This window comes from Pipra filicauda, unplaced genomic scaffold, assembly GCF_003945595.2.
Source record: "Pipra filicauda isolate LSUMZ 115617 unplaced genomic scaffold, ASM394559v2 scaffold70_size2993248_pilon, whole genome shotgun sequence".
NCBI lineage: Eukaryota > Metazoa > Chordata > Aves > Passeriformes > Pipridae > Pipra > Pipra filicauda.
This window is the reverse complement of record NW_024104876.1, coordinates 631178-1767353: the sequence shown is the minus strand read 5'-3', so window position 1 is coordinate 1767353 and position 1136176 is coordinate 631178. Positions and strand designations below refer to the sequence as shown.

At 46.7% G+C, this 1136176-nt stretch overlaps 29 protein-coding genes, 6 long non-coding RNA genes and 7 other non-coding genes across 97 annotated transcripts; 18 read left to right on the top strand and 24 right to left on the bottom strand.

The window, feature by feature from the left end:
* Nucleotides 1-6988: 6988 nt before the first annotated feature.
* Nucleotides 6989-19863, top strand: ANKDD1A (ankyrin repeat and death domain containing 1A). 6 transcript variants are annotated; one of them, XM_027714832.2, is made up of 15 exons: nt 6989-7092; nt 9506-9609; nt 10263-10382; nt 10923-11021; nt 11475-11579; nt 12405-12503; nt 12920-13018; nt 13948-14046; nt 14366-14464; nt 14683-14781; nt 15703-15801; nt 16597-16692; nt 17742-17943; nt 18648-18779; nt 19011-19863. In XM_027714832.2, exons 1-15 carry the CDS (start codon nt 7059-7061, stop codon nt 19070-19072), a joined length of 1548 nt encoding a protein of 515 aa, XP_027570633.1. In that variant the 5' UTR covers nt 6989-7058; the 3' UTR covers nt 19073-19863. The 6 variants fall into 6 exon arrangements, with proteins under 6 accessions (XP_027570633.1, XP_039245103.1, XP_027570634.1 ...); XM_027714833.2 differs by having other exon boundaries at nt 7011-7092; nt 10263-10361; XM_039389169.1 differs by lacking the exon at nt 14683-14781.
* A 173-nt stretch (nt 19864-20036) lies between these two features.
* On the bottom strand, nt 20037-30928 carry SPG21 (SPG21 abhydrolase domain containing, maspardin). 2 transcript variants are annotated; one of them, XM_039389172.1, is made up of 10 exons: nt 30803-30928; nt 29275-29401; nt 27790-27883; nt 24353-24514; nt 23457-23537; nt 22698-22843; nt 22077-22185; nt 21515-21622; nt 20995-21135; nt 20078-20693 (listed from the first exon to the last, which is right to left on the bottom strand). In XM_039389172.1, the coding sequence occupies exons 3-10, from the start codon at nt 27850-27852 to the stop codon at nt 20571-20573; spliced, it is 933 nt and encodes a 310-aa protein (XP_039245106.1). In that variant the 5' UTR covers nt 27853-27883; nt 29275-29401; nt 30803-30928; the 3' UTR covers nt 20078-20570. The 2 variants fall into 2 exon arrangements, with proteins under 2 accessions (XP_027570638.1, XP_039245106.1); XM_027714837.2 differs by lacking the exon at nt 29275-29401 and having other exon boundaries at nt 20037-20693.
* A 949-nt stretch (nt 30929-31877) lies between these two features.
* On the top strand, nt 31878-51575 carry CLPX (caseinolytic mitochondrial matrix peptidase chaperone subunit X). 2 transcript variants are annotated; one of them, XM_027714757.2, is made up of 14 exons: nt 31878-31997; nt 35526-35686; nt 37139-37256; nt 41774-41928; nt 42767-42926; nt 44141-44182; nt 44662-44838; nt 46015-46179; nt 46477-46565; nt 47103-47267; nt 47859-48158; nt 48292-48384; nt 48616-48722; nt 49707-51575. In XM_027714757.2, exons 1-14 carry the CDS (start codon nt 31931-31933, stop codon nt 49795-49797), a joined length of 1890 nt encoding a protein of 629 aa, XP_027570558.1. In that variant the 5' UTR covers nt 31878-31930; the 3' UTR covers nt 49798-51575. The 2 variants fall into 2 exon arrangements, with proteins under 2 accessions (XP_027570558.1, XP_027570559.1); XM_027714758.2 differs by lacking the exon at nt 44141-44182.
* A 175-nt stretch (nt 51576-51750) lies between these two features.
* PDCD7 (programmed cell death 7) lies at nt 51751-55497 on the top strand. The gene is made up of 5 exons (XM_027714688.2): nt 51751-52468; nt 53576-53714; nt 54053-54289; nt 54914-55001; nt 55354-55497. Exons 1-5 carry the CDS (start codon nt 51773-51775, stop codon nt 55469-55471), a joined length of 1278 nt encoding a protein of 425 aa, XP_027570489.2. The 5' UTR covers nt 51751-51772; the 3' UTR covers nt 55472-55497.
* Nucleotides 55491-68108, top strand: UBAP1L (ubiquitin associated protein 1 like). 4 transcript variants are annotated; one of them, XM_027714687.2, is made up of 7 exons: nt 55491-55578; nt 56323-57259; nt 59692-59843; nt 61142-61894; nt 62799-63008; nt 66027-66128; nt 67021-68108. In XM_027714687.2, the coding sequence occupies exons 2-7, from the start codon at nt 57244-57246 to the stop codon at nt 67153-67155; spliced, it is 1368 nt and encodes a 455-aa protein (XP_027570488.1). In that variant the 5' UTR covers nt 55491-55578; nt 56323-57243; the 3' UTR covers nt 67156-68108. The 4 variants fall into 4 exon arrangements, with proteins under 4 accessions (XP_027570488.1, XP_027570487.1, XP_039245060.1 ...); XM_027714686.2 differs by having other exon boundaries at nt 59689-59843; XM_027714685.2 differs by having other exon boundaries at nt 55569-55578; nt 56323-56403; nt 59689-59843.
* A 750-nt stretch (nt 68109-68858) lies between these two features.
* Nucleotides 68859-83242, top strand: RASL12 (RAS like family 12). Of its 5 annotated transcripts, XM_027714695.2 has the most exons (8): nt 73565-73845; nt 74715-74831; nt 74942-74998; nt 76089-76162; nt 76264-76454; nt 79199-79343; nt 80267-80367; nt 81036-83242. In XM_027714695.2, exons 2-8 carry the CDS (start codon nt 74723-74725, stop codon nt 81037-81039), a joined length of 681 nt encoding a protein of 226 aa, XP_027570496.1. In that variant the 5' UTR covers nt 73565-73845; nt 74715-74722; the 3' UTR covers nt 81040-83242. The 5 variants fall into 5 exon arrangements, with proteins under 5 accessions (XP_039245063.1, XP_027570496.1, XP_027570495.2 ...); XM_039389129.1 differs by lacking the exons at nt 73565-73845; nt 79199-79343; nt 80267-80367; nt 81036-83242 and adding exons at nt 68859-68874; nt 77189-78613; XM_027714694.2 differs by lacking the exon at nt 81036-83242 and having other exon boundaries at nt 79199-80345.
* KBTBD13 (kelch repeat and BTB domain containing 13) lies at nt 70438-72202 on the bottom strand. Its single transcript, XM_027714684.2, has one exon. It carries the CDS (start codon nt 72200-72202, stop codon nt 70820-70822), a length of 1383 nt encoding a protein of 460 aa, XP_027570485.1. The 3' UTR covers nt 70438-70819.
* Nucleotides 78036-84877, bottom strand: SLC51B (solute carrier family 51 subunit beta). 2 transcript variants are annotated; one of them, XM_027714690.2, is made up of 6 exons: nt 84478-84877; nt 81565-81666; nt 80936-81310; nt 80495-80638; nt 79954-80044; nt 78036-79192 (listed from the first exon to the last, which is right to left on the bottom strand). In XM_027714690.2, the coding sequence occupies exons 2-6, from the start codon at nt 81602-81604 to the stop codon at nt 78973-78975; spliced, it is 870 nt and encodes a 289-aa protein (XP_027570491.1). In that variant the 5' UTR covers nt 81605-81666; nt 84478-84877; the 3' UTR covers nt 78036-78972. The 2 variants fall into 2 exon arrangements, with proteins under 2 accessions (XP_027570491.1, XP_039245062.1); XM_039389128.1 differs by lacking the exon at nt 84478-84877 and having other exon boundaries at nt 81565-81736.
* A 5248-nt stretch (nt 84878-90125) lies between these two features.
* On the top strand, nt 90126-95324 carry MTFMT (mitochondrial methionyl-tRNA formyltransferase). The gene is given in 10 exon segments (XM_027714689.2): nt 90126-90255; nt 90774-90986; nt 91352-91474; nt 92278-92380; nt 92837-92912; nt 93459-93550; nt 94091-94172; nt 94487-94569; nt 94878-95027; nt 95029-95324. Coding segments are annotated over 10 exon segments (1083 nt in total). The 5' UTR covers nt 90126-90145; the 3' UTR covers nt 95080-95324.
* A 4909-nt stretch (nt 95325-100233) lies between these two features.
* On the bottom strand, nt 100234-111413 carry LOC113984599 (cartilage intermediate layer protein). Of its 2 annotated transcripts, XM_027714735.2 has the most exons (9): nt 111092-111413; nt 109435-109561; nt 108547-108630; nt 107723-107776; nt 106108-106293; nt 104682-104996; nt 104467-104575; nt 103853-104010; nt 100234-103297 (listed from the first exon to the last, which is right to left on the bottom strand). In XM_027714735.2, the coding sequence occupies exons 2-9, from the start codon at nt 109493-109495 to the stop codon at nt 100959-100961; spliced, it is 3306 nt and encodes a 1101-aa protein (XP_027570536.1). In that variant the 5' UTR covers nt 109496-109561; nt 111092-111413; the 3' UTR covers nt 100234-100958. The 2 variants fall into 2 exon arrangements, with proteins under 2 accessions (XP_027570536.1, XP_039245108.1); XM_039389174.1 differs by lacking the exon at nt 106108-106293.
* Nucleotides 105979-111473, top strand: LOC120324805. The gene is made up of 3 exons (XR_005566411.1): nt 105979-106085; nt 106753-106853; nt 111144-111473. It is a non-coding gene; the product is annotated as an uncharacterized LOC120324805 (long non-coding RNA).
* Nucleotides 111474-120712: 9239 nt separating this feature from the next.
* On the top strand, nt 120713-129745 carry GNRHR (gonadotropin releasing hormone receptor). The gene is made up of 4 exons (XM_027714737.2): nt 120713-121306; nt 122533-123042; nt 123545-123746; nt 124025-129745. The coding sequence occupies exons 2-4, from the start codon at nt 122536-122538 to the stop codon at nt 124429-124431; spliced, it is 1116 nt and encodes a 371-aa protein (XP_027570538.1). The 5' UTR covers nt 120713-121306; nt 122533-122535; the 3' UTR covers nt 124432-129745.
* Nucleotides 129746-129775: 30 nt separating this feature from the next.
* On the bottom strand, nt 129776-135428 carry PARP16 (poly(ADP-ribose) polymerase family member 16). The gene is made up of 6 exons (XM_027714738.2): nt 134922-135428; nt 133938-134075; nt 132984-133190; nt 131646-131817; nt 131121-131262; nt 129776-130493 (listed from the first exon to the last, which is right to left on the bottom strand). Exons 1-6 carry the CDS (start codon nt 135411-135413, stop codon nt 130349-130351), a joined length of 1296 nt encoding a protein of 431 aa, XP_027570539.2. The 5' UTR covers nt 135414-135428; the 3' UTR covers nt 129776-130348.
* Nucleotides 134996-166422, top strand: LOC113984621. 2 transcript variants are annotated; one of them, XR_005566388.1, is made up of 5 exons: nt 134996-135377; nt 137000-137078; nt 138144-138237; nt 164649-165832; nt 165953-166422. It is a non-coding gene; the product is annotated as an uncharacterized LOC113984621 (long non-coding RNA). The 2 variants fall into 2 exon arrangements; XR_005566389.1 differs by lacking the exon at nt 134996-135377 and adding an exon at nt 135400-135814.
* On the top strand, nt 138253-140265 carry LOC120324795. The gene is made up of 2 exons (XR_005566390.1): nt 138253-139168; nt 139462-140265. It is a non-coding gene; the product is annotated as an uncharacterized LOC120324795 (long non-coding RNA).
* IGDCC3 (immunoglobulin superfamily DCC subclass member 3) lies at nt 162251-263160 on the bottom strand. Its single transcript, XM_027714795.2, has 14 exons — nt 263039-263160; nt 252996-253301; nt 206527-206671; nt 203706-203836; nt 198323-198460; nt 191018-191176; nt 183492-183657; nt 174348-174595; nt 173692-173856; nt 168718-168906; nt 168373-168477; nt 167184-167322; nt 166770-166977; nt 162251-166682 (listed from the first exon to the last, which is right to left on the bottom strand). Exons 1-14 carry the CDS (start codon nt 263103-263105, stop codon nt 166518-166520), a joined length of 2331 nt encoding a protein of 776 aa, XP_027570596.2. The 5' UTR covers nt 263106-263160; the 3' UTR covers nt 162251-166517.
* Nucleotides 263161-266544: 3384 nt separating this feature from the next.
* On the bottom strand, nt 266545-355793 carry IGDCC4 (immunoglobulin superfamily DCC subclass member 4). Its single transcript, XM_027714733.2, has 20 exons — nt 355602-355793; nt 325298-325618; nt 318256-318397; nt 312749-312882; nt 296814-296948; nt 294126-294281; nt 293176-293586; nt 292325-292489; nt 291230-291367; nt 289622-289792; nt 288829-289062; nt 284305-284412; nt 283775-283958; nt 282945-283072; nt 282600-282770; nt 281943-282080; nt 281330-281435; nt 280160-280394; nt 273110-273274; nt 266545-271517 (listed from the first exon to the last, which is right to left on the bottom strand). Exons 1-20 carry the CDS (start codon nt 355708-355710, stop codon nt 270996-270998), a joined length of 3873 nt encoding a protein of 1290 aa, XP_027570534.1. The 5' UTR covers nt 355711-355793; the 3' UTR covers nt 266545-270995.
* Nucleotides 355794-376701: 20908 nt separating this feature from the next.
* Nucleotides 376702-398264, bottom strand: DPP8 (dipeptidyl peptidase 8). 2 transcript variants are annotated; one of them, XM_027714769.2, is made up of 20 exons: nt 398187-398264; nt 395985-396254; nt 394357-394469; nt 393285-393458; nt 392242-392410; nt 390930-391040; nt 390444-390572; nt 388576-388637; nt 387522-387622; nt 386026-386203; nt 384666-384825; nt 383619-383698; nt 382701-382853; nt 381989-382124; nt 381102-381247; nt 380477-380623; nt 379926-380078; nt 378389-378531; nt 377576-377687; nt 376702-377013 (listed from the first exon to the last, which is right to left on the bottom strand). In XM_027714769.2, exons 2-20 carry the CDS (start codon nt 396241-396243, stop codon nt 376891-376893), a joined length of 2649 nt encoding a protein of 882 aa, XP_027570570.1. In that variant the 5' UTR covers nt 396244-396254; nt 398187-398264; the 3' UTR covers nt 376702-376890. The 2 variants fall into 2 exon arrangements, with proteins under 2 accessions (XP_027570570.1, XP_039245088.1); XM_039389154.1 differs by lacking the exon at nt 398187-398264 and having other exon boundaries at nt 376931-377013; nt 379942-380078.
* A 2265-nt stretch (nt 398265-400529) lies between these two features.
* Nucleotides 400530-411792, top strand: HACD3 (3-hydroxyacyl-CoA dehydratase 3). The gene is made up of 11 exons (XM_027714790.2): nt 400530-400652; nt 401447-401489; nt 402635-402708; nt 404620-404784; nt 405628-405679; nt 406026-406136; nt 406764-406891; nt 407397-407509; nt 408074-408180; nt 408772-408903; nt 409816-411792. Exons 1-11 carry the CDS (start codon nt 400566-400568, stop codon nt 409890-409892), a joined length of 1089 nt encoding a protein of 362 aa, XP_027570591.1. The 5' UTR covers nt 400530-400565; the 3' UTR covers nt 409893-411792.
* Nucleotides 411028-424865, bottom strand: INTS14 (integrator complex subunit 14). 3 transcript variants are annotated; one of them, XM_039389130.1, is made up of 12 exons: nt 424557-424865; nt 421361-421630; nt 419964-420071; nt 418044-418199; nt 416914-417032; nt 416345-416487; nt 415349-415441; nt 414700-414844; nt 414313-414446; nt 414085-414203; nt 413656-413721; nt 411028-412770 (listed from the first exon to the last, which is right to left on the bottom strand). In XM_039389130.1, the coding sequence occupies exons 2-12, from the start codon at nt 421580-421582 to the stop codon at nt 412519-412521; spliced, it is 1557 nt and encodes a 518-aa protein (XP_039245064.1). In that variant the 5' UTR covers nt 421583-421630; nt 424557-424865; the 3' UTR covers nt 411028-412518. The 3 variants fall into 3 exon arrangements, with proteins under 3 accessions (XP_039245064.1, XP_039245065.1, XP_027570588.1); XM_039389131.1 differs by lacking the exon at nt 424557-424865 and adding an exon at nt 421773-422023; XM_027714787.2 differs by lacking the exon at nt 424557-424865 and adding an exon at nt 421795-422023.
* Nucleotides 423463-438278, top strand: SLC24A1 (solute carrier family 24 member 1). Its single transcript, XM_027714786.2, has 10 exons — nt 423463-423621; nt 425115-426180; nt 427681-427743; nt 428226-428334; nt 433146-433232; nt 434844-434944; nt 435571-435774; nt 436151-436240; nt 437105-437271; nt 437922-438278. Exons 2-10 carry the CDS (start codon nt 425260-425262, stop codon nt 438169-438171), a joined length of 1992 nt encoding a protein of 663 aa, XP_027570587.1. The 5' UTR covers nt 423463-423621; nt 425115-425259; the 3' UTR covers nt 438172-438278.
* LOC120324798 lies at nt 432731-436161 on the bottom strand. The gene is made up of 3 exons (XR_005566393.1): nt 435715-436161; nt 434197-434433; nt 432731-432758 (listed from the first exon to the last, which is right to left on the bottom strand). It is a non-coding gene; the product is annotated as an uncharacterized LOC120324798 (long non-coding RNA).
* Nucleotides 438279-439104: 826 nt separating the features above from the next.
* On the bottom strand, nt 439105-490290 carry DENND4A (DENN domain containing 4A). Of its 7 annotated transcripts, none has more exons than XM_039389121.1 (33): nt 490198-490290; nt 481524-481609; nt 476043-476400; nt 475190-475439; nt 474144-474213; nt 472479-472648; nt 471546-471787; nt 469572-469638; nt 466228-466286; nt 465450-465594; nt 464697-464872; nt 462762-462862; nt 461143-461361; nt 460755-460900; nt 457605-457738; nt 456613-456748; nt 455935-456141; nt 455721-455849; nt 455329-455470; nt 453195-453314; nt 451668-451808; nt 449926-451025; nt 448918-449128; nt 447765-447862; nt 446818-446993; nt 446548-446694; nt 445900-446110; nt 445395-445649; nt 444809-444926; nt 444626-444652; nt 443982-444144; nt 442985-443049; nt 439105-442787 (listed from the first exon to the last, which is right to left on the bottom strand). In XM_039389121.1, the coding sequence occupies exons 3-33, from the start codon at nt 476348-476350 to the stop codon at nt 442651-442653; spliced, it is 5670 nt and encodes a 1889-aa protein (XP_039245055.1). In that variant the 5' UTR covers nt 476351-476400; nt 481524-481609; nt 490198-490290; the 3' UTR covers nt 439105-442650. The 7 variants fall into 7 exon arrangements, with proteins under 7 accessions (XP_039245055.1, XP_027570580.1, XP_027570583.1 ...); XM_027714779.2 differs by lacking the exon at nt 490198-490290 and adding an exon at nt 489637-489859; XM_027714782.2 differs by lacking the exon at nt 490198-490290 and adding an exon at nt 489637-489859 and having other exon boundaries at nt 447765-447859.
* Nucleotides 489509-503503, top strand: LOC113984618. Of its 3 annotated transcripts, none has more exons than XR_005566387.1 (6): nt 489509-490795; nt 491322-491450; nt 493651-493783; nt 495628-495760; nt 499860-500113; nt 501787-503503. It is a non-coding gene; the product is annotated as an uncharacterized LOC113984618 (long non-coding RNA). The 3 variants fall into 3 exon arrangements; XR_005566386.1 differs by having other exon boundaries at nt 489509-491450; nt 501787-501880; nt 501977-503503; XR_003539561.2 differs by having other exon boundaries at nt 489510-491450.
* A 4531-nt stretch (nt 503504-508034) lies between these two features.
* On the bottom strand, nt 508035-508106 carry TRNAQ-CUG. Its single transcript has one exon. It is a non-coding gene; the product is annotated as a tRNA-Gln (tRNA).
* A 250-nt stretch (nt 508107-508356) lies between these two features.
* On the top strand, nt 508357-526347 carry RAB11A (RAB11A, member RAS oncogene family). Its single transcript, XM_027714843.2, has 5 exons — nt 508357-508490; nt 515911-516106; nt 516983-517176; nt 518131-518211; nt 524686-526347. The coding sequence occupies exons 1-5, from the start codon at nt 508451-508453 to the stop codon at nt 524823-524825; spliced, it is 651 nt and encodes a 216-aa protein (XP_027570644.1). The 5' UTR covers nt 508357-508450; the 3' UTR covers nt 524826-526347.
* Nucleotides 526348-528470: 2123 nt separating this feature from the next.
* Nucleotides 528471-801132, bottom strand: MEGF11 (multiple EGF like domains 11). 17 transcript variants are annotated; one of them, XR_005566394.1, is made up of 33 exons: nt 800308-801132; nt 797918-798007; nt 795763-795903; nt 793256-793528; nt 786404-786548; nt 728061-728171; nt 725908-726029; nt 723920-724043; nt 721472-721573; nt 719866-719966; nt 700068-700160; nt 652488-652562; nt 624383-624629; nt 622365-622485; nt 616984-617120; nt 611688-611900; nt 604219-604393; nt 585248-585368; nt 583548-583711; nt 583013-583115; nt 569165-569311; nt 566434-566568; nt 562978-563106; nt 559854-559982; nt 559050-559178; nt 556454-556582; nt 556072-556305; nt 549672-549790; nt 542766-542832; nt 537994-538050; nt 532598-532780; nt 531562-531768; nt 528471-530954 (listed from the first exon to the last, which is right to left on the bottom strand). XR_005566394.1 is itself a non-coding variant. In XM_039389134.1 (33 exons), the coding sequence occupies exons 9-33, from the start codon at nt 724033-724035 to the stop codon at nt 530794-530796; spliced, it is 3411 nt and encodes a 1136-aa protein (XP_039245068.1). In that variant the 5' UTR covers nt 724036-724043; nt 725908-726029; nt 728061-728171; nt 786404-786548; nt 793256-793528; nt 795763-795903; nt 797918-798007; nt 799578-799615; nt 800308-801132; the 3' UTR covers nt 528471-530793. The 17 variants fall into 17 exon arrangements, 14 of the variants coding, with proteins under 14 accessions (XP_039245068.1, XP_039245067.1, XP_039245070.1 ...); XM_039389134.1 differs by lacking the exon at nt 532598-532780 and adding an exon at nt 799578-799615; XM_039389133.1 differs by lacking the exon at nt 532598-532780 and adding an exon at nt 787517-787625.
* A 100-nt stretch (nt 801133-801232) lies between these two features.
* Nucleotides 801233-816968, top strand: DIS3L (DIS3 like exosome 3'-5' exoribonuclease). The gene is made up of 17 exons (XM_027714759.2): nt 801233-801469; nt 804028-804181; nt 804995-805123; nt 805679-805814; nt 806480-806656; nt 807487-807565; nt 808417-808596; nt 809151-809320; nt 810244-810405; nt 811070-811317; nt 812126-812218; nt 813319-813852; nt 814634-814788; nt 814886-815064; nt 815410-815555; nt 816214-816388; nt 816460-816968. Exons 1-17 carry the CDS (start codon nt 801334-801336, stop codon nt 816775-816777), a joined length of 3171 nt encoding a protein of 1056 aa, XP_027570560.2. The 5' UTR covers nt 801233-801333; the 3' UTR covers nt 816778-816968.
* Nucleotides 816969-817468: 500 nt separating this feature from the next.
* TIPIN (TIMELESS interacting protein) lies at nt 817469-823419 on the bottom strand. The gene is made up of 8 exons (XM_027714761.2): nt 823171-823419; nt 822671-822830; nt 822104-822191; nt 821145-821220; nt 820621-820743; nt 820045-820108; nt 818397-818609; nt 817469-818092 (listed from the first exon to the last, which is right to left on the bottom strand). The coding sequence occupies exons 2-8, from the start codon at nt 822801-822803 to the stop codon at nt 817947-817949; spliced, it is 843 nt and encodes a 280-aa protein (XP_027570562.1). The 5' UTR covers nt 822804-822830; nt 823171-823419; the 3' UTR covers nt 817469-817946.
* LOC113984648 lies at nt 819493-819625 on the bottom strand. The gene has a single exon (XR_003539578.1).
* A 2731-nt stretch (nt 823420-826150) lies between the features above and the next one.
* LOC120324796 lies at nt 826151-829528 on the bottom strand. The gene is made up of 3 exons (XR_005566391.1): nt 829389-829528; nt 828226-828266; nt 826151-828004 (listed from the first exon to the last, which is right to left on the bottom strand). It is a non-coding gene; the product is annotated as an uncharacterized LOC120324796 (long non-coding RNA).
* A 96-nt stretch (nt 829529-829624) lies between these two features.
* On the top strand, nt 829625-862106 carry MAP2K1 (mitogen-activated protein kinase kinase 1). The gene is made up of 11 exons (XM_027714755.2): nt 829625-829938; nt 844006-844216; nt 845998-846144; nt 849568-849645; nt 850180-850231; nt 855155-855279; nt 857194-857401; nt 857846-857910; nt 859117-859178; nt 860107-860152; nt 861187-862106. The coding sequence occupies exons 1-11, from the start codon at nt 829859-829861 to the stop codon at nt 861298-861300; spliced, it is 1188 nt and encodes a 395-aa protein (XP_027570556.1). The 5' UTR covers nt 829625-829858; the 3' UTR covers nt 861301-862106.
* Nucleotides 862107-862572: 466 nt separating this feature from the next.
* SNAPC5 (small nuclear RNA activating complex polypeptide 5) lies at nt 862573-865586 on the bottom strand. Of its 2 annotated transcripts, none has more exons than XM_027714756.2 (3): nt 865463-865586; nt 864435-864524; nt 862573-864105 (listed from the first exon to the last, which is right to left on the bottom strand). In XM_027714756.2, the coding sequence occupies exons 1-3, from the start codon at nt 865550-865552 to the stop codon at nt 863983-863985; spliced, it is 303 nt and encodes a 100-aa protein (XP_027570557.1). In that variant the 5' UTR covers nt 865553-865586; the 3' UTR covers nt 862573-863982. The 2 variants fall into 2 exon arrangements, with proteins under 2 accessions (XP_027570557.1, XP_039245059.1); XM_039389125.1 differs by lacking the exon at nt 865463-865586 and adding an exon at nt 865200-865364.
* Nucleotides 865587-865848: 262 nt separating this feature from the next.
* Nucleotides 865849-872904, bottom strand: RPL4 (ribosomal protein L4). The gene is made up of 10 exons (XM_027714701.2): nt 872809-872904; nt 870844-871015; nt 868821-868927; nt 868394-868532; nt 867626-867750; nt 867273-867402; nt 866737-866893; nt 866507-866590; nt 866162-866282; nt 865849-866084 (listed from the first exon to the last, which is right to left on the bottom strand). Exons 1-10 carry the CDS (start codon nt 872809-872811, stop codon nt 865929-865931), a joined length of 1194 nt encoding a protein of 397 aa, XP_027570502.1. The 5' UTR covers nt 872812-872904; the 3' UTR covers nt 865849-865928.
* Nucleotides 867164-867234, bottom strand: LOC113984650. Its single transcript, XR_003539580.1, has one exon. It is a non-coding gene; the product is annotated as a small nucleolar RNA SNORD18 (small nucleolar RNA).
* LOC113984647 lies at nt 867958-868028 on the bottom strand. Its single transcript, XR_003539577.1, has one exon. It is a non-coding gene; the product is annotated as a small nucleolar RNA SNORD18 (small nucleolar RNA).
* LOC113984651 lies at nt 868595-868694 on the bottom strand. The gene has a single exon (XR_003539581.1). It is a non-coding gene; the product is annotated as a small nucleolar RNA SNORD16 (small nucleolar RNA).
* LOC113984649 lies at nt 869003-869072 on the bottom strand. The gene has a single exon (XR_003539579.1). It is a non-coding gene; the product is annotated as a small nucleolar RNA SNORD18 (small nucleolar RNA).
* LOC113984652 lies at nt 871086-871185 on the bottom strand. Its single transcript, XR_003539582.1, has one exon. It is a non-coding gene; the product is annotated as a small nucleolar RNA SNORD16 (small nucleolar RNA).
* Nucleotides 872905-873135: 231 nt separating the features above from the next.
* ZWILCH (zwilch kinetochore protein) lies at nt 873136-940660 on the top strand. Of its 11 annotated transcripts, none has more exons than XR_005566399.1 (26): nt 873136-873227; nt 873668-873719; nt 874400-874495; nt 874611-874729; nt 875401-875594; nt 876056-876135; nt 876424-876579; nt 876774-876845; nt 877167-877260; nt 877647-877702; nt 878377-878479; nt 879080-879159; nt 879360-879516; nt 880084-880112; nt 880515-880651; nt 880911-881006; nt 881083-881201; nt 881810-881907; nt 889322-889447; nt 894884-894966; nt 896266-896329; nt 896774-896992; nt 897607-897734; nt 899291-899376; nt 939324-939475; nt 940536-940660. XR_005566399.1 is itself a non-coding variant. In XM_039389146.1 (19 exons), exons 1-18 carry the CDS (start codon nt 873175-873177, stop codon nt 881899-881901), a joined length of 1785 nt encoding a protein of 594 aa, XP_039245080.1. In that variant the 5' UTR covers nt 873136-873174; the 3' UTR covers nt 881902-881907; nt 887810-887919. The 11 variants fall into 11 exon arrangements, 6 of the variants coding, with proteins under 6 accessions (XP_039245080.1, XP_039245079.1, XP_027570499.1 ...); XR_003539552.2 differs by having other exon boundaries at nt 897512-897734; XR_005566398.1 differs by lacking the exon at nt 889322-889447 and adding an exon at nt 886151-886394 and having other exon boundaries at nt 897512-897734.
* On the bottom strand, nt 883283-991315 carry LCTL (lactase like). Its single transcript, XM_039389124.1, has 15 exons — nt 991252-991315; nt 892007-892198; nt 891742-891748; nt 890855-891071; nt 889310-889397; nt 888957-889066; nt 888603-888731; nt 888040-888135; nt 887287-887341; nt 887033-887194; nt 886166-886440; nt 885765-885891; nt 885124-885323; nt 884573-884636; nt 883283-883398 (listed from the first exon to the last, which is right to left on the bottom strand). The coding sequence occupies exons 1-15, from the start codon at nt 991313-991315 to the stop codon at nt 883283-883285; spliced, it is 1902 nt and encodes a 633-aa protein (XP_039245058.1).
* A 74520-nt stretch (nt 991316-1065835) lies between these two features.
* Nucleotides 1065836-1106826, top strand: SMAD6 (SMAD family member 6). Its single transcript, XM_027714699.2, has 4 exons — nt 1065836-1067034; nt 1069701-1069757; nt 1071474-1071551; nt 1105881-1106826. The coding sequence occupies exons 1-4, from the start codon at nt 1066287-1066289 to the stop codon at nt 1106420-1106422; spliced, it is 1425 nt and encodes a 474-aa protein (XP_027570500.1). The 5' UTR covers nt 1065836-1066286; the 3' UTR covers nt 1106423-1106826.
* The last annotated feature ends 29350 nt before the right edge of the window (nt 1106827-1136176 follow it).

Sequence of the window (1136176 nt, the reverse complement as noted above, 5' to 3'; positions counted from 1 at the left end):
TACCCCTGCGAAGTGTCCGCTTGAAAGAGTCCCATTTGAGGACCTCCACAAGCAGCCATGGAGATTTAGTACACCCCCTCTTAGCTTTAGGGGTAGAAAACTTTATTTTCTAATCAGTCTTTCTCTGTAGAGAGAAGTATTAAAAGTTTCAGCTGGATAAGTGTGTTAGTGCTGACAAACTCATCCAAAGATTAACAGCAGAAAGCTGGAGAATTACAGGTGGCTACAGGCACAGACTGGTTGCCATTTGGCTTTCCTTTTCTATGAGTAACAGCAAGAAAATGAGTCAGACTCTATAGCTGAGTCACAGTGAGTGAATATAAACTTGCTCTTCAGACCAGGAGAACCTGGGCAGGTGGAGGAAGAGCTCTGTATATTCTTCTGCCCCTGACAAACACAGCATGGTGTGTCCACGGAGCTGTGCCAAGTCCTGCTTCAGGGCCTGGGATCTGCAAGCCTGTCCCAAAGGAAGACCCCGTGGTGGAAACATATGATAAACATATGACAGCATCTGCCTTCTGTTTCCTGTGCTGTGTAGAGATTATCTCTCCCCACAGATAACTGTCCTTCTCAAAGGGAAAGCTGGGGTTGTGCTTTTAAAACGCTGGAGACCAGTGACAACTGGAATCAGCTCATTCTATACCTGTTCTCAGACCACGTGCCTCCCCACATTTCAACACCATCTGCTCGACACTCAAGTGGTGTGATTACACATCTGCCTGGGGTTGTTTGTTCTCTCATCCCTCCTGAGCACGGAAGGCAGAGGCGGGACAGGCAAAGTGCTTTCTGCATTCACGTGTGCTCCCTCTGCACACAGAGCAGAGCTGACGCCCAGCTGAGCTCCCCCACCTCCTCTCCACTGATGTCATTATTTTCCCTGTTGCTTGTTGTGCCCAGCAGTGAGGAAGCCCCTGGAATGCAGCAGCCTGTGTTGGAGCTGTTCCTGCACTGATCACCAGCAACTCTAGCAGCGGACTTTAAAGGGAAGCCTGGTGGGCTGCAATAAAACAAAAGTCATCAGGCTGTGATTCGACATCAGCAGAACTCCTTACAGAGCACATGACTCCGTCTGCTGTCCCAGCCCCCTCTCCTCTCAAATTCCAAGACCATAAAATTACTCATTAGGCTTGGAACAAAATGCTCTTGGTGCACTTGCATGTGGCTGGAGGCAGAGACAGATGTTTTGGGCTCTGGAAGAAAATTGCTGAGAGAGAGAAATGAAACACTTCCAAAGCTGCACTGCTGCCTCCTAACAGTGTGCTTGCCTGCTCCTGTTGCACTCCATGGTTTTCCATGGGGTCAGAGAAGAAAGGAGTGATGGCATCACAGCTGAGCAACCCTTTGCTTCCACTTTGCTTTTATTAAATCCTCAAACACAATTTTCTGTTTTGCTTCAAGTTTTGCATCGAGTCCTGTGGTGTGGCATAAGAGCAGCCCAGGGCTGGGCCTCTGGCAGTAGGTTTCAGCACTTCGGGTTTATGGTTATAAGATCCTACATTTCAGCTGCACTTTTGTCCTGTAAAGAGCAGGGAAGAGACTGTCTTTAGGAGCCAGACGGTCCTCAGAGGCCCAGGAAGCAGAGGATCCTCCCTCTTTTTACACATGCAGGGAAGTGAGAATAAAAACATTGCCTGCAGGCATGTCAGCGAGGAGATTAGGATTCAGTGTCTGATTATTGCTTGGTTTATACAAGGCAGCCATTCCCACCTCCCATAACCAAACACTTGCTCAGTTATCCATCAGATCTGAACCAGGGAGGGCCAGGACCCCAGCTCCATCGCACCACTTCTCTTCTTAAATTCAAGAAAGAATATTTTGCCCTTTAGATCTTTCCTTGATATGTTTACTTTTGGTCACATAGTAGTTTTTTAAGAGCATACTGGGGGTGTATTCCCAGCTTTGAAAGACCAGCCTCCATGATTCCAATAGAGGAAGTAGTTCAAAACACTGAATGACCACTGTGAACTGATCATCACCATGAGACAGAGGTTGTCACACCAGAAATCTCCCAACCATTGGTCAAACCTGGGACTCAGGCATTAAGAAGGTTTGAACACAATGGGCTAATATTGACCTCCTTCAGCAAAGCATCACAGAAATAACAAATTTCCCCACACACACAGCGTTTTCTAAGATATCATTCAGGCACAAATGGTACTGGGAAGGTATTTTTTTGCTTCTCATGTATTCCTGCAGGATAGATGTGAGCCCAGCTCTTCGCAGCTGGAAGGATACACCAAGTTGGAAGATATAGTGTCAGTAAGCTCTGTGTGGAGGTCAGGGATCAACAGGAGTGACCTGATCGCCAGGAACAACCCCGGCCACAGTGCTAATTATGTGTAAGCCTCACTTTCAAAGCTACATAGAAGCTTAAGCCCATTTATCTTTTCAAGGGATTTAAAGGCCTATCGGCTTTGGGAAGCGAGAGTGACTGGAGAGGGAAGTGCAAAATCACCAGCTGAAACCTCCAGTTACATGCACTGAATTATCTGTGTCAACACCATGCAGCAGAGTCTCCCAGGGCAAGGCTCACTCACCAACCCTCTCTGACAACTCTGACTTCCTTCAGACTTTTTCTTGCAAACAAACAAACAAACCCTTCAATTTCTCCAATGTGATTTCCTCCCAATCCCATAATACTGGATTACTCCTAAGCCTAAAGCAGAGAACATCACTTTGTGATTCAGGCTGCTTTCTGAGCTAGGAGCAACAGCTCTGCTGAAATACCTCATTCTGTGATGTCTGAAACACGACACAGGATGAGCAGAGTCTGGGAAGACAGGAAAAATGGAATTATAGGCTCGTGAAATGGACACTGACAAAAACCTGAAGTGTTGAGCTCACTCAGATGCAGTCTGTGTTTAATCCAGTCATCAGACAGTCTCTGTTTAGCTAAATATTTGACTTCAAAATTGTGCCTGAATTATTACTGGCAAAGCTTCCAAGCTCCACAGGTCCCTCTAACAAGCTGTTCCTCTGTGGAAGCCTTGCAAGGAAATGAATGCAGCCTTTGAGGAAAGTGCTGGATGGCTTCTCAAGCTTCCAGAGTGGGTTTGTGGAGTCCCATTAGGTATCCAGGCCTTCTGAAAGCTCCATATGTTGACAGTTAGAAGCTACAGGGCTGATGTTTGTGTGCATTGCTGGTATGTTCCCAGAGGAGTTCTGGCTCCACAGCATGTCACAGGAACAGAGTTATCAAAGACAGCACCAAAAATAACCTAGTCTACAGAACAACTAAAAGCCTAGCACAGACAAAAATAAATAAACTGGAGCCACACATGAAGCCATGTAGCCAGAGCTGTAACGTGTATTCCATTCTAATGGGACATATCTGAAAGCACAGTTTGCAAGCCAGAACACAGAACTGGCATGGTTAGTCCCTTTCATAGCCACAGCAGGGACATTAAGCAGCACAAACATACAATTCCTCACGGCATCAATGGCAGCTGTGTACCACAGAGCCCAAAGATCTGGTTTAGGTGCTGCCAGGCAGAGCCCAAGGTTGCTACCTCAGCACTCTGGGCTGTTTGACACCCTGTCATGTAAAAACAGACCATCAGCAGTGAAAGAGGAACGTGGTCATCCCCTCTCCCATGCAATATTCAATGCCCTGGCTGTGGCAGCATATGTCAGAAAAGACAATCCTCCAGGGATGGAGGCTGTTCCCCAGCCAGGCTCCCCTGCTGTGGGCAGCTCCAGGAAAGCAGAGGCTTGGCTTCCCAAACTACAGGCAGCTGCAGGCAGGAGGAGTCACCTTCCAGTTTTGCTTCCAAAGGAAGATTATAAATTAAAGTCCAATTTGCTAAACCTTTAGGTAAGCAACTGTTTCTGCATAAACACATACTGGTTTGTGGGCTGCATTACATGGCTAACTGCAAATCTGACCGACTTTAAAATCACGGTGTATACACCTAAACCAGAGAGCTAACAGAGGCACATTTTAAAATGACATGGATTTAAGCAGCCTGGCTGGTGATTTTTGAATGTGATTGAAAATAATGATTATCCTAAACCAGTACATAAAAATTGTGCATGCAAGGTTAGAGCACAGAATGCTCTGTTGGAGAGCTTCACTTCTAAGTGACAAAGAGCACGTAGCTGGCTCACCTAAAATTATTCTTCAAGTGAAAGAAAGTCAAAGACTTTAACACCATTCTGAAGATGGGGTCAATGTCTGGAATATATTGTAAAATGAGATCAAATTACCACCTCCCCCTATCATTCGTTATGCTACAACCTCAGTGGAAAAATCCAGAAGCTCTTTTAGGTCTGTTAGCTAATAAATGGATCGCCAGGCAAGTGTTCAGTGTCGTTAATAAATTGTCACAGCATTCTGTACTTGGTATCAGCAGAAAGGCTCGGTCCCTTCCACCCCTGAACACATACCTCTTCAGGAAGGACAGAAGGAACTGCCTACATAGCTTTTTTCTGCCTGCTGGAAACACCCAAGCTCACAAACAGATGCGAACTTTCCGTACATCTGCACTACTTCTCTCCCAAGGTCAGCATTAAGCAGCAGAAGAGCTGTGGATGATCAGTCCTGGCTGATTCAGGCTCTGGAAGACAATGACAATGACATTAACGTACGCAGGTTAAATCCAGACAGCTTTCCATCCAAGGATGCCTCACAGCATAACAAAAGACTAGCAAGAGCCGGAGGTCCCACCTAAGGCTGGGATGCCTGGTACTTCCATAGTCCGTACAAGCAGGGATTATTCTTATTCCCTGCCCTATTCAGGGCTGTTTCCCCAGCCCCCAGGCACTAGGATACCCAGTGGGAAGGGCTCAGCCCTTCTCAGCCATTCCTGCTGGCACCGTTCCAGTTTGTCTGAAGACACTTAAATATTCATCGAGAAAGAGCAAGGCTTCGTCTCGCCGGGTGCACAGACTGCTCTCCAGGGAGACAGGACACCTGCCTTCTCCACTCCCTGATCCATCAAATCATTAATTATTTAAAATAGCAGGAAAGAGCAAGGAAAACTCTCCGCACCAGACATGCTCACAGCCTGCTGTTTACGGTGCTCTCTGGGGTCTCGTGTGGCCCGGGGTTTGTATCTCCCCTCTGGCAGAAGCAAGGATCAAGCCCAGCTTTCCCCCTTCCTTGGGGAGGATGCCCTACCCGCTGAGCTATTGTACAAAAGAAGGGCTTCCCCTTTATCTAGACAGACCTTATGTTCGCTTTTCCTACCAGAGAGAGGGTCTTTTTTTTTTTTTTTAATTCAGTTTGAATAAAAGGCAAACAAAACACAAATCCAAAGCTCTGAGAGCTACCCATAAACCCCCACACATTCTGTGTTTGCTCAAGAGCTTAGGTTCCACCTCTCCATTTCACAATCAGGCAGGCTCGTGGTCCCACTGCATCACTGAAGCGCTTTGGCTACCAAGACCCTCAGTGCTGGGCTTTAGTGAGTCGGAAAACACCATCTCCCTACCCTGCAGACAGCTCTGGTGTAACTGTGGCCACAGAGAGACGTGCCTGGAGCAGCAGAGGATCTCTGCATCTCTGCATCCCTCCAGAACATTGCCTGCCTCCCCACATCTCCCACTGCACCAAATGCCCCGTGCTCTCTCGCAGGAGCATCACAGACCCTCATAAAGGTCCCCGGGACAGAGGTGATCCCCAAAACTGGCCTTAGCCCAGGGAACAGCCCCATCTGCACCCTGGAGTTCACTGCTTGAGCAGCAAATCGTGGCAGGTGAACAGCACTGGCACCCTCATGTGGTGACCGGGATCAGCATGTGCTCCCAGCCAAAACCAGCGCTACAGAGAGGAGAGAGGGCTGGAAGAGACCCCTCCAAGGAGTTCTGACAAGGACCAGGTCTGTGGGCCAGCATGGTACAGGGAGGGAATACAAACCTGATGTCACCTCTCCTATCCTGAGACCACCAACAAAGAACCATAGACTGGTTTGGGTTGGAAAGGACCTTAAAGCTCATCTTGTTCTACCTCACTGCCATGGGCAGGGACACCTTCCACTAGAGGAGATTGCTCCAAAACCCGACCTGGCCTTGGACAATTCCAGGGATCCAGGGGCAGCCACAGCTTCTCTGGGCAACCTGTGCCAGGTCCTCCCCACCCTCACAGGGAAGAATCCTTCCCAAAATCTCATCTAACGCTGCTCTCTGTCAGTTTGAAGCCATTCCCTCTTGTCCCGTCACTCCAGGCCTGTGTCAAGTGTCTCTCCAGCTCTCTTGGAGCCTCTTTAGGTAGTGGAAGGTCTACAATAATGTCTCCCTGGAGCCTTCTCCTGTCCAGACTGAACAATGCCAACTCTCTCAGCCTGTCTCCACAGCAGAGGTGCTCCAGACCTTGGAACATCTCTGTGGCCTCCTCTGACTTCACTCCATCAGTCCCACATCCTTCTTATGTTGGGGAGCTCCAGAGCCACACGCAGTATTCCAGGGGGGATTAGTCTGGGGGACCCACAGAAACAGGTCTGATTTCAGCCTCAGCTCAGCCTGGTTCCTTCCTCATCATACTACCAAAATGGAGAAGAAAATAAAATACAAAACCACCCACAGATGCTGAAAATGGAGAATTCACTAAAACTCTGAGGGAAAAGCCCTTCTGCCCCCTCCTGCACTCGCTGTGGGACCTGTGGTAATGAGAGCACCTCATTCCCTGAGAACACCAAATCCTGACTCTGCTTTCGGGGGGGAAAAAAGCAACAACTCACCCTGTATTTCTCACAGAACAGAAATCACTCTCCTCCTAAATTGCTTCGGAGTTAGATTAATTTTAAATTAAACCATCCACCACCTCCAAGCAGCAGCGCTCAGCAGAGCCGCGCTGAGGTGAGGGGCGGCACCCGGCCGGAATGGCGGCAGCTCCACGTACCCCCTCAAATCACGCCAAAACGGCCCGAGAAAACCGCGTTTGTCGGGAGGAGAGCTTATTTTATGATATTTTGCTTTAAAGAGAAGCTACAGAGGCGCTCTGCGGCGGCGGGGCGGCCCGTGAGGAGGCGGGGACGCGCCTGTCAGCCCGCCCTGAGGCGGCGGGGACGCGCCTGTCAGCCCGCCCTGAGGCGGCCGCGGCGGGGCCGCTGTGTCGCGACATGGGCGACGACTTGGCGTCGGAGGGCGACACCCGTGAGTGGGGCCGAGGCGGGGGGCGCCGGGCCGTGGCGGGGGATTCGTGTAGCGGGGCCGGGCGGGCGCCGGGGGGGTCAGGGACAGAGCGGCGATGCTCCAAGGAATAACCAGATGCATGAAAATGCGTTCAGAAACAAAGCAGGTGTATAAACCTACGCGTGAATTAAGAGTTGTTTTGCCTCAAAGCATCCTGTACCCCTGAGATGCTGCATATAACTCCAGTACCCCCCACTTGGGGGTTTTGGCCCCCTTTATCCCCTGGTCCCCATCCTGGGTTGTCTTTGTGTCCTGCAGCTCCAGCTAGAGCCCTGTGGATGGTTTTATCACATTTCTCTGCATGTCTTTCATCTCCTTTGCTGCTTTTTTACATCTCTTGCATAATAAATTGCCCACGAGTTGGTGCATTGGACTGAGGGTAAATAATTTAAAATGTGTTCCGCGCTGTTTGGGATAACTGAATTCATATTCAGTAACACAAATTACAAAACACTCTGGAATCTGAGCTTGAAAGAGAAGTAAAACTGCTAAATATCCACCGAAATGCTGCTCTTGGATGGGTTTATGCCATGATGAGGAGTGCATTTACATTTACAGAGCTAGCAGAGTTGTGTGGATCCTAAAAAGGAAACTCAGACCACCAAATGGTTTTCCATGTGTTGCTGAAACTAGATAAATTGTGGCTTCTACAGCCTTGGTGATGCCGGGTTTGTTACTGCATCTTTACAGGTAGAGGAGAGAATAAATAAGGCAAGGAGTGCTTTGGCATCTCTTGGCAATGATGCTTTGTGTGACCATAAAATGTAACAACACATTTCTGTCACTTGGAGAGCAGAGGCAGCAGCATTTTCTTAGCTGAAACGTAGAATTTACTCCACTGAAAGAGTAGCATTTACAAGAAGGTGCGTGTGTGTGTCGCCCTTGGTGTTGATAATTAACAAAAACTCCACGTGTTTTTCATAAGTTCTCCTGATATTTCCTCTCAAATCAAGGGTCCATGTAGTGTGGAAATGCAATCCTGTTAACATCCTTGACGAGATGATAACAGAGTCTTAATATACAGTACAGGAAATCCTGTTTCTGCAGAAATCAGTGTCCAAATCCTGGACAGCAGGTTCAGTTGTAGCAGCAGGTTCAACACTGTGGAATGCACACTCTCAGATGATCGTGTCTGGTGTTAAGTGGATGAACACACTATTGAATGATCCTGTTGTATTATTTGTGGTTTTCTTGAGCTAAAGTTTTTTGTTTGAAGGTAAGGGGAATCGAAATTGGAGGATGAGATTATACCTCTGTTGCTCTAAGAGTCCACAGTAGGGTTGCCTTTCTTCTGTGTCCTCTGAACAGAAAAATGGGGTAGTGCTATTTAGGCAGCAAATCTCCTGTTTATCTCCTCAGTGTGGTGGAATGGGAACAATAATATGTTTTGACACCTCTTGTTTGGCATGTGGTTAGTGTCTAGTTGATAAGTTGAAACCAACTGAAGTTGCATTAGCCCCTGAAGTAGCATTGAGATGCTCAAACTGCAGCCTGAGCTCTGCAGCAGCATAGGAGAAAGCAAAGCCTCTGGGCCAGCTCTCCAGTGGAATATTATAGGCTGAGGATCTGAGTCAAGCACTTCTTGAAAGAATTTCCCAAAAGCAGTAGGGCAGAGACCGAGTCCAAAAAAGACTGACACCAGCCGTGCCAAAAACCTTCAGAGCCTCCCTGTGGGGCTGTGGCAGCCCCAGAGTCACAGCTTTACTCTCGTTTCTTGGCAGGAAGGTTTGTTCGATCAAGGAGAAGATTGCTGGGGCAAGGCCCAGCATGGAGAGTAAACACTCTTAAATTGTGCCTAACTGTGCAGGACAAATACTGCCAGGCGTGGTAAATTATATGCAGAACTGCCACGGTTTATTAAGAGATGCAACACTAATCACAGGCCAGGCTGGCAGTTCTGTGCTGCTTGGATGGCTCAGGTTGCCTGGAGGAGGACGGCAGGACCATGTGCAAAGGCCTCCTTGTTGAGTGGTGGGATGTAGGTGGAAGGATGGAGGAAAGGGTGATGTGTCAGAGCCTTAGAGGTGCCCAGAGGACATGGCCCAGAGGACATGGACCTCATAGACCAAAAGATTTTGTAGCTGGAGCAAATCCATGAAGAGAAAGAGACTGAATTAGAAGAGAAGTGAGTAGGATTGGAAGAGCACTGATGTGGCACAGGGATACTCAGGGAAGGAGAGACGGTGGGAGAGGACAAATCCAGCAAACATGCCAACATCTGCAGGACTGGGATTCTTGCTGGAAGAATCTTTCCACAGTCACCCTTCCCTGAAGCCACAGGGGCCAGTGAGATGAAGAGGAGGTTTGTTGGGGCATGCTGCCCTGTGCTCCTTGCCAGCACTGTTTTAATGCTCACTCTTCTGCTCTGCTGCAGTGCTTCAGTCAGAGAAGGAGTTCCATGACGCAGCCAAGCGGAATGACACGGCCAGGATGGAGGAGCTCATCAGGAGAGGGGTTGACATCAAAGCCAAAAACAATGTAAGTCCTGGGTTTTTCCACCTCTAAGCTGCAGGAAGTGCTGAGGGCATGTTTCAGAACTGCAGCTCCTTAACGCTGCTCTTCTCATTAGCTGCTTAATTGGTCAAAGCTGTAAAATACACCACCCTGTGCTAAATAGAGCCTGTGGCAACCAAGCAGTTCCTCAACACACTGAGACCCCCACTATCATCCTGACCACACTGGAAAGCTGCAGGTGCTGAGGGAGGGTGATCATTTATGGTTCCTCTTGTAACCTCTGTGCCAGATACAGACAGTATGAAAGGCTTTGATTTTGCTATCTCTGCATGCCAAGGCTGTGGGACAAACTCAGTCCCCGGTGCAGGTCTCTCCTTGTTGACCAATATCTTCATGGAAATATGGGATTACACACATCCCTACTGTTTCAGTCTGTCCCTTGATGGGCAGCAATGTTCTTCACTCCCGTGCTGTTGTTATAGCCCAGACCTGCAGTTCCTCAGCAGAAGGTGACTAACACCTGCCTGACAGGAGAGGAGAGGGACAGAGGGTCGTGTCCAAAGAAGACCCTGCACAGGCCATGATTGGCCAAGGAGATTTTGGGCTTCAGGAAGGCTGGTGGATACACACACACACTCTGCATACATGAGCCTTCCTTCTCTCTCCTTCCCTTCCAGACAGACCGGAGTGCCCTGCACTGGGCTGCGGGAGCAGGGAATGTGGATGCTGTGCGGCTGCTCCTGGGTCACGATGTCCCCGTGGATGACGAAGACAGTGTACAGAGGCGACTCTCCCTTGCATGTCCTGCAAATGTGTTCAGTGTTGGGGGAGTGCCAGGGACTGGGTGCTGGGCCAGCAGTGACAGACTTCACCTTAGCCCTGGGTGGGTGGCACAGGGTGGCACATGGCACCTGCTGAGCAAGGGGCTGGAGCAAGACTTGTTTTCAGAGGTGTCTTTTGGCCTTTTCCTTGCATGCACAGTGACTGGGAGTAGGCTGGTGGAATCTGTGAGGTTTTCTGTAGAGCATGGGGATGCTTGGCTTCTTCTGGTCATATTGCTGGGGCTTGTGGGACGACAGCAAATTCTCTCTCCCCCATAACAACCAGGCAAATACACACCATTAACTAGGAAGCAGCAGTCTGGAGGCAGGTCTCTGATCAGCTGCTGTGAATATCTGCGGCAGGAATAGTAATAACTGGACAAAGTGAGGCTAGAAAAAACAACAGTGAGAAACAAATAGATCTGGGAAACTGCATGAAGCTAAGGGGACAGCTTTCCTCCACGGTGGGGATGGTGGTGGCTGCAGTTTAACTGTGAGTATCTCTCTTCTGCCCAGTTTGGAATGAATGCTCTTCTCCTATCTGCCTGGTTTGGCCACCTCCGTGTCCTGCAGATCCTCATCAACGCTGGGGCCAAGACTAACCGTGTCAACAGGGTGAGAGTCTCCCTGTGTGGGTCCATCACATGGCTCTAGATGGTACTGAGGGACGGAGAGAGACTTACCTGTGGTTAGGTAGTCCTGTGTGACAGCACCTACTCTGGGGACTGCCATCTGCACTCTGCCTTATTCCTAAAACAGCTGTAATCCAATAATTGTAGCTACAGAGATGCACACAGCATTCTCAGCTCATGTTTGTGCAATGCTGATGTGGAAGGTGTTACAGAAGTGGGAAATGGGTTTAGTGGGTCAGCAGTCTGGGTATTCTAAGACAGACCTTGGTTGGGAAAAGCAGCATTAATACTCCAGTCATAACTTGCTGAAGGAAGTGTAGCCCTAGAGGTGCAGGGAGGCGTGGAATGGGTCTTTGCTAAAAGGAGCAGGTTGTCAAAAGAGACTGTCCCACAGAGCTGGACTTGTTAAATGAGCAGTCCTTTATCTCCTCTCCAGAATGGCAGGAACTTACTCCACTGTGCTGCTCAGAGGGGACACGTCCAGATCATAGAGTTCATCATGGAGGTCCTGGAGGATGTGTGTGTGGATGAGACAGACAAGGTAGGACAGCTCATCACTGCTTTGTTTCTTGAGGTCTGATATTGCTCTGCTGAGTTTAGCAGGGATGTTGCTGTTGGTCTTGGGAAGAGACTTGGAGTCAGATGCTATTCCCAGAAGTCTTCCTGCAGAGCGGGCTTAGGGATCATGGGGATTCTGGCTCTGGTCAAACTTCTAGCAGCCAGGACTTTTGCAGAATAAATTCAGGAATTTCAGTGCTGTACTCTCTTGCTGATGATGCTCCTGTGTGTGTTGTAGGTAAGTAATAACCAAGGGTGAACCTCATTCAGCATGTTCTAGCACTGGCTGATCTGTTCCTGGAGATGGCATAAGAACATACAGGAGCTAGTGCACATTCTTTTCTGCTCCATGGCCTTCTTTTTTGCAAGAGTGATCCCCACTCTGATGCTTGGGAGTTAAATGAAGCAACAAGAGATTTGCCTTTCCCCAAAAGGGGTCCTCGCTCACCCTATAACTGGGGGCTTACATATGAAGTCAATTTTTTAATCCTTAGTTGTTTTTAATAAATTATTTATTATGCTCCACTTATAGGAAATAACCACTGAAAAGACCTCTAGACCTCTTCCAGTGTTTGGTGAGACCAACATGCTTGTTTGCCCCAGTGGGTAGTTCTGTTCACCTTGTTTTATTAGGGTCATCCCAAATATAACGCAGAATAAAAGCAGCAGAATAAAAGATAACTGCAGCACTTCTGCCCTTTGTGGAATGGGTTATTACCCGAGGCATCATTGTATTTCTTGCAGCAGATGATCTGATCTTTTGCTTCCTGAGCCTCTTTGGACTGTGTTTCCTTGTTTCCTTTCCCAGATGGACAGGACAGCATTTCACCTGGCTGCAGAGTATGGGAGACTAGAGGTGGTGGAGTTCCTCATTCGACTGGGTTGTTCTTGCAGTGCCAAAGACAAGGTATGGGCATAAAATGACACACAAGGGAAGTGAGGTCCAATGATATGGATATAAAAATCAGGGAGCAGGATACCAAAAGGCTCATGAAGGCGAGTTTCCACAGTTTTAACTATGGTTGTGGTATGTCAGAGCTTTTCTCCCCTATCCACTTGCAAGCCATTTGCACCTCAGTCCATGTTGGATTTCTCTCCAGGGCTTTTCAAACAGGACATGCAGCAAGCCTGGTGTACCATGCTCCAGTTTAAGGTAGCTGGGCTTCTTCCCTCCCTGCTGCAACTATTAGAAGATTCCTTCAGTCTTGTGCTACTGGTTACAACCTCCTTCTCAGACACACTGCATATACTCTCTGCAAGGTTGTGGTGTATGAACACACAGTCCTGTGATACGTATATTTACGAAGTAATGTTTACTTTCAGGAAGCAAATACAGCATTGCATTTAGCTGCTAAAAATGGACACCTCTCTGTGCTGCAGAAGATTATAGGTGTTGGAGTGGACCTTGATGAAAAAAACTCAGTAAGTACATTTAAATGAAATAGTAACCACATCAGTTTCGCCCTTTTCCTCCCTAGAAATACATTCTTGCCACAGTCACCAGGCTGAGTAGTCAGTATTGACAGGAGAGGTCAAGAAAATAGCTGATTTTATCTGAAGCCTGCGTGGGTAAATCCAGGTGCCACTTGAAGAGTATCAGTGAAAGGCAACATCCGTCTTGGACTGATTTCCAGCTCTAAAGTGTTGCCTTCTCTTCCTGCTGTATCTGCTGACCTACCTTATCACTCCATTTAATCTCCCTTTTTCTCCATGACCCTTGGACATTCAAGTGCCTAAATGGTTTTTGAATGTGTTTTAAACTAAACTGCACCATGCTTTATAGTATTGACTTAGTCACTGAACATATGGACCTTCTGTTTGAGATCTCCCTTTTGACAGATCTGCTCTGGAAAATTACGTGGCTGGAACACAGCTAATGATTTAGATGGCAAATATTGGCTTAGTATCACTGTTATTTATTCCAGGGCACACTCTCAATTAAGTTTATCAGCATTTTTTTTTTTTAGTCTTGTTTCATTACTGTCTTTGAAAAGTGTATTTGATTGTGATTAAGATCTGAAACAAAGGGGAAGCCACCTTCTGTGGTAACCAGTAGCATTTGTCTCCCCCCAGATGAGCTGCCCTTTGTTCAAAGAGCAGTAATAAAACCAGATTAAATCACTTAAGAAATCTGCTTGTTTGTGTTTTCTTGTAAAGAAATGAGCTACAACCCTCAGAAGGGAGAATCTGGTTGAGGGTCATGGGTTTCCAGTTCCAGATCCCGGACCCTCAGAATTGGTACCTTAACATGTCATGGATTCAGAAGATGGGATAGAGTCTTGCTCATTCTGCTGCTCTGTCTTGGCCTTGCCTACAGAAATGCTACCTATGTCCTTTTCTGCCTTGTCCAGGAAGGCCTTACAGCTCTGCACTTGGCTGCTGAGGGGGGTCACAGGGACTCTGTGAAGCTGCTCATGGAAGCAGGAGCTGATGTCAATGCCCAGACCCAGGTTAGCTCCATGGAGGTCATTCCATTTCCAAGCACTACTTTGTGGATTTATGCCTGGCTTCCCAGGTTGGGCCTTGTGAAGCCCAGCATTAAGGAACAGCGCAGGGAGACCGGAGGAAGGTAGACATGGTTTTGTACAAATGGGCAGGTGAAGCTCCCTGGGACTGGTTTGGCTGTGGAGACAATCCATGAATTTGTCAGTGTGGGGCCATGGGCTCTTGCAGGAGGGAAGCAGAGAGCTTTCCTGGGTAGTCTGTACCAATTGCAGCCTCTGAGAAGAAGCCCTGACTAACACCCCTCTCTTCTGAGGTGCCTCTCAGAAGAAGATGAACTGCCTTCATTACGCAGCACTGCATGGCTATGAGGAGATAGCCAGGATCCTCATGGATGCAGGAATCCACACTGATGCTGTTAATCATGTAAGTCCTTCTCAATGCTCTCACCACTTAAAATAGGCGAAGTCTGTGGAGCTGCTCGAGAGCACCAAGCAACTCTGCAAGGACCAGTGCTGCAATATCCCCAGTCAGCCCCCAGTGCTGAGTGGCAGCTGTGATAGAATAAGACATGCTGGGCACAGCATGGTCCTTTCAGTGCCATGAGCTGAGCTCTTCCTAAGCACAGGGTCTTCTTTCGACAGCAAAATGCATCAGCAGCACACATCGCGGTCCTGCAGAACTTCCCAGCCATGGTGAAGCTCTTCATCGAGGCAGGGTGTGACCTTGACATTCCAGATAATGTAAGACTGCAGCTCCTGTTCTTTGTCTTTGAAATGTCAACCAGTTTCAGGGGGGATTTGATTACCTTGGGGACAGGGTTAAAGAGAAGTGCTTTAAAATGTGGAAAACCCAGAAGCGCAACTTAGGAAACGTGAAACCCGTGAAATGATTCTGAGTGTTGCAGTGAGATAATTGCTTGATGGCATTCAACACATGGGCTGTGCCACATCCCTGGGACCTGTGCACAGCAGCACTGCAGTCAGCTCTCTCCTCCTTGTTGGAAGCAAGTGGGAGAAACTGGAAGATATTCTGCAAAACATTTGGAGGGCTGAGAATGGGAGGCAAGCCTGCAGATAGTTGGTTGTCTCACCAAGTTGTAATTTTCTGAATGAAGGGCTTTGTGTAGCTTGTTTCAGTTAATGTTCATTCTTGTAGCAATGTTCCCTCCTGACGACACCATAAAATTGCCACATTTTGTGTTTGATTTTACTTGTTTCCATTAAACAATCCCAAGGGGGGACATTAACCCAGCCCTGTGTCCCAGGAACAAAGAACTGGCACAGGTCCTTCCCTGCCATGGCCAAACTACCTGCCCACAGAAATTGTTTAAATAATAGGAAATAATATAATCCTATAAGTGACCCTAGAGAGCCTTATGGAGCTGAAGATGTTCCTTATCTAGACTGAAGTCTAGAGGATTAGATCAGGGAGGCTTCTTAATGCTGGTCCTGGGACAGGGACAGACCAGTTCTGCTCAGCCAGAGGAAACTAACTCTAGTTGGAGGTAGGAGGGTGTTTAACCTGCAGCTTGAAAAGGGGTAGAGGGGAAAGGAGGGCAGAGCTGACAGCATTCTTACAGCATTTCCTCCTGGTAATGTTCTGCCTTGTCCTTCCACACTTGTCCTTCTCTGAAATGTAGCCCTTTCTCCCTCCCTGTGCAGAGGCAGCAGACCTCACTCCACATCGCTGCAGAGCACGGCAGGCAGGACATCGCCGAGATGATTCTCATTGCAGGAGTTAACCTGAAGCTGACAGACAAGGTAAAGTCTCCATGGGTTGAATAGGTCCTGTGGGAGTATGGAGGAAAAATACAGATAGTCTTTGCCACTGTCTTTCATAATTTCCAAGGAAGGCTAGTAATATTAAAATCTGGATATTTCCAGGGATAAGGCCTTAAAACACTGCTGAATAGGTTATTTTGTTGTGTTTTCCAGGAGAGAAAGGCAGGTAGACAACAGTTCACACAATGAGCAACCTTTTCTTTCTCAAAGTTGATCTAGTTTCTTCTGCTTGTACTTGTGCTATTGCACACATTAATATCAAAGATCTCAAATAATGATAAGCAATAATACCCTAAGAATCACAGCACACATATTTTAATAGGATAAAGTATCTGACCTGGATCTGGCATTGTTTCCAGGGCTTTTGCCCTCTAAATATCAACAGAATTCTAGAAGCATCAGGTAAATTGCATGTGGCCTGAAAGTGTAGTGTGGCTTGAAAGTGTGGTATGTGCCCAGAAAATGCTGAAGAGGCTTGGGCAGAGAGCAAAGCAGTGTTTGCCATCCTCAGTGGGTTAGAGCACATGCAGACCTGAAGCCACCTGGCTGAACTTGCCACCCACTAGCACTCTGTGGAACTACAGTGACACTCAGTCAGGGAACACATTCACACTTCTCTGTGTGAAATTTGGTTTCTGCTCACATCTGCTGCTTATAGGTGGAGAATAGGTCCTGGCTGGGTGCATTACTCAATAGTTCTGCTGCTGTAACAGAGAGCTTGTACCTCCTAAGGTGAAAGGTCTTTTCCAGCTCATTTTCCCCTTCTAATTTCAGCAGGGGAAAACGTCTCTGGATGTCGCTGCCCGAGGCAATCACATCAGCCTGGTGGACATGATTATCAAAGCCGATAGGTTTTACAAATGGGAAAAGGTGAGCAGGTGGAGCTTCATCTACTCCATTGAGACTCCACATACCAGCTGTCAAAGGAAAAGAAATACAGGGCATCCTGTGGCAGCCTGACCTCGACTTTCATCCCCTTACTTAAGAAAAACAGAAGTCTTCATGGTGCCAACAGCATCTACTTAAGGCTTTCCTTATTTAAAAAGGCCCCTGTTGTTAGAAATCCCAGGCTGTGCTGCCAGGAATAGAGGTTTTCAAAGGTTCTTTGACAGCTGTTCCCAAAGCCCTGTAGAAGGGGGTTGGATAGCATTTGTTCCTTTTTCGAGGAAAAATTGAAGGACTGAGCAGGAAAATGCTTGGCCTAATGTCACCAAATGGGACGTGGTGAGTTTTTCAGCAGTGGAAGAGAACTCCTCCTGAGAGCAGTGATCAGTTCTTGTTGGAGTCATACAACCAGCTTTCCTCTCAAACTGCAGCTGCTCAGCCCCAGTCTGCCACCTGAAACCCTGCTTTCCCCAGGCCTGTGCCCAAACCAAGCTGAGCAGAGCATGTGGAAAGTACAGCCAAATGCCACATCCCTCGTGTCTTAAGATTTTGGGCATTTTCCCATACCAGGACTCTAGAGGGAAAAGAAAAGGAAGGAAAGGAGGGCACACACCTGTGGCTCAGGCACAGCTTCAGGAGTAATGCTGTGTAGATCAGGCCCTTCATGGGCTTCCCATGCAGCCCTAGAGAATGTTATCCAGCCTCTTTGCAGCAGGGCATGTAAAGGCTGTGAGCACAAGCCTGTGTTGCAGGGAAGCAGGAGATTTAATTAAATGATCCTGCACCAAGCCCAGATAAAAAGCAGTATAGAAATGGAAATCACAATCCATGGGTTTTTCCAGCAAAGCAGCTTTTAACGTTTTTTGTTAAAGTGCCTGGTTGGTACAGAGCAAAACAGGAATAAAGAGAGTAAAAAAAAAAGTGCTGTGCCAGAATGAACTTGCAGCGACCTGCAGAGCTGAGGGTGTGGGAGGCTGCAGAACGACAGGCACCCTTGCAGCACCCCGACTGAAACCCCTGTTCTGGCTTTGCAGGACAACCTCAACAGCGACTCCGACTCATGGGTGGCAAAGCACTTGACCTTTAAGCAAGATCACAGGCTGGAAACACAGCACATTCGCTCAGTCATGTGGAGATTAGCCACTAAGTACCTCAAACCTGGGGAATGGAAGAAGCTGGCACATTATTGGAAGTTCACAGATGCTCACATTAGGGCCATTGAGCAACAATGGACAGGTATAAAAATTTCCCAGGTATTTTCCTTCCTTCACTTGATCTGTGCTTCTGGGAGATTCAGCTGCAGTAAGAGCAAAGCATGAAGGAAACCTGTTGGTTTATTTGAAAGAACCTAAAGATTAGGTTAAAAATTCTGCTTTTAATGAATGCGGACTTACCTACACACTGGAATTTGTCTAGGAGTAAAGCACACAAGCAGGGGGATTAGTGGTTCATAGCTCATTCCTTATGAGGCACTTACCAGGCTGGTGGGTTCATGCTACAATTCTTGTTCTACAGGACAGGAGAAACTTGCTAGCTTTATTTTTTTCTTTGAAGGATATGAACCAAGAAGGCAGTGAAGTTCCATTTAGAGTTTAAGAGATACATTAACAGAAGCAGGGTCTGAGGGTCTGGTTTGGCTCCCGTCAGGACTCTGTAGTTTGGATAACGTGAGCAAGGGGCCAAGCTGTGCTCTGAAGGCAGAAATTCTGTATTGCCATGAAAGGTTGGCCAACAAGTCCAAGCTCATACAGGGCCACTCCATTAAGTTTCACATGAATCCAGCAATCAGACCACAACCAGGAAATTAGCTAAACCATACTTTGGGGCCTCCTAGTAAAATCCAAAGGAAGGGGTGTCCAGACCCACCAGTTCAGAAATCTGCTCTAGTCAGGGCCATGCACTCCGAGGGTGGGATTCCATTTGTGGTCTGATCTTGCCAGGCACTAAAAGCTACAGGGAACACGGCCACAGGATGTTGCTGATCTGGCTCCATGGCGTGAATACTGCAGGAGAAAATCCAATCAAGGGGCTGTACGAAGGCCTTGTGGGGATTGGAAGAAGAGATTTAGCAGGTAATACTTTTGTCTTCCTTCACTCAGCATTATTTAAATCAATTTATCTGAACTTTGTGGTTACACAACACACAGAGGAAAACTTCAGTGAAGCCAATTCACACAAGCTGAAAGCACCTGCCCTTCCCCCTTGCTTCCATTACATGTCATTTCTTTCCTCTTCGTTTTGATAAGTGAGCACATCCTGCCATGGCTCCATACTTCCGTGCAGCAGAACATTCTCTCTTTCAGAAAGTATCCGGAAAAAAGCCAACGCAGACTCCACCTCTCCACGGAAGTGCACAGCGATGTAACACCGCGAGCAGCCTCTGCTGGTCTCAGAGCTACAGGAGAAACACTTCTCTGCTGCTGCTCAAAGGCAGCTGCAACTTAAGGGCTTCTTGTCAGAAACAGCTGGCACTGCTGCACCCTTCTGGCTCTGGAATGACAAGGGTAAAACAAATGCCTGTGGTCAAAAATGCCTCTTTACACAGAAGGGAGATTTTTATCAGCAATTTCCTATGGTCTGGGTACTGTAAAGGGAGTTCAGTGAGCAAGCCTCACTTGTCACACTGTATCAGGAAATATTACACTGTTTTACTGTAACTTGTTTACAGCACGTTTGTACATAAATTTTTGTCAGTTTTTTAAGTTAATGAGGGTAAAACCCCTTTGTTTTAAGGAGTGTTCTTTACTTACTGTATTGGGGGGTGTCTGTCACTTCCCTCTTGTGGTGGGAATTTAAGAAGGAAAATCAAAGATACCATTTGGTCCTTTTGGAACCTTAGGGGTTGTGATCTTTAATGCTTTGACTCTTCACAAAAAGTTTCTGAGAACAACATTAACATATATAGTGTTTATAAGTTTACATTAACATAGGTGTACTGTTTATAAATCAAATAGGTGACTAATGACCCCTCTTACCTTTTCAAACTGTATCTTTTCAAGAGATCAATTATCTACACAACCTCTGGCAAGGACATATAGTTTCCTTACATACCAATTCATCATCTAATACTTCATGTTTCTTTTTTACAGCATTGCAAGGGGAAAATAATGTCTGTATTTCAATAAATCTAGATCGTACCCTCAAATTTGCAAGCTATATCTTGTCATCTTTATTTAAAAAACACTACAACATTCTTACTTAGTTCAGCCTTGGGGAATTCAAGCAGAAGGTGCTGGTTTTCTTCATTTCCAGAGGTGTCTGTAGAGGCAAACCAGGACTGTATTGAACTCCACTGCTGTTCTCTTGGAGTCAAAACAAGAGACACTTGCTGAAAGTGAAGTTTTATTGAAAACCATTTTTAAGCAGCAAGAAAGTTAAAAATTCAAATGCTTTATTTCAAATAGAAACAAACTAACTTACAACACAAAATATGAAGCAAATAAGTGATGGCAACATGGTCAATTAAACATCTTTTAAATCAAACATTCAACAAAAATATATGTCAGCTTATAAGGACACAATCTGCATGTGGTAATATATACAGCCAAGTGAAAAATATAAAAAGAAATATACTGTTCTGCTTAAGAACATGACAGTGAAGACTTTGGTAGAAAAAATGTCTTTATTGTTTAAAAGTGTAGTCTTCAAAGATGCTTCCTTGAATCCAAAGACTAAAAATTAAAGAGATCTATCCTATTACACTGCTGGAGGTTTCTGTCCGTGGGTAGTTCACTGATTGCTGATCCTGTAGGAATCACACAGTGATAATCGGCTAACACAAGGGAAAAGGCAGAGTGGGAACAGTTGATTGTACACAGGAAGACCACCAAAGTGATGCCTCTGCTTCACTGGCACTCCCAAGCCTACTGCTCTTCTTGCTCGTTGCTGGTGTGAAGACTGATCTTCTGGACTTCCAGCTCCTCTGCGCTGACCATGGAGGGATCGATGGCTGCGTACCGGGTACCGTGGAACTGCAGCAAGTGGATCTGTGGGACACGGGAAATAACACGGGAACAGCTGTAGAAGGACACTGTTCTGATAAAGGAGAAACATTCCTTCCAAGTAATTTTTGTGAGGATGAAACCATGGCTCTGGAGTACAACAGAAAACCCCCAAAAGCTGCTCCTCCATGAATGTGGCTGCTCCAACCCTGCCCTTTGGTATCAGAGATCTCCGAGCACACAGAGCTCAGGGAAGTCAAGAAACAAAACAAGCAGAGAGCAGGAGTTTCCTGCTGCTCTTGTGGCTAAACACATTTTCAGGTTGAGTTTGAATTCAGAGACTCACCTGAATATACAGGTTGACCTCAGCACTCCTGCAGAGATAGGGGAAGTTGCCTCCTGTTTTTAGGTGAGCTCTCCTGGCATTGGGGTAAAGTTTATACATTTCTTCTTTCGCTTCCGTCGAAAGCGCGCTTTGGTCGAACACCTACAGAACAAGTCCCAGCAGTCAGCTCTGAATCTCAGATGTTGTTGTTACATCAGACTGGCTCTGTGTTGCTCCTAGAAGTGCCTCTCAGCTTCTTTGTGGAACAGTGTAATGAAATGAAAACAAGCAAACTTGTTGGGCACTGACAGCTATAGAAAGCCAAGGCTGGAGTACTGGAACATATGGCAGAGTTACTGCACCCAATATCCAACTCAGTGTAGCAGAGAAGAGTCACAGTGTTGCCCAGTCAGCACAAGGCTTCCCTAAACACAAAGTTACATGCTGCAAATGCTTACTAACTTGCTAACGGAATATCAAGCCCATCTGCCAAGGGGAGGAAACAGTGCTTAAGAAAAAAATTTAGTTGACATGAACTTACATCCATAATGGTTACAGGGATGTCTCGGATTTTGTGAGGTTCTACATAGGAGTTCTGGCAGTTGAGGGTGAGTCTTGAGGCAAGCTCGCTCTGTCCCAGGCTCTCCAGCTTGCAGGAGAGAGAAAGACTGATTTAATAACATATTTCCCTGCAGAAAGTTAATGTAATGTGAACAATAAAGTCAAAGAGAAGATAGTTTTAAATGGATGAAGGTTATCATTCCAACTCAGTATTAGTCTGCATGAGACAAACACTTAGAGCATGTTCCATTAGTTGCTCCTGCCCCCAGGGAATGGCCTACAGATGTATCTCAGTACTTTCTCCTCTTTCATCTTAGTTCCTTAACTTCCTCTCTTTTGATCTACATAAATAAACACAACTAAGGTAAAGTCATCACACCAGTTAAACTGCTGGGGCTGTGACAGTCAGCACCTGCTAAAGATCCATTCCTCACTCCTCCCTCCTGGGCCAAGGAATGAAGAAAGCACAGAAATCCCTACACCCTCCTGCTCAGTAAATCTACAGAGTGACACCACAGCCACTGGAGCACACGGATACCTACCCTGTCCACCATGAAATCAATCCCATCTGCCATCTCAGGATCTAGAGGACCAGATGCAAAGTTGCCAAGGACAATTTTTTTCAGCATAAAAGCAGGCATCAGCCAAAAGCTAGAACAGAAACAAGATGTAACAATCTTCAGTCACCAAGGACTCCAGCATTGAGATGTTTTGTTGTAAACGCTCCCTTTCCTTGCACAGACTTTGTGCCTTAACTTCAAATGAAATCCTGAAAAAGCTTTAAGAGCAGAGAGATGGAAAACATGGCAGCTTGGTGCTTGAAATGTCCTGGGAGGCTTTTAATCTTACATAGCAAAAGGGTATTTTAAACACACTGAAGAACACTTTTCTTGCCCTAAACTTTTGTTAGAAAACAGGCAGAGTTTTTAAATCTGACCACACATCCACAGAGAATCACAGAACAACTTGTCTAATTCCACACTCTCAGTTGTGAAAATTTCCACTCCCCTTGTGGTATAGCTTTAAAAGTCATAAGCATTCCATCCCACACCTCCCTTACCCAGGTTGAATGAGATTAGACACATGTCCAACCCAATCAGTGGGACATTTCATTGCAAAAAATTAATGCCATAAGTCTGCTTGCTTGTCCCAGTCTTCCTTACCTGTTTGCTGTCCATGTCTGATTGAAGATAGAAGTGTCACTAAAGGCATTACACAAGATCAGAGACTGAACTCTGGGAGATTTGTGTGTGTATTCAGCAAATTTTTGAGCCAGAAAGCCTCCCAAAGAAGCTCCAAAAAGGTGAACCTAATACAAGGAAAAAACCCAAAAAACAGATGACGTTACACTTGTGAAATGTAACCTCTGAGCCACAATGCTTGATGACAAAAATAGGTCATTCAAGTTTACCCTGTCCCCATAACCCATTTTTTGAAACAATCACTATTCCATTCATCTTCTGGTTTTATGAGTGACATAAATGTGATAAATACTGACAGAAGGAAATGTTCCACACAGAATCCCAGTGCTAACTTCTTTGTGTTCATCAAGCTTAAGAAAAACCCCGAACATTTCACTTTGTTCTCCATAACTATTCCAACCCAAGGTACTTGACTGTGGTGTTCTGTACTATGTGAGTTAGGAATGATAACTTCCATGGGATCTCATGAAAAACTGAAGTCAACCCATACATTTTAATAAGCATAGAGTAGCAGTTGAATTTAGGCCAAGTGTTACAATTTCCAAGGGTATTCACCTTCAAAAATAAACTAGTTTCAAATGTGAAATTGCAACACAGCCTCTTTATTTATAGCCTGCATTTTTGTGTCCTATTTTATACACTGGCTCTCAAACAAGACTCTTTCAACCATCAGGTTTTTACTGCAAGGACACATGCACTTCCCCATCTCCAGGCACTCACTTTATCCAGCTGAAGGTGGTCTAACAGTTTCCTGAATCCATCACAGAACTCGAGGTGATCCCAGTACACTGGATACTGCAACTAAAATTATACAAAGTTAGGAAAAGCTGGTCTCAGATCAATCTGCTTCAAAGTCATACCGGTTCTCACATTAAAGGTTTCGGGACATCAACCTGCCTCTCCTGCAGGGTGAGGCTCCTCAGCAAGGTCCCCACAGTCCAAGGGTGCAAACAACTCCCCCTCACTTACACACAAACACACAAAGCACTGCAGAGCAAGTTTGCTGGGGAAAGTGCAGCATTGCCTCATCCTGTAGTCAGTGGGAAGGGAGGCTGTAACTGTTCTTCAATAGTTTTGTAGCACGTAACAGCTACAGAAATCATTAACTGCTGCAAGAGACACAGCAGGACTCCTAAAACCAGGCTGTTTAATATTGTACAAATCAACCATTTCAGTTCAGCTCAGGAGCTGGGAAGCCACAGAAGAGCAGGCTGGGTTTGAAGGAGTGACATAGCATTTGCAGGTATTATATGGGCTAAGAACCACTTTATCCACCATCCAAAAGGAAAACATGGAAGCCCTGAACTAACTCCTGTGTTTGCCTCAGCACTAACAAAGATCCAGCTGGAGGCAAAAATGACTTGTGTCCAGGACACACAAGGGGAAAAATAGGCCGAGAAATTAATTGTGTGCATGTGCAAGGTTTTGGGTAAATGCTGCTGTGAACACACAGCAGATTCCAGCCTGGATCTACACGCTACCTACTCCAGAGTGCAACTTAGCAGCAAGTTTTTGGTGGATTCCCTTAGTCAAAACTAAGAAGTTCATTATCCAACTTCTGATTAGAGCAACAAGCACGAGCACACCAACTCTGACACAGGACTGAGGATACTCACAGCAATAACTCTGTAGCCCCATCCAGTCAGTGCCAAAATTTGCTGGAAAAACACATCTGCAGTTCCACTTACAGGAGGGAGAAATATGAGTGGGCAGCGAATGCTCCTCGGTCCTGCATCATACAGTGACCAGACTTTACTGTCATCATCATCTACTATTATCTGGAAAGAGAGGCACAGGAGCAACAAGAAACACAAGACAAGTGAGGTTCTTCAGCCAGCTTCCAGGATTACTTCTAGAAATTTCCATCATCTAGTAAATGTTATCATACTCACAACCATCTTTTATTCTTCCTCACAATAACTTTCTTCTCTAAGGTTGTTTTCTAACTGGAATGACAATCATTGTGTGGACGTAGCTGGAGCAGAATTGCGGCCATGCACCATCAGACCAAATGCTCTGTGCACCCTGAGATAAGCTGGACAAGGAACTGCACCTCAGGGAAGGAACTTCCACGCTCAGGAGAGACCCAGGAGGTCAGTTCAGGGTACCAAGAGCAGCAGCTGGAGGCTGGAAGAGCCAGCACTGCCCCAGGGACAGCCTTTTAAACAATCATCAACATTTGCATTCATGGACAGAAGATGTTAACAGGTCTGGATCCATGCAGGTCTGCTGAATTAAGCAGCTAACACAAGTTATTGATCTGAAATGCTTAGAGCTGCCTGCCAGAAACAGAGACACACACAGCTCCCAGGACAGCACTGCAAAGCTGAGCTGTGAGGAAAAACACTTCCATCATCTGGTATCATCTCAGGAGCATCTGGAGTGCCCAGGACACATGGCTGGCTGAGGCAGATTATTCTTACATGAGGTGCTACCATTAATAAGCAGCTCCTCATATTCATCAATATCTTCAAAAGTATAAGAATTGGGTCTTTTTTTCTAGCAGTGCTAAAGCCTGACTTGTTTTGACAGGGCCTGTTCTACCAGCAAACGGTTTTGTTTATTAACATTTCCTTTCAACTTCACAACCCAGCAGAAGCATGTGGTTTGTACCAGATAACAAGCACAAACCTCTGGGGAAAGCCCATGTCACACAGTGGGAATTCACCTCCTCTGCATCAAGATTTTACAGCTTTTAGAACAGTTATATACAAGCACAATTTACATTTCCAACCCAGCAGTTAAGCTTCTCAGCAATCAGAGAACAGTGTAACACAAATCAGATTTGCTTGACTAACAAATCTGCTCCTAATAAAGCCAGTATTTCAGGCTCTGGGGGCATATGAGGAATCACATGATACTGTTGTTTTCTAAAGTCTTTATAAAAAAAGGAAGACTGCATACCAGAGCTTCCAGATCATTGAAACCATTCAAACATAAACTTTCTATAAAAGTTCTTCCAACTCCCCCCAAAACTACCCTTTGAACACAACTCCTGGGCTGCAGGCCTTGCCATTCTCAGCTGTCCTCCCATCAGTAACGTTGGATCTGTTCAGGGTGGCTCCCTTGAGTTTTGCAAGGCCAGGGTGTCCCTTGCTGAAGACTTTTAAGAATGACTTATCTAAGACAGGGAGCAGTGTATGTAAATGGAGATTCACAACCAAAGCCAGAGATTCAGTCAAGAAATGTTATTTTCTGTGCTGTACTTCCTATATCTGGCCAGGGCAGGAAGGGTGATGGAGCTGTGCATTTCCTGAGCCTGTCAGGAGAAACATCTCAGCCCGTTCTCCAACAAACTGCTGTGGCTCTGCTTCCTTAGGTCGATCTGACAGCAGTAACCAAGGCTGGTCATTCCTTCCTGCACTTCCGGGGGGGATAATGCATGCAAATGTATTCCCAAAGAGCTTCAGATATTAATTACATCTTCAAATTGGGCTTTTTTTTTTTTTCTTCTCTCTCCAGTAACCAGGACTGGTTTGTTTATTTCTATCTTCTTCACACCCCACATTCACCACTGTGGCATCTCTCGATTTTGAGCAGACGGAATCACTCATGAGGGTGAGGCACTCCCTGGTCTGAAGGTCACCAGGGCACCATCAGCTTCAGTTTACACATGTCCCCAGTTATGAAACCCTGAGCACTCGCAGCAGCTGGAGGCAGTGGCTGCTGGCAGTGAGCTGCAGTGTCACAACATCCCCACGGCAGCAGCACCGTTGTAACCACAACCTCCAGCTCACTATATTGCATCCCATAAAACAGAGCCTCAGAGCACTCACACCTCTTTCCACTGAAACACTTTCTCCTGGCTTTGCTGACCTGGTGAGGTACTGCCTGAAGGCAACAGCGTGACACAAACAGACCCAGCAGGTCTGGTACTGCCCAGAAACAGCTGGACAGCCAGGGACAAACAGAGCACGTGTAGTCAACAGCAACAGATCTTTCTTAATTGCAGAACACACAAACTGGCAAAGTGAATGAAAATCCTACAGCCTTAAAGGTGTTCCTGCAGCCAACACTGCCATCCAGATTAGGGAACCAAACCGACTGGAAGTCGGCTTAGCCCAAAACCAAACTATAACACACCCCAAGCTAAGCAGACCACTGACTCTGTACAGGGGAAAGGCAGCACTGTCCTTCAGTCTGGCAGGAGCCTGGGCTGCTGCTGCAGGTCAGGCTGTAACCACAGCCTCAGCAAGCCTGACCTGAAAAAGGCACATGTGAGAGCCTGACCCGGTCAGGAGCCATGTCTTAGTGCTGCACCCTGTGCCTTCTCTGTCCTCAGCATGCACAGAGCGGGAGCTGGAGCACTGCACACCTCCAACACTGCCCTGGGGACTGCACACCTCCAACACTGCCCTGGGGACTGCACACCTCCAACACTGCCCTGGGGACTGCACACCTCCAACACTGCCCTGGGGACTGCACACCTCCAACACTGCCCTGGGGCTCGGTGAAAGGAAGTGGAGAAATCCAAGAGAGAGGAGAAAGTCGTTGGACAGTGTGATTAAGCAAAAGACATCTAAAGGACACACAGCAGAAGAAACTATTTGGGGTTTTCCACCATGGTTAAGGATCTTCCCCTTCTCAGTAACCCTGTGTGAAGTCCAACTGCTGAGAAGTTGCCTTTAGATGCTGCTTTGGCCTGAGGATGATGTGTAGGGACGGTGGAGGTGGTTCTGGCAGCACAGGGTCAGTGCCCTGCCTCGGTGCAGTGCACACAGGCAGCTCTGAGAGGCCACATGTGATCCCCAGCACACACTGTTTCCTTGGAGTCTCCTCCTCAGGCATGGTTGGGGTCAGGACAGTAGGTACTGCTGCTGTGGGTCACAGCTGGGAGTCTCTGCTCCCTAACACTTGCAGAAGTGACCTTTAAGAAATACATGAAAATGAAGGGTGTGCTTTCATGCACTCACATGACACGTGGGGCAACAGTTCAGGAGATAAAGCAGGTCAGTAGCATAGCCACAGCTGCCCTGCATTAACCACACAGTTTGGCTTCCCCCGCTACAAAACAAGGAGACTTCACCCACAAGACAATTCCAGCTGTACATACCTTTTTAAGAGGAACTGTACTTCTGAACCAGTTATAGTCAGGAGAGACTTTAATCTCTCCCATGATGTTTAGAAAAACCTCAGTCTGGGTCAGCCTGCAAAAGAGAAAGTGAGAAATCAATACAGCAGCTTTCCCGTGGGCAGCACTTGAAAGCTGTGCTGTGGATATAAAGCATTGCAGGGGGATTTGCTCTTATCAGTGGATGGCACTACCTCTGACTCACACCAAGTTTACTTTTGCACAGTTTTCATCACAAACCATGTAATTATTCCCCCAAGAGGCAGTCACCTGACTGCCTTACTGCACCACCCTAACTGTGAAATGATGACACTTTTGTAACAGCATTCCCCTGGGACAGCTGCAGAGAAACTCAATTGTGTTGCAGGCTGTAAGTGGCTTAAAGCAGGTTTTTGCTTTGTTTTAAACTGATAAAGCACTCCAGATTTATAGCTATGAATTGTATTTATAGCTATTATTGTATGAATAAATATTCATACAATTCACTCAGCAGCTCACACCACAGACATTATTTCATGTCTCAGTATTCAGATCATGTCCTTCCATCCGAGTATAACTGACCCAGAGGAGTCCCAGAGCACATCAGGAACATCATCTGATCCGAGGCTTAATTTACAGAAGGTTCCTGAAATTTCAATTCTATCCACACAGAAGCAGACTCTTGTCAGGAGTTACCAATGAAGAGACCTTTGAAACACAACAATTAATACATTTGGAACAAACTGATTCAGAGTTGGGGCCACACAGGAATGCTACTAATTCACTCCCCAGTCAGAATGTCCAAGCACACATAATGAGCATCTTATAATACTCCATTAATTAGTAATAAACACTGAGGTAACTCCAAGATTTAACTCTTTTTTTTAAAGCAGCTTAAAAGAGACCATTAGCTTCCATTTATACAACAAATGGCATCAAACATTTTGAAGCTTGGAGACTCAATAGCTTCACCCTGAAAGCCAACTGCCTCAGGAGATTATTTTCATGCATTCACACACAGCACTGAGCATAACAAAACAAAGAAACTTTTGCTCTTGTTACTTAACAGTTGCCAAGCCTAAATCAATAGGTTTTGTTTCTTAATTCTTCATAAAATAAGACCTCGTTGTGTTCTGTGAGTCACTGCAATTCATTTCTCCCTGCAGGAGAGCTGCCGGTGGGCAGCTTAACCAGCTTACAGGGTTACAGCTGGATTAACAGTTAGTTACAATTTCCTCATCTTTCAGTCTTCATTTGCCACGTTCCAGGTGCAGAAAATATGAATTTTAAAAGGGGAAGTACCTTCTGAATTGCAAGACAACACACACCTTCCACAGAGCACGAGCTACACCTCTCACGTCCAAGGGTTTCAGGTGGGGAGTTCACCTGTGTGGCGAATTTGTAGTTTCATTTTGGTGCTTGCTCCAATTATTTTTCTCTCTATCACAGTCTGGCAGCAGGTAAAAATACAGCAAAAGTGAAAAATACCTATTTCCAAAGTGGAGCAGGTGCAAGGATGCGTTACTGGACTGGGGGACAGCGGATCACTGGAGAAAGGAAGCAGCGGTTCAGACTAATTCCTCTCCATAACCACACACCAGTGGCTTTCTAAAAGCTGTTTAGCAAACAACAGCATGACAAAGTTGTGGTAGACATAAATGACAGGAAATGCCTTAAAACACACATTATCTTGGGAGTGTTATATTGACAGGGCCAAGAAGCAAAAGTCACGGCCAGGGACTGCCCGGACACGGAGGCGCCGGAGAGGGAGACTTTCTACTGATAATTCTGCCTGCCAGAAAGGGTTGGCAAATCTCTCCCCGTTGTGATCACCTCCCTGCTTCTGCCCCCTCAGTCCTTCAGCACCATTAAGGCGATTCTTGTGGGCTGGAAGCACAAAGCTGTGTCATTACTGGGTAAGGAAAGGCTCCAATGCAGGTGAACTTTGTCCTGCACCTGCACCTCGTCTCACACCATAGTGAGTTTAGAGTCCACCCGAAATCTAAATTTTGAGCTTCCCAGCTCACCTGTTATCACTTGTAGAAGTGAACCATTGGCCTATAACACCTGGGCTGATTTTCCCCAGCTTCCTTATAAAGGTGCATCTGTGCCCACCACTCCTGAGGGCTGCCCCTCTTTTTGGGAAAGAGGAAATAGTTTGTCTTTGATTAAAGAAGTTTTTGTTGATGTCCTGTTACTGAAATGTTGTTTGGTTTGGTTTTTTTTTTCCTTTGGCACAGAAATGCAGCGTTAAATTTGCACACACAAACACTCATGTCAACAGCAACACATGCTTTCCAGCTGCAGAAAAGCTGAACCACGACTCGGCCACTAAAGGTAACTCAGACCACAAAGAACCGACCAGGCTCTGAAGACCCAATTTTCATTTTTAGGAAAACCAAACAACCCGAAGAAATCTTATCTCCTAAAAACAACTCCTCTACAAGAAGAATCACCTACGGATGACAAGCAGTTGGGAATGCTCTCCTTGTGAGTTACCTCACCACACCAATGACATGCTCCTTTCATTGCTGATTTAGAAAGGCAATGAGAAAAGATTTACGGGTAACTGGGGCACGGCCGCAGCACCTTCTCCTCTCCCTCAGCAACACTCCCATCCCCTGCTCCATCCCCATCTCAGCCACACTTGGCCCCCCCAGCTTTGCAGGGGGAAGGAGACAACCGCCCACTCAGCACCCTCAGCGCGGGCTTCCCCCCCTGCAGAACCGGCTGAGGCGGCCCCTTCCCTGAGAGACCCCCGGAAAATGAACCCCAGGGCGGGGTTGACGGGCCGAGTCCCAATACTCTCCCTCAGAGGTCCCTCCAGAGCTTAAAACACACCCCCTGCCCCTGCAGAGCCCCGCGACCCCCCTGGCACAGCCCCTCAGGGAGTAACACCGTCCCAAACAATGAGAGAGGTGCCCGCGGCACCTCAGGGCCCGCCCGGCTCCTCAGAGCCCCCCTGAGAATCAGGGGCAGCAGGCCCGTCTCCACAGCGGCAGCGGCAGACCCCCACCTTGCCCGGTCGGTGCTGGGCGCTCACGGGCTGGCAGGGCCTGGTGAAGGATGCCGGACGCGGAGCAGGACAGGGATGAGGATGAAGATGAAGAGCAGGATGAGGACCGAGATTTCCCCCCCCCGCCCCGCGCGCCCGGCCGGGGGCACGCGCCGGCCGCCGCTTCCGGGTGCTGCGCCCGCGCCCCCCACGTGACTCCCAGGGGGCGGGGCGGGGGCGGGGCCTGGGGCTCTCGCGTCGCCATCGCCGCCGGGGTGGGAGTCACGTGCCCGCCCTGTAATTACCAGTGGGGGTGGGGGGGAGGGACTGTAAAACTTAATCATTCCGCCCCCAGGGGCGCCTGACACTATCCCAGGTTGCTCCGACCTGGCCTTGGACGCTCTCAGGGACGGGGCAGCCACGGCTTCTCCGGGCAACCTGTTCTCTGACAGGTGATACTGAGTCATTCTTCTTAATGACCGGGCGGGGGTCAATTAGCTCCGTTTAATTGGTATGTGATAAACAGGTGAGCTGAAACAGACCTATAGTGACCTGCCGGTTAAAGGTGCGCTCTCCGTGAGACGTGCCCAAAGGATGCACCTCATTAGACAATATATATTTATATGTATTTATATACCCTGCTTGAAGATCACCCCACGACACGGTGCATAATTTTCTATCCACTCTTAAAATCGCTTCGTTTTGCCTGAAGTTTTCCACTCTCCGTCTCAGCTTGATATGTCCACGAAAGGCTTTTTAAAAAATTACTTCTGCGGTCCAAGGGAAATACTCATCTCATGTAGTGTATAGGAAGAAGAATAAAAGCCAGGAATCACCTGAAATAATGGGTGTTTTGGAACGATAGAGGGAGCCGCGGGCAGACCGAGGCAGTCGCTCGCAGACTACATCTCCCATGACGCCCCGCGGCGCGCCCGCGCCCACTCACCGCCTGGACTACATCTCCCATGATGCTTCGCGCGGCAGGCCGGCTGCCTGCGGGCCACCGCGGCGCGCGATGGCCGCTGGGAGCTGCAGTCCCGCGGTGACGCGCTAGGCCGTGTCACGGAGGCGGGAGGGGGGGGAGTTACCGGGGCGGGCGGCGCCGCCAGCGAGGCCTTGTCGGCGGCGGGGGGAGCGCGGCCGCTCGCCATGTCCTGCCACAGCTGCGCCGCCGCCGCCCGCCTGCTCGGCTCCACGCTGCCCTCCGCCCGCAGAGGTAACGGCCACCCGCCGCCCCGACCCGCCCGCGCCGCGCCCGTCCAGCCCGGGCCCGCCGGCCCCGCGGCCCTGAGGGGCAGCCCCGGCCCCGCCGCTGCCCTTATCGCGCCCTGGCGGCTCCGCGGGGCGACTCGTAGTCCCTCCTGTTAATCGTTTGCTGATGCAAATGTCTGCGTTGTGCGATGCGAGGCTCCTGGGGGGTTGCCCTCGCTGTGGGAAAATGCGTTCTAGAATAGAGTTTGTATCGACAGAAGTGATGCTCGGCAGCTGTCGGGTGGAGTGTGTTACCCCGTGGTGCGAGTAAAGGAATTTAATGAGCTTAAAATCGCTTAATTAGCTTAATTGGTTAAAAGCCTACCTTTTCTGCAGCCTGAACTTGAAACGTTTCTCATAAAAACTTGGTTTCGATGGGCAGAAAGTAATTGTTTAGTTCCAACTTTGTAGAAGAGAGACTGTGCAGACCACTCGCTGGAAGCTGAAGTGGTGGGAGGATGTTACTTTTTTATTGGTTTTGTCCTTCTTCTGTTGAAGTGGTGGGAGGCTGTTGCTTTTTTACTGTTTTTTGTCCTATTCCTGGCGTTCTTGTGGGTACTGAGAGTTGACAAACCATGAGGTGCTTTGGGTGAAAGGCAGACACCCCCCCCCAAAACTGTGGCCACATTTGTGTCAATATTTTGAATTATTGGACCCTTGGCAATGTCCTGGGTGAGTCAGAGATGATTTGTTGCCTTTGAGAGGTGGGTTAAGTCGTTGTAGTTGACTTTACATCTCAAGACATCACCTGTGCTGGAAGGTTTAAAACAGTACTTTCAACCCCAGCTTGTCCTTATGTAAACCCACCGAAAAGTAAACTTTAAAGCAAGTAATGTTCTGGTTTCGCTTCAGAATTATATTTTTTTAAATTTGCTTTTTTTTTTTTTTTGTCAGAACTAAGATTTAAGAGGGTTGTGCAAAAAAACAGATGAGACTAAAACACAGGTACAGAGTAATACAATTATTTATGTATCAGCTTTCCTTGGAAGTTGTTTAAAAATAAGTAAGTTTTATTTTGGTGCATTTCTTGTAACGAATTGTGTCTTCTGCCAGGTGCTTTATTGTGTCAGAAAGATTTTAGGCGTCGGCACTTTATTTGCTGTTGCTGGTTGGTACAAACTTGAGAGTGTTCAGAATGTGTGGGACAGATGAGCCTTCACTTCTGTCACAGTCTCCCCCTTGCTTTCTTGAGCTATAGATTCTTCCAAGATATCTGAAAGTTGGCCTGAAAGTCAGTATTTATTTCATCAAATATCAATTAAAGGTCAATAAGGTGTCAAGGAGCTTCCCGTCATTTCTTAAGGCACTAATCCGAACACCCTGGATTGATTCCAACTTTAGAGACACATCCTTTAAATTTACTGCTCCAAAAAACCACCTGAGCCACTGCCAGGTGTGTGAGTGAATGTTGGCAGCTGTTACACATTGGAATATTTACCAGTATCTGGATCATTCAGTGGAAGCTGCCAGGCTGGAATGTTGATTTCTCCTGAAAATCTGCCTCTGGGCTTATTTATGCAAGAAAGTAGTAGTGATAATTTTCTTTCTACTTCATTCTGTAATTACACAATGATATTTTGTCAAAAAAACACCACTCAGACCTCACAACAAGCACAGGGACATGGCTTTTCAGCCACAAGCTGATGTAGCAGTAATATGATTTTTTTTTTCCCCCTGGTTTAGCCTTCCCAGCTCAGCACTCGACACTGGACATGGCTTCATAGTTCATACAGTTCTCAGTGCATTTTCTGTCTCACAGGAGCTCTATGAATTAAAATCAGGTCTCTTTAAGCTGTTTGAGCTTCTGTGTTAGTGCTTCATCCTTTCTCCGCAGGCCAAATCTCCCTGTGTTGCAGGAAAGTTGGGTGACTTCAGGTTTTGTTCAGGAGAGGTGAGGTGGTGGTGGTTGTTTTATTTTAAGGGGTCTTTTCTCAATTTCTAAACCAACTCTCACTAAAGGAACCATCTATGAGGAATAAGCATCCAAGACAAGAACAGCTCTTGCATTGTAAACACTCCAAAGCTTATTCTTTCCTGACAAGTGCACTTGGCACAGGGAGCCTTTGGAGTTCTCTGCAGATTCAGTTGAAAGACACAACTGCTTGGGGAAGAGAGCCAATATTTTTAAGTTTCTGTGATGTTTTCATAGTTTATCCTGTGTAATCTGGAATGTGTTGCAGTGGCACTCAGCAAGGGGAATTAAGGATGGGAAAGCACACTGATTGTTGTTCCTCCCTCACGTTTACAGAAATGCTATTAGACATCTTTAAAAGATTCATTTTTAGTCAGGTTAAAAATAGCTGCAAGTCCTCCTCAGGTTCAGGAATCTTAAGCAGCATCTAAGTTAATAAACTAGCTTCAAATCTCATTTGGTGCTGCTGTTTTGGTTGTGACTTTTCAGAGGCCTGCAAGAGTTTTTCTGGTAACTTTAGGTTGTCTTCTTTATTTTCCTCTTACAGTAGGTGAATTTTTTTAAGTATCCTCTTCCAGCTAAGTTTCCACCTCTTTGTCATTGTTACTTCTTTCAGAGCAAATTAACTGTACTCTTCTTGCCATTCTTTTTATTATTTTTTTAGAAGAGTTTTGGAGTTTTCAATAGGATTCTCTCATCTCTGTAGCAGTAAAACCACGTATGATCAGCAGGTCTGTAATTATCATTGCTGCTGTACAGCTCTGCTGTCAGTAAGGCACAGAGTCCTTATCAAAACCAGAGAGCAAGTGAAAATTTGCCTCTTTAAATGAGAGAGGTGAGATATGGATTCCAGGCTGTTGTTGGTGTTGAAATCACAAGCACAACATATGTTGGTTCACGTCACAGCCATGAAATGCAATCCTGCCCGTGTTGCAAGAGGAGGAAAAGGCTGTTTAGTTTCTCAATGAGGTTTTTGTTTTTTCATGTTGACTGTAAGGTATCTCAGCAAAGTTAAGGCTATGCCAGATTTACCTGTGCCAAGTAGGACACGGCCTCTCAGTTTTCCTCGGGACCAGTTTGTTGTCAAGTGGTGCCTCAGATTCCTGGAAACGAGTTTTTAGGAGAGTTCCCAAGCAAAAGCCAAATCCAGACATGCGTTCACCGAGTCCGAGACACCCTTCTGGCAATTTTTGCATAATAAAGAGACACTTCAAAGGTCTCTGTCTGACTTCAGGGGTTGAATTATTTCACAATAAATGCTGTGAGTTGATTGTGTTTATCATTCTGAGGATCAGTTTCATAACTGGGATGTTCCCTCTTTCATGCCACAACGGGACTCTCCATTGTCTGACGTTAGAGGACCTAAAATTACTTTTGGGTCATTTTTGGACAATCCAGGCAGCTTTAATTGAGATGAACATTAAGGTGGTGAAGAGGATTTATTTTGGATAATTGAAATGTGAGTGTTGTGTTGCCAAAACCTTTGAGCTGCATTTAATGTAAATAACGTTCTGGGATTGGGTGGCATCGGGATTAGAACTGGAGGGTTTTTAATGTTTAACTTCTACGTTTCTTTTTCAGGTATTACGTGTGGTCGTACACGCATCCCTGTTTTAGGAAAACTTGGGACTTTTGAAACTTGTTCCCTAAAACGAATTCCTCTTAGGAACTTTTCAGAAACACCAGCATATTTTGCTTCAAAGGATGGTGCGAGCAAAGATGGTTCTGGAGATGGAAACAAGGTAACCTTCACAAATTGAGTTTTTCAATAGTTTATGTAAAATGTTCCTTAAATTTTTTTAATTGATTTTTTTGCTTAGAATTATCGTGACATTTTTGCCAGCTCTTGACATTTCCAATCCTTCAAAATGCTACAGCTGGCAGTGAAGAAAAGATAAATTGTGCTGTGAATTTTTTAGCAGAAAAACCTTATAAACATCCCACAATGCTTTTCCCAGTTTATAAATCTTTTTACCCAGTGTAAAGAGACACTTGAAAACTTTATAGGATGTTATAAATCCACAACGGGTTTCAGTATCTCAGGAAAGAGTAACCATCAGAATTATTCTCCTTCAAAAACCTGCTACTCCCAAGTAGGCTTTTTAAAGTAAGTACACTTTAAAATGTTTGTGTTTTTTTAGCTCCGATTTGGGAGTTGTGTTAAGCAAGACAAGTCTGTGAGGACATGAGCTCTATTCTTGTTAGTCAATTATAGTCTGTTTTCATCCTAGTTGTTCTCTATAATTATAGTTAATAAACAGCTTCTTTAGATAAATGATTACCTGAGAATAAAACTGCGCTTTAGTCAGCAAATAACATTTTGAGAGTTCACAGACAATAACTTTGCCTTAGTATGGTGTGTTGTGATACCTGAGGAATTGTCCAGATGGCACAGGTGTGTTCTGAAGGTTTAGATTCAAAAAAAAACAAATAAAGAAGATAAAAAAATTTTAATTATATTTTTTTCTTGCAAAGGGTTGTGAGGAAAAATGAGTATGCAAGCAAGGTTTAAACAATGGGGAACTGCCTTAGAAAAGGGAAGAGAGATCTTTGCTGTTTCCTAAAATATAATAACTTTCAAGAATCAAAGTATGAAGGCATAGAACAGATATAGATTTTAAGAAATTATAACCTTGAGCACCACTAAACAGGGTAACATGCAGAAAGACAAGTAGGATTCTGCCTTAGAAGTAAAAAATACAGTATTTCCAAGCAATTTGAGATGCTCGTTTTAGCACAGATGTAGCATGGCTACACCTGTCGAGGGTGTGAGAAGAGCTGTGGCTTCAGAAACCCTTAGAATCAACACAGTTGAGATAATAAAATTACTCTCTAAATAAGATTTGTTTTCTTCTCTGGCATTAAAACATTGAAATACACTATTAAAACATTCTTGTCACAGTTTACCTTGTTATTGTTCTAGTGCCAGTCAAGCAGTTCTGATGTAGGTATGGGATACCTTTTCCGTGGGCATCCAAAACTGGCAGACCTGGGAAATTCAGATGTGTTCACACTTCAAGGTGTTTATGTCTTGTTCCTCTGAGTTTTCAAAGCCTTTAAACCATCCTGACAACAGTTATTTCATCATTCAGCAATTGCAATATTCAGGTTATTTGATTCCATAAGCACCATGTGAAATGCCTGCTGTACCAGCTCCATTGTTTTGGGGATAATTGTCTGGAAATCTCTTTTAGAAATCTGTTGGAGAGGGTGGGAGTAAAAAGTCAAGCTCTGGAAACTCTGGGAAAGGAGGGAACCAGCTGCGCTGCCCGAAATGTGGTGACTTGTGCACACACGTGGAGACCTTTGTGTGTAAGTCTAAGTTTTATCCTACCTAATTATATGATGTCAGAAATCTTGTTATGCTTAGTTTGGCTCTGTTGGTGTAATCATTTATTGTCTCTGTGGGTACATTTGTGTTATTCCTATGATGTGTGGGAATATTATGGTGGAATTCAGATTGTAACTGTGAATGTGCAGTTCTAAAATAGTTTGCTGCTGCATAAACAATACCATTTGAACTACTGATACTTGTCTCTGTCTATTCTATAAATATATACTTGTATATATGTACATTTGTAATGTCTGTCCTTTCTTTCCTAAATAATAAAACTTTAATCCTGCATGTACTATAACCAAAGTGCTTATCCAGCAGAGGAATTAGTATCTGACAGATGGCTTACTAGAACAGTCTTCTATGGCAAAGTCAGATCCATAGTACATTCCAAACAGAAGGCCAACTAGAAAATCCAAAATGCCTGTTCTCCAGCAGCAATAGCTACTCTTTTTTTGGAAGTATAATCCAAATTAATGCCAGTTATGCTTTAGGTTCTATCAGGCTTGAAGACATTTCGCCTTATTTCAGCACTGCTGAGACCAGCTTAGAAAACAGTTGTCAGAAAGCAAACACCCATTGTTAGTTGGTGGGGCTCAAGGAGGAAGTACCAAGTCATAATCAGACTTGTGCACTAAGAAGCTTAAGACAAGGTCAGCATAAACGTGTTCAGCAGTTGTTCGTATCACAGCTGGTGAGAACAATGAGGGGATGTGCTGTTATTTGCTGCTACTCATTTTAAATGATCGAAAATCATGAATCACAAGGCAATTCTGTAATAACAACAATGTATTTATTTATCTTAAAGGATCAGGCCTCAGTTTCTTTTTTTTTTTTTCCCCCAGAAACAAAGCTGTTTTCCTAGTTTGTTTGAAACTATAGGCAACAATGTGCTCTGCAAAGTCTGGGCTAGTCCATGGAACTAGAAATACGATCCTGTCTGCTGTTCAATATGCTGGTCTCTCCCTGGACTAGGTGTGGTTGGAAACAGTGGAAGGATTTTTAAGCTCATTTACCTTCTATGATTCATGAACAGGCAGAGTCATTTTGAAACTCTCTCACTTCCCTGGTGTGTTGCCCTTGGTGCTGGAGTTCGTGCTTTTATCTGGAAATACCATTCAGGCATTGCCCTGGAACGATCACCGTGTGTCCCTGGAAAGCAGAGATGTGGTTTATTATATTGTCAGTGTTGCTGGGAATATTTAAGCATGCTTAAAACTTTCTTAGGAAGAGGATTTATTCATACTAACATTATGGGAGAAAAGGTCTGGTATATACAATCTAAAATCCATTTGAACTGCAGCATCAGAATGGCACAGGTTCTGTAAAGAGCTTGGGACTGAAAACCCACTTTTCTCCAAAATTCCTGTGGCTCATGGTGAAGTTTTCTCAGGACCTGTGTCTTTCTGGTTTAGTCTGTTAATTTGAGCACACTGCTTTCCAGGCAAACTGCATAAAGCAGCTGGAAAACAGAAGAGCTAAATTCTAATTATCTTAAGAACTATTTGAAAAAAAAATAAACCAGAAACGAATAAGGAAAAAAAAATCTGTCCTGTTCTGCCCAAAATGACTGGGTTGCAGATTGTATTAAACCTACTGTAACTTGATTTTTTTGGATAAGCTTTTGATGTTGCTTAGTCAGGAAAAAATGATGAATTTGCTCAGTTCTGGTTTGAATTACCAACCTACTGAGGCTTAAGTAAATATCTAAAGCCAAAGGAAAACATGCAATTAGCATTTGTTTCAGTATAAGTATTAGATTTTTGAGAGAAGTAGGGAGACAAAATATTGAGTAAAAGCCACATTCATTAGCAAATTAATTGCCATTGAGTGGCAGTGTGACAGGCTGGTCATCCAGTGGAGTTTGGTTTTGATGGGGCTTCACTTTGTATCTGCAAATCTTGCCCAGGGAATTGCTTGGCAATGGTTTTCCAGTGATTAACAATGATGGGAAAATCTGATGCAAACAACAAAATCATTTTTCTTTGACCTCTTTTCTTAGCAGTTCCTGTATTGTTTTGGGTTGTGAAAGTCTGTAAGGAGTTTGTGATCAGTGAAATAAGACGTGAGCTCAGATGTAGAGTGAAATCCAATAGCAGAAAAGCTGATTGGCATAAGAAGCTTTATTTAGATGCTGCTTTTACTGTCTCCACCTGATGCCATCAGGACTCCATCCTCCAAAGCAAGACTTCCCTGCCACTGTACATCAGTAGGGAATTAGTTCCCCTCCTTTCATTTTCCTGATGATTTTTTACCTTATAGCAGTTTGATAGTGGCCCATTATCTCAACCCTACGAGTATGTTTAAGATTAATCCTCCAATTGTTTTGGTTTCCTGTGCTGTAAAAACCCAGCCTTTCTCTTCAGCAAGGTCAGCTCACACAGACTTTAGAAATCCCTCTGCAAATGCAGCCTCTGGGGTAATGTTGCCTGATTTGAAAACAATACTTGATTTGCATTTTGGCACACTATAAATATTTGCAGACCTCTTTATGACAAGGAGGTAATTTTATGTGAAGGTTCTTTGCTGTGCTTTGAAGTGTTTGCTAGAAGAAAATATAAAAATGTGGCAGTATTTAAGATTAGCAGTTGCCTGCAATTTTGGATGCCCAGATTTAGGAAGATAACAGTGCTTAAACTTGGTGTCCTTACATTTCAGAGCCAATTTCTCAAATTTTTTTTGTTCTGTTAAAGCACATATTGATGCTTTTCCCCCAGACTGCTGTGTAGGTGATAGAAACTGCCCAGTCTCATGTGTTTGATAACAGAGTCTCCTCCCCAAGGTACCCCATACATCAGTTTCTCTACAGACCCTATTGGTCTTGCTGAAAATTAGCAAGTTTATAATAACCTTCCTTTGTGCTGCTTGAAATAATTGATAAGTGTACTCAGTTTTTTTAGTGGACGATGTTTTAAAGATGCACAGCAGTGCTGTTACGGCCTGCTCTTTATTTTCTATTTTTTTAACCATTCCTGTGGGTCTGTAAAGGGAGCAACTGTTCCTCTGGCTATTCCACCCTAAATAAAGCATTATATAAAGAAGCACAACAGCCTCGTGGCTCTGTAGCCATCAAGAATATCAGAGGTGTTTGGGGTGAGCAGGGGGAGAAAGGCTGGGTTGTTTGGGTTTTTTTCCTACAATATTGTAGCTAAATAATAGTTATGTAAGAGGAGTGGCTGCATGCAAGTGGTTCTCCATCCAGGCAGATAAATCATTTGGAAGGTTGCCAGGAGAACTTTCAGGCTGTTACACAAATTTTCTTTGGACTAGAGTTGATAAAGCTGTGATGGTCACAATATTAGGTGCTTCATTCTTAAAATAATCCATTGTCCCTGCTTATCCAGGTATAAGGTGGGATTAATAGTAAGAAAAGCCCCACCCACTCCTCTTTTGCTGATGCCAGCTCCATGAAGGCAACAACAAGTTATAAATAAGCAGCTTGTTTATTGCTAGAGGGTGTTATTGTAATCAGCTGGTGCTACAGTGTTCAGGCCATTTTCTAAAAACCTTTTATGATTTCGGAACTTTGGACATTGAAATGTTTCATGTGGTTGTTTTGCTACATTTACTTTGCTTTTGATTGAATGCATTTACAAATATATTTACTTTAAACCAGTGCCATTGCATGTGATTTGTATTTAATAGCACAGTAATACGGTTTGAAAGGACCTAATCTGAATTGCAAATATATTTTATTATTCTTCTCTGCTGACTATTTTTATTATTTCAACTTTGCTTTTTCAAAGTAAAAGAGAAGCAGTGCAGGTTCTAGTTTTCAGGCTTTTGAAACCACTCTTTGCAGGTAACACGATTTCTTGAGACATAGTTCACAAAGTCAGCGGTAGGAGGGTTTAACTTTTGGAATTTGAAAGAAATTTGTTCCACTGTTGTCAATAAAAATAAATAAGCAGAAGATCTTACGAAACATCCAAGTCCTGAGGGTCTGTTGCATACCACAGCTGCCTCTGTGGAGCCCTTTGTGTGACCCCACTGCGCTCTCTGTCCTGGGCTCGGGTGACTCGAGCCTGACCCACAGTGTTCCAAAGCCAGTGGGATGCAGGACCAGGAGCTGCCAAAGCAGTCTTTGATATTCTAAATTAGCTTCACCTCACCTTAGTCTGTCCCTAACCACAATGTTTCTTTTGCTGTTAGTTTGAGAGTTAGAAACAATTTCTGCAAAAAGCCCTCGTTAATTTTGCCTCTCTGAGGTGCAAAGTTTCCTATCAAGTGTAGTGCTACTGGAGAAATATCAAACAGATTTTTGCTTTTTAATCCCTTGTTTGGTTGCTGTCTATGTTGTGACTTTTTGGGGCAAACTGTATTCCCTCTGTGTCAAATTTCACAGGCCAGTAATTGCTTTTAAATCTTCTAAGGTGAAGGAAGGGGAAGTGGCTGTGCTGTCTTACAGGTGTTTGTCCTGTGTGACGAACTCGGGCAGTTCAGTGAATGCTGTCAAAGCAATTCCTCTCACCATTTTGTTTCACTTTTTCTGCAGCTTCCACCCGTTTTGTGAAGTGTGAGAAGTGTCACCACTTTTTTGTTGTACTGTCAGAGGCAGACACAAAAAAGAGCATCATCAAAGAGCCTGAGTCAGCAGCAGAAGCTGTGAAATTGGCATTCCAGCAGAAGCCACCACCCCCACCGAAAAAGGTACCACCTTAATTCCTTCTTAATTCTTGTCCCCTTGTATTCCAGCAGGGTGAAATGCTTCACTTAACCCTCATCAGGTGTGTAAAGGGCTGCTGTGACAGAGCAACAAACAATAAAGATGATTAGCTCAAGGTTAAACCTGTGAGAGCTGTGTGACCCAGCAGAGCACTGATAAAGGGAACAAGTAGATCCAATAAAAGTATTTGGGCTTGTTTCCCTCTACCTTTGTCTTGTGACTGAAGTCCAGTACCTTGATTTTCTCCTGGGACCCTGAGAGTAACCTCATCCCTCACCAACCAGAGAATCTTTGATTTCCTGCTACGGCCTCACGTTCTGCATCCTTATTTTATCAGCTTCCTCCTGTAGTTGCAGAGCCTTTTATTTGGCCTGGTTTTGGGTGAGAGCTGTGGCTGCTTAGCTTGTGGCCTTGACCCATCTGAAGCCATTTGGTTTCCCTCTCCTGATTAGTGAGGCAGCTTTTGCTGTTTCTCAGTTCCTGGTGGACTGTCAAGGTCTCTGAAGCTCCTTGATAGGCCTCTTTTAAGAAATTAAGTATTCTTGAAATTTCTGTTCCTCTTACAAATTCGGGGGAAAATGACTATGTCTATGTATTATTAGGGCAGAACTGACAGACACAATGTGATTGTGTAAGAGCCATGTTTTATAAGTAAACTTATCAACAGGGAATATATTTTGGTTTTTTAGATATTAAGTTTCTATTTCTCAGGTCTGTAATGGTTGGTTTAGATCAAAGTCCCTCTTTGGCACAATATACTATTTTTTTTTGTTTCTCTGCAAGGTGATTTAGAAGTGTTGCTAAGATTGAGTTATTTTTCAGATTTACAACTACCTCGACAAATACGTTGTTGGTCAGTGTTTTGCCAAGAAGGTGCTTTCAGTTGCTGTGTATAATCATTACAAGAGGATCTACAATAATATCCCAGCTAACCTGAGGCAGCAAGCAGAAGTTGAAAAGCAGACTTCTTTAACTCCAAGAGGTTTGTATGATGTTTGGTATTTTTCGGGTCAAATAAAACTTATCATTTAAGGACCCTAACTTAATAAATCTGAGAAAGGTTTCACCTAGACACTAGATGTTCTGTAAGTGAGATGATCTAAAACAATTTCTGTTAAATTTAATTTTCGCTGTGAACTCCTGTGATGTATTTAAATGGTAATCCAGAAGGTTTATGGTGCCTGGGGTATTGCCTACTATTTTAAATGTTTAGCCCTTTTCTTTGATACATATTATTAGGTATTCTCCTTTAACTTTCTAAGGCGAGCCTCCTAAATTCTTCTTTCTAATCTCATTTACTGCTTAACAGTAAATCTGCTGCTTAAGCTGCAAGCAACAATGCAGGTCAGGAAGGTGATATTTTGCATAGGTAAATTGATGAGTACTTAGATTTCTAACCTCAGCTGCTGCTGCTGGCAGCATCCAGTGGTCACCATAGTATTGTTCCATATCTAGCAGGTATAGATGGAGTTACTCTTGGCTGTACTTTTCCTACTGAGTAAGTGTGTAGCTATGTTGATCTAATTTATTTTTAGAAGTAGGATTAAGTTACCATCTCTGACTCAAAGTGTGCCTTGGTGAGTTTTTTTAAGATGTTTTGTTCTGTGTTGCAAAAAAACCCCATGTTAGGCAAACAGAAATCTTTAATTTTTTTAAATTTACATATATAAGACTTTAAACTGAGGAGGGAATATTAGTAGCACTGTTCAGGTGATTTTAGGAGGGCAGCTGTGTACCTGGCACCAGGAAGTTCCTGACCCTCCACAGGGAGATAACATGGTGCATTCCCAGAGAGACTGATAATGAATGTTTATAACAAATAGTACTTTGAAATATGTAAAGCCTTACATTGTAACGCTCAGATATAAATGGGAGAGTTTAAGGAAACCTTTTCAAACAAAATTATATTATTGCATTTTTTTCCCTTCTATAGGTGATTTTAAAGTGAAAATCTAATCAGAGGTAACAGATCATTACTGTTTTAAGAAGTAGAAAGCTTGCTGTCATTTTAAAAACATGCAAATTGGGTTTTGGGTTAATTTTGACAACAATAAAAACTAGTTCATGTGGGGATTTCTTGCTAGAAATACACTCATAGACAGTGATGAGATGTATTCAGAAGAGGGCAAGAGGTGGAGAATTTATAAGCCTTTATAAACTTATTTTTTTTATTACTGTTTTCATCCTCTCTCTTAGAATTAGAAATCAGAAGACGGGAGGATGAGTACAGATTTACAAGTAAGTGAACTCTCTCCTCGTGTCCTCCTCTGCAATACCTCCTCTTGATGTTACTGTAGAATAGTCTCTAGTGACTAGTTTGAAATGCTGGGTAAAATCCAATTCTTGTACTTTTTTCATCATGGAGATCAACAATTTGGGTTTATTTCTTCTCATGTGTTAAAAAAAATAAAAAAAATTACAGTTAAAATGAGTTAATTTGTAAGGACTGAAAATTTTGTCTTGTCTTTAAATATAGAGGAGTATTTTTAGGTAATCCACTGTACCATTAGAAATTCTTTTCATATATGCCTGTGCAAAAACATGATTGGAACTCATGTTTTTGTAATAACTGTGCCATATTTCTGTTGCAGTCCTATCTGTAAACTTCTGTACATAGAGAATTAGAGATTTGCAGAACAGACCAAGCTGTTATTGTGTATTTAAGGTAATGACAGACCTTGTTGGTGCTCAAACAGTGCTGTGATTGTTCTCTTCAGAACTGCTGCAGATTGCTGGAATCAGTCCACATGGGAATGCTTTGGGAGCATCAATGCAGCAACAAATGAACCAGCAGATACCTCAGGAAAAACGGGGAGGAGAAGTACTAGATTCACCCAACGACGACATAAAACTTGAAAAAAGTAATATTTTGCTACTTGGACCAACTGGATCAGGTACCCAGCTGCATGTTTTTATAGATGTCACATTTTTCATGGAATTTGCTCTTAATTGAGCAAAATCTCCTGTGATTATTCCAATTTGGTGTTTAAAAAAACTAAACTGTGAATTTCAAGCTGAGATTTCACTGCTTTCGTGCCATGTTAACACACTGAGCTAAGTGGCCTTAAAAAGGAAGGAGCTGTAGTCGTGTGGTTTCCTTTTTTTTTCTATTTTTAATGCCTATATTTACTGACCAAATAAAAGATGCCACTTTGACGAAGCTGGAATAAAATGCATTTATAGTTTTTCTGCTTTTGCTGGCAAGCTGAGATGCTGCAGTTAGAAAGAGTTGTTTCACCTCTGGGACAGATCAGCTGCAGGGGGTTGTAAAGAGAAATTATATTGTGTGTTCATAAGAAGTAGGAGTGTTTGTGCTGAAGTGATGGCATTTTGCAGACTGTTTGGGAGAACATTCACTAAATAATATTTTAATTCTGTTTCTTCCCAACTTCAAAGCAGGAGCAATTGGACTTTGCACTGCACCCTGAGTGTCTGCAAAGGACTACTGATTTATTTAATCTTTAAACTCTGCAAGTACATGTGTTCTGGTTTTTATATTGTGTGGCGTTTTATTTGTGACACTGTATGCATTTCAAGCTGCCTTAAATGTGCACTGTTCAACTAAAATCAGAAATACAGCTTGCCAATGTAAAAAACACTGATTATGAAAACTATCTCCCTTGTAAAATATTCTTATGTGAATATATGAACATGCTGGCATTGTTCAGAATGTCTGATAATTGCAATGATGATCCTATGGTAAATCCTAGAGTGGTTTGGGTTGGAAGGGACCTTAAAGCCTATCTCATTCCATGAGCATGCCATGCTCATGGGCAGGGGCACCTTTCACTAGCCCAGGGTGCTCCAAGCCCTCTCCAGCCTGGCCTTGAGCACTTCCAAGAATGGGGCAGCCACAGCTTCTCTGGGCAACCTGTGCCAGGGCCTCCCCATGCTCACAGGGAAGAGTTTCTTCCTAATATCTCATCTAAACCCACCCTCTTTCTATTTAAAGCCATTCCCCCTTGTCCTATCACTACATGCCCCTGTTAAAAGTCTCTCTGCAAATATTTGGGTTTGTGTGCTCTTGAGAAATAAATGGCAGTTGTAACATGCAGTTTTTATTTTACCAGGTAAAACCTTGCTGGCTCAGACTCTGGCTAAATGCCTGGATGTACCCTTTGCTATCTGTGATTGTACTACCTTGACCCAGGCTGGCTATGTTGGGGAAGACATTGAATCTGTCATTGCAAAACTCCTGCAAGATGCCAACTACAACGTAGAAAAAGCCCAGCAGGGTAAACTTTTACTGTGTGTTAATTTTGCCTAAGTGCTCAAAACTTTTAAGACCACCAGTATTTCAGTAATTTATATTCCTCTTGCATGTACCTAAATTTTAACACTTTAAATCAGACAGACTTAGAGCTCTTCTCGGGTTTATTCCATCTTGTACTTTTGTCCATAGTTGGACAAAATGCCCATGTTTTTACAGTCTGCAGTAGGGAAGTAGAACAGTCTGCTGCTGTTATTCCCTGTAAATTCTTGCTTCTGTTAAAAAGTGGGGTCTTCCTTAAATCCATTCTCTGTAACTGCAGGAATTGTCTTTCTGGATGAAGTAGATAAGATTGGCAGCGTCCCTGGTATTCATCAGTTACGAGATGTTGGAGGAGAAGGTGTTCAACAGGTAAATACTTCCCTGGAGTGATTTTTACTTCATAAGTGAACAGCCTATAGAGTGGACATATCCTGTCATATGTCAAACAGCATGGGTATTTATAGTCATAATTCCTCAGTTCCTTAGTTATCACCGTTGAATCCCTCATCTTTCCTCTTGACTTCATTCAAGAAAATAAAAGCAATCTGAGAGTGGCTTCATTGAAATGCTTTAATTGAAAAACATCTTGGCAGCATTCAGACAGCAAGTTGCATAATGTAGGCAAGATCAGATAACATTTCTCATTTGAACAAAACTCTTAGAGCAACTCATCACTACGTGCAGCTCATAATGTCACAATAGGAGTCACGTTAAAGGAAGATTTTTGTCCTTGACTGGGATTCTCATATGGAAAACTCGTTTCTTTAGACACTTACTGTTACTATAAAGGCATAAGGGAGCAAAAAATGTAAATACATCCGTGAAAGTAAGCACAGCATTGTGTGCCCTCTTACATGATGCTACACAGAGGAATTTTTCATTGCTTATGTCTTCTCTCCTTCTTAGGGCTTGTTAAAATTACTCGAAGGCACAATAGTAAATGTTCCAGAAAAGAATTCTCGTAAACTCCGCGGAGAAACGGTGCAGGTCGACACAACGAACATCCTCTTTGTAGCTTCTGGTGCTTTTAATGGTCTTGACAGAATTATCAGCAGGAGGAAAAATGAAAAAGTGAGTGCATCAGGCTGTACCTGAGCTGAAAGATCATCATCTTAATTACCGTTCACAGTACTGACTTCTAAAGGTCTTGCTATATTTGTAGACACACTGAATTTGTTTGTTTGAGCAAATGGTGCTAAAAACTGTCATTATCTTAAAATACCTGGTCATGCAGTTTACTCTTTCATATATTGGTGTCTGGGGACAGAGTTCTGGCTGCAGCTTTCTGGAAGAATGTGGACCCTGTTTCTAATTTGACTGAAATATTGTTCACATTAATGTAGGTTTTCACATAAACATATTTGCCTGCATTTGCTTCACTTATGAAGTGTCACTGGTAACTGACCAGGACACATCACTAACCTTCTTTATTTTAAGAAAAGCTTGCTCTTAGGCTCATGTATTGATCCTTCACTGAGGGTCAATGTTATAAGAAACTGTGTGCAGGGGGTCTAATTTTACTGTAAGTGATTTCTTGAGCTTGAATTAATATGTAATGGCATCAGTCAGTGCAGATTTTTTAGTACACATGGAAAGTGATTTATTTACATCAAGAAAACTCAGTTATTGCAGTTCTGTAGCAGAACCATGTTTGTTTTGCAGTATCTAGGATTTGGGACACCATCTAACATGGGGAAAGGCAGAAGGGCTGCAGCAGCGGCTGATCTTGCCAACATAAGTGGGGAGTCGGATCCGCAGGAAGATATTGAGGAGAAGGATCGCCTGCTGCGCCATGTGGAAGCCAGAGATCTCATAGAGTTTGGCATGATTCCTGAATTTGTGGGACGTTTGCCTGTGGTGGTTCCTCTGCACAGCCTGGATGAGAAAACCCTCGTACGGATTCTCACGGAGCCCCGGAACGCCGTGGTCCCTCAGTACCAGGCTCTGTTCAGCATGGATAAGGTTGGAATCTTTATTTGATGACTCTTCAGTATTCGTGTTTATAAATACAGTGGTGTTTCCAGTAATGCTTGCGCTCAACACACTGAGTTATAAATGAAATTATTAACTGAACTTACCGTTTTTCTCTTTGTAGTGTGAATTAAATGTAACTGAGGATGCACTGAAGGCTATAGCCAGACTGGCCCTGGACAGAAAAACTGGTGCCAGAGGTCTTCGATCTATAATGGTGAGTAAATTAAGTCTTACATAGAGTAAATTAAACTCCCTGGATTTGTGTGCCAGTTTTCAGTCAAAACTTCAATTAGCTCTAACTCTTACATGGATACAATAAGTCTTTCTAAAACTGGATTTTCGGAGTTCTTCCAAGAAGAATCTTTACCTCTGAAAATCATTTGCTGACCGTATTGTTACAGAGAAGAAGGTGTACAGAAATATTTTCCCTCTGTTTTCTTTGTAGGAAAAGCTGCTGCTGGAGCCCATGTTTGAAGTGCCCAATTCTGACATCGTTTGTGTGGAAGTTGACAAAGATGTTGTAGAAGGCAAAAAAGAGCCAGGATACATTAGGTAAAACCATGACAGAAGTAGCAGAACAGACCAGTAATACAACTAGACAGGTATTCTGATGGGATAACACAAATCCATGCACACAACCTAAAAAAGATCCAATGCTCTGTATATTGTACACAGGTGAATTAGTGCCCATTCTGTCCTAGAGACCTTGGGTTTGTCATGCTTTAGTTTTTTAACAGAAATTTAAAAATAACATATATGAAGTTACTTTAAGGCTTTTATGTGTGTATACCTGTAGAAATAGCAGTAAATTATAATTGTGACTGTACTGACATTTCTTAAATCGAACTGTTTCCTTCCCCCTAGTTTTTACCACCAAAGTGGTTTTTTGATACAAGCTCCAGGTTGCTGCAGTTTTCTGCATTACTCTTGCAGCAGTGGAGAGCCACAAAGGCACATCTGTTGATTTGCTGAACTCTTGTTAAAACAATCAATTTTATGTTGTAAAGATCATGTTATGGTAATGATGTGGAATGCTGAAAGCACTGGACAAATCTGGATTAAAAGGAAACAATTTTCGTGAAGAGCGGATGGAGCCGAGAGAAAACGGGTCAGATTAAAAACAGGTTAAAAAATTAGTTCCTAAATTTCAGTTCTCAAATCTAGTAATTCTGTCTTGCTTTCTACCCTGGCAATGTTTTTTGAGTGACTTTCTCCTCTGAGGTACATGTACTCATCTGTCTGTGCTGAAGCTTGGCTCAGCACACCTGGTGTCTCAGAGCATGGTGGGAGTGGAAAGTATTACACTGATGCTTTAAGTGATTTTGTAGAGGACCAGAAGTATTAAATTTATTGATTAAATCAAACAGCTTACTGAAAATCAGAAGGTTAATTGAATTCAGTGAGACTGTGTACTGGTGGTACTGTAAATGTGCACAGCACCATTTCCAGATCAGAAGGTCAGAACTTTTTCCAGAACTTCTGGAAACTGTTTTCCCCTCAATTTCTAATGTATCTGATCATTTGTTTTAATTCCAGGGCTCCCACTAAAGAGTCATCCGAGGAGGAATATGACTCTGGCGTGGAGGAGGAAGGCTGGCCCCGACAGGCAGATGCTGCAAACCATTAAACACTGTCAGAGTGCTCACCTGCATAAAGCTCACTGGGTTCTTTCCTTATGATTGCCTCTGGATTCAGGCTGATCCTAAAGGACTGGATCTGTCTCAGATACGATACGTGATGAGGAACTTTATCAGCTAAATCAGATCGTGTATCTTATTGCAGCATCACCTTGATTTGATGGACAGTGTGGACTGGGATGGCATAATGCTCAAATATGAATTGTATATTACACTTGTTCAATTAAAATGTATAGCAAATACAGCAGCACCTGCACTGCTCTTGGCAGAAACTAAACCAGCAGCACAGGTGCTGCCAATACTTAGATTTTACAATAATGTTACTCTACAAATGGGAAATCAAAATTAATAATTAGTAGAGGGTGAGTAAACTATCTTAGCTCCTCGTACGGCTCACAGGGGTTTGTTTGGGTCAGTGTTAGATTCCTGCTGGTGTTTGAAACCCAACGGGTGCTGGAGTGACTTGTTACATTGGTGGGGGAGGAAGCCCTTTTGGAAAAACTGGGACACACTTTATGACACTGCTGGGAGATTCTGCTAAAATGTGACACTGGTTTGTTACAGTAATTTAAATATCCAATAATACCGTTCACGTCTCCATTGGGAGTTAAGCTTTAGTCACCTTGGATACTGTGAGAGAAGGTGAAGTCAGTAATTTGCTAATTCTCCAGAGGGGTCAACGAGGTTCCTCGGAACAAGCAGTAAAACCATCTGAATTTGGACGAGAAGTCGCCATAAATTTTTAAATATTAATGTTCTAATATAGTACATTTTGTTTAACGTATTGGAACTATCATGCATCAATTTTTTGGTGCCAGCTATTTGCCCAACCTATCTTATAATGTTAAGAGATGAAAAAAGTAAATGTATAATATTTTTGCTGTAATCAGTAGTGATTGTTCACAGGATACAGTGCTTTTTAAGTTATATTCTCAAATGCTAGTATTGCATCTTGTGGGTTTGTCTTTGATTTTTAGTCTCACAGCAAAGAGATTCTCCCTCTTCTGTTCTCCACCAAAATGAATTCAATCCTTTAGGAAAGTCTTTGTAAAAACACTAAAGGACCTGTATGTTTTTGATTTGTTTCAGGAATTAAAATTGTCGCTTACAACTTTGTTTTGTCCTTTGGTGATAACGTGGACTTGAGTTTCCCTAAAATTTTAACTCACACTATTTAAATAAAACTTTCATCCTTCTTTTCAGTCTAGTGAATGGTTTAGGACAGGAAAGGATACCGAAAATCTATTGACCCTATTTTTGTTGTTAATTTTTGTCATGTAAATTTTATGTACTGCTCGTTCTTCCCTAGCAGCAGTGTGACATGCAGCTGTAGCCAGGTGCAACAGATACTTCCCTTAGGATTTCAGGGTTTTTTAGGTTAAATGACCCACTAATGGTTCAGAAAAAGCTGCATTTGGATTTGAGGATATTTCTAGAAGCTTAGTTCCCCCAAAATGGGAATCTGTGGTGAACTATCTGTAACTGCATCCTCACTTTCCTTTTTGTAGAGTGAAAAAATATAACAGCTTTTAATTCTGAATCCTTTAACTCAAATCCTTTTTTAAACAGATTGAAAAAAAACAAAACAAAACAAACAAAAAAAAAACCAACCCACGACATTTTAGGTGAAACTGTTCAACAACTTAGTTTTGAAAGTTGTTTGGAATTCTGTAACCCAAGAACTGTTTTTAAGGAAAACAAAAATGCCGTGTAACTACAGTTTGTACTTCACCTCTGGCGTTTGAATAAAAGCGAATATTCAAGCAGCGAGAGAGTTGTCATCCCTTACGCCATCCCCAGATATTTGAAGTTTTAGGGGTAGTTTTTGAAGGTTAATTTTTTTAATTAGGCGGAGCTAGAGGCGGGCGGCGGCGGGTCCTCCGGGCCGCCAGGCGGCGCTGCGGCGCCGGGCTGAGGGGGCGCTGAGGCGGCGTTATGGCGGCGCGCTGAGCGCTGAGGGGGATCATGGCGCAGCCCCCGCCGTTCCCCGCCCGCCTCCCGCCGCCTTTCCGCGCCTTCCCGCCGCCCTTCCCCGGCCCCCCTGCCCGCCCCGCGCCCTTCCCGGTGGGGCCGGCGGCGCCCCCGCCCTTCCTCCTGCCGCCGCCCGCCGGCCCTGCACTTGAGGCCGGGCCGCGCTTCCCGCCGGGCGGCCCCTACTTGGCGGCGGCCCCGCCGCGGGTCGGGGCCGAGGAGGAGGCGGCGGCGCAGCGGCAGCAGGACGAGCTGTGGCTGTCGCAGTTCCTGGGCCGCCGGCGCGCCGCTCCCCCTCCGCCGCCGCCGCCCACCGCCGCCAACCCCAGCGGCGCCCGGGCCGTGGCGGTAGCGGCGCTGGGGCGGGTGGCCCGGGTGGCCGCGCTGTGCCGGGCCCTGCGGCGGAGCGAGGCCGAGGGCGACGGGCCGGGCTGGGCCCGGGTGCGGGAGGAGGCGGAGGCGGCGCTGCGGGAGCTGCGGGAGGTCGTGCGGCCCCTGCGGGAGCCCGGATACCGCGAGGAGCTGCGCAGGAAGGCAGAGAGGGCGAGGAAGAGGAGGCTGCGCCTGCAGCGAAGGAAGCTCGAGGCCAGGGCGGCCAAGGAGGAGGCGGCGGCCCGGGCCGCCGAGCGGGAGGCCAAGATCGACCAATGGCGGGCCAAGTGCATCCAGGAGGTGGAGGAGAAGAACCGGGTACGGCCCCGAGCGCCTGGTCCTGCCTGCCCCGGGGGCTCCTGAGTGTCGCTCCGTTTGCAGGGCAGGATGACCAGCCAGTAATGGGGTCACAGTGGTCTGTGCCTGTCCCACACCCGGCTTAGGGCCCCGCGGGTCAGTGGGTGCCACCGGGGTGCTGCATGACTTCAGCTTGCTTGGAGACATGCCCTTTCCAAGGTCTGCAGCCCTGCTTCTTCCTTGAGAGCCTTGGTGGGCATCTCAGCTTTGCCATGCTCATGTCCTAGCCCTTGACAGTTGAGATTTAAGTTGTTTCTGAACTGCTGGAGGTTTTCCTTTCTGGTCCCAAGTGTCAGCCTGCCCACGCTGCTCACAGCTGCCCTGTGGTGCTCAGCACCATTTCAGTATCCATCAGCCTTGCCTACTGCTCTCGTCCTTCTAAAGCTTGTTGTTTGCAAGCTTCTGGGTCTCATCTGGAAGTAAAATGTCTCCAAAGCAATAAAACCACCTTAAATTAGCCTTCCTGGGAAGTGCTGTAGGCACTTCGGTTGTTTTTGTGTTGGTTTTTGGCCAAAGAGCTCCCATTCTGCTGGTCTGCTGCTGGGATGGTCCAGAGCAGCTGCTGAGGAAGGGTTTGTGGTCAGATTGTGGCAGGTTAATGGTCTTTAATTGCAGAGCTGTGGAATTGAGGTGGTTTCTGTTCATTGTTAATGTTTTCCCTAAACTTATGTGGTTAAAGGCTATCAGGCTTTATGAGTTCATTAGCCATCCTGGAAGTGTTCAAAAACATGGATGTGGCACTTGAGGACATGGTTTAGTGGTGAGCATGGTGGTGGTGCTGATTTGACAGTTGGACTCGCTGATCTTAAAGGTCTTTCCCAACCTTAAAGATTCCATGATCCCATGATTTGGTCCAAATTTATGAGTCCCACAGCACTCTTTTTTGTTTTCTGAAGTCTGTGGTGTTTTAGCCTGTTTTTCTTAAAAAGGCAAGGCTGGATGGTTGACTTGTAGCTGTTGCTGTGAAGTAACTGATCTCCAGTGCTTCAATCATCTCTTGGAAAATACCACTTGATTCTTGTCCTCGAGTGATGTTTCACACATCATGTCTGTTTTTGTCTCTCACAGGAACGAGAGCTTAAGGCTGCTGCTGACAGTGTCTTGTCTGAAGTACGGAAGAAACAAGCAGACACCAAGAGGATGGTGGATGTCCTGCGTGGGCTGGAAAAGCTTCGGAAACTGAGAAAAGAGGCTGCTGCCAGAAAAGGTGAATTACAAGATTTTCACCCAACTTTTTTTATTGCACACCCAGGAAATAAGATGATGAGGGTGCCCTGTGCTGACTAGCAAGGTGCAGCTTCAAAAAGCTGTGTCTTTGTAGTGGATTTTAGTTACAAGAATAGCTGTAAAATGCTGAATTCACAAGTGGTTGTGTTCCTGTTTTTCCAAGCTTGCTCTCGATAGAACAATTATTCCGATAAGAATTCCAGCTGTTAACAAGGTTAAGCTCGTGTTTCTCTGAGATTTTGCCAGCTCTGCTCTCAAGTCTGATAATAAATCCCCTTCTGAATCTGAAAACTTAAAATCACTTCTCTTTCTCTTCAGGTGTTTGTCCACCCCCCTCAGCAGATGAAGCATTTGAAACTCAGGTGGAGAGTCTGAAAACGTTGCTCAAAACTCGCACAGAGCTGTATGAGGCTGAGGAGAGAGCATTAAGGGTTATGCTAGAAGGAGAACAGGAGGAGGAAAGAAAGAGGGAAATGGAAAAGAAACAGAAGAAGGAAAGGGAAAAACTACTACAGCAGAAACTGGAAATGGATTCCAAGCTGTTTGGGGATCCAGGTAAATTCTACATGCCATACTTAGCAGTGTTTTTCCACACCACACCCGCATCTCACAGACACTGAGGTTTGAAATGTAGGCACAGAACTAGTTGAGAAAGAAATCATCTGCTGAAGTAATTTATGGTCTGAGAAAAAGGTGGAATAAACATAGTGTGCTCTTAACACCTGTGGTGTAAGAGGAACTGCTCAGCTGATCAGTGTAGACTGCAGCACATCTCAGCTGATTTCATACTGTTTTGCAAGATTAAGCTACTGATTTGTAGATTAAGCTGTAGTGAGGCTAAATAGAATAGATTGAAGACTTTCAGCACCCAACAGATGCTTTAGTCTGGTGATTGGTGTGACTCGGGTCATCTGTATAGATTCAGTGTCCATTTGTTCCCTTTCTTTAGAAGATAGAGGCAGGAAAAATTTTGGTAGTCTTGGCTTTCCTCTGACAGCTCTGGTACAGACCAAGAGACAAGTAACATGTAACTAGTCCCTAATATATTACATAGGGACCTGATTTCAAGTTACAGCTGGGCACTAGCAAATGAGTTGGCAAATTTGGGGCTTCTAAGACTCACTAGAATCAAAGGTTTTTCTGGATTATTGAACAATTTCTGTTTCTGTGTTTTCACAGCTGAATTCCCACTCGCCCATCTATTGCAGCCCTTCAGAGACTACTACTTACAAGCTGAGCATTCTGTAGCAGCTCTTATCCAGATCAGGTAAAATCTTTATTTTTTTGTCAAAGATGACAAATACTGTTTGTTGAGATTGTAAAATCAGCATCCCTTTTGGTTTGTCAACTTCCAAATTTGGTTATGCAACAGTTTGTACTGTTTTTTTCAAGCTTTTTGCTTGAGGCATATCCAACACATGCCCATGTGAGGCAGAGTGCACTTCATGCACAACTATTGCATTTAACAGCAGTACAGTTGATTTTTACGTTTGTCTTTTGACAGACAAGTTTCAGAGTACAATTTACAGTGGTTTGTGTATCGATCAGTGTGGAAAAACACTTCTGTGGGTATATTATAAATCTTACCAGCTGTCCTCTCAACACTCTCTCTGTTAAAGGCATGAATGGGATCAGTACTTGGTGCCAGCTGACCACCCCGAAGGAAGCTGCATCCCTCCAGGATGGGTTCTCCCCAGTCTCCCCACCAATGACACTTGGGCCACTGCCGTCAGATGATTTAGTAATAAATTATGTTAACGTTGGAGGATTGTTTCATTAAAATTACATGTGTTAAATATGAGAGGGCCCGAAGAGGAAGTCTCATCCTCTCTTTCGGCAGCCAGGTACTGGAAAGTCTTTACTGGAATGTCTTGAAGAAAAGTTTTAAGAACTGTTTTTGCTGTCTGACTGTGCAGGGAGATATCTGAGCAAGCCCAGAGCTGCCAGGCCTCTCGTGGTGTGGAATTACAGTCTCACTGTGAGTTTTTGTTAAATCTGAGTCTTAATAAAGGAACATTGCTGACAGTGGTATTTGTGCCAGTATTAACATTCTATTTTTAGTGGCTTTTATCTTTATAGAAGATGATGAAATCTCCAGAAATAAAGAAATACTAAAATATATATATATATATACACACCCCATTAGTAAACATATTATTCTTCTTAAATGAAGCATGTCAAGTATCACTGTCAAAATAGTTCCTGTATTTTTGGGTGTAGAAACAACTCTATTACAAGTTTGAAGTACAAACAAGACAAGGTTTTTCAAGGTTGATTAAAGCAGCTGTTGACATTTTACTTTTGTGGACTAAAACTGGTACCACAACATGGAAAAAATTCCCAGCTGTGGTGAAATAGGTCAGACAGCCGTGTGAATAGACACAAATTTGATGAATAAGCCTGCTGGAAAAAAACCCAATAAAATCTGAAGTCTGTCCTACTGAAATTGTTTTGCCTATATAACTATTTTTGTATAAGGACACATCATGTCTGTAATATTTGATTACAAAACACAGCTCTATTTTGTAAGTTGTTTTTTTTGTACAGAATAAATAGAGAAAAATGGATTTTTTTTTTTCCATTTGAAGCACTTTTACAACGAAGGAGAGATTTGTTTGAATACTTGGCATCAAATACGACTCCAACATGGAGAGAATTGCTGGGAAAAGGTTTGTGTGAAGGAACTTCTTCCTCCTGCAAGGCGACAGAGGCATCCGATGTCAAAGCCGTCCGTGTTCTGGACAGTTTGCTTGTGACAGTGATGGGCCATATGGATTTGGGGCTTTGCTGGGCTATGCAGATGGTCGTGGCACGTTTCCAGAGCTGCAGACCTGATTCTTGCTTAGCCCCAGTGTGTGGGAATCGAGTTAATCTCTCCAGTGCTTTTCCCCTTGGCGTCACAACGGCGCGTCATCCATGGAGGAGGCGACGTCATGGCCTAAATTCCACACCTGGGCCTTATGTGATATCTTAATAGTTTATTGGCTGAAGCTTTGCAATGGTTTCTGTTAGTAAGAGCACACAAACTAGTAGTTTTTAACAGAATTACTGTGAGTGCAGAAGTTTGCAGTTCTTGCTCACCTGCAGCACCCCAAAATACAGATTACCAGGAAGTCCTTTGGATGTGGAGTTCTGATTTCCTCCTCCATACATCCCCCTGTCACTTCCAGCATTTCGGTACTCCAGACCCAAGGCTGAGTCAGATCCTGGGGAGTCTTCCCTGATGAAAATGCACAAGTTCAAAAATAAAAACAATTGCATGAAAACAATACAACTCCAACACTTCCAGTTCAGGAAGCTTAGTGACCGGAGAATGCTCTGCTTAAACAATTAGGCTCCTTATCCCGTCAGTGCGTCTGAGGGACAAGCCAACCACTTAAGCTACGATTATCTTAAAACTGTCCAAGTCAGCTGCTTGTCTGACACTGCAGGAATTTAAAGAGCTGAGCAGTAGATAAGCAGGCAGTGGAGCAGCAGCCCTGTTCTCCCTGCCCTGCGAGGAGAGCTCCATGAGTTCGTCTGACGGTAAGGATAACTTCATCTTATTAATAAACACAGGGGTTGAAAATGCCAGGGGATGATCTACCTTTAGGTATATTTCCATCCCTCAAACTTTCTGTGGTTTGCTTTGTGTATTTGTTCTTGTCTAGCAATGTATGCATTAAAATATTTTATATCTTTAGTGGGGAAGATAGAGAGGAATGTTTAAATCAACTCATAAAATACGTGGAGACAGAGTATTCTTAAAAATTGTTGTCTTCATGTTGAGGAGTCAGATTTGTCTGAGTATAGTATTTCCTACTGTCTTTAAGTTTTAAAAAATTACTATAGTCCAGAAGAAGACAGGGGTTGGCTGTGTGTTTCCAAGACTCCTTTGCATCCTATTCCTCCGCTGGTCCTGCTGCAGTTCAGGTTTCTCATGTTAAGGCACATCCTCTTCCTGATGTGAGTGAGCTGGTTCGTGCACTGGCCAGTGTCTGTGATGTGAAAGTGGGCAGGGCTGGTGTGGGGTACAAGCTCAGAGACCTTCTAGGAGTTGCCTTCTGGTGTGAGTTGGTGTTTAGGACTGACCATCTTTTATTCTTGTCTAGTAGCGGTTTTCTTGTCATCACACCCCCCCCAAAGGACTTCTTGTTTTCTGAACTGGGAATTAACACTTGTGGGTGCCTTTCTTAGAGAACAGTATTTATGCAGTGAAATACAGGAGGTACCATCTTCATATTTTCTTCATCCTCATACCTGAAAGTGGCATTTGAACCCAAGTGAAGCCATTCTGGGTGACAGATGTTGAGACACAACTTTCCTTTGCACCTTGTACACAGGGATTTTGGGAAGAGCCAGTTTACAGCATAAGCTATAGAGAGGGTCTGTCACCCTTGCACACAGGGGCCGTGCTTGGAGCTGCAGAAAGCTGGGGAAGGTGGTTTTGCCTGCAGGTCTTTTCATGTGTTGTCTTTGTCCGTGCTGACGTGGATTGTCCCTTAGGCTGAACGCTCTTAGGCTGGAGCAGATGGTCTGGCTCCGTGAGGGCTCCCCACACGTTGCCTGTGTCCTGTGTTAGTGGCAGGACACGTGCAGGAGCACAAAGCTCGTTAGGGGCTCTGCTTGGGCAGAGGTATTAAAGGCTCCTGGCGTAAGCAGGCAAGAGACAACCCTGTTGTCATTCTGATAATGACCAGCTGAGTTGCACTGAGTGATTGTGTGTGTCACTCATGTCTGTTTGTGGTCTGGAAACAATTTGTTAGTCCTCTGCCAACATAAGAAACTACTTGGAATCCCATTTCCCCTTATAGACTCTTATTTTTGCATTAAACATGTGGTTTTTTCATCCTTGTATACATTCATCTAAGTATTTCCTTTTTGTGGAGTGTTTATCCTCATTGTCAAAAAAGCTGTTTTAAAAGGAAAAAATGACTGTGAGAAGCACTTAGGGATGTCACACACATATTTACAGTGTGTCCTGAGGATGGGATGTCACACAAGTATTTACTGTGTGTCCTGAGGATGACTGCTGAGGACTTTGGGATGAGCAGGCACAGGCTGTCGGTGCCAGGACTCGTGGGGAGATGAGCCACCAACTCTTAGCAGTTGATAATCTGTAAAAGAAATAATTTTGCATGCTGTCATCACTGGGAAGCTCGAGGCTTCATGCAGTAAGTAGAGGCTTTTTACTAAATTGAGACATCTGTAGAGAGCTGATGGTTACACTATTGCAGTAATATTTTCCGTGCCACCATTCCCAATTCATCAGAAATTTTTGTCTCCCCTGCATTCCTGCTCTAAAACCATCACCACACTTAAAATGAGTAGATGGTTCCTAAAAGCTAATCTGACCTTAAAATGGCTTGTTTGACATCCCCCTAACTGTTAAGTTTGCCTCATGCACCAGCCTCCTGGCCTGGCTCCTGATAAGCTGCTGTGGTGCCAGAGGGGATGTCCTCACTGCAGCTCCCTCCTCCCTCGGGATGCTCCGTGTGATGGCTTAGCAGCACATGGCTGTGTGCATGAGCTCTGTCACCACAGGTTACACAGGGAGAGGAGACCTGCAAGGTGTTCTCCTTGGCTGTGGTTTCTCCCTCTGTAACTGGAAAAAGTGCTCAGTGTGTCCCCAGCTCGGAGAAGGGATCATGCAAAGGGCAGCAGAGGGAGGGAGAGGCAGGAGGGATGGGAAACAGCAGGGCATGCATGGAGGTGGAAGTGAAGAAAAATGCTCAGGATCTCTGCCAAAGAAAGCTGTAAGCTTGGTCAGGTCCTGCTGGCTCAAGCTGAGAATAGCAAAGGTTAGTTCAGACAAATCTTCCCGGTGTCAATAAATAAGATTTTGCCCATCTGGGCAATGCACACAGTGGTTTTTACTTGGCTGGCTCTTGAAAAAGCTCATCTTCCTCTCCTTCCACCCAAGTTAAGAGGTGCGAGTCCCGCCTTTTACAGTTCTGTTTCCTCCCTTCCTCCAGCAGCAAGAAATCAGGCAGGAGTGATGAGCTACCTGGATGAAGTTCCCTTCAGGATGGCCCTGAGCCTCGACGGGGACTCAGGGGGAGAAATCCCCTTAATCACCGCCCCGGACATCGAGGTGCCCGACTGCACCGACATCCTCATGAGCACCATGGTGAGTCCACACCCAGATCACTGCTGGGGGATGCTCAGAGGGATGTTAGTGGTGCTTTCCTTTTCTTAGGAGAGAAGGGGCACATCCTAATTGATCTCCTCTTACTTGACTGGTTTGCAGCAGTATTGGGAGGAGAGGATGATTTGTGATATGTGGAACTGAGGAAGGAGTTGTTTTGGGGTTGTCTTTTAAAAATCCTGTCCAACAGGAGGCTTGGGTCTTTCTGGGATAGGAGGACAAACTTCTGCTCTGGGGTTGTTTTCTACTTTGGAATTATCACTGTCTCATTTATTAATAATATTTATTAAATATCAATAATTTTAACAGATATAAGCAGGCAACATTACCTGTACTGACAGCACATGCATAATTTATATATGTATGTAAGTTTTTATATATATATATACATATATTTATATATGTATATAAAGTATCCCGTGTTTCTCCCTAGTTGGGATGCATTGATGCTCTCCGCCAAGGCCAAGCAAGATTGTGCTGCTGCTTCAGGCTGATCCTTCTGGAGGGACGTGGGGGTGTTTTCCTTAGGGAGGCTGTTTTGGGTCCACAGATGACCCAAGTGGCAGGAGCAGTAAAAACAGCATTCCTGGGCTGTGAATGTGCTTGCCTGCCTGTCCGGAGGAGACCTTGTTTGGAGAGCTCTGGGACGGGCAAGGCTTGTTTGTTCCAGGAAAATCCTCAGATTTCAGTCACAAACAAGCTTATATTTTAAGACAGACTATGTGGAAATGACAACTCTGTTTGGGGACCAGCCGAGCCCCTGGCGCCACAAGAGACTCCCATGGCTGGTCCTGCCGCTGCCTGAGGTGGCATCACCCTCCCTGGTGGCTCCAGAACCCCTGTGCCTGAAGTGCCACTAATGAGAGCCACAAACAAACTCTGCCACCACCCTGGGGGTAGCCTGTGGCTGGATGCAGTGCCTCTCTGCAGCTGCCTAAAATTGGGATGCCCACATCCCCTATCTGCACCCTCCCACCTTCCACAGCAGCCAAAGTGACACAGAACCACCTCTAAGTATAAAACACTTCTCAAAAAAATTGTAGGTACAACTCACAATAGTAATAACTTTATACAGGGACTTTTTTCAAGTGTAAATTTGGGGATTCCCTATAGGGATGAGGCTGGCACAGCCCAATCCTACAGCCAGCCCTGATCAGGGAAGTAGGATCTGATATGGGAAGGCTGCAGCCCTTAAGCTGCCTTGCAAAGTGAGTGGTTTGCTCGGTGCCAGGTGGTCTGGTTTCAGGTGTCCTCACCACCTGCCTCTCGCTCTTCCACAGCACGACTTCTCCCTAGAAAGGAAAGTGCTTTACTGGGTCGAGGTGGCCTCTCAGCAGCAAACCTGCCGGCACCGGGTCACCTCCGAGGTCGTCCCCACGGCCCCGCCGTGCTGGCTGCTGCTGGTGGACCCCGCCGACAGCTACGGGGGCCGGGCGCGGGACGCGGCGGTGCGGCGCTCCATCAGCATGAGCGCCGCCGACACCTCCTACGGGCACGCCAGGGGCAGGGCGGGCCTGTCCGACACCGAGAGCGAGACCTGGCACTCGGAGGAGGGTGACTACTCGGACGATGAGTACTCCTCGACCTCCCTGGAGGAGAATGACAAGGATGAAAAGCTCCTCTCCAGGAGGAGAAGCTCTGGGAGAAGCGTGGCTTCACGTCTCAGCTTTTACCAGACCCGACCAAAGACATCGCCTGGCTTGCTGGAGCCCTCACCAGAGAACAATGTCCACAGCCCAGCCAGCCCGGACCCCAGCAAGCAGAGAAGATCCATGGTGATATTTAACAACATGAAGAATGAGCTGGAGGCAGCCAGGAGGAAGCTGGCTGCTCTGGTGCATCCTTTGAACAGAGCTGCCACGGGGGGCAGGGGGATCCCGGTGCCACGGCTGCTCCCACAGTGTCCCGGCACCAACCGTGGTGTCAAGTACGGGCCAGCCCAGGACGTGTCTCAGCTGGGGACCTTGGTGCCAACTCCTCCAGCCACACCTGCACCAATCCCACCCATCAAGCGGCACAAACCCACAGTACCGGTGAGCTGCTGCCTTTGCTTGGTGCTGAGAGAGGAGGGAGGTGGAGGGCGTTGAATTGGTCTCATTTGCCAGAGACTGAGCAGCAAAATGGATTCAAAATGAGACTTCAGGAACACTGGACCCATGAGAAATTACTGATGAGTTTTCATAAGAAGTGAAGGCAGGGTTTCTTTTTTCCTCTGAGGTTGTGCATGTTTACTTGCTCTGTCCTAGTCAAAACACCCCTGTTTTTCCCAAGAAGCAGGATCTAATTTGATTATCAATTGAAACACTAAAAAAAAAAAAAGAGTGAAATAACAGGGGTTTTCCCCTCTTTTCTCTCTGTTACCCCCCTCTTACAGATATAGGCGGGGTTTATAGAGAAATGCTCCTTTACAGCCATCATATCTTTTCTAGGAAACTTTGGACTTCATAGTCCTACTAAAAATACAAATCATTGGTGAAAGAGGGATGTGACAGGATGGAGTAAATATCACTCTGTCACCTTGAATCTGAATTGCACCATGTTTTTTTAAGAAATCACATCTCATCCAGCTACTTGAGAGATTTTAGGAGATGAATTACTGAAAACCTACAATTAAAACCATTGGACACATGAATGACCAGGTTATTTATAGGCAGTTGTACTAGACATGGGGTAATTAAGGAAAGATTAAATGCCTGTGTGTATTTGTACATCACCCAGCCTGAGCACTCTTTGATCTGATCTGTATCTATAGCTGAGCCTGGATTTAATTAAATCCAGTCTCCTTTGATGCCCATTGGATGTTTCATGTATAGGAATTTTCCTCTTCTGGAGACAGCAAGGTAACTGCCGGTGTTCAAAAGCGTTGCTTCAGCCTGGGTGTTTGACATCATCCCATGAGCTGGAGCAATAAGACTCTCTTCTGTTTTTTCCTTGCAGTCCCTCAGCCCCTACACCTGCCTCCCCCCTGCCTGCACACCTGGGAGGCCCCTCAGCTCCCTCAGATCCCAGCCGGATTCCTCGGCTGACCTGCTCTCCGCTCTGAGCCAAGAGGAGCGAGACCTCATCGAGCCTGTCATAGCCCTGGGCTACCCCACGCACAAAGCCATCCTCACCCTCCAGAAGACGGGAAGGCAAAGCTTAAGTCAGGTTGGTGGAGCTGGTGCGGCACAGCGGGAAACCTTGGGTAAAGGAAAACTTGATTTTCCTGGAGAAAGGAATGGCTGTCTTGTTTGGGGTGGATTTCTGATTGCCTTGGCTCTCCCACTTTGGTGTCAGACCACAGCTGACAGGCTTTTCCATGAGATCACACTTTTGCTGTAATAAAATAGCAATGAGTCGCCCTCAGCTTTTCAGCATGTAATCACGGCTGGTTTCGTTATCTGTTCAATCTGTTGTGTGGAGCTCCATGTCCTTCTGAGGTACAAATTTTGCCCCCATACATGGAAAATTTTGCACATCATTTTTTCCCGGCTGTTGGATTTGTGTGATGATTACCATGGTTTATCCTGTCAGAGCAGGACTGTACGAATACCACAAAGATTTGGCTGGGCTCTCTCCAAAACACAACTTCCCTGCCTTGCAGCAAGCAGGGAATCCATGCAAGCATTGCAACGGGGTCCCAGAACTTTTTTCCTGAGGAACCCTCTATAATAACCTGGAATTTATTGAAAACAATTAACATACAGACTCTTCCTACCTGTGGTGTCTGAGTACATTCTTGCCTGCAGTGCTGCATCTCCATTCCTGAGGTCTCTGCTTGTGCAGATGAATTCCACAATGGTCCAAGGGGGCCTTGGAGCATCTATGACATGAGGGATGATGCTGGCTCTGACTCCCTTGGCAAGCTTGGAGCTGGACCTGCCCATCCCAGCAGAGGATTTTAGGGCTAAATTACCCAAGTAACTCTTGCAGAGAGAGAAGGGGCTTAATTGAAACTCAGCAAGAGGGATGTCCATGAAGCTGTCATGCCAGGGAGCAGGAGCAAATCCTGGCAGAGGCACGAGCAGGCACAGTGCCAAGCAGCCTGTGCTGGGTGCCAGTCTCCTTCCCATTCCCCTGGGAACTGCCTGTGCTGTGTGGGCCAGCTCCCACCCGCCTGGTCGGCACACAAAGCTGCTCTGTGGCTGAGTCATCCTGCAGCTCCCCTCTCCCTCCTGAGTCACCCCGGCTGGACCAGCCCTCCAGACCTCGCTGGTGTTTCAGGAGAGCTGAAGTGGGAAGGGAAGATTGTGTCCTCAATTCATGGAGGTTTCATCCAGGCAGAGGGAGATGGACAGAGCCCAGCCCACATTCTTTGCACAGAGCCGTGAGAGGATGTCTTGTGGCTTCAAAATGAAGAAACAGTGCATCTTTTTAAGGATGGAAGTGGGTACAGCCTGCTCCCTTCTGTATAAACACTGGGACTCCCATTCCCTTGGAGAAAAGATTCCTGCACCAAAATACAAGGTCTGCCTTATATCCTGTGCCTGCTTCACCAGCAGATTCCATCTTTCCCATTTATGCCCAATGCAGCCAAGATAAAACGTAAAGCCTGACCTTTTGTGCATCTCTTACAAGTACAAAACTACCAAATTAGGCTAAACCTTCCTGCAAAATATGTTCCAACTGAAGTTAAAAAGAGCTGTAGGTGCTCTTCATTGCTTGCTGTGTCACGCAGGATTTCAGTGTGTGATGACAACAGCTTCAACTCTGAGGACTGATTGTAGTACCAGATGGTAGACAAAAATTGCTCAACTTCTTTGCAGTGTCAACTCAAAACTAGCAAAGCCCACCTTGGTAGAGAAGGCAAGTTTGTGGCCTTAAAGAGGCGATCCCTTCTCAGTTTTGGTGGAAGAACTTTTCTGAAAGGCTCAAGCAGGGTTAGTTGCCCCAACGTGCCAGAGGTTCATCATGTTATGGCCAAGGGCTAAACCAAAAATGCAGCATTGCATTTTGCTCAATGATCATTGATCAATTCAAAATGCATCCTTGATCCATGGAGCCCTCGATGTGCCTGTGAGCTGAGACATGACAGCGGCTGCAGCTGCTCAGCACCCATCTCCCCAGGCAGCTGTAGGCACACGGCAACAGTGTTAAAAAACTTCTTGAGGAGAAAAATATAAAAAACACTGAGTTGACAATGGCATCAATTTCATGCTGGGCTTGACCAGGCTGCCAGAACTGTCTGTGTTGTGCCATGAGTGAGCAGCTATTCCTGCCACAACAGAGCAAGAAAATACAGCAATGAGTTGGGGTTGTCACTGGTCAGGTAACGAGGGAAATAAAATCAGGTTAGGGATGCCAATGACCAGTGACTGTCTCCTCCCTGAGCTGCTCCTTAAGGCTGACATTTCTAAAAATCCTTACTCTGCTGTTCAGCCAAACTAGATCAGCTCAACATTTGAGGGACTTTTTTGCCTTTTTCATGTGTTTTGTGGTCTTTTACTGAGTCCTTCCCCTTGGCTAGGGCAGTGCTGGGGAGGGTGGAGGTCTATACACTGGTGGATCTGGGGAAGATATGAATCAGTTTGTCCTTGGATGAAGATGGCACAGCTCTGGGGAGACCCGTGGGATGTTTTTATTCCCCCTGCTATTGTATAGCTCATTTATTATTGTCTGTCCCATATGTTTTTGGACAGTGAGTGATTCTCGCGGTATTTAAAAGATGCTGCTGGGAATTGTGCTGTCAGCACTCCAAGAACAACGAGGAAAGCCAAAAATAACTGTTTACTTTCAGTAATGGCAGCACACGGGTCTCCCCTGGGGTAGGTTTTGCGCTTGGACCCTGGAGCAAACCCAGGGGTGCCTGAACCCCGGAGCATCAAAGGGATGTGGGGTTGGCTGAGGGTGGACATCCCACGGGGACAGGCTCTGCCTCACCCACAGCCCGGAGGCCATTGCTCTGTATCTCAGAGGTTCAGATGTTTGGTTTGCTCCTCATCCTCCCTCTGCCTTGTTCCCATTCCCACCCTGGGAGGGTGAGGAGGACCAAGATGTTGTCATCTCCCGCTGGGAATCATGTGGACAGACAGACCACCCTGGCTGAGCATCAGATGGGAACCAGCAATGGTGGGTTGCTCATGTCCTCCCCATGGTGTGTGCCTGGTTGGTGTCAAGGTGGGCTCCTGTTTGCCCTCACTCCCTGTGCCAGCAAGGCTGGATTAACCTGGTTGTCTTCCTCTGCAGTTCCTGAGCTACCTGGGTGCCTGTGACCGGCTGCTGAAGCAGGGCTACGAGGAAGGGCAGGTGGAGGAGGCCATGGAAATGTTCCAGTACTCAGAGAAAAAGGTCAGAGTGGGATGGCAGAACCCAGCCCTTTGTGCTGTGTCCTCCGGGCTCGCTTTTCCAGCGGGCTGTACCCTTCCCTCCACTTCCACTGCCCCTCATGGGGGTCAGACCCACTGCCCTGCCACCAGCAGGACCCCCATAAGGACCCTCTGGGAAAGGACACCTGCTCCATCCCCTTTTCCATCCATCCTCTCACCCCGTTGTGCAGCACGATGCTTGTTCACCTGCTGTGCAGGGAATCCTCTCCCAAGCCCACCAACACCTGCTCTTGCTCCCTCTCTCCCAGCTCTCCTCCAGGGAGAAAAACTGTGGTGACACACTGGGAATTGGTCTCCATCATCAGTCTCTTCCTGGGTAATGAAGAGCCTGGGGAGGTGAAACTGCTTGAAGTCTGGGCTGGCAGTGTTTGCTGGGGTGCCGACAGCCCGTAGGATTGTCATGTCACTGCTCATTAGGGCAGTGACAGTGGGGGCTGCCCAGGTCTCAGTGTCAGGGAAGGTTTATTTATTGAGGACACGGCTCTGGGTGATGTCATGGCACTGGGGCCCAGCCTGAGCAAGGAGGGAAGCAGGACAAATGAATTCCAGCTTGTGCTCACTGCCTCTCCCTGCCCTCTTTATAATGCAGACAAACACTGCATGGAATTGATACAAACTTTATAAGGAATAAGTGAAGCTGGAGGCTGACTTTATTAAATATTTCTTATTTAAGAAGTTGAAATGCTACCAGGGGTATGTGTGTCCTCGGGCTGCTGTTGTGGTGCCCTTTGGCGGTGACACAACTCAGCCAGGGCGTCTGGCTGCAGCCTTGTCCCACAGCACTGCTTCTGCTGCAACCCCACGATGGATCCATCCATGATAATATCATTCCCCTCTCTTCCTTCTTCCTCCAGGCAGCTGAATTCTTGCATCTGTTGGCTCAGTTCAACGATATGGGTTTCCAGCAAAATGAAATCAAAGAAGTTCTTTTGCTTTGTGGGAATCAGAGGGAGAGGGCGCTGGAAGAGCTCGTGATGAAAACCCACTGAGCAGCACCCTGGACCCATCACAGCTTCCCCTCTCCAGACTGCACCAGAAGCACTCAGGTGGTTCTGCTGCTCCATCCCCACCCCTGGAAACAACCAGTCACGGACCTTCACAGCTCTTCCTTGTCCATTTTATGGACATCCATCATAAGAGTGTTTATCATTCAGGCACCGACTTCATAGGAGGAATATTTATCTCCTCACCCACACGTCCCCACCCTGATCATCTCAGCTGTTCAGATTAGATGAAATAAGATCCAAACCGCCTTCAGCTTAGATTTTTGCAAAACCCAAACCACAGTGTTCTCCCTCCACCTGGGGTGATGGGTGTCATGTTTTCAGCTACAATCAAATGTGGATTCTTAAGAGATTATATAAATCATCAGAAGAAATTGTTTTCCTAAAATCTGAAGGAACATGTGTTGGTCCTGGCTTGGTAAGAGTCTCAGCTGACTTAGTCATGATTGAATATTGTAATTGAAATCCAATTTGATCACATTAGCTTCTCCTTTTAAACCAGAAATGTGATAAAAATACACAATTCCATGAAGGTAAGGAAAGAAAACAGGCTTGCCTTGCTCTGAAATACATGAGGTTGAATGCAAAATGGTGGAGGTAAGAGTTTGTCCTCAGGGAACTTTCTGAAATCAGAACAGAGAGACGGGGAACTGCTCACTGCCCTCATGCTCTGCCCAAATCAGGAAAATTCAGGGGATGTTTCCCTAAACTGTGAAGACAGTGGCTCCAAATGAAGTTAAGCATGAAAGTCAGCATCGGGAACATCTGGATGCTCGGGGGAATTTCTGTATGCAACTGAAGGACAGAGAATGGGATGTGTGTCTTGGTTTGGCACTGGAACAGTGGACAGTGTTTTCACATAAAGTATGTTATTTTCCTGTGAATTAGATACAGATGTAATTTCTTTGAGTAAAGATGCTTGGGGGGTTCTTCTGCAATGTGTTTGTGTCTTTTCCTGTCAGGATGCCAACTGGCACAACCCAGCAGAGAAAATCCTTCGTTAGTTGCATTAGTACCATTTTTCCATTGTATCCTTCCAAATAATCTCTCAGTCTAACATACTGCCATTGAGGTAAAACACTGAGTCCCTTCTCCCTGGATCTCCAGGTGGATGCCAGACACCAGCAGGAAGGTACATCTCTCCACGGCTGCCTTCATTCTTGCCTGGATGGACAAGGAAACTTGGCATCCAAGTTTTGGGGGGCTTGACCCATCCATTCCCAAGGAAGCTTTTTTCCTGCCCTTCTTTAATGGCATTGAAACAGAAAATGTGGTACCTTGTGTGACCAAGGGAGATATCCCCGAGGAGCTCACAGGCTCCTCCTGAATCTCCCAGCCCTGTTTTTGCTCCAGCTTTCCCTTGGTTATACAAGCTTTTATTTTTGATGTGGCCCTTATAAGGCAAGTCCGTTCTACAGACAGCTTTTCCTTACGTCCTCTCTTGCCAAGATGATGTCACCTTAAAAAAGAAACTTGAAAAAGGTTAAACTGTGATTAGGACGATCGTGTCGCCTGGAACTGTGATCTTTGGCGGAACGAACCCCTGAGGATGGAGAGGGGGAGATAAAGGTGCTGAGCTGGTGCCAGCAGCGTGAAACATCGAGGGCTGAATTCTGGTGGCAGCGTCGTGCCCACAAAGGCTGAGCAGCCTCTCACCCTCCTTAGAGGAGCCTCCTTGACCCTGGCTCATCGTTTCTTGCTGAGGTAAGAGCTGTATCTTTTGTGCTCCCTTTGCACCTAAAATTATCTTGTGTTACTCTCTGTATCACGGTCTGGATTGATGGATGCAACAAATGACTCCTCTCTTGGGTTATCCATGCCATACTCAACAGCCTGCCAAGACCTGCACTTTCCCCTAAGTGCTGCACTTAAAATCTTCTGCATTTTGTCTACAAATATCTTTGTAAACCCCTGAACTGTCAAAAAACCAGCGTGTGGAGGTGGGGAGGAGGTTGTATCACTTGGTGTTGGAGTTGGAGGGAAGGGGAGAGCCTGCCAAGTTCAACAGTCCAGGGTTGGCCACAGGAGCCCAACATAAATATTTTACTAACAGAATTATTTTAACTTTATTTTAATGGAGGTTTAAGCTGTTTGTTCAACCTGAAATGGTTTTAAAGCAGCATGTTTCCATATGCTGCTCTCAGTTAGGAGAAGACAACCTGAAATGTTAATTGGCTTTATCTGGGAGGGGAGTGAGGATTTGACACCAACACAATTCCTCTTATGCTGCCCATGGTGCAGAGGTGGGGGAGGTCCCTCGGTGACCTCTGCCTCCCCTGTGCCACTGCCAGACCTGCACCTCCAAGGGCTGTGATCCCATCACAGGTGACAGCAGAGTGGTAGCCTGGCCCAGTGGCAGGGAACAAATGAGGACAAGGCACATCCATCTGGCCATGGTTGCAAGTTGGGGTTTTCTGGTTTGTTTTGGTTTGTGGTTGCATTGAGTGGGTTTATTCTCAAATGAGGGAACTGTTTTGAAAATGCTGAGAACTTGGCGAGGGTCAGCATGGAGGTATTTGAGGCATCCTGGCTGGTATTCCCTTCAGCTCCATCCCAGCCGGGACAGCACAGCAGCCCAAAGCCTGACCCATGGATGGAAGACCAGCTGACCACAGTCTGGGTTTGCTGCTGCCCTGGTCCCCCAGCACTGCAGTCACAGAGGGGAGCTCTGTGCTCTCCAGCCACCCCCAGAGCTGGTGCTGAGGGTCAGCAACCTTCCACTCCAGGCAGTGGGATCTCATGGGAACAGCTCCTCTGGCTTTGGAGCTCTGCAAGCCTGGCATCACCATGCAATGGTGGTGCTCCCTCCCTTTTTGTACCCTCTGTACTTCCAAGTTTTGCCATGTCCTCAAAAGACCCTGACTTGGTTCAAACAAGCCTCTGACGAGAGCCAGCACTTGCCACCCCTTTGAGTCTTGCTGAGGCTTGGGGGGATGATGGATGGTTCCCAGGTCCCAGAAAACCCTCAGTGCATTAAGCACCAATGCCCAGGAGCTGCTTTCCTTTACCGCCCATCTCCCCTCCTCCTCCCAGGACCCTGCTGTGGCCATGGAGATATCCCAGGGGAGCACAGGGCTGTGTGGGAACCACACTCCCACATACGGCTCTGAAATGGAGCTGCAGCTGAAAAAGCATTCAGGGGCAGGAGTGAGTCCTGACATGGATCTCTGTTAGGAGGTATTATCCTTCAGAAGGAGGGGGGGGGGAACCAAACCCAAGAGTAATGAAAATTCTGTAATGAGAAGCTTTTCTATAGGTTTCCTTTTAATTCTGAGATATAATGAATGATTCCCCATCAGGGAAGAGAGGAGGTGGAGTCCTGCACACCCTCAGAGTGTAGTCAGAATAAATAACCCCCCTGTTTGCACCTCTCTGGTACCTGTTCTCTGCAGAAGCCATGAAGCTGTGCACACAGTTGGCTCATGAGCCCACGTCTGGCAGGACTTTGCACTCGTGCAGGGCAGGCAGGCACAGCAGCAACTGCCTGCAGTCCCTTCCCCTCTGGCAGGGTCTAGTGTCACCTCCAGGGTCCAACATGAGGCATCCCTGGACCTGAGCACAACTTCACGGAGGAGGAGAGGAGCCCAGGGGAGCAGCAAGTGCAGAGCCATGTGCAAGGAGAGCATTCTGACATGGGATGGGGGACCACCTACGTCGCGATGTCATGGTCACGTCTCGGCAGCCGCAGGAGGAAGGTCTGCAGGGAGCCACTGCGCGGGAAACCTGCTCGCTCCTTCTTCTGCTTCCAGGTCTCCTCTTCCACGGAGTAGAGGAGTGTCAGCATCTTGTTGACAGTGTAGATGGTGTCCCCCCTGACAACAGCAGTGAACAGGGCTCCCTTGCTGTTCAGGAACTGCCCAGGCAGGGCCGTCCACTGCCGCGACGTCAGGTTGAAGCAGTCGATGACACAGCGCAAGAAGTCGTCATAGGGGCCGTTGCGCATGACATAGAGGTTGTCACGGTGGGCCACCATGCAGTGCCCGTAGCTCTGGTGCCGCTTGAGCTCGGTGACGGGAAGCCACTCGTCCCGCTGGGTCTCGTACTCGTAGATGACGGTGGTGTCCAGTGGCTGCCACAGGCAAACAAAGATCTGCCCGAGGGCTTGGGCACAGGGCGCCGCCGTGCTGGGCTGCGGCAGGTCGGAGACAAACGTCCAAGTGCTGGAGGCCACGTCGTACCTCTCCACGGACTTGAGTGAGATCTTCTCGTACTCCCCCCCAATGGCGTAGAGGAAGCCCTCGTGGCCCACCAGCCTGACGTCGTAGCGCAGCTGGTGAGGGCTGGGGAACTCACTCCAGACGTTGGCGTCAGCGTCATAGCAGAAGCTGCTCTCCACCACCTGCTTGTTGGCCCCGTAGACGCCTCCCACGATGTAGATCTTATTATCCATGGTTGCCATGCCGGCTAGGAATGTGCTGGCACTCAGCGGAAGGCAGGAGAGGGTCCTCCACGTGTTGGTCTCCTCGTCCAGGTAACAGATGGTCCTGGACAGGTCCTCCAAGAACTCGAAGGTGGGTGTGTGGGCTCCCACTGCCACAAAGGTGCTGGGCAAGAGGGCTTCCACATAGGCCAGCAGGTCATCAGAGAGGCAGTCCAGGTACTCCTCCAGCTCGGCGTAGCTGTCCCTGATATAGAGAGCGGCGCAGTGGAAGAGATCCAGGAGGCCGAACATGGCAGCAGCTTGGTACAGCAGGATGCAGTTGTCGGAGTTGATGGAGTGGATCAGGTACTTGGCCAAGGGCTTTACCTGCAGGAAGGCAGCACACTCCACTGCCTGGAGGGTCTCCTCACTGCCAAGGATGGGCCTCTCACCCTCCAGCACCCGCAGCATGGCGAGGAACCCGGCCGCGCTCAGCTCCCCCAGCCCGATCTCCTCCTGCATGCTCTCCCTCATGCCCGAGCGGAAAAGGGCACGGAAGTACTCACTGCTCTCCACCAGCAGGGTCTTCTCCACACAGAACGACTGCTCCTCCACCCGGATACGCACCCGCTCCGGGGGCCCTGCCCGGGAGCCTTCCTCCTCCGGGGTCATCCTTGCCCAGGGGTCAGTGGCTCTCGGGGGTGGGGGAGCAGCCAATGCCCCTCTGTGCCGTGCCCCAGCACAGCCCCCTCCTGCCTCCTCCACCCTTTGATGCCTTTGCTGCACTGCCCGATGGCCTTGTAACATAAATACCTTGGTCTAAAGATAGCTGAGCTCGTGACCGGGGCCCTTCAAAGGCATCCGCCAGGCTCAGCTGCCCACCCAAACTCAGGCAGGGCTCCAGCATCACCGGCCAGGGCTGGGCACAGCAGAGGTGCCCAGATTATCCCATGGAGTGTGCCCAGCCACTCCTGGGAAACTGGGTTTTGCTCTCCTCACTTTCGGGTGTCCTCGTTGCAATGCCCTAAGGAGACGGTTCCCCATCCCAGGGAGGGCAACATATCTGCACAGCTGGGAAGAGCACATTATCACAGTATCCTATTTTATTTTCCCTTAAAAAGTGGAGTTTACAGCCACAGGGAGGTAAACAACATCAGCAAACCTTGTTGCCATCCAGCCTGGCTGTGGGAAAGGGCCTTGCCTGCCACAGGCAAGGAGAGACCTTCCTTTGTGACCCTCCCCAGGCAGGAGGCATCAGCAACCCAGGCAACATCCAGCCCAGGCACAAGGAGCCATAAGCCAGGCTGTGCTTCACGTGGGGATCTCATGGTGAGGAAAATGAAGTGCAGTGACCCTTTTTCAGCAAAAAACTCCCCTCTGGCCTCAGGGCTCACCTACTCCCTGTGATGCTTGGCTGTGGGCAGAGATAAACCCCTGTGACTGACATAGAGGTTGGCAGTGAAGAAAAGTGTCATTTGTGGCACATTGCTGATTTGTGTGCTATTCACAGCTTTTCATGGCTAGAAATCCCATTTCACCTCTGCCATGGGGTGCCGAGGAGAGGGCCAACAACAGGGCTCACCTGAGGGGCTGCTTCGCAGGTCTCCCCATCACCAGCTGCACCTGGTCTTTAGTTTTGGTGAATAATTTAACCTGAGAAGCCCAACACTGTTGAAGGTCTATTTTTTCCTCCCTCCTTAGCCCCTTGTCCAAGCCCCCAGGAACTCTCAGGGCAGCACAGGATGGCAAAGTCAGTGCCCCAGGGTCAAGGCACCAGCAGGTTCCCCAAAAATCTCAGTTTAGGGGAGAAGGGAAGAGCTTTGCACTTGTGCTGCTGTCATTGATCCTCATGGATACCCAGCTTAAAATACCACATTCAGCTCTGATTGCTTTTAAGTCTCTTTGACCTGTGTCCAAAGGGGGTCTGGGAGCTGGGGGTCTCCAGAGGGGCTCTGCTTCCTGCAGGGGAGTGATCCCCATAATCCCCATCCTCCCCATCCCTGGATCTTGCAGGGACTTCTACACTCCCAGACTATTTAGGGAGGGTTTAAAAATATCCTGCCTGCATTAATGGGCAATATTCCCAATGGCGCAGCAGCCCTGCGTGGACACGGAGCAGCCCTCGCCCCCCAGCCTCGGATATGGCCCCCCCCAGAAGCCCCTCAGGGCCGGCCCAGGGGCTGTATCCTGCAGTCCCGGGCACTGAGCCCCATCCCAAATGGTTCTGATCGCCATGACAACGCTGACTTCAGCCCCTGCCACCTACTCAGGCTCAGAGACACTGGGTGCTGGCTGATGGATTGGTGCGGGCACTGGTGAGTATTCCCTGGGCTCCCTTTTCCCCTTGGGATCGAGTCTTTTGGGTGGGAAAAGGGTATTTTTTTCCCCCTGCAAAGCCTCTGCTGGCAGCAGAAGGTGTCTGTGCTTAACTGCATCCGAAGGAGCCGGGCAGGTGGTGAGCAGGGTGGCTGGACAGGCAGCATAGCTCCGAGGTGCTGCTTCTGCCTGCCGGAGGTGTGATGAGTACACTGGCCTCGGCCAGGGCAGCGGGACCAGGCTTGGGCTTGCTGGGGACATATCGAGGAGCTGGGGACACAGCGAAGTGTTAGGGGCTCAGGAAGATGCCGGGACACGTCAAGGTGCCGCGACACGGTGTGGTGGCCCAGGGGTCCCTGCCCGAAGCCCCGGCAGCTCGGGGGGTCGGAGTGCCCTGCCGGGGGGACCGTCCTCGGGGTGGCCGGGGCAGCGTGTCCAGCCCCGCGGCGGGGCCGCTTTCCTTACAAGGAGTTTGGCCGGAGCCCGAGCGGGGGAGCCGCGCTCGCCTCCTCCCGCCTCATTCATCGCAGCCCCGGCCGTGCAGGGGCCGCTGCTCCCCCGGCCCCGCCATCGCCCCCGGCCAGCCCCGCGTCCCCTCCGGCCCTGGCTTTTGAGGTGGGAGGCTGCGTTTCTCTTCTCTCTCTGGGGTGTGAAGGGTGGGCGGAGGGCTGGGGGGTGGTCCCTGTATTTCGGTGGGGTGCTGGACACCCTGGCTCCAGGATGCGGATGGAGAAGGGGGGATTTTCCTCCCTCGTGCTGCTGAGCCCCCTTTTGCCCAGGCTAGGGCACCCCACGAGCCAGGCAGTGAGAAGGTACCCACCTGGCACGGCAGCGGGTGCCCCATGTCCCCCCTCGCTCTCTCCCGCAGGACCGAGGATGTCCTCGATGTTCGGCAAACCCCGAGCCAGCGCCGAGCGGCCGCCCCAGACCCCCCTCCCCGAGTGCAATGTGGCCATCCTGGGGTGCCGAGGGGCCGGCAAGTCAGGTGAGACAGGCACCCACCACCACGGGGAGGGCCGGGCACAGGGGGGGCTGCAGGGGTGGCAGTGCCATGGGGGGACACCTTCCTCACCTGCCTCTTTCACCTCCTTGCAGCCCTGACTGTCAAGTTTCTAACCAAGAGGTTCATCAGCGAATATGATCCCAACTTGGGTAAGACTCTTTGTCGCCCCATGGAGTACCCTTCCCATCTCCCGTGTTTCCCACAAATATGGCATTTAGGGGGGAAAAACCCCAACCTACTCAAAATTATATGAAAAAACAAAAGAAGGGCTGGATTTGATCCAAACCCACTTGTAAAAACAGAGGTGAAAGCAGCGCCCTCTCTCTCTGTGGGCACGTCCCACAGGGGAACATTGGCTCCTCTCATTGCCCTGAAGAAACCAAAAGCTGAATTCTTGGGGCTCCTTGGGGAGCTTCTGGTGCCTCCTGCTCACCCCAGGGATGTCAGGCAAGGGAAGGGCTGGGGGAATGAGAGGGGTGCAGAGTGAGCGACCCTGGGGGCTGAGTTTTGCAGCAAGCAGTTCTGGGCATTTTTTTTTCCACTCATTTGAGTAATTAATAACTATTTTTCTGGGCCTGACTCCAGGTCACAGAGAAGAACCATAAATGATTTATCGGGGACATTAGAGAGATATGGACCTTGTCCAGGAACCAACTCTGGCCCCTAATAATTCAGTGACTCTTAGGAAAGAAGGATAAATCCTTTCCTACTCGGATATTTTTGGGAATGTGTTTTCATCTTCCCACGTCAAAACCTTTCCGAAACACATCCATTAGGAGCTGGCCCAGAGAAAGCATCTTTCTCCCGGGGGAATGGCTCAACGGCTCTCCCTGCCTGTCCTGCTTCCAAAAGAAAGGGCTGTTCCTCTCGCCTGATTTATTGGGAAACAACCCCATGTCAAGCCCCCATCTTGCTTTATCTCTTCAGGCTGAGGCTTTTAGATAAGGGCTGAGCGCTGGGCGCCTGTTGTGCTGGGCTCCTTCTTCTCTCTCCTTCTCCTGCTGGAGCCCACGCTTATAGCACACAGGGGGAAATGAGCACTCCTAGCTGGGCTTGCCCAGCAGCATCACCACCAGTCTCCCAAAATCACATTGTCTCAGGAAGGAGCAAAGTGGGAGGCATTAGTGGAGTATGCTCCTCATCAGGGCTGAGATTGTTCCACAGCATCCCAAGCATCCAGGGCTTTGCTTGGCTTTGGGGCATCCCAGCTCATCCTCACAACCACCCTTCTCCTTGCAGAGGACACGTACACCTCGGAGGAGCTGGTGGACCAGCAGCCTGTGCTGCTGAAGGTGATGGACACGGCTGACCAGGTGAGGCACTGGGGCACTGCTGGCGTGATCCATCTGGATTATGGCTGGATCACGTCTGGATCATGGCTGGACCACGGCTCAGCCGCAACTCTCACCCCCAGGATGGTCCCGGGAACTGCGAGCGATACCTGTGCTGGGCCAGTGCCTTCCTGGTCGTCTACAGCATCGAGGACAGGAGGAGTTTTGAGGGCTGCCAGCGCTACCTCGAGGTGCTCGCCCTGCACGCCCGGGGCTGCCAGCGCCACTGCCCCGTGCTCCTGCTGGGAAACAAGCTGGACATGGACCAGTACAGGTATGGGGCTGCTCCCGATGGGACAGAGCTCACAGATCCTCCCATCCTCCGGCTGGGATGCAAAACCCAAATCTGATTTTTTTTAAGGGTATTTCCACCCCTGTTAGTATTTGCCATGTCCTCCCACATCTCCGAGGTTCCTGCTCTCCTGCCCAGGGAATGATGTGTTTATTTTGAGCCTGTTGGTATTTTTCAGCGGGATATTTTTCAGCTGCGTGGTGAGGCAGCGTCAGCACCCCTGGCAGGGCTTGAGCCAGAGGAGCCCCTCTGGGCATGCCCTTCCTTTCTCTGCAGCCCTCTAGTCCTGGACTGGATGTGCCCGATGTGTTTTTCTGGCCTTTTGTGCCACTCTGTGGTCCCTCGGGTCCCTGAGTCAGATGCGTTGCTGAACCCCCTGTGTTCCCAGCACAGAGGTGTCTCCCCATAGAGGGGTCTCCTCCCCACTTCCCAGTGCACTGCCATCACACCCACCCCCATGTCCCTGGCACACATCCCCAGCACAGGAATCTGTGTGATTCCCCAGGGACCCACACAGCTCATTACTATGGGATTTCAGGAAAGGCTGAACTCTTTTGGACTCACATACCCTGCTTGTCTCAGAGGGTCACAAGTGAGTGCTACCCTTGTGCCCACCGGGAAGCAGGCATGGGATGCAGGGTCCACTGCCTGCACCCTTTTCAGGAGGCTGCAGTGCCCCAAGGGATCCTGCAGCCATTCCCCTCCGCTCTCGCCAGGCAGGTGCCCTCAGCCGAAGGGATGTCCCTGGCCAGCAGGTTCGGGTGCCTCTTCCACGAGGTGTCAGCGTGCCAGGACTTCACGGGGGTGCAGCACGTCTTCCACGAGGCCGTGCGGGCGGTGCGGCGCCAGGCGGAGTGGAACCCGCCCGCCCGGCCGCTCCTCATCACCGAGGACCGGCCCTGCCCGCCGGTGGCCACGGCCCTGGCCCTGCCCACCCACCACGGCTTGGCCACCTGCACCTTCAACACCCTCTCCACCGTCAACTACAAGGAGATCCCCTCAGTGGCCCAGGCCAAGCTGGTCACCGTCAAGTCCTCGCGGGCTCAGAGCAAGAGGAAGGCTCCCACGCTCACTTTGTTGAAAGGCTTCAAGATATTTTAGGACACATTCCTGTGGGCTGTGGAGAGGGAGGTGAGAGACCCTCACCCATCCCCCTGGCTCTGCAAGGGCTGAGACCTTCTGTGATGGACTCGCAGGCATCTCAGCAGCTGCTGGCAGGTGGTGGCCCTGATCTCTGTGCCAGTGCAGAGCCAGCAGTGGCAACTTGGCAAGCAGGAGGGTGCCAACATGTTGCATTGCTCTGCCTGCCCCTACCCAGCACTGCTGTGGTGTTTGTACCCTGTCCTGCCACTGGCACCGGGGCCAGCTCGGTTTTCCATGAAGATCCAGCAACTCCTGGAGGAGCCGGAGCCATGGGCACCACTGGGAGGGCAAGGGCCGTCCCCAGGGCCCCCAGCCAGCTTGGGCACCTGGCACACAGCGACAGGAGCCCAGGAGGGGACAATTAATCATTAATCCAGCATGGAGGAACCCATCTCGTTCATCCCACGGGTCCCTGACTGAGCAATAAGTAGGAGGAATTTTTATTTTATTTTAAATCCAAATAAAAAAGGTGCAGATACTGTTTCAGCTGACTGAAGGCCTCAGGTGGCCCAAAACTGATTCCCACACAGCGACCTATGTCACACCAAAACTGCTGCTTTTTTAATCAACTTTTTACACTGTAGTGTCCCTTTCCAAAGGCTTTGCAAGGAGATGCTTCACTGACGAGGACATGGTCTGAAAAGCCTTTGTTTAAAAGACTGATGTATCTCCAAAAATGTCCTAAATTATTTCATGGCTTCTACGTGTGCCCAGTGAAGGGCATGAAAGTAATCCTGGAGCACACCAGGGTCTGCCTGTGCCTGAACCAGGGCCAAAGGCTGGGTGTTTGGTTTCAGGTGCTCTATCAGGTTAAATGTTTTGCTTCTCCCTGGAGTTTCAGTTACTCTGCAGAGTAAAATATCCATGTGTATATTTGTACATATATCCATATATATATATATATATATGACCTTACTGATAGAGAGAGATTCAATATGGGATTTTGATCCACCACTTTGGAAAGTATTTTAATAAAGATGATTTCTGAAAAGAATACAGTGTGGCTGTTTTCTTGATGGGAAGTGGCTGACTGCAGGACAAGCCTCCCACCTCCTACCTCCTGCCCTGGCTTAGCTCCCAGCTGTTTGCAGCACCTGAGGGAAGGGGTGAAGCTGGTGCCAGAGGGAAGGCTGGAGGCAGCCAAAACCTGCAGGGGAACATCAGCCAGGCAAGAGCTGAGCTGGAGAGGCAGGGGTTGCCTTGAGGCCAGGGCCTCTCCTCTGGGTGCAATTCTGCTGCTTTCTTCTTTTTGTCTTTTCTTTCCCCAGGCTAAACTGCATTTTTAAACTTCCATCTCTACAAAATGAGATATTCCAATACCTTCCTCAGGACCTACATGGTCTGACTTCAGCTGCTGCTATATGGCTTCCTCAGGCAGTCCCGTGTACAGGGACGTGAGGGTCCCGTCCTTCCACTGGACCACCACTTCCCCTGGTCTCTGGTTCTGGGGCACTGGCTCCTGTTTTTGTGGTTGAGCTGGACTGTATTCCTGCACAGGTATCAGGGCTTTCTTGGCATCCAGCTCAGCCTGCAGCGGGGTTTGCTCTGTGTTTCTGCTCATGAAGATCTTCCTTTTCCTGCAGGGAAGGCACAACAGGGCCATGTGGAGTGAAGCAGCAAGCCCAGCCCACTTCTGGGGGCAAGTACCCTGGTGATGGTCACAGCCTTCAATTTGCACCGTGTCCCTGGAACACACCAGGGCAAACCCCACCAGCTGCACTGTGTCAGGTAAGTGCTCTGAAGTGCTGGAGCACACACAGCTGGGGGATTCCCACTTGGAGAGCACAGTGGTCCCGATGCCAGGAGCAGCACCCAGCCAGCACTAGAGGGAGAGCTTGGCAGGCTCAGAGCATTAGTTCTTCTCTCCTCTGAAGGTGACAGCTCTGACCCAGAGGTAAGTTTTCATGCTGTAACAAACACTGAGTTGCTCCTCAGCTGCAGGGTTGTGCAGCAACAGGGGAACAGCGTGGAATGCTGACGGGGAAAGGCTGGGAGTCCTGCTCCAGAGCCTCTGCACTTACGGGAGGGCATCTCACACCACACAGTTATGGTCACTTCCCTCCCAGCAGCCCTGTTAGGCTGGGCAGAGCTGTGCAGACCCTTCACTGCTGAGGATCCAGGGTCGGGAGAAGGGAAGTGGCTTGTTCCAAGTGACACATCGGGAGAGCAGGGATCAGGCACGATTTTATAAGAAAATACCGTTCAAAGGGAGTTTGTCTTTGCTTTTCTCCCTATCAATCAGGGCTTGTCCTGTCCTGCCAAACCCCTGTGTCTGTCTGCCTGGGGGGGTTCAGCACACCATCACACACCAAAAGGTCCCCAGATTTTCCCATCTCACCTGTTTCGCACAATGTTAATGGTCAGGAGAACAAGACCCAAAATGAAGGCTGCGAGGGACAGCGCAAGGACAGAGTAATTCCATGTTGAGGCTGGGGAAAGCAGAGAGGCAGCATTAGCAGGCACAGCAAAAAGTGACACACAAAGCACAGCCAGGAATTTCCTGAGGACACCCAGGATGATCCACCCTTGACTTCACCCTTGATTTTTGTGCCTTTGACGTTGATCCTCGTGGCACTGACCTCCTCATATCAATCTGCTCCCTCCACCCTGCCAAAATCACTGGTCATCCCAGACTTTTGCTCTCTTGGCAGGCTCTGCCTGGAGAGAGGCTGAATCCCCCTCTGGGAGGAGACATTATCTCGGCAAAGCTTCCTGCCTGTCTTCACCCATGGCCTGCTTCTTCTCACCAGAGGTGAGACTGAGGCTTTGTGTGTCGGGGTAAATCCCCTCCTCCAGTAATTCCCTCAGGCATCTGTGTTAGGCAGGACAGTTAACAGCCAAGGGCTGTGTCTCAGCCCAGAAACACCAATGGCACTTACGGTCTTCTCTGCGGAAGAACCAGAGCAGCTCCTCCAGCTGTTCCTGGTCCATGCCCAGCAGAAGGGCGGCATTGCCTGCTGTGTGCTCATGCACCTGTGGGCTGGTCAGGGCAGCTGGGAAGTACCTGTTGTGCCCCGCCTTGGCTGGGGAGGAGAGAGCAGAAAGATGCAACAGTCACTCACTGCAGCCCTTCAGACAGGAGATGACCTTCCCCTTCGCTCCCAGGGTTGCCCAGCCCGTCTCTCCAATCAGGCAGAATGCAGCCCTGAGGGCACAGCCTGACCTCATCACGCACTGAGAATTGGAGAGCATTTTTGGCACAGACCCCATTATGGTGGAGCACCAGGGTTGGAAAGACCCCAGGATGCTGACAAGGCCTGTTCACATTCCCCAACAGTGCAGGTGTCTCTACCACTGGTCCCTGGGTGAGCAGCACTCACCGGTTTTCTCCTCGCACACGCTCCTGTCCGCAGCATCCTGCCACTGGGCCTTGAGGCCTCTCACGTCACCGAGAGCGACTCCTTTCCTGTTTGCCACCAGGTAGCTCTGGCTGGTGCCCAGAGGCGAGAGCAGAGAGTTGGAGCAGTCCCAGCTCGTGTAGCCCGTGCTGGCACAGAGACTTGTCTGCACTCTGTCAGCCCCCGACACAGAGAGGCAGCTCTGCGTGCCATGATTCACCAAAGAGTCGCCTTGCCAAAACCAGTCCTGGAAATCTGACTCTGGATTACAGTTCTCCAGTAATAAATTCCTATTTGTTGGACTGGCTTGTAAACACAGGTTGAATTTAGCATTTTTTATCAGAAAAGCTTCAGTGTCTACAAAGAAAACAACATATGAGTGCAGCCAACCCCAAAGCACAGGACACACACACACACACAGAGTGCAAATGGGAATGACACCCAGTTCGAGAACTGGGGGCAACTTTTCTCATGGCTGAGCCAGGCTGCTGCTGGTGTATACCAAGGAAAATGGGTCCAGAGAGAGAAGAAACCATATTTCCAGAAAGTTAAGGTCTTTGCACATGTGACCTACTTCACCCACACCATTATCCTCTAAGCCAGGACTCTACCTTGCAGCAGGAAAAATGGTATTAACCAGAAGATCTTCATATTTGTATATGCAGCTGGAATGGATCACACCTTCACCAGTGTCTCTTCAGTGGTGCAGATGCCTGGGAAAGAGACAAAGAAACTGAGCTGAGGGATAACCTGATTCCCCTCTCTGCTCCAGCTTGGTATCCAGAGAGGGGACCTCATGCACCCCTGCAGCTGTGGTGTGTTTTCTTCTGTGAACATGAGTCTGAGCTGCCAGGACAGGGTGCAGAAATCTGGGAACCACTGAGGTGACAGGGAGTGGGTGTGGCACAGGGTCTGCTGCCTGGGTTGGATCACCCTTGCCGAAGTGATCCCACGAGCTGTGAGCTCAGCTGCTGTGAGCCAGCCCCTCAACAAACCCTCTAAGCTTCCCTCCTTGCTCCCCTGACACGATCCAGAGAGAGCACATACTTTGGACAGTGCCTACCTGCTGCCAATCCATGGATGGCAGAATAAGGGTGTGGAGACGAGGAAGTGGAGGGCTGAGCTCCAAGACAAGGCAAGGCCAGCTTGCCATTGAGGTTAGGGTGTCTCCCATCCCTCAGGGAAGCAGAAGGCTCCTCCTTGACCTTTAGTCCCTCATTTGCCAATGGCATCAATCCAGCTTTTATGGCTGCTGGTCCAAATTATTTCTTAAGCCTCCTTTGGAGGGACCTGCCCTGAGCAGGGGTTCCTGGCTGTCCACTGTGAGTTGGTGAGATGTTTAAGTGGCTCTCCCCAGCCCACGGCTCACTGGCCTCACCTAAACCATCACCCACTGGCAGGTCAATGACACCACAACACACGTGTGTCCCTCAGGCACTCTGGCCCCACAGGCCATTAATTATTATATGAATTATTATATACTTTTATGACAGTCTGATACTCTCAACTTTCACCTGCCTTTGTCGTGTGGCCTGGAGCTGTCTGAAACTGTTCCCTGGGAAACTGCTCATGGCCACATTCCACTGCGCCAGGCGTGTCAACAATGCTGCTGCTGACTCCTCGGGGAAGCATTTGTCCCCTCGGTTATAGACCTAATGATTGCTACTATTTAGCCCCCATTCTCAATGTCTTCACAATTCAAAGTTCAGATTTTATAGCCAACCAGGCATGCAGGCTTGCTCCCTGCTGCCAGAAAACCACCTGCTAGCAATTCTTTGAGGAGGGGACTCTCAAGTACATGCGTGGTCCACTTTGTATTTCGGAAAATGTGGGTAAACCTGCTCCCTGCAGTGAGGTGTGCCAATTACCTTCCCATCCAGGTAACCTTTAGCTTGTTCACATGGATCACCCCTCACAAAGGAGGAAATAAAGTCTTGATGCCAATGAAAATAAGTTACAACTCAGCTACACCCTAATGAGAAGTGGCACTTGAATGTGTTAAATCTTGCTGTGCAAGGCTTCTGACTAATCATTTGCTCGAACAGAAATATTTGACAAGCATGGTGCTGATTTTCTCCTAAGGTGTTTCATAACTTGTGGGCCACCTCCCGGTGTCCATGCACAGCAGGGATGCTGGAAAGCTGCTGGAAGTACTTCACTGCTTCATAAAGTAGTGACCAACTGCCAAGTCTCCCCAGAGGTGGGAGGCCAGAACTTCTCAGGTACAACACAGCAGCAGAACGGATATTTATTGTGCGTTAACAGGAAATTTAGGTAAAATACTTTAAAGGAAACTCCTGTTATTTTATTGATCTTTTACCTGTACATCACACTAACCAAACTAGTTTCATTCATCAAAGCTCCAAAACAGTGTTCTCAGGCCAGCTCACCCCAGAGGAGAGCTTGAGCACAATCCAGAACTCTGCCTGCAACACCAGTTTCCCCAGCAAGGAAACAGTGAGTCTCACAATTCTGATGAGTTTGGATCTTCCAGTCTGAAAGAGAGATTTTTAAAGCCATCTCCTCCAGCCTCCCCCACACAGCTGCTCCATCCTGCTGCCCACACCCCAGTGTGGGTGAGCACTACTTCACCAGACATGCTGGGAGATCGTGGGGGATGTTCTCCATCGCTGCCCTGCCTGCACATCTCAGCAGTGACTCTGGCTGCTGATGGATGGGGATGAGCCCTTGGATCCAGGTCTTTGCAACTCCAAGCTGCAGACTTCGGTCTTCTATCCCTCTGGAGACATCCAAGACCCTTCTGAGGTTGCTTCCCAGCTCAGGTACAACATGGGAAGCTCAAATGAGAGAGAGCTGGTGCATTTTATGCTATATTGATATAAGTAAAGATGGGGAATAATCTTCTAGAAAGACCATCAAGCACAGCTTCTGTTAAGACGATAATGTCCCTCTGGACTCCCTGCTCAATACTCACTACACAATATGGGACGATGCATTTAGAACATATCAGTCTTTCCAAAAACAGTCTCCTCTTGTCATCCAGACTCTCTCTGGTGATTATCTTATCTTAACTGATGGCATTAAAATGCGTCAGTTATTCCAAATGCAGTATAAAAGTGGGATGCTCTGTCTTTGGGATTCATGGAGGATATACAATGGCACATCTCAGAGATGCAAATGGATGGGTTGGTTTATAGAAGTACATTAAGCACTGAGTTCCATTACAGAACACAAAAAAAAAATGTTTAATATTTAAAATATTAAAGCAAGAAGGCAGTTTGTCCTCTTTGTTAACCATTGTGAAGCCAAAAGTTAAAGAGCAAATCTGAGTTATATTATAAATTTTCCTTTGACTGCTTCCCAGGCTTTTATATGCAGGAGTTATCCCAGCCTGCTTCTCACTTGCTATCCAGTCTCTCCTTAAACAGCCTTCACTTAAAATTTCCAAGGATTTGAGCTTTCTAGCTGGAATAAATAAATAAAGAAACCTTTCTTTACAGATAGCTATAAATTAACCCAGCAGCTGGTGCAGCAGGAATGCCCGTTAATCTCCATTAACTCACCAGAAACAGGCAGTTCCCAGCAGGGAGGAAGCTACATTTCTTCTTTCAGCCCTGTCATCCCAAGACGTCTCCTCCGAGCTCCCATCAGTGGTAATGTCACTGTGGCAATGCAGTGACAAGGTTCCCTGTCCTCCTGCTCTGGATGTGCTACAAGCTGTGATTCATTCTGCTCCTGAGTCATGTGTGAAGGCCAGTCCAACAGGTGAGGTACACTCCAACCCCTGAAGAAAACACACCTCTTTACTGGGGCCATTTACAGTGTGAGGTGAATGACCTTTTCCCAAAGAATGAACTGTAGGAACTTCCAGTCTATTTGCTGAAGCTATTGGCACAATCAGTATTAAAAGAGCACACTGAGCAGAATGACACTCAGTAATAAGTTACCCTGGAGTTAAAGATAATGTTCACTCCGCCTGCCTCTGTCCTCATTGCATACAGGAAGCATGTCCTGATAAAGCAGATATTATCCCTTTTTTTTTTTTTTTTTTAGTGAATGGTTATTCTAAGGCTCTCAGAGTATCTTACCAGAGCAATCAACTTTGCAGGCAAAGCATGATGCACCTACCAGAGATTCTGCCATCCCTGTTTCACAGGTACTGGCAACACCTGGCTAAGTCAATAGTCTGCTAAGAGGCTCTGCAGGCTGATGTGCTGCTTTTTGTGGCAGCCACGCTGGGAAAGGAGGATTCCTCCTCCCTGAACTACCTGGTTCATGGATGGAGCTGCACACTGCGAACCACACGAGATGCCTCTCAGTGATGTGCTTGGGGCACACAGCTAGCACTGGTTAGCTCCAGCTTAACTGGAGATGGGCACAGTGTCCTTATATTTGTCCTGTTCTCAGCATTTTCCTTGAAATAAAGTGTTCAAGGCCAGGTCAGATGGGGCTTGGAGCAACCTCGTCTAGGGGAAGGTGTCCCTGCCCCTGGCAAGGGTTTGGAATGAGATTATCTTTAAGGTCCCTTCCAACCCAAACCATTTTATGATTCTGTGATCTTTGGCATTGAAGTTTTGCTCCGGTGCAATTAATCCTTTGAATCCTATCTCACATCTGCATCAGAGCTTCCCTGGCTGCCCCTGTGAAATCTCATCCAGCAGACATGTGTAGTCCCAAACAGATGTCTCACTGCTCAGCCTCAGCCTGGCAGCAATCAGATGGGAGCTCAGAAATGCATCCTCCAGGAAACAAGAGCTGCTCTTGCTGGGGGAGGCAGTTCCAGCTGGGACATTCCACCACACTGCAAATTGTGCTGTCTTTCCTCTTCATTTCAAGCAGGATCATTTAGAAAGTGCCATCAGAGTAGGGAAGGCTTTTCCAGTGCCCTTGTGATCTTTGCAGTGCCAGGGAAGGGGTAGAGGAACAGGCCAGCAAGAGGTCTCACAAGCTGCACAACCAAATCCTCTGGCTTTGGGAAAGGTACAGAAAAGACACCTGGTCCCAGAGTAATCTCAGAGTAGAAGGATAGAGATGCTGCCCATGGTGAAGAGGTGACTGTAATGGGTGGATGGTGACCTCAAAGCCCCAGAAGGTTCCTTTTCATCCCAATTTTCTACATGGCTTGATTTATGTATCTATGTTTTAATTACAAAAAAATCATTTCCCCAAGTGCTGTGTGGAAGCTGGGCATGATGGTATAATCCACATTTTCCTAACCAAAACCAGGTGGAAAAGCCTGATCAGAGGACACAGAGTACCTGTGGCTCCTGGGACATCACAGGCACCTCTGCAGCTCCACAGTGACCACCTGGTTCCAGTCCTGCCTTGGGCTGTTTGTAGGAAATGTGTCCAACAGCTCCTCCCATATGGGAGACCCCACATCCCTCCTGCAGCCCTTGCAAGCCCAGTGTCCCCCAGGCAGTAGTGAAGCCATGGGTGGCCTCCACTCCATCCCTGGGGTGGAGTGGTGTGGCTCAGGGACAAGCCTCAGTGCACCAGCACTGCAGCTCCTGTTCCACCCATGATAACCCCCCAAAAACAGTGTCAGGATGCAGGTAAGTGGCTGAGCTGGACTCAGCGTGATGTACATGGAAATAAAAACAGTTTCCCACTGGTTAGAGTTGGCTCTTGTGCCCAGTAATTCTCTCCTTTTCCAGAGAACCGTGAATGGCTTCAGGAGAAACCTCTTCAGCAAGGCTGTGAGTGTTTGATTTTTTGTCTCCCCTGACAACACTGGCACTGGTTAATGGGCAATATCTTTTTACTTCTTGGAGACACTTTCATTGTCTTGGCCAGGAAGCAAAGTGCAGATAAGATGTTGATTTGTGTTCTGCTTCTTCCTCGGATCTGTCTTCACTAATCTTGGGAAGAGCTTGTCTGACCTCGGTGTTTTAATTTTGCTTATCTTTTTTGATCCCTTCAGTGTCTTTGACCTGAAATGCCTGGTTACAGAATAACTAAACATGCAGGGTTGGTTTTTTTTTTTCCCTTCCATGTACAAAAGCAGAGTTCAAATGCAGCAGAAAAGCTAGATTTTTTTTTTGTGTGTGTGAAACAATCAGATAATTGCTTTCATTTTGAAAAAAATTTATATCAAGATAAATCTTCAGTTAAAATACACGTACACTGTGTCCAAGGCATAATACTGAATAACAGGCATAATCTGTTTGAACTGTGCAGTAGGATCAGAGCCGAGGATGAATCACTTGGGAGAAAGTGTACTTGGGGGAATTTAAGTCCACCTCATAAACTCACTACAAATGTAACATTAATTACTTCATGTGTAAGTCTGGCAAAAGTTCAGCATGGAGTTACAATATTTCCAGGAGCCTTAACTACTGCCAGAAGTGAGAATTCATCTCCAGGGTTTAAGTCCTAGAGGAGCAGCAGGTGAAGCTTCACACATGGTGCTGAGGACACATTCAGTGCCTGGATCTGATACCTGGAAATGAACACCGAGCAGCACCTGGATTCTGGGTTCAGACTCCCAGCTTTCGGGTGGCATTTGGGCCATCCAGACACACAGGTACATCCCTGGCCTTTCTGAAGTGCTGGTAATAAATCCAGGGCTTTGCCCAAGACCTCAGAGAACTGGTATTCGCTGTCACCACACAGGACGTCTCCTTCCAGCCTTCCAGCCAGCGACTGTGCAGCACCCCTGGAAGCCATGAGTATTTTCCAGCATCTGAGGTATTATGTGGTCAAATTTTTCAGCATCTGATATAAGGGCTGAAATTACACGCTGTGCAGAACACTGCTTCCTCTCTTTAAGGGCCTGATACCCATAAGTGTCTGTAATCACTTGGTTATTGTGCAACAACTAATTGTCCCCTGTTTATGATAAGTCAGACCATTTACCTGCCCTTCTTCCCCATCTTCTTTCCAAGATGAACCATGCTGGGAGCTTTACTCTCTTCTCAAGCAGAAGCCATTCCTTCATCCTTGCTACCCTCTTGTTTATATTTTTAACTATATCCTTTCATTTATGCACTGAGATGAGGTAGCTGGAATTGTGGAATTGAAGACTGTCCTGTACACAACCGAGCTGAGGATTTTTATGGGATTTCCAAAGTAATAGGAAATTATAAATTCTTTTGAGCAATTGATTTTTACATATTGATTAGGAAATTACCTCTGTATTTGGTAGCATATTCTCCTTATCTCAGTGTGCAGGAACGGAAGAACCTCCGTTAGGATAGCCTGGCTCATTTTTTTCCTAACATGTAACAGCCCTTTCTCATTAGTTTTCCTGTGTTTCTACCACTGAAAATGGTGGTGTCTTCAATGTTTGAGAGAAGAAAACCATAATGATGGGCATACAGACATGAAGAATGAATATGCACAGCATTGCTTAGTGTGGCACAAAATTTCACTTTCCTTTTTGATCCTTCTCTCGTGTATCCAACATAAAATTCTACTATTCCTTTTCCAAGTAATTTACATGTTTTCACTGGCATATAGGAAATGTTTCCAGATTCTCACACTCCCTGCTGCAGAAATTCCTAGTGGCAAAGACTGTAGGATAAACTGTGATTTAGATGAGCAAGGGAATCTCTGTATGTGATTTACATTAATAGCTACACAAATAAACCATCTTCCCATGCGGGGAAAGAATGTTCTTAGCAGAATGATAAAATATTTTCATACTTATGTTATGGGAGAAGACAGTTCTTTAAGTGGTGATTCTGACCCCATAGTTTACAAGAAAACATTCTTTGAGTTATTGTCACTGTTAAAATGAAGCTGTCCATGGAGGCAGACAATGAAATCAGCTTTTCAAATGCTGTCAGAGCAGTGGCTGCGGGGTCAACACCCCTTTCTGCCCACAATGTTTTTCCATGTTATCTTTGCACTGAGGCAGCACAGACAATTCATGCTCAGGGTTACAGGGCTGTGGCCACAGTGACACTGCTTGGGAGCACCGACACTAGGGGGCTGGAGCTGTCAGAGCTGCACAGACCCCAAGAGCTGCCCTGACAGCCCCACCACCCCACACCACGATCACAGAACCACAGAGATGTCAGGGTTGGAACCACAGAGATGTCCAGTCCAACCTCCCTGCCAAGGCAGGGTCACCCAGAGCAGGTGACACAGGAACGTGTCCAGGTGGGTTTGGGATGTCTGCAGAGAGGGAGACTCCGTGCCCTTCCTGGGCAGCCCGTTACAGTGCTCTGCCACCCTCAACATAAAGAAGTTCTTCCTCATGTTGAGGTGGAACTTGTTGTGTTTTTGTTTATGGCCATTGCTCCTTGTCTTGTCACTGGGCACTATTGAAAGGAGTCTGAGACCAGTTGGTACCCACCTCTGAGATATTTATATGCATTAATGAGATCCATTCCAACCCCATAACATTCTATGATTCTACAATTCTACAGTATGAGGTTTGACAAGGGCAAGTGCCCGATTCTGCACCTGAGACAGGGCAATCCTGGCTGTGTGTATAGACTGGGGAATGAGAGGCTGGAGAGCAGTTGTGGGAAGAGACCTGGGGGTCCTGGTTGGTGGCCAGTTGGCCATGAGTCAGCAGTGCCCTGGCAGCCAGGAGGGCCAACCACGTCCTGGGGGGCATGAGGAACAGCATCGCTGGTGGAGTGAGGTGATTTGTCTCGCTCTGCTCTGCGCTGGTACAGCCTCACCTCGAGTCCTAGGGGCAGCTTCAGGCACCAGAAAATCAAAAAGACATATAAGCTATTGGAGAGTATCCAAAGGAGAGCCACAAGGATGGTAAAGGGTCTGGAGGGGAAGCCACGTGAGGAGTGGCTGAGGCCATTTGGCTTGTTCAGCCTGGAGGAGACTGAGGGGCCACCTCATGGGGATCTCCAGCACCCTCACGAGGGGCAGCGCAGGGGCAGGTACCGATCTGTTCACCCTCGTGAACAGTAACAGGACCCGAGGGAACGGCATGAAGCTGAGTCAGGGGGTGTTTAGGCTGCATATCAAGAGGAGGGTTTTCACCCAAAGGGTGGCCGGGCACTGGAACAGGCTCCCCAGGGCAGTGCTCACAGCACCGAGCTCGAGTTCAAGAAGCGTTTGGACAACACGGTGAGATTGCTGCAGTGTCCTGCGCAGGGCCAGGAGTGGGACCCGATGACCGTGTCGTGTCCCTCGCAGCTCGGGACACTCTATAAGTGCACGGGGTACCGCCGCTGCCCGCGGCCCCGCAGCGCTGAGGGGCGGCCCCGCCCCGGGGCGGGTCCCGGCGCGTCATCGCGGCGCGCGGGGAGCCCCGCGATGCGGGCCCGGCTGCTGCGCGCCTGGCGCGAGGGGCCGCCATGGCGGGTCCTGTTCTTCGGCACAGACCGCTTCGCCGTCACCGCCCTGCGAGCGCTGCGGGCCGCCGGGTACCGCCGCCAGAGGGGGGACGGGCCTGGGGGAGGACGGGCCTGAGGGGACACGGGGCAGTGAGAGGGGCCTCAGGGGGAGTCGGGCTCTGAGGGGCGCGGAGCCTGAGGGGCTGTGGAGGGTGAGGGAGGGCTGAGCACTGAGGGATGGGAGATGAAGCCGGTGATGGGGCTCGGGGGTCACTGGGGCACGAGGAGGGGTCGGGACCGTGGGTTGGGCAGAGGGTGGTAGGGAAGAGGAGGGGAAGGAGCCTGAGGGTGGGACAGGGACCGCGGAGGTATTAGTCGGTCCATGCACCAGGATCACAGAGACTGGGGGGGTTGTGAGGAGGTCTGGGGTTCAAGGGTGGTGAGGGGGCTGAGGGCAGGGTCAGGGAAGGGGGATCAGGGAGGGGGTAGGGGATGGAGGGGCAAGTGCTGTGGAAGGGCACAGGGGCACAGCGAGGGGTGGAGGTGACCCAGCCCTCGCCTCTCCCTTGCTCTACCATTACAAGGCCTTCAACTCCTTGTCCCTCCAGAGAGCCCAGCGAGGACCCGCTCGTGTCGCGGCTGGAGGTGGTGACCCTGCCGTCCCGCCTGCCCGGGGACCTGCCCGTGAGGAGCTGTGCCCGGGAGCTCCAGCTGCCTGTGCACGAGTGGCCGCACACGGGGCCCGCGGGGCAGTTCGATGTGGGGGTGGTGGCATCGTTCGGACGCCTCCTGAGCGAGGACCTGATTCTGCAGTTCCCATAGTAAGTGAGTGGACAGGACATCTGTCACTGTACTCTGGTTTTGAGTCAGCACCTGTGACTTGTAGGAAGTGAGGTCAGCATACCTGGGATGTGAAGTTCATTGTCTTTGAACACATTGATGCAAATTTATGCAAATGTTCAGGAGAATGTGTTTACCTTTATTCCTCTCATCTCTCTTTCTGTATTTGCTGAGAAACTGAAGTTTATAGAGTGTGAATTTTCCTTTAGGTGTATATTTAAGCCAGTAAGACTTCAGATGGTCTGAGCAGATAATTCTGAAAGTAGTTTTACTGTCATGTGTGTTGCACACCCATTTATGTGTGCTCCAAGTACTGTTCCTGTTCTAACTTTGAATTTCATTTTAGTGGTGTTCTGAACATCCATCCCAGCTGTCTCCCACGATGGCGTGGTCCTGCACCCGTAGTCCACACTGTGCTTCATGGTGATAGAGTGACTGGGGTAACAATTATGGAAATAAGACCAAAAAGGTAGGTTTGATGTGCCTTTCAAGCAACTCACTGCTGTTGTTGCCTCTCAGGACTTTAAATCATCACCACTGAAATAATAATTTAAATCAGTCTATATAATGACTATTATTTAATATGTGTGTTTAATATTAAAATTAGAAACACTTAAAAATGTTCATCTGACCATATGAGATTTGTCACAAATACAGTATTTTAGTGAGTGTGTAATTTGCACTCCAAGCCTGTTCTCTAATCATTGGCATTATTACAGGGAGCAGACAGAACAGTCACACAGCTCTATCAATAGACTTGATATGACAGGACATAAAAGATCTGGTTTTCAGACTTCAGAGTCACCTGTAAGTGAACAGAGGACAAGCAGTTACCTGTCTAGGCATGAGACAGTTTATATAGTTTAGTTTCAGCCCAAAATCTGGCTTAAAAGGCTTGTGGAAACACGTTATCCTAGTTACCTTTTCTTACATGCTTGTCTGGTAATAGATCTTAGGAAAGTGCAAAAAAAATTTCCTCTGAGTACTTCAGGTTGTTTCTTCTGAGATCTCATGTTCTGAACTGTGAATTGTGTGTTATATCAGCCCAAGCTTGCTGAGGTGAATCTTGTTGCTGAGATAGATCTGATACTCTCTTCCCTGTGTAGTCTTGCGAACCAAACATTTGATAATGTGAAAATGACATGTGGAAAGTACTTTCAGAGGGGGAAAAAGGGGTAATTAGTAACTGAGTTAATGTACTGAATGTAGGGTTTTGAACTGCTAATTGAGTTTCAGCTCCTCCAGTAAACTCATGTGTTTTCTTCCTCGCAGGTTTGATGTAGGTCCAATTATTAAGCAAGAAGAGGTTGCTGTTCCTCCCCACTGTACAGCACAGGAGCTGGAAGGGATATTAGCAAAGATGGGTGCAAACATGGTAAAGTCCTGCCAACTCTGTCACTTCTAATTAGTACCTCGCTTTGAACACGTGCAAACAGAATTCTTATCAATCTTGTTCTGAGTTAACTGCAGCTTAAAAGGAGAATGATCTGAAACTTGGTGCTGTGTTTGGAAACGGTGCAGGTTCTTCTTTCATTGAAGTGAATATCTACTTTTTCATCTTAATAATCAGCTTCTGTCCTCTTCTGGAATAAATATCTGAGAGGATATAATCCGTTAAAAAATACTTGTGGTTTTTTTAATTGTAATTCAGTGGGAAGAATGCCTTTAGTGTATCTGTGTGTATGATACAAGTCTTATATACTTCTTATATACTTACCCAGTTTTCTAAAAGCTCACAAGAAAGTTTCACTATTGAAAAATTGAGTTTTACTTTGTTTATTATTGCTTGAACTTAGCTTGGCTAATACCCTGTTCAAAATTTATTTTGCAGCTGTTGGCAGTTTTGAAAAACTTGCCTGAAAGCTTAAAAAACAAAAAAGAGCAGCCAAAAGAAGGAGTAACATTTGGTAGGTATACATACTGTTTAATGTGACTTGGTAATTTTTTTTTTTTATCAGCTGGAAAACTAAGTTTCCTGCTGTGCTGGGTTGTATTTTTGTTTAGATTCCTTTCTCAGTATGGTCTCTTCACTGCCTTCTCTGTCTTAAAAATGCTTCAGAAATCTCCAGACTTACTACATTGCGTTTATTTTTTCAGAGTGGCTTTGTCAATATCAAAATCAGTGGTGATGTCACAAAATCTGAGTTTGTTACTCTTCATGGTTGTAATGCAGACAAAAGGGTTACAGCTGTGTTTGTAAACATGTTGTCAGTTTGCAGTGCAATGGGTAAATAGGAGAACAACTGAGAATTAAATATAAATAATCCAAACTGAGGTTTTTACAAAACCTTTTCTCCAGTTGTTGTCTGAGGTACCTGTGGCTGGATGGTAAACCTGCCATTGGTCAGGATAAACTGAGGTTTAAAATAGGATAAAGTAGCACAGCTGTTTGTTTTTGCAAAAAGATGCAAAACAAGCTATTAAATCTTCTGATTTCTTTTTCCCCTCCTTAGCTCCTAAAATTTCTATAGCAAAGAGTTGTATAAAATGGGAGGAGCAAACAGCTAAACAAATAATTCAACTGCATCGTGCAATAGGAAGTATGGTAAGACAGTGGATTTATTTGAACCCTTTTCTGACCTCTAGCATGGCTGACATTGGTGTAGGTATTTTAACTGATGACTGAACCTCAAATTTAGTTATTTTAGCCTCTGTAATTTTAGCATGTGTTTTAAAATCCTGATAGTTTAGCACTGGAGGTGGAATTAATGTGAAGGAGAATTCTTGTGAACTTGATGCCAAGTGTGAAATCAGCTCAGTAATTTTATATTGTTCCCTTAGCTCTGAGATTTCCCCTGATTGTTTGAGAGGGTTTAAAACACTACAGTGACATTTCTGCATGAGAGTAAACACTGCAAACAGCTACAGTGAAAGGGCTGTTGTAGCTAATTGCTTAACTCAGTCCCAGATATGATAATGGTTAGAGATGAGGAAGAACAAGGAAAGTCTCCTATCTAGACATATATATATAAATTTTCCCCTAATGATATCATCATAGGTATTTTGCATAAGAAAAAAAACCCACTAGACAGTTGCCTGGAAATTGTGAATATATTCTCACCGTGTCATCTGCTTCTGTTTCCAGTTTCCTTTGCAGACGCTCTGGAAGGGCACTACTGTTAAACTTCTGGATTTTGTGGAAGTGGATAATATCCCTGGTTTTGCTGGTATTTACTTTTAAATTAATCCGTTAAGTTAAATTTTATAACCATTTTCTGCAGGAATCCGAACGCTATGTTGGCTGAGGGATGTGCCAGAGCAAACAGTTAGTGAGTGTTCATGGATCAGATGCAGTGCCAGAGGGTGACTGTTCTGATTCTTCCTGCTCATTTGGTTATAATAAAACACAGAATACAATAAAATACTTTTGAGCAAAATATTGACACAAGATTGTTATCATGCTTCAAAGAGACAGAATTGTTTCAAACTTTCTCTGCGCTCGTTGGCATAAAAATGCAAGATGATCTTGCTTTGGTTTTAGATCAAATACTAAATGACTGTGAAGCTGTTCCTGGTTCACTGCTGTTCCATAAAGTGTCCCAGACACTGATAGTTCGATGCAAGGTAGGCTTTTCCAATTTGTTTTATATTCACTGTCAAGATGAGGTTTTTAGTATTCGTGTATTGCGTAACTTTTGTTTTAATTGTCCATTTTTATTCTCTGTACTACTTTACATTAGCACAAGACTTTTTGTTTGTTACCTTAAACTTTTAATTTCCACTAACAGGCTTTGCACGTGCAAGCAAGAATTTTGACTTGTAAACCTGATGACATTAAACAAAATGTATTCTGTAAGCCAGCCAACGAGAGCTAAAGATAATTTTAAAATGTGGAAGAAACTTATGCCATTTTTTTTTGTTTTTATTTCTAGGAAGGCTGGGTTGGAATCAAAACAGTCATATTAAAGAAGAAGCTTACAGCAGTTGACTTCTACAACGGATATATGCACTTTTGGTTCCAACAGAGTCCACGGACAGTTCATCAGGAATGCAGATTTCAAACACTCAAACTTAGCACAGCAAAAAAAGACTCTGAAAGAGAGGGGACTATTGGCACAGGATATAAAACAATAGATGTATTTTAAAATGTCTGTAAGTTAATAGAAATATAAAATATTTCAAAGCCCACCTATAACATTCAGCTTAATTAAGGGTTTCCTCCGAAAGTGTTTGATCCTACTGTCATCTGCATATTTTCATCGTGGGTTCCTGATTCCTCCTCTTTCCCCATGAAGGAGGAGAGTCTCTGAATGCTGAAGGTGGTAAATAAAATCCCCATTTCCACTGTTGAGAAATAAATTTATTTTTATACAACGTTTTCAATTTCTCTTCGAGGACTTTTGGTATAATCTTCCTCAGGGATAAATTTTGCACAGTTACTTTGATATGAAAATATTAAAGTCCAGTGCTTCTCTAATTCAGAGTTTAGTGCTCACTGAGACTTAGACTATCTAGTTTGATTTTCTTGTGGACCTTAAAACGCCCTTTGTATCCCCACAGTGAGATTAATAACTTAGCTGTGAAGGTCTAGAGAATCTTTTCTTGCCCATGGTAATTTTCTTCCTTCTCCTTTCTGTTTTCATATCTTTGGATACATCCCATTTAATATTAGTGTGCCATCCATCCAGAAAGTTTACATTCTACTATGGTACTTTCTCCATGATGAGGAGTTAATCTAATCCAAGCTTTTCCTCAGCCTTTGGTTAATGACATATATGAGTATTTCATGTGAAGAACCCCAAAATTGGTGACCCTTTTAAACTTTCTTTTTTTAGAAGTAAGGTAGCACTGTGAGGATAACGGCAAAATGAAGACTGGCCACATCTTAGGAGCTGCTCTGATGTTATTTGCTCAACATTTTCCTGTTTTTTTCTGAGTTCTACTGAAGTAAAAGCAAAAAATCTAGAAGAATGTGTTACATGACAAGGATTAAAATGTTTCTGAAGAAGCATCTGTTAAAGCAGATGCTGCTGTATTTTTCTTTAATTGCCATTGGTCCGACATTAATCTGCCTCTGACAGGTTTTCCAAAACACACGGTCCTCCAAGAAATCCAAGCCTATGAATCAGAGTCAGAAACTGGAAACAGCAGCAAGGTGGAAGTCAGGCTGCTGTGGAGAATTCCTGTTGCCTCTGGCTGCAGACTCAGTGCAGTTTGTGCTGCAGAAGATCTAAATCTGGCAAGTTAATTTCCGAGCAAATGATGTATTTTTGTGTTTTGCTCCTACCCACTCCTTGGAAGTGAAGGTTGTGGAGTCATTTTGCTTTTAGTCTGTTTAGATCAGTCTGTGACAGGTTAGTTATTGCCTTATGCCAGTAGAAAGGTGGGTGGGTGAGTGATTTTTTTTTTGTGGTTTTCGGGAAAGTGGTGGTTTTGGGAGTTTTCTGCGTTTTACTACATCAGTGGTCATAACTGCATGGCTGCTTGCCTTGTGTTTTCCCTGCTGGAGCTTCTGGGAATTTTTCATCAGTTATTTTTAAAGAATGTTTATATTCATCATTGGAATTCAAATATTCAATGTTTGCTGAGGATAAGAACATTTTTTCTCTTTCCCCACAGACAGGTTTTTGACACTAATCAGCTGCATGATGGGGCTCTGGCCTCAGGCATGGATTGTATCAGAATTTGAATTAGCAGAGAAATTAGTCTACCAAAATAAAATCCCACCCAAAACTCCACCACCACAATTTAGAGATAATTTTAAGCACTAATGATAAAGAATTTTGGATTTATGAGAAGTATTTTAGTTAACTGGGACTCAACAATTTTAGTGTTTCAGGACCCAACTTTTCTGGTGTCCCAGGTCCCTGGGCACTGGAAGATGAATCGTGATTCATTTATGACCTGAACAAAATGAACAGTGAGGTGTGACTCCTACAGAAAGAATGCAGTGTCAAAAGTTCAGACACAAAAGTCGAGATTAAAAGTTCTTAGATAACCAAACTCTTAAATGAACCACTTTGTTCCTACGAATGACTTGAAGAAAATTCTTTAATTTATTTGTGTATGGTTTTTTGTCAGTTTTAGATGGAGCCTCGTGTGAGACCTATTGCTGTCAGTTATTGCTGGCTGGCAGCAATTCCAGTTCTCACTAAAGCATAGAGCAACAGGGAGGAGTTTCCCTGCGTTTTTGGGAAGTTCGAGGTGGCATGTGCCCAGGATCCCTGTAGATGGAGCTCGCTGCATCTCTTTTGGGCAAAACCCCAGGTCAGCTGGACAGAAGATGGTGAAAATCTGGTACAGAATGTCTTCAGTGAGTTGTTTAATAGCAAGTAATGTCTAAACCATATTGCAGCCAGGGTACCTGTACTTGTAACTTAATCTTTTCATCTCTGCAGTTTGCTTTAAGGCTTCACTTGCTTTCTACACAAGAAGTTATAAAAGATTGGACAGTTCTGTGTCGCTTAACAGTTTATATCTTAGCTCTGAATATGCACAACTTTACCCCAGTTGTGCAAAAGAAGGTAAGGTTAATTTATTTTTTTTATGGAGGAAATCTTTGGCATGCTATTTTTGGCATATGGGGAAGCTTTAAAGGGAATTGGTGTTCCCCAGGCAGCTGTTAGCCAAAATGTCTCTTTGGAAACTTTGCTTTCACCTGGCTCTGTTGGGATTTGACTCAGTAGGTAATGAAAATCTGATTATTTTTGCAGAACAGACAAAACAAAAATGGGGCTTTCACTGATGAAGTGTGGAATAGCATGTCAGGGTTGACTCTGGAACACAAGTCACAGTGATTCAATCCCCAGCGCTGCTGCTAAAGTTGAGTACAGCCACTCTGGCCATTGGAAGGGGATCCTAGCAAAATAAAACAGCTGTTCTCCTCTCAGGGGACGGAGGGAAAGTAGCAGAGGTATTCATAGACCCAGCCTCCACCATAGCTCAGTTTAACATCACTGAGGCCAAATTACTGGCAGAACTGCAGAATGTTTGGGCACCAGAAGGGCTCTGGTGTTGGATTAGGGATGATTTCATTATGGAATTCAAACAAGTGTTAGAGGGAGTGATATTTCCCAGGATGCTGGTGACTCGCAGTTAGATGCATGTTTCGTGTTCCATGAGCTTCCCACTTCCCCTGCTTCCTAGGAAACCTTTTTATTCCTGTTCTCTGAATAATTACAAAAAATGTAAGTGACTAATCAGAGGAATACTTGAGTCTTTTTATAAAGTTACATGCAAAACCCCCAAATAATTTTGAAAGTTGAGGCTAGACAAGAACATCTCGCCTTTTGTTTATCCCAACTGCTGACATCCTGGTAGCTTCTGGGAAGCAATAGTTTCCTTTTTTTAGAAACAGGATGGAGGGATAGGTCACTGGATTTATCTGAGGGTTGGAAACTAAGTGACCTTAATGGAAGATGCTTTGCCATCAGCCACAAACCTGCTGCTGTTTAGGAGCCAGGTCTCCTGCTTCAGCCTGTTCCTCAAGGTTGGTGGTCTGAAGGCTAAGGCTGAGGGAGGAGCTGAGTCCCAGCCTCCCTGCATTCCTCCAGCTGATCCTCTCCTTTGATATGTGGGAGTGTGGGTTAGGTTTCAGGCTGCAGAAAGGACATTGCCATAGGCTGACCATAAACACAAGCTGGAGAAGTCAGAACTGACATTGAACTGTAGCATAAAACCTGTGTGAGTGGGCGACGCCAGGACCTGGTGCAGCTTTTCTTCTATATAAACTTGCTTAATGTATTTGGAATGATGGTGAAGTGTTAGCACTGAGTGGTGCTTGTGGGACCAAGGTTGTTTTCTGGTGGTAGTGCTTGAGCACCCGTGTTTGAAACCTCTGTCTTGCTCTGTGTCCAACACACTCTGCCAGCAGCCTCAGAGAGCTCAGGGACTCAGTGAGTGCACAGATTAGTTTGTTCCTCCAAGTTAGTGCTAAGCTGCAGAGGGGGACAGTCTGGGGAAACTTGGAGAGCTCCTGGCTGTTCCAGGCTGTAGGGCTGTGACCGTTTCAGTGCTGTTAAACAGACATCTCTCCCCAGGAGGAAGAGCCCTGTACTCTGCTGTGTTTGATTGACGAGCCCACATGCGGCACAGGGATCGTCTCCTGAGCCTGCTTTCATCCATTTATCTCCTGGGTTGGTCTGTAAAAGTCATTTGTGTTACTTCACCCTTAAAGTGATGAAACTAAGTTTGGGATTTGGCTATCTGTCTGCAGAGGAGGAGGGGAGCAGAGGGAAGAGATGTTTCTCTGTGCAAGCCAAGAGCTCTGTGGGAAGGTCCAAGCTAATGCTCCCCACTGGCTGCCTTGGCTCCGGCTCGAGCCAAGCCCTTGCAGCAGACTAGACACAAAAGAAAATACACAGAGTCTAAATTGACTGGTATGAAGAGGATGTGCCAGAGTATTCCACAGCTCTTCCTTTTCTGCTTGTCTTTGATAACTGTTGATTTGCCTAAAAACCTGGATTATTAGGGGTTTTCTTTACCTTTTTAAGCATATTTCAGGCTGCCCTGTGTCAGACCTGTGAACCTGTTCTGAAGCTTGCTAAATGCTATTGAAAGATTCCCCGTGCCCTTGATGGGCTGTAGGTGTGACAGCATAGACCTAGAACTGGCTTCATATCCACCGCAGGGGACTGGGAGGAGAGGGAAATGTTTGAATTCCAGTTTGCACCCAGTAGCACTGCCCACCTATTTGTGATCTCTCTCAGTGGGAATTTCGGTGTTGGAGGCTTGCTGGCTTGTCTGCACCCTAAAAATTTATTGCCAGTGTTTGGGAGTAAACAAACACAGGATGTCTTCTGTGCTGGTGAGGTCCTTGTTGTTCTAGAAGTAGTGAGGGAAATGGAATAGGTCACTTGAGGGATCACTGCCTGACCCCTGCTGTGGCCAGCTGTGTCTTCAGCTAAGAGCAGCTTCTTGCCCAGCAGTGTCCCGCTGCTGAGTGTGAGGGAAGCCTGTCTTCTCCCTGTCCCTTCACCCAGCCCTGCTCTATATTGCCTGGTTTCCTATAATCCTTAAAGCACAGGTTCTTCCCTCCATTTTGTTTTATTCTTTAATTCATCTCTGCCCAGACCTGCTGCTCTGCTTCTCCCAGCACTGTTGCTGACTCTCCACATCTCAAGCTGGGCATAGATTCCCTGACTGCAGCATGCCATGGCCAAACCCTGGACCTGGGGGAGCACCAGGCACCCACCAAACCCCTCACTCATACCCGGGATCAGTCTCACACTGATAAAGCTGTGACCTGTTTCCGAACAGAAAGGTGAAATCCTGCAGGTTATTCCTTGCTCTGCTCTACATGTGGTTTATTTACTTGGGCATTTCAAACACAGAAGTGACACAGCGTTGTCAGAGTTACAAAATTACTTTTTTTATTAACCTACCCTACCGTAGAGCATGGATTTTCTTGTCAAATAATGCAAGAAGCAAGAGAAAACTCTAGCTTTATCCACGTGGAGCCTACAAATCCATATGGCTTCTCTGTGCTATTGAGCATATGAGTTCTTAGAAATGCAGCTGCCAGTAGTTTAGCTTGAATACAGTCATTCTAAAACAAGCTAGAAATAAATAAAATACTTACATTTCAAGTACGAAACCTTGCAGTTGAATTCAGTATGAGGAAATCAGTTTATTCCTTTTCATGTTACCAACTACTGTACAGGTACTTGGGCTGGCAAAGTCTGCAGCTGCAGAACAGAAGAATGTTTTATGTACATGACTTAATTGAATCATGTGTTTAGTCTTCCCTTTAGGCTATCATGTGAAGCTGTTTAATGTCAGGCAGAAAGAAGATTTTTATGGATGCATTTAATAAGACATGAACTCACTACTGCTGCTGGCCCCCAATTTTTGCCGGATGTCTTTCTGGTGGGGAAAAAAAAAAGTGGCACCTTAATTATGTCTCACAAATAATGACACCTACCAGCTTTCAATTAGGTTATTAGCAGGTTGATGTTACTTTCAAATTGTATTTAATTGAGCATGAGTGACTTTACCAATGCTTCTCTACAGCTCTAGGAGACAGGACGTTGACCTCTCATGGGGATCCTGACTTGGTTGTTTCGGCGGCTTGCCGGCGGCCTCTGGTACGCGGGGCTCTGCCCTGGCTGAACCAGCATGGACTGCTGGCCCGAGTTCCTCTGAGACTGGAAGATGCTTTGCTCCGTTGCACTCCTCTCCGAACAGGTGAAAGTCAACCCAACGCCCACATCGCTCTTCATGGTTCTGGAGGTGCCATCAGACGAGCCGTCGAAACACCTGCCCAGGGCGATTTCCTTGGCGATCCTCGGGTCTTGGTCAGTGACAGTGTAGATGCCGTAGTTGTGTCCCAGTGGGTCAAGAGGCGCCAGCATGGTGTACTCACTGGTGTCGTTGTTGGTGGCCATGGGCAGGTGGTTCACCAGGTACTCGTGGAGCATGCTGTTGACGCTCACTCGGCGGCAGCTGCCCTGTGGCACCACCTTGACGAGCGTGCGGTCCACGCGGTCTTGGTCAAAGAGCATTCCACTGCACTTGAACTCCACGCAGGCTGCCGACACGTCCCGCTGCTGGGGGTCGCGGGTGCTGCGGACGTCCCTGATCCCGTAGAGCCTGCCAATGGTGCGCGGGTGCGTCCCACCCATGTTACGAGATCTTACGTTCACCTCTTGGGGTCCGTTTATTTTCACTTTAATGTAGCAGGCCCTGAATTCCATGGGCTTGGGCCACCACGCCAGGTAGTCATCGGTCCAGCTCATGAGGTCATCTTCACTGAAGGGAACGGTGTTGAAGTCGTACCGGTCTCCCTCTATCCTGTAAAACCTGAAGTGCGCAGCGCTGTGAGGAGCTTCCTCACATTCACTAAGGTTTTCATAGGCATAAATAGGGCCATTGTTCTCTTCTGGGGAATTGGGGCTTGGCTTGGCCATGTTAATGCTGAATGCTGTTTTCTTAGTGTTGGAGTCCTCGTGGTCTGTCCTCCTGTAGTTGAGCTTGTTGAGGTATGGCTGTGGGACCCCAATAGCAGCAGGGTTGAGTTTGGGAGCAGAGGGCACAGCTTCAAGCTCTTCGCCCCCCATGCTTGCCAAGATATAAGCTCCATAGGCCTCGGGGTTTTGCTCGTCGCAGAAGGCGGGCACACAAGCACCATTGGGACCAGTGACTACACTGTCAAAACGGCCCCATGCTCTGGGGTTGGAGGAGAACCCTGGTTCTGGCTCCATATTTATAATAGAAATCACAACCCCTTGGATCTGCTCACTTTGCAGGAATCTCTCACTTCTGTAGGCTCGGACTTTGACGTAGCACCGTCTGCTCTCCGGAACATCCAGGTTAAAAAGCCGCCTTTCTTTGATCTCCATGTTCCCAACCAAAAAAGTTCTCTCCTCCCTTTTGCGCCGTCTGCTTTTCTCAATGTTGAAGTCCCCTTCTTCCTCCCACAACCCTGTCTCTGGGTTCAGGGACCAAAGCTTCATCTCTTGCAGGTGCTCTGACATCTTGACCTGAGCAGCATCCAAATGAACCTTCACATCTTCTGCATTAAGGGACTCAGTGCCCCGTTCATCAGTGAAGTCCACGGAAAACATGCCATACGTGCGGAGCGGAAATACATCTCCTTCCTCATCTACAAAGTTCAGGTCACTTTGTGTCACAGGGGCCGTGGAGATGTTTCTTGGGTCCAGAAACGTCACGCTGGCTTTCACTTTGCCTCTGTAGGCCTCTCCATTTTTCCTATAAAATGCGTTGGGAGGAATTTCTAATTCAGCAATTGGGTCATCTTCTTCCATTTCTCCCAAAGAGATCACATTGGTTTCAGCGGATTCCAGCGTAACGGGGGGTTTCTTTCTTAGTAGCTTGATGTCATGAAACACAGCACCTCCGTTTTCCTTGAAGGGCAGAACTTTTGTTGTGTTCACAAACTTCTGCAGCCGATCCACGAAAGTTAAAACCAGTCTCTCCATGTCTGCTGGGACATGGACGGAGAAGGTTCCCTTGTAGCCAGTCATACTCACTCTCTTGTTCCCCATGTAGATGTGGCCAAACCTCAGTGGCTCTCCATTATCCGCTGCTGTGGCTCTGCCTCGAACCATTATTTTGGTCTCAGTGCATTTTTTGCAGCCACATTCCACGATGACTTTAGTGGGGAGCGTGTACCCATTGCAGGATATGTCCCTGGTTTCCATTTTGGATACCCCACAGCAGTAGGAGACATTGTCCTTACACCGGAGTCCCTTATCCAGCTTCCCCACACAGGTCTTTGCCGGGCACTTGCCCACATCATAGTAGAAGGAGTCTGTTGCTTTTTGGAAGCAGTCGTGAGGAAGTCGGATGAGGTGGCTTTGGGGCTGGGGGTCACAGGGTGCCTCTTCTCTTCCTGTTGAATAGGATTTCTTAATGAGCAGCATGATATAGTTGTACAGACATTGTTATATGGTCTGAAACCCTTTCAGCTAAACATTTCTCCTAATAAGAGTGAGGTTTTTGCAGGATTCTGGTTAACTGAATTCATCTGGCCTGGTTTCAGTGAAGCAGCTTTAGCTTTAGGTCCCTGATTAAGAGCTGTTTGCAGGGGGCATCCCAGCTGCTGCTGCCCGGCTTTTTGACTATGGCCAGAATAAAATGTGTCCTAAAGTTTTAAAAGACCCCTAAACAAACAGAAATATTCCTATGTTAGGCAGCAAGTACAGTGGGAAACCAACTGAAAACAGCAGATTGAGCTTGGCAGGTCATCTGCAGTCCAGAGCTCCGGTTTGTAGAGGGCATCTGGTTCATGACCAGCTCACACAAGCTTGTCTGCAAATTGATGCATGAAACAAACTCAAGTATTTTTCCTGTAACTTTTCTTTCCCACATGTATCACAGTTTCTGGTTCCTGCAACACCAACGCCTCCCCAGCCTCTTGGAGAGCATCAGGCACATTTTCTCTTACCTATGACATCCAGCTTGGCAACTTGGGACTTGGCCGACCCCCCGGCGCTGCTGGCCTTGCAGAAATACTCTCCTGACTGTTCTCTGTTCAGGTTCTTCAGAATCAGGTTGTTTTTATATTTGTACAAGGAGGGATCCAGCAGTGAGCCATTGTGGTACCTGCCAGGAACAGTTAAGGGGACAGAGTCTGACTGCCTGGCTAGAGCAGAGCGATGGCCTAATCCTGCATCGTGCCACGTGGATTTTGCCAGACCTTCTGCCTCAGTTTCCCTGTTTTTAGGTTGGTTATGTGGCATCACCTAAAAATTATTCTCCTTGCCCTAGCAGTACTGAGATGTGGCTGCTGGGCAGCTGGTAGGCAGGCAGAGCTGCCAGTCTTTCTGCTGAGGTTTTTAAACTCTTTTCATTTGGTGTGTTTTTCCAGTGAATCCCTCAGCAGATGACATTGCTGTGCCAGGTCTGCACGTCCTGAGGAAGCCATCACTTGCAGCAATCAGTTCTCAGCGTATTCAGCTGGTTTATACCTAAAACCCCGCCCTTATGGAGAGAGTAAGGAGGCAAAACTGGAATCCATGGGACAGCTAAGACTTGGCAGATCGAACTCGAGTTCCTTACCAGAGGTAGCGGTCAGGGGCTGGGCTCCCGCGGGCATCGCAGCAGAATGACACACTCTGTCCCACTCTCCTGGCTTTGTCCTCAGGGCTCCTGAAAATGTAGGGTTTTCCTGCAGGGCAAGGAAAAGGTCATCTCGTTACTCTTCCCCTCCTAAAATCACAATTTATTTCTGATTACTGCATAAAGCCTCCTGCATCCCCCCTCTTTGGGGCTACCTGATCGATGCAGCTGCACTTGGATCGCCAGGTTTCTCCGGGTGCTCTCGGGCACGGTGACAGTCGCTGTTGCATATTTGGCTTTCTTTATTTTAAGGGTGTTTTTGCCATCAGGACAAATCCCTGGGATCCTAAACATGCCTCTGTTATCGGCCATTGTCAGCAGCTTGAGTTTCTTGGCTTGCAGGTAGACCCGGGCATCGTCAGCGGGCGACCCATCCTCGAGAGACACCTTCCCGTGCAGAGTGGCATCCTCACACATGCAGGAGTCACAGTCAGCATTGACACGGCCCATGGGGCAGGTGATGTTGCAGCCTGGAGGAGAGGCAGGCAGGTCAAAAAACAGCCCCACGATGCTCACAGCGTGATCTCGTGTCTGCTTTTAATTTAGATGCAATAAGGCAGATACTGCATAAGGAATAAATTGTATCCAAAACATATTTTTCCTGATTATCCACAGCTGTGCATTAGAAACACAGGGACGATGTCATTCTGAACCTGACAATTAGTAGAAAGCAGCCACGTGGATATAATTACAGCTAGGAACTGTTATTTACCTTCCCCAAAGGGCTGAATTCCGGGGAAATTTGAATCCAGCTCAGCACTGTGAGCTCTTAGCTCAACCCTGGCAAAATTACAAATCCAAATGCCTTAAACTTTCTAGGTTTCTCTTACCAATTCATGCCCAAAAGTTGTGACTGTAGCCTATACCAAAAGCTGTCTCCCCTTATTCAATGGTATCCTGGCTTGGGCAGGATGTGGGGTAATTGCCAAGTGAGCATTACCCAATGGGTTTAACAATTGGTCTCCCAGTGATTCTGAAACATATTCATTACCTATAGTGATTAGTCCTGAATAATAATCTTTCTAAAGCTCAGGTCATTCCTTTTATAATCACAGGCCATCCCTGTACAGCAACTACCTGATAATTTTTTTCAAAGCTGGAAATAAATGTAAGAAATCAGAGAAAACCTGAAACAACTTTCCTGCAGAAAACATCGACTGTTTTCAGAATTATTTGTTAAAAGCGGATTATAAGAATAACATAATTGATTACAAGCCCCTTCAGCAGGAGCTGTGGCAATTTGATATTCCCAACACTTCTCCTTCTTGGAGATTGCATGGAGGCATCTGCCTGCAACTAACTCTTCCCTGAGAGCTGCTGTTATAATGAGATTAATGGGATGTTTTTCTATATTGACAAGATCTTTGTGAGTCCCTGATGATTCCCCATGTCTGGATCCCCCTGTTATCTTGCTATTTGGCTATAAACTCCCTGTGCTCTGTTCTCCAGACTTGCTTGGGAATCACAGAATTCTGGCAAAGGAGAGAAAGATGGTAAAATGACAGCGAAGGGAGCACAATGCCTTCGTGGTGGTGAGACCAGGACATCCTCCCCTGCCCGTAAGTGAAGTTATAGGAGCACCTGAGCAAACATGTCCAATGCAGAGCCGCCCTTCCTCAGTTGCTTCATTACAGTGCACGCCCCAGAGGCGCTCAGCTAGGCAGGATCTGGTACGCTTCTGCACCCCGGTTTGGCCACACTTTGCTGAGCACTCGCTCCATTTCGACCATGGAGACAAAAACCTTTTTGAATCTTGCACCAGTGGACCTTGAATAACATCAGCGGTTTGTTACTGAGACGCACATTACACGCACAGCTGCCCCAAAACTGGGCAGTTGTTTTCTTAGCAGCTTCTATGTAGCTCAGACTATACATTTGGATATTATGCACCACATGGATTAAACAGACTCAAAGCATTTCAGGGAGCTGAGAAATAAAGCACAAGAAGGCGTCTGAAGACTTCTGACTTAATTCCCCGCAGGCTACTGAATTCAGGATGATTAAGATAAACTCGAAGGGAGCAAAGTGCAGGCAGCTCATGCTTAGTGTTGAATAACTTTGGCTTAAAGGAAATCAAACACATATTGTCATTTCAATGCTGTCTGAAGGGCAACACTCGCCTGTGTTTCAAATGTGGTTAAATAGGGGAAAAAAAAAAAAGGGTAAAATTTTTGGTATGACCATGTTGAATGGCTTTAACCAAACTTCAACATATGTTTTCCATAGGGGCAGCGTGTGTCCTGTTGTGAGCACCACTTTTACTGTGTGCAAACCAGAAGCCTGAGATGCTACTGAGCAGCCTGAGCACATCAGGGACCAGCTGACTGGTAAAACACGGAGAGAGTTTGCAAAAGACATTTGAGACTTTAATATGGGGTTAGGTTTTTAAAGGGATTTCTTTAACGGGGCTACTAGATGTTATTAATTTAAGCTACTTTGAATGGATGAGATCCACTCCAAGTCTGTGGTTTGGGCTTGTTTTTAAATGACAATGTTCTAGGAATGTTTGCAAGGATGAGCTTGTGACTAAAGTTTCTACAAATGGGGTTTCTTGGAGATGTGTGCTGTGTCATCTCCTGTACCTACTCTTCCACCTAATTTGTAATAAAGCAGGTTGGGTTATTTCCTAGAAAGGCAGACAGGCACAGGGCTGGACTGTTCCTATAGTGATGGCCAAAAACAAAGCATGTGGGTATAAAAGACCCTTTAAATGAGAGCAGCCATGGGAGCAGCATGTCTGGTTTAGAGTGAATGCTTGGCTTAGATGGGCAAGTTTTTAATGTGCTGGCACATCAGCACCTCCATTTCAGCGCCCCGAGTAGCACATCCACGACCTTACTTAGTAATTTGAGGGATGCAGGAGGAGGTGGGCTTGGAAACATGGTCCCATCCCGTGGATAAATGGCCATTTGTGCTCTCCCCTAGCAAAGATTTAATGTGCAGCAGATTAAAGTTGGGTCTCAGCAAGATCCTAAGCTCATTTGGGATCAGCTGCTTTAATCTGCAGGGCTGTTGATAATAGGATATGAAGAAGGGAGTGCAGTGGAGGAAAAGCATTATATGGCTCTGCGTAGCGCCTCAACAGCAGAGAAAGCAGAAAGTGGAAGAAGAGGGAGAAGCTGAGGCGTAGAGCTCTGGCAGGGATGTGGGGAGGTAGGGACAGGGATACCCCATGGCACCGCCGGCAGGAACCTACTGCGTCTGACGTAGGTGAAGGTCGGGTCTCCCCGGCGAGAGCTGCTCCTTGTACCTGCGGGCAGAGGACACTGGGGGTGATTTGAGCAGGGTTTTCCAGCCATGGAGCCAGCCTCAGCACCACTGCCCTGTGTCATCCACTTCGAGGGGAAAACAATTCTCCTGGTAGTTTTCCTAAAAATAACTCTTAGCAAGTGAAGGGGACCTCTGGGAGTCCAGGGTTTTGGTGCTTTGATTCTTCCCTATGGCTAAGATTGCTACTGGGAGCCAGACAAAAGTCTAGGACATGAGTCCTTGGGATATGGCATCAGCATGTCCAGCCCTTTCAGTGCCTGCTGGAATTTAAATTGCAAGTGCTGGGCAGTAAAGATTGAGTGGTTGAGGCATCTCCTAGGAATTAATGAGCAGAGTGGGCTCTGCAGGTCTTTAATGCCTCACAGGCTTTACTTCTAAAGGAATGGTGTCACAAACTACCCTGAGCATGGGGACAGGCTGGGCAGGGGAAAGGCAGGTCAGAGCATGTGCTGGCCCATCCCTGGGCTCTTCTCACCCTCCCAGCCCCGCATGCCTCCCACAGGAGTCGGGGCTATGGTCACATGTTGACCTTCCCTTTTCCAGGAGAGGAGCCAACAGCGTGTCAGCGATAGCCAAAACCCTACAGGAGGTCATGGATTATTAACATTTATTCCATTGCTTAAATCACAGAATCATAGAATGATTCTAACCCTAAATGTCCTCATCTACTCAAATAAGATTGGCTGGTTGTAAATTGTTCGGAAAATTGTCCCAGCAAGGGAAATCCACCCAAGGTGGGAATTAACTTACTCTCCAAGCTGAGCATTACCAGCGGGCTGAAGGTTTTCTGTCCTATCTGGACCCTGGTGAGGGCTGGTTTCAGAATCCTTTGTCCTAAGGGTTGATAAATGAAAGAATAAATCAGATGAATACAAAGGATAAAACTTATTAATTAGATTCAAAGGACCGGGCATCCTTATGCTCAGTATTACTGCTTTCCCTTTGGGTTGTGGCTGGTTAGAGGTCCTGTAGGATGCAGTGCAGGAGATGCCGAGTGAAGCATCACTGCAGCTCAGGCATGATAAAAACTTTCTATTTCCCTTATCACCGAAGGAAATTTTTTTGTACTTTCTGTGTTGGAACAGCTCAGATCAATTCATCTTTCTATAGCTGTAGTGATAAAATATATCTTGCCTCTCCCTGCACAGGGAGAAACAAACCTGAGGTGGATGAGGTTGGATGTTGTGATGGGACATGGACTGGTTTCTGCGCTTGCTGGCCACCTGCATGCCTGAAAGGAGCTGGTGGTTGTGGCTGGTTCCTGTGGTGCTTGCTGGGACCAGTCCTATTTAAACTGGGGAGCAAAGCCCCAGCACCAGCTCTCCCCTGTGCCCAGCTCCCATGGGTGAGGACTGGACTATGTGGGGTCTTGGGGATGGCAGGCAGGGATGATCCCGGCATTACCAGTGGGCTGGTGAGCTCATCCCTGGTCAACCAGAGGCTGGCTGACTCACAGACATGCTCTGGGGGCTGGATGGGAGCCAGTCCTCATCTGGAAGTTGTTTGGCCGGGCAAATGCCACTCTGACCCAGACCAGGACCCCGCATGGATGTCAGGCTGTGTCTGCTGGCTCAGCAGTGCCACAGACGCGCCTGCGCTGGCAGTGCGGGGACTGCAACAGGAACGTATAACCTTCACCTAGAATGGATGTGGCTCCCAGGAGGAGAAGGAGGAGGATCCAGCCTTTCACAGTGACCATTGTGGTCTCCAGAGATGACCAGGGGCTTCTTGGAGTTTCCGCAGCCGTCCCACGCCTTCCCCAGTCCTGCAGAGACAAGTCCAGCCAGGTTGAGGCTCAGCCAGGTCCTGCTGCTTTTGGGAAGCTTCTCCCAAGCTGAACCAGTTCAAAGCATGCCATGAGGCAGCTTATAAACCATGCCCACCCACCCAACCCCAGCAGCTCCTCATTTTCCCCCCCCCCCGGGGAGGAGCAGCAGGGGCTCCACATCTGTGCTCGCATCCCCTCTGCTTCTCACTGTCACATCTTGAGCCCAAATCTATTCTGCAGAGCACTGCTTTGTAATGACATCTCCTTAATGTGCCTTGGAACAGCTTAAATACTTCTACAGGGATCTCTCACAGCCCACACGGCACCACAGGCCTCCTGATGCCCCACTCTGCTCCCTGCAGGAGCAGGGACATCTCCATGTCTCCATCCCTCTGCCTGCAAACTGAGTGTAGTGCGAGGATAGCATCTTATCCCAGTACATCCCAGAACGTGGGGAAGGGGACGGCTCCTAAGCACCTCTGAAAGTGGAAAACCCCGTGCACAAGCCAAGTCTTTGCTGCAAGTGTGAGCAAGTAGCTCAATATTTTCCTTTTCCTGCAGGCAGAGATGTGGGACTGAGGCTTTGTGTCACTCTTTCCCAGCTCAGCCACTTTAGACCTTGTTTTCAGTGACTCCCTTCGCCCTGTGGCATCAAGAATTTGAGTATTTAATTTCTGAAGGTACCCATGGAGCTGGTGTTATCCCAAGTGAGACCAGCTGGTGCTTTATTTTATGCATCCAAAATTAGTGAACCAGGGGAGAGGAAATGTTGCCTCAGCCTTTCAGTGCCTCAGTTTCCCCATAAAATGTGCCTGACAAAGGGCAGCCAGCAGTAAGAACACTCTGTTATTCGTAAGTGGTACTAACCATCCCCTCTGAGACTGGGGAATGTGGGACTAAGAAATACTTTGATTATGGCTCAGCAAATCCCAATCAAGCAAAAATAACAAGCAACACATGAGAGGTGTTTTGTGGGCTTACGGTGGGGCCGTGAACTCGCAGCCAGACAATTACCAGGAAAAATTAACCCTGTTTCCCACTCGGCGCCTATTTTTGGAGCTGACTGTGACTTGTTCAGCGCTGGGTTTGGGATGGGATACGTCCCTCTGTCCCCGGGACACACGATGCTGGGAAAGGGGGGGTTCAAGCGGCTGGATCTTGGCGGCAGGGAAGGTTTGGAATTGCCTGCGTCTCCCCACGGCAGGGAGCTGAGGGAGCCGGTGCGGGACAGAGCCGCGGGAGATCAAAAGCCCTGTGTGAGTAAAGCACTGTCCCAGTCCGAATCCCCGCTCCCGCTGTCCCCGTAACGCATTAGCTGGGATGGGGAAGGGAGAAGCGGAAAGCAGGAGACCTCATCAATGTTTTTCAGCCTCCATGCTTTCATCTACCCATTAATTAATTTCCACCTCGCCTTCAATCACAGCCACTGTTAATTACGCCGCTTTAATAACATAGCAGAATTATATAACCGCTGTCTGCCACGGAGGGGAAAAAATTAGCAGGGTTGGGTTGCGTTTTTTCTCTTACCTAAAAAACCATAAAAACCCCAATTAAGGAGAGTCCCGTCCTCTCGCCACAGAGCCGCCAGTCGAGCCGAGATCCGGGGGCGAGGCGAAGGCTTGTCAGCTGCGGGTTTAGGGATTTGCAGGCGGTTGGGAAGAAGAGAAAGTTGCAGCTTACCGAAACTCTCCTGCGCCGTGCCGAGCCGTGTGCGAGCCTCCCTGCCGCCCAGGCGGCGGGGTCGCTTATATAGCCCGGCGTGTAGCTTAGAGGATGGCAGCGAGCCACGGACCGCGAGCACAAACAGATCGGACGCGCGAGGAAACCGCAGCCTGAATAATCCCTTAATAAGGTGATGGTAAACAAAAACTTGCGGCGAAGCAGCAGCCACCGGGGCTGGCAGCGATGCCACGGCGTGGCGGGGCAGGGCACGGAGTGGGTATCACGTCCCAGTGTGGACACCGCATCCTGGTACAGCACCGTCACTGTCAGGGGTTCACCTGGGGTCTGGATCTAAAATAGATGCTGCCGACAGTTCAAGGTGGAGATACAGCAAACAGGCAATGAGTTTTGGGGATGCTTTTTTGGGTTTACATGGTCTGGGACAAACGCGGTGCCCACCCAGCGTTGCCCTTGTTGTTCCCCCCTTTCATAGGCATTGGGGTACGGCTCAGCTGGGCACCATTCCCTGTGCTGCCTGCTCACCTCTGCCCCTGCACTGGCTCTAGCAGGGGTCAAATGAGGTTGCTGTGGGGATGTGAGGATGTGGGACAAAGCCAGAGGGATTGGTTTGGACACCAGCAGTAGCACAGAGCTGCAGAGGCAGGACCATCCTTGCAAATAAATGTTACTGCATCTCCCTCGAGCCATGGGGAGATCCAGCAATGACCCCTAACCAGAGCTGCCTGCTTGTCCCAGGCTGGCTTCAACCCCTCAGGTCTTTCCTCTTTCTGCAGCTATGTTTTTTCCCATGTAACTTGTGGCAGCTGGTCTGTGGATTTGGGGCTTCTGAGTGTTGACAAGGCATGTGGCCTGGTGTAAGTGACTGCCACCCATGCACGCAGCCCTGGCACTGTGGGACTGTGCTGCCAGTTGCTGCAGGAGTGTGGTGTGAAAGCTTTATGTGTCAGGAGCCATCCCCCAAGAATGGGGATGGGTGTTGGGGCAGCCAGTGGCATGTGGGATGTGCCAGTGGTGTCCTGAGCTGCCTCCTAGTAATCCTTGCCGGCCCCGCTGCCAGAGGGAGTGGTGCAGGAGGAACATGGATCAAGATGTCACGTAAAATAATCGGTGGTGACCTACACCCGCTCCTGTTTATGTTTACGAGGGAAAAGGAAAAAACACCTGAGATGTGCCAAAAAATGGCAGAATGTTTATGCGGTGGGCAAGGAGCACACAGTGAACTGGGAGCTTCAGACCTCTGAGATAAACACGGAGCTCTGCTGTGTTTCCCCGCTGTGATGAGGACAAGATGTGGGAAAAGTGCTGAGGTGGAGAGCAAGGAATTCATCTTTCCTGGATGGCACCTACCTCCCACCATGGCTGACCCACCCCTAACACAACATCAGTGCCTTGGGAAGGCATCTCTGGTCCCACCAGCTGCTTGCCCACATCCTGGCATGAATTTCCATTAATTTCCATTAATTTCCATCACTGCTGGGTGAGGAAATGTTCTGTTCTGCAAAAGGAATGAAATATTATTCGTTATGTTATGGAAACAGGTGCAGGCATTTCTGCAGGGCATTTTGCAGCTCCCTCAGCCTGGGTGTCTCCTCTCCAGCGCGTCTCCTTCAAGACAAGCTCTGGAGACACGTGTGTGTCTTCAGGAGCAGATCTGGGACACGTGAATTCATGCAAAACCCAAGTCTCTAGAAAAGTCTGTTTGCACAATCTCTCTTGGCTTGGCCATCCCTCTCTGCAGCTCTAACATGTGGTTGACATTGGATGGAGCAGCACGAGAAGATCCACATGTGTTCCCAGTGCTGAGCACCACTGGCAGCACTGTGGCTCCAGGAGGTGCTCGGCTGCTCTCCATGCCTGGAGGTGAATAATTCCCTGATCCATGGGGTGGAGGGGACAGGCAGGTGCTGCCCCATGCCCACAGTGGTCACTCTACAGGGCTGTAGCACCCATGGCTGGTGGGAAGGATGTATCCCAGACGAAACTGCTCCTATCTTTCTGCCCATCATCAGTAAGTTCAGCTGCCTAAGGCTGGTGCTTCCCATCAGAAAGCAGCAGAGCCACAGCCTCTTGGACTCATTCCCCTCCTGGATTGACCCTGAGGAGCCTCCTCAGATCTCCTGGGTTTTTCCATGGTTTCATCACTGATGTGTAATTACAAATCTATAATGTATTTATGTGAACACTGCTACGCTTAATGCTACCCCCCTGACCAGTGCTGAGGCTGAGGCAGTGTCAGAGGAGCATGACAGCAGATGGTGCAGCAGCATCTCCCTCCCCACGCTCCTTTGTGGCTGTATCCATAACTTTTATTGTGTTCATCTAATAATCTAGGGGAAAACTGGCTAGTGATGCTCATCCTGGCTCTTCGTGCCTCTCACCCTTTCCAATAGAGCATCGCCTGAGCGACCATCATCAAAAGCCAGCTGTGCCAGGAGGGTGGTAGGGATGGTGGGGCTGCTCTCAGGGCTGCACATTGAATTTACAGGCTGTGGGGTCTGTAAAATGCTCTGTAGGGCCCACAAAATGTGCTTTGGGACCCAAGGCTATGCTCAGTTCCCGGCCAGCTGCCCTCATCCTCCCTCCCTGTGCCCTCTCTGCTCCACCGAAGGGAGCTGACAGTTATTTTCCCCTGCTGCATGTTTCTGGGCTTGCTTCTGTTTACGGAGCTGGGAGTTAAAATAACTGATTGATGACTTTGTTCCATCCCAAACATTTTGGGGAAGTTTGCGCGGTTTAGGAGGGAGAGCTGGGAGCTGGGATTTCATTAAGCACTTGGCTCCCGGCACTTCTCCAGCCATGCTCCAGGGGTGGCTAATGTTGTTTTTGAAATCCTGTTTTGCTGTCCCAGGAGCCGGACTGGCGATTTCCATGGTTTGTAGGAGAACTTGGAGATGTGGCGAGTCCCTGGGGCTCGCTCTGAGCTCCGAACCAGGAGCAAACCGTGCAGCCACCACAATATTGTTTCACTTAAGCCCTCCTCCACTGCTTCATCAGCACAAAATCAGTTGCCTAAAAGCTTTGGAAAAGAGCCAAAAAAATGAACTACTGGAGTTTATTTTCACTGTGCGGATGAGGATTTACAGGATGAGGATTTACAGGCTGTGACTGGGAGAAAAGGAGTGAGAGGACCTTTACCCCCTCTGGAAGGCCTTGCTTAGGAGCTAAAGCTTCAACCATGGCTCAGCAGTGCTCATCTCACGTACTCATTTATGGAACAGATACAAAAGGCAGTGCAGAGTGGCGACATCAGGAGAGCCAGGAGCAAGGGAAAGACTGATTTTAGCTGTGGAGGTCAGGAAGGCTTTTTCTGGAGTGATGAAAGAGCCAGGAGTGAGGGGAGAGTGAGTGTGGCTGTGCTGGTCGTGAGGTCTGGCCACAGGGTGAGCCCCCAGATGTCTGCTGGCACAAGCACAACACAACTGACTCCCTGATGTATAAAAGGGGGTGTCCTCTCCTCCATGATTCCATCTGTCAAGGAAAAGGACTTTTTCTAGTGCTTTTGCAGGGCATGTCTGCTATCTGAGTGCCCAGGGACTGTCACCTGCATCGCCGCCTCATACATACAGCACCACTCCCAGACCCACATTCACTAGGGAGAGCTTTGCTGGTCACTGGGATATTCTGGACTGCAGAGTCCCACTTGGATTTCCCTCCTGGATGCCATACCCATATTTGCAGTCTTTCTTTCCCCGTCACAGCTTGGAAGAGCAGAGACGGGTGATACTGTGAAAGCACTGGAAGTGTCTCAATAGTAAATCCCTTTTTAATTACATTGCTGAGCTGGGGAAATTAAGGTAAGAATCCTGGCTCATTTAAAAACTCTCTGCAAGATGGAGAAGGCCATTATTTTCAAGCCCTCAATGAGTTATGCACATCCCAACCTTTCCCTGGAGCATTAACTGCTCGGGGACACTTGCAGGGCCATGTGCTGAAATGATGCCAGTATTTGCTGGGAACATTTTGCTGTCAAATGTGAGCTTGTGGCAGGGCCTGAGCTGTTGCACAACCTCAGATCAATGATGGAAAAGCGGTCGCGGGATGGGAACGGGTGTGATGGGAATGTGGTCAGGTCCAAGCCAGGGCAGCACCTCAATGGGGACATTTACACCATGAAGGAAGGGCAGGAGCAGAGCTCCAACTCACAGCCTGCTGGCTGTTTGCTTTAGCTCTGGACAGGGTTTGGTGGACAAAGACCATCCTGTGTCGAAGCCCATGTTGATTTGGATAATTAGTTGCTCCTGAAGAAATCCTTGATTTATTACTCTTATTTACGGGCATTGGCTTTGGATTGGGATGCATTCCAGGCTGGGCACCCATGCTGCCATGGAGCACAGCCTCCCACCCGTGGGATGGCGATCCCTTGTCTCATCTGTGCCTTTTCCTCCTTGGTTTTCTTGCTATAAACCAGGTCGAGGTGGGCAGATTCACAGTGATTTACAGCAGCAAAACATCAGCCAGTGTTTCCTAAAAACCAGCAAAATCCTGTGTGATCCATGAGTGTGCAGGGGAGGGCTTGGATCTTCCAGTTTGTCTTTCTCCTGCTCTGCAGGGATCAAATGGGAGCACATGGAAGAGGTGTAGGCTGTGTAAGCTGAACCAGAGGCAACAGCGACGGCAATGAAAATAGAGCTTCAGGTTAAAAGGGGTTTTTTAGTGTGTAGATGAGCCTCTACCTGGAATGGGCAGAAAGTGGAGGTGATGCAGCTGAGTGGGTGGTGGGCACTCCTCATCGAACCATTTGGGAATTTATTTCGGGGCAATTGTTGCACTGAGCAATGTGGAGCTGAGCCTGGGCTGGGATAATTGGTGCCGATCCACCCCCAGGTTTCAGCTCCGAAAGAGTTTGCCAACATCCATCTGCACTGGCAGGAGACAGCATGGAAATGCCTCCCCTTCCCAGAGTGCCTGCGGTCATGGGGGCGACCGGAGATGTAAAATATCTCACGACCTTATGCGTCGTGCCAAGGGCATGCTCGGAAAAGCCGGTCTCTGCCGAGCTAATTCCAGCGCTGCTGGGATTCCCCCTGGAATACGTGGCCATATCAGCTTTCGCCTGAGGGTGAATGTGTGTTTGCCGGGAGCACACCAGAGGGTTTGGTGGGTTCCAAGTGCTGCTGAAGGAAGGACTGGAAGCTCCCAGTGTGAGCACCTTGGCCTGGCTGAGATGAAACCTGCCAGGAGCAGGTTGGGAAGGCAGCATGGGAGATGAGCCCTTCTGGAGAGAAACTCACTGCGATACTCCCGGTACTGGATTGAGCGCTGCCTCCCAGATGGGAGGAGATGTCAGCACTGATGCTCATCCCAAGGGATACTTGAGTCTTGCGGCCCCAGCGTTTGGCTCAGAGCAGGTTTTTTGCGGAAGGGTAAACACAGGGAGCAGAAATTATATCTCTGTGGCTCATTAAATTCAGCACTGATGGCATCTGCCCCACCAAGCCACTGATCCTTTCCAAAATGCCTAGGAAAGAATCATGTCCCTGCATAAAGTTGACCCAGGGGTGGTTTTAAGCCTTGAAAACTGCTTGGAGATATGAAGTGCATGGGAAAGAGTTGTCAGGGGAAGTGTTCCCTGCTTCTTGCTACTGCAAGCCCCGGGTAACACCGCCGAGGGTCCCTCAGGGACGTTGGCTTTCCCCACATCTCACCTCTCCCCCAGTGCAACAAAGCAGACCAGCCCTTGAATCTGGCACATGTTTTGGAAGGAGCATCCAAAAGGAGCACTGAAATATGGCCTGGAGACACACAATCCAATCTAGGAGCTTGGAGGGAGGAGAATATTCGGAGCAATGTGATGGACAGGTCCCACAGGAAATAGAAAAAGAGGAGGATAAAAGAGGGCACAGAAGGCAAAGGCAAGAAGAGCAACTAAACCCAGTCCAAAAACAAGGGCAAAATTGTTCACTTCCATGATTAGTCACAACAAAAACATTGGAATTTCATAATTTCTTCCAACTCAAGAAAAATACCCAGTTAGGGTAGTGGGAGCTGTGGCCAGATCAGTTTGTGCCAGAGCTGAAAGGGACCCATGGCCCCTCCATCCACCCCATGGATCATTTTCTTGCTTTACTGGGTATTGGACCATCATGGGACTGAGGTGCCATGTGAAAGTTCCCAAATAGTTCTCCCCACAAATAAATTCCAGCTTGGGTAGGGAAGCAAAGCTGCTGTGAGGAGGATGAGCTGTGGGTGTAGTGGCAATGCATGCACAAAACCAGGTTTTATCACTTGGTGGTGAGCAGATGGGACTTGGCACCAAATCCCAACATGTTTCCTGGAGCTTGACCGCAGGGTTTGGTTTGGGGTGATAAATTCTCTCCTCTCTCTTGCCCAGTTTAAAGATGAGGAAAGGGGATGTTGCTCTGGTCAAAATATCCTGGTGAAAGATGGAGGAAAGACCCTGAGGGCTGCTGCTCCTCATGGGAAAATGTGAATTTGGGGAACCCCTGGGATTGATGCTCTGGACATCTGGGCTCAGCAGCACCAGAAGCACCAGCTAGGGTCTTAAAAGGTGGGAATTGCAGCAGGTTTGAGCATGATTTCCTCAGCACCGCTGTCCGATGGTGCGATCTCTGCTCGGAGAAGGGCTTTTATCAGCGAGGCTTCAATGTAGGAAGCTGAATGAGAAACAGCACATTGTTTCACCAAGAAATGGTCTAAAGACACAATATACTAAGTAATTGAGCCCGGAGGGCAGGAGAGATCCCTCCCTCTGCTTTAAACAAAGGTTTTTAGGAGGAGGATGGGATGACCCAGATTATGCCCCAGAGGAGCAGTAATTACCATCCGCCCTGGCAGGCTCGGCAGAGTGGCCAGGGCCGGCTGAGCAGGCAGAATGAGGTGCTGGTTTATCCCCGGTGACCACTGAGCCTCTGCCTTTTGCTGCAGAGATTTTAGAGAATTTTGGGTGATGCCCTGCTCAGGACCTGTTTGCAGCATACAGCCAGAGGGGGCACCGTGCTGGGTTTTATGATTCTGTTATTTAATGAGAAGGTAGAAAACTGGGAGCTTCCCAACTGCTTGACTTGTGAACTTTGGGTAAGAAGAGAAGCCGTTCCAAAGGTGAGCTCATTTCTAACCCCGGGAAATGACTTCATGGACGCTGGTATTTACTCACAAAAACATTGCATGTCAGATGTCCCTGACTAGACTTTCTGTTTCGAGTCCAGTATGAGACAAAAATTTCCTTGGACAAGACAATTCGAGGTTTGGAGGAGGAGGAGAAGAATTGGAGGGGGAAAAATATCAGAATTTAAAAAAACCCTGAAATGGTGAGGTTTTTCTGAGCATAGGGGAGTTTTTGGCAGACAGCCTGGCAGAAGCACCTGCCTGGGGTGAGGGTGCAGGGAGTGAGGGTGCAGGTGATGGGTCCAGCCAAAGAATCACCCACTGTTACTCCCCCATAATTCCCAGCAGCTGGAGTTTCTCTCAGAGGGGAAAACACAAGTTTTTCTTTTTTTGGGAAGCCAAGACCCTGGCAGTGATTTGTCAGGATAAACAGCAGCAGGTTCCCTGCCCCGCATTTGCACTAGGTTAATGGAAACTATATCCCACGCTGTTTTCCCTGGATAAGATCCCAGTTTATATGGGATGTCCGATGGAAAAACACAACACTTTTATTTAAGGTCTGCTCGTGCAGAAATTGCCACTGAGGCTGTGCTACCCAGTGTGTCTTTCTGGTTTCTGTTTTCTCCAGCATCCTGGGATGATCTGTGGGGATCTGGAGAGATAAGTCCTATTTGGGGATGCTGGGGGATGCTCTGTCCCCTCATGACTCAGTGCTGGGCTGCAATTCTGGGGATGTACTGGGGCACCATCCCAAAAGGAGAGGGTTTTGGGAAGAGCCAAGCTGGGATGTATGGAAACAAACCCTTCCTGCCAGCACTGTTTCCTAATCCTGGAGACCAAACCACTCTGATTGTTAAACCAGTGTTCAGAGATTCGGCTGAAGGCTGCTGAGCAGACAACATCCAAGCTGACCTTTGAGGAGACGAACAAAAAAAAGAGGGAGAAAACACAAGGGGGTTACTGTGCAAACGCCGGAGAAAAATAGTCATTTCAATTAGGGACCCCACCCTTAAAATAAGACTTATTGCTAATGCATGCCCAGGACATTTCTGCATGATGGTATGCTAAAAAAATCCTCTCTGAACAGGGACTAAAGGCTTTGTTGTGTCATGAGCAAGACTTACAGTTCCCAAGAAAAATCCTGTCCCTCTCTTGCATCATACAGTCGGGGATGAGGAGGACATTTCTAGACAAAAAGGCCGGCAGCCAGAACGAAGGACAAACACAGAATACATTCCTGACTCGCTATTTAATTGCTTTCGTGCAGGTGCAAAGGGCTAAACGAAAGCAAAAATAAGGATGAGTGTGTGGGGCCGAATCTCAGCTTTAAGCAGGAGCCCAACACCTGGAGGAGGTGGCTGCTGTAACTAACAGGCTTCCACCCAACTTCTTTGTGGGTTTTCTGCTATTTTTCTCCCAGGGACCAGGCTGGTTCCTGTGGCACTGAGGGGCGATGCCCCTGCCAGGTAAGGAGGTGATGGGGACAGTCCCCTCCCACGTTGCAGGAGTGGCTGGTGCCCATGGGCAGTGCTAATGGTGGGTTTGTTTTTTTCTTTCCTCTTGGATGTAAAGCACTTTGAATCCAGGAATTTCCCTCTGTGGCTTCGAGTTTCCAGCCTGATCCCTTTTGGCAGTTCCATGCAGAAGTCATGGAGGTTTTAGGGGACTCTGGGGTGAACGTGGTCCGGTGCCTGCAGCATCTCTTGCTCTCATGAGCTGCTCCCACTGCCACACAGTATGACTCGTAAACCCACAAAGGGGAAAAAATCCTTTTCTGCTTGTGCCCAGGAGTGCTCCTGCCAGCAGAGCAATTTCAGAGATGGTGCAACCCCACTCAGAACTTGGGCATTTCCTCCTGAAAATAAGTGGGAAGGGGTTTAATGATGGAAAACCTATCCCAGAAAGTGAATCTCCTCCTCCTGGGGAAAAATGCAGAGCCACCACTGCCAGCCTGGGACCTGCAGGGATCTGTACACCATGTACTCCTTAATTTAATAGCCTAGGAGATGTGAAGGTCTATTTGCATGTCATTAAAGTCCCCAAGGTGCCACTGGGAATGTGTTTGCTGGTGCTGGCCCCAGCAGGGCTTGGGGCTGGCCCTCTGTCACCCCTACAGCTCTTTTGCTGGCCAGAGGAGCACCGTGTCCTCAGTTTCCCTCCCTGCCCTTGCATTGCATATCATATTTTTTAAGCTCTTGTGAGCTCTTTGTCCCTCTCAAGGTCCTTCCCTCTCACTGCCTTATGCTGCAAGAAACATAGAAAGAAGAAGATGGGAACTGATAGAGTGCAGAAAAAAAAAGTGTATTCATTATAGTGGCAAAATGCCCCGAGTTTCTTCTTATTAATCCCCTCCTTGCAGCATTTCCAGTCCAGGCACATACCTGTGATGCTCCCACAGACCCGTGTGGTCCAGGAGCATTGCTGAGGGGGGGTGGGTGTGTGTGTGTCTGTGAGTCTCCCGGTTGTCTGAGCAACGGGACATTCATCACCAACTCCAGGGATAATTAACTCATTTTCCTGTATTTATAGCAAACCAGTGCAGGGAGTATTGGCACTTATCCCTTACAGGGCCACATTTGGCCACAATATTTTGAATTTTGGCCATTTCTTGCATTACGGCAGCTTTGTCATCATCCCCACCGCCTGCTCATTAATAGGGCAGCTCATTAAGCTGATGAGGGCAGGGGTGGTGGTGGCTGCCTGAGCCAGGCTGCCCGTGGGTGCCCACCTCAGCGTGTCCCACTCTCGGTTTGCCAGTGCAGGGAATGTTTGCAGCAGCATTCCCATCTCCAGATGCCTGCATACGCCTGTGCTAACAGCAGCGTCGCTCCCGGCTTGGCCGCTGGCAAGGGGAGATTTTACTGCTTCAAGGTTTGTTGCAGGGAGGTGATGCAAAGAAACACTGGAGCATCCTGACTCAGCACCGCAGCAGTGGGAGACCCGTGGGAAAGACACGGAGCGTCTTCTCTTGGCATCAGGGCATGCATATGCCAGGTATGTTCCCATCAGCCAGACCTGGACATGGGTTTTTCCTTATTTCTTCCAGACAGACAGAAAGCAACTTGGTACTTTTAAACTGCCTTTTATTTTTGCAGTTTGTTGTTTTTTGGGCTGGTCTTTGGGGAGGGAGAGGGTGAAGGCAGCGAGGGAATGGGGGCTCAGGGTGCGGGTGGTGGGGCTGGAGGAGGGTGGTTTGCTGCAAGGTGTTGGCATCAACATCCTGCAGAGCTGGGGAGATAGATTTGATCTCTGCTGCTCCTGTTATCTGTGCAAAGGTGGGGAATGCTTTATTTTGGGATCAGCAAACAGGAAGGTGCTTGAAACAGTAAGAGATGTACTGTGCCTGCAGCTGAGACTGTTAAGAGCTCATATTCCCAAGAGGTGGAAGAATTAGCCCTTTAAATGGGAGGTCTGCTCAGGAAAAAAAGGGCAATCAAATCAAGCACGGGGGACCACCATGCTGCTAATCACCCCCCTGCCACCCCTGTGTAGGGGGGTTCTATCTTCCCCTCCTCCTCCTGCTTTGCCTTACAAAGAGAAAGGTACAGAGATGTTGAGCTCGTGCTGCCAGGGTCCTGTGAAAGTCCAGGCTCCTAAATTCCACTGTGATCCTCTCCCAAGAGCCACTGTCAGTCCCTGAACAGTGTGGAATCCCCATTTTCCCCTCCTGACCACCCCTGTCTGCTCCCACCAATGGCCCCAGATCCGGCACCAGAGGTGGACCATTAAGATTTAACACATTAATGGAAAGGGCCGTGGGGTTTCTGAAAAGATGATCCCTGCTTGCAAACCCCCTTAGGAAGGATGAGTCCTTGAACCGAGCACAGCTGCCCCAGCACAGGCTCAGCCAGCTCTGGCATGACCCATTCCCAGCAGGATGCTGGCAGACAGCAACTGGTCCCATGGTCCTGGCCACCACTCCTGCTTCCCAGCTGCTCAACCGCCTCACAAGGAGCTAAAAATATATGTCTGTGTGAGCAGTCACTATAGCTACAGCAAGTGTGAGCCAGGGAGGGTGGCCGGACCTGGGGGATGTGGTGCCTTGGCAAAACGGGCAACACAGAGGGGACAGGACAAGACGGGATGGGACAGGACTGGCAGGTTGTTGCTGGTGCCTCCAGTGCAGATCCCACCCTGTCCCCATTTCTCCTTACACTGAAGCTGCAGCACGCTACACAGCCCCTAAGAAGGGCTTCACTTTGCCACTCGCATTTCGGCAGGGGATGAGCGAGGAGCAGCTCCCTTCATCTGCCCACTGCCCCACCACGTGGGAGGACACCAATGTCTCAGCCTCTGCCTACCCCCAGTACTGGGTCGAGCCGCGGTTCACACGAGCAGCGAAGGTCCGTGTGATCATCACAGTCATCTTCTTCCTGCTGGCGGCGGGCAGCAACGCGGCGGTGCTGGGCAGCCTGCTGAGGAAGAGGAGGAAATCCCACGTGCAGCCACTGATCCTCAGCCTGGCTCTGGCCGACCTGCTGGTGACGGTGACAGTGATGCCCCTGGACGCGGCGTGGAATGTGACAGTGCAGTGGTACGGAGGGGACATCTCCTGCAAGGTCCTCAACTTCCTCAAGCTCTTTGCCATGTATGCGGCCGCCCTGGTGCTGGTGGTCATCAGCCTGGACCGGCACGCAGCTGTGCTCCATCCCTTCTCCCGTGCTCACCGCCGCAATGGGATGCTGCTCCGCGCCGCCTGGGCCGGCAGCGTGCTCCTGGCTTTGCCCCAGGTAGGGCTCTGTGCCTACCCTGTGGAGTCTGCCCAGGCTGGGGTGGTTTTGGAGAAGGGATTCCCAACCAGTCCATCCCAATCCATGGATTCCCCTGCCACCGGATTGGCTCTGCCTGAGGGAAGCAGCGTGGTTGTGTGCTGGGTGGTCAGGGCTGCTTTGCACCTTCCTCACAGCACCTGTTCAGTGCCACCATCAGGGCTGGGGAAAAACAGTGTCCACTATGCTTTAAGTCCTTGTGCACATGGTAATCTTCTCCTAAAAATCCACACTGTACCACTGCAAAACATGTTGGAGCAGACCAAGATGAATCTGAACAGTTCCTGACCATAATAACATTCTTTATGGTGAGAAAACAAGATTTCTCAGCTGTTAGATCCCATCCATCCTGACCAAACCATGAGTTAGGTGCCCGGAGCCCCTATCCCAGTTGCTCTCCATGCACAGGACATAGGCCCTGTTCCAAATCCTCTCTGAGTAATTATTTGGTTCTCCATTTCAGCTTTTCCTCTTCCACTTGCACACGATTCCGGGAGGGAACTTCACCCAGTGTGTCACGCACGGGAGCTTCCGGGCACACTGGGAGGAAACTGTCTACAACATGTTCACCTTCACCACCCTCTACATCACCCCCCTGAGCGTCATGGTTGTTTGCTACATCAGGATCCTTTGGGAGATCAGTAGGCAGCTAAAGATCAATAAAGGTAAGCAGGTCCCAGCCCTTTAGTGTCCATCATGACTCCATGACTGAACCTTCTCCAGCCTGGAGTTGTTTGGTCTGTCCCCACACCCTTTGAAGGAAAAACCAGTTAAGGGGTTTTACACAAACTAATTGACCTTGTTCCTTGCTGTCTTCTGTTTCCTGTGGGCCATGGACTGGACCACGAGATGGTCTCCCCGCTCTGATAAAGCACAAGCAAAGATGGCTGTGTTCTCCTGGTTTCCCCCCATCTCCAACTATCCCTTTGACTCTCCCTGGCAGGTTTGACAAGAAGTCAGAATGACCACATCTCCAAGGCACGCATGAAGACTCTCAAGATGACCGTAGTGATTGTTGCCACCTTCATCATCTGCTGGACCCCATACTACCTCCTGGGCCTGTGGTACTGGTTCCAGCCAGCCATGATTCAGAAGATGCCAGAGTATGTCAACCACAGCTTCTTCCTCTTTGGCTTGCTGCACACCTGCACAGACCCTGTCATTTATGGACTCTACACCCCCTCCTTTCGGGAGGATGTGCAGTTGTGTCTCAGGGGCATCGAAACAGCCATCACCAGGCACAAGAGGCACAAACCCATCTCAGCCTCAGAGAAAAACATCAAGGATGGTGCTGTAAATGGTGGAGTGGCCTCAGGGGGCTCCAATGGGACAACTGCCAGTGCAGTCTGATGGAGAGGTACCCACCAGGAGAAGGGAGGCACAGCTTTGGGGCTGCTTTGTCCCGTAGGATCATTCTGCAGACTGTTCTAAGGAGGTTTGCCACCCAGCTTTGGTGGGTGAGGGTCTCTGGCCAGGAACAGGGAATGCATCTCCTGCCTGTACTCAGGGTGAAAAATATTTGGGGGTATTTATGGTCATTCTGCCATATTCTGACAGCCCTGTGACGACTAGAAAAACATCCTTTTTGTACCCTATGCATGGTCTATCCCTGATTCTGGGGTCAAGCTTCTGCACACTTCCAGCATCCACCCCTGGGAGGAGACTCGCCATGTCCTCTGTGGTCCAGGGCCATGTCTGTGGGGTGTCCAGTCTTCAAGTGCCCCTTGCAGCTACACCCCGGTGTGGAGATGCATGGACGGTGTCACCCTGAGGCTGCAAAGGTGCAATCACAGGTTTTTACTCCGTTTTCTCCACCCATTGTAGGAAAAGCTCCCTGGAAATTTCGGATCTCCTGACTCAGAGCCTGCCTGGTTCTCCCATGGCTGTGTGACAAGCCTTGGGAAAGATCTAAGTATCTGAGAGTTGACTAATGCAAGGGCATTAGTTCTGTGGGGATGGATTGACTTCAACAAGAAGGGTACAAAGAACCACAGTGGGATAGGTATAAGGTGGGGGTTCTTCTCCCTTTTGGAGATAACCAGAAGGGAAAACAGTCCCTGCTCCATGTTCTGGTGTGCAGGGGATGGTATGGACGCATCCTTACACAGCAGTTTGGGACACAGGGCTGACCAGGAGGGAGGGTGTTTGGGGTAATCAGAGAGTGACAACCAGACATGACCCTGCCCAGGACCCCTCTGGACCTCTCTGTCCCCATGTCCCAGGGCACGAGCTGGCAGGTTGCAGACCACTTGCTGGACACATTTGCTTTGCCCAATGCCAGCCCAGTGCCAGCCCCTTGGCTTTGCCCAAGCAGGGCAGGTGCAGACACCCCACAGCTGATGCCAGAAGTGTCCCAACAGGGAAGGTGATGGGAAACAGCTGGTGGATGGAGGGGCCCATCAGTAGTTATCAGTGCCAGGTGGGGGCTGACAGTCTTTGGCTGCACTGTGAGGGGAAAGGAGGCTTCTGGAGGAGTCAGTCGAGCTGTGGTGAGTAAGATGGGTTATTTGCTTTCTACCACGGTGCCAAAGGTTGCTTGAGAACGTGGAGGGTATGCATTGAAGAGATGGGTTTTTTCAATTGTGTTGTCCTTTCCAGGTAATTAGAAATAGTGGATTATTTCTTTTTTCATTCTCTGGTGATTGTTATTAAATGTGTTTTTTTCCTTTTGAAGAGAAATTTAGTTTTGAGCCAGGTGGGTTGTTGGGGTTTTTTTTTAGTTTTGTGAAACTTTGGGCAGTCAGGAGCTCTGGACTTGGCAGGAGGCACTTCCTTGGCTATTTTTGTGGCCACCTCAGCTTTGAACAAGCATCTGGACTTTATCAGGATGAAAGAGCTTTGTTTTAAAAACAACTCTTGGCTTGCTGTGGTTGCATGTGTAGGGAGCTGGAAGATGTCTCTGCCCAAGAAAGCAAATTTCCCTTGGGCATTGAGGGGGTTTTTTCTCAATCTTGTCTCTAAGAGGGGATGGCTCCCCATCAGTCAAAAAGGATCTGCACTGGTCTCCCAGTGCCCCAGATAACAAATTATTAAAGCTGGAGGGGTGGTAAGCAGTCCTTGCAGGCTGGCTGAGGGTGGGCAATGAGGACACGGGAAGCCAGAGTGCTCAAGGTGAGCTCTGTAGTCTGATGTTGGGCACTTGCCTTTCCCCATGCTAACAATTTATGCTAAACATGCTACCCAAGGAGAAAAAAAAAATCAATTAGAACTGCAGGAGCCCAGACCAACTGGTGGAGATTAGTGTGAGCCATTTAGGAAGCATCCAAACTCCAACAAGATGAGTAATCACAGTATGACTTTCCTGGGCTCGTCCTGCTCAAGGTTAATTACACAATGCAGGAGTTGGCTGATGCCAGGCTGGCAAAAATGGGCCTCTTGTAAGGTGGTGGAGATGGCTGGCAGTAGAAGAAGCTATACTCATCAACACTCCTTTGGTCTCTCTGTATATGTTGCTTATGATGGTTGATGGGAGGCAGAACTTAAAGGTGTGTTGATTTTTCTGGCAAGCCTTCAATGAGCAGGAAAGTGTCTTTACTGAAAATTTTCTTCATCCACTTCTTGCTGAGTGAGAGGGAACAGGTCTGGCATTGCTCATGCACTTAAGACCACATGTCCTCTCTTGCCCAGCAGCAGGAGAGCTTGGAGATCTTCTCTGAGGAGCAAGAAGCACTTTTTCTCTTCTGTGAGGGATCCACCACCCTTACATCCCATGGATACAGTGAGAGGGCTGAAGCAGGTTTGGCTTGAGGTGGGCTCAATGATCTTAGAATCCTTTAGGATGGAAAAGACCACTATGAAGAGTAGGAAAACTGGGATGCTGGCTAGTATACATACCTTGGTCCTTAGGGGAAGCATGGCACATCCCTTGGGATGCTTGCAGGCACTCCAGCGCTATTCCTTTTTCTCACCTCTTTGATACCTTCCCTCCTGTTGCTGGTGCTCAAATGGACATTTTGGGAAGCCTGGAGAGTGGGCAAGGTGCCCAAAGTGACAGTTTTCATGAGAGAAGGAAAATGTCACTGGAAGAACATGCTGCCAAGCCGTGTGCCCTCCACATGCGGGAAGGGGGAGTGAGCAGGTGGGCAGCACCTCCCTGGGGGAGCTGGGATCGACCTGGGTTTGGGTCCTGCCATAGGTGGGCCAAAGCTAGGCCTGGTTTGGATATTCCTTTATTTCTGGTTCTACTTTTCTTAAATTTGCTCATACTGCAGAGAGCACATGATTTTTGCATCACTTACCAGGAGCATGAATCGCAGCCCCTTGCTTCTCCCCACCCTGGGGGTGGTCCTTTCTTCAGAGGTTCCCTCTCTGCCCATATTGCCTCAAACCCCTGATTTCCAACAGCCCTTCTCCTCAGCTGGCTCCTGAGTTCTTCATACATATATATAGTGAAAAAAACCCCTTATATTTGTGTATATTATATATTTCCCCTTATGGGAGGAAAATCCTCCCACGAAACCTGCTCATCCCCACCAGAAAGCACCAGCTGCCATGCTCCTCCTTGCAGTCCCAGCAGGATCAAGTTTGTCTGATTCAGTAACAGTTCTTTAATATTCACCACAGTAATGTAACAAACACATTAATAAGCACAGGTAGCTCTATATTTTACAACTCCTCACCCTGGGCCGCCCGTTTCAGACACAGCGGCCCTTTGTTCGGGAGGAAATTCTGATTCATTCCCTGTTAGTGTTTTCATAGCACTGTGCATGTTCAAAGAGCCACGCAAGTGGCTTAAGAGGCTAACACAAACCTTGGGGTTAATTCATAATACTGTTAGTTACTCAGCACAATACCCACATTAATCCAGCTGACTGCACCTCGCCACGTTGGGAAACACATGCTGAAATCAGCAGGGAGCACAGAAAACAAGCGTGGGAGTAGGATGTTAAGTATTTTGCCAGCCCACTAGGTAGAATGTGAGCATCTTAGATGTATTTAAAATATTTTCTCGTTGCCTTGCTCCGCAGCTGTGGAGCTGGGGCACGGAGGAGGCTGTGCCCAGCATCCCTGCAGGCCTGGGAGCGAGGAACGGGGCTATGAGCCCTCCAAGGGGCACTCCAGACACTATATCAGGACTCTGCCTCTACCTGCAGCCCCCCTTATTTTTTTTTCTTTTTTAAGTCTGTTCAAACTGATAAAGACAGAAAAGGCTGTTTTTTTCCTTTAATACCTGCTGATCTCATTGCAGAGCTGGACTGTGCATGTCTGCCATGAGCCCCCACAATGCTTTTTCTCTCCGGGGATATGGCCTGAAGCTATTATTACTCCTTTTGCTTATTCTCAGAAACTTTCCTATGCAAAGAAACCCTAAGAAAAGAGCTTCAAATCCTTGCTGTGTTCCTGTCATCTGGCTCAGGAGCTCCCAGGTCTCTGCCTTTCCCTGCAGTGCCAGAAGACAGCCATCCCACAACTGCTGCCGAACCTCCACCTTTTCCAAAGGGCCCCAAATAGCCCATCTGTTCCAAAAGATGGGGTTTTTTTCAGGCATATAAGGCTTTTACCTACCCAGTACCTAGCTTTTAGCTACCCAGCATCAAATACTCTAGGTTTTCTGGCTGGCACATTACCTCCCCTAAACTTGCATATTTATATGGCACAATATTTAATATAACATGCTGAGGTGGACCAAAAATGGGCACCTATTCCCAGGACCCACGTGTCTCAAACCCCAAGTTTCTGCATTGAAATACCAAGGAGTAAACTACTATAAAGTAGTTGAATCTGTTGCACAATAAATTATTAAGTTCACGTATATTTTAATTGCAAATCACTGCTATAATTAGCATGGACACTTCTTGGGCTGAGGCACCACAACATGCTTTGACACTGAGCATTATTAACGGGCTGTAAAAGGCAATGGGGAATTGGATTATAATGTTCTTGTTTTGCAAGTTGTATGGTGAATAAATAAATTTGTTCTGGCAGCACAATTAACTGGGATAAATATGTCTAGCTCCAGCCACCAAGAAGAGGGGTTTCTGGAAATCAACTTGTTCTCAGCCTTGAGTTAAGAAAACCTGATCACCAGGACATTATTTCTGGCAGTTAGGTACCAGAACAGCATCAGAAGAAGAAGAGATTTTCTTTGAAATATTTAATGAATAAGGGAGCAATCACAGACTCATTTGCTGGAAATGTGATGAGATTTTTTTATTTTTTGTGGTTAGGGTTCACTGTGCAATGAAAACTTGTGTTTATCAAGACCGAACTGTGGCACATATCTGGCTTTTCTTTGCCTACAACTTCCCTGGGTCTTCATGGGGTTATCCCATGCCCGGGCAACAATCAGAGGATCGTTCTTTTCTCCTTTCTCTGTTTCTGGTAGTTGTAGTTTGCTATGTAACAAACGACTTGGTGAGGAGGTGGAAGGTGTTCCTCTGTGTCTGTTGCACAACTTGTGCATACCTGTGTATGTGTTCTCTAACAAATCCCCAGTTTGATAAGAATAATCCTTACTCAGCATTGATGATGAACAGCTTGAGTTTGTCTGATTTGCACACTAACCAAGGACAAGACACATCATGGCTGAGAGCACAAGCCTTGTAGATGTTTGTGCTGGCTTTGTCCAGGGTAGAGAGAATTTTCCTCCTAGCAGGTAGTGTAGGGACTATGCTTTGGATTTCTGCTTAGCTGCCAGCTGGGATTAAAACACAACAATGTTCTACAGAGGGGAAAAAAACCATACTAGAAACCATTTAACTTCTTCCATTTTGGCAGTTGTTTTATTTCTCGTTGGTTTGTTGGTTTTGTTTTCTTACAATCATTATGCTCAAATATAAAAGTTCCTGGCCAAAGTTAGTTTAAAAAGTGATCCCATCTGCACAGATACATTCTAAACACTAAATTCACTTTCTGAGGACATACTGATAGGACTCCTAACAGATTGCTTTGCCTGACATACAGAAAATTTCTCCTTTCCCAGTTGTGCAAACATACCTCAGCTTGACAGAAAATAAGTTACACCTGAGTGTTTCCACACTGTTTTTATTAATCTTAAATATCCTTTTTTCCTATGGACCCTTAACAATTGGTTCATGCTAGGCTGCACCACTATGATCCTTTTCAGCTGTACCAGGCATCCTCATGAATCACAGGAACACAGAAATAAGAAAAAAATGAAGAGATGCCGTGGATTTAATACATGGGTGACAGAACTGGAAAGCTCCAGGCACCTCGACTTCCAGAGCTCTGGAACAGATGCAGTGCATTGCAGATCAGCTGTTCTTAAGGCACATGGTGAAAATAACAGTTTATTATCTCGGGTGATTCATCTCTCCGAGTCAAACATTCTGTGCCAGTAGTAGATGAAGGTTGGCGAGTTGCTGGCCCCAATCACTATCAACAACAGCAGGTACAGCATCATCATTATGGCAAAACGGTGGGTGTAGAACCAGGAAGATTGACTAGAAGGCCTGAAAAGGGAAAAGTGCACGGATTCTGTCAGAGATCCATGGATACCTTGGCAAAGAGTACCTTAGATTTCATTAAGTGGTTAAGAGAATGCAATAAAAACAGGAAGTTGTTCCACAATCCCTGTAACTAACAAAGCCTGATTTTCACCACATCCCTTTTCCCTAAGTCTCCGTGCACAATCCTGTCTTTTCTCCCCATGTTCACACCTTTCTCTGTGGTTTGGAGCTGTAGCTGCCTGGCCCTCAGGCATGTGTTGATTAGCCGAGTGAATGCTGCCACTCAGGATAGATAAGAGCTGAATTAAACCTGCCCCAGTTTTAAGAGCTACACTCACCAGACTTTCATTCTTGGTCTCCTGCCACAAACAGATTATTTGAGCTCTCAAAGATAGTAAGTGCTTACAGGTCTGGTGAAAAAGGAAATTTAGCTGAGCCTGAGAACGTCAAAGAGTGAGACAGAGGCAACATGATGCTGTAAGCCTCAATTCCATAGGAAACAGGCTGAAAACAAATTCTGGCAGTGCAGTGTATTTTTTTTTTTGCTTGTTTTGTGTTGCTTTTCAACAATGAGAAGTGTTTATCTGGCTGTTATAGCACACTCATCACTCTAGACAGCTGAACTCTTACCTCCTATGCTGTTTCTGTGAATACACTAGCAAGTATTTAACTCGTAAAAGCTGGTTGTTTGTGACAACGAAGTATTTCTGTGGTACATCCCCCCCTTCGCTGTTCTTCACTCTTGCTCTTTTTCTGTCTATTTCTTCTGAATCTGAATTGGGAGGAGAAAAGAAGAGGGTTTAGGGGGAACAGAAAAGCAAACAAAATACACAGAACTTCAAGCAACTGTGAAAAAAGCAAGCAACCAACACACACATACACACCCACCAGAAGAATGGGAACGAGATAACCAAAGATCTAGTCTTGGTATTCCCCTGAATCCCTCAGCATCCAAGAATAGACTGAGAAGTTTGCCTGAGGCTATACCACTCCTAGTCATCCTTGGTATGGATGACATTATGGCCCAGACCAGGGTGACAAGGAGGTGGGTCTCCCACCCAGTGCTCAAGGAGCTGCTAATATTAACAGGGAAAGAAAAACAACATGAAGTACAGATGTAGTTACTACCCAGAGTTATTACTGCGGTAGACTCACCTTTCTTCTTCACCTGGCACTTCACATCTGGGTGGTCAATGATCTCACAAACAGCCACACAGCTGAGGACAGAGCCCAGTGCACTTCGCTGCCAGCCGAGACCGTGAGGGCTGTAGAGCAGAGCCAGGCTCAGGTCACTGGTCAGATAGGTGCCTTCACCAAACAGGGACGTCTGAAACGGAGCAGAAATCTGTCCTAAAATCCTCTAGTGCAAACCTCAGACAACATACAAGTGTTCTTTGCTTTCAGACTGACAGTTCTGCTTCTGAAGGTAAATTACAAAAGGCTTTTCTGACCCGTGTTGGGCCTGGTCAGAAAGGCCAAACAAAAACATGCACTGTTTTTGTCCTGGCACAGCTTCCTCGGGGTGGGGCTGCTGCCCTCTCCTATCCCTCAAATTATCTGTCTGGCACAGCCCCTGGTGTGGACAGATTCATGTTTTCCCAGATTTGGATTTCATTTGCCAGCATAAGTATTTTACATCAACATGACTGCCCTGCTGTTAAAAGGCATTTCATTGATTTATTGAGATTGTCATCATCTAAATAATCCAGCCTCCCCAAACAAGGCAAGGCCTTACTTGGATTAAATCCATGCTTTACTAGAAAAGAGGGAAGTACTTTTCAGTTATGAATGCCTTTCAAATAAAAGTGTTTTAATAACTTGGAATCAGAGGATTTGCCATACTGGCTAAAATTGTTAATCCAGTAAGTCCATTGTACCCGGTAAGCCATTACTCATCTAGAATGCGGGGAAAAGGCATAGTCCAGGTTGACTGGAAGGTCAAGCAGGTGCTGTGTCAAAGCTGACTTACAGCTGACACAAAAAGTCAGGAGTTCCAACTGCCTTTCCACTGAAATCAGAAGAGGTGCAAATCCTACGAGATGTCTCCCTAAACCAGGCCATTTAAAGAAGGCTCCACTCGTGAGTAGCACCTAAAACTTTGCTGACCTAAACAAGAGGCCATGCAGAAAGAGAGAATCTCTACAATGCCTGGGCCACTATCCTCCTCCACCCTTTTGGACAGGCACTCTCCAGCTGCAGGCTGTCAGACAAGCCAATACTTTCAGAGGAATTACACTTGCTTACAAAGCAGCAAAGGATAGTCATAATTTGTCACGCTGGAGAAAAGGGTTTCACGCCACTTCCAGTTTTTACCCTTGGGCTGCACTAGAAAATCCAACACAACCATCCACTAAGGCCTACGCTGAAGTGAAAACAGCAGCACAAGATCATCAGCGCATTTCACACCCCCAGAAGGATTCTGGGCCTATTTTTAAAAAGTGTCCCTATCTGCAAGTGACAAAGAGAAGACACTGCCAATAGCAGGAGCCTCACCCTGTTCAGATGGCAGTGCAGGCCGTTGTGCAGGATGGAATGGAAGTTCTCCAGGCGGCTCCCATGGAAGGCATAGATGAGGTCCCGCTCTCCCTTGGTCTCAGCAAACTTGGTATTCATTTGATCACAATATACAACTTCAAAGAGATAGTCTGGAGCAGGAACTGCAGTCCCAGACATCCCTGTAAGCTCCTGGATCTTCTCATACTTAAAAACAGGAAGGAATATGAGTGTTGGTTTATGGGGTCAGATTACTCAGTGGAAATTCTGCTTCCTGTCCCTTCACATTGCTTGATGTATTCTGATTATGCTTTTCCAAGTTAGAATTCAACACTGTCACAATTCAGAAGGAGTAAGCAGACAGTAAAAATTCTGACAGTTTCTTGCTATCAAAGTTAAACCCTAATTCTTCTTTCCAAAAAAAAAACAAACAACCCTGAACTGTGATTATGAATTATTTGATGACGTAAGGACGATATCACAATTCTACTTTGGCTACGCAGATGATACATTCATCAGCTGATCTTGGAAGAGAAAAAAAAGTGAAAACAGAACTTGTTTTCATCTTGCTGCTAATCTCTACAACTATTTTGATCCCTGTTACAGAAGTACCTCAGTGGTGCTGAACCCTTCCATTTTGGGGGCAGAAGGCAGAAGACAGAGTTGTCTTTTTCAGTGACACACAGCTTGGGCTATCTTGGTCTAGAACATTCACATACATGCTACATTAATGCAAGTAACCAACTACAATCACTGCCCATCATCAACAACTGACAGTGATAACTATTTCTTCCAACCAGTGTTCCTGAAAATTTTATTTGCATACAAAACAACCACCTCTGTATATACAAGCTCTCACAATAACCAATTCTGGCAGGAGGAAATACTCCCTGAAGTGCAAGTTTGTCTTAAAATAACAAACTCTAATCTAGACTTTAAGAATTCAAAATTTACCTCATGTTTCTTAGTACTTTGTATCGTGAACACTTTAGATGATAGAATCCAACTGAACAGATCCCAGGTCCTTTTTTCTGTGTTTGGAACAGACTCCAGAAGTTCTTTTAGGCTTGGTAGAGCATCGATATCTGCACGCTAACAACAGAGGCATTTAGCACAAGCTCCTTCATTCCATTGTGATTAAACAGGGACCTCTAGTGAAAACAAAACAATATTTCACCCCAACAAACTGAAAAACAGGTTCTGTTCTGAGATATAAACATTTCTATCCAGTTTGTGGGAAAGTCTGTCAATTGCTCTGAAGGCAAATACCAGAGAAGTTACAAATATTTATATTTACCGGCAGTATCTGTAGGGTATGTACAGGAACAAGCAAACACACTCTTGAGAGAAGACAAGCTGCCACAGGGCAGTATGTGCAGCAGGACTGACATGGGGTGTTCAGGCCATGTAATATGCAAACTCTTCGATACTAATTGAATTTCATGTAGGGGCAAGCTCTTCTAACACTTCTTAGAATCACAGAGACACTAAGTCTAAGATTATCGAGACCAACCACTACCCCAGCAATGCCAAGCCCACCGCTAAACCACGTCCCCAGGCGCCAGATGTACAAGTTTTCCGAACACTTCCAGAAACAGTGATTCAACCGCTTCCCTGGGCAGCCTGTTCCAGTGCTGGCCCACCCATTTAGCGAAGAAATTTCCCCTAATATCCAATCCAAACCTCCCCGAGGCAGCTTGAGGCCGCTTCCCCTCGTCCTCTCGTTACCTGTTACCCATCGCTCGCTACTTCACACCCCCACGCTGGCGCTTCCAAGCGCGGGTTTATCGCTCAGAAACCCAACTGTGCTTTTAAACCTGGATCCTGTGACTAGATAAACCCTTCATCCAGCCTCATCCACGCCCCCGAGGCGCCGCCACCCTCCCCTCAGCGGGCAGCCCCGACTCGCCCATGGAGCGGCTGCTCCCCGGCACTCACCAGCCCCTCGAAGTCCTTGGTGTCGCCGCTGGCGTAGCGGCCCGGGAAGGGCCTCAGCGCCGAGTCTCGCTTGTAGCTCTGCAGCGCGGCGGCGAACAGGCTGCACCGCAGGTCGGCGGCCAGCGGGTCCCGCCGCGCCGCCTCCCCGGCGCCCGCGGCCGCCTCGCCGGGCCCGGGGCCGGGCGGTGACATGCCCGGCGGCGGCTGCCGAGCGCCGGCCGCTCCGACACGGCGGCAGCGCCCGCCCCGCAGGCGTCGCCCCTTCCGCCGCCGGGGCCGCTCCATGGCCCCGCTGCTCCGCCCCGCTCCGCCCCGCTGCCTTCGCCGCCCGCCCCGCGCGCTCGGCCGCTGCCGGTGCCCGCACGGCTGGGAGGGAGCGAGGGCGGGCGGCCGCTGTGGCCGTTCGTCGGGGACGGGGAGGAGGGAGGTGCGGGCGGAATGGCGCCTTCGCCTCAGGTAGAGACCAGAGAGGGGTACAGGGGACGATGGCATCTTCCCCTCGGGTAGAGGCTGGGAGAGGGGTACAGAGGGCAACAGCGCCTTCCCCTCGGGTATAGACCAGGAGAGCAGCTAATGGGGAAAATGGCACTTTCAGTTCAGGTAGAGATGAGGATAGGAGTACAGGGGACAATAGCGTCTTCCTCTCAGGTAGAGAGCAGGAAGGTGGTACAGAGTAAGGGAATGGTGCCTTCGCCTCAGGTAAAGATCTGAAGAGGGGTACGAGGAGGGCGTGGTGCTTTCCCCTCAGGTAGAGACTGTGAGGGGGGTGCAGTGGGAAAATGGCGCCATCCCCTCAGGTATTGATCAGGAGAGGGGTACGGGAGGCAATGGCATCTTCCCCTCAATTAGACACCAGGAGAGGGGTAAAGAAGACAATGGCACCTTCGCCTCAGGTAGGGACTGGGAGAGGGTTCGGGGGGAATGGCACCTGCCTCTTAGGCAAAGACTGGGAGAAGGATACGGAGGGTAATGGCACCTTTGCCTCAGATGGACACTGGGAGGGGGATACAGTGGGAAAATGGCACCTTCCCCTCAGGTATCAACCAGTAGAAAAGTGTAGATGGAAATGGCACCTTCCCCTCAGGTAGAGTCTGTGAGAGGGGTGCAGTGGGAAAATGGTGCTTACCCCTCAGGTGGAGACCTGGAGAAGGGCCTTGGGGAGAAATGGCCCCTCGCCCTCAGGTAGAGACCATGAAAGGGGTACAGAGGAGAAATGATGTCTTCTCAGGTAGAGACTGGGAGAGTTTAGGTGGCAATGGTGCCTTCCCCTCAGATAGGAGAGGGGGCGCTTGCATCCTCCTCTCAGATAGGAACTGAAAGGGGTTATGGGTCAGGGGGGATAAGTGTCACCTTCCCCTCAGGTATAGACCAGGACAGGCCCATGGGGCAGGGGGGATGTGGAGGGGAGCCCAGCTCTCTGTACCCGTGACACCAGAGCATCAGGACCCCAAGGCAGGGGACAGTGGGGAGATGACGGCAGTGTACTGGGATGTGAGTTGCACCATGACCATGTCAGATGGCTCATGCCCCATCCCCTGCACAGCGTCCCAGGCTGGGGCATGGCAGATGCAAACTCACAGCTTGGGCACTGCATTCGTGTGGAACAGCAACGCAGATCAGCCAGAAAGGTCATCCAGGGAGGCTGCTTTTTGGTTTTATGTGGCTCTAATTTTAACAGGCTTCCTTATGTCAAAAACATGTAGATGTCATTACTCCTCAACAGCTCCCTTTATCATCCAAACTTGTAGCCTTGTGAATGAATCCAGGTTTGTTTGAGTCATCTCTGCAAGCTGGTGTTGCAGGATTAAGGGAGAGGAATTTACTTTTTAGTTGAACCTCTTACCAGTGGTTTCACCAGGTGGCGTTCACTGTGTTGCCTGAGATTGGGGCTCAGTGTTCCTCCCTGATGCAGTGTTAGTGCTGAGAAGCATCTCTCCGGTTCCAAAATGTTTTAGAAATCACCATCATCAGGATGGAGGTCTCCTCAACCCAAATGCTGTTGGTCTCCTGAGTACAATTTTGGAAATATTTCGCTCTGTGGGATATCTTCTAACACCTTTCTTGATTTCTTCATTCAGGAGGAATATTGCACATATCCATGGAATAACTGATGCAGGTGACACACGGACTATTGCAGATACTCAGAAAAATGTTAAGGTCAGTTGTGGATACCTGCTACTGGGCTCTTGTCTCACAGCTGGATCTCCAGAGATTGGTGGAGGTGCAATTTGCAGCCTTCCTCAGAGTAAACAGGAACACCAGCTGTATTACATCCCGTCTAAGGGCAAACTGGTATCAAAGCAAACAAAATGTGGACTTCATTCAAGTGCAGAGTTCCTGTTCTTACTCACCCACTCAAATGGCTTGGGGATATAAGGAGGTTTCAAAATTCTGGATAGGACCAGATAGATCGTAGGCTGTGCACAGTTACATTAAATTGCAAAGTATTTCGCAATGATGTATATAAATCAAGTTGAGTTATAGGTTTATTTACTTGCTTTTTACAGGTTTATTTACTTGCTTTTTACGAGTTTATCAAAAAAGTGTCTTTCAGTAACAGCTGCATGAACAAGGCTTCAGTAGGAAGCCATCAATCCTAGAACAGCACAAATACTTGCTTAGGTCTCACATCTAGTGGCAATGTGTAGATAAAAGGATTTTAAAGGTACCTTTGTTTTAGGTTACCCAATTTACTAGTTGTCTGGATATTGTTTTTTCTTTAAAACAGCATCCAGCCTGTGAGGTCTGTGCTATTTTTCCCTTGCTTGCTCCAGAGGGTCTCCTGCATACCAGGAGCATGGATGGGTGACTTAAGAAGAGGTCTAGCACCACACAAAGCTTTTTCTCAGGAGTTATGGAAATTACCCAGACTTAAAATGCAGCTGGAGCAATTCCTTTCCGTATTTCTATATCCTTGAGAGGATGTATTTTACTTTATCTGATGTGGTGCCTTATTCTGCTGTAAATATCTGCTATCTCTGACAGGCTGTTAGCGACATCATTCAGTGATCCAGCTCAGGACATGTTTATTATCTCCCATGATATTAAATTGTTCTGTGTGATCCTTTTGAAAAATCAGTTCTTGGCTGTCTAATTGGCTGATTTCATTCACTAATAAATCATTAGGTGTAATAATTTTTGATGCCTGTTTAAGAAGATTAGAAAATGGTAGAGGTGTCTCTTTCAAGACATTTGGATGGAATTTTACGTTTTTATTTTTAGCTCTTGAACTGATATCATTCCAGTGATCTCATTTAAGATACCACTCACTGTGGTAGAGGAGAGAGAAGGAGTACTGCTGATATCCCTGTGACAGGTAAAGACTCTCCTGTTCAGGAATTTCTGCATGCTGTATCTTTTACCTCCCAGCATGCCCGGGGCTGTCATTTTGGACAGAGCGGGGTGTGGAGGGCACTGTCAGCTGGGGCTCTGCTATGGGGGACATCTTGGCATGTGACTAAGGAGTGGGGACAGGCAATAGTCCCCGAGGAGAAGCTGGAAGAGAAAGACAGCATGGTGATTTGGGAGTGGAGAGCTGGAAGGAAAAGGGTTTCCTTGGAACCGTGTCGGTTCTGGGGATGCTGGGCTTACAGTGCCACTACTTCTTGTTTGTTTTAAGAGTGCAGTGAAGACCTTTTGTGGCCTTGTCCTGGCATAAAGAAATTAACCCAAAATAGATCTAAAACATCACTGGCATCATAATAGTTAATGGGGATTCTGAGAGCATTGATCCAAAACTGATGCCTACCTTTGGGATTCCAAATGGATGGTACTTCCATTACGGCAAGCTCAGCTGCGTTCGGCAATGACAGATATTGATGAGATAACAAGTTTGCTGCATCGATGCTGCCCGAGAGTGCTGTCTGCTCAAACTCATCTAAACCCTGTTTTACAAAGCAGCCCCTAAGGCAGAGATGAAGCACTGAAAGCTTTTTGGGCCGGTTTTAGGGGTGGTGCACCTTTTGTGTGCTGTTGATGCTGAACATCAACCATTGTAGACTCAGGCCTGCAAAACGTGTGAGGATAAAGTCATTGTTCCTTTGGAGGGGAAGCACAATTCCCCCTGGTGTTACCTGCAGCAGATAAGATTTTCCAGCCTGTGCCTTGCAGAAGCCCCAGACCTAGAAGAATTCTATTCATCCCTCTCCCAATAGCTCCAGGAGGCACCATGTTGGCAAGGCTTTGGAGTCAGGAGAAATATGGAACAGCTGCTGGTTTAGCTTTGGTGTTGTGGCTTTTTAAGTGCTGTAAGTACATGCTGTGGGCTGGAGGCTGAGATTCAAAAGCATCTTTCCAGTCCTTTTAAAAACAACTTGATGAGCAACCCTTCAGCAGTATGTTGTGCACCTCAGTATCTCCCAGTGACTGCATCCCACATCCCAAGCTTTCTCCCACATCTTTGTACCCCTGCTTGGAGGGCTTCTACCTTTAATACCTACAGACAGGCAAGACTGGCGGGGGCACTGGCAAGGAGCTTTCTTCTGCTTTTCTGAGAAGTGCCTTTCAAATGTATTTCCGTTTTCCCATTTTATTTTCCTAGATAGAAAAGCTATCCTTGGTGATTCGCTGTGATTCAGTGCAAAGATGGTTTTGTAAAAGATACTGAAAGGGTCGTTGCCAGTGCAGGAGTTTGAATAACGTGGCTGTACGGCTTCTTATGAAATGGAAGATCTGATTATTAAACATAGACCGTAATAAAAATAGTTTCTGGTGTTGGCGGATGCATTTCAGCAAAGAAATGTGGCTTAAATGTCTTCATTTAATTCCAGTGTGTTTAAAATTGATCTCATGGACCGGAAAAGAGGTTTTTTTCCCCTTAACTAGGGTCTGTGAAGGAAATTAATACAGGGAAGGGAAAATAGAAATACAATACCACACTCAGTGAAACAAATGCTTGTGACTGAGGGCTTCATTCCTTGCTAGCACCACTGGAACAGCCAGCTGTATAAGGTATGTTTTATTATAGAATTAACCTTGACCTAGGGTTCAAAGAGAAAGGTTAGTTTGAAATAAATCAGTAGTATGGTCAGGTCACTTCAAAGGGTCTAAAGCTGAGCTTGAAGATTACATGCTGTTTATGTGTATCCAGTTGGAATAGAACATATGGTAAAGATAATAGAAGTAAACTATTTATCTCTTCCCCTCTCGCCCCCCCCCCCTTAGGATTTAACGGCTTTTTGTCCTTTGCATAGATCTGCTGCAGGGAACGTGTTTGTCCTGGGATGTTTATTGAAAACAGAAATATGGAATAAAACGGCCTCCTTAAGTCAGCTGGGTAAAATAGTCTTGCCTTTAGCGTTTTTCCAATTGCTCAGATTAAAGTAAACTGTTTTGGAAATAGTCATGAATTTGATGTATCACGTTTCTCTGTCACTTGTCTCAGTGAATTCAGACAGTCATAGGAAAATCGAAACAAAATGTGCTCAGCTCTCAATTATTGTAGTTCTGATCTAAAAGCAGGAGCATATTTAATTGTTACTTGTGAGTCACATGGATTTAAGAGCTTTCCAAATACCAGATAATCCTTGCAGCATCCCAGCAAAATGGGCATGAGTATCCCAGCAAGCACAGGGAATGGGAACTGAGGGTGAGTAAGCAATTTACCCAAAGCCACTCAAAATCTGTAGAAAAACTCAGACTAGTCCTCATGGCTACTTTAGATTCCAACCCTTTTTGAGGGAGAGGACCAGAGTCCCACCTGGAATTTCCTGAGTGCCAGTCTGTTGCTTTAACCACGAGACCAACCTGTACCTTTTGGCCCATGTACCCTTATTCTTTTGCTCTCTGTGCAGTAAGGGAGATACCAGGACTTGAAAGGCAGTGTGTCCACCAGTCATTTGAGTCCATGTTCAACTTTGTGTGGGTCACTGTGTAGAGGGAATAAAAGAACTTTTCACTTCTTTCAAACACATTGGATGGTGTTTTGAGCAACCTGGTCTAGTGGAAGGTGTTCCTGTCCATGGCAGGGGGGTGGAACGAAGTGATTTTTAAGATCCCTTCCGACCCAAACAATTCTAGGATTGGATGAAGGACAAGGCAGATGCAGTGAGGAGCTGGCAGTCTTTGTCTCAGATGCAGAGAGTTGCTGTGGTGTATGATGTGCAAGGCTGACACTGGAATTTTGCAGTGCTTACAGGGAAGCAGTGGGAAGAGCAGGGCTGGTGGATGCTGGGAAGCAGAGGGGATCCTCTGCTGAAATTAAAACCAGCTGCTGAGCCGAGCCATGGTCACTCTGTAATAGCTTTTCTCCACAGATTGTTTTTTCCCTAATGTGATACATGCAATGTGCAGATAGTAGCACGTTTTAAGATTTATGGCTGCCTGATTTTTCCCATTAATAGGGAAATCTGATAATTATCCATTTTAAAGCGATTGCTGAACAATAGGAAGGAGCATGCTTGTTAAAAGTAAACATAAAAGCGAGCTGGATCTATCTTAGGGTGCTGAGCCTTTGATAGATTTTCTCCTTACAGCGGTCTTTGATCTGCCACACCAGAAAATAAACTCAGTGGGAGACTGGATATGGGATATAGAGCAGTTCACCTCTAGGTCACGGGCTCCAATGCAAGCTGGGTCAGGAGTGATCCTCTGGGTCAGCTTTGGCAGGAGCTGGGAATGGCAGCACCCGAATGTCTGCGCTGCACCTGCCTGGTGGCACAGGGAGAGTCTGCAGGGACACCCCTGCAGCAAGGGGGGACCTATTGCTGCTTCCCCACCTCCCAAATGAGAGCTTTGCAGCTTTTCCAAGGAGATAAATTATGTGGGGATACCCAGGGCAGTGCAGGGGCTGCATCAGGATTTGGCTCTCGGGAATGCTCTTGCTGGAGGAAGCCAAGTGTTCTGGCATGGGACATGTGCAGGTCGTGCCCACCCCTTCACTGCAGTCTCTGTGTTCTCCATCTTCTCAAAGATGCAGCATCTGTGCCTGTTAATTATCAGTTAATCTAAAAAAAGAGAACAGTGTTTAAAGTGGTCCTGTCAGTCCTGTAGGAAGAGACCTGTGGATGTACACCAGTTGTCCCAGGGGCAGCAACATCTCCTGGCAAATAAAGGGCTGTTATCTCAGAAATATTTGAGCCCTGTGTCTCCTCACCTTTGGAGGGCTGATTTCAAAAGAAAAGTTGTGCAGCTTTGTTTTGAAAGGGGCTGGATGCAAATGACTCCATGTAGGAAACACAGAACATGTAACAGGTCAGAAATAAACTGATACAATAGACTAGTATAAGGTTTTCTGGCTATGAAATCTGAATTTCTCTCTATGAACTGTGATCTAAGCTGAGAAGGAACATGAGAGAGAAATTAATCATCAGAACTCAAATCTCAGGGTTTCTTACTGTTGGAGAAGCCACTTAAGTTTCTTTCTGATGGTTCTAGAAAGAGCAGAAATGGATTTTGGTGCACTTCAGCTGTGTCAGATCTGGAGAGCTGGTTCTGTTTTATCTCGTGCAAAAGACAGCTGCCAAGATTTATCTTTGCAGGGTGTTTTGCAGGAAAGGAAACAGAAGTGAGAAAGGTCTGGAATCTCATGTAGGTCCGGCCAGAATCATGTTATCTTAAATAACAGGTTATCTGAAGCTCGGCCAAACCTCACTTTGCACAAGTCTCAACACCACACTAGAGCTGTAGGAATAAAGAGCAAGACCCAGGCTGTCTGCAGGGGAACTGCTCACCAGAGCTCTGGTCCAACTTCAGCACTGTGTGAACAGTGTGTAGGAAGCTGCCTGAGCGATCCCACTGCTGCTGAGCTCCAAAATACCCAACCCTGTCCACACCCTCACTCCGCCCCTAAGCTTCAGTGATTCTCAGCTCCATGGCACTGGAGAGGATAAAGCAGCACTTAAAGGCAAGTTTTGCCTGGAGAGGTCCAGCCTTCCCCCGTGTCTGAGCATCCCATCTGCTGCATTGCTCTTTTTTGTGCCCCAAAATGCCTCTTTGGAGTGGAAACAGCCAGTGGAGTGTTTGGCATAAGTGATGTGTGTTGTGCCTGGTTTAGCTCTTGTCCCAGGGAGAGGATGTGCCCTGCGCTGGTTTCCAGTTGCCAGCTGATGGCAGCAGCGGATCTGCACAGAGGCAGCTCTGCCTCTTCACCTGCCTCTGCCCTTCACTGCTCTGACCACATTAGCCCAAATATTGCAATTTCAGGTTAGAATGCAGCTTCCCACTGCCCTGCTGTGACCCAGCCACTGCCTCTGATAAGTAAGTCATACACGGGAGAGGGATTGGAGAGTGGTGTGGAAATAATCCCGCTGCTTCGGAGGGGAAAAACTGCCAGAAACTTTCCTTGGCTGCACACCCACCTGCTGATGTGTCCCTTCACGCACAGCAGAACTGGTGAATCATCTCCAAATATAAATGTCAGGCACTGAGTTGTTCCTCTTCCGAAGACAGGACTGATCTTTTGGACGGGACAATTCCCCCTCCCTTGGAGGGACTGTGGGGTTTGCCTGGCTGGTTATCCTGCTTTTCCCTGGGATGTGTCAGTGCATGGCATTACACTGAAAGGAAAAGATTACCCGCTTGCCTTCTTAAACACAAACTGTGGTTTTAGGGGAAGAAAAAGGACAGTACACCATTGTTATGTTGTTCCCTACCTCAGTCTCGCACTGAAATATTTAAGGTCCCCCATGAATAATGCAGCCTCAGCCCCAAGCCTGTTTTGCACTTCACACTAACCGGGCCCATAAAACACCGGGATTGCTCCCGGCATACATTATGCCGTATAGAACATCTCCCACCGAGCAAAGCTTTGTCTTCCCAGCCACAAAGGCTGTTGGGATTTTTTCCCTGTCTCCAAGAGAGATAATGAGCATGAGAGCTCTTGCTTTAAAATATTCGTGGGAACAAGTCACCTGTGGATTTTTACCTGGTGCTAACTAGCTGTGGTCCACACCGCATCTCCCGCGTACGCTGATCCCGTGTCATTCCCTTTTTATCCAGCTGCTGTGCCTTATGGCAGGAGAGCTATACAGCACTTAATCTATGGAAAAATATGTCATATTAAGCTGACAGGCAGGAGACAAACTGATACATTAGGAGTCAGGATTGCTCCATAACCCAAAATAGGAATTATTTCTTTCTCTCGACTAAGAATTATGCACCTAAAATGCAGCAAGGACCAGGAGCAGCACTTTGTAACGGCTTGAGGCTCATCCACACGCTGTCACATGAAGCATGTCCCTTCCCAGAACCTTTTAAAGTTCGAGAGAGATTTTTTTAACATTTTAATGTTGCTGCTATTGAGAACAGGACCCCTTTGGTGTCTGCTTTAGTCACTCCCAGCCATGCTGTGGAAAGCTCTCCCCTCCTCCAAGGGAAAATGAAGCAAGAGGGAAAAAAATGTGTGGCCCCAACCCTTTCCCATGAAGATACCTTTACACTCACCCTAAACTACAAAGGTGAGGCTCTTGATGAATTTTGGATTAAAAGGAGCAATATGCCTCCCTGGACATCTGGTCTGTCGTCAATAATGACATTAGGATCTGTCACATAGGAATTGCCATCTGTGATCCGGTCAGAGGCCTTTCAAAGGGAAGGAATGGGAGGGTGGAGATCAAGGAATGGTTTGCTGCAGGGAAGAGTGACTTGGAAGCCCCAGAGGTGCATGTGCCCTTCTTTCGGCTCTGAAAATCACTCCATTCCTCTGTCTGCTAAAGGAAAAAGGTATAAGTATGTTGGGTTTTGGAAAAATCTTGGGAAGCCTTTGCTGGAGGGAGGAGATGAAGCAGGGAAGCTGGGATTGTCTGACAGGTGGTTTAAAAAAAGGGCCACATTGAGTGCAAAGGTTCATCCAGAGGTTTTCTACCTGCTTTCTAACTCTTCCCCAAACCTGTCCTGTTTGGAAAGACAAGCATCTCTGGGAAACCCACCTGCTGCCATGGCAATAACATTAAAACCCCCAGGGACCCAGTGAGGCTATTTTCCACATATTTTGTTTGTCTCTTTATTGGTTAGGTATGAACTTTCCCCACAAATACCTAAGATTAGTCTGATCACCAGCCCATCAGCTGTTTATTTAAAGAGGTAAGCCCTCATCTTGTATTTTGGCCATCAATCCCCATTAGTTTCCCTGTATGGTTGATTGAATAGTCCATTGCCTGTACTAATAAGCACCCATTAGTTGTCCCAAAGAGCATTAGTTTTATTAGAAACAATTCATTTCAGCCTAGGCCAGATGAAATGCTTTTAGCTGGATTGTTTTGATTGCATTACTTGGGAGGTGGCATGTGAGCACCTGGAAGGTTAGAGAGGTGCTGCATCCGACTGAGCTGCTTTTGCTGGAGAAATGCAGAGAATGCGACTGTGAGCAAGGTGAGGATTTGCTGCAATGGCAAACAAAATGCACTTAAATCTGCAGAAATGCCTCTTTGGTTTGCTCCCTTTGGGTCAGTCTAGAAAGAATCTCCAAGGATTTGAAGCAAATGTTCCCATCACCTGCCTGGCTTTGGGCTTTGGAATGTCGGTGGGTCTCCAGACTTGCCATTAGTGTTTCTCTTCCATTTTCATTCTCCCTCTTCATTCCTCACACCACCGGCCCAGAAATTTCCCTTTTTGCAGCATTTCGGGCTGCAGTAAGCTGGTTACAAGCAATTTGGCTTGCTGCTCTGCAGAAAAAAAGTGTGGAAGGCAGGAGGAACTGCTGCAAATTGCTATTCAGCTGCTCTTCATCACACTGGCTCTGGCTTCCATCTACCCGACAGCCCTGCTAAAAGGATAATAATGCTTTAAAAATTAGAGTCAGCCGAACAACTACTTCATAAATTCATGGCCTTGCCCTGATCCTTTCCAGAAGTTTTTCTTTCAGACTGAGTCCACATCAGACCTTGGATTCCTTCCCTTTAGAAATGCTGCTGCTTTTCTACTTTGGGAGTACTCGCTGGATCACCCAGCTATGCAAAGGGGGTTACCAATTATCTGTCATTATCCCGAAACAAGCCTTGTTTTGGGATAATCTTGTGCTCTCTCCTTCAGAGAACACAGGATAATCTCCCCATGATGTTGTCTCATTGTGGGGTTTTGTCCTTGATAGATAAATCAGTCCTGAAATCCTATTAGGAGCTATTCTACCTCCCCTTAAAGGAGACAAACTTACCGATGAAACAAACTTCTGTGGGACTCAGAAGAGACCCTTGGCTTTGCCTACCTGATGGGAAACAGCTCTGGTTTGCAGCAGCTATTCCCATCTGCACGACTTCTGAAAGCAATTGTTCTAACACAGCCTTGGCTTTTATATAGGACTGATAGTCCTTCTCAGCTCATCAAATCCACCATGAGCTACCAGCAGGAAACCAGGGCAAATGGACTGGGGGCTTGCTCAAGATGTGGTGGGAAGGCAGCCCTTGGTGGAAAGCCTGCTTGTGTGGGTGATACAGCATCTTTTCAGTCCGTGTCATGTCCTATCTGTGGCAAGAGATGAATTGCCCCATTGGCTTTTCCACATACTCCAAAGGTGTGGAGTGCTGGATGGGAGTTGAGCTGGTGCTCTGAAATATTGTCTTAGAAGCAGTCTCTCAGATGTCACTGCAGTAAATACACACTCCAACTTCTTAGCAGTCCCTGCTTACTCTTCAAATTTAGGGTCTCTACGTTGCTAAGAAGGTTCTGACAATAAAAGAAAAACAAATCCATCAGTAGTGAGGGGAGTTTGAAAATGTTTTTTAGAAGGAAAGAAGATTTCATAAAAAAGTTGAGTGAGGTGTAAAAAAGGAAATCTCTTATTTTGCAAATCTGACAGCTCCAGCAAAGTCAAATTGCTTCTCAAGGGATATCATTGGGAAGAGGGAGCCTACTCAAGTCTGAGATTCATAAAAACAGAAAGAAATAGTTGATGTTGTCTTAGATTTTGTTGTTTGTTTGTTTGTTTTTTTAATTTACTCAGAGCTGTTCAGCTGTGAAGGATTCCAGTACCTGCTGTGCATCTGTAGGGTTTGTTGTGCATGGGATCAGTCTCCCTATGGCTGTTTTTGTGTCTGAAAATACTGACAGTGAACTGAATCTCTTGAGTCCTTTTCCTTCTTGGCATTTTGCTTTTGGCCTCCTCTGGGCTTTGGGAGTCAGGGAGTTGCTTCCTCCATGAGCTGAGAAGCACATCTTCTGCTTTTCAGACATACAAGAAAGAATCTTCAGGCTTCTCCATTTTTGGGGAGAAAAGTGTGAATATTTTTGGGGAAAGTATGAACCTGTGACATATATGAATATATCTCATATAATAAGGACCATTCTCTTCCAGTGGTGTGTTGCCATGTCCCACTAGTTCTACAGTGCCAACCCTTTCTAGAGCCCATCAGTAACTTCCCTTGGTGCAACCCATAAATTTAACCCTGCAGATTAATTCTGATGGAGCTGCAGCAGGGTCTGGGTCTGGCTCATTTCCTCCTTGTGAAGAGAGGATCTCTCCTCACTGCAGAAGCTGCTGGGGCTGTAATATGTCTCCTGTGCTACATCCTTGCCCGAGGACGGGCAAGCCTGAGCCCAATCTTCAAAAATAAATCCATCACAGGAGCAGGGAGCGGATGGAGCCACTGCACATATAAAGGTCAAATGATAAAGGCCATGTTAAAATATGCTCATAGGAAATGGCAGCTTATAAGTACTCTGTGATCTAATTACTTATGTCAGGCAGATAAGCCTGGACAGCAATTATTTTTAACCTAAATCACGCAAACAACTTCTGTAGGAGCTTTGCCAGTTCTCAGAATTTCTTTCAGTTCTAGTTTTTGGGGCAAAATGTGGAGCTTTGCAGGACAAACAGCTGTCTTAAAGGATTGTTTTTCACTTTCTCTGAAGGTGGGGAACTACTTTAGTTATCTTTAGTTATTTTTCTCTTTTACTCTTCTGAGAAAGGGAAACCACACACATTGTAGTCCATGGGCAGCCCACAGGGCTGAGCCTGGTTTGCATTGCACGTGGAGGAGGACTGGGGTTTATTTTCCCACTGGCATTTCTGGAAGTGGAGAAAGGGAAGACCTGTGGCTGAAGACAGAAATTCCTCACACAGAAGAACAGCAGCTTCTGGGTCCTGCTGGGTTGGTGAGATGAACGGTGGTTTGGAGAGGGTGAATGTTGGTCCTTACCCTGCCACAGATCTTAAGGATGGAGCGAAGGACTGCACCTGAGAGAGGAGCCACGCAGGAGCACATGGGACTCATGGTCTCCATCAAGAATAGAGATCACAGTCTCTGATCCATCTCTGACTGCACACAGAGATGCCATGAGGACCCTAATCCCAGAGCAAGAGCATGGATGGGGAATCACGTTGCCCTTTTGCAGGCAGGTGTCACATCCTTCTGCTCCAGCCTTGCACACAAAATCCACATCCTCTTGATCCAGCATCATCTTCCAGCTTCTGCATGATTTAAAATCTTCCCTTGTTGGAGAAGCTTTCTAGCAAAAAAACATTTCTCTGTGCCTTACAGAGACGTCTTGGGACCACGTATCATTTTACAGAGCGCTTCTGTCCTGGCTCTTTGACCTGTGCCCGAGGGAGCTGCCCCTGTTCTCTCAAGGTCATTTGAATATCAGCAGAGACGTTCATCATCCTGGGGCCTCAAGGAAGGTATTGATCACCTATGATGAATCGACACATGTGTTGTGCAGGAGGAATGACTAGTTAATGGATGAAAGATGTGAGAGCTCTTGCTTTCATCCCAGGTTGCTGCTGCTGCTTCCTCCTTGACACGAGGGTCTTCCTGCCCCGGTGGTGTGGAGGATGCAGAGGAGAGAAAGAGAAGGGTTGTGGGATGGGAGCCGGTGGATGTTGGTGGCACCTTCTCCTGGGGACACAGCCTGGGTCTTCCTACGTTCTTTTAGCTTTCCAACTTGGCCTGACTGACAAATCCCTGAGCAGTGGTTTTGCAGCAACACTCCAGCCATGTGACATGGAGAGGTGCCACATATGGTCCATAGGGACCACAAGGGACAGCGTGGGTGCTTGAAGCACCAGCACATAGTGGGATCATTGTGGAGCTCCACATCTTTGAAGACAAAATGAGGAAGGAGGAGATGCCACAGCCCTCAGTCGTGCTGCTTTCTCAGCCTTCAGGAATTACTGCAAACAGCGATGTATTAAATCTTTGTAAACCAGTGCAGTATTGCACATCCCCTCTGAGAGCTCTTCTGCATGAGGTGTTATTCCAAAGGGCTGTTTCTGATTGATTCTTTTCACCGCCGATTTTTTTTCCTATATGAATGTTTTGGAAGAAAAGCACGTTATTCCAAATGCGATTAAGTCATTTGGAAGAGGATTATGGTGTTTTGGAATAACACCCTCTTATTCCAGAATGAGATCAGTCACACGGGGAGTTAATCGGAAACAGCTATTCTGCTCCTCTGGGAAGCCTCCACCAGCATGACGAGCAGCCGGAGTCGCTCCCACCGCCTGCTGCCCACTGGTGCCTCCGTCCACCCGTGGGGTCTGTGGCCAGACGGTGCGTTATGGCTCAGTAATTTAGAGAGATAATTTAATTGCTTCTGGGCTTGACCCTGGGTTTTCTGCAGTAGTGAAACCTCAGAGCACTGCGTAGAAATCACAACAAACAAACAGGCATTTCATGGCCGAAGGTGGACACGATTCGTAAAGAGGTGTTACCTTCAAGAGACATTTGCTTCCCCAAAAGCCTCTGCATTAATTTCAGTAAGGGCTGGATGGAACCACACCAGAGGCAGCTGCGTTGACCCCTCAGCATCGCTTTTCCCAGCAGCCGTGGCAAGCTGCATCCCTTGGCCGTGGTTGTGAAGGCATCAGCATCATCCATGGATTGTCTAGAGCAACCTGGCCTAGTGGAAGGTGTCCCTGCCCGTGGCAGGGAGTTGGAATCAGGTGATACTTTCGGTCCCTTCCAACCCAAACCATTCTCGGCTTTTATGATTCTGTGATCACGTTTCATCCTCTGCCTGAACATGCACAACTCTGCTGCTGCAGCCATCTCACTTCATGATGCAACAACCCAGAAACTATTGGCTTCCACATGCCGCACATTATTTTTTTTTCATCCTCTGATATGTATTTATTATTGAAAATTAAAGGGTTTCCTAAATTTTTATTTCTGAGCTGGGCCAAACACAGCTTAGGCAGTAAGCAATGCATATTTATTTCCAGCTCATGAAGGAAAAATATAACTTCTTTCCTCGTGTTTCTATAATTTCTTTTCTGTGCATATGCAAATTGCCGGTTTATTTGTGCAAGATTTATGCAACTAAATGATGGGGAATTATAGAGGCAATTCAGCACTTAGAAAGAAGAGAGACAATTGCTGCAATTTGCTTGTGCCTTGTGCTAATTCCTTCAGAAAATGGTTTTTGCTCATTTATTTGCACCGAGCACCGATTTCTGCACCCCTAAGCAAGCTTGGGAAATGTTCTCTGGGGTCAATAGACTGCAAATGGTTTATATTTCTTTCTGCCTGTGCCATTGCCTCCCCATAATACTTTATAGCAATTAGTAACAATAATGAAATATAGCTGTGATTTCTCAGCGCCGGAGAAAACGCAGCCAGCGCTTGTGAATCAAGCACATTTTCTGGTCAAATTGGCCATTTAAACACGCTGCTCAGGAAGCTTTAAATCCACCTCGATGGAACACTCCGAGCTAAGCTCCACGGGGGGGGAAGCACCGTTGGAAGCAGATTTTTTTTTCCCTGACAAAGCTGAACCTGCTCTGTGAGGCAATGCCTGTGGGTCTGGGGGAACCTCTCACCCTGGCATGAAGTGATGTGTGATGCTTGCTCACAAGAGCATCCTCACTGATGCAGGAAGACCTTGGCTTGCAAAGCAAGTGGCAGCAAGAGCTGAGGCAGCTCCCAGGTTTTCCTCCACGTGCCTCCTGGGTGAGGTTGAACCGGGAAATCCCATGGGGCTGGGATTATAGAATCATGGAATCATTTAGGTTGGAAAAGACCTTTAAGATCATTGAGTCCAACTGTTAACCCAGCTCTGCCAAGCACCATCACTAAATCATGTCCTTAAGTGACACATCTAAGTGTCTTTTAAATCTCTCCAAGGGTGATGACTCCACCACTGCCCTGGGCAGCTGTGCCAGGGCTGGACAACCCTTTTGGTGAATAAGTTGTTCCCAATATGCAATCTAAACCTCCCCTGGTGCAACTTGAGGCTGTTTCCTCTGGTCCTGTTGCTTGTTACTTGAGAGAAGAGACCAACCCCCACCTTGCTACAACCTCCTGTCAGGGAGTTGTAGAGAGCGATAAGATCCCCCTTGAGCCTCCTTTTCTCCAGGCTGAGCTCCTCCAGCTCTCTCAGCTGCTCCTGGTGCTCAAAGACCCTTTCCCGGCTCTATTCCCTTCTCTGGACAGACTCCAGCACCTCAATGTCTTTCTTGCAATGAGGGGCCCAAAACTGACCCCAGGATCTGAGATGCCTCACCAGTGCCCAGTACAGGGGGACGGGCACTGCCCTGGTCCTGCTGGCCACATTATTGCTGACACAAGCCAGGTGGCACTGGCCTTCTTGGCCACCTGGGCACACTGCATCTCATGTTCTGCCACTGTCAACCAGCACCTCCAGGTCCTTTTCCACTGGGCAGCTTTCCAGCCACTCTTCCCCCACATGGGGTTGTTGTGACTGAAGTCAGGACCCGCCACTTCACTTAATGCCTTAGTTCCGATGCCCGGATGCAGGATGGAGACAGGACACAGGGACGGAGGGCCAGGGCCCCAGGAACTAACCTGGAGGTCCTGCAAAAGGACTTGTTGTAGTTAAATGTCACAAGACAGCTGGTGCCCAGCACTTAGGAGAAAGGGAAGTGATTTAGGTTTGGTCATTATCAGAAAAACATGTGCGGAGGACAGGCAATGAGAAGAGCAGCCGTTTTCTATTAGGATAAGAGTAGGTCAGGTGTAGTTAAAACTGGGTAAATGGAGCAGGAAATGTGGCTGTATATTACTCACCCAAGATATATTGCACACATTAGCCTTGTTTGATCGGGTTGTTCGAAGAATCGGAGCTCTGAGTGGTGTTTTAGGGTGGCCAAATCCAGGCTTTGTACTCTATTAAAATAAATATATTGCTCGTGTTTAATAAAGTCTCTGAGTTTCCATGTAACCAAAAGTCTGCAAGTGGCCTTTGCTGGGAGTCTGGGGTCTTAATGAGTCCCTGCCTGCGACGGGCTTTTGAAGGTGGAAGGTGTGATATTAATATTGTTTATGTAGCAAACTAATTTATGAATATTCATTTAATGGCATTGGCGGCTTCCAACCTGTTTCTGCTCTTGGGAGCTCTAATGGTTTTTCTCTCCTGGCGGAGAGCTGCCTCGTGGAAGCACCACAGGCTTTGCTGTGAGGGCTCATGGGCTGCTCTGTGCCATGGAAATGCATCAGGGCTTGTGGGACAAGGATGGTCAGAAAACTACAAGGCTGGTCTGAAATTTGGCTGTGATAACTGCCCTGTTTTTGTAGAAGGATTAAGGAAAAGATGCTTTTCTCTGTTAAAAAGCCCCATGCAGTGCAGGCAGCATTATTGGACAAGTGAACATGTGTTTGGCTTTTTTTTGGTGCATGAAGCTTTTGAGTCTTAATGGAGAACTGTGTGTCCTCTCAAAGAAAGTGGAGAAGGAGGCACTAAGGTGGATGGTCATTATATGCTAAAATTAACTTTGTTAGGTAATCGCCTAAAAACTAATACCTTTTATCTCAACCTTGGTGTCCTATGCAGCCTCTTTATCTGCATTTACATTTGATGGTCTTTGACCACCCTTCTGTGCATGGACAGGCTGTTTATCATGTCCCTATAGCTCCCTCCTAACCTCCTGGATAAATACGATGGATAAATGTGTGGCTTTCCATCCTGCTTTCCTTTCAGGGTTGGAGTACTGAGGTTCAGATCCCTCTGAAATGCTTGGATCCACACGGCCAGGCTCATCACAAGGTCAGGTGATGTGTAAAGCAGAGCAAACCTCCCTGGGGGCAAACCCTGCTCTGGGACTCAGCTCAGCGAGATCCAGATTTAGTCATCCCACCAGGAAGAGGGAGGCATCCAAAAGAATTGGACCTCTCTCTTCCCTACCCGAGACCTCCCAAATCCTGGTCTCTGGAGAGCAGCCTCTACTGCAGCTAAAGATGCTGCTGCACATGCAAACCAAACACCACACCGAGTGTGGGGACACTCTCCCAGCTCCCCATTCCCTGGCTGACCCGGCGCGGTGCTCGGCGCATCATCCACAGCCCCCACCCCATCTGCGGGCAGTAAATCCCGCGGCAGCAGTCGGGGCTGACCGCGGCTTCGCTCCCTCTTTGCCTCCGACAAAGCTTTATTGTTTCGGCGTGACCTGCTTTTAGGAGCCCTCCGAGGTCCAGCCGTATATCTGTCCTTGCCAAATCCTGGAGGGTGGCTGGGACCCCGGCGGGGTCAGCGAAAGGGTACGTCACGGCTGGACGGCAATTATCCTCCGGGCTGGGAAAAGCCAGGGCCGAGGCTGGGCCGTGACCTGGGGTCTCTTAAAAAACCTTTGAAGGGTCCCAGGCTAGCGAAGGTTGGGTTGCTCTGCATCCTCCCCCGGGCATCCTCTGCTAAAAAATTTCACTCGTTCTGCTTAATGGTTTCTTTATTTGGACGTGGCGTAGCAAACACACCCCGCTTTGCCCTGGCACCCCTGGGCTGTGGGGGAATGTCCTTGGACTCTTTATGATCCTGCAGGATTTCTGGGCACTTTCTGATGAAATCCAGCAGGACTGAAGTGCTGTGCTTCAAATCTTTAGTTCATTAGTTGCCCATTCCCCAGCTCTGGGCACTTTCTGCCTGGCAGAGCCATTAAATGGGGTTAAATTCAAAAGAAATGGCAAATTGTGAGTGTGCAAACTGCTCAGCTTGTGTTAAACAGGAGAGAGAAGCAGAGCCTGATGGAAATGGGCAAATTTAAACCAGGAGATTGGTATCTGGGACATCTCAGGAGGCGTCACTGTCCCCTCCCCCATGGGCTGGAGGAGAGGAAGTTGCTCCAGAGGGAAGCTCCATGTGCCACCTCCCGATGCTCAACATCACTTTACTTATTTAATCTCCTCCAAGAAAAAGCAGCCCAATTTCCTCTCTAAGCAAGCTTCAGGAGTCAGTGGCAGAGCCTGACCAGCCCTTTCCCTTGGCTCTGTCAATCCATCAATCCACTGAAATAAAAAAGCCATGGGCAGAAGATTCTAGTTTTGGGGGAAGGATACTGTCGCCCCGGGGAGATGCCAGTGTGTCCTGTATGCATTAATGAAACACTTTCTTTCCAGTTAGGACTTGAAGGATGCTCATTGAAAATCAGGCTGCCATGGAAACCAAAGGTGTTTAGTCTTTTGGGAATGCTGTTGGACAGAGGCAGGGAGAGGTGTGGGAGGGGGGGAGAACAGCCTCTGCAGAGGAGGCATTTTAGCAAAACCCTTGATTCACCACCAATCCATCCCTGTCTGTTGCTTGCAGCTGTTAATTGTGGGAGAGAAGGGTTCATCTCTTTACTGGATGCTCTCCATGGCTCCAGGGGCCTCCTTGCCCTCAGTGTGCCCTGTGTGGATGTGGCATGTGGACCCTCACGGCTGGGGAGGCAGGGATTTGCTGCAGCAGTGGCGCGGGGTGTGCAGGGGATCAGGAGCCGCAGAGCCCCGAGTGCCTTTGTTGCTGTGGCACCATGTCCCTGACAGGAGGCAGCAGGTCAGGGACCTTTGGCTGCTCAGGGACCCCCAGTCCTGACACCCCGGTCCCCTGCCCCGCTCTTCGAGGATGAAGCACAGGGAGGTGCAAGCATGGAGAAATAATGGAATTATTGCTCTGTCATGTACCATTCGTTTTAATTAACGCAGCACATCGGCGCTGTGACAGCAGCATTAAGGAAGGTTGGGAGGTTATTGCAAAACAATGTCATCTCCCTACACCTTTTCACTTCCCAGTGCTGTCCCCAGACCAAACTCCCTCTCCTTCCCCCACTCATTCCCTTCTTCATCCTCAGGCTCTTACTGGGAGCCCATGGCCTCAGGCAGGAGCTGGGGGCTGATTCCACTCCCCCTCAGCCCCACACAGCCCCTTGCCATCAGAAGTACCTACTAACATGTGTTTTAATTAGAATAATTAATGAGTTGCACTAGGAAGAGGACCAGAGCAGGTCCCTGTTGCACGCACGGCGCAGCTCTTCATGGTGGCTCTTATGACACCCTGCACTGATGCTGCTGGAGGTTGTCATTAAGACTAATTAATTGCTAAGATATCCAGTGCTTTTGTTCGGGAACCTTTGGATCAGGGGCTGCCATGGCTTGGGCAAAGCCAGGGAGCTGTGCAGTGACTCAGCCTGGGCTTGAAGGCAAAATGCAAAGAAATGGATTAAAAGAGCTAACAGCCACTCTCCCTCCCGTCAAATATTCCTGAAATCAGCACGCTCCTGCAGAAAACCTCAGCGCAATGGAAAACCCTCAGCGCTGGGGCCGGGGCTGTCAGTGCCGGCTGCCCGAGGATCGATTCGCCAGCGAGTTGGATTTCTCCTCTCGCAGCAGTTAATGCTCTGCCAGTGTTTTGCCACCATATCCCGCTCCGTAATTGCAGTGACTGCTTGGATCAATTAGCGCCGCTTAAAGCCATTAGCAGCCCAGCCCCTGTAGCCTGGAGCTCATGGCCACAGCTCTGTGCATGGAGGGACCCGTCCTCACGGTACCTGCAGCTCCTCACTTCTTTTAAATTCCATTTTAATCTGGTTTTTCTCATTGTAAAAATCTGGTGATGTCCTCAGCAGGGACTCCGGGACATGCTTTGTCTGTCTGTGAATGTTTCATTTTGCTGGAGTTTCCACGTTGCCTCTTGGGGTTGGCCAAAAGGTGACAATTCTGTTTTGTGATGGGGTTTCTTGCTGGAAATTTGTCCCTTGTTCAGTGCCAAATCCAAAGTTCATGAAGGTCTTGAAACATCCACTTGCAAGGGAAAAGCAAAAACGTTTCCTGAGGTCTCCTCCAGAGGGGTGAGGGAAGCAGGGTAAGAAGCAGAGAGAGGATGAGAACAAATACATTTTCATATCTGAAGGGGGAGAGGAAAATATTTTCTCTGTGTCTCAGTTTCTCTGTTGGAAATGTGAGTATTGCCTCTACTGCCCATGTCACCTGCAGATTCAGAACTCAATGGTTTGGCTTGAATGGTTTATTAACCCAAATAACAAACCAGCTCTGGTGGGGCTGCTCAGTTCAAGGGTGGAGATGAAGATCCAGGCTCTTCACAAACTCATCCTAATGTACTGGTGAGCACAAACACCAGGTTTCCATTCCAAATACAACCATTGCCATTCACTTTTTGTCTTATACCAAAAGTGAATTAACATCCAAAACATTCCCCAAAGAAGGCATCTCTTACAAGGTCTCCCCAAAAAGTGCAGGTTAAAAAAATCTCAGGAGAAGCCAGAGTCTATTAACCAAATTAGGGACTTTTCCCCTCTTTTCCTTCCTGTGATGAAAGAGGATTGACCAGGTTTAATGGTGGCACATCCCAACCTGTGTGGCCCTGGCTGTCCCTGGACAGAGCCTGGTATCCCCAGCAGGGAGGACCCCTCTGCATTTCAAAAATGTAAATATAGCTCAAGCTTACTTTTTTTTTCTTTTTCTCATAATTTTATCATGATAGGAAAAAAAAATATAGCTGGTGTAAAACCCACAATATTTTCAGTGGGGCTGGGGCACCCCATGTGCTGGAGATTCCACTGGGGATGTGCTGGTCCATGGGGCAGCTTGGGCGTCCCTGGGAGAAGCTCTGGGGGGGCTGATTTGCCAGCCCCAAATCATAAATCACATATCTAAAAAGTCATTCAGGGCACTGTCTAACCCAGTGTGGGGCAACAGCAAATATTTCTGATCTAAGGGATTATTTTCTTTTTGGGCAGTGGCTCACTCTGTGTGTGACATCTCATTCCTAGATCGATGTTTTATAGGCACGTGGGCCCTTGTATCTGCTCATGGTTAGTCGATAATGCCAAAACATATGGGCTGTCGTGTACTTCTCCATGTATTCCTGTTATATAGGCTCTGAAAATAACTTGAGGGTTAAAAAATAAATAAATCTCGAGGATGGTATTGTTCGTGCTAGATAAAATCCTGTGAACAAAGCAATTGGCATCATTTCACTTGCAAATTGAGCAGCGAAGCAAAATACCATTTATGAAACTGTAATTTATTCTTGGAAAATCAAGCACTTACAATGTCGGCTTGTCGCAGGTTAAGTTACAGAAAAGGGAAAAAATAGATTAATGATGAACATGACAACATTTCAGGGTAAATCATCACAGCGAAAGCCTTTGAAAAGCCTCTTTGCTCCCTTCACAAACGGGATTTTTATTTTTTTTTCACCCAAGAACATTAAACCAGTGATTGCTTCAGGGCTCAGTGGTGCTGAGCAGGCAGTGGCAAGGTCTGGGGAGGTCCTGGCAACCCCTTTGCCCACGCTGGGGAGCCCTCGGTGCCTTTGGAAGCCAAAGAGCAAAGTCTGGCTCATTATTTTTTTCCTGCCTGCAATTAGTCTGTCCCTTAACGACCCTCTTTCCTTCAGATGTGCTTATTATATTCACAGAGTCACAGACTGGTTTGGGTGAGAGGGGACATTAACGATAATCCAGTTCCACCCCTATCCCAGGTTGCTCCAACCCCCGTTCAACCTGGCCTTGGACATTTCCAGGGATGGAATATTCTTATCCTTTGGTTCTGTACAATTAAAATGGGGCAACAACCAACTCTCCAGTGGGGACATCGCCAGTGCCACCACTGGAGCACCAACCCCATCATCAGCTCCAGGATCCACAGGAGACGCTCCATGACCTGGTTCCTTGAAGAAGGTCTCCCAAGTCTCCTCTCTGCCTTGGCTTTTATTCCCCATCCCTCTTTGCCCTTTCTCTTCTGACCAGGAGACCACTCCCCACCGCATGTCTGCCCTTGAGAGCTGGCAGACATCGTGGGGTCCTTGCAATGGGGATGGGAAGAAAATTAATATAATTTGCACAAGATGAAGATAGAGCTCATCAAAGTAAGTGAACAGGGGATAAGGAGGTCTGGCCTCGTCTCCTGGCATGAGGGAATTTCTGGACCAGTTGGAGCTGTGAATCCAGCTGGCCTCCAGCTTGGAGTCACATTCTGGATGTGCATCTTATATCTTTATTAAGGGAAGTATCAGCAAATAATCCTAATCCCCATGATTTCTACACCAGCGTCTTTTAAGGTCTCACTCCAAGCTCTGCCTTGGGAATAGGTCTTGGCAGGGAGGGAGGGAACCCCTGATCTTTAAGCAAAGTTCAGATAAAGAAATTAATTAAATGGCCTCAAACACACATTGATGGTGGCGACCATGACATGACCAGTACCCAAACCCTCCAGAGGGCTGTCTTGAGGAGCGTTTGGGGCTCATGGGATAAGTCCCTAAATGCGTGTTTCAAGATTTAATTCTGCCGTTTAGGCTTTGGGTAGTCAGATAAGGTCGAGTGCCGTGGGTCAGAGTAAGCACAGGAGCGTTCTTGTCACGCTGTTAAACCACAGTCACCACAACGACGAGATATTTGGGGCAGGAACGGGTGTTTCCGTGACTCTGGCCGAGGCATCGCTCGTCCCCGCACGGCGCTCGCCGAAGGTGACGGTACAACGGAGTTCACGACCCGGGGAGCGATTGCCGGCTGTAATAGTGTGTCATGTATTAAGGGAGCATGTTTGAAACCACGTTATATTATTAAAATTCATGGCAGTGATTTATAGGGGTTTTTAAAAACAGCAGCTTGCCAATATAAATTGGCTTAGGAAAGTCAACTGTAATCCACCCAGGTCCAAATAATGACATTTCCTCCAATACATCCAAAAAGCTGAAAAGCAGAAAATAATATCCAGGCTCCAGAGATAAGGCGAGCACCCAAGGGAAAGAGGACTCTGAAATATTCATGCAGCCGTAGATTGGATGGTGGAAATGGCCATTCCCAACGGCTGCGTTTAGGGACTGATGAATTTAGTTACTGTACCTTTATATTTATCGCTCAATAAACAAGACAAGCTCTGTTACGACGCTGAGCAAGACTAATTTAGCTATTTTAGCACTAAGGAAATGGCTTTCTGGGCAAGGCGAGGGGTTGATAATTTTGTATGAAATTAGGAGACTTTTAATTTAGTGCTGGTGGGCTCTGAGGGTGCTGGGAATAACAGGGCTGGAGACCAGATCTGAGGATAAAATCCCCCCCCAGAGCGGTGTGTTGGGGTGCTTACCCTGGGTTTTGGGAGACCCCACACTGAGAGCGAGCGGATCCTTTTGGAGCCACCTGCACCTGCTGATGAAGATGTTCCAGCTCTTGATTTTTAAGATGATTTTTGGAGGCTGAGGATGTCACTATAAAGGTTTTACAGCTGCCCTGCTGGAATCAAGCGTGGCTCTGTAAAAGTGTCAGCAAATGAAGCGGTGATGCCCGAGTGGTATTAACGCCAAAATGACCTTTCCATAGTTAGGGCTTTATGGGATATTATAAATTCTCCCTGTGTTGGCAGGGTTATAACTGGGACATTAGCAGTAACATCTTCTCCAGCAATATCCGAGGCAGGAATGCGGCGTTCGGAGCTGAAAATGCCCAACTCAATTTTTTTATAATATTTCTGGAGCTGAAGAGTTGATTTGAGATGTTTCTATTTGAATGCACACGGTCAAAAGGAGATTTCTCCTCCTAAAGATAAGTTTTGAGCACTCAGGGTTTTTTTGAGGCTCCTAGTATTTCCAACAGCCAAAAATCAAAGCAATTTAAACATATCGCTTGGGGTTTTTTTATTTCTTTAGTTTCTAAGACTTCAGATTAATATTGTCAAACCTTTCTTTTATTGCCATGAAGTCAGGGAAAGTCCTTTTTAATGAAAGCCACAAGCTCTATGCAATACCTTGACTCCACAATGCTATCTGAAGCACCAGATTCCACTGAACTTACATGGAAATCCCCAGAGTGAGCCCACTCTGATCTTTTTTTCACCTCTTGCGTTGCCACTGGGAAATAAAATCAGTTTATATGCTGGTATTTATTATGAAGTATATATTTGGACAATCCATGCTGCAATTTAGTAGTTCCAAGAGCTTCAGGGAGTTGTTTGAAGGGACTTTTCACTCACCTGCTTATTGAAACCCTTTTTACAAAGTGCTGGGCTCAGTCTCACTGATTTATTCCCCGTGGCCTTCACTGTGACTGTTCTTTGGCTTTGGGGGCAGCTCCAGGAGGAGGGGATGGGGCTGTTCCTCCGTGCAGTGCTGCAGCACATGGGACAGTTGCAGGAGGGTGGCCCGTGGTTCACAGCCCCTGTTTTGGGGCAAGGACACACCTTAGAATCCCAGAATGGTTTGGGTTGGAAGAGACCTTAATGATCATCCAGTTCCAACCCCTGCCATGGGCAGGGACACCTTCCACTATCCCAGGTTGCTCCAAGCCCCATCCAACCTGGCCTTGGACACTTCCAGGGATGGGGCAGCCACAGCTTCTCTGGGCAACCTGTGCCAGGGCCTCCCCACCCTCACAGGTGCTGCCCCGCCAGTGCCTGAAGCAGCGGGAAAAGCAGACACAGGGATAACTGAGCAGGAGCCAGGATTAACTGGAATCTGATTTGCATTTCCAAGCACAGGTGTCATACTGTGACCCTGGAGGTCTCATCTCACCCACCCCCCAAAGAGCCCCCCTTCTCCAGCAGGTTTCTGCTGATGGCTTGGCTGGAGTTTTATGAGCAAAACATCAAAATAAAACCCACCCAGTCCTTAAATGCTGCATTTTGGAAGCTGTTCTTTGAGAGGACACAAAGTCACCAGCTGTCCCCGTGAAAGTGGTGATGCCCCGAGTTGCCCTGCACAACCCCCACACCACAGCCCCACACGTGAAAAGAAAAGCCCCACTCGGAGTCATTTACTCTAGCTTTATTTTCCTTGTACAAGTAGCCACAGGCTAAAATCTAAACAGAGCAAACTACAAAAAACCTGGGTTTTATTTTATTATTTTTTTTTAATACAGAGCTAACAATCGTGGGATCAGTGGGATTTCAATATCAAGACAGTTCAAAGTAAGAAAGGTAGAAAATAAACAGTAGAAAAGTGCTTTGCAATTTGGATTTTTAGTATTACTCCTAACAGTTGGTTCCCAAAAAGGACTGGGACAAAGGTTTAGCATCAGTTTTATTATGACTTTCTTACAAATGTAAAGATACTGCAAGTTTAAATGATGGAAATACGATCAAAGTACAAATCCCTCTTCACTTTAAGTCAGACCCTGATCCAAAGCCCCGTGAAATTAGGCTTGTCCCTGACTTGTTGGGCTTCACACTGGCCCTGTCCCTTCTTCCCACATGATGCCAAAGCCCAGGCTCTGCCCGTGGAGTAAACCTGGAGCTGTTTCCCTGATTCCCAGCGGGCTTCAGTGCCATGGCCCTGTGCCAGCAGCGCTTTTGGCTGGGGGTGCTGGTTCTTCCCTCATCCCCATCTCCAGCCCAGGCACCTTCCCTTTCATAGAATCACAGAATCAGCTGGGTCAGAAAAGACCTCTGAGATCATCAAGTCCAACCTCTGACCCAACACCACCTTGTCACCCAGCCCATGGCACTGATGCCTCATCCAGTCTGTCCTTAAACACCTCCAGGGACAGTGACTCCACTGCCTCCCTGGGCAGCCCATTCCAATGGCTGATCACCCTTTCTGTGAAGAAATTCTTCCTAATGTCCAACCTAAACCTCCCTTGGCACATCTCAAGGCTGTGTCCTCTTGTCCTATTGCTGGTTCCTGGGAGAAGAGACCAACCCCCACCTGGCTCCCCCTCCTGTCAGGGAGTTGTAGAGTGAGAAGGTCTCCCCTGAGCCTCCTCCTCTCCAGGCTGAGGCGCCCCAGCTCCCTCAGCTGCTCCTCACAGCACTTGTGCTCCAGTCCCTTCACCAGCTCTGTTGCCCTTCTTTGGACCTGCTCCAGCCCCTCCATGTCCTTCCTGAACTGAGGGGCCCAGAACTGGACACAGCACTCCAGGAGTGGCCTCACCAGCGCTGAGTCCAGGGGCAGAATCACCTCCCTGGTCCTGCTGCCACACTGTTCCTGATCCAGGCCAGGATCCATTGGCCTTCTTGGCCACCTGGGCACACTGCTGGCTCATGTTCAGCTGCCATCAATCAGTACCCCCAGGTCCCTTCCTGCCTGGCTGCTCTCCAGCCCCTCTGTCCCAGCCTGGAGCTGCAGGGGTTGTGGCTCAAGGGCAGGACCCGGCACTTGGCCTTGTTGAACCTCACACCGTTGGAATCAGCCCATGGATCCAGCCTGTCCAGGTCCCTCTGCAGAGCCCTCCTGCCTTCCAGCAGATCGACACTCCCCCCCCCCATCTTGGTGTCATCTGCAAATTTGCTAATGGTGGACTCAATCCCCTCATCCAGATCATCAGTAAGGATATTAAACAGGACTGGGCCTGACACTGATCCCTGGGGGACACTGCTAGTGACTGGACACCAACTGGGAACTGGCCATCAACTTTTCTTTCCCTTTTTTTAATTTGGTGGGGAGGGAAATAAATGAGCCGGCATCAAGTTGCTAGATGGGATCTGTAACCTGCCCGCTCCAGCGCGCACGGGGAGGGATAGATTTCCACACACTGTTTGCACAGATGAAGTGAGTAAGTAGCTCCCCCCCGTTTGTTTTCATAAGCTTTTAATTTCCTTTTTTTTAACTGATCTTCTCAGACTTAAGTGCTGTCACTCAGCTTCCCTTCACCATCCAGAAGCAACAATGCTTTGTAGCTTCTCTCCTCTTTTATTGCCAACTTAAAATCTACAGTCCCTTGTTATAATCTGGGCTGGAAGATTTAAAACTCCCAAACTGGACCAGCACTTAAATATATCAGCACCTTTACAAAACAAGAAAGAAGAAAGATAACGGTAGACAAATAAATACCCGAATCCAACAGTGTGAAAATACCCTGTCACAGCATAAAACTATTCCCTGTTCAACTAAAGACAATGTGGATACTGTCCCTGAGGTAGCAGCCATCTCTGGTCAACTTGAGAGCTCCAAGAATAGGTTGTGCCCATTATGGGTTACCAAAAATAAAAAAAATCAGCTTTTGGATATTTATTCCTTCCCATAATTTCATCTCACCACAGCCAGAAAATAAGAGGGTTTTTGGGATCAGCTGAGAGGGTTGAATTAGTGGAACTATTCGCTTGGAAAAATAATAAAGGATGAGATTCCTACCCCAAAGGTGGGTGGTTGCCAGCAGTTTGCACTGGATCCAGCACTTGCCCATTACCCAGCGGTTTTATCTCTGGGCAGCAGTTTGGATGAATCAAGGACAGGCTGTCCCTCAGGCTGAAACCAAACACAAGCTCTTTTTTGTTCTTTTTTTCCTTCTCATTTCACAGATTCAAGGCCAGACATACTCTAAGTGACACTTTCCCAAGTTTTTGGTTGTCACAGCTTTGTGTCCAGCCTGGCTCAGGCACTGATGTACAGCAAGAGGGGCTGTTATGTGTCACTTCTCCAGCTGAGAGGCACAAACCCAGAACGTGGCATTTTGAGTGGTCTTTTTGCCCAGTTTTGTGCACTTGGATAAGTCAGGGAAGACCATGCCCTCCTGATGGATCACCAGACCAGCCCCAGCCCTTCGTGGGCTGAGTTGCCGCAACCATCTACATTACGTCCCAACGGTACTGAAAAGAGTGGAAAAGAAACCCCAAAAAAGAGGAAAAGCTAGACTTCTAAAAAATAGTCTTTAAAGATTTACATCCATCTTCAACTGTCTCAAACCAACACAGAATCTGCATTGGTTTAAGCCACCACATTTCTGCATAATTAAAAAAAAAAAAAACAAAAGAAAAAGCTCTACTCTTGACATACTATCGTATTCCAACTAGTCAAATGGCACAGCATTTCCCTTTAATAAAAGGAAGTAGTGACAAATACTTGTTACTATTACAATATCACAATAATATGATATTAAATTAATAGCATGTTCACAGCTTCAGGAAGTCTGAGCTGAACGCTACTCTAGGTTTTGTGTTCACTTTGGCAACGGTACTTATTCAATGTGAACGGTGACGTTACACACACCAAAAGAAACAATAACAAGAAAAGCTGGGCTGGGGTGGGAGCGGGATGGCAGGAGAGGATCGGGTTGTCTTTGATATGAGGTTATAACTTTAACTGTTTGGTGTCTCCTCCTCCCTCCTGCCCTTTCCATCCTCCATCTCCTGCGATGGGCTGTGCTGTCGGACTCACATGGCGCTGCCCCCCCCCAGTCCCTTCCCAGGCTGTCTCCAGGTCCAGCAGTCACAAAAGGGAACATCCCCCCATCTCCTTGGGAGCAGGGATCGGTCTGATGGCCCATCTAGCCTCTTTGGTGGGGTGGGGAGAGGCTGTTTGGGGGCTTAACGCCAAAGTTTAACCCTTCATATCTTTTTTGTTCTGCCTGATGTCAACAGGAATTATAATGGGAGGGGGCTAGGAACACCAAGCCTCAAGAGCTCCTTGCTCTCGAGGTTGGTGCCATTCAATCTGCTAGGGCCAAGGTGGATGATGTGGAAGGGCAGAGTCCTGCTCCCAGCTAACCTGACCCAGCACAGGGAAGAGGCGTTTGCTCATCCTCCTGTGTGTGATATTATTTGCACAGCCATGGGCAGCATCCCACTGCCAGCTGGGCAAGTGATGGGGATGTTTCTCACACAAGGGACTCTCCCACTGGTACCATTTAAAAAAATACAGTTAATACCTTTTTTTAAACTTAAAACTTATTTCCTTTCCTGATTCCTTTCACTGTCCTTGCAGATACGGCAACATTTGATTTACCACCACTTACACAGAGAGTTCAAACCTTCACATTCGCCTGGATTGAACCAACCCACGTGGCAGGGAACAGGCACCATCCCTGCCCCCATCTCACCCCACGGATGATGCCGGTCACACACCGACTCACGAGGCTGCACCATGCCAGGACAACCCAAACCCCACAGTGGCAGTTTGGTGGTTGATCCCTGGAGGGGACAAACCCTCTCTTTGGTGTCAGGAGCTCCTCTGCCCACCCTGGGCATCGGGAAGGGGCAGCTGCTGGTAGCCCCCAGCATCCTCCTCGCCTTGTCCTTCCCAGGGAACTGAGCCCTTTTTGGCTCCACTCATCCTTTGGATGTTCTCCTGTGGCTGGAAATGCGCTGGAAGAGCTGGGAGCAGCTCAGTAGCCTCTCAGGGGGTTCTGGAAGTACTGTCTCAGGGTTTGTTTGCCCGTGGGCGCTCCTACGGCAGGGTGGGCTTTGTCAACTAGACGTTGACATCCAGGTTGCCACCCCCCAGGGGTGTGTTATGGTGCTTATGCTGGCACGTGCCATAAATCATCCTGCTGGGAATCAGCACAGTGACAGGGCAGGAAGGTGCCCTGGCTCCAGTGCTGGCAGCTGAGCACCCCATCTCTGTACACCCAAGATGGACTGAGGCAGCCACCAGCAGCACCCAAATCAGCCCTGGGAGGGCAGCAGTGCCAGGGAAAACCAGAGAGCACCACACTGCTTGTCTGTGACAGCCCCAACAATCTTTAAAGTAAAAAAACCACAACAGGAATCTCCAAAATCACACCGGAGCCCCTAAAAGTAAAGCTCATAACACTAGTGAAGCATCGCGCTTCGTGAGGGGCAGGGTGGGAGAGGCAGGAACTGGGGGAGAGGAGAGGACACACACACACAGACACACACACACAGACACACAGACACTCACACTCTCACACTCACTCTCACACTCACACACGAGCTTCTCTCATGCTTGAGGTAGAACATTGCTTTCAAAGGTTTGGAAGTGCTTTACATGGGAACGACGACGACGAAGCCGCCGGGGCGGCAGGTACAGAGCGTGACTGCTGAGGTAGGACCATGCTTGTACTGACCAAGTGCTATGCTACTTGCTTTTTGAACACGAAGGAAGACGCAGGCATTTCTGCTTCCCAGAAGACATTCATTCCGGTTGAGGTAGGTTCTGAGTTCACTCGGGTTGTCTGTCCAAGTCTTTCAGTAGCCCTCAGGCATCCTTTGACACACACACTCTTTTTTTTTTATTTTTCTGCCTTTTTTTTTTTTCATATTATTTAGAGTCAATCAGCAAAAAAAGTATCCTGAGAAATAGCAAAAGTGTACAAAGTCATCAAATCCACGGAGAGACAGCCTTCCTGGGCCTCGATTTTTGGAGTCAAGTTAGAAGGATTTCTCCAAATCCAGTCTTCTGGAAATAAAAAATAGATCCAAAAAGTAGTCCTAAAGCTGCTGATCAGGAAAAAGTCTGGGACGCCAGGACATGCTCCACCATATTCCCAGTCTGTCAGAGACGGGAGAGTTTGTCAAACTCTGCCAAGGAGTCTGTTACTTAGCAGCTGAGGGGAAAATTCATCGTGACCAGTCTCCGCGAAGCCGCCATCGGAAGAAACACACCGAGAGGCTCGAAGGAGAGGTCAGACAGATAAAACTTCACAGAGTTTCCAAAAGGCTGTATACATATATATATATTTATATATATATATAAAAATAAAGCAAAACAAAAAAATAACAATCAGACCGTAGAAATCTTCAATTGACCTGAGATTGACAACTCGTAAAGACATCACCAGCCGCGGGTTTGGTTTCTGGTAACTCCCACAAGAGGCTTTGAGTCTTGGCAGTTTTATCCTTCATTGGCGGGACCGTGGTCGGGAGCTGGAGCAGAGGGGATGCTGCCACGGGAGGGTTTTGGGAGGGGGTCTAGCTGCTCCTCGATGATGCTGAACTCGTCCAGAGGGAGTGTGGAGATCTGGGTGTCGTCGTGGGGGGCCGGCGGGCTGTGAGCCGACTGAGGAGAGAGAAGGGGACAGTGCAGTGACAACGTCTGATGCGCTCAGCCATGCAGCCAGGTGAGCTCCCATCCCGCTGGACTTACCGTCATTCCCTTATCCTGCTGCTCCTGGGATGGGGATGCTGGGAATAACCTCTCCAGCTCGTTCATATCCAGCTGCTTTCCATTCAAGTCCCGGTCGTCCCTGTCCCTGCGAGCAGCCCCGTTCAGGACAAGGCTCGCAGCGCTCCGCTGGCTCCTGGGGATCTGTGGGGTTGAGAGCTGCTCCTGCACGTTTTTGCACATCAGCAGCCTGAAAAATAAAGAGATGGAGCCTGAGGGTGAGAAAGATGGTTCCTCCTCCATTCCCTCCCCCAAGCCTGAGTCTGCCTTATCCCTATGCTACGTTCCTTCATCCTTCAATCCATCCTATAAAGTTCAGCATTGCATTGAGGGTGCGACACCCACACGGCATTAGGGACCATCACCCCTTGTGAGCAGTGACATGAGCATCCCTACCTTCCTCGGTACCCGAACATGAGGAAGAGGATGCAGAATATGATGCAGGTGACGCCGATGTGGATCCCGATGATGATGCCGGTCGTGGAGGTTTTATTGTTCTGCTCGTCCTTCATGCAGTCACAGGGGGGATTCAATACTGCCAGAAAAAAGGGGGATTGGGGAGTCAGTGGTGCTTCTCTCCTATTGTTCCTCCAGCTTTTGGGGAGCCCAGAGCCAAAGTTGGAGCCTGGGCTGTGTGTATGAGAAGAGGAGATAAAGACGCAGAGCTGGCAGGGGGGTCACTGCCTGCTAAAGGAGCTTCCCTGCTCCTGGCACTCCAAGAAGGCACTCAGAGCAAGCACGGGACTGGAATTCCATAGCGAGCCAGCCCCATTACCTGGCTGCTGTCATTAGACACAATTAATGAACAGAAAAGACTCTGATGTTAATTTTTGCCATCCCCTGTGCCCAAGGTGGGAGGTGAGAGGTGGTGACCATGCCAGAGCATGATGGAAAGCACTGAGCAGGCAGATGCCAGTGAGATTAGTATTTACTCCAATACAGACAGAGGAGTTATAACTATCTCTTGAAGATATTCCCACTGGAAGGCTTAAAAGGCTTCCAAGAGCAGCAGGATGTTTTTTACACATAGATGAATATGAAAGGTGTGATCAGTTAAGAGATTCCCTCTAGAGGTTTCCCCTCTGCTGCCACATAAAGCAGCATTTGTGCTCTGCAGCCATTCCCCATTCCAAAGCCACGTGCCCTCCCTTTTGACTAGTGAAGGTCAAAACATCCAGGAGAGCTCCAGGAGAGTGGAGATGCTCAGTGCATCACATCTCACCTGAGGATGGCAGCTCTTAGCCTATGCATGGGGGCTTGTTCATGTTCATGGCTTTGCCTCTAGCTCAAGTTTATGGGACAAAACTGGCAATTACAGGAACATTGGGTTAGTTTTATCCCCAAAAGTCATCAGGTTGGACTGGCCAATGGGGATGGTACAAGCCACATGACCAGGAAGCCACCCCAGGGCCAGCACCAGGTGGTCCCAGCCCTGCAGGGTTTTGCTTCAGCACTACTTGTGATGCTGAAAATAAACGAGTGGCTAAAGGTGAGAGCCACAGGGGTCTGGGGGATGTGTCTGGTCTCACCACCTTCCTGCAGAGCAGTTTCCCAAACCACCACCAAGACCCACATCCTGCCTCACCTGTCCTCTCCACAGTTTCCCTCAGGGACACGAAGCGGACAGTGGAGTCTCCATCCCCGTGCTGGTTGTAGGCGAGGAGCTTGACCTCGTACACCACCGACGCGTCTGCCGGGGGAGACACAAGGACAGTCCAGGTGTCACCACGAGTGAGGCTTGTCTGGGAAATGAACATCTTACCAAGTACACACAAGATGCTGCAAAGAGCTACCTGTTCATGGGAAAGCATTCCAAAACCTGCATTTCTCATTTAGTGGTTGGGCAACACATGCCAGCTCTCTCCTGCTATTTAGGACAGACCCTCCCGGGGCGGGGAGGGAACACGGAGCAGGGTGTCACCATACTCACCCAGGTGGGTAATGTTGTAGGCTGTGACGTTGCTGGCCAGTAGCACTGGGCCTGTGTACTGGGCCAGGTGGACCTTGCGGTAGTACAGCTTGAAGCCTTGGTGCTGGCCCAGTTTGATGGAGGGTTCCCACGTCGCCTGCACGGCGGTGCTGTTAATGACTTTAATAAAGAGGGATGGCATGGCTGGGACTGAAACAGAGAGAGAAAGACAGTGGGTTGCATGTGCTTTTCAGTCTGCATAATGAGAAATTCCCCAGCAGCCTTTCCCTGCAGTCACTGCACTAAAGAATGTGCCAGCTGAGACTGAGAAAAATCAGAGCACACCAGAATCTGGTTTAACAGCTTTGAACTTCTTCAGGGAGCTGAAGGAGTTTCCAAGGGTTTCCTCTGCTCAGACCAGCAAGCAGAAGCTACTTTTACACTTCAGTTGCAATCTGATGCTCGGCCCAGTCGGGTCAAGGCAGGAATGCAGCAACTTTGGCAAGGCGTTCTCAAATTCCACTTTTTTGCCCTCACCCTGAGGCAAGAACCTTTCACAGTGATTAATCCCCCAGGGAGGAAGGAACCAGAAGGGATGGAGCTGGAGACATCCATCTTATAAGCGTGCCAGGTACCTGCACTGGCTTGCAGGGTGCAGGGGGCTTGCTCTCCCCATCGGCTTTAGGACAGAGGTTTGTGATTCTGTGCTGGGGATTCAAGAGAGAACAGGGTCATCTTCATCAACAGCCCTAAACACCTGAGCAGCCTGAGATCCCTGCGCAGCTGGGGATGGCTTGTTTTGGGAGGCAGGCACTTACCTGGCCTTAGGGGTGCATGGGGGGTTAGCTGGGAAGATGTCCCTGCTGCTGCACCTGATTCAAAGTCCACCAGGACACCTTTTGCTCTGCGCAATACACCAAAACCCTGCCCTGGTTCTTGGGGTGTGCTGTAGAGGGGGACAGGTCATTCCTTCCCCAGGTCCCCAAGAAGCTGCCCAGCCCCACCCCATCAGCCTGGGCCGAGAGGCAAAGGTTTGCAAACCAAAGCCAGTTTCCTTAGGATGCAGATATATCTGGGTTTTCCAAAGCTGGTTCTGCACCAAGCCCTGCCCCAAGCCTTCTGCATCACTAGGGCACAGACCCACGCTTCCCCCACCCTCCATTTCTCCTATACTGATCACACCAACACCAAGATGTGTCTCAGCAGGGTATTTTGGACATTTCACCAATGATTTTTTTTACCCTCATTTCCACAAAACATCCTCAGGCCAAACGCTCCCATCACCTCCCCAGCCTTTGGCACCATCCAGAAGGTGCAAAGCACCAGGTGCTGCAGGCTCTGCCCCGCCCAGGGCTCTGCTCCAACACCAGGAAGGAAAAGGGTTTTTGTGCACCAGGCAGTGAGCCTGGCTACATCCCACAGCAGAACTATCCAGCAGAACAGCCTGCTTCTCCAGCAGCCTCCAGGCTTTGAGGCAGAGCTATTTTTCCAATTCCACATGATTACAAACTCAGCAGTTCCCAACTGTAAGGACTGCTGGGATTGCACTGGACTGAAGCTGCTTTCTGGCTTGATTTTCCCCAAATGGTCTCTAAGGACAAGCAAACCCAGCCCTTGGCAGAGAGTTCAGCACGACCATTAGTGAGCGATGGTGAAGAGCAGATGGAACGTGGCCGTGTCAATCTGAGACTGATGAGAGCTAAAAAGGGCATTTCCTCAATTTACTGGTAAAAGTAAAACTGCACAGCACAACCATTTGCCTTTTCCCAGGCACTGAGAGCTCAAGTTTTTTCCACGAGGAGATTTAAAGGAAGGACATCTCTCCAGGTGAGCAGGAGGATCTGCACAACCCTCTCTCTTCTCAAAGTGATGCCCCACTTCAGGCTACAGGGGCTTTGCCTGATGCCCTCCAAATAAGCACACGGAGATAAAAAAGTCCCTGCTGACTGCTGAGCATCTCCACGTGGATTCTGGAGGAAAGACCCAGTATCCTGGGTCAGGTTAATGAGATCCCATCCTGCCTGAGAGCTGCCAATGGAAAAAAAAATGGGCTGAAGTACTTCTTCTTGCTAGGATTTATTCTGATGTCCATTTCATTGCTGGGAAGGCTGAACTTAGCAATTCCTGGGTGCAAAACACAGAGTAAATTCTATTTATACCAGAACGTACCATTCCTCCCGAGGCTGAGAATTTTTGCAATCCAATTAAATGCTCCTTTTTTCTCATTCTCCCAATTCCCTCTAGGGCAAAATCCCCGCTCTGAGAAGTTAGACTCTTGCTTAAAGCATCATTTTCCAAACCACGGGTGAAAACACCACAGAAAGGGAAATTATCATATTATCCCATGGACAAAGAAACACTGATGTGGGCCATCCTGATTTGCGAAGAGTTGGCTTTATTTTACGGTTGCAGAGCCTTACATTTAATAAAAACCACAAGAATATCTCTCCTTCAAAGTATGAAATATATCGTATTTATTCAAACTTTGAGTATATATATATATGTATAATACTGATTATAGGTAGATGCACTTGCAGAATGCACGTGCTGTTTATAATGTGATTACACAAATAAGTGTATACAATGGAGTATATCTGTGTGTGTGTAAATATAGGTACACACACCAGCAGATAGGTGCTTCACAGAAGTATATATAAGACATAATATGGAGCTACTATAAGTGAGGCATCTCCCTCATGCTAAGGGCTGGGATACTTGTTTTCCTCTTCCGTGCTGTTTGGAATTTTCCCCAGGTCATTTCAACTTTCTTCTTGAAGGCGTCTTTAGCCGAAGATGACTAAAGGAACAGTCTTCATCCTAGAGAAATGTCAAAAAGTCCTGGAGAAAACCCTAAAAAGCATTAAAAGACAAGAACAAGGAGTGTGTGCTGCTTAATGAAGCGGAGAGCGTTTGAGGTTTAAAATACCACAGCATTTGTGAAACGGCGTAAAGGAGAACGACAGGGAGGAGGCAGGAGGACCTTCCCAGTGAGTGAGGTTTCTGGAGGACAAGGTTCACTTGGGTTGTTTCTCTACAGTGTCATCCCTTCTACTTTCCATCCAGAATTAGCACTGGCACACAGGAAGGAGCATCTAGAAAGCATTGGAGGCTTCAGCCAAGCGTGCTCTCAGCGTATTGCTACCCCTGAAAAGCTGATGGCCCCAAGCCAAAAGCAGCCCTGCTCCTCAGTATTTCTCAGGAAGATTTCATATTCCTACTCCAGACAATACCAGTTGAACACAGTCACTCAAACCAGTCTCCAGTTGGCAGCATCCCTGCTGGCCACTCCAACAAGTGCTATCCGGGCTCCACTGAGCCACCCCTGGCTGCCAGATCCACCCATCCCTGGCTGCCAGTACAGCATGTCTTGGAAAACCCATCCCTTTCTGAGGCTGTCAGCACAGATCCAGGGGCTCCTCAAGCCCAGCAGGGTCACAGCTCTCCTGTGCACCTTGGGACAGCACAGGGTGAAACATCTTGCCTGTGAGAAGAGGCAAATCTGCAGCGAAACCTTAACCTGGTGACAAAAGCCACCAGATCCTGGCTCTCTGACTGACTCTCTCCTCTGTGACCAGAAGGCAACAGGCACCCAAGTGAAGAAATGTGAGCAAATGAAGCCAACTGGGGCATTTAAATCTCTTTTTACCTTCCTACAAGTCAAACACAGGCTGGGGTTGAGTGATCTGAACCAAGCCAGCTTGTCCCTCCTGATCAGAGAGCTAATTGCTGAAGCTTCATTACACAGGACAAGCCCTTTTTAAAGGATAGCAAAGCAGGACAGTCATGCCTTGAAAGTTCAGAGAGCCAGGAAATTTATGATCCCATTACCAGATCCCTAACTATTTCTCTTGTGATTGAAGGTAATCATGACAAAAAGTTCTTTCTCCCTTGACCCAGACTTCTGCAGAGCCACCAAGTTCTATGGAGCATGGCTGGCTTGTAGCTCCTGTGACTGAACTCAGAGCCCCGGGTCAAGGAGTTTCAAGCTTTGCCTTAGTCCATCCTTCTGCCTTTAAATTGGAAGGAAAAACAAACTCCAAGGGTGACTGATTCCCTGCAGAGTACCAAGGAAAATAAACTTGCAGGGCAACAACCCAGCAGGGCGAGGATTTATTGGTGGTGCTGCTTAAATTCTGTAATAAATATCTGCAAGGGTTCAGAGCAGAATGAGAACTGGATCCCCCACCTGGAAGTCAACACACTCTTTCATTTGATCCTAAATAACATCCTCACACCCAAGGCCCTCTGCACTGCAAAGTCATAATTCCTGAGCACTCATGAGAATGATGTTCTTAAGAAATTAGTCTCCATATGTGAGACAAGCCAGGATTCAGAGGGGCTGGAGAGGCAGATGAGTCTCTAGGAAAACGTTCCTAAAATGCCAGCTGACAGATCACACTGGGGCTGTGGTTTCTGTGTGCAAGAGTCCTGCATTAGAGCACCCACTTTCTTATTGGGGAAGCTAACTGGTGGCCAAGTCAGCCGAAAAGCCTTGGAGGTCACCCTAATGTCCCACTGAAACAGAAGGCTGTTACAAGGCAGGTGTTTGTAGGTCAGGACAGCTCAGCTCTAGTGTGAATTGTTCAGAGTAGAGTGAAAAATAATCAAACCTTAAAAAGTGTATCGCCTATCAAGTAAGAGCTGTGAGTACCAGAACTGCTGGAAGATGCTGCTTGAGCAGGAAATCTGCATTTAGCAAGGAGTTTAGGAACAGCCCAGAGCAGCTGCAATGCAGAGACCAGGCAGGTTTGCACTCACCCCCTGCTACAACATCAGCTGTGAGAGGCGATGCTGCGCTTTAATCAGTCAACCCCCCTGTAACGATACAAGTGAGTTTTACACAGTATCCCAGAGAGTGAGGAAGAGCGGAAACAAGGAGCTTCACCACCCCAGGCTGTGTGCCAAAGCGCTCCGGGTGGTGTCGGGGTGCCCGGCGCGGTGGTTACGCACAGCGGGTGTCAGCATCTGATGGTCCAAGCGCAAAGCGTTCCTTACCTTCCCCCAGCGTGCTCACCACCGTGACTTCTGAGGCTTTGCTGGCACCCCGGGAGGTGTAAGCCTTTATATAAAAGCTGTAGCTGGTCGAGGGCTCCAAATCAGTCACCAGCTGCTGGAAGGTGCTCTTGCTAACAGCCTCCTGGTACTCCATCTCGACGGGATCTGAAAGGCAAAGGGACAGAGAACAGAGCGGCATCAGGCTTTGCCAGAGGTGAAGAGACTGAACAGATCTTGCAAGTGGTAATTGTGGTCCCTGGGGGGACAGGCACCTGCCCACACACTTTTCTGCTTACATTTCAAGTCCGGGTTGGATGGGGCTTGGATCAACCTGGCCTAGTGGAAGGTGTCCCTGCCCATGGCAGGGCATTGGAACTGGATGATCTTTAAGGTCCCTTCCAAACCATTCTATGATTCCCTGATTCAATGATTTCTGTATGCTTTGCCAGAGACCTACATAGGCAGCAAGATTTGACTACATGGCTTACCCTCTCCATGTTTTTGGTATTTACAGAAGCACTACAGCCTCATCTCCATCCTTCAGAAACAGGGAGGTGATGGAGGACACGGATAGCAGCACAGACTCCCTGGTTTTACCTAGTGGGTAAATCAAGGGAAGGCTGGGGACGCTCCAGGCAGCGGCTGCAGCCCCGTACCTGCAGCTTTCCGAATGTGCAGCACGTAGCCGATGATCTCCTTGGTGTTCTGCAGGGGCTTCTCCCAGGACACCTGGATGGTGGTGGCAGAGACGGTCTCGGCCCTGACGGCCTGTGGGGGGCTGGGCAGCCCGTCGGCCCAGAGCACGGTGAGGCGGGCGCTGGCCTGCGTGGAGCCCGCGCTGTTCTCCGCCAGGCACTGGTAGATGGCCTCGTCCGTCTGGTTGATCCCGTAGATGGACAGAGTGCTGTGGGGGGACACGAGAGGGACAAGCATCTCACTGACTGCTCTGCAGCACATCCCTGCAGCCACGCCATGGCCTCCACGCTGGTTCCAATGGCAGGGCACCCCCCAGCCTCTGCTTCCACAGAAAGCTCCCAGGAAGCTGTGGGCTGGTTATTTTGGGGAAGGAAAAGCCCAGGAGGTGGATGTGTCATTCCCTGGAACCCATGACTGGGCAGATTTTCTCAACCTGCAGATACTGTGGTTCAAGTACAGTCAGATGTGGATACCCACAGGGTGGGATGGGAACAGCAGGATCTGAAGCCCTGGATTCAGGAGGATCCCAGCCACACCACAGAGATGACTCTCTGGCAAGTGACCCTGAGATTAGCTCAGTTGGTTACAGCCTGCTGCTAATAATGCCAAGGTTGTGGGTTCAATCCCTGTATGGGCCATTCACTTCAGAGTTGGACTTGAAGATCCTCGTGGGTCCCTTCCAACTCAGAACATTCTGAGATTCTGGGAAGTGCATCCACACACCCAAATCAGCTTTAACTGGCTTAGTTCCAGTACACACCAGTGAGACCCATCCAGGCACTGCACATGGTTCCTAAGCCAAGTTTAATCAAATGCAGCCAGAAAGCCCTCTGGTGATGCTCTAATTGCATTATAGCACATTAGAGCTGTCTTAGGGTAACACTGGGATTAGCTGACTTATCCAACAGGGTTACAGACTCAGCTCTGGCTTCTGCACTTCCAGAAACACTATCACCACGAGCCAAAACCCAAAGCTTACCAGAAAATCACAGGTTTTGTCTGCAAGGCCTCTGAGCGTGTTTTTGATGCTGGTGCATCAAAGCTTGCTCTCTCCCAGTGAAACAACCAGAACAGTTCTGCCAGCCTGCTTTTGGGTGCCTCCACATCAGGCTTAGATGCTGTTTTCACTGTCCAAGGTAAAGACAGGCACTGGCTACACTGGTGGAAAACATTCCTAAAGGAAGGGGGAAAACCAGCCGTTTACCAGCCTCCCAAACAAGTGCGTTCCTGAGCACGGTGCCCACCTCTGCACCACCTCCAGCGGAGCTGTTTAGTGGCTTGATGGGCACAGGGACAACCAGAGTCCTTGTACACGTGGCCGCATGAGCTGGAGGCCCTTCCTGCACTGTGTGACTCTCTAGCAATGGCTGTGGAAAACCAGAGCAAGTTCACGACCAGCTCAGGGGTTGCACCACCAGCAAACACTGACTCAGAAAGAGTTGTGTGACAGATTAGCTCTGTCTTGTCACTGAATGTGCAAAGCAGCTTTTCTTAATAACATCTGTTCACAAACAGGGATCTATCAGTGAAAGCTCTGCTCAGAACTAAGCCAGGAACAACGTGATCCAGTCCTGGAGGTCTCTTCCAACCTTAATGATTCTATGAGTCTGAGACCTGCAACTATCTATCTATCAGACACGAGGCCACTTAAATAAATAAATAAATACCCAGTGTCTCTCCCTTCCAAGACATGGGGTGGGGAGTGTCACACCGTCTCCAGCTCCGAGCTGGAACCGGAAAGGCAGCCTTTGACATTGAAGATGTTTTTACCCAACCCCGAGGCAGCAGCTCAGGTTGTGATAAAATATGCTTACAATGCCCTTAAGTCACCCATATGTGCCCCACTCTGGATTAATCCCTGTTTCTGCATCCGTATTTCCAGTCCTGTCCAATTCCTTTGCACTGTGGTCTACTTCTGGCTCCACATGAATGCTTCGGAGACCACAAGGCCTCCAAGCTCCAGCATTATCTTCTTGCCTTAGGCCAAAGCTCACATGAGCTTTTTGCTGTTTTTCTGTAAGAAATGACCCAAAACTAACCAAATCCACACCCGCTGCTTGCTTCTAGGGAGAAATAAATTACTTTCTTCTCCTGCAGTGAATTCCAGGTGGACGTGGGACTTGACTGCACAGAAGTAAATCCCAAGCATTCCTGCTGATGCAAGGAGCACTTCATGGCTTTTTGGGAATCATAATCAAAGTCGCCTTTTATGTAAATGAAAAATTGAACATTGGAAGTGGAGATGATAAATAACCTGCCACTGCCTGCCTGTACGTCAGAACAAATGCTTCTTCTAATTGCAGCAAAATATTGGCCTTCCTGTATTAAAATTTATTATTGCTGTTGATTTAATATTCCTATTTCTGCCTTGCAAATTATCGAGGGCCATGGTGAGTGAGCAAATGTTTAACAGTCATCTATTTATGTCCTGTGCCTTTGTTTCCTTGGAAACATTGTAAATGGAATATCAAATGTGATGGTTTCAGCTGATATGGTGATTTTCGAGAATCAGCCCTAAGCTCCTCTCATAGCCACGGGCTCAACGTATCTGATTAAATGGAAGGAGAAAGGCAGAGCTGGGAGGGGGTGCAGGGAGGAAGGACCCGATGTGTGGCTCAGCTGTGTCAACAAGGGCTGACTCCTTCAAGGACAGATGGCAGAAGGCAGGATTACACCATCCCAGAGCTGCACTCCCAGCCCTGCACAAAGCAGATGTGTGGAAGGAGCAGCAGCACTTCCCTCTGCCCCATCAGTGCAGGGATTATTTCCATGTGGCTGCTGCGCATCTGGGCACCCAGGAGTGGCCAGGCCGGGCTGGCACACGAGTCAAGAGCAGCCCTCAGCTTCCCAGGCACAAAGCAGCCCTGGAATAAAGAGTATTTAGGCTCTGCTGCCTCCAAGTGTATTTATTTCTTTTACGTGGGGAGAAGAAAAGACGCAGAGGAGGGAAGAGGCTGGAAAGCAGTGCAAGGAACCTGATGAGAATGGTGTGATTCTGAGGCCAAAGATTTCTCTCTCCTGGGAGGATTGGGGAGTGAGCAAAGCTCTTCACACATGACACAGCTGATGTGCAGGATGCCAGTGGTCCTGGGAAGGACAGCACTTGGCCACTGGGACCCAGAGCTGAGCAGAGCCTCTGTCATGCACAGTCGAGTCAGAAGGAATAAATAAAACATTCTATGCAAAGCTGACATGGCAGGTAGCTGGAAACTTGCTTCAGGCTTCAAAAAGGTCATTTTTATTGAGATTTACTCAGCTGTGTTTGGATGAGCTGTGAAATGAGAGTCTTGGCCACCTGGAGCCCACATTACCTGGAATGATGTGCAGGCAAGGGGGCAGTAACACAGCTGGATTCTTGGCTATGCGAGTGTGGAGAAGTTGGTGAGCAGAATGCCCAGCATCTAAACATCATCTTTGTAAGAAAAAGGGTTTTTTCTCTCTGTGGGACCCTCTGACACCCACGGGCAGACCTCCAAAGGAGACTTCCTGCAAGCCCAGGCGTGACCTTGGAAACTGGCAGCTGCCCTGAGGAGGGCAGGGGCTGGCAGTGAGTTACATGAACCCCAGCGTCATCCCAGCTGATATCCGTGCATCCATTTCCACCTCAGCTACAGCCAAATTCTCCCTGCCTTCACCCACTGCATCACCTCCCAGGATGTGGAGGATGAGGTGCAGCAGGGCCAGTGCTCAGTACCAGGTTTCGCTGCTTTTTGTCTTTTTCTTTTTTTTTTTTTTTAAGGAAGCTCAAACAAAAGGAAAATATGTAGTTGCCGCGTGAGGAGGTGCAGAGTGTCTCTGTGAGTCAACCATCTGAAATATGCAGTGTCCTTTTATTTCTTCCCGTCAACGGGAAAAAAGATCTGTCACTCTGGGACATCTGCTGCGGGAAAACTTTCCCGCGAGTGCCAGACTGGCAGCGCCGTGAGCACGTCAGACGAGGCGAGATGCCAGAAGGCTTTCTGCTGGTCACCAGAGCTGCTCGGCGAGCCCAGGGCTCCATCACATCCCCGCACAATGCCCTGACAGGCATTGATGGAAGTGGGGAGAGGAGCCGCTGCAGATTCACACCCGGCTGAGCTGAAACGAGAGGCCTCCGCTGCTCCAAAGCCGTGGTATTCCCAAGCTGTCTTCCCAGCTCATAGGCAATCAGGATGACTGATCTGGCTCGGGTCAGGGGTCCAGGCCGGTGACTGGAGATTGGCTTTCCAAAGGCTCCTCTGAAAAAGTCTGTGAGCTGAAGGAAGCCTCTCCATCGATTCAGCAGCACAAAGAAGAGGGGCCCATCTGGAAGGGCATCGGCCTGCGCGCGCACAGGCACAAAGGAGGGAGTGTGGTGAAATTAATGCAGAGCGCAGGCTGTGGCCAGCAGGGACAGCGGTTTAAGTGCCAGCACCTACAGAAAGCCACCAGTGCCACATTGGGATGCCCCATCCCTGCTCTGTTTGTTATGGACTGTGTTGTGCTGTACTGCACTGGATGACCCATCCCTGGGCTGCCAGCTGGGGGGAAAGGAGCCTTTGCCCTCCGCTGTGCTGGCTCTTGGTAGCTTTGCAGAAATGCCCTGTATTCTGAAGATTCCCTCATACAGGCTGAGAATAAGATGCAAACCTTGAAGAGTGACACTCAGCAGCTCAGAGGGACACTGTATATCACCCCCGGTCCTTTAGAAGCATGTCCTTACACATCCAGAAATTAAATATCACATAGGGCATCCTAGGTGAAATTGGGTCGGGTTATGCAGGAGAAGGAACCCTTTCCAACTGGTTTATATTCAGCAGGTACTGCAGCGCCCTGGCCAGGATCACAGCCCAATTCTGCTGTTACAGACTCACCCAAGCACAGCTTCTGGAGGGATGTTGCTGGTCCCAGCCACTCACTCTGTTTTCATGAGCCAGAGAGTGCAATCTCAGACTTAACTGAAGGGAGGGAACAGAAAAGTCCTCTGCAGGACCATGGGGAAGCACAAAACACCTCAGGATCACACTGATGCCCTACTGCTTAGCGAGGCTTTGGATGCTCGTGCAGAGACTCCTTGCAAAGGCCATTTCCACATGTCTTCCAAAGTCAAACCCATAAATTATTCTTAAATAAGGAGCAGCTGGTTCACATCCCAGTCCTCCACATACTTATTTGTCATGGGAACTGAAATATGATTTGCTATATGGTACCCTTCCCCCAATCACAACAGCTTTCAAACGCACGGCATAAAGAACCTGCAGGCTGCTCTATCCTCCCTTAAGGGGTTCCAAATCCCTACAAATCCAAGAGTTTGTGGGGTGTGTGCACCACAAAGGGATGTACAAACCCATCTGCATCTCTCTGCACCCAGCTAATGTGGGTTTTACAGAAAAAAGCCACTCTGTGAAGGACAGGCTCTGGTTTCCCTGGGTTTGGTACCAAAAAGGTTGTCTGGTCCCAAGTGCTTGGAGGTTTGTGCTTGAAGGCCCCTCTCGATATCACTGCTGAGATTAAGCAGCATGACGAGTTCAAGAAGAGCAAAGTTGTCCTTAAGTTCATTTAAGAAGAAATATTTTCCCTGATGAACCTTGAACATTCACAGCCCTTGAAGTGAGACATTCCCAGAGCACAAAACCAAGTGCAGACCAGTGAGGAGGAATTTAAAAAGGAGACAGTTTACCAGCAAAGGTCACCAAGGAGAGCAAACGCCACCTGAGCCTGGATGCTAACAAAGCCTTTTTCTGGTGGAACAAATGAAGTCCCTTAATTACCATTTTGTAAATAAAATCTTCTTGAAAAATCAATATTTAGAGCCCGCCTCCTCTGAAGATGTTGGCCTTTGTTCCTTGCTATTATGGCAGCATAAACCCTATAGTGTGATATACTTCTGGGCTGAAAATTACCTCCCCAAACCTCATTGGGTCAAAGGTAGAAAAGCAATAAACCTTTCAGAGTGATGATTCAGGGACTATTTCATGCTTCCTTGTAATTTTTGAAGCAATAACATAGAAGCATGATTTTTAAACATGCCCATGGTTAGCTTGGCCAGTAACCACCCCTTCCTCCTGCAGTGATACTCCTGCTTTTGGGATGGCTGGTGATGCCAGGTGGGAATTTTGCTAGAAATGCCCATTACACCTCTCAGGCATTTGGACTGTGATCAACCCAAATCACTCCAGGAGCAATACAGGCATCTCAGATCTCCAGACAGGGATAGACCCTGGACACAGGGATGGCTCCATCAAAGTCCAAAAAGCTCCATCAGCTTCTTCATTTGAGAGCTTGGTTCAGTGCAGCATCAGCCCACAGCTATCAGCTCCATCCCCAATGTGGCAAGGCAGCCCCACTGTCAGCTCCTTCAGTCATTTTTATTCACAGCTTTTAATGGAAAACCCCACAATTCCCCACGCCTGAGCCTTCATGCATTTTTCATTAACAATTATCCGCTATCCCAGAACTGCTTTTGATTTTTTGCTAATCATCGATTGGCTATTTTGTTCCCACACAGCTGGCATTTTCAAAACATAACAACCACCTCTGGAGAGGGCACAGCAGAAGGCTGATCTTTAATGCTAATGTGCCCAGAAACCGTCAACACATCAGGTGATGGGAATTCACATCTGAGGGACCACGAGGGAGGAGGTATTTATCGGACGCAGCCTGTGAGGCTGATTTTACTGTGCTATAAGGCTGGAAATCACTTAGCAAGTGACTCTCTGGTGTTGCATCAGCAGCCACACCCAATTTCCAGTCAACCCTGTCCTGAAGCTGCTGTCCCACCCCAGCAATGATGGGCTTCTGGAGTCCCCTCACCTTGTGGGTTTGCTGTGGTTGGGTTTGGAGCTACTGCACGTGTGGGTGAGGGAGATGCCCAAGGGCCCTTCCCAACTTTGGGAAGCAACAGTCCAAGGGATCCATCAGCTGGGGGTTTGTGCAGTCATGCTGCTACACACAGGAGTAGGCCTAAAGCTGCAGAAGCAAAGCAGCATCTCAAATCCACCATCTTCTGCAGGTCTGGATCTCACTTCTGGTTGTGTTAATTTACAAAAATGAAGTTGCTCCTAAAGACACATTTTGCAATCAATTAGCACATGATATGTTTTGGGATGATTCACTCTTCCTTTTTTTTTCCTAAAGATCCCTTCAGGGGCATTCAGACCTCTATGGCAATATTAAGCAGAGTTTTAATCCAAATGAATTTTCTAGGAAACCATGTAATCTAATTAAAAAGCTCATAGTGCAGTTCAGTAGCTTCATTACTAGTAGATTCGAGATCCATCTTTACACAGACATATATTTTCCAAGTGCAATAGACTGACAAATCCAAGGCATAACCACAAACTGATTCTGCCTGGAACTAAGTGAGTTACAGCACTTTGTCATGCCCATGAGAGTGAAACAAAGGACAACTTGAAAAAGCTCAACCCCCCCCCCACCATCCGTTGATGTGTCTCCTTCAATTCATGGAGCTCCCAGACCTGCTGCACCAGCGAGGGCATTTTCCAGACTGACAGCTTTGGAAACACCAGGCATGGCCACTTGCCTGAGGCTGGGGGTTGGAGTAGACCAAGACTAGTGCGAAAGAAGACAAAAGTTCAACACTGTTGAGTACAGTGGCCTTAGGGCTCAGCTTTACAATCGTGTTACTATGGCTTGAGAAGATGCCACGTGTCAGCTGAGCCCCAGGAACGGGCTGAGCTCCCTCAGCCTGTGCCAGATGCTGTAATCTGATCATTTAGATCGCTGTGGAAAAGACTGATGCTAAACTGCATTAAATGATTCCCATAAGAAATCGGTTCCAGTGACGTTCACCAAGTCGCAGCTCACACGCACATGTAGAGCAGCTCCAGGCACAGGGACCTGGCCAGAAGACAGAACCATGACCAAAGATCCGACTTCTACTTCCCTCCAACAGTGAAAAGGAATGATTTCACAAGCAAGGCATCTGGGTACGACGCAGAGCTGGATTCAGTGTCAGTTTTGTCATGGATTTAATGACCGCTCGGGAATCTTTGGTCACTTCTGACTCTGCTTCCTCATCAATAAAAGGGGATGCACTAATTTCCCTTCTCCCATCTCCGCTCTGTACGTATCACAAGGGCAGACATGCCTCAGAAACCCATGTAATGAACTAGAAGATCACAAGCCTGCTGTGAGTGGCATCTGTATGTGCACACACAAAGCTCCCTGAAGCTCTAAAAACTCCCAGCTCAGAGAAAACCTCCACTGACAGAGATTTTATCATAACTCACACCTTATCCTTCTTCCATCCTTCACATAACAAAGCTTTAAAAACCCCTCAAACCTGAAAACAAAAAGCTGTATTATATAGAAACTTAGAAAAATAAACTCACTCTTCTCCCCGGAGGAACAAGTCATGGTGCCTGCACAGCACTTCCCAACTGTCTAAACTGACCTCCAGCGAGGTTGGGTAGCTGCTTTCATGAGACACATTTGTTAATATAGAGAGCAGCTATATGACACCACAGAGTACAAATCTCTACCAATAATTCAGGTTTACAACACAGGTGCTATTATTTTGTAGTATATTGTTCCATGCTATTTCCATAGAAACTACATCATCGACTTGTAATTTTCCCACTAAGTGCATCCCACTGTATCATTTCCTCAGTACAAACATCCTCATCCCCTCACAGGAAAATGCAGTTATTTAGTACTCAGAGAAAACACTCTTCCCTGGTGAGATAAAAGGCTGAAGTTTAGTGAAAGTCAGGTTCCGTGCAAATATTATTTCTAATGTATTTGCATTTGCACACCCAGGCAGGTCAATGTTCAGGGGTTAAACACAGTTTCTCCAGTGCAGAGTGAGTGTGGTTCCTGCCAGCTCCACGGACAACATTTAGTCCTTCCAGAAATACCCAGATGATGACCAGGACAAAAGAATAACTTTTACTAGGTTCATGTATCAACAGTCAAAATCTAATGCTGATGTCCTGGCACAAAAAAACCACAGAGCACTGAAATATAAGCCTACAAGATGCGGGTAGCAGGAGCAGTGCTTTACTGTATCAAAGCCCAAATTGAAGCCACAGATCTCCTTCTGAACTTTCCACCTTCAGATCATCTCTTTGCTATGCAGAAAGCAATCCAGCATCCCTTTGCACTGCAGTGCCAGCAGGACTTACCTGTTGTTATTCTTCAGCTTGATGTGGTCGCTGGTCTCCAGGATCTGCCCGTTCCTCAGCCAAGTGATCTGGGGAGGGGGTTCCCCCTGGGCCACACACGTGAAGATGGCAGTGGTCCCCACTGGCCTGGAAATGGACTGAGGATGCTGCACAAACTCTGCAGGGGCTGTGAGGAGGAAGGAGAAGGAGGGTGAGAAAAGTCATGATGATCCCTCTTTATCCTGCTACAAAGAGCAACCTTGCAAGTAAGCCTTGTCTGACTGGGAACATGGGATACTTGGCCAAGCCACAGCATAGGCAGCAGATAACTGGTTTGGATGGTGTGTCTGTGATCAGTGCTATTTGGTTGCCCATCCTGGCAGTCACAGCTTCATAGAAGGCATCTGAAGGCCAGCTCAGAACTGATGGAGAGCTGAGGTGAGTCCTGCAGGGTTCAGACAAAGAGCAGCAAGGTTTAAACCCCCTTACCTCTCCCCAGTCTTCCACTGAAAGCAACCCCAATGATGAAATTGGGAAGATGTGCTGTTTCATCAATGGCAGAGTGAGATCAACACCCCAACTTTGCCCAAAGGACCCGTATAGCATCAGCAAACTGCTCCAAATGGAAAGAAATGTATGGATGTGGTACAGCAACCTGTCAGGGAGTTCTCTCCCCAGTAAATATCAGATTTTCTGCAAATCTCCTGGCACCAAGAGATTGGGGAACCTTTTTTACCCCAGATCTGCAGCCTGGGACCGCTGGAGTCCTGCCAAGCCTGGCAAGAGACTCCGCCATGCCTGTAGCTGCTGCTCACCTTGTCACCAAATGTTTTCACCTTTGAAAATAACATTCTTAAACAGAAAGTGATTTCCCCCTTCCAGCAGCTCAAATTAGATTTAAAATCATTTATCAGAATAAACCAGCATATCAGCCTACAGAAAACAGGGCCTGACAGACACAGCCAATGAGGTGAGATTATTCAAGCAGTTCTGCTTCAAAGGGCAAAGTGATAAATATACTCCATGTTGCTACTGAAACCCAAAATCAGGTGGAACCAGCAGCAGCCACAATGAAGACAGATACGAGGCACAGGCCCATAATAAATTCACTGACTAACATCACATAACCGATGGTTGGTGTTAAATTTTTTTGACAAAAGCAAGATTATCCAGGGAGACCCACTCAGTGCCACTCATCGGCATTTTCCAAGCATGAGGCTGGGGGGCTCTGCCACCAGCAGAGATGTGGGGATGGGAGAAGGGAGCAAACTGGTCCAGCAAACGTGTTGAGGAGTGGCCAGGTTGCAGGCAGGATGCAAGAGCTGAGCCTTGTGGTTCGTGGCCAAAACAGCCCTCAGGGTTTGCTGTAGCAGTTCAGGGGGATAAAGCTCTTCCCCAGCTGCGTGCAGGCAAGAGAAGAGCGCTGCTGCTGCTGCAACATGGCCCAACTGCAGCAAAAGGGGTTTGTGTGTGTGAGTGAAGTCATGCATGTTGGAAGTCCTGCAAGCAGGAAGACACAGAAATTCATCACAGAGCCCGTCCCCCTCAAAGGAACCCCCCCCTTCATTTTTAATAATCATAGGGAAGTGGAGCATGGCACTTACGTTGGTGTCTGCCAACAGAGTTTATTGTCAGGCCACTGCAGCTGGCACTCTGGTCTACTAATGGACCTTATCTCAGCAATCAAATGGACACATATTTCCAGAACCTCCCACTAAACTTCCCAGGTGCCAATCAACCTCTTGTCCTTTTACTTCCCTCCTGTGTTTTAACTCCTCTAGACCTATAGTTTAAAATAAAATTCAGGACACAGGTTCAATAAAAGTTGAGAGCAAGGATAAACAGGGGGAAAATCCCTCTTCCCTGCAGTGAATGGTCCCTTTGTGGCATGCAGCGAGAACATTAGAGACTTGATTTCCCTCATCCTCCCACCCCCTGCTTTGTGCTGGCATGGTTTTGTGGGAGCAATTATTTTGCAAGTGGCTGTGCACCTCCCTGCTTTCATCTGGGCTCACGAGCTGCACCCGCAGCCCTCGCAGGTGCAAACCCACGATGCCAAGGAAGGGCACAGCCACCTTCCAGTTCCTCGATGCAGATTCATTAAAGGTCCCACTTGGCTCTCTGCCTCCGCCTCCCCCTCGCTCCATCAAATCTCAAACCCACCGTTTGTTCCAGCAGAAATAAAGTTTAAATATGGAAAGAAGCATCCGGCATAACCCTCCTGGAAGCGCCGGCTCTCCTTATCCTCCCTTATTAGCCCGTGTCAAGAGGGAGTAATTGGAGCGGTGTCGCGTGTGACTCGGGGTAACGAACGTGCAGCTGCGGCCGCTGGCTCGGCGCCAGTGGGGCTGTTCAGTGCCATGGCCCCGCAGGTTCCTCGGGTCCCTGCTCCCCTCTGCTGTCCCTCCTCTTCGCTGCCCCACTAAACACCACCAGAGCAAAACCCCAGCTCCAGTTTAACTTGCTTAAACTCTCTGGGGAGCAGGCTCCTTGGAATGGCTCCCACCTCTGCTGTGCTGAGCTGTCCCTGCTCCATGGCATCCCTCGCTGCAAGACTTGGATGCCCTTCTGCTGTTCCTGCTGCTCCTGGCTTTTCCCAGGCATTGCTCTGTCCCTTTCAGGTCTCACCCTACTCCTTTTAGTGCAGAAGGAGCAGTAGAGTGGAGCTGTAGTGGCAAAACGGCCCAGGTCGTCGAAGCAGAAACCCATGGTCTGGAAATCCACGGAGTTAAAAAGAAATGGTCTGAACGCCACGAGGGTCCTAACATGGACATTGCTCCAAGGAGATGCTCCTCTGGTACCCTGGACCTGGTGTCCATACCAGTGTCCTCAGGCAGAGTGCCCTCAGGCAGCTGCTGGTGCATGTCTTGGGGCAAATGGCTCCTTTCCTGGACAGAAGAATGTCTGCTCTCCTCTTCCCGAGTCCTCTCCCTACCCTTCCAAACAATTTCAACAGGAACCAAGAATTTGCCATCTCTGTCCCTGGATTAGTGGAAAGGGAGCAGAAGCCAAGCTCTGCCTGCTGCCAGCCCTGCCTGGAGCCAAGCCCTGCCTGCTGCCAGGCCCCCAGCCCTCGTCATTCATAATTAATAGAGCATCTTGTCAGGGCTCATCCCACCCTGCATGGACATGCAGTGGCCTGAACCCCTCTCCCTCTTCCACACTAAATGCCAAAAGGCCATTGCAGGCAGCCAGAGGAAGCGTTTCTCAGCCCTCCACCAAGATCTTAACAAAGGTACTAATGGAGATCACTGTTAAGAGCAGAGGATTCACACCTGGCAAGGAGGAGTGGGCAGGATCCAGCCCTGGCTTGTGAAGTATGAAGAAACCAGAGCATTGATTATTCAAGACTTAATGGGAGGGAGGGGATCATGCAGTTGTAATGAATATTTAAAGGCGTGACATTGGTATCCAAAAGCAATAACGCTTCAAACCATCCCCAGAATCATTAACGAAGTGATTCAATAGCTTTTACTGTGCTCAGCAAACTGTGATAGCAATGGAGATGCACTGTCACAGCAGCTCGTAACGGGAGACCCAGATGGGCTCCATCTCTCTGGGGACATCTCATGTCAGCAGGGACACCAGTGTGTCCCCCAAGACACCAGGGAGCTCCACTCTCCTTGCCATGAGGTTGCTGCTTATTGCAGCACCTGATGGCTCAGAGAAGGTCCCAAGGATCAGGGAGCACTGACAGGTCACTCAGAAGAGCCTAAGGATTAGAGAGCACGGAGACAACGCTCCAGTGCCAAATGGATCCATACTGCACCTGAGTATGAAGGGTCAATAATTCTCAAGTAGCCTGTGGCAGGGGGGGAGGGAGGGAGGCTGAGGTAAGGAGAAGGAAGAATAACATGGAAACAACAAAACCTCATAAATTAGGCTAGTGGCATCTACAATAAGGGCATCAAGCAGAAGGCAGGTCAACAGGGAAGTCAGTCAAGCATAGCAACCAATGACAGGAGATTTAAGACAACTGCTGCTCACTTGGCTTCTCTCTATTGACTACAGAGGATGCCCAGATGCTTATGTGAGTGATGTAAGTAGCAGTGATGGGACTGCAAGGGCCAAAAATGGAACCTCTGCTCATGTTCCCTGGAAAATAGGCAGAGACCACTCATGAAGGCTGTTGTGGAGGCTGTCCTTCAGCCCTCATGACATTCTTGTCCCAGCAAGGTGCAGGCTGGAGCTCCACAGCAGTGGGATATGTTCCCACATCACCTACTGGTGTAGTCCTGGGAGAGTGCTCCAGAGGGCTCAGACACCCCAGCTTACTCAATCATCCTGATGGACAAGATTTGAGCACCCACCTGTCCCTAGATGGTGGCTCTTTTTGAGAAGGAAAATGTGGACAGGAAGAGAACTGAGGGAACTGTCCATGGGGGACACTGACTCAAGCAGCACATACTGAAACTAGTTTGCAGCACGAACTTAGGGCTAAACTCAAAGGACAAACCAAGTACAGAGCCAAGCCTAAGCCACAGCAACTGCAATACATCTGCTTCTGGATTCCACCCCGCAGCCACAGCTCGTGATGCCAGCGAGCAAGAACGATGGAAGAAACATCAGGAAGCGCAGCGGTGGCCGGATCTGCTGGACCAAGGAGAGCTACCCGGTCCTGCTAGCAGAAAGCAAGGCAAACAAGGCAGTCATTGTCAGCAGAGCCTTCAAACCCATGTCCTTAAGATGGGCCCTCATTTATGAGATGGGATCTCATTTTTCTGCATAGCTTTCAGGAGGAAATGAAGCGTGGAGTGGAGAACACTGGTGACCATCTGGCCATTCACAGCCCATCAGTTTGTTATGACACCAAACACATAATAAAGCACAAAAGATTGCACAGGAGGTAGAGGGAAAGCGCTTTGATATATTTTTTTCCCTTCCCACCGAAGCCTGCTCTTCCCTCGCCCCACATGCACACACACCCTCCGCTTCAGCCGGCGCCGCATTCGGCCCTTCCACAACTCCCCCCGTGAGACTTTCACTGGCAGCTCGGCACAAAGCAATATTCAAATGGCTGCGCCGGGATCTGAAGGGAAAATGGAAACTTTCTTGTGTGAGAACCTTACAAAAGAGATCAAAGGAGCCTAAATGGCCAGGGGAGGGCGGGGAGGGAGGGAGCGGGGGATTGACGCCTTCTCTCTGGAGGGAGGAGGAATTCCCAGGAAGATAATAAGATGGTGTTAGATGATCTGAAGGAAAGCCTGCATTGGGAAAGGACATTACTGCAGAAGGAAGAGCAGAGCCCTGTGCTGGGACACCTCTGCTCATGCAGCTGCTGTGATGGGACAAGGACCACTGCTGGCAGCAGGAGGGAGGACGTGGTCTCAGCCCCAGCTTCTCGCCTTACAACAGGAAACATCGCCCTTTCTCCCCGCGTTTCCCACCTATAAAACGTGCCTCCTTCAAAAGGCGCGGGGCAAGTTAATTTGTGCCTCCGGGCACTTCAAGGGCCCCTGAATAAAGGCAGCAAGTACCTGGCCTGGCGTGCTTTGAGGACGCTGTATTGTCCTAGCCCTGTGCTAACTTCCTCTCCAACCAGGCTTTTGATAGCCCGGCTCTTTGCTTTTCTTCTCTTTACGGATGTAATTTGCATCGCTGACATCTTGACAAAGATAAAACCCACAGTCTCCCATGTCAGTCATTATCGCTGTTTTCTTCCCAGACAAACCTGAACAGCAATCATTTGTACCTCTCAGCTGGAAAATTCAGGCAAAATGAGATGCACAGGAAGGAAAAGCTGCTTCCAGAGGGAGGGTGAGCAAACCTGGGATGAGCTCAGCTGCCTGGCCAGGGTCTGCTATTACCCTGCCTGAGCAACAACAGTCCCCCAAAAAACATGAAGCATTTTAAGGATGGGCAACACAGGTTGGGGTCCTGGACACTGCAGCTCATGTCTAAGGGCTACACCAAGGACACACTGGCCACACTCCTCCACACCACTGCCAACTTCTCTGTTGATGCTGAATGCAAGAGCATCCCTCCCCCACAGCAAGGCTGGGCTCCAACAGCCTGTGATCAACATTTTAGGGACAAATTCTCATCTTGGTTCCCTGGACAAAAATACACAGTAATTCTACCCCAGCTGAACTCCAGCACCAGGAAGTGATGTTCAACTCTCCAAAAAGCTACTGATGTGTAGCAATGAGAAGCTGTGCTACATTTCACCCTCTTATTCAGTTGCTAACAGGAGCAGCAAACAGTATTCAATAGCTGTATTTTTAAAATTTCATAGATTTTCCAAGTACCTTCTTTTGGCTCTGCCTCCCTTCCTCCTGGACATCAGCTTGACATTTGGGCTTAGGAAGCCTCTGCTACACGTCCCATGTGCAGAGCTGTCCTGTAGCAGCTCTAAAGGGTTTTATCTACAGCAAGCTTGCTCTTCATGCCTGGGTTGGTGTTTATTAATAAGAAGACTCATAGTCGTGCCAGCTGGGAGGCCCTCTGGTTGCGCTGCTCACCCAGAAATCCAGAGTTTTCACCTCCTCTCATGTCTGATCAGCACCTGGGGCTCAGGGGGCAGGAGCAACCCTGTAAAGCACCCTTTCTACATTGCTCCTCCCTGGCTGGCTGGATCACCACCAGCTCCTGGGATCTGTCAGGTGAGCATCAGGGCTGGAGCAGGGCACTTTGCCCATCACCAGCATGAAAGGTTCAATTAGCAGCTCCAGCAGGAGGTGTGTAATTTTAGATTCAGGATATCATCAGTCAATAGTTAATGAGTGAACTGATGAGAGCACGAGATGCTTTAAGTGGACGAGCTTGAAGAGGAGGTGAGTGCCTGTAATCAGGGGCGGATTGCTGCCATTCAGAGCACGCTGCCAGCTGGGTTTGCCTTCTCAAATACTTGCCTGGCTCCCCTCACCATGGAGACTGGTTGCACGGAGCATGTGGAGGGGATTTGTGTGGTTTCTTCAGTGCTGATCTCTACTCTGGGCTGAACTGTCCTTTAGCATGTCAGGACAGTTGCTGCAGGTAGAGGAGAAACCTGCAATCCATGGGCATGGCCCCAAAGGGTGCTTCACTCAGGTCACAGCAACAGGCTCAGACACAGTATCTACTGCTGAAGAAAACAGTCCTGCAGACTTTTTGGAAATGGTTTTAGACTTAATGGTGCCATTTCAGTTGGAGAGCAATACTCCATGAGTGGTACCCACTGCTGGATATCTCTGCAGGAGTGGTATCTGTCACTCAGAGGTGTCCAATATGAGAACAGTGACCATGTCCTTGTATCACTAAGGACCATGAGACAAATTTGGTTGATTAATTCAGCCTGGGCTTCCTGCTGAGATGTAAAAGTATATTAACAACAAAAAACTGAAGTCTGCTAAGCCAAATAAATGCCTGTGATGGGGTGGGACACCACTGCAACTCTTACAGCTGAGGCCACAGTAGAATGATACCTGGTTGCTACTCACCTGTGTGGGACACAGACACACCCACCCACTTGGGAAACCACGTGTCTGGTACCATCAGAGGAGTGCAGTCACCAGCTGTCCAACCCACCCCGTGACAGTGCCCAGGGGCCGTGTGGAGGGTTTGCTCACCTTGTACCACGAGGCTGCCCTGGGCCGTCCTGCGCACGCGGGTGCCGGGTTTGTTGGCGGCGCACACGTAGATTCCAGAGTGCTGCACGGTGAGGTCTGAGATCATGAGGTTTCCTGTCCCCAGCACCTGGATCCCCTCCACACCAATTGGGCGACCATCTGAAAGGAGGGGAGAAGGACAACAATCACATGCTGGACCTTTGTGTGAGGTTCCCCAGGACAGAGCCCTCAGTGAGGTCCAGTCCAGGCACTTACGGAGTGGTGCCATGTTCTGTTACTGGGATTTACCAAGTAAGGTCAGTGGGATTCAGCTGATGCTCTTTGCAGGACACAGTTCAATAAGGAGGCTAAACCAAGGTAAATCATCTCAGCTTCTGCAAGCCATTGCCTGGGTTCTTATATTAGACTGACAAGGATCCAACCAGCTCAACAGCCTGTTTCCAATGGAAAGGCTCCGAGAAGAAGAAGTCCAGTGAACCTGCAGCAGTGCTTCCCTGATGCACTCTCCCAGTCATCAGCAATTTATGACCTGGGGACTTCCTGACCAGAAGTGACACTTTTTTGCCTGCTAACCCTTGACGGATTTTTTATGGCCTTGAAAAATACATGAAGACTGGATTTTCAACTCTTTAGCTCTTGAGCATACAGCAGCTCAGGGCCAAGGAGCCAGACTCTGAGCTGGTGGTTACATCTCCTCAGATGCTTTGGCTTGGAAGGGAAATTGGAAAGGGCTGCCTCCATCCTGAATGATGGATCTGAGGCATGTGACATAGTTCAGTATCATGGAATTCACTTTTTTTTCCAACAAAGCTTGTTTTCTCTGGAAAATTCCCAGCCAGCTCTAATTACAACGTGTTTCATTAGTATCAGGCTATTGCTTTTTATTGTTTCATTGATTTGTGTTTTAAGGCACTGTCTGACAAAGGCAGCTCTAAATCAGGCCTAGCACGTGTCAGGGTGTCTGAGCAGAGGGCAAGGGGAGGAATTTTACTGGAGGAGCAGCTTAAGGGAGCACACTTTCATCAGATGGGAAATGGGAATTCAGTTCTTCTCTCAAGTTTGCTCATGGAGAACCTACAGAAATGGGAGAAGCAAGAACCAGCCCGGGTGATGTCCCCACCTGACCATCCCAAGAGCCCTCCACACTTGTGTGCTCTGCTACAGCAGAAAAATCTGTGTCTTGTGCTTCAAAGTTGTGGTTAGTAGAAGGAAAAATTCATCTGAAAAATTCCTCCTGGAAGCTCTGTTGGAATGTGCCATAATCTTGCCATGAGCTTCATGCTCCAACACAGACGGCATGCAGGGCTAGTTAAAAGTTATCCTGCAATCACGTTTTAGATGTAATATCATGCTTTGCATAATAAAGAGTATTATGAGGATTTGGGCCATTCATAACCAACAGGTTCTGGAACAGATTGGGAAAAGATGAAGGCAAAGCAGTGCTCAAGGAGAGGGACAAACCAACCATCAACCAAGAAATGCCACTTTGCAACCTGCTGCCCAGCCAGTGCTTGGGTCCTCATGGAAAGGCAGGTGATGGGACAGAGAGTCAGGTCCCTACAGCATCAGTGAGGGCAGCAAGGTCATCACCTCGCAAGCCTCGGCCAGTGGGTGCTCCTCTCTCCACAGGCCCTGCCAGGACCCTGCTCCAGTGTGGGCTTCCCAGGGGGTCATAGACTCCTTTGGGCATCCACCTGCTCCAGTCTGGGGTCCTCCATGGGCTGCAGGTGGATCTCTGCTCCCCTGTGGAACTCCATGGGCTGCAGGGGCACAGCTGCCTTACCATGGGCTGCACAGGAATCTGTTCCAGAGCCAGGAGCACCTCCTGCCCCTCCTTCCTCACTGACCTTGGGGTCTGCAGGGCTGTTCCTCTCATATATTCTCACTCCTCTCTCCAGCTGCAAATGCACAGTTTTTGGGTTTTTTCCCCTTCTTAAATCTGTTCTCCCAGAGGCACTACCCCTGTCACTGGTAGCTTGGCCAGTGGCAGATCCATCTGGGAGCCAGTCCATTAGCTCCACTGGATACGGGGGAAGCTTCCAGCACCTTCTCATAGAAGCCACCCTTCTAACCTTCACACTACCAAAACCTTGCCATGCAAACCCAATACAACCACAAAAGCAAGGGATCTCATTTTGGAATTACAGCAATATCACATTAGGAAACATCAGCAAAGCATGGACAGAGAGCTACAAAGCAGTTCCCAAACCTATCTCATGCCACGCTCTTTACATATTGTTTTTCAGGAAATTTTGAAACTTAAAGGTTTCTTTGCTTCATTAGGAAGGCAATGCCAGACCCCTTCATTATTTGCATTGCAAAGAAAAAAACCCGGGTCTTTTAGAGAGAGAAAAACAATGCCATTAAATGATTACATGATCACATAGCTGGCCAAGCCACTGCTGCAGTAAATGGCTCAGTCATTAATAGGACAGTAAAACATGACCTGTCCCACATTTAATGAGCAGTAACAAGGAACCATTCCTTCCAACCAGCACTTGAACTGAAGTGTAGAGAGGTCTGAATTAAATTCAAATTGAACTTGATTTCATCTTTTAAATTAGACCTTTTGGAAGTCTGTATTTACAATAGGCATAAAAATCAAATCTCTCTCTTGAGGGAGGGATGACACCAGTGAAAGATGCAAAGTGGCCGTACCTGGATCCTTCATCACATCATTGCCTTGACAAATACCACAGAAATGTGACTTGAATGTCAGTAGTTTTACTGTATTATTTATAATGTGCTCCATAAATTAAGCATGCAAAGACCCAGCCTGCAGCAGGTACTCCCCACAGTCCAAATACCAGCATCAGTATGTCCTCAGTTCTCTCTCTAGCTCCAGCTATTAACTAGAGGTGTGGTGGTCTGAAGAAACATCTCCTGTAAACCAAGAATCTTTCATTTCCCTGGAGGACAAAGCTCTCCAAGCTCAGAAACCTCAGGGATCTGCCATTTGGGTCAGAGAGTGTGACCACCTCTAACAGCCAGCAAAGATCACTGCCAGATCATCCCAGACACCTCTCACTCAACTCCTCCCTTCCAAAGAGCACTGAAAAGGGCTTGTGCAGAAATACTTCTACTTTCCCAGCCTACTCCATTCTTCTCACTCTGCTGTGCCTCACTCAGCCTGAGCTGTCCTGCAGTCAGTTAGAAGGTCTTCAGCTAATATCTAGTCCAACTTAGCAACAGTGACAACACATATAAATAATACAGAGTGTTTACCCAAGAAATTCCTTGCATCCTGAAAGCTCAGCACTTTGCAGAACTGCTGTGCTGAGGGACTTAATCTCACACCTGCTTTGCAAAGGTTGTTATTTATTTTAACCCTGTTTTCTTTCCACAGAGACCTGAAGAGTGGCTTGGATCAACCAATCCCAACCCTGTGAATCCCAGCATCACTTGCCATCACCAAGTCATGTCTCCATGGAGGAGAGCTGAAAGACTGCAAAAGCTAATACTCGCTCAGTTCCCAAAGCTCTCGGGACCCATGAAGGCTTGAAACCACTGCTCATTTAATGTGACCTTCTACTTCTTTTTATGAAGTCAAAAGCAGAAAATTTGAGGGCTGAAAACAAGCCAGTCTGTGGAAATGTCACACAGATTCTCTCTGTCGATGCTCAGTTGATGAGGACAGAAGGGGGAGGTTCAGCTGTTGGGAAGAGCAGACAGACCCCAATAAAGGAGACCATTCTCCAAATGGGAGATGCTCACAAAAGATGTTCCGACTACAGCCTAGTAGAGACTTCACAGAATCATAAAATGGTTTGGGTTGGAAGGGACCTTAATGACCATCCAGTTCCAACCTCTCTGCCATGGGCAGGGACACCTTCCACTATCCCAGGTTGCTCCGAGCCCTATCCAGCCTGGCCTTGAACGCTTCCAGGGATCCAGGGGCAGCCACAGCTTCTCTGGGCAACCTGCGCCAGGCCCTCCCCACCCTCACAGGGAAGAATTTCTTCCTGATATCCAAAATAAATCTACTCTCTTTCAGCTTAAAGCCATTCTCCCTTGTCCTATCACCACACACCCTTGCAAAATCCCCCTCTCCAGGCCTTCCTTTAGGTACTTCCATGTTCCCTGGTGGGATGGAGTCTGGATGAAAGACGTCTGCGGTTTGGGAGCCGCATTATTTATTTTTCCAAGGTGTATGTGATGCTTTCTGGAGCCCATTCTCCGCCTGCTAGCCGGGTGATTGGCACACCGGCACCAATTACGGAGCCCCCTTAAAACGTGCCAGGCGATATGAATATGCAACAACACCAACGCCTTTCTTTGATAAGTAGCAAGTAGAAAGAAAGTAACAACTTTCTAATGTTGATCATTTAGGTCTTTTGTGAATTCTTTGTATTGTGTCATAGTAGCCTTCCACTTTTTAGACACATGGGTCTCCTGCTCGGGCGGACACTGGGCACTGTGGATTAGCATATTTAGAGTACATTGCAACAGTTGACTATTCAGTGTGTGAAGTGGTGAAATTTACTCTATTATTTCTAAACACTTACGGGAACGGTGCTCCTGTCAACCAGTCAGCCATCTATTGCAAGCTTCTGTGTCCAATAAGTTACCAATTAATTGGCTCCTACAATTGTTGTATAGTTTACTTCTTGAATGGCTCCCTCTTTAGTAATTTCCTTCCCATTGTGCGGCCCTTTCTGACAACTTCTGTATAACGCTATCAGATAATCACTGTCCTTTCTTTCTCGCCTCACTTTTCTATATCTCTCTAAATAGTTTATTATTCTGCCTTGGTACCTTTTATGGAGGCCAGCTCAGTGGCCTGTCAGTTAAAGGGTAAGGATACATTAAAATCGTCGTTCATTCAAAAGGCTTTGCAGTAAGTGCCCAGGATATTCATTTGTGCACACATACAGGTCCAAGCCTGAAGTGCTTAGCTCTGAAAGGAAAAGCCCTATCTTCCCTGAACAAACCCTTAATGATTTTACATCTTTCTCAGAGCCTGCTCTCTAACGAATGTTGACATTTCATGCACGGCAAGACACAGGAATTCTGTTTGTGGTCAGGGGGCTACAACATATTCCCAAGGAAATTAAATTCAAAATTGATTGTGTGACACTCAAAAACTGGCCCAGAATTTGAATAATTCCCTTCAAGCAAAATATAGCTGCCTTTCCCACTGAAAACCAGCCAGGTTTTAGCAAAGCCAAAGCAAAAAGTGCAAATGGTGTTTATGGCTTGCTTTCCCCTGTACCAGAAAGCTGTGAAAGCAAAATTGTTCTTTTGCTCCTTTTTGACAGAAATGCCACAATGTCAAAACTGTGAGCAAAGGAGATCAGAGAGAGACTCCAAAACAGCAGCATGCCCTGTGCAAAGCCCAACACAATGGCAATGCCACAGCTCTTCTTTACTTTGACCAGGCAAGAAAGGTGTTCACATAGAATTGACTTTTTTGGTTTAAATTAAGTCAGGTCTACTGCTAAATCAGCTGCATCTCTCTAAGACTTCGTGGCCATGGATTTTTTTAATCCTGGGAACGGATTAAAAGTGGGTTTTTTCCTAAGCTGAGTAAATTCCTGCCTTGGCAGGGGGCTTGGACTAGGTGATCTCCAGAGATCTCTTCCAACCCTAACGATTCTGTGCAATTAACTGGTTATCTAGAGCTAAACCGGCTCTGTAGGAGGAACTTCAGGAAGACCTCCCCATGGGAGGAAGCCAGAGATGACAGATACTCTTAGGATCTCCCTGTCCAGAATAAACCCCTCTCCGTCCTCCTGATCACGCAGACACAGAGACATGAAAGTGCTTCCGAAATGGCTACGAAGAGATGACAAACCCACCGAGCCATCAGAGAGCCTGTTCATGTGCCACATCACTGTCGAGATCTGTGTCATATTAACAAGACCTCGTGATGCTTTGGACAGGAACCATTCCTGCTGAAGGGGAGGGAAAATAACAGGATCTGTTTCCCATTCAGTAGCTCTCATTCTGCCCCAGTGCTGCGTGGAGTGGGTATTTCTTTTTGGTGGAAGGCAAGGCTGAGCTCAGACCATCCAGACAAACACTGCATGGTGCTATTACATCTTCATTATTGCACTGCTCTATGGAGACAAGTGTTTTGAAGAAGGTAATAAGCACTTATAATTAAGGCAATTATAAAGTAGTTTATTATAGTTGAGCGCTAACGTAGAGCTGCCTTGTGTCCAAGAGAACCAAACCAGTGATACAGTGTGTCTGGGGAATCTTTAAAACAGCATCAATCTGATACTTATGGCTCCAGAGGCAAAAAAAGCAGCTAGTGGCAGAGACAGGCTGATTTACATGCCATCAGAGGATGCAAGCAGGAGGGCAAACACAGAAAAATCATGCAATTGATTCTGGATACATGTCCTCATTCCCTGTCAGACAAGTCTGGAGTGGGAAGTCACCCTGCCCATGAGCTGGACCCTGGCCCTTGGAGAGCCACAGAGGTGAAGTCCCACATCCAGCACAGCAGCACAAGACAGAATTACCCTGTTCGTGCTTCACAGCCACCTTGGGGAACAAGGGGAAATGAGCATCCCAAAAACAACATCACTTGTGGACCACAAGGGCTTGGGAAACACTAAGTGAACCCAACCCAATACCGCGCGCACAGGCAGAGTTACAAGCTCTGGAAGATAAAGCAAAATCCATCAGCTCTTTGCTCAGCACAGGTTTCTGTAGGGCAATGGAAGTGCTGCTCTGAGCAAAATAGTTTCCAAGCTATTATCACAAAGTTAGAACCTAAAACAACCCTTGGAGAAACACAGCCCTTTGCTCTTCATTGTTTGCATGATGCCACCTGACGCTATCTCTGGTTTCCACGCTGATTTAAAAACATATCACGGACCCCAGCAGCAAGCATTTGTTTTTTTCAGAGCTTCAGACGCACTACTTTAAACACTCTCTTTCCCTCAAAATGGTTTTAAAACTCCCTGAACAGGTAGCAAGTTTCTTTCAAGTCTCTTTTTACGTGAAATATGTGTTTGTGTATGATTTTGCTTCTCTAGGCCAACAGTGGTGATGTTTTTGATGCAGCAGCAGAAGATGCTGTCACTCGAGAAAAGATAAAATTATCACCTTTCAAGAAACATTTACAGGTTTAACCAACCCACTTCTCTAACAGCTGAAAACAGGATCTTGGCAGAGAGAAAATCCAGTGTAGACATGAGGATAAAAAGCACTTCAAGCCTACAATTAGCTTTAGCGGGAAGGGAGAGGGTGAATCGCTTGTTGTATAAAATAGTCAGTGGCATCTACCTATTTCCCACATGATGGCTATGGGGAGGAGGAGCAGGAGGAAATCCCAGTGACCCCAGGGCTTACCAAGGCGGCTCCAGGAGACGATGGGCCGGGGGTTGCCCGTGGCGATGCACTCCAGCACCGCCGTCTGGTGCACTGTCAGCGTGAGGTTCTCCGGCCCCACGAGAATCATGGGGTCCTTGTAAACGGTGGAGTGGGAGCCTGCAAGGACAGAAGCATTGTTAAAAGGCATCTGATTATCTCTTGTTTAAAGGAAACATCGAGGACTTCACGCATCCTTTAAGTACATCTCTTCTAAGCACACATCCTCTTCCATCAGGAAGTGCAGTGAAAGGACAAGGAGTAATGAGATCAAACTGAAAGAGGGGAAATTTAGGTTAGATATACATAAGAAATTCTTTGCTGTGAAGGTGGTGAGGCACTGGCACAAGTTGCCCAGAGAAGCTGTGGCTGCCCCACCCCTGGATGCATCCAAGGCCAGGTTGGATGGGGGTTGGAGCAACCGGGGATAGTGGAAGGTGTCCCTGCCCATGACAGGGGGCTGGAACAAGATTATCTTTAAGGTCCTTTCCATCCCAAACCACTCTAGGACTGTAAATGATGTGGCTGATGTAATCCTCAATAAATTTGAGATGCACCTGAAACAAAAGGAGCACGATGTTTGCATGACAGTCTGAACATGTTTTAAGTGTACACTGATATTCCTGGGGAAACCCCTGAGCCAACTGACGAGCCACAAACAGCCCTGTTAACACAGGGATATCAGCAGAGTAAAGAAGGGACTGCACTGTGAACTGCAGAGAGCAGATGTGCAGGAAAACCATGGTATATAGGGAGGACACAAGATACAGGACAGCAGGAATGCAAATAAATGAAGGAATTGCTTTATCTTTCAGCATCTCAAGCCATAAAGTAATCCATGCAGTCCACAATGCCTAAATCTGTCTCTGTGAGCAGCCTCTCTTGCTGAGAGGCTGTCATTTGCTCCAAAAGCCCTGTCCTGGGACACAGAGTGATGGAGGTGCCAGTCCCTGACTCCTGCTGAGGATCTTTTTGAGAGGTGATGCTCCTCTGATGACTGCAGCCCATGGGGCTGTAATTTCCCTGCCATTTTACTGCAGGGAGAGGATCCATCCCATTCCTCTAATTGTGACACATTCACTGCTCACAACACAATGACTAATCATTTATTTGCACTACAGTAGCACCAAGTGGCAGCAACCAAGAATGAAACCCATCACACAAGATGATGCACAGATTTATAATAAAATAAAATCCAGGCACAGGATTTTTCACTAGACAGGACAAGAGAATGGGACAAAACCACCATCCTGTGTCAGGAATACCACAGCTGAACCCAAATCTTCTGAGTCCTTAAAAAGTGCCTTATCCCTGGGCCAAATGTCCCTGCAGCCTTTACTCCCATTTGTTGGGAGCACGAGAGCAGGAAAACCAACGGATATTCTCAGTTCTCCATCAGCAAACAGGAACACTGAAAACCTCTGCATTAGTCTTTCTCCCCATCTCCGATGAGAGCTGGGTTACACTCCAGAAATGCTGAGGTCAAGCAGTGTTTAAGGAATTCCATCAATCTGACAGCTGCTGCTGGCAAGAAAGCTCTGTACACCTGTGGAGAGAAATACTTGTGCTGGTCGTGTGCCCCCGAGCAGGAGAGGGGCACAGGGAGGGCTGGGGAGCACAGCCCCTGACTGGGCTCTGCCGTAGGGATCATCCCACACTGACTCCTCTCCGTGGACTTTCCAATGTCCAGAAAGCTTGTTAAAGAGAAGTGATCCACCAAAAAATATCTGCAGGGGCTTTTCTCCAAGAAAAACATTCTTTTCTTCCTGCACTTCCGAGTGTTATCATTTCTCAGCAGCTCAGGGTGTAGCAGGGGGATTTCACAGTGGTCCAAGGGCAAACATGGATCAGAGCACCTCGTCTGTTAATTGTTCCTACAGGAGCTAAACAGGGAGCGATAAAGTGACTCCGAGTTCATGTGTAAATGGGCAAAATCCAAGAAAAATCACCGTGTCAGTGTGACTTAAGAGCTGACTTTCTCACTAAATGCATTTCACTGCAAGCCATAAAATGCAGATTTTTTGATGAGAACCAGAATGCACAATAAATTCATATGACCGGCTGGTTAACCCCAAGAGATCCGAAAAACAATACCTTCCCCTCAGTACCTCAGAGTGCCTTTAAAACCCATGTAGATTTATTGTTCTAAATCACAATACTAAATGTTCACGCTTAGAATAATACGGTATTATCAGCGTATTATATAGCGATTTCAATATTTCAAAACACAGAGAAATGAAATGAATTGTCCAAGGTCACCGAAGAATATCAGCAAATGGGAGCTGAGATCAAAGAAGAATTTATAAAACACACTATTCTGACAATAAAGTGTTTTAATAATCTCACTCTGATTTATACTCTGAGTCCTAAGCAGACATTCAGGTTTTGGGGTGTGGGCTCAGCTCCCTGAGTCTGGGCAAACCCTGCCCAGCTCTGGAAGTGGCACTGCTGCTCACCTTCTCCTGCAAAGGCCATGGAATGATTCCGTAGCTTTGCTGCTGAGCCCAATGTCCATGACAGTGCCAGCTCCAGGGGTAGATGGGACAGTGATCCAGCAGGGATGCTGCAGTCAGACATCAGCACCATGCACAGGGGCCGACCATGCCCCACCATCAAGGAGGAGGTTTCCTTCTACAACCAGAACAGCCCTTTGATGCAGGGTTGGGGAGGAAAGAGTGACAAAACGAGGGACTTGTGGCAGGGGAGCGCTGCTGGAGCACAACAGGGGTCAGGGCAGCACAGGGGGGATTTATTCTGAAAGGGAAAAAGGCTCTAATGATGCCCGTGGTCCCCAGGGACTCCACCAGCAGCAATCGAGGTGAGGACTGGGAGGTCCCCGGCACCGCCAGCAGTGACAGGTACTCCAGCAGGGACGGGAGCGTCGCCTGCCAGATCTTGATCAAAAGGACAGCAGCAGAGAGAGATGCAGCTCACACTGGGAAGGTGTCAGCACAGAGAGGCAGGCAGCCCCTCGGGAGCAGCTCTGCTAAGCAGGCACTTGAAAATAATCAATCAGCAGGACTGGAAGACATCCCCGCACCGCTCGCTGCTGGCAGCCCTGCAACCAGGGAGGGGAGGGAAAGCACTTCAAGCAGGCTCCTTCATCCCCCACAGGCAGCCACCCTCCTCTTCCTCTCCAGCCAGGGTGTGGCAATGCCCTGCAGGGCACACAGCCTTCCAGAGCCCATCTTCATCCTCTCCCTCCTCTCTCCCCAGTCAGGGCTTGGTTGGAAACCCCAGGCAGGTAGGCTTAGTGCTTCTCTCTGGGCAAAGCAATGGCTGAAGTTGCTGCCCTGTTAGGAAAAGAGGGAGCCCTCCTGCCGTGATGAAGAGCAGAGAGAACCATTCCCTTCACCCCATGACACAAGTGGGAGGTGACATAAAGATTTGCAAGAATACTGGTTTATCCCACCATGCCAAACTCCACGTGCACAGCACCCCTTACATTAGCTCAGTATTTACTGACACAACACCCACACCAGTGAAACAATGTCTCTGTGCCACCTCTGTGGTTCACCACAGCCTCCCTTGCTGTGCCAAAGCCTGGGGTTCACATGCTAACACATACCTGCTGCCCTGGTCTAACAGATATTTGTGTGCTCTTAGCAAACACCACAGAGCACAAACCTTTTCCATGGAGGTTTAACCCACTGCAACGGGTTTTTCATGCAAATGTCCCATTACAGCAGCTTTGCTGACATGCAGGCATTGAAGCATGATCCAAACCCTTCAACAGACACTTATACATGGTGCCTGTATCCATCATCCAACTGCTTTAAGGAAGAGAAAAAAACCACAAATGTTTCACAGACAGGAAACCTGGAAAATATCCATCTGAAATGAGGGATGGTCAGATGAGAACAACTAGTGCTTTCTGCCCTGCGAGAAATAATAACTCAGGCCAGTAAACTGACACAAAGAACTTCACCACGTCGATAATTTACTGTTCTTTTTTCCCTCCACGTGGCTACTGTTCAAATAGATCAAGAAAACAGATAAGTAACAGGCACCAAAAGCTCCCAGGTCTTTCAGAACCAGTTAACCTGCTTTCTTTGCCCGTCAGAGTTGATACACACAGCATCACTCTTCCCTCAGCTTCACCCCATTTCACACGCGCAGTTTTTTCACTGCTGGCAGAGGCTCATCCGACACTCAGTAGAGGTGTTAAGTCTTGCTCCAGAACCACTGGCCAGGCAGCGTTTTGGAGGGTGATGGGGAGCTGTGAGATGTAACTGTAGGTTGACAAGCCTGGGTATCAGCAATTATGTATATCTGATGGACAGGAGGATTGCAGCTCGAGGGAAAGACCTTTTGCTGCACATAAAAAAAGCTCAAGGAGAAGCACACACCCAACCAGCCCTGTGCAGATTTCCCTTGCCTCTTATCTCCAAAGATGTAATCTACATTTCCACAAGGAATTTGGAATGTCTCCCACTGGAGAGCCATGGATGTATCACCACTGTTGTCACAGGGGAGCACAGCGGGTACCCAGAATCTTAGGGGGGTTCTGACTCGGAGTCCTGTATCTCAGAGCTCACCCTGCCAGCAGGACACAGCCACAATTTGCAGTGACTACTTCTTTGGCACTTTTATCTTCCCTGAAGGTAACCCCCAAGTGCCCTGACATCTAGGAGAAGGAAGCTGTCCTGTTTTCATACAAGGATGTTGAACAGATGAAAGGCATTTCTAACAGGGCACAAAGGTGTCATTCACTCCTGGCTGCTTGATCGTCACACCCCACCTTGGGCAGCAAGAAGCCAAACAGCAAGTATGTGATTTTGGCCTTTTTTGCGGGGAGGAGACCATAAGGCACCAGTATTTCCTCAGCTGAAGCTTTCTGAGGTGAAAACCTATTTCATTCACTGACTTCAAATGCGGATAAAGAACCAAGTCAAAACTCAGCCTGGGGTGCTCAGGGTTTCTCCTTCTCATCTTCCAAAGGAAGGTTAGGTTGCTTCAGTCCATGCAATGCTAATAGCCTACAATTCCCTTATTAAATAAAGAATTGATCACCCTGTGTGCTGCAATTACTTCCAGAGTGGGCGGGTCTCATAAGGAAATGATGAATCGTCCATGTTTCCAAAAGAATTTATTTAATGTAAAGCTGCTGTAACTCAATTTTCTCACTGTCCTCCTTCCATCCAGAAACTGGCACTAATTTACAGGCAAAGAGACAGATTTATCTGCTATCAAATGGACTGATCTGGCAGGAACTAATAACAATCCAGAACACAGGAGGTGTTACGACTGGACAGAGGAATGCCTCTCAGTGCTGTCAGCCTGCAGCTCTCCCAAACTGTCCTGGTTCAGAACAGCAGCGGAAAGAAGACAGAGAGGCAGCCAGGACAGTGTAGCTGGTACTAACCTGACACGGTGAGTCGGGCCTCCCGGCTGAACTTCACATTAGCGATATTGGTGGCAACGCAGTGAAATATCCCACTGTCTTCTGCTCTCAGTCCCGTTATCTGGAGAACCCCCTTGGGAAGCAGTGTGTACCTGTGGGAGGAGAAAAGCAGAAACAAAAGCTTGCAAAGCAGGGCACGATGTGACAGCAGGCTGCACTCCCATCCAGGTGAGGCAGGTTGGCTCCCACATCCCAGTGTGGAGGTGCCAACACACCAAGGGATGTGGCCCCCGCAGGCCGAACCCACGCCTGTCACTGCATCAGTACTTTTATAGATACATGAGCCTCTGGTCTTCTTTAAGGGGGGTATGTTCCCTTTCTTTATCTCCTGCTGCATCCTTGAGAAATGATGACTTTTGCTGGGAGGCTACAAAGTAAATGCTTCCTATTTAACCTGTGGAAAAGCTCTGGCAGTGCATTTTCACATGAACACAGGTGACATGGGATTTATCATGACGTGGGAATTATCACTCATCAGCTGCAGCACAGAGACCATGGACAAGCATCAGGAGAAGTCTGTGCTCCACACTCCCCAACTCCAGGTCGAGCTCTCAAATCCACATGACCTTGAAACCTCACAGGCATTAAAAGGTGTGTTTAAAATAAACACTGAGCGGGCAAATGTAAACATCAATAAATATTTCATATCTTTAAAACACGGGTACATTTAAATCACGCGTGCATACACACATACATGTACACATACATTGCAGGTTGCTTGGCAACCACGTGTTTAAATTGGCTGGTAGTAAGCCATTACACCGTGATGAGTTAATAATCCATTTCCGTCTGGAAGATGCAGAATATCTTTTCCATATCAGCATATGGTTAAGTGCCTATAACCTGCTCCCCGTGCCGGGTTCCAAACGTGCGGCTCCGTGTCGGCGGCAGTGTGACAGCAATCAGTTTTACACGGCCCGAAGTTGATTGCAATCTCTCTGGGACTTTAAAATGCCCATTGTTTTGGATGAATTATACCACAAGAAGCCCTCGTTTTTGTTAACAATCTGCCCACAGCATTAGAAGATTCAATTCCAAAGCTATTATCCTGCCTTCAAAGCCTCCGAGTGCAAGACTCGGCATACAAATTTATATACACTTTATACGCAGAAATGCACCAGGCGTGATTAATGCAGAAATCCAATTCAGTTAGAGAAGCAACTCTCATCACCCAGGCTCTGGTGTCAGAGATTAATCTACTGAGCTGACAATAAAAAACCTCCCCAGTAACTTTACTCCTTCGAAAAGCCAAATCTGTTCAAAATCAGGACACGAATGTAGCGAAACTGCTCCTAGCCCATGAGCCCCAGGGCCTGGGCAAGGTCCCTGTCCTGGAGGAGAACCAGCAGGGATGAGATCAGCTTGGAGCTCTCTGGGTTGGAGAAAAGTCTTGACTTCTTGGTCTTGGAGCTCCTCAGCCTTGGAGAAAAGAAGTCCTAGTCACATTCAAGTCCCTGCCATATCCCTGACCATCTCCACACCTGTGTCCCTGAGATCAAATGCAAAGGATCAGTGATGCATGGAGGACTTCATCTGTCCTGCTACATCTCATCAGGATGCCACAAGGCATCAGGCCCTGTTCTCTGACCCTTACTTCTGCTGATGCCACCTCGGATCAGTCATCCTGCTCTACCACATCCCCAGCTCAGCACCTGTATGAGTAAGAATCCTTCAGAGGAGATCAAGCTTAACAAATCAACCCTGTGCTGGGCTAAAAAGAACTCAGATGAAAAACGCAAGGAAAAACAAAACCTGACAGTTGCAGTTTTCCACAGCAGATTTGGGCCTCTTGGGTCCTTCTACTGTAAGTTCACCGCCACGCTGAAAAGGTCAGGCATTGTTCCAGCCCTCGTGTTTTCTCCTGCCTCCAAAGAACCCAAACACGTTCGGCTGCAGAACTGACATTTTTAAGAATAGGGGCTTTCAGGAAAGTATTTACAGCTTCCTGGTTTCGCCTGTTCCCAAGGCACGGGCGTCAATCCGCGATCGAGGTGTGCGGTGACCGATTGTCTCCCGCCATCGGGTGTGCGGCTCCCGAGCTCCAGCTGGGATTCCTGGAGGCTGCCGGCACAGAGCACGTGTTTCCTGCCACCTGTCCCACGCCGCTCCGAGGATCAAACCCTGATGAGGGATGTTTCCTATGCGAAGGGAGAGCCTGTCAAACACAGGAAGTGGCGACGTGCTACTCCGGGTCTAGGTTGGGAAGGGAGGCAGCTGGAGTTTCTCTTTAGGAGAACTGCTTTGGATATGGCAGCCCATGGTTCCATGGAATGCTCTCTGCAGTTGCCACACACAAGGCAGTCCACCTGGGAAGGAAAGTCTAATAGCCACAGTGTAATTCAGCACTTGCAAGAGTTCAGTACATGGAAGGTCCTAAGTCATGGATCTGGCTCAGAATGAGTTACATAAAATGGAGCCACGGAGGGATGATGGATGCCAAAGCTACTCAGCTTTTTGAGGACTGCTGGGCAGGTTCTTCAAGCTGGAAAACAAAACTGAAGGAGGGTTGATCATGGAGGATCAGTGCAAGATCTTCAAAATCAGCTAATGGGCTTTATCTACCTCTCCTGGGAGATGCCAGTACTTCTGTATGGTGTTTGGTCAGAGCGAGCCCAGAAAAGCCACAACATTAAGGGAAAGAGTCTTCCACAGCAGAAACACTGGCCAAGACCCTCAGCCCAGGTTAGTTGTCTCTGAGCACAACTGTGAAAGCAATAGCAAGCCTGGCCACTCTCTTGCACCTGGAGAAAGGCCAGCAGCACATGGCTTGGACATGTCCTACCTTTCGTTGTCTGTGTTGACCGGCATGCTGTTCTTATGCCATAGGATGACCGGCTCAGGCAAGCCATGGATCTGGCACTGGAATCTTGCTACACCACCTTCCTCCACCACTGCGTTCTGAGGGTGGATGTGGAAGTCGGACATCGCTGGAAGGCAAAAAGAGAGACAAAATTATTCACATGTGAAGAGAGATCCACAACCAGAAGATGTCAACAACTTCACATGACCTAGAAACACCCTAATTTCCCAGAGCTAGCAAATGGGATTGTAATGCAAGAGCAGAAGGCTGGTTTGCAGCTTAACATTCTGCACGGACAAACAGGACTAGTGGCAAGTTCTTGATATCTGCCTGCCTCTGCACAACCAGAACAGGAGGCCATGCTCCATGACCCACATGGTTCTCAGTGAGGTCTATGGGACCAGCAAGATACACAGCCACTGCACTGGCACGCAACAGAGGTCATTCTCAACAGCTTGAGCAGGTTTTGGACCTACATCAGAAAAGAGACGTAGATTCTTTATGTTGCTGCCAGTGTCTTAGGTACATTGTAAATATCCTTCTGATGTGCACAGCTTGATTCCTGAACTCACTTTGTTTAAATACCTTGACCAGGAGAGCTCTCCAGCACCTTGGTAAAACCTACAACCTTTGATTTCCATCTCTCTTTGCATGTGCTCACGTTCATCGCATGCTCTGCCTTCCAGCACTGCAGAAGGAACAGCCACATCCCTCCGATGTGGAGCAACAGGGTTCAGCTGACAGAGAGAGCAGCTGCCAAGAGCTCAGCAAAGTGAGGCTTCTGGGGTTGGGACCACCCAACAGCAAATGACACATCCCACCACGCAGGATAAATACAGACCAGCCTGCTCCAGCACAGCCACAGCTGTAACCATCATGTGGAAAGACTCTGGCATGCTGTTAGAGCTACATAAATAATACCACAATTATTACTATTAATTAATTGGAAGGTGCTGCCTGTTGACTCCGCAATAAACATATTCGAAGCTAATAAACATCCCAGTGGTTCTTTAGCTCATGATTCATTTAAAGTGCTGCATCCACGGGGAGATCTCTCACATTATCCTAGAAAATAAAGTCCAAGAGAGATTTTGCTTCACCGCCCCAGCCCGATGACGCCCTTCTCCCAATCAAGAAAGCCTCGTCCCCTTTTACATGCATCAAGTGTAATGACTATAGCTCTGCTAAGGTACAAGCTGCCTGTGTGTCAGGGCAGCTTAATCATTCATCTGCAAACTGCAGTCGGGCTCAGGCAGATGGGAGATGGCCATTAGCAATCATACATTAAATATGTGTTGCATTAACCTACGCTGCTCCCGCAACCACCGCTCTCCACCCTCTGACGGCAGATTTGTTAAGCTGATGGAGCAACACGGAGCAAAGCCCTGGTCCCGCACGGCCATAGGGTTGGGATGGGTTTGTAGCCATGAGGGTGGGATGGGCAGCCAGCCCCACACTGGGATGCACCAATGGGAGCAGGATCAGGGGTGGCTGTGCGATGCTCCGGCCAGATGGGAACACACCAGCACAAGGCGAAAGATCAGAGAAAATTGTATTTCCCTTTCCCAGGATGAAAGCTAATGCAATTATCCTCTCTGGTAAAAGATGGAGCCCAATGGTGCAATGGCAATTTACCCAATTCACATAAATTTAGCCTTGAAATGAGACTGATCATGTCCCAGAGCACTCAGCCATGTGGGAAGGAGCCCAAAGGCTGCTGCGGGGGTCTCCCATACCAGGTGATCCCTCTTCCAAGGTGGAAAGGGATGCTTCAAAAAATGGGGGATCCAGGGGTGCTTGCAGCAGGAGAGCTCAAGGAAGCCTGCAGGGAGACCCAGGCCAGGGTGAGCGTCTTGCAGCCAAAGCATATGAACCCTCACCAAAAAATGAATCCAAGAATTAATGAGAATGATGCAAAGCTCTTTAATAAAGAAAAAAAAAAGAGGGATTCAAATGCCTGCAGGAAAATTCCTTTCAAATGTACAGATGCTCAGTGCTGAGGTTTTTCAGTGGCTGACAGGGTTGATAAGAAGAGGGAGGTGTGAATGAGAACAGCCCCGGCACAGATTTCGCTCTGCTGGCTACAGAATTCACTGCCATTCCTTTATTTCAATAATATCACCTCTTATAGGTAAAACTGCAGCAATAACCTCTACTCTTAAAGACACCAGTATTAATATTTATCATGAATAAAACATGGCAAGTTATAAATAATTCAGTTATGAGGATGTTAAGTAAAATATTACTCTTCAACGACCCTATAATGTGGCTTTGAAGCACAGTTTTATGTTAAATGCCTAGGAAACACTGTGACCCTTGCCAAGACCAGCTGGTTTGCAGAAGATGCATTAAAAATTCATGCACTGAGCTACAAAATGCTATTTTTAAAACAGGCTTACGAGTTTATTTACAGTTGCAGAAACAAAAGACTTTTGGAGTATCCCTTGTAAAACAACAACAAAACTTCCACGTAAGTGATCAGCTGGTGTTTTCAGCCTGGGAATAAATCACCGGGTGGAAGGAGAGGAGAGGGACAGGAGCTCAACTGCTTTACAGGGTATTGCTTGGAGGGGCTAAGTCTCTGCCGACCCAGGTGAGGTTTTTATACGCCTCCCAACTGATTGTAACAAACTCATGGAGCAGAGTGCTTTGCTCCTGTTTGTCACTTGTCTTTCCTCAGCGAGAGCCAGGACCTCTGTTATCCGCCGGGCACTATTGTTCCAGCTGCCATGGAGAGGAGCTGCGCCAGCCCGAGTGGGGTTGGCCAGCAGCCAGGGAGCTGCAGCTCATTTCTATGCTAATGGCCATAATAATTTTAAAAATAAATACATGCAATCACAGTGTTCACCCGCGAGCTCCTAAGAGGGGAGGCTCTCTCTAATCCATCTGCCCGCAGTCTCCGCTATCCGGCAAGACAGCATCCACGTGCCAGTGGCAGGATTGGTGCCGCCCCAGGCCCTTTTCACCATCATCAGAGGGGGTGAATGCCACCCTGTTCCCATCAAACTTCCCTCTGCCATCTCCAGGTGTCATCAAGCCATAAAAACAACATAAATCACAAGCACACTCATTGCTCCACACTGACACTCCAAGCCGTGGTGTCTTGGTGCTTTTGCTTCCACCTCACCTGGATATGGCCACGGTACACAGAGATTGGCACAGGGCAGGGAGAAAAAAAAAGGGCTCGCAGCAGATGAGGAATGGTCCTGGCAGCCTTCCTACACTGCAGGCATGGGAGAGCCTCCTCCCAAAAGATGTTGGCCAAGGCTAGCTTCAGATTGAGCTGTCTACAGCCACACTGACACATGAGGTAGAGGAGTTACTCCTCATCCCTTCTTCCCTCATGTTATAGGATCCTCACCTAGGAGGAGATTGGATCAGAGGTGAGGCTCTTCCCTAAAGAGAACCTGATGCTTGGGATCATCCACCACCTAACCCCCACTGGGACGCAGTCCCTGATGACACATCCTATGGATGCAGTGCAGGTGAGCTCTTATGCTCATCCATATTCACAGAGGTTTCATTCTGGGGTCTGCTCTAATCAAAGCACAAACACTTTCTCCATCCCAACAGACCCTGTGGAAAGGCCAACTGAATAAAAATGAAAATAAGTATTGAGTGAAATTTTCTCTACTCCATAAAAAACTAAATTGAAACCATTAGTGGCCAATCCTTTTTTGCTCAGTACAGCATCAGTGTTAAGCCAGAGATTGACCCAGATTTGATATAGAAAAAGAAAACATTAACTTGGTATGTCAAAGCAAATCCCAGGCCTTTAGAATCATTAAAACACAAACATTGTGCAGGCACAAGGAGAGGAGGAAGACTTGAAAGGTTCAGTGCCAAGCATGGTGTTAGGAGAGCTTTTGGGAAGCCCAGCTAGTTCTGCAATCACATTGCCTTTTGCTTTTAAATTACTTATGGGGAAACAGAGACCCAGGTTGGTTCTGACACAGAAGGATGCTGGGGATGGCCGACCATCCTCACCACCATGGATGACACACAGTCCACAAACAGCCCTCAAGTGAAGACCCTTTCTTCACGTTTCTGCCACCAACCTGTTTAATTCAAACCTTAAAATGCCTCAAAGTTAATACAGTATAAGGAAGAAGAGCTTTATGAGATATGTCTCCAGTACCTGGGCTTCCAGATGCCCCTGTCAAGGGCAGGCTTTGTTAGCTCCTTTACAGCTGAGGACAGTGAAAATCTGGGAGGCAAATGATTTGCCCAGTGCAAGAGAACAAGCCACAGGCAAGTAGACCCCTTCCAAGACTGGCTTCACCCCAGTGATGGCGACAGCTGTTGATTTTCATACTAAATTTCCCTATTTACTAAAAAATTGAATTTCCCCTCAGGTGACCAGAAGTCAGGGTTGTTTCTAAAACACGACTACCATGTCAATTAAACCCAAACTTGAACCACTCTCAAATCAGGCTGAGAGCTCCAGCAGAACCAACCTTCACGATCTGTGAGATTTACTGAGCACCTAACTCCTTCCCAAATGTTTTCCCTGCGAGCCACCAGCACCAAGGCAAGCAGAGGGATTAAATTTTCCATTCCCTCTTGTCTTAGGAGACCTTCACCATTAAGTTAGTAACCAGCCAGGGAATATTTTCAAAGAAGTCAGCAGGTGAACACAGGTCCCTCATTTGTCCCTTCCACACTCTGGAAATGGAGGATTCTCCTGCAAAAAAGAGCCAGCACAAAAGATGGGGGGCGTATAGACACCACAAATCCCATCCTCTCCTCTCTCCCCCCTGCCTTCCAACAGTGGCGCCTTCCCAAGTCTCTCAGAAAAAAGACACCGCATCTTCTTTCTCTACATTTTTTTTTCCTTTAAATTTTAAAAATTGCATTTTTATGAAGCTAAAATAAAAGCCCACGTCACGCCAGCCCGGTGGCTACTCCAGCTGCAGAGCAGCCTCTGTGCCTGCGAGCCGGCCCTGCGTGTCTAATGACGCTTTTGTGCGAGGTTGTTGCTGAACTGCCATGAGCCCAATTTTGAATGCAAGTTGCTTTGTGCATAGTGAAGCGTGAACAACAGCGCCGCCCATTTATCTATTTAATTCTCCAGGAGTAGCAGGAGCGGGGCCCTCCGCTCACATCTAAAGGGAAGAAAAATCGCCTTTCTCTCAGCTCTGGAAAAGGAGGGAAAATATTAAAGAGCAGCCATGCCTCTCCCAGCACAGAAGAAAATCCTCTCTGCCCCTGCCCACTAATCATAGCAGGGGAAAATCCCAAATCTCTATTGTCCACACTGGGCCTCAGATCTCAAAAGAAAATGGGCTGCAAGACTCAGGAGAGTTTGAAGCAAGGAAAACCTTTTGGAGGAATGCAGCTCATTTAAGAGGAACCAAAATACACGGTGAGATGAGAGAGGGAGGACAACCCAACCTCGCTCTGTGTACAGATGAACAGGGAAAGAAGGTCAGTCTTGCACACTTTTTATTTGGAATATTTGCAAACAAATGCTCATTCCTCTTTTGCTTTGGCTGTTGTTTTCTCCCCCTGAAGCTGACAGGATCACTCAGAGCAGGGATGGAGGATGACCCAGGCTCTGCCCTCTCTGCATTTTGTATCCTCATGTCTCTAGTTTTCACATGCAATCCAAGTTGAGTGGAATAATTTAAACAAGGTTGAGAAGATATCACATCAGATGGACTTCTCTGGTTGAGGAACAAAGTCTGTCTCCACCTGGCCTGTTGTTTTCCCTTGTCCTATGCCCCTGGGACAGGGATGAAAGAGAGACAACCAAGATAATGCCTTGCAGTGGGACACAGCAGCTGCCCACAGAAGGGAACATGCAACAGATATTTTACAAGAGGAGAGTGGAAAAAAAAATCTACTACCTTATGACTCCAGTCCACCAGGAGGCAAATTGCTGCCTGATCTGGGACTGTGGTTTCTCAATTTTTTGTATAACATGTGAGATGTCTGTGAGCCAAATCCAGCCCAGGTCACCTCCCCACCTCACAGCAATGAACAGCCCCGATGGACCCTGCTGACCCATGATTTACTGTTGGTTTTGTTGCTTTGAGAAACAGAAAAAAGCACAGAGCCCTGTGGGGGCTGCTTCTGTGTGGAGATGATAAATATCCTGTGAAAGTAATGAACACATCTCCACTGCATGCAGAGCAGGGGTCGGAGGAAACATCCTCAAGGGGTCCCTGGTTGCTCTATCCGCCCTGCACAAGCAAAGGACCAGGGTTGGGAGGAGGACAATGGGTTCTCCCTGGAAAAGTCCCTGCAGGGACTTGTGGCACCTGGAAAATCTTTGAATGCCTGTGCTGCAGCTCCACTCCTCTTCCTGAGGTTCCATTGAATGTGCTCCACATCACCAGCACACCCAGCCTCTCCTGCACAATCACACACCTCCAGGCCCATCTCCCAGTCCTAAAGAATATTTAGCATATTCATGGTATTGACTATAGCTCACTTATTGGAAAAATAACTACAGCACCATCAGTTGCTGATGCAGGGGTACTCTGCCATAAGTGGGAAAGATTTTTGTCTGGATAAATGCAGCCTCTGCATCATGCATGGAAAAGAACAGGAGCTATACACTCCAAAGGCTGCTTTATACTGAAAAACCTCACAATTTCTATAAAACTCACAAAATGCTGCTCTGCTGGAGAGAGACTGTGCCCACACTGTCCCAGTACAGCATGCCAGGGAGTGTCCCCAATATCCGACACCCTGTCACAGTTGTTGTCATGACTTGGGGGGACAGAGCTGCCAATGCCAGAACAACCCCCTGAGAGCATCTAGCCTTCACCACGCTCTCCCTCATGCAGCAGCACTGCCCAAATGTTGCCTGCTCAGATCCAAGACCTCCTGCAATGTGGCTGCAGCCAGAAATCATCCCAGCCTGGAAGTAAGAGCAGTGAGTTCCCGTGCATTGGCACTAATGCCCTCGATGGGAGTCACCAGGGCATCCTCAGACATTTCCAATAAACCTACTGGTCACTTTAGAGGCAGGCAAAAAATGACACCCATGGTCACAACCCAAATCCAACATCATCCCTGGAGTACCAATGGCGCACTTTACACACGAGGCAACGCTGCTCCTTATAAACCACTTTGAAAGATGGATCTTGGCAATCCCATGGATCAAATTTACCACTTTCCTCCATGCTCAGAGCAGGCAGCAGCATCCCACTGTGTCACCTGCTATGCAGAGCAGCACGACAGGCAGCCCAGGGTGGTTATTCATCTTCCAGCACCCTCTTGTTTTGCAGGGGAATTGACTAATAAACAGCCCCTTTAGCGCTCTCAAATTGGTTTCAGGGAGAGAAGAAGTTTCTGGTGAAGAGGGAGGCATTGCTGGGAGAGACCTTTATCAGGGAGCTCTATTGCAGTAATTTTTCAAGACGAAATTGCTCCCTGGCTCGTGACAGCATTTAGTGTATCCTGAGGCGACCATTTGTGAAGGCAAACCTGTGGTCCTGCCGCCCTGCTGCTGGAGGGAAGGGGGAGTATTAAATGTCATAAACAACTCTTAATTTGCCAGGGCAGGCTGCACATGGGGCTGGTGATTCTGCAGTGCAGGAGGAAGTTATCTGTCAACAGCACAGTGCTCCAGCACCGAGGGTGATCCTGGCTGGGCAACACTGGCTGCTGTGACACCTGCCCAGAGGTGCAAGGGCTCCTCTGGTTTTGTGGGGTGACTTTTTAAGAAACCCCAGCATCACACAAGGCTCCCCCCCGCCAAAGCAGGGCACCCTCCAGCATCACAAGAAGATGCTCCCTCCTGTTGCATCCACAGCAACAGCTTCTTCAGGACTTTCCTCCGAAGCACATGTTCGCTCTTTGCAAAATGCTGATGATTTATCCCACTCAAGTGCCCCTGCAGACCCCTGAAATAATGAGAAAATGAAGGGCAAGCTGTCCGCAAGCCTCTGGGAGAGGCTGGCTCGGTGAGGGCAGAGCAAAGCATGCAGCACACTGCCAGCAGGCAGGTCTCTCCTGCCAGATTCCCATCCAGAGCTCCTCGTGTTTTTCCTACTCCGACACACACAATTAAGACAAATTACATAGTTACCATTTTGATTTGTTGCACAATAACGATGTTTTCCATCTCTCTCCCAAATATTGATGGAGACGGTACAAGAGGAAGCTCCCACACAGCTGGTTTTGGCCCTGGACCACTTTGTTTGCAGCCAACTCCTTCCGATATCGAGCCTGGACGAGCAATCCTGCTTTTTATCAGCTCGGAGAGGCAGCGAGCCAACCAAGCACGAGGTATTATCCTGCTCCACCGCAGCCCTCACAACGCCTCTGGGTAGAACCATCCCTGCTCAGACCTCCCTGAGCAAAGCCAGAGGCTTCCCTGCTTTTCTGTGCTCACCAACGAGCGCGCACTTTGTTTCGGCATCTCCGGAGGCACCAGTGGAATCCAGAAAAGAAGGTGAAGGCAAGGAAGCTTTTCATCACGTCTGCCCACGGAAATGCCATCAGCCTCGCTCTCAGACAGGGAGCTGTCCTGATTTACAGGCTAATGAATTTTAAATGAGATGCATTTTTTAATTTTTTGTTGTCAGCCCCCATTTTTCTGCCAGCAATCATTCCAGTAATAGCTTTAAATTTTCAGCATCTGTTTTTACCAGCTCTCTTGTAATTAGTTTACTAATGTATTTCATTGCGCCTTTGTTATTTTCAGAGAATTACTTCATTCCCAGCTATCAGAGATAGTGCACTTCAGTCTATAAGGAGTTTGGCCTTTGTTCCCTCGTGGTTATTCACATGGGGGAAGATGGCTCAGTGAATGACAAGCCTTTCTATCACTACACATTCTCCATTTAATGTCTTTATACTGGCTCATTAATTACCACAGAAAACTCCTTTCCGAATGGAACCTGTGATTTATAGAAGACTTGGGCAAGGTGCCATTTTTATCAGGCCGACAGCAAACAGCCCCAGTGCCAGTAATTCACTCTTCATTTTCCCTTCTGCTGCAGCAGGGTCAGCCCTGCCACGGTCAGAGCTTTGCCTGGGCAAGGGAGCTCAGTGAGCGCTCAGTGCTGCTGAGCCACGATCACCACGCTGCTCCTGCATGGCTGGGACAGCCAAGTCCATGGAAAATTGAGTTGTGATTCTGTGAAATCTGGTGGTCCAACGTGTGGCACAAAGTATCTTGGCAAAAACCCAAGCACAGCACAGAGACACACTCTGGCCTTTGTGACAGAACAGGCAGAGATGATGGACTCTGTGGTACCCAGACACACCTCTGCATTGTGTCCCATCGCACAGCAGGTCTGAGTCCCAGCTGTATCCCTCAGACTCTAAAACATCACAGACTTGCAGAGCTCCCAGCACACACAGTCCAGACAGGGGGAAGAGCTGCCCAAAGACACAAAGTAAAGGCTCCCTGTGGGCCCACAGCAGCCAGAGCACGGGGGAAAGGCGGCTGTGGGAGTACCCCAAACAACAGTCTCTCTGTCCGATGGAAATTAAGTTCAAATCCTTCAGAACAGTCTGCCTTTCACCACGTCCATACTCTGTGCCGAGCATGATAAACTGCTCTCCTTCTTAATTAAGGAATGAAATAGAGGTGGGAATGGTGCATACGCTGACTAAAGAAGTTACACAAATAGAAAAGTAATCACAAAAAGGTGGATTTCCATCTCCTGACACAGAGGAGCTGCCTCACACCATTGCAAGAGAAAAACACAGCCTCTCCTGTGCACAGGGGAAGGAGACAGAAGAAACCAAAGGATTGCAGCATAGACCTGTAACAAGTGGGGCACAGAGTTAGCATTACAAAGGACTGCTTTAAAGCTCCTTTCTGTCCATTTTAACTCTGATTTTCACTCAAATACAGGTGGATTTCCCAAATGCTGAAAGCTCCTCTGCTTCTATCCCTTGGTGTTGAGCACAGATACTGCGTTCCGATGTTGTCCAATCCAGATTGAAGGTGTTACTATAAAAGACGTAGGAAGGACTGAACCACCGTGATCCTGAGAAAATCCAGGTTCCTGCCAGGTCTGCTTTTCCTCCTAGCAGCAGCTAAGCCGTTAGCTGTCATCCCATCCCTGTGGCTGAGTTACATATATAAACTCCTGTTTGCTCCTTGGCAATAGCAACAGCTTCCTATTTTGCTGGCAGCAATCCAGGGGAAATTCAAGCTGAATTACAGCCATTCTTCAGAAAATAGGCCAAATCCACGAAAGCGGGACACATGACCGCAGACGTAGAGCTCGTCCTTTTTTTCTATTTATTTCGTGGCGAGAAGCCCCGTTGGCTGAAAATAGCTTATCTCTGGAAGTCCCCGCTTTCCGTTGGCGGCTGCCGCTCCTGGCTGCCAGCCAAGCCATTACCACCTCAAAGAGAAAGTTCAGAGCTCCGGCGAATCGGCCCCACAGTACAGGACGTGCGGTTTGATGTTTTCACCGATTTCTCTCCGGGAGCTTGGAGGAGACGGGGATTGTGTTTCTGTGCACGAGCCAGCGAGTGTTAACTCCTTTGCTGCGCCTCCACTGGGATGGTTCTACTTGGGGCTGTACCCCAGCATCGCCTGTCAGTGTACACACAGTGGGGGTGTACGTGTGCACATGTGATAGGAAGAAACTCTTCCCTGGGAGGGTGGGGAGGCCCTGGCACAGGTTGCCCAGAGAAGTTGTGGCTGCCCCATCCCTGGAAGTGTCCAAAGCCATGTTGGATGGTGCTTGGAGCAACCTGGTCTAGTAGAAGGTGTCCCTGCCCGTGCAAAGGGGTTGGAAGTAGATGATCTTTAAGGTCCCTTCCAACCCAAGCCATTCTAGGATTCTATGATTCTATAATACAGCACAGGTGGAAACATAGGCTGGATTCCGTGAGCCAGATACTCACTCCCACAACAAGGTGAGAGCTTACATTCCATGCCGGGTCCATGTGAAGCAGCCCCTCTATCCAAAAGCACCTCTGCACCCACAGAGAGTCCTCTCTCCTCCCTCCACACCTCACAGCATCCTAAATACGACTGGGAGACACATCACCATCCTGACAGACAAACACAAGCGAGGACACAGGAGAATGGTTAAAGATAAGAAGGATGTGGAGGATGGTCACGCAGAGGAAGGAAGTAATACCATAGTTACCACCAATCTCACCATCTTTATCTTCCTCACTATCACCAGACCATCACTGAACCCAAGGAGCAGGGACACATTCCAGGAAACAGCTCTCCAGGGAGCACTGGCTTCTTGTTGATAAGAAGCGGAGAGGCTTATCTTCCAAACCCACCGTGACACCTCACCCCGGGCCTGGTTTATCAAATTAAACTCATTACCTCTGAGGATTTGTTGAAAAGAGGTGGCAGGAGAAGAGTGGTGGGTCAAGGAGACAACGCTCCCGTCACCCCGTGGTGCTGCTCCTGGTTCAGCACATCCTCACGGGCACGTGCCGGGAAGTGGTGGCTGGTGGGACAACACTGCCTGTGCAATCACCACCAGCACTAAACCATCCCAGAGCATCACGTCAGGGAAGCAAACTGTCAGGAAGAGGAGGCACACTGAGTTCTTGAGAGGTTGTCACATGGCTCTGCACTTCACTGCACCCACAGCCTCACCACATTAGGCTGCACTGGCGTCATTTCTGCACGAGATGGTTTACAAGAGCAGGTTTCTGTGTGGTAGAAAGACAACCTCACTGTGCCCATGGATTGCGATGTGTCATCATCCAACCTCTGTCCTGTGCCACAACCAAATACAGAATTTTGCATATGCAAATCTCTTACTGGCAAGGAGAAACACCCAAGTCCTTTCTGTGGGGAATTGTTAAAACAAACAGTCAAGAAAAATAAAATTTCAGCTTGGAGCACTTTGCTAAGGCATTCAGATATATGCTTCAGTTTTGGGGTTTTTTTTTTGCTTTTTTTATCATGGGTTAGATAAACACCAGTCACCTCAGGTGGTGTCTGTCCTCTCTTTGCAAAGACCATTGGTACTGTTTATGGGAATAGGATACAACGAGAAACCCTGGGTAACATGAGGCGAGGGCCATGAGGCTCAGGAAGCCTTTGAAGAACATAATTCCTGAGGGATGCTCCCGGATGGGATAACTATCAGCTTGCAGGGCTACAAGGAGGGGGTCTATCGATTTGTCGGGAGGAGAAGAGGTGGGAAGAGCCTGCATTATTTCCTACTGCGGAATCTGAAAATATTTTACCCAAATGTTTGTGCTTCTGCCTGTGTTTGTGCATCCTGAAATGCACTTGGGCAGGTCAGGTGGGCAGGCTGCCAGACTCCCAAAGTAGTGGTTCCCTGATGAGGAGATACAGATTCTCCTGTGACTCCCACCACCTAAGCCCTCTGCAAATGCACCAAGCCCCTGCGCCCTCCACCTATCTCCACCTATCCTACCAAACAACCCCTGGCAGCAAAATTCAGCATCATGGACAAAAGACAACAGGAGATGCTGAAAAGAAACCCAGCACCCGATGCCCAGCCTGGAGAATGGCTCAGTGCTGCACCTCCTGCTGAAGGAGGAAGAGTTAGAGGGCAGGTTGGACTCTCAAGCAGCCACACAATCCAAATTTAAATATCACTATTTGCCTTCAAAGACTCTCAGTGATGGGACAGCCAGACAGACCTGCAACTACCTGGGACTCCTCTGTCCTCCACCTGAATGGAGGGGTTGCAGGGAGGCATTTTTAGTGACTTTGAGCTCTGAACTCAAGCTCTGCCCTGGTTTTCCCAGCACATTGGGGAAACCAGAGCCAAAGCTCTGTAAGGCTGACCTTCAGGGTGCCCCCGCAGGGATGCTCAGGCCATCCTGGACCGAGCCTGGGGCATCAGTCCTCTCCCTCCTCCTGAAATCTGCATTTTCACCAGAAACAACACTTCCACCCCAAAACAGGCACTTTTCTGGCATTAACTAGAGAGATGACAACTTGGTAACAAACAGGTGATCATAGCACAGACTGTTAAAGACCCAAAAAACTGCTGGGACACCCAAAATATTCAGGATGGTGATTAAATCTATCTTAACAAAACCTTGTGGCACATAATGGCCCCTCAGGAGACCCACTGTGATACCCTAACGACTTGTTTATGTGACCAAATTGTCCAAGAGGATACTCCACGTGGGTGTGTGTGCTCATGGGACTGTGTACCCCACTTGCACATTCAGGCACAGAGTAGAAGACAGGAGATAGCAAAGTCTGTGAGATATGGCACCAGGCAGGAGCATCCTCATGGAAAACATCGTCAGCAACTTCACAGCCCTCCCCACCACGAAACAAAATAAATAAATAAAGAGAGCTGCAGGAATTAGCTGTGAGGGTGACAGCGCTGAAGGAAAATGAAAGCAGAAAGGGGGTAAGAAAAAAACATCCAGCCCAGCTCGCTCGCTTTTGTGTTCTCACACAATGGGGCCCGTCAGCTCCGGAGCCTCCGCAAGCCATCACCCGCCATCTGGCACCGGGGCTGGGCCGCTAATGGGAGGCCCCGGCGCCCCAGCTGACTCCCAGAGCCACGGGGGAAATCAAGCTGATGAGCTCCCCACATTAAGCCATCTAAATTAATGCAGATGCGTGGCCTGCTCGCGAGAACTTGGGCGGGTGAAGGGCGGCCAGGGGAGCGCTGAGAGGCGGCACGGACCCGGAGCCACAGCCCAGCGCCGTGTCCAGCGGGGCGGGAGCTGCGAGAGCCACCCTCGGTCATCTGCGAGAGGAATTGTTGGCGACGGGAGCTGGAAGCGCTGCCCTTTTCATCCAGCGCAGGCAGCTGGGCTGAGAGATGCACAATCCCGGCCAGATGCAAATTCTGCAGCGGCGGGGACGGCCCAGATTAACACCGACGGCGCGCTCAGAACCAGCCTCGTTAACTAATGTCCCTGGAATGCCCTAATGGAGCAGATCGGCCGGGAAACTGCTGTGCACGGGGGACGCGCAGAGGAGGGGATGGAGATGTCGATAGCAGTGCTCAGGAGCAGGTTCGACAGCGGCACCCGCTGCCCACGAGCAGCCCCGCTGGCTTTGGCAGGGTGGAGCCCAGAGGACTCATGTCCCAAAGGAAAATTTACTGCCACGAATGTCTGATTTCCCTAAACACTAGGGACTGAATAAGGATGCAGAGTCCGGCACTGGATCACAAGGGAAAATTCAGTGCTGTCCTGGTGCAGCAAAGGGCTGGCTGAGCACCTTGTCAAGGACACGAGGTTCAGCTCCAGCCCTTCCCTTGCCAGTTGTTGGATGAGGATTGAGAAGAGAACCACAAGGGACTACGGATGTACAGTGCTCCCAAGGCATGGAAATGTGTGTTGAAGAGCCCATCTCCAGCCCAGGGGGATATGCAATCCTTCCGTGCTCTAACACAGCTGTGCCTCCAAAAGCTCTCGGGTGCTACCCTGGGGATGGCTGGATGCTGAACCATGTCTGACGCAGGTCTGATCTCCCTGAAGGGACTCAGCTCTGGCTTGGAGCATGCACAAAGATCTGCCCCCTCCATCTGGGTGCAAACAGAAAAGTCAGCCTTCAGGAAGGGATTTTGTTTCTCCTCTTTGTCACCAGCTTCAGAGAACTGATGGGAACCCAGTTCCTGAAAGGAGCACCACTCATCACCAGTGCCAAAAAATAGCCACATACCTCCCCCAGGGTGAACTCAACCAGCAGAGACCTCCAGGGAATCATTAAAACAAACCTCAGACCAAGCAAAACCCAAGCCTTTAACAACTGAGGCACATTTCAGCATCCCCAGGTCCAGCTGCTGTTGCACAGCCCAGGGAACCTCCGGGGGTGGCAGCGATGCCTTGCAACAAGCAGGTATTTGGGGATCCATCACTGTCACTGACAGCTGAGCTCCCACTTATAGCACCAAGGGTAAACCCAGATCCTTTCTAATGACTTTGGATTCATAACCTATTCCTACAGATGGAGAATTTTACTCCCAAATGCACCGAGACCCACACAGCGGCAGCTTGAGTGATTACGGTCTCTGCTATCATTTGCAGGGAGGCAGAAACACCCCCCATTTACCTAAAGGGGAGGGTGGTAGCATATGGTGAGCGTAGGTTACACTCAGCCCCAGGAGCAAAGCTGGAGCCCTTGCACAGCTCACACTGCCTCTGAATGGTGTTTCAGGTCCGTAACATCCCACTAGAAGGGAAGCAGAATTTTTGCTGGGGTAGGAGAAGGGCAGAAAACATCTCCATGCAATTAATTTGCTTCCAAATTCAAGCTAGTTGAAATAATCTGTTGGTAAACACAAAGCACCACTGGGATAACAGCTGAGTAGAGGCTTATATTAAACAAGCATCTTCAGATGAAAATATCACTCATCTAAAAGGCATCACCATTCATTCATGCTCAATAAAACACAAAATGGTTACAGATAGAGCTGATGGAAAATGAGAGAGAGAAATGGAAGCAAAGGTAAAGCTGCCGGGCAGGAAGCAGCAAAAGGAGAAGAAGAAAAAAAAATTATCACCATGAAGAGGTTGATTTAGCATTCTGCTCTAGGAGAAATTTCAAAAGCAGGTTTTAATATCTGATAAAACTTCAATGCTGGTTGCCATGCTGCCTGATGGAAGCACAGAAGGGTACTAATAGCCCTGGCATACGACACGATAAAACATTTTAAGTCGCATAACTTCACTTGGACTTGCCACTTTTCAGGCCGTTTTACGGTTCAGTGCTTTCCCTCAGTGCCCTACCAACAACCCTGAGCATGTACAAGCTCTCATCTACCCACCAGGCAGGTAGTTTCCCCCAAGGATGAGTTTTCAAGCCTGCAGATTGTCACAGATGCATATTAGCACTTGGTTGCATTGCTGCAAGAAACTGCAAGGGCTGAGTGCAGGATGCCCAGGCTGGTAGCTCTTGTCTTCTCACCACACATCTGGCTCCTTTGGGGCTCTCATCCCACTGAAACAGGACCCCTTTAAAGTCCCACATCATCCAAACCCTCCATCCAACCAGCTGGATGCTGCTGACTTGGCATTAACAAGAGACATGGGGGCTCAGTTTGAAATACACCTCTGCTTTATAGATGATTTCCCAATCTAATAAAGTGACAAAACATTATCTGTCTTTTCTTCTCTTATTTCCCAAGGAACAATAAGGCTGGAAACATCTTTCTGCCTCACCAATAAAACTTTTATAACCCACTTCCCTGGTGGCCTCTGAACAAGGGCCCTTTTCCCAGTGAGAAGCCTGGGATAAGGACGGGAAGCAGTGGTGTGATCTGTATTCACAGCCCGTCCTAGCATGAAACGTCGGAGTCGCACCTGGATGCAGGCTGCAAAAATACTCCCATTTCCTGGCTCTCCAGGGATTGTTCCTGCCAGGCAATCCATGCAGAAGGCTTTATTGGACAAAGCACATCGAAAGTCCCACTACCAAGACTTAAGAGCTACCTGGCCACTCCAGGAAAAAAAATAAAGGCAACTAAAAAAATTAGGGCAACTAGAAAAATTAAGGCAACTAATTATCATCATAGAATCATAGAATGGTTTGGGTTGGAAGGGACCTTAAAAATCATCGATTTCCACTCCTCTGCCAAGGGCAGGGACACCTTCCACTAGACCAGGTTGCTCCAAGCACCATCCAACAGGGCCTTGGACACTTCCAGGGATGGGGCAGCCACAGCTTCTCTGGGCAACCTGTGCCAGGGCCTCCTCACCCTCACATGGAACAATTTCTTCCTAATATCTAATCTAAACCTGCCCTCCTTCATCTTAAAATCCCTCCCCACATGGGAGATAAGCCCAGCAGGAAGAATGAGAAGAGGCACAAACCCACTGACTCACATCACAGTCCTGGGGTTATTTAACTGGGAAAGGACAAGGTTGGCTAAGGCAGGTAATTACAACAAAGCCCTAATTAGGAGGAGGGAGAGGAAGAACAAGAGTTAAAAAATATCCAAAGCAATATGGCTTAACCATCCCAGAGGAGTCTTTCCCGACTGCCTCCATCCATACATGGATATCTTTTAAAGGTTGTTTCTAAATCCAGAAAACTTCTCCTGGCCACGAGCACGGGGTCAGGAGGGGGAAGAAACAGGGAAGAAAGCTACTAAGGAGGAGAGTAGGAAACTTTTTTTCTTTTTTAAATCACATAAATCAAGTCAGGGAAAAGACTTCATGCCCCAGAAACCCAAGGCCAGGTTACTCATACATTCAATCATAAACTGCAGGAAGGAGAGGTCTTTCCTTTCTTTCTGCAAGATGCTTTTCTTTATGTCAGGAATGGTTTTAATTAGCGTGCCCAAAGCTTGTGAGCAGCTCTGGGAGCTGAGAAGCCTGTCCTGCTCATGGGCTCAGAGAAAGCCAAGCACCCCTGCAGGATTTGTCCCAGCTCCTGGGGACAGCTCAACCCTTTGGCTCCAAGTATCTCCTTTGGAGATACCATTATCATTTCCCTACACTTTAGCCCAACTGATGATAGTAACTGCTCATTAAAGCAGCATCTTATTTAGAAGAGCCCACACCTCCTCCCTCTACATTAAAACAGCAACCTGACCTCAATGAAGTATAAAACAATTAACTTACTAATTAGTCAACAAATAACTGTTTCACCAAAGTAGATAGCAAGTTGTTAGGAAATCTATTAGCATTTCCACTGTAATTTCATGCTTTGCTGATGATGAATAAAACAAGGTTGAAAGGGACCTATTCACGTCCAGAGCACAATGCCCAGTGGTTGTAAGATCACTAGTGGAAAACTTCCTCAGAGGAGCCAAATACCAGGACCAGAACCACCAGCTGGACAGTGTCACCAACACCACAGCAGCACCAAAACCTGGCAGGGATGGTGTGTGTGCCCAAAAGGAAGAGCAAGGGCTGAGAAGCTCTGCCTGCACTTCCCAATCAATGAGTCATGTATGCAAGTGGATGGGGCAAAAAACCCTAACATTCTGCTTAAATTCCTTTAAATTCCCCCGGCCAGCTCACCACAGGCAATAGAAAGCTGGACAGAAAAGCTAGGGTTTTGATACCTCTCCATGTGCTCCTGTGCTGTGGTCAACAAGCAAGGCCATCAAAGCCACCAACCTCATATGCACCCCTATTCCAGTCCCTTCCAGAGAAAACAAGCACGCCTCAAGCAGAAGGCAAAGACCAGCAGACTGCACAAAGACCCCTGACTTACAGCATGCTGCTACCTGTTCTTTCACTAACATGGGCAGGTATTAATATAAGTGTCTGTGCTAGTGCCAAAAATGAAGATTTGGGTCTCCCAAGTGACATCCATTTGCCTCTTTCCATGGCATCCTCTTCCCATGTCAGGACATGCTCCTTGGTTGCATTCTGAGGATGCAACAGGGAAGATCTGAGCTTTGTCCAACCCTCCCTGCCTTCTTGCCTGCGCCGGGTGTGCAGGCCAGATGGGATCCCACCAGGGGATGGGACAGGGATACAGCCAGCTCAAAAGTTAAGTCCGTGCACTCGTGGATGAGCACACACGTGTCCACAGGTGTTCAGACAGTGATATAACACCTACAGCCTAAAAGAAAGGGAAAAGCACATAAGCTGCTGTTTAACAAGATGTACCAGAATTTCTTTAGGTCCGTAGTCTCTTTCCTACCTACAGATGAAAACTAACTACCTAGAAAATTAATGTTAATTTGATCCAATACAGTGATTCAACGAGTGCCCTGGACTGTCAGCCAGCCAGGTACAGTCTGTTTGCCGGGGGTGCATTCAGCACACACCCTGATTTCACAGCTGGGGAGGGGTAGGAGGCTCTAGATTCAAGCTGTTCCATTCACACCACAGGGATTATCAAACCCATGGAAGGGGCCTCGTAGGGAAAAAATGAGTTGCAATGCTTGGATCAGTGAAATATTCTGCAGCATACACAGATCTCCCCATCCAGGAAAGGGATTGCTTTTTGGTTGCATTTAGCCAACACTTTATTCACCCAAAAACCAGCATCACCCTGTGATTCCTGGAGAGCTTCCCAGAGACCCTGCATACAACACACCCGAGTCAACACATCCAACAGCCTGCAGAGAGCCTGATTCCACCCACATAACCTACACCCATGAAACACAGCCCCTGCCTTCCTTTTATCCCAACATACACCAGCCTTGGAAAAAATTTGCATGTTAGAACAATTAGACGTGAAACATTACACGCCTTATCTCAGTGATATTACATAATTGGATTTGCAGCATACACAGATAATGAAAGCCAGAGCTTCCAGCAGCCAGAAATATAAATCATACGCTGGATTTTCTGCAGTTAAACTCAGGAATATTTTAAGAGGCCGCAGCAAATACGTTGTTTATATTAAGAAATCGAATCGTGTTATTAGGCCCTCCATTCATCTAGTAAAATCTTTAAAAAGCTCATAAACTCGTTACTTTATTAGTTCAGACTTATTATATGTATTTGAAGCAATACTCAGAGGTACTGTTAAGCTACTGCAGGCAAGGGTTACAGGTCTTATGTATTTTCCTCTTGGTTGTACCAGATGTGTTGGAGGCAGTGGCTGTGCCGGGGGTTTGTTGGGAATTTCACTGCTCGGAGCAAGCCCAACGAACTTCCACGTGTTACTGTTCACTGGAGACCTCTGGCGCATTTAGTGCACAGGCAGCCTTGCTTTTTCCATGGATAACTCTTCATCTGCCTGCCCACCCCTCCAACCCATCCTCCCCCGGGAGGAAAGGCCACCTGAGAGCTGCCAGGCAAAGGCAGCTGCAATCCCACTCCAGAGGTAAAGATGCCTGGATTTCTCGCAGTAATTAACCCAAGTGAGTTCCTGCTCTGCATCACCAGAGCACCCACAGAGAGCGTGCAGGACCCAGCGTGACACACTGTGGGTACCAGGGAATCGTTTACAGAGCTGCTCTCACAGCAATTCATCTCCATCGTCCTCCTGGATCCAGAAGATTTATGCAAATAGCTTAATGTGTTAATTTACATATTTGATGAATATGCATTGTCATGCCCATAGAAATGACAGCAAACATCCTAATTACCAGCACACAAGCCTGATGAGGCTGTAGGATGGAAGGAGCTTGTGCAGCAGAGCTGTGCCATGTTTCTGCTGGCTCTGGCTGCTCCATGTGCTGCCCAGTTGCTCTTGGAGCTGCTGCTCCTCATCCCATTGCCCAGCTCCTCCATCGGCTCCTGATGTGCATCAGGGCTCTCAGCTTTTGTAGGGACAGGTCAAAGAGCATCTGATACCAGAAGCCTCCCAGCACTGCCAACACATGTGCTTTGATCTCCAGCTCTGCAGTGGCTAGTGTTTCTCTCCAGCCCTGCTTGAGGGGACCTGCAGGAGAACCCCGGCTTAAACTGGAATAAACAAACCCTTCCCCGGTGGCTGCAGAGAAAAGCCTTGACAGAGGACCCCAAAGGAAGATATCAAGATATCTTGTGCTCAAGATAGCCAGAGCACAAATTCACAGAACCGCAAAATGAGGGGGATTTTCTTATCCTTTGGCAATCCTGTCATTTTAAACCAACTCCGCAGATTTTTTGGCATTGAAGCTGACTCAGGAAAGTCTAAGGCTATCTAAAGCATGATGTATGAACACAAGGGCACAGAGCCTTGTGACCAGCCTCCAACACGAGCACCCTCAGCAAGCCAAAATCATGTTCCAGAGTCTCCAAGACCCCACTAAATCATTCTGGGCACCACAGCTCCAAGGGGGCTACGCTCTGAACAGCCGCCCTGACACAGGCAGGGATTCTCACCACCATCCCAGCACCGCTGAAGATCTGCCCCAGCCTGAAACTTTCGCAGCAAATTTGGCAGGCTACAGGGCAAAAGGCTTTCCCCACACTGCCTCCTCCATCCCTCCATCCCTGGGCTCCTTCCTCCCGGAGCAGCTGTGCACCAGGTGAGGCGGCCGGCAGAGAGGCTGGGCAAGGGGCTTGCAGCCCCCCGTGACCCCGCAGCTCCTCTCCCCCCTCCCCGGTGCCTGCCTGCCTTTGAAGCCTGGCTAATGACAAAATGACATCCTGCTCCCTCCACCTCCCCCTGCCCGCCGGCGGGGCCCCCTCGCCTGACCTTAAGGTGTGACAGCTCCTCGGGTTCAAAGCAAGGAGAGGATGCTTGGAGCTGAGCGCCGGGGGGGTTGGGGGACGAAGGGGCTGTGGTGAGGAGCCCCACATCACCCCACACTTCAGCTCTCCCCTCCGACCCCTCCTCGCTGCTGGCCAAGAGCAACACGGCTATTTCGCGGCCCCAGGGGCAACAGCTCTAACAGACCTTGCAAATCACCACGTTTTTCCTTGCACTGCAGCCCTGAAAGACTCTGGGCAAGGCTGATTTTCCCTGGCTCCTTTTGGCCAGCTGAAACGTTAGCAGATTCAATCACTACACTGGGAGATTTTACCTGGAAATCAAGCCTTTTCCAGGCGATTGGCCACCACAGCAACTTGTGCCACCCGAGTCTAAATACTTTATAAGGTCTAATTATTGATGCAGACGGGCACTGATCGCTCCTCGGCAGCGTTTCAAAGAGGGATCAGATGAGAGCTGGCTCTCTATTTAATATGTCATTAAATCAGGCTCCCCTTACCTGCTTCTCAGCTCAGACTCTGGTGAAGACAGATGAGACTATTTTTTACAGCGCTTCCTAACTTCTCTTTAAAAAAAACCCACCACACTTGAACAAACCCTCCCAGGCTTTCCAAGCAGACAGGGAAAATATTTTTAATCTCTCCCTCTGCAGTTTAATATCAGCAATCCGTTACCACTGGCTCAGATTTATTTAACGGGATGTACAGCATGAAAAAGCAACCATCTACTATTAGAAGCTGGGGATGCAAAAACTCCATCACTGGCGGCTGCAGCCATCGTAAAGGCCATTAAGGGAGCTACTCTGCCTAAATGCACATAATCAGCAAATTTATGGCCTGTTTCTTTTGCTCAGAGAGGAATTGGTGGAGGCAACAAAGATGTGTGATGCTGACAGCTTGCAGGCAGGGCTGGTGTGCAAGCTCAGGAATACTCTCTGCCCCAAACGTGCAACAGTTTGGAGCACGGATGTACCCCACGGATCTCACGGCAGCTCCATCGCACACGTACACAAAGCTGCCCCCTCCACTTTAATTGATTCCCCCAAGGGCTTTGGGATGGGTTTTATAGTGCATAACTAATACTGATAAGCAGGCGTGATAAGGCAGTGTTATTATCCAACTAATGGGTCACTTCATCCACAAATACTTTCTAATTTAATTGAAAACAGGAACGCGAGCTGCGAGCAGTCAAACCTGCAGGTATCATCCAGCATTCCTGGCAGTTTCTTTGCTCTCCCCTTCCCACCTCCAGTAGCTGATGAACCACAGCAGATGTCACATAACCGTGTTTTGTGCCTACGGATTCACAGTTGAAGATCTCTGGATTCAATTCAGCCGCGCAGCGAGGAAATGCAGCTCCCAGGAACTTCAAAGAGAACTGCATCCATCACTTTCAGCAGGGCTGAACTGGCCTTTGCTTATACCTACCTCCCTAGGTCTGCCCTGGAAAGGAAATTCCTGGAATAACTTTCATGTGCTTAACCCCTCGGAAATGGTAGGCATTAATAAAGCCCCTCCTCAGCATCCGTTTGCCTGGCAGAGGTTGGAGGCCATCCATGACTGATCAGTAGAGATGTTTGCTGGTCATTAGCAGAAAAACACACCTCTGCATTTCCATTCGGCTGGAAAACAGCATATTTCCAGTCTCTCCCGAGGAGACATTCCTGAAGAGCACAGCTACCATTTCACAAATTGCTCTAAGGAGAGCCTGGCCTCCTCTAATAACAGCTACAGGACCCGGCAGAAATATCAGATGAACTTCTCAGTTACTGGGGTACTGGGGAAAAACACAGTGACTTCAGATTCACAGAGAATGAAGTCTTTTCTCAATTTTCAGTTAGTCCAGTGCTATCCCTCCTCCTCAGGGCTATTTTTGCCCATTCTCAACAACCCTGAGCTCGATACCATGAGGTGTTACCACACTGCAATACTCTAGTTTGGCTCACACTCAGAAATCAACGTGTAAGGCTTGAACTGAGAATTATTAACTATTAGTGATTACATCTCCCCCTTGTGCCTGCAAACACTGCAAGAGGCTACAAACCCAAGTTCTGCCACTGTTTAACATCAAAAGTTTTCTTTAACTCGGAGAGACAGACCTTGGAGCAAAACCGAGCCCAGTCCACCAGCAAAGGGCAAGACTTTGATGTGGTCGGAGTACCAGAGCATCACTCCTGCCATGGGTGGGCACACAAGAGAGCTCACACCGTGAAGGCACACCTCGTTTGTCAGAAAACACTGGCTTTTGCTAAACTTTGAAAATAAAATGCTTCCCAGCCCGTCTGTAAGTGCATTTCCCTTCATTAGCACTAAGATCAACAATTTAGCAGGAGGCAGCCAGGGGATAGCAAGACCAATCCAAACAGTTTTACTTAAATTCCATCTAAATGAACCCAGTTTTCTGGGCTTTTAGCAACGGAGGGATAATGTATGCCTATTAAAGAGCATGTCAAAGCCCCAGTCACACAGTCTGGGCATTCAGTTAAAGCGAAGGTCACAGATCTGTGCCCTGGGGCCAGGGGAGAAAGGCTCAGAGGAAGAGGAGTGGCCATCTGGTCCCCCGCTTATGCAGAGGTCACTGCTTTCTGTCACCCCTCCTGTGGCCTCTGACTTCTAGGACTCAAAGAGAAGGGAAAAAAAAAAAGCCAGGCATGATGAAAGTGGGGCCCTGATGTGCTGAGACAACTCGCTAAAAGAGCTCTAACTAAAAACAGCCACATGCTCTGCGCGGTTAAAGGGACAGCTCTCCCCTTCCCAGTGCACGCTGCAATGCCAAGGTGGATTCCACACGTGGAAAATAGCTGGGACAAAATACTGAGCACGGTAAAAGCCTACCAGGCCTCCAGCAGCCCTAACGGGGAAGCCGTGGGCCCTTTGTAAGACACACAACTACGGCAGCAGAATGATCAGGATGGAAAGAGAGGGGAAAATCAGAAATACAGCCTGTTTGCAAAGCTCTCTGAAGTGCCAGATACTTGCACATGCCTGAAAATCAGATTGATGCTATTCATGCTCAGCGTGCTTGTTTCCTGCTTGGCAATGGCATGTGCACTGAATCGAATCCACTAATTGTTCTGCCCGCACCACGATTTGCAAACGAGATCGCTTAGGAGCCAAGAGAAAATAAATGAGGTGTTTATTAGAAGGAAGGCTGGTTTCATATTCTTCATAAAAGCAAAACAGCTCTGATGCTCAGCGCCGTCTCCAACCCGTCTTTCTGGTTGAGATGCAACTTTGAGCTGCTAAAGCTTTTATTCCTCCAGAGATGCTCATTCAGCATTCAAAGCAGAAAGGCATTATAGCAACTCTGCCATCTATTTTCAGAGTAAACAGGTTTCTTGTTCATTAATTACATGGGTCTTCAGATAACACACCGAATTTCCCATTACCTGGACTCTGTGCAGTTTGTTCCCTGCATGCCAGCACTCTGCAGACTTTTTATCAAGCAATTCTGCTTCATTTTCATCTGTGATTTATCTGAGGGCCCAGCATCGGTGCCTGAAGGGTATTGTTTAAGTAACAATACTGATGTACACATTCCCACATCAAATGTCAAGGGAGAAGAGGGCTGCTCCAGAGGATGCATGGACTCAAAGGAAATCATTAAAAGCCACTGGTCTGCAGAAACTAAATTGTATTTGAAAAGAAAAACTAACAACAGACAGGAAGCTACTGGCAACCAGGCATGGCTTAGGAAAGTGGCTCTGGGGGGAATAGCTTGGTTTCCCCTTACAAACTCTCATCGCGGCCCAGATTTCTTTCTTAGGCAGTGACAGACACAAATTTAAATTCCAGCTCATACACACAGCCCTGGTGCGTGGATCGGTGTCGTTTGGATTTAATTCTTGTTTTTCCCCAAAGTGCAGCAGTGTTGCACCACATCCCTCTGAGGCAACAGCGAACCTGCCACCGCCCGTGGATGGGGCTGGGATTTCACCAGCCTTCCTCACTCCCCGCCAGCTTTGAAGCCACTGGAAATTAGTGCAGCCCCATCAAAAGCAACAACTCCAATTAAAAGCTGTTGAGAGCCTTCCCCACTTTATATCCCAAATGTGCTCCCGTTAAAGCACACCCTCGAGCAAGCACAGATCAATCTCAGGAGCGCCACAGTTTTGTGACAACAGGAAAAAGAGATGCTTCATATTTGCTGACTCTGTCTATATTTGTTCAGGAAAGAAGAAGTATTTATTCCTAGGATGTGATCTGCACTATGATGGACTTAAAAGCTACTTCTAAATCAAGGGAAGGGCTCAGTGCTGTGTAAAAGCAAATCAGCGTAACAGAAAGGAAACCATTACTTTGGTCAGAATAATTATTAAAAAGAGGTAATAAAGCAAGACTCCATTATCTCATCCCTACTGGTCAAAAAGGTCAACAGATGCTACTAAGTTCCAAGGATGGAGGCAGCTTCCGAAGGTGTTGTGCAAAGAGCCCTCAATCCAGAAGAGCAGTAAAGCACCCACACAATTTACAGCTGAAAGTAATGCCACCAAGTGTTGACTTCGTGGCTCTGGTCCCAGAAAAGCTAAAGCTTCTGGAGACTCCACAGAGATGGGTACTACAGTCCTCTAGCAAGCTGGCAGGAACCCGCACAGATGCCCCTCTCCACAGTCACATCTCAATGAGTTTCCAGCTCTGTGTTTACCTGTCCTCTGAGGGAACAGTGCATTTTAGGGAAGAATTTGGGGCAGTACTTTGAGCCCCACATCATCAGCTCTTTTCCTCCGAGAAGCCCAACAGTTTGGCAGATCTTCAGGAGCACAGGGCACAAAGCTCTTATCACCAAGCTCTGCACCACTTCCCAAGATAAAGAGGCTACACAGGTGCTATTTCCTTAGGAAACCAATACAGAGCAGAGGGAGTAAGGGAGGATGCTCTACTAATTTGGCACTACCAAACGTCACTAGCAGGCAAAACCACAGCTGCTTCTTTTTGCCTGGTTTTTTGCTCAAAATCAGGCTGAGTTTTACGTTACCAACTACCAGCAGAGCAGCTTCAGAAGGCCACACTCCTGGCTCACTAATGTGGAGGCACCTCCACAAGAGTGAATTAGCACAGCTGACATTGCCCAGGCCCAATTCATGAAACATCCCACCTAAGAACAGCCAACTAACAGGCTCAGCTTGGATTTGGAGGCTCTTCAGCCCACAACGCTGTGCTATCCAAGATCCAGCAGATCTCATGGATCTTCTCTCAAACGATACAAAATACCCATGTCTTCAGGGAAAAAACCATTTCCAGTGTACTTCACACTAAGGAAGGGACAGAGGAATTAGATGCTAATTCATCTGCAAATACAATTAAACCCTGCAACACTAAGACTTCACTGTTAATTTAGTTGCACGTCCATGTCATATGTGCAACAAATCAGAAACAGGCCTATTAATTTACAGCTTTACGTACAATATATTCAGAACGTCACATAAAATGGCAGGAATATAGGCAGTTCCATCTAAAACTCTGCAGTTGGTAAATTAAATCTATTTGCAGCAAAGTAAATTGAAATACATACTGAACTTATTACTGTGTCTAGTTTAATATCTACAAATGGGTTGGATTTCTCCAGGTGAATATTAGCCATATGCAGGGAAAGAAATTTGGCTGTTTCCATCTCTCTTCTCACAATATTGCTCTCATCCTGGAGGGGCTAATCAGCCCTTACTGGCACTGGGGGGTTGGGGTGAATGATGGAGCACATAAAAGTTTCAAAATTTGACTGTCCTCCCAGTGTTAACAGAAATAAATATCCTATTTTCAATATACAGCACTGCCTTGCAGTGATCCTGCAAAATATCAGACCCTCAACTGGAAATACCAAGATGTTTTGGTCCTTCACAGAAGCATTTAGATGTTTTCATACCCAGGGGACCATCAAACTTGCACTCAGGAAGGTCAGGGATGTCCCACAGGCTATTACAGCCGAGGCTCAGGACACAATGCAGGGTTGAGCAGAAATTTGAGGAGGAAGAAAATACTCCTGTAAGATGTTTTTTCCACCTTCCAATCTACAGGATCCCTTCACTCCCAAGCCAGCAAACCCGAAGACAGCTGGACCAAATGCCTAACCAAGAACCCAGCCTGAGCTGTGCAAGGATTTCCTAACTTTGTTGAAAGAAAATCCAGACCAGTACGTGAGACTGTGCTTGAATTTCATTTTCAGAAGAAAAACATCCCCTTTCTCCACCCCCACCACACTGCCCCTGCCTAATGGGCTTTATTTAAACTGGACTCACCAACAGCTCTCCCCCCACCCCCCTTAATACTTTCAATCCATAATGCCTGAAAGGCTCTTTCCCTGGACCTCGCACGGTTTATAGGGTTAATTGAATGCACACTGATCTACTAAGTGTCCATAAGAAGAAGCACCATTCTTTAAGATGTCATTTCTCCCCACGGCCCCCTCCCCGGCCCCCCGGACAATGCTGCAGGGCTGTGCCCGGCCAGGCTTGGCCCCAGCGAGGTATTGTTCCCCTGCCGGGGGGGCCTGTGGAAAACAAAGCAAAACAAAAGAATCCCTCACATGCCTAAAAAAGGAGACTTCATGCCAGAGCTAACCTTTGAAGATTTATTCCCCGCTGCCCTTGTGACCCAATTCAACCTCCATTACTCAGGAATTCCCCAGACGAGCCCCGAAAGGCAGGGATGGAATTTCGGACTTTCTAACTCATTTGTTTGTGCAGGACAGGGTGGTCTGGCAACCCCAGCCAGACAGAGAACTCGTGTGCTGGGAGAGGCTTTATATAAATATACATCTGTATTTATAGGTACTTTAGGTATTATATGTAATTATCGTGACGACTCCCTCTCCCTCTGCTTAAAATTGCAAATCCTCACCTTGCACAATGCGACTGGATTGTAATGGGCTTTTGTGCAGTTGCTTCCCTCAAGCCTTAGAATTCACCGCCTACTTTTGGGGCTGGAAACTGGAGGGGAAAAAAAAATAAAAAGAAAGAAAGAGAGGCTCATCTACATTATAAAACTGAAGCATGTTTCTCTTGAGAATATCTCTAGTGGGCTGAGAACTTGGGAAATGCTCATTTGGGACATCTGCTCCAAAACACCTCTTGCAACAAAGCCTTGGGAGGGCTGTGAGGTCCATGATGTGCCAGGCTGGGCAGATCTTAATGCAGGGCCACAGGAAATGCTCAGAGATGTGTCTGTGCCTGGCAAAAAGTCAGGGAACCCTAGAAGAAAGATATAAGAGCCATAATGTCAAGACAGACCCACCCCAGGAGTGTTATCTCTGCATCACTCTTCTGTCTGCAGATGGCCTTCCCAACCACACCGGGGGGCTGGGGGAAGGAATCCAATTTAACACTAAAACTTGGAGGAAATAGCTTGGGAAGGAGTCATAAAAATGTCACATAGGCCTCGTCTCATTAGTCCAGCAAGAGATGTGCCCCCCTTGCGTACCAAACACAAACTCAGACAGAGAGTTTGATTATTTCAGGTCCAATTCAAGCCTCCCAGTGTCACCCTTAGCAGAGCCCAGCTCTGCTGGGTGGTCACAGCCTGTGGGAGCGAGGCTGTTGTAGCTGCTGATTTCCAGGGCAGGAGCTGTACCCTCTTTTCAGGGTCCACCTTCTCTGCCTGCACAGTAACGTGTGTGAGATTTTTGGCCTGTATTTTGCTCAGGGCTCACTAATCAGTCATGGTTACCCTTGGACCCTTCCTCCAGGATGGCAAGGGGGATTTTGCATGCCTCAGGTGCTGGGAACAATGAGATCTCTGCACTGTGAAGGAAGGGGGGAAATTCTCTCCCCATGGGTAGCGGTAGGTGACAAAACCTGGCTGGATGGAAAACAACTGCCTGGCTCTCCTGCAGCCCACCAGCCATGTTCTACAAAACCAGCTCAAAGTTGCCTGCAGAATTCCTCAGCTTGTGAAGAGCTCAGGCCAACGCATCTCTATCTCAAGCCAACATCTCCCAAGGTGGAGGGAGCGGTCCCCACTCCAGCCCCACTGCATTGCACTTGGTGGAGAAGAAGTAACACTGTTACAGCTGCTGAACACCTCAGAAATCAAGAAGCCAACGGATGTTTATCTACAGGAGACCTGAGAGATATTTGTCTTGATGAGACAAGGTGCTCCACACTCCCACAGCACCCACACCACTGCTTCCCTGTTCCAAAGACATGATCCTACCTCCCCACCCAGGCAGCAAGGCAGGAGCAGAGAGCACTCACAGTATGATGTGAAAATTCTGGGTCAAAGGGAGTTATACCCCAGCAGAGATGTGACTCTGGAGAGCAAGTAGCCCTTGCCTCCTTGCAGCATCATCCAACTTCAACAGGAGGCAAGAGCCCTCCTCTTCCCTTAGAGCGCCAGAAAGATTTTGCCAGCTTTTGACACTCACAAACACACAGTGTTTAATCACTGAAGCTGGTTAAGTGCAATAATTAATGATCTTACTGCCATTTGTGCGTTAAAAAGCATCGAATTAGAATGGGACCTTTTGATGTTGGCTTTGAATGAGCACGAATGACTCCAGCAGAGCAGGTCTGAATTCCTCTCCAGGCAGGGCACGCAACCCCAAGAGACTGAAGGCTTTCACACTCCACGCCAGCTCTGCAGCAGAGTTCTGGACTTTCTCAGCAGCATCCCACCCCTTCTATTCCTTAGTGTCCCCTCTGAAAAATGACAGTGATGCAGTTCACCTGCTCTGCTGGCCCTGCATGAATTCCCTCACCAATCTTGGCACAGCCCTTTGTAGATGGAGGGCTGTTCTCGGCTGGAGCTGTGCTGATACAGATCAGCTGGAGCTCTGTCCCATTAAGGGGTAGGTGTTGCTCAGGTCTGTGCTCAATACCTAGGAAACAGGCTTGAGAAATGAGGTTATGCACACAGCGTGGTGCTGCACGTGAACTAGTAAAACAGCTTTACTTCTGCCTAGTTGCTGCAGCCCTGAGTGACTGGCTGATTACTCCATCTATATACAGTAAGGCTACACTGTAAATATGTCAGCATGGTGTCAAACAGACCTCAGAAGTGGTAAGTACAAGGTGAGACTCTGGAATGTAAAAACAACCCCCCCTTTTTGCTGGTATCTGCTAAGTACATTGGTTAAATGTCTAAACTGTTATAGGAAAGAGCTTCAAAGTGACGGTCGCTCAGCACAGCGCATCTCGGATGGAGGCAACACAGCCCCACGCTGGCCAGGGAAAAGTCATCTGCAAAGTCCACTATATCATTATCTCAATCATTTACCACATCACAGCAGACACACCAGAAAGCCTCCTGGATTTCTCCTAAACCCTCTCTCCCTAGGAACAACTCCAGAGGCCATCAGCATTAAATCCCAGGCAGCCGCACCACCTGAGCTAAAAAGCCCTGTAGACTTACAAAGTAGAGACATCTCCCAAACAAACACAAAACCGGCTGAAACACCCTCACTAAGCGAAACTCCATTAAACTCCTGACCCTCCTCATTAAGATAAATGAGGTCTGACTGTCACTTTAACTTGCCACCCTTTCACTTAAAACTGAGAAGGAAGCAGATGCTTAATTAGCATCCCTCATGGGTGTTCACAGGTCTCAGTGTAAGGAGGAAGCAATCTGCTACTCCTTCACTGAAATCCTGGGTGACATCTCTGTGCACCGGCAGCGACACACGCTGCTGAAATCCCTGGAGGGACAAAACTCTGGGTGTGAAACCTGGGCTTTGCTAGGAGCTCATCTCTCACCTCCATGTCCCAAGGCAGCCCAAGTCAAACATCTACAGCTACAAGGCCTCTGTGATCTCTGTATCTGTGGGTAAAATTAAAGATTTGCTAGTTCTTAGCCAAGATAACTCCTCCACTTCAGTTACAGACCCAGGAACAGAGCATTGTACAGACAAAACCCCCCATACACTAACAGATGTGCAGTAAAAAAAAAAAAAAAAAAACAACCCAAAACTTTTTAAATACTCAGGGTTTAAACCACTCGTTTGAGGACCAGCAGCTACAAGGTAATTCTGATACAACCCACAGGACCCAAAGGATAAACCATGTGTATACAACTAGTAGAAAGTTCCAGTCAATCCCACAAGGACAAGTCGGATTTAACACACACATGAGCTCCCCTGGTCCTTCTCCCTGTGGGAGAGATGCAGATTCTCAGCTGGAAGGCAACCAGAGGGAAGCAGCTTGCACTTAATCTAGTTTGGCCCAAGGATACAACCACATGAAAAGCCAGATTCCTATACACCCTTTTCACATCCCTTGTGCTTTCCTGACATTTTGCAGCACTCGGGGAAATCACAGAATCATTTAGATTGGAAAAGACCTTCAAGACCATCAGATCTTACCACTAACACAGCACTGCCAAAGCCACCACTAAACCATGTCCCCAAGTGCCACATCTACATGTCTTTTAAACCCCTCCAGGGATGGTGACTCCATCACTTCCCGGACAGCCTGTTCCAATGCTTGATAACCCTTCCTGTGAAGACATTTTTTCTAATATTGTTTAAACTCTCCTTAGTAAACGGTCCCTTTGGGAACTGGTGCTGAGCCCATTCTGTTTGCCCACTGTGACCCCCATTTGTGGGGTAACAGGCACCACATCCTGCTCTGGTTAAGGATCTTGGGATAAGGGTCCAGCCTCAAGCGAGCTTCAGTTACCTACAGTTTTGCCATATCTGGCCATGGTCCATCTCATTGGTCTCTTTGGTCAACTTGCTTTATCCAAAATACTGCAGCCATCAAGAGCTACTCAGCTGCTCCAAGGAACACAGAAGAGACAAAAATAGCCCTCTGAGAAAACCAGGAGGAAAATGAACCTGGGAAGGAAGGCACTAGGACAGTGCTGCAGTCAGATCCCAGAAGGACAGGAGATCTGCATCCAAGGTGGATCCCCATGCTGTGAGGGATCATCTCACACCACCTGCTACTGAGCCAGAGCTGTATTGCTCCCGAGATGGGAACTTGCACCTTACCTTCCAGCACTACTCAACCCAACCTCAGGGAGGAATTACTACAAGGAGCACTAAGGAGGAATGAGAAATCCCCAAGGTGCCAAGACTGTCTAAATAAATCATATTTCGAAGAGCGATTCAGCCATTCGTGTTCCCACCTGACAAGACACTCAGTGACTCTTCTCCAGTGAAAACACAGCAAGTCTCCAAGTGAGAAAGAGCAACACATTAGACCCCTTAGGAAAAAGATAAAATGGACTATTGGCTGTTTAAGAGTCCTTGATTTGAGGAGGATGGGATTGCAGTTCAATTTTATCAGCTGCTCAATAGGTACATTTAATGAACTACATTGCTGGCGGTCTCTCAACTCAGACAGGGATTAGCATTAAACTGGGAGAAAACAAAGCAATTTGATGGAAAAACACGTGACTGGAGCGAAGTGGGCTGGACCTCCACAATACCATAGAAATTTGCAGCTGAACCCATTAAAAAACGCACAAACAACCTGGATTAAGAAATAAACCCCCCAAAAGTCACCTTTAAGCAATCCTCCGTTTACTTTCCATCAAAAAACTCCTGGTTGTGTAAATTGGATTCAAATGAGCGTATTTACATTTGCAGTAGGAACCTGAAGTCAGGCTGTCAAAATGTCACTCTGTCACTCATGTTTTCATCGCACCCCGTCACAACACCGAGATGTTTCGCTCACCGCCTCGACAGCCTCCTTGGACACAAGGGAATGAGTGGCAGGAAGGAAGGACGGCTGCTGGGAGGGTGTCTCGTAAGGATGCTCTAGTGGAAAAGTGTTATTTGCCTGTGAATTCTGGCATGCCGGGCTCTTATTGTTGTTGGCTCTCAGCCAAGCACTGCCAGGACACAAAAAGTCAATTTATGTCGGGATTTTCATTGACTCACTACCCCTCGTCCCACACGTTTTTTTGGGGCAACTTATTATGGAAGCTGGCACTGGCCATATGTGGAGTTTTCACAAAAGTGTTCATCCTAATTAAGAGCAAGCCAGGATGGAGAGTAAATTACAGTGGGCCAGGATCATGTTCACTGTGAAAAATAGTATTATTAATCTGGGACAATGTATGTTAAGGATTACATGACTCCTCTCATTTTCATTTTAAAAAAGCCCATGAGGAAAAGAAACCAATTCTTTAAAATCAAACAGTTTAGAGCCATAAAATCCTGCTCTTCTAAGTGAAGCTTCTGAAGGCAGTAAAAACCTCCAGAACGAAAACAGATTCCAAGTAAGACCAAGATTTACCACTTGAGGCTCAACAGTCAGGGGACAGCACCAGTAAGTTACTACTTTTCATTCTGTAACAGGATGCTCAGGGTGCAGCAGAGATGGGCTGTGTTTGTATCAATCCCTTTGCGAGGACAGAGCAATCAGGAAGGACCTCACCCCATCTCTTCTGGTTTGTCCCCAGAACAGTGCCTTCCAGGCTCCATCTCCAGGCCTTTTGTGTAGCAGCTCCCACACATTTTGGAACCAACTTCATCAAACAAGCTGGAGCTGCACAGAGGATGGTGTGAGGAGACCAGCATTGCAGGGGAGACAAACACACAGCCCAAGGAAAGAATTCATCTCCTTTTTGGCTTCTACCCCACAGATATTCTTGCAAGAAGAAACATCCAACTGCTGCCTCTCAGGACCATGGGTTCACTTTTTTTCAGGAAAAATGCCAGAATTGCTAGGATGGGCTAAGGTGTTCCAGCTCCTGCCTAGTAGCTACTATGCCAGACCAGCCTGCAAGCCTTTCTGGGCCCTATGCCATGGAAGAAGAGCTGGAAAACAGGATGCTTACGGTCTCCAAAACCAGGAGACAACCCAAATTATCTCTTAGGAATGATCTCCAAGCCCAGGTTCTGATTTTTAGACATAGCTGCTCCCAATCCAAAGACGGAAGCACATCCCACGTACCAGAATATCCCGTGTTTTACTAATCAGCATTAACAAAGTAAAAAAATACTTTTTCTCGATACCCTTGTCTTGCTTTTTTCCTCTGAACCAGCAGGTTTGGACCCTGCCAGAGTCAGGAGACTGCACTAACCAGAGCTGATGTCCTAACCCATCAATTCTGCACTCCTCTGAGATGCTGCCTTCAAGCTCATTATCGAAAGCCTAAATTGCCAAGAATTAGATACCTTCACTCTGCATATCAGCCAGAAAAGGAGAAGGGGGGGGGGGGGAAAAATCAAATACAATTCACAAGCCCACAATCTAATTAGGAGAAAAACTTCCAGTCCTGAAGCGTTTGTCAGTTTTTCATCCTGCAAAGTGCATACTAATCCCCTCTCCCTGCCCGCTGCCTGGGACTGCCACGACTCCGCTTCCACGCCAGGAGCGATCAGCGTTAGGCCTTCCTAATGTGTCTCTGAAACAATAGCAATTACAGAGTCGTCCATTCATATCTAAAGGCTCACAGACTACAACTTCCCTCAGGAGGCTAAAGACATTTCATCGAAGCAATTATATTTATGTGGCATTAAAGTACTTTCTTTAAAGCCCCGGCAGTTACCTTTTTGCATCCGAAGCAGAGCGGTAACGAGGAGCCCTCTCACCCCTTCCAAACTGCTCCAAGCATATTTTCTGCCTGTTTAAAGATTGCTAACACACACACACACTCACACACTCACTTTGGAGGCTTGCTGCCTTATTTTTAATGTTATTACGCTCCTTCCCCAAGGGATCTGACATGCAGATTGGAGCCTATTTACATGACAAGGGACGAGAATGGAAGAAGCTCATCAGTTTATTCAGCTTTCCCAGCTCTCATCATGTCATCAAGGACCTTCTGATGTCTGGCAATGCCGTGAAGCCCCAACTTTCAGGATTTCACAGTTCTGTCAACCTTAGCTCTCGTTATGCTAAAACCGAGATGTTTTCGAGCTTTTTTTTTCCCCTCACGACTCACAAATGCTGGAAACATGACTTAAGTGCATCATAAGAGCTAAAAGCCAATAGGCAACCTAAAGGAAATAATAATTTCTTATTTTTTAATATCAAGAACTCAGAACAAGTGTCATGATTTTGGGAGGGGAGAGACAGCTCAAATCAGGCTTTTAATGCTGGAAGCTGTCAATCCAGCACATTATTTATTTTTTGCTTTTCCCCTCACTTTTTCCTAGTGGAAGAAAAGCAGCTTCCTAGAAATACTCCACCTACGAATTTCACAGCACGCCTCGCAAAATGGAAATGCGAAGCCTTGGCGTGACATCTCAAATCTCTGCCATTCAACAGCTGATCATATTTTCCCTTTGAGCTGCACCAGCTGCACTCCACCAGCACGCCAGGGCTGCCGGCGGCAAGTTCAGCACCGGGATCCCGGCTTGGAAAGACAGTTCCTTCCAAGCAAAGGCTGCACCTAGCTCTGATACGCAGGGGGGATCTTTCTGGTGCTTGAAACGCTCATAAGAGGTATGGATTCCTCGTGTTTGACCAACATTCCCTTGGACCCGAGCTCTCCATCATCCTTCCTGAGCTCTTTGTGTTGGACGGCAAGAGCCACCACGACTCTGCACACCAGCGCTGCCCAGCTCATGACTCCAGAAGGATCTCCCTGCAGCTCTCCTCTCCTTTTGGGGTAGGAAACCACCAGCATGAGTATTGAAGCTGGCAGAGCACCTCACAGGCATGAAACCTCACGCCATCCCCCCTGCCTCCCTGGGTCCTGCCGGGGATGCCGCAGGCTGGGCTGGCTCCTGTGTGAGCACTGTGCTGGCCTAGGGATGAACTTGTTGCCATGGCAGGACTCGAGGCATGCGCTGCACTGCCGGCATGGCTGCGAGCGGCGGCTGCTCCTCCACAGCTCCTCCACAACAGCTTTTTGTTGTCCCTGTCCCACAATGTGCCTGTCCTCTGCCTGGCTGGAGCAGCCTGGCAAAAGCCAGCTGGCCATAAAGCACAGTGTGGCTGAGGGCCCAACATGGCTTTGCTGCAAACTCTGCCTCTTTCCTGCTGCTGCAGGGTACGGCATGGGAAGGCTGATCCTATGGCACAGGTGAGTCTCCCGCTGCAAAGACAGGGCATGAAGGGACGCCCAAGTTTTGAGGCAGGAGCTCTGACAGAGAGGAGATTTTAAGCGAGGGGAAATAGCATCACTCTGAAAGGACGTTGTCCCCAGCTAATGCATTTCCTCACTGCTGCTGGGATGTTTGCATAGGACAGGCTTAGCTGGGCTGCCTTTTAAAACTCCCTTACAGCTTTGATTAGCCTTGCTAAAACTAAGGGCATCTCTCATTCACACACTAATTAACGGCAGGCTCAGAAGAGGCTGGTATCTCTCATCGCTGCAGATTTTAACAAGGAGAAATACAAAGGTAGACTTAAAATTAAAAGCAATGCTCCTTCCTGAGCAGCGGTTTCAGTGCCTCAGAGATTACAAGCCAGCCCCGCTCTGCGTGTCAGCAAGCCTTTCCAAAATAATGAGCCCGCTTCCGTCCCAAGCAGCTCCTGTTGCACTGGAGAAATGAGCAGAAAGGTATTATGGGCTCACACTCACCAGATGGATGTCCTGCTTTGTTCTCCGCTTACTGAAAACCCTACACATACAGTTTGGATTATCTTCATTGTAATTCTAATCACCACCTCTCTGTTAGGGAGGGAGGAAGGGAGGGATCCTTGCCTCGGTCAGGAGAGCTAATTAAAAGTTGTGAGTCATCCAGACTTCTCCGCACATTGGAAATGCTTTTGGAAGATCAGGTACTCTCTCATTCTTGGGGGAACTTAGTAAAAGAAAAATTAAGCAGGCTCCCCTTGGGCAGGGAGCTGTAGGAGAACAAATCCCGTTTTCCCCGCGGGATGCAGCAGTGTGAATCACAGAGGTGCTTCAAACGCATGCAAACCACGCTTTAAACCAGAAGGGCTCATACATGTTCCCCAGCACAGCAACACAAACACCTCCTCTGCACCTATGCCACACTGGCTTTTAAAACATCTTGTCTAAGAGGCTTTTACAACACCTCGTCTAAGAGGCTTTTGCATACAAATAAATGATGCACAGACTTCTGTCTTCCCATAAAAGAACTTCTGAACCCTCTGGCTGGTTCCAGAGTGGTTGGGTACAAGCTCAAAGGTCTCAGAAAAGTCAGAGCCAGGAGTCTCATGAAAATGGACAGCTGGCAGCACCGTGAGGGCCACGCAGTGCCCCAGCTCCTCAACCCCGATTAGCCACGGCGCAATCAGCGCTGAGCACTGTGCCCGGAGGGGACCGGCCTCCCCAGACCCACTGCGGTGGGAAGGAGCTGCCCGTGCTGATAACGAGCTCTGACAGCTTCAAGCAGGGTCAGGGCCCCCCAGATCAGCTTGGCGAGCGATGGACCCCCAAACCGGGGATAGGGGGAGCTGGGGAGGACTAATGCCACCATCCCCAATTCCTGGAGATACGAGGGCACCGGGAGAGTTGCCCAAAGTCACATGGGATGGCAGCAGCAGAGCCAGGCTTCCCAAGGCATCAACCACCCCACTGCTTTGGCCAAAACAGTCAAGTCTGGATCTTTAAGAGTATCCCAGGCTCTGTATTTAGGATGTTGCCCAGTCCCTGTCATTTAGAGGTGCAGGGTGCCTGCAGAGCCTGAGCCCTCGAGAAGGTCTAGAGCACCCATAGATGTCTCAAGGGACAAGGAAGCTGTTTTCTCTTTGGCCATCAAAAAAATTTTTTTTAAAAAAAACAATAATTTTTGTTGTCATCTTTCCAATGGCCAGTCAAGCACGCAAAGACTTTTTCTTCTCTATCCCCTCCTTTTTTGAGAGAGAGAGTTCAAGCTGACCCCCTTGGGGCCCTGCCTGTCCTCTCCCCCCCTGAGCATTAGGATCACTAATGAAAGATGCAGTCAGGACTTTCCCTCCCGCCCCTTTACACATTGCCGTGGGAAACTATGGTGAGCTGGACACAGATGCTGCTCCAAGCCAACAAAGTGCCTTGGGAAGCACCCTCACCTCGGACAGAGCTGCCACGCTGGGGACCAAAGGGATGGGGCTGCATTGTTTGAATATTTAGGGCAATGTCACCACATAGAGCCCAGGAGCAACTCCCCGGGCTGAGGCAGAACGTCGCATTATCCTCTGCTGAGCTGCAGGGGAAAAAATGGTTGTGGGCAAACAACACCAAGCAACAGGGAAAATTAAACTGCTGTTTCCACCTGACCATTTTGGAGATTTGCTCAGTACCATAAATGTGTTTGGGTTCAAATCCATTTAGCCTTTGCTTCATGGGAACCCCACAGGCCCTGGAGGACGCTCTTGGCAAAAGGATGCTACAGCTGATGCTCCTACCTTTCTGCCCAAGGCAAATCCAATCAAAAACAGACATGATTTTACCAAAACCATCTGCAAACTGATTTTAACTGTCACAGTCTGGGCACCTGGACACTTGAAATCAGCTCATCCTAAACACACATTAACCCTGACTCAGGGTTAACCTGAATCACGCTTCTGCAATGCTCAGTGAAGCCATGAATCCAGCTTGTGTAGTCCTGGCTTTTCCTTGTCTTTTCCGCTGCATCCATGACATCCTCCTTGATGGAAGTTCACTGCGCCCCTTCCCTCTCCGACACCTCTTCCAAATCAGTGTTCCTCTGAGTCTCAGCAAACAGTGCAATCCTTGGTAGGGCGAGCTATGGCTTGGGATGAGGATGGTCATCATCCTGCCCACACATCTGGGCAGGGAGTGCCATGCATTGTGCTCAAAAGCCAACAGCCAACTTGCAGTGCCATGCTCAAAGATGAGCAATGAGATTGAAGAAACACAATCTCCTGCTCCTGGCCAAAAACATCTCACAGGGATCAACCATGACTTGATCTGGCAGGTTTGCTGTCCCTGCCCTTCCCGGGCACAGCAGGCAGGAAAACACTTGGTTTTTCCTCGATGAATGAGCAGAGAAGAATCGATGAAATGCAGCACAGTACAATGCTGCAGCTCAAGTATGCACACACTGAACCTTTTCCGCTCCCCAACACCGCCACTCATTTACACACCACCAGCCTAAAACTATCTCTTTTGTACACCCAAATTGATCCTCACTCTTAATTAGTGCTCTCAGTTGCAGCAAAATTTCATTTGTTTCTTCCAAATGTGGCCTGGTCCATTGTCCCTCTCCCATGACCTGTGAAAATTAGTCATTGAGCTCAGTGACAGTGGTAAGTGCGAAATGCAGCATCAAAGGGACATAATGGGGCCTCTTAGGACTGACAAAAAAACACCATTAATCAAAGCATGCTCAAGAGGTGCCAACTTACTGAGGCATGTGAGTGGCTAAGGTCAGAGTGTGGGCCCTCCCACACGGGAGAATGCAGAAGGATGTGTGGGTGCAGGAGAACCCCCCACTGCCCAAGGACCTCAGCCTGCCCCAGGCACCCAGGGGTTGCTGCTTCATGGGCAGATGGTCTCTGCTCTGCAAGTCCAAAGGATTTGCACACCTGCTTTCCAAAAGAGAGCAGCACTTTTCCAGGCAGCTCCTTATTTTAGAGAACAAGGACGGAGCTCATCTTGTGATACCCAATGCTCTGCTTTAACCTCACCTGTAGCCCCTGCTGGGTCAGGGGTGATGTATGGACACAGGACACACCAGATCTGGAGGGAGATATCAGCATCCCATCTGCATTTCCAGAGCTAATACAAGAGTCTGCAGATTCCCAGAGGCAAATACAACACTGTATATCTAGGACCACCTTGCACTGACCCCCTTGTGCAATCCCAGGACCAAGCTAAGGGGGAAGACACAAACTGCACAAACAGACCAGAGTGTGCAGTGCTGGGGAATTATCCCATGAATCAGGACCTGAGAGCCCTACGGACAAACGTGTACACATACAAAGCCAGGGCAGCCCTGCAGTCAGTGAACCAGCAGCATGGCAGCTGAAAGGGTAAGGGACCAATTTCAGCTGGTCAGCCAGAGAGAGTTTTAAAAAATTCCACCCTCTGTAGCAAACAGTGTGTTTAAACCCTCTCCTGCAAATCCATGTCATTAGACAGAATAACTTGGACTCAGCAAATCCAAATGACTCTCACTTTTCAAGGTCCTGCATTCAGAAGCCCACAATGGAGAACAATGAGGTAGAGAAAAAGCCGAGGATCTTGACGCTGCATTCAGAAGGCCATCTGGTCTGGCCAGCACAGCCAGCGCTGGGAACGGGCAGCGTCATGGGTTGAGATTTAATCTGAGCCACTTATTGGGTGACCTCAGGCGAATCGTTTGACCTCCTTTTGCCTCAGTCAACCCAACTGTAAAATTGGGTTTAAAGCAAGAACCTCTCTGAAAACCATATGCTGTGCCTAAGAGGAGTGGGAGCAGACACCCCTCCCAGCAACAGGGTCAGGACGGTGGGTAGAGCCAAAACTGGAGTGGAAGAGGAAGTGCATGGAGTGGGGATCCAGCACCCCTTGACATCAAGGAGCTCTGGTCAACATCTCTCCCAGGTCCCATCTTGCCAGCCCAGGAAAGCAGCTTTGGCCCCTGTGCAGGGATGCACTCATATGAAGGGATTTGTGAGGTCTGCCCTTGCTCATGTCCCTACTGCACCCAAAGGCCCCAACCATTCAAAGCAGGGTCCTCAAATCCCAGTCACAATGGGTACTCAGAGAGATCAAGATTGTTCTGGTCAAATGCCTCCAAAAATTGATTCCTACTCACAGTTTTGCCAATGAACAGTGGCAGAAAAGCAGCCCATCTCTCCCCTGAGCCCTAGCCTGGCCCCAGGACTGCACACCCCTTGCAGGGAAGCAAAACCACATCCAGCTAACCTGGGTCCCTAATAAACACAAAACATCAGCTTAGCCCCCCCAGGGTGTTCACAGAGGTGTGCAAATGATGGCACTGACAGTAAACCTATTCTGGGTTCAGAGAAGGAAAACTGAGGCACAGTTGGTGCATGGATGTTATTGGCCACATCATAGCCAGCTGGGACTCCTATAGGGCAAAATGAGAGTGAAACCTGTATATAACCATCAGGTTATCCCCAGCCTGCTGGCAAAACAACCATATAACTAGTGGCATTACAAATCCTTAAACTAAGATGAGATTAGGTAGATAAAGAGCTGCTCTAGGTGACAGCATTGGGATTTGGGGGGGGGGGGTTATGATGCCAAGGAGAAGACTAAGGTAGCAGAGACCTGCCCTCACAAATTAAATAACCTCATGCTTCGAGGAGAGGCTGGAGCAGAGCAGCAGGCAGAGGATAATCAGGATAAATGCACATAGGGCTGGGCACTGCGCTGTCCCCACAGAACTGCCCGTGCAGGTTCCCCAGAGCTTCAGCCCACGTTAAGAAAGCAGGCAGAAACTGCCTCGTGCTGCAGGTGTGGCTGTGGAGATGTCAGAACTTCCTCAGCTGTGCTCCAAGAGTTAATTGAGACAAATAACTCAACAGTGCTGCCATTAATGAAATTCTTCTGATATATTTCCCCTGAGCTTTCTATAAATGACTAAGTGACATTACTGCCTGCAGTGCAGCCCCCCTGTAGGAGAGATAACGCTGCCGGAGCCGAGGTTGGCGCATCCACGTTAGAAGCCTCGCGAAGAAGTGCAAGATGATATTTAAATAACTATCACACTGCTAAGAAATGAGCAGCCAAAAGAAATATGGTCTTATAATATGCTCAAGTCTCAGGATGAATCCTGGCTGCTACATGCAGACGCTGAAATGCTGTGGGTGGTAAGTGACAAACTCTTTTAATCCTGCAAATCTACTAAAATTCCCAGTCAAATCTCTCCAATCTTCCCCTGGTGACTCTGATATTTGTACATTTGTTTTGCAGCACACACAGGGCCAAGCACTGCTACAGTACAGATGTGAGAGGCAGCATCACGTGAGCCAGCATGTCCTAGGGGCAGCCAAAAGAGCTGATGGAGGGAAATAACCCACTCACCCATCACATCCATCCTCTGGAAACCTCTCACAGTCTTTCTGCTTTGCTTAATTTCTTTTTCTTTCCTTTTTTTTTCCCTTTAGTAATTCCTCATGGGTATTTTTCCCCCGAGACCCACTGCTACAAGCCCAGAACTTGCTCTGGGCTTACCATAAGCATTCAAAGCACAGACAATAAAGAAACATCATTGGCATCAGGACTGAGCCCTTCTGCTCAGCATTGGAGAAGAAAGAGCATTAAATGGGAGCGGAGCCACAACATGGAAAAAAAAAAATCTCATTTATGGATGGAGGAAACTTGGCATGTAACACTAGGGGTTAAACTGCAATAAAATGCAGTTTAAAAATAAAAATAGAAAGCATTAGCTAAAAGTTCCTGGAAGTAACAGGACTATGTCTCCAGAACCATAAACCGACACCAGGGCACACCTTTACCTCCAGCACGTTTTGCACCACTAAAACAAGTCATCACAAAAGTATCTCCCTTCCAACTGCAGAAACAGGTTCACTTGTCCCAAGCATAAGCCATAGGTAGGGCTCTGGTGACAACACAGATATTGTACAGGCACAAGAAAAACCAACAGCAAATCCACGTGTTTAAGGTCTGCCTTGGTGTTTTGAACTGAGACTCACAATCTGCATCCAAACAGTGGCATTGCCCAGGAAATACCTTGGTGACAACTTTGGTGCCACCTTATTTAAACCTTAATTTAAAATGCTAACTTCATAATGAGTGGAACAAAACTGTGTAAAAACATTTCCCACTCTAATCCTGGTTTGATCCCCCCCAGTATGGCCTTCTTTTGTAATTACATCCCTTTGTGATCTCACTCTAATGCCTTGTATTGTGACCCATAAAATAATCAGCCCCCTTTGTCTCTCCCTAATCCTTTTAGACTTCCTTCTTGTCTCTACACTCTTATAAATGCTGCCATTATTTGGGCTCAGCAGCTCTTCCCACCACCCCAGAGCCTGGAAAGGGGGCTGCAGGTTAAACCCTGAATATATTCTGTGCAGAGGAGCTGAAACGATGGGAAGATCTTTGCTGCTTTAACAACGCTGTGATTCCCAACCTCCTCTCTTAGCCAGGCAGCTTGGCAGGAAAAGCTTCCTGAGTTATTATCAGGTACCACAGTACTTCAAATACTGGGCAGGTCCATTTCACCAAACTTCAAGAAACCTCTTTGGCTCTAAATTGCACCATCGACTTACTCCCCCCTCTCCTTTTTTTGTTGATTTTTTTTTTTTTTTAAAGCATCAGATCAAACAGGGAAAATTGCTACTCTCAGGCTGGGTACGTGCAGAGCCTGATCTGATACCCAGTTTGATGGTGATTTCCAATTAGTGGTAACTGCTTGTTATTGAGTGATATAATCAATGGGTCTTACTCCACCGGCTGGGCTGTGATTTATGATGATGTGGAGCCAGGTCCATCAAATTACAGCATCGGCAAAAAGGGCTGGAAATGCCATGAGACAACACGATCAGAGTCAAGTCAGGCCAAGTTAAGCAAAGGGTGGTGATGAGAAGAAAGGTGGCTGTGTTTTGGGGAGCCCACCTTCCAGAGGAGTGGACTCTGGATGGTACTACTGCCCACAGGGTATCTCCATCCACAGGGAGCAAAGGCATGCTCAGCTTCTGACATGCACAAGGGAAATCCAGCTCCTCAGAGAGACCCACGACGACACAGCCAAGCAGTGCCTCCAGAGAACACTCTGCCTATGAAACTGATTTTAATTAAGACAGCTCGGAGTCATGCGAAATTATGAAACTGTCATTAGGAGACAGAAAAGATCTGTATTCAATAACCTGATCAGATTATAAAAACATATTGCATTCCACAACCTTTTAAACTAACACACCAGGGTTTGAACAGACACAGAAACAGCAACTGAAAGAATTCCAACTGGGGTGTCAGGCAGAGGGTGGAAATGCCGAGGGCCTCCCTCAGCTCAATCACGCGTAGGCTTCTTACACACTCGTGCTTGTTCAAAAGAAGGTTACACTACAAAAATATTATCAGTGTGTTTAGCACCTGACCTGCCAACCCACAAACCAGCCAAGGTCCATTTCCCTCCTCTGAGTATCTTCCATTAACAATGACGACATACAGAAATACCCCTGAATTTTAATTAAATTAATTTAATGAGTCAATTTTTAAGGAGGAAGGTTTTAAGAAGCGCCCACCCTGTGGGGAAACTGCCGGCACCTTGAGCCCACCAGGGCCGCACGCGCAGCGGCTGAGAGCAGCATACTCTTCCAGTTAAATTTTACTCAATGCCAAGCGTTGAAGTAAATTTGAAACATAAAAATATGATATCCAGCCCACATTTCCTGAATGCAAATATGTACATTCCTCCGAGCCAAGAAGATTATATTCCAAGCAATAATACAAAGCCAGGGTCTGTAACGGTGATATGAGACTAACAGCCTGCCTTTGAAGACAGCGAAAAGTGCAACAGAGCTCTCGAGGGGCTCTGCTCTGTCAGATCTCTTTTATTCCTCAGTAGCACGGCCTTGATCAACTTTCAAGATTTTTGTTTGTGAAAGGTTTTTATTTCTCCTTTGCTTTTGTGTTCAGATGTCAGGCTCAGAGGGAAGGTGAGATCAGCACTGGGATGAGGTTTTACCCACTGGCAGTATTTACTCTGCTCCGCCAAGGTCTGCTTAGCGCTAGGGATTTTTCCCCTCCCAGGCAGCCAGCACCCATTCCTTCCATGCAGTGGTCCCATCATCTCTCAAATGGGGATAATTACCCTTCTCTTCTGACTGGCTTACTGGGACTTGGGGCAAGGAAAACCACTGTCGCTTGTGTGTAACCACCGTGAGACACGGGGGCTCGGGGTACAACTAAGATTCATTCTTAGGAGATTTCATCTACGATTAAGCCGAGTCCTGAATGTAAGTGCATGTTCCTTCGGCTCAGGCACAGCAGGGGAGCTCGCCCTGAGCAGCAGGTTACATTTGCCCACAACATCCTGTTTCATTCCCATTATCTGCAGGCACCTGTGGCATCAAGGCCAGGGGCCCCCTGTTTTGTGCTAGCTTCACCCAGACCTCTTCTGAAGGCTGGCAAGCAACCAAGCCCGAAGCAAGAAGAGAGTCCAGAGCATTTTCAACACAATCCCTTTTTCATTTTGATTCACGTGAAACTATGGCTACAAAAGGAAACACTATTCAGGGACACACAGCACATCACATACATATTGATGCAGGAGCTGAGATAACAGTGTTTATTGACAATCCACAATCCCAAAGGTAATTCCTCTGGCTCTCACATCTCCTGTTTACAGGTCCAAGAAGTTTGACATTGTGCTTGTGTGTCAGCTGGCTTCCAGCTTATAAATGCCAGAGCCATTCACCAAAAGTGCTCCAAGGTTTAGCACCACAAGACTGACAAGTTTGAGATCCAGCTGCTAATCTGGCACAGACCCAAAGCCCTTGGCTCCTGGACAATGTCACTTCTTACACTCCTGAAAAGCTAGGTTTGCAGATGGCCACTTCACGCACTCGGGGATTGTTATACACAAGGGCTGAAGTGTTCCCTTGGTGGGCTGCCAGCCGGCCCCAGCGCTGTGGGGAGCGGGCGGCCGCGCTCCGAAAGGCCCCCCGGTTTGGGGAGTGCAGATGGGGGACCTCGGCCCCAGACTTTGCTGTAGACCTTTCCAGCTTTGCACAAAAAAGTCATGGTGTGATTTGTGAACGCAACAGAAGCAGTGGTAAGTGGCTTGCACTGAAAGAAGAGCAGTAGCCATCTCCCACGCAAGTCGGAAAACCTGCAGTAGAACTTACTTAACAAACCAGTGTTTGGACAGGGCTCAGGGCTGTACCAGACACCTGTCCTCACATTCACATAGAAATTACACCCAGCAGCAACTCCTGGTTGAATGCAAAAAGATCAGTGGCTGCACCCCCGGGGCCTACAGTCCGTGGGCAAAGCTGGCCACCAACACAACAGGGACAGAAACCACCATGACCCTCCAGCTCCGCTATCAGTCCTGGGATAAACACAAACCAGCAACCAGAGCCGGCAGGGCAGAACCAGGAAACCCAACAGGACGCAACCGCTCCAGCCAGGGCAATGTAAGGGGCTAAGCTGGGTAGTGTGCAGGGCTGGAGTCACAGCCTGCCCTGGAATTCTTCCTCCCCCACCTTTAAATTTCATTCCCTCACTGACATTTTCATCTGTCTCCTCCTCCGGGCTCCCCCACCAGACAATCTGTCTGGTGTTGTTAGCCTTGCCCCCAAAGGCGCTGCCACGTCGGGTAGTAAATAAGACCTTGCTGCCTCCACACTGCCAGCATTAAATAACAAAATGAAAGACACCATGACCTTCAGAAGGTCTTTGCCTATGATTTGGGAAGCACTGCCTGCCAAGCAGAGCCCAGCTGTGCTGCACAGCAAAGGGTTTCCAAACTCACCACAGGAGATACACAAACCACAGACGACTTCACTGTGTGAGTTTAGAGTACCTTATCCCTCCGACACAGGGAATTTACTGCTGGAAGGTGGTTTTTAGCTTTCTACCCAAGAAAGCTGATTAGCTCTTCTTTCACACTTGGACAGCTACACAGATTAGATACCAGCCAGACATCCATACCAGCTCCATGTTCATTTTCTCTTCCCTGTCTTTAATGCTCCCTCCCTCCCTGAACACCCAGCACCCACCACGCTGCCCTCCTGCTTCCCAACAAAGCCAGTGCCCCTTGTGGGATTGCTTGCACTTACTCGCTGCCTGGATCTTGGCCTTCCGGCTCACGACCAGCCCGTAGTGGTTCTGTGCCATGCAATCGTACTCGCCCTCGTCCGAAGAGCCGTCTCCCCGGACCCTCTGGAAGCGGGAGACGTAGAGCGACCCGTTGGCCAACATGAAGGCATTCTCACTGTCCACGATCATCGCGCCGTTCTTCCTCCATGTGATGGTGATGGGCTGGATGCCCTCCACCTGGCAGTACAGGATCAAGGGTTGCTCCTGCACGGCTATGTCATCGCTGGGCTCCACAACGAATGCCAGCTCGGAGGAACGGCCAAAATCTGAAGTGAAGAGAGAACAACAGAGTCAGCAGCGCGACCATGAGGAGCAGCAAGAGTCAACTGCTACTGCAGCAAATGGAGGATGATGGAAACATTTTGGATGGGCTACAGGGTGCAAGTGTTTAGGAGAAACAACAAACCCTTGGGCATGCTGTGCCTCCCAAGGCTTTGCTCTCAAAATCTCGGGTGCAATTTCCAAAGGCGTAACCACAAGCATGGTCCTTCGAGGTTGCCTTTGGAGGCTCCAGTGAAGGGGATGGCCAGGCACACCCCTCCAGTGGCTTGCCAAACCCCAGTCCCACTCCATAGTCCCCCCCCGGAAATTGTCTCTTGCACAAAAAGAATTGCACAAGCACAGAGTGTCAGCCATTCCCAGCCCAGGAGCAGAAGTTCACACCAGTTCTGGAAATCCATCCCTCTCCCCACGCGACCGGGCGGAGTGGGGCTGCGCCGTGCCCCAGACCCGTTTGCAGCACAGCCGGCGGGGGTGAAGGGGGATCGGCATCTCCCGATTCAGACCATATTGCCACCGGCATCTTCCCGACACTTCTCCCGCTTGGCAGAGCAGGAGGCTGTTAGCCTCTCGCACACAACACCATGCCCTTCTGTCGCTTTGGTCTCTCTCACGCTGTAACAGCCGAAGGATGGTGCTATTCAGCCCTTAATGAAGAGCAAGTTAAGCACCGAAATACAAATGCACAATGTTCTGGCTCAGCCACACAAAAGGTTTCTTGCAAAGCAATTACGCTAAACGATGTCCGCGAGAGATAAGTTACTGCAGAATTTGTAACAACAATAGGCAAACCCTCGCTTCCCATCACACAGATACGTCCTAATTTACTTCTTTTGCCAACAGAACGTTTAAACGCTGTCTCTTTGGCATGTTATGCTTCACTTGGTCCAGTACACCTTTTGAGGGTATAATTTGCCCTATAGTCATGATCAGACGCTACAGAAGATGACAGAAATAGAGCTATTGCTTAAAGATTGGCCCAAAATATCGGCTGACATGAGAGATAAAAAGCAACCAAGAAACAGCAGTCACAGAGATATCTGAAGGGTGTAAACGCAGGATGGAGGCAATTCTTTTTAAAGGAGAGCAGAGTAAGAAAACTACAATTTCATCTGAGTGTGGAGAAAGCCTTTCTAACAGTTCACTTGGGCATCAGCCCCTCCATGGGTGGTTTCCCAACCTGGGATACAGCTTCTCCCCTCTTTCATGGGCTCCAGGGGACCAACTCCACAGCTGCTCACAGAATTGGGACTCACAAGGCAATATCTCTTGGCAAACATCAGCCACGGCACAGTCTTTGTAATGCCTGTCCTTCATACAGACCCCACCAAGGACAGGATCCCCCACACTAGGCTCAAAACCAGGGTGGAGGGCAGACTGTTAATGCATGGTAAGAATAACAGAGATGAGAAGAGGCAGTTACACTAAAGAAAGAGAAGGGAAAAAAAGTCTGTCTTTTCTGCTCTGCAAAACCAGTGAGATTTTTTTTCTTTCTTTCTGTAAATCCCCATTGCTTTCTACAGCAACTTAAATTGGATTACGGGGGATAAACATTGAGTGCAACCTGAGCTGAGGCAGATGGACTGAGCAGACAAAGGCAGCAGTGGTAGTACAGGGCAGGCCAAAGGTACTGCCAACAAGGTATGAGCGTGTGAAGGGAATGGACAAACCCTACTTAGTGACAGACACCTAAAACACACACTTTATTAACCCATTAAGTCTTAAAATGTCAGGCTAGCTCCAGCCATCTCGGTGATCTATCGCTCACTGTGACTTCTTTTTTATGAGATAGCCCTGGGGTCCTCTCAGCAAGTCAGACTGCAGCCAGCACAAACCCATCAATTACTCTTTTTTTTGGTGAAAATTAAGAAATTAGTTGAATGCTCTGCATTTTTCTGCAAAGTGGCCAGAGTCTCAACACCATGCAGGGGCCCCATTCCCTGTGTGGGTGCTCCTGGCAGTTAGGCAGGATAAGGACCCTCACATTCTGACACTGAACCGAAGGGGACTTCTGACTCCAGAAAGATTGAAAATTTCAGGATTTAGCCTAACAGGCAATCAGAAAAAATCCCTAATGAAATAAATGCCCCATCTTCCCCCTGTACTCTTAAGATAAAACAGCTTATTATTATATGTACAATAAAAGGAAGAATCAACATAATTACATGCCCTTCCCACAACTGCTGTCATTATAACAACCATCATTAAGGTCTGTGATTGGAGATAATCATGTTTACCTCCATAAACATTCGGTCTGCATCCTCACTCCAGGCTGCTGGAGCTGCAGGAGTGATGGCACTCATAATTAGGACTGGTGTCCTCAGGCACATGCCGGAGTGGGGACGGACACGGGCTGGTCCTGGGATCTCCTCAGGCTGTATTTGGGACCGGAACTGTGCCTTGAGGTGTGACAACGTGCAACTGGTTTGTAATCTGTAGACACTGTGCAGTGTCCAGGAGCACCCAAATTCCACCTCAATTTATGCTTTTCTCATGGAATGCTTATTAGACCTTGAAGAAATCCCACTGACTCTTTCCTGGGGCTTCAGGGACAGTTGACCAACTAACCAGACACACGGAAAAGCAAGCCCATCCCATCTGGGGATTTGGGAGAAGCCAACCTTTGTCTTTCACCTGTCACAAAGGTGGACTCAGAACACAGAGCACTGCCTTCCTGGGATGCTCATGATGAGAGATAAAGGGACAGAGACACTCACAGAGGAATCTCCATGGTAAGACAAGAAGGTTCCTGGTGTTTGCTCTAGAGACCAGCTCAGATGGGCCAGAGAGAGAGCACAGGCAGAGCAAGGAGGCAGTGGAGCAAGGAGAGAGAGGGACCCAACTCAGTCAGCATAAATAACTGATTGCAGTCAGCAACAGGGCACAGCAACAATGCTGCAAAGTTGGAAGTAAACGGCAGTCTGCAAGCACATGGAGACAGTAAAAGTGCAATTAATTGAGACAGTGAGGAAATCGCCAAGGCCGTGCACACTCAGGGAGTTTGAAAGCCCCATCCATCTCCAACAGCTGGCTTCGTATCCAAACCCAGCTCATCCCACACACCATCCCAGGTAACTCCCGAAAGGATCTGTGAGGCAGCGTGGCTCCCAGCCACTCCCTGCTCGAGGCACAAACTGTGAGCTCTGCAGTACAGTGGCAGGGTCTGCAGTCAGAGCAGGGGTGTCAGGCAGGCAGCTGAACAACCCCGCTCGTCTCCACACCGGCAGCACGCGAGGGAAAACCGCTTTGCTTTCTGCAAAGGGGTGGAGGAAGGAAGTCTGATTAGCTCTGACATAAAGGCCATAAGAAAATTACTGGAGTTCTCACTCTACAAGTCTCCTTTTGAGAAACATTTACCATCTCCCTGAGCAATACAATATGTGACTATATGTGCAAATATTTAACAAAAACTACTTCCCCTATTGATCAAGCAGACAGGCATACTCAGAGAAACCAATTAGCACTTGTGCTTTTGAACCAAGAGATTTATTTAGTGCTGAGAGAAAGAACTTCGAATTAATGGGAAGCTTAAAAGACACTTTGAAGTACATTTAAAAAAAAAATAAGTTTAATTATTTTTTACTTGACACTGTGATTCACATTCAACGCTTCAAAAGAACTTGCTCATACCCTAGCATTGTCCTTTTCGATTTGGGAAACACGATTTTGGCTTTCCCTCCTGTGCCTCAGCAGCTAATCTCACTGCTCTAATTAGCGGTGACATCCACTGCCAAGGACCTCAGTCACATCCTGGCTCATCCTCCTGGACCCCATCCAGACCTGCAGCCAGCAGGGCCATCCCTGCCCCGGGAGCACACGGTCCCGACAGATGAAGCCCGTATTATTACTCCTGTTCTAGACAGGGAACATTAATCACAGAGAGATGAAATGAGCTGCCAAGAGCCGGGGCTGAGCTCGTGGCAAGGCGAGATATTGCAGGAGCAGTTGAGTCCACCCTGCTCTTCCTGGCACTGCATCATCAGGAGCACTGGTGGGGAGACCAAGGTAGCCCCAGCTCCTCTCTCATCATACCAACAGCACGACATCCACCTGCAAACTGCCTTTCACGAGCAGAAATTTGCCCCCTCCTGATTTACTCTGTTTGTTCCCAGCATAACACAGCACACACCAGCAGCATTACCACCCCCATGGATAACCACTCCAGTCCTGCTTCAATAAAGCCAAAAGAAAATGCCCAGGACAAGAAGATTTTATAGTGGGATGCAGGTTAGTATTAGGGCCAAAAACCTGGGTACAGTTTGGGCCAGCCCTATGAAAAATGGCTCCTGTTTTTTTCAGCGGTGGGTTGTTTTTTATTCAAATCCTTCTGCAGATGGGAGGATACGGAAGCAAGAGATATATGGACCTGAAAGATGTTCTCCAACAGATTATAACAAGGTTCAGGTTGATGAAATTGGCAGCCTAAAAATCCAGCTGGTGCGCTCTTAAATCTCCTTGAGGCTGACCCAGACCCTAAGCAGAAAAGCACCGCACTGTAGTAAAGTGCAAATTGGCTCTTTAGGGCATCCAGAAAAATTTACATTTAAAGAAGAGGAGAATAGGCTGTAACAGGCCCCACATCTTGCTGGCAGTAAAGTTTACTAGCTCAGAATTTTTTATTCCCTTTCCTTTAGGACAGGAGGTTATATAAAGCGATTTTTCCATCAGGGAGTATAAACCACATCCACTCGTTAAGCGATTGCAGGAGGTCTCTGTCGGGGACAACACAACCTCTCAGCCACCTCATGCAGAACTCAGAAACATCCAGGATCACTGCCCTCAGTGGGGACACAGATTTTAGCTGAGGAAGGTAAGCGCAGCCCAAAGAGCTGGAGAAGTTGCCCCAAATAATTTTCATATGTTTGAGACCAGACTGGGCAAATCCCAGGAGGTCACTTGTTGAACGCTGTGGAAGCTGGAAGCGTTCACAGCACAAAGAGCCTTTCCAGGGCGAGCTCTGAGCCCTTGCGGGCTCCCCCATCCTGATGAAGGCAGGATAAAACCTGTTGGTATAGCTGGAAAGGGCAAAGACCTTTCCTGAGCTAATTACCCACGGTAGCTCCATCCACAGCGAGGATCTCGAGAGCATGGCAGCAAGCCGAGCGTAGGATGCGCTGTTATTTGCATTCCCCACGTGTTTCACAGCCCTGACCAGATCACAGCTTCACCACAGAGGGCATCAGCGACACAAACACGGAGCAGAAACCGTGCAGCAAAGGAGAGCACAGCAAAGGCAGCGGCCAAGATGGGAAATGCTGTGCCAGAGCCGGGGTCCCCATAGGCTTCAGCCCCCGAGGCTGCTCTAATGCAGAACGGGACAACAGCCAGTTCCATTCCCTGACCCCGCAGGAAAGCATCAGGGAGGTAGGTGGCTGTCCCCACAGCCAGCCCCTTGCACAGACCCAGCAGGGGATGGACTGGCCACACGGTGGGTGATGGTGCCTGTGGATCAGAGACATGGTGGCTGGGAGGATGGCACAAGGCTGCCAAAAGAGCCACAGGCAACCTGGCATCACAGGCAACCTGGCCAAACCACAGCCCCTGAACTTCAGCTTGAGTCCCTCCATTCAGGCAGGACTGGGTGGCATGCAAAGAAAAGGAAGGAAAGGTGTTTCTGGAGGAGGAGCAGTTTCTGTACACATCAAAACATTTGAAACTCTTAATTGAGTCCAGCAAACAAAATTATATCAAAGCAAACCCAGCGCTCCCTCCTCTCTGCCATCCCCTCTGCCTTATCACCTCCCACACTGAAATTAAGGATGCAGGAAAGCATCGCCTCGCTCCTCCCAAGGAGCAGAGCACTGCACCGATCCCTGCCCACTCCAAATCCAGCGCCTTGAAACACGAGCTCTTCTCTCCCTTTTCACTGTGCTCTCAGGTTTCAGCAGCAACGATCCTTTTGCAAAAGCATCTCCCCAACCCAGCAGAACCACCCGCCACAACCCGCATCCCCTGACTCGCCATCAGCTTCATAATCACATGTGCAAGAACAACAAAAAAAGCCAGGCAGCAAATCCTTGACTCTGCTCTGAAACTCTGGTTTTAAATTACCTGCGTGGAGCAGGTCTGGGTTGTTAAAGTGACTGGGCTGCTCTCAAGTGGAGGGTGCGATACAACGGTGACACCCGATATAACAGCAAGGCCAGATCAGTGTGCTCTGTGCTTTCCTCATCTCTCACCTATTTCCCTCTCTCTTCTCTTAAACTGTAATTATTGACATGGTCACCTCCTTAACCATCAGTTTTATATGCTTGCCAATGACTCCTGAACATGTGTAAACAATTATTTTTATTTTCTTGCAAAACCAAAATGTTGGATATTCTTTTGGATAAGCGGACTCGGGTAGATTTTCATGAGCCCTGCTACATAATTTATTAGTTTCTAAACTCTGTAAAACTAAAACCTCCGGTAAAGTTCAAATAAGTTTGTGATTTCAAAGTAATTTTGAATGGACTATTCCTCTTCCTGCCTAATGTTATTCGGTTGATTTAAATGGGAATTCTTAAACTGCAGAAGGGGATTCCTGCATTGTTTTGTCAGACAAATAAAAGGACAATATCCAGGGTCAGAAGCCCAGGAGTGCAAAGCATGAAATACAGTGGGGAAAAAATATCTTCTGTCCCAGATCTGGTGCAGGTTGCAAAATGAAGCACATGGTCTGCTCATCCCATGGGTTTGGAGCAGAGTCCCAGGGTTTGTGAAGCAAGGGGCTGGCATTGCATGGGATCACTGCTTAGCACTTCACACACTGTGACACAGGACCCTCCAGAAACAAGGGAATCGGAGAAAGAAAAAGTTCAGGCAGACGGAAAAGAGGGAGAAAAACCTTTCCATTTGCAGACATAAATGAGAGCAGTTTTGCAGCTCTCTGCTGGGCAGTGCTGCTGCTGAGCTGCTCCTTACTGGCCCATGCCAGGTAGACAGCACGTGGGCCAAAACTGAGAATGAGCAGGATGGAGAGGAACAGGGAATTGGGTTGTAATCCTGGATCTGAGACCCTCTGCCAGCTTCTAAGAAAGCATAGGAGCTTGACCTGTGCAAGGTCCAGAGCCTGATAAGTAATAAGAAAAGGTGCAATTATACGAGTTTAGGATTTCTACGCCCTGTGGGAGGAGTGGCAGGGCAGATGAGGAGGGGACCGACCTGCCCTGTTGTCCTCTCTCTCACTTTGCTTTATAAACTTCCAAAGTTTAATTATGGCACCCTGATGGTCCCAGCAGGCATCTCAGTGCCACAGGCACAGCTGGCTGCATACTCACACCCATCAGCTTCGTCCCCAGCACAGGTCCCAAACATGGTACACGAGGACACGGCTGTGAGACACCCACCCCATTTCACAGCCTGCTGCTGCCTCCACCACGTGGGAAAACCACGTCCCAAGATTCTCCTGTTGAGCCCCCCAAGAGAGATGAAGCCCAAATGTGGGCTTGAATTTCATACAGTCTCTGAGTGTTATTGGGGAAATGATACCTGATACTCTCTGTGTATATTAAGAAAAAAGACAGGGTATTACACCAATTTAGGAGAAAGCAATCCTTTTTTTACATCTGGAAAAAAAAGAAAAAAAAACACCAACAAAGCCATACAGAGCAGAAATTAGTGAAAGCTTATAGCTTCAATAATTTAGAAGTTAAGCCTACTTAAATATAAATGACGATGTTTAATTCCAAGGCTGTTACTGAGCAGAGCCGGGGAGCCTCTCGTATCCTATGCCTGCCTTTGAATGCCGGGCTCAGCAATAACAGACAAAAGCTGTCCACTACCCAGAACAAAGAGCTCCAGGAAATTAAAAAAAAAAAAAAAAAAAAAAAAAAAAAAAAAAAAAAAAAAAAAAAAAAAAAAAAAAAAAAAAAAAAAAAAAAAAGAAAGAAAATACTGTCTCGCTGCTGAGCCCACTCCACGCTGGCCAGCAGCTCCCAGCGCCTCGTTCATAGTTGCCAGACCAGCATTTCGGGGAGTTTGAAAACCTCGGGGCTGGCAGCGGAGCATCGTGTCCCGCACAGCTCCGACACACGGTCCGTCCCCGCGGCGAGGCTGCTCCGCGCTCGCTGACACCGGCACGGCAGGGTTTGTTAAATTCAGCGGAGCGCAGAAACGCGTTACCTCGCTGTTGACCACAGAGAGCGACTAAACCCTCCGAAGGGGGAAAAAAAACTCAGAACAGAGAAACTTTGAAAGTGCTGCCAAACGCTCCTCAGCGGGGCCAGCAAAACACACCCCAAAGTCAGGAGCCACTGACCCGCCAAGGCGCAGCATAAACAAACACACAGAGCAATTTGGACAGCAGCAGGCGATAACCCAGACACGAACTCAACTTGCTAAAGTTTTGCTTTCAAGTATTCACTTCTTTTACTTTCCTCCCTCCCTCCAAACAGAAAAAAAAAAGTACTTTTTCAGCCATCCTCATTGCACTATCCAGGAATCTCAACAGAATAACGAGACCTGCTTCATTACATCCACTTCACAGATCACGTCTATTTTCTGCGAGTTACACTGGCTTCTCCTCCTCGCCGTGGCTGCTACGGACCACGTGGCGAGATTTATGATGGGACTTAGCCCACAGCCTTGTTTCCTAAACACCCCAGCAGCTATCTCTGATAAATCTAACACGCACTTTTTTCTCTCTGATCATGCTGGGTCAGACCATGCTTGCAGGGTTTTCTTTTTAAACAGCTCATAGAATAATCACAGAATGGTTTGAGTTGGAAGAGACTTTAAGGACCATCTTGCTCCAACCGCTCTGCCATGGGCAGGGACACCTTCCACGTTGCTCAGTTCCTACTTTTCCTTATCTTTAAGGCTGCTAAGCGAGACAAGAGCAGGATGCACACGGGTATTTTGCTGCAGAACAGCATCTTTCTCAGATTAGCCCCACGCTTAAACAGTATCACCAGTAGAAGGAATATATTGCCATTTATCAGCAGGGCACGTGCACAGGAGGTGCCCGGAAAGCTCCCTTTGATGTTTTGTCGTCTAGCCCTGGTCCGATGGACTGTGTTACCGGAGCGGACAGAGCTGAGCGTTACAGGAGAGCACAATATACTCGTAGGTTTGAAGTTGCTCGCCCTCATCCCTGCAACTTGTCACCCAACATCTCTGTCTCATCTCCTTTCCTGACGAACGCGACGCGCCCGCCGGGCGCTGCCTCCCGCTCCCATCGCCGTGACGAACCCGGCTCTGCCCTCCCGGCACGGGTGGATGCCCCGCCACGCCACTGCCCCGGCAGCCACCCCATCCCTCCCCAGCGCCAGCGGCGGGGGCTCGGGCTCCACAAACTCCACCATCCCTCCCCAGAGCCCCCCGCACACGGGGTTTCCAACTGGAAGCACCGCTCCGGGGGGAGCACCTCGGGACCTCCGCCGATGAAGGCGCTGGATGGGCTGGTGTGGGACTCTGTAGCCCCAAGATACGACCCCCACTGCCCCGCGGGGACCCCCGCGCCTCACGGGCGGACACCGCGCAGCTGCTCGGCCCCGGTGCCGCGGGGCTGCCGGTGACCGCGGGCGAGCGAGGGGGACCGGCAGCGGCAGCGGGGATGGGGAGGGACAAGGGGAGCGCGGACGAGCACTGCCCCGGCCACCTCGGGGGTGACGAGGGGACGCGAAGTGCGGGAGCGACCGACGGACGGAGCGGCCGCGGGGCGGGAGCGGCGCCGGGCGCGGCGGCAGGTCCGCGGTCCGTGTCCGCGCCCCCGCCCGCTCCCCCAGCCCGGCCCGGCTCTTACCTCCGCGGCACACGAGCAGCAGCAGCCCCAGCAGGCAGGCGGGCAGCGCGGAGCCCGGCGGAGCCATGGCATCCCGGGCGGGCGGGCTCGCCTCCCTGCGCCCCACGGGGAGGGAGCAGCCCGCCGGCAGGGAGGGAGGGGAGGAGGGAGGGCGGGCAGGCGAGAACCACCCCCAGCTGCGGGGCGGGAGGGGTGAGGGAGGGGGAAAAGGAAAGGGGAAAAAAAGGGGAAAAGCGGCTCTCGGCGGTGCTGCCCTCGGCGCGAACACGCCGCCGCGCCGGGCGGGCGGGGGGCGGCGCTGAGGGAGCGGGGCCGCCGGCGGGCGGGGGGCGGGCGGGCAGCGCCTTGCGCCATCTTGCGCATTCGCCGGGGCGCCGCCAGCGCCGGCCGGGCTGAGGGGACGAGGGGCTGCGGGGCCGGGGGGCGGCCCCCGTGAGGGGCCGCTCCGCGCCCAGGACCTGCGGGGAACCTGCAGGGAACCTGCAGGGACCCTCAGGGGTCTCCCGTCACCGGAGCCCCCTCACGGCTCTCCCCTCAGTGGTTCCACCTCACGGGGCTCCCATCACAGAGCTCTCAGACCCCCTTCACGGCTCTCCCCTCAGTGGTTCCGCCTCACGGGGTTCCCTTCACAGAGCTCTTCTCACTAGTGCTACCTGACGGGTCTCCCCCTCACGGATCTCCCGTCCCTGGGGCAGCCCCACAGGTCTCCCCTCACCGGAGCCCCCTCATGAGTCTCCCCTCACAGGTCTCCCTCACTGGGGACCCCTCACGCTTCTCCCCTCACAGGACCCGTCTCATCAGAGCCCCCTCGAGGGCCTCCCCTCACCAGTTCCGCTCTCCGGGGCTCCCTTCACAGGGCTCCCCTCACTGGGGCAAGCTCGCAGGAACGAAGAAGTGCTTGGCTTGTCCCACCTCACTGCTCCTGATTTTAACGCTATCCTAAGGTGACTTACCTGGGTCGCTCGAGCAGATGTTGGACCAGCCTGCTCACCCTGGAAGAGGCCCCAGTGAAGAAGGACCCAGTAAGGGATGAGTGGCTCCTAAATGCTGCCACAGCAGGATAATTTGTCTGCTCTCCTGGCATGAAATGAGAATAATGTGTCCCTATATAGCTCTCGGCCCCAGCGCCCACACAATATTTTGTGCCTTCCAACTGATCCTGCCCTGTCCCTTGGCCCACATTCTCCACAAACATAACTCCCATCATCACTGTCAGCAGCAAAAGCCATCTCTGCAAGGACAGCTCAGTGTCTCTTGTGGTGTTTGCTTGGCGAGAAAACAACTAAGAAGAAATAAAAGTGGACCCTAAATAATTTCTTTTTTCAGACTAAAATCAGATCTTGATGGACTGTTCTAAACCATGTAACCATTCCCAGAAATCTGGTGAAAACCCCTTTGTGAAGAGGAGCAATGTTAGGCTCCCCTGGATGGTGCACCCTGAGCGTGTCGGAATCAGCTAACGAGGAAGGAAGACGTCACTACATCTGCTCCACATTAAAGCTTCCCTCGTTTAGTGGAGGGCTGAGCTGTACGAGGTTGCTTTCAGCTGGGGAAGTATTTGCTCTGGCTCCGCCAGCCTCTCGGTAACATCTGAATTTCTGCGCTGTCCCTGACCTTTTGGCACTAGCCGTGCTCTTGCTCCGACTCCCTGGCTCCTGCCATGGGGCCCCACCAGCATTTTTATAATGCTCACAGCCATCGTGGGCTTGTGGCAGCTTCCAGGACGCCACTGTCACTGAGGATAGCTTGTGGGAATTAATAATTCCAAGAGAAATAAAGCACCATGTGCTTCACAGAGCTGTTTTCCCCAGAAACCACAGATTTTGGGTGCTTTTGCTGCCGTGCGCGCTGGCAGGACCCAGGAGCTGGGGGAGGTAGGTACCTGTTTACGGCATCACCAAGTTCAGCCCTGCATCTGCAAATGACACTGCTGATAGTGCTGGTGGTACATTCAAAAATTGGAAGAGTGGGCAGTCCCCCCAAACAACAGGACTTGTGTGAAAAAAAATGAGATTTTTTAGGAAAAAGGCAGGTTTGGGGCTTTTGCAGCCAACTGAGAGCGGGAATTCAGAGCACTCGTTTTTCTATGCCCTGTAACCATGAGGGCTTAGAAAAGTTGCTTTGTATTGGAGGCAGGAATTTGCTTATCACACTGCAAGCAGAAATCGGAGCCTTTGGAAAAGCAGCAGGGTTATAGAAGTGACAGTGTCCAGCCTGAACTGAGGCTCCAAACCCTACCCTGCAGAGCAGTCCTAGGGTCTGTTCCTCTGTCCTCCCTCCTGCAGAGTGGCACAGGGTCTGCCGACCCATCTGTCCTCCCTCTACACGAGGTTATCCTCCAAGAGAGCTGCCCTCAGAGGGCATCACTCACCCCTCACTCCCTGCACAGCAAATTTCCATCAGCTCCAGTTGTGCTCCTGATTTACGCCAATTAACTGCAAACTGAGGTCCCCAAGACACCATTAGTAGTTTCAGCGGATGAAGTGGGAGATTAACTTGTCTGAATTCACTCCATTTATTATTCTATGTGTAATTGTGGTTTCCCTGCCTGCAAACAGCCTGGGAGCTTTTCACTTACATACGTACACACGGGGTTTTAGCATCTGTTTTGTGGTCAGCGAGCCATAGGGAGCAGGAGCCAAAATCATGGCACCCACCTCAAGGTACTGAGCCGAGAGCTGCGCCAGCAGTGGTGGGACAACCCTGGGACCTGCTTCTGGAAGCTGTATTCCCCAGCAGAAACTGTTTTCTGTGTGTCTATTGAGGACCCTGTTGAGTTGCCCATCACCCCCTCCCCCAAGGTGCTTCCTTGCTCGTTTGTGGGGTTACCTGGCATTAGGAGAAAGACTCATCAGAGTTACGCCATCTGACAGAGTTCCCTTTAACCACTATCAGAGAACACTGTGCTAAGCGCAGATTTATTACCTCTGTAATGCAGATAAAATGAGATTTTATGGCTCTGTAGTCCTGGCAGCGTAAAGTAATAATGGAAACTATCTACCGAAGTAGGGAATGCACCCCAGGAAGGAAGGGAGATGCACAGGAGGTTAACAGCATGTCCTCGGGCACTGCCAGATATCCTCTCGCCAATCTCCGTGGACAGAAGCCACTGAGCATTCAGCCCAGTGTGCCATCCAAGAGAAGTCTCACCACTCATTTGCTAGATGCCTCTGCTTATTTTTCCCGTTAAGAAATTCCACAGCAAGATGAAGCATGAAACTGGACAAATAATTTTTCTTTTTCCTTACAGGAATTGGTTCAAAACTGAGAAATGAGCAAGCATCCAGAAATGCCTAATGAACTCAAACTCTGCCCCTGTCTGAAATTCCAGAAGAACCCCTAAGAAACCAGGCATCCACTATCATCCCACATTCCCAGCCTTCATGGTGATGAGCTCAGGCACTGAACTGAGTGTGAATCCTGGATCCTGCTCCCACCACTGCTTCCCCCAGCAAGGTACAGCCTTGCACAGCTGTAACACTCTCAACTGTGAGACGAATTCCACTCTTTTTTTTAAAACATTTTATTAATAACCCATTAGTTAAGGAATATAAGGACAATGTCTTCTTACACTTTTAACACTAAAGAGTATTTGTGGAGTAAGAACAGTCTCTGAAGAAAGAAAGTTATAATAAAGTACAGCATGGAACCAAACACAGACACAACCTTCAAACAAGATCAAGTTCTGGTTATACATCCTTATGCACTGTGCAGAAAATTAAATGAAATTTAACTTGAAAATACAAGCAAGGGAGTAGAATAACAGAAATAGATGGTAGATTTCTGCTGGACTAAACACCGCTTTTCTAACAAAAGTATTGATTAGAAAAGACACAATGATCCCTTCAAAACATCTATTACTAATGAGACCAAAAACATATACAGTGCTCTAGTAAAATGGTTGTTTTCTTACACAGCATATTTCATGGGCTGATCTCAGGACTGTTAACTAGTAATGTAAAAAGATTCTCAAACCCTAAATTATAAGTTATCTCATTTGAACTATTTAAACCAGAACTTTGTTGTCTGTTAAGTAAGAAATCAAATCAATAAAAAGCTGATAGAGGGTTTTCTGAGTCATGTTTTTCATGTAACAAGGAAAGAAAAGAAATGAAAGGTTGAGAATTGTGACTCTCACAGCAGCATGGGGAATATACAGTTGTGTAGCCAAACAGTAACATTAATACTACAAAATTATGCCAGTGAGACAAACCTGACATTTTAACAATGTAAAACAATATACACCAGCAAAAAAGTTGAACAGCAATAATCTTTAGTGTTACTGAAAGGAAGAAAAGGGAGAAAGGAGCCTGGTGTGCAGGAAGAGATATTAAGCATGATGGGTAATTAAAGGTATCAACAGTTTGTGTGCCTGTGAGAAATCTGCAAGAAAGCTACTTATTCCATGATAAAAAAATATATGCACTGGTTGTTTCAGCTTTACACATCAAGTGTGTATTATGTGTCTTCTTCAATTCATTTCTAGCTGGGGCTGAAAGGTCCCCATGTGTTCTGGGCAGGAGAGACCTGGAGCACAGCTGAGTTGGACACGGACACCCAGCACTCCCTGCGGACAAGCGTTGGTCCAGGGACAGCTCCGCTGCTGCCGGCCAGGGCTGACCTCCTGGCTCCAGGGGAACGGCCTGGATTTCTGTAGCTCAGGTTTGGCGTATGAGCCCAAGGCCACCACAGTTCTTGGACATCCAAACGCTGCCAGTCTCACATCCTGGTACAATTTGGTGAGGTGTAATGAGACCAGAACAAGCCTCAGCATGAGGAGACAAAGTATTTTTGGGATGTGTAAGCAAAATTGTTTGTGCTCTCCTGCATCTCCCCCAAAGCTCTCGGGGCACATAGCTACTGTGGTGGTTTGGTGGTTGGCCCAAGGTGATCCAGGGGAACAGTGCCTGCCTTCAGTGACAGGCAGGGACAGCTCTCAGGCAGCTCAGCTCATGGCTGTGGGATTGCTAAAGTCAGTACAGACAAAGCAGAGGGTGCATGTAAAAGGGAGCTTCCCGAAAACTGTGGCACATTTCTATATCAGCCACTGGACTAAGCCTCCATCCCCTTCCATCCCGTGGATGGAAAGCTCAGGGCCGGTCCATGACCTGCCCCAGGTACTGTGTCCTGACAGGGAGCTGGGAGGAGAACTCTGGTGCCCTGGTCATACCTGCTGCTGGCCAAACTGCTCCTGGCACTGCCCTCTGATAGCCAGGATGCTCAGCAGGAGCGGTCCTTCGGCACCCTGACGTGTGTGAGGGCAGAGGAACTGGTTTGGGAGGTGAAAGGAAGTGACCAAGGGCTCCCCTGGAGTGGCTCCCCTAGAGTGAGCATTTTGGAAAAGTGTCCTCCTCCCTTTCTGCACCCCAGCAGTGGCAACATGGCTTGTGCAGGGCCTGTTCTGTCACTGGGGAAGGGCAAGGACTGTTCCAGGGAAATAACTGGGAACTGAGGCCCACCTGCAGAACATCCCCCCACCCTCTGCAGCGAGTGCCCGACACTGCCCAGCTGGAGGGTTTGTGCCTCTGCCTCCACTCCCATAGAATGTGAATTGCCCCTATTGCCTGCAATAACACTGCACTGCCTTAGCTGTAGCCTAAGTCATGAGTTTCAAAGTCTTGTGGCAGTGGGGTCTGGGAGTTATTATCCTCTGCCTTTCTAGCTCCTCGCTCTGGTAGCACACACACTAACTCCTGCCTCACCTGCTCACCGGCACCGATTTCCAGTCTCTGTCCCACGACATTCCAGAGTTATGGCTCTTCAGAGCATGGAACAGCATTTCTGAGACTCCTCAAGACAGCAAGCAGCAGCTGGAGCAAACAGAGTGAGCGCAATGACTGGAAATCCAGCCAGTTACCAGAACAGTGTGTGGTACTGGGAGGACAGGCTGCAGGCTGGGGAGAGGTGGAAGCTCCAATATCCTTCCCAACAGGGTACATGGAGGCTTGGAGGTTCTCTGCTGAAGAGCTGGAGCTCAGGGTGTGATGGATTGCAGGGCCACGGGCTGGTGCAGCTCAGCTCCACACACAGGACACACTGTGACATGGCTCCTCACAACAGATGCAGGGACAGGGTGACAGCAGAGTGAAGTTCTCCTTGCTGCAAGCAGTGGTACCTCCATCCAGATTTCACCACAAAAAACAAAATCTGAAGTCTTCTACAGGATCTCAGGTCAGCACATGGCTCCCCCATAGAGCTTTGGGGGAATTCCAAAAAGAAATGAGGGAGATGGGCATATTTTCCTTCATTTTTTAAATAAACAAATGGCCAGATCTCTGAATCCTCCAGGAAGGCAAAACCAAACACTCATGACCAGAGTTACCAATGCTTGTTACCCCTGTGGAGCTGGTCCAATTGGTACCATTTGCAGTTGAACTCTGCAGGCCTGGAGCAGGGCTAAACAAAAGGTGGAGAAAAGTCCACTCCAAGCAGGACCAGGCTGAGAGACGTGTCAGCAGTAAGCAAACAGCATCATCAGGAAGAGTCACCAGATGATTTTCAAACTAGATTGACTGGTATGAGACCAAGGATTTGATTTTCATTTTAAAGCTCTGGTAGTGCTCTGCTCTTCAAAAAAAAAAAAAATCCACCCAAAAGCACTTTGGCCAGGACTCTCAGAAGTGACTGGAAAATTTCACTTGTTCATCCAAAGCCTTCAGCAAGTCCACTGCTTACAGAAGGCTGAGTGCTGCTTTCTGGAAATCAAAACCATCTGAGATGTCTCCTCTTGGGCACACACAAAAAATGAAATAGATGTCCCCAAGATCGCAAGTTACTTTTGCAATTGTTGGTTCTTCTTTCTCTTCATTAGTATAAGCTTTTTAATGAGAGATGGATCGACATCCCACCAGCTGGAGCAGTCTCCTTTGGCAGTTTCTGCAAAACACAGTCCTACACAGAGACACAACCCAACTCTCAGGCTGTAGGGAAGGTGTCAAAGAAACAAAGCAAGAGAGACATCAGATCTGCAGCACTATGTGTTAAAAAAGAGTCAACAACCAGTGCAAACATATTCTTTAGAAAAAGGCAGTATAAGAATAAGTTAAAACCTATAATGGACTATAACAAAAGAGTAGATCTACTGCTTTCTTTTTTTTTCTCCAACAGACATGAGGTAGTTGTGTTGTTAGGGAGGAAAAAATAAAGAAAGAGAGAAGTAGTAAAAATGCTACTCTATACCACACACTATTCCACTTTATAAAATTAAATAATATAAAGATGTTCCAAGGAAATAAAAATACATGTTGTACATTAAAAGGACAGATGTGTACCTAAAATATTAGGTACAAGAACCTACATAAAACAAAGTCCAGGCTGGTGAAATGACCCAGACGCTGCAGAAGGTTCTATATAGTACACGTTGTTAGAGGCACTCGTAGAGTGTGTAATAAAAGGCCACTACATCAGCCTGCTAGTAGAAGTTGCAGAGAGCCTGGGAATCCTTCTAACCACGGGAGGGCAGAAAAGGCTGGTGGTTGCAGCTCACTGCGTTTGTTTCCGTCGGCTTCCACCCCCTCCCGCGACTCCCGTGACAGGATCCATCCCGGCACAGTCGGCAGTGCCAAGGCACTCCCAGTGCAGAGGCAGTTGAGGAGGATCACTCAGTGTGCTCTGCCACTTCCCAGCATTGCACGACGTCTTGCCAGTCGCCTGGAGGACTCCAGAGAAGTGACAGCCCCGGTCTAGCGCGGAAAGGCTCCGTTCCATCGTGGTTCTCTGCGTCAGGCTTTGGCAGACGGCTCGATCCTGCTCCCACCAACACCCAGCTACTCACCAGCTTCAGCAGGAAGGAGACGGCCCTGCCCAAGGTACCTCCTGGTTTCCTGCAGGCGTGTGCCCAGCTGAGGGGTCCGAGCCCCGCTCTGGGAGGTGCTGTGCCCGCTCAGCTCCTGCTGGGCTCCATGAGCCGAGGGCAGGCAGCACCTCACAGCTCTGCCGTGATCAGCACCGGGTCAGGTCACTCTCTGTGGCTGTGGACACGTGCCATGTTCTCAGATGCTGAGGATGGACTGGTTAAACCAGAGTTACTGCAGAGTGGGGCCTCCTCTGGGGCCGTGGAAAGCAACTGGCCCTTGACTGGCTGCACATCCTGCCCGCCTTCCTGGATGGAGTCCGAGTCTCCACTCTCCACTGAATCCAGACTTTCTCCATGGCTGTGGAAGCCATTGGTGAGCCCAGGGATGCAAACAGCCTCTGGTTTGTTAGTCTTTGTGTCAGCCTGGGCCTGAGCCTCCAAATTCCCTGTGCAGTCCACCAACACTTGGCCTGTGTCCTGCTGGGAACTGGGAGAGCCAGGAAGAGCCAACTCTCCTGAGGGGAGCTCTGCAGGCTCCTGGTCCTCGATTTCTGTCTCTTCACTCTCCAGGGTGTGCAGCTGGGAGTCATAGTCTCTGTCAGAAGCTGAAAAATCAGAATGGACAATGACCTCTGCTTCCACTTGGTGGAGGTTGGCTGGTGGGTGGCTTTTCTTTGTTTCATTCTGTTATTAAGCAGAGGGGAAATAAAAAAAAAAGAAGGTAAAGTAAGCGAGAGTCTGATAATTGAGGCTGTAACCCAACCAAGCACTGAAATGTATTTCTTTTTAATCCCACAGAGTGCAATGAGATGTACACATGCCTCTATTAAACATTATCTTGATGTGCTTCTCAGAGCTGAAGTCTTAAGAAACATCTCAAATCACCTCAGGATCATTATTCCTATTTTACACTTGAGAAAGCAAGTCCCAAGGGAGCAAAGTGATTTGCCCACAGTTTCTTGGCAGGCTGGAGCAACCATTCCTCCAAGTCTCTGTCCCACAGTTTTCAAAACTCACCAGTCTGTTTCCATATTAAGGGCCAGATTTCAAAAGGCTGAGTGGGCAGCACTCTAGGAAACCAGCTTCAGAGAGAGATACCAGGGCTCCCTTCAATTTCCTGCTTTAATTTTGGCTACATATCACAAAGTGTGTGTTCCTTAGAGCCCTGGTCACAGCCTGCAAAAGTCTGTGTAAATTCAAGCACTTGAATTCAGAAAGAAAACAGTAAGTACTGCTCTGCAGTGTTTTAAGCAGAGCTCAGCTCCACAAATCTGGCTGACAAGCAGGTCATTCCATGAGATTATCACTCAATAATTTAACAGACAAATTATTGTGGAAGCTCACAAAGAGCTCTCTAGGCAATCAACGCTCGAATTCTGGGCTGAGTGTGATGTAGCAGCAAGAAGACAATTCAGGGTATGGAAGTGATATCCCACGTGTAATTTGTTCTTTCTGTTGAAGCCAACTTTGAGCATCATTTACATATTTTAACACTTTTCTCCTTTTGTTGACAAACTCTGCTGGGTAAGCTGTGCTGTAAACGGTGCCCTGTAATTGGGCTGTAAAACATTGTCTTAACTCTATCCACAATGTTAATTACATCCTGTGTATAATTGATTTTCACACCACTGTCTAGGAAGGAAACATAGGTGGGTTACTTAGAAGTAGTTGCAGGGGGTGGAGGATGAACTTCTTAAAACAATAACCAAAGAAATCTTCTGGTACAGAGTCAGCCTGAGCAGGTGCCAGCTTGCTTTGCTGAGACTGTGGCACAGACATCCCAATCCTTGCACAAACTCTCCCAAACATGGGAGTGCACGTTTATTCCAATGAAGCAATATCAGAAATAGGATTTCCTCCCACTCTGTGCACCCACATAAAGAACACAAGTGCAGTGGAAATTGCTCTGCCCTATCTGGAGAAGGGAGTTTAAATCAACCCTTGATCTTTGACTCCTTTTACAGCCAAAAATGCAATCCCTCCATCAGGCTGTATATCTTAATGACTGTGCTGAGCTCTGCAGCTCCTAACTCATTCAAGGGGCTGAGTGCTGCATGGCCACAGCAAAGACTCCAAGCAGACTGCTGGTGCCTGGATCCAGGTCCTCAGTGACCAGGAATGCCACAGCCCCACTGACAACCGAGCTTCTGAGCCCACCTGACCGTCACCAGAAGAACAAGCCCACAAAAAGGGGCTGCAAAAAGGAGAAACAGAGATGGGGAACATAAATGGAAAGCCCACATCAAAATACATAAGTCAATAATTCAAACACCCACCATCACAGCATCATAAACCAGAGCTTGTAACAGAAGCTTCTGCCCTGTGCTGGAGGGGAGCTTGAGTGACCCGTTCACAGCAGAGAGGGGCTCCTTGGTGATGGTGTCCCCATATCTGGCAATGCTGTTTGTCCAGGGCTGGGTGGCCGATTTGTTCCATGAAGACTGCAGGAGAAAAGTGGGAGGAGAAAAGATCCAATTATCACAGACACAGATTCTTAGCCTCATACAAGAGATGTGAGAAGCAGCTTGAAAAAGGAAAGTGCAGGTTGGGAAAATACAATAAACGTGGAGGACACTTGTGATGGCATCAAAATGAAAATGCTCTGCAGTGGACTCACACAGTCGCTGCCTTAGAAGTGGCTTTACTGCTGGTACGTGGGCTGATGCAGAGCATGGGGATAAAAGATGCCAGATGGTTGTAAAAGGGTCTTTCCACTGACTCTTAAATTGCAAGACCAACAGGTATATCATGGCACAGACATCATTTAGAGGTCCCCTGAAATCAGCTCCCTGCAGAACTACAAACAGCCCAGAGCAGAACGAGCCCACTGAGAAATAGAGCAGAGCTGGGAAGGGAAAGGGATGGGGAAATCTGGAGCTGAACGATCACAGCATTTGCTTTGGCACCAGCAAGAAGGACCCTCACCTGTGGGCACTGGCCTGTGTGCTCCAGTAAGAGCTGGAGACAATGGTACTCTGCACAGAATTCTTTCTCCAAGCCAGGGCTTGGGTGAACACTCTGACATTACCCATCAACACAGAGACACAAAACTGGGGGCCTTATTTAATTTAATTTTTTTTTTTTTTTGCAACAGACCACCAAGCAATTCTTAGCTCAGCTTTAAGTCCCCTGGGCAACCAGTGTTACCTTGTTTGTAGATCTAATTAAATTATATGGGCTGAACGCAATTTGTTCTGGGTTCTTTCAGCTTCCCCTTGCAATAAACTGTTGAATGCACACCTCTGTGTATGGGAAATGTGTGTCTTTAAGAGCTGAAGTTATTTAACAGCTCAGACTATTAGTTGACAGGCAGAACAGTATTTTCTTTCCAGCTTTTGATTTTATTGGGCTGTCCTGCATGTACCTGAGTTCAGCCTTGCTACTACACATACATATACAGACACACTCTCAGATTTAGGGACCACACAGGCCTATTATCTCTGGCCTTGTTCCACAGATGTTACACATTGCCTGGGTAGAAGAGAGGTTGATGCAGGGATGAAGAGGAGAAAATCCTGCCCTGACAACAGCGAGTGTGCACATGCACATGAAATATTGGTGGTGTGAGCACGATGGCTGTGCAGGGGGAAGATGTACAGCACGTCTCTTCAAACCCACTGACCACCTATCGCTCACTGTCAGCAGGAGAAGCCCAGGTTCCTGCTCTGTACATGTGGCTGCTCCTTAGGCCAAATCTGTCCCAAATCTGCTCCTTAGGCCAAATCTGTCCCAACTCACGCCAACGTAGCATGAGTCCAGCCGAGACAGCGAGGAGATTTCTGACATCAGCCTGACCTTGTGTGAGTCATTTGACCTCCTTGTGCCTCGGTCCATCTGGCTGGAAATTAGGTAGAAATACACGACCAGATGTTGTGTGTGAGCCAGGCATTCCTAAGTCAGCTATTTAGCAAGAAGCAAATGCTACTTTGTGCTGTCGGGGCTGGCCAGAGGACACTGAAGTGCTCCTGCGTGAGCCCTCTGTCCACCCTCACCCAGGCACCCAAGGGGCTCAACACCTTGGGGGAGGCAGAGCTGCGTTACATCCCAGCACCACTCCCAAGTCACAGCAGCTTTGCTGCTGCCTCTGGATGTAATTTTTAGCAGACAAGTAGTGAAAGGCCTCATTGATATGCCAGCACCCTGCAGAACAGTGACGTCCAAGCCCAGCGCAGTGGCTATCAAGCGTTTGCTAATTTAGACGTGGATGCTTGAGGCAGTGTCTTTGCCATTTCTCTCTCTGCAATCCTCAACAATATATTCTGAGCCAAAAGCATTCCCTAATTGCTCCCTTTCTAAGTGGACAATCATTAAACTACGCTTTAATAGCGAGAAATCAACCAAGCGATCACAGAGAGCTCACAATAAGGAATATCTCCACATGCGACTGCTCGAGGAGCGTGTTCAATTTGCTTCTGCTGCCATCTGAAAGGCTTTCTGCAGCTCCATCCCTGACTGATGGCTTCTGTGCCTCTTCCAAGGAACATACGTTACTGAGCAAATACTGCCTGGAGATTTCAGCGCCGAACCTACACAAATCTGCACACATGCACCAAATGTGTGTCCTGTTAGAGATGCCTGCATGCATATTTGCCATCAGAGAGATCTGAGCATCGTGCGCAGACACACACACAGAGCAAACTCGAAAACCTTCTTGCAGGCATCTTGTGAATACCAAAAAACGTGGAAAGAAACAGGCAGCTCTACTGCAATCCCCCATGGACCATCTGTTAGCGGAAATGTCAATCTGCCATGTTTACATAGGTTTTGATGACTCTGGGAACAGCCTGTTCAGCTCTGGCTGAAATTGGCTGCAACGAAGAACAAACTTGTTTTGTACCAGTTTGCAACTTTCAACAAACAGAAAAAACCATCAGCCACACAACATGGCCTGTGTCCCACATGTTGTTCGAGCACATTATGTTTGAGAGGGGAAAAAAAAGGCAAAAACCAAATCCCTCTTGGGGCTTAGGCTCTAAGGTTGGGCAGCGGCAATTAACTGTAGGTCTGTTTTCATCACCGACCTGAACAAATCTTGAGTGCCTGAAAGCTTTGCTGCTTTTTTAAGTAGCATTTTTTGGTGTAATAAATGATACTGATTTCTTTACTTGAGGGAGGTTAGTGAGTGGCTGATGGAAGGAAATGTTCTCTTGGTTTTTACAACAGAGTAACGAAGGCAAAGAGCGAGGAGTGTCAGTCTAACACTAATTTAACGAGGGAAAAATCCCTTTGTCAGTTCACTGCAAACACAAGAATGAAAACTAATAAAAACATCTTCCAATAAAAGGCATTCCCATTACAGCTGAATCCTTATCAAAGCAAACAAGCCTTCTCATTTTAGCCTTTTTATAGAAACTCTGGCTGGTATAAACGTGCCTAGATCGTGTTACCTTCTCAGTGACAAGTCATGATTTCATGCAAATATATGAGCTGAGAATGAACACGTAGGAAAAGTTCAACTTGAAACCTCCCCTGTTTTATGCGGATGGTTATTTAAAGGAGCTTGAAGTCCTGTGCAAAACAAGGCTGGAGGCATTTCAGATGTGCTCAGCTTTTGAGAGTGTCATAGCAGAGGGAAAGGATTGCTGAACAGCCGGTGGGAGCGGGAAAGCTCCGTGTCACGCAAACATACCAACATCCCTGCCCACAGCTGGGATGCAACAGAACACAGACCTCTTCCCTAGCACATAAAGGAGAGTCTCTGCTCGCTGTCACCAGGATCACAGGTCTCATCTGAGACTTCTCAGAAAACACTGGGACTTCTTTTCCACACACAAAAATTTCAACACGAAAATGACAAACAACCCGGGTAGATCCAAGTTCCCTGATGTGTTACAGCTTTTGCTCTCCGAGTCCCAGGGATGCTTCATGGGAAACACAGTCCTGCGGGAAGGAGGCCCTCAGGGAAGGAGCAGGGCAGCAAGCAAGGAAGGTTCCAGCTCGCAAAGAAGCACAACAGCAAACACTTCCAAGCCAAAACTCTTGGGTTTGGCTTCACTCAATGAAAAGCTGAAGTCTTCCACGGAAAGCAGATGCTTTTTAACATTCTCCCCCACCCCCTAAATTGCTTGGCCCACAAGTAGCAGTGACAGAGCTGTCTGGAGCAGAGCCATTTTATCAGCCTCAGTCCATCTGTCAGGGGAGACAGAGCTGTGCTGCTCCCCACAGCCTGTGCTCCACAGTGTCAGTTCTAACAGGGATACCCGGGGCACCAGGGAGGGGTCACTTGCAAGGGGAAGACAGTAAGAGAGGAAAATCACTTGTCAGTGTCTTTACAAATCCTTCCCTGTGACCACTGGGAAACACACAGAAAGGAAGGAAAATGGGCCACTAAATGGCTGTGTTCTCCTGCCCAATGGAGCTGCCAGCATCCAGAGGGGCCCTGTGCTGACAGCTCGGCTGCAGTAGCACCTTCTTGTCCTGTAGGCAGGGACATGAGGGGCCAGGAGACTCCTCTGGGACTGTCCCACCTTCCACTTGCACCGTCCTGCACCCCCAGCATTATGTGTAAGAGCTCAAGAGGAATCACAGCCGTAAGTTCGAAGGGACTGGTGCTCTTGAAAACAACCAAGGACACATCTCAAAACCCTTTCCTGAAATTCTTTGCAGAAGTCTCTTCCAATCTCAGTGTTTTTAAAGACTTTCTGCCCTTTGGCCTCACACCTGCAAAGTGACATTTGCTCACTTCTGACTCCTTATGGCATTGGGACAGTCCCCTCTTTGTGTCTGTACACCTCCTAACGTGGAGCCTCCAACTTCCACTGGAACCTCAGGCTGCCACAAGAATAAAACCAAGAAAGAATAATCCATAGAATGCCAAGTAAAAGCCAGGATGTGAGCAGCCTGCAGACACAGAGCAGCAATCACTGCCACCACCAATGGCAAGTGCCGTCCAGACAACACAAACCTGGATTTGGGAGCGTGTAACCTGAGGACAGAGAGACAAGGAGGCAACTGGAGGTCACAGCCACACAGACCTGCCCGGCAGTGGCAGCAGCACTGCACCAAGAGTCAGTCCCAGCCAACATCCTGAGCTCTGTGGTGACACGATACACTGTTATTTAAGGGATCCTTCTGACATTTCTCACTTCCTCTCTTTTTTGTCTAAGACTGCCAGTCATACTATCCAACCTAGAGCACCCTGGGGAATTTCCCCTTGCCAGGCTGGACCAGGAATTTCCTTCCACAAGGGTTTTCTCTTTTCTGTGGCTCTATCATATTCCTTGCCATGGATTTTCACAATCCCAACCACACACAGCATGAGAGAAGAAGAGAGAAGGCAACAAAGGCAGCTGGTCACTGCAGGGTGCAAAGCTCCCACAACACTCTGTTCCAGGCAGGGTCCCTGAGGGTTTCCAGACTCAATGGCTGCTGGAGGGAGCTATTTGCAGCACACAAGACAACCCAAGGAACCCACACCCACTCCAGGGACTCGACTAGAGGCACTTTGTGTACAAGCAGGGAGATGCACACACTCTCAGCTGCTCAGACCTGATTTATATTGTTGTGGGCACTGGGCAGGTGTGCACTGCTCCAGCCATGAGAGGAGAACTGCCCAACTCCTTGATCACCCAGCCAGGGAACATCACAGCCCCCTCCAGACATAGGGCTCTTGGCAACTGCAGCATAAATGTGTTTCTGAGTCTTTTCACCCTGGATTATACTCTGTACATTATACAGAGTACAGACAGGATGCAGTGTGCTCAGGTGACACTTCCAGCAGGAGCCGGGCAGTGGAGGGAGCGGGGTCTCCTGCGTGGGAGCACATCTCCCTCCAGTGCCCACTCCCAGCAACAACAGCCTGTTGCTCCCGGCCACCACACCACCTGCCAGGTCACCTCCCTGCTCAGCACTGGTGACAACTCTGCTCTCCAGGTGGCTGCCTGCAGCTGCTTCCCAGTGACCCTTGCTTGCCTATCCGCATCCATGAAAAAAAAAATCCTCATTGAATTTAACTCGCAGTAGCCTTTTCCCATCTAATTATGAAGGCACAGACCCTACAGCCAGAACTGTCCCCCTCCCCAAAGCTCTGGTCTCTGGCCATAACTCACTGCTGGTCACTGGCAGCCTCTGAGGGCCCCAGCTCTCAGGCTGAGCCCTGAGCAGCCAGGCCTTGGCACTGCCCTCTCCAGCCCCTGCTCTGCACACATTCACATCTCGGTTTAAACCCTTGCAGACAGGATTGCTGCTTTGGAAGAGAGATCTGGATATGCTGCCCCCAGAAAGGCCTCATGAAGAAGGGAACTTACTCCCCCCCGACCTGTTCTCAAGGGTAAGTCCCCATCCCTGAAAACATTTGTTCCTTATTTAACAGAAAGAGCTGTAGGAAATTCCTCACACTCTTCGGCTTGGATCCAGACAGGCAGCTACATTCCACCACAATCCCTGGATGTGGCTTGGCTGCAAACAAACAGCCTCTCCTTCAGCTGAGCGCTGATCTGACACGGCAGGCGGGGATGGCCACGGGCGTGGCTTCAGCTCGCAGGGATACTAAAGATGTCTTCTAGCTCAGCAGAAGACTTTGAGGTTCCAAAAGATCACACCTGCACTGCCTCTCACAGCCAGGACAGAGCTCATGGTCAGCCGGGTACCTGAACTCACCTTCCCTCCGGTGACCCACGAGCGCATCGCTGATGCAAACCTGAAATCCCACGTGCTCACAACACATTTGTTTTACTGAACCTCCTAATTACTTTACATGCTCTCCCAGGGCTACAAAGAGAGACATAAACAGATTAACTAAATTAGGCCAATTAAAGGTTCCCTAATGGAATGAAATGTTTCAGGCAAGCTTGAAAGACAAAATGGGCAGGGAGGAATGAAAGACAATGCAATGTCAGGCAAACCAAGAAGGGCCGGAAAAAACTTAAAAAATAAGGTTCACAAAAACCCCACAGTTTCACCTCTTGTTTATCTTCTAGGGCATTCCAGTGGATACACTCTTCATGGACAGAGCTCTTTTTACTCCAAGCAAAAGGCTGAGTGCCTGCTCTAGCCATCACATTTCCTCACACCATCCACATGGCACAGCAAAAGGAAAAGTGCAGCTTTCTGCAGCACCAAGTTTGGTAGCAGCTTCTTGGGATGAGGGATCGCTGTCTCAGGAAGTAAAAAGCAGTAGTAGATGGCACAGGGATCCCAAATTAGATCTGACAGCCAAGGCTGAGTCAGTCAGTTTTACAAAGAGGGAAATGTGTGGCTGCCCAGCACCAGCTCTGCCAGCACTGCAGAGCCAGGACAGGATCCAACTCTGGCTTCCCAGCACCACACACCAAACAAAGGCTCTTGCCCAGGGTGGGAGCCCAGTGGCCATGTGCATGTGTCCTTACCTTCCTCTTCCCATGGAGAATATCCTCAGGGAGGCTCGTGTGGATGAGGCTGTGCACCTCTGTCAGCTCTGTGATGTCCCCCAGGGGCACGGGTGCATCCTCTGGGAGTGGGGACATGAGGGACTCAAGCTCATGTGAGTCCAGGGTGGCACTGGGAGCAGCCATCCCCTGCCTGTTCCGGTGGTAGTACGTGTGGTTGCCAGCAGCCTGGGAATCCAGGCCTGGCAGGGCCTCCCTGAGGGAAAACAAGCAAGAGTTGACATCTCAGCTGATCCTTGTGGAAGCCCACGGCCCAAGCCCTGCCCTGCCCCTCTAGAGGAAGGGGATCCTCTGTCCACATCCCACTGTAACAGCATTCACCGCAGATGCAGCTCCACCACCTTTGCTAATCCCAAAGCTCAGACAAATCCCAGTGAGGGATGCAAAGCTCTCCTCGCAGATCCTAAGGCCATCAGACACCACGAGTCCCAGCACTGGAGCAGGACACTCACTAACCCTGGCCCATGGGGAGCTGCGTCACTCCTGTCACCTCTGCTTTACAGGTAAGAGATGCAACAGGACAGGGAAGTTCAGTGGCCACATTAGGACAAGACTCCAGAAGCTGCCTGTCCCTAGTCCTGAGATCTGCTGTAAGCTCAGAGCTCTTCTCAACAACTGACCTGTTTTCTGCTCATGGTCTTTCCAAATGCTTGTGGCTGGATTCAGACCCCTGGGATAGCAGGGGGCTTTGGGCTGCATCCAATCCTCCTTAAACCAGCCTGTCACTCACTGGGAAGTCTTTCATTATTTTCCCAGCTGGAAGTTAACAAACCATTTCCAAACATCCTTAGAGCTGTCCAACCTCAGAAGCAAAATACTGCCCACACTAACAGACCCAGGTAATAATCTGGTTCTTCCATTTTCTTGGGGCTTTTTCTTTCTCTGAAAAAAACCTCCTACTAGTCTGAGAATACAAATTGAAGAGAAACTACTGAGAAAATAAATCAGTGAAAAGATTATACTAAATATGCTCCTTATCCAGCGAGCACTCCCAAGATTCAATCTGTGCATTAACTGTGTCCTACACTGTATCCCAGGCAGCGCAGCTGGACAGGGGATGCAGCTCCCAGTGTATTTGTCTCCTTCCACAGCAGCCTCCTTTCCCTGCTGCCCAGGTGAGGTGACACCCACCTGTGCTTGCTGTTTCGGAAGCTGGCACACATGCAGAAGAGGATGCAGAGCAGCCCCAGGCAGACCCCCACGATGATCCCCGTGACAGAGTGAATATCCAGGACATCTAGGAGGGGAAGGAAGGATGGATACACTATTTCGGCTGCTAGTAGGAAGAAGGTACAAAGTCTCTCATGTTCAAAGAATCACCAGCTGTACTACACCCAACAGGCCATGCCTTTAAAAGTCCCTTCCAACCCGAACTATTCCATGGTTCTATGATTCTATACACATAGAGGAAGATTTCTTGGCAGTGATAATTTAGAGCAGCTTAAGGCAAACTGGCATCTGTGCACATTAATTAATCTCACACTACAGAAAGGTTGCATGTGCCCTTCCAGAGGAACTGGGATGGGGAAGAGGGATGAAGTTTGGCTGTGGGATGGGTTCTGGAGCTGCACATCTCAGGGCTCTGCTGTGATCCTCTGCTCTGACCTACACAGAATTATATCTCACATCCTACACAGTTACATCAGGCAATGGCTTGGCAATCAGAAATGTCACTGCTGACAAATCATGGCCTTCAGCAACACAGCTCTCACTTCCTGCCCCGGGACAAGGGGGGAATTCATACCAGACAACTTCTCCCGGAGGGTGTGCACATCCTTAACGTTGGAATAGGGACCGGATCCCACGACTGTCTTTGCTCCCATCTTGAAAAAGTATCTCGTATCACTTTCCAGGCCATGCACTTCAGTGCTGAAGATATTTCCTGACCAAAAGCAAGTCAAAAGAAATTTAAAATGTGCAGTTTCAAGAGCATTCAGAGGCTGCAGCAAAGCAGCAATGGAATTCTGCTTGGACCCTCAGAAGTGAGGGATTTTGTGACATGAGCTCCAAGAGGCATTTCATACACCTCTTCAGTATTAATGAACTTGCTGCTTACAGAGCTGATGATACAGACTGCACATGGTGCTGCTGGCACACGTTTTTCTAGGAATTACTGGCTGCCAGCCTGTATCTGCAGGATGTTTCCTGGGCGACAACGGCTGTTTCAGCCCTAGACATGTTTGATTTCATGTCTCTCAGTAGTCATGTCCCTGGACTCTCTGATGTGACCAGGAGCAAGGCCCAGCAGGCGCTCCAGGAAAGCTGGCACCAGGAGCTCCTCAGTATTTGGTGAGGCAAAAATCAGGGCAGCAGGACTGAGCGACCGGCGCTCCACAGGCAGGGAAGGAGGCAGGAGGAGGAGTGGTGGGGTACTACAGCACCTGACCTGAAGGAGGCTCACCTTCTCGCGTCAGCAAGGTCCACATGTCATCTGGCTGCGTGTTGTTGGCGTTGTACAGGATGAGATACTCCACAATGATGCCGTTGGGCTCCACAGGTGGGCACCAGTGCACCTGCACAGCGTAGGGGTTGAGCGGGTGCAGCCGCAGGTCAGACGGAGGAGTGGAGGGGCCTGGCAGAGACAAGACCCATCCTGAGCAGCAGGAAGAGGGGGAGAGCGTTCGCCCCCAGGGACAGAGCTCAGAGGGGGTCTGAGACCACATCTCTCAGGGTACATCAGGAGGGAACTGACAGAGGTTCAGGGAAAAGCAGGATAAGTCAGGGCTCAGTTCCCGTCACTACTCACGGTCGGGAAGGGTGAAGCGCTCCACCACGCTGCCGAAGGGGCCGTCGATGCCGACGCCGTTGGACTGCACGGCAAACTCATACCTGGTGTAGGGCTTCAGCCCACTGATGAGAATGTCTTCGTCAGAGCTGGTGGGAGAGGACACAGAACAAGGTCATGAACACCTGGTGGTTCTCCCATGCCACCTTGACACCTTACCAGGATCACTCTAAGAGGTTATCCTAATTCTTACAGTATTTTGTTTTTCACCTAAACCTTTGTCTCCTGCAGCCATGTGAGTGCAAGAACACTCAGCTCGCAGGTGCAGAGCAAAGCAGTTCCCAGCCTCCAGGCCCATTTCTGATGTACTTGCATGGAAAAGCCTGAAAATAGCCTGGTTAGAGGCTGAAAATCTGCACAGGAATCCAGATGAAAAATACATCCCCAAATTATTGTAACTGCTTCAACTCTAGCAATTTATAAACCAAACTTGTGAGGACCATCTCACAAATCATGACTGCTTTGAGACTGGCCATAATTGCACCCAGCCATGTTGTTAATAGAGGAACAAGTGTGTAAGGTCCAAACAGAGCAAAAAAGATGCAGAGACCAGTAAATGATTCCTCGGTATTCAAGTCAAAGACAAGCCCCACTGCAACATCTCAGCAGTTCTGAACATTATCTGTGACCACGGTAGATGTTCCAGCACCCAGGATTTTGCTAAGTACTGGAAATTCCATGCAGGTTGCTCCTGCCCTGTGTTCATGGCTGACATGAGCAATCCAAGGCAGATGAATCCTTGGCATCCCTCTTTACCTGGTGTAGTATGAACCCTTGGCATCCCTCTTTACCTGGTGTAGTACGTCACAAGAGAGGCGTTCTTCAGGCCCCAGGGGCTGAAGCGCACGGTGTAGTTGACAATTTTGACTGTTGTGAAGTCAGGCTTCTTCCACCTGAGCCATATGGAAGTCGAGCTGTTGGACTCTGCATAGACTTGGACTGGAGGCAGAGGAGGACCCTTCTGCACAGGGGGATCTGTGGTGCAAAACAAAAAGAAAAGAGATGTGGAGATGTACGTGACAGTAATTTCCCCACCACACATCCCAAAACTCTCCTCCTCCCCTTCGGTTGGGGGTGGTGCAAACCTTACACGCAGCGTAAGAACAACCCTAATGAGAAGGGGGATATTTTGCTCCTTTCTCTCCTTCCCAATTCCTCCAATGCATTTTGCAATGACTGTCAGTGGACGTTGACTTATATTGGGACCTTCCCCATTTTGATATTGTCCTTCTTGAAGCTCATCTTGTGTAGCTTTCCCCCTACCCTTCCTTTGAAGCCACGTGCCAAGCAGAGGAGAAAGACAACAAAGAGGATTGCTCACCTACTGCTGTCGCTGGTGCCTTCTCTGTTTTGCCCTTCCAAACAGCTGCATAACCATCCTCGTGCTTGTTGAATGCCACCAGCTTCACCTCGTAGAGTTTCCCAGGAGCTGGGAAAAAAAAATCAATCAGGGTTTGTCTGGGGTTATTTTTGTCACCAACCCTCTCCAGTTAGACATGTTTTCTTTGATCAGACCAGCTTTTCTCATCATCCAAGAAAGTAGCCTGAACATAATAAATATGTTTTTATTAACTAATACCTAAATAAATATCACCTAGTACCTAAATTACAGCAGGGAGTCCCCCTTCCACTTACAGGCTTCCCACATACAAACACTGTCTCACAGCTGGTGCATGTATCAGCACAGCTGCTCTCTAGTTCTCCCCTCACTTTCTACAGAAATTATCAGCTGGAAATGGACTTGCCCCAGCCCCCAAGGGTTAACCAGTGTCCTGGTTTGTAGCACATCATCTCAAGATCTCCTGATCTTTCTCCCTTGCAAACTGCTAAAGAAACCTGCACAGTGACTCCTCTCTCCCCCACGGAGGAGACTGCACTGCACTGCACTGCTTATTCTTGAGGAGTGAGGATGTTCTCTCCTCTCCCAAATGCACCTCCCATTTCCATGGTTCTTTCTGATTTACTCACTGCTGTGAGGATCTTCCTTCCAGCGAGTCCTCACACGCCCTGTTAAGTCACTGGCAGCTTTTGTTGTATTGTGACTATTTTGACTCCACTGCAGTTTCTTGATTTGCAATTAGAAAAGCAACAGTGCACAGAAAACCCACACCAGAAACCCGAAGGGCCTCATTACACACTCCTCCCATCAGAGAGCCTTGAACTGTGGGGAATCTCACACTTGGACCCAAACTGAGCTGCTGGACAGGGTGCTCTGTGTCCCAGCAGTGAAGTCCAAAATTCACTTCTTTTTCCTCCAGCCTTTCATCAGTTGAAATACTCTTCTGCTGTAACATCTGAGGGTTTTTTTAATGGAGATATTTAATCAAGGAAACAACTTGGGAGATACAAAGTTCTCAAAGAAGACACTCCCTGCAGCAGCCACTCCTTCAGGAGCCCAGCCAGAGCAGTCCACACCGCCTTTGGTTGCCTTGGCTGCAGTGCATTGATGAAGTTTGTTAATTTGGGACATGCCTCTTCATTCCCTGCCCTCATAGATCACTGCTCTCTTTGCCAGACAACGTAAGCAGAATAAAACCTTTCCTATTGATGCCAATTCTATTATTACTGCCCTGATTACGCTCCCAGAGGCTGATGGTACCAATTACCAAAGGCTTTCTCTGCTCCACAACACACGTTCGCGCTCAGAATATAAAAACAGTTCAGCCACATTTTTCTTCCCTAAAGAATCCCAAAAGCAAACAGAGTTTTGTCTGCCTCCAAGACAGCCTGATCTGCATTTCCACACTCTCCAGCCACAGAAAAAACGTTTCAAACCCACACAAGAGGGATGAGACCAAAGGGCACTCAACTTCCAAAGGGCTGGAACAAAGAGCCCCACAGCCCGTCTCTCACCAGCACAGACACTCCTCCTCCTGCCCCAGCCTTTGGCTGGGCTTTGCTAGGACACGAGCTCTTTGTGGACGATGTGATCCAAAGGATGAGGAAGAGCTCACAGATGTGATGCAGCTGTGGGAAGCTCCTGTTGGGGAATGAAGCGAAGGAAAGGACGAGTCCTCCATCTCCATCCCCGGGCAGGATGGACACAGCAGCCACTTACAAATGAAGCCAGGGGAGCTCAACTACAAGATCGAGCACCTCACATCCTGAAAATAGGGGTATTTTGGATTTCTCAGTCAGAGGCTCGGCTTCAATTTTTATACACAGTCCCAGATGTTCAAGCTCTTAGAACAGACAGACATAAAGCTCTATCAAGCTGTCAAGAAGCTAGTAGGCAGCATGAAAACAGATGTATTTCACTGCATTCCATCATACATTAAATATAAGCAGAATAATCTAGTCCAGATCATTTCAAATCACTAATCTGAATGACTGCATAATATATCCAATATGCTAAATATGTTGCTTCACTCAGCGTTTCAAGGTGCTCATATTGGCCAGGTGCCAGCCATACTTTCCTTTAAGTGGGAAAATACCCTAACTTCCAGACTCCCAGAGGAATGCAGTCTTCCTTCATGGGAATGTGGAAGACAGGATCAGATCCTTACCATTTATTTTTCAAATAAATTATGGTCCTGGTAGTTGTACACCAGTACAGAGAGTAAGATGGAAATCAGTAAGAATTCCTCAGGGAAAAGCCCTGAGGTGATTCACCCTGCTGGTGATTCAGGACAGCTTCCTTTTGATTTTGTGGGCTCATGAAATTGCTGAATTTCTTATGTGCCCTTAAATAGCTGCCCATGTCTCACCAGGACTTCAGCATACACAAGGTGTGACATTAGTGATACCACTCTAAGGAGACACCGTTTGCTCCAGAGATTAGCATGAGATGGTGGTAACAGTAACTGTGCTCCAGAAGCTCTGGCCAAAGCTGTTTCTGCATCCCCATCCACCTCTGCCTGGGGTGTGTCTTGAAGGGACCTCTCACCCCACAAAGTGCTTCCTTTCTTGCCCTGCTGTGTCCTGGAAAAAAAACCCCAAGAACAAATAGGAGCTATGCAGAAACAAGGAGTGGGACAGGAGTTTTGTCCTTCAGGCCACACCTCAAACCAAGACAAGGGGCAGAGTGCTGCCTTCAGTCAGGGGACATGTAGGCACTGTGCTGGACCTTGCCTGCACTGACATGGTATGTGACCACGTCTGAGCCACAGCCTGGTTTTCCCAGTGCCCAGCCTGGGATTTCCTGACACCATTGCTAACACTGGAGCAGGCTTCCTAGAGAGGTGGTCGATGCCCCAAGCCTGTCAGTGTTTAAAAGGCATTTAGACAGAATCTGCTTTAACTTTTGGACAGCAGTCAAGCAGTTGGACTTGATGATTGTTGTAGGTACTCCCAAGACACAGTGTTGGGTGTTTTCTCTGTTTTTACAGGAGAATCACAGGAGAGGTTTCCAGTGCTGTGCTTCCCTGGCAGACATCCATGAGCTGGGAAATCCCCCCAGCTGATTCTCCATCAGCCCACATGCAGATCACATTAGGGCTGCCAACCTTTCTTGAGACCACTACCAGCTCTGCCTACAAGATGCAGACCTAAGTACCAGCACAGGGTAGCTCAGCGCCATAAAACTAAACCCTTCTAAATCCCAACCACTCCTCCTTGTTTCATATCCAGACCCCCTGCCTTCCTCAGCACAACCAGATTCCTGACCCTTCCTTTATTGGACGCGTGCAGGAGCACATCATTCAACAGCACAAGGGGAGAAAAGGGAACATCCATGGCGGGGAGAAACCCGAGACTCCGTTCCTGACACAGCAATAGCCGACACACAACCGCCAGGTCATAAGGAAACCATTAGGGCTTGACGGATGCCCAAATTTAAGGAAGTAATTACAGGAGAACAAGCAGCCCTCTCAGCATCACCGTGCCAGAGCATTTGGAACCAATTCAGCCCACTCTGAGTCCCTCCGCTGACTGCCTTGCCAGCGGTTGAGCAGCGCGTGATGATGTTCACATGTGGTTCCCCCAGTGCAATAATTACAGACCAAAGTTCTTCAGAGAAGCTCATCACTGTTAACACCCTCTCAGCGGCAAGATGGCTGTGGCAGAGCTGGGAACCCACTTAGTGATGGCACGACCAGTCCTTCCAGGTGCTGCAGCCTGGCCTTCCCACCGTGCATAATAAATATGCTACAAGTGTAAGATGAACCAGCACACCACACATGCACCCTGCAGGCTCGGGATGAAGCATGAAGTGGGGGACAGAACAACTCCACTTTCATCTTCCATGACTTTCCCCTCTCTCTGTCCATCCTGTATCAACGGGCAAATCAATTAATTAATACAATCAGATGTTAGGGACATAACTCCTTAGGGGAAACACCGAGCGCAGTGAGCCAGGCAGGCAGATCTGACTGCTCTGCAGATGTTCTCCAGCCATGGACACTCACTCTTCCATCCCTCTTCCTTTATGGGGGAGGTGCAGGGGAATACTGGCCCAAAATTAGCATGCTGTGAATTATCCCATCTCTGCATTGTAATACAGAGAGATTTCAAACAGGATGCAATTATGGAGCTCCTTAGAAATACAGAGGGAAGAAGAGATCATTTTCCTGACTGGAGATTTCAATCTTGGCACTCTTGACACATTAAAAACACTAATTGATTAAGAACCACTTATTAGCATACACTAAGTATACTGGTAACCCTTAGTTAAAAATACAAGCCCTGCTACACTGGCATCAGAAATTTCCATGGCTTAAACTCTGCTCAGAGCCCCGCTCCAGAAAGGATTTTGAGTGCTCTTAAAACAGCCCACATGGCCCTGGCCCTGTGTATCTCCAGCCAAGCAAACAACTGAGCTTCCTGGGAGCACCCTGGGATGCTGCAAAGTGCAAGAGACAGGCCCTGGGTTTCCACACCAACTGCTAGGAAGATGGAACCAGCTAACCTAGTCGAGTCAGCTCGTACTGCTTCACTTTCTTCTTGAGTTTTATGGGTCCTACGTCCCAGCTCTCATCTTCAGCACCATCCAAGGGGCTCTCGTTGCTGGACTCCTCTGGGCCCACTTCTCGGTAGTAGAGCTTGTAGCCAGATATCTGGGCATGGTTGGCTGGGGGCTGCCACGTTATCAGGAGAGACTCCATCTTCGCTCGGACTTTCAATTCCGTTGGGGCAAAGGGAACTGAGAAAAAGAACAGGAGAAAAATGTTCAGCCACCTGTCTCCATTTCCCTGCTCTACTGAATCCTCCCTGTCCTCAGTAGCGAGGGAAGGATGCGAGGAAAGGCTGTGCTGAGTGGGATGTCTCCACCGCCTGACAGTGGAGAGTGGGATAGTTACATTCCCAGCTGGGTGATACAACCATGTCACAAAGCCACTATGGGGGTTCTCCAATGTATTCTGAGATATTCCCGTCTTTAACCACTGCTAGAGTCTGGTGTGGGCTCAGCTCTGCCTGGCAGAATCGTCTATTCCCTCCCAAATGTCATAACATTGGGGTCTGGGGTTTTATTTCTTTCTTTCTTTTCTATGAATTTTCCCAGCTGCACATGGAGGGAGGAAAGACCCACTGCCCAGGTAAGCAGGGAGAGGTACAGGGGCTGCTGAGCAGCAAGATAAATGTGAGCACTTTGCTCTAACCAAAACCAATGGTTGTAATTCCCAAAGCAAAGCAAGAATCTCTGACAATGCCTGAAGTTCCCCACACCCTGCCCCAAATCCCAGGCATTCCCAGGCTCCTACCGTGTGTCTGGTTGTCTCTGTCAGGAGTCCGGTGCTGGGTCCACTCGGAGGGGGCCCCGTATCCCACACTGGTGCTGGCTGCGATCCGGACCTTGTACACTTTGTTGGGATGGAGCGAGTAGAGCGTGATCTGGGTCTCATTTCCACCCACTTCGATGGAGGTGACCTGATCTGCTGGAACCAAGGGGACACCACTGAAAACAGGGATTTCCCAGCCAAAGGGAAGTACAGCTGAGCAGCCACAAGCCTTGCTGCCCCACGTGGTCTGAATGCCCTGGGCTGGCTTGGCTTCGCTCAGTGCAATCTCCAACCACCGAGAAAAACCAGAACTGAAGGCTGGGCAGAGTTGATATCCTGACTGACAACTCCCTTCATCACATTCCAAACTGCAGGTTGCCTTCAGCACACGGAGCCTGCCCGGAGGGAGCTGTCAGAAACCCTGCTGCTGACGTGACGGCAGAACATGAGCACAGTTGATGGGAGCTGATGGTATGTTCCACTGCTTCTCACTGCTGTATTTAAATCCTCACCTTAATTTGAACCAGAACTGTCCAGCAGCCCTGCTTTCTGCAAAATTCACACCTTCACCCAAGCCAGACGAAGGTTTTATCACTCCCTCTTCAGCCCACCCAAGTTCATAAGGGGGATAACAGGAAATTTAAGCTGAGAATGGCCTGGGATTTTCACTGTAACAACTAACTGGTCTTGCTGAAGATTCATGTTGCCTGTTTGGAGAATGCAGAGGTCTTAATTTCAGCTTCCCCTGGCATTAACTCAGCCGGGAGCGTTGTCTCTGCTATGTAACAGAGTACTGCTGAGTGTGATCCCTGGATTGCAAGTGTTTCCAAGGTTTTACAACGCCACAGAGCCATGTGCAGGCTCAAGGCAAAGAACAAGAGCCAGGAATCACAGCACAGACTACTAACCCAGTTCAAATAAATGGGAACACATCCAGCACCTCACACTCCCCATCCTTCTCTCAGGAAGAATCATGACCCTGGGAAGTGAGAAGCTGCAGAGCTTTGACGGTTATAAGAGCAAATACCCAGAAGGATTTGCAAAGCAAGCACACATGGAATTGGAACAGCCACATCCAGTGTAGGTAAATGTTACCATCCCTGCTGAACGCTGCTTAGAGTACCTGACAGTGTAAATAAAACTGGAAAACACTCAGCAATAGAGCAACACAGCCTGGACAGGATTACTTGTGGTTTTGGTTTTTTCCACAGGGATCACTTTGATTAGACTCCATTTTAAGGAAAGTGAAAGCATTTACCCCTCGTCCCCAAGCAGCATAAAGCTCTTCCCCCAAAACACACGGCAGTGAAAGGTTGCCTATGCAGACATTCCTGGAGCAGCACAAACATGGGTCAGGCCACTCCCCTGGGGACACAGCTCCTTCACAGTCACAGGAAAAGGCACCTTGAAGTCGTGTGAAGTAGCACAGGGCATTGCCATGACCAGCAGGGCCAGGCTACAAGAGAGCTGCTCTGCCTTGGGTAAGAGGGGTCCCCCCATTTCCAGCCTTGCACCTCCTCCCCTCCCCATGACACACTGTTAACACCCCTGGAGCAGAAGGCTCAACCCCCCAGATGGTGCTCCCCTCACCTTCCTTGAGGGTGCAGTAGTCGATCTTGTACTTGGTTATCTTGCCATTGCTCAGCTCTGGAGGAGGGGGCAGCCACGTCACACGGATGTCACCAGGAGTCATGCTGGACAGGGACAGCTGAGGGGCAGCACTGGGAACTGGGTGGAATCAACCACGAGAAGTCAGCAAAGAGCAGATCTCAACACATCTCTGCCAGGTCTCTGAGTTGGCTGGAGGCCACTACCTGATCTTGGCCCTGCCAGAGCCACCGGTGACACAGTGTCTGTCCCAGGGGAACCAATACCCCTCAGAGCATCCGAGGGGTGTCTGGGGAGGGGAGATGGTGGGCTGCTCCACTTCCAGGCTGAGCAGAGCCTGCCCAGCCACACTGCTCCCAGGGATCCATGTCCCCTGCAGACTGGGCAGGCTGGCACACACCAGCTATCAGCCTGTGCTGTATGTGGAGCACGAAGGAGACACTGAAGGAAATGGCTCACAGATCCAGACTGCAGCCTGGGAATCCTCATTCCCTCAAGAACAACAGCTCTGGCTGCAGGCAGCTTTCATGCTTTCAACTCAGCCTTTCAGGCTTCAGACACACACACACACGGGACCACGTAGGTCACTGTCGGGAGCATTAAAAGCACATAAAGCACATGAGGTCTGCCAAAACCATCACTGTTTGCCTCTGTCTAGCAGCCTGTGGAAAGTTGTGCATGTCCTCCCGTTGGGCAGCTGTCCTCCTGGCACTCTGCCTCTACTGCTCACAAAATGCTATGTGATAAATGACAAAATCAACACAAACTACTGGCTCTTAAGGGAGCTGACCTCAAGGCTGCTCCCACCCCTACAAATTGCAATAGATGTTTCTTCTGAGTTGAAATCAAGTCTGGCCCAGAGTCAAGCCTGGAGCAATATCGTATGAGCTGGGTGAAAGCCTTGAGGAGCTGACTGCAGTTCCCAAAGGATTCTCATGGGCCCCACTGTCAGCCAGGTCATTTTCATGCCCTTAACCACCCAAGTGGCAATCAGACCAAGGTGCAGGTTTGGGTTTCTAGGAGCTGCTACTGCCAGGAATATTTTTTAGGCACCAGTGCCCATCTAACTCAACGCACCGTCCTCCAGGGTCTGGACAATGATGGAAGAGGATGTCCGGCTGGCTCCGAGCTGGGAATATGCGACCACGTAGAAGACATAGTTGGTATTGGGTTCCAGGTCCTTGACTTGCAGCTCAGTGGTGTCATTATTGACAGCAAACTGGTATTCCACATTATCTGTTCCTAGAGCCAAGGAAACACTGATGAGTAGGTCAGTGAACTGCCAAGACACTCTTGAAAAAAAAATCACTTAACTCACAAGGTCTGCACTGTAAATACACTTTAAAAATCAATGCATTCTCCAATTCCCCCAGCACCTGCACAAGCCCCACCTCTTATATGAGTTCTTTGAGCAGAAACATCCAATGCCTCAATGTTAACACCTCCATTCTGACTCAAGCTCCATGCTGAGGCAGCTGCAGATACCACTTTAATTTCCAGAGGAGCTCTGGCAGCAGTTCAGCAAGAGTATTGGCTTGCTGGCTCTTTGGGAAGACAGACGTCAAGAGACCCAAGTATCTCACTTTAGATTCTGGGTGTGAACAATTTAGTGATTGCCCTTGTACACAGTGTAGCTGGTTAATATCTCCACTAGCAATCACAGCCTTTGCATATAAAATCAATGTGTATAAAATCAGAAGTGCCTGGTCCCATGAGAATCCAGACAACTCAGCTATGTGGACATGCTACTGCCATTCAACAAGTCAGAATATGTTGGCTAATCCGCAGGCACTGCCACAGGCTGGTGCTGACTCCAAGAGAAAACTCCTTTACCTGCAATGAAAAGAGCTAAACCAACTGGAATTGCTGGGAAGGAAAGTCAACCCGTGCCTTGTGCCTTTAACGAGGTCACAGGCAGTGACACCCACCCACAGCCCGCTGGTAGTGCAAGGAGAAGCCGATGATCTGCTCGCTGTTGTGCTCCGGGCGCTCCCAGGACACGAGCACTGTGGTGCTGGAGAGGGACACGGCCGACACCTTCTTGGGAGCGCTGGGCAAACCCTCCCGCACGATCACCGAGAGCTTGGCCGTGGCACAGGCCGTGCCCAGGCTGTTCTCAGCCACGCACTGGTAGTAGCCGGCGTCCTCCAGGCCGATCTGGTTGATGACCAGGCTCCCGCTGCTCTGCACCTTCACGCGCCCGTTGGACAGGATGGGCTCCCCATTCTTCAGCCAGTGGATGGTGGGAGCTGGCTCCCCCTCCGCCTTGCACACAAACCTGGCCGTGCTGGCTCGGGTGCGGGAGATGGTTTCAGGAGCCTGGGAGATGCTGGGAGTAGCTGGGAGGAGAGAGGGCAAATTAATGCGGGAAGGAGGAGGAAAAGATAGCAGAGCAAATCCCTTCTCCTCCCCACTCGGTGCTATGTTTTATTCAGCAGCAGCTTTGCTTACAAGATAGGATTTGCCAGGCAGACTCTAGAGGCTTAATTTAGACTCTGTCCAAAAGGAAAAATAAATTCTGTATCAATCATGTGCTGCGTTCCCTGATCCTAGGCTGTTCTCCCTGTTGGCTTCCACGATACTGAAAGTTAATTGCTGATAGAGATTTCCATGGGAGAACCCTGGAGAACAAGGCATAAAACGGTTCAGTAAATAGCAGGAACTAAACCCCAAGTTAAAGAGGTGACACTCCCACTGAGAGCTATCCCAATCCAGGGCCTGATGGCTCTAGCCTGGCTCCCATCTTACCCAGCGCAGGCCACAGACGCAGTTCCTTGGGGATCTCCTGGATGTTGGTCCACACAATCCACAGCTACCTGGTCAGCATTTCTGCCTGGTCAGCATTTCTACCTGGAGCGTTTCCCTGCTCTCTACTCACCAAGGACCCGGAGCTCGGCGGCGGCGGTAACGAACTGCCTGGTTTGGGGTTTGTTGGCCCGGCAGACGTACACCCCGGAGTGATGGGGCTGGCTGGAGGGAATGAGGAGATTGGTCCTGCCCAGCACAATCACATCTGTGGAAACAGGCTTTCCATCTGCAGGAAGAAACGTGCACAAATGTGGGAGAGAGCCCCAGGCTGCCCTTTATGAGCGCTTGTAAACGACACCAGGATCGCAGCTGGGAAGTGGAGAGACCCCCAGATCCCAAACTCCATCCCAGAGGAGGGTTCCCGCTGGAACACGCCTCAGTGCTTGACTGACAGCTCAAGCCAACACTGGCACAAGGTTTAGTTTAGCCTGTAATAACTGAAGTTCTGTTTTGGATCAAAATAGTCTCTGATGCCTTGGGTGTGCCTGCAATGAGAGCCCCCAGAACAGCACATTCAAGGGAAGGCCATGCTAACATATGTTTTGGAAAAGCTGCTGGATCTGCCTGCTGACCCCCATCACAAACACACACACCTCCCCTCACTCGTTAATGCAATGTCAGCAAGAGTGCTGAGTCACTGACAACTCAGTGGTTCCTCCCTCCTCTGCATCCCAAATTTACTGAGCTTCCTGATTCATTCCTTGTCCCCAGCTTGGCTGTGAGATATCAGGAAGGCACTTGATTCTCCTTGGGGCTCCAGTGTTCATGTCAGAGACATGGGCTGTGAGCTGCCCTCTCCCCATTCTCCTGGCCAGGTGCTCAGCACTGCTGAGTAGGGAAGGAGGACAGGATGGCTCCGTATCCCTGCCTGTAAGTGGCCCTTCTACAACTTCAACTAGCCCTGGGCTTCTCAGCATCACGGACAGTGCAGAGGCTGGTGCTGGGCACTGCATATTCTCAGCATCGATCTGGTCTGAGAAACACAAGGATGTGGTGTTGGTACCTCTGAATGATGCAGGAGACAAAGCCCAGAGCTGGGGACAAGCTGAGGAAAGGCCTGGATGGGAGGGCTGGCACAAGTCAGCAGCCTGGGAAGACCTGCCAATTTGTGCAGTACCTGTGCACCACCAGACCTTGTTCTTCTCCACCTGCAGCAGCACAACCTCAGCACTGCCTGCCCTTACCTCTCACAGCTTCAGCTGAGCCTGGATCTCACACAGAAGAAAACTCCCCACCTCCACTGCGAGCAGCTGCACCAGCTTAGCACCATCAGCAGGGAATGTGGCTGAGAGCAGACCCTCTGCCCCCTCCCTCCATTTTGGGGGGCTTCACATGGCCTCACAGTTCAGTGGCTGCACACTCAGGAGGAGACAATCTGCACACCCCGTTTGCACTCGAGTGGTTGGAAAACCTGACTCCAGATGGTAGCAATTAGTTGACACCACCAAGGCTGGCAAGAGCCAAACTGGCAAGCTGGAGGTACATCCTTGGTGTTCCCTGCATGACTAATGGTCCAGTAACCCAGCCTGCTCCTTAATGAAGGCTTGGAAAGAAACATGCTCGTGTGACACAGAACGACTAGCACTGTTAATCCATCTCTTTTAATTGAAGAGTCCACACCAGGAGGCAGATTGGGACCAAGCAAACACTTGAAATAAAGCATGGAAAGAACTGGTACACCAACCTTTCCCTACTTCCCACTTGTCTTCCCTCCTTCCAAAAAACTTTCACAATGATAATTAACTCTAATAATATCTACTCTGCTATGGGCATCAGCAGCTCTCAGTAAAGCAGTGAGTAAGTGATCAGCACAGGAACGCTGAGCATTTGTAATTGTGAAATGCACGGGATAAACCAGGAATATTTCTGCCAGAACATTTAATCCTTGCTGCTTTGATTTCCAAAGTTGTATCCTCTGAGATTTTTTTGCTCCTTTTTTGTGGGGAAGAGGAAATATTTTTATATGCTAAAATCACTGCCCGTGGACAAATCTGGGCTGAAAACCAACCATGATTAACAGTTACAGGGGAGAGGAGTCTTTAATTGTGACCTGGATTTATGAAAATGACTGAGAGCCTTTTCTGGGAGATAATCAACCTCTGAGCTGAGAATGTCTTCAGTCAGAGCCTCTGAAACACATCTGATGGATGTGACTCTCAGTGAAGTGACACTGGCATCCTCCTCGTGGCTCTGGCTATCAGCCCTGGGTAACGTCTGCCATCCCAGCTCACTTGTACACCTCTGACAAGACCTCAGGAGCTCCTCGATCCTTCCACTCAACAAAAACCTCCCTGCAACAGTCCCAGTCACTCCAAGGATTCACAGATCTTATCAACTCTTATAATGCTGCAGGATAATACAAGTTATTTCTCCAGTGCAATGGCAGATTCTGCAGTATCCTCAGTAACCTCCGAGTCCCCGGAGGAGTGACACGCACCTGACCCCATCTTCATGACCTTCACTGCCCAAGTTCATACAACGAGGAAGATTAATTTAGATCAAAAGGCATCCAGGAACTGGAACATCATGTATTTCACAGGTCAAACAACTATAAATTGAACTGTGTGCTCTGTAACCTTCAAGATTTAATTAATAATTCCACTTCAGCAAGGACACCCTACACCTACATCATTAGGTACCAATATAGAGAGCACCCTTCCCGTCCCACAGATTTTTTCACCTTGTAATAGATTTTTAAAATAAAGTATCCACAGGTTCTCCTTGACAACACAAACTTAACCCTGTCCCTCATACTCACCCTGTCGTATCCAGGACACGAAGGGGGTGGGATCAGCAGCTGCCATACACTCCATCACCACGCTCTCCCCAGCCACCACCGTGGTGTTCTCTGGAGCGGCCACGATGGTGACATCTCCTCCTGCTGGCTGGGAACCTAATGGCAAAAACAAAAAGAGAAGTCTGTCCTTACAAGTTGCAAAGTCCCTAGAGAAACAGAGAAGGCAGAGCCCAGGCTCCCTGGCCATGCTTCCCTGGGCTGTCTCACGTGAGGAAACAGCTCAGGCCCACTTGGAGGAGAAAAGCAGGTCTTGCTTTTACATGACTATGATATTTTTACTAAAGCAATGAACAATCTGCCCTGCACATTTACTCTAATCATGCTGGCCTTAGTAAAAATTAATATCATGATTTCCCAAGGAAAATCAGAAGTTTCAACCCAGCACCTTCATAAACTGTTGCCACGTGGATGTTTGTTCTCTAGACAAAAAAAGTCACTGCTGTCCTCAGAGCAACACCAACACTCACAGCCTTCGCCAATGCATTGGAACAGCTTGGGAAGAATCCAGTAACTTGGTTACTGAAATCCTAACAGCCAGATGTTGGACTGCAAACTGCAGCAAGGAAAGGTCAGGGCTGTGTCCCAGCCTTCACCTGACAGCACAAAGACTGATCAGCCATCACACATCTGGAGGAGAGAGCCCCGAGCAGCTTGTACGTGCACAGACCTACAGCCAACACTTAAATCGAGTGAGGTTTACAGGAAGGTCTCCAGGCTGCATTGCACAATGTCTTGAGAATGGGATATTCTGCTTGAAATCAACCTTCTGCCTGTGTCTGCCCACTGCTGAGCAGAGGTTAAAGGAAGGTTAAGGAAATGCCTTTGCAGCAGCCAAATTTCTTTTGTCAGATGAAAACAACCGGAGCACTCTTGAGCAGACCAGACTGTTCCTGACCCTCAACAGTAGCAGCCCTGTTCTTCCAGCTCTCTCAAATACCTCTAACTCTGAGGGACACTTTTGTTGTTGAAGGGAGAAGTAAATGCAGAGGAGTCACGTAGCACCAGTAACTCTTAGGCTTGCAGAGAAAGTTGTTGGCAGCAGGTCTCAAACAAATAAAAGCAGGACCTTTCTGCACAGTACAAACTCTCAGGATGCTCCAGAGTTCAAAACCCAAGAGGTTCAGACAAGTTCATGACTGGGACTGTTAAATATGGTCTCACTGCAGTCCCCAGCCCAAAATGGTCCTCACTGGGATACTTTGTCTGACAGGGATCCTGACTGTCAGATGCTGAGGGAGATGTCCAAGGAAAGCACCATGTTCTTTCTGCCCAGTTTTTTCACATGCTGTCCTCCAGCATCTGCTGTGGTCACTTCTGGAGATGGCACTGCTGGACGTCTGGCCTGACCCTCCCTGGCCATTCATGCAGCATTCAAACAACCCATATTTGAATTCCTTGTGGATACAAAGCAGAGGAGCTTTGGCCTCAGCAGGCAGAGCTGCCTGCGTGGCAGGAGGCCACAGAGGGCTGCACTGAATGTGCTGTGCTCAGCCCATCCCCAGGCTCACTGCCATTCACTCTAAGCAGGGCAGTCTTGCCAAAGAGTTGGTTCAACACTGAAATGTTCTCCCAGTCCATATGTGCGTGAAAGGGATTTCCATCCGCAGTATTACATGAGCACAGTCAAAAGGAGCAGCAGAATCCCTGAGGCACCAAAGGAGACCAGGAGCGAGCAGGAGCCAGTGCTTGTCCAGCAGATGGAAGCAGAGACCAAGGAGCACCCCTGGACCCTGACCTGGGGCAGTGGTCGGACCACGCTGACCTGCAACCCCAGCCCTGGGCAAACACCAGCAATAGGAGCTGGCCTGGGGCACAAAGGAAGAGCCAGGCCAGTTGTCCTCCTTCCAGTGGAACAAGCACCCTGCACAGAGGGGCTGGAGTGGGCAGGCACACACAGTCTCCTGGGCTGGCCAGGGCTTTGCTCCACCACATCATTACCTGCTCCCATCATTCTGTCCATGGACACTTGCAGCCTCACAGCCATCACACCCAGCTGCAGCAAGACAATTTGGGGGACAGCACAGGGACAAGAAGGAAACACATCACATAAGGATTCTGAGGTCTCACTGATAAACAGATCAAAGTCCTGGTCGCTGTGGTGCCAAGGCTGGGCCTGAGAACTACTGAGATAGAAAATGGGCTTAATGCAAAAACAGACACAAGAGCTCTCACACCAGGGACCCAAGCTGAAGGATAAAGGAAATGCAAGGCTCTCTGCAACAGCAGCTTTCAACAAAGCACTCATATCCACAAGTAGTCACTAGTCCTGCATCAGACTGCAGGGCCACGGCAGCTTTTGATGAAAACAAGCAGGGCAGCAGCCAACAACCCACATCCTGGAAGCAGGAATATACATGGCAGGACTTCAGCCTACCACGGGAGTGAGATTCTTTACCCAACACCACCGCCTGCCGCGTACCTGCTGGGCAGGACATGGCTGAAACACGTCTGTGTGCACAAAGCTGTCTTTTTCTGCAGTGCTGGGGGAAAAAAATAAATCTAGAGTGAAAAAATAACACCAGCCAGATGGCAATATATTCCCTGCCAGATTTCCAAGCAGCTTTCTCTACCGAGCTTAGGGCAGAGGAAGAGAGAAAGCTCCTCAAACCTGACTTTAACACTCATCTGTTGCATTCAGGTGCACGGCCCCAGGTGCTGACTGGCAAAAGCACTTTACAGGTTGTAGAAACTTCACCTGAAGGCACTTGTCCTGTACCACTTGGTCCCTCAGCTGCCTGGTAGTGCTGCCAGTCACCAGAAGAGGGATTTTACCACAGTTTCAGCCTTGAAAAGCTATTGGGAAAACATATTAGTCCAGACCTCACATCTGATTATTACTGAAATTATATTATAAACCCAAACAGTTCTGCTTGCTTTCCCAGTGCATTCCTGGGCGTGTGCATGGATGAATGCCCCTTACACTGCTTGCACACACAAACACATCTCTCTCCAGCTTTGTATTCCACCGTGGGTCTCTCAGAGCAAGTCCACAAGCCAAGCTCCTCTTTAAACTGAACCCCTTTGGAGCGCATTTTTCCCTTGCCATCCATTGGATATAATGGACCACAGGTTCACTGGCACAAACTGGGTTTCATTTGGTTTGAGGAGTTCCCAAGAACAGCACCGAGCTGATCCGGAAAACCTCCACGCAGGGGATTCCAACACGCAGCAAAGAGTAAAACCAATGTGAGGTTTTTGTCTCCACTGCAGTTAAGACCATTTCAGGTCAAGAGGGAATACTGTCAGAACCAAAGGAAAAAAAGAGCTGCAGTTTCCAAGCCATCTTTCACTGCCTGAACAAAACAGGTCACTGAATGCACCTGCGCCGTGCTGGCCACTCTGGGGTATTAAAAGCTTTCACAGTGCTGCTATTTAAAACTTGGGCTTTGAGATCTCTCCCCCCTCTCCCAGCTTTGTTTTGCCTCTCCAAGCAGCAGAGCTGCTCCAGGCAAAAGCTTTGCACAGCCCAAGGCAGAGCTCATGGATTCACATCAAAACTCGCCATCACTGATGGCCTTTGTGGACTTTTTGCCCTTCTGAATCGGATGGATCGATTTTACCCTCTTTTACTGAAAAAAAACCACCTATGGGGTGCCGGGAATGGCTCTGGGGTGACTGGGACTGTTGCATAGGACTGAGGAAAATCTTCTGGGCACTGAAAGTTGGAGAAGGTGGCTCTTTTCCTGCACAGTTTGTTAACCTGTGCACACACTTGTGACTGCACAGGGAGACACCAAAGGTGCTACCACAGAACAAGAGACTCACTGATCATCTACAGAAATATTTCAAAATATTCCCCTCAGTTTTACTGTTTCTGAGCGACTCACTACAGAGGACTTCTCAGTTGCCTGTCATGAGATAGGAGAGTCAGGCCAAATTTGGGTGCTCCATTCGTTGTACCCTTGCTCTCACAGGCATCTCTCAGTGCCTGGAGCTGGGCTCAGGGCAGGCACAGAGGAAATACAACACATCATTTATGATCATGTGTTATAAAAGCAAAATGAGGTGGGGAGGGGAGCACAGGGAACCTGGAGACAGCGAGTGAGCCAGACAGATCTCAGCACACAGACCTCCTGCCTGACCTCCACAAATTCAAGCTGTGTCGTTTCACAGTGAAGGGGAACGATGAGCAGGGATGTCAACAGGGAGCTGCTTGGGACAAAGCTCAGAATGTTTATTTGAGGTCATGGCTTAAGTTATAACATACATCAGTGATTTCCAACTCCAAGAGTTCATAACTTGGCTCTGCCTCTAATGCATCCATAATTCAAGAGCGATCCTCTCCCTCCTCCCTGCTCTTGTTAGTGCAGAGCATCAGCGAAGAATTCAGGCAGTGCAACAGGAGGAAAATGCTTTTTGTTCAGCCAATTTGTGATGGTCGTTTGCAGTGACAAGAGGATGACTTCTTGGTTGGGAACTAACACCTCTCTCCCGACTCCATAAACACCCTGCCTCCGTAAAAGTGCTGGAAGGTCAAACACGACTTGCATGGCGACACATTCAGCTCTCAGCTGTCAGCAGGTCAAGATTTGGAGATATCCAACAATCAAGCAACAATCTCTGTTCCACGAACTTTCTCACCCTCTCTGGAGGAGGAGCATGAAACCTTATTCATCCCTGCGAGCCTCCTCCGGGAATAGATCCTAGCACTGAGCAGCTGTTCATTAGAGAAAGTCAATGCTGTCACTGCTGTTACTCTGCAGACAATAAAGGAGCAAATTACCCATTGCAAAGCACACACCTTCAAAAATGCGGGTGCTGTGTTTGCAGAGCGTGTCCTACTCCCACTCCTGAGCTCTCTCCCTTTTCTGGGATAACTCACAGACCTCATAGACTGTTCAGGAAGAAAGCTGACAGCAGCCATGGAGGAGAAAAAACATCCTCCAGACCTGCCTTCCTCCTCCCTTTACACTGTCCTGGAAATTTATCTGTAATTTATTTCTACTTCTGGACGAGACCCAGGACAGGATATAATTAGCAAATAAAATCTCTAGGCAGGACACTTGCCCAACTGTATCTGAAACTACAGAATATCTGCTCTGGGGGTAATATAAATAACATCAGATCTCACACCTGAGCACCCTTAGCAACAGGCATTTCCTTTTTTTGAACCGTTCTCACCCAAACACAGCAAGGCACAGCTTTGCAAACAGGAAAGCAAAGCAGCCAAGAGAGGACTGGCACCAGGGATTTTTCATAAGTGACTACAGAAGCTGAGTGCTGCCCTTTTGACACCCTAAATCAGGCCTCTCCAAAGTATCACAAGTCAAACACTGCCTCCTTTCCTCCTCAAACACAGCTCTTGCAACCACATATCCTTTCCAAAATTTACCATTTCCTTTTTTGGCTTTTTCTTCCACCTTTGCTATACCAGTGCCTGTGGCAGTTTGGATCCAAGTTCTGTTTTCCTGACACCGAAGGGGTGACTTTTAGTTACAAGATTATGGACTCAATTCACCAATCACTTGGTTCTTCTTTGATGGTTCTCAGCCTTGAAAATTCCTCTGCAGCCTTTGATTCCCAAGCCTTGCAGGAGCTTTAGGTGTTGTGCCACAGCAGAAACTCCAGCACGGACAATGCTTTGGTACTGGGACAGCAGAACTTGTCCCAGTGCAATGTGGCAGCAGCACTGCCCATAGAAATGTTCCTTTCCTTTCCCTTTCCAGGCAGTTGTGGAGTGTCTGGGTCACCACACGAGTCGCCTGGGAAGGGAGGCCGAAAAGGAACTCGGTTTCTGCTGCACAGTGTCACTGTATTGTCATAACAGGTTATTTCTGTCCAATAATACCTATGAGCACAGTAAATCAGTTTTGTATTGTCTTTTTACCTCACGTCTTCCAAACATTTTGTAAGCAGTTATGCATTTGTCAATGCAAACATTGAACTGAAAAGCTGAACAGGGAAGAATTTATGTTCATGTTTTGGAACGAGGACAGTCTCTCTTCCTCCTTACTAAGTTGTTGCTGCAGCGGTGCAGTGGCGTATCCTGTTGCATTTAAAGCAGCACACAAAGAAACATGAATAAATGATTAAAACACAGAAGTTCAATCACTTTCTTAGTGCTATTAAGAGACCTCCACATACAGCACTTGTATCTCAAAGTACTGTCATAAAATCCCCAACAAAGAAGTCAGCAAATAGGTCCAACCTACACTTCACAAAATCCACTCCTCTCATGTTTGCATAAACATGCAAAATGGAGAATTTAATAGATTAAATACACTTCTATGATTAAAAAAAGATATGGAGACAGGTTAATGAGTTTGGATGAGGAGTGTCCATTTACTACCTGGGCACACTCCTCAGACCAGCACCTGTCACAGCTTCTGGGGTCTCTCCACGAGTGTGGCAGGAGAGGCTGCTCTAGGAATGGCTTCTCTCTTGGCTGGAGAAACAGCCTGTTCAACATTTTGCCCAGCTCCATGTCCTGGGTCTGGAAGCCCTGGGAGCACATGGATCTCAGTCCAGACAGGCAGAGGGGCCATCAGGCAGCCCTCTTTCATTCCCCTCCATTTCGTTATACAGCTGACAAATTTCAGCTCGGAAATTAAATCCTTTAATGTACTGGCTCAGCCACAAGCTGACACCTTGAACTCTCTGTAACCAGAAGCCCAGGAAGAGGCTGAGCAGTGGCAGGTTTCCAGGAATCGCTGTGGACTTTTAGGGGGGCTCTTCCCCCACCCCCCAAACCCTTGGTCCCTCAGGCTACGGAGTTTTGCACGTCCAGGGTTCGTTTAGCTCTGCCGCAGAGCAGCCGGGGTGTGCTTTGCCCACCACTCCAGCTCCTGTAAAGCTGTCAACATTGGCTCTCTGTTTGCGTACACGCATTTGGAACTGCTCTTCACCACGCCAAGAGGGACGGGAGCCAGCCAGACTGCACGACGAATTCCTGCTCGCTTCCCCAGAGCGCTTGGAAGCGCCTCCATTTGCACCGCCCCGAGCCGGAGCCAGGCAAAATAAACAGGAGGGGCCACGCCGGCCCTGCAGCCCCACTGCACACAGAGCTGCTGAGAATTGGGAATTCCTGGTTTCTGCCACAGCCCAAGTCAGTCAAAGGGTTGAAGAATCCTTGGAAGCTTGAAGATACATCACGGAGAGTTTGCAGGAGGCAGAAGAAGCGGACCATGGGCTGGAACGTGGCAAATGGAATAGGAAACCCAAACTCAGGGCACAGTGCACGCTGAGACCTGCCTGAAGGACAGTGTTGGAGCAGCACTGATAATATTTTAGATAATAACTACTAATTGATAAGCATTTCTTGGAACATCACAGACCTTATTGTAAACAAACTGCTTATAAAAAAATCACTCCGTGCACAGTGAGAGTTGAGCCTTAGATCAGGTGAGCAAGAAAGAGAAGCAAAGAAAAAAGCAGAGGTACCTCAGTGTCCCTGAGTGTCTATCTCCAGTCTGAAGAACAGCAGAGCAGTCTCCCTGCCCTAACCCTAAGACCCAGACAGCTTATGTTACTCAAGCTGAGCCCTTAAAGCACTGCAAGCCCCAGCCATTCCCAAGCAGCTGCCAGAAACAGTCTAGAAAAACAAGGGCTGCAAGAGGCTGCTTTGCAAAGTTACCACCACAACAGGAACCTCCACAGTGCAGCAGGAATGTCCCATGGCTGGCAACCAGCCAGGATGATGTCCCAGCTTCCCAGCAGGGCCAGGCTCTGGTCCAGTGGTTCAAGGGAAAGTCTCCCCTGGTCTCTGCCACTAACTCACTGTGCTGCTCTGGGCACATCTCAGCATCTCTGTGACTCCATCTGCTCAGAGTTCATAACACAGCTTTTCACAGAAGTGAAGATGCAAAAGTAACAGCCAGAGAGCATCAGAAGATCCCTAACAAAAGCCACAGTATCAGTGCTTTAAATATAGACACCGGTCCAAATCAGTAAACACCAGCTGGGCCTGAGGACATAAACTTGCCAGCCTCTTGTATTCAGTGGGAACATCTTCATGTCATTTTTAACCATCATTACACCAGCTCTTTGTCATTTTCCTAGGCCAGCACATCACCTTCCAGGATGACGCAGGAGAAATTTCCAAGGAAAAAACCTGTAAGGTGGTTTTTTTGTTGCCTCTTACACAGAAGTGAAATGGGGACATGGTCAACAGGAGGCCCTTCTGGCTCACAAGTCCCCCTGAAACTCCTCCTAACTCACCTTGCCTCAGTGACTGGAGACATTTCACTCCAGTCACTTCCTCCTTGTGCTCTGAGGCTGATGTTTCCCAGGGGCTGACACCTATTTCATCAGATCTATTTGCAATTCAGATTTATTTGCAACATCAGATCCATTTGCAATTCACGTACATCCAGTGACAGCAGAGAAGGACCAGGCTGGAGGCAGAGAGGGATCAGGCTGGAGGCCCTGGTCCGTGCAGGAGGACACAACCTGCTTTCCTTGTGACCACAGCTTGTGCTCTGTCCCACTCCCTCTGCCAGAGGCGGCCCCTCATGTTGCTACCATGCACAGCTTTGAAAAGAGGAACATTTTGGGGAGGCATCTCATGGTGGGGTCTCCCTGGTGCCAGGTACACAGAATGCTTCCCACAAGCTACGCTGTGAACACACAACACACTGGGAGCCCACAGTAACACAGTCTGGCAGCAAACGGAGACTGCCAACTTGGAAGGGAGAACTAAAAGCAGATGGATGCATCTGCATTCACTCAGGACAATGCAAATCTGTTTTTCTAGGAAAAGTCTGGAAGAAAAGCTGGCTTTCCATGGAGAAAGATCATTACTGATACCCACGGATTCTGTCAAAGCCCTTCAGCCGGACACTTTTTGAGTGCCACAGAGAGCCCTGATCTGTCTAAGGTTGTGCCTGAAGACACAGGGTCTTGCTTATCCCATCCTTCCTCTCTTCCTGCTTCTCATTCTCTTCCACAATCCCTGTGGCATTGCCCCTCAGCTGCACTGGAAACGGAGTTGGGCAAGAACATCTCTCAGCTACTGAAGGCAAACTCCCAGCTGTGTTCTGAGTGATCCCTGGCATCCAAGATATCCAAGCCAGCACTGAGAGCAGCACGGCTCAGCTTCTGACTCAACCTCTCCCACAAGCTGGGCCCACTCACCCCATTCCTGTTCCTCAGCACCACCGGGCCTGTAGACATTGGAGGGTTGTGGAAACAGGGACAAGACTGCCCCATGTGTCTGTCCCATGTCTAAAGCAACAGGACCATGAGCTTTGCTATGCCCCCAGACACTTCCAACATCCTCCCTCCAGCTGTTGGATGCTGTCAGTGCCGCAGGGCACCGCTAGCCCTTGACCTCAGAGAGATACTGAGGCGCTGCTGTAACACCAGCGATTAATAATTAACAAGTGTCATCAGGAGACCAACCACAACCCATCAACCTTCCTGTCCCACAGCCCACTGCAAGCTGCTGACCTAATTATGGTCTCTATTCTTAGCTCCCTTCCAGCCCCACCACGCAGGCACAGCCTGTCCCACACCCTCCAAGAGAGGCCAGGTGTGATCCCTGTAGTGTAGATGTGCTGATGCACCACAAGATAACGCCACCATCAAAAGGCTCTCCAAGGACAACTGAATGGAGCCTGCTGCTTAAACCCTGCTTCAGTCTGAGCCTTACCAAACACCAGCTCTTATTCCAGTAGGTCTCAAAAGCACAGCAGACCTGGATTAGTAAGAGATGCACATGAAGAACACCGGAGGACCACAAACCACCCCTGAATGCAGCCATCCCTCCTCTTCAGGAGTTGGAGGCAGAGCTGGCCACATCTGACAGCTCAAGCTAATGCCGCATGTGGAAGAGACCAGTTTCCCCTCAGGACCTGGAAACAGCTCACCTATTCCCAGCCGTACCTCCCTTGTTCTGCTCTATTATCCCTGACACGTCTGTTGCCACTCACTTCAGCGCCATTCGGGCTTAGCTGTTGTGCTTAATGGGAGGTGAGGGCTCTGCATTTTGTATCAAACCCTCTGTCACTGCAGGCTGCTGGAGCTGTCAGGAGTGTGGCATATCAGAGCCCCACCAAACTTCACAGACAGCTGAGCTGGAACTCCCCCTTGGGCTCCCAGAACAAGCTGCTGACACTTGAGCTCCGAGCAGCTTTCCCTCAGTGATGTGAGGGGTGGGATCCATGCTGGCCTCCTACAAATCCCAGCCAAGCAGAGCTGTGTGTTTGGGTGGGTACCTGATGCACACCTGCACCAGCCCTTCACAAGTTTCACCCAATATCTGTGGTCCCAACCCTGTTCCATGGGTGCTTGAAATCACCAGCACTGCCAGGCTCAGCAAAAGGGAGACAGAGTGAAAGTTTACAGCTCCTGTGGGGCAAAAGGGCACTTTTAGCTTTAACGATCTATTTATTAAGATAGAAATGCTGTGTATCTCCTCTGAATTCACACTTACCATGGCTTGCTTAGCACCTTCTGCCTCAGACAGGATCAAGAGCATTTTACAGAATCCATCAGATGCATTATGCAAACAGCTTCAGATACCTGCTTCCCAGGAAACCCGAGCTGTGAAACACACGTAAACAGAGTCCTCATGGCTGAGCTTTTGGGATGCCAAGTGCAGAGCAGTTCCCTGCTTAACTGCTAGTGAAGTGAGAGACCAGAGGGCAAAGAAAAACAGGATGCTAAAAGGAGAGGGGGGAAAAGTGACAGGTCTGTACCCAGCAGACGAGGCGCAGGGAACAGGAACATGGCAATTCCAGGCTGGAACTGGGATGTTTCCTTCTCCATCACTTGATGATTATGCAAACCATTTGGAGCAAAAATGCAGCTGCCTTATCCCAACCAGTGCTTTCTCTCCCTACACATTCCCATGACTCTGCCTTATCCCACCCTGCGCTTTCTCTTCCTAAACATTCCCATGACTCTTGCCTCCCAGAAGCAGTGTCCCATGCCCACAAACAGCTGTGGATAGCTGTGTCCCCACAGCATTGCAGGGCCCTGCTGCCTCTGCCATATGGGTTCCTGCTGGAGGAAGACCACCCTTGTCCAGGTAGGACCATCCCTCCACTCTTGGATAACGCTGCCCTTCTCCACCAAGGGCAGCACACACAGGATCAATGCCCGGCAGCACTCAGGGAGGTCACACCAGAGCAGCACTGACCCAAATCCAATCTTCCCTGTCCCCTGACTGCACGGTACCTGTGCAGGAAGCCACGAGAGAAGCCCAGCACGTGGTGCCAGGGCTCAGGCTGAGCGCCAAGGCAGCATCCAGCACGTCATTCGCACATGCAGGGACTGAAAATCCACTTGTGGTAACAGCACGTCTGTTTGCGCGAGGTGGTGGCCAACTGCGAGTGCTGCTCACTTCATCAGCACCTTCCCCTCCATCCCCAAAGCTCAGCCCAGTCAACGGCTCTGTTTTCCTACAGCCCTTTGGAGCAGGAACCACCAAGGCTCTCCCTTGGTTCCTGCAAGCCACTGCAATGCAAACACCAAAAGAACAAAAACAACCTGAAGGTGTTTCGCTGCCTCCAAGCTCTGTCCCTGTTATTGTATTTCATACACATATTTGGCTGAAAAATCCATTTCCTGGGACACTGCTGCAGCGAGCTGCTACAACTGTCAGCGTAAATGATGTTCTGCCAACGGCAATCTCGCAGTGTCATCTCTAATAACACGGCACTAAATCCCAGCTCACGGGGGACGTGCTCAGCTGCTGCAAGACTCCTCAGTGGCTCAGCCCAGACCCCCACCCATCGCCCCACTCTGTTCTCCTGTCTCTGCATTACTGCAGCACAGGGAGAGGATCATTTGGAGCAGCACTGCACAAACATCACCCCTGACAGAGGTTCTGTCGATACTGGGGAAAAGCTGTTGCACATCCTGCTTCTTGCCAGCCTTGTCTGAGGCAAAGGTCTTTCCCCATATGTGTAACAGCAACCACGGCCACCCCCCACACACAGACCAGGAACAGGGTGCAGAGGGCAGGAGGAACAGAAATCCCACATTCACACTGAGGTCTATGTCTGCACATCCCTCTGCACGTGCCCCTCAAAGCCCTCTGGCATCAAACGCCCATAATCACTCTCCAGACTGACTCCCTTCCAAAAGGGCAACTCCAAGGCTATTTATTACATTATCCCTATTTACGGAAATTAAAGTGCTGAGGAACTGATTCTCCTCTGCAGCCCGACAACAGAGAGGGAAGTAGAACCCAGGAGCTCCCAGAACCACACTTTGATGACTCCTCTGCAATAACCAGTAAATATGAAAAGACACAAACACTGAGATCTACAGGAAGGAGCTGTGGGGTTGGGATCTCAAAATGGATGGTCTTGTTTGAACGTCTGGTACTTCTCTCACCCTAGTGGGAGAAAACTCTATTAGATTCTAAAATTGCCAAGATCCTTTCTTTAGGTCACTTAGGGGACACCACACTGCTTGTACATACTCAAAGGGATTAAAAACCAAGGAGGAACAAGAATTTTTTAAGATTCCCAACACTGTGCAACCACAACTAATAGGATGAACTGCAGGAAAGTGAAACTGAGCTTTGTTGTGGAGAAGAAAGATCCCAGTATTCATTCAATGGGGATGATGCAATGCCAGTTAGGGGGAGTCCCACTCCTTGTGTCATTTAAAAACAGAAGGGATAAAGTCCTTGCAAAAATCTACTGTTCCAGCAGAAGCAGAGCTTCTGACTGTTATTTGTGCCCCATTGTGCCAGTGGTGGGGCAAACACACAGCAAGAGGGAGTCCCTATTCCCATGAAAACACACAAAGAGCAAGCGTGTGCATGACACGGAGGGGAAAAGTGAAGTGACAGGTAAAGTGACCTACTGAGACCACACGTCATGTTCCCCAAGACTTTCTGCTACTCCTCTTTGAGAGCTGCTTTATGAAGCGTGGCAACACTTCCATGTGCATGTCAGGGACTGGGAACACGATCAGGACACACAGGGAATTTGTTCTTTATATACAAGTTCAGAGCAGGGCTCCAGAGCCTGCCTCCAGAAAAAGTTGCTACAAGAAACAAGACACAGCTGACCCCAGGGAAAGGCAGCACGCACATCCAGAGCCTGGGAAAAGCATCCCACAGGCAGCTCCTAATGCCCTTTCTGGCAGAGAAGGCTGGGCATTCATCACCTGTCCAGGTGAGGGGTGAAGGGACGGAGCTGCCAGATGTGTTTGGCACTGTGTCCGCTGGGGAGCAGTGCAGATCCAAGGGGAAAATCCAAGCTATCCCTATTTCGACAGCAGGCCTGCGTGACTGTATCCTGCTGTCCCGTCTGCTCTCTCTTCCCTTCCAGCTTCCCCAGGGAAGGTCTGGAAATTTGCACCATGAAGTCTGCACAGCTGAAACATCTGCAGCACCGCCGCTCCCTGCCCTGCCTGGGGAAGGCCAGCATGGACACACAGCACAGCTGGAATTCCCCCTAGGATGGGGGAAGTCACGCTGTCCAGGGAAACAATACTTTTGGGGTTTTTAGGTCGTGCAGATATGACAGAAGGAGGTGTCATGCTAATTGCTGCCTTTACTGGGAAAAGGCCTTTAATAAGGGAGATGGAACAATTCCCAGCCATCACATCGGCAACAGGGGGAACAAGGGGGAGGAACAGGACAACTGGGCAGAAGAGTTATAGGGAAACAGATTCTTTTGCTATGCACAGCCCGTTCAAATCAGCCCTGTCTGGCAGGGGAAGGGGCATGAACACGAGATGTTCCCAGGCCTGAGTGCTGGAAGCATTTGCATCAGCACTAGCAAGACCCCAAAATCTGCCCCGAGCACAGACTGGATCATCATCACACAGCACTGCCAGTGCTGCCAGAGGGACACCAAAGCAGAGGACAGCTGGTAAGGAGACACGAGGTCCCACTGCACAAACCTTTTCCAGGGCCCTTGGCAGTGCAGCAGGAATTAAAAGCTGGATTGTCATCTTACCTCAGCACAAAGGACTCCCCAGCCATCAGCGGGGAGGGAAATAGTTTAGTTGCTCCTGCCTGCAGACACATAAGAGTTTGGTCCCTGATATTACCAAACAAGCAACTCAAGCAACACTAAATAGCTGTAATTTCAGGCTATTGTTCCTTTTTCTTTGTTTTTCAGTTTGTTTTGCGTTTTTATTTTTCCTGGAATTCTTTGTTTGTTTTGGTTTAGTTTAGTTTTTTCAAAACTGGCAAAGGATTTCTGCCTGACCACATCACTCTAACTACTATCATCTGCTTCTGAACAGGGAGGAAAGACTCCTCAAGCCAGTCCAGGCATCCAAAAATGTGCCTCTGATGGTGAAGTGATGAAACAGAAAAGGATCAATATCATGCCAGTCACTGGTGGAGGAGTTTGAAGCCTGCACGGGTCACTGCAGTTTCCCATCTGTCTTGGAGATACTTCTCCCCAATTATAAAAAACCCCAGAGATTTAACAGGCATGTTTTTCATCACTATCAGCTCAATCTGGTGAAAAACTCAACCTCGCATATTTGTTTTAGCAGCCAGCGGGTGGTGTGGTGCTGCAGAAGAGAGATTTGGGTGAGAACTCCAGGCAGAAATCTGCTTGGGCCGGCTGGTGCTCCAGAAGGAACGCTTCCCATTTAACCTCTTCCATTGCCTCCATTTGCAAAGCAGATTAAACATTGCAGAGCTACAAGATGCAATTATGCAGAACGAGTTATGATGCCAAGGACAGCGAATTCACCTTTGCAGCTCGATCAATATCAGTTATCGATGGCAAACCATGCCCAACACGGGAGCTGTCTCTGGAGTGTGGAACTGCCCACGGGAAGCACTCCCCTCAGCTCTGTGCTTCATTAAACACACAGAGGATCTGGCAGGGGCTGGCAATTAGATACAGAGCTTTCAACTGCTCACGAATTCACTGCAGATTCCTCCCAGATTACCTCCACGACACAATCCATTGATCAGAGGTGTGTTCTCAGGCTCCACAGTTAATTACACTCCCTGCTGATGGATGAACAGCAAAGCCATCGCTGTGAAATTACACTGGGAGCAGAATGCCAAGCAACACAATCCCAAACAAAGACAAAAGGGGCTGGGAAGGATTTTGGAGCTTTCAAGGTTAAAGCTGCCAGCAAAATACACCGGGGTCATCACAAACAGGGGACAGACGTGGCAGGGGGACACTGTCCTGAGAGAAGGGACAGCTCAGCCAGCCTCCCAGCCCTGTTGAGTTTGTCCACTCGCAGGAAGGGGATTATACAATGCTGGGGAAGCAGCCAGGCGTGCTGGGAAGGGTGCTGGAGTCTGGAGACCCCCACTGCACTCATGATCTCAGCTACGTTCTCATGTCCAGACTTGCCCACTGCACTCTTGGTTTACAAAGAAAAATGCACTCAGAGACTGAGGCCCAGACTGGGAAGCGAAGGACAGCTCACACCCAGAGCCTTGCTCCAAAGGCCTGTGTCACTAGAGGAAATCCAGCTGAGGCTGTTCCCAAGTACCACACAAAGATCCCTGGAGCCTACCCAGCACTCAGCAAAGAGCCAGCAATATGGACACAGCATGCAAGTCAGATGTAACTGTGCTCAACCTCCTCTGGCCTGTGCTGGGCAATCCAGGTAGACACAGTCCTGCCAACTACTCCAGCCTCCAACTCCTTCTCTTGCTCACTTGAGAAACACCTTCCTCTGTCCATACTAGCCTTTGCTTGACTTGCCATCCAAGGCCACTGGAGATGAGTTGCAACAATGCTGCACTTCCTAAGGTGCAAACAGGGACCCCTTCTAATGGCCCCAGAGCACAAAGGAGTCCTCCCAACCCAGCCTGCTTATCCCATCAGAGTAAAGAGAGAAACCTTTCACAAAACGCCTTCTCTGCAAGTTTTAGCCAAATCTGGCCACGTGCAGAGCCAGGCCAGCAGGAGGGATGGCCATGGGTGTTTCAGCCCAGCTTGCCACCACATACAGTGAGTACCTGGCAGACCTGTGCCCAGCCCAGCAGGCTCCTGCCAGCTCCTTACCTTTCACCACGCTCAGGGTGGCATCGTTGCTGTAGCGCTTTCGGGCGGCGTTGGTGGCCACGCAGTGATAAGCCCCGGCATCACTCTCCTGCACATCCACGATTTGGAGGACACCATTGGGAAGAGTTATAAACCTGAGTGAGCAAAAGGAAGAGTGTGAGACAGGCTGTGCCTTATCCAAGCTATTGATCCCTCAAAGCCCTTTTATCCTTTCCTTTTCCCCGCCAAATGTCTCGTGTCTTGGTAATGAGGGCAGAGTGGGATCAAGAAACCTCTGAGCAACCCAACCTGTGGTTCTTCAAAAGCAGCAGATACAGACCTATCCATCACCTTGGAGTCTTCACAATACAGAATCTGCGTTTGAGAGACCAGGTTAAGAGGGCTTTGCTGACACAAACCATCTGACAGTACAAATCAACTCCATACACACACACACATCTACATACACACTTGTAATGTCTCCAAGCACACAGGCGCTTGAACACACACTACAGCCAGTTTCAGCACTTGCTTTTCACAAAGATTTGGCTGCCAGAGAAAAAAACACATTGCAAAGAAGTCTGAACATCATCCTTTTCCTGCTGCACCTCAAGTGCACGAAGGGACCAACTGATACACGGCTGCACCTTCATGGGCCAAAGCAGCCGCGGCACAGCCATCTGAACCTGCACCATTCCCAGGTTGTGGTGATTCCTTTCCTCCTTCCACAAGTTTCTGGCTTTTCACAAGCTGACAAACTTACAGCTGGGCACTCAGAATCCCCCCATTTGCCCATGGGGTGCTACTGAGCAACACTTCCAGGGAGTGAAATGGCTACAAGGCTCACGACATGAACACAATCCTTGCTGCATTACACTGAACAAAGCTGATGATTAGCAATTAGCATAAAAGTAGGAGCTGGCTGTCAGCATCTCCATTTTCTGCCTGGATTCCTAGATGGCAGCCTCTTTATTCTTGAATGCAAGGCGCAAAGCCTACGTGATCCTTTTTAATTATATATGAGATCCATTTTTAATTGCAAGTCTCTATATAAACAGAGCTGCTGAGGTTTGACAGGCAGCTCTGGGTTATCAGTCTTCATTATGAAGAGGACACATTCAAAGGCAATTGCTGAGGGCAGGGATAGCAGCTATTCCACGGGAACAGCACAAAGACAAGTTATAACCATGAATGCCAGTCCTGCCATCCACAAAGATCACAGTCAGTAAAACTGTGGTTCTCCAGGTGCTGAGACAGCTGGAGTGCCATGAACAAGGGTCACGGAGCCAGGAAGACCTTAAGAGATCACTCATCCTGCGTTCAAACCACGGTCCCCAAACACACATCTGCTCCTGCAAACATTTTTCCTAAATCCGCAGTAATGGAAACACATCCCTTACCCTAAGCAGTCTGTTCTAGAGACAAATGTCCCTGCTACAAGTCTAGCATCAATCCTGGACCTCAGCTGCTGCAGTTGAGCTCATCACATCTTGTCCTCAAGAGATACCAGAGCTCCTCCAGTGACCATTCTGCCTCTACTGGCACAATCCTACAGCCTGATTCATGGACACAGACCAGCTGAAGCTTCCCATGTACACAAACCCAATGCCACAATGCTTTACATCCCTAAAGCCACGATCCCGCTACTTACAAAGACACTTTGCTCAGGATCAAGCTCCAGAGACCTCAGAGGAGGCAGCACCCAAAAGCCCTCATCAGGATGCCTCATCGGGACTCAGGAGAAAGACGACAAATATTTGCATCCCCTCAGTTCTGTGGAGGGAAAGCCTCCCACTGCGATAATATTTATTTTTGTCGTGCATCTGCTATTTGAGTCTGTAATTAATATCAACATATTTCAAACACCAGGCAAGGCATCTCCCAGCCACAAAAAGACACTCCAATTATGTATCACAGATTCAACAAGGCTAGGAAGGACCTCTGGAAATTGCCTGTGGCTTTTCTTCTCTCAGAGCGGGGTCAGAACCGTGCCCACAGTCATGCCCAACACTCTCAGCTTCTCTTGAGGGCAGAAAACAAGCCACTGTGTTTCTAAAGTGAGCAGGAGCTGGAGACAAGGGGGGTGAGTGGGAAGACTCCATCAACACCGAGCTTCAGGTGATCCCTTCAGCAAGGCCAGTGGTAGAGGTCTATTTAATGCAGTACATCCTGTTGGGAAAGCACGGCAGAGGTAAGGATTGCTCTGCTGGGGAAGCGAGCAGGGAAGAAAGGCAGGATTTCTCTATCTACCACTTCTCCTAGCTGCTCACAAAGCCTCCAGCTCTTCAGGACCCCAGCAGCCCTGAACTAGAAGCCTCCAGGCAGCCTGCAAGGGCACTTGCTCCATCCCCAGGCTCTCTTCGAGGAAGTTTCCCTGATGACTCAGAGCAGACAGTTGGCGAGGGCTTTTCTTCCACGCAAAGGGCAGAGCTTTCTGTCTGCTCACCTTCTTTGTGGATTAAGCAGAACACAAAAACTAAAGGACAGACAGACACACTGGAACCTTGGCAGTCTCAAGAGTTCTGCTGTTGACAGCTGCAGTGTCAGGATCTCACAGGAGCCAGCCTTGAAGGGTAGTGAAAGGCAAGTGCCCCACCTGGAGCAGGTTGAAGGGCAGCACACTCAGACCGGGGCACAACTACCACGGACACAGAGCAAGAGCAACAGGGCACGCACGTGTAGCTGTTCCCCTCCCTGAGCAGACTGTACCTGAGAGCACAGAGGGGCTCACAGCTGCTCATCAGGGCAGTGCTTAAGAACTGAAATCAAGCACTGCAGCCTTGTGTCTAAAACCTGCAACCCTACAGCTCACAGAACATTCCAGCACTAACAGCCCAATTCCCTCTCCTATGTTCTCCCCAGTAAACTGCCAGCACACCCTTCCTGCAGCCTTTTGAAGGTGTCCAGAAGAGACCAAAGCACCAGTCCTCAGGACAGTGAGGAACCTGCAGCTCTGTTGCAGACTCAAAGTCCGCGAGTCCTTTTTCTCACAGCTCAAGAGCCCTATTTGAACATGAGCCATATTAAGGCTCTCCTGACACTGCACAGAAATAAACTCTTCACACAGATAAAACCCTCCCTTAGCCAAAATGTGGAAAAATATACTGTGATTGCAGAGCATGTGATCTGGAGGTTATGGATGTGCTGTGCAGACCTCCAAAGGCCTCTGGTTCATAGCAAGTGCTCATCTTGGCTCTAGAGAAAATAAACGGCAATTTGGAGCCTGATATGAAACCCAGCCAGCATCTAAAGAGAGATCACGCCAAGAGATGCTGCACACACCCCAGAGCAACTGCAGTCTAGAGAAATCCTGCGAGCCACCTCTCAGCAGCTGCTGCAGATTTAAGACCGTGTTTTTTCAACATAATTCAGAGCCAGAATTGCAAAATACTTCTGTGCCTTACTCACGCACAGAATTTAGATTTTGTCCTGAACAGGGACAGGAAAGGTATTCCAAAAACACCAATCAGTACTTTATTACCCTTTAGGGTGTCTAAGTATTTTTTAAGCTCAGCCTTCAGTATCTTTGAGGTGGCACCATGTTAGAACCTGCACCCGGGGCAAAGGCTGTAATGAGTGCCCAAAGGTAAGATCGACAAAGAAAAGGGGGAAAAAAAGACGGGAGAGAGGGAGAGAGGGAGAGAGGGAGAGAGGGAGAGAGGGAGAGAGGGAGAGAGGGAGAGAGGGAGAGAGGGAGAGAGGGAGAGAGGGAGAGAGGGAGGAGAGGGAGAGGGGAGAGCGAGAGACGAGAGTGCAGAGAACTCTTGAGGGGACCTGAAAATCGGTTTCTCTCTAACCACGCAAGGAAAGAAGAAAGAAAAATGTGGACATACAAAAAAAGAATTCCCCACCACCGAAAGAAAAGAAAGAAGAGGGGGGCAATGGAAAAGGAAGAGGGGGAAGCAATGTGAGTTTTCCACGATTATTCTCTCTGTCTTAAAAGAAATCCCAAGCCCTGGTGTAACAGCACTACTCCAGGGTTGTATCTCCAGCCTCAGAGCCTGATTTTGCACCCCTCCCAACCCTGCTATTCTGGACTATGAATCATACCCCCCACCTCTGCCCAGCCACACGATTGCTTTTGCACAGGCTCATCCCTGTGTGCACAGGAGGGAGCCCACAGCAACCAGGGCAGCCTCAGATCCGGTCCTCAGGCACGATGCAGGGAGGATAACACAGAGCTCTGGTTGGCAGCCAGTGTTTCCTGGAATTCACTTAATTCCTTCGAAAGCCGGTTATATTAAATCCAACAACAACTAGACAACAACAAAAAAAAGCAAATCCTTCTGAAAAAGCATATTAGCTAGAACATGATTTAAAAAGCAAGATTTGCAGCCAGAGATTATGGCCTGGCTTTTACAAGGAAAACAATTTTCAGGCTGCCCGTGATGAAAGCAATCCCTGAGCAAGTAATTTCACAATATCCATCGAGCTGTCTCATTAAAAAGCCATTGCCCTATCTATGGCACACTTCTCCCTGCAATCCCTTCTTTTTTGTTTTTTGGGTTTTTTTTCCCCTTCCTTTTTTATTAATTAATTTTCTTCTCCTTACAAAGCAACAGCCTCCTATAAACCTTTAGATGCCACACTTCAGACTCAAGGATATAAGTGGTTATTCTTACAGAAAGCCACTGCTGCAAAAGTATTCCTAAACCTTACCCCACCCCTTTCTTTCCTCTCCTGCCTCTTGGATTAACTTCCCTGGGAAGAAAACAGCTCCTTCTGCAGAAAAGAAAAGGAGTTTTTAAGAACTAAAGGACAATTCAGAGACTGATCCCCTGCAGAAGTCATGTCTACAGACCAACTAACAGCCAACTAATAGTTTATCCCCTTCTCATGCCTTTAACTGACTTTCATTAAGGAAAAGGTATCATGCTGCAGGACTCTCATCTTTTACAAAAATATTAAAAAAAGGAAAATTCAGGGTCTTTTATTAGATGCCCTCCCAACGTGGGAGTAAAACAAAGAGAAAGACCTCCCAGGTTACTGAGCACACACTGTGCTCTAGAAGAGTCATTAACCCTGAGATAAATCCGTGTGGGAAACCGGTGAAGAAAACAACTGTCTCTAAAGCCACAACCAGAAAAAGAAAAACCACATCATGGAGTTCAGTTGGGTACACCCAGTACCCCATGGTAAACTGGAGAAATATTGCTCATGCCAGGTCCCAGTCCCCCAAAGAATTCCACTCACTTTGCACCAGAGGACGAGCCAAGGGCAGTCCACGCTGCAGCTGCTGTGCCCTGTCCCAGGCACACACAGGTTCTGTGCTGTAACACAGCACAGTATCAAGTTGGGTTTTTTTCTTCTGTGGCTTGGATCTTTGGGGGAAAGTTAATTTTATTTAGGTGTTTTATATGTTGCATGGGCCCCTCGAATACCTCCTCTTAAATCACTTAATTATCAGGCCCAAACCTGATCAGCTCTCTCTTCATTCTACCTTCTTAAAAATAATTTCCACATCCTGAACAGTCAGGTTCTGTTTTGCTCTTTTTCAAGCTGACCCAGAAAAGCAACCAGGGAATCACCTGGGTTCTGCTGGAACAGCTTCATGGTCCTTCTCCCACGTGATGACAGGGGAGGGCAGCCCTTCGATCCGACACTCAAACCGGGCCATGCCATTTTCTTCCACCGTCTGCGACTCCGGCTGCTGGAAAAAGCGTGACAATGCTGGGGAAAGAAAAAGGGAAGGAAAGTTAATAACTCAGTGCTTCTGCTGAGCAATGCAAACCTGCTATGATGTATGAGCTATGAGGAAGGCTTTTCCCTCCCAAAGATAACCTGAAGTGCAATTCCTCCCTTTCCTGTGCCCTGCAGACCCTCAGCAGTCCGAGCAGCAGTAACTGAAAGGTTTCAATTTGCAAATTTGCTTCTTGCCTTATTTTCTCCCTCAAGGCAACAGCGTGAGAGAAAGGCAGGCAATTAGCTGGTTTCAGCAGCTACCTTCCTAAATTGCTTCCTTGTCTTTTCCCTTGCTCAATTTGGGAAGGACATGCACAATGAGAAACAGAAGGGAAATGCCACAGCCGGAGAGATGAGAGTTTCCCCTTGTCTTGTAGCATTCCTGCAGCCACAGGAAATTAAAGCAAGGCAAGAGGAAGAATAAAGCCAGATGGCAAGTTATTTACACGAAACAACTGCCAACGGGCTGGCAGTACTGGAGACCAGGGGCAGAGGCTGAAAGGGCTATGACCCTCCTTCTCCTACCTGCAAAAACCAACCTTATCCTACTCAAGCAGACGGGATGCAGCCAAGGGGACACAGACACCTTGCTAAGAGGAAGACGATGGATTTCATAAATGCCAGGACACTTGTTTGCTCTCCAAGGCTCACCCCTGTCTGCATGTGTCTTTACTATAGGGTGAACTTGTTTTGGAGATAAAGCACTAAGGTTTGGGATTGCTCTTGGACCGCACCCTGCCCATCCTTCACACGCAGCTGCCTCATCTTCCTCCCCCTTCCATGCACAGAGCAAAACCCTGCTGACTCTGGGAGCAGAAATCCTCCCCTGGGGCTGTCAGCATCTGTCCTATCAATGGCATAACCTCAAGGCATCTCAGTCACACGGTGGAGAGTTGAATATTCATGCAGGCTCCTGGATGGGGGCAGAAAGCCTGTATTCTTCTCCACCACAAGAACTGGCTCCTGCTTTCAATACGTCTCTGTTAAACTGCCCTTGCTGTGAAACCCACCCTGCCGCACAAACCATCCAGCAATGCTGGAACACAGTGCCAGAAACCCTCAACGTGGCACAACAGACATAAATTTCAGCCAGAAAACACACTTGACTGCTGGGCCAAGCACAGCACTGTGCTCATAAGGACCCCAAGTGACCTTCTGGCCCTCCAATACAATCATGTGCTTGTCCCACCACCGCTTTCCAAGAACATCCATCATTGCTCTGGATTTTGTAGGACTCCAAACTTGAAGTTTTCTTTGCACTCACACACACACAAACATCCATGCACACACAAACACGCTTTATTGCAGTGCTAGCTTGAGAAAGTATGTAGAGTTTTGAAAATGAAATGCTTTTACATGACCCATTTTAACCTCGGCATATTCTCAGCTGTCATTAGTGTTTTTCTTTAATTTAAATAGTTATCACATGCTTCAAGCAACTCATTGCTCTCCACAGCAGCTACAGACCAAATTCTCCCACCAGCTGTCCACCAAGTCTACTTTTCCAATTCCATACAAATGGCAATGAAAAATATTTTTCTGGAAAAAAAAAACTGAAAAAGACATTAATATGTAAGGCCTAAATTCAGCCAACTGCTTTAGTATGCTCAAATACACACTGTAGACCCCCGTAACACAGAGTCATTTCTACAGATTACAAGATCTTTTAAGCTCATGTTAACAAAACTTGCTGAACCCAAGAGTTTAAAGAAAATTCATCAAGTGCCAGCACATGTTCAGGATGGCACCATCAAAACAAGTTTCTCCTGGCAGCAAATATCCTTAATCATCTTTCCCATTATTCTCTTTTCATCCCACAGGTATAAATGATAGTATTTTGGCAGGCTCTGGAGGGTCATGTACCTGGGAAGGTCACGATGGGAGGGAGGAATCCTTCTAAAAAGAAGAAATCTGTAGGCATCTCTGTTTCCTCTGCTTCACGTTGGGTCACCTGCCTCTCTGCTGTTCATTATTAAGTGGCATCATATTGGTGTACAAAATGTGACAGAGCCTCCTGGGCTACCCGGGTTACCAGGCAATAACCTGTCCTGGCTATTCCTGCCCATCACCTGCCAGACCTGTGCCTGCAAGCTTGAAATTCCCTGCTGAGAACCGAATCCTGCCCTTCACCTCCATCCACAGCCCCATCTGCCTGCTGTGCTGGGCTCTGGAATGGCTCTTCAAAAGCAAAGAGCCAAGAAATGTGCCCGTGACAGATTCCTCATTAGGATGTGGAGGAGCGTGACTAATCAGCGACCCTGATTAGGGAGCGTCCCTCTGCTCCGAGCAGCAGGAACAGCCAGGCTTCCCAAGCAGAGTCACAGCTTCCCGGCAGAGCTGGGAGCTCTGTGGGTGCCAGAGCTTCAGCCCTGGCAATGCCCAGCAAACTGGTTTGGCTGTTAGTACCTTCTTGTGATAACTCTTGCAGGGAGAATTCAGAAGCTGAGCTGCTCCGTCACATTCCATTGACAGGATGAGGATAGTGGGGGTAGGGATAGACTGGAAAAAATCACCTCTGCAAGCAGCAGCCTGAAGCCTCCCTGGTGAAGGAGAGAACGGGAACACAAACAGGGATCTTTTGTGCACAGAAAGCAACACCAAACCAAGGTAAGAACAGTGAAAAGGTTCCTCTGATGCAGGACTGAACAAGACCCCTGGATCTCAGCCCTGCAAGGCTCAGGCACAATCGTGCTGGTCAGGCTCATCGCTGCTCCACAAGCATCTGCATCAGACTGGGGCCAACACTGGGATCAAAGCTGTGATCCCTCTCTCATCCCAAGGGGCACCAGGGTGAAATGGAAGAGGTAGAACATGTCCAGCACCTCCAGTGCTACCAAACCCAGGCTCAGAGCTGTGGTGGTAACAGCTGGTGCTGGGAGGAAAAAGAATCAGGCAAGGCTGCTGTGGGAGGAGAGCACTGGAGAGCAGGTCCTGCTACTCCGATGCACTGCACAGACAAGTCACAGTGAGTGCAGGACAGGCTCCAACACACTGCTCACCCCGGGGCCACAGGGATCCTTGGAGGGGCTGTTCTCCCCCCACAAACACGTTCTGATGGAAGGGGCTGCTGCAGAAGTGCTGCAAAGTGAGAGGTTTTCACGTAAGGAGGCAGGGAAAGGAGATGCTTGAGGGGAAGAGGCAAACAAAGACGATACGCACTCAACATTATTTTCCACTCCTCGGCTAAGGTTTCGCTTGCAAAGCCATCCCGAGCCACAAAACACCTCCTCACCCCTTACACTGATTATCCTGAACACCTTAATAGGCCACTCAGTAAAAATTACCCACTGCAGGTGAGAAGGTGAAGAGCATTACAGCAAATTGCCCTCAGTGACATGCCAAAGTACCGGGCTCTGCGGGCTCTGCACCTCCAGGAGTGGAGCAGCAGCTCCCTCCCCGCTGACATGTTAAACCCAGCTGGAGCCAAGCCGTGTGTGCCAAGGCTTTTAGCCCTGAGCCCAGGGGTGACTGCAGAATGGTGAAACACAGCACCCTCCCCCTCTCCCAGCAGCATGATCCATGCAGGAGGCTGTGAGCTTGGAAAGACTGCCAGCCAGCAACACTACACCCTAGGCAGAAAATGCAGTCTATGCAAGGAATTCAGCCTTCTGAAAGGGGCTCGCTGCTCTCTCCCACAGCGCTTTGCCCCCAGACTCTGTGTGCTCGTCCTCTTTGTACCTTCTGTAATTATTAGTAGGTGTTTCCAAGATGGGGGGTGGCTTCAGCCCCCACTGAGATCACATACACCACCCAGATCACCCATCCCTGAGCCACTCACCTCTGAACAGGCCGGGGAGTGGAAGGGGGACATGCACAGAAAGCCATGGGAGTGATTTGCCAAGGCCCCAGGGCAGAGCCAGCACAGGCTCGGCCTGCGGGGCCACACGGAGGCACAGGATTGCTCCTGCTCTCCACAGGCACCAGCTCCCCACCTACTCAAAGCAGCACATCCATGGATGGTCCAGAGCCTGTGCATTCACCCTGCCCAGCCTGGCTCTGCCTACAGTCATCAGCCTTCACTCACCTATGCACCTAATCCACACAATAAATAGGATAAAATCCATAAAATAAATCCTTAAAGTAAGAGCAAATCCCAGCCTGCTGTTCCTCAAATCCCATACACACCGTGCACCGCAGAGGAGAGACGCTGTGTGTGTGGAGAGAGGATCATGAGAGCCCATGTGGGTTGATTCCTGCTTTGGCCTGGCCTCCAGGTGCAGGAACACTCCAAACCTCTCCCAAGCTCGCTGCCAGCAGCCACAGGCGCTGGCTCGTTCCCTCCAGGCACAGCAAACAGCTTCATCTGACAGTCACAATTACTGTAATTTTCTACAACCTCCCTTCGCACAAAATGTTTAAGCTAAATTAAAAGCTTTAACAAATCTCCACCAATGTAGTTATTAACAGGTAGAAAGCTACACCTTCCCACAGCTACAACAACGCCCCTGGTATTTCCATGTGGGAACACTCAGGGATCTGAGAAACCCACCAACCTGATTCATCAGCCTGAGCAGCTGCTCATTTAACAGACACACTCACACCACGTTCCTCACAGCCTTGCTCCTCCTCATTTGCCACTGCTGCCACAAGCTGTGGATGGGGACCGTGGCACAGATCTCCCTCGGTGGCACACAGAGTGCCAGGGAACACTGGGCACTTCTGAGCCACATGTTTATCCAGCAGAATGCCAACAAACTGAACTCCGGGGCCACGGTGGAAGGATGGAAGTCGTCACAGTGCCACAGCCTGCACACACCATGCAACCTTCATCACTCCAGCCTGACTGCTCCAAAGAGCCTCTTCCAGCTCCAGGCTCACTGCTGCCTGGAGTGTCCCCTCCCTCCACCTGGAAGCTGGCAGCCCTTACACAGAGGTGCCAGAGCTGCTCTGGGGCTGCCAGGGAGGAGAAGGGGACTCCCTGAAACATGGCAGACACACTAACAGTACCAAAGCAGTGCAGAAAAGACAGGTATTGTGAACCCCTCCTACCTGTCACTGCAAGACTCAGTGACACACAGAGTGACCCACATCCCCACATGGGATCCCCATCCCAGGGAAGCAAAGGCCCTGCAGGCCAGAAGGACAAGCTGATGGCAGGAATAACACATCCCACCTGCTGAACAGGTTTTCTTCTACTGCCCTGTCCTGATCAGCAGCGCCCAGGGCAATCAGCACAAAGAATAACTCCATCCACAAGCAAACAGCTTTGGAGGCACCCTGTTCAGCGGCAGCGGAAAATCCCAGGCCTTTACAATCCTCACCTGCTCCAGCTGAATGCTCAGAGAGCAAGGGCTCCTGCCCAGCCCACAGAACAAATTGAAGCAGAGATGCATTTCATTAATCAATCCCTTCACTGCTCTCTGCTCAGCAGTGGGTATTATGGTATGTCAGGTGCACGTGTGTGCCACGGAGGCAGCACTTTCCCTGTGCAGATGGTAATAAAATGAGACACATGAGTACACACAAGGAAAGAGAGTTCACCTGAAGTTCCCCATTTCTGGGAGAAACCCAGAATTAGATGGAAGGAGGCATCACCTATGTAAGCTCCTCTGGAAAAATCCAGGGGGAAGGAAGGGCAATTTAAATCAGTCTCCTGGTTTTGAGGTGTCTCCACTGTTCTCACTCATGAGAAATCAAACACCAAACCCAGGACCATAAGAGAGACACAAATCATTGCAACCAGGCAAGAGGCACAGTGCAAACTTCAACACAAATCACTCTTAAAAGGGAATATATTCTAATTCTGGCTGTCTGGAACCAGGGCAGGAGCAGCTGAATAAATCCTCCTGTCCTCCTGACAGCTTTTCTACTCCAGGACTCCAACCTCCACCTCCCCAGAAAATACCTCCATGCAGGATCCCTGACTCCATCCCCACAGCCCTCAGGGTCCTTTCACTTAACAAAATGCTGGAACCAGCTATTTACCTGGCACCACAAATCACAGAAAGGAGGGAACAGGAGGGATGGGTGACCAGCAATCTGTGGCTGCTGCATGCTAAACATTTTCTGAGCAGAAAAGCAGGACATGTTGCAAAGGTAAAAGACTTTCCCCTGATCTGGCAAAGCTTCACCAACAATGCTGATTTCTACAGCAAAGCACTCACAGCCTGAAACACCCACTTGGCCAAACCTGGACAGCCCTGCCTGGGCTACCAGAGGCTGAAAACATCCCAGTGTAAAGAGGGTGTCAGAACATCCACTCTGCATCTTCACCCACCACAGCTCTGATCAAGTGCCCTGATGGTGTCCTGTGCACCTGCATTCAGCAATGTTTCCATAAGTCACTGTACTAGAGAGAAGTGTTGCTGTATCTGCATTATTTTCTAACCTCATCTGTTTTGTACATCAAGGAATCGTTTATTGGCACTCACGGCCTTAAAATAGCTCCAGGAACCAGCCCTGAACACAAAGGAATTTTATTCTCGAACGCCGTGCAAAGATTCAGTGGTTCAGACTTTGGAATGTCCTTCTCAGAGATCCAAACAGAAACCACCTGGAAGAGCCCTTTCTCTCATCTCCTCCATTACCAAGAGAGATTCACCTCACAAGCTGTCACAGCCAGACCTCCCCAGTCACCTCCCCAGGCACAAGGTGCTGCCCTCGGGGCTGTGAAGTTCCCTGCAAAAACAAGCCCTGCCTTTGGAGAGTGAGGAGGGTCCTGTTTTTAATTCATGGCTGATGGCACTTACCTGGGAGAGTTACACAGGGTGCTCACAGTGGGATAACAGGAAGTCAACGCTGCTTATTTGTGGACTATCCCTAATCCCCTATATATCATTAATAGAACTTGACTTCATAGACATTTTATCTCAAACTCTCAGGGAAGCAGGTGCTCTGTATAAATACCAGGAGGGGAAGGAAGGTCAACAAAAAACCCAGAACACTTACTTGAAAACCTGACTGCAGCCGTCTGACTGGTGACAGTCCCTAGGGAGCTGTGAGACACGCAGGAGTAATTCCCCTCAGCACCGGGATTTTTACTGTCCTTTGCCACAGCCTGGGATGAGATGAAGAGCGATCCATTCGGAAGCACGTGGAGATGTTCCTGCTCCACTAATGGAAACCCATTCTTCTTCCATGTGATGTTGATCACTTGCTCAGCAGGGGTCAGGTTACAGTCCAAAACCACTTCTTGGTTTGGCTCCAGTATCACCTTTGCAGGACCAGCACTACAGCTCAGGTCCAGAGAATCCCCTTCCAACAGGCTCCCTGCAAAGAGAAGACAGTGTTGCAGAAGGGTTTGCTTTCCTTGGTTAATCACATCCCAGTTTTACACAGCAAAGGAAGCACGGCTGGAGACACCAGGTGAAATTCAGCCCTGTGAGGTGGCCAGCACCTCCCATGACACTTGCACCCTGCATTCTCCATCACACACCCCTGTGGCTGCACAACCTGCACCATTTCTGCCACCCTCCACTGGGTCCAGCAGCCAACCCTCCTATCCACACTTGCTTTTTCCAGGCTAGATTCAAGCAGAAAACAGCTGGAAGACAGTGAAGTGATGGCAACAGCAAGAGCAAGCACAGAAGATGCAGTAAGGGCCCAACCTGCCATGACTGTCCATTTCAAGCAAAGGCTCCCCTTCACCTGCACACCAGAGCCTCCTCCAAGGCTGATCAACCCCCACAGGACAACTAAGTTGCACAGGTATCCAGGCCCAGCATGGCATCCCCATAACAGTGACCACAACTTGGTTGGAGCAGGTCCCCCTCTCAGTGGCAGTAAGAGCTCAAGTCCAGCTGGGAATCCATTAAGACAGCAAACTCCCACTGACTTTCATGGACTGGGAAACTCATTCCAAAGCAAAGACAACAAAAGAATGGCTAAAACCATGACCTGCTGTCTCTGAGCATTTTACCCTTATAGGTGAAGCCAGAATGAGAATGGATGGGTGCATTTTTCCCACTGGAAAAGAATATTCCAATTGCTACCAGACAGTACCCAGCACGTGCCCTTAGGCAACCTTCCTGCTGCAGCCTGAGGCCGGAGCAGTGACCAGCAGCAAGCTCAGCTGAGCAGATCTTGGTCTGGCCAACTTCCAAACCCACGTACTCGAGGGGAGCTCCACCTCAGAAACAATGCTCAGCATTTCCTAAAAGAATATTGCCATTAATAAAATGCATTTGCCGTTAGAGTCCTCCAGAGACACTAAGTCAATGTTAGCTGGCAGCGCTGCTTCCACACACCAGCAATTTCAATCTCTGCTGTGCTCAAACCATCACCATCCACTCTTTTTATGGCTCCGCTCCAAATTATTTTGTCACTGCTCCAATCAGAAATGTTTCCTGCCTCTATAACAAGTTTATCAACACTGGATATGAACCACATGGCTCCCTGCCCGTCTCCTATCGCAGAAGGCTACAGATTAATTTTATAGGAATTCAAACACCCTATTAAACCTGCTACTACCTACTGCTGATAAAAGGGCTGCACTTTAAAAGAGTGTGTGTTAAGCATGCAATTAGGGGCAATGACATGCAAAATTACACGTGCAGGGAGATGGAATTATTTCAAGGCGTGTGCCAGAAACCGCAGGTGCCCCTGGAAGGAAGGGTTCAACCCCGCCCACGTGTGGGGCCGATTCGGTGCCCATGGGATGGGAACTTGTCGGGTTTGTCATCGCTGCTGGGTGGTAGAACAACCACCAAGAGTTGGAGTTGGCCAGTTCTGTCCCTTCAGTGATGAGGAGGCTCCACAAGTCCCTACTTGCCTGCTGGCTGTTGATTGCCATCATTATGGGAGAGAACAGACCCCGCCCCAAGCACTGTCACCTTCACTAGCTCATCCAGGGGGCAATCTCCCAGTTCCCAAAGCCAAACTCCAGCAGGATGCAGAGATGCCCATGTCACAGTCAGCACAACAGCCAGGTGCTGTACTCCAGGACGAAGGGGCAGCCACTGCCAACACAGAGCTGCTTGCAAGTCCCTGGATTTAGGGTTTTCCCGCATGGATGCTTCCACCATACTGCTGACTCACACTGTGTGGGAAGAAGGCACAGCCAGAAGAAGCAGCCACTGAGCTCCCAACATGCACACACCACAATGTAATTTCTGGATTTGTCAGCCAGCACAGCCCTGGCAGATCCAGGCCACTACACAGGGACTGCCACCAAACCCCTCCCGTAAGGGCAGTTCTGCCCACTCATTCTCCTGGAGCAGATTAGTCCTCTGAGGATCACAGCAAGCTACAGAACTCACTCACTGGCTCCACAGGAGGGTAGAAGCAAGGGAACATGAACCTGAAAGGCTGCTCCAAATGTACTGGAAAGACATTGCCCCTGGAAGCCTTCCCCCCAAGACAGCCAGCACCAAAACACTGTATGAAATAGGGAGAAATCAAGCCCCCCAAATACCTGTGCAGGTGACAAGGCCAAACACAGGGGAGGGTTAACAGTCTGTGGCCAGGGAGAACTCAGCTGAGCTAAGGACAGGAGGCAACTCAAATGCTGTCATGAGAACTCCCATCCACATGAGAACCCTCATCCATGGAGAAGCAACGATCCAGACATTTCTCCAAAGTCCTCATTCTTTGCCTTCCCTTACATTTGTTGTCCTTAGAAGCTCCTGTTCATCGCTTGGGGAACGGCCCATATATCTGTCCTATTTTCTATTTTCTTCAGACAGTAATTAGAATGGCATTTTGCTGGAAACATTCCTCCTCTTCCAAAGGTGAAGCACAAGGGGACAGCTGGCTGGCTCAGGCAGCCAGGAATAGAGCAGGGATCTGCAGTGCAGCTTCCCATGGTAATAAGCAATTATCAGCCTCTCAAACTTCAATTCCTTAAAAAATTCACTCAACCTGCTTTCAGCAGAGTAAGAACAAACAGCTCCATACTTTCCATCACAGCAAGAAGTAGTATTTGCTTTTCAAAAACAAGTGGTGAAGTTTCTATATCCCCAAATCACCCAGCTCTTTTCCACAAAGCCAAAACCTACCTGGATCCAAGTGTCCGGTTGGTTGGTCAAACACGTGACAACCCAGTGTTATTTGTTATTTAGCACAGCCTGGGAAGGCCTCCTGCTAGGCAAATGAAGTTTCCAATCCAACATCAGGCTGCTCTGACCTGTCCCAAATCATCCAGCCCTCCTTCCTGCCCTTTTATCCCCAAAATACTGCAGTTTTGCGGGACAGGCCATTTGAACATACAGAGGTTGAGCAGCAGGGTCCAGGACCCAAAAGGGGCATTGCAAAAAGCCCCACTATGAGTCTTGTCCTAAGATGTTCAAAGAACTGCATAAACACCCCCTGATTAAGGAAAAAATACCTTCCAGGCTCTGGAAACGTAGGAGGAGGTCTGGTTCAAAACACTGCACTAAATTAGCAAGCCTGACAATGAGATAAAAGCCCCTTAAAGGGAAAGGATCAGAAGAGAGTAAAATTAGTCCAAGTGAGATCAAAGACAAATGAAATCAGGAATGTTAAGTGCTTACAGAAGCTCCTGACTATTTCCAACCTCCATTCTTCACCCTGTAGTGACAGGAATGGGCAGGGCCCTGCTAAAGCACAGAGCCACGTGCTCGTGCAGCCTCCTGCTCACCTTCACCCTCTGCCCTGCCCGAGGTGATGCTGTGATGAACGGAGTCAAGGGGGGCTTCCAGGGCAGGAGCCAGGAGGGCTTTTCACACCTCAGTCCCAGGCAGGTGTTCCAGTTACAGACCTGGGCTTTGGAGCCGGAGAGCTTTTTGCTTTTGACTCCTCTGGAAAGTAGGTTCAACTGTTGAGCTATTCCAAGGCAGACAGGAACGGCTTTGAGATTATAAATCATGTAAAAGTACACACTTACACATAGATACACACAACATACATGTGCATTCACACACAGTTCTGGAGGAATGCAGATGTATTCAAACACAGAGCATGCCCTGGAACGGAGGGTCTTTGATGCAGCAAGTTAAAAGCATTTTGTTCTCATGAGAATTATATTTTCTGACCCAGGCTCTGCAGGGGTTTTTTACTCTCCCCCATGTTGCAAACCCCTAGGCTATAATGTGCATAAAAACAGCCCAGGAGAAAAATGTTCTTTTTCTTCCATTTATTTCCTCACTTCCATCAGCCATCCATCCACCTCCAGCGTCCAGGCCCAGTGAAGTAAATTAAAAAGTCTCCTGTTGAGTGGCATAAAAAACCAAGGCGTTTCAAATGAACAAAGGTCGTCAAATCTTCAAGGCACAAAGCTGTCCTCTGCCCTCCGTGGGAGCACAGCCCCTGCCAGCCTGATTTCAGAGCCAAGGCAGGCATCTGAAAACCCGCATTAAACCAGCCAACATCACTTCCCGAATCACACATCTCAGCATACAGCCAAACCCCACTCCTGTCACCTCCTCTCCTCAGCATCAAAGGGAGGCAGGAATAGCCAAACTTACCACTGAGCAAAGGGGAAAAAGAATGGATTCTGTTGGGTTTGCAATTTCAAATCTGTAACTAAGCAGGTGAAGTGTGAGCGAGAAACACAGCGAGGTCCGACAGATCCCTGACAATGCAATTACTTGGGCAGAGGTGAGACCCTCACAGCAGTGTTTTGCACATCCAGGACATGCAATACTCCAAGCTCATGGAGATGGGAGCTTTCTCTCCATGGCTAAGAACAGCACAAACTCCCACTTGTCTCCTTGCACACAGGGCTATTCTCCTTCCCTGAGGTTTAACCACTTAAATCAAGGTGGAAAAATCCAGACAAGGGAGATGCTTGTCCTGGTGAAATTTTGGCTGTCGGCAGTAAACATGTCCTTGGGCTCTGCTACACAGCATGAGCAAATAAAAGGTTACTGTTCAACAGGAGACAAATGGCTTTGTGCAGAGGAGAACGAGTTGTGGTTTAGTAATTACTGTAAAAACAAAACATACAGGCATAAACCCAAAGGGATGTGATTCTGTGCACTGGCATATCTGTGTTTTTGGACAGCACCTGGCACAGCTGGAATCACCTGATCCACAATCTCTGAGTAAGGTCCCTAAGGCAGATAGAAAGGCAGTATTTGGTTGAGATGTCCTATCTTCTCTAGAACAAACTCGTCAAGCTGGGGGAAGTCAAAGAGGTTTAGGCACACACAAGATCCCAAGGCACAACCACTCCTAGAACCCCCAGCCCACTCCTACAACCCCCACTCAGCAATTCCAAGGCTCAGACCTTCACTTCAAGGCAGGGGAGGCCCATCTTTAGCACAGCTGAGTGAGGCCCAGGGAGCAGCTCAAGGACACACAGCCCAAAGCAGCCAAGGAACTGACAGATTCCAGTGCCTTCCCACGAAACCCCCTCCAACACTTCCAGCCCAAAACAAAGAGAGCTGCACAGAGCCAGACAGGACCCATTACAGCACAGGCCTTGGGAGATTAATACTTCACAGGGAGCAAAGTACAAGGGTTTCTAATCTGACACACTTCCAGAGCTGACATCACTTCTAGTTCTTGGCAGTCAAGAGACTTTCCTGGGGAGCCGCTGTTGTGCTGCAGGTCCCACAGCCTGGAGCCTGGCCAGCATGTTTCCTATTCCACACACATCTGGCACTTTGGAACTGGCTTGTGCACCTTGCAGAGCTCCAGCCAAAGAAAACCTTCCCAGGAACAAGGAAAGCGGCTCAGGCAAGGCGAGCAGAGCACTCGGCCGTCGTGTGTGTTCTGTGGGAGATCAGGCAGCGAGAGGAAAGGGCTCCTCTCTCTCCTCCACATCCCGCAGGAGGTGGCAGGAATTCAAACTGCATTTGAGCCTCTGCACTGTCGCCTGCCTTAATTTATGTATTTATTTTGGATGTTGAACCCGTGGAACTCAACAGCACAATTAATCTTATTTAATTGGGAGTGAACGGCACCGAAGAAAAGTGAAGTTACTACTTCCAAAGGGTTTTCCTACCTCTCAGCAAGCCAACTACTGTGCCATTGTTCTGCTTAATGCAACCTTCTGCCGATGCTCTTCAGACACTCTTAGAGCTGTAGAAAATCTTTACGTTCCCATTGTCTAATTCAAAGAGCTTCTATACTTCAGTGTGTCCCCATTAAAGCAACACAAAGCCCTCTTTCTTCTTGGAAACTTTATGCATTGACAATTACAAGTCAATAGCTTGGTCTCAGTCTGTTTTTAGGGCAATTGCACTTCGCAAGTGGTGACCCAGAAAGAAATCTGGACGGAGGTCTCAACAGAGTCTGCATGCTGGGAGCTCAGCAACATCAGCCCTGAGAGCAGAGCCGGAGGAGCTCTGGGCTTGGAGCACCCCACTCCCATGATCTCTGCAGAATGGGAGGCTGAAAGAGGAGCTGGGCACCTAAATCCCCTCATGCATCACTTCTTCAGCCTCCCCATGGCACAGTAAAAGAGAAAACATTCTTCCACTCAACCATAACGAGGCCTGTGAGACGGAAGGGTCAAGATCCCTACATTCCCTTTCCAATGACCAGATGTTATTGGAACTTTCCACCTTGTAATGGCAACACAAACAAGAAAGTTATACCTGCACCGCCCATTTAGCCTCTCTGGAACAGAAGGCTCCTAAAAGCTGTATCCAGAGCTGCTGGAAAGACCATTTTATTAACACTTGATATCCAGCCACGGCAGAGCAGTGCTCACCAGTGGGAATTCAGCCTTATCCTAATTCTGCATATAAGCAACCTAGATGGTTTATTTAATAATGCATCATCTCCCACTGCTGCAGGAGTATTTATCCAGCTGGCAGCCAGGGACACTCAGATCATCCCCTGTCACTAAGCTGATCCCAGCCTTTCAGGAGCAGCTGGGTGCCAGCCCAGCACCGCAGGCAGCAGGAGACAGCACACGGAGAGTGTCACCAGCCCCACGTCAGGGGGCCGGGTATGAGGCCATGCCAGGAGCAGTCCCCTCACACCCTGCACAGATCCTGCTGCAGGTCATGGTGTGCAGTGTCCTGGTCACTCCCCAGCTCAGGTTTGTCCTGGCACACACTGGTACCCAGAATGAGCACTGGCAGGGCAAGGTGGAGCATCTCCCTGAAGAACGATACCAGGCAAGAGCCTCTGGGCTTTGCCCTCTTCAAATCCCCAGTTAAAAACAAGAGAGCAGAAGGGATGGCATGGAAGAAACATTATCTGAAACACAAGCAATGCTGCATTGCTGTTTATAGGTCGTACCTGTAAAGAATGATATCATCTAAAGCTGTAATTACAGTAAAGATGTGCTGGTTTAGGCTGGGATTGAGTTCATTTTCTTCACATAGGTAAGTGAATATCTTTGTGTATAAATATAACATACATCAAGGAAAATATCAGGGAAATAAAACAGCTGAAAACGTCCCCATCTAAGTAGTTTTAAAGGTGCTCCCAATGCTAAAGTCAACTGTAGCTGCTCATTTCAGCCACCCAAGACTATCAAATCCGTGGCTCGTGTAACCCTGGGAACTCCAACCTAATAAAATCAACTGATTTCTAGAAAGGACTAAATGCTCTCATGCTCCTATAGAAGCATCAGGTTTGCCCAAATATCTGGATGATGCCTTGCAGACAGGGACAAACACCACACCAGCTCTCAAAATCAAGCTCATTCTCATCGAGATGTGTGTTATTCTGATGTATCCCCTGCAAACAAATGGTCCAGAAAGATGAAACAAATCAATAGCAGTAATAATTTATTCATCATGTTGAATTGTCAACGGCAATTATAACGGTAAAGTGCTTGACTTTCACAAAGGTTAAGCCTTCGTATTTCTCCTCTCTGACCCCAGAAAGGTTTCTGAAGGCAGATAAGTCTAGAACAGGCTGAAATCTAGATTTGCTGAACTCAGCCTTTTTCAGGTCTTCTCCCCAGGGTGCCTCACAGTGCTGACAGCAGAACAGGGAGGGCTGTCCCCGTGTACAGGACTATCACTGTAAGCCTCCCTTGCACTGAAGGATGATTATTAAAGTGCCAAAGTGACTTAAACACTAAAATCACTGAAAACCTCTTTGCAATCCCCACACTGCCCGAGGCAGGGAGGGCTGAGCTGTTCCTGTGCCTTTCCCACCTGCTCCACACCAAGCACACCACACACCAGCCTTGAGGCTTCGCTCTATAAACAAACATCTCCAAGGCAGCCTCCACCTCCTGGCTCTCATCCTTCCCTTCTCAAAAATTCAGTGAGGAACAGCTGAGACAATCCCTACAGAAGCTGCTGCAGGCACGGGATGCGTGGGGAACTCAGGACAGAGCCCTGGGTTTGCATCCAGAGATTTACAGTGTGGAGGCACATTAAAATTACAAGCTTGAACAAGCACACTGGAACAATAACACATCAGAGTCCTGTAATTGGGCCCTGAAATACACTTAGTGAAAAATACAGACCAGCTGCAATGTTGGAAATGCTCCTAATGCAATCCAAGGTAATTACTGGTAACAGACCATCAAACAAGTGCATTAATATGCTCTGATCAGAGAGAGAATCAGATGGACAGTCTGGCACAGCAGCTTGTACCTGCAAATTATGTAAATGATTTGAAAGAGCAAAGCCCCAAAGCCCTAGAAACACTAACTCTAATGAAAGTTATTAAATGCTATTTTTGTTATCTGCTGGTGTTAACATCAGAAGGCCCATTTGCTGCAGTGACTGTAATTGTGCTGCTGAGCACTGGTCCGAGCTGAATAAGCCTGAGATTTGCTGGTTTAAAGGACCACATCAGGCTAAAATGACTGCCTTAGATTTGCATGACTTCACGGAAAACATTTAAACACATAACGACTTCCTGCATTTTTCACTGATGTTGGAAAGGAAACCCAGTCATTTTGCTTTTGTGAGATGCACAAGTTCCTGATTTTACTTCATCGCACACACATTTGATCTGCAAACAACACAGAGGAGTCTGAAACAAGATCTGTTATGTTACCTATTTTTACACTTCAACTATTTCAGTTTAGCATATTTTTAGGATATACTTTCATCTCTCCACGCCTCAGAAAACCAAAAGTATGAAGTATGATACAAGCTCCAGTATTATCCCTCTTGAGAATAGTCACTTAACCAGAAACCAGTATTGCCAAATAAAATACACAAAGATCCTTCACCTGTGGGCTACAGTTAAAACTCTAAGTGTATTTTGTAGCTCTTTTCCCCTGGGTTAATGGTTTTGTATATTCCAAAGACACAAATATAAATACATTAAATCGAAAAATGCTCAGTTCCAACAGTGAATATTTTATCAGTCAAGATCTCACCACCCTACAGAAATTGAAGAAAAAAAAAGAAAAAGCATCATACCCAACTTCAAACGTTGGGAAAAGTCAATGCACGGAGGAATGCAACTGTCCCCACTGCAGGTCTGAATCCTGCAGCCAAACTTCCCAACCAACAAGTCCCATCCTCTCTACCAGACAATTCTTCACCCTTTGCAACTCAAACTTTTAGATGCAAAATGCAGTGTAAAGCTCTGGAGCAAACGGACAGAGCCCACCCTGCCTCTCCCTCATTTCAAAGGCCTCCAGAAACTTGGGCTACACTTCAACATTTCCAAAGAAACACACCGCATGTGATTTTATTTTCTTTTTTTTTCACGCTGCAAGACAAGCACACTTCCAGCTTTAACAGAACACCCAAAGACTCATCTACTTCCAGTGACAGTCAGAGCCAGCTCCAGTGGATTCCATGGCATGGTTCATTGTCCATCCTGCTTCCCAGCAGGTCAGGCATGTCCCATGTCACCCAGCACAGCAAGAAAGCTTGGCAGCAAAGGAAAGAGGAAGAGTGTGATACAGGGAAAGGACATGAGCCCTCTGACTCTGCCCTTGCTTGGGCACACAAGGCTTGTGCTTTGAGTGCCAGCTTGGCCCAAGAGCCCTAACTCACCCACCAGGGCAATATGCAAAGGAGCAGACGATGACAACAGCTGCTCCCATGTATTAGTTGTCCCTGTTCCCGCTCCCAGCCCTGTGTAGGACTCACTGCTCCCTTTGCAACCAGACGGACACGGCGACCCTGACTCCAGGCAGCGGGAAAAACACTTCTCCATCACGTGTGCTTCCCCCTTCACAGGCTCCACTTCCAGTTGTCGTGCCTGTCATTAAAAGGAACTCACAACCCGCTGCTGAATGATGTGCTGCAATCAATACAAACAGCCATGAGATCCCCGAAAAAGGACGTGGAAGCACGGCCCAGCAGCGATTTTATGACCAGAGCAGACCCAACTCTCCTGAGCATTTCCACTATTTACACTGAGATCAGAAAATTAAAATGATATTTTATGCTTAATGGTTCGAACAAGACCTGTGAAGTCCTTCTCTCAGTCCCATTTACAACACAAACGCCAATGACAGAGCAGCAGATGGTCAGAAACACTCCCCTAGAATATTCAGGCGATTCAACTTGAATCTGTGCCCAAATCATTTAACTTTAATGGATTCTTTCATTAACAACCAAAGAAAGGGAATATGGTTGCCAGGACATTAAAATCACTTTTTCAATTATACTGTTATAAAATCGAACAAATTAGCTGTAATTCTTAGCTGAAGCCTAAATGGAAGCACGACTTTATGAAAGAAATGAAAATTGATTTGGATTAGTGGGCATCAAGGGCTTTTTAAAAATTAACAAGATTCTTATGACTTCATAGCATGGATGGATTAGCTGGAGGTTTCGCTGCCCTGGCTTTGCTACCTGCCAAGGCATGGCAGCTGGTTTCACAGCGTTCGTTACAGCAGGTTTTAATTAGACTGAGGGGAGAGGATGCGAGGACTGAAGCTGGAAACAAAGTCCTAGAGAAGCTGGGTGGTGTCTGAATTCACCTTTTGGACCTGGCCCAGCAGGGTCTTGGCAAAACCCAGGGAAATCAGAGCATCTGAGCTTTAGCAGGATAAGGACTACAGGCTGGAGTGTTTAGCTTGGGGTGGTCTTGCTTGAAGATCAAGGCAAAACTGTACTGGATGCTTCATAAACATAAAATAAAACCAAGCCCAAGATATCTGCTGTAAAGAGCATACAACTTTAATGCAGGCTATTAAAAAAAATAAAGAAAAAAACTCCAAAACACACCACAAAACCCCAAACCAGGCAAGGATAACAATGGGAGCAGCAGAAAGAGCAATTCATAAAGGAAGCAGGAGCTATAACACTGGGCACCAGGATGCAAGTTACCTACAACACAGAGCAAAGGGGTCACACTAGGAACAAAAATGCCCTTTATATTGTATAATATGAACTTAATGAAAGAGACTTTCACTGAACACATCCTGCATTGATCCTACAGAGCAGGAACCCTAAGATGTACTTTAGAGAGCCATCCCCTGCCAGGGAAGGGAGTGATTTGGAACTGCTGCCAGGAAAAAAAAGAGACTGAAACCAAGCTGGAGACTTTTATACCTGCACTGGACAAAGCCTTTTTTAATTTATTTATTTTTAAAAAGGAAAAAAAAAAAAAAGGCACTGCTGGAACAATCCTGTTCTGACCCCTGTGAGCCGGACGGGATGTTCCAGCGCTCACGCTCCACCCCGAACATCCCCGGGATGATGCACTGCTGAGAGCACCTGCCAGCTGGCACCACTGGCCTCTCTGCAAGGTAAAGGCAGCAGAACATTTCAAAACCATTTTCATGAAATCTTGCAACACAAAGCACTTCAGATGACTCCCCTTTAGGAGTCAGCATTTCATATTTAGTTATTTCTGCTCTTTATTGCAACACAGCGGGCGACAATTTGCATCAGTAAAAGCTGGCTGGAAAAGTTAAATCTTTCTTTGGACAACTGTGAATATTACTGCTTTGCCATAGGCATGCTGCTTTGTCACCCTGTATCTGGCTTTCAGATATACCACAGGGTAATGTTCTCCAATAAATCAAGAAGAGTTGTACCCTTTGAACCAAGCTTTGCATTGTAGTCGCTGTGGGTCTCCGTGTGCTTGTTAGCAGGTTTTAGATTTAAGAAAACAGGAGAAGACATTTTAAATCCAGAACCTTTCAAGCTCCAAGCTTCTTGAATGTCTTCAAGTTCTTTTAATGATTTAAAAATCAGGGCACCCTCTGGTTTTCTATTACAACCAGTGTCAAGACTTGGCCTAGTAGGGTAGCAACTATGCACACATAACACACACAGCCAAGACCTTTATCTCATCTGGGGCAGGATCTGAAAAGCCTGGAGTTGGTAAGAAAGGACACCCCCAGATGAGAGTGTCACTGACAGTGATCTTCTTGTAAGGCAAAGCAGAATGGGCTTCTCCAAACTGGTGCTTTAGGCTGAGGGTGACTTTTACTTTTGCAGCCCTGCAATGGCACAGGAGCAGGCACACTTCAAATTAAGGTGCTTCTGCTGAATGGCAGCAAACATCAGGGTAGGGAATGGTAATTTCCAGCTAAAAGCATAAGAACATCCTCACCCAAACTGCCTGAGCCAGCCAACCAGTGCTGATAAACACTATCAACTGTTCCTGTGAAATCTGGCCTCCAGGTTCACACTGCTCCCAGGCAGGAGCAGGCAAAAAACTGGCACTTCTCAGAACACCAGCACCTCTGTCCATCAACTGTGATTTAAAAGTACCTACAGGGACTTCTGAATATCCATTCTGACATGTCTACGAGAAGAAGCTTATTATTATCATAATTATTAGTAACAATTATACAACTATTATATATGTTAATATATGTCAACAGAATAGGAATATTAATATATTCTCTACAGGGTATTCCACAGAATTAATGAGATCTCGTAATGAGCCTAACCTCTCTGACATCTTGCTGATACTTATTTCTAAGGAAGCTACTAAATTCCATGTGCATCTGCTCCAGCAGAGCCCTGGCTTGCAACTCACTCCATACCCATGAGTGCAAAGGACGTGAATGCTGATGAACGGAGGTTCGTGCCTTGCTGGGGGCAGTGATGGAAGAGGGAGACGTGCAGTTACTCCTCTTACCTTTATTATCAAGCTGGTTCCCTCTACTACAGGCAGCTCTGAGCAGCCAAGCCTTAACCCAGCCCAGCTCCTGCTGCAGTGAATGCCAGCCAGTCCCCAAGAGCTCTTTGTCACTGACACATCGATTCGAGCACACCACAGCACTGTCCCTATCTCCAGACCCACCTTCTCTCCAAGACATTCAAAGTCAACTCCAGCAAGGCTGCTGCTCACAGCCCTGTTTTGATAGTGGTTTTAGCTGGCATGCAGGGCTTCCCACCCTCTGACACCTTCCCAACACGCTCAGGTGCCAAGGAAAGGGAAATAAGCACTTTCCTATGCCCTGGGAAAGAAACCACAGTGCAGCCATTAAAGCCAGTGAAATCCACCCCCAGGACACTCAGAGCCAGGCACAGTGATATAACCAGGGGCACACAAGACAACTGCTGTGTTAATTTGCATCCTACCTCTTATACAAGCTGAGATTTGGGAACAAGAGGTAACTCATTCCAGCAGCAGACCCCAAAAGCCCTAATTCTCTGGTAGTGAAGTCAGTAGTAAAATTCCCACAGACAGAGCAGAGGATTTAGCCCTCGAGAAGTCCAAAACAAAAGCAGCATCTGTGACTCACCCAGGAGACCCACAGCCACAACAGTGTAAAAATTACATTCACATGGACCTGATGCCACTCATGGAAAACAACTCTGGAGCCTTTCTGCTGGCAGACCCCATCTCTGAGCACGCTTCTCCCCCTCTTTTGTTCTTTATAGGATATTTGCATGGAAACAAGAGACCCGTTTCTCAGCTGCTCATCTCCTCCTGCTGTCTACCCTTCCCCAACAGAAGACTGACTTTTCTGAGAGGCTGTTTTCATGCAAATAGCCCTGAATGACAGAAGAACAGATCACGTGAGCACCGGGGTGCCAGCTACCATGCCAGGGATACCCCATGTGCATAGGAACCATCTCACCCTCTTGGTGATGAAAGCACGACGTGGGTACATGGGAAGAGAACACTGGGACACTTTCAGAGCATCTTTATGGACAGCAAGGCTCTTACTTCAAGATCATGTTGAGAAGGTCCAGTTGTGCAGGATGCAACATCAACAACCAGCCAGAAAAAGCCCTGATAGCCTGTGGTACCCCCACACCGACATGTGGCACCATCAATACAAGACTCCTTCAAAAAAAACAACCCAACAGTTACAGGAGGTTCAAGTTCTGCTCCTGCCCCCAATCTTCCTGTAATTTTTGCCCTTTTATAAGCATATTATTGTTGTTCCAGTGGGTTGGTTATGTGGGAAGTCTAAGGACAGGGGGGAAGCTGACAGCGACCTGCTCTGTGTATCTAACTTGGAGCGTGAGCCAGACAGCGCTGTCAAAGGGCAAAGAATACACTCTGGAAACAAAACCTCTTTGTTCCTCTAATTTTGTTCCAGTTAAGTCAGTTCAGCTGTTCCATATAACCAGTCAAAAACATTCAGCATTTCCCAAAGTATTTTAAGACTTCAAAGTTGTAGGTTTTATTTTGACAGTTTTAAAGCGTACAGCTTTTTTTTTCTTTACAGATTTTTTTTTGCATTAAAAATAAGGCTGTTTAATAAATTAAGCTTTACAACAACCGCTGCCGCTCTGCTTTTATCATGGCTTCAATTAAAATATTGTTTCTTCAAGACAGCTAAGGGGTTCTGAGAACAAAAAAAATGAGGGTGTTTCACTGAGAATGTTTTCAATAGACTCAATTTGTTAAAACTTGTGATTAAAACCAAACTCCAAGTAGGGCAGGCTCCAAAACCAGGGATATTTTAAAGTTGCTGATCTGAACTCAAAACTTTCCAGCCTTAAAAAACCATAGTAACATAGAAAGTAAACTCTCCAGCACTCAGCAATGAGGAAAACGTAGGAAAAAGTGACCTCTCCAACACTCACTGATGGGGAAAATACAGGAAAAACAGTTTAGAGCAGTGCCTGGCAGCTCAGCAGAGACAGGAGCTGATCAGGAGCAGCCTGTTCCAGAACAAAACCTTTCTATATAACCCAGGCAACAGATCTGACCTTTTCATCTACAAAAAACACTCAGCCCATCACTGAACTCATTACTGCGGGAGATCTGTCCCTCAAAACTGGGGGTTTTTCCACAGTCTCAGGGCCAAACCTGTTCTGACACCGATTGCCTCCTGTCAGGAAAGTGCTGGAACAGCTCGGGGACAAGACCTGCGCTGAAACCAAACCTGTGTGAACTCTCCCCGCGTAACCTGAGCCTCCCACACCCGCGCTGACATTGTCACCACACTGAGCGGGAGCCAGCGAGCCAGCGAGGGACTCGTGTCTCCAAAAGTAAACAAAAGAGGGTTATAAAAACTAATTAGCTGTTTGTGCTCACTACTGCTCTTCTCCGCAAAGCTGTGACCGCAGCGAGGACATCTCTGAGGGCTTCTCACCAGCAGCTCTGGGATGGAATGGGCTTGGCCAGCTCCACGGTGCCAGCAGCAAAGGCTGCTAATCCCACAGTTTGGAGGTCAAAGCTCCACTCGCACAGTTCACAGTACAGCCCACAACCAGCTGTGTCAGCACAACTGAGAAAGCAGGATCAAGCAGCCGTGGGGACGACGCTTTTAAGCCTGTGATGCTGCCAAATGCTTCGTATCACAGCCCTGCCTATTTGCATTTCTGCCTTGGGCCCCATCTGTAGCTTCCCATCCATGTAAAAGCTGTCCCCAGGGAGAAGGAAGGCTACTGTCCATTTGTTCAACACATCTCAAGTGCATCCAGCTTCAAATGAAGTAGGTGGTAAAACTCTTTTCCATGCAGTTCTGTCTCTCTTGTTGTCTGGGGGCAGGGAAGACCAGAAATGGAAATTGCTGGTCCAGCAGCTCCGATCAGTCAGAGCCAGGCACCAGTGTGGATCTCGAGTCCTGGCTCCCAGCTCCCAGCCCTCCCAGCCTTCCATGCCAGCACCACATCCTCACCATCGGAAACACTCACTTAATTCTCTCCTCAACTTCCACTTCAGACAAAAGATCCTACAAAGTAGGTCTCCAAATGCAGTATCAGTTAAACCACTTAGCAATAACACACAGGAATAAAATACCTTTAAAATACGGTTACATCCTGTTCCAGAAGACTTAATGGGCAATATTTTTAGCCAGGAATAACCTGAAAACCAGCAGAGACACACTGCAGCACTGAAACTATGTCACTGTAAAGCTATTTCATTACAAGCCACAGCTCTCTTTGCAAAGATTATTTCTTCTAAGAGCCCAGCTATGCTGGTACAAGGTTTTTCAGCAGCTCATGTGTAGGTGTAACACCCCAGTGCCAGGGGGTCCAACCCAATAATATAATCCAGTGCCTCACGTAGGGTAGCCAGAAATGAGCCTGATATACAGGAAAAAGCTGAGAACTAGGAGAAAGAAACCCCATAAGCACAGGAGATGGGTCCCTCTCAACACACGTGTCTCAGCAGAGGTCATTGCAACGACTTGGAGCTGGAGGAGGGCCAGGGCACTGTGCATCTGTCAGGGATCCCACCCAGGCTCCAGGCAGGAATCCTCAGACACATGTGAACCACAAGGCTGTAGGAAGCAGGAGCTGCAGCTGAGACCACCCAAACTGTCACGGCTCTCACTACCTGCAGTGACAAAGCGTCCTGCACAGCTGGCAGAGCTGCAGAGGGAGCACAGACCATCCTCAAGGAGCCATTTTCACCACCATCAGCACCTGGAGGTGACACACACACAAGGCAGAGGCAAGGCCAGGCATCTGGCACCTCAACTCACGTAAGCCCCATGTGAGCAGCTGTGGAAAGCCAAGAGTAGATGAGGTCCAAACCTGGGGCTCAGCGGGATTCAGATATGACAGTGCCAGGCACTGCAAGGACATTGCTGCTCACGTCCAGGGATTTGAACAATTCAGCAGCACCCACAGCAGCTCACTCCCGAAGTCCCGGCCTGAACACTGCATTCTGACTGCCTGGGAGTCCTGCAGGGCTTTGTGAGCTGACAGGGCTGAGGAGAGGCCCCAACACAGCCCCCACCCACCACCTGTGACTCTGGGCAGAGCTGTATCACTCTCTCACTCCCTCAAAAGAGAAAACGAGTCACAGAGACACCCCAAGCAAATGCTGGGGGAGTGAGACCCTGTCTAACTCAGAGGGGCACTGTGAGGCTCCAGTGGCTCTCAGGCTCTAGAGAGAAACTCTACATGGCTTTTCTGAAAACTGCTCTTTCCCACATGATCCTGGATGAAAGCTGGAGTTAAACACCCATCCAGTCCTTATCTCCTTCGTTAAGAGGACTAGAGGAATCTGAAGTTAGTTACATTATCTCCCACAAGCCCAAACCACTCCTACTTGTTAGAGAATAATAAAGCCATTAGTCCTGAGCAATCACACTATTACACTGTTGTTTTACGTGACTGTAATTTAACAGTTCCTCACTGTTTGCTTTAGGAAATCTTTTCTTGAAAGGTCTATAAAATTATGAACTCTTGCTCCGGTTTGAAAACATAGGCATGAGCAGGGATTTCTGTTCCCTAATAAATCACATTCCCCTACGAGTAAACACCAGCTTATAAGAAACATCTTTTGTTTATTGAAAGTAAATGGCATGTGGACATTTTAAACAAAAAGAAGGTGGGAGGCGGAGGGGGACAGACAGATTATGTTTTCCACTTTCATTTTGCCTTGTGTCTAAACAAACAGTTCCTAACAGCTTTGTTTTCCAAACCAACTTTCTCCCAGCTGCTATGTGGAACCACAGAAAGGGAAAGCAATACTCAAGATGTGCAAGGATTACTTGACTTTGCACACTTGTTTTACTCAGCAATCACTGCTTTGGATATACAAGCCAAAGGGAGGGTTACTGGGAGTGAGAATAGCCTTGGAGAGACCGGTTGGCTTCACAACAGATCAGACCTCTCAGACCACGGAAGGGAGAACCAGCATTTTGCCAAGCTTTTGTGACAGCTCCTGTGCCACCAGAGCTGACCCACTGCCTTCCACCCAGCCACAACCACACAGACACTTGGAAGATGACTCTGAACCAACAGCTTGGAGAGAAGGCCAGAGAAAACAGCTCTTACAGGCCCTTCAGGGGACCAGTCACCTGTAGCATCAGGTGACTACCATCCTCCATCCTTCTTGGCCATGGTTGTGGCTGTTTCCTTAACACAGGGGTAGCCCAGGGATACTGACCCAAAAAGACCCAAGAAATTATACCAGGATAGAGCACACTCTAATGCCTCTGAATTTTTCATCATCTTCAAGATCAAAGATCTTAATCATCAAAGATCTTTCTTATTCCTCCTCCTTCAACTGATGATCAAGGCCTCAAATATTCCCACACTCCTTTTCCTTCCCTTCTTGCTACACACAGTTTAGTATTACTTAGACCACGTCTGCCTCAGAAGTTCATTACCTACAAGAGATGTGGCAACACTTTGATAAGGTTTCAGGGTGGGAATAGCTAGAGTTAATAACAGACCTGTTTCACTCAAACAGCAGAAGATTCCTTGTATCCAAGAATAAATACAGGAAAGGTGCCTCTAGGAGAGACTCACAAATGATGTGCAAGCACACGGCTCTATCTCAGCCCTCACACACCACTGAAACTTCCTATATTTAACCCACCTCCTTTGTAATTAATTACCCACCAGAGAACAAGAGAACACAAAACTATGCCACAACCAAAGAGCCCCTCCACAGATGCTGTTTAGTCAAATGGCAGATTCTACACAACATTAATCTGCTTTTAGAGTCCTGACAAAGAAATAACTTAACCTTGGAAGCTGGACCCTCACAAACATAACCCCAAAAACGCATTTGCAAGGCCATGGATGGAGTCCATAATATGGTACCTTCTCACTTACACCACATTCACCCCACCTAGATCTTGCAGGAAAGTACCTGTTCATCTGGGAATGTGCAGGAAGCCTGAGCCAGCCCATTGCTGTGGGAAGCAAACCCTCTGCATGAGCCCTTTCACGAGCCCTTTTTCTCCCACCACTGTACAGCTGCCACAATAGCAAAGTCTCCCTGACAGCACATGGATATTACTGCTACTCACAGCGCAAATGAGATAATTAGGTCAGAAATCTTCAAAGCCCTGCCACTGCCATGGGTAATGAGATTCTGCAGTTCACCTGAACACAAAAATGGGAGGAGGAGGGCAGGTAAAGCTCCTCCACCAACAGCCTGAAGTCTAGCTGGGAAGCCATCCAGCAAACAGATTAGTCCAGCTTCCATCAAGAGGTCCTTCCAAGCAGCTGGGAAGTCCATGTATGAATACAACCCTTAAAAATCGGGAGCATTCACATGGGAAAACCAGTGGCACAACATATTTGTCAGTAAAACATAAGGTACAAGCAGCCAAACTACCACGTTTTACCCAGTGACAGCCCTTTTATCTTGCTGTGTGCTGGCTTTTTCCTCACAAAAAGGGACCAGATCACACCTCTGTTCTTACCTGAAATGCTATCTTCAAAGAAAAAGGGCAGAGAACCCTTCTGCAGGGGTGTCACTTTGGTGACATCCCAAGACACACGCACTCCTCTGAGCTGAAAGCTCTCACAACAAACAAAACCCCTGGCATGTATTTGGAACTATTTATTGTACGTTTCTGGTTTTTTAAAGTCAAGCAAAGAGCTTCCCTTGTTTGCTCACATTTTCTTGATAGGCTGGGGTTGAAGTCTGGAGAATCTCTTCAGGGCAGGGTGTAAAGTGCCACAGTACAGAGAAGACACAGAATGGCAAGAACAGCTCTAGTTTCAATCGTACCAGCTACCCAAGAAAATACACATATAGACCCTCTTCCTGCTCCTTGTGCTTTCCAGCTCTCTCCAAACAGCCACCCTGTCCCACAGAGCTCCTGCAGCAAGGCCAGGGTGTGCAACTTGTCACTCTGAAAAGACAAGAACCAACTCTTCCACGCTGTATTGGTACAAACTCATCTACCCCCAAAAAGATAAGTCAGGCTCATCAAACCCCTGCCAACTCTCCTGCATTTCCCAGGTAATTGCACAAACCATGAATTAATGAGAAATAATGAGCCAGCACACAGGGGAAGAGAAGACAATTCAGAACAGCAACAAAGAGAACTAATGGGCAAGTATGTTTAATAGCTCAGTGCAGACGACTGTCACTGCAGGCCCACTGTCACTGCAAGCCCACATTACCCCGAGAGAGCAGTCGTTCTCTGGGAGGACAAGGACACACACACCACCCACACAGCACAGGAACAAAAGGGAAAAAGGTGAGGGGAGCTGAGGCCAGGAGTTAATTTTGCAGAGCACAGACAGCGTGGGCAGTCCAGACAGAGCATCACTGTCCAGGCACAGCCCTGTCACCATTCACTGCAGGGTCACAAAACCCTCTGGGCTTCACTGTCTGGCCTGCAGTGTCTGACACCAGCTCCCTCCACGGGTGTGGACCACCCCTGGCTTTATCTGGCCATGTTCTGCTCCTTCCTGTTATCACCTAACCCCCACAGGTACCTTATCAACACAGCCAGCCAGCCTCGCCTGGACAACACCAGATAAGAGGGCAGGTTTGACACAGAAAATAATAAAAGGAGATGCTAAACTATTATGTCAAAGGAGTGCCCACAGCTACACAATTCACTGATCTTACCGAGGAGCTGATCACCTTGGGACTTTGATCCTCCTGGCCTCACTTCTTACTAGTCCAGTTTTAAAAGACAGGATCTGGTTGTAATCTGCAAACTCAGTTATCACTGAAAATGCAAAGTGAGCTCTTACAGCTCAGGGATGGTGTCAGGAAAAACAGCAACATAACGCCCAGATCCTTGGCTATGGGGATGCACATGCAGGTGGAGGAAAACAAGGAGCAGTACCACCATTTGAACATGGTTAGAACTGAGGGTCAGAATGGGTAGAAATCTGCCCTCTCACTTCCAAACTTAAACTTACATCTCTCATAACAACACGAGGAAAATATATTTCATTGCCTATTTCAAAAACCCCTCACACCTACTTGGCTGTTTAATTTCCCAGCATCTACAGTGCATTTACCCACTGTCAGCCCAAGTTTCTCTTCAGAGCACATAAATCTTTCCTTTTTCCAAAGCTGCAGCCAGCTGAAACCTGACAGTTTGAGGACAAAGCAGTAAAAGCCCTGGGTCTGCTTCCAAATGGTGAAGGACACGCTTTCCACGCACAGTATCCGAGCAGCAGAATTCCTGTGGGGACCATCACTCCACTTTGGGGCCCTCATGGATCAAGTGGGGTCCAGGCTTGGCTGTGATGCTTTTCCCTGCCTGTCTTTGGGCTTCTGCTTATTTCACCAAAACACACCTAAAAACAACACCTGGATTTACACTGAGATTTCAGCAAAAACACCCCAGATCACCCACTTCTCTCCACAGTGAGGAGAGTTTTGCCTCTGTGTATCCAACTGCTAGATGAGCACTAGAGATGGTGGCTGCTCTGGACAAGGAATCCAGCCTCATTTATTACTAAAACTAGATTTATTCCATTAATCTAGACTAATTACTGCTGCTCCTCTTTTAATGAGGTCTGTTGTGCCTCAGCATGTAACACCAGCACAGGAGAAATCCTCATCTTCATAACCAGGCAATTTTGGGCCTCTTTGAGCAGCTCCTTCTCCAGTGTAAGAAGCAAATGATGAGAACGATGCCTCTTCCAGAGAGCCAGTTTCATTTTAGGGAAGGCTGTGTGATCATTCTCACGTTCAGGTCAGTAACAGCCTTGCAAAATCTCCTTGATCTAACTTTTACTACTGTTGAGCAGGGATTAACATTAACTGAGCCCACCCTGTATTAGCCAGGGATTATTTGTTAGTCACCAGCCTATAATCACTTGCATTTTCCAGCAGAGACCTTCACATCGCTCAGATAGCTTGCAGGATAATCCCAGTCACATTTTTAATGAAATCTACATAAAAACACACATCCACACCGTCATCTTCCCCCTTCCAAAACACACAGTTAGTTCAGCTCAGGAAATGTCATAAAAACTAGTTCTGTCAAATTTCTAGTCTAACAAGTTTCTGGTGAGAAGAAAATATTCCCTAGGAGGGCAGCATTTTTTAAACCTCACAAACTTTAAAATACACAAATAAATATTCAGGAATTTTCATTTACAGGCCTGTACATACCACATACCAGCTTAGCCTTTCTCTTTAAAATCCCTATGGAAGTTACACACACGTGCCCCATCCTGATGCTTCCTCTGGTTTCCTGTGTGTGTGAGGGTCCTGCTGCAACACCCAAAATCTGCCTCAGTAACAGCCTGGCTGCTCAGCAAAGAGACACTCTCAGAGCTTAAAGGTTTCTTTATTTTTCCCTCTGCTTGGCTCTGATCCCACCACATCTGGAAACCCACATCCAGCACTTGCTGCCTGAGCTGAACAGCAGCTCTGCACTGAGCTGTGAGGGAACAGGTGCCCCCAGGGAATTGTAGGGTCTAAATCCAAGAAATCAGGCTCTGAATTGAAGTAGGAAGAGATTTCCCCAGCTGAGCAAACACCCAATTCTGGGAAAAGCAGGGCTTACTTACTAGTGTCAGCTACAGAAGGGCGAAATTAGGGATGAAAAACAGGTGAAAAAAAATCAAGGACCTGCATGTACTTGGCTTAGTAAAGAGCAGGTTACAGGAAATGTGGTCAGTGTACACATCCTCACAGGGAGGCTTTTCATACCTGAACCTGTCTTCACAGACCCCTATAAACCCCAGCAAGGTAAACTCAGACTGAAGGTGCCCAGCACTGAGCAAGGACACCAAACCAGCTTCCCGAGGGGCTGAGATGGACAAGCACCCACAGCAAATGTTTGAGTCAGAAGTGGATGTTGCTTTTTAAGAGATGCTCTTGTTCAAGCACAACTATTAAACCTGGAACAAGGAACATGCTCAGCTTCCCACAGCACACACCACGGCAGCACAGCCTCGCTCGCCTTAAAACATTCAGAACTACCCAAGTGCCTTGACTGGTGTAAAAAACAAAGAGTGAGAAGAATTATCTGACAGCTCAGCCTCGCGCCTGGAAGCTGAAGTGTTGCTGAAGCCTTTCACCCCTCACTTAACTCCTCTGCTGCTAAACAGCAAATCCTGGCAGCAGCCACAAGCGTGAAGTAAATGGGAAGCTCTTCTCTGCCAGCAGCTGGGAGAAACTTCCTTCTCTCCCCACTCTGCACGTAAAGAAAACCCCACAATAGCACTTGTGGTGGTGCTGCCAGCCAGATTTTCCACTGACAGACTCTTGAGGAAAGCCTCCAGATACGAAGTCTGCTCCTGAGGACCCTCTTCAAGCGGCTGACATTTGACTTTGGGAACGTATGGCTCATCTTCTCGAGGAAAGGTTCCCTTTGTTTTCCGTACAGAGAGAAGAGTACAAAGGGAAAGAAAGAAAAGTTGCATTTACTGTGACCTAGGGGACACAGAGCTAAATAATTTTGATCAATATTTTGATTTCTCTGACAAAAGCAGCAATCAGCACTGACACAAACAACTGCTTAGCAAGCTGGGGGGGCACCAGGGGTAAATCAAACCAGAATTTGAAGATACTTATCTTTCCATCACAATTGCCACCAATGACAGTAATTTACATGGCTAATAGGCAGTATTATGTTTACAGAACCATTCTTGGGAGGGAGAATCTAAACAATTTTTGCCAACCCAGCAAAGGAGCTGGTGTTGGATCAGATGCTGAGATTCTTTTTCCCTTTTTATCTTATCCGAGTGCATTCTGCCAGGATGCCTTGCTATGGAACAACACACAGTGCCTTCATAAGCATCTTCCCAGGCCACACAGACCTGTGGAGCACATGATCACCCTCCTGTGACAGCCTGAATTCTCCAGCAGCAGGGCTGCCTGAGCCTCTGTGACAAGGGGAAATACCTATCAAGTAGGAAACAAGGGAGCCAAGCCGGCAGCCCCGCTCCTCCACCCCATGCCACACTTGTACCCCCTGCTGAAGATAACCCCAAACAAGCCCCAGAACCTCCTACACAACCCTTATCTCCCATACAGGGGCAGGTCCCATCCCCAAACCATGTGCTAAACCCCTCCCATCAGCCTGAACATCTGCTAATTCTCTGCCCTCCCCAATCCTTGTTCTGGTTTTTTTTTCATTTGTTTTTTTTTTGGCTCCCTGTCTCTTACTTCCAAGCTCTCCCAAGGCTTTGCCAGGAGTAAAACAGAAAAGTGGGACTGGTAGGACACAGAAATGGGCTGCAACTGGCCCAGTCCCTCTGGGTCAACATGGTGAAAAGGACTATGGTTATCATTCCTTTAAGGCAGCACTGGTATTTCCAGAAAGGTAAGAGCACATCACATCACCACTACAAGGAGCACAGTGGAGTTTTTCGCTAGACCATGAGCCAAAAAAAAGGCACAAAAAAGGGACAAAGACTTCCAAAAGAACATAAAAGCTTTCTCAGTTGCAACAACAAACAAATATTGCAATAACAAATGAACAAATGAGGGGGACTTAGTGAATATATGACTAGTTTTCTTATAAAATCAGAGAAAATTCCACCCTTGTCTGGAAAATACAGGTACCCATTCTGCAGTCATATCCAACAGTCAGCCAAGAGCCACAGAGAAGACAGTCCTGCCTTAAGAGCAAAAGTTGAGGTAATTTTAGAACGTGTAAGCACTGATGATGCTTCTGAAAAAGAAGATTTATCAAATCCCTGAGTGCATAAACAGAGAGGTTTTGCCAAAACCCTCAGTGTATCTGCACAACAGGGCATGAGAAATCCATCCCATTAAGTAATGACCTTTTGGTCACACCAATTAACTTGATCATCTATTGACAGTCCATTTAGAAACGATCAAGGATGCACATTTCCCAGCACAGACAGTGAAACAGAAAGCAGGACCTTATCACATCCCTGATGCCAGCCTGGCATCGCTTCTGCATCCCAGTGTGCTCCACATCTCTGCAAGTTCTGCCATCCCAGCACCATTTTAACAGTTTAATTTCCCAAAGTCTTGCATTTAACAAGGTGCTAAGCCATCCCAACTCCAAAAGGAATGTGGTTCAAAGACCAGAGCAGGAAATGGGAACAGGGAAGTCGCTCAGAACAAGGGAAAGGGTCACAGCAGACTGTGCACAAATGCAACACTTCACACACTAGATTTTAATTCTCCCACCAATTTGGGCTGAGAGCAAGCCTTGGGGATGCTCACATTTCATTAACACACCTTAAATATTAACGACCTGTCCTCAAGAAATCCATGAGAGATCTGGAAAAAAAAATTAAAATATGAAAAAAAAAGGAAGGGATAGAATAAACCAGGTTATTCAACAGCTCAGCTGGATTTAATACAGCAGTAACAGGCAATTGCGTTTAAAATGCTGATAAAGATTTTTAAATTATTTCAGAACATCTGATATGAAAGTTTCCCTGGAATACAGTAATTGCTTATCATAACCACCACAAAGTATGTTTATTACCCACGGAGATAAGACACAGCAGCTGCTGGACTTCTCAGATAAAGCAAGCCCATATCAGAGCAGCAGGATTCCACGGATTAGGAGCAGGAGAGGATCTGAGTGAAACGCAGACACCAAAGGGCATCAGTGACATGAAGGAAAACACGTCCAGGAGAGAAGCTCCACAACCTCCACGCTCACAAAGTGCCCTGACACCCACACACAGGACAATGTTAGCTCAAACAAGGCTGATGGCACCTGGCTGGACCCTCCCAGGGAATTTCCCTTCTCAGCAGCTGCAGTTCCAGCAGATATTTACCCTTCTGCAAGGAAACACTCATCAGCTCTTCCTCTCCCTTGAAGGCTCCATTACTTTTCAGAACTAGGAGATTCAACCATGTTTCAAGGATGACTTCAGCATATTCAAAGCCAGACAAACTAGAAGCTCTTCAGACTTCCCCCCACATCTGGTGGGGGTTTAGCAGCTCTGTAGGGGCTGTGTGAAAAAACAGCTCAATCCTGCTTTCTGTGAAGATGGCAGATTCAGGGTTAGCAACTGTGGATCCTCTCACCAACAAGCTGTTAAGTCAGAAAAGCACAAGCAAAACTTGGAGGTCCCCTACTCATGGGATTTAATAAATGCAAGAAGGGTACTTGGAGTGATGGTGTTCTTCGTGTTTACAGTGTGCAACAGCATCTCCTGCCCAGCAGAACAAATGGGGAAACTGAGGCAGAGACAGCAAGTGACCATCACAAAGACATTGGAAAGAGTCAAAGTCACAGCAGCTCCAAGTCCTGTGTTTGGGAAGTGCTTTTCCAAGAAGAGAGGAAAGCAAAAGTCACCAAGCCTTGTAACATGAACACTGGTGTAATCATAAAACAACAGCGTGTTTTACAGCAGAAAGGACTCCAAAAATAAACAAGTGTCCACAAGACTTGAGATGGTGATTTCCTACAGCTTTGTGGGCTGTGAGTGGATTGCCCTGTCCCACCCAAACAAGGTGCACGACCTGCTCAAAGCTCTACCGGCAGCTGAGGCACTTCAGGTTCCTTCCCAGGTAGGTTTGCTGGTGCCTCTCCTTCAGTCCATGCAGAAACTGCATTTCTTTCCTCTATTTGGTTGCTTATTTGCAAAAACCCTAAGTTCTCCATATTCAAACCAGTTGTGACTGACCAGTATGTCCAGAATTACCGGGAAAAGGAAAGGGAGGTGGACAGACAACCAGATGGCACAACGACAGCTCTTCTCCTTCAAAAACCAGGCTAAAAATACTGTAGAAAAGCAGGTCCAGTTCTTCTCCAGAAAGTAACAAAATTGCACCAGAGTTGATTTTGGCCCAACATGCACTTGGCAAATACTGATAACAGGGATTTACCATATCCCCTCTAGTATTACAGCTGACTATAAAACAAACATTTGCTTCCTACTGATAACAAAATGACTATGATCGCTCAGGGTTTGTAAAGGTTAGGGTTTCTCTGTCACCCAAGGCAGGCCTGTAATTCCCAGTGTCCAAGCAAAAAATCCCCTATGTGTAACACTGGCCTCAGTTTTCCCCCAGGTACCCACTCACCTCATGCAGAGATACAGTTTGGGATGGATTCCAGCAACAAATTACAATCAGATTAAATATTAATTCCTATCTTAATTATATAACCATGACTAGGCTTAATGGCCTTGCAGCCATTTAAACAGGAGAGGAGCGTGTAAATGGTGCAAAGCAACATCTCTTATGCTGCAAATGCCCAGACTGGTTCACAGGCACCTGGATTTTTTCCCTAGGAGAACAGCCAGCCTTTGGGAAAGCAGCTCTGAGGGAGGTAAGAATTCAAATCATCTGGCAAGCAACATGGGACCAGGAGTCAGTAATCCATGGGACAGCCCAGCACCCTGTCCTCAGGATAGCTGTACACTAGAGTGACAAAGATCACATATATGCTGAGCATTTATTGATGGATTACATCCCCCAGGGATGGATTTCATCCTCTCCACACCTCTGACAGAGAGGAACATCTCCACATTTGTCTAAAGACGGGCCATGAGGATTCCAGGGTAGGTGAAGCCACTGGCCCAGCATCACAGTGGGCACTCAGGTGAGATGTCCTGGATGCAATTCCCAGCCCAGCTCAGCTGTTCCTGAAATCATGTGGCCCTGGTGCCTCTGTGCTGTCCCACAGAAGCTGCCGCCAGCTCCAAACCAGGCTGCACACAGGGAGAATCGTCTCCCTTCATCCTCAGGAAAGGCAGATTGCAAGACATTTTATTTTCCATTCTTACTTGCACCCGAGGTGGCTCAGGCACCACCAGTAGTCACCCACCCCCGTGGGGCCCCTGCAGCACATCAAACCTGCTGCAGCTGCCGGGAGAAACTCTGCTGCAAAAGAGGGGGGAGATGCCTGAAAACGAGCAGGTCCTGCTTCACTTTGGACTTCAAGGTAGTGAAAGGAGAGGGCATTAAAAAAAAAGAAGGGAAAGCTAGGGAAAACAAAACCAGAACCAAGCCTGAGCTGTTTCTCCTTCAGGCTCACACGCCAGAAGAGAAACAGTGAAATGCCAGCAGGAACATTCCCCACTTTGGAGCAGCCTGTCACAACAGCTCCGGCACAGCGGCAGCAAGCTCCGGTGGGAGAGACCTGCCCCTGGAAACGGGATACAGGCAAACCCTCGCTGTGCACACGAGGTTTGGCACTGTCAGTGCCCCCCATTTCTTGGGGGCCATAGGAAACATGTCATCCCCGCATCGTCCATCCCTCGGACCAGTGACACTGCAACACCACAGGCACAGGGCCGGCGGATCCGCAGGCGGGTGACAGTGATTCCCAAACAATGGGAATGCCGACTTCCCCGGCACAGGCACTCAGCAGGCAGCGGGGTCATGCTGCCAAGGAGAATGTAACAGGAAGGATAAAACAAATCACAGCTCAAGCAAGGTGATGTCGAAAAAGGAAATCTGTTCCATAGCAAAAGGACTCAACCACAAACCCAAATGACACAAACCCAGATGGATTTCAGCTAATCCCTCAGATGGAAAGCTCAGCCCACTTCCCATCAACACGTTCCCTGCAGAGAGCCCCAAGGAATGGCACCAGCACAACCCCCTTGCCGGAGTCAACTGGAGAGGGGTTGTTTTGTGGTTGTTTTTTTTCCTTAAATACTTTCCTGCTACTGCAGGGAAAACAGGCTCAAAGTCAGACAGCAGAAGGCTTTCAAAAACACTGGATCACATCCCCAGCAAGTGCCACTGCTTCCATCGAGTCCAGAGGGGGGGAAGGTTTTCCACTCTACTTCTCTCTTAGGTACTCCATACCCAGCGAGGTTTGAACTTTGGATGAAAACACATGGGCTTTGGGATCAAACACAGACTTTCCCAAAACCATTTCAACTCTCTGCCAAATTAATTTCATATTGAAACAAGTCCATGTTTTTCTTTTCAGAATCAAACCCACCTGTTGGAAAGCACATCAGCATGTACCAAGCCGCACGTCCAGGGACTGCACGGACGCACTCCCTGCCTCCCTACACAAGATGTGGCCCATTGTTAGAAAACAAACAGAAACAATTTTCACTCGTTGCCTAATTGCTCACAAAAAACGCCAAGAAGCCACAACTGTAAATTCCCGCAAAGCATTTGAACTTTTCTCGTTGAAGTGGGTTTGGAAAAACAACATCCACTCCACCCCCCCCCATTTTTTCTGTTGTTTTTTTTTTTTTTTTTTTAAAAGATCATTGTTCTCAATTACAAGCCTCGGGATCCACTTAGCTGGAGATGCAGCTCCCACCCAGCCCAGCTGCTGGTGGGGTCAGAGCTTGCCATCCATCCAGGAAAACCCACAGGCACTGGTGACAATGGCCCATTTACATGTACCGTTATTCACTTCTACCACAGCACCTATGTCGACTCATAACCTACTCCTTTTACAGCAGCTCACAATGTTCGGAAGAAAAAGAAAGAAAACAACCCTGCAGCCATCCACGTGCTGTTATTATGCTCTGCCGAACCTGAATGCATCATAAAAGGAATAAAAATGTACAATGACATAGGGATGGTTTCTCCACCACAAGTAACCCATTCAGGAGGGACATCTCACATTTTTTAGAGTGACTCTGCCAGCCTACACCTTCGTGCATGCACAGGGAAGGAACTGTGCACACCAAGGTCCACAGTTTGACTGACCCTCGGTGCAAACTTAGACAGCAACCGCAGAAAGTCCCAAACGTGCCCGGCGGCCGTGTACGTGTGTCCCCGCACGGAGCCCTTTGCGTAACCATTGCAAAACTCGGGCACGAGGAGCGTGGCTACCCCCGGGTCACTTCCTTGACCAACGGGACATCTGCCTGGCCACACGCTCCGTGCCGGCGGCAGCGAAGCGAGGGGCAGCGAGGGTCCCCATTGTACACACCTGGGCCTGCTCTGGCCACGCCACGCCGGCCAAGCGCTTCATCCCCGGCCAGCCTGGCACGGCCACTGTCCCTCCGGAGGGAACTTGCCACTGTCCAGGCACAGACCGGGGAACGCTGCTGCTGGTCCGCTGCCCCCGCCACTGAGGGGGGGCCCTGTGCGGAGTGTCACCCTCCAAATGAGAGGGTGTCACCCGCAGGGTCACCCTCCAAAGGTGACCCCAAAGGAGGCACCGTCCAGGCACGGGTTGAGGCCACGGGCGCAGCTGTCGCCCGACTCGGGAGGGAAGAAGGGGATGGGGGAGAGAGGGGGGAATGGCCACGGGGGGACAGGACGGCCACTGAAGAGGGGAAAGGGTGACTGGGGCAGAATAGTCACTAAGCGGGAGAGAGGGCTGGTACAGGGGGTGAGAACCGGCGGTGCGAGGGTCCCGTCCGGGCAGCCCACGCCGCGGAACCGCCCGCTGCCCGAGCGAGGGCAGGTGGCACCGCAGCCGCCCACGGGCTGGGGGGCACCGACCCCTTCCTTCCCTCTCTCCCTCCCAGCCTCCCTTCTTCCCCTCCTCACCCACCTTGCACGGCCAGGACGGCGAGGGCGGAGAAGCAGAGACAAAGCAGCAGGTCCTCCAGCGCCATGTAAGCCCCGCCGGGCGCCGGGAGCAGGGGCCGCCGCGGCCGCATCTACGAGGGGAGCGCGCTCTCCCGCCGCCCCACCGCCATCTTGTGCGAGCGCCCCGGCCCCAGCCCCAGCCCCGCGCTGCCCGCCGGGCCCCGCTGCCGGGGGCGGCCCTGGGCTGCCGCTGCTCCGCCTTTGTCAGCGGCCCGGCCGCCCCTCCGAGGGGCTCCTCCCGCCGCCCGGCAGCGCCCGCACCAACAGGTTGCTGCCAGCCCGGGCGGGGGGAGCGGCCCCGCTCGCTGAGGGGCGGGGGGGTGGTGGGTGGACGGCAGGTGCGGGGCTCCTCCGCCCGCCGGCAGCTCCGCAAGCCGCAAACATTAATTAAAAAACACACATAAAATGTTATAAATTTCACACACACACACATCTCTTCAGGTTTCTTTCCCCCGGTTTTGCCACGCGTGAGTGTGGAGCGCACCGCGCAGCACGCAGCCGCCGCGCTCCCCTCACGGTGCTGCCCGGGGACGCCTCGGCCGGTCCCGCTCCCTCAGGGAGGAGGGCACGGCAGGTGCGGAGCTCCGACGGCGGCTCCACAAGCCACAAGCATTTATAACATTTTATGTGGGGTTTTTAATTAATATTTCCCTCAAACTCTTTAGGTTTTTTTCCAGTTTGGCTACGGGTGAGCGCGGAGGGCACTGCGCCGCCCGCAGCCGCCGCGCTCCCCTCACGGTGCCGCCTCAGCGGCCCCGCTGCCCGTCGGTGCTTCCCGCGCTGATCACCGGGCTGGGCAGCGGAGGGAATCGGACACCAGAGACCGCATCGCCATCGCTTTGCTGGGGCTCGGTCTCGGGGCGCAGCTCCTCCGGGGGTTGTCGTTCATTGGGCGTCAAAGCCTAGCCTGTTCTGCAAAAATAAAGCAAATAAAATCCACGGTGTGGCACGTGTGCAGCCCATCACTGCAGAGAGAGGCAGGACCCCTCCACCAGCCCAGCTCATCTCCATGAGGCAGGGAGATGAGAGATGGAGCCCAAAGTTGCTGCCCCTGGCTTGGCTTGGCTGGGTCCCAGACACGAACTCCACGCACCCGTAAAGCCACAGGTGCAGGTCTGGTCCTGAGAGAAAGTGACATCAAGACCTTTCTTTTGGCACGTGGCACCGAACACCAGGGCAGCCGCATTTGGAGCAGGTCTGCTTTGGCCTCCAAAGGGGAGATGAAGCTGCCCCGCACACCAGGATGTTTTATCACAGCAGGGTGGAATGTGGAGAGGGCTCCAGCTATGCGGAATATTAAAAAAGAAACCTTTTTAATCCAGATCCTCCTATTTATTAGCTTATATAATGAGCTATAAAAACTTAAATGAAACCAGAAAGGCTGCATGGAGGGAAGCAGGTTTCCTGTGAGTGTGAGTGATGCAACTCTAAGTTTGTACTTGGCACTGTCAGCACAGACAAGCCCTGAGAGGCAGCAGCCCCCTGTTCTGGACAGATGTACAGGGAGGCTTTGCCCAGCATCAGGTGGACACTCACAGCACACCTTGCTGGGAAGGAGGGTAAAAAGGACACAGCAAATCCACCAACCCCATTCCTGCACCATCCATTTGCTCACCTCCCCTGTGGAAAGAAAAGGGGATAGCAATATCCACACTCCCTTCTGCCCTACTCCAGCGTGGAGGTAAAGATTAACAATACCCACAAACCCTCCTTTCTCTCTGGGCCTTTCCCACTTGCTCCTTTCTGTGCGAGGTGGTTTTAAGGCTGCTGTCAAATTGCTTTAAGTAGGCTGTAAAGGAATATCTCCTTGTGCCTGTCAGGGGTTTCTTTCACACACAGCTCTGCTCTTTTTTTCCTCAAATCTCAGACATTTCTCCCTCCCTTTAAGCAAGGAAGACTTTACCTTGCAGTCAGGCAAGTCTGGGGTAATATAAATAATAAAATTGCTAATGGTCTGCAAGATACTGCACGCTCTGGCTAAGGGCACCTGCCTGTGTTAAGGCATTGATCCAGCTCCGTGTCAACAGGTCGGGGTTAGAATCAGCCACCAGCTTTGAAAGACCCAGGTCTAACTCCTGCGTTAGCTCTCTGATATTAGTGTTACTTGATTCCTCCGTGGCACCTCTCTGTCTTCTTGCATGTCTGTGGAAACAGGAACGAAACCAGCATTTCGACAAACCCAAGCTTGCAACATATATTCCTTGAATATCTATCCCTGGGGAAAAGAAAAATAAGACGACTTGGCAAAGAGCCCCTGAGCTGAGAAAGCAGCAGTAACATCACCCGGAGCACCAGCTCCTTCACACTGACAACACCTGTGCTTTGCAGGAGTGACACCAAGTCTGCTCACAGAGGTGAAATCACTTCCCGTGGCACTCACACAGGAGGGAGAGCCTGGAGAAGGAGTCACTTTGTAGATTTGGGAAGGAGTGGATAACTCCCTGGCTGTCAGTCTGTAAAGAACAAAGTGACAGCAGCCCTGCCAACAGAAGGGACATTCCTTCCCTGGATAATGGCATTTCTGCCCCAATACTTAGAGCAGCAAAAGCCCCCATTTATGTGCTACAGACTCCCCAGCGTTCCCATTCCTGCCCATGAGGAGTTTCTTTCTGCCTTTCAGTAGCTGCAAACCTCTGATACTTTGAGAGAAGAAAGTGTGACAGGCAGAGCAGCAGCAGTAAGTGGCAGGTGTTTGTAGTTCAGCCTTTTGTTCCTCCTTTAAGAGACATTATTTCTGTGCTCCAAAAATTTTTTGTGAGTCAGGTGTATGGACAGTACATATCTCTGTTTCAGATCCCAGCTAACTAGAGAAGTCCAGATAAAGCTGCTATAAATTTGTTTAGCTCAGCAGGCATTTTGAACATCCAGAGACATTTTTAGGGCGTAAAGTCCCATTTCAAGGGCCAAAACCCTCATTTTTAGGGTTTTCCCATTCATCCAGCCTGTAGCCAAGGGGGTATCCATGCTTTTGAAAGGCTGATCTAGTGCAAGAGGCCTCGGAGCCCAGCAGCATGTGTTACAGAGAGATCTGAACCAGAATTTCTCCAGGCTCTGAATCCAAACCCACGCTAAAAAGCCCATGTCCACTTCCATGCAGGATTCAGAATACGTGAATCTAATTGTGGAAGATACTAAACAAACGCAGGTAAAAACCAAGGCTTGCTAAAAAAAGACCCCCTAAAATAAAAGAACAACAGCGGGAAAGCTGTTTCAGAGAGAGAGCAGTGAGGAGCAAGAAGATTCACAGCTTAGGTACTTTCTCTCCCAAGCAGGATTAAACTTCCCAGTCTCAAACACAGCCTTGCTCTGGTTTCTGCCTATCCCTGACTCCAGACAGGGCTGCAGCGCTGAGGTTGACATTTTATGACTGATTTAAGCTGCTCTAATTACCAGAAGAGTTGACTGCTCTTTCCTTTGTGACAGCATTAGTGCTTGAATGAGCCTGGAGCTGGACAGAGGAAAGGATGGTGCTGAAAACTTAATTGGCGACAACAATAACAACAAAATCAGTCCCCTGCTCCAGCTCCCCATGCAATCACCCAGGAGTTAGTGCCAACACAAGGAAAGCCACAGGAATATACAGACAGAGGCAGGAGGAAGCTTTCAACAGCAGCACAAAGCTGGATCAGCTCAAACTCATTGCAAAACTGCAACCTTGGTATTCCCAGAAAGGGAGTCTCTCGGGGAACTTCACCACCAGGACTCGCTTTGTTCTCAGACTTCTTCTGGTCTGGCAGCAACTTTGGCTTCCAGACGAGGAAAGTGGCGGTAGCCTCCTGTTCCGTATGCGCCAGCAATGCCAAACAGGAGCAGCTGGTTGCACATAATAACATGCATTGTGTAAGTGAGCAACACAATGAGCAATTTGCTCGACAACCCGGGGACATCAGGACAATTCTGTATCACAGAGAAGAAAGAAAAGAGGGGAAAAACATGTGATGACCAAACCCTAAGGGAGACTCAGCATCCCACACATCCATTTCATTACACTCGCTCTTATAAATATTTATGACACAGCCTATCTCATCATTCTTCCAGGAATGGGTGTTGTGTTATTGTTATACCCAGGGAGGGCTTTCCCTCTTCCTCTGGTCCTGCTGCAGGCAGTCAGCAGTTGCCAAAGATAGATTGGGAGCAAGAGTGTGACATTAACTATGGAAAACGCTGCTTAAAATGAAGCTCAGGGGCAGATATTGGCAGGTGCATTGTTAGGAGGAAAATGAATGGAAGAGGAAAAGGCAGCACGTAATGAGATTCGGAAGCTTGTATTTAAAATACATTCATGGCAAAAGGGATTTCTGCATTCAAGGGCCCTGGTCCTACAGCCAGAGCCACGGGGGAGCAGAGACTCAAACCCTGCAGAAGGATCGAAGATGGGGAGTTCTGATGCAGAGAGTGCCAGGCTATGGAGCAGGAGCGAGGGGAGGGTGGATTCTGAGCACCAACATCACCTCTCTGCCTGCACATGGAAAACTATCATGTTAAAGTAAAGTAAAAAAGTTCCAGCATTTACAAAGCTTTGCACATCAAACTGGGAGCGGGGTTTTTTGCTCCTTGATTTGTGTTGTTACCTGGATGTCCCAGTCCCCTGTTCCTTGCTCTTCCTGGACACCCCAATGAGGCTTTGGAAAATCAAATGTGAATGTGCCTTACACAGAGACACAACGACTGATGCTGAAGGGTACCTACAAGAAAGGTGGAGAGGGACTTTTTAAAAGAGCATGGAGTGCCAGAGCAAGGGGAAATGGCTTCAAACTGAGAGTTGGTTTAGATGGGATATTAAGAAAAAATTCTTCCCTGTGAGGGTGATGAGGCCCTGGCACAGGTTGCCCAGAGAAGCTGTGGCTGCCCCATCCTGGGTTGGACAAGGCTTGGAGCAACCTGGGATAGTGGAAGGTCTCCCTTCCTAGGGCAGGGGGTGGGAACAAGATGATCTTTAAGGTCCCTTCCAACCCAAACCATTCTTTGATTCTGTGATTATTCAAGATGAGTGACCCGGGTTGGGTTACTGACAGTCTGATTCAGAAAAAAACATGTCAAGGCAATCCAGGCTGGGCAGGTTTCAAATGAAATGAGTCTGCTCCATTTCAGTCTCTCTTCCTGTCACTGAGTCTTTTTTGTGCATATTTTTTAATGGGCTTGTTCACTGTCAGCTACAACCAAATAAAACCCTACAAGAACCATCCCGACGTGTTACAGAGCAGTTGTGTGCAACATCACTGTCTTATAAACATGCAGGACCATGAAAAATAATATTTGCTTATAAACAACATCTGTGGACTTCTCCCTACAGCAGTTACCAAGGACCAATAAAAGTTTGGATTCCTAAATAGTCTAAATTTTATGTGCTGCTGTGGTACCTACTAACTAAGCCTGGTTTTAGGTATAAAGAGCACATGTAACATCAAGGAACAGCCAGTGCTGCCATCAGAAACACCCATCAGACTCCTTTGTAGTGGGAAATGTGTTCATATGCCAAAAATAAGGATCTGTTCTGAAGTTTTATTGGATCTACAGAGCTGGCTATAAAATGCCATGCAGCGAAGCAGGGAGGCTGCCTGGTGCACATCCTCATGCCACCCTCTTGTGGCTAATCCCAGAAAATATAGAGCTGTTTGCCCAAGGACATGGAGTCAGTGTCACCAGGATATTTTTGGGGGGACTTGCTCCACGCCAGCCAGCTCACTGTTGGTGCAAAGCAGCAAAGTCCAGCTTGGTGTCCACTGGAAACAGGCTTAGGAGGGAAAAGTAAGGTTGGAAAAAAACCATTCCTGCACTTTGGAAACTTTGAGATCTGGATCTGATCTGAGGATGGGATTTCATCCAGTCCAACACACTGAAGGCCTGCAGATGTTTGTGGTGGACAGATGTTTGACTTCCACAACCCTGGCCATTCTCCACTCAGAAACCAGCACAGTATAGCTGTCTCTTGAGGTGGTTTTAGCTACGAAATCCTGTCTTTGCTAATATTTCATGCAGAGAACCTGATATTTTTATGCATTTCTGAACCCCCTTGCCCTTTACCTGAGGGAGCCCCAGAGATGAGCACCAGGAAGGCAACTGGGCAGCTCTTGCAGCCCTGCCTCCATCAGGAGTTTCACTGCTGGTACTCAGAAACACCCAGTTTGCCCCAAAAGCAGGTGGTGGCTTTCACAGCGTCCTCAGTACCCTCGTTGTATAATGCAGGCTATTCCCATCCATCAGACAGCTCTGCAAACCTAAATAGATGATGTATTTATTTATGGATTACTGACCACAAGAAAGAGAAGCTTTGCACTATTGTCAACCCTGCAGCCTTCGGTCTGCTATAAATAATGCATCATTGTTCGGTGTTGGTTTATGGTTTAAGTTCCAATGAGCGGTGCGGACCAGCAGACTCAGCAAAGATGAAGGCAGCACGGGGTATTAGGAAGAGAAATGGGACCATCTGACCAAGAGTGCTAGAAAAACAAAGCGAAAACCTAATGTTCTCAGAGTTATTTTAACGTCAGCTCCAGCAGACCTGCTTTTACCTCTAACTGAGAACTGCACCAGTCTCTGCTTATCCCCTGGTTTTCGCTCTGCTTTCTCCCGATTGTGGGCTGATTCGATTTCAGATAAACACTAATTAACACCAGAGGTCACTGCCGTGGCCAGCAGGCACCATTGCAACGTGGCATTCAAACACAGCTAGAGATCAAAAGAGCCTCTGCTGCTTCCTTTGAACTACCCAATTAAAACTTGCACAAATAAAGCTATTGTTTTACATCTGCCTCATCCGGGCGGGAGAGAGGGCAGAGAGCTAAGAGATCATTGCCTTTAATTGGGCTGTTTTCCCTCTCTTCTTACAGGTTTCCTCCATGTGGGTTTTTTCTCTGGACCAGTAGCAGAAAATGATGGCCAGACCATTTGTGAGGCAGCGATTACACAGGAAGGCTGCAGCGGGCTGGAAGCAAAGCCGTGGGGAATCCGATTCCCCTCTCGCGAGCAAAAGGGCATCAGTGCCCTTTCTTGGAGGGTTTGATTGATAGCCCTTAAGAAGGGCTCATAAAATGTGCCTCTCTCTGGCAATTTAGGCAATTCTCTTTTGAAGATGAAGGAGAATATTAGATTAATCCAAGTGCTGTAATAGCATTATCTCCTGCTTTCAAAGAAAACATATTTTATGGTGTCCATACTCGAACAGAAATAACCTGCGGCTGCACGAGCCCTGGGCTGGTGCTTTGCTGCTGAACATACCATGGTATCCGTGGAAAGGATACTGGGGAGCTGGTGTAAACACCAGACCTGCACCACCATCCCACATGGACAGCTTGTGGGCAACAGAGAAACCTAGGGCAGACCACAGGGTCTGAATTTCACTCTTATCCATAGAGGAGCTCACTTAAACTCCAGATTAAGGCAAATTAGCAAAAACATAGGGAGAAGGCTACATGGCAGCTGTCTGGGCTGTGCAGGCAGGGAACATCAATTTTGGGAGCTGTCAGCCGAGAGCATTATAGGAAAAACTAGATGGAAAGACCAGTGGTGTAGCTGGTGTTACCCACCTGGAGAAGGTTTAGGAACCCTCGAGGCTGGGAAGCAGACGGGTGCACTGCTGTAAGAGCACCCTGCAGTGTGTATCCCACAGGAGGGTGCATTCCATCCACAATGAAATCCACACTACCACCATCCTGTACCCAGAAACATCACCAGGGGGAAATACCGGGGATGGGAAGGAAACAGCAGAGCAGGCATGTCTTGGATGGGACACACCAACTCACCTCCACCTCAGCACGCTCTGTCCCCTGTCCAGGTCTGCTCATGGCCTGGGGAACACGGCAGCTCCCTGGCAGGGACCCAGTCCTCTGGGCAAGGAAGAACCAATTCATGGATTATTCCCTCCTGGAAAGAAATGTTATCTCCTTTCAGCAGCACTGAAGGGAGAAAAAAAATCAAGCTAGTGACCACAAAGGAGATCAGGTCGTGGTTTATGCTCACCAATGCTTCAAACTCACCTTCTGAGAATTCATTTATGGGTGCCAAAGGAAGAAAGATGATCAGGACTCCCCAAAACCAGAGTGGCTGCCATGAGTTCATGAAGTTCAGCTCCTCCTGGCCCTGAAGCTGTGTTGAGTTTTGCCAGGTCTCAGGGCAGAGCCAGAGTAGCTGTTTTTTGTGTTGCATCTTCTGCAGCTCCACTCTTGTACCTTGATTCACCAGCTGAGCCAACCTGGCCCTCTGATGAAGAAGCTGCTTTAACTTAAAATAGTCCTTTTCCCCAGGATATACTCCTGGATGCTGCAACAGTGCCTTGCTTGTCCCAGGATTTAATCAGATTAATTAAGCTGCACTTGTATTAATTTAAATTACAAGTATCTGAGGGCTCAGCCAAATCAAGTGATTTATGGGCCATATCAATCTAATTAATACCACCAACTCTTAAAATAAAAACCTAATAAATGAGTTTATTATACATCTGTAAGATCAACTTATTACCTTTGGGTCTCTAGTGACACAGCCGGTTTGATGGAAGTTTTATATCCTTGTTGGGAAAAGGTCTTGTTTTTTTCCTTCCCACTTGCTGTATCGTTTAAAAAACTATCTTCTACAGGGCAGGGGGAGAGAGAAACAGCACAAGCTCAGTTATCAAAACACCAGCCAAGCCAAGAGGTCCCCAAAGTGTCGCTGTACACAAATTGTTGGGGTTTTAAAGCTGCGAGTGCTCACAGGAGAATAGTTTATCTGGCTCCTTGCAGGCAGAACCTGCCCTGGTCTGTGAGCTTCCAGCTAAGCAGTCTGGAACTATAGTTAGCCAGGGGATGGGAATGGGAAAGGAATAAGAGAATTAAGAGCAAATCTGGGCAGGAGGGAGCTGAGATGGTTTGGAAGATGCCGCTCAGAGAGGTGACTTTGCCGGGCTGAGCGATGGCACCGTCTGCAGCAGCTGGAAAGCCAAAGGGCCCTAAAATGTCACTTGCACAGGGACAACTCAGAGATGCAAAAATTTCCCTTTGTCACTATGGTGAGGGATTTCAAAATTCAGGGTGGGAGCTAAATACAGGGAGCACAGGAGGCACCTTCAACCCACAGCCCCGTGAAACGAAGAGCTGAGTGAAGGAGGAGGAGAGCCCCTCTCCCCGTGCCCTCACCCATCCTGCCTTTGGCAGCTCGGCTCTGTGTTGACTGGCTTTTCAGGGAGATGCTTTCCCTTCAGCCCTGGAGTTCACGCTCGATTTCCCGAGCTGTAAGGTTGTTTCCCTTGCTTTGCAAATCCCCCTTGGAGCAAACAGCCGTGATGGAAACAGCAGCAGGCTCCCTCTCCTCACCCTTTGCTTACAAAGTAAGTTCTTCAAATACATTTGTTGTATTGTGTTCAGGATACCAACCAACTCCAGCAAATAAAAGAGAATGGACTGGGAGGGCTTTCTAGGGGAGAAAATGGGGCAATTTATGGAATAATTACATAAAGACAACACCATCCTGTGTGTCTGTCGCCGTGATTTATTATAGCTACACAGAAAATTGGCTGCTTGGACCATAAAAGGTGGCTGCAGGCAAACCTGAACCCTTTTGCTTTCCTGTTTGCCACTCCACACACACAAACCCAATGAATTAACTCAGCACATTTGCAGTAATGACCCATCATTCCTATTTTAAAAGAGGTGGCAGAGCAAAGGGGCTGTAAGCAGCAATTCCTCGGCCACGGCCACAGTCCCTGTCCCTGCTGCAAAGCCCTGGGCTGGCTGTGTATGTGGGAAAGCTCTGCAACCCTCCCAGCCCTGTGCTGATGTACAGCAGGGTCTGGGGGTACTTTATTCCATTCATCCAGTCTTATATGCACTACTCCAAAGATTTTTTGCAACCCCTGCCTCCCCTCTGGCTGTTCCACCTTTGATGTGCCCCTGCTATTTTCCACCCTTTCCATTCACTGCCCACAATTTATCATTTTGTGTTCATCTACATCCAGCTGCATTTTCCATTTATCACCTCACTTGGCTAAAAACATCCCAATCCCTCTGGAATCAGGTCAGGTGGCTTCTACTGCTTTCCACACACCACTCTGCTTTGAGTAACTTCTCAGCATTTAGCAACCAGAGGCACCATTTGCTGCAGGAGGTGGGACTCTGGTTAGGAGGGGACCAGGCTGGAGGAAACCTAAACTTCCAGCTTCAGGAATTTGGGCATTTTCATTCTTCTTCAACTCTTAGGACTTTAGGTCATCCAGGACTGGGAATTAGTTTCTTCCAGAGATGTTTCATCATGGGAAAAGCTTCCAGCTGCCATTGGGCAGCTCTGCCAGCTCTACACCAACACTTCCCAGTACCTTTTTTCCGTGGCTCCGTGCTCAGAACCAAACAGCCTCTCTGGTCCAACAGCCACGAGCTCACTTGTTCCTTCATTCAAACCCTCAGTAACAGCTTGGAAAACTTTATCCCTTTGGTTTGTGCACAGCCTGCAGAGTATCCCACCCACGATGCCCCATGTGCAAGGTAAGGAGCAGCCTCTGTTCAAAGGATGGAGCACAGACAGGCACAACAGAATGGAAAGAAGGGACTTACAGTGGGACCTGGAAAGGGGGATGATCCTTAACCCTACCACAGTCCACCACTGAGCCAGGAGAGTCTGAAGGTCCCCGTGTCCTTTGATTTCCGATGGCAGCCAATACCTGACCCTTCCCAGGGTGAAGTCCCTCGGGTTTGTGTGGGCCATGTGTCACAGCAGTACCTGGAACAGACGGGCTAAAAATAACCTGGAAGGCAAAACAGCAACAGCCTATGGAAAAAAATCGAGCCACAGGATGATTTACAGATAATCCAACTCCCTGCAAAGCCCAGCGGGGAAGGTTATACCTTATGCTTTCCAAAACACAACTCCTCTCCAATAACTCCTGCTCACCAGTCGTTAAACTGCTGCTGATCTTGCTGAAAGCAACCTTAGTGGTTGCTTCAGGCTGTGGGGTGAAAATCATCACCTTCTGCTAATCAAAAGAGTAAAGAAACGTCTATTTTAGCTAAAACAGGAGAACTCATCTTTATCTTTCCCCTCAGAGGAAAGTTTCTCGTGGCTGCTGAGTGCAGAGCAGCAGGAGGAGCTCAGAGACCATAACCATAACATACAGCAGAATTTTTTAGTATAAAACACTTGGAAGAGGAAAGAATTTGAGGTACAAATAGATTTTATTAAAAATAATTATATGCAGGAAGAGTGGGGACAGGTTTTATCCCAGCTATGGGTCCAGACAGCATTTCAGAGTCATCATAGCAGGGCTCTGGTAAAGCCATGTCTGCTGAATGTGTGGCCAGTTATCACAGAGAAATTTCCCAGTGAAAGCCTGAGCTTTTCATTCCTTTTTAATCCAGGAATGGTGTTAAAAGGTATAAAATGGCTGAATAGCATGGAATTGTTTAAATCCATCCCCTGCTAATGGAGAAATTCTGCGTAATACAACCAACCTCCAGCAGAAGAGTCAGCTCTGGCCACTAAAAGGTGAGAAAAAAATTAGTTCTGTATAAAGAGAAAAAGTCACTTTTAGTTCAACCACAGCTTCAAGCTGCTCTGGGAAGAGTTGGGTTTCCTTCCTCTATATAAAAAAAAAAAAAAAAAAAAAAAAGAGACAAACCATTTTAATTTAGCACAAGGTCTGGCTGCAAAGAAAACTAAACCTTGGTGATCACTGAAAACAATAACCCCGAAAATCATGTCTGAAGGCAAAACCAGCCCAAGGGGCCAATGCTCCCACAGCCACACAGCACAGCACAGGGTTTGGGAGGAAATCACCCCCCTGGGACGCTTTACCCCCTGTATTTTAGGATCTGCAGTGACCTCAGGTGCCTGTGGACGTGAAGCTGCTCCAGCCACAACTGAGGAGTCAACCCAAGATGGAAAGGACATGGGTTGGGATCCTTCTGGGGCTGGAGACGATGCCCTGCTGGGATGGAAAGGCTCTGGGAATGGGTTTACAGCCCAGGCCCAGCAGTGCTGCCTTTCCCGGTCCCGACTGATGCAATACCCATCCGGGGCCGTGGACAGCTGCAGCTCAGGAGTGGGAATTCCTCTGACCCGGAGAGCGCACAGCAGGGAAGAGCATAATCTCCGTGATTTACAGGCTGCGGCTCTAGTTTAAAATACATTAGACTCCAACTATTTAATTACTGGGCACTACCAAATCACAGAGACAGAGGAGTCAGTCACGTCTGCTAATGCCAACATTTATCATCCTATTTATCTACTGCAGCTTCTGAGACCCATATCGAATCACTTCCTTGTATTAGCTAATAACAGATGAGTTTATTCCTTGGACCTCTGGGCGGCCCTCGATGGATATTATCGCCCTGCTGGCAGCACACGTCCACCTAGGGAGACATAAACTGGTTTAGAGCATATAAAGAATTGTAATCACCAGCCAAAACTCAAATCCAAATCAAAGCCTTTTCCCTTGCTGCCTCCTGCCCCCAGATACTAATTCTCACCAGAGAGTAAATGCAAACAGTCTCTCTCTGGCTGAAAGGCTGCAAACCTCCTGATAGTTCTGAGGAATCATTAAATATCTACATTTTACAGTTGCAGATGGGAATAGGAAAATGAAGTGGCTGTCTGGGAGCTGGGGAGCTCCAGCAATGTGCCTCTGTCCTGCTCACCTGCACAGGGAGGGCAAAACCAAGCTGGTACAGGCACAGAGACAAAATATCTGCAAAAGAATGTCAGTAGGTGACGCCAGTTTGTCTATGGAAACATATTGGGTGTGCAAGGAATGGTGAGAGTGAGAAACTGCTGTGCTATTCCTTGTGCTCAGCCTGTTCCCAGTCCCGACCAACCCAGCATAATTTTCCTCTGCCTGCTTTTCCCACTGGAAATAATGTGCTTTTCATTTTGCTTGCTTATGGTGCTTTCCATAAGGAAAACAAGTTTCAATTGCTCTACTTGGAAACTTTCAGCAGTCTCACTTTCAGAAGGAACACCTGCCATCCTCTCGGCTTTGCGCGGTTGTTTGTCCTCAAGCTGAGCATGAAGAAGGAAAAAGGAGGCTTTTCCCTCCTCCCAGAGAGCCTCAGAAAAGCAAAATAAAGCATACATCCTGTTATTCCATGGCAGTTATTTTCACTGGTCTCCTACTTCCATCACTATGATGGTTATCTCATTATTGCTTATTTATTACCGCCTGCCATAAACATATATATATATATATTATTGGGTGGTTTATTATTCACCTCATCACCCTCAAGCTGATTCGATTGGCCAAGCAGGTGGGTCCTGCCTCTGAGGCTTGGAAAACCCGAATACACTGAGCTCTGACCCAGCGGTCGTTATGGAAAATGCAGCTCCGTCAGGAGCAGAGCACTGCAGGGAAATTATCTCTGGATCTTCGCAAAGTCCCCGGGAAGGGTTCAGACACGGAGCTGTCTTAATTGATAGCATGGCCACTTAGGGGACCAGTATCCATAGAAACTCCGGGGCCTTGACAAGATGACAAACAACGCCGCGAGAGCCTAATAATAGCAGGAATAATGAGGTGTGGCCAAAAAAAAAAACCCCAACAACAACAATCCAGGAATCTCTCGCTATCGAATGGGTGGGCCCGGCTAATGAAAGCAGAGCCGTGACGGCGGGAGGGAGGCAAAGCACAACCGGAGGAGGGAAAAGAAGAGTTGCCGGAGCCCGACGGGATTCCTGTCCCAGGGAAAAGGCCGGTGGCAGACGGTGCCGCTGGGGGTGTGGCTGCGGGGCTCTGCTCTCTGGGTACAGCCATAAATTGAGGGCAGCATCACTGGGAGCACCTCGCAGAAGCCGAGTGTGGAAGAGTCACCCCACGGTGCTTTGACCGCCGCGGATGTCCAGCCGGGCTGGGACCCGGGGAGCCCTTGGGAACCGCGGCGGGTGGTCTGAGCCCCTTTTCAGAGCTTTAATCACCTCTTGACCCAACTGCGGCTCTTCCTGTGCCACTCGCGGCGCAGCTTTCCCAGAGCCCACGGGCGGCTCGGGGCCGCGCCGCACGCCGCTCCCGAGGCGCATTGTACCGCTGCAGCCCTTTGTTCGGGGAGACCTGACCTCCTTCTTAATTAGCTTAAAACTGCACAAAAAAAAAAAAAAAGGGGGGGGGGAGAAAAAAAAGAAGGGAAAAAATAGAAGGAAAAAACCCACCCCTCGGTAAAAGCCAGTTGCAAATCAAAAGAGGCAACAGTGAGAGCAAGCAATGTGTCACCACAAGTGTCCGAGTCAATGGAAACCTTGTTAGGTGGGGAACAAGGGTCTGCGCTAACAAGCTCTTATCTGTGTTTTTGTTTTCTATTGAAGGTGCATGTCATTAGGAGGAGTGTTAACAAGAGCCCTCAATAGCTTCATATGGCCAATGGCCTCTGAATATTCATGAAGGTGTGAACAGAATGTGGGAAAGCGGTGGAAGAAAAGGCAAGAAAAGCGGCGAGAGGGCTGATTGTGCCGGGAAGAAAGGAGCCAGGGCTCTGTGGGAAAAAGGGATCCTGAATCCCTCAAACAAGACCGTATTCCCCAGGCAAAACGTGTCCTTCAAGCTGTGCGGATGGGATTGATGGCGCCAAGGAGCTGGGATTTTTCTGAGCAGCGCTGGCAGGGAACCAGCTTCTGGCATTTGAGGTGGCAGTGCCCAGGTCTGGTTGGTTTTTTTTAACTAAAATCACAGCAGCCACTGTCTCCTGTTTTTAGAGAGGTGCAACCCTCTCTCCAGACTTCCTGAGTCCCAGGAGGGATCCAGAGGGGGAGTTTTGCTGGATGCTTGATATTAAAGAGGGGATGAACTTACAGGGGATGGAGAACACGGGAGGCAAAGAAGCAGGGCCAGACTGTTCCAACGCTGCTGTGTTCATCATGCCAAAAGGAATGACTCACCTGCACCCAGACAGAATCATGGAATCACAGAATCAGACACTGTTTGGGTTGGAAGGAACCATAAAGATCATCTTGTCCACCCCCTGCCATGGGCAGGGACACCTTCCACTAGCCCAGGTTGCTCCAAGCCCTGTCCAACCTGGCCTTGGACACATCCAGGAATGAGGCAGCCACAGCTTCCCTGTGAAAACTGTGCCAGGGCCTCCCCACCCTCACAGGGAAGAATTCCTTCCCACTATCCCATCTAACCCTGCCCTCTGGCAGTAGGAAGCCATTCCCTGTGTCCTGTCCCTCCATCCCTTGTCCCGAGTCCCTCTCCAGCTCTCTTGGAGCCCCCCTTTAGGCCCTGGAAGGGGCTCTCAGCTCTCCCTGGAGCCTTCTCTTCTCCAGCTGAACCCCTCCAGCTCTCCCAGCCTGGCTCCAGAGCAGAGGGGCTCCACCCCTCAGAGTATCTTCATGGCCTCCTCCAGACTCACTGCAGTAGGACCACATCCTTCAGGTGCTGGGGCCCCCAACGTCAGACACCACATACCTGCTGCCCAGCCCCTGCCTCCCCACCTGCACCTCCCAGCATCCCCACCCCAGAGCAACCCCCAATTTCCCCAGCAGGGCTGCCCAGGGGCAGGCAGGAAAAGGAAAGATGCTTTTCCCATAAACCAGCCCTGCAGGTTGTGCAGCTGCTGCTTCTCCTCCACCACCACGGGGCCAGGGATTTCAGCTGGGCTGGTTTAATGTGGAGCTCCTGTTCTGCTCATTTCGGAGCAAAATTATACCGCAGAGTTGCCTCTCCTTGAAAGGCTCCAATCTCGCGTGTCAGTGCCAGATAAATAGTTTTCATTCAACAAATCAATGAATAGAAACAAAGTACAGCAAAATAATGTCAAGTCATTTCACTGATAACGACAGCTGCTGGGCTGCACAGAGACAGGGAGAGCAGGAGGGGGTGCGGGGAATAGATTAAAAAATGTAAAAAGCAATGAATCACAGCTGGGGGGAAAATCATAAAACCACAAGCCACCGCTGCTCCCACACGAACGTACACGGTATTTACTCATCTATTTCCAACGAAATCTCAAGGAGAAGAGAAAAGGAAAAGAGGGAGGGCAACGGTGAAAGCGTATTGGCCAAAATATCCTTGTTGGAAGAGCAAAAGGGCTTTTTTTCCGGCATGAAAACCCAACACAGGATGCAAACAGAACAGCACCAGGTGCTGAGGGAGCAGGATGCAGCCCCAGCCCTGCTCCTTCCTCCCACAGGTTCTTACCTTGTTGCTTTTGAGTCATCATTTTCTTGCTGTTGGTTTTCACCTTGGAGCAGTCCTTTGCTGTTTGCTTTCAAGAGAGGAAATCCTGGCATTGGGAATTCCCTGGGAAACGTGCAGCCCAGTGGGGCCAATGCTCGTGCCTGTGCCGAGGAGCTCAGGTGAACCAGCACAGGTTATCCGCAGGTCTGTTGGCAGGAGCAGCCCAGAGGATGATCAGCCTGAGAAAAGACGATGCTGGGGAGGAAAATGCAGCCCTTTAATCCCAGCTACCATTTGCAGTTTTGTTACTAATCCCATAAAGTGAAGAGAAGGTTAATTGTGCCCAGGCCATAAGTTCTCCCAGGAAAGATTTTCCCTTTACCCCCTCCCAGACCAGCACTGCGACCCCAAACACTAAAAATAAACCATGACTTCAGCCCTGAAAGGCTAAATCTTCATTCCTTTCCCCTGGGTCTCAGAAACCTCCACGGATGAACACACTAAGGATTGCAAACTGGGAACCTCATGTAGGAATGAATGAGCACACGCCAGTGCTTCCCTCCCACCGAAACAGGGGGTGCTTCCCCGTGGGTGAAAAATCAGAAATGAGTGAAAACATGAGTTGTGACTGTGCTGAGCCACCCCAGACCTCTTGGGACAGCACTACATGGAACTGGGGTGCCTGCCAAGCCCATTCTGCTCACAGAGACACAGAGGAGGCCGAGCACAAGCTGACTGGAGGAAGGGACATCTCTTCTCTTGGGGAGTCCATTCCATACACACAGGTCCCTGTGTCCCTCTGCCTTGACTCCAGGGTCACCTCCTGTGACGTGCCATCCCCGGTACGACAGCTCCGGCTGGTGGCTGCCGAGGGCTGGAAACAGCACTCACATGGAAACACTCAGGAGAGGGAACGGAGCTATGCCAAGGAAATGCCTGATCTTCCTGATGGTATCCTAACGGTATCCATCTCCCAAACCACAAGGGACAGGAGACATGGCAGATGCTTCTGCGGAACACCCGACGTGCATCAAACACACATCGCTGCTGCCTTCCCACAACGAGGAGGGAGATTTAATTACACACAAACTCTACTAAATCAAGGAGAGAGACAGTTGAAAATAGGGTAGGAAGAAACCCAACATTTAATTCAATTTATTTAGCAGCATCTTTATTGCAACAAAGGTTTCGTAATAAAACGCAGCAAAACTAATGTCTCCACTTTACATGATTAAAAGCCATGGAGCTCGGGAGGGTGGGAGGGAGGGAGCCCAATAAACCCACTGGAGTGAGACATGCAATTTTGTTAATGCAAACAGCAGGCACTTCATGTTCTCAAATTAAACACCTGAACTTCTACTGTGCACAACAGCCAAGTAAAAACAGGGAGATCTCTCTTCCCCCTCCAAAGGGGCACACGGGAAGGCCCTACAGGGCCCTGGTACTCAAACAGGCAGCTCAAGGCAGTGTCCTCATCTGGCTGATGCTTCAGTTACTGAGACTCGGTTATTGCCTTGGCAGAAGTTGGGTGTCACATGCCAGCAGCCTGTCTGACACAGGGACACACACAGCAGGAACACAACCCACTTCTCCTGGCAGGGAATACGGGTTGGGACCCCCGGGATGGGAGTTTGTGAGTTCTCCATGATTTCCCACCCAGTCTCAGACGTAGGTGCTCCAGGGTTCAAGCATTACCACACCATCCCGCTCAGAAAGTTTTTCCATAGCCTATTCCCAAACACCACTAATAAGTAGGGAATGCATTTTCCATTCTAATACAATGAAGTTAGTTATTTTCAAAGCTTTACTCAGTGCTTTGAGCTCGTTATTCCATTGAGTTTGTAAAAAATAAGCAGTTGTAGGTAGGTACTAATTTTACTTTGTTCTGAATAAAAAGAGACCATGAGAAACAAAGGGGGTGGGGGTGAAACCCAACAGCTCTGCACATCCCACACTCACGAGGCATCACTGGAAGCTGCATTAAAATGAGGTGAAAGAACGTGCTTCCACCAGAAACAAGCACAACCCATCCCAAGCACCTCAAAAGGGGGGGAACTGCTGGCACCAACACTCAACAATTCAGTATCTCAGCACTCAGATCCCCATATTTCACATATACCCCTAAATATATGAAAACATTCATCTCAAAGACACCTGTGCCACCACCAAGGAAGGCTCAGTCCTGCCCCTGCTCAGAGCAGGTGTCCTGTTGGACATTCCAGCCTCTGGTTTGGGAGCCATAGGGATGGCTTCCTCCTCCAACCTCCCTTGCACGTGCTCCCCCAGGATCTCACTAGTTCTGCTGAAAACTCACATTAACCAAGAGATTTTTTTTAACATGCAGAAAGTGACAAAGTATAATCCCAAATATCAAACAGGCTGGAAACCTCCTCGAGCAACATTCCCATCTCCAGGACTGTAAGGTCAGACCAGCACCTCACCATGGGAGGTGCAGGAATACCACTCCCCCTAAAAATATGGATACAACAGTCCCTCAGCACTGACACCTTCCTACCTCTGCAGTCTCGATCACAACAGGCTTTGCCCTTCTTCACTGGGAATTTAGCTGGAATCAGACTTCATCTAAGGCATCTCTTCTGCAAGAACTACAAAACTCTGGTGATAAATCCTCCAGCACTTCCACAGGATAAGAGAGCACGGGGTCTTAAAGTGCTTAACTACGGTAAAAAGGAAAGAAAATGGTGGGAAAGGAAGAATCCATAATTTATGTTGCAAAACAGAGCAGTTACAGTATGTTGTACTTTAATAGCTTTTCGATGTGTATATTTAAAACAGGGGAAGGATGCATTATTAAAAGTTATATGTCAGCGCTTATAATCACATCCTGCCTCAAATCCAAACCCAGCCTGGTTTACTTGCATAACATTCAGTTCTTCAGTTCCCAAAAAAAGCACTGTTTGATGAAGGCCATTTTTGTTCTGTTTTTTTAAACAAAAGGATCGATTTCATCTTAAAAATCATATACATTTACATTCAAGGGTAATCACCTCTAGAAAAAGAACAAAAACACCCCAAAAAAGCAAGTTAATTTAATATTGAACAAAATATAAACAACCTTGGAAAAGGTGATACCATCCACGTGTAATTTTATACATATATGTATATATGAACAGATATAGATATATGTATATATAATACAGCATAAACACATTGGGAACACAATGGAATTCCAGAGGAACAGCTTATTCTTGTCTCCACTCACTGTTGTGTTTCTCCTCTCTCAGTGCTGACTGTAGCACACACCAGTGGGATGCTGCCTTTGCCTCAGCCACAATTAACCACTGAGAAAAGACATTCCAGGAGCTAGGCTCCTTCCCTGCCATGCCCTTCCCAAAATAAACCCGTTATTGACCTGCCAGTGGCATTTTAACTGATCCACTTACAGTCACTGTGGTCTGAAAACCAGCAAACAGCCCAAACTGAACCTCCCCGCTGCGGAGGGAACGCGCCCTCACTGCAGGCCTGTTGGCTTTGGCTCTTTTGTGTGTCCCAAATCCCAGATCCTGTTCTCACACAGGGATTTTACAACCGTGTAAGTGCACCAGCTCCCACTGCTTCGGTGCCCAAGGCCAGCAGTTTAACTGGAAAACGATGCGGTTTGATCCGACACAGCCAGACTCTGTTCAATCCCCCAGTTTCGGGATCGAGCTGAACAGCACAAAAATCAAGGGAAGTACAAGGTTACAACATGTGGAGCACTAAGAGTGTAAACACCAAGAGTGATTCCAGATTTTCAGCAGATGAAAAGAAAATCGTGCTCTGTTCCTCTCTAGCACCAAACGAGGAAGAAAAGGAAGTTCTTGGGTTTCTAAGAAAACCATTAAAACTTATTGGAGTCTCAGAGGCAAGTCCCAGGGGTGGAATTTCCTGGATTAAAGAGAATCATTTTGCTATGGATTTCTATCCTAAACGATCTGTTGCCAGTTAAAAGCGCCCTCACACCCTTATGCTTTTCAGCCAAGCCTGCTGTGTAGTTAAAACCTCACCAGCAAAGCCACCGGGACTGCAATCCCTCGAGGATTTGTGGGGTTACCTGAAGCTGCACGGAAAGGGGTTCTCAGACACAGCATCAGCATCATTATCATGCTACAGAGCAGTGCTAGAAAAGACCCAGGAACAGGGGACTGGACAGAGCATGAGCCTGGGAAAAAGTCCCTCATACAGCAGGAAATTCTATGGAACAGTTCATATTGCCCCACATCCTCTGCAGAATTAAGAGTATTGAATTTTAAAATCCTAACAGGATGCAGATGCCTATATCATGCTGATGTGAGGGTAAAGAAAGAGTATTGCAAACCCAGCTCCACAGTGAACATCAGGGAAAAATGTCAGTGGGATGCACTTTGAAGCTTGTTTTAAAATTTACAGAGTTTCAGCTCTTTGACTTAAGTTAGTTTGCACCTCAGAATAAAAGATTGTTATGTCCATATCACAGTAAAATATCAACTCACTTCCCCATTGAAATCAAGTACAATCAGGATAGGATCTCAAGCTGCTGGAAGAAAAAGAGAATGATTTATCCTGGGGGAGAAGGAATCAAAGAACCTGGCATCAACTGAACTGAATCCAAACTTTAAATTCATTAGGAGGCAGCTTAAAAGTCTTTCTTCTTAAAAAACAATTAACATCTAGAGAGGTGATGTGTCCAACTTGTGACCAGCTTCTAAGGAGTGAGACACATCCCCCTCATGAAGCATAAAAGCTATATGATAGCATTTAAAATTAATACAAGTTGTAACCATTCAGGTAAACAAAATCCTGCTGTGTAGTGAGCAAATCATCCAGTATTATGTAATAAGATACCAAGGAACACACTGTAAAAATACATCAATTATGTCATAATGCTTTTAAAAAGTGAAGCTCTGGTGCTGCAGAAGGACATTATTTTCAGTTTCAGCTCCTCCCCCCAGAGAACACCCATGGTACTGTGTTATACCACAGACAGTGGATTTTATTTACAGCTTAAACTTCGAAGTTATTAAATCACCGTACTTTAATTTCCTGTATGGCACCAAATTTACTTGTTTAAAAAAAGTGTCTGTGAGTGTGTGTACATGTGTGTACGTGTGGCAGGCACCAGAATGCAACGTTCCATCCTGTTTGCTCTCCTTCCCTGCACCTCCTCGTCCGGAGCACAGCCCGTGGAGCGGAGTGGAGGGGTTGGTCACAGGGCCTTCAGGGCAGCGATGTGAGAGCCCAGGTTCTCCTGCAGGTAATACAGCAGGTGCAGTTCATAGTGCTCTCCTGACTCAGGCACCCTGATGCTGTGTCTCTCCTGAGGGTAGATCTAAAAATGGAAAAAAAAGTTGTAGATATCCACAAGAGTTGCGGGCACCAACGTCTAAACCCGTCCCAGAGCCACATTCCAAATGTCCATGGAATCCCCCTGCATTAACTCTGAGCTAACACACCTCATCCTCCACTGCCTGAACCCAGAGAGAACCCACTGCACTCCCTGATCCAGGGCTGAGCCTGGCTGAGAAGAGGCAGCTCCTGCCCAGAGCCATCCCGTCAATCAGGGCATTCCCAGTTCCCCAGTGTAGTGTGGGATACCTGGGCTGCACCTGCCTGACTAGCAGGGTTTAATCAAATCTATAACCCTGTTCCACACTGCATGAACACTCCTGCACTGCCTCCCAACCGAGACCTCCTTGGGAGCAGCCTTAGCTGCTCATTTGCCCAATTTTTTTTGTTTATTTGTAAAATCTTACTTTTAAACAAATGCTGGGCTCAAATGCTACAGTTTTATCCTAGAATTCCAAGCTGCCCTGCACAGCCATGCTGCAAGTTCTAGTTCTGGACTCCCCAAAGACAGACACATCACCTTTACACCCTGGTTCTGGCCTTACCTGTAAGTCATAGGGTTTCCCAGCTCTCACCAAAAAGCTGAGCAGAATACTGGTGTGTGCAAAGTGGACGTTCTCATCCAGGAACCCGTGCAGCAGCAGCAAGCGGTTTGGTCTGGGAAAAGCAAGAGGCAAACAGTTCTAGGCAGCATCCCAGCCATTTCACAGTCCACACACATCCATTCAAAAACACTCCTTGGAAAAAAAATGTTTCCATTAAAGGCGGTGACTTCACTGCTGTAAATTGCTCTGGATGGACCAAACTTATTCCTTCTTCCTCTGAAAGTTCTTCCTGCACGTGCATATCACAGTCAGACCTTTTATCTGTGTATCTTATTTATTCTCAGCAATATTTCCTGGCTTGGACAATGCAAGGACTTAAACCTTGCTTAACACTGCTGATTGTCAGCTCTTTGGTGAGAAAGCCCCTGGTCCCAGCCTGCTCTGCTGTGCTGACATAGCCTCAGAACAGGCAGAAAATATTCTGATCAAGTAATTTTTGTTCCACTTAATCTGGCTCTGAAGTGCTAATCACAGCTGAAGATATGTTTGTCATTTCTTTAGACATAAAAGATACTCTTTAATTATAGCTACTATGAAAAGGATTACATGGAATGGTCTGTAATTATACAAATGTTCATTCCAGTATTAAGTTTATTAGTGTTGGGTACTGGTGGTTTTTTTTAATTATTATTTAATGCGAGCATTTGTGATTCCAGGACTCAACTGCCACGAACAGGGAGATAAAAATGTGTCCGTGGGGCTTGAACTTTCCTGGTGGGAAAAGTAGAAGGCAAGAGGCAGAACCAAACTCACTCAGAAGGGAACTTCTCAGCCTGCATGGCCACGGATCCCAGGTAATAGCCCTGCTCGTTGTGCTCCGGGTGGCCCATGTAACGCTCCGTGTATCCCGTGTCGTAGAAAATCCACAGCGTGACGGGGGCTCCGGCCACAGCCACCTGGGAATTCCACAGGAGAGGGCAATGACAACACCAACCCCTGACCGGGCACGTCCCTCCCTCCCCCAGCTTTATCCTGCTCTAACTGTGGAAAAAGCAAAGCACTGCCCACCCTCCCTCCCCCAGTTCACACGTGGCACGGCTGGGCTATGACCCACACGTGCTGAACACAGGGAGATCCTACAGATAAATCAGAAACAAAACCACCTGCAAGGGCTGCTGAGGGACGTGGATTTTGTGGATTTTTGTGCTTTTAGGTTCATTTGAATATCTAACAGAAACTGGGAAAGACGGCTCCCTAGGACTCAGCTACCACCAGTTTGAAGAGAGGCTTGTGGAAAAAAAGACCCAAAACCTCCCCTTTGCAAGGTAAGCGTTTTTAAAAGTAAAAATATAACAATCATTACGGATTGAGACAAATAATCATTAAACCTCCCAGTAATATTAAGGTCGGACTTGGAGAAAGCAAGAGCAGCCACAAAGTACAAAACACACCCCGAGAGCAATATCCAGCTCTTCCCACATCTCTGCCTTTGAGACGTGCCCAAAGGCAGTCTGGACATTTATTACAGTGGTCTAAAGTCAGGTAATCACAAGAATTTCAGCACCTCTCCCCATCCCCAGCCTGCCCTCCTGGCTGCTTCAGAGCACACTGCTACGAAGCAACACAGGCAATTTGATCTGGGAATAGATCTGTCTGCAAAGGAACTACTCTCTCAGGGCAGGAAAGAGGGAGGATGAGAAGGAGGTGTTGTTTTTCAGCAGGATGGTTTCTCTTACCTGGTTCACAACACAAAGAGCTCAGCTGGCACAAAGTGGGCAGCAGCTGAGACTATCTAAGGCACCTTCAGCACAGGTGACCTGAGACTGGTGGAGCTACACCAGCACAGCTAAGTCACTGCGAGCTCAACAGTCCCACACTTTCAAGCTCTCTTACACAGATCCACAGAGGGAACATCCATCTGTGCTCAGTTGACTGGGGGGAACAGTTGCTCCTCCTCACCCCAGCTTGTGAGAACAGACTCAGATATTCCAGAAAAACTGGCCTACCCCAACAGCCCCCCACTCCTCTGCCATGCCAGGCTTCTTGAATGGCAAATGTGTTCTGCCCAAAGGTAGAGTGCACAGATTTCTAGATCTGCTGTCTGTGAAATACCAAAAAAATAATCAAAGCCTGGAAGCCTAATTAGAAACACCACAGAATAAATAAATAGAAAAGCAACTTCTCTCTGAAGTCACCCAAATAGAAGAGTCTTGAAGAAACTGCACTGTGCCCTCACGTGTCCAGAGCAAGCTCCAAGGTCTTTGTGCTGTGAACACTCATGGGAGGTCACACAATTAAAGGAAAAATTCTGTCTGCACCACCAGAGTAAGTACTCAATGCATGAACATACCCTGAAGATATCTGACCTCTGTGTTAAAGCCATGAGGGAGAGGTATCCTCCATAGGACCAGCCGTGGATGCCGACACGGTCCAGGTCGATGAAGTCGTACTGCGACGCCAAGTACTGCAGCCCTTCCACCTGGTCATCGATCTCTATCTGCCCCTGCGAGGCACAGGCAGAGGCAAGTTCTGCTAGTCACAGGAAACAGTTTCATTCCCAGGATTTCCCAAGGAAACCACCTCCAGAGCTTTGCTGCCAAAGAGTAACCCATGCTGAGAATGGAAGTGTCCTGCAAATCGCAGCTGGTGGGAGTCACAGCCCCCCTTAGGCGCCACTGTGTGTCAGGGCTGCCAAGCTGGAGCTGCCTCACACCTCACAGACATTTTGTCTTTCCCACACTGAGCACCTTTCCTCCCTCAAATCTCACCTATACCCAGTTCCTGTCCCCAAGCCCAGGCAGTGCTGGGCACCTGCACCAAACCAGTGCTTCAGCTCAGGTAACACTGGGACTCAGACCCACCTCTGGCTGAGCACAGAGCTAGACTCAGAGCTCCACTTACCATTTTGTATTTAAAGGCTCCTTCAAACTTGAGCCCTCGGTGGCAAGAGCCCCTGTTGTCAATGACAACCACAACGTAGCCTAAGGAGGCCAAAGTGTTCAGTCGGAAATACTTGATTCCTTTGAACCGGTTGTTCACCAGCTGTACCTGGGTACAAGAGCAGCACAACCACACATGAATCAGAATCCAGAGGTCACTTCTTAATCCAACTTCTGATTTTATTTATATTTCCCTTCCTTTAAATGGTTTATATTTTTATAACATAAAGTTTTTAAGACCCCTAATCCCTGCTGAATTCCCTCTCCCTGTTATGAAATAACCTCTCCTTCCCCATTCCGTGTCACAGGTATGAACTGAGCTCCAGTGAGGCACCTGGAGAGGAAAGGGAGACAGAACTGGGAACAGGGACTATCTGACTCCCCCTTGCCCCAGTTCCATCTCTGCTGCTGTTCTCAGACAAGGGAAGTGCCTCAATCCAAGACCTGGAAATCCTGACTCCTTACAGCACCTTTGGCCAAGCAGCCACGCACCAAACAGGCAAAATGCCACATGCTCCCCTCAGCATGGAGCAGGAACTGCTCCTGCAGGAGAGGGTCAGCCAGCCCACCCCCTGCTCACCACTCACCTGAGGGCCTCCATAGATGAAGAGCACAGTGGGGTACTTCTTCCCAGGCTGCAGGTTGTGAGGTTTGTACATCATTCCGTACAGCGTGAACCCCGTGGAGCTCTCGAAGGAGAACACTTCAGGAGGAATGTAATCGGGAAGAGGGCCTGCCGTGGGAGGGAACAGAGAGCCTGGTTTAACAGGGCATGGATGAATAACGCAGCTCTGTTTCAGCCCTGCCCTGTCACCAGTCTCACTGCAATCCCAGCAGAGCTCTCCCATGCTTTCCAGTGGATGTGGCTGGGTCTAGACAGAAACAGGGAATGCCCCAGCCCTAGGTGAGCTTTCTCAGCCCTATAACATTCCCATCCCTGCTCTCCTGCTAATAACAGTAACTCTTCTCCCCTGACAGCCATTACAGATATCCTGTCCCTTCCTAACCCCTCTTAGGACTCACACATTTGTATGTGGAAAGCACAGGATATGGAGCATGCCTTAGGGAAAGCGAGATGAAAGGGAACAGAAACAACAGAAAACAAAGCCCAAGAGCTGTCCCACAATCCCAGGAGCAGGCAGCAGCACACACTGTTTAAGAAGTGCACACCCCTCCCCAGGAGCACACCCGTGAAAAGACACATTGCACAGCGTAAAGGAGTGCACTTAAACCCCTTCCTGAGCTAAAACTTGGTATTTTCCATATAAATTCATTCATGGTCTGTTTACGCCCATTTGTTGCTGAGCTGAAAATGTCCCTCCTGTATTTCCAAGAACTCCTCACACAAGGCTGAGTTTCAGACAAAAGTCCAGTCACTAACAACAAGAGCAAATCTCAAGCAAGCATATGCTGGGGTTATCTTTCATCCTGTGACCCTGCTTGTCCTTTTCCTGTTCCTCATGCATGCCATTACCTGCTGAATCCAAAATGGTAGCCCAGAACTCCTTTGTCCTGTGAGCTGCATCATCTTCTGACCCTGTGAGCCGGTACAGTGACACACAGTGGGGGTTCTTCTGATTACTGTACTTGCTGATGAACATGTCACAGTCCTGGGGAGAAAAAGAGCATGCCCTGAACTCCTCAGTGCAGAGGCACAAGTAAAACTGAACATTTCTTTCTGCATCTACATCTTTCAGAAGATGCTTATGGACCAAATTAAAGCAGGAAGTCTGAGCACTTTTGACTCTAAAACCCTACAGTCCTTGGCAAGGCTCATATTAACACTACAAAGCCAAAGATACACCTGCAAAGCCAACAGTGGCAGGAGGACCTGGTCACACACCTCCCTCTGGGTAATGAATTCCCAGTTGGATGCCTGGAATTCCAGCCAGTGCTGTCCCAGGCTCATCTCCTCTGGTCACTGCTCTCTAATCCACTTCAGAAAAAGAGTCAGGTTCAAAGAATTTCCAACAATTCATCCTGTCTCCTCTTGCCTGAAGTGACCTGGAGAGCAATGAACTGGAAGGTCAAATCTGGTTTCCAGGGTGTTTTTACACACCGACTGTACAACGTACAGGAGCCCACAACATGGCATAAAATGTGCTTTTGTTATACATAATTAGTGCCTTGGCTGCTGACTGATGAAGGATAAGCCCAGTGACAAGGCAGAGCACCCCCAGGCAGACCTGGCTGACGCAGCAGGCGTGGGAGTATCCACGTTCTGTCAGTCGCTTCACTTCCCCGGGATTCTCGTAGTTCACGACGTACAAGTGATGCTCCAGAGGTGAGTCTTTTGTGCCTTGAAAGTACACCAGTTTCTTGGCTTCATCCACATAGATCTGTCAGAAGCAAAACAGACAACACATCCCTCAAGATTGTTCCTTGTCAAAGTAATACCCAGTTCTTCTGCCTCCAGGTCTCCCCTCAGGCCCACTTCCATAGTGCTGAGTTGGAGCCCAACAACCCGCAGGGAATAAGCCAAATGACTGTTCTCACTGTCCACAACTCTGTCACAGTTTGCATTTCACACCTGGTTGATCAGCTCTCTCATGTAGGTTCTTTGCTGTTCCCAGTCTCCCCTATTGTTTGCTGTGCTAAATAACTGCCCCCCATTCTTTGTCACCTCCACACTCTTCAGATCCTTTCCCAAATCATGTAGGATATAAACCATCCCAGAAGGAAATCAAGGCAGCAGCTCCCTGCTATATTAAATATTCCTCAGTTGTCCCTTCTTTTGGAGGGACAGCAGACAGCAGAAGAGACTCAAACTCAGGTCAACTTGCACATCTCATTCCCCAATCCCATTTCTAACTACTAGGAAGGATTTCCAAGTCCTTTACAAAGACCAAACCAGTAAAACACTTCTATGTGAGCTGCTGTTTGATTCAAATGATCAAAGAATTCATCCAGCTCAGAGCTGGAAGAGCAGCAGTTTGGGGAGCATTCCTCCCCTCCTTGTGCAAGCTGACAAGTTATACTGAACAGAAACACTGGGTATTCTGGCTAAAACCAGACAGGATTAATGGATTATGGTGATCCCTCCAAGAGACCATCTCCCTGCAGCGTGTGTGGCAGGATATCTGTGCAGGAAGAGCAGGGCTTACGTTGGATCCATGTCTGCCAAGCACTTCCCATTCCCCACTGGTAATCGCTATCTCCTCTTTGATGAGGCACTTGAAGTCACCTGCAAATAACAAACATAAAGAGATTTTACACTTAAAATTTTTACAAAACATGGTCACAATAATTCTTCTTCTTCCCAAGCTTTTTTCCTAGAACTAAGCCCAAGAGCAACCTGTCTCTGCAGCAGACCCCCAGCTCTGCCAGCTCCCCAGACAATGTCAGGGCTGGGGCTACTTAACGTTCTGTGAAATATATGTCAAAGGATTCACAGGACTTACTTTTATATTTTTTAAAGTATTTTGTCACTTGCATAGAAATAAAGGTTTTACACTTAAAAAATGGGTGGGCAAAGGGAACGTGAAGTGTCAAAAAATGGGCAATTTTGCAACAGGGTGGGGAACAACTCTGCTTTTCTAAGACAGTCTAATTTCCCTTAGAACGAGGGAGATATAACAAGAAAAAAGGTCGTATGCATTCAGAGAAATCCAATCCACCCAGGATATAAGGCTACCTGGGAAAAAACAACCCACCAACAGTTGCATGAAACTAGGACCTCTAGGAAAATTAGGTGTATTTTTTGTGCCTGCAGAGTTCAGTAAGTGCCTTTAACACACACCAAGTAAATTAAGTATCCCAGCATGAAACTGCGAATTAAAGGACACGTGCTGTGGAAAAGTCACTCTGGGAGCTCTGCACACAGTGACATCCTGCATCTGAGCAAGACCAAACCCCAGCAGTGACAAGGAAAAGCCAACTAAGTCTCACAGTATCACAGGCAGCTTTTTTCCCCCATCTGGTTTTTGCAAACTTTTCCCTCTAGTCCATAAGGAAGGGTCAGGGTTAAAACTAATGCATGCTGAAAACAGAAGAATTTCTATTCAAGAGGAATGACTGTACAGGGAAGAGCTTCCCTGGACAACGGCAGAAGTTTCCAATAAGATAGTAATTCCTGCCAGCTGGAAGGACATTTATTTCCTCACCAGGCAGCAGCAAATGCCCAACTAAAGCAAAAGGATAATATCCCTTACTGGGGGCAGGGAGGCCTCCACAGGACCGTTTGTATTTGCTCTCCTTCAGCACTGAGGTGACTTTGTACAGGTGCCGGAATCCTGTTTTACACTCGGAGGCAAAGATGAACTCTATCTCATCTTCCTGGGCTTGGGGGAAAACATGGAAGATATCGTGGATCTGTGGAGACAGAGCAGTGGGTTATTGTAATTAGTCACACAAAACACCTTCCTCTTGGTGCTCAACACACACCACACGGTCCAGGCTGACTGGGTGCAGCACTGTCCCTTACTGGGAGAACCAGTTACACTTTGAGCTGGGGGATCTGCAGCCAGTGCCACATCCCCACAGCTCCAGCTTGTTGCCAGTCTAACTCTATATGGTGGTCACCAAACTAATGAAGTTTTTCTGCACCTGCCTTTCTAGCTTGGTCACAGGGGTGGGTCCAGCCCTGCAGACCTCTGTCCTGTGCTGTCTGCAAGCCCTCAAGTGAAGGGTTATTTAAAGAAAGATGAGCTCACATCATCTTCCCACTCATCAGGAACTCTTCCTTCAAGGGAAAACCCTTTGAGGGACTTGGGAGCATTTATCTGCACAGGATGAGCTGCCAGTCAAAAAACACTCCAGTCAGTAAAAATACTGGAGGAAGGAAAACTCATTGCACCATCCTGAAACCACGACACCATTGCTAAGGAGAAAACTTGGTATCATAGTGGGCAGTCACTGTATAGGGACCATTCACTGGAAGGCTTTGTGCAAGTGCTCTCTGCTGAAAGATCGAGCCACCTGCCAGTGATTGATGCTCCAGGCACACCTCCAATGGCATTCCCTTTGATCCTTGGATCTGTATCTGCAGCAGTGTGAGGAGGGGCACACATTTTTGCAACAGTAACCAGGCACACCAGTGTCTGGTCACAGCACAGGCTCTGCAGTTCACCTGCCACAACATCACACCCCAATCTATTTCACCAAAAACAGTAGTTCAGGAGGGAGTTAGTGCCTGTCAGCAGACTCTCAGGACTTGTTCACCCACTATCATCTTGCTACATCTTTGTTGGCTGAAGAATATTTAATCTGGTGGTGAACGACCAGCACCAAGAAGCTGCAGAGTGTCAGTAACACTGTGGGCAAGGGGGTGCTCAGGACCCCCAGAGCCCTGGGCTCTGCTCCTGCCTCTGAACACTGTGCAGCCTCAAGCAAAGCAGCTTTTGTTTTCACATCCCAAATCTTCCTGTTCTCTACATACTGTTTTTAACAGCAGGAAGTACAGAATATGCACAGAACTTGCACAGTGGGATCCCTCTCTTAGGCAGCACAAAAAACACCAGCGCTGCTCAAGTGCTACAAACTGTCAGAGAAGGTTGAAATTCAAATTCTTACATTTATCCAGATGTCTGTTGTTTCTTCATAAATAATGAAAGGTGTAACAGAATCTGGGACAGCATCGATGAGTTTCTGCCTTTCCATTGCATCATCTTCTGTGGGGATGAATAATGCAGGAGGGATCAGGACTATCTGCAGCCGAGTTTGGGAGCGATCCAGCAGGATAGACCAGATGCTGTTGGGGAGACAGATATTAGAGAAAATAACATGCAACCATGAGTATGACACAGGCCTGAAAATCTCAGCAGACACTCACTAGCACCAGGCATTTTGGGGGAGCCAGGAATGTTCGACTGCAAATTAAGCACAAAGTCACGTGCAAAATTTCACCCACATAAACAAGTTTCTTCCACAACACAAGAACCTATTCACTTCATTTCAATATTGCATAAGCACTGCAGGTTCAAAAGTTTAATTCGTTCCATTCTCCCCGATTTGAATTGTGCTTCAAGGGAGAAAGAGAAGAGAAAAATCAGAGGGAATAATGAAGCAGAAAAATCTCAATTGAAATTTCAGGATGCTTGTAAAAATACTATTGCTTTAAACCTACACCTGGCAGAGAATAACACTGGCACCTCAATGGATTGGCAGCAGCCCCTGCCATATTCTGATGGCTTTGCATGTAGCTCTAACAATAATCCTGCAAAAAGCAGGATAATGTAACAAATGTGTCCCTGGACTCCTTCCACATTTGAGGGGGGAAAAAACCTAAAAATGTGAAAGCCATCTTTAGATTCAAAAACTGGAGGAGTGCAATTCTGGAAAATCATGGAATCATTTAGGTTGGAAAAGACCTTGAAGATCATCGAGTCCAACCATTCCCCCAGCACTGCCAAGCCCACCACTAAACCATGTCCCCAAGTGCCACATCTACATGGCCTTTAACTCTCTCCAGGGATGGGGACTCCACCACTGCCCTGGGCAGCTGTGCCAGGGCTGGACAACCTTTTGGTGAAAAACCCTTTTGGAGAAGCTTCTGGTGAGTTAGAAACGCTGTACTACATCATCTACAGGGTTAAAATGACATGCAAATGTAAGTAGCACTTACAGCAGGTTTTCTGATCAGTAAGTCTGGTCAGCAGGGATGGTCCAGTGGTTAGGGCTCTAGCCTAGGGCCTGGGGGACTGGGCTCATTTCTCTCCTCAGCCACAGACTTCCTGCGTGACCTCTCACTTAACCTCTCTGGGCTTCAGTTCCCCATCTGTAAAATGGGGACAATAGCACTGCACTCTCTCTCACAGGGACGCTGAGAGGACACACACACCAAAGGCTGCGAGTGCCCAAAACCAAAGCAGCAGGGCCAGGGACCAGGGAGAGGGACAGCGAGGAGCCTGGTTTGGCTTTTGGAAAAATGGTCCCCTTTGCACAAACGAGTTGGTAGTAATGTAAAAGTGAAAGCAGGCTTAAGCTGGAAGAAGAGAGAGACCACTACAATCTGCTTCTGACTGTATCACCCCAAACCCTCTGAGCAGAGACAGGAGTAACATACGCACTATTTTCCTTCTGGCGTCCACCCAGCTCTAGCAATGTACTCTACTCCTTCAAAGAGGATCTCGAAGGGCTGAACTAGCTCTTTATCCACAACATCTGCAATCTGTTGACAAAGCAGCAATTCAGTGACACTGAGATGAACCCCCACAACCAGTTTTTTCATGCACGATGAGAGTCTGGACACAGAAGACTTTTTCTGTGCAGCTCATGCAATTGAGATTGTTCAGCCTTTGCAGCACAGCAGGAGAGCTGCACTCTACCAGTACAGCCAGGGCTGGGATCAGGGAGCCTGGATGCTGCTCACAAATCTGTCCTTCATCTCGGACAACTCACTGGAACTCTCAGTTCCCCTCTGGGAAGGGGAGGTGGTTTGTACTGAGGGTGCTTTTATGGGCAGGTGCTGAACGTCCTGCATGACCTCCAGTTATTAACGTGCTGCAGTCTGTTCCTGCTGGGACTGGGAACAAGTTCCAGTGGTACCCAAAGGGTCCTGAAGGCTTTCCCTGCCTTTGCTGGCTGACACCAGCATCACTATCCCAACAGGTGACTGCTGATGGCTGAAGGAGCTCAAGAGTAGAAGAATCCCCATAATTTATGGCTGTTACTGTATCTGTTTGGTAAGACTGATTTCCCAGCTGTCCAAAGGTCTTGGACTGGGCTATGGAAATTTCTGCATCTGTTAAAAAATCCCAGGGCAACAGCAAAGTTCATCTCTTTCCATATGGTTTTGTAAGGTGATATATTGTCTTTGCAATCAAATTTTCCCAATATCTGCAGCCAATCAAGAGATCAGTCACAGAAGGTCTAACCACGCACACCTAAAATGCTCTGCTCTGCAGCTGGGTTTTTACACCAGTGGTAGGGAAGGAAAGCACAGCCTTGAGAAACACTGCTGCACACAGACACCAGGAATGAGCCAAGGGCACTGCCTCCAGAGAAGCCAGTAAGCCATCACAACCAAGAAAGTGCCTTTGTACTGAACTGGAAAATGAATGTTACCAAAGAAGAATCACAGCAATTCTATGTATTTGGCAAACAAACAGAACAAAGACTTACTCTGCCTTCTGCATTGATTGTCACCTCAGAGATCTTGAAAGTGACCTTTGGATTTGCTGTACCTGTAAAAACAGATGTGACCAGTCAGGCACCAGTTGTTTGCTGGGATTATTGTGGTGTTACTCACACAGAACTGGAAAAGGCAAACAGCAGAATGCTCTTTGATCACATAACCTCCATGCCTGTGTGAGACAGCACAGAACCAGGCAGGGAACTGTAAACATGAGGAGATTTAGTGGATTGTAATCCTGCAAACATGCTACTGTCACAGTCAGCCTTCTCTCTCACAGTCAACGGATGCAGGTACTAGTTGGAAGTAAATGCTCAGGAGTGATCAGTACAGCAAAGTAAGCTTTGGTTCCCTGTTTGGCTCTTATTCTCAAGGTAGTACATAGAAAATGACCCAGTGCTAAAAAGCATCTGTGAAAATTAACTGTGAAAATTAAACCTAAAAGCCTACTGCCATCACTAGTGCCATTAAGATAATAAAGCTCCATATTTCTGTTGATCAGTGAAAATCTAAAGTTAACTCTTTCCACAAAGAAGCAACTCATCCTGCTGTACAGCCCCTGCCCTGCTCCACACAGGGAAGAGGGACTTTAAAGAATAAATCAATGCCAGTTGATCCACAAGGAGTCACATGGCAATTCCATGTACTCTGAATATTCTCAATGCTGCTGTGAAGTACTCCCACTTCACCAAACCTGAGGCACTGAGGTGAAACTACTTGCCTTGGATCACAGTGCCAACCTATTTAAGTCCTTACTTCTCCCAGGAAAGAATGTTCTCCACTTCCTCAAGCTTTACCCTCATAACATTCCACAGGAAAGGGGTGTTGTCCCTGCAGCTCACATTAGAAGCTGAGACCCACAGACTAAAACCTTTATTTGGGCTTTGGTTAGCTCAGTTTCTTTGCATTGAATAATTTCAGAAATCTGGGTGTCCACAAGCACCACAAAAACCACAAGGAGTCACCTCTTGCTTCCCAGGCTCACAGTGAACCTTTCCCTCTCCTCAAAACAAGTACTAAATGAGGAAAAATAGAAGACTTTTCCCAGTGGATCAGGGTATCTGCAAGATCTGAATGAATTCTGCAGCTTGGAAAGGTCACCCAAACAGAAGATATTTGTCCAAAAAATGAAGATTTCAGGAGTGAGGAAAGAGAGCAAAGCACTGTTATCTGTGAGCCACATGCCCTGCTGTGACAGCAGGGACATCTCAGAAGGGTCAAACTCTTCACACCTGACTGAATCAGACTTCAGCAGGTCTGCTTAAATCCCACTTCCCTGCTTCCAGTGACACTCCAGTTTATGTGCTTCAAGCCTGCCCTCACCTCTTTTTGCTGAAGCCTCCAGATCATACATTTTTCAAAAATATGACCACAGGAGGTTTTCCTGGCAGGCTGCAACATGCTGAGTTTGCTGTTCAAAGTCCAAGAGCAATCCTGGAGAACTGACTCCTTCAGAACTTGAACTGCAAGGGCACTGCCAGCAGCTAAACAGAAACCCTCCCAAAAAACCAGAAGGCTGTCATTCTGCAGCTGTTCCCTCAGGAAACGGGGCTGTAACAAGAACCAGCTCCTCAACAACTCAGATCTGCCAGGATGTGAGAGAGCAGCTCCAAAATAGTGACCATCAGAGAGGGTTTCTGCCAACTCCTGACACCCAGACAGAGCCCTCAGTAACCACATGGCTGCAGCATCAGCACAGTCACCAGTGACCCATCTAAGCTCTAGAGCAGCTTCCCCAAACATGTTTCCACCACTCCAACACATCCCTGCTCTAGGCTGGGAGAGTCACTGCTGTCAGGCACATGGAATGAAATTCCACGTCTCCCAGACACAGGGATGTAAAGCTTCAGGCTCTCACCAGTTTTGGGGTACCGGAAGGAATCTGTTCTTCTTGTCTCCAGCATGGGGGATGTGACATGGATAATTTCCACCTCTGACTCATCGTTTTCTTCATAAAGAATTCGAAGGACTTTACCCCCATCCAGTGCTGTAAATGAATTAACATTGCAGAATTAACAGGACAGCTCTCGTTATCAGTTATTGCAGGCATCAATTATCTCAGGAGCACAAGCAGATTGGAAGGAAGAAGAAAAATCCAACAAAGCCTGTGATTCATGTTTCATTAAGCAAAACTCTGAGACTCTTACAACTCCCACCTCTGTTGTGAGAAGGGAAGTCTATTCCTCCAGTGCTCACAAGGCCCCTGTAACATACCCACTGCTGACAGATCAAAAGAAATTATAAGGTTTCCACCTTGCATAGAGACAAGTAACAGAAAAAAAATAACTGCCCTGGACAGCAGAGGAGAGAAGTCACTACTCGTGCCTGGATTCGCCACACTTACTTGGCTGTGCCCTTGGGCACCACCAGTAGCCAGTGTATCTGTCAAACTCCTCCTGCAGCACAAAAGTGGCCACGCCAGCAGATTTTGGATCCTCCTCAACATTGGCCAGTTCTAGACAAACAGACACCAAAGAATTAGTTTGTGATGTGCTGTAGAACCAAACCAGTTCCGCATTATCCCAAACATGACCCGAGTTCACCCCCCTGGGAAGAACTACACGATAATAAATCTGACTTCTCAGCAGATTTGTCTTCTGCTTCCACCCTTCCCTGTTGATTTATTTAGGGAGGATTTAATCCTCTCTGGCATGGCAGCTTCCTTTAGGAAAAGAAAGCCATCCTCCCCTCTTACTCCTACCTAATCAGGCTCTCAATTGGTCAAAAAAGAAAATGTTCTCTCTACCTGAGCTCGGTGAGGTGGAATCACAACTTTTAAGAAAATCAAAGAAATAAAAACAACCCAAATCTTTCCTGAACAATTGAAACTGAAAACATCAACATTCAGAAAAATGAAAGCACCAGTATTTCATTCCCTGTGCAACCCAAAAGTAACAGACTTACATAACACCTCAACATGATGACATATCCGTAGGGTTTCAATATTTTTCCTGTTACCCTGGAGGTAACTTAGCAGCGCTCCATAAATAATTATCATCTGAGAAGGAGTCATTGCTACAGTTTATTTTTACTGTACTTACATAATATTTTAATATTTAACATTTGAATAATCTAAAGCATTATTATAAAGTGTCAGGAATTTTAATTAACTAAAATTTAAATGACACAGTTTAAGTACAAAATGTAATTGATTTTTAAAAAGTGTTTTATCCACAATTTCCCATGTTCTTTCTTCCTGGTCTAAAACAGAGTTGGAGAGGGTAAGAAGTGAGGACCCAGGTCACTGAGTATGAGGGGCCAGCAGAAACCCCAGTGCTATTCAGAAACTGCCTCAATTGTTTTTCAAAGTCTCTGCAGCCTGATTTCACTGACGGAAACTTTTCTCCAGCTCTATTCCACCCACAGCTCCTCCACACACAAAAAAGGCTGTTCCAGTAAAAAGCAATGTGCTGTGTTTCAGGAGAAGAGCCCTTCCATATGTACCCACCAAACAACTCATTCTGCCAGATTCCACAGTGCAGGGAAAAGAATCATCCCACAGTATGTGCACCAGGGGAACCGTGCAGAACGTGACAAACAAGGTGGGATAAACAGTGGCCACGACCCCGATTTCAGGAGAACCTTTAGTGCCATTCAGTCTGGCAAGAAAAAGTGCAGAGGAGGTGCAGGGGTTGGATTCAGGGTGCATTAATTACCATTGTGCACAAACGTCAGCCTCCTCTCCTCCCTGGATTCTATATTGGATATCCAGATGTCGTTGCAATGGATAAACGCAATCCAATTTGGATCAGCTGGACAAAGCTTGGGATCCATCCGGATATTTGGACAACTGGTCTCTACCAGGATGGGTCTTAATGGCTGTTGCTGTTTGGAATTTAAAAACAAACAAACAAACAAAAAAAGCAATGATGACACATGAATACATGCACAAAGTAACCTGGATTTTCAGAAGGCCACAGCAGTGTGGACACTGACTACAAATACATGTTTACAGACAAATCTACTCATTTTAAACACACAAAAATACCATGCAGGTAATTTATAGGGAAAGTTGTGCTTCTACCATGGTTGCACAGGCTCTACCAGGGCTCTCTCCCCACTGCTGAGGATCAGCCCCAAATCAGAGGGCAGCTTGTCTAGAGAATCCTGGCAAACTCCTAAAAACAGCACCCTAAAAGGGACTGGCAGAACATGCAACCTTGTCCTCCAAAAGCAGCTCAGGGTACAGTAAATTCCCCCTGACAATAGGGTTAGACAGACACCAGGCATCTGTTGTAATAATGAGAAATTATTTCAGCTTTGAAGTCCAGCTTCAGCACCAGCAGAGTAAAGGCTGCTTGTTCTGCAAGCTGTACAGCCAAGTGGTGTAACACATCCAGCACTGCCCCTGAACAGTGACCTGGAAGTGCAGCTTGGGGACTGAAGTTGTCTCTGATGTGACTTCTGACTCCATGAAGAGCAGGGAACCTTTTGTTGCTTTTTATGGACATTGCTAGTCGTGAAAAATAATTTAAAAATATCTGCTGTCCTGCCTTGCTGCCATGGTTTTTACCATTTCTTGTAATCCTCCATCTGAGTTTCTATGACCATGGAAATGCATCCCTGTGGAGGACTTCTCCACGTTTCCAGGGTTATCAAGGTCACTTGCAATAACTGATGATGATCACGCTCTCTGCTCTCACTCCAAGCCAAAGGAGCTCCTGGCCAGAGCAGAGAGACAGAAGAGGAGCAAACTCACAGTGAATCCATGAGGGCCTCCATCCTTCACATGATAAATCCCACTCCCTGCCTGGAATAAGAAGGTGCCACTCTCCCGGTGATAATCATAGGAGGCAATCCCGACGGTGCCGATCCGCTTCCGCTCCCGCAGCAATTCCTCTTCCCGGGAGTACATCCCATAGTCCAGGATGGCCTGAAAACAGGCAGAGAACACAATCACACCTCTGCTCTGCACGCCTCACTGTTGGAGCATCCCTGCATGCTGAGCTTCCAGCAGCAGATGGCTGTGCAGACTGCCTCCTCCTCCGCAATCCTGCTGCCGGCTGGGAGCCCACTCCTGCTCTGCTGCTGCCATCAGCACTCGTAGGTGCAGGCCATGATCGGATCCCACACAGCCGTAAACCTGACAGCCACCCCTCCCCAGCACACCAGCATTGTTCCCAATATTCCTGGTATGAGAAGGACCAGCCTGAAGGTCTGTTACTTCTGGAATGAGCAGGAGAGGCTTTGCTCATGTTCACAGACACACAGTGACTGGTCTGGTGGGAGGAGAGCGCAGCCCAGGTTTTATGTCTGGCTGACAGCCCTGGGAGATAACATGGGGAAAAATACACCTCATGCCATGCGGGGTTTGTCCCACCGCCTCCAACCTGCCACGCTGCCTGGGATGGGATGGTGCAGGCTTGCTGGGTGCAGCAGTGAAAAGGGAATGCACATTGCAGTGAGTGGGAAAGGGATGCTCTGCTCCACATGAGTCACGGAGCCACCGGCTGATCCTCGGGGGAACCATCACTTCCCCTGCAAGACAGCAGGGAAGTGATTGGAGACTGCAGGCTCCTCCAGCAATCCCCAAGATCTCACAGCACAGAATTGGATGTAAATTAGAATTTTCCATCTCTGTCAGCAAAGGAGGAATCATCCAGCACACACAGAGGCTATGATTCCAAACAGGAGAAAGCTGTGCTCGGTTTCGGGATGGCTGCAGGAGAATCTTAAAATATTTAAGACAATAAACTTCAAATTTTAATGATGGCTTACAGGTGCAAGCCTGAAGCCCACGTCCTTGAAGGGAAAAAGAAATGATGACTCACTGGAAAAAGATCCAGAAGAGGTTTCCAGGAAAGCAACAGGACGGCAGCTTTGTTTATGGTTTTGGGGATTTCAGAGTAGAAGAGTGTGTTCTCCCTGTTCTCCCCAGACATTGCTATGGAAAAGGAGGAGAAAATAAAGACAAAAGGTGTATTAGCTTTCTGCTAATAATTCACTCTGACAGAATTTCCAGAAAGTTTCCCAGGCCCTTCCTACAAGAGAAAGTACTGATGGTCTCTGCACTGCAGCCCCACTCTGGGAATTCCCTGTTTCACAGAAATGCAACTCATGGAAAAGGCAGAGGACAAAGAATTACACCCAGGCTCACCCCACTCTGCCTGAAGCATGTCTGTGTCTTCCTGCTGCCCTTTTTTTCCATAAGCTTTATAAATCAAGGAGGGCCTTTCTGCCAATTCCTCTGGTGGGATACATGATGCAGCTCGTGTTTCAGAGATAATAGAAAAAAATAACCCTTTAGGGAGGTTTGAATGTCCCTTTCCTGCTCCTCTCCCTCAGTGCTATTCAGATTTCTGAAGGCTCCTGCCCAAGCACATGGGGATGAGCCCAGAGGGAGCCAGGTGTGCTCCAGGGAAGGCCAGGCTCAGGAAGCAGCACTTGGGAAACCAGAGCTAACCCCAGGGGCTCAGCCTTAACCCCCCTGTGATGTGCTTGAACTCAGCACCATTCAAGGATTATGATCCCCATCCTCTGAAAAGGGGAAAAAGGGACCGACCAGCAGTGTTCTGGCCATGTCACTGCACAGCACGTGCAAAGACCTGGTGAATCACAAACCTGAGCTTAAGCAAAGTAGCCTAAGTGGTGAGCAGTGGGGACAGAATATGGCTCTGGCTCCTAGGCCTCTGCTCCAGCCATTGCTTCTCTCCCTTCTCTCCCTAATCCAGGTTTTCACGGATTCATGTTCAGCTAGTGCAGCTTTTGACAAAAGCATTCCTCTCCCACAAAGGCTGCTCCAAAGAGCCATCCAGAGGGTTGCTCACAGTATCACTTGCAGAGCCAAATCACTTCTATCAAATGAACATTAATTAGTGAAGCAATGCCCAAGTGAGGCACCAAGGCCAAGAACAACAAACTGCATCAAGTTCTTCCTTATCAAGACCAAAAATGTTGAGAAAAGTATTTACTCTTTGAGCTGCCCCCACCCTACACTGCTATTTATTCCCCACAGGATCCCTGGAAAACCTGCTCCATCAGCAGCTGAGGCACAAAGGACTTCTAAAATGACACATCATCGCTGCTTTGGAAGGAAACTTTTAAGGAGAACAAGGTTCTACCCAATATCTGTCATTGAGAGAGAGGAGATCAAACCTGCACAGCTTTGGGAGAGGGGTGAGAGAAAAGGGACTGAACAGACTTCCAGCTTGGGAACACTTGGACAACATTTGGGAACAGAGGACACTTCACAGTTCTTTTCCAGCTCTAATGGGTCACCCCCACCCATTCCCATGGGAGGTTACATCACAAGTTTTAAGGAGACATTGAGATCATGATCCTGACTTTTTCCCAGCCAGTGTGGCCTGGAATCTCTTTTGGTTTAACTGCCAGAAATCCCAGCTGTCAGGAGCAGTCAGAGCCCCACAGCCCTGCAGTGACAGGGGCCGTCACAGCTTACCCAGATAGTAGATCCTGTCGGAATGGGGACCTTCAGGATCGTTTTTCTTCACGAATGTGAAGTCGTGAGGGGCTTTTGCCATCATGTATCCATGATACTTCCGCGTGTCCGTCAGCAGTTTCCGGAGCTGGCTCCAGGAATGCCTCTCCACATAGAAAGGTTCCAGTTTTGGCTGCTCCTCCCTCGGGACCTGCTCCTCCCGACCCGCGGTCTCAAAGATTTCCAGCGCCGGCTGTTCAGTTTCCATGGCTGCTGCCATGTTGCATGTTTCTGGAAGGACGGAACAGCACAGGGTCAGCTCCAGCAAACCCCCACTGCAGACCCCCAGCACACCCCACAGCAAAGAAAACCATCGCTCCACGTGGAGAATAAACCCCACAGCACAAGGAAGAGGGATAGGAAAGAGATTCCTGCTCTGGAAAACAAAGGCACCACTCGGCTCTTCAGAACGGGAGCAAGGACTTCATGGAGACACAGATTTATGGCTGTTGGCCTTTCCCACACCCTCACATACCAACTGCTCATTTTAGTTCATGAAGCGGATGAATTCTTCCCCTTTAAGCTCCTCTCTGCTCCTGCCCCCTGTGATCTGCACAAATGCCCCCTCCCTGCACTACCATGGGAATGGGGGATGACCAGGAGTGCAGCCAGAGCAGGGACAAACTGCTCAGAAGAAACAACACTGGTAGTTGCTGTGAAACCATCAGGCCATTCACAACAGCTGCATGTCCTTACTCCCGTTATTCTCCTATAATTTATTGGATTTGTTTGCACTTCCTTTCAAACAAAACTCAGAAGTGTCTAGAAACGACCACCACTATTTTATCACCCCGGGGCCACAACTGCAAACACCAGGAGAAAGGGGACACTGTGTAAAAAGCCTTTCCCAGACAGATTTATCTGCAGCACAAGCCCTATCCTGCCCAGCAGGTTGTTTATGGAGCAGATATCTCCTCCCGCACTCAGCTGGGCTTCACCAAGTGTAGCTGAGCTGGCATTATCAGCACAGATGTCTGGCAGGAGGAAATCAAGTCCTCCCACTGTAAATCCCAGACCCAAGGGCAGCTCCAAAACGATCCAGGCCATAAACTCCTGCCACACAGTTCATTCCTGGAGAATCCAAGGTGTAGGATTGTCAATCCTCAAAGGGAGGGGGTTCTATATATAGGATGGAAAGACTGCACTAATGCAGCCTAAATAAAGCTCTTCCCTGGAGCAAACAGGCTCTGAAGGATCCCTGAATCCCCAGGCCAGGGCTTGGGCAGCTGGCAAAGCTCCCTGGTGGAGGAGCTCTCCCACGGCTCGGCACCGCTGAGACACCTCAGAGGAGTGACAAAGCCACGTCCCACACCTTGGCCCAAACCCATTCGAACACAAACTGCCAAAAGCAAAGCCCAGCAGGTCTGGAACCACCTTTGGCAGCACAAACCCAACAAACAAAGGTCTTTCTTTTGTCCACGCTATTTATAGCACAAAAACCCCAGAATAGAACAGCCCTGTACAGCTGGAGGGAGGGTCCGAGGCGTGCCCAGAGCAGTGCTATGCTCAGACAAGAGCCTCCAAACCTCAATCACAGAACCCGTTTAATCTGCACGATTCCAACAAAGAAAAGTCTCCTTTCCCCACCTACACCCGAGTGCTGCTGCGTCTTAACCCGACCTACTTCTCACAGCAAAAAAGATAAAAACCGAACAGGAGGTAACGTTACCGAGCCGATAACAGCGAGAACGGGCACCCGGCATGGGGGTGTCGGCCCGGGCTTGTGCCCCGGGAAGATGCCGGAGGGGTCCCCACGGCCGGGGGCAGAACCCAGGGGTTCCTCCACGGCCAGGCACGTCCCAGGGGGGACCCCCAAGGCTGGGGGCAGATTCCGGGGGAGGGGGGGCGGTGGGCAGATCCCGGAAATCCCTCCACGGACGAGGGCAGATGCCGGGGGAAGCCCCAAGGCCGGGGGCAGATCCCAGGGGGGACCCCCAAGGCCGGGGGCAGATCCCAAGGGTCCATCCACGGCCCGGGGCAGATCCCGAGGGAGCGGTGGGCAGGTCCCAGGGGGGTCCCCCAGGGGCGGGGGAGCGGCCAGGCCTGGCCGGGGGCGGAAGGCCTGGCCGCCCTAGGTGAAGCCCCCTCCTCCCGCCCACCCCAGGGGCTCTCCCCGGCGCGGAGTCCCCTCCCCGCCCCGCCCCAGGCTCCCGCGGTACTCACCCCGGCTCTCCCCGGCGCTCCGCGGGCGCTGCTGCCGGGCCGCCCCGCCGGGCCGCTGCCGCCGCTTCCGCTTCCGCTCCCGGGAGGGGCCGCACAGCGCGGCACCGGCGAGGGCGCCGCCTGCCGGCCAGGATGACCGGGCTGCGGGGGTGCGACACCCACCCGGGACACGGGGACAGGGACACGGGACACGGGATACGGGATACGGGACACGCTCCTCACCCCTTGCACGGGGGCCGGGACACGCATACACACTGCACAATGAACGGGGGTCAGGTCTTGCAACCTCCCTCGTGCGCCGGGACCCCGCGGTTTCAAAAATCTCGTTCCCTCCCGCCCCCCCCAAATGCCACCATTTCCACATGGACACGCTGCCCACAGCAAAAAAAAAATAAAAAAATAATAATTTCCCAGCTGCTAATAACGAGTGTTCAGCACGGGGCACCCTCAGGCTCCAGGGAAGTAAGCCCCCAGACCTCCCCCAGGCTCCAGAGCAATGAGCCCCCAAAACATCCACATGTTCCAGAGCAATGAGCCCACAAATCACAGGCTCCAGAGACATCCCAAAACACCCCCAGGCTCCAGTGCAGTCAGTCCCCAGACACTCCTCAGGTTCCAGTGAGCCCCCAAAACACCTCAAGGCTCCAGTGAAGCCTCAAAACACCACCGGGCTCCAAAGCAGTGAGCCCCCCAAACATTCCCAGGCTCCAGAGCAGTGACTGCCCCAAAACACCGCGCAGGCTCCAGTGACCCCTCAGCCACTCATTTCTTTGCACCTGAATTTCCAAACCAAAGCCCCCTTTTGTCAAGTGAAGTCTTTTTTGCCCCCCTATAAACCAGAAAAAACAACTTCGCTGCAGGTGCCCCCTGCTAAATGCAGGTGCAGGTGGAATTCCTGGGTCACACTGGGACCTGAACACTGTTTTTCCCCACCCGCTGCCCCAAAGGGTATCTGGGGTTTGTGTTCCCAAATCAAGCAGCCTGGAGATCATTGCTACAGCTCTGCCCACCTTCTGCAGTAGCTGCACAACCTTGTGCAGTAGCTGCACAGCCCCAGCAGTGGCAGAGGTCGGGAATCCTCCATCCAGGGCAGGCTGGGGCACGGGGTCCGTGTCTCCCACTGACGTGGAGATTCACACAGAAAACCCTAAGGCTGGAAGAGGTCGTGCCAAGCTGGGATGGAGGGAGAATGGATTTGCTGCTGGAATGAGGATGGCCATGGGCAAAGGGCTCTTGTATGAGCTGCTGAGGGAGCAAGGGGCATCATTTTTGGAAGTATCACCGTAATCAGTGCTGTCACTTTTCAGTCTTTTTATCACAGAATCATGGAATGGTTTGGGTTGGAAGGGACCTTAAAGCTCATCTCGTTCCAACCATGAGCAGGGACACCTTCCCCTATCTCAGGTTGCTCCAAGCCCCATCCAACCTGGCCTTGGATACTTGCAGGGATGGGACACCCACAGCTGCCCTGGGCAGCCTGTGCCAGTGCTTGGAGGTCTCGGGGCACGTAATAATGGCAGTGTAGGAGTTTAAAGAGGTTGGAGCACACAGGATTGGCATTTTCTACATTTCTATCCTCCTCCCCTGGTCACGGCTGAGATGGGGTCGGTCTCTTCTCCCATGTAAGGATAGGACAAGAGGAACAGCCTCAAGTTGCACCAGGGTAGGTTTAGGTTGGATATTAGGAAAATTTCTTCATTGAAAGGGTTGTAAAGCATTGGAAAGAGCTGCCCAGGGCAGTGGTGGGGTCCCCATCCCCGGGGGGGGATTTAAAAGCCATAGAGATGTGGCACTTGCAGACATTCAGCAGATATCTTGTCAGTGCTGAGGGAACAGTTTACACTAACACACTAGTGCCCTCTTTCCAAGGACACTGTACTCTAAAACCTGCTGTGGGCTACTCATTTACTTTGTTTTGATCAAGTTTCACACATTAAAAAACTGATAATGCTCTCTGCATGTAATTTTTTTCCATGAACTTTTTAAGCATGAGTACCACTATAGGCAGTAATTCTTTTTACATATCTATCTATCTATCTATCTATCTACATATATATATACACATATATGTACACATATATTACGTTGCTCCCAAACTCTCCTTAATTTCTCAATAAATTCCTCTTATTTTCCGCCTTATTTTCTCAACAAATGTAATCAAGAGCATGAAAATGCACCAAGCTTTCGGTTTGGGAGGGGTTTTCCAGCCGAAACGACGCTGCGATTCCCCATCACGGCAGGCTCAGAGCTCCGAGGTCTCTGAGGGCTCTGAGGGGGCTCGGCCGCCCCCGCCCCGCCCCGCGCGCAGGCGCAGCGGGCGCCGCCCCCGGCGGGCGCGCAGTGCGCAGGCGCGGGGAGCGCCCCCGGCGGTGCGGGACCATGGCGGGGCCCAGCCTGAGGCCGCACGTGCACTGGGCACAGCGGCACCGCCAGATCTTCCTCAGGGTGGAGCTCAGCGACGTGCGGGTACGGCGGGGGGACACCCCTGCGGGGTACCCCTGCGGGATACCCGGGGGGTGACACCTGGCGGGGAGGGGGGGGCGGGTAAGGGACTCCCCTGCGGAGAGGGAGGACGCAGGGGGACACACCTGAGGGACAGCCGGCGGGAGGACACCTGGGGGACACCACCGTGAGGGGACACTCGGAGGGGGACAGCTGGGTAAGGACACCTGCGGGACACCCGGGGGGTGACACCTGCGGGACAGCCGGCGGGAGGACACCTGGGGGACACCCCCGTGGGGGGACACCCACAGAGGGACACCTGGAGGCAGGTGCGGAGGGGGGACACCCGGGAGAGACTCACCTGCAAGGGGTGGGGGGGAGAGACTCACCTGGGGACCTCTGTGGGGAGATTCCCGAAGGGGGACACCTGGGAGCATCTGAGGGGGAGTGACACCTGGGGATACCCTGGAGGGACTCACCTGCAAGGAGCGGGGGAGACTCACCTGGGTACCTGTGGGGAGGGGGATACGTGTGGGACACTCAGGGGGGAGTCACTTGCAAGGGGGGAGACTCACCTCGGGGGACTCACCTGGGGACACCTAGGGACACACACCTGTGGGACCCTCGGGCAGACTCACCTGGGGACCTCCCCGGGGGCTGTCCCTGCCCACAGGCAGCAGCAGTGGTGGGGTCTGTGCTCAGGGTCCGGGGAGGGCCGTGCTGGCCTGGGGTGACAGGACCCCCATGGGTGGGTGAGTGGGTGCACTGACCCCTGTGGGCGTGGGAGCTGCCACCTAACACACGTCCTCCCTCTGCAGAACCCGGACATCACCATCACCGACAATGTCCTGCACTTCAGAGGTAGGGGTTTCACTGGGGGGGGGGTCTCAGCCTGCCCCCTCCCTGCTGTCCCAGGTGTCCTCACCATGAGCTGCCTGGTCCCCATCCTGGCAGGAGCCTCCCTGACAGGCATGTTGGGATCTGTCAGGCTCCCACCCACAGCCCTCTGTGTTCCAGTCCTGGGAACTACATCAAGCCCTATCTTATCTAACAAGAAAACCCCAGCCTCCCCATATTTAAATCCTAGTGGAATTTCCATATATCCTTCCTGTCCCTGGTCAGCCAAACCCCAGAGAGAACTCCTAGCAGCTTTTCCTTTCACAAAGACCTTGTGTGCAACTGTTATCGAGCCTCCACATCAGGAACTAGGGCTCCATTTGGAAGGTAAAGCAGATCTTGCCCTCAAAGATGTTTTTGGGCAGCTGGACAGCTGCACATTCCAGTACTGTGGAGCTGGTGCTGGTTGGCATGTTTGGGTAGTGCTGTGGACCTGCTGTCACTGCTTTTATTGGGTTTTCTCTTTTATTTCTCCTGAATTTCTTTAAGATGCCTCATCCAGGAGCTGCTGCCTCCCTGGTGTGCTGCAGCCAGGCCATTTGATAGGGGGTGTTCCACACCGTCTTCACTTTGGGATCAGTTTACAGCGTGGAAGGGTGGGAATTAAACACAGTGCAGGGGTTTGGAGCCCTTCTGGGGACAAGACCAGTGTGGGAAATGAGGAATTACCTCATTTCTTGCTGTTGGGAGGGCCTCCCCACAGCAATCCTACAAGCCCAGCAGGCACCCCTCTCCCTGGGTGCTCTTTCACCAGTGCAGAGCCTGAATCCCCCAGGGCAGGAGATTTCAGCTGGATTTGAGTTAGCCATGAACAGCCTTTTGAATCCCTCTTTTGGGAATCTGACACTGCCTCCCTGCAGCAAGGACCCTTTTCCAGGGGTGCAGACTTACAGCAGCTTTAGCTGCCGACTCCTGCTCTGCCCCTCCAAGCCGCATTTTGGGCTCTTGGTGTCTTCCCCATTGTCTTGTGGTTTCCTCTTATCTCCCAGCAAGGTGGGGGAAGTGCTGTGAAATAACTGCTGAATATTTCTGTGTGTGAAGCCTCCTGTGCAGGTGGGGTGTGTGGAACTGTCTGGGACCTTCACACTGACTTGATTCTTGTCTTTTAGCTCAGGGTCATGGTGCCAAAGGGGACAACATCTACGAATTTGAGATCGAGTTCCTTGAGCCTGTCGAGCCTAAAGTAGGTATTTTTACTTTTCTAACTCCTGAAAGGAAACTGGCTCTGTGCTGTGTCCATAATATGCCTTTTAGGTTTTCCTGGTGACTCCATTAACTGTTGCAAACTCCAAGTTGTCTGTGGCATTCTTCCATCCCAGTGCTCAGCCACATTCCTGTCTTACTGCAAATCACCTCACTGGAGCTGGTGCTCCTATGGGTCAGCTCTAACAGACACAGGGCCTTGCTTGTATGGCTTGTTAAACAGCAGTTTTAAGTTTTTTTAAAGATTTAAAGCAGCAAAATAATGGGAGAATCCAGCAATGTGTTGTCTGATGCAACCCCGACTGGAGAGCAGGGGAACACTGTGCTGCAAAGTGTCAGGGTGATGTTTTATGGCTTCTTTTGCAGCTTTGACAAAAGGCAGAAAGTCATGAGAACTCATGTTTTCTGGCTTGTGCAGATTTCTTAGGTTGTGAGACATTGTGGCTCCTGTTGCAGAAATGTTCCCCTAATCCCTGTTGCAGCCTGACAGGAGAGAGCTTGCCTGGAAGAGCCGTCCCTCTGAGCTACTCACAGGTGGCTGGAAGGTCTGTCCTTGCCTCCCAGAGCTGTCAGGAAAAGGAGAACTCTGGGCTGTGCTACCAGGGCAGGATTTGTGCTGCTTGTTCCTGGCTGACTTGGGGATAGAGCCACCATTGACCTCTGCTGCTCCAACAAGGAAGGAGATGCCGGAGGGTGAATTCCCAAGGTCTGCCAGCAGGCAGCTTTGTGGTGTGGCTCCTGCCACCTGTGGGTGGCAGACAGTGAACAGCTCCTGGTTCCAGGTCTGGCCACCACTTTGTCACCTGCCTGGCCCCCAGTGTGGGAGAGGTGCCTGTCACTGCCTGTGCTTGTCCCCTGTGCTGGCAGACGTGGGCTCTGCTGGGAGCCAGGCCTGGAAGGCGAGTCCTTGCCTCTGTAGAGCTGCCTCCTTCCAAAAGTCTGTGAGTCACCATGAGTCACTGTGGGGGGACTGGAGGAGAACAGACTGAATTCTGTGCAACCACAGATGGTTGGGACTGGGAAGTATCACAGTCCAAGGTTTTCTCCTTTAGATTTGATGTGTACCATGAGTTTCCCTGGCTGGTGCCAGGCTGGCCAGCAGTGAGGTGGAGCCTCTGGCAGGCAAGGACAAAGCACAGCAGCTGTAAATTACAGCTGCAGCCTTCAGATGTCTGAGGAGCATCCAGCCAGCCCTGACAGGGCAGTGCTGGGGCAACGTGCTCAGTTAAGGACACAGCTCCTGGCTCTGCTGCAGCACTTTCAGCTGGTCTGACAGGCAGTGCCACCCAGAGCAGCCTTGAGGTGCAGAGGGATGTGATGGGGGCAGCAAGGGTGGGCTCCAAGAGGACAATGCCGTGGGCTCCAAGAGGACAATGCCATGGGCTGTAAGGTTGGAGAGATGCTGGGCTGCCACTGTGCAGCGGGGTGACAATGACCACACTGTTGTCTCCAGGTGTTCCCTAAGGCTGTGAACTCTTCCTCTCACTGCAGCAGATGTCATGTGGGGTCCCCTGTTTCGGACACATCCCTGTGGCTGCTGGCAGTGTTGTTTTTACCTCTGGCTGGAAGAAGTGTGTGGCTCACAGCACTAAGGTCTAAAGCCGAGATTATGGGTTCTGCCTAGGAAGGCTGGCTCTGGGGTCTGTGGTGGGATGCAGTGGTGCTGTGCTATGAGCAGGCTTCCAAACTGCTCATCAAGTCCTGCAACCATCCCAGCTGCCATTTTCTACTGGGCTGCCCTTTGCTTCCATGCCTTGGCTGGCAGAGAGATGCTTGTGTTGCAGTTTGTGTCATCCCCACCTCCTTGGTCAGGAGAACTGGGGTGTCAACTCGGTCTCAGAACTCATTTCTTAGTCCTTCTGCTGATGTGAGCCCCTGTGTCTGCCCTCAGCCTGTGTGCAGGGTGACCCAGAGGCAGCTGAACATCACCGTGCAGAAGAAAGAGAGTAACTGGTGGGAGAGACTCACCAAGCAAGAGAAGCGGCCGCTGTTCCTGGCCCCCGACTTCGACCGCTGGCTGGACGAGTCGGACGCGGAAATGGAGCTGAAGGAGAAGGTCAGTCCTGTGGGCACCCGTGGCCTGTGCTGCCACTCACAAAGCAAGGGTAGCATTTCATACAGATCCTGTGTAGAATTGGTGAAACTGTTCAAGCTGCAAGCAGGAATTCAGCAATAGGCACGTTTTGGTTGGAATTGGAACTGGGCGCTGTGTGCTGGCTCCTTGCCTTGCCCGGTGTCCTGATCCACAGGAGGATCATATCTCTGTGCCATGTGGAGCCCAGAGGCAACAGTCCCAGGCATTGCTTGTTCTGGGAAGCAGGATTTCTAAGGCTTTCCTGAGCCACTGGACAGGCCCTGCTGGTGCATTCCTACCACCTGCTGAGTTGAGCAGCTCAGTGCAGCAGGGAGGTGCAGGACTGACTTGGGAGAGACTGGAACAGACCACATTCCTGCAAATCCCTTTTACAACAAACACTGCCCTGTTCCTCTCCACAGCCATGAGCTGGGAGCAGGGAGGGACACTGCAGTGCCAGGAACAGTGGGAAGGGCAGGCTGGGCTGGATGTTCTCAGTTCCCTTCAGGTCACTGGTGGGTCGTGTAAGAAACAACACACTAATAACTGAGAATTAACACAGAAAACAGAGGCTTCTTCAGCAAAAGCATCTAATTACCAGAACAAAACACACTGAAGACAGGATAACTGGTTAACACCCTCTGGCTTTTACAGTACCATAATTTCTGGATGATGAATGTGCTCTTTTATGCCAGTGAAAACTTATACCTTCTAGCAACTGGCTGCTTAGCTGAGTTTTAAACCCACTAGCTCTGCAGTAGTATGGTGAACAAATGACTTGCTAGGTACAGTAACAGTCTTTAAAACCTTATCCTTCATTTTAAGGAAGAAGAAAAGATTAACAAAATGAAAATAGAATCCAGAGTCCCAAAAGACCGTAAGTAACTGTATCTTTTTAGTGGGTAAAGGGGTTTAGAAAGTTTGTCACTGAGATGAGAACCTCAGCTCTTAGGGAGCAGTTTGGAGTGGCTTGGCGTGTCTTGGAGGGGATCTTTGTATTGTGAGCTATTAGAAATTTAGTCAAAATGGACTGCAGTTCCTAAGGAATGTAAAAAATCTGATTAGCAGTAACTGAGTTCTATCAGATGGTAAAAGCAGGCAGAACCCTTTTACTGTGATCAACAGCTTCCCTTTTCCTTGTAAGCTTTATTCTCAGAAAGCCTGGTTTGCACAAGTGTTACCATTGTGCTCTGCTCAGCTGATGTGTTTATTGTTGGTTTCAGCTTTCAAACACCTAAAGAAGGGATATTTGATCATGTATAATCTTGTGCAGTTTCTGGGATTCTCTTGGATTTTTGTGAACATGACAGTACGACTGTTCATCTTAGGAAAAGGCAAGTAATAAGCACTGTTTTGTTTACACTGGGGGGTTTGAGTTGGTTTTTAGTGTTGTTTTTAAGACTTTCTAAATAGCAAAATTTTAAGAGAGACATATTTAGGAACAAAACCATGAACACGTTGCCAAAGAGCACAAGAAAAGCCTCTCAAAGGCCATCACAGTGTCAAGGGTAAGAAAACAGTGTCCTCTTGTAAATTAGAGCTGTGTACTTTGATGATGATATTTGTGCTCTGCCAGGATCACTCCTAAAGCAATCAGCTGGAGCAAAATGTCTCTCTCACTGCAATGCTGGTGTTTCTGAAAACGATCTGGGCAGAATATTTTGGTTTTGAAGCAAGAACAATCCATTCTGTTGAGGTACAGCACTCTTGCTTTTTTGGTAGAGTCATTACTGAAATAGCTCATGATCCTTCTGTGTGTGAAATGGAGCACTTGAGCAGAGTTTCTGGCCCAACTGCTGTGAGTTCAAGATAAGGCCTATAAAGAAGTTACATAATTATGCATCATGTTTGTTTCCAAATGCAGCCAGAATCCTGTTATCACAAGCTGTGCTGCTGCCCCAGCTTCCCGGGCATGGAAATTCATTTGTTCTCTAAAATGGTTGGCTTCCTGTGTCTTGCAGATTCCTTCTATGACACATTCCACACTATTTCTGATATGATGTATTTCTGTCAGACCCTGGCATTAATGGAGATCATGAATTCACTAATAGGACTGGTCAGATCCCCTCTGATACCTTCTGTTGTGCAGGTGATGTTTTAAAATTCTTCTCCTTGCTCTTATGTTTAAAGTAAATGCTTATTTTACACAAGTTTGAGACTTTACTAAAATAAGTGATACTTCACTGGCACTGGGCTAGAGGATTTATTATTCCAGAGGCAGGAATCCATGCTTCCCAGTCTTGGCTGTGGCAGGCTGTCTCCTTCCATCACCCAGCTAAGAGAGTGCAGGACAGCAAAGGCAAGAAGCTGATAAAAAAATACGTGATTTTGGTTTGGTGCCAGTGCCCTTTTTATCCTGGCTGTGGTGGTTGTGCATAAAAACGAGGGTGGATGATTTAAGGCTGGGTCCCTTGGATTGTGCCCAAATGCAGAGCAAGATGCCCACTCATGAGAAGCAGGTCACAGCTCAGCTGCAGAGTCAGTTGTGTGCTCAGATGTGTGAAGAGTAGACATCTTGGGTGGTTCTGACAGCAAGGACTTGCCCTTTCTCTTGATAGAGTGTGACTGTTCCTTAATTTGTTTTTCTGAAACAGATATTTGGAAGGAATTTTGTTTTGTTTGTTATCCTTGGAAGCCTGGAGGAAATGCAGAGCAAACCTGTGGTGTTCTTCATATTTTACTTCTGGAGCATCACTGAGCTGTTCAGGTCGGTGGGATTTGTCTCCCGGCAGGTGTGCACAGAACAATGTGGTTGTTGCCAAGGACTCTGTAAAGAAGATTTTCATCTTTGTACTTTCTGGAAGGGTGGCATTAATGCCTTGGCCCCAGAGGGTAAAAAAAAGCTCCTTGAGTATGGACTGTCACAGCCTTCCTGGGTTGTTCCATCTGCCAAAAGCTGGGATAAGGCTGGAGACTAAAGTAATACTGCCCTGTTGCTTTTTATCTTGAGGGTTCTGTTGCTTTGAATTTTTGTTGTTAAATGAGATGTTTCTCTTGGAAAAGAAGTACTTTGAAAGGTTTATTAGGCAGACAGGCAGTTGCCTTCATCCATGTGTTCAGAATAATAATAATAATATGAGTTCTGTAAGCTTCCAAATAACTGTGTCCATGTCATCCATAGGAGCAATGCTTTGAATATTCTTGTGCCATTTGGGAATGGTATTCACTACACAGTGTATATACACAAGACTAAATCTAGTAGCAGCTTCCATTTTAAACAGTGTCTGTTCCTCATTCTAAACCATGTCTGTCTGTCCCCCCCTGGCTGTAGGTATCCCTATTACATGCTTTCCTGCATTGGAATTGAATGGAAACCACTGACCTGGCTCCGTTACACTGTCTGGATCCCTCTCTACCCCTTAGGGGGCTTGTCAGAAGGTATGTCCAGAAAAGACATTTAACAAATAAGGAATTCAAGGTGGGGCAAATAACTTTTTTTTTTTCCTGGCTGCTGGACTTAAAAATAATAAAATAGAACAACAGATACATAGATTTGCTTTGAGGAAGTGTTTTGTCTTTCATACTGAATCATTGCCTGTGCCTCTGTTCAAGCTCACAGATCTTCACATTACCTTGGCATTGCAGAGGACAGGCAGGGGCTGATGGTTGTGTTGTAATTGTACCTGTCAGGACCCGTGTCTGGGAGGCAGGAGGAGGTTTGGGCATTGCCCAACACCAAGCAGGGGAGGGACTGTGCCTGTTTGGTTGCTGTGGGTATTTGTGGATGGTAAATGCTGCTGGCACAGGCCCTGGGGCTGCAGCTGGATGTGGGAGCAGTGTCTCACCAGGCAGGTTCACTGCTGCACTGCCTCAGCTGCTTCCCACCACACTGCATGTTGAACAGCTTCAAAACTGCTGCAATTAATGAAAGAGAGCAAATAAGAAGGGAATAGCCTGAAATAGGTGGTGTGGGCTGGGTAACTGTACATTTTATCTGTGTTTGATGATGATGGTGACCTTTGCTTTCAGCTGTCTGCATCGTCCAATCCATCCCAATCTTCAGTGAAACAGGGAAATTTAGTCTGGGATTGCCAAACCCACTGAATGTCACAATCCAGTTCCCATTTGTGCTTCAAATATATCTTATAGCCCTGTTTTTAGGTAAGTATTTAGTTGTGTTTCTCACTATGGAAATATAAAGGCCAGTTCCCCCTGAATAAGTAGATTTTTCAAAGAAAATTAAATTCCTGCATCTTGGGGACCATGGCAACACAAAACTGCTTGAGGTTAAGCATTATCCTTGTGGCTTGTTCATGTAAATTTGTCAGTGATGAAGGGGAACTGATTAGCCCTTCATGAAGGAGACTTGGCAACAAATTATCAGCATTAACTTGGGTTAAAAGAATAATTTTTACATGTATTTATAACCTTAGAGTACTTAGTTTCACCTTTCACGTGGTATTTGAGCTTTGCAATGATTTAGTGGAAATCTAAACATAATTTCAAATTAAAGCAATTCAGTTAAACATTGCAGTGTAGTAACAACTGTAACATGAAGTCATGTTTTTCCAGGAAACAATACAAAAGGTTCTTTAAATAGTGCCCTTAAAGAAGAAAGGTGTTTGTTACATACTTGGTTTCTGGTGTTACACTTTTAAACACAATTTAACTTTGTTGTAGGCACACCCAGCACTCTGGGTATCCACAGCTCAGTAGAGTCTAACCTGGAATTTTAAACTCAGTTTTCACTGGATTTCTCCCCTTAAGACATTGCTTAAAGCCACCCTTTAATCGAGTTTCACTCCGAAATACCTGTTTCATCCTCCACAGCTCTGCACAGTGGGTGTCACAAGGTGACAAACCAACCTTCTGAGCAGCCAAACCAAACAGCCTGTGCAGCAACTCCTGCCTCACCCAGCAAAACAACACTTGCATTAGCTTTCAGTGCTACACACACCCTTAAATAATTTATTTCTTTCTGTGGTGGTTTGGTTGGTTGGTTTCTGTTATTGTTTTTTTTTAATCTGGTAGCATTAAAATGATGTCCTACCTAAACGCTCGGTTCTTTTCCAGGGATATTTGTAAACTTCCGTCACCTCTACAAGCAAAGGAAACAGCACCTTGGACCAAAGAAGAGGAAGATGAAGTGAGGGAGGACTGCAATGCTTTTTTGTCTCACTTGATGACAAGATAAGCCTTCAATTCTTATGGTTTTACCCTCTGTCATGTAAAGAATTTTGTAAAAATGAAATGACCTCGCTAGATTTCATGATTTCATAGTGAATTCAGGTAACATTTCCATATCCTGGATTTTGTTCCCTTTCCATCACCTGTGCATGGCATTTACCATTGAACAGTTAAACAAACTTGTATCCTGTCAACCAGCATATTAGAAAGAAATCCTATTATCTGCATATGAAATGCTTATAATCAGTGGAGCAGCACTAAATAGAAATAGTGTTTATCTTTTAATTGGAGATTTGCTCTTTCAATATTGCATGCAGATAGGGCTTCTGAGGCTGGGATATGCCCTCAGCTGGCCTGTGCTGTTCCTGGGATGCATCTTGATGGCAGGAGGAGCACAGTCTGAGACCACTGTGAACAGTGTCTGGGTGTTTATCAACCACTGGGGTAAACTTGCTCAGCACACATACCCCCCCCCCCCTTTTCTTCTGCAGGATTAAAACTGGAAGTAGCTAATGCTGATTTCAGTGCTATCACTTAGCCTGTTTCTAGTTCAGCCTTAACAGAATAGAGTGCTGTGTGGACCTGTATTCCTGTAGCTACACATCCTATCCAGTCCTGAGGAAAAGGAAGCTGCCCCTCTGAGGCAGAAATGCTTTCCTGGTTGGCAAAGCAAGCACTGAAACAGAGCAAAATAAGGAAACATAGGTACCAGCTTTCTCCTGGCATGGGAACCCCAAAGAACTCCATCCCACCCAAAGGGAGAACGTGGAACTGTCGTGGGAGATGGGGCTCCACTGGTGGATCCTGGCAGTGCTGTGGCTCCTGTATTTATGGCCTTGAGCAAGGCAGCAAAATTGTTTTTCTAATTCCATTTAGGGCTGCAGCAGAGAGGTTGGTGTGTCTGGTTTGACTGGCCCCTGGTGGGATGGAGCAGTGGGTCAAATAAACTGCATTATTGAGATACAGATCAAACCTCAGTAAGGGAGATCCCACACGGGGTCCGAAGGACCCTTTTTTCTGTGCTTGTTAAACAACAGCAAGAACACAACAAAAGAGAAGCTCCCCCCACACTGCAGTTCATCACTGTCTCACCTGGAAGCCTTTGTTTCAGTTGACTTTATTTCAGGATGCCCCTCACCCTGAGCCTCCCGTAGCTGATCCCAGATCCCTCTGGCCTCCTTAATCCAGTTCAGAGGTGTACAGAGTTTACTCTAAACTGTACTGTGGTTATGAACAGGTTGTTTCCCAACTGCCACTGCCCCAAGGCACTGCAAAGCAATGCCAGCAGTCCACATTAGCTTAGTGCCATGTTACTGGTTGTCTTTTTCTACTGTAAAACCACAGGAATCCTCCAGAAAAATTATTTTCTATACAAAAAGTAACGAACAGCGTAATGTTTGTGATATGGACCCAGTGATTGTTACTGTAAAGGAAAGGAAACTGTTATAAGGAGACTTTAACAAAGTACCTGTTCAAGCTCCACGCTGCACTTCACAAATTGTGTTCTCTCAAAAGAGGTGTAATCCAAGTTCTCTTTGAGGATACTCCAGACTCCCACTCATAGGAGAGCACAGCTGACTTTACTCAGGAGAGCTGAGCACTACTTACACAATCTTTCACTTAGCACACATTGTACCTATGTTTGAAGTATGTCAAAGGATTGAACTAGCTGAGCAACAGAACAGCGAGGATCACTTTCATACTTCCATTTTCTCCTCTGGGCATTTAAACTTCTGTTATGAAATCCTTATGTATCCATCAGTGAAACTGTGGTACCTAGTGCAGGCTGTCATGGATCTTACACTACTGAACTTTAGTCCTTCAGCAAGAATGTGTTTCTATTAATAAAGATTTACAACCAAATTTTGCTTTCCTTCAGTTGTTCTTTCCCTGCACATGAGGAGTTGTATAATTTGGTATTTGACATGTGATAAAGAGCTGCAAGCTGAGCCTTCACCAGGTCACTGTTTTAGGCCACACAGCCTGGTCGCTCTGAAAACGGAAAAAAATCCAACTTAAATTTTCCTGAAGAATTGCTCTTTATTAATATTATGCAAATAAAAAAACCTGTCCCCCAAGATTAAGTTACTTTCACAGGCATAAGCACTGCAGTGCCAGTGATAACACTCGCTCTGGCAGTACAGGCTGGCTGTCAGGCTGGGTATAAAAACCAGGGCCAACACCCCGAAATCAGCTCTGACTCTGATCTTGCTTCCCACACATTTTCTTTGGACTGATGAAGTTTATTATAAAGTGGAGTAGCTGCCTTTTAGGATACTCTTACCAGCGAGTTCAGTTACGTAGTAACTGCATTTTGGAGAGGCCAAAAGCCACCAGCTGCCCCAAACGGCATTTTTTTACTGAATAACTTCCATCATCCAACACCATAACTGGCCTTGGGACACTTTCCCCAGTTTCCAGGTCCGACTAAAGCCACCACGAACTCGCTACGTTTGTTTAAAGAGCGCTGATGCAAAATCCCCCTTTGGATAGGAAGTTCTCCAAACAGTAATTAAACAGCCCTAGAAAGTAAACAGGACAAGACAATCAGAACCACTCGAGCCTGGAGAAGCTCCCGAAATGGAGGCTTCACATCCTCTCAGTGCTGCTGCTGGAAAAGTCTGTCTGTAGAGGGGCAATGTTGTGGTCGTAGGCGGCGTATTCCGAGGCTCCGGTGCTCGCCACCTTGAGCTGCTGTGCCGCGTGGGTGAGCTGGAAGGCGGCGTCGGGGTGGGCGGTGTCGGGGAGGAGGGTGCACTCCCTCTCCAGCATGTCCGCCACGCCCTTCAGCAGCTCCAGGAATCCGAAGGCCAGCGCTGCCTTCCGCAAACGGTTCAGCTCCTGCAAGCACAGAGAGTCCCTTTTAACGCCGCTCCGAGCCTTTATGCGAAACGGGGTTTTCCTTCTTTTTCTTTAAAGGTGATGGTTACTCACAGCTCGGCTGCTGGAAACTGCCCAGCTGCTCACGAGGTAAGAAATGCTTCAAAAAGAAGGGCTGAGGATGATCACAGTGGCACGACTAAACAGTTGGATTTCCCTTGATCCTTTCCTAAAAATCCCCCCTCCTCTGTGCATTCAGTTACTTTGTCCCAGCAAGGCTCCAGCTGAGGCTTCACTGACTGACCAACTGCTGCCTTGAACCAGTGTCCACATAAAATGTGGATATATTGATTTTTCTTCACTGTAAACTGACAGTGCTTATGTGCACTTTGAAGGGTATTCATTCCTCAAGTCTCTGAGGGCTACAATACTAAACTGCTTCAGCACTAAGCTTGCAAGAGGGACAATAACTTCCAGCTACCGTCCAGTTATGGATTACTGTGATGTGGCCAAATGTGCCTGGAATTTTGTCTTTCTCTGCTTCAGTTGTAGACAAAATATAAGAGACATTTTCAGACTCAGAATGACACCTGTGTTCCTATTTCTGTCTGATCCTCCAGCTTATTTCCGCCTGGACAAGAGCATGAAATCTGTAAAGAAGTTCACCGTGGAAGGAGCAGGGGGCACGAGGGACACCTGTAAACATGACATGTCTGTGCCACCCTGACAGAGAACATGGTGGCACGGAAACCAGACCCTATAAAATGACTCAGGATGTCTCCTTTGCAGAGCATCTGTGTTCTTACAGCCCTAGAAGCCTGCACAGAACATCCCACAGTCACAGACACTGTGTTTCTTCTGTTAAATGCATGGGTCAAACCTGGGCCAGCCTGCAATGTTACTCACTTTATAGAAGGTCTGAGTTTTTTCAGGGAGTTTCCTTGCATTTCTCAAGATCTTCTGTACATCTGTCTGCAGAAAAGAGGGGAAAAAAAAGTACAGAAATCTTGGCAACTGCTGGGGAAAGCTGCAGGAAAAAAACCTCAACTCTTTATTGATAAATTATCCTGGCCATTGACACATTGGAGCTAATGGTAATTATACTAAATCCAATAAACCAAGCCAGATGCTACACTGGAGACAGAGCTTTCATGAAACAAGCTATGCTTTCTGATCGCATTTTAATCAGGACACTGTGAAGAGGCAGTGTTCATAAAAACGAAAGAAAAGCAATAAAGCAATTACCTTAAACAGACAGGACACACACAGACCCCACTTTCCTGCTAAGATGGTCACTGCTGCTCAAAGTGAAGCACCAAACCCTCAACATTTTACCTGGAGGCCACTTGGTTTAATCCAGACTGTGACATTCTGGGCGTAGCTGCGCTTGTTCTTGGGCTGCAAGGGGAAAGGGCTCTTGTTGTCATCCTCCCCATAAGGATTTTCTTTTGCATCTGGGAGGAAAAAAAAAAGAAAACAAACAGGCTTAGCTACTAAGATTTGGCAAAATCATGCACAGCACACTGACTGTGTCAGAGTTACTCAAAGGAGTGCGAGCAGTACCTGAAATGGGGCCAAGCTGTGCCATCTTCCCCAGCCATGGCAGGGGCTCAGGACCAGGCTCAAAGAGTGACATCATGAGGTTTGATTTCTTCTTGCTATCAGCTTGTGAATAAAGCATTCCATACCACTCTGGCCTATGGAAAAGAGCAAAGCCCCAAAGGCTGAAAATCTTCCACCCCTGTGCCTAGAGTTTGCCTCCCTCTCACTGTGTGGGGGCTCAATGTTTTGCAATTTGTACTGGCAGAAACACCTCTGTGATTAGAAATCCACAGCTTTGTCTGGCAGTGCAGAGTTCTGCACAGAACACAGATATAAATAACATAATTTATAAATAAAGCACAAATGAGCAAAGGAAGAGATTTTTCAGGCAGACATCCAGCTCCATACCCCAACTGGACGACAGCCACCATGCCTTCCACTTTGAGGCTGCCATGTAATAAAACACAGAAGTTGGGGATTTTCCCAGCAATCTGATTTGCTGAATTCTCATCTTCGGTGTCATCTGTGATCCCAGGTCCCACCTCATCCCCTTCTGGGGAAGAATAAAGACAAACAAAGAGAAAACATAAGAATAAATTCAAACACACCAGTTCTCTTCCCATGACACCACCCTTTACTGTCTGCATGCAAGAGTTAATTAATACTTTTGTAGAACAAACAGCTGCTAAATGAACTGTTTGGGCAAAGTAGTACAATAATGATACATAAATATTCCACTGCATTGTACTCACAGGCGTTAAATATTCATCTTGCACCACATATGTCATGGCTCATTATTATTTTTAGCTTTAAGTTTAGCATGTTCTACAAACAATGATGCTTTAAGGACCCTGGTCCCTCTATGAACTTCCCAAAGAACACAGTATTCAAAATAAGAAACCTTGTGTTCAAGGTTTTAATTTTAATGTAAGCACACAAACTTGACATCTGGCATTTTGATAAAGCACAAAATCTGTGCTTTTAGTCTAAACCACCACAGACATTACAAGGGAAGCCTGAGGTAGTTTTTTTGCTGAAAAAAACCAAACCTGCTCACCTCTGTTAAGTGCAATGGGCAGTACCAAGTGTCTGGACAAGACAGGAGGGCTGGAAATGTCAGCTATGTCTACAAACCCAACAATTTCTAGATCTGGGGGGAGACAACAGGTTTAAGTCAGATTTGGAAACAGCTGCAATGGATGGAGTCAATTTAACACCACTTCTTACATCAGTGTTTTCTGAAGCAATGAGGCAGCACAGAGAACCCAGACCTCAGCTGGGGTCTCTGAATGTTAATAACCATTCACAATACCATGACTTTTTAAGATAAAAACATAACTTCCATCACACACAGCTGCCTACGAGCTGTGCTGCTTGACAAATACAGGATTGTGGACATTGACTTTTACACTGTAACAACCCACTCCTGTTTTAGAAATGCCAAAGGAGAGGAAAGAAATACCTGCTGCTCATGGGAGCAGTGTCCACTTGTGGGAGGGCTGAGAAAGGCTTTTCTTGGCACAGTTGTTTTTTAAAATAATTTACTATTGGTAAGAAGTGCCAGGATGACAGAGAACCTAAATCTCATAAATCTCAACTTGTGCTGCCTCACCACTTCCTCCTGACTCCACTTCTAATGGATTCCTCAATGAAACCTCCAGAAAGATGCTGCTTTGTCTCACCTGATCCTGCAGATTCTTTCTGGTAAAGGCAACTCTAATACAAAATGCAGCCCCTTCTTCCACACATCTCTCCTGTCTCCCATGAAGCTTATGAGGGTGTTCATGGAAAGCAGCCTGTGGCTGTATTCCAGTCTCTGCCTCTAAAAACTGGCACCCTGAGCTCTGCAAGTGCCTCTGCCCCACTCCAGCCCTTTCACCAGGCACTCATGGATGAAAGAGGATGATGTTCTTGTCCCCACATCCCCAAACATTACACAGTCAGTGAGTGATAACTGCAGAGAAAATGTGGATGAAACAGTAACTACACAGCTGGCAGTGAAAAGGCAGAAATCAAATGGGTTTAAGTCAAAAAGCAATCAAAGGTTTGTTACCTGTATTAATTGCTTTAGGAATGGGGTCTATCTCCTCATCTATAATGAAAGGCTCAGGTCTGGGAAATACTTGCACATCAGATGCTAAGTGGCCACACTTGAGAACAGCATGGAATGGTGTATAAGCCAGGTCTATCAGCTTTCTAGAACACAAACACTTATTAAGGAAAACATAAAACATACCAAATGGAAATTATTTGTCTAAAGCACACTAACTTAGGTCCCAAACCTTTTTTTAAGCTACAGTTAATTTAAGAGTTCTAGTGTTGCTAAATTATGGAACAGAGCAGCACATTATCACACTGATGGCAAATGAACAATAGCTGTGGAAATTACTGAGTTCTGTCTGCCAAGCTTAAACAACTGCTATGGTTTGGTTACACAAGAATTAAAATAAATATTGACCTTAACCAGTGAAGGTCAAGATGAAAATACAGGTAACAAGATCATAAAATAAAAGGAAAAAGAATTTTAATTAGAACATCTCATATCACCAGATTTCTTATTGTATTTGTTTTCCTCTAGAGATACTAACTGGAAACCTTCCCAAAGGCCTATTATCTACTAACCCAAACATTGACTGCACATTCTTCAGGCACAGGGGGCCATCAATGGTGAAAATCTGCCCTTCCCCATTGTTTAAATCAATGAGCCTTTCCAGGCAGTCCAAGGAATCTGTGCTTTGAAGCTGTAAAAAAACAAAGGGAAATATTTTTGTTGAGTGTTCTTCTTCCTCTCTTTTTTATTAACCAGTATGTTTTAAGAAAATATACACACCACAGCAAAAAGCATCTGATTGGATGCTCTCCTGATTTTTTGTTATCTCACTCCTTTCAAAATAAAGGAACATTCTTGGTCTCCCAGGTAATGTTCTCTTATTACTTATCAGAAATAGAAAATTTATTTTAAACATTTTCCCAGTTATCCTGATGTGTAAACAACACTTAAATCCATCAATTTAATCAGAAGGATCATCCTTGACAAGAGACCTTGAGGTTGAGATATCTATTTGATGCCTAAGCAGAAAATCCTTCTGTGATGGACACAAGAATATTGGTGTCAGGTCAAAAGCAATGCTATTAATAAAACCTTTTCTAAGGAACCTTAGTCAAAGAGGCTTCTTTTTAAACATTGTTTATTCAGCAGAATTCTAACTCCTGTGGAGATTTTTAAAGCTGGTATTCAGATTTGCAAGAGAAAAGTAAGGGAAAGAAAACCAACACTTTTCCTTCAAAACTAAGGGAAGCTGGTTTGAACAGTGGCTTGGAGACTTCACTTTTGCTCTCTCACATTTCCACATAAAGCTATTATATTTTAAGAGTTGGGCATCTTTACAACAGAATTCATTTAGTCAAGAATTTAACTGTAGGTTAAGAAAACCCCACAGAAGCATTCAGTGTAATTAATGCAGTAATGGTAACAACATAAGCAGATAAATTAAAATTGCCTAATATTCCCCAGGGGGAAACTGGCATGATTTATAAAGATTACTATAACAATGCAGCAGTAGTAGATAATAACAGTGCAATAATAAACTTCTTAGCAGCCACACTTCAGCCAATAACTAACACTGGAATGTCAAGCACACTTCAAGCACGAGAACATCGAAGGACGTTTTGTGCCACCCTGGCTGTTAATTCAGAAAAAACCAACAGTTATCCCACACAACCGAGCAGAAGGAAGGTGTTAAGGACATCACCTCTTCCAGGTTGGCCATGCACATGACGTAGAGCTTGGACGGGAAGGGGAAGGGCAGCGGGAAGCGGTTGCTGTCGCTGCGCTGGTTGTGCGTGGCCAGGGAGTGGCGCAGGGAGCCGCGGCCGATGCCCAGGCAGCCGTCGGTGACAAGGACAACCTGGGGGGACAGCACGGGGGAGAATTCCCGTCTGCAGGGCGCAACGAACACCAAAACATCGCAGCAGCCTTCCCGCAGCTCGGAAAAACCCCGCTCCCACCGGGATTCCCTCCGCCGGGCTGAGGGAAGGACCGCGAGTAAAATTCCCAGAAAACAGAAGATTGAACCATCCTGATTCAAACTGTGCATGGCAAATATGCATTTCCTCGTCATTAGGCAACTGCACCAGAATTTAAATTCCATAAATTTCATTTCTAAGTGTACATCAGAAGCACAGTGACTATAGTGCCAAAAAAAGCAGCCTGATGCTGATGGACTCAAGGATTCCAGGCTTATTTCCAGGTGGAAGATAAAGCCCAGTTCTGCAGAATCTGGAGGGCAACTCGACTTCCACTCCAAGCCACAGAAACCATAAAAAAAGTAGTATTAATTATCTTTGCTCTTTGCAAACATAGCTGCAGTTTGCTCAGAACTATTAGAGCAAAAATACACATTTTTCTATTGAGCTGCACATCACAGTCAATCCTTGTGGGAACCTGCACTAAGAGGTTACACTGAATAATGGGATCATTTACACTCAGCTGAGACACTGAGCAGTGAAAGAGCTGCTCCTTCAGCAGTGCACAGCAACAGCAGGCATGATTTTTGGCTGGGAGGGGAGGAAAATCAAATTCTATCCAAACTCAATGTGTATTTGCTACATCCAGATTTGTATCCTCTCCCCATCCTCAGTCTCTCTCTCTCTCTCCAGTCTCCTCAGCTCCCATCTGAACTGTTGCTCACCAGTGACGTTTTCCTCCAGTCCAAGACCCCTGACAGCACATTCCCCACTGCCTTTCATCACCCCCCCACCACCTGAAGTGCCAGGAAAATGAGCCCTGACACAAATGAGAGACCAAATTGTTGAGGTTTAATCTCTGTTTGGTTTTTACACCTTTCTAGTTCTTTGCTCTGAATGTCTGCTGTTCCCAGGGGCCTTTTATCAGGGTTGGATTGTGAAGCACTACCCAACCCATAAACCTCTATCCTTTTTCTCCTTAAGGAATGTTGCTTGAGGCATCTTCCCAGCTCACTGAGCTGCTAAATTACTGAACTTACATCAAGTGTCTCAGAAAACTGAGGGTTAAAAGCAAACTTTGCCATAAGAGGCAGCAAATCTGGAAGGCTGAGAGCTCTGAGGGCTGGCTGGAGTGTGTGAGCAGCTGCAAGTCAAATGACTCATTTGGGAAAGAAGTCAGATCAAAATACACTCAGCACAGTCCCACACTGGTGGTTGAGACCTGGAACTGCTCCAAACCCTGGAAACCATCAGGTATTGGGGAAGGAAGGTTCTTGAATGTGTGACTGCACCCTTTCCACCCCGAGTGAGGCTCCTGGGCCAGCAGAGTGCACCCAGACCAAATGCCAAACCTGCACAATGGTGCTCCTGGGCCACATTTTATAACCCGCTGCACAACAATAACACACTGGACAGGAAACAGCCTAGTTTTTACTGCTGAATATTTAAATAAACATCACCTCTGTTCCCATTCCAGATCTATCCAGAACACTAATTTCTTTGTGGGTCTGTAGCACAGGCATGTCTGAGAGCATTCAGAGTTTTCAAATTACATTTACATTTCTAATGCAACTCACAGGGATAGAATCACAGAATCATGGAATGGTTTGGGTTGGAAGGGACCTTAAAGATCATCCAGTTCCAATCCCCCTGCCAAGGAAAACTAAGGATGCACTGGATGCTACAAACAGTGAAATCAGGTGTACCTGGCATGGAATTGCTGCCCCCCATTCCTGCTGGACAATGTTGCAAACCCCCAGCAGTGCTGACTCCAGGCAGGTTTTGTCATAATCATCCATGTTACTCAGGGCTTCCTGCAAAGACAAACACCACTGTCATTCCTGGGGGGAATATTCCTCCCAGGAGACACACACCAGTCACTCCTGGCTCTTGGTGAGTCAGGATGTCTGCTCTGCACGGTCACACAACTGCACTGTTACACAAAGGGAAAGAAAGGTGTAAAGAAATGATGAATGAAACCATGAGACAATGACAGCTGACTCTGAAAGAATTATAATATAAACAGAGCTCCTCAAGAGAAAAAAAAATCCTTTGTATGTCTCAAAGAAACAGAAAAGTCAAAATCTGAAGCAAAGTCTAACAAGAAACATTTAGCTGAGAAAATCCTTGCAGGTGTCAGAGCAGCTACAGCCTCTCAGAGGTTCAGAAAGGAGAGAACTCTCATGAGGAGTTTGTCTCACAAAAACTCTTTGGCAGAGAGAGTAACAAACCATCTGCATCCATAAACCAGCTTTTCTCCTTGAAGTGAAAGCCTCACACTTAACACAGGGTGCAGCTGTGAGATGAACCTGCTAAAGGAGCCTGGCTGGGTTCTTGGCTTTCAGAATTCCTCAAATGAACACCTCAGGGAGGTGAAAACAGGTCAGAGAGGATGCCCTGGCACTCTAACACTGCTCTAAATCTGCAAACAGAACAGAGAACTTCTCTGAAAATCTGTTTGTCCCACAATGGACAATCCTAAACCATGGTTGCCCTGTGACAGCAATGTGTCATTTCCTCCTGATATTATGTATGATAACAAGATATATATGTACAATTTTTACTGCATTCGGAGGCTTTTAGTGTCTTACTGCAGTCATGGGAAACTTCCCTCTTGGATTTCCTCCCTTTCACTTCCTCCTCCCAACTTCCCATCACATCTGTGAGGCCTAAAATCACTTATTCTCATCCCTGCCCCGCTTCAACTGCTACACACCCCCAAAAGCACCTTCTCTCTGCCAAATCACCTGACTGTCTCAATGGTCCTGTCACCAGGACATCATCCTGCGCCATTTATCATGAGTAAAACCACAGGAACATCAGACAACCAGTTTTAGAGCTTTGAGGCAGCTCTTTCCCATGTTTAACTCCATCCCCACTTTTAAGTTAACTGGCCACACTCCTGGGCTCACCCGAAAACCAGCAAAATGTTTTAAACCCGCTGATTTCCCCTACACTTAAATAACGACAAAACACTCCACTCAAGATGTCGTGCACAGGATGACACCACAACACACAATTTCTCTCCCGATTGCTGGTGAAATTGGCTGATTTTGGTTTAAAATGCTGAGGGTTTCCCGCTGTTGTGTTGCACCCTCCCTACCTGCAGCGTGTTGTAGTCCCTCGTAAAGGGCACCATCAGCTCCCAGAGCGATGAGAACACCACGAGGGCCGTGAACTCCAGCTTGTAGTTGGTGGCCATGTGCTCGAAGAGCATAGTGAGCCCGTGGGCCGCCAGGTGCTTGCGCTGATACTCCTCGGAGCCCTCCACGGCCACGGGCCGGGTCATGGACAGGGACACGTCCATCACCACCACCGTGGGCATGGCGAGCTGCTCCTCCCGCTGCCCTCACGGAGAACCGCGATCACCCGCCTGCAAGGGAGGAAAAGGCACAAATCCTTATCAAAGTTACAGAGAGATCACTGAAGGTGCCGAGCTGGGAGAGGCCCACGGAGACCACTCAGCTCTTAAGCCCAGGAGTCACACGCAGGAGGCAGCTCGCCCTGACACTGACCCCGGGGAGAAGCGACAATTACCCTTGTCCCCCGAAACACCTCGCCCAAAACGTGGGATTTGGCTCAGATTCAGTGGGTCACGCACAGATCATCCCGCCGGGGGTAAAGGAAGGCCCGGACACGGCGGGAGCTGAGCCGCCCTAAGAGGAGCAGCCCCGGCGCTCCGAAAGCCGCCCAGCAGGCAGCCAGCGCTCCCCACCACCCTCTCCCGCTCCGCGGGGCTGCTCCCGGAGATTCCCGGGATGTTCGGGGGCAGCGGAGAGAGGCGCGCGGGGGAAGGGAATTGATGTTGCTCACCCTGGGCCCGCCGCGCCGCCATGGGTCCGACACGGAAAGCGTCCCCCCGGAACGCGCGGCGCGGGCGGGAAGGGCCGGGGCTCAAGCGGGAAGCGTTCTGTTGGATGTCGGAGTTGTGGGAATGCGGTGTCGCTGTAAAAATGACCGCTGTGCATGGAGAAGGGGTTAGGGATAAGCAATCCCGGCTGGGCAGTGGGCCTCCTTCTCCCAGCTGTGGGAGTGAGGGACGGGGGAAGGGAATAAACGCCATTGCAAAGTGGGGATGTGCCCCTGGAGCTGTGCGTTCAGACAGCGGTTTGCTTTAATATTATCATGGAATCATTCAGGTTGGAAAAGACCTCTAAGATCATCGTGTCCAACCGCTCCCCCAGCACTGCCAAGGCCACCCCTATTCCAAGTGCCACATCTACATGGCTTTTAAATCCCTCCAGGGATGGAGACTCCACCCCTGCCCTGGGCAGCAGCGCCAGGGCTGGACAACCCTTTCAGTGAAGGATTTTCCCCTAATATCCAGTCTAAACCTTCCCTGGTACAGCTTGAGGCCATTTCCCCTTCTCCTGTCCCTTGTTCCCTGGGAGCAGAGCCCGATCCCCCCCGGTTCCCCCCTCCTGTCAGGGAGTTGCAGAGCCAGAAGGTCCCCCCTGAGCCTCCTTTTCTTCAGGCTGAGCCCCCCCAGCTCCCTCAGCCCCTCCTGCTGCTCCAGACCCTTCCCCAGCTCCATTCCCTTCCCTGGACATGCTCCAGCCCCTCAATGTCTCTCTTGTCATGAGTGGCCCAAAATCAAACAACAATTTTCTAATTCCCCTGTGACAAATCTGATGATCAGGCTGTTGTGACCATTAAATCTCTGGCCAGGACTGTTGTCATTTCTTCCTCTGTGGAGCTGCACCATGTCCATGCCACAGAAGAGTCCTGGACACCATCCCAAGGTTGTTGTGCCGGTGAGGGGCTGCTGCCTCCCTCTGCATCAGTGCTCCTGGCGTGGGAGCTGAGTGATTTTTCCAGAAAGAAAAAAAGAGTTTTAACACTTCCTCTGGCATTGCAAAGCAGACACACATTGTGGCAAAGGTGCTTGGATGGCATTTGACCTGTCAGCTGTAGGAGATGCCTCAAAATGGAGCTCCAGGGCCTTGTTTAAGGGTGATTTACCCCCTGGAGCTGCCGTGAGGGTGATCCATGTCCATGGCTGGTGCTCCAATCCTGTAGTTTGTAACACAGATAATCACCTGCCCTCACACTGGGAATAACCTGGGGCAGCAGACAAAGGTATTGGCTTCGGAGATAGACCCAAATCTATACAATACTGCTTAATCCTCTTAGGGCCTGTGGGTATTAAATGGGATTGGCTGTCCCCCACTAAGGTGTCCTTCACACCTGACCCTCCCTTGCATTAGGGCTCTGCTGGCAGAGGAGACCTCCTGAAAATGGGATCATTTTCATCCACCTCCCTCTGCAACAGCATCTCCCACCGGGCTGTTAAGTACCAAAGAAGCTTCCAGCACTACACCCAGCCCTTGGAACTCCTGTTCCTCCTGGACACGTCTTTGGAAGGTAGGCTGGGGAGGTTTATTTGATTGGTTTGGATCTTGCCTGGCTGAGGCAGGAGCTGAGAAAAGGAGTTTACCAGGAGTTAACTGTAAGAAAGCTGCTAAACTTAACAAGGCTAGAGAAACAAAGAGGCTGGTGGTCAGGAATTGTGAAAGGTTGGAGAGCTCTTAGAACTGACCCTAAGTATGTGCACACGTCTGTGTCCTCCCTAGGCCATTCTTTTAACTCTCCTGTCTTTGTTAGGGAGAGTTATTTTATAATAATGTCCAATTTGTTATACCTATTATGCAGTTCTGCCACATGCATGTTTATGTTCCTTTTACATATGAAAAGCAAAGCTTATATCATCTATTTATCTAGGTACTCCCATGACCCTCTATTAGTGTTGCCTTAGTGATCCTCCCAGCTATTTAAATGAAGATAATAGTGCCTGTCTTGGAAGAAATTTAGGCTGATTAATTCCCTGGGTATTATGCAAGAGGGTAAGTGTGTGATAACTTGCATGAAGAGCTTATCTGAGAATGGTTTAGAAAACTATGATTCACATCCAGTTAAAGAATAATGTAACATTTGCACTCTGGAGGAAAAATAATCCATGGAGAGTGATATTCTGAGGTAAAACATTAGAATATAGAACACTCCAAATGTGCCAAAGGGTAGATGCTGTCCAGCCCCTGTCTCCAGACTGTCACAGCTGCAGGATCTGTCTCTCTGGCATCTACAATTCCTCTTCCTTTCTAAATGCTGCTCAAATAATTATGCAAGATATGCTAATTACCCCCTAATAAAAGGTATGATTACAATTCCACTTTGCCAGTTCTGAATTCTACAGAAAGGCTTGGAAAGATGTAGTCATAGAAACAAATGGCTGCTCAGCACCCCCAGTTTTAGTAGAACCACAGAACCACGTTTTCCTCACACTGAGGGAAAAAACTCACCCTTGCTTGGCCGCTTTCCTGGGGAGTGAAAGGCTGGAAAGCCACGGACCAGCATTGCTGGGAATTCTCAAGCAGTTCCCATCCTCCTGCTGAGCTTATTTTGGTGAAAACCTGGTTTAGAAGGAGGTTTTACCAGCTCGATCTTGCCTTCAGAGCATCAGCTGTAGCAATTAAAAGTCGGTTCCTTGACAGAAGCTGTATCCTCTCCTCCTGCAGAACTCTGACCCAGTTGTTAATATTACAGAATAGCAACTGCACTCCAATGAAAACACAATCCTTAACATCTCCTGGATGTGGGCATTTAGTGGAATCAGAATTCAGCTTGGATTGGACTGTCTCAGCCAACTCCTCTCTATTAAGCCAAACCTTTGATTATTAATCAGCACAACTTACAGTTGTATATAAAAAAAATAAACTAAACCCTGGATCTAGATCTGCCTTTACTCATTTAAGTCCATTTCTTCTTACTGAAAAATACAAGAGTGCCAGTGAAGTGTTGCTGCCCAAATGGTGGTAAGTTGCAGTACTTAATTTTTCACAGCAGATTCTCTTTTGCAGGATTCTGCATCTTGTGCTGTGCAGTTCCACTCCTGATGCTCAAGATCAGCTGGAAGCTCCAATGGTGGCTGTAAATTCGAATTGCTGACCAAGAGAAGTCTCCAGTAGCTGCTGGACACAGCTCTGGATTCTGAACCTTCAGGAAATGCATTTGCCACGGAGGAGGCGGCTACAAAGGAACCGAATCCTTTTCTTTCTTGCCACGGTGTTGGTCCTCTCTCTCTACCAGCTCCAGTTCAGCCCCTCTGCCCTTCCAGCATCACACACAGCCCCCCAACCCACGGACCCTGTCAAAGTGACCTCCAGGGACCCCCCCAGCAACAAGACTGCTGGGAGAGGCAATGCCACAGCACCCAAAATAAGGCACTGTATATATGTGGATGCTGAGCCAGCTGTGCCCGTCACTACTCCAGTGGATACAACCCCACAGCAAGAAAATGCCAGTGAAAGCCACCCAGACAAAAAACCACCCCATGAGTCCAAAGGAGAATATCCCCAGGACCTGTTCAGTGTGGAAGAACGCAGGCAAGGGTGGGTTGTCCTTCACATCTTTGGCATGATGTATGTGTTTGTGGCCTTGGCCATAGTGTGTGATGAGTATTTTGTCCCCGCTTTGGGAGTGATCACAGAGAAGCTGCAGATCTCTGAGGATGTGGCTGGAGCCACCTTCATGGCAGCAGGTGGATCAGCACCAGAACTCTTCACTTCCCTCATAGGTGTCTTCATCTCACACAGTAATGTCGGCATCGGTACCATTGTGGGCTCAGCAGTGTTTAATATCCTCTTCGTCATTGGCACCTGTGCCCTCTTCTCCAGGGAGATACTCCACCTGACATGGTGGCCCTTATTTAGAGACATCTCATTCTACATTGTAGACTTACTGATGCTCATCCTGTTTTTCCTAGACAGTGTCATTGATTGGTGGGAAAGCCTCCTTTTACTGACTGCCTATGCCACATATGTATTCACCATGAAACAGAACGTGTACCTGGAGCAATGGGTGAAGCAGGAGCTGAACAAGAAGCTCAGTGCTGTGCAGGCAGCATCAGCAGAGCATGTGAGAAAGGTTGGTGTCCTTGGAGTTCAGAGGGCAAGTTGGAAATAATTTGTTCTAGTGTAAACCATAAAGAAAAACCACATCTCCTTCAAAAAACACATATTCAAACCTCGGAACACAGGTACTGGTCAATAATTATGGTTATAAAATGAGGGAAATGCAATCTGGAGAGAGATTCTAAGAAATTAGAGAACATCACTACCATGCAATTACTAAAGGTCTCAGTTGTGGTTGCTCAGCTGCTTTCAAAGACACGTGTGGGATTTTGCTTTCTTGGTTGTTGTAAAAGAGTTTCAAAAAGAACACTTGCAGGAACACAGTCTGGGAACAAGATTGGACAACTCTGTGTTAAACGGGGAAAAGGCTTCTGTCCCAGCCCCTTGTGGCTGAGAGGTGTAGGAGGAAATTCTCTTTTCCATCCCTGCAGCCAGGTGGGACACTGGTGGTGTCACTTGTTACCTGATCTGCAGCACAGGAAGGGGTCTGGCAGCTTTAGCAACCACTACCTGCTCTCCTGGTCAGCATTTGGCAACCAGATCCAAGTGCCCAAACCTAATTCCATGCCCTGACCCCAGCTGGGTGTGCTCAGGGGGATTCTGTGCTCAGGAGGTTTGTGGCTGTAACTCCAGATTTGAGACCTTCCCTCGGTGTCTTTTGAAGGAAGAGCTGACTGCTCACAAAAAGAGTATCTGAAGGTGTCCCCAGAGCCAACCACCCTTTCAGACTTGCAGCTCTGGGCAGGAAGGGTCTCCAGAACACTTGAGCTTTGCCATCTTGAGTGTGCCAGCCCGCTCCTTCCTCCTCTGTCCCTCCTCAGCTCTCCCACAGCCCCTTTGTTCTCCTGACCTGTGCTACTGCAGCTGTTGAGCAGAGACCACCTGGTTTCAGACTCTCCTCTGGCATTGCAGGCTTTGCTGGTCAGTTGTGTGTCCCTGGCACTCTAACATGCTCTGCCTTCTGGTCCTGGCGCTCCACATCATTTAAGGGAAGGGAGGAAGGGGGGTGAGGGTGGTTGAAGTGGTGCAGAATCGAGAAACTGCTTCTCTTTCCTTCCCCTGGTCTGATGTTCACCCAGTGCCCATAGCTGGGAGTCCTGACAGCTCCTGTGCTACATTCCAGTGGGGTACATGTCCAAGATCCTGCAGTGACACCCATCACTGTGGACATCAATCACCACAAATTGAATCCAACCCTGCACTTGGAGCTGACAGAAAACTCTCACTAATGCAGAGCAGCATGACAGAGCTGCTGGACCTATCCCTTGGGAGAAATAAATTACAGAAATTATAAATGTTGGAAAGTAATGCTAATCACTGTGAAAAAAAAATACCCCTTTGCACTTTCACTCTGCTGGAATTTGAGGAAGGCTCTTTCAGTAGCATCCATGCAAGTCATTGGTGTCAGCTGTCCCACCTCCTCGCAGAGAGCAGCCTGAGGGATCATTAGATCCTAAAAAAGCAGGTGAAGCAGCAGAAGGGATCAGTCATTTTCATTCTTTGTTGCTTGTAGAAAAGCACTGGGGCAGCTGCAGATGATGGAACAAAGAAGCCACCAGATGTGAGGAAGCTGCAGGTAGGTCTAAGCAACTTCACAGGGATCTGAAGTCATTGCATTTTGAACCCCTCCCCATGTCAGGTCATGAATAAAAGTGTCAAATTCTGTGGCAAAAAGCCTGGACAAAGCCTGTCTCATATCAGGCACAATGCTCACACCTTGTTAAGGGGACACCTGGCTCAGTCCTGTCCTCAAAGGGCTTTTTATAAAAACCAGGAGACAGCTCAGGCTTCCCCAGTGGATTTGACCAGCAGAGTGCTATTCATCCTCTGCTTTGAACAGGCATACAGAAATTCAGAAAGTGATTTTCCTTACCTGGTTTTGTGGCTAATTTTCCTCCTGGGTTCCCAGAGCAGAGGTTGGCAGGGTCAGTCCTCCCCCACAGCAAACACTGCACAGCTCACTCCTCCCCTGCTGGTTAAATTGCTGCCCCTTTGTCTGCCCATGGCTGGCCAGTGGAGGAGGGAACTGGGATTGACTGGGATTGTGCCTTTCCACAGCCTGGGCCAGCCCTGCAACGGGGCAGCAGCTCGGCCTCCCTGCACAACTCCCAGATGCGCGGCACCATCTTCCAGCTCATGATCCACACCCTGGACCCCCTGGCAGAAGGTGAGTGGATGCTCCACATTGGAGGGACTTGGGTTTGCTGCCCTGGGTGCAGAGTGGTTTAACTGGGAACACAGGCTGTGTGTGTCAGTGTTTTGGGGTCAGCAACTCACCCCTGGAACGCAGCTCTGCGTGTCACAGGCGGTGTCAGGAGCTCTGTCTCTTCTGATCCAGTGCTGAGAGGACAAACACCTCATGCTTTGGTCCTGCCACATCTGCTTTGCCTGTGCCAAGCTGGTCACTGCTGTGGTGGCAGCTGCTGCTGGGGTCCCTGGAAGTGGTGACAGTCACTGCTGTCCCCCATCTCTGCTCTCTCTGACTTCAGGGGCAGCAAACATGAGTCGCGTCTTCCTTCCTCTTCTTAGCTCAGACCTCACCCCAGCCCTGAAACAGCAGCACAAAAAGAGGTTAAAACCCTTGAAGAATTATCATTTTGACAGTGATTAATATCCCAGCTGAGATTTAAATCACAAAATGAGCTCCAATTACGATGGTTAGGCCAATTCTATGTGGTTTAAACCGACACTGAGCACCTCTAAAAGCCCCCCTGCACTGCTGTGGTACCATCACTTCCATGGCAAAGTGTGTTCTCAGCACAGTGCAGGCAATGGGCAGCTCCCCAGGGCCAGAGAAAGATCAGTTCAGGTCCAAGACTCTTTTAAACTGCCCAGGATGCAGAGAAGCCTCATCTCCAGACAGAGCCAGGGTCTTTGTACACAGACTTTTAACATGCTGCTTTGTATTAAACTTTAATTCGACCCCACTGTGGAGGTTCATTTTTCAAGAAATAGTGAAACACATAAAAAAAGAGTTTTTTAGATTTTCTTCCCTAGCTCAGCTCATGCCCCACCCCTCCACTGCCCTACTTGTTCTTAAGAGATTACCTGCTGTCCATTCAAAGAGAGAAGGAAGCTAAGCAGATCAACACCTCTCTCCTGGCTCTCATAGAGGTTACAAAAAGGACTATCCAGATCAAAATCCCAGCTGCACAAACTGATCAAGGGAACAGAGGAGGTTGGGTGAGGACAGCAAGGCAGAGAAGTGTGTCTGCTTTGACAGTCTGGGGAAGGGACCCAAACCTGTTAGGCAGCCTAACAACTCATCACAGTTTGCCCTACTGCCCTTGCCTCCTCTTCCCCCAAGAGGTGTTATCAACAGAACCAGGATAATGCCAAAACCTTCCAAGAGGACATGCCATTGCCTTGAGCATCAAAAAGTGCCAGACTGAGGGGCTGCTGCCACTCAGAGACTCCCCCCAGCACCTTCTCATCCTTCCCACACCTCCAGATGTCTCTGTGCAGCATCTCCCACCCCAGGTCAGCACACACTTGGCTTTCTGGTCCAGGCCAGTGCCCTGGGGAAACCCTGGGACCTCAGCAGGAGTTGCAAGATGAGGCCAAGGACAGTTCCAGCCAGTTCAGCCCAGAATAGGCTGCTGGGAGGTTTCCATGCAGTTGTAAAAGCCACTGTCCCTGCTAAAGAGGCTGCTATTCCAAGGACTATATTGAATAAACAGGATTGGGGGTGGGGGGCAGTTTGGATCTTCTCTGAAAGAGAACTTCCCTGCTCATTCCACAGAACCATTTAGGTTGTAAAAGCCTTCCAAGAGTCCAACTGCTCCCCCAGCACTCTCCCACTCTGTTCTTAAGTGCCCCATCTACATACCTTTTAAATCCTCCAGGGATGGGGAATCCACCACTGGTCTGACAGCCTGTGCCAGGGCTGGACAACCCTTTCCATGAAGAAATTTTTCCTGCTATCCAACCTAAGCCTGCCCCAGCAGCCAGGCACGGTGTGAGTTACTGTCTGTGCAGCAGCCACTAGATGGGAGTGTGAGCACGTGTACTTCAGTCTGATACAAAGGGATGCAAGGATGGGCTACAACAGTCTCTCCAGAAGGTTATTCTTTTTAACGAGGAATTTCTAGCAACTTTATTCTTTCCCCCACTTTCTCTGGAAGCGTGCAGAAGCAGAGCATGAGATCTTTTCAGGATTTTCCCCACTGACACCAGAGGGAACTGTGGGGGAATGAAAAGAAAAAGGATTTTGGAAATACTCAGGAACCCTCTGCTGAACCTCCAGTCTTACCATCAGATTATCCTTTAAAGTCCAGTCATGCAGGGAAGAAGGCAGAAGCTAACTTTTGTTTTTGAATGAAGAAAAAGGCTCCAGCAGCAGAGCTGCCTGTCCTCAGTATGCCCCAGTTAACAAGCTAATGGTTTTGGAAATTAGACCAGCCCAGAGCAGCAGGCAAGGTTGCAGGCCAGAGCCAAGTGAGGAAGCTGAAGGCAGCTACAGTTTCTCCTTGTTTCCTTAGCATTCCATCACTTGTTAAGGAATCAAGATACAAAGGAGCAAAAGGAATAATGAGTTTGGTTTTTTATTTCCACTTTTAGACAGCAGAATCTCCAAATCCTTCAGGTTCATGCTAAATTGTAAAGAAAAAATCCTTCCTGCTGATCGTGTTGTGAAAGCCAAAGAGTGCATTAAACCCAAGAGCCAAATTCAGGGTAAAAGCTCAGCTGCCACCTGAAGTCCAGCCTGGGTGCTGTCAATCCATAGGACAGGAATCTTCCTGGAGAGCATCTCAGGGCCCCTGGACACAGAGATGTCCTGTGTGATGGGCTCTCAGAGCTGGGGACAGAGCTGCCAGCAGTGGATGCCCCAGGGGACTGAGGGCCCCTGCCCTGCACAGCTAATCCAGCACAGCAAGGACTGAGCTCAGGGACATCCTTCCTGCCCGTGCTGACCTGCAGATCAGCCCAGCTTAGAGCCAGCTCTGCCTCCAGCCTCAGTCCACACAGGAATTGTGTGTCAGAGGAATTAACACCCTCCCAAATGAGGCTGATCTCCTGAGGACTGGAGAGGGGCCTGGGCCTAATCTGTTTGTGCTGACAGAGGGATGCTGAGGGCTCCACTCCCAGCCTGGGCCAGGGCAGGGAGCCCGGAGCTTCAATGTATATAATCTCCCTCAGGCTGAGCCTGACCGCCCTGACCTTGCTGACAGGAGCTTTTGCAGCAGCTTCAGGGACAAGCTGAACAGAAAGATGCATTGCCCAGTGCTTAGAGGGGACTGGGAGCAATGGGTCACCTCTGTGCTGCCCTGCATCCAGGGATGTCCTAGTGCATCAGCTCAGGGGGAAGGAAGCAAAATGCTTCCCATCCCCTCTGGTGAGCTTCAGGATTGACAAGGAGCATGGAAGAGTCAGGCTCTTACATCCCAGCCAGCCTTTCAAAGGAGAAAAAAAAATCATCATTTTGATTAGATATAGGGAAGAAATTCCTCCCTGTGAGGGTGTTGAGGCCCTGGCACAGGTTGTCCAGAGAAGCTGTGGCTGCCCCATCCCTGGAAGTGTCCAAGGCCAGGTTGGCTGGGGCTTGGAGCAACCTGGGATAGTGGAAGATGTCCCTGTTAATGGCAGAGGGTTGGAACAAGGTGATCTTAAGTTCCCTTCCAAACCAAATCATTCTGGGATTCTATCATCATTTCATCTCAGTCCAGTGCTCATTCCAAGGCTCAGTGGAAATTCCAGTTGGTGAAAAATGTTTGTCAGACACTAACAGGAATCTCACCAGAATAGGACTTGTCCCCTGAGGTCTTAATGTCTGAGCTGGACAAAGTTATTGGACATACACCAGAATTTACTGATTTTTGTGAGGTTCAGCTCTGAATCTGATCTGCCCACACAGCTCATGGCCTCAGGCCTGCAATTTTTATTATATCAGTATCACAGTGATGTATAAAGTGGCAGGGCCCTGCCCTTGAGGCAGATGACAACAACACGTTCTGGTTGTGTACTCAACAGCACAGTGGATTAAATCAGTGTGATAAAACTTCCAGAGGAAATGAATTTACAGCCCTGCACACCAGCCAAGCAGAGCGTGGCCAGTTCCTTGTGGCTCCTGTCCATGTGCAAACCCTGCAACCCTCAGCTGAGTTGTGGGGTGGGCAGCTCAACAGAGGGCAGAGAGTAGAGAAAATGGGGCTTTTCTTTGAGCCTGTGTTTTGTCCCGTTTCAGTGAGAGTCAGCACTAAGAGATTTGAGCACAACACTGAATTATGGAGACACACACAGTTTCACAGTTCACTGTAAGCCAGTAATAAAGCAGCTCAGTTGAGCAGAGCAGAACATGGTTCACAGTGGAAGAAGCCCCCAGCAATCCCAGAAATACAGCACTGGACCCTGCACTGGTGAAGATCATCTCCCACACAGCCTGGACACCAGGAATTTAGATCAGTGCCAGCACAGCAGAGCAGACACTTGTGTATACTTAGAGAAATCAATAATTTTCCAGGGAACTGGAACATAAAAGGTTTTTATTTTCCCTTACCATCAGGTCCCCAGGCTGCAGGCAGCACCCTAAGGCCTCTTCCACAGCCACATGGCAGGAGGAAGGTGTCAGTTTTAGTTTGCACATAATCTAGCCTGAAAAAAATCAATAGTCCCTTGAGAACAAGATGATATTGCACTAAAACTCCTCCTCTGTTCTTTCTGCATTTGCTTCCTATGAAGTACAGATACCCTTCTGCACTAATGACCAGGAAAGGATTTCTCTTCCTTCTAGTTCTCTTTAAAATATGATAGTATTAGTTACCTCTCAAATGGCTGGTGTAGTTGCTCTAGCACTAACATTTAAACATGCCAGCCATGATCAACAGCAGCAGCCAAAACCTGGGGGCACAGGCACAACAGCTCACAGGTCAGTGCTGGCCCATGGAAGAGGAAAGGGGCAAGAGCATGGGTGTGTAGGGGGGAGGTAAAGGGGGTTTCACAGCTGACAGTTGCTGATGGACATGTCCTCCTCATCCACAGAAAAATTTAAAGACAGGGTTGACATCCTGAGCAACATGGCCAAGGCCAAGGCAGAGACCTTGGATGGACAAGGCCCACAGCCAGAAGGTGAGTGCAAGAGCCGTCTGCCTGGTTTTGCAGTGCCAGCCCTCACCTTCCCAGCACACAACACCCCAGGGCTGGCACAGAGACACCGGGGTCTGACACAAGGTCCGTGTTATTGCTGTCACAGGTGGCTGCTGTAACAGTGCAGCAGGAAACAGTGGATGTGTGTGGGCAGGAACAGCCATCCCAAAGGAGCCCTCAGTGAGACAGAGACGGGGCAGGGAGTGCTACAAGGATGTAGTGGAAGTGGCCATGGAATGGTGGAGAAGGGAAGTCAGGCAGCACTTGGGTGCTGCTGGTCTTTGGTAGACCCTTCAAACTGAGGTGTTTGTTAAAACAAAGGACCTTCAGTTTAGCTTGGAAATTTGCCAGACTTGCAGAAGAGCATGGAAGGTTCCTGCAGAGGGAATCAGCTGCACTGACTGTTTCTATATCAGTCTAAGGGTCTGTGCATTCTTCCCTTGAATAGATTCACAGAATCATTTGGGTTGGAAGGGACCTTAAAGCCCATCCAGCTCCAACCCTTGCCCTGGGCAGGGACACCTTCCACTAGCTCAGGTTGCTCCAAGTTCATCCAACCTGACCTTGGACATTTGCAGGGATGGAGCAGCCACAGCTTCTCTGGGCAACCTGTGCCAGGGCCTCCCCACCCTCACAGGGAAGAATTCCTTCCCAATATCCCATCTGACCCTGACCTCTGGCAGTTCAGTACTTTTTGGGTTTTCTCTCTCACTGCTGACACAGAGCCTGTCTGAGCTGGCTGTGCTACAACATGGGTTTGTGCTGCCTGGGAAGATGGAGATTTTGAAAAACAGGAAACTTTTGTGTGGAATGTCCCAGCTCTACACAACACAGGGACCTCAGCATCTCACAACACTGGGTCTCACCTGAGTGAGCCTAAACTTGAGAAAAACACTGTTTAAAAAACAATTGCTTGTGTGTGTTACCAACATCTCATTGACTTCACCTGTGCTCTGTGTTGTGCTTGTTTCCACACTATTACACACGAAGGTTTCCGTGTTCCTCTTGGCTACACAGGAACAGCACAGAGGACATTGTAGTTGTTTCCTTGTACGTGTCAGCACTTTGCCATTTGCTTTTGAATCCCCACCAAATGATCAGGGATTAAAGTCTGGCAGCACGTCCAAGTCATTTTTCAGAAGCCTTGAAGAAGCAGCTCCCTGGAGAATGCTCCCATGCTTCACTGGAAAAAAAAAACAAACAAAATACAAAAAAAAAACCAAAAAGAAGCAAGGCTTTACATTCTTTCTGGCTTTTAAGGATGGTTTTAGTAAGATCTTCGGAATCCAGAAAGCAACCAGGAAATACTCATCAGCTGTAGATGAGGTGATTAGCATTTCCCTGTTGTTACACGTGTCTCTTACAGCAGTTCTGGAGAGGAAGTCACAGGAACATCAAGGTCTCATTCTACTCCAGGAGGGTCAGATTCTGCCCCGATTTACTAATCACAACCACAGCAAACCTAGGCAGTCTGACAGGGTTTCACCTGAAATGCCACACGTTTTGGGAGGGAGGTCAGATCTCCCTGCTGACCATGGGGAAGGTGAGCCCCTGACAATTAAACCCAGTGTTCCTTCTTATTGCTTTTTGCAGAAGAGGAGAAGAAGGCCCCAAGCACCATCCAGGTAACTCCTGCCCATGACTCTGAGCCCAGCAAAGCCACACAGAAGGCAGATGCACCACAGAATGGACAGGTATTGAAATCAGGGTCACAGGCAGGAAGTGCTCCCTCCAGGCCGACCTTCACATGTACTTCCCTTCTTCCCTCTCCAGAGCTTTTGGGACAGGATCCAACTGATGTCACTGGCAGCTATATATAGACTGTGCAGTGATTTATTAATATTTGGCTGAAACATTTTGGCTTACAAACACAGATCAGGTCCAAAATATGACACCAACTGATCCTGTATAGTATTTTCCACTCCTCTGAGGCCAGGGGGGTACTCCAGGGCAAGGGAAGATCCCAGTATGTGCCTGTCCTGTGCTCCCCAGTGTACAGTTCTGCTTTGCTCCCCAAATCCCTCCTTCCAGGTGATGTAATTTGGCTGTTCTGATGAGGAAAGGATTTTCAAGGACAGTTTGTGTCAAAACCTCATCTAAAAGGTGGTTCTAGTTAACAGATGCAATTTAGTTGACAATACACAGGTGCTGGGGTAGGATGAGCCTGGATCCTGCCCACAGTAGTGAGATGGGGCCTGTGGGTGCCCCTAGCCCTGTTACAAATCTGAGCTCTGCCCAGGTGAGGCCAGGGGGAATAAATGCAGCTCCTTGGAGGTGTGAAAACATATTGCCTTTTTGATTTTCTTATCCTGATCTACAGCCCTCATCAAGCAGTGACAGCTCAGAAGACAGCAGCTCTGAGAGTGAGGAAGACAGTGATGAGGACAGCACAGATGATGATGATGAAAATGATGAGCCCTTATCTCTGGAATGGCCAGAAACAAGGAAAAAACAAGCCATTTACCTTTTCCTCTTTCCCATTGTCTTTCCTCTCTGGAGCACTCTGCCTGACGTCAGGAACCCTGTAAGAATCTGTCTTCTTTCTGCTACTGGAGTCATTAACTGAGCTATAGATTTCCTCTGGGCAAGAGTCCCCAGCTCCATTTTTCCATGTCTGGAGCCTTTGCATACTTGAAGTGCTTGTTACTGCTGCAGGGGGTGGGACAGGAGGCCCAGCTGCAGTGGAACGTTGTACAGAGACTTAATTTAATAAACCACAAATTCTAGCAACTACAGGTCACCTAATCGAGCTGAAAACCAGAAATACAAATAGAAACCAGGGTCCAAGTTAAAGCAAATCAACTGCAGGGAAGTGTTTCAGGTGAATAGTTTTCACTGGGGATTATTAACTTGCCTGAAACATCTTTTTTTTTTTTTCTTTCCAAACTTGATTTCAACAGGACTCAAAAAAATTCTTTGTCATCACGTTTTTTGGATCCATCCTCTGGATTGCTGTGTTCTCTTACCTCATGGTGTGGTGGGCTCACCAGGTAAGGGGTCTGTGTTCTCTCTGCAAATCACCAGTTCAGAACTAGTAGATGGAGAGAGGCAACAGTGTCACTTGGCATTTTATCTCATGAATTACAGCTGCAGCCCATCACAACAGTAGAAACTTTGTTTTGTTAGAAGTCAAAAGGGAATTTTCTATTTCCTTTTTTTTTTGATTTGACAAAGCTTCATTCTTTTCCAAGAGCTTCCAAGGGAGTTTGTGCATCAGTGAAAGGAAAGTGCAATGAAAGGAAAAGTACTGTCAAGATTTATCTTAATTCTGACTTTTCATTGATGAATGTTTCTGTGCAGAACATAATTATCCATTATCTAATTAAAATTCTAGGAAAATAAAGGGTCTGATTCTGGAAGCTGCTAAATGATCTCAACTCCCTCTGCCCTAATGTTCACCTGGTATTCTGGGAAATACTACTTCCATCTTGTAGAATCACTCCCCCCATTCTGTATTTAGTGATATATTGCACAATATAGCTGATCATGCCATAAATCCAAGGACTGTCATTTCCAAAAGCCCTCAGATCTTGTATAGCTGATGTTAAATCTGGAGAGGGAAAAAGTGGACAACATCCAGCAGAGGTGGACTGAGGACAGCAGAGTTGTGCTGTGGCTGACTTGACCTTGCTCAGTGCTGGCATCACTGTGATCAGATTCCCTGCACTGCAGAGCAAATCCAGGATCAGACCCTGTGAAATTTAACTTTCTAATCCTACAAAGCAGCAAAATGCTCCCATGTTTAGGGGATTCAGATTATTATAACTCCAGTATGGCACAAACCCCAAAACTGCACAGAGCAACTGTAGTCCCTGTTCCAGTGCTAACAGCTCTACCCAATTTGTGTTGATTAGGTTGGGGAAACAATTGGGATATCAGAGGAAATTATGGGTTTGACCATCCTGGCAGCAGGAACATCCATCCCTGACCTCATCACCAGTGTCATCGTGGCACGGAAAGGCTTGGGTGACATGGCTGTGTCCAGCTCTGTGGGCAGCAACATCTTTGATATCACTGTTGGGTGAGTACCAGCTCAGTGCTCAAACATGCATTTCTTCTGAAATACAAAGCTGGTTTTATTCCAAACATACCCATTAATTTAATTTTAGCTGTCTTTAAATGAAGGGCAGCTGGGCAACCAGTTCCTTTAAAAAAAACAAACAAAAAACCCAAGCCCAAACCAAACAACACCCAAACCCAGCCAGGAAAGACAAAGTGTTACAGCTCAGCCCACCATCTTCACTTAATTCTCAATCAACAGAAAATTACCATTTTTTCAAGACAAAAATTCAAGAAATCTTTGGTAAACATCAAAGATTTACAGGCAGGAACAAGATCTGGGCACTCAGAAACATCCAGCTCCTGTGCAGGCAAGGGCAGGATCAGTGCCTGTATCTTCCATCATAAAGCATCAGGACATTTCTTTATTACAGCCCAAGACATTTAATTTATAGGTCCTTTCAGCCTCTTGGATTGCACTATGATAGTGGAAGCATTATCCAAATGCAATTTTGATACAAACAACATCTAGTTTAGATTTATGCTGAGCTACATTGAATGCAATCATGCATTTTTTCCCCCCTGTAAGACTTTGGAAAAATTGCTTAGTTATGATGCAGAAAATGAACTGCCTTAAAACATTTATTTCAATTACTTTTCCTTTACTTGCAGCTTGCCAGTTCCCTGGTTCCTTTTTTCTGTCTTCAATGGCCTCAGCCCCGTGGCAGTGAGCAGCAATGGTTTGTTTTGTGCAATTGTTCTCCTTTTCCTCATGCTCCTGTTTGTGATTATCTCCATCGCTGTCTGTAAATGGAAAATGAACAAAATGCTGGGGCTCACCATGTTTGCTCTTTACTTTGTGTTTCTGATCATCAGTGTGATGTTAGAAGACAAGATAATATCCTGCCCAGTATCTGTATGATGGCTGGACACTTCAAGATGTGTGTGAGGATACAGCAGCATCAGAAGGGGTTTAAGGTAGCAAATGTTCTACTGAAAAAAAAAGAATTGTAACAAACTTACTGAGAATAAAATACCTTTAACTTACTAAAAAATAAATAAATCTCAAGTGGTATGTCAGCCTCTGCTATTTTTCTTTAGGATCAGAACAGATACAATATCAAATAGCACATGTTTATGCACTCGTGGCAAAGGCTGATGTGATACAGATGCATTCAGTTTTCAGTATGGCTGATCCCCTCAAGGTAATGGAGTTGATTTTCAGCACGAAACATTTACCCATTATAGAAATTCTTCAGGAACACACTCTAAATTACTCAGTGGACTGCTCAAACTCTCTGAAATCAGTGAATTTTACTTCAGGGGGAAGAGAACCAGCCCCATATGGCCGGGCCTCTACACAACTGCTCTGCCCAAAGTCGCCATGTGGCCTCACATGCTGCATCTCAGCAGTGAATTCTCTCAAACTGCACTAAGATCCTTTTAAATCTCTACCTGATCTTGCAACACAGGCCCTAAAATTTATGTTAAGTGCAAAAACGTGATATCACCTGGATTTACATCTTACCACTACAATGTAAAATGGATCTGGGGTTACAATAGCACATCACCACTGATCAAAACTAAAGCCAGGAATCAAATACTGCAACAAGAAGTTGAACTGCTGGGGGTTTGTTTTCATCCTGACACTAATCCCTGCTATTTACAGACTATAGCATCCAGCACTAATTCCTGTTGTTTGCACTGTTTTCTACACAGATATGATGAAAAAAATGCCACTGACCTCAACAAACCTGGGAGGGTTATTGTTAACACCTCACGAGAGCAAACAATGCAGTTAAGAGCTGCAGACATTTCTAATCCATCTAATGAAATGTTAATGAAAATAACCAGAAAGATTTTAAGCTTTTTATTGACTCACTGTAAAACTTCTTTTTTTTGGATGAGACAGAAAAAAAACTTAACATTGTGAACACTGACTTTGCTTATTTTAAAGGAACTACAAACCAAAGCAAACATCCAACATACTGGTTTTTGGTAAATAAAATTTAAACATTACATATTTACAAATCTACAACCATTCATTTAAAAAGTGCTGCTTGCAGACTAACAAAGTACCATTTTTAAATCCCAGTGAGATAATATCCAGAAATACCCCTCTCTATTATTACTGTTTGCATCTCCCATTTGTTACACAAAGATTTTGCACGCAGGAATTTTCTCTTTCTTGGGGTACAAATCATTTAATTTGCCAGTGGAAGTCAAATTCATCAGGCTGTAACTGTACCAACAGCAAACCCTCTCAAATGGGACACGGCAGTGTCAGAGAAACAGCACAATTCCTATTCACATTTCAGTATTTCATCTCCAATAATTATTCCAGTGGAACCATAAGTAAAGCAAAATATATATTGCACTGCAAATGTAAAACCTTTGTTTAAGGTTTTGGACATAAGCATTATTTAGTACACAAAAGGAGAAAATTCAGTTCATACAAAATTTTAAATTGAAAATATGTCTCAAATATTTTATTTATCCATCTTTGCAGTATTGGAAAATATAGTCAAATTGCTTTTCTAATAAAGGACAGTGAGATTTGAAAACTGTTTCAACACTGAATTGCATGATGCTTAAAAATTATCCACCTCGGGACCTACGTTTGGAACGTTATGACTCGAATGAGGAAAATTTCCCATTTATAGTATATTGTTATTCCAACTCTATTTTGATATATTTCTACAGTGGACTGACTCGCAACAGACCTTATTAAACAATTCATTAAGTATAATGATGTCACTTGATGAGCCACTACATGATCTAGTAATTCAAAAGCACACCCCAATGAACATCAGCAATGCTTCAGGAGTGCCACGCTGGGGATGCAGGAATATTGAAGGACTGTTGGAAAGCTGAGGGACAATCCTGTTCCTGGGGCAGCACCTGCTGTCTGGTAACACTGCAGGACTGTGGACACCGGAATGAAGCGGCAAAAGTGCTGGGTTTCTAAGTCTGAAGGCAGCTGGAAGTCCTTACAAGGAAGCTGGGACTGGGATGGATCACCTGCACCGACACACCTCGGCAGTGCCGTGTCCAGGGACGGACCGGGCTCGGCGCTTCCGCCACACCGGGACGGGGTGGGAAGCCTGGTCATAGCTCAGCCCCTCTGAGCACCACGGCAGCTCCGGAAAAAGCACTTGCTCTCTCTCCTTCATGGCCCGAAGGTCCCATAATACAGTGGCTGCCCCAGTGGTAAATGGCATGGGAAGCAGAACTGCAGGGAGCTGGGAACATGGGGATGAGCTTAAATACACAGCAACTACTGCAGGCGAGTTTTCCATGGTAATGCAGCATTCCCGCTGCCCAGAGCAGAGCATCCATGCACACTAAGGGCTACTCACAGGGAATATGGTCAGAAATAGCCTGTTTTTTCACAATAGCTCAGAAGAACAAAGGGGGTGTGTTTACCATGTACCTGGGCGAGGAAAGGAGCTCCATGTCATGCACGAGGGACACTGTACAAGCGTGGCAGGACAAAGAGCATCACAAATGGTTAAAATAAATTAAATGTGAACAACGGTCTGAGGGCAGCATTGCCAGCTCCACCTCAGGGTGGGGGATACTTTCAAAAAGGTCAGCTACATAATTAGCAGCACGTTAGAGAAGAGGCATTACCCGATGGAAGTTGTATCCTGCATCTTGCAACTATCAACAGCACATTCCTGCAGCTCTGCATGTTTTAAACCCTTTCTCCTTAGGGCACCATCTTCTTAGGACTTTACAGAGGTCTGGGAGGAGGTTACAGAGCTTCATAGCAGCATTACTTCTCATGTAAGCCTCTAAGGCTCGCTCTATTTCATTTAATAGAGTAAATGTGAGCTTTAAAGTTTAGCACTTTCTGCCTAACTAAATATTGCTGGTTTATTACACTTACAAACTAAAGATGTTTTTAAAAACACCTGCTGGTAGGCAGACTGCCATATAAAATCTAATGTAACAGCTGATATTTAGAAATATTCTAACAGTAACGACTAAAAGAAATTAGAATTGGAAAATGCATTAAGATTACTTAAAATAAAGCTATTTGTTAAAGCATGATTTAATTTGTTTAGGGTGTTTTATACAGTTCAATGTCTGCTTTCCCACCTCCACACAAGACTTCTGATATTTTCCCTGTAGCCTACCTTCTGGTGAGGAGTTGCTATGTGACTGAGAGCACAGAACATTTCTTTAAATGTCTAGAACAAGAAAACATGAGGCAAAAGCCATGACTCCACCACAAGGACTGACACAGCGCTTCTCTTCAGAGAAAAAAAAGTTGCTTTGCCTGTGAAATAGAGACCAAACATTCCAAGTACATTTAACTATGCACAATATGCCCCAATAAGTTACATTCCCTATAAATTCCCTGTAGCAGGTTTGCTGTCTGTACTTCAGTTAAGAGCTTTGGGTTAGCACTACGAATGTGTCATATTTAGTGTGTTTTAACACAACCACCGAGACTCCGAACGCCGCGGTTTGTGAGGAACCTGCTGCATTTGCTTTGTGTTCCATCTGGGATGAGGTCACACCAACAAATGCCAACAGCTGAGATGGGCTGATTCCATAACAATCTGTAGGACTCTTCAACAGGCTTTCCCTTTCCTGGGGAGTGGGGAGGGAAGGGAACACGAGAGGAAGAGGAGATTTCTACAGAAGTGTTTTACAGAGACATCAGTGTGTTCATTATTAGTAGAGTTTTACAGATTTTTACCATACCTTCCTTCTGATTGCTGTGGTAACACGTTTTCCAAGTGTGCATGAGAAAAATCCTGGATCTTAAGTACTGTCTAGGTGAAGGTTAACATTTTCTATTCTGCTTTAAAACCAATCACTCTTCAAAAAGTAACTGGACAAGTTACTATAAATAGCAGTGTACTGCAAAAAAAATAAGCACTGTATTGCTTATGCAGCAAGTCCATTTAAAATTCACTCCAGTAATTTAAAAAAATTAAAAAAATATCAACTTACTATAAACAATTTAAAATATGTATAATACAACTTTGTATGCTCTTCATAACATCATGAATATTCTATGTAAACAATAGATTCTGAAGAATTTCCTTCGCTCACATTAGTTTCAGTGCATTGTTTCTGTCCACCTGTTTTTTTTTTTACTTTTTGTTTTAAGGGAGCTGTAATCTGCTGGCCCAAGTCAAAGAACTGATTTTGTTTAGAACCTTCCTTTCTACACATTGATCTGCAGAAAGGACAAGGGAACAGGGCAATAATAGTTGGCCCGTTTTCCTCTCTGTCCATCTCCACAACCGCAGACAGGCCCAATTTCCCGAGGCCTCCACGCACGCACGTTCTCCAACACTGAAGACTGAGATGTTCCTTGTGACTGAAGTGGTTATTTTACACAGGTACACGTCAGAGATATCACCTCTTTAGCCAGGAATATCTAAAGGTACGGTTCTCCAAAAATCTTTCTGCATTCCATCACTCCAGTGCTCGGGGGTCTATCACAATTATGAGTGTTCTTCACTTGATTAGCGGTCAGTCGGTCATAGGCCATTTTGTACTCTCTGTCAAAAGCATCTGCAGGGAGGGAAAAACAACTCCTAGTGCTCAGAAACATCCAAATGCCATGACAGCTGCATTTATCAGCAAAAAATAAAGTCCTTTTTATTTGGCACTTACCACAGAGTGGCACTCATCTAATTTTTTTTAAAAGCTGAACAACTAGTTTGCACACACTCATCAGCTGTGCTCAGTTAATAATTGAAAAAACTCACCTATATCAATGTTATCTCTTCCCAGGGCAACAAGTGAAAGAAACAGTATTTCTCTGTAAAGGCTCCTGAAATGGTAAAAAAAAAAAGTTAATTTCTATACTGCAACAATATATGACAAAACAATCTATATTAAAAGTAGATTGAAGCATTTAAAAATAAAGTTATTTTTAAAAAGAGGCATTTTGAACATAATTCCTGGGTGCCACCTCCAAAATGTTGTCATTTCTGACCTCTGGGGAATGCCCTGGATGCCCCACATATGGAAATCACTCATGGGAGGTCCTTAAGGCAACCACTGTGGAAGTTGTACCAAGTACATGGAGAGAGAAACATGCACTTAAGGCAAGTTCCAACCACATTCCCAAATTCCAATTTGCTTTTCTGCATTTCTGTATTAGCTTGAAAAAGCAAGCAGTCAAGCAAATAAACACCCTGTCAGTGCTGCAGCTGTTGACAAGACTGTTCTATATCCCAGTATAAATCAGTAAATCCAGGGAAGAGAAACTCACAGGAAATAATTTTCACTAATTCCACTGCTAATGGAAAAACCTTCCTAAATATGAAACCTAACTTCTCTTAGCTCTTCTGTTCTCTACTGAAGACTTAAAACCCCAAATCTACCCTTAGACCCTAGAAATAAGGCTAGGGTTTTTATTTTAAAAAATCCACTAACATATAAATAACATTTGTTAATAAAATATACACATATACACACTCCCTACTTGATTTCATTCTGAGGTAAGAAAAAGAAGTGGCTGTGAAAGGGAGAGGGAAAGAAAAAAGCAACAACATTTTATGAAAAAATTGGAGAAACTAAGTTTGTGAAAGTTATCATGAAAAAAAAAAGATTATTTACCAGACTGAGTGACAAATTTGAGAACACTGATGAAAAACAGTGCTTTTTTCATTGCAAAACACACTAAGGAAATGTAATTCACATTACAACAGCCTCATTGTTGCCAAATTCTCCTCCACACAGGCAGGCTGGTGCTCTTACCTCTGTCTTTTAATATGTGGCCACTTGTTCAGCCTCTCCAATATCTGACTCATCGGTCCATACACATCGTTCATCTTAATGCTCTTCACCATACTCCTCAAGAGCTCCTGGTTAAAGGAGTCATCATCCTTCTGCAACAACTGCACCATTGGGTACTTCTGGGCTGAAAAACATTAGAAATGCTGTAAGAATAAATAGAGTCTTCATGCAGGGAGTAGAAAGTTGTTAAAAAAAAGGGTGGGAGGCTACAGAAGCTGTGAAAACATCGACATGTATGTAGTGAACAAAAACATCAAATCCAAAAGAATATCAGTGTAAAACACAGAAAGCACATAAGAAAACTCAACAGTTGCAATGGGTCATGAGCTGGTTTCAGGCAGATGATCCAACACCGGCAACAAAATTCTTAGTAAGCAAATTCTAGAAATAAGGCAATGAGCAAAGTGGATGAACTGAGTCACTGAAACGTATTCCCTCTTATTCCTCCCTTCCAATGAAGAAAAAGTCACTGGCAACACAGGTCAATGATTTGAAACAGAAATGCTGGCAAACTCAATCTGTTCAAGCAGTTTACTGCCCAACATAGAACCCTCCCAAAACAAGTCACACAAACTGAGAAGAGCAACACCAAACTGAACACTCACTCTCAAACAAAAGAGTGCGATTTTGACCTGCAAGACAAAAAGCAGTATGATCAAAAAACAGTACTGTAGCATGGGTGAACTATCCACAAAGACATCTTTTCTCAACACACAGGCTTCAGTTGCTCAAAATGAAAACTGTTCTTAGAAAAACACCACCAAAAAACCCACAAGAACAGAACTTACTCTGAGCATTCCACAAAATATACAGAGGCTGCCTCGGATCCTGATGCAATTTCATATTGTCCCAGAGCATCTGAATAAGAACATATTTACTGTCCTCTGACATACAGTTCCGTGGAATCTGAACAGGAGAATGCACACAAAAGTATTTTATTACAAAGTCATGACAAAGGACTTCTGTATTTAACATATACCTTCACATGTACAGGCCTCATGGTAAAAAGTTTTGCTATTAAAACTAGAGAAAGCTAAATCTGAACAGGATTCAGTGACAGTATTTTGTGTATCTTCCTACAGTCCTAAAATCTAAAATTCCTCCTCCTTCTACTGCCTAACTACTCAAATAGCAATAAAACTAATTAGAAACTTATCCTCTTTGAAACTGAGGGTCACAAATTACAGTTTGACTTGCAGGAGTTAAACATGTACTGCTGAGCCCAAGATCCAGAGTTTCACAGATTTTCCTTCAGTTCACAAATTATTCACCAACTCAGGACTGGGCCCAGCATATTGTAAGACATTTCTAAGAGTTACTCTGTTACCTGATGATTTCCTATATGGGAAAACAAGCACTTCTCATATGTCATACCTTGGAGTTCTTGTTACAATGCTCAGAAGAAAGTATTAATCCTGGTAAGTTGCTGGGCAAGTCCAAGCGCCTGAAATACCAGACCAAATTCCAGAACACAATGGGATGATGATCTACAAAGTCTGCCACTGTTATTGCATGATCCCCTTCATTTTCAAGTAAGCTTTCAAGCTCTTTCCAGACCACTAGAGGACTGAGGTAAGGAACTGTTATAGGATCAGGACTAGGCAAGCGCCATTCCAGGCCCAAGGAATCCTGGAATAAAAGAGAAATAATGCCTTTAGTTCAAATGTAACTATCTTTACAAAGTCTCATAAATGCTTTTGTTCCCTATGAGACACACCAACATCTAAAAACTACAACTAACACTGGTTTAAATAATACAACCTAGTATTTCCTCTAATTTAAGAGGGTTAATTCTGTTCTCTTAGTTAATGCTGTTTCACATTTCTCTAATCTATGGTACACATGAAAAAATGACTTTTAAGGTAGAAAAACTACACACTGTTGGTCCTTGCAAAGTAGCAGGCAGGCTACCAGTAGGAATGATATGGCTGATCTTCTGGTTTTCCTTCCCATCTTCTTCCAAAGGACCAAAAGTACTGATGCTCCTCGCCACAGGGTGACTTGTACATTCTGACCCAGAGGTATTTTGTCTTCTTCCTGAGGGGATCTGGATACTTCTGGCACAAACATTGTCATGCTGCTTAGATTTGCTAGTGGAGAGGAAAAAAGTAAATAATCTCAGCTTTTTGTCTTACTCTGAGTTCTCAGACATGTACACAAACAGACAGAAATAAACTGGAAATAATTGACCTGACACTTCGAATTCTGCCTTGTCAGCCACCACACTCATTCATGTTCCAGTGCAACTTTTATTCCTTGCACTGATGATGAACACAAACATCCTCAAAAGAGCTCATAAAACTTGCAGAATTACAAATGCCAACATGAATTTTTATATCAGGGATGAAATGGCAGAGAAAGCTTGATGTGGCCAACTGAGACAAGGGAGAGGCAGCAGAGAGATCCTCTCTCAAGTCAATCTCTCCTCTTCAGAGAGTGTCTTATTAAATGCATTTCAGTTCATAAGGAGTACATGCATATCCCACAGAGAACCTGAGTGATTTCTATGCAGGAAATTCACATTTACCTATTTGAGTTGATGTCCTCTTGAACAGACATCAGAGACGTAGTGAGGCCAACAGCAGCTGTGGTGTTACAGGACTTCCCACTCTGACTGGAAAAAAGGGATGGGACCTGCATGTTTTCTGTGGAAGGGCTGGACTTCAGAAAGTACCTGCAGGGAAAGAAAAATCTTAATTTGATCTTAAAAAAAAAAACCAAAAAACACAAACCCAACAAAAACCTCTTCCCAATAATAAGCGTTCAAAATTGAGGACAACTCAGACACTGCTCTTACCGTCCCGGCCGCCGAAGGTCTCGGATTTCTATGCTTAAAAAAGGCAGGAATAAGTTGCCACAGAAGGGACAGGTGGTGTTGAGGTTGGAATCATCTGCTGTCCAGCCTGCCATGATTTCTTCATCATGAACCAAACAGTCACAGGTCCGACACCGTGAGCAGCTGGAGATGAGGACCTGCACACACGGGAACATGGTCTCAAAAATACTCTTCTTTCACAAAGCACTTAAAACTGCAGCCAAAACCTCTGCCCTTTGGTGAACACCCCTCACACCACTTGCATACAAGTTCATCCTTCTATGGCTTCTCAGATTAAAATCAGTTATTTAATATTTTCTATTAACAATGACGTGTCATTTGTAATCTGTTTGCAAACATAACCGCACAGGAATATTTACACAGTTACATAAATTGTTATTAGAATTTAAACACTTCTGTAATGACTGTCATTGCTATACAAATGAGGGGAAAAAAGGATGCTAATGACCAGTCATTATTCTAAATCCAGTGACAAACAAAAAAAAAAAAGAAATAGAAGAAAGAGCCAACCAAAAGCAGCCTAACAGTGAAAAGAAAAATGATCTTACCAGAAAATACAACAAGAAATAGCTAGTTCTCTTTCGTATTTTTAAACACAGTGCTATTTAAGGCTTGGTATTTTCACTTCAAACAAATTTATCTCCACAAGGGATTTAGATGCCTGAATTCAATGGCATCCAATTCTCAAACTCTTGAGAACTGCAGTTTTAAGGACCAAAAGGTGTGACTGCAATAAAGACCTTTCTAGAGCAGGATTTGAAATCAAATCTACTCTATCACAGAAATATTCATCTATCTTTCAGTGGCTTAGTCTGAAGCTTTGAACCTTAACAGAGGTTCAGGTAACATCTATATTTAAAGACATATGCTTTTAGTGTATCACTTAAAATCAATAAATCATCCTGTACCTCCATAGCATAGTTGTGGAACACGCTGGTACTGCTTGTACTGCAAGAAGATATCAACTCTGATTTGTCAGGTAAAGGGAACTTTGAAAGAGAGCCTGCTAACAGAAGAAACCCGAAGTATTAGTTATTCAGAAAATGCATTTTTAGCAGCTTGTTTTTCTGCCCAAACAATGCAGCAGTTATAAAATGTGTGGTGGAAGACAACAAACTCGAATTACTCGTAAGCCCCGTGGAGTGTGGGGCCACCATCTGCCCAGCACCAACCAAGGCAAAAATAAAAGCTACCAACACAGAACTTCCATATGTTCAGTTTTCTTTGATAACAACAGTTGGTGGCTTGGAAATAAATTGTAAGTAATTCATACCCACACTTTCCATGTGGACAAGAACGAGGCAAGGGTAAGAGGTGCTGTTTGTGACTGCAGACATCCCTGATCCTTCTCTTTGGCACCATGATGGAGCCAGGCTCCCCTCAGCCTCCAATCCCTCATCTCCAGGCTCCCTCCATATCCCACGAACTGGGAAGCCAGATCCAGGCATGCTCTTCTAAGTGCAAGGTGGAGGGATCTCAGTATACAGACCTTCCTCTCATCCCAATTGTGCTTAACACATTGTACCTCACAATGACAGCAGCACAGAAACTCATCCCACAGCCATGACCAATTATCCAGCACAGACTGGGGAAAGAATCTACAAAGTCTGTCTGAAAATCAGCTTCAACTGTGGCTTACAGAAAATTATAACAATTTTTAAAAAATTATTTGTATTACTTTTAGAAAATCAGAGCAATAAAGTCACCATTAGAATATTTTTAAAGAAATTTTCTGGAGCTGTACAGCTTACACAAATAAGATGATTATGTGAATACTCAAAAACCCAAAGAGTCTCCTATTTGCATAGCTGTAGCATCCAGAAACAGGATTTGTGCACAGGAAACCCCAAACCAAGGTTCTACAGTAAGAAAATCCATAGACATGGACATATCTGTATGAGTAATAGTTTGCAGGTAGGAAAGGAAAAATTCACTCTTTCCAGAAAAAGTACTAGTCACTGGGATGATCTCAAACTGAGAATTATGGAAGAGCAACTTCTAAAACTGGAATGGTTTTGTTTTGTCACAGATTGATGAATGCAATGCAAAAGCTTCTCTTACCACACTGGTCAAATTGTTTAGCTGAGCCATCGTGGGAAGCTGAGCTTTCCAGGCTTGTCCTGCTGAGGCCAATGCCCTTAATTTCTGATGTGGCATTCTCCTGAGGGGAAGCACTTTCAAAATCATTGCAGACATCTTCATCAGTGAGAGAAGTAGACTCTGAGTCCAGAGCTCCAAGAGATGAAACACTTGCTCGGTCTGAATTTTGATCCTGAGAGAAGAAAACACAATTCCACTGAGAAAATGACTGGAAAGCAAAAATATTCCTGAAAAAAAAAGGGGCAGCCTTCTTTGTCTCAGTTCATTCAAGGCATGAAACCTCCCTCCCCGGAAAATCCCACATCTGTGTTCAGAACTGATGCCAGACAAGGCAAGTTTCACTCTGGGTTAAACAGCTACACAAGGATTTTTTTAAAGATTCTCATAATAAAAATAACTAAGTGGAAATGTAACAATTTTAACCCTGTAACTTTTTCCCCACCGTTGCTTCTAAAATTATCAGCAGCTGTAGGAATACATTAGGATAGGCAAGGCAACTGTGCCCCCCTTCATTCCCAAGGGTTTTGGGTTGAATTGGTAGCGACAATGAACATTCTGACAAGTGACCTCAGACCAAAACTAGTCTTAAATCACTTTGGCAATCAATCCAAGCAGATTTCCCTTTTCTCCTAAAAGCAATAAAAACTTAAAACCAGTATTGCTTATTTAAGTGGGCTTGTTTTAGGTTAAAAAGGGAAAGCAGAGCAATCTTCATTCTGTCAACACATCAATGCAGACTTATGTCTTCTCATTATAAACACACTCAAAACCCAGGGTAGACTAAAATTTTATTCAGGACAATAAAATTAGGGTCCAGGTAAATGAAAGAGTGATTAAAACAGCTTAAGTGTACATAGTTTATAAAGACACATGTCATTCAAACGGGAGATTTATCAGATCAGAGTCAGTGATTAGAGCTTTACGAAGTTTTTTCCTTAATTTATAGGAACTTGTATCACAAACATTTACCTTTGAGGATGCAGCGTACATTGCAAACTTGGAGTACCACTTGCTTGCTTTCTCTGCAACCCCTTTTCCAGCAGAAAACATGCTGCTTTTTAGGACATCAAACTTGGGTGTTAACAGAGTGTCCAAGTTGAATGAGGGTGATGACACCAGTGTTAATGCGCTGGCTGTATCCTGTGGCTGCTCCCTGGCTGGACTGTGTGGGGAATAAGCTGGGGAGGACCAAAGCCTGTCCCTTGGCCTTTCTTCATTTTTTGCCTGGTAACTCTTGGATTTGGTAAGACTGGGTGGCCTTGGGGAGCTTGGGGGAAGGCTGGACCTCCTACAAGGCTGGATGATTGTGGGGCTCTTTTTATTAGCGTTTCTGTCATCGGAGGGTTTCTGCAACTCAATGCTCGGGGCACGACTGGACAAAGGGCTGCTCATGTTGTTCATGTACATCACGATTTCTTCAGCCAAATCTCTTCTGGCAGAGGGAGTGGAAACACTTCTATCCTCCTCCTCCTCCTCCTCCTCTTTCTGCTGTTCTGTCTCAGCAACCAGCAGAGACAGTGGGTCAAATCCAGTTTCAACATCTGTCTTTTCAACTGGCTTTACTGGAAAGCTGCTTCTCCTTTGCAGCCTTCTGGGTTTCTCACTGGAGGATTTCACTGGAGGTGCTGTAGGAGTTTCTGGTTCTGCATCCAGGTCTTCCAGATCAAAGATAACAGGGGACTCTGTTTTATCTGTAAAACTGCAATCAAAAGCTGCATCTTCATCACTGGATTCTTTCTCCAGGCTTTCTCTCTTAGATCCTAAAGAGGAAGTTCTGATATTAAGAGTTTTTGGCCTTATGCTTTTCTGCAATGCACTGGACAGGATTTTGGCATCAGCTCCCAGTTTTTCAACCATTTCTCCAGGGTTTGCTTCCTGATTGATTCTGTTCATCATGAGTCCCACCAGGCCATCCCCACTCAGGGTCCTGCTCCTGCTTTCCCATGGTATCTCCCTTAAATCAGGCTCTACTGCACTTTTATGTCTCTTTCTTAAGGATTTACTTTTTATAACTTCTGCTTCACTGGCATCCTCAAAAGATGACGTAAAGAGCAATCCCACAGAACGCTCTGAAAAACAGATGAAACAAGGTGCTCTATTTGTTGCTATACAAGAAAACTGAACAAAAGTACAAAGGAATGCAAATTTGCCTCATCTTTCAAACATTTTATAACACACAGAGGGAATTCACTATGATTGTGCCAGGGGATGAAATGCTGAGCTGACCATGGTCATAACTTTTAGGAAGGGACAGAGACAATAAAACATTTAAGAGTGAATAAATCATACAAGTCAAGAGTAATTTGAGAGACACCATCAAGAAGACTTGTGAAAACACCTCCAAGTTTCTTTTAATTGCACTGATAGAAACTTCTTTTCCATGCTGAAGGAATTTATTAGTTGCTGGAGGTTATAAGAAAATAACAAGACTTTGGGATTTTGCAAGCAGATGTTAACTACAGCAAAAAAACCCCAGAGCAAACAAGAAAAAAAATCTGGAAATGGAGAATATTGAGACACATCTTCCCGACACAACATATGGTGACTGTAACAAACTCACTCCCACAGACTTCATCAGCCACTGCTATCACACCAATAAAATACTGAAAGTTTAGTGGACAACTCAACTCAGTCTCACTACTTAGAGCTCGTTGTAAGTTAAATATATACACAAAACTGAACAAGAACCCAAATATTTTCCCTCCACTCACCCCTGCTCCCTTCTGCCATGGGATTGTCAACCGTGCCGTTGAGCCGCACGATGCTGGACGTGGCTTTGTCCTCACTGGAGCTGTGGTAGTTCAGTTTGGGCAGGCAGTCACCACTGCCTTTTGTGCTCTCCACTTCAGACACTGCACACAGAGAAGGACAGTTCTGGGGAATCAACACCTCTTCAATCTCAAGTTTCTATCACTTCTCAGGATTAGGAGGCAGCACGTTGCACCCATCCTGTGATGCACGGGCTGATCCTGCTTGGGCTCCGTTATTTATAGTTTAATTCCCAGCATTACTTTTATAACTGAAAGTTCCATTTGCTCCTCTACACAGAGCCCAAAAGCCATACCAAGATTTGTGGTGGTTGTGGAGATTAAGACCACCTTTGTTCATCTCATCATCCCCACAACTGCGCAAGTGTTACAGTATTCACATTTACCTCTTGTAGATAGGGAAGACAAATTTTGTTGCAGGTGACTCTCCAAAAGAGAGAACTACTTCTCTGAAGAATTTCAAGCAACTTAAATATTATCATATTGTATCCAAAAGTGCAAAACATTTCCAGCACATCATATTACTATAAAGAGCCACAAATGTCCTAATTATGGCTAAAAGTAATACAAGTTTCATCAGAATTCACACTTTCTGTGTCCTCAGAAGTTTTATTAAACCTAAATAACTTGTTTGTAATCTTACATGTATGTTATCATGATCATGGGTAAGACAACTTTGCAAGCAAACTGAAGAAATGCTAGTGCTAGAAGAAAGATTGTGGTGAAAACACTGAAACAACTTTACTAATTCCTTATTTTCCTCATACTTTTGCACCACTTGACAATGGGAATGGTTAACTGAAGTAGTAGGGGAAAGCACACTGAAAAATTTAAGCCATTATATTACTAGGGGAACATTTATTAAGAAGAGTATCATCAATGAATATATATGGGAATCTGCAGTACTTATACATTTTTACTCCACAATCTGATCTGTTATATGCTTGCATAAAACTGATGCTGCTCAACTGCAGTTAAGGGGATCATGGGCAGCAGATGTAAAACCTGAAGAAAAGAACCCCTTCTCATTTCTGATGCATCTCCTAAATTTTGAGACTTCCAAGGAGCTGGGTAATTTAGATCTCTCAGACTTGCAAAAACTCAGCTGTTCTCCTCTTATGGGATTTATAAAGAAAACAGAGTGATAGAAAAGGCTTTTCTATAGATCATGCCTCTAATGCAATTTAATTTTTTTAAAAGACAAAACCATTAAGCTATAATTATCATTAGGCCTTTATGTTGCCATTATCACTTATTTGAAACAGAGGAGAGAAAAAAAAAGAACTGTAATTTTCAAAGTGAAACCATCAGACATCCAGAAAATTACATTTAGAGAAAGAACTTAAAGCAGGGCATAAATGGGCATTATCACACACACTCAGTGCAGAAAATCAGCTGTCCCACTTAGCTCTTGCTGAAATCCTTATTTATCCCAAATGAACCAGATATCTGTATTCACAAGATACATACAAGAACTGGAGTCACTCTCTCTCTTGTCCTCCTTTTGTTCTTGGATGTCTTGAAGACAAGCTTTCCCTTGCTTGGCTTCTTCTTTGAATGATGTGTTATTGCCAGTGTCTGAAAGTCCCCCTATCATAGCAGGGTGATGGCAGAATAAAGGCAATTATGGTATTTAATACTGTGACATTGTTCAACAGAATAAATTGAATATCCACAGTAATTCAAAGGCCTCTTATCAAGTACATTCTAATTAACAGTGAACATTTCACCATGCACAAAAAAAAAAGATAAAAAGGACTGGTTTACTTTCACAGTATAAACACTGAAGTGATGCTTTACAGGATGAAATTAAAGGGTAATTGGCAACATTTCTGATTAAATACTGAACTAAAGCACCGCTTGGCTTTGATTCTGTTGCCTGGTTTATTTGATCAAAATGTCACATCTTTTCAAGAACTCTAAGAGGCATCTAAACATTGTTTGATTTTAGCATAGTTAACGCATCTAATTCTCATGGGTTTATTCTAGAAAGCAAAAAAACCCCTGAAACAATGCAGAGGAACCACGAGTTTGTGTGCAAAACAAGATTAAAATAAAAATAACATCATCCAAAAAAAACCCCTGCAAATATTCAAGACACTTATGGGGTCATTCTTAAGACAAAACACTGCCCCAGGTATGACCAATATAGTCTGAGTGATTTCAAGAACCAAATTTACTTCACACCAACATGGTGACTCATCTTCCAGGGTGTCACAAAGCAAATTAACTAAGCAGATAAATAAGGATTTATAATAGACAGAAACTAAGGGAGCATTTCAAGCCACACACACTCCGTGTCCTTTATCCAAGCCAGTCCCCCAGCACCAGGGCATTTACTCTCCTGCAGTTTAGGTGGTTCCAGCAAACACCTGTCCCAGATCAAGAGGGTCCAATATGGCTCAAAGCTCCCTCCCCTCTTTTCCCTACAGATACTGCTCTGAATGTCTGCAGACAGGGTAAAAACCTTGTTGCTATTGTAAAGATAGCAAAATATTCTGGAATTTATGGAGCAGCTTTTGGGCTTGCCTGAGGAGTCAGCACATTCTACCTAGGTGCTTTCATGCAAAGTAATCCCGAAAAAAATCACATGATGTCAAAAGTAAATAGTATTAATTACATAAATGGAAGTTTACCTAGTGAAGGACTGATTACACTTCCTTGTTTTACATAGTCTGAGTTGCAACCAGCATTGCTAAGCTCTTATATGATGCTTTGCATGGCTGGGTTTCAAAACAGTGGTTTATCAGGAAGGTCACCTCCATGAAGAACAGGCAGAAATAAAGCAAATTTGTTCAAGGTCATCCAAAAGGTTAATGATAGAGCCAGAAGTAGGACTGAAATCTCTGGGGTCTAAGAGAAATAATCTCACCATAAGGCCATCATATCTGTTCTGTCTGTCAGGGCAAAGATTTATCTGTACATATCTGGAATCACTGGAGGACTTTGAAAGATGAGTCAGATGATCTTCATATATTTCTGTGTGTATGTTGTAAAGGCCTTCCAAGGTCAACTACAACTAAACTATATTGCTGGTAGTTTACAATGTATTATCTTGCTTTACTGGCAGTAAGTTACAAATACCACAGAAAGTAGCACCTATGGAAAAGACAAACTACGGGCATGGCCATAGAACCATTTCATGTTCACATCACGTAAATCTTTACTGGAAGGAAAAGGAAAGCCTCAGATACTGTACTATATTCTAGATAAAAACAAAAATTATCACTGCAGCTGGTACACAGAACCTGCAAACAGTACTGCAAACTCAGGGACTAGTTCTAGTTGCCTCTTAACTTAGGTCAAGTTAAAAAAAGGGAAAAACAACAACAAAAAAAAAGCAAGGCTGGGCAGAAGCTTCTGCCAGTTATGAGACTGGTTATTGTATGAATTTGGATAATTATCACCAATTTCATGTTCATAATGTCTCCTGAACAGGTGATACAATAAATAAAAAGGAGATTTTCAGATTCAAAGACAAAAAGAAGAGACTTTTCTAAAAATTATGCAGGAATTATTGTTTTTTCTCTGAAACAGAAAGATTTTTGGAATAACTATCTTATCAGCACAGAAATAAAAAAAGAGAAGGATGTGAATACTCTACCAGGATGTGTATGTGTGGTGCTTGCTGGCAGCTTTTTCAATGCTTTTTTAAACTGTGCTATTCCTAAAACAACGTTCCGGACTTTCATCCACAGGAAGTAGCCACCTCGATTGCTGGAAGGCCAGGTACTCTCCAGAACAGCCTGGTTTGGAAACATCAAGGACAAATCAAGCCATTAACTTAAATTTCACACTGAGTTACACTGGCAGTTATACAGTAGATTTCTAAACCTACAAAAACAAAGACCACACAATTATTCTGTCTTCTATTTCTTCCCATCACTAGAAATGACAGAATGACACCTGAACTGCTCCCTTATTCTGCTCGTTTCTATTTGCCTGGATAAAATCACATATTTTTTTCCCCCTCACCCCGTTCCAAAAACCTCTTACCTTATTGTAGTAGCCATAAGTGATGGCATTGGGGTCAATGCCAGCCTTCTGCATCTCAAAGAGCACCCTCACAGCCAGCACAGGCTGCCCATACTGCCCACAGAGCTGCATGAGGACCCGGTAGCACACCTGGAAAAACAGTGAGTCAAACGCATGTTCCCCTCAGCAAAACCCAAGGGCTGCCCTCTGGAATTTTGGGGTTGACCTGTTTTACCTCATCAGGTGGGTCTATTTTTTTGGTGTGCATTTTCTGCAGCACGTCATAGGCAGTTCTCAGAGCCCTGACTTTGGAGTGGCAGACTTTGACATAGGCAGGCAGGCAGATGAACCAAAGGCCGTAGCAGTGACGTAGCAAACACCTGGACCACATCTGGGGGATGGATGAGTACTTCTTAGCAATCTTATGTGCAGATTTGATTTCCTGGAAGGAAACACGGATTAATTCTCTGTATTTATATATACATGACACAAACTTACATGTTAAAAACTGAACATGTAGCATTACACCTAAAGAAAATGCAATGTTAACATCAGCAAAGGAGTCGAAGTGGGAAAGAATGAAAGCAGAGTGAGTGATATCAAAACAGTTGCTGTGCAATATTCCAGGGACAAAACCTTGCATTTCTTTAAATTTCTGTCTATTACTTCGAAATTTAGAGCCCCTCTAAAAGCTCTGGATAGTGAAAAGAAGCAGATGTGGAAGCCCTACAGTTTGCAAGTGGCAACGTGCACAGGGGCCCTGTAGGATATGGTGCAGACAAGAAGCACAGTTAAACATCAAAAGAACAATCAGCACAGTCACTGAATCAGTGAAGAATCAGTCAGAATTTACAGCCACACTCAACCTGGCCCTTTCCAAAGCACCTCATGCTCCAAGAATACCTGCAAGTACCTGTTTAGTTCTCCTGAACATTGGTGATGGGCTGTTGGGGCTACTGGCTTTTGAGGACAGTTTGTTATTTGGTGCTGTGAGAAATCCTTCAGGTCGTTCAAACAATTCTAGTTTTAGTACTGGAAATCCGTTATAGCTGTAAAAGAAATGCAACACTTAAGACCTGTAAGTCAAATCCAAAGCAAAACATATCACATAATAGCAAAGGAAATCAATTACAGTTGCACCAGAAGCTTCACAGGAAATAGAAAACACTAAAATAAACCTTTAAAGACATGGTTGACAAAGTGGTTTACTGATCCCTCTGCATGATTTCATATGCCTGCACAAACAGTCTCTTAACCTGTTATTCAGCATAAGCAACTTAAATTGATAAATACATTTGCTCTCATAGCATTTTCATTAATTAATGTGTCAAATGCATTAGTATTGATTCTAGTTAAGAAAAGAAAATAATCTGTGTGGCTCAGTCCCTAGTGAGCATCACATGACAGAGGTTTATAAAAATCAATATGAACAATATCAAACTATCCAAAATATTAAGTAAGATTAGATATAAGAACGTTTCCCAGAATTAATAAGGAAACCAATAGACAAACCCATTTGACACAATTACTAAATCAGTAACAAGAGTTTGCAGTGATTCTGTGATATACTCTCTTTCCAAAGAGTATCTGCAGGTTGTATCACCATCAATAGTAGCAACAGCCCAATGGACTGGGTCCAATTATTTCAATTTAAAGCTTAAAAGGTGTCAAGAGCCAGCACCATGTACTGTGATCACACAGCCAGCTTTATCATCATTGCTTCCATGTGCACACACACAGAATTAAAACTTCAAAGGAGCTGGCACACCAGGCATTTTACAAACACGTTTTCACCTGAGCAACAAAAAGGGACCGGAAAAATTTTATCACAAGAACCCGGAAACTACACTCTCCAAGGGCAACTGTCAGGATTTTGGGCAGCATCCTGCTGTGTGCTGAGCTCACCTGTACTGCAGAGGGTGCTCCTCCCCGTTTGGCAGAGGAGGGATCTCGGGGGGGGTTATGAAAACCGTGTGCTCGCTCTTGTAGGACTCGTCCAGCTCGATCAGCCGTGTTTCCCCAGTTTTGTCCGTATCCACCTGCAGAAGGGAAGTTAAAAGAGAAAGGTTCTACCAGCAGCACTGTGTTTTCTGCTGTTACAGCTAAATGGTCAAGCAGGACAGTCTGTACCTGCATCAAAGAACAGCATCTTAAAAAGAAGGACACCTTGCACAGTTGTATTGGGAGCTCTGAGTGCTGCATCTTTTTTGTAAACTGTACCCCAACCCAATAATCCAAGTTTTATGAACAGTCTGAATTGACTGTTCTCAGCTAAATAAAAGCAGTACAAAGAGATTAATCCTTCTGAATACATTTCTAGAACTATGTTTCTAACTGCAGCAATAACTTGAAATCTGTTTTTAAGAGCTATTTTCTAGCTTCTCTATTTTAACCACTGAAAACAATACCAAACCTTATCCAATTGTCTGATGTACACAGAACCTACACACACCACCATCCAGCAATTGCAATCACTTAAAGGGTCATTAATGTCGTGATTATTTGTAGAGACTGCACAAATACACGTACTTTCAAAGAGATAAGGGAATAAAAACGTGTGACCTTACTAAAATTAAAGGGGGACGGATGTAACTTTGGTTTTCTAATTTAAACGGTAACCAAATTTCAGCCAAATTGTACATTATTTCAAAGACTTGAATAAGCAACCTGTGGAATTCAAGAATGCATGTTTTCCATGCCTTAAGAGTTTGGCAACAGAGAACTGATGTACAAGAAGAAGCATTTTCCACAGTTATCTCCTTCAGTGAGGTGCAAACATTTCAAGTAGTTTCAATAAAATTTTTGAATATTTAAAGTTTGATAAACATACAAAGAGGTGTCCTTAATTACACATTTTGCTGCGTGAGACAGATGGAAAGTATTAACAAATCGAAGCAGCCAAGGAGAAGGAACATATGGCTGCTGAGAAGCAGCAATAAACTAAACCTTGCTTGGCAATTTAAATACTTCTAAGGACGTAAAAACCCCACAGCTACAAGTCTCACCAGTGAAATATAATCCAGCCAGTAGCTTAAATATGTATGGAATTGAGATAATTTTTGAATTCCTGGGAAAATGAAAACTTGTGAGACAATTACCCCAGATCTTTCAGTCCAGCAAAATGGGCAATCAATTACAATTACAATCTCTGCTGCTGCTGTCTAGGACCAAATAACATGCAGAAGAGATTACTCTTCAGCTTAAACTATTCTTCCAAATTATTTGAGGCAGGGCTTAGATGATATTTTATAGATAACTAATTTCACAGTACATGAAATTTGTCTCAACCCAGTGGCCTGTAACTGCCCATAAGAAGGTGTTGTATCACCTTCCAACCCATGACACCACTCCTTCATGCCTACCCTGCCAGGTCCTGGGTCACCCAGTGAAAGGCACTAATATACAAATAAATATTGACTTTATTGGAATAATTCAGTTTTGGTATCTGGTCTTGGCTAAGGCTCTAGTTGGTACAGCAATCCCTGGTATACTTCAATATTTTACTTTGCATGCTACTGGTAAGCAGAGTATCAGAAATAAGAGAAATTAAGAAGAAGCACGAAAGAGAAGATGAGGCAAATACATAATTGTTCAAAGAAATCCTACATGGGAACCCTCATATCAATGAAAACCTGGTTTCACAAGCAATTCTAAAAGCATAGTACTGCCAGTGCCTCAGTTTCCCCACAGTTACCACTAGCACAGAAGCAGCTGGCCCTTCAATAAAACTGAATTAAATCCTCCATGCCAGAAACAGAAGCTGGAGAAGTACAAGTGCTTCCTGTAAAATTTATTCTCACAGCACTGCCATGAGCAGTTTTTTACAGTGGAAAGAAGCTGTCCAGGGCATCAAGGAGCAAAATAACTGGCAGTGGAACAGACAAGTCTCTCTTTCAGCTGTAAGAATGGCTACTTAACCTCTTAGAAAAGGTGAAAGCCCCAACAGCTCCACAGGTTATGTGCAGTCTGACAGTGCCAGCAACAACCTAAGCATGACTTTTTTTTTGTTCTGGAAGAGCTGTCTGAATTCCCAGACAAGATAATTACAATGAGGGCATCAACTTCAGCACCCTCATAAACCATTCTGCGAAATGAAACGTAACAGGTAGAATTTGACACTTAAAAGGTCATTGCATTCTGAATAAAAATCCCATTTAACTCTGGCCAGAGAACTGAACTGTAGCACAATGGAAACCAAGCACAGCTCAATGGTTCAGTCACTGGGGTATTTCTGTCTACGAGATCTTGTGTTTTTAAGCCCAAACTGGCACAGCAAAGCAAGCACTGCATGTTGGAGAGTTTTTAACTGAGCTATAGGATAATCGACTCTACATTACAGAAATGTTTGCAATTAATTCAATTTATAACGCATGAATTCCTGCAAGTCATGCTGCAGAACTGGAAAGCAGAGTTTTGAGAGCTACTCCTACTAAAATATCGAGAGTAGCAGAAGTTATGAAGAGCATTAAGCAGCATTAGACTATGCTTTTACATTTCTCTCAAACTTTACTTCTTTCACACTTCTTTTCAAAACAGCTCTTCTGCACTTCCACATTAAAGATATCCATAAATATGAACTGTAAATAGCAGTTATCAGTCTTCAGTATTAATTCCTGTGGAATAAACAGCAGGTGACCTACTTTCCAGGAAATCCCAGATAACTGCACTCTGTTTAAACAGCAGTGTCCCAGAATAGTGTTACAGGTAGCCTGTAAGATGGCAACTGGGTGTGGAATTTCTTGTAATATTCATAAAAACAGGGATATAAGACTGTGGGTTTCAGTTCAGTTCTTCTTCTTGCACTTCTCACAATGGGACAGTATTTCAGAAGCTGACATTTATGTTCTCATATTTTATTTACAGTCAAGAATTTGAAGCAGAAAATGAAACAAAGCCTGACAAACAAGGAAAGTGGAAGGCTACAGTGACTAGGAAAAAAAGGAAGTAAAAGGAAAAATATAAAAAGACTTGCACTTCAAATATATTCTGCTTGTCCTGTAACAGGTAATGTAACCACCAGCAGAAGTTCAAAGCTCTGTGCACACCAAGACTTACCTTATCCACACAGTCATCAAAGAAGGCCAGGCTGGCGTCCTTGTCGCTGACAAAGGAACATTCCTCAATGAAGCGAATGAACATCTGGGTTTTGGTCATCAGGGTGTAAAACTTCTGATGTGAACGGTCCCGACTCTTGAGGAAACCTGTAAAGTAAATCAGAAGCAAGTCAGAATGCCCAGAACAGGAGAGATGACCAAAAAGCCAGCATAAATTCCACTAATGAGCAATAACCTTTCTGCAGTCTTTGCCACTCTGTGAAATTTTGCCTGCACTTACATTTTCACCACCATTTACAACACCAACACATAAATGCCTTTATTCTTTATGTAAGAGCGAATCTAAAATAATAAATTAATATACACAAACCAAGTCTGTAACTTCTCACCTTGTAGTTCAAAGAGAGAACTTGCATCTGTGGCTGTTTCAGAGGGTGCCTCTGTTATCGGCCTGAGATAAGACCTGTAACCTTTCAGTATCGAAGCCATGAAACACAGAAATGCTTCCTGGATCTCCAAATCCAACAGATGCAACTTCTTCCCAGAATTAAAATCATAGTCATTCATTGCCAATTCCATTAATGCATCTTCTCTAGGTCGCTGTTGCACTGTGAACAAAACATTATAATGGTTTCCTTTCGCCCCCCCCGACATTGATAAAAAATATTCTCTTTATCCTACTAAATTCACTGATTACTGAACCCCATTAAGTTTAGACTAGATTAAAATATATGCCAATTCACTCATGATATGCAACAATGGATTCTGCTTGACCTTATATAACTCATGTAACTTTGGATAACACCAAAAGCAGGATATACTTGTCTTGTAAGTAATTACTACAGCAACAGAGAGAACCAGCACAGACAGAGCTTTAAAAAGCCCTCTAAGAAAGCTGGTTGTAAAAACATGTGAAAATCTATACATGAGCTGATTAAAGAAACATATTTTAGGTCAAATACATAATTGGGATGTATTACTTTTTTTAACAGTGCCTTTCATTTCAAAGTGCTCCCAAAGAGCAGATAATGCACATTAAATACCTATATATGCAGAAAAACACCACCCAGATGCAGAGTGGAGCCATTAAAATACAACACACTGCAAAATGCTGAAACAGAGAGAAAGATTTTTCAAAAAAGATCTAGAAAAATCTCTATTCTTAAATTTAGGTATTTGTATCTACATTTTAAAGCTAAAACTTCACTGCTACATGCAGAGTACGGTAACATTCTAGTTATGTCTCAGCAAAGTGCAAGGATGGTTTCATTACTGTCTCTCCACATTTATATATAATTACAGCCAACCTTACACTCATATCACATTTAAGCAACCTACTCTGTAATACGAATTTAAGATCACTACCACTCTATTTTTACATAGAGAACATAAGGCTTAAATTTTTTTAGAAAAAAAGGCCTCACATAAAATACATCAAAATTCTGAAGGAACAGGTAATTTTCATCACCTATCAGTTATACCCTTCCTTGTGCAGCACATCCCAATAAACTTCTGGTTTTGTACATTCTGATCAGGACACAGCTAAATTCCAATGAGCTCAGCAGCCACGAAGGTGTAAAAAGCCTTTAAAAAGAGTGTTTCATTTTAATGAATTTCACTAACATCACCTCTATCCATTTTTCTGCTTCTCACATCAAGGTTCAACAAACCTTGCCCTGCAATATTTGAGGATTCTATCAACAACCAGTTTTGACTTAGAAATGTAGAGTAATCGTGCCTTAAACATTTATAAACACTGGGGTTTTAAATGTATTATTATCATCTGCAAATTTTAGGTAGAGTACTATTAGCTTGAGTGTCAAATTGTCAAGATATGAAAAGACTTTAAAGACAAAAAAAAAAAAAGGCCTTTATTAGGTTCTGGCCTTCCGTACTAAAAAAATGTTTAGAGGAACTAGTGACTTCAGAACATATTTAATTACCTATTTATCTCCTAATGTGGCACACATATCCAACATAAACCTTATTATTGTACTTTCCTACTCACATTCTGCCAGTTGCTGATATAAAGTATTTAAAGTGTTCATCAGGTTTTTACAAGGTTTCTTTGGTAAGATCTTCCATGCGAGAGTTTTCTTGTCTCCAGTTCTGGAAAGGAAAAAACCAGAATATGAGTGTACACTGGAATGTGTTCAGAGGATATTCCACCCCACCAGAGAAACTGGAGAATATACCAAATTTACTCCATTAAAACAGGAATGAAAACCAACCAACAAAGTCAAATTTTATTTCCTGTGTGGAGGCTGGATCAGAGCCATCCAACCAATGCCCCATATTTCAGGATGATCATTACACTGCCACACTCCAGCACTGAAATCAATCCAGTTACAACTCACAAAAGATGGATTAATAGTATTAACCCCCTGTCACTGCATCAGCAACCACCACTCATGTCATGATCTGAGCTGTAATTACTTAAATTGCATGGAGAGAGTGACTAGAACATATGAAGTAACCCAAAATTAATCTGATATGGCAACTGCTTTCTGTTTAGTGCATATAGATTTGGACTTAAATTATATCATTATCATGATAAAACAAATTCCAATGTTCTTTATCAAGAGAGCACCAGGAAGTCTTATTGCCCTTTAAGTTACAAAGCTGCAAAAGCTGTAAACATTTGATTGATACTTTTTTTCCCTGTGATGAAACAGAATTAACATGTTCTAAGAAAATGCACAGAAAAATCAGTTAAAAGCAGAATGAAAACAATAACTAGAAATAAATTGTTTTCAACTAATGAATATGTAGTTAATTAGACAAACATCAGAAGAAATGTAAAAATGTGTTCCTCTTGACCAAAAAGTAACAAAGCCAAAATCATCCCAGCCTAGCTTGAACTAGTTCCTAAAAACTTCAGAGCAGAACTGCAACACCAACTTGGTGTCAGCACAAAATCCTTGACAAAATTTCTATTGACAAATACCTAATACATGGAAACTTCTCTAAATCCACACACAACTGCTGAAGCAAAAATAAACCCACAAATAAGAAAATTTAGGAAGAAAAAGAAAAAGTTTAGAGTTAGGCACAGTAATGCTAAAAATCTGCTACCAAGAGGAGGATGATACAAAAGAATCCTGAGCACAGACTTTGAGATGTTACACCAAGTACATACTGAGCATATTCAGCACTATAGTGAAATAACAGTCTAATTCTGAAATTACGAGTTTAATAATTTTGTGTGTATTAGAATCTTGAATTAGAAGCCTTACCATCTTCTGTCTTTTTTTTGTATCACCTCAACACAAGGTAATAATTCTTTGCTTTCAGTATCATAACAATATAATGTTTCCCAGTGGTTTTATCAGTGCACTGCTGTCCCTTACCAGTAATTTAGATAGTAGATTAATGAGCGTTACAGAAAAATGCAGTACTCCACACAGTGATGAGGAAGTAATATTACAATACTGTTATTTCAGTTTGTTAATGATGGCATGATTTTAAGGCTTAATTAAGACTCTCTCACCCATGACAGTTCACATCTCTAATTCTCAATGTGAAGTTCCTGTGTTTCATGTGGAATATGATTTAATTGTTATAATTTTCAAGCAGATGCCCATAAAAAGAGATTAGAATTTCTTCAACACTGAGAAAGCTGATCATGAAAAATGAGAATTCTCCTCCAGGGATAATCAAGTGAGAGACAACATGGTTAATCCAGGAAAAGTGCTAATGTGTGCAATAAGACTTTAATGTAATAGAATAAAAGGCAATAATGTGCCATGATTGGGCCTCCACTCTGCTGGGTTGAACAGGAGATATCATCTCCAGCATGTTCATTTCAAGAAGGATGATACATTAGAAAGTTCAGAGGTTTAAAAGAAACAACCCTCCAAAAGGCTACTTTTTGTCTTTGGAAACGTGAAGCAAAAAAAAAAAATTACCATGGAAGAAAAATAGTTGATTATTAAATACTTACTGAGAAATTGTGTTGGTGTCCAGGTCAACACAGCTCACATCTGGAGGGGGGTCATAGAGATCAAAGTATCTTGAATCAATTCCCACTATGAACGGGCAGGGGGCACTTAACACATCTGCCAGTGCCAAGGGACAGAGAGGAATATATGGGCAGGGCCAGTGGAAGGGGAATATCATCTTGGAAAACATGCAGAGACAAAAACACAGGTTAAATGTGTGTAATACAGTCTGTGCAAGTATAAACCACACTAACTTCAAAATTCTTTAACACGGCAGATAATTTTTACTGAAGATCCAGATGCAGACTATTAAAGAAAAAAATGCACTAATTTCTCAAAAATCCATTAAGAAAAGCTCTTCAGGATAGCAGACTGTGTATAGCAGAGATTGCAAAGAGTTGCTTAGTAATGACAGGCAGGAAAACGAGGTGCATTTAAAATTCCACAGGAGATAATACAGTGCTAGTTGGGAAAATCAGGAACTCATATTAAGTGCACTGTGATGACCAAACACAACACTTATTTACAATATTTATATACAAAGAACCAGCAACTCTTTCAGGTTCAACTTTTCCAGTTACTCTTTCTCTTGTCTTTGTAGGATATCATTAGCAGTATTAGTTTTTTCTCTCTAGTATCTTTTATTTTTAAGCAACCTTGAAGGCTAACAGCACTACTACAAATACCAGATTTTATCTAAAACCCATTTTTTTTCCATTTACAGATACAATACACGACTAAAACCCAGTACTTACAGAGACTAATGCCTCTGTGACACTCGTGAGGACAGAAGGTCGCAGGGAGTGGATGAGAATTTTATGTTCTGTCACAGCAAACACAAGCAGAGTCACTGCATTCTCAGGTCCTAAATTCTGAAGTAGTGTAGAAAACTTGCCTCCACTGTTACAGGATATAAACACAATACATACACACTGGTGAGTTACAAAGCACAATAAAAAGAGAAATGTTCAGTAACAAAATAAGTGTAAATCTGCAAATATTTCCTTTAAAGAAGATTATTTGGTACACTTCACAGTTCAGTGAGGAATGGTCACCTCCCAACAGTAACCATAATTCCCTGAGACTCTTTAACCAGTTGGGACTATTTTCAGGACACATGAATGATGATTTTTCTCTCTGAGAAGCAATTTACAGGGAGACAACATGTCTTTCATTAATCATTCTCCTGCACTGAGACATGAAGGTTAAGACAGTCACAGAACTCCTGAATTCCCTTTGCAAACCAAAAGCTGCACTACCTTGGGAGCCCAGGCACCAACTCCTAAAAAGGGCATCTAACAATTTATATTCTGCCTCAAGAACCACTACAGTTATTTGAAAAAACCTGCCAGAGATTGTTAATTAAGAATGTATCCTTGTCAGGTCTAATCCGAACAAACTTCAGGAACACCAGCTTCCAAAGGCACGAGACGAGGTGAGTTAATTTACACAACTGCAACCCAAAATACTAAATATCTTCCAAGACATAAATCAGAACACATTTCACAATTTACAGAAGATGCTGCTACTTGCCTCAGTGGGAGAGGTGATGACACAGGTTGGCTAAGGATCAGGTTATCATGTGGAGACAGCTGGAAAAAGATTTTAAAATACATCATGTTTATTCTGAACTTTGGAAATATTTATTGGAAATCACACAACTGTAAGAAAGAACACTTAAAAATTATTTAAATTGAGCTGAACCTTGTACATCCCAGTTGTACAGCACTGTAAGAAGTGCTGTGCAATGACATGCATCAGGATCTTTTAATAAGAACTGGGCAAAGCACAATCTTCCCTTCTTGGTCCGAACTGAATATATTGCATATTCATAAAGAGGACTTTAAACCAGCTAATGCTGCAGAAAATTGAATACATTAACTGCTGAAAAATGAAGCCCTCTGTATTTTAAGGGCAGTGAGGACCCACAGTTCATACACAGCTTTCAGGGGCCGGGGGGGATTCATTATGGATTTAGGGGAAAAGAGGTGGATAAAAATTCATGAAGGGGAGAGATGGCAGGTCATAATGTAAAGCCATATTTTCTTCAGAAGGCATGAGAATTAGGCTCTTGACTGGTAGAGACTGCTCAGCTCTGACAGAATCTTTAAAATTTGCATTAGCTGAAGATCCAAGACAAAGATCCTATGAATTCACATTTCTTTCTTACAGTGACATGACATCAAGCAAAACCATATATTCATACATATATTCAGCATGCCTGGGAAGACTCATCAGTACAACACCACCAACACACAATCAGTTTATCAAAGCTCAGCTGATGTTTTCAGCCACAGGAAATCCCAGGTAACAGATACCAGCTGGCTTAATCCTCCCTATATTTTTTCTTGTATAAAAGCAGTAGTAACTCAGTAAGTTGTAACTTGTAAAAACTAAGCTGCAAGTTCTGACAACTTTTAGTAACGTTTCCCTTTTGTTTCACCCCAGACCCACTGCAGGTGACCAGATGACAGAAGCCAGAAGGTAAGACTGATGACCTAGAAGCTCTCAGTCACCCAGGGCTGTGCCTGGAGACTCAGCAAACATTAATTGGAATTAAGGAGTCCCTGCAATGCTGCTTCCCTGCATGTTTCACATAGCAGAGCTGACAAAGGCTGCTGCTACATCCCATTCCCTGACAAATGAGGATGGCCACACCACTCCACATGCTGGATTTGTCTTCCAGTGAGTCACCTTGTGACCACCAGCACCATTAGCCTGTTCAGTGGAAGAATTCAAAGGACTCATTTTTCAGCCTGAGGCAACCCTCATAAACTACTCCCAGAAAAGAAGCATCAGCCTGATGTCCTCTGACTTCGGTGTTTCAGCAAAGGCAGATAAACACAATTAAATCTCTATTTGAAGAGCACGTCTCCCTCAGGCAGAAGGGGCACTTATTGCCCCCGTTCTCCAGAGGGAGAAACATTACTCTGTGTGCTCTTCAAGTTTGCAGGTTGGGAGAGTGCCATTAGCACGGGAACATCTGTGCAATAAGGGGATGTAGGACATGGAGAGCAGAGTCCAGCAGATTTCAGGTCAGAAGGAGCCTATCAACAGTGGCAGCTGCAAAATGGGAACATTCCGGAGTGTTTTCCAAATGGCCGTAATTTCTTTGAGACTCAAAAAGTCAGAGACATGCCAAGCTCTCTCTCTCTCACTTGTAACAGATGCTAAGCAGGATCTAAGAATGGGTTACACATCCAGACTGGCACACACAGTTACTAAAATATACCAGGTCTCATTTTCAGAAAGCACATTACAGGAACCTGCAAGACATTCCACAGATATTGCAGAATTGTTTAGCAAAACGCTACCATGCTTTAGTTAACAAGCTTCAGAGAGAATTACATTTCTCCCATGAAATGAGATCCTAAAAGCCTGTAGTTTTCAATAATACAGGCATTTCCCACACTATTTTTGGGGGAAAATCTTAGGTATGATCTGGGTTTTTTTATTCAGTGCAGTTTCAAACACAACTCAAGTCCCTGGAAGCAGCTGGAAGGGAGTATTTACTCACAGACCTCAACCACCACTGCCTACTGTAAAAGTAGTGTTTTCTATGTCTGTACTATCAGCTACTACAGTTGTACTAATTTGATGCACAAAACATACTGAAAATAAGATAAAACAGACATCATTTCACATCACTTCTATCCAGGTCTGGAATATACACCCATGTATACTCTGACAGAGTTTCCTAAAACTTCAGGCTAAAAAAAATGAAATGCTTTTCTCTAAACTCAATTTTACTCTCTGTAAATATGTGTTTAGTATTTCCTGGCACAAATATTTCATTGAACATGAATACAAAAAAAAACCAAAACAAGATGTAAAACTCCTGGGTTTTGAATTGAACTTTAAAATCATAAGAAAAAGGACAGAAGTGTCAGACACAGTTTCAGTGTGACTGTTCTCCAGCCCCTTTTCAGTAAGAGTAAGAAATATCAACTTCTTTAGAATAACCAAGTAAGTGAGGAGGATCTTCAATATTCAGTATTCACTACACACTATAAAGACATAACCCAAGATTGTATTTGCTCTGAAAAGCTTCACTACCACATGGGCTACACAACTAAGACTGAAAACTGCACAGGGCTCTCCATGTTTTATGTTACACAAGAAATAACAGAGAATAACAATTTTGTAATGACTTAATCAAAACCACAGGATTGGTAGAACACTACAACTAGAACAGATATCTTTGCAATAAAATTTTAACGTTCTGCCTCCTAGGAGGAAATAAAAAGAAGATTTAATAACACTTCAGAAGCCTTTGAGATCAGGATTTCCTCTCTCCTGCCAACTGTGATACAGCTGAAATTTCAAATAACAGGTAACAATTGTTGCAATTATTTCACTCCCAGCCCTGCAGGTAGGACAGAATAAGGGTCATTTTTGATCAAATGCCCCTTGTTAATGTGTGTGGCTCTGCAGGTCTCACTAAGACCACTATGGAGAGGACAGGACGAAGCCCTTTGGGAAGAGGGGTAATCATGAATATACACTTCACATCTGCGTTTAATTTTATCTACTTACTTTACACTCAGCCTCCATACAGTAGCAAGAAGAAAACAGTTCAAAAGCTATTGCAAAGTCAAACCAGATGCTGCCTTTGAACAGTTTCTCATTAATTTCCACATACTCTGAAAAAAATTAAGCTCTAAGCTCACTGAACACTTTCTTGTAATAATTCACTAAAGCCTGAAACTGGAAACAAAATTTTTACAGATTTCTCACTGTTAAGTGTATGAATTTAGAGGGAAAAAAAAACAGGAAAAAAAAATTGGAAATAAAATCTACATTTTTCATTCACTAACCTGTTCAACAGCTGTTTTATCTTCACTTAAGATACAGTTATTAAAGAAAATTACACTTACCTGAACTAGAATTCTTGGCCTCTGAGGGGATGGAAAAGGAACCTTATGCATGAAATGGGAAATGTGTCTAGAGGAAAAGAAAAAAATACTGATTTAGTAGAAATTAATCAAACTGCTTTACCACAAGACACAATTTTTTCCAGTAAGAGAGATCATTATATAAAAAAATGGAACATACTCATTCAGAAAACAGAGAACAAAAAAAACCCCCACCACCTAAACCCTAACAGGATATTCTGACCTTCAAAACCTATTTTTCTCCTGGTTACAACCAAAATGAGAGGCCAGATTATCTTTCAGAATACAAACTTGGTTTATGAGACTGAAAAATTCAAAGAAATTTTTTTTTTAAATTTGTAAAGTAGAAATATTGATGGTTGAGTATCACAATACCATTTTATAATCCTGCTTCAGAGAGAGTTTGAAATAGCACCATCCCTCAGAGACCAGCACTGGTTATTTGCAAAAAATATTCACAGCTGAATATCAAAGAGAGTCATTTTTCTCATCCATTTTCTTCACTTCTAAATAGAAAGTGTTATGTAAAATTGCTGATGAAAAAAGTAAAGTTTTTCCATATATACAAATACAGAAAAATGTTTTAAGAATTTGACCACGTTCTCAGTTTTATGAATTGATTAAACTTGCATAAGTTCTAAAGGTGTAGTTCTACATAATAGATACTTTCACATTAGAAGAATGACATGCAATCAGTAAAAACTCAGGAGAAACAGCTATTCCATCCTAAACTAAATGCTACAGCACATCCTTTATGGGATTTCTGCAACTCTTACCATCATGACACAGACAACCACCCAAATTTTGAAGAAATTCAGACAAACCCACAAATAAACATTGATTTGGGATTTTTTTCTCCACTACCAGTGTATGAAGGTGGTGGTCAAAATACGGAATATTGATCACATAAGGGAAGGGCCTGCTGCTTGTGTTCAAATACATGCATGGCACAGACACCCATCTCATTAAAACAGCCAGAGAAACCAGGCTAGATAATATATTAGAATCATATTTGAATTATCCAGGGTAAATTGACCAGTCAGTTTACAAATCAGAGAAATCAGAATAGACAAATAAATCCACAGAAATCAAAATTAAACATTTCTTATATTTACTTCTCATGTTATTCATTCACAAATCCCAAAAACCTCAGCTTAAAAAAAAAAAAAACAAATCCAAACCAAAAAAAACCCAAAAACCTTCATCTTCATCACTGGAAGTTTACACTCTCAGAATTTTAAAACAAGTACAGTGATGTGAAGTGGAATAATGAAGGGGATAAACAACCACCAGAAATACTTAAGCCTCATAAAAGTTAATATTGAAGTTTAAGCAGAAAAAAAAGACTACCATGCAGTAAAACAGGAAAGCAAATGGTGTATTTGAAATCTGATGCATTAAAATGCTACTTTAGCCTAGAAATGTTAAATGGTGTTACATATCAATTACAGGTATCGACCACTTCTGGGCTGTGAGGACTTCCACTGCATTTTAAAATGTGAAATCCTTTGTGTGAGAAGGAAATTAGTTTTATTTATCACTAACAGAGGAGAATTACTAGTGCAAAATATTCCATCTGCTTTATCATCTTTCATTACACTACAAATAGGCATTTGAAAAAATGCAAACCTACGTATTTAATTCTCCTGACTTGATGTGTGCAAGATTAAAAAAGGATTTATAATCTTGCTCCTCACTATGGCTAAAGGGTGCAAAGCTAATTAAAACAGCTTTCAGAGACCTTTGCAGGCACTTAAATCACAAATAAAAACCTAGACTTCTTCAGGAAGTAGGTAAAGATACATTTAATCACAGGACAAAACTGTTTCACTTAGCGTAACCATTATATTGATGACTAAAGTAAAGAAGTATTACAGGAAATTTAGAATAAAAAAAAAAAATAAAAAGAGCTCTTATCAACTGCAAACACCATTATGAATGTTGGAAATGACTTACTTTTCAATGGGAAGGACGTGTGGCCCAGAAATGGAGTAACGATACAGAAAGGTGAGAAACTTCTTGAAAGCATCAAAGAAAGGCCAGTGGGAGAGCAGACAGATGCATTTGTTTGTCTGAACTGTTCTGCACGTGTCTGACTTGCCCTCAGCAGCAGCTGCCAAGCCCAGCTGAGATCTTTGTTTCTCTGTGAGGTTCTCTTCAGGATACAGCTCATAAAACTGAATAGCAGCACCATACACCTGCAGAAAACATCGTGGGGTTGAAGCCAGTAACTCGGCCTCGATCCTCAAAGCAACCCGACAAACCCCCAACACACAAGGAAAATCAAGTCTCTGTTACTGCTTGAAAAGCTGAATTAATGCATCATTTTTGGAAGCAATTTATCCCAGAATATTCTTATGGCTGTGAAAATCCAGACTGTCTATTAATTATTTAAAACACTTAAAAGTCATATGAGAAGGAGTAATTTATGAAACTGTTAAAGGGAGAGAAAAATAATGATTATGGAGAGTACAACTACAGTCAACTGCTCCTACAATTGCTTTTAGAGTTATTTTAGAAATCCTTTATATGCAACTCAAAGCAATATTCCCTGACATCCAATTTACTTTTTAGAACAAGTATGTACATGCAAGGTCGTTTCCATGCTTGCAATAAAAATAGAATACTTGTATGTATATGCAGTCAAATTTTATAGCTCTCTAGTTTCACAGGCTAACAGGACTGGAAAGCAAAGGAATACAGGTTTATGATCAACAGTCCAGCTCTGAAATAAATGCAAGTCACTCTTTACAGCAGCCTTTGAATTAAGCCCAAATGAACAGGTTTCAAGTTTGCCTCTGAAAATGTTCATTATCATAATCCTGAACAGATAAACAACCACATTTTTTTAATTAAATTATTAACTTCTTTTTTAAGCTTTCAAAGTACCTTTTCTGCAGAAGCTCCAGTTAGCACAAAGGTAGAAAAAACTGGGAGAGGGTATTTACTGTTTGATGGCCAACATTCAATGGTTGCACCCATAGGCAGACAAAAAAGAGGCACAGATTCTGGTAATGGGAATGATTCATAATCTTCTTCAGGATATCTGCATATTAAACCTAGAAAGGGAAGGTTTAAAGAGGCAGTTATGGAAGGAACAGCAGGAGGAGATTTGTAATAGCTCATTCCACAAAATATGCCTAGAAGATTCATATATGATTCTACACTAACTTCAGAAGATCAGTAAAGCTGTAAATTAGGGAAGAGATGGAAGGGGAGATGCTGCCACAGCCTAAGGAGAAATCACCTGACTAAAGCCTTGGACTGAAATCCTACTTTCCATTCTAGGAACTATTAATAAGTACTTCATCTTTTTCTGTTTGCAGGCTTTGTGCATCTCAGTTGTTATATTGTAATAGTTCACATTCATCACCAGTACGAGCAAAGATTTAAAATCCAGTTTAAAAAACGGTACCATGAGGTTTTCAATTATGCCAACAAAAGTTCCCTGAGAAATATATATATATGTTAAATATTAGATTTTTTTTTTTATATCAATAGAATCAATTAATTATACTGATCCACCTCAGCCAAGGATTCAGCTACTGTGCTGGGAGACCAGTGTGTTTACACTTCATTTTAAACCCAGCTGTAAAACATGCAGCTCTGAAGCAGAGGCTTTTAGCACTCAGGTCTTCAGTTACATCAGATGGCTGGAGCGACCCATCCTGTCTGATTGCCAGCCCAGGGGACTGCAAACTGAGAAGGGATACTGCAGGAAAGGATTTGGGATTTCTCTGCATCAGAGAACAGCATCACTACACACTTTTCTAATATAAAGTTAAACGTTAATAAGCAGTAAAAACTGGTAATCAAGAAGGGCAGTGGAGTTTCCCCCCCAACCCAGAACCAAAATTTTGTGCACGCTGCCACAAGATGTGGGGCCTTTTAACATTTTTATTTATTTACAAATTTACTGCCCACCTTTTAGCACAACCTAAACTCCTGTTGTTTACAGAGAGCAGCGTCTCAAAGGGATATAAGTGAATTAAAGCTTAAGTCTGAATCATGCTCATGACTTGCATGCCAAACAAAATCAGGGTTTAAAAAAAACCAAAAATGAAAACCCAACATGTTTCATCAGAGTCACAGCAAATCTAATTCTGTCTTATAAATAAAACAACAAAATAAACACGATACACAATCCAAAAATACTTAAAGAGCTCAGTGCCACTGATACTCAGGGCAGTGTGGAAGTCGACAGGATTCTTCAAAATGTTTCTTAAAGAAAGTGATCATGCAAATGCATCAAATAATTTTTGTGTTATTTTCTTCTGTGTGTGTATATATATATACACACACACACATATACACACACACATCCTTAAAAGACAGTTACCACCAAAAGAAAATTCTAAAACAAAACAGTCACGATACATAGTTCTAAGGCTTATTTTAGGACATTGTTTTAAAAGAATTCCTTAGGGAAAGATTCCCTTTTTGATAATGGCAAGACAGTGTCCAATAATTCTTCAGTACAAAATGTATCACATTACAAATGAGCCTTTACATCCTGAATTGAAGATAAGGAAAGGCTAAATAGTAGTTACATACCAGCTTTATATGATATGGTGTTGGTTTTTGCCACAGACTTTTTGTAACATAAATATACTGCTGAGCCCCACTGTAAAATAAAAAAAATTACTGGATTAAGTGATGAAATATAACAAAAGGACGTAATAGAAAAGAGTGGAGGAAAACCTCACACTGTTAATAGTTTTAAGTTCTCAAATTCTGGAGGTGAAAATAAAGAACATGGAAAGCCATGGGACAGAAAAGACCAGCACCCTCAGAGGGAACACAGATGTAACAATTTCCATAAGACAGAACTGCCATAACCCAGACAATACACAGGGACTGGTAGAACTGAGAAATCCACTTGTTAATGCCTACAGGCATTTATTGAAAAGCAAGCACAAATCAGCTCCCAGGATCTTTTTAACATGATCCTACTTGCATATGCAGTCAGCATCCTCATCAGCACACTGACTTCTGAGGACCCTACAAGTGCCAGGAAATGGAGCTGCAAATTTGACCAGGAGAAACCTAAATACTGGGTTCTGCAAATCCAAGTGCTGTAACACCTGTGTATTAATTTAGCAGGTCAGGAACCGTGTGAAGGGTTTAAACAGGTTTGCAGTCAACAGCTTCCAACATCACCTCACATGCAACTTCCTTCAAATAAGAAGTTGGTGAAACTATTGAGGAGATTAACATTTATAAAATAGCATTGTAGGTGATGGGAGAGTTTTAGAACAAAACAGAAACTATTTGTTAGATACAGAATTCCCATGACACCAGTAAAATCAGTGTCAGAAACAAACACATCTGTAAAACCTCTGGTGACACAACAGGTTCTGAAGGACCAATCCAAAGCTGCTGAAGTCAGCACTAAAAACATTTGCTCCAAGGCTTCCAAAAATACTTTGTTCCAAGCAGTAATGAAGGAATGTAATCCTCCAACTCTTCCAGTATTTGCTTTATCTTTGGAGAGCACTTCTCAAAATTTTTCACCAGGTACTCCACGAGCTGCCACAAATACTCCTCAAACGTTACATCGCTGAGCACCAAGCGCCCAAAATGCAGATTTTGAATCTTACCATACTGTTATTAAGGTTCTTGTCAACCTTGCAGAAGGTGTGAGGGGGGGTCTCTCCCTTGCTGGGGATGATGATGCAGATGTCTGTGACAGCCAGCGCGTTCTGGGTCATGTTCTCGGCGGCCCTGCGGTAGGTGATGAACACGCGCTGGGACGAGGCACTGCCACTGATGTTGGCAGGACGACCATAGGGAGTGGTCTGGATTATTTCACAGCCTTGCTTCACTCTTTCTTTCCCATCATATAAAACCCTAGTTAAAATGGGATGGGAAAAAAGTGAGAAGGCACATTTTTAAAGCACTTCGAATACCAACACTACACTGAGAACTGTAACCAAGTAATACTAATTTAACAGCAGCTCTTACATCCTCTCTGAACATTTTTACAGATAACATTATATCAAACTGCATTCTAACAAAAAATCTTCATGACAAAACTATACTAGTTTTCCTCATATATAGTTGCTTTTAAGCATTCTGTTTACTGCAAAACAGTGTTATTTTCAGTACTACTAAAGATTCATTCCCTGATGCTAGGAATGTCATACAACTCCCCTCTCTTCACTCTGTATTAAATAGCTTAAGCATCTTATCCCAATCTAAGTATATACATTGAAAACTGTAAATGGCTTTGAAAACTCCAAAATATGAAGGATCACAGTAGTCATTAAAATCCACTCAGCACTCCTTTTCCCTACCATACCAGGTTACCGCGTTCTCAAGACAACAAATATCTTCCTGTTTAGAGCTTTGCCTTGTACTTAAAAAGTATGGCACTTCAAGAAACCTGCCTTATCTGCTCATTAGTCAAATAAAGCTGTGAAAAGCACCCACTGGAGCAGAAAAACCACTCACCCCAAATCAGTGAGTGGGGGCTTGTCCCTTCCCCGGCGATAACAAAGGTATATCTGCGGTCCTACGAGGCTGCCGTTGTTGAGATCTGCAGACAGGCCTGAGGGAGTGACATCTATGCACTTATATCCCTGGGGAACTTCCTCCCCCAGGGATTTATTAAGCACTGTTACATCTGTGATGGGTTCTTTTGGCTTGGCTATTTTATGGCAGGCATCGTTGAAGTGGATTTCCTCCTCCAGTGGTTTGGAGATGTCTGTTAATCCTGCGACGACAAAGTAGTCGGCAACACGGGCCCCTTTGTCTTCCATCTTCCATCACAAGATGTTGTAACTGCTGAGAAAGAAAGGGATGCCAGTGTCTGTGAAGGCAATTGGAAGATATCAGAAGTAATAAAGTGATGTTTATTTTTAAAAACACACAATAGAAGAATACAAAAGGAATAGATTCAGGGTCAGATCACGTAGCGCTTTTCATTTGTAATCATACCCTTTCCAATTTGGGATTCTGAGCCACAGTCTTGTGAGTTAATTGTTAAATCTTGGAATGGAAAACCAGAGTGGACTCTCTGTGTTAATTTACACACTGGAGTAGCTGAACAACAGGAACAGTAACATCAAAGTTCTGTGCAAAGTTTTGCAAACAGGTCACTACTGGGCCAAAAAGCAGTTCTTGTGTATTCTGCCTACAGTCTATTACTGCATTCAGCTCACCATGACAATGGATCTTCCAAGGCTTCATCTGCAATTAATTTCCTCCCTGAATATTTAACATATATGCAAAGGCTGTCTTGATTATTCTAAAGATATAATATTTGCAGCTGTCTCGCTCTGTAAGATTTCACATCAGATATCAAGGCCAGATCTTCACAGAGTATTTTTTCAGGCTATAAGTTGATACCATTTCATTTTACAGTGTTTTGGGACTCAGATCCTTGACAGGCAACTCATCCACAGCCAGGGACATACCAGCTTTTACACGAAACACTTAAACTGAGTCCACTTCAATAGAGCACAGACCACTGTGAAACAAAAACATTCAAGACCACATGAAGTTTTTCGGAATGAGAAGGAATAGAGTCCTGCTGTTCCAGCCAAACTGTGTTGGGAAATTATATTCTTTGTTCCTGGAATGCATTGATAAAAGAATTCTTTACATATGAACTCTTCCTGTACAGTATTTTTTGCAGTGCTTGCTGCCAATGTTGTAAATTAACTTCAGCTCGGGATACACATCTGTGGGGGGATGAGAAGACAAGCAATGCATGGCACTACACGTCAGGAGATTCAGTTTTCTCTTTGTCAGAAGCTCTTGAATGCCTTTGCAAGCCACTTAAAATTCACGTTTTACTTATTTTACGGCTTGATTTTGCAAATAAAAAAAATGCTGTTTCATGGAGTATTGACAAATGAGCTAAAAATGTTTATCCAAGTCACTCATATGTGCTGGAATCTTGCTAAAGTAGCTTCAGGAAGTTTACTGTCATCGAGTTCCAGACTTTTTAAACCAGACAAGCTATTTAAGACTCCCTTTTGTTAAATTAATTTTGTTTGGGTGCAAAATTTTGTTGCAAGAGAAACCGTTACCATGCAGGAGTTTCAAGAGCTTGCTGACAGTCAGAAACTGCACTAGCAGAATTTAAAACAGTTTGAGTGGTTGGTACAAGACTTCAGTTTTCATGGAACCTTTATTCCCTTTGCTTTATTTCCCTTTATTTTTTGGTCTAGGTAGCTGAGTATTAAGCTTTATCAAACTTCTTGGATTTTACCAACAACTTTTTGTTACAACAAAATAAATTTGGACATCTCTCACTGGTAATGAGGAAAATTATGTCATAAATTGATATTGAGCATGTGATCAAATTGTTTCAAGCTGGCCTCAGATTTCCACAGCCCCAGTTCCTGCTCAAGGAGGAAGAATGTCAGGCTGTGCCTGATCACCCCTACCAAACTCATCAACCACTGCAAGAGAGGCAATTCCAGCTTCCTTCCTGCTCTTATTCTGTAGGTTGGTTGTGTTTTGCTGGACTGACTCACTCAACAAGTTTCTGAAGTTGCAAGGAAATGAGTAAAAGTTTTTATTCAAGGTTATTTACGTCATTCAAGAAAATGCCAAGAAAATATCCCCCAAATTATCTTTTATTTCTTTCTATATGGTTAATAGGCAATATGGGACACTTCAGAACACGATTCCTGGGAAACAATCACCAATGTACAGCAGAGTAACCGTTTGAAAATAACTGCTCAGCTTGTGTTTGGAGAGGACAGAGAATGCAGTCACAAAACTAAGCTTAATTTAACCTAAATTCAGTTATTTCAGAAACATCTGGAATATGTTCCTCGGCATATATGAAAGTAATAACTACAAATTCAAACTCCTCCTTGAGTGATATATCCAAAGACACACAAATTCAGCCTCTGCATATGGTGCCTATTATCTCACTGTCCATCTGGCTTCAGGGAATCCACACAGGCTGGGAACAAATGCATGGAGAGAGGAAAGATACTTCACAAAGCATCTTTAAACTGACACAAGACCAAACATTGACATCTCTTAGCTAACAGGACTGAAGTTCTAACTACTTTGAAACATTAACAATTCTCTGTAAAACGTAACCATGGTATACCACATTTTAGCTACCATAATAAGTTTTGTTCCTTTTCCCATCAGCATCATTTCACAAACCTACACTGATTTCTGGAGTGATTCACAATGCCTTTTAAGCTGAAATGAAACCAATATTTTAGTAATCAAAAATTCTGCAAATGATGGCTGTTAAAATTGCAAGCAAGCCTTTTAACTCCAATGTATTAGCAGCCCTATTCCAGTTTAATCAGCCAAGACAGCATCACAAATAAACACAAAGACATATATATTATACTGAAGAATCACACTTATCTCACTATTCATTATTTCATACTAAGTTTATACCGAAAGTCTTAAATTCAAACATTCATTTATTCCCAAAAGCACTTTCAAGAAAAACTGGGACAAGCTCTGCTCATTTAGAGCCAGTTAAAATTAGAATCCCCTACATACAAACACCTGCTATCACACAAATTTGCTTCCTAAGGTTATACCACATAATAGACAAGTCAGCAAGACTTTCATAATTTAATGCAGATTTTACAGAAGGGAGGGGGGAAAAAAAGGCCTGGCTGATGAGGCATCATCCCTTCAAATCTGCCCCATCCCTGGAAGTGTCCAAGGCCAGGTTGGACAGGGCTTGGAGTAACCTGGATTAGTGGAAGGTGTCCCTGTCCATGGCAGGGGGTGAAATGGGTGAGCTTTAATGTCCCTGCCAACCCAAACCATTCTGGGATTCTATCAAGATTTTATCCTCCTTCCCTTCTGATACAAAGGCTTGCAGCTAAAAGTGGGATAAAATGCAGAAGATACACTGCAGGGGTATTTTATTTAAGCTGACTTAGACTTTACTAGAGCTGCCCTGATACTGAAATTTTCAACATCTGGTTAGTGGGAGAGCAGATTTATGCCAACTTCATGTTAGCAGACCCCAGAAAGGAGGTATATAACTGTGAGTTAACTCAGTGACAAACAATCATTCTGTGAAAAGCATTTCACATAAACTGATGAATCTGAATAATTTCTGGAGGAGCTTTTACCATGAAGGTATTTCAAAGCATGTTATACACATCTCACAGTACAGCAAGTCAGCTTTGAAAAAAAACCCCCAAACAACCAAGCATAAAAACACGCAAGAAAAAGAAAACAGAAAAAGTCACAGGGCACAACAGCATTGCTTGAAGCAGCTGGTTCCAGAGGAAATTCAACATTTACACTTAGTGCCACATTGAGAAGCTTCAACTGCTTCTCTACACTTCAGTAAGCTGAGGATGAAAGGCTGCACTTTGAAGACAATGCCGTGGGATCATAACCTCTTACAAAAGTCCCTGGAAACAAGTGCAATCCATGGTCTTTGAGCCATCTCATGATAACAATTTTTAATGGACTGCATATAATTAATACCACTATAAACTGAACATCAAAAGCATCAGTAAGAATCCAAACCTTGCAAGTAGCACAGTCACTTGTAAAAACATTATTAAACACACACACAGACTTTGCAGATCATGACTATATAAATGTGGGAGAAGAGGGCTTTTTGCCATTTCTAAAAATATGGGAACAGAGGAAACAATCAGATAATCCTCCCACACAACCACAAACTATTAGCTTGATTACTCTGCTGAAAGACAAAGAGTAAACTGAGTTTCGTTGCTTATTCAAGTTAATTTTCTAATATCATTATATTTTTTCACAAACATTTAGGGAATACTAATTAATAACTCTTGCTGCCTGTCACCAGTGTTGTAATTCAACCAGTGTCCAAGCTTTTTGAACAGATCACATTTCTCATTCAAATGCTCTAAGAGGAAAGCACACATCAGCTTTTCCCCACCACATGACCTGGTGTGGATGTGCAGCAGGAACAGGAGTGATGCTTCATGAAGCAGAATTTCCTACAGTTGCACTGCACTGTTTGCAAGGAAAAAAATACTGATTTAATTCCTACAACCTGCTCCTACCCACAGAATTTTGTAGAGGTAACTTGTAAGTGGCTGCAGACCAGAAGAACCGCTCCAGCCATTGCAGCTTCTTCCAAGAGCCAGCTTTCCCAGACAGCAGCAAGGACCATCTGACTCCATTGGAACAGTTTTGCCAGTCCACCTCTGGCAGACAAATACAACTGCTTTGTAATCTTTTAATCTTCCTTGCCTTCATCCTCATTCCTTCCTGCATTTTTCTTTGAGACTATTAAATGGCTTATTAATTTGAGTTCCTTATTAGATCCATTTGTTTGTTAGCCTGACTCCAAAGACATGTTCCATTTGTAAACAAGGAATGAATGTCTCCTAGAGCAGGTTGGAAACCAGTGCAGGGCTCTGCAACACACCTTTTTAATTAAGCTTTGAACTGTTTTAAAACATGGTGAATTTTTTTTAAAGTACTCATCACATAACCATATTCCAAGAACTTCCTTCCTTTGAAGGCACGTGACAAGTAGATGAAGAGACACAAATTGGTGGTCAACTATTAAAAACTGTCAGTAAGTTCTAAGAGTCCCCAGTAACTCAAGTCATCCCATGGGTACTGTTGCATTACCCTGTTGAAGGATGCTGACAGGGACATGGCAGCTGGTCATGCAAGAGCAAAGTGAAGTTAACTGGACCAGGCAGTCCTGCTGTGGCTGCTCAGGACCATTTCTCAGCCATGACACAGCACAAATCACATGAGAGCTCAACAGCCTCAAGAACATGTGAATAACTGCAGTTACACAAGGAAAAAGCTTCGTGTTTCCAAAGCTGCCTGGCAAAAGTTATCAGGCAAGCCTTTTTTCCCCAGCATTTCCTTCACAGCAAGCAAACAATCCCGGGAACAAAGCAGAAGCACCTCTAGTACCACAGGAATTCCCAAGTCACAATACAAGCCTTTTGACAACTCTAGCAGTGTGTTCCCTACCTTTTCATCAGGGCATTGCTTCTACACTTTGCCTCTCTTGCTGTCAGCCAGGCTTTAACATAGACTTCTTCTTAAAGTTTCATTCCCTATAGAAACAGTAAAAACAAGAATTAAACAATGCACACATTTGTTCAAACTTAAATTTCTGCACACTCCACTGCTCCAGTCACATGAAATGAACTCTGTGAATTGTAGCTAAGATAAGGTTACATGTCACTTGACTATTAAAAAAGTACAAAACCAGACTTTAAACTTAAGAAACAAAATATCAATGCAGCACAAAATTTGATATTTTAAGAACGCAAACAACATTTGATGCTTTAAACCAAAATAAATCAAAGCACAGTTGAGCCAACCCCTTCAAATGATCTCAACTCTTCCATTATTTTCTGACAAACGATACCTTCATGTCCATTCCCAGGACTCTGCCAGCCACCAAAGTGCTCTTTCACCCAATAACCTTCCAAAGCCTACTTCAAATCATTTTTCTTTGCAAGATTCTGATATTTAAGCAGATCCTTCTTACTCCACAATCAGCAATACACACATACTCTTCCGTCCAGCCACCTTATTCCAACTCTGCTTCCAGTGGGTGACAGAGTCTCCTTGCTCATTACTGTCACAGTCACCATTTCTCCTCAGCTCTGGTAAACACCAGCAGGGACACTTTCAAACACTGTGTGACCACAGACAGCTTGAGCTTGTGTTTTACACTGAGACACGGGTAAGCCCAGCAGTCTGTGCTACATTTAAGCATTTTGGAGCAGCAGTTTTCCACAAGGCTTAGGATACCACCTCACTGGAGATACTCGGAGACTCCAGGCTCCCAGAACAGCTCATCAGACTGTAGGCAAAAATACACTTTGTCCAAAGGAGGCTTCTCTTCACCAAGGCTTGGAGAACACTCTCAGAAGATTACCATGAGAAAACAAAGTATAACATAAGCAGGGCTGGGAAGGAACACATCTCAGGAGGGTTTATGCAAACCATGAAAGATTTGCTTCCATTCCTGAAGCGGAAAAAGCTGGGGAATTAGATTATCAGAACTGTAATTTTGGGATCACAAAGTTCAAGGTTCTGTTCATAACCCCAATGTACAGGACAACCTCTCTCAGACCACACAGAACAATCAGCACTGGTAGTTCATCACTCCTACAGCCCAGAGAGCAAATCCAGCCCCAGTGCCAGGCTCTCTGACCCCCACAGCACCACGGACCAGCCCCAGTCACAGCCAGTTATTCTCCAGTACCTGACTTGGAACATTTTCACACAAGGCTACAAAGAGAGCAGGCAGCAGTAGCACTGCACAATTTCCCCCAATGGTCTGATCTGTAATATCAAGTTTCCAGCAGTGTCAGAAATTATAAATTTAGGGATCACCTGCAGACCTCAAGCACAGCTGCAAAAAGTCCAGGAATTCAGCAGCACTAACACATGAATAGTTTCCCCATGGACACTTCAAAAAACTCCTTTCCTAGTCACCTCTCTGGAAAGCCAACGAAGAGAACTAAATGCAAGAAAAATAAAAATATATTTATGCATCATAAGAAAGACAGCCAGACCTGCTGCCGGTGTACCTGCAACTCTATTTTGTATTACTTGCAGCTTGCAGAACATATTTACAATGAGTTTGTTGTTCTCCACCAATAAAGATCTACTTGTTCAAAAAAACAAGATGAAAAGGACCTACCCCAGAACATCAGAACTTCTCATAGCATTTTTATTTTTAGTAGGACATTGCCTGTACTTTTTCTTCCAGTTTCTTACTACTACAGCCGCATGAATGACAGCAACAGAGAAAGTTGCTACAAACAGGGCTAAAGTGATCAGTGCATTACTTTTTAGAGCCTACTGCACAGATCTGCCCTCTGTGATGCCAGACAACACAATAATTAACAAGAGTCCACCAGCCTACAATAAGCTCCCTTTGATGCTGCATCAATTGTTATTAAAAAGTTAAAAAACAAACAAACGAAAAACCCACAGAAAACCAAGAAAAATCCCAAGATTCTTCTGCTCTGCATCACTGGACTGGAATTGCTACCCAGTGTTTTGCAGGCCCATTCACAATTATCTGTACCAACTCATGGTTAACAACCTCTGGTCCAAACAGCTGAGGAGATAATCAAGAGAGCTCAGGAAACTTGGCAACAAAGGGTCTCTAAGAGGTGCCCAGGACACAGAAAAGTGCTGCATAAAAGGGACAAAACACAAGACCGTGGGTTTGGGAGAAGCAAATAGGAATGTAGCCAAGAACTGAGGGACAAGCAGATTTGTTCAGCAATAGGAAGAGAGAAAAACTGGGCTTAAATGCAGAGGCTAACATGGATTCAGTGGGATGACCACAGGCAGTGAGCAAGAACTGGACATGCAGAGCATCACAGCTTCGGTGAGGAAGCAGAATAAGTGGCAGTGAGAAGGCAGGGAGGAACAGACTTCACCCTGAGGAGAGAGCAGGCACATCCCACATCTCCTGCACTTTCCACCATCACTCACCAAGTCTTGCACGTGTTTGTCCTTCACTGCTCTTTGTAGTCTCAATAAAATCAAAGCATTTACTAAGAGGGTCTGACAAGGCACAGGCTGCTCTGGTGTTCAGGACAGTTGTGCCACAGCAAAACCCCATGAAATTCAACCCTGCTTCCCAAAATTCAAGGAAGTGATGTTCAAGTATCCCACAAGATTCGTGACAGAGACAAATCAGTCTTAAAACCTCCACTTTTCTTTCTAGATTACAGTATTTATGGCCAACAGGCACCACTAAAGAATGGAAAGGATTTCTGAAATACAACTGTGTTTATAGGGAGGGATGCAGAAAACAAATTGTAGCCAACGAGGGGGAGGAAAGCCAAAGCAAACACTATAAAATGTAAATATTACTTCATCCAAAGCACAGTTCAGGAGGGCGGCTGGTCCATGGTTTTTGTACAACTACTTATTATACGACAACTTTTTAAAAGGAGAGATCCCCCAAACACAATGTTCTGTTTTCCTTGGCACAGCAGATAAAGGCAAATGAAAGCAGCAAATCTTCCAATGTTGAGCTTCAAACCCAAAATCTGTAGCTGGAAATGTCAAAGTGCATCAACCAAGAGCGACAGAAGTGACCTGCTTTCACCCAGCCACGTTTGGGCACACATGCCAACCTCAGTTTTGTTCTGAAAGCATTCTCTGCCCAAATTAAATTTTGAAATTTAAGGCATGCTGGGAGGAAAGACAGGTGGGAGTTGTTTCTAACACATTTTGCTATATTTAAGAACAGACCTTAATTGCAACTTAAAATGTTTTATGTGATTTTTTTTGCCTTTGGTCAGCAAAAATGCCCTCTAAGATGAGAAAAGTGGACAACTGGATGATGACAATTATAGACAGAGTGCCTGACATGCAAAGACAGCATCTGCCAGGCTGTAACTGCTCTCTGCAGATCATCTACACACCACTGGAAAGGTTTAATGGAGGGATAGCACTCACTAATACCTCCCTCATCTACTAAATCTCTACATCCAGTTACCAAAATGTTCATCCACAGAAAAATAAGTGGGAAAGTACCACCAGCAGCTCAGCTACAAATATATCAACTACCATGTACTGCTGGGACAGTTTCCCTGCCAGCAAAATAAAGCAACATCAGGGTCTCCTCCCAAAAATCACAGTATTAGCTCAAGAGCAATGACATGCCCAGATAACCACTGCTGATCCTGATCTCGGAGGGTTAGGAATTCTGAGAATAATTCCCTAAGCCCACAAGCTTCTTCTGAAGCTCAAGACAAAACCAAAACTCAAGAGTCCAGCCCCCAAGGCCCTTCTCTGTGTTTGCATAAAGCCTGTACACCAAGTGGGGGTTTTCTCTTGGGACTTTTTCATGTTCATATGTGTACATACAACTCACACATCACACTTACTGCCTGTCCATTTTTATTTCAGATGGCTAAACTGAAATTATTTGATTAGTTAGTATGAATGATTTTTAATGACCCAAATTAAAAAAGTCAAAATTTACAGTAAATATTAAACAGGGAGGATATAATTGGCTAACTCACTTCTAACACTCCTCCTCACTCTTCTCCTGTTTTTAGATCATAGTTCCTCATTTTTTCACTCTCCTCCTGTTATTACTTACTTCACTCTATTTCAGCCTTTACAGAACTGTTATCTAATACATCTACTAGAGAGATACATATTAGATATATGCAATCTATCCAATATTTTTATTTTTACCTTTGAAAAGGTAAAAATACACCATTTAAGAGTTGGGCCAGCCAACACTTTCTAAAGTCTTTCATTTCCACTTCTCAATTTCCTCCTGGTGCTGTTTCTGAGCTCTTTAGGGAAGTACCAGTGACTAGTTCTGCGTCACAGACTCTGTTGAAATGAGTGCTACAGCTCTCAGCAGCACTGCCCCACACAGCCTTCCCTGCACGGTTTGATTTTGACTCTGCAGTCTGTGGGGGCACTTTGTGAGCACAAATGCATCAGCAGCGTATTTCCAGAGCAGTCCCCCATCAAACTTCCAGACCAGGCACAGACTAAACATGAAGGACCGCAGAAAATATCCAAGAATCATTATGCAATATAGGAAAGAACCTCATTCACTTCAAGTAATGGTTTGGTCAGTACCCACTGTTATAAACAGCTGATTTTAAACAACAGCTGAACAGTGATGATGCACTCACTGTTTATACATGTTCATCCCCTACCTGTTGGCTACCCCTCAATTAAAGCAAGGCACAACTGGCTTTAGCTTCCAGAGGATTTGCTGCTTTTAGTACAGAAAAAAAAAATCATTATTTGTGTCCACAGTAGCAAATGTTATTTAAAAGCAGAATTGATATATAAGGGAAGAGAGCCAGGGCCTTTCCTGTGCTCTTGCCCAGGACCGCCCAGCGAAGCTACAGCAGAAGGACAAGGGACAAGTGAACTCAGCCCTCCAAACCACACCTGCACTGCTGTGTGAGGGAAAGCTCAACCCAAACTGTCTTCAAAAGGTCCTAAATTTTTACAGGTTTGGTTTTGGAGTGGAACTGCAAAGTGGGGAGGGAACATGCTGATTTGGGGGGGTATTCTGTTTGTTTTTTTTACGAGAGTCATCATAACAACAATTTGAAATTTTAATACATTTCAGGGAACCTGATTAAAATATTATAACAAACAAGAGAAACATACTGGAAATGCACCAAGCCACATAAATTGCATCATGTTTTGGTAAGGCACTTATATAGAAATTATTTGGGTGTCTTTTTTTGGTTCTTTCATTACTGGTATTATTCAGTATTACAGTTCTTTCCAGGAAGCTTCAGAACAAATACCTTAATTCTACAGGTACACGTGTATCGAAACATTAACTACTGGAAGCCTCTGTCAGACTTGGAAACCACCAATACCCCAAACATTATGTTTGAACAAGGTGACAAGGTTATATTGACTTTTTATTTTCAGTCCAACTTAAACAGGACAACATTTAGCCTCCAACTTTTTGGTCGTGCCGACACTGCATTTAAAAACTGAGGTCAAAGTTGAGTAAAGGACAACAAATGGAAAGAAGATTTTCTGCAAGTCTTCATTTTGGGAGATAAATTTAAGATTGAGAAAGGGTTTGACTAAGTACCTATTGCACTACTCCCATCCCTCAACCTGTCTGGGTTTGACCACGAAGCACAACTGTTCTGCAGCCACTGTTATAAAAAGCATTTCAGCCAACTATGACTTGCAAAAGTCACTGCAACTCAGCTGCTGGGAAGCACGATGGAAATCAAAAAGGATGTTGAATATTTAAGTGACGCTGCAAATTTCTTTATCCAGCTTTCAAACCTCAAGGTTAACAAACCCCATTATCATTCAGCTTGGTCCAAAAATCATCTTCCTCTCTCAAGAGTCACAAGACAGTTTTCTGCAGCTATCACACACTACAGCAGGAATTAACCTAGAAATTAGTAAACCCTTCAATACAAAATGCTGTAGATTAAAAACTGCCAGACTGGCTTCTGGCAGTGGTGGTGCCCCCAGTTCTGTTTTAAGAGTCACACAGAACAGTTGGACGAGTTACAACCTCGCTCCCTTTAGGACCAGCTGGCTCTGCTCTCTACTTTGCTACTTTCCCTTTCAAGCACATATTCTAAATAGAACCAGGTTATTTACATTGTTCCTAACGCTTGACCTGCATCAGCTCCACTCACCTGAGCTCCACAGTGTGTGCCAGACTGTGTCAATATTTGTGCTTTTACTAACTAATAATTAACTCTGGCTGTATTAACTAGATAATTGCTAATACTGCCATTAACACATATAGTAATTCCATTAAGCACCATACTGCTGTTATATCCTATAGAACAAGATACTCACCAGAAACACAGACCTACAACCACACTGCTACAAAAAATATGAAAACTCACACGTATGAAAATCCCTAATACTGGGAAAACATTAGGAAGCCCGTATTTCAAAAAAATAGTCTTTGTGCCTTTTATCTTACTGCTTGCAGAAACAGATCTTATCTTTTGTGTTACTTTCTAATAAATTCACTGTTTAGAAGTGGCCATTGGGTAAAGCCTGTTCCAAAGGAGCAGAAGCCACTCATAACTTGAGGAAAGTACTCAACCAGCTGGACTCCAATGCTTCTACAAGTAAAACATGTACATCACAGAAGCTCTTAAGCCTGTAGAGAACCTTAATGTTTTTTTTGCTCTGCCTTTAGAGCTCCTTGCAATTTTCCCCTTCCCCAAAAGCTAACCACAAAAACTCTAATGCTCCATTTTTGTTAATGAAACAATCCCACTGCCAAGTCATGATTAACCCTAAAAAACTTGGCTAAATTCACCAGAGGTGCAGTTCTGCTTTAATGTTCACTTTAAGTGAACTCCTCAATACTCTAAAAGCAATATGGAAGTTTCACCAATACCCTAAATATATAAAATTTTTAACAAGATGAGAGAAGCAGGAGACTCTTACAAAGTAAGACTTGTCTGCTAGACACACAAACCAGAAATAATCCATTTACTCCCCTCGACCTTCCTTGGCTAGACTAACTCAATTAGTTTCCCTAAACCACCGGATACTTGCCAAGATTAAATATTTGGGTTTAATCATTCAGAAAGTAAAAGATTATGCACTGTAATGTAACACTTTTTACGGAAACCTCTGCTTGAGCAACAGTTCCAGAAAAAAAATTGTGAAATAGAGTAAAAAGCTGCCCAGAACACCACACTTCCACTCTGTTAATTCAAAAAAAAGAAGTTTCAGAGTCAGGCACCAAGTCAAGACCTCATCTTTAGCAAAGGAGAAGCGGCACGTTTCAAAACGCAGTTAACTCCAGAATAACAACCATCGCCGGGAAGCTATTAAATATCATCATCCCCTGGCCAGCAACTTGTGCTACGCGCAGACCTCATGACGGAACGGCGATAAAAATGTCAGGGCTAATTTTTAGCACCGCGTCGCATTAATCCAGGTATAGGATAACCCGGGCTCGCCGAAGGGAAAGCCGGGACGCAGACACGGCACCGAGGGGCTGAGCAGCAGCGGGGCGATTCCGGCTGACGCAGCGCTGCTGCTGCGCGGAAAAACCGCACGTGGGTTCGGGGAACGCGCGCGGGGACGGGGGAACACGCACATACACACACACACATACACACACACACACACACACACACACACGCGCACACACACACACACGGGGATCTGGGGAACGCACACCCGCCTGGGTCTGGGGAGCACACGGACGGATCGGGGGGACGCGCGCACGGATGGATTTGGGGCACACGCACACAAACACGCGCTCCCCGGCCCGTGCAACATGGACGGCCGGCGGGGAGGGCTCGGCCGGCCCCGCCGCCGCCGCCACCGCCGCCGCCCCCCAGGGAGCCCCTCGGGCCCGGCCGGGGCCGGCGGGAGCCTCGGCCCGCCGGGCACAAGGAGGAAGGAGAAAGTTTTACCCCCTCCCACCGCGGCCCAGCGCAAAGTTCCCGCCGCCCCCGCGCCGCCCCGGCCCCCGGCCCGCCCGCGCCGGCCTCCCCCGCCCGCGCTGACAGCCCCACGCCCCTTGCCCGCCGACCCCGATCCGCGGCACCGCCGCGGAGAACCCCCCGCCCCGCGGCGGTGACAGCCCCGCCGCCCTCACCTCAGGCGAGGGCCGCGCTCCGCAGGGCGAGGAGCGGACGGCGAAGGGAGTGCGGGGGGCAGCGCGCTCGGTGCCCGCGCCCTTATCGCATCCCAGCGGAGCCCGGCTCGCCCCCGCCGCCTCCCGCCGTGTGGGCGGCTCAGGCGGGATCCCCCCTCCCCTCCGCCGCCATCTTGGCTGTCACGGGGCGGGGGAGGCGGGCGGTGACTCGGGAGCGTGGCGGGGCGGGCGCGGGTCCCGCCGCTCCGTGAGGGGGAGGCGGCCGTGCCCCGCTGCCCGCCGGCTCCCGCTCCCTTCTGAGGGCTCCCCTCACGCCGCGGCCCCGCCGCTCCCGCCTTCCCCTTCACGCCGCGGGTCCGGCCGCTCCCGCCTTCCCCCTCACGGAGCGCGGCGCCGGCGGCTCCGAGCTGTGAGGGGGGAGCGGGGCGCCCTCGGTGAAAGCGCCTAAAACGCAACGCACAGACCGCAGACCTCCCCCCACCTCAGCCCTCTAATCTAAACGGCACCTTTAGTTTAAACAGAAATCAATCTCCGGCCCAAATAGGCCGGCATTTGGCTCACCTGCGGCGCCCGTCGCCTGGACCCGGAGGAGGTGCCGGCTGTCTGGAAAACCAGGGATGAGAAAACCGAGGGATTTTCTGCAGGCTTGATGTAACCCGCAGCAGGCTGTTGCATCAAAGACTAGAAAAAGAACCCGGGACAAAAATAATCTTTTAAGTGCGTGCAGCTAAGATTAGTGCAGCGTGTCAAGATGTTGCTGAGCGCTACAGAACGAGTCCTCCTGCCTCTACCAACACAGAAATACTACTTTTCTGACATCTGCAACCCTGAGTATCCAAATTTTATACCAAAGTGATGTTTAGGGATAGAATCCCACCATACAATTTTGGCTTTAAATTCAAGCTTCCCTCCCTTCTAGATGTTTGGCTTGAGGGTTTAGATGTGGCTCGTCATAAAGACACAAGATCCATACGAAATTCTGAATTTGTACTGTGAATGTGTTCAAACTTGCTGTATTGGTTTACCTCAACCCTCTGAGAAATCCGACCAAATAGGAGAATATAAAAGCAAAAAAGTACAGAACAGGGCTTTTTTTCCCCCACGTGCTTTTATTAATTTGATTGTTTATAGCAGAAATGCTGCTCCTCTTACCCCTCAGGTAGGAAACGCCACAGCTGACACAAGCCAGTCTCTACCCGGGCAGCAGCATTAAATTATTTAAAGTGCTGGTAGAAATTTTTCCAAATCAGTTTCTGCTATGTTTTAATCCTGGAAATGCTTTTCAAGTAAATAGCAATGGTGAAGTGGCTTGTGATAGTAATTTTGATATGCAAAGTGTTCTGTTCTCTCTGCCCTTGCTGGTTTTTCACGTGGGCATAATTTTTAGCCTTCAGTGTTAACACCCAAGATTAATGGGTATGTTCCTACTTCTAAGAGTATTGTTTCAGCTGCTGTTATACTGAGGCAAAATCCCCGCACAGATGTACGAATAGTTCACTTTGCAGGGTTTAAGTTCACAGCCATGAAAATATTCTTGACTATTCGTAATGGAAACTTTCATTTTAGAGAAACAAAGTTCTTAAATATTCTGTGGCAGTTTTCAGCTCATTTTATAGGTAAGATTTTTTGTAGATGTCTTTGATTTGCTGTTGATTTATTTCCCTCCACCATTTCTGTCCTTCTAGGATTATCTGCATTTAATTACACATTGTGTCAAGGTCAACAAATTGCTGTCGAGGATGGGGATCTCGCTGTGCAAGGCCTGACACAAACACCAGAGGAGTTTCTGCCCAATGCTGCCATCACAGCCAACGGTGCTTATCTCTGTCCTGTCTTTCTTGTTCTTACATCTCCCCCTCCTTCCCACCCGATTCCATCAAGCCTCTGCTGCTTTCTCTCCCTGACCTACCTGCTGCTCACACTCTCGGCTCTGGCACACTTTCATCCCCACCAGCACATTTAATTGCAATGTTCCATTTCATTATTAGCTTGTCACCACCTTTGTCAAGTCACCTTTCCTAACAAATCTCACCCCAAAGCTTTCCTGCGTAGCTTGTCATCAATTTTCCACATTAGGGCTCATCTGAAACCATGTGCAAAAGGGTCTGTGAAGAATCATGGCTGCAGTGCTGTATTTATTTGTGAATAAAGAGCAGCACCAGTGAATAGTGCTACTGTACAGGCAGAGACAGATTTACTGTGTGCCCTGCTCCTGCCAGGCTCATTGCACAGAGATGTGTCTATGTGTCACTCAAACAAAGCCTTTCCCTTCCCCGGGATTTTCAGGATCTCTGGGCAGTGGTCTCTACATGCACGTGGAGACCAACCCCAAGATCATTAAGTCAGCAGAATTCTTCCTATTAACCCCAGTCAGTGTTGGATCAGATTCTTGTTGTGCGTAGTAAGTTAATTAAACGAGTTAACAATTGCATGCAGTGCAGGTGGGCTGGCACCAGGCATTTCTGTGGGATTCTGCTGCCTCTCAAGTGCAGGGTGGAGCCCTGGCAGCCAGATTTAGCCTCCCCCAGAGTGCAGCCAGCGAGACACGGTGGCTTTCTGCAGACTGGCAACCACAGAACCATTTCTTTCCATGTTACAACCCCAAATTTCTAGCTTGTGGCACTCAAGTAATTTTCAGGGTATGGTTTAGCTTATTTTAACTGTGTTTTATACATGGGTAAACTCCAGCAAGGCAGAGGACAAGTGGCAGATGGTCAGTGACAGAGCCAGGAATAGAAGGGAGGACTTCCTTGTCCCAGGACGTGGTTGTAATTGACTTTGTCCCAGGATTGTGAGATGTGATGATTTATAATTCATGAGACTTCAGCAGTGCTTTAAAAAAACCCCAGCTATTACTATTCCCAGTTTTTCCTGGCAGAGGTTGGCTTCCATAGGCAAAACGATTTCAGTGTCTTAAGTGTGCAATTTAGGGCTTAGTCTGTTCACTTTCTGACCAGTTTTATTCCTTTTGAGCTCACTTGGCTGTGCTGTGTGCACTGCTCATTTACATCTACGGGGAGAAGGATGAGGCTCCAAGAGAACCCAACAGAGTATCTTTCGAATAGACCTATCTGTAACCTTGGTAAAAACAATCATAAAGATAATGATAATGGATAATTATAAACCCTATAACTGGCAAAACAAGACTCTGCATTTCAGAGGACGAATTGCCTTCCCCTGTCCAGTAACCCACTTTATGGTGCAGTAATGGATCTGCATCCGGAGGGTTATGCACTGAAATGGAGCCTTTGGCAAGATGGGATCACACTAGAAATGAAGCAACATCTTCATGGGTTTTTTTAATATATGCATATTTGAAAATCTGGAACTTATCCCTTTTTACATAAAGAGACTGTCCCTGCTCAGAATGATTAAATTCTAGGACAGATTATGAAATAATAAAGTATTTAAATATTATGATGCAGCAGTACAACAGTGCAGTTACCCTTCCTTTTACTGATTCAAGTATAGTATTTCTGAAAAGCCTTTTGCACTCCAGGGAAACTACTGACTATAAATTATACAACAGGCAATAGAGTTATCATGCATATATGGGGGAAAAAAAGAAGTTTCAGACCTTTCTCTAGGTAAAGAACTTACAGAAGCAGCTAAAAATATGGGAAATGGAGCAAACACAGGGTCTGATCCAAAGGCCACTGAACTCAGCAGAAGCATGCAGTTCATTAGGCATCAGAGTCATGTATGTCATGAACTACAATTCACAAATGCAATTAAGAATGTTACTGTATATGAGTAAGGATAAAGTCTGATTGTCTAATGGCATTGTCTAGGTGTTCTGCTTGGATAAAATGAGCAGATTTTTCTCCAGTAGGTAGACTTTCTCAGCAAGGATGTATTGCCAATATTTATGTGAGAGTTTGTGGTCCCAGAAGCACAGAAATGCTGGAAAACAAAAAGGAAAGAAAAATGTATCCAAGGAGGAGATCCAACTGCTTCCAAGTCATTTCTAGAAATAAAATTCTGATGCAAACTCATTATCATTCCACTTTCCAGTGCCGATTTGCTTCCTCAAGATTTCAGAGTGTGCATCTGAGAATTCTGACTGTGCATCATAAAGTTTCCCTCAGCAACTGCTAAAACTATTCACAAGGCACTGCAGCATGGAGCAGCTCTCAAAGATGGGATGGTAAGAGCCCCAGGGGACAGCCTTTGGGATTAATCAGGGAGAAAACAGTTAGCTTTGTGCTTTGCTGTGTTGCTGTGGGTTGGGGGAATCAAGCAGGTGATGCCATACCTCTTGTCCTGTTGTTGGCAGGCAAATAACTGTGCACAGCTGGAGCATGTTCTGGAATGGCTCTTCCCATAGGCCCTGGAAGCTCTGAGACAAATATTTGCGGCACATTTTGTGGGAACGGGACAGCAGGAGGGTTGCTTGAGGATGGTCCAAGTCCTAATGCATGTACCAAAGCCAACTCGCTGTGTGTGCCAGCACTAACCTGTTCAAAGTATTGCTGTCATCAGTAGGGCAAGATAACAAAAGCTGCTCTTTCTGGAGAAATATCAGGAAGGAAATTGTGCATGCAGATTGGCCAGCAAACACAACAGTCTGGGGCTGTCAGTGTACACACTGATACTGCCGGTTTGTTGCTATTTTCAGCAGCTCCTGTACCCTCAGGGGTGAGAGAAGGACTTAACTGCTGTCCCTGCTGTTCAGGCATCAGCCTTAAAGGTTCCATGTGGGCTCCGGCTCTTTGGCCCATCTGGAGGTGATTTCTGCAAATAGCAGTTTTCCTCTGAATCTGTCCAGTTCACCGCCCAGAGCCACACCACGTGACACTGTGGTGCTGTGGTATCTCCTCTCACATCAGATAAAAACTCACTTTCCTTCACTAGAGATCTCAGTTCCTCATTATTTGCACTTTTATTTATCTTCGAATCCTGCCCACGCCAAGCAATTGCATTCGATTACCTAAACATTCCCCACAGTTTTGCCTGACTTACTTCAGGCTCTAAACTCTTGTGTAGTCCTGCTGTTTAAAGTTTTTGTGTTCTGTTCTAGAGTTCACTTATATCATGAGGGGTGAAGTGTATCTGTCAGTTAACCACTTCTCAGGAGTACTATTAGGCTTAATTAATGTTTGTAGAACACTATTGAGATTCTCAAGAGAAGCAGCAATAGAAGTGCAAAGGATTATAATTAATTTAGAACTATCTCATTTTTGAGTAAATGGCTAACAACACTTAAGCTGAGATTCTCCAAGTAAAACTAATTTATTTGATTCTTACATGAAAACATTCTGAAATCTGGGTTCCATTTACTACTTCCACTGTATGATGCATTTTGATCTTTATGGTCCTTTGATATCATTTGATGTATCCAGACACGTTGCACAGCTTCTTTTAGTTCAGGAAACACAGTCCAATATATGTAAGTCAAGTTAAAATATAATAACAAAAGAACTAAGTCAATAAACTCAAAGACAATCCACAGCACCATTTAGTATATTACACAGCACCTTTAGGATATTAAGTGTTTGAACCATAAAGCCTGTAATTAATATTATGGAAAAATTCCCGTATTTATTTATGAGGCATCTCATTTACATAAATAGTCATTATCTGGAAATAAACCCAGATCATTAAAATTCCGAAAACTGATTGAGATCAGTCGAGATGTACCAAAGAGATTTGCCAGACTCCCTGTTTGAGAGTGTTCTGAGAGAAGAAATCTCTGCTCCCAAACAAGCTTAAACAGGCCCGGGCTGTGAAAACACAAGCAGTGCTTCATGCCCATGACATCATCAAACAGAACGGTTATTTTGTACAGTGAGAAAACATTGGGTCACTCTTCTCACTAACTGTCATGGAGAGCTTCCAAGAAAATGCTTCTGACACATCTGCACTGGAAATTTGACCCAGATTTTGGCTGGTGTTGTCCTAACACAGATTTCTGCTTTCCTGAAACTCTGCTGCAAGTCAAAATACTTTTCGAAATACTCATTTCTTTCCAAATACTTTAAATACTTACAGGACTTTCAATACTTATGCATCTAGTCGGGAAACACATCGTGCAGAATGAAAAAAAAAAGAAGAAATGGCACTTTCATGTTTCTGTTTGCAAGCTGGATTCATCACTCCTCAGCTATTAGCTACAGAGTCACAGGTATTTAAAATTATGTTCTGGTTGATATAAAGAACGTGTCTCGGGTCCTGCTGTCAGTGTTTTTGCCTTTCAAGACCGAGAGTGTTCACTATTCAACTTTTTCTAGGTAGAAATAAACCCACCAATTTTTTAAAAAGCTACAGCTACAGAACATACCTTAAAAATCTGCAAGTTCCCTGAAAATTCAGACCTGAGTCTGTCCTTTTTCAGCCTAAGATGCGTCTTTGAAGTGGAAGTGTAAGCCCGGAGGAAGGTGATAGACCACGATCTGCCCTGTTTGCATGATTATCTTACTAATTCCTAGAGAATGGAGGTTGGCTCAAGTACTGAGTCATGAGGATTTCATCTCAATACAGATATTTTTAGTATCTGTTATTTTATCTCGGGTGAAGCTTTTTCTGTATCTGTATCGCTGCCCGACTCCTCTCCTAATTATCTGAAATCCTTCTGTAACTGCTTTGGAATGTTCCCTTCTCTTATTACAGTATTATCTTGTATTATATTGGGTCCCAACTGCTCATCTATTGATTCGGTCAGGTAAGAGTGTCCATGTTGCAAGTGTGAGCAACTGCTGAGAAACGGGCAAAACAGAGTAACAACAGTAAATCTCCCCGGTGAGTCACCGTGAATTTAGGTCAGCCCAGGCTCTGCCCTTTGCTGAGCTCTCTGGGAGTTGGCTCCAGGTTACCTGAGGAAGCCCCCAAACTCATCAGACCCCCCAAATTAATGGTTGTGTTCCTTTGCCATGTATCCCTGCCGCTGCCATGGGGGGGTTTAGAGGAGATGAAAGCTGTCTTAGCAACTGGTCCACAGCCTGCAGCTGAGAAAGGATATGAGAGCAAACGCAAACCAAATCACCTTGAGAGTAAAATACAAACCCTATTTGTTTAACCCAATTTGTGCCAAATAATATTATGGATCCTCTCAATCTCAGCCAGTTGAGGCTCAAAATCAATGTGCAGAGGAGGGAGAGTGGTGTATCTGGTCTGGCTCATACCTGGGCATCCTCTGCTGCAACAGTAAGGGGCTCTACAAAACCAGGTAGGCAGAGAAAACTGTGAATTAGTGATTAATTTAACTGGTTCATCACCTCCTTGAAAAAAGTATGACCAAATGTTGATGCAAAGAAAGTAATTCACATAACCAAGTTTGAATTTGACTCATAACACAGTAAAAAACTACCTTAATAAATGGCAATTTTTAAAAATCACAGTCTGACTCTCGATACAACAAAAAGACTTCCAGTATAAATAATGGAATTGGAGGAAATGTCCTTGGCAAGTCAATTTGTTCCATGCTGCTGATGGTTCCTGTTAGTGACAAGGATTTGTTTTTCAAGAGGGAAACAATGGAAAACAGATGCAAAACCATTTACCAGAAGGCCAAGCAATGGCAGCTTTTCCAAAATGTCAAGTGTGCAGAGTGGAGTCAATTTAAAAGAGAATTAATTATTTAAACTGAATTAATTTGACTACAATGAAGCCCTGTTAAGCCATCTCATCCATCCTGCTTCCAACTGTGCTACCCCTTACAGTCTAAGTCTAAGTACTGACCTCAATTTTCAAATACTTCAAACAAAAACTCTCTTATCCAGTCAAGTGCCAATATGTTGCTTTTTAAATATATTTACTTTATCCCTTCCAGGAACTCACCGAAACAATTGTATTCACCTCCTCCACATTCCCAATTCATCCGAGTTTAATCCCTGGGTCCCCTTTTTCCTTCTTTTCCTCTTTCAGCTTTGTACTTGTGGTGTTTTCCCGGAAGCTTCAGGCAGTTTCCATCGCTGCATTCATCAGATCCACCTTTGCCTGCAAGTCTGTCCTTTGCATAAAGTCCCTCATATCCTGATCTCAACAACTTTTCTCATTTCTTTCATGCACTGCCTTGCTGTTGCTCGCCTTTGGGGACAGGAAGGTGACTGAATTTTAGGTCCACAGCTTTCATATGGAAGGTCATTTTTTCAAAAGCATATCCACACCTACTTCCCCTGGAACCAGTTGTCCCAAAGGGCTTCAGTTCCTCCCGGAACATGGGCCATAAAAAAGTTGTAATACACAGATTATCACCCCTAGAAGGAGCACTCCAGAGACCACTGTGCCCACTGTTTGCATTTTCCAGGTCAACAGGGATTTGCAATGCTACCAACGATTTAAAAATGGCAATAATGTTTACCCTTTTCCCTGATATGTGGCAAACACCAACAGAGACACTGTTCCTTTGAAATCCTTTGTTTCCCATGGGAATATCTGTAACCATTTCTACCATTGGTAAATCAGAGCTGTCACTTTTGGTTTCCAGTTTCAGCATGGGCACAGGAACCATTCCAAAACCATCCTTTTCTGTCACTATTAAAGCAAAACATCTGTGCTAGAATTTATAAAAAGTAAATTCCTTTATTTCTTCTATTTCATGGAGGAAAAGCACTCCTGTCTATTAAGTAATAAACTTAATTGCCCTGGGTCTTGCCTGCACTGGGAATGCATATTAATTTAAATGCATCAGTGTAAAAATCAGTCTCATTAAACTATCTCAAAGCCCTAAAATAGATTGAGCACTGTTCTAACACTTGCATATAATCATTCATATCAAAGTTATAATTTACAGGAGCTCATGATGAATATAAACAGGAATTAAAACAGCAAGGAAAAATGTTTAGTGGAAACGATATTTAAATTGCTGGTTAAGAACTCTCTTCTGGAGCATATGCCAGGCTTTGGAGGAATACAGTTGGTAGGATCTATATGGTGTACTAGAAACAACATATAAAACGTGAACGCACTGAAGCCAAAGTAACACCCTCACCTCAGAAAGGCATTTCTGAAGTGATTTTGTGCTCTGCCACTTCCTTGCCGTGTGGGGGGAATGACTCACGTACGTATGGAAAAACGAGAGCGAGTTCTTAGAAACCATAACGTTTGCTTGATCAGTCACAACCCGCTGCGCCAGGGCCCGCTCGGCGTATCGGCCCCGCACAGCCCGGCTGGGGTCTCCATAGTTACCCCGGGCACAACAACCACACCGAGGTGCCTTTGTGGGGCTGATAGGCAGACAGGAAGCCAGTGAACATCTGCTACAGCTTGAGATGGTTCTGCCTCCAGCGACCGCCGAAAAACTTCAGGCTCTGCGTTCCACGTCCTGCTCGCTTGGCCTTTGACACCAGCAGCTGTTGGACAGGAGATGTAAAATGTTATACCTACTGAAAGGGAGGTGCACTGTTTTCTAAAGGGCCTTTGGGATGTTTAAAGGCAGTTTTTTCTTTCCATTTTCTGATGACTGGAAATGCTGGATAGCAGAGTCTGCATACGGAGTTACTTCCTGAAGGTCAACCACTTCCTATTAACAACTATTTTTTTTTCCTCATGTTCTGTTTTCCTTTCCAAACCTGCTTTGTTTTGTTTTGTTTTGTTCTGTTTTAAACACCAAAAACAATTGCCCTGTATACTGAATAGTAATTATAATCATCCTAATCATCGTGAGGAAGCCATGTGCTTCCCTGGAGCAGGGCTGGGGCTTCCAGCCCAGGCAATCTGTCTTCTTGGAGCTTAACAGCATTTCTATAGCATGGACAGCCAAGGAACGGAGTTATACAAAATAAATACCAAACAATTTTGAGCAAACCGTTTCTTTGTTTAAAGAAAGAACTCTCAAACATGAATTTTTAAAAGGGAGCTCAGCCAAAACGTGCAGATTCTCTGCTTGTGTGTGTGGAGAAAATCTCTGCTCCACATAGTTCAGCAGCTCTCCACCACTGTAGGATTTTCATTTGCATGGAAAACTACTAACAGGGAACCACTGACAGCAGCATATTTTTAGGATATTGAGGCCCGTGGCATCTTTATGTACTTCCTCAGAGACTGTAATTTTGTCTAGGATATTGCAACAGTTGTGATGAAATCAGATTTAGTCATGTATGGCAGATCCTTTGGGTCAGACACCATGAGATGAAAGCGGGGTTCAGAGTAACAATGAGAAAGATGAAGACACTACTCCAGAGTTAGGAAAGCGTAGGTGAGAAGAGAATTTTGCCCAGAAATTCTGTGCTCTGTGCTTTGGGGTTTTATGCAGTTTTTTTGTATGTTCTATTCTTAAACTGCAGATGGATGCTGGTTTGCTGGAAAATAAATGAAGCACAAGGATGACTTCAAACATTTGCAGGAGCCATGCTGACACTCAAAATATAGAAACATCAAGTAACTTCCCTGGTGAGATCATAAAAGCAGAGCCACAGTGATCAAAGAAGAAAATGCAAGACTCTTACTCCATTCCTAGTACAAGATCCATTCTCCTTCTGGGACCAGGAGCCTCCATGGCACAGAGATGCTCCCATAGTCTACAAATACAGTACATAAGGTGGGTACTTTGACAGTATTTAATTAGTTAAATGTGGGAATATTAATAAATACAGTAGATGTAACCCTTGAGAGTGACAAATGACTGATCAGGTTATTATTGTATAATTGCGTCATAGAATCCCAGAATGGTTTAGTTTGGAAGGCTCTTTAAAGATCATCCAATTCCAACCCCCTGCCCATGGCAGGGACACCTTCCACTATCCCAGGTTGCTCCAAGCCCCATCCAAACTGGCCTTGGACACTTCCAGGGATGGGGCAGCCACAGTTTCTCTGGGCAACCTGTGCCAGGGCCTCCCCACCTTCACAGGGAAGAATTCCTTCCCGATATCCCATCTAACCCTGCCCTCTTGCAGTGGGAAGCCACTCCTCTTGTCCTGTCATTCCATTTCTTGTCCCAAGTCCCTCTCCAGCTCTCCTGGAGCCCCTTTTAGGCACTGGAAGGGGCTCTAAGATCTCCCTGGAGTCTTTCCTTCTCCAGGTGAACCCCCCCAGCTCTCCTAGCTTGTCCCCAGGGCAGAGGGGCTCCAGCCCTTGGAGCATCTCTGTGGCCTTCTCTGGACTTGCTCCAGCAGCTCCACATCCTTCTGATGTTGGGGATCCCAGGGCTGGAGGCAGCTCTGCCTGTGGGGTCTCACCTTTACAGAGCAGAGGGGCAGAATCCCCCCTTTGACCTGCTGTCCATGCTGGGGATGCAGCCTCGGATACCTTTGCCTTTCTGGACTGCTCTCAATCCTATTATCTTCTGGATTTCACAGGGAACTGAATTTATGAAACTGTATTAATATTAGAATACTTAAATATATATCTTGAACTGTGTGCACATTGCATTTAACCAGCTTGGGAACAGGCCAAAAGTTGAAGCAATTTTTAGGAGAATTGCAGAATCAATACATCAATTCCCATTAATTTGGTGTCAGAGGAAACAAATGTGTACCTGTCTGAAACGTGTGCATTCCCTGCAGAGATGTACTAAAATAAGCATCTTCTGTCTGCCTTCCCTGTGCCCTTCAAACATCAGAAACCAGGGCCAGAATGGGGGAAACCCAGACTGGCTCCAAAATCTAATGTAGGCAATTTTAGTAACCCAATATCCTGGACACGTTATACACAAATCCGAGCCATCCTAAACTCTACCCTATCCACTGCACTGAGTTCCTTGTTGCTCCGCAATGCTCCAGTCCCTCCAAAATTCATCTCTACTTCAGGGCTGAGAACATCTAGGCAAGCTGAGGAGGAACTCCTTTCAGTCTGTCACAGCCATGAGCTGTAATTCTGCACAGCAGTGAGAAAATATTAGTGACTAATCCTAATCGAGAGCACATTTTAAACCAGCCAGAGTTCTGGATCAATCCAAGCTCCGTAAAATGTGCTGTGCTCCAAAGCAGCTGGCACATCTTACTCACTGCACAGCTGGCTGCTGAGAAAACTCTTGTCTCAGGAGGTTTGCTCAAGCACATGAAACATATTTTTAGCATTCCAAAGGTGTTTGTACTCACTGAGCTGAGAGTGCAACCTGCCTGACAGCAGCTTTCCAGAGGAAGGAGCAGGAGAGAGGATGATGAGATTACCCCCCATGGAAGGAGACTCCTGCTTGGAATATCAACACATCTTTTCGGTCTCTCTCATTGTGACTGTTTGTGCTTTCATCAGATTTTCCATTTGCTCCTTCAGCTACTGGACCAGATGGCTCCCACACATAATGCTCTGAATCATGGCAAGGCTCGAGGTGTTTGTTCTGTGGCACAGCAAACACACGCTGGACCAGGTTAAACCCCCTCTCAGCCACATATGGTGCACGCTGCGTGGAGCTGCAGCAGGTGCCTATGGATCCACACAGAGGAAGATCCTTTTCTTCTTGCAGGTTGTCAGGAAAATGACTGTCATACCTTCAGCACAAATAGCAGGGAATAGAGGCAGTGCAGTAACACATGGCACAGGACAGATGCTCGGCGCTTCCTGGGATGCACAATGCCTGATGGCAAGGAATCCTGGTGGGCCAAGGACAGGAGGGTCTTGTTCCCCCTCTGATTTCTCCATGCAGCTTGTGATTAAACTGGTGCTGACACCTTGCCTGGTGCCTGTTTGCACAGCCAATAGCCCTGGGCAGGACTTCTGGCCGTAAAGCACCTACTGGAAAAGGAGAGAATCTCATTGTTTGAGAGCATCTTTGCCCCTGGCATTTGTTCAATAGAAAATAAAACTGATTTTCTCCTCACTTGCCTCACGTAGATGTGGGGTAGATTCAAGCTGTGGCAGCCCTGTGAAATGAGGGTGAATGGGGAGGTGTTTGCCGATGGAACAACCACTGCTCAGGAAGACAAGGCAGGAGGGATTGCACAGCAATGTGATGTGTGCTTCAGTGACAAGACCATAAACACCACCCTGTAGTTGTCCCTCACTGATCCATCACACTTCTGAGCGCTGAAAAACCCTGTAATAATGAAGGTGCTTTTTCAATACCTAGGAGATGGCTGTTTCAGAGAATTCCAGCCTGCCATGCTGGGGCTCAGCGCAAGCACCAAATCCCAGAGTGGCTGAGGGATGTCCTGGATCGCACGGTGGATACGATGTGTGTGCTCCAGGCCACACAATAAGGGAGCAGCCAAGCATCTGGCCACTCTCCAATGGCCACACTCCACCTCAAGTATTTTCTGAGATGAGAAAATTACCCTTTGGCTGTTTTTCAGCTTGCTTTCCTTGGGATGCATTTGACATGCCCTCCTTGTTGGGAGTGACAGGACACCTCGTGAGCAGGTGCTGTGCTGGCCTTTGGCAAGCAGTGGGACACCCATCAGGGACTGGAGCAGTGACCAGGAATGTCACAACTGCAGCCTGTGCTGAGCAGCTCTGATGAAGGTTAAACATGTGCTGCCACCACCTCTGAGGTCAGCGTTGGGCTCACTTTAGCAGTCCTATAAATAGATGACCAAGGTTGACTGCAAAGAGGATTTGGCTCGGCTGGATCTTGTTTAGCATTCCCAAGAGAGAAAGGCAGATTCTTTTCCCTCTTCTCTTCCAGCCTCTAACCTTGAGTTGGTCTCTGTGGGAAGCATTAGTGGCATTTGCCAAAAGAGCTGCCGCCGTGAGCCGGATGTCCTGCTGTGTCACACAAACCACACGTACACGTCTCTTCAACCTGCTAACCCAGACCTAATTCCACTAAAGCCTCAAACTAATTCCTCGCCAGCAAAACTAGGGAAAAAACCCAAACAAACCTTGAGCCTAATTGCTTGAAAACAGTAGGACACCTAGTGGATTTATAGGGAATATCTTTGGGATTATCAGAAACATTTTGTCATTTTCTTGGCAAAACCAACTGTGAATATATTTATAGAGGAATCATCGAAATATCGGGGTTTCTATTTAATAAATTAATCTTGTTATAGCTGTTACAGCCTGCAGTTTTCCTGAAGAAGTTATTGCAACCTATAAAAAACCCAAAGAGTATTCTTTGCATGACTTGAAAAAAAATAACTGTGGAGAACTGGATGGTTCCCAAGGTCTGGGAACAGGAGGAAGGGTATTCTGCCAGATCAAAGCCATCCCAGTTGTTCCATCTGACAGCTCTCTAATGATCTTAATGAGCAAAGTTCTACAGTCTCAGCCTGGCTCCCTGTACAATTGTGCAGCTTCACAACATCTCCACGCTGAGCACAGCCAAGCAGCTCTGCTGGTTGTTTCAGCAGAGAATGACTTGGCCACAGAAGCCAAACTGCCTTCTTCATTCCCCAGGGCTGCGCTTTCGAATCCAAATTAGAGGATGATGGGCCATGTGACAATGGCTGCTCTGCTGTCGCTCTATTTGTCTGGTACCAACACCAACATCAAGCAGATTTTGACTCTAGGTAGGAAATAAACCTCTGTGGCAGGGCGTGTAAGAGGAAGAAGATTTGGAGTGATGGTTCTATGAAATGATATCCTGGCCAGCAATTATCCTGGGGCTGCCAGTGTTATCTTGCTGGGATGTCTCTGGAGGCAGCAGATGCAGACAAAGAGATGAGTGTTGAGTCCAAAATGGATGCGGGAAACTGAAGACTTCATTTTGACAGCACAAGGAACACCAAGTCATCGAGGCGTGCACTCAATTCCTCCCCAAAGCACATTGAAAACTTCCTTTCCTTTCTGCTTATTCCATAATATTGTCCCAGTGAAAAATGTCTCCAGAAAATGGTTAATTTTTCTGCTCCCTTGCCACTCTTTCTTCAGTGCTGCTAAGACCCCTAAAGAACAGCGAAACCAGGATGAGGTTTGATTTTTGGATAGGTCCCTGTTCAGATCCAGGTCTTTTTTTTTATTCCAACCTCAAGGTTAGGAAAGAAAAGGCTGATCTAGAAATTAATTTTGATTTGGTCTATTTCATCTTATATCTTTTCTTCTTAGAGCTGCAGAACTCAGATGGTGGAATTCAAGCGAGCTATCAGCAGAAAAATTCCTGTTGACTCCGTGTATTTTCATTACTCCTACCTGTGGCACAAAATTACCTGAAAAATAGAATTCCTTGCATATTGTAGACCCTTTAATTTGGTCCAGGGTTTTAAAAAAGAGGTTTTTTTTTTATTTCTGTGCATGGATTTTATATATGAAGGGGTTTTTTTCTGACTGACGTGTCAAAATGGGGTTAGACTGTGCTAAGAATATGCTTTTGTCTAATTTAGCAGCTGGATTGGAAAGCTTGAATTATCTCTGCATAATTGCAATGATTCATGGATTGTTAGGAAATTGCAAAGTATTGATTGGATTTTCCCCTTAGGAAATATTTCTCCTCTGATAAAACAGAGTAGGTTCTGGGGTTTTGCTTTTGTCCTTCCTGCCTTCTGCCCCAGGGAAGCCAGGGGCTGCTTTCATCTGGAAAACAGGAATTTGGGTCAACAGCCATTCAAGGACAGTTTTGAATTACTGCGATTTCCAATTCCAAATCTTTCCCTGAGCTTTGCAGAGCGATGGGCTTGGCAAAGTGTGGGCAGGGATTTCCAAGCCTGAAAAACTGGGATCAGCAACAAATAGTGGCCATCCCTCTTTCACATTCTTCCGTTTCCATGTCAAACACCACTGGTCTGCTCTGCAAAGAGATCTTGACCTTGTTGTGGGAATGCTACAGCCATCGGAGATGGTGGCAGATTTTCCACTTTATTAGGCCAGGATTTCTCTCAGGGTCTCAGGAGCTGGTGGGAGGAGGGAAGTGGGAGACTGAAATGAAAATCAGGTGCAGGGAGAGCCTGCACACAGTGCCTGGGGCAGCCGGAGCTGGGAGCCCTGACACACATCTGCACATTAATGGTGCTGGGCCCTTTTGGCAGCTCTGTATGAATTTCCAGAACAGAACCATAAATACGCAGTTATGAGTGTGACCTCTGCTGCTTTTCTTCTCTTAATTGAGCATCCAAGGCCCAGCTGAGTATCATTCCGTCTCTCTGCTCCAGTTGCTTGGAACGTGCTGCCTCTGCAAATGGTTCTGCCTAAGTTAGGAATTACGAGAGTGTGCTAATTCAAGGTTTGCCATGAATTTAGTGTTCCCGCAAGGATGACACTAATGGCAATTAATGCAGCAGAAATGCCAGTGCTGAGTGACTGTTCTCCCATTAAAAGCTGTCAGTCAGAGAGCACAGAGTCCTCAGTTCTTTCAGGCCTGACCTCTGCTTTTTGGCCATGTTTCATGTGCACGGCAGGTGTCCTGGGCCATCCCATCCCACTCCCCATCCCTGCTTACTCCAGGAGGGGACACAAAGAAAGAGCAGAGCAGCCAAAACCAGCCTGTGCTGACAGTGACATTTCCTGAGGGTTTGGATATTCTCATCTGGGGCCTGAACAGCAACAAAATTAACCCAGGATTGAACAGGATGTAAGACTTTAATTTCTGGAGCTCCCAGCTAGTCCAGCGCTCTCCTCGTGCCCTGCTCTGTTGATTCTTGTTTAGACACAGAGCTCTTTCAGTTTTCACCATGAAAAATCTGATTTTAAATGATCAAATGCATTTAAACAGGCTTAGCTAGAAAGAGCCCCCACTGCTTCTCAGCTACACGGCAATCTGCACAAATGTCCATGTTTTGGTAAAAATGATTGCTAAAAATGCCTCTGCTTCGTAATGGCTGATGTTCAACAAGTGACAGCAGTGCAGCAACATGGGGACTGTGATTTTTAGCTCAGCCAGAAGAGCCACTGCCCTCACTCTCTGCCCTGATGTCCTGCACAGGATGTGCCAGTTCCAGATGAGGAACATCTGCAATTTGGTGCAAGAGGAAGTAACACTTACGCACACAAAAAATGTAAATAAAGGGTGTTTCCAGGCTCACCAACAAAATCCTAAACACGGAAAGGAGAACAGCTCTTGCAGGAGAATAATTAAAAATAGTTCATCTGTGTATTTTTTTAAGTGTTTTTTGCACTAATAGCAATTCTGGAGGATGAAACCAGGTCTGAGAAGCATCAAGTGAAAATTAATAGCTTTTTAGCAACAAAGTTCAATGGAGAAGCGCAAATAGGATGTGAGATGGAAACCTGAACTGCCGAGTTATAAATACACCCCAGCCTCTCCACAGACAAATATCCATTATCCATTTAATGTGCTTCTCAACACTGGAGGATTGAGAGGGGAGGCAGAAACGGGATGAGCATTTTCAGACTCAAGATTTTGGGTGTTCTGGGTTTATCTGTAGACAAAAAGGATGAATCCAAAGACCACAGAGACCACCTTGCTGCTACACTACCAGAGCACTTTCCGCTCTGCCAAGGTCTGGCCTTGCAATGCCCTTATGGAAACTGGCACATACAATTATTCCCACAGGACACATGGAACAGAGCCCTGGGGATGTGAAGCCCTGAATGCTTGTTGGGTTTTGTGCCCCTCTAAGAAGCTGGAGGTGCATGATCTGCCTGGGCACGTGGGGGGCTGGTGGCAGGATGTGAGCCTGGACCCCGATGCTCCAATCTCACACTGTGCTCCTGTGGTGGGACACACTGGGCTCACATCTTGCTGTGTCTCCATTATTAATGCTTTGTTTGCCCCTCTCAGAGGCTCTGAGGCAGCGTGAACTATTTATTTTTAAAGACAGAGGATCACGTTCTGGCTCGTTATCCCTCCAGCAGACGGTAACTGATGCCCAGCGCTGCTGCCGGTGCCCGGGGGTTACTTTGCACGCACAGGAATGATGACACAGCCACTGAGTGTAGCCGTGGCAAACATGCTGCTGCTAATGGCAGCCTGGTGGGAAAAGAGCATTTTAGAGGGATTTGGTTTAATCATCTGGATGCGAGCGCTATTTTTATCCTCTGCTTTTTAGGTCTCAAGCCTGTTCCAAGGGAAGCTGATGACAGAGCTGGTGTCTCCCGTGGCACAGGGGCACACAGGGGTGACCGGGGCAGTGTAGGCAGTGGGGAAGGGGCCTGTGATTGCAGCCCCTTTACACCTCATGAGCTGAAAGAGCTCCATTGTTTTCACATGCCCTTTTGAGACCAGTTCATAGGAAGGATCTGTGAGACCTGCGGACCTCTTGCCAACCCACCCCAAGCTGCCCTGTGGCTGTGGATGGCTTTGTGGTGAAGTCATCGTCTGTCCGTGGAGGCAGAAGGGCACCCACACTGTGCCCAGGGATGGGCTGGTGGGCACCGGGCAAGAGGTGATGCGAGATGTGGTTGTTACACCTGTGTGTGTGAAGGGGCCTGAGGAGCTCAGAGTGCATGTGGACATCATTTGGGCACAGGAGCCCGTGGAGCTCAGAGTGTGTCCGTGCATCATTTGGGAACAGTCTCGGGGAGCTTGGAGTGTGGCCAGGCATCATTTGGGCACAGGATCCGGGGAACTCGGAATGTACGTATCCATTGTTTGGGAACAGGAACCTGGGGAGCTCGGAGCGTGTCCGTGCATCGTTTGGGCACATGAGGCCGAAAAGAAAAAAAAACCGAAGAGCGCGTAGAAAAGTATCAGGTTCCACCGAGATTTGAACTCGGATCGCTGGATTCAGAGTCCAGAGTGCTAACCATTACACCATGGAACCGCTCTGCCACCGTTCCCTCCCGGCCGCCCCTAGTGCCTTCCCTCCGCAGCGCATCCCCGCAGCCCCCGCACAGCCGCCGCGGGGGCCGGGCTGTGGCGGGGCCGGGCTGTGGCGGGGCCGGGGGGCTCGGGGCCGGTCGGGACCCCCGCTCGGCGTAACGCGGGCCGGGCACGGCCCCGGCACCGCCCCGGGCGCGGTCGGGCGGCGGCGCCGCTGCCCCGGAAGCGGCCGCGGGCGGGCGGGCGGAGCGCGCAGGGCGGAAGCGCCGCGGCGGCTGCAGGGACGGACCGGCCCCGGCCCCGCTCCCGCTCCGCTCCCGACCCGCCGCCGCCCCGACCCCCGCCATGGGCACCCGCGACGACGAGTACGACTATCTGTTCAAAGGTGAGGCGGCGCGGGGCACTCGGCGCGGGGGGAGCGCCGCGGGCACCGCTCGGGGGTTCCCCCGCGGCCCGGAATGCCCCGTTCGGGCGGGTTTGGGCAGCGGGGCTGTGTCGGTGCCCGGGCGGGGGCTGAGCGGGGGCAGGCGGCGGGCTGGCGAGCGGAGAGCGCCGGGGAGGATGCCCGCGGGTGATAAGGACTCCTCAAGGTTGATAAGGCCCCTCTCCGGCTGTTGAACAGGGCTGCGGAGGGGCTGAGATACGCTCAGCGTTGGTAATGATGCACTAATTTAATAAAAGAGCGAGATTTGCTGCCTTCTGCGTTCCGAGCCCTCGGCGAGGGGCGAATGTACCTGCTGTTCCACGCCCAGTGATTATGGAACCATAGAATCCTGGAATGGTTTGTGTGGGAAGGGACCTTAAATCCCATCCCGTTCCACCCCCTGCCATGGGTAGGGACACCTTCCACTATCCCAGGTTGCTCCAGCCTGGCCTGGATCTCCCATCCTGTCCTGGCTCCCAGCAGAGAAGGGCAGGAATTCCTTGTTTTCCAGGGCTGATGTCCCTGCACTCTGCCGTACAGCAGCAAGTTGGGGTAAAACGTTGCAGATTGTAGTTAAATACCCAGTTTTCTCTCCCCGCAGAGTAAAACGCCACCCCTGCCGTCCGGGTTCATACAGCACGCTGTGAAACGTGTGCAGAAGTGCTGAGGTTTTGGAAGTTCACTGTCCAATTTTTTTAAGCCCTCTTGTAAAAGCAAGCAAAGTCCTGTAAAAAGTACTTGTTTGTTGTGGTGTGGTGTTGCAAATTTGAATTTAGGGTTTAGAGCATTGATTGTTATGATGTGATGGTGAGAGACCCCATGCTTGTCATCATGAAGGTAAAGGAAAACATCAGAGTTTTTTCCTCTGTACCCTTAAGCTTCTGTCATAACTTTGAGTAGTTGTTTTTTGGTTGGTTTTGTTGATTTTTTTTCGTTTGTTTCCTGTTTTATCCAACTGCATGTGGAAAGTGGTATTATTTCTAGCTCTAAATCAGTTATCTGTACTATACTAAAATCAAATCAGGAAGTTCCAGAAGGGCCTTTTTTCTCAGCTTGCAGCACTGGCAAGGGCCTTGATGGGCACTGGTTTAATCACATCCAGCAGCCTTATTGCAGGAACTTGTGTTCAGGTTATCACAACCTTTGAGTTGCTCTCACTTGTTCCTGCAGTTCTGTCAGTGGGCTTGTAATTAATGTTTTAGCTGTGAAAGCCTGAGAATATCAGTGAGTTTTCAGGGTGAGCTCCTATCTTTTATTACACCTACTTCCTTATGTAATTGGGGAATTAAAAAGCTTGGATCCAGTTACAGGGAGAAGTTCAGGGCTAGTTTATTTGATTGCCTCTCCTAAAGCTTTTTCTGTTGAGCCTGGTTCACAGAAACTGTTGGGAGAGCTGGGAATGGTGTGGAAATGCTGTTGTGAAGATGAGCCATTTGGGTTTTGCCCAGCTAAAGTGGACTGCAGGAAGTTGATGCAGTGTCACATAACTGGGATTAATGTGGCAGCTGAAATAACATAAAAATGCAGAGTAATACAAATCCTGGAAACTTCTGTAACTTCCCAGAGGTGATGGTGGTTCTAAACAAGCTGTCACCGCTCTGGAATGATCTTGAAATTATTGCAAGTAGGTCTGTGAACTGAATGTCTCCTTGCTAGGCACTCGTCAAAAAGGCAAGGGGTAGGTAAACACTCTTGGAAAAGGAAATGGGAACTCGGGGGAACGTTAGGTCAGCATTTGAATTTGAGACATGAGCATCTTGGGAATGGAGTGGAAATGCAGATAGGACAAGCATTTCCATTTTGAAAGGGATATTGTAGAATTAAAACGATGGAGAAAGGCATCAAAATAATCGGAAGAGAGACCTAATGGATTCACAGCCCTTATACTGAAGTGATGTACAACTTGATCAAAATTAGAACAGTGAGTCATTAGGGCAAGTAGGGAAAGTATCTCTGTTTGTCATAATTTCTCTGGATATTTGTAATGCTTCTATTACTGGGCAGCAGGTGAAAGCAGAAGGACAGAGTCCCACAGGTGTATATGCAAATTCTGGAGTGGTGCATTGCCATAAATACTATAAATGAAATCGAAAGCCTGCACAGACTTAGAGAGGAAGAACAGTGTTGGTTGGGGCATTTCAGTGTGATGGTGACAATGGCAATCCTGAAGGTATTGCTTGTTTGAAGAGGAAGGGCTGGCTGGGACACAGATTAGAGTGTTCTGTTACACAGAATGTTTCTTGGACATCAGTTCTTGATGGTCAGACTGTGGGTGTGGGTGCATTGGTCTATCAGGACACTTAATCCAGTAGGAGAGTTCTGGGGTTATGAACACGTTACAAAATACCCTTCTCCTGACTCTATTGCAACACTTCAGCATACAGAAAAGCTTAAGCCTGACTTGAAAAAGACAATTTCTGTTAAATTCTTCTTGTCCAGCTACGTGTCTTTGTGTTCTTCCATGCTTTTGGGGTTTGGCTGAGAGCAGTGCCTGCTGTTCCCAGCGCTGCCCTTGAGGAAACACAAGGCCTATAAAGTGCAGTTTGTAGAAATCTTGCTCTAATTTTAATAGGAGGAAAGTATAATGGTACTATAAGGATATTACTTTATTACTTAATAAATTAACCCTGGCTTAAATACAGGAACTTTTTTATCTTTTTGATCAATGTGCTTGCAGTAGATGAGTAGTTATCAAAGGAACCCTCACTTGTAGGAGAAGTTTTCTGTGGACAAAGCTCAGGAAGGTTATGGCTGCACCTTGAAACCATCTGGAACTCTGGATTTGGGAGCACACTTCTCATTTCTGAGCATGGCCCTGCCTTGTGGTGACATTCATCTTATTGTTAGGAAAACCTCCAGTTTCAGCTGTCTGCTCCCTACTTTGCATCACGTTCATTTCTCCAACTTTTCCCTTTGATATTGAGGAAATGCTCTGAAACTGAACCAACTTGTTGGTTTGGGGTTTAGAAAGCCCATTTTTTCCCCCCTATGTGTTTAGATAAACATGTTGGAAAAAAGTGGTTTCATGGCAGCTCTTGGTTTGGACAGTGGTTGGAAGCCCTTGGCCTTCACTGCCTTAGATGTGGAGGCAGTTTTGTGCTCTAACAAACCTCCTGGTGTAGCCATTTACTGCAGAGGTGTTTAGAGGTGTTCCCTGTAACATGGACAGGGAACAAACAACCCCGACCCCAGAGGGCCTTTAAGAGGCCAGTTCTCTCTGTGGTAGAAAAGGGGTGAATAAAAGGGGGGCACAGCTGAACAGGGAGATTAGCACAAGTCATGACCATGTTATCACCTGCTGCCTGCAGAGTGTAGAATCAAGTCATCTTATCCATTTTTTCTTTAAACTCCAGCTGAAGTGGGCAGGACGAGGTTCATCAGCAGGTTCTTCTGGGATCATGAAGACATGTCCAAGCTTTTTATTGATATATCTCTATAGCATAGCTCAGTGCAGAGACAAGTGGTTTTAGTCACTGTAATTCCCTAGTGCTGGTGGTCTTGTCTTAAATTATGTCCTGTGTGACTTGTGTAATAACTTTTATTGTAGACAGCACAAGCCAGTGCTGCTGGACTCTATTTTCAACCTGATTACTTTGTCAGTAGCATATTCCATGAGATAATTAAAGTATTTTCTGAAAATTTTTAAGTAAAAGGTTTAACAGAAATAAAAATTGAGTGAGTGAGCTGGAATGTTGGTGAAAAATTAATAATCCTTCCTCGACGTGGTTCTCTAAATTGCTTCTCATGCAGCTTAGGAAATTGAATTCTTATTTTGGTCTTCTACAGAAATAAAACTGGAATTACAGAGTGAAATTTTTACAGTAGTGTGGACTTCATACTCTTTTTTTTTTTTTTTTAAACTTTTTTTTCTCTCCACCAAATGCTTGTATGTTTGTCCTAAACCTTTGGGGTAGCAACTGCTGTAGAAAATCAAATGCATCGATTTTAAGCACATGGTTGCAAGTATTGAACTGTCCCGTCTCTAAACCAGTGGCTTGGGGCCGGGAGGTCCTTCCATGGCTTTCAGATCTGCCAATACCATCTTCCTTGGCTGTGAAGCTTCCTAAGGTGCTGCTCCTGTGAGGGAAGTGCTGGTCCAAAGCAGGTTATTGATGGATTTCAGGACTGGCTCTTGTGGCTGAACTTGCTAAAACGTTTCCTCCAGATCTTCCTCCTTCCAGTGCTGATGTACCGAAGGAATTTGCTGATGAGGCAAGTTGGGACAGGGTCAGTCAGAGTGTGTGCTGGTGATGACTGCTGTCCTCCTGATGAGCTGGGATTCGGGATGTGAGGTTTTATGCCTGGGGACTCATAGGAGTTTGGCAAAGTAAAAGTTTCACAGCTTAAAGCTGAACAATTAGGTCTGACCACAGGCAGACTGAGCCATCGGGGTGAAATGGTCAGGAAAAATAATTCCAGCTCCAGGTATGCCTGGAGTAGAGATGGAAATATTAAAATCCCTTTGTGCATCACAGGGAGATCTCAGAGTGATGTGTGCAGTTCTCGCTGTGTGGGAAAGAAGTGGAAAAACTTATAGGGAAGGTATTTGGGGAAATGGACAATGTGTTTATATGGAACCCTTTGACAAGTTGGCTTGTTTAGCAAATGCAACAAAGCCCAGAAAAGATGTGGTTGCTTTCTGTAAATACCCCAGTGTAAACACCATTGGGAGAGGACTCTAATAAGCTAATGGATGATGCTGGCACATGGACACCACTAATTTCTCCTGAAAATTAGAAGGCAATTTCTAACCATTAGGAGTGAGTTTCTGGAAGAAAAGCCCAATAAAAGGGTGTGTGCAGGAACAATTAGCTTTATCATGGCCTAGATAACGTCATTTCCCTCCCAGAAACTGTTTGCCTGGGATAGTTAGAATGGGACTTGGCCATCCAGGGTCCTTCCTACTGCATTTCTATGCAAGGAATGTAATACCTCGGAGCAGTGTGTAGTATAAAATATCAAAACAAAGTGGTTTGATAAGGAAAGCAAAACTGCAATGAATAACACAATCTGAGTGGCTGCTAAAGCTGTTTCAGTTCATAATTGTATTTAAAGAGTGATACTTGCCCAGACTGGCAGAAATGCAGAAGGTGTGAGGAGTCTGAGGCGCCTGCTGACATTCCAAGCTGTTCTTGTGCCCGTATTCTAAAGGAGCTGCAGTGGCCCAATTAAGTAGAGGAAATAGCTGACTTCAAGGAGGAAAGTATTATTTTCCCCTTTTAATTGGGACACATTAATCTGGTGCTGGAAACCATTCAGAGCATAAGCAGCGTGGGATTCAGAGAAGGTAAGGAAAAAAACCTGGCAGAGGAATCAAAGGGATCCATCTACTAAGTGACTTGAAGGTGGGGTTTGCACTGAACAATAAAAATATGTTTGAGGGGATACTTAACAGGTATATGATGCATCCTGTTGGAAAAGGAAATGATGGATGTGGATTGTTTTCCTTGTTCAGAGGAGTTTCTGGCCACTGCCAGAGCTAGTGCTGGGTGATGCAGGACTGAGGTGTGTGAAGGGAGCTCACATTTGTGTGTAACACGTCCCAGTGATTACAAACATGATGTCATCTAAAACCATGGCCCAAAACTGCCAAAACAGTGTTGGAGAACTCACTTGCCGGTGGAAGAGGAAAGCCACGGCTGTTTGCCAGGGGTGGTGACGCAGTCGGTGCCCTGTCCCCTGCCCCAGGTTTACCATGATTTAGCATCCCCGGTGCCAGCAGAGCTGCTCAGCAGTGTCGGGGCAGCCACACGGAGCAGTGCTGACCTGGCACAGAGGAAAGCACACTCCTATTTGCATTCAGCGTGGGTTGCCACCTACCTGCACTTGTAATCTTCATAAACAGAAGTGGTTAACAGAGCCACTCTGCTTTATGCAAGTTCAGAGCTTGGCTGGCCGTGTGCTGAGTCAGCTGGCAGGGGAAGCTGGGAAGATGTTTGTTTTGATGAAGTATTCTGCACAAGGCCTTTTGAAGCCAATGTTTGCTGCAATTTTCATTTATGGGAGGGAGTTTAAAAGGTGCTGCTCTGCCCTTCCAGTCAGAGCAAAGTCCCATTTGCCAGAATTGCTCTGCATTATTTAAGCAGGAGCTGGTGTGCACAGGGCTGCAGCAGCAGATGGGAGTGTTTGCACTGCTAGACTGAGCTCCACGGGGGGTTTCTCCTGTGATCGAATGTTTTTGGTGCACTCATCGCTCTGTTGCACCACACAGAATCTTTAACACTGTATTGTGGTGTCTCAGCTGTTAATGATGTGTGTTACTTAGCAAGTATTTGGTTTTTCCTAAAGAAGCAAAACCACGACATTTTTTGTGTCACCTGAGCGTGCAGTTTTTTGCTTGGGCTGATATTGATTCACTGCTGAACTTAGTTATCAGCCTTTCCTCTCAAGGACTTTATCCTCTTTTTCTTCCCTTCCCCTCACTAATGGTTTGGTACCTTATCTTTGTTAAGGGCAGAAGATCATCCCGAGAGGCTCCTGCTGGTGTGACTCAGGTTGTGAACATGTTTCATCCAATGTCCTGCATCTTGTGACTGAGTTTAAAGTTACACTTAACCTTGCACCTTTCAACCAGCATTACAGGTTATTGCAGTGAATCCTCATGACTGTTTTCCTGAAGGAACTGGACTTTAAACCTTCTCTCACTCTCTTGTCAAGCATAGCTGAATCCCTCCAATTAGTTTGCTTGGCACTGGTGCTGGGATGAGTCAAACTGAGCCAGGGAAGGGTGTGGATGGTGGTCCCAATCCTGAATCCCAGTGATACCCCAGCAGTGTTTTAGAGCAGTTCCAGGCTCTGGCCTGATGTGTCCAGGAGCCACAACAGCAGAGAGGGACTGCAGAAGGGCAGAGAGCTGTGGTTCAGCAAACATTTCAGGGTGATGATGGTGGCCTTGGGGTTTTTTTGGTTTGGTTCTTTTTTCCATTCACAGATTTTTCTGTGGTAAAGCAGAGTCTGCTGCTTGCCCTGCGTTTTGAACTTCTTCAGCAAAGCAGATTTCAGTTGTGTGGTTGTGGGGATTTTGGTTTGTTTTTTAGTTTTAATGTTGTTACAAGGATGGGAAATCTAACCAGTCCCCAGCTTTTGCAGTCCAGCCTCGTACATTCTTCCTGGAAGAGGAATGCTCTTCCATGCTGGGCAAAGGAGACTGAAATGTAACCAGTAAAAGTCCAGTCTAGTGTCTGTTCAAAATGCTGGTGAATGTGGCAGCTCTGGTTTTCCAGGTTTTCCAACCCTTGGGCAGCAGATCCATGACAAGCGTGGTAGTGTTGCCATTCTTTTCCTTCATGCTTCATTCCCAAAAATAAATGTTTATTGCAGGTGATTGTCGATGCATCATCTGCACGTGGAATCTGATCCTTACGCTGCTCTTGTCTTGTAGTTGTCCTTATTGGAGACTCCGGGGTAGGCAAGAGCAACCTCCTGTCTCGATTCACTCGCAATGAGTTCAACTTGGAAAGCAAAAGCACCATTGGAGTGGAGTTTGCAACGAGGAGCATTCAAGTGGATGGGAAGACAATAAAGGCTCAGATCTGGGACACTGCAGGGCAGGAGCGGTACCGAGCCATAACCTCAGCGTAAGTGATCCCTGGGTGGCTGGGGAGAAGCTTTGGCTGAGGAGGGGAGTTGTGGGCCCTTCCGATTCCTCAGGAGCTGCAAACAGGGGGTGTTTGTGTTTTATCAGGTAATATCCGCAGCCTGAGGTGGGAGGAAGGTTAAATATTATTCAGCCCAGAAACCTGATCTAGTGTGTCCCTGTGCAGACTGATTTACTGCTCTGTGCTGTCGTGACACCTAAATGGGGGCATTTCAAGCCTAGAATTGCAAGAGCTTTGAGAGACTCATTTCAGTGCAAGTGAATGATAAAGTAATATCGGTGTTCCTGGAGGTTTTATCAGTGGTAACCTAAGAGCAGAAACCCTCCTGTAGCAGCCAGGAAAGACTGCTCACTTTGTGTGTGCTTGTTTAATTGGAAAAAAACAGCATAGCAGAAGCTGGATTTCAGTAGAGCTGGAGGGAGTTGTGAGGTGAGAGAACACAGCCTGTTTCTTTTTGAATGCATTACTGTGCCTCTCGGGCCCTAAAGTGGCCTTTTGTGAAGGGAGTAGATCACGTTGACATTTTTATGATCCAGTGAGTCATTCGGTCTCTTTATCACTCTGGGCTGTGCCCGTGCTGCACCCACAGCGATGGGTGGGGGACACTTCACAAGGGTGGATCAGGGGTGGAGGGTGACTGACTCCAGAGTTCCATTTTTGGGATGGAGGGTTCTCCCCACAAACATGGGATTTGAGGCTCTGAGGTGCCCTGGCTGCTCTGCTGGTCCTGTGCTGTAACCTCGTCTGGCTGCTCCGCTTCCCTGGGTATCTTTGTGCAGCTCAATAACAGCTATTTCCCAGTAGCCTGTCGCTTCTAATCCCGCTGACGTCGCTCTCCCACCCTCCTCCCCTCAGGTACTACCGCGGGGCCGTGGGGGCACTGCTGGTGTACGACATCGCCAAGCACCTGACCTACGAGAACGTGGAGCGGTGGCTGAAGGAGCTGCGGGACCACGCGGACAGCAACATCGTCATCATGCTCGTGGGCAACAAGAGCGACCTGCGCCACCTCAGGGCCGTCCCCACGGACGAGGCCAGAGCCTTCGCGGGTGGGTGGACTCAGAGTCACGTCCCAGTGCTGGCTGGGGATCTGCCTGCCCGCCCCTGGACGTGTCAGTCTGCTGGTGGGAGGGAAGAATTGCTGCTGGCCGTGTCCCTCGGTGTCACACGGCTAATTCAGGCCGAAAGGAGGCCTTGTAGAACATGCGTGTCATTTCAAGAATCAGCCAGAGGCACTTGGTAATTTTAAACCAGTTATTCTCTTGCCTGTGCACTGCTTCTCCCACAGAAACTGTGCCTGTGGCTGTAGGTTTGGGTGAGTTGTGTGGTGGCAGCTTTGCCCCTGTGTCTTGCCTTCAGTGCCCCAGCTGATCTGCAGCCCCACACAGGTACCGTGGCTGAACAGACTGTCATTAAACTGGCTTTGTGACTCTTGTTGCACAGTTAAGGTCCGTGAACAATAATTCTAGTTTCTGTAAATCTTGCCTTGTTTTAGGCCCAGTTTCTTTTCATCCAGGAGTGTAGCTGGATTTCTTATATTAAGGCTTGCTGTAGCTGCAGTGGCAGAGTTTCTGGCCAGTGAGGATTCCTGCCTGCAGCTGGAGGAGTGTCATTCCCCTCTCTGTTAAATAAGCTGCTGTGACATACTAGGTGGGAGGTAGAGAAACTTGATGAGGTTAAAGAAAATCCAGGAAACTTCCTCATACAATTCTTGAAACTGTAACAGATTCTCCCTTTCAGGGGTGCAGGAAGTTGTGCCTTAAAGTAACACAGCACTGGGCTGATCCCTGTCCTTGGGGATGGGTGTAAATTCTATTGTTGGTGTTGGGTGATATCACTTTCAGATCACCTGAAGGGGAAAACCCCACAACTTGTTATACTTTCTCCTGATACCTGTGTGTCTCATCGGGAACACTACAAATATTATTTGGCACAGAAGCTTTTCCAGATGGGAAGCAGGTGTATGATATACCTCTCTAATTATAGTATTTCTGTCCACACAGAGAAGAATGGTTTGTCATTTATTGAGACGTCTGCTTTAGACTCTACAAATGTGGAAGCAGCTTTCCAGACTATTCTGACAGGTGAGTCATCCAGTGCTTTGTGTTTCAAGGGGGAAGGGCAGAAGGCTGCTCAGATATGATGCAAATGGGGCTTTCTTTGCCTATAAAGTGTTTAAAAATTTTGCTATTCAATCATTCTTCATTAGCCCTAAGATTTGGAGTCCAGTTTCAAAGTGTCGCAGTTGAAGGGCCAGCCTTGAACTCGGGAATGAATCCTCGCTCACTTTGATCTGCCCCAGGTTTCTGGTCAGCCTGGTTTGTGTTTCAGCTTCCATCTCCCATTACAGGGAGTGCCCACAGGAGGGAATTGTCTCATGCAGGCATCAAGTTAGAACAGCCATTGTTTATCAAAGGAGAAGTCAATTTAGTTTGGCTCCATCTTTAATGGTGCCCACAGCAGTTGCCAAGGGAGAAGGGATGAAAGAGCAGAGATCCTTCCTTGGAGACACAGTGACTCCTGAGCTGCAGGGAAGTTGCTGTCATTGCATTTAATAGTCCTGCCTGGACTTCTGACCTGTGGGACGTGTGACAGCAGTGAGTGCTGCATTTTTTATGCTCTGTGGACAAAGTACTTCCTTTTTGTTTAAAGCCTTGTTTAGATAGGCAAAACTTGTTAAGACTGAGACACTCAACTACGACAATGTGGGGGACCTTAATTTAACCCTGGCTTATAAAGGCTGGGGTAGGAATTCACAAATTGGCGTGGAAATCACTGGCTGTCACGGGACTTTTGTGTTGCCCCCTGTCAGCTGTAGCCAGGGCACAGTGGGACACAGTGGCCTGTGTGGTTTTGGAGCTTTCATCGTTCCCAGCTTTGGCAAACACACCTCTAAATCTCTGGTCTGAGCTTTCAAACATCTGAGGCACTCCTCTGGTTGTGACTCTGTTCTAGGTGTGCCAGGCAGTCTCCCTGTTTTCTCTGAGTGCCTCCAACATGTTTTCCAGTTGCAAATTTAAACTCCCTCTTTCCCAATGTAGCATGTGCCAGGATACATGATCTGCTTGGTATGAGCAGTGGCCCCACTTCTGAACTATAACTGTGTGTCTGTTAATCAGATCTTGTTGCTGTGACGTTGGCATCTTGCTAGATTTGAATTTGTTTTCCTCTTTGCCAGCTAATTTAGACATTCTTTTAAAAACACACCAAGAAGGACTTGGTAGTCATACTGGAAAATACAGTGAGGATTGAGCTAGAAAGTTATTTATTGCAGTAAAAATATAAAGTCTGTAGCATTTCTTCAGTTGTTTGAAATGCTTTATGGACAGCTTAGCACTGGAGATAGATGTTAGGCTGCTGGGGTATTAGCTGCCTGTGTCCATCTGTTTCTTGTCTTATCCTTGGTTGTAAGAAGCCTCCAACAGTTCTGATTCTATTGTGTTTTTACAGTGGGTTCCTAAGTGCTCCTGTGCAGACACCAGCTAAAAGTGTAGATGAATAAAGAACTTTTTTTCTCCTCTTTAGTTAAGCCACATGGTTCCATTTTAACTTCAGTGTAGTCATTTGTTATTCAGTGTTGCACAAATTGAAAAGACAAAGAGAGAAGTTCTGTGAGCTTATACATTGACTCCCTACATGACTAACTGCCATCAGAGGGTGGATGACTAAGGAGTGGCTGAGTACAGTGCTGTTGGGATGCCTGCTGCATTTCCTGTTTTCTTCACCTGCCTAAAGGCAGTCCTGTCAAAAATGCACATAGATTTTTCAGGAGAAGGACATTGCTCACTTATAACTGCTAAACCTGAGGCTTCTTCCTTCGGGCCTGTGTCCTTGGTGTCCCTTCTCTCAGGAGCACCCAGGCTTTGAGGTCAGATTCTGGCCAGATGTGCTGTGTGTCATGTAGAACAAACAGCCTTGCTGCTTCTCCTGCTTGCAGAGGGGATTGGGGCTCTCAGATGCAGGTTAGTTAATTAACGTTCATACACCAGCACTAATAAAACAACATGAAGTATATCAGGCAGTGTTTGTTCCCTCCCAAGGCTGTCACAGCCAGTATAAACTGGTCACCTCGCTGTCCCCATCTGCTGTTGGACCATTATGTTCTCTGAGTGATGCTGAGGAGGTGGAAAGTTCCCTGTGTGCCCTGGGCTGCTGCTGCTTCCCTCAGAGCTGTGTGATGCTCAGAGGATGCGCTGCTGTTGCCATGGGGAGCAGTTCACCTCTTGGCCACAGCCTAGGCTGTGCTTTCTCTCTCCTCACATGCTTCCAGCAGTACCTTTTATTCCAGAAATTAGTTTGGATTCTAATTGGTGAAGGTTTGATTTTTTTTTTCCCCTGGTTTAATATTTCTGTAAGCAGAGTGGTCTGTAATGGGTAAGCAAGTGATTAAAACTTGCCCTCAGAGGACTCTGACAGATTGCCAAGGCTGTTGCTTTTCCATGGATGTCAGAGTGCCCTGCACGTTGCTGTGACAGTGTTTAGGGCACAGAGCTCTTGGGCCCGTGGACAGGATCCTTGTTCAGGAGGGGTCAGATCAACTGTGCTGGAAAAAACACTTGTGATTAGTGGGCATGTGGCTCTCTCCAGACAGGAGCTGCTGTTCCAGGGAGATAAAGATGAAGTAAATGGTGCCTTAGCAGCAGGTCGGCTCCATCTGGGCTGTGGCTGTTCTGCCAATAAACTCCTCGATAACACTTCACAGCTGCCTTTAGCTGTTAATGGCTCACTCTGAAGGAAAGAGGGGAGCAGTCATCTGAGGAATGTGGTTTTTGGAGTCACCCTGCAGGATCATGGATGGTGTGTTGGCTGGGCAGCCTCCCAGCACAGTGCCTGTGGGTGGAATGCTCGCTGTCCCCTGGAGAAGGACGTTGGCAAAGCCAGCAGGCAGTGCCAGCGGCTGGAGCAGAGGTGTCTGACAGGAGGGGCAGGATGTGCTGCTGCACCAGCTCTGCTGGAATTTGCAGTGCTGGGAGCTGCTCCACAGACACCCCAGGCTGCTCCAGAGTCTTTCTTCCAGCTCCTGAGATCTCTCCTCAACAGGTTGTCGTGGCCAAGGTCTGCAGCAACCCCCTTTTCTTTCCAGCCTTCCTGAAGCTGTTCTGGTTGGGGCGCTATTGGAAACTTGTGAGAGTTCTTCCCCTGGAGGTGTAGAAGGGTCCATGTTAAATTTACCCACACCTAGATTTTCAGATTAAGCCACTTCAAATGGCTTTGGCCAAGGGAAATATGAGTCCATTTTGTAGTTAGCACAGCCTGAGTATGTGATCTGTTGCTACAGGTGGAAGAAGGGATAAATGCTCTTCTTCCCTCTCCCAGTATTAGAGAGAACATTTAATGGGCTTCCTGTCCTGCTGTGGATTCCAGAGGAGGTTTTGGGGACCTTTCCTGTCTGTGGCTTAGAGTAGTGGTCCCTATCCAAATTCTTCTGTTCCAAGATGTCTGGCCTGCAAGGGCTGATTGTTGTGCACACAAAGCTGCTTTGTATCATCTGGCAAATAGGAGAGACTGGTATTATGATCCCAGCCACTCTGAGCATTCACAGCAGGATAAAGCATCCTTAAAGTAAACTGGAGTCTGCCTGGCTCTGTGCTGTCTCTGTTCCCATACTGCATTCTGCTGTGGTTTCATCTCTAAGGAATCCCATCACCAAGGAAACAACATCAGAGAATTAACATCAAAAAATCGAGGGATTTCCTCTTTTGTTTTCTCTGTACACCTGAAAAGGAATGAAACCCCAGTGCAGGCTGAGCAGCCAAGGACTGGCCTAGGCAGCAACATCCCTTTTTCTCAGCTCTCACAGTGCAAGGCCTGTCTCTCACAGTCCCCCATTATGCAGTGGTGCATTCTGCTGAATAATAAGGTCTCATTCAGTCACTGAGCAGAGCCCAAAGTGCTGTGGCTTCATTAAAAACCTCACATCTTCATTAGGCCTGCACACAGTTCCACTGGAGGCTTTGCTGCTGGGCATTTTGCCCCAGTGAGAGCAGCTTTGGGCTGTTCCCCCTCCCCTGTCACAGCAGCACAGCTCTGTGTGGTGACAGTGCAGCTCCCCCAGGGAAAGGCAGGGTTTGGTATCTGGGCTGTGGCTGCACCCAGTTTGCACTGCAGAGGAGGGAGAAGCAGCAGGGAGCAGCAAACTTGGGAGTGCTGGAAGGGGATTCACTTGCAGGGCTGCTGGGCAGACTGTGGAAGTGGGAATTATGGGAATATATTCCCAGAGTCAGAAGGGACAGAGCCTTTGTCAGTAATGGAACTGGTGCTGTTACGATTGTTTTTAGGGCTTTGGGGCTGTTTGCTGAAGATCTTTGCTGTCAGATGAGGGTGTTACACAGTGCCCCTGTGTGAGTCCTGGCTTACAGGGTGGAGGAAGTGTGTGACAGCTCTTGTAGGGACTTGCATGAACTTGTTCAGGAAGTTCTCTGGGAAACTGAGAATGGCTGCTGCTGGAGGTGCTACTGGAGAGTTCCCAGTAACAAAGGTGGCAAGAGGCTTTTCCTGTTGATTCAGAAAGGCCATTGTTCTGCTCCTGGAGGTGAACTGGCTGTCAGCCCTGAGCCGGGGCAGGGCAGTGGAGCACAAGGCTTGTCCCGAGGAATTCGGAGCAGATCCAGCTGTGCTCCTCCCACCTCACACACAGGCTCTCCAGGGCCGAGCTGATCCTTATCTGCTGGTTCCCACAACGGGCTGCAGGGGACTTTAAAGGTCTGTTTTTGTGGGGGTCACTTAACTTGAGAATTGCTTGGCTCTTTGTTGGAAAGAAGAGTGAGCTCGAGGAAGGGTGATATCAGAAAATCCTCCTGCCTGTGCAGCTCCTGTTTGGTTGCCTCAGTGACTCCATCTGTACTGAATGCATGTGTAAAATCCACTTTTCTGAACAGTTTGTCTCTGTCTGAGTCTGAGGTGTCAGTTTGGAGGCCCAGTTCTTCCCAAGGTAGATGTTACCTGTGCAGTCCATAAATCCAGCGCGGTGTCTATGAGAGATGTCCATTTTGCCAGCAGTCCCATGGATGTGTGCAGCCCTGCTCCTGCTCTTCCTGGGAGCACTTGGCCTCTGTGCTGGCAGCTTAAATTAGTGCAGGCTTGTTGCCTCAGGGGGACAGCTTTCAAGCCTGGCTTGTCAGGGACCCTGTTCAGCTCCTCAGTGCCATCTCATCCCATCACAGGCACTCAGCTGTGTGAGGATCTCTCAGCACAAGGCTGCTCCACTTCCAGAAATGATGTCAGGATGTGCACTAAGCAGCAGCTCATCAAAATTCCCAACAAAGGCTACTCACTAATGGCAAATTCCTGATGGAAGTGCCGTGTCTTGGTTTGGGATCAGGTGATGTGTGTGTTTGGACAGTCATTATCCAGCTGATATGAGACTCCAAACCCCCAAAAGAACTCGGACCTTCGCTTTGTTTTGCCAGAGCTGCTCATGAGCTGGGCTCTTCCTGCTTTGCTGTGCAGGAGGGAAGTGCAGACACCCTGTCTGTGGCAGCCTGGGCTTCTCTGGAACCTTCTGACAGGGCATGGAACATGGAAACAGTGTGTGGGCACAGCCCCCTGCTCTGGGGGCTCTGCTGCTGGCACTGCTGGTGTGTTTGTTGCCAGCACACTTTTCTCTGTGAAAAGGCAGAAGATGGGATGTTGTCATGCCGGGGTTGGCTTTTTGCTGGATTTGAAACACTTCCAAGCTTGTTGTAAAGCTGACCTTTAGCAAGCTTTTATTTTTTTTTTAAACTTTAATGGTTTTCAAACTCAAATTTGCAAGTGAGTTCCCCACGTTCTATTTTTGGTGTGCTTTATTTCCTTTCTGGGGGTGAAGTGCTACACATGCTCTACTCTTTCTCTGTGCAGCTGAAGTGAGTGTTGCTGTAGCTGCTCTGAGTTTCTGTGCAGCATCACTGTCCACTAACAAACCCCAGGAACTGGGCAGGGCTCTCTGCAGGTGCTGGGAAGGCACAGGGGTTTAACCTGCACTCCCTGAGTTCAGAATCTCTTCGTTTGGAGCCCACTTTTCTTACACAGCACATTTTGTAAAGGCTTTATGTGCTGCTTAAGGGGCTCAGTCTCCCCTTTTGGGCCTAAATCGACCTTTTCTGAAGATTTAGAACTGTTGGGATGGTAGACAAGGTGCTGTACGTGATGGGTGTGCTGAGAGAGAAGGAATTGCCCCTGCAGTCCTATCAGGGAGAGGAATCTGGAGTGGTTCCCTTTAATCCTGCTGTTGTCTGTGGATACATGAGCAAACATGTGACTCCCATCCACAGAGTCCTAAGGACCTTCAGAAGAAATGAAAGCTCACATAGTTCCTGATTTCTAGCAAAGGGATTTGTGAATTCTGTCCATTTACTAACTCTTCTCTCAAGGCAAGCAAAACAGCTGTTAAAGTAATTTCTTTTGCAAAAATACATTTTATTTTCTGAACCTAGAAAGCACCGCAGTTGAACCTGTTGTGAAAGCCTCTTTGTGTTACCTGTGTAATCCCAGAGCTCTGCCTGGTTCCCCCCAGGTGTAAGTCCTGGATGGCATTGTGCTGGTGTGCTCATAATGATCAGCTCTTTCTCACCCTGCAGAGATCTATCGCATTGTCTCCCAGAAGCAAATGTCCGACAGACGTGAGAATGATATGTCTCCAAGCAACAACGTGGTTCCCATCCACGTCCCCCCCACCACTGAAAACAAACCAAAGATGCAGTGCTGTCAGAATATATAAATTGTCCATTCTTTCCTAAAAGGCTGTGTATATTCCCCAGGTCCAAGATTTAAATATATTTGTAATTCTCGTGGTTCCATTCTTGTGTTTAGTCACTGCTTATTCCTTCTGAATTTCTCCATGTCTTAAAACACTTTGATTTCAGTGTTTATCAGTCTCTTTCTTGGATGTGGCTGCAGTATTTTCCCAACGCCGACTTGTCGGTTTGGGGTCAGTAAATTGTTTGGAACTCAACTGATCTCTTCCCAACACGATGCCCATTAGTCAGAGCACAGGAACCTTTAGTGAGCACTTGAATTCGTTGTTCTGCTCCTCACAAAGCAATTACTGTCAGGTAAACGAGGAAAGTATCTCTGGGCAGGATAATCTTTCCTTGTCTGAAAGTGTTGCATCTGCACCTAAAGCTTGGCCAAGCGCCCGTTGCTCTGAAGTGCAATTTTAATGTAAGTTAAATGTTTTTGGCTGCTTCTTCAGGTTGTCAAGTGAAGTTTTGTAGAGTATTATGGGGGAGAAAAGAGAATTTTTCGAGAACAAGCAGCAGGTTCTGGCAACCTGTGACTGAGGTGCTGTGGTTTGGCACCTGCTGCAGAGGAGGTTGATGTGAGGCAGAGCTGCTGGGGCTGCACTGAGGGGCCCTTTGTGAGGGAGCTGCATCCCTGGGGAAGGGTCACTCCAACCCTGGAGCTTGCAGCCTGTTTTTGTGCTGCCTGAGGCTTGGCCCCCACAGTGCTGGTGGTATCAGGATTTGAGGATGCCTTTTTTTTTTTTCATGGGACACAGACTTGAAGGGTGTTGTCACATATTACATATCACACCTGTTAATGCATGCCACTTGTATTAATATATTCGAATGCTTGAGTTGATGAATCAACAACTTCAACTACCTAGCCTTAGTTTTCAGTTCTGTTTGATCCAGTATTTTTAAATTATTCCAGTGGTTTGCTGTCTGCTCTTGAACAAAACCATCTGGAGTAGTTTTCCTGCTGTCTGTCGCTCCCTACAAACCCTCAGTCGGATTCGCTTGTTCAGGGATACATGAACTGTGCCTTCTGTCACTGCACATCCCTCTCTGCTATTCCTAAACATGCCAACCCTGGCACTGGGGCCACGGGCACTGCATTCCTACACTATTTAGAGGAACTGTTTGTTGTGTAAATGCCTGCAGTTATTTATACAATTACAGGGAAGTAATGGATTGTGGGGGATGTTTCTCAAACTCTGATACGACCTGTGTGGAACATCCAAAATCTGGTTGGCACTTCCAGCTGTGCTCCATCCCAACCCTCCTGTCTCGCGGTGCTCATGACGTGTGAGGCACACGGAAGGCATTGCTGTAGTCGGTCACTTCTTGTTTTTTTACTCCATTTCTCCTCCTGGTATTAGTTCTGGAGATGCTCCTTTGATCTGTTTGTAAATTACTTTGTATTTTATGCATGTACTGTACTTTGATTCATTATTTTTTTAGATTGATTTAAAATATATTCATCCATGATTCTAATAAAGAATTACAGGGGACGACTCACTGTGGTGTTGGGTGCACTTTTTGGGAGGACTGGGATTTGACATGAAGGTTTTTACTTACTGGAAGCTGATGAGCTTCTTGGAGCAGGCAGTGAGAAGACACTAAAGTGGAAGTGCCCCTGGAAAAGGACCTGGAAGGGTCGTGTAACACAGTTGTCTTCCCTCAGAGCAGGTCTGCAGCTTTCTGGGGCTGCTGCAGTTCAGAGCCAGGGCAGTTTGGCAGCTCCAGGGAGCTTTTACACTCAGGAATTCTGTGGGTTCACTCTAGTCAAACCTCTGAATAGCTTTTACAAACCTGGGGTTTTTTCCCACGTTGCCATGAGAAAGAAAATCCTGTGGGATACAAACGGCTCCTTCTGCAGGAAAGGATGAAAGCTTGGGATCCCGCTGGGGTGTCCTGGTGAAGTGGTGCCAGGAGCACCCACGGAGCACGTGGGGCAGTGCCAGTGGCTCTGGAGACTGAGGCAGTTTGGGACTGAGGATGAGGAGTGAGCCTGGTCCTGGATTACTGTGGGAGCTGTTCTTGCAGCACCTTCTCTGCCCAGACTGGAGCATATTTTGGAATTAACTGATTCCCTGCAGCAGCCAAGCTCTAAATTTGTCATCTGGAAATGCAGGATAAGTTTCACTCCACTTCCTTTTCTCATTCCTGTAAGCAGGTGACTGGACTCAGCTGTCACATCAGGTCCGGATTTCGTGTGGTTTTAGGCAAAACTCTTCCTCCTGCAGCAGCTGGAATTGCAGCACAGCCAGTGGGAGCAGAAACCCCTGTGGGAGGCTGAGACTTCTAAAGCAAAATCCAGTGGTGTATGTACAGAGAAGGAACCTCCTACCTGGGAAAGCCTTTGCCTCCTGTTCCCGGGGTCTGTGCTGTGCTTCCCTGGGCTGTGGCAGCAGCTCCTGCCTGGCCTGGGCTGGGTGACACTCCAGGGGCAGGAAGGTGCTTCCCAAAATGCTTTGGGAGAGACAATGCAAGACATTATTCCATCTGAATGCTGACCCAAGGGGGGACTGTTCCTGTTTGGCTGCTGATTAATCATTCTGCTCCATAATTGGCATTACTTGTGTACTGAAGTGTCTCTTCCTTGCTAATGGGAGACAACTGATGGCAGCAGACACTGCTTTGGGCCCTGAAAGGAGCTTGCTGAGATTCTGAGAACTCCATTTAATGCTGCAAAATGGGCTTTCTTGCCAAAAGTTTTTGCTGTCATTTACATATTTGAAAGTCCCAACTTTATCACTTATGAAGCTGTTCATGAGCATCAGTGGCTCCTGTGTTTGATGGGAGTTGAGGTTCTGACTCTTAAGCAGAAAGGACATGTAATTGTTGTGATTAAAAGACATTTTTATTAAGCTGGAATTACTTATTCCATCAGTTCAACCTGATGAATTTCCAGCCTTAAATAGCTTACTGAGTGTGTCTTGTCAAATAAGAAGATTACACACTGGGCTTTAGTTAACAAGATTTTCAGAAGTGTGAGGCACAAATGCTGGAAAGCTCCAGCAGTCGCAGTGCTGTGTTGCCCGGGAGTCATTCCCTCTGAAGGTGTTTCTGCTGCAGGTCTGTGCTCCTGATTCATTGACTGGGCTCCCTGGGAGCTGCTGAGGCAGCTTCCATGTGTCCTGTGTGCCATTCCTGCTGGGTGACTGTGCTGGGCTGGATCCTCCAGGATCTTCATTCCCCCTGAAGGGCCAGGAAGCTGCGAGTGGCCCAGGGCACTGTGCCCACCCCGCTGAGGTGCAGGACGTGAACATCAGTGAGTGGTGCTGGCACTGACCCCACATTGCTCTGGGGGGTGTGGGGGGCTTGTCCAGCTGGGATTGGGCATCCCCAGGGCTCTCACTCAGACCCACTGAGGACAAACTGCTGAGGAACTGGGAGAAAGGTGTAAAGAGCCACTTACCTTCTGGTTTGACACTGGGCCTTACTCCAGGTTAATCTGGAGTTACAGCACTGGCCTCTCTGAGCCATCCTGCCTTTTCTGTCCTGTGCCTGGTGCCCGTGGGGGTTTTTGGCTGAGGGGGGGCAGCCCCTTCGTGAGCAGCCCCATCACCTGGAGAACTCGGACCTGTGCAGGGCCTGAAAGTTTTGCTCTGCAAATGAGTACGTTTGAGAACTACACGGTGAGAGAAATTCAATTTATTTTGTACAAGGTAGGATACCTTTGTACAGTGAACAAATATATTACAAATCTGTCTTGCCTTAAAAAAGTATTGCCATTTTGGTGCCTGTTTCCTAAGCTGACGCTAATATACAAGAAGGTACCTTTTTTTGTTGGTTTTGCTTGTTTTTTTTCCTTTTAAGCTCTATGCGTCATTGCATTTGGTTTCAAAATCCTGCTTTGAAAAAAAACCAAGAAACAACACAACAACTGAGCACATCTCTGCTCTCTGGAGTCTCATTGCAAACTACAGCAACACACAAACATGGGTCAGGCTGGCAGCTGGGGCTGCTTGTGCTGGGTGTCAAGGTAGGGCTCCACAAGAGTATTCCTTATCCAACTGCCTTTCTCTTGATATTTTTGAGGTAAGTCTTTCCGTTCATGTACATAAAATATGTTCCTACTGGCCCTACAAAATAACTTACATCTCAAATAAGGCTTTCCTGGAAAACAAAACTGCTACTGCTGCTTGGTCAGGGCCCCCATGCACACATGCAGCATTCAGGGAATCGTGTGGGAATGATCCTGGGACATGGACATCGGCTGCTCCGGGAGCCTGGGGGGGTCTCTGGGCTCAGGTTGGGGGGTTCAGAGCCAGCCTGACCACCTGGTGGGTCCTGGCTCCGAGGGACAGGGCTCCCAGGGCAGGATTCCCAAGGACAGGGCTCCCAGGGACAGGATTCCCAAGGACAGGGCTCCCAGGGCAGGATTCCCAAGGACAGGGCTCCCAGGGCAGGATTCCCAAGGACAGGGCTCCCAGGGGTGTCCTGCCAGGGGCTTCAATCCCAGGCTGAGCCCATCTGTGGGGACAGGATGGGCCCCTCCATGGTGCTCCAAGTGATCCTGGTCTGACACAGAGCCAGGATCCAGCCACTTTCTCCCAGCTGGAGGGCTCCTCTTTCCAGTCCCAAGCCCAGCAGCTCACCCAAGGGATCGTGTTGAGCAAACTGATGGATCTGGTTCCGTTCTCTTCTGCTTCCACCAGGCTGGCGAATGTGCAACAGAATATTTCTTTATATTTAAGAGGCATCAACTTGCTACTTCCACGTTTGCCTAATAAAATTACATACTTAGAGTCAATACTACTTCATGCTCAAAATCTACAAGGAACTAACGGCAAGTACTCTACTTTCTAGGTCAATAAAGATTATAAATTAAAAAAAAATAATTGTGGTGGCGCAATGCAAAACTTTACCATGGGTCAGCCCCGTGATAATTAGTTCACAAACAGCTGCTGAAAAAGAAAACCCAGTTTCAGCTCCATTTAATGACATTTCAGGTAGAATCACCAAAGGATAACGTTGCACTACATGGTAATGCCCATCAAATTAAAGGGTGTCATCAGTGGCATGCTGACAAGTGAACCACGAGGAGATGGTTTGAAAAGATGGGAGAGAGAAGCTGCTGTGGCTCAGCTTTGGGAAAGGAAATGAAACCAGGGCTGGTCTGTGCAGACCTGCACTGTCCCAGGGCAGGAAAGGGAGGTGCAGCAGGTTACAGGCCTGACAGATCTGCTGGATTTAGCCAACAAAACAGAAGCTGTATAAGGAAAATTAAAGCCCATCTGTGCCAATCAGAAGCGTGGTAAAGTGGGGGGGGGGGTTCATTGTGGAAATGGTCATTAGCAAAGATCAGGGGACATTTGGAAAGATTTAAAAAACGGCACAGAAAGTGTCTGTGTTAATATTCCTCAACTCAAACCCTCTGGTACTGAGTGTAGAGATGAAAATCCCAATGCTAATTACCGAGCGTGATCTGCACAGGCTGCACATGGTGGTGGCAGTAAATGAGGTGTCCTGACAGTGAAATGACAAGTTTCCCTGCTCTCATTCAGAAAAATGTCCATTCCCATGACAAAGATGAAAATCAATTCCAGTGCATTCCCAGTCACCTTGTTCCTAAAGGTAAAAGGTTTCTTGATGCAGTTGGTAAAAATGTACATCTTTAAGTCCTTCTACTTAGCATGTGTTTGTGGTTTATTTTACAGCAAAGCCAGGGTTAGAATACAAGCCACGGAGAGTTTTTGCCTGGAGCACGTGGACACCTTCCTGGGGTGATGTACTCCAGCCACACGTGGAGGAGGTTCTGTTAGTTCCAGTTACCCATATAAAAATGTCTTTATAAATAACATCATGCAGCAGCAGTTGGCCCAAGCTGATGTTGTGTCACGTCAGGTCCTTGCGTAAGCCAGTCCACATCCGTCAGCATCCCACAGCGTGGAAAAGGAATGGCTTCTCCTCTGCTTCCTCACAGTTTGTGTTGGCAGCACAGTGGAGTCCATCCCTTTAAGACTGCTTGTCCCAAGAGGGCCCGTGTGTCGGGCTGTGCCGGACGGGGAGGAGGTCGTAGTGACCAGGAATGTGGCTGTTCCTGGGAAGGTCGTATGGATTCTGGAGGTAACTGGCACTCCGGCTGCGGCCGTCTTGGACTATGCTGACAGTGGGCTCTGGGGGAGCAAGGAAAACTGGGTTATGGCAACCAGCAGCACTCTCAAAACCAGTTACTGTCCTCGTGTGTTTTGTCCAAGCACAGGATGTCGGCCTCCCAAACCATCTCATCCCCCTCCAGCTTCACGGGCAGCACAGGAGGCAGCACGTGGGGCAGAGCAGGGAGAAAAGCACCAAACAGGAGCCAGGGAACGGCTGGAGCTGTGCCAGGGCAGGGTTAGGCTGGATATCAGGAAAAGGTTCTTCTCCCAGAGGGTGGCGGGGCACTGAACAGGCTCCCCAGGGCAGTGGGCACAGCCCCAAGGCTGCCAGAGCTCCAGGAGGGTTTGGACAACACTCTCAGGGACATGGGGGGATTGTTGGGGTGTCAGTGCAGGGCCAGGAGTTGGACTTGATGATCCCTGTGAGTCCCTTTCAACTCAGGATACCACCTGCACAGCTCTTAGCTCCCCAAATCAACACACCAGTGCTCAGGCCTTCCCCCCACTGCCAGTGTCTCCTTGCCCTGTGCCAAGTCCAGGTTACTTGTGTCAGGAAAGCAGAAAACCAGCCTCTGCACTGAACCCCCCAGCTGCTGGAGCAGCCCTCGTGCCACCCACTGCTTACCAACTTCATAGATGTTTTTATTGGCTGTGGATGAAGTTGGCATTTCGGAATATGGGGACTCCCTGTGACCAGGCGATTTCATTTCCACGTAGCTGCTCTCGGAGTGTTTGCAGGTTAAAATGGGGGGGTCTTTAATGGTGGCGTAGGGGTTTTCACTGCTGTTCAGGGAACAAGTGCTGGAGCTGCACACAGACTCTTTCATATAATCTGCAAAACAAGAGCGGGGTGGGAGCGTGAGGGTCGTTAGCTTAACTCAGTTAATTACAGCTGAGCCTCTGCAGGAAGGCTGGGGGTGACAAGGGGACAGGGGGTAAGGAGGATCCTCGACGCATCCAGCACAGACACCCGGCGCTTGTGCTCTGGGTGTTCCAGACCATTGCATCCACAACTCACTGGCAGGAAAGAAATGAAAACCTGCTCAGTACCGAAGGTTTTGCTGTAAAAGGTTCTAGCTGTCATTTACTGCAAGGTTTAATTTGAGGTGGCAATGCCTTCCCTCCCTCCCCTAATTCCTAAGGAGCCGTGTTTAACCCCGCCCGGGACCACGAGTCGGTTCTGCAGGCAGGACCTTCTGCTGGGACTGGGGCTGCTGGGCCAGCTGCAGGGTGAGTGTCCCGGGGCTTCGGGCACATCCAAGGCCCTGTGTTGGAATGCACAGCTTTGCCACAGGCTCAGAACTGCACCAGTGCAGCCTTTGCATGTGTGGCCCCCTGAGAGTTTGGGGTTATCCAGCATCCTACAGCTGGAACACTTGGGTTTCCACAGGGGGGGACAATACTCTGTCTGAGCCTCACTTTTGCTCTGCTTTACCCCCCCATTGCTGCAAACACCTCCTGCTCCTCTCCCCTGGAGAGAAGGAGACGGTGACGGAGGTGCTACGTGGGGGGAACAAGGTTGGCGTGAGAGCTGTGACCACCGGCCGGTGACCCTGGCTGGGCTGTGCCAGCCTGCTGCAAGGTACAGTGCCAGTCTTGCTTCAAAAAATAAAAAACAATAGAGAATAAATAAGTCTTAACATTGACAGTCAAGAACGTGCCATTGCTGCCGTGTGCATCCTGCTGGGCAGTGCCAGTAATTTAGAATTAGAGCGATGCAATGAAAGATGAGGCATTTTCTTGTGCTGGGTTACAGTACAAAGGCAGATCCTGGTATATATGAAATACTCCCGGTGAAATAGTGGGACTTGCAAAATAGCTGCAATCCCAGCTGCCCCCGCTGTCTAGTATGGGAGACAAAAAGAGAAATTCAGGTTAAGAAATGACAGACAACACGACATCGCTCCTCCCTTACAAACCTTGTCTCCGAGCCCCATCCTGCTCCCTCTCTCGCCAGGTTTGCTCCACTGGGTGTGATTCTCCCTCCACCAGCTCTGGGGTTGTGTCTGTCTGTGTCTGTGTGTCCATCACCCCCTGGGCCTGGTGCCCCTCGCCTCGGTTCAGCCCTGAGCAAGGTGCCAGGTCGTGCCTGCCACCTGCACGAGGGGTTGCCTTTCTGGGCTCCAGTTCCAGGGACACGGGCAAGTCTGGAGAGCCCTGAGCTCTCAGGGTCAGTGAAACCAGCTCCACCACAAACAAACCAGCAGGACGTGCTGGGACCATCAGGGCTGGGAGGCTGGCAGAGGCCCTGGCACCACTGCAATGTTTATTTACTTATAAAACTAAGAACCTCCTTGTCTGACTTCAGCCTGGGTGAGATTAGCAGTGCCTTTGCTTCCAAGTGAAACACGCCTGGTTTGGTACATCACAGCACGTGGGAACCAAGGAACACCGAAATTCCCTGGCTGTTGGACACAGGGTTTGGCCCTCCAGCTTCACCAACCCCTTCCCAGTACAAGTCAGGGGAAAAATGCCCCATCCCATCCCATCCTTCTACAGGACGATGGAGCGACCCTGGGAGACCAAAGGCTCCTGCACATGAGTGAGCTCAGCATTGTTGGCCTTTGTTCTGTGTGTGTGACTCAAATTCAGGTGCCAGAGTCTGGGATCTGTTGGTGTGAGAGACAAGGAGACCATGGACAAGGACTAACAAATGAATTAATCCATTAATCAAAATCTTTGGATTGAAAAGACCTGTTTGGGCTGGGCCCCAGCCTTCAGTCAGTGGGAGGGTTGTGCATGAGTGAACTCTCTCACGTGGACAAGGAGCCAGAGTGGGAGCACTCACTGCTTCAGGGACACGGCTGGATGAGGAGACACTCATTCCTGAGGTTTTTATTCCATTCTCAGCCAAAGAAAGGCTCAGCTCTCCCTGGCAGCAAGTTACAGCTCCTGGTGGGTACTACAGGTCTGTCGTGCTTGTTAGGAGAGCCTGGGCAGCCTTCAACGAGCCAGCTCTACATTTTGGGGCAAGACAGGGACATTATGACAAACTTCCTTCTCTGTCTCAAGCTGTGCTGCTACTTTTTGGGGCAAACATTCATGGGGCAAAAGGCAGGATCCTCCCTGTGCCCTGAGTGTCCACTACAAAGCATTCCCTGTCGGCACCACGGCTGGGAGGGAACAAATCAAACCAGAGCTGGGCTTAGAATAATAAAATGTCAATTATAAAGGACTGGAGGCTACTACAGCAAAAAAAGGCCGAGTGAGAAATGCTGCTCCTGCAGAGCTGTGTTGGGTCAGTGCTGGTTTGTTCATGGAATTGGGCACATTGGAGCTGGCACAGGTAAAAATCCCAGCACATCAGCTATTTTATCAAGTCCAGCTCAGCTGCTTTTACTTTCCTAAGCTAAAATTCACCTGCCCTGCTGCCAGGGCTGACACTGCCTGCCAGGCAGGTGTCCCTCAGCACCAGCCCTGCCCTTCCCAGGACCGTACTGGGAGACTCCCATCAAACACCACCGAGGCTGCCCAGACTCGTTTGGCCTCTCCCAGGAACTGCCTTTCCCCAGAAGAGATTGGGAAACAACATGCCCAGGAGCAGATTCCCTCTGACGTAAACGGGAGCTCTGTGTCCACCCCGGGATCAGACCTTCGCTCTGGATACAATAAATATATTTTATGGAGCACCAGCCCATGTTTGGGAATGTGCTGCACACCAGGGAGCCATCAGCCCACCAGAAACACTGTGTGCAGGATCATGGAGAATTTAAGGGATGGAGAAGCAGCTGAGTTACTTTGTTATTAAGGTAATTTGGGGATAATTAAGAAGTCTGGCATCGATTGTCAGATTTCATTTCATGAATTAATTTAACCAGAACAAGGGTGTTTAGAAATTCTCAGCCCGTGGTGCTGCAGGCCCTGTGTGAGCTCTGCCCATGCTGCCTCCTCATCCTCCCCTCTACCCACAGGGAGCTCTCATGGAGGTGGAAGCTCAGCTCGACCCGTGGCACTCACTGGGACTCACTGGAAGCACTGGATCAGCTGGACTTCCAGAGAAATATGGGGAATATGCTCTAATTTTGCATTCCCTGCCTTCTATGTTGCCTGGATACCAATCACCAGACCTTAGGAGGGTTTATTTTTGTTAGCAGGGACTAGAAATGTCCCTCCCACAGACTGGGTTCCTCTCTTTTGCCCTGAATTTCCCCTGGCATCCTAATGACAAGCCTTGGAACCTACTGCCCCACTGGAAGTGCTAAGGAAAGGTGCTGCACACAGGTAGAACGTGCTGTTCCTGCTATTTAATCCCCCTTAGGGATGCCATGCCTTGCTGGCTGTTGTCCCTGTCCTGCCCAACTCTGGCTGCTGCAGGGACAGTAGCACAGCAAGGGCTCAGTTCTGCTGTTCAGAGTGACACAGGAGTGGGGACACATCCTGTACAAACCCCAGATGAACCAGGCTGAACCCTGAGATTAGTGCTTCCAGCTCTAGGGATTTTCCTGGCTGTTGTGCAAAGAGTAGGGCTTTTTTCCTTAAAATATTACTGCCTGAGGCCATATTATTCCACCAGTGCATCAGCACTCATTTAAAAAAAATACTTCTAAAAAATACAAAAGGACTCAGCTGCAAGGAAAAGCTTGGAAATGGTGTCACTGAGCACCACGCACAGGAAAGAAGCTGCTCTGGAAATCTTGTGACCCCTGTCACCAGGTGCCACCACTGTGGCACCCAGCCCTTCCCTGCCCGAAGGGTTCCTGCTGCTGTCAGACACTGGGAGCGACCCTGGCAAACCCAAACCTCTGTGCCTGACCCCCTGCACCTCCACTGGCAGCATTCCTTGTGTCAGGCTGCACAGGGAACACCCCTCTCCTGGTGTCCTGCTCTGGGACAGCCCCCAGCCAGCCCCGAGGGGAACGGGCTCTGGTCTCAGAGGAGGAGAACTGGGGAAGGGGGTGGTGGAGCAGGACCACCACAGCCTGACCTCAGCCCCAGGCCCCTGTGCCCCTCCCAGGCTCTGAGCCGGTCCAGGAGCACCAAACATCACTTTCAGCTGCAGGAGAAGCTTTCCCCAGCTGGACCACACAGGTGGGAAAGGACCAGGTTTTTAAAGTGGATGAAAGCAGATAAAAACCAAGCCCCCGCCCACCAAACCTTTCTGCTGACACAATCCAACTGGTTGGGACTGGGAGTTTCTCCATCTTTCAGAGGAATTTGGTGAGTCAGGGCTAACTCTGCACCTGGCAGGGCAGGAAGAGCTGCAAGCTGAGCATGGGGCACATTCCCAGCTCCTTTTGGAAGGAATTCCCCTGGGACTGGGGGTGCCCACGCTGCCCCAGAGCCCCGGGGCTGCCTAGGTCCAGGAACTGACCTTCAGACGGGACTGTGGGAACCTTCAGCCAGCCACAGGCAGCTGCTTCTGAGAACCCTCAGCTGCCAACTGCCTGCAGGTAAGCTCCCCAAAATCCCTGGGAAGCCAGGTGTGTCCCTGTGTCCCAGCACTCTGCCCCTGCCAGCGCCAGCCGTGCCTGTCTGAGGCAGCTGAGCAGCACAAAGAACTCCCCAGCTGCCCTGACATGGCTTCTGGGCCTGATTTTTCCATTTATAAGGAGATAAACATGTAAAAGAAATGGTTCAGATCCTAAATAATAAGCAAAATACGTAGGAACAGAAAATACATTTCATAGTTCCCTGTCACTGGGATTCTTTTCCTCTGTTCCCACTGGTTCCCCTCTGTGTGATTGTGCCTATGGATGGGAGCTCCTGCTGCATGTGTTGCAAGCAGCTTTTAAACCTTGTAAACACAGTAATTTACTTTAAACTAATTAAATTAATAGTTCCATGTAAAGAGAACAACTAGCTATAAGTAATAAGATTTTTCTTCTGAAAAAGAGAATCACTGAAGGAGCTGAAACCAGTGGATTGAGTATATTGTATAAAATATATATCATATATGTACATAACCCTTTTAATATTTTAATTCCAGCTTTCTTAAGAAAGACTGGGTCATGGATTGTTGGTTTCCTTTGGTGTTTCTGTGCAGTAAGGTGAATTTTTAGCAAATATTGCACCACTGTATTTTGAAAAGAGCAGCTACAAAGTGATTATTGACCTCTAAGCCTGGCTACAGGCTGATCATTGCTTTGTGTGAGGAACAGCTTTGGATATTCCTTGTTAGTTCAGATAAAGGTGTGGCTCTGGAGCACCTCAGGCCTGGCAGAGCAGTGGGGGTCTGGAACCCAGCTCTGTGTGAGGGCACCACTGCCCCCATGACTCAGCCAAAAGCAGCTCCAGGACATTACTGTGGTATTGCCCTCCTTGGCTGATGGAGGGACATTCCCAGGCATGTACAGACACAACAGCCTTGGATTCACATCAAGGACCTCAGCCTGAATCCTGCCTATTCCCAGGACACAGATTCCTTGCTCCACCTTCTGGAGCACAAGTTCCACGTGCTAAATCCCAGCCCGACCTGCCAGGAGCTTGTGCCAAGTGCTCCCGTGGTCGAGGCATAACTGGAATGTTTTGAATGTAAACCTGGAGGACAAGTGAAATGTAAAACCACTGGGCCCTGTGCTCAGGACTCATCCCTGATCCCTTTTTAGACCTGCCCTGGAGTCAGTGCCCATAACTTCTCCTGCCATGTGAGGGGTCAATGACCTCAGGGAGGGCTGTTCTCCAGCTCTGCTCCAAATCCCTCTCAGCAAAGGGCACGAGGCAGGGGCAGCTTGTTTTCCAGGGGCTTTGCTTAAGCTCAGGATGGCCAAGAGCAGGGAAGCACCCCAGGCTGTCCTCAGCAGCTGCCACCAGATCCTCGTGGGTGGCCAGTGGGTCCTACAGGAGTGTCCCCTGCCCAGCCAGCTCCACCTGCCCCTCCTGCCCTGCAGCTGAGCCCTCCCTTTAGCCTTGTGCTGCTGTGCCAGGCAGGAGCCTGTGGCCCTGGGAAGCCTGAATCCATAATTCATGGCCCCAGGAGTGCTGCCAGCAGGCAGCTTGTGTGGGTCATGGCTCTGTCCCTCCCTGTCTCTCCCGGCCTCTCTCCCAGGGGCTCCTATCTCACCTCTTCTAGGACACCCTCCTCACACCTGGCAGGGTTCTGCAGCACTGGATACCATACCTTTGAAGCTTTTTTCCATTATGTATGTGTTCTGACGTCTATCCATCCCACAAGCACCTGCATAAAAATGATATATAATGGAAAACAAATAAATATTTATGTAAATTGGATTGCTTTGACTACTGAGCAGCATATATTCTTCCCTCTGAACTGTACATCAGGGCCCTCATTTAGGGAGGCTCTTAAGCACATCCTCAGCCCTGAGCACACACTCAGCTTCAGTGGGGAGTCTGTGCACGCCTGGAATTCTGCATGTGCTTAAGAGCTTCCCTGAAGGGAGGGCTTTCCTGTAGCAGGGTTACCAAGAACAGCCATCCATCAGGAGATCAGGAAAAAATCATCTGCTGGTACATTCATTACTGAAACACTGGCTTGGATTAGTGAAAGAAGCCTGAAACGTGTCCTTTCCAACCTGAGTCTGCAGGTTGTGTTGCATCACTCTGTGACTAATTTTAGGCTTTGTTTTGTTCGTGGATAGCGGGTTATTTGACTCAGCCTTAGATCTGAGGTGTTTACAATCTGCTTGAATTACCTACTATGACTTTGCTCATAAATTTGCACGGTTCAATAACTGATGTGACAACAGTCCCGAAGTGCCCACTGTGGTCTGACACTGCAGAGAGCTGACAGCAACACTTGTGCCTCCATAGGAACTTGCTGTTCCTCATGGAAGCAGAGACAGAAGGGGATGGGAACCTCTTTCATTTCCACTATTGCAGATTACCCTCGATATCAATCAAAAGGCAAATCTAATGTAAGCCTTTAAATCTCTTTAACTATAGAGTCTGGTATTTCTTATTGACTAGGAAAATCAATACAAATTTGGTTACTGAGAAATGTCTTCGTGTCTTATGGGATTCCCAGTCAAGTAACTCAGTTAGGCTGGGAAAAGAGCCCTGCAAACAGTGTGTCCCAGAGGCTTCCCAGCTATTTGTCCTTGAGTGTCCTCTGGTCTCTGCAGAAAAGTTGTCACAGCCATGGGCAGTGCTGTACCAGTGCCTTTATCAGCACACCTTTGGTTTTTTTGCTAAATAAGGAAAATGACTGAATTAGACAATAAATGTGTGAGTGGCACATCAAAGACAAGCCAACCCCTCTGCTCTGGCTCTCAGAGCTCAGCCCTGAGCACAGGAACAGGGCTGGTGGTGCATGACCACCGTGCTCCCTGTGATGGGGCCCTTCCCCTTCTGGCCAAGAGTGACCCCCCAATCCATTGGAGCACCTTCTGCTTTGTTTTCCACCTCTGATCCTGAGCCAATTCCTGATGCAGAGGGCAAGGCTGACTGGGAGGTGTGGGAAGCTCTGTCACACAGCAGGATTAGCTCAGTGCTGGTTTTCTCTCCTGCCAGGGCAGAGTCCCAGGCGAGGAGGATGGAGCTAATTCATCCTTTGGCTGCCATCCAAGAGGACTGGGCTCCCTTTCCCAGCAGTGGAGCTCCCCAAGGCCATCCCTGGTGATCACACGGCCTCCTGCCAGGGCTGAGCAAATCTCCAAGGGCAGGAACACCAAGCAGTGTTTGGGCAGCTTCACATGGTGCCTCCAGCAAGGAGAACTCACACCAGGCTGGGGTGGGAGCAGCTGGAGAGCTCCCAACAGGTCACAGCGGGAAGGGGCTGTGGCAGGGAAGCAAAGGGGACCCAGGCTGACCCACGGGAGGGCTCTTGGGAGCCCTACATGACCATTCCCAACCTATTCCCTGTAATTCTGCCTTTAGTTTTCTCTTTTCTCTCTTATGATACTGTGGGTTTATGACCCGTTTTTGTGTATTCGCGGTGCTCCTCAGGAGGTGAAATGAATGATGGACACATTATTCTTTAACCTGCAGAAGTCATTAATGTGGAAAAGTCCTAAACAGGCCAGGATTGTGGCATTTTATGAAAGTCCAGGTTTAACTTTGAAGCTAAATTATCTGCTGGGTGAAATCAGGGTCTCAGCTGGAAATACTTTTCCACACCTCTTGGCTTTGAGAAAAATGCAGAGTCAACTGTGAATCAAACTTAGTGGCTTTGGTCCTTTGGAACAAATTCAGCTTCGAGTCCCTCACGATGGGCTGCAAATCACATTTTAGTCTCTGCATCAAGGACTGCTGTTAAAAAAACATTACACATAAAACTGTTTTTGCTGCAGCTCACTGTGCCCAGCACTGCAGCCAACGAGCACAACAACCCTCCCTGAACTCAGGATGTGGTTCAGGAGTTTTGACTCCCCTGGGAGAGGAACTGGAAGCTGGCTCAATGCAGACAGGACTAGAGCAAGAGAGATCAGTCAAATTCCTGTTCTGCAGCAGGAGATGGAGACCAGAGAACTTTGCAAAGCCAAGCCCCTCCTTGTAACTAGGACTGGGCTGCCTTGGGAAGGCAGTGACACAGAGGGAGGTTACAAAGCCGCCTCTTCTTGGCACCAGAGTCCCCAAACTCTGATCTCTCAAGCCCATGTCCATGGGAATTAGTCGTGCTCATCCCTAGAACAGACACGACCAGCTCTCTGACAAAGCCCCATATTTGAAGCTCACAAGCAAATGTGCCAGTAGTGAAAATACAGGCTTTGTCCCTGCATTCCCCACTTGGACAGAACATGAACCTGGCAAATAAAAGTCCTGCAAAACAGGTAGAACACCTGCAGCCTGGTGAGATCCACTGGAATTAAGAAAACTCCTTATGACTGTGGGTTTTAGAAGATGGGTGTCCGAGTTAACTTTCACATAGGTATTCTTACAATATCCTTTCCCTCAACTATAATTAATATTTAGGACACCTGCAAATTCCAACAAGCCTACAGACACCCCTGTGAGCCTGATGCTCCTCATCTGGATGGTCCCATCCTTTGGGATCACTGCCACAGTCGGAGGGGTCGCTGGCAGGGGGGTGACCAGAAGAGCTGAAGGTTTCCATCCATTCCAAATTTCTCTTCAGTGTCTCTTCCATCTCCCTTTAAGTTCTCCCCCACCTCTTGCTCACTTACACCTCTGCTCTCCAGGACATTTCAGGGTCACAGCACAGGAGCTGTGCAGTTGTCCAAGGCCATTTTAACTCTTTTTAACTGAATCCAGCCCTGCCCAATGCTTGGCTGCTCTTCCAGAGCACGAGCTGGGGCATCTGTGTCATAAACCTAAGGCTGGAAGTGGGATAAGAAGGTGCATCATGTCTTTAACTGTGGTACTTCCATGCCTGATGCACTCTGAAGGTCAAGATCCCCTCTGTGACCCCACGGGGCTTCACTAAAATATTTTGTGTTTACAACTCAACATGGAAGATTTTCACTTCTTTTCTGAAATTTGCACAGGTGGAATCTGCAGCTTTTATTGCACCAAAGTAATACCGAGAAATGAAAACATTTTACAGTTTCATATAAAAATGGCCTTGATCTGAGCAAGAACTCAACATTATGAAAGTCAGCACGAGCAGACATTAATTCTGGTACTGAAAAGGAAGAAAAAGAATCTCATTTTCATCAATTACTGTGAAAAAAAGAAAGAAAAAGGTATCCTGGATGCAAAAATGCCATGGGAAAAACTGACTGTTTTGCAGGAGGCCACTTAGCTAAAAGCTGAAGTATTTAGCACTTCTTACTCCAGAGGCATTTGGCATTGCTTCTGCCAGTAAAATAAAATGCATGAATGCAGGACAGATGTGGCACACAGGGAGCTCAGGACACAGCAAGATAAACACAAATAAAGCAAATAAGTGTGCAAAAAAAAGCAGCAAAATGGTAAAAGGAAAATTAACTTGATTTGAGGAGCATTTGGAAACCCTGACCCCCCCTGGCCCCCATGTCATGTACAGATAAGCACAACAGCAGTTCTGCAGGTTATTATACAGCAAAGCACATTAATGGTTTTAATGATGAGAAGGTTTTGCACTGAAGCTTGACAGGTTTGTGATTTTCCTGATGCAGGGAAGGCCTGATCTCTGGAGCGAGGCCTGGGGTGTGCCAGGAGCTGTGACAGGATGTGATGCCTGGTGCTGCCCTGGGCTCATTCCTGTGCCACGTGAGCTGGGAGATAGTTGACCTTAAAAATCCCATAATACCTCTTAATGCTGCACTTTCCCCCCTACAGCATATTTTCAGTAAGATATCAGTAATCCCAGCAAAGGAAAGGGCAAATGCTTTCTCTGCCACTGAGAAGCCAAACTCCAAGTGCTCAGATAGGAAAACAAATACCATCCAAAGCACTAAATCTGGGCAGGACTTGAGCTAAGAGCTGCTGAAAACCCTGTTAAAACTTAAGCCAGGGAGAATAAACTCAGGAAAGGTAATTAAACTTCACTCTTGGCTTGGCTGCACTGGCTGGTGGTTCAGAATTGCCTGAGAAGGGGGCAGGGTGTGATTTACCGGGAGATAACGGCGCATGGCACGGCCCAGCTCCCACAGAGGCTCCACACCTCCATCAACATGCCAGCATTTAGTGCTGAGCTTTATTAAGCATGAAAGAAAAGGAAAAACAAAACCAAAAAAAAAATCCCAAATCTGAATTTTTAATGTCCTCGGTCAGTCCTTAAAAAAACATTTATGGAGTAGCTGATGGCGATTTCAACCCAGCAACCTTGGGAGGGAGGCTGGAATGAATATTGACTCTGCTCTCCTAGTCTGTGGTTTGTGGTAAAGGAAACAATTCTCAATTCTCCACCTTTCACTGCTGGCAATTCTGATGGTGAAATAAAGACAACAACAATATTCATCATTATTGTTAATGCCTTTATGAAAGGCTGACTTGGGTCTGGAATTGCTCTAAAGTCTACTAAAGTGATTAAAGTGTTTAAAAATTACTGACCTAGTTCATTCAGATAGCTGTAGGGTCTCCAGTCTGCAGTGTCTCTGTCAAGGGTTTTGTTACTGAGCTGTTCAAAAAGTATGATAATGGGTTAATGCTGGAAGAAACAGACAGTTCCCACCCGAGACTCCAGCCCAAGGATGTCAGGAATAAAAATGGGAGATGACTGTTACCTTGGCCTCACATTTCAGCCCTTTATCTATATGGGTTTGACTAGCATTAGGGAAAATCACAAAGGAAAGTCACTTCACTAAGCAATGAACAAAAACATGCTGGAAAATACAGGATTTCCTTGAGTACCACGACTTGGATGCCTGTGGACATGGAGTGACATGCTGGCAGCTCCAAAATAACTGATGGAGATGGATGGATCAAACCCACCCACATCAGCATGCAAAGAGGGGCTGCTTGGAACTGAGGGGATCTGCTGAGACATCTGTGTGTTCAGTGACAAGAGATGGGATGGTGACAGAGTTCTCTCAATTCAAGGAAAATCACTTTGGCAACAGTGAAGCACAAAGCCCTGTGCAGATCTGCCAGCGAGGAGAGGAGCCCAGGGCTGCCATCCAGATGCTGCTGCTGGAAAAACACCTCTCCCAGCGTGGCAGCTGGGCCCCTCTGTGTGCCTGAGGCATGGAATGGACACATCCCACGTTGCCGTGGTGGGAATGCCTGGAAAAGGCTGCTGGTGTATTGACCACCCCTGTCAACGTGCTCTGGGTTTCTCTGCCGTCTGTCGAAGCCTCACTTGAGCAGAACGAGGGTTAAACACAACACCAAGGCAGGCACAGGGGATTTGGGGCTCTGGGGTGAGCTCACTGGAGCGTCTCTGTGGTCAGTGGAAGGGGAGGGGCTGCTGTTTGGGGGTACAAGGCTCCTCTGGCCTGGGGCACCACAGCAAAAAGGGGCTCTACCTCTACAAAGCCCCTGGTGATCTGCAAGTGACCCAGCAAGGAGGGTCTGGGAATCATTGTAGTTGCTAAAGCTGCCAAGTTTTCCACCTTCACGTTCTACCCTTGAAAGCCACACCTGATGCAATACAGCTGGTCCTGAGGAGGTGTCAATTCAAGAGCAAATCCCACTCCTGTTTCTGAAAAATTAGTTATGAATCTGTCATTGCTCTCCCGTGTCTGCTTCCACACTGGGAAACCTCCTGCCTCTGTTCAGAGGGTTCAGCTCTGCTATTTTACTGTATTTATAAGAAAATGCTTAACAAAAAGGAGGTTAAAACTGAAAGTATTCAAAATTACCACAGCATTTCATTGTTCCTGACCTCTCATTAATTTTTGCTTAGCTTTCTCAGTGGGTTTTTAGATCTGGAACAAAGAAAAACCCCACTAATGTATTGAGGTCTGTTGGGATATTAAATCCCAGCTGACACCCAGCACCTACAGCCACAGTCCAAAGGTGTTTTCACCCACCTTCACAGTCCTGTCCAACAGCCCTCAGTGCCACAGCCACCCCCCTGAGGGTGCAGCCCCATGTTGTCCCTGTGCCTGCAGTGATCCCGCTGTCCCTGGGCACCGAGGAAGCTCTGCAGGAATCTTGGAGTCCTCCAGCACTCCTGGAAATTCCTGATGTGCCACCTGAGGGAAGGGGGACATAGCCCTGTGCTCTCAGGACATGTAGTCAGGTGTGGTCGCAAACGTGGTCTCGTTGTGCCACCAGCCCAGGAGCCCATTCCAAACCCATCCAAACCTGACTGGCTGAAGGAGACTCTGCTGAGGAGCCACCAGTGCTGACCTCGCACGAGGCATTAATTCAGGGCAGTCTGTGCCCTGTGCTGAGTGGGAAGTGCAGCCAGATGATCCCCACAGTCCCCTGAGGCCCTGCAGCCCATGAATCTGTCACCAGGCAGCTCCAGTGATCGCTGTGTCCGGGGCTCCTCCGGCTCCTTCTCGTTTTTTGTCCATGTTCCCATGCAGGTAACTCGTGCCATCAGCTCATCAGGCACCTCTGCTCCAGCTGCTCTCCTCAAGGACGTGCCCAGAGCAGGGGGACAGCTGATAAAGCTGCTTGTCTGCAGCATTTCCAGAGCAATCCCTGCCCCAGAGCAGTGGCTGTGGCTGCACATTCCTGCTCCTGGCACGGGCTGTGCGTTGGCATCTCCCAGCCGATGGCACAGGAGCCATTTCTTTATCCTTGAACAGCTCCTGGTGCTTCCCCCAAACTGGGAATGGACACCCTGGCAGCAGGCACAGGTGTGGGGCAGTGGGGCAGCCAGGCAAACAGCAATGGCAAGGGCATGAGGAGCAGATCAGCTTGGAATGTGGCCACTGAAGGAGGAATCCTGGCCCAACACACCTTGGCACATCAGTTCTCAGAGCCCACGGCTTCGTCCTTCTCTTCAGACTCGCAGCCAGAACACAAATGCTGATTTCCAACCCAGCTGCACCACTTAGAGCACATTTATTAAAGTCTTGGGGTTTCTATTAAAAGCTCTGGGTTTGCAGGATTTATAAATCAGCTCACAAACCTAAAATTTGGCATGAAGAGCTACAGGCTAGAATTGATTTTTTTTAATGAAATGATTTGGGGACATTTTTAAGTTTTTCTGAATGCAGCAATTAGGAAGAAATGTGATTATAGCTGTCTCTTTGTGCTACTATCATTTCTTAACACACTATAATTTGTTAACTTTTTTTTTTTTTAAGATAGAAAATACTTCAATTTTTAGTGTGAAGCAAAATTGCTTTTCTGAAGGAAGAAATCCTTCACAATAAATTTCTCCATTAAAATCCCTAGCTGGTAATTTTAGCAATTTGGTTAAAACTACCTCACATCTGGCAACTTTTCCTTTAAGATCAACGAGACGCCAGCACGAGCAAAGCAAAGTCATTATCTGCCTGGCTGAAATAGCTGCCTAGATGACAGTGGCCACCTGATCACCCCCAGCCATTTGTCAATGCCCAGGTTTTTGAAGTCCATGGTGATTAGGCAAAGAAGCACTGGCAGGAGCTCCATCATACCTTTATCCTCCAGGAGAGCAATCAATAAGAGCTTTGCCATTAATTTCTCTGACTACTGGCTTCAGATTTCCATGGTCCAAGCCAGTGCTGCTCAGTTTTCATGCCCATCCTGGATGCTCTGCAGCCATTCTGTATTTGCAGCCTTCCTTTTTTCCTGGGCAAGTTTTAGTCAAAGGTGCTTTAATGATGCTTTCTGTGGCTGAATTCCTTTTTATGAGCTGGGTGACATCCAGTCAGACCATTTCCAGTGACCTCTGTTTTGCAGTTTCTAATTTTATGTGAAGTCTTTGGTAGAATTTAGAACTTCCTTTAATAGATGTGAAACTGCTGGCTTTAAAAATTCAGGACATCTAATAGCAATTGATTTTTATGATGTCTGTAGAAACCAGCAACACCTGGAAGGGGGTGAGGGTGGAATTATGAGCTTTGCAAAAGCTCAAGGTGAGAATCCTCCGTTTGCTTGTGACCATTGCAGCAGCCCCATGCTTTATACAGAGGAATCTTCACAAGCTTTGCAGTGTTCAGTAAAAGTGAGATATATCCCCACTTTAATGCACAACTCAAAAACTCAAATATAGAGCTGGCATTGAAGCCCTGAGAGTGGTTCTGCCAAATGCCCTCTGAGCAAAATAGGTCCTCAGCATCTGAAATCTGGTCTTCAGCTCAAGCAGTGAGAGCTCTGATGTGAAGACACAGGTGTGGAGGTGGGTGTGTATCTCTGTTTATCTGCTTTGGAAAATCTGCTGCATTAATTTTGTGGCACAATTTCACTCCAGTTCATGTCTGACACTCCTGGGTAACTCGCAGCATCACTATTATTTGCTGCTCCATGTGTCGTTAGAAAAAAAGGCCAAACTTTTGTAGGAGCAAAGGTCAAGTTTTGGCTTCACTTAAAGTGACAGTAAAATATCTCTTGACTTCAATGGTTCCAGCGTGTCACCCAAGCTGACCTGGCAAACCCACTCACACGTGGAGAGCAGTTACTTGTGCAAGGTGTCCAGCAGTGGAATGCTGGAGCCTCTGCCCCCTCCTTAACCCCACAGATGCAGATCCATTCTCCTGGACCTTGCACAGAGACAGAGCTCACCCAACAAGCTCCTGCTGGCAGCTGGAACAGGCTTCAGGGACACAGGACTGGAAGGGCTTTGATCACGGAGTCCCTGAGTCCTGCTGCCTTTTACTGCAAACACCCAGGCACATAATCCCTTAGATAGCTGATCAAGCTCCATTTTAAGAGTAATCAGATTTCTTTGTCCCATTAGTCTTCCTGGGAAGCTATTCCAAAATCTCACTGATCTGATGTTAGAAATCTAATTTCCAGCTTCGATGCATTCGTGGCCAGTTCATCCTCATTTGTTCTCGTGCCAGGGCTGTCATCCCACTTCAATAGCTCCCCTCCCTCCTCGTGTTTACCTTGCTGTATTTAGAGATGGCAATCATGCTCCCCCTCAGCATTCATTCTGCCACATAAAAGCAGCCAAGCCTTTTTTTAGTCCCTTCTCATACTCTCCCCCTTCTCCTCCCACTTGTTTTCCTCCTGCCTGTGTTCCAGTCCCTGCTCCACTGGCACAACCACCCTGCCCTGTGGGTTTTAATGCCTCCACCTGTATTTGTCTCTCAGCAACTTCAATGATTTACCTCCAGGACATGTGTAGGGTCCTGAGCAGTGGCCAAATGTCTGTCTGGCAGAGGGAAATGAGGAGATGAGACACCTTCCCTCTGGTCCTGGGAGGGATGTGGGAAGCTGGGCACTGCTCCCATCCTATGCAGACAGACCCATCTCCCAAAGTGAAGTTCTCAGTGCAGTGCTGGGCCCTTCAGCTCCTGCCCTCAGCCACCCTCACCCACCTCCTTCCCTGGGGGAGGTACCACCGTGCCCCCTGAGAACAGCAGGGAACAGCCACAGCGCTGGGCAGCTGTGCTGGGAGCCCTGGAGCCAGGGATCCTGGAGCTGGGAGAGGAGAGCAGGAAGGAAAACAGGAATAATATGTGTGGAGTTGGGTGAGAGAAGAGAACAGGAAAAGAGCTAGGAGAAAAACAAAGATAATAAAGTGGAGAGAACACTAAGGGAAGAGGAGAGAAAAGACACAGAAAGAGAGGAGAGGACAAGATGGGCTGGGGGAGCACAGGAGAGAAACCCCTCCTCAGACTGCAGCAAGGGCTGCATCTCCCGTGTCCTGCCTTGTACGTGGCCCAAGCTGTCTCTGAGGGCAGGGAGAGAGGAATGGCTCCAGTCCATCGCCCCAAGGCATGATCACCTTGGAGAGATAACACATCCAGGGCTCTGGCTCAGCACTTCAGAGATTCCTCTGCCATTTCTTTTCATTTTGCATCTGTGCTGGTTCCTTTGTGACCCCAGCTGGCACCATAAAGAAATGAATCCTCCAAGTACAACTTGTGCACATTTCTCTGCAGAAAGTGGGAATGGCACCAGGCAAACTGATTTGGAAATGAACTCGTTAAGGCAGCCAGTGGGGCTTTATGTGCTCCTTTGTCTCACTTGGCTGGAGAGCTGCAGACAGACAAAGCTTGTTTTTGGCCATCTCAGCTCTTCAGTACTGCAGAGCATTCCCATTAATAAGTGAGATGCTGGGAGAGCTAAAGGAAATATCAGGCCATATATTGATATAAACACCCTGAAAATACCAAATCCATTGGTTTTTCTTTCAGTAACTACCAGGACAAGCTGCTGACTGACTCTGGACAGCCAGTGCTGCAGCAGGGGGAGCAGCTTCCAGGCTGATCCCAATGCATCACTTGGGGTTTAAACCTTTCCAGCAGCTTAATATTTGAAGTGGTTCTGTGAGGAGATGGCACTGAAGGCTGGGAATCCAGGAGAGGTGCTGGCTTTGACCTTTTCTGAATTCATTTAAATTTCTGCAACAAGATTAGTGGCCCAGATGGACACTCATCCTAAATTTGACATTATGAGCATTTGCACTTTCAATTTGGGGAGCAAAAATGCATGGTGCAAGGGGACCATATACATCAGAAAACATATTTACACATCTGTCTAAACATTTCTCTGAGAAATCTCTGGAGCCAGCCTTTTTATTATATTTTAATGAGATTTTCTTTTAATAACCAAGAAATGACTTCCAGGAGCACATGTAGAGATATTTTTGCCTGTCTCATACAATACTGTCTTTTTGGCATTAATCTTGTTCCTATGGCTTTCCAGTGAGTAGTTACATTTGGATTAAGGTGACACAGCCTGCAAGTACCATCATTTTTAAAGCTGACAACCTTGATGAAATCAATTGCATTTCCTTTTTCTCCCTGTGCTTTGTCCCACCTTGGCTTATTAAGGCTCCAAAGGAAGAGCTGTTTTACCATTTACCACACCTAAATCTACTGCCAAAGTGGTGATTTGTCCATGAATGATCCGAGGGAATCAATAGCAACATGTGATAAGGAAAGTACTCCTGGATGTCTGAGCAATGCAGTGGGAACAGCTCTTCTGGAGAGCCAGGAGTGACAGCAGAGCTCCCAGAATGTCCCTGGGTGAGTCAGAACAGTGCTCAGAAGCACCCCAGGTGCATTCTTGCATCTATCTGCTTGTCTGTGTCAGCAGGGAATTTGTGTGTCTGCTGGCCTGGGAAACAATGGGATAGCCAAGTGAGATTAGTGACCTAATGCTTCATTGATTTACTTGTGTTCCTTTAATGGATAATTATATTTATCTGGTTATTTATCTCTTCTGAGAAACCAAAATACCTTAGAGTTGCTAAGACACCCAGCCCTGCTGACCCAGACAGGCATGTGAGTAACTCCAGTTACCATTCCCAGAGACTGGAAAGATACTGGGAGGGGAAAGCTGACCTTTCCCTGGAGTTTTAAATCAAGCTGGCAGACAGCAGGATCCAACAGACAGTGCTTGGGTTGATTTCCTTGAACTGATAAGAACATTGCTGCAGTGGGGTGGGGTAATATCTACCTTACTGGAGCTGTTTCCATCCAGATTACTGGGAAAGAAGCGTGAGGTCACACCACATGAGAGAGTGTGGTAGCTGGGATTGGAAAAGCAGTGTACACTGCCGCTACCTTGAGATACATCTGGGGAGAAAACAAGTCATCACAAAGTACTTTGGAAGCCACAACAGTCCTTAAGAAACTCAAAACACGGCAGAGACAATCTAGTTTAGAAACCTTGGTTAGAGTTCTGGGTGTTGTAAAACATCTGCAGATACAATCTATCCTGAATTGTGGTGTGAAGCTCTTGACTATCAGCATTACACATAGGAGAAAAAAGCAAGATAGTTAATTAACGCAGCATTATCTTTTTGAAGATGTTAGAAAAGCCATTCCAGCTGCTTTGCAGGTTGAGGGAGGGAATGCAAAACCTAGGAAATGCATGGGCTGCAACACAGCTGCTTCCTTAGTTTAAAACTTGTAAGAGCTACTGAGCAGAAGTAGTTATGAAAAAAAATAAACCTTTTGTTACCAAACCAGCAGTAAAGTTGGAAATCAAGGTGCTACAACCATACCAAGAAGTCCCAAACATTTTATATTTTGTATAAAGGGTTATTAAAACAGAAATCTGGAGCCCTGAAAGGCAAACCTGGGCAGTTACATTGTTATCTTCAGAGACATTTTATCTATTTCCTCGCTTTAACTTATAAACACATTTACCAAGAAAAGCATCATATTTATACTGGCAGTTCTAATGAAAACATCAATCCCAATCTGGTTCCAGCTGCATAACAAATTGATAAATATTTCAAAGTACCATCAGAAGAACGGATGGAAAATTCAAACCAAAGCAGCAGCATTTAAACAACAAAGCCCTGTAAAAAGCAAATGAATGGGTTTTAATAAACCCCAGGCTTAAACTGTAGGCAGAGAGGTCGGTTATAGGGAACACCTTCATGTGGAAAGGGTAATGAAGTGCTGGGGTGGCTGTTTGAACCCCCCCCACCTTTAGGGAAGGTTGGCAGCGGTGGGTGAGGGAGGGCACGGCCCCGGCTGGCACTGAGGGGGGTCCCAGCCACCACCACCCCTCTCCCCTTGCCCTCTGCCTTTGCCTCGCTCTGAACATGCACTTTGCTTTGCTGACATCTTGTGGAGATCTAGATTTAGCCTAATTTACTGCAGCATATCCTGTTTCAAGGAAGGGCCTCCATCTGCAGGGTGTCTCTTACGTAAGTGCTGTGGCTGAGGGGAAGCTGCTCGTGCAGGTCTGACCAAGCACTTCTTTTCTGCTGAAACGTGCACGGGGATTTTCCAGGGCAGCCCTGTTTTGTAAGAGCAGAGCCTTTGAGTCCTAGTTGTTTTCCGGGGTTATTGCTAATGAAGTAGATCAGGATGTGATTCCAGAGCTGAAGTCTTTGCATTGAACTTCTTGCAGCCAGGGCTCTGCCACCTCCCCAGCTCTAACTGTGACATTTGCAATCAAATCAACATAAAACACCTATCTCTTGGGGCCTGCCAGTGAGAACTGGGGCTGGAACCCCCCACAAACACAGACAGAGCTGCTCACACACAGCCCTGAACCTGCTCAGGGGGGCTTGGCACGAGGCAGCTCCTCACCCTCCTCACAACCTGTGCTCCCAGCTAAAGATGGACACTTGGCTCTGTGTCTGTCTGCTCTGTGGGTGAGTGTTGATGGGTGAGTCACACCAGCTCTGCCTTCCCCTTCCCTTATCACTCAGCTGAGGGCAGGGACCACCTGACACCTTACAAGTTCACCCCCAGCTTATCTGGCCATAGCGTGTTTTCTGCACCCAAAAGGAGCCGGAATAAAGCTCTCCCAGACTGCCCTACTACTCAGCACAGTGCTGAATTAATGACCCTGAGCTCATACACATCACCACAACCCTTTTATCCCCACCCTGTACTCAGAATTCCTCATTCTACACAGTTCCATTTGGTCGATACTTAAATACCCACCCAGGCTGATTTACCTTCATAGCACAGTCCATTTTCTACACATTTATTCCTGAAGCTCTTGTAACTGCTGGCTGGAAATATTCAATCAAATTCAAATCTAATGCTGTCCCTGCTTAAAAAATAAAACCAAAACAGCAAAAAACCCCACAACCCACAAAAACCCCCCCTGCTCTTCCCAAAGGGGAGAATTCTGTTCTGCTCTGAACAGGAATGAAAGACTTAAATGCCTAAAAGAAAGGAAATTATTTAAATTAAAACAAAAATAGCGCCGAGGTGCTGTTAATGTCACCATGGGGAGATCAGACCTGTGAAGGGACACATGATGGCAGAGTCCTGCTGTGAGCCCCTCAAGCCTGAGGCTGCTCCAGAGGAAGACCCGAGAGGTCTGGACGAAGGTTTATCACCTGATGGACTGAGCCCAGGCTGTGGGGTGACACAGGGAGCATCAGTCCCCACCCTGGAGCAGCTGTAGGACAGTGGTGTGAAAACTGGGCACAAAAAAAGAGACTAAGTGAGCACTGCAGTCAGTACCAACCCAGGCTTCTCAACTGCTAAATGGAGCCGCTTTCTGCTTTCTGTGTGGGTCCTCTCTGCCCACACAGTGTCACTGAGGCGGCTGAAGGCTCCAAGCAGGAGGGTTCACTCTGCCACCTCCCACCACACATCAACTGCAGATCATTTCTGGAAGTGTCTTGTCTGGGCTTCAGGATCCACGGTGCTTTATTTTTATCAGGCTTTGCTTAGCTCTTGGCTCTCAGAACAGGATTCGCCCCTCCCAGAAAGTTTGTCAAGGCCTTGGTAAGACCTTAGACATCACTTCAGCCCATACCCAAGTCTGTGTGAAAGTCCTGATAGGAAATCTCTGCTGTTCTCCAGCACTGCCACACAGTTTTCCTTTCTGTCCCCATCTCCTTGAACAAAACAACCTGCACTTCAAAATCTGTTTTCATGCTGGGGAGCACCATTTTGATTTCAGGCTTATTTGGGAAAGTCTGCTCTCAGATCCAAGTGTTGTGGATAAGCTCTCCCAGCATGCATGGTTTTCTTTTCCTCTGGCTGCTGGGCAGAGTGTGTTTTGCTGCCACATCCTTCATCCACAAATGCAAAAGGGTCCAAGGGCTGCCCAGGGGGTTTCCCTGCTTTATAATCTCTCTCACACATATGCAGGGATTATCAGCCTTGGGAGAGCTGAGGACACAAAGACCAAAAACATCCTCCAGAAACAAATTAATGTGCTGGAAGAAATTGCTGCCTCCAGGAGCTTGGGATCTGTGTGTGTGACTCTGTTCTGAAACAACACCACCATGACCCAAATGAGAGCAAACAGGCAAAATAATAACTGGTGATTGAGGAGAGCCATAATGTTACAACCCACAGGGAGCTGGAGACTGCAGCCATCCAGGTGGAATTCCTGCCAAAGTACATGAGTTTACATGGGATTATATTCATTGGACAAGTACATCTGCATATTATTCTGCCCTTAATCCACATACAGACCTCGAGGTGAGGGTTGGGATCCTTGTTTCCTCTGTGCAACACTGCTTCTGTCCTTCAGATCCTCTGCAACACACACCTGCACACTTGTACTCAGATACACAAGTGTTGTCCTGCCATCCTGATATTCCTTATCTCTGATCTTGTCTCACTATCCACCTCCCCATTTCCTGCTGAGGAAGGTGCACACCAGCACCTTTTCCTGCCTCTGCTCTGTAGAGGTGAAGCAGCACTGGCAAGGCCCAAGCTGGGATGGTAATTACTGATGGGTACAAAGTCTCTCAGTAAGAGAATGTACTGGAGGACAGTCAGAATTTGGCAGGGAGTTTTCAGAAGCCTTTGTCTAGAATTTGTAAATGCCCTTCTAAAACAAAAGCCACAACTTGAAACAATGCTGATACCTGCAGGCAATTTATAATGGGATAAAGATGGAGCAGCGTGTTTCTAACTTCCTAACCTTCCTCTGCAAGCTCAGATGGCAGAGTATTCCAAGGGGGAGAAGAAAGAAAATCATTCTTGTGACCTCCAGAAAGAGATGGTTGCCCCCACTCCACTGCAGCTTCCTGAGTGATAAAATATCTATTGCTACGAGGACTGCACGAAGAAAGGAGAGAGCAAAGACCCAGTCTCTGCATCTCCATCACTGAGATGGACAGGGAAGAACCATTATCCAATTTCTTCCTAGAAAAGCCCAGGCAACACCACTGACCTGGAGCTGTTTGGGATTGTGAGGAACTGGTACTTGAGGGTTTTCACAAACTGGGCTGACATGGAACAGCAGTGCCACAAGGGCCAGAATGTACCTCACTGTCACTGCCCCAGGACCACAAGAGATCCCAGGTTCAATGCAGCTGAAGGATGGGATCCCTCAGATGTTTATGATGTATCCAGGAATTCAGCCATCCCTAAAATATTTTTTTCTCCTCGTGGAGTTAAGTATCACGTGGCATCAGGAGCTCTGGGATAGGTGGCTGCACCTGAGAGGAACGTGAAGAACGTTTTACATGGCAAATTAAAGCCCACAAGGCCATAACCTACAAACACAGTCCTGGGCTACCAACATCTTCAAACATCATGGCTTTCTCTCTATGGCTGAGGAGGAAAGTCATCTGTCTTTGTTAACTTTCCAGGATGAGTGAATTCCTTCCCAGCATTAGCCTTTTTCCAGACTTCTTGCAGTGTCTGAGGCTGGGACACCATCAGGTCCACTGGGAAGTCTCATTTCATAGCAAAATATGGAGAAAAAAAAAAAAAGAGAGATTTTTGTTCTGAAAGGAGCTGCTCAATAATTCCACTCAGGAACTCCCAACAATATTCCTCTCCTTACTTTGAAGTGTCTGAGCTGTGTCTCTCAAACATGCTGGGTTGCACACACATTAACTAGAGAAGCACAGAGATAAATGAAGTGGAGCAGGCTTTGTACACAGATGGATAAGGTGCCAATGTGATAGAAATGGATCACTGAAAAGTTCAGGACATTTTTCCATGCCAGGGTCTCTGATCTGCTCTCTCAGAACCCAGAGCCTCCGTGCTGTGGAGATGGGTCACAGTTGTCTTTTGCATATTTGTGGTCTGGCTCCTCAAATAGTGTTGAAATGAAAAATTTCAGGCCAAGCTGTGCTGGCAATTAGTCAAGGACTAGATGAGCCCCCTCTGTCAACACTTTCATTCATTTCTCACCCAAAGGGGCAGCTTAAGCAAGAGCCAGCAAAGCTAAAATTCAAACATAAGGAGCAATGGGAAGAAATCCAGGGATGACTTTTCCCCCCATCTTGTAGCTACCAGAAGAAGGAATGCTCTACTGAGTGGTCTAAATGTGAGTTTGGTCAATGGTGTTCAACAGGCAGCCCCTGATGTGGGAGGTGCCATCACAGGAAAATGTGTCCCTGACACGAGGACTGGAGTCACAGTGCCATGAGAGAAGATGTGGGATTAACTTCCAGGTGTAGCCAGGCATTGCTACCATTGGCTCAATGGGAGAGGCTCCTTCCAGGTGCATCCTGGGCAGGGAATTCCAGAAGGAAGCTTCCAGCCATGTCACCCTTAGACAGCACAGAAGCCAATGGGCCTCGTGCACTCACAGGAGAGAGCAGAAAGAAAAAGGCACTGCAGGTCTGGGGAAGCAGAGCTGCAGGGTCAACCTCTGCCTGTCTCAGGAGCTTGCACTCAACTGGACTTACAGTTTCAGCCATTTAAAGGGAAGAGAAGTCAGAGGGCAGCAAACCCTGAGGAGATCCCCACCAGAGACAGATCAGAGCAAACCAAAAGGAAGTAAATCTGTCTCCTGCCTGGCATCCTCTCTGATATTGGCCAGAGAGGAATGAAGAAGAATGACAGTGTTAAAAAGGAGATCAGATCCTGCAAAGTTTAGCCAGTCTGCCAAGAAAAGTAGATTCTGCTACTGCTACTCCACAGCAGTAGCAGAAGACAGAAAGAAGTAGGAATGCTGTGATTCCAAAGAGCCTTCCCCTTCTTCCCTCCTGCTTTCATCAGCTCCTGGGAAGAGAATTCACACCAGCTCTTTAGATGACAGGGACAGGTCTGTGCTCAGCAGAGAGTGACAACAAACAGGACACCTTAAATCACAAACTGCAACACTGATCCAGTCAATCCCCTTCCTCCAGCAAGAAAAGGCTTCTCAAGGTTTCACTAAGGGAAAACTCCTCTGCACTGCAAAAGGAATGCAGGTGATTTAAAGCCCATGCAGCACATTTCTTGCCTGGGTACATCCTCCATTGTGCTAAGTAAACTTAAAACATATAAAGCAGCTTAAATCAGTTGATATTTGCTTTCCTGTCCCTGTTATGTGTTTACAGATCACGGTATTCAGGGGAAGAACGGAAGTGTCATTATTTTTGTGGCTCAGTAACACGTGTTACACATCACAGAAACTTGTATTTCCCCAATACACAGGAACATAAGTCTATATTTGATTAACATAAAAAGACCCTTACCAGAAAGTGAGTAATCTGTATTAGTCATCCTCATGGCTGGAGTGTAAGATACACTTGGCATGTCATGGCCCTTCTCCTTCTGTTTCCGTCGATACCACACAAACAGTGCCAGCAAGACCATAATAATTAGAAGGAGAATAATAATTCCAATGATTGCTCCCACTGAGTGCCTCTCTGATCCAAGAGCAGGGCTAATTTTAGTATAGGGGTTTAATTCTTCCATCATAAGAGCCGCTGTTAAAAGTAATTCATAACACACTGTAAATTGAATCGTGCATTTCATTTTTGAAATACTGTTTCTTTTTTTTTAAAGCAAATACATCACTGGAGAGGGGGAGAGAGAGAAAGAGAGAGGGGTTTTACAGACAGAATCCCACTGTACCTTGATCACACCGGATTCCTTTGAAGCCTGGGCTGCAGTAGCAGGTCCCCGTGACATGGTCACATGTAGCATTATTCATGCACTCACAAAGTTGTTTGCAACCATAACCAAACGTTCCTGGTGAGCACTCTGGGAAGCCAAGGAAAAACATTGGAAAGAATTCCTGCTGTTTTCAGGAATGGGTGCAATGGAAAATTCAGTAGAAAAGTCTCTCTGGTTTCAGGGTCTCCAGGATAACACTCTAATGCGAGATGATTATTATTATTTTAAAGCGGAAGATAAATGTATTTCATGCACAATTTATTACTTATTAAGCTGTAACTTTCTGGAAAAGTCTTACAAGACTTCCCAAAGACGAAATCAATAATAGGTACAAAGGATTTAAAAGTCTTGATATACATTATAAATGTTCAGAATTTGGCAGAGCATGAGCTCAGAAGCTTTAGACAACACCTTGAAAGAGCTTAGCATTCTCCACCACCCTACTGATTTTTTTTTTCATGGGGCAGTTGCAAAGAAAAGTTTTAATGAACATTTATATGAACCCAATACAGTTTTACCAAACAAATCCCACATGCTTTCCTAGTCATCCCTACTAGTGCCAGCAGGTGAACAGAACATTGTAGGTGGAATTGCAGAATTGAGCACCTGAATGGTTTGATTTGCTCTGCTTCTGTACCAGGACTCCTGATACAGAAGGAATTTTTGTCCTGTCTTTGTATTTCTATCAAAGACGAAATGATTGAATGTCCAGCTGAGAAATTTATTCATACAATTACCATGATGGGCTATTACAATAAATCTGTAGGCAGCTGACTTTACTTCTGGAGGAACTATTCAATAATAAATTGAAAGAAACAATGTCTGTCACATCCCACTTATTTCCATGGAGAAGAAGCATTACTGAAAGCATTCACACTTGTTATGATACTATAGAAAATATCTTGTTTAATGTGTGACTCTCTGTGTGTCCCTGCAAATGTTTTGCATAGCATGAGACACCTCCCCAGTGTCAGTCTCTAAGTAGCTTCTAGTAGCCAAAATTTAATATTTAGTAAAGAACTCTAGCCAGTATCTGTGTAATGATTTGCAGTGTGTATTAAAGTTGTATCTCTTTCTTTAATCTGCTGGTCCTCAAATAAGGAAAAAAAAATTTACAATTAATGCTCATTCTGATAGTAACCTGTAACCTACTTGTAATGAATAAAGCCTAAATTTTGGGACTGCACCACAGAAATGATGCCTGCAATTAGGCATTTCATCTGCAATGCAGTGTGACTGCCCATTCAGCAGGATCTGGAGAAGGAAGGAGCCTTAATGAAGAGATTCTTTTAGATTAAACAGTAGAAAAACAGATAAATAAATACATTTGTATTTTGGATAGAAAAGAAAGCCTCAGGCTTTGTACAGAGGTTGAATTAAAAAGTAGCTTCTTGTATAAAATCTGCTAATGTGCAGTTCTACTGTGGGACTTTTTAGTTTCCTGTTTTGATGATGGTTGCAGTAGGGCTGTACCCAAATTCACAGTAAGTTGGCCACTTCCAGAGTTACAGAGGTGCCATACATAATCCCCCATGAGCACACACATTTGGTCCCGAGATATTCACTTTGCTGAATGCAAGTGTGTGCAAAAAGATGTTTTTGAATTAAGTTACATGTACAAACACTTCCATAAAGATCCATGCAGTGAGCTCCAGTTAAAGCTTTCCCTTGCAAATCCAGCAGGAATGTTCCTGCATTACCTTACTGCCAAAAAAAAAGGAAGGGAACCCTGTGGAATTAATGCCTGGGTAAGGTGAGATGGATTTTATGTTGCATTTAGAATATGAGGAAGTGTGTGAGAATTTTCTTGTGATTTACTATACTGGACAAACAAGTCATTATTCAGCTACAGCACATCCAGTCTGCACTACCCTCATTCTGTGTTCTTTAAAGAAGCCATTTGGCACAGGCTGCTAAATATGCCAGCGGGACATGGACAACAATTCCAGTAAAACATGCCAGGTCCCTTGGAAGGTAATTGGAGTTCATTGTTAAACACTTGCTCACTGCTCTAACTAAACACAGATCCTTCCCGAAATGGCAAACAACTTTGCTTTCCCTGTAAAGATGAATCTTTATTTGCTCCACATCTATAGCATCACAACTTATGCAGGAAAGCCCCAATATTCCTTGGAAGGCAGAGAGCAGAAAGGATTTATTCCTTTTAACCCTTCTGTCTTCCTTCATGCTTAAGGAAACCTGATGCTCTCAACAGCATTAGCAAGGCACGATGCAGCTTTTGGGCTATTTTTCTACTAATTAGGTACAAGCTTTTTGGGAAGGCTGCATCCAGTCAGCACTGAGTGCAGTGACTTGCTTTCCCTCACCTAACTTTAGCCTGGGAACGAAAAGGCCCAACTGGCAGAGGAGTCACTGTATTTCTTTATGCTTAGACTGCCCAGTTTTCCACAGGCACCTTCTCCTCCCTATGGATTACATAAGGTGCCTGGGGCTGACATCAACACTTCATTTAAGAGCCTATTTGTGCAGAGAATTCTGAAACACTCCCCCCCTCCCTGGAGAAACAGAAACCCGAGGTCACGCTGGTACTTACTCTGCTCGCACTGTTTGCCTGTAAATCCAGTCCTGCACGTGCACTGCCCGGTGATGTGGTCACAGTCAGCTCCGTTCTGACACTGGCACACGTTGGCACAGTTCTTTCCATAAAAAGCAGCTGGGCAACCTTTCAGGAATCAGAAGAAGGAAGGACTAAGAAATGAGTTGAAAGCCAAACTCAGATGCGTTATCAGCACAAAACATGTAGGCCTATAAATCTATGGATTTTCAGCCTGTGTGTATTTAATAACATTTATTTGATGGTCTAAATGCAGAAATACTATGACAGCCAATTTTCTTGAAGTAATGTTTCTCATCTCTTACAGAATTGCCTCTGAAGTGTTCCAGAGGAATGAAAACTTGACCCATCTATACAAACCACATTTTCAAGAGGTGAAAGAAGATGCTAAACAGAAACTCTCTGAAAGACCAGAGATCAATCAATTACTTGCAAGTGAAAGGGTCCTCTTAAAAGGCTCAGCAGAATTGGATCTCCTCTTGTACGGTGCTGGTAATTTGGCACTAGGAAGAGAAATCCTAAATCAGGCCACATGTACTGGGGCCTTAACAAGCAGGGACATCGACTGTGGAAATCTTGACAATGAATCAATAATCTAAATTATTTGCCCTTCCTTTAAAGGCACAAAAAAGCATGGAAAGCTTCAGGAGTGTTTTCTTTGGGGTGATGTGAGGTTATCCCGAGTAAGAAGCAGGTGGATTTCGAGGGAAGGCTGCAATACTTGGGAGAGACACGAGGTAGCAGCACATACTTTGACAGATTCCCTGTCCCTGGAAGGCTTACGCTGAGTGCAGAAGAGCCCCGTCCAGCCGTGGGTACATCGACACTCTCCATCGTAGGGGCTGCACAGTGCTCCGTTGTGGCAGTTGCAGGAATGAAAGCAGTCAGGGCCCCAAAACCCACTGGGACAGGCTATGGAAACAAAAAACATTTGTCGGCTGACAAAAAAAAAAGAGCAGTGATACTGTGTCAGTGCTGAGGAGGAGCAAGGACAAAGGGAGAACCTGCGAGACACCAGCGAGGGCAGAACCTCACACGGCAGAGCTGCAGTGACTCCCGGACAGAGACTGGCTCTTCCCAGACAGGGACTGGCTCTTCCCAGACAGGGACTGGCTCTTCCCAGCCAGAAATTGCTCTGCAAACCCTGGAGCCAACCTGTGGCTTCTCCCCTGCTGTCAAGCCCTGGCACAGGGATTTCTCCCAGCAGGTCAAGGGGGGGATTCTGCCCCTCTGCTCTGCAAAGGTGAGACCCCACAGGCAGAGCTGCCTCCAGCCCTGAGATCCCCAACATCAGAAGGATGTGGAGCTGCTGGAGTGAGTCCAGAGGAGGCCATGGAGATGCTCCAAGGGTTGGAGTCCCTCTTCTCTGGGGACAGGCTGTGAGAGATGGGGGGGTTCATCTGGAGAAGGAAAGACTCCAGGGAGATCTTAGAGCCCCTTCCAGTGCCTAAAAGGGGCTCCAGGAGAGCTGGAGAGGGACTTGGGACAAGGACCTTTGGTGTCAGGACCAGGGGGAATGGCTTCCCACTGCCAGAGGGCAGGGTTAGATGGGATATTGGGAAGGAATTCTTCCCTGTGAGGGTGGGGAGGCCCTGGCACAGGTTGCCCACAGAAGGTGTGGATGCCCCTGGATCCCTGGAAGTGTCCAAGGCCAGGTTGGATGGGGCTTGGAGCAACCTGGGACAGTGGAAGCTGTCCCTGCCTGGACTGGATGAGCTTTAAGGTCCCTTCCAAGCCAGACCTTCCTGGGATTCCATGATTCCCCAGGTGGGTCATATGGAGAGATCAGCTCTGCACTGAGAACCACAGAACCAGCGACCCTCGACACCACGTCCCCCTGTGTGCTCTGGGCACTCCCCCTGCCTGGCATTATCTGTGAAGACAATTTAGACTTGGGGTTGTAAAATACGGAGGTAATTTAATTTTCTTCTTGACATTCTGGAATTCTTGCATAATAAAGCCCAGCTATTCAGGTTTACTTTGCTATGCAATCAACCACTAAAATTACCACATTCAGTTGAGGCACCGAGTGCTGCTCCAATTACGTAAAAAATGTAAAGAAAACTTCTTCCAATATGAACTCCCATCCACAAATTCAGATTGCTTTTGTTGATGGGACCAATATTAAATTAAAATCTCTGGGTCTATTTTATATTTCAACAAGTACAATGTTAATATATATTTTAAAAAGTTATTTTAAGCCTCCCTCCAAAAAAATGAATGCAGTAAGTTACAGTTATTAGTGCCAGACTAAGAGATCCAAAATGATGATAGCCCTTCAATATAACAACTATATTTTTGCTTTAAAAAGCACTTTCCATGGTTTGCTATTAAAGACATGAATTAATAAGGCACAGTTCCCAGGAAACCTGAAAGTACAGAAACCATGCCTACTTCCATGGATGCCAGTGGCTCCTGCTCAGACGATAAATGCAAGTTTTTGGCACATGACAGACACCCCTAAAGCCAGAATGAGCAGCCAAAAAAACCTGCCATGACGTTAATCAAACAAAAGGTCACTGAACTCACACAATGTAAAGCTGACCAGGACTTGGCCTAAAGTATTTGTGCTATAAGCAACCAGAAATAGAATCACAGAATGTGCTGAGTTGGAAGGGAGCCATCGGGATCATCGAGTGCCGCTCCTGGCCCTGCACAGGACACCCCAAAATCCCACCAGGAGCCTCACAGACAGGCTTGGTGCTGTGACTGCTGCCCTGGGGAGCCTGCTCCAGTTTTCCTTTGTAAGGTAGAGCTGCAGGGTCTGTCAGAGAATCCAGAACTGGCTCTGGAGTCAGAGCTAAAACTCTCTCCTGTGCAGCTCCGACTGCGGGTCATTCCAGGTTAATGGTCTGATGGAGACAGCTCGGGAGGTGAGGCCAGGTGCCCACGGGAGCCTGGTGTGGGCCAGGATCACCTTGGGAGAGCTACACCCTCTTTACAAGGAGGTGACTGAGGAGATAGCCACGTTCCCCCTTGGCTCATACCAGCTACAACCAGGTCCTTCTGCTTTCTGGGCTGGCAATGGTCGCCCTCCAAGAAAAACCATCTTTTGTCAAGGTTAACAGAAACTAACAGTCATTTCCCAATTACATGGCTAAATATAATGAGGAATCTGAGCAGCTTTCTTTTTTTCTTCCCCCCCCCCCCCATTTTTGAGTGACAGCAATATTCTGCCTGTGGAAGACACACAATAAAAGCAAAATTACAGCCGTCTGTTTTTATCCGATTCCTGCTTTATCACTTGAAGTTTAATATATTTTACTCTGGAATGCTGTCTAATATGCTAGTTGTATCCTGAATATGAAGTAACATTTCTGAATGATCGGATATTGCCTCCCTCTGTGATCCAGCTTCAATTAAGGGATGCTCTCAGGAAATGACACTTTGGGATCAGCAAATGCCAATCTTCTACCTGGGCAATTTTCAAGAAGAAATCCTCCATCCCTCCAAGCCCACGTTGACTTTTACAATTAAATTACATTTAATAGAAATATTTCAGCCGCCTAATTTCTCAGTTCTGGGGGGTTGGTACATGAAAACATTTACTGGTTAATAAATTCTAAATGTAACAGCTGAAAGAAAATGATTTCAAAAAAATAAATAAAAGGGAATACAGCTAGAAATTAAAAGGGAGCACGGAGCTTTCTTTTCTGATAAGAGCTTGTGACCTCCCTTTCCTGGAATAAAAGCCAGTCACTGCTTCTGCAAACTCCAAATGCAGAAACTAATTCAATCCAGAGCTAACTTAGATTAATTAAGAGAAATAAGCCATAAAGAGACTAAGGCAGTGGCTGTAAAACCTCAGGGATTTCCCCAGAACCTGTCTCTAACTTTCAGAAGACACTAAGCAAACACAAAAACATGTCATTTTGAAGCAGAGGTGGGAGGACAACACTTTGCTTACTCTGAGAGCAGTCCATGCCTATCCAGCCTGGGAAGCACTGGCAGGATCCGTCGATGGGATTGCACGTCCCGTTCTCGGTGCACTGACACACCTCGGCACAGTCCTTCCCGTATTTCCCACTGGGACACACTGGAAACACAAGGCAGGTTACTGAGGGCTCTCCAGAATGGACATGAAGAAGTCACAGTTTAACATTCAGCAATTAGAGACAAAATGAATCGCAACGTTTTTCTTCGATGAAGCCGAACGGGCAACGACCTTCTGGAAAGAAGGCAAAGGCAGAAAGTATTTGAGTTCTATTTTTTTTTTTTTTTTGCTCACATCCCAATCATAAAAACAATAGGAAAAAGTGATCTCAAAATCCATTTTTCTGCTGGGAAATGAAGCCAATATAGTTAGAAGATTCCAAAGATTGAAGGGCAGTATGGAAGGATGAGAAGAGGAGAGACAAAGACAGAAAAGGGGTTATTGGCAGAGGAAGAGAACAGGGAAGTTGAGGAGAATTCAATGAGCAGCAGCCACCACGAGTGAGTGGCTGGAAGGGATTGATCCGGACACTTGGAAAGGGGAAGCAATTAAGTTGCAAATGTGGTTCCCAAGGATTATATGTATGTTTGACTGAGAGCTGTTAAATAGATGCACTGCATCCAAAAAAATCAGCACCTATCCCTGTGTGCCCACCTGGCTTAGTTCTGAAGTTGGAAGGAAAGAAACTCTAAATTTATTTTTCTAGAGTCATCCTCTAAGAGCCCAAGCACAGTGACAGAAAACTAATAGACATGTAGATCTTCAACCTCCCACCAAATTATTGGAAATCTTTAACGTTAAAGTTGATGGAAAGCTCTGCTCAGTAACGAATGAAATGTTTCATTTCTGGGCTCTTATTGGCTGTGTTCCCTGACAAAAACAGATGTATTTTCAAAATAAGATAAAACATACAGTCCATCTTTGCAAAGAGTGTAACAAATGGAACTGGACTTGTATCCTGGTAAATAATAGCGATGTCAAAAAAGTGATTAAGGCACTTTCCTGAATTATGCAGCTGTTTTACCACTTCAGCCTCTCTCACTTTCTCAAAAGTAGTCTCTGCAGGTGACCTCAATCTATCCTGACTGTGAATCAGCCACAGATTGAAATCCTGAGCTGTGATTCATTGGGTTTTATATAATATGCCATCCTCTACTCTTACTACAGCAGAAAGCTAAGAATGTGCAGAGTATTGTTTTCTGTATTTCTATATACTGTGGACTTATCTGTAGGAGTGGATAAAGTTGGGTTTGGCTTTCAAATTATGTGCTAAACAGAACAGCTCCTAACTGGAAAGAGATAAAACTAAACCCAATATACAGCCACAGTGAAAAGAACAATACACAGACACAAAGAGAGAAGGAAAGCAAAGCCCTCAAATCACAGGCAGAGCAAAAACTGAAATGATCTGTCAGCCCAGGCTCTTGCAGAGGCCACACCATCAGTCACTTCCAATGCTCCATATCCAGCAGCTCCATGCACTATTTATGGCATCTTTAAGATGGAGATAGATAACATCACCTCAATGATTTTTTATAGGTACAAAAAAAGTAGTTCTCTAAAGACTTCCTCAGAATAGGAGCTGATTTGTACTGCAACATGGAATGCTAATGGATCAGGACGAGATTTGTGATCCAAACAGAGCTGCTGGCAAAGGCACCAGGTCACACCTCACAAAAGCGCTGCTCTGGTGCACACAGGGAGAGCTGTTCCTTCCCCAGGAGCACCTCCTGTCTCTGGGAAATGGGACGATGCCCTCTGGAATGTCAACACAGACGGACGACCAAATGGTTGTTCCCCTTAATTGAAACAACCTGGTTGTGGATTGACACGTCAGCTCTCTTGTGAGGATGTGAGATCCAAACACGAGCCCTTTTTAAATGTCTCAACCAGTTTTAAACAGAGCTGTAAAGCAAGGCCTGGTGCTGCTTTCCTCGGGAGCAATCTGATTGTACAACCCAGATAGTGATGTTAATTAGCCATAAAAGCTCTGAAGTGGGACTCCCAAAGTCCCTGTGGGATGTCAGGTGTGTTCCAGCAGCGATAACAGGTTATTATCAATCCATCTTGCTACATGATTGTGAAAGATATTCATAAAACAGCTGTTTAGTCATTTGTAGCTCGGAATCCTGTGCAATTCTGGGGGGTTACACAGCTCCTCACAAGCATGTGCTGCTAGTGGAAGAATGTTCCTGCTGCCAGAAAGGAGATGGCACAAGGAGATGAAAATTCCAAAGTGAAATCTTCGTTTCACATTTTTTTAATGGAAAACATTAATTAACATTTTTCTTTCTACAAAATAAAGTTACATGTTAACTCATTATGACAAACTGCAACACAAATTGATTTTAATTAGGACATGAATATTTTAAAATTAATTTACTGGATAGATCAACATTTCAAAGTAAAACCAGAAGTGCTGAACATCTGAGCAAAAATAAAATAGTTTTCTTAAGAGGATAATTAGACCTGCTTATGCTTTGAAATCTGGCTAACGTTTCACATAAAATGGACAAATTCACTGAAATATGTTCATTTTAATAAATTAATTGGTATAATATTTAGTTGACTATACAGCACAGGAAATACAGTACATACTTACTCTATGTTTAATGATTTTGTATAAGTGCTGCCTGCAATTCCCAACTTACTGACAAGCAGGTCATTAAAAAGTGTCACTTGATTTTTGCAGGGATGGTGACTTCACAAAGGGCAGTCACTTCTTTTAAATACCTGTGCAGGAAACACCCTCAGCAGGATGCAACCACTGAGACTGCAGAATACTGAATGCTTTTGGGGGTATTTTTAGGATAAAACTGAAAACCGAACACAGTTAAAAATGGAGTAACTTCCAAAGGAACAGAAAGGGGATGGGGATGTGGGGGAGCTGAAGCTGCTCTTCACCTGTGAAAATTAACTCACTTTCTCTGCCTCATTGCAAACTTTTCTGTCTCCTGCACTCGTGTCCATGACTTCAGCTGTTCCCAACCAGGTCCTACACAGTGCAAATGAGGTGTAAACAGTAACTGGCTGTTTGGCCTTGTGCACCTGAGCTGGCCTTGCCCTTAACCAGAACCCCCAGGTCCTGCTGCAAAAGATCCCATGAAGGTGCCATCAACATGCAGGGGAGGAGAGGCTGAGCAGAAAGAAAAATAACCCCATTGGATGCTGATGTATTTACAGCAGGTGTCTCATTCCATAGTCAGTTCAATCCAGCACTGCAGACCTGGATTTATGAAACCAGGAGCACATCATATTTACAAAAGGGTGACTAAGTACCTATTTGCATTTCCCCTCTGAAGTAAAGAATTTCTTTGAATCTAAACTGCTGAAACAAGGGAAAAAGGCAGGAACCTTGTGATGGGCCTTGCTGCAAAGTCACAGACACTTGGGAAAGGAGGTGGAATTTGGGGGTTTGGGGCTCAGTACCTTGGTTGCAGAGAGGGCCAAAGAATCCAGGCAGGCAGTCGCAGTGTCCCGACACGTGGTGACAAGGACCATTGCTGTGCACACACTGGGGGCAGGGCTGGCCACAGTGGTGTCCATAAAAACCAGGGGGGCAAACTGGAAACAAAACAAAATCAGCTGTCACGGGTTTTCCGAAGTGTTCTCATTGCTGAGAGCTCGACAGTTCTCTGTCTTAATCCCAAACCATTATTTCTTTATTTATAAAAACACGGTTTTGTGGACAGCTGCAAGGATGAAGCCTGTGGGATTGTTCCATGTCTAATGAAGGGCAAACTCTGAGGAAAACTGCTCCTGTGCTCAAACATTCCCACCTTCCAACCTCATGTAAGTCCCTGGCTATTCAATAACACAGTGGAGTTCTCAGCAGCCTCCCCCTCTCAGGGAATTCATTTGAGTCTCTCTAACCTGCTCCAGATAAACTCTTCAACAAAACACGGGAGTTTAAGATGTTTGAGACCTCAGAGCCTACTGCAGATATGGATAATAACACATTCCAAAGCTTTTAAGATAGGAAGAGGAACACACACATGTAGAGACAACAGAAACTCAGAATATCATTTCCTTTGGAAACTGAGCTGAGAATTCAGAGAAGGTGTATTAGGAGACAATATTTTATGTCTAAACAACTATGCCAAAAGCTGATTTCCAAACCTATGAGGTGTGATACCTGTGCTCACCTGGGGCAGACAGTTTATATATGTCATGGCAGGAGCTGCAGCCATCAGTGATGAACAGAATGTAAAGATGGTAATTATGGTAACAGTATATAAAATCATCTGATTTGCATCAGTAATGACACAGGATAGCTGAGGAAACTTGTCATGAACTGTGTGCTTAATTTGCCTAAAACCTGAGATTATTACAGAATTTGTACACAGGGTAGAGAGCCAAGATTACGGCTCAGTATCTCTTCTAAACACAGATTGTTGCTTCTAAGCACATGTAGGGTGAAAAACCATCCGCTGTCCAAACATTCACTGCAACAGATAACACAAAGAAATGTTAAATTGCAGTAAGTGACTGTAAAAAAATGACTTTATGTGTTTTTATTTTTACTCCTGTGACTCTCTGTTCTACAGTTCCAGCTCAGTGGTTACTTTATCACGTCCGTTCTATTTTTCCACCAAATGAGAATTTTCTCTTGGTCTCTATGTTCACAGAGGGTGTCAGGCTCTTACACCACTGCACATTTCCAGCTGGAACTTAGCTGACAGGTTTGTTGATATATATACCAACTATAAAACACCCTGGATCATTGCTGGAGACATTTCTGCAGGCTTAAGAGCACTAAACCATCCCGGTGTCTCATGTAATCCTGATTACACCGACAGAACAAGTTGGCTGAGAATCATCTTCAGTATCATCTTCAGTGCTGCCTGCACAGGCTAAATTCTGTTTCTAAATGAATTTCCAAGAGAAAAATGTGGATGGTTTTGAGAGCAAGCTTAGCAACCTAAAACCACCCTCACCCACAGAGGTGTCCTCCTCACCAGGTAGGCTTGAGCCTGAATCCCACAGAAGAGATGGAAGCAAGCTGAATTCCCATGCCACGTGCTCACAGAGGCATTTCAGCAACACGAAGCAATAGCAGAAGCATTCATAGGAAGAAAATTTCTCCCCATTAGATCCCTAGGAAATGTCCTCGGGGAGCAGCCTGATTACTGGGCTTGCAAACTGGGAACAAGGTTTGCCTCTTATAGCCTATGTGCCATCAGCTGATAAAACTAAGCTGTTTTTTTTCATCTCAGAAAGGTCAGAAACTATTAACTTCTGGAAGTTTTGCACTCTTAAGGTTTCAAATTCGTGAAACATTTCCTTCCCCAATTCCCCGAAGCTCTGAGCGCCACATTTTAGCCTTGGAGAGAGGTTTTACAGCTACATAGATATGCTGAAGCACCTGGAAATTGGGGTTTATAATGGAAATGCTTATAGGCCATTAACTACAGCAGTGCTAGAGGTCATCGTTATAATGGCTTTAAATAAAAACTGTCAGCTACAAATTATTTTTAGAGATGAGTGTGTTCTAGTGTCGAGTGTAACTGGTCAAATCAAAGGGCCTGTATGAACTGGGAATGCAGAATGTCTTACAGGAAGAAGAAGAAGAAGAAGAGCTGCTGCAGAAAAAAAAGACAAATCCACTTCTTGTTTACACAGGAAGATGGTTGTGGATCAGTGAATTAGGGTCCCTAAGGGGCAAATGCAGCTTCTCAGATAAAGCAAATGAGAGGGGTTTTATCTGCTTGGCACATTTTAATATGTAGCAGCAGAGCATCAGACAGGAGTTATTTCAGGCTGCTGTGTTTCTTTTTCTGGCATATAAGAAAACATAGACTTGTTATTTTGATGCCAAGGCTCATCCACTTGTCATTATGTGATGGGTCATAGCTGACTCTGTTTAAAAGGTCTCCTGTAGGTCTCCTGACTTCACTGCAGATCTGTGTCCTGCCAGGTTTGGTATGAAAAGGTGCTGCTCCTTCCAGGTTACCTGTGACTTCCAGGTGCAGCAGACCAGAAGAAACACAAGGCACGACTCCATGCAGTGGAGTCTTGACTTCCTGATCCAGCAGCACTTTTTAGGCTGTGCTTTGCCCTTAGGGAGCTAAAGCAGCTCAGAAACTGTGGGTTTGTCTGACTGGTGTCACAAAGGAGCATTTCCACCTGCTTTGCTCCAGCCAGGAATGGAAAATCTTACTTCTCTGGCACAAGGGTCCCCTGTATCCCGGGGCGCAGTCGCAGGTGCCATCCTCTGGGGAGCAGGATCCCCCGTTCTCACAGCTGCACGAGATGGAGCAGTTGGGGCCCCAGCGGCCCTGGGTGCAGATGTTGTCACAGTGGATGCCTAAAGACATAAAGACACACATTAGGTTCCCCACAGCTTACTCCGCTCACTGATCAAAGAAACTTTTGGCTGGACTGATGCCTCGCAGCCCCTCACGGAGCCAACGAGGGAGCCTGGGAAGGAAACAGCTCTCCTTTTATCTGCTTAATAAAGTGAAAATTAAGAAAACGCCAGAGAGGTGAGTTCTGCAGGTGTTAGTGGGCTCCTGTTCAGTCCTCAGCACCATTAAAGAAACTCTGCATGTCATCTGAGAGATGAAGGTCAGGAATTGCTTTAAAGTCACAAAATAGCTCAAATAACTGGTCTGGAAATAGGCAGTTGATTGAAGTCTGATTACTTACCTGTTGTGAATTGGAAGACCTAAAAAAGAAAAATCAGGGCTCTGAAAAACATGTTGAAGTGTTTGGATTCTTGAACACAAGTAAATTCAGCTCTGTGCTGTGTTCTGTTCTCTTCCTTGCTTAAGGCAGTGTGCTCTGGGGTTTTGTGCACAGACCCCACATCCACCCAGAGCTCTCCAGCTCTGTGATAATGAACTAAGTTCTGATCTAGCAAGTGGCCATATGTGAGCACAGGCTGATCATCTGCATGTTAAATGGAGACTGAGACCTGCCAATCCAGCTCCAGTCGTTCCCAGGGTGGTTGTTTGATATTTATTATCACGAAAAGCAAAGCTTGGAAACACCAAAAAAAAAGCACAGGGCCAACAAACTTAACATGAGGCTTCTAGCATGGTTTCAACTGGTTTTGTTTTAACTGGTGGCTTTTAAAAAACAACCTGGTGCCACGGTTTGTCACATATAAACGTGATCTAAGGATCTGGTGTCGGAGAGGCTCGTGCTCCACTGGGAGAAGGCAGTACCAGCACCTGCAATTAGCAGAGCTATTTGCATGATCAAGGGCTCCTTGGATGGAAAACCATTTGCAGGATCACGAACTAAGAGGGTCATTAAGCAGTGCCAGCTGCAGGGAGTGGCACTGGCAGGGGAGACTGATAACACCAGGAAAAATGAATCACAGACCGGCTTGGAAAATTTTCCTGCCGACGCCACCACAGCGGGCTCCTCCCGGCTGACCTGGCGGGGCCCACTCGCCTCAGCTGGGCTTTCAACAGCAAGATGTTCTTTATCATCCATGCACATGGCCCTGCTGCATAATGGGATAAAAGCGTCCTGGAGCCCCCGCCGCGGCCAGGGGTTGGATTAGTGCATCTCCACCGAGGAACACAATCCCAAGTAATTTCCTGCACCTCTGATAACTTCATCTGGATGCCACAGGTAACGCACTGCAGTTGGGAGGCTGTGATCTGAACAGCCACCCAACTTGGAGGATTATTAAATCAGCTAAAAGTCATTATAAATACACTTACGGTGCAGCTTCAAGTTGGTTTTATAAATCTCTGAAGTTAATACAGTAAGAAATACTGCAGAGCCAAAATTTCCCTTTTCTGAAGATTAATCACACAATTATAATGTCCCTTCCTAGAAAATCTTAACCAAGTCTGGCAAAAGTACAGTTTGAAATGTGGTTTCTAGTAATACATGATCATAGCTTTATTTATAAAGAGGCAGGGTCCATGCTGTAGAGCTTAATAAAAACCACATTAAAATACAGTAAAAACTTAATACAAGCTCAATTCCTTCCTATCTAAGTAAATAAATCTGAAAAAGGGGAGTGCAAAAAGAGACAAGGAACATTTGTATTAGTAAAATCAAGAAAAACAATTATTTTAAACAGTCTTCCCTGCTCAGTTTGAAATCAAATATATCCTTGGATTACTTAAACAACAAATGCTTTGTGTGTGCATTTATGTAATATATCTACAGTGCTCTGTAATTAAAAAGTCAGACAATAAATTGTAAATAAATAAATGCATTTTGTATTTATAAATACACATATATGATCATTTATAGCTTTGAGTGTCTCAGCGTGAGCTCCCAGCAATGAAATTCAGGCACAAATGTAGAAAAATCTGTATTTTTCCTCCTGACTGCAGCCCTAAAATTACAATTCTGTCACTGTGAATGGGCTATTTATAAACTGGGACAATTAAACAGCATTATTTCTTGTCTCTTTTTGACAAAGTTTGGGGAAGAATGACACTGGCTCCTTTCTCATGGAAGGAACTTGAATTAAAATGCCAGGGCTGTTCCGTGCAGCAGCAAAGTCCTTCCTTTAGTAATGAGTAATGAGGGATGTCTTCCCACTCCTAACGAAGGGAATGAGTCATTGTGGAGCTGATTGTTGTAAGGAAATGTAAAGGGAGAAAAGGAAACCTTCTAGAAGCCACTGACACCCATTACAGCACTTATTTATTTATACATCTCCAGAAGACAACCAAGATGGGGCTGCAATCAGTTTTTATCACTTTATATTGCTCCAAGGTAATTCTCATGGAAGATTTTCTTTTTGGAGGCTCCCCCACAAACTGAATTGCAAATGTAAATGAGAAGTTAAAACTGCACCTGGACATGCATGTCTTATGGAACTGTGCTAGGAGCAGCACCTTAATTTCACAATTCCCTACCCTGGGGGTGCATGAAGGGGAAGTCCATCCCTCCAAGCTACTTTACAGTCAGAATCAGTGGAGCAGGAACCTTCTGTAATGTAAAACTTCAATATTTACTTTGGGCCTTGCTGATGAACATTTCTGATAAGCAATTAGTTTTCAATTTCCAGAACTACAAAAACTGCTGAAGTTGACACACCTCTGTATTATCTCACCTTACAACCATAGGTTCCTAATTTATGAACAAAATCCTGGTTTCACAAGCAATGATACAGAAATTAGAAAGACAACCATCAGAAGAAGAAGTCCTTGAAGCTGCAGGAAGCAGTTCTATACATAAACTCCATTGCCTGGATACCAGGGAATTATCTTCCAGCCTGAGGCTGTGGTTCACAATTGCAGACACTGGTATAAAATTACACTTCCAAGACCTCCTTAAACAATGTTCTGGGGGTGAACTGTAACTGAAATTCACATAACATATAAAATTGTAGTTATCCACTGGATGTGGGCAAAGGATTTGCACTCTTGCAGTAAGGCAGAGCCCAGGGAAGAGCAGAGTCCACTGTGGCTTTAACTCAGTCTGTGACACAGCAGCCACAAACCCTCCCTGTCCCGGTGTGGATTTGGGGTATTGGATTTCTGCAAACACTGGCTGCTCTCCAGTGGGATTCCCACTGCTGTCCTCTGGCCTGCTCTGTACATGGCATTTAGCTGACAGTCCCAGCAGTGCCTTCACTCCCCCTTCCCCACACCAACCTGCTCTGCACACACAGCAGGAAGGAAAACCAGCCCTAAGGGCCTGAAGTGCTGTGGAAAACACAACCTGGGCTGAGCTGAACCCACCAGAGCAGTCACAACTGCCCTTTTCTCAGGGACAGCTACATGGGACAGCTCTTCCAAGGCCCTTCTCCTTGCAGGAGACACTTTACTACCAGGACAGTTTACCACCAAGTGGCCAAGCAGCTGCTGTCTGGGACACAGGGAGTGTCTGGTGTAATTCCATCCCAGATTTCCCACAGGGGAAGCCAGTGGGTTGTGCAGGAATCTCCCAATGTGGAACTGTAACTGGCATCTTGATAGAGGACAGCAGCAGGGAGAGAGGTAGGGGAGGAAAAGAATTCCAAGATGGTTTGGGTTGGATGGGACCTTAAAGCTCATCTTGTTCCACCCCCTGCCATGGGCAGGGACACCTTCCACTAGCCCAGGTTGCTCCAAGCCCCATCCAACCTGGCCTTGGACACTTCCAGGGATCCAGGGGCAGCCACAGCTTCTCTGGGCAACCTGTGCCAGGGCCTCCTCACCCTCCCAGGGAAGAATTCCTTCCCAATATCCCATCTAATCCTGCCCTCTGGTAGTGGGAAGCCATTCCCTGTGTCCTGTCCCTCCATCCCTTGTCCAAAGTCCTTCTCCAACTCTCTTTGGAGCCCCTTTAGGCCCTGGAAGGGGCTCTCAGGTCTCCCAGAGTCTTCTCTTCTCCAGCTCTCCCAGCCTGGCTCCAGAGCAGAGGGGCTCCAGCCCTTGGATCAACTCAGTGTCTGGCAACAGCACTGGCTGATGGAAACCCATCGGTGACAAATGTTTTATCTCAATAACATAAATCATGTATTACAGCCCAGCTCTGGTGCAGAGTGGCCAGAGAGGGGACTGTCCGGTGCCTTAATGTCACTGGTTTTCGTGGAGCAGCTGCAATTTTTACCAGAAGAAGTCGGTTCTTTGTATTAAAATTTACTGATCAGGCTGGGATGGATTAAGCTAAACATCCATACAACCATCAGGAAAAGGAGCAAGAAAAAGGAAAAAAAAAACCCTCCAGGCCATACAAGTGGGATGTGAGGCACCTATTGAAGATCTCCTTCATAGACTGCTTCCATTAATAATCTTCAGTGCCTTCAAGAAAGTTTGTCAAACTAATGCAGATTTAGTGCTGCCTGTAACTACGTCACACTGAAGGACTTTGGAGGGTGAAATTCCTGAAAGGCAGATATAAGTAAAACTCCCTTTTTCCCCTCTCCAGCTTACTTCTGCCTGGGGATTACGTCTCTGGCTCTTAATAAAGCCTGCCATTGTTTCTGTGCTGTGTCTCTGGATAGTTGGAAACTAATACTCCAAACACAATAGAAGAGCAAAAACGGACGGAATAAATGAGAACCAGTGGCCTATTTTTGACCACTGCTATCCCCCTGACAGTAGCCTCTGCAGCAGTGCCTGTGTGCTGCCCAGCATCTAATTATTTTTCAGGGACGGAGGAATTTGATGAATTATAGGATGTAACTCCCTTCCCCCCATGTACTTTAATTTTACATCTACCAGTGTATGACTGTAATTATTTCTCTGAATAAGATCTTCAGCTTTTTTTTTTCTTTCCCCTCAATAGTCCCAATGTAAAGACAGATGCAACATCAATTAGGAATGACAGGAACGATTTCAGCAGACGTTTGAATCCAACACAAACATTGTGCTCTCCTCCACCTGTCTTTCAACATGACATGAAGTCATAATAATCTCTTATTTCTGGCATTTGAATAGCTTTGGGAAGAACTGCTTTTCATGCAAAAATAGGCACTGGATTTTGCAGGCAATGCTGTGGAGGCCTGAGTTTGGTGAGTCACGCTTGGCTGGGATCTTTGGTCTTTGATCCTTTAACCTGATTCTCTTCTCTTTCCCCAGCACTTATTGCTGTTACACTTATGTTGTCCCTATCAATTCTATTTAAATCAGCTTTGTATTTGAGATTAGATCCATGTGCTTTCCTATTTTGCTGCTTGAGTCTATCAAAGGCAGTAGAAAATGCAATAAGAACATAAAGAAAGACCTGTCCAAGCCGTGGATCAGCTGCTCAGAGGTGTTATGACAGCACACAAACAAGAGTTCACAAAGAATTCTTGATGCTTTTCCATCACTTTTTGCGTCTTTATATTTATTCCTACCTGAGGCAAACCCTGAAGTGTTTGACTGAGATCCAGTCAGAAGCTCCACAGCTCAATTCCTGACAGCTCAGCATTTAAGAATGCTGAAGAATGAGAAAATCAGTGTGGGGAGGGCAGCAGATAGAAGAAAACATAAAGGGATCTCTCATAAAATTAAATGGAAACATTAAGAATTGATGGCTGCTCATCCAGTCTGCAAATAAGCTATTTTTGTTTTTATATAGTGAAACTACTCAACAGAGATAACAGCAGCCACACTCACATTATCTGTGAACTTCTGTGGTGTTCTCAAATGCTTTTTTAACTGACTTTTTCCCCCACACTGGTGCCATGGAGCCCCTCCTTCCCTCGCCAGGCATCAGTCACCCCTGGGCTTTGCAGGGGCAGCTCCTGAGTGTAACAGCCCATCAATCTAAATGGAAGCTCTGTGATCTGGTCCTAAATAATGAAGAATAAGCCTTTCCCTGCAGCCAGTGAAAAATTCTAACTTGTCCCTTCTCTCATCTTTGCATGGGCGATTTATGCACCCATTAATGTAAGTGTTTTTCTGCCAGTAATATACTCAGAGCCTAATGCACCTCTGTGGAGCTCTAATCCTACCCCTATTTTTAATTATCTAGAGAAATCTCCAGATATGAATCACCCAACCCGGGGAATTTATGCAATAAAAGCTTTTGAGGCAAGAGACCTGCCTCACAAGAAATGAGGTAAGTCAAAATGTTTGCTAAAATTAAGGATGATGTGGTTCCCTTTGCTCCAGGGTATTCTCCAGGGTGCACTACAGAAGGAAGAAGGGTTTCCATGAGCAGAAGGGGCAGACCTGAAGAAAATGGTGCTAAAAGGAGTTAAGCTCATGCAGCCCTTTAGAGTGATTCCTTCCGACTCCTCAAACACTGGACACAGTTTTAGGACTGGGAAGAGAAACTTGGGAAAGATCCAAGCAGACCATCAGCAGGTAAACAGGAGGGAAGAACTTGTAAGTGGGAAAAACTGCGTTGTTTTCCCAGCCAAAAATGTTCCAGCCCCTGAGCCATGAGGGAAGAGCAGCTTAGCAAGAGCTGGGGTACAACCAAAGCCTTTTGTGTTAATAACATTGACTGAAATTCAACTTTTTCTCCTTGGTGTAGAACAGGGAGGAAGATGTTTACAACACTTCTCACTGCAAACTCTTTCACCAAAAACATATCTATCTATCTATATAGATATACATATATAGATAGATAGATATAAAAAATAGAATCATAGAATTCCAGACTGGTTTGGGTGGGAAGGGACATTAAAGCCCATCACATCCCACCCCCTGCCATGGGCAGGGACACCTTCCACCAGCCCAGGTTGCTCCAAGCCCCATCCAACCTGGCCTTGGACACTTCCAGGGATGGGGCAGCCACAGCTTCTCTGGGCAACTGTGACAAAGCCTCATCTCCCTCACAGGGAAGAGGAGGGTATAAAGAATTTTTCTATTTTTCTAATATCCCATCTAACCCTCCTCTGTCAGTCTGAAGCCATTCCCCCTTGTCCTGTCACTAAATGCTCTTATCAATAGTCTCCACTATATATATTTATGTACACCCCATTTTAGCTTGCAGGCTGTTTACTGAGTGATCCTCCCTTTTCTCCTTCCACACACAGCACGTCAAACATCCAGGATTTCGTCTGCTGAAAAGTGCACAAATAATTTTTCACCGTTTCTCGCCCACATTTATTTATAGGTGACTATTGTACACACAGCCAAGCTTATATATAGAAGGGCTCCATGTTAAAATGGAAAATGGGTTGGGTACCTCTAGAATGGAGTCTCATGTTTTTAGAACCCATTAAATTAGCATCATCCAGGATGCCATCCAAGCTATGTCTTTCCTCATAAATTTAAAAGCTGTCCTTTAATAAGTGAAAATAAACCTAAAAATAAATACAAAGATAGGTGAACTTGTATATCTTCTGTGTTTGTAAGACTTAATACTGCAATGATTTGCATACATGCTGAAGTTTAGCAGTAGCCTTACTGCAGATGCTAATTATAGTCTAAGGGTCTGATCCAACTCCCACTGAATGAGTGGCAAAAATCCAACTGATTTCACAAAAGGTGAGATATATACAAAATCTGGCACAGGATAAACACAACCAAACCTCACTCAGATGAGAACCAGGAGCCCCCCAGATACCTGCCAAGGAAGACACAGACATAATTAATGTCAGGACATCAATGAAGTCTTTGATATAACTTCATAATTCAGATTTTTGAAAATTAGCCCTGTATCAGCAGGAACCATCCTTAAAGGTTCCTGTCAAAGAGAGAATTTTTAAGCACAGCCTGACATTAAAATCTTATCAACTCACTTGAAATTAAGTCAATGAAAAATTAAAGCTAATTTCTAATAAGCTTATCTTACATTCATAGACTAAAGGGCACTTGTCGAATCCAGAGAGTAAGCACACCTTTTCACATGGAAAAGATTCCCACATTAGAAAGGCAGAGGCCAGAAGAGAGGCTAAAATGCACCATTTTAGACTGACTCTGGAAATTTCTAGTTTTCCTGTCTGTTTAAAGCTAATGTAAGGATACAGAATAATCACAGAAATAAATTAATAATTTAAAAATCTGGGATAAGACTGCCAAAAGTGATAAATGCAAAATATGGTGTAGATAATGGGATTAGACATCTAGAAAATGCACGTTTAATAGGAACTTACTATTGCCCCGTCCTGATATTTTAGGCTCTGTGTTACAAACCAATGGTATGAAACAGTCTGATGGAAAAAAAAAAAAAGCCAACCCACGACACTGTGAATTCTAAAATACTGTGGATCTTCAGCTAAAAACCTGGAGGTGCATGAAACAAGCCCTAGATTCTTTTCTGACTTTAAATATGCATGGAAAAGTCAGCTCCCAATTATATCAACATGCTCGTGGGGTTGATCTATTACTGACAAGAGAATTATTTGGGTTTCAGCTGAGGACAGGATCTGGCCCTAAAATTATAAATTGGATAGTGCTGCAGTGGAAGAAAAGTCCTATTAATACAAACAAAATGCATTTTATGGAAAGGTTGGTTGGTTTTTTTTATTATTTCAAAGGTTTTTCACCCTCTTGCAAAGAACTCCGAGAAAGTGAAGTTAAAAATACCTTAGAGCTCCCCGTCAAAGTGGCCACTGTTTCTTTAAAATTCAAAAAGGCCTTCCCTTGAGTAACAGGCTTATCAGTTTTCCTGAATTAATGTGTCCACAGGAGGGAAGAAACATGTTTCTGTGTTTGAGTGACAGTGCAGATGTCACTGGCAGCCTGCAAATGCTCACAGCCACATCCTCCCTCAGAGCTCACCTGACCTGTGACCAGTGACACTGGTGACCCCATTAACTCCCTCACACCACCACACGTGGAAATCCTACAACTCCAGACTCCCCCAGCCCCTGGGCTGCAGACCTGGACACGATAAGGGACAATTAGAGTTTATGTTGCTGGCAATGTATGGAAGTTATCGAGGTTGTAAAGGACAGGGAAATATGTATTTTGATTTCCTGGATGTAACAGCAAAGGGGGAGGCTGCTCTTATGAGACAGGAATGAAGCCTGAAGGTGAAAAGCACCAAGGCAATAACAAGATGTTTGTTCCTCAGCACAGATCATTTCCATACCTGTGTTTGCCATCCTGATTAATTAAGGAAAATCTATGAGGGCTTCTTTTATAATTAACTATGGGATGCACCCTTTTATGTTTTCCATCTCACAGCAGCACTCCGTTTTCCCCATACATCTTTGGGATTTAAAATAAACTGAATAAACTTTGGCTTTGCCTATTGAGAGAAGCCTCTGATTAACCAGCTCAGTGGATAACTGAGATAGCATCTGCAAAACCAGAGCGCCAGACAAAAAGGGAGAGGCAGAACAAGCTGCAGATAAGACAGCATTTCAGATTAAAGGAATTCAGATAAACAGGATTTTAACTGACCTTAACATTTAGAGGCACGAACACGTCCCCCTGCAGATCGCTTGTTATTTAATCCCCCTGTAACAGCTGAAAGGTTACAAAAGACACACTTGCCCCAATTAACCTGAAGACTCATCAGAGGGAGGAGCAGAGCTCGGTGTGAAGAGCAGCCAGGCCTGTGGCTTTCCTTCTGTAAGCTGTCTGGGAGCGGGATGGCTGACTGGGAAGAGGATGGACCCGGGTCTTGGAGGCAGGACGGGCACCGGCTGGGTCTGGCCTCCCAGAGAGCCCTCACCTGCCTCGGGTCAAGCACAAAGGAAACACCTCCAGAAATTAAAAGCCAGGCCAGCAGCCATGACTAAGTTAATTACTGAGGTTTGTACTGAGTGAACCAGCTGAAGGCTACGTGGTTTTAACCAGCTGGTACCTGAGAAAGCTGTTTCTGGCACAAAACACGCTACCAGCAGCTCCCCCCTACCCCCCGAGGAGGGAGGACCAGCCCGAGGGGGTTTGCAGCTCATCCTGCAAACCCCACATGGCTTGGCTGGAGCTGTCACCTCCAGGGCCACCAGCTTTGCACCCACCACAGGAACTTTGTCATCCATGTCCTCCTTGCTCTCCCCACAAGGCCACCAGGGCAGCTGGTCCTTTTCTGTCCAGCTTCAGGTTGTTTATTAAGTAAGAGGAGGCTAATTGATATTTATGACCTTAACATTGTCACTGAGCACCCAGGAGAGGAGGCTGCACCTGGGAAAGATGAGACTGCTGCCTGATGGGCAGCAACCTGTTTGTTTGCAAAGGGCTTCCAGGAGCTGCTCCACCACAGGGCGTTTCTGTGCTTCCATTCCCTCCACGGATTCCGTGTGTGCAGGATCCCTAATTAACCAAATGCAATTAGCAGCCAAGCACTCCAACTTCAAGCATTTTCATTCTAACCTAAATGTACACAACATAACACCTCTTCCACAAATGACTGGTATGTTGGGAGCTCTGAGGTACCTGTGCACACACACACACACAGAGCTGCAAGCACAGCAGTGTCTGTGTGTAAAATGCACAGCAGAGCAGGAGCCAGAGACCCTTATTAATCCTTAGAAAACAGTCTGATCAGTCAAAACTTGATCCTTTGAGGGCTACACTTTTCCTTTTTGAATCAGCAGTAGATATGATCATCTCTCCTTTGCATTTCCAGGGTACTATTTGTACAGGTGAGGTTATGTGGATGCAGTGCTGGTGCAAGCTGGAGAACTCCATCCAGTGCAAGGCTGAGCCCTTGGTGTTACTGCATCCCACATTTCCCTCATGTGGAGGGAACTCACCTGTGCATCAGGTCACAGATCTGACTTTGGCCAACATTTGAACAAGTTTCACTTTGCACCACATGAGAGCCTTTATCCAATGTGTTTTTTGACTTTTAAGCACAAATGTCCTGCTCGTTCTGCTTCCTCTGAAGGCATTTGTGATTCCATGTGCCTGTGTGCTTGGCTGAGTAATTTTCAGCAATAGCACCAGGGTTCAATCATCTCTAGATCTGATCTAACTCCTGCCTTTGGCTGCACACATGCAATTCCCTACGGAACTCAATGGAAAGGGAATATGCACGTCTCGGAGCAGCCTGTTGCCAGTGTGCTTATTTATGCATCCAGCTGCCTTTGCACAGCTTTGTGATCTCCTGGCTGATATGTGGGAATCTCTTCATCATCTTCCCATCTGCCAGGTACACTCAGCTCCTGAAAATTACCTTCCCCAGCTGGTACCCACAGAAGGTCACTGTCCTCAATAAGAGTCTTGATGGGTGGCAGTCATGACATCATAAAAGGATGGCAGACTGCTATTAACTTACATTGTGTGCTCCTCTTGACAGGCCTCCTTCCTTCCTCTCCCAGTCCTCCTCCATTCCCTTACCATCCATCAGTCCCTGAAGGTTTATATGAGGAACATCTTGAAACCTCTTTAAAGAAAATGGGTTCAATCTTCCCCTTGATCTTTACATAAAACACCGACATCAAGAGGGAGTCCCACGTCTGGGATGAACACACAGAATATGCTGGTTTCAGATGAAGTTTTGTGGCTATTAGGATCAGAAAGCCACGTGAATTCTGTGTCTGGTGTGAGTGGGCAGGAAAACCTTCAGATGTTCCATGATCCTGAACTTTTCTGATCTTTTTCAGGCCATGCCTAATTAGTACCAAATCCAGAATGCAAAAATTTCAGCCTGAATTATTTATCACCTCATATTTATAAAATGCACTGCAATACACATCATGGCCCAGTTCACAACAACTGCAGATAAGATTAATCTTTCACTGATGCCACACTCCTTAATATGAAAATATAATTATCTAGCTAAAGAGTTTCTTAAATTACATACTTTCAAACTAGTATGAGCAGAATGTATCCTTGTGTCTGGTGCTAAGCCAAGTGGAAAAAACATTGGAAGGAGAATTGACAAAACACATGTTGGCTCTGTCTATCAACATTTCCACCTTACACGGCCCTGTCAACGTCTCAACTCCAACTTGGTCTTTGATATGAACATAATATTTTCCTCCCTGAAATGTGATCCTGAAGAAGGAGTTCCAGAACTGCAGGGGCACGTTGAAGGATAAAGTGCTTAGGCTGCAGCTAATCCCCTGCAAGGTAATACACATTTATCTTGCCCAATATGGAAATTAAAAGAAGAAGGACATCAGAAATTACTTTTACCTTTACTTAGAGTAATTAGTATCTGCAGGTGAAGTTCATTTACAGCTGTGCATGGGAGTAAGCACAAAGTATTTGTTGCAAATGCCTTCGAGAAAAAGCCACCCTTTCAGTCTGCACAGCCTGCAAAGTTCATTTCCTGCAGTTTCCTCTGGAATGCTACCTCCAGAAGGATGTGTAATAAACTTTAAGAATAAGTGTGTATAAATATCTCTCTTCAATTTATTGTACTTCTAAAAACCATTTTCTCCCTTGAAGAAACTCACAATGGCTACAGGAAAAGCCCACCAGCTGTTTCTCTGCTGATCATCAATAATGCACAGGAGAGTTGTAAAGCCTGATAGATGGATATATTGATGGCAAAGAGAGATGAATGCACTCCAGCCAGCGAGGAAGGCAAGGGGATGGAGGAGGGGATACTAGTGAGATTATAAAATGGATTTTCTTGGAGGAAAAATGCCCTTTTCAGTGCAGGCCCAGTATCCTTAAAAAGTAGCTTGGTTGTAAGCAATGTGCAGAACGTCCTATTTTTACAATTTTATTTACTTCTTAAAAGATTATTTCCATTGTATGTTCTGGGCATAATTTCACTGCTTTTGCTTCATGCTGCTGGGAGCTGAGTGTGTGTCCTCTCCACCAGAAACAGAAGGCATGCATTGCTTTGAGGCATAAACGAAGGGGAAAGGTGACAGGATCCCAAACCCTGGCTGCCTGAGCAGCCTGCCTTGCTCCACACATTCCTTCAGCTTGGTGCTTGTTTGAAAAACAATTAAATTTTCCAAATGACTCGCTGTTAATATAAATGCAATTTGACTGTCAGTGCCACTGGTGGTTCTGCAGTTATGGGCAAGAACAGAACTTTATCTCCCCCCAGGGCCTTGACAGAGAGCGGAGGGACATTAACCAGCATTTTAGGCAGCAAAGTGTGAAATACTGGTTGGGTCAATAACGTGCCCCCCACTGCTGTTGTGTCAGCTGTCAAGGGCTGGCAAAGAGACCATCAGTGTGGAGTCAAGTGCAGGTCTAATTGCACTGAGATCTCCAGCCTGGACTCTCCGACTTCACGGAATTTTCCTCTCTGCCGCTGTGTCACCACGAGAGCTCTGTCACAGCAGCACTGATCTGCTCCCTGTAACTGCCCTTCTGTGTGACAAGAAGCATAGGAAAATGGGGAAAAACCTGAGTTTTGTAGGATGGAGCAGCTGTATCGACTCTCAGCATTCAGAAAAGCCCCATCTGCATCCCAGGTATGATGTTCCCGGGATCTGCCGGCCCACAGCTGCACCCCATGGAAAGGGCTGTTCAAGGAGAAAAACTCTGCAGGATTTCCAGCTGATCTGCATTCCTCCTGAGGATGCTTTTCCAGAAGGCTAACATCTGGCTCCAGGTTTGGAGCCATCTTCAACTCATCTGAATACAAATTTAATGAATGCCAATTATCGTCACCATCACCAGTGATTCAAATATGGGCGAGTTCAGCTGATCTTGTCTCAATCTATTATTTAAAAGGTTGCAGTCACAAGTCCAGTGCTATAAACGATGCAACAGCAAAGCAAAACAACTCAACAACCCCCCCAAAATCAACAAATCAAGAAACCTCCAAGGTTTACCAAGGTAATTCTTAATTTTACCTGTCCAGCCTGCGAGGCAGCAGCAGTACCCAGTGACAGGGTCACACCCATCGGCGTGGTTACAGTCACAACGCTCGCTGCAATTAAGACCATATGTTCCATCCTTCAAAAATATAAATAAAAAAAAGCCTCTCAGTAATCAGTTTTTTGTTCTGAAATGTGCAAAAGCATCTATCATGTCCCTCTTAATGCTGAGTCGCATCTTTTAAATTAACATACAGAGAAGATAAAAACTCAGTGCCTAATGTTTCTATACAGAACCAAATGAAGAATCACTTTAAAAAATGATGCTCAAGAAAATGCAGATAACACAGCAACAGCTCTGATAAAATATAATGCAAAGTATAATACATCCACTCAGCTGCTAGAACCCCAATTTGTTATTTACACATGATTTCCTTCAGACATTGCCAGGCAAAATGAGATGCTGCCCTACTCTGTGTTCAGCAGGGCTGTGGTTTAAAGGGGGTGCAAGAGCACCCCTGTGGTACTCCTAGGGCAGGGCTGGGCACAGAACTGCCCCAGTGGTACTCACAGGGCAGGGCTGCTCACAGAACTCCCCCTGCCATCCCGGGGAGCAGAGGCAGAAGCCGTCTGCTGGCCTGCAGGCAGCTCCGTTGGTGCAGGAACACGTCTGGTTACAGTTCAGACCCCAACTTCCACTTGAACATGGAATAGAGCAATCCACTCCTTGCCAGCCTAAAGAAACAGGAGAGACAAAGAGTATTTGGGATGTTTTCATGAAAAAAGTGAGGTAGAGACAGCAAGAAAGGCAACAGTGGCTCTGTGATTCTAGGACTGGTTTGTTAGTGTATATTAAGACTGTTTTGGGGTCAAAGATTGACCCTTTTATTATGACTTCCCAGCTTCATCTCTCAGCACCTGTACATGCAGAGGGGGATGGATGAAGGTGTCACTGTGTTGGCTCTTACCAGATTAAGGTCTCTGGTGCCTCTCTGGGAACTGCTGGGGCAGCACAAGAGAGGCTGTGCTGCCTGTCAGGCTGCAGACCTGCCGACCCCTGGGGATGCAAGAAACTTGCCATGTGATGCTGCCTGTTTCTTGCCTCCTATTTTATCTTTTTTTTTGACAATGCTATTTAATATAAAGCAGCTATTACACCTAAAAAAAGACCAAGGCCATCATTTCTAGCCATTAAGGCTCAAATCTTAACTACCAGCCACACAATGACTTTCATTACACTGCAGCTGTATGTAATGGAGTTGAGCAGTAACTCATGGTTTATAATCCCTCATTAAATGGGGTTCTACAGTGATCCATTAATTCATGTTTGAAATGCCAGATTTTATCGTTATTTGCCTCACTTCTGGTTTAGGGCTTATGTGTGTCAGACAGGCATAGCTCATGTTGGGATTCTGGGGGAACATAAGAGACACTGCTGTGGAGCAGTGCAAGATTTCTCAGGGGATTGCTGGATGGATACATGGGTTATGCTCACCACCAAGCACATGAGGGAATTATGGACATATGGGGGAAGAAAAGATATCAGTCTTGCAGAGAGACTCTGGAGCAGGTAAGACTTCTTGTTTCCCCAGATAAAAGACCCCTTGCAGGCTCAGGTGACAGAGGACACCTGCACATGGCTGGGGTGTCCCAGTGTCAGGGCACAGGGAGGATTGGCAGCTGAGGGCGGCAGCAAGGGCAGAGAGCCAGGGCCCACCCCACAGTCCCAGCGTGGGGCTGGCAGCTGGGGTCAGCCAGGAGCCCAGATCAGCAGGACTGGGGCCAGCCCAAGGTTGAGATTGGCAGACAGTCTGCAGGTCAGGCCAGGTCTGGTGAGGATAAACATGGCCAGGCACAGAACGGAGCAATGGGACGGAGGAAAGACAGGCAGGAAGCTGCCTCTGCCCCTGTGCCCAGTGTGCCACTCCAGGCAGGGAGGGAGAACAGGGGCTTTGCAATCCTGGAGAAACAGGGCAGCAAAGGGATAAAGAAAACCATCCCAATGATCTGGGCATTGCTTTGCATTTCCTCTGGAGAGGAGCTGTGGCTCTGCCAACACACTTAGTTCTGTGACCTGTTCCTGCAGCAGAGGAGGGAAGTCTGGCCCCTGCTCAAGGCAGAAACAAAACATCCAGTCAAGCCCCTGTTGAGCTTGGATACTTGGGCAGACAAGAAAATAGTGGGGTTACTGACTGCACAGCTGTGCCACTTCAAAAAGGAGAAGCACTGATGCCAAATTGCCAACAATGGCTAAATCCTAATTTTGTTTACCTTCTTTGCAGTAGCACAGCCCGTCCACAGGGGAACAGGCACCGTCGTTCTTGCAGTTACAAACTGAGGAGCAATTGGTTCCGTAGGTTCCTGCCATGCAGGTGATGGTGCAGTCCTCTCCCTGCAAACCCAAAAACCCCCAGAGTCAGCTCAAGAAATCGGGATTGCAGGAAATTCCCATCTCGGCACAGGGAGCCTTTCTCTCTCCACACAGAGAGCAGAGAGTTGTGAGTTGATTGCTGAGTCTTCAGCACTTGAGCAGTCACTGCTGCTTCCCCTGATTATGATGCAATTAGTGCTTTGATTGACTTGGAGGAAAGGGACAAGTTTCTGGCATTCGTTCAGCGGGAGGTGGGGAAGTTACAAAAACAAACCTCCTAGAACAGATGTTAGATCATTAAGCAAAACATCACTTACGAAACACTAATCACAAAATATGCAGTCTGAAACCGTGCAAAGATTGCTCTGCATTTCTGGGGAAATATCTTCCAAGAACAGGGTTGTTAAAAAGCTAAAGGATCTCGTGCATGCTCATCTTGCACAGATTGGCAGAGAGGAAAACGACATGGCAGGTGCATCAGAGCTTTTTGATGCATAGCTGGTACCTGCACTTGTTTTCAATTAATTTGCATGAGATTGGGACTTTAGGAAGAAGGGTGAACAGGAGGGATATGTATGTCAGAGAGAAGAGGCACACAGCAGAACACATGGGCCCTGTCCTGTTTCTGCTCCAGGTGTGGGGAAAGGGAGGGAAAGGAGAGGAAATACATTTTACAGAAATAGCATATTTCAGCAGTGCATTCTGGTAACACTGTATGCACTGATCAGCTTGTGGGGTTGAGAGACATAATTCTTACCAATACTGTTCGTCTGATACAACAAGGGAATTAAAATATGAGCACGATAAGGTTTAAAGGAATTTGGTTTAACCTCACTAACTGAGGTTTAAGCCTTAATAAACTTACTAAGTGCCATGGTTGGGCCTACACACATTAGCATATACAAGGTATTTTTGATTCTTTGTGTAGTCCTGCCTTTCACATCACAAACTAGCTCTTAAATTTACTACTTCCGTGAGTCACTCTTTAATGACTTAGTTCTATGTCAGAGAAAGAGAACCTACTCCAGGTTAAAAAGCACCTACATTGCACGGTGTGACCTATACCATAGCTCAGGGGAAAAGACATTGGTCAAAATGTGTTTTTGCAGGTGAGAGGCTTTGCTGTTTGACAGGAGGATCCATTTATCAGGAGATAAATGCACACCACGTCAGGTTCCCTGTGTCATGGCCAGTTACCTCCAGGAGCCTGTACATCACACATCAGACACTGAGACAGCAAAAGGGAATATGGACAGATTTCTGAGCACCATAAACCCCACTATGCTTTCTATAGCAGTTCTGCCTCACACCACTGTGACTCATCTTATTTTCTACAAAAAACTTTGGGTTTGGGGGAAGCAAAGGAAATGGTTAAATATGTGCTGCTCACAAGCAAATCCTGCAAGCCCCTGACTTTTGAGCGAAGGCAGCGTTTGTAAAAGATGCTATCTTTGACCTTGGTGGAATAAAACAAGCTCCCCTGAAAAGGCCTGGCAGGAAAAGATGCTGCCTCGACAGCCAGCGAATCCAAAGCACGCTGCCCCTCATTACCCTGCCAGCATGCCCATGGAATGAGCTCCAGGAAGCCGGGCTGGCAGAGGGGCACTCAGCCTCCACGCCTAATCAATCCTCTGCCTTTCTCCTGTGTGTGACAATTAGACAGCCAATTAGTGCCACTTAGGGACCCAGACTATGTGTGAATGAAACTCCCAACTCATTCCGCGTCCGACACAGGGCTGCTGGTACTGCCAATAATTTCTATGACAACTGACCTTATCTGGATTTGAACTAGTGATCCAGAAGGAGAAGAAAATTCCTTTGAAAAGGAAAGTGGAGCAGAGTGATGCGGAGCTAAAATATCCCCTTGGGAAGCAGATTAACCAACCAGAGACTCACAGACTCACCAAGACTGGAAGAGACCGTCAAGATCACCGAGTCCAACCATCAATCACCCCTAAACCGTGTCCCCAAGTGCCACATCCAGATGCCTCTAAAACACCACCTGGGCCAGGGGTGGAGGCAGCAGGTGGAAATCCACCTGCTGGATTTCCATTCCTCAGCTGATGTTCTGTGACTGCAGAGCAGCTCCTGTTGGGGGTCAGTTCTTCCTGGCCCAGGGCCCAACGGGGGTGGATTCTGCGGTTTTCCGTAGTCAAACACACTTTGGGCATCCCAAAGCAAAGGGATATAAGTCCCTGAAAGGAGGTTGCAGTGAGGTGAGTGACAGGACAATAAGGTGAGGAAGTGGCCTCAAGTTGCACCAGGGGAGGTTTAGATTAGATGTTAGGAACAATTTCTTCAGAAAGGGGTGGAACAGGCTGCCCAGGGCAGTGGTGGAGTCACCATCCTTGGAAGTCTTCAAAAAAAATATGGATGTGGCACTTGTGGACATGGTTTAGTGGTAAACACGGTGGTGGTGCTGGGCTGACAGTTGGACTTGGTGGTCTTAGAGGTCTTTTCCAACTTTAAAGATGATTCTGTGATTCTTACAAGCTGAACATCAGGCTGTTTCATCTTTATTCACCATGGCTTTGAGTTCTGGCATTTACTTTAATGTGCTTTATTTTATGGGCTAACAGAGGCTGGGCATTCTGGCTGCCCACCACCTACACACTTACTTTGCAAACAAACCTAAACTGAAAAAAAATACCTGGCTTAATGAGATTTCTATCCCCAGGTTTGACAAGCGAGACCTTCAGAGCTCTCTGAGTGACAACTGCCAAATACACTTAACTTCTTAATTACATAAGAGGAAAATGCACTTGAACTATAGCACTGGCTCTAAGATTTTATTAATTATAAATGCACACCCTGTTATTAACATTTTGAACTTGATTTGGGAGAATGACCTCGGAAATTAAATGCATTCAGGTACTGTTAAAGATATGTAAATTCTCCCTCCCTCTCACCACCTGCCCAAGTGGATAATGCTGCAGTACAAGTCTATCCAGCTGTTAATGAGTTATATATTCTAATAAACTGATTTCAAATGTGTTGTATTGAATCTTCACTCTTGCAATATGGCACTTTATATTTCTATCCTATTTAGTAAAATTAATCAACAGCTGTGCTCCTTATGTTGATTATTCTCTTTTTTTCTATTAAGATCGGGAGGTTAATGAGGACAGTAAATGCCTGGATGTGGTATCCCTGCTAGGAAGGAGTAGCTAATTCAATCAAACATATACCCCTGAAAATGTTAAAGTTGTGTTAAGAAACTGAGCTATAAATAACTTGATATTTTACATCTCTATTATCCAAGTCAGAATGACCCATATGGACATCACAAACTTTCCAAAGCGCTTCATTTTCTTCATCATTTTCACTTAGAAGGCCCAGCCAATCAAAACTTCCCCCTGACATCTATCCAATGTATTATTTCTAATTTTAGGGGTCAAATCTAACATAAATGATGGAAAACAACTGGACGTGGGGTCAGGGCCAGCTCTGGGAAATGCCCTGCTGGGTGTGGAGCAGCTCATTCCTGCCCCCTGCTCTGCATCACACACCTTCCAGTGTGGGAGGGGCCACCAAGGATGGGGTGTCCCACAAATCCACAGCTGCTCAGTGAGCCTCCTTCTGTTTGAAATCCAGACCTGATGGGAACACCTCAATCCTGTGACCCTAAAGGTGACCAAAAAGTCCCCTTTAAATCAGAATGAATGGTGGCAGGGATGTAAACAGCCCCACCTGTGACATTCCATGCCTGTAAGTACTTCAGAAACACTCCCTGTTGCTGTTACAGCCCTTCCCAGAACCCCGAGAGGTTTGGGCAGCCAGTCCCTGTGTTATGGTTAATTCTCCCCTATGGATTGTGGGTGAGGTCCAAGGAACCAAACCCCATTAATAACTCAGCTGCCAGCTCACATCCATCAGCATCAAATATTAATAGACTCCGAGAGCCAGCGCATTCATCTTTCCCAATGGCAGTCAATAATATGTCTTGTTTCTGTTCAGGGAGAGAGGGGAAGATTTTCTTCCACCAAAATTATTATTGTTCAATATTAGTAGAGCTTAAAGACACAGTGCTGCCTTAGGTGTTTGCTGTGTTAACAAGCTCTGGCCGCTCCAGAAAGTGTTTTCCCTGGATTAATGTTGCCCTAACAGATTACATTTCTTGTTTCTGTTTAAAGTACATTCCTGCTGTAAACAACGACCAACTCCCTTTAAAATCCTTTCCTGGTGATCAATACACAGACTTGTATTTATTCCTGTACATTTTGGATCAGGCCTTTCAATCTCTGAAATGCATTTTCAAAGGGGGGGAAAAAAAGCACTGCAGACCAATAGGGGAGTTAATAACCCAGCAACGGTCAACAACACCCAGCAAAGTCTGCACCCATACCTGGTCTATCTATCTCAAAGTCTGACTATTTAAGGATGTGAAATTAAGGATTTCAGAAGCAGCTACAATCTACAGGAATACAATTCCCTTGGAGGGCTAAAGCCTGGTTCCACTGAACTCAGTGGCAAAACAGAAAATCAATTTTTCAAGGCTTCCGCAATGCAGAAGAGTAACAGGATGTTATTGAACTTGGCCTCAAGTTTGCATGACAAAGACCTGTGTGACAGGTTTGCTCTTGAGGTTTAATCTGTCAAGGTGTTGAAAATCCTCCACTCCTGCAGATTACTGGGGGGGGGGAGACTGACAGCACTGAAAGGCAAAATACTGGAACCTTTGGTAGCCTGCAATGGGACTCCAGCTCATGGGAGATTTTTAGCAGTGTGTGATTCCCTCCCTGCCCCTCCCCGTGTGTCTGGGCAGGTGAATTAGAGGTGCAGCCCCTGGCACAGCCAGGCCTGGTGCTCGGCGCTGAAGGGGAAGAAGGGCACGGTGCAGTGCCTTCTGTGTGTAACAGTACACAGAGCAGAGACACCAAAGGCTGGGGCTGTTTGTACCTGATGCCTGCGAGCCCAGATAAGCTGCTCAGCATGGATTTAGCACCTGAGAGCGTCTATTCCTATGTACACACGTTCCGTGGGACGCCGGCGTGCCGGGACACGGTGCCTGAGCACCGATGCAGATCACAGACACCCCTCTGTATATTTACTGATGTAATTGTGACATTTACAATTAACCCAGAGTGGTTCTCCACAAACATTCCCTCAAGGTAAACATATGGTATCCGGCAACACAAACTGGCAGAACAAACTAATTTCCTTAATGGTGTTCAGTGGCAATGACTCTGCTCTTCAGCAGCTTCAGCAGCAGCGGGAAACTCTGTACTTGCACCGGGCTTGTCCTCCACCCTGGACTCAAACCATTTATTCATGACCTTACTACACAGCATCTTTAGTTCCCCAGACCTAATGATGTCCTCTGGCAGAATTCCTTTCCCCTCTGGGTGTTACTAATTACTCCCTGCAGAGGTTATTATTGGTGCTAATGATAAAATGCAGTAAAAGGTTGGAGAAGGTTCCTGTGGCTGTTCCGTGGGCAGGTGATCACTGAGCACTGACAAATGCTCCTTTACATGTAACATGATGTGATGGAGCTGTGCTGGAGTTTGATATACATCTAAAATTACCTTATGCAGACTCCTTTTCCCTTTGGCCTTTTCATGGGAAAGATGGGGTAAGGTGGAAGGGATGGGAAAGAGTTTTCTTATACTTCAAAAGTGACTTTACAGCTCAGCCAAAGACACAACTGGCAGCCTGAATGCCAAAGTCTTTCATGAAATCATAAACTCCTCTAAGAGCCATCTGCAAAGCTGCACCTCATGCTCTGGGCACACTGAAAAACATGGACATGCCATAGTGACCAAGCATGGATACCCTTGGGAATGAGCAGAACTTCTCTCTTTGCTTCCTATAACCTTACAAGGATTTACAAGCCTTTAAAAATGGATGTCAGAACCTTATTTCACCTCTGAATTTGTGCTAATATGCTAATTCATACAGTAAGTTTCACAGTAAATGCCAAGTTTCAAAAAATTATTACAAGTACTAATCCTTAAATTCAGTATTTGATCAAAAATATTCAGCAAAACACGCGCAAACAAACAAAATGGAAACTTCATTTGTTATAAAGAAAGTAGTAAGTAAAAATGTTATAAATAATGTCAATTTTAAGCACTTACATTATTAAATACAATTTGATTTAATTTTAATGGTTTAAGTTTTTGTTTTGAAAAGCAAAGCTGGGAGCAATGGCTGTGAGAGGAGTAAAAGTCACCACAAAGTAACTGTGGTTTATTATTTTCAAATTGTCTGTACAAAATCTGGTTGAACTTTGTGGGTTCCTATTTTATGAACCCAAATATATTTTCTGTGGCCTGTTACAGGCTGTTACTGGTGTAACACAGTGTAACTCCTGTAACACAGTGTAACTGGTGTAACTCCTTCAGTAAGGCCACAGAAGAACCAGGACCAGGTTCTCCCACTGGGAATCCACTGGGAATTCACCCTCCGAAGCGGAGGGTGCACAGAATCTCACCCCTCTCCTGCCCTCCAGCATCTGAACTCCAACATGCTCCATAAAGCCAAAAGGAACAGTGCTCTGGCACAATAAAACTGATGAATAAAAGCTGCAAATTTAAGCTTTGGGAGGTTTTTTTTTCCCTTCCATGAAATCAAGTGAAAACAAACACAAATAAAACCTTCATTACAAAAATTGGATTTTGCATACTAAAAGTCAGCAAACTTGAGCTGGATTTCTCTGAGCACCATAATCCCCCTCACCACCAGGGAACAGTTTTCTAGTTTGCACTAAAAATATGCCCAATACCAGTCAGTTGTCTGCAATTAAAAAAATCCATTCCTACCGTTCAAGTCACCTAAATATGGGCATTAAAAGAAAGAAAGAGAATTCAATAAAGAAAGCAGGCAAGAGATCTCACCCTCCCTCTTGCTTCCTGTAAATCAGTGCAGGACTCTTGCTGGCAAAAACATCTCGAACTGACTTTACAGCACTTGAATATCTGCCTGGTTTAGTATTTAGGCTTAACTGCAGAGCCCTTTAGTGTCAGCAAGGCAATGAATACAGCATCATATAATTAAATGTATTCAGAAGGAAAGTAGTGTGGAGAGCAAAAGAGATGATCATCAACCTCTGAACGAGATTTTTTTTTATACAGTCAGCACTTTTCACCTAATAAAATACCAGAAAACACATTTATCCAGGAGGAACCTCTCCAAAAATAGGGGATTGGATTTAGACTGGGTAAAACAGGCAGATCATCAGGGCAGGTCAATCATCTCTGTACCAGGGGGATTACTAATGTCCAGTATGGGGCCAGCTGCATAACCAAGTCCTGCCTAGTTAAAGCAATTTAAACCTGGAATAGGGCCACTGCAGATTTACACAGGTGGGGCAGGGAACAAACCCTCAGAATATTTTAAACTTAACCCTGGGAAAGCTGTAAAGACTCAAACATCTGTGGGGCTCACTGCTGTCACTACAGTCAACTCTGATCAGCTGCTTTTCTAAAATTCTCCAAAACCCGTGACCAGATCACACTTAAATGTCTGAAAAAGTCAAACAGCTGAGGCATCATGAGCATTATTTCAAGTTAGTGGGAAGTATTTATATCCCTGAGAAGTATATCCCTGCATGAACTCTTCAAGATGTACCTGAACAAGCAACTTGTGCCCCAGGTGGGGGACAGAAGCTGGCTAAGCACGGCAAAATACTGAACTCAGCCCTTGAATGCCAGTGGTAAAGAGAAAAAAAAAAAAAAGCTGTTTTCTTCTGCTTTTTTAAATGGAGTCATCTGAGTCGGGGTTACCACTGTGGCAAAGGAAAGATTTTAACACACTGTGTGAGGTTCCATCATTTTCTTTCCCACATTTGGGCAGCACAGATCAGTGACTAAGAGCAGCCTGAGCCATCTGGAAACACAAGTCAGCATTTCAGGGTCCTTCAGACCATTGTGGGAACTGTGACAATTCTGCCCCAGCTATTTTATGGAAGCACCTTTGCCTGGAAATGAGAGATGGTTTCTGCTCTGTCCACACAGCCTGAGTGGCACAGTCCCAGATCCACCTTGGAGAACAACTGTAGCCTCCTGACTCTTTTGCAATAATAAATGTGGGCTCTGGCTGTCAAGTCTGAACAGTTCTGCAAAAAGGACAGTAGCTAAAACAGGAAATAAAAGGTATCATTTATTCCTTTGGCCTCTATGACATCCTCTAGCAAGAAGATCCACAGTTTAATTATAAATATAAAGGAGAAAAAAACCATCTTTATCTACTTGCTTCAAACCCACTGCCTGATTTTTAATTGGGAAACTTCCTACACTGTGATAACTAGCAGGCAAACCTTCCTTCTTCCCCTTCCCCTGTGGAGTGAGAGACCTCTCACATACCTACCCTTGGTGACCCCTTTTCTAAGCAAAACCATCCCACTCTCTTATTCTCATTTTATGGGGCCATTTCACAATTTAATTACGCATTCTGTGAAAAGCACTCTCTTTGTCTTCAAACCTGCTGTGCAATCATTTAATTGGCTGCCCCCTGTTCCTGTGTTATTAGAAATAGTAAATAACCATTCCTTGTCCGTGTTCCCTGCACCATCCCCACTTCCCTAGATCTCTATCGGATCCTCCTCTGCCATCTGCTTTCGGAGCTGAGTTCCACCTTATCAAGTGACTCTCTATAGAAGCCATTCCATATAAAAGATGATCCTTGTCACTCCTTCCATTCTCCCCTTTGTAAGCAGGAATCAGGCAAGCTGTGTGCAATAATTTGAGATTTGGATATATTATGGATTTACACAATACCACAAAAATGGGTTTTCCATCCTGTTTTATTCTCTCCCTGATCGTTGGAACTATTCTATCAGGCACTCCAGATTCATTTGGGTTTTTCAGACTCATTGAGGGTTTGAGTCTTTCAGAAAACTCCACACAGTGATTGCCTGATCTCCTTCCCTGAATGGTAGGAATTAAATTAGAACTCACCTTTTGTGTATTTACCTACCAATATTTTCCCACAGTTTATTACTCTTCATTTTTAAACACTGAATTTCAACACACCCATTCATTCAGCAACAGGAACCTTTCCCCAAATTTGCTGCTATCCTGACAATCCCCATAGTTTTGCATTATTTGCAATCTTTCTGTTAGAATTCTCCCACAGCTGTGCTGTACAATTGAGGAGAATGTCCAAGCACAGTCTCAGATCAGTCCAGCAGACCACACTTTGACTCTTGCTCCCACAGACCATGGACTGAGTCCAGGAGGAGCTACATGTGCTGGACACAGCAGGAATCAAGGATCAAAGCCAAAAAAAAAGGCATCTAAAAAAGAAAATATGTCAACTTTATCAACTTTAAGCTAATGGGCTTTGTGATGCACCCTCTGAAAAGCTGGTAAATAACCTGGCAGGCACACACAGGCAGACAAGAGACATCCCCTTCAATCTCTCTCAGATATTCCTAAATCCAAAACTCCAACGGCCAAGACATTCAAGATTTGGTGAAATTTCAGCTGCTCTTTGGCCTAAGGAAACAAAAGCAGGATTTTCCATTTCCACATGTCTGATTGTAAAGGATGAAGTATTTTCCATTGACAGTATAGTTGCACAGGAACTAAAATGCAAAACTAACCTGTGACTTCATCCTATCCTTAGGTGGTTTTAATGAAGTCAGTTTGCAGTTTGAACTACCAGGAGAGCCAGGTACCAACACTTTAATGCATGGACCCACAGGTGGTGTGGATAAAGATATACACATTTTGAAGCCTAATAGATGAAAGGAGACACTGCTATTGGCAAGCAGTTTATTCCTCTGCAAAATTCAGATCAAATAACTCAGTCTGAACAGAATATTGAGCTCCACTGGTTCTGAATGAGGCTCCAGGAACGGAAATGCAATTTGACACAGCCACATTGCCAATTAAGGATAAAACACATGAAATATGTCAACCAGCAACAAAGGCAGAGGCTTTCAGGCTTTCTGTACCAAGTTGGTTCCTTTGGACCCACTTACGAAAACTTTGGAGCTCCTCGGGTAAATAAAACTGCAGCAGAGCCCAGGAAAAGTAAATATGAGAAGAAAGAGAAGACCTGGGACTTGCTCGGAGTTCTTATCAAATTATAAACTGTGTGTGACTGAATAAGTTCTCATTAGTAGAGGCAGACACTGAGGCAAACTCCCCCCTTGTGGATCTGGGATGATCCCACCGAAGGCAGCAGCTGTGCTCAGGTAAACTTGGGCTGACAAAGTAGAATTTGAGCTGTCACAGACAATTTCTGGAGCTTGTGCATTGACAAGAGAGTGAGCAAAGAAAATGAAATGGGATAGCTCATAAAAGGCTCTGAAAAGTTCCATTGAATTCAAAGAAAGGGATGCAGTTTCCACAGCTGAGGGAGAACCACTGTGCCCTTGCATCCCATGACCTTGTTAAATACCCTGGTACAATAGTTCACCTGCTCAAAAGCATCCAAGAAATGCCCTTAGGTGGGAGCAGAGCCTTTGTTATGCTCCTGCAGCCAGGTGTGACAGGAGCACTGCCAGGGTTTGGGAAAACAGAGGCTCCCAAAGGCTGTGGCTGCCGGTGCTCCCGGGGAAACGACTAATTGGTCAAGAGGAGCTCTGGGGGAGAGCAGCACCAAGCCCAACAGACAGCACTGACACAAAAAACCCATAAAAAACTGATATAAAAAACTGATTTCAAAATCAATAGGGGAGCAGCTTGTTCTGAAGGCCTGGGAACACACAGGTGGCCTCCCCATAATGATCTTCCCTGTTGGGATCGGAATGGGGGATATTTTCTCCTGTAATTCAGCAGAGCCAGAAGAATCCATTTGTGAGCTGCTAAGGTTTAGCCCACATCCAGCTCCCTGGCACTGAGGTGATGCCCATTGTTTCCTAGATGACACGTGGCAGGGCCACCTCAAGGTTGGACTGACTTTTCCCACTTCACCTGCCACGTGGGAAAGGAGCAGGACAATCCGGGGGGCTCGCAGTGCCCACGAAGGGCTGCTCCAGAAGCTGTCAGTACCTGTGCCCTTTGTCCCCAGAAAAAGTCCTACTGGGACCTCAAAATGGATCACACAGCCAGGCCTCCAAGCTTGACCAAAGGCAATGGTTTGTGAAGGGAAAATGGTAAAGAGGCTCCTCCGTGTACCAGGAAATTTGCCGGTCGCTGCTGATGGAAATGGGGTTTGTGATGGACACACTGATCCACGGGGAGCTGGACTGAGACCAAGACATTCCATGCAGCCACTGCACAGCCCAGGAAGATCATTCTCAGTCTGTACTGACCTGGCCTGGATCAGATGGAGTAGCTTTGGGATGCAAAAATTTATAGTCTGTTATTAGTCCCAAGGGCCCACAAAAAATAAAAGTACAGCCATTGCATACACATAAATATGGGGTTTTGTATGCACAGACAAGTGGGTAAGAAAATTCAGAGGTCATCAACGAAAAGAGATATTAAAAGGTAGTTTTTATCTGGTCTATGAATATGCAAAAATCTTGATAGGTATAAAAGATCCCTGACCTCCATTTATGTGAGAAATGCACAAAAACATTGGGTGTGAGATGTTTTGATTTCTCTTAATAAACTCAGGCCTTCCAACTTCCTGCCCAGCTGAGAGAAAAACTTCTCTCCAATGAGAAAGTGGCAGTTCCTTCATTTCAAGAACATTTTCCCAGCTCACTCTCAGGCTGTATGGAACAGAGAGGGTTTTCCTGCCTGCTTGAGATCCACTTCTTGTTCCACATCCCCTTGTGAAGTAATTTGTAAGCTTAAAAACTTATCAGATGAGCTTTCAGACTTATCTCTACCTAAAAGACATCAAGAAAATGCAAGGTGCATTCTTCAGAGACCAAAACCAGGAAAGAGGTACCTGGGATGCAGCCACAGTGAGTGCAGAGGACCTGGTTGTGCTGCTGTGACTGTCTCCCAATTATTAGGATTTTTATCTTTGTCCACTTTTCAGCCACCACGTAGATACCATTTTTAACTTCTCCCATCACAGTTTCCCAGGGCACAGCAACAGCTTCCATTTCTTTACACTTATTTTAGTTGAATTTCCTATAACCCTGTATTTCACATCACCCCCAGCCCTCAAACTGACACTGATACCTGTTATCAAAGAGGCTGCATTTCCCTCTCGTTGCCTTTGACAAAATGAACCTCTCAAATCTGTTCGGAACACTTTGAATTCTCTGTATCCAAGCAGGGACTTTCCCTCTTGTGCTGCTTCCTGGATCAGCAGGGACAGTCCTCCTGGGCTGGCTCTGCCTTTCCCTTGTCCATGTTTCTTGACCTGAAGGGTACCTTAGGAATTAAGTCAGGGCTACAGCAGGATATTCCCAACCTTCTTAAAATTAACTCTACTTAAAACTTCTGGATGATTGGGGGAAACAAAGGGAAAACCAACAAACAGGAAAGAGTTCAAAGACCAGGAGCATAGGAATCAATTTCTTCCACATCTTGGCTTAATATTCAGTGTTTGTTGAGGCAAAATTCTTTTCCTTTTTAGGGAATGTGATCCATGGTTCTTTTAATCTGGTTATACAGGGAAGGAATTATGTGACTTTGAGGTCCATGAGCCCACCTGAGTGTCCTTTGCCAGGTAAAGTGTCACAGCAGACCTGCCAGTGTTCCTGCAGTGGGGTAGGAGAGACCGGGGGACTAAGGACAGAAATGTGTGGCAAACAAGGCTCTTGCAGCTCCACAACTTGTTTTACTTCTATTATTAATTAATAATTCATTCTCTGCCAGCTGCAGCCCACGCTCAGACCCACCTGGGTGCCCTTCCTTGTGCTCTCTCCCCTGCTCCTCGCCCTTCACCAGGGGCTGGAGATGTTGGGTCATGAACACAAATGGGAAACCAGGGAGAAGAAAATGCATCTTCCTCGTGCACTTGGGTAATTCATGAAACCAGGCTGGGCAAACCATTCCTGCTGCCTGTAATACTCCAGTTAATTGGACAACTGCTGTGCCAGAAAACCTCTCCCCCACCTACAGCAAGTAAAATTTATACTGGTGGCTGGTAACAAGAACATCTTGATAAAATGGTTGAATTTATTTTATACCTAGAAATGAAAAGAGCTCTTAACAAAGGGGGGTAACTGATATGCTCGGTAAATCAAGGATAAAAGGACACAGGCTCTATTGAAGATTTTTTCCCCTCGTCTTTTCTTTTTAAACCTTTTGATGAGGTGCCCTGTTGCTCTGAGATGAGCTTCCACTGAAGTACTTTTGGAATTATCTCAAAGAGAAACGGATCATTTAAATGAGTTAAAGCCCCCAAACCAGATCTGCTATCTCCAACCTGAGGTTCACTTTTTATGTTGAGAATTTTGTGAAATTTATAAAATAATTCTACTACCGAACCAGGGGCTTATAAGACAAAGAAGTCTCATTCACTTTTTTCCCTGTTTCCTTCTGAAGTGGTGAAGAATGATACATTTAGAATAATCATGAAAGTAAATATGTAGAAGAGAGGGAATATTCTGATAAATTTGTACCTTGTATGTTTAGAAAACACCTACAGGCGTAGGTGTTCTTCAAATTCCTCCAGACCTACCTGGGACTTTGGTCCTTCAGGGAAAATTCAATTGAAGATAAGGTGCTCCTTTCTATTTACTTTTTTTCTCTTTTAGACAACAGAGAGAATTTTAAAGGTATAGCACAGGAGAATGGGCTTCCATTTTTCTTAACAGAGAGGGAAAGATTGTTTTTTCTCTCCTGTATGTTTTCTTCAGGGAACAAGAGATATGATACATGCCAGAAGGAAACGAGTTATGGGTGGAATACTCAACAGACTCAACCTGCAAGTCCTTCTGAACTCTACAGATAACATATAAATCATGGTCCTCCTCATTTCTCTGGAAGAGTAAACTGGTCATTTTACTCACTGAGTAGGAACAGAGCAGACCAAGACTGGCCTGTGTGTGGCTCTTTGTAGTGACTGAGAGATTATCCCATGCAAAGTTTGTTATACACTCGCTGTGCATTTGAATGGCTTTATAGCACTATAATATATACTTATTTTTACTAAGTGCTCCAGCTATGGTTAATTGTGTGTTCCAGGGGCTGACTTTAACTCCAGAGAGCAGGCAGGCTGTAAACTTTTACTCTGATGTAAAACTTGGCAGCAATTTGTACCCCTGTGGTAGAGAAAACATTATGTTGAGAAATTCTGGCATGCCAGACAAAATTATGGACTTTGACACCGAGATTAAGCCTGTGTTTCAGTTCTTAAGTGCCCAGATTTCCACTGAGCTCAGCCAGGGATCCAAACCCACAAGCACTTCTATAAGGACATATATTTGAAAGGCATTAATTATGTTTTTAAAAGGCAATTCTGGTGCAGCGCCAACAGAAGACGTGAGTGGCTGTGGATGCACAGCACTGGGATAAATCCTGGAAGGTCTTAGGGAATCCAAGTAACATTCCAAAAGCTGAAAAATCTTCTAGTCAGAGGTCAGCACTGCTCCAGTTTCCATACTCTGCTGTATGTGATTGGCCTGTGTGGGATCTACCAATATAGTCAAGGGATAGAGAAATGTCAGAACGGATTCTTTCATTTGGGTGATGAAGTGCCCGCTCTGCCTGCCAGCATGCAGGGCTCAATAAAAGCAGACAGGTCTTCAAAAAATAGCAGCATAAATAGATGAACTCTTTAAAGTAATACAAGTTCTGTCATCTGGAGGTGAAATATAGACCTAAGTGCCCGCTGAAGTAAAGGCTGACCGCACGTTCCACAGAGAAGTGCTCAAAGTTTTCTCAGAGTGTCTCGGGCTGAGCAATGTTTTAACTACAGCTCTCCTTGCCACAACAGACAGAATGAAAGCATTTGAAGTTAAATCCATTTTTCAAAAGAAGAAAACAAAGCATCCATAAAGAAACAAAGGCCTATCACGGGATGAGGTCTCTAGATAGCCACTGTTTGCAGGGAAGTTGCAATTAGCTGTGCAATGGAGAAGGTGAATTTAGTTGTATTTCAACAGCATTTATAATGACTTCAGCAGCTAAAATGCTGATAGGTACGTGCAGGGGGTTGGTTTCAAGATTTTCTTGTGAGACACAAGGTCAGGATTCCTGTGGTCTCCTGTCATATTTAATTCATATCCTCTGGCCTTCTTCACCACATTTATTGAATTACAGGAATAAAATTCAACGAACCAAAAACAAAAGAAGAGAGGACACGGCACATCCTGATTTCTTTTATGTCCCTCCTGCACAACTGAGTTCAGTGGGCTTGCAGAAGAGCATCTTGGAGCAGGATTTGGAAGGAGGGGGAGGTACAAGTCAGTAAAACCCCTCTCACCATCCCTCTAATTGCATCCAAGTAATTTATTGCAAGGAGCAACCATTTACATGTGGGAGTGAGGATCCAATTTCCACCAGTAAAGACTCTCCCTGTGTACTTTTTAAGGCTAATCTGTGCACTCCCTGTGTGTGTTTACCAGGCTCCTTCTTGCCACAAATGAGATGGCAGTAAATGGCTTTGCAAAACCACCCAGAAGAGCATCACTGGCAATTCATCACATCAGTGCTGAGAGGCAATACTTAAATATGCTAAAATACCAGCTCCAGGGAAGTGCCCTACTGGTGTGCTTGCAATGGTGATTCCCTGCAATCATCTCAGTTAAATTGGTCCAGCCTTTCTCCTCCCTTCACCAAAAGCACAGTGTTCCCAACAGGCCCGTGGTGGGGACTCTCCTGCTGGAGCAATGGGGAGCAGCTCTGTGATTTGGGAGAAGGAGATTTTCTTGTCTCCTCTGCTCCTATGATCCTATTTGCGTTGCCCTGAATGCTGCCTCCAAGAACTGGCTGGTTTGGGTTTAACTGTGGATCACTCAGATCTCTCAGCTATTTTTTCAGTCAAATCTACACCCGGTTCTGCTCTGTGGTTCAGACACCCCCAGAGTCAAAACAGACCATCCCCTGGTGTGAGCACAGTCACATCAGAACCTCACATAAACACCCTGTACCAATGCCCAATAACAGCTTTACAATGGTGTCATTTGGTTTTAGAGCCAAAAATGTGCAAATCTGGTTGTTGAGTCTGACCCAAAATAATCATCCAAAAAAAAAAAGAGAGAAAATGTTTTGAAATTCTATCCAAAACTGCAAGCTCACCACTATGTAGCTTTGGCATTTGAATTTTTGGAAATGTCACAGCTAATAAATAATGTATTTTTTTTTCTAAGCTACAAGGTACATTTTTATTTTACAACTTGAATCTGCTTAACTTCCAAAAATTAAATGCTCTGCTCACATCCACATCAACCTATGGGACGGCTGCCTTTCCACTTAATACATTTAATAAAGGTGACCAGATGCTTTGTGATTTTAATGGCTTGTTCTGCATCCCAACAAAATGTCCCTGTTTTGGCTGTGAGAGCAGATGATTCATCCTGAAACCTAGCCCAGCTGCCCTGACACAGGGCACAGATAAAAACACACCATCTGTGCTGGGGAGTGGGATGGAGGAGTGCTTTGGAGGAGTGCTTTGTCAGGAAAACACCGTCCTTCCTTGGGCACTGTGTATTCCAGGCATCCAGTACTCTCAAAATCCTATGGGTGCAACCTCTCTGCCTTTGCAGTTCAATTTTGCAGTTATATCCCATCTCCCATCACATACTCTTCCTCAGAAACCCCTCAGCCTGCTCTGCTCTGTAAGATCTGCAGATCAAACATTTCTGCAAACCGTAAGATGTTGCTCCCGGTTTTATTCTTTCCAATCACACGGCAAAATTCCTGCCCGTGTGGCTGCATCAGCCAAGCCAGAAAAAGCAAGAGGGAGGGATTCATTTATGGCTCTTCTGACTAATGAGCTCTGCCCAGCTCTGCATGAGCACCACTCCACGGTGAGCTCTGCCAGGGGACACATCCTGCACCCAGGGGTCACTGTGCCACCGCTCCCAGACTTGATGAATCCAAGGGCAAAATTCTACCCACAGGCAAAGCTCCTGCTGCCTCAGCGAGAGCCAGGCAGGAATATCTGAAGGGAAAGTCAGGCTTGGAGTGTGTCATTGAAGGGTTCTGGCCCCACAGCATCTCCCACCTCCCCTGCAGGCAGCACCTTCTCCCTGCCCAGGAGCATTCCCGGTGGGACGCTCCGGGGTGGGAAGCAAAGGTTCCTGTCCAGTTTTCTGTGCAGCCTGTGTTCTGCAGCACTTGAAAGAACCACTGCAGCTCAAGTCATCTGGCATGCATACGAATGACAAATATGCTTCAGAGGCAATAAATTAGCAATTTCAAGGCTTTACTTCCCCTCCTGGACTAATTGCCAGAGATTATAGTATATTATGTGAGAGCAATGATACTAATGCCTAAATATGCTTCAGTGATTATAGAGCTATCCTCAATAACCAAGCTGTTTAAATGTCAATGCAAGAAAGCTCTTTATTACGAGATTAAATATTGTTTTGAAGCAATGCAATAGGAACTTCCCAGGCTTCCTGCCTGCAAAAATGCTGCCTTGGGGCAATATATATTGGACAAGGTATGTTTTTTGAAAATGTGGGCAGTAAAGGGTCCCAAAATACTTTTGTGCTGCAAACTCGAACAGCATTCCTGATAAGAAGGAGGATCTTGGCATCTTTTATTTTGTATTTGTTACTAACACGCTCCCACCTTCATCTTTCCTCCACTTGTCTATCACCACTGTACAGAGAAGATAAATCCTTGTTTTCTGTCAGTGTGAGTTGGGAATCAAACCTTAAAGACCTTTCCTTCTTTTTTTTTCCCACCTCTAAGTACCAGTATCTTGTACAGATACTTCTGAGTCCTGCCCCTCACACCTAAATAAATCTCTTTATACCTGGCATTGAGAGAACCCCTGGAAATCAGATGGAACCTCCAACTTTCAGGTTCAGCTGTTGACATGAAGCAGAGAACAAAAGTGTCTTTAAGCCATGACTCCAACTGCACAGCTCTGGAGATGCCTGTTGGTGATCACAACCTCAGGTGTGGATTTAGAAGGAAAGAAGGCTAAAAAGGCTTTAACATCCCACTGATCTCATACAGGACCCACCCACTATGGATCTTGTCACACAGTTGTGCTGCCTGTCCCTTGATTTCTAATAAACTTGGTAATTATAATTCATAATAATATAGAAAATGCATAGATAGGCCTGTGGGGACAGATCACATAAAATTAAGGACACAGAAAGACAACTGCTCATGAATTTTGGTGGAATTCTCTTTTCAAAGTAATTTTTTTCCTTTAGGAAGCATTGTTTCTTAAACACAGCCTGCACTTCTCCTCCATGGTGTGCTCCTGAAGTGAAGAGGGGCTTCATATCTGGATGACCAGGGAACTTATTAGAGAGGATTCCATTCTGCCCAGCTGTAGCAGGACTGGACACCTGGATCCACATCCTGATACTTTCTCCTGCGACCTGGCAATTGTTAATTCTGAATTTTTGATGTTTCATCTTGGCTGGTTTCTTCAGCCATTTTATATCTCACCTCTAAAACGCAGTGCTTGTTTACCTCAGGGTGTCTGAAGCTCTTTCTGATGCTCAGGTAAAAGACACCTGCCACACGGGCTCAGAAAAGACATAAATTGCTCTATTATTTGCAACACTTTAAAATATCTCCATCTATTAAAATCACACTGTGACTGACAAGGAACCTGCTGAAAGGCCAGGAGAATTCTTTCTCTGCTCTTCCAGGCAGACAATAACCTGACATCCTTTTTGTTACGTCTTGACTTAGAATATAGGATGGGAAACCACGTCTTTATTTTAGTGATACACTTAGAGCAGTGGTGTTAAGCACAGGACCAGAAGCAGTGAGTTGACACTGCTCAAAGGAGAATGATGTGGGATTATCACAGAACGGGGGACAAATACATGCATCGGCCACTTCTGGGCAAGTATCATTTGAAATCAGGTTAAAATCCTCTTTAACTGTGTGCAGAGAGTTCTGACCCCCCCAGCATTCCCCTCTGCACTCACCGTGTAGCCGGGGGCACAGGAGCAGGCCCCGGTGACGCTGTCACAGTCGGCCCCGTTGTGGCAGGGGCAGGCCAGGGCACAGCCCTCGCCGTACGAGCCCGGGGGACACGTCTCGTTGCAGTAGAGCCCAGCCCAGCCAGCCTTGCAGCTACACTCTCCAGACAGGGGGTGGCAGCTACAGAAGAGACAGACAGACAATGGTGAGGTGTGGACAGGAGGGGAAAATACAGCCCAGCACATCTAAGAACAGGGCAAACCTAAAGCTGTTTAGGATGGTGAACATCAGCAGCCGTGTAATGTAGGAAGGGAACAGGGAACATGGTGCTGAGCACCAGCCTGGCACAGCACCTCCAAACACCTGGGAACTGCCACAGCACTGGTCATTTTACACCTTGGAGTTCATGCTCTTCTACTCTCAAATCAATGTGACTTGGACGACTGCCATCAACTACGCCACAATCAATCCATGGGCTGTAGGATATGTATGTGGTGGACTATCTGGCTGCAACACAGCCACTAGGGATGTTCAGGGTTAGGAGAAACTCCAGTGGATGGAGGAATGCAGTCAAGAGAGTTGTGAAGATAAACCTGAGTTCTGGGGCACAATACTCTATTCTGTTCTGAATATTCTATTCTGACTCCACCAGGGAGGTGGTGGAGTCACCACCATGCCTTGGAGGTGTCCAAAAAACACGTGGATGTGGCACCTGAGGACACAGCTTAGTGGTGAACATGGTGGTGGTGCTGAGTTGATGGTTGGACTTGATGATCTTCAAGGTCTTTTCCAACCTAAATGATCCTATTCCATTCCATTCTATTCCATCCCATCCCATTCCACTGTCAGTTGTGTTTCAGGAGTGCCAGCTCAGCAGAACTTTTCGGCAGGCACGGGTAGAAAGGAAAATGCTTTGGAAGGGAAAAACCTCCTCAGAAGAGGAGTTTTGCAGGGAATATTCAATCACAGTGCCCAGAACTGATCACCACCTGAAGCCTTGGGATTTATCTGGGGCAGGAGCCACCAGGAGCCCTGGCACTGAACTGAGGACGAGCAGGGAAATGAGTCAAGTTCTTTATGCTGAATAATGAGCAACATTAATCCTCTGGCTTTCATTTCCATGCAGCCAATTCCACACCACGTGGAGAGAAGAGGAGAAAGGAGAATTGAGCCCAAAAGACCGGACAATGTCTGGTCCTTCTGGATCTGTGGGTGGAAGACTCACTCTTTGCTCCTCCCACCATGAAACAGTTTATCTTTATTCAGCATTTTTCCTTCTACCAGGTTTCCTTAGGGCACTTCTTTCCCACATCAGGAGAGCCAAGCTGAGGCTGTGGTACCATAATGGCTCTGCCCAGCCCTCAGTGAGGGAGATGAGAAACAATATTTGTACAAATCCCATTTTCTTTATCATTCTCAGAACAAGAAGGATGGACTTCTGCAAGGTGGCACCTCTCTGTGGACCTGTCTCCTAGGTTTTTTGCCTCACAGAAACGATTCATTTTCCTTTATAATTATTTATTGCCACAGTTTAAGGTTGTAGACATGACTGAATGGGTTTCTTTACACCTATAAAATTAATATTGTATATGTTAATTTTCAAGGTAACCTCATAAAATGTAATTTCCAAGTATGTTTCAGGCAATTACTGGTAGGAGAGGTTAGTCATATACTGTTGTGACTAAGAAGGATCAAATTCTGTAAGTGTCACATGTTTTATCATAAATAGCGTTTTACTGACTAATTAAAACAATTAATCAGCTTAACAAACTACTATCCATGAAATTCTTCTGACAAAGCGGTCCCTGAAATTATGGTTGTTCACAAAGCACCTCTTAACATTCAGATGAAAATAATAAAAGCCCATTTTTTCCCCCTCTGTGTCCATTAATCATTACCTAATAGGAGCAGAAAGCTCAACATTAAAGGAGTGTTTTAACGTGGATTTTGTGTTTCTCTGTTTCCACTACTACTGCATGTATCATATGCTTCCATGAGAACTGCATCTGTTGGCTAAATTAAATCTTTCAAAGGTAATGTATGATCAGGGCAGCTGGAATCAGTCTATGACAATTCAATTGAAAATACTACACTCGGGAAGAGCTTTTACTCCAAGGTTGGCTCCTTCATCAACATGGACAGCTCTTTTGCATGGGATGCAAGCTCTGTACCCAGGACTAAAAATCCTCCTGACAGGTACTAAAATAAGAATCAAAAAGCAAACAGGCTTTGCAGAAGAATCTGCAGGAGATGGGGGGGCTTTGACTCCAAACCAAGGGCTAGTAGAAGGTTGAGACCACATTCAGCCCCACTAAAGCCCTGTCCACTCTTTCATGGGACTGTGAGCCAGGAAAATCCTGAGCTGATGTTTGGGTCCCTCCATCCATACCATGTTCCCGTTGCAGCAAGGACAATTCTGTCACCAGCCTGAGCAGATCAGGGTTTTGTTTCTCTCCTGAGTCAAAAGCACTTGTTTGGCAATTGAGGTGCCTGATGCAGCGTTAACTTGAGCAGGGCTGAGACTGAGATGCTTTTCCAAACTGCAGAAAGCAGCTGTTCCCTCCCCAGTCCTGCCAGGGAATCTTGGCCATGTAACTCACTCTTTCTGCTTCATCTTTCTCATTTCTAAAGTGATGCCTTTCTTCCTTTGGAAACCCTTTTAAGATCTGCAGCTGATATCACTAAACAGTTTTTATATCAGTTCTTTTTTTTTTAATCTGGGAGGTATGAACTATTCCAGTAATTAAAGTGAGTAGAGTTACATAGTAAATATATTGCAGCTTATGATACAGTGTAAGTCTGGATGTATGCGTGTGTTAGGAATGTTTCTCTTCTGTTGGCATTCTGTACAACTTCATTCTGGTCAAAATATGTACCCAGACACATAACATAGTTCAGAAATTCATCTATCATCCATCCAACCATCCGTGCATCCAGACTGCCCAGTGATCTAAATGCTCTTTGGACTGAGGTTGGAAAGCTTGAGGCAGAATAAAGCTTGAATAGGAAGTACAGCTAGAAATTTGTATAAATATTTCCAGAATTCCTCCCTTCCTGCTCTGAAGGCACCTGTCAAAGCCAGGAGTCCCTGGGACGTTTTGCCAGTACAGGTCACAGTGTATGGGGGGCATTTCTTGTGCCCCCAATAAACTGAAATCAATGAACACAAAGGATTCCTCTAGAGGAGGATCACTGAATGGGTGGGGGAGAGAATGGGAGGGTTCCAGAAGGATCCCAAAGGCAAACCCACTAACACCTGCCTTCCAACCCTTGCTGGGAGCAGGAAGGGAACCTTCCACACTTCCAGAACTTTGGCAGTGCTGTACAATAGTAGTTTGCATTGAATCTTAACAACTTGCATTTCTTCAAGTCTCCTGCAGCACAGGAAGGAAGAGTGTAGAGAAAACCCAGGGTGAACACAGGCAGCCAAGTGTTCCTGGGGCTCCAGGCCAAGCTGAGGTGGGAATGGAGCTGTCCACTGGCTGAGAAGAAAAGCGTTCCAGGGCTCCTCCTGCACTTTGGAAGCCTCTGTATGATCCCTTCTGAGCCACATTTACAGCAATAAAAGATTTATTTGTAAGAATTTTACTACCTGAACTGAAAAACACAAAGGCATTTTTGACCTTTAAGTTTTTTAAGCATCTAATTTTGAAGAAATTGGAGGAAAACACGTAACTTTCTTAAGGCAAATTGGAAAAAGAAATGCTTTAGACAGCACAGTCTGTTCCAAACTCTGAATTTGTTCTCCACACATCTTTCAGCCAAAACAACTTCTTCCCAGAGAATTTTCTGACTTTCTGTTTATACATTAGCACCAGTCATCTCATCTTCATTAGCAACAGCCCTAATCCTTATTTAACAGTATTTTCTGTCTCTTGGTGTCCATACTACATTCAGTTTTCCTTACTAAAATGCCTCTTGCTTTAAAGAAGTGGCCACAATGAGGCTGCAGGGCCACTCCTTCAGTCCAGCACGTCTTCAAAGCCAGTCTCATGCAGCACATTATCCACTCAGGTCAAGGCAAAACTTCACACAAACTCCGTGGGGTTTGGTCCTTCCAAACCTGTCAGTGCTGAGGCAGGAATTAGAGCCTCTGAAGATCTACTTTGTCACAGTGCCTTCCTTCCCTTCTTGTGTCTGTGACCTTGGAAAGACATTCCCAAAGGCACATGGCTCCACACCCTGGCTCCACAGCAGTGTTCAAGACGGCTGGGTGGCCAAGACTATTCCAGCTGTTCATTTTCGTCCCTGCTTTAAAGACCAAGCCAGGATTATTCCTTTCCAAAACTGTAGGCTGTCTCAACATGGGCTTTTTGAAGAGGAGGATTTTTTACAGGTGTATCCTTTCCTGTGGAAGGACAGTCCAAGTCACCAACATGTTCTAAATCTCCTTTTCTAAATCTCAGTCGAGGGGTTGTTCAAACGTCCCGCACAAAGTGCCTTTCACTGTGCTCTGATGCAGAAATTATTGGATGATGTTCTTCAACCTTTACCATGCTGGAGGTTAGACTGGATGATCACACTGATCTCTTCAGACATTAAAACAGATAGATCTATGAAAGTGGAAAAGCTGATTGTGTACTTCTTAATGTTCCTCCTCAACCTGCTCCTCAAAGCCCCCAGAACTTTCTGTTCCAGTCAACTCTCCAATAACCAGATGAAATGAGTCAAAACCGGGGACAGGAGCTTCCCTCACCTTCTACAAGTATTTATTTAATTATCCTACACACCTGAGGACCACAACAAGCAGCCAACAGCTCAAACTGCTTCTGGGGAAAATAGATGGCTGTCAGTAAATGAACCACTTTGGAAGACCCCAGTTCCAGTAAGGATAAACACTCAGGGAGGAACGGGAGGAGGAGGGTGGGAAGAGGAGTGCCCTGTATGGGACTGGTTAAACAATGAGCAAAAAGATTTGTTCAGAACGTGGATTGCCTTTGGAAAAGGTCATTTTCCATCAGCTCAGCAACTGACAGCACTCCTGGAGCTCACTGAAAAGTGGAAAGCCCAAATCCCATGGATGAATGAAAGAACATTTGCAGATCTACAGCTTGCTGATATCTCTTTGTTCCATAACAGCAGTGATAAGATGTAGGAAAAAAGGGAGATTTTATCAATGGAGAGACTAGACTCATTTATTAAGGAACCAGAGATACCATCTCAGCAGAGGATGCTGCAAGGGAGGCTGATGGAGCACTGATGGAAGGGAAGGAATAAAATGTACCCATCAGGCAGCAACCAGGAACAGGGTGTGTAGGAATGACCACATGCCCAGAAAAGAGCTGGGAGAGGATTCAATCCTTCACCTTTCTGAGCTCTCTCTCAAACCTGAGGCCTCCTCTTTCCTCACAGCTGGATGGTGCCAGTCTCTTCTTTCAGGAAAGACCCTCTGGCAAACACTCAGAGTACCCCTCTGAGTAACACAGGATGAATTCTTGCACCCTCAAACCCACCTAAAATACTCTTACTGAATTGAGCACTAAGCTGAGAAACATCAGCCAAGCTCAGCCTTGCCCACGGCCTGCAGTCCTTCCACTCTGTTTACACCTTTATGGGAATATGGGCTCACAGGCAGGTTCCTGCAGGCTCAGGAGGGGTGAAGACACAGTGTCAGCTACTGTCCATGAGCATATTCCCACCCTCCAGCACATCTGAAGAACAGTTTACCCTGAGGAGCAATTCAGGTTGTGTTTACCCCAGGCTGGAGTCATGCACAGTGCCAGGTGCTGCAGTGTTTGACACGCAGGGATTTACACCTCAGCTCCCTCTGCAGTAACTCCTGAGACATCCCACATCCTCAGCACAACACAGCACTAACCTTTTGTGTAAAATGTGCAGCTCATGCCTTAGGGATGTTATTTTTGCAATGATTTCATGATACACAACATAATCTGAAGCGATGGAAGCCTGTTGTACAGGCTTTGGATCCTGGTTGTCAAACCCAGTAGTGCTGCAGCTTTCTTGCTCTATGGGACTTGTATCACCACAATTACAAGTTTTTAAATAATCCATTGTGAGCTCTGACTTTCAGTTAAACAAAGCCTCACCACTCACAGCTGAATTCACAAAGAAAATCACCTGTTTACTCCCAAGACTGAGACAAACAGGGTCTATCTCGAGCACACAGACAGATTTGCCTGAAGTGTTTGTGTGTGTGTGAGTGTGAGTGTGCACACAAATTAGGAGCTGTTGCTTGCATCCATAATTGGGGGTGTTTATATTTCAGCAGGCAGCAAGATCCAAGGCAGGTTTGTCATCATCTGCAGGACAGTCAGGTCCCCACCTGTCTGGTTGGAAATTGAGGAATGTCTGTACCAAGGGCATGTTTGCTCGGGCATCAATTATCCCACCTCCCTCTGAAGCACACACAACCCTAAATTGGCTCTGCCTGCTGAACAGGAATGGGCACAAAAGGGGGGGAATGGAGTGGGAGTCGAGGGGCTCAGCATGGAGCAGGTGAGGAATGTGGCACTCAGGTCCATCAGACAGCGCAGGCCGGCGGGGTTTGGCTGTCCAGGCTCCTTTACTGCAGGGGAGGGAGGGAGGAATCTCCAAACAGCAATTCCAGCAGTCAGTAAACAAGGCAGGGAGTAACAAAAGGTAACAAAGAGGATAATAGGGAAGAGTCTAAAATTCTTTCTTTTTTGTTTTTCCAAGGTTTGGAAAACTTATTCAAGGCTGCAACGGGAAAGTCAATTCAAGGTGCTCAAGTGGCTCTGGCTTTTAGAAATGAGAACCTCAAGAATAAGATCCTAAAAAAGGCAAAAAAAGGGAATAAGACATCAAAACCCTACCTTTTAAGCGAGGCTGATTCCACTGTAGGTACAGTTCCCTGGTATTTATTTTCCTGAATATTTCCCACACGCACACAGTGAGTGAGGAGCAGAAATAGGCTCACATGAGGAGTCTGTTTTGACAATGTCGACTGTGTTACAGTTCCACAGACTGACTCAGGGATATTGATTTCAGTCTATTTATACATCTGCCTCAAGTGTTTGCAACAGGGTAATTTGCCACGAGACATAAACTGAAGCAAATTAGGTTTCATTTTGAAAGTCCCCTTGCTGTCTGTAGATCTAACAAGAAAACCCATGGCATAAAAAAAAAGCCAAAATGATGGATTTGAGTAAACATATCTCTATTTTTAAAACTTCAGTGGGTTATTATACACACATATGGGCATCACCTGGTGGTCCTTATGCCTCCAAGACTTTAGTTACAGGATAAAGCTGTGTGTCAGGTTGTTTCAGATGTTACCAGAGCAGTTAACAGATCTGTGCTCAGTAGATGGCTGGACTGAGGCTTATGGTTACAAACCTGAGGTCATTTAAATCCAAGCTCTGCAATCCAGAGGAACTGTCTATGCTTGTACTTAAAACTACAGAGAAAAAGGCAGTGTGTGCACTTAATTGAATTCTTCCCAATGCTTTTATTTGACCACTCCCTGCACTGCAATATTACATGATGTACATACCTGAGGGTGTTGGTAATATTGCAAGGACATCTCTTGTTGCATTTGAGGCCATAAAACCCTTCTGGACACATCCTTTCTTGGCAGTAAATCCCTTTAAAGCCGGGGTCACAGATGCAGGCTCCGTTGACGTGGTAGCACTTGGCCCCGTTCTGGCAGTCGCAGGTTTGTGAGCACTGGAAGCCGTATGTCCCGATGGGACACTCCTCCTGGCACCTGCAGGGACACAGGGGACAGGGCAGCCAGTCAGAGCTGCAGCCTTCTGCACAGGAATGTCTGTGTTAATGAACTAAATACAAAATCACTGCTTTTTAGTTGTCATACACTGTGAAGCGATGGTCTCGTCGGGGTGATGTGATATCCCGGGCATGGAAAGGGCTGTTACCTGAAACTGCATTAATCTCTGCCCAATTAGAGCTGCAACATTTGCATTACTTAATATTACCTTCGTTCACAAAGTGCATTCTTCCCTCCTGCACCTTGACAATTCCATTCACCAACCATAAGAAACTGATGTGGAATAAATGATTAAAAGAACCCCTCGCCTGTTTGCTTTCTCTTTATCACAGAAGGACTGTGCACCTTCCTTGGAAGCACATGATCCTCCTAGTGATGCTGAGGGTTCAAAGGGAATGTGGTCGAAGCAATACTGAGCAAAGTTTCTCCAGCAATGTCCAGTTTTACTTGCCCCCTTGGCTGTCATTGCATCAGCTTTATACCAACAAGGAGAAAACAAACTCCTTTGTCTTTTGTGTGTGTTCTGAGTAACTAAAGCTTAAATTTACTTTTCTTCTCCTATTCCAGGGCTGCTCAGCAGCATAAAATCCCAATAAAAATCACTTTCATGCTCCTTAGTGAAGAATCTTCTTCAAAATTGCTGTTTTTAATATTTGATGCACCCAAAAATGGAACCTGCAAACACTCTACACAGATTGCTTTGAATTGCACCTTCCATCCACTGTTTTAAGTATTTCCCTACTGGATACATTCTCATATCTGCCAAAAAGTCTGTCTCCTTGTCCTACACAACCAATTTAAGAGTTCATACTATTTCCTATTTGGAAAAGCTCAGCCAAGGTCCTAAAGAAAGCAACTGATTCTGTGCTTGACATAATTCAGTGGTTTCGAAATTCTGCAATGAGTCAGGACTAGAGTTTACATGATCCACCGTGAAATACAGACAGGCCTTTTCAGTTCATAAAATCAGCAAAAGAAGGCAAGAAAAGCCCAATTCCCTTATCACATGGATGCCAGACATTGGAAATTGCCTATCAGCATTAATTTAAGCCTGAGCATTGATTAAAGTGTATACTGTAAACTCGGTGGATGGAGGCAATTGTTAAATGTCTTTCTGCAGGTCATTTCACAGCTGGCAGGTGAGAGTTAATATAATGATCAGTAATAAAAGATTAATGTGTGATGCAAGGCAGGCAAAACTGCAATGAACACAGGCAGTATATAAGAAGGGCATTACTTTTGCAGCTTCAGATTATCACGTTTTACTAAAAATAAACGAACACAGCGAAAGGCCCAGCCAGGGACTGAATTCCAGCAGCCACCACCACAGCTGCTGGTTACAAATCCAAGGTGAGGAGTTCATTTGAGACCCAGGGAGAGAGGAGTTTGTGACAAACAGGGAAAGAGCCTGGAGAATCCCCAGCAGCAGAACAAGCAAAGAAAGGAGGGGAGCAGTGGGGCTGGAACACTCCCAGCTAAGGAACTGCAGGAGGAGGGGACTGAGCTCCTCATTCCCCACTGCTGCACAGACCCTGCTCGTGAGGAGAGCTCTGCACTCAACGGGATGAACACTTAGTCAATAGTGCTCTGTATCACTCCATATTTATAGAAGATGAAGCATTACCTAGCAGGGAGAAAAGCATCTGGAAATGAAATATTGACGACCTAATCCATTTACATAATTAGCCTTTTTCTACTAACAATTTAACCAACTTATTTATTTGGAGATCAAGCAGCTCCCGCTAATGAATTTTATACAAAGAATACTAATAATGACTCCTCTGGAACACGAGAATAATCACAGCAGGAATTAGCTTTCTACTTAAACATCTTTCCTTTGCAACATATCAATCTAATGTGTCCATAGCACCATTAACAACCAGATACATTGTTCAATTAAATTACAAAATGAGCTGCTAAGCCCTAGTTATGTTTCTTGTTTAATTTACATTGCTTTCTGCCTATCTGGGGAGATTCGTATTATAATATCCACTGAACTTTAATATGTACTATAATTATTTGGGTTGGGATAGGATAATATGGCTGTCACCTGTAGAATTAATGGAAGCAATTTCACAAAATATTAAACAGAAGACAGCCTGCTTAACAGATGAACTTAGTACATGGACCTAGATTTTTTTCCATAATTTCTTTTTTGTTAAGGAATAATGCTGTAAAGTTTGTTAGGCTTTTCTCTTTCTTTGTTTTGAAACAGTGATCGTGTTTATGTAGGACAGACAAATATGAAAAGCCATCCAAAATACACCGACCAGGAGATAAGAGATCCAGCTACAAACACAACAACAGGAGAATAAATCTGCTCGTATAGTTCTAAAAAATGTGATATTTATTCTGTTAAGATTCAACCTTGAGATTTAGTGGCAAAATGGAAAACAAAGCTAAACCAGCATGTTCACTTTTCCTGTCAGGCACTGAATTGTGAGACACTCCATCCTCAGCTTCTAACTGTGCCTCTGCTATTATTCCTTTCCAGTTTGTAAAACATACATTTCCTTGACAGATCCAGTCATTTCTGTGAGCACAAAGCATCCTGCAGTTATTAACAGTGCCTGCCAATTTCCTGGAGATTTAGTGCAGTGCCACTCTTGGAAAACAGGTAGGGAACAAAAGTGTGGCAATTACACTCACACAGCCCTGTCTGACCATTTCATCTCCCCAGATATTTATCTAACTCTCTGTTATTATCTTCTGCACACCACGATGAACCGTAGCATTATACAGTACTTATTGATAATTTAAAGATGATAGTAGGCAAAGTGTATTTATATTTTTATTGCAGGTTATTCACAATATCAGTTATTATTAAGAAGATTTCTTCAGTGCCTTGTAAGACATGAAAGAAAGCACTGTTTTGTGGTGCAGCAGATTCTCCTGCTCTCCTTGCAATCGTGCTGTAACTCCCATGAGATCCAGAAAGTAAAACGAGAGTTTAAGCTAAACTGGAGCTGACTGATCTGTCCCATTGCCCACATGGGGTGAACACAAAGCCAAGGAAAGCAATTTAGACTCTTTAAAGACCATGTCCTTACTCCTGCCCTCATCAAATTTGCTCAGCAGAGCCCCCAGCCAGGTGAGGGCAGGTGAGTCTACTCAGGACAAACCAGAGGGGCACAGCTCCACTGGGATATAATGGGCCTGAAGTCTCCCTCCCTTTATAGAAGGGGGATTAAAGGCTGACAGATAAACCTGTTCTAACCTTCCAATAACCTGTCTGAAGGGTGGGAATTTCTGCACTTTTGCCCTGCTGCTGGCAGAGCTTTCTTACCTGCCTGTTTTAATCCTGTTCCCATTCATCCTTCCACACCCCTGCATTTCTGCTCTCCCACCTCTCCCTTTGGTGTCTTTTACTTCCCTGCTCCAGGATGAGGAAGGTGAGCCATTCCTTAGGGTTTTGCTTGGATACAGGTCCACAATGTGACCTTCCCTTGCTTCTTTTCCACCTCTCCCAACTGGCTGTGCCTTATTTTTTTCCCTCCCTGCTTCTGTCTTCCCAAGAAACATCTTTCTTTGGAGTCCAAATGTCTCCCACTTTTCTCCAGGCCCAGATCTGATGAGTCCACAGTCCCTTTGCTCAAGGACAATCCTTGTGAGCTCCTGCCAGCTCTGCCCTGAGGTGCCTCCTCTGCCCAGTCTCTCCCTGAGCCGCCTTCTCCAGCCCCTCTCGGAGGACAATCAGCAATAAAACCACCTTCCCATCTCCTTCCCTCACCCCCAAGGGGGATGTAGGCTGCTAGCTGGGAGATCCCAGCAGCTCCAGCACTGTTCATTCACCTACAGCCAGGAATCCATCAGGATGTGCAACAACCAAATGAGGAGACCTGGAACCAGAGGCTCTGTCAGTCTTCCCAAGCACGGCCAGTGCTGGGAACAGCTTGGGATTAAATTGTGGTCATCAGTATAAGGATCCAGGATGGGCAGTTGCTTCCTTTAGTGAAAAGTCTCCACAAGGAGAGAAAACAGTAATTCTCTGGTAGCCCCTGGCTGGAAGCACTGTCTCCAGGTGGAGGATGGGGAACAGAGTCACACCGATGTCTTCTCACTCAATTATTTAGAAGTGATTAGTTTTTCCACCACATCCAACCCCATAAAAATCCTGAGCCTCCTCCAATTATCACTGTCCATAACATGGACACAAGGAAGTTCCCTGTGTGATGGAAGGAGCAGCCTCCTGACCCCCCAGGGATAGGGGTTGGATGTTTTTGTGCTACAGAGACCTGCTGGTTACACAGCGAGGCAACAAAGGAGGAACTCCAACGAGCTTTGCTGCCTGAAAGCATAATTGTAGCATTGTCACTATATTGAGATGAGCTTCCTAAAGCTCATAAAAACAGGGAATACACAGGAGGAAGGGCTGTAGCACAGCACACTGGTGAGCTGTGCCCACCGAGGTGCCTCAGCCCAGCCCCCAGTGAGAGCTGCCCCGGCAGCTGCTGTAACTGCACCTCCCAACCTCTGGCAGGCAGGATTAGCTGGAGGGCTGAGCCAGCACGTGCTGCAATCCCTCATTGACTTTGCTGTGTAGTCATTTTGCTGAATCCATGACACCTTGGTAAAACAATATTATCATCTCCTCTGATCGATTCATGGGTGAAGGCTCTCGTTTATAAATTTTGAGGATTTATCACCTTTTGCTGGTGGCTGAGATGGATCAGTGCTACAGCAGCACAGAGGGCTGAAGGAGACATTAAACTTGCTGTGTTGCTTACTCTTGAGGATATTAATTTGTACAAAGATAGTTCATTTACATATCTTGTAAACATGTAATGCTCTCTATTAAATTTATCACTGTAAATATCTAAATTAAATTTAATCCATTAAATTTTAAAAGTTATATTAAAAACCCCCGTAAATGGAGAGCATTGCCAATAAAAAGTAATAACATTGCCACATTTATATTGCTTGAAGTGCTTCAGAAGGATGAACCTAATTGGAGCAATAGAAACATAACACCATTTTTCAGAAGGGAAGATTGTCCTAGAAGGGATATAAATATTGACAATCCCTGGTTAAAATGAAAGGCTTTTGGGGGGTTGGTTTTTACCTGTCTCCTATATAGCCAGCTGTGCAGATGCATTTTCCTGTCACGGGGTCACAGTGTCCTCCGTTGTGGCACGGACAGTCCTGGCTGCAGTTGATTCCAAAGGTTCCAGGAGGACATGGCTGTGCACACACCAGCCCCTGGTAATGTTGCAGAAAGAGCAATATTTCAGTCAACATTCATAATGCAATAAATTTCTATATGCAGCTGAGATTTTTATTGTCCTTCTTGCTAAACCTAGGAGTGAGGGTAGCAGCAATATTTTATCTGTATAAGATGTGCTAAAGACAGTCTGAAAACTCTGCTACCAGAGTAAATGCCTGTCTAACTCCAGGAGGGATTTTTCTCACCACTGTCCACTCCCTGATAATTCTCTTCTCTGGATCTCACTGTAAACTGCAGCTGAAGATTCACTGCCCCTTGTAAAGGTCCAGGAAAGTTTGGGAGAGGTTAAAAGCAAACAGAGAAGGCTACAAACCTTCTGGTATGTGCTGGTGGGGTTTTGTGAAATGGAGAGGCTGAAATGTTGTTGGACACACCCTGAGTAGAGAACATTTGGGAAGAAAGGGATTATTGGAAAGGTTGCGCTGGGAGGATGAAGTTGTGCGAGTTCTGATAGTCTGTGATCATCTCTCTTGTTCAGAAAGTCCCTCCTCAGCCAACCACAAAGAAGACCAAATACACCTGCTGGGGGAGTCCTGTACTACCCTTCAGATCCCACCTACTCCATTCCCTCTGCTCCCATCCAGCCCCCACACTCAGCACAGAATGGCACCTGCCAGTGCCCTGTGTAAGCCGCGGAGGGGGCAGGATGGGAACAAGAGGTTGGGAGAGTTGCAGAAAGCCCCCAGGAATGACACAGAAGCATCACATCAGCAGTGCAGCAGCCTTTGGCCAGAAGAAGGGATTTTGCGGTGGAATATCTGCCTAATCCCTGAACATCAGCAGGATGCCTCATCCACCATCCTCCCAGCTCCTTATCCCCAGCCCCGGAGTCACATCTCAGTCCCTGCCCTGCCTCAACTCCACATCTTGCTGGTGACCTCCTTTCCCCATTTTATGCTCCCAGCCCTCTGCCCTCCTGCCTCTTTATTCCAGTCCTCCCCAAATCCTTGTTGCAGACTCCCTTTTAGTGCTCTCCTTCATCTGGACCCAAATCCCCATCTGGGAGTTGTTTCCTCCTTTCCCTCCCTGTTTCCCCACCCCCGAGAGTGAAGCACGGACAGACTGTCCCTGTTGGGCACCCTGGTACTCCTGCTCACGAGGAAAAGCAATTCCTGGGCAAGCCTTGCTCCAGCTGCTCAGCCCCAAGGCAGGGAATGCTCACTGCTGGCTGGGGTCATGTATTTGGAGAATTTACCTGCCAAACTCTGGTGGTTTCCCCTCTGGGTATCCCATAATGTCCCCTGCCAAGTATCGAAGCCTTACAAGGATTTCCCCAGACTTTCTTAGAAGTTGCATGAGTGTTGTTTTTTTTTCTTCTGGGAGCAAACATAAAGCCCAGGGCTGGGATCCAGCTGAGGAACTCCAGCCAAAACAAGGCTGGCAGTGCTGGGAGCTGAAGTTGTGGTCCTATAATGGAAAATGTTTGGCATCTGCAGCGAGTGGTGCTGCTGCCAGTGCCACCACAGTGCCCAGCGTGAGACAGAACCAGTGTTTGTCTGGCCCTGGGATTATTTGGTTTAATCTCTCAGAAGCCTTGTTTCCCTAAGCAAACCCTGAGGGCTCTGGGTTTTGAACAAAGCACATATTAGACACAATTTATACAAAATATAAACCAGGAATATAACGGCTGCTTTCACTCCTCGGGGCTGGGGAAGTTTAGCTGTGTCAACAACCCCAAAGCGGAGAGGTTGCTCTTCAATGTCACCATAAAACAGACACTTTGAGCCTTTCCCAAGCAGTGAGAGGTGGCTGCTTGGCTGTAAAACAGCCAGGCTGGCCTCAGTTCAAGAACTTTCAGATTACAGCGTTAAAACCCGGTGTCTCTGGACTTGAGTAATACACAACACTATATATCAGAAAACCTAAGTGTCCATTTATCTTGATAATAAATACTTTCTCCCTTCATGTCTCAAAAGGAACAGGATTTCTATCAGCAAATGATGAGAAAGCAATACTCTGGGATGCATCCCCCCAGAGCCAAGAGGATCTTCAGCGTAGTTTTTGCATTAATACGTACTCAGGGAATTCAAAACATCCCTCTCTGGAGGATCAAATGTCAGCCCAGCGTTTCCTGCTGCTTATACATCTAATCAGCAAAGTTCACCCCATCAGCACCTTTTTTAAGGCCCTGATTTCATCAGCTTCTGCTTTTGACATCGTTTGCTGTATTTTGTGGGACAGAAAAGATTTTTTTCTGCTCCATTTTCTCACATATCCCTATGTTTGAAAACCACCACAGAAAGAAAACCAGATAAAACCACAAATTATAGCTGTTTCATAAAGGCCAGATTCAATGAGAAAGAACTGATCAGCAGAATGTGTTTTATTAACATGGCACCACGATGGTCTGGGACCCAGCAGGGCGTGTTGCCAGTGACAAATGTTCTGTCATGCCAGCAAAGATTGCAGCTCTCCTGAGCACAGGGATCTAGTCCTTCGAAAGTGCTTCAGAGAAGCACTGTAAATGCTAAATTAACTTCTCTCCCCACTTCCTGAGAGTGCTTGGAGAATTTAATACAGCAAATGAGAAAGATGTATAGAATTAAACCTGTAAATTGTTAATGAGACCCTAAAGCAGCCTCCCACTGGCTCCCACAGCCACAAAGGCACACAAGTGGAAAAAGCCCAAAGTTGTGGGATGCTGGCAGCCACATTTTGTTGACTGGCTCAACAATATATGCTGTCAGCCACCATCCTCTTGGTGAAAAACCCTTGGGACAGCAAAATCCCACAGGACATCATCCATACAACTTGTTCTTCTGGGAGATTCTGCACTGGGTGGGAGGAAAGAAATCACAAGTCATGAAAGAACCAGGCTTTGGAGGTGGTACATCCAAGGAAGAAGCTCAAAACCCCAAAACTTCCTCCTATTCCACTCCCTGCCTCCCCCTGCATGTCCCACCAGGCCCCCAAGGGAGCTGAGCTCCTGTTAATAAGCCTGCCCAGGAAAGGATAAAAGTTGCAGCTCATCCAGCAGCAATAAAGTCCAAGTGGATTTGCACTTGCATAAATCCAGGGAGAATTCTCTCCTTTCAAAATGATGGTATATTCAGTACATACATGCAGTCTCAAGCCTCAAAATCAGCAAGTAAAATTCCTGGTGTCAGAGAAATCCTCAGTGTGAAGTAAAATGAATGCTGTCTAGCAATCACATCTCGCCTGCTCGTTCACAGCCCCCTCATGTCTCACTTCCCAAACCATTCCAACCACCAAGAGTTAAAAATATAGCATGAAAAAAAAACATATTTTATCCCTCTCTGTGTACTGAATTACCAGCTTTTCATTAAAACCCTGGAGAGACCCTTTATACTTAAAATCTCAACATTTACAAGCTGAGTGCTTTTACTTATAATTTCAGTTTCTTTCTGCAGAATACTTGATCTCTCTCTTCAATTTTCAGTTATGCTTGTTTCAGACATCAATTGTTAACTCCAGGGTTCCTCTGGGGACAGAGCAGCCAACAACATAGTTTTCAGAAAAGTCTCTCTGGGCTCCTAAAAATGCAAAGAAGAAACTCCAGGCTGTAAGAACTGGGCAGGAGTGGGCCAGGATACAACCAGAGCTGCTGTGCAGCCCTAGTGCTGTGGCTCTTTTTTATAGTCTCTGCTGCATCCTAAAAGACATGTAAAAATTCCTGTTCTATTCTGATATATTTATTGATGGTTTAACTTTGAAAAAGGAAACTCCTGATAAAACACAGTTCAGGAAGGGTACAGCAAACCAACTTGGATTCTGAGAAACCCTGGCATGCAGAAGAGGAGATGGAAAAAGTTGTACTTATGTTATTCACTTTACTGATCACTTCCTGGGGGAAGTGCCAGAACGGACTGATAGGCCCTCAAAAATACGTGAATTCCTTCCTTTAGCTCAAGGAAAGAACCTTTTCTGTGCCTCCACTGAAGGCCAGGTGAGGGTAAGGTGTCATATTCATATCAAAGCCAAGGTAGAGAAACTCTAACTCTCCAGTTAGAAAGAGATTTTCCATATGCAGCTTCCACCAAAAATTATGGGCAACAATGTTCTTCTCCCACGCTCTCCCAAGCCACCAGCTCCTCATGGTTGGCTCTTCTGAACTCAAAGCAGCTGTGATCAAATGGAGGCAGCATTTGAGGGATGGAAAGGAACTCCAGCAACTCTCTCACGTGTTCCAGCAGGTAGAAGGTCCCCAGCAGAAGCCACACACACATTTGTCTGATGATCTGCAGGGCCCTCCACGTAAAAATAAAAATTCAGAGCACTTGCACGCATTAAAATCCAGCCGGTTTGCCAAGGGACTAATTGTCAGATACAGGAAAAATGCCAGGAAATTTAGTACAGCTAAATGGTCCGAAGGCCTGTGAGACTTGGCAAACCCCAGGAGAGTTAATTATTGCATTATTGATAATGTTGAGGACTTTAAAAATGTTTGGCCTTGCTTTCTTGACACAGAGGATTAAAGGTTAGAGATTGTCTCTCTCCAGAGCAACCCCTGGTACAAGCAAATCTATGGCAATCAATGGGAATGATGCCTGAGGAAGGGCAGGACACTGAACTGACCTCTGTCCTGGGTTCAATCCTGCTCTGCTGACAGTCTGAGCCACTGAATTCTCCCTGATTCTCCCTTTCCCTCTCTCCTGAAGGGGAACAGGACAGTTTGTGCCTTTGACAATGTCAAGCTGAGCTTTGAGCTTTCTGTCCTGTGTGAGGGCAGTGTCCAAGGCTGCAGGGAATATTCCAAGGAACTGTAACCTGGAGACAATCCCTTTGTCTCTTAGTTTACTGCTGATTTTTAAACTTGATGATGGCAGATACCAGTCAGAGAACCCCAGAATCATTTAGGCTGGAAAAACCCTCTAAGGTCACTGAGTCCAACCAATGGCCAAGGACACCACTCTCCCGAGCACAGAGATCTAGTCCTTCAAAAGTGCTTCTGAGAAGCATTGTAAAGTCTAAATTAACTTCTCTCCCTACTTCCAAGGGCAAGGACACCACTAAACCATGTCTCCAAATGCCACATCTACATGTTTTTTGAACACTTCCAGGGATGTGCCAGGTCCCAGAATTGTGGCCTGTGCACACAAAGATGATCCCAGTTTCGGAATCGTTGGAGCCTGGTGACAAATAACAGCAGATACACATGACAGGCACTCAGGGAAGCATCAGCTGAGACAGTGAGCAATGAAATGATTTTTTAATCATGCTCCAAGCCCTCCAGGAGGCTGGGTGTGAGCGGTACCCACCGTCCATCCCGCGGGACAGGAGCACTCCCCGGTGATGTGGTGACAGACGCCCCCGTTCTGGCAGGGGCAGCGCAGCTCGCACTGGGCGCCGTGGCTGCCGGGGGGACACAGCTCCTCACAGCTTCGGGGGAGAGAAGGACAGAAAACAAAGAGATCAGCACAGGAAACAGCAAATGAGGAAAACCCACCCCACAGCTCATCAGGGGAGCCCTCGTGTGAACAGTGAAACCTCTGCGAGCCTCAGCTGGCACTGCCAGTTAGCCAAGATTCCTTTAATTTCTGTTTATGTGCCGTGGATCCAGCCCTGGAAGGCTGAAGCCTGTGTGTAACCTTTCTGCACATCCCAAACTCCACCCATCTCAACGGGACAACTCATAACCGTTAAACCAGCCCAGGAAAATATGAGTTGCAAGATGAAGCCTTCAATGTGAATTATGGGATGTGGCAATAAAAGAAACTGCAAATAGAATAAAAGGAGGGGATTAAAATGCTTGAAATTTCTCCAGTCGCTACTGAATGTTAACATTTGCAGTGTATAATGGACTGGCAAGGACTCAACATCATTTAAAGGCTATTTAAGCTCATTGAGTCTCTCTCAGTACTCGTGGGGAGGCAATGTAAAGCTAATCCCTGCAAAAAGAGTGTCTCCTACATTGGAGCTTTCAGCATCAAGGTTCTGAAACTACAGAGTGTTCTTCTCCTAATTGACTGTCCTCTGATGAGGATGTTCCTACCACATATCAGGGGCTGGCCCTGCTGAGAACTGACACACTGGTGTCAAGGAGAGCACTCCTAACAGTGTGCAGAGTCTTTAGCAGTGAGTGCTTCCACAGCTAAGGTCACAAGTCTATGAGGAAATCAGGTGCTAAATAAAATATTCAAAAGGTGTATCACTTATTTATGAGGGTTAACATTGTCTTTAGTTTTTATCTTCCCCTTCCTGCAAGTCAACAAATAATAATAGACTGCAAAAGTATTAAGTCACCTGTAATAGATCTCCAACCAAATTCAGTGACTGAATTCTCTTTTCCCCTTAAATAATTCTGAAAAACATAATTACTTCTGAAACTGCTGAAAGATCTCTAATGAGAACTGATGTTACACTGTGGGCAATTTTAAACAAGGAACTATTGCTTGCTGTCCTGAAATTAATATGCACATTTTGTGAATCCTACTGGTAAACTTTCCGTGTGGTGGATGGGGATTTAGCTACACGATTCTCGTTGAAGTTAATAGGAGTCACACAGCTAAATCCCTGCTCACTATGCTTAAAATCTACCCCCTAGATAGTAAGCTGATATAGTTAACAGCAATGCTTTCTCACTTAGATTGAAAGTCAAATAAATTGGGGATGGTTAAGTCTCATTTGATACTGCACTGGACTGCTAATGAGGAGAGAGTCCAGTTGCTTATAAAAACTCAGCTGTAATTTGGATTGTATTCACATTCTGAAATTAAGAACAGGTAGAGGTGTTGCGCAAGCTGGAAAATATAAAGGATTTTAAAGCTCATTTTAGCACTGTATTGTATTTCATTATGATATATAGTCCTGGAATGGTTTGGGTTGGAAGGGACCTTAAAGATGATCTGGTTTTATGGCCTGCCCTGGGCAGGGACACCTTTCACTAGCCCAGGTTGCTCCAAGCCCCACCCAACCTGGCCTTGGACACTTGCAGGGATGGGGCAACCAAACCTTCTCTGGGCAACCTGTGCCAGGGCCTCCCCACCCTCACAGGGAAGAATTTCTTCCCAATATCTCACCTTAAACCTGCCCTCTGGCACTTTAAAGCCTTTGTTATATCACTACACACCCTGTCCAGCTCTCCCGGAGCCCCTTTAGGTGCTGCAGACAGCTCTAACCAGCAGCAAAAAAGAGAGATTTCCTTTATTTAATCTCCATCCTACCACCTGATTTCTCCAAAGGCAAGTGCCAAACACGCCGTGCCCACTTTGCCAACCGCTCTCGGCACCGAAGGCGCCCGATCCAGGCGCGGAACCGCCCCCGCGGTGGCACTCACAAGACTCCGGTGTATCCGGGCGCGCAGTGGCACTCTCCGGTCTGGTGGTCGCAGGTGGCCCCGTGGTGGCACTGGCACTGGAGCTGGCAGGCCTTGCCGTAGGTGCCGGGCTCGCAGAGCTCCTCGCAGCGCCAGCCGCGGAACCCGTCGGCGCAGACACAGGCGCCCGTGATGGGGTTGCAGAGCGCGTCGTTCTGGCACTGGCAGCGGTTGCTGCAGTGGGGCCCCCAGTGCTCGCTGTCACAGCCTGCAAACACACACTGCAAACTTCACCCTCCTGGCGGGCACAGGGCAGCCCGAGCGTCCCCTCCCAGCCCCACCGACAGCAGAGTTGAGTGCCGGAACTTTCCGAAGCACCCCCAGACTTCCCAATGCCCAGCGACGGGTTCAGGGCACGAGGAGACGACAGCACGGCTGTGACGCTGAAATGTGAGGACTTCTTTAACACCCTTATTGGATCAGGACCGAAATCTTTTAATATCCTGTTTCTTAGTGCTCTTAGGTAGCTGGAAGGAGTGAATTTATAGCAGAATTAGAGGCAGAGGATCACATCCTGCCTGCAGCGTGGTTAATGGCAGGTGGCACTGCCAAGCAAATCCTGTCCACTTAATAATGTCATCAAACACAGTTGCTTTGTACTGTTCCCATAAGATAATAAATAAGATATTCTAAAGAAGGTTTTCTCCTTGGTGTTGGGGTTTTTTTGTCTGGTGGCATTTTTTTGGTGGTTTGTTGTTGTTTTGGTGGGGTGTTTTGTTGTTGTTTTGTGTGTGGGATGTTTGTTTGTTTGTTTTTAATTTAATTTTTTTGTGTTTTCTGGACTAAATAGATGGGAGGGAAGAAAATAACACTGGAGACAGGATGACCTGAGGCTGCCCAAGCTTAGGGATGAAGGTATGGAATGTGCATGCCAGGTAATTCCTATGTGAGTAACAGGAACACAGAAGGACCCCAAACCTTCTGGCCATTGACAGGGAGAGGAGGTTCCCTACAGAAGGCATTAAGGCACAGAGAGAACCCTTCATGTGACAGTCCTGCCCAATCCCTTCTCCTCTTTTTTGGAGGATGAGAGAGGGAAATCAGCATTACAGGAGCAGTTTGTCCCGAATTGTTACAGGAACAGCAACTGGCAAGCACCTGAGCTCCAGGTTTCCTCAGCAAACCATCAGCAGGAAAACAAGGATCTCATCCCTTTCCAGCTCCAGCTGGTTGTGCTCGGAGAGCTGGTTTCAATCACACCAACAACCCTGGTGCTCGTGTAAAACCCACTGCCAGGCAGGAGAGGGGAGAGTAATCCCAGCAACAGAGCTGGCTCCACAACCACTTTTGTTTGCAAACATGGAAACTAATCCCCAGGTGCCACGCGCTGCTTTTCAGGCCTGGATCTGTTTCCAGGATTAGTGAGGTAAATGTAAAGCTCACTTAAGCCTGATGCTTTTGTCCTGGAAAGCTCACAGCCCTCTCCTTCTACACTACACGGCTCTAAACCCACGCTGGAAAACAACATCTATCAGTTCCTTTTGGCAGTATTTTTATCCTTCATTTTGAGAAGAGGGATACTCCTTGGTCAGACACTCTGAGGATACCCAGCAGAGGAAGGAGACATTATTCCACCCACACTGCTGATTACAGTTTACAAACTCGTGTTTCTTGAGCAAGTGTTAAAGGCCAAAATAAACCCACAGAAGACAATTCCAGGGTCTCCAAAAGGATCTGCAGGGTCCTAGAGGATGCAGGTGCAGAGAGCTGGTTTCATGTCCTGCAGAAAGCAAATTCCTGTGCACAGTCCTGCTCGTGCCTCACATCACACAGTTTATTGCTTTGCCTCACTTCTCCCCCAGCTGCAAACAGGGATGATAGTTCCTCTCTAACACCACTGGGAGCCCAGCAAACAAAATCTTATTCTTTATAAGACTTAAATTATTACTGAGAATCTGTGGAAAGAGATGATCTATCTTTATTTCACACAGACACTTGCAAAGACTCTGTGAGCCTTCTGGGGAGGGAGCAAAGCTGCTGGAGCTGCTGGAGCTTCCCAGCAATTTCCATTCCAGAAACATTGATTTGTTTTCTGTAGAACTTGAACATCAAGGGATGCAGTTCTGCACCTCCACAAGGGTACAAATCCGAACTACACATGCACAGCTGAGGGCCCTTAGCATTGGGAAGTGGAATTCAGGGATCAAACTTCACCCTGCCTGCTTTGGAAACTTGATTCCTCCTGTACCACACCTCACATCAGAGCCCCAACTGCACATTGTGCCTTGTTCTGGGCTGGTACAATTCCAGCTGCAATTAATTTCCTTAATATGAATAAATAACACCAGAAGAGGTGATTCTATCCTTGCTCTTCCCTGTCTCAGGTGGGTGCTCCAACCATCAGATTTGTCTGCTGGGTTTTTGTTTTTCACTTTGAAGGAAAGTGAAGGAAAAAGAAAACCTCTATAGGAAGGGAAAACCATTTTTCATCATCAGTTCAAGCATCTTGTTTCACCTGTCCAGTGCCTCCCCCACCCACAGCTCCTTTTCTGTAAGTCCATTTTATTTGAACACATTTACTACTGACATTTGGTCACACACTTGCTTTCTCCATGTACCAAAGTTCACTCCACAATCCAGCCAAAGGGAAGAGCAAAGTGCTGAAGGAAAGAGCAGAAATTCCTCTCACTGGTTGGAAAATCATTAAAAAAAAAAAATCATTAAAAAAAAAGAAACCTGCAGTGACCAGAAAACCAGCTGCCAGATTTTTCCAAAGGCTTCTGAGTAAAGGCATCAGTGAGTGCATGTTGCAAAGCAGTGAGCCCAAGTGGTTTAAGTACCTCTGAAATAAAGCAGCTTGGCATACCAGATAGCTGCTAAGAATGTGAATTTCATGGGGATTTATTAAGGAGAGAACATAAAAATGAGGATTAAAGTACATCTGAAAGCTCAGGGAAGACAGAAAAAATAGAATTACCGGAAGATGAGGCTTGTGCAGTGTCATTGCCAATGCCTGACACAGCCTTTGCTTCTTTTCTGTTCCTAAAACTACTTGCAGGGATTGACTACAGTTCTCTAGATGGTTTGAAACCAGTCACAGTGTGTGTGTAAAACCAAGGTGAACACAGTGGATGTGTATAACCAAGGAGAACATCCTGCTGTCTCACTGGTGATGGGATCACACACACTCAGTGACAGGTTGGACTCCTCTAGATTTAAGTCTTTGCCTCAGATGGGAAATATTTCCTGCTTTCAGCCACCAGCTCAAGCCCTGTATTTGTCACACTGAGCAGGGCCATTTCATGCACTATCAATTCATCCAGTGCTGATTAACTGCAAAGGGAATTGAGTGGAAATCATTGGCAAGGTGTTAGTGTAAAACTTGTGATAATGAAATATCCCCCTCACCTGATTTTACACTGCCTTAACCTCACATGAAAATAAGATCTGTGTTGCTCAGAGTTTATCAATCCCTATTGGTTTTCTTCCCCTCTTTCCTTTAGGTCCCATATTGCAGTGACAGACTGAAGTTGGAAGTAAATTCTTTACCTGTGTCATTTCACTGGAACATGACGTGATATTTATATGATAACTCAGAGATCTGCACTGTGATGACTTCTGTGCCTTTACACAGGTAGCAGATACAGAGATGATAAGCTAAATCCAAGTCCTTATTCAGACAATTAACTCCACTGGGCTCAACAGGCTCACTCAAGTGTGAGACTATTCGAGTGTGAGACTGCTCGAGTGTGTAACCAGCTACAGCATTGGGGTCCAGCAGCTCCTACTAGAAAATTAAAAACCAGAAGAAACCAAAGACTTCAGCAACCAAGATGTACTTTTTCTATATCCACCAGTGGGGCAAATCCTGGCTGGTTGTGACAGTGACTCCAGTTTCTGAGATGAAGCAGGCTCAGAGCCACAGGATCCCGCTGCACTTCGGGATCGTCAGCACCTTCTCCCGTGGGCTTGGAGAGACCATCTTAAAACACAAGCCCAGCCTAGCACAGCCTAATCCTGCTCTTGTTGTGTGTTACCATAATAGAGATAAATAATAACAGCAACAACATGTGAACAGAGAGCTGATTAAAGCTTACACGAGCGCTCCACTCTAAATGTATATGCCATTAAAATGTCAAAATGATACAGAGACTTTAACTAGACCATCAATAAGGAAAGCAACCTGAGAGGGGGGATGTCAGGGAGGTACAGATGCTCCCCTTAGCTGTGTGTGGGGATGTCAGTCCTGTGAGGGATGAGCCTGAAATAGCCACTGTTCTCTCGGGAGATGCTACATTGAAGGGAGTTGCCATATTTCAGGTCACGTGCCCACATTCCCTGGCAAACGTGCAAACTTAGTCACTTCTTCACCTTCAAAAATAGGACTGGGGAATAATTGCCACCGATAAAAATGAATATAACTCTGTAAAGGATGATGCTGGGTGCCTAAGCATAATTACACTTGTCTGCATAGGGTATGACAGGGGAGGGATTCATCCTCCTGTGGAGAGACTGCTCAGTGCAGCACCAAGAGTTCTCCAGCTCATGCAGCACCAAGGGGTTTTCTCCTCTGGCCATCCCTACTCCCAGCCCAACCACAGTTCCTTCTTGAAGTGAGGGATAATTACTGCAGGCTCTGCATGTAGAATCATGGAATCATAGAATGATTAAGGTTGGAAAAGACCTCCAAGTCACCAAGTCCAACCTTTGACCCAACAGCCCCGTGCCCACCAAACCACATCCTGAAGTGCCACATCTGCTTGTTTTGTGAACCCTCCCAGGGATGGTGACCCCACCACTTCCCTGGGCAGCCTCTTCCAGTGCTTAACCCCTCTTTCAGTGAAGATGTTTTTCTGCTATTTCATCCTGTTTCCAGTTCTGTCCTGGGAAATAAAATACACAACCAGGACACGCTGGAAGTGCTGCTTCACTCCCAAAGGGCCGTTTATCCCTCTAGCAGTGATTAGGGAATTGCTGTGTCCTGGCTCCACAGAACCACCCAGTGCTTAGTGCAGCAGCACAAGTCAGGCACAATGCAGCAAACACACAAATGGCAGATAAATAAAAGGAGTCCCGAGGAAGGGATGACATTTATTGAGTGATTTATCCTGACAAGAGAGAGTCAAAAGTGCTATTCCAGAGCTTTTCCATCCCTGCACAGGAACACTGTTAATATGAAAACAGCATGTTTGCTCACAGCAGCACCTGAACCTGTGGTCTCAAGGTCTGTGTTTATTTTGTTCTCATCAGCATAAGCCTCCCTGGGTCTCTTTTGCAGCCAGTGACCATTCCTGGGTCTGCAGAGTCAGTGGGACATCCACAAACATTCCCGCAGAAGGCACAGCTAAAAAATACCCAGTGTTGATTTCCTTGGTCTAAAGGCTCAGGACCACATTGAGCTGATGGGGAGTTTCAATTAATCCACACTTTAGAGCAGCTTTCTGCAGATTTGCTAAAGCACAGAACGCAGCTCAAGTCAATAGTCAATATTTTGGAATATTTCCAAATTCGGTTTGTAATGTTTAAATGAGATGCCAGCCCTTAAAAATGCAAACAGGAAATAAAATTAACTTATTAAATCTAGGAGGACATGGCTTAAGAGAGATTATTTTAGAATTTACTTTGAAATTAGGACTGGATTCTCCCCTTAATGTAACTATTGTAGAATGATTCTATGAATACAAATTAAGGTGAAATGTAGCTTGAATTCTGGGTGGGTTTTTTTTTTTGGTCTAATTCAGTTTTGGAATTGGGCAAAGAAACAGCAAAAGCTAAAACATATGCCTGGATGTAATGAATAAAAAGGTAAAAATAATCAATTATTTTTACTCCCTGCACTTTATCCAATAGGAAAATTACAGCCCCTGTATTGTCACTGCACAAACACCACTCACTTTGGCACAGTTCAACACCACTGGAAACAGAAGCCAAGCAAAAGGTTTGAAACAAGGTCCATGAAGAGGGAATTCCCTTCCAACGACACTTCCCAGCACTTTGGGTTTGGCTCTGAGCAGTCCCGAGTCCCTCACACACCAACACCTTTCCAAAGGCATGAGCCAGGTTATTGGAAAATCACTCACTGAGCTGCTCGATTCTAACCCAGAATCATAGAGTCATAGAATCATAGAATCGATTGGGTTGGAAAAGACCTCCGAGATCATCGAGTCCAACCCTTGGTCCAAATCCAGTCCATTTACTAGATCATGGCACTCAGTGCCACGTCCAATCTGCGTTTAAAAATCTCCAGGGATGGTGAATCCACCACCTCTCTGGGCAGCCCATTCCAATGCCTGATTACTCTCTCTGTAAAGAATTTTCTCCTGATATCCAACTTAAATTTCCCCTGGCGGAGCTTAAGCCCGTGCCCCCTTGTCCTCTTGCTGAGTGCCTGAGAGAAGAGACCAACCCCCACCTGGCTAGAACTTCCCTTCAGGTAGTTATAGACGGTGATGAGGTCACCTCTGAGCCTCCTCTTCTCCAGGCTAAACAACCCCAGCTCCCTCACCCTCTCCCCATAGGACTTATGCTCCAGTCCCTTCACCAGCCTTGTTGCTCTTCTCTGGACCCGCTCCAGCACCTCAATATCCTTTCTGAACTGAGGGGCCCAGAACTGAACACAATACTCAAGGTGTGGCCTCACCAACGCAGAGCACAGGGGAAGGATCACTTCCCTGCTCCTGCTGGCCACGCTATTTTTGATACAGGACAAGATCCCATTGGCCTTCTTGGCCACCTGGGCACACTGTTGGCTCATGTTGAGCTTCCTGTCAATTAGTACCCCCAGGTCCCTTTCTGCCTGGCTGCTTTCCAGCCACTCTGTGCCCAGCCTGTAGCGCTGCAGGGGGTTGTTGTGGCCAAAGTGCAGGACCCGGCACTTGGCTTTATTGAACTTCACCCCATTGGAATCAGCCCATCTCTCAAGTCTATCCAGATCCCTCTGCAGAGCCCTCCTGCCTTCCAGCAGGTCGACACTCCCTCCCAGTTTGGTGTCATCATCTTCATCCTATTAGACTGTTTACTTTGGAGTTTTAACACGTTTATGGACGATGACTGACCTCAAAACAACCCAGATTTTCAGAAGTGCCCTTCAAAAATATTCTTACAAACACTTAGGGAGACCAGTGCTTTAATTCCATGATTTTCCCAACCAGCTGGGACCCCTTCATGGACAGAGCACTGTCCCACACCCAGGGCTGTGCTCCTGCGTCCCCAGGGAAAATCCACCTGTACTTGATCAAACTAATAAAAAATGTCATTTGCAGACACTCAGTGCCACCTCTGGACAACTCATTACCTACATTCCTCAAAGACTTCATCTGCATTAAAAGCAATTTGCAATTCAAGGCTTCAGGGCCTTAGCAGGACTCCTCTTACAATTTTTCCTGGGAGCACCAAGGGCCACTGGCTGTTTAATCTCCGTGTAGGAAGTGCCCCACAGGGAGAGTGAGAACCTTCTCCTCCCAGCCCACCACCCACACACCAGAGGTTTGCTCTGGTCCATGCTGATGAACCCTCTTGATGACACCCTTGAAGGGATTTTTCATATTCCTCATTTGCTTTTTAAGGAAAACCAACCCAGAGTGGGAGCATCACACGTAAATAAGACTTATAAAGTTGGTGTCACCAAAATAAGATGTCAGACAAAAGGCTGGAAGTAATGCAGTAATTCAGTACTTGAGCCTATGAATTATGATATTTGCACTTATTATATGAGCACAGGGTGCTGTTCACACACCCTGGCATTTGCTGACTCCCGAGCTTGCAGCTTTGCAGCCCGAAGTTTCCCAAACCTGGATCCTGTGGAATGGAGTCTGCACGAGCCTTTTATCTCCAAGGACAGACTCTCAGTCACAGCACACACACACACACACACACACACACACACACAATTGCAATGAAGAAAGTGCCACTCTCAATGTTTACAACTCCAAGACTGCCCAGAGCACCTGTTTTGCATATGCAAATAGGTCTTTGTATATCCATCCAAGGGGCAAAAACCTGGAGTTAATCTGAGAGTGGCAGGGCCTGCAGTCAGTCTCGTTTTCTGAGTTTATAGACCAGTCTTCATCAGATAGAAAGGGAAAGATGGGAAGGGAACATCAGCTGATTTTACCCCAAATTGACAGATTGTTACTCACAGGAGGAAATTAATCTCATTTTGTGTTTGCCTTTTTTTTTTCTTTCTTAAGGACAGGAGAGCAGATTTTCATCCTCCCAGAAAGATTGTCCTGATCTCCCTGAAGCTCCCGGTCTGAATCAGATACGAAACATGTGGCTGATCTGGGCCCTGATTTAATCTCAGCTGATGATCTCATTAGTCACTGAGTCTCCAACATGTGGTACCTAATTCAATCACAGCACTTCAGAGACCCTGCAGTTTATTTAGAATCCTCTGAGGAAACATTTTCTTTCCAACGTAATCCTTGTTTAAAGAACATTCCTCCAGTATTCCGTAGAATGCTTACAACAGTTACCTAGCTGTAGGTTGGTATTTTGGATAAATGAAACAAAATCACTCCAAGTCAAAGAAAAGTTGAGTATCTGGATGTCAGCCTCATCAAATCCCATAATGAACTCGATATATTTTGGAAGCAGCAAAGAGGGAGAAACAACTTCCACTCCTGACAGATATCAAAGTGTGGCGTTTTCAGAATTTTCATCATGAGCTATTTTGACAGAGACTTCAAAAGAAGTGAAAATTAGAACATTAAAAAAAACCTGAGAATATTTCCTATTTCTTTTTGTAGAAATTACTGCTCTGTTTAATGAGCCTTTAACTCTACTGACACTCTAGATCTTACAAGGAGTTTAAAATCATGAAACGCTTCATAAGGGAGCGACAACATTCTATACAACGCTGGCAGCTTGTCTTCTCATTATAATTTTTGTAGAGAAAGATGCTGCATTCTTTAAAATGCCTTTTTTTTTTTTTTTAGTGTCATATTAATGGGAAGCAAAGTCTGTTCTTTAATTAGAATTTTACTGTGGTGAATTAAAAAATACATGGGCAGAGTATCAAGAGTCTAATAAAACTAAATGAAGATACTATCTTTCCCCTGTATGAAACCCAGCAGTCTTTGCTCTGGCAAAACTTCCATCAATTCGTCATTATTATTGTCTAGGACAGGATTGTAATAATAAGATCTGCAAGAAACTTACTTCCACATTCTGTCTTCCAACTGGGTAAAACATTCTCAACATCTATAATGGACTTTAGATGTTTTCATTGACTATATAATGAAATTTCCTTGTAATGCCTCTGCACAGAAGTAAAATCAGTTCTGCAAAAAGGGGTAGAAACACATTGGATACGCCTAAAGCTCTGCAGGACAGGTAGAGGGGGGAGATGCATCCTCCAACAATCAAGTGCTGGAGAGGCCACTGGAGGGGCCCAGGAGTGGTGGCAGCAGAGCTGCTGGGAGAGGTCTCTGTCACTGCAGGTTTGCAGCTCTTCACCTGTGAGAAAACCCACGTGCAACATCCACGGACAGCTACCTGCTACTCTGAACAGTCTTTAGCTGAGAGCCCAGCAAGGCAGCTGTGGGAGCAGAAGCAACCCCTCTTCCCCCTCTTAGTCCAGAAATTCCAGCTGATTTTGATGCAGTTTGGAGCAGACCCACGGGGCCGGCCCGGGAGCTGCAGCAGCCTGGCCATGCTGGATGCCCTTCAGTCACACCCTGCAACTGGGCAGCAGAACTTTGTCCATCACCTGGGGAATCCACCCAGCTGAAAGAACCTGCCCTGACCACTGCAGTCACCTCTGCACCCCCTGTGACTGCACAGGATCGAGCAGGATCCACCCCAAAGCTCTCGGGAGTTGTGCTCAGCTCCTTGTTTTTCACAGTGCATAAACCAAGGCACGGAAGGTCACCCTGCTGAAGTTTTGCCAGATATGCAATATCCCTTTATTTGCAGTTAAAGCAGTGCTTAAAGGAGAAAAGCTTCTTGTCACTAAAACAGCCAAGAGTTGGAGCACGTTCCTTCTTCTCATTCCCACGCAGGGATTTGTGTCCCTTCACCTGCGGGTCTGCAGGTCAGGGACAAAGTGACAGCAGCAAAAAGACTGGCCCTTCAGTGGGTAAAATCCAGACATGCATATAGAATAAATGCTATATCCAGCTTCAGATTGTGCCATAAAGATTCACCTTCAAGAGGACTTACAAGCACATCCTTCATGCATAACTTAACTCGCAGCCCTGACTCATCAGTTGTTTTTAAGGTGGTCAATAAGCAATTTATTTTATTGCATTGATATTGAAACCTGAAGTAAACACTGTGGATTGTGGGATTTGCTTTTATTTCCAACAGTGTAGCTGGAGAATGAAAAGAACCACTTTACTACAGTCCTGTCCTAATGTCTAATCATTGAATCCTGGAATGTTCTGGGTTAGAAGGAACCTTAAAGATCATCCAGTGCCACCCCCTGCCATGGGCAGGGACACCTTCCACTAGCCCAGGTTGCTCCAAGCCCCATCCAACCTGGCCTTGGACACTTCCAGGGATGGGGCAGCAACAGGTTCTCTGGACAACCCGCGCCAGGGCCTCCCCACTCTCACAGGGAAGGATTCCTTCCCAACATTTAAGCTAAATCTCTCCTCTTTTGCTTTCAAACTGCTCCCCCTTGTCCAATCACTCCAGCTACTACCTGTGCACTGCTTTTCAGCCAAACAAGATCAGCTTAAAGGATGTTCTGCCCCAGTAACTGAATCTAGGAAAAAAATCTTTCCTTTTCTAGTGTGAATTCTGTTACCTACAGACATTCAGAGAGAATGAGAGCAGCTGAAGGCCCAGTGGCCTTTGAAATAGAGGTGTCTTTTATATCCAAAACAGTTCAAAGGCTTACAAAAAGCTGTGTGCAGGTATCCACACCAGCTGCTTGCTGTTCTCTTTTCTTCTAGGCATACTTGAACCTTCACATGGCTCTTTAATGTTACCTAATGTCTTCCAGATCTCTTAAATACACTGCTGTCTTTCTCTTATAAACCATTAATAGTAATGTCCCTTTCAGGCACAGAAAAAGAAACAGTTTTGGAAAAAAGTCTTGCCCTGTGTGACCCAGTAAAAAGTAGAATGTTCACTCATCAAAACACACTGTGAGACTCAGCACAGTCTCTGCAAAACCTTTCTTAAACTTACCAACAGAATGTAGCAAATATGAAATTATTGGGGGGGAAAAAAGGAAAAAATACTGAAATATGAGAATATTACACCCTCTTTTCATACCACACCAGTAGTGAGATGTGGGATGTGCTGTTAATAAAGAGATAATCAGAGAGGCAGGCAAAGACTGGGTAGTTAAATACCAGGAGCCAAACCTGGGTGTCCCTGGGTGGGTTGGGGGTGGCAGAGGACACACAGCCCAGCACCAGGGGAGTTTTATGCTGTAAAATTCCGGTGTCCCTGAAGCAACTCCTCAGACTGCACCACTGCTGCAGCTCTTCTGCACCACTTCTCCAGGATGTTAATGCTGAGAGAGCAAAGCAGCCACGGCCTCGGAACCAGTGCCAGCAGCTTGTGCTTCATCCCCCTCAGCACCCAAAGCACAACCCCGAGAGCTCAGCAGGACATAAAGACATCCCTGTGTCCCTACGGCTTCCCCTATGGATTGCTGGGGCTTGGGGTTCATCCTGGAGAGCCAGGTAGGAAGAGAAAATCTTTTCTCCCAAATTATTGAGATTGGATGTCTAAACCTTGACATCTTTCTTTTTTTGACTTCCCACCACGTTCCAACGTTGTTCACAGAAGCATAAATTAATGCCAGTTTCTAAACCAGAAGTTGCTCTAAACTGGGAAGTGAAACTTTTTTGTTATGATGTTAAAAACAGACAATTCTTGAACTGTTTTACATTTTGAGAAACGGGATGATCAAAACTCTTCATCCTCACAATCAGTTTTGGGTGTACTGAGCTGAAATGTTTTGACACAATCCCAGCCATATGGAAGCCGCTGCTTTCGGAACAGTTCCCCCATTGTGGATTCCTGCATTAAGCCATCAAGTGTCAGGCAGGCAGAAAACACTAAATCATCACTCCACATGTTTTTTCCTCACTGTTTACAAACAACATGTTCGTGCCTCCAGCATTATCCACGGGTCAGCTTCCCAGACACCAGGAAAACCCACAGAGCAGCTCCAGGGCCTGGCTCTGGGTGCCAGTTCTTGGAGGTTCATCCCACCTTCAGGAATGGTCTCTGTGGAACAGTTTTCTCTCTGGATTAATTTAATTTCTCTCTTTTTTAGTGACAACTGCCACTGAAGAGGAAAAAGCAAAACAGCCATACGTGACTTCCTGGCTGGATGGCAGCAGGGAAGGGAAGCGGGTTTTGCTGGAAGAGAACACAGCATCTGTGCATTAAGGGGTTTAAATGCCAGATTCCCTTTAAGGTTCAGAGCTCTACATTTTCCAAGTGGCAGTAGAGATACATATTAAAAAAAATCACAAGGGGAAAAGAGGGTTTTTGAGGAGACCGTTACCAAAATTGTCCTCTGACCATCACAAGCATCTCAGGCCCAATCCAGTGCCCCTTACAGCCAGGGAATCATCTTTGGTAGGGAATGGCCACTGTGGGTTATGTTGGTGCCACCTGGAAAAGGATGGCACAAGTCTCCTGCTCTTCTCCCTGCAGAACATCCCAGCAGAGCAGACACTGCACCCCCCCAGACATGAAATAATCCATGAGGAGAACACGACATGACCCCCCCAGCAGAGCCTCTTCCTCCCTGCTCAGCAGGAAGCACCCAGGGAAATGCTGGCTATTCCCTGCTGGATGTGACTGTGGAGTAGGTGGTGATTCAGGAATGCTGCTGACACACAGGCACAAATCTGATGACACAGGAAATTAGCATCCGCTCCTCTCCCCCCTGCTTCAGGAGAATTTACTAAATATAGCTCACTCTTTAAATATTAAGGATATCTGCAGAATGTTGTTGTTTTTGAAAGGGTTCTTTCCTGCCTGGATTTTCCTCATCAGGCTTAGTAATCAAGTTGTTTTATTTGGAAGGGGTAATTATTAGTTGAATAATTAATTATTCAGAGTACGTTGCTAAAGAAAATTCAAAGTAGGCTGGTATAATGAAAAAGTGACAATGTGTAACAATTTGGGTTCTAAACTGTGCAATAAGATCAAAATGTGTAGGGTTTTTAGGTATGTAAATGTGGTTTTGCACATTCAATAGAATTGCCTCCATCACCAAAGTCCCAAAGAAACACTGACTAATTCTCACAGTCCATCTACGAGCTGGAAAATGTATTTTATCACCATTTCATAGAAGGGAAACTGAGACAGGCAAATTACATTAAACTGCAAAGCTACCCAAAAAGTCAGTGATGGCACTGAGATAGGACAGCTCCAAGCTCTAAAGTGTAGATTTATGCTATAAATACTTCAGAGTATATTTTGTCGCTACATTTATAATTCTGTGCTGAACCAAACAGATGAAAAATGGCTCTTTTATGTCTGCAGAGATTAATTTGTAAAGTATTTTTCTGTCTCTCATCAATAATAGTGTTAAAGAAGTGTGGAGTTGGTACAGACAGCATCCCTGGGATCCAAACTGCAGTGGGAAACGGCTGGTGCAGGACCTGGAATATCCTGGGGAAGGGAACTCCCACCACATCCCACTCAGTTCAGCTCAGCAAGTGACACTGAGTGACACTTCATATGATTCTCCCTCCTGGTTTTACAGGTCCCAGCTCCCCCATTCTCCTTAAGGGAATGTGACATTCCCTGGACACAAGTTGTTTCTCCGTGTTTTCTTCTGCCATTGTTTCTTACCCTCACCTGGGCTCTGGCAAAGCAAACCCAAGAGAAGTTACACAATATTTGCTGCAAATTTTTCCACAGTCTGTGCTGGGACCTGGTAGGTTTTGTTTCCCTGCTGCTTGCCAGGGTTGCAGAATTGGAATTTTTGCAAGGCAAGGGATCCAAAAGGCAGTAAAACTCCACATACAGAGACTGCTGGAGCTTCTTCAAATATTTGTTAATTAAAATTGTTACAAGTAAATGAATTAAGTTCATATTGTCCCAGAAGGACTTGGCCTTACAGAGCCCTCATAGCCAGCAAATTTAAATGCTTTACTGTTCTCTAACTCCCATCTAGGCAGACTCCTCTATTTGGCACATCCTTAATTTCTGTCAAAGTAAAAGCATTCTAACATTTTATCAGGGAGCTGGTGTAAATCTTGGAGAAGGTTTAAAAAAACCTCTCCTGTTGCCTCATTTCACTCATTCCTAGGCAGAGCTGAGAGAAGGAAGACTTGAAAGCAACATTATGAGCCCAAGAATTATCCTCGACCCTTGAAAGGCACACAGAAAATTAAACTGGGGGATCAGTATCAAGGTATGGAAATTATTGGGTCTGTGCACTTAAAAGCTGAAGAAGGTGACTTCCCACTGAGACTCGAGAACCCAGGTGCACATAATTTTAAAAATCTGCATTTTTAACCTTTTAAATTTGCTAGCAAAGCAAGGAAGTTGTTGAGAAACTGCAGTAAACATGGCAATTCAATCAGCCTCTGCCAGACTCCATCTCACAACTTTCTGATTCCTGAACCCAGCAGGTCAGTGGATCCTGGAATGACTCCCTGGCAGCAGCAGTGCAGCAGCTGAACGGAGCTGGGAGAAACACAGCAAGGCCTTTTTGGCAACTGCCTCACAAAATCTCTTAATTCACTGCAAGGCTGGCTCTGGTCACGGTCATTATTGAAATCCATGCCCTGTTCCCTGCTCTTTCCTGGGAATTGCAGGAGGACCTCTGTGAAGAGCTAAAGCCAACTCTTTGATAGCAGTCTGGAAAAAGATTCGATTTTGGAAAGTTTGGTATCGGTTCTGTGCATTTCTAAACACAGGACTCTACTATCAACTATCTACAGGCAAGAGCAGTGGGTTTTTTTGAGTTTTTAAGCATGTCAGAGGTGAACACAGATTTGTAGGTGTTACTTTTCCCTGCGACAGCCAAGGGACCTCAGGCTAATTCTTAGACCCACGGACTTCAAAACAATTATAACCTCATAATGCAAATACTCTGAATTTCATTAAAAATCAAAACACCACTTGACTGCCAAGCAACAACAAGCACATTTGATGCATAAGCTAACTAATTCCACCTCCTGAGCCTCTGAAAAAGCAGTAATTGTAGCTCATCATAGCTACACCTCGGAAGATAACCTTGCTCTTGATTTCTGCTGCCCTGCAATTACAGGCAAAGCACTGTTTACATCTCACTTACAGCAGCGGGACCTGTCGTGGAGCAGGGCCACCGAGCTGCCAGCCAGGACACAGAACAAATATTACACCACAGATTTAGAAAGCACAGACACTAATTACGAGCCCCATCCCCAGTCCACCGAAATGAAAGCAAAAGACACCACTTGTTCTCCCAGCGTAGCCTTATAACCTGATTTATCCTCGGATTTGTTCTGCCACCCACAAAATACTGCTGGGCTGAGTCTGAGTAAAAAAGATTTGAAGCTGTCGATCCAAGCCCTTGTTTTCTCAAGTCTCAATTACAGCCCCATTTTCCTTGTGGGAGCTCTTTATTACTTCCCACTGGGAGCACAACTCACCCCGAGCGGAGCTGCCAACGTTCCTCCTCACAGGCTCTGCTCCAGCACAGCCACCTGGTTTTGCACTATTTACACTACTGCTGTAAGGTTCTTTATTGATGCCCAGGTTTTACAGCTTAATCTTAAGCTACTCAACAGTTGTGCTCAAATCTATCTGATAGATCCTCCCTGCTTCTGTATGTTCCCAATTGCCAGGGAGGTCTGAACTGGCAGCGTGCTCAGCCCGCCCGAGACACGACCGTAAGTCTTTGGAATTGGGATTTTTAACAACTCTGCTTTTCCTGATTCTTGTGCAAACCACTCAATCTGTCTTGGCTTTTAAACTAAAGACATTTTTATTTGCTCTTACTTTTGACTGGTCTTGGAAATACATGCCAGTGAAATACTGTTATTGTAAAACACCTTAAAAAACAGGTTTAGGTGTAGAAAACAGTGTGAATGAGATCACAGAATCCCAGGATGGTTTGGGTGGGAAGGGACATTAAAGATCATCCAGTCCCACCCCCTGCCATGGGCAGGGACACCTTCCACTAGCCCAGGTTGCTCCAAGCCTCATCCAGCCTGGCCTTGGACACTGCCAGGGATCCAGGGGCAGCCACAGCTTCTCTGGGCAACCTGTGCCAGGGCCTGCCCACCCTCACAGGGAAGGATTCCTTCCAATATCCCATCTAACCCTGCCCTCTGGCAGTGGGAAGCCATTCCCTGTGTCCTGTCCCTCCACCCCTTTGTCCCAAGTCCCTCTCCAGCTCTCTTGGAGCCTCTTTAGGCCCTGGAAGGGGCTTTGTCTTCCTGGAGCCACCTTCTCTCCAGGCTGAACACCACCAACTCCAGCGAGTTTGATGCCACCGGAAAAGAAGTTTACCAGCAATGATCAGTAGAAGTGCTTTATATTGACCAGCACCAGCAATCACCAGTCACACATTCACCCAAACCAATTGTCCTTTCTGCCCTCAGATCTCTCACAGCTGTGAAAGCTCAGAGAAAACATTTGGCTGCAGGTGAGCAAAGCACAAGATGAAGACCCAAAGTATCCCTGCAGTGTCTAAAAGGAACAGGGGGAAGACAACAAGGGATTGAAAGTATTAGATGGAAAAAAAGAAAATCACTAAGACCAGGAGGAAAGGAAGACTCTGTAAGGAAAGAACAATGAGGGAAATAGGTTAAAAGAAGGGGGAAAAAAAAAACCCTGCACAAAATCCAGAAATAAGAGAGAGGCAAATAAAGATCTGAAAGGAAAGCAGACGTACATTCCCACTGTCCCTGCTTCAGTGTCCCACTTAGTACGCCCCTGAAAATAATGAAGGTCACGAGCACATTATAGGAAGTGGCCAGCAATGAGAAACACATTCCAACCAGCACAGAAATGATCAATTTGTTTATCCTTGTTAACTGAAAACAGAAAACAGCGTGAGAAGGGGGTGGGCTCTTCTCGCTCCCCAAGGCTTTGGCTCCCCAGCCGCTTCCCCTCCCCGGTGCCACGCACACGATTCCCGCTTTTCCCTCCTGGATAGGCAGGGAATAACGACTAACTGTAATAAAATAAATAACTGCTTCTGCCACACAGACATCTCGGGTCTGATTTCCTGGGAGCTGCATTATCAGGGTTTGTAAGTCAATTTTTAAAACTCAGGACAGCATTAAAAAACTGACAAGTGCCGCTCGGTCACGTCCCCGTTGTCACAGTTATTGGGGCCTCTGGAGAGAGTGTCAAAGAAATAAAGCAAATTTCTTTTTTTGCTTAATTTGTGTCAATTGATTTCCTATTTTTAATTAATAATTCTAATTATGATGCAGCAAATTTACCCAACAGACACAACTAGTTTAATCAGCACGTATTGATTGTAACAGTAGAATTATCCCAGTGTTCCTGACACCATCGATTTTCTGCTGCGTGACGGCAAGAAAACAGCAGCTGGACAGACTCTGGTGTCAGCTCACGGTGTTGATGATCCCTGAGCTATGAACCCGTGCTCCTGACCCACAAATAAAAACACAGACATTATCTACTGCTTCAGCACTCCAGAGAAGGAATCTGGTGATTAACTTATGGCACAAATAAGGGGTTTAGTCATAGCAGGAGCAGCGGGAAGGTGAAGCTGGGAGACACTGATCTCAGGCAAACAGCAAATGCTCAGGCAGCAGTTGGGGAAGTCCTTGTAGAACTGAGATAAATCATTTGGGGTAAGTTCCTCATTTGCCCTCATTTTGGACAGCCCCAGAACATCTCTTTAAGCACAGTGCAGTAAAGACCTCAGGACGTATTTTAACCCAGATCTTGCATTTTTCATAGAATCATGCAATCACAGAATGGCTTGGGTTGGAAGGGACCTTAATATCATCCAGTTCCACCCCCTGCCATGGACAGGGACACCTTCCACTAGCCCAAGTTGCTCCAAGCCCCGTCCAACCTGGCCTTGGACACTTCCAGGGATGGGGCAGTCACAGTTTCTCTGGGCAACCTGTGCCAGGGCCTCCCCACCCTCACTAAGGATTCCTTTCCAACATCTAATCTAAACTACTCTCAGTTTGAAGCTTCAGTCTCTTTCCAGGTTTTTTTTCCCTATTTTTTTCCCCAGTTCATCTCTGGAGGTGCTCACAGGGCCAGCAGGGTGGCCAGGCCAGCGACAGCCGCTCACACAGAGCCAGGGCTCCCCACAGTGTCACTGCTGTGCCCTCCCTTTGCTGGCTCCAGAAGAGGTGGGGAAAGAAAAGGGCAGAGAAGGCACAACGTGGCCCAAGTTACTGTTTAGTCCTTTTGTTGGAAACATTGGGATTCCTGCAATTCTCTGCTCACTGAGCTCCAAATTCTGCAGAAATGATGCAAAGAGCCACTCATGGCACAGGGAATTTTGAAAGTGTACAAAGGCTTTGCAGCAAAAGGTGAGGTTGAACTGGTCCTCTGGAACCAAGGTGTTCCCAGGTTTGTAAGGAAAAATTCCAGGAGATCCAAAGGCTGGGCCAAACACCAGCCCAAAAGGGAGGAGAAAAGCCAATGTGGGTGGTACTGCCCCAATATGGGAAGGCAGAGACATGTCCCTCCATTCCCCCAGGGAACACAGGGCAGAGGATTCCTTTACCTGGGGCTGGAACCGGCTCCTGTGAAAGGGAAAGCCTGATTTTCAGTCAGCTTGTTTCCTTGCAGAGTTAATCATAGTATAGCAGAAGATAATTCCCCAAGTTTCCCCTCATTTGGTTTTCCACAATAGTTGAAAATATGAGCACATTTAGCAGAAAAGCTGCTGTGATAGAGGGGAAATCACGAGCAATAGAAGAATTACAATTTTTTCCTAAAGCTGTTAATTCATATTAAACATTTTCAGTTCTGCTTACTCAAACTATAATGTGTCAGTAAGAAACATGTGATTATACTAGTTAGCTTTCTGGCTAAAATATTTGGAACAGTAAAATTGATAGATAATTACAGTAACAGTTATTTGTTCCCTGCCAAACCTGCACTAAGGCATGTCTGCCTGCAGACTTATGTCTTTTTAAGCACAAAAAGATAAGCAGTAACACATCATAACACTTTGAATAATGAAAAAGATTTCCTATGGCCAGCATTCCAGAAGTGGAAACAGACTGTGGTTTGATACAAACCATATCTATTTATGTAAAATGGGATTTTAATTGGAGCTACTTATCCCCGTGATACAAATGAGGCAATGAAAAATGATTGATGCACTCTGGTAATTATTGTTACAGCACCTTGCAAACTACAACAAAAAAAAAAACTTTCATGTGCACAAGGGCTGTTTAAATTTTCATAAGATCCAGAACTGCATTTCAGTAGGCAAAATATTAATGCTGCATTTTGGGCAATATTTATATTTAAACACAACCAATATTTAACTGAAAAATCAGAATACATGAGCAATGCTGGCTGGATTTGTTTAAGTGATGAACAGATTTATTTTGGAAACACACAAAAGAAAGTAAAAAAGGCAATAACTAGTTATTTTTCGCAGTGGGAACGTCCAAGGATGATACTGCACAAACTCACTGTCTCCCAAAGTATAAAAAGGATGATGGTGCAGATATATCTGGTCTCATAAGAGCCACTGTTGCTGCTTCTCTCTTTCCACCTCACAGCAAAGGTTAAGAGTGCAAACACAGCTTCTGTCCATTGTTACACACCAGGAATAGCAATATAAATTCTTAATAATTGCTATACCTGCGGGGGAAGTAAAGCAATTCTGCTCATTTAAATGAAATGAGAGCTGGGCACTGGAGTCCTCCTTTTCCTGCCCAGCTGTGGAACTCTGTCCTGGCAGGGGCCTCTCCAGCACGGCTGTGTCAGAATTCCCGGAAAACTGAGCAGCCAACAAGGCTCAGAGAGGCCATTCCAGAGCCCAGGGCTGGGACACCACACAAGGGTTCCTGTTAGAGATGAGTCTTCTGAGGACACAAAAACTGCAGCAAAGAGTCCGTCTGTAGGACCGACTACTGTGCCATTTGTCAGGGAAGAAAAGTCTACGTTTGCCCAGAAAAAATGCCAAGAACCTGCTTGTAAGAGAGGAGTGTATTGAATAACAGACCAAAGCAATCAGGACCTTCTGTGGTTATAATCTCATTTGGGCATTGACAGTATTTCAGTCAATAGACTGTCAGGCACTAGCCAAGAGTTGTATTGCAAAAATGTTTGGGCCATCATCTCAAATTTCATAGCTGGTGCTCGACAAGGTCAGGGAGTGGAATCGTTATTCTTAATCGGATGAGTGATCAAGCCATAAATCCAGCAAAATCAAATTTTACTTTGGTGTTTCCTATAAAGAAAAAATACAAAAAACCACCCAAAACATTCAATTTTTGTGTGTCGTCATTTCTAGCAAGCAGATCACGTTGCATCAAGAAAATCAGTGGCCTCTGCACGTAAAGCATGATCTCACTTTTACTGAAATCAGTCCCAAGTTCTTCCTCACAGAGAAGCAGGGGATAAGAATGGTCTGGTTGGAAGGGATCTTAAAGACCATCCAGTTCCACCCCCTGCCATGGGCAGGGACACCTTCCCCTATCCCAGGTTGCTCCAAGCCCCATCCAGCCTGGCCTTGGACACTTCCAGGGATCCAGGGGCAGCCACAGTTTCTCTGGGCAACCTGTGCCAGGGCCTGCCCACCCTCACAGAGAAGGATTCCTTCCCAACAGCTCATCTAAACCTCTCCTCTTTTAGTTTGAAACTATTCCCCCTTGGCCTATCCCATCTGTCTGGGTGGAAAGTGACTCTCCCTCTTTTTTATAACCCCCTTTAAGGAATAAAAGGCTGCAATGAGGTCTCACCAGAACCTTCTCTCCAGGTTGCAGGGGAACAGTTGGGTTTGGAAGGGGTTAATTCCTAATTAACTCTGTGTAATTCTGGATGCAGATTTTCCACATCCTGGATGTTCACCTTGCACCAAGTGATTGCAAAGCAGACCAGGCAGCTCAGTTTGTCCTCCCCCTCTTCCCCAGCTGCAGTTCCAGCTCTGCAGTGGGAGCTTTGTACAGATATGCCCAAAATACACCTTCGTGGCAGGAGGGTCAGCACATGGTCACACTCTGTCACTCCAGACATTCCTTTGGTTTCTTGAGCCTCTCAGTGCCTGAATCAGGTACAAAAAACCCAAAGGAAACCCTCAGGTCACGTCCTGTGGTTTGGGTTTGTATTGTGAAACAAGTGCCCTGTGGAAGGAAGGGGAGAAGGAGGAGCTGGTCCCAAAGCTCACCAGGATCACTGCAGTGCACATTCCTGCATTGCATTGCAGCTCCAGGACATCATTGAACTGTTTGGCTTTTGAGTGCCTTTCCATTGGAAATGCAATATTAATGAGCCATACTGAGCCTCCCCAAACAATAACAGGGATATGAATAAAAAATTACCCCTAACTGTCCTAATTCCACATGAACCTTCCTAACCCAGCTATATTTAACACCAAAAAAGGGGGAAATGCCCAAAGGAGAAGACATTAATGAACTGTGAAACATGGATCAAGGGCATTTCTCTTAAATCCCTGATTTGATCAGTTCAAGATATGTCCCTCTCATATACCAGTAATCACCTGGATACAGGGTTTAGCAACTAACTCTAATTATAGAGATGTTGAGCAGTGATTTTTTTAAGGCGAGAGTTAAGCTGAGAGGAGCTTCTTGACTAGAAGCCAGTGTGCTCAATCAATTAAATTATCATAAGAGAAGAAGAATCAGACCAAGGGGGGAATGTGGATGCGAGTGTGAGGCTGATCATTAGTACAACTGAACTGTCACCTCAGCTCGGGCTGGAACGCGGCCACGGAAGGAGATTGATGGATGGATTTTGCTCAGCAGAGAGCAGCCCACAGTGAATTGCTGATAAGATCTGAAAATAAATCTTACAATATTACAAGGCAAGGTGGAACTGCAGCCTCTGCAGCCTTGCTGGAGCTCCCAGGCTGAGCAGGTCCCCCCTCTGCCTTGTCCCAGGGGGCTTTCCCGGCTTGAAGTAGGTTCTTCTGCCCATGTTATGGGAGGTTTGTAAAGTTTTAGGGAGGTGTTACACAGCAGCTCATTAACACTGGAAGTGGAGTGAGCTGGGAAAGATTTGCATGGGTTTGTGTGACTCAAAGATGCAGATTTCCCCTGGAACTACTATTTTTTCTGGGTGACAACTTCACATCTGCCAATTAGAGGAAGGAGAGGCTGACTGGAACCACAGCAACCCAAAGCAAAAAGGCAGTGTGGGATGTGAGGGATGTGAGGATGAAGCTGTCTGGCAGGCTGGTTTCTGGGTTCAGGGGGCCTTTGGTAACCATGGACCTGCAGAGTACATTGGAGAGGGGATGGCTGCCAGACAGCTCACTAAGGGTTTCTCTGCTGTGTTTAGCTATTTTAGTGCTCAGCATTCAGGGACACTTTGGTTTAGGCTCCCTCAGTAGAAGGAAAGACAAAGAACTACTGATCTTGGCATATGGAGTCAAACTTTAAACTGACAGTGGAAAATTCACAGTGAATTCATTAGGTGCCCACAGAGTCCTAAGAAAGAGGAGGCCTGGGCTGCTGTCACGATCCTCTGGCTTGCAAGTTACCGAGATGTGACTCTGGAATCAAAAATCAGTGTGTAAATCATGACCAGACGTGAACTTCCTTCATTCCTCATTTAGGAAGTTTGTGCTGTAGGAGATGTGAGGCTCATTCCTATTACACAACCACAGGACTGGCTTTACAAATGATTATAAATACCATTATTTAACTCCTGTGGGAGCTCCAACACTCCCAGATCTGCACTATTCTGGCAGGAGCTGTGTGTGAGACTTGAAATGTCTTGGTTTGTCACTTTACTGCAATTAGATGTTTTTGGAACATGAAGTCTAAATAGAGATTTTTTTTTCCCCCAAACTGCATCCTAGATAAGATTTACACCAGGTGATTTCTGTCTGGCACAGACAAAGCTCCCACATCCCCCTTAATAGTCCAGAGCACTCTAATTAAGACTGTGGGTAGTGAGCTGCCTTTTTACAGTGTGTGAAGTCCATAAACCAAAGCCATTTACAGAGCTGCCCATTAAACCTCACACCCCTTTAAGGGTACGGTGAGATCTTCCCCAAACCATTGTAATATTCCTGTTCCAAGGGTTTTTAGTATCACTGAGAGATGGCCAACCTGAGAGCAGGAGGAAGAGCAGCTCTTATCCATGAAACTGGAACTCACACAAGTATAAAAAAATCCTCCTGGTTCTGTGCCTCCCTTAAGGATGACATTCCATTCCTTAGTGTCCTTAAGGCACGAGGAAAGAGAAGGCTTTGGCTGCAAAGCCCAGTGCAAAGCTCACTAAATAAATCAAAATCTTTGCACTGACCTAAGCTGACTCTCTGCTAAAACCACAACACTGAACTGAATTCAGATACATGGAAATGAGGTGCCAATTGGTTTTTTTGCTGGAAATCATCCAGGGCTCACCTGTGGGGTCTTCAAGCATTTGAGCCTCCTCTCAAGGTGCCCTCTCACCTCTGAGGTGCCTCATCAGCAGAAAAGGGATCACATTTGTTCTTCACAGCCTCTTTCCTCAGAAATCTCCTGTGCTGAGCAGATAAGGCTCTTGGGGGGAGGCAGCAGGGGTGTGGAAATGCTGCTCCCATCAGCCCCCAGCCCACCTCCCCGGCCTCATCAGCCCCAGCTTTAGCAGGGAAACCCCAGGAAACAGGGCAGGGCTCAGCCTGTCACTGGTGCACCCTGGGGTCACCCAGCCCAGGGGCTCAGCCCAGCAGGAAACTGGACACATTTATTGGAGAGATGTTGGATTCCAGGGACAGGGACACGACCGAGGCTGTGCCAGTTAAACTCAAGGGCAGAGAATCACCTGGCCCAAGGACAAACCCACTGTTTCCTCGGATCCCTTTGCTTGGCAAACCCTGTCATCTCCTGCCTCACACACAGTGAGTTCCCAGAGCCCACAGAACCAAGCACAGCTCCTTGCAGAAAATCACAGGATCCTAGAAATTATAAAAAGACTCGGGTTGGAAGGGAGAGAATGGCTTGGGTTGGAAGGGACCTTCAAGATCGTCTTGTTCCAACCCCCTGCCATGGGCAGGGATGCCAATAATATGGAGATAAATTTCAACCTTCCTCTAGGAATGCTGAAATAATGAGTCAGCTGGGTTAGATGGCTCCTGTGAACGCTGTGTCCTCACCAGTGCTCTGCCAGTTCTTCTGTCATTCACAAATTTGAGCTGCAGTGATTTCATATTTACTCCTCGATCATTAATGTAAATATTGATAGGAGGGAGTCTAATAGCAGAAGCCCACCAGAAATACATTTGATGTTTATTCCACACTGACAGCTGCTTTTTGAGATCTGTCATTTAGTTTTATTCAATTATTAATGCATGTTATTGATAATTGTATAGTGCTAATTTTTTAAATCAGAATATCCTTCAGCACTGAGTCGAACGTGGCACAAAAATGTATTTTATTTGCACGGCTACTCTAATAGACCTTGCAACTAAATCTGTGATCTCATCAAAGAATGAATTCAGGTTTGTGTAGAATGACCAATTTCCTGTGAAAAGCTAAACCTTATTTTATTCTCTTTTAATTTTTCATTGATTGAATCCAAATAGCACCATAATTTATTGTTTTGCCTACTGAAGTAAACAATCTTGTCCAAAATCTGCACAGGATTGTGAAAACATTTTTCATTTTTCTTAAAGACATTTTCTAGGACTTTTCTTAAAGACATTTTTGAGAATTTGCAACAGAGGCATCCAGAAGAGTGACTGGCACAGCAAGAAAGCCCAGGAGGAAGAAGGAATATCTGAGTCATCCTCACAGCTCCCTTTTCCAGGTCTCAAGCACAAATCAAAGAGCAACAGGGAATTGTTCTCAGGCTGCTCCAGCACAGGCAGAGATTGATTTCAAGGTGCAGAATGTCACAGAGGCCTCGTGCTCTGCACCAGGGCTGGGCTGGAGGGACAGGGACTCCTCCTGCTCCCAGGGCAGGGAATTAATAGTGTCGGATACTGGCAGGAACATGAGCAGCAAAGCAGCTTTTGCTTTTCCCTCCAGCTCCCTCTCACTCTTCCCCTGCTCTCACAAAGGAATATGATTAAGATGTGAGTTGTTTAGATCCATTTTTAATATCTCCTGATCAAAAGGGGAAGCTTAAAGAGCATGTAAGGAATGACTGATATTAAAGAGAGAGAAAGAAGAACAAATAGTTTAATTTGCTTCTTGTCTTTCTTGGCTTGGGATTTTGAAGCAGATGTTCATATGCAAACACAAAAAAAGCCCACATTCTCTCCAAGTCTGAGCAAAAAATGGCCTGGCTCAGAGGGAAGATGCCTGGTGAGGGCTCAGCCAGTGTGGTGCCTGCTTGGGGTGGAGCAAGGATGGCACAGGCAAAGACCTCTGTGACTGGGCTGGACATGGGACAAAAAATGAGACAAGAAATCCTTAAAAAGGAACAAATACTTGCAGCAATCCCCCCCATAAAACATGTGTAAGGGTGCTGCTGCAAGTGTACCCGTGGATCTGAAAACTGAGATGGAGTGTTACAGTGAGAGTTTAATGACGATCTCAAGAGACAAAGGAGGAAGGGATGGGAAAAGAAAGGAGCTGATTTCTGCATCTTAAACTGATGAGAGCACAGGGTGGCACATGTGAAGCCTCTGATTAATCAGAAATAGGGGAAACAGACTCTTCATATCGTCCAAATTCTAAAGGGCTGCAATGTCAGATTTTCAAGAGGGCTTTGATTCTTTTTGGTCTGCGCATGTAATGAGGAGTGAGAGCGAAACTGTGCAAAGCCAGACCCTGGAGAGGAACCCAATCAGCAAGGAATCAAACAGGAGGGGCTGGGATGTTTCACACATCACTTTAACCCAGAACCTGGGAGAAATGGTCCACTGCAGCAACTACCACCAACCTTCCAACCTCCCCCCTGAAGAGGCACAGCAGCAGAACCTCCCTGTTCTCCCAGGTGATTCCCAAGCAGGGAAGAGGGAACCAACCACCTTGCCAGCAGGAGAACAGGAATGGACACAGGCACTAGCACAGAGCTTTCAAAAAGTCATCCTGCCCCTTTCCCTTCAACCATGGAATCATCACAGCTGGACATTATCACCCATCCTGGTATGTCCTACGCGCTTATGATTTTTTAAATTTTTATACATTTAAGCTCCGCTCCTTTTACAAGAACCTCAGGAATACTCTCAACTGTTCATGATGAAGATGGAAGAGGAAGGGGAAGCAGACCATGAGTACTGATAAGTAGAAAGACCTAAGGTTTGGATATAAATTTGGGATGTTTGATCCCACAGCAAGTCCTTGAGCTCCAACTGTGTAATGTGAGCAAGGCTGTGGATCCAGATCATACACACGAGTTACACACGGACATACACACATCCCAGTGGATTTATGGAGACACTGCCACTTGTCTCTCTGGCTGTAGTTCTGTGGAAGCCAAAATGTACCACAGGGACATCTGTACCTCACAGGGTCCAAGCACAACTCATGTGTCCGTGTCCTTCGACCTTGGAGAGGTTTGGTCACAGCAGCTGCAATCACCATCAGATCGTGTTCCAGGCCAAACACCTCTTCCATTCCTGCTTCTAAATATGTTCAGGTTTCATATGGGAGATTAAAACATCTCAAAACATCTCTCTGTGCTCAGATTTTGTATCAGTAGCACAGTATTTACCTTGCATTAACCGAGCATGAGCTGAGTGCAAAATCTGGCCCTTTGTACAATGGGATACCTTTGGCACTGGGCCCAGACAAGAACAAAAAAACAATTGCCTGAATTTAATCAGCTGGTGTTAGCTGGCAGTGCAAGAAGTCTTTATGCAGGTATTTATTTGTCCCGGTAATAACAAGAATATTGGAATTTATATCCAGGAGATAAGGGAGTACCTTGTCACTCAAGCACAGCTAACAAGGGAATTGCTATTTGGTGCAGACATGTAAATGCCAAATGCTTAGTCTGGTTATTATTGTAAATTCCATTTTTTACAACCCCTTGTTTTTAAAATGGTCTCTTAATTGATTTTTAATTATATTTTTCAATGACATTTAACTCCACGTGCTTTGTAAACAAACCCACACAGATGCCAAAATATATTAAAGGAGCAAACACCGGTGCATTGGAGGTGCTGTTTTCCCAGCCTGCACTACGTGCTCCCAGCAGATGCTTTGCATGAGGAACTGAGATCAAATTTGTTCTGGGTGTAAGTGGGTGCAGTTCTACCACAGGCAGCTGCTGCCAGAAGGTTGGTCCTCAGAGTGTTCCTGATACTCATCACCAGGAACACTGCTCCTCCTGACTGGCATCAGAGTGGAATGGGATGATACATAAAATGGGTGGTAACTTCCAATTCTGGGCCCTGGGTGATTATCCAAGTTGAAATTTGGCCAGGACATACTAACCTAGAGTGGTTTAGTGTAAAGTGCCACGAGGTCTTTAGTGGAATGGGATGATACATAAAATGAGTGATAATTTCCAATTCTGGGCCCTGAGTGATTACCCAAGTTGAAATCTGGCCAGGACATACTAACCTAGAGTGGTTTAGTGTAAAGTGCCACGAGGTCTTTAGTGGAATGGAATGGGATGATACATAAAATGAGTGATAATTTCCAATTCTGGACCCTGAGTGATTAGCCAAGTTGAAATCTGGCCAGGACATAGTGACCCAGAGCTGGTTTAATAAGAAGTTGCACAATGTCTTTAGTGATCAGAAGAGGTCAGGACATCTCTTTAACCCCAGGAACACCATGTTAGAGAGAAGCAGAAGGCATCTCATGTCTCCAGTGGGTTTTTTGGAGGTGTCCAATAGCCCAGGTGAGCACTGGACAGTGTTTAAGGACATGGAATTACAAATTGCATCCATCCAGCTGCCTAAAGCACAGGTTTGGGACAAGTTTAAAAAGTTAATCCAACTAACTGAAACACTGTATGAAACTACTCAAGTCCCTTGAGTTTCTGGCTCAGCACCCCCCAGGTCTGGGGTCCAGAGCATGATGTGCCATTCCAGAGAGAAACCACGCACCAGGAGAGGCTGGAAGCAGCTCCCTCAGATCCCACCACCCTACATTAGCCATGGGATTTGTTGGAAACCACTCACTGTTGTAGTTGCTGTTCCCACCAGTCTCTGCTGGAGCGGTGCTGGGCTCCCCCAGCCCATCAGAGGTGGCCAGATCTTATGGAAAATCAAAATGAGAACTTGAAAATACCACTCCTCGTGCATTCCTGAAAACACTGCACCGCCCTGTTAGTCAGCAGGTGAAGACTTGCACCTTTTTCCACTCAAAACTTGTGCTTGCTGACAATTCCCACATACCTTTCACGTGGCCAGGATGTCACACTGTTCTGAGCAGGACTGTAATTTCATTAGTGGTTACAGAAGTGGAAAACACTGGAAAACCACAATTTAGCGTTTACCCAATTCCCAAGCTCAACAATTACGGCAGAGGCATAGTGCTTTTGTTGGGGAAGGACCTGATTCCCTTATGTTGTGGAAGACATAAAAACCACAGGACAGGGGAATGACTGTATTGATCTTGGATAAGATTCACTCCTGTGCAGAGATCCAGCACAAGCCAGTATATCCCATAAATTCTGTTTAAGTCTCATCCTGCAGGATAAAGCAGCACTCAAATCACACATTACTGGGACAATAATGCTTTGTTCCTAAATATTGCTACTCCAGAGGAGGCTACAAAATGCTTCCAGAGACTGTCAAAAAGGAGCTGTGACTTCCCAAAGGTCACCCAGCAGGGAAGCAGGGCTGGGATACACCTGGATGCCAGGGCAGAGATCCACCTCCTGCTCACTGCCCTCCTCCCTGGTACAAACACTCAGACACAGCTTCTGCCCCCCAAAATGTCTCACCTAAAACGTGTAAAGTCTGTCTGCACAATGGGAGCTGAGTGTTCATCACAAACTACACTCATTAGTTCATGCCATTTGCTTTAATTTCAATTATTTAATTAGGTGGTGTGTGTGTTCCGCATTGATGACTAATGCTCTTTTAATTTTTCTCCAGTGGATACATATTTTACCTCTCTTTTTTTCTTGCAGCAGCAGCTTTTGCTCACCAATGGGATTTGCCCACCTATACTTCCTCCTATGGGATCTGAGGAAAAGGAATGTAACTGGCATCCCTTTCCACACTTAATGAAACCAGGGTTCAGGTTCCTGCCGGAATGTGAAGTCTGGTAAAACATCTTTGCTGACAGTTTTAAAACTTCCAGAACATGGAAATTAAGCAAAAGGAATTGGAAATCTCAGGGACAGATTCCAACAGACAGCAATGCACACTCAGTTCATTAACTGGCTCTGAAGAAATGCAAGTTCTACATTTCATGTGTGTCACAAACCCTTAAGAACAATAAAAGTGTTTGTTAATGGACTTTTTAGAGGGAAAAAAAAGCTAAACCAAGTGGCAAAGCACTTGGCACTTCTGTGTCTCAGCAAAACTGGCTGCAAAACAGAGTAAACTGTGGATATATTTAGGGAATTATAAGTAAAGTTTCAGATCAATGCATTCCTGAACTTGTGCTGATGCTCAAAACAGTAACTGGAAAACAATCCTGGTAAGGTTTTGTGCAGCAAGGATAAAAATCCTTCCTTCAGCACAAGCCAGTCCTCTTGTCTCCTGGGGAAGGGAACCAATGGTTCCACTGGGGATCCAACAGCTCTTTGTTGTGTCTTTTAAAGCAAACAGAGATGCACCTGTACCTATGAATAGTTACTTTTTCATTTGGCCATAAAGTGCCCAAGTGGTCACTTAAGTCTATAATTCCTCCCCTAATTGCACAACCATGAATATTCACAGGCAAATTGTAATTACAAGGGTAGGTTCCTTCTGCATGGACAGTCTCTGTTTTACTGCTCTTAACTGCCAGAACATAAATGGTTTCAAATGATAAGGATCCCACCGGTTCCCATTTTATGTGGCCACGAGACAAACTTAACAGCAAATCTCGGGAAGGATTTGGGAATTCCGGTTGGCCCAGCACAGGGAAGGGTGAGAAACCCCCTCCTCCTCACACACATGAAGGGAGAGAAACGCAGGGTAGACTGAACAGAATCAATTTGTCACTTGAGCAGAGATGTTTATTGATCAGGCAGCCCCCAAACCACGCCGGGGAGGGGCAGAGCCTGGACAGGCAAAAGACACACATTAAATACAACAGGGCAGCTCCAAAAACCGCCTGGATGGCAGAAAAAAATGAGAAATAAATTCAATTTATAGAGCTGGCGTGTGTATGGGAAGCATGAAGCCACTCCTGCCAGCAGGAAAGTGTTGAGATTTTGCTATTACACGGCTTTGCCTGTCATGTTTGATCACTATTTTAGATGCAGAGGGGACACTGTGCCTGTTAATGTCACTGGCCTCAATCATGCAACCCTTAATCAAGTAGAAATCCCTGCAGCTTTGCCCATAAAAGAATTACAGACTTAGTTATAGGTTTTCTGGTGCAGATTTGACCCCTGCTGCCTCCCTGCTGCAATAAAACTCCTAAACCCTTTTGGATCATTACTCCTACAACTTGCCAGAGGGCAGAGGAGGTGCAGCATTTATGGGGCTGCTTCTGGTTTTAACCAAGAGCTGAGGATCTTCCAGTGACTGCACTGGACAAGAGACAGCAAGAGAGACCATCTAAACCAGGGACAGGGCTGGGAGGGATCCCTTGTCCCTTAATAAATCACTCCACCAGCTAATTCCCCACTCAAAACAACTTTCTCATCCTTGTTCAGCCACTGCCAGAATGTCCTTTTTTAGGACATAAAACCAGGCTTCCTTAATGCTGTAGAAAAGTTATTAGTATTGTTTATTCTAAGCTCTGAAATATCTATTCAATTCTTAATTTGCTTATGTGTCTTCTAAATACATGAACATTATAGTGATAACTGGGAACTGATATAAAATCAAGACTAGAAAACATTAAGCATTGCAGTGACTGGAGTTGTTTTTCATGGCATTTATCATCTCACTGCATGTTTTGCAGAACTAAATTTCCAACACAATTCTCTTTTTAACCTACAGCATCAGGTGAAAATATTAAACATATTCCCTGGCAGACAATATCTATTCATCAGAGACAAGCCCAAAAAAAGCCCTACCCTGCTAAAGGCAGAGCCTGCGACTCACTCTGTTACACAACCCAGCACTGGGGAGGAAGGAATGGAGAATCACAGGATCCTGGAATGGTTTGGGCTGGCAGGGATCTCAAAGATCACCCAGGGACACCTCCCACTAGACCAAGTTGCTCCAAGCCCTGTCCAACCTGGCCTAGGACACTTCAGGAAGTCCATACAATTATTCCTACAATGTTCATGGCCTGGTTGTATTCCAGGCCTGTGATTTGGACTGACCTTAAAATACCCCCCCGAGATCAACAATAAATTCTTCTGGATTCTCGTTTTCAAGTGAAAAGAGGAAGCAAATGATTTAAATTGTGCCAGGAGACATTAATTACAAACTAATCTAAATGCATAATCACCTGTAGTCATTTAGCCTCAATCCCTACAGATGAAGTGTGTTCTTAGGGGCAACCAAAGGTGATTTTTGGGATGGGGTTCAGCTTCTAAGTGGTCTGTGGAACCTGACTCAAGACAGCTGAAATTATTCTCCATTGAGATCCACATGAACATTCAGATCATTCCAAATGGCAGACATCAATAGAGTTCTTTATTCAAGGTGCACTTCATGCTTTATTTACCTTATTTTAATAGGCAATAATAATGGAATAATAAATGGGAGAAGACTAGTTTTTCTGTTGTCTTTGTTCAAATTTCTCAGTGTGAGAGAGCAACACGTGGCTAATTTTTCATCTATCCTTGAACAGCCTGAACTGACAGATTGCCCATAATCTGTTCCACAATCTCAGTGCCAGCACATGACAATAGACAGCCCCACGGAGAGGCTTGGGAATCAAAAAGGAAATAATTTAACGCCAACCAACAGCTAAAGGGTGACCCAGTTCAGAGAGGCCTGGAGAGAGATCCATTGCTGGTGGCTCCAAGCATGTGTGGCTCCATGCAGGCCCAGTTAAAAGGCAGATTAATAGGCAGTCAGGTGTGAGGAACAAAGCCAAGGAGCCCCACTGAGCAGCACACGGCATTCAGCCTGCTTTGGAAAGCACTTTATGAATTAACCTAGCCTGGTCTTTTTTAAACTGTGAGCATCCAAGGATTCACACCAGCATTCCTCCAGCCTGATCTGTATTCCAAAACAGTCCTGCTCACATAAATCTCAGTGTTGTTTTTTACCAGGGAGTGAAAGGGAGAAAAGCTGCTGTTAAATCAATAGGCTGCGTTGCTCACCACAGTCTATGGAAGTGCTGGTGCTGTGCTTATCATTTGTGCTGCCACCAACTAATTGCTGTCCCTTGCACTTCATTATCCCCTGTAATATGGTTACAATAACAGAGAATGACAAATAAGAACTGTTATCTTCTCCTGGCCAGTCTTCCCTCGCAGGGTGAGTTCCCATTCAAATCCATCTATCTGGATGAATGAGATTTACCAGATTACACGTTGACTTAAAAGGTTTAAGAGGAGCGCTGACGGAGAGCTGCCTCAGGAAATATTTTCACAGGCACACTTTTGGGATCTGGCACAAAAAAAAAAAAGTCTTTACTGCTGCTTTTGTACCCACCATGGTTTCCCTCAGCTCTCCCCTGCATTTAAGGCAGTGATGCTGGAAGACAGAAACCCTGGTTCCTATGAAATCCTAAATGTGTTCCCTGAATCAGGTCTGCCAGTCATTCACACACACCAGAGAGGTGGTCTGATTCTTTTGATGTTAAATTAGATCCTGTAACTAATAAAACTGCCTACACTGATTAGGAAGGAGAATCAGGCAAAGAATATTATGGACAGGAGAAAAGACTTTGGGTCTGGCAAGAAAGGATAAAAGTATCTGATCATAAATGTGTGGCCTAGTTAAAGAAAGTCCTGTGTTGCCACAAAAAAAGAGGAACTGTAGAAAATGTGAATGAAACCTCCAATAGCCACTTAATGGCCACCTGGTCTCTGGTGGGTTCAGGAGGACAAGAGGAGCTTCTTCTGTGGCTTCTAAACTCTCTGCAAGGATCAGATTTCCCCACTGGATGTAAAGGATGTCACAGTGTCAGAAGGAAGGAGAGATGGGCAAGCCACCATGACAAAGTCTGCATTTATGCTGATGATCCTCCCAACTGTCCTGGTGTGGTGTGGCCTGCGGGACACAGCCATGGAAACATGGATGTTTCCCCGAGCAAATGGATGCAGTTGTACATTCCAATTCTCTGATCCCATGGCAGCCTCACACAGAAGTGCCTCAGAGGTCAGCACTTGCCCTGGGCACCCACAGCTCCCAGATATCCCTGGAACGTGTCTGCACCAAGAGGCACAAGGGCACTGACGCACACATGCAGGACCGAGACACCCCCGGGGGAAGGAGCACAAAAAAAAGGCATCACGAAGAACATCATTGCTGAACCACTGCTTTCCAAAGCCTTCCAAACCAAGCCTGAGGTCACTCATTGCCCAATATGCACTGTTCCAACAGCCATTCCATAAGGATGGCTGGAGGTGGTTCCCATTCTCATCCCATGCTGAGCTCTCTGTAAACTTCCACATTTTTCCTGACTCCTTCTGTTTCTTTTCTGTCTATGTTTCAGGGACAAAAGATGCTCCTTTTGTTTTCTGCTTGGCTACAAACTAGTTATGATCAAGAATCTCCCTGAGAAAGCAGCACCACACAAGTGCCCATAATTATGTGTAAACTGGCTCTAAATATTTCAGGACCCCAACAGCACATGAAGGTAAACTTGAACATGCCCATGAATCAATGTCTCATTTGTATTATTTCAAATGCTCTGCTAGTTAATGATGTTTTGAATTGGTTTATTATTATTATAACCTCTCTGATAGTTAAATCAATCAAACAATCATTGCTGCAGTTCATCAAATACACATCTCCAGGAAGATGGTGCTTCCCTTGCACACTGCTGAGGGAAAACAGCATTTCTTTATTACAGACATGATTAGTTTGTCTTAATATCCCAGAAATGTGGGGAAACAGTGCCTTGGAGGTAAGTGAACTATTTTTGCATGTGTTTATGGAGTTTCTATTTTTCTTAGGGAGGAGAAGATGGAAATGACACTGCACCAGAGCTGTTGTGCAGTCAATGGGGTGTGTGGCTGCAATATGTTACCCAGCACTGCTCCAAAGCAGGCACCGACACGCGCTCAGAGAAACCCATCCAGCATTTTCCTCTTCACAATTATGCCATATCACACTGATTTTCCTTTTCTCGTTGTATTAGACCAGCCTTTCAGAGGCTTTGCTACATTTCTGTGGATATCAGCCTCTCTGTGAACAGCACTAAAAGGAACTACTTGTCTTAGCACTGCACTGACATTATCACGGCAAATTGCTCTAAAATATCACTTGTAACTGTAATATTAGCACAATAAAATATTTTAAATTTGCCTACTGTGTCTCAGAAATTGCCCTGATGGTGAATTACTTCCCATAGTACATTAACAATGATTCTAATAATTGTCAGGGGCACTGATGGACATTTTGTTCTCCTCAATGAAGGGAGATCACAGCTCCAAGGACACAGGCAGTTTATTAAATTTCAGAACTCCTGGCTTTCAGGTGGGTGATGTGGAAGTCTTATACCTGTATATCAATTATAAGTTTATTGTGCTAATAGGCTGCAGGATTAGAGCATCTGCAGGCTGCAGTTTTATGCAGGACTCAGGATCAAGGCTTCCCGTGCAGTGACTCCCATTGCTGCCTAATAAAGATGAATGCAGCCAGTGTTGCTCAGAGAGAGAGCTCACTAAATGAAGAAAGCAGCTCAGTGAATGTGGAATCTGTACAGCAGCCAAACCCAACTCCCTCTCCTAACTCAGAGATGCAACATTTGGGCAGCTGCCCAAGGAAGGAAAGGGAAGGAAAACCAAGCATTTTTATTTCTCACTGAAAACCAAGCATTTTTATTTCTCTCTGACTCCAAGCCCACAGTTATAAAATCCAACTAAATTCCTGATTTCTTCATATGTGTCGTTCCAGACTCTTTAATCCATGTATTCTTCATCACAGGGATGTAATTGATATGCAGGCCATGTTAAATGCATTATGGTAACTTTGCAGTGAGGGATGTAACATATTCCCACTAAATTTCAGTGTGATGCAGTCTAAAGCGAAAACAAGATAAAAAGAATTCAGAGGATGAGAACTCAGTGGGGTTTCATAATCCTCAGCATGTGCACAGTTGAGAGGCAGAGTTCCAAATGACCTGGACAAATCTGCATAAAGTTTTTTAGCAAACATAAATGAATTCCTGAAGTAATCACTCCATCAACACATGGGATTGTATCTCCACCTCTCCCACTCTTCACTTCTGCTTGCAGAAGAAGACTTGCATAATAAGTAAAAACTGCTCTTGCAGTGTACTATTTTTTGAGCCTTTAGGATGAACACTGCTCAACCTGACTACCTGGTGGATGTATTTAATAATTTATCAAAAATATCTATGCTGTGCCTGACTCTAAGAAGAGAAACAAGGAATGACAGTCTCTAAACATTAGTTTGTTACACAACTCTCAAAGTCTAAAGGGCTGGACACTCCTGTAACCTCTGCATTGCACAAAGGGGACAATGTGTTCCAAATCTGACCCATCACTCTCAGGAAGGTTATCAAAGATGGGATGGTTAAGAAGTTGGCTTGGAAGGAAGTTACATTTGGTAACCAAAAGACAAATGCTGGTCAAACTGAACCAATGCTACAGGGTTGGGCTGGATGATCGTGGAGGTCTCTTCCAACCTCGATTCCGTGTGTGACCTGAGACACCAAACCCTCTGGAGAGGGTTATCACAGCTCAAAGTGACTTCCAGGGCTGTTCCCGGACAACCTGGAAGTGCATCACCGGAGAGAACGCTCTGGCAGTTCCATTCCAGCCCTGCTGTCCATACTGGGCTGCACCATCAGGGTCCTGGGGGCACTGCTGGGCCGTGACAGCCCTGCCCAGCCTCCCCTGGCACCACCACCCACAGCCCAGAGACTCAGAGGTTGCATTTCAGCTCAGCCCTGGACCCTCAGCCCCTGCCTGAGCTTGCTGGAGATGTGTTTGTCTCCAGCTCTGTCCCAGCCAGGATCCCTGTTGATCCCTATCCCATGGACTGAGAACCCGCACCGACCTCACCAGCCTTGCCACCAAGGACTTGCTTGGCACTTGCTGCACCTTTTCACTCAAAACAGGGTTAAAACTTGCACATCTCTAAAATACTGTTCTTTAAATCATGGGTCATTTGTTCATGATAATTAGCGTGTGACATCACTCATGCAGACGTTCAACATATGGTCTAATGCAATACCACATTATTTACTGCTACATTATGTTACGTAAGTGCAAAACACACAAAAAGTCAAGAAGCTGAAGCCTGCACTTAGTCATGTTAATTCTCTCCAGCACAAGGATATTTCATTGCACCTCCTAATAGCCAAATCTTCCCTGCCTCTCTGCTGCCTGGCACTGGCTCAGGGAGACGTGGGGGAGCCATTCCTGTAGCTGAGATCTCACCCTGCCTGTGAGTGCCTCACCAGATGCTCAGCATATTGCATTTTCCCCTCAGTAACATCCTTTTTTCTCCCTGCATCTGGAACTCAAGTAGGAAAATACTTCTGTTGTTTCCTGTAGTGCTGAAGGTAGGGATGGATCCTCAGCTCCTGCACGGTGCAGCTGCTCGTGGCTGTGCAGTATCATGCTTTGAGATATATAGAATTTTGGAGGCTTATTTCACCCTCTCCCAGCCTGATGATGCTGCCTCTTTGATCAAGGATTTCTCCAAAACAATTGCTTATTTGATCTCAGGTGCTTGAAGTGTTGCTTATTCTATTCCAATGCTGCTTTGAAATGGGCTTTTAACATTCACGATTTTCATCCCAACATGACTCTATTAGTTGATCAAAAGGTTCTCCTGACCCTGTTTAAAAGTTCTGGAGCTCTTGCTGCCCATTGTCCCCTAATTAGAGTCACAATCCCGCTGTGACACTCTTCCAGAGGAACACTGGGTCCCACAGGAGGTCACCGGGATGAGGTTGCAGTCACTCTATTGTTTCCTTGCTCTGAGCACCAAGGAGTGTAATGGCTTTTTAAAAATCCTGTGTTTGCATTAACTGATAATGTGTTTGGGATGGAATGACTTTTTTATTGTAACATTTTAGCAGCAGCTCAGAGCTTTGAAAAGGCACTGTTTTAATAGCACAGTGCTCACCTCCTCACAGAGCTGATGCTCCTGAACACTTTGCAAAAGAGTTAAACATGGTACACAGTATTTCAGGAGTTCATTGCAGAGCGCCTTCAACTTCTTTAGAAAACAACACCCTGAAATCACCAATCATTGCAGAGACTGCACTAACCACAGCCTGCAAACTGTGAGTCCAAATGTGCTGCCTGGACAGTGACTGTGGTGGGTTGTCCCTGGCTGGGCACCGGGTGCCCACCAAAGCCCCTCCTCCCCTCAGCTGGACAGGGGAGAGAAAATACAACCTTGGGGTCTGCAGAGCTGTTCCTCTCACATGTTCTCACTCCTCCCACCAGCTGCAAATGCACAGTTTTGGGTTTTTTTCCATCATAACTCTGTTATTCCAGAGGCTCTACCACCATCGCTGATGGACTCGACCTCGGCCAGCACAGAGTCATCTGGCTTTTGGTTCCATGGGACATGGGCAAAGCTTCCAGCAGCTTCTCACAGAAGCTTCCCACCCCTGTAGTCCCCCACTACCAAAACCTGGCCATGCAAACCCAATGCAGTGACTGTCACCTTTTAAACTGGCCACAGCAGCCAAAGGGAAGATCCACCTCACCCAGGGAAACACAAATCGCTGCCACAAGGAAACCTTCCACAGCTCTTCAGATCAGGAATCTAAATCTTATTTTCAGAAAAGATAGAAAGCTTAAAAGCTGAAGCATCCCTGGCTTTAAATGTGTCAAATGTTGCATTGGCTGTGTCTGTGCTGGTCTCACTGGGGTGGTTCTGGCACTGCTGGGGCACTGACAAGCTCAGCCCCGACTGCCAAGGCCCTGGAGGAGCAGCTTGCACAAAGCTTCTTGTACTGGTGCTTTCCTGAAATACTGACAGCAGAGGCAGGTAGATCCTACATCCATTTTCAAAGTGCAATTCACAACTTCTGAGAATTTCCCCCCCAGTTATTCCTCACTAATGTCTCTCGATGAGGTCAAATTCCTCTTCCCCTCTTACAAATTTGTAATCTTGGTTTTTCTCTCCAGACTAATTTTGTTTTATAAACTATTAGCTTCAAGGAGTTACTCCAGAGTAACACTGCTATGTGATCAAAATACAAACCAGAGGGAATTGCCTCTGTGTGTTCTCATCTATACCATTCAACCATTCTCTCCTTTTCCCTGTTTTTTCACTCTCTCCCAGTTATCCCTCCCAGACATCCTCCAAATCCCTTTATTGGGTTTTGTGTTTAACAAAGAAGCAATGAAGCCACAGAATTCTCCCTTCATTACCAGACTATTGTAACAGCATCTTTCTTTACTCATAAATAGTATTTCATCACTGTGAACATCTGCATTGTGGGAAGAGGAACTCTGGGACTGTCAATGGCCTAAACAACATTATCAGCTCAGACACTCCTGGCTAAAAGACCTTCCAGTCATGAGATTTTGCATATTCAAAAGCACAACCATATCTGGAGAGTTTGATTTGCTTTAAGACATTTAAGATTCCTCTGATCTCTCTTCAGAGAGCACACCTAAATAAAATTTACATTTCCATGTGCCAGGATATGGATAATTGTCTCAAGAAGATGAATATAACTCTGCAAATTAAGGAAAACATTTTTTTCCCCTGTAAATCTATCTAAAATCGACAGTTGGGCAGTGCAGGGTGAGGAGTTTATTCCCAAGCACTTCAGATGACCCACTTAATTCTCACCTGGATTTTCTACATCACTCACACATTCACCTCAGAACCACGTCATGGAAAACCTTCAGACCACCCCCCTTGTTTTGTGGGGCAGCTACAGTCAGAGGAGTCATTGAGGTCATTGAAGTCCCTTAAGAAGCAATGACCAGGGTGCCACATCCCACTGTTTCCATAAAGGAATTCCCACTGAACTCAGTGGGATCTTACACAAAGCAATCTGTGCTGGATGTGGCCCCAAGCAATATGTTTCTTCAGTCATAAGTTACATTTCTGGTGATGGACATGAGTCCTCATTGCTGTTGACAAGTTTTACATACCTAATTATTTCCCTGAGCTCCCTGTTAAAACTTGGTGCTGAGTTTGGCCACAGCTTGGAGGTGGCATTTTTGCTGCAGAAAATTCAACATGTTTGCTGCATGTTCCTACCAGCTTTTAATAAAAAAAGGAACTAATCTTGACATCTGAGTCAAGAGGCAATTTATCCAAGAAGAACAGGGTAAAGACAACAGGATGTGATGGAAAGAAGTGTTTTTCCTGTACACTATGACATGCTTAGACATGGATATGAACAGAGCCAAACTTCCTTCATAGTGATCCATCCAATAAACTGAGCAGAACTCCTGCAGGATGAATGGGTGTGTAAGACAGTGATACAGGTCTCTATTACTGGTAAATTAGGCTGTGGATAAAGCCAGAAAACCTTCTGTGCATGTCCCTGGGATCCTTTGCTCCCAGGTCAGATTGCCCTGCCTGGGGTTGCTCAGGCATTAGCACACAATTGATGGGCTTTTCCAAAGCTGCTCATAATGACATCACTTACTCCAGCCAGACACTTACCCAGATGCTTCAATTTAAACCATTTCTATTCAACAAAGCGTGAGATTAATTTTCAAGCCGTGCTTAAAAGCTTTGTTGAACCAGGTTTCAGTAAGCAGACACTGTGAGCAAGGAGGGCCCAGATAAAAGTGACCCCAGAGCTGAGCTGGGCAAAGCCAGGCAGAGCCAGGTCCTGCAGGAATGTGATCCCAGCCTAACACAGACCATGCCCAACAACAGTAAACATGCTTGAAAGGGGATTCCAAAAAGGCTTTGCTCCTCTTGGTGTGAACCTGCCCCTCACCTCCACCTGCCCCGTGTCCCACTGCCCTTTGTCTGCTTGTTCACTGGTGGTTCATCTCAGGCAAGTGCTAAAACAGGCTTAAACCCTACTCAGGGTTCATAGCCCTGCCCCACAAATCCAGGAAAGACTCCTTCTGAAGTTCTGTTATGCCTGAAAGCATGTTTGTGATCATTTTTTCAGCAATTTTTTCCTTCTGGAACGTTTAGGTGACAGCAGGGCTGAGCCAGGGCCTGGCCAAGTCCCAGGGAACAGCCTAAGAAGTTGGTTATTTGGTTGGCCAGTCTGTCCTGGGGACACTGAAAGGACACAGGGACAGACACCAAAATTGCTGCAGTGTGGAAGAGGTTCTCTCTGTCTTCCACATTCCCTTGCAGGGAAGGGAGAAGAGGGACATAAAACCTTCCAGTCAGCCACTGAAGTCTTCACTGTTGCAAAGATAAAGTAGATGGAGAGGAGCTGGAGTCATTTAGCAATTAACTGACATTTTAAAAAACAATTCTTTTGCAACATTCAGGCAACTCTTTTTATTATCCAGTTAATGGTAGCACTTAGAGAAGCTAATTTTATGTGTAATAAAACTTCATTACTATCCTTTCTTCAGAGAGAAGGGTGAAGAGGACAATTGGAATAAGAAACATATGGTTTCTTATACTTTATCAGTCATATACACGTGTGTGATGCATCAGAGGTACCTAAAACTTTCTCCTGTGTTCTTTTTCTCCTCTTCCTTGGCTTTTCTGGCTGTGCACTGCTGTGCTCCTTCATGTCAGAGGTCACCTATCAAATCCTACTCTTCTCTTTTTTTCCCCAATCACAAATCAATGATGAGGACAACAGAAGGTTAGAGCCTTTTTAAAAATAGCACTGATGTGCTGCTTGCTCATTCAAGGTCTGTCGAGTGTCTCTCAGGCAGAGCCTCCTCAGCAGCACATCCCAAATCAGCCAGACTGGAGGGTGCTGAGCTGAGGGGACAGGGATGAACTGCCTGGCCAAGCCCTGCTCCAGCTCTGGGTCCTGGCTGGGCTCTGTCACAGCAGAAATTGGTGCTCAGATGGAAGGAGAACGAAGGCTGAGCAGGGAGCAGTGTCAGTGCAAGGTGACAAGCTGACATGGCTTTTAGTTCTTTTTCAATCAACAGAGTCTCTCAGCTATCACACCTCATTTCAGGAGGATCTGGTTTTCTATCAGTCATTGTTATTAGCTTGATACTTATTGTATTCAGAGTGACAAAAGTGGACAGATTGATATCTCATATGATATGGATTTAAAAGCATGAGATGGAGCTTTTATAAAGAAATCACAGATTTGCAGAGCACACACATTATTTCCTAACATGAGGACAGGAAAGGGCAACAAACCCGAGCTGGTTCTGCATAATCACCATTAAAGCAGCACAGGGACTTCCTCAGGGGGAAAATTCGGGTCTGTATCATTCACTGCATAATTCAGGTGTTTTTTCTGGCTGCTCTGTCTCACCTCACAGTGAGCTCTTTGCTCCAGGTGAGGGGCTCCAGGACCAAGAGCTGCAGGTTTCTGCTTTAAGAGTCTGACCACTGCACTGCTGAGGCTCCTTCAGTTGGCACCCACTGAGGATCCACTTGTACCATTGCCCTGTAGGCTCAAGAAGAAGTAGCTGGACTGTGTGAAAAGGGCACTTATTAAAATACAAACACTTCCATCACAAAGGAAGATCCTCTTGAAAGTGCTGGCAAAGGGTATTTTCTTCTCTCTTTTTCCTATTTGCTCCAGCAGGATGAGCCAAACTCAGCTGTCACTGCAATGCTGCAAACACAACAAGCTGGTGTGAACCCCAACACTCCATTTGGGGTGGAAGTGTAAATTTACACCAAGGGAGGACCTGAGCCACGGGCTAATTTTACTGGTGTTGCTCAGTTCTCACCCTAAGGAGGATTTTTCTCTGCATTTGTCGTTTCTGTTGAAGTTGGAGGAATTTTATGAATATGTTTAACAATGAGCACCCCAGGGACAGCTTGGTAAACCAAGCAAGAGAGAGAAGAAAGAAATTATAGATCTGTTTTCCAGCCATTCCAGCTTATGCTCAATGAGTGCTCATGCCTTTATGCATCCCCTCTCCTGGCTGTGACAGACACCTGCATTGCTGCACACGTCAAAGGCAGGAGCAGGGATTTAAAAAAAAAACTCGTGATTTGGACCCAATTGTTTTCCATTCTTTGTAATTACTTTAACTTTCAACATCAGCTTTTCCTGTGAGCAATTCAGTAAGCAAATCAATTTTCCCTATTCTCAGGAGAGATTCTGTCTAGGTTTAACTTCAGAAAAAAATGCTCTGTGACGGGGTATTTCAGATGTGTGCTCTTCATCTGGAGACAGCTCCAGTCATTATTTCAGCTGCAGGTACAGTCTGTATCTATTTCCATCTAACTTTCCACAGACAGGTATATTTTCTCTACTGGATCTGTGGTACTGATATCCTTTAAAAATATTGGAGGGAACTCAAGAATCCCAGCTTTTCACTGTGATATACACAACTTTCTCCTAATCATGGGATGGCTTAAGATGAAAAATCTTCTGTAGAAACAGCATTACTATCTCAGTGATCTGCACTGGTGGACTCATGACAACTTCAGGCTCTGCAGTAATTCCAATAAACGAAGCCATGTGTCTTTGGAATATCTTTGGGAGCATGTGGCACATGTTCTGTGGGGCAGAACAGCATGGAAGTGGGAAAGCACTCAGCTGGGGCAGCCAGAGGACTGGGTCTGGTGCCAGACTCACCCTGTTGTATCTTGTAGCCCCTGTCAGAGCACTGGATGTTCCTCCAGGGAGCTCGGTGCAGTCCTACAGTTCCTCTTTGCTTCAACCACATGCACATGCATATGTAAACTTGGCCTGGGACGTGCTAAATGCCTTTCTAAATATGGATGAACTCCTGAATCCAATCCGAGCCTTCTCACAGTCATATTCCCACCTTTGTGAAATGTAAGGAGCAGTGGGAGGTGCTTTGTGCTTTGCAGCACCATAAAAATACAATGTTAGATCTGGCTCTGAGCCCATTGTACAGGAAGGATCTGAGAGCCCGGGGTGTAAAGAGCAGAGCCTGACCTACTGTGAGACAGAATCCCAGCCCACGTTCCATGCCTGGGCTGCCCATCAGCAGGTCTGCTTTGAGATTTCAGTATTGTTTCTGTATTCCCTCAGTATTTCCAGATGAAAGGTGCTAATGTCCCAAACATCATTATTAACTGGGATTCATTGCCTGGCCGGGCTATGAAGGAGCCTGATGTTATCTGAGGCACACTGAGAACTGTAGTACTACACAAAGCAACCATTACCCTTCACAAAGGATCTCAGCATTTATATCGCTGAAAGAATGGCTTGAAAAATACATTTGTAATTTTAAATTAGACTTTTTAATTAAAGTGGTGGATTGCAGCCGCTGCACCAAAGCCGGACACGTGACCCGGTTCCTACTGAGGTTGGTCTTTAAACAGATGAGCAAAGTTTCAGGCTGAAAAATGTCCTTACAATTACAAGTGCCTGCTACAAGTACAAACTAGAAAGGAAACCTTAGGAATGAGAATTTAATGCATATTCTTTGAATCAAACAGTGCTGAGGGTTTTTTTCTCTTCTTTTCAGTTCTCTGGTTTTGCCAGGCATTTAGAGCCCCTCTAGTAAGAGTGTTTATGAATTTACTCCTGACTGTTTGGGTCTTCTGACTGTCACAGGCATCAATAAATGTGTATTTTTTCTGTATAAGTTTTCCAGTGAGGTAGAGCAAAGAACCTCACTCAGTGCTCACTAGAGATGCACGTGGCATGGCAGAGCTGCTGCTGACACAGAATTATAGCATGGCTTGGGTTGGAAGGGACAATATAAGGTCTATTTGGCCCTTTAATTCCACTTCCAGCTCTGAAAATTGCAGTCACATGGCACTCCCTGTTAGGATATTTTCTACTGTCTGACTGTTACATCAGGACAGGTAAGAGAATTAAATGTTCCCTCAGTGGCACACCTGGAGATCCCCCAGCACCTCACACACACACACCAGTTTCCATGGATTTCCAGCACTGGACTGGATCCTTTACCTGCCCTTCTGCTTCTTCCTGACTGGTCATTCCCTTTATTCTCTCCTTCCTGTTATCAAGCACATGTTTTCATACACCAAGATACACCAAGAAGAAATTATTGAGCTGTTACTTTGGGATGCCAAGGCTAAAGAACATGAACTCTGTTGTACTCTATTCCCAGTTTATGCAGGTGCTGTGATGATTAATTAGTTACTGCTATGAAACACATGGGACACAAAGGTATAAATGCAAGTATCTGTTATTTATTATTATATCATGTCAAGCAGAGGTGAGGCAGCTTATAGAACCAAAATCAGAGTGTGTGCTTCTACACAGGGAGCAAAATTCCCCACATAAAACCAAATTCTCTATTTAATGTCTTCGCTAAATCTATTCCAGTGTTACCCATGTTGGGAAACTACAGAAGAGTTCTGCAGCTGGATCACTGATCAATGGTGTCTTCCAAATGCTGCCTTGAAAAGTGCAATTTCCCCCCAAGCAAAACTTGGCTGCTCCAGATATTTCAACATTTATGACCCTTGCAGTCTCGTTCAAAGTCCTGATTGTTAAAACATTAAAGATTTCTATCCTCTGCTAATGGAGAGAAGGTGAGCTGGTGCTAGACATCTGCTTCTTGATAATAATTATCACAGTAATTAAGTTTTGCCATATCTGTTAGAATAAGGATCCAGTTTTGACATTTATAAGAGTGGCATTATGAAAAGCTGAACTCAGAATTATCTCTTTATCACACGACTAAAACAATTACAGATGTTCTATTGATGGATGCTGTGGTCCTCTTCTCAGCACAATAATTATCTTTTAATGAGCCCACATTAATGTAAATTGGATTCATCAGGAAATAAATTTCCCAATGAATGTGAGCCACTCTACAGGTAACCTTTCACAAAAGCAAAGCAAACACTAATCTTGATCATCTGTGGACCAGAGATTTCCTTGCAGGTCTGAGACAAGTTAAAAAATCCAGGTGGATCACATTGTTTCCTGGCATTCCAGGCAACTTGAAGAATTCATGGAAATAAATTGAATTTGTCATTTCTGTAAAACTGGCTGTTTATAAAGGATGGATAATAATGCACATTTTATCTTGGTTCCCATTTCCATCATGTCCTTTTTCACCTCAAAGAGTCATCAGTGCCATGGTACAAGTAGTGGGGGCTCAGTGCCAAACCTGCTGGGTTATTCCAGCTCCTGTGTTCTAGGAATACCTTCCTGCTTCTGCTCCACTCTGCACCAGTTCTGCCATGTTCCTAAATGTCTTGAGTTCTCTAAAAATCAAGTTCACCAAATAAAAAAATTCCCACCTCATACCCACAGGAAAAAAAAAGGGAAAAGAAGGAATTTTTAAAAATCTTATGAATATATAAATTACATGTTATGGATATATAAAAAATAGATAGATAGATAGATAGATAGATAGATAGATAGATAGATAGATAGATAGATAGATAGATAGATAGATATCTAATGTGACAATTTTGGAAGAGGCTGGATGGTCTTTTCTAGAAGTCTTCAACCTAAGACCATAATGAGTAACTAAACACATGTATGGACAAGAAGGTGTGTCTGCTGTATTTCACAGGATGGAACATGATTCTACTCAACTTTCTAAACCTCTTCTGTATTTTTTACCCTAAAAATGAGGTTACTGAAGGAAAAGACACAATTAAACCTGGGTTTGTAACAGAAAACGGGGGGGAGGGAGGAGGAAATGCTGAAGGATTTGGTTTTGGGGAGATAAGCCTTTGCCCAGATCATGAAACTCTGAGTGTCCCAGTTGTTCCCAGAGCCACTAATCAAGGTCAGGACAGGATAGGGAGCAGCTTGGCAGAGGGAATTCACCTTATCCCTGGTTGTGTTCTCCTGCCACTGGGCTCATCATGACACCCAGAGAGCTACGGAGGTGACAATGAGGAGCTGAGGCTGTGACACAGAGCTGGGAACTCCACCTGTCCCAGTCTATACCAGTCAGGTCCCAAAATTTAGATATCTACAGCACTGCTGCACCTCACATTTAGCCAGAGTCCTGTGTGGGTTCCTGGATCTCATGCTAAAGCCCTGCATGTCCACCAGGAAATGTTTAGGTACAGGTACATACCTGTCACACAGGGCTAGGGCAGGAGCCCACGGATGGCCAAAGCCACAGAGAACAAAAGGGACCAAGGACATGGTCCCAGTCAGTGACAGATTTACCAGTATCCTAAACCCATAACTGCCACCAAGCCTTTTGTGGGCCTTATCTCTGTGCCAGCAGCAAACACAAGGTCTGTGTATTACTCCAGGTCTGTTTTGGGGGCTGAAATGTGGTTTCATAGGCACGCAGGCTCACTTGGGCCTTCTGCAGACAAGGATTTGCTCCCACATTAGAATATTTAAAATAAACTTCATTCAATTATGGTGACTACACGGGCTATTTTCCCCCCTGAATCAAACATTCCATGGCAATTCATCAGGAGCTACAGATTGAAATGCATGCAAATTGTGTACACACATTTACACTCTCCCAGCTACAGCTCAAGTCTCCATTAAAAAGGCATTGCCTTCCCTACTGCAGCATTTGTCTGCAGCTTCTAAATGTCAGGATTATCCCCAGTGAGAAGAGGAAGGAGGTGGAAAGGCTGGAAGTTTTTGGAAGCCGATTGCCACCCCTGGCTGGGAGTTGTGCACACACCTTGGTGCAGCAGGGATGCGCCAGTTTGGGGTCTCTCTGCACAACCCCCCCCTTACAGAGCCACACTTTGGGATGCCATGACCCTCACAGGAAATGAATTCATGTTTATCAGAAAGTACAACAGTGGATTAAAATGATGTTCTTTAAAATTTATTAATAATAGACCCTTTAAAATAATCCCTATGTAAAACCGACCTCTCCGGATCAGTCCCTGTTTTCATCAAGGACTTGGCCAAGAACACGTGGGGGCTCAGCACTAAAAGACAAACTTTAAGGGAATTTTTTTTTTAAGATGTCACAAATAAGAAATAACGCTCTATTTGAAGCAGCAGCGATCACCAATTTGACTCCATATGGCATTTTTGTTGCACATCAAAAGTGGATGTTAGTCAGAAATTCCCTCCCCCACCCGGTGCCAGGGAAAGTTGAATTTTCTTTGGCACTAAGACAAGGTGGTGGATGGAGCAGCTCAAAGGTTATGGGTTAGATGCTCCCTGAATGTCACCTGTGCCACTATGGACAAAACAAACCCACAGAAAGGCCCCGGGTTTTATCCAAAATGACTATGCCATTCCCTTTAAACAGAGCCCTCTAGGAAAACGTTTCACAAGGATATTTAATTGGAATTAATCTTTGATACTTTCTAATATGTCACTCTTGCTTTTTAAGTTTGGCTTTTTGAGTAGACTGCCAATAAATAAGTGATTTTTCCCACCAGCAGGTTACCTCTTGAAGACAGTTTTCTATGGATGAAGGGAGAAGGGATGTGTTGACAGTCACAGATACCAAGACCATATGCTGCCTAATCTCATCTCGAGCACATACTCTGAACCTCATGAAATCTATGTGATATTTAAATGCATCTACACTACACAACTCCACATCCATCAGATCTCTTGCTCCATGATCTCTCTCCACACATACACCCACTTTTCTCAGTGCTCTCCAATATTAGGCCCTGTGGGGTTGGTATTTATGACAATTTGCTCAGCGGTTGCAGGGGATTTGCTGCTGTTTCCCTGACTCTGACTGAGATCACAGTTTTGATTTACCTTCTACACATTATGCAAAACAATTCTAATGAGTTTTACTTTGTTCTACCAAAGACACTGGGCATTTCAACATGAATCTGAGCTGAAAAGATACTGGACTGAAATCACTATTAATGCAAGATGTAACAGTAAAAAGATCTGTAAAGTTAAAAGTAAAGGGAAAAAAGTAAAGATCTGGTGTAAAAGACCTCTTTTGTTTTCTTCTTTAAATAAGATTTATATTGTCCCTGTGTGTCTGTTCCTGCCTGCCTGCCTCCCCTCCTCACTAGGAACTTGTTTTAACCCACCAACAGCCTTTGGCAGACTGGCAGAATATCCAAAAATACTGCAGTTCTCTGGCTGCAGTTAGACAATGAGACAGAAAAGGATGATTTTATTACTGCCCTGAGGAAAAGAACCTTGTTTTTAAGCATCAAAGGATGCATATGGGACTAATCAGCTGGAGGCAAAGGCTTTAAATTCTGCCTCCTGACAATGCCCATCACACCAAAGTGCTGCTCCCGACTGGGGCTGCAAATCACCCCCGTGAATATTAACACCAGCACGTCCCTCTCTGCCTCCAGCCCAGGACAGCAGAGGTGTGGTGCCATGGCATAAAACAGCCTCTCTGGAATTACAGAGGGATCCCAGCTACAAGTGCAGCCCAGACACCGAATCTGTCCTTTGCCTCTGCTGAGATTACAAGTGTGACAAGTGTGATCTGGAGAAACAGGTCATGATGGCACAATTTCATGCTCAGTTTGCCATGCTTACAATCAGGCAACAGGAGGGAAAAAAAAAGCCTTCAACTGGTAAATGGAGTAAATTTGCTATGGAAATCACTAGGAGGAGATAAATATAGAGTCCTACAATGTCATTTTTACAGTCAATTTTCTCTCTGTATCTGAAGTTTATCTCAAAAGAAGGGAAATTACATAAACATTTCATCTGGACTGTAATAGTACTAAATTAGGTGCTCTAGAGATTATTTATGTGGTGTAGATAGGCTGTCAGTGGCAAATATGAGAAGTACAGTAACACTGAAACAGAATCCTCCCTAATTCATGTACAGTAGTAAGTGGGAGCTTATGCAACTTGTAAGTAAACATTTTTTACAGATATTTAAACCACTCCAGCTGAGCAGTGTGTTGAGGAGACACAGCAGTTCCTTCCCCTCAGACACAGACTTTCTTTTGAACAAACCTGGGGTGCTTTACTATAAAATCTTACATGAACTTTTTTTTACCTCCATCATTTGAGGGAGGAGACAGAATGTATTCAACTGCCACTGATCCCACCCCAGGTCCACGGTCAGAACTGGCTGCTGGAGTGGAGGGGGTTTCTCCCAGTCATGGGAGCCAGTCATTTGCTCCAACTGCCAGAGACATTCCTCACAAACCCAGGTACTGTGTGTGAGTTCCTCAGCACTCACATCTGTCCACCAACCACGCTGCAGAGACATCAGTCACAGCTCCTCTGTCACCACAGAAAAGCCACAGCTACCTCCTTGGAATGCTGGATTAGAAGGAATGCTAAAAGGTGGATTTTTCTCTTTGACTCACTCCCAAATCATAGTTCTGCTGAACACAGGACATGAGAAACTCTCTGAAGATCTCTGCAGATATGTTCTGTTTGGTGAGGACACCAGGACATGCAAAGGTGTTACAGTCAATGCCTCCTGTCCCTGCAGAGGGACATTTGTGGGGCAGGCTGGGCAGAGGATGGACAGCAGCCAAGTCCTCCTTCCTGTGAGCTCAGTGGGAACAAAACTCCTGCTTGTGCCCTGTGGATCAGGGCCCAGAGCTGCCCAACTATCCAGCTCCTCCAAGGAGTGCAACCCCAGCCTGCCTTTCCCAGGGATGCTCTGCCCTGGGGCTGAGGAGGGACACAGGTGTTTTCCTGGATCTTTCTTGGAGCTGTAACTCCCCCACTGAAAACCCAACCCTGCCCTCCCTTTCTGAGCAGGACTGCACTGCCCTCCACCCTGGTCATCAGGAAAACCCAGGAGTTCTTCACCTGCAGCCACTGAAGCAGCAGCAAAACATCCCCTCCTGCAGCCTCTGACTCACTGAGCCTGTTCCTTTCCACTCCAAAGTGACATTAAAGCACCTTTCCCCCATTAGCTGATATTGCAGCAGTGGCAGATACACGACAAATAATACATTATAGACCTGTACTTCAAAGGCCTGGATAGTTCAAGTGCAGTATCTTCCTCAGATTCAGTTTATTTAATGTTTTCCATAAAAAAGGTGTGTGATATTTATTTATTTGTTTTCCAGTCGAGTGCTTTGACTGTGGTTCCTTCCAGTTTTCACTCTACTGCTTGGTGACCTGGCTGCTCCAGTGAGTGCAGAGGGCATAAAATGGATAGAAATACAGTTATTAATCAGCACAGTTTACTGAAAATGAGCACACTGCACAGGGCCAGGCCCAAAGGAAAGGAAAAAAGTCATGACATTTCTAGGAATGCCTCTTGGAGCTGTGTGACAAACCTCTGGATAATGAGATGAGAAGGTAAAATGAATGTAGGTGGGGTGCCCTGAGGGGTTAAAAAGACATAAACCCCTGTGTGAGAGGGGAAACTTCCACAGGACTATATTGTGTATTAGTGTTTGAGAGGAGTTCTCACAAAACTCCTGCTTGCATTTCCTTCACTTTGTCTGCTGCTCAGATCTTTCCTAGAGCACCATCCCAGGACATGCCCTATGCCAGAGGGAAGGGTGGAACCAAACCCCAGAGCCTCCCAAAGGAGCTGCAGGGAGGAGGCACAGCCCAGCTCTGAGGAACTCCCCAAAAGGGACATCCCGGGGGCACCAAAGCACTGCCCAGTTCTATCTCTGAGAGTCCTGGCAAAGAATTACAAAGAAGCACACGGGACGGGCTGGGATGAACCCCTCCCATGGGCCTGCAGTGAAGTGACCCCCTGACAGGACACTGAACTCCTCCCAAACGCCCTGGGCCGGGACTGCCCCAGCAGAGCTCTGATCTCAGCACCACACCCTGCCCTGAGCAGGGCAAGGGATGGTTCTTGCCAACAGGTGCACACCAGGGCAGGGGTTGTGAACCCACCATCAGTCCAAGGTGGGATATGGAACCCATGCTGGAATGTGGCCCCTGCCTCACCTGCTGGGGAACAACATCTCTGAATGTCCTACTGCAATCAGAGACGAACCACAACTGCAAATTAACAGCCAACTGACTTCACCCCTACAAAACCATCACACGTTCAAAAGCTCCTGGAGGTTTATATACAAAAATTGACTCCAATATTTAGACAAATTAATCAGTTCACAAGTTTAGGGCATGGTGAATTTACTGTATCAACTGTACACCCAGATTAAATTAACACTGTTGTAGCAAAGCACAGAGCACAGTTTACAACAGATTTACAAGTACTGTATGGACATGTTTGTCTTTTCTTTTATTCCCTCATAAGTGATGCTGTTATGACGGCCATAACTCTCACTTACTCCACTTGGAGGCTGCTGGCAATAGCATAAAAATAGATTTTGAGAATTTATATCATACATGCATCATAAGGAGGCAACAAAAGAGCACAGGTAAGATTTATTTAGGTTTAGAGCCAATGTTCTTCATATTCATTTCCACACTGACCCTGCCCCCCTCAGAGTCAGTGGCCTCACTCCCCACCAGCCCCAGGACCTGCAGTTCCCAGCAGGACAAACAGGAATGCACTGAACTGTGGGACTGACTTTGGGCTTAGTTTCCATACAGAAATTGGAAGACAGCACAAATAAATAATTCCCACGGGAACACCGCTGCAGCCCCAGAATATTCACTCCCAAAACTGAGGAACTCCTTTCTAATTCAGAATGCACCATGTGTGACATCTCCTTCAGCTCATCCCACAGCACCCAGAAACACCACCCTGGGAGGGGACCAACTGATACCTGGCTGAACTCCTTGGAAACGCACCAGTGTGGAATCTGGACACCAGAGTTGAGAGAACAACGTTCCAGAAATGGCATTTCACAAGAATAATTCACAGGACACGTCACAAGACACTGTTCTGCTTCTGGAACCTTCTCCCAGTGGGGCAGACACCGACAAACTGGGGGTTGTGGAAGGTCCTGACACCTGACCCGTCTCTGCAGCCACATCTCCCTCCACGGGCACCTTTGTTTGTCCAGTGACAAAGCAGGAACTGTTCATTACCTTCCTGTTCTGGGCTGTTTGCTCTAACAGGACCTTCCTTCCACCTGTTATCAACTTTCATAAATCCAGAGTGAAATATTCAATAAAAAAGGGAAGATTTGCAGTTACAGAGAAGAGCTCAAATAAAGTTCATGGTTTCTAAGTAATGCAGCTTTCAATTACCATACCCTTTTTAAACTGGGAAAGATGTAATGTTAATCAAACATGCAATTTGCAAGTGTTTTTCTTTAGTAAATGTCATGTACAAGTAGATATTTAGGATGTAATGCAAAAAGTAATTGCAGTTGGATAACTTTCCAGGGTAATATTTATTTACATTAGTGCAGCCGTGAGTATTCCTGAAGAAGGAAATGAATATTGTGCATGAAATCCTAACCCCACTGAGGCCAATTCCAAACCCCCCACTGCCTTCCAGGACTAGAATGTCACCCTTTAGCTCAGTATGTTCACTAAGCCCTTTCCTGCTGCTTATTAAAGATGAGTGAAAAATGGAGCCAGCACAAGGGAGCTTATGGAGGAAAGGCCCAGACTCTCTCCAAGGAAAATATTCCAACTGGGAATGATGGAAAGTGCCTGGAAACCACATGAGTGGTGCAGTCAGACATGACCTCTGAAGGCAGAGGTTCCACTCCAGGCTCCAGTTTGGTATCTATAGATGCACCATGTCACCTTTCAGGGGCCCAGGATCCTCACAAATTCCCAGGAAAAGGTTTTGATGGGAATTTATTCTTCTGATCAGGTACCTCTACTAGGATTAGAGCACCCAGATGCTTCTGTGGGGTCACTCTAGATATTTAAATGGTTGTCACAAGTCAGTCCTCATCTTGCTGGGGCATCCCTCCCACCACCACTGGCTATAGATAATAATGAGTTATTTTCTGAGGCTAACAGTCAAATTGAATTCTACAAAATAAATTTATTTGTGCTTTTAATAAAGGAGTGCTCCCCACCTAGCCCAGCTGGAAAGTAACTGCTTTATCCACCATTCAGGGGTCAGCAGGAGGGGATGTTAAGCTGGAATAATGACTGACAGCGATGCCTATCAGGGCAACCTGGGAACTGTCACCACGATGAGGAACTGGGTGCCCCCAGCAGGAAAACAATCTTTACATTCATGGGAAGAGGTTTCACGAGGGGCCATCCTGCCCTGGGAGCTGCAGGCTCTCAAACTGCCCACAGAGGTCAACCCTGGGGCCGAGTTAGGAGTGAAAAAGGAACTGTGGAGTCCTAAATAGGGGCTTTCATCAGGAAACAAATGTTCTTTCAGAAAGCCTTTGCCAGTGGCACGTTTCAAACTTCTGCAACATCCTCGTAGGAAGAGTGCAGGCTCTGTTCTGCTCTCCCAGTTGGATACACATGTTCCCAGCAGCAGCACCTTTGTCCTGCCCGGAGATTTCCCCCTCCCACAAGTGCAGTTTATTCGCTCCATAAACAAGAGCATCCAGGATGGACAATGGAATCCTGGGAGAGGGGGAGAGGTTCACCCACGTGCCAATCCCCCCAGTCCCCTGAGCAATGAGGGCTCTCTCTGGCACACAGGGGATGTGGTGGAATGGTGCAAACCCCACCCAAATTTGGCTGGGAGAGGCAGCTCCAACACCGCACACACGGTGTGGTTGGATGCCCAGGGGGGGTTACCAGGTTCATGTGCTACTTTCAAACAATATTTCTTTCTTAACTTCCCAGAAGGTACAAAATTCATGGCAAGGCAACGTTTCCAGGGAAGCCATCAGGCAGCAATTTCCCTCCACTTGTTTATGTTTACAAAGCATTTTCCACTGTTTCCTCTGCCTGGAAAATTGGTTATTTTATCAAAGAAAGCTATCAGCTGCCTTTTGTACTATCTACCTTAGATAAATATATGTTCTATTTTAATCCATTTTTCATTTACTTCTAGGCAATTGATTCTCTTATTTTCTTCAAAATGTATTCTATGATGTTTATATTATTTTGACTGGAAAAACAGGCCTGTAGCTACGAACATTATTTTCCCACCCTGTTAAATGCAGCAAGTGTGTTTGATTTTCTGCAAGTACATGATACTGTGACCAAGGAATGAATCTCTGTCTCTCTGAGTTGTCTAGACCAGCATGGGGAGGGTATGTATCCCAACATGGAATATAAAACATGGACAAAGAAGGAGATAATTTGAAGAGAGCACAGGCTTGAGTGGGTTTTAACCCACCAACTCCTTCCCAGCAACTGGCAACACAGGGTGCCATGCCAGTGAAAATTTATAGAGATTTACAGAGATTTGTAGAGAGCAGGAATGAAATCCTGTTTGGATTGTGACTCAGCTGTATTGCCATGGCCACACTGTGCTCAGTGTGGTTTGGGTGCCATGTCTGTGCCCTGTTGGATCCCTGTAACCCACAACCCCACAGGATTTCAAACAGGACACTCTGCATTAGGATTGACCCCCCTGCAAGAACCTGCATGTTCTGGACTCTGCCAAGTCCTCACTCCACCTTGGCAAGGTTTATTACCAAATTTCTGCTCTCAGGCCACGTTCCCTGTGCTGTGGTTTGGGAGCTGGCAGATGATCTCTTACAGGAACATCCCTGTGCCTTCACACTGTGCTCCCACCTCAGCTATGGTTCTTTCTTTCCCCTCTACTCATCTTCTTTTTGCCCCCACATTCATCATCCCTGCAGAAAACTGGACAAATGCTCTGCCCAGCTTTGGTGACACCAGTGTCCTGCTGCATTTCCCCTAAAGCAGGACTCCCTCAGCCTTTCCTTTTCTCTTTTTACTTACACAGCTCCTATTTTTTTCTTTTTAATAGGCATAACTCAGCTTGACTTTTGGCAAATCTCACTTTATCCCTGACATATTTTGACTTCTAAAACATAGTTTTGTCTGCTGTTCAGTTCCTATTCCTACTCCTTACCACTCATTTCTACCATCTCTACTTATTTCTACCATCTTCTATTTCGATAACTAATATGAACCTGGCTCTAACATCTCCAGATACAAGTTTCTGCCTCTTAAGCTTAAGTTGCTGATTCCTGACAGTTTTCTTAGAGCTTGGACTTCGGGACATCTATCATACAAAATTTCCTGAGCGTTCCAAGCCAAAACACATTTCAAATGAATCTCCTCAGTTTGGAATGTTTGTTTTATTGCTTTGCAATTCATGAATGACTGACGTTATTTTCTGGGGCTGGGTCATTTATTCCATCTTCATTACCTACAACACTACATCCGAAATAGTATTTTCCTGGTTCAGTAATCTGTTGGCAGGAATATCTACTATTGCAGTAACACTTGTTCTCCAAAATATATCAGAGGAATTAAAGCTTGGAAGCGATACAAATCCCAGACGTATTTCTCTCAGTAGTAACATTTGACAGGCCCCTCCACAGAGCCAACTCCAGTGCTAAACCTGCAAAACAGATTTCTAGCACTCCACCACTCCAAACTTTCAGCAGCCTCTCCCACAGTGATTCTGACCTAAACAGATGTTGATGGATCTTTACTGTCTTTTATTCCTCTTAAGCCAATCATAACCCTGCAAGCAAAATGCTGCCCTGGCAGCTTCAGTGCCTTTTAGACAGAAACCAGGATAAAGTGGCTCTGTGCATTTTTATAATCATGTAATTACAGACTTTTGTAGGGGAATTTATGCTTTCACAGATAACATGTCTTTGTACACAGCATGTGATGAAACCTTTACAAATACAAACTGCTACGTTTTGCCTTCTTAAATGTTTGGGACTGGAAGCACCAGCTCCGTGCAGAGTGAGTGTCTCAGGAACAGAAGGGACCAATGAGATCTGTGGGTTTTCCAGGCTGGAAAATTTAACTCTAAGCTGGTCAATACAGGAAAAGTGATTTGATTCATTGGATTCTTCCAGCTCCCCTTTTCCTCTCCAGAACTCCACCAGAGCACCATCATGACTGCGTGTCAGAGTCATTCATTAATGTCATTTCTGTCTGTCACACAGGACACAGGCAGTCACCCCACAGCACAAACACTTCATCTGCTCATTTGAAGGAGAAACATCTATTTCTTCTGGAGCACTTTCCATCTAGAAACTCCAGGATCCCGCCCAAAGGCACTCAGGATCACCATTCCATACACCAGGAAGTGGAATACAGAGGGAAAGGACATGTCCAGGATGATGCAGCAGTCCAGAAACAGAGCCGGGAACAGAGCCTGAATTCCTGAATGGGAGGAAGGAATTCTACTCATCCTGTTGAATATGCTGATGAAAATACATCCTGTCATAAGGATTTCCAGGGCATTTCAGGATTTTGGAATGAGAGCAACCACATAATTCTTTGGACAGGTTCCCCATAATAGAGTTGTGCTCTTACATGCAGAGGATATTTCCTCTCCAAAAGTCCAGCAGATGTGGTGAGGGGGCTGGCTGTATCCAACTGCTGTATCCAACTGCTGTATCCAACTGGTTGTTGACATTTTTCCTAAACATCCCATGGTCATTTCCCACATTATCTGCCCTGACTCAAGCTGATCATGTCATCAGTGTGAAGGCACCTCCACCACACCAGGGGCATCCCTTCATTCACCTGAAAGGTGCACGGCCACCCCCTCGGAGCAAGTTTGCAGAATGCACCTGGTTGAGGGTCTCACCTGGCACTGCTTTGGCAAAATCGACCCAAAAGAAGGTTTTTAACTTTGATCAACCCAAGTCAACACCCAGAAGGATGTTTTGCTCAAATTATATCACACTTATATGATTGCACAGAACAACAGTTTACAAACAGGACAGGAAATATTCTGGGTTTGTGAATGTAAGCAAAACATTTCCACAGAGCCTCCGGGAGATTTGCATCCCATGAAATCCAGGATCAATCTGCTCCAGAGTGTGACACACAAGGACTTTGTGTTTATGCTCAGGCTGATGTTTAGCATGCTGCAGTGCAGCAAACAGAAAACTGGAGTTGAGCTGTCATGTAAGATAATTGATTTTGACAAGACTACAAGTTAATTCGTCACTATTTTGCAACTTATTTGAAAATTCTTTGCAGCAATGTCCCAGAGGACAGCGTGTAATCGCTTGTAAACTGAAATTAGGTCCAGAGTTAAATATCATTAAATCTCAGGTACAGCCCGAGCTCAGCATGTGCCTACTAATGCGTTACCTTCCCCATTACAGCAAGGACACGACTCCAGCAAAGGTTATGGAGATTATTGCTCAAGTTGCAAATTGCTTATAACTAGAGAATTAAACTGGGATACCTTTCCAGGCAGCCTAAAAATGGGTGCAAGAGAAAAGTCACCCAATGGACACCTGACAGTCACCAACGTCCAAGTGCACTCGCATTTTCTTGCTACATTTTTGCACCCCCCCCCACAAACCCCTCTGTGAGATAAGGAACCCAGAGAAGCTGTGGATTCCCCATCCCTGGAACCTCCCCAAGGCCAGGTTGGACAGGGCTTGGAGCAACCTGGTTAGTGAATGGCATCCCTGCCCATGGCAGGGGGTTGGAATGAGATGAACTTTAAGGTCCCTTCCAACCCAAACCACTCTATGATTTTATGATTCTAAAGAAAATAAAGAGGAATATTAAAGTTCATCTTCATACTAATATATCCAAATTAAATCACCACTCACATCAGCCATTCCAGTGTTTTATTATAACAGAGTATGAAGGATTGGTAGATATTTTAAAACTGCATTGCGAAGAACATATTGTTTGACAGTTTTATTTGAGACTGTTAAATATTAATTGCTGAACAAAAGGGGGCATTAAAAAGTTATGTTGGATACAAATAATTCAACTCCCTATAACTAGAAAGAATATTTGCATATTCACCTTCTCTCTAGCCTAACAATCTCACTTTGGATAGGTTTGGGGGTCTTGATGGGAATTTCTACTAGAGGGAACAACTGCATTAGGATTTGACTTACAGATTAAACTGAAGGTGGTGGGCACAGCAATTTAAGAAGTGCCCCCAACAATTCCAGATGTTTCAGTGGCTGGTTAGGATCTCTTGGATAGGTAGGAAAGGTGCTGTTTCCAGAGATGATGCTGCTGCTCCCTGGGACTCCCCACCCACGGAAGGAACGTGCTGGTTGTCTCCAGGTGTCACGACCCCTCCCTCAGCTGCACAACAGCCAGAGCTGCCTGAAACTGTTGGGATTTATGAAATGTTTGTGTCCTGAAAGGGCAGGGGGAGCAGGTCCTCCCCACCCTGCAGTGCTACACAAAGCAGGTTGAGAAGCCTCGGGCTCTTCCCCCAGGCACAACCTTGCACAGAGACCTGTCCATGCACATTTTGACCTCTGGCGTGAAATCTGAACTGCTGGGCCAGGAACTAAATTAAGACTCTCCCCCAGAATCCATCTTGTCCTCAAACAGGCAGTGCCTTACAGTCAGAACTCCTTAATTTCACTAATTACTTTTTAATGATCATAAGCAAACAAAAGACACCAGGAAGGTGCCACGTGCCAGGAGATTCGGTGCAGTCTGGTCAGAGTCACAAAACTAATCATGCCCCACCTGCTCCCAAAACCTGCCAATCTCAGATTGGTTTGGGTTCAATTTCTGAAGAAATGGAGCCTCTGCTCATTCTAATTAGACTTTTGGAGCAGGGACACCTGTACTGAAAAGCCATCTGAAAGCAGGCTCAGATGGTGACTGTGATGCTTCTCAGCAGCAATCACGGATTTTGCAGAAACAATTCTCTGCCCATTATTTGAACTGAAGTGAATCCAAGTCGTCTTGTGTTTTATGGACTCTTATTCCCTAAATTTTAGAAAATGCCTCATAAACCCTTATGTATGTCTCTTTTTATTCCCTTCTTCTCCTCTCCCCACTCAAAGTTCAAATACAGGAACACACTGCTGAAATCCCCCTGGGTGGCAGCCTGGCAGCTTTTGCAAACGTTGAATTCACAGAATCACAAATTACATTAAATAAGTGTTTTTGATTGCCTGCCTCTGTTTTCCACTCTTATGTGAGAGTGTGGCACTGGTGGCACACTTGGCAGTTTCCACTTAAACAGTGGCTTGGCTAAGACAATAACCACATGGAATAGTTGGTGTTTGGGGCCCTGAAAAGGCAGGCTGGCATTTTGAAGCACAGTAAAGGAACCTTTCTGTGATGTAAAATGGTGTTGCAGACTCTCAGCTGGGCTACCCAAGCAGCACCAGGGCCATCCATGGAAAACAAGGAATAACAGAGAGCTCTAGGCACTAAAATCCTGCCCCTGCTCTGCTTGAGAGCCATTTCATTGCTGTGCTGCAACGTCTCGCTGTGGGTAAAGCCACAGGCAGCTCCTTGAAACCCACTTTCCCCCCTGCCCCTGGATCAGGCAATCAGGACAACTCCAAGTGGAACTGCAGCTCAGGAGGCCCCTTCCCACCCAGGAATGAGGAGGGATTAAGGGCAATAAGGGAGGGAAGCAGAGGAAAAGAATGGATAAAAGCAGAAAGCAATAGAAGACAGATATAAGGGGGGACACGGCAACAGTCAAAGGGGTCCAGCACAAAGGATCATTTCTTAACTTCAGGCTGTGGCAGCAGCATCCCACGCCAGGGTATCTCAGGAACTGGTGATGCCAGCCATGCCTCAGTATAAATCCCAGCTCCCTCTCCAATAAGCAAAAAACTTCACCCACTTTCTGGCCCGTATTTATTTGAGACACACACACTTTAGAAACGTGACACTGTTCACTGTGAGGGGTTTGTTAAGGAGATACAGGACTGCACTCAGCTCCTAAAACAAAAGAACTGATTCATGTTTAATGTGTTCAGAGAACCCCTGTGTTGAAAGCCTGACATAACAGGGGGGATGAGTGAAGAGACACCAGAAAGGCTCCATGAACGTGCCAGTTGATGGTCACCATTACCTGTCATGTCCCTTTGTTAACAGGGGGTACATATGAAGGGTTGTGGTGGGGGAGTCCTTGGATGTAGCATCATCCAGGTGCTACACAGACTGTCCCTTATGCAGGACATGGAACAATCCCAGCCACATGGAAAAACAATTCCTGGGGTCGTGCAGGTGATGTCAGCAGGAACATCACAAGCAAGGCACAGGGAGGAAGCTCTTTGCTTCATGGGTTTGGAATATAGTTTTATTAACTACAGGTCAGGCCAAGGCTGTCATGCATTGATGTTTATATATTTAGATGAAAGTGCAATAATTAACTCAAACAAATCTGTTTCTATCTCTTGAAAATAACAAGGAACCCAAGTATAACTTTCTCTGTACTATATTTTGGAGTTTACAGAGCTCTGGTACCTTGCAGTGCTGACCTGCTGTGGAGGGGTTTGTTCTCCAAATCCTATCAAAACAGCAAATATCTGCAATTCATTTCAGAACTCTGCTCTGCATTAGAAGTTAATGTACTGATTAATTTACCTAATTACAGTAAACCAAACAATCCTGCAACTGGGGCTGGTCTGTCCACTTCCTTAAAATGCAATTCCACAGAGCCCCTGCTCAGATGGGATCAGCCCCTGGATATCTGAGGATGGGCCACGATAAAATTTTAAACATTTCTTCTGGTCATGTTTGTGTTTTTCATGTCTGTCTCTTTTGAAATATCAGAGACTTGTTTGACATTTAATTTCCATTTCTGCACTGAAACCAGGAAAATCCGTGGCTCTAGAGGAAGACAGTGAGAGAGGAGCAAACATGAGCTAATCAGTCCTGGAGGAGTGGATGGTGATGAACATGTTTCCTAAGCAGCGTCCAGGGAAAATGAAGCTCAGCTTCTGTGCAGAGAGCTCACACCACATCAATTAAGTACTGAATTCTCCTTTAGGAGGGATAGGAGCTGGATCTGAGATCTTCAACGAAACATAAGTGGCAGAGGAACCTCATAATTCTCCTCCCAGAGGGCTGTCTGTGGACAGACTTCCACTGACAAAGGAATTCTGCCACAAATGTGTCCTATCCCAAATAGAAAACTTCAAAGTTTGGGTCCCTCCTGAATCCCACTGTGATGGAAGTATAAGAAGAAATTCTCAGTTATGAAGAAAAAGAGGATTTTTAACCTAATTTACCATAATTTTACCTTCCCTTTCTGGAATGTTACGACAGTCTCAATGACTCATGTACCTGTGCTGACCTTGGCTGATTTTATTAAAGGAACTATTCCATTTCAGGAGAGAAGTGTGGAAAGCCTGTGTTGTGCAAGAAGCACAGGAGGCATCATGGAAACTGGGAGTGACAGAGTCAGAACATCTCCCCATCAGGACTCTCCATCATTTCCAGTTTACTTTAACGTGCTGTGCTGTACTACCATCTCATGTGGGAAAGACTTACTGAAAAGGGAGAATTTGGCCTTTTATCTGCACTAGAAAACACAGGATTAAAAGAACCCATGTAACTTGGAGGGGAAGCACCTTCCTCGTTAGGCAGAGCACTGGCCACAGTCCCATTGCAGGGATTTCCAAACAGAATTTGTGAAGATCCTGAGAACCACAACTGAGATGTAAATTTTAGTTTACTTAACGAAGCAGAATGTTTCCCCACAGACAGCTCTGTGTTCTGTTTGCTGCTCTCCCATTAGGGCAATACCAGCTCAACCCAGAGAATGCCCTGCAATTCCATTCATCTCTGCAAGATCTGATGTTCCTTCTCTCTATGTTTCTCCCTTGCCCCACCTGCTCAGGATTAACAGCCCCTTCCTGTGCATCCAACCATCTAAAGGGAATGTGTGGAGTTTACCTGAGTCTCCTTCTCTACTCAGCTTAGAAGGAATTTCTGAGGAGAGCAGCTGTACCTGCTACAGAGCAACCACTCAGAAATGTTAAATATTGAGTTTAAACATCTGACAAGGGCTGAGTTTCTGCTGTCAGCTATAGGAACCCACAATAATTCCACTTGTGTAGCTCTGTATGAATAAAACTGTGATCAAAATGCAATCCAAGGCTCTCCCGAGATGCAACAACGTCCTTTACAACAACAAAGCAAATGAAGCAGAAGAGAAGGAAAAGTGAATTAAAACCACATTGAACTCGCAGATACAAAACAAAGTTGGGATAAATATTAGCACTGATGATTTTCTTTCCATTATCCACAATGTGTTTTTCCTCATAAGAAAAAAAAAAAAGGGAAAAAAAAGCAGGGGTTTAATACCATCTATCACTCATGGAAGGGATGGAGCGTGAAAGATGCCTTGGAGCGAGTTAACAGCTTGGCTGTGCCTCAATTTGTCATAGTCATACACAAAGCAAAACTGCACCTCCTAATACATCCAAACATGTGGCATCCTGGAAGAACAACCCAACATCTGGTCATCTGTAACACAGGAGCCCCATCACGACTGCGTGTCAGAGTCATTCATTAATGTCATTTCTGTCTGTCACACAGGACACAGGCAGTCACCCCACAGCACAAACACTTCATCTGCTCATTTGAAGGGGAAACATCTATTTCTTCTGGAGCACTTTTCATCTAGAAACTCCAGGATCCCGCCCAAAGGCACTCAGGATCACCATTCCATACACCAGGAAGTGGAATACAGAGGGAAAGGACGTGTCCAGGATGATGCAGCAGTCCAGAAACAGAGCTGGGAACAGAGCCTGAATTCCTGAATGGGAGGAAGGAATTCTACTCATCCTGTTGAATATGCTGATGAAAATACATCCTGTCATAAGGATTTCCAGGGCATTTCAGGATTTTGGAATGAGAACAACCACATAATTCTTTGGACAGGCTCCCCATAATAGAGTTCTGCTCTTACATGCAGAGGATTCCCATGGGCATTCAGAATGCTCTGACCTCCTGCTCAGATATTCCATGTTTTCCACCATATCTAGCCTCTTGCTCTGATTCAGAGATCACTGAAGTTACAGGAATAAAATAATTCATAGAACCATAGAACAGCTGAGGTAGAAAGGGCCCCTGGAGACCATCCAGTCCAAACTCCTGCTCAAAGCAGGGTAAGCTGGAACAGGTTGCCAAAGACTCTGTCCAGTTGACTTGGAATATCTCCAAGGACAGACTCTTTGAGCAACCTATTCCAGTATTTAACCCCTCTTACAGCAGAAGAGCTTTTTCATGCCTAAATGGAACTTCTTGTATTTGACTGAGCTCTAAGCTGTGAGTCTGAGCACTCTGAAGGGGCCTGGAGCCCAGAGGCTGAGGGTGAGAAAGATGGTGAGACTTGGGGTGGTCCCTAAGAAACTCAGAACTGGGCTGTCACCACCACATTCCATGAACAGGCTAAATAACAAGACCCTCTTCCCAAAAGATTTCTGAATAAGCTCTGGCAAAAGTAAATCCTACACCTGATGTCGGAAACCAACCCACTGGGCTCTGTCCTGAAACTCAGGTGTTTCATAACCCCACCAAAAGAGTTACCACGCTCTACTGGTATTCCCAAACTGCAATCTGGGGAATTCCAGTGGCTGGAATTTATCCTAGAAGGTAATATTTCCAGAAATGCATGTATTATCTCGCTGCTCTCCCAAATGAACTAGATGTAGTTGAGAAGCACTAACAGACAGGCTGCAGCAGATGATGAAGCAAAGGTTATTCTGGATTCTCAAGAATCCCTCAAGCTTCCAGCCATGGTTCCCTGCCTCCCACCCCAGCAGCAAAGTGTGCAGTCTCCATGGAAAAATTGACCTTCCACAGGAATCCTCGTGTCTCCCTGCAAACCTGCCTCCTCCTGCAGTTTGTTCCCAGGCTTTGATCTTTCTTTGAAACTATCACTGCAATCTAAATAAGTCAGAGAGGGTATCAGGCTTTGGTTCTTGGCTAAAAACTTGCCTGTAATCAATTTTCATGATTTACTCCTCCTGCTACATAATTGAAACGCTGCAGCTCAGTCCATAAAGGTGAGATCTGAGCAGGCTGCAGGAAGGTGAGAAACTCTTACCTCTAAACTACCCCAAAATGTCCCTTGTTTCCTGTTTTATCTTCTGTTAAAATTTGAATTTTGCAGGTTAAGTTCACCCTCTACCCTGAATTTGATGCATTTTTTTGGCATTCTGGACGGGGTTCTGTAGCCTGGCAGCCCCTGGCCCTCACATACACAGGCACTGTGGGGTGGGCAGAAAAGCTTTTCAAAATGAAAATGATGACCTGCAGAGCCTTTTTTGTCAAATGACCACCCTCCAAGATCAAAGGACGAGTTTTTAATCCCTCTTCTTTCGGCTTGATGCCCACAAAGCTCTTCTTGATACAAAATACTCTCAGTAACAATACACACCCCATTTCCATCTGGCATTTGCTGTTATTCCTAATGGGCCCTAAATCCTCCTGGCACCACACACCCCAAAGCCATGAAAGTGGATAAAACTCACTGTGGCAAAGGAGCTGTGCGTGGGAACCTTTCTCACACACTTTCTTTCTCATTTCCACCTTTCCCCAGTGAACTCCCTGCAGTTCTTTAAGCAGAAGCCTCTGTGTACCAGAAAGTCTCTTTTTATTTTACTCCATACCCCAGAAACTCCATGTGCATTGTTATTCTCTGCCTCTGCACACCTTTTAGGTCACTGATCATATTTTATGAGTTCTTGCCATTACAAAGAGAGTGACACCCCTGCCTGTGACACTTGGGTCTCTTCCCAGCTTCCCTGACAAATGGCCTTCACTGTGCTTTCTTCGACAAGATTGAGGTCTTCTGAACTCTCATTTTCACTCCCAAACATTCAGATATTCTGCTGGGCTACCACAGGCCTGTTTAATAAATAAAATCCTGCCGTTTCTCTGCACTGAATCAGGTCTTTTTGAGCTGTAAGGAAATGACTGGGGGATGTGCTTGTTCCAGAATACACATTCAAGGCAATCAATTGCCATAAGGAAGGGTCAAGACTGAAGGTGTAAAGTATTTTCAGCAGTAGAGAAATACAGGTGAACTTTTGACTGTATAAATTTTCCTTAATGTGCAAAATTCCTGGTATTTCACCTCACCTTTTTGTCAGGAACAAAATAAAACCCAGCTATTGAAAACGGCACTTTCTTTGCTCGCACGATCCTTCCAGGCCCAGGAAAGGCAGTTTTGGCAGCTGAATGCACTATAATTTCCAGCATCCCACTTCAATACCTCGTGTTTGAACATTACACAGTGTTTATTGAAGCCATAGTGCCCATGACTGCTATAGAACACATGTTTACACCCCTCCATAAACACTTATACAGGTTTCTTTGCTGGCACCAAAAAGAGACAAATGGCACTTTAACCAGAGCACTTCATCTCTAAATCCTTCTCCTGTCAGGTTATCACCTGGTTTAAATTTTTGTCATGGTTTAACCCCAGATGGCAGCTAAAAACCACCCAGCCACTCACTCACTCTGCTCAGTGGTGGGATGGGGGGAAGAACAGGAACAGGGTGAACTATGTTGGTTAAGAACAGTAATAATAATAATAATGAAAATAATAATAATAATAATAGAGATAGGCAACTCCCAACGAGCTGCCCCCAGCTTATACACTCAGCACAACATTCCATGGTCTGGAATATCCCTTTGCCCTGTTTGACTCAGCTGTCCTGGCCATGCTCCCTCCCAGCTTCTTGTGCAGCTCCTCCCTGGCAGAAGGAAAGTGGAAAATCCTTGACTTTCTGCTGATCAACAGACTATAAACCATCAGTGTGCTATCAGCATTATTCTCATACTAAATCCAAACCACAGCACTGGACCAGCTACTAGGAAGAAAAATAACTCCATTCCAGCTGAAACCAGAACAGTGTTCGCCCTCCCTGCCCTGCCCATGGCATCTCCCACCGCCATTCCATCCTCTCTCCTTCCACTTCACTTCCTTATTTTGACAAAACCTGTACATTGTATCTGGTAGAATCAGCCAGTAGCTGTCTGTTCACGAGGCTGAAATCCTGGGTGCCTCATGTGCATCATAGTGTTCAACTGTAAGACATCCAAATTCAGTCATGTATTGCCCCAAGTCCAGCTCCCTGCACACTGACCTCCTTTTCTATCCCCACCTGCTCCTGGCTGTTCTCTCACCTTGCTTATTTTCCCATTTCCCCCAAAATTCCTTCTCTGTCATGTCTCAATCTTTATTTTGCCCTGCTTTTTTTATTCCATGCCTCCATCACCTTCCCCCTGCTCTTCCTGGCTTTGGGCTGTGTTCACAACTTGCAGTTGGTGGGAATGCTACAACCACCTCCTCTGGAGTGTCAGGTATGATGCTGGCTCACCATCTGCTCATTTATCCTTTTGGTCACGACACATTCCCTCATTTTGAATGCTCTTCCTTATGGAGAACTGTGGGCTCTGTGCACTCCCTGCCAAAGCAAGATTAGCAGTGAGAACAAAACGCTCACCTGGAGCGGTGCAGGGAGGGCTCTGATCTGCCAGCCCCGGATTTACAGGCAGATATGCACTTGTTAAGTCCTCTATCTCATTATTCCTCTCCACATCACTGAGGCAGACAAGCTGTCAACAAACATCCAGTTCACTGGGGACACGAGATACCTGCTCCTGTGGCAAACACTCTTTCAATGTTTTATCAGGACTATGAATAAGTATCAGGGTATCGTTTGAGGGGCCTAAGAGGGATTTGCATGAGCACAATTTAGGAGAACAGAATTTCTCAGAGAAAATTCCAAAAATATTTCACTTCAGAACCTTGCTATCGTACTCACAACAGCAGAAACACTGGGACAAACAAAGAATATTCCCTGAAACTTTCCCATTTTGCACAGAGTGATTTAAGATCATCATGGCCTGCTCTTGCATGGAGAAGCTACTAGAAATGCAAGTGACTGTAAGGCTCTGCTAAGGAGAAAGCCCAAGGAGTGTTACTTGTACAATGGCACATTTATCTCCAGTTTTTGCTCTAAAAGAGATCTCTTATGCATACACAAGTATTTTATTGACATGAAAAGACCTTTAAAACCAATAAATAGCAGAATGATTCAATCCACTGCTATATCCCCATCAGGCAATGCAGGAACTCTCATTCCTCTCATTTTAAACTGCCATGTTGCATCACTTCTGTGTAGTCCCCTGCAGATCTGCTCATCACATCTCTAAAGTTAGTAAAGCTGCCTCCAGGCTGTATTTTAACTGCAACCCACCCAAGACACCAGGGCCAGCTGTACATCAGCTCCTCACTCATCTCTAGCAGGATATTAATTGATGGCTGAGCTCTTCCCAGCCCACCACAGTTTGCCGTCCCTTTTCAGCTGCGACACGGGCCCAGTCAATCCACACGACAAATATACTCAACTCCCACGGCAATCAGGAAGAAATAAGGACTCCCCACCCTGTGGGGGCTTAGCTGAGCTCCCACAAAATAGGGGCGAAGCCTGAGGACAAATCCCAGCGTGTAACACTGCCTTTGGCACAGACACTGCCCACGCCGAGCAGCAGGGCGGTGGCAGGGTGGGAGGGGAGGGGGCACGAGGGATGGGCACTGGTCAGGGCAGCAGCCAAGGCACAGCTAAAATACACTCAAACACACCCAGCTGCTCTGTTCTGAACTACAGTGTTTGAGCATCTTTGTAGACGCTGGGATTTACATCTAAGCAAAGAAACACTGCCAGGGAAAGCTGTGTGTCCACATCCTTCCTCCCTGCAACCTTGGCCCCTGTGCCTGGTGCTGCTGGAATGATTTCCTGGCTGTGCCTCAGCTCTGGGGTGTCCACACACAGCAAGGCTTGTGTCCAACACTGGGTGACAAATATCTGTCATTGTCTAGCAAATTTTAGCTGCCGGAGGCCTAAAGGGAGATTTCAAGCCTAATTTTTGAATGAGACCTCAGGTTTCCCTTTTTGATTTCAATCTTTGAAGACTGCCCAGAAAATAGTGTTGTAACTGGGAGGAACAGCAGCTTCTGAAAAATCCTCAGAGCACTGGATGGGGTGGGAGGGCCTTTCCCAGTCAGAGCACATGTCTTTGAGGGCAGTTATTCATAACCCAGAAAAAGTCAGAGCAGGCCTGAGGCTTCTCCAGCTTCAAGTGCCTGGAACAGCTCCCAGGGGATTTTCTGATTCCTTAGTGTTGGACAGTGAGCTGAGCTCTGCCCTCTCCAAGCATTCCTTGAAATACCTCACCATGCCTAACACAGAGACAAGTGCTTTAGAAGCTTTCCCAAGGACCACTCTACTTTTTTCCCCTTGTTTTTTAGCAGGCAAAAATCCCAGAGATATTTTTGAGTGGGTGTCCACAGCTGAGATTTTTGCCTATGCTTTGAGAGAGGAAATTTTGCTCTTTTCTCTGACAGCTCTTAGTGACCAGGCCATAAAATTATACCAATGGTACTTTTAAATTGATCTAAAGTCTGTTCATTTGTGTAGTGCACATTTAGAGCCCCATTATTGTAAGATGCTCCAGCAATGAAATTCAGCATTAACAATTCAGTTCATTAAAAAGGATATTTTAGCGGGTTCTTTTTTTTTATAGCTATTACTCCAAAGTGAGAAAAACCCTCAGTCAAATTAATAAAACTAACAACTCCTCACACATGTGCTGCCTTTCTGTGAAGTCTGCTCTGCTCTCACTAGTTTGGCAGCCAGAAAAGATGTCTGGGAGCCAAATTCCCCCTTGCATAACCACACAAACCTGCATGGGGATGTGTTTAGCCCATTCAATACTTGTAACCATGGTTTCATTTACTGGAAGTTATCCTGAAAGCGAAAAGTTTTAGTCAACCGTGGAGCCATTCCCCACGTAAGGGAACAGTTACACCCTGAAGTGCACTCCTGGGTGTGAAAGGCGTGCTCCAGGGCTCTGCTGTGGGAGGGAGGGCTCAGTCACACACCTCAGGAACACACTGCTCCTGCTGTGGGACAGAACCTCCCTGGATAACCCTGTCAGCTCCCAAGGCTTCACAGTGAGCTCTTTGCTCCAAAATCTAAATGCCTTTTCCCACTCCCTTCTGAAGCATCAGCCCCTGACACGCTGCCCCAGTGACAGGCAGCCAGTAGGGCTTTATACACAAGTGTGCCCACAGCTTCCCTTACCGGTTTCAGCAGGAATCAGACTGATTTTCCAGATTTTCTCAGCACACAGAACTGCCCAACAGTTTGGTGCCATGGAACACGGAATTTCCAGCTCGTGTACAGCTCTCCAGGGGCTGCAGAGTGGGTCAATGTGAGGTGACATGCCCAGGTGGTCCCTGGTCCTTACCTGTCCTCTCACCTCCCGTTCTGTAGCTGTGAGCCCTAAAGCCAGGTCCGTGCTCAGCCTGAATGATACTCAGTAACTCCTGGTCCCTAAAATTGATCCTCACCAACCTGATTTCCACCTCATCCCTCAAGTTCCCATTCAGATGATGGCTTAAGCATTTATCTAACTTAAATAAGGTTGTTCCTTATTGACTTTAAAAGGACTATTCATATGCATGAAGTACAAGGCTGGATCAAGCCTTGAGAGCAAGGCCAGAGCTGGAAGACAGAACTCCAGGGACTGGAGCAGATGGAGTCAGGTCAGCAAAACTGACTCTTCAAAATCATCCAAAAGAGGAAGTCCCAAAGGGTTCTGGGACTGCTGGGGAAATGATCTGTGACTACCTTGGCTTCAGGCACAACCAGATTTAGATTTAGGGGGGAAGAACTCTCCCAGACTCTGACAGGGAAGATGAAGGTGAAAAGAGAAAGGACAAAGGGTGTTGAATTTCTATTTTTCACTCGCTTTAGTACAAGCTTAGAAAAACTGGCAGCTGATCTATTCATCATCAGTGAATCACATGGAAGTACAGAGAGCAGGTCCTTCCCAAAGTAAATCTTGGGTCTGCTTTTCCTTTTCCAGAACGAACTGTTGCCCTTTGCTCAAGCCCTGTTCCTGTGGGAAATGTCCTGGCTAACATGACTCCTGCACCTTTCCACAAGTTTGCAGCACCTCCAAAGTGGTTAATTCCTGTTAGCTGAGAGGATCCATCTCCCTCCCAGAGTGAGGAGAAGCAGCCACAAACGGCTGGGCAGATATTAAGAGTTTCAGCAAGAGACACAACATTCCCACTGGATGAAAAATTATGGATTAGCCCAGTTTAAAGCAGCCAAGTTATGTGTGTAAAAATACAGGCAGGCCATGCTGCTGTGCTCCCACAGCACTGCACAGCAGCTTGTGTTTACTCTTCACTCCTGTCACAGCCTGTCCTGCGTGGGCTGGGCCCGGGAAGAGCTGCTGCCACAGGGACTGTTCCCACATGGAACCCGGGGCCCAGGCCCCGGTGCGTGGGCCCAACATCCAGCAGAGGCAAAAATTAAACACAAGCTGTTTACCTGATTCCACCAGCTCAGCAGTGATTGAAGGGAGATGGGTGGGGGTTTTTTAAGTTTAAGGAAGAGCAAATTGTTAGAGCCGAGAGAGGCAGAAATCAATTCTACTCTGTAATTGCCATGGAGAGATCCTCCTATGAGCCTCACTGGAGCTTGTTTTTACACATTTGCATCTCTTTGCATGATGCAGTTGTCACCCAGTCTGCAAATCACATCAAAATTAAGCTGTAATTTGAGCTTGGCTTAAATGAAAAGTGTATTAAAACTTTGAAGTCCACATGCTATGGATATGAAATTCTGTTTCAGCCAAAGCAATAATTAAGACTGGATCGCAACTGAAGTTTAACAGCTTCAAACAGATCTTTAGAAACAGCATCTACACTCAACAGCTGGAATGACAAATGAAATATGGGGGCTGTGGGGGAAAAAGGAAAATCACACCTGGTTCTGTCACCTCATCTGGCACTTGGATACACAGTCACTGAGATACAAACCCCCACACAGACAAATTCCCGGGCAAGGACCATGAACAGATGTCCCTGTGGCCCACTAACAGTTTAGAACAGCTGAGGTCTTGTACCTTTGCCCCTCTTTGGTGGACACTGGTGCTTTCCCAGCCAATCCTATCCTAAAAACCTGAGGATGAAAAATCAAGTAATGAGTCTGGCAGATCAGTCTCTCACATTAGGCTGAATTTTGTTTGAGCCTGTACTCAAAACTCAGGACTCTTTCCTTTGAACTTCATTTCTCCAAAAATAGTTCAAAGCATTTTGAGAACATGGATGCCAAAAATCAAGCCTGGAAACCACCCCAGCCTCCCTTCAAACCACTCCATTTCCTCCTGGGAGCTGTGCTGTTGCTTTGCACAGCCTGTCAAACAGCCCCTTCAGTCTGAGCCCCGGCCCTGCCGCTCTCATTCATCACCAGGCTCAGGGCTGCAGCATCCAGCTGCTCCAGGGCTGCAGCATCCAGCTGCTCCAGGGCTGGGCCCTCACCAGTGATCCTGCTGGGATGTTACACCTGCCTGTTGGGATGACCTTGGCTAGTTTTGACAAAGAGATAAAGATGAAATAGCTTCTTGCTCCCGTTTGTACAAAACATCCTTTAAGAGAAAAACTATGTTATCCATATAAATCCAGGCTATTCCAGACAGCAACACCACCATCCCTCTGCCCTGGGTGACACAGCAACAAGAACGATGGCTTGGCATTATTGTGACAGCAGCTCTTTAATTACACTTTGGGCAAGTACTATATTTTCTCCCCAAAACTATTAGCAAAGCAAACACTTCGAAAACCACTTCATTTTTGCATTACAACCTCTGTGTTTGTTCATTTTGACATTTCTCAATCTGGCACACACAGTTTTTGGAGGCTTCTTCCTTTTAGTTCAGGGCTCTTGCTCTGAACTTTCTTTTTCCTACCTGTTGCCCCTTGTTCTGTGAACCTTCTGTTAAGCAGAAAGATTTCTGTGATCTTCCTCACAATGAAAAACGCTCATGAGAGTCAAAATATCCTTCAAATATATTGCCTGATTAACATCCTGAAAGAAAGACCACTTTATTCCTCACAGGTCTGATGAATTCTGTGAGAGGCTTATTTAGATTTCATTGAGGTCTTTTTTAGCTGTTTCTTCAAAATTAACTCAACAATGTCCTAAACACTTAATCTAGAGCAGATGAAAAGTTCTAATCATTTATTAAGTTAAGGATAAGCAGAAAATCCTTGCTGGATTGGGGCCTAAAGGCCTGCAAATACAGATGGTTGTTAGCAAGGCCCAGAAGAGGCCAGGTAACCACCAACAGGCAATTATATTCCTACCAGAACTTCAACTGTTTGAAGTTAATTGCTTTGAAATAATTGGACAGGTGAGCAGGTAAGTTCACACAGAGCATTTGCAATTTTGCTTTGTATTTAAACAAAACAACAGTGCAGACTGCATGGACAAAACAGGCATGGTTTTAACAAAACAAGTTAAAAGGCAAGGGAAAGGTATGGTTGTTTTTTTTTAAAGACTTTTCCTTTCAGTTTTTGGCATCATTAAAACGCTGAAAACATTTCATTCAAGAGCTTCTTTAGTTAATACCTCATTACTTCTCTTTTTATTGTTATGGTAATCAAGCCTTAATATATTGCAGCTTTATAGCATGAAATGAAGGCTAGGCCTGTGGGCATGGACAGATGTACAACAGCATGGAGTAAAACACAGGTACAGAGACATGCAGAGCTGAATATGGCACTGGGGTTTTTGTAATTGTTTAGCAATTCATCTGAAGTTATTTTAACCTTGACAACAGATGAACTCTAACATGTACCGTGAGCAGCCACTGGAAAGCTGCACTGAAAAGCGAGTTTGGTGACTTGTCTTACAGGCTGAGCTCTAGGAAAGCACGACACCAAGGCTGAGCAAGATGATTAAATTGTTTGCATGGCTACAGGCTGTAGCTGTAGCTATTCCAAACATTTAACTGAGAATATTTTAGCCAGGGGAGAATGATAACGCTGGGAAACCGCATTAACACCAAAGCCTTGCCCCCTCCGTGGGAAATCAGGGCTCAGGGTCAGGATCCAGGCCCTCTCCTGTCACAGGCACACCAAAATAATAGAAACATACTTCTGGTTCTGAAGTGACACTTGGACCTTGTGCTGGAGCTCTGCTTATGGTTGAATTTCACCCATCAAATCCAGTGAGTTATAAATAACTTTTAGAAAGTTATAATGGTCTTGTTGAAATAGCATCTCAGCAAGAGAGTGGCCTTAGATCTTCTCCAATAAATGACAACACACGACCCCCAGTGTCAGGGAGGCTCCACTTCTCAGCGTTGCTTTCAGGAGAGATCATCCAGGAAACCATTCCAGCTCCTGGGAGATTTTCTAAATTTAAAGGGAGTGTTTTGGCTGGCGATCCCTTCCCCAGTGAAATCGCTTCAAAGAGCCAACATGAAAAGCAATATGCCTGTGACTGCACAAAATCCCCAGGACTGAGGGCCACACAGGGAAGTTTCAGAGCCCCACGGGTTTGGGGTGGCACCATCCTGCCAACAGCTCTGGTTTATCCCGAGCACAGCCCTGCAGGAACATCCCAAACCACACTTGGCACCGCAAACACGTGACCTTCAGAGTAGCTGCACAAAATTGAAGCAGTAACAGTAAGAAAGTAGGCATAGATTATTCCAAGTAGGTGATAGATTATTCTAGCAGAAGTGAAAAATGTTTTCCACATTCTGACTGGGTAACAGTAAGATATGACTCAAAACACGGATCATGGGTCTGAAAAACCTGGTTAACCTCAGATGGGCAAAGCTCCCACTTCTCCCTTCTTCCTTGGAAATACCGGAGTAACAATGCACTGCATTCCGCTGAGATCCCCTGATTGAAACCTTTTGATTTGAACAAAGTCCCCTAACAATAAAAAGGCCAGTCACCCAAAGTTCTAGTGTGCACTAAAAGTTGACTTCCATGAGGCCATTCGCTCCCCCGAGCATTAAACTGGGAAGTGCTGGTGGGATCAGCCCCTGGGCCAGGAACACGTGTTGCCCAGTGTATAACAAATGGAGTGAGAGACAATGGGCACTACAGGCCAGCAAACACACTAATTATATTAATAAAATGAAAGCTTAAATTTTGAAGCTAATCCTGGGCTATCATTTATAGAAGTTAGCAGGGCATATTTAATTTAGGAATTGGCCAACGCTTCCCTTTCCACCGCTGAAACCTCATAAATGAAATGCCCTGGATCGGTGCCCAGCGCGGAAATAAAAGTTATGAATAATGTTTCTATCTCCATCATTGTCACTGCTGTAATATTCCTAATTACTTTAAAAAGCTAAATATTCAATATAGCAAAAACCTTCTTTTTCTTTTATCTCCACTTGCAAGATTAGGGCAATTTAATAAGAGTCACTGGGTAGTTTTAGCCCACGGGACCAGTCTGAGATCACTTGACATCTCATCCTTTCCTTTCATCTTCAGCCAGAATGGAGAGTTTGTGACTCTGTGTGTATAACTGTATACATCTGTATGTGTGTGTCCATATTGCCACAGTATTTATTATTACCATTATTTTTAACTTCTGTAAGTGCACGTGCACTGTACAAATACTGGCTGGTAGATTAAACATATCCAATCCTGAGACTAATCAAAAGACAAAATGAGTTCCTGAGAATCTTTACAATCATCTCACCATTTAAGGTACTATTTTTCTTTTTTTAATGTATTGTTAGAGATGAATATTTAGTAAGTTATGCTGCCCAATTTTTCCCTTGTCTACATGCCAGGTAATCCCAAAAGGTTGCTTCAAACCCCAAAGCACAGCCCTTGTTCCATCCTTAGAATCCCAGAATCCCAGAATGGTTTGGGTTGGAAGGGACCTTAAAGTCCACCCAATGCCACCCCCCTGCGCTGGGCAGGGACACCTTCCACTAGCCCAGGTTGCTCCAAGTCCTGTCCAACCTGGCCTTGGACACTTCCAGGGATGGCAACAATCCTCCCTCCCCACTCCCTCCCTGCTGCCTTTCCTGCTGTGCCTGAGGGACATGCCAGAGCTGCAGACAAAACCTGACCAGAGCTGCCCCAGCCTTCAGCCTCTGCAGAGGTTCCTCCTCTGTCACATTTAACTCCCATTCCCTTCTAACACCTCCCTCTATAGATCTCTTTTCTGTTACCTCTTTGCCTGCTAATTATGTTTTTTTCTCAAGATCTCAATCAATTTGGGAGAAAGGGAGGAAGTAAACACAAAATGAAACGTCCATTCAGCTTCATTTCACAGCATCTCTCTCCGTGTACCTTTATTTACTTGCCTGCTGCACAAATTGACTTCATTTAACAAGCTTATTTCTTTTATGTCAATAAGGTATCGGGCCTGTGTTACATCAGAGCTCAGATGTTTGTGCTGCCTGTTCCATTCCACAGGAACCAACCACAGAGACCTGAACTCACTGCTGCCAATTAAGAGAGTTTAACAAACACAGCTTCACCAGCTGGAAGAATTGAAAAGTGTGGATTAATTCCCTTGCAAAAGGTGCTTCCCTAACTCCTGCAGTATGGATCTGAGGTATGGATGGCAAGGCAATCCAGGGCTGCCTGGAAAGTCAATGGCAAAACTCCCACTGGCTTACCAGGACAAGGATTCTATGAGGAGAGAGGGCTTTCCAAAGGGCTCCAACACTCCACAGAGTATTTCATGAAGAATGTGTTGTATTAAAGATTTAAGAGAGAAAAAAATTCATAATACAGCTCTATTATCTGTACTGGTTTCCCAACAACCAAAAGCATTAAGAGCATCTTCCACTGCATTTCACATTTCTTTGTAAAAAGCAAGCACAAAAGGCCAATGTCATTATCCTAGGAAAGGACATTATCACATATTCATGGAATCCCAGAAGGGACCTTAAAGATCATCTCATTCCAACCCCCCCAACAATATTAATTATTACAAAATAACAGACAAAATTCATTTTTCCACTTAATGCATCCAAGTTCCAAGACCACTGCTTTATAAGGCCTGTTTTTTCACAGCAACAAGTATCTTTATCACATTTTGGCAATGTTTACTCACCACTGGAGCAATCAGTGCCTCCCCATCCTGGTTCACAGTGACACGTGTCAGGAGAGACACACCTCCCATGCACACACTCCTCAGTGCACAGAGCTGTTAAAGGAAACAACAGCATTGTAAACACCTTAAGTGGATGCTAAACATACCCTAAACTGTGCCTTAGAGAGCAATGTTTGGTTTAAAAATATGAAACAAAGCAAACACACGCACAAAAGAATAATTACTCCCAAGATTTAATTATTGCTAAGTGACCAAAATAAAATATAGGTCTCTTGACAGCAATAAATTCATTTGTCACTTCAGCCCTTTGTAGGAAAAACTCCAACACCAGAAATTCCTTCGCTTAGCAGTTTTGCTCCATAATAAAGTTTTTCCCAAACTGACACTTTTTATTATATTACAGAACAGCAGCTTCTTACATCACACTCAGGTTCTGACTGTCCCTAAGATAAAATGAAGCTCAGTCTGGAAAATGTATTAAGACCCCAAATAGTAAAAAATAGCTTGAGGAAAGTAAATAATTTTACTACATGATGCAGTAGCTGTAAGTGCAGTCCTGTCTTTTCAAGGTCATCCACTTTTCCATGACCACAGTGTTCTCATCTCACTTGTTCACTGGTGGATTATTGAGATCAGGATCCTCAAGGCTCAAACTAAGACAAACTGCCTGAGGAGCAGCTCATAGTTTAAATAATTCCCTTCTCCTTTGCTGTTTCAGTGTCTGACAGTTCCCAGTGTGTGCCTTCGTGCCCAGCACATCCTAAAATCTTGGACAGCACTGAGTAACTGCTTTAAAGGCTGGACTTGTCTGCTCTGCACCTTGTTTCCATTTTACCACTCAGGACATTTCCAAAAACTCAGGGAGCCAGAGACTGAAGCTCGATGGTTGAGCTGGAACACATCATTGCCACCTAGACTAACATGCAGGAGTTATTAATGAATATGATGCAGCTGCAATGAGGTCACCATAATAAGATATATATACATATATTTAATAGAGATCTCATATATATATGATTTATGTCCTATATAACCTACGTTTGTGTATCCTGTGTTTTTACAGCAGATGGGAAACGTGGGCATTGTGTTTACTTAACCAAGAGCTGGACTACAAAAGACTCATCCCCAGACAAAGATTCACTCATTGCTGTCTAGAGCAAGGCCAGCAAAGCTGGTCTGGGGAGCAGCTCTGAGTTGCTGTGCTGGCCATGAGGCAGAACCACCCAAACCATCTGAAATCAGCCACAAAACCTCCTGGAAGCTGCCCTGGGCCTGCAGGTGAAACACTCTTTGAGTTCCCAGGGACCTCCTGGGCTGAAAGCTCCGCACTGATGTCTCATCCCTTGGAATGATTCCTGCTCCCTCCCACGTTCCACCTGGACTCCCACCCTGGATCCCACCTTGGCCCTGCCCTCAGGCTGCAATCAAAGCTCAGGGAAACATTTTGCTGCCTAGTCTGTGTTTGGGTCATTGCAGATCAAACCTGCTCACAAAATACTGAAATCCAACTTCAAACCACAGGTGAACTTTGAAGAATCCCCTGGGACAAATCCTCCTGCTCTTTATCCACCAGATCCCACGTGAGCAGTGATTGGAATGTTGTCTCGTTAAACCCACTGCAAGATCCTTCTAAATTAGTCACTTCCTTTCCACGTTTGCTGCATGTCAAAAATGCAATTTATTCTCATTTCATATCTTGTGTTTAGACAGTATTGCAGTGGGCATGAAATATTCATGGCTAATTCTCCAGTCACTAATTGTCCTAATCTTTTGTGCATTTATTTTACTCCAGACAGGCTTTCTGAAGACAGGGAGGCATCCCAGTCTACAGTTGTAACATGGAATTCAAGACAGGATATTGGAAAAACAGGATTTTCCAATAAAATATACACACCTCCCTGCAATCATTGGAAAATGGCTGGGCATTATTTACAATAATAAATCATTCTTACATGTAAAATGTGTAACATTTTTATCCTTTTAACGAGGCTGGTTCTGAGCTCAAGGCAAAATTTGTCAGCAAGAAGGTTGACGGTGGACTAGTTTTTTGGTCTTCCCAAATAACAAAACTCCTCATTACTGGCCTAAATTTAATTGATTTCCGCAGGGACATATCACACCTTAACTATGTTAACATAAATATGGAAGAATAATAAATAATTAGGCTAATAAAGTTTACTTGATCACTCGTCTATGGACAGAAGTGCTCCAGTCCCATGGGAAAAGTGCAGTGAGACTTAGAAGGAAGACTCTTAGATGGAACTCCTCATTCTAGAGCATTCAGTGACATGGAAAATAATAAAAATATATTATAAGGAGCTGCAGCTTTGTTTTTAGGTGTTTTGAAGTCCTGCATAGCTGAAGATGACAATGTTTAATGAGCAATTAAAGAGTTAAATAAGGTAAAGACACTCATTAGAACTGTGGGTTCTCTGATCTCTGGTTGATTAACTGGCTAAACAAGTAGCTGTGAGCTCACCAGTGACTAATCCCCTGTGAGGGTCAGAGAACCCCCCCTTTTTTAAAAGGAGAAACTTTGACATAAATAATTGTATTTAGGGAGGCAAATAATCAGACTCCTGCACTGCCTGATTCAAATCAGGCCTATAAAGGTCATATTAGGGTACAACTCTAAAGTTTTATCATGGCAAATAAAATTTTGAATTTCTCCTATAAAAGGGAAGTCTTGCCTTGCTCTAGTCTTTAGAGTTTAAATTAATTTTTCATTCTATTAACATTCAACATAATAGGACACAGTGGTCCCCAAGGCATTCTTCATAATACACTTTGCTCAGGGGTTTGCAAATGATCTTACTAGTTAATGGAACTATAAAAATTACTTGCACATAAAGGTCAAGAAAAATAAAGTTAAGTATATACTTTCTGACACCGTCCTGTCCAGCACTCAGCCAAAGGCCCCTGGAGTAAAGCAAACTTGGAGCGACGCAAGGAACATAATTCCTGCCAGTGCAGCAGCCCCAGCTCTCCAACCTTTGGAATTCCAGACATCTCGTGTCTGCGTTTTCCCGGGCCCCTCCTCCGGAGCGATCCAGCCCCTCATTGATCAGGGCATCATTAGCATTCCTGGCGGGAGTTTAACATCAGCTTGTCGTTTGATTCAGCCCCGCAATAAAACGACCCAGATCAAAGCCCTGCCAAAATTCCATCTCTGTGGCAATGTGTTCAGCATGAGTTATTTGCCCATATTCAAGGTTACACAGCCACTGCTCCTTATCATGCAATAAAGGCAACAAAAGGGTTCTGCAACAACTCCTTTGATGCTTATCACTTACTTTAGAATTACACACGGGGTTTTTTTGAACATATAAGGTCCATCCCCAGGGAAACAGACCTGAAGATTAAACTCTTTTCCCACCTGAAGTGGCCACACAGGTTTCTCTAACACCAGCACTGATTTTTTAATTGTTGTCCAGAACTCAAATTTCGATATCTGAAATGGTTTCCCTGGTCTCCTCTCCACAGAGGTGTGACAGGATAATGCTGTGGAGGAGAACACTACTCAGTGCAGCAGACTGAGAGAACACTTCCACTGCAGAGTTCCTTCAGCTGAGGGCACCACAGGGAGTTTATCCCAGGCAAAACCAGAGCTGCTCTGCCTTCCTTGGGGCTGCATTCCTCTGTGTGGACCCAAACTGGGATGTTGCAGGGGTTATACCCTGTGATACCCTGCTCATCACCACACTGACCTCTGGTCCCTCACAGTCACATTCCCAGCTTCCTTCCTGGAGGTCAAAGTGCATTTAGGGAAGAGCTTCATTCCAGGGGAATAAGTATGGAGTGATTTAGCTTGGGAAAGTTTTGCTACCTTGTCCAAAAATATAACTTGCGTGTTTATCCCACAAAAGACAGAGTCACAAGCAACACAACTTGTGCTTGCAGTGGCTGTGGTGACATCTGCAGTGGCCCTGGGGACCTGGGGGAGTTCAGAGTCACCGACCCAGCAACTTCCATCTGCCTCCCACTCTGCTGTGCCAGGCAGGCAAAATATCTTCCAAACAAAGACCAGGACAACTACAAAGTGTACAGGAACCCAGAGCAGAGAGCAGAAAACAGGTTCCATGAGCTGCCCTCCCTCATGGCAGTGTGAGCTGCAGGAGAGCCCTGCTGGAGCGTTCCGGATGCTCTGGAGTTTCCTGGGCTCCGTGGGCTTTGTGCCCAGGGATGGCAGTGCAGCCAGGAGGTGATGGAAAGCACACAGAAGTGTAGATACATTATAATAATGGAAAACATTGCTAAATGGATATGGATGCTACTGTGAGACACAATGAGAAATTCAGGCACTCGCCTGGAACTGCACAGAATGACCTGGTTGTTGTGACCGCACATGTGGCACAAGGACATTGCTCCAAAATACTTGTCTTTTCTCTGCCCTGCCTCAGGCAGTGTCTGCCAGTTTGTCTTCACAATACAGTGATCTCACCCAAACTCTGACCAGTTTCATTTATCTGCTGTTAACCAAAGGTAAACCTGCCTTTTTTCTTTCATCTTGCTGGTATTTTAATTCCAGCTCATCTCACCAGTTTGCCCCGTGCTTGAGAGCTGCTGGACTAAACAAAGCAGAAATTCAATGGGAAAAAGTGATATTTTCCTTCAGTGTTTAATATGTGTCCCTGAAACAATTTGGGCCATTTTAACACGTTCCCCCAGCCCCTCGTGCCAGTTTGGGGGAAAGAAGAATTTTGTAAGGTGAAGCAGCCGTTATCTCACGGCCCATGGTTTCAGATAACGCAGCGAGGTCAAAGCAGATGAAAACAGATGAAGAAGATTCTTGCTCCTTATCCATTAGGAATCTCTTCACTCAGGGCCTCTCTGGTGTTTCCATCTTAATGTACTGGCCTGGATCCAGGCTGTGCTGAGTCTACAATATCAGCTTCATTAGATAAGCCTGGAGTCAGCTTTTGGCTGGATTCTCTCCGACTGTGCTCAGGGAAGGGAGGTGTGAGAGCAGAAGAAAGATGACCACAGCTAATGCATCCAGGTAGGCTTTCCTCACTCTTAGATTATTGCTTATTTGTGGAACGGAAGATTCCCTCTCTAAATCACCGATTTCCCTAAGGAATGCAGACGATTTGATGGTTTCCTGGATAACTCTTCCAGTGAAGTGGGATAATAGTTCTTCGCATTGCCTAATGCCTATTTCTGTGGTCATCACTCAGGATACATCCGTTAATTTATCACCTTGGAAAGCACTTTCATGCAAGGTTTAGCAACTTTCAAGGATGAAGAGATCTCAAAGCCTGCTCAGGCTTTGAGGAATTCATTGTTTCAGAGCATGGCAACCCCTCTTTTCATCTTCCCATGAAAGTACCAGAGAAAAAACACAAACCCAAGGAGATCAATGTGAGCAAAGGAAAGATGAGACTGATGCAGATCAGGTAACAGCAATGGGTCACAAGATCAGCTTCTTTTCCTGTAGGTGCAATTCCATCCCTTTTTTTGCAGATCTGGAATTAGAGACTCCGCATCAATGCAATCAGAACAGGATCAATGGTCTTTCTTGTCACCTGGGCCATGGCGAGTGTTTGCCCATGGCCTCAGGGAGGTATTGATCTGATCCCAGGGTGTGTTATCCTCACTCCTGACACCCAGGCAGAGCTCAGGGATTAGGCCAAGCCAGAAATGACTTGTGAATGTCTGAAGTAAAAGAATTGTGGAGACACATTTTGAGGATTTTTGTCTTCTCCCAGGAGCAGAATCTGACACATGTCAGTGCCATCAATGACAGAACACCAGTAAATCCCTCTATCAATCTGCTGGGAGGTGAAGATTTGTTAATAAGCATAAAATCTATGGTGGTTTAGTTTACCTTTCTATCATCAGGTAAATGGCAACCTGGGGTTCTGATGACTAACGAGGTGAACACAGGGCCTCCCACATTCCTGCCATAACTGAGTGTCCCCGGCTTGTGACATGGGCTAGTTTACAGGTCCAGGAATAATTCCAGCCAGATCCCAGTGAATCAGACTCTCAGGGCCCTCCCAGAAGGAATGGCCACAGTTTAGTGGTCACTGGAGGAGCTGGCACTGATGAGAATCTTGTCCAGTCCATGTTCCAATCCATTGCTGTGGGCCTTTCCCTAGGGAGGGGACAGGGAAGTATCTGTGCCAGGGGAAGGGCAGGGCAGGGAAGAGACTGTCACTTTTTCTACAAGCTCTGAGAAATGCAAGACTGGTGGAGCACAGTTTGGAATCCAGGTCAGGCTGGTTCCGAGGAACAGCTGAGCTGGAGCAGCACATCCCTGAGACAGGAAAGGCAACAGTGACAGTGACAGCAACAGAGGAGAAGGTCAGAGCTGCAAGAGGAGAGGTCGATGGGAATCACACATTTTACAGACTCTTTGTGGCATTTTGATGCCCCATTGGTTTCATCTGCTCTGGTGGAGAGAGGGGACGGGAGACAGTGCTGAGCAGTTAATGATGTCTGAGGGTGTGACAGCAAACTCAGAGAGCACGGCTGGCTCAGGGGGCTGGCTCAGGGGGCTGGCTCAGGGGGCTGGCTCAGGGGGCTCAGCCACGCTGCACCTTCAGCTGGGAGAGTAACGAGAGCTCTGCAGGACTGCAGAGCACAGAAGGGGATGGTGGGAAGGCACTCTGAGCACTCAAGTGCATCTGCCCTGCAAAGTGGACAGTTACAGGGCTGGGAAAAGCAACACTAATCCCTCAGCCTGGAGATAAAGCCCCAGCCCAGCTCTGGCAAGAGCAATGTGTGCAAAGGCAGGTGGGAGTTGAGTTTAAGGACGAGGCAAATCCTGCAGGAAAGACAAAGCCTCTGCCTAAGGCCTGATCTCAACAGTCTCATGACTAAAGTCACACTAAGGAGAGGGCTCAGCCCAAGGGCAGGGATGTCAGTCCACACAGGGATCCTGCTCAGCCCCAGTGCTCCCGAGGGATCAGGAGCCACAAAACCTGTGCTCTGTGGGGCAAAGAGAGAAATTCCTCCTTCAGGTGAAATCCTGACCACTCCAAGGGAAGTCACACTTCCAAATCACTTAGCAATTTTTAAGGCTCAGTCTTCCTCACTGCCACCACAGAAAGTGAATCTCAGCTCCCAGAGAACTCACTGGGGATCCTCTAAATATTGATAATTGTTGATCTCTTAAGGCCTGGAACTGATTTTATTCATTTTCTGCCACTGCTTCAACTAGAAATAATCATTGTGTTCTGCCATGCTGAGAGGGAAGGGTTATGCTGAGATCAATTCTGCTGATCAATGTTCTAATGTGATATTATTCTGTGGGATAATTTCAGCATTTCAGTTTTCCTGGTAAACGATTTCCCATTGCCTCACTGCCAGGTTCAAAACAATCATTAGCACCAGTTCAAACTGTTAATGAGGTTAAGGGAGATCCTGAATCAGCAGAGCAGGATCTATGACCCAGGAAAGCTTTTCCCCTCCTGTGTCCTCTGTCTACTCCTTCCACTTTGGTAAATCGACCAACTCTTTCCAGCAATTTGTAGAAAATACATTTTCACTGGTTAATTTTCCACTGGAACTTGATTCATCCAACCAACAAACTTAATGACAATTTGCCTGCAAATTGTGCTTTATGTGGCACCTTTAGAAAGGGCAGCAGGATCTTTTTCTAAGTAATGCAGAAATATCAACACCTCCTCTTGGCACTGTCTTTCATTCCCTTTGTACAGGGCCCAGCAGACCTCACTCCACCAAAACTAAACGCAGTCAAATAGGATTTGCCTGCAGGAAGCTCCAGGTTTTTTGAGAAGAGAAGAGGGAAGAAGCCATTCTGCTGAGCCAAAACCAGAGGAAGTTCTTCTCAATCATTCTGTTCTTAAGGGGATTTTTTTTGTTGTTGTTGCCTGGGGAATGAAAGTCTTGACAGGCTGGGAATAGAGGAGAAGATCCCTGGTCCTTTCAGCTTTCCTGCCAACACGTGGAGCAGCAGCCAGACCTACCAGAAGAAGATGCAAGCATAGCCTGAGCTACCAAACCACCTGTGAGCTACCAAACCACCTGTGAGGGCAGGTGGTATCAAACCACAGTCCAGACATTGCTGGGAATGCCTGTTCTCCACTCCAGAGATCTTTGTCTGGAGTCGGAGCTCCTCTGGGATTTGTAGGAATTGAGCTGCCAGGGGTGAAGGACAGAGTCAGGAACTGGCTACAAGTGGTAAATCAGAAGCAAACATTTCCACCTCAAAAAGACTGGAGGGACATCCACTGCCCTGCAGGTGAGGAAGGTGAGAACTGAGTGACAGATGGACAGGGCAGAGCTGGGGCAGGACTGTGGGAAGCTCCTCAGCTGGGGGAAGGCATTTCCAGCCCAGTGAGCCTCTCTACAGGAATTTCTCTGGTACATCCCTATGCTTTGCTTCATGGCACAGCCACCTCTGCTTTCTTGCTGTGACTGCAGCACTCACAGAGCCCAGCAATTTACAGGTTCCAGCCCTGGCTGAGTAGCTGTTTGATTTCAGCAGAGATAGAGGGAGCACAGAGGATAATGCCAAAGAAAATCAGAAAAAAACCCCCATTTATTGTTTGAAACATTTGTATCCGTAAATCACCTCAAAATCACAGCACTTGTTTATTTTGCTACAGGTTCCACACTCAGGGCATTGAGAGCATTTCTTTGTGTACAAATTCCATCATATTGCTGTTCCAGTGAAATATTTATTTCTGCATCTGGTAGCCCTGCTACATGTCCGTGGTGCTCTGATTACTGACTAGCCCGGAATTGTGGATCTCATGCCAAGAAAATTCTATTTTCTGACAGTAAATGACACAGCTCCACTGCTGATTGATTTTCATAGGTACAGAGTATGTGCTGTGTGATAGAGTGAGGATGGGGGCATCCAAAATGTTGTTTCTAGAAGATCAAAAGTAGACAGATGAAGCCATCTGGGCTGCAGGACACTTCTGGTTATCTTTGCTGAGCAATGCAACACTTAATAAAACTAAATTACACCGATTCTCCCAGAAAACTTTTAGTCCTGCAGCAAATTGAGTAAACTATTGATGTCTCAAACAAAATCTTTCTTCATTCCTATTCCAAAATTCATCCAGTCAATCTGACAACAATCCTTTCTTTGTTTCTCACCAAAACAGGATGAATATGGACAACTTTCTAAAGGCAAAGCTGTCCTTGAGGCCAGGCACGGGCCCCAGAGGGCCAACACATCTCAGATTTCATTTCAAATCAAGATGCAAGTGAAGGTCACCCCCATGAAACCAAGGACAGGCTCTGTTTGAAGAGCACGTTCATGTCTAAGCTGCACTGACGGTGCTGGGGATGGAATATTTAAATGCAGGCTCCCTTCCCTTTTCTCCCATTTCAAAAGGAACCACAGCAACGTGTTTCAGAGCAGCTTTCTGCAAAGAACTGCAAAAAAGACAACACAGGAAGCAATTTTTTATATAATTACGGGGCTGATTCTCATTTAACTTTCTGTCACCGACTTCAGATTGCAGAAGTTCAGCTGATTTAGGATCATTTCTTGATTTCTAATGCCTAGAGAAACTTTCTACTAATGACATGTGGTAAAAGATCCTTTCCAATTCCTGGGATCCACACTGGGGCCTGCAGATAAAAGATGGGAGCTGGAAACAAGACCTTTTCCCCACATTCCCAGAAGCTCTTGAAGATGGCTGCTCTTTATGACAAGGGAAATGGGACACAGCATCTGCAGTGCTTGTTCAAAAGATCATTCTGGATTCTTTCAGTAATGCTTTTAAAAGGAATTCTATTTAAATTGGGTGTTTCCTAAAACGTGACACCTGGGAATGCAGGTGTGTGACAGCAAATCTCAAGGTCTACACTGAACACTGGGTTTAATTTCTTTGCAAGCCTCCTTATAACATGTTCCATATATGGTTTTTTGCTTTTAATCAGAGAAAATCTCCTTATTTGACTCAATTTACATACTTACAGCGTAAGCTTTTCCAAGTAAGGCCATTTTCTAGTGGTTTTGCACATGGATTTCAGGGCATTACAGTGAGAAAAGTAAATTGTAGTATTCAGAAAGGAAAAAATCTTGATAAAAAGAAGGAAAGCTTTGGGATTAAATAGATTGAAAATACCTCTTGACTCACTGCATCAGAGAAAGTGAGGTTTCCAAAAGCGAAACCTATGTTAGAAATACTGAGCTTAAGATAAATTATTCAAAAATGTTTTGTGATCAAATCTGCAATGGACTGAAGCTGCATGAAAAATTTCCCTGGGGAGCCTTAAAAACCCTTTATTAAAATGGAAACTATGTGCAAGAATACCCAAATCTGAAGTGGAAAGCTATAATCCTGTAACAGAGAGAAAAAAAGGAATGTCTGGATAAACAGGTTCTAAAGGAAGGATCCATGGCTGGTTAGGAGAGCTCTGACCCTGAGAATGAAGTGTTAACAGATGCTTTTCCAGCCAACATCACCTTCTGTCACTGAGAACAATCAGGGAACCACAGCAAGCACTGATGTACCCACTGACTACTGCAAACACAACATTTCCATGGTGGGCACTCTGGGAATCTTCAGTTCAGTCCTACCACCCATTTTACCCTCTCATGCTCTTTTTGTCCCTTGCCCTGTGAAGATTTCCTGCAGATTCCCTCCCCTGTCTCCCTCTCCACTGAAGTGACTCCTGCCAATGGCTCAGGAAAAGCTGGTAAAGCTCCAGAGTTGGGACATCCACAGGAAAGCACAGCTCAGTGTGCCAGAGGGCAGGGATAGGTGAGATATTGGGAAGGAATCCTTTCCTGGGAGGGTGGGGAGGCCCTGGCACAGGTTGCCCAGAGAAGCTGTGGCTGCCCCATCCCTGGAAATGTCCGAGGCCAGGTTGGATGGGGCTTGGAGCAACCTGGGAGGGTGGAAGGTGCTCCTGCCCATGGCAGGGGGTGGGATGGGCTGGGCTTTAAGGTCCCTTCCAACCCAAACCTTTGGGATTCTGTGAGCTCAATCTGCAGATCATTTACTATTGCTGGGGTGTGAACACTCCTTAGAAATGGTTTGTATCCACAGTTCTCAGCCAAGGTGAGAGGTCAGGTTCAATAGGAAGAAGTTGCTTCTTTTCTGAAGTCCCACAGTGATCTGCTGCACAATTTGACATCTTAATATTTTTACACTTTGCTCTAAATGATTTATGCTTCAGAGTTGTAAGTACTTTATATTTTAACATGTGATTGCTTTCTATGAATTTTCAGGACTTCTTTCCTAACAGGTCCTGTCTGTTTGCATTAAGCCACAGAGTAACTAGCTGATTTTTATAGGCTCTCACATCTTCCTCAGAAATGGATGCAGCTGCACAAGCAATTGGAAATCCATGGAATAATTTATCCTACCACGAGACTTGGAGTACATGCCACACAAAACAAAGTTAATTTGGAACAAAGGGAATTACAACCTCTCTGAATTCCCAGCCAGTAAAGCCACTCCCAGGTATCACCCAGCATTTGAGAAACCAGCATCAATAAACACAATGGTTTAACAGAATCATGGAATCACAGACTCTGGAAGGGAACCACAGGGATTGTTGGAGTCCAACTCCTGGCCCTGCACAGGATCACACCACGTGCCTGGAATGGTATTCCGTACATCAGGCTCACGTGGCATTCCCAGTGTGAATTCCACCAGCATTGTTAGGAGAGGGAGTGCTAAAAGGATGGGATAATTACAGACAAGCGTTCCAAAAGTTCCCAGAAAAGAAATGTACATTCTGCACAGGAAGATGCTGAAAGCACTGAACACTTTGGGCCAAATTCCACCTGCCAAAGGCTTCCAGCCACTCTCATTCCTGTGCTGGAGGAGCTGGGGAGCAGCTGAGCTGGAAGTAACTGCACCCAGGTAGCCAAGAGCCTCCTCCTGCCTGCACAGGTTGACGGATTTTGGGCATCCAGGGCCGTGCTATAAATGGCTGTGAGAGCTGAGGGGGCAGAGCAAGGCCCACAAACCCCCAGCCAGCCCTGCCAGCTCCTGCCAGCACCGGCTCAGCCTTTCCAAGGCTCGGAACGGAGGGAAAAACATTTGCAAAGAGTGGCTCGCTCCAGCTTCCCAAGCACTCCCCTGCCACCACTGAAACTAAGAGGTGGAAAGACAAAAAAAAACCCATCAGGAGATTTCATGAGGATCATATTGATGAGTGTTTTATTAACTGCAGCGTGGCTGGATGGCCTGGGCTGGAGTTCATTTTCCTGGTATTCCAGCTCCTGCTGAGCAGTGTGTGCACATCATCGAGGCTTTCCCTGCTCCTCGTGCTCATTCACATCTTTTTTCACCTTGACCCACAAGTTTTCCTTCTTTTACACTCCATTCCTCCTCTCCCATCCCAGCAGGCAAAGGGAAGAGGAGTGTGGGTCTGTGAGTGAGCAGGCACTGGGGTTAACCCACGCCCTGTGCTGTGCCATCATTCTGCTGCAGGCACTTCAGACGTTCTGGGGGTGATTCTGATTCATCTTTATTCACATTTTCAACCTGTAAGATGCCTAGAAATGAGGAAGGGGGTGACTGGAGCCTACACCTGGCACAGGTTGCCGTAGCTCTTTTTTTCCAGCCAAGAAGGAAAGAACCTGCCTCATAATGGAACCCTCCCAGACACCCAGAGCAAACGTGTGAACTGGGGAGGGGAACACCCAGCCAGAGGAACACAGAAAAGAAGCAGAAAAAGATGCTGTCTCAGATTTTGTATGTACATCAGAAGCTCTTTCTAAAGGCCATCTCGATTTAAGTAACTTCTTTTCCTCTCTCCAGCTCTGTCTCATTTTCTCCTGGGCTTTAAAACTTCTTTAGAGCACAAGAGAAATAAATCTATCAATGGGAGAGGGATGTAAAGGAGTGGTTAAGAAAGTGATTTGGGGGTTGGAACAAACTGATCTTTAAGGTCCCTTCCAACCCAAACCATTCTATGATTCTCACTTCAATTTTAAACATGTTTAATTTCACACACCTGTCTTCTTTCTGCCCCTATGGATTCAATAAGTTAACCCAGCTCACCACATGCCTGGACTACTCAAGGACTAAAACTCTTTTGGAGGGAAAGATCTTGTGGAATTTTGTGTTTTCGTAATTGTACAAATGGCAAATGGCCTGTCTATGTCCTCAAAACCAGTCTTCTGTGGGATGCACAGGGCCTTGCTTTCACCAGGCAGGGGATCCCAGCAGATCAGAAGGACTGAGCCCCAAAGCCATCATGGAACAGCACCAGTGCCCTCCAGGCCACAGGAGATCAGGGCAGGAACCACCCTGAGGAGCATCCCAGCTGCAGGAGGGCTTGAAAGGGCACTGGGACACTAAAGGAGATGTGGAAGTGAGGGTGAAGTGACTGAAGATGCCCAGCCAAACCTGGTGGGTCTGACTCAGAGCAGCTGGGCCCAGCCTGACTTTGCCAGAAGTGTGCAAGTGAACGGACCGAACCTTGCATGGCTCTCCTTGAATTCAACAACGAGTGGCACCTATGGTTCTTGGGCCTTTTTTTCTGATCTTGCTGGAGCTTCCAGCCATCCAGGCCATTAGCAGGAATACTGTGAGTACTCTGGATCCAGGGCCTCCTTCTGTGTCTACATTCCCAGTGTGCTTTTATACTGATCCAACTGACTCTGCCCAAAGCAGCCAGAAAAGCTTTTTTGTGCTACACTAGGAACAGTCTAAATCTTTTTCCAACTATAATGCCTGCATAATTTTTCCTCTGATATTTATTAAGCCCCCTGAGACATTATACAGCTTCAGCATACCCTCCTTTTTGACTTTGTGCTATTTTCATTCCTTTCTACGAATATTTTGTTTCTCCTCCTTCTCCTGCACTTGCTTCCAGGAGTCCTTCCCTTATTTCATTCCTACTCCTCACCAGCATCTTTGCAAATCCATCAGCACCCAGACACTGCAAATATAAAATGAGGGATGGGAGATGAGAACTGGCTGCTTCACCTTCCCATCACAGAGGTCTCTGCAGTATCTTTAGGCTGAATATTCACCCGGTGGCTTCACTTTGTGCCACAAAATGAACTGACCTGCTTTTCAGAGGGTCCCCCTCTCCCTGCCCACACACACCTGCCTTCCAAAATGCTCAGCATGAGCAAGAAAAAGCCTGTTTCTGCTCAGTTTCCCATTGGAACACGGGATCCAAATAATTTTCCCTATGTTCTTCACTGGGAAAAGATGTATGGAGTCATCTCCGGGACACAGAAAGGGAGACATTTCAAAGCTGGCATTTTGATTCTATAATTAATAACTATAGGAAGAATGGCCTTCCACACCATTTTCCTGCTCTCATACATCCCAAATCAGACAGAGAAAAAGGATGTCCCCTGATAGGAAGTATCTGTGTCCTGCTCTAGCATTTCCCTTCATTTTAGGTTGCATTATTGATGTACAGAACTCTGTACTTGAATAATGGAACAGTGAGGCTCTCACAGAAAGCACCAGCACCAGCTTTAATGTGTCTATAAAGATAAGAAAAATGCATTTCCAAAGTCCAGCAGCTTTCAAACAATGTATTTTCAAGTTCCAGGAACGCTCACCACGAGGAATTCAGAACTGAGGCGAGAAGTGCAGGGGGACAACGTTCCTTCTAAAATGTTAATGAGCTGCTGCCTTATAAAGTGAAAATAACCAACAAATCTGACACATGGACAAACATTATGAATATTCAGGAAGTTGCAGCCCCTGATTCAACATTTTCTAGGAGTGTCCAAGTTTTGCACTGATCACAGGAGCCATTATTTTTCCTTCCATCAGGAGCACGCTCGGCTGGGGTCGGTGTGGTGCTGCAGCATATGCAAGGAATTGCAGGGACTGTAATTCATCCAGATGGCAGGAAGCTCTGGAATTGTTACTCCTATGGTACAGATGTTTAACAATCCAGCCATATGGCTCCAATAAGGCAGCCTTGTCAAAGACTACAAAAACTCCACTAGACACACAGCCCTGTAAATGGGAGTGCAGTCCTGAGGTAGGAATGTTCATATGGCTGCACTATAAAAGGATCCATCACGCTGGGAAGTTGGCATGGCTATTGGAATTACAGAATTTAGGAAACATTATTTAAAATCCTGAAAACAATCCGGTCCCAGATTTGCATAATTCCCTCCAGTCAGCTACTAAAAGCACATTCCTCATTTGGTTTTGAAATTCATTAAAGGTGAGCCTAAAAAATGGGAAAATAAATATATCCAAACATAATAAATATATCCAAACATAATTAATATATCCAAACATAATAATGCCCCCAACCCCTGGCCTGAGTGAAACACCTCTGTGGGTGACACACAGATTCAACCAGTGGGACCAACAATTCCTCTGCAAAAGGATTTGTCAAAGTCAAGGGGCCCTGCTGGTGCTTGTGGCAACTGTGATGTGGAAAGCTGAGCATTGAGAAACAATCTGAGATCAATAACAACTTGGCCAAGAGAGGAAGGAACCATGAAATGGTCAATCCATAACTCTACTGGATTTTGGCAGGTTTGAATGACAGACAAATGGCAGCAAATCAGATTGTTAAATCACTAATCCTGTCATTATTGCATCCTGTCACATTGCATAGATTTAGACATTAGAAAAAGAGTGTAAGGTAGGAGAGTGAAAAAAAACCCACTTAAAAGCTCAAATAGCCCAAGTTTGTGTTTTGTGGCTGGGTTTTTCTGCCCCAGGTCAGCTGTCAGGAGCTGCTGTTTGCAGCCCCAGCTGATGCTCAGGTCTCTGACCCTTTGTTATCCAGAAGAAACATCCCTTCTGTATAAATCTGTTGTGCAAGAATAAGATGAAAATGGACAGACTGAACAAAGCCTTGGTCTCTCAGACAAAGATGCCTCCACTTAGCACACAAGGCATCTTTCCACCTGACATATTCTTAAAGGCAATTACCTTTCAATTACCATCTCCTCACAGGGTAAAAAGCATGGAAAAGCCATGGAATATTCCTTTTTTTTTTTTTTCTGAGCAGCACAGTATTCAGAGATGTTTTATCTACCACAGATACTAATCTAGGCAATATAATTTTAAAACATCCTTACGAAAAACCTTGAAGGGCACTTGAACCCTGTGGTTGTTTAAAAAAAGATTTTCTGCAGTTTATGCATTTGCTCTGCCAAAAGCTTACCTTAGCATACAAAGTACAGTAAATCATCCCTGCTCTGATTTACTGCCCACACTGGGCTGTTTGTTTGCAGGGACGGCTCAGGGAAAAGCTCTGTCAAGTCTAAGAACATTCAGAGAAGGGGAATCATTTTGCAAAGCTCCCACTGTGGCAACAACCTTTTCTAAGAGATCAGGGGAGGGGGAAAAATGCAGATGTGCATTTGCAGCATTTTTCAGGTGGGGTTTTTTTCAATACCATTGCAACTCAAAAATATTCCAAGCCCTTTGGAGGCACGATTTCATCCCCCAAAACTGTTTAGCCTCAGTGCTAAAGGGCTGGCCAACTGAAATTATTGGACTTTGGGCCTGAATTCCACATTTTATGGGGCAGCAGAATACACAGATCTCAAAAAGGCAAAGGAGACAGCAGAGAAGTGGCAGAGAAAGAAGCTCTGGGTCAACTTGGTTATTTAGAACTGAACATAGATTTTATTAGACCTAATCCATTTGGTAAGTCCCAACAGGAGGACAAAGATAAAGCCATATATCTGACATTCCTTTAAAAATGAGTAAATGAGAAGGGAAAAGATCAAAACAGTAGCTGAAAGCCTTCACTCCTGCTTTAACACCCAAGAAACAGTCATTAATAGAGATTTAAACTCAGCCTTCTCTAGTCTAAACATGTCACTGTTAATTACAAAGCTATTTAACTTTTGCAAGACATAAAGACTGCTATTAATGAAAGAAGAACCAATTAGCCTTTAATCTACACACTTTTTTAATCAAACTTTCTTTTGATCATCAGGCTCACTGCAGGATGTTTCCCTCCTCCCCATGTTGTCGTGGCTTCCGTGGTTGCTAATGGAAGAGATTTTAAAGGGCTGCCTGATGGGGAGAACCTCCTCTGCAGGGCTGGAGCTTCCCTTCCTGCCAGGGACAGCACAGCAAAGTGGAATTCTGTGTCCTGACTCCTCTTGGAGCAGCTGGAAGTAAAGGAGCAGCACTGAATGTGTCTGGAGGAACGTGGGACGGGAGAACAAGGAAAGAGCAGAAAATACCAGAGTAAAGAAAAGAATTGGGAAAGGGAAGGAAAAAGGCAAAAGCAGGGAGGTGCCTCCAGGAATGAAAATGGAATTCAGTGCAGACTGCAAAGAATGATGAATGAGAGAATTTGCTTGTTGGCACAGGAAGGTATTGTGGCAAAACAAACCAAACCAAAACAAATGGGATCAGGGCTCCGTGTGTTCCAAACAAATGGGCTGACACAAAAAAGATCCCATCAGCTAAATGCTGTTGTGCCTCCAAACTGTTGCTTGTGGGGTCAGAGAGTTTCAAGGAGGTTTTCTGTTTGTTTTGGGGTGGGTTTTTTTTGCTGTGTGGTATCAAAACAATGAGACCAAGTCTCTGGGATCCATCACGATGGAGAACTTCTCCCCTGACATCATTCCTCCCTCAGCTGCACTTGCTGCTCCCATCTGCAGGCAGGAGAGATGGAGGATGTCCCTGGGGCAGGAATTGTGCTGTGCTGACCACGCAGATAATGAAACACAAGGCCCTGAGTGGTGCACATGTAAACAGCAGAGAAAATGTCACTATTATCTGCTCTGTGTCAAACATGAAGCTCCTGCTCTGACCAGATATCTGCTGCCTGCTCTGCATTAGCAAAACTTTGGTGTCTGCTGCTCTTTCTCCACCATAGAAAGACAAAATTTACCTGGCAGCAGCAGAACACTGAGTATTAATACCAACAGTAAAAAAAAAAAACTACTTTAAAATAAACATTAATGCCCTCAAATAATCAGAATCCTCAAGTAACAAACCTCTGCAGTGATTTATTGTTGCAAGCAGTATGGCAATTAAAAAATAAAAAAAAAAAAATAGAAATCAATAGATGGCAGAGAGAAAAGTCATAATAAATATGCTCTGTGCCAGACTGGATTCTGAGTCACGGAATTCTAGACTGCTATTAATAAAAGTACGTGGAACAACTGCTGAAATGGTATTGACACCTAAGAATTTAGAGGTAAGTACACACTTAACACAGGGAGGATTTCACCAAAGACAATGGGTTACTAGAGATGTTTTTCAGGACTTGAGTAACAGCACTTTGCACTTCAAAAGAGCAAATTATTACTCTTTCTGTAAAATAATTCCAGTGCCTTATCTCAAAAGGCTGGTGATTTTTCACAGTCCAAAGCCCCTTTAATGTAACTGTTTGGCATAAAGGTCATTTAAAATGAGATCAGGGTCCATCCATGTTTTTGAGTTGCTCATGTATTACAATGTAAGCCCAACACAGGAACTCAGATAAAAACATCAACAGATATAGAAAGAAGCAGCTGCAAAGCACAAGGTCAAGATATTTAAACATAGCTAGATAGTTGTACCATTTTCATATTTAAATTATTCCATGGCATTCTAAATCTGACAATAAAAATCGGATTCTGATGCTGATCAGAACCCCTTTGTGTTTTTCTTGTGTTATAATCCCACAACACAAGATCTGGACAAGAAATCCCAGCTCCACTCTCTTTTTGAGCAAAGTGTGGCACATGCAGAACACTCAGAAAGCTGCAATACTGAAAACATGTGACATTTTTAACTAACAGACTAATTGCTGAAAGGTCCATTTGGATTTTTGTCTCCTTCAAACTGGCCTAACACACTCCAGAGCTTTTTATTTAACTCACACAAGGTAGTTGAGACAAAGATCTTCAGAGGTTTGAGAAGCTTTAAAAAGTTAAATTATTGACAGGAACCATGGAAAACCAGTGAGATTTTAACTGTTCTTACCTGGGTAAGAAGTTTCAAAGGTAAGAGCCAGAAACTTTACCCTGCTGCTGCTTAAACTGTGCCATAGTTTATTCCTCAGTGTTCTCAGTTCCCCTAATTTAACATTAGTGAATGCTTGCATTAATTACTCCCCAAAGCAAGCTCACGTTCAGGAAAGCACTGAGGAACTTCATTAACTCCCTCCCCAATGATTTCAGCAAAATCTTACTCAGGCACTTCAAATGCATGTACCTGAGATGACCTGAAACGCTGGGGATCTGCAATTCTGACTGAAACCAGGGGGACCTGGAGGGTCTGAAAATCAGCCCTTAACAGAGTCACAGAATCAACTGGGCTTGAAAAGACCTCTGAGGTCATCGAGTCCAACCTCTGACCCAACCCCACCCTGTCACCCAGCCCATGGCACTGATGCCTCATCCAGTCTGTCCTTAAACACCTCCAGGGACAGTGACTCCACTGCCTCCCTGGGCAGCCCATTCCAATGGCTGATCATTCCCTCTGTAAAGAATTTCTTCCTAATGTCCAACCTAAACCTCCCTTGGCACATCTCAAGGCTGTGTCCTCTTGTCCTATTGCTGGTTCCTGGGAGAAGAGACCAACCCCCACCTGGCTCCCCCTCCTGTCAGGGAGTTGCAGAGAGTGAGGAGGTCTCCCCTGAGCCTCCTCTCCAGACTGAGGCGCCCCAGCTCCCTCAGCTGCTCCTCACAGCACTTGTGCTCCAGTCCCTTCACCAGCTCTGTTGCTCTCCTCTGGACCTGTTCCAGCCCCTCCATGTCCTTCTTGAGCTGAGGGCCCAGAGCTGGACACAGCACTCCAGGAGTGGCCTCACCAGCGCCGAGTCCAGGGGCAGAATCACCTCCCTGCTCCTGCTGCCACACTGTTGCTGCTGCAGGCCAGGATGGCAGCAATACACCCTCAATTTGCCCCCAGCCCCCCCCAGGTGCCCGTGGCTGTGCCCTCAGGCTCCCTGTACATACGGATGCAGTAGTCTCCGCTCTCGTAGTAGCCCGGGCAGCACTGGGATCTCCGCCGGTACATCGTCCTCAGCCCCCTCCGATAGGCGGTTTTATAACTGATCCTAAATCACAGGAGACAAAGCCATTTGACACCATTGAAAATCGATGCCTCCCCTCACAATTATATTTGTGTTAAATTATGGTAAGGAGAGCATTGGATAATTATTTTTTAACGCGCCAAGGCTTTTGATATTAAAAGCCACGATAAAGAAAGGAATCGATGCTTGTTTGGAAACTTGAAATATAACTTGTGTTATGAACACGGGGCTCGTGACACTCAATCACTGGAGCCCTTTCTAGGGCTGCTGCTTCCTTAAAACATTTCCCCAGTCCTACTGCAAGGGCAAGGAGCCTCTTGGAGAATAAATGATTTATTTCTGCACGTCAGCCAGGTCAGCTCTCATCGATGGAATGAACGGGATCTCCTGCAGAGACCACTGTGGCAGCTGCTACAACAAAATCACCACGGTGGGAACTGCTCTCAGGACACACCTTGGCAAGTTAACCCCAAGTGATTTGTTCCTGCTTGTCAACCCTTCCAAGGAACTCGGGCCTTGTAAAGTGACATTATAGTCCCAGTTCAGGATTTAAAGCTCCTCTTCCCCACCACAATGCTGCAGTCCCCAGAAATTAAAAGGTGTGAAGCATTCTGTAGGTTTTCCTCGCTGATTCACAGCATTAGCAGTGATCCCGCATTACAAAAGTTATATTTAAACTGCATATTTTACAGCAAACATTTCAAAACAGCTTTGCTCCTGTTAGTTTATGGAAATTACCTAAATTGAACAAAGCCTATTGTCCCCCGTGTTAGATAAACTGATGGAATTCACTCTGCTGCATTCCAATCTATACAGTGCCCCAGAAAGTTCTGCAGCCTTGTTCAGTTTTAAACACTGTAACACAGAAGCTCCAACCCCACAGTCAGTGGGAAGGTGCTGAAGAGCCCATTTGCAACTGAATGCATGAAAGTTAAGAGACCAACTGGCTTCCAAAACTCCCTAGAAATATTAGTGCATGTTTATCAGGATACTTTGGAACCAGAATGGATGTAACACTGATATCCTGCAGCCTCAGAAAAAAATAACTCTTTGGTATCATTCTTCAGCCAGTGCTAGAAATGGATCCATCCTCATTTTAGCTGATTTTCAGTGCAGATTTGGGTGCAGGATTTCAGATGTGGATCCCTTTTTAATTACCACTAATCCTCAAATGCCTGATCCTTCACAGTTTAGGAGGTGCAGTGAAATTCCCCCCACAAACCTGGACATGCACTGACCACTTGGAAAAGAGAGTTTGGTCAGGTGACAAACACTTCCAATCCCTTGGCAGGGCCAGTGGCAAGGAGAAATACTCCTGGGTGGCCCCAGGAGGGACTGACTACCACTGATTTCACCCAAATTTCATGCACAAATCTCTTTGGAATTCTAAACACCCTGCACTGAACCCCATCTTTCTGTACATATGGAGTAGAGTACCACAAACATTTGGATAAATAAGAGGGATGTGAGGAGATAAAAAGGGGCAAAATGACTCTCCAATGTCTGAATTTCTGGGGATCAGCTCTTACCTGTGTCTGGTGCACTTGAACCAGTTGAGGATGTCTGTGCATCGTGTGTAATAGATCTGATCAAAGGGGTGAGCATAAGATTCCTGCACTGTCACAGCATAGCTGGAAAAGGACACAGAAAGAAAGTTTCAGTGCCCTGGATATGCTGCTCACCAAGGTTCAGGGGGAAAAATAATTACATCAATAATCTTAGAAACTTTGGTCGTTATCAAAGAGCACAAAAGGGCTTCCTTCAACTACAGCTCTTCCTGAAAAGTTTGGAAGTGGAAACTGGTATCAGTATGAGCAATGAAACCAGTTTCTTTTCCCCTTTTGGAAAAGAAACAAATAGTACTAAAATCCATGGAAGTTTAGAAAGTGAAAAGTGCATTTGGTTAATTTATTAGTGCAAATTTTCAAAGAGAGGAAACCACCATGTTTTTAGAATGCCTCAGTTGCCTTCCTGCCTGGAAGTTAATCTTTTTCTTGTGTTCCCCACAGCAATAAGGGCTCACATTCCCTCAGCACTCTGCCAGCAAGATGGGATGCTCCCACTTCATATTGTGATGAAGCAGCACCATTACTTCAAATACTGGGTTCACCAAGCAAATAAAATGATCAGCAAAAAGCAGAAGAGTGTTTATTTTTGTGCTGCACAAATTTAAGCCTCTTAATTTGTAGCAGAAATAATCTCAGAATTACCTGCAAACTGCCACGAGAGGTAAGTGGTGTTTAGATTTGGAACACTGGGACAGAGGGTTGGAATGGGATCACCTCCCCTTGTGCAAATGAAGGGATATGGAGGAAAACTGGGCAATTTGACTGGAAATGAGAACTCCAACAACACTAAGAATTCAGCAATCTCCACCCCAAAACACCAGTCAGCCATGCCACAAGTTCCATGCTAAGTCCTGTGATTATACTGGCAGTGTTTGGGCCTCTCAAGTGCCCCAGGAACCCAAACCTCCTGGAGCTGTGTCAGTCCTTCCAGAGCCTTGTTCTGCCCCACAGGGAGGGTGTGCCCTGCCAGGGGATTCACGTGCCAGGGGCTGACCTGCAAACAAGCCCCACTTTATCAGGGCTCCAATCCACACTGAAATCCTGCCAGGCAGGGCCAGGACCCAGGAATTAGATCCTCTGGGTCACTCATTACATTGATTGTCTTAATCCTCCAAGTGATTTCCTTCTCCTCTGCTGATGTGGTTAAACCCTGAGAGGCTGCACCCAAAACATTTCCTTGGAGGGTCTGACTGGCTTGAAATCGAAGATTGGGCTGTTCCTGCCCTGCTTGTCTTGTCCCCTCCAGACAAGCCAACCCCAGATGTTCCTTTGTCCTCTATCACAGGTTTGACAACAATGTTTTTACTTCTTTAATACCAAAAAGTAAAACATTTACATTGCTCCTTATTAATGTAAAACACTCACAAACCTTGATTATTATTTCCCAATCCCGTTTATTATCCACCAACAGCCCTAACAATCTTTTTCCCTTTGATTTATTAACATCTAACTAACAAAGTCATCTTGGTCAGTACAACCAATCAATTTTGGTATTTAATTTTTGTTTCTCCTTGATTGGGTCCCGAGGTTGCTGACTTTCTTCAGACAAAATCAATATTTTATTCCTGTGCTCTGCATGCACTTCACCTCCCCACACAGACTGCAAATCCCTTCTCCTGCCCAGCCTTTCCTTTGCACTTGCATTACCTACAAACAGTTAATTCCCTAATTAAGGCCTCAAAACCCAGTGTCATTAAAATATGATTCTATTTTTGCTCTTGTGAAGGGGTTTATTTTGCTGAAGTGTACAGCAGTGTGGGATTAACAGAAGTGGAAATTTAGCAAGTTAAACAAGTGCAGGACCTCTGGCCTCTGCAAAGAGCCCCTGCATGAAGGTGAACCCCAGCACAGCTTGGGGGTCTCTCTGTGCTCACAGAACTGTCCTGCTCAGAGCCACTTTTAGGACACTGGAACAATGGAGAGAACAAGAATTACCTGTAAGGGCCTTTCAGGCTCAGGCCTTTCATGCACTTTTTGATGCTGACACGGATTTGGAAGGCAGGGCCACAAAGTTCAGGCCATGCAGAAACAGTCCCAGTGTTGCAGCAGGAAGGGCTTCAAACTTAGTCCAGATCAACAAGTTTTGCTCAACAACAACCAGACAGAAGCAGGACAGAACAAGGCCAGCATTTCTGTAGGTCTCTCCATGATAAATGCAAACAATTCTCCAGCTCAAACTCTGGAGGAGCTTCCCAAAGGACACAACACAGGGATCCATGTTCTGTAGCTGTAGCTTTAGAACAGTTCTTTGGGATGCTCCAAAACCTCCAAGGCGCTCAAAAGTACAATTCCTGTAGAGCAAACCCATGTTCTTTTCTGAGACAAGGTGGTATTTAGCAAAGTGTGGCTCTCAGTTTGCCTTTGAAATGGTCAGCAAAAAAAAATAAAAATTGGCAGGTGACACCTTACCTTTCCCAATGACTACAAACATTTGGATCATCTGGATTTAGGGACAGAGTAGTTTTCAGCAGAAAAGTCAAGATAAGCCCTTTTAGAATCCACTGGAACAGTGTAAGTGCCACCATTGTTGTATCTAGATGGAAAAAAAGAAAGTAGAGCCATTAAAGCCAATTTTGAAGAAAACATCCTTCTCAAGCCTTTTCCTCTTTACTTTTGTGCAAATCCAAATCCTGGGGAGTTATTCACAAACCAAAACACTTGAAAGAGCAATCAACTAAAAAAACATAATTTTTAAAAAGTTCAAATCCATTATAAAAGGAATTTATACATTTCAACCTAATAAACCCAATGAATTAGATGATCAAGCTACCCAAGGTATTGACAGCCCCAATGATTCCTCCAAAGAACATTTCTGATACTGATTGTTTTTATGACTGGCTGGCTGTGCTGACAAATAAATCACTGAGGTATAAAACAATCTGTTCTTCCATCGAGCTATAGGCAAGTGGAAGAACACCCAAATGCCCCCTTTGATTTATTTAAATGGGGTTTACAGGTGTCAATAGAACAGGCTGGGGCTGAGAAATGATTATTGCGTGAAGGAAGGAAAATCAATGCCCTTTTCAGGTCTTAGATGGGGAATCACTTAAAATGCATTGGGGCCCATTATGCAGAACACTGAACATGAATTAAAAATATTTGCATTGAAGCTGAAAAGACATTGTATCAAATTCACTAGGTGTGGGCTCTTCATCATCTTACTGTTCATCTGGTAAATGTACTGACTCACACCTGCTTGGGGCTTTGAAACCAAAGTTGTGGTGTTTGCCCAGAAGTCCCCAATGACTTCAGTCAAAAAATACAAAATACATAGGAAATACAGAGGTGCTTTTAAATGTAACAGCATCAGAGGTGTTAATCTGTAAAACATTCGGTCAGGAAAAAGTATTTTTAAATATCCACTTCAGGCATTTAACGTGGACACATAATTCACCATTCAAATCAGAAGTCCTAGAAATTATTCCTGGCAAGGAGATTGCCCTAAAAATAGTCTGAATGTTCATATGATCATCAAAAAAACACATGGCTCATTGCCTCGTGGTCCTGAGCAGCCCAGGGATGTGAAGAGGTTTGCTCTGCAGGGCACTGATATACAGCCCAGCATAAAGAGCCCATCACAAAGCAGAATGAAGAGCCAGGAAAGCTGCTCTGAAATTACCTCCTGACTCAAAGCCTTCTCAGCTACTTCAAGGACACCCATTGTGAATTTGGAGTCAAAATCCCAGTGGGAGCAATAGTTCATCCTTTAAATTATTCCTCGAGCTCTGCTAAACCCAGAGATAGGTCTTAAGCCATGTAAGTCATATTAATGTTAAGTAACATGATTTAATGTTAATGTTCCTCATGAAGTGGATTTAAGTCCAGCAGTGACCATTCTTTACCTGAGGGCTGTCCCAAAGCCCCACTGGAACAATGCAAAAGCTCCCTCTGGAAATCCAGAGGGCTGATGAGGCAAGGGGGGGTTTGTGGAAAAGCCATTCCCCCCCTTTGCCCTAGGAACTGCTTCTCCATGGAGAAAAAGTGTCCTGAAGTGCCCATGGGACACAAAGCCACCAACCCAATGTTCAAACACTCGGAGCTTGTTGGAGAGCAGAGCTGGACTTTCTCTGAGCAAAACAGGGATCAATGGACATGAACCACCCAAGGATGAGGCTCCTCAAGCTCAGAGACAACCCTTTAACACAAATATCATCCAAAGATGCCTTTAACTATCCCACTGCCACCATTTGAGTCATGCCAAAGTGCAGGGGACAGGTTTTCCTGAGCACTCTATTTATAGGTTTTAACTGACCCCCTTTCTTCCTTCTCCACGGCTTTGGGACAGCCAGGACTGAGCAAATGGGGGAGAGAAGAGTTCACTTCAAGACAACCCTGCTCAAGCAAAAGCAAACCTTCAGAGAGGGGGGGTTTAAATCAAAACTCAGCTCTGTGCTCACCTTAACTCCTTGAGAGCCTCAGCAGTTTGGGTTGGGGCTGAATTAATTACAGGAGGAAAGACAACCTGCCCGGGAACAGGGAATTTATCGCCCGCTCGTCGCCTTCCATCAGTTATCAGCAACTGAAAGGTAAATAATAATTAATTCCAAGTAGAAATCAAACTTCTCCCCCACTCTAATTTCTTCTCCTTCAGTAGCAATTGAAGGTAGTGCCCTTGAGTCCAGGAGAAAGCAAACTTTCCAGAAAGATTTGCTTATAATGCACTGGATGCTGAGAAAGATGCTCTTAAGACCATCCATTCCTGCTGGAAATTACTGGCTTTTTATATTCAATTTTATACAACCTTTATATTAAAGTACTCCCTAAAAAAATACAAATAAATGAGAATAGAGTCCTGCTGCCTCACTCACTCTGAAGAGAATGAGACCTCTCACATTTCACTAAAGCAGCCACATATTTGAATTCTGTAGTTCTCAGAGACCTCAATTTGTTCTTAAGAAAATGATGTGTCAGTTTAGTTTTTAAATCAAACAAACACCACAGAATTATTTATAAGCCTTAATAGCACCTGGCATATTTTTTTGCAATGTATTTGAAAGAGGTTCTAAATTGTTTTCTAAACTTTTAATGCTAATGCCATTTTATTATCTGTTTGTAATGGAACTGCTTTGTGCCAATAATTTCCTAAATTTGTAAGTCAGATCATAGATCAGAACCATCCAACTCCCCAAATTCAGCAGAACCTCATTCATCTCAAGTGTCTCTTTTTGTACCTCAGACGAAATATTTCACTTTGATCACTGTTAATAGAAAAGCCCTCACACCAAAATGGAATGGTTGCTATTACAAGAGTCAGAATAAAACTCTAAAAATAGGAGCACATTTATTAAAAACCAACATCAAAAAAGAGCCCAGTAATGACACCTAATAGTGGGTTTGCAGCTTGCCTTGCTCACCACAGCACACACTGAATTCCTGCCCTGGGTCATGTCCTCCAAAGAGGAGCATCAACCAGCCTTCCAGGGGGACAATTCCTGGAATGTCATTAAAGATACAGCCAAATTATATCCATATTTCCAGGGCCTGCCCCTCTCCCAGGACAGGCAATCAGCATAATTGACACAAAGGTCCTCTGTGTAATCCCCACGTGGACTCTGACTTCATGTCTCTCCAGGGTTGATTTTTCTTTTCAGGAGTGAAAGGAGTCAATTTAGGTACAATTTAGCAAGAAAGAGACTCTTTCAATGCAAAATACAACCTGGTGTTCTTTCACAAGTGTCTCACTCGCTGTTAATTAGAACTCATCAGGTATCTGGTGCTCATTAAGGCCATTTTCTCATACCTGGCTCCTTTCTGAATAAATGTCAGTATTTCACTTACAATACTGATACAGGTCACTGGTTCCATCACAGAAAAAAAGCCTCAAATCTTAACTATAGGAAATCTTGTAGGTGGCAAATTATTAATTTATTTGTCTATGGAGTCACTTTACAAACACTTTTGCTGAGGAAACTGTGCTGGGGTTTGCAAAGACACCAGGAGATGCAGATGATCCTTTAAATTAGACAACCATGTGGCCCATGTGCAAAGAAAATAGGACCTCAAAGAATCCTTGCTGGGTGAAATAAATAACCTATAAAGCTTTTTCTGGGTGCTGAGGACCTGGTTTTGGTCACATTCTTATGCACTTTAAGTGGCTGAGGGGAGAAAAAGCAAACCAAAACCACAGGTTGAATTTCTCCTCTGCTTCCCTGGCTGACAGGCTGGAAAATCCAACTAAAAATGACCATTAGAGACTTTCCTGTTCAGGGCCAGAGGTGGTGAAACATTTCACTTTGCCATCTCTGTCATAAAATATTTCATAATGTGACTTTGACATGAAATTCAAACAGAGTTTCCAGTCTATGACAGAGTTCTAAATTGAAAGCTTTTCTCTCAATTTGGGGTGAATTGTGCTCTAAGCCAGGCAGAAAACCCTAATTTGATGTCCAGCTGTAAACAGGGAAAACATTTACAGAAGTGGCTTTCCCTAGCAGGCAATATTCTTAAATCCTGGTGTGCTTTTGAAGATGTTGAAATGTCCATGCAGCCAATTAACCTTGCCAGAATTTTTCCCACCAGTTTCCAAGTGATGTCGTGTTAAAAGTCTTACCTCAAAGTGCTAAAAATTCCCAGTGGATCCTGTTTTTACTCCTCCCAGCCCATGGAGACACCCAGCACATTCCCAGGATAGCAGGGGAAAGCTCCTGGATGCTGCTTGGCCCTGGGAAGCATGAATTAGGAAAACACTGGTCAGAGGGAGCGTGTTTGGGGGAGTGGGAACAAATCAAGGCAGAAAGGAGATAAATCATGGTAAATAATTAGATATCCCAACGTAATTGTGCCATATCACACCCAATACCATTATCCTGCTTCCAGGCAAAGTGACCAGGAAAGGATTTAAGAACAAACATCCCTTTTACACCCTCCCAGCCTCCAGAAATTTGTTTCCTTATCATTTCCCACAACACTTTGTTTACATAAGGACTTTTCCTTGTGTTAACATCCCAACAAGAAAGTTTCATTTCTTTCAGGAAGTCTGATGAAAGACCTTGCAAAAGCCTTCCGGAATTCTAACAGCATCTTCTTGATCCACATATTTCCTTCAAAGAGCTTTAACAACTTATGAAGCCTTTACAAAGCCATGTTGAGTCTTCATAAACATATTATATTTATCCAGATAAATCATTTTCTGTGCTGAATTACAGTTTCTACCAAATGTGCACCAAAATTAAAACGGGTGCTAGTATTTGGGTGTGAGCAACGGAGGAAAATGCAAGAGAATAGTTAAGCCAGGAAACAAAAAGTTGGGATTTCACTGGAGAAGCATTAAAGCGACGGAGGATTTGCTGATTCCAGGATTTCAGTCTCTAAGTAGCAGCAAGCTTCCAACAAGCTGCCCTTGGTGCTATCCCTCCTTCTCATCCCATCTGAAATTTTCATGATAGTTTAGGCAAGGGATCATTTAAACACACACTTCATTTGGCTCCACAGCAGGTTTTGCTCGAAACAAGCTGTTATGAAAGCTAAATGAGGCCACGAGTTTCAAAACTCATCGGGGTTTTTTGGATGCCTCCATTTAGGATTAATAACTTGAGATACCACGAAAGGGCTGGGAAAAAAAAAAAAAGCAGAGCTTGGGATACCTGCTAAGAAGAGCTTGTTTTACTCTGGGCAGTCAAGAACAAATCCATTCAACCTCACCAGTCACCTCTAAAAGTTGTTGTCGTGACCAACAGAAATATTGCCAATGACAGGCTGCGGTTTTGTTTGTTTTTTAATGAAAATTTAAAGCTGTTTTAAACAGATAAACACTTCCAGGAAGGCTCAGGTACAGAATACAAAAACACTGACAATGTGATTCTTATCATCTGAGCACAGAGAAATCCAAGGGATGGAAGAAGGAGCAGAAACACCAGACTGTGCTCTGGGTTCCCTCCACTGGCATCTCACACAATTAACGAGGGAGACGGGAGACAAGAATTAACATGTCATTAACATGGCTCGGGAAATGAAAGAATAAAAGCAAAATTCAGAGGTTTGCACAGTTTAGAGGGCAGACATCAGGTACAAAGAGCTGCACCCTGAGTCCTGTTTGCTCAGTCTCAGCAGCCCCCACCTCTGCTACATCATTCCCTAAGCAGGAGCTGGTCAGCACCAAGGAAGGAACCAATTCCATTTCCCAAGATGTCATTTTAGAAGGTTTTTCTTTAAAGCACACCAGGGTCCCAACTGCTGCAGTGCCCTCATGACCCCCCCTCACATTCTTTGAACCACAGTTGCTCAGTTTTCCATAACTGGGTGGGGGGCTGATTTCAGTGGGATCTGAACATCCCAATCTCTTCAAACTTCTGAGCTGTAAAATACCCCAGTGGGAGCTGCAATTGGTGCAGTGAACACTGTTACAGTGCCACGGAGAACTTATGGAGCCTGAAGATCTGCTTTGGTGGTAACACCCTCACCAGCTGATTTCTGGAGTCACTGGGAGCTTGGTTAGAGCAAAGCAGGAATAAATAATGAAGTCAGAGCTCCTTGACCTATCAAATGTTATTTTTGGAAGCTCAGGATTGTTCCTTCAGTGACCTCAGAGGAAAAGTGGGTCAAAATACCACAGAGACATGTCACTAGGCAAGGAATCTGGGCAATTCCTTTAGTTATGGCTAATGAAATATGTTTGTCAAGACAAGAGTCTCTGTCTGAGACTGTTTAAATCACACTGGCAAAGATTTAAGCCCTGGTGGCAGAGTGGGTTGGGCTGAAGTGGTTCAAATTCCACAAGAATTCTGCATCCAGTGTTTTCTGTAGGTCAGCACTGAGCCTTCAGCCACAGCCACCAATAGCAGCAGGCCTTGGAACCTCAGGTGGAATTTAGGACACACAAGTTCCCAAAGTCTCAGTATCTTCCAGAGGGGAAGAGCACAGGCTGTCCTGCCAGGTGCTTTAAAAATCAGCTTATCACAAACTGAAAGGTGATTAGATACTGAAGCAACAACGTGTAAACATGTCTGGCATTTGCCATCCACTCTGTGAGATCCACACCAACACACACAGAGAGATGCAGACCCAGGATTTTGTCAGCATTACACAAACCCCACCAGCCCTTGTGCAAAGCACAACTACCAACCCAAAGAGCTATTATTCACCACCACACTGAATTTCCTTTTCTGAAATAATTGAATAGTTAATCAATAGTCCAGCAGAAATATAATGAAAATATTACATTAACAACACCTAAAAACATTGCTGAACCGGTGCCCAAAGCCAGATAACTGCTGGCTCCTTTTCAGGAAGGTCAGCTTGGAAAAAGATTATCTGTGATTTTCTGCCCATAATTTCGTACTTGTACTCAACTACCAGTGTAAATTTGGAAGGCAGCCCTTTGAACAGTTGGCCCTTGAAGTTATTAATCCAAACTCAGGCCCCCTGAAACCCTCGTGTTCCTCCCAGTGCCCAAGCCCTGGGCTGCTCTTCCAAGCCCTGCCAGTCCGGACAGGGGATGGTTGATGTTCCAACGGCGCTTCCTGCCAAAAGCAAGTTGGTGTTGGCAGGATTTGAGAGCAAAATCCTGGGCCTCTGAAGTATTTCAAGAGAAAACAACCTCCTGCAAGCTGAGAGATCCTCCCGGGGCAGCTTTCTCTGAACCCTCTCCACTAAAACACGGTAAACAAGGAAAGTCTGGAAGAGCCACTTTGTGCATTTGGCTGCTCAACCCTCTGCCCTGATCCCACCATCCCAGTGCTCCTGGAGGGATGGCCAGGGAAGGCAGGCAGGCTCTGATACCCCTCTACTGATCCCAGTCCTCTGCTCAGTGGAATGTTAAAGCTGCTGAAGCTGTTTGGGGAGTCACTGGCTCCTGACTGAACAGTATATTTATTTTTATATATATTTATATCCCCTATCCCATGAATATTCCCGAGATGCCTCCAACAGACATTCCTTCAGAAGAGAAAGGAGCTGACACACATCAAAAAACCTCAACTCCTGAGAAGCCAAGTGAGCTTGAAGTGAGCTCACACGCAGCCACCCACCCAAACAATTGCAACATGGGCTTCCTCAGACACTTGGAGAGCCACAACAGCCTCGTGTCCCCAGAACACCCAGGATAAATAAAGCAAACATTTTTCTAAATATTCTAAATATTTAGTTAAAAAAACCCAACCATTTATTGCAAGTGAATTTTTCACAGCATTGAAAGAGTGCACATGAAGTTGACCTGAAAATGGGAGTAAGGAGCAATGAAATCAAAGGGTGTTCAATAGACACACAGTGAAATAAATAAACTGTGATTCTCTGAAAGTCAGGAAACAAAAAAAAAAAAAAAAAAAGTGGTTTGAAAATGTAGAATATCTTTTATGGTTATATATTTTTTAAAATTACTTCTATTTGTCAAGAACAATTGGACCCTTCTTTTTGTCTTCATTTATCTCAGTGGAAAATAAAATGGAACAAAGCAAAAAAGTCCCAAGTACAGTGAACAGCTGAGCCAGGGACAAATTAAGTAACACAGATTGATGGCTGTTGATCTCCAGCAGCACCATCACATCCCAGTGCTACAGCTCATATTTCATTTAAAGACCTGTCTCTCCTTTTCCAAACAGTGCAGTATTTCTGGGAGAAGGTTGATTTGCAAGCCTTGGAGCTGCACTGAGAATCCAGACTCAGTTTTCCCAATTTGGCTTTAAAGTTGGTGGATTCCTTGAACTTTTGGGGTACCAACTGAAATAAAGCAAAACCAAACACTGGGATAAAATGAACACTGAAGCTGAATATGAATTTTTTTAAAATGCTGGTTTTTATCTTCAGTATCTTTATAAAACAGGAAGGAACCAATGTTTGCTACCTCTTCCTCTCTACCTTTGCTGACCCCACTGGTCCAATATGTTCAGCTGCTCTCCTGGGGGTTTTCCCAGAGTTTTATCCTCCCTGGCATTCCCTGCTACAGCAGCACGTGGATGTCCCTCTTCCCACATTCCATTTTCCTCTCAGCCTCTTGCAATCTTCACCTAAGAGTTTTTAACTCCATAGATACTGAAGGCATTGATAGCCCATGCAGAATATAAATTTTTCTACAGATGTCTGTTAAATATAAATGTTAAATCAATTTTTACATTTCTAATGGCTTAAGAATTAGAGCGGCCACGTAAAAACTGCCAATTTTACTTGAAATAAAAGAGCTTTCCTCCGAAGCTGCAACAACCCTTTGTGTTTTCCTGTGTTTCTTACAGGACATACATGGAGTGGCATCAATACTGGAGGGTTGGTATTTGGTTCAAGCATCTCAAAGCTAAAAGCCTCAACTTTGGGGTCCAAAAAATGTACCTGATTTTCAGAGCCCAAATCTCTGTCTGAGAATCAGGGTGGTCACTCAGCTGCCTGGCTGGAAACTCCTGGATTTGGGCATCCAACATGGAAAACAGGCTGAGCAGATGTACCCTCCTCTAGGACACAGAGCTGTGCCATGGAGAAGGTCCTGGTGTGGGAAGGTCTTTGCAATCCCTGCTGGTCACTGCTATGAGGGGGAAAAGAGCTGCAGAATATTGCTGCTTAACTATTCACAGTGCCTAAAGCTCATCTCCCAAAAAACACCTCTGAAGGAGGCTCAAGATGCACAGGAAAATGTGAGGTCATTTATGTCCCAGCAAGGCAAGACTCAGACCCCAAATCCCTTTCCAGGCCTTGACTCCCCTGTGAACCAGGACGGAGAGTGCTGGGCCTCAAGGGGTCCCCCTGGGGCCCAGGGAGGGCTCTTTGAGAAGCAAAATGTCTTAATCCAGACTTAAACCTGCAGCTGTCAACCACCCAGCACGGAGTGTGGACCCTCAGGCACAGAGGGAGGCCCAGGAACAGCCTCCACAGAGCCCCCGAGCAGCACCCACTGCACCCACCGAGCGGGGTCTGACTGGGCTGAGAGGGGCAAAACATCCCAGCCTGACACTGCTGACCCTGTTTGCTGCTCCTGGTGGAGCAGGGAAAGGAGGAGACTGTGGCCAAAACACCCAGCAGATCCAAACAGTCCTCCATAATATTCTCACCTTTCCAGGAACCATCACAGCCCCTGTTCGAGCAGTAACTGGAGAGATAAATGAGAACGTGACCCCAGCCTTATTTAATTTTCCATCACTATGCAAAGCTCTTGACTCTGCTGTCTCCATGACCTACTTTATCTACTGTTTATTTCTTTTTTTTTTTTCTTTTCCAGGAAATTGTTCATTAAGGATAAGAGCACCTGGCTTACAGTAACAGGGCACTGTGTAAAATGTCTGTCAAAGAGCTGAGGGAGGAACAGTCAGGAATAAATCACAAAGAATTGAGGGGCTGCAAGGGAGGATCTCAGGCAGAAGAAAGGAAAGAAGAGGCAAGGACTGAAGGATCTACTGGTGTAAATGGTTGAATTCACTGAGTTCACTGTGCCAAACTGAATCTGGAGAGGATTTGCACATGCCAGCTCAGTCTGATGCAGATGGAACTGGAGCTACTCAGGTTAGAGCAAGTGTTTGCTTCCTGGCAGGAAAAGAGGAGCTGGAAAAATCCCTACGGACAAAACCAGACCTGAACAACTGGTGCCTGCAACCACCTTGGCTTCCTCTTCCCCCTCTTCCTAAATTGGACACTGAAAACTTATTTAACTACTTTGAGAAAAGAAGGTTAACAAAAAATTATAACAGACTTCATGGGTCAGTTTTAGAGCTTAATTTCCATCATTTTACAGATGTACCAATTACGGGCTTTTTCCACAAGGTAAGACAAGCACAGTTTTCTCTCTGTGTTCTTCCCTCACCAACATCATCAGCTGAGTGCTCTGACTGAGCCCTCTCCAGGTTGCTCTCAGCCCCACAGCACTCAGATGATGGAAGAGAACACTTCCCTTTATTAACCTTCATTAACCTCTCTGCAGAGGCCAAAGAATTGGAGCTTAATAGTTGCTTATACATTTTTTACCTTAGTGTATCACAAGCTTACTCTGAGCTGAGACACTCTGAGCAAACACCCCTTACAAATATCCCACTAAACAGAACCAATGCCAAGTCCTCCTCTCCACAGTGGGCACACAAGGCTGGCAGGAAACAAGGGAATTCCCCATTTTGCTCTCCTCTCCCATCAGATACAATTTCAGTACAGTTAATAAAAAAGGCATAAGCCTTGAGGCTTTTGGTTTGGTTAGCACCAAACTTGTGGACAACTTATATTTTTAAGTATGATCTAATAATCTTGGTCTCTCTCCAGAGCACAGAACTGAAGGTTTTCTAGTAATGAAGGTTTCCTAAGGTCTCCTCCTTCCATCTGCCCCAGTTCTTCAGGTACCATCTGTGAGTGCTGTTTGCCTCCTCAGACATTCTTCTGACCATCATCTTGTTATCTCCCACCCTGCTGCCCAAAACCTCTCTGGAAATCCCATTTAAAACTGGCTGGGGATTTCTTCCCAGGATCGACAGCCACTTGCCCTTCCCAGAACTCCCTGCAGGCAATTATATCACTATTCCCCTTCCAAGGGAACCTCTGCAGCCTCTGGCTCTTCACTCCCAATTCCAGAGCTCCTGGAACTCCAGGGGTGCCAGGAGCCGCAGGGTGAAGGGTCAAGATCCTATAATTTGGTGATCCCTCTTTTACCACTGAACACAAAACATTTTCTCTGCGGATGAAAATGTCTAAACTTTGAGTTTAGAACCAGTGGAATCAGGATTGGTGATTGTACACTCTCTTCTTGCCCCTCATTAGACTCTTACTGGCCTTAATCACCTCCTCCTCCTGTCTTTCATCCCACATGGCATTGCTTCTTTCCCTGGAATTCCTTCCTTCAGACAGGCAGAAGCCAAACCATAGCTCATCTCTTCCTAAAGCAACACTTTCCATGATTTCAAAACGCAGCCCCAAAGTATTTGAATAAATCATCAATGACTGTTTTACATCCTGGGCCATTCAAAGAGCTCCTCACGCTGATTTTGGAGGAATGTGTTGTTAATACACCTGGAAATACCATCTGGATTTTCTCCCAAGGGCTGAGGAGTTAAATGCCCTCCTCCCAAGCCAAAGCAGACAGAGCCACAAATGGGGATGGGAAGATGTTGTGTTTTGCTGTTTGTTTGTTTGTTTGAGTTGGGAGCCACCCACCAGCCCAGACATTCATTTCCCTGCCCATTCCAATTCTTTGGTTTGCTAACCAGGCACTCCAACAGAAGGTGGGAGTAGGAAGGAGTAGGTGGGAACCAGAGCAGGCAGAAGTTCTTAAAATGTTACTCTAAGAGCTTGAAAATTTGAAAATTATAAATTGATTTTTAAAAATTATAGTAAACTTCTCATTTTTTCAGACTTTTTTTTTTTTTAAAATACTGACTCTGACAGAGATTTTTATATTTTCTCTCTCTTCAAGTTCCTTCTCAGAGGGGTATGGTTAAAATAACCTTCAGACCTTTAACATCTCAATGAAAACAGGCACGAAAAGGCCAGCTGGAAATCTGGAGAGGGATTTAGCTCTAAAAGATGTTCACACTTCCCAATCTAAACAAAATATTTACCAGGAATATCTCACCTTATTACCACGAATTGAAATTTCAGGCAACTGAACAGACTAATCACATACACAGACTTTAAAAACCAGGCTTTTCATGTTCTTAAGTATAAGCAATTAAGGGTAAGAGTAACGTTTCATAATTATGTCATTGATCTCAATTCCTTCTCATTTTCCTATGAAAGCACTGCACTTACATAAGACACATCTGAGGTTGTTCCTGTTGCTCAGATCCACATTTGTTCCAATCAAATATTCACCTCATGACTTGTGTTTTTTTTGTTTTTTTTTTTTTTTTCTTTTTAGTTTTTGCCTTCACATGAAATTTAAATTTGGGAAGTATGAATGCATCATTACCTTTGAAAAAAGTACTGAAAACTCATTTAAAAAAAAAAAAATAAAAAGTCCTAGGGAGCTATGGGAAATTGTGTCTTAGGCTGGCCTACTAATTAAAATCAACTATGCCACATTATTTCCACTGTTCAGAAGTATCCGCCTACAGATCTTAAAATCTTTTTCCCAATGATTAAAATCGGGAGGAAAAAAATCCCAAATCTCTCCCCTCTTTCATGTGGAGCCACACAGCACACGCTTTGCCAGCTTTCAAAGTCCATGAAAGCATCACCTTGGAAAAGAGAGGCAGAGCAGGGCCCAGGAGTGGTTTGTGGGAGGCTCCTGGTGTTCAAAGCACCCCCAGCCAGGGCCACTTTGGATCACTAAACATGAGGATCCCTCGGAGCAGCAAATCAATAATATCATTAGGAAATGCTGGGCTGTTGCTCAGAAATCTTGCTACAAACTTCTCTGCCTTTGATCAGGCCCAGCTGACTGCTAATGACATTTAATGTTAATTAATGAAAATACAAGTTCTTCGGAGAATTATCTAATTATGGACGTTAAAAAATGAAGTCTGTAATAAGTGTAACTTCTGTTTAGATCAATGGCTCTTGTTTAGGATACTCTAAGAAGACACTGGGATTATGAGTCACCTTTAACTCCAGTTTCTCCTGCCTTACAGGACCACTTGGAGCAGATGAGCCACGTCATAAATGATTCCCAATTCCAAAGGCTGCAGGTAAATCCCTCCTCAGCTCTGGGACAGCACCAATAGAATATTTTATGACATTCTCTTCTCTTTTGACAATGGGTGACAGACAGCAAAGCAGCACGACTGAAGTTCCTGACAAAATAAATAAGTGGGGAGATTAAGCAGGGATTTCAAAGGAATGACTGCAATCCTTAGGGAACAGCTATTACAGGAGGAGAAGGATTTCATTAGCTCCCGAATGCAACACTTTGCCCCCACTCACTTTGCCTGCCTGAGACCCCAGACACAGAGAAACATCTACATCTAAAAATATTCCAATTTGATGCAAAGATGTCTAAGAAACTTTTCCTGATTGTCAGGAGGTGAAGGGAAAATTGTCGCTATTATAAAACGCCGTGGGATTCACCAGGAACATCAGGTCTGGTTTAATATGGCTGGGCCTAAACTAGGAAAGAAGGGTGGAATAAATGTGTTGTATTAACACCCATATGGCAGCTTTTACAGTTAATAGTCATGTCAGTTAGCTCCCATTTCCCAAGACATTATGGCTTTGAGAAATATATATATAAATTGGGAAATATATATCCTAATGCTCCTGTGCTTAATATCAGCTACATACAGTAACTGAGCCCCTGGGTTTGGTGAGAATACTCTAATCCCAGAATCTGAGAATACACCTGACTTGCAAGAGCCTTTTCCAATACAGATGAAGAAAAAAGGAACACCTGTCATATTTTCTCTCTGACACCCATACAGAGTAGCTTTATAATATTCAGAAATTGTCAATATTCTTGCAGCAGCTCCATTAATCCCACACAGGACATTCCCTGTTCAGTGGCACACTCTTGTCAGCAAGAGTGGAGAACACTGAACTTAGAAGTCAACTGAGGTTTCCAATGCTCTAAATTCCTGGGGAAAATAAGAGACACACAGAGGGGAATAATAATAATAATAACAATAACAACAACAACAATAATAACAATAATAATAACGATCTTGCTTCATGTCTCAGAGTTGGGCTTATTTTGAAACTGCTGAGAGCAGAAGGTTGGCTAAAGAGGTGCCACTTGTTCTTGCCCCAGATGTGAAGGACCTGCTGTGCTCAATACCCAGTGATTAATGATTGCCTGCAATCAGCCCTGCAAATCACTGGCATTGAGTGACAGAAGGACCCCGTGCCATCACACAGCCCCACATCTGAGCCTTCTTCTGGGACACTCTGCTCCTCATGCTGCCATTTTTGGTACCGTGAGTGGCCTCAAAAAAAAAAAAAAATTAAAAAAAAAAAGGGCTTTGTGATGTTCATGAATAAACAAGTTCTCACGTGAGAGAGGTTTCTATTCCTTTCTGCCAGATTTATTTTTCTGTTCACTCCTGACCTCTCCCATCCCACTCCACCTTGTAGAAGCACTGCCTTGTGCAAATGGCCTGACATTTTTCCATCTCTGCACAAAAATACCTCATTGAATCAGTGCTGGAAGCCCTGACTAGAACCAGACCTCTCTTCTCTGTCACATCCATATGAGCCTCTACCTCACAGCAAAGATTCACATTGTTAGGCCCTGGCTGTACATCTTTGCATTTGTTTTATGAAGTTTCTTGCTGTTACTACAGTCCACCAGGTCATCCAGCTCTTCCTCTATTAAAACCCAGTCCATCATGGTCCTGAGAAGCTCATTAGGCTCCTAAATTAAACCTGGAATGCCAGTCTAGCAAACAAGGGACAGGCAAGAACTCTGATACCCCTTAGTTTTCCCAGATGAAAATCCCACAACATAATAAATGAGGAGAAAAGGAAAGAAAAGGATTGTAGAATCAAACATTCAATTTTACAAATTCTTCTTAATCACCTCAAGTTGTCTTTAATCACCCAAAGTTCACACCTAGAAAACAAATACAATTTCTGGGTTCCTATTAGTTATAGGCTAAGGAGGATTAATTTCTTTATGGATAAATAGCTGGATGCTCATAATTCAATATAAAACAGCAAAATTGAGGGTGATAAAGCTGCCCAGGAGCAGCACAGGGCAGGGGGTGTGAGCTGAGGAACGTGGAACGGGAATGCCTTGGAAGGAAATGATAGTTTAAGCCTTAGCAAAAGATGGAACAACATCATAACTGTCAGAGCAATTTTCCACACGGGTAGTTTAACACCTGAACTATTGCTTGTTTTTGAGGCAGAACCATTCCCAGTTTCTGTCTGTTCTCCTCGGAATCAACAGCACTCGGGGATGTGTCATAAACAGTGTTTGCCTCAAGGAGCCAAGCACGGAGGTGGGGACTTAATGAGCAAACAGGAGTTCCTTAACAACACAAAAATCGAGAGGTTGGTTCATTTTCTGCAAACATCTGGGTTGTAAATAACTGTAGGCTTCATAGAGATGATCATTAGACTGCTCTCACTTAATGTCATAAAGATTGAGGTATTAATTTTAATTAAATGGGACCATAATTTCCAGCTTTGCATATGAACAGAATCTTCCTCTGTTACCTGGTACCTCAGGAATGCAGCAGCAATGACAACATTCCTGTGGCATCTCATCTCACATCTCCTACTTCTCACAGGAAAAACTGTCTAAACAGCTTTGTTTGTCAGGTATTTTTAAAGGTTTTTCATAGTTCAACAGCAGTGCACAAAGAAAGTTTCATTTCAAAATAAAAAACCAGACGACTTATTTATTATATGAAGTTTCCAGATTCAAAACAGCTCAGTTGTTTTCATGGTCTAAGAGAAATCTAAAACAAATTGTGAGGTGTAAAAGAATAATTTGTTTCCAATGGTTAATCCTTCAAAAAGCCACAGGGAAAGCGACTCAGGATGCAGAAATCATTAATGGCAGAATGATTGCTGAGCTCTATTCCTAGAAACAAAGAAATCAGGCTTCAGCTGCTCCCAGGGCAGGTGAGTTCTGGCTGACCCACAGGGAGGACTCTGAAAAGGCTCATTCAGAATCCAATCAAACTGCTGGTGTGGGAAGAGAAAGGTCGAGTATAATTTTCTAGAAAATACTCTTTAAATGGTTCCAGCCACACTTTTCTACCTGACGTCCTTTCTTCAAGTTATTTTGATTCCTAACAGGTTTCATTTTCGTGGAACTGTCCTTAAAGGTCCAGGTGAGTCACTCACACCGACTGCAGTGCCCAGCCAGGGCTGGATGTGCAGGAGAAGCCACGAGCAGCTCAGCCCCAAGTGCAGGTGTTGTGGTGAAGATCCACATCCCACAAGGAGCCCAAGCCCAGGAGGGTGAAATCCCAGCCCCTGGCAAAAATACCAATGGACACAAGGCAAAGAAAGCACCAAGCAAGCTCTAGGAAAGTAAAAATATCCTTCCAGAAGCCTAAAGTGTCCCAGTTTCCAGCCATGGAGAACATGATCACTCCATCACCTGGTTTGTGACACAGAACCTGCAGGACACTCAGTGTCTACAGACTTGTTTGCAAAATATTATGCAGAAGAAATACAGCTTTAAAAGTGGCAACGTTGACTTGGGTTCTTTTCCCTTCCTCATATGAAATCCTGCAGAGCATTAAAAAAACAAGTCCACGTGTATAAATTATTCCTCTCTCTGCTGTGGGTGATAAACGAAAAAGTTCTCAGGCACCAGGCCAGGGGGAGGGAACAGGGACGAAGAAATGAATGGACTGGAGGTAATTGCAGCACTTATTTCGATTACATGCAGATCACCAGTGAACTCTTTTGCCACTTGTTTTCTCCTCAGGGAAATCTCACTTTCCCAGCTTTAATTTAATCATGGGGAAAATATGTCAAGTATTGATTATAACTAGAAACTAAAGTCTACTACAAGCATGTACACATTAACACTATCACTCAGACATGACCTGGAAGAAATCCTCTGTTTGTCTTTCTTCATCCTGATTCCCACTTCTTCAACAGACTGTCTCAAAGAGAACAGCATGTTCAAACTTGTAAACATCAGCTCTGGTGATGAAAAGTCCAGGAGGGAATTTGTTAAAGCACTAAATTTACGTTGCTTGTGATGCTAAGTATAACTAACAGACACCTCTCCCAGCTCGGAGAGCAGAGTACAATACAGCCTCTGAGGAAGGGCTGTGTATCAGCACAGATTTCAATTTATTGCAGCTGGAAATAATATTCCAGCCGAGTCCAGAAGTAAGAGAAAATGGTGCTGTTTGTTCGTGACCCTTGAGAAATAAAAGAAACAAGTGACACACAGGCACAATGCACGAGATTGCAAAGCAGGGACAGGAAATTAAGGATGGAAGATTCTAAAGATGCCCCTCTGCCCACCCAGATCACACTCTGCCCTTTGCTCTTTTGTCTGTCCCACACTCACAATGATGTCACAGTTTGAAACCCATCAGTATTAGAGAAAGGTAACGTGTGGTTTCACATCCTTGAGAAAGTTCTCAAGATTTCAAAAATTCCCCATTCTACTTTGAAGCTAATTCAGATCTTTTCAGGAGAAGCAACAGGAATGCTTTGCCACACACCTGTTTATAAGAGTTTATGTTATACTGCAGCCCCTAAATTTAGAGAGGCAGAAGCTCAACCCCCTGACCTGAATGAAGAACAGGCCTGTGAAACTGCCTCAGTTCCCTTCCAAATATTGGCAGCTGGAGATGAGCAGCTTTTCTCCTTTGAGCAGGAACCCTCCCTTCTCAGAGCCAGTGCTCGTGCTCTGACAGAAAGACAACTTTGTGCATTGACATCCTGGGATTAAGGAAGCACTGGCACTTCCCTGGACTCATTCCCCAGGGCTCAGCTCTCCCCTCCCTCCGAATCCCTGCTCCCACTGCTGTGTCCATGTGACACACAGCTGTGTGTGCTCCCACAGAAACCCACTGAGCACCACTGGGCCTGCAATTCCTGGGACATTTTGCAGGTCAGAACATACAGCTATTTTTTTTTTTTTAAATTTTTGCTTTATCTTTATCCCTGTCTAATTTTAAGTCTCAAGAGTCTTAGACCAAACTTCAAAGAAAAAAACCCATGTTTCCAGAGCCTCATTCCAACATGGGATACTCTGTGCTTCACTGAAGGCATTCTAGAGTGCCTTTAACTTTGCACAGCCTGGTTTTACACACAGGTTCCACCTGACTGGGAAAAGGCCAGGACTAACAGCATTATGCCTGGACCTGCAGTGGCAAAATGTGATCTCTGTGTTCATGGGACCTTACCAGCAGGAAGAGAGTAACACTTTCAGGTAACACTTGGGTCCCAAACACAGGGAAGCTCAGGAATGCCCAGACTCAGCTGGAGGCTCCCTCTCCACTGCTTTCAGCTCTTCCCTGGTGCACAACCTGCACATGTCCTACTCTGATCACTCTGCTACACACACACCCCACACAGACAGCCTGGAAGCACCTCTGAGCTTGGGCTTTTTGTCACAGAACCTGGACTGGAATGTCCCCAACCAGTTCTGCACGTTCCTCTGCTCTTTGTTCAACCTGGAGAGCTCTCACAGTAATGCTCCCACACAGGGGCCTGGACTGACACCGATTTTATGCCACAGTTCATAAATCTCAGATGTCTTTGTATCTTTTTTTTGTCTCCTGGGCCAGAAACACTCCTGTCACCAACCTGCAAATCTGTGTTACATTTTACATCATTTTACAGCCTGGGACTGACACTTCTGCTCAGTCCTGTTCTGCCCAGCAACTCTGCTTCTGTCCAAAGCTGCTCTGAGCTCACGATGATGATCTCCTCCTAAAATGCCACCTGCACAGTCCAACACAGTCTTTATTACCCAAGTTTGTTGAATTTTCTAATCAAACACACTGAATATCAAAACCAGCCCCACAACATGGCTCCAAAGATACAAAGCACCAGCCACAGTCACATATTCTGACTTTACAGACTTGCTGGAAACCTTCTGGAATAACAAACATTTTTCCTCCAACCACTCCAGTCACCTGGAAGAAGAACTAGAGAAAGTTCCTGAATATTCTGCCCATGTTTTTGGTTTGAGTTACCAAGTAATGACATTGTTAGAGAGATTAATGGTAGAGCTTAACTGCTCCTCCAGCACCTGTCCAGTCCACGCCTGACAGCAGAAGATAAATATATTTATAACACACAGCAAAGTGAATAACAAAGAGTTTATAGAGTTGTCTCTGCCAAAACTGACGAGTTGTAGCTGGCAGCTTTAATCAGCTCCCAGCTGAGCCTGGGAAATTGGAGGGAACACAGCACTGACCTTCCTGATGAATCTCTGAAGGAAGGGTAAAGTTTTTTTACTTTCTTAATGGGAAGAGCTATCAAGTTCTGAGACCTCTGGATAAAAGGAAGATTCCTGTGCAAGAGCACTGTACACATATTTAACAAAGTAATCACAGCTTTAGCTAAAGCTGGGTTTTTCAAAGAAAGGATATGGGCTAATGTTACACAGAAGAAAGGGCCTGTAAGGTTTAATGCCACAAATAGATGCCAGATGCTGAAAATGCACCAGATATGTTTTTCATACCTTAATTGTGAAAAATGCTCTAGAAAATAATTTAAATTTAATTTTTACAGATCGGTGGTTCTTAAAACCACCAATTTGATTCTTATTTCAACAGGTGCTACTTGTTTTATATGGAAACAGTGGGATTTTTAGCATTTGCTTCACTAGTACCAAGAAGACAAACGCAAGTAATGACTAATTATTTGATCAGCTATTTCAAAGTAAGTTATAATTTATTATCCTGCAGTATGTATAAAGTCTCTGGGTTTAAAACTCCTGAACATTTACTCTCTTAAAAATGGGAGCACGTCTGAGGATTTTTTCCAAATGTTTCACCTTCTGGTTTACAACCCTCTGAGCCAGTGCCCAAACTGGCACCAAAAGGGACTTGGTTTTTCTAAAAAGCCCAAACTGTTTTCTGATGAACAACATCACACCACAAAGTGTCTGCTCTGAGTGCTGGCTCAAGTGGCCACTCCACGTGAGATACAGAGACCTCCCAAGGATTTAGGAAGGTTGGTAAATCAGGGCAAGGGAGAGTTTGGCAGCAAACAAACTGCAAGCCTTTTACTTTTTCACAATCTAATTCACTGATTGCTTTCTGTCCACTAACTTTGAAAGAAATGAGCCCACAGCTTTAAATCAGCAGCACACGTGGACTGCCCCAGCTCCAGAGCTCTCTGCTCAACTGGGCACTGGGAAAGCCACTGTACAATTTATCAAACAACACTGAAGGAAATCAGGGATTGATTTTTGCCAGGGCTGTACAGGACAGACCTTAATGTCCATCAACAACACTTGTACCAGTAAAGTAGCTCCATGTTCTAGTTTATTTTTTACCTTCCTCATGGTTCTACTTCAACCACTTCTCCCTGGGACCAGAGGCAGACACTGAAATGCAGTTACAGGGCTGGGGTTTTCAACTTGCACTCATTTGTGCAGCGTTATAGGAACATTATCCACACAAATGATGGATATACATAAACATGAGCATGATATAACCAGCTCCTTCTGACTGGCATCAGTGGAATTGTTAACTGGACCATTTATTTCCAGGGAAGATGGCAAAGAACCTCACTGATGTCCGAGTGTTTGCAGGATCATCATCAGGAAAAGGCACCGAGCACAATTTAATCTTTCCTATTCTGCCCTGTTTCATAAAGAGATGTTCCCAGGATATATCATGGAAAGGTGAGGAAAAATAGCTTGCACTTCCCCTGTGAGATAAGGCTGTGCTGTATTCCCACAGGGGTGAGATATGAGGATCAAGGCCAGGCTGGATGGAGCTCGGAGTAACCTGGTCTGGTGGGAGCTGGGACTGGAACAAGATGGTCCTGAAGTCCCTCCCAGCCCAAAGCACTCCAGGATTCTGGGATCACCAGAAGGTAAAAACACGTAACTAAAGCCCAATTCCTGCTGCTCTCAGGGAAAGGCTCTGTTTCCTCAGCAGCAGAAAGCAGCAAGTGAATTATATCCTCCCTGGAAGCAGGAGACAACCCACACACTGCTGGGAAGTTTTTCCAAATTGTGATGGATAACTCCGGAGCTGCTCCCGTGTGCTCCTGCACAACAACACAGGGATCAGCTCCAGAAATTACAGGGGAACATAAAAGCTGCATTAACAAAAAATACGTGTTTGTACTACTCCAAAATTAATATGTTGGCACTGCAGATCTATATCCTCATTTAGCTGAGTTACACTCATTAAAATATACAAACAATATTATTAATATCGTTGGGGGATATCAATCAAACCCATTCCCACTCCTTAGAGCATAATAAAAATCAACAGGTGGATTTTACACCAATAAATCTCCTCGAGTGTGGGTCAGACATAATTTATATATATTTATAATCAATATATAAATAATTAAGGTTCTGCTTATGGTTGAAAGAATCCACATCCTGATGTAGAAACACAGGAGAATTGGAGCTTCTCTTAAGCTGCTAAAATCACCATATTGTCACTGTCACTGCTGGATCTGAGTACCTGTAAAACTGAAAATATTATAGAAATAAAAGGAGATTAAAAATACTACAGTTAGTCAAACCAGCAGCCCAAGTAGTTCAGATCCCTCACTATTTACATGCTGGAGGCCTGCAAGTGATCCTGGACTAGCAAACAGGGGATCATTTTTATCATTTATATGAATACCTGGTTTCTCATATGAACTATGCCAAATGTTTGACCTCTGAGATATTCACAGAACCACAGAAAGGTTTGGGCTGGAAGGAACTTTTAAATGTCACCTTGTTCCACCCCCTGCCACGGGCAACCTTCCTCTAGATCAGGTTTGTCCAAGCCCTGTCCAACGTGGACGTTTCCATTCCCTGCTCCAGGACCTGCACCTCTATCAAGTGCTCTTTCCCATCTTTCCTCCTCATCCTTGTGTAACTTAAATTTCATTGCGGTTATGAGACAAAATAATCTGATTGTCTGATCCCCACATTCCAGACCCATCATTTATCCTATGGATCTTTTATGCATTTCTATTCTAAGGTAAAATAATTTCCTGCTCTTAACCACAGTCCAAAAAGAGTTTTGCTGCATTTCAGAGCGTTCCTGTCACATCTGCAGAACTCACTCAGCTGCCAGAGCAGCAACATTTCAACACTTCCTTTGAAAACCAAATTCATTTGTTATGTGGATTGTGTTGTTCAGAATTCATTCAAATGCAAAGAACTTTGTGATTTTAGTTGGACATTTCAAAGTGTTAGATGTACTCCTAAATCAGAGCATCACACGATATCCTTCTCACTTGCCTGAGGATGTGAGCAGAGATCTTGGATTGTTTCAAGGCTTTGGTGGAATGACACCAATTCAGTTAAGCTCAGGATTTGAATCCAAGTGATTTACATTGCAAGGAATGCACTTGGAAAAGCTCTGCTGCTGCACTCACAGAACAATCTCAGGGTTTAATACACTCCCTTCAGCAACTTCAGGCTGGAATAACCTCCCTGAGTGGAGGAGAGCTCCTCCCTGGCCCCTGAAATCAGAGCCAGCTTCCTGAGCCTGAACACATGATGTATAGGTCACCTCAGATTTTGCATGGAGAGCATATTATATAGAAATATAAATATATATCACTCCAGTGGCAGACTTGGGGAACAAAAGCAGTAAAATATTTCCTCAGGGTAAAATACAGCTCCCAGGAGTCAGAAAGCCTGAAGCAAAGGGTTATTTTACCCAAGACATATGCTGTAGGTTTGATTACTTTGGGGGGGGATGTAGTGGTGTTGTTCTAAGATGTGGTGTTCCAATCCCTGGGATTTCATCCCACTTGCCCTTCGAAGACCTTGGAAGCAAAACTTCCTTAATGACACCAACGGGCAGGAAGGGAAATGAAACAGAGAAGTCAAGACACCAGTGCAGAACAATTCCATGTTTAATGAAACACAGGGAAGAATGATGGATGTAGATAATTACCTGCAATTTGTATCTGAGACAATCTTTTAGAAAAAACACCACATAAGGTTTTAAAAGTCCAAGGTGAGATTCCAGGAGGTGTAATGAATGGTGGGCAGAGCAGTCAGCACCTCTGGGCAGTGGAAGAGGCAAGGGCTGGTCAGTGTTTCAGGGTTACCTGTGCTGACATAAGAGGAGGTGACTGACTTTTAGGACAGTCCAGCTGAGGAAAACCTCCTTGTGCCTGAGGATTTCATGGAGCAAGGAAGGGAAAGGATCACACAGGATTAAATCAAGGAGAAATTAAAAAAAAATTAAGAGAATACTGAAATGGAAACTTTTCAACAAGAAGATCTACAAGGTGTATGGAAGGTTTATATGATATAGGTAGCATGGTCAAAAGACAGAACACTGGAAAACTGAGCAGAGAGAGGCCACACTGTCCATAAATGTCCAACAGGATAATCACAATCACAGAACATGCTGAGCTGGAAGGGACCCACCAGGATCATCGACTCCAACTCCTGGCCCGGCGCAGACACCCCAACAATCCCACCCTGTGCCCCAGAGGATCATCCAAACCCTCCTGGAGCTCTGGCAGCCTTGGGGCTGTGCCCACTGCCCTGGGGAGCCTGGGCAGTGCCAACTGAGATCCAACCTTTTTCTGAGATCCAACCTGACCCTGCCCTGACACAGCTCCAGCCATTCCCTGGGTGCTGTCCCTGGTCCCACAGAGCAGAGCTCAGGGCCTGCCCCTCCTGTTCCCTACTGCCTAAACCTTGTATTTGGAAGGACCCAGAATCCCAGCTGAGCCCGTTATCCAGAGCCCCAGGCAGAGCCCAGGGGAGCAGGAGCTGAGCCTGATCTCTGTCACACCTCCTGTTAAACAACCCATGGAGCCACTGCTGCCTTCTCTTATGATGTCTGAACATCCTGAATTCTGACATTTGCACCTCTGCTCCCACACCCTGCAGCAGAGGCTGCTCATGGGAAAGGCTGCACTTGTTGAATATTTTGGAAGAAAGGCTGAGGAGCAGAGCTGACTGGCCAGGTTAGGCCAGCCTGGGACTGGTTAGGCCAGCCTGGCTGGGTATAACTGGATACTCAGCCATGGCTTTATGGCACCTGGGGCACAGTCACACAGTGCTGTGATTCCAAGCTTCAGGGGGCTGAGAGGGAAACATTCCCAGGCACAGTTCCGTGCTCATGTCCATCCAGTCTCCATGTGCTCTAACAGATCCCAAGGCATGGTGTGGTGCATCTGACTCATCAAAGTGAGCAAGAAGCCAAACACTATAATAGAATTTTCCTCTCTGGGGAACTTTACAAAAAAAAAAAATCAGTTAGGGCAGAGGAGAAAATAACAGCACAAATATTTCAACCTTGGAAGTGTCCTATTCATGTATTTCCAACTTCTCTTTCTATGGAATGACTTGCATACAAATCCAACAGAACTAGACTGAGCAGCTTCTGAACATACACACAGAGGTTGGGGTTTTTTTCCCTCTTTTTGAACTAAAGTAATGAAAGGACTACATTTTGAGGGGTTTCTTTTTTTCTTTTTAAAGCAGAGATTTACTCCCTGCTGTCTGGAGAGCTCCTGATACAGTCACTGGGATCCTCAAATGCAGAGGCTCCAATCTGGGTACAATGGGAAAACAAGGACTGGAATGCTGAGAGAGGAAATCATCCACAGAGGGTGAAGGATGGAAGAATTTGATAGAACCCTTAAAGAGAGATGACTTGGGGTGTAACCTGGGTGAGGAGGCTTATCCAGGATGAATTGTGTTCCTATCTTCTCTTGTCTCCCACACGAATATTCCTCATTCCTGGGAATATGTGCACATGACAAATGATGCCCATCCCTCAGGGGAAGATGCTGAAGGGAGAGAAGGTTCTGCTTTGAGAGGCTCAGATCCTGCTCTCAGCCAGATCCCAATCAATAGACTTATTCCTGCTTCATTATTATTTATCTGGTGCAGCGAGCAGGACTGAGGGAGGGATGGAGAACTCTACACAGCAGCACAAGCACAGAAAATCCTTCTTTGTCCAATTAATATCAACTTCAAATGACTAACTCGGTGCTCACACCCACGGAACAGAGACAGAGCTCTGTCTGCATCGCAGATCTGAACGAGATCGTTCTGTTCTCCTTTGTCCAGCCTCACATTTTAGTCGGGGGGAAGGAAAATAATTTTTAAAAAGCAGGACAAGGTTGCACAGCTTAGATGTTCCTCCAGCTTGTTCCATCCCCTGCCAATAGCCACAGGATCTGAGGGCAGCTCAGTGCCCCGGAGCCGGGAGCCCTGGTGTCCTACACGTGCTGCTGTGCCTCCGAAGCCCGGGGAGCAAGGACATCTCCAGCTCGAAGGGAGAGCACTTTTTTTTGTTGAAAAACCATTCCTCACTGTTTGGAATGAAACCCATTATTACCAATTAACCTGCAGTGAACCCATATCACTGGCTGAATTGAGCATAATTATTCATCCATAGTAATAGCTAAAGTAAATTCTGGCAATCTCGGCTAACGTTGACTTCTCCTTTGGGAACGTTTTCAAAGATGCCGTGTCCTTGGGTATGTTTTTAAAACCTTTTTCTGTGTTAAACTGCCACTGAAAGTATATCATTATGACTCATTTCTTCTTGTTTTCTAATGCTGCTTTCTTTTTTTCTTGCACAAACATCTATAACTAACTGTGTTATCAACTGAAAAATTACCTCCACATGTTCAGAAACCTGATGTTACTTAAACCAAAGTTTTAGCATTGGTAGCCCATGTAGGTTGTCTAAAAATAAATTTTTAAATTAGTTGTTACTTTTCATAGCTTTTTAACCACACAGGCTGATGAACCACGGCCCTGTGAGCAAATGCAGGCATAAATCTTGGTTTGAATTTATTTCAGGTTGTCAAATGTAATTTACTCAGAGAACGTCTGCCAAAAAAGGATCCAGAGGCAAACCTAAGTTGTCATCTTAAATTAAGTGTGGTTCCTTTTTGTTAATCTTTCCACATAAAAGGTTGTAAAGTAGTGCATTAAAGATGCAGCAGTCCTCTTTCCTAATAAAAAGGCAGAGGTGGAAAAACAGAATAAAGCCAGACTGTTTCTCCAGCTGAGGGAACATGTGCCCGAACCAGTGAAGGAAACGCTCCCTTGCTCTCTGAGAACAGGGGGATGAACAACCTGAGCACTGAGGAGGAGGAACAGCAAAACATCTGTGTGAGCTCAGCATCAGCTTTGTGCACAGCAGAATGACTTGGAAGGGTGAGTGAAGCTGCTGTGAGAGCCCAGCTGGCTGCTGGGCAGAGCATGTCCCCCCCAGCCTGCCCTGAACTGGGCAGCTCATTTCATTAGTGACTGCCTGGGCTCCGCCTCTCCCTGAACATCCTTTTTAATTTCAGAGTCAAGAAACTGAATTATTAAACCATGTCCAAACCTCTGAGTCTTTGCACCGTCCTCTCCTCTCAGTACTGGAAGGTTGTTCTTGCCCTCAGGGCCCAAATCAAGCAGAATTTTATTATCCCTGGGGGTTCCTTTCTCCTCCATGTCATCCATGTTCCAACTGTTCACCTTAACCACTGGCACCTCTTACTTCCTCCAAACCCTTCCCCTGTGTAAAACTGTCAAAACTGATGCCCAAAGTCACCATCTTTCAGATCCTTCCGAACATTTTCTACCACAGCTCCTTTGCAACATTAACCTGGAGCAGCAAAGCAAAGCTCCAGGCATGAACCTGCAGCAGGAACCACCACACCAGTGACACAAGCGATATTTGGGAAGCGGGAAACCAGCAGCAAGTGTTGGGAACAGGAGCATCTCCCCAGGGCTTTGTTTGTCACTGCAGGGCAGAGCTACAGCATTGCTGAGGGTTTGTCTTGGCTCCTTGGAGATTTTTAAAACAGCACCAGCTTGACTTGCCACCAGTGGATGTGTTTGTGTGTTCCAAGGGCTGAACATCTGTGCAGAGTGAGGGAATTCTTGGGAACTCTGCATTTGAACAACCAAAACTGGCCACACCACAAAGTTCACAGGAAAGCACCTTAAGACTCCGAGTAAAATATTCCAGGTGTCCTGATCACCCTCTGGGCTATTCAGGTGTTTTGCCTCCCTGGTTTGCTGTTTTTCTAAAACTCTTCCCCATTTCTACAACAGTGACCATCCAACCTGGCAACACCAACAGACACTTTAACACATTCTCTTCTGGGTCTCTTTATAAGGAAAACATGAAGCTACAAGTGATAGGACTGGAGGGAATGGCCTCAAGGTGTGCCAGGGAAGGTTTGGGTTCCATATTAGGAAACATTTCTTCACCAAAAGGGTGTTCAGGCATTGGAACAGGCTGCCCAGGGCAGGGGTGGAGTCCCCATCCCTGGAGGGAGTTAAAATCCATGTGGATGTGGCACTTGGGGATGTGGGTCAGTGGTGGCCTTGGCAGTGCTGGGGGATGGATGGAGTTGATCTCAGAGATTTTTCCAGCCCTAAAGATTCTGTGAATCCACGACTATGAACTGCAAACACTCTGATCAGTCTGACAGCCCTGCTGGCTCACACATTCCTGTGCCCCATGGCATTCAGATGATACAAACCTCAGGGGAAATAACTACAATCTAAACCAAGTGACTAAATATTATTTACTGCAATGTTCCTACAGTAATGCCTTTGGTACAGATAAGGTTTTGTGACTTTTGTTAGCCCAGGTAAATCTGTGTACAATAGGGCCAGGAAGGTCCCTTATCAGCTCCTGTAATGTGACTTCCTCTGTGCCCAGTTCCCAGACTAGAAACTGGTCTGGGAATTCCGGGGGGCTGAAGACACTCCTAATGGGCTGGTGAAGCCTTCTGGCATTGGACTTTTATTTGCTATCCAGAGCTCCACTCCTAAACTTGGACATGTCCAGGAGTCACCAACTGAGCTCAGTTATGCAGATTTGTTAAAGTTTCTACCTAAAAAGCCCAACTTTTTAGCTGAAACTCATGAAAAGTGTGTTTTCAGGCCCACAGGTCACTCTTTTGGCCTTTGATACACCTGTCAGACTCCTTTGCTGATCAAGCATCTCATTTCCCTGAGCAGGAGCTGTTTTTGGAGACTGGTCCTTTCTATATCCCTCCTGTAGACAGAATTTTCAGCACCAATATCAGTCACTGGGGAAAAATGAGTGTCTGCAAGACCCCCGTGCCTGCAGTGGTCTAAAAGCTGGGGTTAAGCAAGTGAGAGGCACAGGCAGTCTGGGTTGAGTCAGATTTATGTGCACCTCTGCTGTCCCCCTGGCACTTTGCATAGATTTAAAGACAATATTCTACACAACCAATTAAGATCTTATCATATTAATTGAACTGCCATTATAGCATTACCACAAGCCATCTCAGTAATCACTGTATGATAACTCCTTAGAAACCAGCTCAGTGCCCCACCAGCTGCCTGAAGAAAAGGTGAGGTTGGCACTTTGCCCTGAAAGCTCCAAATCTGCCAAAATAACTCCTAAAACAAGGGACCTTCTTCACAGAAATGCAGTCTCCTACTTATCTGTGTATGAGGGGAAAACAGGTGGGGTGTTTCTTTTATGGAAACTTTTTTGAAGGTTTAAATATCTCGGCATTAGAGAGAGGAAAAAAAGGAAAATATGAAGCTGCCACACTTTGAATATATGTAATTATCCATCATCTAAGATCAAGACAGCTTCTACAGGCCAAAGATCCAGGCTCTTATTTAGGCTGGGAAGAAAGAGTTTTCCTTTACCCAGTAAAATAGAAGGACAGTGGCATCAGGCAGACAATCCACCCTCATTTTGATAGAATGTGAATTTTTCTTGGAAGAAGAGACTCAGCAGGGAATATCCTGGCAGACAGAGCCCTGGAGCTGTTCACCCTCAGCTCATCACAGCTTTACACTCTAATTCCGGTGTTTTGGGGATCATTTTGGCCTGGATTGGTGCTGTGGATTCCTGTGCCCCGTTCCAAGGTGTGTTACAGGGGTGGCACAGGGCAGGAAGCAGCTTCCAAAGAGTTCTGCCCATCTCCAGCATCCCGTGGTGATCATGCCTTGAATTTAATGGGAAAACCAAACACTAAGGACAACTGGGAAAAGCCCAGCATATAAAAGGGATGTTCTTTGAGAGCTCATGTAAGCTACAGACACCTTGATTCTGTGGGCTGTTCCTCAGAACTACACCAGGTGAAATATTTTATTTAAATTACCGATTAAAGTCTTTTAAAGTTTTGGCATCACTAAATAATATTTCAAAAAACCCTGGATGGTGTCAAACACACCCCAACTGATGGCTTGAAGGTTTTTTAAAAGCTGTTTACAGTTGTCTTGCAACACACCTGGGAAGCTCCGTGGAACTGAGACAATCTGAGTACTTAACACTTGCCAAGACTGTGAACCTGCAAATTTTCTGTCAAAATCCACTGCAGCAAATCTGTCAGCAGCTTCCCTCAGCTTTACCTCAACCACACCTACTAAGAGCACAATCCTTTTATTTTTCCATGCTGAACCACCCCTATACAATGTTAATGTCCCACCTGACTGGCACCAAATCCAAGTATCTGTGAACGTCATGGAGTGACAGAAAAATTATCACTGCATTTTCTCCAGCTTGTCTGTTGACACCTGGCTTTTATGTTACTCACAGAATGGCCATGATCTGAATTTTCTCTTATACAGTACAGAATCTCCAGCTCCAGCCAAAAGCTGTGGAATTTACAATCTCAAGCCAGAGCCATTGATTTGGGGACAAGAATTCCTGCTGAATAAGCCCCTCTGTTACAAAAGTGACACACAGGAGACTTCACCAATAACAGATGGGGAACACCAAGATCCATCAGGTCACAGGCACGATGCTCTACAGGGATGCAAATCTCGAGTTTCTGTGGCATAACCCAGATCAGGGCACTCAGATCCTTCCCACTTTCCCCTCACAGAGCACCCTCTCCTCCACCTCTCCTCTTGTTCTCTGTTATTTCCCATATTTTCCTTTCCCCAGCCCTCTGTGCTCCCCGCCTTGCAGCCTCTTTAACTTATTAACCTCACAGAAAAGCAGACACATTTTTTGTTTTCCTGGCACACAGGACTTTCTCAGTGCTCTGTCATCTGTCTCACCTGCCTGCAAAGGCTCCTGTCACCAATCCTGCGCTGCCCAACACCTCAACGTGAAAGAATTTCTATTAACACTCCAACTTAATATGCTTTACAAACACATTTTTTGGCTTTCCTCAGCCAGGCTGAGCAGAACACAACTATCACTCATCCCAGTTCAGCCTCTCATATGCTGTGACAGAAGAACTCGGGAGGTTTTCACAAGCACTGAGAAAACCTTGAGACTGAAAAACCACACACTCCACAGGGTTGAGCATGTTCTTGAGAAAAAGGTAAGTATTTTTTCTGGAATGATTCTCTCTGAATCCACACCAGTGATGGCAGACAAGTCTGATACGACAAAAAGAAGTTTAAAACAGAACCACAGAATCCCAGAATGGTTTGGGTTGAAAGGGAGCTGAAAGATCATCCCATTCCACCCCCTGAGGGACATCTTCCACTAGCCCAGGTTGCTCCAAGCCCCGTCCAACCTGGCCTTGGACACTTCCAGGGATGGGGCAGCCACAGCTTCTCTGGGCAACCTGTGCCAGGGCCTCCCCAGCCTCACAGGGAAGGATTTCTTCCCAATATCCATCCAACCCTGCCCTCTGGCAGTTTGAGGCCATTCTCCTTGTCCTGTCTTTTCCTGTACATTCTCTTATGAACAGTCTCTCTCCCATGGAGCTGGAATAGAGAGAGCACCATTATGGGAACAGCGAGAAAATTTAAGCTGGGCAGTCACCAGACAATGTAATACCTGAAAATCCCATAATATACATTAAATTAACAGCTAAATTCCAGCAAGGTTTGCATTTCATTTTGTGCAGGTTCCCCTTTTCCATAATGCATGCTGTCAGCAATCACTCTCTGTTTAATATGCATTGCAATTCCTCTTCTCTGTCACTTGCTCAATATTTTTTCCCTTTCTACCAAAGAAAAGGAATGTGAAGTCCTAATTTTGCTCTGGGTTGTGCAGAATCCAAGGAAATGTGTCCTCTCCTGAAGAAACCCAGGCAAGCAGAACACCCACAAAGGGAGGGACATGGGAGACCAGGACGGGCTGGGAGCAGGAGGGGAATGAGCCACAAAGCTCCTGACTGGCCTAAAATTCTGCAGGATCCGTGAGCACAGGTCTCTCCAGCTCCTCCAGGTCTCTCCACAACACTCACCTTTGGAGAGACAGGAGCTGACACAGGGAATTTTCGTGGTTATTTGTAGCTACAAAAAACGTTGTAAAACTTCCTGCCTGCAAATCTGAGCTGTGAGTCAAAGAGATGCTGAAATACAAGCCCAAGCACAAGCTCTCAGGAGAACCAAAGTCAGGTTGTAGCAGAGATCTGTGCTGAATCCAGCCCCAAAAGCAGAAATTCTACGTCATTCCAGTGGCCATTCCATGGAAATGCTGCAGTTCCTGCTTTGCTTCCCCAGCTGTTATTCTGCCTTAGTGTTATTAAAGTAAAAGTCATGGCACCAGGGACTTCAGGAGGTTTTATTCCAAAAGCCAAGAAGCCACCAAAAATAACATGGACATTTCAGCCTGAATAATTTTTCCTTAAGAAGGAAGAGATTTAACACAAAAAATACCATCCAACTCTTCCATCTGAACATGGCAGATATTAGTAAACATTACTGCAGCACTGAGCTAATACTTGTGAAGATAATGCATTAAAAGTTTCAAAGCTTTACCTCAGGACTGCAGGAGGCAGGAGATATCTGCAGCCCAGAAAAAAGCAGCTGTAGAGTTTGATGCTTTTCTTGCCACCACTGAATTTTACCCTTCCCCTTCCTAATTTTTTCACTGCCATAAATCAAAAAAGTCTGGCATTAAAAAAAAAAAATTGGCCAGCAATCAGTCAGAGCAGACTAATTGCTTTTGCTATTTAAAAAGAACCTAATTTTAAATGGCTAAAGTGTTGTGGTGTAAAGTAGCTATTGTACATGTGCATTAATTAATTTCCTGAGGATTTTTATTACATCTTCATGACACAGTCTCATTATCTGATAGTGCTTTTCCCCGTGTCTGGGAGGATGACATTGCTCCAGCATGGACCTCAGTTGTACTCCAAGAGCCTGCAAAGTGGGAAAGCAAAGGGCTCCAGGTTTGTCTGCTCTGCTCAAGAACACGCCAGGAAGCCCTACAGCAAAATCTTTTCATTCCCAAGGGATACAAGAGATAATCTGTCCAACATCAGGGTCCAATTTATGCATTTTTCATGCTCTCTTTCAAAGGCACAGTGAAACAGGGAGAGAAAGCACGTGCAGGCTGCTGGATTAAACCATTTCCCTTCTTCTGGAATGAAAAATGCCAACACTGGTCAGCACAAGGAACGCAAACAGTGCAGGCTGAAGTCCCTTCCCCTCATCTTCCACCTATTTCTAATATTTAGAATGGGTTTTGGCAAGTCTGACTGCCCAGCACTGGAGGGGTGTTCTCTCAGGTTCTCAGGCTCGGGTTTAGGGGCTGGCCAGGACACAGAGGTCACCAACTTTCCCTCCCAAGATCCTGAATGGTTTTCAGAAGCTGAGGAATAAGACTCACAGTGAGTAGGGGAAATAGAGAAGATAAAACCATATCCTGGGCTCTGGAAAGTACCAAAGAGATTTGCCCCACAATTTGCCACAGGAATTTGCAGGTTCCCTCTGTGCTGCTGTTCCACAATGGATCATGACAAGGGCTGGAAGTCACCACAGTGAGGACCCAGGCCAGGGAGAGGTTCCAGTGGGACTCTCATTCCTTACAATAACATTGGGAAGAGTCTATTCACCACAGCACAGGAGAGATGATCCCAATTTGGAACAAACAGAAGAGTGTGTACACATATACCACCCCCAATCCAATTATCATTAGAAGGAGAAGCCAAAGTCTATCAACATCAAATGAGAAATATAAAAAAGTCAGATTGAAAGTAAGGAGGAGATAAAGGCCTGGGAATCTGCTCTTTGGATAAGTGGTGGCTGAAAGAGTTTGAATCTCAATGACAGCAAGGGGGAACCTGGAAAAAGGCAGGAAAAATACAGACCTCAGAAAAAAAAAGAACTGTGTGTTGGCCTTAATTTTATTCTGTTTAGGAATCACACCAAGAAGAGACTGCCCTCCCAAAGTGGCTCTCTGGGCCCTTCCTGTGCTGCTGCAGCACAACCTCCTGGGAGCTGCTCCTGATGGATTTGACTGGTTAAGCCTGTGCCAAAGCCTGGCTCAGGGTGAGCTTGGCATCGTTACCAGGTGAGAAATACACACAAATATTCAGAAACACACACAAATATTCAGGCACACTTCAAGTTTAGCTCTTGAGCTTCTTGGCCCTGAACCTGCAGCTAAAAGGAACTTTGAATCCAGCAGACAAGTCAACAAATCATCTCCCTGGTGCAGCAGTGCAAGGGCATTTCCCACACGCTGGAATTCTGTCCCTACCTTGTCCCAGCAACCAGCAGCAGTCACGTCCTGCAGGGATCTGGGTGGAGGTGGTGCACAGGTGGGTGTGGACACTCAAACCCACTCCTCTGGTTCCAAAATATTGGTTAAACACTTGCAAAGTTCAGGTCCAAAACTTCCCTACACTTAAAGAAATTTCTGCTGGGGAGACAAAGCAGCTCAGGACCTGCCCAGAGTGGGATGGCAAACACAGAAAGGAAAAGGAACACAAGCTGTGCATCATTTGCAGATATTCCCTCTGTGCTTCCCTGTATTCCAAGTGCTTGGCAGGGATGGCCACCTGCCCTCTCTGGCAGGGCAAAGGCAACTGAGTAAAAATAAAACACTGCAGCGCTTCCAGGGAAACTGTAATTTCCATTCTATTGATCTTCTCTGGACATCAGTGACACACTGAGTTTATTTGGAAAACTAAATTGTAGAGCATGTTGCAGGAAGATGCTCTAGCTAAGCTTGTTTAAGTGACTAAAATTTAATTACATTTATTATTGCACTCCGAGATACAGAAAGGAAATACACATTCACAGCTAAAAAAGCAAATAATTTCAAGTACTTTGTAACATATAGCCCAAACTATGAGAAAAAAAGGCGCAATTTTTTAGTGGTTTGGAAGATTAAAGTTTCACTGAAAATTATTATGAAAATTATGGCATCACAAAATGAAATTTTAGCTAAATTAGAATTCCCTTGATTGCAAAACCTCCAAGATCCGAGCACTTAAGTCATGCAGCAGCTTCAAATGCTGCACAGCACCTTCCAGAAAAATTCTCCTGAAGAAACCAATAGGAAAATTGATACTTAAAAAAAATCATTACACAAAAATAGATTTTTAATACTCTCTCTCTGTAACTCCTGACAATAGTAAAATCCAGATATTAATTTGCTTCTGTTCATAATGTACTTTGCTGCTAAAATATTTTTGCTGACAACAAAGATGCCAAGGAACTTCCATGTGAGTTGGGAATTAAGCCTTTGCTCCTTCCCTGGTTAATAAACAAGGCAACACTTGGATCAGCAATATTAGACACAAATGCCTGGGTTCCCCTGAGTGGGAAAATGCCATTAGGGCAGAGGAGAAAATCATTCCCTGATCCATAAATGATTATCTGCTGGTGGGATTGTCACTCCCTTCCCCAGTTCTGCAAAATCTGTGTTTTAAAATAGCCCTGAAAAAAAGCCATTTTGCCCTTCAAAGTCCGAACCAGGAACCTGAATCAGCCTCTCTGGGATCTCTGTTATGTCCCTTCAAAGTGTCAACACTGTTCTGCTGCATCAGGATGACAACCCTGGTCCCTCAGTCCTGGAAAACCTCCTTCCCAAACCCCCCCGTGGGCCATCAGCAAGTGCTGACTCAGCACCTTCCACTGTCAGGCTTTGTTCCCACCCTGCTCTAAACTCATTAGTTATTTGACAGTCAAGCTTTCAATCATACATTTTTAATCATTTTTAGGAGAGCTTGTCTGTTCTGAAATCTGCTCAAAATAGTTCTTTGATTCTTCAGACTCCTGAATATTAAGGCTATTTTTTCTGTTTTCCTTTTTTTTCCTCTGCCCCAACACGTGCCCAGCAGCTCTGCCCCTCCTGCTGCCATCACAGGGCTCTTCAGGCAACAACATCTGCTTCCACAGGTGGGTGATGATTCCCAGGTAAAGACCTTGTTCAAGGAGCATCTTGAATTCAAATTTTCTGTAAAATCTGAAAATGTATCCCCTGGAATATGGCAGAGTTTAGATAAGAATACATTAAAGATGATGTATGAGCCCAGGTCTGAATCTTTCAATAAGTATTGTTGGGATGAGATGAGGGAGCTCTTTAAATGGATTACTTGAGAGAAGAAAAGACTTAATGCTGTGTTATCATAAATCTATATTTCCAGGGCAGAGACACTGTAATTTAATTATTATGTTGTTCAGTTTCTATAAGTTTAAGGTGTAACCTTGTCTCCTTTCAAATCTACATGGACAGATGTCTTTTGTACCTTGTGGAAGTACTGAATAGGAAACAGCAGAATCCTAAGCAGCAAAGTGAAAGAAGCACATTTGACTAAGAAAAGGATCAAAATAGATGTCCAGGAGGCACTTGACATGACAAGGAACAGGCACTCCAAACAAGTGGTGCGAGTTTTGTAACAATGCTGTTTGAGCATTAAATCAGTTGGCAAAACAAAATCTTACCGGTTAGGAAAACAGACTTTTTAGCCATTTTTACTGAAGACAGTCTAACATATGCTTTAAGCCAACTGTGCAGGAATATTCCAGTACCTAATATAGCCTGGTGTGGAAAGACTCCTCCCCGGGGTCTCCACAGGAGGAACGACACATTTTGGAAGAAGGATTTCACACCGGAGAAACGAGGAGGCAGAAGAAGTGGTGGAGGCAGAAAAAGTTGTTTTTGTAACTTCCTCACCTGCCAATCACTCCCAAATTGATGGAATCAGGCAAATGGAACAGGTGAGTGTCTTTATGTGCTTGACTGCAAAACTAAATCTCACTGAAACACCAGCCAAGCTGTCCAACTTTCTGCAGAGTTAACACTGAGTTCACACTAAAAAGGTATTAATTCTCCCCGTTCTGCTCAGTGCAGGCGTGTCTGAGAGCTGGGATTTGCTCAACTAAGTTTTCTACTTCTAGAAAGAAAAGTCTCTCCTGGGCCTGCCTCAGTGGAAGGCATCAGTGATCTGATGGAAGCTGCTCTGACATTGTTCTTAAGCCATTTATCCAAAGTGAGCCTCAACAAATGCCACATTCCAGGCCACGGGTTTGGAAAGTTCAGAAGGACATGACCCACTGAGAAGAGTGAGACTCATTTCCAGCTGGAGAGAGGATAACAGGGATACCCCACGAGCAAAGCTGGGAGATCACCCAGCACATGCTAAAGAGAACAAAGCTGTGGCCACCATTAACCCTGGGAACTGTTTGCTCTGCTCAGAGTAAACCTGGGATAAAATCCCAAACCAAAAGGAACATCACCTTTTCCTGGGGAAAAATACATTTAAATTCCCACTGAAACATCACAAGCTGAAATTATTCCTTCCTTATTTCATCTGTTCTCTCACCTGAGCTCTTGATCAAGGCCCCTGCACACTGGGATGGTGGGTATGGGGGGAGCTCCATTGGCTGTTTATTAGGGAATCAGGTCTCTGACTGTGCTCTGCCCAACCATCCTAAATGTGGGAAACGTGCCCCTTTGCTCAGGAAATTTAGTTTTCTAATCCTGTTGCCTTTACTGACCAGCAAAAATCACATTTTAAACCTAAATTATTCAAAATCCAGCAATGTGCTAATCCTCTAAATAAAAAAAAATATCAGTTAGATGCCCAATGAAAAATCGCCGGGTAGGCTTTCACCTGGGATTTGAAAAAAGCTTTCTTCCCATAATGTCAGATTTCACTGTTTTCTTTTTATTGCTCCTTGGTTGGTTTTCTTTCCCGTGTCCTTCACAGCCTCTTTTATTCCTTTCAGGTAAGACTTTCCAGAGGGACAGATGGGAGAGCTCTAAGCAGCAACTCAGCCAGCACAGGACCCACAGTCCCCAGTTTAGCTCAGGGCAGTAGGAAATCCTTTTGTAGGGTTTTTTTTTTTCTCCAGTCTTAGGATAGGAAAAAAAAAAGCAACTGCTAGTCTTTCACATGTTTTGACACTGCCTACTTGTGTCAGCAGAATCCACTGCTGAGAAACTTAGAACCTGGAACTTTTTCTGAGCAAGTCTGGCCAACTGCCACGAGACAAAGCAGCCTCCACAGCACCATCCCAGGTTACCAATGCTCAGAGGTGAAAAAGAGGAGATATTGGGGTTTATTATCCCAACATTTTGTCCAAAACCCAGTGAAATCAATGACAGTTGGTTTCAACTGGCTGGTGATCAAACTTCAGGGCAGTTTTTATGCATAAGGGAAAACAACACACAAAAGGCACCACCTGCCCCTTGCAGGACATGGAGCACCTGGTCTTTGTGCCTGAGGCATTCCACACAGAAACTCAGTGCTGAACCACACATTTCACATTTCCTCCATCTACAGGAAAAGGTCAAAGAACTGCAGAAGAAATAAGGCCCCGTGACTGATTTATTTTGCAGGACAAGGAGCAGAGCAGCTGCAGTACATCTGCATTTCAGGCACTGCAGGGATGTGCTCCAGGTGATCCCTCCTGCAGCCACAGACCAGGACTGGGGCAGGAACCTGCAATCCCTGTTCCAGAGACCAGGACTGGGGCAGGAACCTGCAATCCCTGTTCCAGAGACCAGGACTGGGGCAGGAACCTGCAATCCCTGTTCCAGAGACCAGGACTGGGGCAGGAACCTGCAATCCCTGTTCCAGAGACCAGGACTGGGGCAGGAACCTGCAATCCCTGTTCCAGAGACCAGGACTGGGGCAGGAACTGCAGTGCCTGTTCCATGGGATCTGTGGGGCAGCTCACAAGCCTAAAACCAAAGCACATCCACAACGAAGATCTGCTCCAAGCCCTAAACTTGGAAATTCAGCTTTCCATACTTTGTTCCTACACACAAGAGGTGTCTCCAAAAGTTTTTTCCTCGGTCCCTCAGTGTTGTGCCACACGATCATCCTACTCAAAACGAGCTTGTGGGAGGCTTCACCAGAAGAGCTGAGTCTCAAGAGCCAAAGAAGACAGATTTTGCCTTCAGGAGGAGAAGGAAGAAGTTCATGGCACTTCTCCCACCTGGCCCCTCGCTGCTGTCACAGCCACTCCTGGGTCTGGTGCATTTAGAACCAGGAAAGAATGGAACAAAGCTTGGCCCAGGATAATTCCCCACGCAGAAGGAAACCCTCTGCTGCTCAGAGAAACTACTTTAATATATTGGCATTTGATATAAATAAAACAAAAGCTGTTTGGGATTCATTGTTCTGCCTTGCTGAGTAATAAACACCACCGTGATAATTACATCAAAATTGATTGGTTTAAAAATGTCCATTCTAATTAATTCATTATAATACTTACAGGACAGTTTCAGACAAGTTCTAGTGCACTGAGATTAAATGTCATTCCCTGGGAATGCTGGGGGACTGGACACACCCATTGGCAGGGAATGGAAATTAAAATCAAAAATTAAAAATCATACAATCATAGAAATCATCATAAAAAGGCTTGGGTTGGAAGGGATCTCAAAGATCATTTAGGTGCAACTCAACATATAGGCTTAACAGTTTTATTTCCCAATCCTGACTTTCTTTGCTCTTAGTATTATGTGAATGTTTTTTATATTTAACTTTCTCCTTTGTTATCTTTTTTAAATAAGGAAAGGGAAAAGATGAGAGGTCTCTGAAATTTCAGCTCACAACCTTTTTTTTTTCCCCTGCCTGATGGGAAAACCTGGCTAGGGCTTTTCCTGCTGATGCAGCCTGTGGGAAGGACAGCTCTTCCATGAGGTGGGAGCTGGGACACGTGTAGTAGCTACAGGAAGATTTTCCAAACCAGCAAATAATTGAAGCATGTTGATTTCTTAATTTCCAGATACTTTGCCAACTAATTTAGGCCACAAGAACAAGTTATAATTTCTGCATTAGTGTTTCTGTGCTCCAGCTGTGACCTGATCACATGGAGCTGGGCTCCTCCAAAACAAATCCTTAATTCTGGATCTGAGCCACCAGCCCACCCAGCCCAACTGCTGCCACGGCAAGGGTTCATTTACGGAGTGGGAATATGCCCTTCCACTCAAATAGACTGGCTGAAAGATATCAGGCAACTGTTGTAACTGGAGATATAAAGAAAAAACCCCAAAATATTTATCAGAATCCTCAGAATATCTGATAACTTGTCAGATTCTTAAACTCCAACTCGGTAACCTCGACTCGGTTTGCAAAGTAACACAACCCGCTGTGAGGGCAAGAGTTTGCTTTTTAGTGGAAGTCAGTTTACATTTCATCAAGTGAACACAAGCTTTGTTCCTGTTTTGTGTAAAAGCAGGAAAGCGTGATGCCACAAAGACCAAAAGCCCTCTGTTGGTAAATAAAAACCTGCTGTGCTCTGAGCAAGAGCTTGGCCTGCCCCGGGTCCATTAATAGTGAGCTGGACCACAAAGACAGTCGTGGATTCCTGTTTGTTGCTGTTCTCCAATTCCCCCCCCCTTCCAAAGGCTAAATTGGGCTGCTTCTAGTAAAGATTAAATAGCAAAGCAATTCAACTCCTGGCACTCCACTTTCAAACACGAAAGAGGTTATGTCATGCAAGAAGAAAAGGGTTTTCTTTGGAATTGGGCATTCTCCTCCTTTCCTGACATAATGAAAGGGAAGGGTTGCCTTTTAAAGCTCTGTGACATTATCAAACTTTGCCACAGTCACGCTGGGTGAGAGCCCAGCACAACACCAAGACAGGAAATGATAATGAAAAAATCAGGATTAGTTGCTCACAGAGCCAGTGTCTGTTCCACCCCTGCACACCAATAACTGCCCAGTTCTGCCTCATTGCTCCGAGGGACTGGCAGGGGGGAAACAGTGACTTTCATCCCCTGCTTGTTTTTCTGTAGAGTTCCTCAGTGAATAGTAAGAGGAATCTGAGGCACAGCAAGTCAGCAAATAAATCACAATTGACAGGGTTTTTTTATTTCAGTCACACTGTGGTAAATTCAAATAATTCTAATGAAGTCAACTGTGACCCCCCATTACAGAGTGGGACAATCATTGTGTTAATTTAACAATTGATACACTGATGTATTTTTGCAGATATGTAACTTATATCCTTCATTAATAGTTTCTATTCGAGGTATTTAATTAGCACTATCATAAAACTGACCCAACTGCACACAGGGCAACAAACTGAATTGACTTTTGAGGCTGCCCAGTTAAACCCCTCCGACAGCCCCGTGACCTCCTGCAATCCTAATGGCCAGTCTGGCAATTAATGTTCCCTCATTCATCACTACTAATTAACTCCATTGATTTCTAACGCTGGGATTTCCACATTAAAGCACGCTGCAAGAAGCACCACATTTGTTATGATATAATATTCAGAGGAAATGAAATAACAGAAGTGCTGTGTCAGGAGACAAAAGCACCATTTAGGCCAGGATGTCAAGTTACACCAGAAACTACACATTGATCTTCGCCCGCTTTTATTTGAACCATCTGCTCTCTTGAGAAGGAAACAGCAACTATTTGTTACATGGACATGAGTATGAGGGGAAAAAAAAAGACAAAGCTGAATGAATGGAGTGCAAAGTTGCTCTTGCACAAACTCTATCACTTCAACACACAGCCTAAAATCCCCGCAGCTCCTGTGCTGGAAGGAAGGTAAATAATATTTTTTAAGAAAGGATTTAAAAGATGTTAAGGCTCTGCATTGGTGAAATCTATCGGAATGGAGGGGGAGATAAAGATTTTACAGAGTTTCTCTAACAGATATGTGAATGTGACACCACAGCAGAAGATAATATCAGAATTACAATCCTAATCAGGCATGAAGAGTGAGCCTCTGAAGATCAGAAGAGCCAGTGCAGAAAGAGCAAACTATCACAAGGAATTAAAGCTACCCTGTGTTGTTGAACTGGCTTGAGCAGGTGGATCAATAGAGCATTGACAACATATTTCTATGCCAGGAACGTTCCCTAAAAGCACGTGCTTTCATTGAGCTGGGTGTTCTCAATAAAATACAAACTATCGCAAGGAACTGAGGGAAAAAACATCCTGCTTATTTCCTAAAACAGTGGTTTAATAACCTGATCACCTGGACTGGGTCTAGGGGGTCTGAGTGGTCCTGCTCATGACCTGACACTGATTTTCTGTATAACCTTGAGCAAATCAAGTCTCAGCCTTTCCCTCCACTTATAAATCTGAAAACTGCTCTTGAAGGTTTTTCTTTCCCTGAGAAGGGAGCACAGTACTTCAGGGTGCAAGTGAGGCCATTTTACAGCATAATAAATCACCAATAAATGAAGACAGGAACTGGGTGAGAGAAAAGTTTTGTCTCTGGCAAACTCCTCGATCCTTTTCCACAGGCCACTTCCAGATGGTCCGAAGACGACACCGACAGAGCACATAAAAGGAGAACACACTTTGTCCTGCACTTCAGCTGAGAACATGAGCTGAAAAAGTAACAAATTCAGGAAGCTCTTCCAAATCTCTGCTTAGCAAAGCTCTGCTTAGCTTTCTAAACAGGGGACACACCGAGGGGTGTGCTGCACACAGAGCAACCCACGGATGGGGCGGCAGCCAGAGAAGTCCAGGCAGAATTATAGGAAACCAAATGTAGAAAGATTTGCAAGATCACAAGTTGTTCATCTGAGAAGTAAATGCCCAGTATTGTCCCTCAGCTTCCTGCCTGCTGCCTTTGGGTGACACAATCAACAAGGCTCCCTTTGTGGTTTGGGTCCTGCTGGTTGGTGCATTAATGCACAGATAGGACAGGATCATCTGTTCTTGTCTGCGAGCGGTGCTGAGGATTTATGGCTCTACAAGTGACATGTATGGGCAGTGCTGAGAGGAAGAGAGACAAGGTCATCCCCCACCAGCAGCCCTGAAAAAAGGAGAACAGTAATATTGTAAAGAAAATTAATTATGGGGAAGATGCTAATAAATATATCACAGAGTTTCCATCATGTTCTGATCATTAGAACCATTATAAGGCTTGGAAAGGCTGTGGGCTGGGATCACTGAGCCCAGGACTTGGTGCATAATTTCAGTATTAATTTCTTTAGAGTCCAAGAACTACCTCAGTTCCCTGCCCTTTTCCCAGCAGAGGCTCCAGCATTCCCTGCTGGAGAGGCCTGGGGAGTTCCCACCTCCAGCTGATGCAGTGGAGCTCCCACATCCCTCCGCGTGTTCGAGGCACAAACCAGGGAATGTGATGGAACAAGAGGAATGCAGATCATAAATTAATGTCCTTTCAACATAAAGAGATGGAGAGATTTTGCAGGAAGTTGCTCTTTATCACACTGTGCTCAGGCAAGCCAAGGGTAGATCAGATCCTAAGCACATGGTTTTTTGGAGAGGGTGTGTGAAACAAAGGATAAACAAAGTTCAAGCAGCTTGATGGTGCAGTTCCATCATTCAGTTGAGATGAAGATATTGTGATTTTAAAGTTACATCTTCTGTAAATCTTTTCTGTGGCCCCGGGATTTCTTGATGCATTTTGGATGGTTCAGCTGGCAAAGACCTCTCCAAAGGCAGATTCTGTGTATATCAGAGTCCAGCTCAGGGGTTCACTAATTTACACTTTTCCCTTTGAAATCAACAGGACTTCAGGGTTTATTAAAAATAAACACATATTTAAGTGCTTTACCGTAGACCTACACATTCCAAAGTATTGCCAAAAATCCAATCCAAGAGAGTCCCCCTGTCAGGGTTTACTCTCCCTCACTCAGACTGGACCCTCCTCAGAACCTGTATGGACTAATCTGGGAGTGTCTTGAGTATTTCCCATTTTGGAACAGGGAATAACATATCAATTATAAACAATATAAAGTATTTCCCATCTTAGAATGGGGAATAAGAGTGAGAACATCTGCTGAAGGAGATACAAAAAAAAAATCACCAGCTCACTTTCCTCTCTGGTTTTCCTGTTACACTTTTTCCCTGAGCTGCTGCCTCAGGGTAAGTTTTGCCCCAACATAAATGGAGATTCACTAAATTTCTTCTATCCTTGTTCCAAGATAAAAAAAAACCCTCGTGGGACATCCTACCTGAAGTCTCACCCCAGCCTCAGAGATTGTGTCCAGCCTGCTCTGACACAGCCACGTGGCTTTGGCTGTTCCTTTGTTCTCAAAGGCATTTCGAGGTGGCTTCCCCAGGAAAAAGTGGGGCACTGGTCCTCTGACAGACTGGAACCCAGCAGAGGGTGGGAGCAGCGAGGCCTGCTGGCTACAGAGACAAAGCAGGAGCTTTTGCCAACCCTACAGAACGTGGTGCTTTTGCCCCAGGAAAAAAAGATGCTTCCCAACAACACAGTGCAATCTTTGCTGTGCACTGAACTGGAGCAAGATCTGATGCTGAATGACATTCCAGCAAGAGCAGGAGCAGCAAGAACTGACTCAAGCAGGCAGTGCCTACCAAGCCTTCTTGGGAATTACCAACATCTGGGGGTGATTGTCAGAGGGGGAGGAGGCAGCTTCCTCAACAGAAAGTGTTTCTGGGTTATCCCGACCTGTGTCTGTCCAGCCCTGGGGTCACAGTCCCACACTGAGGTCTGCAAACCCTCCCTGGGTGTGGGGTCAGAGGGACTCTGGGACAGAACCTTTAGATGTGAACATAATGCCACCAGCACCTTCAGAGGAGGAGCTTTTGGTAACCAAATAAACATTTGCAGGATCACAGCACAGCTTGGTGATAGAAATTCGAGAAATATTCTCACTGTGATCTGAAATTGTTCAACAAAGTCATCATGGGCACATTTACCTCTGTAACAATTCTTGTATTTGTGTAGTTTGGGGTTTTTTATTCTGCCATGTCCTTAGAAAAAGCCATGTGAATGTACATTAATCCTACCATTAAATACTGACTCAAAAACCTCCAGGAAGCTGCTGATATTCCAATTGCTGTCACGTGTGCTGTACCCATGTCTGAATAGATACTTACTATGTATATGTATGATTATATTATACTTATTTTTTATCAGCAATATGAAAAAATGCCCTTTCTTTAACCAGATGAAAGAAATACCTATGGAATCAAAACTCCAAAAAATACATTGAATAATCAAATTTTTATATAAATACACACACAGAGCTTGTTTTATAGACATCTGTATGTGTGTATCTATCTCCTATTTTCTCCCCAAACTCCCCTGCTCACAGACCTGAGAACAGTCCTTCTAATTACACAAAGAACTGCACAAGAGTGTAATTTTCCTCAAGATTTCTCTCACATAATGGAGGTTTTCAATTTGCAATAGTTCTTAATGCTGACCAGAACAGCATCATTCAAAGCATTCCAAGGTTTCAGAGGATGGTTCGAAAATAATTCACTGTAAATTATCCCTACAAAGTATGGCCTCATTTTCAACAGCAGCTATAAAAGATGTAAATCTTCTGTGCTCATCTTGCCAGTCACTTCTACATTTATATCCAAATAACCAGTTGTTTGTTAAAAACATGAGGTCAATGAAGACAACCAGTCCAGCCTTTGACTAATGCATTTTAAATGACTGGAAAATATGCTTTTCCGTGTTCTGATGATGGATAGACACATGTACAACTGCACCAGGAATGTATTTTTAATATTCAGGCTGAGGCTCTGAGTGTGTGAAAACACACAAGTGGTGTGTTTTCTTCATGGTGTATTAAAAGGAATTCTGGATGTAAACTTGGCCCCAGCAAGATGAGACCTTCTGTCTTCTACTAGGCTGAGTTTGATTACTGAGCTAAAGTTTGTGCTAAAATGAGAGCAGTGCTCCAAAGAAGAGGAAGATCTTCAGTCATGGCACGTTCCCACCTGGAATCTCACACCTAAAGCAGTTTGGATGGGCAGTAAACTCAGTTCTAACCAGTCCATCACTGCAGCAGGTGCATTCCTGGGATTAATGCTGTTGGTTCCTTCACCCAGCCCTGGCTTCCAGGCACTTCCATCCTGGGAGAGAACCTTGGGAATTGTTTCATGTCACCAAGGCCAGGCTGGATGGGACTGGGAGCAACCTGGGCTATGGAAGGTGTCCCTGCTCATGGCTTTGAGGTCCTTTCCTTAATTTTGCCCTAAATGCTCATTTCCTCCATGTCACGGAAGAAGTCAGGGAGGCAATAAAATCATCAGAGCAGACCAGGACAAAATTTAACTTTGTAAAGAGCATTGTAAAGCCTGGGAGGGCTCAGGGGGTGTGGGACACGAGGGGCCACAGCACTGGAAGGAGGAGTACGTGGAGACACAAACAGCAGAGGAATATGCAGAACTTCAGTTGATAGACTTCCAGTAAAATACTGGGAATTCATAGCAAAAGAAGGCTAAAATACAAGGTAAAGATTAGAAACACTTAAAGTGCTTTGTAAGTTCTGTAAGGGAGTTGATTAAGGGAAGTACTCTCACAGTTTCAGACTCTTCTGTGACAAAAATCATATTCTTTTACCAGTGGCCCTAAACACAGCCCTTGTTTGAGGCACATCCTGCAGGTACAGGATGTTCAGGGAAGGATATTTCTGGCTATTTCCAAGTTAGAAGTTACTCAGCTGAAGAAAAAAGATTTTTTGCATTTAATTTGAAGCTGACTGGAAAATGTTATTGAGTTATCTGCTAACCAGATTGAAAATGCAGCAGCAAAATCAAATCATGGGATGAGTTTCATGCTCTCTTACAGAAGTGGTTTAAATTTGCTCAAGTTAATGGTGTCTCTGTTGAATTACATCAGCTTTTTAGCTCTAAAAAGAACATACTAGTATAAACTAAAACATTATCAAGTGCTTATCAGCAATTTGCTTGTCCAAGTGGCTGCAGGGCCAGAAGGGAAGGCTCTTGTTTTAGACACAGTCCAGGGAACCAAACAAACCCCGACTCTCAAGAAGTCCCAGCTCAAAGTAACAAAAGGCCCAAATCCTACCAGATTTCTTGACAGTTCTGGGTGTAGGAAACAAAAAAGGCACCAGAAATGACTGTTTTTAACTCTAAATGTTCTGAAATGTGTGATTAGTCTTCTTAAACACAGATCACAGGCATATAGATCATACACATCCTATTTTCTGGCCTATTCCTGTGTTGATGCTGAGCTAAAATATCCCTGTAAAGCACTCTGGATCTGCCCAATTTACACATGGAGTGGGAGCAGCAAACACCCCTGCTGTGTGATGTGACAAACCCTCAACAGTCCCAATTCAGGTCTCAAACTCCCTCTTCAGTGGCAAAAAAATCAGAGACTCGAGGGCTGGGAATCAGAAATTCTCCACATTGAGAACCCCACTTTCTGGAGTTCCAGGCAGATGATGAGCCAAGTCTTCACACCTCTGCTTTCCATGATTGGCAAGGCCAGGTTTTCCCTGGGATTCATCCCTGTGCTAACTGCCTCCACAGGATTCCATGAGGAATCAGGCAAGCCCCTGCAGGGATGTGGCTGCTATGGATGTGTGGGCCCCAATCCTGGCTCTACACTAGTCTTGCCAAAAATAGAAAGCCCCTGGCAATGCACTTCTTTCAAAAGTAAACTTGGAAGGAATAAAAACTGGCAATTAATCGCCTGATATAAATGGCTCTGGACTGAGCACAAGACAACCTGATTGCCTGACAAATAAAACCACCTTCTGAGGTGATAACCCAGCTCATAAAGTTGGGCACAAAAATACTGATGACCAAAGTCTCTGCAGTGGTGCACTTTCCTCCTGGGCTACAGCCTGAGCTGAGTTACACGTGCAGAGAGACAAAAGCCAGCTAAAAATCCCAATTTTCCCTCCCTTTGCTGCCAGCAAACATTGGAGCCGGTCCTTGTGCTTCCCACAGAGGAGGCAGAGATTTGCTCTTTCCCTTCACTTGTACTTCCCAAGGAAAGGGTTGTAGGAGTGAGCTGACAGCAAGGAGAAAGCCTAACTCCCACCCTGCCAGGAACTGATTGTTGTGCAGGGATTTGAAGAGCAGAGGAACAAAAGAGGCAGTGGGGACTGGGGTCTGTGCACACAACATGGAAACTGGAAAAGTTCGGGCTGCCAGCATGGGCTTGGGACTACAAACATTATTGAAAAAAGAAGTGGCACTTCACTCATGGACAGTTTGGTCTCCTCCCCAGCTTCCCTGGCTTTGGAGCTTCCTCCCCAGCTTCCCTGGCTTTGGACATCCCCCCCCAGCTTCCCTGGCTCTTCCTGAGCCCTTATCTCCCAGATCCTGGCCACAGGAATAGCACCCACCACCACATGAGCCAAACCCTGCTGTCCCCAACCAAACTCCCTGTGGTACTGAGGGTGTCCCACAGGCCCATCCACACCCTCCTGGGTGCCAGTTCTGACTCTGCCAGAGCAGTCCCAGCTGAAAGACAACACCTGGCAACTTCCCTGCTCAGCTCATCCATGGGATCCCGGGAAAACCGCTGAGTCTCAAACTTACACAGGACGGAATTTGGCTCCATCATTTTCTTTCTGTTGAACATGTTTTTGTTTGATCATAACAAATCAGCCCAGTGGGATGGAAACGAGCTGATCCTAATCAGCAGAGCACTAAAGATCCACGTGACACCTCCTGCACCGGCCCTGCCTGCTCTGCAGGCACAATTTAATTACAGGAGCAAGAAATGTGGCAAATTTATCAATGGGAAAACATTTGACTGCAGTGAATTTACATCCTTGTTTTGGATTGTTCACAGATGCCTTATTACAGTAAACATGGCTTACCTATTTATCCTAAAAAAAAAAATCATAATTGTCTTCTTGCATTTACATTGATTTGTCCGATTTTCCAGGAGGGAAATACAATTAGCCACAAATAAGAAAAAAAACCCCTCAAAGTTGACTGATGAGATGCTGTTTTAAGACACTCAGTTCAATTAGACTAAAAGCTTTCTCTCTTTGTTGCAACAGCACTTTCCAAATAAAACCTGAATTGCAACAGGAGTGAAGTGAAAACTCCACCAAAAGTTTGAGAAAGGACTTTCCCATAATTTCCTCTATTAAGTAGGGAAATAATAGTGTTGGCTATTTTTACACATAGCCAACACTAATTATTTATTAGAATAATTGGTATAATAATGAAAAAAATAATAAAGTCTTAATAAATGAATAACTTTTCTCTTTTTCCTGAAACAGAATTGAAAAACTTGAGTCTCAGATATTGAAGTGGCTGAGTGTGAATATGTTTGAAAACCTGTGCTTAGGTTCCTAAAATGTTAATCCAAAAGGCACTAACTGAACAATTCCTTGGAATTGAGCTGGAATTAGGCCCAATAAACTTCTCTACTTTCAAAAATCATAACAGATAATAGAATTGACTTGCACTGAAGTTTATTACACAGCCACTGGACACAAATGCACTCAATATAATCAAGTTGCTACTCTTCATATTTTAATTATAGGAAAAGCATTGTAAAAGTCAGACTTCCATTAAAAACAGGCAGTTTAACAAGACCTAATAATAAAATTTTTATCAATAGGAATATTCAGAATTAACTTTCTGTGTACAAATTAGATTTTAAATAGCAGGTTCATTTCTCTGGTGATCTAATTTAGGGTTTGGTATCAAACAATGTCTCAAACACATAAAAAACCTCCTATGGTAAATCTTCATCCCTAATGTTTTCCAGCTGGTCTCTAATAACTATTCCTAATTGTACTTGTTAAAAAGTGGATTTATGAATCTCAATTAGACTGGTTTTACTCAACCTACAGCAATTTTCAGTCCCAACCAAGACTATTTCCAGATAGAAAAGAAGTTTTATGTGGATGACAGAATAATTATGAAAATAAAACAGAAAATGTCTTTTATACAACTTAATTCTCAGTAATTCTATTCCAATAATCCAAAGCAGAAAATACAGCAGGTAATAACCATTTCTGGGGACTTTGTTCATTCCACGAGTTACAAGGTGCTTTCATTACCAGGATATTCCCTTTGCTTTGTGCCCTGCTGTGACCATAAAGATTTACATCACTCTCAGGGAATCTATTTTAATTTTCCTTGCAAACTTAATACCCTGACTCAGCAAAGGATGGAGAGAGAGGCTCACTCTGAGCACACACTGAGGGTCCCAGGCATGGAAATGTTCCTGAAATTCCTGCAGGGCAGTTTGGGCAAAGTTCAGTCTGTGCTTATCTTTCAGGGGCTCAACCTTCAGCACACAGGTAACTATTTTGCTGACCAGGGTCCACTGTTGTGGAAGGAAAGCTCCAAGATATCCTTGCCAACCCTGTGTCCCTGCCATGAGTGATCCTCACTCCAATCCCAGCTCTCCCTCACTCTCAGAACGAACACACACGATACACAATTTTCTGTCATCTTGCTGTGAAATGGATTCCTAAAGAGACTCTTTTTCCATCACCTCAGTGTGGGGCTTCATGGAATCAGACCATAAAATCCCAGAATGGTTTGGGCTGGAAGGGACCTGAAAGATCATCTCATCCACCCTGTACCATGGGCAGGGGCACCTTCCACTTGCCCAGGTTGCTCCAACCTGGCCTTGGGCACTCCCAGGGATGGGGCAGCCACAGCTTCTCTGGGCAACCTGTGCCAGGGCCTCCCCACCCTCACAGGGAAGAATTCCTTCCCAGTATCCCATCTCTCCCTGCCCTCTGGCAGTTTGAAGCCATTCTCCTTGTCCCCTCATGTAAAAAGGTCCCTTTCTCCATCTTCCCTGTCGGCTCCTTCAGGTACTGGGAGGCCACAATTAGGTCACCCAGAGCCTTCTCTTCTCCAGGGTGAACAATCCCAACCCTCTCCTCCTTTCCAGAGGGTTTTGCAGTTAGAACTGAGACACTGAAGAGTCTCAGCCACATCTCTGCACGAGTGTTACCCACCACACAGGGGCACTTCAGCAAAATCAGTCACCGTGACTCTGTGCCTGCAATGCCACAGTTATGGAAAAGCAAAGCTTCCACTCTAGGTGGAAAAAATATACAAGTCACATGAACTGTTTTTGGACCAAAATATATCCCACCTATGGGTAGAAATTTCTGCTACAAACACATATTTTTATTCCAGTCTCCTACAACTTTCCCAGGTGGCCAGGTAGTGGCTCTTCCTTGGGGGTCACCATATGTTCCACAATTAGTGACTCATGTCTCTCATTAACATTCAGGTCTCTGACAAATGCCCATGAAACCAGAGCTGGAGACCAAGCCCCTCGTGCATCAAGGAGGGAAAAGGAGGCTCTTCCCCAGCAAACTCTGAAAGTCAAAGTCATTACCCCTCATGTAACAGCCATGAACATTCTCCTTGAAGCACCACTTCCAGCCAAGACAGCAGACCAGGCTGTCTTAGTTCCCAATCCTTGGGAGGCTGAATATAGACACAAAAATGCTATTTTTACAGCATTACATTACAACTTTGTTGTTGCAGCCAAACACTTTGGCTGGGAAAACCTGACTGGAGCTGCGTGTTAAGTAATGCACAATAAATTCTCAGGCAAGCAGAAGCGCTGGAGCACGGGCAGAGCTGTGCTCTGGGCACAAACAGTTAACACAGCCCTGCTGGCCACCCCACGCTGCCCTTAAAAGCTGCTGGGGAAAAAAAAACCAAACAAAAAATCCGATTTCTCCCTGGAAGTTTTATGATTGAAAGCAGCGACTTAAAAAGCAGCAACATTTTTATGGGCTCCCATGAAGAGGATTCTCCAGCGCTCAGTAGGGCGAATCCAACCTCCTCAAAAACGCTGCTCCCATTACTCACTTTGGGTAATTAAAATGTTTCCTAAATGATTGTTCCCCAGCAGGAGGAAATTGATTCATTTTAATGCATTATTGTATTTTTTAGCGTGGCACAACTTCTTCTTTTCTTTTCCCCTCCTCTTTCCCCCCCCTGTTTGCAGATGAATTATTTAGATGTGGAGATTTGTCTGCTGTGTTTGACGTGAAGCTTTAGGGAGCAAGTGGAGAAACTCAAGGAGTGCTTTGCCTTTTGCAAGTTCAGATCTTTCTGGCTGGGTATTGATTGGCATGACACAGATCAGGAGGAATTGGCCAAGGGAACAGAGATCTAAATGTGACTTTAAGAGAATTTACATCTTCAGAACTGCATTTAGGAGTTCTGTTATGTGCTGCTTTTTAAAACAAGTTGTTTCTTGGTTGGGGTTTGGTTTGATTTTTAAATCAGGCCACAGAATGTTATTTAAATATATCTTAATGACACTGTGAGTAGCATTTATGAACACAGTGCCCAAATTCTGAGTCCTTTGAAACACACCCATTAACTGGAGCTGGTTTTGGGTGAGACTGTTAAAGATCACAAGTGTTACAAAAGCTGAAGCCACAGACACCTGGAGAGCTGATTTCAAACACTGGTTCAAAACCAGATCCTGTCCCATCTGGAGAGAAGAGATGTATGTATCTTACACTTCTATCACAGCAAGCAATATTTCAAATAAAATTATTTTGTGTTTGTGTTCACCTCCTGCAGTACTCAGAGTAGAATCAATGCTGCCACAGGTGATCTAACATTAAAGAGCTTCTTGAAACTCTGTTTCTCCTGCTCCCAATTTTTTTTTCCTTTTTTTACAAAGGTTTCTGCTTGATTAGAAACTAGAACTAGATATTTAAGCAAACTTTTATTGCCTGATAAGATCATATTGGATTTCCCTTCTATAGTCAAGCAGATTTCAGAGAGCTGAGCAAACACATCAGAGCTTCTGGAACAAAACTCTGCTCATCCATCACACAAAACACAGTGACAAACTGGAACAGAACTAATTGGCTTTGGATTTGGGAGCCACTGGCAGCAGCCACATCCATGAAATGAAGAGGAATGAGCAGGTAGGCTGGTCTGTGGCTAATGCAAGGCTAGTTCACCTGGGGATGCCTCCAGTGCTCCCAAGAACTTTGCAAGGATCTCGGGGCACTCCCAGGGGCTTGGAGCACTCTACAAATAAGGCAAGATTTCAAACAAATATGGGAAGCACGAGTATGGCCAGCAAACAGAAGGCACTGGTGTTAGAAGCAGTCTTTGACAAAGCCAAGAACAGGCTTCCCTTGATTCTCTAACACATCACTTTTCCTGGCAGTAGATTTACCCAATAAACAACAGTAACCAGAACATTTATTACTTACTATCAAATTTACTAAAGTGCTCAGGGGTCTCAAGCAGAATGAAGGCCTCTATATATTATGTAAAGACATCCAAAGAAGCTGTTTGTCCTAAAATACTGTGTCCTACATATCTCTGATGAAAGTCTCATCTTCAAAGGAACAGCAAGACTTCAGTGCAGCTGAATATCCCAACTGGCAGCACTTTCCAGCATCAGGGACTTGGTTTGAACCTCAGCTCTGACAGAGGTTTTAACAACCCAAAGGGATGTCCTTCACACAGCAAATGTGTAAGGTGTGTTACAACACACCACTGAGCACCACAGGATGGATTTTGGCCATCCACTGTCTAGATTGAAGTCTTGTGTACCACTGAGAATATTTCAGGATGAAGGGGAAAGGCAGGAAAACCACCTTATCCTGCTTCCAGACACCTCAGTACCTGATGCCTTGGAATAATTAGCTTTAGCTGGATGACAAGAATTCTTTGCCCATTATTGATTCCCACATAATAAATACCAGGCTATTGCGCTAATGCAAGAAAATACTTATTTGTAGCAAAGTATTTTTATGCAACTCAGGACTTCTTTTAATTCCTCCACATGTGTCCAAGCTGTTTTCTGGGAAGAAAGAGCCCAACCAGCAGCTGGGGGTTCGGTGTGAAATGCAAACACTCAAGCTCTGCTTGCTCCTGGAGTGGATCAGATGGACTGAACAGAGCCCACATCTGCTCACAGCTCTTCCTCCCTGTGGCCTGAGCTTTTACCTGAAGTGACATAACTTTTCAGAGCTGCAGCCTCCCCCCTGCAAACAGGAATGATTCATGAGAGCAGATGTGCTCACCCTCACCAAGGAGTCAGGCTGATCCTCTCCACTGAACAGGGCTATTTTTGTGCACACTGACTTACACAATTCCTTCTCCAGAACTCCAAGGCAGGAGTTAAGACTTTATGGTACTTTTTCTTTTTCCCATGCAGTGGAATAAACAAGTAGAAAATGGAATATGGAAAAAAGATGGGTTTAAATTTAGAAAGTAATATTTTCGTAAAGAGAGCCAATGTTCTGGGGCACAGGGTGGGATGGTTGGGGTGTCCTGTGCAGGGCCAGGGGTTGGATTTCAGCTCCTTTGGGTCCCTTCCAGCTCAGGATATTCTGTGATTCTGTGGTTCCTACATGGGTTCACTGCAGTAAATCCAGAGTTAACAACTATCCAGTGCTGTGTGCAGGAAATGGCAGGAACAAACAACATCCAAACTAAGGCCATGGTCCATCAGGAGGGGAAAAAGCAGCACAGAGACACCAGTCCCTCCTCCCTCTGGGGGCTGCTTCAAGCACAGTTCAGGACAGAGCAATCAGATCCCAACATTACACATCCCTTTGGATACATCCACCATGCTCTACTCCTCACATTTACACCTCAGCAGCACTTTTGGGTGCTCAGAATATTCCCCTTCCCCTCAGTAGACTGCCCATGGATAGGGCTGGGGCTGAGCTCAGAGCCTGTTTCATTCACAGTACCTGTGCAAACACGATTCCTTTACAAAAGTCAACAGAACTACGAGTTTATATTCTGCTCCCAGCGCACAATATTTGAATTATTATTTATTATTTGAATGCCTGCATACAGAAGAAACACCCCAAGCTCAGCTCTGTGCTACACAGAGGACACAGACCCTAAAATCAGCCTCTGATTTGTGTCCTACCAATGTCCTGCCAGAGGGAAATTTAAACAAAGCCTAAAAGAAGGCTGGGGAGGGTGAGACAAAAGAAAGACTTGCAGAGCAACAAGAGAGCAAGGGGAAAAGAATCTGCTACAAAAAATTCCGAGGATGATTAGATTATCCAGAACCCATCAGTGTTAGGTGCTGGGCACTAATTAGTGCTAACTATTTGTCTCTCCTTCTGTTAAGCAAAAGGTTTTACACATCATGCACAGACCTGATTCCTCACCATTCCAAACTCAGTAATCTCTGGGTGAGCCTTTAATCTGTTGCTGAATTTTTATTTAGTTGTCCCTTTGTCCTTTCCTGTTTATTTTCCTAATTGTGTTTCTTTTTCTCGCTTTTTTCTATATATAAGTGACTTTCTGTGTCATCCCTGCCCACACACCTCTGCCTGCCAAGCCATTTCCCATTGCTTTTCTTGTTTAACATTGTTTGCCCCTTATTTCGAGTTCCCACATTCTTTGCATCTTACAGATCAGAGCAAGAGGAACAAGCTCAGTTTCCAGGCTGCACTCAGATCATCCACAAACAATCCCACGGAACATATTTTGAGGAATAAATTTCACTTACATCTTTATGAGCCAAAGTGGTGCAATATAAATCAAAATAGAGCAAGAAAAAGAAAACTTCTCCAAATTCCTGTGCATTGGAATGGATGCAGCATCTGCCTCAAGTGGTTAGAGCACCCGCTGCATTCACTCATTTTTCACCTTCTGACCACAAGCAGCAGATGGTATTTTGTCATCCCACAGACCTCAGTTTACATAAATCCCAATCTCTGCCCTGCAGGATTTATAATCCAGTGCTGACCCATCAGTGGATGGATCCTCTCCTGCAACAGGCAGTGCCACACAAATCCACAAATCTTTCTGTGTATTTGACCATCAGTATTTACTAGCAATGAAATTTTTTTTGAATATAATTCACCACTGCTGTAATTTCTGTGACTTATTCCCAGTGGCCCTCACTGCATCTAATCAATCCTCAGTTACCATGCAAACACATCCTACAGGCCACTGATGTCTTTCCTAACAAATAGATAATTACAGACACCACAATGGCACCAGAGAATCCAACCCAAAAGAACTTCTCGAGGTGATTTACACTCCCCACCACCAAAGAAAATGGATTTGTTGGAGTACTTCATTTCCAAGTATTTTGCCATGCTCTGGACAAGTGATTATTAGTAGTTTTAGTCAGTGACTGCAGTTACTCCTCAAAACAAATCCTGCATAACTCAGTGTGGTGATATTTCCTGTTGGAACATTACCTGGATGAGTTAGGGCTACACCCAAAAAATCCTCATCCAGGGAAAGCTTCCAGAAAAACAGCAAACCCACTGCTCTTACAGGATACATGCTCAGCTCTGTCGTTCTGGAACACCCCAGCTATCAAAGCTCATCACAGCCAAACTAAAGCTCAGAGTTACAAATGATCATTTTCAAATTTGTTCATTCATTCCTTTACCATAAAGTTTTTTGTCTTTCTCTACAAGTAAAATGAAAACTAGGCATAGGATTCATCTCAGTAATGCAGAAGTTGGGTGCCTGGCCTGGTCTGACAGTCCATCTCAGGACTAGGAGACAAGGATACCTCGACTTCCATGGAGGAAGGGGATGGGCATCACATCCAGAGGGCAACTCGTCCTAAAGGTGGTACCACTTTCAAAAACAAGCCTCCAAAAGCCCAATCCCTTTGCAAATAACCACAGGGACAGAACTCTCCTCTCCCTGGAGTCCCACGGTGTTTGGAGAACACAGTGCACAATAACACCCAGAAGCAAGTTTTCTGATGCTTGAATTGTACCTATAAAATAACTGACTGGCCCTGTTTGGTTGATGAAATGCCTCCCTGAAATATGCAGGGAAAAGGAAATTAAAGAGGAGAAGGGATGAAGAACATTGCTACCTCAGACATTTTTACTCAGGTTGAGGAATGGTAGGTGTTACAACTTTCATGGTTTTGATTTGCCATTCCATTTTAACACACAGGAGCTAACACGAGTTCAAATTAATCAGTCAGCACTTCTTTAACCTGATATTTACAGCTTGTACATTCAAATGAAGGCAAACAAAAGTATAATTTATGCTACAATAATGCCATATAAAGTATCATTGTTTTAATTCTTTAATAGAATTAAGCTAGCTGTGGCAAGCAGATAAAACCCCTTTGAACAGTGAAACATTGCCACAGTTTGTCTTGGCAAGGCTCCTGCTTCTAAGAATAATTATGATTTCCCTGTTCCTGGAGAACCATAAATGACAGAGCAGGTCAACGAGACAGTTCCCCTCTCAGTGTGGATATTTCCATCCAGATCCAGAGCATCCCTCAGTCTCCAGCCCCAGATAACCCCAGCCCTTCTCCTTCCACTGCTATCAAAGGGCTTAGTGCTGCACTACCTCCTGAGAAACAGATTCCATGCCTTGTGCTGACCCCCAGGACTCCACCAGGGCTGTGTGGGATGAAAATAAAGCAGGATTTCACAGGGAATGAGGAGAGCACAACCCAGCCCCCCGGAGCACAGGGGGCAGTGGCACTTTCTGCAGCTCCCAGACTGTGATGCACAACTCACTTGACACCCTGAGTGTCACTGGAGTCACCTCCCAGTGTCCTGTGCTGCTCCCAACAGCCTGTTGGCTGCTAAATGACTTTACAATCTTTTTTCTTTTTCTACAGAGCTTATTTTAGAAAGGTTGTATATCAATCTGGAAAGTGCTGTGAACATGATGTTATCATAATGGTACCATATGCCAGTCGACTACTTACAAATCATCCATGCTTCCCTCACTTGGTAGATTTTAAAGGCATGATAAAGAACTTGATTCTCCTCATGCTTACACTGGATTTATATCAGGACACCTCCATGTTTTACACTGGTAAAAAACCGGGAGAAATATTTGTATCAAACCCTCTAAAAACCTTTAAAGGCTCTTAAAACGGCCGTGTCAAAATAGAGCTTTTACTGTTCGAGTGTTTGTCTCAAAGCAGATGTGAGTGTTAAAGACTCAAGCCCTGTGAAAAAGCAGGATATGCTCCCAAATCACCTTATCCAGCTGTACAACCTACAGAAGTGGGTTATATCCTTTAACTAAAAAGCTTTGGAGCTGTTAATTCACCTGCCTGGTTTGGCCCCTTAAGGAGCCCACTGTGAATTCCAATACTCCACCTGATCATTTCTCTACAGCTTTTTCCTACTTTCTTTGTTCCAGAGAAATCAGATTTTCATGTGTTCACAACACCCCATAAACCTTGCAAAAAATTATGAACCGTAAGACTTGTGATAAAAGAGGAGGTTAACAGAAGTCTAGATCTTAACAAGGAATCCAAGATAAAAGGCTGAGTGAAACTCCAGCTGCGTTATCTGAACTTAGGGGAACCCAGACCCATTTCCACTCATATCTACCAGTTAAATATATATAAAAAAAATTGTTCACAAATTTCACACTTGGCCAATCTTGAAGCTGTCACATTCTGGCAGCTCTCTGGTGCCTCTTTGACCCTTCACAGTCTTTTTCAGAGTGACTATTAGCACTCATAAAACGTTTTGCATGAGAAAACTGGAAAATGAAGTACGTGGAGTTCGAGCACAGAACTATTTTTGCTCAGCTACTCTGTCTGACTCCTCCTCTGTGCAGAGCACATGTTTAGTGAGTCTGATTCCAGCCTTGTGCCTGTTCATTCATCAGCCTTCTTACTCAGGCAGGGACAGGAGAAATTCTCCCAGTTGTTATGGCAAAGGGAAAAGTGAGCCCTACAGTTCTGCTCCTGTTTGCAGCCTGGTGAGAGCTGGGTGTGCTCTCCACTCCTGCTGCATTTCTGTGGGCAGGCCAAGGGCTGACCTTCACCTGCCTCTCTCAGAAGGCAGCTTTCATACTGCTTTCATATGGCAAATTTCAATACTTTCCCTTTGGAGCAGCAGCCAGACAAGAGAAACTGCCCAAGGCTGAGCACCACTGGTCAGATCCAAGTGTTTGCAAGCACACTTATCCTGGAGGATTCTGCACTTGTCTTTGGACAGCTTGACTGAATGCCTTAGATTTTCCTTTTCAACTGCCGAGTCTGATCTTCACAAGGGTGTGCAATATTGTCTCTTCATAAATTTGGTACATGATCTGTATTAATTTATAAGGTAAGAGTCACACTCTGCAAACTCTTAACCACAATCCCTCCTCTCTACACGAATACACTGATTTACCTCAGGAATCACATCCGAGTATCATATGGCTGAACTCACCTGGCAATCTAAAGCTGATTCTACTGGGATTTGTCTCCTTTGAGAGCAGCTCTTAATTTTCTACAAACTTTCTCATCTCCCTCTCCTTAACACACAGAACTTCCCCACTGAGGTTTCAATCAGTTTGTGCAAAGGGAAGCACCAATTGCTGGGGCAGCTCAGTCAGTCTGTGCAGAACACAACAATGAGCCTGAATTTTATCCAGCTTTTCCATTGACATCTGCACAACCCTTTCTGGGGTTCACAGTGGGAATTATAACTACTGCCTTGATCCCAGGTTTTATGCATTAGTCATTTTTTGTAATATGGGAGATAGGCAGGGAGGGCTCAGTTGCCTGAAGGGGGATGCCAAGGCTGTTTGAGACACATGAGGAAAACCAGGATACCTCACTGGGCACCAGATCCAATGGATCTGTCACAGGACAACTGAATGCTGGTGGAGCAGCAACCAGGGAACAGGCAGGACACCCTGGAGAACACAAGGAGACTGTGAGACCTGAATCCTACCTGCATCTAAATGGCCCAAATCGTCTTCCTGAATGGTCTAAATCACCTTTAGACTGCTTAGTGGGATCTAAAGTCCATCACCATCCCTGGAGAAATTCCCTGGAGAAATTCCCAGTGACCTTGGCTTGGAACTGCCACTGGGTTCTGGCTCTTGCAGTGCCACAGTTTCCTTTGCATGGATAGGCAAGGGAGAGAAGGGCAGTGGAAGTGCCTTCCAGGCCTCCCAGTGACACAACCAGAATGGACATATTTGCATAAAATGACAGTATGGCAAAAAAAGTACAAATAGGTAATTCAAACCCAAAGTGCTGCAACAGATGGACAGTTTGTGGGAACCCACCACACTCTCCATGCACCTGGAAGCACACAGAGGCCAATGGCAAGCACAATAAAAATGTAAAAACTAGTGCAGGCAGAACACTCACACTCCCCAATGGCTACAACCCCCACATTTCAAGAAAAAAGACTTACAGCTTTTATATAAAATAACTGTGAACTGTAGAAAGTCTCCATTTGAATTCCCGACCCAGAGATTTGCACAGCAGTGCTGCAAAAAGCAGTAATTATAGAGCAGCTTTTTAATATGCAATGGTGTGCAGCACTTCTCTTTTTGAGCTGAACAGCCAAAGTAATACCATAAATATTATATTTAAATAGTAGCTCAAACCACATGGTTTTGAAAACAATAAGCAAGCCCATGCTTTGCAGGAACAGAGAATTAGAAATGATTTCACACAGGAGGATAAAAGGTTTGCAAGAATTGTGATCACGCTACAGGGAAATAGTTTATACAAGGCTGTACTCGAAGGTACATTCCCAGTTCCAATATAATTAACTGTTTTCAGAGATTTATAGTTTTGCTGTATGCATTTGCTTAAATATTAATTCTGCTGCCTGGTGCTTAAAGCAGGATGGATTGTTCAAAGTGAAAATGGCTGAATGCCCCATTCACAGGAAATATGGGACTTCTTACCAGAGAGCACTGGCTTCTGTTTGATACTTCTGAATGTTAATTTATATTTAATTGTAAAAAACAAGAGATCAAATTCGTTCTTTCTCATAAGTAAAAAGTGGGAGCAACATAATGCAGCCTAATGCTGCATATTTAACCTCAGCCAATTTTGCAGATTTTTAACTAAAGTTACAAAATTTTATAAAGCAGGTGACTGGAAAGACAACGCTGAAATCTTATTTTGAAAAAGAGAGTGACCACATGACCATTTTCACTGTTTGATGTGTTGAAACACTTTCCCCATAAACCTTTTACAATTCCATAACGAATTTGCTCAGCTATCAACGAGAAGCAGAAATAAAACTAAGTTCAACAGTCTGAACATCGAGGAAGCCTCCAGAGGTTCTGCTGACAAATAAGAACTTGAAACTAATCTTGCAAATTATCATTATCCTTGAGCACAGGTGCTTATTAGCATTAATTAACCTAATGCAAAGCCCGTTCAGGTGTCCCACACCAACTTTAACAGACTCCAGAGCAGGTCCCATGAACGCCAAGTCGTTCACAAGCTTTTGCAAGACCTTGGCCTGCAAAGATCACAGAAAGTCCAGTCCTATGATGAGGCTGGTGCTTTATTCACCTTTATTTAACACTACTGTCACCAAGGCAATACCCCTAAAACAATCCACTGCTCTGAGAAGGAAAACCTGTGGGATTTACTAACAAAGTGAACGTGGAAGGCAGGTCCCAACAGAGAGGGACAGCAAAGCTCTGGCTGCGCTCTAAGAGAAGTCTGAGCATGGGAAGGATTCGGACCGAGACCCAGAGATCCCAGAAAAACCCTCACAGAGTTACTCAGTCCCATAATGTGAGCTCAAGAGACATAACATTCAGTCACCTGACTGGAGACTTCTCTTACCAAAATACATGAGGCTGAGCATGCTGAGGGGTGGGATCTCTCCCGTCTGACAGGTCACGGGAGGCAGACAGGCTGCTACATTCGAGTTAATTTTTATGTCACATATTTATGTTCTGAACCAGGAGGTAATAAAGACACGAACGTGCAGACTTCCTTTTAGTTAACTCTGGACTTTCTTCCAGCTGGGGGGGAGGGCAGGGGCCAACCCCAGTGTTCAGTGATCCCAGGGGCTGGAGATTTAAACAACTTTGAGCCATGGCTGCCTTGGTTTCTCAAACTGTTGATCCCCTGCCCACCTCCCGGGCCAGTCAGATGCCCTGTGCTTGCAGCTGAATAACAGGCAGCACACGAGCACAGGCATCAGACCGCGTGCTGTCACCTGCGGATCTCAGCTGAGCGGTGATTTTGGGAGCTGATACCCTGACGCTCCTAAACTTCTCTTTGTTAGGAGCCATCTGGCAGCGTGGCCAGAGTCCTGCCTAAGCAAAAGAAGGGAATGTTTGGCAGCAGCGAGTAGCACCAGTCAGAGCGAGATTCCACCCACCCCCCAACCTCAAGGAACGGAGGTGTCACTTACACGCCGCATCCTACAACTTCTCCTCGTGCATCTCCCTACCCCAAACACCCTCTCGGCAGGAGCCCAGTTAAGCCCAGACCAGGAAAGCCGCTCCGATCCGAGCAGCCGGCGCCAGCCCGAGCCCGCTCGCCCGCGCAGCAGCCCGAGGACGGGGACACGCAGGGACACGCGGGGACCAAATCCGGCGGCTGCAACCGCAAGAAAGTTCGTGCCGATACAACACCCCGGTAAACCACGCGCGGGGGGGGGGACGAAGCGGCTGACAGGGGAGAGTCCTAATCAAACCGTACGATCTCACCCACGCACACATCTCCCAGCTCAGCACTCCCAAAATCACCCGCGAGCACCCAAAGATCGAGGGAAGGGGCAGGAACGGGCGGCTGGGCAGAGACTGCCTCCCGCCGGCTCCTCTCGGATGCCGGGCAGTTCCAGGAGGAGGAGGGCAGGGGGCTTCTCCCCTGGCAGCCGGAGGGTGCAGGGGGGCTCCTTGCCCCGCAGCATCAACCCCGGGAACAAACGGGGGTGGGGGGCGCAGCTGCGGCCACGGGGGCTCCGGTGCCGCGTCCCCGGCAGCGCCCAGGACCTGTCCCGACTCGCACCTACCTCGGGATGCGGGGCCGGGGCCGCGGGGCTGCGGGAGGAGGCGGCCCGGGCAGCCACGGCCGAGCCGGGGCCGCTGCCCAGCACGGGCGGGCGATGCTGCTGCGGGGGACTCCGGGCGTCTCTTTGGCTCTGTTGGGAAAGTTACCGCGGCCACAAGACCCACCTTAAACCCGCCTCCCCGCAGGACCCGGGGGAGGGGGAAGGAGGAGGGAGGGAGGGAGGAGACGGGGGTGGGGGCTCGGGGCCGTTCTCTTCTCTTTTCTTCTCGTAGCGGCGCTGTTCGGGCTGGCGCTCCGGGATGCGGGGCTGGGAACGCACCAGTGCATCCCTTCTCCCGCAGGCTCCGCTCCCTCCCCCAGATTCCTGCTTTGCCGCGCGGTTCCAGCTTCAGAGCGCAGAAACTTTCCCGTTTGCTGCGGCGCTGACGCTGATTTTTGGCTTATTCGTTTTGGTGATGGTCGGTTTGGCATCTCGTTATTTATTTAACCATTTGTTGTTTGTTTGAGGGGGGGGGGGGGGGGGTCGGGTCCAGTCCTGATGCCTCGGGCGTTGTGTGTGTGTGTTTTGGGTTTTTTCTCCGCCCGATATTCCATTAAAATGCCTTAAATAGACTAGAAGGACAAAGAATCAGACCGCCACCCCGCCATCCCGAGCAGCGCACGGGGGGATGAGGAAGCAAACTATAGCTGAGGGAGAAACACTTGGCGGCTCAGCAGAGGTAGGAGATGGGGGGGAAAGCACGGCTCCCTGCCTCCTGCGGCTGGAAAACCGGGATCTCCAGAGCAGAGACCTCTCAGATTCCAGCGGGAGATCGCGCAAACTTCTGGAGCCGTTTCGGGGTGCCTCGGTTTGCACACCCAGGGGAGCATACGCAGCTCTCGGGGCCTAAAACCAGCCCCGGGATGGGGAGAAGCTGCTTACGAGGTATCGATAAATGAGGGGATGCTGCCAGGGAGAAGCGCGGTGGAGAATTTACCTCTTCTCTAGCATCCTCTACCGTCCAGAGCTTCTGCCCTCGCACTGTCACAGCGACTGCACCGCTGCTGCCTTCGGCCGGCTCTGGATGCTCAGAGCGGCATCAGCCGGGGAAGGAATCGCACCCCGTGGCTGTCATCTTCTTCCTGAAAGATGTACCAGAAGTTACAAACGTGTAATGATTTAAATCATTAGAGCAAAAGGCTCATGACAGGTGATCTGAACAGCTGCACTCAGCTCTTAGCCAGGAGCCTTAAGCTTGCACAGGTTGTTCAAGATGAAATGCTCTACTTGTGCTATGTACTATTAGTGATTATTTTCTAATTGGAATAATAATGTTGGCTGGGTTCCTGCCTTTTTATCGTCTCAAGAATATGTGTAAGAAACATAAGACCAAGCCCCTTTTTGATAACACACCAAAATGGTTCACAGAACTTTTTTTGTCCCCGTAGGCACACGATGAATCCCCACATTGTACAATATTTTATGGCCACGTGAAGCTGCCAAAATCCTTTGTCCTGCACCGTGTGTCTCTTGGTCCCCTGCCAGGACATGACTGCAGGTGGTGGCAGCGTTTCAGGATGGAGATACTTTGGGCCAGCATTGGTACAAAGCTTCCACAGGGGACTCCCTGCAATCTCCCAGCTTCCCAAAAAACTCCTCCACTCCCACACTGCGTTGGTGCCTCTGGGTTCCCAACCTGCCCCTTGCTGGGCTGGCCTGGTTTGCAGCCTCCCCAGGATGTTGCACCAGTGAGGAATCCGTGTGTGCTGGAGTGGTTCCTGCTTTCCCACCTCCTTTTCCAAGCCCAGCTCTGCTCCCTCACCAGCTCCACAAGCTATTTTTCTTCATTACCTATGACTGTGGCAAACTAAGCAGGTTCTGCAGCAGTTCTGGTGCCTGAAGTGAATTCAGCCCCCTCTTTCCCAACTTGCTTTTAATTATTTTTTACAAACATCCCAATGATGAATATCAATAATAAATTAGCAATCGTGTTTATTTATTAAATTATTTTCAATATTTAATACAATTTAATAGATCAAATTTGAACTCAATTTATTGAATAAATAAAGATAATTGGGTTTTGTTGTTTGTATAAGAATATTAAACCCACCAGTTGCTCTGTCCTGATGGCATTGTTTATAACTCAGTTTTGTCACCAGTTTCCAGTTGGGGAACTACTCAGCATCCCTGATTTTAGTTTTTAAACAGTAAGATGCTCCCTGAAATGCACAAAATGTTTAAAATTAATTAGGCCAGCCTTCTGCTATAATTTCAGTTCTTTTTATTCTTTCCCTTTCAGAGTTCTCTTTAAAACTTTCCAAAGAAGTGGCCTGTCAAACTATGAGTGCCCTGGGCATCAATGAAAACCAAGATATCACACTGTTCTATAGGTGTTTGCAGATCTTTGACACAAAGCATTCAGCCCTGCTCTTCTTTCTCCTGTAAAATCCCATCCAGCTCATTTATTTCACTTGGAAAGTTCTGGAATTCTCTCCAATATGGTTGTCTACTTGCAGGGCAGCAGAGGGTAGCAAATGCCAATGAATCTGGCTGTGGATGTGTTCTACATTTGAGGGTGACTACTAGAATATTCATTTATTATTGGTCTCCATTTAAATGCAACCCCCTTCTAAGAAGACATTCAGTACAAACAGCACTAGATTGCAGCAAACTGGTTCTAGTCCAGTGCTTCTGTTTTTAAAATGGGCAGTTTACAAATAAAGATATAAAAAGACAGTTTGGCTTTCTTTTTTTTCCCTTATTTTTGTTGACTCAATGAGTGTAGCCTAGAGTTATAACTCTGTAAACTCCAGCTGAATCTTTAAGCTTAGAAAGAACCTTTCATAAATCAGAATGAGTTGTTGAAATTCCGAAGGACAAAATAACTCTCAGTTATGTGAGTGCACAGCCTCAGTTTGGTGAAATGATAACTGGTTATCCCCAGGAAGCCTGAGCACCAACATGGAAATGAGAAAAGGATTGGGGGAAAAAAAAGGCAAAAAAAAAAAAAAGGCAAGCAAGAGTGTATTACAAGAGTGACTGCACAGAAAACTGCTTAATAATTCTGCTGATAAAGTGTGAGCCAGAGAAGAATTCATTTCCCTCTCCCAGAGCTCAGCTGGGGTGACAGGAGTTTAAGGAAGTGCAGCCTTTCAGAAAGGTGAGCAGGAATGTCCTTCAGTGCAGACAACAGAGCTGGACAGCACTGGAGTCACTGAGAGCTTTGACTTCTGGGGAGGCACAGCTTTACCCTGGGAGAAGTGCTGAGTGAAAACCAGCCACTTGGACATGTTTTCTCTTCAGAGCCCATTCCCCTTCCGAGAGCATTTTCCTGCTTTCCTCTCCTTGCCTCTCCATGTCCAATTCAAAACCAGTTCCTGTCCACTTTTTCCTTTTGCTCCAAGGGGCAGTTGGGCCTCAGGAAACATCAGCAAACTGAATCATGTTATTGTTTGTAACAGCATCACTTATCAATGCTCTGAAATTATTATTCTGTTAATATTAAAGCTCAAGAAATTAAATATGCATCATTTGTGTCTGAATGAGCAATTATTATTGAACATAATGCTTGAAAAAGAAAAACAAAGCTTTTCAGACATAACATGAATTTTAACTTGTGGGGTTTTTTTTAGAAAACCAATCAGGGTTTTATTTTATGCATCATTCTGTTCCCTGCAATAATACACTGTCTGTGCAATCAGTGATGATAAATGGGCCATAATTGTAAACTTGATATTGGTTTTCAATATTGAATTCATCATTGTGTCCTCTTAACACATATTAAATACTTTAAAGAATTTATATGTTTGTTTGATTTATCTGTGATTTTTTTCCCAATATGTAAAATTTATTAGTTTTCTGGTTTTTGAGAAACTAAGAGTAGACAACATCATTAATAACACTGAATAATAGCCTTGGCCTCATTTATGCATGACTCCCTTCTCCCAGACAAAGTGTCCAAACCCAATACAAACGTATTAGTTGGAGGCAGGATAGAAAATACAGCCTGAACTAGAGCCAGTTCTGCACAGGTTTTGTTTGAATTCCCTGATCTATCCCCGATCCCTCCAAATAATGATTGCAAGAATTTACTCTCATTTAAGGGCAACTCCTGCACTCATATTTCACTTTATTCTATGGCAGAGTTGTTGACTAACCTCTACAACACCTAAATTCTTATTAATGTTAATGAGAGTTATACATATGAACTGGGAAGCGAAGAGACCCCTCACCATGAAAAAAAACTACCAACAGCAGCTTTTATAATGCATAATTAACAGCAATGTCACATAGGTCAAAGCAACCTTGGCTTTCTTGTGAAAACTCTTATTTGGAAAGCTGCAAAGACTGGATTTTTTTTCTGTCAAGAAAACCCACACTGCAGCTCAAGCAAGAAACTGCTTCACCTTCTGGTTTTGAGAGCTAAAAGACAATTTACCCACCAGGCTCCTGCTTGTCTCCAGGACATCCCTCCTAGTCCTGCCTGAGGTAGAATCCAGGCTATGGGAGGAATTTGACCCAATCCCAACCTCACACCAGCAAACAGGCATTTACAGGTTGAACATTATCAGCTGTATTTGTGGTTGAGTTCCTTGTTTGATTATTACCAATCTCTTGAGTTTGGATCTCTTTGAGTTTCTCTTTCACCCAAACCCAAAAAGGCTGGAACTGCCAAGAGCAAGTACAGACCAAAAAAAAGGGGGCAGAGAAGCAGCAGCTCCAGAAGAATGTTGATTCACTCCCTCTGCCTTCCCCAATAAACTGAGGTTCCCCAAAGTTCTGCTCCTTCCCAGAGAGGCCGTTCTCCCTCAGGAGAGCCTTCAAGAGCCTGCTTTCCCTTAGGAAATTCCCCCTTGACCAGAATTCCAAGTGTTAGCAAACCAGAAACAGAGTTAAAATAAGGACTGAAGCAGACAGAAGTTCGTGTGCTTGGCATTCTGAAACAAGCATGGGATATTTTCATTTAGACATTATTTACAGGTGCTTCTAAATATGCTGGAGCAAATTTATCATCAAGCTTAACTTGTTGTCTTCAGCCAGCTGTCTCCAGATCCACAGAATATTAAGGAGAGGACTTAAGTCTGTAGGAAATGTACTGTTGCAGCAATTGGCATTATTTGGACACACTGTGGAATGCTCAGCTGTGCTTTCATCAACAGAAATTTGGAGTTTACTGCTCTTGCCCTCAGTGAGGAATGGGTTTGATTACAGAAAGAAGAGACATGCTGAGAGAAGCTGTGAATTTATCTTCAGGATGGATTGCTGCAGGAATTTTTACCCTGAAGTTGTAGGAACTAGTTGAATGCCAGCACTGAATGTGAACATTCTCTGAAGTGACCCCCTCTTCTGTAAAACCCCCAGTCCTGACAACCAGCTGCCCCTGTGCTCAGTGCTCCCCAGTGGGCTCAGAGGAGACGTTTGGAAAGAGGAGCATTTGAATTTTTATCTGCTCGGGGAATTTTGTTGTTGCTTTTATTCATCCCTGCAGAGATGAGCAGCCCACAAAGCCAGTCCACCTGCACAAGACCTTACCCTGTTCCAGTGAGAGCTGAAGATGCACCTTTAGATTGACTGCAATGACTCTTGAACTGGACTGGTTATTTTATGCCTCACTTTCCCACCTGCTAAAATGGAAGTATTAATTCCTGCCCAGAATCTTGGCCTGTCCTGCATATGCTACAGAGATTAAAATTATAATGGACACTTTGAAATTTTGGAATTTTGAGGAATTATGGTCGTTGCCATTCAAACCATAAAAAGAAATCAAGCAAATCATTACAGCAAATCCTACAAGTTTTACTTCTGTTTTCAAAGAAAATCTAAGAAATCTTGGCTGCAAGTATTTCTTTTCATTGTTATCCATCCACAGAATGATAAGTAAGGATGTACCAGGAGTTGATCCCCAAACTGAGGGAATGCTGCAGTGCATTTGTTTCTTTGGTTTGCCACTTTACGAGGGAAAAAACCCACATTTCTCAGATATTTTTGGTAACGTGTGACTAAGTAGCAAAATTAAAACTAGGAAATTAATAACTCCATGGCATTTCAATCCCATCAACTCTAATCAACATAAATCCATTCTAATTAAAACCTGCAAATCCTGAGGATACCAAACAGGTAGCCCTCTGTTCTGGGGAGATGGCAGCAACAGGCACATTCCACACAAAGGGAGAGGATGGAAAGCTCTGAAAGAGGCAAAGATGAAGCTGCACTAGAAGCTGTATTTTCAGAGTACCACTAGGCCTTAATAATCTCTAATTGGTGAAATAAAAATTAAAAAAAAAACCCTCATAAATTTTGTCCTTTAAAATTTAAAAAGCACTTTTATGAGCTAAATGAAGCTTCAGAGGCTGAAAAGGGTCACTAAGTTTATCACAATCATTGTTATAGTTTTAGATTTACCCCTCGGGAATCCCTCATTGGCGAAAACAAACATAAATTTTGTCCTTTAAAACTTAAAAAGCACTTTCACAAGCCAACTGAAGGATTTGAAGGAAGTGTACAAACTTCACAGGCTGCAAAAGGTTCCTAAGTTTATCACAGTGATGAAACCAGAAATAGTGCAGTGATGTAAAGCATGTTCTGATCAGTATGATGAATAACACACACCAGTTTAAAGGAGGATAATAGAAATTGTGTAATTGCACCAGAGCCTTTGTTTCAAAGTCAGAACATCTTAAATCTTGAGTCTGTCTTAAGGACTTGATCAAAAGCCCATAAACATTAACAAGATTCTTTGCTCTGACTCCCCTGGGCCTTGCATGTGTCCTTTTTACAGCACCTTCACTCATCTTAAATCAGTTCAGGGAGCTCCTCATCTCTCCTACAATCCATTCCATCCTGCACTCACAATTGGCACCAGCTTTAAAGTACACGACTAAAGCTGTCAAATCTACCTGATCCTGGTGACTTTTCATGTTACACCAAGACCAACAGTTCCCCTTGGCTGCTCCTGCCCTGCCAGGGGAAGGCAGGGACCCAAACTGAGCGTGGCTGTGTTTTGTTTGTGCACATCTGCAGTAGGTGGTACTGGCACTGGGGTTTAAGGAGAGAACCCATCTTCACCCAGCTCTTTAAAAAAAGGCCTCTTTTGTCCACTGGCAGTTTTTCTCCCCAAGCAGCTCATCAAAGAAAGGCTCGTGCTTGGCAGGCAGGGGCTGTCACCCTGCCAAGCAGCTCCACAGGAAGCAACCAACCTGCTGCCCCTCCTGGGAGAGCAGAGTCTCCCAGCAAGGAAGAGGGACTGGAGTCAGGGCTGGAGCTCAGACTGTTCCTATGATCACATTCCATCACAAACTTTCCCCACCATTGCCCTGGAATCAGAGCAACAGCCCGGAGCCGAGGGAGTGCAGAGCTGGGGGGAAGCCAAGCCGTGGGTTCCCAAATTAATCTCTGAAATCACAGCGAGCGTTGTCTTTATGATGTTTGCAACAACCACTGGCACTGAGGGGGGCTGGTGGCAGAAGTCCTGAGGGCTGGCAATGGTTTCCCAGACTAAAAAGCCTGGGAATCACTGATTTTATTCCTGCAGCAAGGAGCAAGTTACACCTCGACACCTCCTAACGTGTTCATTTAACTTGTTCTTACAAATTGTCAGTGAAGGGTAATCCACAACCTCTTTATGCAAATTGTGCCAGAATTCAAGACAATAAATGTACAGAATTTAATGCATGTTCTTCCAGGATATTTAGTGCTAGTCGTAGTTTCCTTTTCAAAACTGCACATTGTGGCTTGGTTGGTTTATTTTCTTGCAAGGAAGCAAAAATGGAACATCACATATATAAAGCCTTGGACCACATTGCATTTAGAAAAGCAGGAAAATAAAATTGATAATTTTTATCCATCCTACCTGTTGTGATGTCCACTGGTGATGGTTTAGTGAAATACCTTCTCCCTCTGTGTTTTCAGTGTGAAGCAACAGTTACAGTTGGCCTTTGCCATAAGAAAGCATTAATTCCACCCTCTGGAATTAGTATGTGGAACAGCAGGAGGACTTTGGTGGATAATGAGGAAGGCAGCTTTGGGAAGGTTCCTCAGCTATGAGCACAAACACTCCTCAGGTGCAACTTTCATCTGAGTCTCCCCTGCATGTCAGTCCATTGGATCAAATCAACAGGAGAAGCTGAAAAGAAGACAGAGATAAAAATGTGTTGGGACACAGGAAGATGCTTTAATAGATAAAAAAAGCTACAGACTCTTTAAGAAAGGATTTTTCCACTTTGTATTCCTATTGTCTGAAATCAGGCCTGAATAGAAGAAGATAACTTGATAAAATAGAGGCAAAAAAAAAAAATCATATAAGGAAATAATGGAAATGCTGTTCTGGACTTTTGTGAGTATAAATAGTTTTGGAAATGAAACTGTCAAGGCCAGCATATGAAATGATGTAGAAATAAAGTCACTTTAATGGTCAGTCTGCTGCAACCACATAAACATTCTCTACTTCCTTTCATAGCCCAGCATCTTGTAAATTCTTTTTTCTTTTAATCTGACATATGGGGAGACATTAGTTGGAGACTCAAGGGGACAGAATCTGAAAGAGAAGCAGAAACGGATCAAGGGAAGATAAGGAAAAGAAATCATCAACGGGAGATATTAAATTCCAAGAATGAAGCTGAAGGGATGGGACACACTAGAAGGGAAAAAAAAAAAAAGGTGGTGAGATAAGCTGGAAAATAACATGCTGAACTCAATTTTAAGCAAAAATATTAGACTGAAATAATCAGGGACTGTCTCTCCAGCTTTTCCTCTGCTTCTAAAGGTCTGGGCTGTATCTGTGAGAGTTTTCCTGGCACTTGACTGCAAATGCAGAACTGTTCTGCCACAGAACTGGGGCTGCTCTTCACCCTTCACTTGGCACCAGCAGAAGAACTTTCTCCCCCCTGCAGCTGCACTGGCTCATCCAGCCCCTGCTCACACTGGGGCTCTGCACTGCCTCCACACTGCTCACTGGAATGTGAACTGGGACTAGAGAATGAGTGGAAAAATATCTAAAATAAGCATCAGTATAAAAAATCAGGCAGCAATCTCACTAGATTAAATGAGCATTTTGGTGGTTGATTGGCATTCTCATGTCCTTCGTGTCCCCAGAAAGTTCCACATCTTATCAGCTGCCACATGAAGGAGCTTCATTTCTAGAACTAAACACAAGAGTTTTCTCCACAGGAGGTGTTGGAACACTGTCTTATCCCTGATCTACAGTTATAATGCCTTAGGCAACCTGGAGCAGCCTCTTGACCCCAAAGGATTCTCTTTGGACCATGCACAGCAGCAGCCACTTTCTTCCCTCTGCTCTGCAAAGCCAACCTCTCAATCCATGGTGGATTTTCCCTTTGGAGGTCATGGGGACAGCCAGAGGTGACAGGCAGCCTGATTGTGCAAACCAAACTACTGGTCCAAGGTTTCATTTCTTCCTCTGACAGTATTTTTTGTATCTTGTTTTTTCTGAAGTTTTATTAGCCCATTAGATTATTTCCTCATTATAATGGCAGCTCAGTCTCTTTCAGAAACTTATAAAACATATAAAACCTTCCTAATATCTTCATAAACCAGAATTAAATCTGCTATTGACAGTCAAGGGTGATGAACCAAGGGAATGGATCTTTGGCTCAAGTCCTGGCTGAGCCACTCAGTTGCCATGTGACCTCAGGCAAATAATTTGATCTTCTTTAATTGCAGCAGTCATAAATTTGGCTAAAGAAGTAAGACCTTTCTGAAAAGCACCAGCCTTTGACCTCAGCTTGCACCTCCAAAACCTCAGGCTGAATGATGCAACAATTTTTCAGTTATCTACCCCTAGAAACTATGTGGTTGCTCACAGAACGTGAGCTCTTCAGCACCAGAGGGGATTATGGCACAGAAATGTTATCAGTGTGTGTATGGTCCCACCAGAGGGAGAGAAGAAAACAGACCCAGACTCTTCTTCCAGGAGGAAAAACAATAGGCAGAAGCTGAAAAACAAGGAAATTCTACCTAAAAGTAGGGAAAAACTGTTTCATTGTGAGGGTGGTCAGGCATGAAGATGTTTCCAAGAGAGGTTGTGGAGTCTCCATCCTTGAAAATATTCCAAACCCAGGTGGATGTGGTCCTAGTGAAGCTGCTCAGTGAGGGGGGTCTGGAAAGCTCCTGAGGTCCCTCCTGCCCTCAACTGCTCCACGACCCAACACATGGAGGGTGTGGCTGACACAGGGAACACAACACTGGTGTCCATCCAGCCATGGAATCTGAAACCTCAGCCACAGTTATTGCTCCATCCCACTGCCCATGACCCAAAAGTGACCAGAGGAGATGTTGGACCATTTTGTGAGGTGGTAACAGGGAGCACTCTGGCAGTTGGATCAATGGCTTGGTACTCACAGGACAGTTATTGACACCCGACTCTTCCTTCCCTTAGACCTCGTGGATGAAAGGAGTGGAGGGAAGAGCCCTCAATCCACACCCTGCTCCCATGGGAGCCAGTGAAGAATGAAGGGGGAGCTCAGCTTGCACGAGCTCAGCCTGTGTGGAAAATAAACACAGATGGTGATCCAGACTCTTCCCATCCCCAGGTATTTATCCTACACACAGAGGGATAACTGGGGCCCTGAGGCTGGGATAAGCAAGGCTGTTGGAAGTCATGTTGGAAGTAATATCTCAGCAAGGGCCAAAGACCTGAGTTGCTTTGAGCCCACCCCATTTAACTCAGTCTCACAACAAATCAGTTTTTAACTGAACACCCTCTCACCGTCCTCACTCCAACAAACCTCTTTAACCATATCAAGAACTAATTCTGCATAATGACTGCAATATGAAGCTGTAACAAAACCATCCAGGATTTGTCAGGGAAGCCTTAAGGACAACGACAAAGGCACCCACTGAGAAGAGGTTCAGCAGCAGAGTGTCCCAGCAGAGCTGGGCAAACACTCCAACCCATTTCCCTTGGATATTCATTTGAATTTTTAAATGGGTTTCTTTGACTGTTCACATCCCTTTTGTGCTCACTTTCCATGAATAGCAAATGAGCTTTAATAAGGGGGATAATCATGAAAAACACATTTTAAGCTTGAACATTTGCCAAATGAAACCCTCCAATTGCACGGTGGTTAGCAGTATGTATGTCATTTTATGACTTTCCCACTAAATTAAAAATATTCACTGCTGGTCAGTTTTCACATCCACAGCAATGAAACCCAAATAATATCATTACAAACAGAACTGGGCAGCAGAGGTTAAATCATTATTATATACAATTAGATATTCCTGAATTATTTGCTGGTTGACTTAGTTCTTGACAATAATTATGACAAAAGAAAGTATCTTGAAATCTTGCCTTTTTTTCCCTTGTAGATTTTTTTTTTTTTAGAAAAAGAGTAACCTGTTATTTATTCAGCCCTGCCAGGCAACATGATTTGCCAGAGGATAGAGCAGTTATAGGTATAAAATCTTTACTCAAAGGGCTTTTGGTAAAATTTAAAGCCCTAAGATGCACAGGTGCAGCCCAGAAATGCAGTGAGATATATTTTGCTTTAGCTTCAATATACATCACTGAGTTCTCAAGGAAAAACCTTTTATATCCCATTTGTGGAGCAAATCACAACAGCAGAGTCCCCACAAGTCAACCCCATTTAGTTTCTAGTGATAGAAGCCTAAGAGGGAATTAATCAGCTTCTCCCAGAAACTCCTCCTTGTTTCTGTGACTAAAAAAAGTCACCCTGGCAGTTCTGTTTTCTATTTACTGGGGTACATAAATGAATAAAGCTCAGAGCGTGACACTGTGCAGCACTGACCCCAGAGCTGAGCTGGATGTACCACAGGGAGCAATCCCAATTTGGAAGGGGCTGGAAAAGCTCTAGGCACCATTGTCCTTTGAACCTGGAGGCCAAGGCACTTCTGAGCACCAGTGTAAAGGCTCTGACCAAATCAAAGGCATTTTGATGACAAAAAGATTGATATGGTGGCCTTGGCCTTTGGTCCAAATTGTTTTCATAACTTCCAGCAGAACAAATATAAACACGTTTTATGAAAGCAGGAATTCTGGGATCCACCAGCTCCAAATAATATTTGAGGTCTCTCATCACCAAATATAGTGAAAATCCTGGCATAAACTAAGTAAAGTAACAGAAAATTAAGTGAAACAAAAGAGCACATAACTTTGATTTCAGTGCTGTAAACTTTTGAGCTGCATCCACAGAGGAAAAGGGTGGTGGGAAGAAAATCAAATGCATATCACAGTAAATACCAGGTATTGTGATAAATTACTTTTATGCTTCCAATAATTGTAAACATGGGGGAGTTTCATATTCCTGACGTGCTTGAAGAGCTCTGCAAGCCTTGTTTTTATTCTTGTCATAGAACGGCATCAGTTTTTAGTTTATTTTGTGGAGAAAATTGTCGAGTTACGTTACAAGCAACTCCAAGCAGTTTGTTCAGGGAAGCTGAAAGGCGGAATTTTAGCCCGTTAGACACGGGCAGGGAAGCAAAAGGTCCCGTTTCGACCCAAACTCGATTAAATAGCGTCTCCCAGTGGTGGTACCTGGTATTGCAAACGCGAAAAACGAACTGAAATCCAGGGAGAAAATTCCAAAGCCCAGCAACGCGCGAATGCAAAATCCTTTTCTTGTCGCTAAAATAAAAAGAACATTAGCATGTACTCTGTAACGCTATATAAATAATTTTAAGGAATAAATGAGATCATCATCGAAGTGCAACGTAACGGGAAGTCTAATTAATATGGGTGCTGACAAAAATAATTGAAGGGGGGTGACATAATTAATGCCAGTGAACACAGGGCTACAGAAAACAGATATTGTTAAAATAACTTGATATCTTTCTCTTTTATGAGTGCAAGGAACGACACATTAATCCTGAGACCATTTTAGATGTGGGTACTGTTTTTACAACACTTTTACAGAGCCAGCAATCCAGGAGAAGGAATCTCCCAGAGGAAAGACAGCATTTATCCAGTTTAGTGTGAGTTGGAAGGAGATGCTGCTGAATTGCCAATTGCTCCACAATTGCTTTAAGAATGGAAGAACCTACTTCAAAAACCTGCTGTAAGATAATCAAATCTTGCATCCTCTCCCTCTTTCACACCGCAAAGATGTGATTTCTGTTGATTCCATGACTGGGTGGATCCCAGACTAACACTCTGCCTCTTGTTCGTGGCATTTGCCAGAGGAGTTGGGCAGCAGGCTTGGCAAACATGAGCCAAACTCTGGGATTTTCCAATGACCTCAAGGTTCTTTGCCAAAACATGGAGCAACTTCTATCCAAAGGTAACACACTGAAATTCTGAACTGCACCTCCTGACATGGTTTTCCAAGCAGGGATTGCTCCTGAGAGGCTCAAACTTCCCATTCTAGGAAGCACAACTGAACTTTAAAGGCTTCTCTTGCTCATTTAAAATAAAAGCTTCTCTAGCCCTCTCTGGTGTTATCCAAAGAGTGCTGTATGAGGTGAGAAATACTCTATAAAAATAACATTTGTACCGATTTCTTGCTATTCTGCCATGAGTTTTTTTTCTTCACAAAGCTCTTTGTGAAGTAAAACTGCGTGAGGAAGTGGATGTCCCATCATTCTGCAGCCACACTGCACTGCACCTTCATGCTTCAACATTTGAGATCTTCTAACGCTGATACTCAAACATTTTTTAAACTTTTATTTTAAAACTACTAAAACTGCCCTTGTTATCCTGTTAGTTTGGGCTGTTCCTGCACAAACTTCTTGCCCTGTATAAAGCCGGTTACCAGATGAGCACGAAAGTTCATCTCTGATCTCACAGGGGCAAACTCAGTTGTTACATAAAGTGCCAAGAGTTCTCTTTGGCTTCAGTGGCTCCAGCTTTGCCTTTTGCAATCACAGGAACTTGCTCTCCAAAAGAGGAAGGAAGGTGGAAACTGAGAAGGTTAAAAGTGTTCTGGGTAGGATGTCAGAAATACATAAGTAGCTACTTGACAGTACCAGCAAGGCAGGAACTTGGCCCAAAGGTCTTCCATTTTCCTCTGTGAAACAGTGAGCAAATGAGAGCAGTGATCTCAGCTACTTTTCTTTAATTAACCTTCACTTTATTGCAGTCATTGAATGTCACTGAGTAAGCACACTGGTCTGTGTTCCTCACTGTGTCAGCACTCAGCACCCTCTACATTTCAAACTCAATTAAATGTCTTTTCTCCCAAATGTTGTGTTTTTCTTACCCTTTCTCTCACCACGGGTTACTTCATCTTTGTTCCTACTGAACAAGAGCTCCATCATTTGGTCTCCATTTCCCCTTTCCTCTCACATCCTACTTACATAATACATCTAAAATCATCTTGACTACCAAGCCCAAGTCTACACTTTGGTCGTCTCTCACTAAGTTATAACACCTCCTCCTCCTCAGATGTTTGAGAACTTGGCTTCTGCAAATCAGTTCCTTACAGATGGTGCTTCCATTTACTGGCACCAATTGGTTACTTGGAAGTATTAGTCACTGCAGATACACATTTTATAAAACATGTGAAAAATAAGAAGTGGAATAAACAGGAACATACAGTGACATACTGCCTTGGCTCTTTCCCAGTTTTTTTTTTCCTCCTAAGGACAAACACTACACAGCTCACACCATGTATTTATGTTCAAGTGAGGTTATGATGGAGGCACTTGGTGGGAAAGTAGGAATGCTTTTCTAATAGTCAAAATAATCATCCCCAAAATGCCATATTTTCAGCATTGCAGCCTTATTCACAGAGCAGTGACTCAGACCCAGAGACAGTGCATTGGACTCATGACCTTCCACTGCTTTTCTGTTTCATCTTGGACTAGATTTAATCTGTCAGTGCCTTTATTTCCCCCCCGCTGTAAATGTGAGGGACAATATTGGTGCCCATTGTAAAATTAGTTGGCATTTGGGTTGCAGTTCTCACACCCCCTTGCCTCGATCCCCACCTCAACTCCCTGAGTGCTGCAGGTGATCCCACAAAATCAGGACTGAGGAATGGACCTGGGATCTCTCCTGGAAGACGCCAGGAAAACCATGGAGGGTCACACATATGCACTTAAGCAGGTCTAGAGCCTAGGCACAGCAAGGCATCCTCGATTTGTTCTTGTTCTTCCCTGCATCCTTTTCAACCCTCCAGTGCCTCCAATACCTCCACATCACTGTCCTTGGAGTGAGAAACCTAAAAGCAAACAGAAAAACCCCACATGTATCTTCACCACAACCACCCCATCCTCCTGCCACTGCAGCCTAACAGAGTTTAACCGTTTCTTCTCATTTGCCTCCCATGGACACTCCAACTACTTTTCCAGCATTTTCTCCACTGTCCCCCCAAAATCTCTCCATTTTCCCTCACTGGAAGGGTATCGGTCCTCTCTGCTCGCCCACCCACACGAGCTGGGGCTCAGCACCTGCATTGGCCGGGCTTCCCCTCAGCCCTCACCTGGCACCGACCCCTCAGAGCCGCCCCGGTGCCCTCAGCTCGTTCCCCCCTGTCCCTCAGAGCTCTCCCGGTACCCTCAGTCCGCCCCAGACTGGCCTTTGCGGTTCCCTCAGCTCGTGTTCTCCCTGTCCCTCAGCTCAAGATCCAGTTCCCTCAGCTCGTTCCTTCCCTGTCCCTCAGCTCAAGTTCCAGTTCCCTCAGCTCGTTCCTCCGCTGCCCCTCAGAGCTCCCCGGTTCCCTCAGCTCGTCTTCACCCGTCCCGCCTGTCCCTCAGCTCGTTCCCCGCTGCCCCTCAGCGCTCCCCGGTTCCCTCAGCTCGTTCCCCGCAGTCCCTCAGAGCTCCCCGGCTCCCTCAGCCCGCCCCTCGGCGGGGCCGTTCCCCGCGCGGTGACCCCGCGCCCCGCCCCGCGCAGGCGCCCGGGCAGCCGCGGCCTCGGGGGCCGCCGGTCCATGTCGGTCCTTGTCGTTCCCCTGCCGTCCCCGCCGGTCGCTGTTGTTCCCCCCCGGCCCCCTCCCTTCCCCGGCGGTCCCGATGCTCCGCACGGAGAAGGTGCTGCAGCTGCGGGGGCAGCAGGGCCGCGCCGTGCGGGTGGTGCGGGAGCACTACCTGCGGGCGGACGTGCCGTGCCGGACCGCGCTGTGCCGCAGCGCCCTGTGCCGCGCCCGCGGTGAGTGAGGGGCGGCCGCGGGCCGGGGCTGCGCGGGGGGACCGGGAGTGAGGGCGGGCACGGCCGGGAGCGACCGCGGGGGGAGCCGGGGAGGGGGCAGAGCTGGGCACAAAGGGTGAGCCCTGGGCGGGGATAATCCCTGAGCAGGATCGATCCCCGGGCTGAGGTGATTCCAGAGCGGGGTGATCCCTGAGGGAGGGGGCGATCCCAGAGCAGGGGTGATCCCAGAGTGGGGGGTGATTCTTGAGTGGGAGTGATCCCAGAGCTGAGATGATCCCTGAACAGGAGTGATCTCTGAGCAGGGGGTGGGCCCTGGGCAGGGGGTGATCCCTGAGGGAGGGGGCTGATCCCTGAGGGAGGGGGCTGATCCCAGAGCGGGGGTGATCCCCTGGCTGAGGTTCGGACGGTGCTGAACCACCCTGGAAAAACCAAACAGTCCCAAATCGCGGCTGTAGCAAAAGTTTCCCTCCAAAGCAAGATCCTTCGGAAATCAGCGAGGCGTTAAGAGAGAAAGGAATCGTGGAGTTGGTTGTTACAGGGTTTAACTGAGAGCAGTTTACAGGCAGTGATAAAGGGCTGAAGGATTGTTCAATTTTTACACTCCCCGTGTTTTAAAAGATCCTTAAAAAAGGCATTAATTTCTGCAGGGTGGTGGTTTATAGCATGCATTAAATTCTATACATACCTGTTAAGTACAACAATGGGGCCAAGCCATTATCTTGAAGCGACTGTAATTCTGCATCAGCAGTTCTTTCTGTTCAGTAATTAAATGTAATTGCCTGTGTTATATCAGGGCATTTCAGACACGGGAAGGCTGCCAGGCTCTGATGTCTGCATTTGTTGTTGTTTTTACAGACTGTGGTGCTGTTTATGTGCATCATAGATCATCACCTGGGCTTGGGTTGATATTTCAGTCTGGTTTTTTGTTGGTGTTAAACAGCACAATTAAACATTAACATCCAACCTGTTTCAATAGACCGAATTATTTGCTTGCCTAAAAGAAGATGGTTGAGAATTTGAATTCTTTGGAACTGTCACCGACATAGATGTTGTCACTTTTGATTGAGGTGTCTGTTGCAATTGAGGGCAGATATATTACTTGTGTTATTGCAGTATATTACATAGGATGTCAGGCCTAGTGATAGTTACTGCTCCCCAATATATTGCATTTGGTTTTGAATTCCCTAAGGATGAGTTAAAAACACATACCAGAGAAAAAGTCTTACCTCTCCTGCCGTGCCAAACTTCCCCTCTTCTGCACTTCAGTGTAAATTGTGCTGTAGGTGACTGTCAGAATGTGTCCCTTTGTAATTATTCAAGGTAACCCAGAGGTGAGGGGAACGTTTGTTTTCACTCCTGACTTTGCACAGTGTGCTGAGCAAATTTATTTCCTGCACTGTGAGGGACTGCCTGAATTAATCACACCTGCAGGTGCTTTGTAAGGGTGAGCTGTGCCTGCTCAGAAGTTATTCTGTTCTGGATGTATAGGTTAGGCAAGGATAGCTCAGTGTGGGCAGATTACATAAATCTTCCAGTGACACTTCACTTTTAATGCTCTTCTGAATTATTAATAAATATTAGCTTTCTTGTATGCATTCTGCCATCATCCATTATAATCCTTCAGTGAGAGATGAAGCCAAATTAAAATTGTGCTGACTGGATCCACACTTCCAGTGATCACAGCTCACTGACAGATTGTCCTGGGTCAGCTTCTAAAAAAGACATGAAAATAGCATGACTTGTCAAGGTCTGTATACTTTTGTTATATATTATTTGCCTGCGCTCTGGTGAGCTCAGCAATTCAGTGTTTATAAATACCATGAGGATTAAATGGATACCAAGAGAAAATACAGTGGAGATCCCCCCCATCCAAAAGTTTATTGGGTAATCTTTGAAATACCAAAACCAATTAAACTCATTAATTTTAAGGTGCATTTTAAGGTATCATCTGTGATGGGCTGGCTGTGGTATTTTGATGGTTTATTCCTAAGGGAAGGAGTCTCTTTAGAGAAAATTAGCAATGATGGTTAATAGTTTGGGGTCAAGAACATCTCTTAGCAGTAGCATTGCTTTTCTCCACGTGTACCCTTACCTGTGCTCTTTTCTGTAATGATATATCAAAAAAGCCTGCTGTAAATGGGTATTGTTAACAGAGAGAGCTGTGGGAGCAGCATAACAGAACTGCCCATGATTCTACACCCCTTGAAAATTCCATTAAAAGATTTTCTCTGCCAGATGTGTAGTCCCTCTTTCACATGGAAGCAGAGAAAAAAGGACTGTTACCTGCACTCTTTAAGTTACAGGCTTTTCATAATGAAACTGCCTCTTTTTCACTCCTTTGGATAGAATTTACACTAAATTTTGGCATCAGTGGATGCAAAAAGGGTTCTGTCATAAGTTTAGAGACTTGACCACAGAAGTGGACCATGGTAGCCATAATTTTGTTCAGCAGAAGAAGAGAGATGCACATCTTGGAGGACACACAACTCGAATTCCCTATGTCTGAAGCAATGTTAGAAGTGACAGTTTTAGCCTTTAAACTCTGGATTATATTTCAGATGGCAAATTGCTCTCAGATGACGTCACACACTACGTTGTCCCCGACTGCAAAGTTGTGCAGGAGTACCTGGAGATTCTGGAGTTTCCGGAGCTGAAAGGAATTATTTTCATGCAAACGGCTTGTCAGGCTGTGCAGCATCAAAAAGGACGCAGGTACTTATCCCATAAAACCTTAGTTTTTATTTTGATTGAAGTAAAAATAGTCACTTTGTAAAAGGTATCATTTGTTTTTAGGTCTTCCAAGTGTCTGAATATAATTTTAAAGAAGGGGAAGAACTGAGGTCCTTTGGGATCCATGGGCAACAATGCCTGGCATAGTTTTCATTTCATAGGAGCAGTATTAAACCTGTAACATTATTAATTAATCTGATGGTTTGTGACAGGAATTAATGAGACTTTGCAGTAATGAAGTGTCATATGCCACAACTGGATTATGGACAGGTTTGGGTTTGCTCTGTTAAGGACTGAGCACTTGTCTTTGGGGAGCAATTAGTACATTCTGTGGCACTTACCAGCCATTAACCTGTGTATCTCCATGGCATTTTAGAGTAAAATTTGCTCCCAAGGCCTTCCTGTATTTCTGAAGCACAAATGCTTTTGCAGGAATAGCCCTTGTCCCAAAGTGACAAAATAAGCCCCACTTAGGATGTTTTGTGGGGCTCATTGGAAAACAAATGTTTAAATCAGAATGTTTAAACTTAAACATGTTGAAAATTAAATCAAAGCGTTTAAATCAGAGTGTTTAAAATCATATGTTTAAGATCAGAAGCAGTCCCAATGGCAGTTAGAAAAGCTTGCTTGCAGGTGGTGGTTTAGGTTTTGTCATCAGTGGTGTGATTTGATGAATGCATTTCTTTGTGCATGACAGTAATTTGCCTTGAGTTCTTCAGCTGTATTTTCACCTGGAGTTAGAACAGCCTTATCAAAAGAAAGCACAAAAGTGTATTTCTGTCTTTTGTATTCCAGACAGTACAACAAGTTACGAAATCTGTTGAAGGATCCCCGTCACGACTGTACAGTGTTTGCCAATGAATTCCACCAGCACTGCTATTTGCCAAGAGAGAAGGGAGAATCCGTGGAGAAATGGCAGACCAGGTCTGGTTTAACCTCTGTAGTGCCACACTGGGCAGGATCATGGCTTTGTATTTAGGAAAATGAGCATTGGGCACTGAGAGTTCATGCCCTTGCTCTGCTTGGCTTTGGAGCAGTTCACAGTCACTGAAAGCCTAGATCGTGCCTTAATGATTAAGAGAGTGTCAACATTGTTTTCTTAGGAAAATAGACAACATACACTGAATTAAATGCAATAATGCTAAAAAAAAAGCTGGATCATTTTAAAGTTACACCCCAGCACTGGAGTCTTGGCAGCTCCCCTTGCTTTTTGCAAACTTCCACTCAATGGAACAATATGTTGTGTTGCAGCCAGGGCACAAGTGGATGTACTGGGGAGGAAACATCCTATTTTCCTCTCTTCTCCTGGGGCTTATAAACACATAAACATTTTTGCAGGTAAAAGGTTTGTGTAGCTTGTGTGTAGCTCTCAAAAGTCTGTGCGTTAAACCAAGATCTCGTTTATACAAAGCCAGCAAAAGCCTTGCGAGTAGCAAATGAGCTATGCCAGAAAAGTTATTTCAAACTTTGCTTTTCTAGGAATATTTACAATGCAGCAGCCTGGTATTACAACCACTGCTTGGGGCAGATGCCAGTTGTTATGGTAACAGAAGATGAAGATGCCATCAGGCAGTTTGGGAACGAAACAGAGGGAGTGTTTGTGATTTCCTTCAAGGTAACATGCCAGGAAAATAAAAGGTTTCCTTTATGTTGCATCAAGTACATCAAAGTATATTGCAGATCATTCCAGAGTTTACACTGGAGGAAACTGTGATGGTAACTCATGTCTTCATTTCTCAAAGAAAGCAAAGATGTCACTTATGGGAACGTCAGAAAAAATGATGGCAGGGAGCAAACCAGAGAACTGAAGAGAAAAACAGCAGCTCTGAAAATAGAGGTCATCTTTCTTAGGAGCCCTTTTCAATGTTTTCTTTGTTTTTAAAGAATTTGGTGTTGATGAGCAGTGATCAGTTCCCTCAGTGCCAACAGTCCATAAACAGCTGTACCCTGAATATCCATCAGCAGCCCCGCCAGTTCACTTCATCCCACACTGCTGAGGATACAGGGATGACTGAGAAGATAATTCTTCATTTTGGTGTTGATCTCTGAAGCTGTTTGATTCAGTGGGATGTGGGGATGGGATGTTTGTGTTTAGCTGGGAAAGGATGTTGAGTAAAGACAGGAGCAAACCAATTTACCTTGATTGTATTTATCCTTGATTTAGCCTGAATCCAGAATAAATCTGAGGTGTTTCTTGTCCATTATGGGTTTTCCAAACGCATTATTAAAGGAACAGAGACCTCTAAATACCTTCCTGTCTGTCTATATTTGTGCATCCAGAATTACCTGGATAACTTCTGGCCTGACTTAAAGGCTGCCCATGAACTCTTTGACTCCATAACTCAAGCTCGGCGTGAACGGGAGAGTGAAAGCCAAGAGAACCACGGAAAAGAATATCCTGAGCACTTACCTCTGGAAATATTGGAGGCTGGGATCAAATCTGGAAGGTACCTGCAGGTAATCTGTTATATAGAGAACATACACAAAACAATGCAGTCTTGTGCTTGGTCCCTTCAGCCTGAATAAGACTGATTAGAGAAAGAAATATTGCTGTGGAAGGGATTAGGATTCTCAGAATATTTCTTGTGGATTTTTTTTGTCTTGGACAAGTTAAAATGAGAACTGGCTACTGAGGATTTTAAATTTGCTGTGGATTTTTCTTCAGGTTGTTATGTGATGTAGCTGTAAGCTGAGAAACCAGGTGTGATTTGAATCAGCTGGATCTTATTTTTAAATACAAATAATACTGCACAAGGGCAGCAGTTCTTCATTTGTACAGAGTGAAATTAATGTATGGTTTTACAGCTGTTCAGGGCCTTAATATGGATTGTTGGTGGACAAGGGTCTTTCTCTTAAAAATAATTTAAAGAAGTAGAGGCAGTAATTTGTTCCTTTCTTGGCAATTTCAGCAACAAGGCAGGAATAAAATACGAACAGAGAGACTGAGGTTTTTCTTTCTTGTTGGAATAATACCAGATTCCATGTTAAAGCAGGCAGCAAAAGTAATCTTACACTGCCTGTGGTTGGAATGAAATGACCTTTACCATCTTAGAGATAAATTGAGCATTTAGAAGAATTTACCATTCTTTTCCAGAAGTATTTAAAATCCTGCATCATGCATCCTCCCCCTACAGAGAGAACAGTTGTGTTCAGAATAACCCACGTATCAAAAAAAGCCTTCTGCTTTATGTAAAGATAATTGTAAACCCCAAAATGTTGTCCTTTAAATTGGCTCTTTAGAGGTGTGACTCTTTCATTCTCTTGATGGGTTTGTTGTTTTCTTTCAGGGCACCCTGAATGTCAACAAGCACCGAGCACAAGTGGAAGCTTTTGTTCGACTTCAGGGATGTGGCAGCAAAGACACAGGTGGGAAAACACTGGGAACATTTACTCGGGGCCTTTCTGACACTGTGCTTTTCCCAGGAAGCCATGGAACCATGTGGATGTAGCTGTTATTAAACAAGATGGAAGCTGAGATACTGCAATGCTTGGGTGGTTTTCATGAGCTGGAAAGGAGGCCTTGTGAGCAAACACAAGAGTCTTTATGGCCTTCCTTTCTTAGCACCTTTGGCCACGTTTTTGTCCTACTCAGGGGTTTCTCTAGACCCCCCTAAAGTTAAATACTAATGCCAGTTGTTATCCCTGTGCTTTGCTCTGACTTCAGGTGACCACTCATTTGACTGCAATAAATAACAGGAAAAATGCCCTTTGGATCAAACTGATCCAGTATTGTCTTATTGTTACTGGTAAACACTGTTGAAGGCACAGCCCATTTTCCTTACACAGATTCACTGTCCCAGCTCTCAGTAACAACTCTGAAAGGTTCCTGTGACAGACCCTGCAGTCAAACCACTGTTCAATACACTAATTATTTTTTAAAAGCTTGTTTTGTTCTGAACCCTGCCCAGAATCCTGTGGCAGTGGCTTCCACAATTTGACAGTGTTGTGTGTTTTTAAAGCTGCTGCCTAAGAACAATGAGCTCATCCCAGTCTCTGCTGCTTTTTCACCAAGAGTTCACTTACAGAATTGCTTAATATCTCCTTAAAAAAAAAAATAGTGGAAAAGGTTTTAATTTCCTTGCAATATTAATTACTTGCCAGTAGTCCTTTTTTGGAAGAAATCGTACTGCAAATGTCATTTTCTGTTATTTCAGCAGAATGCTGATTTGAAATTTTTTGGAGGATTGTAGCTCTAGTTCTTTTTATTTTAAATACAGAGCTTCAAAGTGACATCCTTATTTATGGGACCAAGGCTCGGAATCGTGCAATCCATGGGGATGTGGTGGTTGTGGAGCTGCTCCCTGTGCAGGAGTGGAAGGGAAGGACTGCTGCCCTCTGTGAAAATGAGACAGAAGATAAAGCCCCTGCAGACACCACAGGGGACCCCATGCCCACAGGTAAGGACACAGCATCCTTTTCATGCCTTGCTGATGAATAATGAAACAACCCAATGTTTAGGTGAAAAAGTATCCCAGTATGACCTGCCTGTGTGCCATGGGAGCTTGGAGTCTTACTTGAAATTATTGCTTTGCAGCTACGAGTTTGTTGAGGTCAGAGTTAAAAGTTTTAAGAGGTTAATTCTCTTTCTGCAAGGAAAAGATGTTTGGTTTTGCTGTATCCTATTAAAAATTCTCCATATTTTTTGCTAGAATTGGCCACCTTCCAGCAGCAGTGGGAATCTCTGAATAATTTATGGACTGGATCAGTTGAAATCTATACAATGAGATAGTCTCCACATAAATAAAGGCTGGTTAAAATCTGGCTGTGCCAACAATAATTTGTAACACACTGGTATTGTGTGCACAGCATATGCTGTTGGCAATTGTGGCACACATTTGGGGACACATTAGTTCATATTATGTGACAAAGCAGTGACTCTTCTCTACCTCCCACATATTTCCTTTATGTTCCTGTTTAACTCTTGGATAAGTCCAACGTTCCTTATTTACAGGTAAAGTTGTTGGAATCACTCAGAAGAACTGGAGGGACTATGTGGTCACTTTTCCCTCTAAAGAAGAGAGTCAGTCCCAGGGCAGGAATGCTCAGAAAGTCCTTGTGACACCCTGGGATTACCGAATTCCCAAAATCCGGATCAGTACCCAGCAAGCTGAAGCATTACAGGTAATGGGACAGAGGTGCTTCTCTAGCCTGTGTTCCTACAAAATTGTGTGGGCCTTTTATGCTCTAATGGTGTTTCTCTTGGCAAAAACATGGGTAAAACTATGAAAGTGAAGTCAGAGTGGTTCCATTTCTGCCTTGAAGGAATGTGTTCAATCCCTGTCAAAACTGCTCCAACTTCAGGTAATAAAGCTTGTTTGAGTTCTGAATTTGGGCCACAGGACAGGTGGACTTATATACTACTTGTTTTGGGTTTTTTCATATAAATTAAAGATCATTTTAAAGGTATGAGTTGTAACAGCCCTCGTGGCTTTATTGGCTCCACGACTATACCTAACTTTGGTGAAAGTAGTAAGGAGAGCTTTTCACCCAGTTAACAAAGAATTAAGATGATTAGCCTGCCATGGCTGTGGATAGAAGGATCATGGGTTTGTTCATTCCTAGCTGCTTTTTTTGGTGGGCTGTGGACTCCCCATCCCTGCAAGTGTGCAAGGCCAGGTTGGATGGGGACTGGAGCAACCTGGGCTAGTGGAAGGTGTCCATGGCAGGGGGTTGGAACAAGGTGACCTTTAAGGTCCCTTCCAACCCAACCCATTCCAGGATTCTCTGATTTATTTGTGACATTAAGTACTTCTTCACAGCCAAGAACTAAATTCCAGCTGTGTCTTTCGTGGTGTAACAATATTTATGTACATCTTGGGCTTGCTTTTTCCAGACACTTCAAGGTAGAGATTCTCCCTATAATGACCCAGGCAGGCCTTTGGCTGGGACAGAAATGTAATTCTCAGTATTTGTATCTTTGTCACTGAGGGTTTGTTTTTCCTTTCCATGAAGTTCCTGGAGTTTCCAGTGCCTTAGGAAGCTCTGTGAGCCCTGTTGCAGGGTTGCTGTCCATGGCCTGCTCTCACCCAGGTGTCTCCCTGCAGGATTACAGGGTTGTCGTGCGAATCGATTCCTGGGAGTCAACTTCCCTGTATCCAAACGGGCACTTTGTGAGAGTCCTGGGAAGAATTGGAGATCTTGAGGGGGAAATTGCAGCTATTCTGGTGGAGAACAGCATCTGTGCTGCCCCTTTCTCAGAAATCCAGGTGTGTCTGTGGGATCAAACACATTCTTTTCTGTTCATTTCTTGTTTCTCAAAGAGAGGGACCCTCTTACAGCTGAATGTCTTCATTGCCAACAGGTGTTTGAAAGCTGAAAACTAGTGATAGTTTATTTTTCTGGAATCTTTTGGATCAGTGGTTCTATAAATAACACAGATTTTCAAGCCAAGAGTGATTTTAAGATAATCTGTTCTTTATGAGGAGAAGATTACAAACTCTTAATTTGAGATAAACTTATGAGATATGGTACTGGTCCTAAAGGAGTGGTCCTACTGAAATCTTTGTCTTAAATCCTTTTGTCTTCAACCCAGGTTTCATAAAGAACTATTTTGATTATGCCTACAATTAACTGAAAGAAAAAGAATGTAAAAAGCCAGTATGCAGTGGTGATGTTTGCCAGAGCTGCAGTATCACAGTGCTATCAGTTGTCACTGTGGTCCTGCAGTGCCACAGTAATGTCAATTGTTACTGATGCACATGGAATTCTTTTCAGTTCTGTTTCATATTTTCCATAAAGTAAAAGGAATGGACTGACTCGGAAAACGCAAGGCAAGAAGAACTTGAAAACCCAGTTAAATCTGATTTGCTGCCTTTTTTTTTGGTAGAAAACACGTAAATCTGTGTTCACCAAGGACGTTTTTGTGTGCAGATGAGTGAAATGCCCGCGAGTTCTTCGAAGAATCTGTGGAAGGTGAGCCCAGAGGAGGCAAAGAAGCGCCTTGACCTGCGAGACACCCACCTGATCTTCAGCATCGACCCCAAGGGCTGCGAGGACGTGGACGACGCGCTGTCCGTGCGGGCTCTGCCCGGCGGCCGCCTGGAGCTGGGCGTGCACATCGCCGACGTGACCCACTTCGTGCCTCCCAACTCCTACACCGACGTGGAGGCCAGAGCCAGGTAGAGGGTTCCCTGCGAGTCAGGAAACGGGCGGAGCTCGGGAGCTGGTGACGCTGCCTCGGGGAAACTTGGGAAGGAAAGAAGGGAATAAATTCTCTTTCCTCTGTAGCATGGAAGCAACTGATTGAAGCTAATATATAACTAATGGCATTCTGCTTTTATTGGGATAAACTTTCCACAAAGCTATGGTTTATCTTTCCCTAACCACTACTCTGCTCTATATTCTGCTTTAACATTTGTGACATGAAGTATTTTTGCAATCCACTTGTTTGCATTCCAAGGGGGCTGAATCTCCACACAGAGCACAGAACACCCACAAAATGGAATTAAGTCTTACATGAATTTAATGCCAGAGGTATTTGTCAGGCTTATGTTTTAACACTCAGTCTGGTGTTTTAATGTGCCCGTATTTCATTCTCTTTTTTGAACTGTTTTGAATTTAAACTGCTGAATCACCTCTTGACTGTATTCTTTATAGATGCAAAGAAGTGTAAACCATGTAGGCAGCAGAGATGTTTGGTGGAGCCATTAAATCACCTCTTCTTCACTGAGCATATTTTGTCCAGCCCCAGTTCTGGCCTTAATGGAGTTGAAACACCAGGGCAGGCAAACTCAGGGTTGTACTGTACAAACACTTATTGAAACCACTTGACTTTGGCCTTGCACCTGTGTGTGCTCTGTAGGAATAACTTCTTAAAACCAGGCTGTGTGTCCTGTTGAGCTGCAGCAATCTCACCCCCCACACTGCTGGAAGCTGCACACCCAGGAATCCTGGGGCCAAGGGCAGTGACTGTGTTTTGTTCCCCAGGGCCACCACGTGTTACTTGGCTGACCGGCGCTATGACATGCTGCCCTCTGTGCTCAGTGCTGACCTGTGCTCCCTCCTCAGCGGGGTCGACAGGTAAGGCTTTGGAATCCTGCTGAGGAAGGAGATTTTCACCAGTAATTCAGTTATTATTTAATTATTATTACCATTCTCTGTGGTTGGATGTTTTTGCACTGTTACTAAATCCTCAAGTGCAAGAACGGCGTACATTAAAAAATACCTTTCAGTTCTACCAGAGGCAGTTGAAAGTATTATCCTTTGGAATACTTTACTCTGTGTGTGCTGAAGCATTTTGTTTGAGCAAAATCCAGCTGAACACAGATGTAATCCAAGATTCAAACCATAACATGAAATCACAGAGAAGATTGAGGTTGCCTTTTTATTTTAAACATGAAAAATGCATTCCTGAAATCATTTGTTGTTGACACATTTCCCCACTAGAGAGCTCTTGTAATATTTATCTTACATCATTATCGAGTATTTTCTTGGATGAAAGTAACTGCTGACAGAAGAATTGTGAAGCAAAAGCAAGGTTTCCTACCTGTGTTATCCCTGTTTCCAGAGAGCACCAGGAATGATTTGTCATGTAAACTTTTTTTTCTGTGTGACTTAACACTAGATGTTGAATGTCCAACTCGAATTCCATGACCAGTTTTATGGAGTGTTACCCAGTGTTGCTGCCAAGAAGTGCATCCATGTGAATGGTCACATTTTTCACTATTGTCCTGTTCCTCAAACAGGCCATTATCCCATTTTGTTTCAATTTCCAGGGTCAGTTGGTGGCTGGCATGAGGATGGATGTGCAGAGATATTCATTGTGGATGCATCTGATTAATAAAGTAAAACTGAATAAAAATAACTATTGCAGTGCAACTGCTTTAAAATAGATGTGACCTTATATCTTAGGGGTTCTCTGCCTTGGCAGCTGGGTTGAAAACACTGCTGATGGAGCTGGTCCTCTTTTATTAATACTTGTGATTTATTAATGATTGTGATCCACGAGACTGAAAGGCAAGTGCATTAATTAGTGGTGTTGCTGAGCACTGGCTTCATGAAGGTGCTTCCAGTAAACCAACAGCACAGAATTAAATTTGGACATTTCTAATAGTTGCCTGTGGTTGAAATGAGAGTTGAAGTGGAGCAGAGCCTTGCAGAGCTGTGGTGTTGTGTTCAAGGTACGCTGTGAGTGTCCTGTGGGAGCTGGAGGAGGAATCCTACGAAGTGCTGCGGGTGCAGTACACCCGGACCATCATCCGCTCCTCCTACAAGCTGGAGTACGAGGCAGCCCAGGGATTGCTGGATGGAGACCCCGGTGTCCCGGGGGACATCCCAGAACTGAAGCACTTGGATGAAGGGACGAGGCAGAAGAAGTTGTCTGAGCTGGTGTGGGCGATATCCAAACTCACGGATATAGCTCGGCACGTGAGAGCCAAGCGGGACAGGAGCGGGGCGCTGGAGCTGGAAGGGATCGAGGTCCGAGTGCAGCTGGATGAGAAACGGAACATCCACGACCTCATCCCCCGGCAGCCGCTGGAGGTGCACGAGACTGTGGCAGAGTGTATGATCCTGGCCAACCACTGGGTGGCAAAAAGGATTTGGGAAGATTTCCCCCACCAAGCTTTGCTGCGTCAACACCCTCCCCCCCGGCAGGAATTCTTCACGGAGCTCCGGGAATGTGCCAGTGCCAAAGGCTTCTCCATAGACACACGGTAGCTTTGACTCATTAAGTTCTTTAAGTTGAGTTAAGCAATTAACTGTTTGGCCATGTTATCATCACAAACCATTCCAGCTCTGAGTATCAGTGTTCACATACACTGCAGAGCAATTCCTAAAAAGATTTTTAATAACCTTTCTGATGATTTCTGACCAGGAGAAACTGCTCTGCTGCAAATGGCAGTGCCTGAATCATTACAGACATATCCAAAATAGGATTTATTTTGGGTGGGTAAGCACTGCAAGAGCCTTGTGTGCACCATGTCCTGTGTAAGGGAGTACTGGGTTAAATCAGGTGAACTCTGTGCAATGCAGTCATTTTAAATGACTCAGAATAATTCAGAATTACTTAGTCAAGGTAATGAGAAGGCCATGAGCTTTATCCATCACATGGGGCGAATCACATCTGGACACCACAGAGAGTGAAGGGCATCAGTAGAGCCTCTGTGACTCGGGTGTTACCTTGTCCCATTTGTGCTGGACAGAAAGGTTTTGGACCAGCTCACTCTTTCGTGGTGCACAGGAGGGGGTTTTGCTCCAGTCCCTGGTTCTCCAGGTTGCAGCAGACAGGCCTGTTGGTTAAAACTCTTTTTCTCCTAAACATTTTCCTTGAGCAGAGCTGTTGTTAAAGTGAGGTGAAAGTTTCAATATCATCCCACTTTCCATTTCTGTGTTAATAACTGTTAATGTCTCGGTGTTTTTATATGCTGCTGTTAACTCTAAGCCCTGATGACCAGGGACAGTGTCATTTCCTTCAGCACTCACAGATTTTTCCAGGTCTAACAAAGCACTGGCCGAGTCTCTGGACAAAGCCAACGACCCCTCAGACCCCCTTGTGAACAAGCTGCTGCGCTCCATGGCCACCCACGCCATGTCCAACGCCCTCTACTTCTCCACTGGCTCCTGTCCCGAGGACGAGTTTCACCATTACGGTATCTGGTCGTTTCTATGCTGTTCCCGTTGTTTCTGGGCTGTGGGGAGGCAGAGGATGGCTGGGATTGCTCATCTCTGCTCCCTTTTCCCTGGCAGGACTGGCCCTGGAGAAGTACACCCACTTCACCTCCCCCATCAGGAGGTACGCGGACATCGTCGTCCACAGGCTCCTGATGGCAGCGACTCTGAGGGGAACTGCAGGGGATGGCAAGGACCATGTCATCAGCAACAAGGATCTGGAGGAGCTGTGCAGACACATCAATAACAGGAACAGGGTAAGGTGGTCCCTGGGGAGTCTCCATGTCTGTGCCGCCCTAGGGAATGGGATCCCGGTGCTGACTGTGGCTTTGGGGCACTGTGAGGACACAGGATCCCTTTGGTTTTATTTGGAATGCTTTGGGGCTTTTTTAAATATCAGTTTTCTTCTGAGAGTGGTAGTAACAGTGACTTCATACTTCACTGTACCACGTGTAGGATTTCCTCTTAGATGGAATTTTTCTAGGGGACAGGCAGGGGAGTAAGGAATGGGAAAAAGCAGCTGTGGAAATCGAAACCAAACACGCTTGTTGAAATATTTATGTAGGTTTTTTGTCCTCTCTTTCTGCGGGGGGTGTTCCCAGGCAGCCCAGCGAGCTCAGAAGCAGTCCACGGAGCTGTTCCAGTGCATGTACTTCAGGGACAGGAGCCCTGAGACAGACGAGCGCTGCGTGGCCGACGGGGTCATTTACTCCATCCGCACCAACGGCGTCCTCGTCTTCGTGCCCAGGTCGGTCCCGTGGGGCTCGGGGGGAGCTGAACAACGACACCTCCGTGTTACCAGAGGAGCTCTGGTCCTTGGGACCAGGAGTGTTTCCACACCAGCTCAGCCCCTGATTTATGCCAGCAGGAAGCACCTCTTTACATGAAACTAACATTACACTTTAATTTCTGAGCTTTTAAATCTGTATTTTAAAGTTTCTAAGATGTGTTGTGCGTTCCAGAGGGTTGGCTGCATGGCTGAAGAGCCAGAACCTCCCCAACCAGGAAAAGCTTCCTTAGAGAGAACCCAGGGCAAACATGCTGCTGGTTTCAAGTATCTTTATTTTTAATGGAGAGCTGTGTCCTCACTGTGCTGTCTGGAAAAACCTGTAAAGCTGCTCTTCAACCCTCACTGAGCCATTCCAGGCTCCACCCAACCCTCAGATAATGGATCACTATTTCACTTTTGCTTCACTGCCCTCAAAACACTTCAGTCACTGTCTCAGCACTGTTTTCCTGTACTTCCTGGGTTTCTTTGGCAGCACCCTCAGAGTTCCTGCAGGATTCCCAGGCTGCTGTGCCTGCCCTTCGTGTTGCTCTTCTATAACCCCAGCCAGTTCTTTCAGAACTAAGAGAACTGATGAGGGTGAAAACAGAACAGGTTCTGTGTGCTCCCTGCTGTGCAGGTATGGAATCAAAGGTGCTGCATACATGAGGAACAAGGAGGGCTTGGTCATCTCGTGCGGAGGGGCCGGGAGCTGTGAGTGGAAGCCCGGATCGCTCCATCGCTCCCAGGGCAAAATCACCTCCACTCCAACCACCGGGGACTCGGTGACACTGAGCCTGTTCGATCACATCACAGTGAGTCTTTCAGCTGGGGGCAGGAAAGGGAAGTGGCACTATCAGAGGTTAATAAAATAATTGCTTTGCAGGTGGGAATCCTGGTGCAGAGTTCCCGCTGCCACGCCGACACCATCAGGCTGGAAATCCTCCGGAATGCCCCTCACCCCAGCGCAGCCAGCGAGCCTGCCCACAGCAGTGCCCAGCTGGCGAGGGCGGACGTGGTGAAGGCGGTCAGTCAGGGGGCAGAGGAAGCCCAGCGTGCCCAGGAGAAAGGCAGGGGGGAAGTGCTGGAGGAGGAATACCGGGAATTCTGCCAGACCAAGGGGCCCAGCCTGTACCAGCTGCTGGAGGAGATCCGGGAGCTGGCACTGCTGGACGTGTCAATGGACGTGAGACCTGAGCTGTGACCCAGCAGCAGCTGCTCCTGCTCACGAGTGCTTGGGGGATGTTGTACAAAGCAGTTTATTTAAATACTCAAGAGTCCTTTTAATAAGAAGCTAAATGTCTATTTTAATAAGAATTATTTTTATCTGATTGTGAACATGTATTGAGTTACCAAAAGATTTTATATGTGATAAAACTCATCTTTCAGACTAAAGGCAGTGTGCTGAATTCTTTTAAATATCATTCAAAAAATCCTTTCCTCACGTTGTCCATAAATCATTAAAACCTAAATACTTCCTCATTCCACTCTAGTTCCATGAGTTGAACTCATTTCTACAAGGATATAAAAGGCAAACTCCTCACACTGACCTGGAACAGGGAATTCTGTGTAGTGAAATCCCAGAGCTGCACATCAGCATAAAATACACCCGTTGCCATGAGGTTACTGCTTCATTCAGTACTTTTGTTGTTGGAGGGGGTGATTCCTCTTCATTCCACACAAGGGGAAAGCTGCTGTGCAAGGAAAAACCAGACTGTAAGAAGAGGATGAAGCAGATCCTCGAGCACAGAGCAGAATCAGGTGAGGGAGGGTCAGGGATATGGTCAAAGCCAAAGCCTTTTCCCTGAGAGCAGGAACCTGTCTGGGAAGGGATGTGTGACCCAAGGGATGGGGAAGTTTGGAGGGCCTGGCCTTGGAACAGCCTCATACAAGAATTTCAGGTTTGACTTTGGAAATTTAATAACTTTAATTTTATAAGAAAAAGATGCAGGTCTGCATAAACATGTTAAAACGTTCCAGTCCCCCTGTTCAGACCCAAACAGAGCTGTTAAAAAACCCCAAACAACACAACTTTAATAGAAATTCACCTGTCAACACCCCAGGTAATTCAGTTTGGCATAAATTATAAACTGAATTCAAAGTAGATAAAAAACCTCATTAATATTTCCTAAAAACGTTGTGGGAGGTGGAAAAGATGGTTTAAGTGCAGCTGGAGAAGTTTGTTCTGTTTCCTGGTGTGTGGAGCTGCTCATCTGCAGCTTCCAGGGAAGAGCTGTGTCCCACTGCAGCAGTGCCACGGTGAGGACTTCCCTGGGCTCATGGAGTGCAGTGAGCCAGCGACAGCTCAGTGTAACACAGTACTTGGAGCAGTGGGTTCTTTGGCTCAAAAAGGCATCCAGGGTGTGGGAACAGCTACTGCTCTTCCCTGGCACATTCCAATGCTCCATCCCCATCTTCTGTAAGAGCAGCTGGAGGAACTGGAGTGTCTTCAGTAAGGTCAGTGGGATCCTGAGTGACCGGGGTGTGCAGCTCCTCTCCTGAGGAACTGGCGGGGAGCTCTGGGGAGGAGAAAAGGGAAAACATGAGCAAACACTTGCTGTGTTTACCTGCTGCTTCCAGCACCAGAATTCCAGCCTGCAGGAAAGGCAACTCAGAGAGAGCCAGTAAGCTGAGCTCCACTGCACCAAGGACAAAGCTATCACAGCTCAGCACAGCAACCAGGGAGAGCAGCGAGGAGCTGAGGAGCTGAACTACAGGAAAATTGTTGAAATTCCAGAGCTGCACAAGGAGCCCCTGCCACGTCCTTTCCCCAGCAGCTGCTCAGGCCCTGCCCTGAGGGTTAGTGCTGACTCAGGTTCTCACCGCTGAGCTGGGCCTGGCTGAGCTGGGCCTGGCTGAGCCCCTGCAGCCTCGCCTGCCTCCTCTCCAGGGCCAGCTGCCTGTTCTTCTTCATCCGCTCCTGCTGCTCCTCTGTGAGAGCTGTGCCAGGCAGGGATTTGGGTTCTTCTGCATTCCCAGAGCAGGAATGTGCATCTTCAGCAGCTGCATCCAGTCCATTGCTTTCCCCTTCTCCTTCTGGGTAAAAATGAGGGGTGGGAGGGGGGAGAGGGACACAAATCAACACTTTAAACCCACTACACACCTATCAAAGTACATTTTCAAAGCATTTCTATGTTCTACATCCTGAAGTTGTATTGGCAGCTGAAGATCACCCCATAGTTTAGTTTGAATGGGTAATTTTCTGCCAAGGTCCACATACCTGATATTCAAAGGATACAAGAATTGCTCATCAGAGACCCCCCCAATAACCAGTGTCTGAGCATAGAGAGGCACAGCTCTGTGTCCTGAGGGAGCTACAGGACCTGTGCCTGAAGGTTCAAAAGAGACAGTAAATCCAGGCAATCCTTACACAAAGGCCAGGAAATGTTCATCCCACCCTATTCATGTGACACTGTCCTTTAGGAAGTGGCAGGAGTAGCTATGGGAATTCCAAACTTTCAAGGCCAGCTTGGATGAGGCTTGGAGCAACCTGGGCTAGTGGAAGGTGTCCCTGCCCACAGCAGGGGGTGGAGCAAGATGAGCTTTAAGGTCCCTCCCAACCCAAACCATTCCAGGATTCTACAAATCAGAGGCTTGAACATTCCCATTGAATACTCAGGTTTGAATTCAGTGTGCTCTGTTATGGAATACTGGAATATTTACTTGTCTGCCAGCACTGAAACATGTCAGTTTAAGGCAGTTTAATCAGACAAGCTTCACCCACCAACAGAGCAGCAGAGCACTCCCAAAGGAGTGCCCAGGGCCTGTGCACCACTTCAGCCTGGGAACAGAACCGTGAGCTGGTTGTTCCCACAACACTCCAGTTCCAGGTTGGATTTCTGGGAGATGCCCACCCAAGGTTTTCAGAGCAGCTGCAGCACCACCCCCAGCTGAGAGCAGCCCAGCAGCACAGAGCCCAGATGTGTGGGACCCTCGCACAGGACGCCTGATGGCTCTGCAGGGCCTGTCGGCAGGACCCACAGTCACTGTGTGTGGCTGCCCAGGGCTGCACCCTTCTCCAGCCAGTGCAGCCCACGGGGAGGGCAGGCCACAGGTCACCAGCTGCCCAAGGAACATCCCACTGGGGACACCAGGTGAACTCATCCACCAGAACTCCATTCCCAGGCACTGGCAGGTCTGGAGTCGGAGCTCCACGTGAGCCCAAAGAGGACAATGGTTTCAAGAGACACTCACGATGGAAGTGTGAAAACCTGCACAGCACCTCAGGAATGATGATGAAATTCTCCATTTCTACTAAAAAAGCTTCTTTCAAACCACCTCTGCTTCCTCTTTTAGTTAAAAAATTGTTTCTGTCTAATCTTTATCTGATCGGAAGAGACTCTTGAAGTACCTACTCGTTAAGTGGCTGGATTTTCATCCCGGGAGAAGAAATACTCCCCAGCAGTGATGTGCCAAAACTGCCAGACCCAGCAGTGCACTGAAGCACTGACAAACATCACAGAGAGCATACCTTCATTATTTTTGTAGTCCTCATGTAAAATAGGAAGATCAAGTCTAATCCTCTTTAGGCAGGTCTGCAAAGGAGAGATTAAATACTGGTATTTCAACTGTAGTGAGTTTTTTTGGTCAACACTGGAAATAAGGGTAAACCCACAGCACTTTTACACTTTATTACTCTGACAAAATACTCTTTTCACTCCATGTCTGTTAGACCCACGTCTGTCAGTGCTGTGGATCGTTTTTCCCAGTCCTACATCCATCCCCCAGCCAGGTGAAGCAAACATTCATCTTCTTTGGCAGGTTCGAACACGAAAAACCAAGCAACAAAACCCCCAAACCCAACCAGTCCCAGCACTCTGAAGCAACTCACTGTGGTTAAAGATGTTCTGAAAATGCTGAAGTCAATTCTCTGAAGTAATAATTCAAATAATAATCCAGTATTTATATCTAAATATAAATACTGGAAAGGGCTTTAAATAGAGAGAAATTAATAATTCTCAGCAGTATGCACAACTTCAGTCTTCTTTCGCTGCATAACTGATCTCCCAAACCAACCTCTTGGACTGTTCCATAGGGCATGACATACCTGGACTTCCTTTTTGTTTCCCAAATTCTCCACTCTGTCAATAAAATCCTCAAACTGCAATTTTGGGAACAGTCTGTGGGCCCAGTGCTCCATATGTTGCATGAGTGTCTTCAGGTCCTCTGCCTACAGCATAAAAAACAACACCCAGCTGCTAAAAGCTGACAAAGGCAGGAGACTGCAGAGGGAAAGGGGACAGCAACACTCCTGAAAACAGGAACTATCTGCAGCTTCAAAGTCTCTTGGAAATTTAAGCAAGATGAACACATGGGTAACTTTTAAGGGCATGCAAGCCAATTCTAGGTTTGGAGTTGAGGAAAACGGTTTTAAGATCAAAAACACGGATTTTTTTAAAGCGTTCACGGTTGGTTTAAAACTTGCAACAACAAAGCCCATGAGAGCATGTTCAAACAGTGCCAGAGAGCTGCCAAGCAGTGTGCTGCCAGTTCTGCCAGGACCAGACTGTCAGCACTCCATCAAAGCCAGAGCAACCCCAGCAAACACAACAAGAGCTCCCCCAGTCTCACCTCGTGCCCTTTGCCCTTGAACTTCACGTTGTCGAACATGTGTCTGAGGGCTGGCAGTCCCCTTTCTGAGGTTAATCTGGTAACAGGGAATGGCAGAAGTTATTTGAAACCTGCTTTCTTCTTTCACTTTGCAAGTAAAAAAGAAAAAAACTCTCAGATTCCTTAAAAAAGCCCAAAGCTCCAGAGCTCTACCTGAAAGAAGTAGGGAATCAGAAGCCATTAAGAGAATGCACAAAATAGGACAAAGATTGCTGCAAGACCCACACCTTTCTGATCTTTCTAATTCACAATACTCGTAGTCCTGGTCCAAGCAGCTTTTTGGTTTTGATTACATGAAAGAGAATTGAATGGTCAGTTCTAGGATCTATACTGGCCACAAAAAACCAGTGTGATGTGTGCCCAGAGCACTCACCTGTGGTATCACTGACTAACCCACCAGTGTATTTAAATCAGTTTTGAAAACTGAAAGCTTGGATTCCTTATTGGTTATAAAGAACTTACACCAGTTTTAGTCATAACAGCAAAGAAAATATAAAACCCCTTTCTATAAAGTTTATCCAGTTTGTATATAAATCAGGTGTGCATATAAAAAGTGTGCTTTATTTAGTGTCTTACAGTCCCCATCATATTGAGGTTTTATTTTGAAGCAGACTTTAATTAAACCAAGAAATCTACGGTTCTATGCCTGAAGCAAAATCAAGATGTTTAGGTGTAAACAACAAATATGTATAAATAATATCTCTTAAAGTTCCAGTCATGTACTAAGTCCCAAGAAGAATTCAAGCAAGTTTGACTAAAACCAGCATTATACAGCAGGCAAGGAATAAAAGGTTCAGACACTGCATCCAAAAGGCACTTTGCCAATCTCTTGACCTGGGACTCAGCAGGGATCACAGGAACCTTCACCATTCTCCCACAGCCAAATTCATCACAAAAAGACACATTCTGTTAAAATTTACCTCTGGGCATCCAGTTTAGGCCTTGGTCTTTTAAGAGCATTCCGTGTGACCACAGCAGAGTCCTTGGTTTGTGTCTGCTGGTTCCCATCTGCATCCAGGGAAGAAAACACATTTTGAGTATATCATTCAATTGACATCAACCAGAATTGCATCATGGACATTTTAAGTTTCTGCCCTACCAAAAAAGCAGCATCACAAGCATTCCATGGTAGGGACAACAGCCCAAAAAAATATCTGCATGCTTCACTCTGCTTCTCCCACAAGACAGAATTTAAACAAATCCTTCTCTGCAAAATATGAAGAATCAACTTTTCTAACATACTAAGCTTCCTGAAAGTGCAACTTTCTCGTTTTAGAACTTTTATATGGCATTTCTGATGAGAAATGTATCGAGAGCAGATCCTGCTTCTAAAGGTCAAGATGCTCAAGTGATCCAGAGGCAGAATTTGACAGGAGTGTCCCAAAGTTTCCACTGAGAGAGATGAAAGGCAGACCTAAACCACCTGCAATGCCCTCAAAAAATAGACAAAGAGGTGATTTTTTTAGGGGTCGGGGTTGGGTGTTCACCTGTATGACCCTCAGCCCAGTCAGCATCGTCTCTTCCAGGAGAGGCAGGAGGTGGGAGAGGTGGGAATGTTTCGTCCTCTGTGTTCTCGTAATCCGGGAGATCAAACAGGTTGTTCTCTAAAGGATCTAACATCGCCACAAAGCAGCTTTTTTTCCACTCCTGCAAAAAAAAACAAAACACCAAAAGCGTTAAAGACAAGCAGCGAGGCTGCCACAGAGGCAGAAAAACACCAATTATATACAGTAAGTCTACAGATTTTTCAAAGGTTTGCCAAGCAGAAATCAGACCGTGACACAAATTAAGCAGCAAACACCGTGCAGAAGGATGACACAACCCAGCCGGATAAAATAAAGGGTTTGTCATGTTTCAACTCGTCAAAGTTACCTGGGAGTGGCAGAAATAAAACAAAACAATTAGATTTGTAACCACAGCGCTTATCCGGGCAGCTGTGTGCCCCTCACATCCCTGATACCGAACATTCCCCAAATTCACAGCTTACTTGGAAACGCGGTCTGGAGGGGGGAGTCCCTTTTCCGGCTCTCAAGCGAAGCTAATTCCAGAGACTGCAAACGAGCGCGGCCGGGGTGAGCCGGTCCCGGCAGGGCTGTGCTCCCCGGGCTCCGGGCACGTTTGTATTTCGAAGGAGAAGCCCTTTCCCGGGCAGATCCCGGCGGGACGGAGGCTCCGCGCGGATCCCGCCGTGAGGAGCCCGGGCCGGGCCGCGAGGGGCCCCCAAGTCCCGCGAGAGCCGCGCGTCTCGCGAGCTCTCGGGAGCGGCGGCTGAGGGGCTTTGGCGCCAAAATGGTGTGGGCGGGGCCGGGCGGCTGAGGGGGCTCCAGGGGTGGGAGAGAGCGATCCTTCCCCGCTCCCTGTGGGATGTGCTATGGAGTCACAGAGTGGGCTGGGGGGAAGGGACAGTGAGGGTGGTCACCTTCCACCCCCCTGCCGTGGGCAGGGACGCCTTGCACTAGACCAGGTTGCTCCAAGCCTTGTCCAACCTGGCGTTGGACACTTCCCATAGGGACGGGGAGGCCACAACCTACCAGTAAATTCCACAAGCCTTATAGCCAAGAATTCCAGCCAGGACAGTCTCACAGCTCAACTGTCAATTCAGAGAACAAAGCAGGCACTTCACTACATAATTTTCATGAACAACCTCTATCAGGGAGCTGAAATTAAGCATTAGGAACATGAAGACACCGTGTGGTTTGGAGAACACACACTACTATGTTACGTGACTGTGCCAAACCCGGGCAACAAGACAAAGTCCTAGGAAACTTCTCCTTGAACCAAGAACACTGCACAGAATCACAGGGAAGATAAATGGAATTCCACAAGTCTCACGGCTCAGTGCACAGGTCAATGTCTGGGCTGACTCCGGGGCAGCCTCATAAAACTTGCAGTTAAAGCAACATCTCCAAAAGATCCAAATTCCCTATAAACACAAAGGAGTCTGTTTTGGAAAAATACACTGCTTTGCAACTCCTGCTTATTTACAATCCTTGCAACGTGTTTGAGGTTCTTTATAAATTACCCTTGTACTTAGGTGGGATATACGACCTGCTCATTTCTAGCATGAATTTTAACATCTGGACATCACAGATTCCCAGACTGGGTTGGGTTGGAAGGGACCTTAAAGACCAGCTCATTCCAGCCCTAATTCCATGGGCAGAGACACCTTCCACCAGCCCAGGTTGCTCCAAGCCCCATCCAATCTGGCCTTGGACACTTCCAGGGATGAGGCATCCACAACTTCTCTGGGCAGCCTGTGCCAGGGCCTCCCCACCCTGAAAGGGAAGAATTTCTTCCCAATATCCCATCTAACCCTGCCCTCTGTCAGTTTGAATCCATTCCCACTTGTCCCGTCACTCCAGGCTCTTCTAAATAGTCTTGCCCCATTTTTCCTGTAAGTTCCCTTCAGGTACTGGAAGGTCACAATTAGGTCACCCTGAAGCTTCTCTTCTCCAGGCTGAACAATCCCAATCTCTCAGCCTTTTCTAGCAGCAGAGCTGCTCCATCCCTCTGATCATTTTGATGGTCCTCTCTGGACTCACTCCAGCAGCTCCATGTCCATTCCCCAGCTGCTGGAGGCAGCTCTGCAGGAGGGTCTCACCTGAGGGGACAGAGGAGCAGAATCTCCCCTGCCCTGCTGCCCCTGGTGTGGGATCAGCCCAGGGCATGGGGGGTTCTGGGCTGTGAGGGCACACGGCCAGGGCATGTCCAGCACCCCCAGCCCCCCCTGGCTCCCTGGAGCGTCACCTCATTGGCAAAACCTGACGGGATGAGGGTTAAATTTGAAGTATCTTACGTTGCAAAGCCCCACAATGAATCAGTTCCAGGGATGAGATTTAAAATAGTGCCTGTTGAGCCCTTTCTCACTTCACAGAATCACAGGATTATTGAGGTTGGAAAAGCCCTCCCAGCCCATGGATCCACCCTGTGCCCTGTCCCCACCTTGTCCCCCAGCCCAGAGCACTGAGTGCCACATTTAGTCCTTCCTGGGACACCTCCAGGGATGGGCACTCCAAACCTCCCTGGGCACCCCCTGCCAAGGCCTGACCACCCCTTCTATGGAGAAATTCCTCCTGATGTCCAACCCGAGCCTCCCCTGGCACAGCTTGAGGCCGTTCCCTCTCCTCCTGTCCCTTGTTCCCTGGGAGCTGCCCCCTCCTGTCAGGGAGTTGCAGATCCAGAAGGTCCCCCCGATCCCTCTTTTCTCCAGGCTGAGCCCCCCCAGCTCCCTCAGCTGCTCCTGCTGCTCCAGCCCCTTCCCAGCTCCGTTCCCTTCCCTGGACACACTGCAGCCCCAGGACAGGGAGCGATCCCAAGCTCCTCTCCATCCAGATGTCAGCCAGAGCCTCCTGGTAATTTAAAACTGAACAGTCTGCAGTTGTCCAGGCTGGAATAAATATGTCGAGCCCTCAGGGATTTGGCAGCTGTGCACAGAAAATGCCATGTAAGGATTTGGGCTGCAGAAACAACAGGAGAGGCTCCAGGCTCCCGACTCCAACACAGTGGGAGCTGTAGAATCCTTCTCATATTTTACATCCTAGTCCACAGAAGGGTATCTGGCTTAAATTACAGTCTCTTCATTCAAACAAAATTATAGAAATTAATCAAAAATATTAACACATTAAAGGAATTGGGTTTTTCCTCCTCTATAAATTCAAATTTGACATACAGTGTTTCTGGTAATTTAATGTATTCCTTCTAGTACGACAAAATCAATTGTAGTTACTTTGTGGTTAAAATTATTTTAACAGTTAATGTTTAAAATGTGTACTCCCGATTGCAGCAGCATCTTTTACAGTCAAGAATACATTAAATATATGGAGAACACGCTAATGGATTTTTTAGGAGTGAATCCATTTGTCTGAACTTTTTAGATATGGCCAATTTCTTCAATCGACTGAGGCACTTGAAGTATGAAAATTAACACAAAGATTTAATAATAATAATCATAGATCAAATGCTGCTAATTTCCAGTGCAAAGCACTGTAATTGTGCCATATAAAATCACTGAAAATCAGATGTCTGTGTGATGAGCTCTTTGCATTGAAATAATAGTCCCTCTTTATACTAAAAAACCCTTACAAACAAAAAAAGCAGAAGATCACTCACAGTCTCTGCAGAGATACAGTGTTATAAAACTGACCATATTTGTGCAACTTTGATGAATCGATATTTTTTGAAGAGTGTTTAATTAGAGACTGGGCTTGGTGATCTAAGTGGTTCTTTCCAGTCCTATGTTCCTAATTAAATAAAAAGCAAATGCTGGCAGACATTGATTATTGGTTTTTCCTCAGGAAATGAATAACCAGCCACATGCTGATAAAATAATAAGTCAGGGAAATAAAAAACAAACAGAAAAAGCCCCAGCATATGTTGCTTCTGTTCTAGAAAACGCTTCTGGTTTCTAGTTTAGGCGACATGGAAATATCACTGTTTGTTTCTGTGTGGATTAATGTAATTCCATTAGAAAAGCTGCAGAAAATTTGCACCTTATTTTATATTTCAGTCTCATTTCCTGGTTTGTTACATGGAATATATGGCAAAGCAAACCTGTCAGAGGGATAATTGCCTGTTTCTGGGCTTGGAGGGGTTTATTCCTAAGGGAGCAGCGTTTGCTCTGCAAAAAACCCTCTGAATATTATGTTGGCAAAGCTTTTCATGGGATAAACCCTCGGCACAACTGGTCCCATTGTAGCTGTGTTAGTGGGAAATCACATCTTAGGCATTAAGCAAATTTCAGCTATTTGGGGTTTATATTTATTTATATTTATATCTTGCTAATCTAATCTGAATTTTACGTTATACAGTCACCTTAAACATTAATTTAGTACATCACAAAGCATTTAAATTTTGTTCTGACCCACAGTGCTCCTGTTTCTTGAGGAAAACAAGGTGTTCAAGGCAGTCTCTCTGTCAGCCCCCTTCGACTAATTTTTGATCCTGTTGGCCAATTTTAATCAAATTCGAACCAGGCTTCTTAAATTCCATTGCTTTAAGGACTAATTATTTCCTTAACTCACTTTGCTAACCATTAAATAGATTAAGAAGTGTTGAATCTTACAAATAGAAGATTGTGTGTGCATGTTTTGGCAGGGGACTATGCAGTTTTATGTGGCAGTAGAGTTTGAAAAGTTGGGCTAATTTAGCTGCAATTAATCTATACAGTAATTGTGGTTTTCTTTTCAGACAAGAAAATAGGAAAAAAATTGTGTTTCCATAAGGGAAAAAAGTGGTAATGAAGACAAGTTTCTTTGTTCCACTTCTATTTACAGAGACAAATTACCTCTATTTTTCCAAGCAGTGGTGGAATCAATAAATCAGAAACTCTCTCTGCTCAGAAGCCTCTCACAGAAATTACACCACCACCTATTTTTAATTCATCTTTTCCTCTGTGATTCACCCCCAGAAACACCTGTTTGTGAAGAAAATGCAGTTCCTTCCACGGAGAACATTCAAATTCCCAAAACACGTGTTTTGTTTTGGCTGGGGAAATGTACTTAATTTTCGGTTGCAAACGCCCTGAGGTTAAATCTATTTGTTTTACAGATGTTCAAACCAACCTACAACAGCACAGAAATGATTTCTTCGGTGGTATCAGCCCGTACACACGTGAATTTATTTCTGTATTCAGTGAATCCAATATATTTTGCGTTTTGTGCTATGGGTCAAAGGGACTTTAAAAGAGATTTTACTGAATTCAGTAATTTCTCAGCGCTTCCACAGCCCGATGTTCTCAGCGCAAGGATAAAGCGCTCCAGAGGAGGGAGCTCTCCCTTAATAGCTGGAATTGGATGGAGGGAACAGGTCTTTGAACGGCAAAGCTGTGAAAAGAGTAATTTAATCTTTTTTTTATACTTTAGAAATGTAAGATGTCAGGAACCATATAGCATTTTTGCATCATATGTTCATCATCTCAGTTAATGACTACTTTGATTAAAAACACAATTTTAATTTTAGAATTCAAACATGCAGAATTCAGACTGGTTCTTTATAGAAAGTATTTACAGTATAAATTTTGTTATGGAAGTTACTCTGCACTTACTTTTTAACTTGTGTCTGAATCCACTCATGGCAGTATAAAACCTGTAAAGAAGTTGTTCATTTAAGTGATGTATTCATATGTCTTGTATATGAAAAAGACCAGGTTGGCTTTGTTGATCCAAATATTCCATATCCCACCTCCCCTGAGATCTATAACTAAACAACAGAACCCTTACATTTAAATTCTCCCTCTTGGAAAGAGAACTGGTTTGGAGGAACAGCTGCCACTGACCAAAGTAAAAGGATATATTATTCTGTGGTTCTATGATATTACTCTTACGGTGATTTTGCTGCCCCAGAACAGACCCCTGCTGGAGCGGAGCAGGGATGCTCAGGTGCAGTGGCCCATATGAAATATATAAAATATATACAATATATAAAATATATGTAATGTGAAATATTTATATTATATAAATATAATATATATTATATTATTTATATTATATAAAATATACAAAATGCCAGTTCCAGTGGCCCAGGTCCAGCCGAGCTGTTCCAGGACACCATTGTCCTACTTTGCCACTGGTTCCCCACTGGGAGGCTGAGGGGACCGTGGGGTGGGAGCGGCTGATCCTTCCCCTCTCCTTGTGGGATGTGCTATGGAGTCACAGAGTGGACCGGGGGGAAGGGACAGTGAAGATGATCTGGTTCCAATGCCCTGCCGTGGGCAGGGATCCCTTGCACTAGACCAGGTTGCTCCAAGCCTTGCCCAGCCTGGGGTTGGACAATTCCCAAAGGGATGGGGAGGCCACAACCTGCCAGTAAAACCAGCCAGGAATTCCACAAGTCTCATGGCTCAGTGCACAGGTGAATGTCTGGGCTGACTCCGGGGCAGCCTCATAAAACTTGCGGTTAAAACATCTCCAAGAGATCCAAATTCCCTTTAAATGCAAAGGGGTCTGCTTTGGAAAAATACACTGCTTTGCAACTCCTGCTTATTTACAACACGTTCGAGGTTCTTTATAAGTCACCCTTGTACTTAGGTGGGATATATGACTGCTCAAGACACCTGCTCATTTCTAGCATGAATTTTAACATCGGAAGATCGTAGATTCCCAGACTGGGTTGGGTTGGAAACAACTTTAAAGACCAGCTCATTCCAGCCCTAATTCCATGGGCAGAGACACCTTCCACTATCTCAGGTTGCTCCAAGCCCCGTCCAACCTGGCCTTGGACACTTGCAGGGATGGGGCAGCCACAGCTTCTGTGGGCAGCCTGTGCCAGGGCCTCCCGCCGGTCCAGGGAGGACTTTATTCCCAACACCGCGCGCAGGGCGCTGAGGGCGCACTGAGGGCAGCGCTTCCCCGCGGCTTCACCTCGCGCCGTGCGCATGCGCCCTCCCCCCGCGCGTGCGCGGTGCGGTGGCGGTCGGCGCGCGCCGGCGCGGTCCCGGCCGGGCACATCCCGATCCCGCTCCAGCTCCCCAGCCCCAGCCCGGGCAGTGCCGCCGGAGCCGCGGAGCGCTCGGAGCGGGCGCCGCGCTCCCACACCCGCACCCGCCGCCTCCCGCAAGCCCGCGGGGGCAGCGCCGCCCGAGGGACAGCCGGCGCGTTCCCCGCCGCAGGAAGTGGCCGGTCCCGCCCGGAGCGGGGCCGCGGCCGCCCCGCCCGCCCCCGCGCCCCGCGCGCCGCAAGATGCCGAAGAAGAAGCCCGGGCCGATCCAGCTGAACCCCGCTCCCGATGGATCCGCCGTGAACGGCACCAGCTCTGCCGAGTGAGTGTGGCCGGGGGGCGCGGGCCGGGCGCGGGGCGGGCTGCGGGGCTGCCAGCACTGCCCGCGTTACCCCTGGAACATCCCGGTTATCCATCCCGGTCCCTGCGCGGTACCCCCGGCGTGGTACCTGCTCGGAGCCTCCGCTGCCGGCTAAAGGGATGGTGCTGTCGGCCATAAACAAACTTCTGTCACATACGCGAGGTGGAAAAAAAAACCCGGTGGGAAAACAGAGGGAAACTTGAATAACTCTCCTCTCCTAGTCCCTAATGGTGTCTGCTCAATTCTTAGCTTATATAATTACCCAGTGAGCGCCAAATTACACGTTTCCAGCAGCATATTTCAGCAACGCGCGTGTGGGAGAAATTACATTGGAAACCGCAGATTTGTAGAGAAGGTGCTTTTGTTTTGGTTTCCCTCTGTCCTTGGCGTTACACCAAACAATCGCGAGTTGCAGTAAATCTGTTTTTCGGTGATTAACATGTGCTGGGGACGGCAGGGAGAGTGTGTGTGTGGAGGGGGAAAAGCCTCTGAGCTCTGCTGGGTGCGATACAAACATGACGCTGTAAATGTGGGAAGGTCTGAGCTGATCGTGGGGACGCTTCTGCGGGAGAAAATACCGAATATCGGACTGCTACATGTTGCTGATGAACCTGTGTTACATGTTGCCTGTGGGTGAGCGGGGTGGGCTCAGTCGTGCGGATAAAGCTCCAGCACCCGGGGTGTTGTGGAAGGTTTTAGTTTGGGGTTAACAGGTCAGCGTTCACACCTTGATTTTTAGACTGAGGTGTTGGGCTGGCTCTTCACTGAGCCGTGGAACAAAGCTGTGGCTTAGAGGAGCAGATTCCTGTCCCTGTATGGTCAGTTCGGTGTCCTCTGGGATGTGTAAACTGAGCTCCGCTGTGCTGAGGTACCACCCTGACGGAGGGACGGGAGGCAGGATTGCAGGGAGATGTACAAGTCCAGGGCTTTAAAGTGCACTGCAAGTGTCGTTGCTCATTTTCAGGCAGGCTCAGAGCTCATTAAACCACCCAAACGTCTTAAAAAAAAAACCCCGACCAAAACCAACCCAACCACAACAGAAATGTAACCCCGAAAACGAGCCAACACCCCCCAAAAAATAAAAAATTCAGCATCCAGCAGCTCCAGCTGTGACCTTTCTAGCAAACTCTTTTGGTGATTAACTGAGAGATGAGCTGTTTAAAAACTGTTCTTTGGCAGGAGTTGCTGATTGTATCTAAGCATTATGATCTGAATATTATGCAGCTTTTGTTCTGGATTGACAGGGGGAAAATACTGATATTTTATGCTTGCCTGTGTAGCATTTTCTGGTTGATTTTCTTCAAGGCAGTTGGGGATGTGTTGATTTAGTCTTCAGGGATCCCTTTGCATACCAGTTTTGTTCTATAGAATAAATCTGATAAGCCAATCACTTGCTGATTGTGGTACCTGAGGTTAATCACCTCGCTGGCAATATATTAAATATCCCATCTCTTCCCTCAAGGAGTGTCATTAATTTTAAATTGCATTTCCATGTCTGATACTCATTTACCTGTTGGAAACCTTTGGAGACACACGGGAGTGTTGAGTCTTGTTTGCACAGATGAGCTGTCCTGCCTCATTTTCTGCTCAGTGTGTTGATCTGGCTGGGGGGTGTGTGTGTCTCCCAGACTTCTTTGTCATATGGAAGCTCTTATAAGCTTTTGCCAGGCTTAGGGATGTCCTGTATTGTTAAAAGAAGTAGCTTAGTGAAAGTAAATTCAGCAGCCACTTGTCCTATAAACAGCCAGGATTAATCAATCCTGGAAATATCCCCTCATCCTGCTAATATTAAACCCCCACCGGGAAAGATCTCGAACAGCAAGGAATGGTTGCATGAGAATTTGAAAATGTCGTTGGGATTAAGTTGAAAACAGTTTTGTTTTTCGTTTCCTTCATGTGTGAGGTTGTTTATTTTTCCCCCCCTCTCCTGCTCTGTGCTTTCCCCCTGAATTCCACAGTGGAGGTGTTTGTGCACCGTCCAGCATTCCAAGTATTCCGTGCATCCCTGCGCCGCCGTACTAACACTTCCTAAAGCTCTGTGCCTGCCTCCATGGAAGTTTGGCTGTGTGAGAGCCTCCTTTGCTTCCCCCATGTACAAACCTGTCCTTTTGCAAACGCTTCCCTGCTCCTCAGGGACGGGAAAGAATGGGAAGAGCTCGAATGACTTGGCCGAGGGACAGGAAGATTCCGAGCGAGGCGATGAAATTCCTGCCTGGGAGCGCGCGAAGGACCCAAATATCCCGGAGGAAGGAAGTTATTCAGGCCCAAAGGCAACGCTGGCACAAACCCAAAGGGATGTGGATGTGCTTCAGCCAGGGTAGTTCCACACTGGAATTTAGAGCCTGTCACAGGGGGAAGGTTCTGTAACTCATTAACGCTTTTAGGAATGAACCCGTCTGATCCTGGGACTTCCTGGCACAAAGGAAGGGGAAAGGGAGGAAATGAAAGCAGGGCCTGGATGATTCAGGATGTCCTGCTTTCCATTTGTGTCCTGTCCTCTCTCTCATCCTTATTTGGTGATGGGGACTCCTTGCCTGGAGTCAGACAAACTCACAGGGCTGTGAGAAGTGGGCAGGAGGCCTGGGTCTCATGTGCATGAGTTTGTCCTCATTTTTATTTCTTTTTCTCTCTTTTCTCTCTTTTTTAAAAAAATTTTCCTGGCAAGGTAGTCTAAAGGAGAGTTAGGGACACTTACAATTTAAATATACATTTAATGACTAAATTTAATATATATATATATATGAGGAATATAGAATAATATAATACAATATAATATACAATAATATAATATATAATAATATATAATAATATATAATATAATATATGAGGAATATATATCTATATACACACATATATATGCACACACATTTAATATGCAATATATAATATATATATAATATAAATGTATGCAATACATAATATAAATGTATACAACATATAATATACATATAATATATACTCACACACACACATTTAATGAATACACAGTTTAATGAAAATTTCCTGATGTTTTTCTCTGGCAACAGATTTTATTTGTTAAAAACTAAATTAAGCTATTTAAGCTAATACATTAAATAAACTATTTAAACTATTATATCCAACTGAAAACAAAGTTAAACTGTTTGTGCAGGATGTTGTGGTTTTCTCTGGGGCCTTCCAAATCCCTGGCTCTGCCCTGTTGGACAATGGAGGCAACTTCAAGAAAGGTTTTCCTGTGCCTTGAGCTTCACTTCTGGTTTTTGACACTTCCCACGGAGAGAGCTGGACTTTGCTGCTGCTCCCGAGCCCTGTGTTCCTTCAGCTCATCCAAAGCCAAGCTGACACTGCCCAGCTGCAGCTTTAATTTCATTCTGGTACTTCTGAGAGCTGCACATTTATAATTGTGCAGAGATTCTGCACAGGACACAGGGGAAAAAAAAAAAAAACAACCAACCAAACCTGAAATAAAATTGATCGAAGGAATAGTGTTTGGGCTGAACATGCTGGGATGGTTTAAGGTCTAAATAACCAAAAAACAAAAAAAACCCAGAACAAATCTCCACTTTATGTTCCTTTCAAACTTCTGGCTCCCTGTGACTTTGAACATCTGGCAGTTGTCACCCAATTGTTGTTTCTCTAAAGCCAAACCAGCCCCAGAAGTTGAAGTAGAAACTCTGGAAAGAGGCAGGTTTTGAGGTGATGCCACCTTCTGTATTGCAACAGGTTTTTTTGCTCACACGAAAAGAAAGATATTTATGTTACTTATGTCAATCTTTAATTGCATCTTTAAAAGAAAAAAAAAAAGCCAAAGGGAAGGGTCATATTTGCAACAAGAAATCTGATATAAAATGCCAGGGAAGATAAGTACAAGTAGGTTTTGAGCTTGCTGTGCATAGGCCACCAAATGCCAGATAAGGAAGCCTTAAATAAGATTTTATATCTTAAATCAGATTTTATATTGAGGTACATAATTTAGGTGTTTGTTTTGGTTTTGTTTGTTCATTTTTTTTGCTTGTTTTTGCTGTTTATTCTGGTTAAAATGCATTTAAAGAAGCCCCTGAATGGCTGGTGGGACCTCTGATTGCAACTGCCTGGCTTTGATGGGCAAAGAAAAGTTTGGGGATTGTGCAGAACCGGTTTGAACTTCAATTTGCATCCTAATTTGCAAAAAAAGCAGTTGCTTTCTAACTGTGCATCCTGCAGTCCTCGTGTTTTTCAGTATCTTTTTCAAGAGAACTTCAATTTGGGCTTTGTGGGAGCAGGAGGGACACTCATGTCCCCTCAGCTGTGGGGTTTCTGGTTTGGTTTTTATGGTCTTTAAGGTTCCACTGGGGGCTTTTTCCCAGTGGATCTCGTTCCAAGAGGATTTGTCCTCCATGGAGTGATTTTTTTTTTTTTGTCAGTTTTCTTGGATGTGAGCTTAGATGAAGTAAAAAGCAGCTTTTCAGGGTTGTTAATTTTAGTGGTTGCTGGGTCACTTCTGCCTTGCTTCAGAGGGAAAATTTTGCTTCAGGGGGGATTTTTTCTTTGCTGTTATTTGATTTTTTTTCTCCCTGTGGAATTCCTTGGATTTCAGGGGAGCCCTTTGTGCCTGTGTGGAGTGTTCTGGAGGATTAAACCCTGGAATTTTATGACTGGTCTGCCTGGATTGCAGTTGCATTCAATATGTACATAGAATTACTGCAAGCTTGTAAATACTTAAGAAAAAATTAGAAACTTTCTCTTTTTTTAATCCCTTACTCGTGAAGGATTAGCCAAGCTTCCAAATACATGTGGTATGAGAGATATTTTGGATTAAAATATACTCCTGCACAGCTTTCTCTTTTAATGTGCATGAGCCTTCACTGAATTAGAACCAGCATTTTAATGTCACTTAAGTAAACTAATAGAACACGTGATCTCTTCTAATAAAATAATGAAAAGTGAGAGCCTGCAGCACTTCCCTGGCTTCTTGTATTATTTCTGGATGAGTGTGCTGAGGAAAACAAGTGTACACCACTAGGACAGGAATTAATGCAAGTGGCACGTTGACCTGGGCTGGTTTAGGCAGGTTTTAGGTGGCAATTATGGATGTAGGGAAGATTTTAAGGCATTTAATACTGTCTTGTTATGTTCTGGCAGTCATATTTAAGCATGGTGATGGTAATGGAGGAATATTTTAGTTCTTATGTTGTGTCTTTATTTTTTTTTTAAATTGGTTTAGGAGAGTTAAATAAAAACCGGGCGTAAAAACGAATGTTGGGGAGGGAAGTGCAGCTGCAGTTGTGGATCCAGCTGCTTTTCTTGTCCCTGGAGCTGATTCTGCAGATAGTCAGAGGTGTGATTTCACAACGGAGGTTGTGCAAGATCCTGCTCCTTCTGCAAAGTCCCGTCCCCTCCTTGCTGGAGCTGCTTTTCTGGCACCAGCTCTCCCTGAGTCAGACGGGGATGCTCCTGGCTCAGGACTCCCCCTCCAGAGAAGCCCAGATGGATTTTTGGGGGGGTCTGTCCTCTTGTTCTCACAGCAGCATTGGTGGATTTATCCAGGGAAATAATCCTGCTGGAAAAGGGCTGTATTTTGAGTGAATTTTTCAGTGGGTTCCTTGGGAATGACTGGAATGGCTCCGGGCAGGACAAGGCAGAGCCACCTCCTCTGGCAGGAGCCCAGGCCTTTGCAGGATGAAGTGACTGTACATTCCCAGCCTGAGAGACACTGCTGAGAAATATGGAAATTCAGTAATTACAACCATTTCTGAGCAGCACATCTTTTAATTGAATAGTCTCAAGTCTTTGTCTCAAGAGGAAGGAATTACCTGTGAGACCTTCCAGTATTATCCACGGCCAAAAAAAAGGGTTTAGCTTGTCCCTCTCAACCCCAACATGTAGTTGAATTATTTATGGGTAAAACAACAGTGCTGCTGTTGTTAACCTGGGAGAAGGGTCTTTGCTTTAGCACTGATTTAAAAAAACAAACATGAAAATTGTGGGGAATTTACAGGAGACAGGACATACATCAGCCGGTTATTAGAGTGGGTTTTGCCTAAATATTTCAGTGTGTACAGGAGAAACGTTGTGCAATTACCTGAGGGAGGAATTTTCTGTTCTCTATTATAAACCTTTAGGTAGTTTGTTCCCTTTCAATTCTTAAATTCTAAATTTTCCAGTTAGAAGACCCCTCCTGCTTTTTTTTTTCCGTGTTATCCCTTTTACAGCTGCATGTGTTCTCCCCCCATTGCCCTGGGGGTTGACTGTGCTTTTTACTGTGGAAATTCCGCTTCCAAAACACAAAAATGTCTCTTGGAGGAAGCAACATTTGCTGACAACACCGTTTTCCAGGTGTCTGGATATTTGGGGATCAGGTTCTTTCTTCCAAAGACTTTTTAATTTTTTTTCTTTCCTTTTTCTTTTTTTTTTTCTTTCCTTTTTCTTTTTTTTTTTTTTTTTGAGGAAGCAATGGATTTCTTTCTCTGTGCGTTGCTAGAAATTAGTAATCAGATGATTCCTGCTTTGATATGTGTTCAATATTACTCAGACAAAATCTTGATTACACTTTGGAACAAATGCACGAGGCTTCCTGCCAGTTGGTGCCCACGGGAACTGAACAACTGGGAAAGGCTAATTCAGTGCTCAGCATCTCTTGGCAAACAGCTGGTTGAGGAGCCCTTGGCATCCTGAGTCTTGTCTGAGCAAAAGGAGAGTGGATTCCAGCAGAACTCCTCCCTCCTGGCAGCTGGGGACTGGGATTCAGCCTCCCCACAGGAATCCAGCAGCAGGAAGGATCCAGTGGTGTCCAGGACTGGGCAAGGGATGCAAAAGGAGGAGTCAGGGTGGAAGCAGATTATTTTACTGAGAACTGGGATGGAGATATTCCAGCAGTGTGGGATTCTTTGGATGAACGAGTATCTTCTTCAAAAATCTCCTTATGGCTCTTTGAAACAAACCCTTGAAACTTCCTGGCAACTCTTCTTTCTTCCTCCCAGTGTTTTGGACAGCTCAGCATTGTTCTCTGCTTTTCCAGAACTTTTTTTCTTTTTTTCAGCGTGGTGGGAAGATGAGTCAGCAGGTTACAGAATACATTATTTTGGGAGAAGATGTTCTGTCTGGATATAGATGTGTGTGTGCCTTTACATGGGAATGTTTCTGTGTGTATTGGGACAGAGTTGAGTGGAAGGTATTAATTTCTTCCACTCCAAGGCTGTGCTGAGGGATGTTCTGTGTTATGCAATCCATCCTTTTAAAACACAGGCAAGGATCTAAACCAGCCATCCCTCCTGGCTTTCTCAGAATCCCAGTTATGGGGTTTTTTTGGTGTTTTCTTTAGCCCATTCTGGCAGTTTCCTTTCCCAGGCCCAGGTCTGGGGACTGTGGCTCTGGATGGAGTTTGTGCTGCTCCCAGCTCAGCCCTTGCACAGGGGAGGTTCAGTTCTAATCCTGGCCTTGAAAACTGATCCTGTAACTTCATCTTTTTTATTATTGTCGTGTCTCTCAAAGGCTGTGTAACTACCACAGGAGAGAGCTGGGAGGTAATGTTACCATTGCTGTTGAATGTATTTATCCTTTGGTCCTGTCGTTATATTTGACTCCTAGTTCAGAGACATAAAATGATGGAAGTGCAGGGATTGGGTGAATACCTTGTGTCAGCTCTTAGTCAGGATTTATAATTCTGTGTATCCTCAGAGCTGTGTTTTAAATTCCCGAGAAGTTCATTTTTCAGTCCATAAGGAAATGTTGATTGCCCCATGGTTCCTTTTATCCTGATGATTTCCAGTGCTGGCTGGGAAAAAATCCGTGGTGAAAGAGAGATGGAAAACTTGCATTTCTGGTTCTGGAGATTTGGCTCTTGAATTTCTTAACTTGAGATGACCAAGTTGATTTGGGGCAAACTTTGAATGCAATGCTCCAGCAAGTCCTGAGGAAGCCTTTTAACTCAGGAAAACCCCCCCACCCCCCTGGCTGCATTGTTAAACACAGGGCTCTGTGTGCCAAGGGGGTGCCCGAGCCTTGCTGGCACCTCCTGCTGCCACCCAGGATAAAGGGCTGCAGTTCCAAGGGATGGCTGGGAACAGCTGCAAAAAAACCTGGTGGGAAGGGGCACCCAGGGCATGAATGTGACATTTGTGCCACTCTGGGCCACTGCTGGCATTGGGGACTTTACTCCCTGGTGAGCTCTGCCTTCAATTCACATGTTTGTTGGCTTAGTTAAGGAAAAACAGTCCAAAATATTTCATGGAGTAGTGGTTAGGCCAAAGAAGAAGAGAGGGAGGCTTAAAGCAAAGATTGCTCCCCAACAGCTCAGCCTGGAAGGAGTTTTTGAAGCTCGGATGTCGTGTTGGTTGGAGACTCAACAGGAGACTTGAAGTCGTGTCACGTATTTTGTTCTTTAAAATACACGCCTTCAGCTTTAGAAAAATGTGGATTTCCATTGAATTAGGGCAGCAGGAGACTCTTTTGGGCAGAGCAGTGCTTTTCTAACAGTTTTGTTTTGCATGCCTTTTACTAAGAAATAGATGTTAATCAAGTGTCTGACTCTGGCTGGGCCGTTCTCCTCTCTGCTGGTGTCAAGCTGTGCCCAGCTGAGTCTGTGCAGGGTGGAACTGGATGGTGGGTTAGATATTGGATATCAGGAAAAAATTCTTTACTATGAGGGTGGGGGGGCCCTGGCACAGGTTGCCCAGAGAAGTTGTGGATGCCCCATCCCTGGAAGTGTCCAAGGCCAGATTGGATGGGGCTTGGAGCAACCTGGGCTGGTGGAAGGTGTCCCTGCCCATGGCAGGGGGTGGATCAAGATGGGCTTTAAGGTCCCTTCCAACCCAACACAATCTGGGAATCTGTGATGTCCAGATGTTAAAATTCGTGCTAGAAATGAGCAGGTGCCGTGGACAGTCATATATCCCACCTAAGTACAAGGGTAATTTATAAAGAACCTCTCAAACATGTTGCAAGGACTGTAAATAAGCAGGAGTTGCTGTTTTTCCAAAACAGACTCCTTTGCATTTACAGGGAATTCGGATCTTTTGGAGATGTTGCTTTAACTGCAAGTTTTATGAGGCTGCCCTGGAGTCAGCCCAGACATTGACCTGTGCACTGAGCCATGAGACTTGTGGAATTCCATTTATCTTCCCTGTGATTCTGTGCAGTGTTCTTGGTTCAAGGAGAAGTTTCCTAGGACTTTGTCTTGTTGCCCGGGTTTGGCACAGTCACGTAACATAGTAGTGTGTGTTCTCCAAACCACACGGTGTCTTCATGTTCCTAATGCTTAATTTCAGCTCCCTGATAGAGGTTGTTCATGGAAATTATGTAGTGAAGTGCCTGCTTTGTTCTCTGAATTGACAGTTGTGTGGGCTTGGGGAAAGCATTACTGTCACTGTTCTGGAAAACAACCCCCAAGCCTGTATCCTCATGCGACAGGAGATCTGAAAGTGAAAGTACTTCTTGATGCTTTCACTCACTGCTAATTGTTCAGCTTGCAAAACTGATAGTAATGGCTTGGAACAGATATTTGACAAATTACTGTTAAAAACTGTCAGGTTTTTTTTTTCCTCCCCAGCACCACATTTTTCTTCTCTCTCAACTAGACTTTGGAGCTGAGTTACTGCTTTGCTATAGCCTTTAGGGTTGAGTGTGTGATTAACTTATCGCTAATAGGAATTAAAAAAAAAACCTCTTAGGGATGGAGTATTATATGAGTTAAGGATTTATTTTCTGGTTTTTTCAATGCCATTATGTACCAGCAGACTAAAGGCAGCATTTCTCTTCTCGTTACTGGTTCAAAGAGAGCAAATATGCTCTAACACATTGGTGTGCCTTCTCCAGGAGTGTTTTCCTCGGTGCTGAGGTGGCTGTCCCCAAAATCAGGAACTGAGAAACCTCCTCTTGGCCTTCTGCCCGTGCTTGTGTGCAGGGTGAGGTTTGCTCATGATCCCAACTCCCTCCCCTGTCCCTGCAGTGCCCGTGTGTGACGTGCACTTTTACAGTGGTCAGAAATCAGGGGGGTTTGATGCTTGAAAAGAAAGCCTGAAAAAAAATCTACAATCAAACTTAAAGGGACCAGTATGATGGGCTCAAAAAGTGACCTGGTGAAGGGTTGGTGTTTGTGACATGCCTTGTCCATCCAGGAGTTTGTGGATAAGACCCCGTGCACCTCTGGGACGCAGAGGATGGGATGGTCAGAGCAGGACTAACTCCAGGTGTTACTGTGCATTTACTGCCTCTTGCTGGTTTTGCTACCCAGGATTCTTTTTCCTGAGCATCCACCTCTGGCCACTGTCAGAAGGTGAGGGACTGTCAGAAGGTGACACAATTCAAAGGTCCCAGATGAGCTTCCATACAGGTGAGGTGGCCCAAAGCTCCCAAGATCCCACACTGATTCTCCTTGGGAAACCTTCCTCACCTCCACCAACTGGCTGGATGTGTGTTCCCCCAGGATTTCAGATGGGCAGGAATGGAGGTGAGGTTTCCCTGCACGCCCCAGGGGTTGTTTTGGGAAGGTGTGGTGTGTCTGTGTGCTCTGAGTGCTGCTCTGCCTTCTCTAAACCCGTGAGGTGACAGAAGTGACCTGGAGGCCACGGCTCCCTCAGTGCTTCCTTGGCTCTGGCAGCATTTCCTTGAGGTGATGTTGACTTCAGGATCCTCCCTGGTCAAGTGTGGGTGGAGATAATTCCTCCTTTGGGGCACCTGGTACCTGGTGCTGCACTTGGAGGAGGGAAAGGAACAACCAGCTCCCCCAAAAACTTGCCCCGAGTGTGTATTTTTTTTAACTTCCCATTTCGTGTGGCAGAGGGAGACCTGGCAGTCATTGTGTCTGAAGACACTGCACTGTCTCAGAGGTGTTGTGTGCTGGCTGTACAACATGTTTATGCATTTCTGCTGCTGAGTAAGGACATATTTACTGATGGTGTTGTGTGAGATTGCACTGTTTCTGTAACAAATGGGGAGAACAGCCCTGACCTCCCCGTGCCTTCATCCCTCTGATCCCACTGGGAAAGCTGGATCCCATCCCCAGTGCAGCGTGTTTGGTGTGTGCTTGGCTTCCAAACTGGGAGCAATAAATTAAATGCTGACCTACTGCTGGCACAGAGGAGCCCTGAGCTGGTTTGATGATCTCCTGCTTTGATGGATCCCTGGCAAAGGCTCGGTGCCTTGACAGGGAAAAACACAACTCCAGGACTGCAGCAGGTAATGGGGATGAATTTTAATGGGAATCTTTGTCTCTGAATAAAAGTTTTATAGAAGATTAAGTGACTCCTGGTGCTCCTTCTGGAGGCACACAGGAGTGTGCTGCTGCTTTTAGCTGCCAAAGCTTCCTGAACGTTTTCGTGGTGTCCTGGTGATGAACTGACCTGAGTATTCCCTCTCCTCTATTTTGTATGTGCTTTCATTCAATTTGGGAAACTCGATAGGTAATGATTTCTTTATCCACCTGTTTCTTTGTGCTTTACACTGCAAATTGTGATGTTTTTATGTGGGGAGGGGCCAAATAACAGTCCTGGGTACCAGTCACAGGAGTGCTCTTAGAGCAGTTTGAGTTAAAAACTGAAACCTGTGAATTCCTGCCTCCTGGAAATACTCAGAGATTATTACCACCACCAATTTTGATGACAGAAGTACTCTTTTTACTTATCTGCTTACATTTTAAATTGATTAATATTTAGTGCTTCAAACAAAGGACCAGAATGAAAAAAAAATCAATTCTTTCCTTGTGTCTGTCATTCAGGTGTCATAAAACTAATTCTAGTTGTATTCTTATCATAAAAACCAAGTGGAGATACTATAGTTGCACTCTGAATAGTGATTCTGACAATGCATTTATTGGGTTAATACCTTTCACAAAAAGCCTTCAGATTGATTTACTTTGCAGTTAAAGAATTGGTCCTGGAAATCTCAGGTGAGATCTGAGAGTTTCTTTGCTCATCACCACGAGTAATGAAGGTTTTACCACGAGAGCTCAGAACATTCTGGTGATTTTTGCAGGTGGCCAGACTCTACATGGAGAAACCTGGTGTGCTGAAATCCATGGAATCGACACTTTCCCATCTCTGAGAGCCTTTGGAATCTCTTGGCTGGTGTTTGAGCAGGGACCCCAACAATAATTAACACTTTCAAGCAAGGAAATGCTTATTTTTAGTGAATGCCAAGATTGAAACGGGCAATTTATTAAAAAAAAGAAGCTTTATCCAGACAAACATGAGACTAAAGAGATGTTATAAATGCTCCCCCAGCCCATTTTTTTGTTGGTGAAGCAGCAGCATGAGGAGTGTTTTGTTCCATCACACCAGCACTGTCTGCTCCAAGTCATGTGCTCGAGCATCTCTGTGTTGTCTCCAAGGCCAGAAACCCCCTTGTGCTTCAGAGAAAAACTGAACAGTTGTTTTCTTGAAAGCACAGCGAGAAAAGCCTCGTTTCATCCTGGTTCTGTGTCTCTGGATTTTTATTTTTCCAAATGGGCAGCCCTGCCTTCCTCAGTAATCCCTAAAACGACAGCAAGTTCCTCCTCAAAACTTGTAAATAATGACAAAGGTGTGAGTTCTGTCTCTCACAGCAGTGAGATCATCTAAGGTAAAATATGGAGTTTGTGCCCAGCACTCGTCGTTCTGGAATTTACTGTAGGAAAGTCAGGGCTGCTCAGCTTTGCTTCAGTTTTGATCCTGTGATCCCAGTGTGAGGAGAGCTGGTTGAGCTCTGTCCTAGGAAAGACACACTTCACTTGCACTTCAGGCTGGGATTTGTTGCTTCACTGGGAGCATTTGAGGGGCAAAAATAACCCAGTGATTGATCTTTCAGGTTTGCATTTTTTTTTTCTTTGATTTCAAAAATGTGTCTCTTTCTTAATGCTTGATCTTTGAAACAGAGTCTGTAAGTCAGACTGACTTGGGTGTTTCTGTGAGCCCTGCTTATCTTCACAGGGGAATTTCTCATCATGGATTTCTAGGATAATTCTTGTATGATTATAAAGGTATAAAGCCTGCTATTATTCTGTCTTTCAGTGGAGTCTGGAGTTTATTTATCATTGTTCATGGAGAATCAACCTGACCAGCACCTCCCTGGGTGTCCCTTTGTACAACATGGTTTGAAGTTAACATTAAAATTATAAAATCATAATATTATAATTTATAATTATAAAATTATAAATAGAAATAAGTTTTCTTGATAACTGGTGAAATTTAGTTTAACTTTTTAATGGGAAGTAGTTTAGGCTCTGAAGAAGTGGATTCTTTCCCTCAAGTTTTTCATCCTAGCAACACTGTATTCCCTGGGATTGTTGCATTAAATTTGGCAAAGCAAAACAGGTATTTGCTGTTAAATATTTACTCTTGCAGCAAGGTATCGTTGCAGTTGGAAGCAGGAAGTTTGAAGCTGTGGTATTGGAGTGAAGTGTTTCCATAGGAACTGAACTTATTAAAATCTTCCTGGAAAACTGAACTTGTGTTTGTAGTCCCAAATTTAACTGCTGTTAAAAGTTTTGTACTTCTGTTTTGTATTGCTTAATGATGTTAAAACTGGGTTTCCAGCAGATGTGCCCTTAAACAGAAGGAAAAATAAGCTTAAAAACCTTTGGGCAAAAGACTTCCATGTTTTTAGTGACTGTGTTTTTAATGAGTTTGTGTTTGGCTGTGCTTGATGACTTTTTTACTAAATAAGAAGCTTCTGAATGAATTATTAGTTCTGTAGTTACGTGAAAATCGGTAGATAAAACATTTACCAAACCCTGTAGGAAATTACAACACAACCTTGAGAACACACAGCTAAAAATAGCCCGGAGTGCTGTGCAGGGATTCAGGAGCTCAGCTCAGAAATGCAGAGTCATTAAGGCAGTTCTGGAGGGAGTGAAAACTCCACGTGGATTTGGACAGAACCTCAGGGATGGGGAAACTGGATATCACGTGTTTGACATTGCTTTCTCTGAAATAAAACACTTTGTTTAAATCAGGACGTCTCGTGGTCCTAAATAAAATATTGAGGTGCAAAAATCTGGTGGATTTAATGTCTGACCTCAGTGCTCCGTTGCTCTTCCTCCAGCACTGCTGGGCAAGCTCAGCTTAATAATCCTGCTGTCCTTTCTCTCTGGTGCAGGACAAATTTGGAAGCCCTTCAGAAGAAGCTGGAGGAGCTGGAGCTGGATGAGCAGCAGCGCAAGCGCCTCGAAGCCTTCCTGACCCAGAAACAGAAGGTGGGGGAGCTGAAGGATGATGACTTCGAGAAGATCAGCGAGCTGGGAGCAGGGAATGGTGGTGTGGTCTTCAAAGTGTCCCACAAGCCCTCTGGGCTCATCATGGCAAGGAAGGTGAGGGCCTCAAAACCAGCGGCGTGGGGACGGTGTTTGTTAAGGAGGCTCTGAGATACAGGGGCTTTAGTTGGAGAAGTAAGTGGTGTTGACACACAGAAATAATAACTATTTAATGCCTCCTTTCAGAGAATTTGATGTGCTTCCAAAAGTAGGAAAGGTTGCACTTCCTTATCTTACCTAAATTTCCCAGTTTTTCGGGAATAGTATCCCATGTGTTAGTCATGAAAGGGTGGGCATTTGTCCCTCTTCCCCCTCTTCCCCCTCTTCCCCCTCTTCCCCCTCTTCCCCCTCTTCCCCCTCTTCCCCCTCTTCCCCCTCTTCCCCCTCTTCCCCCTCTTCCCCCTCTTCCCCCTCTTCCCCCTCTTCCCCCTCTTCCCCCTCTTCCCCCTCTTCTCCCCTCTCTTTTCTCTTCCCTGGAGTAGAAGGCCTAAAAGAAATTACTGGAAGTTATAAATTAGGGAAAAGTGACAATATTCTGCATTTAGAGGAGTGGCAAAGCTGTCACCTGTCTTAAGAGCTTCCTTCACAGGCACACACCAGAAATGGGCTCTGGATGATGCTGGAGTAAAAGAGAACTCAAAAAAATGGGAATGAGGGAATGCATTGGAGTTCAGTGCCATCTCCTGTTGTGTGGTTCCATCATGGGGAGCAGAGTTCTGTCCTTGGGGTGGGATATTTTTCAGTGCTTCAGCCTCGTGCTTTCCAACCTGGAGCAGTTGGGACCTGCTTCCTAGGAGAACTGAGATTTTAAATTTTTGTTTTGTAGCTGAAATAGCTGGGTGTTTTAATTCTCATTTTGTTGACGTGAGGAGCTTTCGCTTCCTCTCAGGATCTCTGGGTACAAAATGCAGTGCAAAGGATAAAGGCCAGGTCACCCTCATCCCAGGTCCCATTGTTATGCTGCACTGAGAACTTCCTTTTTTTTAAGAGAAGTTAAAGATTTCAAATGTTTATTTTTAAGAGGGATACACTGCTGACTTTGAGAATAAACCATCCTCAGGACACACTTTGAAGAGAAGCAAAGAAAAAAAGCCCAATTTTGAGGTGTGAGAATTACAAAATATACAAGTCACTGAGGTTTTCTTGATCTAAATTGATTTAATTGATTTTTTTTTTTCCCCACCTGCTGTGGGTTTAACAGGAAATTTTGCCCGAATTCATTCATATTTGATGGAGCTGGTTGCTGAATTGCAGCTCTCTTTGATACATCAACTAAAATTTTATTTTTGTAATGGCTCTTAATCTTTCATAAAAGAAACACACTTCTTGTATTGGGTGAGATGAACAGTCTGGTGGAACAAAGTGTTGGGGAGTTTTTAATTGAGGGTTCAGCCCATTCCTTCCACTAATGCTTTGCAAACACCTGTACAGACATTTTTCAGCTGCTTCTGAGTCCGTGCATCTTTGACACCTTTCCTTAGGGAAATGTGCTGGAACAAAAAAGTTTCTGATGGAGAGGTATTTTGTGAAAAGAAGGTGAAATTCCTGCCTTTTCTTGGATGCTGGTGTTCCAACTTTGTTGTGGCAGGCTGTAGTTTTGAAAAGAAGGTGGAATTCCTGCATTTTTGTAGGTGCTGGTGCTCTGACTTTGTTGTGGTGGGTAAAAAAAAAAGGATGGGGTGATTTTACAGTTAAACTGTAGAGTAATCCCAGTTGGAAGGGGCCTCTGGAGGGCATGAAATCCAACCTTCCCAGACTCAGGGGTATTGAAAACCTGCTCCTCGGGGAGGGCACTTGGCCCCTGTGCCAATGATAACAAAGAGTGGGTTGTTTCCCAGCTGATCCACCTGGAAATCAAGCCGGCCATCAGGAACCAGATCATCCGGGAGCTGCAGGTCCTGCACGAGTGCAACTCCCCCTACATCGTGGGCTTTTATGGGGCCTTCTACAGCGATGGGGAGATCTCCATCTGCATGGAGCACATGGTGAGTTCATTGAAGGTCATCGGTGGGGGGAGTTTGTAGCCTCCTTTGGGATAAAAGGTTGGATGAGATCTTACATTGGCTCTTTTTGTACTTGTCTGTCAGTTGTTCCCTCAGAAATGTGTCTGAGCTGGGTAATTAGCAGCCCATTAGTGTAAAAACCCGGGTGTCACAGCGCTGAGGGGACAGTGCTTGAGAGGGACCTTTCTACTCCAATAAAGAATGAATTCTGGGCTTTGGGTTTGCTCTGCAAAGCTGAGCCTGGGATTTGTTTTACCCCCTTCTCCAGTCCCTGCTCGTCTGCAGAAGTCGAAGCTGTACAAGTGTAGCCTCCCTTAATCCATGTTTTTCTGTATTTCAAAATATTTACCCAATTCTGCTACTTAAGCACTTGTTCTGGTTTGGATTCAGGTTGTTTTTTTGTGCAGAATGGAGCGGATAACTTCTAGGTTTTTCTTATTGAGATGAATCCATATTGCCAGGATTTGTTTTATCCCCATCTCCAGTCCCTGCTCATCTGCAGAAGCCTGTACAAGTGTAGCCTCCCAAGGCTTCTCCTTTATCCATGTTTTTCTATATTTCAAAATATTTACCCAATTCTGCTACTTAAGCACTTGTTCTGGTTTGGATTCAGGTTGTTTTTTGTGCAGAATGGACCAGATAACTTCTAGTTTTTTCTTATTGAGATGAATCCATATTGCCAGGATTTGTTTTATCCCCATCTCCAGTCCCTGCTCTTCTCTGGATGTTGAAGCTGTACAAGTGCAGCCTCCCAATGGCTTCTCCTCTATCCCTGGTCCTCCTGTTTTGTTTTATTTCAAAATATTTCCCCAATTCTGCTACTTAAACACTTGTTCTGATTTGGATTCACGTTGTTTTTTTGTGCAGAATGGACCAGATAACTTCTAGTTTTTTTCTTACTAAGATAAATCCGTATTTTGTCCTTTTTTTTTTTTTTTAAATTCCACAGAAAATGCAAACACAGAGGACGGTGAACAAGCCCAGAAGGATCTTACACAACTTTTTTAACGCCAAAAAATATTTTTAACCGTGCTTCATTTTAATACAAAGTACACATTCTTCTCGACATCTGTTTGCCTTTCTCCAGCCATATGGAGCCAAACATGAAAAGTAAATTCTCTGTAATTAAAGGGCAGCCAGATCTGTTGCCTCCCTTGCTCTGCAGAGCTTTTTAACCCCGTGAAACACAACACATCTGCAGACCTTTTTATTTTTTTTTTTCCCCTTGAAAAAAAACAAACAAACAAACCAACCTGTTTCTTTGGAGGGGAGCTGTATCTTTTTGGTGGAAAGTACATGTGATTGTTTTAGTGCTTCTGTGGCCTCTCAGAATTTTTAGAAGGAATCGATGGTTGCTTAGGAACGAGCGCTCACGATCCCGTTCTGAGGCGTGTGAGAGCCAAGGGAAGGTGTGCATCCCCCAAAACACAGATCCCTGCTGGGAACTGGCAAGAGTCAGGGCTCTCAAAATTGTGGAGAGTGCTGAAAAGCAGGGAAATAGATGTTAAAACTGGCTGAAATAGCTGAAGTGTCACGGACGTGCACGTCTGCGGTCGGTCAAAGTGAACAAGGAGAGGGATGGCGGTGGGGTGTGATTAGAGGGAGAAATAAAAGGCCCAAAGAAATCAATTTATTTAATTCATTTAATTAACAGGAGCGACCAGTGCTTGCAAATTCCGGGGAATAATGTATCTGACAGGGAATATCTTATATCTGACAGTAAATATATTTCAGTTTACAAGAAGGCAGCGTGAAACCTGGTGGTTCAGGGCTGGACCTAAGTCAGACTGGATAGGTGATTTTACACACAGGACAACTGATCACCGAGTTCTAAATTTATTTAAATTTAGATGATTTAAACTGTAGTCTTAATTAAGCCATTAAGCTTAATGCAGATCATTGGGTGGAAGTTTTTGGCCTCTCCTTTTGGAGAAAAGATGGGATGAACATCTCCATTGTCTTATTTTTGCGCGGGTCTCTCTCAGTCGTTACCACTCAGAAATCTTATTTTTAGCCATGGGTTACAAAACAGAAGTAGGGATGGGAACAAAAAGTTGGAGGTGGAAAAGGCATGGAACTTGGGTGTTTGATATTTTTAGGTGCCTAAATTCCAGATCAATGCCTGACTTTGCTGAGCAGCAGGGATTTAACAGGCAAGAGGAGTGGAGGCTGCTCCTCAAAGACACTGAAGGTTCAATTGTGTTCAGCCTCGTCTGGTCCTCAGGGAGGGGGGAAAAAGGTGGGTTTTTTTCTGTACAAAATCCTTGTTAATACACCAGTGTCTCAGCAGAGACAGCTGTCCAGAAATTCAGGCTGCTTTTACAAGACATTTATATAGATGTTTTTTTTCCTGCTGGTGTATTTTTAATCGAGTGTGGAGTGTGTGGGTGTGTTTTTTTACAAAAATACATGGTCAAATAAGTATTTATATACTTCCCTCCTCATAAGAGTTTTTTAGCTTTTAGTCCTCTAATAATAAAACTTCACATTCCACTTTTTTTGCTTTACATGCTTAAATGGTGGTGAGAACTCCAAAGGATGGGAAAAGGCAAAAGGCAATTGCTTTCCCCAGCTGGGTTTTTATCTTGAGTACTGGGAGTTATCCAGTGCTGATCCAGACAAGAGGATGTTGTTTTAAATTTGAAAAATAACTTTCTGATTTCTTCTTTGGTTGTGCCTCCTCTGCTCAGGAGAGTCTGGACCTTCTGCACGAGCCTATTGTTGAATCAGTTGCTAAAAATAAATAGCATTTTTTTTTCCAGTTTTCCTTCTGCAAAGCTCTTGGCAACAGTGGGATATATTTGCCTTTGCTCTGTGGGGGTGTGTGTGTGTGCAGTCAGTTTATTTAATCCAATAAACAAGGCCATCACTTACCATGGAACTTTAAACCCATTTATTCCAGTTTTGGTTCTTTCTGTGCCAAACCACGTTGCCAGAGTCACCCTGCACACGCAGAACTAAGAGGTGTAGCATCTCCTGATTTTCAGGAAGAGAGCTCTTGTCTTTTCCAGTGTCGTGAGTTTTCATCCCCATTAATCAGAATCCATAGAATCTTCTCTTTTGGAGGGGAGGGGAGAGTTACAGGAATCTGTAGAATTCCTGCTCGGTCGGAGCCGTCTGTGCACAGAGATCCAAACCACGGAAATGCTCCGTGGAAGAGCATTGTGTGCAGTGTTTATTTGAGGGGATGTTGTTAGTGACCAAATGTTTGTTTAAAATAAACATAAAAGTGGCTCATTCCTCCCGGGGAGTGATTTATTGGGGTCGGATGTGAACCGTGACGGCGTTAAATCAAACGTGAAGAGCTTCTCTTTCTGAACACGTTTAGGTTTGGGTCTGTGGTCCTGTTTGAGACGTTTGAGAGTAATTTAATTGAAGCCTGACCAGTCAAATATTTGTTCTTAGGATGGTGGCTCCTTGGATCAAGTACTGAAAAAGGCTGGGAGAATTCCAGAGCAGATCCTGGGCAAAGTCAGCATCGCGGTGAGTGTGTCCAGCCATCCCAAAGGCTGGACTGGGGGGCTTTGTTCCCAGGGCCACATCCACGGGGGCACCTCTTCAGGATGAGGGAGAGGGGAATATTCCCAGATTTCTTTTAAGAAGCATCTTTGTCCATGTCATTGTTTGGTAGCTCAGGGCATTGGGAAGATGAACGTGGGGTTTGCTTTGGGAATGATTCCCTTGGGTTTGCTTTGATTCTCTGCTTTTGGATCAGCTGATCCAAAAAATTCAAAAATTCAATTAGGAACTGAATTAACACTTCCTGAAAAAATTTGGAATGTTACCTTTTCATATCTGTTCTGCAACAAGCTCTGTGTCTAAAACTTCCAGGAAGGGGTTGGTTGACTGTTTTTCTAGTCTGGGCTGGAGGCACAAATTAAAACTCAGTGTTGGTTTGCAGTGATTACATTTTGGGATTTCTGTGAAGTTGCATTCAGTTGGAATTCTTCTAGGGAAAATCATGCAATCAGCTCTTCTGCTTCCTAAATTAAAGTCTTTTATTTTATTTGCCTTTAGGTAATAAAAGGACTCACATATCTGAGAGAAAAGCATAAAATAATGCACAGAGGTGAGATAAAAGTTGACGTGGTAACTTTTCTTGAATATATGTTTTTATTCGAGATAAATTGCATTTTTGTTTTTGTTCTTTATAGTTCAAAATGACTTTGGTTCAGAGGGTTTTTCTTGGGTAGTGTAAGGCAACCTTTTAGTTTTAAATCCAAATCTCTTACCATGACTGTTGTGTATCTTCAGCATCTGTCTTACTGCACTTTCTCTGGGTTCATAATCTGGGCTTAAACTCTGTTCCTGTGTTATAGTGCACACAGAATTTCTGTCTGTGTTTGAAACTGCTTGCAGTTAAAACCTCTGACCTAAAATTCATCTGACTGTTCAACATTCCTGATTGCCATTAAAACTTTTCAAAGGAAGTCCCTATTTCCCCCAGCTGTCTTACACTCACAGGCTGTTTAGAGACATCTGTCCTGCAGAATTGCATCTTTTTTATACTTTTAAACCATTTTAAAAGCGTGGTGAAGCTCTGTAAAAGGGGACTGTTGCTCCTCCTGGGTCTTTAGTTACTTAAAAATCGATATATTTGATTATTTTTCTACTTATAGATGCCCTTTATTAAAATCCAGCTCTTTTATTAATCTGCTGGATGTTCCATTAAAGACAAATGACACTTGGGAAGGTAATAAAAGCATTATTGGTGCTGTGGGTGTCAGTGGAAGGCTGGAGATGGAGCAGTCCATGTTTGTGCTCCTATGTGCAGACCCACCAGCTGCTGGGGGAGGTTTGGACCATCTGAGATGGATCCTCAGAGCATAAAAATATCTTCAGCAGACATTAATGTCTCTGAGTTTGCATTTGTTGCCCAGCCCAAAAGGAGTAATTAGCACTCCTGCCTCGTACAAGCTGTTGTGGGATCACCTTACACCGTGTTTATGACACATTCCTGGTTTAAAAAAACCCCAAACAATCCAATATAGCTCTGGTCTGGAGCAAGGAGGCTGGAGGTGGACTCTGGAAAGATTTCTGATGGTAGTTGTAAAGTCATTTGTCTGTTCAGAGCACGAGGGAGACTCCTGGGGAAGAGATCATGTTATTTTAGGGAATCCTGGCAGAGTTCCTGCTGTGCCTTGTGGTTCTCACCTCAGCCACAGCAGTGCTTTGTCACTGTGTTGGTTGGTTGTTCTTGCTCAGCAGAGGCAGCAATTATTATTTATTTATTTCTAACCAGTTTTACGGTCTCTAAATCTGATAAATCCAAACTGAAGCCCTCCTGACCTTGTGGAAGTGCAGCTTCACCTCTCAGTCTTTGCTCCATCAGAGGTTACACTTCAGGTTCGTGGACCAGCAGAAGTTCCTCTTCTACATTTCTTCCAAAGTGACTGGGTTGAGTGTGCCCTGCAGTGTAAAATTCCATGTACACGTGGTGATTTTTATTTTTCCAGCTCAGTCTCCTGCCTTTGATCTGTCCCCCAGTGTGTCTGTGCTCCAGGCTGCCCTTCCTGCAGTGCTTGGAGCCCCCCACATATAAGTTGTGGTGCAGGTGAAGCTTTTTCTGGCAGTTCCACTTTTCCAAACTGCCTCTTCCTTGAATCCCAGCTGAAAAAAAAAAATAAAAATTAGTGCTGGCAAAAGCACTTTCCTCCTGCTCTGTGTCAGCATTATTTTGGTGACCCAGCTCTAATAATTGCAGGTTCCTGTGCTTTGCTTTCTCTGGCTTTGCCACAGCACTGCACTGACAGGGTGTGAACATCATCTCACAGGGGCTGTTTGTTCTCACTCCTCCACCCCTGGGGAAAAATGTGTGACTTGGTGGGCTCGGTGTAGTAAGATTTGGTTGGGTTTGTGCTGTGGGGAGAGTGGGTGGCTGAAAAACCAAGAGACATCCCCATGAAACATGAGAACACGGGGCCAAACAATCTGTTCTGAAATCTGAAGAGAGCAGGGCTTGGGAGAGCTCGTTTGCAGGGAGGAATTCATCCTGTCATTATGTTTTGTTGTGTGGCAACATCAGCCAGTTTGTAATATTGAGCTTAAACTGCTTCCACCACAGGTGTGCCCTGGAGTGACTGTGAGGAAAAGGGTTCAGTGGTGATGGCAGGCAGCTCAAGGAAGGAGTTATTGGGGTTTATTGAAGCAGGAATGGAAAGTATAGTCCTTTTATAGGGTGTTAGTTCATCTGGAGTGCCCTGCTTTGTGTTCTGGGCTGTGAACAGGCTTGATAGAACTCACAAACCCTCAGAAAGCCAAACTGGTGGGACACAAAGGCCCAGGGAGGGAAGGGGCAAGGAGTGTGACTGTGCTGGATATTTTCCTATCATCTCCTGTTCTGTTAAATGAGGACATTTGTGGTCCTGGCTGGAGTGAAATCCTCTCTGGGAATTCTCTTCTTGCACAGAAACTGCTTTGTGAGGTTTCTGAACCCCGGGGTAGGAGGTGCCACCCAGCAGGGAGGTGTCAGGGCTCTGTTCCAGGGGGTCAGTTCACAGTATTCCCATGAGATCCTGCCTTGGGATGTGGAAATTCCTTGGAAGATCCCAGTAATGTGCTGCAGTTCCCATGGCTGGTGTGTGTCCTCAGTGTCTCACTGCTCAGTGACTGGTGCACAGGGAATTCTTGCCTGAGGGTGTGACAATGTCCAGGGCCACCTTTCAGAGCTGGGTTTGTGCCCGTGGGGGAGAGCAGAGGGTACAAACCTCTTCCAAGAGAGATCTCAAGACATTCTGGAAATTCCTTTGTATCAACTATCTCCCTTTTCAGTGCCAGGTATCCCTCCCTCTGGACTGGTGGAGGAATTCTCTAGAATTCTCTAGAATTCTCTTCCTGGCTTGTCTAGGATGATACATGAAATTTCTTTAATTTTCTTTAAAACTTAAATACTTACATAACACACTTTGTGCTCCTGTTGTCATTTTTCTCCCCAGTGCCAGCACGGATTTTGCAGGATGCCTTGGCATTCCCGTTCTCCTGGCAATACAAATCTCTGGTTTCCAGAGAAACTGCTCAAATGCTCAGAGGCTCCTTGGAATTAAAATAGCAGAGGTGCTACATTTAGAGGGGTGGGAAGGCAGCAGCCTCCCAAACATCACTCTGATCCCACTGCCTGGGGAGAGTGGAAATACTCCAGGGAAGTGAAGCTTTGTGCAGAAATGCAGGGAGGAGACACTTTGCTGTGCTGTTGTGAGAGGGGCAGCGTGGCTTTAGCACCTGGAGGAACACCGAGGGTAAAAGTGGTGTCATCACATCCCAGGTGGATTCCAAACCACCTAAAAACCAGAATGTTGTTTGGGTCGCTGGCAGAGGAGTGTTAATGATCTTTTTTTGTCGTTTAATTATGAAGTATTAATGAACTCTGGAGATTAAAGGGAGGATTCACCTCTTTGTTCTCAGCAGAACCCGTAGATGTGCACTGAGGAGCAGCACAAATCTGGGACTTGTCCAGGCTCTGCTGTGCTTCCAGAGTATTTTGTAAACATTTTCCACCTTGTTTTTGCAGAGAGCTTTAGGTGCAGATTCCTGTGCAGCTGGGAATGTCTAAGCTCTGCTGCCTCCTTCCCTGCACCATCTGCTTGGGCTTTGTGTTTGTGTCTGTTCTTTTTCTTTCCTTGTTTTTCCCTCCTGCTGGAATTTAACTGGTAGGTGAAGCTCCTGGACTTGCTGCCTGTCCTGCAGCTGAGGAAATCATCCCAGGACACATCCCTGTGCCTGGACAGCTTCAGTTCCCTGGGAAAGGAACATCAGGGACCAGAAAATGGAGCCACACTTTCCAAAAGTTCCAACTACTCAAACTTCGTGTTGCTCCTTAAAAGGGGACTGGGGGGAGAAACAGCTGAAATAGAGTTTTTTCCTCATTTCCAATCCCTGTGGATCTTGGTCAGTGGGGCAGAACCTCCTGCATGGAGATCTTTCCCAGTGAGGAGGAGTCCTGTTTCCAGAGCCATCCCACTGACACCACAAAGGAAGGTCAGTCACTGAACTGAAAACCACTTGGAAAAGCAAATAAAAACGTGCTGCACACTATGGATTTCTGGATCTGCTCAGAAGGGAAATTATGATTCTCTTTCTTCAAAACTAATCTATAATTCCTTTTTTTTCTGTAGCACTGCTTTGCCACTGTGGGCTGTTGGTTGCTTACTTTGATAATGGGTTGGTAATGACCAGCTAAGCAGTGAGATACATTTAAAAAAAACCATCTTGCAGCTATGAAAGAAACACTAAACACTTGTTCCCTGTACCTTGGCATTCACAAAGAGCTGTTATTAGTTGCTTGGCTACCAGTGACCCTTATTAAATTTCCATTTAGGAAAAAAAGTGATGAATTCGAAGTCGTGAGGGGGGGTTTTGTGGCAGGAAAACCTGAAAGTGTTTTAAATACACGTTTTCAGTGATAGGATAATTATTTTTTCAAAAAAAACCAAACAGCCATGCCAAAAACCCCTGAAAACCAAACAAAACAGCAAACAAACAACCATCACCACCCCAAAAAACCCAAAGCCAGAACACACTCCAGGGAGTGTTTTGCTATAGATATGAAGGGATGATAGTGTGGCTGCTGAAGTTCATTGACCTTTGTAAATTAAATATGTGGGGCTTCTTTATTGATCATTTCTAGGCAAAAGAGCATCCTTCAAGAGGAGTTATGCTGTCACACACTTATTTATCTCAGAGGAGATAATTTATCTGCAAAGAGGTTTTACGTGCCCAGACCTAATAGGTAAAAGCCAGAAAATGGGGTGAAATCAAAAAACTAATAACTTTTGTGTGAATTCAAATATTTTTGTTTATCTGTAGTTAGAGAGTCTGGGAGGGAACCAGATCTCTCCTCTGCTCATTCCCAGAGAAGGGACAGAATTGTGTCTAGAAGGGAAACAAGGGGAGACACAGAATTCTCTCCTCTCCTGTCGCTTTTATTGTCAAATTCCCATTTTATCTCTTGTGAATATAAATCATCCATTTGTTTGTTTGTTTTTTTTTTTTCCAGATGTTAAACCCTCTAACATTTTGGTAAACTCTCGAGGTGAAATCAAGCTCTGTGACTTTGGTGTCAGTGGACAGCTGATAGATTCCATGGCAAACTCCTTCGTTGGCACTCGCTCCTACATGTCTGTAAGTGCAGATTTTACAGCTTTGAGGGTGTTATGGTGGAGTTATCAAACTCATGGTGATCAAACAAGATCCCAACTGGTGCTGTTCCTGCTGCTGTTCATAGTTGAGCACTTCCTGCATTCCAGGAGTATTCCAGTGTCACATCAGACTGTGTGTGTGGGGAGAGCTGTTGCAAGAAAAGCCACGAACTTGGGATATTTATAACCCTCCAAAAGAGCTGCAACTGTGTCTGCATTCCAGAATCCAATTGCTTAATGCCTTTGGGGGTTGTATAAGTGTGTCTCCAGAAAAGCACAACGTTTGTGGTTTGTTTTCCTGCTGGAATGGGGTCCTCTTTCCATTTTGCTGAGGTCACTTACGTAGGGAAGGTGCTGCCTGAGTGGGGCTGCTCCCAGATCCTGCAGCAACCAGAGAAATCCCGGGAGTTTCTAGTGTGGGCAAGGCCATGGGGGCTAATCTGGGACTATTTCCAGAGTGTCCTGTGTTCCTGTGGGTGAGGAACACCTTGGAACTGAGCTCTCTGCACTGTGTGAGAGGCACAGCTGATGGCAGGAACAGCTCTGTTGTTTCACACACACCTTGCTCAGCACTCAAGGAACTTGTGCAGTTGCTCAGAGGTTTGGCTGCAGGGTTCAAACTGTGTGGGTTTGGACTTAAAGGAAAAAAGAACAACCTGCTGGGTCTGTTCAGCAAGGGGCCTGCATTTCAGCAGCAAAGACAGCATTGTCTTCTTGTCATTGAATATTGGTGACATACCTGAAATCAAACTGTGGTTTGGGTTCTCCTGTGAATCTGGGGCTGCTGCTAATGAGCAGGAACCAATTTACAGCCCCATTCCATTCTGCTGGATCCCCCTTTTCCTTTGAGTGGAAGAAATGAGAGCCAAGTGCTCTCTGCCTTCAGGTTTCTTCAGTTTATTGTTTTTACAGGCTGAGGTTTAGCTTTGCTCTCTGGCCTCACGTCACAGCCCAGGCCTTGAGGGTGATTTTGCTTTCACAGTGTCTGAAGTACCTTCCTTTCAGCAGCTCCCTTTCCATACTTATGTACATATGGAATTGTTCCATGCCAAACATGCTTTTCTGCCATCTGGAGGTGTGTTCAATCAGCAGTGTTTAACTTGAGCAAATGTCTAGATTGTAATTATTTTTTTTATAACTGCCACTCTCCAAGTTTCCTGGTTTTTCTCATCCACTCACTTCTTCCTTTACATTTTAGTTTTATGAAAACCTTTGGGTTTGGGCATCTCATCTGTTGTCCAGTCGTGTAGTTTATCCAGGTGACTTTGGAGCTAACTGAGGTGGGACACTGGAGAAAGCTCAAATATAACCTAATTTAACAACACTATCACCTACCATGGCAGAGGGAAGAGACATTACAGTAATGCTGCATTCTCACATTCTCTGGGAGTAAGGCTCAAACTACATATGGATTTTTCCAAAATATGCATGTAGTCAGACAAGAATCTGCACCATTTCCATAACATATGAGTTTGATTTTTTAAAAAAAGAGTACAGAAAAGCAAAGTGAACAGAAATGGATCTGGGGGCACACAGAGCAGCTTCTCAGGGAAACCAGGTGAATCTTCACTGCCCAGCCCAGTTTGCTTTCTTGCTGTTTAGCAGCCCCATCATCATTAATAGGTGCAACATTCAGATATTGTGCTAAAGGAATAAAACAGCAGCATAATTGCATGATTTCTAAACAGTCCCCAAGTTGAGGTGATGGTGTGGAGAGTTTGTGGAACTCCTGGACATCCAGGTGAGAGATTTAAAGGAAAATATCACTTAAGTCTCTCACTGGAACGTGTCACGTTAATAAGTTGAGGTTTCATCCTTTATGTATTTTATTGCAGAATTCAGTTTTTAATTTCTTATTTCAATGTTGTCTCTCCCCCCCCTCCTTTTTTTTTTACAGCCAGAAAGGCTCCAGGGAACTCACTACTCCGTGCAGTCGGATATCTGGAGCATGGGGTTGTCCCTGGTAGAAATGGCTATTGGCAGGTACCCAATTCCCCCTCCTGACTCCAAGGAGCTGGAATTAATGTTTGGCTGCCCCGTGGAGGGGGATTCTCCAGTCACAGAAACCTCACCCAGGCAAAGAGCACCGGGTCGACCGATGAGCTGTGAGTTCAGTTCTTCCCTGAAGGGGTTTTTTAGCTGGTGTTGGTCTGCACAGTGTGCCTTTAAACTCTGTAAAAACCAGGATTGGGTTGGGCACCTGGCTCAGCCTCCATTGAGGTGTCTGAGAGTTGAGGAGCAGAGATCCTGTTGTTCCTGGTGCTTGTGCACAGCCCAGTTGTTCAGATCCCAGCCTGGTGGGGTTCCTCTCCGAGATGCAGTGCTGATCCAAGGGCAGCAGGACAATTCCCAGAGCAGTTTATGCTTTGGATCAGACCTAAAGCAGTATCTCCTTGCATGAAACTGTTACCCAGTTGCTGTTGCACCTCTTTTTCCTGTAAAGCTACTGGGTGCCACGTAACAACAGTGCATGACTTGGGCTTCCTGAAGCCCCCCTGGTAGGAAGGAGACTAAAACTGTGTTTTTCCACTTCTCCAATTCCTCCTCAGCCTATGGACCAGACAGCAGACCCCCCATGGCAATCTTTGAACTCCTTGATTACATCGTCAACGAGGTAATTTATGCACTTACCAGTTTGATCTCACACAATTGTAAAGTTTTAAAGCATCCCAGAATTTGAGGGGATGTGGGGTTCAGTGCTCTTTAATTTGCTTTAGTCTTACGACCAACCTAATTCACAAAAATATCTTTCAAATAGCTAAGCTCCAAGGCTTGTTAGAGATTGATATTTTAGGACTGATTGTGTGTTTGCAGTATTTTCACAAGTTCTGCTGGAGCTCACGTGACTCCACTGCTTGTGTTCTTCCAAAAAAAAAATCCTGCTCATGTTAGCTGTCATTTGTAAGAGCTGGATAATGATTGTTCCAGGGGAAGGAATTATTAAAAGTGTGTCCAACACACCTATTTAAAAGGCACAGTTGGTGGCTGGGTCCCTGCACTGCTTGTGCTGCTGCTCATGGACTGACAAATTGCTTCTGTAACTTGTCTGCCTGCACAGCTCTCTCACATTACAGAGCTCTTTTGCATGTTATATAACACTTTAATATGCCAGCACCAACTCTTGGAATAGAGTGAGCACTGAATTACTGTGGCCCTGCTCCTGGAGCATCCCTGAGGGCTCACTTTGAGCTGAAAAGCTGCAGTAGTTGAGAATTTGGCAAGATTATCTCCTGCCACCTCTGATTTAGCACAATCTTCAGCAAGAGCTGCTCCCTCCAACACAGCAGGGAGTAACTGAGAGCAGGTCACATCTCTGCTCTGGAGATACAAGCCAGTGTGTTTCCAGGACCTACAGAAGGAAAACTTATCCCTGGTCCTGCAGCAGGTGTCCTGGAGAACAAGGCAACAGCAGACAGGTTTCTGGAGTCCCTCTTCTTCCAGTATCAGAATTCTTTTTGAATTCAGAGCCTGAACAAACTCATTCCCTGGAAGAGAATATTTAGATCCAAATGACTGTGGTACTAATGAGGTGCAGGACATTTTTCCCTCAGTGTGGAGAAGGCCACTGTGCCTCCTTTAGTGCCAGCTCAGGCTTTCCACCCCATTCAGGGCTGTGTGCAGGGAAAATAAACCCACCAAAACCCACCCCACGCCTCAGAAACTGTCTCTGCTCTGCTTTATTCCTGAAACCCCTGAAGTCCTGCAGCTGTGAGTGATCACCCAGGTCAGGCAGAGCTTCCCAGCTCTGCTCACATGTAGGACATGGAGTTATGCTGGATGACTGCTGATTTTAAACATTTATTTGTTCATTTCTTCGTAGCCACCTCCAAAACTGCCCAATGGTGTTTTTGGTTCTGAATTTCAAGATTTTGTTAACAAATGGTGAGTATTTACTCTCTGGCTGGGTGGCAGAGGGGCACCCTGGGGCTCAGCCCTGCTGCCTTTCTGAACCAGCCCCCTGGCAATCAATGTCCCTGCTCTGGGCCGTGGCAAATGGGGAGTCATTGCAATTAGCACAGTCCTCTTGGTGTGTTAATTTGTGCCTGAAGCTCATTTTACAGAGAACCCCAAAGCTGAGGGCTGTTCCCCTCTTTCACACTGAATTTCTGCTGCTCTGTGCACTCGAGATCAGCACTTCCTCAGCACTGAAGGCCCCCCAGCCCAAAGGGACTGATCCTACAGCACAACCAGCTCCTGAACAGGATCATCCCTTCCAAGGGTAGCTGGCAGCTCATCCTGCAGGAGCTGTGCCATGGGATGCAGGAGTCTTGCAGGCCCCAGCTGTTTTTTCTTTCCCAGCACCTTTATCACAGCAGCCATTCCCCCATCTCCTCACCTTTCCAGTGACCCCAGCACTGAACCAGGATATTCAGTGCTAAAGGAGGCAGCTCATTGCACTCTGAAAAGTTAGTTTATTTATTAAATATGTGTCCTTCCAGTTTCCAGAAGGAAGAACAGCAATGCCATGGCCTTACCTGATACTGAGTTGGAAAAGACTTGGGTAAAAAACTTGAGGAATAAAGTGGTTCCTGTTGTTTTTGTTTAAATGGGAATTTATCTCTCCAGCTTGGTTGTAGACTCTCCTCCTACCTCCACTGAACAATGTCACAGCTCAGGATTTCAGCCCTAAATCTGTCCCTTGGAACCCACAGAAGGGAATTACAGCCCCAAATCTATGTTTGAGGGGCACCACAGTGCTGAGGCTTTTACCTGCAGTCCTCAGAGCCAAACACACCCAGCACGACCCAACTGGAGCTTTGTTTTGAGAGGTGACAGTGTGTAACTTGTGCAACACTTTGTCTTTTCCCAGTTTAATTAAAAATCCTGCTGAGAGAGCCGACCTGAAGCAGCTGATGGTAAGTGAATGTTCTTCATTTGAATTAAGAGCCCCTCCTTCCCTGCAGGTTGGGCTTCCTCAGCTGCCCCACAGCAGGTCAGAGCACATGGCTTGGGGTGTGTTTGTGGCCCTTGATGTGAGTTTGAGGAGGAACAGCTTTTCTAACCCAGAGATGAAGGGGCTGCAGGTTCCACACACTCCTAGAACAGGGAGTGTCAAGGAGACCAAAACTGGTGGGTTTTGGAGTCTGCCTTTTGATATTTTAATGCTTATAAATCAGTTATCAGAAGAATTCTCTCTTGGATTTATTAGTCATTAATAATATATATATATTATTACTTTTGGGATGACAAAAGAACAAAATTCCTCATAGTATATGGGTCCATTAATAGTTAAATACGTTTTTATCTTGTTATGAAACACAAAACCTCTCTCTCTTTTTGCCAGCTTTGTGTTGCAAAATCTGTAGCACCAGGCACAAACAAACCCTGCATTTTTTCACATGAAGTGACCACATGAGTCTCAGTGAATCTTGTCATGGTTTTAAGTGCAGTGCCAGGACTTGAGCTGTACTGCAGGAAATCAACTTCTCCCTGCCCTGTGGTGCAAAGTGCAAACAGCCTCTGTTCCAAAAAGCCTCCCAGAGCACAGGCAGACATTTTCCAGGGTATTATCTTGAGTGGCTGAGTCACATCCTTATCATATAGAGTGGTGTAAGAGCTCTGCAGCAGGCTCTGTGTGGGCAGGACTCCTCGGGAATAGTTTGCCGTGCGCACGTTTCATGTGCCTGTTGTTTCTGTATCCTACAGAAAAGGATTACAGGGGGCTGCTTAGAGGCTGATATTCCTCTGGAATGGTTTGCCATGTGTGCATCTCATGTGCTGGTTGTTGCTGTATCCTACAGAAAAGCTCTCCTGTCACTCCATGTGCTCCGCCAAGTTTTTATTCCGTAGCTTGACTGCCGCGAGTGGATTTATTGGATTTCTTGTGTTTGGTGGGGTTGTTACTGAGCAGACTGAGTGCCTGACTAACCTGCTGTTCTCCTGTGCTCAGATCCACGCTTTCATTAAGAGGTCTGAAGCAGAGGAGGTGGATTTTGCGGGGTGGCTTTGCTCCACCATCGGCCTTAACCAGCCCAGCACCCCCACACACGCCGCCGGAGTCTGAGCTGGGGCAGCAGCTCCCGGGCTGTCCCTGGGGACAAAGATGCTATTCCAGTCCCATTCCCTCAGCTTGTACCTGTTCAAACATGTATTTCACCTCTTAAGGAAGAATGTCTTGATAGCATGTGCCAAATGGTTTTCAACTTTGTCATAAACTAATTGGTATCGTTTCGGGTCCCGTCCGTTCACCGACCAAAACGTGAGCTGTGTGAGTTCAGTGCTTGCTGATTTTAGGTGATTATGGATATTCTTTCTTAATGAAAATATCACTGGGGGAGGGGGTTTGCCCCCCCAGCTGGTTTGAACTTTCTCAAGACTCTTTGTAAATCGTTGGTACTTCAATCATGCTTTCCCTGATCTCCCCCTGCAGAACGGGATAGGGATGCTCCCACACTGTCTGTCGAGCTTTGCTGCTGCCCAGCTGTACCTGAAAGTTAAGCCTAAGGGTTCCAATTGTGCTGTTGTTCAGAGATCTCTCTCTTTCCAGGTGAAGAAGGCAAGAGCTCTGCATTTCTTGGAATGTACAGGGCAATATTCTAATTGTAGACTTGTTCATATTTCTATATTTATTTTTCGAACATATCATCATCCTTGGGTTTAGTGATGTTTGTCTTTCTAATTGATTTTTAAAAGTTAGTTCTTGGAAATGTCCTATGGAATCCAGACAATGATCCAAGCACTTTGCTTTCTTTTAACCTAAAGATTCATGACAACTGTGTTTAGTGTCTAAAATGTATGAAGATCCTCTATTGTTTTATTCTCTCAAGATGTTTAGCAATGGGTTCTCTTAATAAATATATTATCAAGTAACTTCTTGAAGCTTTCTTTTAAGACTCAAAAAAACTTAACCAAGGCTTTAATCTGCTCACTGCACTTCATAGTGATCTTCTGATCAGGAAATGCCTGAAATTCTTTCCCAAAAGGAATCCCCATCAGCCTGGACATGAACTTCCACATGGCCAGCAGGATTGAATATCAAAGGGATAGAACATCCCTCAGCCCAGCAGAGCAGGAAATGACTCATTGACACATCCAAGGTTTCTCCAGCGTGTCCTGGCTGGAATGGGACTGTTGGAGCAGTGACAGCTGGGCAGTGTGTAAATTAAACCCTTCCCTGAGCTTTACACATGGATTGCACACAGAGCTCCACTGGGAGCCTTTGGCTGCTTGGTAAAAGAAATGTGCAGTGTGGGAACAGCACATTTTTAGGGATTTAACTCCCACTTCACATGTTGGCCCCCCCCAGACACAATAATTTGGACACTGCAGGCACAGGTGTATGGAAGGACAGCAGGGAAAGAACTTTATTGCAACATGCAACAAAACTGGTCTGTTTAAACCTAAAAGCAAGCAAGGGGCTCATTCACAAAAGGCATCAGGAATTATATCCATGGAAACCACTCTGTACCATGCTGGGCACAAATAACACTTTTCAACAGTCCAAATCACCCTTTGGAGCAGAAATGTGCCAAGAAAGGCCAGGCTGGCCACTGAGCTCCTCCCAAACCAGCTCTTCTCACACAGACCTGCAGGGAACTATTTGACACTCCATGACATTTTCAGCTCAGACTTTTGGGGGTTTTTACCTGTCAGTCTTGGGAAAGCTTTACTGAATCTTCTGCACTCCTTAAGACATCCAGGATCCTCAAAATCTAATTAGTCTAGTGCAGGATGAAGCTACATTTACATCCCAACATTCAGTCTCTATTGGTACAAACCAAATAAAAGCCAAATCAACAGTCTCTCATTAACCAGGGGCAGGAACTCACTGGAGGCTGAATGGTGTGTCCTGCCCACACCCAGGATTCCAGACCCTTCTCCAAGTACAGAAATCACTTTCCATTTATAACTAAGCTCTTAAACTCCTCCTTGAAGATCACAGGAAAGCAGGTGGAACTGCACTGATTTATGAGGTTACCGTGAGAGAAAAAGTAAATAACAGCAATTTAAGAGTGAGTATTACTTCCTTAATACAAGCACCAATTTCTACTGTACAATTTGTGGACAAGTAAAAGGCTCCTTGGCTGCTACTCTGAAGAGCAGGAAGTAGAAAGAACTTCACTGGACAGACTGACAGTACTGAAGAGCACCAGTGGGGACAGAAGGACCTCAGTGCTGCGCTCACCATTGGGTTGATGGTGCTGGACCTGCACTCCCAGTGCACTGGGAGTAACTCCAGTTTTCCATGGAGCTGAAAACACGGCAGCTGAAAGCTGGAGACAACCCTGGACACATCTTTTCTCACCATGTATCTAAAATTCCCAGTTTAGGCAAAGTGAGGTTGTAACATAATCACTGGTTGAGCACCTGATTTTGTTTGTCAGCATCAGGAAGTGAGAGCAGGTGAGTTATTGCTTTTAGTGTCCATGTTAAATTAGTCTGGCTGATTAATTACCTCTCCCTTCCACATCCAAGGATGTTGTAAAAGCTACATTAGGTGTTCAGTGTGGAATGGATTGTGCTACATATTTGTGCAGCAGATTTTCATTCTTTTAACATCTGAGTCAAGATGTGCCCAGCTTGTGACATTTGTGTGCTCAGTGTCACTGCCCTGGACTCTGTCTCATGTCTCACATAGTTCAGATCCACACACAGCACAACATGGGAATCAGTTGGTGAATTTTAAATGAATGCAGAAGAAATTCCTGAGTCTGTATCAAAAACCATCTCTGATTTGTTTCCCCTCTCAAGAATCGGATTCCTCCTCTTCTTCCTCCTCCTCCTCCTCCTCCTCCTCCTGATGGTCCTGAAGGCTGAGGTGTAGCTGGGTTTGATTGATGGCAGCCTCGTTGTCCATCTGCCCAAGAGTCTGGCACAAGAAAAGAGCTGATTATCAGACCCCGAATCACTTCTCAAATCAGCATTAAAGCTGTGCAGTCCCAGTGTCACAGTTCAGAGCATTAGACATAATATTCAATAAACAGTGAACTGAACCTGCACCAAAGTGGTGCTTCCCAACCCCCTGGAAACGGGGATGGGAAAGGGCAAAACCCACAAACCAGCCCCAGCCCAGGCCTTTTACAGCTGAGCTTGGCAGGGACAGACTGGGGCGACACGAGGAACGAGAAACCCCCCCGGCCACAGCTCTGCTCGTGCTGAGCCCCCACCCCGGGGACAGCCGGGCACGACCCCCCTCACCTGCTGAGCGTCCCCTGCCAGGGCTGAGGAGGGGACAGGGACGTTCTCCTCGCTGGACCTGATCATGGACTGCAGCGCCAGCTCCTCCACCTGGGAACAGGGAGCAGCACAACCCTGAGCACTGCCTGGGCTCTGTAAAACACTGAGCACGCAAACCCAGCACCCACCCCGAGGGATTTCACACTCCACAACATTTTTGGCTCAGGCTCTTGGGGTTTTTTACCTGCCAGTCTTAAAAAAGCTTTGTTTCCTTCTGCCCTGCTGTTCTAAGCTCCTTCGTTACCCTACCCAGGATTCTCAAAACCCAGTTAGTCTTTAGTTCAGCTGCACCTCAGACTCACTATCCCTTCTCTGTGCAACAGCCAAGAAGGCAAATCATACACCCGCAATTCCATGTACCTCTTGTATCCTGCATACACCCACAATTCCATTTACTTGTATCCTGCATACACTCACAATTCCACTTGCCTCTTGTATCCTGCATACTCACAATTCCATTTACTTGTATCCTGCATACTCACAATTCCATGTACCTCTTGTATCCTACATACACGCACAATTCCATGTACCTCTTGTATCCTGCATACACCCACAATTCCATGTACCTCTTGTATCCCGCATACTCACAATTCCATGTACCTCTTGTATCCTGCATACACCCACAATTCCATGTACCTCTTGTATCCCGCATACTCACAATTCCATGTACCTCTTGTATCCCGCATACTCACAATTCCGTACCCCTCAGAGATGCACCCTACGTACCACACGAGTACCCCACATGCCAGAGGTGAATGTGGGTGTATCCTCTCGGAGCAGCTGTAGATGGATCCCACTCTCACCTGACGCACCGAGGGGATTTACGGGTGTCCTTTCACGCGGACTGACCCGCGCAGGGACCATCCCGCCTCTCCTTCCCCGCCCGGAGCGGGGAGAGCGGGTCCGCACCGCGGGGCGGGCCCGGCCCCGCCGCTCCCGGCGCTCCCATCCCCATCCCGCTCCCGGTGCCCATTCCCGTCCCCGCGCACCCGCAGCCTGCGGAGCTGGTCGTGCAGCGCCGCCTTCACCCGCAGCAGCGTCTCCTCCTCCCTGCGCAGCTCCTGCAGCCGGCTCAGCATCCTCGGCCCGCGCCGGCCCCGCCCCGCCCGGGCCCGCACAGCGCCCCCGGCGCCGGGGAGGAGGCACCGCAGCCCGGCCCCCTGACGTCACTGCCGCCCGAGTGACGTCACGGACTCTACGTCACGGCGCCAGTCACATCCCTACGGGCGGTGCTGCCACCGCGCGGCCGCTGCTGGTCCCGGCTCCGCGCGGGTTGAACCCGGATCGGGCTCAGCCCGACTGGCCCTCTCCTTTTCCACTCTTCCTTGAAGAGTTTCCTTTTCAGCTCTTGCTCAGACACCCACAACCGACACCATTTTCTCTGTTCCAACTGCATTTATTAGTTGCCAGCCCCGGGCACAGCCCCTGCAGGGCCCCAGGGCAGCCCCGCCGCGCTCACGCTTCAGCTTTGGCCTTGCCCGCGGGCTTGGCCGCCTTCGGCCTCTTGGCTGCAGGCTCTGCCTTGGCTGCAGGCTCTGCCTTGGGCGCAGGCGGGGCCTTGGCTGCCAGCTTGGCCTTGGCCTTGGCTTTCTTCTCCTCCTTGAGTTTGTGCTGAAAAGGACAGGGAGATGATCAGTGTGACACCCGAAGCACCAACCCAGGTGTGCCTGTCCCACTGCCCCACTCACGTTCTGGGCGTGCCGCAGGATGGTGTTGCGGCGCATGGTCTTGGCATAGGGGTTCAACTTGATCATAATCCTCAGGTTCTTCAGCGGGTTCTTCTTCAGGACCCTGCGGTGAATCTTCTTCCTGAAAAGCACAGACACGTAGTGTCACCTCATTTTGCAATGGCAGCTCTGATAAATTCTCCCTGAAATTTGGGCAGCTTAAATTCCTGATGTTTACACCCAGAAATTAAGAAATCCCAGCCCTGTGACAGCCCAGCACAGAGATTTCTGATCCCATAACAAGACCTCACATTTAGCAATGACTAGAGAAACCACACGTGACATTCATTACACAAACCCACTTACTTTGGAGCACGCAGTGCCTTCTGGATTTCTTGGCTTCTCATGATTCTTCCGATATCCGTATTGGTCATCTTGTGCATCGGCAGGCTGGGAAACAAACACTCCCAGTGTGAGTGGATGATAAAACCACGGCTAATTCACTGAGAACAGGCACTTGGGAAGCAGTCCCACTGTCCCTTTTCCCCCCACACCCGTGGGCTGCTCTCCCAGCCTGTGTGAGGGGCTGCACTCACTTGTAGTCGCTCTTGAGCGTGGCCGCCTTGCGCCAGGTGCCGTACAGGTCGTCGAGCTTGCGGAACGCGCTCTCCGTCCAGATGCAGAACCGCCCCACGTGGCCCCCCGGAGCGAGTCGCAGCAGGTTCAGCTTGTTCACGTTCAGGAGAGTAATTCCTGTTCAGAACCAGGCAGAGAAATCCCTTTAATTTGTAATTAAATCGAGGACGCACAAACGTTGCGGCTTTTCGGCTTTGACATTACAGAGCCACACACACCTACGTGTGAAAATCTATTATTAACAGGAATCACTCTTTTTCCAGATACAAACTTATTTTCAACTGCCCCAAACCCAGTTTAGGGTTGGGAACAGCTGTGACATTTGTCACAAACACCCTCAACATCACCAGAACAGGTTGTTACAAAGAGCATTATTGGCCACTGCAGCGGGTCAGAACTTCCACACAATCACGTGGTTCAGAAACACGGACCAATGAAGTGGAATCTCATCATTCCAGGCGGTCTCCTGCCAGAAGAGCAGCTGTGTCCCAGTTACCTGGGATGTTCCGGAAGGCCCTGATGATGCCGTTGTCCTCGTTGTAGATGATGCAGGGCCCCCTGCGCTGGATGCGCCGGCGGTTCCTCATCTTGCCCTTCCCGGCCCTCATGCGCTGGGAGGCATAAACCTGGGAAAGGGGGAAACCTGTGAGCATCCCAACAGCCCAAATCCCACCAGGCACCCCTCACCCCCCAAACCGCTTCAGTCAGAACGTCACCATCATCACTGTGGATCTGCAACACGGACCAGTGAGGAGTTCATCACTCTTTGGGCTCAAAACACACCACTATTTGGAATTCCCTCTGGAGGGCTGAATCGCCTGCTCTTGGAAACACACCTTACCAACTCACCTTTTTGATGTCATTCCAAGCTTTAAGCTTCTTAAGGAGCAGAACAGCTTCCTTGGTTTTCTTGTAACCCTCCACTTTGTCCTCAACAACGAGAGGAAGTTCTGGAATCTCCTCAATGCGGTGACCTAACAAGAGATTATGTTACAACTGATCTTGGCTGGACCCATGTGTCAAAGCTACTGCCTTCTGTATTCACCAATGATACAACATGATAAACTGGAAATTAAATTTTTCATTCAGCACTGGTCTGGTGGGCTGGAACAGAAAGAGTTTCATTCAGAGAGTGACAACACTGTGATCCCCCCAAAGTCAGAGATGCTCAACTCCAGGCACCAATCAGAACTTCCACACAATCATGTGTTTCAGAAACACGGACCAATGAAGTGGAATCTCATCATTTCAGCAAAACAGACCTCGATTATTATTAAGAGAAATTTATTCCTTGTATACTAATGTACTTGATTCTGACCTAAGATGTTTAACATACTCATTTTTAAGCTTGATGCTCCATTTGGAGCTTTAACTTGGCACTGCTGTTCAATGAAATGAATGAATTAATATTCAGGCACAGTAACCACAGCAGTGAAGTTCCAGTGGAGTCTCAAGGTCTGTCTCAGACAGGACTTGCTGTACCTGAGTATTAAGCAAACCTTTGCTTCCATGCACAGAAAGCCAACGGCATCGCCGTGTGGTGCAAAATTCCTTTGGAGTCATCACACAGTACCCAACACTGGCTCAAGCAAACATTCCCAGAGACAGAATTCCCACCTTTGGACATGACCAGAGCTGGCAGGGCAGATGCAGCCAGGGCAGAGCAGATGGCATACCGCTTCTGCGTGATGTTCACTCTGCGGTGCCAGCGCCGCCAGGTCTTGGTGGGAGCGAACATGCGGCCGCCTCGGCACATCTGAGGTGGAGTTAAGAACAACCCTTTGGAATGTTCTCTTCCCAAAGTGACTCTTTAGTGCTTGCTCAGCGTTAGTGGGTCGTCAGTCACCTGTGCCAGGTCACTGACAGCAGGCAACTGTCCCTGAGCACAGAGTAAGACGCAAATTACGACATCATGGCAAGACAGGACACGTCACATGGTTCCAAAGACACAGAGGGAACCACTGTGTCTTTTAGACACTCAGGAATAACTTTTCAGCTGGCTGAGCTCAGTGCCCCTGCTGGAAGCACAGCCATGGAAGGATACATTCCCAAAGGCCCCCTGGCCGGAGCGGTGAGTGCCACCCCCTCGAACGCGAGGGATCCGAGCGACGGCCCTGCCGGTCCCCCAGGACTCAGCACTGGTCTGGTGACCTGCAACAGAGACAGGGGCGTTCAGAGTGACAACAGGGACCCTCCCAAAGTCAGGGAGCTGCTCAACTCCAGGCACCAATCAGAACTTCCACACATCATGTGTTTCAGAAACACGGACCAATGAAGTGGAATCTCATCATTTCAGCAGAACAACCTTGACCAGATAAGCTTATTCTCAGCATATTAATATACCTGCTGCTGACCTAACGTGTTAACACACTCACTTTTAAGTTTGATCCTCCGTTTGGAGCTTTAACTTGGCACTGCTGCTCCTGGTGGGTTAAAATGCTTATGTGAAACCTCAGAAATAAAGGTTAAAAATGCACATTCCCAGCACAGCTTTCTTGGGAAGCAGAAATCACCTGCACCTACAAGCTGCTGAAACAACTCTTAACAAATGCCCACTTGCAGAGGATTTTTGCTGGCAGAAGCCTCAGGTGGTTAATATGGAGCAGGGATTCTTGTGAAGTAAGGTATCACGCAGGTACCCCCGAAATGCCAGGCAGTGGAAGGATTTCAGGAAAATTTATTCCAAAGTTAAGAACACCAGATTTAACAAAGAAAATCTTAATGGTGCTTTGAACACCAGGCCTGAGAAAGACCTGCCCCTCTGCTCCTCCTTGGGCTTTATCATCACACAGTTTAAAATCAGAATAATAATGTTAATAATCAGAACAGCCACGGTGCTTTCTATGCAGAATCCCACTAAAAGTGCTTCTCTAGTTCCAACTCCCAGTTGTTAGACACCAGATCAGTTATCACTGGGTCAGAACCAGAGCAGATAAAACCAAGGGCACGTGTTTGCCTCATGTCACAGCCCTGCCATTGGACTGGTGAGAGCTGCTCTACAAGGCTCTGGTGGTAGCTACATGATCTGTCTCTCCCTTTCTCCTCTCTTCTTGCTCCCTCTGCTTGTCTTTCTTTGCTCCTTTCTTGGTGCTTAGGGTGGTTTGGAGCTGGAGGGATTGGATCTCGATTTAGGTGTTGTGGAAGTGGTTGGAATTTGCCTCAAGTGTTGTGGATTTACTGGATTTTGCCTTAAGTGTTGTGGTTTAACAGTATATGCTAAATCAGTATCGTAGAACACTTGTGGGGTGTCCTTTTTAACTTTGGCCAAGTCCCCTTACGTGCTCCCCTAAATTAATAAAGAAATCCCTTGGGAACAAGCCCGTGGCTGCTTCTCTTGATGCCGTCTCAAGGTATTAAAGAACCCAAATTTATATATCACGGTCTTAAGCTGTGCTAGGAGAAGTTTAGGTTGGATATTAGGAAGAAATTTTTTACAGAGAGGGTAATCAGGTATTGGAATGGGCTGCCCAGGGAGGGGGTGGAGTCACCATCCCTGGAGGTGTTTAAGATGAGACTGGATGTGGCATCAGTGCCATGGGCTGGGAACTTACTTCAGTAAACAGCTGGAGGTTGGGGGGGGAGTGAATTAGAGGAAATCCTTTTCCCTGAACACCCCCATGAGAGAAAGACTGCTTACCTATCAGGGCTCCTCCTGGACTGAATTAAGGGAGAGGCTTAGAAGGATGATAGACGTGTGTAATATTGTGTATATATATATAGTTGCTTTTAGCTTGTACAGTATTTAATTTGTGTAGAATAAATGTATATATCTTCCCTTCCCTGTCCCCCTACAGAGGTGTGTCTGCCTGAAAGGTTCTCTTTGGTGCTGAGGTAAAATTGTGGGAAGGGGTGGGGGAAGGCTGGAGATTGGATTTTTATTTTTGTGGTGGTTCAAACCACCACGGGTTGGATCAAGGGTTGGACTTGATGATCTCGGAGGTCTTTTGCAACCCGGTCGATTCTATGATTAAAGTAAAACTCCCGGCCAAGCCAGTGAGGCAGCAGCTCCTGGGGCTGGAGGTGTCCCTGGCACACCCTGGTGGTGCCCTGGCGGTGCCCAGGCGTACCTGCGAGCTCGCTGACGGCGTAGGGCTGCCGGTTGTTCTTGCGCAGGTTGGTGTGCACGAAGTTGACGACGTCGGGGCGGATCGGGGCCTTGAACACGGCGGGAAGGGACACGTTCTTCCCCGAGGCCTCCCCCTTCTCCGAGTACACCGAGATCAGCGGCCGAGCACAAGCCTGGGGAGGAGGAACTCTTAGCACAGGGACAGGGAATTCCTCAATTGCTGGCTTGCCAAGCCCTCGGTATTGCTCAGAACTCGGGAGTCGTCACCCGGCAGTGCCAGCGCACCGACAGCAGGCAACTGTCACTGAGCACTGGGTAGGACGCAAATTACGTCATCACAGCAATATTCCCCCTCCACGGGGGAGTGGGAAACTCCACAGCACAACCCACAGCCAGAAACTACAGCCCAGGTCTCCAATTTAATAGATTTCCAAGGAATTTGGGCAGAATCACTCCAGCACTGAACCTCTGCGCTCTTTGATAAACACCTTCTAAACTACTGCCCACCTGCTGTTAAAAAGCCCATGGAAAACCCACCTGTGGTTATTTAGATAATTTTTTATTAATATTAGCATTACTTAGGTTTTAAATTTCATTGATTTCCAAGGAATTTAGGCAGAATTAGTCTAGGATTGAATCTCTGCACTCTTTAATAAACACTGTCTTTAATTCTCTAAACTAATACCCACCTGCTGTTAAAAAGCTGATGGAAAACCCACCTGTGTTTGCTTAGATAATTTATTTATTAATATTAACATTATTTAGGTCTCAAATTTTATAGATTTACAAGGAATTTGGGCAGAATTACTCTAGGATTGAATCTCTGGGCTCTCTGATAAACACTTTCTAAACTATTTCCCACTTGCTGTTAAGAAGCCCATGGAAAATCCACCTGTGTTTATTTAAATAAATACTTATTTAGATAATTAATTAACATTATTTATATTATGTTTAACAGCTCAAATGCTGTAACCAACTTCTCCAACACAATTCAGACACTCACAATGACTGCAGACCATCAAACGGTCAGAATGAGTTTTTTGTGAAGTCTGGGCTCCCTGAAAAATTCCTGGTGTTTAAAAGTTTGCAAGGTGAAGATTTAAACTGCCCTCTGCATCAGCTGCCTGAAAAAGAGGCTGAAAGGATGCCTCAAAATAGCCTACCAGTGTGAACAGCATCCTTTAAAAAAGAATCTTTTAGCATTAGACTGTATTGATTGTTAATTAATCTTGTGGCAACAGTACAGGCAAAGCATTTTCCTTCCCTTTCTCATCCAAAATTCGTTTTGAAAGCATTAAAAATACTAAACCCCTCAAAATTAACGAGCTCGTGGCAATGGAAGTGCTGTCTGTGCCTGTGACACTGGTCACTAGCAGCCTCTGGCCCTGCTGTGGGTGCAGAGATCCCAACACAAGCACCAAACTTGACGTGAGGGAACCAGAGCACAACCTGAACTGTTATGGGCAGGAAAAGTTGTTCATCTGCAAACTGGTTCCAGACCAAGGCCTCCTAAAGCCTGTTTTGCAATAAAATAAATAAAAAAAGAAAAGAAAGTTAAGAAACCACAAATAGGGCGTTTAGAGAAGCCGTTCTTTTTCACTCTACGTGGACCCAAACGCTCCCGTGGGGCTTGTTTTGCTTTAGACTAATACGTGAGGTAACTAAAAGGCCCTGCCAGGCGGCGATATGGGCCCAAACTCCGCTCTGCCCTAAGAAGGGGGGACTTTGGGCCACCAAGCCGAGCTCTGGCCCAGCCCGTCCCGGTCCCTCACGGTCCCCATGCGGCCGCTGACAGGCCCAAAATGGCGGCCGCGCTCCCCACGCCGCCAGCGCGGCCCGAGCGCTGCCCGCGGCGCAGCCCTGCCCGCCGGGCCCCGATCCCCCAGCCCAGCCCCGGTGCCCGCCCGGCTCCCCCCGGCCCCCCTCACTCCCCGTTCCCGGCTCCCCCGTCCCGGCGCTCCCTCACCATGGCGGCGGCGCCGGAGCTGCTCGTGGCCGTCTGCGCCGCGCCCCGCCCGGAAAAGGAAGGACGCCTCACCCCGCCTTAGTTATGAGCAATGTCCCTCCGCGCCGTGCGCGCCGCTTCTGCCGCGCCGGCCGGTCGAATCCCGACCCAGCCCCAACCTCAACCGGGCTCCCGTCCAGCCCCCGCTCTCTCCGGCCCCGCCGCGTCTCCTGGTGCCCACCCGCGCCCTTCGGCCGCCTCTGTCCTTCTCGGTCCCTTCCCAAAGCCGGGGACTCGTTTCCGGCGGAGGGATCCGGGGTGGTGCCTCACCCTCCCCTCACAGCGCTCCCGTAGCTGCGGCGCGCGGGACGTTCGGTTGTGGCGGCGATGGCGGAGCGGCGGCGAAGGGCGGCGAACGTGCTGGGCGAGCTCCTGCGGCGGTGAGCAACGGGCTGTTCCCGGGGCTATTCCCGGGGCTGGGCGGGCTCCTGCAACGGTGGGGACCGGGGCTCTTCCCGGCGATATTCCCGAGCTGGCCGGGCTCCTGCGACGGTGGGATCTGGGGTCATTCCCGGGGCTGGACGGGCTTCTCCTCAAGTGGGTACCGGGGCTGTTCCTGGCGGTATTTCCCGGAGCTATTCCCAGACTGTGCGGGCTCCTGTTCCCGTGGGGATCGGGGCTATTCCAGGGGCTGTTCCCGGTGTTGTGTGGGCTCCTGCTCCCGTGGGGATCGGGGTCATTCCCAGGGGTCTCCGCGCTGAGGGATCTGTGGCCCCGGCGGAGGCGCCGGTTGTGGTGGTGTTTAATGTGTGTGGGTAACTTGCTGTTTAGTTAGGAATGGTGAGGGGAAAAGGTCACGTATGTCAATGTTTTCTTTCAGAATATGTGAAGAGGGAAGGGAGAGTGTCCCTGAACGTCCATATCTCTACGAGGTAGAATCATAGAATGGTTGTTTTAATGGTTGTATTAATCTTGGGATTTTTGTAAGTTTGATAATAGTTCAAAAATAAAATCAGGTGGTTATTTAAATATATAGTAATATTAAAAAAAACCAGATTAGATATAAAGAATCAAGCAATGCTTCTCTGCATGGGAAAGCTTAAGTAAAAATTGATATTCCTTTATTCTTGAGAAAGAATTGTTTGTTTGTTTGTTTGTTTGTTTTTAATGTCTCCAAACAGTGTTTAGAGCTCTCGTGAGACAGTCAAAGAAGCAACTGATTGATATTTCATGTTACTTTAAAAGAGTATTCTCCATCTCAAGGATATCTGGTGACAGCAGTTGATAATTCAGTGTTCCCTCATAGTTCAGATTCTCTGAAGTTTTGTTCATAGAACCAAATTTTAGTCTCTCCTAGAATCAGCTGGTTGGAATTAAGATTTTCTATGATTGGCTGAAAGTTGTTGCATTTTCACAGTTGATTTGATTCCACCCATGGCATGCAGTACCTGTGTTCTCCTCAGGTAAAATAGTCTGGGATTCTCGAGTGGATGCAATAGGGTTGGAAAACAGGCTGTGGAGTTAGTTAATTTTGCAATTTCTGGTATAAAAAATTACTGGAAGGCAGCATTTCTATGTAGTATATTAAGAAGTTCTAATTATTATTTTCCAGACTGATGTGGAGATCTGTTTGGTTGGTGGCAGTTGCAAAAGTCCTGTCGAAAGATTTTGGAATGGGAGCAGCACAATGTATATTTTGCAGAAGGCAGTAAGTTTGTGTGCCAGTTGTTGATTTTTTTAAATGTAATCCAGGCTTTTGAATTCCCATCAAATATTTTCACACACTTTGCAGTTTTTGATCTACCTACACTTTTCTCTTAAAGACACACCGTGAAGAAGGTGACTCCATGGAAGAATCAAAACCAGATGAAGCTCTTTTTCCCTCTGAGCTTTTGCCAAAGGAGAGTCCTGGACCAGCAGCTCTTTCTGTGGGAAGAGCAAAGTAAGTCTCAAAGGTTTCCCTGCCCTACTGATGTAGTTTTCCTTTGCAGCTTTTGTCCCTCTTCCTAGTATTCAGAACCTCTGTTGTTTTCAATCCCCCAAATAAAATTGCTCATTAGTTTGTGAGGAGATTTTACCGTTTTCCATCCTGAAAAACTGTCTCCCCTGGTTAAAAGTTTTTAACAAAGCAGCTCAAATCAAGTTACTGGAAAAGCACTTGTGAGCTGTGCCATTGGGTTCGTGGGATTCACTGGGTGCAGGACACCAAAAAAAGCTTACTAAGACTTCAATGCTTGTTTTTTTGCTAAAGCTTCTGTTAAAAAAAGCTTAAAAATTGGGGTCTTTACTGTTGTTAAAATACCAAGTCATGGTACCAAAATGGGGTTTACCTAACTGATATATTTTAATGAGCTTGAGATGTAAAATTCAATATGATTTTAGATTCTTCAGTCAAAATTAATATATTGATTATATTTTGAAGTATGATATCCTAGACTTCTTCCTTTGTGACTGTATTGTGCTACCTCTAAAAAGAGGGTTACAATCCTGCATTCTTCTTGTAAAATGATTTGAGTCTGCTAACAAAGCATGGTAGAGAGGAGTCAAGTTTTAATAAGGGACAAATTTAGGATATTTGCTGGCATCTAATTTTCCCCCTGTTCCCATTTCTAGGCAGTTGGTTTCCTTATATGCAATGGTGCAAAATCCAAACGTGACCCACCTGGGAATAAGGGACCTGGTGCTTCCTCCTCTCTGGATCAGGTGTGATGGTTCTGATCCTGAACACACCTGTTGGATTGGAGCTGAGCCTCTCAGAGCTGGAAAGAAAATCACAGGGATCACGATTTACATGGTGTCATGTGATGGTAAGGTTTTCTGTTGCACATCAAATTAAATGAGGAAGGCTCAAAAATGTGGCAATTCTGATGTGACAACGCTGTGTTTGCTCTTTTTGTGATGTTGGCTTGGGAATGCTCTACATTCTTGGCTTTAAAAAACAAAAGGAGGTTAAAAAAAGAGAGATGTTTTTAACCAGTGCTGTGTGGGGAAAATAGCTTTTTAATAGAATTAACGCAGCTGTGTCTGTGCAATAACAGCACATTTAAACTGCTGCTATTCAGCTTCTTACACAACCACTGACTCACACTAAACATGTCTGTATTCACCCCAGTTCTTACTAACAGGACAAATGCAAGGAGAATCCCTGTTTTCTAAAGGATATCAGGAGTCATTCTTGACCAAATGGAGCGTTTGAGAATGAATTTTAAGTGTCATATTGAGTCGTGTCAAATGGGGTTTTTTGATTCTCACGTTTTTCCTTTCCTAGGTCCTACAGCTGATAAAACCTGTTTTGCAAACCTGGAAGAGCTCAAAATGGAACATAAAAGAAGACATCATTCATCTGTGGTAGGTTTTTACACTCTGTCATGGCTTCAGTTTCAGTTTAAAAACTCTTATTTTGGGATCTGTGATGCTGGTTTGGAGAAACTTTATAGATTCTATGTAGAAAACTCACCTTAGTATGATTCTGTAGTACAGCAGTCTGTCCTGAGGTACCATTTGTAATGCATTTGTCTGATGTTAACCCTTTTTTGTGTTTTTGTGAAATGCTTTTGCAATTATTTTGCCTGCACACAAACCCATCAATGCTGTGGCGGTTTTGTTGTTTTTATTTTTAACTCTGTTCATTCTCAGGTGACAACAAAAGGATTTGCTCAGTATGAACTGATCCAAGTTGCTGCAATGGAGGACACCACTGTAGAATCTGGAGGCAATATCTATGTTGATATTACATGGAATGTTGTTGATAAGATTCTGGAGACTCCCCCACTGATTTCAGCTGCCACTCTGGTAAGTCCAGCTGGGAAAAGCAAACAAATCTCTTTGCACAGATTACATCATGAGCAGTGTAAAGGATAGAAAATAAAACAACAAAACCTGTTCATAATGTAGACTGTGAATTATGCTGACGTGCCTTTCACTAAGGACAGTTTTAGGATTGATTTCTGAAGTTTGGAACTGACTTTAACTTGTGGAACTTGCAGAACATTGCCCTGGAGTCAGGGGATCCCAGGAGTCCTGTGTACCAGGTGTATCGGGAGCTGCAGCTTCTCCTGGTAAGTCCAAGGAAGAAATTCCAGTTTCAGATTCACATGGACTGATGATTTTATGTGTTAATAACTTACTTTATTTAAAACTTCCTCACCTGTTTCGAAGATAACTCTAAGCTTTTATTTTAAAGATTAAACTTCGAGTTCAGTTTTAGTTTTGGAATACAAAGAGGACAACTCATCCAGAAATTCTGGAAGTTTCTAAATTCCTGGTTATCTGTGCAGAGATTTATGATTCTCACAAAGTTACCTGCATTTTGAAGTGTGCCTCGTGCAGAACCTCCAGCAAGACCTGATTTGTTGTGTTGATTCTCACGCTGCTTTTAGGCTTTGGCTGAAGGTTTGAAGACGGGTGTGACTGAGTGGCCTGAGCCTCTGGAGTCTGAGTCAGCTGTTGAACTGGTCCAGGAATTCCTGACTGGTAATGGCTGCTTTTTCCATGGGGAGAGGGATTTCACATGGCACAGAAATAAAAGCAAATGCCACATACAATTTCTAAAGCATTAGAACCAGAGCTGTTAATTTTTGGGCTGTAACCTCCTGCACAGAGTAGTTAAATAGCTTAGTAAAGATCTGTCATTTTACTTTGTCCTAATATCATGTGTAAAAGTAATTACAATAAAAACATATTTACAAAAAATATATCTTTTCAGGCTATATCCTTACCCAGTAAAACCATTTCTAAAATGAACACTTCTTTGTCTGTTAGTTGTGTGTTTTTATGACGTGCCTGGGGAGGATTAATGAGAGTGGTTTGATGATATTTCTTTGTCATGGTGGTAAAATTTGTTTCTTTTCCTCTACCAGATTTAAAGAAGAAGCTGGATGGAGACTGTGGGTCTGGGAGCAAGGATGAAACAGAGGTTTATGCAATTTCCTATGTAAAAATAATGGGAGAAGGTCTAACAGGCAATTCTATCATTAATTTGCTTTTCTTGCCTAATTGAATGATTTTGGGTCAATATAATGGTATCAGCTGGATATCTGTCCTATTTATTAGAAGTTTATGTTATTTTAAAGCAATGGGCAATTTAACACATAAAAATGTGTTTGGTTATATTAAGATTTTTTACCTTTCAATCTGCAAGGAAAGGTTTAGGTCTATTTTCTTTCAAGAGAGAAGTACCATTTTGTTGATAAGCTAAAAATATTTTGATTTCTGGATCAACCAAACCAGTAATATTTCTTATCAGGAAAACAGGCCGTTAGTTCTGTGTTCTGAGATTTTGGATGGATTTTGGCCTCTCAGGGCACTGCTGGGTGTACAGACAACACTTGGCTGGGGTGTAAAATCTCTCTGACAGGAGGCTTTGCTTCCTGATCCAAGGCCAGCAGTTGTCCAGTGTGATCATTCTGGAAAGAATCAGACTCACTTTTAAATAAAAATATGCTTCCAAATTACTATGCAGTGATAGTTTCCCTGGAAAAGGGGGAAAGTTAGCGATGCACCCAGTTTTGATCCCTGGAGAAATTAAGATATGTAAGGTTTTTGAATCTCAATCCCATTTTTTTATTGAATACCAACAAACTCTTTCAGAAAATCCAATGTGACACGGCTGCAGTGGACAGTTACATCAAATCCATCTTCAGTGAGAGAGGAGACCTGGATTTTGCTGAACAATTATGGTGCAAAATGAGAAGTGAGTGTATTGTGAGGTTTTCCTTTCATTCCTCCGTTCTCTGTGTCTGCTGGACCACATTGCTCTGTCAGGGAAGAGGAGGGACATTTCTGAGTTTCAAGGACTGATCAGCTCTTCAGAGAATTGGTGTGAACAGTCTCCAGAACAGCTCATTTTGGGGGTGTGAGGTGATGTCCTTTCTTACAACATCCAAAGGCAGACCAACATCCAGCAGCAGCTCCTGGATTTTATTTTGTTTGACTGTAAACAATTGATAGTGCCCATCTGCTCTGAAACAGAAAAATAATTTCTACAGTTTTCATTTTAGATCTGAAGGACAATTTTCAATGTAAATAGAGAGAATGATGCCAAAATCCGTGTATGACAACCTGCTGCTGCCATGCTCTCAATCATACACAGTTCAGTGCTGTCTGATCATTTTTAATTTGTAGTAACCTTTTTTAAAGCCATCACGTGACAGAGTTACCACGAAGCAGTGCAGTCTGTCATTTCAGCTCTCATTCTTTAATTAAAGGATTTTATTCTTGTGTGTTGGGTTATTGTTACTGACTTAACAGTCCTGGGCTGATAATTAAATGATTGTGTCTTTTTTTTTGCCAGGTGTCATTTCCTACCAGGAGTTGATAGACTGTTTCACACGGGTCATAAAATCCCTGGAGCGTGGTGAGATCCAGCCCTGGGTATGTCTTTGTGTTTCACAATAAACCTTGACATTTTGAGGAGCATCAAGTAACACATACTTCCTGTCACTTCACTGCCCTCAGTTGTGTTAGATTGTTTTTAAATTACTTCCCTGTGTCACAGTTCGTTTCTGTTTCTATTGTTGTACCTCCAATGTTTCTGATGTTTCACCTCACAAGGAAACTTCTTCCATGTCCAGATTCATCAGGGGAGCAGCAGCTTCCTCCGGAAGTTAATCCAGCAGTCCTACCATGGGAAGATGGAGGTGGTTTCCCTCAGTGGCATCACTCCCATCCAGATGCTCTTTGAGATTGGCTTGGATAAGTTGAAGAAGGATTATGTCAGTTTTTTCATAGGTGAGCCTGAGACCTGTTACCTGATCAGGAATTCAAGAGAAAAGCTATTCCATGCAGGAATAATGAACTTTTTGGTAACCTCCATCTCTCTTCCCATCTGCTGAAGTGCAGTTTCCAGCCTCCTTAATAATTGAACTTTTCAGTTGTACAGGGTTTCAAAATTTAAAAAACTGGAGCTTTGTATTTTACCCTTGGTGTTACCCCCTTCATTTCTTCATTCCTGCTTTGCTCTGTCATCCTGTTTTCATTCTTTGTTTAACTTGCTTTTCTGTTTTCACTGCTTGTAAAGCTGTGTGTCCTAAGGAGGGTGGTTGTGTGAAAGTGTAGGGTGGCTTTCTTCACTGTGCAGCCTTTTTGGTAAATAAAATCGTGCCTCTTGGCCACCTGGCAGGGTTTTTTTTCTTGTTTTGAAGAGCAATCCTGTCCATAAATAACATTCCATTCCTGGTGACTTTGCACTTTTCTTCAGTAGAGTTCCCTGTCTGATTACCTGAATCTTGCTTACATTTCATCTGATGCCATGTGTTAAATTTTAATTATTTTTAATTTCTCCTGTTCATTTTACAGGTCAGGAACTTGCAACATTAACCTACTTGGTGAGATGCTTTATTTTTATTTTGAAACTCTAAAAAGTTTAAAGTATAAAGTAAAACAAACTCAGTATTTATCAGTTGAGAAACTGAATTGCAGATCATGAGGTTGGAACAACAAACTGCAGGAATGTAATTGTTTTGTTTAATATAATACTTAATATATATTATATTATGTCTCTATGTGATAAATTATATATAATTGGTTTGGTATCTGAGAGAAGTCGCTGTCAGGGCAGTGAACCTTCATTCACACTTTGATGGAACTTTGTTCTGAGTCTGCTGGGCCTCTCTTAAAATTTTGGCTTTTCAAAAGAAGCAGGAAGATTGTTTTAGTTTACTGAGGATGTGCTGTTTGTCTGTAGAAATTCAGTGCTCAGGTAAGAGCAAAGTTCCTTGCTCTTCCAGGATTACTTCACTTCCACATCAGTGGATCTACAGGAACAAGTTCATCGTGTTCAAAAGCTCCACCATATGCTGGAAATAATGGTCAACTGCAGAGTCTTACTCCAGTTCAGACATGAGAACCTCTTCCCTTTGACACAGTAACTCTTGCATTTTTACTTCTTGCTCTTTAAATGACAATAAAATAGGATTTCTTTGACAGTTTTAAAGAAATACTTAAAAAAACCAGCTCTCCTTAATGGTGGTTGTGAGACTGCAGGAGGAGCAGCTGGATCTTGCTGCTAAATGTTGCTTTGGGACTAAAATTGAAAACTAAAGGATATAATGAAATGTTGGGAGTATAGCTAATTTTGCACAAGCATTTCTCCAAAGAAATTAACTGGTTGATATATACTGTAGGATTTGCATGAAGTATTACAAGGAAAACCCCCTCAACGAGAAACACGTGTTTCAGCTGCCCATCAGACCAGCTCTTGTGAAGAAATTCTACCAAAAGTAAGAGAAACCTCAGTGTTTGCAGCATTCAAATTCAGGTGGGACTGAATTTTGATGGCTTTTTTTATTCTCTCAGTGAACACCCTGAGTTATGGAAGGTGGAGATAAGCAGTGGGCACGGAGCAAAGGAGGTGAAAACAATGTGGCAAGTCAGTACTAATCCTCCTGTGGAACATGTGGCATCAAACAATTCAGGTGAGGAATGGTTGGGATGAAACAAAGTAATGAGGGGACACCCTTCAAACAAATTCAGTTTTTATACTGAGCTCAGTGGGTCTGAAGTTTTTTGTACTTACATTTACTTTTCATCAAAACAAAATGATGTTCTGCCTTTTAATAAAAGAATGGGGTGGTATTTACAGAATTGAATATTTTTAGAAAGTGGTGACTTTCTGAGTTATGTTTTTAGAGTTGAAATGACAACACAGTTCCAAGTATGATTAAGTGTTATCCAGAAAATCTTGCAACTTATTTCTAAAATCTTTGCCAATGCCTCAGAATGGTTTTGAAGAGAAATTTTCCTGTTAGGAATGGTCTGGAGTCAGGGAGGAGAGCAGGTGCTAAGCAGCCATTCCTTACTGCAATCAAATGTAGAACAAGTGAAAAGAAATAATTTGCTTTTTTGGGGTGAGGTTTGACAGAATGTGCTGATTTGGTAAAACTCTCCTGTCGTTGCTGATTTTTGGCACGAAGTCCTTCGGTGAGACTGAAGTTTGGGAAGCAGTTTGGAAGCTGCTCCATGAGCTGATCCTGCCACTTCCAAGAGTTGTGACTAACCCCAACCTTCCCCTTTGTCCTCCCAGGTCTCTTCTCTGACTCCACAGTAAATGGGAGCCCTGAAGACAGGCTGTATTTTATCACAGTGACCAAGTGCAGTCAGGTGCATTTCACATAAATCCAGGTTAGTCTGCAGGACAGGTACAGTAAAGGCAAAGGTCAGTGTCTTCTGTGTCCCAACAGATTATTTAGGAACACTGATCTAAAGAACAGCTCCTCTCACTGAGTTTTTGGCTTTAATGTGCTTAAGTGGGACCTACACAGCCACAATTCATCTGTAGGCACTTATTTTGTTTGTAAATATTGTGCATTTAAGCCTGTACAGTATAAATATTTTGAAAATATAGGGGTTTTTTTTGTTCTTATATTTACAAGCATTCAATAAAGTTTTGCACTTTGGGGTTTCATCTTTTATTTCTGTTCATTAAAAGTGCAATCAGACACTGTTCAAAGGGTCCATTATCTTAACCAACAAACCAAGCAATAATGTCATGTTTTCCTCACATCAAGTGATGCTTCATCATCCTCACAGGTTTGGAAAGCTGTTCATCCAGGGGCCTGGGATCTTCTGACAATCTGGTTTTCTTTGTCCCTGTATTTATATTTTGAAGTGTTTATATTTGGGGGTGTTCTTGGATATACTTCCCTCTCCTCTTCAAATGATTTTTTCTTTCCTTCAATGTGAAGTGAGTTATTTTAGCAGTGTTGTCTTGTATGTTTTGCATAGTTTTTGAGAAGAAAATCAGTATGATTGGCTGGGCTTAATCACTTAAATCTGTTGGGTTGGCAGTTGCAGGTGTTAGGTTGGTTAGATTGTGTATAGTCTGATTTTAAAAATTCCACAGTTTATGCTGACTAAATAATTTGAAACAGAAACATTCTGCAGAAAGAAACTTAACTATGGATAAGTAAGAATAAGCAAAACTCCAGTATTCATGCCTTTAAAAACTAAATTTCAATCATTTCTGGTTTCCCCTCAGTAAATCTTATTTTTTACCCCTTTCATATTATTACATCTTAATAAATATCAGTTTAATAAATTGAAGAAAAACTTTAATTTTGTATTTGAAAATTAGGTGCCTGTCTCTCTTCCAGTAGCAATTACATGGTAATTAAAAGCCTAGTGATGAACAGACTGAAATCAGAATTTGCAAGCAGCTTTTAATCCCTTGAAATTTGTACTGTCAAGGTTGGAATCACTTTAATCTGAACTGTATTTCTGGTGAACAAATCTGTAATAGTTTCCCAAATAATACCAAATGTCAAATCTCCTACATCAAATCAGTAGAAATTGATGTAGAAAAAGAAAGTACTTTGGGTTTTGGTTTTTAAAAAAAGTGATATTTTGGGAGTTGAGCAGAAAAAGCTCTAAAAGCTTAGGTGGATAAGTAAAGTTTCTTTACAGGGGTTTAAAAAGAGGCATCTGTGGTGGACTTTAACCACTCAAAACAGCTGCATCTTATTCCTTTTGCCCAGTGAAAGTGTGTGAATGTGGAATTTTAGGTGTGATTTCGAAGGTAGAATATGAGTAGGACAATACAGATGAGGATGCAGAGTGTGAAAACTGTAGGAAGAACAATCTCTGTCACCATTTCCATGTGAGTAATCAGGGAATCTAAAATTTGAGAAATGAGGAATATGTAAGAAATTTATTCCTTTGGAGTGCACTAAAGGAGAGTTTGCATGAATTAAGGATTTTTTTGAGCATAAAATTGTTGACATTGGCATAAACAGCAAAGAAAACAAACAAAATTTCAGCAGTCTGCAAAAGCTGGAGCAAATCCATGACAGTTTTCCCCCTTTTTTTCTTTCTGAGGTAATTTTTGGAAGACATTCAGAGCTCAAAGGGCTGTAAAAATGATGTTTGCTAGGAATTAGTTTCAGTGTATTAACAGTATTTTATCGTGCCTTTGATTTTTATTCCCTCCACCTGAAGGAGAAAGGGTAGAAAATTGTCCAAGAGAAATCCTTGGGAGGCACTTGGGCCCTTTTTATGATTGTCCTGTAGCTGTTTGAAAAATTAAAAGAGTTTTATTAAAAGGGTAGAATTTTATCCCCCAGGAAAGCCTGGAAGAGCTCAGGAAACCCAGTTAATTCCCACAGAACATGGAACTCGGGAGTTGAGGCTGAGCAGGATAAACTTGGGATGACTGACCTTTCCTCCCATGTGGAATTTAGCTCATCCTCCTTGTAAGACTCCATAATACTAATTTATCTTTCTTAAAAGCTGCAGAAGCCCACTGGGGTTGATTGTTCTAACTGAGGAGTTGTGGAGGGGCCTGGATTACCCCAGGAATGCTGGATGAGCCTGGCCCTGGAAGCTGCAGAGCCTCCTGTGTTCCCTGTTCTTGAGCAGCTGCTCTGAGCTGCTGTTGGCTTTGTTACCAGAGTAAAACTTGGCTTAACCTTAGGCCAGGCCTTGGCCCTTTTCTTTTATGGTTCCACTTTGTGTAGAAATCAAACACTTAGAGATTTTCTCTCTGGGTTGGTTTGTGTTTGCAAAAGCATTTAGCACTTTTATTTTCAGGAGAACACTGTCATCCCTAACCTCAGTTTTAAGCGGGATCTCTTCCAGTTTGTGTGTTCCACCAAGATCCCAAGTTAATCCATTCCCCTACAGTGGTTTTAGTTGGAGAGAGTAAATAAACACATTTTTCTTTAGAGGCTTTTTGTGCTTTCAGGGAGAAAATCCCTTTTAGGACCTTGTTAGTAGGGCTGTTCACAGAGAAGTTTAAAATCTGGCAGTTCCATAAAGTGCTTTTATAAAACAAAAGCAGACCCATCCTTACCTGCAGCGAGGAGGTGGTGTGTGGAAGAGCAGGAGTCCATGGCCTTCCTATACCAGTTTTCCACCTGGGAATGTCGACAGCAGTTGTGTTACAGTGCAAGATTCTGCCCCTTCTCTGTCCCTCAGCACTTGTCCACTATAAGAGACTCGAAACTACTTTATTCTCTCAAAATCTCAATGATTTTCTCCAAGTTCCTTCGTGTCTGTGTGGGTTTTGTTGCAATATATTTCTCCAAGTTAATTGTTTAATAAGATTTTTAAAATCACATCATGACATGTACTACCTTGCTGCAAAATGATATGGAATATATGTAATTTTCTGCCTAGAAATCTGACAGGGCACTGCTAACTTCTGATTCAGTAATTCCAATTAGAGTTTTTGGAAACAGTAATCGAGGCTGTTCCCACTTTCAGTGTCTGTGAAGCACATCCCTAATTTACACAACCAAAGTATCACTTCATGTACCATATTCAGACAAGTTTCCTGAAATCCTATGAGATATTTGCCCGTGTATTGGAGAAAAAAAGAATAAAAGCAGCAGTTCACATCACCTCTCTTGGATTTGGGAATCCATTGGCACTGATAATCTTTTTATAATAGTCAGCAGATGCCTTTGGGTACCGTGGTTTGTTCTTGTTTTTGAAGTCAATGTGGTAAAGCCCAAATTTTTCAGAGAATCCTTTGTTCCATTCGAATTTATCCAGCAGGGACCAGGCAGTGTAACCTTTGACATTGACTCCATCATTGAGAGCTGCAGACACAAACCAAAAGATTCTGGGAAATGTGTTTGGGGCACTTCAAATACTCTGTATTTAAGTCTGGAGGTGTTTGGGTTTATACCAGGAAGAGATGGGGAGGAGGACAGGAAAAAAGCAAAGTAGGAAGTCATTTGGAGTCTTTAAAAATGCTGTCTTTAGCTTAGAGGTCCCAGAGCTTTGTGAACGTGGTAATTAAGTGCAATTTCTCCTTTTTGAACATGGAAAAACTGCTGATCTGTTGCAATATTAAATCTCATGGAGGTTATTATGTTTATTAGCATCAGTAGATTTGCTTCCATTGTCATTTTGCTGACAATTTATCATCTCCTTTCACCCTTAAATATTTATTTCTTTACGATGTAAAAGACAAGTAGAGATAACCAGAAGGTGAAAACACTCCAAAAGTCCAACCCCTAAAAGCTGTTTTAAGTTACCTTTGAGTATCTCATTGATGTATCCCTTCAGGTACTGGATCCTGCCCTCGTCACACAGCTCAGTGCACTGGGCTGCCTCAGACACCCCGTTCTCTGTCACATAAATGAGGGGGTTCCCATACTGGGTCTGCAAACAAGGGTGTTTACATAAAATAACTTTATTTTGACAACACAAAGCTAGAAAAAAATGCCCTAAAAGCAATTTTCTAGGTTTACTTAGTAAGAAAAAGGTAACTAGGAATTTAATTTAACTTTGGGTTTTATTTTAAAAGGAAACCTCCCAGTGTGACAAGGTAAATATATAGGGGGGAACTGTTGAAAATCTAAGAGTGTAAATGCAGCTCCTGTGTGTAACCAGGCATTTTGTTGGCTCTTTTTAATTAAAGATCTCCTCTACTCACCTTGATGAAGTTGAGCAATCTTCTGAACCCCCAGGGCACAGAATAAAGCCACTTAGGACCCGGAGCTGGCCAGTTGGGGTCCACCAGCTCAGCCAAGTCCCTGTCAGTGTGGTAACCAGACACTTGGAGAAAGGGAAAGTTCTTCTGCAGGACATAACGAGTGGTGAAATGACCTATTCCCAGGAAATCTGAGGTGCCTTTAATGTAGGTTTTCTCCTGCACTGAGAAGGTTGGTAATCTGGATGTCCCCAGGCCCTGCTGGGCGCTCTTCCTGCCTATCAAAATAATGACAGGAGACACTTGTGAGGAGCAGGAAATTTGTTTGCTTTCCCTCACCAACAGTAAATCAGAGAACTGTGAAATCCTGGAATGGTTTGGGTTGGAAGGGACCTGAAAGATAATCCCATTCCACCCCCTACCATGGGCAGGGACACCTTCCACTAGCCCAGGTTGCTCCAAGCCCTGTCCAACCTGGCCTTGGACACTTCCAGGGATGGGGCAGCCACAGCTTCTCTGGGCAACCTGTGCCAGGGCCTCCCCACCCTCCCAGGGAAGGAATTCTTATGGTTTTCCTGAGCTTGATGTAAGTGTAGAGGCCACTTGGGTTTGATTGCTTCTTTAACCTGAAAGAATCTTTCATCCTTTTAGTTTGGAGAAGTGAGTTGGGTGCAATACATGGAAAACCAGTGATTTAAAGTGTTCTGGTGTGTCCCCAAACTGCTCAGGAGCCGTGTCCACCCTGGGGGCCATCGATGTCTCACCTGTGCCCTCATCCCTGACTAAAGTACATACTGGCCAGGAGCTATTCCCTTGTAATGTGCTCAGAGTGTGGGATTTATTCATCTTTAGTTGGTTACTGGGACTTACCCACATAATTCTTCATGACCTCTGGGTAGTCCCCTCTGTAAATGGGGTTTGCAAACCAGCCCAGGTGGAACTGGATGTACCTCTCGGCGGCGTCCCTGTCTGCCTGGCTGTGGGGGTCAACAGGCTCCCCCCAGCCACTGGTCAGGGAGATTCCCACCATCCCTTAAAACACAGAGGGACAATTCTGCAGTTTGTGCATCATCTCTAAGCCCTTCACATAAATCAGGGACAATCCCAGGATGATTCCTGCTTACCTTGCTGCTCCCTGCGCCACGTGTTGTTGTAGGAGTGCCAAACCTTGGCGTGAGTCTGGAAATGAAAACACAATCAATCACCTGCATGTTTGAACCTGTTATGCCATGGGCAGTATTGCAAAGCTGGTGAAGAGCAGTTTTTGCACTAAGATCTGTCTGAAAATATCACAGAATTTCTTTTAGGTGTGTCACAGAAGCTTTCATTTCGTGTAAGAGGTCAAAAAGCATTTATGCAAGATTCCTTCCTGGACTCCAGGAGATCCCCAGGGAGGTAACACACATTACTGTGCATCCATAGTAACTATATATCTACTGTATAGATACAGTCACTGGAGTGTTCTGTCCGTGTCTCCAGTCTTTGGATGTCTTTGCCTAATTTATTCAGGCAGATGAACACTAATTTTAACAAGCAGTAGCCTTCCTTCCCTTCCTGAAGTCACTTTGCAAAATTCCAGTTCATTTCAACAGGTCAGGATATTATTGCTTGTTTCTGGAGTAACCTGGATATTTGCTTTTCAACCAGATTGAAACTTACTATGAGGCACTTAAATTATAAGGAAAATTGAAGTTGATGCAACAGTGTCACATCAAGCACCTACAAGGCTACACTGGAATATTCACTGGTGGTTTAAAGGCAGGTGATAATTTCCATGTCCTACTTGGAAATTCCATTGCTATGAAACTATATTTCTGTTTAAAAATAGAAAAAAATTCTTAATTAACATCTAATTTAAAGCATGATTTCAGTGTTACTTTGATGATGTGGTGAGCAGCCTTGTATGCTCCACACCCCCCGAGCTTCAGTCCTGGGGCGTGTTCTCCTGTCTCATAACCATTCTCAGCAACTGCCTGCAAAGACACAGAGTTAGTTCTTCTCCAGGGAATGTGCTGCCATCCTATGGATTGGGATTCTGTGCTCCCCTGCCTGGGCTGTCCCTCTCCAGTCCCATTTTTCCTCCCCTTGGCTCCCATCTGCTCCCACCCTGCCTGGTTGATAACGTGCTGTGACTTGTTGGGAACAAGGTGCTGGTGACTGGTGTTCATGGAGTGACCTGATGAAATTCAGGAAGGGCCTCTCTGATTCCTGTCCCTCTTTCCTCTCCAGCTGATGATTTTTTAAAACTTCACTGGAATTTTATCTTAAAACTCTACCTTTGTGCAAGCTCTGCCCACTGAGATTTTTGGCTGTGAAGATTAATGTTCTAAGTCTCTCCCTTTCCTTCTCCCCCTCCAGTTTCCAACCTACTTTCCTCTAGTGTCACTTCCATGGAATTCTGGGAACAGAAGGGTTTGGAAGGACAGCACTGATAACTTACCCAAGGGTTGCTGAAAGTAATCCAGTGTTTCACACGATCACCAAACTTCTCAAAACACAGATTTGCATAATCATTAAAGTAATTTATCATGCTTATATTCTGCCAGCCTCCATATTTTTCTTGGAGAACCTTTGGGAATATGAATTTCAAGAATTAATAATTGTACTTAAAGTTCAGCTGCTTGTTAACAAAGACTTTATGTCAGTAGCTCAGAAGGAGATTTTTCAAAACTTAAGTACTTAAAGTCATGCAGATATCATTAATTTTCTAAAGTAATTTTAGTCCTTAAACTTAGAAATACTTTATATTTGATACTTTATCTTTGATGTTTCACTAATCTAAATATTGCCTTACCTGGGGAAGATCCCAGTGGTAGAGGCTCACAATAGGGGTAATATTGTTTTCCAGGAGGCTGTTAATTGTGTCATTGTAGAACTGGATTCCCTTCTCATTCAGCTGCTCAGCTGATGGAAAGCACAGAGAAGGAATTCCCTGGGTTGGTTCTCAAAGAACTGAAGGAATAGAAATCTAAAAATTTTGACTAAGGAATTGTCCATTTCAGCAATGGGAACACTGTAATGGGTAAACTCTGTCCTGCAAAGAAACTGAAACCTGTTTAACAGTAATTTTAAACAACTGTGGGTTATTCAGGAGGAAAATTCCTGATAAAAATACTGGTGAGAATGTGGGGAAATTGTTGTGCTTACCTTTGATTCCAGTGGGCATAATCCGAGGCCACGAGATGGACAAGAGGTAGTGATTCACTTTGAGCTCCTTCAGTAACTGGATGTCATCCTGGGGAAAGAAAATCCCACACATCCCAAGGCTGAGCAGAACAACTTCAGGTACTCATCTGTCCTGACTGATCCTGAATGCAGAAAATCTACAGAGGAGTTCCCCAAAAGGGGATTCCATCTGTTATTTTTGATTTTGAGATGGTTGGTTCTACTGGTATCCTTTCTTTTTTTTTTTTTTTTTTTGACACTCCAAAGGAGTCCTGTAATGTTTTGTGTAACTATGGAAACAGAAGGTTTTGACCCTCAGGACTGAAATGTGAGTTGAGGTATTTTGCACCACAATTACATTTATGTCAGAATTTGTCAGAAAATAATAGAAGCCTGTAAATCTTGACCTCAAACATTTCAGCTTAGGCTGAAAACATGGTTGCACAGGCTTTCATTTATTGCCCTACACTGGAGTTAGGAAAAAACCTAAATTCCATATGAATACATGTTCTTATTGTAAGAAATCATCCATCTTCAATGTTAAAAGAAATTAGCAATTGATAGTGTTTGAGCCAATGCAAATTCTGATGATTAAAGCAAATAAAGAATGCTTTCATATAAAGAAGACCCTGTAACTGGGCACATACGAGTAAGTTTTAGAAAGTGTCTCAAAATCCCAGCCCAGAGAGGTGAGTAAATGTTGAAATGACTTTGTTTCTGCCCAAATCCTCTCTGAAAAATGTCCTGTGCTCATCACGTCCATCTCTTCGGATGCCACAGCCCAGTGAGGCTCAGCCCCAGCCTCTGTGAGGATTTTTATTAATCTGTTCTTTCAAACTGCTGCTGGTTTGAGAGACCAAATGAAACCTCTCCTGCATTTCCCCATTTTAGCAGAGTAAAGCACAAAAAGTTTCTTTTCTCTTAGTTCTTGCTGAAACCTCTGATTCTCCCATGGGGAGAAACCTCAGTGGAATAGAACTTAAAATTAGTTGGAATCCCAATTATGTGATACTGGCTTATCCCAGGCATTCAGATTCCTCTTGCAGTGGATGTGTCTTTCCTCCAGGACAGTCACTGGAAAATTGTTTTTGATAGTTTTGAGCTTGGAAACATATTGTGAATAGAGCTGCACTGATTATTTATTTGTTACCCATTCAAAAAAGGGGAAACCTTCAGAGTGAATTTTAAAGCCTCTTAAAAACACATAGAAAACCTCAAGCACACAGAAAAAAGTGTCAGTTTTATTCAGAGCTCAAATGTGTTCATTGTTCTAACTAAGGATCTGGAAGTTCTACACAATTTAGAATGACACCAAAATCCTGCCAAATGGAGACATTTGGGAAGTGCAGTGGTGTGATTGATTCAGTGAGATTGTTGGGAAAGAAGAAGTGATTAAGAAGTAATTAAGAATATCATCCCAAGTTTAAGGAGCCTATAGAGCAACTAAAGCTGTTATTTCCAGCTTTAGTGGGAAATGAGGAGCATGGAATGGCTGCAGGGTGTTTGCAGAGGTGAAGGGAATGGTACCTTGACTCTGTAGTATCCATCACAGGCTGAATCTCCCGTTTCATTCCTGAACACTTTCCCTTTCCGGTGGGTAAAAGCATCCCAGATACTTGGTCCTTTCCCATCCTTGTCCCAGGCCCCCTCAGTCTGGTAGGCAGAGCTTCCCACACCCCAGAGGAAACCTGGAGGGAAAACAAGGGAGTTACTCCAACATTTTCCTCCTAAACTGGTCTTGGTACTAAATTTTAACAGGAGAAAGGAACTGAATGTGAAAGTCCTGACAAAAGGCCAGTGTTTTCCATGTGAAAATGTATCAGTGCCTAAAAAGGGACTGTCTGAATGTGGGGTATAAACTGGAGGTGTTCTAAGGCACTGGAAAGGAATCTCATTCTTAAATGTATTAAATATATAAAATCTCTTTTATAGTGATGAGGTAGTGCTTTGATAGCATGGCAGAAAGGTCTTACTGTAAAAAAAAAAATAGAGGTTTTCACATCATTTCTCCCTGCTGGTTTTTGTGGTGGTTTTAGCAACCACAAGTCTAGCTGTTATGTAGAATAAATAGAAATATTCTGCATTACTTTCCTATTATTGCACAAAATACCACAAGGAATCCATTTCATAAACCACTTAAAAACTTGAGCATGAAAAGCAGTCAGATGTCCTTCTAGTTCTGATTTTGCTTGAGTGAAATGTGTATATAAATATATGTTGAAGAAAGGATAAAGTTCATAAATCAGTACAGAGTGGATTGAATAATATAAACAGCTTGAAACAAGCCCAGCACAGTTATTTCACCTATTTCTTAAGTCAACTGCACAGCAAAGGGTATTTTTAGCCAAAATATTCCATTAATTGTAGATTATTTCTGAGAAAGGAGGGGAGTTCTCAGGTGTGCTTTGTTGTACTGTGCATCTTAGTCAGAAAAAGGGAAATATAAGTAAAGGAATACGAAATTATAATCTGTTAGCATGTAGTGTGTATTTACTGTTTGAAGTGACTACGGAGTGCAGGGTTCTGTGGATCCTGGTATTCCCAAGGATGTTACTGCCCTGTGGTTTTGTCTCTGCCCTTTCCCTGGAAGCACAAGGAGAACCTTTTTGGTCACTTGTGCAAAGCCCCAGGCGGATGTGGAAGGTTGGAACCCCCCAGCCAAGGGTGGATCCGAAGTACCAGCTGGGAAAGTGCCGTAGTAGAAGGAGCCGGGGTTGTTCTTTGTCCACGGGAAGTCCTCGGCCGTGCCCAGCCCCAGCAGCGGCAGCAGCACAGCCCAGCCCCTCAGGGTGCCCATCCTCAGCAGCCAGGGCTCCTCTGCAGGGTCCACCTGGCAAGGGAAGAGCACTGTCAGGAGCTGCTGCTCCACAGCTGAGGGGATCCAGGGGAAAAGCTGGTTTTTAATGCTCAGGAGGTTCCATGTCAGCAAAGGCCAAAAGCAGCACTTGGGTGAAGTGGAAGATGCAGCTTCTGGCAGGGTGAGGAAAACCAGGGAAGAATGAAACACCTGATTATAACCACCAAGACCTGCCTATGATTACTTTATTCTGAAAGTCTCTGTGTTGTTCTGAGTTTCAAACTCTCCCACTGGGGTCAGTAACTAAACCCCTGCAAACTGCCCGGAGAGAAGTGGTTGTGCTGCAGCCTCTTACCCCTGAATGTGATGGCAGCAAACCCTGGGCAAGTTGTAAAGGAAAATTAACACTTGCAATTATTGCAGCTTTAGTTAATTGCAGCTTTTATCTTAGTGATGTCCCTTTTATCCAGTCCCAGCCTCAATTTTCAATTTTAACTGTGACATCAAATTAAGCTCTTGGTGGAGCAATAGTTTAACTGTGTTAAAGTTTCAGAAGGGCTTTGTAGAGCAGCAGTTTTTCCCCCCAATTGATACAGTTCTCATGTGTTTCACTGAGAAAAAGTACAAGTATCTTATAAAAAGTCATGTTTTGCACTGGAGTGCCTGTGCTGCTTGCAGGTTGGTTCCTGACCAAAATAAAAACCTAAGTTTGGTAAAACCCAAAAGGCAAAGGAGCCCTTTTGCAGAACATGGAGTAAATGTACAACCTCAGAGGCCTCTGGTTCCTCTGTGTTTATTAATGATCATTCCATGTCTCCTGGTTAACACAGGAACTGCACAGCTGGCTTGGGAAAATGGAACTACTTCAGCACCAAAGGCTTTAGTCTCGGATTAAAAATATCTCCACCTCTGCATTTTGAACGGGAACATTTAGATTGCAACACAAAAAAAAAAAAGAGCAGACTACAAACATTTAAAACATCAGCTCTAAATACTCTAGAAGTACTTTTATTTAGAATAAAAGGGCTGCAAATGTGATTTTAATTTAGATGTTGACAGTCCAGTGCAGCTCTTCAGCCTAGTCAGTACATTTAAAAGTAGTGTTACCCTTGGTGATTTGTCAGCAATGACCAACAGTCACATGGAAAGAAGGCAGGAGAAAACAAATTGTGTTCTGGGGGGTCTGTCAGGGGTTTCTGTAGCTGAGGCTTTACCCCGGGGCAGAAGGACTGGGTGGTTTTACAGGGGTGCTGATAATTCTCTTCCAAAGTCAGAGTGGGGCTTTAATAACATTTTAGGGAGTTTATTCTGGTTTTAGGCAGTTGTGGTGACCTAATTCATCATTTGGGTAACTCTCAGAAGCTCACAGAATCTGTGATCGACACCCTAATGATTCTGTGAATATTTTAGGGGTTTGTTATGGGTTTAGACATTTGTAACTCTCTGATTCGTATTTGGGGAGCTGGGAGCTCAATTGGAGCTCAGGATAATGAATCAAAATCAGGATATTTTTTCACTCTTTGGCCTGATTATTCTTCTTGTTAGTAGCAGTATCAGAAATCGTTTCAGTACCTCATGAACTGCTCAAGCACAAGAATCACATCATGATTTTACAACCCCCTGCACTGAAGAAAACAGTCTTATGGACAGTCCCTTGTGGAATATTCAATCCATTACTTTTCAAATCAATACATCTATTTTGGAACTATTCATTGCTCTGTTTTTCTGGCAGGTACCTTTACAAATCAGTAGAATAAACAGCTATTCAAACAGTGCAAAAAGGTTTGATAAGTCCAGACTGTAAAGCTGGCCCTGGAAAAACCCTTTTGACCCTCATGTTCTCTGGCAGCTCCAGAACCTCCTGCCCTGATTATAAATGGAGTTATTTTCATTTCCCCCCCTTCCTGCCTTACCTGGTGTTCTTCACAACAGATGTGTCCTAACTGGGCGATTCCTCTGGACTGCCACAAACTTGCCAGGGCATTCAGAATAAACTGACTTTCCCACAGGAATTGCATGGAATGGATCCAGCTGCCACAAAAACTCGGGAGAAACATCTAGTCGAAAACAGCATTTTGTTCACTTGGAGGCAAAACAAAAAAGAACAATCCTTTTGTATCCGCAGTCAAATGTGCAGGACAAGCTTTAGCTTAACCATAGGAATCTGTTAGCAGGGAGGGATTTTCCTGTGTGAGCAAAATCAGCTTTGCAGGGATCTATACATTCCCACCCAACTGCACTGGCTGCTGAACAGGGTTGGTAGACATTTCCATCTCCAAACATCCACGGTGTTGGGAGATATTTGCCATCAGAAATTGTAGTGATGGGACAAGGAGTGAAGGGTTCAAACTGATAGAGGGGAAATTTAGGTGAGATATTGGGAAGGAATTCTTCCCTGTGAGGGTGGGGAGGCCCTGGCACAGGTTGCCCAGAGAAGCTGTGGCTGTCCCATCCCTGGAAGTGTCCAAGGCCAGGTTGGACGGGGCTTGGAGCAACCTGGGACAGTGGAAGGTGGCCCTGCCCATGGCAGGGGGTGGAATGGGATTATCTTTCAGGTCCCTTCCAACCCAAACCATTCCAGGATTCTGTGATTCCATGATTTTTCTCTTGGTGCAAATGTCTGTGTCCCAAATGGTGTTTCCCAGGGAGATTTCACTGACAGGTTTTGTCAGACCAAGGGCTTTGTCTTTACATGGATCATTTTGAATCAGGATGCAGGCTTGGAAAATAATATCCTTTTTCTTTTCTCTTGTTTCTAGAGGAATTCCTTAGGGTGATGTCTGTGGAAAAACCAGCTCTCCAGTCTGGAGGTTCAGCTCAAGCTCTTCATTCTTTTAGTTCCGTGAGTTCCCTTTCAGTCCCCTCTCGTGAATAATGTGCATTTAAAAGGCCATGAAACGAGATGTAACCCATTGCTGGGCTGAAAACAGTGTTTTCAGACATTTCTGTCAGGTGTGGAAAACCTTCCTGTGCTGAGGGAGAAGGGGAAGAGCCTCCCAAGAGCAGCAGGGAAGGGAACTGCAGGAAAGGGCAGAGGGAGGCTCTGGACAACACTGATACAACCAGGAGTGGGAACCTTTCCCACAGCCCCCCTGAGGAAAGGGAGTCTGGGAGCCAGGGGAGTCTCCCGGGGCAGCAGGAGCAGCTCCAGCCCTGGGTGGGTGACGTTCTCCTCCCTGCCGTGCTCCCCAAGAGCTGCTGCACACTGGGGGTGGGAGGCTCCTGCCGTGGAACCCGCTCTCCTGTGCTTTTGCAGCTGGACAGTTTGTAAACAAACCCCCCATTTATTTATTTAGCTCATCGAGTTTGTCTTTTTTTTTTTTGGCCTTTTATTTTCGAGCAGAACCGGTGCCCTCTCGTGGCCAATTCAGTGATAAAGTATTAACGTCAAAACGTTGCCTGATAAAACAAGCAACAACTTTTTAGTTCGTGTGGAGCCTCTGATCTCGGAAGTGAAAAAATGCGTGGAAATTAGAGTGGGAATGTTGTCAGGAGCAGGTCTCTCTACACTTGTTTGCCTTCCTGCTCGTTGGGTGGGCCCATTTTCAAGCATTGAAAATGCACTCTGGAATATCCCTTGTGATATCACTGCAGTGCTGTGCCATGCCAGAGTTGTGGTGATTAAGGCTTTCTCTTGACACAATCTTCTCCTGTGATGTTGTTTCCCAGTTTTCTGCATAAACAACCCCATGAGATATTTACATTGTGACAACTCGATCATTTTTTCCTCTTGGAAAAGTTTTATTAGCAGCAGTTTTTAAAACGTGCCAGAAACACATCCAAGGCTGTAAAATCTTTTATTGTGTTTCACTGGTAAAAAGAATTTAAAAAAAAAAAATGTACTTGGTGGATTCCATCCAGAATTTCCCAGTAAAATAACCTGGGAAGTGGGTTATGCAACAGGCTCACTGTGTGGATGTGAAGTCAGGGGAGAGTCACCACTGACTCTGGGGATGTTTTATCTGCTGTTCACTTGTCCACAGCCTGGAGTGGTTCTTCATCCATCAATATGTAGGTATTTATGGATTCTCCTGCTGTGGAATACTGTGTGACCGTATCACAAAAGCTTTGGCACACACCCCACTACCTGAAACAAATTGCTATTTATTTTCCCACTTAATTTTCTATTTTTGTATTGCAGAACCTCTTATCTCCAGATGTACACCAGGCCTGGGTCACCCCTAACAGAAGATACCCTAAAACTGGTATTTATTGGTTTTTTCCTTTCAGCCCTTCCAAAGTAGAGGCTGTCTTTCCTAATTCCCTGGCAGCTGTTCAGACAACCAGACCAAATCATCCTCACACAATTATGACCTATCTCCCCAGCTTCCTGATTCTTCATTCTTCCAAACTACACTCCCTTCCCAACCTTGAATAGGCCTTTTCTGTCTCAGAGAGAAACATCCTTTCTTATTATACAGCAACCAGAAAACCACGTAATTTTTCCAGTGTGTGGTCTAATGCAACTACACTGAGATATTGGAGGGTTTTCAAAATCAAAACAAAACCCACTTACAATTGTTCTTGGAACAAGAACACTTGTATAACTGTGCTTGGATTTTTCTGTGTTACAAAATGACTTTCCTTGCGTTTCCTTAGCTGGTTTTGGAAAGTTTTTTGACTAAAGCTCGACTGGTCTTGCTTTTCAGAGAAAAACAGGAAATTTTGGGAGTAAGTGAAATGAGGATGCCTTGGTGCCCACCTCTGCTGGCCTCCCACTGTGGGAACACCAGTCTTGTATCCTGGGAATTCTGTGGGCAGCTTCTGAAGCCAGTCTCCATGGGAAGAAAACCTCCAGAGTGTGGAAGATCTTGTGTTTGAATCCTGAGCTCGCGATCCCTGAGATCCCTGAGATGAGCTGGAGATGGGTAACTCTAAAACTTACCCCATATTTCCTTAGCAGCTCCTGCACTCTTGTGCTCTCCTGTTTTGTGCCCATGGAGCTCATTGAGGAGCTGTTATCACTGCTTTTACTGGGGGAATTTTTGGAAAAATTAAACTGTTTGAGAATCTGCCATCTCTTGTTTTGCAAAGAAATATCATAAAGCTTGGCAAAGACAGGGTAAATCTGAGATCTATTCTAGTTGTCCTAAAAGCTCCCATTTTAAAGGGGTCATTTCCAAACAAGCTCCTAAATTTTTTATTCTTAATAAAGTTTCTTGGTGTATGCAGAGAGGAGCAGAAACTTCCCCCTTTTGGGGAACTCCCAAATGGTCAAAACTCCTGAGACTTTATGTTGCATCTTGGAATTTGAATGCCCAGGCTCAGTTTTTGCTTGAAAATCCCAATAATAAATGACAGATGTTACAAACCCCTGGGTGCTGTGAGGAAGGTCACAAGAGTTTGCTTCTAAGAATCAATTTGAATTTCTCTTTTCCTGCTGACAGCTCCATGCTAAGGGTGGGCCTGCATTTGATGGGAGCCCTGCAAGCTGCTGCAGGCTACCCCTGATTGGAATTCCCTTGGATTGGCCTAATTGCAGGCTCTGCCATCATCTGTTTGCAATCACAAAGAGGAAGCTTCTGAAGCTTGGGAATGAGAGAAAATGAAGTGTCCTGACACAACTTCAAAACATCCAGAATGCTCTTGGAGGTTTTCCCGTCGCTGTTTGTGAGTAGGAACAAAAAGGCACAGTTCTGTTTCCTTTCCATGTCCATCTTTACCCTGCACCCATAACATAAATACAGGCAGCAAGGAAGAATAGTGGTAATTAATGAAGGTCCCCGAGCTGATAATGAGCAAGAGTTCCTGAGTTGTTTTGGAAGGGGTTGAATTAGTTCATTATTGAATTAGGTCATTACTAAAATCATACAATTGTTCTTTCTATGGACAGTCAGCTTAGATTATGAAACATTCCAATTCAGTGCTTCCAATTCAGTTTAAAACACACCCTTGAGCATTTTATCTGTGGTGCTGCCCTGGAAGGCAGGACACCACTCCTGTCTCATGCACCAAACAGGCACAAATTGTCTGGGAGTGGCAGATAAAGGACCTTAATGACTAAAGACACTGAGAATGGTTTTGCTTCTGTCCAGGGTTAGGGGTTTAGGCTGGAGAGGAAAGCTGGGAGCCTTGCAGAGCTCGGAGCTGAGCTGCAGGGAGAGGCAGCAGTGCACTGCTCTGGCAGCCTGGCAGTGCCAGCCTGGCCTGGCCTGGCTTCCTCAGCCCCTCATCTGGGAGAGGGTTTGGAAAATGCCAGTGACAAGGGCTGCCCAGGGCACCAGTGAGCTGGAAGCCTGGGATTTAGGGATAAACTCCTAATGCTGGTTCAGTGGCCTGGCCAGGACAGGGGGAGAAGAGCAGCAAAGGAGTGCAGAAGGTTCTGTGCAGCCCCAGGACAGCTCTCCTTGGGCTGGAGGAGCAGGACTTTCCTCACACAGCCTCAGAACTGCCAGGCTCCTTGTTTCCTAGGGAAAAGTTAAAATTTCCCAGGGAAAGTGTGAGGGTGAACTGGGATAGTCCCAATTCTTGTGCAGCCCTTACAGTGACAGTTGTCTGGGGCCATGGCCTGGACCTTCTTGTACCTTTTTTATTAAAACAAGCAAAACAAGCAGAGAAAAAAAGCAATGGCTTTTACTTTTGCTTGTTCAGGGATGAATCTCAGAGGCAAGGCCTTACTAGTGCTCAAATTCTGCTCCAGTCAAACACCAAGTGATGCCACTGGAGATTTAATGTGTTCTTGAAGTGAAATATCTGCCCCAGTGCTTTATCTCAGCCTCTTTATTGCTCTGGGGGCTGATCTGCAGCTGAATCTGTTGAAAGTGTGGCTAATTACAGCAGGGCTTAGATGAGTTCTGAGAGCCTTTGTCACTGGGAAGGGTTAAAAACAGTCTGAACACAATAATAATGGTAGTATTTCTAAAACTGCTTCTAAGTGATACTTAAAATCGTGGCTGTGAACTTTGTTTTTACTACATCCCATCAAAAAAGACTCTTAGTTCCAGTCACTGCTGAAATACTTGAATGTGAGATGCTCCGAGTTGACTGAACACATTTTTAAAAAGCAGAGCTCTTCTTTACAATGAATCTTCCAGTTATGCCAAAACTACAAATTCCAAAATATATTTGTAATAATAATAGTAATAATAATGATAATAATGCTCCAGACATGCCAGATTTCCAGGCCTGTGGATATAAACTGGGAGCACTGTGCATTTTTCTTTCAGCTGTCAGATCTCCTCTGAAAACAGTCTCACTGAAGGGAGGTTCAGATCAGCAACACGGACCAGAAGGGTGTCCAGAGATCAGAACAGTGAGTAAATGTTTTCAAAGACCCTTCTAACATAAGAATTTCTCTGGGGCTGTTGTAAAACAAGCAAAAGGACAGGGAATTATGGCTTGATTTCCCCGACAGGATGTGCAGGTGGGACTCCAGGCTCACATAAACTTGGGAATTATATTCCTCAGCTATTCCAGGCTGGTGGAAGAACTTACAGCAGCGTTTTTTCTGCAGAGATGGGGTCTCAAAAGCAGAGTTAATAATTTGTAGCCCAGATCAAAATCCAAAAGGGTGGATGGAAATTGTGTTGTTTGTGAGAAGAGTGATTCTATAGTGCCTGAACTAAGGTCTGTTTGTTAAAAGTTTGCTGATGCTTGATTAACTGCTGGAAAAAAACATTGGGTCCTACAAATTTAAAGATGTTTCAGATATGATTTTTTATATAAACATTAAAATTATTATACATATTATTTTTATGTTATATACACTATTTATTATTATATATTATATATGATAAATTCTTATAGATTATACATTATTATAAAATATATAAATATATAATATAAATACACAATAATAATATATAATATAAATAATAAATACACAATAATATATAACATATAATATATAGTTTATATAATAATATATAAATATATAAATTTAATAATGAATATGTAATAGATAATAAAAATATAGTATTTATTACATACAATATTTACTATATATTTTATTATATATATTTGATTTATACATTTTTATAAATAAAATATATAATATATATTATATATAAAATATATAATATAAATTATATATTTATATGTATAATTAGATATGATAAATTTTTGGTAATACACCTAAAACCTTTGGGATTAGGTGTATTCCATAACCACATACATGTACACTGCTAAGTAAGGACATGCAAACAAAGTTAGGGGTCATTTTTTTTCCTTTTAAAATGCAAATTTCAGTGGGAATCTTCCAAACTCAAGGAACAGTTTCATTCCAGTCTCCCTCTGCTGCCTTACTTTGCTCCAGATCAGGCCTTGCTCGGGGTTTGCCCAGTGGCCACAGAAGGAGGTGCTTTAAAGCACAGCAAACCAGGTTTGCAAATGCTGTGGGCAACCCTGAGTGGGAACAGATGGTTCCTCCAACCCAGGACTCAGAGCAGGGCAAGTTTTGGAGCCTTCCCTCCAAAAAACCCGGGTTTTGTTACCACTGGTTTGCTGAAGCCCAAGGATATATTACACCCTGTGTTAATTCAGATGATCTCATGCTAATCCAAACAGCCTTGTGGGACCTCTGATTCTGATTAAGCATTTGGGCTGGGGGGGCTGTGCTGCCATCCCACCTCCCTGGCAGGGGTTTTGTCAGGAGGCATTTGTTATGTTTGTGAAGCAAATATTTCTGTGATAAGTGTTATATTAAAACCCACAAGGAAATGAATAATCCTGTTTTCGGTGAAGAGTTTAAATGACATGCTATAAATAAAACCGAGGCCACACATCGACTGCAAAAGGTGGAAAAAAAAAAGAGAAATACTGAATAGCTCTGTTCATCCTGCCCCCTAAATGGGGTGAGGCCACGGGGAAAAATATCTTTGAATTGTGTCACACAGGAGAGGTGAATTAGGAGAAAAATGTCTTTGAATTGTGTCACACAGGAGAGGTGAATTAGGAGAAAAATGTCTTTGAATTGTGTCACACAGGAGAGGTGAATTAGGAGAAAAATGTCTTTGAACTGTGTCACACAGGAGAGGTGAATTAGGACTGCACATGGCAGCTTTAATTCTGGTGTTCTAGCTCTTGAACACTTGATTTTTCAAGCTGGGTTTTTAACATGGCTGGATGGAGAGGTTCTTATTAGTTTTGTTTGCCATCATGCAGCAAAATCCCACTTGAAGGTAGCTGAAAAATTCCTGATACCTGTTGTATTCCATTTCCCAGTGTGGGATGTCATGGTAATAATGTTGATCTCCACTTGGAAGTGCTGAAAGGGCTAAAGATTAAAAATAACCTTTAGCATGGGAGTATTTTAGCTCTGAAGTATCACTGGTGATTCTCTAAGGTCGTTCATTCCTTTAACCCCACCTGAAGGAATTCCAGCACTGTAATCCCTACTTTACAAATGGGAAGTAGATGCACTGGGCAGGATAAAACTTGTTTTGTGCTTTCTTAGTGTAGCAGAGGTGGGACAGGAACAGAGGAATACATTGATGCTCTTGAGCTGGGATGTTTTACCTTTCCTCTCCAGGATTGCTCTTTTTTTGGGGGAAAGTAATTTTCCCCAACCTTCCCCCTTCTCCTTACTAATGTCTTTCCACGTAGAATTAATATTTGGGATCTGGGATTGTGCCTTCTGAAGTGGTTTCCATCTTGCTGTCCTCCTAAGAGAACTTTAACCTTTATTGAATGATCATGTTCAGCTACATATAATCACAAAGCCATAAAAAAACAAGTCCCCTTGTATTTCTATCCACTGCAGCAAAATGTACCTTTAAGGAGAAAACATTGCTCCAGTGTGACTGTCTGAATTTATTGGCCATTAGAAGCCTTACAGTGTGTGGCTCACATTTTAGAACTCCTGATTTCGAGCTTAATGTGGTCAGGAAATATAAAAATACATTTATTTATGTCATCTACTAAAAATCCCAACCTATGTTACTGCAAGTCTAACCCACTGTGTGTTTATGTTGGAGATGAATGATGGGGTTGTAGCTGCCTGTGTTTCAGGCCAGGCTGAATGGAATGATTCTGCAGCACAACTATGTGTGTATTTTTTTTTTTAAAAAACCTTCTTTTTATTTACTGCATGTGGCAGCAATTTCCTTCCTCCCAGAAGCCACTGCCCAGTTCTCAGGGGCAGCTGCCTGACTCCCATCAGAGTCAGAATTTACTGAATTGTTCAAGGTTGTCAAAATCCAGACGTTTCATTCCTGCTGATACCTGTGTTGTTGGATTTGATGTGCTTTTCCAAGTCTTTGGAGCCTGCTTTGGCTGATGTTTGCACCAGGTTTCCCCGTTATTAATCTTCAGGAAGATATATTTGAATACAATCTCAGATATTTGATAACTAGATGTTCCCCCAGGATGGGAGATCCCATTCCATCCCTCCTGTCGTGGCTGGCTGGGAAGGGGCTGCCAGAAGAGCTGCCCACTGTTAGTGGTCCCTCTTAACAGGGCTAGAAGGTGCTGTTCATCATCCCAGACAAATGGAAGTGGTGATGAACTGTGAGGTTCAGCTCTAAACTGAAAGCTGAGGAGAAAAATGATCCAGCAGATATAAATGAAGCGGGTGAAAGACAGTGGGAAAGGACTCTGGGAGCTCTGGGAAGCCTCTTGGAATTAAAATTAAGGGTTTGAGTGTTTTCTCACCAGAGGAAATACTTAATATCAGGTCAAACGTTATAGCAAGGAAAAGTAACGTTGTATAAAACAGGAAAACAAGTGACTCACAATCTTCTGCAGGAGCCTAAAACTTTCCAGAGGAGAGAGATCCATCTCTGGAGCAAGTTGTAGCCTTCTGAAAATCAGCTTGGCTGGCTGGGTTGTGTTTCCCAGGTTTTCCAGCTGATTCTCTGAACCCAGGGATGGGACAGACCCCACCAGTGTTTCTGCCCCAGGCCCAGGGAACTCCTGCCTGGCTTCCCCAGCCGAGGGTCCCTGATGAACACTTCCAGGAGGACATTCCTCTGTTGGTCTCAAGTGACAAATGTGAGTAAACACTGTCAGAGGGGCTGCAGCAGCTGCCTTTTGGTACCTCCTTTCACTTGAGCTTTGGTTTTGGGGCACTTGGGCTGTCCCTGGGATGAAGTGACACACAGGGATCTCAGCTGACCTTCCATGTGCCATAACAAACAGGTCTGGCTCCCCCGAGCTGGGACTGCACTGGGCTTTTGATCCAATCCCTGGATCAGCTCTGCCCTCCTGGCATCAGCACACTTAACCTTTTTGCTCAGCACATTTCCCCTCCTGTGGAGGTGGACAATGAATACAAATACGATGCAAATGATTTCCTTTTCAATGTGAAGGCTCCCTGATTGAAAACACACTGTCCAGGAACCTGGGTCTGTCCTGTTCCCACTGAACGGAATGTCCTTGTTGCCTCTGACTTTAGGGGTTTCAGGATCAAACTCAAAGTTTCAAATGGGTTGAAAAATAACATGTTTTTTTCCTCTGGAACTGAGGGTGAGTTACCAGTTCAGTAAGGAAGGTGTAAAGAATACAGAGCAAAAAAAGCTGGGGGAAAAATTAAGAGAAGTTAAAAAGCCAGCATTAAAGACTGTGCTTGAGAGTCCAGAAGTTTATCAGAAAATCAGAAGCTGAGGTTGGTGGAAGGGATCTTGGGATTTCTTTGGACAGAAGCAGGGGAAGAGCTGAGGAAAAACTAAATTACTGTGCCTGGGACAATGCTGGAACTTCCATATCTTGAGTCTGATGTACTCTAAACTGTGGTCTAGATCCCTCAGCCACTTTCCCAGCTGCTGGGGAAGTCACACCTTGGAGTTATTCACCCAGGGAGGAAAGAAAATTTTGAGTGTCTTTCTTTGGATTCCCATGTCTTACCTACATGGCTTCTCCTTTCATATATAAAGACTCTTAAAACAACATTAATGTTTGTTATAGAACTGAAAATAATGTGGGTGTGCAGGGTTGGGTAGTTCCTTCATGAGGTTATTTTTAAATTCATATTAGCACTGGTTTAGTTTACAAAATCATACATATATGTATCAGTATCAGGGCTCTGCTCACACTGCAGTTTTGTAGTATGTGTTGTAGTTAATTTTTATTGAAAGAAATATACTCTAAAATTATGGGAGGGCCTTGCTCATTCTAATAAATATTTCCTAACTAAGACCTTCTCGTGAGTGCCATCACCCAGCAAACAATCCTAATGCTCTGGTGGGACCCTAAATGTGTGCAGAGCTCCCAGCCCTTGCAGTCCTGGTGGTGGAGTTGGGGTGTAGGTGATTTTAAAGGAGCTGCTTTGTTTGCTGTAGGAATTCATCCATCTCTGGGGTAGAACTCGCAGTTGTTTTAACAGAATGTCTCAGGATTAGCAGCCAAGTCTTGTATATTCTCAGCTACTTGTGCCAGGCATTAAATGCATATTGTGAAAAAAGAAAAAAAAAAGGGAAAAAAACTCCCCAAAGCTGTTTGGAGAGGCCTTTTTATGGGTGTGCTTGAAAGAAACCCAGCCAGCAGGAATGCCCACCCCAAGCAATTCCATGTAGGAATGTAGGGGCTGGAATACAAGGCTTTTACAAGTGGAGAGCCTGTTGTTCTGCTGGAGTCTCTGGAGTATCCATTTTATGAAGGTTTTTGACTTCTATAAGGATTTCTGTATAGATTTGCTATAAAGTAGCTGAGGTCTCCTGGGCTCCTCTGCCTTGTCCTGCCACAGAAATCCCATCTAACAGCACGCGGGTTGGGAAAGGAGCCATGAGGGGGGGGAAAAAAGAACAGGCTCCTTTTGTAGCTAATAACTTCCTTTAATTGGTAATTAAGCTGCCTGCTACTTATAAATGTCAATAAAGGTCAAAATATTTAGAAGCAGAATCATTTTAGTGGCTTCCCATTTCTCACTGCACGAGCTGCCGGCTCGGACCACACACAGGCACGGCCCAGGACGGGTTGGATTTCAGAGCCCTCGTCTTCCCACCCCAGTTCTGCTCTGAAGCAGCCCAGGAGGGACAGAGCAGCTTTAGTGGATGGGAGGGAGGATGTGAGCTGGGTCTGCTGGGTGAGCATTCCTCACATTTTGGAGCTGCGCTGCAGGCACCGGGGCCGCAGCGGGCGAGGGCTCAGCAGATGCTGCTCTCCTCGACTCCTGCATCCAGGGAAAGGGGTTGCATCTGATCCATGTGCAAAATGACTCAAGGAAAAGCTGCCTGGTAACAGATTAAATACCAATTGCAGCTTGGAAGAGAGAATTAGTATAAATCCTGTTGTTTCTGCAGAGCAGAGGAAAACACAGAGGGTTCTCTGGGTTTTGCTTGCAGCCTCTGAGTTAACAAACACAAACACTTATTCTCCCTGCAGGGATTTGCTGATTTTGTGAGCAGATTCTTCCCACTGAAATTAATCAGTTTATGAAGGGGCAAGTGAGGGGACATTTGGCTTTGAAGAGTGCAGAGAATCTATTCCCAGAGGCATCTTTGATCTTTTTATGGTGTTTTGTTTCCAAAGTGTGTGTGTGTGTCCTGCAGGGGCTGGGCATTTGGAAATGAGAGCTGTGGGGACTGGACTTCTACACTTCACTGAATATTATTAGAATATTAAAATTTTAATATATCCTCCTTTTAATGCTTTCCCATCCTCAAGAAGCTCAGGGTCTAATTTCCCATTCCATGAGGTCTCCATCCAGGACAGGTGGGTGTGTTTCTGTGGGAGGACCCCTCAGTGGTGCTTTGTTGGCTCTGGAGGTGGAGATGGGATGACCAGGCAGCTTGTCAGGTAGAGCTGGGAATGGGAAACTGGTGATCCTCAGATCTTTCCTTCCTGCCAGACTGAATTTGGGATGTGCCACGTGCCCCCAGCTCGAGTTTACTCTTGGTAGCATCAGACTGGATGGAGGAGACTGCCCTGTCCTCTTGGCACGTTCATCCTTCCTGGGAAGTTCTCCTTGGAGCCCCCAGCCCCAGCCAGGCACAGCTGTCCTTGGAAGCCAGGATTCCATGCACTCCTGTGTGAAATGATCCTGCCAGCCAAGTGGAATCTCCGTGTTTTCTGGGGCAGATTTGCTCACTGCTGCAGGGTGTGATCCCTGTCATTGGGGAACTGATAAAGTGGGGCTGGTTTGACAGAGAAATGGCATTATTCCATAAAAACATCAGGGAAGCACAAGGCAGTGGTGCTGATGGGAATCCAGCTGCCTTTCTTTGCTCCCTCTGTCAGTCCCAGATGTTTTCTGCACAGACTGTGAGGAAGTGGCTGTGAAGAGCAGCATTAGAGATCCAAGTGGGAGCTTTCAAAAGCCAAAAATGCTCTCCAAAGTCAGGAGATTTTGTTAAAGACCTTAAAGCTTAAAGCAGATAAGTCTGCTTTCAAAATTCATTGTTTCCCTTGTGGTTTTGAGCCATTAGACTCTTTTAGCTATTTTCTTCCAAGCTTTTATTGTGTAATTGTGATGGTGAGAAACTTCTTAAAAATCCTGAGAACAGAGCACTCTGAAAAGTGTTTTCAGGATTTCAGAAGCTGCTAATTTACTAATAATACATGCAGTTATCCCAGAGGAGCAATAGAATGTTTGGCCATCATACCAGAAAAGTAATATATCTTTTGATATTAAAGACACAAACGAGAATTAAATAGTATTTTGAGACTTTTGAGATGAAGTTCTTGTTGCTTCATCTTCCATAAACCCACTCATCATTTGGCTGGGGGTGGTTCTGTGTACAAGTCCACCTCAACAGCCAAATAAATATACACAAATGAAGATAAACATTCAAGGAATTTCAACTTTCATTTTCATCTTAGAATTCCTCTAACCTGACTAGGGTTTGTCCTGATCCTTCTGATAAAATTCCTCCCCAGTAGCAGCCCAGTCCCTGCACCAGGAAGGATTTGTGGCTGTGCCTCCCTGTCTGCCCCAGTGCATCCCACTGTCCCACATCATCTCAGTTAATGGAATTTGCAGAGTACTGGAGGAGGAACAGAGGAATGGGAAGGGTGACTTATTTCTTACATCATGATTTTGTGTATCTTCAGTGGGACTGAAGGAGAAAGCAAAGAGAGGGAAAGAAAAGGAATGCAGGCAGAATTAAAAACTGAAATGCATTAAAAAAAAAAATAGACGAAAGAAAACAACTCCCAAGTGCAATTCCAGTGCTGATTATTGTGCTTAAAAATCTCTATATTTTCCTGGGGCAGAGGTAAGAAGCAGGGAATGAGTGGGGAAGAAGGAAAGTACAAAACTCCCACATCTCCTCTGACTGTTTCTCCTTTGTCTGGCCATTCCCAGGTGGAAATGTGCCCTGTGTGTGCCAATCCTGGGCATGTGCTGTACAACAAATCTGCACCCGGGACCTACCCGTGGGCTCCTGAGTTCTCTGGGAGTGTCAGTGGGCATTTGTGCAGGGAAGGTGCTGTCCCCAGGCTGGTGGGTGTTTGGAGCTCCCTGGCCCTTGGCTGGAGCGTCCACATTCCATCCAGACAAAGTCCATAGCCACAAAGGAATTATAGTCAGGTTGGAAAAGACCTTCAGGATCATCCAGTCCAGGCACTGGAGGAGGAGGGCTCTGTGTCCTTGGAGACGTGTGGAAGCCACACAAAGTGCTGTCCTGTGGCCTGTGCCATGCAGAGGTCCCAGTGCCTGGTGCAGTTCAGAGCTCTCTGCTCACTGGAGTTCTTTACTCATTGCTTGGGAATCTTCTACCTGGACCAGGACAGTGGAGAAGGAACAAAAAAGAAGTTAGAAGGGATGAAGGATGGGAATCTCCTCCAGGTTTCATCAGTGCTGCTGCCATCGTGCCTGTTACCTGTCCTTCCCTAGGGAATAGTTTAGGTGACACCCCAAAAGAGCTGGGGTGCTCCAGGCTGCCCACCTTGGAACCCCAGGAGCAGTGCAGGAATTAGGCTCTTCCTTTGCCTGAGCCCCTCTCCATGTACCCCTGTGAGTCTGTGGGTAGCTCAGACTGTGGCAGGAGATGTGACAACACTGTGATCCCTCCGTAGGAATTCTTTCCACTGTTCCTTTCTCTTCCAATTCACATAACCAGTAAATCAGTGCTGTCACTTCTGCAGCCCTGTGCAGCAGTGACAGCTACAGCCACCAACAAATGGTGCTGCACGTTTTCCTTCTGGTTTCCCAGCCTGTGATTTAGATCCTTCAGCCTCTAAACTGCTCTGCTGGGTGTCCTTTAATATTGCATTATGTTACTCAGGATGCATAGTCTATTCCATTGCTTCCATTTACTTTAGCAAGGATAAATGGCACAAACTGTACCAGAAGTTTACAAATTTTAAGTGCTTCGCAGGCAACTGTTTCCCAGAGAAATTTTCCAACTGTTTTTTACTTTGGGTCGTGGAAAAATTGCTTCCAGGAGCTTGGTTAATGAGTTTTAAAACGGGGTAAAATGCATGAATTCTTTATGACTGAGAGGTACATCAGTGTCAGGGTTTTCCCTTCTGAAGGAATCATCAATTCTGCACAGTTAATATTTAAAAAGGGTTAAAAGAATCCAGCTAAAAAACCCCCAAACTCGGCAAACTCACAACTCAGCTTTTCTCATAATGTGCTCCTAAAATCTTTCTGTTCAGCTGGAAGAGCGGGGTTGGAGCATCCTGGCCCAGATGATCCCTGTGCATGGAAAGTTGAGGCAGTTGGAGCAGACCATGCCTTGGTCAGGCTGGTGTTAATGTGAGTCTGTGTCATCCCTGCTCCCTGGTGTTCAGAGGATCCCAGTGTGGAGCAAGTTGGAGGCTGTGTTGTGGTCTGGCAGCTCTTCCTTCACCGGGAATGATTTGGCCAGCCTGTGTATTCCTGCTCCCTCTGGCCATGGATCAGCCACACTGGAGGATGTAAATAGGTCTCCTGGCCTGCTGTGGCTGCTGCTGGAAATGGTAAACAACAGCAGGAGGACAAAGAAAATCGGGAAGGAGTTAAGGAAGCTTTACAGGACGCTGTTCTCCCCATTCCCCACAGGCAGCGAGGTGAAGCATTCAGTGAGAGGAATGTGGGATGTTGGCATTGCTAACAGAAGTGTTAAACCTCTGGGATGGAACTCACTCTGCCCAGGATGGATGTTCACTCATATTCAATCCTGACTGGAGGGGCCACTCTGTCTTGCCTGATTCAGAGAGCTCATGGCCCCAAAATTAGTCCTGAGGAAGCTGGGTCTGCCCAAGCCCACACGGTGCTTGTTGGAGGGGAGTTTAAACTGCCAGAGGGGAGGGTTAGATGGGATATTGGAAGAAATTCTTCCCTGTGAGAGTGGTGATGGGATGGGATGGAATTCCCAGAGGAGCTGTGGCTTCCCCATCCCTGGAAATGTCCAGACCAAGTTGAAGCAAGGTCTAGTGGAAGGTGTCCCTGCCCATGCGGTGGAACGAGATGAAACCATTCCACGATTCTGCGAATCCACGCTCGCGGGTGGCTCCGAGGAGGGAGGGGAGGGAGCGCTGCGAGGAGCCGGGAGCGGCCGCACGATGGCAGCGTGGGATCGGCACTGGGGACCATCCCGGGGGGCACCGGCAAACCGGGACCCTCCCGGGGCTGCCAGGGGGAGCCGGGACCCCCCCGGGAGGAACCGGGACCCTCCCGGGGCCGGGGGAGGGAGCGGCTGCGGCCGCAGCACGACACAAAACGCCCCTGTGCGAGACGCTCTTTAGCCTCGTGTCGTGTCCCCCAGCGAGCAGCGAGCAGGTCAGGGTTATTTTAAATTAGACTTTGACGTTTCGCTTTCCTGTGTTTTGTGGTTTCCCTTCCCCCGCGGCCCAACCTTTGCGGGGGTGGGGGTGGAAGAGGTGGAAGCCCAAGGTTAGGTCCTTCCAAATAGGACCGAACGAGAATATCCCGGACCGCGGGACATCCACGGACCCGTGCGGGCTGGCGGGATCCAGCCGGGCTGGAAAGCAAACACACAGTAAGAGCTGTGCCTGTGAACGCACGTGGGTGATGGGCAGCGAGGGAGATCTTTGAATGTCTCCCGCAAAAATAGCACATCACTAATATCAGATCCATCTGGAAGAGCCGCACAAAAACACCCATCCAGGCTTCCTTCTATTCCTTGCAAACCGGGCTCACAGTCTATCCATGGGCCCTATTGTGCATTGTAGGGGATGGGCTCTCTCAGATGCCAGCGTCTTATGGCTTTCATTTGTTCCCAGACCTCCCACCAAGTGGCTGCTGATTGAAAACCTTTTTACTCTCCTGCCAGGTTTAGCAAAAAGGGCTTGGTGTACTCGGGCCCTTTGATCTGTCTGGGATGAACATTTTCATTGAAAGAGGTGGATGAGTCATTCTATATTTGACATGGAGCTATCTTGGAATACCTTTGGATTTGCCTTTTCAAGCTCTTTTATTTTTTTTTTTTTTGCTATAAATATTTTGCTCAGCGAGAAGCACGAAGCTCTTTTCTGGAAATGAAAGAGCCCTATTCCAAATAGGAAAAACACACTTAGCTAAGGTTTGTGCAGTGCATATTTAGTGGTAGAAGGTGCTGGGTTGGCCCTGCCTTGCTTTTCAATACAATATCCTGCAGTGTGAAATGAATGGCTGTATTTAGAGGTATCTGGAAGTGATGACTGATGTTTGGAGAAGTTACAAGGCTTTTCCTTTTCCACATGAACTCTCCAACCTGGCATTTCCACAGCAGTGAAATACTTCTGGGGCTGAGATCATCTGATTATTATTTCCTGTGTCATGTGCTGAATTTATTATTTTGTCGAATATTACAAATATATTCTTAAGTTGCCTGAGTTTTGGATTCCTTGGCAAAGTTCACGGGCACAACGGGGACATTGGACTGGCAAAAATATTTCTTTCTCCTTAGGGATTATTTAGTTGTTGATTAGTGAATGAAAGTCCCAAATGAAGGAGGGAAAAGAAGGAGAAAATTCCCTAAAAATGCTACTCAGATATTCTCCCAGCATATTATACAATCAGCTCCAGAAAAGTTAAAATTTATAATTTTTGTGCTAAAAACTGGTAAAAAGCCAGAAATTCAGACTTATTTGCTTCGGTGTCCAAGTATTTTTCTCTTCTCTTCTTTGGAAAAAGTGAACACATTTGTGCTAATCCAGGATTATTTCTGGTCACAGCAGAATCTGGGAATTGCAGAGGGCAATAATGGATTCATTCCTCAAATATTTTCATGGAGACTTTTTAATACTTTTTTATACCTTTAGAAACCAAAACAGAACAGCTTAAAATCTTAAATTGCCCAGAGAAGCTGTGGCTGCCCCAGCCCTGGAAGTGTCCAAGGCCAGGTTGGACGGGGCTTGGAGCAACCTGGGCTAGTGGGAGGTGTCCCTGCCCATGGCAGGGGGTGGCACTGGGTGGTTTTTAAGGTTCCTTTGAACCCAAACCACTTTGAGATTCTATGAAAATCTAGTTAAAACTCTTCAAATAAGCACCTGTTGACATTCAGAGGTGTGTGCACTCCTTGCAACCCCAGTAAGTATTAAAGAAGGATATGAGAAATAGTGAGAGCCATCTCCCATCTCGATATTTCAGTTTAAAACTGGGTGTAATTCTCTAAAAACTGACTGAAATGCCACGTAGGTCTCTTGAACTCTTGAGCTGCCTGGTGTGTTGCTCAAAGCAAGGCCTTCCAGGGCTTACAAATGGGGTGGGAGAAGAACTAACATCTCAAAACAAATAAATATTGGCATCTGAGTTCTTGGGATTTGTCTGTTTGTACCACCAACCCTATTCCTTCCTCCCTTGTTTTTGGAATATTGCACGGTATGTGGGGCTTCATTAAGGGATATTTTGTCCTTTGGCTTTTCCTACACATGATTACACAGTAGCCATCCGTTCCCAACATCTGTGTTTATTAAAACCTTTCCAATAAATCTGTGCAGGGAGGAACTGTCCACGTCCCCTCCGAGTTCTGTTTTTCTTTGTGATGAATTGGTTAAAGATTGTCCAGCTGAGATGTTTGTTTTCAGCTGGATCTTCAGCATTACTCCTTATTCCCTCAGAAATTCATTGGGAATGGAGATTGGATGGGGGCAGGCAGTGCCTCCAAGCCTGTCTAGGACACCAAGTGCACCCTTTTGATGGGACCCTATGAAAGGGGAAGAGTTGCTGCAGCCCAGGTTTGTGTTCCACACCTCAGCTCTGCACCCTGGAGGTGGCAAAGCCAGCCTGGATGGGGCTTGGAGCAACCTGGTCTGGTGGAAGGTGTCAGGGTGACCCAACCAGGGCCACTTCCCAAGGAGAATATCCAAGGAACAACTTAGGGAATAAGCTCTTTAGCCCGTGCATCACACCCCTCTCTGGCCATGGGTGAGTGGTGGTGGCTGGTGCAGGTTCCACACCCCACAGCAGCTCAGAAATGTCCTGGCACTGCTGGGCATTGTCAGATGGAACCAAAACCACCAAGTAGCTCAGAGTTTGGGAGGGACCTTCCGAGGAGATGAGCAGCACAAAGCACAGAGAGCAGCCACGTGCAGCTGCACCTCCTTGGCTGGACAACATCACTGGACTCTGACTCTGAGCATGGTTTGGAGCACGGGGGTTTGAGTTCCACCCGTCAGGGAGCAGGCTGGGAGTCACATCCTCCCAGGTGATGCTGGGAGTCAAATCCAGGTGATGCTGGGAGTCAAATCCTCCCAGGTAATGCTGGGAGTCAGATCCTCCCAGGTGATGCCAATCTGGGCAGAACCGTTGGTGTTCAATAGGTACCACCTGAAACCTTTAAAGAGCTGACGAGGTGTTATCAGGAGACAGAAGTATCTTGGGAGCTCCTGTGTGGGTGACAAGTTTGGGGTAGCTCACCCTGTTCTGGATGCCTGTGAGGTCCAGGATTTCTGAAGACAAGCTGGATAACTGTGTGGATTTTGAAAGGCTTCCCAAGATCAGCTTTTCTTCAGTAAGGTAACAAACACCCCTTGAACTCTTGGGGTGCTTCTGCTGTTTGGTCTGTGGCACATTTAATACAGGCTAAATTCTTCACCTGATAGATCTCACCTGCCATCAGAACATGTGTCTCCTGTGCAAGACTTGCAGAAATAGAGGCTGGTGCCCTCCAAACTTCCAGATCCAGGGCTTCCCTACTGTTTTTCTTTGAAAAGCTTCTGTTAATGTTGGCAACAGGGCCAGCACTAATTTGTTTTAGGATTGGGGGTGTTGAACAGCTGTGAAGATGTGGGGCTTCTGAGGTGGTTTTTCTGTTTCTCTCCATGTCTGTGCTGAGAGCCTTGGTCACACTCAAGGATCTGACGTGGTGCTGAGGGACTGGGACTGGGTTTGGAGTCAATAGTTCCTCAACTTGAAAAGTTACACCAGGCTTTATGAATCAGAGACTGGTCACCATCAGATTAAACTCAGTCAGATAGTGTTGGATCATAAGCCACAGTTCTTTGGGGCTGAAAGCACCTCCAGTTTTTCCAACTCATGTTCACCATGGAAGGAAAAAGACAAAATCTAACCTACAGCCCTAAACATGCTCCTGTGTGTTGTCCACACCTCCAAACATGACCCCACAGCTCTGCCCCTCTGTAGACTTAAAAGATAATTAAGAAAGTATTATTAGTTTTCACTTTCTGGTTCTTGGGCAAAGGATTTGTTCTCTCTGGCAGCCACTTCCCCATCAATAAAACTGCAGTACTTTGTTTCTAATCCCAAGGAGAGCCAGTTTTCATGAGGAAATGTCTTGCTTTTCTCTGTGATGCGAAAATGACTTTTGAGGGCAGTATATAATCTCAAATTCCTAAAGCTCCTATTTTCCGGAAATAAATAGTCCTAAGTTGAAAGTTTCCTGGGTATTGACAAACAAACATTTTGCTCGTATTTTCTCCTCCAAAGTCTCTGGAATTCAGTGGGAAAAAGGCCCAGGCCCTGCTTTGTGGGTGTAGGTCAGAGATGTTGTTATCTCTCAGCTCTCTTTAGGCTCCTTTGAGGGATTTTTATAATGTTGTTTTTCCTTTCTTCTCATTTGTGTTTTACATACAAGTCCTGGTATTTTGGTTTAGCCCACAAACAACATGAAGCCTTAATTTTTCCTGCCTCCTACCAACCAGGCTCTTCCCCAGCACCAATTATCCGGAAGGGAACTGCGTATGTAAAACCACACCAGAAAGTTTGAAGCCCATGTAAAAGTATTTTAATTTCTGATATATGAAAGAGTGTCTTCTTTAGTGTGTGCTGTCTTTGGGTCACCTTGTTTTTCCCTGTGGCTGGTGACTAAGTTGGGGCAGAGGTGCTGTCCATTAAACCATCTCCTTCCTCATGGTGCTTCTCTGGCAAACAGAGATTTAGTGATTGTTGCTGAGGAGGAAAGAGCTTTCTAGAGCTTCTGTAGAACTTACTCCTGCTGTGGAAACCCAACGAGAACTGAGGTTATGAAAAACTGTTTGTGTGCAGCTCTCCCTTGCAATGCCCAGTGTGCTGACGTTTGGTTTCTAGGAGAAATTTTTTTGCCAAGAACAGCCTTTGTTTAGAGAGATAAAAGTGTTGGTCTGACGTGCCTGGGCAGAGTCAGCAGTGCTGGCTGATGGGACACTCCTGCTTTCCCAACAGCAGGGGCAGCTGGGGAAGGCATTCCTGGATTGTCCCTCTTTACAGCCCAACATTTTCACCTGAGCTGCCACTGATTTCAAGTTACCACTACACAGGGTTGTGAAATGGGGTGGGTACAACCCACCTCCACCAGGGGCTGGGGCTGCCTCAGGTGATGAGATGTGCCAGGATGAGTTAACACTTTACAGCACAAACCTTGCCTTGCCTGCCAAAGCTGCCTCTGGCAGTGCAAAAATCAGGGCCTGCACAATAAATGGCACTTGGATCTCTGTGTTATGCACCCAGGCCACGAGGCCGAGTTTATTCCTCATTGTTTGTCTCTCCCTCAGCTGCAGGGAGCAGGGAAAATACAGGCAGGAAGGAGTTCAGTCCACACGTGCTCTGATATTTGCATTTTCTCTCCCAAAGCATTTGCTACTGGGAGTCACTGGGGACAGGAGGCTGCTCTGTGTGGACTCCTGAGCTGATGCAGGTTGATTGTTTGCCTGGGTTTAAATACTTCAGGGCTGGATTTTGGCCAGATCTCCTAAGGCCTATATGAAGATAACAAATCAAAATGTCTTCCCCAAGGAGCAAACAATTTCAGCACAAGACAAGAAAGACAGGGGAACGGAGACAGGCTGGGGAGTATTAAGAACGAGTTTAAAATTTCCAGCTATTAATGAGAAAAGGGGCTTTCATTTTTCATCCAGCTCTGGGGAGGACATCTGAGGAGCTTGGATTTCAGTTTCACAGGCTGGGAAGCCACGCTGGCAGGGTTGTTGTTTATCTCTCCTGAGAAACAGCGTGTTTCAAGTCGATTCTCGATCGAATGAAGGTTTTAAGAAAATATTTTGTTTGCTGCTTTCTCAGCTGTGCACAGCATTTGTCTTCATCCTTTGCTGGTATAATATTATAATAGTTTCTTGTAAGTGCTGAGCCCTTGCTGCTGACAGCTGCTGAGAAATGATGCTGTCATGAATCATGCCTGCAAAGCCAGTGCTGGGATGTGCCCAGTTCTCAGCCCCCATAATTAACAGCCAATTACTTCCTCTCCGAGAAGCCAAAACTCCCCGAGATGAAAGCAGCAGTGTTGTGGGAGCAGATGTGTTGTATCAGTTCCTGTGTCCTTTACAAACATACAAACACTTGGTTACATCCATGGGCAGGAGTTGGAAGGCCTGAAAGCCACGCCTGGGTTTGGCCATCTGTGCTTGGAGCGAGGGAAGTGGAGGGAGGGAAGTTCTCTGCAGCTCCAGGGTGATGTGGCTGCAATAACAGCACCACTCTGGAGTTTTTTGGCTGTTCCCTGAGGTACCAGTCCCTATTGATTGATGGGGGTGTGCACATGGATGAGAGCTGAGATGCCAAAACCCCAGCAGGAATGTTCCCAGTCCCTGGGCTGCAGCTTTTGTTTAACCAGGAGACCCAAAGCTGAGCCTTTTCCATCTGGAGTTTGTGTGGCAGAAACCAATGTGGTTTAGGAGACAGAGCTGGGGAATGGGAGCCAGGAACTCCTGACCAGAGCCTGCAGTCACTGATTTCCTGACTTTTTCTCCTCTTTATAGATTATTCTGTGACAGAATTTCCTTTTTGTTGGTTTACTCTTATTTACTGGGCAGGAATAATTTCCTGGGAACAGATTAGAGCCCATAAAATGTTCTTAAACTTTCTGCTTTCTCTTTCTTTCATCATTTGGTATTTGCACTACTTGATTGAGCAACTAAACTGCTCAATGGGGATCTTCTGTCCTGAATAAGAGGCTGGGAATTTGTAAGTAGAAAGAGTTAAATCAGGATTTCAAAAGGAGTCTTTGCTCTGGATGTTTCATTATTAATCCTCCACAAAGTCCTTGTTTTCTCAACATAACATTCATTGTCAACATTAATATCATGAGATGGAAGCAGAAATAATAAGTATCCAAAAATAACGAAAGGTTTCTCTTTTATTTGCTTTACCATAGCTGGTGTAAAGGTGGTGGTGCCACCAATCTCCTTTCCACAATTATGGGATGGAATTTTAATTAAAAATATGTAATAATCCCCAAACCATCAGAAGAAAAGTGGAAGTGAATGCTGCTGAAGGAAATCTGTGTGTGCCATGAAATAAATCTTCTGCAATACTTTTGAGCTCTGCATCTCTTCAAAACTGCTACTGACTGGCTGGCTTTGGAGAAAGCTGCTTTTCTGCCTCTGCTGCTCCTATAAAATGTGTTCAGAACATTTACAGGGAGGCTGGAGGAGTTAGTATTTCTATAATTCTCTAAACATTTGAACATGTAAAATATTTGCAGATGTAGTGCCATATGCAACTCCATAACAAACTTTTCTTCCTTGTATACTAAATTTCTGACTAGCAGGAGTCTCTTGGCTGGCTGCTCCTCAGCTGGGAGACTTGGAAATATTCTTTTTGGGGAATGACTCATCCAGGCTGTGCTCCCAAGTCCCAGCTTTACCACCTCCCTCCCTATTTTGTTGTTGTCTCAGATCAAGAGCTGAGCAAAGCGAGGCTGCTCCTGTCTGAGCATCCTGTGTTCAGCTGGTTCCCTGATTCCTGCTCTGGGAGCAGCTCCAGTTCAGGATGGATCAAGGAACAGGCTCTCTTGCCTTCCAGCCTTTTGTAATCTGTACCAAGGCTTTGCTGTGCAGTTGCAAAATCTCTATGTGTGTCAGCAAGGCATTTGCTCACCTGCTGACCCTTCAGCCTCACCAAAACTGAGTTTCATAATGTGTTTTTGTATTACTTTCCTGATTTGTTGCCTCCTTCTCTCCCCACCACTCCTCTCCCACAGGATTCTGAAGTTTTATGGAGTTTGCTGTGGCCTCTCCCCCTTTAGAGCTGCACAAAGCTGATGAAATATCCAGCAGATCATCCACGTTATCCCAGTGCATTTAGGGAGCGTATGGCTTTCAAATCCAGCCTTTCTGGGCAGCACAAGTCCCCCACATGTAATGAACAAATAGAACATTTCTCCAAGAGAGAAATGCTTTGGGTGAATGTGAGAGCCTGAGAAAACTCCAGAGTTCCCTTCTGCAGTTCCTGTGCCGGGAAGGAGCGCGACTGCCTCAACTTCCCAAAGGAGCCCTGTCAGGCATGTGCTCCTGGGGCACTTCCACGGGCCATCCCCAACCAATTCCTCCCTGTTTAACGTTCTGTTGGTGTGGTTCCTTCCCATTTCTCTCCATCTGCCCTGTCCTGGCAGCCCAGGAGAGAGAACAGTTCCTGCTGCTGCCAGAGGGCGGGATGTGGCACTGGGAGACGGAGCTGTGTCCGTGCCTCTGACCTGGGGCAGGGGGTGAAGTGACCCAGACTGGGCATTCTTCCCCATTCCCAGAGTACCTGTTCCAGGGGAAAAAGGAGCTTCCCAGCCCTTGGTGTCCCTGTGAACCCCCCACCCTGTAGAGCTGCCTCGGTACCTCCCAGGAGGACAAACCTGGACGTGCTTTTCTGATTTTTGCAGTTGGGTTTGGTTTTTTTTTTTCAGTTGATTGTTGCTTTACAGGAACAGCCTTGTAAGCCTTGTGAGAACTGGACCTTTAAAGCCCATTTCTGACAATCTTGTACCTGCAGAAGTCCCAGTGATTCCCCTGGGGGCCCCACTCCCAGCACTGCTGGTGAAAGGGGTTCACGGGGCAGAATTGCTGCTTTAAACCTTCTACATCCCTGGCCTTTTAAAATCATTGTAATCAGTTTATTTTAGGACAAGCTGTCCAATGACATCCTGGCCATTTAAAAAAAAAAAATCAACAGGAAATTCTGAATGTGAGTCATGCCTTTGTCTTAGTGTTTTTCAAGGATTTTTGGAATTTATTTAAAAAAAAAAAAAAGGAAAGAAAAAAACCCAGAAATCCTTGATGTTGACAGAAACAACTTCAGAAAGTCCAGGTATTGAGAAGTCACTCAGCAAGGAAAGAACGTGTGTAAGCTCCAAATATTTACTTGATTTAAGGTCTTGATAATTAACCAAACCCCCCCAACTGCCCAAAACCCACGAGTGAGCCTGGGAGAGACCCAGTATCCCTAATTCTCTTCTGCCTGAGAGGGCTGAGTTTGATGGTTTGGTAGTAGGAAAGGTCTGCACTGTGGGAATGCCAGATGTTCCTGAATATCAGATGCTTTAGGAAGCACATACAGGGGTTAATCCTGTGCTCCCACGTGGAGTTTCCAGACTCCTGGTGAACTCCTGGACAGTGGCTTCCAGCTCGCTGCATTCAAGGGCTGGGGAGCAGTGTGGAAAGTGGGAACCCATCAGGAGGAGCTGGGGCTCTGCAGAGCCTGGAGCATTCAAGCAAATCCCTGTTACAGTGTTTTCTCCTTTAAACCAAACGTTGTCCTTGTTAGAGAAGTGTGAAACCTTCTATTCGGTAACTGGTCCACAACTGTTTGTGATCACAGATTTTTCCTGTGATTTCAGGCAGGGAATCCTTCTGAACCACACAAGAAATACCCGAGGCCTTTAACAGAAAAAGCTGATATCAAAGTAGTATTGAAAATTTGTAGTGAACTGTAAAATTTTCCTTGTCCTCATCAAGAAGCAACAGAAATCAGACACAGGGATGGAGATGAAATCATGCAACTTGTGGTTGTCCTGAAAGACCTGAAGTCCTTTCCAGGACGTTGGGGAAAATCCTTGTTCTCAGGAGGGCATCCTGCATTTTATGTGTGAGATTGGGCTGCTAAATGTTGACCCTCAAATGATGGACTTTTAGATGAGGGAATAAATTCCAAATAAAGGTGAAGCTGATCCAGACAGGGGTAGAAACACTGTTGGCATCAACACCAGCCCTGAAAAACCAAGCCAGGCTCTGAGACTGCAGGACTGTTGTAAGAATAACGAAAACTTCCAAGGGAAAAAGGGGTGATGTAGCTCTTCTTGTCCTTCCTTCCACAAGAGCAGCCTCAGGTGGAGGTGGATGCACGTGTGTCCGTGGCCAAGGTACCAGCAGATGGTGCTCAGCAACATGGAATGTTCTCCCAGGGCTTGGAGGGCCGCGGAGCTCGGGAGGGTTTGCATCCCAAGGGCTGCTGGTTGCAGCCCTGTCACTCAGCAGCTCTGTCACCCTCCCCTCCAGGGACTGCAGAGCCAGGCTGGGGGCTCTGGAACAACTTCTGCATTAGTTTGCAGCAAGGGTTTAAGGGAAAAAACATGTGGCTTGGGCAGAGGTCCAAGTCAGAGCGCTGGGATGGGACAGCAGTTCCACAACCAGTGCTTGAGCAGAATAATAGGAGCTGGGTGTTGAGGGATCACCTTCTCCTGGGGATGGACAATGCACATGCTGAGCACCAGGGAACGTGGCAGAGCCTTTGCCTTGTGCTCCTGACACTTTTCCTCCAAAACACCCGGATTACATTTGCTTTTGCGTCTCTCCCACCACTTCATTTGCTGCGGAATGGCCGGTGTGGGGTGAGGGAGCCTGTTCAGTGCACAGTGGGAAAATGTGTTTGATCAGGTCTGGTGCAGTTGCTTTGCAATGGGAATGTTTTTTTTCTTTAAACCCCTCCTGTATACTTGGAAAAGGAATCCTGTGGCCCGAGTCAAGTGAATTAATGTTTTGTAAAAGGAGGGTGTAATCATTTATTAGCATTGTGCTGGACAAAGTCCTTTGTCTCTGCAGATTTGGCCGAGTGCCCAGACCCAGGCAGGCTCTGACTTTTGCTTGAGTCTCCCAGATAAACTCTCAATGAAACAAGGCTGGAGTTGCCCCAGCTGACATGGATCCAGGGAGCAAACCCTGTCAGGAGGAACGGGCTGGGGCAATGCCAAGCCCAGCAGAGATGGCAGAACCTGTTGGAGATGTTTGGGGGTGTGGGGTGAGGGGCAGGAGGGATCTGTTGGCAGTGTGAATCCACCTTCTGGGCAGGTTTTACTCCACTGCAGCTGATCTGCTCATCCCCGTGACCAGATCTGATTAGAAGGGTCGCTTTCTCTCATCTGTCTTTTTTTTCCCCTTTCCTGTGGGTATTGAATTTACTCCTGTCTAAATATCAGAACGTTCCTGGCTGGTTTTCAGCGCTTGGCCGCGGGTTCTGTTTCCTACGGACGCTCATTCCGCGTCTGCCTCGGGCTTTGTTTGGAACTCCAAGGGCAAACCCTGGCAGCCTGAACACCCTCAGCTCGGGGTGAATGTCACTCTCAGCCTTTTCCCAACGTAATCTCCTTAAAGGTTAATCATAAAGTGCAGGAATGTGCTCTGGGATCTGACACAGTGCCTGACAAATATTTCCAGCCGGGCCACCGCTAAAGAAACCCAGGTGTGGTCTGGGCTCTTAATGTCTCTGCGAGAGCGTTGTATCTGTGGAGAAACAAAGATAAATTGAGAGCTTAACCCGTTGGCTTCTCGGCATTTAAAAAAAAAATTAAACTTCCACTTGCTCTGGTTTTGCTCATCCCTAATTCCCCCGGGGGAGATCGGGTTTCACAGGGATGAAATACACTTGATGTCTTTATGAAAAATGCAAACAATGTGTTATTTCTAATGATGCCTTTCTGGGCTCTTGAATTCAGCAGGATGCTTGGAAGCTCACTATTTGCACAGGGAGCTTTAAACTGTTTCAGGCTTGAAAACAAACAGTTTAAGGAGATTAAATAATCTCATTGAAATATGTTAATAATTTCTGTGATTAATCCTTATTTTTCTAATTGAGATAAATCCATCATTCAGCATTCTAATTCAAAAATAAGTTAGAGGAAAAGGAGTAGTTCTAGAATTGTTTCAGTTTTGCTTCAGCACCAAAAGGGACACATTTTCGTAATTGGGGACATCTTGGGGTTTTTTTCTTCTTTAAAGTGCCACCCTCTTTTTCTTAATATAACTTGTCATTTCCTTCTTTAGTCTCAGAGCCTACAATTAATAGATTTTGTTTTGTTGTGTTTGTTTCCTGCGATAGGATTGTATAGAGGGAAATGGGATGTTTTACGGAAACACAGGGAATCTTTCCAGCTCCCAGCCTGGTCATGAGCACGGGTTCCACTGCATTATGTAATGTTCCTCTCTGTTTTAGTGACCTCCCCTTGCATCCTTGGAGCAGTTCCATGTCAGGAGTTGACATTCTGGTGTGGCAAAGCTGCCAGGGCAGGAATTCTCCCGAGCTCTGGTGCTGCTCCTCGCAGGAGTCATCAGAGAGATGAAAGAAAGCCCAGTGCAAGGTGCAAATCTCTCTCTCTCACAGCAGCTGCTTTCCTTGTGCAAGCAATTTTTAATTCTCACTTTAGGCTCTTCTCAACCCAAGCACGTTCCTACCCTTCCCCTGAACCTTCCAGCTGGAGAGGGAAGGAGGGACAGAGGCAGCAAGAAGGGCTCCCTCCTTCCTCTCAGCCCTCTGGTGTGGCTCTGAGGGACGGGACTTCATGAGGACAGTTGAGAAACCATTTTTTTGCCCCCCACGTTTCTCCCTCTGAGGAAATGACTGTTTGTGTTTATGAAGCAAAACACTGGTTAAAAACACTCAGTGTGTTGAAGTTTCTGAGCTGCAGAAGGTTGTGGTCTTCTCACCCTTTGATCAGTCACTCTTCTGTCAGAGGCCTAATTTTCCTAAACTCTTCAGTTTTTGTCCTTTCTGTGCCTGTTTGAGGTGAGCCTGTAACCCCCATTTCACAGGTATGAAAGTAAACCACAAACACTTGCCCTGTGTCACAGAGAAAGTTTGTGGCAGGGCAAGAAATGAAGTTCAGGTTGCTAAAATCCTGGGTTACAGCCTGACCTCTTCCTCTGGTGGCATTGGGAGGTCTCTGGCCCATGGAATACGGACACAAACCCCACCCAGGAATGCAGGTTTTGATGCCATCCTTTAGTCCATTGACTTTCAGGAAGGAATTCCTTCTTTGAGACTCTCAGTCTGGGCTTGACATGAAAAACTGATTAAAGCAGTTGAAAAAAAAATAGATCAGGGCTTTCCATTTTCCTCAAATACCATTTCCATTTTTCCAGTGTCTGAAATCTGGTGAAATTAGAATTTCACCTTTTGGAAGTCTGAGGGGGAAACCCTTCCCTCCTGATAGATATTCATTCAAGTTGGGATGCAAACTGGCCATTATGATAGTTCATGTGTCAGCACGTGCTGCACTCACTTGTTCTGGATCCCTTGGGCAGCTGCCTTCAAATCAATATTAATTATGGACCACTAGACAGGAGCTAATCTAAAAGGAAGAGCAGGTTTCATTTAACAGCTGACTGATGGTTACTGGGAGTGTGGGCTTTGGTTTAGTTCTGATTCCTTTTTTTCCCCTTTCCTTTTAAGAAATCTCCAATCACAGTGTTGGAGCACTAATTGTATTTTGCTTGATCTAATAATTAAATAAAAAAAACCCCACCTTGTTTTCCATAAGTTCAGAATTCCTGGCAAACTCCTAATTGAGGCTCTGTAAGATCCATCAGCGCAGAAGTTCAGCTCCAGCCCCTGATGCCTTCAGAGAGCTCACCCCTGGGTAACATTTTTATTCCTTCTGGCAACTGTCCAGTGAACAAGAGAGGAACCTGAGGAAAGTGGCTTTGAAATGTGTGTTTATTGCATTGTCATGGTGCCAGAACGAGCTGCTCGTCTGGAATTCGGAACAACTGCTCCTCGGAGCCGTCTGACTTTGTGGGGAGGGATCTGGAATAGCCATGGGCTGGGTGCTCTGCTGGGGTGGCTGAGGCTCACAGGTCATTTCTGACAGGGTTGGATGTGTTCTTTCTTCACTGGGAGTGTCTGCTGGAGGATACCTGGTTTTTAGATGATTTAGGAGCAATTCTGTCAGTGGTCGGTGAACTTGAAGATGTTGGAGGTGTGTTTGTTATTGTAAAATTAGGGGAGAACAGGAATCAAATTAAACATGGAATCATAGGTTGGAAAAGACCTTTAAGATCATCAATTCCAACAGTCAACTCAGCACCACCACCATGTCCAGCATCAAACCATGTCCTCAAGTGCCACACGCGACACTTCCAGGGGTGGTGACTCCACTGTTTCCCTGGACAGCTATTCCAAAGCTTGACAACACAGCTGGCAACATGAAAACACTCAGGGAAATGGAAGAAGGGATTGGGAAGTTCTTCAGAAGGTCTCCCAGTCCCTTCCCATGCTCACCTACACCAACATCACTCCGGACAGCTGTTTGTCCATCCATTCCCAAACCTCCCATGGTCAACTCTTGGCCTCCCCAGCTGGACCACACCAGGCTTTTATTTTACCCAGTGTCTGAAGGTTCTTTTATATTTTAGCACTGAAACTCTAGGACCAAACCCATGAGAAGCCCAACTAGTGCTTCTGCTGAGGAGTTCAAGAAAAAAAAATTACAGAGCAATAAGGGATTTCCATCTTCTGGCCAGTCCCTCAAATCCAACCCGTGCCCAGCAGTGGGTGCAGTTGGAAGTTGTCTCTGTGCACTTGAAAGTGCTGATATTTAGAATTTTTCTGTCCTGGATTTGCAGAGAACAGAGTGTTACTTGCTCTGGGCAGGGTGTCACTGATACCCAACTCTGGTGCCTCTCAGCCCTGCCCTCCTGCTTTTCCTGACTGCTGGAATGGCTGTGAATTTTGGGCCTCTTTTTTTTTTGTAGGTTACAATATCTATTAATCAACATTCTTGGGTCTTCCCTCATCGCTGTAACTCACTGGAGCCCCTGAGCTGGGAGAAAACTCTGTCAGCTCTCCCTGTAAGCTGAGCTGTAGGGGCTGTGAACGGTGCTGGAATTTTATTTATTGAGTCAAGACTCTTGGATTTCCAGCTCTTGCTTTGGAATGGCAGCCACGAAACACTACCCTGGCCTGGCTGTCCCTGGGGAAGGAGGGCTGGAGTGGGGCAGGGCCAGGGGTCAATCTCATGGGGGAGGTGGCCCAACCACAGCTGCATTTGGGCTTTTAAAGGAAGGAGGGTCTTCATGGGGCTTAGCCCAGAGTCCTCCTCGCCAGGGGAGGAACATCTGCTGAAGGAATCACAGGGGAGGGACAATCCCTGCTGCTCCTCTGCACTGTGCAACAGACCTTTATCCTCGTCCCAGGTCGTGGCTTTGCATCTCTTACCTTTAAATCCCAAAGGAAAACCTTGAAAAAGTAATTTCAGTCTTAGTGAAAGCAGGGCTGAAACTCAGTTGGATTTTTGGGGTTCCATTTCAGGCAGTAAAGTGTAAACACTTTGAAAATCATAAAGCTTAGGGTGGCACTGTGAACACAGTTTCAGAACACTGGGGTTTGATTTTTATCCGTTTGATTTTTATTCAGGATCACAGAATATCCCAAGTTGGAAGAGACCCACAAGCACCATCAAAGTCCAGCTCTTGGCTCTGCACAGGCCAACCTCAGGAATTATTTCCTTGCTTGTTTTGCCATCTCTGTCTATGGGAATGAGTGTTCTCCCTGAGAGAGAGAGGCATTCCCATTAACTTACAGATTTCTTTGAAAATTGGGGGAAAATGAAACAATGTGAACACCACCAAGGAATGCTTATCTTTTCATTCTCAGTGCCTTAGGAAATATCCCTGAGGGAAGCTGTGGGAGGGAGACTTTAAAGTCTCCAGACATTTAGATTAGGGAATTGAAGAATTTAGGGAAGTCTGAAACTTATCAAAAAAAATTGGAATGGGCATCATGTGCTTCTCATAATCAAGCATATCTAAACATGGGGGCAAGTTACTCATTAATGCATATCAAAAAACCCCTTTAAAATTAATCTTTGTTATCATTTTGTGGTCCACTTTCTCATATCTCATGGTCCTTAGTTGAAAACACACACAATAAGGAGCAGAAGTGACTTCCCCTTCTGAAAGGGCTGTTGCAAAAATAAAAATTCTGTTCTTCCACTGGTGCAAGCACAGAAATAAGTACAATTGAAACATAAAAGCAAGAAGCAAACATTCACAGCTTGGACTTTTTGTTAAAAAAAAAATTTAAACAAACTAGGCAACACTCCAGGAAATGATTCTTAGTGTTTTAAATATATTGCTTTAAATTTAGGTGATCCTTCACTTTCCTAAGCGGGCGGGGGGATTAAGGAACATTGTTGTAGGTTCCCTGTTTATAAACTCTGCCTCCAGAAATAACCGAGGGGCACAATTCACAGCAGCACTATCAGAACACAGATCATCCGAATAATCCAAGCTTACAGCTGAAATTCTTGTTTACCATTTTAACCCAACCTCATTTGCTGTGCTTCTGTTCAGATAAAGATGTAAATAAGAGACAAAACAGAGGTTGTTGCAGGCTGGATGTGAGCTGAGATGCACCAGACCTTTTCCAGTGCTTTGTGTCCTGCCTTTGACCTTTGCTGGGGCAAATGCCCGCCTGGATTTGCAGGCACAGCCACTTAAACCTCCCTCCTTGTGTTGTGTGCGATTCCTGCTTGGCTTTTCCCAGTGTTTGAATATCCAGAGAAGCTGTGGCTGCCCCATCCCTGGAAGTGTCCAAGCTTGGACGGGGCTTGGAGCAACCTGAGCTAGTGGGAGGTGTCCCTGCCCATGGCAGGGGGTGGAACAAGGTGAGCTTTAAGGTCCCTTCCAGCCCAAACCATTCCAGGATTCCAGGAATATCTTCTCAGTTTCTTTGCAGTGGGTTGTTGCTGTGGGGTGATCTTGGCACTGAGGGGGCTCAGCCTCCCTCTCACTCCTGTGGGTTTGGTTGGCTCGGGTTGATAAAGTTGGGTTGCCAATATTTCCTGTCCTCCTGAGCTGGAAGCAGTTCCTTGTGTTCTCCTGCCTCTTCGTATCCATCTCTTTTCCTGTTCCAAGCACAGAAGTGTTCTTTAGGAACGTTTTAGTGCCTGGTTTCTGACCAGGGGTGCTGTACATCATCCTAATGAGTCCCAAGCCTCAGAGATGCAAAGATGTTGAAGGATCTGGGTCTGTGAGAACCCAAACAGTGAGACATTATAGTCACTGAGGGAGGCAGGAACATGAAAGTACAACCAGCTCTCGGGTTTCTGCACATCCTCCTGCACACCCAGTCATTTGGGTTGTCCACTCAGCCCATGGATCTGCAGACTTTGCAGGATATTTGCATTCTTTATATGTTAAACTCTGGCTTTTTCCTTGAATTCTTCCATTTTACATTCCTCTGGCATCTGCAGTTTAACATGTATTATATATGAATCTGGATTTATTGGAAATGTCTTTACTTATTTTTCAGCTTTCTTTCAGAACATTTATTGGAGGAGATGCATTTGGCCTGGCAGGCTGGGCTGCAGGACAACTGGGGTTTGTGTAGGGCAGTTTTCAGGAGAGGAGATCTCTCTAGAGAAGCAGAAGGGTTGTCTCCACTAAAGATTCACTATCTGGCACAGGCCAGCACAAACCTCCAAACCCTCCGAGATGGAGCCACTGCAAGACCATGAGACACAAGGGCACAATTTTCTGCCTTTCTGGGAGGATTTTTGATCTGGGCCAGCACTTCACTGTGGGGTTTGGCTCAGCAGTGGGAGTGGAGCTGCTCTCTAATTTCTGGCTGTCAGATGGTGACCTGGTTGTTGGATGTTGCTGTAGTTTAGTGGGAGGCTGTCAGTGAAAACAAGCAGCAAGGAGACAAAACACCCGAATTCCTTTGGGACAATGGTGGGACTGGTGGCTTGGAGGAGTCTGGCTCAACCTCAGGCTGTGTTTGTAGAGCTGGTGTGGGTGAGCAGGAACTCAAAGAACAAAGGAAGTCTGGTGAGGTTCTAAGGGACCCCCTTTCTCCAGAAATTTGGAACTGTGAGAGAGCCAGGGTAACCCAGGTGTCAGTTGGAATGTCTTGCAGAAACCAGGGGTGCCCAGTCTCCAGTAGAGGTGTGGCAGGGCACACAAAGCAGGGAGATGTTTAGTTTGGTTGGGGTTTTTGCCCTTTAAAAAAGCCTCTCCCATAGTCTTGTTTGACTGGAAACCAAAGGCTGTGTCCTACAACAAAGCATTGCTCTCTTCTCACCCTGTGGAAACGCAGGTCCCAAATTCTGGTGGGAAAGAGGGTTTCCATGCACAGCACAGCACAGAATATGCTCTGGTGCTCCAAAAATCACACAATTTCCAAAGAAAAGACTTCAGGAAATACTTCTGAGAGGGAATATGAATGGAATAATTATGCAGTTGGTACCAAATGAGCTGAGATCAACCAAGCAGTGGCTGAGGCCTGGCAGAAAGAGGAATGATTTTTCCCTGACGTCACCCTTCACACTGTTACAAGCAACTCCCTGGCTCTCCCAATATACTGACTCTGTAATTTGGATCTACTTTGGAACACTTTGGAAGTCCCACTGACTTCAGTGGAATTTCCTCAGGTGTGTCTTCAGCATATGCTTAATTTTTCATGTTGTGGCCCCTGGTGCTCAGCCTTTGATTGGCCACTGAAGTTGTAACCTCTGAATTAACTTTATTTTAGCTGTGTCAGGGCTTTGTTGTAGCGAAGGATTTTAACAGAATGGGACTAATTGGTGCTAAATGTAGGGAACAGCCTCTTGAGACAGGTTTGTGCTTCATCCTGGAGCTTTATTATCCTTTTGTGGCACAATATGAGATCTGAATTGTGAGGCCTTTGTTGTACAAACCAGCACCAGTCTTGTACACCAATTTTTGTAACTCTTAATTTAGCACAGCAAAAATCTCAGCTCTGAAAGAAACATCAGGTGAGGTGTCTGACATGGGACAGATCTGATTCAAGCAGCTCTTTGCAGACATTATGAGCTGTTTTTTCATAGACCTGTGCTGCTGGAAGTCTTTAACTTGTTCCATAGAATGCAAATTAAATGAAATTATTTATAGGCCACTGAATGCTCATGGATTTTTGGTTTGACAACTTGGTCTCCCCAGCAGTTCCAAACTGCCTCATCCTGAGCCTGCAGGACTGAGACACTTGATGTAACCTGATGTGAGAGAGGAGTCACCCTGTCCACATCCAGCCCAGCTCCAGGTATTCATCCTTCCCGGGACAGCTCCATGCAGGAGGAGTTAAAAGCAGGGGCTGCAGAGCCTGTTCCAGCCAAGGGAGCCTTCAGTTTGGAATACAGAGTATCTGAGTGCCATGGGAACAAGAAGGACACTGGAGTGAGCTTTTCCTAAAAGCTGCCCAATGGAGCTGAAGGCTTGGTCCAGTGCCCTTTGGCAAGTGCTGAGGTGGGAGCATGATTTACCCCCTTGCAGTGATACTAAAGCTGTAACCTATATCTACAAATTAAAGCCAAGGATTTATGACCCTTGGAATATTTTACCCATGCCTCTGAACTGCCAAGTGTAACTATTCTGGGCTGTAACCCAAAACATAGTTTACTGAAATTCCACTGCTTTAATGATGACTTTTTTTTTTTCCTATAGAAAACAATATGAAACATGCTGCCATCCCAACATAATTACATTCTGCATCTGGAATTTGTTGGTGTTTCCTTTTGCTGCTCATACACATTCAATTCAATGAAATGGTTGGTGAATGCTGTCCTATCCTAAATCTTGGTTGCTGTGGGTTGTTCCAGCTCTTGCATTACAAAAGAGGACTGTTGGATGGTGAATTCCAGTGGTTACTGTGTGGAAGGAACACTGTCCTGTCCTTTTTCCAAGAGGATTTGAAGAAGTAGGTCACTCAGGCTGAAATGTGTCTTGGGAATGAAGGTGAAGCCATTTGGGTGGGTGTCACTCAAGATGACCCTTGTCCCGTGTGCACATCGAGCTTCCTGCAGCTCTCAGCCAGCAGGGATGCTGGAATTAGAATGGAAAAGGCACCTAAATCCACACTTGAGAGGGGCAGGAGTGTGGATGTCTTGCAGAATGTTTGGTGGTTGCTGTGGCTCCTGGAAGAGCAGGAAGATGCTGCAGCTCCTTGCTTGCCTTAAGGAGATCCCTGCTCTTCCTGCTGCCAGTGGGCTTCGAGCAGGGCTGAGGAAAGAGCTGGTTCTGCACCAGAATTAGTGCCCAGTCACCAGGAGGGAGCTGCTGCTCATTCCTTGTTTCCAGATTTGGTCATATGAGCCTGTATGTCGAGAGTTCTCTCATCCCAGGGTGACGTGTGGACTGGGAAGGGTGAAGGAGGCCCAGCTGGCAGGGACAGGGCACCAAAGCCTTGGAGTTGTGGGATTCTCTCATGAGGCAGTGGCAGGTGCTCAGGTTGAGCTCTGAAGCCTCTAGAGGGGACAGAGGGAATCCACAAACGTGGCTTTGGTGGGGTTCACACACAATCCCCTGGCCTCTGCATCCTGCTCTGGGGGGCAGAGCAAGTGGATGTTTTCCAGATGTTTGGGGAGATGTGTTTCTGAATTAATTCTGTAGGAAAACAAACTGCCACATGAAAGGACAGCAGTGCCAGCAAAGTAAAGGAGACTGACAGGCATTACCAGTGCTTAATCCTTCCCTTCTTCTCTTCTCATGTTCTGAGCAGTGGGATCTTTGCCTTGTACTAAACCTGGAGCTTTACATGTCATCTCCTGGGGGATTTGCATTGGATGGATTTAAGCAGGTTGTGCACAGGCTGTCCCAGTACAGCCTCCACTGTTGGGGATGCCACAGGAATAGCTGGATTGGGAATATGTGTGTCTTTTCTTTCTTTTCCTGTTAGCCACCCCCCCAGAGCATCTCCAGCAGAAGTGTCCCAAGATGAGGATGGGATGAAGCAGTGCAGGGAGATCGTTTGACACCCCGAGTCACAACAAGCCTGATGACTCAATCTCAGAGCAAGTTTTGTTTGAACAGGAGAAAAAATGGGGAAGCAAAAGCCATTGGATGCAATTCCATGGACACTTGCATGGATTTCAGCTTCCTGCAGCTCTAAAGGATTCTCCAGCCCACTCAGCTCCAGTGAAATCAGGCTGGCCTGGGGTGGGGCCCTGTGTGGATCCTGTGGGAAGAGCATTTTCCCTGGAACACATTAAACCAGTGTGGTCATCAGCTGAGAACAAGCAGAGGGTTAGAAAGCCCAGGCTGCTTCCTGCCTTTTGCCTGTGCAATTCCGTGGATTCAGGGGTTTCCATGCGTGTGTGTCTTTCAGCATTTCCCAAGGAAGATCCCTTTCCATCAGGGCTTTTCTGGAAGCAGTTTGGCAGAGCCCAGCTCCTGCCCTGCTGCCCAAGAGCTCAGGTTGAGTGAGCTCTGCTTGGCTCTGGCCGTCAGCAGCAAACATTTGACCCTGGGCTGAGCCCCCAGGCCCTGCAATCCCTGCAATCCCCCCGGGCTCTGTGTGAGAGCAGCTGCTGAGAGGTGAGGGAGGAACACTGCAGTGCCTGCGATGAAACCCAGGGGAATGAAAGCACCTTCAACTGCCACTGTGCTTTTATGAAACCTGGAGGGTCCTTCATGATTCCCTGCTCAGCACTAAATGCTGATGTGCTGCCCTTTACTTGCAGAGTTTAATCAGAGCTGCCTGTCCAGGAGCAACACCCACAAGAGAACAAACCCAGGTAAACACATCCATCCCTCTGCAGTCAGAGCTTGTCCTCCCACGTTATCATTTTAGTGATACCCTTGTAGCTCATGAGCATTAAGCAAATGCCAGAATATCACCCTGGTTGGCAAAAAAGGGGAATTTGGGGGAACACAAAGCACAAGTCCGGGCTAAGAACTGAGGAAGTCCAGTTACAGGTCACTACAGCCTCTCATCTTGTCTGTGAATTTATAAACAACCATTTTAAACCACAGTAACATTTTTGTGTGGTTTCTCCCATCCTGTTGGAAGGCTGTGCCAGAGTCTTTCTGCACCTTTTTCTCATTTCTAGCAGAAATTTATTAAGGGCTGGCTTGGAGCCACTGCTTGTTGTGCAAATGCTTTCCTTCATGTTGGATGGCTCTTCCTGCTGATTGCCTTTCAGATTTCTCTGCTGAGAGCTGTCTGTGCCTCCCCTCACCCTCACTTCTGCTGCAGCTTAAAGGTGCATCTTTGCAGAGCCTGAGGGAGCAGGGCAGGGAATTCCAGGTGCTGTGGAATGGGCTTTGCAGCCAGGTCCCCAAAGCTGGCCCTGCTGTGGTGCTTTGTGTCCAGGAGCATTACAGGTGTGTTCCCATCTGCCTCAGCTCAGCAAGCTGCAGTGACTGGAGGATGGAAATGTTGGAGTTGTATCCTGAAGCTGCTCCTGCCATATCCCCTTGGATTTGCCAGAGTATCTCTTTGGAGCAGCTCATCCCCAGCCCCGCTGCCCTTCCGAGGTTCTGAGCCCCAGGTGTGATCGCAGAGAGATGGTTCACTCAGCTCTCAGACTCCAGCAAAGTGTGGTGTAAAACGTGGCAGTTATTAAAGTGAAATGACATATCTTCCCATTCCTGAATTTACTGACCAGCTGGGAAGTTTCCAGCAGTGATTCCTCCATACCAATTCAGTGCTTGCTTCAGAATTCCCCAGGACAGTGCGGCCGTTCCCTCCTGTGTCACAGGGAGAGATTTTTCCTTGTGTCCTCTACAAGCACTTGACACAGAGAACACTGTGCAACAGCAACAATTCCATGTTAATGCAGGTTAACAGGAGTTCATGTGGCTGAGCCTGGAAGCACTGAGCTGCTTTTCTGTGTGCCTGACAGCTTTATTGCTGCAAGGACAGGGAGGAGCTGCTTCGAGAGGCTCAACCACTAGCAAAAGATTTTTCTTTATGGTCTTAAGAGGGCTTATCTGTAATTCCTGGCTGCACAATCTTTGAAAACTATAATGTTACAGACAGTGATTTTTTTTTCCTTTTCTTTCTTTTTTTCTAACACGTGGTTTATTTTTATACAAAGACATTCTGAGCCAGGACGGGCTCGTTGTTAACTCTTTCTTTCCCCTCCAGCTCTTTCAGGGAAACTGCAGATTTGACACAGTTGCTTTGTTTTATCAGTCTGTGGCAATCTCATGGAATTATTCAATTTGAAAAATTGCCTCAACAGTGCAAAGAGTTGCAATATTTCACTGTGAGCTGAAGGAGTTTTGCTGTCACTCCCTCCCCCGAGCACAGTTCCTACCTGGCCAGGGCTGCACTAATCTGGAGATTGCTCAGTCAGCTTTTATTGTTAATTGAGTAATTTGCATGTTCTAACTGAGGATCTGCAGTCACAGTTTGCATCATGAAATACTTTCTTTTAATTTCTGATCCAACCTGCTTCCCCTCTGTAGCTGGGAATGAGTGGGACACACTTGTACTCCTGTGACAGAAGGGGACAACCCGTGTCAGGGATGGGATTCTGCTCTGGAAAACAGTGTCTGGCAGCAAAGGAATGATCCCTGCCCAAAGAGATCCTGTCCTTAAACCTCTAGCTTAGGAAGGGCACCACGTGGGCTGAACCTGGTGGGAATTCAGCTTGTCCCATCCAGAGAGATCCAAGCATTCCATGGGAACACACAAGGGGTGTCTGATGCTGCAAATGCTGAGCCAGCCTGTGTGTGAACAACAAAACACCCTCCCTGGAGCTGTCAGGAATTCCCAGTTGCAAAGAGGAGCTGCAGGAAGTCCTGGCACACCAGACCTGCTGCCTTTGATCTGGCCTAGGGAGGACCAGACCTGTGTGTTATTTGTCTGATGCCTTTGCCTTCACCTGCAGAGCTTGAAACTGGTTTGGAAAATGTTGCTGTCGTTGCAGGAAGTGAGCATGAGCTGCAAAGGAGCTTTTTTTGAGAGCCTGGACCATGAATCTCAGCATCACTTCGTTGTGCTTTTACAGCTCCACTCAGAGTTCATCCCTAGAAGAAGAGCAGAGTGTATGCCATGGATAACTGCAAAAATTAGAATAGAAACCCCATTTAATCAAATACTGATACAACTGGGATGTCTAAAGTAGCTGTAGCTATAATTGTGCTTATAGGTAACCGTTTGTGAACAAGCTTGGAGGTCACTGGGGGCACCTTGGTTCTGGGCTGTCTGGAGAGAGGTGACTTAAAGTTCCGTGTTCTCACCAGGTGAAAACTTTAAAGTTCTTCAAGGTATCTGATAACTGAAACATTTGAAACCAAGCAGTTTCTGTGCAAAAGTAGGGTTGGGTTCTCCAAAATGGCAGTGCTGGGCTCAGAGGGGCTGCTCCAAAGCGTGGGAGAAGCAGGAGAAAGGAAAGGTTGCACAACTGGCTGTTCAATTTTTCCGCTTCGTCTCCTTTGACGGGATATTTTAGATTTTTGTAAATGCATTTCTACTTTACTGAAAGTCCAGGCAGAGAAGGAGGAACTGGACTTGTTCTGATGTTCTGTTCCCACACAGTTAAACCCTCTCTGAAGCAGCAACTCCCACTGGGAGAGGGGGCAGAGGGAGGAAGATGATGGGGAGAACGTCCTGTCCTGCTTGTGCTTTGTATCTGGAGACCAAAGAAGTGCAGCATGACCTTAATTATATGAACTGGGGAGCTTCTACATCTTTTTCAAATTACAGCTATCAAATCCTTGGTGTATTCGTGTCTTTTTAGATTTGGGGAACTTCACAGAGAGGTGCTGAGTCTCCTCCCACATGCTGGGTCTGCAGGGGCTCAGCCATATTCCAAAGCCATTATAGTCTTGGAATACATTTAAACCCTTTCAAAATAACACTCTGAACTTCTTGTTTTCTTCCTCTTCCAAAAGCAGATTCATCAGTGCTGACTGAGAACAGGGTTGTAGCCAAATAAATCCAGTCCTACACCATGAGCAGGCCCTGCTTTTGAGAGGTGATGTTGCTACAAATGGCAGCAGACTTTTCAAAATTAAAAACCTCTGGTCATTTTCTTTTTATTTATGCTCCTCTGTTAACAAGTGCCTCGTTTGATTGCTTTTAAATGTTGTGTTTCTGGAATGAAAATAGAATATTGGCTTATTATTTCAGCTTAGGAGAAGACTGAGAGGTGGGGTTTTTTTAAAAAGACTGGATTGTTTTAAGATCATTAGAAAGCCAAATGTTTAAATACTGACTGTTTTAGAAAGCTTGAATCTTTTGCTACAACTTCTTAAAAACTCCTTAATTGATTGAAAAGTTTTCTGTCAAAATCTTGGCTAACTTGGTGCCCAAGACCCTGGTGGAAATATCTTGAATTCCAAGATTTCTCTGACTTGTGATGTTGCCTTTTATCCAGACAGACTTTTCTGATCAAGAAAAAGAAAGCTGTGAACAATTTCGCTGCCATGAAGCCATGCAGGGGTTGGAATTGGATGTATTTTAGTTAATGTGGCTGATACAAAGATTATGAGGAAGGGGAACTGATGTCAGGCACTGGTGTAGAATGGTCTGAAAAGTGTCTCAGGTCTGAATATTTCTCTGAATTTTGGGAAAATGTAAGTCTCCACCTGGAGTTCATGGCTGGCACTTTGTTTAAATACAGCAGGTCCTGTCCACGCTTTACATGTGAACAGTTGGGATGTTGGACCTTCATCTGGCACCCAAATTTTTGCTTGCTCTGAGCTCTTCTGTGGCTCTGGACTTGTCTAAAAGGAGTTTTCAGCCATCCCAAGGACCAGCTCTATCAGTTTTTTCCACTCACTTGTTTTTCTAACTGTCCTAAGGAGTAAAATCTGATTCTCCATCAAGTGAAATCTGGTTATTAGCCTGTGCCACGTTCTGCTTTTGCATGACCGCAAATAGTTTTGAGGTGGAGTTTTTGCTGAGATGGGATCTGCATGACCAGCTGTAAATAAATCCCAGAGATTTGCATTCCTATTCTGCTTCCAGATCTTCAACTTGTCCTGAAAATTAAGGAGTGTTTGGGGTTTTCACCTGAAAAGCCTGAGCTGCAAACATCCATCAGATGGGATAAAGCTGGCAATTTTTTCTGTGTGCTGAAAAGAGTTAGAAACCTTTGAAAAAAAACCTTGTTCAAAACTTTTAATTGCTATTTAAAACGTCTGTCACTACTTCCCTCAGAATTAGTGTCTAGATTTGTCAGCTCAGATGGTGTAGCTGCAGCTTCTTGGGTCAGAAATCCTTTCTGTTTTCTCTCCAGCTGGTTTCCTGCAAAGGCCTGAATTATTCTAGCTTTTATGGGTCATTGTTAAACATGGCAGGAAGGGTCATTGTTAAAAATGTTTTCAGAACTTTGATAACCAGTTTATCAACTGATTCACATGTTTAATCAGTTAATAGGTTTTCCTTTTCAGTGCATGGGAATTTCTTTGTTTATCTTAACTGAGTTACTGTTTCTACAGTGGAAAGAACTGTAGTTGACTGATAATCTTTTCAAATATGTGGAGTTTGCTCTTGTGATGGAAGTTACATGAACAGATCCTGCACTTCTCCTAAGTCTGCATCCATAGGGAATAACCTGCCAGAATAAGGGAATGGAACCTGAAAACGGTCTGATATTCCAGGGGTACAGAGTGAGGAGCCATAGCAATTAGGCAGTTTATGGGTTTTAAAGGTGTTTGGGTGTTTAAAAAAGATGAACAGATGCTTTTGAGAAGGGCCAAACATCTGTGGTTCCTCCAGTGCCTTGTCAAGAACTTTTTCCCGACGTACTTTATCACTGAAAGTGCCAAAATGTCAAATGTTTGGCACGAAACACCTCCAGGAACTGCAGCCTTCTGCCTCTGTGGGACCTGTCCTGGGGCTGCACCACCTTCCTGCTGGAAAAGCTTCTCCTGATCTCTGCTCTGAGCCTGCCAAGACACAGGCTGTGACATTGCCCTTCTTCTCTCTGTCTCAAATGAGAAGTTTGGGTCTGTCATCACTATAATTTCCCTTCAAGTAAGGGAATTATTGCTGTCTGCTCTTAGATAAGCTGGTGTTAAATCCCCATCTCCCCACCAGACCCCGGGGCCACGCTCAGATGGAGCCCCTCTCTTGCTGAGAACCCACTGTTGGCTCCTGTTCAGCTCGAGGAGGGTTTTTTCCTGCCATGCCCATTGTGAGGAGGCTCAGGCTGCTCCCCTGTTTATAAACAGACGTGAGGCCAAGCAGAACTGTAAACTTTATTTTGCTTTTTAAAAAAAAAACAAAAACAAATTGAACGATGTTTGCTTTCCATGTAAAAAGCGACTTGGCATGAAATAACACACAGCAATAATGTTGCAAAATTGGAGTTTACATAACATTTCTCTGCCTTGAAATTGCAGATAGTTACAGGCCCTGCAAGCCTCTGTTGGGTTTGTAGAACTGAATTCATGGAGTCAGCAGCTTCTGGGAATTGGCATCATGTGTGCACATGTGAGGAGGAGTTAGCAGCTTGTTTTATGTGTCTGGTTTCTTTTTAGATACATTCATTCCTGTTGCTGCATGAAGGAAATGTGTTTAGGTGAACACAAGTCCAAGTAAAACCCAAGTTAAGCTGGAAACCCTGTTGTGGGGGTTTATTGGGATGCCCTGGGCTGAGGAAGGCACAGCCACACGTTGTGCCTCCCATCTCAACTCTAAATTCCTCCTATGAGTTGCACAGAGGTGCAGTTCTTAGGTTAATTATCAGAAGGAAGCTTTTACTCTGGGGGTGGTAAAATACTGGCACAGGGTGCCCAGAGAAGCTGTGGCTGCCCCATCCCTGGAAGTGTCCAAGGCCAGGTTGGATGGGGATTGTTGGATGGGGTCTAGTGGAAGGTGTCCCTGCCCATGGCAGGGGGGTGGGACTGGGTGGCCTTTTAAAGGTCCCTTCCAACCCAAATTATTCCATGAGTGTGTGAAATGGAGTGTGCTCTGGCCTGTTGGGAGAGCACTGGGAATGCTGATGGAGAGCCATGGCTGGAAAACACACTGGGCCTGGATGTATTCCATGGGAAGGTCTGTGTGGAGCCTGCCATTCCAGGGCTGTTACCCAGGGAGGGGCTGCACTGCCATCCCAAGGGACCCACTTTGCCAGCTGATGGCAGAGAGAATCACCAGGGGTTTAATTCCTGTGGCCATCAAAAAGCAGGAGGTGGTGGGAGGGAAGCGATGGCACCTTGTGGATGTGAGTGAGAAGAAAGCAGAAGGTTGGGTTAAGCCACTTGTAGAACTCGTGTTGATTCAGCCTCTGTTTCATGTGGAGCATCAGTTCAGTGTTTTATTTGGCAAATCAGAACTTCCTGAGACTTGAGCAGGTGAAAGCCTTTGAGAAGCCTTGCTCCATATTTGCCTGTGGCTAATTAACTGTGGATCTTGAAAACCAGCGATACCAATCCTGCTTATGGTGTTTGAGCGTTTACCTGTTAAAAAAATATTTTTTTAAAAAAAAGATGCTTATTTTAAAAGTACTGCCGTGAAATGCAGTGAAGAGAAACGAAGTGTTACATTTGAAACATCCTTCTTTTTTAATTTATTGTCAGTTTTCTCTTCTTTTCTACTACAAAACTCCTCTTTGTTGGAGAGCCAGAAGCAAGGACGATCAACTAATTTGTTGCTGAAGCTTTGTGAAATTTAAACCCAATTCATTAGGCTCAGTGTAGGTGTAGATTGTGGGCAGTCATTAGGATTTCAACAGCAAATAATGCAGCCCGTGAAACATCAGACTTATTTCCTTCTCATGTAAAACACAGTAATGCATTTTGCCCTGGCTAAACGTGCTCTTGAGCTTTAACGTCAGAGCGAATCAGCATCCAACGCTCACCAGATTAAATCTAAACGTTGCAGTATTTCCTTTCTAATTCTGGCTCTTCCCTCGATGATAATATTATTTGTCTCCTCGGTTGGGTGCAAGGGTGAGCGGGGAGCTGTGATTTTTGCGTGGATGGGAACACCCCTGGGAGCAGAGCCCGGGAGGGGGGAGCAGAGAGAGCAGAGCCCCGGTAATGAGGCCAAAAGCACCATCAGATCCGTGTCCACGAGGGCAGCGCGGCCCAGAACACTTTTACTGGTGTGAATTCCTGGGACAAACGTGAAGATCCCGGCTGGTTCCCGGGTTGCTGGGCTGGGCGAGCCGGGGGGATGCCCGGGCCCGTGCCCCGTCCCGGCGCAGCCGAGCGGGCGCTGAGCGGCCCCGACAGCGCGGCCAGCGCGGCCACCTGGGCTGGGAGAGCCAGCGGGGCCCTGAGCCCCAATTAACAGCCCCAGCCCTCTCCAGCCAGCCATCACTAACACCCTGCACCGCTCCTGACATCTCCCCCCGCTCCTGACATCTCCCCCTGCTCCGCACTCCAATTAATTCCGATGGCGCTGCTGAAAAGGCAGAGAGGGCTTTGCTTGGGTAATCAGCTTAAATACCCGGCCGTTTCCTGCCCTCACCGCTCCAAACTTCCCATCTGGGAGGCGTAAAGGCTGGGTTTATTTTAAAATCTTTTTTTTTTTTATCTCCAATTTCCTCCCGTGTTTCTGATGTGCCTCGTGCAGGGCTCCGTTTCAAAGCCTGCAAACTGGATGCAGACAGGAACTTTTAAGTTCAGTGTTGATTGCCTTTATTGGAAGGGGTGATGGGGGGTTTCACATGGAAAAGGTACATCTTCTCTGACAGTCACAAACTGGTGATAATGAGGAAGAAATCCACAGTTTCATTTAATTTTGTACTTCTTAAACACTCTTGCCTAAAGAAGCATTTTGCCTCTCCTGCTGCAGCAACAGAGCAAGGATTTTTTTTTGAAGTTAAAAAGTGGTAGCAGCTCATTGTGTACAGTTTTATGAATCTATTCATCTGAGGACACACCAAGGTCCGTGTCAGTTGTAAGATATGCCAATATTACAAGACCAACCATAGACAGAAGTTGTTACAGAAGCATCTGAATTCAGTGTAATCCCTATTTCAGCTTCCTCCAGGGTTGAATTCACTGTCATTACTCAAGGGATTCTCACAGAGTAGATGTTCTTTGTGGCATCAGGGTCTTTACTCAGGTGAGAGACTTGAGTGTGTTTAATTTTAGGAGGGTGAGTAAGCTGTGGAAACATTCCTGTGCTTCCAGTTGTGCCTGCACACCATTTTATTCCTGGGTTCACCAGGAATTTTTTGTTCATCGTACATAAACTGATGGGGAAATTCTGTTTTCCAGCAGGAGAGCTTGTGATCAAAGAAGTATCCTGCTTTTGAGAGGGTTTTTTAATTTGAATGACCAGTATTTCTCTAACTTAACATTCTCTCTTTTTCTTAACAGGCAGTAGCAGTTGGCCTTGAGGATGAATTCCAGCCACAGTCCCATCCCATGGCTGATCCAGGATGCTTGGGAAGCAGGCACATGGTGGCCTCCATGGATGGCAACCAGCAGCAAACCCACAGCTGGACCTGCAGGGATCCAGCACAACAACAGTGAGTGTATCACCCTGTACCACCCTCTTCCCAGCTGGAGCACCCTCTCAGGAATTCCCTCCCACCCACTTCAGGGATGTGCCCAAAGCTCTCCCATGTTTTTATCCTGGGGGCTGTACAGTGACACTGCACAGGAGGCAGGAAATTGTTCTTGGACACTGTGCAGATTTCTGGAGGCAGGGACTTGCCACGGGTTAGGAGAGGTTCATCCTCTCCTTAAAGCCCAAGTTAGACCCGTCTGGCTATTCTGGGATTTGCATGGAATGTTAGACAGTGTGTTCAGGACCTCACTGAGCTCTCCCGGGAAGTGCTCAGAAGCCTCTCTGATGTTAAGGAGAAGTGATCTGTAGGAAAATCAAGCTTTTTATCCCACCTTTTGAACAGCCCAGTCTTGGTTTCAAAGAGAGGGGCTGGGTGGTGTTGCTGTCAGTCCCAGGAGTTGACTGGAAATGGGATTGGGTTCCACATCCAGAGTGTTCCTGGATGTTTTGTATTCACAGTGTCTGGACCCAGCTCAGCTCCTACCAGGACACTAAAATAAATTGACAGATGTGCAAGACTGTTGCACAAGAACTTCTAAAGCCAAGCTTAGTAGCAGTTAGGCTCTCCTAAGCAGGAACATGTTACCAGCAGTAGCTGAAGGCTGATTTTCTCGGGGGGGAAGGTATCATGTTCTTCACCTCATGGCAGCAGAGCCAGTATTCCCTTCCCTCCATCCCGACCAGGAATGGTTAGGATATGCCTTTCCTGGATTTAATGGGAAAGACATACTCTGTTTCCAGGTGCTTGAGAGTTGAACAATTACCTTTTTTTAATCTTTTATTGATGTCAGTTTACACATTTATTACCCTTTTTTTTGTTTAATATTATCCCTCTGTGCTGTTATTTCTCCAGTGCCAGTTTTCTAACATAATTTAATGATGAATCATGAACGTTAACTTTATATATATATGTGTAATGCTTTATATATATACATATATATTTATATAAAAATCTGGGTGGTGGCAGGGAGAGACTCATTCCGTCTGCTCCATCTTCTGTTTGGATCTCGTTGCCATAGAAATCCGAAGATCAGTTTTGACAGAGTAAAATACTACAAATTACACTGTCAGATGACCTCATCACCCAGGGCTGGCACGCTGGATTGCAACATTGCTGGAAGGAAAAGCAGGAGCACTACAGGAATCTCTGCTCCATGGAAAAGTGTTATTTTTGGATCCTTCGGGAAGGCGTGCCCAGAAAAGCAGCGGCTCCCTGGTGAGTGACTGGTCCCTGAGACCAGCACAACTTTCATCTCCACTTTTTGGTTGGGGTGGGTGATGTCATATTTGGCCCCACATTTCCCTGGCACCTCACTGAGAAGGACCTTCACCCTGTTGAACACTGAGGCAACTGAGTTCTTACAGAAGAGAATCAGTCTTTTTTCTTCCTTTTTTGGTGCCATCTCCTACCTGTGTGTCTTTGTATTGATACAGCTGACATTGGTTTAGTGATTTTTTTTTTACCTTCCTGATCAAAATAAGAAGTATTGACCTGTGCCCAGTGGTCTAAAAACTGGTTAATGGTAGAAACAAATTCCATTTAATTCATTAACAGTGTGTCTGGGGGTGGATTCTCACTTGCAGTGGGAGGTCTCTGCTGCCTGGAGATCACTGGGACATCTCAGGTTGCTCTGGTTTCTTTTCCATGCTGTTCCCATGCCAAGATGGGCTTTGCTTGGAGAAGTTTTGCAGTTTGACTCACGGAAATGTCTTGTGCAACTTTATTGCCGCGTTAGGAAAAGCCATGTTTAGTACTGGGCTTTATTTAGGAAACCATTTCTGTGTTGGTGTTGTTTGTACACAGGGAGACAATGTGTGTGTGTGATTTGGCCATTCTGTTTTCCTCCTAGTCAGGAATATTGCTCTTGCTGTATCTAATCTGGAGCTGTAAATTGCAGAGAGGTACAAATCCAAAACAAACATTCTGAAGAATTTGAGTGGAGCAGAGCCCCAATTTCCATTTCAGTGCTCTCTCTGTTGTCCAATTTGTTAAACTCGAGTGGTCCCATGTGTGAGTCGTGTGAGTGCCAGAAGTGCTCTCCAGCCATCTGCTTTTTTGGTGAGTCTTTGATTATTTCTCTGTCCAGTTTTCTATCCAAAATTAGAACTGGCAACTCAATTGGTTGATTAATATTGTATTTTTTATAATTTAACATTTCCAGCTTATGGCTAGGAAATGGCAGCAAGGTCATAAAAAGCACAAGGAATAATAATAGTTTCCTCCTGGAATCCAACTGTACTGTGGTGGAACCTTTTCACCACGTTGTTTCAGCCCTTCAAGAGCAGCAAGAGAATTGAATAGGAAAAGTTTTAGTGTTTGTGGATAACACCAAAATGGAAGGAAGAGACAAAACTGGATTAACTTGATGAGCTGTCCTGGAAATGTGAAGAACTACCAGGAACTGATAGAGGCATTGGCAGTAGAGCTGAGCTTGGAGCCAGCACTACATTTAAACCTGAACTAGGAGATCAGAAGGAACCACTTGGTGTTTTAGAGGCTGTGGTTTATTTGGGCTGAATTGTAGGGTTTTACACAGTGGTGGTGAGGGGGAAGTTGGCTCTGGGGGAGGAAGGCCAGGGGACTCCTCCTGTCTTTGTACGGCTTCGAGTTCTCAGTTCAAAAGTGGCATCAGTTGACAGAAATGAAAATATTTTAGACACTTGCTGCAGAAATTCTCCTGGGAATACTGTGAGACAAGCAGAGGGTGAATGAGAACCCTGGATCACTGCCCTTGTATTTCCTGCACTGACCTCCCCAGTGCATGACATGGTGTGATTGGATCTGAGCATGCTGGGTGTGTCCCAGAGAATCCAGAGGATGTGTGTCCTGGTACAGGCTGGGCCAGGGAGATTCCATGACAAAGAGTAACTGATTATTTGTTTGGTTTTGGTTTGGTTTGGTTTTTTATCCTTTTTAAATAAATTACACCAGAATCTTGGACTAATTAGCAGCATCTTGTGAACACACAGCAGGTTTGCAGGATGATGGTTGGGATCTCATGTGCCACATGCAGAGGTTTGGTGTTTCCAGCAGCACCTCAAGCTGCAATGGTGATGGGGTGAGGAAAGGAAGGGCTCTCTGGGGCAGGTTCACCTTGGGCAATGTCCCATCTTCAGATGTTACTGGTGGGGAGGATGGCTGGGCCCCCAATATCTGCCTTCAGTCCAGATATTCATCCTCGGCATCTTTCTCACTGTGCAAACAAAGGGAAAACGCTTCTCACAGCTCACAAAGGTCTCTGGAAACTTAACTCCCTTTGCATTTCCAGAATTGCCCTCTGACTGTGGAGGAGACCCTGGTTTTTGTGGCAGAATTATGCAGAAAATCAGGAGTTCACCAAACCCTGGTGGTTTCCGAGCTGCTGGTGAGGGTGGGAGGCTCTGCCTCGGTGTGTCTGCCTGGGCTGCACCTCTGGCTGGCCAGAGGGCTCAGAGCTGTCAGGATGACACAGAAAAGGCCAACAGCATCCAAACAGACAAATGCTCAACACATGGATAATATTTTTATTTTAAATTATAATGAAGGGGAGACTAATTGAGCAAGTGTGCTGTGGTGGGAGCCAGCCAGGCTGGGCTTTGCTCATATCTGAACTAGGCTGTTGAAAAAGGTTCTAAATCCATCCTGGAAGCTCCACTCTGCCCAGTTTAAGTTAGTGGGGACAGGATTGGGCCCTCTATTACTTTTTTATGTGGTGTTATAAATTACTTTCCCATATTTCCCAAGCCATTATTGAAACTTTTCAAAGCACGCCGTGAAATCATCGTGTGTGTTGCTGAAACTACTTGTCCATATGTACAACAGGGTAATACAATATATGTTTTGCCCTTTTTGTTTGGCTTTTGCAAAAAAAAAAAAAATGGAAGGCTAAAAATCTTTCCTCCCCTTCCCACTTTGATTTTCTTTCCAGGTAAAATGATGGCAGATGTCCTCAGCTCAGTTCCACAGAACGTATTGCTTACTGAAATAACCAATTTAGCTCTCTGCCGTTATACTGTAAACTTGGGTTTGTTTTTTATGCATTTGTGATTTCCTTTAAACCATTTACAAACAGGTTGGAAATATCATTTCATGACTATTAATAATCAGAGCTCTTTATATGGGATTTTAGGAACCTTTCTGTCTAGTAGGAACAACTATATGGTAAATAAACATCTCCAAACTCTTCCTGCTGCCCAAATATTCACTGCATTGTTTTATTATTCCTTGGAGCATTCTGCCTTCAGTCAAAATGTTATAGTCAGGGATTTAACTGCTAATTGTCATTTCCAGGAAGATTTTCTTATTTTCGTTCCTTTAGGGTACAAAAAGAAGTAGTTTTTGCAACAGCATTCACGTTCCATAAAAAAATATCAAATGTCACTGGGCAGTTGTGAGAGTTGGGGTTTTGATGCCAGGGCCAGAAGGCTGGTTTGCCTGCTCTGCCTGAGCCAGCAGAGCCAAGGCAGGGAGTCACTGTCCTGAACTTGAACCTCCAGAAGTTCCTTTATACCTGAATTATTCCGTGATTCTGGAAGGTTCCTCTCCTTCACCCCCCACCATGTCCCCTGTGCTGCTCTGGCACTTGGACTCCTGGAAATGAAGATTTGTGGAGGTTCAGTGTGCTCAGTGAAGGGCTGGGAAAAGGTAAAACTGGGCTGTGTGATGGGAAGTGCTGTTGGAAGAGAGGAAAGAGGGGGCTGTGGGATGGACCTTTGGGCAGCCTGGAGCTGCTGGAGCAGCTCAGCTCTGCTCCTGTGCTTACCTGGGACGGGCTTGGCTGTGCCAAACTGCTCCTGTTCCCACGCAGGATGTGTGGAGACAGTCCTTTGCCAGGTCCTGGCTCCTCCTCCATGGCATTCTTCAGTTTGAACCTGTTGTGGACACCCCACTGACAGCCTTGTTACCACGACAGAAAACGTGACCGTCTGTCCCAGGTGCCTTCCACGGTTTCCATGGGGAAGTGGGATGGGAGTGAGAGGTTTTGGCTGCTCCTTTCCATCCTCAGGAACTCTGCAATTCCCTGCTTCCTCAGGGTGCAGCACAGCCCCTGCTTCCCATCAGCCCTGGGGCTCACCTGAGCCCGGGGGGTTATTATTCCCTCCTGGTTGGGCTCCCACCAGTGTGGTGAGTTGGATCAGTGCCCTGCATGGGCAGACAAGGCTGGAGCAGCTCTGGGAAGGGAAGGATGAGACCATGGCTGAGGGACAAACCAGCCCCTGGGGTTTAGCTGCCCCTCAGGTGTGTCACTGTCACTGCTTGTTGAGACTGGTGTAGATCCCTTTTTTCTCCTTCAGTGGTGTCACCAAAGAAATGTTTGAGACTGGTGTAGATCCCTTTTTTCTCCTTCGGTGGTGCCACCAAAGAAATGATCTCCAAATAATGAAGCAGTTGAGCAGCAATGAACATGCTTTTAGTGCTTTCTTCCCTCTAAATGTAAAATTCAGGCACTCACCGCTCACTTATGGCATCAGTGATAACCTGCTCATGAACTGTCCTGGCTTTTTTTTGCTTTCACCCGTTAAAATAAATTACATTTATTAAAACAACCCAGTCACAATAACACCAAACCCATATTGTTTGAGGGCATAAATCCCCCACTTCAATCGCAGGGGCCTGTCAGTGAATTTCTGACACCAAGTTCTGTTATTTAATGAGCGCTATTAGGTAGTTCTGTCGCTTAATAGGATTGAGGGTTGGAAATGCCATGTAATATCACTTCACTGGGGAAAAAATCAACAAACAGCCCTCACTAAAAGCCTCGAGTCCCCTTTGAAGTTGGCAAGACCTGCTGTCACCTCAGAGGAACCTGCAGGGCTGTTTTCCCGGGGCTGGAGCTCCGTTGGGGGGGAGGCAACAGTTATTCCTGGCAATTTGCAGGAGGGGCACTCAAAAAAAATATCCCACCATCTGACTGGGAAGGAAAGAATAGAGCAGTTGTGGCAAAAGGCTCTTTGCAGGCTCGTGTCCATAATCATCTCTAGCTCGAGGAAATGGGAATATGGACTGTGCTCGTGGGAAAAGTCCTGATAGCCATGATTGTCACGGGTTGTCACTGGCACTTGGGTGTCACCTAAAACCCCTGGGTGGGCTCTGGGTTACCTGATAGACTGTGGAATTAGTGAGAGCTGGTTTTATCCTGACAAAAATCCTTGTTGATTGCCATGGAGTCACCTGTGCCTTCAGAGTCCCTCTGGATGAGCTCAGGCTGCCTCTTTGTGGGAAGAAGTGTCAGTGTGCTGGGGGAGAAGGTGACAGCAGCCAGGAGAAAGCAGGATGGAGACTGGGAGCAGAAGTTCTGTCAAATATTAGTTTGCAGGCTCACACTGGGGCAGCTTCAACCCACCAGAGCTTTATCTCCTGGTGTTTTCCCCTGTAAAGAAAAAGGCTTTTTCTCCGTGGAGAAGATTCCCCACCTTGCTGGGAGAACAAACCCCAGCTTCAAGTGCTGCTGAAGGTACAGAGGGAGGACATCTCCTCCACTTAGGGGCCTGTGGGAACACTCTGGACTGGCCATGGTTGGTGGCACTGTTCTGTTGGCATCCAGAAAGTCAAATTCTCACTTTGATGCTGCCCAGAGGGCAGCAAATGCCCCCCTGCAGCAGCTGAGCAGCTTGAGTGGGCTAAAAGCAGGAAAGTTAGATTCCTTGGAGAATTCAATGGGAAAAGGTGTTTTGCCTTTCCCATTAGTTTCACTTTTAAGTCTCTGTGAAGGTCCTGGGATGAAACACCTGTTGGTACCATCATGAGGAGTTCAGAGCTTTCCTTGCCTGGGCTTTGTGTGTTTTCAGGCTGGGGACTGGGCATTGGGGAAGGGGATGAGTCTGTGTTCCCTAAATTTGGAATTTTCCAAGGATACAGTGCTGTGTTAGACACAAAGGATGCAATCCATACCTGCTGGCACCTGATGTGAATCCTTTGGAATAAGGGGGAGCTCCGTTATATCCAAAGCAGTTGTACTGCTTTGCTCCTGCTAAATCTACCAAATTAGGGGGTGGGATGAAAAATGCTGGATAAATGGTGAAATATGTGCAATAAAAGAGCAATTAAAGGCATTAAAACTTTATAAAGCATGGCTTTGGAGGGCGGGTGGTCACATGTGAGCCCGTTGGAAGGGCCGTGTTCCCAAGGACAAGGTACATTCCAGGAGTGAAATACAACTTCCCTGCCCGCCCTGACACGAGTCTCTCTCACTTCAGAGCAGTCAGGATTTCATCACAAATCCCACTGAGCCCATTTCAGGCTCCATAGGCTCCACAGAGTGGAAATGAAAAAGGCCTGCACAATGCATTCAGTGTTTCCAAAGGGAGCTGGGAGCTGGGAAGTGGATGTTCTTTGGTCCTAAGCTGTACTTTGGGGGTTAAGATACACTCAGCTTTTTCCTGTAACAAATCAGATTTGTCATGACTTGAAAAAGTGCTGATAGAGACCCGGGGAGAAGTTAAATCCTTTACAAAACTTCATGAAATAATACCAGTGGTGATGCTTAAGAAGTGAATTGGACTGCAGCATCCTTATTTCTTCCCTTTTTTCTACTGTTTTCCGAAGCCTGTGGCAAGTTTTGGCAATAAAACTGGATCTAGGGATTGAGTGTCTTCTGAAGAGTGGACCTTTTGCATTTCATTTTAGATGCTTCAGTTTTGCAGGTCTTCAGGTGTGTTTTTTATTCAAGTTGCTGTGTGGCTGTTAATTAGGAGGTGTCCAATTCACAATGTTTCCAAGTGGGAATTTGTGACTTGAAGAAAAAGTGGCTTATGCAAAAAAAATGGTTTTATCAAAAGTATTAAGTGTGTGCTCTGTTGCAGCTGAAGACACTCAAGCTGCATAAAAATTGTCCTGTGGGTCAAAATGAAGTGGAGAGAGGGAAAGTGAAGCCCCAGGGTTTGGATCCTCTGTATGAAGAAGGTTTGTAAGTGCAGGTCTTTTTTTGGACCTTGACAGTGGGCTCTCAATAGAAATGCCCAGCAAAGCCCTGCTGGGATAGGTCGTTTTTTGAATAATCCAAACATGACTTGGGCCAAGTTTTTCTCTTCAGAAAGCTGCCCAGGTCCCTGGTTTAAAACAGACCCTGCTTTTAGGGATTTTCTGTGGAGAGAAGTGCAATGTCTAATCTCAGGATGAAATTGTGGCACAAACAGCTCTGCTATAGGGATATCCAGATTAAACACCCACTTATTCCCTTGGATTAATTTATTTTTGCATCTGTGAACCCCTGAAATCTTGAGGGCAAACAGTTTCCCACTGGGAGATGTTTGTACAAAGGATAAGGTGCAGAAATGAGTGAAAGGTGATGTTTGTGTTGCCTCAGGGGCTGCACCGACAGAGTTAACACTCATCACATCACCCAGAGCCAGCACAGACCTTCTGCTCCCTTAGCCAGTGGCCAGTAATATTTTGACACTTATTTTGGTTCTTTCATGTGAGAAAGCACTTAGTTTGCCCAGTAAATCAAAAACACAACCACGTGAGACCTCGGCCTGCCGTGAGCACCTCGATAGAACCACGCTCGGCGTGATTCCGGTTGTGAAATACGTGTTGATGAGGAGCTGGGATTTCAGGGGCCTTTGGGAAACATCATCCCTGGCCAGCAGAGACTCTGAGCAGGGTGTCAGAGCCTGCACAGCCTCAGGGGATCTCACCTCCTGCGTGGGAAGGGCACGAGGGGGAGCCGTCCCTCAGTGAGTGGCAGCGTGGAACCGCGCCCGGGGCTGAGCTCTGCCCGGGCTTCCTGCCCTGCCTCCTCCTGAAAAACCATCCCTGGGGTTTAAATGGGGTTTTTAAAGTGTGGCACGAGCTGATGTAGCAGAGCAGACCAAGGGGAATCTGGGAGAAGGGAATATAGGCGTATTCTCTTTCTTATGTGAATAAACAGAAGCTGTAGAACCAAGCACTCCTGAACACCAGTTATTTTCTCTTGAATCCCCAAATTTCCCCTGTTAAAGCATTTCTCTCTTGGAATCTTCTATTTCTTAGAAATAGATATTGCTTTGGAAAAGGAGTAAAATGCCCAGAGTGTAAAATATACTTCTCCTCCCTCTCTCCCACTGGTACCTCCATGAAAACTCTATGATCACACAGTGCACCAGGGAGAACATCCGACCTGGACAGAGCCTGGCTGGGCTTCAGCACGTGCTGGGCACAGGGGAAACCTGCTCTGCTCAGGTAGATGAATCCAAAAAGCCACTTTGAAGCTGCCTGGGAGCTATTTCTCAGATCCAGTGAAACTGGGATAGTTCCCAGCAATGGAGCAGATGTAGTTTGTGGTGGGGTGTCGAGGTGTTCCCAAAAGCCAGTGGGGGAGCTGTTGTGTGGTCACTTCATCCTGAAATAAGTGTCAGCTGTTGGCACTCCAGAAATCTTCAGCTTCCAGATGTTTGTTCCTGCTGCTTCCCTCGCTCCAGCATTAGGGCAATGACCTGGATCAGAAAACTGATCCAGCTAAAACCAGCCAGACTATGAATAAATAAATAAATAAATCACTCACCAACTTGGATTTAGGCCAGGGCTGAAGTGCCTCTGCAGCTTGCAGCTCGTAGAAGTCAGGACAGAACTGTTAAGATTTGCCCTCCAGGAGGGAGCTGTGCTAAGGAACAAATCCTGGGAAGTCCAAAAGCCCCCTTCTTCCCCCCAAAAACACGTGCTCCCTGCCCTGCTCCCCGTGCCAGGGTGGGAGTGCAGCTCTTCCCTGCCAGAGCTGCAGGGCATTAGCATTTCTTTCCATGGGCACAGGCTGGGAGAGAGACAGGTTTCTTCCCATTGCCCTGGATCTGCATGAGAACAGCCTTCAGGAAGAGCAGGAGACACCACAGACTTCATATGCAGGAGCCTCGGTGTGGGAACCCCGAGCGGCTGCTCCGGAGGTTTTGGATGAATTCCCAGCTTTCGGGTGTTTCGGTTCCTGGGATGTCCCTGTGCAGAGGTGGAGGTGATTTATGGTTTGTGTGTTGGGCAACAGCACTCGTGTCAAAGGTATTTCCTAGATAACCAGGAAATTTGGAGCCTTCTGGGATTTCTGGGTGGAAGAACTTTGGATATTTATTTGTTTTTTCTTATGAGTAACAAGGCAATGCTCCTACTCCTTGTGTCCTGAGTAGGAAATATTTACATTTAGGAAGTATTTACATTTTGGAAGACTTTTATTTCATATATTCTGTATGGAAGAAACACAACAATGAATTTGAACCTCTGTCTCCTCCCAGACATCCCTGACCATTGATACATCCCTACTAATGGACTGGGTTTGATTTTAAAGGATAAATGACTCATCTTCTCAGTTGTGCTGTAAGAGTGAGGTTCTGGCTACTCAAAATCCAGCCCTGCTTCCAGCTGCTGCTGTGTGGGATGGATGGGTGGTAGTGAGAGACCCTGAACAGAGGAGAGCTTTCCCTAATCCCAGAGCCATCAGGCTGAGCCTCCTGGGTCCCTTCCAGCCTTCCTGCGGGAGATTTCCTCTGGAGTTTCAATGGGATTAGATGTTCATCTTCTCTTCCTGTTCCAAACTGTTGTTTAGAGTTGATGTGTCCTCTCCACCCATTGCCAAGTTCCAGCACAGTGGTGGTGGAGCCAGTCCTACGTCTATGCTGGGATTTTTAAACTTTGGGAGAGGTTTAACCCTTTGTCTCCATTGAAATCAGTGGGATGTTTGCACCTTAATCTCTCAGGGGCTTTGAGAATTCCAGTGCTGCTGGAAAGGCCAAGCTCAGGAGCAGCTCTGGACCCACTTCCATCCTGTTCCCTCTGCAAGGTGCAAAGTGAGCATTTAGAATCTCTTTGGGAATGCCTGCAACAATAAGGGTTAATTTTTCTCTGGAAATTCAAGTGGCAAAAGTGTTTCCTAAATGGCTATTGTTTTCCAAAAGGACCAGATTTCTTGTGCTGTTGTTTTTTTTAAATCCTTGGAGATAATAATGGCCAGTCTTCGCGAGCGAAGATTTTTGGGAAAGGTCATTAACCCTTCCAGCCTGCGCAGTGGATTTTTAGGTGAGACACAGTGTGCGCTGAACTGAGCCCACCCTTTAGTCCTGAGGTTCATCTGCCGGGGCCGCGCAAAGCTTGGACAGTGGCAGTGAGGTCCCCAGGATGTAGGTTTGTTTAGAGTGACCTTCTCTTAGGTGGATTGCCTACCAAGGCTGACGAGCTCCACCTGCCCAGGGGGCCGGGAATCGAACCCGGGTGGCAGAGGTGAGAGTCAGGCACTCTAACCACTAGACCACCAGAGGCCAATATATACATCCACCACACTTGGTTATCCACACAGATTTATTTGTGTTTGCCTGCTTAGTGCAAACTCATTACTTTGCCAGGAAAGTCCTTTGTTGACACAAAAAGACACTGGGGAAATATAATTTTTTTTTTTCTATAACAAAATCTTGGATTCATAGAAAGTGTTTCTCATTGGTAAAGCAAAAATAAAGAACCCAGAAGCACTCGCATGAAGTTCACAGCTTCTAACACAGTACATGTGTCATACAATGAGGAACATGGCAAAGATCTAATGATAGGACAACTGAGGGACTTGGAAAAACTTTTAAAACTCGTTGTCTGAGCTTAAATGGTTCTTCCTATCCTTGGACAGGTTTTCCAACTCTCCTCGAAGCCAGAATAAACTGTGTACTTTTAACATCATTTGGGAAATGTACCCCTAACACAGGCAGCAAACACACATCATTTCTGTTCAAAACCCTCTAGTGGGAATCACAGAGTCACAGAATCCTAGAAGAGTTTGGTTGGAAGGGACCTTAAAGCTCATCCAGTGCCACCCCCTGCCATGGGCAGGGCCACCTTCCCCTATCCCAGGTTGCTCCAAGCCCTGTCCAACCTGGCCTTGGACACTTGCAGGGATGGGCCAGCCACAATCAGGTATCCCAGCTCAGATGGGAGCACTGGAGTGCTGAGGAGGATGTGAGGGGGGTGTGATGACCAATGCCCAAGGTCAGAGCCCCTTTTCCCCTGGCTCAGTACCCTGGGTTGGAAGGATCCACATGGATATAGTGCCCACACTGTTCTGGGGCTGAGTGTGCTCCACTTACAAACACCCTGCCTGCCAGAATTCCAGAAATTCCGCCCGTTTCCTCTAGACTAAACCTCATATTCAGGAGGTGGGATTACCTCATGCTCACCTCTGCACCTGGGAGCACATGGGGCCAGCACAGAGCCAGAGCCAGCAGGGCCTGGCACAGCTTTGGTGTGTGCAGGGCACGAGGGCAGGGCCGGGGCACACGGGGGGCTCTGAGCTCTACTGGGCTTTGGGGCAGCTCAGCCCCTGCAGCACTGCCCCAGATGAGGGCTGCCTGCCCAAAATGAGGGCTGTCTGCCCAAAATGAGGGCTATCTGCCCCAAAATGAGGACTATCTGCCCCAAAATGAGGGCTGCCTGCCCAAAATGAGGGCTATCTGCCCCAAAATGAGGGCTGTCTGCCCAAAATGAGGGCTGTCTGCCCCAAAATGAGGGCTGTCTGCCCGAAGGGACCAAGGTGTGCTGCTGTGGGGCTGCACCAGCTCTGCTGCCTGCCCACAGCTCCATCTGCACATGGGGAATCCTGTTGAAAGGGGTTGAGACACGAGGTTTTCTGCAGGGAGGGGCAGCAGGGGCAGGTGGACAATAATGACCTGATCAGGCCAACTTTGTCAGTGACAAGAAGTGCCTTTTTGGCCCAAGCAGGGATTTTCACAATCATTTTTTTTGTTTGTGTTAAAATTGGTTGGTAGATTTTAAACTGGGATAACCCTTTGGGAAAAACAAGAACTCATTTACCTTTCATTAAACACAATTTACTGTCTTTCTCTACTTTTCTAAGTTCTTATAGGCAAAGCCATGATTGCTCTTCTGTGGAACAGAAAGCTGACCTGTGACAAGGACCCTTATGTTTGCATTCCATCCAAGTTTCCTTAATTCCAGTGTTCCTGAACTCCTGGGTTTGCTCTCACCCCTCTGCCACCTTGGTTGTTGCTCCTAAAGAGTTTTGGGACACCCTTCTTTCCTCTGCTCTTTTCCACTGTCCCTCAAGTGTTGCCTACCCTGGCAAGCCAGAATATTTTTACATAATTGACTTAATTAGCCCAATCAAACAAGAGGTTGTGCAATGAACTGAATATTCAGGCTTTCTTCTAGAAGAATGAAGCTGCACATGTTCACCTAGTTACAACTTTTCTTTAGTCACCTGCCAAACACTTGACTTGATTTATGTCAAGAAGAAACTTATATCACTTGATAAAGAAATGACATCATTAATGCAATAACAACAAATCATTTCTATGTAAATCAGTGGACCTTCTACCTGGATCATTTTAATGATTGCCCTCCAGCTCACTCTTGCTTTCAAACAGCATCTTTACAGCCATTTAATTCTGATTATTTTGGACTTGATGAAGGAAACAAATAGGACAGGAGTCCAAAGAAATCAGGTGCTGTATTGCCCCTCTTCAGGTTCTTGCAGTTTTGTTAAAAGTTTGTCATTTTAATGTGGGGTTTTTTTCCTGAGTTTTTGAGGTTTGGAATCCAAAGTATTCCCTCATCATTGTTACCATTTTGCAATACCCAAATTATTTTATGCTTTCTATAGAAAAGCAACACCTCTCCCAGTGTTCAAGTTGTCTCCTCGATAAAATATGAGGTTTGTAGTATGATCTAAAGTCAGGTGGAATTTGGCTTGATGGAGTGCATCCACTGGGGAGAGTTTCCTGTCAACTGGGACTGGAACTGAGCTCTTTTCCTGCCTCTGCCTTTAAGTCACTGTCTGGATGTTGTAATTTAATTAACTTTTTAGCATTTGCCTGCAAAACAGGGATGATTATTTTATCCTCACAAAGGAGTGTTAAGAAACTTAATTAAACTGTGCCTTTAAAGTAAGCTCCTTAATACACTACAAAAGATCAGTGTGCTAACAGCTATCCCATGCATTTCATATTCCAGGAGCATTAAGGGAATGTGCACTTTGGAAAAGGGGCCTTTTTGTGCATCTCCACTCGTGGCAGGATTTTATGTCAACTCACTTCTTTGAGTCAAAAACTTCAACACAGTAATTAATATCTTTTTGTGCCTGAAAGCCAAAGCTCCCCAATTAGCAATAATGTGCAGGTGATAATTAAATTTATTCTCTGTCCTGTATTTAGTGACAGTCTGAGCTGCCTGGTCACAGCTGATATTTTAGGGACGGGCAGCGAGGAGCTGAGATTGTTTGAAAAAGAGATGATTTAGTCCTGCAGGAATGCAGTCATCCAAAAATTACCTCTGATAGATGGGGAAAAAATGCTTCATTCCTCCATAACTGAGCCTCTGCAGTGGTTCCCTGTGATCCACATAACACATGTCAAAAACTGAGTTGACGTGGACCAAGACTTGGCAGGTTTTGGTGCCAAAGCATCGGCCCTGCGGTGCTGGAAGAGCTGCTGGGGCTGAGGCAGCCACGCTGAGGTGATAATTTATGGCTACCTGTAACCTCCTGGAAATAGAAACCATTCATATTCTCTCCAGGGAAGTGAGAAGTGACCAGACAAGGCGAGTTCAGCCAAACCAAGACTTCATATAACTTTTCAGAAGACAAACGCTCTCTGGTGCTGCCATTAACAGTGGTGTGGGCTCTTAGGAAGGGTTTGCCTTCAGGTTGGATTTATTTTAGTATTGTTTGCTCGTGTAATTCCAGAAACCGGCAGTTTATAAGAGTTGAAATTGAGTTTTAACTCGATTCTGTTTATTTAAAGCTGTAGAGAAGCCTCAGGAGCAGCCCAAGCCGGGGCAGTGTTGGGCAGTGGGGTTCCTGCACTCCCAAGGGGGGACTTGCTGATGATTCCAAACGTGTGTGATCCTGAAATCATCTGTCACTGCCAGAGTTCCTGCAGACACTCTCCTCACCCCACCCTGTGGTCTGGCTGTGCTCTGCCCGTCCCTGGGGAGCTCCTGCCCTGCTCAGGGAGGTGCTGGCAGGGAGCACACAGGCTGGGGATGCTGCTCCGGCGTCCCACAGCCAGTGGGAGCTGGGAATGCCGGGGACACCCCGTGCCTTGGGAAAAACCTGATAATGAGCAAGAGCAGGGGTCGATCTGAGTCCTTGTGATACTGGGACTGAGCCACCTGCCAGCTCTGGAGTCTTCCAGGAAAGGTCTGAGGCTTCTGTGAGATCAGATCGACTGGGGCTGTTGGAAAGGGGGGAGGGAAGTTCTCCATTCACAGTCCTCGGTCTCCTCCTTCAGATTTATTATTCTCACAGCTGGTGGTATAAATAATTCCAATGTTATTGCCTGAAGTGAACAGATCCAGGTTGAGAATCTCAGTTTAGGTCTTCCTGCTCCTCAGAGCTGGTTTATTCCTGTGCTGAGATTAAGGATTCCACGTGAAATTCTCTTAATTCCGTGGGTGCTGCTGTCTGATTTTGGTCTGAGCTGTTCTCTGCTCTGCCTCTTGGTCTGTATGTGCTGTTTGTCTTTGCACATCTGCAGAGTTGTACATTGTTATTTAGGAAAGTTCTTCCTTACCCTCCTGAAGGGAGGGCAATTCTGGAAGGGGACAGGGACTGTTTATTCCTTATAGAGAATAATCCAATACAGCCTTTAGATATCCCTGAAACTCAGATCATTAATTCCATTGTGCTTAACCAGCGAGGAAAACTTTATTGTCTCCCAGTTCTTTGTGGTTTATTAACTTCTCTTCTGTGGACCAGCAGGTTCAAGTCTTCTCTCCCCCTTTTTTTTTTAAACAAAAAGGTTTCTTTTTTTGTAACTGTTAAGCAATTCCACCTGGAGATGTGAAAACTTCACAGGCTATAAAGCTTCCATCCTGCAAATCTCCCTATCCAATATGAAAAACATCTAAAGGAGGGGAGGCACCGCTGAAATATTTTGAGTTATGTTTAGGAACGAACACAGGGATTGGGTTTATTCAACAAAATAGCCTCTGTGGTTTCAGGAACTGCCCAATGAATGAATCTGGATGCAATGGAAGTATGGAAAATAGCTTTGACCAGGTAGTGGGATGAAAGAACTTCTTTAAAACTGTGAGGAGAGTTAAAACCATGTGGAAAAGACCTCAAAAAGAAGAGGGGACAGTGGCCACTGCCACTGCCTCGTGTCAGTGGTGGGAGTCCTTCTGTCCCACTGATGACCCTTGAAAAGATGCTTTTCCTTGCAAAGGGGAAACATCTGTTTCTCATGTAAGTTAATACCTAACTCAAGATACACAGTAGAAATAACTTCTCCAAAATAGGACGGAGGCAAAGACTGGAGGGGTTGGTTTGTGCATCACAGTGGAAACAAGATGATCCTGTGAAATCAAGGAGAAGAACTTCGATTCTGGGTTGAAATACACGTACAAGAAGTAATCTCAGAATATCCTAATTCATAAAACAGACTTATAGATGTGCTTGGTGAGCAATGAAAACCAAAGTCTGATGTCAGAGGAGTGAAAAGGAGCATGTGAGTGCACAGTTACATCACCGAAATATCCCCATGTCTTTGCTGAAGTGTAGGCAGCACTATGTGGAGTTTTGTGGATCTTTATGCCTTGAAGGAAAACCTTATAACTTGTTTTCCTTCGTGTTGCCATAACACTTTGTATCTTAGCAATAAAAATTGGGTAAATTTAGTGTTATCACAAGAAATTTGTGCTCCAGAGATTTACTGTTCCACTCCCACAGTGCCTTTAAACCCCACGTCAGGAGCAGGACAGCAATTCCTGGCCTGTGTTAGGACCAATTTACCTCATTTCCTCTGCTTCAGCAAAGTGAGATTGAAGAGGTTAGAAAAATAACAAACATCAAACCAGGAGGAAAACTATTGCCAGTGTGTGCGTGGGACACTGCAGGGCGAGCCCAAAGGTGCTGAGGGGAAACCTTCCTGCTTTTGGACAGGACCCTGCTCAGCTCCAGCTTGTCACCCTTGTCACATCTCATCTGGGAGTCTTTAACATGAAATAAAATACTGCTGCATTAAAAACCAGAAAAAAAAAAAATGGAAAGTGCCCTCATCTGTGTCCCTCACTTGTGCCAAAGGATTTTTCATTCCCACCTCGGGGCTCTAATTCGAAATGTGTTAAATAAAAATCTCCAGGAGAGTCTCCAGAATAGATGGGCATGTTGAGGTCAGCACCCACACTTGGCATTGCCATGGGCCTCATCTCTAATTACTAAAGAAATAGTGAGTTAGTGAGTTAAAACAGCCAGTGACTGGGATCTAAATCATTCCCACTCTGGATCCTGGCCTGAAATAAAAAGGGCTTTTCATTAGCGTGGCACAGATTTAGTGTCGTGGGACACAGTTTGTGCTCTGGAGGAAGTGTGGTCAATGGGCCATTAAGTTTGGAAACAGGAGGCATCTTCTAATCTCAGCACTGCTGACAATAAATATTGGGGAATAGCTCAATGTGGGTTCATGGCAGCCAGGAGGAAACTGGGATTTGTGATCCTAGGAATGCACAGCGTTCTCAGAACGGAGGGATCGTTTGCAGGTCCCAAAGGAAATCTTTCCTTTCAGCCCTGGAAGATGAGAAACCAACTGGGAGCTCTAACAGGGGTGTAGATTGAATGGCAATTACTCGTGGGGTGGGATTTGCTTTTCCCCCGTGGAAAATAAAAGTGGTAAAATTAGAAAACAGTTCCTGACTTTTGGCGGTTTCCCGTTTAAAAACAAGGAAACAAAAACCAACGTCCAAAGGGAGATTTACACCTCCTGAAAGCCTTCAGGGTGTGCAGGGGAGCCTCCCTAGCTGGGGAGAGCAGCACAGGGATCCTTGGGAGCAGGGAGGGATATGGAATGGCTCAGTTTGGGGTCACTGGGTGTGTGAATCCCACTGAAGAGCTTTAGGGTGGCACTTTTGGGCTGGCATTTGAGGTGGTTCCGACTCCACTGAGCAGCTGTAGGTTGTCTGTGTGTGTCAGGTGGGCTGCAGGAGCCCTGGAGCCTCATCCCACCTGTCTCTCCAGGTGTCCATCCTGGCTAAGAGAATCCACACTGCATGGAAAAGAACTGCTCATTCCAACAGCTCTGTATTTCCAGTACATTATTTCTTCTTTATTCTCCACGTGGCCAAGGTCATCCTTGCAGCAAAGCTGTGAAAACTCTAATCTGGAGATCAAATGATTCATTTCTCATGTGTTTTCGTGATTTTCATCAGTTTTTCACCTGAATGCTTCACTAAGATGAGTGGTTTTTTCCAGAGTCTTCAGACAAAAGGGATTTTTTTAACCATCACTTAAAGGTGCAAGTTGGTAGCTGGGGATTGTTTTCTAGGATAAATACATTAAAAATAAATCAAGTGAATAAAGCTACCTAGGCTGAAACAGCTAGAATCTGGATTTTTGGAATTTGTGTCATCAATCAGTTTTAAACAGTGTTAAACTCCATGTTCCTCTTCAGAGACAACTGGGGTTTAAATGACTGTAAACAATTCAGTAGAAACACTGGACTGGAAGTTCACAATCCTAATGTTGAAAATAATCAACAAATAATTAGTTGGAAATAGTATTTTACAAGCCAAGCAAGGGCAGTAGGATTGCTGTGAGTGAATCCTCCAATTTCTCTGCCTTGAAAGAAGGAAAAATGGCATTTTATGGGCAGTTCATCCATCCCCCACCTTGGAGAAATCCCAGCCTGCCCAAGGCTGGGTCCTCACTGAGCCCATCCCTTACACCACGTGGTCCAAGCTCCGGGATATCTGGATGTGCCTCTGGATTCACTGCTCCTTACTCTGTCAGGAACACTGCAGGAGGAGCATAAAAAGCTTTATATATATATATATATGTATATATTTATTTATTTATATATTTATCTATGTGTATAGAGAGGCACATGGGGGGTGTGGGTATGTAAGTGGACATAAAAAGAGAAAAGAAAACCACAGCTCCATCACTTTATGGTTATTTCTGTGGGTTATTTAACTCTCAAGGAATGCAAAACTGCTACTCTTAAATGACGTTAAAGTCTGGTTTTGCTCAGGCCTGGCTTGGGGTCTGTGTTTCCAGCCAAGAAGTCAAGCTGGAGACAGAGCAGGAGAGTGCCCATGATGCCAGCAGGTACAACAGTGCTCTGCACCTCTGGCTGAGTGTGCTGAGAGGAATTAGAACACAAAAACATCCCATCCGGCCCCAAACTATCGAAACTTGTGCCCAGATAAGTGCCTGAAAAGCAGCTGTGGGAAGGGGCCACCTCTTTGGTGGCTGTCCTTGCTGTCACAGTTACAGCCAGCTACAGCAGAGGTGGTTCTTAGCACCTTTATCATACACTCAGCCTTCTTCAAAGTGTGTCAAGGTTGTTTTTTATATATTTGACCTTCTCAGATTGGGCCACAGCACTGAAAAAGTTTGAAAGCAGAGCTGTGATGTGTGAGCTGGGCAGCTGTTCTAACAGAGTCTCCTGGACTTTGCCCGGTTTAAAAAGTTTTTGCTCAGGAAAACACTGGTGCTGATGGGAATTAAAAATCTGAAGGCAGGAGGGTTTGTCTAAGTAAGGGCTAAGCTGGAGGGAAGAGCCAAAATTTGCAGGCAAAAATTTTACTTGGCTACAGGCATGAAGTGGGGATGTGGCACCTGGAATCCTGTCCTAGATTAAAATACAGGACCCTGCAGAACTCCTGGGGTAGTGGAAGGCACAACACAGCCCATGGGGCAGGGCAGAGCTGCTGCTCAGTCCCAGCTTTGAGTTCTGGAAGTGGATTCCCCTTCAGAATGTTTCCATGCTCAGGAGCTGATCACAAGATTTTGGTTTGATGGCGGCTGAAAAGATGAGGTGAACGTTTTTGAGGCAGTTCTAAAACTGGAAACAAGAGAAAGACAAAAACTGCTGTTCAAAAATAAAGGTTGTTGGCTGCTTACAGCTTCTCATGTGCACCAGGGTCACCTGCATCTGCCTGGCAGGAGGGTGAGCACTGCCTGGTGTCCCCATTCCCAAAGTGTTGTGGGAGCCTGGAGAAAGGCTGCGGCCTCCTCTGCATCTCCCACCTTCCAGGGTGGCCATACCTGGCACGTGTCCTAGGAAAAGATAAACTTGGGGAACATCTTTGGCCGAGGAAAAATCTTAGAGGGGCTGTGAGAGCTGCCTGGGGGCTGCCTGCTGATCCTTCAGGTTTTGGAACAACAAATTCACCTTCGAAATTTGAAAGCTGAGAGTGGGGTTTCAACCCAGGGTGTTTCAGGGCTTGCACGGAAAACAATTTTCTGCTCCCGGTATTGATATGTTTGGAGCTCTGTGCAAAGAGTTAAGTTATTGTATATTTTAGTTTTTTAATTGACTCCATATCTGCTGGCAGCAGAATAGACATTGATCTGTTTTTTTCCTTTGCTTTATTTAGCAAAATACAGCACAGAGTGTTTACTCTGCCTCCATACAGCATTGCTTTGTAGGGTGAAAGTGAGGGCGAGACCACAGTGAAGAATTCCCTCATTGTCAATTTTAAAGGCTTCATAATAAATGGTAGGCTTTTTTGGATGGGAATCAGAAATGTTTTCATGACAGTGTTTTGCTTAACTTTCTGTATTCAGATGGGACTTTCTAAACTCCTTTGAGTTTGCTGGTTTGATCATTTAAACATCTCCCTCTGGCCACCAACTACCCGATCAAATTACTGCAGTGGCACTGGAACCTGACAGCTGCTCAGAAGGGATTTGAAAGCTCAGACTGGGGAGTGTAAACTAAAATTTAGTGGCAACAGGCATCATTCCCCTGTGACAGCATCCAGGCTGCCTTTCAGTGGGAGAGGGTGAGGAACCGGACCCGTAATTCCTCATGGAGAGGGGCAGGACTGTCTCTCCACTGGAGTTTTGATTGAGAAAGGACTGGAGCATTTGAGTCCATCTTTGGAAGGAACTGTAAAGGAATTGATGCCCAGAACTGAGCTAGTCCATATATTCCATGATTTGCATTGGACCAGGCCGAAAACATTAATTAGTGGCACTTGGTTCCTTGTGACTTTCCCTTTCCAACACAATTCCTGGAGCTGGGAAGCTGTGTCCTCCCAGGACCCTCAGCAAGAGCTTCCTGGTCCCTGTAAAGGAGCAATGCTTTGTGTTGCAGAGGGAGCACAACAGGATTATCTTGATGTTTTCCACATTCCCCTGGCCTTGAGACCCTGTTGGTTCACCGGTCACTCCGAGCTCCAGCTTTGCCAGCAGCCCTTTCAAGGGTTACTCCTGCTTTTCTCTGAAAACTCTCCAGGCCCTGTGTTTGTTTTTCCTCTTGCTGTATTTTTATTTTTTTTCAGTGGAGTGCTTTGTTCCTGGAGGTCTCCCTGCCTGGTGCAGCCTCCCCTGTGAGTGTTGCACTCAAACAGCCCGTGCTGGATTGCCCAGAGCTGTGCTTTGGCACACGCACATCTCCCCCCACACAGCACCACTGCTCAGGAGAAGGGCCTGGGGAGGGAAAAGCTTGGAGTCAAGGAACCCTCTGGAAGGCATTTGTGTTTTCCTCCCCTGTAACAGCACAAAGCAAGTGTGATCTTTGTGATGGACGAGCAGCTGAGGTATTGATGCCTTTTTCCATGCAGTCAGTCCCGAGTTCATGCGTCCCCTCCAATGACCACTCGTTGTAATGCACATTTCTTGCACTTCTTTTTAAATGGCAAAAAGTTCCTTTGAAAAGGAAACCTTGTTACCCTTAATGCAATGCAAACCACCCACGGAGCCTGCGCTCCAATCCCGGGATTGCTGAGCTCCCTGTGTTTATTTTCTCCGGGATCACTCACAGTCCCAGGACTATTTTGCTTGCGCTGCTGAAAGATGTCCTGGAGATCTGTTTTATCATCTCAGCACCACAAACTGCTTTCATTCTTTCAGTCCTCTTCCAGGATATCACAGGAGTGGCAGGACGTGTCCTGCATAGGGGAATTCTGATGAGGCAGAGCTTCACTTGGGAGGTTTGATGTATCCCAGTGGTACTGGCTGAGTAACCCTGGGGTGGGCTGAGCCCATCACCCATTTATGGCATTTAACCATTACCTTGGACCACACCTTGCTGAAGAACCATTTTTGCTGGTCCTCCCTGTTCCTGGTGGTTTGGGAATTCTGCTCTACTGTTCCATTTTCAGCTTGAACCGTGTGGGCTGGGGCAGGCAAATATCTTCAGTGTCAAAAAACTTACTGGTTCCACCTCAAGGAACTGCCCTGATCACAGTGTGTTTGTGTCAGCCTGCTGACCATCATCCTCCAGAAGAATCCCATGGGGTTATCCAGCTGCTTCAGAACCTGAAATATAGGTTTAATATCCTTCCCCCACCTCCCCCTTCCTCATGGCAGTGGGCCTGGGGTTTCCTTCCCTTCCCAAGAAGCTTTGGGGAAGAGGGTGATCAGCACTAATCAAAGTCCCAACATCTGTGTTGTTCAGCCAGGATTCTTTGCTTTGTATCTTTTCCTCACCCCATGAGACGTGTTTTTCTCTCCTCGCTGTATAAGAGTGTTTTCCCTTCCCTGGCATAGAAATAATATACTCAAACATGCTTCAGTGCAGGAAATCCTATATCCAGCACGGGGAGGAAAGGCCTTAATCAGTCCAAATTCCATTGTGTTTATATCAATCCTGACCCTTGGTGCCACTGGGACAAAGCTTTCCAGCCTGGGCCCCAGGCACTGGTTGGTGTTGCCGGTTCACAGCGATGTCACTGCCAGCCCACAAGGCCCATATATGCCAGATTCCTGCTCCCCAAGTTGTGTTTTATGGATGCTGCCTGGCCTTTCCATGGGAGGGGCTGAGATAAGGGGCAAGTAGGCAGGGAGCTGCTCTTAATTGCGAGCTTTTCCCTTCTTTGGAGGGTGGGTTAATCCCCCAGTATTTCCTCAGTATGAAGGGCTTTCAAAAGAGAAAAGGGGATGATTCAGGAGGATTTGTGATCTATTTTACAATCCCTATCTCTATTTTCTAGGCTAAACTGGCTGCATTATCACTTTATAATGATGGTCTGGTCTAGAGGGAGGGAGCCCAGTGAGGTGCTGGTCCTCTCTGAGGTCTCAAAAATGAGAGAGCATGTCAAGAGCAAATATCCATGGTGTGAGCATTTAAATCAGCAGGAAAATTTCCAGCCAGCCTGTCCCATTAGTGGAAGCTTTAAAGAGAGGATTGACTCTCCACAGAAGGAACCCTGCACACACAAACCTTCCAGCAGCACCTTCCTTCGGCTGTCAAAGTGCTTTTTATCAGGCCTTGAATTAAACCACTGTGCAATTATTTGAAGGCATGATTTCCAGGAGACATCCAAAACATAATTAATGGCAGCCCAATGCATTCTCTGGGTGGGCAGGGAGAGACTCTCCCTGCTGGACCTTAAAGCAGCAGCTCTGTGGAACTCACCCAGGGCTGTCCCAGCAGCACGTGCCCAACAAACTGGGCCAGGCTGGGCAGGGGGCTGGGGCCTGTGTGTGGCCCCTCTGGCTCTCTGGGAGATGGGAAAGGTGGCCAAGGGACATGTCTGAGGAGCAGGATGAGAGCTGGCTCTGCCCTGTCTCCAGCCTGCTGCTGGGAGTGGGGCTGGAGCAGCTCCCTGTGGGGTCTGTGGGCAGCGAGCAGAGGCCTCTGCCTTATTTTCCCCTCCTTTCTTCCTCCAGCTCTTTCTCCAGACCAGCAGCTCCCCAGGGCTCCTTTCTGGCTTTGGGAGGAGCAGGCTCAACCCAGCACAGCACGAGGCTTTTCTTCTCCCTCCTTCCCTGGCTGCTGCCTGTCCATCCCTGTCCTTCCCTATCTCCTGCCCGTCCCTCTCCGTCCCTGGCTCCTGCCCATCCCTCTCCATGACCCCACCGTGGCTCTGGCCAAAACACTTCCTGCAGGCTCCATATATTGCTGGTTTTATTAAAGAAAAGGCTTTAATAAACCAATGGTGGTCCCACTGGGGTTGTCCCATCCCTCACCCGAGGACCTGCCAGTAGCTTTTATTTGGGAGCAGCCGTCATTCCTTCCCTGCACGTTCCCATCATTCCCACACGTGGCATCTGAGGACACTCTTTCCTTGTTTAACATTTTCATCTTGTAGGTAACAAAGCAAAACAAGCCATTTCACCAGCACTTTCGTGAGCGTTTAATTAAAGCCGTGCATTTCTGACAGGAAACGGGAGCCAATATTTGACCCCTGAAGTGTTTATACAACTGATATATCACTTTTTCTTACCTCATCCCATGTTTGTGTACAAGATCCTCTGTCAGTACGTTCCCCACACGATGCAACACTTTGTTATGTGATAGACATTTAAAATAACAAGCTATTTGTTTCCTAGTCAGGGGTATCTGCTGTAATCCTTGGCCTGGGAGCTGGGCTGGCCGGGCTCTGTGAGATGCACATGGCACCGCTTCAGGTACCGCTATTATTGTTATTATTTTTTTGCCAAATAACCAAATTAACATTGAGTAGTTTGGCTGGATGCTGAAAAAATTCACTTTTGGAAGTGAATTAGGTTATTTTTTTTTTATTTTTTTTTTTTTTGCCTTCCAAGTCCTGGCATCAGTTACAAGGGCCTGAACGTTGGAAGGAATAGGTTTGGATGCTCTTCAAAGGGCTCTGCTGTGGTTCTGCCGTTTGTAACTTTTTACCTTGCTGTTCTTTCTCCCCACCTCTTCCCAGGGGAGCTGAAGGTAAATGATTGATACTCTGCTTCTCCTGCTCACTTTCTTTTTTTTCCAATCCCTTTTGGCTCCGCTGCTCCGATGGAGAAATATTTACCAAAAGGAAAATCGCAGGGGCGGGGGAACAGAGAGGGGAAAAAAAAAAGGGAATTGAGAAATAAAATATAAACATTCAGCAGCCCAGGATGGTGACTTTGTTGGGGAAAGAGGCCGAATTGTTTGTAGAACCTAATGAGATTTAGGATTAGATTTCCTGTATCAGTGGGCAGCCACTGGGGAAAAGTAAATTCCCTGCACTTAATACACTTTTCAGGAGAGGCATTTGTCTTTTGGGCTTTGCAGAGGGCTGGACCTAAAGGGTCCCAGCCTTGGGAGGTGCCTGCCCCACAAAGAAATCCCAACAGAAAAAGAAGACAAAAAGGCTGGGGAAGGAAACAGGAGTGTGGAGGAATAGCACGATGCAAAGGGGGGCTAAAGGTGCTCGCTGGAAAACACTTAGAGATGGGCTGAAGTTTAGTCTGTTTATGGTTGTACTGGTCACACTTTTTGTGCCTGAGGGACTGAATGTCATGGGAATTTTTTTCAGTGCCTGGAAGGTGACTTTGGAGGTACACAGTTAAATTTTGCTTTTTTGGTTTTTTTGGGTTTTTTGTTACAGTTTAATTTTGCTTTTTTTTTTTTTATCTGACAGGTGTTGATTTTTTAGCTCAGATAAAATATCCAGATTTATGGCTGTTCTAGAGCTCTCTTGCATGGACCAAAGCATTCAGAATTGACAGGACATCTCACCTCATGCAGTTTTCACTTCAGTTGTCTTGTGCCGTGTCCTGACTCTGGGTAGATTCATTCCACAAAAAAAAGCCTTTTCTGGGTGAAGAAACTTCAGTGTTTACACTTGGTGTGAGCTTTGGGTGGAAATTTTTGTGCTGTTTCCTCTTTTCCTGGTTTGTACTGATTGTCAGTCTCAGAGAATGTTCTAGAAAATAATTTATAGGCTGGGAGTTGATCTGGAAGAGAAGGGTGTGCATCCCTGGTGGAGCTCTCCTGGGGGCTGCATCCACACCAACTTCCACCTCAGCTCAGCCAAGTGGAGTTGTGCAGATTCCCTGCAAGGCCGAGCAAGGACAACACCCCAGGGGATGAAGCTCTGAGTTTTAATTCTTCAAAATTAGGCTTTTCCCATCCGGGCAGGTGGCTTTGGAGGGTACCTGACAGCCTGACCTGTCAGTGGAAACCAGGTGGCTGTGGATCCTGCTTCCCTCAGTGGGTCCTTGCAAGACAAACCCTGAGTCACTCTGACTCGTTTTTTTGCAGCTGTACCAATCTGTGGATTTTTTCCTTCCCTCCTCCCGAGCCACATCTCACACTCCCGCGTCCTGACGTCAGGGGAGGTTCTGCTTTTCACATCAGCCCAGGAGAAAAGTCTCGCCAGATCAATTTTGGCAGCTGCCAGCAGCCCAAGGTGCAGGGAACTCTGCCTTTCAGGAGACCTGGCTCCATGAGATGTCACCTCTGACGCTGGGGTGGGGGAGAAGGTGCAGCAGGACTGGGACAGGCCTGGTGACACCGTGGTTGTCCCTTGGCAGCTGGAGGTGGCCCCTCTTGCCCAGCACGGTTCTGATGTGTTCACACCTGTGGCACAGGGACTGATGTTGGATTCCTGGGGTGAAGTTTCTTCCCCTCTGCCCCTGCCTGGCTCTCTTGGCCAGCCTCTGCCAGAGGAAGTCCCAGGATTTCACTTGGAGCCATGTCTGTTTTTCCATGCACAACCAGAGTCAGCTGGCTTGGAAAAGGGTCTGTCTTACATCATCCAGTGGGCTAAGGAGGCAAATATTCCCACTCCATCCCCGAGATGAAGGAGCTCTGAGAGCAGGGGGTGCAGCTTCTGGGCTGAAGGAATGACACCCCACCCTTAGCACAGGCCTTGCTAAGAACATGCACATATATAATCCCCAGGCCACTGTAATTCCATTGCTCTAAAAATGTCCTCAATGCCTTGTTTGCTTTTTTAAGCTAACCTCTGTTTCCCTTTGTGATACAGATCCCTTTTCAAACAATCCTCCCCCCTGCCAAAATAAAATTCTCCCTGAGACTCAGGAATATTTTTTAATATATAGGCATAAAACAAATTTCCTTCCCCAACCGTTCGTGGGGTTTTTCAAATCATTAAGGGAGTTTCCTCATTCTGTGATGTCAAGAGTCACCCAGATCAAAGCCTTTACTGATATTACAATTAAGCACTGCACCATTAAATTCACTTTCCACACTGTAATTTTTATAATAGGTCGGGAAGGAGCTTCATGGTTTGATTTTGTTCCAGCCGTGGCGCCAGATTCTGATTTCTCATTAGCTCTGACACTGTGGTTTGGGAAATCCTGGAGTTAACAAGGAGCCTGAATGAATATTGGACTGGCATCTGTCCAGCTGAGTGGTGTTCAGTGGACTGGCTGCAGTGGGATGTCAGGGAAATGATACAGTCCAGAGGAAGGAGCAGCTTCTCCCAGAACACATTCCTGGGTGACCCAAGGTTGTGCAGAGCAGATCCAAGCTCAGTCCTTCATCCCTGCACTGGCAATATGACATAGAGAGACTCAGCTTGAGGGGAGACAAAGGCTGAAAATGGATCTTGCAGCAAAGGCTGAGAAGGAAAGGAAAGAGGGACATCTCTCTTCCTTGAGGAATATCGGGATATCTCCCGTTGCCTTCCATGCAGATGCCTGGGAGGGCTCTCAGAGGGGAAGAGGGTCACTGGACTGCCCTAGATTTAAAAATATAATGTAGGTGTTTGCTATTCTTGCTGTGTGGGGAGGAATGAAAGGGAAGCAGCATCCATGTGCTCCCCATTCCCATCAGTGGGAATTGCACGAGGGCAGGCAGCTGGAGCCTGGGGTTTTTTGAGCTGTGAACCTGCAAGGACCTGGAGTTTTGCTGGCAGTTGGTACCAACCTCACTGAGGATCAGCATCCAGCCCTCCAGAGGAGAATGTATCCCTGGAGAGCTCCTGGTCTGGAATGTGGGCTGCAGGGCTCCCTGCACAGCACAACAGCTCACTCAGGGTGGGTGTTTCTGGAAAACCATCCCAGCAAATGTCAGAAAAGCTGATCCAAAGCGAGCGTTTTCAGGCAAATATTTGGAGCTCCATAAGCCACACTTGTGCCTCAGCCCTGCTGGGTAATTTGGAACAGATGACGTTTATTACCTGAGTTTCTGTGGAGACCCAGATTTGGGAGGAAAGGGGGGAAATATTTGACAAGTTGGGAACCAGTGGGAAATTTATACAAACTCGTCCTAAACCTGCAGCAAACGCCACCACCTCATCTAAGACCTTCTGCTGAGCCAGGACTAGGACTTGGTCCTGCCCCAAGGAGATTTACTGCCTGAGCATTCTGGGCTTTGGTTCCAAATTGAGCTCTGAGCTCTGAGTCCTGCATGTATTTAAAAAAAAAAATGTCTGATGTGTTTTTCCTGGAGGTTTTTCCTCCCTGAGCATCCCCATTCCAGGTGCAATTTCACACCGTGGCCAGGCAGCTTCAGGGGCTGCCACTGAGTTGGGGTGGTGACAGGTGAGAGCTGGGACAGCATCACTCCAGTGCCTGTCACCTCCCCACCCCAGTGCTGACACTCCAGGGGGTGGAAGGGCCGTGCTGGGATGCAGGTGAGGCTGCAGGGACTGCAATTCCTCACACCAGCAGCCACCAAAGGTACTTGGAGTTGTCACAAAGGGGGCAGGACAGTCACCTGCCAGTTTTACAGATTTTTTGGATTAGGATGCAGACTCAGGAGCCTTCAGAAAGAAAACATAGTGACAACCTCAAAGACTCAGACCTTGAGGAATCATCTGTTTCCCCTCATGGGCCACGTTTGGCCCTTCACACCTGGTCCGTGAGACAAGGTGTGGGGTCTTGGCTCAGAGCTGAGATTCTTCTCCATGGTGGGCAGAACCAGGCCCTGGATCTGTGACACTGGAAATCTGGGCCCTGCTTTGAAGCAGTTTGAAGCCACCTCTGCTGTAAAACACTTCAGGGACTCCAACTCATGACACTGCAAATGAAATCAGGCTTTTGTTACACATCCCGAGTTCCTAAACCAAAAAAGGAGATACAGCCATACCTTGGATGAGCCACCTTTGGCAGGCATAACGTGGATAATAGTCTTAATTCAGTTTTGGTGATACTCTGGAAGACTTAATAATCCCAGTGTAATTTAGTGTGAGCAGCTCCTGAGCACAAGACAGAGCTTGTCCCGGACGCGGGTCACGCTGACCGGCTGCGGCGGGAGCGGAGGATCCACGTGTGAGGAGCAGCTCCCACTGTGCCCCAGGAGTCCCAGGAGCTCCCAGGTGTGAGGCAGGGGGTGAGAGAATGTGTCTCATGGAGGATACACACGCCTGGACACGTGGCCACGTCCACTGCTCTCCTCTCCAGCCCTGTCTCTTTGAGAGAAGAGGAAGCGTCGAGCAGCTGGTGGATGTTGGGAACTCCACTGCTGACACACAGCCCTTGGTGCAGCACTTTCTCAGGGTTGTTCCCACAGGGCCCCTGCCTCCTGTCATTCCCCTCATCCCTGAGAGTGTGGGGCTCCTCTGCTGGGGCTCTCCCCGATTGCTGAGCACAGAGCAAAGCTCAAAGCAGGAGCCCGACGATAAATTTTCCACCCAGAGTCCAAATTTCTGCTTGGCCAGGGGTCCAGTGCCAAGGTGTGTCATTGCTGGGTTTGCTCTTCAGCAGCAGCAGATTTTTTCTCAAATCCTCCTGAGAAATCTCAGCAGGTTCATTATCACATCCAAGACGATCTTCCTGCAGCAGGAAGCAGAAGTGGTGGCTCCTCGAGCTGTCTAGGAAGAGGTTTTCTCTGGAATACTCTGCCTTTGCTGCTGCTCTTTGCTTTTCCTTGGGGCTCATTTGGCAGCTGGTTTAAATTAGAGGCATCCCAGTGCCTGGTTTAACATGGCACAGGACAGAGCCTGTCACTGTGCCCCCTGGGATCAGTCCTGAGTTGTGCTTTGGGAGCAGGGGGTGATGTCCCTGTTTCAGGTACAGCAAGGTGAAACAAGGGTGGTTCAGGCTGTTGCATTCGTGGTACCTCTGAGGAGCTGAAATACATCCCAGGCTCAACAGCTCACACACCAGCACTTCAAACAAAAACTCTATTTTTCACGTCTTTTAACAGAAATCCCCTGGAAACTGCAGAACTGCCTTCTATCCTATCTTTTTTTTTCTTTTTATTTTTTTTCCCCTGCACATTCCTGCAAAAAGCAGGATGAAACTCCCTCTGTTTTAGGCAAAATATTTTGCAATTTTCCAACGACCTTGCCAATAAGAACATGATTCCCCATATATCATGGGAAATGCCTGCTTTCTCCCAGGGCTGTAACGTTAAACTATCACCAGCAAAGGATTCTGCTGGCTGCAAGTTTGGCAGGAACACTGAGATCCTCTGGTTTGGTACGTTACATGAACTGTGGGCTGGAGAATGCCAGAAACTTCACCCCATTTTAAACGAGCTCCATTTTTTAAACTAAATCAGCGTATAAATTGCGTGTGTTTCTTCCAGAAAATCAGCGGCTCAGCCTCTGCCCCGAGTTTACATCATTGCCCTTTTTATAAGAGGAATCAATCTCGAGTTAACGGTTGAATTGCTTCATCATCTCATCAAACACTTGGGTTGAGGTCCAGGGGATGGTCCAGTGACCATTTTGCAACTAAGTGTTAATATTCTCCTGACCAGACGTGTCCCTCTCCCTGGCTGGGTGGTGGGATGTGCCTGCCAGGAGCGATTCATTATGGATGAGGAATGGCTTGTGGTTAAAGTGCTGGCCTGTGTTGTGGGAGATCTGAGTTCAGGCCCAGATTCTCCCTCCATTTCCCCCTGTGACTCTGCTCTGAGCAAGTTGTTTAATCTTTCAGTGCCTCAATTCTCTTTCGGTGAAATGGGAATAATCCCGTTTCCTTTCTTCCACCCTTCACTTGTACAGTGTTTGTTTTCACTCTTGCCTGTTTATCACATCTGTAAGACACTCACAGGAGTGTTAAAACACTATAAACCCGTGAATAATAATTGTAGTTTTTCCCTGATTTTTTCCTATTCCTGTTTCAAGTGGAGGAAGACAAGGAAAGCTTGATGGCAGTGCTGTCTGTTTATATGCAATGACCTACTTGTCCCAGAAAGCAGCATGGCCAAGAAATTGAAACAAGATCTTGTGAAGTGCCATTGCAAATAAATCTGCTCCACTTCCCTTCTGTCAAGGCATCTCACGCTAGGGAAGGCCACTGGGAGTCATTAATTGTATAATGGATATACTGGATTCTTTAAAAGGGCTGTTTTCCCAAAGATTAAAGCAATTATGAGCAAAGTGGTTTGAAAAAGAAAAAAACAACTCCCTAAAGCAAACAGTGTGAATGATAACGGGGAGTGGTTTAAGGAAACTTCAGCAGATGCTGTAGGAGTCAGAGCTTTGCAGTTGTGGAAGAGGATTTTGTCAGTGTGACCCAAACAGCCCCTTCCCCTCCCTCAGCCCAGCAGGGAAGGGAACTGGGAGCTGCTGGGTGAACATGCCCAGGGAAACATGCACTTGTACGTGTGTGAATGTGCAGGAATGACATTAGAGGGAAAATAGGAGACTGATAATGAGGCTGGAAATGACTGGTATTTATGAGATAAAGGTTGCTGATGAAGGAAGATAAGGAAAATCATTAAAAGCTGTTGCTGGGGCAGTAGAACTGGCCACAGCAACACAGAGCAGGCAGGAGAGCGTGCACAAACAGCAGCAAAAATTCCCTGTGAACTACCTCTGTGAACACTGTTCCCCACCAGCCTCCATGGACTTGATCCATGGAATTAACTTAGTGGGAGTGTGCCTTTCCCTGAGTCCAAGCTCAGGTTGGGGGTCACCATCAAAACATGCTGGGATGTGATGGAGACACATTTCCTTGATTTCCTCAGGAAGCTTTGGCAGTGACAGCACTGACACTGGGACTGATGATCCCATGGAACACATTCCCTGTGTAATACATTCCCAGTGGAACACATTCCCTGCCCAGCCTGGCTGGGAAGGGTCAAACACAGCATCCCCTCTGCCACGGTGGCCATGCCAGGGAGGTTCCTTCCTCCCATCCCAACACCTGGATTTATAACAGGCAGTGTCTGAATGGCTGAGGCTTCTCATTCCCACACAAGCAAGGGATTTTCAAGCAGAAGTATTTCAAGCTAAGAGCTTAACTTTTAATGACAGTTCTTCTTTGCCCCCATCCAGTCTCCAGAAATAGTGCAGAGTAAGGGAGTTGTAACTTCCATGGGCTCCTTGCAGGAGTACTTGGCATTTTAATGAAGGTATTGACACGTGGAAGATGCCTTTAATCCGTCTAAAACTGACTTGGGCAAACAGCACAGCTTCACAAGAAGCACCAGCTAAGCTTCAGTGAATACTGAGCAGATGTGGAAAATGAATTCAAATCAAAATAGCACCATCATGTCAGTTCAAAGAAAAAATTTAACTTGGAAGCTCTGTAACAGTTCCACCTGTTCACCTGGACATCGGTTCAATTTGATAGTTTGGTTTGTATGAATAATTTCTTCATGTTCATTCATCTTCATTTCTTTTATTTAAAGATATGGCTTCTGAATCCCATATCTGTGAACAGCAGAGCCTTAAATTCCTGCCATAAACAAGTGGATACTCCCTTTAGAAGCACAGCAGCATGAAGTGCATTTGCTTGAAAGCAAGATCCAGTGCCCTGATAGTGCAGGGATATAAAACAATCCTTAACCTGAAGAACCTGTGCCTCTGCACGTGATCTGTTCGTTCTTTCTTGAAACACAGCACAGAAGTTATAATTAGCTTTTGCAAAAGTGTTTTGCAGGAGCAAAGCTTTCATCCTGCCTGGATGCCTTTGGAGTCACGGCAGCGAAACTGCGGAGCTTGGGATGGACCCGCAGAGCAGATCCCAGTGTACGTTTGCACAGGAATTCCTTAGGGAGCTTGGGGTGATCTAACAGCTCTGACATGGTGTTTGTGTGCTGTGTGGCTGCAGCACTGCTGAGAAGGGTGGTTCCTGCTCCTCCTCATCCCCGTTCCTCTCCTGTGCTGACATCACCGCTTTATCCGTTCGGTTATTTTTCACTGGATCGCTTCCCTGGGCTGGATCCCGGCTCAGCCACAGGACTGGAGGTCTGGCACGGGGCAGGCAGCAAGAGCAAGCAGGGCTGGAGGAGGACACGGTGCCAACAGTGACTTATGCTGGAATTAATGACCCTGTAATTGCATCGTGGTGTTTTCTACAAGTCTTCTCCACCCCTTTGTAAAAGTTGAAAACAGGGTGGAAGGCAGAGAGCAGAAAGGTTGGCTGCAGAGTTTAGTCTGGGTACTGTATTTACAGGTCCCAGTGATAAATGATGTTTGATGCAGAGATAAGCACCAGTGTTTTATGGCCAGGTGAGGGTTGGGGCAGCACAAATCACACACCGAGAATTTCCATCTCTTTTGTTCCTGTTGAATTTGAAAAAGCAATAATAGGCATGAAATTTTTTATCTTGAGGTCTTGTTCTTCTGGCCCTCCAAACTGTGTTCTCCTGACCCTCCAAACCTTGTCCTTCTGACCCTCCAAACCCTCACTACAACCAGCCCTTCAGAGGTGGAGAACTCCCTGTCTCACCAGAGCTGCTGTTACCTCTTTGGGGGGCATTGGTTCCGTCTGAGGGCTCCCAGAGTAGAGTGCACTCATATTTCACACCTTTAATGCAGAAATCATCCAAGGAGGAAAATAATTTAAGGCTTAGATTGCACATCATTGCTAATTCATCAACCTCAGCTGGTTTCTTCTTTTTCTCTTGCTCCCATACGCAGTGTCCACGTCTCGAAGAGCGATGCTCTGTGCTTGTGTGTTCACAAGTTGTGTCTTTGCATTTTAGGGGGATTTCCTTTATTTTTTGTGGCCATTGCAGCTGGGGGTGTGCAAATGGATGCTCAGCACCCAGGCACGTGCTTGTTTTCTGTTACATCCAAACCTGAGCTGCCCTAAAATGTGATTTTTTTCGTGCAAAGTCAAGTGCTTGGACGTTCAGAGCTGTCACAGTTGACCTTCAGCTGACCCCTGGGCACATGTACTGTGTTATCTGTCTTTAAAGACAGGTTACCAGGGGGGTTATTCCTCTGAAGTTGCTGAACCATTTGGTTAGGAAGAAAAAAAAAATAATCAGTATTTAGCATGGAAAGCTTCAGCAGAAATGGTTAAAGTTTGGCAGTTACAGGAAATAGTAGATAGAGTTTCTTCCTGGCAAACCTGGGCAATCTTGATAAAAAGAAGGGTTGCAACCTGTGTGCGAGTTAATAGCTCCTCCACAATTGTTCATTCCCAAATAAAAGCAAGGCTGAGACCACTATTTATTCAATAAACAGGATACATTTGATTAAGCAGAGAAACAATTTGGCAGAACCGTGATTTATGTCAAAAGTTATTGAAAGCGCAGCTAAATTTAAATTAAAAAGGCCACATCACCACCACGGTTCCTATTTTTCTGTAGCCTCATTTTGAAAACCATTAGCAGTAATAAACTTTCCTCCCATAAAATTTCTGCCATTTTAATTTCCAATTAGAACTTGCAAAAGATATATATGTGGCAGTAAAAGTAAAGAAATTAAGTCTCAGCCCATGCTGCAGCCTGACACAATGATGCCCCAATGCTCATAAATCAGATTCTGTTTGTTGTGAACCTCTTAAATCCACACTGGTAAGAGGTGTAGAGGTATTTGTCTCCCATGAAAACATTCTCCCACACCCTTTGTAATTAAAAGTAATCTTAAATTTCATCTAGTTCCATGAGAAAGAGCTTTCATACAGTAATTTGAGTTGGACTCCAGAACGATGGAATGCGAGTTGAAAGCTTAATGAATTTACTCTATAAATCTTATTCTCTGTTTTTCTTGTCAGTTGTATCAGGGCATTACACATATTTTTCCTTACATTGCTGGCTGGGGAATTTTTTTTAAGAGAACCTCAGTGCCTGTTTTTCTGTGGAGCCGAAATTCAGGTTATTAGTAGTGCGGCCTGATTGCTGCTTTTGGGGATCAGGGCTGGATGCCATTCTTCCCATGGAACAAGACTGGGAAAGCTCCTCTTGGTTAAGTGATTTCAGGAGTGTTGTTTTAGTTTATTGGCTCTGCAGTGTGGTAGCACAGCAGAGCCTTGCTCGTGCTTTCAGGGCTCTTATTTATCCAGTGGGATTTGCTCAACACGGGCCTTGAGCTCCTCCAGCTTCTACAAAAGGCTGGAGAATGGAAACCTGCTAAGAAGGAGTTGCTGGATATTCGTATTTTTTGCAGTGCAACTGCTCCTGGGAATCAGGATTGAACTCAGTGGTGCTGGAGGTGAGGAATGGTCTCTGTCCAGGGCAAAATGCACCCGGAGCCACGAGCAGGGCTCTGTTTGACAAGGGATGGAGTGACAGGACAGGGGGACAGAGGGCAGGGCTAGATGGGATATTGGGAAGGAATTGTTCCCTGGGAGGGTGGGGAGGCCCTGGCCCAGGTTGCCCAGAGAAGCTGTGGCTGCCCCTGGATCCCTGGAAGTGTCCAAGGCCAGGTTGGAGCAACCTGGGCTAGTGGAAGGTGTCCCTGCCCGTGGCAGGGGTGGAACAAGATGGGTTTTAAGGTGCCTTCCAACCCAAACCATCTTGTGATTCTTTAGGGCTCAGACTTGCCATGTGCTTTTCTTTAAGGCTTTCATTATTGCTGTTCAAGTTGCCCTCACGTGTTTCCTTCCAGGTGCACTGAAATTGGGATTAAAATGAGTAAAGGAACAACGGGAACGGCGACAGAGCAGAGTGGGGAAGGGGAGCAGAGGGGTGAGGACAAGGAGAAGGTGGGAAAGATTGCCAAAGGAGTTTGGCAATTAGGACTTTGGAGTGACCTCACCATTCTCCCACGCAGAACAATTTTGTGAAACGAGACAGATTTATAAGGATTATGGGAAAGTTTATTCTGTGCTACCTACTGCGTTTTGTTCTGTGCATATGTATAAACAGAGCTGAGGTTTCCTTAAACATCTTTACACAACATAATTCAGCAGTGTCCAGAAAGATTAAAAGTGATCAGGGGGACTTTGTGTAAATAAAAGAAAACGTTAGAGGAAAGGGGGATGAGCGGGGAAAGGCAGTTCCTGATGTGGAGGGGGAAGGAGGGAGAGCTGCTCCCTCTCATCCCAGAGTGTTACAGGGAATACAGACGAGGTCAGATCCTCTCTGTGGAAGAATGAAGGACAGATCTGAGTTTCCTGTTACCAGAGCCCATCCCTTTTCTGGTGGTGTCTGCAGGAGTGTGAAGTGAGGGTAAAACCCCACCTTTCTGGCAGCAGCACAAACCATTTGTACCAGCACAGGTATCTCCTATTCAGTCAAAGAGAGAAGCTGAGGTTGAGCTTTCCATCACTTCAGCTGCTTCTTGGCTTTTTTAGGGTCAAAACACTAAACATTAATTCATAATGCATTGAATTCCCCCGTGCTGCTGGCTAAAGCAACTAGAAATGGCTCTTTTATGTCGGCAGCTTACAGGAGCAACTCCGAGCTTCGCAGTTTTTAATAATAAAAAATGATCATAAGTGATCAAAAAAGAAACATCCAAACACACATCATAAAGGGCAATTGTGTGTTTAAACAGAGACAGCCCCTGTTTGGTGCTGGCCTTTGGTGGGAGCTCTCTTTGCTCCCTCGGCTTCGCTGCTCCCGAGGAGACGCACACGGATCGGCGTCGTGATTTTCCTCATTCCTCTCTCAGTGTGAAGAGCACAGTCTGTCACCTGTCAACGCTGTCTTTATTATTTTGGAGAAACCAGGGGGGATAAAAAGAGTGCCTTGGGGTGTTTCCTTATGAGTAGATTCTGCAGTGTGGTCTCTGCAGCCAAAAAATATCAGAATTTCAGAGTTGGTTTTTTTTGCCGCTACTTTCCCTATTCCATGTACAACAACCTGCCTTTCAGGGGGAAGAGACACTGGCTGGGATGATCTCCCTGTGCCTCAGGTCCCAGCTCTCTGTGCCTCACAGGCTCAGTGCAGGGCTTGTGCCAGAGTCACCATCCCTGGAAGTGTTCAAAATCCAAGGAGACTCAACCCTTCGGGATGTGGTTTAGTGAGCGTTGGGATATTGGTCAGAACTTGGACTTTAGTGACCTTGGGGGTCTTTTCCAACCTCAATGATTTCATGATTCTTCAGGTTTAGGCTTGTGCAGATCTGCCCCCCTCACAAATAAAGTGATAGAACCCCCCACCTGAGCTGGAAGAGCTGGAAGGGCTCTTGGGAACTCACCTGCTTTGGCAGGAAATTCTTTGAGATGTTTTTGCCACATCCAGGCCATCAGTGTTTGCTGAATTCAGTGATGTGGCAGCTCAGGTTGCTGCCACTGGGAAAACTGGGATGCATTTTCAGTCTGTGGGCAGGAACTTCACCAAATAACTGGTTCTTTTGAACCTAAGATCCCTGTACCCCAAATATAGGAAAGTGGAATTGAGACAATTGCTTTTCCCGGATGTTTTGCTCTGTCAAGATAAATTTTCCTCCTTTTTCATCCAAAAAGGGTGGCAAGCTGCACTTAAACACTGGTGAGACCAAGCAACCCATTTCATAGACTGAAGTCCACTCAGATGACCAACAGCTCCATCTATCCCATAAATAACTTCAGCCCAAACCCACTATTTAGGTTTCTTTGTGGAAAGAAGAAAAACAGCAGCAAATTGTGCTGATTAATGCAGACATCACATGGAGGGCGATGGGGATAAAGGGCTCTTCATTTTTGACAGGTGCATTGTGCATTCTGGGCTCCCAACCAGGGCACATTGTCATCAAATGTTAATCAAATCTGCAAATAATATACAAAGTATTAAATTGTGCTTATTCTCGGTGTAATTTGAGAGCCAAGTTTATCAAGCCTTGCCATACGTTAGGATGCCTTAAAATGAAGGAAATCAGGGGTCTGAGGCAGATAAAGAGATTGGGGCAACAAAGGGCATTCAGTGACCCTGGCTCAGGGACTGAAGTGTTTAAAACCTCAGCATTTGTGTTCAGAAGTTGTTCTGATGGAAACAAGTAAAGGCACAAGTAAAGGGCAGCAGGCTGGGATGAGAAGATCTGGAATCTCCCTGCAGCTGCACACTTAAAATAGTAATTCTCAGTCTTTTTCTGTGCCCTCCCTCACAAGGACTGAGGCTGCAGGTCCCACCCCCCGGGCATTTATGTCTGCACCTGAGAAAAGCACGTGTATTGTGATCAGAAACTCACTGTTCAGGCTGGAGGGGTTTCTGCTTTGTGTGCTCCTGACTGCTCACCCTCCCTCCTGCCAGGATCCTGCTCCAGTGCTTTGGGATACTCCTCATCTGCCCCTTGGAGATCCATGGTGTCCTCAATGTTTGTGTCTGAGCGAGGGTATTCACAAAGCTGCTGGATCTTCTGGCTTTGGAAACTCTGCTTTAATAATTATTAATTATTCTTTAAATTAAATGTTCTTTAAGAAGTGTTAAATTCAATTAAGAAATAGTCAGAATTAAATAGAGTGGGAAAATGAAATCCAGAGGGCAAAGATGCTGTGGATCAACCTGCCAACCACAGGAGGCCTTTCTTCCTGGTCCTCTTGTGCTGGGATAACATTTTGAGTCCTGAATAGCAATGTCAGCACCTCTGAGCTGCTCAGTGTCCCTCTCAGCCTCTTTAGCACATCCTGCTTCCTGGGGATGGGGGGGAGGAGGAGAAGCTGCTCCCTGTTTGCAGGGCTGGTCTCTGATGGAGCTCCAACATGTAAAACACAGGACCCGCCTCCCATTCCAGTGCGGGGCAGATCTTTACTGGGAGGATTCCAAGGATGCAAAGGGCCAACTATCAGCTGAAGACAGGGCAACTCCAGGAGAGGATGAGGGAGGTGATGGTGCCTTCCCCCAGGATGCTGCTGTGCCTCTGCCCTGGCTGATGGGTCACACAGATCCACCAACACGTGTGGCCTGAAGGGGTGGCCCCAACCATGGAGCCCCAATCTGAGCTGCTGCCCAGGCAGGGAACAGCCCAGCAGGGCGTTCCTAGAGCTGGACCCACACAGGGTGGTATTCCCTGATCCCAGGGGAGAGCTGTCAGAGAAAGAGTGAGTCTGCAGAGCCTCATGGGAATTAGGACACTCCGCCATCCTCCCGGTCAGGAATGCTTTCCCTGCGCTCTGGGAGGTGGGAAGGGCTCCTCAGTGTCAGCCCAGCTTCAGAACACGGTGCTAACAAAGCCAAGGCTGTGGGTTCCATCCCTGGGTGGGCCATTCACCTAAGAGTTGGACTTGATGATCCTTGTGGGACCCTTCCAACTCTGAATATTCTGTGAAATTCCCAGTGCCAGGAGCTCCTGGGAGGCTGGGATGTGCAGTGGCAGAAGCAGCCCCATTGTGCACCTTACACACCCTCCTCTTCCTCCTCAGCTCACTCCCTGCCAGGGGCTGGGCACACCTCGACCCTAATAAATATTAGGAAGCTTTGGGGCTTGCCTTGCATTCCACAACTGTGTTCTTCCAGCAGTGCCCCCCAAACACACCCCCACTGCTGAGCTCTGGGCTGCTGTTCCCAAACCTCCCGAGCATGAGGGTTTTCATTTATAATCTTTTTCCTTGGCAGAATCCTTCCCATTTTTTTTCACTAAGCCTACCCAGAAAGGATTTTCCTGGAGAAAGCTGGAGTAAGCTCCTTTCCAACTCTTGCCAGGGGGAGGGATGGAGCATAAGAACAAAAGTGTGAATGCAGATCACCGAAGTCTCACGTGGGAGTGGGGCCATCAGCTCTCTGATGAGTCATTTGTTTTCTCCAGTGGGTTTTGGAGAGTGGAGTTGTTGTCCTGTTTATATCAAACAGGGAAATAAAGAGGGGCTGGCAAAGGCCTGAGCTTGATCCTGCCTCTGCTGGGCTCAGCACTGCCCACCTTCCCAGCTCTGCCACGTTAAACACAGGGCGGCTCTCCCAGCCCTGTCTGTGCTTGCTTTGCTGCCTGTCCCCTCAGCAAGGCTGAAACACAGCAACCAAAGCTCTTCTTCCTCAAGAATGTGCCTTGCCAATGGCCTTTGTCAGGGCCAGGTTGTTATCAGGATAACGCTGGTGTTTACTTTTCAGTGCCAGTAAATAAATCTCAGTCCTGCTTGACCCTTCGCTCTCCAGCCTCCCCTGAGCCAAAAACAAAAATGCTGTTCTGGATACAATCAACCAGGTCGGTTCAAATCCTGCTTTTCAGGATCTCAGCCTGAAACTGGTGGTCTCTGAGTCTCTTAATGCCATTAAAGCTCAGATTTCAAAGATGTGTGCCTTGGAACTTTTGGGTTTGATTTAAAGATAAGCCACTCAAGCTATGTTGATCAAGGGAGTGTCTTTATGTGAATTTTCCTTTTCAAATAAATCCAGGCCAAGATTTATCGGATCCTTCTAAAGGCACGTGTTGCTGGAAGACATTCCTGCCTGCTCCTAGCTCCTCTTTTTTCTTCCTGCAAGGATCCTGAGCTTGTCTTTTCCTTTCTCACAGAGTTCTGGGTGGATTTTAGGCAATCCATAAACGATGACACGTCCTCATGTGCTGGAGCTCTGTGTGATTTGTGAAGCCTCCGTGACCATTCCTCACTTTCCTACTCCTTTTTTTTTTTGTTTCTGCATCAAAATTTATGAGGGTCTTTCTACATCCAGCGAAAGCAGGGAAAAGAGCCAGGGAAGTGAGACCTGGTGGGAATTCAGGGCTTCTCACCCACCGGCACAGTGGGAGTCAGTGGAGCTGCCTCACCAACATGCCACAAGTGATGCTCCCTCCTCCTGCAGATATAAAGTGTCACCTCTCAGCACCTGCAAGTCACCCCTGACTGAGCTGGTCTGAGCAGCACCAGGGTTGAAAAATGTCTCAGGAGTGATCTGAGTGCGTGAAACGTTTCAGACATTTATTTTCACTTTTTTTGGTGACGTGCTGTTGTATTGTTATTTTGATTCTTCTCCCCACATTCCTCTAAAATCCAATTCAGGCATTTCAGAACAGGAGCAGACTCTGTTATTTTGGTAGAAGAGGTGCTTCTATGTAAATGTTTTGGAGATTGTCCTTATATTTGTTAGTAAAGAAATTCCAGGTAGAGGTGATAACGTGGGCAGTGGAAGGAGCTCTGAGGGCAGAGATGTTGCTGGGCTGGATAGGCTTGAATCCATTTCCTATTTTCAATATTCATCCTAAATGAGGGTTTTTTTCCCCCTCTTTTCCTTGTTTTTGCTCTTGGTTGGGTTTTTGCTGCTGGTTTGCACTTTTCATATTTAAAACAACTCATAAGTCCACATCAGGCCTATTTCCTTCTCAGAGAATTCCAAGGGGGTTATATATTTATATATTTTTCATGTATTTAATAGCTACAAATTGTCAAACCCAAACACCACCTTATGCTGTTTCCCCTCACTTTGCACATGGGCTGGAAGAAGTGGAAGCCTGGGAATGGGTGGTTTGGGCTGGATTTGGGGGACAGTGACTGGTGTCCACAGTGATGATCCAAAGGCTCCTCTGCAGGGCTGGGATTTCTGGAGGGGGCAGAGAGGTGGGATCTGGGTCTTCCCAGGTGGAGCCACCAGCTCCCTGTTACCCCTTCTCCAGCTGCACTGAATCCCTGGTGATCTCTGATCTTTTCCAAGAGAACAGAGTGTATGAGACCAGTTTTAGGTTAAAAACCAGAAGAGCAAAGGTTGCAGCACCTGTCTGGGGCAAACCAAACCATCAGGGCCCCTTTGCTCTCCAGATACCTTCTGGAGGACAAAAGCAAGCACCATTCCCTCCCTAGTCCATGAAGTTTTCAGATGTTGGCTCTGCTGATTAAAATGTCCCATTTGGTTTTCATCCCTCCCTGCCTTTTGTGCTCACTGTGGTTTATCTCTGCCCCTACAGAAATCCTGCCTGTAGGAATCCCACCCAAAATCGTTCTGTTTGCTGGTAAAAAAAATCAGATGTAGCATTTGAAATGTCTGGAAGGGATGCAGTGTCCTAAATCCGCTGGGGGGGGGGGAGGGAGGAGCAGCGGCTCCATTTGGGCTGGAAAAGCAGGAGAGAGGGTCTGAGGGAGGGGGGTCTGTGGGAGCAGGGCCTGGAGAGATGCTGTAACCTGAGCCTGGGCCATTTAGGCAGTTTAATGCAGCAGCTCTTTTTTGGTAACCACTAAAACGAGTCCAACTCGTGGCACGTGTGTACCCCGGGGTAGGGACTGCCTCTGTCAGGGAGCCTGTTCCCTGCAGGATAACACAAACCCTGCACTTCCTGGGGGGGTTTTGAAGGGAATAACATGTTTCTGATCAGTAGGGATATTTTAACCTCCTATTTTGAATCCTCCCTGGCACTAACACATATAAATAAATAAATATATATGTATTAGTGTGTGGGCTAGTGAACCAGAGCCCTTGTTGTCTGTGGTGCCCGTGTGGTGTGTGCCCACCCGGGGGTGTGTGATGTGTTCTCTGCCTCTGGCTGGTTTTTTGCTGTTCCTCTCCACTCCCTTGTCCAGTTAACCAAGAGTGAGAACAGCCCGTGCAGCACCTTCTCCAAAAAAAAGAGAGCAAAAGGTTTTGCTCTTACCCGAACAAATGAGAGGAAAGATGGAAATACCTGGAGACAACTCTGTGATTTGTGACCTTCCAGTGGAAAATATTTTAAAGATCAGCCATAAATCCTTGTTTCTGCAGGGGTGGAGGTGCTTTCAGGCTCTGCTTGTGGTGCCACTGCAAAGGAGATTTTGGTTACAACCAGGCAATAAGGGGCACTCGGGATAGATGTTCCCAGAGGGAGAATTCTCTCCCTTCTCCTTCCCCTTTCCAGCAGAGGAAATGCTGCTTTCAGCCTCTGGGAGCTGCAGGAACAAGGGATGGGGTTGCAGAGCACCGGGAGCGACGTGGGCAGTCGCCGCCTCCTCGGGGCCAGGGCAGGACAGCGATGCAGGGGGTGATAGAGGCTTTCCCAGCCCTAAACCCCAGACAAACATCCAGCCTGAGCTCATCCCCTTCCCTTCCTTGTGCTGCCAGCCCCGAGACCTTCACCCAGACCCAAATGAGATGCTGTTTTCGGGAATGAGATCTGATTCCAGTGTAAGATTTCTGGGCAATAGTGGAGGTGCCTTCCCTGAGAAACCCTTCCAGGGTGTCATTACCCTCCCAGCCAGAAGATTACATCTTCGTTTAAGGTCGAATATGTCTAGTTGCAAGTTCCAGTCATTAGATCTCATTAAGCAAGGTTGAAAAGTCCCCCACTATCAGATCCCTTTTTGAAGTTCCTCTGTGTAGTAATAAAATTGTCTCTTAACTTTTGGGAGCCAGGCTTTGGAGAGAGGCCTAAACATAGCACTGAGCATAATAAAATGAAGTTTAAATTGGCAGAGAAACCAAAAAAAAAAAAAAAAAAACAACAACCAACCAGCCACCCAAACCCAACCCCAAAGCCCATCCCTTCCCTTCCCTCCAAGAACTTTAAGGAACTGAATTAAAAATGAAAGCTGGGAAATTTCAGGTTTGTGGTTGCATCCACCCACCCGGGCTGTCTGTGCTGCAGCTGCAGGAGATACCGAGAGGTGGGTTATAAATTTTATAAATTTCCCAACTAAAACTGCAGCTTTCTTATCTCCCATCCAGTGTGTGTGTGCTCTGAGTTATGGTGGGGGAGAGCCTTGCCTTGGTTTGTGGCTTTCAGCTGGATGGCCAACGTTAATTTAAACTAGATCTTTGTGGTTTAAGAGTTCTCCCTCTGCGGTGTGGTTATCTGGAGAACACAGTTCTGGCTCTCCAGGAAGACAGAGAGTGGGGAAACAAAGCCTGTTCTGAAAATACTGTGCAGAAAGAGCTGCTGCAGATCAGACAACACACAGAGCTCGAGGCTGGCTCACCGTGGGTTTTACACCCCTGTCATCCCTCAGAACCAGAGCAGGGCTTCTTCAGTCCCTCAGTTGGATTCCAGCTCGGATAATTACCCTCTGCCCACTTAAGTTTCTTCCTGCAGTTTCAACTGAATGTTATTTTTTTGCTTCCTCCTTTGAAAAGGAGCCCATGGTTAGCATAATTGGCACAGAGGTGGCAGCGGTGGTGGGGGAAGAGATCTGGGTATCTCCGAGAAGGTATTATTTAATATATTTAACTGGAGCATGGATCTGCTGCCTCCCTCCATGGATTCAGCTCCCAGCTCAAAGCCAGGCTCTGCTCCTCTTTTTAAAGCTGGTTCTTCAGGTACTGGAGCAGTTTTTGGGCTGTGCAGGTCTGATCCTGTGTTGTGCTAAGCAGCCTCGATTCCCACTGAAGAAAATGAGAAGTGAGATAACTCAGCATCTCCCAGGAGGAGGGATTGGAGTGGGAAATGAGGGAATGGTGTGGGGAATAACCCCTCAATAACAGTCCTTGGACCCCTCAATAACAGTCCTTGGACCCCTCAATAACAGTCCTTGGGTGGACAACGACTCCGAACGGAGTCGTTGTCCACCCAAGGACTGTTATTGAGGGGTCCAAGGACCCAAGCACTTCTCTCCACATCCCAGATTTCCAGAATAAACCCCCTGTGGCTGATTCATCCATTTGGTTTTCACTTCTCTTTTTGTGTTGCCTGACCTGCAGGGTTTCACCCGTGGCTTTATTTCACCATCACAACGACCAAAGCAACAAGAATCCTGCCAGTAGTTTTATACAAATTATGCTAAATCTACACAAAGATTGGTTTAGTTTCCACCACTTCCTCTTAATAACTTTGACTGGCTGAATTAGTTGAAGCCTCTGATATATCAGAGGCTGAGAGTGGCTCTTTCTAAATGGATTTGTCCTTCTGGAGTATTTGCTGCACCAGTGGAATGTCCCTCCTGATGACCAGGCTCATGGAAGAGTCAGACAGTGGCACGAGCAATATTAACATTCTGACTCAAACAGCCAGCTAAAAAGCAGCATTTAGAGCATATTTTTATAAATGTATTTTATTTATACTAAACCCTAGCGTTGCTTAGCAGGGACCTGTGGAGAACAATCCTCAGGAGATGCCACCCACAGATCTGCATGGGGTGAGCAAACCCCAGAGGGGGAGGAGGCTCTGGTTTGATATCCATCCAAGAGTTACTCTAGAAACCAGGCTAATAACAGTCCTCTGGGGATGGGCTTTTACTTGTGATGTCTTTGGTTCTCCCAGAACCAGGAAATGGAGAAAGGTGCATCCAACATCAAACAGCTTTCAAGGAGGTGGATTTTTTGCCTAATATCCTAAGGAAATGAGCCTGGTGTGATCACACTGCCCCTGGGGGGGTGTGTGTGTGTGTGTCTAATAGCTTTTGAATTCGCTGGCCAATCTCAGCCAAATTTAGCAAAAGGGGGAAGATCTCAAAGAGGGATCTTGTTCCTACAAGCTGGGGGAAAACAGGTGGCAGGGAATAGATGGGAGAGCCCCTGTGAGCACCTCTCTGAGGGGGGGATTCACGGGGGGAAGAGGAGGTGGAGGAAGAGTGGGAGTCAGACGAGTGGAAGATGAGCCTGTGTTAGTTTTGCTCACCGTGGATGTGCTCTGTGAAATCCCAGAATTGAGGAGTTACTTGTGTTTGCTGCACTGGGTGTTTCCCAGAGGATGGGAGCTCTGTGGAACTTCCCCTTTGCTCAACACCTCTGTGGGAAGAGGGGATTGCAGTCCTGTGGGGAGCCTGCCAATGCCCAAATCCCAATCTAGGCAAGAATGTATTTCATGGGAGATTCCCCAGAAACCTTCTGGGACGTCAAAGTTGGCTGTCAAAGGCTTTAAATAATATGATCAATTTTTAGTCCTTGCTTTGCTTCCTCCAGGGAGATGGAGCCCTTAATGGCAGAAGAACATATGGAGTTTTAAAGGGCCCAAAAGCTTTTTGAATGATATTTATAGAAACCAAACTCTTTGAGCACAAATGTTTGATTCTAACGATCTGTCTGGCTGTAATAAAGCTTTATATGCAGAATTTAGCAGGGACACCTAAGGTAACACTCTTCCCACAGGGAAAATCCTCTGGGACAGAAATCTGCTGGACTAAAACTGAGGGGTACTTGCTGCTGGGATTCACCATCCAACAGAAGAAGGTTCTGGAAAGTCTTCAGTACTTCCTGAGTGACTTCTTGCTCCCCATCTTCCTCTGCTCAGTCTAGAGAGCCTTTATTTTGTAGCTGGAGCCCAGCACCAGGTTCAGGCATGTCCCAGGAAGGCAGGGAGGAAGGAAGGAAGGAAGGCTGGAGAGTGTATTTGAAATGTCAAGGAATGGGCAGGAAACACTCAGATATTTCTTGGAAGTGCTCAGATATCTCCTGGTTGGTTCTGCACCCTCTTACATCAGAGATCTTTCACACAGCACGAAATCAACCCTGTAATTTTCCCATTTCCCCATTCCCAGCCTGTTTGGTCCCGTTGGGAAGAGCATTGCAGAGAGGAGAGCAGCAATGCAGCACTTTGGTTCAAGGGCTTTGGGCACCAAAGTGTGAAGCCCTGGGTTGGAAATCTGAGGGTTGGCAAAGCGAGTGGCAAATGGAGTTTGTGATTTACTGCCTTAACCCATCAGCTGCTCTCCTGGGAATGGCTTTGATGAGCTTCCCTGGCTCACTGCTCCCATGGGCAGATCCCAGAACCTGCCATTTCCTTGGAGGGAAAATATTGGCTGTGGAATATTGAATTGGCCCATTGGGATTGACCTTTCCCCAAGCCCTGTGCTGAAATCACAGACGTGCTCCAGCTGGAGAGTTCCCTTCCTCGTGGTTCCGTGGGCACACACTGGGCTCCATTCATTGCTGTGGCAGCCACTTTTTTCTCTTTTTTTAAAAAAAAAAAAAGAGAAGTTAAATACTGAAAATGATGGTTGTGACATAGTGGTTGGGATTCCCAGGGGGAAAATGTAGGAGGCAGGTTTGATATCTGCTCTGAGCCCTAACAGATATGGCATTCACACTTGTTGGTGTTTGGAAATTAGTGCTGAATAACGTTCATGTGGCTGCACAATCCACTGGCAGTTCCTTGGAAGGAGTTTTGCAGAGCAGGGGTGGCTCTGTGGTCACAGCCCTTCAGCTGCAGAACAGTTTGGCCTTGGTATGCAAAGCACTTGGATGCATAATTGGTGCTAATTATCTTGTAAAGTCACATTTCTATCAATGGAACTGCTTAACATTAAGTGTATCCTGCAGTTCTTCCCAGGATTAAGAAGGGATGTGCAAGACCCTCCCTGGCTTTAGCAGCTCATGTTGTCAGACTTATCACATTTTATAATTACTGACCCTAATTAATTCACACTGGGGGTGTAAAATCCTTGCTCCATTCAAGTCAAAATCCTGGATTTTAACTTGAGCAACCTGCTCTGTTGGAAGGTGTCCTGCCCATGGCAGGGGGTGGAGTGAGATGAGCTCTGTGATTCTACCATCTTACTTAACCCTAAAAAAAGATAACCAGGGAAGCAGTAGCTGTCAGGGAATGCTTTTCTAAAGGACACTGCAGTTGGCTGAGAAATAAAATAAGAAGCCTCAAAGGCAAAATGTGAAATTGTCTCTGTTCTGCTCACTCCACATTTGTAAAAATTGTCATGGCTATTTTCTGTTGAATGTGTTGAACAACTGTGGGAAGGTCTGTGAGCAGTTTCCATCTACTGGCCTCTTTTTTTCTACTTTCAGCAATCAAATAAATCTAATAAGGCAGACAAATGCAAAAAAAAAAAAAGAATAAAAAGAAAACTAGTCTTGGGAAGTGATGAAGTTGGCAGTTAGGTGTAATAGAAACAATGCCAGTTTTACTGAATGCCTTTTCAGTAAGAAAACTCTTTTTTGGGGTGTTTCAGCTATCTGTAATAGGCCAGAGTAATCCCTCACCATACAGACTCATGTGAAAAAAATTCCCACCTCTGTATAAAACAGTTTATTCCCTCTCCTCCAGGAAACAAGGGTGGAGTGTGCAGCAAAAGAACAGCCATAAATCACGTCTTTGATGCAGGATTAATGAGATGGGAGCTATGAATCATGTGGTGGGATGAGCAGGCTACGACTCCCATTATCACAACTGACCAACGTCTTTGTTTGCATTAACTGTTCTCATTCCATTCACACATCTGAAATTAAAAAGTGGCACGGCTGAAAAGATCCCACTTTGAGGTTGCTTTGAAATACCTGTTAGAACAGGCAGGGAGGAGGAACCCAAAGGCTGGGCATGTGCTGCCTTTTGTGTCGGGGCATTGATGTCGGGAGAAAATTGAGCCTGGTGGGGTCTGGAGTATTCCTGGGTTGGGAATGAGTGGTTGAGGGAAGGGTAAAGTAAGTAAATACTTCATCTCTTTCATTTTTCATCCAGGCATGCTTGGAATCCTCCCTCATCAATAGAGGTTTTGCTGGATGTTGGCAATGTCCCCCAGGCAATGCACAAGATTAATACGACTCCCTATCTAATTACAGGTTTACTGACGGATATTACTAAGGCCCCAGCAATGCGAGTTCCTTACATTGCACTTTTCCCCCTGTCTAGAGCTCACAGAAAGAAAAAGAGGCAGAAAACTGAGGGTAGTGAGGTAAAAAGGCATAACTCGAGTGCTATTCCTACTTTTGGGGTGAGTATTTTGCTCCTCACGCAGCTCAAGTTCAGAGGTAACTTCTTTTTAAACAAACCATCCAGGTTTGTGTGAGAATTGGATTGTTTGTAGTCTGGAGATAATATTAGGGAGGAACAAAAGGAGTTTTCTTCCTCAGTTTGTGCTCAGTGGCCAATAGGTTTTATCAGCTCCTGCCTGGCCAGGGATGTTCACAGGCAGAATTTCCCCCCTTGCTCTGCCTGGTCCTTTCCTTATTTTGGTTGAGAACTAAAGACTTCAGGAATTAAACACAAAACCAAAAATCCCCTAAGCTCACCCATAAACAAACCAAACCAAACCAGCCCCATTTAGATGTCAAAATTAGGGGTAGGACGATCTCTGTTCAGATTTGTAGCCGGGGCAGATTCTGGTGATTAAAGCAGGGGCTTTAATGGGATTTTGAGCCCTGAATCCAAAAGATGTCAGACCACAGAGAATAACCAGGGAGAAATAAAATCCACAGGTTTATTATTATTTTTTGACTTTTCCATCCTGAAGTGTTGTGATCACACTGATTTATTATCTCCTAATTTCCAAGAGTCTCTGCAGCCCCATGCACAGGCCGTTGTTGCAGGGGATGTATTTCCCTTCTAGGTACACATAGGTTGGAAATTCAAAGACTTTCAGCCAACTATCAAGTCTCTGTAGGTGGTTTTCTTTCTAGGAAACAGCTTTTTTTCTGACAACATGTGACATGAAACAGTGACTCAGGACTCCTTCCCACATGAAAAGGGTCCCGGAGGAACTTCTAATTGTTGCGGAAATGCTGATTTAAGGTTCCAGGATAATTTTCGTGGACCGGTTTCATGGAATTAATTTTCGTTTCACATCTTTTCTCGCATAATTAATTGGGTTGGGGCAATTAGTGGAATTTACTGCTGTCTCCTGCTATGCTGGGGAGAGTCCCCACAAGGCACGAAGCCCCTCGCCGTGATGGTGACCCTGCTCAGGGTCCTTCCAGCTCAGGGCTCTGCTTCTCTGACCTGTCCAGGGAGAGCTGGGAGTGCAGCAAATCCGTGCTCCACTGGACTTCTCACTTACTCTTTTCCTCCCCTTCATGTGTGTTGTCTTCTAATAATCCCTTCCCTCTGAATCCATCGCCCGCAGCGCAGACATTAGATAAATAAAGCTCGTGTGGGCCCAGAGCCAGCCTGCATTGCATAAATACACTGAGGGCTGCAGGAGTTAGGCTTTGCTTGCTGAGACAGCTTAAGTGCTGCTCCTTACTGGTGTGGGGTTTCCTGACAACTGGAGGAGGCTGAAATGGGCCGGGCAGGAGCAGGGAGGGGGTGATGGACACGGCGCTGCCACTCAGGTTTGGTCCCGTTGGGCTCCGTGGCTTTCCAACAGCCAAGGGGGTGTTTCCCCCTCCCCAGTTCCATCTGTGCCTGGCTGGGATGGAGGCAGTGACACCGAATTTCTAAGACAATAGAGGTGGAAGGTCTCAGAGGGTCCGTGCTCTCCTTCTCAGGGGTGCTCACAACGCTGCTTTCAGAGGCACGGCAGCTGCTGCAGGACTGGAACAGGGCAGGGATGAAAGAGTGTGAGGAAAGAATTGAACTGCCTGACACCACGGCCCGTGGCTGTCTGAGCTGAAGATGGGGAAACCTGTTTGTCTGGCTTTGGCTTCATAAGAAGGTTCAGAGGTGCCTTTTCTTGTCATAAAACTCACACATGTCACAGGTCCCCAGGGCACGACCCGGGGCCGAGAGGAGAGAGCTGGTGCTGTGGTCCATGTGCCTTCTTCCCCTCCCACCAGGGACTGCAGGTGAATTCTCTTCCCATTTTATTCCAGTCACTTCACCAGCTCGTGCATGATTGGGAAATACAAAAGATTTTCCAGGGCTTTCCCTGCATTAGCACCATGAAATTTCTTTCATTTCAGATGTCTGCTGTCACTGAAGTCACCGTGCTCTCAAATGTTATTACATTAATACATCATCCAGGCTCCCAGGCTTTGGATGATATATGGACACATTTGTGTCTGACTTCAGAACCCTCCAGGGACACATCAGTCAACAACACAGTCTCAGTTCAGAGCAGATACTGGTGGGCTGGGTGACTGTGGGCCAGACCCTCACAGAACTGTCAGGGTTGGAAGGCACCTCTGGAGATCACCCAGTCCAGGGTGACAGGTGACACAGGAACAGGTGGGTTTGGAATGTCTCCAGACAGGGAGGCTCCACACCCTCCCTGGCAGCTGTTCTAGTGCTCTGCCACCCTCGGAGTGAAGAAGCTCTTCCTCACCTTGAGGTGGAACTTGTGTTTTAGTTTATGGCCATTGCTCCTCATCCTGTTGCTGGGCACCACTGGAGAGGACCTGGCACCATCCTTTGACACCTCTTTGAGATATTTGTATGGATTGGTGACATCCCCTCCCCTCCTTTAGGTGTCAGCTGGCAAAGCCCCGTGGTGGGGCCGTGCAGGGACTGACAGCAGGTGAGGTGTGTCCCCCACAGCCCTCGCGTTCTGCAGCGTCCTGGCTCCAAAGCAAACAAACAGACCTCATTCTCCTGCAGCACTGGGCAGCCTGGAGCCATTAGCCCAGAAATCAGGGTGTGCTGGGGCCGAGGCTGTTCTGGGCAGTCACTTGTGTGTCCTGTAACTCCCAGCTGGAACACACGTCAAGGAACTCGGCTCTGACCAGGCTCACTGGCCTCCAGGCTCCTTCTCAGCCTGTTTTCTGTTTGGGCAGAAAACACAGTTATTTGGAAACATTTGAATTGTTTTGAATATAAGTATCCTTCCAAAAAAAAAAAGGTATTGATGGCCTGGCACCTTTATAAAGAGCTTTGTGCTGTGTTATTCCTCTCTCCACTGTAACAAGGCTCTGGTGCCAGGACCGTAGTCCTGTAAAACATTTGGAAATGCCAATAAATTCAGAGGCACGGTTTGGAAGCTGCCAGCTGGAGTTTGCTGGTGGAGCTTAAACAAGTTGGGCATATCTGCTTAATCCTCTTTTATTTGACAAGGTGCAGTGAGAGCAGAGCAGTGAGTGTGACTGGGGGTTTTCTTGGAAAAGTTTGGGAGAGGCGAATCTATAAGGAGCTGTGTTAAGTTTGCCTCCTCATCCTTGCTGCTCAAACATTCAGGCCCTGTTATGTCAGGGAGATGGTAGGTGACCCTAAGGACACTTCCATGTGCTTGTTGGAAATGCCATCCTTCAGATTCCAGCAAAAGTGGATATTTCATTCTTTTTGGTTGTTCACTGGTTTCCAGCTGAAAGCTAAACCTGAGTTTGTGAGCTCTGGAGGGCATGAAGGATCTCTGACAGCTTTTTGCAAATGTAGGGGCACTAAACTCAAAGGCTTGGCTGGATTCCAGATGGATGAGTCTTATCCTGAAACCTTTAGGTTTCCCTTATACTTAAGGGAATTTAAGATGTTTTGCACTTCTTAGATCTCTCTTGATTATAAGAGACTTGCCCAGGTCACACAGGAAATCTGCTGGGGAAAAGACACATATCTCAGTTTTCCAGACTTCCCAGAGAGCTTGTGGCCAGATTAAGGGATGTGCTGTGTGAGGATGGGCTGAGGTTCCTAACAAGTGATTCCCAGAGCAGCCCTGAGCTCTGGGATCCTCAGGGGAGCACCTGCGAGAGCCTCTCAGCCTCCTTTCCTTCCAAAGGGGAAACAAAACCCCCTGTCTTCTTTACCTGGCAGCCTGTTTTCGTGGAACTCAAAGAATTTAATATCTCTGAGGCTGCTGAGCTTGGCCATTGCGGAGTGTGAGCCTGGGAATGCAACCAGGTTAAATAGGAAGCTGTGGTGCAGCGGGCAGGGTGATGCTGCTGCTGCTGCATCCAAGGTCACAGAGTGCCAAGGGTGATTCCCAGCAGCATTCCTGCTGAGCCAGTCCTGAGGAGCAGATATGGCTCTGTCTGTGGGACACAGGCTGAGAGTCTTTTCCTGGGAGATATTGGGACACACCAGTGAGACCTTCTTGAAAGTCCTGATGCTGCTTGGGAAGAGTCTCTGGCTGTGGAGCTGTGCCATGCCATGGGTTTTCACACTGGCTTCTGGCTCGTAAAAAAGTGCCTGGTTTGGCTAAACCCAAATCCTGAGAGGCCTAAAATCAAGCAGAGCTGCCTGTGACACGTCTGCTGAGCTGATCCAAGTCCTGCTGCTGCTGCTGCTGCCTTTGCCTCCACAAGCTTTGGGAAGCAGGTGCCAAGTGCATGTCTTGGCCTCAGAGCAGGGAAGCAGATACCTCTGGGAAAGGCTGGCCAGGAAGCTCCCTATGGAGTGGGAATTTGCCTGCAGAGTCCAAGAGCATCCGTGGCTATGGTGGTGTCTGTGAGCTTTGTACCTCTGTGAGCAATTAGCAGCCCTGCTAATTGCTTTGATTTGTAAAGTGAGGGGCTCAGGAAAGCACCGAGCAGGAGAGGGAACGTAGATGAAAAACAGACCTTGATGAAGTGTCTCATTAACTAAAAAGGCAGAAATTTGGGGGCATTAACCCACCCCCCACACGTGTGGAAGGCTGGTAATAATGTCTTGGAAAACAGGCAATAAACAGATGATCAGAGCACACCTTGGAGTGGGTTCAGGTTTGTGCTGCTTGTGCTTTTTAGAGGTGTAATTCCAGTGACATGGAGCTGGGATAGTGCAGGATCTGGGCTCTCTCTCCCCTGCCTCTCTCAGCCTGGTGCCTTTTCCTTCCCACGTGCTGAGCTCACAGGGAAGAAAATAAAAAGAGGATCAGCCTGAACCAGTGGGAAAAAAGCCCTTTCCAAGGGTAGCAGAGCTCAGGGAGACAGGATGGATCATCCAACGAGCATTGCCACAGGTATCTTTGCTTCCAGCTTAACTTCAGTCATTCCACAGAACAAATTCAACCTGACCAAAACCAGCCTGTTGGAGTTTGGGGTGGCTGGAGCTGACACCTAATGAAAGGCGCTGGGATTCTCTTTGTTTTTTTTTGCTAACAGAAAGGAAAACAGAACAGCTACATATCATCCATCTGAAAAAAAAAAAAAAAAAAAAGGCTGTAATTACCACTCCCAGAAATTATTTCTTATTTAATGAAACGTCTCTTTAGGCTGAACAAAGGAATTTTCAGAGAGGAGGGCACTGAAGGGCGGGACAGAGAACACAGGCAAGAGCGCAGCTCAATTACAGGGAATCAAATCCTCTCGCCCTTCTGACGCAGTTTGTGGGAGATCTCATTAAAACCTTGCCAGCCCAGAGCAAAGGCTGCTTTTTCCTGCAGATATTCTGGATCTATTTATACTGATCCCACCACTGTGAACCACTGGCTGTAGTTGGCCAAGAGGCCTGAGGGACACACGGCTCTTCCCCGCGTGCGCGGCTCGAGAGGGATCTGCTCTCTTTCCTACCAGCCAAATCCTGATAAATTCCCAAAGCAGGGATGCTGCCAAGTCTGGGAACACCCTCTCCCTCATCAGAAGGGAAAACTGCTGTGGATGAGTCGCTCAGGCAGTGGGAAGGAGGGTGGAAGTATCACGGAATCATTACGTTTGGAAAAGACCTCTAAGGTCGTTGAGTCCAAGTTGGGAGCAGGGAGCCTTTGGAGGTGTCTCCCTCCCTCTGGAACACTGGGACCACAGGGGTGGGGTGCTGTTACCAAAGAGGAGACACATCAGGAGTCAGATGGAGGGAAAGAAGGTCTGCCTTCCCTTGGGAAGTGGCTGCAGGAGGTGGTGTCCGTGGTGGGAACCACTGGCCTTGGTGTGTGATGGAGGTTTATTCACCCCGTGATGGTGGGGAAAAGCTTTATCCAACCTGAAGTGAAGCTCATCATCCCTCTTTTGCTTTCTGTGCCTTTTTTTTTTTTCATTTAGTTTGTTGTTTTTATTTATTTACCAACAGTGCTGCCGGTGCATCTTTTATTGCTTGGATTAAATAAATCCTGTGCCCTGTAACACACAGTAAATTCAGGTTGTGTAGGAAATAGCAGAGGCTTTGACCTCTAGCACTGCTATAAAAGCAGCCTTAGGAAAATCTGAGGTGAATAATGCAGCTGTGGAAATCACCTTTCTCCAGTTTATGCTGGGGAGGGCGAAAAATCTCCTGTAATTAAGGCAGACCCTTAGTCTTTGGTGTTAAGTTTCATGGGCAGGTTCAGGGATGGAACATGGGATCAGTCTCCATGCCTAAGGAAAGGGCTTCATGAGCTGAAAACAGGGCACACCATTTCTGAGTCAGCAGGTCAGGCCAGAACCAGGTGAGGGAGGAAAGGGCAGCAAAGGGACAAATCTGGAGCCCAGTTACAGCCCAGAGCAAGGCAGCAGAGCCCAAGTCCTGGTGACCTCGAGCCAGGCCCAACTGCAGGAACTGGGATCCTCTGGGGAGGTGAGAGCTGTAGAACGTGGTGTTTGGTGGGACAGAACAGCTCCAGGTGTTCCTGCAGGACCAGCTCTCCTCAAGCACTCCCTTTCCTTTTGGTTTGGGCTCCACCAAACCCTGGCATAGGACAACTTGGGCCAGTATTCTGGGGCACTTTGGGGTTTGTTCTGATACGAAAAGGCAGGTTGTGACCAAGGAGAGACACTGTGCTGAACTCTGGCAGCCCTTCGGAGCTGTCCCAGCAATGGCAGCTCTGGGCCTGTGTCATCCAAGATCAGCAGCAGCAGAAAACCAGGCAGCCCATTGGAATCCCACCTGCTTAATGAGGGTCAGGAAACTTCTGAAATACATGGTTAAGCAGCAAATTCTAAACTACCCTTCCCCTCAGGCTGGTCTGAGAAGCTCTTTGCTCCGAGGACTGTTGCACTCTGGCAATCACCCCAAGATAATTAACTAGTTTATTCTGTCATGTTTTGATAAATTCCAACCTTCACCCACTGGCTTACCTTGGGGAGGTTTGGTCCATGTGCTGTCCAGTGTCTGTGGGATACAGGCATTTGTTCTGCTCTTCATTAATTCTTTCATGTTTAATATACTTGGGAAGGAAAAATACTGATGGAGAAATAAAGAGCAACTTTCTCAGCGAGGGCTGCAGTGCCTTCAGTGGAACCCTGATTCACCCCAAGTCAAGTTGTTGTAGCCTTGTGAAATCATAGGTTTTCCTGCTACAAATTGATAAAACATACCTGTTTGCATTTAAAAACTGATATCCAGGTGCAGCACATGGCTGTGAAAAATGCATAACCTGACCTCAGCGGGATTCAGCTCTGGTTTTGGGAAAGCCTCTTTGGCATTTGTTAGCCAAGGAGAATGCAAATCACATGCTGGAATGATTAAAGGATTCAGCCATTGCCTTAGCTCATGTTTTGACTCTGCAAAGCAGGTGTAACTTGCACTTGACTCCCAGTCAAAAACAGTTTCTAGCAGCAAATCTGTTTAGAAGAGTTCCAAAAATGAGTGGGAATTGAATATCCCGTTGCTCCCAGGCTGCTCCAGTGGAAGCCACCCTTGGAATGCCATTCTGGGGGTCATCAAGGGGGGTATTTACCCAACTGTAATTAACTTAATCAGCCACTGGGTATCAGTATTGTCTCACATCAATACATAAAAAAAGGTGTTTTTATGGAGCTGAACAACTCAGGTGCTGTCAAGGCTTTGCTGGGGCCGGAGCCGGACCTGCCTCCCGGGGGTGGGAGTGGGGTGGGCAGAGGGAGAGTCACCTCCAGCCTTCAGATCCCTCCAAAATACACTGCACAGAGCTGTGTCCATGCACCTGGAGGAGAGGGGAAGGCAGCACAGGGATGGGGGGCAGGATCTTGGCAGCAACCTCATCACCAGGGAATTGCTCTGCCCGTGCTCCGACCACGGACCTTGGGAAGCTGAGCACAGCACGGGCTGGGATGAGCTCTTCCTCTCAGGGAAAGGCCTGTGCAGTGTTTATGTACATGAACTCTGTCATGGGTGTCAGACAGGATTTGGGGATGTTAATCCAAGGCCTGGCCTGTGCCAGGTGTGAGGAGTGTCCCTGTGACAGAGGTGGGGACAGTGTTGAACGACCTCAGTGCTGCTTTGGCGTGAGCAGGTGAGGAACAACCTGGGCTGGTGGAAGGTGTCCCTGCCCATGGCAGGGGGTGAAGGAGAGGAGCTTTAAGGTCCCTTCCAACCCAAACTCTTCTGGAGTTCTCTGATTCCATGTGACCTTTTGTCTGGCAGAATTCCTTACGTGTGGTGCCACTCCTTTCCTGCTGACAGGCAGTCGGGCTTTTGTTTAATGGGATGTCCCAACCAGGATGCCCAAAGCCAAGAGGTGGTGCCCAGATGCTCCATGAACATCCCTGGGACTGCCCAGTGTGCAAGTTTAGCCCTCAGCCCACTGTGGGGTGGCTTGGAGGCTTTTAGCTCTCTGTGGGATGGACACAGGAGGCAAGAGCTGGTGCCCTACATGGAAGTGCCACCTGAGCCAGGAGTGTCCCACTGCCTGGGCTTCAGCAGCAGGAACACTGGCAAAGCTTTGGGCAGGTTTTGCTCTGGGCCCCCTCATCATCTTCACTGGGGATGGGACTCCAACACTCGTGGGATTTCTGCCTGAGTTTCCATTCAGTTTTGGCTCCAGGTAACAGTTGCTTCCCTCACTGCTGCCTTCCAGGCTCGCTTCCCTTGCCAAAATGCTAATTTAGCCCTTCAGCTGTGTTTAAAAATAAAAGATCCTCCACTTCTCAGGGTATTAAAAGGCCAAAAGGAATATAAAAAGTTCACCAGACTGGTCAGTTCACTCCCTGCTGTGTCTTCCTGGGGCGTTGCAGCAAAAACACAGGCACAAAATCCAAAGCAAACAGCTTTTCCTGGGCCTCCCCTGGAGCCTCTGGCTCTCAGCTCAGTGCCCCTCTCCCTCCAGCCCCTGCATCCCCACCTTGCCTTGGGCAGTGTCAGCGTGTTCCCAGCCTCTGGTGGCATCTTCTGTACCTTTTCAGCCACACTTAAAGGCTACTTTTCCAACGCCTGACTCGTCCCCCTTCTTGCTTTCTCCTGGCCTGAAAATTTCCCACCAACTTCTGGGCTGTTTGGGCACAAGCCCAACAACAAGGATTTTTCCCCTCTAGTCCCTTCTGGAGTGAGGTAATATATCCACATCCTCCCTGCTGTTCCTGCCATTCCCAGGCCACCCCACAAAGAGACCCTGCTGAAGTCCTCTGCTTGACTTTATATCTGTTTTAGAACCAGATGTGGCATTTTTGGAAGCTGCAGAGGGATTTATTTTAAAATCCAAACAGGATCATGGCAGTGCTTTGGGTTTCAAAGAAGCTCTGTGAGGTTGGTAAAACCTGGAGGAGCACAAGTTTTTTATTTATTCCTCCTTGGTCAAGGTCTCATTTTGTAATACAGGAAACTTGAACAACTAGTGCAGAAAAAAGGTTATTTAATGGTTGGAAGTTTCAGTGTTTCCTGCTCTCAGTGCTGGTCATGACCTTGAGTACAGGGATGCTCTGCTTCCAAGGGAGCTGTGGATTGGGACTGGAGTTCTTGGATGAGATCCTTTTCTTCCTTAGGTTTCTCATTTCTCACTAAGTGCAGCTTTATCTCTCCTACAGAGGTGAAAAGGTGCCACCCTGGAGCAACCACGGAGAAGGAGAGGTCTTGTTTGGATTATTTCTGTGTTTGGGGCAGTGCCTGGCTCAGTTTAGGGCTGGTCACTGTTTGCAGGTCATTTGTGTCCTTCCAAACGAGTTGTCCCTTCCCAGAGCTGATGGATCATGAGGGACATCAGCTCTGCAGGGCTTGTATCAGTGAGTGCCTTCAAATGGCATTCCCATTCCCGGGATTAACCCCTGGCTCAGGTTAACCCCACGCTGCTGTTCCCTGCTGTCAACCCGCTCTGGTCCGTGGGAATTTAGCAAAAGCCATTTGATGGACTCAGGAGCAGGGAGGATCAAAGGCCACAGCCAAGGACTGTGCCAGGCACTGCTCAGCATTTCCACAGCTGAACCCAACAGCGTGACGGAAAATGAAACTGGGACGGAATAAAATGCAGTGGGGATGTGGAAATAAGAAAGGGAAAATGCAACTCTGACTCTTCAGCAACAGTGTGTGGCTTATAAAACCCCAACATGCCCAGTGACCATTATTCTGCAAAGATATTTTTCAGTGTAACTCACGTTGAGGCATTTGAGTCCAACAGCTTCCCTCCAGGACATGCCTTTCCTCAATTAATGCTTATCCTGTTGGCATCAGTTCTGCTTTTTTTTTTTCCCCCCATCAAATATCTTTTTTTTGCCCCAACAAGAGAGACCCTAATCATTTCAGGGTGCTTGCCACCTACTATCAGTGGTTATTTTGGGGATAGCTGAGCAAAGCTTTCGAATGTCTGAACTGCATTAAAATGAATTGTTGGCATTCCAGCCCAAACCTCAGGAGGCAGGAATCTGCCATGAGAGCGTGGAGGGAAGCACTGTTGTAATAAAGGATATGTGTAATGAGGTTTGATGTGCTTGAAATTCAAAGTCTGCTCCACATTAGGAAACAGTCACTGGTTTAGCAGAATCGGTTTCAAATTGATCTAATTAAACTCCTAGACAGCCTCAGTGTAGACATCTCTTCATATTGGTTTTTGTCCATTCTTAAACCAGTTTTAAGTGGGATGTTCTGGGGGAAAAAATGCCCGGGAGCTCCTCAGAGGAGGTTCTGCGTGTGCAGGTCTGGGCTAAGTTGCCACTTCAGGTTTGCTCTCCATATCTTGCTTCTTGAGCTTCTTGTAAATCTCATGTTTGTTCTTCTTTAACTCTGGACTCTTGTTGACTTTGGGCACCATTAACTGGTCCTGGATGAGGGCACAGGGCTCTGGGAAGGAGGAGGATGGCCATCCCAATCATGTTGTGTCCAACGAGAAGCAAACCAGGCGTGCTGTGAAACCCAGAAAAGAGATTCTGATCTCTTTTGATAAACATGGGACTCCAAATTGCCCTCAAGGCTGGACATTCAGTGTCCTGAGTTCAGGCACATGGTTCTGGTGGGCTTTCCAACCCGGAATCCACACCAGGGTTGGATCCCTGACAGATTCCCAGCACGTGAAGAGCAGCACAGGACTGGTAAAACCTCCCTGCAGAACCAGATGTCTTCAGTGCTGCTCTGCAAAGAGCACCAGTGTCTGACAGGTCCATCTAGAAAGACTTTGTGCTCCCAAGTGAGAGCAGTTCACATCCCATTCCGAGGAGTTGCTGCTGGCCTTTGGAGAGGCAGCATTCCCACTTGGAATAACGCAGCAGCCTCAAACTGCCACTGAGCTGCAGGACCATACCAAGGGATGCAACTCAAAGAATCCCTTCTGGTGGGAGAGAGAGGCTCTATGGATCCCTTGTGGTGGGAAAGAGAGGGTCAATGAATCCCTTGTGGTGGGAAAGAGAGGCTCAGTGTTGAGCTCTCTCGATTTTTCTTTGCAGGAGAAGGAGTGATGATGCCAATTCTGAACTCACCCATGGACTTTGCCGAGGTTAATGCACCCCCTGAGAGTGTGGAACAGAACTGTCTGTCAAACCAAACTGGTTTTTGGGGCAGGGAGGTGGAGTGCATAAAAGTACATTATATTCTGTTGACCGTTAATTGTATAAATAAACCACAACTAAGAATGTTTTTCTATGCCACTCTGTTTTCTTATAAAACAGAGGGATTCCTGGAGCTGTGTGGAAATTCCATAGTAAACATAAAAGCTGGCAAGTGATATCCATCCTGTGGGATATGGAGAGAGATTGGCAGCTCTCTGTGGATCACGGGAGCAGGGGAGGCTGCAGGTCTTTCCCCAGATGACAGCAGAATGGAAAACTCCTGCAGCTCTGACCTGACATGCCCTTCCTGGGAAAAGGAGCTGTCATTCCTGGGGGCTAGAGAATCCCTCTGCCCTTCCTAAGACAGCACAGGTGCTTCTTTATGAGGATTAGTGATTTGAACATGATGTTCTGGTGTCGAAGCCCTTCCGGAGGGCAGGAGTGGTTGCAGTCATTCCTTTATGGAGAAACCAGTGCTCTGCTCACATCCATGGTCTCCAGAATCACCTGGTGCCCAGGAACCAGGAGGCATCAATAGGTTTTTGGGAAAACTTTTAAGGCACTTCTGAGTGATTCTGACAGCCTGCCTGTGGCTAATGAAAGGTTTTCCACATTCCTTTCCATGTGCTTTGAAATGCCAGAGGAAATGTCCTGGTGACTCAAATTATAGGTGTTACTTGGGAGTAACTGCTGCATTGTTGTTGAACACCTGGAACTGGCAGCAGGCAGGCTGTGTGCTGGAAAAAGAAGGAATTGGGCACTATCAGCTGCCCCTTTCTACCTCCAACAACCAACAGCCCTGCCCTGGGCTTTGGAATGGAGGGGTGCAAATGGCCATGGGATGAACCTTGTCCCATTGCCACTCCCTGGGTTGGTTCTGTCCCTCAGAACTTCCTGTTCCCTGCTAAAACACCAGGGAATTTAGTTTCAGTGTCAAAGCATTCATTCCACAAATTTAAGGCTGGATTTGGATGGGAATCTTCACAGATATTAGGGATGTGCACAGAGGATAAAGCATATCTTCCTTCCATGGAGAAGGACAGCGGGGATGTTCTGCTGTTATTTATTTAATTTATTCAACATCTTGACAGTAAAACCCTTGGAACCAGGTTTGCCAAAGATGCTTCTTTTTCTTCCAACTTATCTCCTCTCAACCTGTCTAAGGAAAGCATTCCTGGCATGGCAGAGGCAGCCCTTCATCCCCCTGCTTTGTCTTTGAACTTGGGTTCTCCAACACCTTTGGGTCATGGCCAGGAGGGAAAAAACAGAGGCTGGTACTGCCAGTTGGCTGCATGTTCAGTGTGCAAAGGTGGTTTTGAAGGAAAAGCTTCCATTTCATGGCAGAAGGGATGGGAGGACAGGATTGTTGTGGCTGTTTGCATGACCCGGTGCAACACGGCGGCTGCACGTGAGGTGAAGGGCCAGGAGTGCTCCAAACTCCTCCCAGAGGCAGATCCTGCTCTGGTGGATTTGATACAACAAACAAGTCCATACCACAGTCAGGTTTCTCACCTCAGGGTGACATCTACCATGAGCTGACCTGGCAGTGTTGGCTTTGTCGCAGGGACTTCCTGAATCTGATTTCCTCTCTTAGTGAACCTGCCGAAAACAATCCCCTGACAATGCTGCCATGGTTTGTACATGTCAAAGGATGCCAAAGGATGTGTAGTTTGGAGCTATTTGCTAATATTTATATACCTCTAATTGTCTTATCTGACTGGTTTACTGTGTGTGAATTAGCAGCTGGTAAAAATAAAGATTGAAATGGGACTTTGTGATGGAAATGGGACCAGCGTGGCTGTTCAGAAGTATAGGAAAGAGAAAGTAGTCGTGATCTGGGATCCAGAACCGATGACCCTGGTGAGAACTTTGAAAGACCCCTCTGTGGTGCCAGTATTGATCTGTCTGGTGTGGACATAACGCTGGGTGAAACCCCAGCGGAGACACCTGAGGAGAACTGGAGGCTGGGGACAACCAGGAAAGTGGCTGGAAAATGGAAATTAAAATAAAGCAGGTCTTTCATGTATAACCTCTGTAGGTATTAATGGCACCAGTGCAGCCTTGATACTGCAAGGAAGTTGTGGAGATTTAACTGGTTGGACTGGTGTCCTGCTGCTTGGTGGGTGCATTGAGGGAGAGGGACTGGGGTCTCTTTCCTTTGGGTGATGCAGGAAGGATCTCTTCTAAGTGCCTTTTAATGTGCAAGGTCCTAGTTAGGCTGGTGCAAATCTGCTTTTTAGATAAGGCTAAAAATTGCCAGTGTTCAGTTAAACAACTCCTCGGTGTTTGGTCTAAGGCACATTTTGGTGAGGGAGTTCTCAGCCACAGGGCTCAAATCAAATCAACAACGAGATCAAATGGCATCTTTTTCGTAATGGTGGCAGCCTTTTTGTTCCTTCTCCTGATTTATGACGAGGATTCCTATGGCTTGATCCTATGGCTTCCATGGTTTGATCCAGAAAATTCTGAATTAGTATGTAAATCACATGTAGTTAAGCTTTGCTTAGTTCTTGACCAGAATTATCAGAGCTTTACTTAAACTTTGTTTTCTAAGTGTCACCTTTACAATGTTATCAGGCTGTGAACCCTTGTCCTAAAGGTACCACTGAAAACTTGTCTTTTGGGGTTTATGATAAAATCCCTGGAGGTTTCTGGGATTTTTTTTTTGGTCTTGGTGGCCTTTTTTTTTTTGCTCTCCAGCTTGAGCGGGAGATTCCAAAGTGATTAATCTGTGGTAGCAACTTCATTAAGGTGCATCTGCCACGTGAGGCATTATAACTGTTGATTTCATGCAAAGACACTTTGTGAGTCGGCTGAAATGTGGTATCTAAAACCCAGACCTTGTTGTCCTCGTTGTTTAGGGAACACTTTGTACGAGTGATGAGCTGAATGTCCTTCAGTCGGCAGAGCCGAGCCCGGAGGAACAAAGCAAACAGGGATGTGCCCAGTCACACCGGGCTTGCAATGTATACAAGGCTTTTTCCATGGCTGGGAAGTGAGCACTCAAAACATAGGGCAAAACTTGTCAAAAGTAGTTACTTGGGTTTGCCAGCCACAGAAATGTGGGCTCAGATGGACTCTGGCCTGCCGGAGCGAGGGAGTTCAAAGGTGGGATGCGCGGACGCGTCACCCGCCGGGTTTGAGCCTCGCTCGTCGTGCTTGGCTGCTGGTCTCCTCCTCCCAGCTAGGAGCTCATCAGGCTCCTGAGAGCAGGGAAGCCAAGCAGCACTGTCCTCAAACGTTTTGCAATCTCCTCACTGTCCTGTCCCATCCCACCCAGCGAGAGCCGATAACCCCCCTGCCGAGGGCTGTTCCCGTCTCCCCGCACGGAGCTCTGCTCTGGGCTGGTGGAGCCCCGTGGAAGTATCTCAGCTCTGTATGGGGGATGTGCTGCCAGCAGCTTGAGTTCCAGCCTTTTTCCTTGTCTTGTTGCCCCACTGGAGCCGTTCTCTGTGGAAATGAGAGATCCAGGCTGGAGACAAATAGCCCTGCCTGTGTTCCTGAGTGTGCTGAAGGGTAAAGGAAGAGCCCAGAGCAGTGTGATGGTGCTTGAACACCCATCTGGGATAAAAGCTGCCTTGGATCTCTTGTGAATTCAGACTCCCAGCCCAAAATGAAAAACACAGCGTTGGGAAGAAGTGTCTGGGTGACATTTTGGGTTGTGCTTATGAACTAGTGGGGGTAGAAAATCTGTTAAAGACCCGAGAGGCTTTACTAGCTTGGATGATGATTTACAGCTGGTTTCTTCTGTGATTTATAGACTGTTCCTTATCACAGGAGCAGGATACAAATACTGTATTTAATAAAAGCACACAATTCTCATTTCTTTCTCAGAAACTTACAGACAGAAAGGACATTGCACAGTAAACAGCAACCTCTTCCCATCATCTGGCCACCCCCTCACACAGAGATTTGAGACTGCAGAGCACAGCCAGCACTGCCTGGGCATATCTCTTCCCATATAATTTCCATAATACAGCCCTTTCCTCTGCCTGTAATGCAGACTCCCTAAATACACAGCCTGTTACCATAATGCTACATTCCCGCTCCCCCTGTCTGCGACAGGCACCTCAAAATAACATACAAAGGCTTGGCTCTCCAGACTCCCAAAGGAAAGGATCAGGGTTTTTCTGGCAGTGGACTGGAACAGCCCAAGATGGGCTCTTTATCCTCTCATGGGCTCCAAGGACTGATGTCTCTCCAGGACTGCTAGGGTGTTTTATTGATTACAGTTCACAGTCATCTCAATAACTGATAAATGAGGGAGGAAAGTGAGCTCTAAATCACACTTGTGGCTGTCCCATCCCTGGAAGCGTCCAAGGCCAGGTTGGACAGGGCTTGGAGCAACCAGGTCTAGTGGCAGGTCTAGTGGAACATGATGGTCTTTAAGGTCCCTTCCAACCCAAACCATTCTGGGTTCTACGATCAGAGGAAGGACACGGCCGAGGTCACCCCGACCTCATGCTCTGCCTGCCAGGCTGTGCTGCTTCCTCACAGCTGACCAAAGCCTCCCTGGGACCCTTCCTCCCTTCCCTGGGCACTGCAAGAGAAAGTCTGAAGTCTCCCAGTTGCAGTGACTGATGGTCACAGGGCCATGGAATGAGGAGGGTCAGAAGGGACGACGCTGCCTCCAAACACCAGCTTGGCTTGTGTGTGCAGGTCCCTCAGCCCCCTCTGCACTGCTTGGGGTGATCAACCCAGGCAGCACCAGCACCATCTGCTAAGAGCAGAAAACCCAAAAACCCCTGCATTTCCACGTGGTACCTCTCTGCTGGGAACCCTAAACCAGTGTGTAAACAGGAATTAAAGCTTGGCTCACCCCAGTGCCATGAGTCATTTTCATTAACCCCATTTTCAGACTGATACATTTTACTTCAGAGATGTTAGATGCCTTCTCCAAACAAAACCAGGAGAGGGCCAGGAAGAGCCCCTCAGGATCCTGGTGCTCCCATCCCTGCTAGAAGGTGTTGCTGCCTTGGCCCCTGGTCCTGCTCTCCCACAACAGCTGTGGGGTAAAGCTCTGCCTTTCCTAAATATCCTTGTTAAGTATTTCCCAAGAGCTCTCATCTTTCCAGCTATATTGTGATTCTTTGATTTCTCCTCCTGTCCTCAGTAATTGTTTTTTTTTTTTCTTTTTGCAAGTAGAAATAGCCTGAGGGAGAACTGGAAAGCAAACAGGATCACACTGAATAAATCCATCTTCACAGTTCTTTTTTTGTGTACTCCTTTCTATCAATTAGGTTCAAAGAAAGTATCTCCTTACTCCGCCTGGACTGTTTAGCATTTTTTATTAACAAAGTCCTCTTTTAGGCTCTAGTCCATTGAGGTTCATTAATCAACAATTGCCATGAAGTGAAAAATTCTCAAACTTCCAAAAATCTTTTTCTTGGAGTGAGTTAATACTAACAATGAAGTTTTCCTTGGCTAAGTATCCCCTGCTTTGATGTGTCTGGGTGAGAAACTAAAAGCCACAAAGGTGTTATAAACTGGGCACCGATCACAGATTTAGACAGGCTGGTATGTGCTTTTAACCAATAAATATATATAGTATAGCAGGAATTAGTATTTGGGTTGCGTGAGAGAGACTTTTTGGCATTTGAATGATTTTCTTATCAGTTTTTCATTAGTTGAACTATTTTTTGGAGGGGTTTTTTTGTTTTTGTTTTTTTTTTTTTTCAAGAACAGCAAGTTCCCCTCGGTGTCCTGAAAATGGCACCGAAACTGGTCACCCAGACCCCGTTCCTGGAGTAACGCTGGTTTACGTTATTTCTGGCAGGAGCCATAATACAGCTCTTCTGAATTTTGGGAGCAGGCTGTTATTCAAACATGTGCCTGTGCGGCTTTGAAAGCTCTGGAGTGGCTCTGGAAGCCCTGGCCCGGGGAGCCGTGTTGGCAGGCGGGAGCCGTGACCCTGTTCAAAGGTCCATTCCTGGGGCCAGACCTGGCAGGAGGATCCGCCGCGGCCCTTCAGAGGGAGCGGGGCTGATGTGCAGGGCTTGGCTGCCCTCGCTGTGGAGAAAAAGTCATTTTGTGTAAAAGCACAGGCGGGGAAAAGGCTGAGGGATCGCTTTGGAGAGCATCAAGCCCCTTAAACCTGCCTTCCCAAACAAAGCTGTGCTCCCGAGGGCAGTAAAACAAATAGGAAGACTCCCACGGCTTTCCATGGGCCAGCGAAGGGGGTCGAAGGACTGAGGAGCTCCTGAGAGCAGTGAAGCTGCTCCAGAGCTGTTTCAGGCCGGCCAGATCCACGCTCCGAAGGTCAGGAGGAGGCAGAGCATTCCACAAAGCCAAGATTGCAGAAGTATGAGCTCTGCCCCTCCAGCGCCGACAAACCACAGACTCCAGCAGGCCTGTGCCCTCAGCCCGAGGGAGGGAGAGGTTTTGTCCCTCACTGACACGTTCCTCGGGTTTGCCTTGACTGCTCCAATTGTTCTGACAGCGGGAAGTTCTCGCTGGCGTCATCTTTCCACGGCAATATTGTTATTTTTTAACCTACTATAAAAAGAGAGCAGAAAACAAGAGGCACTGCTCTGTCCTCCAGAAATAAGATGTCGTGTTTACCACTGATAGCAGTTACCAGGGTGCTACTTCCTCCAGTGGGGCTGAAGTGGATCAAATCCCCCTCCTTTGTCCCTGGTTTTTGTGTGTGCCTCTGTTTTGGTCGCCTGCATTTCAAGCGCCTGTATTTTTCTAACAGTTAAAGGCTGCGTTTTGCACGCATAGCACATTCTATAAAACCTTTGGAGGAGGAAAAAAAAAGAAAAAAAAAGAGGAATTGGCAGTGTGAATTCTCTCTCCAGTGGGGCTGGAAGGGTTTTAAAGTCTCCTGGAGGAAAGAAAGGCCATGCCAGCTTTCTGCATACAAATTCTGCACTGAGCAGTGGTGATCAAATAGCTCGTGTGTGTGTTTGATATGCACACACACACACAGGGAGCACCAGCCCTGGGAGAAACGAGAGGTTTATGAACCAGAGCTTGTTCCTTATCTCACAGCAGCTCATATTCCAGCAGAGTAAATATTCCAGTGCAGCAGCAGAGCTCTGAAAGCTGCAGGGTGATGTGGGTGAGGTTGTGTGGGATGGGAGGTGCAGAGGGAGCACTGGAGGGATGTGGGATCCCCCTCCAGCTCTGCAATATTCCTTAGTGCGTGGAATCTCCACGGACACAGTGGTGTCCCCTTGGAGATCTGCTGGAATAAGAAGATGCTCGTTCCTTTAGTGGGAGGTGCTGTTTGGGGAAAACCAAGTAGAAATGAATGGGAGTGTCACCAAGGAGGGTCCTGTCCCTTGAAAACTTCTTCATGGAGTTGTAGAATCAGCAAATGGTTTGGGTTGGGAGGGACCTTAAAGCTCATTAGTTCCACCCAGGGCCATGGGCAGGGATGCCACTCTCTAGATCAGGTTGCTCAGGGCCCCATCCAGCCTGGCCCGAGATATATGGAATGGTCATTTAATGACTTCTACAGATTTATTAATTTCAATTTAGTAATATTTAAAATAAACCTAATAGAAAATAGGTGGGAATTCTTCCATAGCTGGCAGGGTAGCTCCAGCATTGTCCTCATTTTTATATCATTTTCACAAGGCTGTTTTTCCACCCTGTTTCCACTCCATGGCTTTGCTTTCCCTGAAGAGAGTAAACAACCCTGTGCAGGAAGGTGATCCGATTTCCATGTTAATAATTTGGGGCCTGAATAAGTGAGAAATGCTGTTTACAAAGAAAAAAATATAAAAAAGATAAATATAAAAAATCAGAAGATCTGTTTGGCTTTGCAAACAAAAGTAGCCCAAAAATAAACAGGCCTACCCAGCAGAAAGGAGACTGGGAGGGGAAGTGGATGCCAACTGAAGAGGCAGATGTAAAGAGCATTTCCTATTTGGTTTAGCAACTGCAGACTTTTGTCTCCAGTCTGAATGCATTTCCTCCAGTGATTCATCATAAATGTGCATTTATAAATAAACTCCACCTTGGCCTGGCACATCGATTGCAGGCTGGTTGCTCAGGGAAATCCGAAAAAGAAAAAGAAAGCAGTCGTGCTCCCCACTTTTGAATGACACCTGCGTGGCAGTATAAATTTATAGAACTGTTTCCAGGCTCTTTATTTGATTTACAGTGAGGGATTGTGACTGTGAGAGATGGGACCTGTGGCTTTCTCATTTCAGCTGGCTAAGGATTCATTAAGGAGTTTATTTAAGCCGGCCCCGTGTTGTGCTGTCCACGGACAAATCCAGGGACTTGGCTTTGGAAGCTGCTCCCAAGCCTTGGGATGGGGGGAGGCTGGGATGGGGGGAGGCTGAGCAGGAAGAGGGGTGTCTTTGGGGCTGGAGAAAGGTGGCATTTAGGAGACTGGTGGTCTCTGGTGGCTTCCCCAGGGACATGGCAGCGCTGCCAGGAAGGCTGAGTGCAGGAGGCCAGACAATCCCACGGGCTTTATCCCTGTGCATTCCCTCTGCTTGTTCAACCAGCCCAGGGTGATTCCCAGAGCAGTGTCCAGGGCAGACCCTGGAGCTTGGCAGCTTGTAGCCAACCCCAGCTGGAAGTTCTTTCTCCCTCCTCTGAACTCTGCCCTTGAACCTCATCCTGCAGCCCTTCCCATGTGGGAGCTGCCACAGAATCACCTGGAAAAGCTGTGTTTGAGGGGTTCAACACCCCAGGGCTGTACCCTGGCTGTACCTGTGCCGTGCCAGCCCAGCTGTGCCCACCAGAGATGCCTTGGACTTGCCTCCTTACCATCTTCTCCCCCTTGGAGTTTGGCACAGCTCCTGCCCTGGAGACCCTTCCCATCTCTGCTGCTTTCCCAGCCCCACACCTTTGACCCATGGAATCATTTAGCTTGGAAAAACCCGGCACTGCCAAGGCCACCACTAAACCATGTCCCCAGGCACCCCATCTGCACATCTTTTAAATCCCTCTGGGAATGGTGACTCCCCCACTGCCCTGGGCAGCCTGTTCCAATGCCTGACCACCCTTTCAGGGAAGAAATTTTTCCCAATATCCAACCTGAACCTCCCCTGGCACAACTCGAAGCCTTTTCCTTCTGTCCTGTTGCTTGTTACCTGGGAGAAGGGACAATGCTGGGAGCCAGCCCAGCTCACTGGTGTTGGTCCTGGAGATCCACCAGCAGCCCCACAGTCTTCTTTCCCTGCCTTGCTCCTGTAATACTTGTGGTATTCCCATCCTACTCATCCTACAGGACAAACTCTGCAAACTGAGTGCTGGAGGGATAAATTTGCACTTAGTAGTTGTAGCTGAGCTCTCTTTGGGGAGGCAGTTGCACAGAGAGCTTGTGAACACTCCATCTCTGGAAGTGTCTAACACCAGGTTGGATGAGGCTTGGAGCAACCTGGGATGGTGGAAGGTGTCCCTGCCCGTGGCAGGGGGTGGGACTGGATGAACTTTAAAATCCCTTCCAACACAAATGATTCTGTATTTGAATCTCTCTCTGTTGGAATGGAGGTGGAGGAGGAGTTAAAGAAATTTAAATGCTTTTTAACAAGAGGTAGTCGACAGTAAATTTCCCAGCCTTTTTTTAACAGATCCTGAGTGTGTTCAAAGCACTCCTGAACTTATGACTTGTGGAGCCCCAGCAAAATCTGCAATGCAAAGGGCTGCTCTCTCTGCAGCCACTGCAAAGGTGCAGCACAGAGAAAACAAAGGCAAGGCAGTCCCAGACTCTGCACAGCACATGATTCTCTAATAAAAAATGTTTGGCCTCTTCTCAGGAATAACATGGCCATGCTTGTAGCTCCAAAAGAAGCCCTGAACGATATTAATACATTCATTAGAACAAGTTCAAAGAAAATCATCTTAATTAGCTTGCCTGGCTGAAACTGAGGTTCATTAATCTAAAGTAGATTAACCTGGTGGTAATGCCATTAAAGCTGGCTGGGATATTAATGAAATATATGCAGTTGCAGAGAGCCCAAATGTCCTCCTGCCAGTCCGGGCTGATAAAACTGCCGGTGTTTCTTGCACTTGGGGCTGTTTTAAGGAAGACCTGCCCCTTTTCCAGCCACCACCCGGGGCCTGTAGCTCAGTTTTAGGGACACACTGAAAAGGGGAGCGAGCATTCCACGGAGAAACTCGGGAAAACAACTCACTTTAGCCTTTTGTGCACAAAAACTTGCCGGAGCAGAGCGTGCGCATGCACGTCCGGAGCAGGCAGGGATTTGCCCGTGCAGGCTTTTTATAGAGCAAACTGTGGTGCAGGACTTCCAAAATTTGACCTGTTTTTCAGCTCTGTGTTGGTGCACAGTGTGCAGCAAGGCTCTAAAAGCTTCCAGAAACCCAGCGAAGACCCAGAGGGCTTAAAATGGCCTTCTCCTTCTCCCCAGGCTCCAGTATTCTTAATCTCAACTCCTTTTAGTCTTTGACACATCATTAAAGTGACAGTTCAAGAACAGCTCCGAGATCAAAGGCCGGCGGAGCTTCTATCGTGTTGCAATGCTTTCGGCAACTCTTTCTCCAGGCCTGTTCCTTAAGTCCCTGCCTCCAACCAGGAGGTGGAATCTCTCCTGTGGAAGGCTGACCATGTCTCTTCCCTGCCCCTTGGTCTTCCTGGGGCTCTGCCCCTCCACTGGGGCACCCTGGGTTTCACTGGGCCGGCTGAGCTGGGTGTATTCCCTGGTTTGGGTGGGTGGGCACTGCAGGAACAACCTCAGGTTTGGGCACAGCCTGTACAAACACATACAACCCCGAAATGCAGACAGGGAGGGTTTGCAGAATCAGCTCTGGTCTGGAGTGCTGGGAGAAGGCACAGGATGGCTGGGGTTCCTCTCCCATCTCTTCCCTTGCTGGTCTCCTGGAGAGGCTCCCAGGTTTTGCCACATGTGCTTCCACAAGAGCATGGGAAGGCCATGCTGGGACAGATCCAGTGTCCAGCACAGGGTAGTGCTGAGCAAAGGCAGCCCAGAAATTGCTCATTTTCTCCTCGCACAGCCCTCTCTGCCTGAGCATTAAGTTTTGCAGCTTCATTGATATATATTTTGTAGAAAGCTTTTTGATCCAAAACAAGGAAATATATATGCCCGTGGTGGGGTTCTCAGGATGAGATCTAAGGACCTTCCTTCCTCTGCTGCATCTCGGACATGAATTTTCAGATCATAGAATTCCTAGAGCTGGAAGGGACCCACAAGGGCCATCGAGTCCAACTCCAGTGCTGAGGACTGAGCTCTGCTGACCTCACTGCCTCTCCCTAAAGCTGAATATTCAGTGACTAAGTGTCTTTGCCTGGTTGCCCCGTGAAAGGCTGGGTTGGCCCACAGCTTATTTACAAGGTACCATGGTGTGATGCATCATAAAGACACTTTTGAAGAATTTCTGTTATTAAAAACTGCCCGTGGAAAGAATTAGGTCAGGTGTTTACAAGTCAAAGCTTTGGGGATAATTAGGTGGAAGGCAGCAACTGTAGAAAAGAGGGTTATTTTCCAGCCCTCCAAGAAGTGTGGAGTAATGCCTGTGTGAGCAGGAACCTCTCAGCAGCCAGTTTCCCACCTCCTTAGTGCAGGATCTGTTACAGCCATGGCTTTGGGGATGGGGAAGAAAGCAGGGCTTAGAAAAGCCTCCAAAAATACAGAACCCCCTGAGCAAACCTGTTGGTGTTGGGGTGTTCTATAAACAGCTGCTGAAGTCCTCTTAAGGGGGCTGCTTGTAAATACAAGCTGTAGCTGCTACTGCTGCACAGCCAGGGTGAATTCTATACCACCTTTGAGGGAAGAAAGTTGTTTTTCTTTTTTTTTTAATTAAAAAAAAAAAAAGAGGCCACTTGTTCGTGGTGGCAGAGTGTGTGTGTGGACAGGAGGGACGGGACAGGGCGCTGGCTGTTTGTGCACTTCAAGCAGAGCGACCTCCTTGAACCTCGCCGTGCACAATGATGCTTTCCATGGAAAGTCTGGCTGTATTACCTTTGGCAAGGGCTGAGGGAATATTTTTGGAAGCTTTAAAATCCTCTGTGGAACATGCCTCGGTTTTGTTTTTTTTTTTGTTCATATACAGTATCTTTATATTTATTCAGTGAAAAAAAAGCTTTCTGCTTTGCTGCGTGACCCCGACCCTCCAGCTCTTCTCCAGCAGTGCCCAGGGTGTCAGGAAGGCTGGGACAAGGAAAAGATCAGGCCTAAAACATCAGCCCCTGCCATATTGGACTGGTTAAAGCTCAGTTGCCCCCCTCTCCTAAAAGTTTGTTTTAAGTGGTAAGAATATAACCTGTTCAAAGTGAGCCCTCCAAGGGCCTGGTTCCCATTTGCATTTAAGCCTTTCTGTGGAGCTGGAGCTGGGTAAAGGGGCCCTCGGTCCTAAATGGGAATCAGACTCCACAGCTGCACTTTCCAGTGTCCTTCCTTACTGCCAGCAAAGCCAGGAAACGCCTCTGGAATGGGAAAGGGACAATTGAACAAAAACCCCTGGAAATCAAGGTTTGCAGGGCTGGGTGGTGCGTGTGATGTTACCTGTGGATACTGTCCAGGCTGGGGTCCCGCTCTGGATCCCCCTGCAGAGGGGCTGAGGTGTAAAACCCAGGAGGTGTTACATCCAGTTTTAGCTTTAGGATTGCATTTGGTAGCTGGAAGGATCAGGGTATGGAATGTGGGAAGGTGAGTGAGTATCGGAGCATCCGAAGAGGAGCTTTTGTAACTTTTAATTTTATTAGACTTAGGCAAAAAATGTGATTTGCTGGCTCTTCCTCTCTTGGTTCAGCTATTGTGGCTAAACCAGAGTGGAGCCAGGAGGAGGAGGTACCCTGGTTCCACCAGCCTGAGCATCCCAAAGCAGGTGGGAATAGAGCAGGACAGGTGAGGAGGCCACACTCCGGCAGGCTCCGCACCCGGGATGGTTTTCCATGTGTTTTGATGACAGCAGATGCAGACAGGACTTCTGGCAGCTGCTTTAGAATTGGCCATTCTTTTATGCTTTCAGTCTATTTGGCAGTGCTTTAGGAAGCAAGGGAAGCATTTGCATCCCGAGGTACAGAAGGAAGAGCGGGCTGGGATCACGGACCCGCCGTTCCCGCTCCCGGGCTGGCTGCTGCGTGTACCTGCATGCTCCCCGTGTCCCCAGGGCTGGGAACTGGGCAAAACACACCTTGTGTGACAGCCACCAACCCTCCTGCCTGCTGAGCCTGCCACCCATGTGCTTCCCAGCCACGCTCCTGGCTCAGAGGGGCTGGAGCCGGGGCTGGAGCCGGGGCTGGAGCCGGGGCTGCCTCTCCCTGTGCCGCAGCTCCTGGGGCCGCTCTGGGTTGTCCAGCTGAGAACTTGGTCCTGTGCTCAGAGTTTACAACCTGGGCATGGGCGAGTCTGGTCTTGGCTGTGGTTTGTAACCATAGGAGTGAAGGCGACTGGGAGTCTCCTCTGTGATCCCTGGGGCCGGTCCTGGCCCTGGGCAGTGGTGGCACGAGCTGGGCTCTGCTGGGTGCTCACTGGGGTACAGATGATGGGGCTCTGCTGTTTTCCTCAGGGCAGCATCACAAAGTGGGCTAAAAGGCACCTTGGAAATCCACAGAATCACTGAATATGCTGAGCTGGAAGGGACCCGCAAGGACCATCGAGTCCAACCCTCAGCCCTGCACAGAACCATCCCCAAGAGTCACACCTTGTGCCCCAGAGGATCATCCAAACCCTCCTGGAGCTCTGGCAGCCTTGGGGCTGTGCCCACTGCCCTGGGGAGCCTGGTCAGTGCCCAGCCACCCTCTGGGGGAAGAACCTGTTCCTGATATCCAGCCTAACCCTGCCCTGATACAGCTCCAGCCATTCCCTGGGGTGCTGTCCCTGGTCCCCCCAGAGCAGAGCTCAGTGTCCACTTGTCCATCCCTGTTGTCTGGCAGGGATGGAAGGTCCAATATTTCCTTGGCAACAGAGAATCATAGAAATGGTTTGGGTTGGAAGGGACCTTAAAGCCCATCTTGTTCCACCCCCTGCCATGGGCACCTTCCACTAGACCAGGTGGCATCCATGAATTTCCATCCCACGATGGAAATTCTACCTATCCCTTATAATCCTTTCTATAATTATCCTGATATCTATCCTGACCTTCCTTGCTGTAGCTATCTTTGTCCTGCCTCTCCTGGACACGGAGGAGGGAGTACCCAAATATGACAAGTACAAGCATCTCCCCTGTCGCTGTGCCAGGCTGGAGTTTGCAGGTTAAAATCCCCAGAGTGATGCCTTGATAAAAATCTGGCTCTGATGGCAGAAATCCCTCCTGCTTCACCAAGTTCCAGCTCCAAAAGAATGTGTGAGGATGAGTTAAACCCCAGGGAATTGGGATCTCTAGTAAAAACAAACACGAGCAGCCTCTTCGCTATTGCAACTCCGCTATCAAAACCCCTTTTCAGAAAATGTTTAGTTAAAGATTTAGTTTGGAGCAAACATTGTTAAAGCGTGACCATGGGGCTGCTTATTGGAGCCAGATGTTGATTCTGAGGACATTTGGGTCCATTCAGGGATTTTTTTCATGCCCTCATCAGCCAGGGTGAGCAGAAGGGTTTGGAAAGCTCTGACTCAGATCCTCAACTTGCCCAAAAATGCACAACCCTACAGAAAGTGCCTCACCCTGTGCCATTCCAGGATAATATTCCATAACGGCCAGCATCCTTTTTGTCTTTCTGGGTTTTTTTTTTAAGGAATGACTGGCCTCTCCCAAGTTGTCCTTCTTGATTTTTCTGCGAATCCCGCATACTTCTTGAACAATCTTTTAGGAATACTTCTCCCCGAGGGCTGACTTTCTTAACAATTAAAAAATGAGTATCTGTTGACCTAATCCTGCAAGCTGGCTGGGTGTGACCAGCCCACGTTAGCCAGTGGAATGGTGCCCTTGGAAGATGTGCCAAAATCTGACCCCTGTTTCTAAACCAAAGGCCAGCAGAGCCGCAGGCCCCGCTCACTGAGCGCAGCTTTGGCCAAACCCACGTGCTGAAAAACCCAAACCCAAGCAAAGCTTTGCAGGGCTGATTTGAATACTTTTTAGAACTGCTTCTTTGGGTTTTTTTACTGCTTGAGTGCTGATTGTTGGCTGCTTTGTGGATGGAAAACTGGAAGGAGAAAACAAACACGAGAGAGGGCCAGAATGTGCTTCATGTCCTCCAGACCAGGCTGATCTGGGCTTCTGGGGCCTGATCCCTGATGGGAATGGGGCTTGGAGCAGGGCAGGGCACTGCAGGCTCCTTGGGAAGAAGCCACTTGGTGGCCCTGTGGCTTGTCCCTGCCTGTCCTACCCTCCTCCTGTGCAGGCAGGGATGTTCCAAGGCAAGCTCAGGGCTGTTCCAAGCCTGAAAGCAGGCTGGAGACCCCCCAGGACCTTCCCTGGGAGCAGATCTGTGTCAGGGGGGAGTGATTGTGTGGAGGGAACAGCAGCCCCACAGCTGGGGACATGTGGGACACACAGGGGACCCTTCCCTGGGGATTCCCTGGGAATTCCTGGGGAGCTGTCCTGGCTCTGGCAGGGCTGGGCTGTCCCGAGCTCCCTCAGAGCTCTGCAGGGGAGCAGGAAGGTGCCAGCAGGAGGAGGTAGGAGCAGACTCCCTTGGAGCTGGGTGACATGACTCAGCTGAGGTTTATTGCAGGAAGGGTTCTGATGTGTAAAGCCAGGTATTTTTTTCCATCCTGGACTTCCTTGAAATTAGAAGAGAAGAGGAGAATATGGGGGAAAGCACAGAGCAGCAGGGCAGATCCTCACAGCCCCTTCTCCTGCCCAGCTGATGCAGAATTTGGGACTTGCATCTGTTCACACATTTGCAGGCTGCCCTGAGAGACAAACCAAACGTGGCAGTGGGAAAGAATTGGGGACTTTGCTTCAAAAGTGCCCTCTGTGAGGAAGACACCACTGCAGGAGATCCCTGCCCTCTCCTGTCCTCCCTCTGGCAGGGACAGAGGTTGCCATGTCCCCAGAGCCACAGCTCCCTGCTGCAGGCAGCTCTGGGGCTCAGTGTGGCTGGGAGTCACAAAAGCACCTGCACAAAACATTGTAGAGTGCCAAAGTGAAAAATTACCTTATTGTGACATGAAAAGGGAATTTACATCATCAGAAAAGCACGAGCTTCCATGCAGTAGCACATCAGTGTTGCTTTCCCTCTTCCACATGTCCCCTGCCTGTGACCAGGGGTGTGTCACAGAGGTGTGTGGCTCCAGCTCCCCCAGTGACTGTTCACCAGTGCCCACCCCATGACTGGTGCTGTTTACTGGGAGGTTTGGTTCCTCAGAGCCCAGCCTGACAACGCAGCATTCCTGGACAAACTGTGCTCACTGGGACCATTGTCCAGGGCTCATAAGACTTTCCACTGCCCCGAGATTCTGTGACGTGACTCAGAGTTGTAAACATTGGCACCAGCTGCTCTTCTCGCTGCAACCATAAACCCATTAAGGGAAATTTGTTTTCTAAAAATAATCTGATCAATGAAAGGACTCTCTCAGGGTCCCCAGCCCCTCTTCCCCGCCTCCCTCGTAATGACTTCCTCGTAAATACTCCCTTAGAGGAGTCGGATGCCTCCTACCAATCTCCACTGACCAGCTTCAGTCCTCCAGTGGAGACACTGCAGGGGTAGCTTAGGGCCTCCTGAAGAGATACTTCACTCCTTGGGGTGCAGCAGGCAGGGCAGAAGGGAAGGCACAGCTGCAGCACACCTTTTGTAGGGAGAGGAGAGCACGGCCCTGGTGCTTGGGAAGCTTTGTCATTTCTGTGGCATATTTGTAATATTGATGCCTGTGGATGGTCAGTGCTGTGCTGTGAAGTGATGTGATGTGATGGTCAGCCTGGGGAAGGCAGGCTGGGGGTTTGGCATTGGAATTTTGAGGCATTCCATGCCCTGGGTCAACTCTGCTTTTCTTTTGCTGTGTCACAAAAGGGAGTCTCAAGTCATCAGGGAATCAAAGGCTCCTCTCCATGTTGTCTCAGATGTCAGCCCAGTCTGGATGGAGGCACTTTGGGCAGCTCTGCTCATCCTCCAGGCTCCTCACTCTGTACCCTGGTGCTCTGGCTGCTCCCGAGCCGTGCAGTGAAGCTCAGGCTGTTCCAGGCCATCTGGCAGGCACAGGGATTGCTTGGCTGGTGCCATGGAATGCCAAACATGACTGTGTGCATTGGAGTAATTTGGAAAGCCAGCAATAGCCAATCTCTAACTTGCTCTTTGCTTACTACTCCACTCTGTTCATGCAGTGTGGCAGGAGGTTCTGCTCAGGTCCTGCTGTGGTTGATTGTGCAAGAACCCACCAGAAAAAAGGAATGATTCCACCCCGAGGGGCAGAGCACCAAGGAGAGCTGGATGTGATTCCCAGTGTGGACGCTGCTCTCAGGTGCCTCCACCTTCATGGCAGCAGATGGGATGATCTGGTCTAGAGAGGCTGTGACTTTGTAGGTCTGGTGTGAGCAGAGCCCTCGATGTCCACGTAGGTTGTCACAGACCAAAGAGCCAACCCAGCTCCACAGCCCTTCCCAGGCTTGCAGATGTGCTCCTCCCAAGAAAACACTATAACCAGGTCAGGAGTAACCTCACTCCTGGAGTTCTGGTTCACAAATCTTATCTCTCACCTTTTGAAGGCACCGATACAATTTCTGAGCAAGACATTTATGGTCCAGTCTGCTCTAGGGAAAAGGAAAGGGCAAAGTGCTTTTGGCAGCAGCAGATTCTGTGTTTGATGGGAACTCACAGAAAGGTGACCTGCACTGCTGACCTGCCTCAAGGGGTGACACTTGGAGACCCCAATGTCCCCTGGGCGTGGTTATGCCACTGTTTGTGCAGCCCTGATCTGTCTCAACAACACCTTTGTGCCTTGTCACAGAGAAAAGCTGAGGAAAAAAAATAAAGACAAGTTGGTATAAACCATCTTTGCCTTCCTCATGCCATTGCCACTCTGAACCTGCCCCTGGCTTCAAAATCCTTTTAAATAAATGGGAAGTGATCCCCTTGAGCCAGAATCTGTGCAGTCACCTGGTGCTGGCTGCAAAGCAGTGCCACTCCTTTGCTGTATTCTCCATCTTCTCCAAGGTCACTTGGTGCCTTCATTCAGAAAATCCTGCATTTCATTCCTTTTGCTGCTGCCCGTGTGGTTTGCAAACTGCAAGTGTGAACCTGTTTAATCTGGCTGTTACGTGGAGATTTTGAAACAACACAAGACCAAGGTGCCAGCTGAGAGGAGCACAACTGGTGACCACAACAGAAAGGAACCTATCACAGGATTAACTCCTGGTGCCATGGGCTGATCTGTCCACAGGGAGCCCTGCAGGGGGACTCAGAGCCTTCCCTGGGCTCTGCACACCCTCCTGGTCACTGGACATTTTATCTGATCGTGCTGCCCTGTACTTTGCTGCTTGAGACACTGGGGGGTTATTATTTTAATAAAGCTGCTCAGGTTTGCCTGAGGCCAGCTTTGAAGAGAGCCCTACCCCTGTAATTGGGGTCTGGGGTGGTTTGGGAGGCTTTTGTGCTCTGGGGATGTTCCACCAGTGCCTGGAGCTCCCTCACGTCGTGCTGGAGACCTCAGCTGACCTGAGGTGCAGTACAACCTCTGTATCCTCCCCTGGCCCCATCAGAGAGCCAGGGGTGCCCTCTCCCTCCCAGGAGAGCCCCCTGGGGTGGGCAGGGAGCTGCCACACGTGCTGCCTGCTTCCAAACACGTCCCAGTGTGAGTGGGAGAGGTGGGAGGCTGGTGGGCAGGCAGGGGAGGCTGTGCAGGATGGGCCAGGGTGGGAGGAAAGGGAGCATCTAATCACTGCAGCAGCAAGGCCACGCTCCCCACACATCCTGCCCCCAGATAAGGGACTGAGACTTTGGGGAACAGTGTCTGCTGCAGCTAAGCAGGAAGGAAGGAAAGAGGGAGTATGGAAAGAATAGGGTGGTTTCCAAGAGACAGATGGGAAAGGAAAGGATGTCTTCAGCAGGGGAGAGGAGGAGCTGGGAGATAGGAGTGTTTGGAGTGGGGTGGCCTTAGGGCAGTGGGGATAACACAGCCTCTGGCTCCAAGGAATGACAGAGGAGTACAGGACCCAGGGGATGGGTGGATAGGTGGTGAGGCCCCAAAGCATCATCAGTGGGGTGCCCTCAAATCCCTGTTCATCGTCCTGGAAATTCCCCTTGAAAGTCCTGGCCAGGTCCCTCCATGCCATTCTGTGGCAGTGGGACAAGCACTGTGTGGGGGTGACCCTCACCACCCCCAAATCCGTCTCCTGGGGGAGGCAGGGGAGCAGTTGTGCTCCCCAAATCCGGGCACCCAGGCAGCCAGGAGTGTGGGTGCAGCCCTGGTCCATAGAGGGATCACTTCCATGTGAGCTTTGCTACTGTCACTGTCCTGATCCCAAGTCTCACCAAAGATAATTAGTTTATTTTTAATGAGCGCTGAGATTCTTGCACAATCAAATCAAAGGGCCTTTAAGATAAAGCGAAAAAGTTGCTAAATTAAGAAACTGGGGCTTGTGGAGACCTTTGGAGAGCTGACAAACACGTGCTGGGGGGCGGGGGTGTGCTGTGTAAAACCCGGAGAGAAATTAAAAATAACTATTATTTGTAGTTTTCACTCTGCTGCTGCCGTTAGTAGAAATCATAGTACGAGCCTTTTAACAGTGCTGTCGGCTGAGTAGAAATCAGAGCACCAGCATTTTAACTCGTGCTTTTTAACACATGGTGATGGGAACGGCTCGAGGAGGGGTCCTGAACTCCGGGAGCTGGCTGCCAGCGCCGGGACCGAGCTGGCTCCTGGCGAGGGAGCAGCCCCAGCCCCGCCGCTGCCTCCGTTTGATGGCACAGCGAGATTTGGGCCGTGCTTTGCCACGAGCAGCCGCGGCCCTTTCTTCTCTAAACATGTGTGCTTTGAAAGGGAAAAGCTTGTTGCCAGCGTGTCTGACTCCTTGCTCCTGACAACATCCGACCATCCATGTTATCAAGCCTTGCTGGGACCTATCAAGAGACATAGTTAAACAAGGCCGTGTTTATCTGGGGGAAGCTGCATTAATTGAGCAGTGGGATAAAGAACTGGCCGGCACCAGGCAAATCTCCCCGGCCTGGGAAAGGGCTGCCCGGCCCCGCCAACAATGGGCTGCGGCAGCGAGAGGCGAGAGGCGCTGGAGCCGTTTTGCTTTGTGGACTTCGGGGTGTTGTTTTTTTTTTTCAACAGCTCCCACTGCCGTGTTTTGTTTGCCCGTTTTTAAAGGAAGAAAGCAGCAATGGCTCTGCTGTCGCCGAGCAGCTCCCGGGGAAGCGCCACTGCAGGAAACGCTGTGGCTGCGGCTCGGGAGCTGCGACCCCTCCGTCCTGCTCCCTGTGCTTGGCATCTCCCCTTCCCCACCTCGCTGCCACCTCCAGCCATAACCCACCCCAGGGTCGCTTTGGGCAGGAGCTGCTGAGCTTCAAGCCGGGTGTCCTCAAAGGCTGCACGGTTCTGCTCAGTGAGCCCCCGGGAATCGTGGGATCCTGGAATGGTTTGGGTTGGACGGGACCTGAGAAGTCATTCTTGTTCCAACTCCCCTGCATGGGCAGGGACACCTTCCCCACTGGAGCAGAGAATGTGTTTGGGGCTTGCTCAGTGCTCGGAGCATGGGGATGGTGCTGGTGTTGGGTTTCCCGTGGGAGTGTGGGATGGGATGGGGAGCAGTGCTTGCTGCTGGTCCTGGGGAAACTCCTTCTCAGCGAGGAGTCCTCGGAGAAAATGCTGGATTTTCCCAAAGGAACAGCACCTGCCAGCACTGTTGTCACCCCTGTCTAGGAGCAAGTGTCAAAGGAGACTTTGCAGCTCAAGCCCATCAAATAATCCAGAAGTGAGGAGTGACTGGGAGCTCAGAGCTCTGGGTGGTTTGTGGGCTCCTGCTCTTCATCAGGGACCCAGAAAACTGGGATGGAAATATTTCCAGTTCCCCTTGTTTCACAGGTTTAAACTTGATAATTGGTACTCAAAACCTGTGGTTTGCTGGTGTAAAAAACCCACCCAAACCCTCAGCCAGTGGCAAGCTCAAAGCCATTGATTAATACTCCAAACAAACCTCTTGCCCACGGCCAGGAATGACCCACCTGGCCCAGCCAAAGGGTGAATTCTCCCTGATGGCAGCAACTGGTTCAGTTTGGGCACGATTCACTTATCAGATGAAGGGAGCTGTGTTTGCCTGCAAAGCCCAGCTGGGCTGTGGAACGGGGAAGAAAGGGAATTTCATCCATGTTGTGCCAGGGAGGCAGCAGTGAGCAACCACATGGGCACGGGAAGGCAGGACAGCCTGTGTCCTCCTGTGAAGAAGCAGGTTGTCATGGATGGGCAGCTTTTGTCTCACAATGCCTCACTGGAATCAAAATGTAAGAAAGGGGAAACTACCAAATGAATCACATCCCTTTTCTAATCTTATTTTCTCTTGGGGGTGGATTTGGGCAAGCTCCAAAGCCACAGCCTAATTTAAATCAGGAGAAAGGTGGCTGTGAAGAGAGGAGAAGCAAGAAAGCTGGGAAAAATGGACAGAAATATTTGTCCTTCCATGAATGAATATCTGTCCTGCTGGGAAACGGCCACATCTGGTGATAGAAAACAGAGGTTTCTTCTCGACGTTAATCGCTCGCGTTTTATCTGGGATTCACGAGCCATTTTAAATGCTGGGTTGGGATGTGACTGGGGGCTTAAGAGGGGGAACAGTTCCTGGCTTCCCCAAGTCTGCTGCCCTTCCTAGGGGATGCTGACAAATGTCTTGGGGAGATAGTGAGCAGCTTGCAGGAAGGAGCCTCTTCAAAGTCTCCTCTCCCTTATCTCCCCGCTGGAGTTGTTTTGACAGCGGCGAGTTAGAGACAGGAGCCCTTGCTGGGATGAAGTCAAGATTGCAAGAAAAAAAACAAACCCAAGAGAGTGCATCGGCAGCACACGCTATAACTCTGGTTTGGAGTGGGCAGATGGAGCCTGTGTGATTGCTGCTGGGCCAGGGAAGCTCAGCCAGTCTAAATAGTGCTGGAGGTAACGAGAAAGGTCACTCCTGGTGGAGTTCAGCAGTTTAGTGCTGCCAGCACTCAGATTCCTGTGTCAGCTCTGAACAGGCTCCCAGGCTTGGGGTGGGTTTTGTGATGGGGACAGCAGCAGCTCCTGCTTTTCCTTGCCCTGGTTCCTTCGTGAACAGCTCAGAGATCTCCCCTGGTTCCTTGGGGAATAGGTCAGGGGTCTCCCCTGGTTCCTTGGGGAATAGGTCAGGGGTCTCACCTGGTTCCTTGGGGAATAGGTCAGGGATATATCCTGGTTTGTTGGGTAACAGCTCAGGGATCTGGTTCCTCAGTGAACAGCTCAGGGATCTCCCCTGGTTCCTTGGGAACCAGCTCAGAGATCTCCCCTGGTTCCTTGGGAAACAGCTCAGGGATCCCCCTGGTTCCTCAGTGCAGGGCTCAGGGATCCCCCTGGTCCCTCACTCCGTGCCATCTGCCGTGTGTGTCAGCCAGCCCCATGAGTGTCCCTGGCTCTCCTCTCTGCTCCATTGCTCTCACTTAGAGGTCTCACTCTGGCTTCTTTCCCCCCTCCTGTGCCAAGTGCCCTGTTCCTGACCCCCCCAGCTCGCTACTGAAATCCCTGACAGTTGGAACCCAGTTTGGAGGCTGCTCAGGGCAGAGGGGGCTGTTCCTCAGAGCAGCTGCTCGGTGCTCACCCGCAGCTCATCCGTCCTGGGGACAGCTCCTGGGGCACGTGGCTGCTCAGCCACCCTTGCAGCTGTGGAGGTGCCTCCTCTTGGCTGTGCAGCCATGGAAATGTGCCCCCAGATCGTGCTCTGGCTTTCCAACCAACTTTGCTGACCAAATCCGTGCTTATGAGCAAAGCCCACATGAGCCAGGCCTAAAGAAATCCAGTTGTGATAAATAGTCACCAAAACAAGTTTGCTCTGATGGCTCTGCTGCTTCCCCCCCACCCTCTGCCATCTCCAACAAGGACATGGAAGGCACCCTGGCACCTTTGGGCCCCACCCAGATCAGCTGTAACCACCTGGCCCCACCCCCACATCCGTCTGTTCAGTCGTTTCCACTTATTGACGCAGTTAAAAAATTAAAACTGCGCCTCTCTTTTTAAAGCTTTTGGCAATATTTTTATCCCCTCGAGCTGTGTAATCACAGCTCCATGACACAGAGAGATAAGCTGAGTGTTTAGGAACACAGACTGGATCTGGGATGTGGCCCAGCGAGCCCATACCCCCTCTCTGACAGTAGCCAGCAGGAAATGAAGGAGGAATTTTTGCAAAAATGGCTGGAAAGATGATAAGGCTCTCTCCCCAGATGTTGCTTCATGGACTGTTTCACTGAAGATCCTTTGTAATGGATAAAAAAAAAAAAGTTTCCAAATTCTCTGTAATTTTTTTACTTGGTTCCAAAATCAGAGAATCACAGAATCCTGGAATGGTTTGGGTGGGGAGGGATCTTAAAGCTCAGCTTGTGATGAGCCATGGGCAGGGACACCTTCCACTAGCCCAGGTTGCTCCAAGCCCCATCCAACGTGGCCTTGCAGGGATGGGGCAGCCACAGCTGCTCTGGGCAATGTCAGCTGATAGTGTTGTTCCTGCTGGACTGTTTCAGATCTGTTCATGCTTCCACAGAAATTCCCAGTTGGATGCAGTCACAGGCACAGCTCTTCCTCACACCCAATTGGCTCAGCCCAAGAAATTCTCCAAATAGTTTAATTTCTACACTCCTCAGTAAGAGCTACACCCTGCAGGGCCCCTGGAGCCCCCATTCCAGAGCCACCCAGGGGTGGTGGGATGGGGCCAGGGGCTGTGATGGGCTGATGAACACCCAGACCTTGGGATTTGATCCTCTCTGAGTGACTTCCAGCAATCAGCACCAGCGGAACCCGAGCGTGCAAACACGAGGGTTCATTCACAGAGGAAGAGGCTGCTCAGTTCTTGGCCCGTTTCAAGCAGCACTGGAGCATCCCTGATGCCTCCATAAATAAGGAATTGTTGTTTCAGGGACCCTTTGCATTAGTGGTTCCCATGGCAATGAGTGATTTGGTGTCTCTGCTGGGGCCAGATTGATTATTGTCCAACGTTCATCCAAACAACTTTCCATCGTGGGGCAGTTCCTCAAACACTCAGCAGATGGTCTGAAGTAAATTCTCCTCAGAGCTGGGCGTGCTGGCAAGGTGCCATTTGCTAATATTGATGCTGAGTATGGAACAACTACTGAATTTCTCTGTTTAAAAGCAAGAAAATGTTCATTAATTGTCTGTACCAAGCCTGTCTAATTAGCTGCACATGGATCCACCCTCGTGTGCAGGGAGGAATGTCAGTGAATCCGTTCTGCCACGATTTCCCAAAGTATCCTAAGTGCATGTCAAAGCTATAATCACAGGCTGTAATGGCTTCCTAGTTGGAGGCTGCTCCGTAGCCCATGAAAATATGCTGTGTGGAAATAAACCATTTGTGCATCAGGCTGAATTAAAACCAAATGCTTGAACTTCTAATTAACATTTTTCTTCATGTCGGGGAAAGGAAAAGCTTAATTACCACCAAAACACTCCTTTTTCCTCACTTTCTTTCTTTTATTATTTTTTTTTTGTCATGTAGTTGTTCATAATTTAGCTGTGTCCAGCAGTTTTGGGGACATCATTCCTGCCCAGGCAGTCCCTGAAAGCCAGGTTGGCTTTCCAGGCTACCTGCCCATGTGGTCCTCGTTGGCTCTGCTTTCAAAGTTTACTGCAAACACATGGATCTCTGCCTACACATTCCAGATGCTCAGAAAGCTTTAGGAAAATGGCAAAGGGGAAAAAAAAAAACAACCAAAAAAACCAAAACAGGGAGAAATGTGTGTGTGGGGTGGAGGGGAATAAACAGAGTTAAAGAGAGATCCCACTGCTGGCAGAGAGATGCTCACTTCCATCAGCTGGGTTTGTTGTTCCTCCCTATCTTGCACCCTGTATAATAGAGGGCTTTTTTTGAACTTTAACATTTGGACTCCTTAACAAACCCTTCTTTAGTGTGGTTTGGGAAGGACAAAAGAAGACTTTTGTTGATTTGGCATAAATTATACAGTGGGTATTTTTGGCAGAAACGTCGGAGTTTGATGCTTTTTTGTTGGTTTGGCAAAATATACCTTGAAATCACAAAAATATGCTTCTAATTACAGAATGTATGTTGCAGTGATGTGGGACAGTGAAGTAAGGAACCTTTCAGTATTTATATTAACTGAATCAAAAAATTAACCTCTTCCTGTTGAATGTTTACAGCTGGAACCCAGTCAAGGAATCTGGGGCTGGAGCAAGTAATGCCTAATACGTTTCTGCCTCAACAGCAAAGATAAGTAATTCATTATTCAGATTTTAAGCGTTCAGCAGGCCAGTCCCTGCAATTAGGGCTTAGACTTGCTGGAGAGTAGAACTGGCAGGTACCCCGGGCCCCAAATTTCGGCTGTGTGGGGATGTTTGATGAAACCCTACATGAATTGAAATCTTGCAGGGAAATAAAAGGGCAAAAAACGCAATGAAAACAAGATTTGTTGAGGCTGAAACCTCCTCCTGCCACGTTTGTCACTCGAGTATTTTGGCTCCTGCTGGAGTTTGACAGGCAAAAAAGCAAAGCTGTTTGCACTGCCCAGGTAGAGCAGAAAGCAAACACACACACACACAGGTCAAAGATCTCAGTGCCCACTGTCCTTCAGCAAGAAAAAGTGGGGAAAAGTGTTTTGCCAGCCTGGAAAGGACGTGGTTCTCCATCCAAGCGGGATCTCCATCCCACCCCATCCCCTCCTGTGCCCTCCCAGGGCGGGGTGACAAAGTGCTGACTCTGCCTCTCCACCCGTGATAAGATCGTTCCATGAGGAGTCAATGACCCTCATTAACAGCCTCTGTAATGTTTTGCCTGAAGAGCTTCCTGTGCTCTCCCAACACGCCTGTCTTGTTCAGAGATGCTCTTTCTGGAATTACCATTAAATTGCAGCCCAGGCTGTAATTGCTCCGAAGGGTTGTAAATCCGACTTTAACCCTTCTCTCCGAGCAGGTTGTGGAATGCGAGCACTGCGAAGCATTTCCAAGGCTTTGGAGCTGAGTGCTCTCTTTATATAGCAAGAAAGACTTTTCTGGGAGCTTTTTTTTATTTTTTTTTGAATGGACATATATTTCTCCTGAAGGGCTTTTTATTAAAGCCGGGCAGAAAGCACCGAGTTGCAAGAACAACTCACTAATTTAGTGCACCCCAGACAGCTCTGAAGGAGATTGCAAAGGTTTGCTTGACAAAACAGGCACCAAACATGTCAACATTTGGGAATGTTACAGAGAGACTATTATGGTTCCAGGCCCTTCCAGCACCAGCAGTAGGAAACTACCTCGCCCTGCAGCGTTTGGGCAGCAAAAAGCAAAAACAATGAGCGTGAAACCCGCTCTGGCTCTATATGTGCAGCCTCAACTCCGGCAAATCCTATCAGCTCTCACGTCATAAAACACAGAAAGGAATAAATGCTTCCCCCTTCCCCTTTCTTTAGGAATGGTTATACAATTCCTGTGGTAAAGCCTGCTTGGCTGTGCTGGTTGCTAAGATAATATGATCATGTTTTGAACAAGGGGGGGAAGCAGCCTTTTTATTGCTGTATATAATGGCTTTTCCTGTTTCTTCATCATTGTAGTTATGCTTTTTCTTTTCTTTTTGTTTTTTTTTTTCCCCCCACGTTTCTCAGCCCTTCTGAGAGACATCAGGGAAAGACTCAGCTTTCTGAGGTACCTGGTGGCAGTAAGAGTAGGAGTCTGTGGAAAATCAGTAGATTTGCCAGTAAATTATTGCCACTCTGGAAAATCTGTCCCCTCAGAACTCTGGAGAAGTTGGTGGCAATGGTTGTTTCTCTGTTATTGTTGTCCTTAAAATGAAAGGAATACCATGAGGAGCTCTGTGGGTCAAAAATGCCTGTTTTGCCCTGGTGATGGTTCAGTTGGAGAGAGGTTGGACTCTCCCAAAAACACCAGTTCCCCATTCCCAGGCAGGCTTTTGTGTGCTGTTGGGCAGGGGGTGGCACCTCTCTGGGCCTCCCTTCCCTACTTACAATAAATATGGAGATAAGGAAATCACAGGATACTGAGGTGACTCAGTGAGCTGGTGTTCTAATGTGCTATGTATGGGGCAGGGGCTATTTATTCTTTGTAATTATCCATCACCCTTTTAAAGTCTCAATTCCTTTGTGACTCTTCCTGTATATTCCTAATTTTTGCTCAGATTAATATGAGGAACAGTCTTGCAGGGAAGGCAAAGGGATGAAATGGAGAATGTGGAGCAGAGGTTTTGGAGGAGACCTTTGCTCAGGTACCATCCACGCCAAGAACAGGTTGACCTGCACTCCCTGTTCCAGGTTTTGGATATAATTCCCATGTGTGAGGGATGGATGGTGACTCTCAGAGCCCCCTGGACAGGAGAGGGCCCTCAGCCTTCTACCAGTTGCTCCACTTGGGATGATTTCTCACAGAGATCTGAAGAGAAAAGAAGTGATACATTTCCCATTCTTTGAAGAAAGACTTTTAACTTCCTGGGATAAAATAATGTGTAAAACAATGTTCGGGAAAACTTCCAGGGGGCTCGTTTGGGCTTTACAAAGGAACCCTCCTCCTCTGAATCCTGATGGGGAGATAAGATAATTTTCCAGCACTGTTTAGTTATCAGTGGTATAAACAGCCATCCTGTCTTCATCTCCTGAGAATGCAGAGCTGTTTGGGAAAGAGTGGTAGGAACAATCAGAGCCACTGGAATGAACTCCACATTCCCCAGGACACCATGGACCGTGTCCCCATCCCTGGCTGTCAGTAGGGCCGTGGATCTGAAGGTTGCTATTCGTGTCTTCAGGGCCATTTGCTGAGGTCTGTAGATGATTTCAGTGTTTTAAAGTAACCCAAACTTTAATTATATGAGCAATCGGGGCCATGAGATCTTTTCCTGGCGTCGCTCAGCTCCCCAGAAGGTTGGGAGTGCTGGGGATAGAGCTGGGAGGTCTCTAACACGCCGGGATGGGAGAAAAGGAGCACTTAACAGGCAGGAAGAGCCTTAGGGGACACAGATCCCAGTGTGCTCTGCTGGCAGGGAGCATGGAAGGGATAATGGGAGGAGCAGGGACAGGGCTGTGGCTTCTCCTCCCTGGCATTTGGCTCTTCTGGCCTGTGCAGAGCGCTGGAGGGGAGGGAGCACTGCTGGAATTTGCTTTCCTGGAGCACCCAGCCTGGGAGGAATCACTCAGCTCCTTCGTTTGCATCACATTTGGGACGTGGATTTAAAGGGAAAGCCTGGCTCTGGGAGCAGTGACAGCCACGTGTCCCACCCATCATCCAGAGCTTTTATTAATAAATTTTCAAGTCCCTCACAGAGAGCTCAGAGGCTCATCCTCCTTTCCCAGGAGGGGAACTCTTCCTCACCTTGCTCCTGCCGTTCCTCTGGTTGCTCTGCCACCAACCCCTGTGACAGCAGAGATCCCTTCCCTGGGATTCATCTGCAGGGAAGGACGTGGAGCAGTGACCAACAGACCTGTGAGTGAGCAGGGCAGTGGTGCAGTGAGCCAGGGGACTGTTTGGCCAGTTTGTGTCTGTTATTTTTTGTTTGTTTGTGTGTCCAGCAGAGCCCTCTGTTATCTTCCGCCCGTTCCGACGCCATGCTCTTCCTGTTTAAAATTCCCACTTCTGATTTTCCCTTTGGGTTTTTGTTCTGTTATATTTTTTTTTTCCTTTTTTGCTTCCCCAATTGTTCTAGTTTTGTGTTCCCAGCAGCAATTACCAAATGGTGTCTAATGAAAGCATTTGAGGACACGTTCCTTTGGTGCCTCTGCCTCCTCCTGAGGTATTCCCTGTGCAGTGCTTGGTTCTCCTCTGGTGTTTGCAAGACCAGCTCAATATTTCTCTGTCTCATTAACTGAATTTTACCTGGTGGTCCCTCTTTGCAAAGGGAGTTCATGATGCAAACCCACTGAGAGCAAATTGGGGTCACAAATGATATCTGGTGAGCACATAATAATTGGAGCAGAGGTCTTATGAGGAGCAGCTGAGGGAGCTGGGGGGGCTCAGCCTGGAGAAAAGGAGGCTCGGGGGGACCTTCTGGCTCTGCAACTCCCTGACAGGAGGGGGGAGCCGGGGGGGAATTGGGCTCTGCTCCCAGGGAACAAGGGACAGGAGGAGAGGGAACGGCCTCCAGCTGGGCCAGGGGAGGTTTGGGTTGGATATTAGAAAAAATTTCTTCACAATTTCTTCACAGAAAGGGTCTCCCAGCCCTGGCACAGCTGCCCAGGGAAGTGGTGGAGTCACCATCCCTGGAAGTGCTCAAGAAATGTGTGGATGTGGCACTTGAGGCCGTGGTTTGGTGGTGAACGTGGTGGTGGTGCTGTGTTGAGGGTTGGACTTGATGACCTTAGAGGTCTTTTCCGACCTAAACAATCCTGTGATTCCCATCCTAGAGACAAAACTGGGGGAGAAGCACAAGGTCCTTCCTCTGGTGACAGACACTTGTCACAGGGTGGGTTTGGTGGCATGTGCTGTGTGGGGCTTGGAGCAGGTTTGGCTCAGGGATGGACCTCAGGGATAGCTTCCAAGTGCTCAGGAGGCTCTTCTGAGGGACACTCTGGACTCTGGGTTGGGAGGACTTTTGTTTCTGGTCCATCAGTGCTGTGACCCTCTGCATCAGCTGGCAGGGCAGGGGTGAGGGTGGGGCAGCACTTGGTGGCTGGTTGAGATGAAGGACCCATTGCTGGACACTGTCACTGCTGTTGAGTGCACTGAATGGTTTGGAAGGTGCTTCCAAACAGAGCAGGCACTGAGACTTGGGGCTCTGCAGGACTCGGTGCTCCTCAGGCCTGATCTTTGCATAGAAAAGTGGAAAACCTATAACAGGACAAAACATTCCTCCAAAACTGGGGGCTGGAATGAGATGGTCTTTAAGGTCCCTTCCAACCCAAACCGTTCCATGATAAAATTTTAAATTTTTGATCATCAGCTTATGACTCATTTCACACATCAGTCCTGTTTTGTGTAGAATAGGGTTTCAAAAAGGAAATATTCAGTAAATTTATTGTTGGGGATGGAGGGGTTGAGCTTAGAGAGTTGCTCAGACTCTGCAATACCAACTGTGGGTGGAGTGCTCAGAGGTTTTCTGGGAATGCCTGGCTGTCAGAGGTAGTGATGGGGAACCTTTTATACAGTTTTGATGACAAATTGCTGTGACAAATCGTGGCTGTTCTGTCAGGAACTGAACAGCAGAATCACAAGATAGCGTGAAAAAATCGACAGATCAACTGTCTGCAGACGGGATGAAACAGGAGCAATGTTGCTTTAGTGAGGACTGAAGTGGTGTGGGTTCCTCACAAAGACAAGTTGCAGTGGTTTGGATCCCTGGGCTGTGAATTCCAGCAGGAATGCTAAGGAAGCAGCTCTGTGCCTCTCTCACACACACAAACACACCCAGGATTTTGTGAAGATGTTCCTTTGTCCCTCTTCACATGGGAAAATGAGCTTTCCACCCAACCATCCCTCACTGTGCAAACTGCAGCTCCCGAGTCAGGAGTTGGGTTTTCAGTGGCACATCCTGCAGGTCATTTTGGCAACGGCTCTGAGCAAACACACCAGAAAAAAGCACTTTGGGCAAGCAGTGAAGAAGCAAACAACCTGAACTCACCGTAAGGAACTTTTTTTGGAAGTCCTGAAGAATGTTTTCACGGCAGGGACTATTTTAAAACACATTCTGGGGATGCAGAACTGGGAGAAACCAAAAAAAACCCAACAAAACCCAACCCCAACCCCCTCGACAGTAGCAGAAATCAGAAGCTACTTGTGCTTGTTCCCATGAATTAATGCCAAGGAATAACAGCCCAAAGGAACCACGATCCCCTCGCTCAGACAGTCCCAGGTTTTGCAGGTTCCCTCCAAGTCTCCTGTTCCAGCACAGTCCCTGATTTGTGGCCTTCAGCTTTTTATAGTTTTGCTTATCCCAGCATTTAAGGTATTTTCAAACTTTCATCCACTTTAATTTGTTACCTTTGGAATGAGATGCTGGGTTTAGCACATAAAAAGGGTGTTTTCCTTGGAGATGGGAGAACAGTTCAGTGAGGAGGAACTTGTGACCGTGGCGACCTGCTGTCCCCCAGGTAGAGCAAAGCACAGCAATTCCCAATTCCCATGGCACAGCAATCCCACCAAAGGGCTCACATGGGCAGGGGACACCTGGGATCCTCAACAAAGGCAAACCCTTCACTGCTGAAAAGCCAGATCTGCCCAGCCCCTGGGAGCCAGGGTTGGCTGGGAATGGTTTCCATTTCAGGGGAGCTCAGCCCTCAGCTGGATCTCATCCACAGGGTGGAGGAGGGAGCACAGAGATCTTCCTGCAGGATGGATCTAGGAAAAGATCCATTTCAGAGCACTTTTCACTGGGGGAGTAGCTGACCTGCTTGGCAAGGTGGTGGTTGATCAAAGGCTGGACTTGACGACCTTGGAGGTCTTTTCCAACCTCAATGATTCTGTGATTCCGTGACCTCAGGTCTGACTGAACCAGCAATGGGTGGGAATGAGGGAGAGTAAAATGGTGCAAAGGAAGCTGGGAATGATGCTTGGTATCCTGCACCCCTCACTGGAGGATCTGGCCCTGGAACATGGCATTTGCAGAAAACTTTATCAACCTATTAATTGTTCAACTTTCCCCTCTTTCTCTCTGATTCTGTGGCAGCTCAGCCCCTGTGCCAGGGAACTGTGTTTGGATTTCCTCCTCTGTGCCATCCCAGTCCACCTAATGATGGAAGAGTCCATCTGCTGGTTTGGAACAACAGAACTGTTTCAGAGGGATAAATCCCAAGTGAATTTGGGAGCACCATTTTACCCCCTCTGCCATGGAGTATCATTTGTTTCAGTGCCACTTTTCTGCTGAGAGAACTGACACAGAAAGTCCAGCAGTGAGAAGATCATTCCCTGCAGGGAAAGAGTCCAAACCTGGGCACTGCCCAAAGCTCATGGCACAGCTCTGTGCTCCTGTGGGTTCATCCCACACTCCTGTAGGCATTTCACTGCATGGGATGCCTGAAGTGGAACTTGGCTCCCTCTGTAGTGGAGGAATGCAGGTGAACTCCTCCAGGGATTAATTAGGATCTTAGGGAGTAATTCAGATCTTAGGCAGTGCCCACTGGAGGTGCACAGAGCTCTCCAGGTGCTGTGGAGGGAGCCTGAGGTGACCAGGCTCAGGGGGTTGTGAAATGTCTGGGTGGGGTGGATTGTCTTGGCTTGGGACTCCCTGAATGTCCTTCCTGGGTTCTGCATCACCACAGGCAGGAAAACACAAGTTCATGGTGTTTCTCCCACTTTTTAGGTTACTGTGTAGTTCTCATGTTCAAGTGCATCCCAGCAAACAAATACACAAATCAATCCCTGATTAGACAATGAGACAAGGTCCCTTCTGACCCCTGCTGTTCTGTGATTCTGAGACTTTTTAAAGCTCTCAAGGGTTATCCTACAATGCCAATTTTTAACCCCTACACTGAAGAAAACTGCAGGTGAAGGTGTAACTGCCAGCTCTGAGGAGACACTTTGCTTGTGGCTTCCTGGACAAGCTCCTGGATCTTCTGCAAGGAAACTGGAATTGAAGTTGGGCTGCCTGCGGGGTGGGATGGATGAGAGCTGCTGGGTGCCAGGGGGGCTCCAGGACACCCCCAGCACCCACACCAAGAGTCAGCAAGAGCTTCTCTTCCAAATTCCATCAGTGTGAGCTCTTTTGAGGAGGGATCCTGCCGCGTCTGCCTTGGGACAGAAAAGCCATCCCCCCCTCTCGCTGAAGCACCATTATCGTGCCCGGGGAGCACAATGACAGCGATTACAAAAACAAACAAACAAGAAAAGGAACCCTCCGAGTGGGACGGGGAGTGGCGGCTCCCGAGGAATGATCTCTCACAGGATTAAGAGGTTGCCAGCGTAAAAAATGCACCTTCCCTTTAATGCCGTTGAAATGCAAAGCACCCGGGGCCAAAAAAACCAACCTGAGCAGCTATTTTTAGGAAGCTGTTGGTTTGGGAAAGTCTCAGAGGAATTCCCTCACTCTGTCCCACCTTAAACAGGAAAATTGTGGGTCCACATCCCTGTTCTGAGCAAGTGCAGCGCTGGGGGTGAGGTCAAAAAATAATTTCCCATTTCCTGATTTGCATTTTCCAGCTAGAAAACACGTAAATAAATACAAATATTTATGAGATGACTAATATCCATGGAAATTCCTTCTGGAGAGTTTGTGGAAGATCAGCCTGTGGGTACACAAGGATTTTGGGAGAGGATTTGGATGAAGGTCTTGACAATGAGCACAAAGCAAGGACCCACTGCTACCTCTGGTGGGACTTGTCCAGTCCCCATTACAAGGTTTTAGGGACAGGACTGGGAGCAGTTCAGCCCTGCTCGTGTTAGTGAAAGCTTTACCACAGATTAGAGGTAATTCTTGGTCTTTAAAAACAATTTTTACTGTCTCCCAAATAGTACCAGGGACTGTATCTTTTACCCATCCCATTCTGGATCCCTTTGGCAAGTGTGGAAATAGGAAACATTGCACACGGATGAACTTCCCCACACTTTGTTCCATCTATCTCATAATGTTCCCTGGTGCTTCTGGTATCATTTTGGATGAAAAGTTCTCCTTGACATTTAATTACTATCAGAATTAGTCGTTAGTGCTGTTGTCATCACGGGGAGTTTGGCCACTGATGTAGTAGGAGCAGACCTTGGAGCCAGAGTTAGGTCAGCACTTCCCATGTGTTTGTAGGGTGGTGGTTGTGTTTGGGATGTAACATGGGAAAATTGTTGTGTGGGAGCAGCTTGAACTGAGGGAATTTTTCAATCCTCAGACTTCTTTCAGAGAACTTGTTGACCTCATGGGAGTGTCCAAGAGCCCATCTTCACTGAAGGACAGGATGCTGGGCACAGCATCCAGTCTTTATGTTTGCTGAGCTGTTAGATTGGGAATTGGTTGCCCAGCTCTTGGTTGGGAAACATGAAATCTGGAAAGAGCCCTCACCTTCAAAGGAATGCTGAAAAAGCCAGTTTTTTCCCAGATGCCCCACATTCCCACAAGGGCTCGCTCACGTGTGATTTGTCCCTTATGAATTTAGGTGTTATCATATTGATAACCCACAGAGGAGCATCTCAGTCCCCAGCTGTGCACATCTGGCTGGCACAGCACTGCCCTGTGCTGGGGGGTTTGGGGCTGGGCCCTGGAGAGCCCCTTTCCTCGCTGGTGGCTCTTGCTAAGCCCTGAAGCTCTGCCCGTACAACCAGTCTTCTTCCACACTGGCCAGATCCTCCTCCAGCCCTTCCAGGGCTCAGCAGGAGATCTGCCCCACACCAGGGCAAGCATCCAGCACTGTCCCTTTGGGAATCTGGTGCTCTCCTGGCTCCCTCCCCATCTCTTTCCGCTGCCCCAGGCACCGACTTTCCCGACTGAGATACCAGAGATTGGATGGATTATCTACTGGCTGTTTCCAGACTGCTGTTTGTTTGGAGAAATCATATTGGAGATAAGATGGTAAAATACAGATAATTAAGTTTCCTTGATACGAGTGTAATTGTGAATTGAGATTTAAATAGCCTGCTTTGAATTCTGCCTCATGCGCCTCTCCGGGGCTTTGCTCTGGGTCTGTGCTGAAGGAGAGTCCTGCATTGTTGACATTTGCTCTACAAAAACATTTCCAGCTCTTCTGGGGCTTTTTTTTTTTTTTTTTCAGAGAAAGGAACCAGTTGAACCACTTCCCCACACGAACATTTCGTTCTTTACACAGCCCAGAGCAGCCTGCCCTGCTGGGCTGGCTGCGATTCATTCCTTTGCCTCGCTCCCATTAACACCTCTTTGGCTCACACCGGGGAAATTTGGGAAGTTTCATCTCGAACAGAGGGCAAATTGAACCTGGAGGAGACCCTCCTTAACAATGTGCAAAGCCCTTACTCGGGGACCTAAAAGAAAATAGCAAAGCTTTCCAAACCTGAGGGCCCTGCTGTCAGTTATGGCAGCCGTGAAATGTAATAAACTTTTTAAGCAGCCCTGATTGATGTGGGATTGTGTTTACTCTGCTGCTCGAGCCATAAACGCTCTGTCACGCCAGCCCCTCCATCCCATGGCCCGGGATAACTGGGAATGTGGAGTCTGTGAGCTCGGGGAGGTGCTGGCAATTCAGGACCTGCTCCCTTCCTGTCCAAACTGCGCCGGTGTCGTCAGCCCGAGACACAGTCTGGGGGAAATGAATAAGCAACTGAAAGGGGAGTTCAAAGCAGCAAAGTCTGGGTGATCAACCAGTAGCAATTATCCCAATCTGCCGGAAACCCGGCTGTCTCGGGCTAATTTGAGCTTTCTGAAGATATTAGTCTGCTGCTTTGAATCATATTTCTGAAACTGGAGGAGAGGCAGATGAATCATGCACTGGTTTGGGTTGGAAGGGACCTTACAGCTCATCTCATCCCACCCCCTGCAATGAGCAAGGACACCTTCCACTAGGCCAGGTTGCTCCAAGAAGCCCCATCCAGCCTGGGCTGGTGGAATACTGAAATCTGGTGGAATATAGAGAACTGGGTGACTTTGTAACCCAGGGCAAATCCCCACTGCAGCCTCCAAGAGTCTCAGCTCGTTTTTGTCGTGGCCTGACCTTCATCCTCTGGAGCTGGAGACTGGAGCAAAGGACTCGCCATCGTTCCAGCCTTGGTGTCTGTGCAGGGTTTGCGTCAGCACAGATCTCTGGGGCTGCCCACAGCCTCTGAGCACCCCAGAGCCGGTGCTGATGGTCAGGAAACATTGCTCAGAAGGGCACTGGGTCAGGGAAGTTTTCTGTAGGGGAAGACGTCGCCCCATGCTCTGTTTTCCGCTGATTAGGGAGAGATTCCTTGGAGAAGAGGCAGAGCAGCACTTGCAGCCCCTGGTTTGCTGCAAAGGCCGAAGCTTTCTTTCCATTGTCATTAAAAAGCTCTGAGTGTGTGTGTAAAACACCGTGTGAGGCTGCCGGGCTGCCCCTGGAGCTTTGAAATCCGAGTGGGCTCCTCCGGGCTGTGTTTATGCTACAGCATAATTTGTGTGTGTGAAAGAGCCTCTACTTCTGTTTCAGCAACATTACAAGGATGGAAGTAATACCCTGTGACAGCCTCTCCCCCCACTCACAGACACGTTTCTGGGGTGTTTGTTCAAGAGAGAGTCCTGGCTGAGCACCGTGGGGCAGGCGTGTCCCGGAGGGATGGGGAAACCATCCCAAAAAGCAGCTCCTGCCCCAAACTCACACACACCCCCCCTTTTGTGGGCACTGCCCTGCCAGAGCCTGAAGTTGGTGAAGGCTTTGGATCCTTTTCTGCTTCTTCCTCTCCAAAAAGTGTCATCGTGTCACTTGGGCACTCAAACCCAAACACACCATCAGGGCCATCAGGGGGGTCTCGGGGCAGGAATGTTGCTGGAATTCTTGGCACCTGCCTGCTTCCCTGAAATATCTTAATAGGGGGAAGAGAAGTTTCCTTGATAAAAAGGACCTATTATCTCCAGCAGAGCTTTATAGTGCTGTAAAGCAATTTCTGTGCTTTCAAAACTGCTGTGTCCATTGTGAAATGGAGGTTCCGTAATCGTGGAAGGGAGACCTGAAAACTCAGGTGGAACCGTCCTGACGCCACCAACAATTTTGCTAATGGTCAGTTGTGCAAGCAAGAGAGAGGCAAAATTACAGCTGACTCCAAATCAGAGCCATCTGAAAATCTCTGCCTCCCCCACCTCCCTGAAAGAGCGTCGTTAAGTGGGTGTTTAAATGGATTTAATTGGAATTATTTGAGCTCGCTTGAAAAGAATCAGTGTGTGAGAGCTCCAGATCTCGCTGAAATTATATCCTTAAGAGAGGGAAAGAACAGAAATTCCATGAATACCATTAAAGGTTTGGGAACTGTCTGATATGAGGAAGGGGTTTGGGCACCACAGTGTAAAAACCAAGGATGGGTGAACAGCTTGGAATCCTTTCGCATTTGGGATCAGACGTGGAAGTCAGTTCAGGTTCAACAGTGGCTTCCCTTTGCAGTAATGGATTTGAGGGCTTCCAGGTGTCCTGCTCTATTGATTGGAGACTTTAATGAGCTTTAAATCACCCAAGGGGTTTGTGGGTCAGGAGCCTTGGGTACAGGAGTTGTTCCCAGGCCGGACCTGGGCTGCAGAAGCTGCTCCTGAAGCCACAGGAGCAGGACGCCGGAGCCTCCGGCTGCCAAGCGCCCGAGTGCCCTTGCCTTGCCCTACTTATCTGAAGAGCCTGTCAGCATGTTCTATAACTAGTGGAAACCACTTTAGAGCTGGAGCCAGACACCGAGGTGCCGGGGTCCACATTTCATTTCTGTGCCTGGGAAAGCTGGGAAGCAGATACGGCCAGATCCTTCTCCCAGCAACCTTTCCCTGCCTATCTCACTCTCAGCCCTGAGCTGGCACGTCTGGAGATTGACACGGGCCCTGCTGTTTGGAGATATTAAGGGTTTGGTTTTTTCTCTAGGAAAGAGAAAAATGTGGCCATCAAATTTGCTGCACGAAATCAAGCCGTTGTAGTTTTTAGTGCAATCTGAGGCTTGTAATTGTATGTTTGCAGAGGATTGAATCTCTGCTGTGGGAAGTGTGTCCCAGCTCACTCTAAAACCCCAAATCCAGCTAAACTTTCAGTTGCAGAGTGTTTGAAATACATCCCATTAACAGACTTATTTGGGTGTAATGACATCCAGGAAGCATATTGGAAAGTTGTTCTAAACTGATTCCTTTCTGACTGTGTAATTAAACCAGTTGTTAATTAAGTGGCACTAACGAAGCTTGGTTTCATTGGGATTCGTAGTCTCTGTCCCTATAATAATCCTGTCTGGCTGATTTCCCATGGTTTGCCCATCTCAGTCCCTGCTGCTCCCACGAGACAGGCAGTGGAAGGTGCTGGGCACTCCCACCTGCTCCTGGGCACAATTTGGGGGAACAGATCCCCCTCTTGTCCCACACCACAGGGCAGCTGCTGTGAAATTTGGGGTCTCAAGGTCTCTGTTCCTCTCAGGGTTGGGAACTGGGCTCAGCAGGTGAGCAAGGAAGGACCAAGAGCCTTGCAAATGGTGCCGAGTGGTGGTTTCTTCAGCAGGAGAGGGGACAGCTTGTTCATTCATGGATATTCCCAGTTTTGCTGCGGGAGCTGTGGGAAAAGCTTTCTCTTCTCCCTCTGTGCTGACCTGAGAGCCTGGCACAGCCACCCTCCTGCTGCTGTGAGCAGCCAGGTGGAGGTGCCAGTTTTCTGGCAGGACACATTCCCAGATGGAGCCGTCACCTCTCCCACCCTCAGAGCCCCAGTTCCCAGGGAAGCCAAGGGCACCTTGGCATTGACAGCACAACAAACCAACCTCGGGCTCTGCCCCCACAGGTTCTGCTGCCACTTGAAGTGGACAAGATGTAGGTTCAGAGGGGCTGTCCTGTGGTAAAGAGTCAGAACTGTGGCAGCATTAACATCCCAACTGCTCTTTCTGGATCAGTCCATAGGATAACCCATCCTTAGGTCTCACTCCGTGGACACTGATGTTCACTGTCTTCCTCCATTTCCCTAAAATTGTTCTTTCATCACAAATCAAATTATTTTTACTTTGTTTCCCCAAGTGTGGTGAAGAGCAGCAGCACTTCCCTGCCTTGGAAAGGTGCTGCAGAGGTGGGTGCAGCTGGAATTCAGAGGTACAGAGTAATAGGAGCCCACTGGGAATGTTGTGAGCCAGTGATCCTACACACAAACATAAAGATCTCACCTAAAGATGGAACAATAGAGCTTTGAGTCATGAATGCTTTGTAATTCCAGGCATTTGGGCTTTCTTTGTCAGGCAAAGCTGTATTATTTTAAGGGAAGGAGAATGTTTTCCTAGGGACAGGTTCTGCTCCTTAAGAAACACTTCAGATATTATTACTTCACACAGATTCTTGCTTGGGGAAAAACAGAGCTTAAAACCAGCCAGAACTATTAAAATTTACGGTATCAAAATATATTCTGTCAAAATGTTTATACTATAAACCAGGATCATTAACTGTCCCCTCATCCTGCTCCTGGGAAAGGAGGGAGAGGAATCTGAGATGTCTGATGTGTAAATTCCTCCATTTATTGCTGACTTGTTGCCTGACATAGCAACCAAAAGTGGCTTCAGAGTTTGAATGGATATAGATCTGAAGGAATTCCTGTTGTTGAGCTGTACCTCTGTGGGCTGAAGGGGTGTTTTCCGAGTGACATGTTTCCAGAGGCACCTACACACATACTTCACATCCCAAGCCACATGCCAGCACATGTTATTAGCCTGCAATTACTCTCCAGGAGTTGAGCAAGCAGATTCTGCTCCCAAAGAGTTGTGTGGCAGCACAAAGAGACTTTCTGGAGCTTTTGAGTGTGAAAATACCAGGCTGGAATATGGATGTGCTGAGAGCCTGATGCTCTTTCTCCGTGGCTCTGCTGTGCCTTTGAGGCAAAGCTGAGCAAAGTCAGTGCAATGCCAGGTACAGATCCTTGGGACAACACACCCGTGGAATCTCCTCTCCGCCTATTTTCTCCTAAATCATTTAATCAGAAGGTCTTAGGGATGTGTCCATTATTTTAGAAGCCCCCACAGTGTGATGCTTGTGTGTCCAACGTGGATGGAGTTGCACTGATGGAGGGACAGGTACCCTGGGCTCTGCATCCTTCACCCTCCATCCTGCACCCTTCCTGTGGGCTGCAATAGAGGGACCACTGATCTTTAATTCCCACCACTCTCCCCACCAGCACTGAAATTTTTGCCACCAGATCACTCCAGGGAAAGCAAGCAGTGCCACAGCCCTTCATAAAAATTAATTGTCCTGCTTCCTGGAATTATTACTTTCTGTCTTATCACTTATCTATTAATTACTTCTGGATGGAAAGCAGCAGATAGACAGGAGTGCATTACACACATGATTTAAGGTACAGGGTTACAGTGTCACCTTCTTTTATTATTTCCCAGGAGTTTGGGTCTAACGTAGGGATTGTTAATATTTGCGTTCGTTTGCGAATGCCTGGGAAAAAAAGGCATCTCGGAGTTTATTTGTCTTGGCAGAGGCAGCCTGTACATACAATGCATCTTTAGTTTTTGTAACAAGTTGAAAAACAGCCTGGAAAGGGTGATGTTGAGTCCATGGTGAAGTTCTTCCCAGGGTAAGAGTCCCCAGCAGGGAGTGGGTGTTGCACTGGACCCCTTTTCCAAAGGAGGTGCTGGAGCAGAGTCCTGGGCTGTGTTCCCAAGCCTCTGCCAACCCCAACTCACCAGATTCCATTAAAAATCCTGCAAATGCATATTCTTTTAAGTTGTAACAAGGGAGTTCTTTTCTCTGCCTTCTACCTTTGGCATTATTGGGGTTCCTGGGGGTTTTGTTTTTCTCTGTAACCACAAAGGCCAGAAAATGACTCCTGAAAAAAAAAGGAAAGTCGAGATTCTGGTCCATTCACAGGTCTCCCAGGACTTTACAAACCCCAAAAGCTATGAGGATACGTTTGTAAGAGTTGCCAATGACAAGTTTTTTATGGCCAAGTGTTTGTGCAAGTGAAAGCCCAGGTTTTCATTTGTCTGAAAATTATATGGTGCGATAAGGAAACAAAGTGCATGAAAAATATATGGGCAAGCAAAAGCAGCCTCCAGCTTCAGAGCTGGGGTGAAGGCATGTAAAAATGTGTTCCATTAAGTGAGTGAAACGATGTTAGAAGGGGATGTTAGATCCCCTTCTATTTTTCTGGGATATAAGCACGTGAGGAGACACCTTTTCTACTCTGGGGATGTGCAGTGAGAAGGTACGAGAGGTAAAATAAAGGGAAAATAAAACATCACTAAATATCTGAGAGCAGTGAGTGATCCAGGCAAGTTCATCCATGTTATTAAATGAAAGAATTAAAAAAAAAAATCTGCTGTTCCTTTATGAAATCCTGCAGATTCTAAGGGATTATTGGGCATTTCAGGCTCCATCCTGCAGCCACCGTGCCGGCAGCTCATCAGAGGTGACAGCAACAACTGTCTCACCAGAAAATGCCATCACTGGAGTGATTAACCTCAGGAATAGTGGGAGATAGGCTTTTTGTCAGAGGACAAAGGTAGTTGGAGTGCTGGGGAGAGACAACTCCCAAACAGAGCTGATGGAAAACGCACGGATGGTTCTGTCCAGGCTCCGGGCCAGGAGGTGACAGGCCGGGCTCAGGGCTGGGCTCACAGTTATCTTGTTTGACCATTTACACCAGTCCTGGGGGGATAAATGAAGCCACTGAGGTTTGATAGTGCACTGCAAACATTTTGTTCTTGTTTTTGCAACGTGTCAGCCTTTAAAGACACCAGAGTGTGGAGTGCAGGGCGCTGGAAATACATCCCCACAACCCCAGAGCCGTGGTTCCCAAACGGCAGCGCCGGTGACCCCCGAGGCCATGGGAAGGAGCCTGCAGCTCAGCCACAGATGAGCTGTCTGCAAAGGGCTCCTGATGCTCCACAGCACAGGAGATTTGGGAGCCATCAGGCAGAGGGATTGGGAGCCATTGGGAACCAGTTGTTCTTTGGGTGGAAGCATCCGTGCCATGAATAGTCCCCAGTGCAATAGTGGGCAAGGGAGATGTTTGGAGGAGACTCTTCCAGCTCTGCCTCTCTAATAGCACATTTATCCACCCTGTGGGCATCTCCCTTACACTGTGATGGCCCTGCCTGCTCCCTCATGATGAGGATAAGCCTGGGATGCACTAGGGATAAGCCTAGGGATGAACTTAGGATAAGCACGTGAGGATGAGGGCTCACCAAGGCACTGCCAGACTCCGTGCTCCCATTGCTTGCTCTCTGGGAGAGGAAATCTGAGGTTTGCTGGGACAGGAGTCCAAGACAGGCTCCAAAATCTTCCTCAGCAGCTCCTACCAAGCCTGGCTCTGCACATTGCCAAGGAGACAGTCACCCAAACACAGCCCTGGGCTCGCAGCCATCGCTGCCAGGCCCCAGAACCCCTTTGCAGAGGTGTGAGGGAGCAGGTCTGGTTGGTACGGAGGGGAGGGGAGGAGAGGAGAGGCACCCTGGGATTTCACTGTTACTGCTGTGCAAAGCCCAGCTCTTCCTTTCCTTCCTCAGAAATGTGTCTAATGGTTTGGGCAGACAGGGTTTGAGTGTCCTGGGGCAGTGGATGTGTCAGGAGACAGTGATGGCTTGTTCCTCCCTGGCACCGTCACCAGAGCGGTGCCAAAGCTTTGGTTGAGAAATCTAAACCAGCATGAGCCAAGTGTCACCGACCTGGGAGCAAGGTCAGGTTCAGGAAGCTGTCAGAGCACAGGGACACCAACCTGAGGATGTCCCAGCCAGCCCAGAGCTGCTCCAGCCCAGGTTTCAACACGCCCACGTTTCCGAACCGCTCCTGCCTGCGGCGGTTGATACAAGCCTGGTTTGTTTGCAGCTACTCCTGGGTTAGAGGAACCTTAGAAAATGTCAAGCATGTGAAAAACAGGGGATCCCAGAGAAGTTGTCTTGGGTGACAGGAGCACTGTAGGCAGGAGATAGAGTGAGCTCGTGGAGCGTGGCTGGGGCCGTGCTGGGGGTGCAGCGTCACCTCACCGTGAGCGTGTGTAGGACTCAACCCTCAGGGACAACCAAAATGTGTGGGCAGGTTCCCTTCAGGGTGAGTGTGAGAAGCTTCTCCTGCAAGTAAAATGTTCCTCCCTCTGGGTTTGTGGGATGTTGGTGTTAAGAGGAAAGCAAATCCCCTTGACAAGCTCTGGTTGTGGGCTGAGCTCCCATTTTTCACATGAAGAGGCTTATTGGTACCAAGACAGCCCCTTGCAGGCTGTTATATATTTCTGAAAGGATGTTTGAGCATAGATAAGAGTGTTTCCAAAGCTATTTGTGTCCCAGCCAAGGGACTCTGGAATGGGAGCAGACCTGCATTTTATCTCCCAGTGGGAAATGAGTAAAATTAGTTTTCTGGAGGGTCAGGGTGAGGCTGGATGTTTAATAGCCCAGCCCCTGAGTTACAGATGGAGATAGCTGGAAGTTGGACTTTACTGGCACAGGCTTTGTGTTCCCCCTCTCCTAAATCATCCCAAAAAGGAATCAGTGAAGTTTCAAACACGATGGAGGGAAGCAGAGGGCACAGAGCAAGGTTTGAACAGCTCGGTGTGGTGCTGGGATGCAGCAGGTGGGAACCAAGTCACTGAAATGTAAAAAATCCTCTGAACATTCATCCAGGGTTTTCAGTGGATTAAAATCATATTTTAATGGAGGATTTGCTTCCTTTTTCTGTTATTATTTCCCCTTCTCAGCATAAGAGGAGTCTGTGTGGTGGAGCAGGACACTGGCAGGGTTCTAGCGAGAGGTGCAGGAGGAACAAAAGCCTCATATAAAAATAGGATGAACCAACCAACCTCCAAAAGAAAACCTTTATTTTCAGAATATTTCAGGAGCACTGAGGGGAACTGCATGTCCACATCTCTGGCTGGGGGGGATTTGAGCATCTGATTCCAGCTTGGAAAGCTGAGTCATGTGAAGGCAGCAAATCTGATTCTCCGTCTGTGACCAGACTTCCAGGCTTCAGTGGCAGGCAGGGTTTGGCCTGATCCAGTCATCCCAAATCCATCTGCTTGTCTCAAGTGAAATCTAATTTGGCACTTTTGTGAGATTTGGCCATCGTTAATTATGCCTGCAATTAATGGCATAATGGAGGCTCCGAGAGCTGCTGAACTCGAGTCTGCTGCCGAGTCAGGGCTTGGCTCGGAAAAATGTTGGGAGATGCCATTCTAAGGGAGGATGTTTCACCGGGCACTTCATTTAGGACAAGTCCTAATGTGCATTTGGCTCACGAAAGAACTAATAGTTACACAGACTACTTAAACACGACCTGAGAGATTATAGGTTGGCAGCGTGTGCTGAACACAACCATACACTGCTGCAAAATGAAATTTAATCACGCAGCCAAAGCGAGCGAAACGCCGAGCCACAGAAGGGTTTGTGCCCTGTTATTAACTCTGATTTGTTCCTTTAAAAAACTGCCTCTTCCTCGATTTTTCTTGCGAAGCAAAGCCCTCCTGCTCGCCTTGGAAAAGCAGGAAAGCGTATTAAGAGCACTGATAAAAGGTAAACAAACCGGGAGACACAAAGTTTTCTTGATATGCTCTAATTGAGCTGGTTTCCTTACTTCGGCTTTGAAAAGGAACAGCCATCAGGCATTCTTGAGAGAGCCAAGTGAACTGCTGTTATCTCAAAAAGGTCTCCTTCATGTCTCGCTCGTGGGGGCTCCAAGTCTGCTCCGGCCATTGCCTGGAAGTCTAAGAAAAGAAGTCTACTGGCCTCTGTGATAAAGCACCCATTTTTAGGCCTTGGGAAGGATGGGGTTGTTGACAGTTCATTCCTGTGAAAATTCAGTGCTGGTCCCGATTGTAAATGGAAGGAATACATGGCAGCACTAATGCAAAAGGTATGTGATTAGATAGTCCCTGTGCTATCTGCCCCAGCGTCCTGCTGATAGGCAGCTCTGTGGTGCTAAATGGGAGCCATCAGAGTTGCCAGACTGACGCCAGGCCCTTCATCAACTGCCTCCCAGATAAGGGGGGAAGGCTGCAATCTTCACGTAACACTGTTTCCCCAGTGGGTGAACTTGAGTATTCCTGGCTGCATCTTTCACAGACATGTCCTGGGGCCAGCGAGGGGATAATATACAGTTTCATGCTGCGAGGAGTCCAAAAGTTCAGTGTGAGGGATCCTGTGGCAGCCACACGCGGCTCACGGTGTCTGCCCAGGCTTCAGCCTTCCCTGGAGCAGCTCCAGGTACCATCCCAGCAGAAGAGGGTGTACCCCATGGATGGTGCTGGTGTTCCAGGCTCTGAACTGCCCTGCATTCCTCAGGGTGGTAGCCTACTTGGCCACGGCACATCCCATGGGATAACCCACCTCAAACCCCTCGAATCGGAGAGACAAAAATAGGGAAAAATGACCTGTCGTGAAGGACCCACTCAGGCTCCATGGGGATGCTCCAAGAGAGCCCTGCCAGGGTCCCCATCACTGCCAGCTCTGCCCAGCAGGTCGACTGATGGGCTGAGCCCTCCCAGGCCCCTCCAGGGCAGAGTGGAGGTGCCTTCAGCGATGGAGCTGCGGGTTGTGCGTTGTTCCAGTCTGAGCTCTGGCTGTCAGGACGGTGGGAGTGGAGCAGGTTCTTGTTCCCTGAGACCTGGTGTAGTGCTGGTAGGGTTTGGTCCACAAACCTGTTATGCAGAGGCTCTTCTGTGGGCCTCCCACCCACAGGATATCCAAACCTTTGGAGGTGTAAGTCAGAAAAATCAGTCACCGCAGCCTGTGTGGCCACTGCTGCTTTCTGCCGCTGCCTGGGATCTGCAATAAGAGTCACAGCCTGTCTCTGCTTTATTTAGGGATGTGGTGGATGCTCCTGGTGCCACAGCTGCCTCTGCAGCTTTCCGGGGATCCCTGTAGGCTCAGCACAGTTTCTTCCACCATTACCTTCCCTGCATGGTGACAGCTCCAGTGAATGATCCTTCTAAAGGCTTTTAGGACTTGGCAGTGGGTGAAGACCTTCATAAAACCTATAAACCCTCCCCAGTGAAATGTATTGTGATCAGGATCTCAGGTACTCTGGTTCCAGTTAGTCCAGAATGTGATCCAAAGGCACCTAGGAGTTACAGGATCCAATGCCAGCTGTTTCTAGGAACGTGCTGGAAGCACAAGGTAGACCTGAAGGCTACGCAGACGATTGCATTTCCTCCTTAAGCCTTATCTTTTTCCACACCCTAGAAAAACCTTAGAGCTTATTCATTCATTAAAACAGAAGGGAGCTTTCCTCTAATCTTCTCTGGGTGACTCACAGGCTGTCAGAGCTGCCACGGAGGCGTGACCAGAGTGTGGGGATGTTGACCCAAGTTGCCTCTGGTCTTTTCAGCTTGGGTGCCCCAGCAGTGTTGTCATGGCATGAGTGGGTTTCCACACTGGCCATGTTGAATGCTGGTGGGACAGAATTGAATCCCAGGGACAGAATTCCTTGGGTTTGGAGACATGCATCCTCGCCTTGGTCCTGATGGGATGTCTGGACAGCCCCCCCATGGCCACATGTGTGACACAGCCAGGCTGTGCTCGCTCACAGCCACGTGTGGGCTCCTCTTAGTCATTGTTTGCAAGGATTTGAGTGATGGCCAGGGCTGATAGAAACGTCTACAGAGCCCTGAGGGTTCAAAACTGTGGGCACAGAAGAGACTCCTACTGAAAATCCTTAACCTTAAATCCCTAAATCCAGGGGTCGGGCCTTTCTTGGCAGCTGTTTGCTGAGGCACCCAGGGCTGGGATGCCAGTGGTCCCTCTCTGGCTGCTGGGAATGCAGATGGAAGGCTGGACAAGCCACAGAGTCAGATGTTACATGTAGTAGGTGTGAAATTCAGTTTAACTGAGCTGATCTTCAAACAGAAAAAAAAATAGGGGTAACATTTACAGCAAAGGTCACTCTCGATAAATAACGTCCCTCAGCTCAGTGCACTGAGTTTACTTGGGGCTTGTTTTGTTCTTCTCTTGCTTTGTGCTTCCTTTGCCTCTTTTTGTTTGTTTGTTTGTTTGTTTTTTATTGTCTTTTCCGTGGACTAACTGTACACCAGTAATTTTTCAGTGAGATTTCACATTAAGTTTGTTTCTGATTTCTCTGAGCTGCCAGCTTAAGCTCTGTGAAGCTGGTGCTCAGTTTGAGGGGGGTTTTGAGTGGATGCAATTCAGGTGCAATGCAGTCCTCAATAGAAAAATGAAAGGAGCATAATTTTGGGGGTACTGATGGATGGCACTGCCTCTAACATCCAGTGCATGGCTGCCTGGGGCTGGGGCATCTCCTGCAGCCAGAGAAGAGCTAAAAGAGTGCCCAGAAAGGGAAAAGAAATACAAATGCATTTCTTGCACACTTGCTGGGAGCCTGTACTTCTGTGTCTGTGTGGGTTAGGCCAAGTTTTAGAAGCAAGTTTAGAATTTCAGCTTTGATTTTGAAGGACATTCCAGCCACCCCTGTCACAGACATCCTGTCCCATGCTGATGCAGGGGAGTGTGGGCCATTCTTTCCTGGGAGCCAGTTTGAAAGCCAAGTTTAAACACGCAGCCCACTGTTTATCCCAGTGAATCACGAGTGCTTAGAACCTGACCCTGCGAGCTCCAGAACATCTCCTGGGAGATCTCCAGAGCTCTCCCTGATAATGCAATTATCCCTTTCCAGTTGGAAGACTAAGGCAGCAGCTCTGTTGCTTGGAGAATTGCGGGAGAGGGCTCGGTGGTTTGGGTTCTGCTGATGAAAACCCATTAGGGGCGAGCTGGGCCCGTTAATTGCCCAACGTGTGGACAAACAAGCGGGTACATGAACAACAGATGCAGTTAAACACACACAGCCATGGGCTGTTCCTGCTTGTTTGCTCTCTGCTACATCACAGGTAAATTTGAGGGGCTGACTTCAAGACCCTCACCCTTTTCAGCAGCAGAACCCACCCACGTGGGAGATGGTCACAGCCACAGTGTCACGAGTTCTCCCGTCACGTTGTCCATTCCCAGCCTGGTGGGAAGCTCAGGACTGCCAGTGGCAGGACACTCAGGGGTTTCTGTGAGGTCTGAATACAGCCCTGATTGATTGTAAATCATCACCTTTCTTTTTTTATTCAGACAGAACAGATCTTGGTGCTAATCATTGGGCAAGACCTGATAAACCCAGCATAAACCATAAACCCAACTTCTACCCCTGGAAGTGTCCAAGGCCAGGTTGGACAAGGCTTGGAGCAATTTGGGCTAGTGAAAGGTGTCCCTGCCCATGGCAGGGGGTTGGAACAGGATGATCTTTGAGGTCCCTTCCCACCCAAAGCCATTCCAAGACTCCGCGACTCTGAGAGCACGCCCATATTCAGGGGGTTTATCTCTTTCTTTTACTTCACCTCCTGTTTGCTGCTTGGCAACTGGAATAATATTATTTCACACACACATGTTATATGAGGTATTACCTGCAGTTAGAATTTATTTATCATGTTCATTTAGCAGACCCAAACCCTGCCGTTTTGAACACTGCTCTCCTTGCAGCTGCCAAAAAGGAGGCAGCTCACAGCATTAAGGGAATGAGTCACATTCTTACACACTCGACAGGATTAGACATTTCACTCCTTAATGCTTAAATGGAAGGTCATTAAAACAACCCTGTGGTTTGGGGAGGATAGCAATTCCATAATTTGCTTATTTTGGTGGCAAGTGAAAAGCTTGGTTTAAATCTAAATGGGTTCACGCCGTCGGGGCAGAGCAGAGCAGCACAGCACAGGCTCTGCCTCGTAGCAGAGGGTGCAGTCAGTCTTTGCTGCCCCTGGTCCTGCTTCCTTGTGTTCATCCACGGCTCTGAAAAGTGGGAACTTCACTGACACTATCTGTGGTTTATAGCAGGGTCCTGCTGGAGCTCAGAAGCTGGCAGTGCCCCTGCTCCAAGAGCACACTGTCCAGGGATCAGATAAAAGAAGGGATATGGGAAACACTGGGGACAGATCCAGGCTGGAGGGAGACTGTTACGTTTTGTGTGGGGTCAGTGGCCACCACCTTTTCCAGAGGGAGGTTTAAGGAAGCCATTGGTACTCCCCTACACATATAAAAATAGTTGGTACTCCCCTACATATATAAAAATAATTTGTTCCACGAGCAGCAGAAGTTTTGAAGCTCTGGTTTCCTCCCTGGTTTTGCCTCGTGGTGGGATTTCTGGTAACAAGAAAAGCTCAGCCTCCACTTCCAGCTTTTTCTGACACAGTATTTCCATCCTGCCCATGGATTCTTTGGTGTCACATCTCCTGAGCTGTAGCTTGGTCCTCCCCCAGCAGCAGTGCCCGGGGGTTGTCCTGCTCCCAGCTGGGATGTCCATGGAGCCCCTTGGCTGTGGCGGAGCCAAACCTGCCACGCCGCTGCCAAATTAGGTGGTGATGGACCCACGGCTTTAAAAGTCCCTGCCCTGGTTGGGGGACCATGTGCTCGTAGTGAGATCCTCTGAGAACGGCTACACAAGCTTTGGCTTTCTTAGAAGACCAGGGTAAAACATGAGAAGGGTGTTCTGGATAAGGCCATGCCGAGTGAGATCTCCCAGTTTCCCAAGCTGAGCCCGGAGAAGGGCTCAGGGGAGGCTGGAGCAGCGCTGGAGGGTCTGGCTGACCCAGAGGCTGAAGGACATGGGAAGTGTGTGCTGAAAACAGCAGCCACTTCGGGCTGGGTCCTCACAGGGCACAAAACATCTGCAGCAGGTTGAGGAAAAGCACCGTGAAAATCGTTTTCACAGCTAAACACCCCCATATATCTGAGACCTGTCAGGCTGTGTCTCCATCACGGACCCGAGTGTTGCTCCAGTGGGATGGAGCCGTGAGCAATTCCCAAAACCAAACACCTCTCGCCTCCTCATGGAGCGGCTGAAGCGGAGGGATGGGTGATGAAACATTTCTCTTTAATCTGCCCAGATTAGCAATTTCATTGCTCACTGGGAAGAATCAGCAGCAGGATAAGTGATGTTAACAGCAGCTAATCTGATGGTGCCAAAGCAAGTTCCTGCAGATCAGGCACATGGAGCTGGGAGGGAAGAGGCAAAGCCTCACTCCGTGGGGAGCAGGGGGAACGTGTTCCCAGTCTGTAGGTGAAGCACAGGAACAAGATGTTCTGAAGGCCAAGGGCAAGTAGAGATGATCCTGGTGGAGACACCAGCCCTCATCTGTGAGCAGTGATTTCACTTAAGAATAGGGAGGAAAATAGAGGTGACCCGTGTCAGTGTTGGTTGGGGGAGTTAATGCCAAGGAGAGGCAGCTGTTGAACCAAAATGAAGCCGCCAGGCCTTCTTGATGAGGGACATTCTAGAAGAAAGTGAAATCTGTAGTTATTCAGGGGTTTTGAGTGAAAGATGTTTTACAAGCTTTAGGCTCAGGTGTGTTTTGGGAGGTGGGGAGGGGCAGGTACTGGTTTGTGGTTTGTGGGTGCAAGTTGAACACTTGGCTTGCACAGTTTCTTGTTTCACCAAGATGTCTGTTAATTTTATAAGTTTTAAAAAGGAAAAGGACTAAACCCCTCTGTTCTTTGTGAGATCCATCCCAGAATGGCACAGGTACTCAGTGTTTCAACCTCCTCTGTTGGTCTTACAACCATGTGTCATTTTTGCATGCATCTCCTTCCAAAATTGGTGCTAAAATCTGGTTTTGGCTTCTCCAACACAGAGCCAGAGCAACTCCATTGGCTTCAAGTATCACTTGGAGCAAGATTTCACCACGGTTTTCTTCCTTTTCTGTTTCCATGGGACCTCTGGTCCCACCTGTAGGTTGGATGTTGTACTTGCCTCTATATATTCTAAATATCATCTCACCCACCACCAAAGTAGCCTCTCCCTGTGATCCCTGACTGTTTCCTGCTGCTGGACACCCTTGGTCTTGTTAGAATTGGCTTCAGCCTGAGAGTCTGACCCTGAGCCTGGAGAAAGATTTAACAGTGAACGTGCACCAGGGGCTACAGCTGTGCTCTCATCCCCACTGGCTGCTTCAATTGGACCTTGGACTCCCAAATAACTGAGCTGCTTTTCTTTTTAAAACCTAAAGCTGATGTTCTGCAGAACCTGGTGGGGCCAGCACAGAAAACACTGATACCAAAGGACTGTCTCAACCTCCTGCCCAGACCCTGACTCCCAGCTCTGCGCCTTAACCACAGGGCCACCCCTTGTCCCCTTGGATATGACATCCCTAGACCCAAAACAAGCTGTAAACGCCACCAGACAGCAACCAACCTGGAGAAAGCATCTGCTGTGCCTACAGACCTCCTTCAGCCCAGCCCCAGCAGGGCTGCTGTGGTCCGTGGCTCCCTGTGTCACTGCTGAGGTGGTGACATTCCAGCGGTGGATAATCACTACGTGTGCCTGGGAAGGTTCCCAGGGATGAAAAGGCTCTGAGCAATTGTAGATTTTACTTTGTTTCCCCTCAAAGGCCGGCATTTGGCTTGGACTCTCCCAAGCAGTTAAGTTTATTAATAGTCTTGTTTCTGGAGCCGAAGTGACTCCAGAGAGGGGAGTTACTCCATGCAAAACAAAACAGGAAAAGCAAACAATGTCCAACTCCTGTGTGCTGGAGGGGTGCTCAGAAGGCAGCATTGTTCCACCTTCTCACGTGCAGCAGAGGAGACCCCAGACAGAGCAGCCCTGGCAGGAGCAGGGCCTGGAGGTCCAGCCCAGGGACACAGAGCGAATGTTCAGGGGTAAAATGGGACTGACTTCTGAAAGGGAGTCTGTCCTGGCCAAGCCACTGCTTTAAGCATTCAGTGGGAGAACTGAAAAGGGGAACTTCACAGGCAGCAGCATAGTCTGTTGTTTGGTGGGATCCGAGAGCTCATCCCCTCGGAAGGCAGCAGGATACGTGGGTTCCCATCATGGCTGTCGAGGTGTTTGCTGGGCAGTGACACCCATTCCATTGGCAGCAGAATTGTTTAGGTTGGAAAATACCTTTAAGATCATGGAATCTCAGACTGGTTTGGGTTGGAAGGGACCTTAAAGCTCATCTCGTTGCACTCCTGCCACAGGCAGGGACACCTTCCACTAGCCCAGGTTGCTCCAACCTGGCCTTGGACACTTCCAGGGATGGGGCAGCCACAGCTTCTCTGGACAGCCTGTGCCAGGGCCTCCCCACCCTCCCAGCCAGAAATTTCTTCCCGATATCCAGTGCAAAGTCCAATCATCAAGTCCAACCACTAACCCAGTTGTTTCTTTTTTGCAACTGATGTTGGATTTTTTTTGTTTATGCCTTCCAAGTCTCCTTCCCATCCTGGCTAATAAAGCCACATGGGCTGGGAAGGACACGGAGAGAGGAAGCAGAATTGCTGCAGCTCTCCATCAGAAGCAGCCTGGTGTGTGAAACACAGGAGACAGTTGTTCACCAGGCAAATAAAGCATGGAGCTTTTCCCATGACAGGGAGGAACGATCCTCATCATGGAAACCCCAACATCATCCAGCTCCTGCCTTTCCCCTCCTCTGACTAAATATAAAATATTCTCCACGTGCCTCGTTCCGCCAGGATTCTGCAGCAGTTGGAGCATTGCTGGCTTTTTTCACTGCCATATTTCAACGTGTGCCCCTATGACAGACAGCAACGTGCCTTCCATCAGGTTTAACTCCTGGATTTATTTCCCTACACAAGGAGAATAAGCTGCAAACATCCCTCAGACAGGGCCCCACTGAAGCCTGAGGTGAGTTTGGGGAATTCCAGGATTACAAAACGTCATGAATTTTATTGACAGTGCAAGGCACCCACTTAATGACATCATCAACTTCCAGCAGCTCCAGAAAGGAAGGTCTATAACAACATTAAATCTGGGATAAAAATGGATTACTGGCAGCTGCAAATCTGTGTTCTACTTCTGAATAAAACCAACGATTTTCTGGGAAGTGAGGACTCGGACAAAAAATGTTGGTTTGGTTGGATGCATGGCTGGGTTTGCTCTCAAAACTTTGTAGCATTTTAAAAACAGAATCAGTTGGAAATGGAGATGGTTTCAACTCTAAGAGTCAAACTGCTTCATTTTGAAACGCTTTGAATTTCTTCTGATCGAAATTCCGCATCCGTATCCTAAGGAAGCGACCGACCTTGGGCTGGGGCACGTCTGAGACAGCTAATTTGGAATCTTTAACTTAAAATCACTCGTGTGGGTGGAGGAGCTCATGAGCCATCACCAGGGATGTCTGAGGGAGGGCGAGCTGGGCACCAGGCAGGCTGGAGGCAAATTAACTCGTTAGGCCATGGGCTCGTCAGCTCCTTTCGCTCCCTTTGAACGGCACAAAATTCCTACTTGTTAGTCACTACTTATACAGTTGCACACAGATTCTTTCTTAAGCATTCACATATTTTATGAAGTCAGAAAAGACTTTTAAGATGCAAAAAAACCCCCGATGGTTTTAATGAGTGTAACAATAAACAGGCAGAGACTAAAGCGTGCGCAGTCCTGGGGTCAAACCCACACGGAATTTCCACTGGCCTCAGCTCAGAGGAGCTTCAAGCCCGTGCTTTCACTTCCAGATCACGCTGGAGTGGTGAAAACAGAGTTTTTAGTCAGGCTTCACATATAAATGGAGAATTTTGGAGTACTGGGAGTTGCTCTGTGCTCGTCGTGTGCTGGGCGCTGCTTTGGTTCAGTTTTTGCAGAGGAACCCTCTGGTTTGGTGGTTCCTGCTGGCATCCAGCACAGAACTTTCTTCACATGCCTTTACATTTAACTGGGGCAGCTTAATTGTTACTCAGTGAAAGCCCAAATCTGCAGCAGAGGCATCACTCCACTCTGGGGAGAGGAGCTGAGATTAAAGAGCTGGCAGGGAGAGACCCTTATGCAAGGGCAGGAAGATCATTCAGAAATATTCATAAAACACAAGGCAAATCTTGAAATATTTATTAAAAATGAAGTTTGACTGTTAATTCCCCCTCACACATCACCCATGAAGGAGATTCTAGAGATGGGGAAATGAAACCACAAAGCCAGTAAATGATTTGCCCGAGGCCTCTGCTGTAAATCAGGCTCTGAACTGGAGAGCAGCTCCTCCCTCAGTTGCCTGTCCCCAGAAAGAGATGCCACCTGGGTGATGCTCATCAAGGTCCCAGCCCTCTGTTCTGCAGGGAGATGAACCCTGCAGCTACACAAGGAGCACAAGGGAGTGGCTGTGATCTGGTTATTTCTCCCAAATCTTATCATGCCATGATGAGAGAACTGGCCTTCTCCATCTGAGGAGTGCTCGCCTGGCCTTATCAATGAGAACACACCTGATTTTCAGTGCTTTGTGTGATCAGTGGGGAAAATGATTGGTGTTGGCAGTTTTGTGTTGAGAAAGAGCGTTTAAGTCTCTTTTTGGAGCCTTCCTGGTTTTGCCCAACTGTTTGGTGAACAGTTTGGGTGGTTCAAGCCCTACCTGGGCAACCACAAGGCCACCGACGACCAGGAGTGCCCTTCCTCCTCCTGGAGGCAAATCCATGGATCTCCATTCCCTTTTGCGAGCTGGTTGGGCTTTGACCCCAGCACCCCTTAGCAGCCAGGCTCCCAAAAACCTCCTGGGCTCCCCCAAGCCAGGGCCGGGTGTCCGTCCCCGCTCCGTGCCGTGTCACACCGCGCAGCAGAGCCTGCGGAGCCTCGGCCAGATCCGCTTCCTCCCGTGGGACTCTGCAGATAACTCGCTTGTGTATTAAAAGTTGTTTACCCCGTGCTCAGAGCAGGATGCTTTCCTTATCTGCAGGCTGAGCAAATTCCCCCCAGTGCCTCCTCACGTCATTCCTGGCCCGCTCCTGGCTCCGGGCTCGGCGCTGGTGGCTCTGCATTATCTCCGGGCTGCAGCACAGACAGACCCTGCCTGGAGCAGCCCCCGGGCTCGGCAGCACCGACACCAATGGCTTCAAAGGCTCCAAATTGCCCCTGTAATTTGAATCTTTAACGACACGTGGAAAAATCTCCAGGAGCTGGCCTGTGTCGTGTCTGCGAACGGGCTTCGTAAATACCACGCTGAGGAATTTGGATACTCTCATGTGTGTGTCAGTGATGGATGTTTGTATCCTAAAATAATGCATTTTCTGCTTTTCTCTGTCTCTGAAGAGCAGCTCAGATCCACTGTGCAGCTCCTTTTCCTGACCCTTCTTTACCTCCAGCTCCTGTCCCACCTCACCAGTCGTACCCGCACCAAGGGCAAAGTTTAGCCCCTGTCCCTAATTCCCAAGCCAGCGGGATCTGGTGGCTCCTCCTGGGCCACCACTGTGGTCAAACCCCCGTTCCCGTCTGCCTGAGATGCAAAAGCCACAGATGCAGAAAGTCCAGATAGAAAAAAGCTCGATGGAATGTATTTATCTGAAAACAATAGTGTGTCTGGATGGAAAAATCAGCATTTTACACCAATCATGTGGTTGTTATTAATGTTTTCCAAAACACCCAGAGGTACCTTGTGTGTTAAGTAAGAGCAGCCTGAACTGTTCTGCTTAAAAAGCAAAAAGTGCATCTCTGCCCCCAAAGCTGCTCTAGTGTTCCAGCCCTGCCCTGATGCCCAGATGGGACCAGAGGAATTTCCCGTTCCCCCAAATCCGCAGTCACGGGGCTCCATTTCAGCCCAAGACGCTGCAGCAAATCCTTATGGGTGCACTTCAACACTTCTTTTCAACGCTCCTTTTCCAGTCCCTTCCTTTAAGCAGTCCTGGAAGTGTGGATGGAGCCTGAGCTGTGGCCCTGGCAGCCCTGCTTGGCTTTCAGCTGCCACGTGGGCTGAGGTGCCATTCCCGGCGCCGGTGTGCCGGATGGAATCCTGTGCCACGTGCTCTGGGACGACCCTGCTTGAGCAGGGAGGTTGGACCAGATGACCCCACCAGTGGTCCCTTCCAACCTGATCCATTCTGGGGTTCTGCGCTCTGGGGGGATGTTGAGGGACACCGGTGGGGACGATGCTCACAGACAACGCTGGGCGGTGCCGTGGGCTCCAGCTGGGTTTTACAACCTGTGCTCTGACCAGCACAGAGCTGCCACGAGGAGGGATTGTTTGAAGCTGCTCCAGCAGCGCAGCCGAGCTGGAGGGTTCATTTCCTCGGCCGTGGCGCTGCGGCAGCCCCAGAAACCCAAGATCCACTGATAGCCATGGAGCAAGGATTTCCATTTTCGGTGCGGGCTCAGACTTAAAATAGACAGTCTTGAGCGAGGAAGAAACTCTGTTGACAGAACATAGGGAACATTCCTCCAGTGTACTTTTGCAAAGGACTATCTCTGTCTTTAATCTCCACGGCGTTTCCTGCAGGTCTCCCGGGCCCAGCTTCCCTCTCATTGTTAGTGGCGCTTTTGGAAATGACCTCAGGCAGTTTGCAGTGACTGGCGACCCACGGTCAGAATGACTAACCCAGTCTGTCTCCATCCCTTGGACATGTCCCATTGACTAAATAAATGACAGGCACTGACATGTGAATAGAAACAAAAACAGCCTGACAAGTGAAATCTTAACTCTTTGGAGCAAAGAGACGTCTGGACGCGGCTTCATCCTGCCCATGGAGCGAAGGGAATCGCTCCAAAAAGTCCTGACAATGGTAAAAATGCAGCCAGCCTCCCCTGAGCTGCTCAGGACACATGCAGATTGGGTAGACAAACACCTCTAATATTATTTTTAATTGTTGAAAATTGTTTTCTGCAGCTTTTTATCTCGGCACATCTTTAATTAAAAGGGCAGCTCGGTGTTTATGTGGCCATTTGGGTGTCTGGGCTCAGGATGAATAATTCCACCAATGTTACGATCAAGGGTCAGTGATGAGAGAGGCTGTCACAGGATCCCAGCCCTGTGTTGTGCCCATAACTCACCATGGGTGAGCCTATAGGTGCTTCTTGCCATTCCTATTCCCACCTTCTGCACATAACCACCCATTGGAAAGGTGATCCTGGCTCTCCAAGCCTGTATGGACCCCACTGCAGTCAGCTTTAGGGAGGATGGAAGGGGGGATGTAGGTTATAGGGGGGATGTAATTTGTAAGAGGGCTGTATGGATTTATAGATTTATGGATTTATGCCCCTCCTAACTGGAGACTGTCGGGCTTTGAATTCCTCATCTTGCCAAGCTCCCTCCATACCCCACCCCAGCTAAGCCACACCAGAGTTTGGGAACATGCCCTGCCATCCCAGCATGATCTATTTTTTAGGGCCCAGACCAGCTGCCTTTGAAATCTAACAATAGTTTTACCAATATGAATAGAATTAGTGTTAATAAGCTACATTTGTGGATTTTTTTCTTGGTTGGAAAAGTAGGAAAGTATTCTCTTTAATATCATCAGAATAGATTTTAAATGCCGTAATTACAATAATTAATAATGCTGCTTAGCAGTTATTAGCACTGGGTGCATTGTTAGGATGTCTGTGTTAGCTAAGGTTTAATAATGAGCTTCATAGAAATCCAAAAAGAAGAAAATAATGATACGGGGAGTGGTTGTGGGGCTGTGGTCTGATGGCTTCTTGCTTTAATGTAAGTAACAAATAATTCCCTCTGGCTCTCAGCATTTGTGGGTAAGGCCATAAAAAAGGAGGGGGGGGAAAAAAAGGAGGAGGAAACCTCAGCTAATAAAAATGCCACCGTGGTTTAAGGACCAGGAGGAGCGTTTGTTGTTTGGCTGATGAGGATGGAATAACCCGTGTGGGGATGGATGGCTCACGTCACCCTGTGCTCCTGCCCATGGAACGTGTGTGTGGAGAGCACAGGGATGGTCCTCACTGAGATCTGGGTCATTGTCACACACCTCGTGTCACAAGGAGGGGTTGTGGGCACAGCCCTTGGCTTTGGGATGTGTTGGCAGGTCCTAACCTGGATTTGGGGATTATTCTTTTTAATGCAGCACAATTTATTGTCTTTCCTTCCAAATGACTGTTGTCCTTAGCTGGTGTTGAGCAGCTGCTGTCCCACCACAGGGCTGGGTGAAGCTCAGTGAAGAGAGAGATGGTCCCATGAAAAGTGGGACAAGAATTACTGGGACCTGATTCCTGCAGATCCAACACCCAGTCCCTCAGCCAAGCTCTTCTACACTTTCCTCTCTCTCTCTTTACATGTTTGGTCTTGGTTCACCACATCTGATCACTGAGCATCAATCATTTACCAGTGAATAGAAAGAGGCTGAGAACTAAAACCCGCTCACCTTATGTAAAATTTGTTTCCTATCAGGTATCATCACCAAGTTTCTGCTCCTGGCAGCGCTCCATCCTCTCCTTCTCATCCCACGTTACTCCAGGACAGCCTGATGGGTCATGGGAAGCTGTTTCCAGCCAGCAGGTCAGTTTTCCATCCCTGTGCCAGGTCAGTTCTAACACGGGCTGAATTTGGGAAGGGTGGGCAAGGGCCAATGTGACGGATCAGGCTGGATGGTGAGGGATGGTCCCAGATCATCACCCACCTAAGAAGGTAAATAATGGTCAGATTTTGGCTGGGAACTGTCCATGGAAGGTGAAAGGTGCTACACCAGTTTACACCCTCCAAGGGCTTGACTCACCAAAGTACCAGTGAAAGAGTTTAGTGTCATAAATGCACGTCCAGCTATGGAAAATCCCAGTCATGGTGCCCAAAGGATGGAAAGGGGTCTGCAGAGAGGACCTGCACCCCCAGAGCTGCCTGGCAGCTCTGTGGGGCCGTGCTGGTGGCCAGGATGGCTCCCAGCAGGGAGAGGTGCTGCTGGCACCCACGGAGCCTTAGGGAAGGAGCTGCTGCTTCTGATCATCTCGCAACAGCCTGGGATGTCAGAGCCAGCAGATTCCTGGACAGAGACGGCTTCTTGGCACAGCTGGAGACCAACAGAAGGACCAACCCCTGAGGGTGCCTGCTCAGAGAGGGGTTTTCTCATTCCATGGTGTGGCAATGGGATGGAGAAGATTCCCTGGAGACCCAACTGGCTTCCAACACCATCTCCATTCTCAGCAAAGCCTGTGCCGGGTGTCGAAGTAACAACTGTGCTACTGCTGGGCCAAACCATGTCCTGCTGTGTCCTGGTGTCTATTTAAGGGTGATTTGCTCTCAGTAACACCCAGCAGTGCCAATGACTTCGGGGTCAGCTCCTTTCCTCCCTAATCCTGCTTTCTATTTTCACATACTTCTGCATGAGCAAGCCCTGGAGATCCCGCTGCCAGCAGAGACACTCAAAACACAGTTTCGACACAGGAGGAGATGCAGTTTTGGTTCTTTAGCAATGAGTGCCTCTGGCTCCCTTTGGTCCAGGCTCAAAACAAGAGAAGACAATATTCTCTTTCTCCCATAATGATTTTCATGTCCCCATTCTGAGGTTGCAAGAAATTTGGGGAAGCATCAGCTCAGTGCGTGCTGATCCCGCAGCCGCGTCCCGGGACCGGCTTTTGAAGCCTGTCTTTTTTAATCTTCTCCTGCTGGGTTCAGCCTCTCCAGCCAGTGACTCACTCACTATTTCTATTCTCTTCCCACTTCTGTTCCTGCTTCTCTAAAGTTCTGGTCAGTGGCAGCAGCTTTTGCTCATGTCTTGTGGCTGCTTCTCCCCGAGTTATTATTGGAGATGCCTACGAAATAACAGTGCTGCTCTGTCAGACGCTGCTGCACCACTGCAGAAAATATTTACCAAAGCTGTGGTGAGCAGCTCTTTGCTGGAGTGACTGGCGTCTGCTCTGGGGCGGCCCAGACGCCACTCAGTCACTCCAGCAAAGAGCTGCTGCAACACAGCAAATTGCCCAGGGCAGCAGATCTTGGGAAGGGAGAAAAGCCAGCAGCCCAGTCTGTCTGTCTTTGTGTTTTCTGAGGGAGAAAAATTATCTTTTTACAAGCCTGCCCTAGTTGGCTCAGACCAGCCCTTCCCAGAAAATACCCTCAGAAAGAGGAGAGCAAACTATTGCATAAATGGACAGGTTGCCATTTAGGTCTGACCTTTCTCAGGTCTGCTTTGAGGTCAACCTCCCTTCTCCTCCAGCTCCACTGTGTTTTTAGCTCCTTCTTGTAGCAGAACACCACTGGACACAACAAACCTCAATTAAAATCCATTTTGGACCCATATATATATATACACATACATACATACATATATATATATTTACATATAGTCCCTTTGCTCTCTGGACTAGCTCCAAAAAAAATAATCCTTTTTTTAATCCTCCCCCCGCCCGAGGAACTTCCAGTTTTGTGTTTGCAAATTGTTTGGGTAAACATGGAGAGGGGGAAATTTATTTTTTTTAAGGACACTGGGCTTGGCACATTCCACAGTTTGTTGCTGGATCGGCGTGGTGGCAGCACACACAGAGCTGGGCTGTTTTTCTTACTCAAATAGTCCCTTTCCAGCTCAAAAATGACAATTCACCAAAGCCAAGCCAACAGAAAAGTAAAGGGCAGTTTCAGAACTGGGTGTTATCTGCCTGGAAGAGGCTCCAGAAAGGCAGACTGTCTCCACAGGCTGCTGGATAAATGATAAAAGGACAAACTCCTGCGTGCTTGTGAGGGGTGGTGTGATTTTTAGATGGCTCCTCTGGTTGTAATTCCCTTCCTTTGGAGCAGAGCAGCTGGTTTATGTGATATTTGTGTGATACTGCTCAGCTCCTCCAGCCAGAGGGGTTTTCGGTGGCTGCTGGTCCTCCTGCAGCTGGGGAGGGAGGGGATGAGGCTGAGGGAGATGAAGAGTTTCTGTGGGTCTGGAGATCCCCAAAGTGCTGTCATGCAGGTGAGTGGCTGCATTCAGTGTCTCCATCTCTCTCCTGCAGCACCCTCAGAGGCTGCACCGTCCTTGGAGTGGCTGAATGGGACTTTTCCTCCCCATCCCCTTCTCCACCTTATAGAATCATAGAATGGTTTGGGTGGGAAGGGACCTTAAAGATCATCTTTAATGCCGTGGGCAGGGACACCTTCCACTAGCCCAGGTTGCTCAGAGCAACATCCAACCTGGCCTTGGACACTTCCAGGGATCCAGGGGCAGCCACAGCTTCTCTGGGCAACCTGTGCCAGGGCCCCACCACCCTCACAGCCAAGAACTTTGTTCTGATACTCCATCTGACCCTCATCTCTGTCAGTTTGAAGCCATTGCCCCTTGTCCTGTCACTCCAGGCTCCCTCTCCATCTTCCTTGTGGGCTCCTTCCTGCTGGAAGGATCTTGCTCCGGTACCTCCTCGTGCGAGTCCCGGGAGCCGGTCCCGGTGCTCACACCCATGGGATCCATTGGAGGCTCACAGTCCACCACGAGGTAGGAAATCCTCCTGGACAAAGCACTGGATTGAGGCTCAGGAATCAATGCCTTCATCCTCTCCACTCATATGCCTCGTGTTATTGGATCATCCATTCAAAAGGACATGGAAAATCCCTGTCAGTGACACCAGGGAAGACATGGAAGGTCTGATGGCAGCCCCGTGTCCATGGCCAGTGGAAAGCCCACGGGCTGCCAATCACCTTCCCCCTGTCTCCAGGGAAGGACTCCACACTTCATGGAGCTCTTCATCCTTTTCTACTTTCCTGAGGTGACTCTGGATTTTCTGAAGGTGTCTGAGGCTGCTCAGGGAGAATTGGTCTTCCCAGATGGGATTTTCAGCACCATTGGGAAAGACAGGAGAAGATGCTTCATGTTTCACTGTGTGACTGACACAGTCACCCTATGACTGACCAAGAGCCAAGGTGTCCCTTTGGCTTGTTCTCCCATGGGAAAAGAATTAAAATTAATCTTCTATTAAGGGGAGAAAAACACTTTTCTCTGCTGTGGAAGCTGGCACTGGGTTCGGATGAGGGCAGCCTTCCTGTCCTAGGAAACCTGAGACACCAGTGCTTTCCTTGGATTGCAGCAGGGCTTTTCTGGGATGGCTTGAGTTTGTTTTCCTAAAAATGAAAGCAGCAGCACAGGGGATAATCCTGTACTCGTGGCACTGCCTGACTTGTGGCTTTTAATCCCTGTTTGTCCTGCCCCAAACCAGGGAGCTGAACCCAAGATCTCAGGGCTCTCACCTCCAGCCTTAAAGTTGGACTCTTTCTCCCTGAATAACTGATTAATTATTTATACAAATTGGCCCAGCTCCGCCTAGAAGGGATTTAAAGAAATCCATGTCCCTGCTCCAGGCAAGGGGCCTGTCCTGGGATGGGGACCACCATGGATAGGGGCCACCACCACCCATGAGGACCAGTTGGGAGATGATTTTCCCCCTGTGGATTTGACTAGAAATCCAGGCTTGCTCCCAAGAAAACTTTTCCAAGCAGCAAACTGGTAGTTTGCTACCAAAAAAAAAAACAAAACACCAAAAAACAAAACACAACAGAAAACAACCAAACCAGTTTTGGTTATGCCAAACTGATGTTTTTCTGACCCAAGAAAACGTTTTGTCAAAAAAACTTCCCAACTGCTCTGCTGGGAATGTGCTCTTTGCCATCAGTCCCCAAGGCTGGAGTGCCGGGGTGTTGAAATGTTACTACAGCCCTGGAAACTGTGAGTCAGCTTGTCCCCACCCACAGCAGATACTCGTGGGAAGGGCCTTGAAAAGCCTGGAAACTCAGCAGCTCCTGCCTTGTGGAGTTTCCATTAACCCATTAACTTTAATTCCTGGTGAAATGAGGCATTTGGTGAATTTCTGTTGGATTTTGTCTCTTTTTTCCTTCGTCCTGATTCTGATCAGTTTTGGAGGATACTTCCTTTCAACTCATCCCTGAGCAGTTTGGCTGCTGTGGCCCCGATTCACCCCCCGAGGTCCATGGGCAGCAAATGCAGCACCTGCCGTGGTGCCACTGCAAAACTAATCACTGGGCTGGGATTTAAAGGCAGCAAAATGGGCATCTCCTGGCAAGGCAAGAGATGTCCCAGGTTGTCCGGGAGAAGACCTGCGGCTCTGCTCCCGCTGGGAATGCAGCAGAAGCCACGTGGATGCTCCCAGCCCTGCCAGCAGCTGCCCATGCCACAGTGGCCATGGTGTCACACGTCAGGGATGCCCCAGGCAGATCCAAGGGTGGGTGTGATGCTGCCCCTCTGCTCTGGAGCCAGGCTGGGAGAGCTGGGAATGTTCACCTGGAGAAGAGAAGGATCCAGGGAGACCTGAGAGCCCCCTCCAGGGCCTAAAGGGGCTCCAGGAGAGCTGGAGAGGGACTGGGGACAAGGGATGGAGGGACAGGACACAGGGAGTGGCTTCCCACTGCCAGAGGGCAGGGAGAGATGGGATACTGGGAGGGAATTGTTGGCTGTGAGGGTGGGCAGGCCCTGGCACAGGTTGCCCAGAGAAGCTGTGGCTGCCCCTGGATCCCTGGCAGTGTCCAAGGCCAGGTTGGAGCAACCTGGGACAGTGGAAGGTGTCCCTGCCCGTGGCAGGGGGTGGAACTCCATAACCTTTAAGGTCTCTTCCAGCCCAAACTGGTTTGTGATTCTACATCCCAGGAGAGGTGGCACAGAGTGGCTGCACCCACCGGGATGGGCTTTGCCACGGCCACAGCTCGCCCAGGATGGGGGCACGTGCCGAGGTGCAGGGTGAGATCACACCCCCTGCAGGAAGGGTTTCAAGATGCCAGGGAGGTCTGGGGATGTGGAATCCAGCACTTGGGAAATTCTCCGTGGAGGAAAATGCTTCAAACATCTTTTTTTTTTTTCTTTTTTTTTCCTAAACTTTGGATTTATCAAAAAGCCTTGTTCTGATTTTAGCTTTTTCCATTTTGAAGAGGGTCCAAGCTCCCATCACAGTGTGTTACTGCACAGAGTGTAACATTTGCAAGAGTAAAATGCAAAGTTGGTTTGAACTGGAAAATCGTGGCAATGTCATCAAAACAAAGGAAACGGGACATTCTGATGTTGTCAAAACTTTTTTTTCCCCCTGGTTCCTTTCAAAATCAGCTGCCAGCAAAGCCAGCCTGATTTTATGAGGCGTTTTAGTTTTTGGCAGTTGTGGCACAGCAGTTTTGTGGTGGTTTCTCTGGCTGGGCTCAGACACCCCGTGCTCCTGTTCCCTGGCAGTGACATGGGGGTGCAGTTTGTCCCCCCAGCCTCCACCACCCCTTGGCATTGAGGCAACAGGGGGGGTCCATTTCTCCACCCCATTTCTGAGTCACTAAAATAACCTATAAATCAAGCTGTTGCAACATTATATAAGTGGCAATTATTCGTTTTGTGAAAATATTATGCTTCATTTATTCGTGATTTAATTTTATATTTTGACCCCTGCATCCTTCTTTTTGACCAGAAATATACAAAATACTAGAGATTAAAAAAAAAAGGACAGAAAATGATGAAATTGATTTTCCTTCCTGAAAACCTGGAGCACCCCCAGTCTGTGCCTGCAGGTTTGGGCTCTGCTGATGGTGCTGAGGGTGCTGGTGTGGACACAGTGGCAGGGCTGGTCCTTTTTTCCCCCAGTCCTGGCTGCAGTTTGGCTTTGGGAAGAGGCTCCAGTGCCCTCCTGACCACCCACAGTCCTCCTGGACCCAGGAGGATTTGGCTTCCTATAGTACCTGGGAGATTCATGTCAGATAAGACTGGCAGGCTTTCAAAAGCTTCTCTTCAGCTTTTCTGCCAAGACCTATAGGATGTGTTCCAGAGCATCTCCCAGGAATGTTTGTTATTATGACAGGCAGGGAAAAAAAAAAAAGGGGGGGGGAAGGCAGTGAAAGAGCACATTGCTGTTAATCACTAGAAATCCTTTAATAACCAACATTACTATAAATTATATGTGCATTGTGACAAGCACAATTGAGGGCTCTGTTTTTCTTGCCCACATCAGAGCAGGGAACAATGTGCTGTTGTTGCAGGAGCCGGGATGGATGGCACTCCTGGTGGAATGGGGACTCCATCACATACCTGTGCCCCTGGAGATGCTGGGCTGCTCCAGATCCCATGAAAGCTCCATTGTTCTTCCTGCCATAGTGCACATCCATGATTATATAGCGTTGGATAAGCAGTAAGACGCTGCTTGCTGAAATAATACCCTGTCCTTGGTTTAAGCAGCGCTATATTTAAGATTTATATATATTTAAATGCTGGCAATTGCACATTGGTGGCATCTTATAATTTGGATGACAGTTTGTAAAGACAACGTTGGGAAGAAAAGCATCAGCTGCGTTTAGGGAGGTGAATCTTGGGGTCATGCAGGACAGGGAGGTCAATGTGGATTTTAAACAAGTGTTGGAACCTCTCTGGAGCAGCCTCAGGATGGGCAGGGATCCTGTCTGGGTCCAAGATCCACCCCTGGAAGTGTCCAAGGCAGGTTGGATGGAGCTTGGAGCAACCTGGGATAGTGGAAGGTGTCCCTGTCCACCCCAGGGGGTGGAATGAGATGGGCTTTAACGTCCCTTCCAGATTAAACTATTCTGTGATTCCATGAGATCCAGGAAATCCCAGTTTCTGCTTCCATGTCTGCAGCTGGATTTTCTTTGCAGCTGTTTTGTGCCTTTTCACTTGGTTTTATTCCTGGACATGAAAAAAGGCATTTCCCCAGCCCGGTGGGATGTTGGGTGACCTCTGTCAGGGGCTCCAAACCGTGCTCCAGGTGTGGAATGTGGCTGCTCTGGGGGTGGGTGAGTGCTGGGTCTGACCCCCCCGGGACAGGATTCCCACATAAAGTGGGTCAGTGCCCAAAAATAGCATCATCTGGGTTTACTCACAGTTGTTTCCTCCTCAAGGCAGGAGCCCATTGGAGGAGGACAGTGCTGGATGGACCATCAATCCCTTGGCCAGAGCAGTTTGGAACCTAATGGCAGAGGCAGCAGGTCCCTTACAGGTTTGACATGATTTTTGACATTTTTAACCAGGCAAACAACACATTTCCTCAAACTCACCCAAAAATGGCAGGGAAAAAGGAGCTTTGCCCCTGGTCCTAAAAGGTCAGAAGGGGCAGAAGTGACCCCAAAGTCATAAGGCCTATGTCATACTGCAATTATGTTGGTGCAAACCTCAGTGGCACACAGTATTGATTCTAAATGGAGTATTTGGAGATCCCTAATGTTACACTGATTAAGTTTTCCATTAAAAAAAAAGTACTGTTTTTATCCATATTTAAATTATGTTCTTGGGTGTATTAGGGCAGGTTTGGGGAAATGTGACAGAAATTTGGACAGAAGCCTTCAAGGATGGAAAAAGCCACTCAAAGACTCCAAGAGAAAATTTTCCCTGGCCATTCAGGTTGTCCAGGATTTGTTGGTTGAAATGATTTTATTGGTTTGGTTTTGGGGTGTTTTTCCTTTAACCGATGGAGAATTAACTACCCAGATTTATTTTTGCCTGTGAGTGAAGTACTCAGGCTGGGTGGGAATCGCTGATTTAGGTATTTAATTTGTTTTATATTGTCGGGGGGTTGCTGGGGGGGGGTGGTGGTGTTTAGGGGAGGGTCCCACCCGGAGGATGTTTGGGGGGGTACCACGCTCACACTGCGCTTCCCACGGGCATCTCTCGCCGTGGCCGCGTGAAGGGGGGTTCCCCCCGCCACGGAGCCGCCGCTCCCGTCCCTTTTGCCCCCCGTTATCCCCCCGTTATCCCCCCGCTATCCCCCTGTCCCCCCGTCCCGTCCCCGCGGACCCCGCGCGCGCCGCTCCATTCACGGGCACTGCGGGGTGGGAGAAGGGGGCGGGGCCTCCCCCGCGCCTCCACCAATGGGCGGCGCGCGGCGCCGAGCGTCACGCGGGCGCGGGCCAATGGGGGCGCGGCGGGCCTGAACTTTTGGCAGGGCCGCCAAGGCGCCGCACGGCGGGGGCGTGTCCGGCGGGGGGGGGGGGACGAGCCGTGACCGCCATTAACCCCCACCGCGCCGTGACCTATTTTCCCTCGTCACATTCCCACCCGCCGCCGCCGCCGCCGCGTCCCCGCGGGGCTGCGCTCGGAAGGCGCCCGGGGAGCGGCGTGCGCGGGCGGGCGCGCGGGTGCGTTGCGCGGGTCGGCGCGGGGGGCGGCGGGCGATGCCGCGGGGCGCGCGGTGCCTTTAAGGCGCGGCGGGGCCGGGGCGGGGCGCGCGCGGGGCCGGTGGCGCTCGGGGCCGCCGCGCTGTCTAGACTGGCACATGATGGGGCGGCAGCCAATGGCGGCGCCGCTCGCGAGGGGGCCCCGCGCGCGCGCCCCGGCCACACAAAAGCCGGCGAGGGGCGGGCGGGCGCGAGCGGGCGGCGGCGGCCCCGGGAGCCGCGCACGGACCCGCCGGGCCGGGGCCGCGCCCTGCGATGCGGACGAGGGACGCGCTGACACCGGGCTGTTCTGCTGCTGCTGCTGCTGCTGCTGCTGATTCTTCGCGTGTCTGATTTATTTCTTCGGGTGTATTTCCTCCCCCCCCCCTTTTTTTTTAATTTTTTCGCTATTATTTTTTGCCTTTTTTCACTATATTTTTTTTACTATTTCTTTACTAATTTTTTTTTATTTTTTCGCTATTATTTTTTGCCTTTTTTCACTATATTTTTTTTACTATTTCTTTACTAATTTTTTTTATTTCTTTGCTATTTTTTTAGTCTTTTTAATTATTTTTTTTTTCTTCCTCGTTTTTTTCTTCCTAGTTTGGTTTTTTTCTTTGTCCTTCTTTTTTTTTTCCCCAATTTTTTTTCTCTATATTTTTTTTCTTTTTAACTATTTTTGGCCGAAGGGGGAAAACCCCGGCGCCGGGCAGCACCCACACCCCGCGACCTCGTACGGTGGAGCGGCCGCGGGGTTGCCCCGGGCTCCCCCCGGCCGCCGCCGCCGCCGCTCCCCGCCCGGCCCGGCGTTGGCAGCCGATGTAGGGCACGGCGCGGCGCGCCCGAGCCCCAGCGCCGCCACGGGAGCGGCCCCCGCGGCGCCGTCTATGCCCGCGCCGCCCCGCCGCCCCCCCCATGGTGCGCTCCGAGAGCCGCTGGGCAGCGCCGCGGGGACTCCGGGCTGCGCCGGGGCTGCCATGAGATAGAGCCGGCGGCGGAGCGAGGAGCCCCGCGGAGGAGGGCGCGGGGCGGGGGGGAAGCGGCGGAGAGCGACGCGACCCCCCGGCCGCCCGCGGGTCGTATGTTCAGGTCCAAACGCTCAGGGCTGGTGCGGCGACTTTGGAGGAGCCGCGTCATTCCGGACAGGGACGGCGGAGATGGGAGCGCCAGGAGCTCGGGCCACCACGACCTCGGAGCCGGCGGGAGCTGCAAGATCGCGGAGAGGAGCCCCTCGGTAGCGCGCTCGCTGCTGCTGCGGGAGGCGGAGGAGCGGGGCGAGGCGGCGCCGCGCGGGGGGGACCCCATGGCGGAGCGGCGCGGGGCCCGGCTCCGCAACCCCGCCGGGGCCCCGGAGAGCGACGGCCGGACCGTGACCTGCTGCCTGTTCTCGGAGCGAGAGCCGGGCGGCCCCCAGCCACCCCCCGCCGCCGCCGCCGCCCCCTCCGGCCCCGACGGCGCGGCCGACGGCGGCTCCCCGGAGCGGCGAGGCCGGGAGGCGCGGGCGCGGCTCCTGCTGCTGGAGCAGGAGCTGAAGGCCGTCACCTACTCGCTGCTGAAGCGGCTGAAGGAGCGCTCGCTGGACAGCCTGCTGGAGGCGGTGGAGTCCCGCGGGGGGATGCCCGGAGGCTGCGTCCTGGTGGCCCGCACCGAGGTGCGCCTGGGGGGCCTGGCGGCGCCCCCGCACCTCCTCCTGGGCAAGCTGTTCCGCTGGCCCGACCTGCAGCACCCCGCCGAGCTGAAGCCCCTCTGCGAGTGCCAGAGCTTCGGCGTCGCCGACGGACCCACCGTCTGCTGCAACCCCTACCACTTCAGCCGCCTCTGTGGGCCAGGTGAGCAGCGGCGAGTTGGGTTTACCCCCCGAAAACACCCACCGATTTGGGGGTTCGGGGCTTCTGGGCCCTTCCTGGGCTTATCCGAACCCTCGTGGATCAGCGCTGCCCCGGCCCCGCGGGATGCCCGGGGGGAGATGCGCCTGGCGCGGGGTCCCCGCCGGGCATCCCCCGCTCCCCTGCCGCCAGCGGTTCCAGTTGTGCGTAAAAAGCCCTTTCTCTTTTTATTTCCTTTTTTTTTTTTTTTTCTCTTCCCGCGGAGTTTCCCCGCGCTCTGGGAGCCGGAGGGGCGATAATCGGCGGCTCCATCCCGCTGGCGCCAGCCTGGCTCGCCCGTATCGGAGCCGGGCGGTCACCGCCGCCGGCTTAAAGCCGCAGGACCCGCCGGGCGCCTCGGGGGGGGCTGCGGGGATGCCCCCGCCGCGGGGATCCCCCAACCCGCGGGGGAACCAGGACTCCTGCATTTCTCGGGGGTTTCTCGGTTTTTTTTTTTAGCGTAGGCAGATTGTGAGCGTTTTCAAGGAGTGCGTTTGGTTTTCTCGAGGGTTTTGTGTTTCTCCCAGCGCACGATGGGAGTTTCCATGTGAGCTGGGAGCAGTTAAATGGAGCAGAGGCGTGCTCATGGTTGAGGTGCAGAAATCGAAGTGATACTTACAGCGCTGGACTAAAACTCTGCGACAGAACTGGACAGTTGGATTCGTGCTGACAGAGGGTAGCATTGAGTGGGATCTTAGGAAGAAAGTCTTCCCTGGGAGGGTGGGCAGGCCCTGGCACAGGTTGCCCAGAGAAGCTGTGGCTGCCCCATCCCTGGAAGTGTCCAAGGCCAGGCTGGATGGGGCTTGGAGCAACCTGGGCTAGTGGAAGGTGTCCCTGCCCATGGCAGGGGGTGGAACTGGATGATCTTTAAGGTCCCTTCCAACCCTAACCCAAACCGCTCTGATGCTGATGGTCTCTTTTTTTGGCAAGAACTTGGATTTTCTGTCTTATTTTGCAGTCTGGGCTCCCGCCTCACTTTGTGCTTTGCATCATTTCTTTCAAAGAAACTTCTCTGCTGGGCGTGCTTCCCCCGAAGGTCGCTAGAGGCTGGAGGCAACTTTTTTACTCCAGTTGGATTAGAGTTGCGTTTGTAAGAACGGGGCGTTTATTTTAGAAACGAGCGAAGTTTCCCAGTGACTTTGCTGCAGCCGCGGTGGTTTTCCCAGCCGTGTGCGGCTGCCAGCCCTGTGCTGGGAGTAGTAGAAAGCAGAGCTGTTATCAAGCGGCCCCTTATCGCTTTGATAATGGGTGACTGTGCCAGGCCCCACCCGCGCCGGCTGGGCGCTGGAGGCAGGAGCCAAGAAAAGGCCCTGATGCCCTTTTCCACAAGTGGCTCCCTGCAGGGATCATCCGCGTTCGTGTTTCCCACCCGGTTTGCTGTGGGGTGACGTAGCTGGGGGGTGTGAAGGCAGCGAGGTGCTCTGAAGAAGGCCCCCGTGGCAGCAACTGGGACCAGCACGATACAGGTCGGGCTGGTACATCCACATGGGGGCTGTGGCACCATTATTTTTTATTTTTGAGACTCTTAAGCCCCCTGTGAGAAGAGCATCCTGCTCCGTTAGGGGAGATGGGGAACCTTTCGTTACAAGCAGTAGATGACCCCAAAGCCATCCCATGGGGAACGCTGAGGTTCTCTTTGAACTCACCCAAGCTGAGCTGCAGTTGTTGGCCAAGTGCTTTCAGATCAGGGTGGGAGCTGAGGAGCACACTCGTGTTTTGGGTGTCTGGGGTTAATGTATTGCCACTGATTTTCAGTACAATTTCTTACTGAAGTTGGTGCCTGCTCAGTGCTGGTGCCATGGCTTAGCCCAGCTGGCTGCACGCTCAGTTTTGCCAAGTTATAATTCGAGAAACAGATCATTGTCGTATTGTGGAAAAGAAAAAAAAACCTAATGAGGACATGGAGTAATGAAGGGCCTTCATCAGCCTTTTGCATGGTCTTGACCCTTACAAGGACAGCAAGAGCCAGTTGAATGACCTGATTCAGCAAAGCACTTCTGAGGACTTGCTGAACTTGGAGCACATGACTGCTGCAGTCCTGCTGCCTATAGCTGAGCGTGTGCTCAGGAGCTTTGTGGGATGGAGGTGGGGGTGAGCAGGATCATGGATCTGCTGCTGAGCCACTTGTGTGCCGAGGGCTTTATTGGGAGGGACCAGAATTTGGTGGCTTATTGGCTGAAGCCAGCCTGGCTCTGGTGTCAGCCTTCATGGGCCAAGAGAGGAGCATCTTTTCATCACCCAACACCCTCTTTCAGTAGTTGTGTGTTTGGGGAGCTCTTGTTAAGTCCATGTGTGTTGGAGCCATGGTTGGAAGGTTGTCTCCCAAGGCAGTTGATGGAAACCTTGTTCTTTGGGAAGCACCGTCATGATTTGTGTGGTTCAAACTGGGTGTCCAGGCATGGATGTGGGACAGGGGTGTAGGGGACACTTGGAGCATTTTCAGTAGTAAAGCCCAGTTTGAATGGTCAAGGTGGAACCCTCCATTCCTCAAAAATTGGGAAAACTCTTGGTCTCCAGTTGCTTCCAAGTGTTTTTTTTAAACCTTGGGAGAGTTCCTACCCCAGAAGAGAAAGCGGGAGGGTTTGTTGATTAACTGAACACAGCACTAACCTACAGTTTTGTTTTTCCAGAGTCTCCACCACCTCCCTACTCTCGGCTGTCTCCTAATGATGAGCAAAAGCCACTGGGTACGTGTTTTCCCTCTTTTGATGTCCCAAGAACTCTTTCATGGTGCAGTCCCGGTGTTGGTTCTGAGACAGCCCTCCCTGGCACGTCAGGCAAAAGCCAACAAGTTGGGATTTTATGGCTCCTCATTATTTCTGAGCAAGCATCACCTGACAGGCTTTAAGAAGTAAATGGATGTCAGTTTATCCTCCCAAATTACCATGTAGACACATGCATATTTTCCAAAATAATATGAAGCTCTATTTTTAATGAAGGCGTAATGAAAGGTTACCAGACGTCATGTTTTGTCTGCGTGTGTAATCTGTGGGATGATGGAGCAGAGGGGGAGTGGGAGCTCCTGGGTGCCATTTCCATAAAGTCCTGGCTGCTCTGCACCTTGGAGGAACCAGCTCTTACCTTTCCTCTGCTCATTACAATGAGATGTAAAGCCTTTGAAAGTCAGCACCGTGTAATTTCTGAGTGGGGTATGACTTTTCCTGGTGAATTGTGGGAGGTTTTCAAAGCAAAGGTAGTGAAAGTGGCTGGGGTGGGTACCTGGGGACAGAGTGAAGGGTGCTGGGGAGCCTGGCAGCCTTTGGATCCTGGTCCTATGTGCCGGACGTTGGCTTGGAGATGTTTCAAGTTGGCATTGCCGCATCCTACCCATCTTTCTCAGTGCCTGCTGCTTGCTCAGTTAAATGGGAAGCAAAGATGTGGGAAAGAAGGGAGTAATGCCCTGTCCCATGTGGGTTTTTTGCTGGGATCAGTGCAGCTGTGGGATTTCTCCCTTCATCTGTGGCCGGTGCCTCTGACTCCTGGGCGTAGTGACCCAGGTGAGCCACTCTTGCTCCCCATCAGGGAGGAGGCAGACAGGGTTTGGCAGGGTGATAGGAATGGGACAGTGTTCCTGCCTGTCCCACCCAGCCCCGAGGGAAGGCGGGAGCCGTCCTGTGCCAAAGGTGAGTCCCTGCCCCGGCGTCTCCCTGCGGTGCAGCCACATGGGCACCGTGCCTGTCGGAGGGACTGGTGCCTTCATCACCACAGGGCCGTGACCTGGGTGTCCTGCAAAGCCAAACTGGCTGCTTGTGGGATTTTTTTTTTCCTATTTTTGTTAGGTGTGGAGGCAAAAAAAAAAAAAAAAGAAGTTGTCCCTCCCTGCGCTCCCCCTTCCAAGTAAATTCCCTCTGGAAACTGCTTGTGCTGCAGGGAGAGATGATAGTGGGCAGCACGTGACTTTATTAAAACAACAGCCAGGGATTGAAATTTGCTTCACTGGCTTGTTTGATTGGAAAAATAATAGTTAATCTGTGAGCAAACAGTTGAGCACTTAATTAGAGGGGTGTAAGCAAGAGAGAATAACAAAGACTCTTAACTTGTTAAAACAAAGTTTCCTTCGCTTCAGCAAAGAGGAAGGAAGGAAGGAAGCAAGAATAAACAGCTTCAAGAATTTTAATGGTGATAATTAAGTATAGTAACTCTGACTTGTTTAGAGGCTTAATGTAACTTTATCCAGTAAGCACCAAGTTCCTACTTGTTTGATCAACTTAACTGGAGTTATTTTTGTGGTGGAGGCAGTTCAGAGTTTGCATTTGCGTGGTGGAGCTACAAAGTTAATCGTTGCTTTCTGGCTCGCTGGAGAGTTTCTCTCGGGGAGGTGGTGGGAAGCTGGAGACCCACTGGTGCTCATGTAGCCCTGGCAAACACAGGAGGACTAAAAGTGCTTTTTTTTTTTTTTCCAGATCTATCAGATTCCACGTTGTCTTACACTGAAACAGAGGCTACAAACTCGCCCAACGTCACGCCCGGAGATTTCTCAGGTTGGCAGATGTTTGCGCCTTCCCGCCCGTGTGGTCTGAGCTGGGAGCTGGGGCAGCACAGCAGGAGGGTGTGGGGGGTATGGTCCTGCTGTTGGTTTTGTGGTCTTGGTGTGAAAGGGAGGGAGAAGAGAGCAGTTACTTGAGTTGGTTGTTCAGAGACTCCAGCGCTCTGCGGGTTGTGATAAGGTGCCGTTCGTGGGACGAGCGGGGACGTTTAGGAAGTGGCCACGTGTGTCCTTTGTGGAAGCCACCTGGACCTCTCCCAGGCTCCAGGGCCATGGGCTGCTGTGGGGTGGGGCTGTACACCCTCCCCATTTCCATGGCAGGAGCAGTGAGACCATTCCAAATGATGCTGCCTTGTGGTGGTTCTTGCCGAGTCCGTCCGGCTTGTGTTACCTGTTGGGCCCTGGCCCCGCGGTGCAATCCCTGCTTTCATGAGCAGGCTCCCAGCTATGGTACCATTGAAGCTCCTGAACAAAGCTTGGCTTAATTAGGTCCTGGTTTTTGCTCTGCCCCACCCCTGCAACCGTTCATTCATTTAATGGGGCTCTGTGAGGCCTGGGGTGGTTTTACTTGACAGCAGGTAGAGTTGGGGCTTTCCTTGCCTCCACGTTGGGCTCTGGCTGCAGTGATGGTTCCACATTTTTCTCCTTGGTGTCTCATCCCAGGCAGGGGGCTGACCATGTAGTAGATAGGAGGGGCCTGTCTACAGGATGAGGTTTAATTTCTTTGGCTGGTTAATGGTCTGAGAGCTGAGATGAAGGAAGACAAACCTTGGTCCTGGTGGGGCCCCACATGCCTCCTTCAGCAACTGTGGTGGGGTAGGATTGGGCACCTCGGTGCCCAATTGCCAGATTGCTGAGCACATGGATTGAATTTGCTGCTCTCTCTGGGGATGCTGGAAGTTGGTGGTGGTGGAGGGGACCACTGGGGCACTGGTCCCTTAGCTGTGGCTTTTCTCTTGGTGTTCTCCGCCTGCAAGAGCTTGTGGACAGTTTGTTGAGACCTGCGCCTTCCTTGGGACGTTCAGGCCGATCCCGACTCTGCAGCTCTCCAGAGAGCGTTCAGGCAGCAGTGCCGTGGCGTGGTGGCACGTTTCCCTCCGGGGATTTTCCCTTCTCCTTCTCCTTTAAGGTCCTCCAGCCGTGGTGGGCCGGCGGTGCTGCCGCGTGCCGGATCCAGCCGTGCCGCCCGCCCGGCTTTTGTTGTGCTGCCAAGTGTCCATAGCAGGGGAACAATTGATAGCCAGGCCTTGGATCGTTCGGGCCTGTGCCGTAATAGATGTGTGCTTGCAATTCCTAACAAACATTCCCGGGGCTGGAAGCGCGTCCGTAAAGGCTCCCCGTGCCCGTGGCTTTTATCGTAACGTGATAATTGTCGTTAATTAGAGCGGCCGGGTTGGAGAACGGGGGGTTCCTGAGGATGGAATGGCTCAGCTTCTCTCACGGCCGAGTCTTTATGGGACATCTGGTGGGTTTTCTGGAATAGAGGAGGGATTTTTAACTTTTCCTTGAACAATATAATGATAGCATGTGACTGAGATTGTATGAAATCGGATCCCTCTGCTCCCCCTGTGCCGTTTCCAGTGGTGTAACTTTTAATAAGAGTCTGGGACTGGGTGATTTATTTTTCCCCAGTGCTCACGATTGCTGAAAGAGGATAAGAGCTCTGCTGAATTAACCCATACGTGTCATCATAGGGAGGTAAAAGGGAAAAACCCACTTAGGCTCCAGTCTACCTGCCACGTTTCAGTTTGTTTATTCTCCATTTCAACTTATTTAATAGGTCTGCTTGAAGTGTAGGTCTATGGAAATGGTACACAAAGCACGTGGTCTTCCCTTCCTCCTCTCGTGTACCAAAGGAGCTCGGTGTGCATTTAACTCCTCTTCCAAAAATAAGTACATTTTGGATCTTGCATCAAGCCACTACTATTTATTGCTCCAGCTTTGATCATCAAAAAGGCTTTTCCTACTAAAACCACAAAATTCAATTTTGGATAACAAAGAGAACCATTCTTCTTCTGTTGGTCCTTTACTTGATGAACTTCTAAACAGGAAGTTTTACCATGAAGGCAAAAGATGATCTCTGTCATATGTAGAAATTTTATAAAAAAACCAAACTGTTTTTGAAGTAGAACCTTTCATGGTCATAATAACACTTTTAAGAGGAAAAGTCTTCAGTGAACTAGCAGGCTTGCTATGAAATTCTGAGGAACAGCCAGTGCTGACTGGAAGCACAGGTTGTGGATAGTTGGGTGGATGTGACCTGTGTGGTGACCTGGATCTATGGATGATATCCCAGAGCCCTCTTCATCTGAGGTTCAGAGTATTTGGGTCATGAAATGAAGTTGTGTGTTCAAGGATCAGTGTCCAGCCGCAGCATTTCCCTTGGATTAGGGATGCTCCTGTTTCCTGAGTGAGGTGCAGTGGCTTGGGAAGATCTGGGTTGCTGGGAAAAGGCACTTGGAGGTGTCTGACCCCGAAGTTTCCATCTCCTGAGCTCAAGCAGTGTCACATTCAGGCCCGTGAGAGTACAAAGAGGGGCTCCAGCTTTCCCTCATTAGATTTATTTCTGCCTGGGGAGCAGAGCTGAAGGAAACCTGCTGTTTTGGGGGTTGTATTCCTAACCCAAGTGGTTCCCTGTGCCTGTCCCCCAGGAGCTGGCAGACCCGTGGCCCGTTTTGGCGTCCCCGCGGCTCCCAGCCGGAGCCGGGGAAATACCAGGGAAAGGGCAAAATCCAGCAAGGCAGGAACAAAAGCTCAGCCTCGTGACTCATAATTGGTGGAACATTTGTAGTAATTTTTTTTTTTTCCCTTCCCCTCAGACTTGGCTCCTCCAGCACATGCCAAGAAGCTGCTGTACCCGTTAGACTTGCCAGGCTTGTAGAGGGATGTGCTGCTGCTGCGGGAACTGGTTTGGGATGGTGGGGACGTGCTGGAGCAGATGTTGTGGGCTTTGGGATTGCCTGCCTTCCCCTCAGTCCCACGGGGCTGTCCCTCACCATCCCTGGGAAGGACCCTCTCTTAAACACCATGGAATAGCCCCTCTCCTCTTGCACAGCACCTGGAAAAGCCCCATGAATTCCTGCCAGCAGCCACCAGAGTTCTTGGTAGTGGTGGCATTAAATTCTGGAAGTCCCAAGGACTGTGCAGGAGGGGAAGGGTTGAGCACAGGTAGGAGGGCAAAAGGTGGTCTTGCAGCTCGGGATCCTCCTGCAGGTCTCTGTCCTGCCTTGGCCATCACCAGGGAAGGTGCTGGTTTATTTTTTCCAAAAATACTATTATTTTTTTTCCTAAACTTTGAAATCATTTCGCTTCCCCTGTGCTAAAACTCTGCTGGTGAACCCATTTATAGCTGAAAATGTGCATCCAAAAGAAGAAAGGATGAGTTGGTTTGTTGGAGGAGGAATGAATTCTCTCCACATTCCGAAGCTGTGGGAAGTTGTTTCCCACCTGAAAGTGGAAGCACAGGTTGAGTCTATTCCCAGCAGCTCTGCTGAGGTCCAGAGGATGATGTGGCAATGAGCTCTGCTTGGTGGCTTAGTCTGATGCTGGTGGAGGATAATTGGGAATTAACAGAGAGAAGAAATCGAGTTACAGAATATTCTGAGTTGGAAGGGACCCACAAGGATCATAGAGTCCAACTCTTAAGTGAATTGTAAACAAAGAGACTGAATGGGCTGGAACATATTGAAATTATTTCTGTTTATTTTTTTTTTCAAGGCCTGGGAAGATGGAGAAGATTTTACAGGGCAGTGGTGGGATTGGGGGTGTTGGATTTAGGAAGCAGGGTACCTCCAGAGGGAGGAAGAAGGCAGGAACATGCCTGTCCATCCCAGCTGGTGACTCAGCCCTGCTGAAGTGATGCCACGGCTCCAAGCAAGAGCCAGAGGGTTTTTTCTGCTTCCAGCAATATTTAGGATGAACTTAAGGAAGCATATTTTAAAACCCACTGAATGGAGAAAGTGAACGTCTCTCTTCCTCTTCCCCCCCAGAAATAACAGGCTGCAGGATTTATGCTACCAAGGAAATTTATGAAGATCCTGTGTGTTGGGAGTAGGAAAAAAAAAAAGCCTATTAAATATGTCAGGCGGATACGTGTGGCAACTGGGCAAACACGGCCCTTTCCGGCCTGGGGAGAGATGGTGGAACTACCTGGGAGGAGAAAAAAAAAGAGATTTTTCTCATTAATAGGGCAGCAATTTCTTCTGGGGGGGGGGGTAAATGTTGGTTTTGTTACTTTTTGAGGATTGACTCTGTGTCCCACCGTGGGCTGGGAGCTGCAGGTTGGGTCTGACCCAGCAGAACCCTGGAGCCTTTTCAGCCTTTCTTCCTCTCGTCCTGCAGAAACAGATCCATTAAAAAGCAGGCAGAACATCTCTGTGCATCCTGTTTAATCACAGACAGATGTTTATTTGGGCCAGTGATGGTTTTAGTTTCTTTTCTCTTTCATTTTTAACTGTAAGCTTGCTGGCTTGTCTCACCCTGTGCAGTCTAGAACAATCAGGGTTTGGCTAAAACTTCTCCTGGTCGGAGGAACGAGCCTGTTGCCAAGAGCTACTTCTTTGATGCAAAAAAATACATCCTGGAGGTGCTTTGTCAGATGTTTTTATATTAAACAGTTTTCCTCCATGATTTTAGTTTGCCAGCGGGAAATAAAGGGCATCTATTTTTTCCAGAGTGCTTCAGAGAGTGTGGAGCCTTTGCCCATGTGGCCATGGATGGCCTTGGATGTTGGAATCCCTGTGAGAGAGGGTCCTTCTGGATGTCTGGGACAGCTTCAGAGCAGTAACCTGCCTTCACCGTGGGTTTGGTCATGTGCAGCTCCTGGCCCTGCCTGGGGCAGACATCAAAGGTCGCTTCTCAAACCACAGGGTGAATCATGGAGTTAATCCCTGAAAGGGAAGGTGGGGAAGCTCTGGGAGACACATCCCTGGGCTTTCAGCACTCTCCCTTTCAGAGAGGTGCAGGTGTGCTCTTTTATTCCACAACAAAGTTCTTCCTGGGTTGATGGTAAATCCACTGGAGCCAGTGGATGTACAGGAGAGTGGAGAGTTTTTTATGCTCACCACAGGTGGCAGCTCCTGGAGTTCAAACATTCGGTTTTTTTGGAGCAGAGGGGAAAGGGATCATTGATTCTGTAGGTGGGTGGGCTCCTCGTTGTGTCCAAAGGCTGTTAATGGCAGTGCTTCATCCATAAGTGAAGTAACCAGCAGGGAATATTCCACTTGGGTTCATGATAAGCAGCTGAAGATGTTCTTCAGAGCACTGAGGCTGAGCAAGCATCAATTTAGGAAAAACCTTTCAAGAAGTTAAACACTTGCCAGCTGAAGAAATGCCCCCTGGATCAGGGCTGGAGGAGGAGGTATTTCCTCCACGGGGTTGTTTCTCCATTAAGACCCTGTGGGACAACTCAAGTTGGGCCACCAAACCCAACAGCTGGAGCGTCAGGGTCAGTGGGAGCTCCCTCTTGTGCATGACCATGCTTGGGTGGTGATACACCTTCATGGTGACTCCTGTGCCCTGTGTCCTGTCTTGAGAGGTGCCTGTGGCCCATCCATGCAGAGCAGGGGCCTCTGGAAGGAGGATGGAGTGTCAGCAGCTGTAGGAGAGTTTCTGTTCATAAAAGATCTCCTGTGGGTGATGGGCTCCCAGTGCAAGGCTTTGGGCTCGAGATTAATGCAGAGCTGAGCGTGGGGAGGGGAAATGAATTTTGTGAAGGGTGAGGAACCCCTGGGCAATTTGCTGGAGATGGGAAGAGGTGGTTTGTGCTGGAGGTCTCCCGAGGAGGGAAATAAAGGTTGCTCTGAGGCAAGAAAGAGCATCAGCAGCAGCCTCCAAAAAGGTTGTCTTTCAGGAGGAAAGGTGTCTTCTGGACAGGGAGATGGAGAAATGTCCCTTTGTTATTGGTCATGTGAGGGCATTGCAAGAGAAGTGACTTTGTCCAGCACATTTTGTGTCAAGAAGGAGGATGGATGGGAGGGAGCTCCCAGAGCACCCTGTGCTCAACCAGGGCTGGTTGGTCTCAAGAAGCATCTTTAGTTGATGTTCTTCATCTGAGCTGGTGAAACAGTGGTGAAATCCCTCCCTCCCATGTGTTTTTCCTTGTGAGGGACCAGGGAGTCATGATGGGAACCAGGGTGGATGGGGCAGCTGTTGGAGAGTTGGGAATCGAGCTGAAATCTTCCCTGTCACCGTCCATTGCTTCATGTGCCGAAACATCCTTCCCCTTGGATTATTATGATGGCTGATACTGCTGCTATAACCATCCAACAGACAGCACTTGAAAAATGGGGATAATCAGAGCTGTCCCTTAAAAATGTGGACAATTGGAGCTGTCCCTAATCCAGAAGAAGGATGAAAAAAAGCAAAACCAGCTGCCAGAGCCTTGGGATCATCTGCCTGGAGCAGCACAGGCTGCCTGGTGCACAAGGTGGGTGGAAGAAGGTTGGTCTTATCAATATTTGGCCCTGTGCCTAATGCAGGGATTAAAGCTGCTTTGCAGATGATCCCTCTCTATTTATTTATGTGTGGACACACAGCTCCCTGGCTCTGAAGGAGAATTTCCCGGGATGGAGCCGGGTGGGATGATGCCCTGAAGGGAAGGTTCCATGGGCAGTATTTGGGGAGCACTGCAGGCAATACAGTGAACTTCTCAGTGTATTTCTGCAGAGAAGGAGAGAGAGTTGCTTTTTCTCCCTCTCTCACCTGGAACTGGGATGGATTTTCACAGCTAGCCTGGATGTTTTCAACCTAGAAGTTCTTGGAGTAAGTACAACACCCAGATAAAATATGTTTTTGTCTGTGGTTCATTGAGTACTTATGATGTTTGGCCTTGAATCACAGAATAATCACATCCCTCACTTCTCCAAGCACCTAGGCATCACTCTTAAAAAAAGAAACATCAGGAAGTAAGCAAGTTACTTAAAAGTAAATTAGTTTAATCTCTGTAGCCAAAACATTACATTCTTGCACCCTATTAGGGGTTGGATAGGGCTTTCTAGGTAGTAAAAGTTCTTTTGATGTAGCTGGTTGTGTCCTTTAAGCAGCACAGATCCGATGGTAGGTCTTTGTTTGAACTCTCCTTTTTCTCTGTGCCTGTGTTTTGCTTTTTGAAGGGATTTGCTGAATACTGGACACAGTGTATTTATGACCTTTGAAAACGGCGAATGTTTTGAAGGAGGAATTTTGGCTTCTTCTAGGGGGGACCTGTAGAGAGAGGCTTGTGTTCACAGTCACAGTAATAGATTTTTTTGTGGCACTTTGATGAGTGAGAGGTGTTTATAGGCTTGATTCATAACTGAGTTACTAAGGTTTTCCACGGAAATAACTTATTAAATGTGTGGCGCTCCCCGAAACGATTGAAGTCTGGAGATTTGCTGTTCATCAAAGGCACCTCCTTTCCCGGCCTCCAATACCTAACTCAGCATTTTACCTCTGGAGGATGCTCAGATCCAAAAGGGGGGTGTGGTGTGGGAGCTCGAGCTGGGGTTTTTTAGTAAGAAATTAAAAAAAAAAGGGCAAATTGGAAAGGAGGAGGTAAAAAAAAAAAAACCAAAAACCCTCAGGAAAAACATCCCCCGTCGTTCGGAGCCGCTGATGGTTAAACCTGGTTTTCTGGAACACTGCTTATTTGTGTGGATTTTACTTTGCTGCTCCACAGCCCAAAAGTACATCCCTTTACTGCTGCTGGCCGGGCTGCTGAGGGCTTTGAAGTGCCCCGAGCCCCTGGAACCGCAGGTTCAATTTACTGGCAAAGGAGACTCAGCTCTTTGTGCTTCCCAAGTGCCGGGATCGGCGGGGATTAGGCACGTGGCTGCCGTGATTCCCAGCACTGCCGGGTGTCCCGCCGTACCACGGGCTCTGGGAGGGAGGAGAGGAGTGTGCTGCTGCCTCCCTGGACTCTGTGGGATCGAGGTGTTGGGTGGGATGGAGGAGGAGGAGGGTCATGGCCTCGTTGAGGTCCCACCTTGCTCGTGGATTGTCCGGTTTGGGTGGTGCTCGTCCCAGCAGTGCTGTACTGCAGGTTTTTAAGATCAGACTGGTGTGGCATCAGTGCCATGGTCTAGTAACCAGGGTGGTAGTGGATCAAGGGTTGGACTTGATGATCTCAGAGGTCCCTTCCAACCCAGTTGATTCTATGATTCTGCTTGCTCTCCCTCCTGTTCTGTGCCTTACACCTGGTTGCTTCATTGAATCCTGAAATGGTTTGGGTTGGAAGGGACTTTAAAGCTCATCTCATTCCAACCCCCTGCCATGTGCAGGGACACCTTCCACTCTCTCAGGTTGCTCCAACCTGGCCTTGATCGCTCCCAGGGCTGGGGCAGCCACAGTTTCTGTGGATAACCTCTGCCAGCGTCTCCCACCCTGTCACAAGTCCTTCTCCAGCTTCCTTATAAGCCCCAGAAAATGAGTGTTTAGCTGGGAAAGACCATCACTCCAGGGTCAGAGCACTCAGAGAGGGGAGGCTGATGGGAAGATGTGCAGCCCATCACCAGCACTGGAATCTGGGCTTTGGATGCTGAGAACTGTTGAATTCCTGTTTGGCTTTTTTTTTTTCTTCTGTAAGAACAAAAACATTTCACATGGAAATGCCTGTCTTGGCTGACCTCTTGCAGAGCTGCTGACTGGTAATGGCCTTTGCAGCTCCTGGGGCTGGAGCAGGGATTAAACAGGCTCCACATTTGTTGCTGCCCCACCACCCCCTTCCCAGAGGTGCTTCTCCTTCAGTGAGAAGCTGAGCATCACTCTGGTTCCTCATCCTGGGCTTTGACTGTAGGAACATATGTGGGAAAACACCAGCAGCATCAGAGGATATAAATACAATTAAACCAAAGCTCTCTTTTCCTGCCCCAGCATCTCCTCAGTCAGCCCTGCACCCCATTTTCCCTCCTCTTTTTTCCCCTTTTTTTCTTGAAATACAAAAGAATTACCTTTGATACCCAGACCTGAATTCCCTCACACAATTCCTGCCTTTCTACAGGGATGCAGTCTTTGTCTGGGAACAAACAGGCTGTGATACTTCTCCGTGCACTTGGCATTTTGCATTTCAGGTTTTTAAAAGCCCACGGATGAAACCTTCCAAAAAGTCAAATTCCCAGCAGTGCAAATGAGAGGGATCTGTAGGGAGTTTGTTTTCCCCTTCACTGCAGTTTTTTGTTCCTGGGGGATGCAGGAGATCTTTCCTGATGGTACAAGGACCCCTTGCAGTGGGGCCCATGTGCTCCTGCCCTCCAGCATCCCCTGTCCCACTCCCAGTGTGGGACATCCAAAGCCATCCCTCCCTCCCTGAATGGGAATTCATGGAAGTGCCCTCATGGCACATTTGCTGTCCCAGCTGGACACTGATACTGGACCCACAGCAGCTTGGCCATCTCCCCTCCTGGGCTTGGAAGAGCTGCCCTCCCCTTCCTCTGCCCGTTTGGGTTTGGAGATGTTCCTCCTCCTCGGTGCTTGTGGCACCTCAGGAGGATCAGGCTGCCCTTTCTTCCAGGCTGGAGAAGTTGGAGACTTCATCCTGCTGTGGAGGCATCTCCTGGTGCCAGGATTGCCCAGGCAGGATCCCTCCCAGCCCTGCGGAAGGGTGGGAGACACCCTTGCATTGGTTTTATCTCCGTATTCCATTAGCAGGAGCAAAACCCGCCAGCAGAAAGGCTATTTTTCAGCTCTTTCCATTTATTAAGGTCTCATTTGCTAAGATTTTTCCATTTGAGGAGCCAAAGAATGTTAAAGACTATAAGAAAAAAGTGCCAACTGCTTTATGCTTTCACATCCAGTGATGCAAACCACTGTTGTCTGTTTGGTGAGGGAGAAAAGCCCCGTAGGTACCACAGGGGTTGTGGCACTTTGGGGTCTGGTTGGTGGGTGGGCAGGCCCTGGCACAGGTTGCCCAGAGAAGCTGTGGCAGCCCCATCCCTGGAAGTGTTCAGGGCCAGGTTGGAACAGCCTGGGACAGTGGAAGGTGTCCCTGCCAGGGCAGGGGGTGGAAGGAGATGATCTTTTAGAGATGAGCTTTAAGGTCCCTTCAAACCCCAGCTGGGCTGTGATTCTCTGATAGAGCTGAGCTGTCTTCAGATTTGTTCCACCTGTCTCCGGAGGCTCCCGGAGGGATGGACGTGCTGTTCAGAGCACATCACTTTCCTTTCCTTCCTTTCCTTTCTTCCCTCTGGCTCTGCAAAGCCTGGCCTGCCCGGGGGGAGCGCCCGGCTCTGGGCTCAGACAACGACGCGCTTGTGAGACCCCGCGCCGGGAAAAGGCAAGTTTGTCCACTGGGAAGAATGAGGCAGTTGATTCCTCTCCCCCTGCTGGGGCTGGGGGGGGTCTGGGAACATCCCTGTCCTGCACAGGGAAGGCAAACAGGGGCAGTGGTGGCTGGGAACTCCCAGGGCTTTGCTTTCCCTTATTCCTGAATGGATGCCGTTGGCATCGCTCATCCTGGCTTCCCCCAAGCTCTGTGACAGACACAGTTGTTGTGCCCTGTTTTTTTCCCTGTTGTTTTTGTATTTGTTGCTCTCTGAACACTCTTTGAGTTGTAGGTGACAATGAACTATATGTACTTTTTTTCTCATTTTTCTTAAGATCCAGAGAAACCAACATTTTTCCAAACCTGTGGAATTACACTGAGTAGCCCCTTTCCTTGTGCTGAAGATTTCTTTAGGGTCCAACCAATGCTTGGAAAAGGGAGATAAATATGTAGGGAAAGGTCTTTACACTAATTAAGTCTGAGCAATAAGCAAAGCCCAGGGGAAGGGCTGTACTGAAGTGTTAAGGACACTTGGGAATGTCAGATGGACAGAAGTGATGCTGGGTGGACTTGTCCCAGAGCATCCTCCTGGGCCTGACTGGGCTAATGGTGCTCCCAGCTGGCATCCAGGGACCCATCTCGGTGCTGAGCTGTGTGTTGAGTTGTACAGTCTCTGTGTTGGGATTTCTGATGGAGTAAAACCGTTGTGACCCTTGTGGTGTTTGCAGGGTGTGTGACTTTGGCAGTCCTTGCCCATCAGAAAACAATGCTGTCACCCTGGGAGTGCTCAAGGCCAGGTTGGATGGAGCTCTGAGCAACTTGATCTAGTGGAAGGTGTCCCTGTCCATGGCAGGGGCCTGGAATGAGACGGTCTGTAAGGTCCTTTCCAGCCCAAATCATTCCATGATTCTGGGATCCATCCCATCTCAACAGGCACTGGGCTTATGAGCAAAGCTTTGCCAAGTCTCGCAGCAAATAGTCACTGGTGCTTATAAAAAGCTCAGGCTCCAAGATTAGATCTGGTTGGGTTTGTCTGGTGCAACAGCTCAGTGCATCCAGCTGTGGAGAGAAGGAGCAGATGTGAAAACTGGGAATTTAATGTCTCAGACCCAAACCCTCCCTATAAAATGTGTGTCTGCAGCTGCCATTGAGCCGTTCTGCCACGGGGCTGATAACAGTAAAACTGAATCCACCAGGTTTTCATTTTGGCCTCTCTTCTGGAGAACTCTTTCTCCTCTGAGATTTTATGAAGCCCTGAAACCAAGTGCTGAGGGGGACGAGGTGCCTGTGCCAGGGTGCAGGAGAATTCCTTGGTGGGGAGGCCAGGGCCCAGTTTCCCTCAAGTTGTCACAGAAATTGCTTTCTGAGATCTGCAAGAAAAAGAAAAAAACCCAACTGAACAAAAAAAACTCCAACAAAACTTTATGAATCGACCGGGAAGGCAGTAAAAATTAGTAGTAACAAGCTCATTTCAATAGAAATGGGTTTGCTGCTCTGCTGGCTGCCAACCATTTATGAGACTGGCTGGGTGCCGTGGGCAGGGTCCAGAGCGCCACATCCTTCCACCCTCCTGCTGCTGGAAACCATTTGTGACTTCAAAAAAATAAATAACCCTATTGTGGAGCCTGTTTTATGGTTGGGGCCTGAGTTGGGTGACAGCTCTGGAGTTGCAGACTTGGAGGGGGGGGCTTTCTCCTCCGTCTCAGGTGGGTTCCTGCGGGGTTTCCACGGTGCAGGTGAGGACACGGGGTCAGTGTTGTGTCCGTGGCACGTTCCCTCTGCCCCTGGAGCTGGTGCAGGGGGAAGAGTTGGGTCAGTGTGGTTGTGCCAATGCAGGAGTGTTGCAGGGAGCGTTGGATGCTGTTGGGGTTGTGCCAGGAGAGGTTTAGGTTGGAAATTAGGGAAAAGTTCTTCCCAGAAATGCTGTCAAGCTCTGGAACAGGCTGCCCAGGGCAGTGGTGGAGTCACCACCCCTGGAGGGATTTAAAAGCTGTGGGGACATGGGTCGGTGGTGGCCTTGGCAGCTCTGGGGGGACAGTTGGACTCTGGGGTCTCAGAGGGCTGTTCCCATCTGTACCATTCTGTGCTTGCTCATGTCTCGGGTGGGGCCATCCCAGCCCCACCAACACCCAGGGTTGTGCTCCAGTGAGCCTGGTGATGGCTTGTTTGGAGGACCAGACCCCAGAACAAGCCCTTTTCTGCTGTGGCCCATCTTTGAATGTCGTGAGAGTTTTCCAGCATGGGAATCCATTGACTTTTCCATTTGCACAGGGCTTATTTCAACACTTGCACAAAGGGATGGGCTGTGCTGGAAGCTGGTGTCCATCCTGCCCTTGACAGAGGCTCTGTCTCCATCACTCTGTCCATCTGAAGCTGGTGTCCATCCTGCCCTTGGCAAAGGCTCTGTCCATCCCTGTGTCCATCTGAAGCTGTGCCAGGTGTTGGGACAGCTGCTGGTCTGCAGGCAGCATGTCACCACCATCCCATCCCGTGGGAGTGAGCGTGGCCCTTCTCACCCCATTGGCAGCACATCACATCTGTCTTCTCTTAGCCCAGCTGATTTATACCCAAAATTGAGGTTTTATACTCAAAACATTTACATCCATCTCCTGGAAGAAGGGAGAGAACCAGTTTCTGGAGTGCTGTGGGACACTCTGCTAAATCCACTTGCATGTGACTGTGGAAACTTCCCCCCACAGGAGAACAAGGAAATTCCTGTGTGATTACAAAGTAAGGTAAAGATCCTATGAGCACGGGGAGCTGCTCTTCCCCCCATTGTTGAGCTATTTTAATGGAAGGGAAGTGTCAGCACAAGTATGTTAAAAAAAAAAAAAAGTCACTAGACTTATAGACTAGGAGCGCACCGGGCAGCTTCTTCAACTCTGAAACGAGAAAATTAGAGTTGCTCTTCATTTCCCAGTAATTACAGCCACATATTTTGAAATATCCATGGTCTTTTCCATGTTGAATCGCCGGGACGGACCTTTCGAGCCGGATTGAATTCAGCTGTGCTTGAAAGGGTCGGTCATTTGAGACTTCCAACATTAAAGATCTTTGCAAATTAGTTTTGCTCTTTGCCATGCTGAATTTGTTTGTGTAGAAAACCTCAGTAGATCTGGTATGTGCCTGTCTTTGAAGGGCTCTGCATCAAAGGCTGCTGCGCCGGGTGTTTTATGTGCTGAGCTCCACGATCCGTGAGGCTTCGCGGGGAAGCATCAGATCCTGGCTTGGTTAAAACCTGCGGGAAGGAAAAGCTGAGCCGTGGCTTTTCAAAGCCACCAAGCAAACTGGATGCCCAGGGCTCATTCCTATAGGAAATTAGTGCTGGACTTGCATGTGCTGGTGTGTGTCATTGATACAGCCCTAAATGTGGTTCCCTCCCTGCCTCTTCCCTGCTTTGTGGGCGAGATGAGCCCATGGGTGATTTCCATGGCACTTGGAGATTTAGGGATAGCTGGTCCCAGAAAATCTTGGCATTCAGAAGCCAAACACAAGAAATGCAGTCGGACTGTAGCAAGTATTCCAAAAAAAAGGTAAACAGCAAAAATAATATTTCAAGCTTCCTGTTTCTTGGCTTGAAATGTATTTTTTTCCCAAAGTAGTTTAATCTCAGAAGGAAAAATGTGAAAACATGTCTAATGTTGGGGTGCTTTGCATGTTTGTAGCAGATCTGTCACCAAACAGGTTTTGTTGCCGTGGGGCAGGAAGCCCTTTCCCCTCCCACTCGGTGTATCCATGTGGATCCCAGTGTGGAACTGCTCAGCTTAAAATACAGAAACCGGTAAAACAAAGTAAAATAAAAGGTGCTAATGGAAGGGTTGAAGCGCTGTCACCTCCCAGAGCCTTGGGCTGCCCACGAAAGGGGTTTTCAGTGCCCAGCACAAACCTGCTGCAGGTTTATGTGGGCGGGGAGCGTGTTGTCCACGTTCAAAGCAGCAGCGGCTCCGTTCCCGGGGGTGCCTTTGGGCTGTGCCTGATGTGCTGATGGGAAGGGGCTGCCCTGGCCGGATGTATGTGATGGGATCAATCCAGGTTTAAATGAGGACAAACTAACCAGCACCAGCACATTGCTGGGAGCCAGCAGATAATCCCGGATCAGCTGTGGGCTGGATCGCCGCCGCTCCATCGCCGCCTTGCAGAAAACTCTCGTTCCTCTCCTCTTCCCCCTTCTCTCCCTCTCATTGAGATTTCGACACAATATTATTTTAATCCTGGTTCTCTCGCCCCTCCTTCTCCCTCTCCCCTTCCCTGCAGGCTCTCAATGAGAACCAGCTGGCTTCCAAAGCGATTTCCCCTCGGAGCAGGAGCCAGCTGAGTGCGGGGGCCGGGCGAGGGCGAAGCTGGCACCGCGCGGGGCCAGGGCGGGCTCAGCCCCCGCGGCTCCGCTGCCTCCTGCCTCTCCACCAGCCTCCAAAATGCTTTTCCTCCTGGCTCTCTCCTCTTTGAACAGATGGGGTTTGTACTCTTGGGGTTTGGGGCTGGTTTTGGGGCCGTCCCACCTCGGAGCGTCACCTGTGAAGGATGTAGAGGGAGGACCAGAATGTGGGATGTGCCACACGGCTTCCCAGCTTGCTGCCGTGGCTTGGCCACCTCTGGCCATCACAGAGAAGTTTGTTAAAACGTGATGCTTATTTGTTTCTTAAGATCTTTGATGGGTCAGGCTGTGTTGGTGCAGATCCCTTGGTTTGAGTGTTTGGTGGGTGTTGAGCACAGGAAGCATCCACTGGGATTTTGAGTTGTGTTTTACGTTGTTCAAACACCTAGGAAGGTTTTAGGCATTCAGAGGATGCTTTCAAGGCAGGCAAGTGAGTGAAGTTGGTTCAGGCATTAACAACTCACATGTGTCTGCTGCAGGAAGTACCAGAACTCCTCCTCACATCCATCCTTCAGTGCCCCAGGATGGTGGTGAGGTACCTGTGGGGGTTTATTGCCTTAACAGAGGGAAGGAGCATTTCCCCAGTGCCTGGGTGAGAGCAGCCACCTGAGGGAAGCAGCACAGACTCATCTTGGAGCTTTTATTCCTTATTTCTCCTTTTAAGTTGCATGTAATGCCTTGATCACATGAATAGCTGAAACAGTGTGTAGGGCACGTACCGTGCAGGCAGCAGAAATGGTTTTCCAAAGTGCTGTGTCCTTATCCCGGGTCAGGTGATGGTACAAGGGTGGGACTGTGTCTCCTGATGCTCTGGTGGGAGTGGTGCAGTTGTATACACTGGAGATTTGGTGGCCTCCACACTACAAAGGCATCAGTGAGTGTTGGATGCAGATACACTCCCAGACTGGAAGCATCAGCTCACCCTTGGATCCCTTGGATTGCTTCCCTGTGGTACAATTCAGCAGAACGTGATGTGGGGAGAAATTCTCAACAATTCAACATTTCAGAGCTTCTGAAGCAGGATTTTTCTGAGCAGCTCAACCCAGCAGCTCTCTGAGGAAGGGGTGATGAGAGAACTCTTCCCTTCGTGTGCCAGGGTGCCCCTTGGGGAGAGCTCTGCCCATCACCCCCTTCCCGAGGTGCCACCCAGCCCGGTGGCATTCCCCCAGCAAGGGGGGAAATCAAGGCTGGGTGTTTGGAAAGGCAGTGACTCGAGTGCTCCCAGAGCAGTGCCTCTCTGTTTGAGTGAGGTCGTGGGTGTTTATTTGAGGGAAGAGCAGCTCAGCCAAACATCCTGCTTTTAAACTCGGCTTTGCAGCCATCGGAAAGATGCCTGCAGCTATATTTGTGTGCAGCCTCCGACTGCTGCCCTTCCTAGCTTGTCTCTGGGCATGGATGGGATTTGCAGGGAGGGCTCAGGAACAGGCTCCCATGTCTTTGGGGTTTCTGCTGCATCGAAAGCTCTGATTTCCTTGTCTTTGCATTGGAGAGCTGTAGCACGTCCATCGAGCTGTCCAGTGTCAGATAGGGAGCTGGGTGTCTTGCAGGGCTCTGAAAATCCCCCCTTCCTCAAATATTTAAGCCCTGAGTTTTGAGACAAAATAAAAATCAGTGGGAGCTGCCAAATTCAGGGGGGGAGTCTTGGTTTTGGGTCAAAACCGCTGAGGTTTTTCTCCCCCCTTGTTTCAGTCCTAAGCACAGCCTTGCCAGAAACTTGGCTCAGCTCCCCCAGCAGAATTAGGGACGTATTTATGTTTTGAGGTTTGTAAGGAAACCTTAAACCAGGTAAATTTGGCCAGAGGCAGGAGTGTGGGGCTGTGCTCTGCTCACCCTGATACCAGCCTGTGCTGCCAGGAGGAGCAGGGCAGGGATGTGCCTAAGGGAGGGGACAAGCAGGACTTATTTTTGTAGCCATCTTTCATAGCAACAGGGCTAAAATAGAGTTGTTGCTCTGCCTTCTACGTTGCACATGGAAGGGAAACCCTTTTTGTGCTGAGCAGAGACCCAGTGGTGGCTGGGATGGGTCCTCCTTCACAGAGTCCTTCCTGCTGCAAGAGAAGTTTGTGGCAGTTCTTATTTAAACAATTGATTCTGGAATAATGGACACATGAAAATGAATTGTAACTTGGCCATCTCCTGCACACCAAAGCTTTGTGCCTTTTCAGCCCCTGGTTCCTCTAAATAGTTCGTTTAAACCTGTATCAGCCTCTGGTTTTTGCAGAGCTGGGGCGCTGTAGCTGTTAAAGACCATCAGGATGAGGTCTCACTGACCTTCTCCAAGGCTTTGGGGAGTTGCTTTGTTTTTAGCAGCACTGGAAGGTGCTGCAGACATCCCTCAGTTCCGTAGGTGTAGCTAAATGCCACCAATTACACATCAATTTTATGTCTGCAGGTGGAAGGATCCACTAATGTGTTTATATTCCCAGTCCATTTCCAGCTCCAGTTCCTATCCAGAGTATTCCAGGAGGATGGCACGTTTGAGTTCTCTTAGTAGATGTTGCTTTTGCATGTAATTAAAGACCTGATCATTTTTGGGGTCATTTTGACGGTGTTTGGGAGCAGTTCTTGCACTTAATCTTAGATTAATACAGATGTCCATGTCTGAGGTGTTCTTTTAGGTATTTAACTTCAGTCAGAGGGGAGAAAGAGCTACTTGCAGGGCACAGTTCATCTTCTCTTTATGGAAAAGAGGTAAAGGAAGTCGCAGAATCAACTAAGTTGAAAAGACCTCTGAGATCATCAAATCCAACATCACCTTGTCTGCCAGACCACAGCACTGAGTGCCACATCCAGTCTCTTCTTAAACACCTCCAGGGGCAGTGACTCCACCACCTCCCTGGTGGTCACATAAGTTGTTCCCAAAAGTATGCAGGCACCAAGGTTTGGGCTTGCTCCCGTGGACCTGAGATGCTGTGATTTATCCTTTGGTCAGCCCAGCCAGGGGAGAGGATTTGGGTGGTTGGGAGGCAAAGTGAAAGGGAAAAGAATATCTGTTTTTCAAAAGGGGGAAATGCAGCGTGTTGGCCACTGAGACAACCAGGAGAGTCCTCCGTGACTTCCCTCGGCGCCGGGCTCTCTCCGGTGTTCCACAGAAACTGGGGAGCCTGATGTCACGGGCGGAAAACAGCCCCTGTTGTTATCAGAGGAAAAGTTGAATTTCTTGTAATCTCTTCCTGGGCTGCCGCCCCTTCCAGCCTCCCCGGCGGGAACCTGCGAGCACATCCCCAGCCCCTTCCTGATTGTTTTTCCAGCCCCATTACACAACGCGCCCGTTGTTTGGTTTTGCAAATTGCTCATGAGCAGCGTCAATAGCTGGGGATACACAGAGAGGGGAATGGACTTTATTTGGGTTTTAGGGCCTTCGGAGTGAATGGTGCCAAAGTAAATAGGGAGTTTTATGCGGGGCCGTGTTAACCAAACAGCCCCGCGAGCTCCCGGGGAGAGGTTCAGTGCAGAGCAGCGGGGATGGAACCACCAGGGTACCCGGAGCCATGAGCAGGACTCGGGATTCGGGAAGAATAATGTCCCCTTGGGCCTGGGTGGTTGTTTTTTTTTTCCTTCCTGATGGATTTACAAGGGAATAAGAGCATCAGGGCTGGTCACAGTGTACTGGGTGACTTATCCCAGCTACGTTCTGCCTTTGGAAAGCACGTTATGTTTATCAGGCTCTATCTTAAGAGAAATTCAGGTTTGCATTCCTCTGCTACTGCAGTAGAAGTCTTGCCAGTGTTTCTACTCTTAAATTGACTCATGGCAAGTTTAATCCCCATTTGTTCTGGATCTCTCTGTAGTTCCTCATTCCTTGAAGCCTTGTAGCAGAGGCTGGGAGAGGGCAGGTCTGGAGTGTTGGTCTTCATGGTTGCATGAGTTGTACCTTCTCAACAAGCTCAAGGACTTCAGAGTTTTGTCTTCTTGGAGCTGTTTGAGGGCACTGGTGGCAGAGCTGTGCTCCATGTCCCGATGAGTAAGGCTGACCTCATCACTGACAGCACCACTGGAGCAGCCCAAGAGCTTCTAAAAAAGACAATTTGAATTGCAGGCCAGTTTCTGCTCCGAGTTTCAGCTGTCTAAATACAACCACGGTGAAGTCAGTTGAGTTACTTTGAATTTCTGGTCAATATTTGGAGCAGAACCTGGCTGTGCCCATGTGCAGCATGGAAGGATTTATTTGTAAGAAGAAGAGGAAAATATGATGGTGGTTGGAGAATAAGTGAGGGGTGGAGAATAAGACTCAGCCTGCCCTGTTCATCCTGAATTTTTACTGTCCTGAAAGAACTTTCCCTTTTGCAAACAGGTTGCCTCAAGTGGCCTTGGTGGCTTTCTGAGGGCACTGGGTTATGACAATAAATTAAAAGCGAAAGGCACTTCTAGAAATGCAAGGAATGCGAAAATGTTTAAATGATTTAGTAGGAGAAAACTTTATTTAAACATTTAATCGAAGAGCGCGCTTTCATCTTTAAGACATCACTGTTTGAACTCCCATCCAAGTTTTTTCCGGACTTTCTGTTGCACTTCATCATATACAACAGCAAGCTGTGCTTTGCAAAGGGAATAAACTTCCAGTTCCCTCGTTCCGTTTGTTGTTGTTGCCTCAAACACACCTCGGTTACAGCAAAGAAGCTGTTTTGGGGGAAAAGCTCCTAAACATGTTATTTTCTCATAAAAAGATCTCATTTATTTGGAGAATTGGAGCTGGGAAACGCTGTGTCCAAGCAAATCTCGTAAAGCTGCACGGCTTTCCGTATGGAAACCGCCCTGGATACAGATGTGGCAGCCAGCACGTGGGGTTTTTTCCCCTAATGCAAGGGAATATTCACCTCTGGGAAGTGCATCTCCCCAGATATCACCACGAGAGCAGCTGGGCTGGGTGCTTGGCACTGGTTTGGTTGCAGACCTTTGTACTGGTGAGGGAGGCAGAACTGGGCCGCAAGGAATTGGGCTCGGCTTCAGACCTGCCACGTGGCATTGGAAAAGAACCATTTAATTGTTACAGTGGGTGTGTACTGGTGGATTATTTTTTAATTCCTTAATTTTTGCCTGTATGATGTTAAACCTGGTGCTGCATTTGGAAGAGAAAAATCTTAGGACTGCACCCATAACATCAATATTTTATTACCTTTAAACCCGGCGTCGCCGGAGTCGCTCTATTGCGATGACCAGTGCGTGTAACCAGCGTTCCGTTTTGGGGTGAACCGAGGGGATTAGCTTTAGTAATTCTTTTTTTCCTGAGACTGTGACCTCAGGGCCCCTTGGGTCCAGCATTAGCATTGGAAATGTCCCTGTTTGTGTTCTTAAACCCGGCTGAGCGTGCGCCGCGCCGATGGCCTGCCGTGCTCCGGTGGGGAGATTTATGCTTCCTAAGTACATTGTAAAAGTTTTATAAAGTAGCTTAAATATTTACACAATAAGCATTTAAGGAAGCAGTTATGTCTCTAAAGGAGCTGCTGATCCTTTGGGTCCATCAGACCATGGCCGTGAGGGGTTTTTAACTGTCTGACCTCCAGGAATTGCCTTGGTGGCGTTTTGTTTTGTTTTGTTTTTTTTTTTCACCTAACTGGTTTTAAGCAGGCAAACAAATGGAAACTCATACACAGGAACCTATAAATAATGTTAATGACCTGGCCTGTATCCTCAAAAGCCAGGAAATTTAGGAACATGACGGCGAGCTGGCCCTTCGCTCACTGAAGGGTGGAAAGAGTAGCTGGGAGGATTTCTTCCCAATATCCCATCTACCCCTGCCCTCTGGCAGTGGGAAGCCATTCCATTTTGTCCTGTCCCTCCATCCCTTGTCCCCAGTCCCTCTCCAGCTCTTCTGGAGCCACTTTAGGCACCAGAAGTGGCTCTCAGGTCTCCCTGGATCCTTCTCTCCTCCAGGTGAACCCCCCCCAGCTCTCCCAGCCTGGCTCCAGAGGGGGTCCAGCCCTGGGAGCATCTCCATGGCCTCCTCTGGATCTGCTCCAGCAGCTCCACGTCCTTCTTTGCCTTGCACTTCCCCCAGGACAACCACCTTTCCTTTGCTCCCAGATTTAATTTTACAAGGCTCTGGTGATGCTGCATCTCCACTGTGCTGTGAGGGGTCCGTGCAGCTTTTATTTCTTGCTTCATCCAGCAGCAGGCTGTGGGATTGCTTGGATTTCCACCCTCAGGAATCGCTCCATCCTGCTGTGAGTGCAGGCCTGGAATCCTAGAATGGAATGGGTTGAAAGGGACCTTTGGAGGCCATCTAGTCCAACCTCCATGGGCATGTTAAGGAGGATGTGAGGGTCCAGCCTTTGCTTGGTGTGCTTCAAGGAGAGCATCCCAGCGCCCTTGGAATGGCCATTCCCTTTCCTTTCAGGCCGGCATGGGATGGATACCCCTTGGACAGAGATAAGGGAAGCCTTGCAGTGTGAAGAGCAGGGGGTGGGTGCTGCCTGCTCCTCCCCACCAGCACCCACCACCCCTTTCCTTGTGCTTCCTGAGGCACTCGGGCTTTGGGTTTTTTTTTCCTCCTGCTCGCACGGCAAACGGATGTTTAGATCCGAGAGGAAATGGGATCGCTGTTTGCTCGGCTCCTCGTGGAGCAAACAGCCCTTCAAAATAACTCCGGTGTCGTAAGCGCCAGGAAAAACAGCGAAGCCAAAACGTTGAAAGCAAATAATTGGGCTTTTTTGTGAAAGGGCTCCTCTTCAGCGCCCGAGTTTGCGTATCAGGGCTGCTCTTTTCACGTTTTGTTTTGAGGTTTTGCAATTCTTTGCAAAGCAAACAGAGTCAGTTCGTGCCTGAGGAGGGATTTCACTGATCCCAGGGTGCTGCTTCCAGGTGATTTCCCTGGGACGTGCAGAGCTTTTGGGTGGGAAATTGTAGTTGCTGTAGTTCCAGAGCTAAAAGTTGGGCCCCGAGTGCTGGGTGTTGCCCTGGAGGAGGTGCCCTCTGGGGTGTCCCTGTCCCTGTTCCCTGCAGGGATGGCTCCCGCAGAGGCCTTGGCTGGCGCTGTGGGAAGAGCAGAGTGTCCCCACACAGCCCAGCCCAGCCCTCCTGAGTCACCCCGACCAGGAAAGGCACTCAGCAGGTTTGGAAAACTGGCTGGAAGGGCAGGCAGTGCCCTGCCTGCCCCAGGGCTGAGGTTTGCCCTGAATTTGGGCACATGGTGCCACAACCACCCTAAAACACAGAGGAGACCCCAGAAGCAGCTCCCTGGGGTGAGCACTGATGTCCTGCTTGGTAGGACACGCATCCTGTCCCTTCAGGGACTTCCCCGAGGGTGGTTTGGGCACTGCCCAGGCTCCCCAGGGCAGTGGGCACAGCCCCAAGGCTACCAGAGCTCTAGGACCATTTGGCTGATACTCTGGGGCACAGGGTGTGACTCTTGGGGATGGGCCTGTGCAGGGATAAGGGTTGGACTGGATGATCCTCGTGGATCCCTCCCAGCTCAGCGTATTCTGAGGAGCCCAATTCCTGCCACCCACCCTTCCCGTGGCACCCACCCCGATGGACACCCATGCAGGACCACAGACGGCCCTGGCCCCTGGCTGGCCCCCGGGCTTGTGCAGGGGGGCAGGATGTGTTTAAAACATCCAAAGTGATGAAGTGTCACCCAGACTGAGCTGTTTCTCAGATCCGCAGCCGTCTCCTCCCGGATTTCAGCTGCTCAGCTTCCAGGAGCAGGGCTGGCTCCGTGGAAGGGGGGCTGCAGCCTCACTGGGATGTACCTGAGCTCCACAGACACTGTCACCCATCACCCACCCCCACCACGCAGCCCCTGGGTGCTCCCACGATGGAAAGTCCTGGATTTTGAAGATCTGATAGAGAGAACTCTGGGGTGGGAGCATTTCCTGCTCCCTCTTCCTCTCCCTGCAGAACAGCTCGTTAGGGTAATGACTGCAGACACCGAGGTGGGGTGCAGGGGGAACAGGTACTTTTTTTAAACTTTATTTTTTCCTTTGGAAATGCAGCCTCTTGCAGTCATGCTGTCACAGTTAAAATAAGGTTTAAATTACAGGGCTGGCTGTGGCTTTTTCCCTTTCTTTCAGAATTTTTGCCAACTTGCAATTTACTTAATGAAATCCTGCTATTTCGTTTAACGGGGATATTTTTTGCAGATGTTGATTTAACCCAGCTTTATAAAATATGTGAACTGTGCAGTTTCTTTCCTATTTTTAACAATTTAAGGATTCTGGTGCAGAACCTGACAGAGTTTATAACGTTGATATTTGTTTGTACCTCATGCAAACCATGAGGCTTCCACATCATCCACAGAAATAGTGTGAAATGTTGCAATAATGAGCCAAAGTTGTCCAAAAGGGGGAATTTGTGTTGCTCATTGGAGCTTTGTGAATGTATTTCTGCGAAGCGTCTGCCCCTGGTTTTACACTCAGTTATTCTTCAGGGTTTGTGCAGGGGGTTCTTTATATATGTGTTATATATAGAATGAGGAAGAGAAATGGGTCTGGTTTAGGCTGGTGACAGGCTGCCTTTTTAATGTACAATTCCCAGTGTAGTTCCCCCCAGTATGCCTTACTTTATTTTGTCAAATGGAGTTCCCTGGAGGAATCTGATATTCCTCTTGCAGAGCTGTGGAGGGTGTGCAGTGTTGAACTCATTAAGCCATAACGATGCGTTCACATGCTCTGTTAATCTCCCTGTCCTTGATTTACAAAGAGCCTGACCTGCTCTCCTTCCCCTTTTCCTCTCCATGGGAAGGTCGTTTGCTTTGGTGCTTAATTTGCAGAGTTTCTGAGGGCCTGTGCTTTCATCCCTCCTCATGGAGGAGTTGCAGCCACAAACCCTGTGTAGACCAGTCCTGAAAAGGTTATTTTTAGCTTGAAAATTCAGCTGCCCTCAAAGAAAGATGAGGCTTGTCCTACAAAGGTGGGAGGGTTTTTAATCCAAAGGATTCCACTGGCTGTGGAATAAATACGTGGAATATAACTCATGTTATAGCATGGGCTGACAGCACAAGGGGGAATGGCTTCCTGCTGCCAGAGGGCAGGGCTAGATGGGATATTGGGAATAAACTCTTCCCTGTGAGGGTGGGGAGGCCCTGGCACAGGTTTCCCAGAGAATCTGTGGCTGCCCCATCCCTGGAAGTGTCCAAGGCCAGGTTGGGCGGGGCTTGGAGCAACCTGGGCTAGTGGAAGGTGTCCCTGCCCATGGCAGGGGGTGGAACTGGATGAGTTTAAGGTCCCATCCAACCCAAACCATCCTGGGATTCTCTGACAACTCATTAATCCTTTTCTCTTTGAACATCCTGAGTGAAGCTGGAGTATTGGGGTGTCTGGGTTTTGTATTAGTGCAGCAGGACAGGATGTATTCCATGGAGTTCTGTGTGTATTTTGGCATTTCCCTGTTTCCCTCCCTTTTTTTTTTTTTTAACGAAACTGTGGTTTTTAGAAATGAAAACAAGTCCTTCTTAGCCAGGGAGGGTAATTAGTGTGAGTCACCTCCACTCTCCATGGGCAAGTCCAGGGTTAGGAATCTGGTCATTTGGGAGGTGACACTGAAAGATGGGGACTTTCAGAGGCCACATTCTCAGTTGCTGCCTCTCAGGGCTCCAGTGATGCTCCTGAATGTTCTGGATTTCATGCAAATACATTGATTTTCCTTCCCCATCCCCTGCTTATGCTTTACACAAATTTTCTTGCCATTTATCTGCATTTTAATAGCTTTTACAGCACCATTCCTGGGAGTATAAAACAAGACAGATGGACTCAGTGATCTTACAGGTCCAGCCTTAACAATTTTATGATTCTGAGGCAAGGTCTGTTTGGTCTTTGGGGGTGATCTTATCCCAGCTTAGCACAAATGAGTGTCCTGTGCTGCATCCACTTCTCTGGGTTGCTCATTTGTGGATTTTCCAGAAAAGGGCCCCTCCATGGCACAAGGGTTGTTATCCATGGCATTCCCAGCGGTGTAGATCCTGAGATGCCAGCACATCCTTGCTGCTTCCACTGGGGATGTGAGGGACCAACTGTGGGGCTTACATCCCAAGATGCTTAAATCATTGTTTAGTCTTGACTTTAAGTGGGAGTAAGAGCCCGTGGATGCTGGCCACGAGCAGTTGTGAGTGGAGTGAGGACTGGAATAGCCCCAGAAGCTGTTTACACATAAATACATGACCCAGCTATCGGGAGATCTGCTGAGTGGGTGCACATCACACACGCAGCCCTGGGCACGTTCTCCAGCCTGGCCACGGCTCTGCTGACATGCTGGTGCGAGCAGGAGGGCAGGAGCCATCCCTGGGCTCCTTCCAGCCCTGCAGGACCTGCCTCTGCCTGGCTGGATGCCTCCCACCAGGCTCTTCCCACAGCTACTCCCACCGACCCCATCCCCATTGCTTTTAATCCCTCTCCATCAGATAAGAGCTCGGAGACCTCCCTGTGCAGGTTTATCCCTTCAGGTTTATCCCTTCGGCATGACCAAGTTGGCTGGCACACCAGAGCGATTGTTTCCTCGCAAAGGCCACGCTGGCACCCAAAATCCTTTAATTCCCTGTAAAACTTTGGCAAATCCTCCACTAGCGAGGACTTGAAGGATCCGTGGGCGTCGTGACTCCCTGATCCCGGTGGAGCCGTGACTCCCCGATCCCGGTGCCTGCTCAGACAGAGAGGCTCGGGAGAGCTTTATCAGGAGCAGGATCTTGGGCTTTGGCCAGCGAGAACAAAGCCTGACTTTCCATTCCACTCAGCCCCTGTCTGCTTCCCATATATGTGAGGGCCCTGATACCACGCTGGAAAAAAGCAGCGCCTTTTTTTGGGCTCGCTGGGGGAGAATTATCAGATGAGGGGAGGCATCAACGGTGGAGCCCTTTTGGAGGGAGGGGTTTGGTTGGAATAGAGGACCCACAGCCGGTTTGGGGGCTGGGATGAAACCCCTGGCAGGGGATTGGGTTGAAAGCCCGAGATTTTTGTTCTCCCAGAGCTCCCAGGCCAAGCTCTTGTGCCCGGCACCGGACTCTGCACCCAAGGAGGAGCCAAGCAGCTCATTCCCAGCCTGGATGGAGAAAAATATTTGTTGGGCTCCTGCTTGTGGGCCCCCAGGGAGCCTCCTCCGTTGCAGGTTGTTTTGCAGGTCGGTGATAGTTTCCTAAAGCTTTCCCAGTCCTTGATACTTGCAGTGGGGTTGGCATGGAGCCGACACACATCTGCCTCGGTCTCCCCTCGGGTGCTGCCGTGCCTGCGCCGCGTCCTCGCCGCGGAGAAATCAGGGTGGCCTTGGGTTTTTTCAGCCCTCTCACGTCATCTCTGCAACCCAGCAGCTCGTTCTCAGGCGTAAATCCCATGGAGGGGGGATAGCAGGGCGAGATCCCGCTCCCGAGGGAACAGCTTGGGCTGGAGCACAAGGCAGGCTCTCAGAACGTATCTGAGGGTGGTGTTTTGGTTGGTATTGCTTTGGTTTGCCTCCCAGGGAAGCATCTCCGCTTGTTTTCTGGTTAGGAAACCAGAAAAACACGGCAGAGCTGCTGCAGCCACAGCCTGCTTGGTGTCCTGTGTCCTTCCTGTGTGAGCTCCCAAGCCCCAAGTTCCCAGCTTTGCTGGTGTTTGGGGAAGAGGGTTTTGTGTGATCAGCTGGGACATCTGAAGGAGGCCTTGTGTAGGGGAAGATGGACATTGCCCTCTGGAAAGGGCACATTTGGGTTGTTAAAAGAGGGAGCTGAGCAAAATTTGGGGCTGGGGCTGTGCTGGGGGTGGTGAGACAGCCCTCCTGGTTTGGAGGAGTTCATTGCCCTTGGATTGTCTAACAGCTGGATGAAAAAAGGCATCCTGGGCAGGGTTAGTGGTCCTGCTGCTGCCAGGGATGTTCCCATGTTCTTAACAAGTGTGGAAAATGAGGAGGCTCGAGCATCTCCAGGAGCATCCCTGCAGCTGGAACAGGCTCCCCAGGGCAGTGGGCACAGCACCAAGCCAGACAGAGCTCAGGAAGTGTTTGGACAATGCTCCCAGGCACAGGGTGTGACTCTTGGGGATGGTCCTGTGCAGGGCCAGCAGTTGGACTCGATGATCCTTGTGGGTGCCTCCAGTTTGGCATATTCTGTGTGATGTCCTCACCGACTCACCTGGCTTCCCAAAACTGGGAAACTTACCAAAACTTCCCAAAACTTCCACCTGGCACCTGGCTTCCCAAAACTCCTTCACCTCAGTGCCCCCTCCATTGTGACAGAAAGCCCTTCATTAGAGGTGCTTTCCCCCCTTAATGGTTCCATGACTTAATGGTGGTGTGAACCAGGCAGGGCTTTGGTTTGGGTGCAGCCTCTGGACCATCACCCTGTGCTGAGGTGATTCCCAGGCTCAGCTCCAGCACCCAACGTGCTCTGCCCAAGAGGCTCGATGGAGGTGGAGAGGGGTGTTATTCCTGTTTCTCTTCAGAGGGACCTACTAATTAGTTTCTGCTTTTAAAATGCTTTGAAGCCTCAGCCGAAACTCCTCCGTGAGCGAAAACCATGATTATTTATATTTATCCCATTTCCCAGAGCCTCTGGGATGCTCCGTGTGCCGCAAGCTCTGGTCACTGGGCGGATTATCTCCCTCCCCCAGGGCACCAGGGGGGATTTCTGAGCACCTAAAATTCCTCTGCAAAGCCGAAATGGGTTCACAGGTTTGAAAGGCAGAGGAGAGCTCGGGAGGTCCCCTGGGATTTGGCCATCCCAACCTCTGGGATTGCAGCAGGCGGCCCCCGGATTAATTACCGGCGTGGGCTGGCGCAGGGCCAGGCGGGAGCGGCGCAGGGGAGGGAGCCTTGGACATCACAGCAGGGAAATCTGCCACAGGGTGATTTATGGGGTGATTTCTCCCTGTTTCTCAGCTTTTTCCAGGCTCTGGGGATAAAAAAAAAACCAACAAAAAAGGGATTGCACACATGGTTGTTTGGAGGAGCTGAATATGTGCGAGTTCGCAACCTAAACGTGGAAAAAGGGGATTTTTTTTTCCCCCCCTTTCTTTGTCCTGGCATCCCTCACCCTGGCAGTCCTGCCCTGTGGAGGACACTTGGGAATGAGCCTTCTCCCCTCCAAGTGGAGTCGGTGCCTTCCCAGCTGGAAGGCAAAAACCAACCCCGACTAGACGACGCTCAGAAGATTTTCACCAAACCTCTGGATTTTACAGCAAATCAATTCGTGGGGACCTTCCCTTCCCCCCACCTCATCCCCTGTGTTTTCCACCAGCTCGTTTTCCTCCCCGTTTTTCCAGCTGGTTGAGGCACGGGGCGAGGACACAACGGGCTCTCACGGAGATGCCAGACACGACCCCGGGATTTGCTGGGCTCGGACTAACCCAGGGCTGGTTTCCAGCAGTGGAGGAGTCTCAGCCAGGCTGTGGTTGCTGACAGGTCTGGTGCTTTGAGAAGTGGCAGCCAGGGGAGGTGGTTCCCTTTTGGACTCCTTTTGAAGGTGTATTTACGTTGTTGTGTTGGCTTGGACATGCCAGGTCCAAGGTGGTTACGTGCACAGCCCAGGGCCTGGAGAGAGATGAATGTGCCTGTGAAAGCAAGAGGAGCTCAGATTAGATGGAGACTCAAATAAAAAAATCACCTAAATCTCTGAAAACATTGGCATTTAGGAGTAACACATTAAAATGTCACTGAAAAATCCCTGAGTTGGGTTTTTCCAGTTTTCTTACTTTCTAGTCTTTTCACCCCTTGGCTGAAAAGAGCTTTGTAAACCAGGGGAGCTGGTGGGGGGGGGAACCTGTTAAAATACCTTAAAATCATGTTCTGGACTGTGGATTTAGTGGCCAGAGAAGGTACATTAGAAGCAAACTCCTTGAATTTAGCTTGAAAATGCCCTAACTGATGATGACTTCCAAATTTCCGGGCAGAACTAAACATGGCATGTGTTTTTCTTTGAAGGATATAAAAAAAAAAAAAAATTAGCATGAGCTGATGATTTTGCAGAGTGGTTTCTTTTATGCAGAGAAAATAGTTTTCATCCTCATTCTTGGCATTGGCTCCTGTCCTGTGTTGCTTTTGTTTCTTGGGCTGCCATGGAAATGTCCCCCTTTCCCCCCAGGCCTCTCCACACACCTCTTCCACCGGGCTCTGGTGCTCGTCAGACCCTTTTTGGAACTAATTTAATTAATTAACCCAGTGCAAGTGTTCTTCTGAGTTAATCATCTACTGGGTTAACAAATTGAACGGGCTGACGGAGGAGGATGGGGAGCAGCAGAGCTCTGCTCCACGGGAAAGGCTGGAAGAGGAGGAGCAGGATGGTGGATCCTCCGTGGTGGATCCAGTGGCAGCGAGGGCTCTTTCCAGCTGTCTTTCCTTGCTGGTGGTTTTTGTGGGATGAGGGAGCCATGGACTCATGTCCATGGCTGCACAACAGCCACGTCCAACGTGAGGAATGTGCCATCAGCGGTGCTGAGGTTGGAGGAGTTGGGAGCACCCACCACGACACCAGATTAATTGTAATATAAAATCACATTCTTGTTTTGGAGTGGAGATACGGGCTGGGCTCAATCCACACGTCTCAGTGGAGTAAACCAGAAGTTTGGGAGAGAGTTTAGTGCTCTGCAGCCTGGGAAGGTCCAGCTGGGTGTCCCTTTGGTCGTCGGCTGGGGAGCTGGTGTCAGCTTTGCAGGGCCTCTCTGAACCAGGGAGAGGTTTTCTTTGGTGAAAGCTGGGACACTGAAGGATCCTCTGTTAATTCTGGGATTTAAGGACAAGGTTCAGGGGGAAGATGAGGGCTGACCAGCCTCCTGCTTGCACCCAACTGCCTTCTCCTCACATGAGTCCATTGTCCTGCTGTGATACCCAGTTTCTTGCTTCACTGGAGAAACAAAAAGAAATTTGAAAGGGGGACTGAATTGTCCTTGTCCTCATCAAGACTTTCCATGCCTTCCTTGTGGAGAACCTTCTGCTCCCTCTGGTGTCTCCAGGGCCACCTCAGGGTGGCAGCCCAGCTCCTGCCTCCGTTTGCTCATGGAATTGGGATGTTCCCTTAAATATATGTATTGAAACCAACACTGGGTTGCTCCCATGGGCCGACAAAGAGCTGCTGGCCAAGACAGGACTCACCAACTCCTGCAAGGGTGGCGAGGTGCCTGCAGAGTCCCACTCCCAGTGAGCATGGACAGATGGAAGGTGACCAGTTTGTGTCCCCAGGGCATCTGTGTGGGGACCCCTGTGCTGGGGACAACGTTCAGCTCCTCCCCATCCTCTGGGGCTCGTGCTGTGGTTGCAGCGTGGGGGCTCTGGGGGGGCACAGTGACACATTCCAGCTGGAACTTGTAAGGCAGAGGTATTTTAAGTATATTGGCTTAACCGAAATGGTTGTGAGCTTTGCTGGGGCAGATTGACAATTAATTTCTTTTTTTTTTTTTTTTTTAACCCAGGGCCATAAAAATTCCATTTCTGCCGTGGAAGGTTTTAACCCGTTCCTTACCCTGGAGCTTGTTTCCAAGGGTATTAATGGGGGAATTATTGTAACTGATGGCTCCCTGGTGAACTGTTAATAGATTTTTGGGAAATGTGTGTGTTCTTTGTGCTGGGCTTTTTATCTGGACCTTGCTCACAGTGACCTGTGTATGGTTATAACCTTCCCTGCTCCTGTGTGTTGGGCAGTGTAAAAATAGATCTGAGCATGGACCTAATGGAGTCTAAAGTGGGATAAAACTGCATGGAAAGACGTTGAGAAAGGATGTAACTGAGTGTGAGGCTGCCCTGTGACACAGAAAGACAGGAGGAGGGGACATGTGGGAACACTTCTGACTGTCCCACTTCATCTCCAGGTGCCCAGCTGTGCGTTCAAGCCCCTGTCACGTTCTGAGAGCGCACTGATTTATTTTTTACGGGCCTGGTCTTCCCCGTGGGCGCCTCTTAAATGTGTTTTGAGAAGACCTTCCTCGCAGCCATACGTCGTGGGGGCCATTTGACCTGCTGAGAGGAGCTTTGGTGGCTTTGGAAGAGCCGGGGCGTTGAATCACAGCTATTTATTTCACGTCTTTCGTGATCTGCCCATGTTTTCCATCCTGCTTTTAAGTGCAGCTTCAAGCAGTGGGACTGTGCAGCGTTTTTGTTTTGGAAAAAGGCATCTTTCTTTTCTCTCTTCATGCACTGCTTTGAACTTTACTGGCATAAAACGCTGTCAAATCACAAATAGTCTCAAACCTCAAGTTATTTTCTTTACCTCCGCGCTCGGCAGGGAGCGACAGCAGCGGTGCTGCTCGCACCAGGAGATTTACAGTGTTTGCTCTTTGCATTTATTCCCAGACCCCGAGCTGTGCAAGGCTCTTTTCCCATTAAATTCTGGGTTTGATTCTCCTATCTTGTTTTTTTAATCTTAAAATTGTTTGAATTCCCTTTTGGATGGGTCTGCTGCGAGGCATCGCTGCAGCGGAGGAAGGAGTAAACACAAGCTGGAGTTTCAGCCCTTCCATCTGATGGATGGAGGTGGCTTTGATGGAGGAGATAGCCCTGACTCCACCCTCAGTGGAGCTGCTAGAAGTTGTAGCTGCCTACAATGATAGTTGTTAAAAACACATCGTGTACCACTACGGGACTGAAATATTTTCCTTTCTTCCAAAAGCAAGCTAACAAGCCCGCCTCTGTTCCAGCAGAAAGGGTGTGGAGGGGGGAAAGAACAAAAAGCAGATTTTCTTGTCTGTGCTTTAAGGGCAGGGTGGAAAAAAGAGGAGGAAAAAGTGGAATATTTATTTAGAAGGCAGAGGACGTGGTTCTGTGGCGGCCACCCCTGCTGTCTGCGGAGTGGTAGTGGCTGATGGCTGGAGGCGAAACTAATACTTGGCAGGGGATGAGACACAGCACAGGCCCCCCTGGTCTGGGGGCTTGCTGGAGTGCTTGCTTTATGTCAGGGCTGTGGGGTGAGTTCATCTTTGCAGGATTTGGTTGAGTGCACTGGGAGATGAAAGAAGGGAGAGGAACCCACCACGGCACTGGAAGAGGGACCCTCCCGACAGCTTTGTGCAGGCAGAGTGTTCTCAGATGAGCCTTTTAGGGTCTCCTTTTGGGGGATTTGTTTGCCTGGGGGCCACAGGCAGGTTGCTTTTGCATCTGGTGAGTGGATTTTAAAGCCTTTCTTCTCCCCCCCCCCCAGCCAGGAAAGGTGGGTTGGAAAGGAAACTTCTCGCTCCTTGAGGTGGAGTTCCCTCAAATGTCCTCACGTGTTTGAAGGAGCACAGGGCATCTCCAGGAGTGCCTGGAGCTGGCAGAGCTGGCACTGCCAGGCAGGAGCTGTGATGGGATGACAGAGATCAGGAGCACATTGGCAGGGGGATGCATTCACAAAGGAATGGGTGGATGGACTGAAGCTCCTGCCATGAATTGCACAGAAGTGGTTTTAACAAAGCTAGTTCAGATGCACGAAAGCAGGAGGTATAAAAAAGCCTTCCCTTGTTTTCATGGATGATTTTGCCAAGATGTTCACCAGTTCCTGGAAAGCAGAGATGACACCAGGGCTGGTGGCACCGCCAGAGAGATGGTCTTGTAGGATAGACACAGGTTGAATCCTGCTTTGCTTTCCCCCTTCACATGTTAATTTGCAGTAAACCACGGGAAAAACCTCTTAAAATGTTTATTGCTGCCTGTTCCCCTGATTAACTCAGCTGATGGGGAAACTGGAGTTTTGAAGTTGTCCCATCCTTAGTGTCTGGAAGGGAAATTCAGGGGCTGAGTGGTAGTTCCTAAAAAATGTAATAACAAGCCCAGCTTAGCTAATGGGCATGGAGGGCTTTGAGGAGGTTGGGAGGTTAAACAGATGCAGAGCTCAATAATTGCTACCAGCCTTCAGATGAAAGGCCCCGAGCTGGTCTGTGCCCCCCCCCCTCAGATCACTTGAGTGGGACAACAGCAAAGTTTAGTGCCTTAGGAGACTTTTGGAAAGGCACTGGAGCATCTGTGTGGGAAAGATGACTGTGGAAATTGGATGCTGTGGAAGATGGATGGGTCTCTGAGCAACCTGGTCTAGTGGGAGGTGTCCCTGCCCATGGGACTGAGATGATCTCTCCCAAAATTGTGACCTGTGAAGGGGTTGGTTCAAGATGGTGAGCACTGCCCACAGCAGTGGACATCCCAGTTACCCCCTCCCCCCATCTCCCCTTAAATTTGTGTAGTTACAACTCCAGTTAAATCCAACAAAGCCGCTTAATTCAGAGCTGGGTGATGGGGAGGGGTAATTTGAGCCTGAACAGAAGCAGGGCTGGAGGGGCTGTGCCTGAAATCCGGTGTGTCAATGGGCTCTCTGGAGCAAAATAATGGCATCACCCCATGGGTGAGTTAATGGGACATGATGGCAGGGAGGCACAGGGGTCAGCAGGCCGCGGGCGCGTGAGGGATTGTCAGGGAGCTTAATACCGGGCAGGGAGCTCGGAGCAGAGCTCCTGGCTTGGAATTCCAGGCTGCTTTTCTGTTAGCTGGCGTGGTAGGAGCAGGAATGATGTTTGGCAAGAAGTTAATTCGCCCGCTTCGGGGTTCTTTCAGGGTTGAGAGTTCCTGTCTTCCTTCTGGAGACATCATAAATTGTGGAGGCATCGTGGATTAAACAGTGTCTGCCCCCCCCAAATGTGATTCCTAGAAAGAAGAGACATTTCTCTTCTGGAGAGACTTCCACTGGGGTTTTAGGAGGATATGTGTAGTTCATAGCAGCTACTCCCCCTTGGCACGAAATGCTTCCTCAGATTTCATGTTCCCTGTGGGAACATCAGCATCACTGTCGAGGAATATTCACACAGTGGAGATAATGTTGGGTCAGTCATCCAGGCATGTTGTGGACATCCCTGTGCCTCAGCTCAACACAAGCTGGGCTTTGAAAGTGAGGGTGCACCACCAGGGGTACAGGATCTGTGCTGGCTCTTGGTGAGAGACATCCACATATCCTGAGGAGGACACGGGGTCCTGGCTGCTGGACACAGAACTGAACATTAAATTTGAGAGAGAAAGATGTGTTGAGCTCCATGGGGGGTGGTGGGTGTCTTGTTGGGTCATCAGCCTTGGCTTGAGCCATCTGTCTTGGTGGTGTTTGACATAATTGAAGATGAGGTTTGGGTTGAAGATGGACTTTGGGTTGAGTACAAGTTTTGGGTTAAATATGAGTTTCGGGTTAAATATGAGTTTTGGGTTGAGCACGAACTTTGGGTTGAAGATGGACTTCGGGCTGAGTACAAGTTTTGGGTTAAGCATGAGTTTTGGGTTGAGCATCATCTTTGGGTTGAGCACAAACTTGGGGTTTAATACAAGTTTTGAGTTGAACAGAGGTTTGGAGTTGAGCACAAACTTGGGGTTAAATACAAGCTTTGGTTTCAACATGAATTTTGGGCAGAGCATGGAGTTCGTGTTGAACACGAATTTTGGGTAGAGCATGGACTTAATATTGAATAGGAATTTTGGGTAGAGCATGGAGTTAATATTGAATAGGAATTTTGGGTAGAGCCTGGAGTTAATATTGAATAGGAATTTTGGGTAGAGCATGGAGCTTGCGTTGAACACAAATTTTGGGTAGAGCACAAACTTTGCATTAAATACAAGCTTTGGCTTGGACAAGAATTTTGGGTAGAGCATGGAGCTTGTGCCGAACACAAATTTTGGGTTGAGGATGGACTTTGCATTGAACACAAATGTTGGGTAGAGCACGGAGTTAGCATTGACCATGAATTTGGGGTTGAGCACAAGTTCAGTTCTCACGTGAGCAAAGCTGACGGGGTGGGAAGAGCCTTTTCCTTCCCCTCCATACCTGTCGTTTCCAGGTGGTCACAGCAATCCCTGAGTGTCCTCTCTTGCCCCCACAGATGCCAGCACGTCGCCCGATGCCGTGAAGAGGAGCCATTGGTGCAACGTGGCCTACTGGGAGCACCGGACGCGCGTCGGCCGCCTCTACACAGTGTACGAACAGTCTGTCAGTATCTTCTATGACCTACCTCAAGGAAACGGCTTCTGCCTCGGACAGCTAAACCTGGACAACAGGAGCGAGACTGTGAGAAGGACTCGAAGTAAAATCGGCTACGGGATCTTGCTCAGCAAAGAGCCGGACGGCGTGTGGGCCTACAACCGCAGCGAGCACCCCATCTTCGTCAACTCCCCGACACTGGACATCCCCAACTGCAGGACCCTCATCGTGCGCAAGGTCATGCCGGGCTACTCCATCAAGGTGTTTGACTATGAGAAGTCCTGCCTCCTGCAGCACACGGCCGACCTGGATTACGCAGACGGGCCCTACGACCCCAACAGCGTCCGGATCAGCTTCGCCAAAGGTTGGGGGCCCTGTTACTCCAGACAGTTCATCACGTCCTGCCCGTGTTGGCTGGAGATCCTACTCAGCAACAATCGATAACGGTCGGCCCTCTGACTAAAGGAAAGACACACGGAATTAAAACCCCCCCCCCAAAAAAAAAAAAAAAAAAAAAGACACAGACTATCCCAAATATCATCTACCTAGATTTAATATAAAGTTTTATATATTATATGAAAATATATATTATACTTGTAATTATGGAGTCATTTTTACAATGTAATTATTTATGTATGGTGCAATGTGTATATGGACAAAAAACAGAAAATGCACTTTGGCTTATATAATTCTTTCAATACAGATTTTTTTTTTTTTTTAAGAAGAAGAAAAAAAAAGAGAAAAATTATACAGCAAAAATAGGAGAAAGCCCTAATTTTTGATGTATGGTTTTTTTGAAATATTATTAATACCCAGACAAAAAGCTAATACCAGTCACTCATTGATAATAAAGTATTCGCATTATGGGGGGGGATTTAATTGTCTTTTTTCTTCCCCCCCCCAACTGAAGGCCAGCAGTGTCTGCTGGGGTGCTCTACAGTCAGGGGGGGTTCCAGAGGGGTGCCCTCTGTCTCCCATCCCAGCCAGGACCCCAGGAAGCCAATAAATAAGTTGGGAGGCTGCAGTTGGCTCCAAGAGGAGGGTGAGTTAGGACAGCTGGAGAGCCAGGGAACACTTGGATAAGGGGAAGGGAAAGCCTCCTGTGGCTGTTGTCACTCAGGGCTGTGTCTCTGATAACACAAAATGTGGTGGGACATGGTGAGGGGGAGTGTTTATGATAAATTTTGTGCAAATTAATGCTCATCAGTGCAAAGAGAAAAGCAGAATTTATTGTGCCCTCAAATCTGCCCAGTAGGAGCAGTTTGGAATATCAGCCTTTCACGGGGCTTGCCTGCGAGTCCAACACCTCCCAGACGTGTTTGATGGTTGAGAAACAAACAGGGGGTTTGGACAACGCCTGGTTGGGTGGATCCTCTGTTGGAGCGTGGTCTGGGTTTCAGGAGCCTCTCCAGTAACTCAGAGGAGGGGATTGGATGAGTTGTGTGCAGATTTTTTTGTCCCACAGATCTCCCCAGTCTGTTGTCCAGGCAATAAACTGATTCAGAATTGTTTGGGAAGAATGTATTTGCTCTGAGGAGCAGTTGCAGCCAAAAAAGTGTCCTGGGCAAATGTGCTTGTCTGGGCTGATTTACACTCTGGAAATCCTGGATAAAATCAGGCCCTTTGCTGACTTGTGCCTGAACTCCATCCCTGTCAGCACAGGGCACCCACGTGCTGCCAGGGGCAGGTTGGACACTGGCTTGGCTTGGTTAGGGAAGTTATTTATTGCCAGGGAGCAGCACTGCCAAGTCTTAGAGTTGTGTTCCAAATCCCCGTACCTTTGATTTCCATAAAGTCCCAGCCTCTGGAGTGCAGTGACTGGGAAGCACCTCAGCTTTCAAGGTTGCAGGGGGTGTTTTTGTCACCTTTGTATTTGCAGAGAAAAACATGCAATGAGACCTCCTCAAAGTCAGAGTAAAACAGGATCTAAACTGACTACTCCAAAAGCCCTCCTGAGCGAGGATGGGGAATCCTGGAATCCTGGAATGGTTTGGGGTGGAAGGAACCTTAAAGCTCATCTCATTCCCACCCCCTGCCATGGGCAGGGACACCTTCCACTAGCTCAGGTTGCTCCAAGCCCCGTCCAACCTGGCCTTGGACACTTCCAGGGGTGGGAAAAGGTGGGGACTGCATCCCCCAGGGAGTCTCACTGGCCTGGGTGGATGTTGGGAGAGACCCGAGCAGAGGAATGTCCCCGTGACATTTCCTCAGTCGTTTTTCAAATTATAACCACATTTGATGTTTAATTGGGACCACATTGGTTGAGTTCCTGCAGCATCACTGTTAATACTTGACGTCATGGATTTTTGTTTGTGTTACAGCCATTCTTAGGGAACGGTGTCAAAACATGTCACTCTTGTTTAAAGCAGCTTTCAAGAGCTTTGCAGGGATTTTTTTGTCCCTTTTGGCTTGGGTTTGGTGGGCCCTGCCATACCACCCACCTCCCTTGTGGTATCACTTTCACATGGTCAGTCAAGAGGCCGTTTTTATGTTTGGGGCTGTTTTTTAGGAGATTTTTAATCTAAATAATACCATCCTCATTTTACCTGGGAAGAGTCAGCCAAAAGCTGACTTGCTTCTTCTCCCAATTTCCTTTACTTTTTCCTGGCATTTCCCACCACCTCCCAAAAGGTTTTGCATTCACATCCCAAGCTGGCTGCTGCCTTCCTCCCTGTCCTCCTCCTCCTCCTCCTCCTCCTCCTTGTGTGCACACACTGATGCAGCAGCACCATCATTATCCACTTCATCCATCTTCTGGACAAAACAGCACCATCATTATCCACTTCATCCATCTTCTGGACAAAACAGCACCAAGGATGCATTTGAGGGTTAACTTTGGGCTCTCCCTTGTGCAATCCACTGACGGTGCTTCGTTTTTCATTACTCATGTGCTTCCCCAGGAATAAATCTGGAGTTTTGTTTTGACAGCAAGGCTTTAAAGAGAATAAAAAAGGATTTTTAGGGTGAGGCAATGAAATAAGTATCCTTTTCTGTCCCATTTTGCCCCTTTAATCTTATAATCATACAAATTTAGGATTCTTTTAAAGAAGCTTTAGGGCTTCAAAGCTCTTGAACTCCACACTGGACAGTCTCAAGCTCAGCTGGAGCCTTCCCTGTGCACTGGGTTTGACCTGAGGGCTGTCAGTTGGCACCTGGAGCAGCCCTGTGGGTTGAGGGCACTTCCATCAGGGAAAGATCAGTTATTTCCCTGCCAGGGTTTGCAGGAGCAGCTGGACATGGTTGGAACTAATTAACGAGCTGATGGGTTTCTCCTGTGCCCACACAGCTGTTGGTGTTTGCCCATCTGCCCCAGCCCCTATAAAAGCAGGATGGCCACAACCCCTCCCCTTTCTCAGCAGCCTCCTGAGGTTCTCTCAGTGTGGTTTTTCCTCTCTTCCTGAAGGAATCGTGGTCTCCCAGCACTTCAGGTAAGTGGCACGTTCTCTATTCTTGTTCCTTCAAAGTCTGTTATATGGTATTTTATCATTTTAAGGGTGGAAGTCCCAGCAGTCCCTTGGCAGGAGGTGCTGGGCTGTGCTGGGGCCGAGCTCCTGGTGCTGCTGTGGGTGCTGAGGTGCTGCAGGGTTTGTGTGGTGCCTTTTGAGCTAGAGCTGCTTCACTTTTGTCCTGAGAAGGTTGTTGGGTTACCTGAGTGGTTACATATCACTGGGGGCCTTTTTTTGGAGGGATGTTTTGGGCAGTGCAGCGGAGAAGTGTTTTTGTCCTGTGGTGGTGCTGGAACACCCACTGTGCTGCTCCAGGGGGGTCAGACTGAGCTCAAGGAGCTGGGGGCCAAGGCAGGGTGGCTGTAGCACCCCTCAAACAGAGGTCGTGGTTTTGTTGCAGGGTGAGGGTGTTGTGTGGGTTTGGTGCCTCAGCTGAACTCAAGCTGGTGACTCTCACCCCTCAGAGGCTTAGGTGGAGCTTCCCCAGCCCACAGGCCTCGGGTTTCCTTGCCAGTGAGGAGCAAGATCTTGATCCTGCAAGCAGAGCCCGAAATGAATCACCTGGCTGCTTTATGGATCATCTGTGGAGGTGGTGGGACATGGAGGTGTTCTGAGGTGTTGCTTAAGCAGTGGAACTGGCTGGACACCCTTTTCTGTGGGTGTCAAGACAGTGGTAGAGGCATCAGCTGGTTTCTCGTGGTGTTACTGGTACAACCAGGAGGCTGAAGGCTGCCCAGGCTGTTTCTGCCTTCCCTGTGCCAAATATACCCAAAGTCTACTCCAGTAGAAGTCCTGAATTAGTAATTCCATATTGGACCTGAGTCCTTATGGCTCTGATGTGTGCAGTGTTTATTTGACAAGATCCTCTTAATGTAGTAATACTGGATTTTAAAACTGTAATAAGCTGATGAGGAGCAGCCAGTTACTGCTGGTGGGTCCCAGAGGCTGCTGCTCCTCCTGTGAGAAGACATTCATCATCCCTGTCCCTGGTATTCATTGCTGCTGTGACTGAGAAATGCCTTTTACTGGCCAGAATGGAAAAGAAATTAAAGCTCAAAGGGTCCACATTCAGCTCTTCTTAAAAAAAGAGAGGCTGGGATCCCTTTGTGGCACAGGTTTAGCCACAGTTTTACAGGGACTCAGTCTTCAGACCTTAATCCTTCTTCTCAGGGTTTTATCTCTGCTATGAAAATGTGGGGGTCTTGTTCAATGCATAATTAAAAGCTGAATATTGTCCCCCATGTGTGGGCTAGCAGGGAAAAATTAAATCACTGTTGATGGAGAGGAAGGAGCTGGAGGTTTGTTTTGGGGGGTGATGCTGCTTGGCTTCATGGTCTGTGTGAGTAGTGGAACATCTCCAGCTCTTTGGGATGTGGATTAATGATTTTTCAGAGGTGCAGAATTGCTCAAACCTGTACCTGAGCTTCCCAAATCCTCAGTGGGCCCTCCAGGCTCAGCTGTGCTCTGTGGTGGAGCCTCAGGTGGGACTGAAGTGGAGGAAGAGCTGGAACAGCTGCCCAGGGCACGGAGTGGTCCTGGATCAGGGGATGGAGCTGCTGCTCTCCTGGTGCCTCTGAGGGGTGGGATGAGCCTCAGGAGCCAGAGTGGGTTGGCTTTTTTCTTCACAAACACCAGGACAAAAAATCATGTCTCATTGAAGTAAAAGCTGTGTGGAGGGAGCTGGTGGAAGGGACAGGGCTGTGGGAAAGTGCTGCTGGTGCAGAGCGTGGCCCTGGGGTTTGAGCTGTTGGGTTTGGGAGTGGGGCTGGTGAGGAATCTGCTGCTCCTGTCTTTTCCCTGGCTGGTTTTTAGCTGAGTTTTCTGACAAGATGGGTTGTTGGGTGGCTGCAGAGCTGTGCTGGGGGATGAGAAATCCCAGTGCCTTCACCCCAGCATGTTCCTCCTGTCCCTCGTCCGAGCTGTTTGGGAGCAGGAACTGCCTTGTGGGTGAACACCCATCTGCTCTCATGGATGGCCAGTGGACCACAGCTTTCCTAGAAAGCAAAAATAAGGATTCATCTCTAGTTCCCCTCACTTGAGGTGGCCTGGGCTGAACCTGATGGTCCCCTGGAAGGGAGCTGTGCTGGGGGGACCTGTCACTGCCAGGGGGTCCCACAGCACCACGTGCTGCTGGGTGACATCCCAGGGCTGGTCCCTGCAGCCTCTGCCCCGTCACCAGCACCCCAAACCTGCATCCAGGAGCCTGAGTCGCAGTGGTTAAGTGCAGAGCATCCAGAGTTAATTCCTATAAATAACTCCTGTTGCTTCCCTCCAAGGTCTTATTTTCCGTCTGGTGCGTGATGAAGCCTCACTCGCTGCTTTGTGGATAATCCTTCCTATATTCCTGATTTATGTGTGTGCACAAAGTAGCATCTGTGCTATAGACACTGTGGGAACAACCCAAAATTGCTCTGAAACTCGACTGGCTTACAATTATATTGGATTCTATTAAATTAAAACACATAGCACATATATTACACAATAAACCACAGCTATTTCATGGATCAAATTAAGTTTTATTTGGGCAAATTACAACCTTTCTTACAGTTGGGCCTTTGTGAAACCATTCCTTTTTAATAAAAGCAGGCATTTTTGGCAAATGCTCTTAAAGTGTGCATTCCCAATAATTGCATATACTGTTGCTATTCTTTCTGGGATATATGTGGCTAATTATCTTCTATTTAGGATAGGTTTAAATGAGCAGTATCTTCCCTTTTCTCCTCCCCCACACCTCCCTTCTGCTGGAATTTCTTATTACTTTCCATTTTTATTAGCTTGGCTATGGAAGTCAGCAGAAAAAAAAAATCTTCTCATTAAAAGCAGAGTGTTTTTCCGGGAATTTCATGGGGAAATGTGACTCTTGTAGCCTTGTAGCCTCCCTCCAGCCCTGGCTCAGGGGGACACAGGTTTGGGGGACAAAGATGAAAAGGAATCTTGGAGGAGCAGGGTGGAGCCTGGTGTGTGTGTGTGTGATGGAGCTCTGGGAGGGTGGTGGGAAGTGCATCCTGGTGGTGGAGAGGCAAAGCTTTGGAGAAAATAAAGGTGTTTGTGGAGGAGGAGAGGGCTTGGGGAGCTCCAGCTGCCGTGGAATTGCATTTGGGCGTTGGAATTTTCCTTGTCTGAGGAGATGTGGGCTCTGGTTGGAGGCTCTAAGGCTGGGACATCTTGTAGCCCCTTATTAAATCGGCATAAACTGAGCTGCAGTGCTTTCCTGTGCAGGGACAGGAAGGGGTGTGTGGGATTCCAAACCCCGTGGAATGTCTTCTGCAATTGCTCGTCCTCACACAGTTTTTGTCACGAGCAAATAAGTGGTTCAGAAATTGTGGGGATGGGCAGACAGGGTGGCTCAGCCCCGTGTTTCCTTAGGAAACTTGGTTAAAAAATAACCCCCACCAGCCCCTCCCTGGTTTTGGGAAGAGCTGCTCCACTGTTCTTCCTGCCTCTCGCTTTCCCCTCGCTGCCGGGCCAGGCTCAGAGCTACCAGTTTTGTTTTCCTGGGAATGATTTTTCCCCCAGCGTTTTCAGGCTGGACCAGGAAACAAAGGAAATGTCCTGAGTGCAGTTTTCCTCAGTGTGATTCCTGGACCACCAAGATGGAGATAAACAGCGGAGCAGCACCCGAGCTCCCCGGTTCCTGAGCACGGCACAAGACACGAGACCTCTGCAAATTTTAGGCTGGTGCTTCCTGACCCTGCAGCACCTCAGGGTGTGGGAAGGGTGCTCAGGGCGGGATGGGGACGATGGAACTGTCGCTGTGCGGGTCTGAACCACATTACATAAAACTTCAAAGGTTTTTGTCAGCTCTCCAAATCCTTCTGGGCACTATTGTCAGAAGATGAAGAACGTTTACTGAGCCTCCCAGATCACATCTGGATGCTGTTTGTGGGATTGTGCTTGGTATGATCACATCTGGGGGAGGGGTTAGCAGTGGGAACTGGTCTCAGGGTTGCCAGGGCCCGTGGACTGGTGGCATCTTCCCATCCTGCTCCCAGCCCGTGGTCCTGGTGAAGGAACCTCGGAGCTGGTGGTTTCCTTGTTGCTTTAAAACTGCTGCCAAGGGTTTGCTCAGAGGTTCCTCATCTGTGTGTTGATGCTTCCCAGCTCCTCCCCTCCACAGCCCTGGGGGCCTCAGCACCCTCCAGCTGCCCCTTGGAGTTGGGTGGGAAGCTGATGGCCTTGTGCCACGTGTGATGGGACTGTCAGAGTGTCCACTGTTCCTGTGGAGTGGATATCAACCTGTGACACGGGGAAATAGAAAATGGGATTATTTTCTCCATATGAAACACTGACAGGAATGTCTTTATTGATTGATGTTTTGGAATAACAGTGTCTCAGACCTGTTGCCTCTTCCCAGTATGTCCATGATGGGATTTCCCACTGTCGCTGCTGTATGATATGGGATAGTGGTGTAGGAGACACTGGCACTTGCTCAGTACACACACCCAGTACCATGGTGGGGCAGGGACTGAATGAAATGACCACAAAACATTTTTGATGACCTGCCTGTGTGACCACAGTATTGGAAGATGGTGGGGGCTGTGTGGTTGTCACTCAGTTGCAGTGGCAACAGGTCCCCAGAGTGTTCCCTCCAGCTTGGCATCGCAGGGAAGAGCCAGGAGAAAACATGGATGGGAGAGAAAGGGAAGGGTCCCCAAAGCTTCCCTTGCAGCATGGTTAATGGGCTTTGGGGGGAGAAGATTCTGCACTTTGTCCCTGGTTGTCTCTGCCATCCAGCACCTTCTGTCATCTTCCAACTCGGGTCGTGTGTTTTAGTCTGGGATCGTGGTCTGAGGCCGTGGGTGGCATTCGGGACATGAGGCTTTACAGGCAGCATGAGCTGCTTTGGGGAGTGAACTGAGCCACCACCATGGGAAGGGCTTTGTGTGGAGCACGTGCTGCACCTCCTCCCCTGGCACAGGGATATCTGTGTTCACTTTTGGGACACAGAATTGAAACCACAACCCATTTCTGGGGAAGCTGCATGAGGAGCACAAAGTGCCTTCTCCCGAAGGATGCTGGGGGGGGGAAGGGTGAGAAGAAAACCCCCACCAGTTTCTGGAAATTGCTTTCCTTCCTCTTCTCTTTCCAAAATAGCATAATTAACAGAAATAAACTTTGCAATGCTGTTAATTTTGAAGGCCTTGAGTGCCAAGCTCGAACACGCAGCGCTGAACTGAGCAGGCGCTGGGAGCGGTTAATTATTACCCAAACGGTGTCTGAGGGAGGCTGAAAGCACTGAAGAATTATGAAACTCTAACGAGGGAGGCCCATTCTTGGCAAACACTGACGTGATTCAAATGCTGGGGAATTCAGCATGTTTTTCTCTTTCTTCTGAGGACTTTGTAAGCCAGCTCATGGTGGGGATTGAGTGGGACCATCAGTCCAGGGAAGCCAGTGCTGGAACAGCTTCTGCAGCTCTTCTCTCTTTAAAAATAGCTTTGGCAAGTCCATAATTAACCCATTGTTGCTTCTTAAAACTCCCCAGCGTGTGACTTTCTGGATGTGATGGTTTGGTGCTGGAGCTGTAGGAGAAGATCTCTCCATGTGATGTTTGGCTCTGCTGCATCTGGGACCTTGCACTGGCCCTTCTCTCTGCTCACCTCTGCAGAGCTCTTTGAGTACCTCTGGGCTCCATTATGGGCAGTGTTCCTAGGGAAGGGGGTTGTTTTCCTGTGGCAGAGCTGTTCTTTGGCCTTGGGAGACCAGGAAAGAAGTTTAATGCATTAGAGAGTTTGGCAGAAACTTGTCAGGTTTTCTGCTGAATATCTGAATTCTACAGAATCCTACTTCCTCATCTTTGGGCCATGTGTGGTCCATGTCCAGTTTTTTGTGTCTCAAAAAAGAACTCAAGGCTTTCTAGTCTCCCTACCCCCCAGACACCATGATCTGTTTGTGTGTGGTTGGGGTTCAGCCTCTTTTGAGCAGGATTTCAGTCCCAAATCTCATGGCAAAGGTGGTAGAAGTGAATGATTGTATCAGTGGGAAGTGGCCCATGCCACTGGTCTCTGAAGGTTTGAACAGTTTAATTTGAACAGCCCCTGGTTTGGGCTGCTGCAGTGGTTTTTGTCTCAAACTCAGTTTGCTTTGCTCCAGTTCAAATCAAAGTATCATAAATAGATAAAGCTGGAGACTGAAGCATTTGAAATTTGGAAATCCCTCAGTGTCTCATGTCCTGATGTTGCTCAAGCCCCGCAGAGCCCAGATCCCCCCAGGCCTGGCTGTGCTGTGGAGCAGATAACACTCCCTCTGAAGTGACTCTTTGGGAGCTGAACCTCTGTCTTGAAAAATCTCAAAAAGCTTCTTTCCTCCTCCAGCTGTTCCCTCAGTTCTCAGGAAATACATTAAGCACGTGGGGGTGCCCTCATGGCTCTACCCTCGGGTGTTTGGTGACCTTCTCTCTAGAATGGCCCTTGTGCTTCTCTCCCTGTGCTCACCTGGTTTTTGGCTGCTTCATTTGCAGCTCTTGCAGGAGCAGTTGCCTGTGGATGGTCAGTGGGGCTGTTCTGCTTTGCTCAAAGTGTCTCCCACCAGGGAAGTCCCTGCTGAGTTGCTTTTCTGTTGCGTGCAGTGACCTGTAGAAGATTCCCCTCTGGTCATTGCTTCTGGTATTTCATAAGGGTAAATCCTCCTCCTCCTCCTTCAGTCGGTTGTGTTGGCAGAGTAATCCCTGGAAGGAACCTTTGGCATCACCTTCTGTCCATGGGAACATAATTGGAGATCTCTTTTATGCTCTCTGCTTTTATCAATCCCTGAAATCAGAGAGATCACCCAACCTGGTAAAACCTGTCCCCTGTGCTGGAGTCACTTAGGCAGGGCTTAAACAAGCAGGATTTATGCTGCTGTTGGTATAAGTAACCTATTAAATGTCAGTGCATGTGTAGTAACTTGGGCAGGGAGCCTCTCAGCATCTGAGGTGGCTTCAAGTGTGTGGTGCCCTGATAGGAACTGACCTCAGGGTTACTTTCCCTTTAAAAAAACTTTGATAGCCTTGCCCTCGACTTCTTGCATTAGCAAACCTCTCACAAAAATGTGTTTATGAGCTGGTAACAAGCAAGATGAAAGGGGATGTGCAATGATTTTTGGAGTTGGCCAACGTGGTTGTAGCATTTTAGTCTAAAACCAGGCAAGCTGAGATGAAATTTTCAGAAGGCTTTTGATATCAGCTTAACAGTCATAAACTTTGGGTTATTAAATGTAAAAGAAAGCTCTGAGGTAATTTTTTTAATGTGATGTTGTGAAATGTTTCCTTCAAGATAAGTGATGGTGTGGAGGTCAGAGCTGCTCCTTGAGTAAGACTTGGGCAATCCTTCCTCTCTCACCAACCTACACTCCCCCCTCAGAAACCCCTCCTCGTGGGAAACCCTCACCTCATGGAGCAGCAGCCATTGAGCCAGTGGAAAAGTCTGGAAAACAATTCTGAAATCCTCCATGCGGGCAGGAAAACGGGGTAGGGAAGCCCAGCAGATGGACTTGGAAGTCTCAGCCTACTTTTGACGTGGTTGTGAATGAAAACTTCTGCAGCAAGGTCGAACATGTTCATTTATTTTAGAAACACACCTCTAGGATTATCGGTTGGAGATGAGGAATGTTCTGTTCCCCCGTAGAATGGATTGGGTTGGAAGATCATCTTGTTTGAACCCCTTCCTTCTGTAGACCTGCTGTTGGTGTTTTACCCCTCAGTGGATCATGGAGTGGGAAGAACTTGGGGGCTGGTTTTGATTTAAAGCTCTGAGGCATCGTGTGTGCACGAGTTCAGCGCCCTGCTGACCCTGTGGTCAGGTTTGGGTTGTTGCTGTCCTTTGGGTTGTTGCTGCTCCTTTGGGTTGTTGCTGCTCCTTTGGGTTGTTGCTGCTCCTTTGGGTTGTTGCTGCTCCTTTGGGTTGTTGCTGCTCCTTTGGGTTGTTGCTGCTCCTTTGGGTTGTTGCTGCTCCTTTGGGTTGTTGCTGCTCCTTTGGGTTGTTGCTGCTCCTTTGGGTTGTTGCTGCTCCTTTGGGTTGTTGCTGCTCCTTTGGGTTGTTGCTGCTCCTGTGCCACTCAGCTGTGCCGCCTCCCCTTGCTCCATCCTGTCTCAAGCCCAGGCTGGGCTGATGTCCCCAGGCACGTTGGGAGGGACACCACCAGACTGGGGAGCACCAGGGAACCCGTGCAGAGCCCTGAGTTGCACCAGTGTTGAGTGAACCCCGGGGCTGTGATCCCAGTGTCCCTTTGTGGCATTGCTCTCCCAGCACAGAGGACGTTTCTGAGCACTGGGAAGTTCTGGGAAAGATGGTGGTGCTGAGCCCCCTCCCTGCCTGGCCCCAGCTCTATCCTGGTTGAGCAACACGGGTCCAAGGTTGACATCCCCCCTCAGGGCTCTGGTTGGGTGCTCCCACTCGTGCCGAAGCAGGCAGAAAAACAGGGCAGCAAAGCACAATTGCTGCTTGAGTGGCTGTTTCTTCATTAAAAAGAGAGGGAGGCAGAAAAATCAAAATCAACCCCTTGCCCCCACAAATCCTGCCCTTGTCTCGGAGTATTAAAAACATCCTGGAGCTGAGACCATGCTTGTGCTCCTCAGCGTTGGAGGAGGATTTCTGCCAAGACACTGACCCCTTGTGGATTTTCCAAATGGCTTTGAATCTCTTTTGCTCTTTGAAAGGCAAAAAGGGAAAAAAAAAACCAAACAAACCCACCAGAACCCTTTCAGACCTTCACTTGGTCCCTTGCAATCCTGAGGTATCAGAAGATTTATTGTTAAACGGAGGCTCGGGGGTGATTTATGGAATTACAGCTGAGCCGTGTTGTGTGCTGGTTACAAATTGCACAGATATTCCATGGGACGTGAGCTCCAACGAGCACGGGATATATTACACTGCGGGGAAAAGGGGAGCTTAAAACCAGCTGGCCAACTGTAACAACTACAGCCACTTCTCTTTGAAGAGGAGATGATCTCCATCTGGGTTTAATACGAAACATGATGGACTGACACCGGCCTTCGGAATATCTTATACAAACGGGATAATTTTTGCTTGTTTTTTTCCAGAGCTGTCACACCACTTTATATTCCTTTTTTTTTTTTTTTTCCCCTTCCTGTTGTTTCTTCATGTGTTGGCGACTCCGTGTCCAGCTTCATAAACTGCTGAGGGTTGTTTCTCACCACTTCCCAGGGGAAGGGTTTCTCCGCGCTCGGGGTTGGGAAGGCGATGCTGCGCCACCATATGTGGAACCACTGAGCTAAATTGGCTACCTATAAATATCCCCCAGATGTTAATAGGAAAAAGGGAGCTGGAAGGCATTATCAGGAAGGAAGTGTCTTCTTTGGAGTAAATCCCTCCCATGGAGACCCCTCCTCTGGCTGTTAATGGCTGTGCTTCTCCAGGAGAAGTCATCTGTGAGCCCCCGTTGTGGTGGGTACGCCCTGGGGGGTGGGATGGAGATTAAGGACACCTCTTGGAACCTTCCAGTGAGTAGGAAGTCCTGGTGAGCCAGACATTACGGGTTGTAAAGCCACGTTGTTGCTCTGAAGATCAATCCACAACATCTGGTCTAAAATCTTCATCCCTCCACAAAGGAATGTACTGGCCAGGTTTTGGTGGCCCGTGAGTGGGAGGAATTGGTGAATTGAAGAGATTCCTTTTAAGCACTTGTTGTCCTCTTGGATCAAAGGTTTCTGCATGAGCAATCCCCTGTTTTGGCTTGTCAGTAAGTCACGGTGGTTTTATTTAACTCTCTTGGCTGGTTTAGCACTGATTTGTTCCTTGGCCTGGTTGAGCTCTTAGGTCTGACTCCTGTTGGGAATATCTAATGCCACTCCAGAAGTTTTGGTGTAAATTGGCTGCTCTGAATAATCCTGACACACCCTTTTCTAGGAAAATGGTCCTCAAAATCTGACTGCAACTAAACGTGCTTCAGCCTTCCCGAAGCTTTCCAGGCTGTGTCCGTGGCCACAGCACTCCTGGGAAGCACCTATAAATATCCACTGTGATGAGAACTCCTGCTTCTTAATAGTTCATAGAAGTATTTGCATTCCTTGAAACCAGCTGCTGGCCCTGTAGTTTTGGGATGGAGGGTGGGTTGCATCCTTCCTCTTCTGCCTCAGTCTCCTGCATCTCTTGGAGCTGCGCCTTGGATGGATGCAAGTTCTCAGGCAGAGTCCTCAGGCCAAAATTTTGGAGAATTGTCCCCACTGGGAGCTGCAGGCAGCAGTTATATCCTTCGTGGGCCAACCTTTGGATGGCAGAGTCCTTATCCCTCCATGCCTGGTACAATCCAGCTGCTCCCAATACTGGCTTCAGGCCAGGGAGCTCCAGCTTCCAGAAGATCCCATTTCAGTCACCTTGTGAGGGCTTTTGGGGCCAAAGTGTGCTTTGATGTCTGTCAGTTTGGCCCCTGGCACACCCCGTGGTCTGGCCTGGGAGGACAAGGCATAAACTATAAATTTCTGCAACCCCAGGCAGTCCTGGCTGAGCCTCCCCGTTGGATTGGGGTTACGAAATCCCGGCACGGCTCTTCTGAGATACTAATTAGGGATGGACAAACCAGAGGGAAGAAAAGAAGAAATCCCTTTGCACTCTTGGTGGGGTTAAACAAAGTTCAGCTGACTTTCTTCCTCTCCCCCACGTTATTTTTCCCTTCAGTGCAGGCTTTGCTTCTCCAGGTTCCAGCAGGACTGGGATGTGGAGCTGCTGGAGTGCTGGGAGAGGCTGTAGCTGTCGCTGCGGGATTTCCAGACCAGGCTGACACAAGTCACTAACCCAAATCTAAGAGTGTGACTTAAAGCAATCCTGATGTGCTCCTGACCCTCCAAACAGAATGAATCAGTGTGCCGTGTGTCCCACAAAGATCTGGATGTTGCTCAAGGTAGAAGATCATTATTCCTCCTTTTCCAAATGGAGCTGTGCTCGATTGGTGCTGCAGGACTGATGAGTGTCCGTGGGCTGGAGGCAGCAGCACTTGGGATACCCATCCCAGCTGTGCTGATTCCTGCTGCAACCAGTCCTCTTCCTGAGGCTGGTGGGCTTGGGGCAGGTGGTGGACTTAGTGGTGTTGGTTAATGGTTGGACTCGATGCCTTTAAGGTTTTTTTCCCCAACCTAAACGATCCTGCGATCCCATAAATCCTTCACGTGGGGTGAGGAACGCTCACAAATCCTCCTGGTGCTGCTGACAGCCCCTCTCTGCAGCTCCTTGCACGCAGAAATCAAGCTTTCTAAATGAATAATAAAAAGCAGGGAGTGAATTAACACACCCCAGCGCTCCTGTCTCTGGCTGAGCTCTGCTCCTCTCGTCTTCCCTCAGCCCTCCCTGCCCCGACACGCTCTGGCCGAGCCCTGCACATTCAAACCCTGCCACCACAATGGGCTTGTCTCTGGCTAATGAAGCTCTGCATCCAGAGCAGAATTCCTCTAATGCATTAGGAAATAGTTATCATTTTTCTTTGGCACTGAGTTTGATAAGCAATTGCCTTTGGCCAAAAGCACTGCCAAGATTTTACTGCTTGTTACGGAGCTAAATATGTGACATTGCAACACATGTAATTGGGATAATTTAACACCCCATTAGCAGAGAGCAGGAATGGCCTCGTCTCTTCCTGTTGTTTGGGGCCATTTTTTTTTTTTTTTAATAAATCCAGCAGTCTTCTGGGAGAATAATTTTTTTATGGGAATATGGACACATTCCTCATTAAAGTAACTCATTTTCAAACGCTGAGGAGGTGGTTTTTTGCAGCATGGGTGAGGAGAGCTGCTGTTTGTGACAGGAAACCTGGAGGCAGCCATGTCCCAGTTCACCAAACTGGGAGTTAAGGCCCATAATCCTAAATCTTGTTTTGGGTAAATCTTGTCTTTTTAAGGAATTGTGAAAGGATAATACTTGGAATTTCATAATCCCTGTATGGTTCCCATGATGTCCTTGTCCCAAGGCATGAGACAGCTGGAGGTGACTCTTCCTTGGGGAAGGAGAGGTTGGTGATGGGATGTCACCACCTCCTGTCCTGTGACCTTCATTGGAGACGTGTGTGCAGAGAGGTCTAAAAACAGATCTCCTGAACTACCTTCAGAAAGGCTCTTTCAGGGCAATTCCAGATCTTAGGAGAAGCAGGAATGACTGGATGTTGCAAGAGCTCCCAGTCTGAAGGAGCTGTATTTCTGGTTGAGCTCTGCTTTGGAGCTCTGGCTGATGGGCTGGATGGATTTGCATCAGAATTCCTGGTTTCCCTCGGTTGGCATCTCCAGGCCTTTTGATGTTGCTGAGTGTGGAGATGGCTTGGTGTGTGTGGGATTGCACTGGGAATTGGCAGCAGCCAAATCCAGGAGCTGTAATTAAACCTGCTTGTCTTCTGGTCAGGATTGCGGTGGGTCTGGGTGACATCTCCGTGAATTTTTCCATGGGAGCATCTCCCCTTTGGCTTAACCCAGGCTGGCTGGTGGGTTCCTTTGTGGGGGAAGGCAGGAGAGGGTGGTTTGGGTCCAGACCAGCCCTTCTCCCTCCTTTGTGCTTGGTGGAGCTTCAGGACACTGAGGAGCACTGGCTGGGCCAGCAATCCTTTTACCTCTGCCTCCCTTAGGATCATGGGATCATCTGGGTTGGAAAAGAGCTCCAAAGATCATCAAACCCAACCATTCCCCCAGCACTACCAAGCTGTCCCCAAGTGCCACATCTACACATTCCTTCTCATTCTCTTGGAGAAGGAGCAGCTCTGGCTGTAGGACAGTGCCCACAGTACCACTCAGCCTGTTTCTGCTCCTGAATTTCCAGAGATTCACCTGTTTTGTTGCTGAAATCCTGATTTAATTAAATCAGCATCCAAGTACCAAGCAGGGTCTGAAGGCAGGGCAGTGCCTGGTGGTCCTGGAGCGCTGAGCCAAAGCCATGGACAGCAACCCAGCAACCCACAGGTCCCCCTTTCCCACCAGCAATGCTTCACTGATTCAAGGACACTTTACTTTTAGCCTTGGTGATGGTGCTGTTCCTTTCCTAATTAGATCCAGCCTGATAGAAAAGATAGAAAAATTCACTTGAAACCTGCAGCTGGGTTTTGCTCCTTCAGCAGAGCAGCAGTGGGGACTGCTTTGAGATTCCAAGCTGGATGGGGCTGTTTGTGATTAGCACAGGGAAGGGCTGGTGGGTTGTCTGTCTCCAAGCACAGCTCTGCCTGAGATGTCTTTAACTGTAGCAGCAAGACCCAGAGAGCTCTTGCTTGGCTCTGTGGTGTGAAGTGACCTGATTTGCCACCATCCTGCTCTTGTTTTCAGCAGCATGTAGATAAAAGGCAGCACAGATGGTTTTAAAATTCACAGATATTGCTCTTCTAGCTTGCATCTCCCCCAGTGGGCTCCTTTCCCTATAAAACACAGGCAGGCCTGTCTTTGCAACTGGGAAAAGCCTGTTGAAATGAGTTAGATTGACTTTGTCCAACGTGCTAATCCAAGTAAAAATGGATTTCCTGCTTTGAGGCCATCGGGCTGCTCTGGTTACACAGCCCAGGTTTGCTCTGTGGGGTGACATCCCATGGCTCCCTTTGACCCTCCCTTTGACCTGGTGACTGCACTGAACACGAAGTCTGAGCTGAAACCAGGTTTCCCTGGTCTGTGCCACAGAACAAACAGTGCAGGTTTAAGAAGAGAAATTCCTTGGCACAAATCAACCTGGTTATATTTACATTTGGGGGAAGAAAAAAAAAAATTGTTCTTCCCCTCCCCCTGAAGCAAAAAGTGATTTTTCCTTAGTGTCAGATTTTGTGATTTGATCAATTGCCTTTATAAGTTGTTACAAGGTGTTTGCTTAAATTTAGGAATTCCTAAAACCTTAGTTTTGAACCTTGAGCCAATTCTCTGCCTGGCATCAGTGCCGTAGGTCACTTCCCCCACCCCACCAAAATGCTTTTATGAATAATTCTCATTTTAGTTTTTATTCCTAAATCCTTTTGGATGCTTGGGAACATGGTTTAGTGGTGGACCTGGCAGTGTTGGGTTAATGGCTGGACTCAATATTAGGGGTCTTCTCCTACTGTAATTCTATGATTCCCAGTAGAAAATTTAGAGTTAGTCAACATTGGGAAGTCCTGGATTTTTGGGGCAAAAGGCAGAGAAGGAATACCTTTGGAAGCTGGAATTCTTATGAATCTCAAACTCTTTTGGAGGCAGCTCCTCTCCTGTGGGCTGATGCCACTCTTGGATGTGTGAAACCTACTCCTTGTTGAGGGTTTTATCTTTGCCTCTGGAAAGTTCTGGTGCCCAAGTGGTGTTGCTGCACCTTCTCCTAATTAATCCAGTCATTCTTCCTGGAATGGTTTTGGTTGGAAGGGACCTTAAAGACCATCTTGTTCCATCTTGTCCCTGCTGTGGGCAGGGTCATCTTCACCTAGACCAGGTTGCTCAGAGCTCCACCCAACCTCTTCAGTCTTGGATGGGCAAGGAAGTGGTTGGGGTTTTGCTTTGCAGGACCTCCTGCAGTGCCCACAGCTCTGCCTGGCCCCTCAGACCATGAGCCCCAGGACATGGGTGATGCCACTGGGAGGGGTTTGTCCCCAAAGCATCCCACCCTTGTGAGGATCCTGAGCCTTCCTCTGGCAAATCCCAGCGGGTTCTGTCGCGGTGTGGAGTCTGTCAGACAGGTCCTGTGCCTTTGGATGGGTAATGACAGTGTGGTCCTGCCATGAACAGGTTCAAAGGGAGCTGAGCTGACTCAGTCCAAGGAGTGAGAGCGTTCTGAAGGTGCAGGAGCATTTCCAGCTCCTCACTTTCTCCTCGGGGCACCATCCTGCTCATTAAAGGATCCTGCTGGATCCAGGGCTCTGTGGCTTGTTTGAACTGCAGGGCTGCTCTGCTCACACACGTCCTCCTGCTTTGAAGGCTCTGCTGCTTCTTGGTTTGCATCCCAAACATGGGCTCTCCTGATCTGCAGTCCTACCAAGGCTTCCTCTCCTTGCCGTGAAAAAGACCTTTCAAACAGCTCCCGAGGTCTCCAAGGGCTTCTCCTCTCCTGGAAGCTGAATTGCCTGTTGGTTTTGGAGGCCCGTGTTCCCCTGGCAGCCTTCCACGTGTATATTTAGAAAGGAAGATCATACCTTCCATCTCAAAAATAACCAAACCTGATGACTTAATTTGGAGCATGAAAATTAAAAACTCCCTCTAGAACTGTAGAGCATTCAGTCTCCTGCAGCCTCTTGCTTGTCAGCCTTGGAGTTTCCCCACTTGGCTGCAGGTTTGTCTTGGTCAACTTTGGGTGTCTGGTGAGTTATCCAGAGCAGGAGTGTGTGGAACCAGGGGGGATCAGTGTCTCCTCTGCTGGCACTGGCTCCTGTTGGTGTCCAGTGGTGTGACTGGATGTCAGAGCTGGATTCCCTGGGACACCCATTGTTAGCTCAGAGGGTCCATCCCTGGAAGTGTCCAAGGCCGGGTTGGATGGGGCTTGGAGCAATCTGGTCTGGTGGAAAGTGTCCTTCCCCATGGGAGGGGGGTGGAGCAAGATGATTCTTGAGGTCCCTTCCAGCCCAAACCAGTCTGTGCTTCTGTGACTTGCTGGACAAGCCCCGCTCAGCTGCTCAGTGCCTTTACACCCAGTTTTATTTGTAAATCCAGGATAAGCACTGAAAGTGGGTTCCTGAATTTCTTTCCTGCTGCTTGGGGCTCACCTCTTGAATTTTAATAACTGGGTTGGATATTGATGAAGCCCTGGAGACCTGCAGAACAAAGATGCCGTGTGCTCCACCGTGAACATTCCCATCCTGCTCCTGGAAGCTCAGCTTTCACCTTTAATTGCTGCTAATCACACCACTTTTTTTTTCCCCCCCTCCTCTATCAGCTGCATTATCTGAAGTGTGCTCTGAGTGACTGCAGTGTTGAAAGGCCCCAGAGTTAATTGGCATTAAGAATGGTGTAGTATTATTAGGTGTGCCTTAATGTAACAATCCCCATTTTTGTCTGTTGACTCTGTACTACTGAGTAAACCTGGAGATAAAAGAAGGTGGAATTAGCACTTCTCTTGCTTGCACTAAAGCCAAGCAGCATTATTTTCTTTTCTGTGGGTTTAGACCTAAAAGGAGCTCAGGTATGTGCAAGTTTAAACAAGACAAACCAGGGCCCCATTAAAAATTACTCTCTCCTGGATAATATTCAACACAGGATTAATAGTAAAGAGGCTGATGTCATCTCAGAGCTCCTGTGACCCTCTGCACTTCTTTAGCTCTTTGCTGAAAGAAAATGATCCTTATAGACAAGATTTTTTTTCCTGCTGGAAAATCTGATGCTGTTGTCTTTCCAAAAGCAGACGGAGAGGCATTTTAGGAGCAAGAATTAATTGGGTATTAAGAGCTTAACCTGAGCAACCGCCTTCTCCTAAGGATAACCTTGGAGCTGTGGTGTGCCATGTCCATCCCAGCTCATGGAATGAGGGTTTCCAGGGTGTCCATCTCCTGTGGCCCCCCAAGACTGATAACACGTGTGACTTTACCTGCACAGATGGGAAGGATCCCATTCACTGCCCTCCCTGCTTAGCAAGAAGTCCAGGAGATGCCAGGCAAGGATGAGTTTTGCTCCCTCCTGGAACACTCTGGTGCTGAGTTGCTCCAGTCTCTGCTGTTTCAATGGGTGTTGCCAGAGGCTGGAATGCTGGGGTTGGAATTGTACAGGTCCTCCAGGGATGCCATCACAGCCACCGTGGTGGAACTGCTCCAGTTCACACCAGGCTTGAGCTGGCTGGGGATAAAAGGGCTGTGCAAGAGTTTTTGGTGGGTTTAGATGGTATCAGTGGTGTTATGTGGTCCCAGAATTCTTCATGCAGAGTATCTCTTGCATTTTAAAATTAGCTTTATCTTCCTGGTTAGGCTGGGCTCTAAAACCCTGCCTTGTCCTTCAGGGGCTTGGCTAAGGCATGTTCTGCACTGCCCCAGCCTGGCCTCTCCAAATTGGGCTGGAAAAGGGCTGGATTAAACCAGAGCAGCATTCTGGGCTCTGAGGTTACAAAGAGGTCCCTTGATAAGGAACTGGGTGTGCTGTAAAATAATTACATAGTGACTCTCATCTCGGAATCTTTATAAACATTAATTAGCAGATTTCATAAGATCAGTTGACTCGTTTTCCCTGTGCCTGCAGGGACAGGTAAATATTCCAGCTCTGTCCCAGTGTGCAGGCTGAGACACTGGGAGGGCAAGTGCTCTGGGATGGTGTCAGTGTTGGGAACCTTCATTTTCTAGTGATCTGCAATTCCATGTGACCTTGCTCACACCAGAGCACTTAGGCAGCTCTGCAGTAAATGAGCAACAGGCACTGGCAATATTGATCTTTGTGGCTGGTTATCAATGCTGGGTTCAACCTCTGTTCATTGCTTCTTCCCCCCAAATGTCTCATTTTTCTTAATTTTATCTCAGGAATTCATTGAGATAACTTTGCTCCTTTGGAGTAGAGGTTTGTAGTTATACCCCAGGAATGCCCTTGGCAACAACATCAATACAGCACCAAAAAGACCTTTCCCAGCATTTTCATCCAGAAATCACCATGAGAATCCATGTGCAAAATCCCTTATCAAGGAAAGAGCTGCTTTCTGCAAGGTGCATTATCTTACCCAAACTCTGCTCACCTAATGCGGCCCTGCAGGGAGGTGAATCCATTTTAAATTGTCCCAAAGGAGCTGCTTTTGCACTTGGAATATTGTGCTGTTTAAAGCATCACAAAGGCTCCTAGAGCAGCCAGTTTGGTGGGACTTTTTTTGAGTAATGCTGCGGAAACTGCTGCTAATGATTAATCAGCACCAAACCTCTGTCTTCACCTCATCGGGTGTGTGAGCAGCTTTTAACCCTTGAAGGGCACAAGTGCCTGAAGGTGTTTGAGTGGAGACTGGGATATAAAATGAAGATAAGAGGATGATGGGACACCAGACTGATGCAGTTTGGTGTAGGTTTGGTGAAATATTATTGCCCATCAGCTCTGTTGCTTGATGGGGTGCTGGGCACTTGGGGGTGGGATCTCAGCTCTCGAGCTTTGGCACTGCTGGACTTGAAATCCTGATGCTTTTCTCCTTTACAAACAGGTTTAACCTGGGAGGTAAATATGGGACAATTTGGAAACATTGGAAAGTCTTCCTACTTCCAAATTCTTGCCTGGGGGGGGTTATCTGACCAGTGCTTGGTGGGGTTTGACCCCCTGTGCTCCTTATTGCAGTTTCTGCTCAACAGCTGATACAGAGAGGAAAGCTGCACTTTTTCTACTGAAAAATCCTCCTTATGAAGAAAAATATTCTTAATTTCTGATGCAGGCTCTGGCAGATTACCTGGCAAGGCAGGAGGTGGGGCAGAGCTCACCCATGGTGAGAGGTGTTGTCTTGAGGGATGAGAGGCTGTGACGGACCAGCAGGAGGGATTTATGCTGGAAACAACTTCTCTCCAACTGTGTTTCGGAAAAGAATCCCTGAAAAGTTGTCCTTCCCCTAGTGAGGATGGTGCTGGTGTCCTGTGTGTGGTAAGGATGCTGCCCTGCCTGGTTTTTGCAGGATGTTGGATGTCCCCTTTGGTTTAGGGTTCTTTGCTTGGAGGATGCTGCGTGTTCAGTGAAGGGACAAAACCTTACAGTGGTTTTCTTTGATTTATATTTTTTGATTCTATTTTTTCAGTTATAGGTTTGTCACCACTTACAGGACTTGCCTTTGCTGTGGCAGAGTCAGGCAGGAACGCTGGGACTCGTTCCAAGGGTGATCCCTGCAGGGATCAGGATTTGTTGGGATCTGAGTGATAAAAATGGAACACCGTTTCCAAAATGAACATAAACTGCCCCACACTGAGTTGAACAGAATTGCTGCTGAGCAAATGTAAATTAGGCTCAAACTTTGGCATCTTGGCTTTTGTGGCTCGGGTTGAAATCCCAATATGCTGACAGGGATTGTTCACAGCTTGGCTTGTCCCCATAGGTATTTTTAAAGCCTCACATGTCATTATAAATGAGGCAGCCAATGTGTTTTACAGGCTCCCTTGGATGATGTTTGGTTTTTTTTTTTTGGTGAACTCACACAAGATAAAAGTATTAGTTGTAATGAGCCCCTGAGTTATCTGAGAGCATCTGGTGAGCACAAGGCTCTGCTTGGGAAGGGCAGAGATGGCTGGGGAGGTGGAAACCCCAAACCTGCTTCCCTGAGCATCCTTTACCCTTGGACAGTGGGGGGCAGAGACTGGATTTTCTGTGGGAAAACTTTGCTGAAGAGGTGGTCCAGCACTGGGACAGGCTGTCCAGGGAAGTTGTGGAATAACTGTCCCTGGAATTGTTCAGAAAATGTGTAGATGTGGCACCTGGGGGCATGGCTTAGTGGTGGGTTTGGCAATGCTGGGGAAATGGTTGGATTTGATGATCTTAAAGCTCTTTTCCCAAGCCAAATGACTCTGAGATTTTGGAGAAAGAAGTCTTTTCGAGTATTAATTTCTTCTTTGATAGTTCTGATCTTGATGATGTTCCCAAAGCCTCACCAAAGGCTTTGAGCTTTGCCTTGCTTCTAAAATGCTTGTTCTCGGACCGAAGTCATCCCTGGACTAACTTACCTGGGTCTAGTGGGCTTGACAGGAAAGATCTGGGCTATTTAAGGCTGCAGATCTCTGCAGCTCTCAGGAACTTGCTGGTGTGTACAAACATCTCAGATGCCATCGAGAGCAGAAACATTGTGTTTCTCTTGGAAGCTGTTTACAAAACATTTCAGCAGCGTTTAAGCCCAGACTTATTTAAACAGAAGGGCTGCGACTTCAGAAAGCCTTTTGACATCAGTGCTGCCTTTTGACAGCAAGGATGGACAAAGCCACCTCTGCTTCCAATGGATCTGGGACTGAAAGCCCAGCAGGATCTTCCCAGGCTTGTGGCAGCCCCCTAAACCCAGCTTTTGGGTGGGTTTATGGATCCTCATGGAAAATAAAGATGCTGGGATGGAGGTTGGCATGTATATATTGAATATGAACCAACAAGCTGCAGCTTGATGTAAAAGGCATCTGGGTACTAATCCAGAAGGGTTAATTAGGGGATTAGGGAAGAAAACTGCAGAGTGGAATTATTTATTACAGATTTCTGGGAGTTTTCCCATTTTTAGCTCGAGTCTTAAGTGAGAGTCTGAACACTTGAACAGCTCGAGTCAGTCTGGGGAGTTCTTGCCCTGTTTTGCTTGTGGTCAGGATTCAACAAACCCTTTGGAAATGAACTCAAGGAAATCCTGCTGGATAAAGACACAAAGTGGGTAGAGACAAACCTCTGGCACGAGGGGGGTTATCCCTGTGTTAATGGCATCCTGTGCTGAAGGGACTGGGGGATGATGGAAGTGGCATTTGGGATGTGTGTGATGTGGGTTTCTCTGACTAAACGGGTTCAGCTCCCCCAGGTTCTGGGTCCTGAACGTTTCCTCCTGCTGAGCAGCCTCAGCTGGAGGCTTCAAAGGCTGCTCAGCCCCCAACCAAAACCTCAATAAAGGATCCAACCACGAGAAAACCCTCCCTACCCCAGAGGCCACGTGCCCTGCATATGTCTGATAAACCCCTCCCAAATTTGTTCCTATTTTGTTTTGTATCCAACAAAACAAAAATGCATCCCCTGGTTTGGGTTTCCCTTTTCCTGTCATAAAGCCAAAAGTCCCATTTTCAGGCCACACCTCTGTGTGCAAGTTGCAGTAACTTCTTGAAATGGGTTTTGGCAATGATTTAAGCAGGTGCTGGCTCCTGGTGTGTCTGGTTTGATGGAAACCATGGATCAAGGCTCTGCTGAGATCTCTGCCTGGAGGGCAAGGCTGGGTGGGGAAGGGGAATGGCCACTGATTCCCTGCAGGATTGGAAATATTGAAACTTCCCAGCCCAGTGAGGTGCTGGTGGTAACAGGGCAGGTGACTGGAGGGGGAAGTTTGTTTTTTTTAAACACAAACCCAAACCACAAACCCAAAAGCTGCTGGTCTGTGTGACCTTCAGCCACTCCACGTCCTCCTGTGCTCAGCCCATCAACTCCAAACCAGGAACCTGCCTCGAGGGGAAGGTGCCTTCCTGTGTGTCCAAATAGCTGGAGATGCACCAGGCTTGGAAAAATAAACATCACAGGTCCTTGCTGCTGTCTGGGGGGAAGGGACCTGTGAATCTTCTGCTCCCAAAGCAGCAAAGAAGGTTCAACTCCAAGACCCCCCTCTTAAAAATATCATTGCCTGCTCTTCAAGCAACTCGTTCCCTTGTACTTTGCCTTGATCTGGGAATAAAATCTTTTGTCTGAGTGTTATTGAGGAGCAATCAATTCCCAGCCTTCCTGAACACCAGACACGCTCTGGTTTTGGCCTTTGGCCCTGAGAGCTGATATTTACTTGTATTTACAAGCCCAATAATTACTGTCCTGAACCTGTTATCAACGTAAATACATACAAGGGAAATTGCAAGGTTATGGTTGGAGCTTGAGGCTTTTTAGACTAACAAATATTTTAGCCTGAAGATATATTCGGCTTTATTTTCCTTTCAAGTGGCTCTGGGTAACATGAGAAGTTGCCTGTCAAATTTGATGGGGTCAGTAAAATTCAAGCATGTTCTACTGTAATTAACATTTGAAAAGAATTTGCTTAGGAATTAGCTGTTGGCAGTGAAAAGCAGCTCCTTGTATGGAAGAAGAGCAGCCCATCAGGGTCAATACTGTCCAGAGCAGTGTAGGAAGGGAAATCCAGCCATTAACACTTGTCTTCTTGAGAGTTACTTGAGGATTCATCATGGGATGCTGCCTGGATCATTCAGAAATGCAGGAATCATCCCATTGTGCACTGAGTGGAAAAGGCACTTCTGCACTGATGGGGTGGGATAAATTTATAATTAGAAATGTTTAAAGAATGCAAAGGTCTGGAGGTTGAGTTGTCACTTAGTGCTACATGATGGAAGAAACTGGTTGTCCTGCTGGGAAATCTCCCCAGCAGCACCAAAGTGGTGTTTGGTCTCCAACCTCTGTGCTGCTGGGGAAAGCAGGAGCAATTTGGATTGTGGTGTCATCTGGAAATCCTCCTTGCAGGCCAGTTCCCTGGCTGTGGCAGGTCTGAGGGACTCAATCCTGATCTGAGTTTAGCCAGGTCTGTGCCTGTGGTGGGAGTGCCAGGTTGAGTGTGACCCCACATCCCAGAGAATCCCTGGGACACTCGTGCTCCTGGCTCAGGACAGTTGCAGGCAAAGCTTTCCATGGGGTTTGCACCCTCTTGGAAGTGTGAGGGTCTGAGGAAGGGCAGCTCTGCTCTCATGTATCAGGATAAATTGTAATGGAGAAAGAAATGGGCTTGTGGTTCTTTTTTCTGTAGTTCCCAACTCATAAAGCAGCGATGATGCTTTCTAGTGTCCAGAGATGAAAGGCATCTGAGTGCACTGCCTAGTGCAGACATGAAAAAAAGAAGTCCACAGCCTTGTTGCTCTGGCCAGGTTATTGTCACTGTAAAAGACTATGAAAATTTCAGTTTTTCTGAGTGGCAGTAAAATAGTCCTTTGTCATCATCACTCGGTGACAACTACTCAGACTTCAGATTTCAAAGCCTTCAGGAAAAGAAAATCTGCTTCACTGAGATCACAGGGAAAAGGAGGTTTCAGTTTATCAAAGCTTTGGCAGTTTGGCTCAATTTGCCAGGTCCCTTCCTAATAAATAACTCGACAGGCTTTTTCAGGGAACAATAGTGTCACTTAATAGCGCTCTGTAATTAAGGCTGAAACTGTATTGATAGACACCCAAAGGCTGTTTTGGTTGGTGTGGCTTAGAGCTGCAGGGATGGGAGCTGGTTGTGAAAGGAGCTGGGCTTAGTGAGCAGAGATGACCTCTGAGAGCTTAAGTGCCATCTCTAAAATGTTAAACCAAGTTGTGCCTCAAAACTGTCTTTTCTTCTCTGAGTAAGACGCTGTTCTTGCTGTTTGGGGGACTGGGAGGGGTTTTTAAAATATGGTCTAAAAACCAAGCATCAGTGAGGACTGGAAAATGTAAAGCCAAGTGCTGGTAGATGGATCAGCAGCACTTCTGGTAATTAGACTCGTTAACATGCCTAATTAATGCTGGGGACAGATGACATCGAAGAGTGTCTGTTTTGTCTCCTTTATAACTGGTGGGGAGTTGATGGGCCTTGGAGCAACCTGGTCTAGTGGAAGGTGTCCCTGCCCATGGGAGAGGGTTGGAATGAGTGAGATTCGAGGTCCTTTCCCACCCTTCTGAACATCTCCACGACACCCAGTGAAGGAAAATAAAACCTGTATGGAGTATTTTACCTATTTATGGCCTCTTCCCTCCAGTTCCCTCTGTTGTTTTTGGAAGCAGTGTCAGGCACTCTGTGCATGTTTGAGCCCTGGCAGGGCTCAACTCTCCAAGCACAAGGGCCTTGGTGCCTCTGTAGAGGCACCAGCAGAGTAGCTGTGACCCCTTCACTTGCATGGCTTGGAGCCCCCCATGTTTAGAGGAGTCAGAAGGTTGGGAATCTGAATCCAGGAGGATCTGGAGTAGATGATGCTGATTTGCAACCCCTGCAATGAGCCACAGCACTTCCTACAGCTGCTCATGGTGTCGTTCTGAGACACACACGGGAGGAAAGGGGCTGATCTGTCCCTAAGTCAGTCTGCTGGGCCAGGATGACTCCTGGAGCTCAGCCAGGCAGCAGGAAAAATCCACCACAACCTGTCACTCCTATTCAGGGCAACTGGTGCAGCCCCTGCTTGTGCACAGCAGCGTTTGGGCACCACTCAGTGCTGCCAGGCACTGAATAAGGAAAACATCTATGGATTTATTCCCTACCCAAGACTCCAAGGGGCCAGACAAAAAAAAAATTACAAAAAAAATCTGAAATAACTGAAGGAATTGTCTTGTTCCTGTGTCAGCCCCCACGTGTCAGAGCTTCACAGACACAACATTGTTCGTGGTTGGAGCTTGCACTGAGCCCGGTGCCAGGCGGGCGCTGCGGCTCCTCTGCCAGCGCCGGCTGTGGGCAGTGCTGATGTTCTCTCTGTTTGTAACCAAAATGCCAAAATTCTCCTTCCCTTTGGGCATGGCTTGAGGAGGGGTCACTGCTGGTGGTGAATAGCTGCAGTGTCCCCTTTGCCAGGTCTTTTTCTCTGGGGAAAAGCAGACAGCAAAGCCTGGTCCCAGCACTAAACAGGGCAAAGGGCATTGGCATGTTCAATCTTAAACCCTCTTTTCTTCTTATGATGTACCAGTGCCCCTGTGAAACCTCAGCTTTAATGCCCCAGAAATGCCAACATGCAGAGGTTGGAGCAGTGCTGGGCTGCACACCCAACCACTCCTTCCCAAGGGCTTCCCAACATGGATTGAGATGGGTTTGGGAATATGGTCCCATGTGGCAATGGAGCTCTTGCTCCTGGGTGCTGATGCCCAAACCCCTTGGAAGCAGGTTTTTGCTGCTGAGATGGAGAAGTTGACTTTGTTGGCTACAGAGCTGGTGGACCTCAGCTTGTGTCTTCACCAACCCAGTGTGGAGGAGCTGATCCAATGATCCTCAGTTGGTTGGCGTTTGGCTGCATGTCACCTCCTGCCCTTTCTGGTGGCACTTGTGGTGTGTGGGTGCTTAGTCTTCTGTGAGAGACTCTTCCAGCACCTGTAGAACCAAATAACCCAAATTTTTGTCTTGTTTTATCTGTTCAAGGAACCTTATCTCATGTACCATGTCTGCTAAGGCCGCTCTGTTTGAACACTGGGTGGGGATGAGTGGAGTGTGGTGGGATCAACTGGCCCAAACCAGCCTCTGGGAAGGGGGATCAGGTTGTGCTGCTGTGCAGAGGCTGCTGAACTCTGCTCTGGCTCCCTGGTGCTGTGTGGCTGCTCTGCAGAGCCTGTTTTCACTGTTGGCAGAGTGCTGGGGCTCAGCTCCACGTGGTCAAGACCATCTTTAAGATACCCTTGGAGCATTTTCTTGGACAAACCTGCTTTCTCTTCTGCATCACCGGCTCAGAGCTATTTGGGCTTTCTGATGTTATCTCTTTGAGTTAGTTTACCCTCTTTATCTCCTCAGGGGGTAGCAGAGGGGATTTCTAAGTCTGGTTGCTGTCCTGCAAGGCTGATGTTGGGAAAGCCCAGTTGGTTTTATAGCATTCCTCTGGATTTGCCACATCCATGGTAAAATGGCAAGAAGTCTCCATCTCCAACGAGGCAGTTGGTTGGAGTTGCTTTTGGGTGGCACTGACAAAGCACCCAGATGGTCTGGATGGAAAGGACATGAGAAGAACTGGGAGAGGAGGGTCTTTCAGGGTGGAAGGTCAAGGATGAGCCAGGGCCGGACCTGTGGGAGGTGTGCACAACAGACATCCCTTTGGAAACTTAATCCTTTAATTTCCCCTCCTCGAGTGGGTCGAAACAATACAATAAAAGCTTTCTCATGGTCATGTGAGCTGTAATTCAGGGCAGCCTTTTTTCATTTAGCATTCTCCCCCTGCACAGTGTTACTGTCTCTTGTTCCAGAAGAAGCTGCATTTGAGAGCAGTAATGAGCTGCCCTGGCAGGACTACAAAGGGCTCCTGAGGAGCAGGTACGCCGAGGATGAGGTAAGTGTTGTCGTTTGGGTGAAATAGGTGTGGAAAGTGCACTCTGCACACGTTAGCCTTCAAAGCCAGCAATAATTACTGCAGTTGAGACTGTATCGGCACTCGGGGCTGCGATTCAAGTCGGGCAGGAACACTCTGTGTAGAGCTTTTGTTCTCCAGCCGTCCCCGCTCCCCGTCGGTTCGCCCCAACGCAACCCAGGAACGCGAGGGGAAGTGCTGTGGCTTTGGGCTGGCGATGGTTTTGTGTGGAGCCCCGTCTCTGAGGCATTCATGGAGGGTGCCCTGCGAGCCCGGGAACATGACTAGGCTGTAATTGCTTTCAATCCTGAAACCATGAAAAGAGAGGGTGAGAACTGGGGTGGGTGGCAGCAAGACTGGTCTTGCACGGCGCTGGCAGGCGAGAGGTCTGTCTGCGCAGTGGCTGCCGGCAGGTCTTGGATCTCTGGGTGTGCTGCTCTTGGTCTCATCCCTTGTCCTTCTGCCTCTGGCCACTGCAGAGGCTTGGAGTTGAGCTGGTGTTGTGGGGCAGGTGTCTCTGAGGGGATATGTGTTTTGTTCCATAGGCATGTGCAAAAGACAGGGTCGTTTGGTGCGTGGAGCCAAAAAATAGCTCCCAAGTGGGTATTTTGTGATAGATCTCCGTGAAGGAGGTCAGGGTGCGCTTGTTTTACAGTAGAGAAATATGGGTGAAACAACTTGACCTGGGTCACCCACAAGCTAATGAGAGAGTTAAGGAAAAGGCTTTGATGCCCTGAGTTGGAGCTGCCCAGCTCCATCACCCCTGGGGCTGCTCTGAAGTAACTAAATCATGACTTTCCAACACAATCCCATCTAAAGGTTCTTCCCCTTGGTGCCTTCACTGACGATGCTGAGGCAGGAGGGTCATGGTCAACATCTAGAGCACAGAGCTTTGGACTTTCCAACACAATCCCATCTAAAGGTTCTTCCCCTTGGTGCCTTCACTGACGATGCTGAGGCAGGAGGGTCATGGTCAACATCTAGAGCACAGAGCTTTGGAAGTGATGGGTTTGGGAGTGTTCACAAGGGAGGGTCGTCTCCAGGCTTGGGGGATGCTCAAGGCTGATACCTCCCGAGCCTTCAGAACAGGATGCAGCATTTCCCTGGATCACATAGCCCCCCCTCTCAGCGAGGGATTCCCGAAATAGTTCTGATTGCTCTGGGGTTCGGATGTTGGCATTGCTGATGTCACCCTCATTCCTGCTGAGCCACGGCCCGAGGTTTGACTGCTCAGTGACACCCCAGAGCCATCACCAATGGGGAGAAT

Bases quoted from the DNA above. Each gene is read 5' to 3' on its own strand.
- ANKDD1A (XM_027714832.2), top strand. From the start codon at position 7,059: ATGGGCGACGACTTGGCGTCGGAGGGCGACACCC. The intron at 11,022-11,474 runs GTGAGAGTCTCC...TCTCCTCTCCAG, and splicing joins AGACTAACCGTGTCAACAGG to AATGGCAGGAACTTACTCCA. The intron at 14,782-15,702 runs GTAAGACTGCAG...CTCCCTGTGCAG, and splicing joins ACCTTGACATTCCAGATAAT to AGGCAGCAGACCTCACTCCA.
- SPG21 (XM_027714837.2), bottom strand. From the start codon at position 27,852: ATGGGAGAGATTAAAGTCTCTCCTGACTATAACTGGTTCAGAAGTACA. The intron at 23,538-24,352 runs GTGAGTATCCTC...GTATAATTTTAG, and splicing joins GGGGCTACAGAGTTATTGCT to TTGCAGTATCCAGTGTACTG. The intron at 20,694-20,994 runs GTGAGTCTCTGA...CGTGTCCCACAG, and splicing joins AGGTCAACCTGTATATTCAG to ATCCACTTGCTGCAGTTCCA.
- CLPX (XM_027714757.2), top strand. From the start codon at position 31,931: ATGTCCTGCCACAGCTGCGCCGCCGCCGCCCGCCTGCTCGGCTCCACG. The intron at 41,929-42,766 runs GTACCACCTTAA...GTTATTTTTCAG, and splicing joins CACCACCCCCACCGAAAAAG to ATTTACAACTACCTCGACAA. The intron at 47,268-47,858 runs GTGAGTGCATCA...TTTGTTTTGCAG, and splicing joins GCAGGAGGAAAAATGAAAAA to TATCTAGGATTTGGGACACC.
- PDCD7 (XM_027714688.2), top strand. From the start codon at position 51,773: ATGGCGCAGCCCCCGCCGTTCCCCGCCCGCCTCCCGCCGCCTTTCCGC. The intron at 53,715-54,052 runs GTGAATTACAAG...CTTTCTCTTCAG, and splicing joins AGAGGCTGCTGCCAGAAAAG to GTGTTTGTCCACCCCCCTCA. The intron at 55,002-55,353 runs GTAAAATCTTTA...TCTCTGTTAAAG, and splicing joins GCAGCTCTTATCCAGATCAG to GCATGAATGGGATCAGTACT.
- UBAP1L (XM_039389126.1), top strand. From the start codon at position 59,571: ATGCACACAGTGGTTTTTACTTGGCTGGCTCTTGAAAAAGCTCATCTT. The intron at 59,844-61,141 runs GTGAGTCCACAC...GCTCTTCCACAG, and splicing joins ACATCCTCATGAGCACCATG to CACGACTTCTCCCTAGAAAG. The intron at 61,895-62,798 runs GTGAGCTGCTGC...TTTTCCTTGCAG, and splicing joins GGCACAAACCCACAGTACCG to TCCCTCAGCCCCTACACCTG.
- KBTBD13 (XM_027714684.2), bottom strand. From the start codon at position 72,202: ATGACCCCGGAGGAGGAAGGCTCCCGGGCAGGGCCCCCGGAGCGGGTG.
- RASL12 (XM_039389129.1), top strand. From the start codon at position 74,723: ATGTCCTCGATGTTCGGCAAACCCCGAGCCAGCGCCGAGCGGCCGCCC. The intron at 74,832-74,941 runs GTGAGACAGGCA...ACCTCCTTGCAG, and splicing joins CCGAGGGGCCGGCAAGTCAG to CCCTGACTGTCAAGTTTCTA. The intron at 76,163-76,263 runs GTGAGGCACTGG...TCTCACCCCCAG, and splicing joins TGATGGACACGGCTGACCAG to GATGGTCCCGGGAACTGCGA.
- SLC51B (XM_027714690.2), bottom strand. From the start codon at position 81,604: ATGAAGATCTTCTGGTTAATACCATTTTTCCTGCTGCAAG. The intron at 81,311-81,564 runs GTAGAGTCCTGG...TTTTCTTTGTAG, and splicing joins ACCATTTTTCCTGCTGCAAG to ACACTGAAGCTTTTCTGATA. The intron at 80,045-80,494 runs GTAAGTGCCATT...TGCTTTCCCCAG, and splicing joins GTTCTTCCGCAGAGAAGACC to CCTCAACATGGAATTACTCT.
- LOC113984599 (XM_027714735.2), bottom strand. From the start codon at position 109,495: ATGGTCACTGTGAAAGGCTGGATCCTCCTCCTTCTCCTCCTGGGAGCC. The intron at 106,294-107,722 runs GTAGGTTCCTGC...ATGTTATTCAAG, and splicing joins CTTCACCTACGTCAGACGCA to GTCCACTGGTGCAAGATTCA. The intron at 104,997-106,107 runs GTGCTCCTATAA...CCTCTCCTCCAG, and splicing joins CATTGGACATGTTTGCTCAG to GCTGCAACATCACCTGCCCC.
- GNRHR (XM_027714737.2), top strand. From the start codon at position 122,536: ATGAGCGAGGAGCAGCTCCCTTCATCTGCCCACTGCCCCACCACGTGG. The intron at 123,043-123,544 runs GTAGGGCTCTGT...TCTCCATTTCAG, and splicing joins TGCTCCTGGCTTTGCCCCAG to CTTTTCCTCTTCCACTTGCA. The intron at 123,747-124,024 runs GTAAGCAGGTCC...TCTCCCTGGCAG, and splicing joins GCAGCTAAAGATCAATAAAG to GTTTGACAAGAAGTCAGAAT.
- PARP16 (XM_027714738.2), bottom strand. From the start codon at position 135,413: ATGCCATCGTCCCCTGTACCCCTCTCTGGTCTCTACCTGAGGCGAAGG. The intron at 131,818-132,983 runs GTGAGGCTCCTG...GCTCCGTTTCAG, and splicing joins TGCACTGCCATCTGAACAGG to ACGTCCCTGTTTGGTGAAGG. The intron at 131,263-131,645 runs GTGAGTCTACCG...CTCCCAATTCAG, and splicing joins GTGCCAGGTGAAGAAGAAAG to ATTCAGAAGAAATAGACAGA.
- IGDCC3 (XM_027714795.2), bottom strand. From the start codon at position 263,105: ATGGCTCCGCCGGGCTCCGCGCTGCCCGCCTGCCTGCTGGGGCTGCTG. The intron at 198,461-203,705 runs GTTAGTACCAGC...CTGTCCTTGCAG, and splicing joins GGCCCGACTCACCGTGTCAG to GCTCCCACTCCACCGTTTAC. The intron at 166,683-166,769 runs GTAAGTCCAGCG...CTCTCTCCTCAG, and splicing joins AGCAGGATAAGGGAATGACG to TCGGCTCACAGCCCGCCGGC.
- IGDCC4 (XM_027714733.2), bottom strand. From the start codon at position 355,710: ATGCGGCCGCGGCGGCCCCTGCTCCCGGCGCCCGGCGGGGCTTACATG. The intron at 325,619-355,601 runs GTGGGTGAGGAG...TTCTCTTTGCAG, and splicing joins CGCCGTCCTGGCCGTGCAAG to GGAGCCTGTTGGAAGGGGAT. The intron at 273,275-280,159 runs GTAAGGACACAT...TTTCTCCTGCAG, and splicing joins TTCTCCATGGGAAGAGGAAG to TCTTCATGGAACAAATCGGC.
- DPP8 (XM_027714769.2), bottom strand. From the start codon at position 396,243: ATGGCAGCAGCCATGGAAACTGAACAGCCGGCGCTGGAAATCTTTGAG. The intron at 392,411-393,284 runs GTGAGTTTGCTC...AATTCCAAACAG, and splicing joins GAGGCCCTCATGGATTCACT to CAACAGCCATTAAGACCCAT. The intron at 382,125-382,700 runs GTCTGCCTGGGG...TTTTCTCCCCAG, and splicing joins ACGCCTGCTGCGTCAGCCAG to GACTGTGACATGTTCATCAG.
- HACD3 (XM_027714790.2), top strand. From the start codon at position 400,566: ATGGCGGGGCCCAGCCTGAGGCCGCACGTGCACTGGGCACAGCGGCAC. The intron at 406,137-406,763 runs GCAAGTAATAAG...TGTGTCTTGCAG, and splicing joins ACTGTTCATCTTAGGAAAAG to ATTCCTTCTATGACACATTC. The intron at 408,904-409,815 runs GTAAGTATTTAG...GTTCTTTTCCAG, and splicing joins TCTTATAGCCCTGTTTTTAG to GGATATTTGTAAACTTCCGT.
- INTS14 (XM_039389130.1), bottom strand. From the start codon at position 421,582: ATGCCCACGGTGGTGGTGATGGACGTGTCCCTGTCCATGACCCGGCCC. The intron at 417,033-418,043 runs GTGATGTCCTTA...GTTTTTTTACAG, and splicing joins GCATGGCCAACCTGGAAGAG to CTTCAAAGCACAGATTCCTT. The intron at 414,845-415,348 runs GTGAGCAGGTTT...ATTCTTCCCCAG, and splicing joins GCCCATTGCACTTAACAGAG to AAGGGGATGAGGTGGGACCT.
- SLC24A1 (XM_027714786.2), top strand. From the start codon at position 425,260: ATGCATTTGCCACGGAGGAGGCGGCTACAAAGGAACCGAATCCTTTTC. The intron at 433,233-434,843 runs GTGAGTGCAAGA...TGCTTTTTGCAG, and splicing joins ACAAGGCCCACAGCCAGAAG to AAGAGGAGAAGAAGGCCCCA. The intron at 437,272-437,921 runs GTGAGTACCAGC...CTTTACTTGCAG, and splicing joins ATCTTTGATATCACTGTTGG to CTTGCCAGTTCCCTGGTTCC.
- DENND4A (XM_039389121.1), bottom strand. From the start codon at position 476,350: ATGGAAGACAAAGGGGCCCGTGTTGCCGACTACTTTGTCGTCGCAGGA. The intron at 456,749-457,604 runs GTGAGCTCAGCA...TTTCTTTTACAG, and splicing joins GAGCACCCTCTGCAGTACAG to CTATAACGGATTTCCAGTAC. The intron at 456,142-456,612 runs GTACTTGCAGGT...GTTTCCTTCCAG, and splicing joins TGTTCAGGAGAACTAAACAG to GAAATCAAATCTGCACATAA.
- RAB11A (XM_027714843.2), top strand. From the start codon at position 508,451: ATGGGCACCCGCGACGACGAGTACGACTATCTGTTCAAAG. The intron at 516,107-516,982 runs GTAAGTGATCCC...TCCTCCCCTCAG, and splicing joins TACCGAGCCATAACCTCAGC to GTACTACCGCGGGGCCGTGG. The intron at 518,212-524,685 runs GTGAGTCATCCA...CTCACCCTGCAG, and splicing joins TTTCCAGACTATTCTGACAG to AGATCTATCGCATTGTCTCC.
- MEGF11 (XM_039389132.1), bottom strand. From the start codon at position 724,035: ATGGTGGCACTTACACTGTTCCAGTGGATTCTAAAAGGGCTTATCTTG. The intron at 719,967-721,471 runs GTAAGAGCTGAT...CCTGTGATTTAG, and splicing joins TTCAAGTGCACCAGACACAG to GATCAGTTATAAAACCGCCT. The intron at 538,051-542,765 runs GTCAGTAATTTT...ATTTTTATGCAG, and splicing joins CAGCTATCTGAATGAACTAG to GTGCTTGTGGGATGGATAGA.
- DIS3L (XM_027714759.2), top strand. From the start codon at position 801,334: ATGCTCCGCACGGAGAAGGTGCTGCAGCTGCGGGGGCAGCAGGGCCGC. The intron at 807,566-808,416 runs GTGGGAAAACAC...TTTTAAATACAG, and splicing joins ATGTGGCAGCAAAGACACAG to AGCTTCAAAGTGACATCCTT. The intron at 808,597-809,150 runs GTAAGGACACAG...CCTTATTTACAG, and splicing joins AGGGGACCCCATGCCCACAG to GTAAAGTTGTTGGAATCACT.
- TIPIN (XM_027714761.2), bottom strand. From the start codon at position 822,803: ATGTTAGATCCTTTAGAGAACAACCTGTTTGATCTCCCGGATTACGAG. The intron at 821,221-822,103 runs GTAAATTTTAAC...CCCTGTTACCAG, and splicing joins CCTAAACTGGATGCCCAGAG to ATTAACCTCAGAAAGGGGAC. The intron at 818,093-818,396 runs GTGAGAACCTGA...TCTCCTCCCCAG, and splicing joins CAGCCAGGCCCAGCTCAGCG to AGCTCCCCGCCAGTTCCTCA.
- MAP2K1 (XM_027714755.2), top strand. From the start codon at position 829,859: ATGCCGAAGAAGAAGCCCGGGCCGATCCAGCTGAACCCCGCTCCCGAT. The intron at 829,939-844,005 runs GTGAGTGTGGCC...TCTCTGGTGCAG, and splicing joins AACGGCACCAGCTCTGCCGA to GACAAATTTGGAAGCCCTTC. The intron at 849,646-850,179 runs GTGAGTGTGTCC...ATTTGCCTTTAG, and splicing joins TGGGCAAAGTCAGCATCGCG to GTAATAAAAGGACTCACATA.
- SNAPC5 (XM_039389125.1), bottom strand. From the start codon at position 865,337: ATGGTCCCTGCGCGGGTCAGTCCGCGTGAAAGGACACCCGTAAATCCC. The intron at 864,525-865,199 runs GTACGTAGGGTG...CCCTGTTCCCAG, and splicing joins GCATGTGGGGTACTCGTGTG to GTGGAGGAGCTGGCGCTGCA. The intron at 864,106-864,434 runs GTGAGGGGGGTC...TTCTTGTGCCAG, and splicing joins TGGCAGGGGACGCTCAGCAG to ACTCTTGGGCAGATGGACAA.
- RPL4 (XM_027714701.2), bottom strand. The intron at 868,928-870,843 runs GTACGCCTGGGC...TCTCTGTTGCAG, and splicing joins CGCCGTCAGCGAGCTCGCAG to GTCACCAGACCAGTGCTGAG. The intron at 867,751-868,393 runs GTGGGAATTCTG...ATCTCTTGTTAG, and splicing joins AGCTCTGGTCATGTCCAAAG to GTCACCGCATTGAGGAGATT.
- ZWILCH (XM_039389146.1), top strand. From the start codon at position 873,175: ATGGCGGAGCGGCGGCGAAGGGCGGCGAACGTGCTGGGCGAGCTCCTG. The intron at 873,228-873,667 runs GTGAGCAACGGG...GTTTTCTTTCAG, and splicing joins CTGGGCGAGCTCCTGCGGCG to AATATGTGAAGAGGGAAGGG. The intron at 874,496-874,610 runs GTAAGTTTGTGT...TTTCTCTTAAAG, and splicing joins TGTATATTTTGCAGAAGGCA to ACACACCGTGAAGAAGGTGA.
- LCTL (XM_039389124.1), bottom strand. From the start codon at position 991,315: ATGGCCAAGCTCAGCAGCCTCAGAGATATTAAATTCTTTGAGTTCCAC. The intron at 888,136-888,602 runs GTAAGTTATCAG...GTGTCTTTGCAG, and splicing joins TTACTTTCAGCAACCCTTGG to GCAGTTGCTGAGAATGGTTA. The intron at 886,441-887,032 runs GTAAGTCCCAGT...TTATTTTGATAG, and splicing joins GGTCATGAAGAATTATGTGG to GCAGGAAGAGCGCCCAGCAG.
- SMAD6 (XM_027714699.2), top strand. From the start codon at position 1,066,287: ATGTTCAGGTCCAAACGCTCAGGGCTGGTGCGGCGACTTTGGAGGAGC. The intron at 1,067,035-1,069,700 runs GTGAGCAGCGGC...TTGTTTTTCCAG, and splicing joins CAGCCGCCTCTGTGGGCCAG to AGTCTCCACCACCTCCCTAC. The intron at 1,071,552-1,105,880 runs GTTGGCAGATGT...TTGCCCCCACAG, and splicing joins CACGCCCGGAGATTTCTCAG to ATGCCAGCACGTCGCCCGAT.